We start from the raw sequence: 1,153,433 nt of genomic DNA on the forward strand, positions 1-1,153,433 counted from the left end.
TGTGGTATGTGATATTTACCAATCAGTACATAGGATTGATTAATGTTGCTAAAAAAGTGCAAACTTGGCACATGCAGCTGGAGAGAATGATGTTAATACACTTTAATTAGTAGTGCTGCTAGGGTGTTTGCAGAATTTGCACATTCCTCAAGTTGAATCCTTGAGGTTGTGGTAATGGCAACATTGGTATTAGATTTGATTGTGGAATCCAAGCCCATTTATCTTGACTTTTCATGGATAAGTAATTTATAATTGGAGCTTCCCTTTGTAATTGAAAATGAGAATGATATTTAGAATAATTCAGATGAACAAAAGGAGGAAACAATTAGGAACAATGCAAGAAATTAGCACTTCCCCTGTATAAGTTTGAATTATCTCCACCCTTCTAGCAATGGGTAAAAATGTTACTACCAATTTATTTATTCTTGAATATTAGTGTCACTTGAAGTGCAAATGAGATTTTGCCGACATAGCAGATTATATGTATTATATTGAAATGAAGTTTCTGGAATGTTTTAAAATATAGAAGGTTTTAACAATTATTCTTATGTTTGCAACCAATGTCAGTGGTAAAATCGTCTCTTTTTTGGACTGCATGGTGTCTTGTGAGGACAGCATTAACAGGGACAAATGGCTCATGATAGTATGTTTTCTATGAACATGGGGAACGTTATGTTTCTAGTAAGGTGGTGAGACGTGTACACTTTGAGAAAGGATTAGGGAAGCCAAAATGCCTCAGTGTTTGGAAATCTGCTGCTAATAAATGAAATTCAACTGAAGCACGCTGTCTGGAGGGCCCACTTTTCTTTGCTGTGATTCCCCTTTTTGGTTCAACTACTGTGTTGAAAGCTTCAGGGTAATCCATCAAGCAGGGGCCGAGAAAAAAGTTTTAATTTTTTGAAAATGACTGCAGCCCAAACCGCTGAACGGAATTACACCAAATTTAGCAGAAAGATAGATGTTGGTACACATAACGTGCTTTTTAGGTTGAGGATTCAAGATCTTTTGTATATACTTTAGTATACACTTTAGTATATATACTTTATACAACTACTTGCTTACTGGGGACAACTACTTGCTTACTTCAAGGTTGACGCCGGACTGCCCCTGCACTTCCCAGTCGTTCCAGTGCACAGCGCCAGCAACTCGCCGGACCCGCTTCGCGGGTCCCGCTTCGCGTTCAGTCACCGCGGAGGATTGCTGATTGGGACTGCCTGCCAATTGGGGTAAAAGAATCAGGACCGGGGCTGCGAGCAGCAGGGACTCCATAGTCCAGGAGTCCCTGCGAGCCCAACCACCAACACCTGGGCTACTCTCCCTGGCCGACACGCCCCCAAGCCCACGGGAGTAAAAGACGATTGATTTCTCCCTAACAGTGGGACAACTACTTGCTTACTTCAAGGTTGACGCCGGACTGCCCCTGCACTTCCCAGTCGTTCCAGTGCACAGCGCCAGCAACTCGCCGGACCCGCTTCGCGGGTCCCTCTTCGCGTTCAGTCACCGCGGAGGATTGCTGATTGGGACTGCCTGCCAATTGGGGGAAAAGAATCAGGACCGGGGCTGCGAGCAGCAGGGACTCCATAGTCCAGGAGTCCCTGCGAGCCCAACCACCAACACCTGGGCTGCTCTCCCTGGCCGACACGCCCCCAAGCCCACGGGAGTAAAAGACGATTGATTTCTCCCTAACAGCGGGACAACTACTTGCTTACTTCAAGGTTGACGCCGGACTGCCCCTGCACTTCCCAGTTGTTCCAGTGCACAGCGCCAGCAACTCGCCAGACACGCTTCGCGGGTCCCGCTTCGCGTTCAGTCACCGCGGAGGATTGCTGATTGGGACTGCCTGCCAATTGGGGGAAAAGAATCAGGACCGGGGCTGCGAGCAGCAGGGACTCCATAGTCCAGGAGTCCCTGTGAGCCCAACCACCAACACCTGGGCTGCTCTCCCTGGCCGACACGCCCACAAGCCCACGGGAGTAAAAGACGATTGATTTCTCCCTAACAGCGGGACAACTACTTGCTTACTTCAAGGTTGACGCCGGACTGCCCCTGCACTTCCCAGTCGTTCCAGTGCACAGCACCAGCAACTCGCCGGACCCGCTTCGCGGGTCCCGCTTCGCGTTCAGTCACCGCGGAGGATTGCTGATTGGGACTGCCTGCCAATTGGGGGAAAAGAATCAGGACCGGGGCTGCGAGCAGCAGGGACTCCATAGTCCAGGAGTCCCTGCGAGCCCAACCACCAACACCTGGGCTGCTCTCCCTGGCCGACACGCCCCCAAGCCCAAGTACTGTACTATTTAATGAACCTGGTTACCCGCTGCGCGGGAGTGCGCGGGAGTGCCCGGGGCTAAGCCCGGGCAAAGGGCGGGCCGTCTGAGGCCGTCAGAGAACGGAGGAGACCAGACCGGGCCCTCTCCATAACAACGAGGTACTTTCAGAACCTAACCGTTCATTAATCCAGCACATCGTCTGAGAGCTCTAAGTAGCCTGGTGTAAATTTTGTTTACCAAATTTTGTTGTCGATTAATTGTTCCGCCCGATTGTGGAGATGGTTCTTACGAGAGGGTCTAAAGATAAAGTAAAGGGAGGTGGGGGAAAACGTTTAGGTCCTATGGATGACTTCATCACCAAGGCGAACAATTTTATTGACCAAAGCATCACCCTATTAGAAGGTAGGGTCTCTTTAGATCTAGCCCGGGCAAAGCGGTCATCCATAGGAAACTTGAAGAATGCTAAGACCCCCGAGATCCGCCAAATTGGGGGCTGTGGCCCCACTCCCACAGGTAGGAGAAGTCTACCAAATAATATAGATCTATCAGCTTCACAACTTTCCGATTTTCAATTAAGTCTTGATTTAGAAAAATCCCCAGTACTAATCCCCGAAATAACCCCGGATGAAATAAGAATTACTAGAGGGAAAAGGGAGGGGGCAATTAGGAAAAGAAGAACAAAACCTAATGAATCGATCCCATATGACTCTAGTACTCTAGACGAACCAAAACCTTCAACACCCACATCTGACAATCCCCACCCTGGTAAATCAGCTATTAATCAGCTTCCGCATGAAAATTTAGATTCGCTTAGCGTACTTAACTCGATCATTTCTTCACCTATTTACTCGCAAAGAGACAATTTAAACCCTGTGTCAATAGCCAACATAGCAGACCTTCTAAAAATTACCATTACCACACTCAAATTAAGGTTGTCTCGGATGGAACAACAATTACAGCTTCTTATTGACATTATGAAACCAAAACAAGTAATAGGGGGGGGGGATAAAAAAAAAGAGAAAAGAACTAAAACTCCCCTTCAAAAGGTGTCATATACGCAAAAAAAAAAAACCTCTAAAAACGCCCCTTCTGATTCTACATCTAAATTACCACCTCCCGAAGCAACCATCATAGAGAGAATAGAAGATCCTATTGCTAACTCCAACACTTATCCTTCTCAGAATAATGTTTTGGGAGCAGCAACGCCAGGGCCAAAAAAAACCCCTCTCAAGGGGAAAAAGACGCTCCAACAAAACAAACAGGTCCCTAACCAAGTAACAACTGATCATACCATAGCTGACACGAGGGGCTGCAAAAAAAGGTTGGCAGTTGACCTACCCCCAGAAGCAAGCCCCTATGTGGTAGTTATGGTAGGAGTTCCCGAGCTAGAAGACCACGTTGTGGAAACTACCTGGTCACTGAAAAATAAGGTGCAGTTTTGGTTAAATAACAACTGTCCCATTACTGAACCCGGGTCATCTAGGATCCTGATGGTCCGTAAAACCCCGTGGGTGGGAAATAGTAGGAAATCAATTCCGGGTGACTGTATTCTGATTTCCTTCGACCACCCATGGGTGGTGGACCACATATGTTCTTGGGAGCGTCCAAACACCCATGGCGAAATAGGTATTAGGCGTCTCTCCTTTTTTTACCCCTCCAGGTTGCCTAGGGAGGCTCAAATCACCAATGCTCCTTATTGGGGTACTATAGCCCCAGTCCACGATAATTACTTCAATCGTTGGAATACAGTGGGCCCTCGTTTCCACGAGCATGATGGTTATAGGCCAAATTTAGGCCCACAATTTCGGGGAAGAGGAAATGACGACTGGGGCCTCCATCAATCGCGGACGATAAATAGAGAGCCAACCCAAAGGGAAACCTGGTTTGGGATTCCCACGGACAACAGATTTAGTGTTCTTGAAATGGTCGATTGACCATCAATCAATTCCAAATCCACCGATCACAGCTCTTCTCAATTAACATATAAATCCACAAGGGATAGTTCAATCCAAGACACAGTGTATAATGTAGATCTGCATTCTCTATCCATTTTTTTCTGGAATATAGCAGGGCTCCGTTCAAAAATCGAAGACGGTTCACTGATACATTTTTTGGAAGGGGGGAATATCATATGTCTCCAGGAGACTTGGTCCCTGACAGAGCTTCACCTCCCTGGCTATAAAATGTATTTTACGCCAGCGTTGGGGGGTGGCTTTGGAAGACTCAAGGGAGGGTTGACTACATATATTGCCAACACAATTAATGATCTTAAAACATCTTTGGTGCTGTCTGATCCAAATTTCCAACTATTAAAGCTCTGCTTTAATAAATTTGAGCCTATTCTTTTGCTCAATGTTTATAATAATCTTGACGAGGAACAATTTCTGTCTCTCATCAATTTAATTAATGAGAAATTGGGACACAACTCTCTACTTGGTAAGGGGCCAGTCCATCTCATATGTGGAGGAGACTTAAATATCCACCCATGCCCTCACATCGGGAAAAATAGATGTGGAATTGTGGATGAAGAGAACGCTCCCATTATGCACTTTAATCATAGTAAAGCGGGGATTGCAATGAACAATATGCTGGTTGATTTAGAACTGGAAATAGTAAATGAATTGATTCCAGACTCTAATCTTTTACAACCAACGTATGTGGGTAGGGGCTTCAGTACGACAGTGGATTATATTCTTCTCTCCCCAGGCTTATTACCTCGAGTAAGGTCCTGTGAGGTACTGTTAAACACTTTTAGCGACCACTCCGCTCTTAGACTTGAAATCCAACAATTGAAGGGACAACCGGATATTACTGTAATCGCCTCAACGCTCGCTCAAAATAAATTGGAGTTGGGCATGACAAATGGTTACACAGTAAAGTGGGAGACGCTGGATCCGGAGATAATCACGGCGAAATTGGTAACAGAGTCTTATTTAAATATAACCAAATGCCTCGATCCAACGTTACCTGAAGAAGCTGTTAAGGAATTTCTTACAATAACTTCCAGGAGGTCACCCTCGATTAAAAAAGGCTGGTTTAACCATTCCTGTACCATGGCCCTGTCCAATTTAAAAAAGGAACTAAAAAAAACAGTGAGAGATTCAGAAACGATTCAATTGCTGAGGCGTCAATATGTCTCCATACGCAAGCAAAGAATCACTGAATTAAAAATGAAATTGTGGGATGATTTACACTCTAGCGCTGTATCTAAGGATAGTTTGGCTTTTTGGCGTACTGTCAAAACTCCATATCTCTTGGGCGCAGACACCCCTAAGATAGAAGTGGCTATCGACGAGGCTACGTGGGTGGCACATTTTTCTAAAATTTTTAAAAACCCAGTAAATACCAGCAAAAGACTAGAACACAGCCTCCCAAACGTCAACTATCCCATCTCCCTAACTTTTGATATCACTGAAGTTCTAGCGGCCTTGAATGCTAGCAAAAGCGGGAAAGCTCCAGGCCCCGACGGGGTCCCAGTAGACCTGTTCAAATTTACCCCGGACCTTTGGACCCCCATTTTAACTAGAGTATGCATAGCTGTGGCAAAAGTGGGACTATTGGACTCTTGGACAAAGTCTATCATGGTCCCAATTTTTAAAAAAGGTGACCGCCAAGATGTCAATTGTTATCGTCCCATTTCCCTTTTAGATTCACTAGGCAAAGTGGTCGGTAGAATCGTTCTCGAACGACTCCAGCCGTGGGCAGAGGAGGGAAACATTATTTCAGACCTTCAATTTGGTTTCCGGGAAGGGTTTGGAACGGTAGAGCATGCCCTGAACCTTAGTCTGATCCTGGGAAAATACTGTCAAGGAAAAAAAAAAACTGTGTATATGGTCTACGTAGATTTATCTGCCGCTTTTGACTGTGTTTCACACACGAAACTTTGGAATATCTTGTTACTCATGGGAGTGGACTCATCTCTCGTAGATTTTATGAGAGAATTATATTCGGGCGCCACCGCTAGGGTGCGTTTTGGCACAAAGGGTGAATTGACTGCCCCGTTCGGAGTGGAGCGAGGCGTTAGGCAGGGATGTGTCCTCGCCCCCTTCCTCTTCTCCCTGTACACAAATGGCCTGGAGGCGGAGATGTTGAGGGGGGCTCTGGACCTACCCCGGGTCAAACGGCAATTGATACCCGCCTTGCTCTACGCCGATGACGCGGTCATTCTGGCCCGCACCCCACGCGAACTGCAAAAATCCCTAAACAGATATGTGGAGTTTATGGGTAGCCTGGATTTACAAGTTAACGTGAAAAAAACATTTGTCATGGTAGCCGGGCGAGCCAAAAAGTGTGTAAAGAATATTTTTCTTAAAGAGCAAAAACTTGAGGTGACTACGAAGTACTGCTATTTGGGGATAATGATTGATGATAGGCTTAACTGGAGAGCAGCAGTGGAGGCCAGATGTCATTTGTTTAAAAGAGCAACAATGTCCCTGATAAGTTTTTCACAGAGGCTAGGGAAAAGGCCTCCAGTGGAGCTGTTAAAAATATACGTAGCTAAATGCCAGGCAATTGCCCTTTATGGAGCAGGCCTGTGGGGAACCGCAGAAATCAGCACCCTTCAGGTTGCCGAAAATAACTTTTTAAGATTTCTTTTAGCAGCACCAATGAGCTCCTCAGTATATGCCCTTCATCTGGAGCTTGGTATTCCCTACCTTGAGGACCTGATAAGAATTCAACCGCTATTGCTCTGGCGTCGTATCTGGTCTTCCGAGAACAACGTGTTTTCACAAGAAATTCTGATGGACTCAATGGCCATAGACCACAAAAAATTTTTTAAGGATCTAGGTTTGGAGATCTATTACACAGATCCAAAAAAAATTAACGAATTGTCAAAGAAAGGACTTAAAAAATTGGCTTTAACGCATCTGGAGTCCCTGAGGCTGACTTCCGTGGCATCAAAACCCTCGGTTGTTCATGCTAATCTAATTCAGACCACTTACTCCATTCAACCTTATTTGACAATACAGATTAGCACTTATCACAGAATGTTGTTAACAAGATTTAGACTTGACTCCTTTTTTAGGCTAGTATCCTTCCCCAAGAGAAACAGCTGGGAGAAGGTTTCCACTCCTTGTCCGTGTGATGAAGTGTCAACTCAGTCAAATTTACACACTATCTTGTTTTGTAAATTTCATCATCCACACAGGAGGGTCTGGTTACTACCTATATTAAAGAGTTGGGGATTAAGACAGTGTCGACCGGCGATGCTACGCCTTCAAAGCCTAGACTCCGAATTGACCTGTTATCTTGTCCTTAACTTTCTAAAATGTATTCTGAAAGTAGCGGTTTGATCTCAGTACTTGTAGATGAATTGAATCTTTGTAAATTCTTGGTTTTAACTATATGAGCTGATTATTGACTAGTTTTAATTTTCATTATTCTCTATTTTATGTGCGAAGTCTTATTTGTAACTGCTCTTTTATGGTTTTTTAAAAATTGTAAAAACCGAATAAAGAATTTAATAATAATATATACTTTATTAGTATATACTTATATGTGTATGTACTTTGTGGGCTCTGGAGATGAGCCCTAGGACTTGAGTGCTTCCGCTTAGGGAAATTTTTTCCTGCCTCTATTTAAGTGTCTTGATAGAAAACGACCAGTAGATGTCAGTAAAATACCAGAATTACTTTAGCATTCTCTAGATTCCAGTCCATAGAAATTGTCTTCCACGAGCACCCGTAGACAATAATATTATTTTCAAATCTTGTATTTTCAGTGATATGACAACCGAAGGCCCTGCTTTTATATTAAATACAGAGCTTTGGACTATACCTTTTACCGCTGAAAGGCAATATTTCTCTCCATATGTTCCCATACCTGGCATTTCACGCAGTTTGGTGCTTACTTTCCCTCCATGTTAAAGAACAGTAGATGTTTCAGTACCCAGGCTAATGTGTTGCATAGGTAAATATATATAAGGTCCCAAAGGAGCGACTAATTGCATTGCAAGTGCTTGTTGTAATTTGGTGTAAATACGTTCAGAGGTTTTTGAGATATTTAACTTTAAAAAAATATTTATATCTGGGGACGTGTGTTCTTGCAATGGACTTGCGAATCCTACTAAAATGTGATTGTCAGCCAACACTTGAACCAGGAAGTGTTGGCAGCCATCGTGGGACTTGGCTTTAAGTTGAGTCCCACAAAAAATTGTAAAAATAAAGAAAAAAGGGCAGGCTAGAAATACCCTGAAGCCCAGATATTGTCCCGGGGGCATGTTAAAAATAAAGGAGGGGGCACAAGAGGCCCCCATCCTAAAGTTTAATCTAACCCCAGGGAACGCCACCTCCCTGGCGTTTTTGATTCAAATTATGGCTGGCACTCCTTCTGCCCCAGGGACTAGCACCTTCCAGGACCTCTTTAAATAATGAATGGGGTACTCTCAGAATCCATATCCCCGGGAACCGCCACTTCCCTGGGGCTTTACAAGTGAAAATGCAGAGGGCCACATGGACTCTTCACAGTCCCAGGGTCAGCCACCGCTCCAGGGTTTAACTTTTATCGATGAAGGGCCAGCGTGGACTCCCCAGCCCCAGGTACTGCCACCTCTCTGGGGCAAAACATGACATATATGAGGGTGGCCATGTGGCCCCCCTGAACCCTGGGACAGCCATCCCCCGGGGCTAAAAGTATTATTATTGCGGGGTACCACATTTGTAAGCAAGAGTATCTAAAATGCTTACTTGAAGCAGAGCAGAATTGATTTTATACAGAGGGAGACGCATGTTTAGCAGCTCCCTCCATCCAAAAGCATTGTCGGGAGCTGGCAGGGACTGCTTGAGCCTTGAACATCGCCCTGCATCCCCAACAGAAGAGAGTACCCACACACAGTACAGGCCTGGCCCCAGGGATGGCGTCCCCAGGACCAAAATGGGACTGAAAATGCATCAGTGCACCCCCTCTATTTAATTAAAAACATTTAAAAAAAGAAAGTCTGGGCCTTGGGGATGGGGCACCCAGGCTAATGGGGCCATATGGCCCTCCTCCCCATTTCATAAAGGACTGCTCTGAAGGATCGGGTCCCTGGCTGAAATTGGCTCAGGAAAGGGAACTAAGCAGCCTCCTTCCCAAAAGAAGAAAATATATATTTTTTAAAAGTCCAGCAACTCACCAGAGGCAACTCCCTCTTCCACCACCACTCTGCAAATGCACCTCCTGTTACGCTGCTGGTTGGGGGAGGAAGTCCCCTTGCCTCCAGAGGGTCCTTGGGAGTGAAAAACCTTTACAGTTACCGCCATTAAGTCCCACACAGCGAGATTACTAAGAGGTCACCAGAGGCCACGCCTCCTTTCTCTACCACTCTGCAAATGCACCTCCTGGCACGCTACTGGTTGGGAAATGAATTCCACTTTACTCCTGAGGGCCTCAGGGCTAAAGTGGACTTCTTCCCCCCACTAGTAGTGCGCCTGGAGGCATGTTGGCAAATTAGTGGAGAAAAGAGGCATGACCTCTGACAAACTCTTAGCAATCCAGCTGCTTAGGACTTACCGGAGGTAGCAGGAGGGGACAATTTATTGAAAAAAACACAGGTTACAGGGACATTATAGTTAGGAAATAGAATTTAAAAAAACTTTGAAACTCACTGAAAAAAACAAAGGTTACTGGGTTACAGCTAACTATAAGTCATGCCCTTTGTAATGCGCTGCTGATGACCTCTAATTTAACATCACTCATGACGTGGTCAGTAACATCACTGATGACATTTCAAATGACATTACTGATCACATCATCCAGTCATTGTGACTGTTTTCTAAAAGTTACAGGGGCATATTCACAAGGAGCTATCGCTTAATTAACAGCACTTAATCACAGCCAAAGTCGTGATAAATTTACCTCCCCATTCACAAGCTGGTGCTAACAGCCCACAGCACCAGTTTACCCGCGATAGCAGCCGCAGAAACATCGCACAGAGGCCCCCGCAACTATCGCTAATGAGATGCAGAGTGGGCGTTTCCGTGTCAAAAGCCGCAACAACATCACACCTCAACATTCTCAACGACCAGATAGAACTGCGATAAGAACACAAAACAGGTGATAAGGCGCGTTAGCACCAGGAAATCTACACCTACTCTGACCTGGTGTAAAGTCGGACAGCAGCCTGCACCACAAAAGGGAGCACAGCCCAGGGCCACATTAGAAGGGCAACAGATGCCATGGAGCCGCCCATCATGCGGCCCGGACACCCAAGAGGGCCACAACACCCACCGCCACCACCCCCAGGACCACCACTCCCAGGCACCCCCGACCAAAGGCTTGCTACATCAGCTACACCTAAACATGTACAAAATAATCCGCCTGACGTCGCACAATCACAACTGGTGGCATGTATGTGTCGTCACAGAAATGAGCAGCACACATTCACTTTCAAAGCAACAAATGAAACTTTACTAAAATTAACACTGAAATGAAATGAAGACACATGACCGCTCCCCTCAGGACAATCCGTAGGTCTCAGCCTGCAAGACAAAAAACATGATGAGAAGGTGTGTCCTACACACATCAAAGGACAGAGAGAGCGAAGGAGAGAGACACAAAGAGAAGGAGAGAGAGAGAGAGAGAGAGAGAGAGAGAGACAGAGAGAGAAGAAGAGAGGGAGAGAGAGAAAAGAATAGAGGGAAGGAGAGAGAGAAGAAGAGAGGGGGAGAGGAAGAGAGGGGGAGAGAGAGAGAGAAGAAAAGAGGGAGAGAGAAAGAGAGAGAGAAGAAGAGAGGGAGAGAGAGAGAAGAAGAGAGGGAGAGAGAGATTGCTGCCCCTGAGCACCCAGGCCACACTGCTCACCTGCTGCCGCCAGTGTGTCTCCAACCACGTGCCGGCATTTATCGCAGTTCACTAGGTCACACATCTGAGTCAGAGCTGTCAGCTGAAACAGAGTCCAGATACATGACTGGCACAGAAGACAAACCTGCATGAGACAACATCACCTGCCCGCGCATGCACACCCTGGCAGAGGCACCCCAACCCCTCCCTCCGCCCATCAGAGCATGCCCCCAGGCACACCCAGGCCTCACTGCTCACATTCCGCCACCGGTGCGTAGACAGGAGGTCCCACCATGTGCCACTGCAAGCCACAAGCCCAGGCCCGTGGACATGGCCCCTCCACACCATGCAGCCACGCTCCACAGGCCAACAGGTCCCACGTTTGGTGCTGGGTCTTGATTAATTCATGGCAGAGGACATACCACTGCACCCGGCACCATCGCAGGATGCACACTCACTCAGCCCAATGGGTGTCACTAACTCTGAGATCCCGGAAGCGACGCCACGTGGCGGTAGGCCCGCTCTGCCCGCTGGCTCTGGCCTACACTGCAGTCCAGCAGGGCACACTAAACATGAGCTGTCCAGACTGCTGGGACGGGGCATCGTCGCAGGCTACACACCCGCTCAGCAGCTTAAGGAGCAACTGACTCAGTGCACCCAAATTCACCGTCCCGTGGCGGGGTGCCTGTGCCATCCGCAAGGCCTCGGATGCCACTAACCCTGTGCAACCCCTGTCTGCGCCTCGTGGTGGTAGATCTGTGCCATCTGCAAGGCCTCGGATGCCACTAACCCTGTGCAACCCCAGTCTGCGCCACATGGCGGTAGGCCGGTGCTGTCCACCAGGCCTCGAATGCCACTAACCCTGTGCAACCCTAGTCTGCACCACGTGGCAGTAGGCCCATGCCGTCTGCCAGGCCTCGGATGCCACCAACCCTGTGCGCAACAACTCATGGGCCCTTTATGAATGAGAAGCGTGGAGCAGCCGTCATCCAGTCACCACCGGAAGAGGGGAATGCGACATCGTTGGCCCCTTATGTTGGCAGAGTCACATGGCCAGTGACGCCTGTGCCGGATGGGTGTTGTGTGTTTCGAAAGCTGCCCTCAGGGAGTGGCTGTGACATGCTGATGACTAGACCAGTGACCTGCACACCACCAGCGCGTAAGTCTGCGACGGGTAGCAATGATGGCCCCCCTCAGTGCGTCATCGGAGTGGTCTGGCCTGCCGTACACCTGACCAGCGCAGGGCTTGTAACAATGACTCGTGGGCTCGGGGCATAGTCCAGTCAATGTCCGGACAAGGAAGTGACTGATGTGTGTTTTCCTGTTGTAGTGTTCATGAGACAAGGTACACAAAATGCAATGTCGCACCCTCTGAGTCGCATCCAGCAAGATGAACATCATTGACGCAAGGGAAGGCACTGTCCCCACATTCATCCACATATCCATACGTGAATGATGTAAGATATGACACTGCAGTGCGTCACTGGATGTTTATTTGCACATCCAGTGCAGTCATACAGCTGGAGCGGTAGGGCAATCCCGAGCACACTACACAATATGGGCCCATGGAGGGCCAGCCAGAGTCCATCCGGGGATGACATGTACTGCGGAAGAGGAAGGGTACAGTCCGCAGTCGCAGTGCGAGTGATTCCGGTCCGGACTTTCCAGCTTTTCCCGATGCCGACACTGACGCTGAGCTAGCGGGCGGGTGATTGTTGTCCTGCTGTTGCCCCGCTGTTGCCCCGCTGTTGCCCAGCTGTCCTGCTGTTCCGACTGCTGGGGGGACACCGGTCTTTTCTCGGCCGCTTCCTCGGCTCGGCTCCCCTTTGAGCCCCCCACGGCCCCCCTCCTCCAACTCGTCACTGGTTCATCACCATCACTGAACCTGTCAGGTGGCATTGCAACAGGAGGAGGGGGAGGGAGATTGAGCCAACTGGGCTGCCGTTGGGGGAAGGCCGCGAGAGCTGAGCGAGCCCGGAGGAGCGGTGAGCGGTGGTGGTGACGCTGTGGCGCTGTGCGGTGTACCTCTGGAGGCTGATGGACTTTATGGTGAGAGAAAGCCGTTGCAGTGGGCATGAGAGGCGAGAGGAGTGAGGGGTGAGGGGTGAAGGACGTCCCCTTTCCTCGTAGCTCCTTCTCCTTGTAGCCTGCTTCTTGTATTCTTGATTTCTGGTGCACGCACTTCTTCTATCCTGCTGTCCTGCTTTTTAGGCTTTTGGGGCAGGGCAACCCTTAGAGACATAGTCACGAAGCCTGATTGTTTTGATCCTCCCCAAGGAGATTATTTTCCATGTCTCCCACAGGCATGTAGTGGGCCTGTAGCGGTAGTGGAGGGGCACGTCTGGGCGCAGAGTATAGATCTAGGAGCCCAGGCCTCTTTGGACTGTGGAAAAAACGAAATAATATTCACCTGGTGTCTTTACAAGCTATTAGATCTCGCTGGCCTACAGAGGGGCTTGTATTTCATTGAGAATTGGATCACACATATTAAGTAACATCAAATAATATTAAATATGCGTTCAGGAAGGGAAAGATCATCGGGCTCCCCTACCGGAAAGGACAAGTGCCGAGAGCATTAAAAAATGTCAAAGCACAACCAAAAGATGCGAACCAGATGCTAATTTCACCAATAGCACGGATGTTCAGAAAATCTTTAAACGTTCCACAAAAATTTGATTTTATGAAAGATCCGAGTGGGGGTCTGATGTCAATTCAAATCGAATCTGAATCTGAAATAAGAAATCTACAAGCCCCTATTAAGCCAATTAGCACCTTGGACGTTAATATCCAACAAACTGGGCAAAAACAAGATCTTGACAAGAAAACACATAATGGGAACGTAGAGGGTAATAAGACAGTGCAAGCAAAGGACCTAATGATTGACCAAATTACTGACCTTGAACTATTAAGTATGATATCATATTGTCAAATGGATCAAAACAAAAAGGATATTGTTGAGACACCAAGCATTGACAGGTCGTTAAAAGAACTAACCAGGAAAAAAACAATAACTTCAATGAATTTACCTATAGAGTTTAATGTCGAAATAAGAAAAAATAATGTCCAAAGCAGTGACTGGATATCCTGTAACCAGACGGTAAATCACAATAAAAGTTATAACCTAGCAGAAATCACCCAGGGAAGTCAAACTAGCACTAAAGATGGTACTTATCCCTCTTCAGAGGCAACCATGGCATTAGGAAATGATGAAGTTACAAAATCAGAAATAAACTGTACAGAACAAAGTGAACATAATGAACAGGGAACAAAATCACCTATCCTATTATCCAGTCAATCAGTCAATCAACAAAAAATACTGAGACGCTATGAGTGGGAAAATGGAACGAGGGAAGTAACTTTACAAGTTACAGGTGTTATTAAAGGAAATAAATCGGAAACTGTACAAGCTAATAGTGATAATAGTATTAGAAGTTGTGAAAATGTATCTAGCGGAAATGTCAGGAGTATATATATCAATGCCGGTGGTGGAAAGGGACTCCCTAATACACCAGAAAATGCATATTCCCATTGAAAAAACTCCTCTGACACGAAATATGAATTTCAGTGGGATGAAAAAACGAAAACCATTGAAAATCACGATCTAGGGTCTATCTGGCATATTTTCTACCAAACTTCTTCATTAACTCTTGAAGCACTTACATTTCAGTCGAATAAAATGGACACTCAAATTGAAATATTGAGAACAAAGGCACATGCGGTGGCCGGAATAGACCTTAAACTAGCCGAATTAAACAGTTTGAGCACAAAATGATACAGCAAGAACTTACTTGGAATGTTCTTGTGCATCAATAATTAATAAACTAACAACAATACCGGACGTTATCAATTCTATACTGGAAGACGCCAAAGAAAGCCTAAAATGAAACAAGAGGAAAAAATAAAAAATAAAGAGGGTATGTGTTTAACAGCAAAAAATAAGGAGGATCCAACTGGAATTAAAACTAATTTAGATGTCAAGGATAGATCATGCTCTCCAAGAACCGTGAACACGCAATAGGAAAAAAATAAATTAAGAGGTGAACCATCTGACCATTTCGTAGGAAAGCTAATCGAGGATTTAGAGGATAAAGAAGCGGATTTGACATCGTTTACAATATCAAGAAGTCATAGGAAAAAATTGCGCAAAGCGAGAAATAAAGCCAAGAGGGAGGATACAGTAGTGATATACTCTTAAGAGGAAACTCCATCTAATACGCCTTATAAAGAAAAACATCATGGGGAGGAAACAATAGTGAAACAAAAAAACAATATAGGTAGAAAACAGCCTACATCAGTTAAAAAACGAACACTCAGTACTTTGACATTTTTGCGAAATCAGGTAAACAATCAATTTCTCAAAAGGCGCTGAAAACAATCACTGAAATAGATGAAACAATTTTAAGTGACACCGTGGAATATTTTCATGACGAACCATCAAAAGAGGAAAAAAAAAAACATCAGTAGGAGAGACCGCCCAAGGCCAGCAGAGAAACTGCTGTGTGGAAAAAATTGATAGGGAAGATTTCAAAAGAGTATCACCGAAAAAGGTCGAACAAACAAAGAGTTTGCGGAATTCCAGTAGTTCTATAGCCTCGGTAATTACTATGGATAAAGAACAAATAAATAGCAGCAATTTAGTTCAAAGTTCATCTCAATGGTATCATAATACAGTTTTGAATCCAAATTTGAATTCAATACAATTATCACACCATCACAACGTATCAAACTGGATACAACCGAATAACATAGTAATCCAAGAATCCGTGAAACAAACAGAAACGAGAGATCAAATAGAGGAAAAAAGACATACAAGGGAATGGGACCACCTAGTTATAGTAAGATCTGTCGAGAATAGACGAGTTATAAATAAAGCACAGCAAGTACTTGAAAAACAAATAAAAATGGAACTGACGGCTAAAGAGTCAGTACAAATAATTTTCAAACCAGTATATGATTCCCGAGGTGAGCAAGATATACTGAATAGAGGTAATCTACTCTGCCTCTTTAAATCTATCCCATCATTAGCTAATGTGGCGTCTAAAGATATTGAATGCGTTGGATTCCTACATAATCCAGAAGGTTCACAGCCATTAACTATAATAACAGTTAAACTTCCTTCTACAGTGGAGCTAATTATGAATGAACAGGAAATTTTCCGTAGTTGGGGATAATAATTAACAAGGCTGTACCAAAGGTGTATCCTACTCCATTGATAAAAGTTGAAAATCTGATAACAAGTGAAAAAGGAAAAAAGTATGCCCCAGTCTTCTCCATACTAAAAATCAGTTAGGAAAATCAGATATAGACGTTGAAAAACCATTGGTTGATAATAAAACAGAGAAGATTAGAAGTATAAATTAGAAATGGATAACAATGGCCCTGCATGGGAATGATAAACAATGACAAAATAATCAACAAAATACGTTAAATAAATTGGGGAAAGCAAGCAAAGGAATAACAATCTGTTCATGGAATATAAATGGCATAAGTAAAAAGTTAGATAATATCAACCAAACTACAATATTTAACTCCTACCAGATCATCATATTGCAGGAGACATGGGCAACTGACCCTTTTTTCATTCATGGCTATAAAGGATACTTTGAGCCTGCAACAAACATGGCGATCCCTGTGGTGGTTTAGCAATATTTATCTCAATTGACCTGAAAGTTGAACATATAATGCTGGTAAATATATATATTCCCCCTACATCGAATTCAAGGAACACTGTGTGTGCTACCCTTACCAATTACCTAATGGAACAGATGATGCATGATCCTTTTTTTGTAGATTTTATATTTACGGGAGATTTTAATTTAAATTTGTTAGAATCTTTCATAAGAGGCGATATTACACAGTTGCAAGACCAACAATGGCTTATTCCAGAGCAATCAATGGACATAACACCTAACCCCAAGAAAAATAAAATAGGCACAAATTTTGTGAAGGACATGGAAGCGATGGGATTGCGAATATTAAATGGGAGATTCCCGTCGGATTCACCGCCAGTATGGTCATTTCATTCATATAATTCTAAGTCGCGAATCGATTATACGATGGTATCACTAAATATTTTTAACAACTGTACCTCATACTACTTAAGGAAGCTGCCAGATAGTGACCACAGCCAACATTTTTAACTAAGAAACATCAAATGTATCGGTCAATGCAAGGTCAGATTGGAACTATCAATTACAGGAAGTTAATCTGGAAACCAAACAGTAAAGCATGCACCAATGATTTAGCACAAAAGCTGGTTAATGAATGCTTTAAAGAAAAAACTTCTATGTCCGCAATTGATCAATGGGTAAATTTTACAAGCAAATTAGTTAAGCCATATGGCCCTTTTATTGAAACTACGTATAAACATGAAACGCAAATGGAAAAAAGACAAATAAAAATCAATTTAACTTATACAGTACGGAAAATGAACGCACTTGAAACAATCTCAGGAAACAGCTAATTAAGTTTCCTAATAATAAACAAACAATAAATAGTATAAAAACATTAAATCAAAATTTGAGAAAATTAATTTGGAACGAAAAAACCAAAGTTAATCATGATCTTTGGACAAAAATATTTTATGCTAGTAATCAAGGAAACCTAAGGGATTTTTGGAAAATGATAAACAGTCTAGTAAGACCGGATAAAACGGTTGTAGTATCCGTGTTAACTGAGACTGAATGGGTTAACTTTTTAGTAAACCATCTAAATACGGACTGTAAACTAAACAAAAGCGAAAATAACCTTAAAAGGAAGGAATTTTTTATTCCACAACAGGATAATGAAATTGAAATAACACAAGAACAAGTGTTTAAGTTAAGACGGGGCACCAGGCCCTAATGGTATCCCGCTTGCCCTGTATAAGGAGGAACCAGCCCTATGGGCAGAATATTTAACCAAGGTCTTTAAGGAAGTACTTAGGATAGGTGTAATACCAGAATCCTGGAGAGGGTCATTAATATCTCCCATCTTTAAAAAGGGAAACTGGGCCCTGCCTGAGAACTACCATCTTATAACACTACAAGACACGGAAGCTAAATTGTTTGCAGCCATATTGTTATCAAGCTTATCTGACTGGGTAAAGGACAAATACATTCTCCCACCAAACCAATCAGGTTTTATTAAAGGTTTAGGAACAGCTACTAATATTTTGGCCCTACCTGTATTAATGGACAAAGCAATCACAACTAAACAACCTTTGCATTTATGCTTTGTCGACTTCAAATCAGCTTTCGATTGCGTGGATAGTAATCGATTGTGGGATAAGTTACAAAAGCAAGGGATCCCTCCCCTACTACTGATTCGCCTTCTATATACTTTTACCTGGGTCAGAGTGCGGATGAGGGATGGCCGGACACTCACAAAAGAAATAACAACAACAGGAGGCCTTAAGCAAGGGTGCGTACTGGCCCCATTACTTTTTAACTTGTTTTTAGTAGACTTAACGGAAGCATTGAATGATATAAACGCCCATGCACTTAAATTTGCTGATAAACATATATCAAACTTACAACATTTGAGTATTCAAAAGAAAACAGGATGGCCGTAAATGAAACAAAAACCAAAGTTATGGTGATTACAAAAAATGTAAGATAAAAACACGAATCTAAATGGTTTCTGGGAAAGCTGCAATTAGAACAAGTAGAAACCTATATATATTTGGGTCTTTTATTTAATGATAAAGGAAATTTTCTTTCACAAAAACTTGACATTTATAGGAAAGCAAATTCTTTGACAGCTGCATTTAGGACTATCCAAAAATCAATTGGCGACCTAACTTATCTTCCCTTCCTAAAGGTGATATCAGCTAAAGTGCTTCCTTCTCTAACATATGGCAGTGAGGCTTTAAATGGAAAAGACGCAGTTATTATCAACAACGCTGTCTCAAAAACCTTTAAAACCCTCTTTCACCTTCCTACCAATGCATCACAAGCACAAGTTAGGCTGGAATTTGGATTAAATAATCAACTGTACGAAAGAAAAGGACAAGCAATTAAAGTATGGCGTAGAATAAAAAATGACCAAGACAACCTAATGTCCCAGTTACTATGGAAGGAAATTAGGGAAAATGGAAAATCATCGGCCAGGAAATATTTAGATTCGGCACTGGATGAATTTGAGGTTAGGCCGATTTGGGATACTACCATAAGGCAGGAATCTTTTAAAAAAACTATCAATAAAATAACAGATCATCTATCATTGATAAGAGACAAAGACATACTTGCAAAAAGAAAACATGCTTGGTCCATTAGAAATGGTTACTAAAAAAAAAACGTAGAACAAAATTTGGTTACGCCATGGTCGTTGAAAAACAAACACACTTTTATTAAAGCACGATTCGACATTCACGACTCGCTTTTCTGTATTTAGCTATGATTTCTCCCTCTGGACCAGTAGGTTAATGCATCTCTAGCGCCAGGACACCTAACGGTAGCAGCACGCTTTACAAATCCCATTAACATAACATAACATAACATTTGGTGTATTGCCAGGATTATGCCATTTACCACCTTGGAAAAAATTAGAAAAGGACACATTATGTAAGCTGTGTAAAACTGGCGAGGAAAATATTATCCATTTATTGTGCCTTTGTCCTGAATTGAAAAATGAAAGAGTGACTATACTAAAGAGACTATTTAACGACCGAGGAGTAAGAACGTGTAGACAGGCCTTGATACTATGTTTATCTGCAGACAATATACTCATGAATTCTGCCTTAGTGAAATTTTTAATGAAAGTGTGGAAAAAATTAGATGAGCGTAAAACAGGAGATTAATAACTATCATATTTTGTAAATTTTTATTGTAACAAATTTTATTATGTATATCTTATATGGAAAATTGTACAGAATTTTTAAGATTGGTTCTCTTATAACTGTGTATAATGGTTTATTATTAGGCCTGGGCTAAAATTCCTTCCGCTCGCGGAAATTGGGATAATTTGACATTTTCGCATTCCGCGGAGTGCGCGAAAATGTCAAAATTTCCGCAATCCGCATCTTACCCGAAATGTTTTTCCTGCTCGCGCTATGAAAAATTATTTCTCGCGTGCGCACGATCCCCTTACCTGAATCCCCGCGTTCGCCGACAAGTTTTCCGGATCCGGTCGCGTTCTCCACGAGATATTGGATTGTTGGTAGCCATTTGCGCTGTCTCGTGACAGTTCACGCCCGCATTAATGTCATTTGTCACGTCATCACGTCATTCGTCGCGTGATCATGTCTTTCTTCTCGTGATCATGCACCACAAGAGTATGAGATGATTGAGATCTCGCGCCCGTGATCAACCGCTTGGGTAAGTTGGCGAGCCGTGATCACGCAGAAAAAAACGGCGAACGGGCGGGAAAAAAACTTCCGCGTCTTCGCGATATTTCTGCGTGTTTGCAGAGCTTTTTAACATTTTCGTGATAGTTTGCGAAAGTGAATTTCGCAAATTCCGCCCACCCCTATTTATTATACGAATTTGTATTATTGTAAGATTTTAAATAATCAAACAATAAAGGATACTTATACTTATACAGTCCGCTGTCTGTCCGCCGTGTCATTGGTCGTCGAACAGGATGTGGCAGTCCATGTCGCTGTCCAAGGTGAGTGTATCGGAGTGTATCGGGGGTCAGTGGAAGGTCATGAGGCCATGTGCGGCACCAAGCAGAAACAGGCCAGGTGGCGGAAATAAATGCTAGTGCCTCCTGATCACAAACCCATCCACGTCCTCGTCCCCGGATGTGTGCTCTGCCCCACCTGTGGGTGTTGCAGTACTGCCTGCGGCAGTATGTGCCACTGACACATCAGGGGCCGGAGGGGGATTGTCGTCAGCACTGTGTGCCACTGACACATGAGGTGTCTGAGTGGATACACCTGCCACACTGGGAGGAACTGACACACCAGGGGGTGGGGATGTGGTTGGTGTGGGGGCAGCAGCATTCATCGGTGCCACACCTTGTGGTGGCAATGCCATGATGGAGGTCTGCAGGGCATGATAGATCCCAGCTACATTTCGATGATGTGCAGCGGTGGCTGCCATCCTTTCCGTCTCCATCCGCACCATGTCCTTCATGAGCTTTCGCATGTGTGCCAGCTCACAGCTGGCATCGCTGGAGCCACTCTGAGCAGACAGCTGTTCTTCTCTTTGCGTCATGACTCCAGCGATGTCAGTCAGGGCTCGTTGGAGATCATGGGGGGACATAGACACACAAGGATGGTGTCCAGTTTGGCAGCCATGAGTTTGAATTCCACCCACACCTGCTCAACCGTCTCCCTCTGGCCCTCCAGCACACTGCGTTGGAAGGTCATTTTTTGTTCCTGCGGGACTTGAGAGGGTGCCGGGGCTGTGGGTGCCTCCGGCTGGGTGTTTTGGGTGGTGGTTGGGGTCTCATCGATGTAGCTGGGCTGCCCTGATTCTGGAGGTGAGTGGTGGATGTGGTCAATGATGTCTTGGATGGTTGGGTGTCGATGCTGGTGTTGTCCTCCTCGTCATCAGTGAAGAGTGGATGGGACAGTTCTGCAGGTGCTGACGATGCCCCTACAATGTGAAGGGGAGATGGTGTATTACAATGTGTCCACATGTATGTAGCTCCATGGTACAGGTTGACATTCAGACAGCATGGCATTGTACATTGTGATAGTCTGTGGGTCTGGGTGAGGAGCCAGGGTCATTGTGGGTGTGTACTGTGCCCTGCTTGATTGTGCATGTGTGCCATTGTGGCCATCTCCACCCGTCCCCCCAGTACCTGCTGGTCACTCACCCTGTTGCGGTTGTGTTGTGTCCTGTCGAGCAGTGTCCGGTCCCCCGAATCCGGTCACAGTATCCACACTGATGACTGTCGACTCCAACTCCTCCATGTCATCCAGCATGAGCTGTGGTGCTGGAACTTCACCTCCCGTCTGCGTTGCTGCCTTCTGGTTGGCAGATAGTTTCTGCTTGATCTTCCGCTTGATGTCATTCCATCGCCTCTTGACTTCGTCCATTGTCCGCTTGTGCTCTCCGACGGCATTCACCTTGTCAACGATGTCCCGCCATATTCCAGTTTTGGTGCCCAATGACATGTTGGAGGTGACAAAGAGTTGTTGATGGTGTTCCATCACCTCCGTGACTATGATCCTGTTCACCTGCGGACTGTACTTTGTCTTCCTCATCTTCTAGTCCTTGCCCTTTCCTGTCCCGGATGTCCCGGGCTGGTCGTCCGGGGAGCTTGTGGGTTTGCGCTCATCCTCTGCGCCTGCTCCGGCTTCCTCCATGGTGCTTGGGTGTAGGTCAGTTGGTGAATGGGTGTTTTTTCTACTTTTATGGTGATTTTGTTCAGCCTGCCAGGTGTGTGTTGCAGGCCTGGCACTGCTTATCACAGATTTCCTCATCGCGCTTTGGCCCATCGCGTGTTTTTTGTTGTTGTGGTTTGTGGTTTTATCTCCGTCGTGGTAGTTTTGGATTCGGCAGACTATCGCTTGTTACTGCTTTGTTGTGAATTCCACGTTGTCACAGGGTTATTTTCCCGCAATAGGCTTCGATATTGAAAGTTGCGTTATGCTACTCTTGCGGTAGTTATCACACGTTCTTGTGAATATACTCCACTGACTGTTAAATATATATATTAATGTAAGTGGCTGGAGGAGTTTCTGTATGGGTGAGTCAGTAGGTATGTATGCGGTGTATAGAAGAGTGAGAGGGCATGTGAGAGACTGTATACATGACTAAGTTTGTGTGTATCTGTTAGGGTGAGAGAGTGGGTGCAAAAGTGGCTGTAAAAGTAAATGAGAGGATGAATGACTGTCTGTATGGGTGATTATGCTGGTGTGTCCGTGGCTATAAATGGTGAATGTGAGACTGCATAAGTGAGTGAATGGTGGCTGTGGAGGTACATAAGTGTCTGTATTGGTGAGTAACAGGGTACATGAGTGTTTGTCCAGGTGCTTGAATGGATATGTAACAGGGTGTAGCAGTGATTAATAGGGTGTGTGAGGGGATATATGTGTGACTGAATGGAAGTTTGAGTGTTCTTTTGGTAAGTTACTGCGAGTGGGGTTGTATGGGAGAGTTTGTGCTTGTCTTGGTGACAATAATGGAGGTAACGCATGAGATAGTATAGGCATAAGTAAGTGTGTGTGTCTGTGTGTGGGGGGGGCATAACTGTATTAAGGAGTGAGTGGCTATATGAGTGACTGTATAGGTGCGTAAATACGTGTGTGAGTATATGTATGGGAGACTGACTCAGTGTGTCAGTGTTTTTTTGGGGTACATGTGGGTAAGTAAGTGTCTGTATATCTGTACGTCTTGATGTGTGAATGCCTCTATTGTTCAGTGAGTAGGTGTGGGAGTGCCTCTATAGTTCTGTGATTAGGTGTTTTGATTGTTTGTATGGGTCTATGAATGGGTATGTCAGTGGTTGTGTAAGAGTTAGTGTATAAAATGTTATATAGGGGTTTAAGTGGGTGTGTGAGTGGTTCACTGCATGCCATTATCAGTGATGTCATCAGTGATGTCATTTAAGATGTCATCAGTAATGTCACTGACCATATTATGAGTGACATAATATCTGAGGTTGTAAGCTGTGTGTCAAGGGGAGTGAGGTATAGTTAGCTCAGGGAACTATAACTGCTGAATTTCTGTGGTTTTGAACAAATGAAATGTCAGCGTAACTATAACGTCCCTTTAACCTTTGTTCTTTTCAGTGAATTTCTAAAGATGTTTAAATTCTATTTTGTAACTATAACGCCCTCTAAGATTTTTCTTTTTTTGTTTTGAAAATTGGATATTGTAGATTAGAGGTGCGCAACGGACAACTATTTCATGCATGTGTATGAGTGAGTCCCTCTGATTGTTTTAGGTTATTAATATGCTCCAGCTTTTTTTTGTTCTTTACGTGAAGCTCAAAACACAAAGCACCATGCCTTGTGGCCTACTTCACCTAACCTAGTGATCCCATATACGTGTTAAAAAAGCAAGTTATGCCTTGTCTAAGACTGTTAAATGTCACAGTGTGTATGGATGTTTTTCTACTGAGGTATGTCAGATTAATGCCTGGGTGGCAGAGTGGATGTATTATTGGGCACATGGGTTTCTTGGACTCCATATAGCTCACTGAAACTTCACACTATCAGTTGTTTTATGCACATAGCTCCCTTTAGTATGATCTAGCTGCACCCTACATCAGTGGTGAGTTATATGTGCTTCAAAAACAGTTTATGTATTCTATAGGACTATTAAATAGGAAGATTGGCCTGGAGATAAACCTGCATGCAGGGGCTGAAGTGTACCAGTCCCAGAACATGATGCAAGGGTTACTTATCTGGATGGTAAACTTCAAAGTATTAGTTCTTTAGCAGATATCTGAATGACTCTCAGTTCCTGTCTGGGGCTCTCATTACATGTGTATGTAACTTTTTAGTAAATGACTCAATCTCAATGTGACATATATGCTTCTCTAAATATGTCTGTAAGAGGCTGCATGGATTGCCTCCTGGGTGTGTTGCTGGGTATTTGATAGTTTAAGTGTGTTCACAACTGCCTCCATTAGCACTTGATACATGTCACTTCTCTATGTCTGTCTGAGTGAATGTTTATGTGCTTCACTTATTATCTCAGTAGGTGTTTTAATGAATGTCTGCTTTTCTACTTAGGTGACTCTGATTGAAGTCTGGGTGGCAGGGTGGATGTATAATTGTTCACATGGGTCTCTATCTCTAGGAGTTCATTTAACTCACTCAATCTTGAGAGTACATGTGTTACCTCTTAAACACATAGCACTCTGCCCTATCGCCAAGCTATACCCTACCTTACTAATCACTTATATGTGTAGAAAAACAGTTTACAGCTTGTGTTGGCATTTTAAGTGATAAGACAATGCTAGCAGTAAATCTACTGTAGTAATATTCATGTGAGTGCACACTAATATATAGCCATTTATATAACTTTTTCCAGATAAACATATTGAATAGTCCAACATAATCTGAATTTGATCGCCAGCATCTTTTTCACTTACCTCCTTTACACGAAAGGTAAGAATATGTATAGCAGTTGACCATTCAGAAATAAGGTACATATGTCCAACATCCTTTCTTACACCTGTGTAAAATTCCAATGACAATAGTGTTCCGAAACGCGTCGACATTGTACAGCTAGACAAAAAAATTAGCATTTCACTGATTGATACAGTGGGCAAACAAGGCAGGATGCCTGTTTTACCTTCATTATCAACTAATTGTGTGTAGCAGGTGGCAGTAATGTAAATTCTAAATAAGTCTGCAACTTAAGGACTGGTCATTGTTGGTCATTTGTTGTTATTAATGTTTTTTGTTAATATAATCATCAAATGTCAAGTATTTTGTATTTACTCTGTGATGTATTGTTGAATGCATATGTCTGTAATTTTTCTATGGAATGGACTTAATGTATTTTTGTATGTCAAAAACTAACAGTGAAAGTAATAAGGTGAAATAAAAACACCAAACCCAGCTTATTTGTCTAAAAGATGGGTTTTATTCTAAAAGAAACTTGAGTCAATAATACGTCCAATCCTCTTTTAATGATAGTAGCAGTAAAACTACAAGCACAAGCTCAAGTACAGCAGGCCCAACTCATAATTCAAGGGTTGCTACTCTGGTTGTAGACTTGAAAGTGTCAGTACTTTTCCAGCTATCTGATTTAGTGTCTCACTACCTATCTGGGGCTAGGATTGCACGCAAATTCAAGTTTGCTAGTAAATCACTGCCTCTCTTTGTGACCGATATGTTTTTATAAATGTGTCTGATAGGGACTGGATGGGTTGACTCCTGGGTGTATTGGTGAGTACTGGGATATTTAAGTATTTGTGAAAGTGGCTCCAATAGCTCTACATAAATAGCAGTTCACCCTGTCTGTATGAGTGAGTGTATCTTTGCTTTACTAGTTAGATATGTCTGATTAAAGTCTGGGTGGCAGGGTGAATGTAGAATTGTGCACATAGGTTTCAAGGAGTGCATATAGCTCACTCAATCTTGAGAGTGATCAAGTGTTACCTTTTAAGCACATAGCACCCAGCCCTATGGCCTAGCTAGAGTCTACCTTAGTGGTCACTTATACATGGTGCAAGAGCAGTTTACACCTTGTGTAGGAGTTTTTAGTGAGAAGAGAATGCGAGCAGTAAAACTAGGTGCACAAGGTCAAGTATAGCAGACCCGAGACATAATAGAATTGCTACTTCTCTGTATGGTAGACTTCAAAGTGTCAGTACTTTACCAGATATCTAAATGAATGCCTCAGTCCCTATCTGGTGCTGTGATTCCATGTGTATGTAAGTTTGTTTGTAAATCACTGGCTCTCTTTGTGACATGTATGCTTCTCTAAATGTGTCTGATAGGGACTGGATTGATTGACTCCTGGGTGAATTAGTGAGTTTTGGGTTATTTAAGTGTGTGTGCTACTGACTCTATTAGCGCTAGATACATATGAGCTCTCTCTGTCTGTCTGGCTGAATGTTTATGTGCTGCACTTACTACCTCACTGGGTGTTTTACTGTCTGTGCTTGGCACTAAGAATCACACATAGAAGTTACAAATCACCATTTATGATTGTTTATGTGCAGGAAGGAAAACCTTTCTGCTCATAAAGTATCATTCCCGCAGCATAGGCACCCTTGCACTATGTTGCAAAGGTGCCTGCACTGGTGCTGGTCAACTGTAATTAGCGCCAGCGCAGGGGGAAACGCAGGGCTGCACCCTTATTGTTGTAAATATGGTGCAGCCCTGCATTTCAAAAGTGGCAGAGTGCTGCGTTAAGCCGAGAAGGCTAGCGCCATGCTCCATCAATTTTCTTGTAAACATGCCCCTCAATTCTTTAGCAGATATCTGAATGACTGCCTCAGTTACTATCTAGAACTGTGATTGCAAGTGTATGAAAGTTTGTTTGTAAATGACCGCTTCTTTTTCTGACATGTATGCTGCTGTACATGTATCTGTAAGGTGCTCCATGGATTCCTTCCTGTGTATGTTAGTGAATATTGGGTTATTTAAGTGTCTTTGCAATTTCCACCATTAGCACTAGGTACATTTGAGTTCCACCTGTCTGTTTGAGTCAATCTTTAGATGCTTCTGTCATGGTCTCTATGGGTGTTTTAGTGTCTGTCTGCTTTTCTACATAAGTATGAGATATTGAAGTCTGAGTGACAGGGTGCATATATAATTCGGCACATGGGTCTGTGCAAATTTATAAAGCCCACTGAAACTTCTGACTATATGTGTTATCTTTTAAGCACAAAGCACCCTGCCCTCTGGTCTAGCTACAGCCTACCTTAGTGGTCATTTTATGTGGTACAAGAGCAGTTTATACATTCTGTAATTCAACCACTTAGTTCTCTGCATGGTAGAATTGAAAGTGTCAGTTATTTAACAGATATCTGAATGAGTATCTCAATTACTATCTCAGGCTGTGATTGCACGTGTATGTATGTTTCTTGGTAAATGCCTGTCTCACTTGAAGACATGTATGCTTCTCTAAATGTGTCTGTAAGGGTGTTTTTGTGAGTATTGGGTTATTTAAGTGTGCCTGCCAGCACCTCCATAAGTACTTGGTACATATCAGTTCTACCTGTCTGTGTGCGGGAATGTTTAGTTACTTCTCTTACTGTCTCACTGAGTGTTTTAGTGCATGTCTGCTTTTCAAGTTAGGTCTGTCAGATTAACGCTTGGATTGCAGAGTGGATGTATAACTGGGCACTTGGGTCTTTAGGACTGCATATAGCTCACTGAAACTGCAGATTACGTGTGTTACGTTTGAAGCATTTTAAATGATATGCATGACTATGTTGCTAAAACCCAAAACAACAACTTTCACTTTTTCAAGCACAAAAGACCATGCTAAAATATATACAGCATATCTGAAAGGGCAGTCATCTCTTCTAAAACAAGCTTTCAACGCTTCCCAAAGAAATTTTACATGCAAAGTCAAGCTGGCAGTGAGCCTCCACAGTAGCACTGTCCACTAGTAAGCCTGACCCATATTCAAACAATACATGTTGAAGTATGCTTACAAGCCTCATACTACACATGTAACTTTGGACAAGGTTAAGCAACATATCTCACCATCTAACCACATAACCTTTTAATTTAGAAACTAACAACATTTACAAGTTCATGCTTTATATACACCTACGGTGCTTTTTTTTCTTCATCAATTCTGAGTGTTCTTATCCTCTTTTACAATGGATTAAATAGGACTACAAGTCCCAGAATGCAAAGAAAAACATGCACTATCACCAGCAGATCATATATACACATAAAAAACGTTCACACCTTCAAATACACTCTTTCATTTAACTTTAACAATTAGACTACAGTGTTTTTTTCTACCATTAAGAGAATGGAGTAAATCAGCAGACGGAAATATAGAACTCCATGGCAACACATTGTGAGCTATCTTTACAAACACCCTAGTCTGTACCTCACTCCAAATGTATCTTAGTGTCTTGTTAAAAAATATATGAAAACACTCATACTACCAGTCATAGACCATTATTTAAATTTCAGACTCTTTTTTACACAACCTCACACACACATATACCTTGTTAATCAATTTTTTGGGTTAAAAAGAAATCTAATTTATGTACAAGAAGATTGAATTCATTGATAAAATATTTTTTTACTCTCATTAAATAGATGCAATAGTCTTGGGGTTAGTAAAAACTAAGTATAAGAATGGCACACCATTCACATACAAAGCAACCAGAAATGGCAACCTTTTCAACTTTGCGCTGTCTGATACTGCAGAAGGCAGCAAATGAAAACATTGGGCCAGATTTATGACGACTGGCGCATCCCTGCATATCAGCAGGGATGCGCCAGTTATTATGCGCCACAGCTGCGCCACCATGGATGCGCCGCATTTATAATGCGGCGCACCATGGGGCAAAAACGGCACAGATGCGTGACGCATCTGTGCCGAAAAGTGGCGCATTGCTGGAGTTGCGTCGCAAGCGCGACGCATCTCCAGCAATGATCTGGCGGGCCCTATCTGTACAATGCTGCGTCAATCCTTACGCCTGCTTCAAGCAGGCGCAGGGTTTTGACGCAGCATGGGCCTAAAAGCGACTGAGTGAAATCTTGTAGATTTCACTCAGCCACTTTTAGGAGGCGTTCCTGCGCCGGAACCACCCACCTGCCCTGGAACGCCTACATGTGGCGCAGGGCTTTACAACGTGACGCATCTGGGAGATGCGTCACGTTTGTAAATGCCCCGCACCATGGCGCAGGATTTGCGCCGCTGCTGCGTCACAAAAGTGACGCAACGGCGGCGCAAAAGTGCCGCAAGTGCAACATAAATCTGCCCCATTATTTTTATATTTTAGTATTGAAAGTGAACTTCTAAATAGTTTGTATATGTTAAAGCTTTCACTTGCTTTTTGAAAGACCACCAAAATAGATGCCTATGTCTCTATAATCGCAACTTCACCACAGTGAATTCACAAAATAATTGGACATAAATAGGAATAGTGAGCTGTGTCTTTAACACCCTTCCCCAGTGCACTCTTAGCACAGTCTCCATACCAACCCACTAGAACCAGTAGGTCACAAGTTCATATCGCATTGTACAAGGACCATACTTGTTATAAAATTAACTGCAGCAGGTGGGGTTTACTGTACACATTAAAAAGCATATCCATGTCTGTATTACTTTTTTTAGCAGAGCCAATCACAGATGTAGTTACTAATCCTCTCAACACACAACCTACTTTTAGTCACCTACATACAATCAAATATGATGCGCTTTTCATAAACCAAGAGAACTTCTTTCATTTGGAAAACTGCCTGTATGTGTCTCTGAGTGACTCAATATGAATATGGGTGGATCTGTGACTGGGTGCATTAGCGTCTGAGTAGGTGTCTGACTGGGTGCATGACTGAGTAGTTCTGTGAGTTGGTGTCTGAGTATTTCAGCAGGTCTGTGACAATCACAGATGTAGTTACTAATCCTCTCAACACACAACCTACTTTTAGTCACCTACATACAATCAAATATGATGCGCTTTTCATAAACCAAGAGAACTTCTTTCATTTGGAAAACTGCCTGATTCAGCTGCAGCCTTCTCCTGTCTACTACTGCTGCTTCACCTCAAAATGGCTAGAGTGTGGATTGTGGGCGACAGCTATGTCTTCTGGGATAGAGAAGCTGTTAGAAAAAGTGGAGTTGACAGAGAATTGGGTTTGTGTAATATAGACATTAAATAGATGGGCCAGAGAGGGTTAAAGTGTCATTAATTGATGCTTTGGTTAAAAGCATTGTGGACTCCGAACCCCTTAACCTCATGATTGTGCACTGTGGTAGCAATGACCTAGGCACACTGACTGGGGTAGGACTGGAAATGCTAATAAAGGACACCTTTGTAGAATTAATTACTCTTTCACTCACACTGCCTTTGTGTGCTCCAAGATTTTCCAAAGGAAAAAATGTAAGTGGTCTAATCATCTCCTGTCCACAGATTGACAAAGGCAGGAAAAATTTTAATACACTGTTTCATAATTTCTCAGAGACCATAACATGGGCTCTATTTATAAACAACTTGCTTTTTAAATTGCATGGAGTGCACTTTACAGACAAAGGCAACAGGGTGTTTCTAAGCAGCCTGAAACTCTGCACCAAGTCTTATGTGTAGCTGTCATATACACACAATCAATCCAAAGGCTCTTGTGAGAGCCATCCTAGTGTCTAAAATATCAGTTAATTTACTTTATGCATATTTGTTTTAAAATTTTTGAAAATATTCTTGATGATTTAGCGATGATGACAAATATGTCACCAAAGCACAAAGCAAAACTAGACATGCAATAGACAACAGCACACTCAAAATGTTCAACTAAAAAAATGGATGTTAACTATCATACTACATACATTACTACCTTATAACTCTAAAAAACATGTATGACTCTTTCAATGTATCTGTCACAGTGTCTATGAGTCTTTGACTGTCACATGGTATGTTAGTGTGTCAGTGGGTCTCTGAGTTGGTGTATCAGTCACTGAGTGGCTCTCTGAGTGAATGCTTAAGTATCTGAGTGGGTTTGTTCCTTGCTGTATCAGTCTGTGAGTGTGTACATGAGTGTCTAAGTGTGGTGTGCCAGTAACTATGTGACAATATTAATTAGTCTGTCACTGAGTGCATAGGTGTCTGTAGCTCAGCTGACATTTCGCTTACAGTTGGGCGGGTGTTTCTTATGTGTCCACTGCTTATAATTGATTTTAAAAAAAGGAAATTGTATTTCGCCTATTTGTACTGCTTATTTGCACATTGCCCTCATACCCGCATTTTTAAAAAATTGATTCTCTTTTAGCACATGCTCTTCCCCACGCTGCATTTTTAGTCTAGGTGTTTGCTGCTTCGTGTGTTTTCTTACTTCCTGGTCCCTCGTTGTGCCGCAGAGAGCCGCCATCTTGGGGCTCAGGCGTTCTAGCCTCGCGCACACGGGGCGTCCATTTAACGCGCACCAGATGATCGCGCGGCGCTTTGAGCTCAGCTGACATTTCGCTTACAGTTGGGCGGGTGTTTCTTATGTGTCCGCTGCTTATAATTGATTTTAAAAAAAGGAAATTGTATTTCGCCTATTTGTACTGCTTATTTGCACATTGCCCTCATACCCGCATTTTAAAAAAATGATTCTCTTTTAGCACATGCTCTTCCCCACGCTGCATTTTTAGTCTAGGTGTTTGCTGCTTCGTGTGTTTTCTTACTTCCTGGTCCCTCGTTGTGCCGCAGAGAGCCGCCATCTTGGGGCTCAGGCGTTCTAGCCTCGCGCACACGGGGCATCCATTTAACGCGCACCAGATGATCGCGCGGCGCTTTGAGCTCAGCTGACATTTCGCTTACAGTTGGGCGGGTGTTTCTTATGTGTCCGCTGCTTATAATTGATTTTAAAAAAAGGAAATTGTATTTCGCCTATTTGTACTGCTTATTTGCACATTGCCCTCATACCCGCATTTTAAAAAAATTGATTCTCTTTTAGCACATGCTCTTCCCCACGCTGCATTTTTAGTCTAGGTGTTTGCTGCTTCGTGTGTTTTCTTACTTCCTGGTCCCTCGTTGTGCCGCAGAGAGCCGCCATCTTGGGGCTCAGGCATTCTAGCCTCGCGCACACGGGGCGTCCATTTAATGCGCACCAGATGATCGCGCGGCGCTTTGAGCTCAGCTGACATTTCGCTTACAGTTGGGCGGGTGTTTCTTATGTGTCCGCTGCTTATAATTGATTTTAAAAAAGGAAATTGTATTTCGCCTATTTGTACTGCTTATTTGCACATTGCCCTCATACCCGCATTTTAAAAAAATGATTCTCTTTTAGCACATGCTCTTCCCCACGCTGCATTTTTAGTCTAGGTGTTTGCTGCTTCGTGTGTTTTCTTACTTCCTGGTCCCTCGTTGTGCCGCAGAGAGCCGCCATCTTGGGGCTCAGGCGTTCTAGCCTCGCGCACACGGGGCGTCCATTTAACGCGCACCAGATGATCGCGCAGCGCTTTGAGCTCAGCTGACATTTCGCTTACAGTTGGGCGGGTGTTTCTTATGTGTCCGCTGCTTATAATTGATTTTAAAAAAAGGAAATTGTATTTCGCCTATTTGAACTGCTTATTTGCACATTGCCCTCATACCCGCATTTTAAAAAAATGATTCTCTTTTAGCACATGCTCTTCCCCACGCTGCATTTTTAGTCTAGGTGTTTGCTGCTTCGTGTGTTTTCTTACTTCCTGGTCCCTCGTTGTGCCGCAGAGAGCCGCCATCTTGGGGCTCAGGCGTTCTAGCCTCGCGCACACGGGGCGTCCATTTAATGCACGCCAGTCGGACGCGCAGCGGACACGCGCCGCGGGCGAACCGAAGGCGCGCACAAGGCAAGCCCGTCTGCGCCCGTCCGCGTCCCTGGAGCGCCCAGCGCCAGCCATGCTGTCCGTTCCCATCGACCTGTGGTTACCCCGCGGATATACGGCCGTCTCGAGCTTCTTGCACTGAGACCTGCTATCTGCAAGCCTTCCTTGACATGGGATGTAAGTAGCAATCGTCCTCTTTTATGCTCTAATTGCCATTTTCAGCTGAGCCAGGACTATAGAGGCTTACATTCTCCTGTCAGAAGGACGGTGAGCCCCAATATTCACCCCAGTATCAAAGCTGGTCTGATTAATAGTCGCTCTTTAGTCAAACATCACCAAGATATCTTTGACCTGATCTTGGACTTTCAGCTTGATATACTGTTTGTCACTGAGACCTGGATGAGCGACTCTTCGAACCCCATAGTTCAAATGGCTGTTCCAACGGGCTACTCTATCTGCCGTGCTGACCGTCAGCTTGGCAGGGGTGGTGGGGTCGCTTTTATCTTTAGAGATGTCTGGCAGGCGACATTTAGTAATAATACGTCGCTTGATCAGTGTGAACTTCTCGATTTTACCATCACCTTTTCACCGCTCTCCACACTAGCTGGCACCCTTGTTTATAGACCACCCGGATATGCTGGCCCTTTTCTCAATGGTCTCGGAGAGCTGCTTGTTTCTCACGCATTGCGCTTCTCTCAATACCTCTTTCTTGGTGACTGTAATATTCACCTTGATCAACAGGATCTTAGCGACTCCAATGCTTTCCTGGAGGCGGTGGATTTGGCGCAGCTTACCCAATGGGTCAATTCTCCTACCCATGGGGGCGGCCACATCCTGGACCCTATTTGCTCCAACTTTCCTATCTCTTTGGACGACCCTCAGCCTGTTTCGTGGTCTGACCATTTTTTCTCTTGTTTCACCTGGTCATTAGGTCCGGCAACCTCTGACTTACATGGCATTTCCTGCCCGCCCGCAGCTAAAATTGATCCCATTGCCTTTCGGCGCTGTCTAGATAACTCTAGGGTCACCCTTCCGTCGGATCTGAAAGGGGCCCTTGCTTGCTTTCTGAGCTGGATTGGACGAGCAGTCGACAGTTTGTCTCCCCTGTCTTGTCGCCGTCGTCACAGGGAGTCTCCTTCACATCCTTGGTTTACTCCCGATTTGAAGCGGCTCAAACAACATTGTAAAAAGCTCGAACGGATCTGGTGTTCGGCCTTTTGCCCAATAGCTAAGGGACTGTTGAGAGATGCCCAGAAAATCTACTACCAGGCTATTCGGGAAGCGAAAAACCTTTACTATTCCTTTCGAACTGAGTCCGCTAGTAACAATTCCAAAGAAATCTTTTCCATTGTTCAGAGATTTATGGCCCCAAAAGCTATGGCAACGAAACTTCCTGTCTCTGCATCTTGGTGCGACAAGCTCTCGGATTTTTTTATCTCCAAAATTCGGACTATCCAGGCGACTTTCACCTCTAATGAGAGACCTTCGGTGGTTTGCTCCGCCCCGTTGGCTTCATTTTCGTAGTTCTCGCCGGTGACTCCGCTTGATTCCCTCAAAATACTTCAGTCCTTAAAGTCTGGGTCTCCGTCTGACCCTTGTCCGGCCAGGCTCTTGGCCTCTATGGCCGAGACAGTCAATTCGGAGGTGAATACTCTTGTCAATTTGTCCTTTACTGAGGCCTTGGTTCCTCAGGAATGGAAACAAGCTAAAGTCATTCCGCTCCTAAAAAAACCTACTCTTGATGCCGGCAATCCTGCCAACTATAGACCAATCTCTCTTCTGCCTTGTCTGGCCAAAATATGTGAAAAGGTAGCAAACAAACAACTGTCTGCTTTTGTTGAGAACGAGAGTCTTCTCCATCCGGCTCAATCGGGCTTCAGAGCCTCTTATAGTACTGAGTCTGCCTTAGTCGAGATGTCGGAGGCGATCCGCGATTGTTTGGATGCTGGGGGGAAGGCTGCCCTTATCCTTTTAGATCTGTCGGCGGCATTTGACACCGTCCCCCATGCTTTGCTTCTATCTCGGCTAGCTACTATTGGTATTTCTGGTTTGGCCTGGAAGTGGCTGGAATCTTTTCTTACCCTCCGGTCACAACAGGTTTGGCTCCCTCCTTTTGCTTCTTCCCCCCAGCCTGTTTCCACAGGAGTTCCCCAAGGCTCTTCGTTAAGCCCCCTGCTTTTTAATATTTACATCACGCCTCTAGTTCAATTGGCAGAGGAAGGTGGGGCCAAGGTGGTGGCATACGCGGACGACACTCAGCTCCTGTTTACGTGGGATAGAACTGATTTTTCTACCCACAGAGTACAGAGCTGTCTTGCTGCCGTCTTTCATTGGCTCTCTGCCGCCCAACTGAAGTGTAATGAGGAAAAGACGGAAATTTTACTCTTTGGCACTTTTCCACCTCACTTTAGGGACTCTCTCTGGCCCTCAGCTTCCCCCCCCCCTCCTGTTCGGGTCTACCTGTCAAAAACTTGGGGATCTGGTTCGACGAGCAGCTGTCTTTTTTTACTCAAATAAAAAAGCTCACTGGCTGCTGCTTCGGTATTCTCAGATCCTTAAAAAGATTTTTACCTCTGTTACCTAGATCAGGAGACTGTGGTTCGGGCGCTTATTCTCTCCCGCCTCGACTATGCCAATGGTCTCTATGTCGGTCTGCCCGACTACCTGCTAAGGAAACCGCAGGTGATTCAGAATGCCGCAGCCCGGCTGGTGGTGAACCTTCCCAGCAGAGCCTCCATTTCTTCCTCACTTCGCATACTGCACTGGCTCCCTGTCAGGAAACGCCTTGAATTCACAGCATTGGTTCTTGCGCATCGGGCTCTCCATGATGGAGGCCCTTCCTATCTCAAAAAACGCTTCTCCTTTTACCAACCACCTAGGGTTCTGAGATCTTCTTCTCAGCTGCTGGCCTCTATCCCCACGTTCCGCCTTCAACGCATGGGGGGCAGATCGCTTACGGTCAATGCCTCTAGGCTGTGGAATGCATTGCCTTTATCTTTGCGTGCTATTCAGGATGATCGCCTGTTCAGGAAACATCTTAAGACCCATCTCTTCTAACCTGTGTTATGTCTACTGTTCTCTTAGCTCGCGCTGGGACACTCTTATGAGTAGCTGAGCGCATTATAAAACTCAGTAACATAACATAACATGTGTCTCTGAGTGACTCAATATGAATATGGGTGGATCTGTGACTGGGTGCATTAGCGTCTGAGTAGGTGTCTGACTGGGTGCATGACTGAGTAGTTCTGTGAGTTGGTGTCTGAGTATTTCAGCAGGTCTGTGACTGGGTGTCTGAGTGTCTGAGTGGGTCTGTGAGTGGGAGTGGGAGTGTAAGTCTCTGACTCTGTCTGTGAGTGGGTGCATCAGTGTCCGAGTGGCTCTCCTAGTAAGTGTTTGAGTATCCCAGTGGATCTGTGAGTGGGTGCATCAGTCTCTGAGTGGGTCTGCAAGTAAGTGTCTGAGTCTTTGACTGGCTCTGTCAGCGGCTGTGGCAGTGTTGGAGTGGGTCTGTGAGTGGGTGTCTAAGTCTCTGAGGAGGTCTGTCAGTGGGTACATCAGTGTCTGAGGGCATGTCAGTGAATGCATCAGTGTCTGAGTGGGTCTGTGAGAGGATGTAAGTGAGTTTGTCAGTGGGTGTATTAGTGTATGAGTGGGTCTGTCACTGGGTGATTTAGTATCTGAGTGGGTCTCTAAGTGGCTATCTGAGTCTCCCAGTGGGTCTGAGAGTGGCTGCATCAGCGTCTCAGTGGCTGTGTGAGTGGATGTCTGAGTCTTTGAGTGGGTCTGTGAGTGGATGCATCAGGAATATAGATATTACAACACACACCATTACAACACATGCTTTTCAATGCAGTTTTCACAACACAACTACCAATACATTGCAAGGTTTTACAATGCATGCTATTATAACACATGTACATAGGGATACATTGAAACTACCATTGCAACGCAGAGTAGTACAATGCATGTATTTACTACACATAATGGATAGCAATTTAGAATATTATTATCGTTTTCTCTTTTGTTACCCACCCTCTGGGATGGGATGCAAGGGAAACAGGGGTTTTGGGTGGGGGAGTGTATTAATACCCAGATATTTGTGTTAATACCCAGGTATTAATTTAAATACTTGTGTAATAATTTTAAAACCAGTATATTAAATAATACATTTATTTCTTTAAACTAAAAAGAGTTACCTGAAAATAAATATTTACATTGATGTCGATATAGAAAACTTTTTCCACAAAATAAAAACACTGGAAACATTTTAAAAACAGCATCCACATACAAGGCATTGACGGCATACAAAGCAAGAGAAAAATTGTGTCCTTCAACTATTCCTACAACATCAGGCCATCCTCTACTCAAAATGGACCCCATTCCAAGACAGAATGTAAAAACCAAATTTTCACACACAAAATAAGAATATACCTTCGGTCAGGTTCTGACTCACGCGGAAAAATCGTGTATGAAACATATTTTCTTTAAAATTTTTGTTTATCAGTTCTAAACGTATAAATTAAGCCGACCACCATTTTGTACTCAGTGGTGCTCAGACTTTCCTGACAACCACACGCATCTGGAGTAGGAGGAGAAAACTGCCACTTTCGACATGAAAACACAGCCGTCTATTGACTAAAGTAAGTGTACATCAAACATGAAGCACAATTAGTTAGAAAAAAATAAATTGGCAAAAGTGAAATTAAAACAATGTTTTAACTTTTTTGGCAGATTTTGGAAAATCATCCAGCGATATTTTCCACTGTTACATGACCTGCTTAAAAGGAGGACCAAAGACCAAAAATGCCATTGAGGGATGGCACAACTCCTTCAATAAATCAATTGGCAAACCTCACCCTAACGTTTATCATTTTTGGGAAATTTTGAAGAAGGAGCAATGTTTTCAAGAAATTAGAATAGCACAATCATTTACTGGTAGTCTGAACGCTCAAATTACAAAAAGAACAAAAGAAAATATTGGGACAAATTCAACAGTTTTTGTTGATGGTGGGCTTCAGACTACCTAGACAATATTGCTCACATACTACATTTCAAAATGTGACTAACACATGTTCTATCTTACTTGCCTGTTTTGTGTTTTTTTAATTCACTGTATTTAGATTTCTTTTTTAAACTTTTTTATTTTTTATTAGAAAAATGGGATCCTACCTTAAGTCACCTTCCTTCTTCAACTCTAGTTCCTCTCTAAAAATCCACTTTCCTGCAAGAGCCTGCAGCTACCCAAATGTCCAAAGTGAGTAACCATAATCCACAATTAGATTCAAAGCCCGCCTTTAAGTTTAAAAGAAAGATACAGATTGGCATAGCCATTTTTATTTGCAAATCAAATTCTGCTAATTAACCCGTGTTAACCTCCCCCTTGCAGCTCCACCACTGAGTGCAGTCCGCTTAGCCGGAGCACTCTATTGCAGGGTGTTTGCGGCCCTCCTCCACCCGCAGGCTCCTGCCTGCACCTCATCCCTGGTGGTCCAGTGGGAGAGCACTCTGCTCTTATGCTGTTCTGCCCCTTGCCTCTCTACTCTCTGCCCTCTTCTTCTCTTTCCATTTCATTATCTAGCCTTTTTTCTCTTGTCTCCCTTTTCTGTCTTTTTTTTTTTTCACTTCCCTAAATTTTTCACCATCACTGATGCCCACGCAGCCCCTCCCCCATCCAGTGCATCCTTCCCGTTCCCACCTCCTGGCTGAGAGCCCCCAATCCCTATTTAATGGCAGCTGCTGTGTGGCAAGAGGAGCAAGACCACTAACCTGGTCAGTGTGACTGCTCTCCCACAATGCAGCGCCACCACAGAGTGTGGTCCCCTGAACCCGGAGCACTCTACTGTATGGTGTTCAAGGCCTTCCACCACCTGCAGGCTCCTGTCTGTGCCTTATCCCTGGTGGTCCAGAGGGAGAGCACTCTGCTCTTATGCTGTTCTACCCCTTGCCTCTCTCCTCTCTGCCCTCTTCTTCTCTTTCCTTTTCCTTCTCTTGCCTTTTTTCTTTTGTCTCCCTTTTCTCTCTTTCTCTCTTTTTCTTTGCTTCCCCGCATTTTTATCACTGCTTCTGCCCCTGCGTCCGCTCCATTGTGTACTTTCCGCTCCCGCCTCCCAGCTGAGCCACCCTCCCCCGATCCCTACTTCATGGAGGCCCCTGCACACCAAGAAGAGCAAGACCACTGACCTGGCCAGTGTGACTGCTCTTCCCCGAGCAGCTCCACCACAGAGTGCAGTCTCCTGATCCTGGAGTACTGTACTGCAGGTTGTTTGGGGCCCTCCTCCACCCACAGTGCCATCTGTGCCTCATCCCTTGTGGTCCAGTGGGAGAGCACTCTGCTCTTCTGATGTTCTGCCCTTTGCCTCTCTTCTCCTTGCCCTCTTCTTCTCTTTCCTCTCCTTCACTAGCCTTTTTTCTTTTGTCTCTCTTTTGTATCTTTCTCTATTTTTCTAAACTACCCCGCATTTTTTACCACCGCTGCTGCCCCCGTGGCCCCTCCCGCTCCAGCACGTCCTTTCCGCTCCCACCTCCCAGCAGAGCCACCCTCCCCCTGATCACTACTTAATGGTGGATGCTGCATGGCAAGAAGTGCAAGACCATTGACCTAGTCAGTGTGACTGCTCTCCCCTGCACAACTCCACAACTCTCTTTTTCTTTGCTTCCCTGTGTTTTTTACCACCGCTGCTTTCCCTGTGGCCCTTCTCCCCTCCAGTGTGTTCTTCCCACTCCCACCTCCCAGCTGAGCCGCGCTCCCATGATCCCTGCTTAATGACGCCTGCTGCATGGCAAAAAGAGCAAGACCGCTGACCTGGCCAGTGTGAATGCTCTCCCCCACACAGCTCCACCACCGTGTGCTGTCCCCTGAGCCTGGAATGCTCTACTGCAAGGTGTTCGAGGCCCTCCTCCACCCACAGGCTCCTGCTTGTGTCTCATCCCTGGTGGTCCAGTGGGAGAGCACTCTGCTCTTCTTCTGTTCTGCCCCTTGCCTCTCTCCTCTCTGCCCTCTTCTTCTCTTTCCTTTTCCCTCGCTCCTTTTTCTATTTTTCTTCACTTCCCCATGTTTTTCACTGACAATGCTGCCCCTGCGACCCCTCCCCCTCCAGTGTGTCCTTCCCGCTCCTGCCTCCCATCTGAGACACTCTCCCCGATCCCTACTTAATTGAGGCTGCTGAAGGTGCACCAAACGCAAGCCTGCCTGTGCCCGTCTGCTACTCAAATGCAACCAGCTGGTCCTCCCCCCCGCCTCTACTACGACTTCAGCACCTTCCACGCTCTCAACCACAGATGCAGAAACAACTGCCAGCTTTCTACGCCAAACAACCCAAGTCCCTTTCTCCTATGTACACTGCCACCACACCTTCAGTCACCTCTGGCCCCTGCCCTTAGGGCTCACAAACCACCTAAATGCATCCTCCTGAACGTACACAAGCACACCCCAGAAATCACGGATCTCCTCAACAACTACTCGCCCAACGTCGCCTTCCTCACAGAAACCTGGATCAACGCCAACTCCACACCAGACATTGCCACTGCCATCCCTGATGGATACAGGATCCTGCGCAGTGACTGCCCCAATTGCCCAGGAGGAGGTATCGCCATCATCAACAAAAACACCCTCTGCATGATGACCACCATGCCGGACAATACAGTGACCCTCATATAGCACCTCCCCTTCGACCTTTGACTCTGTGCAGAACCCTCATCTACAAGCTGCCCAGACCCCTTTCACCAACACCATCCCCCACCTCATCCCTACCCACACCCTCGACTCCATGGATTACATCCAACTCGGAGACCTACATTTTCACCTGGAAAATCATGACGACCCAAATACCGCCTCCCTCTTAGAGAACATCGCCAACATAGGACTCAAACAACTAGTCACCGCACCCATGCACCCAGTAGGACACACACTCAACCCAGTATTTGCCGAATTAAACATCATCTCCAACCCGGGTTGGAGCCTGGAACAATGCTGGTCAGGAGGACGTTGTGGGAGACGCACCCTGTGAGATAGATGGGGAGCCCGTGGAGGTGACCCCGGAGTCAGCAGAGGTGGATGTTGTTCCCGTGGGGGACATGCCGACCCCTGCAGAGTGGCAGGTGGAAGGAGGGCCGACCCGGTAGGAATTTTGTCGGGCACACAGGGAGTGCCCCACGCTTGAAGGTATGCGGCGACAGGCCGAAGCCCAAGCAACGAACCAGGAGACCGGCAATTATCATATTTACTGGAAGGATGGTCTCCTCTACAGTGAGCCTAAGGCTCCGGTGCATGGGTCATCTAGGGTCTTAGTGGTCCCCCAGTGCTACCGGGCCTTTCTGCTAGAATTGGCACATGAAATACCACTAGCAGGACACCTGGGCCAGGACAAAACCTTTGCTAGGTTGGTCCCACATTTTTACTGGCCCCGAATGAGAGTTGCCTCTGACACCTTCTGCAAGACCTGTAAGACTTGCCAGGCGAGTGGCAAGACTGGGACCAAGTTAAAGGTACCTCTGGAACCGCTCCCCGTGGTCGGTACCCCTTTCGAGTGGGTAGGTATTGACATTGTCGGGCCGATGGACCCGCCGACTTCTTCGGGACACCGGTTCATTTTGGAGTTAGTGGACCACGCCACCCGGTACCCGGAGGCGATCCCTCTGAGGACCATCACTGCACCTGCAGTGGCGCAGGCCTTGATGGGGATTTTTACCCGTGTGGGATTCCCCAAGGTCGTGGTGTCAGATAGGGGCACTAATTTTATGTCAGCCTACATGCAGGCCATGTGGAAGGAGTGTGGAGTGACCTACAGGTTCTCCACTCCTTACCACCCCCAGACAAAAGGGCTCGTAGAACGCTTTAACAAGACTCTGAAGGGGATGATCTGGAGTCTGCCCGAGGACTTGAGGCGGAAGTGGGACGTCCTCCTACCCTGTCTGCTATTTTCCTATCGAGAGGTGCCGCAGAAGGGAGTCGGGTTCAGCCCCTTTGAGCTGCTCTATGGCCACCCCGTTAGGGGGCCCCTCAGTCTTGTGAAGGAGGGGTGGGAGCGAAGAGAAAGAGAGTGAGCCTCTTCCAGACCTTCTGGCAATTCAAGAGAAGGATGGATCAGTGGAGGGAGTGGTCCTTTCCCCATTCTTGACCCCTGAGCAACGGAGGGACTGCCGCCAGGTCTTGGAGCAGTACGCCTCGTTGTTCTCCCTCACTCCTGGGATCACGCAGCTGTGTACCCATGACGTGGACACAGGGGACAATCCGCCCGTGAAAACCAAGTCTTATCGGCTGTCCAAAAAAGTCAAGTCCAGCATACAGAGTGAGGTGGCCAAGATGTTGGAGCTGGGGGTGATCGAGCCGTCCAGCAGCCCTTGGGCTAGTCCGGATGTGTTGGTGCCGAAAGCGACCCCGCCGGTCAGCACACCAGAACTTCGGTTCTGTGTGAATTATCGTGGCTTGAACTCCGTGACGGATGCTCACCCGATCCCTAGGGTGGATGAGCTGATTGACCGGCTGGGAGCAGCTCAGTATCTAAGTCCCATCGATCTGACATCCGATACTGGCAGATTGCCATGGCTGATGGAGCAAAGGAGAAGACAGCGTTCTCCACCCCTGAGGGCCACTTTCAATTTCGGGTGATGCCCTTCGGGCTCAAGAATGCTCCGGCCACTTTCCAGCGGTTGGTCAACCAGGTGCTTTCTGGCCTAGAGGCCTTCTCAGCTGCCTACCTGGACGACATAGCTGTCTTCAGCAGCAGCTGGGAGGACCATCTGGAGCACCTCCAGGAGGTGCTACAGGCACTACAACTGGCTGGCCTAACCATCAAGGCTAGCAAGTGCCAGATTGGACAGGGATCTGTCGTCTACCTGGGACACCTGGTGGGCGGGGGTAAGGTGCAACCCCTCCAGGCCAAAATTGAGACCATCTTGGCCTGGGAGCCCCCCAAAACCCAAACGGAGGTCCGGGCTTTCCTTGGCCTCACGGGTTACTACCGCTGGTTTGTTAAGGGGTACGGAACTATCGTGGCCCTCTGACTGAGTTGACATCTAAAAAGCAACCCCGAAGAGTCAACTGGACAGCTGCCTGTCAAGAAGCCTTTGAAACCCTGAAGCATGCGTTGTGCACCTTTCCGGTGCTTCGTACTCCTGATTTTAATAAGGAATTCATCGTGCAGACATACGCCTCTGAGCACAGCATTGGAGCTGTGCTCTCTCAGCTGAATGAGGAAGGCCAGGACCAGCCAGTAGCCTTTATTTCCCGAAGACTCCTCCCCCGGGAAAAGTGGTGGAGTACCATAGAATGCGAAGCGTTCGCCGTGGTCTGGGCCCTGAAGAAGCTGAGGCCATATCTTTTAGGCTCTCACTTCCTCATTCAGACCGACCACCGACCCCTTCGCTGGCTCATTCATATGAGAGGCGAAAACCCCAAATTGTTGAGGTGGTCCATTTCCCTCCAGGGGATGGATTTTCGGGTGGAACATCGACCCGGAGTAGACGACACCAATGCTGACAGTCTCTACCGGTTCTTCCGCCTTAGTGAAGAGAACTCCCTAGAGGCTGGGTAGCTCTCCCCACTTTTGGCTGGGGGGGATGCATGTTAGACCTGTCAGCCCTAGGGTGGTCTACCCCGTTTTTTTGCCCTTGTTGCCTCATTTTTCCGCCATCTTTTTGTTGGCCCTAGGTCTCTGGGCGCCTTGCCACTGCTAACCAGTGCTGAGGTGCAGGCGCTCTCTCCTAACAACATGGCTGCCACAGGCCCCTGCTGATGCGGAGTGGCCATTGCATACACATACTAGTAGTCAGGAGCAGGCTTGGACATTTGGATACAGTAACTTTTTCCATCCCGCCTCTTTGTCCCATAGACTATTATCTGGAAGCTCCTGGAACCTTCCAGCCCTGGGAGGGATTATACTTTGCCGCCTATCCCTGAAATGAATTGATTTTCCCCCCTTTTTGAAGTAGATAAAGAATTTTGTCTTCATCAAACCACTTGGTGTCGTGCCCTTCATTGTGTGTGCAAGGCTGAATCTGTGTGAGTGAGTGCTGCACAAATGCTTTACACAGAGCCTTCGGGTGCCTTCCTACCTCGCGCCAAGCTACTGTGTCGGAATTGGTGACCCCAGTTCTAACAACACTGATCTCTGAATTTGTCAATCTTGGGGGTAGGGACAAAGCCTAGGCCTTTCTTTAGTGTTGAAAACTAAAACGGCGGTATGATTAAGCATTCACTAAAGACATGAATTCTCTCTAGTTAAAACCTGTTTCTTGTCTTATGTTGACTAATGTCTGGACTCCATCTTGTAATGTCATGCCTCCACGTGCTTTGCACGAAAAGAGTCCTTTCTTCTTGTTAGTTGCTCTTGTAATCTGCCTAGTAACAGTCTATAAATAGCTCCTTTGTTCGTCTGGCGCATGCCCAGACTTGACCACATCTGTTATCAGTTAGTCCTTGCTTGACCATGTTTTCGCGGGCTCAGGACATTGTCGCCTCCGCCCACATATTGATTCTGTTTCGAAAATGTCCATAAATGGTAAAGAACTTTGCCTCATGTTGTATCCACCCACTTATGAGCCCCTCTGTTGTGTATAAAAGGAGACCGCGTACACAAGTTCTTTGTGCTACTCTATGCAATACTGAAGAGTGTTGTATAGGTTGTAGGACCACCCTTAAGGGTTAATAAACTCTGTTTTTGTATTTGCAGTTTCCGTGCCAACTTCCTTCTAACTTTTGTTACAGGAGAGCGAACCCTTGTATTCTGCGGGCCTAGCTGGGGCCTGTATTCTTCATTAGGACCAGTGTTTCTGTCTCATTAAGTGCTCTGTGTGATAGATTTACTATCAATTCCTCTGACCTCTTGTCTTGCTCCTCATTTCTATGTTGTACAGAGGATGTTCCTGCCACTGTACTACATCTACACTACTGGGCCCCTCACCCCCACTGCACCAAACGGCAGGGACAAAAGATCTCCAATAAAGAGCCCCATTTATGGGAGCCCTTCGGGCATTGTAGCGCCGGCCCGATGAGGAGCAAGCCCATATGATGAAGCATGACACCTAGCTTGCTGGGTGTGTGAGGGCTCTAGTTCCGAAGAGGAGTCTTCCGCCTCTCACCTTGAACCACAGGACTCACTTGTTGATCCTACATATCGAACCTAGTACACTTCTGACCTTATATGTCTTCTTACCCTTAGGAACTGCATACCCTTCCTTAAATACATAAAGTACCCCCTGGCATACATAATAGGGATATTGCAAGTCACCTTAGAGTTCCACAACCTCATAAAAGAACTCAGCCTTCGGCCTCATTCCTCTGTATGGATTTAGAATTTCTTGGTGAGTTCCAATATCCTTAAATGTTTGGCAGGGGTTGCTTTATCCCAGATATCACAAATAAGTTGCAATATGTGGTACTATGAGTGTCTAGAACTTCAAATTTACTGGCAGGCATTGTCAAAGGACTGATAGCATCATTGGAGCTGCTATCAAATAATATAAGGCTGGTCAACAGAGTGGGGAGATCCTCACACATCTATTAAGCATTTGTGAGGTTTTGCAGGCACATGCTAAACTACATAATTGCAAATACATATGTCTACCCATGATGCATTTCAGTGGATCTTCCCTGTAGTCATGGAGCTTAAACCACCGGACAGGTAACAAGTGACCTGGAGCCCTGAGAGAATTGCACACACATGTGAAAATGTAAAGATGCAGCGGTTTAGAGAATGGGGTGATAAACTGAATATTAGAGATGTACATTTTGCCTTAATAGTGGCCAGGTTCCACAAGAAGTAGACAGAGTACACAGGAGACCCTTAAACACATCCATTGAAGGGATTTTTGGGTCAATAGGGAGAAAGGAGCAAACTGATTTCACTGTCATATATGGGCTTTTTTATTAGGTGTGTGCGTAACTCGTGTAATTCAATATACCATAATCAGGTAGAATTGCTGAAGAAGTCTGCAAGATTACTCAAAATTGTGCAAGAAGAGTCATTGTGTGTTTAGCCCTACTTCTTAGCACACAAATGCCCCCTAGCATCCAAAATGGGTGCGAGAATGCAATTTGCTCTAAGACAAAGGATGACGCTGAAATTTAAAGCTGTGAATCTGCTGGATATATACTTTTTGCTTATTGTGCCCCTGAAGCTATTGAGAAATTGTTTCCAAAATTTTCCATACTTTCTTTTAGTGCCTCAGCAAACACAGGAGTACACTTCAAAGACCCACAGGACCAATGGGGTAGGTACTAAGAGACTCTCAGAGTTTCGGGCAGAGGCTCATAGCAAACTCACCAGCATTTAATGGATAGTAAGCTGACTGACCCCAGAAAGCTTGCTCAGAAGGCGGACTGCTGGTGTACACATCTCCCCACACCTAGGCCATTGTCTCTGCCCTGGGAATATATTTCATGCAGGTCAAGTACAGGTTGATCAGTTGATAGAGAGCTAATACCAATTTGCCACCAGTAGCTCAAGGTCGAGCAAAGGTAACTTTCTAAAAGTTACGTTTATCATATATTTAATAAATATCAGTATTTCCAATAGATAGGATTTTTTTATTAGATATAAAAATAAGTCTTTCAATGCAGTCTGTTGCTGGTTCATGTCAAGTGTAATAGATTAAGATCTACAACCTATACTTTGGGCCTGAAGTATGTTTAGTAGTACTACAATAGTTCCACTAAAGTCCTGCAAAATGATATTCACAAACCTACGAGTGTAAGTCTCACCTCCACCTTTTTTATCTTTTTTACAGAGAAATCCTCATACATGTAAATTTTACTACTTAGTTGTAAATGTGGGTGGGACCAGCAGAGTGGCTGAAAAAAGGGGTATACTTTCTTCTGAATAGGAAGGGTTTAGGGAGGGTCATGGAGGGGGTTAGGAAGGGACATTGGCCAACTTCCAAAAGAGTAAGCCCATTAATATACATAAATTGCACTTTTAAAGTTACTACAGTGAAAAAGAGACCCAAAACAGTACTAAGGTACTCCAGTTCAGAGCTGGAGTAAGTCCAGCACCACTATGACCAACTGCTGGCACTGCAACACCGTCCCAAAGAAAATAATGGAGGTGAGGCCTAAAATTATACCTCCTAAGAATCAATGTTATACTTTACTTAAAATAGTTACCAATATAAATAAATATAATTTAATGTTAGCACATATCTAAAAATAGTACATCTTTATTAATTATAAAATAGTTCAATAATCTGTTTTGAATAAACAAATATAATGTAACACTATTTTATATTTTGATATAATTGCATTACTTTTAATCAGTGGCATTGTAATTGTATAATTCTGTGGCCGCAATGATTTTTGCTCCATTATGGATTTGCCAAATAATCTTTCACCTCTTCCATAATCTGCAGATTTTACCCCTCCCAAAATGTGTTTCTAGCTCAAACAGATCAAAAGTTACAAAAAATATAGTGAGTCTGGTGGCTGCACACTGCAACACTTTTCGCAAAGTTTTTCTGGTCATCCTTTAGTTGCTTATTGCTGTATTTGGGTGTTAAATTGTTATTAATAAGGTGAACTCTTTCAACGATACTTTTACCAGGTGTTAAAATAACCAAATAATGAAATAATATTGTCACAAAATGTGCTGCATTATGCCGCCAAATTTGGCTTTTATTGCCACATAATTCGTTTAACCTGGCTGCAAAATTTGGCCTTCTCTGCCACATAATTCCAGTGGCACTGCTTTTAATAAATCATATATGAAAGTTTTAGTAGTTTATCATATGTGTTATGTTATGGTATTTTAATCTTATAAAGCGCACAGCTACCCAAGGGTTTCCCAGCGCCACTTGACAGGAGCAGAAGGAGAAAAAGAAAGTGTTCTACATATCAAACAACCAGGTTTTTAAACACTTACGAACATTTTCATATATAGTTTCAGTCCGAAGTGACATAGGGAGGGAGTTCCGCAAAGACCTAGACAAGAGAAGGACCGACCGCTCATTCGCGACAATCTGGTCCTAGGAACTTATAGCTCAGAGCTTTGAATTTAATATGATTCTCAAACATGAGCCAATGAAGGTGCCGAAGAGAGCCTAAGATGGAAATTGTTTTAGAAACCTTGAAAGTAGACTAGCTGGCGCATTCTGCACCATCTGCAGTTTACGTAACACGTCCTTATTAACTCCTAGATACAGAACATTGCCATAGTCTAGTCTACAGGCGAAAAGAGCCTAGACCACAGTTCTATGAGTGGAAAAAGGCAGCATCCAAAGGATTTTCCTGAGCCATTTGAGGATAGTGAAGCAAGTCAAGGCCACTTTCACCGCTTTTTGCTTCATTGATAACTGGTCAACAATGATGACACCTAAATTCCGTACCTGATGATTAGGCTGGGGCAGAGCACCCATTTCAGGTGGCAAGTATTGAGGTCTCCATAGGTCTTTGTTCTTACCCAGAATCAGCACCTCCATCTTTTCACCATTGAGTTTTAGCAGGTTGGATTGCATCCAGCCTGCTATGTTCCTCAACCCAGACTGAAGATATGATGATTTAGATGCCCTTTCAGCAGAAAAGGAGAAAACAATCTGGGTGTCATTGGCAATTTGTTAGAAAAGGGTCAGCCCAGCATCTTCGGCAATCGTCGCCAGAGGCCTGACATAGATGTTAAACAATAAAGGGCTAAGAATGGAACCCTGAGGAAACCCATAAGGTGACAAATGAGTATTGGAGCTGGCCACGGGAGAAAACACCTGGAACGTGCGATCAGTCAGAAAATCAGCAAGCCAGTTGAGTGCAGAACCAGTCAGTCTCAGTGATTGCAGAGCATACAGTAACACGGTATGAGAAACCATGTCAAAAGCGGCACTTAAATCTAGGAGTATAAGAGCCAGAGTATTCCCAGTGTCAACACGGTTACGCAACATTTTTTGTTACTTCGAGCAGGGTAGTTTCAGTTGAGAAACCTGATCAAAAACCAGACTGTGAGCAATGCAAAAAATGTTGGGATTCAACAAATGACGTCAATTGAAGATTAATATGCTTTTCCAAAATTTTGGAAAAGGCTGGAAGCAAGGAAATGGGACAGAAATTGAACAGTTGTGCGGGGTCAGCATTAGCTTTTTTTTTAAGTGGGAGAACCATTGCGTGCTTCCATGCAGATGGAACAGTTGCTTCCTTTAAGGAAGCATTGTGCAACTCCATAATTAACAACAGAAATGACTGTTTGAGTTTCTGAAGCACAGTGTTTGTGATAGGGTCCCTGGGAGAACCAGATCTAAGGCTGTCTAGAATCCGCATAAAAGAGTTTCTATCTAGGGGCACCCAAGTTTCCAGATTGTTGATAGGTGCAGTGGGCACACAGACCTGCGGTTCCATACTTCTAGTTGACTGAGAAGATTTCTTAGTTTGCTGTATGACATTGATAGGCTTGGACTCATTAAGTATGGAGTATATTTTGTCAACTTTACTGAGAAAAAGAAAATAGCAAGACCTTCACATTGCGATTCAGTAGGATCCGGGGAGGTGGGTTGGCAAGCCATGCCAGACAGTTCATTGACAAGCTTAAACAATGTGGTGCTAGACTAATTGCTATTTCTTTTTTGCCACTACTAACTTACTCTTATAAATTTGGATTTTTAGTAACTTTACACTCTGATTTTCTGAATAGGCAAGCATAGGAAAGTTGATCAAAAGTGAAAGAGTAAATTACACCTGTAGCTTGCTCACTAGTGTAATTTACCTTTGTGATTTTAGCCATGTGCCTGTTATGCCTGAACAGTGACAAAGACATTTTGGGCTGGTGTGCCAAGGTGTGAATTATTGTTTATTCAAAATATTTTTTCCTATTTGTCAAAAGGTTAATTTTGTTATTATCTGTGCAGCAGGATTCAAGCTACTACTGGGTGGGCACAAAGCCATGTTTTAACTAGGAGGCATTGGTACACGTGGAGTTTCACTCCGCAAAATCCCCGTAATGAGAGGAAATCAGCAATTTGCGCTGATTTTTTGTAACGAGAGCTTGTTCCACACTGCAAAATCAGTGCAAACAGCACATGGTCAAACAACGACAGCAAGCACAAAGGCATGGCCCCAAGAAAGAACACATGCAGGCCTCTGGCTGGCTAAACAAAATGGCCGCTGGCCACATGGTCAAACAACAGCAAGCAAGGAGGCATGGCGCCTTTGTGGACCCTGGTACTTGTTCAGCAGTTTGCCTTCGAAGCAAGCTTCCTGGGGTAAGTCAGCTTATTATCCATCAGATGCTGGTGCAGCTCTGCAACACAAAGACTATAAAAATGCTCTCATGCAAAATAAATCATACAACCCCTGATAGTCAGTTGCCTTGCTGCCCTTTGTCCAACCATCCAGTGCTCTGCAAAAAGGATTCACACTTCAACCCAAGTGTTATACTCAAGTTTCTTAAAGAATCTGAACTTTTCCCTATACAGCTCATGTGTGAACCCATACCTGAGGCATAAAGCCTCCTTCATTTTGGGATAGGTCAGTGTACTTACCTACTCCAGGAGTGACAGGATGTTCCTCCTCTTGGCCTCAAAGTGTTTTCAAAAGCATGCTCCAAAATACTCCTCTGGGAACTCATTCATGTGAAATGCAGCCTTATATCTTGCAAACCAAGCATAGATGTCCTCCCACTTCTGAAAACTCTGGACAAGATCTTTGGGAATGTATACCTTCCTAACAGATTGCACTGGCTGTACGCTACCACCATTTGAACTGGCATCTGCCTGCTCGACCTTGATATCCAGTTTATTCAATCCCCTCTCATGTTCCAATAGCATTTTCTTTTCTTCAATGGCAGGTTTGTGCTTCTCTAAAGCACAATCCTTATCCTGTTCAAGCTTTCTGTTATCTATTCTGAGCTTCCAAAGTTCCAACTTATGATCCCTGGGCCTCTGCCTGTCCCCCAGCTCCTCTGGGGGTGCATACCGAGAGGATACATTGTTAACAGTCGCTCCTCTCACAGGCAGATCCTGAGCTTCAAAACCCCCTGGCTGGTTTTCCTCTCCCAGCTCCACATCATCATCCACAAACCTCCCAACTTGTTTGGCTCTCCAATAGGCAATCAAGGCATCCTGAAGCTCCACCTTCCAGGCGGAGTTCTTCATGATTCTTGCGGAAGTGTTTTAAATCACTCACAATGCAGGAATATAACTTTCCAATCTTAAATTCACTTCTGCTACGACAACTGCTTGGTCTTCCAGGTGAGATATGACTGACTTTTAAGGGGTGTCACATAAATAGGAAAATGTGAAAACAGTATGTGGTTGTGTAGGTCTAAGTGCAGAGTTAGTAGTGCAAAAATGAGTCACTGTTGTACTGCGCAAACACAAATCCTATCCTCACTGCTGCCAACCAATGTTAGAAATTGGGTTTCTGGTTGGCTAGGGTATGCACCTAAGCCATCCAGAACCCACCACTCCAGTCAGGGTAATTTAGTTACACACCCAATATAACCCCTGCTCACCCCTTGATAGCTTGGCAGTGCAGTCAGGCTGATACCGGAGGCAATGTGTAAAGCTTTTAGACAACACACACACCCCAGTGACACACTATGCACACCCTAAAAGAGACCTCACATCAGGTTATATAAGAATATCACCAGGTTATATAAAAATATCACTTATATTGTATATAAACACATAGACAACAATCACATAAATCACAATCACAATCACTTTGTCAAGTGGGCAATTGTCATAATCATCACATTTAGAGCATTACAGTAAATACTTATAGGTTGCACATGTCCTAAAAACTCCACTGTATATCACAAGCAGGTCCTGAAAATGAAACTTGTTACTTGGTCTTCCCCAGGATGAGACCGACGAAAATCCCAACATCAGCCAATGAAATGTAGCGGAGGAAGACACAAGAATCACCATGTTCACATTACCATGACCCCCAGTGAACCTAAGGATGGGGGAAAAAGCTGAGTGAGACCTCTGTTGAGGATTCATTCCCACCTGCTAACTGAGGCCAAAGAACAAATGCCCCCAATGATATTCCACAAGGGAGAGGGGGCAGAAGAACTCCACTTTCCAATCACAACAGACCAGCAACTTGCCTTACAGGGCGCCTTCCCGTGTATCAAGAGGTGGGAGGCGCTGGGAGCTCTCCTTCATGGATGCATTGCGGCTCAGTAGTCTGAAGCGGCTGTATTGGACATGTGAGCTACGACAAGGCGTCCACTCTCCTCACCTGGTTAACATCCCTGGTCATCTCAACTTGAAGGTGCAGGAGTGGGATCAAGGCTGACGATGCTTCCACTTCCAGGAGTGGCAGGGACCGCAGGGTCTTCCTCATTTGATGCCGGGTAATGTGGGGGAGTTCAAATCACAGTTGACGGGCAACTCTAGAGACTCCTTCACGCTGGCTCAGCTGACGAGCAGTTGCACCTTGGTTTAAAGATCCTTCTCAACCCCGGGAGTGCACAAAATGGCATGGAGTTGCGGTTCCTTGGGCTCCCACACATAGGGTGGGGGAGATCGGCCCAGCGATAAGATCGTAAATATTTTTACCAAGCAAAGCACAATAAAGACTTTGATGTCCCTGAGTCTTTCAAAACAGGAGGCAAGCACACACAAGCCCTTGGAGATTCTTCACAAGCAGGATACCACAGCAGGGCAAATAGAGTCAGTAATTTCCCTCTGTCCACAAATAGAACAGCAACTGCAGGCCGACCCACCCCATACACAGAAAAGGCAGTACTCCTCACACAGCTGTTCAGATTTTATTCTTGTCAAGGTCCTCTTGTTTCCAGAAGTGATCTAAAGACCTGGGGGTTTAGGTCCAATACTTATACCCCATTTTCCCATTGTTTTCTTTGTGGCAAGCGTCTCTGAGCCCAGTACAAAACGTCTTGACCTCCCTGGTCCAAATTGACAGCAGGAGGTGGAGGCAGCATTGTGCAAAGGAGATACATCCTATTTAGGTGCTATTGAAATCCCTCCCACCACTCTAAATGCTGAGTAGGTCAATTCAGCATGGCTATGAGTCACCCAGGCAAGGCAGGACACAGCTCAGCCCCCCTTGCGACTGTCTAGAGTGAATGCTCATACCCAGCCCCTGTCACTCCAAAGCCAGCCGGTGAATAGACAAACAGGCATAGGCAAACAGAATGGTTAAACAAGAAAATACCCACTTTCTAAAATCCTGGCAGTTTGGGCTAGACTGTTCTCATGGGAATCAGTATCAAGACTGATTTATATACAGAGATGCTAAACTCCATTTCCGTATGTGGTTCCAATGGCAAGTTACACCTGTAAGATGTTACAAGGTAGCTCCCATGTTAACCTATGGGACAGACAGCCTTTCAATAGTGAAAATGAAATACACAATAATTCACTATTAGGAAATGTAAAACACACCAGTACATGCCATACCTTTAACATACATTGCACCCTGCCCATGGGGGTACCTAGGGCCAACCTGAGGGGTGCCCTACGTATAATAAAAGGAAAGGTTTGGGCCTGGCAAGTGGGTGTACTTGCCAGGTTGACATGGCATTTCAAAAATGTGCATACAGATACTGCGGTGGCAGGTCTGAAATACATTTACAGGGCTACTCATGTGGGTGGCACAACCAGTGCTGCAAGCCCACTAGTAGCATTTGATTTACGGTCCCTGGCGCACTCGGTGCACTTTACTAGAGTCTTATCAGTAAATCAAAGATACCAATCATGGATAACCAATCCTAATCATAATTTACACAGGGAACAATGGCACTTTGACACCAATTAGCAGTGGCAAAGTGCCCACAGCATCTAAACCAGCAAAAACAAAATCCAGCACACAGTCATAAATGCAGGAGGTAGAGGTAATAAGTCAGGGGAAACCACATCAAGGATGCTAAGTCTTACAATACACTATTTCTTAATTATTTAGGAAAGTTAGTAACCCCTCTAAATGATATTGTCTGTACTAGTATGAATATTTCAAACTTTAAAATGCAATGTTTCACAAAAAAACGTCTTGCTTGATCGCTTACAGGGGCACAAGAGACATCACCCACAGTACTGCCAAACAAAAGCACTGTACAAAGTGACATGACCAAAATACATGTGGTGAGTCCTCTAGTGTCTTTCTTGAGTGCACCTTAGTGTCACTGCCAACTTACAGCTTCAAGATGACCCTAAAGAAAGGTGCTGCCAAGAAAATGTCTAGTGAGAAGGTGAAGAAGCAGATTGCCACCACTGGAGCGCCAACCCAAACCTTTTTCAGGAGAATTCATGTGCCTGCCGTACCGTCTTTTGAGGAGCTAGCTGGGAGCAGCAATCCCACATCAGCAGAACCAAACCAACCTAAAACCAAGGCCATGTCCCTCATCGAGAAAGCCACTGCAATCATGGTGGAGAGCAGAAAGTCTAAATTGGATATGTCTCAGTCACAAACTAATACCCAATCGTCACAGGAAATTGAGCAAAGAGTACAACATGAGCCACAGCCAGCAATAGTAGGTCTTCCTGAAGTAGGAGCAGCACAGGCGGTTGAGCTTCCTGCTGGCAAGATGTACCTTTTGTTGAACTATTGGCTTCTAGATCTCCAGAAAAAGGAAGGGTACTCCACCATCTTCTCCAAGCCCCCTTCTGATGATCTGGACATGGATTGGACCGTGGCTGAATCGAGATATGCCAGCAGAAACAAAGGAAAAGCAAAGTTCCTTAAAGCCTTACAATTATGTAAGGGGATGAGGATTACAACCCAGTCATTGCCATGGAAGCTGGCGTAGAGGACACCAACATAACCCCACCTCTACAATCTGGTCAGAAGGATGTGGCACTGGCACCACAACCACGAACCACAACCCCAGCATCCATTTTATAAGGCCCCCGCAATCAATGACACACCCATCTACTTCCTGTTCTTCTTAGGGCATTGACACACTAAGAAAGTTCTCCTCCCCAGTTTGTAACTTCTTTAGGATTAGTAAAGAGGAGGATAACACAGCAATATGCTCCATTTGTCCTGTGAGTGTTCACTGAGGTAAGCCTGATTCTCACTATGGTACTGGAGGCCAAACAACCAATATGAAAAAACATTACACAATCTGTTAGGAGGCACACCTTAAAACATTGCTCCAGGTGGTGGTGGTGATGATGAGCGAGGGGAATCAGCTCGGATCATGGTGGGAGGTGAAATTGATGATTAAGAGGAGGGTGACATCTTTATGCAACACAGGACTGTCCTCAGAAGTGCACCAGTATCACCCGCTTCAGCAACCTTGAAATGTCACAACATTCAGATGGAGAAACCACCACATACAGTAACCTCTCCAAGATGCACATTGAGCCTACCACCTGCTAGTTCTCCCCAGAAGTCGCCTACATTAGTGGTACCAGAAAAGAAAGACATCCAGGCTACTATTACAGTCATGTTTAGGCAGGATGGCCCCTATGAATGCAATCACCCAACAGCAAGTTTGTACAATGGGAAGCAGGCTAAAATGATACCGCAGGACCTCCTCTCTTTTTCTTTTGTGAAAGAAGTAAGATTTTTAGAATTGTTGGCCAACATCTGCAAGAAATAGAAGGTGTCCAGCTGGGACCTATTTTCACAGAGTTGCTGTTCCAGTGCTTAATCCCGATGTGCTACAATTGGTTAGACAAGCTTTGCAGCAGAATGCTGTTCACATTTCCACCTGATGACAGACATGTGGGCCAGTTGTCAAGTCAAGGATTACATGCGTATCACTCCACACTGGATCTCTTTTTTGCCAGATAAGCATCAGCTATCTTCAGGTCTCAGCACTGAAGAGACTTTCAAGGGTGCCCTGCAGCATGCAACATTAGCCATGGAGAAATCCCATAAATCTCAAACATTTTGGAAGACTTTAACAGCAAGGTGTTTGACTGCAACCCAGAGGTCTCAGAATTGGATGTGTTTCCGCAGAAAATGTCAGTATTATAGACAAGGACGTGGCTATTTCAGGGTCCTGTGTTTGGTGCATTGCATTAACCTGATTGTGTAGAACTTTCTCAAAAAAGAACACATAGTCAGCACCTGCAGAGGAATCTGCACTCATTTTGGTCACTCTTTTAAAGCCTAGAAGCTGTTGAGGATCATTCAGCATGCTAAAATAGCACCAGGTAAAGCCCTTAAACAGGAGATGTCGACACTTTAGCACTCACCCTATAACATGTTGCAACATCTTTTTGAGCAGTACAAACTGATCAATGACGATGTCATTTAAAGAGTAGGGGCTACAACCAGGACTAAGTCCATCTCCACCATCAGGATATAATAATAATAATAATAACGCTTATAAAGCGCCTGGTTACAGCAACTGGTGTATCCGAGTACTGAGACCGCTCTTTCAGACAAAAAGCCGAAAAGAAAAGGAGGAGGCAGAAAGGGTCAGGAGGCATGTGAGAGAGGAAGTTAGGAGCTTAAAGTTGGAAGAGCCAGGGGCATATTATCAAGCACGGCGTTAAAATTATCGCCGCTTTAGCAACAGAAAACTGCCGCTAAAGCGGCGATAATGGGCTTGATAATATGCCGCAAAGAATTCCCATAGAAGCCCATGTTGACACCAGAACATGGGTTCTATGGGTATTCTCAATGGCCTATTATCAAGCCCATTATCGATGTTTTAGTGGCAGTTTTCTGCCGCTGAAGCGGCGATAATTTCAAAGCCGTTTCTTGATAATATGCCCCCAGGTTTTTAACCTTTCCCGGAAAAGGTTCTCGGATGACTCCGAAAGGAGAGACAAGGGCAGAACATTCCATTTTTTTGCTGCCAGGTAGCTAAAAGATGCCGCACCCATCCGTGCTTTTTTGACCATGGGAATTTTAACTAGATATGTTTCGGTAGATCTGAGATGCCGTCCTGGATTATAAGGGACAAGAAGGTCCCAAAGGTAAAGTGGCCCGTTGTCCTGAAAGCTGCAGTGGCAAATGCACAGGGCCTTAAAGAGAATCCTTTTATTTATAGGTAGCCAATGTAAGGAATTGAGAGCTTTCTTAGAGGAAGCTTCCTTGGGTAGATTCAGAAATAAGCGAGTTGCTCTGTTCTGGATACATTGTGACCTATGGAGACAATTTTTCATTGCTCCTAGATAGAGGAAATTTCCATAGTCCAATAGAGATGTTACAAGAGCATGGACCAAAGTTTTCCCAGCGGAAGGAGTGAGAATGTCCAAAGTTTTTCTTAGGATTTTCAGGGTTCCAAAGCACTTGCCTGCAACCTCCCTGGTGTGAGTCTGGAAGGAGAGGGTAGAATCCAGCCAGACTCCTACGTTTTTAACCTCTGTTTTGCGGTCCCCAAATCGGTGGCCACCAGGCTGATGACCACATAGATGGAGACTTCCCCACTACCAAGATCTGTGTTTTACTGCCATTCAATCTAAGGCAGTTACTTGTCATCCAGAGAGCAAGGTCCTTTAGGCAGTCCGCAAACTTGCTGCCTGCCTTCACCGAATTAGGGGACAGAGTCACCACTAGCTTCGTGTCATCCGCGTATGACACAATGGTGACACCATGTTTTTCCACAATCTCCCCCAAGAGGGAAACGTAAAGATTGAAAAGAGTGGGGCTCAAATGTGAGCCCTGTGGAACCCCCTGAGGTAGAGCTATGTTTTTAGAGGTATGTGGATGTTGTGTAACTTGAAAACTGCGATCGAGCAGGTAGGAGGTCATCCAATTAAAAGTGGCTCTGTCCAGTCCACCTAATCTTGGACGGCGTAGGAGTAGTTTTTGGGATCCCAAACCGAAAGCTGCACTGAGGTCCAGAAGGACCAGTGCAGCAGTCAGGTCTTCATCCACCTGCATACATATTGTCTCTGTGGTAAAGAGCAATGCAGACTCCATCGAGTACATTGCTCTAAAGCCTGATTGGGAGGGGTGGAGTAGATTGTGCTGATCAATATGTGCCACCAGCTGTGTGTCCACTACCTTTTCTGCTATTTTCGAGAAATAGGAGAAAAGTGAGATAGGCTGCAGGTTCTCCAATAAATTCACATCTGCTGTTGGTTGTTTCTTAAGAGGGAGGACGATTGCTTGCTTCCATGTATCCAGGGACCATCCCTCCCTAAACAGAGATTTCTAGCAACTGCTGCACAAAGGGTAGTATTATATCTATCCCTATGCTGATGAATTTTTGCGTGGTTGGATCTGTTGGGGAGCCTGATTTGATACTTAGGGCTACCTTTTTCAGATCTTCCGAGGACGGGAGGAAGAATTCTGAGAGGCAGTTTTCCCCCCACTCCAGGATCCTTTTAGTTTGGCAGTCAGTGCCGTTGCGAGCCTTATTAGGGAAGGCATCATATATTTTCGATACCTTTGCAGCAAAAAAGTCGGCTATTTGGTTACACGACTCCTTTGAACTAGAGGCTGGCGCCATAGTTCTATCTAGAGATTCTAGATCTTTGAGAATAGCAAATAATTCTCTGAAGGAATTATCTGCTTGCTTAATCATATTGCTATAAAAGCTAGCACATGTCTTCTTGATAAGGGAGTGATAGTACCGTAGGTTTAGCTTATAGGCAGCTTTATTTATATCTGAAAAGTCTGTCCTCCATTTGTGCCCTTAGCATTTAAAAGGTTTCTTAGCCATCCTCAAGGCTTCATTAAACCAAGGTGCAGACTAAGTGCATCTATGAGGGACACTAGAAGTCCATGAAGCAACCACATCAAGCGCTTTAGTAATTCATCTATCTCCTACTCTACTCACCACATTAATATCCTTACCTAAGGAGGGTTGGTTTAGCTGTAGAGCCTGAGTAAAACTCTCAGAGTTAAATCTAGACCATGTCCTGTGAGTGGAGTTAGGTACTGTTCTAGCTATAGGGGGCGGTTTAGATAAAAGAATGGAAAATGCCATAAGGTGGTGGTCGGACCAAGGGACTGTGGTGGGAGGCTCAACTATCAAACCTGAACAGTTGGAGAAAATAGGGTCCAAAATGTGCCCTCGTTGGTGTGTCGAGTGCGTGGATTTAGGTACTAACTGGAGGCCGGCAAGTTCTTGCTGTAGAAACTGGGCTTCACCACAAGATTGGTTGTCAAAGTGTAGATTTAGGCCTTCCAGAATAGTCAGATTGCTGTGACATAGGGCTGATTGAACCACTAGTTCCACCAACCTTGCAATAAATCCTGAGGCTACACCAGGTGGTCAATATATCAGAAAGCCATTAAGTGTGTGGTTGTCGGCTGCTTTTATTGTGAAAGAGGCTGCTTCACATTGGTCTATGTCTACTGCGTGCATAGTGCAGTTTAAGGTTAATTTATGAATTATCGCTATGCCTCCTCCACGCTTAATAATGCGGTCCTGTCTAAGGATACCATAATCCAGTGGGAGTGCTTGAAATATATCGGGAGCCGAGGACTCATTCAGCCATGTCTCTGTAAGAGATAGGGCATCGGGTTGTTTTTCCAAAATAAAATTGTGAATTTTAATCTTGTGCTTATTCAGAGAAATACAGTTAATGAGTAGAAGATATAGTTTGTGCTTCCCTTCAGGGACTACCTCAGGCGCACTTGTTTGGAAAGGACAGTGCAAGCATCGTATAGATATTGTCTCCACGGATAGCGAGTGTTCACATGAGATTGAGAGTGAAGGCTCTAATGTTGTTAGTTGATCTCTTGAGTACCTCAAGTGCTGATATCAACTAAAACTAGCAGGGGTTCTGGCCCATTGCCCTGTCCGGCCGCGGATGGTGGCGTAACAAAGGCAAACCCATCTGCGCCCGTCCGCTGTGCATCCTCGCTGGCATGTGCATTAAGAAGGCGGGAAGCCGCCTAAGGCTAGACTGCTAGACTGCTGATTTCCTGCCAAGAATCCAGGAGAAAGTGAGGGAAACCACCAGACCCAGCCCTCCACTCAAACGGCACTAAAGCCACAAGGAAACGGGGCAGGAGGTCAGCGGTCACAGCAACAAGTAAGTGGGACTAAAAAACGGCACTAGTAGTGCTAAGAGGTTTAAAATAGGTACTTTAAAGGTACGATGTGCTACGAACAAAAGATAAAAGAACATCAGCATATTTTACCACGTTTTGTCAGGGGTATAACAGCATGCTAGTAGACCCCGCCACTGTCTGCTATCTCTGCGCGTCCTCGCTGGCATGTGCATTAAGTAGGCTGGGAGCTGCCGAAGGCTAGACTGCTAGATTGCTGATTTCCTGCCAAGAATTCAGGCAGTTATATGTTGACCTAAGTCCTGGCTAGCTCACAATGCATCTTCTGGACCTCTACTCTGACAAGGTGTAAGAATGGTATATGCAACCTCAGAACAGAACAACCCTGACTCCCCAAGGAAATTGTGGAAACAGATCTTATCCTTTCCTTAGTATCTCAGGCATGCCCAAAGAGGACGAGAGACCCACAAAATACTCAAATTGGCATTCAAACATTTACTGAAGCAATTAGATTTGTGAGTAAAATATCTGTGTTGCAATTATTAGAATGGAGATAAATCAATGTCACCAGGTTTATTTAAATGGTGAAAAGAATGAATATTTCACCACTGTGCAATTTTGTGGATTATGTGGATACGTATAATGATGCTCCTACCTAGCGCTTCCTATCCTAGCAAGCATAGGGTGTGGGATTCTGTAAGAATAACTTCGACTAGTCTAACTCTCCATTTACTTATGTGCTTGTGTCATCTGGCAGCCAGCCTTGATGTAGAACAGGCTCCATCCTCCTCAAGATGGTAACAGGATTCAGCTGGGCTAGAATTCTGGTCTGAGGCAACCTCAACATTCCCATTGAAATGTTTGTTCCTCTCCCAAAGAAGAGTTTGCTGCATCTTATATAATAAATGTTAACCATCCTCTCTATGCTGGAGTTCTGGTCTGGTTGTCATTGTTGATGCTACCCACCCAGGGCTGTCTCAGAGCAGACAACAACAAACAACTTTATTTTGGGCAGTGAACTTAGTCCTTGTACAAAATGTATCAAGGCCTGATGATGTGCCTAGAAACATTATCCCAAATGGGCACTCAATCACATATGTGTTAAAAGTCTTTGTTTAAAAGGGTTTCAAATTTAAATGTGAACATGTAAGATGTTTGTGACTGGGGCCTATGTAACCTCATGACAGATCCTAGTCAAATGCCTGACACAGATGCTACTTCATTTTTAGATTTTCACTTGTGAAGTCAGAATGGAGGAAAGTACGATGAGCCAAGTTATCCCATTGTTGCATTGACTACAGGACCGGTCAAAAAAGGTGTTGCAAATGTTCACAGGTGTGGATGGCAATATAGAAGCACATGACGTGGTTGAGAGCTTAATCCTTTGCTTCGTTGTTAATCTGGGGTTTCAAAGAGACATTGTGTCATCCAAAAAGTACATCGGTGACACGATAGTTGATCCACGGTATAAAACATTCTCTCCACTTTCATTTCATTTTCTGAAATGGATGTTTCACTATACAAGACGTTGATTGTTGAACAAGTGAGAGACTTTAAAAAGAATGGCCGAAAATGAGAGTCCGGGGCAGAAGTTCTAGGGTGCAGCCTTCAACCTACAGGGTGGTGATGTTGTCTCAGAGAAGCCAACACCAGCAACAAGAAATTAGAACTGTGGCTTAGTTGTATATATATGCAGAGATCCTGTGCGTGCCACCTTTCGGATTCAACACTTATTTTTCTAGTGCTACAAAGGAAATAAGGTAGTCACCACACCCTTGTTTTCACAGGAATTCCTGAAAACAATACTGTGCACCCCAATTTCAATGATGTACAGTCCTGTTATTTTATTTACCAACAATACTCAGCTTTAATGTTTTTCCTTTCTATTTGGTTCCAAACAAGTCTTCACATACAGATATGTTTTACTGTGTATGTATTCAAGATATCCAGTAAATAATTGAGTAGGAAGATGTGGACCATATTACTCTACCTGGAATGCTATGGGGTGCTAGGTACGGGGTGTACTCTCCCTTGTGCTTCATGGGAATAATACAGGTCCACATCTTTTTTACTCAAATATTCACTGGATATCTTAAATACATGCACAATAAACAACATTTTACCTATTTGCCATTACTGAGAGAGAAGCTATTGAATCATTAATCATCGAAGTGAGGCCCTGAGGAAGTCAGTGGTAAATTGTTGCCATGTCAACAAAACATTTTTTGGCTATATCTATAAATTGGATATTGTGGATAAATAACAGGACTGTATAGCATTGAATTAGGGGTTCTCAGGAAAATTGTGTACCAGTAACAAGAACACCGACAGCAACTACAGGAACTGAAGAATCGGATCCAACCTCTGCATTTTCAAGTGGCAGGGATTAAGTCAAGGTCAGCGGTGAAGGCAAAAGAGGCCGAGCAAGTGGCAGCACCAATGACAATTCAGAGGACGTTCCAGTGCTATCTGGATGACTCAAAAGAGGTTTACTTGGATCAAATACCATGAATCTATTGGTATGGGAATATGTGCCAATGGCTAGAGCTCAGCTGGCTGGCAAAAAAGTGTCTGCCTTTTATGGTAGCCAGTGTCTCTGCCAAGTGTCTGTTCAATGCATCTGACACAGGTGTCACCATGTAAATGGCCAGTTTCTCTCCTCAAAGCCTTGAGAGATTGAAAATGATTAAAATGAACCAACACTTGATGCCACACAATTACACTGTTCCTGAAATACCACAGGAGAGGAGGAAGACGAGGGCGATTGGTCAGACTCTAGTGTGTTAGCTGCCCAACTTATCAGTGAGCCACCTGAGTTTATAGACAGACCAAACGGATATAGCTAGAGGAACATTAAATATATATTTTTATGTCTGACTTATGCAGCCTCATCAATTTTAGGCACATGCATAGCAGGACAGGAGTTGGACCAGTGTGCAGTGAAGAAGCCTCCCCATTCTCTTTGAGGACATTGGAGACAATGCCTGCCACCATCCCATGCCTATGTTTCTTTATTTCATTGCCTAGCAGAGCTGCTCCAGTAAAGATCATTTGATTTGCAAGACTGTCCAATGTGTTGCTTGTTTGCATCAATTGTTTACCACCATGCTTGGATCAGAACAGGTAACTATATCACCAATGAGTGATATATTATTGAATGATTGTGAGTGATGATTGATGATGCAGGTGGTGGCAGACAGTGCAGGAGGCTGTTCGATTAATTTGTAAACTTGATTTCAATGATTTGCAATGTTTGGGGACTGATGGGTAATCATTGTACTGGAAGGTGATTCTCCCTTTCACACTGGGTCCACTCCTTTTTTCTGGTTCTTTTGAGACCAGACTAGTCTCTTTAGTTAACAAACACACATTTACACAAAATACTCAAATTATGTTTTTATTCATGTTCTTCAAAAGCAGTGCACTACAGGTCTATCTCGCTCAGGTCGGGAGTTGGACTGATTCATTACTTGGAGTCGGTAAAAGGACTTAGGGCAACCGACTACCTCAACAGCCAGAAGCAGGAAGTTATTGACTTCCAAGGGAGACTAACATTATGATGACTCTGAGGCCTACTGAGCTCTGTGGACTACAGAGAGGTGCTTGATTTAGGAACTGCTGCTGGGTGTGTGTTCTGGCTCAAATGTGAAACTCTTCTTATATGGTTGTGGCTGCGGGTGCTTTTGCTTGTAACTGGAGACAGACTTGTGATGCCACATCATCATCACATGATGCACGCACTCGGCTACATGGTATAACGACAGTTGCAAGATTGATCAGTCAGGTACATGCGGCTACTTGTCTGTGAATGGTTGTAAATTGCTCTCACTGAGTCATAAAATGAATTATTTCAGCACCCTACACTCTTGCTCTGCCTCTGAGTTTTGGTAAAGTCCTCATGAAGCTTACCTTCTGTCCTTCTCCTTGACTATATTGTTTCTATTTTACAATCTGCAGGCCTTCTCTTCACCTTCTCTTCTCTTGCACAAAAGGTGAAAGCTCCAGAACACTCCTTCTAAAACTTACTAGACTGCCTCTGCTAGTCAGCCAAGATATATATTATGAGAAGAATGCAGATGCACTGCTCAATATGTCATTTTACATACAGTATAATTTTTCTTTTAACAATCATAACTTTTAGAACACAATTGGCTCACTTCTCCATAATTTGTCTTTTTCAAACCTAGACGAAAGAAACATTAGATATAACTTGGGCCTCTGGGGCTGAAGAACTGTTTGCAATGCATTTAAATGAACTGTGTAATTCCTTTATTTCCTTCCACAACAGATTGATGATGATGTGTTGCTCATTGACCTGATAAATATTGTTGTTGGGTAGCATTCGTCTTTGTCACAATTCTTCCCAACTCTCCTTTCCCGTCCATTCATCAAACCCCTAACTCTCTTCCCCAGGGCTGCGGGATCTATTGAGATGTGACTTAATTGACACCACAAATGAATCACACACTTGGTGGGGTGGATGTGGTGAATGCAACCCAATCTCACTTCTAGATCTTATATTGCCTGGGCAATAGCCCACACCAGCCCCCTACCCACCTACACATAAATGGGATCAACATTTTAGATAAATAACATAATTCATCAACATCATCATTCAGGCCTTGTGTTGCGTAAACGCTTGACCTTGTCCACTCTTCACTCTGAGACACTTCACCTGATTCAACGATTTTGTGAGTTTAGTTTTATTAATTAAATATTTGCTCCCTATTACTCAGAAAAAGTTACTCAGAAGAAGTTACTATTGCTAGTTTTTGTTATAATATCATGTCTTCTTTGTTGTGTCACGTGGTAGTTTGTTCTCAGTATTTGTAAAGTTATAATTTGAATATAACCCACTAACTCTGTGTTTTCTTTCAATCTAGTTGCTTTTGATTAATCCTACAGTTGAAGTTCACTTACATGGGAGTTGGACCTCGCTTGTGATGCCTTCCCAATAGCGTGCTAGCCTGCTACTACAACCACCACCATTATGAAGGCATCTTGGGTAACCATGTAGTTATGTTTTGAAAGATTGAGAGAGGTAGCAGCCATCACTTCATCTATTCAGGTAAGAGAACTATAGAGTGAAGTGAACTAGATTAGTTAGTAAGTAACTAAGGTCTACTGCAGATCAGTATGTTTTTGTTTATCTAGGTTGTTGTAGGCAATATAGGCAATGGAAACATACCCCTCTAATAGTCAATATAGATACACAGGGTAGTAGGACAAGGGTAAAACTAACTACAACTACCTGGTATACACTTTGATAAGCAGATTTTTTAAATATGCTGTGCAAAAATGCAGCAGTGCAAAATAAAAGTAATTAACCAAAAAATATTTCAGGGATAAAGTATAAGAATAATTGTTCCCTTTACTTCAAGTTATACAACCCACACTCTTTCCCCACAACAGGCCCACCCTTTTCCCCAAACAAATCTACCTGTCCTAATCAATGTCCCAAAAATGTCCTGAGAAAAGTACTCCAAAGTCAAGATTCCATCTCAAGTATCTACCCTCTTTACCCACAACAAACTTTCCTCCCACCAAAACAATAAATTAAAAAAATGTCTCAGAAGAGGGAATCATTGATGCAGGTCTGCAGTCTTAAAACATCCTAATGTTTTGGCTGGGATGGAGTCACTGGCAGCTGGTTGGAGGAAATGGAGCCCAAGACAGTGGCAGATGCTGCCTTCGCCTCCTCTTCCTCAACGTTATTCTCACTGGATGGCCTCCACCCTCTGCCGAAGCAGCTGTGCTACGATCTCCTGCCAAGTAGGTGGTGGTGATGGACCAGCAGGAGTAGCTATATGAAGAAAGAAAAGAAAAATACAAATTGTAAAAAATGCTCTGTGCAAACACGTTTAAAGTTATATAGTGGTACAGTAGTAGTGCATTGCTGGTCCCATAGGGCCACTGTAATTTGATGTGATTAGGAGTCACAGGGCTGTTTTTTAACGATAAATGCCTCACATAAAAGAACTGAGTAGCTGCAAGGAATTAAGCCGGAATACCACCATATTAAATAAACAAAGGGATTATTTGTTTTAACCCCTTCATTGCACCCGTCGGCCAACGGCTGTCGCGAGCACAAACTCGGTAGTGCTGCGCCCTTTTCCGTTGGCCGATGCAGCCCCACCCTCTTAATAGAACGCCCGCACCCCGGCGGAATTACCGTCGCGGTAAATGGGTTAAATGATTTCCCAGTAAAAAAATTAAACATACCCTTTGAGTGTCAAAATAAAATCAAAGTTCCTCTCATTAATGTGTGAGGCATTATGCACTATACAATACTAGTATTCTTGTTGTGCTAAATTATTGGAGGCGTGCTTATGCATTGGGTTTTTTGCTACTCTCTGTAGTCTGCAGCTGGAACAACTATAATGGGCAATGATCTTACTTTAATTTCAATGGCTCCAATCTTCTCCAAATGCCTTTCAATACTGAAGGACTGGGCTATTCTAAGGCCCAGCGGTGCCAGGGGACAACACCTGAAACCTTTGTGGGTTACCTGTTCCGGCGTACAAAACACAGAGACACGGGACACTTCCTGCGGCGTCAAAGATCAGAGTTTATTTACTGCAGGGATACAGAAATCGCAAGAAGTACACAATGTGTAGGTTCTGAGAGATTGCTTCGAATTGCGAAAGTGGATCGCTCCTTTTATACACATTTTGGTCACTGCACAACATGGCAAACAAAGGTTACGACTCAGTTCCCACAATAAACTTCAAAAGGGTCGCGTTCATGTTTCAGAAGCCCGAAACATAATTACAACAACATTGCCGGTTCCCAACTGTAAAAGCACGTTATCCCCACATTAAGCACATTCCATTCTGACTGTAAACACATTAAGAGAAGGGAGAGAAACAGATGCAAAGGAAGAACAAGGATGCACAACAGATTGAAAAAGAGTGTAGAGAGTAATAACGGAAACTTGATTGCAGGATCAAAGACCTCGTGTCTAATGCATGCATGACTGAAACAATAGACTGGCACGGCAAGACGAGCCTTGAGCGGGGCCATCTGCCTTTGCCGTGTCATTTCCCCTATCATAAAAGACACCCTCAAAGAAACACGTGTCCTTCGTGAAGCTTGGGAATTCCAGGGTCACAGAGCGGACAAGGTCCGTTCGCTGGCTACTTGAGGGCAAGAAACAAAATGGATGCCGCATCTAAAATGGAACCCGAGGGTTCGGATGGACATACCTAGAAATGAGACGATCCGTACATAGTAGCGTAGCGAAACCGCGTACACCCACTAAACTCGTCATTTGCGGTTCGTAGATACCAAACTCGTCCATATTCGAACACACCCAAAAAGTGTCGTTCCGATTCACACGGAACCTCAGACGCTCCTTTTGCCCTCATGTAGGCAAGCACTAGTCGAGATCAGAATCGATTTCGATATTCATCAGACCGTTCAGCTGTTGCTGGAACATCATTCTATTCATCAATGTCTCCTTGGTAACAGATGGCCGTCTTATACACGTTGTAGCACAGAGACTACATAAGGCAGGACCACACTGCACACAAAGACAACACGTGAACAGAAACGTTACAACAACCCCTACGATCATCAGAATTTTCCAGCCCCAAGTGGATATCAGGCCCCAAAACCATCCTAGAAGTGTCCAATTACCTTCGTCCACGTGTATGGACTCGGAAATCTTATGCAACTTCGAGATGGCTTGGTAAACAGTTGGAGCGTTGTCAGGAATGAAAATGCAACAGCTCGAATGGATAACTTTGCACACACCACCTCTATCTGCAAGAATAACGTCTAGGACCATACGGTTCTGCAACGTCATGAGTCTATCCGCCTGAAGTTCGGCTGTTAAATTACCAAGAGCACTCGCAGTTATGTTAGCAGTCCACTCTACCACACGGGTCAACTGTGTTAGGTTCCTACTATTAACCATAGGTCCCCAAAACGGCAAGAAACCCTTAAAGAAGTCTCCTGCTTCTTGACCGGCAGTATCCTCTTTGCTAATAACGCCTCTCACAATCCTAGTCTTGTGATAGTCTGAGGCAACTGTAAAAGTCGGTGGCAAAAGATTCGCGATATAACAGGTTCCCGAAAAGTCACGGGGCAACTATGTACATGCACGTTCATAACATACAAAATAGGTACCCTTGGCAGACAGAAAAACAGGGGAAGAGAGCATCGGTAGAACATACGTATCAGTACAAGCACTGTTCCCAAGTTGTGCTCTCGGATTTCGACCCAAACCTTTCAAGCAGAAATTACCGAGGTGGGGTACGATCCATATTGGAGACGAGCCCTTAGCTGTCTATCACCCACTGACGTACTATACTCAGCCTCATTCAGGTCCTTATAGGCTTGCACCTCTTCATCTGGAATAAGCGATGCATCAAAAACATCTCTATCTAAATCCGCAATCGCTATCGCCAAAGGCTTGTGGTACGGACCAGGACCAAAGTTTGCAGAGCGTGGCTCTCGACTGGGGTAGGAATCTAGTGCACTACGGAATATAGTTTGGAACGCTCGAGCTGACCCTTGGGAGCTATAAGGAAGAACCAGATACGGACTACCCCTATCCATGGTATGTGGCATTAACCCACACACCCAACAGTTGGTAGTATTCATCACCAACTGATGCTGATGTAGGAGTTGAACGAAGGAGTTATTCATGAATTCCGCTCGTCTAACCTGTTCATGTTGAGGCAGGGGATGAAAAGAATGTGGAGAAACAGTGGTAATGGAGCTTAGTTTAGGAGAAAGAGTAGGTGAAACAGAAGGCAATAACGACTGTATTCCAAAATACACTCCACCCACCAATAGCATAGACACAGTCAGAAACAGTAGGAATATCTGAAACAGAAAACATTTTGTTCGTACAATCTTATGCAATTTTGATCCTTGCGCCGACATCCTTTCTACTTCCAACAGCTTAGAGAATGCCATCCTCTAAAAACCGTCCGTGACGTACTTGACGCACTTCGTTCTGAGTAGCGATTATCAATTCCCAGGAGTTCCCAGGAGTCGATAAAAGTAACCAACCTAGTGTCAGAAACCTGCTAAACAGAAGGGAGTACCCGCACGGCCCTACGGTTAACCCGGATGATAGGTTTTCCTAAACACTCGGCTTAATACAAATCTCTTTAGCTGTGAAAAGCGCACATAAAAAGAAACTCAAAAAAGGATGTAATTATTTGTAGTGTTCGTGGCACCAGTAAAGGGAAATATGAGACAAAATGTTATTATTCCTTGTTACGTGGACAAAGAAAATATCGATTTCTTCCAGGTCGAGTCTGTTCTTCAAATAATTGTTCAACTGGTGAAACAGTGTTCAGTAGATTGGATGACGACTCAGACCTCGAATTCTCTTCAACTGACGACTCAACAGGTGTGTCTGGCTGCAATGAATTATCTCCTACAGGTTGAGCATCGCTAAACGGCACAAAGCATAGAGGGGTCTCAGTTTCCGTTGCCGCAATACCAGTTCTCACCCAACTATCTGTTGGTGAGGGGATCGGTACTTTTTTAGTATGGCCGGCATGTACCCAGTTCTTTCTGCCTTCCAACCGAACTGCAGTCCTTGTGGCCAATAGCACTTGGAAGGGTCCCACAAATCTCGGCTCCAGGTTACGTTTTCGGCCAAAATTGCGGGTCACGACCCAGTCACCCGGTTGGAGCCGATGTCCAGGACCCTCTGTCTGTGTCGGCAAAGCTTCAAAGACCTGTTGATGAATTAACCTTAGTTTAGTAGTCAGATCATGAAGATAATCAATCAGCATTGGATACTCAAGACTATCAAAGGCCTTAGGTCTCGGAACTCCCCAAATGTTCGCAGGGCGGCCGAACACAATCTCATATGGGCTGAGCCCTACTCGAGAGTGTACAGTTGCTCTGGTCGATAGGAGAGCCAGAGGCAAGGCATCAGGCCATGACAACCCAGTCGTAGCTTGTATCTTTGCAAGTTTCAGCTTCAGAGTACCATTGTACCCTTCAACTAAACCCGCTGCCTGAGGATGATTAGCGCTATGGAATTTCTGCCGAATTCCAAGGCCCTTACACACACTCTGCATCACACTTCCCACGAACTCACTTCCATTATCTGACCACACAATCCGTGGCATTCCATACCGAGGAAAGTATTCCTTCAGTAGGACTTTCGCTGTGGACAGGGCAGTATTATCCCTAAGAGGATAGGCCTCAATCCATCTGGAGAACGCACAAACCACAACCAAAACATACTTCAGATTATTGCATCTCTCCATATGGATGAAGTCCAGTTGGATAACTTCAAAGGGACAGACAGGGGGAGCAAAATGACCAGGTGGAGTGGGGGTGCCCTTGCCAGGATTATGCATCAAACACACCATACAATTTTTAACCACTCTCTCAGCACATTTAGCAATACCATCGTTCTTCCATACAGGGGACAATAACTTGCATATACCTTTCGCACTAATGTGTGACAACCCATGAGCCATAGTCACGACGGCTAGTACATACGCATCCGGTAACATCCACCTCTGACGTTCCGACAAGTCAACCCAACATCCATGCATGTCCAACTTTCCCGTACTTTCTTTCCACTTGGTCCTTTCAGTTTCAGTGGCCTCATTCTGAATTGCTTTCACACTTTCAACAGTATCTTCACACATACCAGTCTCCGTCGGCCACCTTACTGAACTCGTAACATACATTCGGGTTGCAAGATTCTTAGCTGTTTCCTTAGCAATCTCGTCCGCAAATGCATTACCACGACCAACATCATCCGTCACTTTCCGATGTGCACTACACTTAACGATCGCCACCTGTTTAGGCAATGTAAGTGCATCCAAAAGATCATTCACGAGCTGTCCGTGTTGGATCTTCGTACCATGCGATGTCATAAATCCTCTTTCTCTCCACAATCGACCAAAGCTATGCGCAACACCGAATGCATACTGACTGTCGGTAAACACATTTACTTGCTTTCCTCTAGACAAAACACATGCTCTTATCAACGCAATCAACTCTGCCGCTTGCGCTGAATTCTGATTCAATCTTGCGGTTTCCACAACCGTGCTCACCGTCACTACAGCATACGCAGTCGTCACATCACCATTCGGCAACTTAAAACATGAACCAACAACATACAAAGTGCCATCAGGATCTGTCAATGGAGTGTTTTTCAGGTCCACACGACCCTTCGTTTCTTCCTCAGTTCGTAAATAACAATCATGTGGTGGTACATCATCTGATTCCATATTAATCGGCAACAATGTCGCCGGATTCAGCACATTACAATGCTTGATCTGTATATGACTTGCCAAAAGGGTCAACTCATACCCGGACAACCTTGCACTCGTCAGATGTTGAGTTTTTGTCCGATTCAGGAGAGTGTCAACTGCATGAGGAACCATCACTATGAGCACATTATCCATGACCAAACCTGCGGATTGTCGAATAGACGCCGCAGCTGCCGCCGTCGCCCTCAAGCAACTCGGCAACGCTCTAGCTACCGGGTCTAAGGTCGAGAAAAAATATGCACACAGACGCTGCTTACCACCGAATTGTTGCGTCAAAACACTCAACGCACAACCTTCCCTCTCGTGAACGTATAGTGTAAATGGCTTACAGTAATCAGGAGTACCTAACACAGGAGCCGAACACAACGCATCACGCAGTTCAGAAAAACTTTTCTGACATTCTTCCATCCATGGCAAAGGAGTCGAAACATCCTTGCACGTGAGAGCTATCAATGGCTTCGCTAACAGTGAAAAATTTGGAATCCACTGTCTGCAGTATGACGTGATACCTAGAAAGGCACGCACATCTCTCTGAGTTGTTGGCACAGTCATTCGAGCGATCGCTGCAATTCTTTCTGGAGTCAACCTTCTTCCAGCCTTTGACAATAAGTGACCTAGATAGGTTACTTCTTGACAACAATATTGTAGTTTAGAAGGTGACACTTTGTGATGTAAGTCACAAAGATGCTGTAACAGCGATACTGTAGCAGTTTTGCAAATCTGTTCAGTGTCAGCAGCTACCAACAGATCGTCAACGTACTGAATCAAGGCCGCACCAGCCGGCAGCACGAACGCATCAAGTTGACTCTTAAGAGCTTGGCTGTAGATCGATGGACTCTCACAGTAGCCCTGAGGTGCACGTTTGAACCTGAAGCTACGACCACCTAATGAGAAACCGAATAAATCTCTGCTTTCCTCAGCAATCGGAATGCTAAAGAACACATTCTTCAGATCGATTACCGAGAACCATGATGCAGAGGCTGGAATCAGAGTCAGCAAAGCTGTAATGTCGGGTACCACGGGAAACTGTGGAACAACAATTTTATTTACCTCCCTTAAATCAATAACTAAACGGTACACAGGAGGTTTGGAGGGATCAGTTCGCTTCAAAATAGGCAACACAGGACTATTTCACACGTTACCTCGTGTTTCCTCAATTACATCTTTATCAATCAAATCGTAAATGATCGCTAATAGTGCTCGTTCACCATCAAGAGAGATACGATACTGGGGAATGCGTGGCAGTCGCACGTTGAATTTCAATTGAACGACATAAGGTGGTATATCCAGCAGGCCCACATCATTGGGACCTATCGCCCACAAAGAATCCGGAAGAGAACTCAATTCCGGTGGGAGCTTATCAGTCGACAGATACATAGGAGAGATCACTCTCTGACCCAATGTAAGCTCCACTCCCGCAGGAGAGCAATACAAAGTCGCATGTAACCGTTTCAACAAATCCAAGCCCAAAAGATTCTCACCACAACCAGTAGTCAAAATCAACGGAGCTTCTAACTCACGAGACCCAATTGTAAGGGGCAAAGGGCTAGAAACTGGATTGCTAACGGGGGCGCCAGAGAATCCACGGAATGCATGATGGAACTTTTCGCTGCACCAGTGTCCAACAGAAAAGGCTCAACTACGCCCAATGTGGCAACTGCGACATAAGGCCCTCTCTGATCAACCGGAACTGATACTTCTCCCTTCCTCTGTCTACGGCTGTCCTAGTAAATACCGTCCGCATCAACATCATGCTCGACATAATAGTCATCCACATGATACTGTGCAGATCTACCAGACGAGAGATCGCGTCGATCAAAACAATTTTGCGAGTCTGATGAAGTGGCAAGACGCTCGGTCTGACTCTGAGTAACACCGCGACCTCTACCACGTGAAGCTTGTTGAGGACCACTACGACCTCCTCGAGCCGAAGCACCATTGTTGCGGTCACGCAGCACTGGACAATTAAACTTCAAATGACCCTCACCCCTACAATATGCGCATTGATTGTACCCCAACACAAAGCGAGGTGTAGAGGAGTCATTACGCGACTGCGATCGAGAAAACTGCGATTGTAATCGATTTGGCTGCTGCGAGTCATTCTGATTCGAGCGCGGAGGATACGCTTGCTGCAATAAGACCTTTGTTTTAAGATCCTTCGTTTTCTTATCTGCGCGTTCGCTTTCTTCTTTCTCTCTATTTTCGTAGTATTGGGCCGTTGCTAATATCTGAGCAGTGGTAGAAACGGCCCACGAACTTTCAGAATTCTTCAACTTGTTGCTTAGTTCAGGCAACAAATTCGATACGAATTTATCAACGAACAATCGCTGACCTCCCTCAGAGCTCATATCCTGACCACTATGATCAATAAATGCCTCCTCAAATCTCGTAAAGAAATCGGAGACACTCTCATCCTTCTTTTGTTTGCACACAGACAATTTGTCCCAATTAACGCGTATTGCTGGCATAAGTGTCTTCATAAGGGTAATTATCTTCTGGGGCAGATTCTCAATGAGCTGTTCAGGTTTAGCCTCACCAACTTGCCGGGCGTCAGCCGCCGCAAGAGCAGCCCAATCACCGCCTAACTCAGCTGCGTGATTCTCGTGACGGATTTTCGCCCAAATCGGTTGAGGTACTACATTACCAAACAACATGTCAATATCGGCAAGGTTCATGACAGTAGCAGCCACTAATTGGGACAACTCCTTATAATAACCTGCAGGATTTTTACGAGGGTCGGGCAAGGTTTGCTTTACCTGCAAAACTTCCGATCGCTTCCATGAGAGGTGTATCCAAACTCTCTGAAAGTGTGGTGGAATAGCAGGATTAGCATTAGGATCACCTGGCATCCATACTGGGGGAACTTCCCGCATAGGATATTGACCAGGTTTTGCCATCCACTCCTCCGTCTCGTCTTTAAACAATGCTCGAGGTTGCACTGTACATCGAAAAGATAACAGACGCTCTAGAGCACATCGAACATTATCACCTACAATCATACCAGTCGTAAATTGATTCTGGAGCTCAGAGACCTCGGGCGGTACATTATCAACCGCATCATTATCCCACTCTTCTCTCAAAGATCTACACATTTCCTCGAACACGAATCTTTGTGTGGGCGCATTAAACTGAGAAAATGTCTCAAACACTACACGCGAAGTGTACTTCACAGGATGGCGAATCCATTTACGCGCCAATTTCACCAACAACTCACGTTCCCTACCATCAGGAATTTGACTGCGCCTCTGAGCAACATCAGAAAGAGTCGACCCGAGTATTGGCCCAAAAAGAGGAGAATAGAGAGTAGCAACAGCATTAAAGATACGGCTACGAACAGAAGGAGAAGAAGAAGGAGGTACGGGAGCAACAACAGTAGGAGTAGAGACAGTAGCAGTGGACGGGGTAACAGGAGTAGTTGTAACAATAGGCTGGTGAGGTACTGGCAAAGGAGCAGTAGGAAAAAGAGTTGGTAAAGGAGGATGAACAATTTGCGGCACAAGAGGATTCGGGAGAGCAGGAGGAACGACGGGCTGACCAGCAGCCACCAGAACAACAGGTTGAGGAATAGGAAAAATCACAGGACCCACGGTATCTGGAGCATAGGGAGGTGGCGACTTCAATAAATAAGACAATAAGGAATCTTCTATCGCTTCTTCTCCCGTCTTATCAGAATCAGACGGTAACACCGGATAACATTTATCCACCGCCATATGATGAAGTCGAGCACTAACTTCCTGCTCCTTCTCATCTTTGTCTCGCTGATACTGTTCTGCATTTCGCATCACCGTAATAACACCTTCTCTCTTATTTTTCTTAATCTGTTTGATTTCTTTCTGCTTGGCCTCTTTGCGCCATAACCGAAAGGAATCAAACATGGCCGGCCTAGCCTTCCTTTTAAACAGTTTAGCTTCAAGATTATCTAAGACGGCAGTTTCGAAACTACCGTGTGATGGCCAACTAAGAACGCCATCATTTTTAGTGTAACGAATCCAATATTCATTATATACGATAGGACCTACGCCATGGCGACTATAGAGCTCATAAATTGGAGTTCCAACCGGAGGTATCGGACATGAATCCTCCAGCCGGGAATCCGTGCTGCAACATTTAAGGAAACCAAACAAAGTACTACGGCCAGGCATCGTGCACACTAACCGAGTTTCCAAACTTCAAGGGCTATCGAATTATGATGTCCTCGCACAAAAAATGCAAGACCCTCGGTTTTGGCAATTGCAATCGTCAAATAAAACCCAACAACTAAGAACCGACAACTAAGAACCACAAATCCAATGGAACCATGCAAACAACAAAGTAACCTCTGGGAGCGACCCACAAATACTTAACTGAAAGAGCAATGGCGTCACCAGGAAGGCCCGTCTATCGTCTCGCCGTACAAAGGACTACGCCAGGCGCCAAAACAGGTCGACAGTCAGGGCATCAGTCCGTCGCAGCCGTCAGGAGGCGGGAATCTTCGCGGGAAAAGACTTCGGGCCACTTATTTCGACAACTGGATCGATGAAGCGGGGTGCACCTTCCCTCGGAGATTTCACACGAAGTTCCTCACGATCGTCGGGCTTTGGACCGGTACCGCTGATGTCGCCCCACGTTGGGCACCAACTGAAGGACTGGGCTATTCTAAGGCCCAGCGGTGCCAGGGGACAACACCTGAAACCTTCGTGGGTTACCTGTTCCGGCGTACAAAACACAGAGACACGGGACACTTCCTGCGGCGTCAAAGATCAGAGTTTATTTACTGCAGGGATACAGAAATCGCAAGAAGTACACAACGTGTAGGTTCTGAGAGACTGCTTCGAATTGCAAAAGTGGATCGCTCCTTTTATACACATTTTGGTCACTGCACAACATGGCAAACAAAGGTTACGACTCAGTTCCCACAATAAACTTCAAAAGGGTCGCGTTCATGTTTCAGAAGCCCGGAACATAATTACAACAACATTGCCGGTTCCCAACTGTAAAAGCACGTTATCCCCACATTAAGCACATTCCATTCTGACTGTAAACACATTAAGAGAAGGGAGAGAAACAGATGCAAAGGAAAAACAAGGATGCACAACAGATTGAAAAAGAGTGTAGAGAGTAATAACGGAAACTTGATTGCAGGATCAAAGACCTTGTGTCTAATGCATGCATGACTGAAACAATAGACTGGCACGGCAAGACGAGCCTTGAGCGGGGCCATCTGCCTTTGCCGTGTCATTTCCTCTATCATAAAAGACACCCTCAAAGAAACACGTGTCCTTCGTGAAGCTTGGGAATTCCAGGGTCACAGAGCGGACAAGGTCCGTTCGCTGGCTACTTGAGGGCAAGAAACAAAATGGATGCCGCATCTAAAATGGAACCCGAGGGTTCGGCTGGACATACCTAGAAATCAGACGATCCGTACATAGTAGCGTAGCGAAACCGCGTACACCCACTAAACTCGTCATTTGCGGTTCGTAGATACCAAACTCGTCCATATTCGAACACACCCAAAAAGTGTCGTTCCGATTCACACGGAACCTCAATTCAACCCTGGCTCCAAAGTGGCAGATGAATAATAATGATACTACGCGACAAAGGTCAAGTATAAAATGTGGATATCATGTCTGCCGTAAGTAGACAGTGGGAAAAATGATGCACTGCAGTGTAGGGAATGCAATGGTATATATTGGCGCCTTTGTCACAGAGTATCCCATCTGCAAAACACCAAATCAGGCACTTAGTCCCACTTTACTACCTGGCCTTGCCCTCCTTCACTAATTATTTTTATCAAATACATTCACCTGGCAGTAAGGAAAGGAAAATTATCTTACTCTACTTCAGGGTAAGTTGGAGGGATTAGGCCAAGTACGTAAATGTTTTTCTATAGAATAGTGCGATGTCACAGATCATCATGTACTAAGCTTTGGCTTAGTAAATCACTGTAGCTGACAAAATGTCAAAAGGTAAAAATTTGAACAGGCGGAAATCCATAATGGAAGCGATGAAATATTTGATTATGTGCATAAATCACTTGGCCAGAAAATTGTGGCACATGCCAGCATTTTTGTTTTTTCAGGTGACTGAGTGGGCACTGGGAGGGAAACAGACCTTGTTTTTGGTTTGCAAATGCATTAAAAACTTTGTAAATGCGGCATTATCTGAAGCAGACGGACTTTGCACAGCCAACACTGTGGTGTCAAAGTGAACCATGCTGCAGTTACTTCTTAGGTGGTGAAATGTTATGGGCAGGGAGGTGATGAATGATGATGGGAGTAATACATATAAGCTTTGCATAACAAATACATTGAGTATGCTGATAATTTGTCAATAAGCCTGCAATGTGACTTACCACCGCCTGTCGCTGCTACAGCTGGTACTCCCCCTACAACCACCATCAAGCGATGCTGCTGTCCCCAGGACTGGTGGTCTGGGCAGCTAGGAAAAACATTACACATTTTAGATGCCAGATACGCATTCCCTTATTGATATTTTTGGACAAAATACAACTGCAATATATCACTAGAGTTCAGCTAGCAGCATCTTCTAGTGAAAATATCAATTTGGGAATGTTGTTGCTTGACAATGGTAGAAAATCCAGGTAGTTAAGCCAACCAAAAACATTTTGTAATGGAGGGGCGGAGCTATGATAGCTCTAAATCATTGAAACACAAAGAAAGGGTGGAATAAATTGGCCGTTAAACAACAATATTCTGATGTGAGGTAGAGGTATCTACCGGCTGTGGTAAATATCGCCCATTCAGGTCTTGACCCAGCCGATGAGGCATGACAGGCAGTATTAGTATTTATCTCACTGAAACTGCTGTGTATTGACTTTTTTCTGAAACTCGCACTCTGATTCTTTTTACCAGTATTTACATGGTAAAATCAATTGGGATCTTTGTTGCCACCTGCCTAAATTAGACTCTAAGAAAACTGACACTAATTATCAGCCAGAGGAAAAATCGTGTTGCTGTTGCCTCCATTTTACTACCAGAGCTGTGTGTGTTAACCCCTTCGCTGCTAGGCCTTTTCCCCTCCTGTGCTAAGCCTTTTTTGGGCTATTTGGGGTAGTGCGCGCTTAGGCCTCTGTAACTTTTTGACCACATTAGGTATCCACGCCAAATTTGCGTCCTTTTCTTCCAACATCTTGGGGATTCTAAAGGTACCCAGGGTTTGAGGATTCTCCTAGAGGGTTCCCAGAAATTAGTCAAAATACAGCAAATTTTTTTTTTTTTTGTGAAAAATGGGAAAAACGGGCTGCAAATGAAAGCTTCTGGGTTTTTCTCTGCAAATGGTATCAAAAAAGGGTTTGTGGGGCTGAAATCACCATTTCTCCAGCTTTTAGGGAATGACAGAATTTTGTTAGAAAACCAACATTTTTTACACAGTTTTGGCATTTTTCTGGGACATACCCTATTTTTGCTATTTTTTGTGCTTTCAACCTCCTTCCAGTTAACGGTAGAAATGGGTACAAAAACAATAATGGATCCTGGAAAGCTATACATTTTTGAAAAGTAGACAAAATTCTGAATTCAGCAAGGGGTCATTTGTGTAGATCCATCAAGGTTTCTTTATAGAAATTTATAGGTAAATGTAGGAAAAATTTGTTGAAAAAAGCAGCCTTTTGAGTCAACGTTTTCACCTGTAACTTCTTCGAATTATGACATCTCTTTGAAAGCAATGTACCGTTACATCCGGTAGACATTCCTGGTTGTGGGGACATATAGGACTTGTAGGTTCACCAAGAGCCCAACGAACCCAGAGTAGAAAACTGAGCAGCATTTTGTAATGTTTTTTTTTGGTCCGGGTATATAGCAATTATTGTGGGAAAATGTATACATGGAAAAATCGGTATGAAAGTCACCTATGTATTTCTGAAATGGGAACAAATTACAGAGTTTAGAAACAGTGCATATTTGCACATTTTCGAAATTGGGAATACTCATATTTGCATGACAATTATTGGTCTTTTTTCAAAATGACTTTTTTTTTACACAATGTCTTTCATTTGGAAGGGAGAAATGCATCAAAAATCAATAGGTAATAACAGTTGCTTTACAAATTTGAACTACCCTAAGTCTCCCGATAAAAATGGTACCTCACTTGTGTGGGTAGGCATAGTGCCCACGACAGGAAGTGGCTCAAAACCTAAGGTGAACGCACCACATTTTCACACTGAAAATTTACACTTTATTTGCGAAGAGTCTAGCTGTAGTTTTTGAACCCTAGCCCTGCCGGCACCTAGGGAAACCTAGCAAACCTATACATTTTTGAAAACTAGACACCCAGGGGAATCCAGGATGGGGTGACTTGATTGCCTCCCACCATGGTCTGTTACCCAGAATCCCTTGCAAACCTAAAAAATTGACAAAAAAAACACATTTTCCCCACATTTCTGTGATGGAAAGTTCTGGAATCTGCGTGGATCCACAAATTTCCACCCACCCCGCGTTCCCCAAAGTCCTACGAGAAAAATGGTACCTCACTTGTGCGGGTCGGCATAGTGCCCGCGACAGGAAACGGCGCAAAACGCAACGTGGTTTTGCAGTGAAAAATGACCCTTTTTTTGGCAAAGTGACTAGCTGTAGATTTTGAACCCTAGCCCTGCCGGCACCTAGGGAAACCTAGCAAACCTATACATTTTTGAAAACTAGACACCGAGGGGAATCCAGGATGGGGTGACTTGACTGCCTCCCACCATGGTATGTTACCCAGAATCCCTTGCAAACCTAAAAAATTGACAAAAAAACCACATTTTCCCCACATTTCTGTGATGGAAAGTTCTGGAATCTGCGTGGATCCACAAATTTCCACCCACCCCGCATTCCCCAAAGTCCTACGAGAAAAATGGTACCTCACTTGTGCGGGTCGGCCTAGTGCCCGCGACAGGAAACGGCGCAAAACGCAACGTGGTTTTGCAGTGAAAAATGACCCTTTTTTTGGCAAAGTGACTAGCTGTAGATTTTGAACCCTAGCCCTGCCGGCACCTAGGGAAACCTAGCAAACCTATACATTTTTTAAAACTAGACACCCAGGGGAATCCAGGATGGGGTGACTTGACTGCCTCCCACCATGGTCTGTTACCCAGAATCCCTTGCAAACCTAAAAAATTGACAAAAAAAACACATTTTCCCCACATTTCTGTGATGGAAAGTTCTGGAATCTGCGTGGATCCACAAATTTCCACCCACCCCGCGTTCCCCAAAGTCCTACGAGAAAAATGGTACCTCACTTGTGCGGGTCGGCCTAGTGCCCGCGACAGGAAACGGCGCAAAACGCAACGTGGTTTTGCAGTGAAAAATGACCCTTTTTTTGGCAAAGTGACTAGCTGTAGATTTTGAACCCTAGCCCTGCCGGCACCTAGGGAAACCTAGCAAACCTATACATTTTTGAAAACTAGACACCCAGGGGAATCCAGGATGGGGTGACTTGACTGCCTCCCACCATGGTCTGTTACCCAGAATCCCTTGCAAACCTAAAAAATTGACAAAAAAAACACATTTTCCCCACATTTCCGTGATGGAAAGTTCTGGAATCTGCGTGGATCCACAAATTTCCACCCACCCCGCGTTCCCCAAAGTCCTACAAGAAAAATGGTACCTCACTTGTGCGGGTCGGCATAGTGCCCGCGACAGGAAACGCCGCAAAACGCAACGTGGTTTTGCAGTGAAAAATGACCCTTTTTTTGGCAAAGTGACTAGCTGTAGATTTTAAACCCTAGCCCTGCCGGCACCTAGGGAAACCTAGCAAACCTATACATTTTTAAAAACTAGACACCCAGGGGAATCTAGGATGGGGTGACTTGACTGCCTCCCACCATGGTCTGTTACCCAGAATCCTTTGCAAACCTAAAAAATTGACAAAAAAAACACATTTTCCCCACATTTCTGTGATGGAAAGTTCTGGAATCTGCGTGGATCCACAAATTTCCACCCACCCCGCGTTCCCCAAAGTCCTACGAGAAAAATGGTACCTCACTTGTGCGGGTCGGCCTAGTGCCCGCGACAGGAAACGGCGCAAAACGCAACGTGGTTTTGCAGTGAAAAATGACCCTTTTTTTGGCAAAGTGACTAGCTGTAGATTTTGAACCCTAGCCCTGCCGGCACCTAGGGAAACCTAGCAAACCTATACATTTTTGAAAACTAGACACCCAGGGGAATCCAGGATGGGGTGACTTGACTGCCTCCCACCATGGTCTGTTACCCAGAATCCCTTGCAAACCTAAAAAATTGACAAAAAAAACACATTTTCCCCACATTTCTGTGATGGAAAGTTCTGGAATCTGCGTGGATCCACAAATTTCCACCCACCCCGCCTTCCCCAAAGTCCTACGAGAAAAATGGTACCTCACTTGTGCGGGTCGGCCTAGTGCCCGCGACAGGAAACGGCGCAAAACGCAACGTGGTTTTGCAGTGAAAAATGACCCTTTTTTTGGCAAAGTGACTAGCTGTAGATTTTGAACCCTAGCCCTGCCGGCACCTAGGGCAACCTAGCAAACCTATACATTTTTGAAAACTAGACACCCAGGGGAATCCAGGATGGGGTGACTTGACTGCCTCCCACCATGGTCTGTTACCCAGAATCCCTTGCAAACCTAAAAAATTGACAAAAAAAACACATTTTCCCCACATTTCTGTGATGGAAAGTTCTGGAATCTGCGTGGATCCACAAATTTCCACCCACCCCGCCTTCCCCAAAGTCCTACGAGAAAAATGGTACCTCACTTGTGCGGGTCGGCATAGTGCCCGCGACAGGAAACGGCGCAAAACGCAACGTGGTTTTGCAGTGAAAAATGACCCTTTTTTTGGCAAAGTGACTAGCTGTAGATTTTGAACCCTAGCCCTGCCGGCACCTAGGGAAACCTAGCAAACCTATACATTTTTGAAAACTAGACACCCAGGGGAATCCAGGATGGGGTGACTTGACTGCCTCCCACCATGGTCTGTTACCCAGAATCCCTTGCAAACCTAAAAAATTGACAAAAAAAACACATTTTCCCCACATTTCTGTGATGGAAAGTTCTGGAATCTGCGTGGATCCACAAATTTCCACCCACCCCGCGTTCCCCAAAGTCCTACGAGAAAAATGGTACCTCACTTGTGCGGGTCGGCCTAGTGCCCGTGACAGGAAACGGCGCAAAACGCAACGTGGTTTTGCAGTGAAAAATGACCCTTTTTTTGGCAAAGTGACTAGCTGTAGATTTTGAACCCTAGCCCTGCCGGCACTTAGGGAAACCTAGAAAACCTATACATTTTTGAAAACTAGACACCCAGGGGAATCCAGGATGGGGTGACTTGACTGCCTCCCACCATGGTCTGTTACCCAGAATCCCTTGCAAACCTAAAAAATTGACAAAAAAAACACATTTTCCCCACATTTCTGTGATGGAAAGTTCTGGAATCTGCGTGGATCCACAAATTTCCACCCACCCCGCCTTCCCCAAATTCCTACGAGAAAAATGGTACCTCACTTGTGCGGGTCGGCCTAGTGCCCGCGACAGGAAACGGCGCAAAACGCAACGTGGTTTTGCAGTGAAAAATGACCCTTTTTTTGGCAAATTGACTAGCTGTAGATTTTGAACCCTAGCCCTGCCGGCACCTAGGGAAACCTAGCAAACCCATGCATTTCTGAAAACTAGACACCCGGCGGCTTCCAGGGAGGTATGGCTTGCGTGGATCCCCCAACGTTTCCTTACCCAGAATCCCCGCAAACCTCAATTTTTGCTCAAAAAATCACTTTTTTCACACATTTTGGGGTGGGAAAGTAGTGGCATCACCGGGCTCACACAAATTTGCCACCACCCAGCGTTCCCCCAGGTCTCCCGGTAAAAATGGTGCCTCACTTGTGTGGGAGGCCCAAGTACCCGCGGCAGGCAAGGGCCCAAAACGTAGTGAGGCGACATCAAAATGGCCTATCGCCAAACCACCTGGTTTTGCAAGGGGGGTCACTTTGGTTTTTGGCCCGGTGCGCGGCGGCCATCTAGGGAAACCTAGCAAACCCACGCATTTCTGAAAACTAGACACCCGGCGGCTTCCAGGGAGGTATGGCTTGCGTGGGTCCCCCAACGTTTCCTTACCCAGAATCCCCTGCAAACCTCAATTTTTGCTCAAAAAATCACTTTTTTCACACATTTTGTGGTGGGAAAGTAGTGGCATCACCGGGCTCACACAAATTTACCACCACCCAGCGTTCCCCCAGGTCTCCCGGTAAAAATGGTGCCTCACTTGTGTGGGAGGCCCAAGTACCCGCGGCATGCAAGGGCCCAAAACGTAGTGAGGCGACATGAAAATGGCCTATAGCCAAACCACCTGGTTTTGCAAGGGGGGTCACTTTGGTTTTTGGCCCGGTGCGCGGCGGCCATCTAGGGAAACCTAGCAAACCCACGCATTTCTGAAAACTAGACACCCGGTGGCTTCCAGGGAGGTATGGCTTGCGTGGATCCCCCAACGTTTCCTTACCCAGAATCCCCTGCAAACCTCAATTTTTGCTCAAAAAATCACTTTTTTCACACATTTTGGGGTGGGAAAGTAGTGGCATCACCGGGCTCACACAAATTTACCACCACCCAGCGTTCCCCCAGGTCTCCCGGTAAAAATGGTGCCTCACTTGTGTGGGAGGCCCAAGTACCCGCGGCAGGCAAGGCCAACAAACGTAGTGAGGCGACATCAAAATAGCCTATCGCCAAACCACCTGGTTTTGCAAGGGGGGTCACTTTGGTTTTTGGCCCGGTGCGCGGCGGCCATCTAGGGAAACCTAGCAAACCCACGCATTTCTGAAAACTAGACACCCGGCGGCTTCCAGGGAGGTATGGCTTGCGTGCATCCCCCAACGTTTCTTTACCCAGAATCCCCTGCAAACCTCAATTTTTGCTCAAAAAATCACTTTTTTCACACATTTTGGGGTGGGAAAGTAGTGGCATCACTGGGCTCACACAAATTTACCACCACCCAGCGTTCCCCCAGGTCTCCCGGTAAAAATGGTGCCTCACTTGTGTGGGAGGCCCAAGTACCCGCGCAGGCAAGGGCCCAAAACGTAGTGAGGCGACATCAAAATGGCCTATCGCCAAACCACCTGGTTTTGCAAGGGGGGTCACTTTGGTTTTTGGCCCGGTGCGCGGCGGCCATCTAGGGAAACCTAGCAAACCCATGCATTTCTGAAAACTAGACACCCGCCGGCTTCCAGGGAGGTATGGCTTGCGTGGGTCCCCCAACGTTTCCTTACCCAGAATCCCCTGCAAACCTCAATTTTTGCTCAAAAAATCACTGTTTTCACACATTTTGTGGTGGGAAAGTAGTGGCATCACCGGGCTCACACAAATTTACCACCACCCAGCGTTCCCCCAGGTCTCCCGGTAAAAATGGTGCCTCACTTGTGTGGGAGGCCCAAGTACCCGCGGCATGCAAGGGCCCAAAACGTAGTGAGGCGACATGAAAATGGCCTATAGCCAAACCACCTGGTTTTGCAAGGGGGGTCACTTTGGTTTTTGGCCCGGTGCGCGGCGGCCATCTAGGGAAACCTAGCAAACCCACGCATTTCTGAAAACTAGACACCCGGTGGCTTCCAGGGAGGTATGGCTTGCGTGGATCCCCCAACGTTTCCTTACCCAGAATCCCCTGCAAACCTCAATTTTTGCTCAAAAAATCACTTTTTTCACACATTTTGGGGTGGGAAAGTAGTGGCATCACCGGGCTCACACAAATTTACCACCACCCAGCGTTCCCCCAGGTCTCCCGGTAAAAATGGTGCCTCACTTGTGTGGGAGGCCCAAGTACCCGCGGCAGGCAAGGCCAACAAACGTAGTGATGCGACATCAAAATGGCCTATCGCCAAACCACCTGGTTTTGCAAGGGGGGTCACTTTGGTTTTTGGCCCGGTGCGCGGCGGCCATCTAGGGAAACCTAGCAAACCCATGCATTTCTGAAAACTAGACACCCGGCGGCTTCCAGGGAGGTATGGCTTGCGTGCATCCCCCAACGTTTCCTTACCCAGAATCCCCTGCAAACCTCAATTTTTGCTCAAAAAATCACTTTTTTCACACATTTTGGGGTGGGAAAGTAGTGGCATCACCGGGCTCACACAAATTTACCACCACCCAGCGTTCCCCCAGGTCTCCCGGTAAAAATGGTGCCTCACTTGTGTGGGAGGCCCAAGTACCCGCGGCAGGCAAGGGCCCAAAACGTAGTGAGGCGACATCAAAATGGCCTATCGCCAAACCACCTGGTTTTGCAAGGGGGGTCACTTTGGTTTTTGGCCCGGTGCGCGGCGGCCATCTAGGGAAACCTAGCAAACCCATGCATTTCTGAAAACTAGACACCCGCCGGCTTCCAGGGAGGTATGGCTTGCGTGCATCCCCCAACGTTTCCTTACCCAGAATCCCCTGCAAACCTCAATTTTTGCTCAAAAAATCACTTTTTTCACACATTTTGGGGTGGGAAAGTAGTGGCATCACCGGACTCACACAAATTTACCACCACCCAGCGTTCCCCCAGGTCTCCCGGTAAAAATGGTGCCTCACTTGTGTGGGAGGCCCAAGTACCCGCGGCAGGCAAGGACAACAAACGTAGTGAGGCGACATCAAAATGGCCTATCGCCAAACCACCTGGTTTTGCAAGGGGGGTCACTTTGGTTTTTGGCCCGGTGCGCGGCGGCCATCTAGGGAAACCTAGCAAACCCACGCATTTCTGAAAACTAGACACCCGGCGGCTTCCAGGGAGGTATGGCTTGCGTGCATCCCCCAACGTTTCCTTACCCAGAATCCCCTGCAAACCTCAATTTTTGCTCAAAAAATCACTTTTTTCACACATTTTGGGGTGGGAAAGTAGTGGCATCACCGGGCTCACACAAATTTACCACCACCCAGCGTTCCCCCAGGTCTCCCGGTAAAAATGGTGCCTCACTTGTGTGGGAGGCCCAAGTACCCGCGGCAGGCAAGGCCAACAAACGTAGTGAGGCGACATGAAAATGGCCTATAGCCAAACCACCTGGTTTTGCAAGGGGGGTCACTTTGGTTTTTGGCCCGGTGCGCGGCGGCCATCTAGGGAAACCTAGCAAACCCACGCATTTCTGAAAACTAGACACCCGCCGGCTTCCAGGGAGGTATGGCTTGCGTGCATCCCCCAACGTTTCCTTACCCAGAATCCCCTGCAAACCTCAATTTTTGCTCAAAAAATCACTTTTTTCACACATTTTGGGGTGGGAAAGTAGTGGCATCACCGGACTCACACAAATTTACCACCACCCAGCGTTCCCCCAGGTCTCCCGGTAAAAATGGTGCCTCACTTGTGTGGGAGGCCCAAGTACCCGCGGCAGGCAAGGACAACAAACGTAGTGAGGCGACATCAAAATGGCCTATCGCCAAACCACCTGGTTTTGCAAGGGGGGGTCACTTTGGTTTTTGGCCCGGTGCGCGGCGGCCATCTAGGGAAACCTAGCAAACCCATGCATTTCTGAAAACTAGACACCCGGCGGCTTCCAGGGAGGTATGGCTTGCGTGCATCCCCCAACGTTTCCTTACCCAGAATCCCCTGCAAACCTCAATTTTTGCTCAAAAAATCACTTTTTTCACACATTTTGGGGTGGGAAAGTAGTGGCATCACCGGGCTCACACAAATTTACCACCACCCAGCGTTCCCCCAGGTCTCCCGGTAAAAATGGTGCCTCACTTGTGTGGGAGGCCCAAGTACCCGCGGCAGGCAAGGCCAACAAACGTAGTGAGGCGACATGAAAATGGCCTATAGCCAAACCACCTGGTTTTGCAAGGGGGGTCACTTTGGTTTTTGGCCCGGTGCGCGGCGGCCATCTAGGGAAACCTAGCAAACCCACGCATTTCTGAAAACTAGACACCCGGCGGCTTCCAGGGAGGTATGGCTTGCGTGGATCCCCCAACGTTTCCTTACCCAGAATCCCCTGCAAACATCAATTTTTGCTCAAAAAATCACTTTTTTCACACATTTTGGGGTGGGAAAGTAGTGGCATCACCGGGCTCACACAAATTTACCACCACCCAGCATTCCCCCAGGTCTCCCGGTAAAAATGGTGCCTCACTTGTGTGGGAGGCCCAAGTACCCGCGGCAGGCAAGGGCCCAAAACGTAGTGAGGCGACATCAAAATGGCCTATCGCCAAACCACCTGGTTTTGCAAGGGGGGTCACTTTGGTTTTTGGCCCGGTGCGCGGCGGCCATCTAGGGAAACCTAGCAAACCCATGCATTTCTGAAAACTAGACACCTGGCGGCTTCCAGGGAGGTATGGCTTGCGTGCATCCCCCAACGTTTCCTTACCCAGAATCCCCTGCAAACCTCAATTTTTGCTCAAAAAATCACTTTTTTCACACATTTTGGGGTGGGAAAGTAGTGGCATCACCGGGCTCACACAAATTTACCACCACCCAGCGTTCCCCCAGGTCTCCCGGTAAAAATGGTGCCTCACTTGTGTGGGAGGCCCAAGTACCCGCGGCAGGCAAGGGCCCAAAACGTAGTGAGGCGACATCAAAATGGCCTATCGCCAAACCACCTGGTTTTGCAAGGGGGGTCACTTTGGTTTTTGGCCCGGTGCGCGGCGGCCATCTAGGGAAACCTAGCAAACCCACGCATTTCTGAAAACTAGACACCCGGCGGCTTCCAGGGAGGTATGGCTTGCGTGCATCCCCCAACGTTTCCTTACCCAGAATCCCCTGCAAACCTCAATTTTTGCTCAAAAAATCACTTTTTTCACACATTTTGGGGTGGGAAAGTAGTGGCATCACCGGGCTCACACAAATTTACCACCACCCAGCGTTCCCCCAGGTCTCCCGGTAAAAATGGTGCCTCACTTGTGTGGGAGGCCCAAGTACCCGCGGCAGGCAAGGGCCCAAAACGTAGTGAGGCGACATCAAAATGGCCTATCGCCAAACCACCTGGTTTTGCAAGGGGGGTCACTTTGGTTTTTGGCCCGGTGCGCGGCGGCCATCTAGGGAAACCTAGCAAACCCATGCATTTCTGAAAACTAGACACCTGGCGGCTTCCAGGGAGGTATGGCTTGCGTGCATCCCCCAACGTTTCCTTACCCAGAATCCCCTGCAAACCTCAATTTTTGCTCAAAAAATCACTTTTTTCACACATTTTGGGGTGGGAAAGTAGTGGCATCACCGGGCTCACACAAATTTACCACCACCCAGTGTTCCCCCAGGTCTCCCGGTAAAAATGGTGCCTCACTTGTGTGGGAGGCCCAAGTACCCGCGGCAGGCAAGGGCCCAAAACGTAGTGAGGCGACATCAAAATGGCCTATCGTCAAACCACCTGGTTTTGCAAGGGGGGTCACTTTGGTTTTTGGCCCGGTGCGCGGCGGCCATCTAGGGAAACCTAGCAAACCCACGCATTTCTGAAAACTAGACACCCGGCGGCTTCCAAGGAGGTATGGCTTGCGTGCATCCCCCAACGTTTCCTTACCCAGAATCCCCTGCAAACCTCAATTTTTGCTCAAAAAATCACTTTTTTCACACATTTTGGGGTGGGAAAGTAGTGGCATCACCGGGCTCACACAAATTTACCACCACCCAGCGTTCCCCCAGGTCTCCCGGTAAAAATGGTGCCTCACTTGTGTGGGAGGCCCAAGTACCCGCGGCAGGCAAGGCCAACAAACGTAGTGAGGCGACATGAAAATGGCCTATAGCCAAACCACCTGGTTTTGCAAGGGGGGTCACTTTGGTTTTTGGCCCGGTGCGCGGCGGCCATCTAGGGAAACCTAGCAAACCCATGCATTTCTGAAAACTAGACACCCGGCGGCTTCCAGGGAGGTATGGCTTGCGTGGATCCCCCAACGTTTCCTTACCCAGAATCCCCTGCAAACCTCAATTTTTGCTCAAAAAATCACTTTTTTCACACATTTTGGGGTGGGAAAGTAGTGGCATCACCGGGCTCACACAAATTTACCACCACCCAGCGTTCCCCCAGGTCTCCCGGTAAAAATGGTGCCTCACTTGTGTGGGAGGCCCAAGTACCCGCGGCAGGCAAGGACAACAAACGTAGTGAGGCGACATGAAAATGGCCTATCGCCAAACCACCTGGTTTTGCAAGGGAGGTCACTTTGGTTTTTGGCCCGGTGCGCGGCGGCCATCTAGGGAAACCTAGCACACCCACGCATTTCTGAAAACTAGACACCCGGCGGCTTCCAGGGAGGTATGGCTTGCGTGGATCCCCCAACGTTTCCTTACCCAGAATCCCCTGCAAACCTCAATTTTTGCTCAAAAAATCACTTTTTTCACACATTTTGGGGTGGGAAAGTAGTGGCATCACCGGGCTCACACAAATTTACCACCACCCAGCGTTCCCCCAGGTCTCCCGGTAAAAATGGTGCCTCACTTGTGTGGGAGGCCCAAGTACCCGCGGCAGGCAAGGACAACAAACGTAGTGAGGCGACATGAAAATGGCCTATCGCCAAACCACCTGGTTTTGCAAGGGGGGTCACTTTGGTTTTTGGCCCGGTGCGCGGCGGCCATCTAGGGAAACCTAGCAAACCCACGCATTTCTGAAAACTAGACACCCGGCGGCTTCCAGGGAGGTATGGCTTGCGTGGATCCCCCAGCGTTTCCTTACCCAGAATCCCCTGCAAACATCAATTTTTGCTCAAAAAATCACTTTTTTCACACATTTTGGGGTGGGAAAGTAGTGGCATCACCGGGCTCACACAAATTTACCACCACCCAGCGTTCCCCCAGGTCTCCCGGTAAAAATGGTGCCTCACTTGTGTGGGAGGCCCAAGTACCCGCGGCAGGCAAGGCCAACAAACGTAGTGAGGCGACATCAACATTGCCTATCCCAAATGTCGCCTCACTACGTTTGTTGTCCTTGCCTGCCGCGGGTACTTGGGCCTCCCACACAAGTGAGGCACCATTTTTACCGGGAGACCTGGGGGAACACTGGGTGGTGGTAAATTTGTGTGAGCCCGGTGATGCCACTACTTTCCCACCCCAAAATGTGTGAAAAAAGTGATTTTTTGAGCAAAAATTGAGGTTTGCAGGGGATTCTGGGTAAGGAAACGTTGGGGGATGCACGCAAGCCATACCTCCCTGGAAGCCGCCGGGTGTCTAGTTTTCAGAAATGCATGGGTTTGCTAGGTTTCCCTAGATGGCCGCCGCGCACTGGGCCAAAAACCAAAGTGACCCCCCTTGCAAAACCAGGTGGTTTGGCTATAGGCCATTTTCATGTCGCCTCACTACGTTTTGGGCCCTTGCATGCCGCGGGTACTTGGGCCTCCCACACAAGTGAGGCACCATTTTTACCGGGAGACCTGGGGGAACGCTGGGTGGTGGTAAATTTGTGTGAGCCCGGTGATGCCACTACTTTCCCACCCCAAAATGTGTGAAAAAAGTGATTTTTTGAGCAAAAATTGATGTTTGCAGGGGATTCTGGGTAAGGAAACGTTGGGGGATCCACGCAAGCCATACCTCCCTGGAAGCCGCCGGGTGTCTAGTTTTCAGAAATGCATGGGTTTGCTAGGTTTCCCTAGATGGCCGCCGCGCACCGGGCCAAAAACCTAAGTGACCCCCCTTGCAAAACCAGGTGGTTTGGCGATAGGCCATTTTCATGTCGCCTCACTACGTTTGTTGGCCTTGCCTGCCGCGGGTACTTGGGCCTCCCACACAAGTGAGGCACCATTTTTACCAGGAGACCTGGGGAAACGCTGGGTGGTGGTAAATTTGTGTGAGCCCGGTGATGCCACTACTTTCCCACCCCAAAATGTGTGAAAAAAGTGATTTTTTGAGCAAAAATTGAGGTTTGCAGGGGATTCTGGGTAAGGAAACGTTGGGGGATCCACGCAAGCCATACCTCCCTGGAAGCCGCCGGGTGTCTAGTTTTCAGAAATGCATGGGTTTGCTAGGTTTCCCTAGATGGCCGCCGCGCACCGGGCCAAAAACCTAAGTGACCCCCCTTGCAAAACCAGGTGGTTTGGCTATAGGCCATTTTCATGTCGCCTCACTACGTTTGTTGGCCTTGCCTGCCGCGGGTACTTGGGCCTCCCACACAAGTGAGGCACCATTTTTACCGGGAGACCTGGGGAAACGCTGGGTGGTGGTAAATTTGTGTGAGCCCGGTGATGCCACTACTTTCCCACCCCAAAATGTGTGAAAAAAGTGATTTTTTGAGCAAAAATTGAGGTTTGCAGGGGATTCTGGGTAAGGAAACGTTGGGGGATCCACGCAAGCCATACCTCCCTGGAAGCCGCCGGGTGTCTAGTTTTCAGAAATGCATGGGTTTGCTAGGTTTCCCTAGATGGCCACAGCGCACCGGGCCAAAATCCAAAGTGACCCCCCTTGCAAAACCAGGTGGTTTGGCGATAGGCCATTTTGATGTCGCCTCACTACGTTTTGGGCCCTTGCCTGCCGCGGGTACTTGGGCCTCCCACACAAGTGAGGCACCATTTTTACCGGGAGACCTGGGGGAACGCTGGGTGGTGGTAAATTTGTGTGAGCCCAGTGATGCCACTACTTTCCCACCCCAAAATGTGTGAAAAAAGTGATTTTTTGAGCAAAAATTGAGGTTTGCAGGGGATTCTGGGTAAGGAAACGTTGGGGGATCCACGCAAGCCATACCTCCCTGGAAGCGGCCGGGTGTCTAGTTTTCAGAAATGCATGGGTTTGCTAGGTTTCCCTAGATGGCCGCCGCGCACCGGGCCAAAAACCAAAGGGACCCCCCTTGCAAAACCAGGTGGTTTGGCGATAGGCCATTTTGATGTCGCATCACTACGTTTCTTGGCCTTGCCTGCCGCGGGTACTTGGGCCTCCCACACAAGTGAGGCACCATTTTTACCGGGAGACCTGGGGGAACGCTGGGTGGTGGTAAATTTGTGTGAGCCCGGTGATGCCACTACTTTCCCACCCCAAAATGTGTGAAAAAAGTGATTTTTTGAGCAAAAATTGAGGTTTGCAGGGGATTCTGGGTAAGGAAACGTTGGGGGATCCACGCAAGCCATACCTCCCTGGAAGCCGCCGGGTGTCTAGTTTTCAGAAATGCGTGGGTTTGCTAGGTTTCCCTAGATGGCCGCCGCGCACCGGGCCAAAAACCAAAGTGACCCCCCTTGCAAAACCAGGTGGTTTGGCGATAGGCCATTTTGATGTCGCCTCACTACGTTTGTTGGCCTTGCCTGCCGCGGGTACTTGGGCCTCCCACACAAGTGAGGCACCATTTTTACCGGGAGACCTGGGGGAACGCTGGGTGGTGGTAAATTTGTGTGAGCCCGGTGATGCCACTACTTTCCCACCCCAAAATGTGTGAAAAAAGTGATTTTTTGAGCAAAAATTGAGGTTTGCAGGGGATTCTGGGTAAGGAAACGTTGGGGGATCCACGCAAGCCATACCTCCCTGGAAGCCACCGGGTGTCTAGTTTTCAGAAATGCGTGGGTTTGCTAGGTTTCCCTAGATGGCCGCTGCGCACCGGGCCAAAAACCAAAGTGACCCCCCTTGCAAAACCAGGTGGTTTGGCTATAGGCCATTTTCATGTCGCCTCACTACGTTTTGGGCCCTTGCATGCCGCGGGTACTTGGGCCTCCCACACAAGTGAGGCACCATTTTTACCGGGAGACCTGGGGGAACGCTGGGTGGTAGTAAATTTGTGTGAGCCCGGTGATGCCACTACTTTCCCACCCCAAAATGTGTGAAAAAAGTGATTTTTGGAGCAAAAATTGAGGTTTGCAGGGGATTCTGGGTAAGGAAACGTTGGGGGATCCATGCAAGCCATACCTCCCTGGAAGCCGCCGGGTGTCTAGTTTTCAGAAATGCATGGGTTTGCTAGGTTTCCCTAGATGGCCGCCACGCACCGGGCCAAAAACCAAAGTGACCCCCCTTGCAAAACCAGGTGGTTTGGCGATAGGCCATTTTGATGTCGCATCACTACGTTTGTTGGCCTTGCCTGCCGCGGGTACTTGGGCCTCCCACACAAGTGAGGCACCATTTTTACCGGGAGACCTGGGGGAACGTTGGGTGGTGGTAAATTTGTGTGAGCCCGGTGATGCCACTACTTTCCCACCCCAAAATGTGTGAAAAAAGTGATTTTTTGAGCAAAAATTGAGGTTTGCAGGGGATTCTGGGTAAGGAAACGTTGGGGGATCCACGCAAGCCATACCTCCCTGGAAGCCACCGGGTGTCTAGTTTTCAGAAATGCATGGGTTTGCTAGGTTTCCCTAGATGGCCGCCGCGCACCGGGCCAAAAACCAAAGTGACCCCCCCTTGCAAAACCAGGTGGTTTGGCGATAGGCCATTTTGATGTCGCCTCACTACGTTTGTTGTCCTTGCCTGCCGCGGGTACTTGGGCCTCCCACACAAGTGAGGCACCATTTTTACCGGGAGACCTGGGGGAACGCTGGGTGGTGGTAAATTTGTGTGAGCCCGGTGATGCCACTACTTTCCCACCCCAAAATGTGTGAAAAAAGTGATTTTTTGAGCAAAAATTGAGGTTTGCAGGGGATTCTGGGTAAGGAAACGTTGGGGGATGCACGCAAGCCATACCTCCCTGGAAGCCGCCGGGTGTCTAGTTTTCAGAAATGCATGGGTTTGCTAGGTTTCCCTAGATGGCCGCCGCGCACCGGGCCACAAACCAAAGTGACCCCCCTTGCAAAACCAGGTGGTTTGGCGATAGGCCATTTTGATGTCGCCTCACTACGTTTTGGGCCCTTGCCTGCCGCGGGTACTTGGGCCTCCCACACAAGTGAGGCACCATTTTTACCGGGAGACCTGGGGGAACGCTGGGTGGTGGTAAATTTGTGTGAGCCCGGTGATGCCACTACTTTCCCACCCCAAAATGTGTGAAAAAAGTGATTTTTTGAGCAAAAATTGAGGTTTGCAGGGGATTCTGGGTAAGGAAACGTTGGGGGATCCACGCAAGCCATACCTCCCTGGAAGCCGCCGGGTGTCTAGTTTTCAGAAATGCGTGGGTTTGGTAGGTTTCCCTAGATGGCCGCCGCGCACCGGGCCAAAAACCAAAGTGACCCCCCTTGCAAAACCAGGTGGTTTGGCGACAGGCCATTTTGATGTTGCCTCACTGCGTTTTGGGCCCTTGCCTGCCGCGGGTACTTGGGCCTCCCACACAAGTGAGGCACCATTTTTACCGGGAGACCTGGGGGAACGCTGGGTGGTGGTAAATTTGTGTGAGCCCGGTGATGCCACTACTTTCCCACCCCAAAATGTGTGAAAAAAGTGATTTTTTGAGCAAAAATTGAGATTTGCAGGGGATTCTGGGTAAGGAAACGTTGGGGGATCCACGCAAGCCGTACCTCCCTGGAAGCCGCAGGGTGTCTAGTTTTCAGAAATGCGTGGGTTTGGTAGGTTTCCCTAGATGGCCGCCGAGCCCTGGGCAAAAAACCAAAGTAACCCGCCTTGCAAAACCAAATTAACTATTGTTACTACAGCGTGAGAGTTTAGGAATAATACTGCAAAGAAAATGTGGCAGACAGTTTGAGGTTTACAGGACAATGGGGATAAAAAATATTTTTCAATTCACTAGAGAGACATCACCATGAACTCCCAAGGGTTTTCGACAATATCTACAGTTGGTGGGTTATTCTTACATGGAAAGTGTACCTTGGCAGAGAAACTAAAGATAAAGATTCCTGCACAACCATCTATTCCTCAAACACACACACATACTGGTTGGATTTGGCACGAGGGCGAGTCATGGTTCAGTGTATTAAATTTTATTAACAAGAGATTTCACAAAAATGAAATGCACTGTCAATAATTAAATTCACAAAAAACCAAACCAATGACTCGCAGCTCGTGAGCTGTAAAGCCACGTCAAGGCACCAACCACTTTACAGGCCATTCACACACCTTTCATACGTGATACAAACAAGACCATTCGCACCACCAGGTACAAAAGCAACACAGTACAAAAATCACCAAAAAGGGACAAGGTACACCCTGCTTCAGAAAGACAAATATTACTGCACAGCCATCTAACCCGCAAGCACACACACATACTGGTTGGATTTGGCACGAGGGTGAGTGATGGTTCAGTAGATAAAATTGTATTAGCAAGTGATTTCACAAAACATGAAATGCACTGGTAATAATTGAAAGGGCGAGAAACTGAACCATTGACTCACAGCTCGTGAGCTGTAAAGCCACGACAAGGCACCAACCTCTTTACAGGCCATTCATACACCTTTCATACGTGTGAGACATACAAAACCATTCACACCGCCAGCCGCGGGCCCAACACATAACAAAACTCACACCAGCACACAGCGCCATTCAAGGGCCCATCACTTTCACACGCCCACAATCCAGACACAGCAACTACACAGGCTGAAGGATTGCGTGGAGTGGCACTCAGCTAGCAGTGTGTGTAGTGACCAGCAGAAAGTCACTACTCACACACAGCCAGCCAAGCACCAGTCGACACACACCGCTAGCCAAACGCCAGTCCATGCACACCGCTAGCCAAGCGCCAGTCCAGGCACACCGCCATCCAATCGCCAGTCCAGGCACACCGGCAGCCAATCGCCAATCCACCTACACCGCCAGCCAAGCTCCAGTCCACGGACACCACCAGCCAAGCACCAGTCCGCACACACCACCAGTCCATGCACACCGCCAGCCAAGTACCAGTCCACGCACACCGCCAGCCAAGCACCATTCCACGCACACTGCCAGCCAAGCTCCAGTCCACGCACACCACCAGAAAAGCTCCAGTCCACGGACACCACCAGCCAAGCTCCAGTCCACGGACACCACCAGCCAAACACCAGTCCGCACACACCACCAGTCCACACACACCGCCAGCCAAGTACCAGTCCACGCACACCGCCAGCCAAGCACCATTCCACGCACACCGCCAGCCAAGCACCATTCCACGCACACCGCCAGCCAAGCACCATTCCACGCACACCGCCAGCCAAGCACCATTCCACGCACACCACCAGCCACGCACCAGTCCACGCACACCGCCAGTCCACGCACACCGTCAGCCAAGCACCATTCCACGCACACCACCAACCAAGTGCCAGTCCACACAGACCAACAGCCAAGCGCAAGCCTACACACACCACCATCACATTTTGGATTTTTTTAGAAAAAAATAAAAACACAAACAAATTGCAAATAGATACAAATCTTCTAACAGAAAATCAGCAACTAAATACATTGCACTAACACCAACCTTGAAACAGAATCATATTTTCCAAAGAATACAGACCAGGCAGTTCACTTTACCACTCATGAATGTTCCCAGAAATTTTTACGCGTGTGGTACGCTCTGAAACAAGCAGAGAGACACAGTGCAGGATGAGAGGGACAATCGGGGCAGTACATACGACTCTCCTTCCGCAAACCTCTTCGCCAACAGACTCTACATCTCCTACTGGGAAAATCTTTTGCGGGTGTGGGAGGAATGTGATCTGGAAAGTGGCGTTCTTTCAATCTAGCAACATCCTCCACCAGTCCAACTCTAGGAACACTTGCCTGTTCCACTACAACAAGGCTGCCTATTACAGACTCCTGAAACTTAGCAAAAGTCATCTTTGACTCAGGGCAAGAATCCTGGAACACAACAAAGGCATTAAACATTGCCATGTGGAAAAGATGGATAGCCAACTTCTTGTACCAAATGTAAGCCTTACGAAGAGCAGTGTAAGGTTCCAACCTCTGATCTACTCTGTCAACACCACCCATGTGCCTATTATAGTCTAAAATGCACACAGGTTTGCGCGCTTCAGTGACCTGAGCCCAAACAGTCACAGGTGCAGTGCTTTCATCATGGATCGAAGTCAGCATGTAGACATCTCTCCTGTCTGTAAACTTCACAGCAAGAAGCTCCTGGCAACGCAACGCACTGCACTGTCCCCGCACAAGCTTTTGACAAACAAGTTCTTTCGGAAAACCTTTACGGTTACAGCGGATTGTGCCACAAGCAAAAGTGTCCACTTTGGCCAATTCCCTGAACAACCGCACACCAGTGTAGAAGTTATCTACATATAAATGGTGGCCTTTGTTAAAAAATCCTCTACCAAGTTCCCAAACAATTTTCTCAGTCACTCCAAAAGTGGACGGACAACCAGGGAGGTTAAACCTAGATTCCTTACCGGTGTACACCCTGAAATTAGAGACATATCCAGTCCTACTGTCACACAGCATATACAGCTTTATTCCATAGCGTGCCCTCTTACTAGGAATGTATTGCCTAAAAACCAAGCGGCCCTTGAACAACACCAAAGACTCATCCACTGCAATTTCTCTACCAGGGGCATAAATCTCAGAAAATCGATCAAAAAAGTGATCAAGGACAGGCCTAATCTTAAAAAGACGGTCACAATCAGGGTGATCTCGTGGCAACGCTAAACCATTATCAACAAAGTGCATCATCCGAAGCAGAAGCAAATACCTGTCACGAGTCATGACTGCTGGAAAAATAGACGTTGCCATCAAGGGACTGCTAGACCAATATGAAGCCAATGATGGCTTCCTTAGCAAGCCCATCAAAAAAGTTAAACCCAAGAACTTCTTCATCTCTTCAACATTTGTGGGAGTCCACCGGGTAGCTCTAGAGTGTGGCTTAAGACTGGCACTGTTGTCCCTCAAAAACTGTTCGGCATACAAATTAGTCTGCTCAACAATCTCTGCCAAAAACACATCGTCCATAAACAACTGAAAAAAATTTACAGGCAAAAAGTTCTCAGTATTCACTCTAGACCCTGGAACACCAGTAAACTCTGGAAATTCCGGCTGCACCATGCCAGGGACAATCCAGAGGTCATCACTTTCAACGGGAAGACTTGCAGCCCCAGCCTGCAGCCCAGATGCCTCTTGACGCACTACACCAACGGGAAGGCTTGCAGCCCCAGCCTGCAGCCCAGATGCCTCTTGCCGCACTACACCAACGGGAAGCCTTGCAGCCCCAGCCTGCAGCCCAGATGTCTCTTGCCGCACTACACCAACGGGAAGCCTTGCAGCTGCAGGCTGCAGCCCAGATGCCTCTTGCCGCACTATCGGCACATCAGTCTCCTCCTCTAACACAGGCACTTCATCCGCACTAAGAGTATCTTCATCATCCGATGACTCCATACGGAGAGACAACTCACTGCCAGAATCGTCCCCTCCCTCCTCTCCCTCAGATGCAGAGTCAGTCTCTGAACCAATATCAGAGGAAGACTCAAACAGCAAACCAACAACCTGCTGAGCAGTCATCCTGCGGCTAGCCATTATTCTTACTAAGATAGAAGACTGCACAAACAAGTCAACAACAACCAACAAATGTGTACCTTTTATCACAAAGATCAATGTACTCAAAAACTATACAATCCAATTACAAGAGACAGCTGCACTCACCAGAAACAAACTCTGCAGTGACACAGCAAAGACCAACGATATCAAACTAGAAAGAAGAAAAAAAAACAAATTACTTACAAGACAACAAAATACACATTGAGCACCAATGCAAAAAGTTTTTGACACTCAAAAACCAAACATACTGCTATTATTACACCATTTGCAAAAAAAAAACAGGCAGAGAAATCAAACACATTTGCATTGTACAAAAAAACAGTCTCTTACCAAACTACACAAACAGCAGAACCACCGGTACCAAAACGTCAACGTGAAAAGAAGAAAAGCCTTCACCTAGAACAAAAAAGTAAACAAAAAAAAAACATTACAATTGGAAATCACAAAAAATATAACAATAAACATTATAACATGCCATGTCACTACCCAAATGGTCAATCGGGTTGTGTGCCAGGTGGGGCAGAAAACAGCAGGAAAAAAAAGGCTACTCAGTCCCGGGGCGGGTGAGCCAAATACATATAACAAATTGCACCCTGGAAGCGAGGGGTCACTTCTATTTCTAATTGAACTAATTCCCTGGTGTCTAGTGGGCTTTTCTGCCCCCAATGGGAGCAGAAACGGCAAAAAAATAAAACCGATCTGCCCCCAGAGGGGGCAGAAAAGCCTTCAAAAAATTTAGGGGCCCAAGGAAGCGACCCTTGCCCAAGGGGTCGCTTCCTACAATAATATTTATATCCCTGGTGTCTAGTGGGCTTTTCTGCCCCCCCCTAGGGGCAGAAACGGGCAGAAAGACGACCGATCTTCCCCCAGGGGGGGCAGAAAAGTCTTCTAATTATTTTGCCACCCTAGGAAGTGACCCTTGCCCAAGGGGTCACTTCCTACATAACATAAAAGACATCCCTGGTGTCTAGTGGGCTTTTCTGCCCCCCCTGGGGGCATAAACGGGCAGAAAGAAGACCGATATGCCCCCAGGGGGGGCAGAAAAGTCTTCGAATTATTTTGCCCCCCAAGGAAGCGACCCTTGCCTAAGGGGTCGCTTCCTACATAGCATAAATGGCATCCCTGGTGTCTAGTGGGCTTTTCTGCCCCCCCTGGGGGCAGAAACGCGCAGAAAGCGAACCGATCTGCCCCCAGGGGGGGCAGAAAAGACTTCGAAACATTTTGCCCACCATGAAGCGACCCTTGCCTAAGGGGTCGCTTCCCAAACTCAACATAAACAAATCCCTGGTGTCTAGTGGGGCATCCCTACTCCACGATCGCGACGCTGTGCGCGATCGTGGAGCAGGAATGCCCAGTATTGAGACATCGGGGGAGAGGAAATACTCTTTCCTCTCCCCCGATGCCTCAATACAAAAGAAATCACCCCCGCGGCCCCCACCGGACAAGGGAACCTACCTCTTGCTGCCTTGGACGCGCTGGAAGAAATGGATTCCTGCGCGTCCAACGCTTCCTGATGACGCCGGCGCGCGCTGTGCGCGCTGACGTCATCAGAAAGCGTGGGGGGGCTCGGGGGTGGCAGCGGAAGCTCTTCCGCTGCCACCCCCGTAAAGGGGGGCAAGATCGAGGCACAAGGGGGGGAGCGCCAGCGCTTCCCCCAGGGGCTGTCCTCATGACGGAATGGTTCCGTCATGAGCACAGCCCAACCGATGCTCATGACGGAACCGTTCCGTCATGAGCATCGAAGGGGTTAAGAGGACTGTGCTTTAAATATCTAGACACAATACTAAGACTTTTTTGGAAGAACGTGCGGTATTTAAGAAGCTTAAGTGATGATATGATAACAGAGAATTAATTTACCAACTGCAAATTTTGAATGAAATGTTGCAACAAAAATAATTCATAGCTCCATGGCCAGAACACCTCTTATCCCACCCTCATTTGGAGGGTGTCACTCTTCTTCGCTAGTCTTCACCCTCCCAACAAGCCAAATGCCTTCTATACAATTCAGTGGGAATTTTGCCTGTCCTCCATTCATTTCAGTTCATTCAAAACCACTCAGTCCTACCCTCTTTGGAGACTCACAAGATGAGAGGTACGCATATCACACCAAACATATATGGCCATTCAGAACTACCTGACATACCTGTCACAAAAAGATCATTGTGTGCAAGGACTTCTCCTATTTGCAGCTGATTAATGTCTGTGTGCAATGGAATAGGAAGTAACATACAAGCAACATTTACTCCCAATTTACACAAAATATTAGTGCTTGCTAACGAATGAGCAGAAATATAAACCAAAAAATAAAATCTGGTGTTAGTCTCCAGTTTTAATGGATCGGTGAGTAGCAATGTATCTATTCAACACTCGTACTAAAGCAATCACAATTCACATTTTTGGCAGTTTTTGCATGATTGCATGGGTCAAAATCTCGCAGGAGAGAGTCTTAATAATCTTTATTCATCCCTCTCACATTTGATGTAGTCTGTTGAATGATTTACTTTAAATGGTGATTAGATGGTTGACGCTTAAGTACAGGGAAAATCCACAAAAACAAGAAACTATTTTATAAGCCCCTTGCGCCGCCAGTGCGTAATTTAAAAAAAAAAAAAGATTTATTGAGTTTTTATTACAAACAGACTTGAGACTGAATACTTCAAAGTAATAATAATGACACACGGTAATCAAAAATGTTACAGCAGAGTACCAAGAGGTCTGCAAATGAATTATTTCCAGAGACATCATATTAACAATCCGCACCATCCCACCCCTCAACGCACAATCTCTCCCACTGCAGTCCCACTGTAATGTAAGCATGTAAAGAACAATCAAGATGTATCCCGCTTTGTATGTCAGATTAGGGCTAACACTAAGTATCTATATGACAGGAGAAGTTCCAATCAATTCCTGAGAGTCAGTTTCAGCAGCAACCATAACCACCCCCTTAGTTGCAAGGTAAGTTTTGTACAGTTCCCAAAAGTTTGTAGGTCTGCTCCGTGGGGCAAGAAGGTCACTAAAACTAAAAGTGCTGCAGTATAGCGTATCGCCTGACCACTGGGCTATCGTGGGTGTCGGTCCCCGTGACCAACAGATCGCCACCCTTCGCTTAGCTAGTTTTAGCTAGTTTTAATGCCATGTACACTAAAAGGTGCACTCCCTTAGGTGTCTGCTTAGAATAACCCAGCAGGGCAAGAGCAGTTTCCAGTGTAAGTGTCAATTCAACCACTTGTCCCAGTTCCCTAAAAATCAAATCCAAAAAGTTAGATATCCCCGGCAAGACCTGGCCAGATGGAGGAAATCAGCTGTCTGTGCATTTTATCTCTCGCAGGCCGGATCTTCTCGTAATCCGTATCCATGCAATCTGTCTGGGGTGTAGTAGACTCTGTTGAGATACTTAAAGTGGATCAATCTTTGTCGTCCGTTTAATGAGATGCGCTTTGTGCTAGAACAGCATAGCGTCGTCTATGTCCCGTTTCAAGTTTCGCTGTCAAGCTAATCGGGCTTTAGTGTAGTGGTTTTCACTTTGTGGTTTTCCTTATATGGCGTGGATAGTTTGTAGAGTTTGGACACTATTCTGGAAGGCGACTTTGCCCTTATGACGTAGGTCAAGGCTGGCAGCTCCGGAGGTTCTATCAAGTCATCTCTGTTAAGCAGCGCGTGTCTTGTTCTGTGGAACTGAAATCATGTAAGAATAGTAGGTGAACCCTCCCCGTCTCAAAATCACCCCAGTTCTTTGAGATGCCATCATTAAATAGATCGCCTACGGTCTGTACTCCCTCATCGAATTGAGTGCGCTTGTAACCCCCTTATCCCTACACCGGGGCAGCCAACTACACCACTACACCAGTGCGCAATTTTTAATACGGGGAAAAGTGACGAGCTGGCGGCGCAAGGTTCTTGTAACTAGGCCCCAATGTCGTAGGGGCATATCAACAAGGGCTTTATCTCTGCTTTTTTGGCTTTAAAAGCCAAAAAAGCCGAGATAAAACTAGCACCCTATCAACAACAGGGTGCTAACACGCAAATTTGCATGTTAGCACCCTTTTACTCTACGCTTCCCCTTGCATCTCCAATGAGATGCAAAGGGGGCGTTCCAGAGTAAAATAATAGGAGAAATGTCGCTAAGCGACATTTCTCCTATTATCAAGAATGTCGCTAACCCTGTTAGAGACAAAAAAAGCAGCGCTAACCGCGGTTAACGCTGATTTTTTACGTCTGCTAATTTTCAGACTTAGCCATGATATCCTATGGAAGGAGGATATCATGGCTAAGTTTGCCTGTCCCTATCAACAAGGTAACGTGTGATTATCGCTGGGTTTCCAGCGATAATCTCACGTTAGCCTGTTAGCGTGTAGATTTTTATCGCTATTGAGATAAGCGTTGCTAATAGCACGCTATCTCAGCGATAAAAATTCACGCTAGCCGGCGATAATTATCCTCACGCTAAGAGCGCTGAGCGATAATTATCGCCGGTTGTTGTTGATATGCCCCTTAGTTCGTTATATACTTTAGTCTTTTATATTGACACTTTTGGTCAATAACCTGAAAATAATATTCCGTTTATTAATTTCTGTTTAATTCATATTTCTTTTACAAAGGATAATTAGGAAAATATATGCTCTAATGAACATTTAAACTGGAAGTTAACAAGGCTCACAAGATGAATAATCACAGTGGAATTTGTAAATCATGTTTTTCTATACGTTTATGGCTAAGAAACACACAATTAAATAACAGGCCATGACTCTTTATTTTGATTCTCATTAGCTCTACAAGTGTCAAAAGTAGGGACATTTTTGTACATGTAACTCCATTCGTATCTTTGCAGTTACCCTGCTTGCATTACTGTGAACATTTTTTTCAGCTCTCAGCCTCTCCAAATGTTGACATGGAAGCCTCTTGTGTGGTTTTGAGCTCTGGAGGAAGACCGAGGTGCTCCTATAGTGCAGATCTCAACCTTTGACTTTGACCTTGACTTCTGATTACAGCCTTGAAAAGGAAAATCAAAGGTAGCATGTTTACATACCTTAAAGCCGCTTCATGGGAGCAGCCTCGAGAAGTTTGTGGTGCTCTCGTTGCTCCTATTCTGATTGCAGGACCTTGTTTTTACTCTGTGTAAAATGCAAAGTCAGATTTGACGCCGTTCGTGTGATGGTGATGAGGGAAACAGAGGGAATGCAAATAGTCCTCACAGTATTTTCTTTTTTTTTCGTTTTCTGTAAGAAGGAAGTCGGAATACAATTTTTTCTGTATTTTATCGGGGAGAGTAGAAAAAAATACTGACTTGTCTCTTTAATTGTGCAGCATAGACCTAAGAACAACAATTGGCAGCATATATGCAAGTATTTTTATACCCACCTTAAGTATCTCTATTGCTTAGTACAAAGAGAAAGGCATGAAGACTGGGTCCTCTTTATGGCTTTTCAGTCTCAGCTGTGCGTCTTGACATGCTTCTATTCAGCAATGGTACAATACAGTCAGCTCCATCCTGCCAAGTCTGAGGTACTGTCAAAAAGAACACTATTTCATTGCTGGAGAGGAATATACTTACATGCTCTGTTGAAATGAAGTGTGTAAAATATGTGTGTCGCATTAAAGGAATATCTCTTCACTTTGTAAGTAAGAGGTACATTTTAAAAGCTCTGAAAATTTATCAGATATTTGGTGAGAACTCTATAAATGGCTGCCAGTCGCGGCCAGCATGACTCACGGGTCGAGGTTGCGGGGGGGTTAATTTTAATTATAAAAAAATATATAACTTACCTTTGCTGGCCCGATCCGGTCCCCCCTATCTCTGCTTCTCTGCTCTTCGCAGGAAGCAGGCAGCCTCCATCCCCTTCCCTAAGCCAATCACAACGCCGCAATGGCAGCGTTGTGATTGGTGGGGATGGCACCCAGCCAGGCGCCTATGGGGAGGCCATTTTCTCCATGTTGGCTGTGGAGAAAATGGCACAGTGCGCCTGACTGGTTTGGACGGCCCCAGAGAGCCGACCAAACAGTCAATTCCCGCAACATTGGGTTAGCCAATCCTCCCCTGCCCTGTTGCAGGACCGACCACCCACCCGCCCGCCCCCAACCAAACCCTTCTGCTTTCTCGCAGTGCGAGAAGCCGTATCATAAAATGGTATTTATACCTTTTATGTCACAGCTTCTCGCACTGTGAGAAAGCAGTGGGGCGACGCTCCTCCACCCACATGCAGGCGCTGCCTCTGATGGCTGCATCACTGTAAAAGGTTGAAAAGGTGCATATTCGAAAGGAATTGAGCATATTAAATATGGACGTCGATTCGTCAAAATGCCAGGGATGGTAGTGGAGTCATCAAATGCCATTTGTGACTTCAAAGGATGAGACATGACGTGCTTTAACCTTCATTACATCACAGAAATTGGCATCATGTGATGGCTGGCACTGATTTAGCCACAGAAAGTGATTTCTTATTTCTTTTCTTCAGTTAGGGCTGCCACATTGCAAGCATTTTATTATTTAACATGGTATAATATTGCCAAGGTCAGTCAAAAAATTCAAAAATCAGCTGGACCCGTGGTTAATTCCCGGGACCCGATAGTCTCTCAGTTGAGAGTACACCACCTCCCTACGTTCTGTCCTGGCTCAACGACACGCTCCGCCACTTCAGAAACACAGGGCTGCACCATATTTACAAGAATATAGTGCAGCCCGGCATTTCCCCCTGTGCTGGCACTACACTTAGCAGTTTGGCGCCAACGCAGGCACCCTTGCACCATAGTGCAAGGGTGTCTACGTGCAGGCGAAGATTGTTTATGTACAGGAAGGTCCCCCTTCCTGCACATAAACAATCTTGAACTGCTGTTTTGTCACTTCTATGTGTGCTGCGTAATGCAGCACACATGGAAGTTACAAAATGTCATATTTTTTAGCATTTTTTATGTGCAAGAAGGGTCACTTTCCTGAACATAAACAAGGCAGCACACATCGAAAATGCAAAAACCTGGAGAAATAAAGCATTTCTCCTTGTTTCACCAATTTAAGACCAGGTTTACCATGGTCTTAATTTTGGCGCTGCCTCCTATTTACACCGCCCTTGTAAATAGGGAGCAGCATCAAAATCAATGGTTGTTGCAGTGGGACACCCATCGCAACACCCACTACCCACCCCTTTCAGGCTAAACATAGCGTGAAAGGGAGCGTTAAGCCACGTTAAGTGGCTTAACCCTGCCTTGTAAATAAGGCGAAGCCCCTATTGCCTCTCGAACATCGCAAAAAGTGACGTTCCCATGGTGATAAGGGCTTGTAAATATGCCCCTTTGTGAGGCCCGAACCTACTGGGACTTACTGACCCACATACAACACTTAATAATTATGCTCCTAAAACCTGGCAAGCACCGCCGGGATCTCGGATCTCAGCTGCTGTCCATGCTCAATGTCAAGTACAGGCACTGTGTCTGAGTAGTGTGGTCACACTGTTGGTACACAGGGATCAGTGTGGCTTTTTGCTGGGAAGAGGCACCCACATGAATCTGATGAGGTTCTCACAGGTGTTGCACGACACCTGGGACAGAGTGGTGGAGGCAGCACTGGTTGCCTTGGATTTCAAGAAGGTTTTTGATAACCTATCCTGGAAATATCTGTGGGAGGTGGATGGGTATTGGTATGGGTATGGGTCTGGGCTTTTTGAAATGGGTCTCCCTTCTTTATTAGGCACCCAAAGTTAGGATGGATTGTGTCTGACACCTTCAATACTAAGAGATGCCCTAGGCGGAAATGCCCACCATCCCTGCTCACTTTTGCGCTCGTCATGGAGCCATTAACTATATGCCTGAGGGTAGAACTGGGTGATTGGGGTGTGCGAGTGGGCGACATGACACATGGTGTGTCAATTTGCACAGATGACACTCTGATATACGTGCTGGATCCAGGACACTCGGTGCCCCACCTCCTGTGGCTTATGACTAACTTTGGAGAAGTATCGGGTCCTCACGTCGACCTCCACAAGATGGTGCTTTTCCCTCTGGCATCCGTGGCAGACAGTGCAAAGGCTGGTCTTCCAGTGATTGGCTTACCATGGGAGACATGACAGTTCCGTTATCTGGGAATGAAGATAACCTATGACTTACACCAACAATATGAACTGAATATGGGTAGAGTGTTGGAAGGCCTTGTGGCCTCTATCCAGTTCTGGAACACGCTGCCGCTGTCAGATATGGGCAGGGTGGCACTAAGCAAAATAGTCTTACTGCCCCGATGCCTAATCGCAATGCTGAATGCATTTTGTGTCCTACCAAACACATATTTTCAGAGGCAGGACAGATTGTTGGTTTCCCTCGTGTGGGCAGAGAAATTAACTACATTTGGCTAGAATTCCTAAAGCTGGACATGGCCTGCCTGACTTTAAGTTATACTAACTGGCAGGGTTACTACAATAAGCAGCATAGTGGTGTGATGAAGATCCCAATTGGGAAACGTTACTGGAAGGATCGACTGCTGCAGAGTACCTCCCCAACTTATGTGGGCTGCAGGTACCCCCTTCATCGTCTGACAGGTAATGCAGGCCTGGCTGGGTAAGAGCGGTCACCCAAGTACTAAGCCCTACGCTAAGCTGCTTCCTATTTGGTGGCTTGACTCACATTCAGAATTTCATGGATATTACACGCTGGGTGCAGGGGGGATGCTAGAGAGCAGCAGACATATGTCTGAATGCTACCTTCATGACAATGGAGTAAGCAGGAGCACATTATGATACAGGTTCTGGACAATGTTTATACTACACCAGTGTGTCCCGCACGACCAGGCATCTTCCCTGCTGAAGTATATCAAATGCTCTGAGGGTGCTGTTGATCCACCAAGACTATTATCTCCCGACTACACTCTGTCCTAAAAAGCAATTGGCAAATGGATTTAACATCCACGCAGGGCAGATGGGACAGGGACTTAGAGACCCCCCTCTCAAACTGAGATTGGAGGCGTACCAGGGCACAAGTGCAAGTGGTGGCTGATAACGCTCGGTTGAAATTGCCTCACTTTTCTTACTTAGATCGAGCGTAGCTGGCACAGCAGAGGCTGCATAGGATGTACTCAAAATGCACTGCTGGGTGTAAGGGATGCCGGGCATCCCCAGCAGGTTTTGCACATGTCACGTGGACAGGCCTGAGTTATGGATCATTTTATGAGGAAAGAATGCAAGAGCTGCAAAGAGTGTCAGGTATAAAAGCTGAACTAACAATAAGAGATTGCTTGCTGGGACTGTTACAAGCCCCTAAAAAGGGTAGTAAGACAAGATAGAAGTTTGCCCAACTGGGACTGCTGCTGGCTAGAAGGCGCATTGCAATTCATTAGGCGAGCCCAGCACCACCGATGGGAAATAAGTGGAGGGCTAATTTACTGGAGTGGGCAGTAGATGAGGAATGTTGGCTCTGGAAAGCCTGCACAGATGACAACGCGGAAAGAGAATATTGAAGAGGTGTATGGCAGTTCTGCTCTAGGCTCCCCGCAGGATGTATATATATATATATATATATATTCACTGAAAAAACCCAAAGTTTTCAGTGGCGTTATATTTAGGAATTGGCATTTAAAAAACCTTAGAAATTCACTGAAAAAACCATAGGTTTCAGGGGCGTTATAGTTAGCTGGACATTTCCCTCGTACAAAACCCTAGAAATTCCCGTTATTGTTAGTTCAGCTAACTATAACTCGCGCCCCCGCAATGCACTGCTGATGATGTCACATATTACATCACTCATGACATGGTCAGTGACATCACTGATGACATCTCAAATGACATCACTGATGACATCACTGATGACATCATCCATTGAATATGTGTTTCTGAACAGTTTTATTATGTTATTTATTATGTTAAGGCCTGTTGAAAAATAAGTGGGTGTACAAGTGTGTGAATGGATGATTTTCTAGGTGCATAACTGACTCTATAAGTGAGTCATTAAATGTATCTTACTGCAGACTAGTGACTAAACTGTGTGAATGTCTGTATGTGTCTGTGTGTTGGTGTATAAGTGGCTGCATGGTTTTTTGAATAGCTATATGAGTGTCTATATGGGTTATTGATTGGTTGTCTGAGTATCTGTAGGGGTGTCTGAGTGTTTGTGTGGGTAGGGTGTGTGTGACTCTGTGACTAGATGTGTGAGTGGGCGATTCAGTGGGTGCATGTTTTTAAGAGTGTATCTGTGATGGACTGTATGGTTGGGTGAGTGTATGCATAGGTGTGTTAGTGATTGAATGTATATCTCAGTGGTACATGTGTGAGTAACTACATATGTGAAAGGCAGTATATATGTGTGTAAGAGTATATAAGTGGGTATATGTGAGAGTGTGTGATTGTAAGAGTGGCTGTATGGATGAGTGTGTGCTTGTATCAGTGATTGTATGAGAGCGTAAGAATGTGGTACTATTTTTATGAGTAAGTGAACTTGTGTGTGTATAACTGCATAGGTGAGTAAATGGGAGTGTGATTAATTATTTCCATGACTGACTAGGTGTGTGAGTATGTCTATGGATGATTGGTGGTGTCTGAGTGTCTATATAGGTATATAAATGCATATGATAGTCCTGTACTAAGTCACTGTAAGTATGAGTGACTCTACAGGTGAGTGAGTGGAGGTGTGTGTAGACCTAAGAGTCAATGAGTGTGTATGTAGTTATTGGTATTGGAGTATCTATGGTTTTGAGAAAGGAAGTCTGAAATTTTGAGTCGGTGTATCAAAGGTTATATTAGGGTGTGAGAAGATGCACTAATTTATCACATGGATGACGTCATCAGTGATGTCATTTGAGATGTCATCAGTGATGTCATCAGTGATGTCACTGACCATGTCATGAGTGATGTAATATGTGACGTCATCAGCAGTGCATTGCGGGGACGCGAGTTATAGTTAACTGAACTAACTATAACAGGGGAATTTCTAGGGTTTTGTACGAGGGAAATGTCCAGCTAACTATAACGCCCCTGAAACCTATGGTTTTTTCAGTGAATTTCTAAGGTTTTTTAAATGCCAATTCCTAACTATACGTGCATGAAACCTATGGTTTTTTCAGTGAATTTCAAAGGTTTTTTAAATCCTAATTCCTAGCTATATCAGGCCTGAAACCTATGTTTTTTTCAGTGAATTTCAAAGGTTTTTGAAATGCTAATTCCTATCTATTACTTATATCTGAAGAAATCATGTTTAATGATTTTGATTGGATTTCTATATTTTTCAAATTCAGCGTATCATTTCGTTAATTACATTTTTGTTAAAATACTTTTTTATCACCATTTTTAAATGTATTTTTTCAATTAATTATTTTAAAAATTAAAAGATATTTTTTGAACGTAATATTTTTTTATATTTTTCAAAATATTTTTTTAACTATATGTGCAAAACTTTATTTTATATATTTTTTCAATGTTTTTGGATCCACGCACCCTAAGCGCACCGTTCTCGATCCCTACGCGATAGCATCCGCGCATGGTATGCGGCGGGTACGTGGTTAGTGCGCGATTTCAATGCGACCGGTATGCGACTCCTAGCCTATACGCGACACGTTCAATGCACTTAACGCAACGTTTACACGCTTCCGTGATGCGTCATCTGCATCAGTAACGCGGTAGGTCCGCGGATCCCGCAAAAAATTTTAAATTTAAAAAAACATATTTATGTATTGCATGTGAATATTAATTGAAGACAAACTCTAAACTAGTCTTATAACTAATATATTTTGACATCTAATCTTATATTTCTTTTTAATTCCATTTCGCGGATGCGCGCTGGGTGCGTGCTGCATAAGCGCACGGTGCGCGGATCCCATGTGACCTGCAAAAAAGAGACTTGATTGGTTCATTACACTTCCTGTTCTAACTACTGAAAGACCCCACCCATTTCAATCATTCTTCTTTGAGCTTCTTTGGAGAACCACCTCTTTGGAGAGAAGAACATTTTTTAGACTAAGTTTACACTTAGCTCTAATTTTTTTCAACCATAAATGGCATCACCTTCATCACCTCAAACCTCTGAGGATTAATTTTTGCCGGAGTTACCACGCAAAGAACGTTTCTCTTCAGTGGTGTGGAAATTTTTTACTTTTCCCAAGGGGCAGAATAAGACCAATGCCGCCTTGGTCACATGCAAGATTTGCAAAAGAGTCCTATCGAGAGGGGATCCTAACAAGAAATACTCTTGCGGCACGGCAAGTATGATGAAGCACATGAGGACCCTTCATCCAAACAATCTTGCACGAGCAGAGTGACGACGGATGAGAAACACTCCTGCTCCTGCGCCATCCACCTCATCGCAGCCGAGCACATCAAGAGTGCATCCATCAGACCAAACCTTGGACATCCGTCCTCAATTTCAATTTTTAAAAGTGCTCCGCACTAAGTGCAATAAGACTTTGTGCTATGGCGAGCAGTCGATCGATCTGATCTGCCGCCGCCAAGAAAGTCATATTTGCTAGGTTTTTTTTGTTTTTTTATTGTTCCCTGAAGAAATATAAAAGAAGAAAGAAGAAGAAAAAAAGTTCTTTTAAGAACTAACTGTCCTGGTTTAAAAAAAGAACTACATTTCTTTGTTAGTGTGTGAAAGTTTACATGAATGTATGTGTAGTACGTAATTGACTCAATGAATGCATTAGTGTATGGTGAATGTATAAGTGCAGAACTATAGGGAAGTGCTGCAGCATCACACAGTAACCTCTTTAGCTGCAGTGTGCTGTAGTACTTCTGAAGCACAGGGATGCAAAATATGTAAATACATATGTTGCAAATCTATGCTTCTGTCTGCACGGCTGCTTAAACTGCAGCCATGTGGTGACACAGGCACCCTTGCACAATAGTGCAAGGATATCTGTGTCATGTGCTGTTTGTTTTTCTACAGGAAGACACACCTTCCTGTACAAAAACCATGAGAAAATGCATTTTCCTCCTTCAATGTATGCTGAACATTTCAGCATGCATTGAAGATATAAAAATGTGGAGAATTAAAACAATTCTCTTTGTTGTGCTTTCCTACACCAATTGTAGAATGGTGCACCATTCACACACATATCAAGATTTATGATTTCTGATAAATCTAGACATGTGTCTTGTTCTATGAGTATTAAGTGCAATCATGCACAACAACACTTATAGAACACCCTTTCAACACAAAGTGGTCTAAATGATGAGGTTGTATTTACATGGAGTATAAAAAGTGCACAGAGTGCCTTTTCCTCTCTTTGTAAATATAAAAGAGTGTCTTGCACAATAACTATGTTCCAAAAAGTGACATATTTCCGTTTTTAAATTTCCTTGCAAATGATAAAAGTAAGCACAGAGTTTTGTCTGCAAAGATGTTCAAAGAAGAATGATAGAAATGATTGCGGTCCTTCAACAGCTAAAAACGTGAAATATTATGAACCCCTCAAATCTCTTTTTTTGCAGGTCACATGATATCTGATTATGGTCAGATTTCAAAACTACATAAACAGAGTGTTTTTAGAAATGTGTTTCAACTTTGTAGCTTCTTGCAGGCCTCTTCATTCTGCATATTGAGACTTAGTTAAACCTACCTTCACAGTAATAGGAATAAAAAATGGTATTCATTTTTTGCTGTTTTTCATTCAAATATAAATTGTTAAAAATTGCTTATTTTAAAATTTGGATCTGTGAAAGAAAAAAAAAGTATTATAACATATAATAATACATTTTTTACAACACAACATAATTTCCACAAAGTAATTTGTTTGCCTTTTTTGCTGTTCTCAGAATATATTGAATTTCACTAGAAATAGTGATTTCAATGGTACTCATCACTTAACAGCGGGCAAAAAAAAAAACAATCAGAAAGATTGTTAAAAAAAAAACAACATACTATTCTCAGTAAAATACCAGAAAATACAAATCATACATATATGAAATGCTTACAGATTACAACATTTTATAACTTTAACTTATAAAAACTGTAAATGTTGCTGCATTAAAATAATCACCGAATAAATGACCACCAAAAAGCCATAATTCAAAAATATACCTTTCCTTGAGGCCAAATGGTATTTTTGCCCTTCTTCTTTATGTAAATTGTCCAATGGTAGTCCTATTAAATTATAATAATAAATTCCTCAGAGAGTGAATTATCTTCCTAAAACATTGGCTTTAAAAATATTAGGTTGGAATTTTGTAATTCCCTAGGCAAACGTTGTTTGAAAACCAACTGGGCATCATTACAAAGTGTCCAGCCTTTGTCACATTTTAGATAGGCAGTATAATGTCCAGATGTGTATTTTCCATATTTTGTTAAGAATAATGTGGATAACATTTCTGATTTACATTGGCTACACTCCATGTTTTGAATTGCACTTTTCAGTAATTTATTGAAAGACACTGATTTACAGTCTGGTAATGTTAAATACAGAAATCTCTCAGTGTCTACATTGGTGCTACATGTATACATGCAATTTTCACAATAATGTTCTCATTTGTAAGAAAGGCCAAAAATATTTTCTATTTCTACACCTTCATTTTCAAAAATTGTAAGCATATACATAAAAAATTCCTGAGCATCTTGTTGGATATTTTCTGTAAATTGTGTAGAACTAGAACACACATCCAAAAGATTACGAACATCTGAAACAGATTGTATTTTACTTCTATCTGTTGTAAATTTTTCATAAACAGAATGCAACAGAGAACAAAATCTTTTTTCCCGATTCTGCATAATTTGTGCTTGCATACCTTCCAGATATAAAACAACATTGACCACTACATTAGCATAGCAGTTGACACCAGAACTATTTTCAAACTGATAACCAACAATCTCTTCAACAGTGTCTAATTTCTTTTTACCTGCAATCACAACATTATCTTGTTCTTTTCCCTTCTTGACATCTTCAGTACAGATATTCTCTAACCTTCTTTTTCGACAAACCACACGCTTTTCAAATACAGGATATTGACCTAAATTTGGAGCATACACCCTTCTTAACCTATTATACTCTTTTACACAGTTTGCATCTGCAGTAACCTTTGTCTCATCAAAATCAATTAAAAACAAACCAGATAATGTTCTAACTCGCGACAAAGCAACATATGCCATACCCTCTTTAAATACAGTAGATCCAATGTTCACCAATGCACTGTCTACACTTAATCCTTGAGATTTATGAATAGTCACTGCATATGCCAGAGAAAATGGAAATTGTTTCCTACGGACATATAAATCTTTAACAAGCAAAAAACGAACTGAACAACGACCAATTTCTTTAACTTCATCAATATGATCACATTTAATTTTTAAAAATACAATTCCTTCTTTTTTCTGATAATTAACAAAATCCACCACTTTACCCATTGCACCATTAACTAAACCTTTCTCTACATCCAAATTACGCCTTAAAATTACCCCACAGTTTACACACACATACAGTGTCTTTTCCAAATCAGCAGTTTTAGATTTTTTTTCTTCTAAACAATCTAGTTTTGATCTCAACTTACCCGTCAAAATAATAGTGATCCCTTCATGTAGTATTTTATCGATGGCTTCCATTTTAACAATTTCTTCATTTTCCAATTTTAATAATTCTTCGTTAAATATTGAACACTCACGCAGTGTCGGCATTAAGCAAATCACTGACTTATTTTTAGCAATTTCCACATACACTTTTGCAGCAACTGCATTTTCATTTGGAAAAGACATTGCAAAGTAATCGACTCTCCAAAGCTTCTTTCCCTTTTTTTGAAACAATTCCAACTCTTATATCTTGAAGAATACTTCCATATTCAGCATCATTTACCTGTCACATATTTGTTGTCAGTTCTTTGTATTCAAAATTACTCCAAATGTTCACATTACCAACACTGCCAAGAGACTTTCTGGTATCTTCATGGGCAAGTGTTTTAAATACCGGTTGTCCTTTTACCGGTGTCAGTTGCAGTAGATCTCCAAAAACTATGACGTGTTTTCCTCAAAATTTGTTTGTTTGTTTGTTTGTTTGTTTAAACTTTATTTCGGCTAATATAGCCTTAAAAGCCAAAGTACAAGAGATAAATGACAAAACACATATATATACATGACCATAGATATCAATAAAATTAATGCATGCAATTGGCAAGAAATATTTTGGTTGTCTCCATGATTGAGCAATACCGCTAATAAAAATATAAATAACAATTTTAAGTTAATTAAAAGCCAGAACTAAAAACAATTAGGACTGAAGGGGACAGTGCAACATGTTTCTATACAAAAAGAGAAAAGAAAGGGCTCCCATCCGTACATTACAGTTTATGACCAGACCGTTTCCTGATGAGGTACACATTAAATAAGAATCTACTCGTGCCAAACACCACTAGATGTGAGGTATTGGACTTGATTATGCGCTCTGCTTCTTTGTAGGATCTAGCCCCCACGTATTTACATAGGGGTTTGATCCAACAAACCCTCGGTTTCTTATATGCCGGGCAAAAGAAGAGTAGATGAACATCGTCTTCCTTAGCCCCTAGAGAGCAGAGAGTGCACAAATCAGAACCTTTCCCCCCCCCAACCTACACGTGCATGCACTAATCTGTAAAACCCCATGCCTAAATTGCAAATATAATGTTTTTACTAGTGGTGGACCAATCTCATCCATGAATTGTTCGAAGTTGGGTATGTCTTTTATATTCAGGAATTTCTGGGTCAATATGCCAATCGTTGAACTATGCACTAGCTCACCGTTGACATAAGACCAGAAGGTATCCTTTACAAGTTTTTTAGAAGACAATGTCATGTTCTGGGGAACCTCCCATAAATGAGAAAGCCCTAGTCTCTCATACCACTTAAATATATACTTTAACCATGGGGTTTTCATGTGCCCATCAATCTGGATTATTTCAGTCAATCCACTCTTATAATCACTCAACTCCGGGGTTGTCCATAGCCTAACCCAATACAACAGTGGTCTTAGTGTAGCTTGATAATCTGTTCTTTTACGGTTAATATCAAGAAATACAGGGACTAGAGGGGTTCTAGTCGGTATTTTGAGCAGCCTACGTACAAAGTGGTTTTCCACCTTTCCAAAATTGCTTTTACAGCAGTAACCCCAAACCTCAGCACGGCAAAGAGCGACCGATTGAGCCTTCGCTTTAAAAATACCTCAAGTGCCGGGGAGATTGCTTTAGAATAGCTAGCGCCGTGCACTTTTAAAATAGGCATTGAGTTTTGTTTAAGGGATAAAGTGCTTTTGTCCAGCTGCCCTTTCCAAGTAAGGTTGTTATCCAACATTAATCCTAAATAGTTGAAACTCCCTACATGTTCCAGTTTTTGGTTCTCTAAAAACAGATTTTTCCTGAAGGATTTCTTGGGGTTTATGGACATATATTTGGTTTTGGTTGGATTTATTTCTAATCCCTTCCCCACACAATACTTTTGGAAGGAGTCAACCAAGTTTTGTAAACCCCTCGGAGTCTGAGAAATGAGAATGGTATCATCAGCAAATAGTAATGCCGTGATCGTCTCACCGCCTAACTTCGGGGAGTCGTGTACACAGTTCCTTAAATAGCTCGGGATGTCGTTAACATATAGCGAGAAGAGTGTGGGTGCAAACACGCAACCTTGGCGCACACCACGGTCCACAGGTATGGCCCTTGAAATCTCACCACCTTTCCCCCATCTAATTTTAGCATAGTACCCTGTGTGTAGCTTGATAAATTCTTTAAGTAGCTCGCCTGGGACCGCCATGTTCCTTAGTGTAATCCACAACAAGTTGCGCGGAACAAGGTCGAAGGCGGCCCTTAAATCCACAAACGCCACATAGAGGCTACCCTTCCTTATGTTTATATACTTCCAACAGATACACATAAACCTAAACACCTGGTCGACCGTACTAATTTTTGCTCTAAATCCTGCTTGGTATTTGGTTAGTATCTTAGTCTCCTCAATCCAATCTAAAAGCCTATTTAAAATATGTCTGGCAAAAATCTTTTGTAAAATATCTATTAAACTTATTGGGCGGTAATTACTCGGATCATAGCGATCGCCTTTTTTAAAAATTGTTATAATTTCTGCCCCTTTCCATGATTCGGGGATCAGTGTACCTGCCACAATTGAATTACTCAGGAAATTTATATATGGCCCCCACACTTCCGCATCATGTTTTAGTAAATCGCCGGGAATTTTGTCAGGGCCTGGGGCTTTACCCATTTTGACAGCTTGTAATGCCTGGTTGGTTTCTTCTAGGCTAAAATGTAGAAGAACAATTCTCATTTCTAAATTAATCTCTTTGTCCCCGGGGGACAAACCCTCCTTGTTATTGGCGTAAAGCTTAGAAAAGGGATCACACCATGTGTTTTCATCTAGGAAGACATCCTTTGGCGATCTACCCTTCTTATTTCCCTTGGCGATTAAATTCCAGAACGTGCTCTGATCACGTAACTTGGCCGCACTCAAGAGGTCCTCCCATATACTTACATCCCAAGCTTTTTTTACTTGGGCCATAGTATTATTATATGCCTGTCTACCATTTTTTATGTCCAGTTGATTCCTGGATTTTACTGCCTGGATCAACCTTGACTTTGCTTTTCGACAATCTTTGTTGTACCATGGGTTCGCTGACTCAAGGTAATTCCCTTTCCGATTTCCATCTTTTTTATGTATTTTACTCAAAAGGAGAGTTAGTGCATCTACCAACTTGTAATGTAGATTAATAACACCCTGAGTACCCAATAGGGGCAACTGGGATGCTCCAACAGTTTCAGTAAATGTGTTATAGATGTTTATCAACGCCTTTTCTGTTCCCAAGATATATGGCCATCTTAGAGCACGCCTGTTGTTAGTTATCTGTAACTCCCCAACCGAATTATTTAATAGGGCCTCTCCATCTGGTCTAGTAATGAAAGGTTGGGGGTCTAGCCATAGTTGGAGAGGGAAATGGTCACTTTCCGTCCTGGGGTCTATCTTGAAGTCAATTATTAGATCCCATAGGTTCCGGGAGACCATTACAAAATCTATGTGTGACCTACAATTTCCCTTAGATTAAGTTGGAACTGGTGGTCTATCAGATCGAAAGCGGCCATTACATGCCCTTAAGTCTTGCGACACAGTCAACTGTAAAATCTGTGTGGCGGCTATTGTACTTTTAACTGATCCTGTGGAATCTAAGGGCAAGATGTCTTTGGCAGCGTCTTGCTCATCAAATAGTGTTTCCAGGCCCAGGACTGGTTCATATTTACAATTAAAATCCCCGCCGACTAACACCTGTACATTTTGTCCTAATGCATCTAAAATGGAATCCAAGAGTTCTACTACCTTTGATTCCTTGTTTGATGGATACGGTCTATTGTATATATTTATTAAGTATATAACTGCTTTTCCTCTTGCCACAATTTTGAGGCCTAATAGATCAGGAGAGGGAATAGATAACTGGATGACATCTATTTCCAAAGTGACTTTAACCCAGATGACCAACCCCCCTGATGCTCTTCCTCTAATTGACGGTGTTGCGTTAGAGCTAAATGTTTTATACCCTAGCCTATGAGGAGTTTCTACCGTCCAAGTTTCCTGTAAGAGTATGATACCGTAGTTCTCAATATAAGAACACCATACCGCGTCCTTTAAATTCGTAGATAAACCAGCTATATTCCAGGATATCAGTCTGGTGCTTGAGTTTTCCTCTACACATGGTAAAAATTTTCCTATTAGTATATCGTCTCTATCTATGTCATCCTCAAGTGTGAATAAAGAATTTACCTCTTCCACTTGGTTGTCATCTTTATTATTTTCCTTTACCTCCAGACTCACTATATAACACTTATCAGCCACGCCCAATCCGGCTACCTCGCTCAACCGAGCATAAGCAAATTCGTCGCTAATTGGCAACTCATCTGACAACACGTCTATAAGACTCGGTGCTAATAAGAGTTTGGAATCAAAATCTTCAATGCTCTGGTTAGGCCTCCCCACCTGGGTATCTGCTGATATCTCTGTGATATTTTTCCCAACCTGTGGAAGTCAATCATTTTGGTCCAATGAGCTCAATGCCGTATATCTATTTTCAATTGGGATATGAAAAATTGGGCTTCTACTGGTACTCAAGGGCCTACTTTTGTTGGTGAATTGTAATGTCCTATCTAGATGGCTATAAAAATAACCCAAAGGGTGCATACCCACATCGTTCTCCCCCAAGACCAGTGATGTTGCTCTAAGTAGGACAGTTGCGACATGTTGGGGGTGTCTAAAGTTTATAATCACACAATCCCCCTTGCATGGTTTCCTTGCATTGCCAATCCAAGAGACCCGTCTAGTAGACAGTATTTGATCAGAAAAATTTGTGGGGAATCCACAGTTTTTGTTCAGCCAAGCGACTGATTTCCGTTTGAGTGAGTCATGTGGTTCCTCTTGGAAATTAGGTGCTACGGGGTCTAGGGGTGGAACATTTGAAAGGACAATGACATAAGGTTCACAGTCTGGCGGAAGATTAGTATGATATGGTTTTCTCACAGGGGCAGTAGACCTCACACTACTAGGTGGGGCTGCTTTGGTCTGGATAGTACTGCCAGCTGTTCGCGATAACTCCCTGAGTTTAGGGGAACTTACTCCCTCTATTACGGCCGACTGTGCAGGGTGACCAGGTTGTACCAGTATCTCTCGCGGTTTTATAATCTGTTCCTTATTAATCTTGGCTAAAAGACCACCCAGCCTAGATACCTCAGAAGATAACAAATCAATTTTTTCCACAAGTGGTTTGATCATGAGTTCTAATTTTGCCTCAAATAACTATAACTTGGCAATATGACCCAAGAGAGCAGAGTTCACATCATCATTAATAGTCAAGGTCTCGTTGTGAATCACAGTGCTTCTCTGACCTTGTTCCAACGTTGGCTTATAGTGTGCACTCCCCCGCTTATTTTGAGTTTTCCTACATTTTCTAACAGCTCTCTTAGGAGGAGAGTGAAGTAATACAGACTCTTTAGGGATCTCCAATGGAGCTTGGCTTAGTGCATCATGAACTAAAAGTAAAGTTACTGAGTTCTCCAATAGGGGGGCTTCAATGCTAGGAAGATCCGCCAAAATAGGACCACTACCAACATCTGTGGGTGAAGGCAAGAATTCTGAGGAAGACTCCTTTCCTAGTGATTTTCTTCTTTCATTATTAATCTTGCTCACCATTTTAACCAGGTAGTTATCCATGGTTGTTTTATTTTTGGCCATATTAAGCCAAAAATTGCATATTTATCGATCACAGGAAGATGGTAGGGGTAACCGATGATGCTAGCTAGTAATAGTGGCCCAACACAGAACTAGTAGAGCACAAGAGAATATTTAGATTTTACCAGCCTCACATATACTCCCTAATAAAATAAACAAACAATATCACAATTTAAACAAGAGTATGCAACCTAGATACGTAGTTGTCACAACTAGTTTGTAAACCAAGATTTATCTACCAAAGTCGGTATGAAAGGACTTGCAGCTTGGATTATCTCCTCACGACTTAGGGGGGTGGCCCGACCCGACCTCTTCTGACCCCCTAACGACCACACAACGGCCCGCCCTTTGCCCGGGCTTAGCCAAATAACACGTCATACTCTGTTTTAAGAATTTGCTGCATTCTTAAATGCACACAGGCAAACATCAAGTTTAAAACCATGCTCACCTCATCAATAATGAGAAGTTTCATTTTCTTCAGCACTCTTGAAACTTCACAATAAGCTTCTCCAGATAGCTTGTGGTATTCCAATTTGTTCTCATGCTCTACTGGCAGCATTAGTAAACGATGTAAAGTAATTCCTTTAATGTTATGTGCTGCCAACCCAGTTGGAGCAGTGACAACACAAGACAAATGTGACTCAGTTGTTTTTTGCAGATAACTTGTAATTACTATAATTAAGAAACTCTTTCCTGTTCCAGCTTGACCACTCACATACATTCGGATAGGTTGAAATTATGTACATGAGCACAGTCTCTTTTCATGAAGTAATCCATGGTCAATCTGCTCTTTCACTTGCTGATATATTTGTTTCTGTTCAACATTTAGTTGTTCTTCCAAGTTTCCTAACTGTATTGCATCTTCTTGTGCTTGATACATTGCTGTTTCCACCTCATTCATTGCAATCGCTGCTTCATTTTCAACAATTGGTTGTCCTAGTGGATCTTGACTCAGTGCAGCAGAACTTTGACTGTCTTGAGAACTGTCTCTAGCAATCTCAGCTGCAATTGTAGCTTTTTGATCAATTTCATCATTCAAGATTTTCACATAATTTGCGAAAGCACTGCATTGTATGTTATCTTTACAAGCATTAAATGAATCTTCATAGCTGGGAAAATCTCCGTTTAATTCCAGTTTAGGAACACCATGGTTTGAACATTTGCAAAAGGGCTAAATAGTAAAGTTCCCTTTTGTCAGCAGTGTCGCAACTCAGTTTTCTGTGATTAATTAAATTTCCTTTCCTTTGTTTCACCAGACATCCTTCAGAACCAATCACTCCATATTTTCCATCGTTGATGTTCTCTGTAATATTCCGTTTAAAAGTGTAGTTTTGCAGCACTTCATAGAGACACATGTTCTCAAGATGATTACTTCTCTTTGGATAGTATGTGTCCAACATATTGGTTTTCAAAATATCTGTACTTTCAGGGACATTTTCTGCTAAATATTCAATTTCTTGAACAGATTTCAGTACCTGATTTCGCATTCCTGCAAGACCTAGACTCACCCAAATGATTCTTCGACTTTTGGAATATAGGCTTGCAGATGATAACCGATCTGAACATTCATATGCTCCAATTTCACGATGCGATAACATCTTCAAACTGAAACTGTATAATTTCTTACTTAGAATCTTCTCGTGAGAAATCTCTTCCCACATTTCTTTCAATTCAGTCTTTTCTGATTTAGTAATGTAAGACGTTACATATCGAGCAACAGCAATGGAATTGTCCGCAACATACTGAATATCCATGTTAGCGTTCCACATGGATAAAATAACTGGATTGTAGTCATTTATGTATTTCGATTCTTCGCTTCTTCTTAAGTTGTAGGTGTTTTTCGGAGACTTTCTTGTGATGGTATGTCGTACAGCTGACATAAAACTGTTCACTCTTCCTTTGGCTAATACAGGACGTGGAAATCCAAAACGACATTTGGTATAGAACTTATCCTTTGACTTGTACTTTCGTCAACAGTATTTTCCACACCTGTGGCTTTGAAATCCTAAGACTTGTTGTTTTAAGTTTTTCTCTTCTCTGCTATTTGGAAGAGCACATGTAGCATAATCTTCAATGAAAGACAAAACAGTTTCATCTGAATCTGTTCCAAATTTGGGGGCGTCCTTGACCCATAACAACATATGTATGTGAGGAGCACCTCTTGCTTGATACTCCTTTCTCCAAAAGAAATCCACAACTTCTCCAAGAGGAGGATTCTTTTTATTGCAGATGAAAGACATCATAGCTTCAAATCTATGATTAAAATATCTGCATACATTGACAGGATCCAAGGAGCACAATTCTCCAGGTGTCTTGTATTCAATATTTTTTATATTGGAATTTGCCTCTCGAAGAAATTCAAGTTAATCATCCCAAGCGTACTCAGCACAGCTTAGGGTAAGAAACCACGTAGGAGTTTCCAAGTTCCGTAGCATACATTTCAGTTCTCCATGTCGACGGTACCAATATTCATTAGTCCCACGCTGACATGCCATTAGATTAATCAACTGAGATTCTAAATGATCATCTCTCTGATGCACTTTATCCATAAAATCCTTTGCAGTTACATTTTGCAGATGCATTCCAGTTTTAAAATGTGATTTACTGCATATGAAAGTCCAGACAAGTCACTTTCAAACAGAAGATGAAACATATAAGGGATACATTGTCAAAATCTTGGATCTTCTGCATATAATCTTGTTGTCCGATATTCAGATGCAGGAATCTGCACAGGACGTTCATCATATCGTCCACCTTTTCCTGTTGAAAACAACTGCGGGAAACAACGAGCTTCCAAGTTCTCTTCCCATACACTCATGGGACTTCCTGTTGCTTTTTTCATTTGAAACAACTCAATTGTATTCCCCATCACCTCTTTGGAATGAAGTGGATGTACACTGTAATGTTCATAGATCTCTTCACATCTGGACATGTCCACTTTTTCAATTTGTCCACTTAATGTTTCACTATCTTCTGCTAAATCTATTTCTTCTTCTCCAACAAACACATTTATATAGTACTCATTTTTTTTTATCAGATACAATTATGCCTTTTGCACTTTTCTAACATCCACTAACTCTTGCCAGATTTTCTTATTCTTAGTAGGAACACCATTAACTAGAATGACTAGTGGCTCATTTTCTGCATGATCTACACCAATAGTTTCAACATTTTTCCTTAAATCTAATGGTAAATACACAACTCTTCCTTTCAATCCTCTTTGCAACTCTGATGGAGGTAATTTACTTGTTTTCGGCTCCATACGAACAATAGCCTGAAAGGGGTAAACACATTGTATCAGAATAGACTCATACGTATTTAAATCAATCAGCTCTGGAGGAATAGCAACCAACTCTAGATTCTTATGAACAGCTCTAGCAGGCATTTTATTCTCATCTAATTTATTATAACAATATTTGCAAATATGCTGCTCACATCCCAAATCAAAACAATCCTCTACCAACAAATAAGTTGCAAATTCCATCCACTTATCATTATCTTCTATTTCACTTTTTAAATATAGATTGTCTCCCCTAGTCTGATTTTTATAGTGATTTTGCCGACAACAAATACAAGAAACATTTGGTCTTTCACCTGAAATTACCTTAAACTTTGTGATTTCATCCTCAAATTTTTCTGTAATTACAGGTTCTACATTGTCTTCAACATTTTGTTTTACTAATATGTCAGTTTCTTCACTCTCTTGCTGAGGCCCAAAGTAACAAAGCTCAATATCCTCACAGACCTGCTTCACATCTGAAACTGACCCACGTAAACGAGCACTGTTCAACTCACTTAACTTTAGTGCTGGACTTTTTGCATACTACAACCTTCTCACTAACTTCCGCATTTGAGTATGATGTACTGCCAGCATTCTGAAATGGTGAAAAACACTTTCACAAACTTTCCTAGAAAGACAAGCCAGAGAATGACCTTGCAAACCAGTATGTTTTCTCACTCTGCAAGGGTCTAGTCCTTGCAACAGCTTAATCTTTTGTTTTACACTTTTTGTAGTATTGACTCGTAAAAAAACTACATCATTTTTCAATAGATTCCTGTCGTACACTACAAACACTACTGCAATCCCAAGTGAACACAGGGTTTTTAGCACGTCTCCCTAAAACTTCATCAGCTATCACTTCTTCTGCATTTCTTTCAACCATTTTCTCTTTCTCCATTGGACAACCATCACTAACCTCATAACCTCTACCACTGGTGTCAACTGCATACAATAATTTTTCACTTAGTGAATAACTCTCTTCATTAAAAAAAGGCTCTGAACTAGAACTGTGTTTCCATTCTCCCAAAATACCATCACAATTTTTTTTTATTAATAACTCTTTTCCTCCTACTTTTGGCCTTCATTACAAATATTGGTTTATCTAGTGATCGAATCCTGTTTAACAGTAAAATAAACAGTTTCCTTTTTACTTCAAAAGCCTTTTCCACAATGCTTTCAATATGCTTCTTCTTTTTATAAAATAAAGCTCTCTTTTTATATTTCTTCACATCTTTCAGCAAATTATGCACTACTCTCTTGTAAAATATTTTTTTGCGTAATTCCTTATACTTGCTTTTCTACTTTTCCTCTTATTTTGATTTTTTTTCTTACTTAAAAAATGTTCTTAAGTTGCAGCATTCTCTCCATTCTGTTTGCTCCTACAAACATTTTTAATAAATTGCTTCGTGATCTTACCAGAATTTGTTTTCCTTTTAGCCACATTATCTTGTTCATTCAATACTTGTGGTTGATGTTTCTTCAAATAATCCTCCTGTCTCTATTCTTTTCTTTTTCTTTTTTTTTCTGGCATCATTTCTCGATTTTAATGTTGAAAAACAGTATCTGCAAAAAAGAATCACAAATAAATGTATATTAATAACTTTCAAATTTACAGTATTCCATTACTGTACAAACACATTTTATATAAAAGCAGACTAAGAAACTATAGCCCTGAACCACAAGTGTGACGATGATTAAAACACTACATACATAGTGCATACTACTTTGAAGCAGTTCATGCACTAAAGCCTACCTCACCAAGGGCCATATGTAGGAAGCCTAATACCGGTCGGTAACGGCCGATTTTCGGTAAATATCCCGTTACCGACCGGTATTTAGGCTTTTGCTATGTAGGGGGAACATTTCAGGATTCGGTAATTTACCGAATCGGTAAAATTACCGAATCGGTAATTTTACCGATTCGGTAAATACCGAATCCTGAAATGAGATGTAGGTGACACTCAAATGAGTGATGTGAGGGAAAATAATTCGGTATTTAGCACCAAATATATGTTGGTGCTAAATACCGAATTCATTGCAAAAAGCAATATTTTGCTGGACTAACAGTGCCATGTGGCAGACATACATGCCCTTAGGGCATGTATGTGCGCCACATGTGCACACATGCAGGGTGACATGCAGGGTGTCAATGTGATACCCTGCCACCCTTGAATGTGCTCCCCCCATTACCGAATCGGTATTTACCGATTCGGTAATGAGGCATACCTTCCCATTGATTCCTATGGGCCTGGAGGCGAACCCACCGCGAGAGGATCCGTGCATCCTTCTGGGACCCCCTAAGCACCTCTAGAGGGTCAGAGTATTTCCACTCTGCCCCCTTTATATGTTTTACACACTTATTGCCCTTGCTTCTTCAGCCTCGCTTCTACCGAGGCAGAAAATGGCCACCAACAGTTCCTGGTTTCGAATGTAGAGAGACACTCGACAGCCAATTCGCATTCAACACGCGATCGGGAGGGTGCGCGCTCGGTTAGGGGAGGGTGCGCTTACGGTGTGGGTACGGTCAGCGGATCCTCCGCGGCCATAGATATCACTAATTTTTTTACTCTAATTTTCTCAGGAACTACTGAACAGATTCACACCATATATACGAAAGGCATGAGTCCGAACTGAGGACTACCTCTTTGCCAAATTTGGTGTCATTCCGTTCAGCGGTTCAGGCTGTAGCTGCGACAACAGATCCTATGGGAAATTGCATGGGGAAAACGCGTTTTGGGACCCCCCTTTTTTCTCGGCCCCCGCTTGACGGATCACCGTAAAACTTTCAGGGTAGGAGCGTATGGGCCTCCAGGCCCATAGGAATCAATGGGAAGGTATGCCTCATTACCGAATCGGTAAATACCGATTCGGTAATTACCGAATTTCTCCGATTCGGTAATATTTACCGAATGATTACCTACATACGAGTTACAACTTCTTAAATACCGAATCGGTAAAGTTCGGTATTTAAGAAGTGGTAAATTGTATGCTACCTACATATGGCCCTAAAAGACTACATGCTAAATGACTGAATAATTACACTACTAAAAGGAGACACACTGGGTGAGCACCAGGGTGTTTGCTAGAAGTATATGCATACTAACTGGGGAATTGAAGGTGCAAAAGACAACTGTGTAGCTGATTAGAGAACTGAATGCCTACTGGATACGCATTTAAAGCAGTCCATGTGCTAAGGCCCGGCTCACTGCATGACTATTTCGGTACTGACTGAATGATTAGACTACAGCAAGGAGACTGCCTGGATGAATTTATAAGTGGTTGGGTTTTCGCACAGGGAATGGATTAGTACTTGGTACTGAATGGGTCACTAGAAGAGTGCAAAGGGAGTGACAGGATGTTTGCTGGACTATATGGATACTGACTAGGGAATTGAAAGTGTAAAAGACAAGTCCGTAGGTGGTTAGAAAACTGCATGCAAGGGTGCATAGGGGGTTGAAGCAGTCCATGTGCTAAGGCCTGGCTCAGTGCATGAATACTTAGACAGTGACTGAATCATTACAGTACTGTAAACAGAGTGTCTTAGTGAATTTATAAATGTTTGCGTTTGGCACAGTGAATGGATTACTACATGGTGCTGAATGGGTCACTAGAAGACTGCAAAGGGACTGACAGGGTGTTTCCTAGAAGTGTATGGATACTGACTAGGGAATTGAAGGTGTGAAAACAACTGTATAGGTGGTTAGAGAACTACATGCATACTGCATAGACATTTGAAGCAGTCTATTTGGTAATGAATGGTTCACAACATAAGTACTTAGAAACTGACTAAATCATTAGACTACTTCTAGGACAGTGCCTGAGTAAAATATTTTAATTTTCAGCTCTGGTGCAGTGAAGACAATACTACATGGTACTGCACTTTAGTGTCAAATCCTGACTCATTTTATCAACACATAAGCAAAGACTGGCTTCTTATGCTACTAAAAGTTGACAACATAACAGGTTTTATAACAGTTATCTGTCAGCAAATACACGATCTAACCAAATGCTTCTCTCACAGTGGTTCACAAATGCACACAGACTCACAGTGTGATTCTAGACAAGCACCACTATCCCTAGGAGTTTACCAAAACTCATTCACTACACTGGAAGTGGCAAGTGAACTGCACACAATCTACATATTTCACAACTACACTTTACTGTCAATACCTGACTCATTTAATGAAAGCATAAGCCATAACTGTCTTCTAATGCTACTAAAACTTCACAACATGACATGTTTTAAAACAGTTATCTGTCAGCAAATAAACAATGTTACCGAACGCATCTCTCTCAGTGGTTCCCAAATGTACACAGACTCACAATGTGACTCTAGACAAGCACCACTATCCCTAGGAGTTTACCAAAACTCATTCACTACAGTGGAAGAGGTAAGGGAACTGCACACAATCTACATATTTCACGACTACACTTTACTGTCAATACCTAACTCATTTAATGGAAGCATAAGCCATAACTGTCTTCCAATGCTACTAAAACTTGACAACATGACATGTTTTAAAACAGTTATCTGTCCGCAAATACACGATGTTACCAAACGCTTCTCTCACAGTGGTTCCCAAATGTACACAGACTCACAGTGTGATTCCAGACAAGCACCACTATCCCTAGGAGTTTACCAAAACTCATTCACTACAGTGGAAGAGGTAAGGGAACTGCACACAATCTACATATTTCACGACTACACTTTAGTGTCAATGCCTGACTCATTTAATCAACACGTAAGCAAAGACTGGATTCTAATGCTACGAAAACTTGACAACATGACAGGTTTTAAAACAGTTATCTGTCAGCAAATACACGATGTTACCAAACGCTTCTCTCACAGTGGTTCCCAAATGCAAACAGACTCACACTGTGATTCTAGACAAGCACCACTATCCCTAGGACTTTACCAAAACTCATTCACTACAGTGGAAGTAGTAAACGAACTACACACAATCTACATATTTCACATCTGCACTTTAATGTCAATGCCTGACTAATTTAATCAACGCATAAGCAAAGACCGGCTCCTAATGCTACTAAAACTTCACAACATGACATGTTTTAAAACAGTTATCTGTCAGCAAATATACGATGTCACCAAATGCTTCTCTCACAGAGGTTCCCAAATGCACACAGACTCACAGTGTGATTCTAGACAAGCACCACTATCCCTAGGAGTTTACCAAAACTCATTCACTACAGTGCAAGTGGTAAGGAAACTGCACACAATCTACATATTTCACGACTGCACTTTACTGTCAATACCTAACTCATTTAATGAAAGCATAAGCAATGACTGGCTTCTAATGCTACTAAAACTTCACAACAAGACATGTTTTAAAACAGTTATCTATCAGCAAATACAAGATGTTACCAAACGCTTCTCTCACAGTGGTTCCCAAATGTACACAGACTCACAGTGTGATTCTAGACAAGCACCACTATCCCTAGGAGTATACCAAAACTCATTCACTACAGTGGAAGAGATAAGGGAACTGCACACAATCTACATATTTCATGACTGCACTTTAGTGTCAATGCCTGACTCATTTAATCAATGCATGACTGGCTTCTAATACTACTAAAACTTGAGAACATGACAGGATTTAAAGTAGTTATCTGTCAGCAAATAAACAATGTTACCATATGCTTCTCTCACATTGGCTCCCAAATGCACACAGACTCACAATGTGATTCTAGACAACAACCACTATCCTTACGAGTTTACCAAACCTTATTTACTACTATGGAAGTGGTAAGAGAACTGCACACAATGTGCATATTTCAAAAGTGCACTTTTGTATCATTGCCTGACTCATTTAATCAACGCATAAGCAAACACTGGCTTCTCATGCTACTAAAACTTGACAACATGACAGGTTTGAAAAGAGTTATCTGTCAGCAAATACAACATATTACTAAATGCTTCTCTCACAGTGGTTCCTAAATGCACACAGGCTCTCTGTGTGATTCTAGACAAACAACACTATCCCTTGCACTATACCAAAACACATTTCTTCATCTACAAGGAGTACTACATTTTACTGCAGAAACATAACTCATTTCACAAATTCATAAACAATGACTGGTTTCTAATTCTACCAAAATATAAAAACTGCATAGTTATCTGTCTACAAACACATGAAAAAAACAAATCCTTATCACAAAATGGTTTCTACATGCACACACACTGTCAATAACATTGTAGAGAAAAAAAAGTACTCCCTACACTTTAGCAGAAGAAATACATTAGTCTGATTAAAATAAAAATAGTCTACATACATCCCCTCACAATTAAATAACTCACCTTTCAAGTTGTTTTGTAGATTAAGAAGTATATCAGTCACACACACCAGATTTTCTTTTACAGAATCTCTGCACTGTGCACCTGTCAGCAGAAACGAAGAATGGCAAAGTTTCCCTCTCATTTTCCACACATATCCATGTAAACATCAAGTCACATTCCTTCCCACATAAATTCAAACGCAAACACACATTTCTATTGGTTAAACATTTCAACCCTTTCCAAATGACATAAACTTCAACCCTTCCCCCAATCTGCCTTCTGCCCGTTACCAGAGAAACAGGTCATGGAACACTGTACTGAGCACACAGGTCACATGTTCAGCACACACAATGTTGCTAATCAAAACAGCAAGTGTGCTTGACTTCTCAACATATCAGCTTATCATATATAATGTTCCTTACAATCAGTTTTTGTTAACCAATAAGAACCATGCGTTTAAAAAACAGAAATATGCACCCTACCTTGCAGTGTAGAAGGTTGTCAAACAACCAATGATTTCTTGTCTTTTTTCAAAATTGCATCTTAGCCACCATTTTAGAAACATCTTACTTTCCAAACTACCATTTCATTTACAGAGACCATCTGAGTGCATCCAGACCTCCTTACAAGATACTTACAGTGTGGATTGTGGGACACAGCTACATTTTCTGGAGCCAAAGGTATGCAGAACACAAAGGCATTCACAAAGACCTAGTTTTGCCAAATGTAGACATTAAATGGATTGGACAGAGAGGGTTAAAGTGGCACCAATTGATGCCATTGGTGAAATCCTTCATGCAAATCCAACACCCTGACCTCATGATGGTGCACTGTGGTGGCAATGACCTAGGCACTTTGACTGGGGTAGGTCTGGAAATGCTTATGAAGGACACCTTTGCAGAACTGATTTCACTTTTCCCTAAAACTGCCTTTGTGTACTCTAACATATGCCAAAGGTAGAAATGGAACTCGTCCGATCATTTTTGTCCACAGATTGAGAAAGCTAGGAAACATGTGAATAAATCTGTTTCTGCTTTTCTACGAGACTATAGAATGGGGTCCATTTACAATAACAATCTGCGCTTTCATATGCAAGAGATGTATAGGAGAGATGGAGTACACTTTACTGTGAAGGAAACAGAGTCTTCCTCAACAACTTTAGACTCTGTATAGGTACTTACTTATAAGTACCAAAAACTCTCAATGAACACAACGGCTCTTTTTAGAGCCTCTCAAGAACAAAACACTTAAGCTTAATCTTTATCTCCCAACAATATCATTTTTTTTCCCTTGGATCCGCGAACCCACCGCGAGAGGATCCGTGCATCCTTCTGGGACCCCCTAAGCACCTCTAGAGGGTCAGAGTATTTCCACTCTGCCCCCTTTATATGTTTTACACACTTATTCCCCTTGCTTCTTCAGCCTCGCTTCTACCGAGGCAGAAAATGGCCGCCAACAGTTCCTGGTTTCGAATGTAGAGAGATACTCAACAGCCAATTCGCATTCACCACGCGATCGGGAGGGTGCTCGCTTGGTTAGGGGAGGGTGCGCTTACGGTGCGGGTACGGTCAGCGGATCCTCCGCCGCCATAGATATCACTAACTTTTTTACCCTAATTTACTCAGGAACTACTGAACAGATTCACACCATATATGCAAAAGGCATGAGTCCGAACTGAGGACTACCTCTTTGCCCAATTTGGTGTCATTCCGTTCAGCGGTTCGGGCTGTAGGTGCGACAACAGATCCTATGGGAAATTGCATGGGGAAAACGCGTTTTGAAACCCCCCTTTTTTCTTGGCCCCCGCTTGACGGATCACCGTAAAACTTTCAGGATAGGAGCGGAGCGGAGCTGGCCAAAGGTTTAGAACATTTCGAGAGGATTCGTCAACCGGCGCCAACGTTATTCCAAATAGAATGTTGCGGATTTCCTATGGAAAATAGGACCTAACTATAACTATCTACTGGCGACCTCCAGTAGATAATATATATATATATATATATATATATATATATATATATATATATTTATTATAAATCCAAAGATGCGGCACTCGGGAAAGAGATTTTCAAAGGATTATTTATTTTGCAACACAGCTCCACCAACGCGTTTCAGCCATCAAGGCCTTGATCACGGTCAGTAAGTCCTTTCTCTATTGCACCATTTATACACCCACTTGGCCTCAATGTTGCATTGTGGGAAATGTAGTGCAGTGAAAAACAAAAATGTATTTCTATCCAAAAGGAAACTCAATTACGACTGTTAAATAACAGGAAAAGGCACTTTAAGCTAAGTTATGGTATAGTACCAGACATTTCATATATTAATAGTTGTAAATTCATTTGCTAGTAAAGAAACATAGTAACATTGGTTTCATGATGTCTCAAAAGTCTTGATTCCATCCTCATGTAACTGTATAGTACAATTGTCATGCAGGCGGCATAATAGATATAGAATGAAAAAGTTTCAGAGTACTGTGTTTTCATGAACGGAAGTAAGAGGAAAAACACAAACAAGAGAAGAAGACGAGAAAAGTGGGAGAGAAAGTGGGTCCCAATTAGGTTCATCGGAGGTCAAAAAGTTCATCATGTAACAGGACGTTATTCTAAGTGTACATAAAGTTCTTCGTCATTGTTCATGCCTCTCGGGTTCTTAGTTTTGAGTTTGATTATATAGTGTGATTCAAGCTGACGTAGCTTCTTGATTCTATTGCCACCTCGTTCGTTTGCTTGGATGGTGTCAATCCCATAGTAGCACATTGATCTCCAGTTCCCCGTCTGGCATAGTATCATGTGTTTAGCAGTTGCATAGGAGATGTCTTTGTTTTTAACTGCTCGAATGTGCTCAAGAATACGCTTTTTTAGTGGGCAGATGGTGCTCCCCACATATTTCTGTCCACACGTGCACTCAATGACGTAGATCACAAATTTGGTATTACAGGTTATTCTTGTCCTTATGGTTACAACATTTCCGTTAGGCTCTGTGATGGTTCTTATGTTTTTGCCAATCTTACATGCCTTGCATGAATTGCATTTAGTAAATCCATTTTGTTTTTCTGTTAGCCAGGTGGTTTCTTCTCTTTGTGTGAAATGGCTTTTGACGAGCATATCCCTCAGAGATTTGTTTTTTCTGTATGAAACAGTTGGTTTAGTACCTACTAGTTTGCCTATATCTGGGTCTTTCATAATTAGGTGCCAGTGTTTTCTGATTTTGCCCATGATGGTACTACTCTCTTTGCTGTAGGTAGTAATAAATCTCGGGATTTGTTTTCCGTCTTCAGGTATTGGTGTCATTTTAGGTATTAAGGTCTCTGCTCGGGTTTTGTTATCGATTCTCTTTTTATTTTTCTTGAGAGTGAGTTCTGAATAGCCTCTCTGCTTGAGTCTTTCCATAGATTCGTAAATTTTGCTTTCAGCATCTTCCGGTTTTGAGCAGTTCCGTTTTAGTCGCATGAATTCCCCGTAGGGAATACTATCCAAAAGGGGTTTGGGGTGGAAGCTAGTTCCATGCAGGATACTGTTTGTTGCTGTTTCCTTTCTGTAAAGTGTCAAATGGATCTGATCGTTCTCAATGTAGATCAAAGTGTCCAGGAATGGGATTTCTGATCTGCTCATGTTGTATGTAAAGGATAGGCCAGTTTCGTTATTGTTAAGTTTGTCAAAGTATTTTTTGAAATCATCATCTGTGCCATTCCAAATTAAAAACAGGTCATCAATGTAACGAACCCATAGTATGATCTTCTCCAGTTCATCCTGGTTGTCTAGGTTCCACGCTATGGTTTTCTCCCACCATCCCATGGTGATGTTAGCGTAGTTTACAGAAAAGGAAATGCCCATAGCTGTTCCGCACATTTGTTTGAATAGTTCTTTATTGACACAGAAAATATTATTAGTGAGACACATCTCGATCATGCTAAGAAGCATTTGTGTATGTTTCATTTCTGTGATTTTTCTTTGTCTCAAAAAATAATTGCATGCTTCCAGGCCCACCTCATGTCGTATGGATGTGTATAATGACACCACATCTATGGTGATTAACAGAAACTGGTTGTTCCAAGATATACCATTCAAGACACGTAAGAAATCTCCAGTGTCCCTAATATAGGAGCTCATGCTACGGGCTATTGGGGCGAGAAAATAATCCACATATTCTGATATGTTCTCGTACATAGAGTCACATGAGGATACGATCGGCCTGCCTGGTGGATGATTTAAAGTTTTATGGATTTTAGGCAAGAAGTATATAGTTGGGATAGTCGGAAATTCATTAGTCATGAATTTCAATTCCTCTTCACTAATTAGATTTTCGTTATGCCATTTGGTTAGTTTTTCACTCAAGTCCTTTATCATTGCATTCATTGGATTAGTAGTAATCCTGTTATAGTTCGAGGTATTGTTCAACTGTCTATACGCTTCATCCAGGTAGTCTTCGATATTTAGAAGTACCGTGTTGCCGCCTTTATCCGCCGGTTTTATTATCAGATTTTTATTTTGCATCAGATTTTTGATTGCTTCTCGTTCTTTTTTGCTCATATTTTCTCTGTGCGTAACATTTCTGGTATTTGTGATTTTATCCAGTTCTTCAATTACTGCCTCGCTAAATTGGTCGAAGCGATTCCCAGGTGGTAAAACAGGGCAATACTTTGATTTCTTCTTTAGCCCACTGTCTGGTCTTTTGTCTGTTTCTATTGACAGATGTTCAAGAAGTTGTTCCTCAGTCATCTCATCGTCGTTTAGATCATATAGGAGATCAAAGATATTCTTTAAATCGGTTGCTTGGTCAATACTAAGCACAGGTTCCAGATTTAGGGAGGATTCGTCGTTAAGTACTTGTGCACTCATCATCTCTTTAGAAGCTTTGTTTGCATGGATTTTAGCAAGTTTCAGTTTGCGGATATATTTATACAAGTCTATCCTCACTTGAGTATGATCAAAATGGCTTTCTGGGCAAAAGGATAGTCCTTTATTTAATGCGGATTCCTCCTCAGGTGTGAGTAAATATTTAGAAAGGTTAACGATCAGATTGACATTGTGTGTTTTCATTTTCGATTCCGTAATGGATATTGCCTTTTTCCGCTTTGCACGTCGGGTTTTTCTGGTGCTTGTGAGGGGTGTTCTCCCCTTCCTCGTCCGCGATTCTGATTTCTTCCGCGGCCTCTTCCTCGTGCCAGAGTCTGATCTACGTGCATCAGCCGCATTTCCTCTAAAAAATTTGTTTTTGGTCCAGGTGCTGTTCCAATATTAGATTCCCCTTCACTGAGGTCTGACTCCCCTTCAGTTGTGCTGTCTGTGGATCTTGGGATTTGTGCAGGATAATTTTTCTTCAGGGTTTCAAACATTTTTGCAAAAGTTAGGATTCTTCCATAACGATAGTCCTGTTCGTCCCGTATAAATTTTCGTTTTTTCCGTTCCTGAATTTCGTTTTCATATTTTTCCAGTCTTGATTCCATGTCTTTACGTAGTTTCGTAACTTCCTCCAAGTTTGAGTGTGCTTGTATTAATGTCTCTATTTCTTCAAGATGTTTTGTTATTTCTAGCAAATCGATATTTGCGTGCTTAATCAGGATGCGCATCATGTTCAGGGAACATTGGGCGTTATTTTCTGCCCATTCTTCTAGCAGTTCAATTTTGGTATCAGGATGTGTTGGCATTGTGAAGATACGGAGTCCCCTTGGGACTCGTTTGACTTCAATATAGTTTTCAAGTGCAAGTATCTCCCAGCTCTTAGTGATTTCCCTCTTGTATAGTCTCTCCATTTTGTTAAATTGTTGTTTGATCGTGAGATCAGCCGGTGATGTCGTTACTCTGGCAGTAACGTCCTCTGTGTGTTCCGTATGTTCCGTCACTTTGAATAATGTTGCCGCTGTAATTGCTCGTTTTCCTTTACGAGCCTCCATTTTTCTATTCCTGTTTAATTTAGTCGAAAAAGACACTGGAGCTGTGCGTGAAAATTATTGCAAGTATTTGTTATGGTCTCTTTCCCTATCCGTCTGAGAGGAGGCTCCCGCTGTATCGGTATATAGACCGGGTCGTGTGCGTCCTACATCAAACAAACGATCGCTTCGAGACATGCACTTTATGTGAGGCAGATGTCACTCACCTTGATGAAGACTCCCGTGCGGGCGGCGTCCTCCGACTCCGTCCTACGGCGCTTGCTTACAAGGCGAGTTACTTTCTTCCAACGTGGAGGCGCGCACTAACAAATACATGCAATAATTTTCACGCACAGCTCCAGTGTCTTTTTCAACTAAATTAAACAGGAATAGAAAAATGGAGGCTCGTAAAGGAAAACGAGCAATTACAGCGGCAACATTATTCAAAGTGACGGAACATACGGAACACACAGAGGACGTTACTGCCAGAGTAACGACATCACCGGCTGATCTCACGATCAAACAACAATTTAACAAAATGGAGAGACTATACAAGAGGGAAATCAATAAGAGCTGGGAGATACTTGCACTTGAAAACTATATTGAAGTCAAACGAGTCCCAAGGGGACTCCGTATCTTCACAATGCCAACACATCCTGATACCAAAATTGAACTGCTAGAAGAATGGGCAGAAAATAACGCCCTATGTTCCCTGAACATGATGCGCATCCTGATTAAGCACGCAAATATCGATTTGCTAGAAATAACAAAACATCTTGAAGAAATAGAGACATTAATACAAGCACACTCAAACTTGGAGGAAGTTACGAAACTACGTAAAGACATGGAATCAAGACTGGAAAAATATGAAAACGAAATTCAGGAACGGAAAAAACGAAAATTTATACGGGACGAACAGGACTATCGTTATGGAAGAATCCTAACTTTTGCAAAAAGGTTTGAAACCCTGAAGAAAAATTATCCTGCACAAATCCCAAGATCCACAGACAGCACAACTGAAGGGGAGTCAGACCTCAGTGAAGGGGAATCTAATATTGGAACAGCACCTGGACCAAAAACAATTTTTTTAGAGGAAATGCGGCTGATGCACGTAGATCAGACTCTGGCACGAGGAAGAGGCCGCGGAAGAAATCAGAATCGCGGACGAGGAAGGGGAGAACACCCCTCACAAGCACCAGAAAAACCCGACGTGCAAAGCGGAAAAAGGCAATATCCATTACGGAATCGAAAATGAAAACACACAATGTCAATCTGATCGTTAACCTTTCTAAATATGTACTCACACCTGAGGAGGAATCTGCATTAAATAAAGGACTATCCTTTTGCCCAGAAAGCCATTTTGATCATACTCAAGTGAGGATAGACTTATATAAATATATCCGCAAACTGAAACTTGCTAAAATCCATGCAAACAAAGCTTCTAAAGAGATGATGAGTGCACAAGTACTTAACGACGAATCCTCCCTAAATCTGGAACCTGTGCTTAGTATTGACCAAGCAACCGATTTAAAGAATATCTTTGATCTCCTATATGATCTAAACGACGATGAGATGACTGAGGAACAACTTCTTGAACATCTGTCAATAGAAACAGACAAAAGACCAGACAGTGGGCTAAAGAAGAAATCAAAGTATTGCCCTGTTTTACCACCTGGGAATCGCTTCGACCAATTTAGCGAGGCAGTAATTGAAGAACTGGATAAAATCACAAATACCAGAAATGTTACGCACAGAGAAAATATGAGCAAAAAAGAACGAGAAGCAATCAAAAATCTGATGCAAAATAAAAATCTGATAATAAAACCGGCGGATAAAGGCGGCAACACGGTACTTCTAAATATCGAAGACTACCTGGATGAAGCGTATAGACAGTTGAACAATACCTCGAACTATAACAGGATTACTACTAATCCAATGAATGCAATGATAAAGGACTTGAGTGAAAAACTAACCAAATGGCATAACGAAAATCTAATTAGTGAAGAGGAATTGAAATTCATGACTAATGAATTTCCGACTATCCCAACTATATACTTCTTGCCTAAAATCCATAAAACTTTAAATCATCCACCAGGCAGGCCGATCGTATCCTCATGTGACTCTATGTACGAGAACATATCAGAATATGTGGATTATTTTCTCGCCCCAATAGCCCGTAGCATGAGCTCCTATATTAGGGACACTGGAGATTTCTTACGTGTCTTGAATGGTATATCTTGGAACAACCAGTTTCTGTTAATCACCATAGATGTGGTGTCATTATACACATCCATACGACATGAGGTGGGCCTGGAAGCATGCAATTATTTTTTGAGACAAAGAAAAATCACAGAAATGAAACATACACAAATGCTTCTTAGCATGATCGAGATGTGTCTCACTAATAATATTTTCTGTGTCAATAAAGAACTATTCAAACAAATGTGCGGAACAGCTATGGGCATTTCCTTTTCTGTAAACTACGCTAACATCACCATGGGATGGTGGGAGAAAACCATAGCGTGGAACCTAGACAACCAGGATGAACTGGAGAAGATCATACTATGGGTTTGTGACATTGATGACCTGTTTTTAATTTGGAATGGCACAGATGATGATTTCAAAAAATACTTTGACAAACTTAACAATAACAAAACTGGCCTATCCTTTACATACAACATGAGCAGATCAGAAATCCCATTCCTGGACACTTTGATCTACATTGAGAACGATCAGATCCATTCGACACTTTACAGAAAGGAAACAGCAACAAACAGTATCCTGCATGGAACTAGCTTCCACCCCAAACCCCTTTTGGATAGTATTCCCTACGGGGAATTCATGCGACTAAAACGGAACTGCTCAAAACCGGAAGATGCTGAAAGCAAAATTTACGAATCTATGGAAAGACTCAAGCAGAGAGGCTATTCAGAACTCACTCTCAAGAAAAATAAAAAGAGAATCGATAACAAAACCCGAGCAGAGACCTTAATACCTAAAATGACACCAATACCTGAAGACGGAAAACAAATCCCGAGATTTATTACTACCTACAGCAAAGAGAGTAGTACCATCATGGGCAAAATCAGAAAACACTGGCACCTAATTATGAAAGACCCAGATATAGGCAAACTAGTAGGTACTAAACCAACTGTTTCATACAGAAAAAACAAATCTCTGAGGGATATGCTCGTCAAAAGCCATTTCACACAAAGAGAAGAAACCACCTGGCTAACAGAAAAACAAAATGGATTTACTAAATGCAATTTATGCAAGGCATGTAAGATTGGCAAAAACATAAGAACCATCACAGAGCCTAACGGAAATGTTGTAACCATAAGGACAAGAATAACCTGTAATACCAAATTTGTGATCTACGTCATTGAGTGCACGTGTGGACAGAAATATGTGGGGAGCACCATCTGCCCACTAAAAAAGCGTATTCTTGAGCACATTCGAGCAGTTAAAAACAAAGACATCTCCTATGCAACTGCTAAACACATGATACTATGCCAGAAGGGGAACTGGAGATCAATGTGCTACTATGGGATTGACACCATCCAAGCAAACGAACGAGGTGGCAATAGAATCAAGAAGCTACGTCAGCTTGAATCACGCTATATAATCAAACTCAAAACTAAGAACCCGAGAGGCATGAACAATGACGAAGAACTTTATGTACACTTAGAATAACGTCCTGTTACATGATGAACTTTTTGACCTCCGATGAACCTAATTGGGACCCACTTTCTCTCCCACTTTTCTCGTCTTCTTCTCTTGTTTGTGTTTTTCCTCTTACTTCCGTCCATGAAAACACAGTACTCTGAAACTTTTTCATTCTATATCTATTATGCCGCCTGCATGACAATTGTACTATACAGTTACATGAGGATGGAATCAAGACTTTTGAGACATCATGAAACCAATGTTACTATGTTTCTTTACTAGCAAATGAATTTACAACCATTAATATATGAAATGTCTGGTACTATACCATAACTTAGCTTAAAGTGCCTTTTCCTGTTATTTAACAGTCGTAATTGAGTTTCCTTTTGGATAAAAATACATTTTTGTTTTTCACTGCACTACATTTCCCACAATGCAACATTGAGGCCAAGTGGGTGTATAAATGGTGCAATAGAGAAAGGACTTACTGACCGTGATCAAGGCCTTGATGGCTGAAACGCGTTGGTGGAGCTGTGTTGCAAAATAAATAATCCTTTGAAAATCTCTTTCCCGAGTGCCGCATCTTTGGATTTATAATTGGTTTTGGGGCCTGGATCCGGCCCGTATGCAGAGCACCCGCTGCCAGTGTGCCCCGGAACTTTGGGTCCCTTTGTTTGGATATATATATTTATATATATATATATATATATATATATATATACATATTGTTTATTTCAGATTAAAGACCCATAAAACGTGCAATAAAATATAGCTGCTGTCACAGATGACAGCAAAAGCAAAATGCATATTCCAGCATTTAAAAACAATCAATTTATTTCAGACTATAAAATCAATATTACAACAAATTTCTTGTTATGTTCTGGTATTTTCAATTCAGTTTCTTATCAATCCCTTATCCTATATTCAAGATTATAACAGAATGAGAAGAATCACAATGCACATGTGCATAATACTACTTCCTAGGACTCGAACAGGGGCATAGTTTGTTCTCCCAGTCACTTTTGAATAAGCCAAGCAGCCTGTAAGAATTAAGACATATCAACTAAGATTACTTCTCTGGTGTCGGACTTTAGGATCCTAGGAGCTATTTCTGGTGTCCTAATAGTCAGCACAGTGGGACGATCCATTTCTTGTGCAGTGCTTTGTAAGCAGCACAAAAGAATATAAAGTGCAAAATGGATTGGGAGTGTTGTTATATACTGGGCAAGATTTGGTAGATCTGCTTGAGTTTTCCCATCTACAAGTAATCTGTGCTAATGGGAGCATTCCATACTTCATTTTCAGGTAAAGCTGCCTTGGGAGAGAGTCTTGTATGGTCTTGAGCAAGGCTTCATATGTTCTTGTGATCAAGAAACTGATTCATCAGACTACCTGACTTGGAATTTTGGATGTTTTCACCCCAGAGATAATCCCTAGACCGGTTGTTTATTAGTTGTCGGGGGAACCAGGTGGCCTCTTCCGTGTTCTCCCAGAGAGTTTCAAGCGCTAAGGCGTAGAACATTTATTTTAAAGTAGACCAACAAAGAGATACTTAAGTGGCCCTTTGTTTTTAAAAGCTCCCTCATTAGCTGTCTGAAAGACTTGGCATCGTTTGGCATGTTTCCCCTCAGTTTTTGCTTTCTGACCTCCTGGTTCTGACTCTGTTTTTGCTGGTGTAATGATTCTGCGCACTTTTCTCCCTGCTGATCAGTGGTAAAGTGCAAGTGCTCCTGTAGTAAAATGTGTTATGGATTGGTGTTTCCATGATTGGCCTATTTGATGTATGTGTCAGTCCCTAGTAAAGTGCACTGTGAGTGCCAGGGCCCATAAATCAAATGCTGTTGGTGGGCTGCAGTACTGGATTGTGCCACCCATGCTAACAGCCCGTAAAGTGTAACTCTGGTCTGCCGTTGGAGAGCCCGTGTGCAGTCTGTGACTGCCATGTCGACTTGGCAAGTGCACCCACTTGCCAGTCCCTAAAACTTCCCTTTCTACATGTTAGTCACCCCTAAGGTAGGCTGAAGGTACCCCTGTGGGCAGGGTGCATTGTATGTCAAAGTTAGGACATGCCCTGGTGTGTGTGGCATATCCTGATAGTAATTTACAGCCAATTTAGTTTTTCGCTATCCCATAGGCCAGAATGGGCAGTTTGATTATAACATCCTATAATCCTAACTGACCCAGGGAACATGGTAGAAATTCGAGTTTTGTATGCCTGAACTCAGAATGATAAAATTCATCTTTTAGTGAAGTTGGTTTTAACATTCTGTGTTTGCAAATACCACTTTTAGAAAGTAGGTATTTTCTTGCCTAACCATCCAGCCTGCCTCTGCTAGGTTGTGTATTGTCTGTCTGGTTTGTGAGTGAAATGGGTTGGGGAGACTCCAGGAGACAGGGTGAGTCAGCACAGGGCTGAATAGACCTATCTGCATGTAGATGGGTTTGAGGAGTAGCACCTGGGTAGAATAGGGCTGTGCCTGACTTCCACAATGCTGGCTCCACCTCCTTTGGTGCATCTGAGTACCCTGGCCCACACTGACAAAGGAAGAAGGTGCAAACTGGCAGAATGCACCAAGAACTGGTTTGAACTAGGTACAGGGCCCTCTGGCTGCAGAGGACAAAGGATTTGCTAGTATAAATATCGGGGCACAGACCCCAAGATTTCAGAACTCTTTGGGAACAAGAAGACTGCCAAGAAGAAGAGCTGGGGAAGCTGTGAGGAGGAACTACCACTATGCTGTGTGCTTTGCTGTGTTGGCTTGCAGTGGCTGCTTCTGTCTTTTGCAGTGAAAGGACAGGACTGACCTTTCTGCAATCTACTTTTGGGAGCTTCTCCAAGGGCTTGAGGTAGAGCTTGCCCCCTGTTCAAGAAGTCTCAGGAACAGCAAAGACTTCAAGCTCAAGGCCGTCTATGACGCCGGTGCTGACTCCGTGTCCTGAATGCACCGCAGAGGGCACCGCTGCGACACCGCACCGCACCGCAACCCTGGTCTCACCGACGACACCTGCTGACACTGCCACCGAGTCGCTGCTAGCACCGCGACCTGCGGGCACCGCAGTCCTCACTGCCTCGCTTCACGATAACACCTTGGTATTCCCAGAAGATGCCGCTCCACGCCGAAATCGACTCCGACGTGGTTCTTAGGCACCGCTCGTAAAGGTACACGATGCACTGCCCTCATCCCGCAACACAGCCTTGGCCTACCGACACCGGTGCCATCGACTCCAGTTCATCAGCCGACGACAGTGCTGCAGCAACGACAACGCCGCTGTTTGCACCATGACCTGCCAGCTCCGTGACGAGCACCACCTTCATCTCACACTACGACCCTGGTCTCACCGACGACACCATCTGATGCTGCCACCGAGCCACTGCTCATACCGTGACCTGAGGGCACCGCACGCCGCATCGCTGCACTTCGCACCGCAGCACTCGATGCCTGCCGACACCAGTGCTCCTGACTTCAACAAAGAGGAGTTCAATCTGCAATGCGTGTGACTTTGAGTGCCCTGACGACTCCTCTACCGACCTCCGGAACCGACGCCTGCGGCTGCCGTGTGTTTGGAAGCTCAACGAGAGATCATCGAGGCCCTGCATTTCTGAAAGGTACTGTTTGCGGGTCTTCCTGGCGCCACAGCTGGCCAGCGACGCCGCGGTCAGCCAGAACTGTTTGGATTTGTTTGCTCACGATGCCGTGATAGCACCGGACAGAGCTATCGACATTAAGGAACTGTTTTACAAGGTTATTTTGATAACTGAAGAATTTTAAGTACTGTATTGTGGATTTTTATCATTTTGGTCTTGTCTTAAGTATATACAAATATTGGATATTTTTCTAAACTGGTGTGGTGTCCATTTGTAGTGCTTACACTGTATTACTGTTGGTTATGTGCAAATACTTTACACACTGCCTCTAAGATAAGCCTGACTGCTCGTGCCAAGCTACCAAGGGGGTGAGCAAGGGTTATTTTAGGAGTGTAACTCCCTTATCCTGACTAGGAAGAAGGGTCCCTATTTGGACAAAGGTGCAAGCCCTTGCCGACTAGAGAGCCCCCATTTCTAACACTCTCTATAAGATTCTAGTTCAGGGATTGACCAAAGCCTGTGTCAAAACACTAGGGGTCTCAACTGAAAGAGTGAAAGAGATTGTATTCAAGCCCAAGTCCTGTAGCAAGGGGAGGGGAGGGTTGCTATGTGGGAGGTTAGTAAGATGCCTAAGAAATCTATTCTCTACCATACTCAACTCATTGATGCCTATGTGACCCCAGAGTTTTGCACCATAGAGAGTGGCTATTTCTCCCTTTACTTTGTAGAGTTCTAGGGCGGGCAGTAAATTAAATTTAAGTTTTTTGCCCATCATAAGAATTTTCCATGTCTCCTGCTGCGAGCAACTCAAGTGCATTTCTATTCACCTAAGCCTCCCAGCTAAAGGTTTCGGACAGTTTCACCCCCAAGTAAACAAACCTTTGTACTAATTTAAGAGAGGTATTGCAGGTCCGGAGACTAGTTTGAATAGACCTATCGGAACTGAGCACCATGCATTTTGTTTTGCTGATGTTCAGCTCTAACACAAAACAACATAAACATCCAAAATTTCCTTGGAGGCCACCGGGTGTTTACGAGATGAGAAGGGTATCATCTGAAAATAGCTGTGTGCGTATTTTCATTCAGCCAATTTTGGATGCATTGTTGTTTCAGAAGTTTAGGGCTCCAGCCAGATCATTAATTAACAGAGAAAAAAGGGTTGGGTATAAAACGCAGCCCTGCCACACTGCTCTCTCTATCCGAAATGAATCGAACTGCTTCCGATTTTTACAATATCTGACAGTTGCGTGGTTGTTTTAATGGAGCCTAATAAGAATGTTTAATATGTTTGCTGGTACTCCCATGCTTATAAGGACTTTCCACAGATTGCTTTGTGGAAACATATCAAAGGAAGATTTTAAATCTATGAAGGCAACATAGAGGTGGCCCTTCCCCAGTATCACTGTCTTTCAATATATCATGTTAAATCTCAGGATTTGGCCAAGGGGCCTTCTACTGACCCTGCAATATCCCTACACCCTCTTGCAACAGCCAACTAACTTTATTGCTTAGATGGAGGAATGCTGTGAATAGGATCTATACGCCCAGTGTGGAAGGTTGGTAGACTGAGAACCATTTAAAAGACCATTATTCACCTTCACCACCCCTCCTACACCAGGCTCCATGCCCAGACAGCCGATCTGCTATGAATGTATGAGAGGTCACATGTATGCGATTGTGCGTTGCTTCTCCATCCTTCCCACCTGGCTCTCCATGCCTTCCCCCCCAGGGGCAATACCTCTTTCTCTCTATTTCCCCCAATCCCCGCCAGCCCCCACTTTGGTGGGGGTATGATACCCACACTGGACTACCCCCCCCCCCTTTTGGAGTGACGAGACATTACTACACTGTAGTTTGTTTTATTTTGTTGTGCAGCACACATGAAAACAGAAAAAGGTCAATGATTGTTTATGTACAGGAGGGTCCCCCTTCCTGCACATAAACAATACGTTTTTTTAAATGCCATTTTGCAACTTCTGTGTGTGCTGTATTAAGCATCACACATAGAAGTTACAAAGAGGCATTTAAAGATTGTTTATGTGCAGGAAGGGGGACCTTTCTGTACATAAACAACCTTCCCCTGCACGCAGACACCCTTGCACTATGGTGCAAGGGTGCCTGCGTTGGCTCTGGGCTGCTAATCTTAGCGCCAGCGCAGGGAGAAACGCAAGGCTGCACCATATTCTTGTAAGTATGGTGCAGCGCTGTGTTTCAGAAGTGGTGGAGTGTGTCGTTAAGCCAAGGAGGCTAACAACATGCTCCGCCACTTCTCTGTAAATATGCCCCATGATGTAGAACAGTTCCCTTCTCCCACATCATCATTATGCTCAAGTCTCTTAACCTTTGAAATTTGTAATTTTTGGTTTGTGAAGTATTGTTAATTGTACTCCTTGTATCAGCAGTAATCTCACGAACCTCGCACTTCTCACCAGGTATGCGACGCGTTAAACCTTCTCACTGGCTCGATCGCGTAAACTAAACACGTTTTTTTGTGTAGCTGTGAAACATCTGTACCTGTCTTTTATTTCATGGAGTGTAGAAATGTAGCAAACTGTATCCAAACTATAAATGTAATGACTAGGAACTGTGCCTTGTGGTTGCTCTATATATTGTTCTGCTGCATTAGTCTCTCGCTGTAGATTCGTCACATTTTGACAGGGTGGAAAAAAATATATTTCCAGCACATTTTGTAAAACTTGCCAAGTTGCTTCCAGGATAAAAAATATAAGAGATGAACAAATGGAAGCCGAGAAGCCTGAGTGCTATTTTTGGAAAGAAAGAAGTCAGGATTGATAGGTTTTAATAATACCTGCTCCACGTCTCAACACCCGCAACCCTTTGAGATGCTGAATTGAACGTGGTAAGTTTCTAACTTTACAAACACAGAGAAATATCATCTTCACACTTGCCCTTTGAGATGTCAAAAGCATTCACTCTAATCTATGTTTCGGTTCCTATCCACAAATTGCAGTGGTACGGCTGCCTGCCTTTCTGTACCGCACTGCTCGAGATATATTTGAAGAACTTTTTGCCTGCTAGAAAATATTAGGTCTAACTCGGTAGCAAACACATTTTCAGTTCTGATACAAAATAAGCTGCCTTGGGAATACAGCAGATGTTTGCAGATGTGGTTTGCGCTCTTGTGGCGTTACTATGGGGCATATCAGCAACAACCGGTGATAATTATCGCTAAGCGCACTTAGCGCTAGGATAATTATCGCCGGCTAGCGTGGATTTTAATCGCTGAGATAGCGTGCTATTAGCAACCCTTATCTCAAAAGCGATAAAAATCCTCACGCTAACTGCCTAACGTGTGATTATCGCTGGAAACCCAGCGATAATCTCACGCAATGTGGCATTAGCTTGATGATAGGGACTCACAAACTTAGCCATGATATCCACCTTCCATAGGATATCATGGCTAAGTCAGTCCTGAAGCAGGCGTAAGGAAAGTAGCGATAACAGTGGTTATCGCTACTTTTCTTGCCGCTATGCTTCATAGCGTGGGGCTTGATGATAGGGGAAATGTCGCTTAGCGACATTTCTCCCGTCATGTCAGGTCAGGAACGCCCACTTTGCATCTCATTAAAGATGCAAAGCTAGGCGTTAGGAATTCCTACGTTAACGCAAGTTCTCACGCGTTAGCGTGAGCTTGCTAATTAGGCGATAAAATTATTGCCGCTTTTCGGCCGAAAACGGCCACAAAAGCGGCGATAATTCTATTGCCTCGCCTTGCTGATATGCCCCTATGTTACAGAAAATGCTGCGGACACTGGTGTGGTTTAAATTTCAAAACACTTTGGGAGAGATTTACTAACATTGACGCAATGCAACACAGCGAGATAACTTGCTGCGCTGTGTCAAATGGAGAGAGCAGGAATGCACCATATTTACTAAGATATAGCACACTCTTCCAAGGGTGACTGCATTAAAGGAAAGATTGTTTTTGTGCACTAAGGGACACCTGCTCAACACCAATCCTCAGAGGCAGTTCCCTCTTTCAATGTGTACTGCAGAATGCTGTTTGGATGATGTAGCATTTTTATGCACTGGCAGGTTTACTCTTGTTAGTAAATCTGGGAATGCCCCAAAATCCATGGGTAGATGCGTGGGAACACCCACACTCCACCCATGGAACGCCTTCCCAACAGAAGAAACTCAAGACAGTGATTCACTCTGCACTGCGATACTTTGACTCTACTAAGCCACACAGAGCCATGTAAGGTGGCTTTGTGTGGCTTAGTAAGTATCACTTAAGTCCTTGCACGATACAATGGCAATGTAAGGAATTAGTTTATCTGGGCTTTTGTGTGCCAGATTTCTCACTTCTCTGAATTTTGAAGGAAGCATTCTGTTATCTTCATTGAGGCATGATCATATGGCTACATGCGTAACGCAGAACACAGCGTCAAGTAATGTCTACGTATAGAGTGCAATTTCTTTTCAGAATCAGGAGCCCTTGGTGTTACTGTATTTTTTGTGTAAAACAAGCCTGTTGGGCAATGTCTGAGAGGCCATTTCCTAGGTAAAGGTGGATTGCTCATTTTCTGTCTTTTGGTAGCTTGGACTAAGTGTTTGTATGACAGACTATTTGGAACAACAGTATTGCATGCAACCATATGGCAAAAGCAAAGGCCACTGGCTACACAAAATGGCCGCTCTGGCGTATGGCCACCAAGGGCGAAGGCATGGACAACAAAAACACATGCAGGCCTATGGCAAAAGCAAAGCACACTGACTATACTAAGTAGACATTAGGCCGGCAAAGAAATGAGCTGTGGTAAACAAAGGAAGCACTATCATTAATTCAGCAATGGCAAAAATTAAAATGATGTTGACTTTAAAAATTCACGTACCACAAATATCCTAAAGCATCAAAAATTACCCCAAGAAAATAACATTTAACACTTTGCAGAAAAATGTAAAATACAAAAAAAGCTATCTTGCATTTAATCCAAGGCCATACCGAAATCAATAAACTTTAAAAAAATATCTATAAACCACACAAACTGTTTTTGCATATATACCCAATGCCTGGTAATGGCTGCTGTCAATGGCCCATAGGCAGACTACGTTCCATATTAAAATGAGCGGAATAGTACAACATTTACAATCAACACACAAGAAAAAGGAGAAAATATATTTTTACAATTTTAAAACCAGGCTCACAGCACTCCCAAAGCTGTGATACTGTTTTCCCAAAAAAGTTAATGCAAAATAGGACCCTATTGCAACTCCAGGCTACCCACAATCGAATTTAAAAATTGAAGAAAAAACAAAAGAGGTAAAAAAAACTGGTGCACGGCCTCCATCAAAAAACAAACTTATCCGACAGTTTTTTAACTTACTTGATTACTCACAAAAAATCCTTAAAATCCAACGGTATATTCAGCAGAGATTACAGACAAAGAAGAAAGTGATCCTTCCCCTCACAATCCAAAGGAAAATAGAGTTTCCCTGGGTCACGCTTGTGGCCAACTATGGGGCATATCAACAACAACCGGCGATAATTATCGCTCAGCGCTCTTAGCGTGAGGATAATTATCGCCGGCTAGCGTGAATTTTTATCGCTGAGATAGCGTGCTATTAGCAACGCTTATCTCAATAGCGATAAACATCTACACGCTAACAGGCTAACGTGAGATTATCGCTGGAAACCCAGCGATAATCACACGTTACCTTGTTGATAGGGACAGGCAAACTTAGCCTTGATATCCTCCTTCCATAGGATATCATGGCTAAGTCTGAAAATTAGCAGACTTAAAAAAGCAGCGTTAACCGCGGTTAGCGCTGCTTTTTTTGTCTCTAACAGGGTTAGCGACATTCTTGTTAATAGGAGAAATGTCGCTTAGCGACATTTCTCCTATTATTTTACTCTGGAACGCCCCCTTTGCATCTCATTAGAGATGCAAGGGGAAGCGTAGAGTAAAAGGGTGCTAACATGCAAATTTGCGTGTTAGCACCCTGTTGTTGATAGGGCGCTAGTTGTATCTCTGCTTTTTTGGCTTTTAAAGCCAAAAAAGCAGAGATAAAGCCCTTGTTGATATGCCCCTGAGAGACTTAGGGTTGAAAATAAATTCTTCTGTTAAGGTCTCGAGTGTGCCACTGTACTACCGCCCATCCCTCAGAACCAACAGGCACTCTTCTATTGGTCCACTACCCTCCCATGGGCATGATTAGTCCAGAAAGCATTTTTTACAGTCCAACAAAGGCTAATAGGGTAATTCTGCAAGATCAACTGTGGCGGTTGTGGAGCTCCCTTGCATATGTCTATGGTTGCCTCAGCTTGCATTGTTTTTCAGGAGCAGGTATGACTTTAAATGCTGTGAGCTGCTTGTTCTTTAGAACACATGATTCAGGGAGGGAAAAAGGGACACAGCAATACTCCTGGGAATATGGCCCTCCCTGGAGCCTAATTGAAGGGAGCATGTTGCTCTTTGTGATACCACTAGGGCAGGCGCCTTCCCCTGGGGTTATTAGAGGTATTTGGGATGGTAGCACAAGGCACTCAGTGTCACATTGTCACCCAGGGCCCTGGTCTTCCCCAAATTGTATTGAAGAGCTGATAACGTAAATACATCACACCCCTCCATGAGTTAGTTCCCTGGTCTGCTGGCCTCCTGGTGGCAACAATGAAACTTCAAATTACAGTTGATGTTTCACTAGCCCAGCCCCACAAAAATCTAAAGTAGATTACCATCATTCCCAAAAGTACACAAGCTCAGAAGCTCCTGGACACTTGCTGGGCACATATGTTGTGTCCCCCTCCTGACAGGACAATGCTCAGAAGTCCCATGGGAACTCTCTCCTTAAGGGACTCTAGGAAGTTCATTAGGAAGTTAATTGCCATGACTGGCTATCAAGACACAGATCCACACATCCAGAGAGTCCAAGTCGGTGCATGACCATAGTGCACAGCATGTACAGTGTATTAATCCATAACGGGTTCTCTGTCCTTGGGTCCTACAGATTCCAATAATTTTCTCAGCCTGTCTCCAATACGGGGGCTTTCTGTAGGAGTGGAAACTATGATAAAGTGGGCACCTCCGCTGAATCCAAAGATGACAAATTATTATTCCACTCCTGCTGCATATCTCCACCCCAGCACCTTAACACTTTTTAATGCGGCAACTTTAAGTCCTAAATGGGTACAGCTCTCTGAGAGCTCTATTAAAGTTGATTGTTCCCCAACTGTTTCCCTGGGAAGGGCATACCCAAGCTTCTCAGGCAGTGTGAATGTATTACCCTATGCAGGTTCTGCCTTCACCACCTACCTCTCTAGAGGCAGATGTAGGGCCTGATATAGATCTTGGTGGGACTCCTGTCATCCCTCTGTGGTAAAGTTGACAAGTACTCGCGAAGCTGACAGATTCCTGCCAGCTGTATTTAGATGTGTGCTGGCTGATTCATGAATCTGCGTCAGTGTTTTCTGTTGCATAAACAGTTCACCGCCATATACAGAGCAGACTCCTCTGTTGGCTAACATTACTCTGTTGCCGTCAAGATAGCAGGATGCACTGAGCCAATGTAGATTATACAGTCGTGCTGGCAGTGTTCTAGCGGTGGATTGCTGACACAGTGATTCTGTCACGGGACACGTTCAACATTGGACTATTTCTCTTGCTGTAGGATGGATGCAAGCATCACACCTGTTGTGTTTTGGCTAATTGTGTACCCCTGTAAATATCACAGAAAAGGAAATAGATGCAGACGGTATAGGAACCCCACTCAGCTTCCAAATATATGCACCGAAAAAGTCAAAGAGAAGTGGGATCATATACCTTGGAAACAGTTATTTTGAGTCGATGGTATATTTTGTGCCACTGACGTATTAGTAGCTGATAGCATCACCATCAGGTCTTTTCTTCCACCAGGAGGTCATCTCTCTGAACACAGAGATTGTCTGGGATCTGCATCAGAGTATAGATTTAAAATGACCTCTTATCTAGGAATTGTTTATTTATTAAGAACCTCGATAGGGATAAGGTTAAAAGCGTAGGTGGATGTGTGTTAGGATGTGTAATGTCTCCCACACATCACTCCTAAAACCAGGTCTACATGTTTCAGCATACTTGCACCCCAACAGGTCGGCAACTTTCATCAGGGCTGATATGGTTAGTTGGATCTCTTCTATATCCCCTGGCTTTTGTGTAGTCCGGTTCACTGTTTTCCGGTTTTGGAAAATACACTGTTCTCCTCACTTATCTCGATCGCATGGGCCCCATAGGTACCGGGTAAAGAGTGGTGTTGCTGCCCTCTTGTGATGCAGCACGTCCATGTGGGTGTTGCACCACAAGAGGACAACAACACTGTCTCCACCCAAAAGCATCTTGTGCTTCATTGTGTGTCCTTTGTAATCTCTGAATCCATTCTGGCTCCAGTAGTGTAGGTATTCTTTGTATGATTGAACACAATAATACAAATCATACACTATTAGTATGGGGAATTTGGGATCTGAATTCTCCAGGGCCAGAAACAAGGTTTTTTCCATTCCACTTTCATTAGTGATAGCTTCACACTGGGATCCTCCAAAATATTTGTCTCTTATCCCTTCTCCTAAATAATATGATAAGAATAACAGTGGAGTACTGTAAAGTGTAAATAAGTGGGTTCTGCCCATCCACATCTCTCAGAGCCTTTTTCGGATGATTCCTTAAATGTACAAGATGAACATGTATCAGTATCCCAATACCTGTCAGGTGTTTTAATTGTTTCACGGTTGCCAGAATATAGCACTTTTGAGTGGCTCTCTGTTGAGGAGACCTGCCCATAGCTTAGTCTTTTCTTTATTTTCCTTATTCCCTTACTTCTTCTTAGTCAAGAGTTGGGTGTTTGCTTCGAGTTATCCTTTTCAGAATTGCTCTTAATTTGTGTTTTACAAGGTCTGGCTCCCAAATTATCTCTACTCCACTGTTGCGGACATTCTTATGTAATTTTCGGTAATTCACGCTCCTCTTGTCCCAGAGGCAAATCCCTTAGGCTTGGCGTATAGCAAGTGCTGTTGCTTCCCCTCTAATGTTACTTAACATTATGGCTTATACTGTGGCAAAATTGCCCATCAGTTTCATCCCCAAGTCCAGGGCATGGGCTGCCTCTCACTCATCTTGGATCTGTTTTAACACTTCTGGCAAAACAACTAATGAGAGTGTACCATACGTTCTGGTATATAATGCAGCAAAGACTGTGCTCCAAGTCGCGCAGTTCTCCATTGAGGGAGCTATCCCCATCAGCAAGCATATGGTAAGAATTCTGTATTTTTCCCTTCGTCCTGTGTGGGGAAACACTGCTTCAAGCTAACTTGTTTTCTGTGCAATCCAGAATAGAATTTCCTCCCGCCTGATGGGAACTTTCCCCATGACTGCATTTATAGTTTGTGGGCTGATTCCTAGTGTAACCAATTGTGGTTGTGTAGCTTGAACAGCCCTCACAAGATTTAAGTTCATTGATCGCATAATGACTTTGTCAGATTTCTATATATTCTGATCAAACTATTATATAGTGTTTGTACTTGTGCTGCTGTTCAATTAGCAATATTTGGATGTCGTGGACAGCTGGCTAAACTTGCAATGTTGCTTCCTCATTGCCAAGGGGACAAAGTCTGACTTCTATTGTGTGTGGTAGATTGCCATTAAACCAATTTTTGTGTTCTTTGTATGTTAGTGGTATTTCCAGATCTTCATAAGCTGTGTAGTTATGTGGAACATCAGTTGCAATATATTTGTGAAACAATCTCGAATGATAGTCAGCTTCTGGGAATTTAGACCATGAAGAGAACACCTCTGTCCTAAATGCTTCATGTGCCTCAACCACGAGGGTAACTTACCCAACCGCTATGCAAACTGATTCTGTTGCAGGATCTAAGGGCCCGATTCACAGAACTAACTTCAGGCAAAATCCTAAACTTACTACCAGTTTGGTATTCACAGAAGGCACTTACTCATTTTGGTATTCACAGAAGGCACTTACTCATTTTGGTATTCACAGAAGTTAGGATTCCTAACTTTAGGACTCCTAAATGCCTTCTGTGAATACCGAAAGTCTTAAAATTAGGATTTTTCTCAGTTTAGGAGTAGTAAAGATAGGACTCCTAACTTTACTACTCCTAAACTGGGAAAAATCCTAACTTTACGACTTTAGGTTTTCACAGAAGGCATTTAGGAGTCCTAAAGTTAGGAGTCCTAACTTTACTACTACTAATTTGGGAAAAATCCTAATTTTAAGACATGTTCGGTATTCACAGAAGGCATTTAGGAGTCCTAAAGTTAGGAGTCCTAACTTTACTACTACTAAACTGATAAAAATCCTTATTTTAAGACTTTCGGTATTCACAGAAGGCATTTAGGAGTCCTAAAGTTTGGAGTCCTAACTTTTCCACTCCTAAACTGAGAAAAATCCTAATTTTAAGAATTTCGGTATTCACAGAAGGCATTTAGGAGTCCTAAAGTTAGGAGTCCTAACTTCTGTGAGTACCGCAATTAGTAAGTGCCTTCTTGGCCGTGTCATATCGAATAGTTTGTACCTCTGTCAGTAAAATTGTGCATTTGTGGTACAACATACATTTCAGGATTGTTTCAGACTGATTCCTGGCACACCCTCAGGAGATGTTGCCATATAGTATTGTTAGCTCATAGTGCACCATCCAAACTGCTACCCTTCCAGGGTAGCAAATGTGTGTGCAACCTCAGAACTGGAACTAGAACCTTTTTGTGTAGACTCTCATGCATACCCAAAGGAAATATGCAAGGAACACACAACACACAACTTGCGGTTTCAATCATATTATCATAGTCAGAAATGCAAGCACAGTAGGGAGAACGAATAGTTATGCTATTGTGCTAAAACAATGAATATATGCCTGCCCTTATGTAGTATAATGTATTCTAATGTAGTTTGTTCCTACCTAATGCTCCCTTACCTAGTCTGTAAGTAGTCTTCCAAGAATCCCTGCCAGGTGACTGGATCTTGCTCTCCAATGGCTGAACTTGGCCTGCGTTCACGTATGGCTGAATATATGAGGAAGGCAAGTAAAAACCTTGATGCCATCCAGGCGCAGGGAGGCACAAACAGAAGAATTGTTTTTATTTCTCCTAGTTTTTCATCTTTCAATGCATGCTGCTTTTCTGTTGCACACATAGAAAGAGGGAAATTCCTCTTGTGATTGTTTTTGGGCAGATTGGTGTCCCTTCCTGCACAAATACAATCATCCCAACAACACAGGCATGGTGCAAGGGTGCATGCAGTAGCGCATGGCAGATAAGTGTGCACTAACCCAGGGAAGAGGAAAGGGATCCGTCGTATCGTTGTAGATATGACGCATCCCTTTGCTTCCACAGTAATGCAGCCTGTCATAAATAAGGCCCCTACTGCATTACATACAGGGCAGGTATGTACTATGGGGAATACTTACAAGGCCCATGGGCAGCAGGTGCATTACTTTTTATGATGCATATGTGGCACAGGGTGGTGCTCCATATTTGCAAAGTCCCATAAAGCCACCCTAAGTGGCTTTTTGTGTCCTTGTTAATATGGTCCCTTTTAATGCTGAACTTTGCATGAAAGGGACGTTTCATGGATGTTGCTGTGGGTGTTACCACGCAACACACATGGATTAATCCACAATCTCAAATTTACATTTCTAGAACATGGGAATACGTCTGAATACTACACCTCCCGAAGAGTGCTGTAAGGAGGCGCAATGAGGAGGGATACTTATATATCTCCTAGTTTTTTCAGGACTCATTTAGGAGTTTTGCCATAGAGCAGCAGCACAGGCCTTCCTGCTGCTGTGCTGCCCTATGGCAAGAGACAAGGTCAGGAATGCACCATATCTATGAAATATGGTGCATTCCTGTCCTTTGCACCTGCGCTGCCGCACACTTGGATGCCATGCACCAATGCAGGCACCTTTGCACCATGGCATCCAATTTTGGGCCAATGTAGGGGAGATTCATGGATACGTCATATTGTTGGGAATATGATGCATCCCTTTGCTTTGGAAGCAATGCAGGGCGGCACGGCCAAATGCCTTGTGGTGCTGCGCTACATCACTTTCTTTTAAATGCGGTCCATTGTGTTCAGATACTTGCAGGTCTGGTTAATCATGTTGTGCATTCCGCGACAGGAGGCAGTTGGCCAAGTGGGACGTGGACTGGTGGAAGACTTTAGACATGGCAGCTAGAGACATGTCGGAGCTTAATTGGCCTGTGCAATGTGTAATTGGCATGTGTCATTTACTTTATGTGGGTTACTTGGAACAAAACCCAGAACCAGACACATTAAGCTGAACACAGTGCATTGGGGCACAGGTACATAGCTGGCTGAAATCAACATGGCCTATGATGCAAATATTTTCACTTGTTGTGACTTACCCAGTGACTCTTGTTGGTTCTCATGTGCTGCACTGTCTTGTCCCAAAATTCCAGTCACCAACTCCTCTGGGATGACAGCTGTCAAAAGCTCACCCAGGGCATCCAACACCTCCTGGTCTACTGGGCTTCCATTCTGCAATGCTGCCTTGAGGTCTGACAATTTGGCCTTTGGTCTGTGCTTATAATCGTGCCAGTGCTTCTTGCAGTCAGTCCTCTGTGCTTGGCCGACACAGTTTATTTTCTGCACAACGGACTGCCATATTGTCTCTTTTTTTCGTAGTGGCAACTTGGAGCTCACAAATACCTATTGTTGATGGTTGGTGACCTCAGTGACCAGTATATCATTTTCCTCCCCACTGAAGTTTGACTTCCTCTTTCCCTGGCTGTCTGCATGTGCATCAGGACTGGTATTGGGGTTGTTTGGTTGGTTCTCCTGAGTACTGCCGTATGCTCCCTGCTCCGTTGCAGTATGATTCCCCAAATGATTTTCGGGTGAAATGCATCTCATTATCCAATATTTATCTTGCTTCACGCAGTTGAGACTGTCGTGGGGTGTTCTTACTCGCCTCACGTGACGCAAGTCTGCCCTCTGTCACTTTTCCAACAGTTGCGTCAGGTTTACTTGCAGCTATTTTAGCCCCACAGTAAGCAGTGCACACTACTGCCAGATGGCAGACCATTACACAACAACATACTGTTTTTCTTTTTATCTTCTTGAGTTTTGATACTTTTTGAGATCTCTACTACAAGCATGTCTCAGTCTAGACAATCATCATTTGCCCCTTCAGATGAAATTTTTGAGGAGGACATGTTGGAGTCCTGATATGTGCAGCAACTAAAGCAAAATAACTACAAAAGGTGGCGAGAGCCTGGGTAGCTACAGTAATGCCAGCAGGTACTCTGAAGATCCGGTTGAGGAGATTGAGGAACAAAACTTGCATGATGGTATACTGATGGTTAATGACCTGCCTGGGAGGAAGGTGCCCTCCAGGGCAAGAAGCAGTGTCTCCTCTAAGGGCCTGTCCCCAGATGAGCTGGAGGACAAGTATGAGGCCAGGAGACATGAGATGGAGCTAGAAAGGATTAAAATGTAGCATCAGGAGAAGCTCCAGTTGGAGCTGGCCAGGATCAAAATTTATGAGAAAAATATAATTTTGGATCAGGAATCGAATTTAAAATAGCTGAATTTGAAGTTCAAGTCCAGCACAGAAGGAGGGTGGCAGGGTGTATTCAGTGCAATCCTATTTAAATGTACACATACCCAAGGATGTGGTGAAGGATTATGTTGTGGGGGATGACATTGACCAGCGGTGTAGGGGCTATGAGGTACCTTTAAGGTCACACAGAGTCCCTGAGAAAGAATGGGGGCAGACCTGTCGTGAAGCAGCCAGAGCCGCTGACACCGGAGCGCAGGGTTCACTGTTCAATCCCTGGCCCGGGCAGCAGCTCGGCTCAGCACTATGTGACTCTTGGCAGTAGCTCACTTAATCTCCCTGATGGCCCCCAGCACCTTGAAACCTTAAGGGGTGATATGTCTGTGCTTGACAAATATAGATTATTAATATTATACCTGTGGAACTGCTTCACTGTAGAGGGGAGGGACACCTTGCTCGCCTTACCCCCAGTGGATCAATTCAAGTACCCTGAGATGAAGGAAGCCCTGGTCAGAAGGTATGGTCTCACCCCAGAGAGTTACAGGTTAAGGTTTAGGGAGAGTACTGATCGTGGTCTATAAATATAGATTGAGTATGTGCATTTTTACTGCAGAGCACTGGATGGCTGGGTGAAGGGCAGTGGGGTAACAGATTAACAGGGGCTCTACAAACTGATTTTGTGGGAGCATTGTCCAATCATTATTTCCCAGAGCTAATAGCAAGCTTACGGACCCCAGGAAGCTAACTAAGGATGGGGGTCACTGGCTCAGCACCAGGGTCCAAAAGAAGTTGCATTTGGGAGAATCAGCCAAGAAGGGTGATTCAGGCTCCCCTCAGCAGAGTCAGGGGGAGGTCAAAGAAGACACAGATAGGTCCCAGGGTAATGGGGAAGGAAAGGGACCCCATGCCCGTTCTGTGAAACAGGGGGGAAGGTTCTCATGGGCGGTGGCCCCAGCCTTCCATTTCCAACCCAGCTGCTTTGTGTGTTCCCAGTTAGGACACAAGCAGGGGGACCCTGTCTGTCCAAAGAAACCATCCACTGGTAGTACCACTACAAGGATGGCCAATGTGGCCTTAGGGTAAGGTAGTCCCTAGAGGCAGGTCATGGACAATGCCATGATCTCCCTTGGTTGGGAAGTGGACTCAGAGGGTAAGTTAGTGATCCCTGAGGTCAGGAGTCATCACTTCTCCCAGGTGGGAGTGGAAGGGGTTAAAGTCACTGCTTTGAGAGACACCGGGGCTAGCCACACCATATTGGGGGAAAGGCTAGTTTCTCCAGAACAGTACACTGTCCAGGTGTGCAGGGTAATGCAAGCTCAAGAGCAGGACTTCTTCTGCCCTATGTCCCTGGTGTCCCTAAAATGGGATGAGGAGGTGACCCAGAGGAGGATCATAATTAGTCACCAGATGCCCATAAACTGTGTTCTGGGAAATAACTTGTCACCGGTGTCAGAAAAATTGGGAGGGGCAGCTACCACAGATGTCCTAGCGGTTCAGTTAGCTTGGGGCACTTCCCCTAAGAGGAACGTACAGGGCCCAAAAAGGAGGAAAAGGGTTAGGGAGAGTCCACCCCTGTCTCCTGCTCAGCCTCAGGGTACAGACCCTGGACTTAGGGAACCAGACTCAGGATATCACCCCTGAGCTGGAAGGGGGTTGTAAGCGGGTTGCAATGAGGACGCTAACGCTGAAGTGTATGCAGGGGTTGTTTATTGAGCGTTCACACTGCTGTATGTTGTCTCCTATCCCCAGTTGTCAGTATCTCGGGTCTTGGCACTCGGTTCTTCGTCCGGGATTTGTATAACTTTGTTTCCCCTTAGGCGTCTGGCTCTTGAGTCGAGGTCTCCCTCCGGACCATGTGAAACAAAGAGAGAGATACGAGGGTTAGGACACTGTTCTTCCTTAACTTTCTACTTGAGGGACGGGGGTGAGGGAAACACACAGGTGCTGCAGTGCTCTCGACCGGCGTTAGTGAAACAAAGGAGTGAGTGAGAGGGTGGGTTTAGCTGTCTTCAAGGCGGTGAGCGTTGGCATTCAGTGGCGAGCTCCCTTCTCCCGCCTCCCGACCCAACCCGCGAAGCTTTCCCGTACCTGGGAAAGCCACGCACCTCCTCCTGGGGCGTGGCTCGGCGGAGCGTGAGATCCGAGGTCTCCAGTCCTCCTTGCGGTCTCTGCTTCTCCTCGGATGTTCCTCTCTCTCGATCCCGTCTTCCTCCTCCTGTTCACCGTCGTGCTCCTTCTCCGTTCTCCCTCCGGTGTCGTCACACACCCTGGATCTCTTCTCCCGTCCTCTTATTGGTGGTTGACCCTCCACGTTGGAATAGAGGGCGGGACTGTCATGGAAGGCTTCCCAGTTAAAGGCACAGAGTCCCGTTTTCGAGGTGTCTGAATCCTCGGTAGTCCACGGATCGTCCTGGGAGATAGAAAGCACATGACCATTCAGATCTTGAGGAGACCACCAGTCACCCCCTTCGCAGTCGTAGTCCCGGCTGTCCCCGTGACACTCCTCCACCCCTGAATTCTCCCGCTCGGGGAGAGGGGATGTCCGTGAGAGATAATCGGCGCTGCCGTTTTCAGACCCTTTCCTATGCCTCAAGGTGAAGGAAAAGGGCTGGAGGGCGAGGAACCACCGGAGTACCCGGGGGTTGTTAGAGATGTTATGACTCAACCATTGAAGAGGGGCGTGATCTGTATATAGGGTAAAGTGCCTCCCATCCAGATAATATCGGAGCTTGTCAATGGCCCACCTGATCGCGAGGCACTCCCTTTCGATCGTGGGGTATCTCATCTCCCTTGGGAACAGCTTTCTACTAATGTACAACAGGGGATGTTCTATACCGTCTGTTGCCACTTGGGATAGGACTGCACCCAGGCCGTGGTTTGATGCATCCGTGTGCAGGATGAATGGTCTGGAGAAATCTGGGGAGGCTAACACCGGGCTAGAAGTGATTATGTTTTTTAAGGCCCTGAACGCGTTTCTCATTTCTGGTGTGGGATTCTGGAAGATGTGTGGTTTTACTTGCTTCAGAAGGGTGTCTGTTAAGGGAGAAGCCTGTTCTGAAAAGTTAGGGATGAATCGCCTATAGTAGCCGATCAGACCCAGGAACGCCCTCATCTCTTTTTTTGTGGACGGGAAAGGGGTATCGTTAATTGCTTTTACCTTCTCCGTCCGAGGGGGCGATGAGACCATGACCCAGGACATATCCCAGGTAGTTCACCTTATGAAAGGCTACCCTTGATTTTTTTGCGTTTATAAGAAGGCCTGCGTTATGCAGGGTGAGAAATATGGTTTGTAGATGTTGGAGGTGCGTTTTCCAATCAGGGCTAAAAACCACGATATCATCTAGATATGCTGATGAAAAGTTCTGATGTTCCCTCAAGATGGTATTCATCAGCCGCTGGAAGGTGGCCGGGGCTCTATGGAGGCCGAAGGGGAGGACCGTAAATTCGTATAGGCCGTCTGGTGTTGAAAAGGCGGTCTTCTTGAGGTCTACTTCTCTTAAGGGCCCCTGCCAGTAGCCCTTGGTAAGATCAAGTGTGGTGATATACACGGCCTCTCCCAGTTTCTCGATCAGCTCGTCAATACGGGGCATGGGATAGGCGTCGAAGGAGGAGATATTGTTGAGAGCACGGAAGTCCATACAGAAACGTACACTTCCATCCAGCTTAGGTACCATCACTATTGGTGAAGACCAATCACTTTGGGATGGCCGTATTACTCCCAGTTGTAACATGTCCCGGACTTCCTGTCGTATCGCTTCTCTTCGGGCTGCAGGGACTCGATACGGCCTTTGTTTGATGATCTTCCCTGGGTCGGTTTCTATTTGATGTTCCGCGAGATGGGTCCTCCCCGGGATGTTGGAGAAGAGTGAGGCATGGGACTTCAAAACCTCGCTCAGTTCTCTGGCCTCGTCTGGGCTTATCTCGGGGTTGATGACCAAGTGGTGAAGGGTTGCCTGATCCTTCTGTTGCGTGGGTACCGTTAGGCCGGTTGTTTTGGGGGGTGGCTCTATCCATTTCTTTAATATGTTGATATGGCATACTTGGGTCCGCCGTGGTGTAATCTGCAGCTTGTATGTAGTTTTCCCGATGGTTTCTACCACTTTATACGGACCTTTCCACTCTTTCTGGAACTTCGGGGAGGTGGTCGGCAACATCACTAAGGCCCAGTCGTCCACGTTCAGGGTTCTCCATTTCTTCTCTCGATTGTAGAAAAATGCCTGTTTTTCTTGCTGTTTCTCCAGGTGGGAGTATGCCAGGTCACGGAGTTTCCCCAGCTTTGATTGTAGGCCCTGGGTATATTCCAGCATCTCTCGGGACTCCTGGCTATCTTCTTTTTCCCAGGCCTCTTTCGTCATGACCATCAGACTTCGTGGCTGGCGACCGTACAGTAGTTCAAAAGACGAACAACCTAGGCTACTTTGCACTTGGCTCCTTATGACGTACAACGCCAATGGTAGTAGCTGGTCCCACTCTCTTCCTTCTACGTTGAGCATCTTCTTGAGTGTGGGTTTGAGGGTGCCATTGTAGCGTTCCACCAACCCGTCGGTTTGCGGGTGATACACTGAAGTTTTGATTTGTCGAACGTCGAGTAGCCGGCACACTTCCTTCATCAGGCGAGATACAAATGGTGTGCCCTGGTCCGTGAGTATTTCTTTCGGAAAACCGACTCCAGAAAACAGCTCCACAAAGCAGTCGGCGATGTTGCGGGTTGTGGGGGCTCCTAGCGGAAAAGCTTCGGGGAACCTCGTGGCGTAGTCTACCACCACTAGGACATACTTGTGACCTTTTTTTGTACGGGGCAGAGGTCCCATAAGGTCCATCCCTACTCTTTCGTATGGTGTTCCTATCACTGGGAGCGGTTGTTGGGGTACTGCTGGTGGTATACAGGTGTTTCTTTTCTGACAGACCGTACAGGTCTGACAGTGGGCTTTGGTATCCTTATATATGCCTGGCCAGTAGAAGTGTCTCAGTATGTTTTGCGTGGTTTTCTCAGAGCCTGAGTGACCTGCCGTGAGGTGGGTGTGAGCAAAGAACAGGATCTGCTCTCTGAAGGATTGGGGAACCAGAAGCTGGTGTGGTTCTGAGGGACCTCCCTGGCGATAAAGCAAATAGTTTTTAATAGGAAAGCGGGGATATATACATGTTTCACTGTCTAGAGTCCTATGGGCTTGTTCCCAGGCATTGAAGAGAGTGGCATCGTTGGCCTGTGCGAATTTAAAACTACGGTCCAACAGCCAGGGTTCAGGGGTGATCAGGGCCTTCACCTTTGGGTTCTCTCTGGTGCCCTGATTCTTCTTCCCTCCCTGTGGACCCCCTAGAACCAGGCGAAACATGTCTTGGAACGCCGGGTTATCGGTTCCGATGATGAGGTCTTCAGGGAGGTTATCCAGGACCCCTACTCTTACCAGACCCTGGGCCCCTGAGGGATGGATTACAGGGATGTCGGCCACGGGATAAGGTTTGACGTCTCCGTGAACACACCGAATGTGTACCGAGGAATCCGGTACCAACTGATCCGGCGACACCCATATGCTTTGAACAACGGATTGTCTACATCCTGAATGTAAGAGTGCCTGGAGGGAAGTACCGTTTACCTGTACCTGTACATGATAGGCTGACCCCATCTCTGCGGTGTAGAGGATTGATTTGGGCACATAGCCTACTTTCATTGGTTCCTCCGTTGTTCGTTTCTTGGGGCAGGCTCGGGCTATATGACCCCATTCCCCACAGTCGAAGCACTGTGGACCCTTCATGATGGGGACTTCATATCTCTGGGGACGGGTCTTTGGCTGTTCTTGGAGTTTCGGCTTTTTCTCTGTCCGGAAGGTGGTGTTCCGCATTTTCTCCACATCCCCTACATAGCCTTTCGGCTGGGCCCTGGAAAACGTGGTGGCCATCTCAACGGCCTGTTCCGCGGTTAGGTGCGTATGCTGCCTCAACCATCTCTGGGTGTGGTAGGGTAAGGCTTCTAGGTATTGTTCCAGGTAAATCTTTTCCATGATCTCCTCCTTTGTGCTGGTACCTGGGCTCAGCCACTTATCTGCAGCCATTTTTAATCGGAAATACAGGGTCTTTGGGTTTTCCCCGGGCGCCCCCTTCTCTCTTCTGAATCTTACCCTGTAGGCCTCCGCATCAAGGCCCAGATGGTCTAAGATAAGCGCCTTGATGAAACCATACGGGGCATCTCCGGTAGCGTTAGCCACCTGATAAGCTGCTTGTGCTTCTCCGGTCAGGAGAGGGGCTAGAAAGAAGGGCCACTTCTCCAGTGGCCAGCTACATGCCCTGGCGACCCTCTCGAAGTTTGTGAGGAAGGCGTCCGGGTCCTCCCCAACACGTACTTCTGTAAAGAGATCCCGGCTGGTGTGGGGTGACTAGGGCTGCGTATCTCACGTCCTGAGCTGCCAAGGGGGTCGGTTACTGCTTTTTGTAGTCCCTCCAGCTGCGCGGCTATCGTGTCCTTAAAGACTTCGCGGTCTGCACTGGTGGAGGCCATTTGACGTTCCACGGCCCATTCTAGCTTCTCCTGTCCTTTAATCATATGCTGGATTATTGCGTCCATCTTTGGGGTTACAGATGGGTCCTCTATGCCTGCATTCTCCACCACTGTAAGCGGGTTGCAATGAGGACGCTAACGCTGAAGTGTATGCAGGGGTTGTTTATTGAGCGTTCACACTGCTGTATGTTGTCTCCTATCCCCAGTTGTCAGTATCTTGGGTCTTGGCACTCGGTTCTTCGTCCGGGATTTGTATAACTTCGTTTCCCCTTAGGCGTCTGGCTCTTGGGTCGAGGTCTCCCTCCAGACCATGTGAAACAAAGAGAGAGATGCGAGGGTTAGGACACTGTTCTTCCTTAACTTTCTACTTGAGGGACGGGGGTGAGGGAAACACACAGGTGCTGCAGTGCTCTCGACCGGCGTTAGTGAAACAAAGGAGTGAGTGAGGGGGGGGGGGTTTAGCTGTCTTCGAGGCGGTGAGCGTTGGCGTTCAGTGGCGAGCTCCCTTCTCCCGCCTCCCGACCCAACCCGCGAAGCGTTCCTGTACCGGGGAAAGCCACGCACCTCCTCCTGGGGCGTGGCTCGGCAGAGCGTGAGGTCCGAGGTCTCCTGCCTCCGGTCTCCAGTCCTCCTTGCGGTCTCTGCTTCTCCTCGGATGTTCCTCTCTCTCGATCCCGTCTTCCTCCTCCTGTTCACCGTCGTGCTCCTTCTCCGTTCTCCCTCCGGTGTCGTCACACACCCTGGATCTCTTCTCCCGTCCTCTTATTGGTGGTTGACCCTCCACGTTGGAATAGAGGGCGGGACTGTCATGGAAGGCTTCCCAGTTAAAGGCACAGAGTCCCGTTTTCGAGGTGTCTGAATCCTCGGTAGTCCACGGATCGTCCTGGGAGATAGAAAGCACATGACCGTTCAGATCTTGAGGAGACCACCAGTCACCCCCTTCGCAGTCGTAGTCCCGGCTGTCCCCGTGACAGGGGTGAAGTGAAAAAAGGGTTTAAAGCATCTGAGGCTGCTGCCTCCCACTTTTAGACACTACAAAGTGCAGAAACTCCTTGGATGGCCTGCGGCCTGGCTTTTGCCAATTACATCTGTCAGTGGCCTCTGTTGGTTGTTGTCCCTATACACAGTTTTCTCTGGGTTGGGAACAGAAGTCAGACCTAAGGGGTGAAATGGGCCACACAACTTTGTTGGCCATGGTGGTACTGTTTGCCTACTGGGATGCATCAGTGGGCAAGTTAAACTTAGGAGTTGCCCAGTTGGGGCCCACAAATGAGCAGAAGGATTCCCTATAGGGTACATTAGTGGGCCCTGAGAGCATAGACGGAGAGAAACCACTGGTTTCAGAGAGGTGCAGAACAATAACAGGCCCCTGCAGTTGCGAGACAGGGTCCATGTTCTATTGCCCTAAGCAGGGAAGTTCATCAACGTATTGAAAAGTCTACCCTCGCTTTAGGCTGGAAGGAGGTTATGTTGGGCCTGACCCTTTTTGCAGGGTTATACCCAAACGTTTTGCCTTCCTCCTGTGTTTTTCTGATTTTGTTTTTGCTGGTTTTAGAACTCTGGGCACTGTACCACTGCTGATCAGTGCTAAAGTGCAGGTATCCCCTGTATAAATTGAGATTGTGATTGGTTATCCATGATTAGCATATTTGATTTACTAGTAAGACCCTAGTAAAGTGCACTGTGTGCCCAGGGCCTACACATCAAATGCTAATAGTGTGGCTGAAGCACTGATTGTGCCACCCACATGAGTAGCCTTGTAACCACTGCAGTGTCTGTAATTGCAGTTTTAAACTGCCATGTCGATCTGGCAAGTGTACCTGCTGGCCAGGCCCAAACCTGCCCTTTTTTTACATGAAGGTACCCCTAATGTAGGCCACAGTAGCCACATGGGCAGTGTGCAATGCACATGAGAGGTAGGACATGTGCTGGTGTTTTTTACCTGTCCTGAAAGTGAAATATTGCCAATTTTGTTTTTCACTATTGCAAGGTCTCTCCCATAATGGAAAATTAGTTTAGTGGACTTTAAAATAACGGATTCATGAAAAAATGAAACATTATTAGACATAGTTAGCAAAGTGGGTAATGGAAAAGGTTCTATTATAGTTTTTCAATAATAAGCCAAGTAGGGGGATTACTCAAAAAAGAGTGATTGAATCAAAGAGAGCTTTGTTTTAAAATAAAAACTTTGTGATAGTGAAAAAAGTCTTGTAGACCAAAGCCCCCATTACATTTGGACATTTTTAATTTTTTTAAACTAATACGAGATAATTTGTTGTTCCAAAGAAATTTGGAGAGGAGTTTATCTACAGCTTTATAAAACTTTGAAAGGAAATTGAGTAGGAATCATGGCAAGGGTATAAAAGGTTTTTGGTGCAATAGTCATTTTTATAGAATCCATTCTACCCCACCATGAAAGATGAAGTGAAGACCATTTGGATATTTTATAAAGATTTGTGGTGCAATAGTCATTTTTATAGAATCCATTCTACCCCACCATGAAAGATGTAGTGAAGACCCTTTGGATATTTTATCTTTAATATAATTTAGTATGGAGTCATGGTTCAGCGATATTGTTGTTTTCAAAGATGAAGAGAACATAATACCAAGGTATTTAAATTTATCTTTTTGTCAAATGATTTCATTCATGGGAAACATATCAGGAGTACAATAAATATTTAAAGGAAATAATTCTGTTTTAATAGTATATAACTTGGAACCAGAAACTGTGGAATAAAACAAAATAATTTCTAATAAGGAAGGGAATGATGATAAAGGATTGCTAATAAATAAAGATACATCATCAGCATATGCTAAAGTTTTGATAGTAACTTCCTTGATATTGATTCCAGTAATTATATCACATTTTCTTATGGAAACAAGTAAGGGTTCGATACCAAGAAGAAACAAAAGTGGGGAGAGGGGACAACCTTGTCTTGTACCTCTGAAAAGAGAAAATTGATTTGAAATTTGGTCATTAATAAACAGACAAGCAGTAGGAGTAGAATACAGAGCAGAAATCATACGTATAAATATGTCACCAAAACTAAATGATAATAAAGTACGAAATAAAAACTGCCAGTGAATTTTATCAAAAGCTTTTTCAGCATCTAATGCGGGATCTCTTGATGGTAGAGATAGAGTGGATCCTTGTTCTATAACATGTAGTAACGTTCTTGTATTATTGGCAGAATATCTATTTTTCATAAAACTAACAGAGGTTAATCTAGTAGAAAGTATTTTGGCATACAATTTTCAATCTTGGTTTATTAAAGAGATAGGACGATAATTTGTCACAAGTGTAGGTCTTTGTTAGGTTTGGGTAGTAATATAATTAAAGCCTCAGGAAAAGAACCTGTAGTAATTCCCGTAGAGCCAAAAAAGGTAAAAAGTTGAAATAAATGAGGAATAAGCTGTAGCTGAAATTCTTTATGAAATTTAGCGGGAATACCCGAGAGATTTTATGGCTAATAAAATTTCATCTTGAGTAATAGGCGAATCAAGTTCAGTTTTATCTGATTGGGAAATTTTGGGCAATTCACATCTAGATAAAAAAGAATCAATTAAAGAGGAATCATCAAAGTTAGGTTTATTATATAAAGTAGTATAAAAATCTAGAAATTCATTTACAATATCATGTTGGGAAAAAGCTATTTTACCATTAGAGCCATGAATTGAATTTATTTGCGCCTTATCTTTTTTAATGCTTAAATAATTGGCTGAAAGTCTTCCTGATCTGTTAACATTAAACCCAAATTTGGCTTTCGAATTCGAAAGTTGAATACCAGCTCTTCTGCTAAGGATTGAATTAAACTCATATCTAAGTTTTTGCAATTTGAATCTATATTGAGGATCATTAGATATAATAAAAAGTCTCTCATAGTTTGCAATTTGTTTTCCTAAATTTTTAATATTTGCATTAAAAGTTTTATTTTCATGTGCTATAAGAGAAATAGAAGCTCCTCTAATATAGGCTTTAAAAGCATCCCATCTATTCACCATGGAAGTAGAGCCTTCTGGGATAAGAAGAAAGTAGTCATGAATAGCATTTAGGAGTTTAGGTTTATTTTGTTCATTAAGAACAATACTTGTATTCATTCGCCATCTGGATTGCAAAATAAAATTTGAATTCAATTTCAAAATAAAATAAATTAAAGCATGATCCGAAATATCAATATTACCAATAATAGGACTGACCACAGAGTTAATTAGTTGTCTAGAAATTAATAGGTAATCAAGCCTAGAGGGAGAATTGTGTAGGTTAGAAAAAATGTAAAAACATTTCGGTAGGAAAGTGTAAACGCCAAATATCAACCAGCTTTGTAGTATGAAGAAATGATTTAAAAGCAAAAAAAGTTTTAGGAGGTCGAAATTTAGTAAGAGATTATCTATCTAATAAAGGATCAGATATAGTATTAAAATCTTCTCCAACGATAGGAGGAACGTTACCCAACTTGAGAACGTCAGTTGTTAGAGTAGTCCAAAACAATAGGATCATCAGCAGTTGGACCATAAACATTTAGTAAAAACATGACCGAAACATGAACTTTAATTTTAGCTATAGCGTATCTTTCATCTGTAATCTAAAATATTTAAACGCTTAACAGGATGACGTAACCCCTTGACATTTAAAGAAACTATCTTGACATTATGAACATTAGCCATATTAAGAAAAGAAAGAAAAAGAAAAACATGAAGGGGAGAAAAAAGTAGAGAAAGAGTGTGAAAAATAGTAGCTCCAGAACAGGGGAAAAGGAGAGAGTAGGTAAAAGAAAAAACAAACAAAACATGAAAAGACGATACACATTAAACATTAATAACAGGAATTAAACGCACACTCGCTTTAGAAGCATGACTGCAACCGTTGGATACCCATGTGGATATAAACCTTAAATTAGTCCGAAATATACGTAAAAGTAATATTCAAGTAGCAGAGTCATGAATATCCATTGAATGCTGCGAATGTTGATCCAGGAACAATCTTAATTCTTCAGGTCGATCAAAGGACTTAGAGAAATTATGTTTCCAAATGCGCATTGTTGATGGGTCAAAAAGACCATATTTAAATCCAAGACTTCTGAGCTGAGGATGAAAAGCAGTAAATTCCTTGTGATTTGAAATAGTCTCCTTAGCAAAGTCATGGAGGATAAAAATGTTATTTCCATTGACCATCAAGGAAGGAATTTCTCGTGCTGCTTTTCGTATCAAGACCAAATGATGGTGGAGAAGAACTTTTTGTTTGATGAGGATTACGATGAAAAAATATCCTATGTGCCTTATCAATTTGAAATCTTTCTGGAAATGTGATGTTTAGAAGGCAAGGAATAAGATTCTCTAAATATAATCTACAGTTGGAACCTTCAACACCTTCTGGTAAATTGAAAATGCTCAAGTTATATTTTCGGTTATGATTTTCCATATCCAGAAGGAGGGCAGATATAGGAGAAATTTTTGCCACAAGTGGAGTAAAAGCGTTGATTTTAACATTATTGTCTTGTATTTTAATTGAATTATCAGAAATTTTCATTGACATACTAACCATGTCTTTGCACAAATTCTTTTATCTCGGAGGCAATCGTATCCGTGTTAGAACGAAGTGCCTGAATTTTGTCAAGAATTCATGACAAAGAAGGCTCGCTTGACTCTACCACTTTGGCTTTAACTGGAGGTGGAGAGACCTGTTGCTTCCTTTTATTATGAGGTGTTTGCGTATTTTTATTTTCCATTCTCTTGTTTGAAGAGAAATACAAAATTAAGAAAAATGTAATGCTTGCTGAGAAAAAGCTTGAAAAACCGACTGGTGCAGAAGCTAAAACAGACTGCGGGAGTAGTTAGACCAAATCCAGGCCCTCTCCTGAACACTTACTCCACCCCCATGACAGTCAAGCTTGGCAATACCTCAAGGCAGAGCTGGGAGCTGGAGCAGGGAGGAGAAAAACACCACTTCCGTTGACAGAAAGTCCTGGCAAAACCTTACAGCAGCAGGTAAGGGCTTCTGATCACAGCGGCCTCATGTAGGAGTAAAATTCTGACTAAATTATCGTATTATTTAGTCACAAAATGGGGAAAAACGAGTGGAGGTCACCGGGATGCGGCCATCTTGGTTCACGCCCTTGCACGTCTCTCGGACTGAACTGTTTTAACTCTTCTAAAAAGTAATATCTTTGTTTGTGTTTTTTGGATTTTTGTTGCTTTGGTCTTGTTTTATTCAGATAAAGATTGGTTATTTTTCTAAATTGGTGAGTGGTGTCCATTTGTAGTGGTTTCACTGTGATGCTGTGTGTCTATGTACACATGTTTTACAAATTGCCTCCGAGATAAGCCTGACTGCTCATGCCAAGCTACCAAGGGGGTGAGCAGGTGTTATCTTGGGTGTGCAACTCCCTTACCCTGACTATAATAAGGGTCTCTACTTGAACAGGACGCAAAGCCTTGCCAAATAGAGACCCATATTTCTAACAGTGCATATATAAATCAGTATTTGGGGGCATGGTGATCTCTCCACATACGTGCATTGCGTGTGTTCATGTGCTCCCTTATGGCACATGCACCATGCAAAAGTCAAATCAGTTTCCTCTTAATGAATTTGCAAGCTTTCAGTTAGCCACTGTGGAGTTAATGCATACAAAAGTACAGTTAAATTAAAGCAGACGCTGCTGCTAATTGTACCTCATTCAATTAAATGGACAGTTTCAGTTTGTTGTGAAAATGTCCATAGTTTTCTTTTTCATTTATTTGGAGCACATTTTGTTGAATTGAAAATGTTTGAACTACCAGGGTGTCTTTAAAGTGTCTAAAAATGATCAATTAATGGTTTAAAGTTATGGGTGCTCTAAGTTGATCTTACAGTTGAAAGATTGGTGACTAGTGTCTTTAGCAAAATCAGAATGTAATGTGAAAACTTTGCAGTGTTTAGCACGCCACAAGAAGTAAATAGAGTTTATAATACTGCCATGGTTTGTCTTTGTTTTCGAGGCACTCTATCATAGTAGGTCTTATTCAGCAGGCTCGCTTGTGTATTTTTCCCCCTTCCCTGTGGCTTGCCCAACCCACCCACTTGCTCTCCCTCCTTCTGTTTTTATCTGTGTTGTTGCCCGTCTGCTTTCATTGTTGCCCACCACACTCAACCTCCTTCTTTGCTCGCTGCTGCTAATATATGTGTGTCCCATCCGTATATGTAATATATATTTATATGTTTTTGTCCTATAGAGACATTATCCTCTTTATTCTGGCGGTCTACTTATATGGCATCTGACTAACACTCCCATTAATACAGATGAATACTTTGGAGATTGGTGCTCATGTAAAACAGCCTCCATATCCTTATTACATGTATGCTGGCAAACAGACTATCATGACCCTCACATTATTACTATTAGCCCCTTTTCCATCCGACATTGATCTGCCATCATCTCAAACTGTATGATGAACTTCTGTAGATACTGTACATGACAGATCTCATTTAGATTGACATAAGACACTTTGACCCTGTGCACGCGACTGTAGCTTATCCACAGTTCACTTCCTCATCTAAGATGGCGCTCATGTTTGGCCCGCTCTCCAACTTGGTTGCGGGACATCGACCAGGGTTACCGGAAGTCCCGCCCCCCGCCAGCACCCATGCGCGGGTACTTGAACGCCAGCTGTTGTCATCTCCACGAACTGCCCGGACTGGCTTCGTGTGGGTAGGACTGCCGCCACCCATCGCTTTTAGGAACCGTGAGTAATACCTAACCACGTGTTTCTCTACACACCTTCCAGTTTTGTGCTCAGCCCGCACGCAAAACAACCCCCCACGACTGTGAGTTGGCGCTTGGTATTGCGGTGCTACATTTCTGGACTACTACTGCCGGCGCTACTTCTGGGTTGATTCCCCTTGCAGCATCCGTGCCGCGGTGGTTACGCTCCTCAAATTCCCCGCCCTGATGCCGTGCTGCGATCTCCCAGCACGTGGTCTACATTTCCAGTGCAGTTACATGGATGGACGCGGTGTGGCTATCCGGCATGCCTGCGGGATGCAGACCTGACCTCACCTCGGTGGGTACAGGGTTTTCACTCGGCACCATGACTGGGACTCGCACTACGTCGCCTAGTCTCTGGCCACTGTTGAAATTGGTTGTGCCCCGAATTGGAGTACAGACATCATTACATTAGAAAATGTATATAGGGGAGCCCATTGTAGCACTTTATCCCCTTTGGGACTTCCTGGGCCCTGGTTTTTCAACCTTGGTCTTTGATACTTTTCAACTCCTCACACGTTACCCGTGTCTCCTTTCTGTTTTAATAGGACACTATACTTTAGTGTCGACACCAGCCGGTACTGATGCCATACATCCTTGACCCTAATCGGGTGAATTTCCTTGATGATTGCTCCCTGTTACTGCTTCATTTGTTAATTTTTTTTTTTATTCTTTTTAATTAATTGTACGAAGTTAATTGACAGGTACCCACATCACGCATGCCACCAGCCACCTGTGTTCAGCATGCGGATATTGCATCACGATCACTGTGTGATGCACTTGTTTCCAAACCATTACCAGAATACCATGACTTATATCTTTAATGATATTCTGTCTTTATTTTGCAGGTTGTGTGTTTTTCTGATTCACAGGTACCACACTTTTCTTGGGTGCTGTAAGGGTGGTCACTTGTCTACTTCATTTAATTAATGACCACCACCATTAAAGTGTAGGTAGATCCCTTCGGTCCTGACGAATTGCCATCTAATTGATTTTTGAGCAAGAAACATGTTGACCTACTGACAAACACATAGACTTCACATTAGTGGAGATACGTGTTTTGTCTTAATATTTTTAACTAGGGTAGGGGCCACGGTCATTAAAAGTTTCTTGAGTGGACCTTCTCCCCTATTTTACTCCTTTTCCCTACTCATCACTATCACCTATACTGTTTTAGGGCCCTCACACGCACTTCACCCAACGGCATATGGAATAAAGATCTCCGCCAGGAAGGCCCCTTCTCAGGTGCCGATCGGGGATTGCAGCGCCGCCCCGATAAGGAGCATACCAGATGATGAAGCAGGACACCTAGCTGCCTGGGTGTGTGAGGGTCTTTTTCCAAGAGGAGAAGTCTCTTCTCCCAAACTTGTGCGACTAAACCTTTCGTATGGAGCCCAGCACATTGAAACACTTTTCCACCTGCATTTTTATATGAGGAACTGCATACCCATTTTGTGTAGACCATCCATATATGTGCCTGTAAGACATTCGCATGCACTGCAATCTTATGGCATGTTCTTGCACTTTAACGGCAAATCGAGTTCCTTTCCAGTGCCCTGTTCATTCTTCCCCCAAAGTATAGCTCTCACAACCTGCTTGTGGGAAAGTTACACACAAGAAGATTTATGCCCCAGCAAATCATGTACGCTTTTTGCGAGTTAGAAACTTTCTCTTCGTTTGGACCCATCTTCTTATGGCGGTAAAGCTGTCAGAGTGCTTGAGGGATCAAACAGATTGGAGCACAAACTCTCCTGGTGCTGGACAGTTTTATTTTCCGCAATACAGGCATGGGTTTATAAATACCAGCATGCATATGTTGTAGGGTGCCAACCAGAGGTGCCTTGCATGACCTGAGGCCATTTGACTGCTGTTCACTCCGTTGGTTGGTCCTGCTGCCATGTCTCTCTCCCCTCCCCTTCCCCCTGTTAGCTGCCCCTCTTTCCAGCAAGGAAGCCTTTCCCTGACCAAAAACTAATTTCTTCTAAGTGCGGGAGATGGGAGGTTAAACAACATGTCGCAGCCATTTACGTCACTTGTTCATAAGATGCTCCCTCTTCTTCTGAATGGGCAAGTGGAGCAGCAGGAGTAAAGATAAGTGCAGTTGGCAGCCTGGGGTCAGATAGCTCCCGCTTACTGACCTACGACCTCAGAAGCTAACCCTCCCTCCGCCCACCTCCCATCTCTTCCTGGGGGTGATCTGAGATGTGGGCAATCTCCTGCTTGTAAACAAATCTAATGTGTTTTCCAAAAGTAATAACCTCCTGGGTGTCTCAGCTCTGGAGTAACAGGTGCTTGAGGAGCTGGGCATCTTACCCTGGTGTGTTTTGTTTACTTGGGAGACAGGCAGCTCTGCTGCACATTGCCTCTGTCTAGACTACTTGGCACACTCACTAGAGTGGGGCAGAGAGGTGTGCATGGCTGTTTCATCCTTGCGTATTTCATCCCTGTCTTTCATCCTAGCTATTGGAGATACAAGGCCAAAACCTTAAAGGTGCAGACGTTTGACTACTACCAGCACCAGCTCTTTAAGGCCGGAATGCTGTTAGTTCTGACCACTCACCTCACAGAGAAAAACAAGCATTTGCTATGCAATAGGTCTCGATTTTTGGTTCGAGTTAGAGCTATTTGCATTGTAATGGAAATGGTTTCATACTTATGTGTTTTGGAGTAGAGTGGATGTATATCATGGCAATTGTATGTTTTACAATGAATCTCAAAAGAAGCGCGTTGGTGGTTGGATGTGGTGTATGGGGCATGTCAGCCACTATGTGCACTATGTAAATATATAGTGAGTACTAGTGAAAGATATTATGTGGTGCTCTGCACATTCTAAAAGAGATAAAGATCCACCCGTAGTGAGTGTGGAAAAGTTACAGCAAAAGGAACAACTGACGGGATGCAGCACTAAGGGTCCTTGTAGTGAATTGATGCACGTGGTAAGTAAATGCTGTATATCCAGGGAGGAGCGAGGAAGGAGTTAACCTTGATTTAAGACCCTCTTTAGTATGAGAAAATTCCCCCTCTTTATGTAGCTTTGGTGTGCACCTATAGAATGTTTTGAGTGTTTAGTTTTGTGATTGGTTTGTGCTAGTAGTTTCATAATTTATTACAAAGCAACCTGGGGAGCTCTCGCTTTAACTGGGTAGAAGTAGCAGCATTTCTATGAAGCTGCGTGTGCAAAATAAATGTGCAATTATTCTACTTTAGTGTTCTAAATATGTGTTGCAATGAAATTGGGGCCTGGTTGGTATGTGAGCCAGGACAGTACAAGGAAATCCACATCTGGGGCACCCTCCACAGCTGACAGTGTTTGTGCTTGTAAGCATCCATATTTTCACTGCCAGTATGTTAATTAGCTCTTAACGCCACCCCCTTCTAGTCCACACTGGTATGTGATCAATAGCTTGAGACCCACCCCGCCCCAATAACCCCAGTGCAACAACCCACAGACAATGCAACATTCACTGCTCATATTATAAAAAACAACTTCTTTGCAAATGGGAATCAGAAGCCACTCTTTAAAAATAAAATGTAGAACCCTGTCTCTAAAATTAAAAGCACTTGCATTTTAAATACCTTTTGGGAGGCAGCAGTGAAGTCCTCGTCTCAGCAGCTGGCGTCGTTGAGATTTATAGCGGTCTCCAGAAGCAGGTAGGGTAGGGCCGATGCGCTAGGGAGCAAACATGCTAGGGATTTTGCTGCATTATAAGGATGTCACAGCGGGCGCCAAAGCTGTAGAAGCACTGCCATGAGTCCAAAGAAGCAGCGTCCTCGGAGGGGTGTTGGGGGCGGTCATGCACTATTGTGGGAGGGGTGAGGTGGTGGGGGGACGGGCACGGGGAGATTAAGAGCGGCACAGTGGGCACCAATGCTTAAAATGCACTGCCACAAACAAGCAGCAACCTGAGAGGGGTGGTGGGGGTTGGCATGCACTGTTGTGGGAGAGGTGAGGTGGTATGGGGAACGAACGGCACAGGGAGATTAAGAGATTAAGTAACGACCAAGCTAAACAAGCTGAAAAATGAAGAAGCCCTGAAGGTTTCATGGCAGGAAGATTAACAGAGGCAAATCAACCTAAAAAAGAGTGTGATTGAAGTTTGGGAAATAAGGTGAAGCATAAAAGCACATGTAACAGGGGCAGTCCTCATTGGAGAATGGATAGAAAAGTCCAAAAGGAAGGTCAACTAAGCCTATTGACCAATCCCAAGTGGTAATTTGCAAAGGACAGTAAGAGAAGCCAATTGAAAAGATGGGTTTTGCTTAAATCCCATATCCAGGAACAGCATGCCTCACAGAACAGCACATGCACTGCCCAGGCTCAACCTAATATCATCATAAAAGTTATTGGTGGTCGAAGATTGTGTCCAATTTGTTAAGCAAGGAACATTTGATTTCTAACTGAAAAGATCACTTTCAGAGTTGATATTGTGAATAGGCCTATTCAAAACCATTAGTACAAACTACAAACGTGCATTCAACACACCAAATGTGCTAGCAGATTCATATAGCTGTAAATACTAGTGTTCTTGATTACTTTTCCTCCAGTTTAAGGCACTGAAGATCTACTAGGATTCAAAATGATAATTTGCAAGTTATAAGCAGATCACATCAGGAAGGGCTGAACCTACCACACTATTTTACAAAAGCAATGAGGTTTTGTTAGAGAGTCACTTTCCCTTTCTCTGATGCACTGTATTTTGCAGCTGCATTTACTCAAGCAAAAGATCATAATTATATCATAGTGATAATGCTAATCAGATACAATTACAATAACCCTCCCTTCTTCTTTTGTTGCTTCTTTTTAATACTCTAGTGATGCAGTAGGACACAGAACACAGAATGTTGAAGTGATTTTGACTTGCATGGAGGGACTGGCCTTTCTGTCTGTGTGTTAAAAAGCCTTGGAATGGGGCCTTAATCTTTCCTGAGGCAAGCATGTACTCCTGAATAACACTGCATGATCCAATGTGTATTAATTGTATGCCTGGCAGCACATCACCCAGGATATTTTGCTATATGACTAAACACGTATAAGGTCCCAACAGTGACATCTACTGGATATGCCATCTAGCAATATATTTAAAACACACACACATGCAAACAAGTCATGGCACTCTACAATACTAAACTCTATAATACAATACACCATTAAATTATACTCCAATAGCACTCTAATCCACTATATACCACTCCACTCTACAGAACTATTTTCCACTATCTGCATTCAACGACACTACTCCCCTAAACGCCACTATACAGCACTTTACACAACTCCATCTGTACACTACATATCCCTTTACTCCACTATATATTCTAAAACACTATACTCCTGCACTACATGACAATATACTCTGTTTTATACCCCAGTACTCTAAAACACTCTACCCAACACCCTCTACACTACTTCAATACACTCTACACTACTACACAACACTGTAAAACTCTCCACTCTATGACACAATTCTCAATTCTAATACTATTGTCCACTCTACAACACTATGCTCCCTCCATAGCACTTTAATCTACTTCATAACACTACTTTTCACTGCTATCCACACCACTAAACTCCACCATACCTGTGAGACCTTTTGGCATTGCCAATGCTTGTTTTTTGGGGGGTACAGTGATGCACAATACTCATAAATGGCCACCAGGGGAAGCAGGCGCAGAACGAGGTAATCTTTTAGGTCGTTCACCTATCTAGATCGACTGGTACCAGCCTGTAGTAGCCCATGCTTAAGGGATTAGCATTGGTCTGTATTTAGCAGTGCACATCGCTCGGAGCTTCGGCCTTGTCGCCAGGTTGTTCTGCTTTATAGTTGATAGTGGTCTACCATGGAGCAGCAGAACCTTTTTTTAAGAAATTCCTAAAACACTCAGTGAGACTAGAAAAATTGCTAATGAACTTGGAGTAGAATTTGCATAGTCCAAGAAAAGAACGTAACTGGTCTCAATCAACGGGTTAAGGTGTATTGACAATAACATCAACAATACCAGGTTTGGGTCTAACACCATCCTTGGTAAGAACATTACCCAGGTATTCAATCTCATTCACAGAAAATATATATTTGTCTTCTTGCAACGTAACACCATTGTTTTGGAGAATCTGTAGAACAAGATCCAATGTTTGGTTGTGTTCAAATTCTGTATTGGTGTGCACCAGAATATCGTCCTGGAAAATTACAACATTGGGAACATCAATGAACATTTTAGTCATTACTTTCTGGAACACCAAAGCTGCCGAGGCCAGTCCAAATGGGATACGACAAAGCTGAAATGTACCATCAGATGTCACAAAAGCTGTAAGATGGCGGGATTGCTCATCAAGTACTACCTGATGGTACGCGTAAATCAAACTTTAAAAACCATTTGGACCGACCTACAGCAGTAATCATATCATCGATGCGGGGCAAAGGAAAGTTCTCCACCCAAATGGATGAATCAGACGGGAGACGGTGCCTCTATTGAGTATAAGTGGAATTGGACACTACTTGTCTCATTGTTGTCATACTTTCTTATTGGATTTTTTGGCATACACTGCTGTGAAAATTTGGTTATCAAGCCATTCTTGTCTAATGATAGTTAAGTTCCATCATAGATACATATCGGACATCTTTATGCATGTGGGAATTTTTTGGAAAATATCCGTAATTGAAACCATTGGTTAATAGTAGAATTTGCGCCAAAAAAAAGTTGCGGTTATATGGACATACTAATATTTGAAATCAAGGGTGCTCGGTGTGCCACTATCTTGCCCTGAAGAATCCTAAGTCAACAGGACGAAACTCGTCGGCTGATGAAGAAAAGCAACACTGTTATTGATTAAAATGAAATAGTAAAAAAAGAAGAACAAAATGTCAAGAATTTAATTTATTCTTATCATTCTTGTATGATCACAGACTCTGATTTTTTTGCGGTTGATGTTTTGCGGTGCTTACAACCATATCTGTGATTGTTTCCACCCAAATGGCCTTGTTGAAAGTTCCTAAATCAACACACAAGCAAAGTTCTCCAGACCTTTTTGTGGCCAAAACAATGGGGGACAACCAAAGAGTAGCATCAACCCTCTCAATCATGCCATCATTGAGCATCTTGTTAAGCATAATAGTGAGATCATTTCTTACACTGTGAGGAACGTTCATTAATTTGTGTTTAATGGGGGAATACACCTTCTTTAATTTTAACAATGTGAGTAAAATCTTTAATTTTGCCAATCTTGTTTTCACAAATGTGTCCAAATTTTTGTTTCCATTGGCAAGAATCAGAAATGGAATTAACTAAAGAGACAGGATTCTTCTGACCAGGTCTAATAATCATGCCAGATTCAGCCTGGTGCCACCACCCCAGAACGTTAATGCCTTTAAGGGCGACATAAACTTTGCCATGGATAGTTCTGTCTCAAAAAGAAATATCAGCCTAAAAGTAACCAGCAAGGACCAAGATTGCTTGTATTTCTCAATGGAAATAATTGTAATTCTGGCACTTGTGTCAATGAGTAGCTGAATTTCATGAGACAGAATGGACACTTGAACTAAAGGATCCCCAAATTTCTTTTCTGTGTGTACATTGTTTATATCCAAATACTCTACCGAGACAACAGATAAAGACAACTCTTTAACTCTATTGTCCAAATCATCAGGCGTCTCGTTGGGAACCAATTCTTGGACACTTCTATTGGAAAAACGCCTGCCCCCCGACACACTTTCCCAAAATGACCAGTTTTTTTACATTTGTAGCACACTTGGGCAATGGCAGGACAATTTTTGAAATTAGAAAGATGGGATGGAGAGCCAGATCTGTAGCACTGGAACTTAAGAAGAAGATAATGTATTCTTAATGTTTCTATCAGGTGAAACTTTACCCTTTTTAAACTTGCCATGACGCAGGCTAGGAATGGAGCTTGCTGCTGCGACAGTGGAAGAGGTATTGATCTCCAGCTTTTTAGAATCCAATTCTGAACATTCAATGCTCTTGGCAATGTCAATGGTCTCATCCAAGGAAGGATTGTTGCAAGAATGGAATTTCTGTTTAATTTTTTAAGAATAACACCTGCACACAATTAGGTCTCTTATTAACTGATTGGTAAAGTCAACAAAATCACAGTAGCTGACTAACATCTTTAAGGCTGTGACATAGGTGTCAATAGATTTATTGAAAGCCTGAATATGAGTAAAGAATTTGTGCCTGTGCATAACCACATTAACTCTACACTCAAAGTAAGTACTAATTTGTTTGAGGGCTATCTGGTATTCATCCATGTCACCACTATCATGACCTGTGTAAGTAGGTAAATGATCAAAAACATTTTTGCCCTCTACACCCAAATAGTAGTAAGGAAGTCTACGTTTCCTGTCAGGTTTGAACTTCATGCCATCAATTGCACCCAAATATGCATTGAAAGATCTGAACCAGAAATGCCATTTTAATGGAGGCTCACCACGGATCCTGTAAGAAAAAATTTAGAGGGGTAGCAGTTTGCATGGTGCAAAAAAAATATGAAGAACTGTAGTGAAGGAATAGAAAAGTAAAGAAAAGTGAATACAAGGGAATATGTTAGAGTAAACAGATTCAAAGAGACAAGAAAAAGAAAGAAAGAAATTGTATCTGTACATTTCAGTGAAAAGGTTAATGAAGTTGCAGGAATGAACCAGGGAAAGCAATGAAAAAATAAATATTAAATTGTAGCAACAAATGACAGTGTAAAAAAACAAATCATTTAAATGGGAAACATCATTTACAACGCGGGGATTATATCGCGATGCCATTACATTGCGGTTTTTAGAACGCAAGTCGTTACAACGACTTGCGCTAGATGGTGCTCTAGGACAAGGAATAGTATAATTTACTATCCAACACCTTCCCTACTGTACGTAGACTGCAGTTGGAATAGTAAATTATACTACTCCTAAGTCCGGCGCCCTCCAGCGCAAGTCGTTGTAACGACTTGCGTTGTCAAAACCGCAATGTAATGTACCGCGATGTAAATGTATGCGTTGTAACGTCATACATCCATTTAAATAGGACGAAAGTACGCAAGAAATAATGTGTGGAGCCCTGAGTTCACCAGAGTCTGGTTTATGAACAAGAGTATATATAAAAAAAAAATGAACAGAATTGATTCCCACTGTCGGAGTAAGTGGGACAAGGTTGGTGAACTAGTGTTCAATCAGCAGAGAGTACAACACATGAAGTGACGTAGAGAGTCACAGTGGTTAAGACCGGTGTAGGCTCCCAAGGTCAGGATAATCAAAGGAAGTGAGTAGTCAAAGAGCTGGAGCGATATGCAACAGCTAGGGCAGAGAAGAATAGATAGACAGTGGCATGTACAGAAGCTTGAGGAACCAGAAGGGTATCCCACGGCAACGGAGTGAAGAAGCAGAACGTCTAGATACCGACACACACTGCAGGAGCATAGCGGGATCCCATGGCAACGGCGTGACGGAGCAGAAAGCCGGTGTCCAGGTAACGCACTGCACTTATGAGGTAAGCTGAGGCTCGAGCAGAATCCAAGCATGAGAGCCAAAGCTCGAGGGAGTGCACACACAGTAGTTTTAAAAGTAAACGGAGGTGCCTGTGAAGACACTCGCAAGGCAGGCAATAATAAGAACAAGCCACAAATGTAGTAAAGATAAGGGCACAGGACACAAAACACCAAAATTGCCAAGGGTGCGAAAATAGGCAGTCCTGCTCACAAGAAGTGTCTTGAAAAATCAAAGCAAATGAGGCTGTGTTCATGGAAGTGTAGACGAGCATGAAAATATGCTCGAAATGGAGTAATAAAACATGGAAACAAGTAGAGTATGCCAAAAAAAACACAAAAAATGCCTCTGGGCTCAAGAGACAGAACAGGGAAACAGTACCTTGACAAGGTGAGGGCAGGATGAGAGGAGGCTTGCCACGAAATTCAGCTCACTTGAAATGGAGATAGCCGGGGGAATCAGCTCGCCTCAAGACAGCTGGATCTAGATCCCAAGATCATCGCAAAATGAAAGGATGGGGTCCACAGCATGTAGTCTTGAAAAGAAGCTTTAATTGGCAAGTCAGGTAAGTAGGTCAAACAGGCCCAGAGTATCAGCACCAACTGACAGATAAAGTTTTCTAATCCTCTGTGCTCTCACATTCTAATACAGAATTACACCAGGTAGAGCAGAGGTCTTCAAACTTTTGGAAGTTGAGCCCCCCCAGCTGAATTTTTTCAGATGTTGCCCCCCCCCCACCACCTGACAGAAATTTCTGGAATCTGGTACACTACATAATCAACCGCCACGCGCATATCCCGGGCCATATCTTGCAAATAATGTTCCACAATAAGAGTGTTTAGTAAACTGCAGGTTTGTGAGTGGGTGTGGTGAAATGACAGAAGCTTATTACACAACTCAAAACATAATTTTCCAAGATAAAATGTGCGCAAATTATTTTTACTAGGATGCTTTGCTTTACACATGGCATAGATTGATAATAGCACCACCAACATAAATGTGACGGGTGTGCCTGTTTTTCGCCACAGAGATGGTCAATCTGTGGATGGATTTTTGCTACTGCCATCCTCAGGTTGTGCTCCACATCCAGTCTTGAACGGTACTTAGTCTTTATTATCGCAAGTGCTGAGAACCCAATCTCACATAAATAGGATGAGCTGAAAGGCAAGAGTGTTTTGATCGCAGTTTCTCTCAAAGCTGAATATTCTGCAGACATTTTCAGCCAACTTAGTAACTGTAAGGGAGACAGTGTTGACAGATTTTTCGAGCACTCCCTAGCTCAGAGCTCATACATGAGAAACAATTCTCCTCTAGAAATCATTAACAAACATTTGAGGCAGCCTTATAATGGGATAATTGCCCACCAACCAGTTATGGATCCGAAGACAAAGGTGAAAGTCCACAGAGAGGGCGCTGAATGAACACCTAATTGAGAATTCCTTAGTGGTGTGATAAGTTAGTTGCCTGAAGCAGTGTGGGTTTAGTACACGTTGGGCTTATGGTTTAAAAAAAATAGAACTAATAATAAATTAATGATGTAACCTATTTTACTTCAGATCAATGTTGTCTGACAGACTTTTTGGTGGCAGGTAAATGTTAAGAATTTTGCGTGACCTTGACCTCTCTCGAGTCCCGGTGAGTGTTGCGGCTGTGAGAGCGTGAGCCAAGATTCATGCCTGCATGACAGAGTATTTGTAATTCCTAACACCTCCAAGTGCGTGACAGCTAAGACACACAACTCTGGATATCTAGTCCAGACCTTTTGTGTTCTATAGTCACGATGTTACTATGGGCCACTGTATGTTGCGTGGCACAACCTAAAGTGCCTCTGGGTGGTTAATAAATATTATTAAATAACTACTATACATAACTCAGCATACTAACAATGCAAATGTTAATTATTGAATTAGTTCCTTCAAGGCATGAAATTAGAGAGTGCATTGTTGTTATTTTGCTTTTACACAGCGGTTGCTACAGCACGTTTTGTCATTTCACGCTGCATAGGAAAACAGAGCCATCTCTCTTTCTGAAGCTCTCCTTCATTTGATCTCTATCACACTCTGCCTTGTACTCCGTTCCTCTCTTTTCTGTTCTATCTCACTTAGTTGCTCTTTCCCTTTCTCTCTCATGCTCGCCATCATCAGTGATCCTCACACTTGACACCTGATTTACGCTACTAATTTATACATGAATAAGCACTGGTGTGGGTTAAAAACAGATGAGGATAGAAACATACACCAGGTGCTTATGTACGGCCCCCCAAAAGTACAAGAAAGAAGAGTTACTGCTCTGCTGGGAAGTGACATACTCTTCGTTGCATATATTGCTGCTGTCAGTGCTATGCCACTAAAAGTAGTTATGTTTGAAGTATCTGTTCCCACGTAGAGTAATGTACTTCTGCTGAACAGTACCTGATATATTGAAAATCGGTTCATGAAAAGTATTGCTTGCTTCTGAACAGGGCAGGCACTTCACACTTGAATATATAAGGTTTTATTGCGAATTACCAGTTCTATCCCATTTAAAGTATTACAGTCTTTATTTCAAGCCAGTGTTTGCCGGTAGGACCCACCAACACACATTTTAGGCACTAGCACTTATGTTTTCTTAACATATAATTTGATCCCAAGTAAGAGAGAAAATTCAAAAAGGGAAAAGGAGGAAGAGAAAAATGGAAAGATAGTGACAAAGGGAGAAAAAGGAGGAAAATGAATGTGAAAGTGTGAGGTAAAGGGGCAGGTAGTTCTGGCGGTAAATGCTAGAGGCATGAGGTGAAATCAAGACAACGCAGCCTCAGTATTCACCACCTCGACCTTTGAAAGCACTAATCACGTTCTTCTGAGAAATGTTTAGCAGGGCACTTATTATTTTACAAATTAAGCACTGTCATAATTCGTAGAGCTGAAATGCTTCAGCTGCAGTTGGAGGCAAGGAACCTCTGCTGTGAAATCGAACGCAAAAGAACAGGACTGTCCATTCCTCTGCTTTCGGTTTTAGCAGAGAGGAGCGACTTGCTGCCTCCCACTGCAGATGAAGCATTTCAGCTATATGAATTAACCCCCTCCTGGGACGGTTAATGTGTCTGCTCTTAACATAACAAAAGTAGGGGCATGTAGTGCTTCCTCAATTTACCCTCCCTCCCCCCTCCAACCCTCCCCTGTGTTACCGGAGTTCTACAAGAAAAAGAAACCCCATTTGAAATGGGTGAAGACTTGCGAGGCGTGACAGTGAGACGAACAAAGGCAAGATTTTAGAGGAGTGCGTGCCCCCCTGACATGGTGTCGCGCCCCCCTGGGGGGGCGCGCCCCACAGATTGAAGAACTCTGAGGTAGAGGGTCATGACAATATTAACACTCCATACCATAAATAACAATAAAAGGGGATATTGTAACATGCAAACTAGTAATATGCAGAACACCACAGAGTGCTTGCGCCTTTATTCATACACTGCATGATGCTCAGCAGGACCAACATCTGCACGGAGCGTGGGGGTCGTACGAGCATAACAACAAGACATAATAGCAGAATAGCCGTCCGCCATTCTCAAAATAGGACATGTGCATTAATCTTGTCAATAAATGTATCTTCATGGACCAATGCATAATTTGCTAATCCGTCTTCATGAGGGTAATTATGCTCAGGTGACGCCGAGGGTCAGCTAACGAAGCGGATTTCTGTTGACAAGGGAGTGCGCTAGAGTTGCGTAATGGCTCCCACCCTGTTCTCCTTGTATGTGAACGGGGTGGTGAAGTTTCTACAGGAGGACCCAGCGGATGCGCCTATTTTAGTGGGTGACAAAGTGCCAACGCTCCTTTTCGCTGATGACACCCCGTTGGTGTCCAAAAATCCAGTTGGCCTTCAAAAATTGTTATTCAGATATCAATCCAGTTTGTGATGCACGGGGCCTAGTTATCAATACCACGAAGACCAAGCTTATGGTTTTTAACCCCCCGAAATCGTTTAGGAATAATTTTACATTAAATGGTACCCCTCTGGAAAGAGTTGGGAACTTTGAATACCTCGGCATACGCCTCTCAGACAAAATGCTCTGGAGGCCCTATATATCCAAAATGCTTTTGAATCATAAACGCGTGACTGGGGCACTAAGCAAAGAACATTGCTCCTCTTACAGTAGGCCAGTTGCTCCTGCGATAGCAATTTATGAAGCAAAGGCAGTTAGTTCAGCCATGTATGGAGCCGAGCTATGGGGGTTCGAAAACGTGGACGAAATAAGTAGGTCTGAGCACAAATTTTTGAGACAATTGGTGACGCTTCCACCCAACACCCCTTTTACACCACAAATGTATGATATGGGTAGGCGTCCGTTTAGAGATATTGCCAGGTTACGAGCATTGCTCTTCTGGGCTCGCCTTCGGCGCACTGAAGAGCTTACCAACTATGCTGCAGCTCTAACGGAGGTAATGAATTTGGACGTAAACTACAAGGTCAATTGGCTATCGGATGTGAAGAAAGTTATGATGCAACTTGGTCTTAGAGATGCATGGGATAGTCAGGTTCCCCCTAGTAAAGCGGAACTCAAGAGATACTATTGGGATTGGATTGACAGGCAAGAACTTTGCAAGCCAATGTTGGGCAGATTGACAGAGGAGTTCTTCCTGTTCAAACACACTAGAAGCTTGGAGTGCTATTTAGATGTGATCCAGGTCCCACGAGACAGGACTCTATACAGCCAGTTTAGATACGGCACGCTCCCCGTTAACATCCAAATGGCAAAGTGCTGTAAAGCGGAGGACACGACAGAGAGCTGCCCGTGCTGTGGAGCTCGGGTGGAGTGTGTTGCCCATGTCCTATTTGCCTGCCCTGCCTACAATTAAGCTAGGAGCAAATGGTTAAAACCAATATGTAGTGGCATGGGCACTCGCGATCTCCGGACTGCTTTGCGTATTTTAAAATCTGATCCCAGTGTCCTATTTTCCTGCGGAGTGTTCAAATTTCTAGGCCAAGCTTGGCAAATTAGGATTAGAGCCCAACGAGGTGTGACTTTACGATAGATATTTGTGTCCCATTACTTGTGATTAAAATCATTTACCATTTTGGAATGTTTTATAATTTCTGAACACTCTTAATCACATAGATAGCACTTGCACTGTATACATTGTTTATTGCGATGGATTATGGCATTCTATGTATATAGTGTCTCAGATTTAAGCCTAAGTCTTTTATGAAATTGGTTTTAAGTCTTTTTAATCATAAATGCTGATTTTAACTTTATGTTAAGATTTTTTTGCACCCATCTGCACTGTATTGCAAGATTTTTACCAAATATTGTTTTATTGTAAACATGTTACTTGAAGCTTTTATGATACATGCTGTCGAATAAAGCTATTTGAAATTTGAAATTTGCATAAACAATGAAACAATTCATTAAGAAATTTGCCATGAAAGACGCACAGTTTTAGGGATATGATTACAAGTCTAACAAGTATTGTGGATCTGTGAGCATTCAGCACTGAAAAAGCATAGCAGCAGCTCTTATTGTTTAATGGCAAACAATTAAGTGGATTCTTTTTGAACTTGAGGAATGCGACTTACTAGAATTATCAAATCCTGGCTGCTTGACTAGAATGCAACCGTTAGCACTTACCATGGCATTCAGGACTTAGAACTAAGAAGCATTTGCAATGCAATCGGTCTCGCCTTTGGGACATTAGCCTGGGTGCTGAAACATCTACTTTTCTTTAACATGGAGGGAAAGTAAGCACCAAACTACTTGAAACGCCAGGTATGGGAACACATGGAGAGAAAAATTGCTTTTTAGCGGGAAATGGTAAAGTCCAAAGCTCTGTTTTTAATATAAAATCAGGGCCTTCGGTGGTTATATCACTGAAAATATAAGATTTGAAAAAAATATTATTGTCTATGGGTACTCGTGGAAGACAATTTCTATGGACTGGAATCTAGAGAATGCTAAAGTGATTCTGGTATTTTACTGACCTCTGCTGGTTGTTTTCTATCAAGAAAGATAAATAGAGGCAGTTGCCAAAAAAACTTTAAAAAAAGAAAGTCTCTCAGCAGAAAGAAATTCTGGTATTTTACTGACCTCTGCTGGTCGTTTTCTATCAAGACCGTTAAATAGAGGCAGTTGAACAGAAAACAAGTCCCTAAGCAGAAGCAGACAAGTCCTAGGGCAGATCGCCAGAGGCCACAAAGTACAAACACATATAAGTATATAAAAAGTATATACTAAAGTATATACAAGAGGTCTTGAATGCTCGACCGAAAAAGGAGATGCTTCTCTGGAGAAGATTTCTGAAAAGGATGCTAAATTCACATGACATCAGCACAGCAAAGCAAGCCACATATTTTGTATTGACGTGTTTTTCAAAGTTTCAACAATATGCTGAAATAATTTACAGTGTGGATTATGTCATTATTTGAAACAAAAAAAAATTGATAATTAAACTAGGTACTTACGGAAACAATATAATCCATTAGCAGAACTGCAGGAATGATGTGGTTGCTCTTCATATTTACTTAATGAGACAACATAATTGGAGTATCCTGAAAAAAGAAATCATAATATGAAAAAGACGTTTTCCAAGGAATCTCTGATTTCATGCCTGTTGGAAGTGTTCATTTTGCATCGTCATCCCCCACTTTCTGCTCAAATGCTGATGTTTGTGACTCGGAAAGTGCACTAGAGACTGCTGCCCAGGGCCCAGTGCCAATGCCATCTCCCTAAAACTGTAATGTGTAAATTGGCATCTCCAATTGACAAGGACTTCACCCCCTTATAAGTCCCTAGTATATGGTACCAGTGTTACCTATGCCATTGGTGATAAAGGGATCCCCAAGGCTTGCATCACTGTTTGCGCTACCCTGAGTGACCAAAGTAAATTACAGACAGCAGGCATGTCTTTGCAGACTGCATAAACAGTGTAAACTGCACCATTTCGACATTTCCCTCACCATATGGGGCAAGGTCAATGCATTGCTTTAACTATATGTCTGTCATCCCTAAGGAAGGCCCAGGAGGCAGGTTGCCTTATTTTAAAGGTGTGAGCAAGTAAATGCGAACTTATTGTCCCTACAGTGGCCGTTACCATTAAAGTACACTTCAAGTCATAGGCAGTCCATAGGATAACATGGGTAGGCAACCGGGCAAACTCAAGGTTGGCAGCTCCATTATGGTACTGCCTAAATGTGTTGTGTTTGGGATCAAACAACGTGGCTTCTCATCCCTGGCACAATTCTCTTGTCAAGGGCAATGTGGCAATCACCCAAGTGGCTACATAAGAGTTTGCCCACCTAGTTGCCTGTGCTCTGGCTGGCAGCTCATGCTTTCTGCCACCAAGACAGGATTCTGATCTCCTGCCAGGCAGTGTGATCACTCCCAGGAGTCAGAAACAAAGGCCTGGGCAGGAAGAAGTCAGCCCTTCTCCCTCTTTGGAAGGCTAGTAAAGTAACACAAAAAGGCGGTGAGATGCAAAGGCTACATTGCTTCTGATATGCATCTGGGCTGACTCCCAAAGGAGGAAACAGTCCCAGACACAGTTGGTCCCAGACAGGTGGGAAATTAGGTATACAGGAGGTATACAACCCCAGAAGGTTAGCCACACCTCTAGGATGGGCTGTCTGATCAGTACAGCTAAGGCAGACTTCTGCCATTTCTTTAATTTTTTTATTAATCTTTTTTATTAAACACCATTGACAAAATTCACCATTGTAATACACAAGCAAGAGACATTGTCAATACTGACTCTCCGATCTGGTACACAGTTAATCAAATAGCATTTTACACACATGATAAATCAAACGATCTCAAGAGTCTCAGAGTCATGCAAGGATGCCGGTGGAGTACAGATATCTCCTCTGTATTGGTTCCAAGGCCCCCACACTCTATTCCATTTCCCAGGGCACCCTCTAGCTACATATACCTACTTCTCTCTGAACATACACCAATCTAGGTCCTCCTTCCACTTTCCCAGTGTAGGTGACTGACGGGCTCCCCAAATGTTTAGGAGGCACCTGCGGGCCTCGGGCCGCAGGTCGATATGGAGTACCTCCCTTAGGGTGAGATGTATGGCTTGCCAATAAGACTGTATGTGCACACAGGTCCATAAGATGTGCATAAATGTGCCGATCTCCCCGCTCCCACGCCGGCACTCCCCATTTTCTGCTCTGCCCATGCGCACCAAGCCTAGCCCTGTGAGGTAAATCCTATATAGTATTTTGAGTTGTACCAACCGTAGCCTTGCCTGGACTGCGGCTTCTCTCTGGGGTGAGACCGCCACTTGCCAGTCTTCCTCATCCAATTCTAATCCATCTCTAACCCATTTCTCCTTCAACGATTGTAGTGGATCTGCCATATTATTCATCAGCTTTTTGTAGATCAGGGAGATAGATTTCTTGGGGAGGTGGCCATCGAGCAATCTATCCTCCAAGGGGGAGGCCTCCAGGAGTGTGGATTTACCGGTAATGTAGGTGAGTAAGGCATGCCGTACTTGAAGATATCGATAATATTCAGTATCCGCCAGGTGGTACTGCTTTTGGAGGGAAGCGAAGGGAAGAATAGATTCCTTGCCCCAGACGTCTTTGATCTGTGAGATTCCAAAAAGGTCCCATCTGTCAAAGCCTTAGGACCGCCACAGACTTCCCAGCCTCTCTGAGTTCCACAGTGGAGTTGCCATGGTGAGTCTACGGTTCCACCCCAGTTGTTTGTTAGCTACATGCCAAACATGGACCGAGTGTGCAGTCGGTCCTGTGAGGGGGTACCTACGGGGCCCAGCATATAGCACTCTGCTGTACTTTCCCCCTGGGAGTAGCCATCTGTCCATGGCATATCCGGGGTCATCCGGTCGACCATAAATCCCCTGGTTGATAGCTGCCAAATGGGATGCCCAGTAATACTTCCTAATATCTGTCAGGCTGATGCCCCCGTCATATCAATTAAGGGTTAATTTGGTGAGGGCGATTCTGGGTTTTCCGTCCCGTAGAAGATTTCTTTGAAGGTTCTCTACTTCTTTGAAATAAGATGTGGGGACTGGGTCCATTGAGTTCTGGAGAGCGTATAGGAAGCGGGGCAGTGCCATCATTCTGAAAAGGACCGCTTTGCCTAACAAAGATCGGGGTAGAGACTTCCAGCGCCTGATGTCACTTTTCAGCCTCTGTATAGGTGGCACCAAGTTGCGGGCAAAGCGGAGCTCCGAGCTCAGTGTAATAAAGATCCCAAGATAATGGAAGCCGTCCGACGCTGTCTCTATCAGGCAAGCCTTTGGGAGAGTGGGTGGCTCTCCCTTTAGGACGTAGACCACAGACTTTGACCAGTTTATGGTGAATCCGGAGTATCTCCCAAACACCGCAAGAATGTCCAGGAGGCCAATCAAGGAGGCTCTTGGGGAGGTCAGATAGAGCAGAATATCATCTGCATACAGAGATATCTTATCTTCCCAGCCCGGGGACCACCGCATCCCGCGAACCACGTGATCTCTACGGATCCAAGCCGCCAGGGGTTCCAAGGCTAGCGCAAAGAGGTGCGGGGATAGAGGGCCCCCCTGGGATGTGCCACGGCCCAGTTGGAAAGCTGGAGACTTGTGGTTGTTCACCACAACCTGAGCCATGGGGCTGGAGTACAGCAGTCGGACCCAGCTCCTAAAGCCGGGACCAAATCCCAATTTGTCAAGTACGGGGAAGACATATGGCCTTTCGACCATATCGAATGCCATGGTGGCTTCTAGGGATACTAATATGGCGGGTTCTAGGATAGTCGGTACCCTGCCCAGCACGCCCTGCAAGCGGCGTAGATTAAGGGCGGTGTTGCGATGTGGCATGAAGCCTGACTGGTTGGGGGGCACTAGTGTGTCAATAACTTTAATCAAGCGCGTAGCTAATAGTTTTGCAAGGATCTTATGTTCAGCATTCAGAAGCGATATTTGTCTATAGGACGCACAGCTGGTTTTGGGTTTCCCCTCCTTATGAGTGACCACGATATTTGCGACTCGTTGATCCAAGGTGAGCATACCCTTGTCCCTGCTCTATAAAAACATTGAACAGAGGTACAGGGCTATCTTGTCTGGTCTCAATTTATACAATTCAATCGGAATGCCAATGGGACCCGACGCCTTTCCCGAATTCAACCCCTTATTGCCTGCGCCACCTCGTCGTCTGTGAGAGCAGACTCGAGATATTCACTATTTTCATCCAAGAGGGTAGGAAGTCTGATATCTCTAAACAATCCACTATTGTCGTCCTCTGTGTATTTACCAGTCGTGCGGTACGCCGTTTGATAGTAGCCTGCAAACTGGTCATCTATTTCCTGTAGATCAGTTATGGGGACGGTGTCCTCGCCTTGTAGCTCGGGCACCAGCTGAGCTGCCCATTTCCTCTTATCCAACCATGCGATTAGCTTCCCCGCCGTATCACCATGTTCATAGATTCTGCTCTGAGTGTCTGCCCTGCGCTCTGGCTTTGTCCTCAGCTATGCTTTTAAAGTCATCTTGCTTCAGGGTAAGGAGATGTAGTTTTCGGGTGTCACCGCCTAGGCTATTTCTTTTCCACTCTCAGTATTTCATCTTCTGCTCAAACTAAATCTACCAGCTTGTCTTTTTTCTTTCCTTCAATCAGGAACAGGGTTTGCCCACAAATAACTGTTTTGTAGGCTTCCCATAACGTCTCAGCTGAGGCAACAGTCCCCTCATTATCCTGAAAATAGTTATCCGTAGCTTAGCCAATTTTCTTCTCGGTTTCCGGGTCCCCCAGGTAACATGAATTAATGGGGCTATCCTTCTGGCACTCACCCACCCCAGGACTACTTTCATCTAGACTGGAGAGTGGTCTGAGATGCCTCTACCCAAGTGACGAACTTCCCTGATATTGAAAGCCTGTGCTGCCGGGACCAGGATATAGTCAATTTGAGATAGACTATGGTGGGCTCCCGACAAGTTCGTGTCCCATGGACCCTAGAAAGTCCGGCTACCACTTCTGGGCAGGTCTGATTTCCCGCAGCGGATAACGGTCAAGCCTTCCAGACAGTACTGCATTAAAATCTCCTCCTATCACTAGGAGGCCCACGGTGAGAGATAAAAGTATAGTGCCCAGGTCCTTGAATGTGTCGTTTTGAAGGCCGGGGAAACATACACCGAGACAAATGTAGCCGTCCTGCCCTCCCACATACCCAAAACCCCGATGTATCTACCCCTTGCATCGGACCATGTGGCTTACACGGTGAAAGGGAACGAGTTTTTAGTTAAGATGCCCACCCCTCGCGACCCGGTGGTAAAATCTGCATAGGCCACCAACCCTATATCTCCCTCTGTCCAGAGCCTGGCACGAGATCCCAACAAGGTGTGTTTCCTGTAGGAGGATGATGTCTGGCACCTGTCTCCTGATGTACTGGTTGACCATGCCCCGTTTGATCCTGCCGCCCAGTCCATTTACATTCCAGCTGAGGACTCTAACCCCTATGTTCCACTATGTACCCATCTAGATCAAAGCATAGAAACCGCTCCTAATTGGTAGCCCATGTTGGTGTTGTCGAAAGAACAGACTCAACGTATATTTCAAACCTTGAGTGAGCCGTACAGTCAAGAAAAATGTTGTCATTCAACTTGAAAATTCCCTCCCAACTGCCCCCCTTCCTACTCCCCTGCTCTCTGGTCTTCAAACTGCCCATGATTAAACTTGCAGAGTGCCAGTCGACCTTTCAACTAACTAAAGTAGAAACTCAGGGTATGTGGTGCCCCCCCTTCCCCACACCCCCAAAATGAACTCCGAATCCAACATTCTTATACAAACACATCATATCACCACTTACTAATATGTACTGAGAAGGGCCCAAGAAGCCCGAGGTTACTCAGAGACATGGCCTCTTTCAAGATCCCAGGCCCGGCTCGCCCAGCACTGCATAGTAGTTTAATCCGCGATCCACCCCACTCATAAGTTAAAACCAACCCCCCCCCATTGGTCCCACCCACATGTCCACTATTCCACTGGTCAGCGATTCTCCAGCCATTCCGTGGCTGATTCCAGATGTTTGCAAAACCAGGCCCTGCCATCCTAGGAAGCTTGTTTCCGGTCCAGGGAAGGCATGGCTTGGCAGTTCGGGCTGGACTGTTCCCATGAGGCACAGGGTCAGACTGATTTGCATATGGCCATGTCTGAACTGGGGTGGCAGAGTGGACTAAAGAGCGGTGATGAATCAAACCCAGATCTCTTGACTGGGTGTGAGTGTTTGATTGGTTCTGATGCTCCGTCCATCACCACCCCCTTTTGTACCGCTTTGTTCGCCATAAGTTGGCAAGGTATGCTCAGACATTGAGTCTCTTACTCACTTTGCCACTGGATTCAAGCAAGCCTGGCAGAAGACGGCGAAAATGCCAGAAACCGGTCCTAGGAAGCTTGTTTCCGGTCCAGGGAAGGCATGGCTTGGCAGTTCGGGCTGGACTGTTCCCATGAGGCACAGGGTCAGACTGATTTGCATATGGCCATGTCTGAACTGGGGTGGCAGAGTGGACTAAAGAGCGGTGATGAATCAAACCCAGATCTCTTGACTGGGTGTGAGTGTTTGATTGGTTCTGATGCTCCGTCCATCACCACCCCCTTTTGTTCCGCTTTGTTCGCCATAAGTTGGCAGGGTATGCTCAGACGTTGAGTCCCTTGCTCACTTTGCCACTGGATTTAAGCAAGCCTGGCTGAAGATGGCTGAAATGCCAGAAACCGGTCCTAGGAAGCTTGTTTCCGGTCCAGGGAAGGCATGGCTTGGCAGTTCAGGCTGGACTGTTCCCATGAGGCACAGGGTCAGACTGATTTGCATATGGCCATGTCTGAACTGGGGTGGCGGAGTGAGCTAAAGATGATGGATAAAACCCAGATCAGTTGACTGGGGGTGAGTGATTGCAATGTTCAACACTCCATCCAACATCCCCTTTCGTTTTGCTTTGTTCGCCCTAAGTTGGCAGGGTATGCCCTGACGTGGGTCCCTTGCTCACTTTGCCACTGGAATCAAGGTAGCCTGGCTGAAGATGGCTGAAATGCCAGAAACCGGTCCTAGGAAGCTTGTTTCCAGTCCAGGGAAGGCATGGCTTGGCCATCAAGCCCCCACTCCAGATTGTCTAATGCATTGTGGGAATTTTTTGTCTCGCCTTCCATGAAAAATTTACAGACAGCTACTGTTTTCCCCGGGACCACCGGATTTCGAAGTACCTTTCTACAAAGTTTACCGCAGCCAAGGCTTGTTAGTTGCCAATCCAGTAAACAACAGCTGCACTCAACAATGCACCTAGCAGGAACATTACCCAACCCTTGACCGACATCAGCATCCATCCCGCTGTTGTGTTTTTGCATCTTGTTCCTCGCAGCACCATGTAAGTGGTCAAATCAGCTCTCCTGCAGCTTCCGTTCAGCACCATGAACAGCCAGGACAACTCTACACCCGGGCTCCATGGGCAAGGTAAATTTGACCTGACTGTCGTGGCTTGGTCTTGGGACTCGCATCATCATCTTACCCCTACCTGGCTTCCATGCAACTTGACCTGCTAGTGACTTATTGTCACTTCCACTTTTTCTCATTGATTGCAATGCAAACATTCTGTAGCACTGAATTGCTGAGGTTTATAATCTCTTCTAAAATTCATAACTTCAGTTATATGTATCTGATCATGTCGATTTTGGAGTCTAAATTAAGATAGAAATACACTTTATTTCTATAAATTGGTGTCGGATTTCTATTGAGTCATGTCAATTACTTATCAACCAAGTTGGTACTCTGAACTCCTTAACACATGTTCCTCTAGTAAAGCCTGACTGCTCTTTGTAACACTACCAGGACTGAGGTAAGGATTCATTATTGTGAATCCAAGGGCCATCGTTGAGGTCTGTGAGAGTACTGCAGGGTGAATTCTAACCAGCATCACCACATAATACTACACCTTCTTACAATGCCAATATGCACACCCGTTTAGGACTTCTGCAGATGAATACCATCTGCATATGTGTGCTTCAAGAGCAAGAACAAATCCTACCTCACTGCAATTATAATGGTATAAATAGGTTTCTACAGTGTGTAAATGCTGTCTTTTGTCGTGAGCCTTCAGCACGCACTAAGTCTAAGTCTTACAGGCTTACCTGCAATAAAATTAAAAATCTTTACCCTGAATAAAACATACAGATTAAAGCTTTATTTTAGCAACTGAGATAATGTTTTTACCTTATGCAACTTTGATATTAACATCCAAATTAAAGTACTGGAATTATTTAAATATTTGGCAAAAGTTAGATTTCATTATGAAAATATATGTATATTTTCCTAAGCACTGAACTCAGTTATATCTTCTCTTCGGAAGTGCCGTGTAAATGCAGATATAATTGACAATTCTTTGACCAAGCCATCATTATGGTATGAGATACACAATACCAAAAGGTGACATGCTATGAGAGTCTTTGCATAGCACACTGCTGAAAGTGGGTTGGTGGCAAGTTAAAAACAAAATCGGGTATGTGTTGATTATCAACACCATCAACCACTGGAAATGAATTGCATTAACTAAACATTTATTTGTGAAGCATACATTCACCCTTGGGACTCTTTGGCTTGAAAAAACGTGTTCATTGCTATTCAAAACAATGTTGTCAACCTCAGGAGGATGAGTAGATACACCAGAATATGAGCCTCATACGAAGAGATCAAACAAAGGATTTCTGGAGTGGATGTATTAGCCCAATGGGCCACCAGAACTGGAAATCAGTGCTACAGCACCTTTGAATATCTGATGAATATATTTTAGGTATCTACCTTCTTTTCACAGCAATGAGCTGTGTTGTAAATGTGTGCCAAGGCTGCACTTTTCATGTCTCTAAAATAGCTGTCTAAATAAATGACTTTTCCTCAAGAAATGTTTACTTTGAATTTATGTATGGGCACAACAAAGTGCCTAGAATCCCAAAAGATGCAAAACCCATTCTAAGTCATTGGGTAAAGGACGATTTGCCAACTTAGCCACTAGGGTGCCTATGGAATATTTTAACCTGATAGAATTGCGTCAAGGTGCTTTGTTAAGCATACCCTGGACACATCCTTAGTGCTTTAAGATGTGCAAAACTTTCTACATACAGTTGGCTATTTGGTGGGAAAATATCAAGACGAGTCTTAGTGGTATATTTACTAAGATGTTAAACTAAAGTTTGCACCACAAAAGTGACGCAAATCGATGTTAAATTATTGTTCCACATTTACTTTCCAGAGTAAATCACTTGTAAGTACCTCAAAGCAGCACACACCACTGCTTTCCAATACTTAGCACCAAGGAGGACATTCCATGGGCGGTGCATGGGCATTACCATGCAACCACCCAAGGCTTTTGTTTCAAAACTCTATTTATTAAACAAATTGGACAGGGGTTTATGTAAAAAAATAGCACCAATTTCAAATAGGTGCTGTCACAGAGAAGTACTTTTATTTCTCCTATCTTTTCCAACTTTTCATGTGTGAGCAAGGTGTAGCACAGAGACAATGTGGAAACGTTCTAATCTTAGACTAATCATAGTGTTTTGTACTGGAAAGCTATCCTTCCAGTGCAAAATGTTTGCTAGATTCAAGCAGCCATCCTTGCACTACAGTGCAGAGGTGTGTGCGTGGCACGTGGTTGCCTGATTAAGCGCCGGCACTAAAGAGAGGAGAGTGTCATATTTCTCCTGCTCTCTCCTTTGTTTGATAGGCAGTGAAAGCCTTCTAGGTGGAACACAGTTTCTTCTTCCTTATGACTATCTGATCCAATTTGCACAACTCCTTTATTCCCATTCCATGGGAGGTATGATTCCTCCTCTGTAAGTGTGGGCTGCTGCTTATTGATCACCTTATCTGTTGGAAGTCCCAGAATATAATCTTTGCAAAGAAAACATAATGTTCAAAATCCAATTTTTTCCAAATATTTTGGAGTCAGCAAATAAACCTCAGACTACAATGTTAAGAAACATTCCTGCATAAAATATAAACAGCAAAAGGAATCCCAGAAGTAACCATAGGACCTCCTCTTTCCCATAATCTTCAAATGGAACACAAATGTTCTTGTTGTGCAATAGATTACTCTCACTCAAAGAAATCATTAGTGTTGCCTCATGGCGCTACTTGGGAAGTTGATGCTGGAATTTGGAAAATCCTGATGAGTTACAAAATTATGTGCCAACTATGGTACCTTGTTTCAAATTATCCATTTGTTGACAAACCTGAAGGTTTGGGCTGATCATGTATGCTTATCTATTTCCATCACGAGTAGGCAACAGGTTTTTAAATCAATGGCTTAGTGGATAGAATTAAGCACACTTGGGGGCATATTATCAAGCCAGGCGATAAAATTATCGCCGCTTTAGCGGCAGAAAACTTCCGCTAAGACGGCAATAATGGGCTTGATAATATGCTCTGTGGAATTCCAATTGAAGTCCATGTTAGACGTCCTTCACACATAATTTTATCGCCTGGCTTGATAATATGCCCCAATGTAAGAATGTATGTGGCATTAGGAAGACAAATGATCTATATCAAGAGAGGTTGGGAGGAGCTCAAACATATACAAGTAGAGGTGTAGATTATGAACAAATATAAAGTCTTTTTGCTATGTTTTTAATTTCAAGAGTGAGGGTGTAATCCTAGTATATGTAGAGATCTTATTCCACATTTACAGTACGAACAAAAAGCATGAGTACTACATTTCAAGTTGCTGTAGAGGCAACCTTACAAACTTTCTAACTGGCCAGGTATGCTGGCGCTCCAATCATTGTCTCTATGTAGATAATGCAGCAAGGTTCCTAAGCATTAGAAATTTATGGTCATATTTCTACATTTGATTTGTTGAATGGTGTGGTGTGTGACTTCTTTAAGTAGAGTGACTGTGCAGTTAGGAATACTTGTCCGAACGGTACTGCTACCATTCAGGTGGGAGGAGACCAGGGTTTGGACTGTTGCGGAGAGGTTTTAGTCAAAGAGGTCGGGCTTTACTTTAACCGATGATCATACCTGGTATGGATCATTTTATTAGATTATTTGGGCAATATGTATCTGGAAGGAGAGGCCATTGTTAAGGGTTAATCAGATTGATTTAGCTTTCAGAGAGCTGAGGAGTCAATTTGCATAACTTTATCTTAGACAGGCATTCTTGTGCCACAGCTTGTCTTAATTAGTATTCACTCCTGCCTTGAATGAATACTATTGAATTAACACATCTACTACAATTTTGCCTGGCTCTTTTGAATCCTCATTTAGGAAATTTTATGCAGTCAGTGTGCAAGGTGCCAGTGAACTAAGTCTAAAGGCCTGATTTATATGTTGCAAGATGCGTCTCCACTGTCAAAAATCATCTTTCCATCCATCTGCCTTTGTGATTGTCTGACCACCTAATTTATGTGTTGGCTGTAAGACAGACGAAACTCCTTTAAACCTCCACTGTCTCTGTCGTGTTCAGACTCCTGTGTTGACAGTAATTTCTGAAAAGCAGCAGACCAAGGCATTTCAGACATAACTCTGCGCACCAAATTACGATGGTAACACCTGACCTAGAGGTTCTGACTTCCGGCCTATAAAAGGGGATAACAGAACTTACCTACATTTCTACCTCAATCTTTCTGATTAGGGGTGTTACCATGAAACCAGTCCCAGAATGCTTGTTTCCAGGTTCAGGGAAGACCTGGCTTGGCAGCTCGGGCTGGACTGTTCCCATGAGGCACAGGGTCAAGCCTGATTTGCATAAAGCTGGGTTTGAACAGAGGTAGCGGATTGAGCTAAATAACAAAGAGGGATTCAACCCAGATCTGTGACTGGGCGTGAGTGTCTGAAAGGTTTCAGAGCTCCATCCATCATCTCATTGTGTTGGCTTTGTTCGCCCTAAGTTGGCAGGGAATGCCCAGATGTGGGTCCCTTGCTTACTTTGCCACTGGATTCAAGGTAGCCTGGCTGATGATGGGTGTTACCCCGAAACTCATCCCAGGATGCTTGTTTCGGGTTCAGGGAAGACCTGGCTTGGCAGTTCGGGCTGGACTGTTCCCATGAAGTACAGGATCAAGCCTGATTTGCATAAAGCTGGGTCTGAACTGAGGTGGCGAAGTGAGCTAAAGAACGATGATGGATTTCGATGATGGTTCCCTCATCTATTTCCAATTACCCCCAGGGCCTGGCCCACCTGGGGCTTAAAAGAAGCACAGGAGACTTGCTTCAATTTTGACAACATTTTTAACAGGATTCACAGACCCAACACGACTCCTGCAGGAATATTTTTTAAAATGCTTTTTGGGGCCCTGGGGGGCCCCCTGAGCAGGCCTAGGGGGTCAATGTGTTTCGACCCTGCCCCCATTTTCTTGTTTTTAATCCTTTTTTTAATCTTTTTTCTTGTGACTCGGTTGAACTCTTCCTGGTTGGAACAGTTAGAAGCCAATCAGATTTCAGGCTCGAGATCAAGAGGGTTAGCGGAGGGTCTACTGCCATATTTGTATATCTGAGAGATGTTTTAATTTCTCAGGAACTACTGAACGGATTTACACCATTTAACAAAAAGAGTGCTTTTAGAACCAAGAGCTACCTTGTTGCCAAGTTTGGTGTAATTCCAATCAGCCGTTCGGGATGCAGCAGTGTCTAACATATATATATCTTGCATCAGTCCCCACAAAGCAGAGCAAATGCAGGCACTCCTGGTAAGCAGCATATTCTTTATTTAGTAGTGATGGCACGATGTCCGTCCTAACGCGTCTCGGCTGTAGACAAAGTGACTTTTTTCGTTATATATTTTTCTTTTTAAAGGCACAGTACAATAGACATTAAAGAAAGCATAACCATTCTTATTATGCTTTCCCACTAATGTAATCTGTTCACCTTGCACACTTAGGGGCAGATTTACAACAAAGTAACGCAGCACGGTGCTGCAAGTCATTTTGCTGCGCCGTGCTGCATTAGTTTGGAAAGCACAGAGATGCGACATATTTACAAGAATATTTTGCATCTCTGTGCGTCCCCTGCGCTGGCACACAAACTGCAGCCAACCGCCGGTGCAGGCTCTCTTGCACCATGGTGCAAGGATGCCTGTGTCGTGGGGAGATTGTTTCTATGCAGGAAGGGAAACCTTCCTGCACAAAAACAATCACAAGAGGCTTTCAATGCATGCTGTAGAATGCAGCACGCATTGAAAGAGGAAACAACAAGGAGAAATGAAAACATTTCTCCTCGTTGCGCCTCGCTACGCCACCTCTAGGGTGGCATAGCATTCACACGCATCTCCAGATTTACGATTTCTCATAAATCTGGAGATGTGTCTTGTTCCATGGGTGTTGCGTGCGAACACCCACTGCAACACCCATGGAACACCCCTTCAACGCACAATGCTGCGTGTGAAGGGGCCATAATTACGAGGAGAGGAAAAGTCACGCAGGGTGGCTTTTCCTCTCTTTGTAAATATGGCGGAGCCCCCTGCGACACCAGTACGTCACGAAAAGTGACGTAGTGGTGGCGCCGGGGGCTTGTAAATCTGCCCCTCTGTGTTTCAATACAATTTCCATATTTTTATATATTTCTTACAGAAGATACATTTTACACTTTTTTTCACAATTTTTTTTATATATGTAAAACCAAGCCTCATTGGCACCATCATAACAATCTAACAAACCCTGGACGGGAATCGGAGGTGGGAGGCATGCTCAAGGGCCAGTGCCCAATAATCTATGGATTGTGTCAGATTGCTTACCAGTGGTCAAACATTTGACGATATAAATAGCATAAATACTCTCGTATTTAACAACTGAACAGAAAGCAAGCACATATAAATATTAATTCATTGTTAGGGTAACACAGTAGGGGTATCATTATATATATGCATATATATATTATCTACTGGCGGTCGTCAGTAGATAGTTATAGTTAGGACCGTGTTTCCATAGGAAATCCGCAACATTCTATTTGGAATAACTTTGGCGCCGGTTGATGAATCCTCGCAAAATGTTCAAAATAGGTGGAGCGCTCCGCTCCGCTCCTACCCTGAAAGTCTCGGGGGGATTCGTCAAGCGGGGGCTGAGATAAAAGGGGGTCCCAAAACGCGCTTTCCCCATGCAATTTTCCATAGGGACCTTTAGTCCAAGGTACAGCCCGAACGGCTGAACAGAATTACTTGAAATTTGGCAGAGAGGTAGTCCTCATGTCAGGGAAGTGCCTTTTGCAGGTCTGGTGTCAATCTGTTCAGTAGTTCCTGAGAAAATCAAAAGTAAAATCATATATATATGTGGGCGGAGCCTAACCACACATCTCATCCTGAGATCTGATTGGCTGTCAGCACTTCATCCAAGAAGTGTTGGCAGCCATCTTGGGACCAATATACATGATAGCACCTCATTAAAAAGCATTGCAGTTAATAGAAGGTTTTAAGACTTTAGTTACATTATAAATCATTTGTTGATGGTACCATACTCATTTTAGGAATTGTGGTATGTTCTAAGGTGATTTCACCATGTGAAAAAGCCTTCTGCTGGGATATCATGATTGAGAGAAAAATATTTTCTCATGCTTTTCCCACAGAGTTTGGAAGGTGATCTATAAGCTAAACTGAGAGCTTATTTTCTTTAAATTCACATTATCTTTCTCAGTCATGTGAGAATGAAGTCTGACATTCTCAGTAAAACATGTACATCCAACAAGGGCAGAGACTGTCAGTTGATTCCTTTGTGTTCTACTGCAGCTTCCCAGAGTGTCAAATAAACAAGACCCCCTTGGGTATCTTATGTAGCATACATCCGTTCATTCGCATTCACTCACAAGAGCCAGGTATTAGCACCAATCGGAGTCCGGAAAGGTAATGTATGTAGAATAATCAGTGTATTTATTTTATATCATAAAAGCATAAAAAACATTAAAAACAATTTATCACAAAATCCATGAGGGAGACAAAAAGATTTTAAGGGAAGTACACAAGCAGCGATGTCTTATAGTATAAATCACACAGGCACTCAGAGATGCATAGCTCAAAAACCGACAAGTTCATAAATGCATATTTCATAAATATGTCAAGTTTCTTTTTCAATTATATTCAGAGATATTGCCTGTGCCTTTGTGAACCTAATACTTTCTCGGTGTCCAGAATCGTTGTGTAAGTCCTTCCCATAAAGTCTGTACAAAAAAGCGACGCGTTTCGGTGGTATCTTATGATTCCCCACCTTCTTCAGGCTAGCACAAATGCTTGTAACACAACTCCCACACAAGATTGTATCTAGAAAATCAAAAAATAAAATAAAACACATATTTTTTATATAAAAACACATATCAAATACTTGTACATCATGATTATAACATTTCTTAATTAAAATTGCATGTTTATACGATATTAATGTCCAGTGGAGGGGTAACAAAGACCCTGACTACAATAAGCAGACACCATCATAAAAAAACACGATAATTCTAAATACCACATCCTTGTCCTCCACATTGATGCCATACCCGTACACTCTACAACAATCCCACAGCTCCATATATACACTTGTATTATGCATACAAGTCTCATACATCTGATATTAAAGAGAGTTACCCACCTAGTTGGGGGTGTAACAGAGACTTCAGATTGTCACTTCTTCGTCAGTGACATCTTTCAACCACAGAGTATATCAAACTGTTCAGCTTTCAATCATGGGGGGTAATCTCCTCCCTAGGAAGATATATAAAAATGCATTTGTATTATTTCTTCATATAGAACTATGTGTAGGGACCAATCATGCCCTCCTTAAACTGAGTACCTTGTGAGATCCTTCAAGGTGGCACCAGTGTTGCACTCGATATAAAGTTGTAAAAACGTGCCTTCCGCAATAATTCCTCTATAAAAATAGAAAGGGAACCCTAGTTGATTTTCTGAATAACATGAACTAGGGTAGAACTGGAGAAAACACCCATTCTGAATTTCAACGGAAAGTACCTGACTGCTACGGTCCAAATTATATACCCCACAGAGGCTATGGGACTCCTTCTTTCACAAGCTTACGTCCAAGAGAAACGCCGTTTTTGATTAATGGTCCACTTGGAATGTTGGTTGTCTGTGGGGAAGATAGAAAGTACTCTATTGATTGCCATGAAGTCCGAGCTAGGTATGTTAGTCAAAGGGCTCTAATAGTTTTATGTTTCAAACCCCAATCATATAGAGGGTAAGCCCACTCCCCGTTGTAGAGGGACATGTTTGTAATCCCAGACGATCTTCGTAGAAGATCCAAACGAATGTTGCTTGACTACGCTATCACTATCCCGCTCTATGTTAATCGCCGAACCGAATGGTTAAAGGTTTACCGGGACTGAAGAAGCCTCACCCTTTGCCTCTACTGTTCATCTGATGCTTCGATAGCAAGAGCCTAAGGCGCTCTGTCAGTGTTGTTAATTAAACCCTAATAGTATGGAAGGCAAGCCCGTTCCCCGTTACAGAGAAAAATATTTCTAATACATGAGAAGTTTAGGCTCATATTACAAAACCCTTGACGAGCCGAACGGCTAAGGTTTAATTATGCTATCAATGCCCCGCGCCTACATAGATCAGCGAGCCGAGTGGTTAAGCAGACTTACCGGGACTAAAAAGCCTCACGACCTGCCTCTAATCTCCGTCTGATGCTTCGGTAGCTCAAGCCTCATACTGGAGCCGTTTATAAAGCCGTAATTGGTTCCACTAGTGAGTTGAGTCATAGAAATTGAAACAGGGCTAATCCCTTACAAACTGGCCGCCATCTTGGAGTGGGTCCGATTAGAATAGCCATTATATTGGAAAAAACCCGAACTCGTAATAGCGCAAAACGACGCCATTAAAGAGTGGTAAGGGATATGTGGCGAGAACCATAGGAAAAACAAACGTGATCAATATCACAATAGACATATAGATTTAATTAAAAAAATATATATATATAGTGTAATACTGAGAGGACCTAATGTTGGTTATGTTTAACTCGCCATCATTTATATTGCTAAAGAAACACTGCATAACATCAGGACATGAACTAATTTATCCTTACATTGGTCACCTTTGTGGAATCAAAATCCTTGCTATAAGTCTTATATTAAAGGGCGGACAAACTCATTCATGAGTCTGCTGCACTACCGATAATAGGGAGTAAGTGACAACTCGTAATAGCGCAAAACGACGCCATTAAAGAGTGGTAAGGGATATGTGGCGAGAACCATAGTAGAAACAAACGCGATCAATATCCCAATAGATATATAGATTTAATTAAAAAATATATATATAGTGTAATACTGAGAGGACCTAATGAAGGTTATGTTTAACTCGCCATCATTTATATTGCTAAAGAAACACTGCATAACATCAGGACATGAACTAATTTATCTTTACATTGGTCACCTTTGTGGAATCAAAATCCTTACTATAAGTCTTATATTAAAGGGCGGACAAACTCATTCATGAGTCTGCTGCACTACCGATAATACGGAGTAAGTGACATGTGAAATCACAAAGTAAATTACCCTGGTGTGTGATTTCACTAAGTGAGGATTGTTGTATTTAAATTGTCTTTGAAACACACCTGGTGTGAGCAGTAAAGTTCAAAACCTCATATCTAATGTATAAATCCACACTTCCAACCACTAATTGTTACGTGTAAGAGCCTATAGTATCAAACGTTCAAGGGAAATAGTGACGGGGAGAATTCAAGATATCTAGTGGTAGTTGTAAGATAGCAGACCCACAAAGATGAATCAAACGTGAGAAACAGGAACTGAATAAGCCATATTTCTCTTATAAGATATTTATCTTAAAAGTTTTTCCCATTCCTCACGTGAATTCAGACCCTGTCTAATCGTGTTAAATATGCAAATATACCATTGTTCTCTTGCCTTTCTCTTCTCATCCATATTGCCCCCTCTTCTATTTAGGGTGATTTTTTCTAGAATGAACCATGCGAGGTCATTTTCATGGTGTCCCTGTTCCAAAAAATGTGTAACAAGGGGGGCATTGGTCTTTTTAGTCTTAATAGCTGATCTATGCTCAAGAAGGCGAATTCGTAGTTCTCGGCTTGTTTCACCAATATAGGCGTATCCGCACGGACATTTCAGGAAATAGATGATGTTCTTGCTACGGCAATTATTGAGAGTGTGTGTCACAATCGTTCTGCCATTATGTTGTATCTCTTTTGCCACGATGCACTGGGCACACACTGAGCAGTTGCCACATCTAACATTGCCCGTTGGTTTAGAGTTATCAATGGTTTTCTGTTTTTGATTGCTATTCTCTCTATACGTGTGGACCAATTGATTGCGTAAGTTAGTATTACGTTTGTACGCAAAAATCGGTCTCTCTAGTGTCACAGTCTCCTCATTATTTAATATGTTCCAATGTCTGTTGATAACGTTTTTAATCTTGTTGCTGATTCCATAAAACTGACTCACGAAAAACTATCTTGGTCATCTTCTCCTCTTTCTTTTTAGATTCCTCAAACATGGCCTCTCTGTTATAGAAGCGCGCTCTTTTGAAAGAATGGGATATCAGTTTTTTGGGATAGCCTCTGTCACCTAATTTCTTTTTGAGGACCTGTGAATGTTTGTAGAAGTCATCTAGCTCTGTACAGTTTCTCCTTAGCCTGAGAAACTGGCTAAAAGGAATGTTATCCTTCTGGGATCTAGGGTGGTAGCTGGAATAGTGAAGAAGAGTGTTTTTATCCATAGGTTTGGTATATAGTTCTACTTCCAATCTACCACCCCTTGCTCCAATCGTGATGTCTAGATAGTCCACACTAACCTTACTGTAATGTCCTGTGAACTTTAAGTTAGTATCCCCTAGGTTCAACCAACTGAGGAACTCCTCTAACTGTTCAGTGGGGCCAGTCCAAATAAAGAACACATCATCGATAAAACGATGCCATTCGCTGATGTTTTCATAAAAGGGTGCCAATTGATTGTAAATATGCCGATTTTCAAAATGTCCCACATATAGACATGCTAGACTTGGCGCACAGGTTGCGCCCATGCTGGTCCCCTTCTTCTGGCGAAAAAGTTGGTCTCTGAATAAAAAAATATTGTTTTTCAATACTAAGTTGGTGCATTCAATAATGAACTCCTTGTTTACTCCCTCAAGAGCTGTGTTATTAAGAATCTCCTCAATGACCTGGACAGTGGAGTCTTGAGGTATGTTCGTGTAAAGAGCCTCAATGTCAAGGGTGACAAGACATTGAGTATCCTCACAGAACATTTTGTTTTCAACCAAACCTATAATATGGGTGGTGTCTTTGACATAGGATTTAAGCTGGCTAACCATGGGCTTCAGAAAGAAGTCAATGTATTTGCTGAAGGGTTCTAGAATAGAACCCAAACAGCTGACAATGGGTCTCATGGGGGGATTTTGGGGGTCCTTATGGATCTTCGGAAGACCGTATATGGCCGGGATTTTAGGATTGGTGTTGTGAAGGAACTTGTATTCTTCTTCACAAATCCAGTTTTCTTCTCTCGCTACGTTTAAGAGATCACTACATTTCTTGGAGAGAGCACTAATCTCCTTTTCATGAATTCTTTCATAATGTTCCGCAACATTAAGTAAGCTTAACATTCTATTGTCATAATCATGTGTATCAAACACCACGACCCCACCCCCTTTATCAGCGGGTTTGATCGTGATAGAATGATCTTTCTTAAGGGTACTAATAGCTATTCGATGGGCCCTGTCTAGATTATGTGTTTGAGTGAATTCATTTTTTAGGATGTTTTGAACCTCAATCTCAACAACTCTCTCAAAGGTTTCTATATTGTGCCCCACTGAGCCTAAGGTGGGCGTAAAGGTAGATTTAGGTTTGAATCCTGTGATGTTGTTAGACTCCCTAATGGGTTTGTCTTCAAAGAACCTCCTTAACCTAATTTTCCTGAAGAATGATCGTAAGTCCCTTTCCAGTTGGAATCTATTAGTTGTTGGTGTGGGGACAAAACTAAACCCCCTGCTTAATATGTCTATTTCATTCTTATTAAGTGCCCTACTGGATAGGTTGATTATGGGCATTTTATCTACCGCCAATATCTCTGGCGTCTGGTTTGCATATACTCCTGTTGAGGTTGGTTCCGAACTTGTTGACCCCCTGCTTGGTTCCCATTGTACCTGCCTCTTCTGTTTCGTTGTTCTAAAAAAGTGCCCTGTTGTTCAATGGGCCCTCGTGTGCTATCTTCCCTATGTGTATATTCCTCATCGCTACTTGATCCAGTGGTATCTGAGAATGTTAATTGTTTTCTATTATTCCGTGTGTATCTAGGTCTTCTAGAGTAATTTCTATCCCATCCTGGTTCAATTTTCTGATCATAATAATTTTCTTTGAGGAATGGGTATGCAAGTTCCTGACTGAATCTATTTATATCTTTTTTCAGTTTGTTGGTCTTTTAGTTGGTAAGATAGTCTCTATACCCATCTACATCCTTGTTGACCTCCTCCAATTTGGATTTAGCATCACCAAGCGCTGTTTTTACAGACAATTCCTGTTCTAATTTGTCAATAGCTTCTCTTTCTATTATGATTATTTCTTGGGCAGTTTCTATAATGAGAAGCATCCAATCACGACTACAGCGGTTGGATATTTGGGTCCAAGTTTCTAAAAATTTTTTATTCTCAATGAATAACCCCGGTTCATTGCGTATCTGGAGGCCAATCGGTATAACACCAGAGTGTTCCAAAGAACAACTAGAGCGCTAACAGTCCTACTTATGATAAACGTATGGCACACCTGAAGCCATCTTGCTTGGATCAAAGTGGTAACTCTTAAAACATTTAATTTAAAAAGGAACAAAATGACAGGGTTCATTTATCCATAAAAAGTATGATTAGTGCCGCAGAAAGAAAAATTAGGGCACATTTTGAGCGACTTCTCAAATCCTCTACTATTTCATTAAAAAATTCTGACATGCAGACTGAAACATGCACTTTCAATACCAGCAGCAGTTTTCCCTGGTGAGCAGTAGCTTTACTACAGTGATCTAATGAGCAAAAAGAGTGCTAACATTCTGAATTTATGGCAAATGTGTTTCACATCTGAATGCCTTCTTGATGGAATCAAAGTAAAAAACTGAAAGTATTTCCTACTGAGGAGACTGCAGTAAATGAGGAAATTAGGAAACTTCATAACAAATAAGTCTCCGAAGATGGCCACCAGAGACAAAAGAGCCCAAATGTAGCCCAAATATCACCCAGATGTAGCCCAAGTATAGCCCAATGACAGAATGTCCCAGAGTGTTCTTAAAAACAACTAGAGCGCTTACTGTCTTCATTATGACAAAAGTATGGCACACCTGAAGCCATCTTGATTGGAATAAACTGGTAACACTTAAAACATTTAATTTAAAAAGGAACACAATGAGGGGGTTCATTTTGCCATAGAAATTATGATTAATGCTGAAGAAAGAAAATGAGGGCACATTTTGAGTGACTTCTCAAATCCTCTTCTATTTCATTAAAAAATTCTGACATGCAGACTGAAACATGCACTTTTAATACCAGGAGCAGACTTCCATGGTGAACAGTAGTTTTACTACAGTGATCTAATGAGCAACTAGAGTGCTAACATTCAGAATTTATGGCAAATGTGTGACATATCTGAATACCTTCATGATGGAATCAAAGTAAAAAACTGAAAGCATTTCCTACTGAGGAGACTGCAATACATGAGGAAATTAGGAAACTTCATAACAAATAAATCTCCCAAGATGGCCACCGGACACAAAAGAGCCCAAATGTAGCCCAAAATCACCCAGATGTAGCCCAAATATAGCCCAATGACAGAAGTGTGCAAAACACTTATTATTTTGTGTTTTTGCAGTGTTATATAGTGCAGACCTGTCAGGTATTGGAGTGCTTTACATGAGCATTGGTTACATCACACAAGAACAAATTCATTTTGCTTGTAGACATGGGGAGACTAAGTGATTTGACCAGAATCACAGAATGTCGAGCTGAAGCAGAAACTCCAACCTGGTTCCCCAGTTGCAAAGTCTGCAGTTCTGGAAGTAACACCACATCCTCTCCCCTAAGTGCAACATTTAATCAAGTGGTCAACTGGATAAAAAAACATAAAGATAACAAATAATTTAAAAGTGCTTTGTCGCTATTTGAAAACTCAGAAAATATGTCCTTATTTTAGTCTTTTAGAGCACTAACCATAATTTTGATGCCAATAAGACCCTCTCATATATGTAAATTCTAAAGGAAATGCTATAGGTATTACAGTTTTGATTACATCAAGATGACGTCAGGCGTTCCACACTTTTGTTATAAATATAGAATGTTAGCAATCTAGTTGTTCATTAGGATACTGTTGAGAGGCAGAGGCCAGGGGCACGGAGTCTGAAAATTGAAGGCAGGTAGGAGGGTGCAAAGGCAACAATTTAACCACACTGAGCAGGCAGGAAGGGCCGTGGCAGCACAACAGACTATGGAGGGCAGTGGAAAGGGGGGCAGGGGCAACAAACCAACAATACAGGACTTGCAAGAGAGGCTGTGGCAATGTAATAGACCATTGTGGGCAGAAGGAAGAGGCAATGGTAGTACAACCATACATGCCAACAGACCCGATTCAGCCAGGAAACGTCCAATGTTTTTAAGCTCAAATGGGCTTTATTTGATTTTTCTCCTGTCTACAATCTCCTCTTTTTCAATGTAACTCAAAGGGGAAAATCAATACCCCAGTTTTTTTTCAAAATCTCCATCTTACCAAGTTCAAAATGTTCGCAAGTATGGTACATTGGATCATGGAAGGAAATGGGGTAGGGACATGGACTTGGATAACAGAGGACAGGAGGGACATGGAGAGGTGCACCAAACTGACCCTGCAGGGCAGGCATCAGGGTTTGCAGCAGCACAATACACCACACAGGGCATGCGGGACGGGAGTGCAGCACAACAATCCTTAGAAAGCAAGAGGGAGGGGACAAGACCATGCACATGGACAACAGAGAACAGAGGGGCAAGAGGCAATGGTAGCTATCTGACCATAATGGACAGACAGGAGAGAAAGCTGCAGCATAACAGACCATAAAGGGCAGGAGGGACGGATCAGGGGCATTACAATGGAACAGACAAGCCAGGAGGGAGGGAGTAGGGGTCTGCACATGTAAACAGAGGGCTGGGGGCAAGGGGACAGGGCAGGAGCAGCAAGATAGCCATGGAGGTCAGGCAGGATGGGCACTAGAAGCAAGACACACCATGAAGAGCAACAGTGAGACTGTGATGGCGTACACACAGACCATGGAGGGAAGGTGGGAGGGGGTCAGGGGCAGCTAACTGACCACACAGGGAAGGTGGGAGGGGCCATGGCAGCACAGAAGACCATGCATGGCAAGTGGGAGGGTTAGTGGCAGCACAATTGCTATGATGGGCAAGAAGGAGGGTGCAGGGGCATGCACAAAGGACGATGGAGGATAGAAGGGAGGGTCAGGACCTGTGCACAGACAAGAAAGTTCAGGGGAAGGGGCCTCACAACAGACCGCACGGGGCAGGCAGGAGGAGCAGTTGCAGCACAACAGACCAGGGAGGGCAGAAGTGTGTGGCAGTACAATGGACCATGTAGGACAGGAGGAAGAGGATAGGGGCATGGCATGTGGACAGGCAGGGTGGAGGTGGCAGGGACAGGTTACAGTCATCTGACAATGCTAGGCAGGTGGGAGGGGAGTGGCAGCTCAACAGAACACTCAGAGTAGATAGGAGTGGCAGGTCCATGGAACATGGTGGGCAAAAAGGATGGAGCAGGGGCATGCAAAAAGACATCAGAGGGCAGGGGGAAGGAGAATAGGGGCAGCAAGCTAAGCACAGAGTTTAAGCAGGAGGTCAATGATGGGGCATAGAATTGGGCAATGGAGGGCAGGAGGAGTGGACTGGTACATCATACTAAATTGAGGGCAGTGGCAGCACATCAGACCATGCATGGCAGGAGGGAGGAGGCTAGTCCATGGATTCACACAACAGAGGATAGGGAGGAGGGGGATGGGGCAGCAAGCTAACTGTTCAGAGAAGGCGGGTATTAGGAACTTTATTGTTTTTAAAATGTGTGTCTGTGCGAACTACCTAAAATATGAACAAGTATGCAGCATAATCTCACTTTTATTCAGGAAGAAGAGGATGCTTGTGACTGTGACTCCGGGCTCACTTGGCAGAAACACCCCCTGACCCCCCACCCCCTATCGCAAAATGTAATGTCCGTGAAAAGGGTAGGTGAACACAGTGTTATATAGAACATAGTCCTGAGAGCACGATTGAAAATGAAAACTAGATATAGTGTATGGTATAAACTATGCACCAAAAAGTGTGATATAAGATGAACCGGGCATGAAATATACTATGCAATACATTGTGCGCAATGACAGATTCATTGGAGAGCGTGAGATAGCACAGGCACTAGCGCGTGCTATGCGATATGCGCCTTGGAGTGTAATATGCACAGGGCAGTGTTGTGTAACCTAACTAGTCTCTAAAGTTGAAATATAAAATATGTGCTGGGGAGTGTAACGTTGCATATGCACTGTGACAAAGATATGGATCCCAGATTGTAATATGTATGGCATAGCACTGTGCGTTATAACATAGGCATCGAGGAAGGCACGTTAGATGGGGCAATATAACCCGTGCGAAGACAAGTGTGGCATGACATATTCACGGGGTGGTGTTACAGTGCACATGGGCTAGAGAGTGTCATAGCATACGCACTAGCTAGTGGCATACAACACAGAGGTGTGTGGCACTCAGCAGGCAATGGTGGGTGTAACACAGCATTGGGCTCTGCCAGGAGCACGCTGTGACTCACAAGTGATGTTCGTCCCCTTTCCAGAGAGCAAAATAAAAAGTATTACACATCGGGCAGTGGATGTGTGTTTTATTAACCGTGAGGGGGGTTTCTTGCATAGTTTTGGTCGAAATTTTGTCGAATCCCCTTTGAATGGCTTGGTGTGCATGTTTATTAAATGTGCCCATCAATAGCTACCCATGTTTGTATAAATAAACGACAAGGGTGTCTACCGGGATTAGGCACGGTAGGGCATCAGACATGTCAGAGCTTCACTAGTGGTGTAAATACATTCCACGTGGATTCATTGTATGCATAGTCGCCTTTTAATGAATATCACGCAAATCGTCATGGTGATAGGTACGTACGGTTTGTCCAGCATGTCCTAGGTGTGTCTATAACTATATATTTTTTAAAAATAATAAAAAACAGTGGCCGGCCCTGGGATTGGGGTCAAAAAAATATAATTAGGAGACAGGCCCTGGGGGATGGGGTCATCAGGGCCAATAAATTAGAATAAGAAGGGGAACCACACAGTCCCCCTTCTTAAAAAATTAAAATAAATAAAAGACTGGCATTGTGCCGGAGGCCACGCCCCCTCCTTGCAGCACTCTGCAAACGCGCCCCCTTGCGAGTTGTAAGTTGGGGAATTAATTCCTCTTCAATACTGAGGGTCCCTGAAGGGCAACTAGCCCAACAGGCATCTCCATTATGCGCCAGGGAGCTGCGCTGCAGACAGGTGTTCTGAGGCCAAGCCCCTTTTTACACCTCTCTGCAACGCAGCTCTGTGGCGCTTACTGGAGGTACCTAGTGGTCTAGTTTGACCCTAGGGACCCTTAGGATTCAAGGGGACTTAATCTCTCAACTTAGAACAGCCACAGGGCGCGTTTACACAGTGGTGAAGGGAGGGGACGGGGCCTGAGGTGACGTGTGCAAACACGCACTATGGCACGTTTTAAATTGGGGATATAATTTCCCTTCAATACTGAGGGCCCCTGGGGGCTAACTAGCCCACCAAGTGCTTCCAGTAAGCGCCACTGAGCTGCATTGCAGAGAGGTGGTCCAGGCCGTGCCACTTTTTACACCTCTCTGCAACGCAGCTCTGTGGCACTTACTGGAGGTACCTAGTGGGCTAGTTGGACCCTAGGGACCCTCAGGATTCAAATGAACTTAATCTCCCAACTAAAAACGGACACAGGGCGTGTTTACACAGTGGTGAAGGGAGGGGACGGGGCCAGAGTTAACGTGTGCAAAAACGCCCTGTGGCCTGTTTTAAGGGGTAGTTTTAATCCCCCTGCCCTAATATATACTAGGTGCTTACAGAGGAGGTCATGCTAATCACAGGGGGACCCCAACGCATAATGTTGTATGTAGGTGTTTTCACTGTATTCTAAGTGTCTTTTAACATAGCACTGGTTCTAGGACTGGTTAGTCAGACTCAGTTACCACCAGTATCCGTCTGAAAAAGTTGAGGGTACAGGATGATTTTGCAACAAGGCTTCTTTCTGCTCTTCTTTTTGTTCTTTCTGCACGTCATCCTTCTTTCTGCACTTTTCTTCTTCTTTGAGGACTTCTGTTGCTTCTTTCTGCACTTCTTTTTTTTCTTTCTGTGCATTTTTTCTTCTTTCTTCACATGTCCTATCTCTGTAGGCATAGTTAGAAATTAGCATTTAAAAAACCTTTGAAATTCACAGAAAAAACCATAGGTTTCAGGCAAGTTATAGTTAGGAATTAGCATTTCAAAAAAACTCAGAAATTCACTGAAAAAACCATAGGTTTCAGGGGTGTTATAGTTAGCTGGACTTTTCACTTGTACAAAACCATTGAAATTCCCCCGTTATAGTTAGTTCAGCTAACTATAACTCGCGCGCCCGCAATGCACTGCTGATGACGTCACATATTACATCACTCATGACATGGTCAGTGACATCACTCATGACATCACTGATGACATCTCAAATCACATCACTGATGACTGGTTGTCGGTATATAAATATGCACTCTCCTTCCCCATGGAAGAACATGGGGATTATTTTTCCCTCCAGTGAAATGTATATCAACATTCTAATTATCACAGATCAAAATGATAACAAATTATGGTACGTTGAGAAGTTCCTAGAAATTAAATGTGAGCCTTCAGAGATCAAAATAGACAGTTTAATTCGGAAAATATCGAATATGTAGTTTGGGCTAGTGTTGCTTAGCCTTTTTGTTATCAGTATTAAATGATCTTTTTTAATGTCTGCCTTGTTCAATTTGCATACATTATAACATTGTCAAAATAAACCGGAGTGTGGTTGATGAAAGCGGTTGTTCTATGTTTCATCATCCACTTGTTCCAATATTAAGATATCTGTTAATATTTATATGTATCATTTTAGTATTAATGGGTAATTGAAAAGACATTTAATTAATTCCAAAACAGTTTTCTAGAAATTATATTGTGTTGCTACAAAGAGCAGTTGTTCTGAGGCTTGTGTGCATTATTTGGCAGGTAAACACAGCATATATTTACAGTTAGACTATAAGGCGCACACACAATTGAGACTTCTCTTTGTTATGAGAGATGAAGTTTGTCCCAAAATGACAATTTTGTATAAGAAAACAAATTATGGTGGAATGAAATAAGATTGCAATTAGACACATTCATGGTAGGATAATTAAAATAAAGGTATAAAACACAAAAAACAACAACACTGAATAAACATTATGGCTTTCTAGCCGGGGTAAAGGGTAATGCTAGTTGCTAGAGGAATCATTTATGTAAGTTGATGATGAATTATGAAGACAAGAGAGTTTTGTTTTCCCTGAGTGCTTTCGAAAAAGGTGAATAAGCACTCATTAACGGCCAGATATATGACCAAGTTTAGCATGCCCCCCCCAGAGCCCTGGAGGCCACCACATGGAACACCCACAGTCCACGGGAACGCCAACTCCCTGTGACTTTTGTAAATTTGTACATTTAAACGGGGGGCACGTGGAACCCCGCAGTGCCGGGGACCACCACCTCCCCAGTTCTAAATCATACAATGAAGGGGGGCCATGCCCCCCCTAGATCCAGTAATGGCCCTGGGACAGTCACTTCCCAGGGCCGGCTCCTGCAATTTCCCTGGGTGCCCACCTCTGGGACATTGCAGTTTGCTACGGTTTGCTCCTGCTAAGCCATAGCAAACTCTGCTCTGAGTCGAGCAAGCAAGAGTATGTAGAATGCTCCCCCTTATTTGAAGTAGAGCAGAATTGCTTTTGGGATCTGTTATGTTCAGCAGCCCCCTCTGTGCAAAAGCAATGCAGGCTCATGCAGAACGTGGGGAGCCGGCAGAGACCGCAGGGGCCTTCAGGCTCCCCCTTCAGTCCCCATCGAAAATGGCTGGGTGCCCTGGGTGGGACCAGGGCACCCATTATGGTGGCTAGGCCCAAGGGGATGGGGACCTCGGGGCCATAATCGGGCCTGGAGTGGGGCCTCTTAGCCCCTCCCTTTTTAAAAAGAAATATTTTTTTTAAAAAGGGGCAGGACCTGGGCGATGGAGTCCGGGGGGGGCGAAAATGGCCAGAGAGGGGGGCTGCTTGGCCTCCCTCCCTTTAAATTCAAACAAATGGGAAATAAAGGCCAGGCCCAGGGGGATAGGGTCCCAGGGGCCAAAATCAGCCCAGGGTAGGGGTCCATGCAGCCCCCTCCACTAAAAAAAAACCTTACATGAGCCACTGGGGGCAACGCCCCCTTCATTATCACTCGGCAAATGCGCCTCCTGTCAGACTGCCGATTGGGGGATGAAGTCCCCTTGGCTCCAGAAGGTCCTTAGCGGGCAACAAGCCCTTATGTTATGCCAGTAAGTCCCGCATTGCGGGATTACTGAGAGGTCTTTTGAACCCAGGCCCTGCCCAAGAAGGTCATTCCAAACTGGAGGAGGTGTGCAAAACCTCTGCCCAGAGAAGGCATTGCCTCTGTCCTCTCGAGAGCGTGGGCTCTTACCCCATGAGGTTAGAAGCATGTCTGGTGGTGGCAGACTGATGAAAAAACAGTCAGGAATCACACCAGGGCTTCGTACGTTTTCCGGAGACCCTATAAAAGAGTCTCCTTTGTGAACTGGCATCAGTGAGGATTTATTAAGACGATGGGCCCGATTCACAGAACTAACTTAAGACAAAATCCTAAACTTACTACCATTTTGGTATTCACAGAAGGCACTTACTCATTTTGGTATTCACAGAAGGCACTTACTCATTTCGGTATTCACAGAAGTTAGGACTCCTAACTTTAGGACTCCTAAATGCCTTCTGTGAATACCCAAAGCCTTAAAATTAGGATTTTTCTCAGTTTAGTAGTAGTATAGTTAGGACTCCTAACTTTAGGACTCCTAAATGCCTTCTGTGAATACCGAAAGTCTTAAAATTAGGATTTTTCTCAATTTAGTAGTCCTAAGTCTAAACTTAGGACTACTAAATTGAGAAAAATCCTAATTTTAAGACTTTCGGTATTCACAGAAGGCATTTAGGAGTCCTAAAGTTAGGAGTCCTAACTATACTACTACTAAACTGAGAAAAATCCTAATTTTAAGGCTTTGGGTATTCACAGAAGGCATTTAGGAGTCCTAAAGTTAGGAGTCCTAAACTTAGGACTACTAAATTGAGAAAAATCCTAATTTTAAGACTTTCGGTATTCACAGAAGGCATTTAGGAGTCCTAAAGTTAGGAGTCCTAACTATACTACTACTAAACTGAGAAAAATCCTAATTTTAAGACTTTCGGTATTCACAGAAGGCATTTAGGAGTCCTTAAGTGGAGAAGGCTGGCAGGGCTCCTGGGGTCCTGGAGGCTGCACAGGTTTTAGGTAAGGATGGCAGACCACATTTGTCGAGTCCTTTCTTCTCCAGCAGAGCTCGATTCCTGGTTGTTCCTTCTGCAAAGACCTGCTTGAAACCATCAAAATTGGCACATCACCCAGCACCTGTTATTCCGACACTGCACTACCATGCTGGAAAGATTTTTGCGCACTACCGCCATGCGGCGAAGAAATTGACACCGCCCCTGTCAGCAGCCAAAGGAGCCACTGCAGCTGGAGTTCAGTGCACTGTATCTCCAAAGTTCAAGTCCCCCTTACTGTCTCTGATGCAGGCCCTGCTGTGCGACTGAAAGAATTGATATATCGCATGACCACAGCTGAAGAAATCACGCAGTGCCTGTTTTGCCACTGCCATATCGACCTCCAGCACATCTGGATTTCCACACATTGCACCTGTGAGACAAGTTTTTCCAATGCATCACTCACAGACCAGAACTGTCTCAAAATCAATGCATCACTTCCCCCTACAGTCCAGATTGGAAGCAACAGTTCTCCTGTGTGCAGCAGAACTGATGCATTGCCTCCCCATGGGCTCAGGAATCAACCCATTGCTGTGTGTCCTGATGTTATGTTATGTTAAAATTATTTGTAGAGTGCACTTACACCAAATGGTTTCATGGCGCTGAGAGCAGGGAGGCGACTGTGGTATGATCACAGAGGATTTACACATATGCCTGAGAGAACAGAAAGGTCTTTAGGAGAGTTCTGAATTGGGCGTAAGAGGTCACTGACCTCATTTCAAAAGGAAGAGAGTTCCAGAACTGAGGGGCCACGAAAGAGATACTGAGGCCACCGTGTTTTTTCCGTTTAAAGGAGGGGCTAGAAAGCAGGCTCAGATGGGAGGATCGAAGTTCGCGAGAGGGGGAATAGCGATGGATCCTACACTAGATGAATGTTGGACCGTGACCAGCCAGGGCTTTAAAGATGGTACAGCCCAATTTGAATGCACCGCGTTTGGCCACCGGAAGCCAGTGGAGGCTATTCAACAGGGGGCGGATGTGTTGGTGTCTGGGCTGATGGAAAATGAGCCTGGGTGCTTAGTTTTGAACCAGTTGCAGACGGCGGAGTTGCCGACATAAAGCGAGTTGGCATAGTCAATACGAGAGATGACCAAGGCCAAAAGAACTAAGGTCAGGGCCCCGGTGGTCAGGATTCTACAGATCTTCCGGATTCTCCGTAGGTAAAAGAAGTAGGTAGATACCACCACGCTAATCTGAGATTTCATTGACAGATCGTTGCTGAGTATGACCCCTAGGCTTTTTACGGATTCTGCTGGGTGAGTGGGACTGCCTAGAGAAGGGGGCCAGAAATTAGAGTTCCAGGGGTTGGAAGTGCCTCCAGTCAGGATCAGCTCAGTTTGGTCGGGGTTGAGTTTTAGCTGGTTGGTGTACATCCATTCGCTAATAAAGCTCATGGTGGATTGAAAGTTGGAAACTGAGGTGTTGGAAGAGTCAATATCGAACAGCAACTGGTGGTCGTCAGCATAGTTAAAAGTTACAACTCTACTTTTGCGTAAGGACCTGATCAAAGGTAACATGTATAGATTGAACAAAAGGGGTGAGAGAGAGGACCCCTGGGGTACCCCGCAGGTCAGCCTAACTTTCTCGACTGAAAAGTTGGCAAGACGGACTGCCTGGAATTGATTGTGTAGGAAGGAGGAGATCCACCTCAGAGCCAGGCCCTGAATGCAGCATTGCTGACACAATCGATCAGGAGATCATGATTGACCATGTCAAAAGCGGCTGATAGATCCAGAAGTACCAGGGCCTGGGTGATGTTTTTATCGGCCCCCTTCCTAAGCTCGTCCATGACTGCCAGGATGACTGATTCCGTAGAGTGCGCTGGTCTGAATCCTGCCTGCGGGGGATCTAGGAACTGAGATTGCTCAATGAATGAGCTAAGACAGTTTGCTGCATGGGTCTCTAAGATCTTACTAAGGTAGGGGAGTAAAGAAATAGGGCGAAAGTTGCTCAGGATCAAGGGGTCAGCATTGGGTTTCTTTAGGACCGGGACAATTTCGGCATGTTTGAAGGTATCTGGAACAGTGCCTTGCTTAAGAGAGTTATTGAGGAGCGAAAGGGGCAGGTTTGGGCAAGTAAGGAAAGCCTCTTGTAGGATATGAGGGGGGCAGCAGTCGGTAGGCGAGCCTGATCCGACTTTTTTTAGTAAGGCAAAAAACTCTTCCCTGGATACCAGGGGGATATGATCCAACACATGGGGATTTTTGCAAGTGATGGAGGGGGCAGCCAAGAGTGTGGCAGTAGGGATGCTGCTTTTAATATTGGCAATTTTCTCAATGAAGTATGAGTTCAGGGAATCACATAGTGATTGTGAGGGGACGGGTTTTGCTATCACTCTATCGGGTTGTGAAAGCTTGTTGACGATAGAGAAGATGTCCTTGGACTTAGTGGCTGAATTCATGAGTTTCGAAGAGAAGTAGGTTGCCTTGGTCTTAAGGATGGAGTTTTTATAGTCTTTTAACAGGGATACATAGGTGATTTTTTATCTGGGGCATAATCTCATCTCCAACTGCGCTCGGCTTGCCTGAGTGCTTGTTTTTTCATTTTCAGGTCGTCAGAGAACCAACGTTAGGCATCATGAGGGCATTTGAGTTTGGTTCTCTTAAAGGGGGCAACACTGTTGCTGGCTGATTGAAGCTGTCGACTGAGGGTATGCCGGCAGTCCCTAGAGGAGTGAACCTGAGCTTATGGTGGATGATGGCTGCAACCCCGCCTCTGGGCTTCCCCTGGGGCCTGTTGGCCTGTAGTATGTAGTAGCCTATGGGAACTGCTGCGAGGATATCAGGCCCAGACTCGGTAGTGAGCCAGGTTTCAGACAAGAGAAGTATGTCTGGTTTGTCGGAGTCAAGGAGCTGAAAGATTTCAAGTTGGTGCTTAACCATCAAACGTGTGTTAACGTAGCTGATTGCCAGGGACCCTTCCGCCCGAAGCTCGGGGGTGATAGGTTCAGGTGGGTCTATATGGAAGGTGGGAGGACCCTGCTCAGCAGGTGGGGCAGGGAACTCTGGGAAGGAATCTCTGAGTTTGAGAATCCCTGTTTTGTTGATAAGAGCCCTATCACTAATGCTGATGGGCCAGTTACCATGTAGGTTTCTCAGCTCAGATGCTGTGTAGGCAATAAAATGGGAATAGTGTTTGGCCCCTAGCCCCGGCCGACCGCGGACGGGCGCAGACGGGCTTGCCTTTGGTGTGCCTTCGGCGCGTCGGTGGCGCGCCCGCTGCACGAGAGGAAAGGCATGCCAGCTAAATAGTGCTGGGCGAGCTAGAGCGCTGATCAGTGGCTCCGCCCCTAGCAACCCCCAGCTGCCTCGTGTGAAGAATCAGAGGCGTCGGCACCCTCCACGGCCAGCGGGGATACCCTGTGGTGGACCGGGATGTCGGCGTTTGATCAAGAGGGAGGCGAGTTCAAAGTGCTCGGTAAGATTGAGGCGGAATTAGGTGATAGTAGCGCTAAGTTAAAAGCAGTGTTAAGCGTTCTAAAATAGTTCCAGATAAGATCACCAGTTCTTTTTTTCCTTTTTTAAAAAGCACAGAAGTAGACTTTTTTTTTTTTTTAATCACAGATTCACTTTTCAAGGAGCACAGTTTTCAAGTTTTAAAAGCACACAGTTAAAAATATAAACTCTCGGCTTAGTAATCAAGCGAGATGGTAGGCATTAGAAGGAGCAACTGACATATGTCTGCGCGAGAGGAAAGGCATGCCAGCTAAATAGTGCTGGGAGAGCTAGACCTGATGCTTCCCTCCTCTGCGGCTGTTTTGCTTTGTCGATTTTGACGCATTTGAGATACCTTGTGCAAAATCACTGCATTTATAGATTTCTGTGGACAGAATTGATTGAAACCTTCTAAAAGTCATATTGTGATTTGTGTATGTTGGATGTTTGTCATTTTGGTCCGTTTATATTGGTTTCATTGTGTTACTGTGTGTGTTATATACAAATACTTTACACAGTCTCTCTGAGATAATCCTGACTGCTTGTGCCAAGCTACCAAGGGTGGAGCAGGGGTTATCAGGGTGTGTGACGCCCTTATACTTAAAAAATACTTGAACAGGGTGAAAGCCACTGCCAACTAGAGACCTCCATTTCTAACACTGATATCAGTGCATGTACTGATGTCCAGGCAGTGATTGCCAAAACAATTCTGCAACTGTTCCAACTTTAAACATTTCTCATTAAACACTGGCAGGATAACACTGGGGCAGGCAGTGGATTGAAAAAACAAGGAAATAGCAACATTTGAAGAGCAGAAAGGAGCTACAGAATACCCTTAGCACCCAGCGGACATTACTTGCACCATGGTCATGGCAAATATATACTGCCCGATGAAGCCTTTGTTGAGCCTACCATCTCTGGTGAAACAGACACATTTTGACTTGTATAAGAATGTCAAGGGAAAATTACATTTCACAATACTGTTTCAACTGTTATCATATAGTGACCACACAACACTGAAAAATAGATTCTTCTATTTGATTTGTGACCAAATTTCTATTCTTCTTTCCTTAATTCTGTAGGCATTGGCAGACTCTTATTTTTTTAGGATGCTGCTTGTTTAGAGATTTAAATCTTAATTAGAAATTATTCGATATAATAATGATTTTATCTGATAAATAGTGGCTAGAAATAAAAGGATAAGTCAGCGAAAAATGCTCTTTAGTGAATAATGAAAACAAAATTAAAATTATTACGGGCCATATGTATCAAGCCTTTTTCCCGTTTGCAAACGGGCAAATTCTCAGAATCGGCCCATTTGCGAATTGGAAAAAGCCTTTTGGGATTTATCATCCCAAAAGGCCATTGAAAAATAGAGAATTGCAAAATTTGCGATTCTCTATTTTGCGAATGCAATTCAGGAATTGCAAATTGCAATTACTTAAATGCAATTCTGGAAGCACCAGAAATTTGCTATTTGGCCATAAGGAATTGCAAATTACCATCAACTTCAAGTTGGTGGTAATTTGTGATTTTCTTTAAAAAAACACTTTTTTGATTTTTTAAAAGTGCCATATGTCGCACATACATGCCCTTAGAGCATGTATGTGCACAAAATGTGCACTTATGCATATGTCAGGGGTGCAACAGGGTGTCTTTTTGGCACCCTTGCAACCTCGAAATTGCATTCTCAATTTGCGATTCTCTACTTGGTTATCACAAATTGAGAATGTCTTCCCATTCATTCCTATGGGCCTTCTAGCCCATACGAATGAATGGGAAGGTATTCCTTATGTGAAAATTTCAATTTGCGATTCGCAAATAAGGAATATGTAGGATTCGCATACTTTTTAGCAAATCCTACATACATTGCATTTTGCGATTCTCTTATTGCGATTCGCTAAAAATCTCATTTTGAGAATCACAAAACTCTTTTTTGATACATATGGCCCTTGATCTCCATTACATATATGACTTTTAAACTTGAGAACGTACTTAGTTCAGAGCAAGGGATTTAAACATAATGTACTGCATTTGTCAACGAAAGACAAACCTCTGGATCTTTCAATATATTTTTATCGTTCATCTGATACATTAGGTTGTTCACTGGACTTAAAAATTATAGTCAAGTGAAAACAATTGCATTTAATGCATGACCGTCAAAAGAGCTCCTGCTCGTATCAGTACAACACAGACATGGAGAAATCACGCCTGTGCTATATTCTGTTTTGCTGATGGATTGCACTGTTTAGTCCTTCTTCTGACCCAGAGTTCCATTACTCCGGTTTGCTGAAATGTAATACCGTGTTAAGATGTCTTATAAAGCCTTCATCTTGTAATGCTTTCCTCCTGCAGCTCCAACTTCTGTAAGGTGCAATCGTTTTAGTTGAATAATCTTTCAAATGTAGCAAGACCACAACAAACACTTGGTGGGATTGTAAAGTGCATTCAATTCTCTATCCCAGGGGGGAAATCATCAAAAGCATGTCTCCAGCAATCCAGAAAGCAGAGAGAGATGCAATCCCTTGATGCATTTCAGCTGCCCATAATCATAGACTCCTGACATAAACAGGTTCTAAAACACGTGTATCCATTTATAGCTGCACTGAAGAGAAGAGGTTCAACTGAGAAAGAGAAGTCTACTTTTTAACATTGTGCAGAAAAGTGAAAATATTAATATAGAGAAATATTATTCATTTATTTATTGTGCAGTTAATTAAAACCATTACAAAGAATAATTCCAAAAGAAAAAATCAATGAGAAAAAGGACTAGTCAATTAAAAAAAACACAATGAACCGATTTCAAATCATCCCCTTAATCTAGGTCATGAATAGACATAAAAGCTGCCATAAACTGATGAAATTACATCACTGAAGGGCGGTTACATACCAACAACTCCTCAGGTAAAAGCTGAGAGGCTGTACGGAGATAACCTCAATTTCCCAACCTCAGGATCGATCTCTAAAATAAAAACTGCCATTGTCGATATGAATTGCCTCATTAGAGATCGGTTACTTCAAAATGTTTTGAGCGAGTAAAGTGACCACGCATTCCAGTTCAATAATTTTATTTCACAAGGCGTACAAAGTGATTAAACCAGTTGCAGCCACCACAATAAAAAGGTGGTGGAGCGGGTGGAGGTGGTGTGGGGAAGCGTGGGAGGGGGAGCGCAGAGAGGGTTTATAAGAAAATATATATTTTTTAAACTTACTTGGAGCTGCTACCTGCATCGCACTCAGCACAGTCCTTCCTGGTCCCACCAAGCACTGGGACCACGAAACAGACTCCCTGCAATCCCTGCGCTGCTCTCATGTGAGAGCAGCCTGGGGATTGGTCTGAGCAGGCAAGAAAGACACTCTGCTCAGACCAGGGAGTCTGTGGGGTCTCTCCAGTCGGCTGTTCAATGCAGCTGGGCTGGAGAAAACCTAAGTACGCATGTGTGTTTTAGTCAGCCTGAGACGACCGGCCAAAACACATAGGCGCACTTTGGGAGTGGAGTGCACGTCCCGCTCCTCTTCCCAATGCCCCGGCCCTCCCTTTTCAGGCTGGCTCAGAGCCAGAAAATGGCTCTGAACCTGGCAGTGGGGCGACGCTTCTACGCCACTGCAAAGAAGGCTTTGTGCTGAGTGGAGAAGCTCACTGTTTCCCCATCTCGGCAATACCAGCTAGACGTTGGTAATCATTGGTGATTAACAGTCCACGAAGTACTATGGTCCAGTGACATAGACTTGTACTTAGCGTCACTTACTATGCCTTGTGTATAGAGAAAGAATAAGCAGTACTAACTTAAAATGAATTTGGGCTTGATTTAAAAAGCTAACAGACTGATTCTTCAGCTTTGTGGTGAATACGCATCCTTTCTAAATTGGTAAAGGAAACTGCACACCTTTCATAATTTATTGTCAAGGGAGAGGAGGTTTCAAAGTATCTGTCTGTAACATGGGTCCAGCCATCTTGAGGGGTAAAATTCCAATGAAACATCTGCCATTTGGAGCGACAGAGGATCAATCTATCTATCTATCTATCTATCTATCTATCTATCTATCTATCTATCTATCTATCTATCTATCTATCTATCTATCTATCTATCTATCTATCTATCTATCTATCTATCTATCTATCTATCTATCTATCTATCTATCTATCTATCTATCTATCTATCTATCTATCTATCTATCTATCTATCTATCTATCTATTTATCTATCTGTCTATCCTGAAAAACTCTAAGTTAAATTGACGCTATAGTTGTAATTTAAAAAAAAAGGTTTTCAGTAAAAGAATGGATTGAAAAATCATGAACTGTTTAAGTTGAATAAATTACAATTTTATTATTCTCAGTTCTGCTAGGATGGCTACTTTTTTTGTTTTGGCGGTCCTGAGCATATTAGAGTGTAGGGTATTGACTCTATGTTAGCTAGGCCTTGGAAGTTTTCAAATAGCTGTTTGATCTCTGGATTCTTTTTTCTCTCAAATTTTGGAACCTATGTTAGTTTTGTATTGTCTCAATTTTTTTATTGGGAAACAGTAGAGTGATGCCTACTTTGTGTTCCTTGAAATGAGTTGTGCTACTCTTCAATTGCAGAATTTAGTTGAGCTCCTTTGCTCAATTTATATACATAAGCATGCACCCAGAGGATTGGTGCCTGTGCCCAGACCAGTGCATGCATCCAACCCACGTTTCTTCAAAATAGTCTTGAAAAGTGCCTAGTTTGTATTCATTTGATTTACTATAAGGTGAGTTAATAATGGATCCTACACTCTGACTACATTAGCAACAAGCACAAAGGCAGGGCAATTATGTTTTGGGGGATTATTAATTGGATGTTTGTGGCACATGCAATACTTACCTGTATTTGTAGACATCACCAAATTGTATGGTCAAAGAGGAAGTCAAAAGCCTTGAATTTAGATTTCAGTGTATATGTCTATAATGATGTGTATCAGAGCATGTTCAAAGTCAGTTATCATTTTGCGAGTTGAATATTTATTATTTTTTTGATGGATTAGTGGTTTGAATTCTTGAACAGTTGAAGATTGTTTTTGTCATACAGTACTGGAATATTATTGTTGTGGAGCTGTCTGTGTGTATAAATGTAGCTAAAGGAATGTATTGCAGTGCAGCCAAGATCTTTAATGCTGTAACATATGTATCACTATTCTCATTCGGTTTTTGTAGTCTTGCAACAAATGTATATGTGTGCACCACCATGCTCTTTGTTTTTGTTAAGTACATATCCAGTAGAGCTACAGCTCTGTCAAATTGCTCAAGAGTCTCATCTTCAGAGGGTTCATATTCAAGTAAGTGATAAAAAACATTCTGTCCCTCTGCACCTAAATAATACTACATTAAAATTTTACCTCTTTCTGATCTACATTTTTACCCACCAATCGCACCCAAATATGCTTTAAAAGATCTTAACCATAAATTCCACTCAGAAGGTGGATCACCCAGATCTTGCAAAAATGGAGCTGCAGGTGGTACACTTTGCATGGTGTGAATAATAGAACATATCAGTTGAATTTAATATATCCAAAACTACACTAACCATCAAGCATGCAAATCACTGAAAGAAATCTGCACCATAAGCATGCAAATTGCTGAATCCAATTTGTACCATAAGCGTGCGAATTCCTGAATCAAATGTGTACCATAAGCGTGCAAATCACTGAATAAGTCATAGTTTTCTTCAAAAAGTGTGTAAATTGCTGAATACTGTCTGTACCCGAAGCGTTCCAATCATTGATCTCAATGTGCCTTTAAATTGATATTAATAACTGGATTGATCTCTACCGACAGCATGCAGATCTCTGAGCAAACTTTGAATGGTGTAGACAATTAATGCAACCAAAGAAGAGGTTAAATCAGACTTCAAGTTGCACAAAAGAGTGCAAATCGATGAAGAAGAAAATTATTTAAAAAACTTGTACTTGCAACCAATTCCAAGTGAAAAGACCCAATACAAAATAAAAACAAGCATTTGCAATGGAATCGGTCTCGCATTTCTGAAAGTTAGAGCTATTGGCATTGTAAATGTTATTGTATTTGTAATTACGTTTATTGTATGAAGTGGAGTGTATGTATGTTGTTTGTAGTGGAATCATGTGGTTTGATTTGGATTTGTTAGTTGTTGAATTGTGTGGGGTGGAATTGTGTAGTGTATCTGTATTTTTGAATTATGTGGAATGTGACTAAATAAATACAAGAGTTGGTATGTGGAATGGAGTAGATCCATGTGGAGTGTAAGTATGTGGTATGGAGTGGAGTGTACATCTGTTGTGTGGTATGGAATTGTGTGAAATTGAGTTGTGTGGTGGTGCATTGTGTGGAAATGTGTGGCATGGTGTGGAATTATGGGAAGTGTAAATATGGGGCACGGTGGCGAGTTGAATTTTGTTGAGTGCAACTATGTGTTTTGGAGCTGATGGATATATGTGGAATATACATATGTGGTGGGAAGTGCAATTATGTAAGTTGGAGCATAATTATGTGTTGTTGAATTATGTGGAGTTGAATTGTGTTGCATGGAATGTAACGGAATTATGTGTCATGGAGTAGATTTTGGTGAAGTGGAATTATGAGGCACGTAGCTGAGTGGACTTTTGTGGAGTTGAATTTGATGGATTGGCATTATCTGGTAAGTAGTGGAATAATGTGGAGTTGATTTGTGTGGTGTGAAATGATTAGATAGTGAAATGTGTTTTGTAGTGGATCTATGTGGTGTGCATTTGTGTAGACAGGCTTTTACTAATATTTAGAAAGGCCAAAATAGCCTGCAAGGTGTGTGCTGCTGGGGTTGTATACAATGTGATAGACACCTACTTCATAAAAGCAGCCTTTTTTAAACAGCATAATGTGTCTTTCTTGGTTTGCACAAGTCATATTGTGGCTCCTGCATTTTCAAAAGCTTTGCAGGAGCAAGAATGGGAGTTTCACAACTGCAAATAACCCTATACGTGCAAAACCAACCCTTTATGAAGGAGCGAGAAGGGAGTTTCACAACAGCAAATAACTCTATGTGTGCAAACACAACCAGGATGCTACACCACACATGCAGAAGCTATTACAATGATTATCCCCTTCCACCCTCCGGGCCGATCCTGGCTCAACCCCACTTACCAGGTGTGGAGTCAGCCCATTGTAAAGAAACACAGAGCTAAGTAGGGACACAAAGAGTGGGTGACACCCCCATGAATGAAGCATATTATAGCCACTTGAGTCATTGAGGGTCTTCAATCCTTGCAAAATGGAAATTAAAGAGGCCTACAGAAAGGAAAGGCAGACAAATTAATTGAGGGGGAGGAATGAGACACAGGGATGTAACTGAGGCAGAAAAAATGAAGAGATGCAGGAACCAAGTGCTAAAAGAAAGAGACCAGAGACACGGAAGCAAGTAGGGGGAAAGCACAAGGAGAGCTAGTGAGTGATGAGGCAAGGAAGCAAACAGACGGAACAATCGAAGACAACATGGACGAAGCACATATAACAAACATGTGCACATATCGCGACACATGGGGACACCTGAGGTGCAAAACATAAGATACACTGCCCAGGCCCCAGCCGACCCCCCACAAATCAAAATATTGCAAACTAAAAAATGCAAACCTACCTCAGACACAAGAAGGGGCATCCACTCACTGCTGAGGATGGAGCCAAGGTGTCCATGGAAAAGGCCGGCCCTGAGCTCATCCCCATGCCTGCAAGCTGATCAACACCTCACAAACCGAAAGCCATTGAAATGGATCCGCACCCTGTGGAAACCCCAAGTGTCAGCCACCGCCTCCAGGGTTCACAGCGCAGAGCCCCACCATGGTCCCACAGTTGCCAAGTTCTGTGCTCCACCACGTGCAACATCGCCAATCCCTCAATGTGAATGTGTGACACGCCAAAAAAGCATGAAACTTCCAGGGACACACCCCAATGCAAGCAGACGAAAGCAGCCATGTCCATGTAATGAGACAAACACAGGCAATAGACACCTTTGTGAAACAAAGTGGTCACCCAGCCCTGTCCCTCCCCCTTCAAGGCATGGCCTTCCCAGCTCCAACACGCAAGTTGTGATGACACAACATGTAGAACTGCCTGTGTAGAGTCCCACACACAGACTCTGAAGCAACACAATGCTTTTGCCACTTCAGCACAAGAAAAATTGATTTGCCCTGAACAGCTGACCACCACCACAGCTCCCTCACCGGACAAACTCAAGGTCATAGACACATGCAAACAAAAAAAACTTGAGCCCCTAGTCCTGACCAAAATGTAGCAATGCCAGCACCACCATTTGTGAAAAATCGCATGGGCAACACACCAATACAGTTTTGCAGGCCTCAGGAATGCAAAACGTTGCACACCTCTTCCAATAGTGCATGCAGAAAAACACCCACCTCCACATCCTGCCACACCGACAGACCCCCGACATGGAGGCACGCTAAACCAGAAAGAAATGAAGCCCAGTACACTCATCAAAGTACACAGTGAGCAACAAGGGAAGACTGCCCCTTTCGATGTTGCCCACTTGCAATCCACCACAACTGGACAACACATCCTCCGTGGTGAACTGCCCCGCATGCATGCCACCCACAAATAAGGCAGAAGGAGAGGACACTGAGACATGCAGGACAACCTAGCGCCAGCCAAAGAGAGCAGTGCACTCACTTGTGGCGGAGCTGTTGCTTTGCCTATTTCACCTTGAAGCTGCCACGGCGCTCCCACACAGCACCCGCAAGGAAAAATACAACAATCCAAGGCTCTGTGCTCGTGAAGCGGGTGCCATGCTGCCAAAACAAAATGACTGTGGTGTCCAAAAGCATACAAGCGAACATGTTCTGTGCAATTCAAACAGCAACACACGCCTCTTCCCTTTTCCCTTCCAAAAGCAATTTTAAAAATGGCTGGCTAACACAAGAGCTGCAACCAATACAAGCTCTCACACACGTGAATAGCAGCTGCCAAAAGAAAAGTGCTGGGAACAGAAACACAAAAACATTGTAGTGGGCTGGCCCCACGTGTACAGGATGTACAAGTAGACGCTGTAGACGTGGCCAGGTAGGAGTAGATGTAGTTTATTAAGATCATAGGTGTAGAAGAAGTAAATCCAGAACAGGCTCCACAATAGGCCCCAACATAGGCCCCAGCATTAACCCCACCAGGAGCAGCCTCCTAGCTGCTCAGCCCATCTTCCCAACTGTCTCAGTCCACACACAGTATCTAAGTATTCCACCCACACTAACATTCTACGCGGAACACTGACACTGGCTGAGCAGCTAGGTACAGAAGGAAGGGAACATAATAACATGACCTGAGGATACTACACATCCTCTTCCTTTACACTGAAAATTAATAAAGGCTAAAATAAACCCAAACTACTAATAAGCAAACAAATAAATACAGAAATGTACACAAGATATGAATAGTCCATAAACCCAGGAATGCATGTAGAAATACATCACGAGAGGGAAAACAGACACACTAAGGAGAAAGGAAAGATGCAAGCATAGATCAACACACTAACACCATCCCCTTCCCTTAATACTGAACAAAGAAATTTTTTAGAAGTGAAATAAGAGCTCACATACGACAAATGAATATGATACCCAGAGTAGAATCCTACGGGTATAAATGTCTATGGGTAGAACAATACCCAAGGAAGTACTTCTCACGTGAGAAGACTGTGACGAAAAACTCAAAACACCACCCCTCATGTAAGGGACACTATGGGACTAAAAATACCCACGTGTTTAGGACTAACACCCAAATGTAAATAATACGTCATATGGGACTAAAACCCACTGACTGTGCAGCACGTAAAACCAACATGCAGCACCGTGTGGCATCAAAAGACACACAAAACAGCAAATACGTAAATGAAAAGACTTAATCCCAACACAAACGTAAAAGGTGGGACTAAAACCCCCTTTAAACTTAGTAAATAGGACTGAGACCCATTACTAATGACATAGGTGGGACTCTCACCCCCTATAAATAGGTAGGACTCTTACCCCCTATAACAGAGTAAATGGGACTGACACCCAAACTCAAATTGACAAAGGTGGGACTAAAACCCCCTGTTAAAAATGGGGCTAAAACCCATTCCCATATAAATTACTGTGACCGTGGGGTGATGGGACTAAAACCCACTCCTATCCCTTAGGCAGGCAGGGATAAAACTTTTGAAACAAGGGTCATGGGACTAAAAACCCACCCCTATCCCTTAGACAAGGATATAATTTTTGTAACCAGAAACTGCGTAAATTAGAGACATGGGACTAGTACCCACTCCCATGCCAACAAAACAAGATCTTTAACATAGCGATAAACAACGTTGGCATAATTCAATCAGAAGACATTGTAGAAAGAAATTAACATTTTTGCGATAAATTAATTTTCTTGTGAAACATTTTTGCGTTAAATTCTTTCACTTGGAAAAAAAAAAAATTTTTTGCGTGAAATCATTAAATCATAACCTACAACTCGAATTTCTAAAGTCAATGGTGTGCCTGTCACCGCGACAGACGTCCAAAAAAAAACAATTTGAGCACTTCAAATTCATGCAGACACAACACGCAGTTTTGAAACTTTCAAATGCACCGCTTCGTCGCTACATGAATTAACGGTGAGTGCTTACTGATGACCTTTTTTTTTCCGCTGCTACCATCAAAACACAGTACCTTTAAATACGAAAACCCCATTACTCTGCTTCTTCTTATTTCGTTGAACTGTTCCTTTTTATCTTCCATTTGCTCTTGGTTACGCCGATGCGTTACGCCGTTGTGCAAATTCCCCTCAGGCTCTCACTGAACTTGTACTGTAGCACCTGACTTGTGCCCAATCGTTGCCGACTTTCTTTTCAATTTACTTTATTTTTGCGGACAAAACGTGGTTGGCAATACTCCTCAAATTCGCTACGCTGGCACTGTCATATACTGCTTGGAAACAACGTGGTTGGCAATGAACTAAAACGACAGCTTGAATGCTCACTCACGCAAATTCCAAAATGGCGGCACGCTGAGGAGACGCACGCCGAGTGGCTCACGGCGCGCTCCTGCTTTAAACGTCCTAATTCATCTTTGAAGACAGACAAGACGAAAGGAACGTAGACGTCATGAAGAGTTTGAATGGCGCCGCGCAACACAACGGACCAGGTGAGGTGCGCGAGCAGCAATTTGAACTTGAAATAAAGCGTAACTGTCACTGCAGGCCTTGTAATAGGGAACACAAACCATTCATTTTACCATAGTTAAAACTGCACTTTGCTTACAATGTCCGTCTCTTCTCTAGAAGGCAGGCAGGGAGACTCGGTGATATCACTAAAACGCAAGTAATTGGAAAATTAAGCCGGGAAAAGTGAGTTTCACACCGGTGCAGCGCTAGTAGATATAAAAAATATACACAATCCATACCCACAGGAAAGCAAGACTTGAGCTGCATAATGTGATGGATGACGAACTAAAAGAAGACAGTCTTTTTAAAACGGAAGCTTCACACTTCGCACAGGAGACAAAAACACCAACAGCCAGAGATACCTTTTTTCTTGCTGCACAAAAGACGATTAGTTGTTTTTATGGCACTGCAGACATTACTTGTGGTGTGGTTTCTTCATCAAGCTGTAATAAGGCTTGTAACCGTATTTTCTCGTGTTGTAGATGACAAGATGGAAACACAGCACGCCTGGGCTGGGCTGTCCGGTGTAGTAGACACTGGTGGGGCAGACAGGCATGCTTGACATATTTCTTTGACTTCGCTGCGTGGTTAAGCAGGTTTCTTTCCTTTTCTTCAAATTTCTTGACACTAGCTTCTTTTTTTTTTATTTTCCTTGACCTTGGTACTTTTCTACACGTTCTCTTTGTCCACTCCTCTTTCTTGGTTGAGTTCATGTTGCTTTTTGCGTGAGATTTTCTCCAGATCGTCGCCATAAATGTAGTGGGCTGGCCCCACGTGTACAGGATGTACAAGTAGACGCTGTAGACGTGGCCAGGTAGGAGTAGATGTAGTTTATTAAGATCATAGGTGTAGAAGAAGTAAATCCAGAACAGGCTCCACAATAGGCCCCAACATAGGCCCCAGCATTAACCCCACCAGGAGCAGCCTCCTAGCTGCTCAGCCCATCTTCCCAACTGTCTCAGTCCACACACAGTATCTAAGCATTCCACCCACACTAACATTCTACGCGGAACACTGACACTGGCTGAGCAGCTAGGTACAGAATGAAGGGAACATAATAACATGACCTGAGGATACTACAAACATGCATGAAAACAAGCCTGAGGCAGATACAAACAACAAAATAGTGTGCAGGAAATTGAAAAATATGTAAGACCATGTGTAGCAGGGGTAGTTTAAAGTGTATGCTAAATATATTTAGTGCTATATTAATGTTTTTTACCAGGAATAATGAAAGTGGAACCAGATGGTGGCTGGTATGGGGCTGGGGACCAAGGTCTGCTGTGAAATAAGATGCACTGGGAAGGGGTGGTAGAAAAGTGGATAATCAAGGCTGTAAGGGAGTGCGTTGCAGAGTCCGTGGTCAGGTGGAGGTAGTAAAGAAGAGGGATCCTCCATTAAGAACCTGAGTAGTGTCACTTGCCTGATACTCCCACCTCAGAAACCTCCTCTTCCCATCAAAGGGACATTACATGAAAAAAACACGTTTTGAGAGTGATAACATTTAGAAAGAGATTTGGAAAAGAGTGCATTTTACTGGGCCTTGTGAGACTAAGAAGAGATAAAAGACGGCTTAGAAGCAGGCTGGGCTAGACATATAAGCGACAAATCGGGCCTGCAGTGGCTGACCCGAATGCACCCTTGTCCCACCCAAATAAAAATTCCTGGAGCCGGGCCTGGTCAGAAACACCAAAAGGAGAGACTGATTAAGCACGATGACCAAGCAAAAGCAGGCATTTATGAATGGCAGGGACTGGAACGAATAGAAAAGATAGGAGGTGCTACAAGCGACATTCTAGATTACAACATGCCTCGCAGAGCAGCACATGCGGTGCCAATGCCCAACCTAACAAACTCCTATTTCTATGTTATATCTTTTCCATTGAATATGACACAGTAATTGTCCTTCCTCACATTTGAATTGTATTATTTTCTAAGAATGAAACCGAGGCACAGAGACACTCCTCACATACATCCTCCTTGTGTGATGTTCGCTCGTCTTTCACATAGACTTCCCGTAAAGAGATTCTTAGCCCAAGACCTGGCCATAAGATTGCCACCCCTTCACTTGCTGCATAAACTCTCCACTTGCCTCACACAAGCATTTCATTTGTGCGTGTTGAGCCTGAGTGTGCTTCTTTTCCATTGTGCTTGTTGCATCAGCTTCCTGACTGCCTCACGAGCTCTGCATTACACGTGGTCGAACCCGGCCTACTTACTTTGCTTATAATTAGAATGTATTAGATCTGGGGGTCTCTAGTTGGCAGGGTAGGTACCACTGTCCAAGTAGGGACCCTTGCTTCTAGTCAGGGAAAGGGGGATACACTGTTAAGATAACCCCTGCTCACCCTCTAGGTAGCTTGGCCTGAGCAGTCTAGGCTATCAAAGGCAATGTGTAAAGTATTTGTACCAACACTCACAGTAACACAGTGAAAACACCACAGATTTACTCCACACCAGTTTTAGAAAAATAAGGTATCTTTACTAAAAACTTCACAAGACCAAATACTACAGGAAAACCAACATACAATTAAAAAGGTTACTTTAAAGATAGTTCAAGAGTTTGCAGAAAGTACTCCAGGATGTAAAAGTCAGTGTCCTGCACAATGCGACTCTCAATGCACAAAATGCGACACTCTCGTGCCCGACAGTACCTGTAGTTGCGATAAGGTTCCCAAAAGCTATAACAAGGAAGATGGCAAAGGCGATGCGATACTCCTGAGATCTTGGGGAGGCTTTGCAGCAGCCCTGCTTCACGCAGCAGAGGTGGATGCGCCAGCTCTGATCTGTAGGGTGAGGATGCTATGACTTTGGCTTTCGTTGCGTAGGTTTCTTAGGGGGAAGCTTCACGCACAGGTACGATGCGACGATCTTCGATGCGGCGCGATGCACGGTGCAGCGCTGACTTTTGGCGCTGCAACCCTCGATGTGTCACGGGAGGGGACTCTGCATCAACACACGCAGCGACTGGATACTTTCACGCACCGGCAGTGGTGCGGCCCGCAAACTGGTTCTGCCACGACCCTCACAGTGTGAGGAATCTTCACGCACCGGGACGATGCTCGACGCACTTGGCGATGCGATGATGCCGTGATGAAATTCTCCTCGCACTCTCGTTCTTGCGACTCGCAATCGGATGATGCGTTGGGTACCAGTTACTCTTTTTCACGCTTCTGCTTCCCAGCTCCCAAACACAGCAAAACGACCTCCTGAGGCCCCAAGACTGGGCAAGCACTCCAAGGCAGGTCAGAACTCCCTCAGCAGAGTTCCAGGGGAGCTGGTGGTGAAGTCCTTTTGTTCCTGGGACTTCTTAACAGGGATACAGCTCTTCTCAGGCCCTTGGAGATCAGAATCAAAAGAAGGGGACACAGAAAAGTCCTTCCCCTCTCCTTGGCAGCAAAGCAAAACAGCAAGCAGGCAGTCTTCTCCTCTTCAGTTCTTTTCAGCGTTCTCCTTGGCAGAGGTTCCTTCTTAGTTCCAAAGTGATCTAAAGTTTAGGTGTCTGGGGTCCTCTTCTTATACCCCTCCAAGTCTTTGTCTCTCTTTGTTTCAGTGGGGGGATTCCCCTGCTCAAACCGGTTCCTAGGTGTGCTCTGCCCCGGAGCACCTGCTTCCTTTCAGAGTGAGGGGCAGGGTCATTAGACGCTCAGCAGGAGGTGGAGCCTTCTTTGTGCTGGCAGAGGCAGAGTCCTCAGCCTGGCCAGCAGGGGGTGGAGCCAGTATTGTGCTGGCAGAGGCAGCCCTACTCAAACCCAGGGGCTACTCCTCCCACCCATCTAAAACAGATCTCCCTATTCACCCTGCTGCTGACTCATCCAGCCTCCTGGAGCCACCTAGCCCATCACATGACGCCAATCTGCACACAGGCACACAGGAAGGTTAAACAGGAGAATAGCTACTTTCTAAAAAGTGCCATTCTCACACAGTGAATTTAAAAACCATCTTGCTAAAAAGATGTATAATTAAATTCTGAACACAAAGATACCAAACTTGGATTTTCAATCTTGCCTTTAGGGGAAGATAGGCATGTAAACAGCCTCCCCCATTCTGTCCTATGGGCAAGATAGCCTCTCAGCAGTGAAAAACGAAAATGGCTGTAATTCACTATCAGGGCATGTTACACACCTCAGTACATGCCCTACCGTTCAGATACACTGCACCCAGCACAGGGGGGGGGGTACCTAGGGCCACCATAGGGATGCCTGACATGTACAGAAAGGGAAGGATAAGGCCCGGTCAGTGGTTGCACTGGCCAGGTCGACATGGCAGTCCTGGACTGCACATAGGCACTGCAAGCAGGCCTAAGACATCATTTTAGGGCTACTCCTGTGGGTGGCACAATCAGTGCTGCAGCCCACTAGTAGCATTTGAATCACCAGCCCTGGCACACTTAGTGCACTTTACTAGGGGCTAACAGGTGAAACAAATATACCAATCATGGATAACCAATCAATATAACAATTTATACAGAGAGCATATGCACTTTAGCACTGATCAGCAGTGGTAAAGTGCCCAGAGTCCTATTGCCAACAACCACGGGTCAGAAAAAATAAAGGAGGAAGAAGCAAAAAGTTTGGGGATAACCCTACAAAAAGGGCTGTTTCCAACAGAATGTCTTTTTTTTTTTAAATAGCCCCAATTAGACACCTTTGATGAGTCTGACAGCGTCAAAACACTTTCCCTCTCACCTCAATTTTCTCCTATCTCTCGCCCCTTCTCCCTTGTTTTCTTTCGTTTTTACCATTTTATCTTAGTTAGTAGATGTCCAAAACCCTCATAAGCAGCCTTTGGGTTCAATAACACTCGTCGCTAGTTATTGTAGTGTGGTCATCACAGGAGAAATTAAGAAATGTACAGTATTTATTAAGTCCATCAACTGGCATTCAATCTACAAGGGGCTCAGAGACAACTGTCACTCCTAGAGTGCCAGCATCTCTTAATCTCACACAATTCTATTCTATTACTCATACACATTATACTCTAAGAACATTACCACAGAAGGGTGACATGTTGTGCATACCCCAGACATTAGAAAAATTATGATTGGGTTTATGTGTTTATTGGTTTATATTGAGATAAGCATAGTGATCCAGCGCGAGACCGGAGAGAAAAGGGGAATTTTATGTATACACAATTATCCTCCCTGCGTCGCAGACCCAACGTCACAGTAGCTCATTCACACATGCAGTCATTGGTGGGGCCCATAACACCAACACTCACACGTCTCCACTCACGAGTCTGATGATATTGCGCTGGACATGTGGGGGGTACCTTATAACCTATAGGGAAGAAAAAGTTATTTTACAGAATATACATTAACATTCGTCACCTATAGATTCCTAATCTCAAACATCAAGGCACTCCACCCACTTGGTCGACGGACCAATTAGTTGGATTGGTTGATGGTGATTTAGAACCAGCTAAAACACATTTTAAGACTCGGAATCCTTTATTCTCTTTAACGAAAGACCACAAACTCATAATTTCTGTTAATCAATATTTGTTTATCCAAATTTTTCTTGCAATTAATATTAGCATTTGTTTCATCAAAAATTTAGAATTTCTAGAGCAATTAATTCAAATTGCAGGTCATTATATTTACCTATTCTTTCTATCTGGATTTTCTCTAATTCATTGGCTCTGCATAATCGAATTAACCGTTAAATTGTCCAAATAAGGCAGGCCAAAGCTCAAAGTCTGAAAGTTCTTTGCTCAGCACGTTACAGTCCCAAAGATCTCCATAGGACCAGAAATTGTGCAAGCATCTGTCATCGCCAGCATAGACGTCAGGAAATCGGGACAATCCGGAACAACGAACCAGGAACAGCAACTCTATATTCCTCCGTATTCTACTACTCTTTTATAATAAATTTCGGGATAACAAGAACCATTTTTAGTCGGAGAAAGTCTGTCATTGGCTGATCGAGAACGTTCGATTTTTGTTCATTATGGTTTCTCATGGATTTTGTGGTTCACTTCCGTGGATGACATAGTCCTTATGTTACAATGTTTTGGGTTTACTTGTATGATTCAATTGTTCATTTTAAACCGGTTTTTACTGTCCGGGGGTTTGGCAGTCCACCAAGATCCTATCCTTGACCGAGGACATGGTGCACAGGGGTGGTCAGGAAGTTCACGGAGCCATCCGAGTCTGCGCAGTAGACATCGCACTCACGAGACGGTGGCCACTTCTGAATTCGATTTCGGACGCCAATTTGTGGTAGGCCAAAATGCTAACTTAAGCGAAACAAACACAAAGGAATAATGAATACAAAGAAATTATGATTCTAATGTTATATCCTCACTAATCCCTTTATGTATTAGTATTTTCTTAGCATATAGCGACATTTAAAGCGATAATATTTACCTTTAGGATCCAATCCGGAATGCAAACATCACGTAAGCAACATAAATCGTGCAATATCTAATTACCACATATACTACTATTAATATGCGTACGTATTTTAATCATTAGAGTTATTTTGCCATGCAAATAGCAATTTCCCACGTGTAATTTGTGTATGCAAAAGGTTGAATTAGAATAACACACTACACCGTTAGTAAAATTATAATTAGTAAGTTATATAGTTAGTCTTTACATGCAAAATAGAGGAGGTATACACAAATTTTGTTCTACCTGCTCCATCAAAAATTATGATTGGGTTTATGTGTTTATTGGTTTATATTGGGTTAAGCATAGCATGTCTTTTGGAAGATAAAAAAACAGCTGAATAATTACTGTGAAGAGAAATAAGTGACTTGAAAGCATTTCTGCACCTCAGCAGAGACTGGAGGAGGGCAATTCCAATAATCAACTACTAAAAGTATCAGTGGTATAAATGGTGACTGAGGGTAGTGAGCTTTTGGTATTTCCTTCTTCAAACCGCCTGCTACTTTAGTGGTGGTCAAGCACCCAGCTGGCCTGCGAGTGAGACACATGGAATGTAACGAGTCTTATGCATTTGATGCTGTAAGCCACACAGCAGACTCTCCCTTTACTTTCAAGTATGGTACCTAATACCCCAAAGTGAGGAGTTTTTGACCCTGAGGCTCTAGGCTCCTAGGCCGTGAAATATCTAATTTTAGGGTTCCAACACTTCAAAAGTCTAATTCTGGAGGAAGAATTATCTTTCTGGCCACAGTAACTCACTTTGCCAGACTAAGAGTGACTCTCATTTCCATAAGACGGCTTCAAACACTACATTTTTAATTGGTGTGCTTGTTATGTTTCAGCTTGCTTTTTGTGTTCACCCAAAATAGAATTATGAAAAGTAACGTTTTTCTGTATTCATTACATAGTTTTTCATTTTTAGAAAATAGATTGCGACCTACATTTACAGTGTGGTGATCATGATTAGTTCGGTATCACGACCATTGTATGTTTGCAAACATTGTTGAACAATTCCAGTGTTCTTTCATTGCCATTTTGCTTTCACTTTCATGGATTAGTGATTGTCGACAAAGAATTGTTATGATAGCCTGAGGCCAGGCGTTTATCATGCTGCTGTGTTGCATTACCATTGTATGGTGTATTGTAGTTTCTATTATTTGATTCATATTAGTAATGCAAATATATTTGCGCATTCTGAGGAATTCGCAAAGCGTTACATATTCACAATCTCGGCTGGACATCCACATCTTTAACGCATTTGCAGAAATTGTGTTGCATTTGACGTTGACTCGCCATACTCTTTCTCCTTTGAGCTAGGCCTTGACTGCTTGTCCACATTACTCAGAGATGGAAAGAAGCTTAGAAAGTTAAAATCCAATCACAGCTTGAGTAATTTGAGTGTATATGTGTATGTACTGGTACTTGTATAGTGCTATTCTAGCTGTGAAGCAATGGACCACTAACGAGGGGTCAATGTCCTGGAATGATACACTCTGATAAATGCGTTTGCAACTGGTATGTTCTAGTTAATTGAAGCTTAATAATGATTGACATGGAGGGTGAGAGCAGCTCTGATGTCATTGGGCCTACTGTTCCAGATCATGGGTGCGTAGATGGAGAAGATCTGTCTTCTGGTGACTTTCTTAACCCTTCCCTTGTTTTCAAATATGGTGACACCCTGGCTCAAGGTGTGGCAAGGCCCACCAGAGATGATTAGTTTCTTGGCAGAGTATTTTTGGGAATTCAGGGGCAGATTTACAAGAAACTGACGCATATCTGCGTTAGAGCAGAGATGCCTCAGTTTCCCTGCGCCTGTGTGCAAAACCCGTGCGCCACCACGGATGAGTCGTATTTACTACACGGAGCACGATGGCGCAAGGATTGACAGATGTGTCAGAAATTCTGACGCATCTGTTGGCGCAAAAGGGGTGCAATGCTGGAGTTGTGTCACCCAAAACAGTTGACTGGGGGTGAGTGTTTGATTTGCTCAAGCGCTCTGTCCATCATTCCCTTTGGTATCGCTTTGTTCGCCCTAAGTTGGCAGGGTATGCCCAGACGTGGGTCCCTTGCTCACTTTACCACTGGATTCAGGATAGCCTGGCTGACGAGGGTTATGAACCCGAAACCGGACCCAGGATTCTTGTTTCCGGTGCAGGGAAGACAAGGCTTGGCAGTTCGGGCTGGACTGTTCCCATGAGGCACAGGGTCAGACTGATTTGCATACGGCCATGTCTGAACTGGGGTGGTGGAGTGAGCTAAAGAATGATGATGGATTAAACCCAGATCAGTTGACTGGGGGTGAGTGTTTGATTTGCTCAAGCGCTCCGTCCATTATCCCCTTTGATATCGCTTTGTTCGCCCTAAGTTGGCAGGGTATGCCCAGACGTGGGTCCCTTGCTCACTTTACCACTGGATTCAAGATAGCTTGGCTGACGAGGGTTATGAACTCGAAACCGGTCCCAGGATGCTTGTTTCCGGTCCAGGGAAGACATGGCTTGGCAGTTTGGACTGGACTGTTCCCATGAGGCACAGGGTCAGACTGATTTGCATATGGCCATGTCTGAACTGGGGTGGTGGAGTGAGCTAAAGAATGATGATGGATTAAACCCAGATCAGTTGACTGGGGGTGAGTGTTTGATTTGCTCAAGCGCTCTGTCCATCATCCCCTTTGGTATCGCTTTGTTCGCCCTAAGTTGGCAGGGTATGCCCAGACGTGGGTCCCTTGCTTACTTTACCACTGGATTCAAGATAGCCTGGCTGACGAGGGTTATGAACCCGAAACCGGTCCCAGGATGCTTGTTTCCGGTCCAGGGAAGACATGGCTTGGCAGTTCGGGCAGGACTGTTCCCATGAGGCACAGGGTCAGACTGATTTGCATATGGCCATTTTCTGAACTGGGGTGGTGGAGTGAGCTAAAGAATGATGATGGATTAAACCCAGATCAGTTGACTGGGGGTGAGTGTTTGATTTGCTCAAGCGCTCCGTCCATCATCCCCTTTGGTATCGCTTTGTTTGCCCTAAGTTGGTAGAGTATACCCAGACGTGGGTCCCTTGCTCACTTTACCACTGGATTCAAGATAGCCTGGCTGACGAGGGTTATGAACCCGAAACCGGTCTGAAGATGCTTTTTTCTGGTCCAGGGAAGACATGGCTTGGCAGTTCGGGCTGGACTGTTCCCATGAGGCACAGGGTCAGACTGATTTGCATATGTCCATGTCTGAACTGGGGTGGTGGAGTGAGCTAAAGAATGATGATGGATTAAACCCAGATCAGTTGACTGGGGGTGAGTGTTTGATTTGCTCAAGCACTCCGTCCATCATCCCCTTTGGTATCGCCTTGTTCGCCCTTAGTTGGCAGGGTATGCCCAGACGTGGGTCCCTTGCTCACTTTACCACTGGATTCAAGATAGCCAGGCTGACGAGGGTTATGAACCCGAAACCAGTCCCTGGATGCTTGTTTCCGGTCCAGGGAAGATATGGCTTAGCAGTTCGGGCTGGACTGTTCCCATGAGGCACAGGGTCAGACTGATTTGCATGTGGCCATGTCTGATCTGGGGTGGTGGAGTGAGCTAAAGAATGATGATGGATTAAACCCAGATCAGTTGACTGGGGGTGAGTGTTTGATTTGCTCAAGCGCTCCGTCCATCATCACCTTTGGTATCGCTTTGCTTGCCCTAAGTTGGCAGGGTATGCCCAGACGTGGGTCCCTTGCTCACTTTACCACTGGATTCAAGATAGCCTGGCTGACGAGGGTTATGAACCCGAAACCGGTCCCAGGATGCTTGTTTCCGGTCCAGGGAAGACATGGCTTGGCAGTTCAGGCTGGACTGTTCCCATGAGGCACAGGGTCAGACTGATTTGCATATGGCCATGTCTGAACTGGGGTTGTGGAGTGAGCTAAAGAATGGTGATGGATTAAACCCAGATCAGTTGACTGGGGGTGAGTGTTTGATTTGCTCAAGCGCTCCGTCCACCAACCCCTTTGGTATCGCCTTGTGTCACAAGCATGACGCAACTCCAGCAATGCATGGGGAGGCCTATACTTATTGAGCTGCATCACTCCTTATGCCAAGCAGGTGTAAGGTTTTGATGCAGTGGGTCCTAGAAGTGGACTTCACTGTGTCACTTCCGCGAGGCTTCCTGAGTGGGAACACCCACGCTGCATACATTATACCTGACGCAGGTATAATGTGGCGCAGGGCTTTACAACGTCTCCCTAGATATGTCACGTTGTTAATGGGCTGCAACGTGGAGCATTGTTTATGCAGCCCCTGCGTCACAAAAAATGACGCAACAGCAGCGCAAAAGTGAAGCATGGGCCTTGTAAATCTGTCCCTCATGATTCTTTTCTTTGTTGGTGATGCACCTGGTGTTGATTTTGATATGGGTCTGGAAAGGCAGGCTGTGTAGTTCCTTCAGTGTTATTGTAATAGTGTCTGGTTGCCCTTTAGATTGCACGGGCCAAGTAAAAATAAAGCTGTGAATGGCATCTGGGTATAGAGGCTCGTTGACTCGAATTTCCAGTTCTAATCTTCCTCTTGTTTAAAGTACCACTTACTTACTGAGTCACAAATGTTTGCCTAATATATCTTCACCACTTTAAAAACCCACTGATGTTTCAAAAGGAACCTTTGTATTTTAATTAAAAAGATACAGCTTCCAAATGAGCAAGTGCTGTCAAGCTGGCGATATTTGCAATCGGTAATAGACCAAAGCAAAAGAGAGCAAATGTTTACTATCTTCTGTGCACTGAAACGTAGAACATAATACAAAAGAAAACGATGTGGCATGGCGGAAGTCTTCTGTTCTGGCGCTCAGATCAGAGGCGTGCCGATTGCTGCTCTGTGCATTGTGCATCTGCTGTGTTAATTTCCCCTGCATCTGTGAGGTAAGTCAACAGTCAGACTTGCGCGCCTTGCAGATTGCTAATGGAGCCCCAGAGAAAAGGGTGTTAGAGACAGATAAAACTCACAAGAATCATCTTGAAAAAGCAGACGCAGCAGCAGAGGAGAATAGGGCCCTTCTCTGTATCAATCCAGATTCACCACAGTAAACACTGGCTGGAGTATTTAACGTGCTCAACCGCGGCACATCTTAAGTGCAAAAAGAGACCAAGAAGCCTATGGAGGCCCTTTTATCTCTGATTAGTGCTGATCAAAAATGACCCCACGCTGTACCTAGCCTACTGTTTCTAAGAGGCATATTATCAAGCACTGCGTTAAAATTAGCGCCGCTTTAACGGCAGAAAACTGCCGCTAAAGCGGCGATAATGGGCTTGATAATATGCCCTTGAGAATTCCAATAGAAGCCCAGGTTGACACCAGAACATGGGCTTCTATGCGGATTCTCAAGGGCATATTATCAAGCCCATTATCGCCGCTTTAGCGATAATTTTAACGCTGTTTCTTGATAATATGCCCCTAGGGGGCATATTAACAAGCCTGGCGATAAAATTATCGCCGCTTTAGCGGCAGAAAACTGCCGCTAAAACGGTGATAATGGGCTTGATAATATGCTCTATGGAATTCGAATTGACGCCCATGTTAGACGTGCTTCACATTTAACATGGGCTTCAATTGGAATTCCATAGAGCATATTATCAAGCCCATTATCGCCGTTTTAGCGGCAGTTTTCTTCCGCTTTAGCGGCGATAATTGTATCGCCTGGCTTGTTAATATGCCCCTAAGCTACCTGCACATAGCATATAGCAGTTGTACTACAAGCACCTGTTTCCTACCAGTAGCCAATGGATCTCAAAGTGTTTCTTGTGTATGATGTTTCCTTTTAAATACATAGGTGCTTTGGAGTCGCAATCATAATTTATAAGGGCACAGCATTTTTTGTGTTCCTAATACTTTTGCCGTTCGTCGAATATGCACGAGACAATCCCCAAAAAGTGAATCTGATTACAGTGGCATAGCTAGATCTGCTGTCTGGAAAGCGGGGGAGGGGGTGGGAGGAGGACCCTGGCGATTTCTGTCGACGGACGCTACCGCACCCGCGACGGACGCAGGTCAGACGGGGTGGGGGAGTCTTGCGCCCTCAAAACTCATGCCGCCCATGGGGAAGACCCCCCACCGCCTCCAATCACCCCCCCTCCCTTGCTACACGACTGCTGATTTGGGTTCCGAATGGTACGTTTTTTACAGATTCATCAAGTCGAGAACTAGAAGGAGGAGAACAAAAAGACATGAGATTTCCCATTTTAATTCCCATTAAAAGCTTTGGGGCATATTATCTAGACAGGCGATAAAATTATCAACGCTTTAGCGGCAGAAAACTGCTGCTAAAACGGCGATAATGGGTACTGCCGCTAAAACGGCGATTATTTTATCGCCTGTCTTGATAATATGCCCCTTTGTTTTCCAGTACAAGAACACCAGTTTCAACCAATCACATAAAAATGGCATGAAAGGCGAACATTACTCAAAAACGTTCCTTTGGTTAGCTCATTGTAAATCTGTGCAGGAGTTTTCAAGGAATTAATTAGCTTTACAAAAATGTTTAGCATTTTGCTTGAACGGACTAATAAGTTAGACATATCTGAACTGTTTGGCTGTGGGAAGTCCAGCCATAGGTTGTTTATTTATTTAAAGAGTTTTATATAGCGTGAACAAGACCATATACTGGTAATAAAGCGCTTTACATCCTGGCAGTTAAGCGGGTACAACCAGATCAAGAAACAAGCATAACAGATCATCATAAACATAACAGATCTATAGGGTACAAATGAAAGCAAATTAATTTTATGGTGATTGGGAGCTATCCCAAAAATGTCTTCATCAGTAACTCTTTGACTTCCTTTTTGAAGGAAACTGTGGAATTGTTAAGTCTCATTTCAGGCAGCAAGGCATTCCAAATTCTTTGTGCAATACCAAAGGATTCTCAATTGTAGGTTTTCTTTTTACGGAATTTCGCTGGCTTGAGCAGTAAGGTGTTAGAGCCTCTCGATGAAAAAGAGCCCCCAAGGAGCTCAAGTTTTTGTGCAAGATAAATTGGGGTGTTAAAGTATAAAGCTTTATGCATCATGCACGCAATTTTCAGATGAATCCTTACTTCATACGGGAGCCATTTAAGAGATTTCAACTCAGACGTGGTTTGATGACAGCGTTTGGAGCCTGTAATGAGCCTTGCAGTGCAGTTGAGAGAGGCCCTCATTGGTGCCGTCTTCACTCTCAAAAGGCTGCAGAGGGTCTCACTACCATAGTCCAGTTTAGAAATCACTAGGGCTTGCACCGCAATTAAGTGCCAGGCCCTGCACCCCACTGTTGGATGGGTCATTCGATGAAAAAAAAAGTTTAACTACATTTATATTTTTCTTGTGTTTCTATATTAAATAAACTTCAGAATCTCACTTGATAATCCACAGTTGAGGTACAACTCCAGACACTCTTAACGGGGATTGTCCAAAGGCCCATCACAGCAGAATATGGTGTCTGCTGGAGACTGATTATGCAGCCAACCCCAGCAGTATGCATCATTTCATCAGTTTATAATGTTTGGCAACAAATGTGATCTGCAATTGCTATTTTTGGTGCTCTATATGTCCAAAACTATTATCCCTAGTCATGCTTCAAACTCTAAAAAACAATAAAAACCTATTGATTGGATTTAAGGCAAATCAAGAAAAGCAGACTTTCTGAGTAAAATTCTAATTTCACATGATGTCTGGCATACACGTTTTCAGTGTTTTTTGCTGTAGTTGTGAAAAAAATTTCTGTGGTAGCTAAAATAGTAAAGCACGCTGAATTTCAACCTCCCCTTTAACGCTTTTGTTCACTGCACAGAACAGTACAAAACTTGTTCTGTGGACACTTTGAGGGATATTCTCAAGAACGTGTGATATAACCCTCGCAAATTTAGCTTAGCGCAACTTTGGATATCGCAGTCTATCACGGGAAAACAACACCATGTCAACGTAGCATTCTCAACCTGGCGGCACCATGCAATAGTCACACGATAACATGTCAAATGACTGCATTAAACACAACGTGACGCCGCAAAAATGCGAAACACCAACGCAAAAAAAGTAGTGATGAGGCTAACCGTGATACAAAAATCAGCGATAACCAGCGACAGGCATGGGATTCCCACGCGTCATATGGGAAAATGCGCCATAAAAGCAACTAAAAAAAAAAGGGAGAAAAAAAAAATTGCGTAGCACCATGGATGCTCCCGAACCAAGTGCAGAGGCCAACGCGAACCCCAAAAGCCCCACAGACCACCAGCAAGGATTCTCGGGGTCAGGGAAGGGCAAGGAGAAGAGGAAGAGGAAGACGGGGTGCAATCCGCAGGAAAACCAGATCAGTGTCACGGAGGTGACAGAACACCACCATCCACTGAACGTCAACATGACAAACGTGAATGCAGTCATAGTGTCGAGGACGCCTATGAAGGAGGACAAGAGGCGCTGGCACAATGTGAAAAGCCAAACCATGTACAAACCCGCTGCCAACAGGAAGGCAGCAAAGGCGACAGGATGAGGGAGTCCTGTGCCACAGGAGGAGCTTGAGGAAATTGAGGCCATCAGGGGGGAGAGGGCGCAAGGAGTTGGGAGTCTGGACACATCTCGATAGGAACTGACACAACATCGACCGGGTGAGTAACTATCAGGGACTGGGGGGACGGGGGAGATGGGCACAATGGCACACTGCACAACCACAATGACCCTGGAACATATCCCTGGTCCCAGTGACACACTGCAGCACACACACATAGCAATAACAGCACATCCGACGACAATGTGGTACAAAGTGCAACACCGACACTGCAGAACAGAGGACACAACTGGGTCCGCAAATGCGCAGGAACAGGCCAATCACATGTAACATAGCAGGAAACTGCGAAATGGAAATCCATGTGTACATCCTGACCTAGGTCATGTACTCCAAATGTCCACTGTCCCGCATCAAATATACAGCACCTCCCAAAACAGTCACAATGTACATCATCATACAATCTGCATGTAAACCAGAATAATGCACCAACACAATGTCAACATGCACCTTCCCTTCACATTGCAGAGGGACAAACAACACCTCTAGCAGAGCAAACCAGACTACTCATCAGTGATGCTGGAGAGGACCACCACACCTTCGATACCGACGTCCTACAACAGCACATGGACATCTTAGATGACCCACCCTCAGGAGCAGTGCAGTCAAGTTACATAGAGGAGACACCAACCCCTGCACAGACCACACAGCAGGAAGCACCCACCTCCACGTCTGGCTCCCAACACTCTACCTCAGCACACATCGCATTCCAACGCCAGGTGTCAGAATGCCAAAAGGAGGTGATCGAACAGGTGCGGGTGGGGTCAGAATACATGGAACCCGAACGAGTTCATACACATGGGTGTTCAAGTCCCACCAGGGACCACCTGCACCCCACAAAGGAAATCCACACCTCGATAGAGACACATGCATACTTCCTGCAATGAACCATGCCCAGAGCCCAGGAATCATCATACACACCCCCATGCTGGACCTTTGTACGACGGCCCAGTCCACTCCTCCCACACATTGAGCAGGGTAACGACAAAGCTGCATGTCCAAGGTCTTACCCACTGTCAAAGGTAACATGGTAGTGCACGCTGTACACAGCACAATGTAATGTTGTAGGCCCAGGGACCATCATGCATACATCATGACCACACGGACACAGTGAGATAGTTCATGGAAGTGGCTACGGTCACGAGCGCCCGGCTCCTTTATTGGCAGGGACACATGTACAGTGACGCCTGTGCTGGATGTGTGTGGGGTGAGTGTGAGCCAGCCCACACGGAGTTGCTGGTGCTGGCAACAACTTGCACAGTGAACACTATGGAAATGAAAACAGTAAACACCAGCATTACAGAGACTACTGCGGAGCATCATGTTGGTAGCCAGAGCAAGTACAGAGGTCAATCAACATGTAAACAGATGTGTCCATGAGTTGCAGTGCACCGATGTTGGGGCACTAGATCTGAGCTCGCTCATGTGAAGAAAATGTCTAGGATTGTATCCCTTCTGTAAATTCCTGATGCAACTGCAGTGGGGTGTGTTACACCTGCATCATCTTCCTCATCATCGTCCCAGGTCTCCCACACTGCCTGAGGTGACATTGCTGCATGTGCTCCCCACAGCACACAACCCAATCAGAAATGGTCCATGAGTCGTGGTGCTCTGAGTCAGTGGCTCCTCGAGTGCTGACCAGGGTATCAGGCAGATGATGGCATCCACGACAGGTGAGACCAACTCTGATAGTCTGGCAGTGAGACACTTACAACTCGTAATCGTCTCGAGGTGGTCCTGGCGGTGGTGGCGTGTGCCTCCTGCGGTGATGAGACGTCCGGGCCGGTCAGGACTCGAATTGATGTGTGAGCCCTGGTGGACCGCTGTTGAGGCCGGAGGCAGCGGACAGTGCAGGGCCACAGACACATGGCGTTGAGGACCCAAGGCCACTGTCTCAGAGGTCATCCAATATCTCAGCAGACAGGGTCCCTGACTTGATCTGCACAGAGTTAGTGCCCCCGGATGCACTGCAGCCGGCACAGGCACACCCGCAAGGGACAGTGACTTATGGTGCACTGAGATCAGGCCATGCGAGCTGAGCGGGTCCTCATCGATGTCCAAGGTGAATGAGGTGTAGGGTTGCGGGAGACAGTGGAAGGTGTCCTCCAGGGCATGATGCAGAGGGTACAAGCCTTCCAGAAGCAGCAAATGGAGGAGTGGAATGCTACTGTCTCATTTTCGCCACAAAGTCAGTATCAGAGACATGATGATGACGACAATCCCAATCCCATAGACCTATTCGCTACCACAGTTCACCCAGGAAGTGTCCATGGATGTTATGAGCTGAGCTGAGCGGGTGTTCAGTCAGCGACGATGCTGTGTCCTACCTGCCAAGGACTGGATTGTATTGGTGTGAGGCCTGCTGGACCGCAGTGTAGGCCGGAGGCAGCGCTCCGCATGGTCCCACAGCCATGTGTCATTGGGATGACATACAGAGTTGCTGCTACCTGATCTAAGGATGTACAGTGAAGTAAGGCTGCCATGTATGTATGTCCTTGGACATCATGAAATCAAGACACAGTTCCATATGTGTGACCTACTGCACCGCAGTGTAGGCCCAAGGAAGCGATCAGCAGTGGCACACAGCCACGTGTCATTGACCCGCGATGCACAGAGTTAGTGACACCAGAGCAGTTGTCGGCAGTGTTCTATCACCTCCGTAATGATGATCCTTTAATCCTCCGGACTGAACCACGTCTTCCTCTTACACCTCTCCCTGCATGCAATGATATGAAGTCTGGCATACATGATTCAAGACCCAGTTCCAAGTGTGTGACCTACTCGGACTCAGTTTAGGCTGGAGGCAGTAGTCAGCAAGGGACCACAGACAGCTGTCGTTCGAATGCTATGCACAGAGTTGGTGGCCCCACATAGAAGGGAGAACACAGATTTGACTCAGCCATGACGTGTGTACTCTGCCATTGCATTATCAAGACTCAGTTTCAATTTTGTGACCTACTTGACCATAGTGTAGGCCCGAGGCAGCAGTAGAGTACGTCAACGAGAAAGGAGTAAAACGAGCCTGTGTCGCGGAGGCTGTGTTGGACTGAGGAAGCTGCCAAGGTCGCAGGCCTCGGGCTTGGAGCTTGCGCCGGCACATAGTGGGCCCTCTTTGACACACGCCGGTGTCGGCAGGTGAGCAGTTAGGCTTGGCTGCACAGGGGCGGGCCTGACAAGTTCGGGGTCCTGGGCTCCTGGGTACAGCATGCAAACAGGATTGCAGTCAACTCCGCTCACAATGACGGTGTCAGCCTCATGGCGGGGTGAGAGGCGCCGCCCTGGCGGAGACGTTTGGCATTCTGGGAGATAACCACACCCAAGGCTACGTGCTTGTTATTCACACCCCTACGCTGGCCTGGCGTACGCCGGGCCAGCCTACTGTGGAAATATGGATTTTCATGATCAGTTATGTCCCCTATCTTGGACCCCAACGGTTCTATGTGCATGTTACCAGTACATGTATGTTCCCTCCCGTTCCAGTTTCTAAGACGCAAACACATGTGCGTCCACCGTCAACATGTCCTCTGTCAGATCCGCCATGAATGGGCTGGATATTCGATTCCTAAGTATGAAAGGCCACCGACTTTATATGGCTCAGTTACTCCATTTTGCAGTTCGGGCGAGTAGGCCCTGATTCTGCCATCAAGCCTTTCCTTTCCCTCTGCCTTTGACAGCTTCAGCTTGAGCTCGCATCTGTATCCATGAACTTTGTCCTACTCCCTGTGCGGCTAACGGTGCCTGCCTCGGCCGGTTTCGCCTGCCTGCCAAGAAACCGTATTTCACCTTCGAATTATCTACTTCGCTCCTCAGCCGATGCATTCCTGTCTAGTAGTTTAGGTAAACATTTCCTTCAGCTACCGAGCAAAGGGCCCGGCCTCTCTGTCCTCATGCAAGTAATTCATAGCCCTGTTACCATGGAAAGTTTCTGCCCCTTGCATCTCATATAGACACTTAGACGCTTGTACACGCACACACAGTCAGTATAGAATAGATTCTGTCCGAGAGTCCTTCCTTTGTGGATAACATAGTTCTTTAAACATAGGATGTTAGATATGATTTGGGATTAGGTTGACGTGACCCCTCCAGACTTCTTGTCTCCACATGTAGAGCTAAATGTCAAGTCCCCGTCACCCCCTAGCTGTACGTCAATCACACGTCATGCAGCTGCGCGCGCATCTATGCCAAGTATTATCTTATAGATCCACCTATATATGACATCATATGACCTCATAACCAATTATGTTTCTTTTTACTCCTCATTACGCCCATTTTTGGTTACGCATGTAAATTGTCACTTTTCTTATCAATTGTTACGCCTTCTGCATTTGTTTCATTGTAATGTACATTCTATAAAAACGATTGACTGTCAATAAAATATTGTACTTCACTTCCTGAACCCCCGTGGTGACGGAACATGAAGGCCGCGACTCGAGTCGGCCATTTTGAATAAAGCCCATTCAGAAACCTCTTATACCACGGATTCTGCCTCTTATTTCACTGAGCTGTTTTATTTAGATTCCGTATTAAATTCAGTCCCGGTAATAAAATATTTACCACATGATTGGCGCCCGAATAGGGACACTTTCTCATCTCACGCGCCGGTGGTGCGTTGCAGGCCCGGTCTCCTGCCACAGCTGGACGGACCATAACGCGTACCAGCAGGATTTCCTGTAGCTCCCTCCGGTCAAGCGGGGGCGACTGAGGCTGCGATCAACCCAGACGAGGCGGTGGGAAGTGCGAAGTATCCCGACCAGAGCCTAGCAGAGAGAGAGCAAGATCCGAGGTATACAGAGGCCCACCAGATTTCGAAGTCCCGACGTCCAGAGAGTTCGATGTCCGCAGTGTCGAGTCCAGTCCAGTCCCATTTCGAGGCCTTCCGTTCCGAGCTACCCGGTGAGTACCATTGCTGGGGAGGCGTTCTGACGTGCACTTAGGTTGTGCCGGTCAAGACGGATTTGGGTACACAAATCCGGTCTGCACTGTTTTAGCAGTGTATCTGTACTGTTTAGCAGTATATCAAGTATTCCGAAGTATCTAGTTATTGTCAAGAATTCTGTTTGGTGATTAGTTATGCAGACGATCATCATTGTTGGTCATTTTAAAGGTTAAAAAAAAAAAAAAAAAATGTTTATTGTTTAATGTTTAAAGTGTTAAACGTCTTGCATATTGTGGTATGAATGATTGTTCATTGTTGTACTTTTTGTACTAAGTGTGTTCAAATTCAAGTATCAGATCAGTTGTCAATATGCCGCTCTTTTCGAAGTTAAGACAGATCACTACGAGAAAAGGGGTACTTGAAGAAGCAGTTCCTATTCCTCCTAGGGACACTCCAGGGCACTTCATGTATCACAAACATGGCTTAGATGCCATATTATTTCTTGATTTATGGGTGGACTACACCAAAGAATTACCAGAAAGTCAGAGATGGCCCGTAGCAGGGACCTGGGATGCAGAATGTATTATGAAAGTAGAAGAAGAGTTGTGGAAGAGGAAAGCTAGACAGTCACAGAAAGACGCTGTTGAGTTATGGCGTAAAGAATCGCATAGACGTACCGAGAAAGCGCTAAGACAGGAAGAGAGAAGTAAAGAAAGTGCAAATAAAGTCCGAGAAAGTTTATTGATTGAAGAGGGTACACGAGTAGAAACAGAGCAAGCCGATAGGCAAAGAAATGCCCTTATGAAAGGTATGTATCCCCTTCTGGCCGAAGGATTACCTAAGGCTACTACGGAGATACCAAAAGACTTGCCACCCCCATTGTTTCCAATAAAAGTACATCCTAAAGGACATCCCAGAACCGCAGAAGATGTTTTTCTTTCCTCGTATTTAGATGACGCAGCTCCCGAGTATGCTAACCCCGCACCACATAGACCGTCTGCTGGGGGGGCTCAACGTCAAGATCAGGTATCTGTCTCTGTGCAACAACAAACTCCGACACAAGCTTCGGCAAGCACATCTGTTTCCGCATCTGTCTCCGCAGCCGATTCTACAGTTGTGTCCACACCTGTAGTTGCTGTAGCACGTTCAACGAATCCTTTCGCGCCCAGTACCCCAGATGGGGCTACCGGAGGTGCTACTAGCATTTATTCTACGCCACCCCGAATAAGTAAACTTACTTTTCAAGAACCAGTACATACACGTACGCCCAAACTTATAAATACTCGCATGCTTAAGGACCTTTTAGTAGATTGTAGATATGACCCGGTGCCCGGCAAAGAGGATGAAATGGTCATGGCATCATTACGTATCAGAAGAGCTGCAGGGTTTTTAGGGAAGCTACCAGGAATGGCTATCAACCTGGATAACATATATCATTTTGTCCAAAAAGGTAGAGATCCTGAATGCATTAACAGAGCTATGGAATATCAGAAAGTGGAGATACAGGGGGAATTGCTACGTTTTCTCGTAAATTGTGTGATCAGAAATCAAGACCGACCGGGGGTGGACCCGGAAATAATGCAAACTCTTACGAGATGGAGTCAGAATATATCAGACGGAAGACATGATAAACAAGGAAGTATAGTAGCCATGTGTCGAAAAATAAGGAAAGAAATAGAACGTATACATGAAGAGAGATTGGAGACAGACGAGTTTGAACAAAACGAGGTGCCCGAATCAGGGGATCCCGTAAGACAGTCAGATACCATAGCCTATGTAGGTAGAGGAAGGTCCTGCAATAATACTAGATGTTTTACTGATCCGATTCATTCGATATGTCCAGATAATAACAGAACTTATCCGACACCTATCATAAATCTGAAGTCTCCCGAACATTCGTTTCAAGCTGCTGACAAAATACTCCGAGAACGAAGGGGTTACCACCTCCTCGATTCTATGGATGAGCAAGAATTAGCTAGGTCCGCCGTTCATTGGATTGATAGTCCCGGAAAATATGGTGATGACACAGTAGCACACACGTTTTTGAACCTCAGTCCAGATGAACAGCGTTTAGCTGGAATTTACATGATTCAGCAACTTCTTATATTATATAAGAACCAACATTCCGATCCTGGTCCTTTACCTGACATATTAACTGAATTACTCACGAATAGATGGAAAGGTTCAGGTAATAAGTTAATCAAAGAAATACTCGTATCCAGAAAGCAGTACATTCTTTTTGTAAGCCCAGATCCTTTCTCGCTGCCTCACAAGGAAAGAACGCCGTATTACATGGATAGACAGAATCCTTTACGAGAAGTACACCCAATAAAAGGCGAGGATAATCAGTTTCACCGTGTATTTGTATATACACCCATATCTAAAATGGAATTGTTGGAAATGAAAAAGGTGGTACCCAGTCACGACAAGGACCCAGCGGGTTTCCACCGAGAAATTAAAGACATGTTACTGATGGGAGAGTATACCTATCCTGACATTATGACGATATTAAAGGTGCTAATGCCTGCTGGCATTTATGAAAAACTTAAGGAAAAAGAGTGGGAAGTGGGGGACCAAAAGATAGACTGGACAGCATTAGAAACCGAAGAAAGAGGTCAAACTGCAGGTTCAGGGCTTGGGGATAAAGTTAAAGCACTACCAGGTTTGCTAGTACAGGTACTGCCACGTTTATTAGCTACGAAAAAGGAAGATTGGGGTGCAATCTCAGCCTGTAAACAGAAACAAGATGAAGACACTAGTGATTTCTATGCCCGATTTGAAAAATGTTTTGGTATAAATAGTGGGATAAAAGCAAATAGTGAGTCATATCCACATTTATTCGTGACAAAATTAGTGGAAAATTCCTTGCCTCAAGTGAAGAATAGAGTATTGAAATTCGAGAGTACATGGCAGGGTAACACTCCGTCACAAATGTTGCAAATGTTACAGTATCATCACAATAGAATTAGAGATGAACAAGAACACGAACAAAGACGTATGATGGACACTAAAATGAAAATGCTAGTTTCCCAGACAGTACCAGCGGATGGTCACAAAAAGGGTGTGACACATTCCGGAGATTCAGCAGTTCCTATAAAAGGAACATGCAATTACTGCAAACAACTAGGTCATTATGTACACGATTGTCCAGTCCTGAAGCGTAATATAGCTGTAGGTATTGCAAAAGAAAGACCACGGCCACTCAGACAAGATCAGAATGAACAAGGAGCTCCGCAGCATGCACAGGCCATGCCAGCCGCACAACAGCCAATACAGTTTGTGCCAGCTGCACCACCGTTGCCTGTTGCTGCCACACAAACAACAACACGACAAATGTATCAGACCGCACAGTATGAATATCCTGAGTATCAGCGTTACGCATGAAAAAGCCTAGAGAGGGAAGTTGACTTACCCCTTATTGAAATCCCAGTAGATCAAGAAGGACCTTATGTGCACAGTGAATTATTAGGTCAAGACAGAAAATTCTTACTTGATACAGGGGCAAGTCGAACAACAATAAAACGTAGTGAAGTTCCAGGGGCACCCCTCTCAGGCTCTCAAAATGTTTCCCTTGGTTTTTCAGGAAAACCTATTGTTAATGAAGTATCACAGCCACTTCCACTTACGATTGGTCCCTTGACACGAACTACAGATCTATTGCTTACCAAATCATGCCCAGAAAACTTGTTAGGTATAAAGACATTGAAAGCCCTAGGGGCTATTATATGTTGTTCTCCGGAAGGAGTAAGATTGTTTTTACGAGATTTCAAAGGTCACTATGTATCCAGAGACATGGATCACCGATTACAGACTTTACCCGCACATTTATGGGCACAAGGCCCTACTGATGTTGGTTGCATGAACATTACACCATATCGAGTCACACTGAAGGCAGGAGTGGTACTGCCACGAATGCGACAATAGAAGTTACCACCAGATGCTGTAGTGGCTTTACTGAAAATCATTGATGAGCTCATTGCCCAAGGAGTGGTTGTGGAAACCGACTCCAATGTATGTAATTCCCCGATAATTCCGATTCTTAAACGAACTGATCCGAAGGCCCCGCCAGTATATCGACTGGTTATTGATCTGCGCGAACTAAACAAATGCATTGTGCCACAGTTTCCTGTGGTCCCCGATATCTCATCATTACTGACAGCCATTGATTCACAAGCTACATTCTTTACAGTAATTGATCTCAAGAATGCCTTTTTCAGCGTCCCGATAGATCCGGAGAGCCAATATCTGTTCGGATTTAGTTTAAATGGACGAAGCTTTAAATTCACCCGCGCTCCTCAAGGATTCACAGAAAGCCCCAGCATCTATAGCCAAGCACTGAAACGAGAACTTGACAGTATACACATGCCAGCTTGCACTGCACTGCTTCAATATGTCGATGATCTGCTGATCACCGCCCGAAGCGAACCTGAATGTGAAAAAGCATCACTGACGGTTTTACAATTTCTAGCCGAAAAGGGGCACAAGGTATCCCCTTCTAAGCTGCAATTCTGTGTACAGCGAGTTGTTTATCTTGGTCACTCGCTGTCCAAGGAGGGAAGGCAGCTCACACCCGATCGCATTCAGTTAATTGCTAACATGCCAATACCCAAGACACAAAAGGAGGTGCGGGCTTTTATAGGCCTCACTTCATATTGTAGGCAGTGGATCCCTCAATATGCATTTCTAGCAAAACCACTCATTCAGTTGACAACACAGGAGGCGGCCACATCGACTGTCCTCCCTTGGACTCAGGAACATACACTAGCCTTTGAAAGCTTGAAGAAAGCTCTATGTCAAGCACCTGTTTTAGCGACACCATGTTACTATAAACATTTTACACTCTTTGTTACAGAACGTGAAGGTACTGCTTTGTCAGTGCTCACTCAGGAACAAGCAGGATCACGCAAGCCATGTGCTTATTTCTCTAGTACATTAGATCCCGTAGCTCAGGCTTTGCCTGCATGCCTGAAATCAGTGGCAGCAACAGCTTTAGCAATAAGACAAAGCGATGCCATAGTGTTAGGACATCCGTTGACAGTACAAGTACCACACGCAGTAGAGGTTCTTGTGAACCGAACGCAAACACAACACTTGACCATAGCAAGACTTACAGGGTATGAACTGACATTGTTTCAGCCACATATAGAAATCCGACGTTGTAATACATTGAATCCTGCCACACTTTTACCTGTAATAGGAACAGACCCACTAGCTCATGATTGTGTTGGAGTTATTACAATAACAACGAAACCCAGACAAGACTTGACAGACGTTCCATTGTTAGATCCAGACCTGACGTTGTATGTAGATGGATCATGTATGAGGACAGGTACAGGAGATTTAGTGGCCGCGTATGCAGTCACGACAGATACTGAAGTCATCGAAACAAACTGTATAGATACTTTGTCAGCTCAAGCAGCAGAGCTTATTGCTCTGACACAAGCCTGTATTCAAGCCACAAGTAAGAAAGTTAACATATACACTGATTCACGTTATGCATTCGGAGTTGTACATGACTTCGGGGTGCTTTGGCGAGAGAGAGGTTATTTAACTTCTCATGGCACCCACATTCAGCACGGGTCCCTCATTCATGCTCTGTTAGACGCAATTCATCTGCCCACTGCTATATCGATTATGAAATGCAAAGCACATACGAAAGTCACTGATATAATTTCTCAAGGCAATGATTTAGCTGACCGAACAGCTAAACAGACTGCTCAGACTCGCACATCCGACATGACAAAGCCAATAGTCCCGACACCAACACATTGTATGACGATTAAGGATCCCGCACTTGACATAATTGACATACAGACACATGCTACCGCAGACGAAATAAAGAAATGGACGGAATTAGGAGGGATCCAAACGGACCAGGGATGGATGACGAAGGAGAAATCTGTATGGTTCCTTCCTGATTCTATGGTCCAGGCTATCATAACTACAATTCATAGTCCGGCACACTTAGGGGAGAAAGCTATGCTAGACAGCATTCAACACATTTGGTTCAACAAACATTTACGAGCAGCAGCTAAGCAAAAAGTCCGTACCTGTATGATATGTTGTCAGTTTAACCCAGGAAAAAGCATCCCCGTAGAGCAGGGTGGATTTCAGCCTCCTGATCACCCTTTTGAAGTCCTCCAGATGGATTATATTCAGATGGAGCGATGTCGAGGATTCAAATATGTTCTCGTAGTTGTCTGTGCTCTTTCCCGTTGGACCGAAGCCTACCCAGTATCAGATTACACTGCCCCGACTACTGCCAAACAGCTAGTTCGAGAATTCTTCCCACGGTACGGGTTACCACGTGTTGTCTATTCAGATAACGGCCAGCCCTTCTCATCCGAACTGATGAAACATGTTTCACTCTTGCTAGGATATCAGTGGAAGTTTCATTGTGTCCGACACCCCGAGGCAGCAGGTCTCGTGGAACGACATAATCAAACTCTGAAAATCAGATTGTCCAAAATATGTAGGGAAAAAGGGGTTGATTGGGTAGTAGCCTTACCAGTTGCACTCTTTTACATGAGAATGGTAGCACACTCTCGAACAGGGCTATCCCCTTATGAGGTGATCTTTGGAAGACCACCTAATATGTGGGGGACGCCTATACCACGTAAAATAACTGATGTTGACTGTAATATGTTGACAGATTACCTGGCTTCCTTGATGTCTGCACTACAATCTTGTCGTTCACAGGTAGCTGCAGCCTTTCCCGACAATACTGAGGTGAAACCCCATGACGTAGTTCCGGGGGACCTTGTGCTTGTGAGAAATTTCGACCGAAAGACTCAGCTGGAGCCCAGGTGGAAGACACCCAAGTTGGTCTTGCTGACCACAAGGACAGCCGTGAAGATCGAGGGCAGGAAAGGATGGGTGCATTCAAGTCATATCAAGAAATTTCATGGACTTCCTTCAGATGTAAACAGCCCACCTCGTGTGTCCTCACCTATTGACTCAAAACTACCTTTGGCTGAGGCTACCAGTAAAGAACTCTATAAATTAAAACTTAGGCCCAAACCGTCGGACGATTTGATTGTTTAAGTCCTCTCCAAGGTGAAGCGGTTGAATCTGTCTCCGACATGTATCCCTTAGACCTGAATCATGGAAAATCGCGAAAAATGTTGAAACGACATGCGTATTGTAAATCACTGCGTAGCCACTGTATAGTGACGTTATTAATTTTGTTTTTCTTGAGTTTTATAATAATCACTGCAAGTATATTGTTGCATATATATTATCCTATTTCTAAACATGTTTTTAATATAACTGATGAACATTCTTTTAGTGACCTACCCCCGCATGAATTGTCCTATAGACTTGCGCTGCGCAATAATACTTTCATTAGTATGTTGCATCATTCCCATCAGACTAGTAATGCCACTAATTGTTGGGTGTGTGGCCGACTCCCTCCCTATCAGAATTTTAAGGGAGTTTTGCCTTTCTTTCCACACCTATTTACACATAATGGCTCCTGTGGAGCATGGTTTAGTTTAATCAATTCCATAGACTCAGACACAGCAGTTTACCAAGATCATTGGGTATGGGGAAACCTGAACCTAGTTTTACTCAAGGTCTGCTACCCTGACAAGGAGGGTCGCCCCAAAAGAACAGGAACTGATCTAGAAAATGAAGTATATGGATTAGGTAATTTTACACCTAATCTCATGATTCTGAATGTCGAATCCGAAGTTGAACTAATTTTGCCCACCATGTCAGTATTCCCAGTAAAGGGTGAATTATGTGTAAGAAAAAGTGGTTCCATACATATGGGCCATAGTAAATGCACTACTATAGTAGAATTCAGTGATCAAGGCAAATCTTCATTTAGAGCTTCTCGCCATTCCTACTTTGTATGTGGTCAGACTGCATATATGCGTTTACCTCTAGATTGGGATGGTACCTGCTACATTGCATTCCTTTTGCCACCTGTTTTCCTAGCTCCTCCTGATTATTACAGAAATATTCATTTAGTACACAATAGAGAGCGGAGAGATCTCCCAATTGTCGATTACACTGAGACAGCATGGGACAAGTATGTAGATTTCAATAAAGGCATCTTTCCCTATATAGGTACAATTTCAAATAGTAAGCTGATACGTAGATTAACTAAGACTCTTGAAGCTGTAGTGAATGAAACTATTGCCGCCCTAGGCAACTTGACAGAGGATCAATCTGCGATGAGGATTGTTGTTCTTCAAAATCGTCTTGTCCTTGACGTCATCCTGGCCGATAGGGGCGGAGCTTGTAGGGTCATCGGATCAAGCTGCTGCATATTCATACCAGAAAATTCGCCATCTGTATATAAAGCTATAACGCGCCTTCATAAGATTGTGAGCCAGATACACGAGAGTCCAGGCACTTGGACTTGGTCCGGGTGGTTTTGGAGTGTGATATCAGCCTGGGGATGGAGAGTTCTATCCTTCCTAGGTATTGGCCTTCTTATACTATTCAGTTGCTGCTTATGCCTGCAATGTGGACCAGCGATTTGTGGCCTGTGTGCCACATCGTGTATTCCACATCAAGGTTTTCACTCAAGATCCCGGAAGAAGAAAGAAGAAGAAATGATGCTCCATGAACTAATCGATGGATTAATGAAGATTGATGTCTCTTGATGGGCAAGTAGGGGACAAGGAGGGAATGTGGAAATATGGATTTTCATGATCAGTTATGTCCCCTATCTTGGACCCCAACGGTTCTATGTGCATGTTACCAGTACATGTATGTTCCCTCCCGTTCCAGTTTCTAAGACGCAAACACATGTGCGTCCACCGTCAACATGTCCTCTGTCAGATCCGCAATGAATGGGCTGGATATTCGATTCCTAAGTATGAAAGGCCACCGACTTTATATGGCTCAGTTACTCCATTTTGCAGTTCGGGCGAGTAGGCCCTGATTCTGCCATCAAGCCTTTCCTTTCCCTCTGCCTTTGACAGCTTCAGCTTGAGCTCGCATCTGTATCCATGAACTTTGTCCTACTCCCTGTGCGGCTAACGGTGCCTGCCTCGGCCGGTTTCGCCTGCCTGCCAAGAAACCGTATTTCACCTTCGAATTATCTACTTCGCTCCTCAGCCGATGCATTCCTGTCTAGTAGTTTAGGTAAACATTTCCTTCAGCTACCGAGCAAAGGGCCCGGCCTCTCTGTCCTCATGCAAGTAATTCATAGCCCTGTTACCATGGAAAGTTTCTGCCCCTTGCATCTCATATAGACACTTAGACGCTTGTACACGCACACACAGTCAGTATAGAATAGATTCTGTCCGAGAGTCCTTCCTTTGTGGATAACATAGTTCTTTAAACATAGGATGTTAGATATGATTTGGGATTAGGTTGACGTGACCCCTCCAGACTTCTTGTCTCCACATGTAGAGCTAAATGTCAAGTCCCCGTCACCCCCTAGCTGTACGTCAATCACACGTCATGCAGCTGCGCGCGCATCTATGCCAAGTATTATCTTATAGATCCACCTATATATGACATCATATGACCTCATAACCAATTATGTTTCTTTTTACTCCTCATTACGCCCATTTTTGGTTACGCATGTAAATTGTCACTTTTCTTATCAATTGTTACGCCTTCTGCATTTGTTTCATTGTAATGTACATTCTATAAAAACGATTGACTGTCAATAAAATATTGTACTTCACTTCCTGAACCCCCGTGGTGACGGAACATGAAGGCCGCGACTCGAGTCGGCCATTTTGAATAAAGCCCATTCAGAAACCTCTTATACCACGGATTCTGCCTCTTATTTCACTGAGCTGTTTTATTTAGATTCCGTATTAAATTCAGTCCCGGTAATAAAATATTTACCACACTACTCCGCACACGCTTCCGGGAGGGACGTAACAGGCTACATTTCCGCAAACTCCCCCACTGGCTGGGGTGACATGGTAGCATCCACTGTCCACTACACTCCATGCACCAGTGGTGTATGTCGCCATGGATATGGGTGTGTTCTGCATACTGCAGTCTGTCCAGCACATCTCCGCAACACTTGGTATTGCGTACTTACCATTCATGTGTCACTTGCCTCCTTCACACATGCCTGGTTCCCACCTCTATCCATCTTCTGCTATTGTGTGGCTGGGGTGCCATGGCATTGATGGCTCATGTTCACGGCTAGCCCAGGTTACCATGGTAAGTTGTGCTGTCGTGTCTGGTGGGTGGGCATGTTGTTTGGCATGTTGTATGTGAATTTGTGATGTGTGCATTGCCAGAGTTGTGAGTTGCATGGTTGTGGAGTTGAGGTGTGTGGGGTGTTTATTTGGTACTTGCCAACAGGCTCTGCATTTCCATTGGTGCCATTCTGGAAGCGCTGGTTGATGTAGGACTGTCGGAAGTTGTAGGTCTCATGCACACTGCCTGGGTAGTTGGCGACGATGTTGGTGGCGATTCACCGGTGTTCGGATGTTGCCTGCACATTGATGGGAGGCGTGTGCTTTCTGTTGTGGTACTTGTGTGCTGTGTCGGCAGGGGGCACAAGTAGTACATGTGTGCTGTCGATTGCCCCCAACACGTGCGTGCATCCAGCTATGGCGTATGGACCTTGCTTGGTCTCCAGCGGTTCCTGCGCATTGTGGTGGACGTATAGGTACTGGGGTACCAGGCTGATGATGGCATCCAGGACAGGTGTGAGGGACTTGGATGTGGGTGGCTGTGAAACTCCTCCGACTCTGGCGGGTATTGCTTGGGAGTTACCAGTGGCCAACAGATGCAGCACAGCCAGCAGCTTTGTCTGAGGTGGGATGTTAGTTGTCAGCTGTGTTGGTGCCGTCAGCCTGTTAGGCGATGATGGTCAGGATGCGTAGGATGGGTGTCCTTTTGAGCCTGTGGTGAGCAGTGTCATTGTCAGGTGTTGGGTCTCTGAGGCTGGTGCATTTCCTGGGGGTCTGCTGTCTTTTTCCGCGCTGCCTCTGTGGGTGTCCGGGGTGGGTGGCGTTCCTGTGTGTGGTGGCAGGGGGTTTTGTTGCCCTGTTGGGGCTCCGAGCTGCATGATCAGTGGCTCCATGGCATCTGTTGTTCTTTAGGTGTGGCTGTGGTCTTGGTTCCCTTTTCTGTTGCTGGTTGTCATACGACTTTGCACCAGGTCGGAGCAGGTGTTAATTTCCTGCTGCTATCGCGCCTTATTGCATATTTTTTGATCTTATCGCCGATCTGGCTGGTCGTGGAGAATGTTTTGGAGTGGTGTTGTCGCGGCCTTTTGCTCGGGGACGCCTACTCTGCATCTCATTAGCGATAGTTGCCGGGGGCATCCATGGCAATGTTTTTTGAGGATGCTATCGCCGGAAACTGGTGGTATTGGCTGTTTGCACCTGCTTGTGAATGGGGCGGTCATTTTATCGCGACTTTGGCTGCAATAAAGTGCCGATAACTCAGCAATAGCTTCTTGAGAATATGCCCCTTAGTAAGACTATGCCAGATGATTGCCAAATTTGGTGGAAATCTGCATCCACAATATAGAAAATTATAAGTAAAATAGCAAATGTCTTTTAAATGGAACAATGAACTTAATTGTGATGGAAGGTCACATATGTGACCTTTATTTCATGTAAATTTTGGAACAAATTGAAATATGCCTAGAATGCTTAGAAAATGAAAAGTATTTCTCATATAAAAGCTTAATTTGCGGAGAAACTCAGGAGTCTTCTAGCACAACAGTTGTTGCAAACGTGTTTGCATGGCATAAATACTTTTTTTATACTTTAAGAAGATGAATGCCCCTTTCATGCCCCATCTTCCATCAGAATCAAAATGTGCCTTTGTCACATTGCATGTTTCCGACCACAAAAAAAACATCAATACATCAGACTCAAATTCTACTAAACATTGACCCTTACTTTTTGTAAATGAGATTCTTTGTTAGTTATGTTACTGCTCTATACTTTTTATTTTCATTGTTTAATGTTAAATTTAGAGTAATCACTACGATAGTAGGAACTTTTTTGCTGATAATGTTAACATCATAACCATTTATAAACATATTTTAAGAGAATCTATGAGTTTTAATTCACAACCATAACTTCACTTTTACTCTATTTTCCTTTCAGCATGTATCTCTCTCTATAGTTAGAACCTAGTTTCCACAGGAAGAGCGTTTTTTCATTTGACAATAACATTGGAGCCATTTGACTAATCTTCAAGAAATTTTCAAAACTGATATGGTGCTCTCTTCAGCTGCGATCTTGAAAGTTTCGGGGTGATCCATCAAGCGGGGACCGAGAACCTTGGGGGGCTCAAAACTGCGCTTTCCTCATCTTAATTCCCATAGGACCTCTACATACGGCTACACCCTAACTGCTGGATGGAATCACACCAAGTTCGACTGGAAGGTAGATGTTGGTCCAAGGAAGTGCCTTTTTGTGATTTGATGTAAACTGATTCAGGAGAGGCACAGTCAGTTAAAGGTTTTTTAGATATACAATTGCGGACGTGGAAGATCGTGACCCCTTCCAAGATCTGTGCTGAGATCTGATTGGCTGCCATCACTTCATACCAGGAAGTGTTGGCAGCTATTCTGTGACTCAGTAGAACCGAGCCAAAGAAGTAAGTCGCAGCAAACACAAGGAGATGATGGACGGAGTGCTGAAGCTTTTCAGATACTCACCCCCAGTCACAGATCTGGGTTGAATCCATCATCATTCTTTAGCTCATTTCGCCACCTCAGTTTAGAAACAGCAGAATTGCTAAGAGTCCCCAGAGGCAACACCCCTTTCTCCACCACTCTGCAAATGCGCCTCCTGGTGCACCACTAGTAGGGGGATGAAGTCCCCTTGGTTATTGAGGGACCTTCGGGGCCAAGATGAGTAAGTCATACATAGTGAGATTACTGAGAGGTTTTCGGAGGACCAGCCGCCTTTCTCCACCACTCTGCAAATGTAACTACTACTTAAAAACCATAGAAATTCACAGAAAAAAACAAAAATTACAGGGACATTATAGTTAGGAATTAGCATTTAAAAAACCTTAGGAATTCAATGAAAAAAACAAAGGTTACAGGAGCATTATAGTAAAGATATGGAATTAAAGAACACCTTAGAAATTCACTGAAAAAACCCAAAGCTTACAAAGAAGTTAGGCTCAGGTTTCACTTGTACAAAACCAGTGAAATGCAGCAGTTATAGTTAGCTGAGCTAACTATTAATCGCTCTCCCGCACTGCACTGTTTATGACCTCACATATTACATCACTCATGACATGTTCAGTGACATCGCTGATAACATCACTGATGACATCTCTAATGACATCATCCACAGAATAACTAACACCCACTCACACCCCTATAAAACCTTTCAAACACCCACTCCCACACAATCATTCACAAACCCATTCTTAGACTCATACCAGTACTCACACACCCCTCACTGATTAATAGATCTACACACACATCCACTCACTCACCCAAACAGCTGCTTATACACCCACTCAGTCATTAATACTGCCACTGACATATCCACTCATACACACATACAGCCACTAACACACTGAGTCGGTCACTCTTAGAACTAATCACACACCCACTGACCCATACAACCAATCAAACAGCCACTTACTTACGCATACAATTACATACACACACTCACTTACTCATACATATACTAACACATACTCAATCATCTATACAGTCAGTGACACAAGCACACACTCACCCAAACAGCTACTCTCATATTCACTCTCTCACACATACAGTCACTCATATACCACATCACTCACCTATACTGCATTTCACATACCCAGTTACTCACCCATATAGCACTGCACATCTACTCTCTCAACCATACAGTCATACACACAAACACACACCCTCACCCTAACAGCTCCTCACACACAAACACTCACTAACCATCCATACAGGCAGTAACTCACCCCCTCACCCACCCACACAGTCAGAAACCATATAGGTACTCATACAACCAATTATGTATCTACTCACACACGCAGGGACACCAACTGACAGACTGATACACACATTTTCACAGCCAGTAACTCGCCCATACATTCAATGAGACACCTACTCACTCACTTATAAAGTCAGTCACACACCTACTGAATCATCCATACAGGCACTCATAAACCCACTGATTCACCAATACACCTTGGTATATATATTAAACACTCATAAACTTTTTAAAAACACTCACAGTCAGTGATGTAATTTAAGATGTCATCAATGATGTCACTGACTATGTCATAAGGGATGTAATGTGTGAGGTCATAAATAAGGGTGGGCGGAGCTGGCTTAGTGCCTCTACGCTGGAGTTCCATGGAGTTTGAAAAAACTCTGCTCCGCTCTGCACGCCCAAGATGTACAATGTAGGGTTTTTTTCATAGAAAAAGGATGGCGAGGAGCAGGAAGGAGAGCAGCCAGGCAGAGGAGGAGGCAGCCGCTCAAGTAAGCACCTTCTTTTTTAATTTTTAATTAATTTGGGAGGGTGGAGGGGCTGGCTAACTCCACTCTGCCACGGAGTTGGAGTTTTGCCTACCTCTGCGTTTTAAACGGAGCGCGGTGTTGTGTAGTTCTTATAAATCTATATAAGATCTGCACGTTTAGACAACATACACTGCGGGCTTGGTGTCTGAACTGATTCCAGATACCCCACCGGGTATGTTGGCCTGTATGCCAGCTAGCTCACAGCACCACTAGAAACTCCTCTTATCGAGGAGAGAATAGTTCTTGGCAACTATCGAACAAGACAACCTTGATCCCTCAGAATCGTGGAAACAGTGCAATACTTTTCGCTCACTCACTCGTGATCACTTAGTCTCAGAGATAGACACAGAATAAACAATATAGGGGCATATGCATCAACCAAACTAATACCGATTCCTTAATAGCGAAAAATAAGGAATCGCCATTAAGGAATCGGTAATTGGCATGCATCAACAGATTCGGTAAAATTTAGCGATTCCTTAAAAATCGCTAAATTTACCGATTCCTTAATAGCGGGGCACGCAAACGGCCCCACTAGCAAATAGCGAGTTCGGTAATACCGATTTGGCTAATAGCGAGTTCGGTAATACCGAATTAGCAATTACCGAATCGGTAATAGCGAAATCGCAAATTGCCGCGTCGCACCGGGAACAGGCTGATGACATCACCAACCAGGAAATACTGCTGCCCCACCCACATAGCCTCGACAGAGGAGCAGACAGGAGCTGGAAAGAAGGACAGGCTGTGCAGAGTGAGGCCACACAGATTCTGCCAGTCACAGCACACATCCATCATGTCGCAGGAAGTGCCATCCAGCGCTGAATCTGCACGCAAGCGCAAGAAGAAGTTTTCAGACAGGGAGCTGGAGTACCTCATCGAGGGAGTGGCCAGCAAACACGACCGCCTCTTTGGCAAGCTGTCCCTCAAGGTGCCTGAGTCCGAGAAGCGGCGCATCTGGCAGCGCATCCGTGAGAGGATCAATGCGGTTGGCGTCACTAGCCGCAGCATCGACGATCTCAAAAAACGGTGGTATGACCTCCGGAAGCGCGCAAAAGAGAGGATTGCTGAGAGGCTCCGGGAGGCAAGAAGGACTGGAGGCGGAACAAGCACTGCACCATCCAACACAGCCCTGGAGGACCTTGTGGAAGGGACGATAGAGCGGGAAGCCGTCGTGGGGGTGATCCAGATGGACACGTCCGGCGCAGCCACAAGTGCCCAAGGTAAGATGCATGCCTGTGCCACACCCAGCATAGCGTAAATCCATACCCATGCCCCCAGCCCAATCTCACTGTGTCTGCAGCTCTGGCACAGACAGTTCCACACATGACACTACTGCATCTTGGGAGTTGTAGTCTAGTCAGCCCAGAGTGCAGGCACAGGCGTAAATCCTCACACAACACATATGTTGTACATGGCTGTAGACTGTTCATTTGTTGGACCACAGAGGGACATTGATGGGTACAACACTATGTAGGTGTAATCATCCCACTAATCATGCACTGTTTCACACACAGATGCATCACCTGGGGACTCTGACGACAGCGACCAGCTGATCATCTCCGAGACACCCGTGGAGTCAGACCAGGAGACTGTGCAGGATGCGCACGCACCGCCAACACCTGCCACCCCACCAGCACCACCTCCACCAGCGCCACAATCATCGGCACCAGCACCAGTGCCACAAGCCAAGGCACCTGCGCCACAAGCCAAGGCACCACCACCTGCGCCACAAGCAACGGCACCAGCAAGCCAGCCTGCAGCCAGTGCAGCCACAATACCGCAGAGGCACAGGCACCAAGTTGCGCCCTTGCAGGAGATGGCAACCCCCCCCCCCTCAATTGGCACCCACGCAGCGCACATCCACACCACCTGCTGCACCACATGGAGGCTCAAGACACGCACGGCGTCACAGGGCCCGTCGCAGTTCCGTCTCCTCAGCTGACCAGGATGTCCCAACAACCTCTGCAATTGAGGAGAGGATGCTGCGCACACAGAACCTGCAGGGAAGACATGTGGCTAGCATCAGCTGCAACATCGTGCGCCTAGCGAGGGAGATGCGCGCCATGACTGCAGCAGTCACCGACATGGGCTCCGCGGTCAGGGACATGGGCACGGCGGTCAGGGACCAGACCACTGCGGTTGCTGATGGCAATGCTCAGCTCAGGGAGGAGGTACGTGAGCTCACCCGTGCCATCAGGGAGGGCCATGAGTCCCAGAGGAGGAGTAACCGGCAGCTAATGTTGCGTTCTGCCGCCGCTACCAAGGCCATACAACGGCACAGCAACTGCACCGCTGTGTTGGCACGCCGCACAGTCTCCCTGCAGGTGGACCTTGGGCACTTCTGCGGTGATGTTGCCAAGTCACTGAGACAAATCACCACTGCTGTGGAACAACTTCAGAGCAGCACATGCAGTGCTGCAGCATTGGGAGGGGATGACACCAGTGAGGCTGCCTCCAGTGTCAGCAGCGTGTCACTGGCAGAGGCCAGCACCAGGCGCCGAAGTTCGCGTGCCTCCACGGGGACAGGCCGTGGTGAGGGTATGGATGCACCTGAGCGGAGGCTTGGTGTACGTGGCAAGCGGCACTAGAAATTTGTACATGCTGCAGGTCCATGGTGGAGCAACCATGGCCATCCAATTATTCTGTTTGCACAGGCCTGACTTTAAGGAACCTTTTATTTACATTTATGCAATCGGAGCATGATTCACAATGCTAGTTCTGTTGCACAATCCTCAGTGCTACTGTGCATTAAACAGTTGCACCCACCACCAACTTGTAATGTCTCATTTTACTCAGGGTCAAAAATGATTTTGCGTTATGTCTGTCCGCCTCCTATGGCCCTCTGCTGTGTTTGGGATGTGTGCCGGTCGTCGTTGGGCGGGTGGTTGGTCAGCCTGGGGGTCGTCATCCCTGTCCACCTCCATGGGTATCCCCCTTCTGGTGGCAATGTTGTGCAGCATTGCACATACAGCAATTATTCGACAGCATGTGTCTGGTTGGTATAGCATTGCGCCGCCAGTCTTGTGGAGGATACGGAAGCGGCTCTTGAGAATCCCAAAAGTCCGCTCTATCACATTCCTCGTGCTGATGTGTGCAGCATTGTAGCGATGTTCCTGCGGGGTTGCTGGATTTAGGTATGGGGTTAGTATGTATTCCCGCAGGGCGTAAGCACTGTCACCTAGAAGATGGAAGCATAGACTTAGCATTGGTGATGTACATACATGTGTGGTGTTGGTGTGGGGAAGCGTAGTTCTACTTACCTAACAGGAGTCCCTCTCCAAATTCGCCATTGAGTAGTCGCCTGTGCATTCCACTGTTGCGGAAGATGTATGAGTCGTGTGTGCTCCCTGGGAATTGTGCCACTAGGTCCGTTATGATGTTGTTGGCATCGCACACAACCTGCACTTTGATCGAGTGGTATGACTTGCGGTTCCTGAAAAGGTACTCATTTGCTGACGGAGGGCATATGGGGATATGCGTGCAGTCGATGCATCCAATCACATGTGGAAATTGTGCCACCTGGTAGAATGCCTGTTTTGTGCGGTCCAACTGCTGTGGGGTTGTGGGGAAGCTGATGTGTCTGTGGAGCATTGTCAGCATGGCATCTAGGAATTTTTGGAAGAAGCGTGACAGTGCGCTTTGCGAAACACCTCCGGCAACCGCAATTACCCCCTGGAAACTCCCAGAGGCCAGTAGGTGCAGGCTGCATAGTACCTGAACGTGCGCAGGGATTGCATTTGTCCGGTGGGTCTGGTGCTGCAGTAATGGTTCCAGGTCTGCAATCAGGCGCATGATCATAGCGCGATTGAGGCAATATTTCTGGTACACCTCGTCCTCATTCTGGCCGAGCAGGGTTATGCGCAGTCTGAACACTCTCTCCTGTACCCTTCTCCTGCGCTGTCCTGCTGCATTGATCCGCATCCTCCTTGCAAGCACGTAGAGGGCAGCCATTTTGGGGGAGGCAACAGGGTCTCCTGGGCCAAATTTAAGGGTTTAGTGATTGCCTCAATCATTTGCACATGTAGGATTTTTTTTTTTTTTTTTTTTGTGACTTTACCTCCAGGTTTTGATTCCCCTTATTTAGCTCTGGCAAAATAGCGATTTTTGGGATTTTCGGTATTAGCGAGTTTTCTTGCATTGGGGTGCGATTCGTTATTTGCTATTGGCAATTTCCGGGAGCTAATAGTGATTTCGGTAATTGCGGATTCGGTATTTAGCGATTCGGTAAATTAGCATTTTTGGTATTAGCGATTCGGTATGTTCGAGGTTATTTATTTAGCGATTCGTTATTTGCTCGGGTTTTGGGTTGATGCATTGGGATTGGGTATTTTTAACACAATACCGGGAGCTATTACCGAATCGGTATTTTACCGACTGGATTTTGGCTTGATGCATAAGGGTGATAGATATTTTCACTTGGTATTTATTGAACATTCGTCATTCTAATGTAAAATGGGTGTGCTGAAACAATCATCAAACAGTAACAGATATAAATGATTAGAAGTACTAGAAAAGTGAAAGGATGGTAGATCTCTACCATTTTGCTATAAACATGACTGCAGAAAAGTATATAAAATACATGGCAATAAAATGCGTACTCCTACGATGCATCCCTAACTAGATGTACCTGCTACACCTAGCATGTGTGTAGGTGTTAAAGCCGCGAATCCCTCTAGGGTAAAGTCAGCTCCGTTACCTGAAATGAGAGACTGTGGGACCACGTCTTGGTCTCTAGTTGGACACCCCACAAGGGATGTTCAGACCACTGCGAGCTGGAGTGTCTGCATGCATGAATCTCAGCATCTCATGTCAGTGTCTCGGCATGGAAGTCGTGATCTCCTCTGACTATCTCAGCAAGATGTGATGTTTATATACCCGAATGTATCCCTAGGGGTTCTAACTTTCTGTGCCACTGTCAGACTTAGGATGACATCGGGAATGAACCTTAGACATAATTATTATGCAGGAGATGATAGTCCTGCTGAGTTTACAAGAATCCAGAATCCTCATGCATAATGTATGAGGCTATTGTTAAGGGAAAACCCAACGTTCTGTAAGGAGTGCTGTAATTAGGTAAAGGGTCAGTCCTAGCAGCTGTTATGTATGCAATGTAGGGACGAATATAGGTGAAAGGTTGTGATGTTACCTTGGCCTATATTGGGGTATCTATACGGAATATAACACCCACTCCTCATCCGACTGAACAACATAATCTAATTCTAACATACTACATATCTAGGTACTGGTACGGAAACATATGTAAAAACAATAGTACTGCAAACATTTTAACAAAAAATTTAAAACTCTAAAAAGGTGCTAAAAACAGAAATTGTCACTCAAGCAATAGCTCTAATGTGTCCGTATATATAGTTTGAACGACTACATGCATTGGAAAGCCATGCATGTCATAAAAAGTGTCAATTTGTTTTTGAGTTTCAATTTGGAGTTTGTTTATACTAGGCCGAATTTTTCCCAGCACACGACAAGCCAAAATGTTTGTGTCCTGGCTGGTAGACGCCACATCGCTGTTGCCTGCCTTCACAGATGACGATCCCTGTAACACCTCGCACATTGCGTCCATGGAGCACAGATGATCTTCCGTACTGCCTGCAGCCAATTGTGGGGTAGCCTAAGCACCTTCCAAAGCCTGGGTGTTTGTGGAGGAGACGGTGTCTATTCCAGCAGGAGCAGAAATTTCCTGTGGTGGCTCCAAGAATGGCGCCATCAACATAGGAATATGCTGGGGACACTGCAGAACATGGGCCGTTATCGGGTGCAGCAATGCATTAAAGTCGGGTAGCGCAACTGATGGAAATGTCAGACACAGATCTAACACGCATTCTCCTCCACAGAACATGCATCGGAGAACAGGTAGGATGCAGTCTATCCAGACTGGTCTAAATGACAGGAACCAAAAAGCACTTAGTTCTTATAGGCGAGATATGTCCAGATGTTGTACCATACAATCAAGGTATTTGCGCCCCAGGAGTGCCTTCTCCAACTCCTTGGTGACTGGGACATCCATTGCGTAGCAGAAAAATGACAATCAGGATACCTGCTATTAGAAACAGGAATAGCAGAAGTCCTCCAAAAATGCTTCCGTATACGGAGTGTATAAAGTTTGGTATAACTCCGAGGACCGTCTGAAAGATGCTTGACTGTCCCGAACCTATGGTCTTAAATAGGTGGACTACACCTGTTGTATCAGACATGTTAAAGATACTATTTACCATTTCTGCAAAATGGAAAGGGCAGTTTTTACGTACTAGTGCCTGTATCTCGGCCGAGGATCTTGCAATCTGGAGATCAAAAGTCTCTCAGGCGGAGGATAAGGCCACGGTTTTCTGTAAAAGCATGGGTTTCATTCTGCACAGAGTATCAAACTGTGTAAGAGAAACATTCAATGACTGTATGTGTCAGTGGAACAATTCTTGCATACAGCAAGTAACCCTGGAGCTCACGGTTACTAGATATGCAATGCCCTTCAACATCCCCTAACAACCTTGATTGTTCAGCATCAAGTAACTCGCATTCGATAGAAGCCTGAATACCGGAGTGATCACAGCTGCTGGGGTACCTTTCAGATGGCAGGATAGGTTTGCCACTGAACCATTACAAGCTCCATGTAGAATAATATCCTGGCATATGGGAGATCCACTCAAAGCGTTCTCACAGTTAGTACTGCTTAGGAACACTTCAAGATCCCCATTCCTGCATCGAAATCTGTACGGTAATTCCCAAGATTCCCTGATGAATTCCTTACCCATCTTTTCTAGCACCACTAGAAACTCCTCTTATCAAGGACAGAATAGTTCTAGGCAACTATCGAACATGACAACCCTGACACCTCAGAATCGTGGAAACAGTGCAATACTTTTCGCTCAGTCACTCGTGCTCACTTAGTCTCAGGGATATACACAGAATAAACAATATGGAAGTTTTCAATTGGTATTCATTGAACATTCTCATTCTATTGTAAAATAGGTGTGCCGGAACAATCATCAAACAGTAACAGATATAAACGATTAGAAGCACTAGAAAAGTGAAAGGATGGAAGATCTCTTCCATTTTGCTATAATCATGAATACAGAAAAGTATATAAAATACATGACAATAAAATGCATACTCCTGCGATGCAACCCTAACACATGTGCCTCGTGTACCTAGCATGTGTGTAGGTGTTAAAGCCAAGAATCCCTCTAGGATTAAGTCAATCCCGTTACCTGAAGTGAGAGAATGTGGGACCCTGTCTTGGTCTTGAGTTGGATTCCCCTCAAGAGATATTCAGACCACTGTGAGCTTGAGTGTCTTCATGCAGGAATCTCAGCACCTCGTGTCAGTTTGTCGGCATGGAAGTCGTGATCTCCTCTGAATATCTCAGCAATAAGTAATGTTTATATACCTGAAGGTATTCTCAGGGGTTCTACCTTGCTGTGCCACTGTTGGACTTAGGATGACATCAGGAATGAACTTTGCACATAGTTATTATGCAGGAGATGATAGTCCTGCTGAGTTTCGGAGAATCCAGAATCTTCATGCATAATGTATGAGGCTATTGTTCAGGGAAAACCCCACTTTCTGTAAGGAGTACTGTAACTAGGTAAAGGGTCAGTCCTAGCAGCGGCTATATATCTATAGTTGAAAGGTTGTGATGTTACCTGGGCCTATATTGGGGTGCCTATATGGAATATAACAGCGGAGTGGGCAAAACTCTGCAAACTTCACTGGCGGGGCGGAGTTACCCTTCCAGAGTTAGTCATAAGCAGTGTATTGAGGAGGCACGAGTTAAAGTTAGCTCAGCTAAATATATCTGCTGAGTTTCACTGGTTGTGTACAAGTGAAACCTGAGCCTAACTGTGATGTCTCTATAACCTTTGTTTTTTTCAGTGAAAAAAATATATATATATATATCCATCTCATCCTTCATTACTGAAAGAAACGGGTCGCACTTTTGCAGCAATATTAGGCAAAGTTAATTTATTCTTAAATCCATTTGTCAGGAACACAGACACACAACCAGCGCGTTTCAGTATTTCCTAATACCTTACTCACGTTTAATTCTTGGCACAAACTCACTCTTTTTTTTACAGTTCAAAACAATTCACGACATTTCCTGTCTACCGATACTATCTGACCCCCGGATTTCTGGGAGATGAATTCCCCTTTAAATTTATCGTGCAAAATTCCATACAGTGCAATATAAAAAATCATTTAAAGTGCAGTGAATTAAAACCAATTAAACTAATTTCATTACACCAAAACAAATGAGCTAAGGATCGGTTATTATTTTACAGTCTTCTTTACATATTCATATGGATTCTATGAGCTAAACCACCAACAATGAATTGGATATCACAGCCAATGTCTCTCTTTGAGTCCCTCCAGTGGGACTTGAATTTTTGCTTATCAAAATGTATTTCTCCTTCTCTCCCTCCAGTGGGTTTATTCTGCCATAATCATGTTGGTGCCCATTCATATTTCCACTCTTTGCTTGGTGTTTTTGCATTTTACTTTTACTTTACACAAATTGCATGTAAGAGGGGAGACAATTTTGCATTACAAATGTATATACAGTTCCTCCGATTGGTTAAGGCCATATGGTGTCATACTTCTGAGATTCAGGATATGGCGTGACTCTTTTTGCCGCAGTAATTTCTCCCTATTTCCTCCTTGTTCATTTACAGGCACAGTTTCTATCCCATAGAAATTCAAGGTTTTCCAGTCTCCAATATGGTGCAGCTCCATATGTTTGGCCACTGCATTGTTTCCATCCTTATTTACTGTGGCACGTACATGTTCAAGTACTCTTTTTTTTTAATTCGCAGATGGTGCTACCCACATATTTTAGCAGACAAGGACACTCAATCACGTACACTGTGTACTGACTTTTACACGTTATTAGTTTACGGATCTTCTTCATTTTCTTGGCCCTTTTTTAACCATGATTCCTTTTTCTGTTTTCCTTTAAAGTGGTTATGTACTAGTTGATATTTTAGATTTTTGGCTCTGCGATATGTGATAGATTGGTGTGTTCCCATTATTTTGCCCATTGTACCATCCAGTTGTAAGATTTTCCCATTTTTTCTTATTATGCCTGCAATCTCCTTAGATTCTTGAGAAAAATCCATAATTAATCTTATGGGTTCCGGTTCTGATTGTTTTTCATTGCTTTTAGGCACAAGACATTCCTCCCTTGCTTTTCAATTTGCTCTATTCCTACACCTTTTCACAATGCTTTTGTTATATTTTCTACATTTGAATCTTTCTGTTGTAGTGGCACTGTGCTTCTTCCATTCTTCCTCTTCACTACAAATTCTTCGCAAACAGAGAAACTCTCCATATGGGATGCTCGATATTAGCGATGGCTGGTGGAAACTTGTTGCTGCTAGGGTTGCATTAGTCGCCGTGATTTTCCAATGGAGCGTGGTTTCAATTTGGTTGTTTTTAATGTAAATTTCCGTGTCCAGGAACATTACCCTCTCTTTGCTGACATCATATGTGAATCTTAGGTTGGTTGTACTTGTATTCAGGTTTACAAAGTAGTCTTGGAAATCCTCCACACTTCCATCCCAGATAATCAATAAGTCATCAATGATTCGTGTCCAATTGACTATTTTGTCCACGAACGTGTGATATTTGGGGTTCCACCCAACCTCCTTCTCCCACCATCCCATTACCAAACAGGCATAACTAGGGCTAAAGGAAAAATCTATAGCCATTACGTTGTTTTGGCGGTATAATTAATCGCCAAATAAAAAGACATTACTTGTTAAACATAATGAGTAAGCCTGGGAAAAGCACTACGCTACGCTCGCGTAGTTTGCGAAGTTCGCGCTACTTCGCACTACGCGAACTGCACGTAGCACAGTGCGAACACGCGTAGCGTAGTGTTGAGTAGTGCTGCGGTCATTTTTTGCTTGCTCGCGGTCCTCAATGTCAAGTTGGCGACCACGAGCAAGCAAAATGACATCCCGGCGAGACTTTTTACTTGTTCGCGATCAGCAACATCAAGTTGGCGATCGCGAGCATGGAAAATAAACCTCCCGGTGAGATTCCCAATGCGAGGAGGTCAGGTTTCTCATTGCGAGTGGTCACGTATGCTCGCGACCGCTCGCGATGAGAAACTACCAGTTCGCATTGAGAAAGCTGCCGCTTGAGTAAAAATCTACTCGAGCAGCAGAAAACTACAGCTCGCACTGTGCAAGATGCCATTTTCAATGATTGCACAGTGCCGGTTGCTTGTCCGCACTGTGCAATCATTGAAAACGACATCTGGCACAGTGCGAACAAGGCACTACGCAGTTCGCGAAGTGCTACGCGTAGCTCGCGTAGTGCGAACTGCACTTTGCGTAGCTTCGCGAAGGGCTACTTCGCGAACTACGCCCAGGGTTAATAATGAGATCATTTCTGATAACATTTCATTATGATCATTGTAGTGTATTTTTTTTTCTTGTAGGAAGTAATTACAGGCTTTTAAGCCTAAAGTGATGTCAATATTTGTATACAAGGCTATCGCGGAGTTAGTCATAAGCAGTGCAATGAGGGGGCGCGAGTGATAGTTAGCTCAGCTAAATATATCTGCTGAGTTTCACAGGTTTTGTACAAGTGAAACTTGAGCCTAACTGTGATGTCTCTATAACCTTTGGTTTTTTCAGTGAAAAAAAACCCCCTCTATATATATATATATATATATATTACCTACTGGCGGTCGCCAGTAGGTAGTTATAGTTAGGACCCTGTTTCCATAGGAAAACCGCAACATTCTATTTGGAATAACTTTGGCGCCGGTCGACGAATCCTCGCGAAATTTTCAAAATAGGTGGGGCGCTATGCTCCGCTCCTACCCTGAAAGTCTCGGAGGGATTCGTCAAGCGGGGGCTGAGAAAAAAGGGGGGTCCCAAAACGCGTTTTTCCCATGCATTTTTCCATAGGACCTTTAGACACAGCTACAGCCCGAACGGCTGAACAGAGTTACTTGAAATTTGGCAGAGAGGTAGTCCTCAGGTCAAGGAAGTGCCTTTTGTAGGTCTGGTGTAAATCTGTTCAGTAGTTCCTGAGAAAATAGCATTTAAATCAATATATATATCTGTGGCAGCTTACGGTGCGCTTACGGTAAGCTTACGGTAAGCTTACCGTACGCGTACGGTGCCGTGCGCGAGCGCGAATCTGATTGGCTGTTAGATCTTAGTAAACATTCGAATCGGTCGAAACCAGGAAGTTGCGGCCGCCATTTTCTCTCTCGCACTCTGAGCGGGGCTTGAAAAACAAAGGCCAAAAACATGTAAAGGGGCTGTTTAGACAGCTCCTAAGCACCTAGCCATGTTGAGGGAGTCCCCAAAGATCCCCCAAGGCCAAAAAGGGAATTTTAATTTTTTCGAAAATTTCGCCGATTACGCTTACCGTACGCGTACGGTAAAAATTCCTAAAAAAAACAAAAATTATCCATACTCTCCCCACCCCGTGTGCAAACGGTGCCCGAAGGGCACCATTTGTGCATGGCATAAATAATTCCTTAAACATTTAAATATTACCTTTCACAACGAAGCGCATCATATGTCCTCCACGTGCGCACGGTGCGCGAAGCGCACTGCGTGCCCACCGTGCGTGCACGGCACTAACTGCGTAAAGTGGGGGGCGCGGTGCGCGAAGCGCACCGCGTGCTCACTGTGCGCGCACGGTGCGCGAAGCGCACCGTGCGCGCACGGAACGAACTGCGTTAAGTGGGCGCTCACGCCACGAATGGCGTAAAGTAACTTAGCATTTAAAAAACCGTACAAATTCACTGAAAAAACCATAGGTTTCACACACGTTATAGTTAGGAATTAGCATTAAAAAACCTTGCAAATTCACTGAAAAAACCATAGGTTTCACACATGTTATAGTTAGCGGAAATTTTAATCATAAAAAACCATTGAAATTCCCCCGTTATAGTTAGTGCAGGCAACTATAACTCACGCAACCGCAATCCTCTGCTGATGCTAATACTGTATTTAGACACTTATTTGCCCATGTCTTCTTTCATTAAATTTTAGCTATACATATATTACAAATATTTTTTTTTCATAAAGACACATATGTCATCAGCAGAGGATTGCGGTTGCGTGAGTTATAGTTGCCTGCACTAACTATAACGGGGGAATTTCAATGGTTTTTTATGATTAAAATTTCCGCTAACTATAACATGTGTGAAACCTATGGTTTTTTCAGTGAATATATATATATATATATATATAAACATATATATTACCTACTGGCAGTCTCCAGTAGGTAGTTATAGTTAGGACCTATTTTCCATAGGAAATCCGCAACATTCTATTTGGAATAACGTTGGCGCCGATTGACGAATCTTCGCAAAATTTTCCAAACTTTTGGCCAGCTCTGGTCCGCTCCTATCCTGAAAAGTTTACGGTGATTCGTCAAGCGGGGGCCGAGAAAAAAGGGGGGTCTCAAAACGCGTTTTCCCCATGCATTTTCCCATAGGAACTGTTGACGCAGCTACAGCCCGAACTGCTGAACGGAATTACACCAAATTTGGCAAAGAGGTAGTCCTCAGTTCAGACTCGTGCCTTTTGCTTAAATGGTGTAAATCCGTTCAGTAGTTCCTAAGAAGATTAGAGTTAAACAGATAGATATATCTGGGCGGAGCCTAACCACATATCTCATTGTGAGATCTGATTGGCTGTCAGTACTTCATCCAAGAAGTGTTGTCAGCCATCTTGGGACCAATATACATGATAGCACCTCATTAAAAAGCATTGCAGTTAATAGAAGGTTTTAAGACTTTAATTACATTATAAATCATTTGTTGATGGTACTATACTCATTTTAGGAATTGTGGTGTGTTCTAAGGTGATTTTACCATGTGGAAAAGCCTTCTGCTGTGATATCATGAATCATGTTTGAGAGAAAACTCTTTTCTCATGCTTTTCCCACAGAGGTTTGGAAGGTGATCTATAAGCTAAACTGAGAGCATATTTTCTGTAAATTCACATTATCTTTCTCAGTCATGTGAGAATGAAGTTTGACATTCTCAGTAAAACATGTACATCCAACAAGGGCAGAGACTTTCAGTTGATTCCTTTGTGTTCTACAGCAGCTTCCCAGAGTGTTCTAAAGAACAACTAGAGCGCTAACAGTCATACTTATGACAAAAGTATGGCACACCTGAAGCCATCTTGATTGGAATAAAGTGGTAACACTTAAAATATTTAATTTACAAAGGAACAAAATGGGGGGTTCATTTTGCCATAGAAATTATGATTAGTGCTGCAGAAGGAAAAATTAAGGCACATTTTGACTTCTCAAATCCTCTTCTACAGTTGCATCTATAACTAGCAGAGCAGTTAAACCTGGTGTTTAAAGCTGGATGACATTGCTGCAATTTTTGCCTTTCTAACAACACAATAAATGCAAAAGCTAAGAAGCTTTATGCCTGTTTTAAAGATTTGTCAAATGCTTTTGATAGGTGCCTACGTTGGTCAAAACTTGCAACCTGGGATATAGACCATACTCTGCTACACCTGATAATTGAGCTTCAATCAAAGATGTAGATCCAGGTAAAACTGAGAAAAGGAAGAGGCCTGACACTGAGGGCCACATGGTTCATGCAATTTTGCATTTGCAAATAGGTAACCTGTTACCGAATTGCAAAATGGATTTACGATTCGGTATTTGGAAGGGGTGTGCTAAGGCCGTCCCTTCCAAATAATGAATTGCAGCGGTATGTATGAATGTTGTTTTTTACCAAGAACGCAGTCATAAAACATTTGCAGTTACCACCAACTTCAAGTTGTGAAAGCATGCACATTAAAATCAATTGAAGCAGTGTCTAGTTTAGTTGTGAATATGTGGACACTATTTTGGATGAGGAGAACAAACTGTATTTTGGAATCAATTGAAACGCTCCCTGGTAAAGTTGTGACTGTGTGCACGCTGTTTTGCATGAGAAGGACTGGTGCTGTTGAGATGCAGTATTGCCTTGCATGTCATCAGAGAATTAATTTTTTTCTTTAAGGAGGAGGAAATTGCAAAGCAACTGGTGTTTTGACTGCACACAATTTATTGTCGAGTAAATGAAGAATTCTTCTTGTTTTATGAGAGGCACAGCCGTGGCGTGTTGCATGGCTTTTGCAATTTGTGCAAGCCGCCCCCCCGTTACACATTTGTCCATGTCGCGGCCGCCGGGCATTGCCCTGCTTGTTTTTGAAAAGCTAGTCGCACATTTCCTTGCTGTGAATTTGAAAAGCTCTAAGCACTTGCAGTTTGAGCGTGCCAGTCCTCCATAACTCGATCATTGTTCTATCTGAGCGCAAGCAAACATTACTACCTGCCGCCGTAGACACTTCTCCTTTTTTTGACTCCACATTTGACGTCAGAACCTCCTACTGTCTCCGCCCATATGCAACACTAGGGCGCCGACCCCGCTCTTACAATCACACTCTTTTTGGAACTCTAGACCATCATCTCATTATTTGGAGTTCTTTCATGGAAGGCCTTGAAGATACTTACATAAAGAGATTGTTTAGACAATCCAAGACTCTTTTTTGTTCTCCTTCCTGGTAAAGGCCTCAACCACCATGGGAAATGTTCCATTTCAAGTTTGTAAAACAATGAAAGTCTAACTTTCATCCAAGGGAACCACATCAGTGACAGGCACACCTATACTTTGCCTGTCGTTCATCTGTGCATACAGTGACAGGCACACTGAAGAACAGTAATAAACAGTAACCTATTGACTGCACTAATCTCTTGCTTTACAGGTGGACAATTGTGCACTAATCACATGCTTTACATGTGGAGAATCATTGCATAATCATTAACATGGTAGCAAAATGCAAAATGTACCACATCCTTCATTCTTTCTATTGAGTCCAGGTGAACCCCCAATTATCTGGACACAGTGGAAAAAAAAATTCACACTATTCCTGTGTATGTGGCATTTCACTCAGCGCTGAAGGGAAAATGTCCCTATTTCTTCCCTGTTTAGGCCCAGAAGGACAAGAGATTTTTCAGCATCTCCCACAGTTATCCTGATAAGAGGCAGATGACCTAAATGATTACGAAGTATGTTTGGAGAAACTAGACTTACATTTTTTTCCCAAAGTGTCAAATGTATTGGAAAGACATAATTTTGGAAGACGTATGCAGAGAGTAGGGGAGAATGTTGAGGATTATTTTACGGTACTAAGGAAATTAGCATTCACATGTCATTTTGAGCCTAACTATGAAGAAAGACTGAGAGATGAATTTATGTTAGGGTGCACTTTAGATAAGGTTAAAGAATAGTGTTGGGAAAAGGATGATCCCTCTTTATCAGAGGTAATTTCTATGCAAAGGCATGTGAACATACCAAAGCATGCGTAGCAGAACTAAAAGAGAGGGATGATGAGGGTGATAAAAAAACAAACGTGGAAGTAGTAAATAAATTTAAAGATAAACAAAATTGTGAGACAAACCCTCAAAAGAACATAAGTGGAAGTAGTAAATTGCAATATAACAAAAGTAGTTACAACAAGGATGCTGTTTACCCAAGGAAATTCCAAGGAACGTGTTACAGATGTGGGAAGTATGGACATGTGGTGAGTTTTAAGGAATGCATTGAGTGGAGGGCCACGTGTAAGAAATGCAAAATAAAGGGTCATGTATCGAAATGTTGTTGTTGTGGCAACTTAAAAAAGAAGGTCCAACATGTTGTGTGTGATGAAGAGTAAGAAATAGAAGAACTAATTTTGAGGATCTCTGAAGGAGAAAAAAGTGGTCTGTTTGAAATAGTTCTCATTGATGATTCTCCTTTACGATGTTGTTTGATTCTGGGGCGAAAATCACACTCATTCCTAAGGAAGTGTATGATAAACACATGAAAAGTAAGGTGGTGCTACATGAACCTGACATCAAAGCCAAAGATTATGGGGATGAGCCCATCAAGCTTTCAGGATCGTTCAGTAGTAACATTAGTTTTAAAGAACGAGTCACCGCTGGGAAGGTGAATGTCTCCTAGAGGCATGATTCTTTAGTTAGATGGATAACCAGAAAGACCTCGGAATTAAACCAGACCCCAATGGGACTCTATATGTGAGGTTAAAACAGGATGTGTTGGGTGGTATGCGCATGAACCAAAAAGGCAAAATGTGTGAGCTACTGAGTCAAGTGAAATTGAGTGGCCCTCCCTTTGATGGAGAATTTTCAATGGTCTTTAATGAACATTTAGGCTGCCTGAAATGGTATTTGCACAGAATAATACTAAAAAAGAATTCAGTACCAGTCATCAGTAAAGTAAGAGGTGTGTTCATCAAGGTTAAAGAGAATGTGAAAATGGAACTTGATAAGCTGTTGAGTGGTGGTATCACCGAAGTCACAGAGTGGCTGGCTCTAGTTGCCATGGCACTTAAGAGCAATGGCGAGTCCAGACTTTGCATAGATTGGAGGGAACTTGACAGGTGTGTGGTTGTGGACAATTATCCCCTCCCCAAAATCTCCGAGATGTTGTCCTTATTGGAAGGAGCAAATTCTTCTCTTCCATATATTTTGCATCGGCGTATCATCAGGTAAGGTTGCATCCTGATTTCCAAGACCTAACTGCGTTCATAAATCGTTTGGGACCTTTAAGTTCCTAAGGATACCTTTTGGTCTTTTATCCACTGCAGCAGTTTTTCAAAGGATGATGGAGCATATTTTTAGGTATCTCAAGGGAATTAAAATCTACCAAGATGACATACCAGTTTGTTAATGTCATGTGGAAGAACATGACAATAGAGTAAGAGAAGTTTTAAGGATTTTGGAAGCTAATGGTCTTACCCTCAAGACAAAGAAGTGTAGATCCAATCTCACTGAAATTGATTATTTGGGACACCAAATCTCTAGGTCAGGCATTGAATCCAGGAAGGAATTGGTGGATGCCATCAGTTGCATGGCCACTCCTAGTAGCAAAGAGGAAGGTGTCAAGTTTTTAGGCATGACTGAATATTATGCTAAATGTATACCCACTTTTGCACACAGAAAGCTTAACATGAGGCTAATCTTAAAAAAGGGTGTGAGTTCCAATTGGAATTCAGAATGTGAGAAAGAGTTTGTATTGGTTAAACAGCTATTGCCCAAAGCCATTTGCTTGAGTAGTTTTGAATCAGGTCATGAGATTATTGTCAGGAAAGATGCCAGTTTGGCAGGTTTAGGGGCTGTTATGCTACAAGAACATAAAGGCATAGAAAAGACAATTTTCTCTTATCCAGAAGTTTTAGAGGGGCTGAATGTAACTATTCTGTGGTAGAGAAAGCGGTCTTAGGTATATTCAGAGCAGCAAGAAAACTTTGGAAATTCTTTTTGGGTGGCAAATTTACTATTAAAACTGATCACAAGCCATTGAGGGAGATTTTCGAAAGGAAAGGTCTAGACAACATATCCTATAGAATAAGGGATTGAGTGTTGGCTCTACAAGAGTTTGAGTTTCAAGTAGTGTATGTTCCCAGTGTGAAAAATAACCTGGCTGATTGCTGCTCACGCTTAATTGATGGAAAACTCTCGAAGGACGAGGAGCAAGTAGATGAGTTGAGTGATTTTGATGAATATTCTGTTTGTCTCGTCAATGCAAGCGCAATCAAGAAAGACGAATGGTTGGGTGAATTTGTGAAAGATGTTAAGCTCCAAGTGTGCTGAATGGCATTGCAGGGAGTTGGAACAAACATGCCAAAGTGGATAAAAAACCCTCAGCGGTTTCTCTGAGTAAAAGACGAGTTAGCATGTCAAAACGGTCTTTTGAAGAGGGGTACCAGATTGATTCCCCCAACCAACCTGAGGATATAATTGTTTGATTTTGCTCATGAGGGTCTTCCGGTCATTTCCAAAACCAAGGAGATTTTTAGGCAAGCATACTGGTGGCTCGGGATGGACATGTGTGTGGAGAGGATTGTGCGAGAATGGGTGAAGTGTAGCAAGTGTGATAAAGGCATGAAACCTGGAGTCCAACCCATGACTTTAAGACGACTTCCCAAAGAGGCTTGATAGGAAGTAGTTATCAACATTCTGGGTCCTAATACACACACCAGTGTAGACAAGTATATGATCGTGCTCCTAGATGTATATTCTGGGTGGCCTGAAGTCAAAATGACTGGCTCAGTACAAACCAGAGATGTCATAGCATTTCTTAACAGCATATTTGAAAAGGAAGATTACCCTCAACCTTGCTGTTGGACAATAGGGTTCAATTTGCCTCAAAGGAAATGTGCACATTGTTGGATGACAGGAGTATTGGACACAAAAAAACTGCCCTTTACCACCCAGAAACAAACGGTATAGTTGAAAGGTGAAATCGAGTACTCAAAGAAACCATTCAAAGAGTGTTGTCCAATCAAAAGTTTTGGTATATTGAAGATCAAAATAAGGTGAAAAATGACAAACTATCCCCCCATTCAATGACTGGGAGAACCCCTTTTGAACTATTTCATAAGGGAAAGGCTTGCACCATGTTGTGTCCATCTTGGATAGTTCAAAAATCACAAGGTGTAGGGTTTGAAAAGGGGGACAAAGAAAGAGTAGAGAAAGAGGTAAAAAAATATGTATGAACAAAACATGGTTTGACATGAAGAAGGCTGTGAAGGAAAAGGTTGTGAGGGTTAAGAATATGATAAAAATCTGTACTCCTCGCAAGGGTTCCACTTCTGAGGGTTCAAAATTCCTGCAGCCTATCAAGGTCATTAAGTGTTCAAGAATGCCATCATGACTGAAGATCACAGAGTGTGGAACTTAAACAGGGTTGCCAAACTTTCTAATGCTTCTTCGGATGTGTGTAAAGAAAGGGATGCAGGCTTCTATGAAAAGGGTCATGACGTAGTTGTTGAGAGTGGGAATGGAGGTGTGAGGTGACGTGTCAAACCAAAGTATTCGGAGGATTATGTTCAGTAGTAGGGATCTTTAATCCTTCTGTATAAGAGATTTTTTAGTCCTTATCTAGTGATTTTCTTTCAGTACATTTCTCCATTCTGTATTATAGTTTTCATGGCTGTAGTTATTGAGAAGGAGATGTGTGGTACTCAATGCTTGTTATTTAAGCCATAGTAATGTGTTCTGCTGTAAGCCTCTGTAAGAACATCCTGCCTCTGTCATCATTGTCTCGGAATATTCTAGTTCCACACTTCAGTCTGGAATGTATAGATACAAAACAGTGAGTTGTTGATATGTTGGAGCCACGTCTGAAGCTGGGAGTAGCAGGCTGGAAGGTACCATACAGAGCCGTACTTCATATTACTGACTGTTTCTGAACTGAGGATAGAGCACTTGGGATAGTTACACTTACAAGACTATGCTCTTTTGAGGTGAAATGAGGTCAAAAAAACAAAGAACTGGTCTCAATGCATCACTAAACAGGCCAATAAATGTGGCAATACAAAAGACTATGCTAAATGTTTCACAAAAAGATATGGAGGAGGCACCATAGATCCTATGATCACTGCAATTAATGCTAAATTAGTTAAGTGATTAACAAATGTCCCAATAATTATACATACAAAGGCACTGTTGAAACTAGATACAATTTTGATTAACTGTGTAAGAAGAATACTACACCTTAGACAATCAACACTTCATTCTAGACTGAGATAGTAGCTGGGAATACCTTCAGCATACTCATAGGGGAACAGAATTATTTGGAATTACATATGAAACTGATTTCTTTCACAAGATAAATCTGTCAAAGCTATAATAAAAGAGGAGGTTATTAAATCCCACTTGGGAAAAAAATATATATTTTCATCTCATTACTGATTGGAGATGCTGCTAGAATATACTTTGCCATCCATACACTTTCTCGTTCACATAAATAGAATGAAAATTAGTAATTAACCAATCAGTGAAAACAACTCAATTTGATCGAGACTATGCCAAGGGTTTGGAATATAAAAATAGTGGATACTTTTTAGATACTTCTAATTAGAGGAGAAAACAGTATTTGGATTTTCAACTACATCCATCAGCTATTTTTTATGTTAAAATCCAATTTGCGGACTCGTGGAGCAAATCAATGCAACCTCTTTCCCCTTGCAGGTAAAGAAAATGTTGAGAATAGTCTATGAATATACCATAGCTTACTTGAAGCTCCAAAAGTATATTTAAGATCTATTTTCAGACTTTCCGGCATTAAATCTCTAAAAGAAGACATCAATGTGTTGTTTGGGGGGTATTAGAAATGGGGTTCCGTAGTTAGCAGTGGCTTGAACCCTGTCCAGGTAGGGACCCTTCGTTCTAGTTAGGTTAAGGGAGTTAAACATCCAAGATACCCCTACTCACTCTCTTGGTAGCTTGGCACAGCAGTAGGCTTATCTCAGAGGCAGTGTGTAAAGTATGTGTACATAAAAACACACAGTAGCACAGTGAAGACTCTACAAAAGGACACCACACCGGATTAAAATATAAACAACCTTTATTTAAACCAAACAATACCAACTGACAAAATTCTAACATACATACCTCAAAATATCACTTTTTAAAGGTGTAAGCAATTCTGTCCATAAGACTCTATGGCTGCGTTGATTTTAGCATGAAGTTCGTTTGATGTGACAAAATCTAAGATGAAAAACAGCCACAAAATAGGAAAGCATCAAAACACTCAGTGATGCTTCAGTTCTTGAGTTACAGGGAAATGGAGGCATCAGTTCTGCCGCACATGGAAGAAGTGTTGCAGCCATTCTTTACTGTGAGGAGAAGCAACGCGTCGTTTCTGGAGGCGACTCCTTTCGACAGGATGATGCTTGGAAACTTGGTGTCAGGTGTGATGCGTGGAAAATCTGGATGTGCTGGGTTTGATGCAGTAGCGGTGAAACAGGTGCTGCGTCGATTCGCCCAGCCACAAACAGGCGCTGCACACAAGGGAGCACCCAGTATAAGTAAAAAAAATACCCTTTCAGGCATGGAGTGATGAGAGTGCTCTATACAGGAGCTGCTTTCCACCTAAACCTGAGAACTACCCAGAGTACTCTGCTTCTTTTTTGCGTAATTTATTCATCACTCTATGCCTGAAAGGGTATTTTTTTACTTATACTGGATGCTCCCTTGTGTCTGGACAAAGCTATACCTCTCTGAAGAGCTCTAATTAGAGCGAAACACTGTGTCAGGGGTTGCTTTTGCTAATTTCAGGTTAGCTTGGTTGGTATTTTACCAATTCAAAGCTGTAATACTGTGCCAGGAGTGGTGAATGGCTTTTGTCATTTTACAGCTCGGCAAGGATAGCACTGCGCTAGTCCTACGCTTAAAGACTTCGCCGTATTAATGGCAAAAGACTTTGTCCATTTCTATCTCGGCATGGATGGCACCTTGCTAATCCTATGCTTATAGACTGATAGAAAAGCAGACATTTGAGGTGAGCAGATCTAGAGTGTCGCTGGTGTTGAGAGTGCCTTATACAGGAGCTGCTTTCCACCTAAACTTGTGAACTGCCCAGAGTTCTCTGCTTCTTTTTTGAATATATATTATATATATATTATATGTATATTATATGATATATATATCGTGTGTATATGATATATATATATTATTATAATATGTTATAATTACTATTTATTATAATATTTATATTATTACATATTATATTATTTATTAGTATAATTATTATTTACAACAATACATGTTGCGTACTTCGTCCATGCACAAGTCCTCTGCGCCCCTCATGGTTTGTTGGAAAGGTGGGGCACCATCAGGCCAAGCCAGCGACAGAATGCAGGCCGAATATGAAAAGTGTCTGCTCTGTGTACTCAAGCCGCGATTTACACTCTATTTAGAATAATGGCCAGTTCTTAAAAGGACTCTGTGCACACATTTAATCAAAAGGTGCACGCAGTTTGTCCTTTCACCCCTTTGGGCTAGATGTAAATTTTAAGCACATGCCCTGCAGGCTTTGCCATCCATGTCCTTAAAACTTTGAATGTGAACGACTCTTAACTCGAAGTTCTGATCATGGTCCTACTTCAGCCCTCGTACAACCATGAGATTTTTTGAATGCAAGAAACTAACGTTTTCAACACAGGTTTGTGACCTGGCTGTTGCATCTGTGACATTTGAAGATGTGCCATGACCTTTTATTCACACAGATGCCAGGGTCAATGGAACTGATACTAGACCCTCTTCTGACTATGATCGCGTTATAGGATTGGCTCACTGCCTCCACAGCCTTATGTTTGCTGCCAAGATGCAGTGGGTGCCTTCTGCAGAGAGGAATATTTTGAATTGAAGTGTGTGGCCTGCTGTTCGGTTCTGGAGTCCATTTTGTAAGAGCGTGACCTTTGTAGTGTCCTGCGAGACACGCTCTAGTGTCTCACAGGAAGCTGTAACCCCAGCCACTCCCTCGAGGGCTGGACACACTGCACCCGACACCCATCCATCACGGGTGTCACGAGTGACGTGGCCCCGATAATAAAAACGCCCGGGTGCACGTGCTCGTGGCCAGTTATCGTACCTAACCACGCAGTGTCAGTCTCGGTCATTTACTAGTATGTGGGCCTGAGGCCCAACACCACACTGGCGACGAGGCGGGCAACTGATCACGTGTGCCCGCAGATCGGCACACTCGTCATTCGTGGGGGAACAAAAGGAACGTGCCTGAGAAGCGGCACCCCACGGCAATGCCCACAGCCCCCAAAAACTGCTGTGGTGATCAGGCGCGGCGCCTCTCTCTGCAGCCGTGACTGAATCTGGCTGTGCCACACACACACCTCTGGATATCGGAGGCAGAATACGTTGAACGTGCGATCGCGGTGTAGGAGAAAACCAAGCAACCTTGCCCCGTTCCCTCGCCCGCACAGCCAGCGGCCACCCAACAGGGACGAACTGTCCTAGCCGGTCGGTGGTCGTCCCGTCGAAAAGATGGGCCAGGAGGAAGCACGAACTACTACCTAAAAGCCGAGAGTCCGGCGGGCCCCCCCCCTCCAACGTGAAGGTAACCAGGCCATTTCAGCAGACAATGGTCCAAGGATAGCACAGCAAACAGCCCGCAGCGGCTAGAGAGCCTGCGACCCTGCTACCACACAGTGCCTGCCGTGCCCCGCAGCTCCATTTGCACCCCCCTGCCAAGACTGCGATCTCCAGCGCGCCGGTAGCCTCCACAGAGCTGGGCTCGGGCAGTGCTGGACTGCTGCCTGTCGCTTCGCGGCACCGGGGCATTGAGTGCGGATGCACCCGCCTGACGAGAACACAGCATGGCCCACAGCGAAAGGGAGAGACTGCCGCGGCCGAGAGAGAGCCGCCGCCGCAGCGCCACCTAGAAGCATCCTACTTGTGCCACGACACGGGCTGGAATTGCTCGTTGACAAGAGGGAAGCACACACAGCAGCACGACGCCCCACCGGCCAGCACGAGCAATAAGGCCGTCCGACTGCCGCCAGCCAGCTCCCCCAGGAAAAGTCCCAACACCTGGTGACACCAGCAGCGCTGCCTCAGTGTTCCCCGCAAAAAGCTCCAAAGTCCTGGCGTAAGAGAAACGGCCCACGGTGAGAAGCATGCAGCGCCGCCCAGTTTGACACCCACAACCCTGGCTAGCAACCCCCTGCCTCTCCCTTCAGCAAACAGCTCCACCTACCTCCACAGACGACCTACGGCCCACAGGATGGCCTCACCGCGTCGCTGGCAGGTAGGAGCAACACAGGCCTCAGCTTAAGGAACGGACGTCAGGACCGGCACAAACGGAGTGCGGCGCTGACACCCGGTGGCCACCTGCGGTACTGCAGCTACCGTAACCCAGAACATAAGGGGGAAACAGCCTGCAGTGCAATCAACAGGACGATAAATGCACCAGGGCAGGGGGGATCCAAGCCCACGCACCCACCGAGCTGCTGCAACCAGGAACAAAGCGGAGCTACGGCAAATGCCCAGAACCCAACACGAGGAGCGGAGGCAGCTCACTTCACCCTGGGGCCAAGTGCACTACACGGTGTTCCCAGCTCCCATGTTGTGGCCATCGACAACTATGCACAGAGAGACAGACATACTGCCTACCCAGAGCGGATAGCCAGTGCACACCGCGACCGTCCACGCTGGAACCACCAGAGGCCGGAGAAGAGGCCCTGACACCCCGCTACCCTACAGGAAATAACGAGATCAGCGAGAGGATATTGCCAACTGAGCCAAGCTGGAGGATCCACGCCGGCATATCATAAGAGTGGTCCAGCGCACTGACCGCCCACCATGACCAACGTCAGCAGATCAGCATCAAGGGTGGCTACACTGCACCATACAGACCAGCAGTACTAGAGCACAGCACTGTGTCCTGCCAATCAGCCGGCAACAGCAGCCAACAGGTCCAAGAGCATACACTGCCAACATCAGGGAGACCACCTGCTCCCCCCAGTGGCTGAGACGGGCGGCACCAGGTGAGAAGAATGCTCACAAAGAGGCCCTCCATACCCCGCAAACAAGAACAGCCAGGACGCCTTTGAAGATAGCGAAGCCTCCAGGTAGCTGCCGCACTTAAGAGGCCCCAAAGCGTCCCAAGACGCACCAGTGCAAACAGGCATCATATAGGCATAAACACTGCCTGCCACCTCTGCAATGTACAAGGAGAGAGAGACAAACCCCGCAAAGAGCTGCAAGAAATTCAGAGCTACGCACGGACAGCCACCACCAACAAGAGTGGACGACCAGCCAGAGCAGCGACGTCTCAAGGTCGCTGTACCCGCTAATAGCTCAAGAGGAGCTTGTGCAGAGCGAGCATCACATGTGGCCGCCCTACGCCACTGCCGGAGGAGAGATCGCATCACTCGCCCCTCCTAGTACACAGACCGAACTGCAAGCTACGCTACAGGCACACGAAGTGCCAGAAGAAAGCGTCCAGACAGAGGACAAAGCACGTGGTCTGAAGCGCGCAGAAGACCACACCAGTGAATCCGACAACACGAGCAGGCGCCCGGGAGATAGAAGCATCTCCGCAACAAAACACAGCTGAATGCAGCACAGAGAGCGACCACGTCCCCACTGCACCAGCGAAGCCCCGCAGTGGGCTGAAAGCAACACAGGGTCCTCCTCAACACAGCCTCAAGATGGAGTCGGCGGTGACCCACAACAGGCAAGAGAGGACTCGCACCCGCAGCGGCCCGAAAGCGTCACAGTGTCCGTGACACAGTGTCCTCCTCAACACAGCCTCAAGATGGAGTCGGCGGTGACCCACGACAGGCAAGGAAGGAGTCGCACACTCCACGTGGCGGCCGCCACAGCAACAGGCGCTCCAACGCCAGCGACACGCGACTGGACGTCACGACGCCCAGCAAGCAAGGAGCACGCCGGAGCGAAGGCAGAAGCCGGCGCCATGACAGCACCGCCTCGAGGTCCAAGCACAACGCCCTTGAAGACCGGAGAGTGACAGCCTGTCACCCTGGAAAACCGGAAGACACAGGTGGGCTGAACAGGCCAGAAAAGGGAGAAGACCAAGGACTCACAGCAAGCCGAGAGCTCACCCTGACACATCCGACAGCCACCAAGGCGGACCACCGTCCCTGGACACAGCCTCACAGGAGAACCGAACGTAAGCCGCAGCAGTCGCAAACCGTGTCTCTCCACAACACGTCTTCAGGTGAACGGCCACTCCCCAAGCGTCGGCTGTCCAAGTCAAGTGGCATCCCTGCTCCTGTCCGCAGATGCCATGGGTGAAGATCTGCCCTGAGTGTCCGTCCTCACACCGCCTCAAGATGGAGTCGGCAGTGGCCCCCAAGCCAGGCAAGAGAGGATCAACACACTCTACGTGTTAAGCCGCCATGGACACTCAACATCAGCAAGGCGGAGGCACGTGGCTGCCCAGGTCCATCCTAACATCCGAACTCTCCCAGCAAATCACCAACACCTGTCATTCCGAATCACCACATGGCTGGCAACCGTCACCCACGCCAGCCATCGACACATGCGTCAAGCACCACTCCCTGAGTACCGATGGACTGGAGTCCGAAACCGTTGCCACACAAGCCGACTAAATGGAACCCAAAACCTCCTGTGAACCTGGCCTACACCGGAACCGCGGCAGCGAGTGCAAGTCTTAGCCAAGACTCATCCACCCGTGAGGGTTGTGCATGCGACCAAGCAACGGCTCCTCGGCGGTCCTGCAGCTGCCCCCAGACGGCACACATGCAGCGGCTCCAGCGCAGCCTTCCTACAGTCCCGCAGCAACCCCGACGACGGGCCTCCCCAGGCGGGAGAGCGAGAAGAGACATTGCCCCACCGACAGGGTACCGATCACAGCCGAACGTTCCACAGGGACAGTCGGTCCAGCAACACCTCCGTGAACTCTCACGTCAGACCCCGTCCATGGTCATGACGCAGCCCACCAAAAGAACTAGTAGATCTCACCACAGACCATCACCGACGTCAGCCAAGAGGAAGCCATGCAAGACCTGTCATTGTCAGCGAACGGACGGTAGGCAGCAGACGTCTCCAAGCCAGCGGTCGTGCCCTGAGTCCCTCAGGTTAAACTACGAGTGCCCGCGGAGAAGGTTCTGCTGCAAGCCAAGGCCACCAGCCAACGTCTGATGTCGTCCTGCCACCTGCCTCGAGAAGCTGATGGACCCTGTGGTATTTCATCAACTGTGTTTTTCCCCACAGGTTGGACTTGACTCTTTGTTTTGTCCTTCAATAAAGTTGGGGAGGAATGTAGTGTCCTGCGAGACACGCTCTAGTGTCTCACAGGAAGCTGTAACTCCAGCCACTCCCTCGAGGGCTGGACACACTGCACCCGACACCCATCCATCACGGGTGTCACGAGTGACGTGGCCCCGATAATAAAAAGGCCCGGGTGCACGTGCTCGTGGCCAGTTATCGTACCTAACCACGCAGTGTCAGTCTCGGTCATTTACTAGTATGTGGGCCTGAGGCCCAACACCACAACCTTGTGGCCTGCTGTCGGACTCTGGTGTCCTCACTTATAATGAGTGGCTTCAGTGATGTCTGTGACTGTGCTGTTTGGAGAGATTGCTATCAATCTAATGTGGTGCTACATACAATGAGGAAAGGAGTTGGATTTTTAAGTTGTGATGAAAGGTGTTTACGTAGCCAAGTTACAAGGCCTGGCAATTTTACATTGAGTGTTCAGAGGCAGTGATTATTGTCATAATGTGTTCGTTTTACTGCAAGCAGTTCAACTGCAGTGTTCACAACAGGTGTAAAATCATGAAGGATGTGAGGAGATTGTGCAGGTTAGTGGTAACGTTTTCTCTTTTAGAGAAGAGTGTTTGATTGTTTTATGTGTGTGCAATTGGGAGAGAAATTAAACTGTATCCTGGTTGGCAGAGGGGGTGTTATCTGACTCGTGTATTTATAGTACTCTGAGGTGCCAGCCTGTGACTGAAAGCACAATCAATTTGAAAGTCATTATTTTAAAACTGCATTACACACAGTATATGACAGGTTGCCACAAAATATGCAAACAGATTTACTCTTTTATGTCAAGTAGGTTAGAGGCACTACATTTTAGGGGGTTTTCCAACACTATCAATATCCTTTTATAGCTTTTTTATTGCTCAAAAGTATGTAATTTCTGATTTTATCGCTTTGATAGGATGTCATTGCTTTGTTCGACCTGCAAAAAAAGTGTGACACGTATGGCAATTTAATGCCACTCATAAGTACACTGAAACCATAAAGTTGTCTCGTATAAGTATTCTGAAAACGTGGCTGCTATGTATGACCAAAGCTTCCTAACTGTTTATAGAAAATCATAAATTGTTTCCCACTTTTTTTTAAAGGGCTCAGTACGAAGGTGGCCACAATGTGCAATAATTCAAAGCATACTTTCTTTACATATGTAAAAAAACAAGTATAATATAATGTCCATGCCACCATACCACATAATTCCAATACACAAATGCACTCCACACCACAAAATTACATGCCATACCATTACACAGCTAACCAATCGAACCAACCTAATTCCGCAACACACCACATACAATGTATGTCATACATACACTCCATAACACATAAGTTAAAAAAATGCCGTTTACAATGCCAATAGCTCCAACAAATACAAGACATACTACATAAGTAAAAAAACATTGCCCTTTACAATGCCAATAGCTCTAACTCCAACAAATGTGAGACCTATTGCATTTTCAATGCTTATTATATAAGCCCTTACTCCTCTTCCTGCTTCACTTCCTTTTTTCATACCCTACTCCTTCTTTACTCATATTTTTTACAAACCCCATACTACCACTTTATAATGTTTCAAGCCTTTTAATATCCTTCTGCTTTGCTTCTTTCTTTTAATTATCACCTTACTGCCACTCCAGGTTTCCTCCCATTTTTGCCTTCCTCCCATTTTTTAGAAACCCCTTATTTCCCCTCCCACTTTACTCCCTTTTTCCAAACCCCCAACTTCCTCTAACACTTTGCCAACCCTTTATCATTTGCCCTTCCTGAGTCACACCTCTTCCATACTGTATAGCGATCTCTTCTTATCGCTTTATCATGCTATCGTTTAAAAGGAACATTTCACTTTTCCACGGAAACAATATATTTTTGTTGAAAAGCTATTTGTCATTTTAAGTTTTCTCGAATGTGAAACTTTGTCATTCTGTTTCATAAGGCTGACTGTATATTAGATATTGGCCAAAATGACATATTCCCAGACAGTCCTTCTATGATAAATACTAAATTGACAGGAAAGGTAGACAGAAAAAGACATGAAATCTATTTTTTAGTTAAAAGGCAACCTAATGCTATTGTTACAGCAAGCAAATGATGGACGGAATGCTAAAAATGCAAACATTCACACCCGCATCGGCAGCGACCCCCACATGAGGCGCGAACCACGCGGTGCCCACCCGCGGAAAGGAGGAGGCCCGCCAGCCAAAGGTGAGCCCTGCGACGGGGAACTAAATGAGGTGTCCCGGCGGGATCGGAAGGCAGCGGGAGCCCACCCCGTTCTGCCCCCGGTGAGAAGAAGTGAGCGGCACCGGCAAATTCCCCCCCGCGTGGTCCGTGAAGCTAAGGGACCTGCCGCGGGGGTGGAAGAACCGAAAGTAAAGGCGGAGCCCACCCGCAGCACGGAACAGCGACCCCGTCCCTGTCCAAATACACTGCCAAGGATAGCGGCATCACCTCTTTCCCCCGCCCCGGCCAGCGAGGAATGAAGGAGCTGCCGCGGGCGGGGAGAGCAACGTGCGGGCAGCGGACGGCTGGTGGCACATCGGAGCGGGAATGTGAACGACGCGCGAGGTGCCCCAGGAGTACATGCGGCTGGAGGAGCAGAAGCCCACACTGAGCGCGCTGCCCGAGAACCAGTGCCGGTATTCTGCACCAATTCACCCCGCCCCGAGCAGCGTGAGTAAGGAGCTGCTGCGGGCGGGAAGAGCTAAGTGGACATAGGCGGTGGCATTAATGAAGTAGGCGAGAAGAGCCGCCGGGCACATGAGCAAGAGTCCCCCACGTAAGTGTCTGAAAGAAGCATTTCCCCCCAGTTCACGTGTGATTCCTCGTCCTCCCTGCAGCTAACTATCAATGCCTGCACCCCCCCTGCCTCTAAAGGAATAAATGTAAAGGACTCACCTGCTGTCTGGCCCGTATCCTGCTCCCAGTGTTCTGCTCCTGCTGTGGCTCCAGCTCTCCTACTCACGAGTGAAGCCTGGAAACAAAAGAAAACATGGCATAGAGTTTTAGCAGCAGAGACGGTTGCTGCTGCATAAAGGGAAAAGCATACCCTGCACTGCCATCTAGTGGCCGGAGAGCAGAATTGCACCAGCTGCAGGAGATAAGAATAGAAAGGCTAGAGAAGAGGCAGCAAGGCATGTACCGCAAGGTCAGACTGATGCGCAATGGTGAGCGCACGGGAACGCGACGGAAGCGCAGGAACACGACAGAAGCGCAGGAAGCAAGTAACCCGCAGGTAACGGGATACAGCGACAGGAACCCGCAGAACAAGAAAGAAGAAAAGGGTCAAGCCACATACACCCCAGCAAGGACTGCGCTGTCACCGCATCAAGTGGAGTGACCCCTCGAGAGAGCCGAAGGACTCAGTGCAGATGTACCCCGGATGCGGAAGGTACACTGCAGCGCCTACAGGAGAGGAACCCACTGAAGAGGATGGGCGCAGCAAGTATCCGACACTGGCGGGCAAGGTTGCAGTGGCACACCCAGTGGCGACAAGAAGCCACCACAACAAGAAATCACACGGTAGAAGGAGCAACGCTACACTGAAGATGTACCACGACGGTACGAAGATGAGCGTGCACCAGAGCCTCACAAGGCAGCGAACACAGGTAGTCACACGACGTGACGCACCTCGTGAAGCCGACCAGCCAAATGGTCGCACCACAAAGGCCAAGCCGACCAGCCACATGGTCGCACCACAAAGCCAACCCGCCAGGGGTTGCACAAGGAGGTGACCGACGCACGGGTCAGTGAATCTACGACCAGCCAAATGGTCGCACCAAAAAGCCAACCCGCCAGGGGTTGCACAAGGAGGTGACCGACGCACGGGTCAGTGAATCTACGAAACAAAGGTCTGACGGAAGACCGAAGGTATCCTGCCAGTGATCGGCAGCGCGGACCGTCCAGTGGTCCAAGAAGCCCAAGAAGAACGAAGAGGACCAAGAGTATGGCCCCACGAACTTCAACAACCAAAGTAACTGGTGAAAAGGAGAAGAACGAAGAGGACCAAGAGTATGGCCCCACGAACTTCAACAACCAAAGTAACTGGTGAAAAGGAGAAGACGAAGAGAAGGTCACGACCCTAACTCGGAATGCTGAGGAAGATGGAGAGAGTGTCCTCGGACGAGGACAAGACCAGGGGGAACACGTGCAGAGTGCGCACGCTGCATGGAGAAGCCTGGCCAGACCAAGTGAGAACAGAAACGGTCCAGAGTGGGTCGTGAAGCGAAGGGATGAAGATATCGGAGTGGCACGTTTGCCACTACAAGAAAAGAAGAATGAAGATATTGGAGTGGCACGTTTGCCACTACAAGAAAAGAAGAATGAAGATATCAGAGTGGCACGTTTGCCACTACAAGAAAAGAAGGAAGATGACATCGGAGTGGCACGTCTGCCACCAAACTGGAAAAAGGGCGAAGAAAGAGATCTGAGTGGCAAGGTTGCCACTGCAAGAAGAAGGAGAAGAAGTCAGAGTGACTCGACACCCTCACGGAGAAAAGAATCAAGGAAAGAGAGAGGAGTGTGGCAAGACTACTCACACCTCGAAGATAAGGAAGGCGACAAGTGCCAGAACATGGAGAGCAAGTCCTGAGAACACCAGTGGCACGGAGAGAACACCATCTGCTTGACGATGCTCTCAGCACACCTGGGATCCGCAGAGGTGAGCAGGCCGGACCGTTCGGAACATCCACCTTTGGGGTCACGCGGACACTGGACAACGCCAGCCGTAGTGACTCAGGGGCAAAGGCCTCAGGGATGCCAGTGAGAGAGAGCATCCCCGCTACGAGAGATGGTCATCAGCCGCCCTTCAGCAAAGGTCCCAGGAGGATGAAGATATCCCATGCAAAGACAGGAGCCAACAGCTACCCTCCTGGTCTGACTGCGGAATCTGAGGTGAGACTTGTCGTCTCCTCCGCACCCGCACTTATCGGCATGGGAGTAACACGATACAGGACACTCAAACCAGGACAGATCTGATGAAGAGGGCCTCAGGGATATCCTGTGGCAGGGGAACACCTGCGAGAGAGGCATCATGGTGAGAGGGGTGTCTTGCAACCAGTCCGTCGTTTGCCAAAACAGAACACACGCCACAGATGAAAATGAGGACAGGACGGAAAGATGAACGGCAACAGCTAGCGGTGAACTACAAGAACTTCAACTGCGTTTGTCACCATGGAAGTAAAGTGAAGAAAAGACTGTGAGTGCAACTTCAAGGCAGAGTCGTCAACAGACTGGATCCATCGAGCACCCATGGCTGGTGCCACAGTAAACTGGTGGTCTCTGCGAGAAGAAGAACATCGTCTGGGACCCCAAGCAGCGGAGGCGTAAGAGACTCTACAGAAGTTTTGGTCACTGTCTTACATATGTATGGGTTTTCTTTCTCCCACAGGTTGAACTTTGACTTTGGGTTTTTGTCATTAAAAATTGGGAGGGATGTAGTGTCCTAGCATGGACACGTTCTAGTGTTCTGACATGTGTGTATCACACTATACACCCACCCACGACAGACGTCACTGGGTCAGGTGACGCTGTTAATAAAAGGGCCGAGCGCACGTGCTCATGGCTATTCCCACTACCCTAGCCATGTGTCCTGCGTCAGTCATTTCCTGAGCATGAGGGCCTAAGGCCCAACATTACAGTCCTTTATGAGAATATATTGGCAATACTTCCAAGTCTGTCTAAACTGGAGCGTCTACTGCTCCAGTACAGAATGTGAGAAACGTTATTTCGACCTGGAAAATTTCTTGAGCCACAAATCAATCTGGTGACATCTGCATATTACTCCTATGTACGGATTTTAGGAGTAAGGCAGGCCTACTACAAAAGCCTTTTGAGCTGGTTACAGCACCAGTGGTGGTGCCTCCATGAGGGCGGAGGAGAGTCATCCTTCCACTGAGAGTAAAGGAAACATGAAAAATTAAATGGTAATAAAACAAATGAATTGACATTTTATTTTTCACACTGGCAGCAGCCGAATCTGAGTGTGGGGCCAGCAGCAGGGAGGAACAGTGTGCACTTCAGTGTAAAGTGCACATCACTTTGCCAGCTGTCTTGTGCTAGCCAAATGGACCCTTTAAACACTCCAACCGGAGCTGTCTTAAAAACCTGGGTGGAGACTAAGCAAAGGCCACCAGTGCTTGACGGAGCACCGAACCAGTGTGCTCCAGCCAATCCTTGTGCTTCTCTCATGCTGCATGAGCAGCATGAGAGCAGCACCAGGATTGGTAGAGGGGATGTGACTGAGGTTCTGGGAACCTGTGCTTGAGCCACCAACTGCTGAGAGTAAGAAGAGGAGCTCGACTCTTATTGTTTTTTTAATTTTAAGGAGATTTAACTCACTGGCAGGCACTGTGAGAAACTCTGGAGTTGAGATCTCAATAGTGGCCTTTAATAAATACTGTTTAAAAATGGTCCACAATGGAGAGCTTTGAAGCGTTGTTTTTTTCAGTGCCTGTCAGTGGATTAAATATTTACCCTAACAGTTTTATTTTCCGCTGACCGCCACTGTAAACCACTTAATAGTCATTTAGACAATTCTCAAACAAATTATTTAACTAACACTTTTGTCCTTTACTCCTCCAATTGAACTCTTCCTTTGAACACTGCTTTGCAATTAGATTACCCTTATTTTGTATTATTATGCCTCCTGCTGTTTGTGCTGTTTCTCTTTTATCCTTCTAATATTGCCTAATGTATCCTCCACTTTCCTGTCCCTTTCTCGATGTTCCAATTCCTATTACTGCTTAGTGCCTTTATGTCTTCTCCGTCCTGGTCCTCACTTCTATGTCCTTTACCTCCTTCCTGTATGTCTGGTCCATCTTGCTTAATCCAGAAATTCTTTCTTTACAATCTTCCCATCATGATCTGTCTAATTGCTTTTTTTCCCTGCTTTTGCTTGCTCACTTTTACTTTTGCACTTCCATTCTTGCACTTGGGCACTGCATACCTGTCCCAAATGCAGGGCACGCTCCAATCTCTATAGCGTCATAAAATGCTAATAATATATGTAGGTAACAAATAGTGTACAGCCTATGGGCCTGATTTACAAAGATAAACTTACACTTTTTGACTCATAATGATAGTATTCTTAAATCCCTTTGTGAATAGCAAACAATCACAAGTATAAAATTACCCTTATGAATCAAGCACTACAACTTTATAATAGCATACAATATCACCTACAGTTTCTTCTGTAGGAATAACAGGACCTAGAATTGCTAAGTACAGGAGTATTATTAGGATAGCTAAATGCAGGGGTGAGGAAGTAAAATGCCCCACCTTCAGTCCAAGGTGAAGAGCATTTATCCCTGCATTATAATCTCTTCTTCTCAGGATTCAAACCGGTAGAAAGACATGAAGAGATGCATTCAATGAAGCAGTGAAAGTACACTTGAAAGTCACTTGAATTGATGTACAGTGTTCCAATGCAAGCCATTAACTTCAGCAATCAGCGAAACAACAGGGATGTGCTTGCATTTGGAAGCAATATGCTTGAAAAGTGTCAGGCATAACCACGTGACCCAATGTTCCTTAAGCGTACGGCCTCCGCTGCCTCCGCAGCCGTACTCTGAGACTCTTTTGTCTCGTAAGTGAGGCAGGGGTTATCTGGCAGTCCTGATTCGTTCCTTCTTCCTCATATGCAACTGAAACTCCAATGTGACGACTAAGTTGTAGGCAAGATGGATTTGCCTTTCAGCACTTTTTTCATTCGCTATGGAGAGTCAGCTTCTTTTCTTTCCATACTTTCTGATATCTATTGATTAAAGGATAGGAAGTTGAATGAAATATCTAATTATCATTTTAACTCCTCTAGTGGCAGCATAGGATATGGTACCGCCTCTATGACACTTATATGTATTATGTGGTATATAATTGTTATCCTTTTTTGTTTGATTGAAATGCTAATTTTATTCGTGTTATTGGTATTTTTTATGGCTGTAGACAATTATATTGAATGTAATATTATGCCACCGTAGTCGCATGTTATAATGATATTATTGTATCCAAATGGTGTCTGGAGTGAAGATTTGCCAGGTAGCAGATACCGACTCATCATGATAGTCTCCTAATGGAGTGTGGAAGTATTTTATGTGGCGGTAAAATAAGGCGCTGGCTGGCTGAATTGTGCTCTGGCTCAGTAGTATTGCCAGTTAAGGGAATAGATTATTTATTTCTAATGCATATTGCCCCAATGATACTTGGGGCCAGGTTTATTAAGGGCTTGTGATACCCCTGTCACGCAATGCAACGCATGTCTACGCACTTACTTGAGATTTACTAAGCCACGTAATGCCACCTTGCATGACTGTGCGGTATAGTGCATCTAGGGTATAACAAGGCAGTGCAAGCCCACCCGTTCCCAGAGATTCACACATTCCCAGATTTAAAAAGATTTGCAAACCAGGAGATGCGTCAAAATGGTTACACCTCCCAGACAAGTGTGACAAAGAGAAATATTGTAAAGGGGGGGCCGGTCGGCCCTCCCGCCCACATGGTGGTGCGGCGCCCCCCCCTCCCCCAGCCTCTCGGTGGTGGGGGTGCGTCACGGGTCTATGACGCGCACGGCGCGCCCCCACCACCGATAGGCTGATGCCTCCCCCGTGACCCGGAAGCAGCTGTACACCTTCCAGGGCAGGGGGGGCGGGTCGGCAGGGGGGCAGGCCGGCTGGACCGGCGACCCCCTGGGGGCACAGTCCCATAAGAGGCCCGGGGAGCGAGCTGGGCGCCCTCTTGCCCCTGGCTCGCTCCCCGCATACCTCGTGTGCCCCCACGCTCGGGCGGCCCAGGGTTAGGGGCCACTGGTCCCTCCTAGAACTTCAGGGGCAGGAAAATCCGCTAGCTGCTAAAGATGCGGGGGAAGGAGTCACGCTTTCCTTAGGCTGGTAGCCACCCCGCACATACATCATGACGCCAGCAAATGACGCAGAGTGTAAGGGCCCTCCTTGTTGGTTAAATGGAGTTCACGATGCCGACGGGGTAGGCGGTCCCCTGTCGCGCATGCGCACCTGTAGGTAAGGGCGTGGCTAGTAGGACTTGACACCGGTTAGCGACCTTGCCGTCGGGCCAGAAATGTTAGAATGCAAAATTCAGGCAGGATGTTAGATTCGGATAGGAAACACGCTGTATTAGACTTTTGTTAAGGTTAGCCTTTGATATTTGTCTTCAATACTGTAGATCTAATGTGATGAATTTTGCGTTTCTTAACATATTGATGTAATGTTGATATTTCATCCTTTATTGTTTTGTATAATAAATACGGCCGGGGGGTCCCTGACCCCCTGCCTTCCAAAGACAACCTGCTGATGTCAATCCTTCAAGGTGTGGTGTGGGAAGCTGGGAGGGGAGGGTAGCCTGTCACGGACCATGCGTTATTTCTCCTCGTTACTTCTCTTTTTCATGTGTGAGGCATTCACCATCAGACCTAGAAAGAGGAAAATGCCTTTAAGTATTGTTATGTTCAGGAAGTTGTTCCTTCCTGCACAAATACAATCCTACATGTAACACAGGCACCATGGCGTAAGAGGGCCAGCATTGGTGCTAGGCAACACACAGTGCACCAGCACAGAGAAGCTGCAGAAATGCACCACATCTTGGCAGAGATAGCATATTTCTACTGTTTCCCTTTGACACAATGCAGCGGAGCAAGTTGCCATGCTCCACTGCGTTGCATGAAATGTAAGAAAATCTGCCCCTGAGTGTTGCGTCGCCCTTTCGCCCCCTTGAGTGGCGCACGGGTGGTGCATCATTATGATAAATATGAGCTTTAGTAGTATAGCAGCTATGCAGAGATAGCATTGGCTGGGTTCGGTTTAGAAACCTCATGAGAGCGATGCGGAGTATGGGGATTTCTTAGCAATACTCTGTGCGCTGTACCATTGGTAAAACGTCCTCTTGGTTACTTTGCCATATTTTGTGGATAAGATCTTGGTATCACAATCAATCAATCAATCAATCAATCAATCAGGGAGTTGTAAGCGCGCTACTCACCCGTAAGGGTCTCAAGGCGCTGAGGGTAGGGGGGTCCGCAGATCCGTTAACCTAAAAGCCAGGTCTTGAGGGCCTTCCTGAAGGTGTCCAGGGAGGGGGCGCGTCTGATGTCCTCCGGCAGTTCATTCCAGGTTTTGGCTGCAATGTGGGAGAAACCGCTAAACCGCCGGAGTGGATGGACGCTACGCAAAGCAACCAGGTTGATCAGCTCTCCTTGAAACATCTCTCCTAACATTGTTAGAGCTATGCACCACATTTCTGTCACACCTTTCTCATGCATACATTTCCAAGTACTCAAGTATTTATATGTGAGCACAAAGCCTTTGCAAGTGACTTGTTCCCACTGTGCGTGCTCTGCAGTATAACTACACCTGCTGTCTATGAAAACCGCTGGGGTGCAGTATGACAATTATATAATAACTGCACGATGTTTAGGACACTGCACCATAGACGCCAATGCGCAGCACTGGTCCCCAGCATGTGAAGATATGTCTTTAGACATTGCATACGAACAGCAGCTGGAAAAGTACCATTGATGAAACAAAAAAATAATTTCTGTACAAACAACCGTTACTCAAAAGAACTGAACTCGGGGGGCATGATTCACATAGGCAAACTTACGCTTTTGAGTACATTTACCATTGTATCCTATTCACAAAGGAATTTACGAATAGTATATTTATATTGTATATAGTACATACAAATATGAGCGGAGACTCTGCACTCCTAAAGATACTATACGTGAATTTCTTTGTGAATAACAAACAGTCCTAAAGTTTACCTTTGCGAAACAGACCCAGACAGTTTAAAGCCGTGTCCCCACTGGTCGCTTAAGAGAAATCTAAACCAGTCAATTCTCTGGCCCCTGGCATCGGGCTGAGAGACCATCTTCTATCAAGGAGGGTTTTGTGGGGAGCTATTTTAAACGCTTCTGAGTGACATGAAGGGCCAGCATTAAAAAGGGGTTTGCTACAACACAGGGAGGATTTTCGTTGAATCGTCTGAAGACTAATTGGCAGAGGTTTTTTGGTTGGCAGGCATCTCAGGCAGGCTTTGCGTCTGGCCTGCTGCGACCTTTCTGAGGGTGATGGTGGTTCCCGTGTCGAAGGGATCAAAGAAGGGAAAATTCAAGCTGGAAATATATATATGAATTTCATGAAACAACATTATTTCATCGATAAATACAGCACGGAAATGTACATGTGTGTCGAATTTTGTGCCACTGATGCATTTTTATTTTTTATGAACAAAGCCTTGGTGTAGGATATCCTGGAGCCAAACATGTAACTCCACCATTGAAATTGTGTTCAATAAGCTGCAACAGTGTGCTGCAAATTACAGCTCTTGTCCACAACAGTAGAGCGGCAAACGGAGAAAGATTGTAGGACATTTCATATGATAAAGGAAAACTTCTAAATGACTGTGGGGCTGACTGTGCAAATGTTCCTCCACCATAGCTTAATGTTTGGTGAAGGTCTGCTGTATGTTGCCACACTATGGGGCATATTATCAAGGGCCTTATCTCCAGCGATGTTCCCTGCAAAACAGCGATTTCCCCGCTATCGCTGGAATTTTTATCGCCCTGGAGAAACGCGTTGTTAATAACGCGCTACCAGGGCGATAAATTCCAGCAATGGACGCCGAAAAATAAAATAGCACTAAGCGCGATTTGCGTTATTTATCGCCGTCCCTAGATAATATGCCCCTATATTATAGCAGCGATTGATTGCAGTTCCAATAGTCTTCATAAGAATAACCTAAGCAATGGTTTAGTACATAAGGTATCATGTATGTCAAATACACATAACTTAAAGTTCATCACAGTTTTACTTTTAAGTTTAAAAGAAGTTGTATTCATATGAAAATAATACATTCATAGAAATGTTAATACATAAATCAATTGAAGGAAAAGAGGGGGCAATACAATAAGGAAAGGTAAAGGGAAAAGGGAACTTATACATAGACAGAATAAAAAGTAAATAATATGCAGTGGCCTGATTGTAAATAACAGCTAAACTGTAGAGAATAATTTTAAAACACTAAATAATAAACAGAAAAGATAATGCAATTAGAACTAAAAGTCAAGGAGGCTTAAATATATCTTGAGCAACAGGTATGTATGTAGATGAAGTTTTATCAGGGACATCTAGAAACTGTCTAATTAGTGTCCAAAGTTCCTGCCGTTATAAAACAAAAAATACAGGTTGCATATATGCAGTGTCTATTTTATTATATTAACATACTGCATACCACCATGCCTTAGACAACAATTGCTTAGTGTCTTTCAAATGCTGAGTAACTTGTTGAAATTTAATTGCTAATAGGAGGTCTGTTATTTGTACATTAAATGATACATTCACCCACATTTTAGAGATGATTCCTTAGAAAACCTTAGCAATACAATACGGAATGTTTAAACAAAATATACAATTGATTTTTGCCCAAACTTGTATCCAGAATTCAGAAACATAAGGACAAGTAAATATGAAATGTTTTAAGTCAGCTTGGTGTGCAGAGCATGCACAGCAGGTGTCTGGAGTGTCTGAGATAATCATGTGGAGGAGAACAGGGGTTTAGGGGCATATTATCAAGCCCAATTTCGCCGCTTTATCGGCCTTTTTGGCCGAAAAGCGTCAAATTAAGCATCGTCCTATCATCAAGCACACGCTAACCTGTGTTTCCGTGTGCCCGCTGCTGTTTTGAATACGCCTCGCATCGCATCTCTAATGAGATGCAAAGTAGGCATTCCTCAACTAATAACATGTGAATACCTCCCATAATCAGCTTCTCCATATTTACAAGGAAGCCACAGACCCGCATTGCGATAATGAGAATCACGCTAAACTCCTATTATCGCCTAATCTAACGTCTGCTGAAATACGGATTTAGCAGTATTCCCTATGGGAGGTGGATCGTATGTTTACTTCCACACTCCCATATCAGCGAGCTGTACAGTTAACGCTGCTCGCTTATCTCCGTTTATGTGGCGATAAGGGGCTTTTTCGCCACTATCGCTTGATTATATATCGCCCTTGAGTTATGCGTTGATGATAACGCGCTAACTCGCCGATTTAAGTTAGCTATAGCTGGCGTTAAGGAAATCAGCGCTAGGCGCACTGGGCGATAATTATCGCCACTCGTTGTTGATATGCCCCATAAGTACTCTATTATATGTAAAGGGAAGTGTTTGTGTTGTGTTTGCTGCCGGTCAGGATTTCCTAATTTTGATCCAGATCTGCTGCCATATTAGTATAGGTAAAATGATATGACGGTCATTTTCCCAAGCAATTCTTCAGTTGATTAGGTCGGTATTTAGAGGAGGATTGAATAAATAAAATAAACATTTGGGTTTGTATGTAATAGTTTAGTAAGGTTAGTGGCTGGTGATGTATTAGGGAAAGAAAGAGACTGGAATTGAGTGAATGATTGAGAAACTATATCTTGGAGGATCATGAATTTTTGACAAAAAGTGGATGGTAGACCAAATATTGACTGAGCATGTGTAAAAGATATGAAAGCGCCATTGTTATATATTTGTTTGACCCAAATGAGCCCCTTAGATCTCCAAATCGGTAATTGGCTCTATTCCTTATTTGAATGAAAATATTATGCTAAATGGTGGAGTCTAAAAAGGTGTTTAGGTTCATAGGAGAATGCGAAGTAACATAAGCTAATGTCATGTGTTTCCTGCATGGCCCATTGTTGTTTTCCTTATGTTTTTCTGATTGTGCATGTTGTAGGCTGCATTTTCATGGACGTCGTTTGGGAGCCGTCAGGGGTTCCAGCTGCGACCTCTAGCTTCCTCCCTGATGCTCCTGGTACTTACTTTGCGAACCTTGGCCTCAGAGGGGGCAACATGTTTGCCTCCCCTTTGTCCATGGGTTGCAAAGGAAGAGCCCGGAATAGCAGGGAACAAACTAGAGGTCACATATGTGACCACTGACTACTCAGTTTACCAGTTAATAAATCTTTATTTGTATAACAATATCGATAAAAGAGTCACACAGATAAAATTTACAAATATCTTGATCAAAACATTCACATTTAAAGGATAGGATAGCATTTATAGAGCACACTAAAACCAGAAGGTGTCAAGGCGCTAGGGGAGACTAGCTGCAGCCAGCTAAGAGGGAAAGAGCCAGGTCTTCAGAAGTTTCCTGAAGACCGGAAGTGAGTCAGCCGTGGTAATAGAAGGGGGCAGAGAGTTCCATAGTTTAGCGGCTGCCACGGAGAATGAGCGGCAACCCTATTTGGATCTCCGAAATCTGTGAGAGACAATTTTTTTGAGTGGAGGATCTCAAGGTTCTCCCACAGATTTTTTCAGTGATTCAAAGAAAGGTTTTTAATTGCCAAATATTATGAGGGTAGCCCTGGAGATTTGAAAATTATAACTTTGGGAGTTCTGTGGAGGTGAGAGATCTCTCTATAAATTAATGATATGATGTGGAAAGGATTAGGACCTTTAGTATAATTGTTCTGAGGATAATTAGTTTCTTCCTCTCTGCCCTCAGATAAGTTATCGACTGTTCCTAATTTGAAATTAGAAAACAGAGGACAGTTTAAAATACCTGGAGTGTGGCTGCCTCATTTAAGGCAAACAACAGTGTATTACTGGACAGGTGAGGTTTGTCCCACCTGTATTGTTCTCTTAAGTATAATAAGATTTAGTCCTATGGAAAGTAGAATCTTTATAGTACAGTACCACTATACAGGTACTCTAGTTATTTCCCTCATTACCTATGAAAATACTGTCTATTGTGAATGGTATGTGGTACGAGTGTTGTGATTGGGAGTGTCTTACACTTTTTAACAAGCTGCCCATCCAGTTGGTCAATATTTTTACTAGTATTCCACTCAGTTTTTCCAAAATATAGAACTTTATAGGATGGATATTTTTAAATGAATCTAGTGTCAGTATTTTTAATGTTTCTTTTAATAATAGGATGTCTATATAGTACTGATATATACTCATATTTGTTTTTAATGCACAGGTTTTTGATTAGGATTAAATACATTCTGCGCTATGAGAGATGTATTCATGTCTGGAAAAAGATGGTAGTAATCTGAACAACACCATCGAAACGCATCAACGCCTCTGACACACGATTCGTGTAGTGGACTGGAACATTAGATATTCAACGAGTGCCAACTTATCGAGTTTCAGAATGTGCTTTTTATGACAAAGTGTACTATCTTTCTTTTCTCTCATTCATTTTTTGTGTAACTGGTTGCAATATTTGTTTTGCTGCATTTATATTATAAGAATGTTATATGCTATTTGAAATGTATTATCTTGCAATTCCTTGTGTTTTAAAAAAATGTATTGTTATTAAAAAAAATAATTCTCTTTAATTAATAAGAAAACCTTTCTAATAAATTACGTACATTTTCTACTACTGACGTATTTTTGGTGTACTGTTTAGGCATATAGTAGAACTCCTGGAAGTGCGTTTGATTGTGACATTAATCTATTGGGTAATTGAATACAAGTGGTGTTAATTTTATTTAGCAGCTACCAAAGGAAACTTTGCTCTTCACTCTTCCTGGACTGTACCAGTATATGTCTAAAGATGGGGAACAACTTTTTTTTCTCATACAAATCGATAACTGATTGGGAGATGAAAAGCATATTTTACTTAAAAGTAGGGTGCATATTAGTTTGTTGAAAAGCATCTTTGTCATTGGTTAATAAAAAGCAGTTTGAACGTGGAGTACTTATGACAGGATACAATTTGCTCAGTTCAACCACACCTGCTACTTGCATTTGGAAGGCACTGTTCGAACTTAAAACAATGGTGAACTTTTAACCTGCAGGTGCATTAACTGTTCTAGAAAGTGTGTTGCTAGAATACGCTGAACTTCTCACCTGTATGTGTTCTTACATTTAAAAAAACTCTTTATATGGAAAGTTAAAAAATATCCAATAGAGAGAAGTTTTGCAATTTGAAAAAATCAAGGAACTATTCTGATTTGTTCTTTACATGTATTTATGTGTGGAGCAACAGGGAAATTGTTCCATTACTGTTTCCATTCTTGATGAGAGTGGTGCATTACATGTACTGTGTGACAAAGAAAGAATTGCATGCGTTTGTGACATTTGGAATCTGGATACCAACTATGAACGTAAGTTAAATTATGCTTAGTGTGGACATAGTGGGGAAGGGGTAAGAGTAGAAAATTCATGTGTTATTACCTTAACAGAGATGGAACAAAAAACAAGAAATGTTATGTGGACAATTTGTGGTATTTTTTATAGTGAGAGATAGATTTCAATATCAGTGAAGACTGGTGTGTTACTGTGAGGCTTTGGATGTTGATGTTGTTATCAAATGGAGCGTTTCTTCAGAACACATTGTTTATAAATATGTGAGAGATAAAAAATAAATGAAAATAATCTGTGTATATTTTCTGTACGATTTTGTTCACAGTGGTAAAGTAAATGTGATTATTAGTGAAGGTAATTGTCAGAGTGTGTTTGTCTGCTGAATATACGCAGGCCTTTAAGTGGTCCGGGTCTTGTTGGTACTGAGCTCCACCACCCGTTTAAGACAGTTGCCAAATTTGTCATTCCACTTGAAGCTGTTAATATGTGCATAGTAAAGGGAAAATATATAAAAAGTTTGGGAATTACACCTTTATTTACTCTGTCCAGCTCTCACCACCATTTTGTGCCCCCTGTGGTACTATTTAGAAAAAAAATCTAATACAGCTCTTTGTATTATAAAAATAGCATTTCTAAGTTTATTGCCATATTGGTAGGGTATGTACTATATAGAGAATGTGGCAATCAGTTTCATTGGTATAAAAATGCACTGTGTTATGTTGGAAATATTACATATACATTTGGTTGTGATGTTATATTTTACACTTTGAGGTATATTTGAATATAAGTGAAGACAGGTGTTCTACTGTAAATCTGTTGAACTGTTTATATGGAAAGTAAAAAAATGTCTAATAGAGAGAAGTTTTGCAATTTGAAAAAATCAAGGAACTATTCTGATTTGTTCTTTACATGTATTTATGTGTGGAGCAACATGGAAATTGTGGCATTACTTGTTCCATTCTTGATTAGAGCAGTGCATTACATATACTGTGTGACAAAGAAAGACTTGCATGCGTTTGAGACATTTGGAATCTGCATACCAACTACGAACGTAAGTTAAATTATGCTTAGTGTGGAAATGGTTGGGAAGGGGTAAGAGTAGAAAATTCATGTTTTGTTAACTTAACAGAGATGGAACAAAAACCAGAAATGTTATGTGGACAATTTGTGGTATTTTTTATAGTGAGAGATAGATTTCAATATCAGTGAAGACAGGTGTGTTACTGTGAGGCTTTGGATTTTGATGTTGTTATCAAATGGAAGTTGTTGGGGAGCGTTTCTTCAGAACACATTTTTTATAAATATGTGAGAGATAAAAAATAAATGAAAATGTTCTGTGTATATTTTCTATTCGATTTTGTTCACAGTGGTAATGTAAATGTGATTATTAGTGAAGGTAATTATCAGAGTGTGTTTGTCTGCTGAATATACACAGGCCTTTAAGTGGTCTGGGTCTTGTTGGTACTGAGCTCCGCCACCCGTTTAAGACAGTTGCCAAATTTTTCATTCCACTTAAAGCTGTTAATATATGTATAGTAAAGGGACAATACATTAAAAGTTTTGGAATTACACCTTTATTTACTCTGTCCAGCTCTCACCACCATTTTGTGCCCCCAGCGGTACTGTTTAGAAAAATAATCTACTACAGCTCTTTGTATTATAAAAATAGCACTTCTAAGTTTATTGCCATATTGGTAGTGTATGTACTATATAGAGAATGGTGCAATCAGTTTCATTGGTATAAAACTGCACTGTGTTATGTCGGAAACTGATAGAGACTCCTGAGGCGGAAGCCGGGAGGGCGAAAGACATCTTTTTAAAAATTTTGTGATACCATGTACCTTTTAATTACTGCTTGATCCTTGCTTCTCCTGAACAGCGCGCCTCGCGCTGCAACGCTTGTTTACATCTTGGTCGCCATTCCTGACGGCGAGGCGAGCCACGAGACACGCCCACCTCGGTTGGCCACGCCCCCTCACCAAACCTATAAATAGTGCGCGCAGATCTCTAAGCGCGACACTGATAGAGACTCCTGAGGCGGAAGCCGGGAGGGCGAAAGACATCTTTTTAAAAATTTTGTGATACCATGTACCTTTTAATTACTGCTTGATCCTTGCTTCTCCTGAACAGCGCGCCTCGCGCTGCAACGCTTGTTTACATCTTGGTCGCCATTCCTGACGGCGAGGCGAGCCACGAGACACGCCCACCTCGGTTGGCCACGCCCCCTCCAACGCCCCGACCAACCAACATAAATTATGTGCCTTGGCAGGAGGCGCAGCGGACGAGCGCAGCGGGCGCGACGATTGCGCGCCGAAGGCGCGCTTAAGGCAAGCTCGTCTGCGCTCGTCCGCGACCGTCCGGGGCAAGGGGCACGCCACTCTGCTTGCTTTACCACCTACTCACCTGCCCAACTGCGCTGCCTTCGGGGCCCATGGCCGTTACCTGCCTCCACCTGCTCCCACATCTCGTCTCTTGGCTTAGCTCCTCTTGCCCCTCTGACAATACCTTGGCCACAACCTCTGCCCCCGACTCCCTCTAGCGGTAGCGCTTCTCCAGCTGCTTCTAGGTCTCTTACGGCGTTCTATCTGAACACTAGGTCTGCAGTTGCCCACGCCCATGAACTTTCGGTCCTGCTGGATCTCCATGCCCCCGACCTTCTTTTCTTAACAAAAACTTGGTTCCGCGACGACTCCCTCCCCACCTTATTGGCTACTCTACCAGCTCCATATTATGCTATTCGTGCCGACCGGGCTAATGGCAAAGCTGGAGGTGGGGTGGCGGTCATCGCTCGAACCGACCTCCCCTTTCAGCCCCTGTCCCTTCCTGATATCGCTACTACGGAATTTTTAGCCATCCGTACCACCTCCATCACGCCCCCTCTCACCTGTATTCTCATCTATCGTCCCCCCCAATCTCCCTTACTGTTCCTTCCGGATTTCTTGGAAGTTCTGGCTACTATCACAGTCAACAACTCTTCCATTTTACTTTTGGGTGATTTTAATTTTTGGCCTTCTGACCAAGCCGAATGCCCATCTTCCAAGGAGTTCTCAGTTACCCTTTCCTCCCTTAACTTTACTTCCCACATTCACTCTCCCACCCATGTCAAAGGTCACACTCTCGACCAGATCTGGTCCTCCAATTGTCCCGTTGAATCCCTTTCAATCTTACCCTGCACCTGGTCCGATCATCACCTGATTTCCTTTTCTCTTCCCATTCACCCCCCGATCAAGCCCCCGCTCCCCAAAAACACCTGGGTTCGAGCATGGGGCCGAGTAGACCCTAACAGTCTATCCTCCATACTCACTTCCTCCGCTCCCCTCCTCCAAGACCTATCTACCTGTTCCCAGGTCACGGCCATTGACCAATGGCTCTCTGCAGGCTGTGACACCATTGCTCCTCTGAAGCGGGTCTCAACCAAACGAGAGAAGGACGCCAACCAGTGGTTTAATCAAGATCTTAAAGCCACTAAACTGGCGGTGCGGCGTGCGGAGCGGGCTTGGAGGAAAAACTATTGCCCCTCCTTACGCTTAGAGTTTATAAACATCCTGACCCTATATAAGAAAAACATCCTTGAGGCAAAAACCATCTACTTTTCCTCCAAAATCCTCGCAGCCGAAAGCAAATCGAAGGAAATCTTTTCGATTGTTCACAATCTAGCGTACTCGGACAGAACCTCTCTCAAACCCACCCCTTCTCTGGAACTCTGTCACTCCCTAAATAATTTCTTCATTCAAAAAATCGAAACCATTAAAACCAATATTCCCCCTCCTTCCCCTACCTTTGTGGACCCTCAGTGTCCTCCTCCCAAGGACCATCTCACCACCCTCCCACCTCTAACTAAGGAATCAATAAATGCCATAATCCCACTTGTTAAATCAGGGTCCCCGCTAGATCTCTGCCCGGCTCATATCCTCCGTCATATCTTCTCTAACTGCCCGGATCCCCCCTTCACCTTCTCAACAGCTCCTTATCCCAGGGTGTGGTACCCAACTCACTTAAATCTGCTGTAATAGTCCCTATCCTGAAAAAGCCTGGTGCCGATCCATCTATTCCAGCCAATTTCCGCCCCATCTCTCTCCTACCTTTCCTGGCGAAAGTACTCGAGCGTCACATCACCTACGCCCTGAGTTCTTTCGTGGAGAAGAACGGGGCTCTTGCCCCCCGCCAGGCCGGGTTTCGCCCCGCACACTCCACGGAGTCGGTAGTGCTCTCAGTCCTTGATAACCTCAGGGAGGGAATGGATACCAACCAACCACAGGCCCTGGTTCTCCTCGACCTCTCAGCCGCCTTTGACACGGTGGACCACTCCATCTTACTTTCCCGTGTCAGGGCGGCGGGGATCGGGGGTACCGCGTTGGTCTGGTTATCCTCCTTCCTGAGGGATCGCACCCAGGCTGTCCGCCTGGGTGACTTCACTGCAGACTTCCGTGACGTTCAGTGCGGGGTTCCCCAAGGTTCCTCCCTTTCCCCCCTCTTATTCAATCTTTACATCTCCCCCCTTATCTTTTCATTGCAACAAATGGAGGTCACCGTATTTAATTATGTGGATGACCTCCAGCTTGTGTTCAACCTCTCCTCTTCCCCCGATTCTGTCTCCAACTTTCAAACTATCATGATTCACATCCGAGACTGGATGAACCACAACCATCTTAAGCTCAACCCAGATAAGACCGAGCTGGTGTTGACGGGTGGTTCATCCAGCCCCTGGTCCCCCATTTTCTGGCCCCCTTCCCTTGGTGCCCCACCTGTTCCCTCCACCTCGGTTAAAACCCTAGGTATCAAGCTCAATTCACAACTCACCCTTCACTCCCAGGTGAGCTCTGTGGTTTCTTCCTCCTTTCTGGCTCTTCGCACCATTCGCAAGGTGTCCCGTTTCTTTTCTTTTGATGCCCTAAAACTTATCACTCTTGCCATGGTCGTATCCCGCCTGGATTATGGCAACGCCCTATATGCAGGTATCCCTGCATATAGTCTTCGGCGTTTGCAGCAGATCCAGAACCAGGCGGCACGCCTGGTGTTCAAACTCCCTAAATCCTCCCACACCACTCCCCTTTTGAAAGCTTTACATTGGCTTCCCGTCTGGGCCCGTGTCCAGTTTAAGCTTGCATCTATCACCTTCCAAGCACGACTGGGCACGGCGCCAGCTTTCATCTCCTCGGAGATCATTCCCTACGTTCCATCTAGGGAACTGAGGTCATCTTCCCAATCCCTTCTCACTGTCCCACGGTTCCGAAGAAAGAAATGGGGAGGCTCGAAGTTTGCGACTCTCGCCCCGACTTTTTGGAACTCTCTGCCTGCAGAACTCAGGGCCTCAACCTCATATCTGTTATTTCGGAAACAACTCAAGGCATACCTTTTTGCCAAATCCTTTAATTAATACCTTAGTCTCTCTTTTTTCCCCTAACCCGGGACTTCTTCTCTGACCTCTTTCAGTTTTTAGCGCCAAGAAACCGCTGGTGTACGTGCGCTGTACAAATAATTTTAAATAGAAATAGAAATAGAAATATTACATATGCATTGGTTTTGATGTTATATTTTACACTGTGAGGTATTCGTAAATATTGTTACAATAAATTAGAAGAGAGCAAAATGCCAGCTAGAGCTGTCCATAATGACTTAGAATTAGTAGCTATACCTCCTGAACTTAAAGATTTAAATACTAATGAGGCCATCCTTATACAATCTGTGCACCCTTTTCAGGCTATAATTCGTATGTAGCCTAAAACAGGTAAGTTGCCTCCAACAAATCTAAAAAGAGGTTTAAAATGAAGAGTTGTGTATTTACCTTTAGATTTTAAGAAAAATGTTGAAACTGTTGGTGTAGAAAGAGAGGATACTGAACCTGTAGTTATTCTTGTTAATGGTGTACCCACAAAGAGTCAGAAAATATGGCAAGAGTTAGTAGATGTCACGAAAGTCCAAAAGGCTACATCATATCTGGTGCAAAACAATATTTACTATAAAAGTGTAAATTAGAAGAAGAAGAAATGACTTTAAAAGATGAAACACATATTTCAAGTGGACAAATAGAAAAAGTGGAGAATTCCAGAAAAGAAGAAATTCATGAACATTATACTATACACCCTCTACATTTTAGAGAACTGATAGGAGATAGTATTGAATTGTTCCAGATGAAAAAATCAAAAGGAACTCCCATGAGTGTGTGGGAAAAATCTTTGGAAGCTCGTTTTCCACAGCTGTTCTCTACTGGAAAAGGTAGACGTTATGATGAACAACCAGTTCAAATTCCAGCTTCAGAATATCGTATTTTACGACTGTACTCAGAAAAACCAAGATTTTGTCAGTGTATTACATATTTCTTTCATCTTTTATTTGAGAGTAATCTGTCTGCACTTTCATATGCAGTCAACCATATATTAAAAATTGGAACGCATTTTTCACACGTTTCTGCAAAGCAATTTATGGACAAAGTTGAAGAAAGAGACAAACATTTAGAATCACAGTTAATTAATTTGATGGCATGTCAACGTCGCACTAATGAATATTGGTATTGACTAAAATGTATGTTAAGTAACTTAGGAACATCTATGCGGTTTGTTAAACTTAGCTGTGCTGAGTACGCATGGGATGATTTACTGGATTTTCTACGAGAAGCAAATTCAAATATAGAAAATATTGAATTGAAGAAACCTGGAGAACTGTGTTCCCTAGATGCTGTAAATGTCTGCAGATATTTTAATCATAGATTTGAAGCTATGATGTCCTTCATTAGTAATAAATAAATCCACCTATTAGCGAAGTAAAAGAATACCAAGCTAGAGGTGCTCCTCATATACATATGTTTTTATGGATCAAAAATGCACCCAAATTTGGAACTGCTTCGGATGAGACTGTTTTATCTTTTATTGAAGAGTATGTTACCTGTGCAATTCCGAAAACAGGAGGAGAAAATATCTTAAGACAGCAGGTTTTACGGTTTCAGAGTCATCAATGTGGAAAATATTGCCGACGGAAATATAAGTCAAAGGATAAATTTTACACAAAATGTCGATTTGGCTTTCCTCGTCCATTAATTTCCAAAGGAAGAGTGAACAGTTCTATGTCAACAGTGAGGCATATTATCACTCGAAAATCACCCAAAAATACTTATAATATAAAAAGAACAGAAGAATCAAAATGGAATGTAAATATGGACATACAATATGTTGCAGATAACTCAATTGCTGTTGCTCGCTATGTCACGTCATATATTACCAAGTCTGAGAAGACAGAATTGAAAGAAATGTGGGAGGAAATTTCACATGAGAAGACACTTAGCAAAAAATTGTACAGCTTCAGCTTGAAGATGCTTTTACATAGAGAAATTGGATCCTACAAATGTTCGGATCGATTGACAGCTTCAAGTTTATATTCAAAGTTAAGAGGAATCATCTGGATAAGTCTAGGCCTTGCTGCAGCACGAAATCAAGTTTTGAAATCTGTACAAGAAATTGAATACTTGGCACTGAATGAACCAGAAAGTACAGATATTCTGAAATCAAATATGATGGATACATACTATCCAAATAGAAGTCCATACCTGAAAAACATGTGTCTATATGAAATACTACAACATTATAGTTTTTAAAAAAATGTTACAGAAAAAATAAATAAAGACAAATTCGCTGTAATTGGATCTGAAGGATGTTTGGTAAAGCATGACAAAGGAAATTTGATAAATCACAGGAAATTAAGTTGTGATACTCCAGATAAAAGAGAGTTTTTCTATTTAGGGTGTGAGAAGGTGCATCCGATTTTCATGTGGATGATGTCATCAGTGATGTCATTTGAGATGTCATCAGTGATGTCACTGACCATGTCATGAATGATGTAATATGTGACATCATCAGCAGTGCATTGCGGGGGCACGAGTTATAGTTAGCTCAAATAACTATAACGGCGGAATTTCTATGGTTTTGTACGAGTGAAATGTCCAACTAACAATAACGTCCCTGAAACCTATGATTTTTTCAGTAAAAAAATATATATATATAAATATAAATATATATATATATTCAAAAAAGAAGCAGAGAACTCTGGGTTGTTCTCAAGTTTAGGTGGAAAGCAGCTCCTGTATAGAGCATTCTCAACACCAGCGACACTCTAGATCTGCTCACCTCAAATGTCTGCTTTTCTATCAAAGTCTTTAAGCATAGGATTAGCACAGTGCTATCCATGCCGAGATAGAAATGGACAAAGTCTTTTGCCATTACTGCAGCAAAGTCTTTAAGCATAGGACTAGCACAGTGCTGTCCTTGCGGAGCTGTAAAATGACAAAAGCCATTTGTTGTAAATTGAAACGTCGATGTAATTAAGCATTCACTAAAGACATGAATTCCCCTTTAGGACCAAGTCTCTTTCGTTATGTTGACTAAAGTCTGGACTCCATTTTGTATTGTCATGTCTCCACGTGCTCAACACGAGAAGAGTCCTATCTTCGTGTTAGTTGCTCTTGCAATCTGCCTAGTAACAGTCTATAAATAGCTCCTTTGTCCGTCTGGCGCATGCCCAGACTTGACCACATCTGTTATCAATTAGTCCTTTCTTGACCATGTTTTCGCGGGCTCAAGGAGTGTGTCAGCTCCGCCCATATATCGATTCTGTATCGAAAGTGACCATAAAAGGTAATATTCTTTGCCTCATGTTGTATCCACCCACTTATGAGCCCCTCTGTTGTGTATAAAAGGGGACCGTGTACGCAAGTTCTTTGTGCTACTCTATGCAATACTGAAGGGTGTTGTATGGATTGTAGGACCACCCTTAAGGGTTAATAAACTTTGTCTTTGTACTTTGCAGTTTCCGTGCCAACTTCCTTGTAGATTCCATTTGCAGGAGAGCGAACCCTTGTGTCCTGCGGGCCTAGCTGGGGCCTGTACTCATCAATTGGCGCCCGTCACGTGGGGCTCATCGGCGACTCGGATGCTCGAAGGATTGGTCGTGACGAAGGCGAGGAATTTGGCCGGGGATGTGATCACTGCCAGAGGCGCTTTAGTCCTGGCATCCCGAGGTTTTCTTCCTTCCCTTCCGAGCTGACCATCTGGGTGGCGCCGGTCCTCGACTGAGACCTCTTCTGTCGGTCCTGCCATGACAGCCGTTTGGGCGAATTTTGGAGCTTGGCAGTTGGAATCTGGACTCTTGATTGGTAAGAACCGTTGTACGGTACGTGCTCCAAGTTTTGGAAGCCTGGTTTGGCTATTTGAGTTTGATTTGTGATGACCGGTCATATCTTGTATTGATTATTGTGAGAATATATGCGTTGCAACACATATAGGCAGGTAATGTGGAGATATTTCTCCAGAGCTGTGTAACTTTGAACGGCACAACGTTTAAGTGCCATTTTTTTGATAATACTGCATATTTTGCATTATTCTTGGACATGCCTGCTTTTAGCGCACTCCGTAAGTGGTGCTGCTGCTTTGGAAACCGGTTAAACCTCGAGGAATCTGCTCCAGCTCCCCCAGAGGGGACTCCTAATAGGGATATGTATGTGAAGCATGGTCTTTCTTCCATAATGTACAGCACAGTATGGAGGAAATACACCAGAAAGGATCCTGAGTTGCGATGGCCTTTGTATGGGTCGTTTGATATGCGTAAGATTGAGTACGTGGAACAGTGTATGTGTAAACGGCGTGCTCGTCAAGACATGTTTGAATGTGTGCGGTTATGGGTGAAAGAAGTGCGTGAGCGAGAGAAACGTGAGAAAGCGCTGTTTGATAAAGAGCAACGGAAGAATGATCATGTGCGAGCACAGGAAGCGAAGCGTCGGGAGCAAAGAGAACAGGCGGAGAGACAAGAGAAGGAGCGTAGGTTACAAGTGTTGGGTCAATATGCTGTTCGGCAGCCTCTTTATCCTCTCCTTACTAATCTCGATGATGATTTTTTCCTATTAGATCGTTCCCCGCCACCTTATGTAGGTGCGTCTGCTCCGACAGTTCAGGATTCTGGATCGAGTAAAGATAAGAAAGACACGCGATCCATGTTATCTCTTGAGCGCTCGGGTGAGCTTCGGAAACTTTCTTATCGTGCAGTTTCAAATAAGCTGTCGTTTTCAGAGCTGTTACCGGATCTGGAAGGATGGCAGGATAGGGAGAAAGTGTATTTTGCTGCCATTTTCTCTGATGAAGTGGTTGCTGCCTTTCGAAAATATTCTGATGTTTTTGAGCCGCAGGAGATAGTGTCGGATTCTAGAGCACTGCGTAATGGTACTTTCTCTCCCTCCCAGGTGCCTGATGCGGTCCGACGTCTGTTTGCGCTACGGGATGAAATGCTTCGACTGCGGGAAAAAGCGCGCCGGAACAAGGAAGAAGAGAGCTTGACCTTGCAGGCGGACGACCAGCAGCTGTCTCCCCCCCAGTCAGATAAGAGCGACCTAGTGCATGTTAAACTAATGCGAGAGGCGGCACCTTTGTATGTTCCTCCTAAAGGAGCGGGGACTAGTTTGGATATTACCTCTGCCGATGCTAAGGGATATTTTGTGTACAATTGGGTTTATACTCCTTGGCATAGGGCTGATGTCATGGCATTAAAAAAATGCATTGCCTGATCCCCGCAAGAATCCAGCGGCCTTCTACGAAGAAGTTGAGGGGGCCCTGAATTCTTGTACTATGACCTTAGCAGATATAGATCTGTTTTTTGGACTTATTTTACCACCAGATATGTGGCGATCTGTGCGGAAGGTGGACGATGTTGCCGCTTTTAAGGCTCGGTGGTCTGAGCTTGAGGATGAGGATAGGGAGAGGAAACCCGCGCAGAAACCACCTCAGATTATCTTAGATCTCCCCGCTGCTATTCTGACTAAGTTGAAGACAATCATCCCCCCTAAAAAGATTGACTGGAATATGTTAGCCTCGTGTAAGCAGAAAGTCGATGAATCAGTTGCAGATTTCTTTACGCGCTTTGAGGAGACGTTTCATGATTTTAGTGGTCAGTCACTTACGGATGATACGGGTCGACACCTCTTTGCTGATAAATATGTGGCGAATTTACTACCGGCGATCGCAGCCCGCCTAAAAGCGAGTGAAAGTTCTTGGTCCACTGCGACCCCGACAGCCCTCCTGACTATAGCTCAGTATTATGAGCGTCAGGAGCAAGAAGCGAAGGGACAGGAGGAGAAGAAATCGAAAGATTTAAAAACAAAGGTGATGTTAGCGCAAGTATATGGTCCGCCCCGTCGGGGTGTCAATAGAGGAAGGGGAGGATTTTATGGTCCTCCCTCGGGCCGATCTGATTTGAATAGGAATCAATGTGCGTATTGTAAGCAATCGGGACACTGGGCCAGAGATTGCCCGGCGTTGTATGCTTCGCGTCAGGAACATAATCAGGGTGGCCCGAGAGGTAGAGGGGGTTTCTCGAATTTTAGAGGGACTTCTAACGATCACACTCGTTTTGATCCCGCCGGGCAGCAACGAGACAGACCTAATGTCTTTGATCGGCACAACCAGTATCAAGTGTCAGGGATTGATCGCTCTGGGTACCATGATTCTCAGCATGCATAGGAATACGTTGGATGGGGGTTAGAATCAGTTGAGGTGCCGGTTGATCAGAAGGGTCCTTATGTATCAGCTGAGCTTTTGGGTTCTACTGATCAGTTCCTAGTAGATACAGGAGCGACTCGTAGTGCGCTGTCTAAACAATTGGTTCCGAGGGCTCCCCCATCTGGCTTAATGGTTACATCGGTAGGGTTTGATGGTACACTCTCCCAAAGCCCTCTTTCGCGGCCCCTCACATTTCAGGTTGATTCTTTTTCTGCACCCTGTCCGTTTTTGCTTGCCCCGAACACGCCGGACAACATTATGGGTCTTGATATGCTAAAGCACTTCAGAGCTATGATCCGCTGCTCCCCCGCTGGTGTGCGTGTGATATTAAATGATAATCACCCTCGGTCTGAACGGATGTGTGTGGTTGTAGAGGATGCTGTGTTAGCGACCCTCCCTCGTACTTTGTGGGCCACTTCGGATACTGATGTAGGACAGATGGTGATTCCGCCTGTTCACATTAGTGTCCAGGAGGGGGCGGTGTTACCACGCCTCCCACAGTATCGTATTTCCCAGGAGAGGGAGGAAGCTCTTACACAGATTGTGCAGGATTTGATTAAGGTGGGAGTAGTGGAGGAAGTTCCCTACAACGTCTGTAATAGCCCGATTCTACCCATTTTGAAAAAGGATACGGATGCCAAGGTTTATCGGTTTATAATTGATTTGAGAGAAGTAAACAAGATCGTGATACCTCAGTATCCAGTGGTTTCTGATATCACAACGTTGCTTACTTTGGTCTCGCCTACGGCGACTACGTTTTCAGTTATTGATTTGAAAAAGGCTTTCTTTTCGATTCCTATTCATCCCGATAGCCGATACCTTTTTGGTTTCACTCTGAATAATAGGTCTTATCGATTTTGTAGAGTCCCTCAGGGCTACACAGAAAGCCCTAGCATTTACAGTCAAGCTTTGAAAAGACAATTGGACTCCTTTGTTTTGCCCGAGGGTGTCGCCCTCATTCAATATGTCGATGACATCTTGTTGGCGGCTGACACTCCGGAGCTGTGTGAGAAGAGTACGTTGTCCTTGCTTTCCTTTTTGGCATCCCACAATCACAAAGTATCTCGGAAGAAATTGCAGTTCTGTAGACCAAAGGTGACTTATTTGGGTCACCTTTTGTCTAAGGAGGGGCGTGCACTTACACCAGATCGTATCCAAGTAATTTTGGACACGCCAGTACCTTCCACGCAGAAGGACGTGCGTGCATTTTTGGGTCTTGTTTCTTTTTGTAGGCAATGGATATTAGGGTTCTCACACATAGCCAAACCATTATTAGCACTTTTGACAAAAGACACACCTATTCCGCTTCCTTGGTCAAATGAGTGTGACGCTGCTTTTCAGCAATTACGACAGGCCCTTTGTTCAGCACCAGTGTTAGGGACCCCTGATTATACCAAACCTTTTTCGCTGTATGTGCATGAGAAAGATGGATGTGCATTATCAGTTTTAGTGCAGATGCACGGCGATAAGCAGCGCCCTTGTGCATATTTTTCGGCTGTACTTGATCCTGTTGCCCGAGCATTGCCTGGTTGTTTTCGCTCGGTTGCGGCGACAGCTGTGTCAATACGCCAAAGCGAGGGAATTGTGTTATCTCATAAGCTGTTGGTATTAGTCCCCCATGCTGTTGATGCCCTGCTTAATCAGACAAAGACGCAGCATTTGACCAGTGCCCGTTTAACGGGATATGAGCTGACGCTTTTGGCTCCTGATATTACGTTAAAGAGGTGTGTAACGTTAAATCCGGCCACATTGTTGCCATACCCCGAGACTCAGTCTGAAGCACGGAAAGCACATGATTGTATTCTTGTGACTGAGGAACAAGCAAAGGGTCGTATTGATCTCCAGGATACGCCCTTTCCAGATGTAGATGGAGAACTGTGGGTGGACGGATCATGCCTGAAGCTACCAGATGGTACGACTTCAGCAGCGTATGCAATTACCACACTGCAAACAATAGTGGAGACAGCACGCATACCACAGAAATCAGCTCAAGCAGCGGAACTGATAGCATTAACACGAGCATGTGAGCTCAGTACAGGATTGTGTGTGAATGTTTATACAGATAGCCGGTATGCCTTCGGAGTAGCGCACGATTTCGGCCTGCTCTGGAAGGAGAGAGGATTTTTAACGTCACATGGAGTACAAATAATGCATGGAGAGTTAGTTCACAACCTTTTGACTGCATTGACATATCCAAGGAAAATTGCTATCATTAAATGTAGTGCCCATAAGAAAGTAGTTGATAAAGTTGGAGAAGGGAATGCGTTAGCAGACCGGGTGGCACGGGAGACTGCGATGCAGCCCGGTGCTACTGCCATGTATGTAGTGAAGTCGCAGGTAGAAAGATGGCACGATGCGAAGGAAGAAGTGCGAGAAATACAGAGGACCGCTTCTGATAAAGAACGGGAGCAATGGTCCAGTGAGGGAGAATTGGATGATGAGGGTTGCTGGAGAAATAAGCAGATGGATAGATGGAAGTTACCCACGGCTTTTGTACAACCTATGGTTCAGATGGCACATGGGCTAGCACATGTTGGAGCTTCCGCAATTGTAAAATTGCTTACCCAAGTCTGGGAGCATCCAGAGATTGCTAGCACGGCAAAGAGGGTGGTGCAGACCTGTATGATCTGCCTGAGGTACAACCCAGGAAAGGGTACTCGAACTCCAGCAGGAGGATTTGTGACACCTACTGCACCCTTTGAGGTTTTGCAGATGGATTATATCCAGCTTGAGCGCTGTAACAATTTGAAGTATGTTCTAGTAGTGGTTTGTGCCTTTAGCAAATGGGTTGAGGCATACCCTACGAAAGACAATACTGCAATGACTACCGCCAAGATGCTGTTGAAGGAGTTCTTCCCTCGGTATGGCGTTTGTAGACTTCTGTGGAGTGATAACGGACCCCACTTTATAGCGGATGTTATAAAGTATGTTCTGAAGGGTCTGGGCATCACCCAGAAGTTCCACGCAGTGTTTCACCCTCAGTCTGCAGGACTAGTCGAGAAGTATAATGGTACACTGAAGCTCAAGATCGCTAAAATCCAAGCTTCGACATCTTTGACTTGGCCAGATGCTTTACCACTGGCATTATTGTCAATTAGATCGATACCGCACGCTCGAACCGGTCTTACCCCGTATGAGATTATTTTCGGACGCCCAATGAATATTTGGGGTCTACCAAGACCTAAGGCTGTGTATGATGTACCTTGTGTAATGATGAATGATTATCTGGCACAGTTAACGGATAATTTGGTTTCTATTCATCAACAGGTCCGGGAGGCGCTCCCTGATCGGTCCACCGGCGAAGGACATAGTCTCCGGCCTGGAGACTATGTTATGGTGAAGATTTTCGAAAGGACGAACAGCTTGGAGCCGAGATGGGTTGGTCCTGAGCAGGTCCTACTTGCAACGAGGACGGCTGTGCGGGTTTCCAACAGAAAGAATTGGATCCATTCCCTGCACTGTCGCAAAGTACCGCCCGGATTGGTGGACCCTGCTGTATTGACCGATCAACGAGAGATTCTGACCACAGAGAAAGGCCGTGCTGTGGAACCGAACGACACTGAGGAGCTCTTTCCGGATCACGCGACTCCTGGAGGAAAGCGATATCATCTGAGACCAAGGAAGTGAATTCTTCAGTATCAGGACATGTTGTCAGAACGGACCTTGGGTTAGTGAAACGGAGAGCCAATGAGGCAAGGGGGGGGGGGATCAGCCCTGCATTAGTGTAGTGACACCCGTCTTGGCCCGCTGGTGAAGAAATCAACCGCTGCCCAAGGGGAAGAGTTCTGACAAACCTTTTAGTTTCAGGAAGATATTGATTCTTTATTTTGACATGGAGAAAAAGAAAATCCTTTGTGCAACAGGTTTTATGCTCACAGTAGCTATTGTTGGGATAACCACATGGTTTGTGGAGGATGTGACTCCTGCTTGAAAGTTACTTGTGTTGACCACTCCAGTGCCTGAGGAGCACTACTTTTATACCCTTCCGTATCAAGAATTGAAGCATCGTCAGTCTTATTTGAATAACACTTTCATCCAGATGTTGCATCATACCCACGTTGCCACGAATGCTACGAACTGTTGGATATGCGGTATGATGCCAGCTCATCAGAAGAAAGGAGGAACGCCATTCATACCTCTTCCTTTCTCTCATAATTGCTCTTGTAGAGCATGGTACACTTTGCTTTTCGCCACCCGGAAACCTACAGTGGGACGATTACTCTTCAGACTTAATAGGGAATGTCATCAGGATAAAGATGGATACCCGCAAGCGAATGGGACAATTTGGGAATGGGAAGAGTATCGACCAGACAATGAATCGATTCCTTATATTTTCACGAACACCAGAGACACTGTGGGGAAAGACCGATTTGTGATTCAAGTGGCACAAGCTCAAGCGGACCTGTGTGTCCAGAGTGTGGGTTATATTCCTGTTGGTGTTAGTGATTGCATCACTATTCTAAATATCGACGGATTGAATAACAGTACCTTCTTAGCATCCCATAATACATATTTCGTATGTGGAAATAAAGGTTATTACCGTTTGCCAGCCGGTTCGTCCGGAGTATGTTATGTAGCATTCCAATTGCCCCCTGTATTCTTAGCACCTGCATCTTATCATAAGGATTTGAAGTTGTTAAATAATGTGACTGTAAATAGGTATAAACGTACTCTATCAATTGATGATGTGGATCAGACTGACACTAGTCTGCAGCAGTATATTGATTTTAAATTAGGATTGTTTTTCTTCGTTGGAGCTGCCCTAAATAGTAGGAAAGTTCGAAGGTTAACAAGAGTGGTAGAGGCTGTGACAAACCAGACCGCAGCTGCTCTTGGGAATCTTACGGAAGAATTACAGATTACTAGAGTTGTTGCATTGCAGAATCGCATGGTGTTAGATGTTATGTTAGCTGACCGAGGTGGAGCTTGTAAAATTATCGGAAGTAGTTGTTGTGTGTTTATCCCTGACCACACGCCGTCAGTTTATAATGCTATTAACAGGTTGCACAAAATTGCAGCTGAAATCCATACAGAAAACGGCACTTGGACCTTTTCTGGATGGTTTTGGGCATTGATCACTGCTTGGGGGTGGAAGGTCTTAACTGGTCTCTGTGTTATTGTAGCAGTTCTGTTTTCTTGTTGCATTTGTGTCCAATGTGGTCCTTTGCTCTGTTCCTTATGTGTATCATTCTGTATTCCTGATAAGAAAGCTATTGCCAATGTCACTTATCAGAAACATTTAGCTAAAGAAGTAGAGGAAATTATGACAATTGACATATACGATGATTATCCTAACAAACCGGATGTCTTCAGTGAATGCTGAAAGGGTCGTCTGTTGTAAATTGAAACGTCGATGTAATTAAGCATTCACTAAAGACATGAATTCCCCTTTAGGACCAAGTCTCTTTCGTTATGTTGACTAAAGTCTGGACTCCATTTTGTATTGTCATGTCTCCACGTGCTCAACACGAGAAGAGTCCTATCTTCGTGTTAGTTGCTCTTGCAATCTGCCTAGTAACAGTCTATAAATAGCTCCTTTGTCCGTCTGGCGCATGCCCAGACTTGACCACATCTGTTATCAATTAGTCCTTTCTTGACCATGTTTTCGCGGGCTCAAGGAGTGTGTCAGCTCCGCCCATATATCGATTCTGTATCGAACGTGACCATAAAAGGTAATATTCTTTGCCTCATGTTGTATCCACCCACTTATGAGCCCCTCTGTTGTGTATAAAAGGGGACCGTGTACGCAAGTTCTTTGTGCTACTCTATGCAATACTGAAGGGTGTTGTATGGATTGTAGGACCACCCTTAAGGGTTAATAAACTTTGTCTTTGTACTTTGCAGTTTCCGTGCCAACTTCCTTGTAGATTCCATTTGCAGGAGAGCGAACCCTTGTGTCCTGCGGGCCTAGCTGGGGCCTGTACTCATCACATTTACCACACCAGGCACAGTATTACAGCTTTGAATTGGTAAAATACCAACCTAGCCAACCTGAAATGAGTAAAAGCAACCCCTGACACAGTGTTTCACTCTAATAAGAGCTCTTCAGAGAGGTAGAGCTTTGTCCAGACACAAGGGAACACCCAGTATAAATAAAAAAAAATACCCTTTCAGGCATACAGTGACAAATAAATTATGCACAGTGCTATCCATGCCGAGATAGAAATGGACAAATTATTTTGCCTTTTCTACAGCAAAGTCTTTAAGCATAGGACTAGCACAGTGCTGTCCTTGCCGAGCTGTAAAATGACAAAAGCCATCTTTTTTGTTCATGGAGAAGCTACTGCTCCTCCTGTCTACTCAGTTTTCCATTGAGCTGCCACTTTCCTTCCCCCCTGTCTAGCATAGTCAGATGGCTACCCACCTGCCCCTCCACCCTGCCTTCCATTATACTTCCACTATACTCTCCTTCCTGCCCTTCAATACCATTTTGCTGCAACTCCCTTCTCTGTTTTGCTGCAACTGTTCCTCCTGTCCATTCTGTGTAGTCTGTTGTGAAGTCCCTACCCCCTTCCCATGCCCTCTCTTCTGCTCTCCATCATCCTTTGTGAATGACCTCACCCCCTCGCTCTTGCCCGACATGGCCATTGTGCTGCAAATAACTCTCCAGGCTACACATGCATGATTTATTTTGCCACTGCCCCTCCCACATGTCCTGTGTTATCAGCTTGCAAACCCTTCACCCCCTCTCACTCTCCTCTGTTGTCTGTGTGTATGACCTTATATGGTCGCTGTTACACTCCTTATGCTTCCAGTGCTTATGCCACCTGCCCTGCATGGTCAGCTTGGTGCTTTGGCCCCCTGCCCTCCGTTTTCCATGTGCAGGCCACTATCTCCTCCCTCCAGCCTACCATGGTCTGCTGGCATACCCCACCCCATCTCTCCTGACCTCCAGGGTCCATTTTGCTTCAACTATGTTGTCTGTGTGCATGCCCTGTGCCCTCCTTATTTATTTCCAAGGTCTGCTATGCTGCACCGCCCTTCCCCTGTGTTGTGTATTGCACCTGGCACCTGCCCAGTAAGGTCAGCTTGCTGCACTTCTCACCACCCGCCTGCCCTCTAGTGTCCGAGCCCATGTCCCTACCCCATTCCACATGCCCTCCATGGTCCATTATACAATACATGCCAACATTTTGAATTTGATAAGAGGAAGATATTGAAAAAACAATTTGGGTTTATTGATTTTCCCCTTTGAAGCACATTTAAAAAATTAGATTATTTTAGGAGGAAAGCAACTAAAATAAACCCCTTTTGGGCTTTAAACATCGAGAATTACCTGCCTGAATCTAAAAATGTCAGCCATGTTTGAAGAGGTTTCTTCAAGGAAAAGTAATATCTCTACACTATGATTTCAGTGATTTGCACACTCAAAATACATTGATTGCAAGTTACGAATGTTACATTCTTAGTGATTTACACACTTAACGCCACTAGTGTGGACTAGTGGGACAGAGCATCAGATTAAATTAATATTTTTGCACTACATCTTTCAGTGATTTGCTTACTTAAGGACAATAGCACAAGTTACAAAAACATACTTGCAGATATGGTGATCATATAATTTTGGAGATACAAGTTGTAATCTTTGTGTTAGAAATTGGGTCTTTAACTGGCAGAGGTTTACACCCTGTCCAAGTAGGGACCACAATCCTAGTCAGGGTAAGTTAGATACACACTTTAAATCAACCTGTGCTCACGCTCTGGTAGCTTGGCACAGAGCAGGCAGACTTAACGTGTCAAGTATTTGTGCAACCCATACACACACACACACACACACACACACATAGTAACACAATGAAAACACCACAGACTTCACACATGTTTAGAAAAATAGTGCGTATTTATGGGAGTAAAACAAAAGCAGAACTACAAAAATCCAACAAGCACAGATAGAACTTTTTAAAGAATAAATGCAAAAATAGTGGTCTGGAGGGACTGGTACAAATCCAAAGTTCAGGCCAATCACAATGGAGGGCAGGCCGGCTACGAGACTCACGCAGCTCCCACTGAAAAAGTACCTTGGATGGACCAAGCGTCAACATCGAGAACATGATGAATCAGTTCCAATTCACTCAGTGGGTTCCTGCGTCATTCTCTAGCTCTGTAGAGATGAAGGCACTGTTGTCATTGGGCTGTGCAAGTTGTCAAACCAATGTTGTCGAACAGCCTTTGCATCGGCGTCAAATGGTGATGCTTCTGTTTTTACTGGTGCAGTGGGGAAGCTGTTTTGGTTTTGTAGCAAAACAGCTGTACAACCCACTTCTGAAGCCCAGAACTGGAGGGGGCACCTCAGACAAGGGTAGGACTCACAATTGGCAGAGTCCACCAGCTCCAGCAGGATTGCAGGACCTCTTTTGTATTTATGTCTGAGACTTCATAAAATAGGAGACAAACCAGCAAGCCCTTGGAATCACTCTGGATTCAACTGAGATAGGTCCAGTCCCTGTCCTCAGCAAGCAAAGCAGAGAAACAGTTCCTCAGAACAGTCAGTCAAGGCAAAGTGGCAGTTCTTACAGCAAAGCAATCTTCACTCCAGCAGAGTTCTTCGCTGGTCCAGTAATGCACTGATTTGGTAGGGTAAGATCCAGAGTACTAAGTTATACCCAAAAGAGCCTTTGATGTATGGAGTGATTGCAAAGCAACTCTCTGAAGTGCACAAGGATTCATTTCAACCAAGCCCAGTCTGCCAGGCTATCGGTGGGGGGAGGGGGTGAATTAAGGCTTCCTGTGTTGACAGGACACTACCTATTGAAGTGTAAGTGTCAGTGCCTTCCATTCCTCCGTGCCCAGCAAGAACTATCAAAATACAGTTAAGTGTTCAGAATAAAGGTGAGCCTCACCTTCCTGTGTTTGTGGCTGTCTAGTAGGAATACACAAAGTGTAGCTCTCACACAGCCCAGATGTGTCTTGGTGACAGGCTGCAAGCACACAGAGCAAAGTTAAGAGCAGAGAAAAGTCTACTTTCTAAAAAGCGACATTTCTAAACTAGAAATGTCAAATCCAACTTCACAACTAAAGAGGATTTTTCATTACCATTCCAAAGATATGAAGCATGATTTAGCTACTCCTTTCTAATTAGGAATTACAGTTTAAAAGTGTTTAAGGAAATCCCAAGCCTAGCCTATGAGAGGAGTAGATCGCACAGTAATGAAACACAAATGTAACTGTTTGTCACTATCAGTAAAACTTAAAAGTACTTGTCCTACCTTTTAGTTACACTGCACCATATTCATAGGGCTAACTAGGGCCTACCTTAGGGATGACCTATGTGTAATAAAAGTTGTAATACTTGGCAAGTGGTTTTACATGCCAAGTCTAAGTGGCAGTAAATTGCTCACATATGCCCTGCAATGGCTGGCCTGAGACAGGTTTGAAAGGCTACTTGTGTGTGTTACACAACCAGTGCTGCAGGAACACTAGTATCATTTAGATTACAGGTCCTTGTTATATGGTATAACACTTTACAAGGGACCTATAAAACTGTATATGCCAATCAGATATACACCATGTCATCATGTTTTAAGGGAGAAGCACATGCACCTTAGCACTGTCTAGTAGTGGTAAAGTGTGCAAAGTCATGATGCCAACAAAAAGGATGGTCAGAAAAAGAGGAGGTAGAAGACAAAAAGTTTGGGGTAACACTTAACAAAGGGTAATTTCAAAACTTTGTTTAACACATTGTTTATTCAGGGAAGGCTTCAAGCACATTTTGGGTGCCAGAGTTCCATTAAACTTTGTAGTGTTTGTAAAGTATTCACAGTGCAAACTATAACAGCACCTCCTGTTTTCTTCACAACTCCTGGCACACCACCTATAAAATGGAATATCAAAAAAGGTTTTTGAAAAGTATGCCAGGGTGTGCGGTACTCCATTAAGTTCAGAAAGAAAAACAGCATTGTTCTTGCATTGTCTAGGTACTTAGGGGCTGATTATGATGGCGAGCGGACTAGATCCGCCTGCCATCGTAGTGGTGTTTGGGACCACCCGCCAGACATGTGGCACTGCGATTAGGATGCACCCACCCTACTGGCGATCACATCCAGGGCTTTTAACATTGCTGGCTGTGCTGCTGGCTGCAGCACCGTACACAATGTTAAAAGTGGTTGCACTACATTTCCCTGCACTACGTGGTAGGCACCACAAGGTACCTGCCACTTGGTGCACAGAAATGCAGGGGGTACCCATGCAGCGGCCTTTACTATGCCCACATTGTAATTTGGTGGACGGTGACTGGTAGGCACCGCCACCATTTTAGGGACCCTGCACCGTCCGCCAGGCAATCGGTGCGATTGCCTTTGGTGGTGAAGCGTCAGACGGAAAGTCCGTCCTCTGGGTTACCCACCGCCATTCTAATTTGGCAGTGGGTAATAGGCTTGGTGATGGCAGAAGGACATCATTTTCGTAGAAGAAGTCAGAAAGAAGGGTAGTCCGTAGAAAACTACATGACAGATTTGAGGAAGCTGGCTTCCTCTTGTAAATTTGCAGATCTGGTGGAAGAAAGAATTAGGGATCAATTTATGCTTGTATGCAATTGAGGGCCTTATTACGATGTTGGTCGGATCGCATCCAACAGGCCTGTTGCAGTTTGACTGACATCTGGTCCATGGTCCATGGTCTGACCTCCACAGTATGATGCTGGTAGTCGGAAGCAGGGGTCAGGGGGACCGACTGACATTTTGAACAAGCTCAAGGAGCCCTTCTGACAGTCAGTCTGAATGTAATACCCTACAATAAGGGTGATGCCTGCCCAGGCACTGTCGTAGGGAGTACGGTGTCTCTTTCAGGCAGCCTTTCTATGATGGTCCGACCGTCATTGAAAACCTGTTGTAAACAGACTTTGGGACCCCCTATCAGGACCCCTGTCTCCTGCAACCTCCCCTATGGGCCCTGGGGAGCACATGTGGTGCCCCCCCTAAGCATCCATGCACTGTGAGGCAGGCACCGCACACATGGTGCCTGCAACTTTGTGCAGGGATGCTTAACTATTGCGGCATGTGCAGCGGCTCGCAGCTCAAGTCACAATAGAAGACATACACTTTCCGACCGCGGTGAAGGCGGTTGCATCATAATTTGGGAAGCTGGATCACCGACTCCTTGTCGGATGGTCCCATTTCTGATATGATGCTGGTCGGATGCTGGTCCAACCGGCATAACAATGAGGTCCATAGAGACAGTGCATGAGGAGCTGTGGCAAAACAATTATGCCAGTCTTGATCAACTATCAGTAGTAGCAAAGAATATTGAACATTTCATAAAGTGTGTTGAAGTAATAAATAGGGATAGAGAAGAAGATTCTGGGGTATCAGTATAAAGTATAGAAAAAAACAGCAAAAGACAGTTTCTAGAAGGTAGAAATAAAATTGGGGAAAATGCTTTAGATGTGAGAAATGCAAAAATAACTATTGATGGACAGAATGCAGAACAATGTCATACATTCACCCAGTACGGAGATCTGGGCCTAAATCGATTGTTTTTTTGCTCACCATGCCATTCCAGTTTGGACCCAGCCATATGCAAATCAGTCTTGACCCTGTGCCCAATGGGAACAGTCCAGCCCGAACTGCCATGCCAGGTCCTCCCTGGACTGGAAACAAGCATCCTAGGACCGGTTTCGGGGTTTCACCCCTCTTCAGCCAGGATTACTTGATTCCAGTGGCATGGAGAGCACGGGACTCACGTCTGAGCATACCCGTCCCACTCGGGGTGACAAATGCAAAAAGAACTATTGATGGACAGAATGCAGAACAATGTCATACATTCACCCCAGTATGGAGATCTGGGCCTAAAGCCATCGTTTTTTTGCTCACCATGCCATTCCAGTTTGGACCCAGCCATATGCAAATCAGTCTTTACCCTGTGCCCAATGGGAACAGTCCAGCCCGAACTGCCAGGCCAGGTCCTCCCTGGACTGGAAACAAGCATCCTAGGACCGACTTCGGGGTTTCACCCCTCTTCAGCCAGGATAGCTTGACTCCAGTGGCGTAGTGAGCACGGGACCCACGTCTGGGCATACCCTTCCCACATAGGGCAACAGCAAAACGGACAAGATGATGGACGGAATGTTGCACAATGGCAAAACATTCACCCCCAGTTGTTGTAAATTAAAGCAGAATGTGATTAAGCATTTACTGAAGACATTAATGCTTCCCCTTTAGATCGTGTTTTCTTCGTTATGTTGACTGAAGTCCGGACTCCATTTTGTATTGACATGCTGCCACGTGTTCGTCACGAGGAGAGTCCGACCTCTGTGTTAGTTGCTCCTGTAATCTGCCTAGTAACAGTTTATAAATAGCTCTCTTGTCCATCTGGCGCATGCCCAGACTTGACCACATCTGTTATAATTAGCTTTGCTTGACCATGTGTTTTCGCGGGCTCAAAGAGTATGTTAGCTCCGCCCATGTATTGATTCAGTATCGAGAATGACCATAAATGGTAATGTTCTTCGACCTCATGTTGTATCCACCCACTATGAGCCCCTCTGTTGTGTATAAAAGGGGACTGTGTACGCAAGTTCTGTGTGCTACTCCATGCAATACTGAAGAGTGTTGTGTGGACTGTAGGACCACCCTTAAGGGTTAATAAACGTTGTTTTTGTACTTTGCAGTTTCCGTGCCAACTTCCTTATAGATTCCATTACAGGAGAGCGAACCCTTGTGCTTTGCGGGCCTAGCTGGGGCCTGTATACATCAATTGGCGCCCGTCACGTGGGGCTCATCGGCGACTCGGATGCTCGAAGGACTGGTCGCGACGAAGGTGAGGAGTTTGGCCGGGGACGTGATCACTGCCAGCGGCGTCTTAGCCCTGGCATCCCGAGGTTTTTCTTCCTTCCCTTCCGAGCTGACCGTCTGGGTGGCGCCGGTCATCGACTGAGACCTCTTCTGTCGGTCCTGCCGTGAGAGCCGTTTGGGCGATTGTGGAGCTTGGCAGTTGGAACCTGGACTCTTGATTGGTAAGAACCGTTGTACGGTACTTGCTCCGAGTTTTTGAAGCCTGGGTTGGCTATTTGAGTTTGATTGATGATGACTAGTCATATTTTGAATTTGTCTTTGTGAAAATATATGCGTTGCAACACATATAGGCAGGTAATGTGGAGAAATTTCTCCGGAGCTGTGTAAACTTTGAACGGCGCAACGATTAAGTGCCATTTTCTTTATAATATTGCATATTTTGCACTATTGCTAGCATGCCTGCTTTTAGCGCACTCCGTAAGTGGTGCTGCTGTTTTGGAAACCGGTTGAACCTCGAGGAATCTGCTCCAGCTCCCCCAGAGGGGACTCCTAATAGGGATATGTACGTGAAGTATGGTCTTTCTTCCATAATGTACAGCACGCTATGGAGGAAATACACGAAGAAGGATCCTGAGTTGCGATGGCCTTTGTATGGATCGTTTGATATACGTAAGATTGAGTATGTGGAACAGTGTATGTGTAAGCGACGTGCTCGGCAGGATATGTTTGAGTGTGTGCGATTATGGGTGAAGGAAGTGCGTGAGCGAGAGAAGTGTGAGAAAGCGCTGTTTGATAAAGAGCAACGGAAGAATGATCATGTGCGAGCGCAAGAAGCAAAGCGTCGGGAGGACAAAGAGCAGACGGATAGACAAGAGAAAGAGCGTAGGCTACAAGTTTCGGGTCAATACGTTGTTCGCCAGCCGCTTTATCCTGTCCTTAATAATTCTGATGATGATTTTTATTTGCTAGATCGCTCTCCGCCCCCTTATGTTGGCGCATCTGCTCCACGGCCGCAAGATTCTGACCCGGCTTCGGGTAAGGTAGACACACGGTCCATGCTGTCGGCCGAGCAAATGGCTGAGCTTCGGACAATTTCCTTCCGTGCGCTGAAGGGCAAGGTATCCATGGAGGACTTATTTCAAACTTGGGGGCCGTGGCAGGAGAGAGATAAAGTGTATTTTCTGGGTCATTTCGCAGATGAAGTGATTACTGCTTTCCGAAAATATTCTCATGTCCTTGAGCCTGACGAAGTGTCTTCGGACGCTAGAGCAATACGTAACGGTGCTTTTTCTCCCTCTAAGGCTCCTGAGGCGGCTCGGCGGCTGTTCGCCTTGCGGGACGAGGTGCTGGCCCTTCGAGAGAAAGCACGCCAACAAGCGGAGGAGGAGAAGCAGTCGGATTCGGTTGCGGCAGGGGGCTACCCATCCACCTCCCAGTCAGATAAGGATAATGTAGTGCATGCTAAACCAATGCGAGAGGCGGCGCCTTTGTATGTTCCTCCTAAAGGAGCGGGGACTAGCCCGGACATTAATTCTGTCGATGCTAGGGGATATTTTGTGTATAATTGGGTTTATACTCCATGGCATAGAGCCGATGTTATGGCGTTGAAGAATGCGTTGCCTGACCCCCGCAAGAATCCAGCGGCCTTCTATGAAGAAGTCGAGGGGGCCTTGAATTCTTGCATTATGACTTTAGCGGATATAGACCTGTTCTTTGGCCTTATTCTACCACCGGACACGTGGAGGTCTGTCCGCAGGGTAGATGATGTAGTTGCCTTTAAGGCTCGATGGTCTGACCTTGAGGATGAGGATAGGGAACGGAAGCCCGCACAGAAACCACCCCAGAATATTTTAGATCTCCCTGCTGCTATTGTGGCTAAATTGAAAACAATAATCCCCCCTAAAAAGATTGACTGGAATATGTTAGCAGCATGTAAACAGAAAGTTGACGAGTCAGTAGCAGATTTCTTCACGCGCTTTGAAGAAACGTTTCATGACTTTAGTGGCCAGTCGCTTACTGACGACACAGGCCGCCACCTTTTCGCGGACAAATATGTGGCTAATCTGCTACCGGCAGTTGCGGCCCGGTTAAAAGCGAGTGAGAGTTCTTGGTCCTCCGCAACACCGACGGCTCTTCTGACCATCGCTCAGTATTATGAGCGTCAGGAGCACGAGGCGAAGGGCCAGGAGGAGAAGAAATCGAAAGATCTCAAAACCAAGGTGATGTTAGCACAAGTATATGGCCCGCCCCGACGGGGTAATAATAATAGAGGAAGGGGCGGATCTTATGGTCCCCCTTCGGGCCGATCTGATTTGAATAGGAACCAGTGTGCGTACTGCAAGCAGTTGGGCCATTGGGCCAGGGATTGCCCAGCGTTGCGTGCTTCGCGTCAGGGGCACACTCCGGGTGGCCCGAGAGGTAGAGGGGGCTTCTCGAACTTTAGAGGGAATTCTAACGATAATGTCCGTTTCGATACTGCCGGGCAGCACCGAGATAGCTCAAATGTTTTTGATCGCCAGCACCAGTATCATGTATCGGACATCGATCAATCGGGATATCATGACTCTCAGCATGCATAGGAATGCGTTGGATGGGGGTCCGAATCAGTTGAGGTGCCGGTCGATCAGACGGGTCCTTATGTATCGGCTGAGGTTTTAGGTTCTACTGATCAGTTCCTAGTGGATACAGGAGCGACACGTAGTGCATTGTCTAGGTACTTGGTTCCGGGGGCTCCCCCATCCGGCTCAATAGTTACATCGGTAGGGTTTGACGGTACACTCTCCCGAAGCCCTCTTTCACAGCCCCTTGCATTTAAAGTTGACTGTTTTTCTGCGCCCTGTCCGTTTCTGCTTGCCCCGTATACACCGGATAACATTATGGGCCTTGACATGTTAAAACACTTTAGGGCTACAATCCGCTGTTCCCCTGAGGGTGTGAGGGTGATCTTAAATGACAACTATCCCAGGTCTGGGCGGATGTGTACGATATCAGAGGATGCATTGTTGGCTATCCTCCCCCGAGCTTTATGGGCGACTTCGGACACAGATGTGGGACAAATGGTGATTCCTCCGGTCCACATTAGTGTCCAGGAGGGGGCGGTGCTACCACGCCTCCCGCAGTATCGTATTTCCCAGGAGGGCGAGGAAGCTCTCATACAGATTGTGCACGATTTGATCGCAGTAGGGGTAGTGGAAGAAGTTCCCTATAATATCTGTAACAGTCCGATTCTCCCTATTTTAAAAAAGGATACAGATGCAAAGGTCTATCGGTTCATAATTGATTTGAGGGAGGTAAATAAGATCGTGATACCTCAGTACCCGGTGGTCTCCGATATCACGACGTTGCTTACCTTGGTCCCGCCTACGGCGACCATGTTCTCAGTGATTGATTTGAAAAATGCCTTCTTTTCTATTCCCATTCACCCTGATAGCCGATTTCTTTTTGGGTTCACATTAAACAATAGATCTTATCGTTTTTGTAGAATTCCCCAGGGCTACACAGAAAGCCCTAGTATTTATAGTCAGGCTTTGAAACGACAGTTGGACTCCTTTGCCTTACTCGAGGGGGTCGCCCTCATTCAATATGTCGATGACATCCTGTTGGCGGCTGACACCCTGGAGTTGTGCGAGAAAAGCACGCTAGCCTTACTTTCCTTTTTAGCATCCCACAATCACAAGGTCTCTAGGAAGAAATTGCAATTCTGTAGACCAAAGGTGACTTATTTGGGTCACCTTTTGTCTAAGGAGGGGCGTGCACTCACACCAGATCGTATCCAAGTAATTTTGGACACACCGAGACCATCCACGCAGAAGGATGTGCGTGCATTTTTGGGTCTTGTTTCTTTTTGTAGACAGTGGATATTGGGATTTTCACACATAGCTAAGCCATTACTAGCTCTCTTGACAAAAGACACGCCCATCCCGATCCCCTGGTCAGATGAGTGTGACGCTGCTTTTCAGCAATTGAGACAGGCCCTTTGTTCAGCACCAGTGTTAGGGACCCCTGATTATACAAAACCCTTTTCGTTGTATGTGCATGAGAAAGATGGATGTGCATTATCAGTTTTAGTGCAGATGCATGGTGATAAGCAGCGCCCTTGTGCATACTTTTCGGCCGTACTTGATCCTGTCGCCCGAGCATTACCAGGGTGTTTTCGCTCGGTTGCGGCGACAGCTGTGTCAATACGGCAGAGTGAAGGAATTGTGTTGTCCCATAAACTGGTGGTGTTAGTTCCCCATGCTGTTGATGCCCTGCTTAATCAAACGAAGACACAGCATTTGACCAGTGCCCGTTTAACGGGATATGAGTTGACGCTTTTGGCTCCTCATATTACGTTAAAAAGGTGCGTGACATTAAACCCGGCCACATTGTTGCCATACCCCGAGACCCAGCCTGAGGCGCAGAAAGCGCATGATTGTATTCTTGTGACTGAGGAACAAACAAAGGGTCGTATTGATCTCCAGGATACGCCCTTTTCAGAGGTAGATGGAGAGTTGTGGGTAGACGGATCATGCCTGAAGCTACCAGATGGTACGACTTCAGCAGCGTATGCAATTACCACATTACAAACGATAGTGGAGACAGCACGAATACCACAGAAATCAGCTCAAGCAGCGGAACTGATAGCATTAACACGAGCATGTGAGCTCAGTACAGGACTATGTGTGAATGTTTACACAGATAGCCGCTATGCCTTCGGAGTAGCGCATGACTTCGGCCTACTCTGGAAGGAGAGAGGGTTTTTAACGTCACATGGAGTACAGATAATGCATGGAGAGTTAGTTCATAATCTTTTAACTGCATTGACATACTCAAAGAAAATTGCTATCGTTAAGTGTAGCGCCCATAGGAAAGTGGTTGATAAAGTTGGAGAAGGGAATGCGTTAGCGGATCGAGTAGCACGGGAGACTGCGATGCAGCCCGGCGCTACTGCCATGTATGTAGTAAAGTTACAGGTGGAAAGATGGCGTGATGCGAAGGAAGAAGTGCGAGAAATACAAAGGACCGCTTCTGACAAAGAGCGGGAACAATGGGCTAGCGAAGGAGAACTGGATGACGAGGGTTGCTGGAGAAATAAGCAGATGGATAGATGGAAATTACCCACGGCCTTTGTACAACCTATGGTTCAGATGGCACATGGGCTAGCACATATTGGAGCTTCCGCAATTGTGAAATTGCTTACCCAAGTCTGGGAGCATCCAGAGATTGCTAGCACGGCAAAGAGGGTGGTGCAGACCTGTATGATCTGTCTGAAGTATAACCCAGGGAAAGGCACTCGAACTCCAGCAGGAGGATTTGCGAAACCCACTGCACCCTTTGAGGTTCTGCAGATGGATTACATCCAGCTTGAGCGCTGTAATAATGTGAAGTATGTCCTAGTAGTGGTCTGCGCTTTCAGCAAATGGGTTGAAGCGTACCCTACGAAAGATAATACTGCAATGACCACGGCGAAGCTACTGCTAAAAGAGTTTTTCCCTCGATACGGCGTCTGTAGACTTCTGTGGAGTGATAATGGCCCTCACTTTGTAGCGGATGTTATAAAGTATGTCTTGAAGGGCCTAGGCATCACCCAGAAGTTCCACGCCGTGTTCCACCCTCAGTCTGCAGGCCTAGTTGAGAAGTATAATGGTACACTGAAGCTTAAGATCGCCAAAATCCAAGCTTCAACATCTTTGACTTGGCCAGACGCCCTGCCACTGGCGTTATTGTCAATTAGGTCGGTGCCACACTCTCGAACTGGCCTTACGCCGTACGAGATAGTATTTGGACGCCCAATGAATATTTGGGGTCCGCCAAGGCCTAAGGCTGTGTATGATGTGCCTTGTGTAATGATGAGTGATTATCTGGCACAGTTAACGGATAACTTGGTTTCTATTCATCAACAGGTCCGAGAGGCGCTCCCTGATCGGTCTACCGGCGAAGGACATGGTCTCCGGCCTGGAGATCATGTCATGGTGAAGGTCTTCGACAGAACGAACAGTTTTGAGCCGAGATGGGTCGGACCTGAGCAAGTCCTCCTTGCAACGAGGACGGCAGTGCGAGTCTCGAACAAGAAGAATTGGATCCATTCCTTGCACTGTCGAAAGGTACCGCCCGGATTGGTGGAGTCTGCCGTGCTGACCGATCAACGAGAGATCCTAGCAGCAGAGACAGGCCGTGCTGCGGAGCCAAACGACACTGAGGAGCTCTTTCCGGACCACACGACTTCTGGAGGAAGGCGATATCATCTGCGACCAAGGAAGTGAGGTTTCCAGTACCGGGACATACTGTCAGAACGGCCCTTGGGTTAGTGAAACGGAGAGCCGATGAGGCAAGGGGGGGGGATCAGCCCTGCATTAGCGTAGCGACACCCGTCTTGGCCCGCTGGTGAAGAAATCAACCGCTGCCCAAGGGGAAGAGTTCTGACAGACCTTTTTAGTTTCAGGAAGATATCAGGGTATTGTTTCCTTTGACATGGAGAAGAAGAAAATTCTTTGTGCGTTGGGGTTTATGCTAACAGTAGCTATCGTTGGTATAACCACATGGTTTGTGGAGGAGGTAACTCCTGCTCGGAAAACACTTGTGTTGACGACTCCAGTGCCTGCGGAGCACTACTTTTATACATTACCGTATCAAGAGTTGAAGCATCGACAGTCCTATTTGAATAACACTTTCATTCAGATGCTGCATCATACCCACGTTGCTACGAACGCTACGAACTGTTGGATATGTGGGATGATGCCAGCCCATCAGAAGAAAGGAGGTACGCCATTCATACCACTTCCTTTCTCTCATAATGGCTCTTGTAGAGCATGGTACACTTTGCTGTTTGCCACTCGGAAACCGACAGTGGGACAATTGCTTTTCAGACTCAATAAAGAATGTCATCAGGACAAAAATGGAATCCACAAGCAAATGGGACAATTTGGGAATGGGAAGAGTACCGACCAGACAATGAATCCATTCCCTATATCTTCACGAACACCAGAGACACTGTGGGGAAGGACAAGTTTGTGATCCAAGTGGCCCAAGCCCAAGCGGACCTGTGTGTCCAGAGTGTGGGTTTTATCCCTGTTGGTGTCAGTGATTGCATAACCGTATTGAACATTGACGGGTTGAACAACAGTACCTTCCTAGCATCCCATAATACCTACTTCGTATGTGGAAATAAAGGTTATTACCGTTTGCCGGCTGGGTGGTCTGGGGTATGCTATGTATCATTCCTATTACCTCCTGTATTCCTAGCACCCGCGTCATATCATAAGGATTTGAAACTGTTGAATAATGTGACTGTAAATAGATATAAACGTACTCTATCAATTGATGATGTGGATCAAACCGATACCAGCTTGCAACAGTATATTGATTTTAACCTAGGACTGTTTTTCTTTGTTGGAGCTGCTTTGAATAGTAGGAAGATCCGAAGATTGACAAGAGTGGTAGAAGCTGTGACAAATCAGACTGCTGCCGCTCTTGGGAATCTTACGGAAGAATTACAAATAACTAGGATTGTTGCATTACAGAATCGTATGGTATTAGATGTAATGCTAGCTGATCGAGGGGGAGCCTGTAAAATTATTGGAAGTAGCTGCTGTGTGTTCATTCCTGATCATACGCCATCCGTTTATAACGCCATTAACAAGCTGCATAAAATAGCAGCTGAAATCCACACAGAAAACGGCACTTGGTCCTTTTCTGGGTGGTTTTGGGCGTTGGTTACTGCCTGGGGGTGGAAGGTTCTAACTGGTCTCTGTATTATTATAGCAATTCTGTTCCTTTCCTGTATGTGTATTCAATGTGGACCATTGTGCTGTTCTGTATGCATTTCATTCTGCATTCCCGATAAGAAAGCTATTACCGATGTTGCTCGCCAGAAGGGTCTAGCAAAAGAGGTTAAGGGAATGATGATAATTGATATATATGATGATTATTCTTGGAAGCCGGATGTCTTCAGTAAATGCTGAAAGGGTCGTCTGTTGTAAATTAAAGCAGAATGTGATTAAGCATTTACTGAAGACATTAATGCTTCCCCTTTAGATCGTGTTTTCTTCGTTATGTTGACTGAAGTCCGGACTCCATTTTGTATTGACATGCTGCCACGTGTTCGTCACGAGGAGAGTCCGACCTCTGTGTTAGTTGCTCCTGTAATCTGCCTAGTAACAGTTTATAAATAGCTCTCTTGTCCATCTGGCGCATGCCCAGACTTGACCACATCTGTTATAATTAGCTTTGCTTGACCATGTGTTTTCGCGGGCTCAAAGAGTATGTTAGTTCCGCCCATGTATTGATTCAGTATCGAGAATGACCATAAATGGTAATGTTCTTCGACCTCATGTTGTATCCACCCACTATGAGCCCCTCTGTTGTGTATAAAAGGGGACTGTGTACGCAAGTTCTGTGTGCTACTCCATGCAATACTGAAGAGTGTTGTGTGGACTGTAGGACCACCCTTAAGGGTTAATAAACGTTGTTTTTGTACTTTGCAGTTTCCGTGCCAACTTCCTTATAGATTCCATTACAGGAGAGCGAACCCTTGTGCTTTGCGGGCCTAGCTGGGGCCTGTATACATCACAGTCACAGATCTGGGTTTAATCCATCGTTATTTTGCTCACCACGCCACCCCAGTTCAGACATGGTTATATGCAAATCAGTCTTGACCCTGTGCCTCATGGGAACAGTGCAGCCCGAACTGCCAAGCCATGCCTTCCCTGGACCAGAATCAAGCATCCTAGGACCGGTTTCGGGGTTTCACCCCTCTTCAGCCAGGATAGCTTGACTCCAGTGGCATAGTGAGCATGGGACCCACGTCTGGGCATACCCTTCCCACATAGGGCAACAGCAAAATACACAAAATGATGGACTCCGCCTGCCTGTTGATCTTGCCCAGTGAGGGGGAGCCCAGGGGACCAACTCCAGTGTGCTGCAGGGAACCATCCTGCCCTCCTATGCCTGCCAACTCAACCCCTACTGTCCCCCCCAAGAACCTGCAACTGAGACCAGCCATCTACTCCTCCAAGATAAGCGCTGTGCCACCCAGGTGCTGTAAAGAAGAAGGGGATTGCCTTCTATAGGCGCTGCTGATCAGGTAAAGCGCTGTGCCCACCAAGTGATAAACTGCCAGACCTGCGCCCCCTAGCGCTATATTGTTGGAACTGCTATGCCCCCTGCATGTTAAGACTCCTAAGTGCTGTGACCTCAAAGCGCTGCCAGCCCATCACCGCCGCAGCCCAGGTCGTGGCTGTACTACTGCTATGCCCCCTACCTGTTAAGACTCCCAAGCACGTGACCTTTAAGCACCGCACGCCCATCATCGCCGCAGCCCGGTACCTGAACCCTAGCGCTGTGCCAGGAAGCACCATATCTGCCGAGGATCACCGCTACTGCCCATGCGCTGGGACATCCGAGGGGCCACCGGTGTCTCTTGCTGGTGAGCCCGGGTTGGATGCTGCCACGGAGCGTGCCTTAGGCCTGAGAGTAACCGCTGCGGCCCCGGAGCACGCCGCCTTGAGGGCCAGCTGCCATCTCATTGGCTTCCACACCCGGCCCCCAGAATGCGGCAACCCCATTGGCTCCCGGGCCGAGGTGAGACCCAGAAGGCCCGGATCCCACTGGGAACATCGACACGGGGCTCCAAGGAGAGCAGGAGCCCCCGACCTTCCCCCCAGCCCGGGACAGAGCCGCGCAGGCCTACCGAAGCCCGAAGCTTACAGGTAACCCCCCTGGGGAAGGGCAGAGATCACAGGGGAAAGCGGGGCTGCCGAGAAGCCCATCTGGAACAAAGTGGCAGCCCCGTGACCGCCCCTCCCCTCAGGGAGCTGCAACCGGGCCCGGAAGGCCCATTTGAACCTTCATTGTGGAGCGGTTGAGCCGAACCGGGTCTAAGACTGTGCTAGATGTAGAAGTCCTGCCACATGGATTATCACTTGTTCTGTGCCCTGCTTAGAGAGTCCCTACACAGGAAATGTTGCCTGGAATGTCCCTACTAATCCAGTGCTATTCTGATTAATGTGAACACAGAAATGTTGTTGCCTATGATGCCCCCGGTTACCGAGAACGTTTTTATGAGCCTGAAGTTTTAGAGAGGAATTTACGACTGTTTTGTGCAGAAATGAATTACCTGTCATCTCGAGATTCGCTGATCCATTGATTTGAATGAACTCACTGTTGCCCTGAAATTCACTGCTTTATTTGCTGGAATGAATTGATTGTTGCCCTGCGATTACCTGTTTTAGTTATTCGAATGTATTTACTGCTGTCATGAGATTATCTGCATTATTCCTGAAATGAATTGATTCGCCATGACTTGAAATAGATAAACAATACTGTTTTTACCAATCAACTTGGTGTGGTGTCCTTCATTGTGTGTGCATTACCGAGTCCGGGTGGGGGAGTGCTGCACAACCGCTTCACACATTGCCTTCGGGTGCCTTCCTACCTCTTGCCAAGCTACCACGTCGGAATTGGTGACCCCAGTTCTAACAGTTTTACATACAGAATATGTTTGATTGGCAATGCCAAACCAGTGTGTGGGAAGGTTAGAAGTGTTCTAGTAGCAGTGAAAGAAGAAGTGCGCTTAGAACTAGAAAGACTTAAGGATGAAGGAGTCATTGAGGAAGTTCAAGGAACAGAATGGTTAGCACCACTAGTAGCAGCCAGGAAAGGAAATGGGAATCTGCATTTATATGTTGAAGGAGGAGTCACCAAATGTGTGGCTGTAGATAGATACCCATTACCAAACATTACAGACATGCTCAGATTACTTGATGATGCAACAATTGTATCCACCATAGATCTCACACCAACTTACCACCAGAGAACACTTGATGAAAAGTCACGTGACCTTACAGCATTCATCACCACATTTGGTATGCTCAAATATGCAAGTTTACTATTTGGGTTAGTGACTGCTGCATCTATCTTTCAGAGATCCTTTGAAAAATCACTCAGATGTGTAAAGGGAGTAAGAATATATCAAGAAAATATATATTGTTATTTAGAAAAATGAAACAGAGCATGATCATAGAGTAAGACAGGTATCAAGAAAGCTTGAAATTTCGAATCTCACAGTAAAATTAGAAAATGAAAAATCAGGAAAGAATCCCTAGATTACTTAGGACACACCATCACTGGTGAAGGCCTAACTCAGTCAGTCAGTCAGTCAAAGTTACTTTATTCGGTTCATAGCAAAAACCATAAAAGTACGACGAACATAAAACAATACAACCATTGTAAAAACATTTGACATAAAATTACAGACGTATTAAAAAACAAATAAATTTTTTGTCAAAATTCAGAAATGATATACACAATAACCATGTGATCTTTTTCCTCAATCTCATTGAAATTACTAAAAAAGTGGCTATGTTAAATATCTCCCATGGAGAACCCAACATCTGAAGATACATGAGTGCTGGTTTTACCTGTCTGAAACCTTTATTTTTTAATAGAGGAATAATGTATTTTTTACGGATTAAAGACAGGTGGCCACAAAAAAAGATAAAGTGCGTGGTATCTTTAATGGAAAATCTGTCGCATGAACAGATCCCCAAATCCTTCTCCTTAGTCCAACCAGGGGAATCAGTAAGTAAAAGATGGAATTTGTTCATTCTGAACCTAATTAATAAAAAATGGTGGTTCATCATGTTAACAATACCCAGGTAACGCTCTAAACTGTTAGATGTAGTGATCAACTGATGTGCCTTTACGGTGGGTTTGAGTAATTCCTTTTCTTCCCTTATTAACATTGCCCTCTGTTTATGGGTGACTTTAGCCCATTTTAATCCCCCTTTACTATAATGCTTGGATTTTCAAATAACTCAGGTCGACCCAGGTACCTGGCTAGATATTTAATATAATTCAACCACGGGATAGTTTTGCCATACTCTAAAGATAGGCAATCTTTTAAAATCGCGTGATTCAGTTCTAGTTCAGGATTTAGCCAAATTGAAATCCATTTCAGGAGTGGGGCAATAGCTATGCGATCAGTTAAGTAGTCAATCCCACACTCTTGGTGGACAATATAGCCCGATGTTGAACAGGGGAGGGATAATAAAGATTTAAAAAATCTATTTTCTACAACCTGCAGATCAGAGATATTTTTAAATCCCCACAAATCAGCACCATACAATGCAATGGAGGTGCATTTGGCTACGTAAATATTCAACATGGCTTGCATGGGCTTCACCCCCAATTTGCGTCCAAACTCCAAGACAGCAAGTGTGGCCCTAGCAAAAGCATTGCGTTTGGCAGCTAATTGTGGGGCCCAGGTGGACTTGTCATCAAAAATGACACCCAAATAAGGGAATCTCGTAACCCGTGATAAAACATGACCTTCACAAAACATAGTCTTTACTCTCTTTGATTTGGTACCCACAATCATCACATGGGATTTGGAGAAATTCACTCCAAGGTCAAGTGCAATCATGAATTTTGCAAAAGAATCTAAAAGATTTTGGAGCCCTACAGCCGTGCGTGCTAAGAGCGCGGCATAGTCAGCATACAATAATGCTGGAATGGCAAATTTGCCTGCCCTGGGAATGTCCTTGCATGACTTAATTAATGTAGAACCCAAATCGTTAATATAAAGTGTAAAAAGCAGGGGGGCTAAAATGCATCCTTGCCTAACGCCGTTAGTGATTCCTATCTTATCCGTGGAATTGCCAAGACAGTCATATCTGACCGTGGCGGTGAGGTCTCTATGCAAATCCGCTAGGAAATAAACAATATTAGCATCTATTACACATTTAAGTAGTAACCCCCACAATTTTGAACGATTTACTCGGTCAAACGCCGAGGACAAGTCCATAAAGGCCAGATACAAGGCCCCTTTTTTTGCAATGGTATACTTGCCTATTAAAAGTTGAAGGTTCAGGCTCTGGTCTATGGTCCCGCGGCCCTTACGAAACCCATATTGTAGACACGAAAGAGTAGCTGTGTCTTCTAACCAATCAGTTAGTCTGCCCAGGACCACACGCCCCAGAACCTTCACAGCTGAATCAATAAGGGAGATAGGCCGATAGCAACTGGGGTCCCCCCTGTTGCCTTTCTTAAAAATGGGTATGATCACTGATTCGGACCAGGTGTCCGGAATCCCAGCGACACATAGCCGGTTAAAAACATTGGTTAGAACTATGGACCAAGTCTCAGGATCAGATTTGAAGAGGTCCGCTGGGACGCCATCGGGGCCGGGAGCCTTATTACTTGTCATTTTGCCGATGGCCTCAACCACCTCTGTCTTAGAGACTAATAAAGTATATGGGTTCACAATAGTGGAAGAGATACTCAATTCACCACAAGTGCCCATTTCATAGACTGATTTAAAATGAGAGTGCCACGATTGTTTCCCGATGCCGCAATCTAGTTGATCATTACCTGTATCACAAAAGAAGGGTTTATTAACCACTGACCAAAACTTTGCACTATTTCTTATAACATCCACACAGGAAAGTTCTTCCCATGCTTCCTCCCTGGATGTCTTTTTCCTGGCATCCAAAGTTTTCTTGTATTCTTTTCTCAACCCCGAGACCAAGATCCTGTTTACTGGCTTAGATTTCAAGGCGGCCTTCAGCTTTCTGTTTGCGGTTGAACAGCTTTTATCAAACCAGCCTAGCTCAGCCTTATCCTTATGTTTTCCAGGACAGCTCAAATCTGCTAAGATCTGACTACAGATAGCTGAATATGCCACTAGAACCTCATCATCCCCTGCTTCGAGGTCCAGGCACGTATTTAACTCAGATCCTACCTTACTTTTTAAGTTGTTGTAAAAGTCGCCTGGAATTACTTTGCTCCATCTAATTCTACGATCCTGATCTGATGGGCGAATATCGGATTCATCCACGGTTGCTGGAGGTTTAACAGGTTTTTTAAGAAGGTGCCAAAGACTAAGAGTCACGGGATTATGGTCACTAAAATGGGTCCAGGTCGTCATGTAACTTTTAATATTAACCCCAAAAGCAGAACTAACAAAAATGTAATCAATGACTGAGTCTTTCCCAGTTCCTTTAAAAGTGGGGATAATTTCGCCCGCCGTAGACGGGAGAAACAAACCATGGTCTGCCAAAATAGATTCGAGAAGATCTCCCGCCACTGTATGTTCAAAATGTGCAACCCCTGATTCAATCGGTCCCAAAGGATCCGAGGAGAAGCATTGAAGTGGACAGCCATGGATGTTAAAATCACCCATCACTATGGTGAGGCAATTCTTACTGTTAAGTTTATTAGTCTCCTTGTGATCAGCTAAAAAACGGTTTAACGCGGCCAGGTGATCGGTCGTGGCAACTCTATCATATGAGTTGTAAAAATTAACTACCAAAAAATCAGATCCCTCATTCATCAAGATAAAAATGGCCAAGCAATTTGACGAGCCTGTTTCTAGTTGAGAGAATGAACTGGGTATAGTTGCTGAGATTAAAGTAACCAGCCCACCCTTCGCCCTCCCAGAACTAGTCGGCGTGGCAGATACGAAAAAACTCTCATACCCGTCAATATACAACGTATCCTCTGTGTCCCATGTCTCTTGCAAACCAATAATATCACCCGAGCTAATTAGATCTCTCCAAGCAGGATCATCTAATTTACTTTTTAGACCTGCTATATTCCAGGAGATCAATTCAGATGAAAGACCCGGTGATTCCTGATTTGGTCCTACTGAAATGGAAACATGATTTGGAGGTTTCACAGCTAGAGGGACAGGAACTTGTGTGTCAGGGGTAATAATTTGATCACAAGTCCTTAGTCACTCGATTTCTTCCAGATTGGAAAAGACATCAAATCTATTAGAGACTGGGACAGCAAAGTTATTAATAGAACCGAGTCTATTAGGTTGGATAGAAAACGTTGAACTAATGTGGGATGGAGGATAAAAGAAACCCAAGGGGAGAATATTCACGTAGTCTTTATGGATTCTCACAGACCCTGCCTGTCTTAGAATATCATTTACCAACCCTGGGGATCTAAAGCTTATAACAATACAGTCTCCCTCTAGATGTTTAGCAGTCTTTCCTACCCATGGTACCCTTCTGATCATCATGAAATGCTTATTGAGATGATGACCCAGAACCGTTTTATTAGACAAGTGGTAAAGAGCCTTGTTTTTCAGAGAGGTCCAATGTTCCTTTTTGTCACACTCCAGTTTGGGCACATTGGCTAGGATTATAGTGTAGGGGCATGCCTCAGCCGGTAAATGTAAGGAAAAGTCCCCTCCTTGCTGAGGTGCAGGAAAATATGGGCCCCCCTCCTTAGTCTGCATTTGCCCTTCCTTTCCTAAGGTCTTACCTAAGTTGTCTTTGGCTGATTGGAAAGTATTAGATCCTGAGCAGTTGAGCACTACAGGAGGGACTGGTTGTTGTGAAGGAGTAATCATGGAACTCAACAAGTTATCTACAGAAGCCGTAATTGTGCTTAATGTATCCCCTACTACAATGTTTGAGCCTGTTTTAAGCACTTTACTACTAAGGTGAGATTCCATAATACTAATACGGTCCTCAATATGCTTCAGAGTAACTATTAGGGGCTGAATAAGTGACGTGAGATGTGCTTCCATAGTTGTAACAATACTAGACATAAGTGTCTCCCTACTCTGGTCCACACCTAAGTTGGGACTAACACGCCTGCTCTCACTAGGATCTGCCCTATCTAAGTGAAGAGAGCTAGAATTAACTCGCTCCGACCCAGAAACAGTGGTAATAGTCCTTGGCTGCTTTGCCTGCTTTCGATTTCCCCTTGGGGTTTTTATTAGCTTTTCTTTTACCCGTGACAATTTTCCCCCCATTGAACATAATATCATTTTTGATCCTGGACTGTCTAGTATGAATAGCCACAGGTGAAGAGGCTATACTGTCTGTACTTAAAAGTGTAATAGCGGTAGGAATACAGTCTTCCACAATCGACTCACTAGGAATCACACGGGGATACAATACAGCCGGTGTGGCATTAGGGGAGGAAATGTCATCTGAGGGTAGCGGGATACTTAAATGTCCAGTGGGCTCAAGAGATAGTCGGCGTTCAACCAGTGCGATTTCATTCACTACGGCAGTTTCAGCCTGTTTTAAATAATTGTCCAATGTCCCCATGCCTGCAGCCCTCGTGCTTGATTTAGAATGCCCCCTTGTCATGACTCACACAGGTGATGGATAATATCGTAAAGAGTGCTTTGTAGAACTCACCCCAGAACGGATGGCAATGAAGGTACTGACAAGATGTAAGGGGATAGTCCCAACCCGACCTCCTTCGTCCTCTGACGGCCTAAGACGGCCCGCCCTTTGCCCGGGCTTAGCCCGGCGCCCGCCCGCGCGCGTCCCACGACGCGGGGGAAGCAGCGATCTTTTATGCGCCTCCGGGCGCTTCGATGTCGTCAGGGAGCGCCGGGGCACCTGGGAGTTGTAGTTTTCCCCGCTCCGGGCAGCGCGATGAAGTGGCAGCCTACACCCAGCGAGGGAGCACCAACAGAGCACCAACAGAGTCAGCGGCGCGAAAGGGAGGGCAAGGACGGCACCCCCGTCAAGAAGCAGGACAGTCTGGTAGGTTTTTCGAATTTCGCGCTTTCCCGCCCCACCAAGGAAGCAGCGATCATTTATGCGCCTCCGGGCTCTTCGATGTCGTCAGGGAGCGCCGGGGCACCTGGGAGTTGTAGTTTTCCCCGCTCCGGGCAGCGCGATGAAGTGGCAGCCTACACCCAGCGAGGGAGCACCAACAGAGCACCAACAGAGTCAGCAGCGCGAAAGGGAGGGCAAGGACGGCACCCCCGTCAAGAAGCAGGACAGTCTGGTAGGTTTTTCGAATTTCGCGCTTTCCCGCCCCACCAAGGAAGCAGCGATCTTTTATGCGCCTCCGGGCACTTCGATGTCGTCAGGGAGCGCCGGGGCACCTGGGAGTTGTAGTTTTCCCCGCTCCGGGCAGCGCGATGAAGTGGCAGCCTACACCCAGCGAGGGAGCACCAACAGAGCACCAACAGAGTCAGCGGCGCGGAAGGGAGGGCAAGGACGGCACCCCCATCAAGAAGCAGGACAGTCTGGTAGGTTTTTCGAATTTCGCGCTTTCCCTGTGTCATTAATGTAGGGACAATTTTCTTTTTCCTTCCCTCACTTTTTCCAGGTGTGTCTATCTCTGAGATTTAGACATCCTTATTCCGCTTATGCAGTCTTCCCTCCAGCAGCAATAAACAGTATGCCCCCAAGACTACACGATGCAAATGTCACACTTCTTTAACATACTAATGGTAATCCTTCCAAAACTTCCAAAATGAAGGAAGTAACTCACAAAGGCAAACTAATTAACACTGTGGGCCTCATTACGATGGAGGTCGGACGAGCGTCTGACCGCCATCGTAGCATGATGAAAAAAGGCAGACAAGTGGTCGGTGGTTCCATCCACCATATTATGATGTAACCTCTGTTTAGGCAGTCGGAAACCTACCTTTTACTTTTGCAGCTTGTGCTGCGACCCAGAAAAGGGGGGTAAAAGGCATGTTTTTAAATATCCATGCGCCGTGTGCCAGGCACAATGTGGTGCCTGGCGCATGGTGCATGGATGTTTGGGGGCACCACATTTGACCCCCTGTTCACATAGTGGAGGCCCACAGGGGTTGGGGGACCTGCTAGGGGCCCCCAAAGCCCCTTTTCAACAGCTTTTCCAGGGCAGTGGGACCACCATGAATAGGCTGTGGGAAATGTACATCATAATCCCTATGACAGTGCCTGCACAGGCCCTGCCTTCATTGCATAGATTACTGTCTGACCACCGCACTAACGGTCTCCTTGAGCCTTTCTTGTGGCGGTCTTCCGCCCACCTGCGGTGATCTGACCACAGGTATCTTAAAACATGGCTGTCCACCGACATCCTAATGAGGCCCTATATGTAATTTGAAAACGTCATCAAACAAAGAAGAGTTGAGGAGATTTCTAGGTATGACAAACTTCAAAAGTAAATTTGTCAAAGGTTTTTCAGAAATGTGCTCAGCAATGAAAGACTTACTCAAGGAAGGAACAGAATATATATGGTATTCTGTGTGTGAGGCAGAGTTCAACGAAGTGAACGGAAAACTCAGTTTAGCAACTAAATTTAAAAACTTTGACCCAATAAGAAAGTCTGTGCTCACGACAGACGCAGGCCTTGAATGACTGAGAGCAATTTTAAAACAGGGTGAACAGAGCTCAGAACGAACCGTTCTGTTTCTATCAAAAAGTCTCAAGGGTTTTGAAAATCGGTACTTAGTTACAGAGAGAAAGGCACTTGCGGTATTCTGGGCAATCAAAAAAATCGAACAATCTCCTATGGGGCAACAAGTTTGAAGTCAGAACAGACCACAAACCAATATGTGATTTTTTTTAAAGAAAATGTAAACATGCAGTCTCAAGTATAATTACTAATTGGGTTATTGCTCTTTAGAAATATGATTTTGAAAATAAAATATATTCTGGGGTAAACAACACAGTAGCTGACACTTTATCTAGGTTAGTACTATTGACCAGGAGTCTCAAAGTGATGATGTTGAAGTTGATTACAAGGAGTTTGATCAAGAAATGGTCATTGAAATTGGTGAGGCCATTATGTCAGAAGATAGATAATGATCAGAACTGAAATAAGATAAAACTTTAGAAGAAGTTCTGCACTTTCTGAAAACGGCATGGGTTGGCAGCAATAGAAGAAGTGAAGAAAGAAAAATGCTTTGGGAGTTAAAGACGAGTTGTCAGAAATTCAAGGGTTACTATTCAAGTGTACCAGACTTGTTCGTACTTTTGCTATCAGAAAATAACTTAGCTCATTTTGGCCAATGTCTAAAGCCAAGGAGAGGTTGAGAATAATGTACCGGTGGCCAGGCATGAATTTACAAGTAGAAAGAATGATTGGAGAATGCATGCAGTGTGCTTCAAGTGAGAAATCCACAAAGCCTAGGGTGCAGCCTATGGTAATTAGAAAACATCCTACTAAGCCTTAAGAAGAGGTTGCTTTGGACATTCTTGGTCTAATACGAAGTGATGAATGTGAAACATATATGATAGTTTAGATGGATATGTACTCAAGAGGCCCTGAAGTGTACTTCAATTGAGACTAAACATGTGTTGAATTTTCTGAAAGAAGCATTTGAGAGGGAAGGTATACTCCGGGTCTTGCTAACAGACAATGGAGTACGGTTAGTTTCTAGAGAATTGGAGACTTTTTTGAGAGTGTGGTATAAAACATAAAAAGTGTGCACTCTACCATCCAGAAACAAATAGAATGGCGTCATGTTATGTTATTTTATGTAATGTTACTAATCACCCCGGAAGGGGTATAACGGCACTGGTGGGTGAACATTTTAACCTGATATTAAAAGGAACAATTCACATGGCAAAAGATAATGGTTTGGCATAAAAAGATGAAGTCAATAAGACAGTTGAAGCATACAAAATCACACCACATTCTACTACCAATAGGACACCTTTTGAAGTATGTTGGGGTAGACATTCATTTACATCTATAACCCCTGGTTGGATTAATGATTTGAAAGGAAAATCACTTACTATAGAGGATGGTGAAGAGAAGACATTAAAAGAGGAGAAGAAAGTACAAGCACGCAAACACTACCATGATAGAAAAAAATCGATGAAGGAAAAAAGGGTGGCTATTGGTAAATTGGCTATAATAAGAAAAACAGTTGGTAAAGAAGGTAGTCAAAACTTTCTAAGCCTATGAAGATCTTAAAAATATTCAACAATGCAATAAAGGCAGAGGATCATAGAATATGGAACTTGAACAGAGTTATAGTCTATAAAGGGAAGATAGCTCAGGAAAGTGTGTCAGGTGGTAACAAACTTGAGTAAAACTCCCAAGTATCTTTATGATTACATAAGATGAACATTTCTCAATGTCTCTTACGTACATATGTTATTTTTTAACAGATAAACCATATTGTCATCACATTGTTCAAGCACTTCATATTTTGATATTTTGTTAGGAATGTGTTCATTGTATTCTGTTAATAGTTTATGCATCTTTTTTGTTGATTAAAATGGGGAGGTGTGTGAAGTGTACACAGTCTGAGATGAAACTGTGTTTGACAGGCGCAACTGTCATCTGTTGAAATCTTGGTGGTCAATTAGGTATTAGAATGTGGGAGGCCTGTTGACAGTTTGGTTTGACATGTTTTGTTGTCAGCTGATGTTGATGGATGAGACCTTCTCAGGTAGATACTAAATACATCTAAATCTACACCGTCTATCATGCAATCTGTTTATTGGTGTATGCCACACGGGCATTTCAAAGCAGGAACACCCATTAATGTGTGGGTATTCATAAACTGTTCCCTGACTAAATCGTATGCTGGAAATGATCAATGATTTACTACAGCCATGGAAACATGTAATTCCCTTTCCAAGATGGGAATCAGAAGAAATCATCCTGAAGATTTATGGAAGAATTTCTCCACAGGGAAACAATTTTACCATGAACATTTAAATTTCACAAGAGCAAATGTAATCATCTGCACAGGGGTGTAGATTCCATTTGTGGATGAGGTGCAGGGGCACGGGCAAAGAGTCATGATGGGCCACTATACCCTGGTACCTCAGGTCATTGGGCCCCAGTGCTATTACACCTGTTCCATAAATGGAAATTACGCTCCTGTATAGATGGTTACATTTTCTCCTTTCACAGTTCAAACAGTGACCAGGTGAGGCATTTTCTTCCTTGCACTCGAGCCAATGACATAAGGTACATCACTGCATCTATATATTTGTTAGTGTGAAGTTGAAATTCACCTACCACTTTTAGGAGTACCCCAGGAAAACAATGACCACTGTAGCTTCCCATTACTTTACGCTTGTAGTCCTAAAAATCAAGTCTGCACCCATGCAATGTATTAGACCTAACGGTGCGGATTTCTGAATTATTTTAGGAACTGAGCTCATAGTGTTCCCTTTTTTTTTAAGTCTGGCTATAATATGAACACCTTGGCATAGTCACCTAGCACCAGGGGGGATTTATTTCAAGGGCAGGGTGTAAAGACATGGTAGTGCACATTCTGCTGACTGGAATGCCAGGTGTACATTGTCAGGCCTGATGCTACAGTTTGTGACAACAGCTCTCCACTTCAAGGGGCATATTTATGTCTTGGTTTGAGTTGCATTTGCAACATGCAATGTGGTACATGCACTACGCAAATCGTAAGTGAAATTTTTTAAGCGAACCAAGGGTACTTTGCGTAGCCCTAAGTGGCTCCATAATCTGGAGTAAAGTAAAGCAGCTTATATCACTGTGGTGACTTACTCTGCCCCTCAGAAGGCGTTCCATTGGCATTGCACGGGTGTTCCCACGCAACTCCCATGGATTTTGACACATTTCCAGATCTACTAAAATTGGTAAAGCAGAGAAAAGATATGCCTTCCGATGAGAGGCGTAACAAGTAGAAATATCAATCTTTCTCCTCGTTACTTTCTCTTTGTATGTGTGCTGCATTTTGCAGCACCTAGAAAGAGGTAGATGCCTGTCAGGATTGTTTTTGTGCAGGAAGGTGACCCTTCCTGTACAAAAAAAATCCCGCATGCAATGGAGACACCCTTAAACCATGATGCAAGGGTGCCTGCCCTGGCGCTATGCTACAAAAAGGACGCCATGGCAGGGGTAAAGGCAGGAGTATGCCATTTAGACTTAAATGTGGCACATTCCTCTTCTTTCCCTGTCACGCCGGGTAGCACAGCAATGTGAGAAATTCGTAAGTCTACCTCAGTGTGTAAGGAGACCATGGCGGAACTGACTCCGTTTGACTGCACGCACTCTCCAGCAGAGACAAAAGGACAGCGCAGCACCAGGCAACGCTAGACTTAAGGCACTCTAATTTATCTGAGGGAGATACAGCGAGTATTTGAATGGGCTTGTGGGTGGGATTACAGGTGATTTGAACTGGAAGTGGGGTGGTATGGTCTTCAGCAGCATTCTTCCACGAGGTAACACAATTTACCGATGTTAATATGCTGCAAGCAATTACATAGTGAGTGCCTCCTAAATTCCCAAATCATATGCTTGTTTGTGTTAATGTGTTGGTATGTTTTTGTGTGTCTCTATGTGTTGTATGTATGCGCATGTGTCTCCGTGTCTGTTTATGTGGCTGGGTGTATTTTTATAATTGTGTGAGTGTGTCAGAAGGTGTAGGTTATAAGTGAGTTGCATAAACCCTCATCACAATTTTGTCCAATATTTATCTCAAATACGTTCTTCAACTTGTCTGGTGTTGTCTTACGCTGATTGGCTCCTGAAATAGGCTGCATATTTTGCTGAAAAATGAGACAGTTTACTGCTTTTCATGCGATACAACTTTCCACTAATATGTCAATCAAGTGTTCACACATTGGAATTGAATATCAAATTGAAATTCAAATGTGAAAATGCATGCCTATCATTTGAGAGAGAAAGTCCTCCTGGCACAAACAACAAAAAAAAATGATGTATGTATTATCTCTGTCGTTTTGTATAGAACAGTCTACAGCATACCCACAGTAGTGCTACTCTTTCTATGTGTCTGACTATGTCTTTAAAGCAATTCCATATTTAACTGCCTTGGGAGTCATGCAGCAGTCTGCCGAAGTAACTCAAATAAATACACGTGGCAATGAATTTTGCATGAGAGAGGCTCCGTTCTGAAGGGAATTTCTCTCAGAGGCATTTTAACATTAGCTCAGATAAGAAGAAAGCACACGAGCACATTATTACACACGATCCAAGGACCTCGTGCATTTACCATGTATCTTTATTTCAGCATTAACTGCACTCTACGTCCAGGGATGTTCATTCGGGCCACTCATTACAGGACACAGCCATAATGGGCAGTAATCCACCTCAATAACTCAATACATTACTGTTAAAGTGATGGGGAGCTTGGATGTACATGCCCTGTGTGAGTATAGCTTATTCTTTCATCCCTTAACGGTTATGACCTCTGCTACGTACCGTAGCATTTTGTTAAGCAATCCAATTACACTGTCCAGTGAAGTCATTCCGTTTAACACGGAGCCTGACCTTCACACTTTCATGAATAGCAGATCCTACCCTTGTGTTCTCTTAAACTGTATTCTTTATGAGCCCTTCTCTTTTCTACCTTGAAAGTGTTTCGACGAATTAACATATCTTATTGAAACCATAGTCTGCTTTCATTGCAAGGAAGACGCCATTTATAACTGAGCCTGGTAGCGAGCTTTCTGGGAATATTGTGGGTGTGCTGAGAGCGCTCTTAAAGTCACTCCTTCCATAAAGTTGAGTTAAGTCTTATGTAAAGCCGATTTTTCAGCAGGGGCATGGATTATTCAAAATGCCTGGGGTAGCGGAACTGACATCACATACCCTTGGCCTTAAAGACATCATAGGAAGTGATATCATATGACCCTTGACCCTGTGTTTTTCCCAGAGGAATGTCACATAACTCTAACATAACTACACTTGACATCGCTGAAGTATCATAATAACAGCATGATTAGTACAACACAATAACAGAGCCAAATGTCTATTTTAGATGCCACCTATATTATTGTGCTATTTATCTATGAACGTTCTGGGGCATAATACTGGCCATAAAATATAGCGAGCGAGTAAAGCAAGTAAGCCAGATTTCTTCTATTGGGTTTCTCCCTGTGAGAACATTTGAAAAAAATGGGTGAAGTTGTGTGTTTTAAAGCACAGTTTCCGCTTACATTTTATAAAATGCCATAAGCACTGAAAGGGCCCTCATTCAACATACAAATTCTTTCATGGTTTGGCAAGCCAATGAAACCTGACATTTCTGAGGACACCATTTTTTTCTAAATGTGGTATTGTTGCCCCATATGTCAAAAATTGCTTTCCTTTTGCCCGGGTCAGCTTTTTGCCATTGCTGCACCCATATTCCAAGAGTGCCCCCTTATATCAAAATTACATTAAACATGCCAGTGCTAGAATTTTGTTGTGTATGCTGTTCATATACCAAAGGTGAACCTAATGTCACAAATTACCCAGGTATGTCAGGGCCAGCATTTTGTTATGATTGCTACCCTCCCACATGCCAGATTGTCCACATTAATGCCAAAAATTGTCTCAGTTGTGCTAGTACCAGTATTCTGGTGTCCCTATGCAAAGAATTTCCTGAAGTATGACTGAATTTTCCAACAGATGTCTTATATACAATGAATTATCTCTAGTTTTCCAGTACCTGTCATTTACAATTAATACACATTAGGCCAAGAATTACCACAGTGTGCCAGTGCAAGTATTTAATCACAGGTGAGTGCCATGCTAAGAATTGCTGGAAGTTTTCCAGACCAGTATTTTGCCCTGGGTGTCTCTATAAAACAATGATAATATTTAGAATGCCAGAACCAACAACAAACTTGCAAGCATCACTTCACAGATCACCAACAGGGTCAGTTTCTTCAGGGTCAAGATGCTGCTGTGAAGGGGGAACCTGGAGGAAGGGATCCACATTGGAGTCTGAAGGGAAAAAATGAAAATGAATGAGTATGCACCTCAAATCTTTTGACTCCGGTTACTAGAAGCAGGTGTGCTTCCCACCATAGTTGGCTCGGTGGAAAGCAAACTCATAATTCAGATGGCAGTGAACCTCTCTGTACCGCCCTCTGACAGCTGCTTTCCCCCTACTGATGCCGTGGCTGCCTGTGAATGGCTGGTGGTGTCAGCGGTGCTCCGGCGGTCTTAAATTCTGTAAACCAACAACATTGTAATATGGTGGGCGGACCGCCTAGTCGGCGGACAGTGAATTGTAATCAGGCCCTAAGTTTTAGAATATTTTATAGATGAAAGGTTATGTGTGAATTGTGAGTAATGTTTGCATATATACAACTTTTTTTTAGCCTGTATCACCTTGCATAAAATGTTTTTGATTGCAGTACAAATAGTGTTTTCACCCCTTTACTGTCCAACACCATCCCCACATTGGTATAGATTGGCGTGAAAATAGTAAATGTCATCCCTTAAGTGTCCAACACCTTCCTCAAATTGGTGTAGATTGGAAATATTAAATGTAACCCTTTTAGTGTCCTACACCCTCCCCATATTGGTATAGATTGAACTGAAAATAGTAAATGTCACCCTTTTAGTGTCCATCACCTTCCCCAGTTTGGTATAGATTGGAGTTGGAATATCAAATGTCACCCTTTTAGTGCCCGACACCTTCTCCAAATGAGTGCCTTATGTATCTCTTGATGATCTTAATGTTGGTGAATAGTACTCTGTCGCCATCAGGGTGGCGGGTTCCTACCGAGCAGAATTTATTTTCACAGTTGTGCTGGCAGTCTCCTAGTGGCAGTTCCCTGGTGGTGGGAGTCTGTTGCAGTATGCACTCAACAATGCACCATTACTGTAGCCATTGGATAGATGCTAGTAGAACACACCTGATGTCCACTGGCCAAGTGGAAACACCTACATACCACACAATGAAACACTCCATTTCAGACCATGATTCTTTGCCATTCCACTGCACTACAACATTTTCTAGCATAGCTTTTGTCAGTTACGTGAGGTTATTTTGTTCTTTTCCCTGTTTCTTCTCCCTTTATCTTCTTCAATTTGTAACCTTGTGGTTAATTTTTTTAATTAATCATTTTTCATCCACAATGGCAGGCCCCAAACATCTGTGTTTTACTGAGGAAGAATTGTCAGTCATGGGCAATGAAATCATATGATTAGAGCCACGATAGTTTAGATTCCAAGTATAAATACACCCCTATCTCAGAAAATGCAAACTTGTGCCAGAAATAGTCCACTGAGTGAATGCTGTACCTAACAACCTGAGCACACAGGAGGAAATTAGGAAGAGGTGGAATCCCTTGTAGGGGAGAGTGTGCTCCCTGTCTTTCAAGCATCAAATGCTGGCCTAGAGGACTGGTGGTGGTTCTCCCAGGTCCCTCTTACAACTCATGGCCTGGGAGGAGAAGGAGTTGCAGATCCTACATCCTAAAGGTTTGGCAGGAATACCTGGTGGAGTAGAGTCTACCAAGTTACACTTTACAAAGTTGCACTAAACTTCAAGGTCCTGTTTATTCTCAATTCTGCTGTTGCCAATGTGTTCTGCACATATTTTCATAACATAGGAACCTCAAACTATCAGTATCCAATAGTTTGGATGGTTTGTTGAATGTATTGTGTTGTACCTTAGATTACAAGTGTCAATCTCCATTACATGACACATGAAAGTATGGTGCATGTAAGTGTTACAACACTAAATAACCCATCATTCATATGTGTGTAATATGTTAAGTGTCTTCCCCATTTCAACTGCATAATTTCCACAGATATGTTCCACAAACCATTTGCAAGTGTTGGGAAATTGTCTTCGAAAGGACTACAACTACCATGATGCCCTCTTTCTGTTTTGTCAAATGAATATTGCTATGTCATTTTGCTAATTCTCTCTTGTCTAACATATTGCAACAATTGGTAAAGTTCCATGTAGTCATCATTCCCTATTCAATGCTTTCTTCAGAAAATGGTTTGTTTAGTTTGCTTTCTGAATGTTGTTACATTCTTTCAAACAATTAAATTGATGTTAAGAGTTTCACAAATCAAACTGTGTTGGCCAATGGATTGTAGAACAAAACCAAGGGATGCAGTTCCTCTGGAAAGGGAAGGGGGAGAGCGATTAGTCTCTATATAATGCCCTCACACACCTAGCAAGGTGTCATGCTTCATCATAGGGCTGTGCTCCTCGTCGGGCCGGCGCTGCAATGCCCGACGGGCTCCCGCGAAGGGGCTCTTTTTCGGAGATCTTTTTAAGAGACAGCCGTATGGGTGCGTGGGGGTCAGTGCAACAAGTGTAGTGAGTGGTGGTGTAGTGAGTTAAAATAGGTATGGTATTGCCAGGCAATGAATCAATTTATTCTGATGGTATACCAGCCTAAGTAAAAAATAGGTGATCCCAAAGGGATTATGATGATCCCAAGGGAGATCAGACGGTCAACATGTTTCTTGCTCTATGCCCAAAATGGGTCGGTGGCAATTCATCAGGACCACGTGAGAGAGTGCTCAAAGAAAATAGTGTGAACTCTACTACATAATTTAGTGATGCAGAAATTGTCAATACATCACCATGCAATCCAATTGGGTCCCTAAAGGAAGTGGACCCGTTGTTGCAGTACCTGGAAAAGAAAGGGGAAAAGGGAGGACAACACAGACACATAAAACATAATTCGCAAAAGTTCTTGGGCTCCTGAAGGGAACCGTGCGTGTGGTGTGGCCACCATATGGAAGAGCTCACACAGTGACCCAACCAGAGTCATATCTAATCCATACAGGTGTTTACCAGATAAGTGAAAGGTGCAGATGCTTGGCGGATGCTGAGATGTGGAACAAATTGTGAAGCGCTGGCACAGAGAGTTACCAGGCGTGGGGCATGCTTTGATGGAACTAGATACGTGCGACTAAGTGCACACAGTAACGAAATTGTGCCGCAATTTATCCTGTGTGCTACACATGCTCCGAAGTGGAGGAATAAAGCGTGGTATTATATTCTGGTGGACCGCCCTTAAAAAGTGAACACTCGCGCTAATGTGGGGGGGTTTTTTAGAGATGACTAGGGGCATGCCTAACGTCACTAGATACGTGTGACTGGGTGCACACCGTTACGAAAATATGCCACAATTTTGTTCTGGGCGCTACACATGCTCTGCCGCGGAGGGGTCAAGCGTGGTACTATATTCTAGTGGACCACCCTTCAAAATAATAATCACTCGTGCTATTGTGGGGGGATTTTAAAATAACAATCACGGAAAAAGACACTGTTTCAAAAGAAACTGCTGCGCCCAGCTAGTGGGTCTGTCGATCATAATGTAAGTTGTGCGGAGTAGACTCACCCCCATTTGGGAAAGAACTTGTAGTACGGGTTCGCCTGGCGGCCAGGGAGCGCCTGTCCTAAAATAATATGTACAAGGATAGTTTGTCATAACTGGCGAGTCAAAATAGCTGTAACGGAACCCAGGGGTGAAGGAATACTTACAAAGTGTCGGCGCGTTCGCTGCCGGAGACCTACTGCGGCTCAGGCTTCCGTAACACACTGCTGTGCGTGTGTGGCTAATAACGGAAGTGAGCAGACGTGGCCCGAGTGAAAGACTAGACCGCAAGTCACGGCCGCCATGATGGGAGTGCAAAATAACTTTATTGTTCAACGAGGGCGGTAATGAACAGTCGGCCCAGTTTTAAGTACAGAATTAGAGCGTGATAGGGAAAAATTGTATGTGGGAGATATGTGGGTGATTATTATGTAGGTGATTGGGTAACATGTGGTTTAATATCCCCTGGACAGACATAGGTAAAGATTCTGTCGCAACAACAATAATAACAAAATTGTAATTATTAAAGGGGATTTTATGTATTCTCTGCATATCAGGCTGACAAGCCAAAAAAAGGGATTTTATGTTTAAACTGAATTTCGGACTGACTAGGCCATGGGGCATGGTCTAGGTTATCCCCAATAATCACTGTTGCTATTCGCAATTATTTGCAAAACCCAAATCACCGCCCTGAGTAGATATGCCCATCATAGATTTCTGAACGGCCATCTCATATCGCCAGATGTTCATGTATTATTGAGAGTGGCCCACGGTATATCATCGTTGAGGCCGTTGGTATGGCTCGAAATTCTAAAGATCCACTGTTGTTCCTTGCGGAAAAGGGCTTCCTTACTGATTATTGGGAAGGCTTGAAGGACTGTCCATGAGAGGTCATTGGCAGTGTGATTAGCTTCCAAGAAATGTGTGCACATTTTCGTGCTGATCTTTTTGCATCTAATGTTACTCCGATGTTCGGAGATCCTGATCTTTACTGGACGTGTCGTCATGCCAATGTACATTAGCTCACAAGGGCACTGGATTAGATAAATGCAATTGCGGGTGTTGCAATTGGTATGGGATCTTTGTTGCCAATTCAGAGTTTCCGAGAAGGTTACAGATTTACTCGTTTTTGTAAGGTTACAAGCAGTGCATTGTCCGCATGGATGGTGGCCTGTCACAGGAGGAAGTCCCCACAGTCTTTGCTCAGCTCGTGGAGCTGGTTTGGGTCTGGTGCTGATGAGCATAGTTTTCAAATTGTCAGTTCTTTTAAATGCGAAGCGTGGTTTCGGAGCTTGCCAGCCTCCTACCGATAGAAGTTTCCAATGCCTTTTGATTATTTTTTGGAAGGTGTTTGATTCTGGAGTGAAGGTGCTAACACAAGTAATTAAGTCAGTTTTCATTCTTTCTGTAGATGCCAGCAAGACATCTCTGTTGGTATTGCGAGCCCTTTTGTAGGCCGTTTGTGTTATACTGTCCGGATATTCCCTGCGGGCTAGGTGGTCAGTGAGTTCGTGTGCCTGTGATTTGAAATCCTCCAGTGCGCTACAATTTCGACGTAGTCTGAGATATTGCCCGTATGGCAGGTTGTTTCGTAAAGCCTTGGGGTGAAAACTACTAAAGAGTAGTGGGCTATGGCTGTCAGTTGGTTTTTTATAAGTTTTAGTGTTCAACCCCAAAGTGCTTTTTTGAATAAGCAGATCCAGGAACGGCAATTCAAGCACGGAGGAGTTGGCTGTAAACCGCAAATAGGGGTTTAGGGAATTCACCCATGTTACAAAAGAAGGGATGGTGTTCAGATCCCCTTTCCAAAAAATGAGTATATCGTCAATATACCTCCGCCAAAGGGTGATGTTACCCTGGTAGATGTTGGTCTCACAAAGGATGTGGTTGGCCTCAAAATGAGCCATGTAGAGACATGCCAGGCTGGGAGCAAATGTGCTCCCCATCGAAGTGCCCTGGACTTGATGGTACATTCGATCTTCAAATTGGAAATAGTTTTTAGTTAGGGCAATCTCTGCACACTCCATAATAAAGGAGATTGGGGTGGGTGAGTTCCATGTTTGTGCTCGTAGTACTTCTTCCACAACATCCAAGGTGGCCCTCTGCGGGATGTTGGTGTAGAGGGCCTCCACATCCAAAGTGACCAGAGCATCCACTCTACTGCCAGTTTCGTTAGTTTGTTTGATGATGTTTAGGACGTCCCTTGTGTCTAGTAGAAAAGTTGGCGTTTTTTGTACCAGAGGGCGTAAAAAGTGGTCGCAGAACCGCGAGAGGGGTTCCAGTACCGAGTTGATACCTGACACAATTGGCCTCCCAGGTGGGGGCAGGACACCTTTGTGGATTTTAGGTAATGTGTAAAAGTAAGGTATCCGAGGATCCTTATTTGTCAAGAATTCCGACTCATTTTTCGAAATCCAGCCCTGTGTTAAGGCACTGGTCACTAATGTTCTTATTGTAATGACCAGTTTGTTGGTTGGATCTTCTTTGATTTGTTGGTAATACCGTGTGTCACTTAGTTGTCTTAGGCATTCTGTTCTGTAATCGGGGGTGGACATAATCACTATAGCTCCCCCCTTGTCAGCCTCTTTGATGGTTATAGTGGTATCTTGGCTCAGATCAGTTATCGCCACATTTTCAAGGCGTGAGATGTTGTGGAAGGATTTTTTCTCTGTCATGTTGTTAATGTCATTGAGGACTGCTTTCTCAAAGGCCAAGATTTCCGGAGGGACCATTGCGGATGAAGGAGTGAAGGAGGAAGGTTTGCGTAGGCCTGAGTCAGGTGAGGGAGGAGGATTTTGACCTGTGAAGAAATTCCTCAAGCGGATTTTCCGAAAGAGGTCATGTACCTCACAATGAGTTCTAAATTCGTTGTGTCGTGGTGTGGGCACGAAGCCCAGACCCTTAGAGAGGATCTTGATCTCTTGTTGGTTTAGCTGTCGATCTGATAGATTTACTATCAGTTTTTCTTCCCTCTGTGGCTCCTGAGTTCCATCGGGCCTTGGTCTGTTTGGTCTTTCCAGTGGACCTGTTTTTGTTGATTGTACCCGCCTCTTCTTCTTCCTCTGCCCCTGCCCCTGCCCCAGCCTCTGCCTAAAAAAGGTTGTGGTAGGTAGGGGTTGAATGGAACAGGTCCCTGTTGGAAACCAGGTGGTTGCCACATGTGTGGGCCTGGAAAAGGGGGCATGGGGTAGGTATACTGTGGGTTCGGTGGTCCGTGTTGCTGGTAAGGTTGTTGGCCTCTCCAACTCTCAGAGCTAGAATTACTGCTATTGGAATTTGTTCTTCGACGGGAATTAGAACTTTCGTCTGACGAATAATCACTCTGTGCATTTTGGAAATCGTCTTTTAGGTAAGGATAGATTTTTTCTTTATTGAAGCGATTGATATCTTTTTGGAGTTTGTTGATTTTTTGTCTCATTAGATAATCCTTATTTTCTGCGATTTCACTATTGATTTCTGATAATTTGGCTTTGAAGGCCGCAATAGTGATGGTCGCATTTAATGCTCCTTCGGCAATGGTGATCTGGATGATTAGGTCATCAGCAAGACGTTTAGCGGTCTTAATAATCAGTATCAACCAGTCCCTAGTGCACTTCCAGGCAACTAGGGACCATTCTTCCTTAAATTGCTTATCCTCAAGGAAGATTCTTGGCATGTTTGACACAATAAGCCCATTGGGGGCTATATTTGCGCGGAGGTATTCAGTCATGATTGCCCCGTGCATTATGATCTTCATTAGTTGGCGTTTCATGTTGGTAATGCTGTTCCAGTCACTGCCCATGCTCGTAGTGGCCATGGCTCCGTCTGCGTCCAGTAAAGATGGTGTTCTGAGAATTTCTGTCACCAGATCGTTATCAAAGGATAAACCTTGGTGTTGTTCCATGGTCGGGGTTGTCCAAGGGAAGGGAGGGGAGAAAGAAGAGGGGGAGAGCGGTAATTATCCGCTAGCCACACGGGCTAAGGTCCCACGGCTGAGCCGCCGTACGTAATGCTTCAAAAAGGAGGAGGAACCAAGAGCTTTTTAATGAGGTCCTGCACCGTGCTCCGAGGAATATAGAACAAAACCAAGGGATGCAGTTCCTCTGGGAAGGGAAGGGGGAGAGCGATTAGTCTCTATATAATGCCCTCACACACCTAGCAAGGTGTCATGCTTCATCATAGGGCTGTGCTCCTCGTCGGGCCGGCGCTGCAATGCCCGACGGGCTCCCGCGAAGGGGCTCTTTTTCGGAGATCTTTTTAAGAGACAGCCGTATGGGTGCGTGGGGGTCAGTGCAACAAGTGTAGTGAGTGGTGGTGTAGTGAGTTAAAATAGGTATGGTATTGCCAGGCAATGAATCAATTTATTCTGATGGTATACCAGCCTAAGTAAAAAATAGGTGATCCCAAAGGGATTATGATGATCCCAAGGGAGATCAGACGGTCAACATGTTTCTTGCTCTATGCCCAAAATGGGTCGGTGGCAATTCATCAGGACCACGTGAGAGAGTGCTCAAAGAAAATAGTGTGAACTCTACTACATAATTTAGTGATGCAGAAATTGTCAATACATCACCATGCAATCCAATTGGGTCCCTAAAGGAAGTGGACCCGTTGTTGCAGTACCTGGAAAAGAAAGGGGAAAAGGGAGGACAACACAGACACATAAAACATAATTCGCAAAAGTTCTTGGGCTCCTGAAGGGAACCGTGCGTGTGGTGTGGCCACCATATGGAAGAGCTCACACAGTGACCCAACCAGAGTCATATCTAATCCATACAGGTGTTTACCAGATAAGTGAAAGGTGCAGATGCTTGGCGGATGCTGAGATGTGGAACAAATTGTGAAGCGCTGGCACAGAGAGTTACCAGGCGTGGGGCATGCTTTGATGGAACTAGATACGTGCGACTAAGTGCACACAGTAACGAAATTGTGCCGCAATTTATCCTGTGTGCTACACATGCTCCGAAGTGGAGGAATAAAGCGTGGTATTATATTCTGGTGGACCGCCCTTAAAAAGTGAACACTCGCGCTAATGTGGGGGTTTTTTTTAGAGATGACTAGGGGCATGCCTAACGTCACTAGATACGTGTGACTGGGTGCACACCGTTACGAAAATATGCCACAATTTTGTTCTGGGCGCTACACATGCTCTGCCGCGGAGGGGTCAAGCGTGGTACTATATTCTAGTGGACCACCCTTCAAAATAATAATCACTCGTGCTATTGTGGGGGGATTTTAAAATAACAATCACGGAAAAAGACACTGTTTCAAAAGAAACTGCTGCGCCCAGCTAGTGGGTCTGTCGATCATAATGTAAGTTGTGCGGAGTAGACTCACCCCCATTTGGGAAAGAACTTGTAGTACGGGTTCGCCTGGCGGCCAGGGAGCGCCTGTCCTAAAATAATATGTACAAGGATAGTTTGTCATAACTGGCGAGTCAAAATAGCTGTGACGGAACCCAGGGGTGAAGGAATACTTACAAAGTGTCGGCGCGTTCGCTGCCGGAGACCTACTGCGGCTCAGGCTTCCGTAACACACTGCTGTGCGTGTGTGGCTAATAACAGAAGTGAGCAGACGTGGCCCGAGTGAAAGACTAGACCGCAAGTCACGGCCGCCATGATGGGAGTGCAAAATAACTTTATTGTTCAACGAGGGCGGTAATGAACAGTCGGCCCAGTTTTAAGTGCAGAATTAGAGCGTGATAGGGAAAAATTGTATGTGGGAGATATGTGGGTGATTATTATGTAGGTGATTGGGTAACATGTGGTTTAATATCCCCTGGACAGACATAGGTAAAGATTCTGTCGCAACAACAATAATAACAAAATTGTAATTATTAAAGGGGATTTTATGTATTCTCTGCATATCAGGCTGACAAGCCAAAAAAAGGGATTTTATGTTTAAACTGAATTTCGGACTGACTAGGCCATGGGGCATGGTCTAGGTTATCCCCAATAATCACTGTTGCTATTCGCAATTATTTGCAAAACCCAAATCACCGCCCTGAGTAGATATGCCCATCATAGATTTCTTAACGGCCATCTCATATCGCCAGATGTTCATGTATTATTGAGAGTGGCCCACGGTATATCATCGTTGAGGCCATTGGTATGGCTCGAAATTCTAAAGATCCACTGTTGTTCCTTGCGGAAAAGGGCTTCCTTACTGATTATTGGGAAGGCTTGAAGGACTGTCCATGAGAGGTCATTGGCAGTGTGATTAGCTTCCAAGAAATGTGTGCACATTTTCGTGCTGATCTTTTTGCATCTAATGTTACTCCGATGTTCGGAGATCCTGATCTTTACTGGACGTGTCGTCATGCCAATGTACATTAGCTCACAAGGGCACTGGATTAGATAAATGCAATTGCGGGTGTTGCAATTGGTATGGGATCTTTGTTGCCAATTCAGAGTTTCCGAGAAGGTTACAGATTTATTCGTTTTTGTAAGGTTACAAGCAGTGCATTGTCCGCATGGATGGTGGCCTGTCACAGGAGGAAGTCCCCACAGTCTTTGCTCAGCTCGTGGAGCTGGTTTGGGTCTGGTGCTGATGAGCATAGTTTTCAAATTGTCAGTTCTTTTAAATGCGAAGCGTGGTTTCGGAGCTTGCCAGCCTCCTACCGATAGAAGTTTCCAATGCCTTTTGATTATTTTTTGGAAGGTGTTTGATTCTGGAGTGAAGGTGCTAACACAAGTAATTAAGTCAGTTTTCATTCTTTCTGTAGATGCCAGCAAGACATCTCTGTTGGTATTGCGAGCCCTTTTGTAGGCCGTTTGTGTTATACTGTCCGGATATTCCCTGCGGGCTAGGTGGTCAGTGAGTTCGTGTGCCTGTGATTTGAAATCCTCCAGTGCGCTACAATTTCGACGTAGTCTGAGATATTGCCCGTATGGCAGGTTGTTTCGTAAAGCCTTGGGGTGAAAACTACTAAAGAGTAGTGGGCTATGGCTGTCAGTTGGTTTTTTATAAGTTTTAGTGTTCAACCCCAAAGTGCTTTTTTGAATAAGCAGATCCAGGAACGGCAATTCAAGCACGGAGGAGTTGGCTGTAAACCGCAAATAGGGGTTTAGGGAATTCACCCATGTTACAAAAGAAGGGATGGTGTTCAGATCCCCTTTCCAAAAAATGAGTATATCGTCAATATACCTCCGCCAAAGGGTGATGTTACCCTGGTAGATGTTGGTCTCACAAAGGATGTGGTTGGCCTCAAAATGAGCCATGTAGAGACATGCCAGGCTGGGAGCAAATGTGCTCCCCATCGAAGTGCCCTGGACTTGATGGTACATTCGATCTTCAAATTGAAAATAGTTTTTAGTTAGGGCAATCTCTGCACACTCCATAATAAAGGAGATTGGGGTGGGTGAGTTCCATGTTTGTGCTCGTAGTACTTCTTCCACAACATCCAAGGTGGCCCTCTGCGGGATGTTACTTTTACACATTACCTAAAATCCACAAAGGTGTCCTGCCCCCACCTGGGAGGCCAATTGTGTCAGGTATCAACTCGGTACTGGAACCCCTCTCGCGGTTCTGCGACCACTTTTTACGCCCTCTGGTACAAAAAACGCCAACTTTTCTACTAGACACAAGGGACGTCCTAAACATCATCAAACAAACTAACGAAACTGGCAGTAGAGTGGATGCTCTGGTCACTTTGGATGTAGAGGCCCTCTACACCAACATCCCGCAGAGGGCCACCTTGGATGTTGTGGAAGAAGTACTACGAGCACAAACATGGAACTCACCCACCCCAATCTCCTTTATTATGGAGTGTGCAGAGATTGCCCTAACTAAAAACTATTTCCAATTTGAAGATCGAATGTACCATCAAGTCCAGGGCACTTCGATGGGGAGCACATTTGCTCCCAGCCTGGCATGTCTCTACATGGCTCATTTTGAGGCCAACCACATCCTTTGTGAGACCAACATCTACCAGGGTAACATCACCCTTTGGCGGAGGTATATTGACGATATACTCATTTTTTGGAAAGGGGATCTGAACACCATCCCTTCTTTTGTAACATGGGTGAATTCCCTAAACCCCTATTTGCGGTTTACAGCCAACTCCTCCGTGCTTGAATTGCCATTCCTGGATCTGCTTATTCAAAAAAGCACTTTGGGGTTGAACACTAAAACTTATAAAAAACCAACTGACAGCCATAGCCCACTACTCTTTAGTAGTTTTCACCCCAAGGCTTTACGAAACAACCTGCCATACGGGCAATATCTCAGACTACGTCGAAATTGTAGCGCACTGGAGGATTTCAAATCACAGGCACACGAACTCACTGACCACCTAGCCCGCAGGGAATATCCGGACAGTATAACACAAACGGCCTACAAAAGGGCTCGCAATACCAACAGAGATGTCTTGCTGGCATCTACAGAAAGAATGAAAACTGACTTAATTACTTGTGTTAGCACCTTCACTCCAGAATCAAACACCTTCCAAACAATAATCAAAAGGCATTGGAAACTTCTATCGGTAGGAGGCTGGCAAGCTCCGAAACCACGCTTCGCATTTAAAAGAACTGACAATTTGAAAACTATGCTCATCAGCACCAGACCCAAACCAGCTCCACGAGCTGAGCAAAGACTGTGGGGACTTCCTCCTGTGACAGGCCACCATCCATGCGGACAATGCACTGCTTGTAACCTTACAAAAACGAGTAAATCTGTAACCTTCTCGGAAACTCTGAATTGGCAACAAAGATCCCATACCAATTGCAACACCCGCAATTGCATTTATCTAATCCAGTGCCCTTGTGAGCTAATGTACATTGGCATGACGACACGTCCAGTAAAGATCAGGATCTCCGAACATCGGAGTAACATTAGATGCAAAAAGATCAGCACGAAAATGTGCACACATTTCTTGGAAGCTAATCACACTGCCAATGACCTCTCATGGACAGTCCTTCAAGCCTTCCCAATAATCAGTAAGGAAGCCCTTTTCCGCAAGGAACAACAGTGGATCTTTAGAATTTCGAGCCATACCAACGGCCTCAACGATGATATACCGTGGGCCACTCTCAATAATACATGAACATCTGGCGATATGAGATGGCCGTTAAGAAATCTATGATGGGCATATCTACTCAGGGCGGTGATTTGGGTTTTGCAAATAATTGCGAATAGCAACAGTGATTATTGGGGATAACCTAGACCATGCCCCATGGCCTAGTCAGTCCGAAATTCAGTTTAAACATAAAATCCCTTTTTTTGGCTTGTCAGCCTGATATGCAGAGAATACATAAAATCCCCTTTAATAATTACAATTTTGTTATTATTGTTGTTGCGACAGAATCTTTACCTATGTCTGTCCAGGGGATATTAAACCACATGTTACCCAATCACCTACATAATAATCACCCACATATCTCCCACATACAATTTTTCCCTATCACGCTCTAATTCTGTACTTAAAACTGGGCCGACTGTTCATTACCGCCCTCGTTGAACAATAAAGTTATTTTGCACTCCCATCATGGCGGCCGTGACTTGCGGTCTAGTCTTTCACTCGGGCCACGTCTGCTCACTTCCGTTATTAGCCACACACGCACAGCAGTGTGTTACGGAAGCCTGAGCCGCAGTAGGTCTCCGGCAGCGAACGCGCCGACACTTTGTAAGTATTCCTTCACCCCTGGGTTCCATCACAGCTATTTTGACTCGCCAGTTATGACAAACTATCCTTGTACATATTATTTTAGGACAGGCGCTCCCTGGCCGCCAGGCGAACCCGTACTACAAGTTCTTTCCCAAATGGGGGTGAGTCTACTCCGCACAACTTACATTATGATCGACAGACCCACTAGCTGGGCGCAGCAGTTTCTTTTGAAACAGTGTCTTTTTCCGTGATTGTTATTTTAAAATCCCCCCACAATAGCACGAGTGATTATTATTTTGAAGGGTGGTCCACTAGAATATAGTACCACGCTTGACCCCTCCGCGGCAGAGCATGTGTAGCGCCCAGAACAAAATTGTGGCATATTTTCGTAACGGTGTGCACCCAGTCACACGTATCTAGTGACGTTAGGCATGCCCCTAGTCATCTCTAAAAAAACCCCCCACATTAGCGCGAGTGTTCACTTTTTAAGGGCGGTCCACCAGAATATAATACCACGCTTTATTCCTCCACTTCGGAGCATGTGTAGCACACAGGATAAATTGCGGCACAATTTCGTTACTGTGTGCACTTAGTCGCACGTATCTAGTTCCATCAAAGCATGCCCCACGCCTGGTAACTCTCTGTGCCAGCGCTTCACAATTTGTTCCACATCTCAGCATCCGCCAAGCATCTGCACCTTTCACTTATCTGGTAAACACCTGTATGGATTAGATATGACTCTGGTTGGGTCACTGTGTGAGCTCTTCCATATGGTGGCCACACCACACGCACGGTTCCCTTCAGGAGCCCAAGAACATTTGCGAATTATGTTTTATGTGTCTGTGTTGTCCTCCCTTTTCCCCTTTCTTTTCCAGGTACTGCAACAACGGGTCCACTTCCTTTAGGGACCCAATTGGATTGCATGGTGATGTATTGACAATTTCTGCATCACTAAATTATGTAGTAGAGTTCACACTATTTTCTTTGAGCACTCTCTCACGTGGTCCTGATGAATTGCCACCGACCCATTTTGGGCATAGAGCAAGAAACATGTTGACCGTCTGATCTCCCTTGGGATCATCATAATCCCTTTGGGATCACCTATTTTTTACTTAGGCTGGTATACCATCAGAATAAATTGATTCATTGCCTGGCAATACCATACCTATTTTAACTCACTACACCACCACTCACTACACTTGTTGCACTGACCCCCACGCACCCATACGGCTGTCTCTTAAAAAGATCTCCGAAAAAGAGCCCCTTCGCGCGAGCCCGTCGGGCATTGCAGCGCCGGCCCGACGAGGAGCACAGCCCTATGATGAAGCATGACACCTTGCTAGGTGTGTGAGGGCATTATATAGAGACTAATCGCTCTCCCCCTTCCCTTCCCAGAGGAACTGCATCCCTTGGTTTTGTTCTATATTCCTCGGAGCACGGTGCAGGACCTCATTAAAAAGCTCTTGGTTCCTCCTCCTTTTTGAAGCATTACGTACGGCGGCTCAGCCGTGGGACCTTAGCCCGTGTGGCTAGCGGATAATTACCGCTCTCCCCCTCTTCTTTCTCCCCTCCCTTCCCTTGGACAACCCCGACCATGGAACAACACCAAGGTTTATCCTTTGATGACGATCTGGTGACAGAAATTCTCAGAACACCATCTTTACTGGACGCAGACGGAGCCATGGCCACTACGAGCATGGGCAGTGACTGGAACAGCATTACCAACATGAAACGCCAACTAATGAAGATCATAATGCACGGGGCAATCATGACTGAATACCTCCGCGCAAATATAGCCCCCAATGGGCTTATTGTGTCAAACATGCCAAGAATCTTCCTTGAGGATAAGCAATTTAAGGAAGAATGGTCCCTAGTTGCCTGGAAGTGCACTAGGGACTGGTTGATACTGATTATTAAGACCGCTAAACGTCTTGCTGATGACCTAATCATCCAGATCACCATTGCCGAAGGAGCATTAAAAGCGACTATCACTATTGCGGCCTTCAAAGCCAAATTATCAGAAATCAATAGTGAAATCGCAGAAAATAAGGATTATCTAATGAGACAAAAAATCAACAAACTCCAAAAAGATATCAATCGCTTCAATAAAGAAAAAATCTATCCTTACCTAAAAGACGATTTCCAAAATGCACAGAGTGATTATTCGTCAGACGAAAGTTCTAATTCCCGTCGAAGAACAAATTCCAATAGCAGTAATTCTAGCTCTGAGAGTTGGAGAGGCCAACAACCTTACCAGCAACACGGACCACCGAACCCACAGTATACCTACCCCATGCCCCCTTTTCCAGGCCCACACATGTGGCAACCACCTGGTTTCCAACAGGGACCTGTTCCATTCAACCCCTACCTACCACAACCTTTTTTAGGCAGAGGCTGGGGCAGGGGCAGAGGAAGAAGAAGAGGCGGGTACAATCAACAAAAACAGGTCCACTGGAAAGACCAAACAGACCAAGGCCCGATGGAACTCAGGAGCCACAGAGGGAAGAAAAACTGATAGTAAATCTATCAGATCGACAGCTAAACCAACAAGAGATCAAGATCCTCTCTAAGGGTCTGGGCTTCGTGCCCACACCACGACACAACGAATTTAGAACTCATTGTGAGGTACATGACCTCTTTCGGAAAATCCGCTTGAGGAATTTCTTCACAGGTCAAAATCCTCCTCCCTCACCTGACTCAGGCCTACGCAAACCTTCCTCCTTCACTCCTTCATCCACAATGGTCCCTCCGGAAATCTTGGCCTTTGAGAAAGCAGTCCTCAATGACATTAACAACATGACAGAGAAAAAATCCTTCCACAACATCTCACGCCTTGAAAATGTGGCGATAACTGATCTGAGCCAAGATACCACTATAACCATCAAAGAGGCTGACAAGGGGGGAGCTATAGTGATTATGTCCACCCCCGATTACAGAACAGAATGCCTAAGACAACTAAGTGACACACGGTATTACCAACAAATCAAAGAAGATCCAACCAACAAACTGGTCATTACAATAAGAACATTAGTGACCAGTGCCTTAACACAGGGCTGGATTTCGAAAAATGAGTCGGAATTCTTGACAAATAAGGATCCTCGGATACCTTACTTTTACACATTACCTAAAATCCACAAAGGTGTCCTGCCCCCACCTGGGAGGCCAATTGTGTCAGGTATCAACTCGGTACTGGAACCCCTCTCGCGGTTCTGCGACCACTTTTTACGCCCTCTGGTACAAAAAACGCCAACTTTTCTACTAGACACAAGGGACGTCCTAAACATCATCAAACAAACTAACGAAACTGGCAGTAGAGTGGATGCTCTGGTCACTTTGGATGTAGAGGCCCTCTACACCAACATCCCGCAGAGGGCCACCTTGGATGTTGTGGAAGAAGTACTACGAGCACAAACATGGAACTCACCCACCCCAATCTCCTTTATTATGGAGTGTGCAGAGATTGCCCTAACTAAAAACTATTTCCAATTTGAAGATCGAATGTACCATCAAGTCCAGGGCACTTCGATGGGGAGCACATTTGCTCCCAGCCTGGCATGTCTCTACATGGCTCATTTTGAGGCCAACCACATCCTTTGTGAGACCAACATCTACCAGGGTAACATCACCCTTTGGCGGAGGTATATTGACGATATACTCATTTTTTGGAAAGGGGATCTGAACACCATCCCTTCTTTTGTAACATGGGTGAATTCCCTAAACCCCTATTTGCGGTTTACAGCCAACTCCTCCGTGCTTGAATTGCCGTTCCTGGATCTGCTTATTCAAAAAAGCACTTTGGGGTTGAACACTAAAACTTATAAAAAACCAACTGACAGCCATAGCCCACTACTCTTTAGTAGTTTTCACCCCAAGGCTTTACGAAACAACCTGCCATACGGGCAATATCTCAGACTACGTCGAAATTGTAGCGCACTGGAGGATTTCAAATCACAGGCACACGAACTCACTGACCACCTAGCCCGCAGGGAATATCCGGACAGTATAACACAAACGGCCTACAAAAGGGCTCGCAATACCAACAGAGATGTCTTGCTGGCATCTACAGAAAGAATGAAAACTGACTTAATTACTTGTGTTAGCACCTTCACTCCAGAATCAAACACCTTCCAAAAAATAATCAAAAGGCATTGGAAACTTCTATCGGTAGGAGGCTGGCAAGCTCCGAAACCACGCTTCGCATTTAAAAGAACTGACAATTTGAAAACTATGCTCATCAGCACCAGACCCAAACCAGCTCCACGAGCTGAGCAAAGACTGTGGGGACTTCCTCCTGTGACAGGCCACCATCCATGCGGACAATGCACTGCTTGTAACCTTACAAAAACGAGTAAATCTGTAACCTTCTCGGAAACTCTGAATTGGCAACAAAGATCCCATACCAATTGCAACACCCGCAATTGCATTTATCTAATCCAGTGCCCTTGTGAGCTAATGTACATTGGCATGACGACACGTCCAGTAAAGATCAGGATCTCCGAACATCGGAGTAACATTAGATGCAAAAAGATCAGCACGAAAATGTGCACACATTTCTTGGAAGCTAATCACACTGCCAATGACCTCTCATGGACAGTCCTTCAAGCCTTCCCAATAATCAGTAAGGAAGCCCTTTTCCGCAAGGAACAACAGTGGATCTTTAGAATTTCGAGCCATACCAACGGCCTCAACGATGATATACCGTGGGCCACTCTCAATAATACATGAACATCTGGCGATATGAGATGGCCGTTAAGAAATCTATGATGGGCATATCTACTCAGGGCGGTGATTTGGGTTTTGCAAATAATTGCGAATAGCAACAGTGATTATTGGGGATAACCTAGACCATGCCCCATGGCCTAGTCAGTCCGAAATTCAGTTTAAACATAAAATCCCTTTTTTTGGCTTGTCAGCCTGATATGCAGAGAATACATAAAATCCCCTTTAATAATTACAATTTTGTTATTATTGTTGTTGCGACAGAATCTTTACCTATGTCTGTCCAGGGGATATTAAACCACATGTTACCCAATCACCTACATAATAATCACCCACATATCTCCCACATACAATTTTTCCCTATCACGCTCTAATTCTGTACTTAAAACTGGGCCGACTGTTCATTACCGCCCTCGTTGAACAATAAAGTTATTTTGCACTCCCATCATGGCGGCCGTGACTTGCGGTCTAGTCTTTCACTCGGGCCACGTCTGCTCACTTCCGTTATTAGCCACACACGCACAGCAGTGTGTTACGGAAGCCTGAGCCGCAGTAGGTCTCCGGCAGCGAACGCGCCGACACTTTGTAAGTATTCCTTCACCCCTGGGTTCCGTCACAGCTATTTTGACTCGCCAGTTATGACAAACTATCCTTGTACATATTATTTTAGGACAGGCGCTCCCTGGCCGCCAGGCGAACCCGTACTACAAGTTCTTTCCCAAATGGGGTTGAGTCTACTCCGCACAACTTACATTATGATCGACAGACCCACTAGCTGGGCGCAGCAGTTTCTTTTGAAACAGTGTCTTTTTCCGTGATTGTTATTTTAAAATCCCCCCACAATAGCACGAGTGATTATTATTTTGAAGGGTGGTCCACTAGAATATAGTACCACGCTTGACCCCTCCGCGGCAGAGCATGTGTAGCGCCCAGAACAAAATTGTGGCATATTTTCGTAACGGTGTGCACCCAGTCACACGTATCTAGTGACGTTAGGCATGCCCCTAGTCATCTCTAAAAAACCCCCCCACATTAGCGCGAGTGTTCACTTTTTAAGGGCGGTCCACCAGAATATAATACCACGCTTTATTCCTCCACTTCGGAGCATGTGTAGCACACAGGATAAATTGCGGCACAATTTCGTTACTGTGTGCACTTAGTCGCACGTATCTAGTTCCATCAAAGCATGCCCCACGCCTGGTAACTCTCTGTGCCAGCGCTTCACAATTTGTTCCACATCTCAGCATCCGCCAAGCATCTGCACCTTTCACTTATCTGGTAAACACCTGTATGGATTAGATATGACTCTGGTTGGGTCACTGTGTGAGCTCTTCCATATGGTGGCCACACCACACGCACGGTTCCCTTCAGGAGCCCAAGAACTTTTGCGAATTATGTTTTATGTGTCTGTGTTGTCCTCCCTTTTCCCCTTTCTTTTCCAGGTACTGCAACAACGGGTCCACTTCCTTTAGGGACCCAATTGGATTGCATGGTGATGTATTGACAATTTCTGCATCACTAAATTATGTAGTAGAGTTCACACTATTTTCTTTGAGCACTCTCTCACGTGGTCCTGATGAATTGCCACCGACCCATTTTGGGCATAGAGCAAGAAACATGTTGACCGTCTGATCTCCCTTGGGATCATCATAATCCCTTTGGGATCACCTATTTTTTACTTAGGCTGGTATACCATCAGAATAAATTGATTCATTGCCTGGCAATACCATACCTATTTTAACTCACTACACCACCACTCACTACACTTGTTGCACTGACCCCCACGCACCCATACGGCTGTCTCTTAAAAAGATCTCCGAAAAAGAGCCCCTTCGCGGGAGCCCGTCGGGCATTGCAGCGCCGGCCCGACGAGGAGCACAGCCCTATGATGAAGCATGACACCTTGCTAGGTGTGTGAGGGCATTATATAGAGACTAATCGCTCTCCCCCTTCCCTTCCCAGAGGAACTGCATCCCTTGGTTTTGTTCTATATTCCTCGGAGCACGGTGCAGGACCTCATTAAAAAGCTCTTGGTTCCTCCTCCTTTTTGAGGCCAATGGATTGTAACATATGAGAATTACTTTGTTGAATATAAGTGGTAATTGCAAAAACTGATTCTGCACTGTTTACATGAGGATTAATGCCAAACATCCATCCAAGTTGTGTAAATGTCTGTTTTGAAATCAGCTTGGGCTTGGAATTGTCAATTATACATTTCACCTCTCCAATGTGTTGGCTGGAATGATTGGGAGATATTAGGTGTACTTCCTAATCCCTTCATAGAAATTTCAAAACATCTTATTATCTGCTTATTTAAAGATGTACTGTTTACAATTGCTAAATGTTAGGGTAATATGTTCAATACAACTGAAAGATATCATCATAATAATCTCTACCTCTTTTTACTTATAGGTATCTACATTTTTTGTCTCAAAAGATTTGGATGTATAATTTCTCAATAGGTCCAACTGCCAAAGCACGCAGTCAGGAATCTGCCAGTGAAGAAACCTCCACTCCAGCCCAGGATCAAGATTTCAGTGAGAACAACACTCCTGGTAATATGAATTTTGATGAGGATTCTGGTCCATCTGGTCAGCATGGGCAGACTGCTCCAGTGAGTCTCACTGGGCCCACACCAATACCTCTCACCTCAGCTGTAACACCTTAGCTAACTGAAGGCTCCACATCCTATGTTCCTACCACTGTAACACCAATCATATAGCCCCCGTCCTGGATAGTATTTATACCACAGCACCACCAACTCCAGCTCACCCAGTATCCAGTCGGATGGGACACACTGGGCCAAAGGTGCAAGGTAGTTGGGTTAGGGGTCATGGGCGGGATTCTGTCAGCCAGCATAGGGAGACCACTGGTGTCACTCTCACGCAGACCACCATTGACCAAGTCTAGAGAGCCTATCATCAGTCCCAAGAGATGATGTGCCAGGTACTCACCAACCTCCGGGTGATGAAGCAGGTACAGAGGGAGCTCAATTATCAGATGGATGCTCACAACTCCAATATGGGCTCCCTGACAGGGTTGCTGGGAAAGCCTTGCAGATATGGATGTAAATACCCATATGTGCAGGGCTTTCCCAACACCATCTACCTCTTCCTATGGTCCTACAAATTCTGGCCAATCTACATCTGCGAGAGCCACAGGAAGGGGCGCCCTGCCATCAGAAGAACCACCTGCAACCACCACAGGATCCACCCTCATACACAGGAGAGGATGTCCATCCAAATTATCAGGAGGTGAGGATGGCAAAACCTCTGCCACCACCAGCAAGAGACCCTGAATCTAATTTTGTCCAGTGTCTGACTAGCATTCACTCTGTGGACTATTTCTGGACACATTTACCTTTCTGATACCAAACTATGGTTTCATTCTCCATGACTGAATTCTTCACTTTTTGGTTTGCTTTATCACTTTCACCGTGTTTAATTTCTTCAAGTTTAGTTCAATAAATTCACAACTCAAAAACTCATAGACTGGTGTTGTATATCTCAACTCCACCAATGCATTTGTTTCCTTCCATCATAACTTTACTGTGACAAATATCAAAGTATTGTGTAAACATAGATAATTTGCATGTAGGTAATATTTTTCTCAAGTTCCCAACCATGACACTCCCAAAAATATACCATTACATCATCGCCTACTATGTTTATTCCACTAGACCAATAATTGTCTGAAAACATTTTCACTTACATAACAATCCATACATGACACTAATACACAGTGCCAGTTTTCGCATTTCCAGTTCCAGACCTTGCCAACATAGAGGAAGGGGATATATTCAAGATAATCAGTTTGAATAGGCAAATTAGCATTGATGCGCCATGAGCTGGATCCAGATCTTCTGGCTCATATAAGGAATCACACATCAATAATGCCTATAGACAAAAACATGGCAGCACTAACTTTTGTAGACACGGAATCATTCCAATCTACTGTTCCAGTATCTGGTGTAATGTCGCAACCAAATTTCAGTGGTTTTCCACTAGACCTATGTCCTACAATGATAAGACACGTCAACAGATACATGCACTTTACACACAGTGAGGAGTGTGCCAATGTGAAGGAACATTAGCATGATTTGGCTCCACTACGACATATGGTTTGAGCTAATAATGGCACACATATAGCCTTAGTAATAACACACATCAGAGAACAAGTCCAATGTGATCTTCAAATCTTCAATTCAATCACAGTGCAGGTTGCCGTGGAACAAGATTTCTATACCCAAAGTCTGTGGCTGTCTTTACCAGGATAACCCATGTTCCCTTTGTAATTTGAAACAGTACCATATACCTGCAAATGAAACAAATCTGAAATGTCCAGTTGAAGATGACATGGCGAAGGAACCTAAAATAGATCAAAACAAAACATTTACCAATCATGCATAACAGAATAGACACATTACAATGTCAACTTTTGGGGACCCAGTTTCCCAAAACAATCAAAGATAAACAGTGGAACCCAACATTGTAGTCAATGTGTCAAAACTTTGATAAAAAAACACCAATGACCTAAATTTCCCTGAACTTTCCCTTCCCAAAAAATTACCACCACATACTCCAAGAGAACTTTGCCAACATGGGACTGAAACAACTTGTCACCAACCCAACCCACACAGCAGGATACATACTGGACCCCGTCTTTGACGCAGGAAACACTGTCTCCTACAGCCACACCACAGTACTTCTCTAGACGGACAAACTACAACTTCAACAACCAGGACCTTCCCACTGCACCATTAACCTCCTCATCTAACGCTCTCTAACTGACCATGCTTAGTTGAACCCCACTCACCACAGACACTACTCTAAGGACCGTGAAAAGCATCCACTCTGGAATATTGGACCCCTGCCCATACTGCATCTTCCACAGAGCCGCCCCTGCCATTGAAACCATCAAGTTCTCCCACAAGACTGCCTCCTTCTCTGACGACTGGAAACATGAGGAAATCAACCCCCTCCTAAAGAAACCCTCTGCGGTCCCGACACACCTTAAGAACTTCAGGCCCACCTCCCTGCTCCCCTTCCCAGTCAAAGTCATCGAAAAACAACCAACTAGCTGACTTCATAGAAACAAACGACATCCTGAACATCTCCCAATCTGGTTTCCAAAGCAATCACAGCACCAAGACTGTTCTCTTTGCTGCCACGACGACATCCGCTCCATCCTCAACCAGGGCAAATCTGTGGCTCTCATACCCCTTGACCTCTTAGCCGCATTCAACACTGTCTCCCACCGCACTCTAACCACCAAGACTCTATGACGCCGGCATACACGAAAAGGCCCTTGACTGGGTCCGATCCTTCCTCACAGGCAGAACACTATGGGTTCAGACTTCTGCCATGCTTCTCAGAACCGAGAGATACCAACTGCGGAGTGCCCCAGGGCTCCTCTCTCAGCCCCCCTCTAGGAAAGTAGGATCTGCTTTTATGGTTATCCCCAATTTTTGCCTGATACTTTGCTGTTTCTGAAAAAAGCGGAGATAAAGCCTTTGTTAATATGCCCCTCAGTGTTAATCATCAAGAATCCTCCAGCAGTGTCAATAGATAACCGATCAACTACTGTAGACAACTGACACATTTTCCATGAATTTAGACAAACTCCCACTGAAGGTATCAATGCACCAAAAATGTCACCTACTATTTCGGAAAAATTATCTCTTTTTATAATTGTTAGTCCATAATTGTCTTCATTGTTTCCAGTAATTCTTTTTACACGGTATACTTTAGGGAATACTATTCCGAAATAGCAACTCCCTTACCAGTGGTCCTGGCAGCCTAAAATAGGCTTTATTGCCACACACATAATAGATTCCAGGAAATACTGGATCTGTCCCTCCTTTTAGCCCCCATCCCCCAATTACTAAGAAATTATGTTCACATTCACTGGAACCAATAAATACATTGTTATATTCAGTTTTTAACCTATGGAGACAGATTTTCCCTTTCTTTTCAAAGTCCAAGGACATAGCAGCATGAGTCTTGCCATTTGCAAAATGCTATCCTCCTCAGCCCATTTAGGTATCTGAGGTTTAGTTTCAGAAGCTCTTCTTTGGAAATCCTGTCTCCTTTTCTCAACTAAATTAAAAAATATTTTCTCTTCTTCATGTAATTTACAGGTTAAATTGTGATTATGTGCTTCAGCTCTATGTATTGCTTTTATAGTTAGAAAATATTCACTCATAAATTGTGAGTCTTTCGTACTAAGGACAGGGTTCATGCTCTTTCGCATAGGAAACTCGGAAAAAATCACATCTACATTAGAATAATAATATTCCAGTTTTCTATAAAATAAGCTTGTTAAAACACTACATAAAATACCATACGTCAATGGTAAATGATGATATGTCACTCCTTCTGCTACAGATGCGGGTAATTTCATACGCATGTAACCATTACTAACCTCCATGGTCTCTACATATTGTACTAACATCACACTGTGTCATTTTAATTCACAGTGTGATGTAAATCTAACTCATCTGGTGCTTCTAATTCTACCCTATCTCCTTTGATGGTAGCTACCTTTTCACGTCTATTACTTCTACTCTGTACATTCATAACCATCAAATAGGGAATGGCTACTGTTAGTACTAACCATATTATAAGTACTAAAAATATGCTACATATACATATTTTACAATATTTCTTTCAACAATTCGGTTTTCGCATTTCAATTTGGTGACAGAAAATATAGGGGGAAAATATTTCTTTTCAAGTTGGTCTCACTTCTTCGTCAATTTGCTCTGCATTTGGACTTTCATCATCTTCTCCAATTATTTCCAAATTCTCAATATCTTCAAGAATAACATACGTCCATTCAGGACCTTTGAATTTAATATTTATTATTTTTAATCTTGAGCTTCTTAGTTTTGGTGTTTCAGTTGATGGTCAAGATCGACTGGATACTTTGTTTACTTGCTCTGGTTCTTCTGTTAAGGTTTTAACATGGTATTTCAATCTCTTGAAAACACCAGGCCAATTATTAACTTTTCTGATTCTTTTAGCTTGCACTGCACTTTCCCATACAGCCACCTGAACATATGGAGCAACAGTACATTCTGTCTTTATTGGTGGGTCAGTGGAGGTCTCATGTGTAGGCCTCTCGTTATCTGTACAGGTTAGGCATGCCAGAATTCATGACCCGTACTGGGTCGTTTCAGTACTGATAACTGTAATTTCATAAAAATACACCCACACACACGGTGGTGAGTGACGTGCTCGAAAGAGGGGTATGGTAGTCCTTGTGGCTAGCGATAGGACAATGACACTCATAACGTGCTCAATATACACACATCGTGAGCAAAATATAGCATGACATAAAAAGCTTGTGCAGATATGGACACATGGTAGCACCACTAGTAATGTCGCTGTATATTACCCCTTCAAATTAGTCAGAGTGCCTCTACGGCAGGTCCCGGCGGTTCTAAGGAGGGGCCTCTATTGGATTAGAAACAACCGTAAGTATCATGGCGTGCACCGACATACCTGGTTTGAGATGAGTTGCAGCAGAGTAAATACTTACAGATGCGCCCCTTCAGAGTGGCTATTATGCCTAACCTACCGCTTGGAAAATGCGTAACGTACTGGCGGTCTGTTTAAACTCTTTGAACAGCGGGAAAGAAACGGAGCCTCGTACGTAGTGACGTACACGCGTGTCGGCGTGATTGGGAAAACTAGAGTGTCAATGTATCAATAGTAGGGAAGCCATCTTGAGGTGGTTACGTATCTTCTCCTAGAAGTTAAATACATGGATTCACCTCCACTTTGGTTTGACCTTCGTTGTACCAAGAAACTAGACCCCTGAATTAATCATGTTAATGTCACATGTAATAACCGGCGTGGATTGGTGAACAACATGAAAAAATTTGGTAGTTTTTAACATAGCCAGTGTGTACGAGAGCATGTAGAGGATGAATCACGTTTATTGGTAGGACATAATTGTCTTAAGCATTAGTAATCTTACTGAGATCTGCTTATTTTCAGTCATGGGTTGCCGTACTGAATGTATGGATGATGATATGATAAGGTCATAGGCATAAGGGCTACAGTGTCTTGTGGCTATATTGGTCAGTACCTGTGTATAGTAGACTCCCTCTGGTGTACTACCTAGTTAATTCTGCCCAAGGTATATCATCATTCAGCCCCCTTGTGTTGCATTGGAGTCTAAATACCTATCTTTGCTCTTGTCTGAAAAGTGTATTTTGAGTCCAGTTGGGGTTGGATTCGATGATAGTTCACCTAAGGCTTGTTGGCGCATGGTTTTCCTCCAGGAAGTGGCTCAGTAACTTAGTACTTGTTTTTTTGCACCATATTGTGCTTTTATGTTCTCCTATTCGCATATTGGTCTAGTTGTCATCCCTACGTATTGCATATTGCACGGGCATGTTATCAGATATGCACAATTTCTTGTGTTACAGTTTGGGTGTCATTTTTGAAACCATTGTCTGGCCAGGCCAAGGTCAATTTGTTTGGTGGCTCCTGTGAGAGGACACACAGAACATGACTCACAAGGGTAATGGCCCTCTACTGGTGGTAGTGTCCAAAGGGTCTGTTGTACTGGGGCAGTTGTCTTGGGTTTTGTGTGGACTGGGAGGTCCCTGAAATTCTGCTTTTCTTTAAATGAGAAGAGTGGTGGTGGCCCAGGTCGGAAATCTCCAGTTTCTAGCATGCACCAATGTTTCTTAATCACCTTTTGGATTCTATTGGAGCTGGGGGTGAATGTGGTGACACATGTCAGTGCATCTGTTGGATGTTTTTCTCTCACCACCAATAGGGCATCCCTGTGATTGTTCTTGGCACGTTTTTAGGTCTCGCGAGCCAAAGGCTCGAAGAGACATTTTATAACTGGGCTTTGCAAAGTGCTGCCGTGGCCTAAAGCTACAGTGCACGTGAACGTGCACGCGCGCAGCCGCCAATCACTGCTGCGCGCGCACCACTCGCGTGCTTGCCACACAGCGCTCCCGTCCAAGCGATCGCGATCACTTTCGCTTTGATCGCGATCGCTATTACTTTCGTTTTCGGCTGCGCGGCCGAATGCTTGTTAAAAGGTGTGACTTGGAAACCCAACGTACATAGCGTGCGAACGATTGATTAGCTCACTTCCGGTTACATTCCAGGGACACTCCGGGTCTGGGAAGGGCAAGTCCAGAAACCAACGCACAGAAGCTCATGTATTGTACGTGCCACTTCCTGTCCAACTCGGAGAGGCGCACCAGGACCGCGGGACCCGCTGCTTGTGAGGTAACAGATATATATATATATACGCACCAGAGCACAGTTCGAACTGGGCGTACGAACTATAGCGGCGGAAGATACTGGCATAAAGCCCTCCCTCCATGGTGGAGTATTTCTTCACTGAGCAGCCAGGGCAGTTTGTAAACTCCCCGGCGTTTTGCACGAACGCAAATGTTATGAAAGAGGGCGGGTTCTTATGTAAGGCACGCTTTGCGGGCTGCAGCCCCGGGGTCCTCGCTCCCCAAGCACTGCCTGACGACACGGATACCGATTTGTTTAGTAACCTCTGCACCCTAAGACTGCCCTTGCATGATACACCTATTCAAATTTCCTCACGCACAGCACCTGCTTAGGTACCGTCCAGTTGCTTGCTAGGCGCGGGGGCGTTTCCTTTCACAAAATAAGTCGGCATTTAAGTTTAGAATTAGTTTTTGTTGTTGGGCATCAAACTTCTGCGCGGTGTTGTGCTTCGATGATTGTGGGCGGCACCTTTGCTCACCTGGAGGAGAGTAGATTTGGGAATTAAATTAAGGGACATGTTTTTTAGAGGTTTGGTACAATTCAGCGGTCCATCTGGTGAATGACACGCTAATAAAAACTATTTTTATTTAACGCCCATTTCTAAGCGCTGTAAGTAAGAGATTATTACCCACTTTGGTGCCTGTATTGTATTTCGCAAAACACACTTGGGTTTTGACTCGATGGCAGCAAGGCCAAGTCATATAGACTGAACAAAACAAAGAGAGTGCCAATGCTGCACTGAAATTTCATGAAAAGTTTTTAAACATGAACTGAATTAAACACGTCCATTACTACCCATTTTTTTGGTTGATTTTAATCAAAAATATTTTTGCAAATTTTCTTATTATTTTGCACGGTTATATAGAAATGATTAAAGCGTTTAAACAATCAAAAAGCAACAGATTTTTACAAATATGTACATTACATTAACACATATAAATGACGTCACCACTAGCGTACCACAATCACTCAGACAACAACAACACTCAGAACACCACAAATATGTACAAAGAGATACTAACTAAACACTATAAAACAGACAATTTACAATTGTATGTACAAGAAACATAAGGCCATCAACAACTAGCATTTGCAGTACTTCTAAACATTTATTTTTAGTGGATCATGCAGAACAAACAGTCGCTTCTGTGAGTCCAACAATGCCAGATTACTTCTTTTGAAACCTCTTAATTATGTGATGCATTTGGGAAATGATTGGACAACCGTCTTACCAATCCCACAATTCTTGTGCAACTTAATGGGCTGGAACTTGAAATGGGCCATTGCGTTACTTGGTAATTTACCGAAATGCATTCTAGGACATGTAGTGTTCATGGCCATTTGCTAGACTATGGAACTTAAGTCATGTATTTTTGGCCAGAGAGTGCATCATTGGGGGACCAAATGTGCATCTCTGGAGAAGAGCCATCACTATTAATGACACTGTAAAACAGTCCAATCCTGTTTTGACTCCAACGCTGAAACTGTCACCGTGCCATTTTGTTGCTGAAATGTGTACAAAGATGTATTCTGGGACATGTAATCATCATGATGATTTATATATTAAACCTTGTAGCATCCTACATCTGACATATATAAAAAAACAATAATAATGATCAGGTGAAAAAAGAATGATGAAATATATGGTGACCACGCTAAATAAGTTCCATGGCCACGAACATAAGATAATCGTTGTCTGAAGCAACGTCGGTACTGGCTCTTGTTTTGTATTTGATAAATGAAGATAACTGAGGCATTATAGGTGGGTGTGTCAATGCTGCGCAAATGCAAACGTGTGATCTGTGTGAAACTCTTCCACTGTGAAAGCAGATTAAATGCAAACCATTCTCAAGCTGCAGTATTGCCTGCAACCTGAGAGCATACTATTTGTGCCTTTGTGGCCTATTTGTTTTACTAACCTTTTATATAGATTTCAATAGGATGCTGGGAGTGTTTTCTGTACATATAGCACATTTGGCACACAACTTTGTACTTCAAAAAACAGCTTATATGCATTTTTAGATTTTGCATGCTCAGCGCTTGTGCTGTGCTTGCAAAATCTCTTGTAATGAAAACAAGCATTGGCATAGCCAATAGGTTTCGCCTTTTTGATCCTATAAGTGTTTAGCAATGGAGCACATCCTGGGTGCTGTGCTGCCAAGAATTGAAGAGCTATACAAATACTACACACTGGATGTGAAAGAAAGAGTGAATAGTTTTGTGCATGAAAATATTGTGGGGTGTGTGTGTGTAAGAAACAGCAAAAGGGCTGCACCTTAAAGAATGTGTCCATTTTCTGTGCAGCATGCTGGTACCACTGCTTTTTGCACCATTAAAGGTAGGCAAGTTAAAAAAAAAAGTATAAAAGGACAACTTGCAGTCAACTAATCCCTACATCCTTTATGTAGTGCCTTAACACTTAGTAAAACAAAATAAGTGTGTGAGATTGCATATCGGAGGCAAAGGCTTAAAAAATGAGAATATTTTGGCATACTGTTCCCTTACTTATCCAAATAAGTGGCCGCTGTATACGATGCCCGCTGAAACATGCTCCCAATACATGGGACTGCACCGAAGCACGGTGCTTGTTAAAAGAAAAAATCCTTAGCAATAATATTGCAATGGTTTTAAAAACAATAACCAACAAAGGGGCATATGCATCAACCAAACTAATACCGATTCCTTAATAGCGAAAAATAAGGAATCGCCATTAAGGAATCGGTAATTGGCATGCATCAACAGATTCGGTTAAATTTAGCGATTCCTTAAAAATCGCTAAATTTACCGATTCCTTAATAGCGGGGCACGCAAACGGCCCCACTAGCAAATAGCGAGTTCGGTAATACCGATTTGGCTAATAGCGAGTTCGGTAATACCGAATTAGCAATTACCGAATCGGTAATAGCGAAATCGCAAATTGCCGCGTCGCTCCGGGAACAGGCTGATGACATCACCAACCAGGAAATACTGCTGCCCCACCCACATAGCCTCGACAGAGGAGCAGACAGGAGCTGGAAAGAAGGACAGGCTGTGCAGAGTGAGGCCACACAGATTCTGCCATTCACAGCACACATCCATCATGTCGCAGGAAGTGCCATCCAGCGCTGAATCTGCACGCAAGCGCAAGAAGAAGTTTTCGGACAGGGAGCTGGAGTACCTCATCGAGGTAGTGTCCAGCAAACACGACCGCCTCTTTGGCAAGCTGTCCCTCAAGGTGCCTGAGACCGAGAAGCGGCGCATCTGGCAGCGCATCCGTGAGAGGGTCAATGCGGTTGGCGTCACTAGCCGCAGCATCGACGACCTTAAAAAACGGTGGTATGACCTCCGGAAGCGCGCAAAAGAGAGGATTGCTGAGAGGCTCCGGGAGGCAAGAAGGACTGGAGGCAGAACAAGCACTGCACCATCCAACACAGCCCTGGAGGACCTTGTGGAAGGGACGATAGAGCGGGAAGCCGTCGTGGGGGTGATCCAGATGGACACGTCCGGCGCAGCCACAAGTGCCCAAGGTAAGATGCATGCCTGTGCCACACCCAGCATAGCGTAAATCCATACCCATGCCCCCAGCCCAATCTCACTGTGTCTGCAGCTCTGGCACAGACAGTTCCACACATGACACTACTGCATCTTGGGAGTTGTAGTCTAGTCAGCCCAGAGTGCAGGTACAGGCGTAAATCCTCACACAACACATATTTTGTACATGGCTGTAGACTGTTCATTTGTAGGACCACAGAGGGACATTGATGGGTACAACACTATGTAGGTGTAATCATCCCACTAATCATGCACTGTTTCACACACAGATGCATCACCTGGGGACTCTGACGACAGCGACCAGCTGATCATATCTGAGACACCCGTGGAGTCAGACCAGGAGACTGCGCAGGATGCGCACGCACCGCCAACACCTGCCACCCCACCAGCACCACCTCCACCAGCGCCACAATCAACGGCACCAGCACCAGTGCCACAAGCCAAGGCACCTGCGCCACAAGCCAAGGCACCACCACCGGCGCCACAAGCAACGGCACCAGCAAGCCAGCCTGCAGCCAGTACAGCCACAATACCGCAGAGGCACAGGCACCAAGTTGCGCCCTTGCAGGAGATGGCAACCCCCCCCCGCAATTGGCACCCACGCAGCGCACATCCACACCACCTGCTGCACCACATGGAGGCTCAAGACACACACGGCGTCACAGGGCCCGTCGCAGTTCCGTCTCCTCAGCTGACCAGGATGTCCGAACAACCTCTGCAATTGAGGAGAGGATGCTGCGCACACAGAACCTGCAGGGAAGACATGTGGCTAGCATCAGCTGCAACATCGTGCGCCTAGCGAGGGAGATGCGCGCCATGACTGCAGCAGTCACCGACATGGGCTCCGCGGTCAGGGACATGGGCACGGCGGTCAGGGACCAGACCACTGCGGTTGCTGATGGCAATGCTCAGCTCAGGGAGGAGGTACGTGAGCTCACCCGTGCCATCAGGGAGGGCCATGAGTCCCAGAGGAGGAGTAACCGGCAGCTAATGTTGCGTTCTGCCGCCGCTACCAAGGCCATACAACGGCACAGCAACTGCACCGCTGTGTTGGCACGCCGCACAGTCTCCCTGCAGGTGGACCTTGGGCACTTCTGCGGTGATGTGGCCAAGTCACTGGGACACATCACCACTGCTGTGGAACAACTTCAGAGCAGCACATGCAGTGCTGCAGCATTGGGAGGGGATGACACCAGTGAGGCTGCCTCCAGTGTCAGCAGCGTGTCACTGGCAGAGGCCAGCACCAGGCGCCGAAGTTCGCGTGCCTCCACGGGGACAGGCCGTGGTGAGGGTTTGGATGCACCTGAGCGGAGGCTTGGTGTACGTGGCAAGCGCCACTAGAAATTTGGACATGCTGCAGGTCCATGGTGGAGCAACCATGGCCATCCAATTATTGTGTTTGCACAGGCCTGACTTTAAGGAACCTTTTATTTACATTTATGCAATCGGAGCATGATTCACAATGCTAGTTCTGTTGCACAATCCTCAGTGCTACTGTGCATTAAACAGTTGCACCCAACACCAACTTGTAATGTCTCATTTTACCCAGGGTCAAAAATTATTTTGCGTTATGTCTGTCCGCCTCCTATGGCCCTCTGCTGTGTTTGGGATGTGTGCCGGTCGTCGTTGGGCGGGTGGTTGGTCAGCCTGGGGGTCGTCATCCCTGTCCACCTCCATGGGTATCCCCCTTCTGGTGGCAATGTTGTGCAGCATTGCACATACAGCAATTATTCGACAGCATGTGTCTGGTTGGTATAGCATGGCGCCGCCAGTCTTGTGGAGGATACGGAAGCGGCTCTTGAGAATCCCAAAAGTCCGCTCTATCACATTCCTCGTGCTGATGTGTGCAGCGTTGTAGCGATGTTCCTGCGGGGTTGCTGGATTTAGGTATGGGGTTAGTATGTATTCCCGCAGGGCGTAAGCACTGTCACCTAGAAGATAGAAGCATAGACTTAGCATTGGTGATGTACATACATGTGTGGTGTTGGTGTGGGGAAGCGTAGTTCTACTTACCTAACAGGAGTCCCTCTCCAAATTCTCCATTGAGTAGTCGCCTGTGCATTCCACTGTTGCGGAAGATGTATGAGTCGTGTGTGCTCCCTGGGAATTGTGCCACTAGGTCCGTTATGATGTTGTTGGCATCGCACACAACCTGCACGTTGATCGAGTGGTATGACTTGCGGTTCCTGAAAAGGTACTCATTTGCTGACGGAGGGCATATGGGGATATGCGTGCAGTCGATGCATCCAATCACATGTGGAAATTGTGCCACCTGGTAGAATGCCTGTTTGGTGCGGTCCAACTGCTGTGGGGTTGTGGGGAAGCTGATGTGTCTGTGGAGCATTGTCAGCATGGCATCTAGGAATTTTTGGAAGAAGCGTGACAGTGCGCTTTGCGAAACACCTCCGGCAACCGCAATTACCCCCTGGAAACTCCCTGAGGCCAGTAGGTGCAGGCTGCATAGGACCTGAACGTGCGCAGGGATTGCATTTGTCCGGTGTGTCTGGTGCTGCAGTAATGGTTCCAGGTCTGCAATCAGGCGCATGATCATAGCGCGATTGAGGCGATATTTCTGGTACACCTCGTCCTCATTCTGGCCGAGCAGGGTTATGCGCAGTCTGAACACTCGCTCCTGGACCCTTCTCCTGCGCTGTCCTGCTGCATTGATCCGCATCCTCCTTGCAAGCACGTAGAGGGCAGCCATTTTGTGGGAGCCAACAGGGTCTCCTGGGCCAAATTTAAGGGTTTAGTGATTGCCTCAATCATTTGCACATGTAGGAATTTTTTTTTATTTTTTATTTTTTTTTTTTTGACTTTACCTCCAGGTTTTGATTCCCCTTATTTAGCTCTGGCAAAATAGCGATTTTTGGGATTTTCGTTATTAGCGAGTTTTGTTGCATTGGGGTGCGATTCGTTATTTGCTATTGGCAATTTCCGGGAGCTAATAGTGATTTCGGTAATTGCGAATTCGGTATTAGCGATTCGGTAAATTAGCATTTTGGGTATTAGCGATTCGGTATGTTCGAGGTTATTTATTTAGCGATTCGTTATTTGCTCGGGTTTTGGGTTGATGCATTGGGATTGGGTATTTTTCACACAATACCGGGAGCTATTACCGAATCGGTATTTTACCGACTGGATTTTGGCTTGATGCATAAGGGTGAAAGTTGTTAGCACAGAAAAACTGAAACAGGAAACTCCCACAAGAACAGGCACCTGTAGCTAAAACCTCAGAGCCTCTATGGTGGCCCTAAAATTTACATTATGTAAGAAGGATATGTTAATCCTGTTATTATGCCAGCCTGGCACAGGACCATCTTAAAAAAAAAAAAAAAAAAAGTGCAACAAACCCAGCATCTAACCAGCGTTCAATTTGGTAAGATCCTTTTGAATACTGGTGGCTTACAGAAGTGATGCGGGGTTGACACCATTCCCTTAGCGAGAGCAAGGAAAAAGAAAACAAGAATTGGTAAAGCCAAGTGGTACGGCACTGTCTGGCAGTCCTTTTTAGGTCTCGCCTGACCCAGCGCATGCGCTGGTCTGGCGAGACTTATTGAGAGGGCTCCAAAAAGTGCTACCAGGCCAGCCTAGAGCTACAGTGCATGTGCGCGGGCACGCACGCCGCGCTTTACTCGATTACTTTCGCTTTCGCGGCTGCACGGCCGCTTTGCATAGCCAATAGGTCTCGCTTTTGGGACCGTATAAATATTTAGTTATGCAACTGTTGCATGGCTAAACACTTATAAGGTCCCAAAGGCGAGACCTATTGGCTATGCCAATGCTTGTTTCTCTTGACGTATAGTTCTCATGGGGTAGTTTCTTGCCGAAAGGTTGTTAGCCAAGATAGTGGACTGTTTTTCAAGCTCGCAAATAGTGTTACAATTGCGTCATAGACGTAAAAATTGTCCTACATGGAGGTTATCTCTTAGTGCCTTGGGGTGATGGCTCCTGTATATCAAAAGGCTGTTCCGATCTGTGTTTTTTTTTTAAATTGGTCGTAAGAATTGTTCCCCCCTGTAAGGTCATCCACAGGTCCAGGAAGGCGACGCTCTCTTTGGATATGGTCCTTGTGAATTTTAGAAAAGGATCAAGAGTGCTCAACCATTCGCAGAATGTTATCCATTGGTTTTCGTCTCCTTTCCAGAACAGCAAAATATCGTCGATGTAGCGCCGCCATGTCTTTATGTTCTCTTTGAATGGGTTGGTATCTTCCAGAATGTATTTGTCTTCGAAGTTAGCCATGTACATACATGCTAGACTTGGAGCAAATGTGCTTCCCATACTGATTCCTTGGATTTGGTGGTACAAATGGTGTTGGAACACAAATAAGTTTTCTTTCAGGGCCAAAGATGCACACTCACAGATGAAAGATAACGGTGTGTCATGCGGACAAGGATGTATTTTTCGGAGCATTGTTTCCATGACCTCTAGGGTGGCGTCTTGGGGGATATTTGTATATAACGCTGCAACGTCAAGTGTGATGAGAAAGGTTATTGATTCTGGTTCTGCAAAGTGTTCTATGAGATTGAGAACTTCCGTGTTTCCCTCAGGTATGTAGGGATAGCTGTGACTATGGGAAGTAGAAAAAAATCACAAAATTGGCTTAGTGGCTCTAGTAATGAGTCGATACCCGACACTATCGGGCGTCCTGGGGGCGGGTTGGTGCCCTTGTGTATTTTTCGTAGAGTGTAGAAATATGGCATCTGTGGGTCTTCATTGATCAAAAAGTCTGCTTCCTGGGCTGTGATCCATTCTTCACTTTCCGCCTCTGTCACCAGACTCCTTATCCTTGTGGTCAGTCTTGCTGTGGGGTCTTCTGCTATGGGTAGATAATACAAAGTGTTTGTGAGTTGGCGCCGGCATTCTGTATCATATGTGTCACTGTTTTGAATCACAATGGCACCGCCTTTGTCGACTGGCTTGAAAATAATTGATGCATCTTCGGTTAATTTTTTGAGAAGTGTTCTTTCTTCCTTGGTTAAGTTATCAAAGGTGCATCGTTGTGGTTGGTTAGTTACTTCTTCCAGAACAGCCTGCTTGAACGTGAGCACTTTGTTGGGGGTCATGGCTGCTGACAGTGTGAAATTCGATTTCTTCTTCAACCCGGTGCCTCTAGTCGTGGTCTCTGGTCCATCTTGAAAGAAGGCCTTCAATCTGACCTTCCTGAAAAGCTGGTGGAGGTCCTGATATAATCTGAAAGTGTCATCACAGGGTGTTGGGACAAAACCCAATCCCTTCTCCAATAGGTCAGATTCTTCTCTAGACAGTGACCTGGAGGACAGGTTGACCACTAACGTCTCGGTCCAGACATCTTGCTCTTCAGGATTATCTGTTCTGGTTCTTGCCACTGAACGTTCTTGCTGCTGCTTCTCTGCCTGCCTCTTCCTCTGCCCCTGCCTCTGTTGTGAAAATGGGGGTTCGGAAATTGCTGGTACTGGGGTATCTGGAATGGGTGTCCTGGTGGTGCATTCCACATTAGTGGTTGACCCATCCATTGTCCTAAATATGGTTGTTACTGGTACTGAATCGGGGGTCAATTTTTGGACCAGTGGTGGTTGGGGTTGTCTTCACAAACCTCTACCGGTTGGTGTGTTGTATCTTCCTTCGTTGCTTGAGTCACCGCTCTTAGATCCTGATCTTTTGGAATTGTTGCTACTCGTCTCATCGGATGATGTGTCATGGTTTTGGAAAACATAGTTATCTTTAGTGTATGGGTACACTTTTTCTTGACTGAATCGTTTGACATCTTTTTGTAGTTTTGTTATCTTTTGTTGGGTCAGGCAATCTTTGTGTTCCATCATCGCTTCATTGATCTCAATGCCGTCACTGAGATACCTGCTTTTAGGCCGTTTTATGCCAGGGTGATTTGAATCAGAAGTTCATCTGAAAGATGTTTGGCCGTGTTTATTATCAGTACAAGCCAATCTCTTGTGAATTTCCATGCTATTTTAGACCACTCTTTTCTGAATGTTAGATCCTCTAAAAAGATCCGTGGAGTTAGTGTCACTAATAGACCATTAGGTGCGATGTTGGCCCTAAGGTCCTCAGTCATTATTTTGCCATGCAAGGCTGTCTTAATCTGTAGTTTTCGTAGTGTCAGGTATGTCCATGCATGCCATGACACTTTCGGTTGTTTCTAATCCAATAGATGCCCCTCCTTAGAACCGCTGGGACCCACCGTAGAGGCACTCCGACTAATTTGAAGGGGTAATATACAGCAACATTACTAGTGGTGCAACCATATACGCACTAGCTTTTTACAAGGGCTACCATACCCTTCATTGGAGCGCGTCACTCACCATCGTACGTGTGGGTGTATTTTTATGGAATTACAGTTATCAGTACTAAAACGACCCAGTTCGGGTCATGAATCCTGTCATGCCTAACCTCTACAGATAATGAGAGGCCGATGCATGAGACCTCCACTGACCCACCAATAAAGACAGAATGTACTGTCGCTCCATATGTTCAGGTGGCGGTATGAGAATTCTAAACACAGACACGCGCAGTTCATAAGGAATTGCATGTTGTGATTCATAGGCAGCTGCCTCAATGAAGTTTAATGTAGAAACAAGCTTCTCTAAGATTTTTTGTATGTCTCTCATTTGTATGTTTACTATGTCTGTTGTTGTTTGGTCTCTTTCCCTATAGGAAATTAACAGAAACACCACAACTGAGGTGTCCCCCTGAGTACTTAACTCAAGCAGAGCCTTAATTGAGATACAATAGGACTATAGGGGTTTAGTTCCCTGCTCCTATTTTTAAACCTTTTTATGCACGTCAATCACACCACACAGACCTGACGAAGCGCACTGGGATCCACTATGGACCCCTCCCACAGCGCTAAACATGTCGACCAGGCTTCACTCTCACTAACACACGGGACTGAGAGCAGCAGAGTAATACCTCGACCTCTACCTCATTTGCTTACAAGAGGTGCCCTAGTCTCCCACATACTTGCCTTTTATCCTTACTCCACCCGCCTACAAATAAAATTATTTTTAAGGGCCCAATGAGGTATTTTGAAGTCACCAGCACCACACTTCTCCTTTAGGCCCACACACCCACATGCACAACTGCGGCATCTCCTAAAAGATCTCCGATAAAGATGCCTCTCGTGGGGCCCGTGGAGGACAGCAGCGCCACCCCCACGAGGAGCAACAGCCGATGATGAAGCAGAACACTAGCAAGAGTGTGTGAGGGCACTACATTCCAAAGGAGAAATTCCTCATCTTCATCAGATCAGTAACACACCTAGAGACCATCCACTTACTTTTGTCTCTTGCAAACAAATTGGTTACAGCCCTCTCTAATCGGAACAATCACCAACCAGTGAGTACACATCAATATACTGTACCAGGACTGTCTCCCTGGGCAGCACTAATGTCTCAAGACATTTTTTTCAAATTTGGTTAAAAATCGAAGGACTTTCTATGTACCCTTGAGGAACACGAATCAAACATAAATACGATCCTCAAATTTGATGGAAAATAAAAACTAACTATCAGGATGCAATGGGATGGAGGAAAAGGCATGGCATAAATCAATTACGGTAAACCATCTTGCATTCCATGGTATTTGGTACAAAATCACTGCAGGGTTGGGTGCCATAGGGCAACAGGGCACAACAATCTTGTTTATCTTTCTTAAATCTTGAACTACCCTATATTTTCCGTTTGGTTTCTTAATGCCAATTATAGGTGAATTACAGGGACTACTCATGATTTCTTTTAGAATGCCTTGCTCGACCATTCGATCTATTTCTGCTGCAACACCAGCCTTTACTTCGGGACTCATCTTGTATTGTCGAGTATTTGGTTAGACTGAACCTTCTTTCACAATAACTGTAACGGGGTCTACATCTGTTATCAAACCTACTTCTTTTCCTGTAAAATCCCACACTTCAGGATTCACTGTCGTTTTGACCTCTTCTGGTTGGTAATTATGGAAAACAATTCATTTACCTCTGCTCCTTGTTTAGCTAGCATGATTTTGTATATTCCATCTTCATCTGGGGTTTGAATGGCAACACCATCCGGTGTGCAAAATATGGTGCAATTCATTTTGCACAACAAGTCTCTCCCTAATAAATTTACAGGACTAGAGTCACACACCACAAACTTATGTATCTCTTTAAATTTGCCAATGCATTCCTCCATTGGTTTTGTAATAGGGGGCTAATTTGATATTAGAAACGCCCACTACTTGGATTGCTTCTCCCGAGAGGGGTAGGTTTGAGATGTCTGCTGTTCTCACAGTAGAACGGGTAGTACCAGTGTCCAACAAAAAGGTAATGTCATTTCCTTCTACCTTTCCATCAATATATGGACCTGACTGATCTACTGCTAAGGATGCGCCAAGTACGCACTCCTTATCCTCCTCTCTCAGGCACCGTCATTGATCCTGGTCTTCGAAATACGTATCCTGCAAAAGAATCTGCGATGTTACATAATTTTTCTTACCACTTCCTTCTTGATATCCAGTGTCCGCACTGTATTTGGCTTCACTCACAAAATTTGGCAAAGGGGCAGGTGGCAATTGACTCTGTAGGTTTACAACCTATTGCAGTTGACTCATCATCACCTCATTCTGCATCTGTGGATTTAAATTTTGATTTGGGCCATTAATATTTTGTATATTTTTACACTTGTTCTTCCAATGCCCCAATTTTCCGCACCCATGACAAGGAATCTTATTCTTTGCCTCTTCTCGGCTCAACCGCCCTTTTGGTTTACCCCCATTATTTTCACCATTACTTTGCCCCTTTCCTGTTTTTCCTGTCATATTATTTAACTGCAGTTCTTGCTGTTCTGCTAGTTTTATTTGAGCCCACATCATTTTCTTTCGTCTATTGTCAATTTCTCATCTATGGGCTTTGCTTGCCAACACAAAATATGCTGTTTAATTATTTGGGATATATCTTGCCTTAACCCTGACACAAATCTGTATACAAAATGAGTCATGCCCTTATCCCCAATACTCTCAAATCAACTATACTGTTTGAACACCTGTAGGAGGCGCTCATATTACCCATGTACGGGCTCATCTTTTTCCTGAGCTGTTTGATCTATTTTTATCCAATCTGTCTCTTTGGGGGGAATTTTTCCTTTTAAGAAAGTGATTACTTGATGATATTTCATCATAACCTCTTCTGATGGGGCTCCTGTCTTTTAATTTCTCGGGTACTCATCATTAGGCAAATCGACTGAAATTTTACTTTCAGTCCACAAATCAGCAGGCACCACTATGTCAAAAAGACCGTCCAGATCCTTCAACAAACTTTTCGAAACCTTCACAAACCTTTCAACCTGTCTATACCATTCCACTGTTTTTTTTTCTCAATTTTGGGAACTCATTTGTGAATGATAAAATATCCTATCTTGTCCATGGGACAGGTACATAAACCGCTCCTGGAACTTCTCTCATTGGGTACAATCGTTCTGCCTTCTCTGTTTCTTTCATTAAATATTCAGATGTTGCTAGACTTGTCTGTGCTTCCTCTTTTTTCCTTGTCCACTGGACTTTCCATCTGTCTAAATCTCCTCATTTCTGCAATATTGTCATAAATTCTTTAACCTGCAATTTTCTTCCTGACATGTTCATGTTTTCCAAATCTTTATCAGAAAATTCTGCTCCATACGTTTTTGCAGTACTTTGGATTGCCCTATCTCTATTCCAATTTCGGAGGCTAAATTCATCAATTTTTCATGAAATATTTTTGTGTTTCGGGTTATGCTTCTGCAAATGAACAGCAATTCTTCCTCGATCTATCCAGTCCTACATTCCCAGGTATCATTTAGTCTAATTCAAATCTTAATTTGAAAATATCTAGTATTTTTGGTGGTGGATCAGGGTTTTCTGTTTCTTGTGTCTATCTTTCTATTTCCTCTGGGGTTATTATGGTGGCATTGTTTGTTCAGGTGGATGTCTAAATTCGTACCTCTTTTGAGCAACCTGGTGTGACTCTTCTGGGTGTGTTATTTATTTGCCCTCTTATCGACAAGTCCATTACTGAAATTACCGGCTCGCATTCACTAGCTTGGTCGTCAATTATTATTTTCTCTTGTCTAGGTTCAATAATGGGTGTGGTCATGACAGGTGTTTTAGGACAATTTGATTTATCACCATACAATGGGACAACAGGATCTATAGTCACTGGTATAGTTAGTGCTTCAGGATGCGTGTTTAACTGGGTAATCTTCTGTAATAATTTGTTTCTATTCTTATTTATAGCTTCCTTTTCTCTTTCCTGAATTACACTTTCCATTGTTTTTTCATGTACTATTAGTGGCACCAAGGGTGTGTCTAGAATTGGGGCACTCGGGGTAGTTCTATTAGGTCCTTCTTGATAGGGCGGAGGATTTTTCATTAAAATGTCTTCTAAATAATCATCTTCTGAGTCTTCGCAACCTGTCAACGTTAAATGCTTTTTCTTTTCTGTGCACTTGCCTCCTGTCTGTTCCTTAGCCATCAATACAGGATTTGGGGCCATATGTAGAAAGCTAAATAGCGATCGCAAACGCCGAAATTCGCTGAATTTCGGCGTTTGCGATCGCAATTTTGCTAAATGGTATGTAGGAAGGCAAATCTGTGTGCAAAATAAGGAATCGCTAAATTTGCGATTCCTTATTTTGCAATTGCATTTAAGGAATCGCAAATTTTGCGATTCCTTAAATGCAATGTAAGAAGCACCAAAAAAGTGCAATTTGGCCTTAAGGAATCGCAAATTACCACCAACTGCAGGTTGGTGGTAATTTGCGATTTCTTTCACAAATGCATATTTTTGCATTTTTCAAAGTGGCATGTGGTGCACACACATGTCCTTAGGGCATGTATGTGTGCCACATGTGCACCCATGCTCATTTCAGGGGTGCAACAGGGTGTCCTTTTGACACCCTGGCACACTTGAAATTGCATTCTCAATTTGCGATTCTCTAATTGAGAATCGCAAATTGAGAATGTCTTCCCATTCATTTGGGGAGGTATTCCTTAATTGCGAATTGCAATTTGCAATTCGCAATTAAGGAATATGTAGGATTCGCAAAATTATTTGCTAATCCTACCTACATTCCGTTTTGCAATTCTATAATTGCAATTCCCTAAAAATTGCAATTAGAGAATCGCAAAACACGTTCTACCTACATATGGCCCATAATCCTTTAGTTAACATGGCTTGCCTCAACTGTTTCATCTGCTTGTCTCGGGTTTCATGTGGAAACTTTGGATAAAATCTGCTCAAATTCCTATCACTTCTTGGTCTATCTCATTCAAATGCCTCAGTCTCACATTCTTCTAGTGCCTCATACTTAGTTAATCTGGGTCTGGGTTCTAATTCATTCATTCTAGTGCGTAAATTATGTAAAATTCTTCCATTAAATGTTCCGTACTCTGGAAAAGCCAGTATTCCATCATTTTTTGTATATTCTATCCAATTTTCTAAACATAAACAGGTATGATAGCCTCTTTCTATCATCATGTAGGATGCAGGAGTTTTCGGAGGAGGAATGAGAATTCCTTCTCTAGTTTTAATGGGTTTATCCTTTTTAAAATAATTCTTAACTTTCTGCATAAATGACATGTTTCTTTTCTCTCCATACATTTTGTGCAATCTTCCTTTTGTGTACTGTTCGTGGGCAAAACCTAAATATCTTCTGTTTGGGTGATTCCCTAATAATGTCAGATCGTATATCCAAAATTCACTATCTAATATTATTCTTGGGATTTCTATGTTTACAACTAATCAAATGTTCACTTTTACTTAAACACTTCTCCAATACTAGTGCGTCTTCTATTCTTGCAACCAATCAGGGTTTGTTTTACACTGTGCGTTCAGTCAATACTAGCGCAGCTCTCAGTGCCATCGGTATCACTCCTTACCACTGACCCCTCCTTTACAATTCTCGCGTCAGTAACACGCCCACTGTTTCTACCAATCCCAGCACGTCTTTTTGTGACGTCAGTGCAGCACTCGCAACTGACCCCTCCTTTACAAGGTAATGCGACAACTTATTTTCTCAACACTTTCATGTAATTTTGCATTAATTAACAACATAGAAACATTTGCTACTTTGTCAGATTCTCTCAATTTCAAAGAATAGTCAATTTCATTTACTGCGAGTAATCCTTTCTGCTTACTCTTCACATAAACATCAGAGAACCTGTTACTCCTTCATTATTACCCTTTCTAGGTGATATAAGACCAAATTTTCACCAACAAACCCCTTTGCTACCAATTATTCTCACTTTCATACGGAAGAAATAATCCCTAAAATCAGTGCTTCTAGTTCTGCGTAACCTTCAGCACCTTTCTGAATCCTAACAAGTAACGTCACTGCAGTGTGGCTTCCATTCACCACCCGCTATTCAATATTCCCGGGAATTTCCAGACAACATAAAACAAAATACATGGGTTTGGTTAATACATAAATCAATAATTCAATCCACAATATTCTCTACCTAACTAACTACAACCTAACCATGCCTCTGCTACCTAAAACTGATGGAGCGGGTTAACAGCTTGGGTTATGCACATATACCATATACTCACCTGGGCCCATAACATTCATACAAATAAGCTAGTAAAAACCCGCTGGCATCAATTTTGGGTTTACCTGTAAATTGGTATTCACCTTTACCAAATCTTACCAACTCGATCTCCTTGTCAATAATTTCCTCTGGTCAATGAATCAGGTTGCTGAGACAGTTTAAGTAGATATGACATTACATTTGCTTCCAAAATAACCACAAACTCAAAAAGCTTTAAAATCTTTATCTAATCAATAATTTTGTGAGTCAAAATCAAATACAGTTAACACCTTCTTCTTTTAGGAAGAATTAAAATCAAGTAAAGCAAAGTCTAATTAAAAGATCAATGACGACGGCACCTGAAGAGGGAGAAAACAGAGAGCAGTACAAGGAAATAATACACAGATTTATAATTACCTAGGATAGTGCGATGACCGAAACCCTGGCCTAGGAGTCAGGTGAAGATCTCTCAAACAAGACAGGAGATGAAGATCAAGACAGGTTCAGGACCGGTAAAGTGACCTCTTCTAAGTGCAACGCCTGCGTCGCACCCCTCTCTGACACTACTTTTTTAAGTTCAAAAAAAGATTTTTATTGGATAAGTAAAGGTGTCAATACATGAGAAAAAATACAAACATGTCTTCAATTGGAGAAGAAAGGTAATACATGGTAGTGAAAATATACAATTGATCAGAGGATAACAAGGGTTTGAGGCTAAATATCAAAAAGCAGCACTGGTAATAATGAAAATTAAAGTAGCTTATATAAAAAGAATAATACAAATGAAAAACAATATCACTCAGGGAGGCTTAGAGACTTCTTGCTGAATAGGTGATACATGGGAAGAGCGTTTAGCACAGATATCTAGATACAAGGTTACAGGAAGCCATAAATCATGTCGTTTAGCAGCTAAACTAAGGGGGTGCACAAAGACAGTGTCTAGCCTGTGATTATAACACACATTGTACCACCATGCTTTAAAAGAGATATTCGTAAAGTTTTTCCAGTTGACGGTGATTTGTTGGAACGCAACAGCTAACAACAAATCAACAATTTGCGTATTAAGATGAATGTCATCCCAGCAAGGAGAAAGGCTTCCTAAAAAAATATTGACAAAAGAAAAGGGGAATGTAGTGTGGAATATGGCATTGATTTGGGCCCAAACTAGTGTCCAGAAATTTTTCGTGAAAGTGCAAGAAAAAAGCAAGTGAAAAAGAGTGGCGTTAGGAGCAGAACAGGACCAACAGAGATCAGGTGTGGAAGAAAATCTTTTATTCAATATCTGGGGAGAGAAGAGGAGTCTGTTGTAAATGAAGAAAAGCGTTTGTGTGAGGGAGGCAGCCCTAGATGTCTTGCGAAGTTTGGTCCATAGTTTATCCCACAGAGAGGTGGGCCAAGAGATGGCAAAATCAGATTCCCACTGTTCCTCAACTTTGGATTTTGGTCTGGGTGTGAGAATCGTATGGAATGAGTGGTACAGTGAGGAGGCTGTAGGGTGAGTGCGCAGGAAGGAATGAAGGTGTGAGGTAGGGTTGGGAGGGCGAGGATGCGTGGGGTGGTTAGAGAGAAGAGCATAAGTGGACATGACTGCATTATTAAGCGCAAGATACTTGCAGGCAGAAGAACGGGGGAGATGGAAGTGTTGACTGAGAACGGAGAAGGATAAGAAAACAGAATTAGAGAAGAGTTGAGATACCCAGATTAAACCCCTCTGTCTCCAGGTTTTCCAATAAAAGGGTTTGCGATTGATGGTTATACTATTGTTGTGCCAGATGGTGGAATTGAGAAACTCTGCTACAGAGGAAGGGGGGTTTGGGGAAGTGGAGAGAAGCAGCTTGGCTGTGAACTTGTGGATAGGAATGGAGGAGAAGTGAGGCTTGCGGGAGAATGAGAGGTATTCAGCAAAAGTGAAAGGGGACAAGGAAAGTCGCTCAATGACAACCCATAAGGGGGACGGCTCAGCAGGGTCTTGCAGCCATTGGGAAGCTTGCCGCAAGAGGAATGCTTTGTGGTAAGCAGGAAAATTTGGAAAGTTAACTCCACCTTCAGACTTGGGGAGTTGCAATCTGGACAGGGACATACGTGCTTTTTTGCCGGACCAAAGAAAGGAAGAGAGAATAGTGTTGATTTTCTTAAAGAACTTAGCAGGGATAGGAATTGGGATGTTAGAAATGGTATAAAGGACTAACGGGGAGAGCATCATTTTAATCGTATCAAGACGGCCCCACCAGGAGAGGTATAATGGGTGCCATCTAGAGGTAAGGTCGGACAGTTTTTGGGTGCATTTATTGAGACATAATGAAACAGTGTCAGGGAGGGAGGAAGTAATGTGTAAACCTAGATATTTGATGTGTGAGGAGCTCCAGGTAAAATTGGACGCCATAAAGTCCGGCTTAAAGGTGAACTTGGTAAGGGGTAGAATCTCACACTTGTCATTGTTTAGCTTATAACCTGAAATCTGAGAATAGTCATGGACTTCAGCTAGGAATGCGGGAATGGAAGATGCAGGGTTAGACATGAATAGTAGAATATCGTCAGCGTAGGCAGCAAGTTTAATATTAGTTTGGGAAATTTGGAAACCGTGTAAGTTGGGGTTTTGACGAAGCTTTGAAAGAAAAGGTTCTAGGGCCAAATTAAAAAGAAAAGGGGAAAGAGGGCAACCCTGACGAACACCCCTACCCAGATTGAAAAAAGAGGAGACCAGACCGTTGGCGCAAACCGCCGCTCTAGGGCTGGAATACAGAAAGGAGATAAAGGAGATGAAGTGTGGGCCAAATCCAAACCATTTGAGGGCGGAGAAAAGGAAAGTCCACTCCACCCTATCGAACGCTTTCTCTGCATCTAGAGCAATGGCTGCAAGTGAGTCTTGGAACTGTGGAGATTTGGAAAGGACATTAAACAAAAGTCTGGTGTTATCAGTGATGAAGCGGCCCTTAACGAAACCAGATTGTTCAGGGCCTAGCAATTCGGGGAGGTAAGGGTCTAATCTAATGGCGAGAGATTTGGCATACAGTTTATAATCAATGTTAACCAAAGAAATTGGTCTGTAATTCTTACAATGTTGGGTATCTTTGCCTTCTTTGGGTATGACGCAGATGTGGGCATCAGAAAATGTACCTGAGGAAGAGCCATTCAGTATGAAGGAATCAATAAGGGAATGTAGTCTGGGCAACAACAATTTGGAAAAATGCAAATAAAACTCAACTGTGAATCCGTCTGGGCCGGGGGCCTTATCTTTCTTGAGTGATTGAAGTGCTGAAAGTAGTTCAACACTAGAGATTGGTGATTCAAGGGCGGATAGATCAACAGGGAAATTGGAGGGTGGTTTGATGGTGGCGAAGAAAGTAGCAAGAGAATGAGGATTAGGGTGAGTCTCAGAAGAGTAGAGTTTGGAATAAAACAGGGAGAATTGCTCTAAAATATCAACATCCGTATGCTTTAAAACAGAATTAACATCGTAAATAGATTCAATATTCAGTTTATTTTGCTTGACTTTTAAATAATTGGCTAAGACCTTCCCCGCCTTGTTTTTACCCCCATAGAATTTTGAACTGGATTTTAACAAATACAATGAAGCATCCTCAGTGGATTGTTTGTTAAATTGCATCTTAGCAGCAATGAGAGCAGTCAAACTTTCTTGCGAATGGGATGTATAGAAGGAATGTTCTAATTTTTTAATCGTACAAAGGAGGTCATTAGTACGTTTACGAGCGTTCTTGCGTTTAGTAGCCACAAAGCTGATAATAAAACCTCTGGCTGCTGCTTTATAGGCATCCCAGACAACGTGGTTAGGCATAGTGGGAGTGTCGTTAATGATGAAAAATTCTGTGGTAAAGTCTACAAAGGAGGCGGAGAATTTGGGGTCAAGGAGTAAAGTGTTGTTAAAGCGCCATCTCTTTGGTCCAGTGGATTTGGGTAGAATGTCAATGTTTATCAAAACAGGGGCGTGATCAGAAAATAAGATGGGGCCTATGTCAGCATGGGTGAGGGATTGGGACATATGATGGGAGAGGAAAATATAGTCAATACGGGACTGGGAATGATGAGTCGGGGAGTAGAAGGTGAATTCTTTAGAGGTGGGGTTGCAGAGACGCCAGGAGTCAATGAGTTTATGCTGGGATATCGCTTGAGTAAAAAGCTTGTGGGACTTGTTGGGGATAAAAGGTGCCTTGGAGTTCCTGTCTAAAAAAGGATCAAAGGGTAGGTTACAATCACCTGCTAAAATAAAATTATCATCAATATACTCAGTGATGCGGGAGGCCAATGCGTGCCAGAAGACCTGATCACCTCCAGTAGGAGCGTAAATGTTAAGGAGGGAGAGAGGGACGCCTTTTGAGGAGAGTTTGACATACAACCATCTACCATCAGGATCTGATTCAGAAGCCAAGAGCAAATGGGTAAGAGACTTGCGGACTAGTACAACCACACCGTTTCTCTTACCATCACCCGGAGATGAAAATACAGCCCCCACCCAACCTCTCTTAAGTTTAGCAGCTTCAGCATCAGATAGATGGGTTTCTTGTAGAAAGGCAATGTCTGCATTTAATTTGGCTAAATGAGAGAGGATTTTTTGTCTCTTGATAGGAGAATGCAGACCTCTAACATTCCAGGAAACAATTCGAACTGACATTAAAGACTAATCAAAAAATGGACCAATTGGAGAGTAGGACAGCAAGGAAATGCCTCACAGCGGACAAGAGCATAAGAGGAAAAAAGAGTGAGATAAGAACTGACGCGAAAAGACAAGGGTAGAAGAAAAAGTGAGAAAGGAACCAGTGAAGCCATAAAAATAGGAGAGAACCAAGAAAGCAGAGAGAAAGTGAAGAAGATACAACAATACTCAAAGATAATGGTAGGTAAGGGCCAAGGGGAAAAAGAATAGGTAAAGGGAGATGAATACAAGCAAGAGAGCCAATACACAATGGGGAGAAGAAAAAATGAAGAAAGAAAGATAAGGGAGAAGCATGAAAAATGCAATGACACCAGTAAATCTGAAAACAACGAGGGAGAAGGTACAATAAGAAAATATAAAACAAAGAAAAACATGATAAATAAGGAATGAAGAGTACTTACGAGGGGTAGCACGGGAAAAATACAATCAGGAACTGGGAATAAGCGGAAACACACATGGAGATGAGGGGAGGGAGGTAGGGCCAACTGGGAGAGGCAGGGCATTCGGGGTGAGAGAGACGTCCAACCAGGGATAACAAAACGGAACGCAAAACAGTGATCTGTGAAGGGAGAAAGAGAACATAGTTAGAAACTCGAATACACGTTAATAAAGAGCAAACATATGACCAACTGAGAAGCCCGATTAACACTGTCAGACGATAAAATGAAAGGCATAAACTCGACGAAAGGTCATACAGTCTGAAGAACCTGCGAAAGAAAATGAAAACATTAAAGCAGGACAAATTAGAGAATCAAGCTGCAGCTGCAAAAATAAGTCATGGTGGGTGGGAAGAAGGACCGGCTATCTCCATGTCGGGCTGACCGCAGGAGTTCAGGAAGCTTCGAAGACGGGCAGGATCCTCATATGTCGTAGTCTTGTTATTATAAGTGACCTTAAAAAGGCAAGGATGAAAAAGCCCATATCTGGCACCAATGGAGCGCAGGTCAGGTCTCATGTCCAGGAAAGCCTTGCGACGGTTTGCAGTGGTCCTGGCATAATCTTGTGCAAAGAACAAGGTGGAGCCTGACCAAGTGAGGCGAGGAGAGGCTTTAGCGGCTAAGAGGACTTTCAACAAGTCTGTGTACTCTAGAAAGTACATTATTACACCTCTAGGCTTCGTTGATGCGGAAGGAGAGGAGGAAGCTCGACCAAGTCTGTGGGCACGCTGGATATTCAGTGAGGTGTCATCAGGTAGGTGGAGAAGCTTCGGGAGAAAGGATTTGAAAAAGCTGATGGGATCATTCCCCTCACAGCCCTCCACCAGGCCGTAAAGGCGAAGATTGTTGCGCCTGTTACGATTTTCGAGGTCCTCCACCTGCTTCTGAAGAAATGAAATCTGCGTTTGCATGTGGGAAACCTTGGACGCGGATTCCTGAAGAGAGGAGACGTCACGCTCCACCAGCGATACTCTTTCGTCCATCGAGGCCCAGTTATCAGTGAGAATCTGCAGCTTAGCATTCGTCTCCTCCATGTAAGGGCGTAGGGCTCGTATCTCTTCGAGGATTAGCTCCATTGAGATGGGCGAGGAGGACTTAGGAGGCGAAGGTGGGTCTTTCTTTAACCTCTTAGAGTTCACTTTTGCCGAAGGCTGTGAGGTGATGTCCGCAGTCGATGTCATTTCAGTTGAAGGTAGAGACTGAGAGGCTTCCAAGTGGGCTAGTGCCGTGAATAGTTTGGAGTTCTTAATGTAACTACGTTTTTGAGTCTGACTAGAACAATGCGCCATCAGCACGCCGATGGAGCGCGCAGCCAAAAAAGAAGGAAGAATATCTTATTGCCCAACTGAAAAAGGAGCAGGGAGCAAATTAATAAGGTAAGGAAAATGCCAGGCCGCAAAGTTGGAGTCAAAGGTGTTGGAGACTGGAAGCATAAGATGGCCGCCGTATATGAGGAAAGTTGAAAATTCCAGTCAGCAGAAAAAGGCAGCGGAAATAATCATGTTGAGGAGAAAAAAGAAAATCACCTTAGAGTGGAGAAAGTCCACAGCTGTGCTTCAGGAGGTGCTGGGGTCAGTAGTTAAGCATGAGGCGTCCAGGGGATCTATGCGCGGCAAAGCGCACTGCTGAGGTAATCACGGGCGAGAATAAACAAGATGGCGGCCGCGGCCGCTAACAAGCCGCGACCGAAAATAAAATGGGTTGTAAAACCCAAAATAACTGTGCCTTAGCGCCAGAAAAGGATTAAAAATGATCTTGGCATGTTCCGACAGGAGAGGGTGCCCTTCGTTGGTGGAAACTGAGGCGCGAACCGCCAGTAAACCCTGGTGTGAACGGAGCTCCTAGCCGAACGCCGCCATCTCCTTCGGGCGCCCCTCTCTGACACTACTCTCCTCGAATAGTTCTTCTGCAACTCCCCTTCTAGATGATAGGCTTTTGATCAGTATCTCGTTCTCTCAAGCAGGGTCTCTGGGGTCTGGAATCAGCCTAGAGTCTCTGGCTGTCCCCTGCATCCGTGATGACGGTATCATCACTTCTCCTCGTTAAGTGCAACTAACTAAACTTACCACAATTATACTACTTCTACGTGTATATTCCACCCACCAATGTTTCAATATCGTGAAAACCCCTAATTCTGATTGGGCAATGCAAGCGGAGGAGGTCATCACACCATACTAGATGTAATCATTTTCTTAGGGTCTTTGTTCAATGTTCCAGCCCGTTAATTCGTTTTTCCAAGCTTTATTCCCACCCGCATTTCACGTTATAATCAATACATTTTGATACACTTGTTTTAATATTCTTCCTTTGTCTGGGTCAATAGGTTGAGTTCTCATGCGTCTCTCTCCAGTGTGGCCTTGGCTGTGTTTCAACTTTGCCATCATGGTTCCGGTAGGTTTCTGTGCGCCTGCACGCGAGTTAGGTGGCGTAGGGATTTCAGTCGCCCTCCGAGGCCCAAATATGAACTAATAATAAAGTCAGAAAAAGACACTTTAGAATATAGAATATGAAAATAAATGATTTCACTGTATACCACTTATCTCTACTCTATCTCCATTTACTTAATTTAATCTTTCATTAGTTTTTAGTAGAACTTATAAGGTTTAGTTTAAGCAATAGCATGCGCATTAACATGTGAGTTTTAAAGCAGCCATTTTAAGAGCTATTGCACAGCTGCAAAGTGTCCCTCCCAGCATAGAAGACGTCATACTACGTAAATGCGGAACACGCATGAGCAGTGAAAATCCTGTGTTTTTGGCGGCCATTTTAAGACACTCAGGTTACTTGTTAGTAATATACATATGAAAGCTTTCTCTAGATACAGTATGCCGTGTGTAATACGATATTAGTATTTACAAAACAGGTTGGTTATGTTATTACATGTTATTTGAGAGGATTGCATACAAGCAAGTTTATTTTGTACAAAACTTTGCTCCATCACAGGGCATGCGTACCCCAGAGGTCCCCCATTGGCTGAAGCATGTATTATGCCACCCATGGGAGACCATTCAAATTATCTCTACATGCCTGTCATTGCACCATTTGTGAGCTGGTGCTAGCACCACTTACGGAAAGACATAGTTTCCCCTATATCTAAGGTCACTGTACTTAAAACCTATAAGTCAACTGTAGGTAAGCTGGCTCTGTATATACCATACCAAAGTGAGGTATAGTGTGCACAGAGTCCAGTGGAACCCCAAAGGTAGGAAGAGGCAAAGTTAGATAGAACCTTACTCTCTATTTGTGGCAGTGTGGTCGAGCAGTAAGGCAGTATCAGAGGACAGGGTTAAGCCTTTGTTGTACCCACTCAATCAGCAAATGATTTCACACATTTAAAGACTGAACTTCAGACCAATTGGTTTTGTATAAAAATATTCTTTTAGTTATTTTATTTTCTACAACCAAGCATGCCTGGCACAGGTAAGTTGATAAATACTTTGCAGTAAATATACAGTCTGAAATGGAATTGTAAATGTACTTTGAAATGGTTACAGTTTGAATTACTGGTAATGCAATTCTGTGAAATGCTGTACATATACTTTGTATCGACTTTGCAATAAAAATTACAGGTGAGTTACTTTTACGTTACTTTTGAGATTACTTTTTAGATTACTTTTTCCACTCAGTGTAATATGCCTAGATATCCCACTAGGACATTTCCTAGAGAAAAGGTAAGTATAATCAATTTTGCACAATTGTTATTTTTCAGTTTCCATACAAATCAACTCCACACTTAGAACATTTTTCAGAGGAAAACCGTCAATAGGTTCCTATGGAGAGAAATGAAGTTAACGGTTGCCTGGTAAGTAGTCAGTCTTTGGAGTTGAGCTCCTGGGGTTATAACAAGGATTCCTCCAGGGTCAAGGATGCACTCTCGTTACACCCTCAGGGGCACTAGGGCGGCCGGTTGCAGAGTGCTGAGGCCTAATGTTATCCAATGCACCTCGGGTTCCTTTCCTCTAGGACGCAGGGTGGCTGGATGGAGGGGTGGAGTAGGGGTCTTGAGGTCAGTAGCCAATGGGCTACTGACCTTAGGGTGGCTACACCCTTGGTGTGCTAACCCCACGTGGGGCAGTGAGCACAACCCCAAATCCTGATTTGGGAGTGCCTGCCATCTGAAGCACTGAAGAGAGGGCTTCACCTTGCCTCCTTCACCTGAGCGGTGGAGTTGGCAGAGGTGGGCACACCTTCTGGGCTGACTAGTTTTTCCCGCCTGTCTTCCCGCCGAAAAGGGGAGGAGACAGGAAGGGGGGCTGCTCCTGCTAGCAGGAGAGTCTGGTTGCCGCCAGGCAGCCAAGCCTTTGAAGCTCCCCTGCCAAAGATGGCTCTTCCTGGCCTGGGGGAGGTGTGAACGACTCCGCCCAGGAAAGGCTTTATGCTGGGCTCAGGGAGCGAAGGCTCCCACCCTAGGGTTCCAGAAACATGTCTCGTGGTGGCAGGCTGGTGTGTACCAGTCAGGGAACCCACCAGAGGCTTGTCATTTTTCAGGGAGCATCCCACACTGGCATAAGTGTGGGTTAAATGTGCTGAGAAGTTTGATACCAAAATTTTCAGTTTTCAGTGTAGCCATTGTGGTGCTGGAGTTCGTTCTGACAAGCTCCCAGGACCATATGCTCTTAATGGCAGCACTGCACTTACAATGTCTAAGAATGGACTTAGACACTGTAGGGGTACAGGGCTCATGCACCTGTAACCTCACCACTGGTATAGAGCACCCAGCTAGAGGGGTGACTGATCTATGCCAGGGCAGTAGGTTGTAGGCATGGCACACAGGGATGTGTGACATGTTAAGTCTTCACTTTTTTCGGCACCAAAACACGTAGCCTGCAAAAGCAGTGTGTGTGGGTAAAGGTACAGGGTCTCTAAGGGTGGCACAATAAGTGCTGCAGCCCTTAGAGGTCTTCCCTGGTTACAGTGCCCTGGGTACCTCTGGTACCATTTACCAGGGGCTGACCTGTGGCCAGAAATGCCAATTGGGTTAAGATTGGGGAAGAACTCCGTTCTACCCCTTCCATACCCCAACCCACCCCTTCCACATCCCAAACCACTCTTACCAAATGCAAGAATACCCCTCCCAAACCCAAGGGCACCCTTCCCAAACCAAGGGTACTCCTACCTACCCAACCCCCCCTATGTAAGAGGAGTGAGGTACCTGCTCTGCCCACTAAATGTCCCTTCCTGTTGAGGTTTCCCTTTAAGCACATTAGGAGGCAAGCTTTCTGCCACTACAAAACACTGCACCATTATGGACATTCTGGACTGCCAAATTAGTCCTGGCATTAACTATCCTTAGCAATTGTTTGATTCTTAGGAATGATTCTGAGTAAAATGTGAAGTGCTTATTTTTCTTTATCATGATGTCTGGTAAAACAACTGATTTATTTTTAATGTTTACATTGTTATGTTCATAAACTGGTTAACATAGTATGTTATGGTCCGGTGTGAGTGGTTTCATGTGTTCTTGAGTGGGTGTGAATGGCTATATGAGTGTGTGTTTATCTATGTGTGTCTGTTAGTGGATGTGTGAGTGGGTCTGTGTGTGCGTGTGTGTGTCTCAGTGGATGTGTGAGTGGGTGTGTGTCATTGAGTTGGTATATGAGAGGGTCTGTGAGTGGGTCTGTGATTTATTTTATGGGTCTGTAAGTGGGTGTGTGAAAGGGTCTGTGAGTGGTTGTGTCAGTATGTGAGTGGGTCTGTTAGTGGGTGTGCTGGTGTCTATGTTTGTCTTTAACTTCCTAAAAGTAATGAAAGAGGCATCTAATTTGATGACGAGTTGAGCTTATCTACCACTATCCATATATGGGAGAGTAAATTTGGTCAAGATGTCCAGTCTGCCAAAATTAACTTTTTTATTCAACGCAATCCCCTTACCTTTCAAGAGGGTATGACTAGATAAACTGTAGGACAGAATTAACAGCTTTATCTGGGCCTCAAAGGTGACATGAATAGTGTGGAAGAAATTGAGGAGGAAAAAAGATGAAGGGGGTTTGACTCTCCTGGATCTGTGATATTATGCATGGGCCTTTTTGTTGAAAAATGGAAGGATGCTGTTAGATAGTCCTGATAGCTCAGAAATCAGTATGCTGTTGAAAGCTGTGTTAAGGAACACTCGGGGTGGAGATTCCTGTTTCGCATATGTTTGGAGACAATAAGAACTATAAAAAGGTGAGATTTAAGGTACTACAAGGCATGGCAGAATTATGGTATTGCATTCAGAAAGTCCCTAAACTTACTTATTATAGAAATTTTGCACATATTTGGATTCTCTAGGTTCACCTGAAAGGGTCAAGGATAAACTAGCACTCCCGTTAAAAGAGGCAGGCATTCAAAGGTGGGGTCAACTGGTTGAGGAGGGTATGTTAATATCATGGAAATTTGTGATTTGGCAGATAACACAATCTCAAAGTTTAAATAACTTCAACAAAAGAGCTAGTTTCAGACATTAAGGGGCCGATTCCGATACCCGGTCGGACAGCTGTCCGTAGCCTTACCGTGTGACCGACACGTACCCGGAGCTGGTCTATCCTGTAGAGTAAGTACGATGCGCATAACTGCCAAAAACATGACTGACACGTAGGCTGTGAATCAAGCCCCATTCTCCGTCCAAGCCGTAACTCCTAAAGATGAACCGAGTCGCCCGGAAGTAGTATCCATAGCAGTTTCCGGCATGACAAGTACAATGCGTACTTCCTACGCACCAGATGGGTCGTCACGTACGGCACGTCACAGCATCCCGAAAACAAGCATATCAGCTACGATTCGCGCCACAACTCAATCCACGGCTACGAGACGGACCAGCTTGCAGCGGGTACGAGACAGAGCAACAAGCAGCGTGTGCGACACAAACACATCATGAATCCCATTGCGCAGGTCATACCAGTACTCTACATCTATGACCGGCTCAGGGACCGACGCCGACGGCGGTAAGTCAGACACCTACAACACAAACAAACGACACGTACCCGCAAAATGGCACACACACACAGGGGATCCACATCCTAGCCACTAACAGCCCACCATAGGGGTTGCATGGCCAGCACCACTAACAGCCCCACCCATAGTGGACCTGTTGCCCATCACTACTGCCACCCACACCCATCTGGACTATGTTGCCCATCACCCCTGCCACCCCCAGCCATAGGGCTTATGTTGCCCATCACTACAGCCACCCCCACCCATAGTGGACCTGTTGCCCATCACTACTGCCACCCACGATTTCACTCTCTAGTCATATTGACTGTGGACACACCCACGGAGGAACATGGCGACGGCAGGCTGACGCCGGTCGCAGGAGCTCCGAGGCGACACAGCATGCAAAAGCGAGCAGGTGACGTGAGCGGAGTTTTTTTTTAGTCCTACTGGTGAGTGGATGGTGTTTCTTTCCCCCTTTTCTCTTGACAAATGGGTAATCCGGCTTCTTTTCTTTTTTTTACCCCTGAAGCGAAGCGAATTTGGCAGCGCTCTCCAGCGCTAGGACCCAGATGCAACGGATGGGCTATGACGTAGCGGTAGAGGTGGATCGAGCCTTCCAGGAAGCAGGGTATACATCAGCACGGCAGCCCGGAGGTCGTCGGAGGGATCTCTGGTGCCGGGCATGGGCTGCACTTGTCTTCACCCAGTTTCGTGGGCCGGTCTGCAGAGATTTTCCCCATCTGTACCCCATTCCCCTACAGCTAATCCTGGTAAGGAGTTTCCAAGCAGGGGAGGAGCGTAAGTGGGATTTTATGGATCTGATCCCTGTCGAGGTTCAATCAGTTAACCCCTGTGGTGAGGGGGGGTAGCAGTCCAGCGAGGAAGAAACCCGGAGGTGCAGGCGTCTATTTTTTCAGACTGCAATAGCAGGAGAAACCCTACTGGAGTACAGAGAGTGTTGTCAACTTCACCTCTAAAAAATAAAAACAGATATCAACTAAGGTCACAGCAAGAGCTGAGGTCAAAAGGGGTGCTTGACCTTGTGGCGAGGGAGGGTCCAATTCCGCTTACCCCCTACAAGAAGAAGAAAAAACCAGGAGGCATTAAAAGGGCAAAAGGTCCCAAGGTGGCTCAACAAATTCAGGAGAATACTCCATTGCTTAAGACCTTTTTTTAAATTATGGAGCAGGTTGTAGGTTTCGAGGGGGTAACCGAGATGGCTACATCAGCCCAGGACCCCAGTGATCCTCCCTTAGAGCTGGAAAATCGGTATGCACCTCTAGAGAATATGCTGGACCTAGGGGGTGTTGAGGGTGTAAATCAGGGCCTTGCCAGCAGCACACGAGTGGGCCCTTTAGCAATTAGTCGTAAGGATTACCTCTCTTCGCCTCAAACTCTTCAGGTCTCACCGGGGATTCTGGTTCCATCGCCTCCACAGGTTATAGCGGACTTCTATGGGCATTGTCAATCTCAAGTCCCAGCTCCGCTCCAGTTGCAGGCTCTGGTCCAGAGGGTCTTTCTGCTGTCAGACAATCATGATGGAGATGGGGGTAGGCTGGGTTCCTTATTTCAGTCACTAAGGGGGGTTCTTATGTCTAAGTTTGAGATCTCTGAGAATAACCAAAAAAGTATCCACGATAGGTTTGACCTTTTAGAGTCCAGGTTGGATGATATTTGCGCGTGGACATGATTACTTGAGCTTAAAGTTACTGCCCTGTCAGAATCTGTCCAAGGAAATTCTAAGGACATCGATACATTAAAAATCCAGAATCGGTCCCTCATAATGGACATGGAAAGACTAGAAATGCAAGCCTGCAGGAATAACCTCAGAATCTTGAAGATCCCTGAAGGGGAAGTGATGGAAGACATCAAAGGATTTGTCTGTAAAATATTGAGGGACGGAGTTTTGAAAGATCGGCCTGATATTGACCTGGAGGCAGAGATTCAAAGGGTACATAGGGACCCTTTTAGACTACATTCAGATAGGAAAGCACCAAAGAAAATTCTTGTTAGTTTCCAAACATATAGCGTTAAAGAACTAATTTTAGGTAGGTGCCTATCTCGCTCTACTCTCTATCATCAGGCACATCCTTATCAAATTAGATCAGATATCGGGGGAAGAACCGCGCAGAGACAGTGGGAGCTGGGCTCTAGAATGCTGGAATTAAGGTCTCTCGGAGCACAAGTTCAAATGAAATTTCCTGCCCTTTTGAAAATAATGTGGAGGAACAAAATGTATAACTACAGCCAACCAGAAGATGTTGATGACCTCCTATCTCAGATGAAACAGTAAAAAAAAAAAACAGGGGTTAGTAAAATCCACTCCGGGCTACAGAGGGGAAAAAAAAGGGGGGGAAATAAAAAAAAAATAAAAAAAAAATCATAAAATTGAATTAAAAAAAAAAGAGATGGTGAATGGGAACTCTAAAAGATTTGTGGGCAGCCTCAAGAAGGGAAAAAAGGAGGGGCACTACAAAATAAGGGGGTAGCGAAATAAAAATAAAGTATAAAGGAGTAGAATATATACAATAAAAGGAATAAATAATCAATTGATTCCTGCTCACAGTGGGAATAGTAGGAGAAACTACTGTATTATCATGTAGTTTTTCCAATTTTGGGTAATAATTTTATTGCTGTGTCACCTTTGGAGGGGCTCCTGAAAGGCGACACCAGCACCAGGTATGAAGGGAGGGTTCCTCATGGGAGGGTTTGGGTGAGGCCACAAAGGGGTGGGTAAACTGGGAAAAATTGTCCTCATACGATGTAAAATTGTCTTTCGTGCTAAAAGCTCTAGATGTATGGTAGTTGCGGGTAGATCATGAGTGGATTGAGTGGTATAAAATTCCTCTCCTGGAATGTTAACGGCCTAGGGGGGGAAGGAAACAATCCAGGGCGTGTGAGTATTTAAAAAGTACGGAAGCCCATCTCTATCTATTACAGGAAACACACTTAGAGGCTAAAGCATGTGAACAAGTCTTCGGTAAATTGGGGTGGGTACAGAATGTACTATATTCAAGGCAGAAGGGGTGTACAAGAGGTGTAGCAATTGTTGTCAGGTCGAACAGAGTGATTATGGTCCAGAAATGGGACACTGATCAATCGGGCAGATGGCTTGTGGCAGCCCTCTCTATAGGTGGCTCATTCTTTACCTGCGCAGTGTATTATGGCCCGAATGAGGACAACCCAGGTCCTATTTTAAAGCTTAGTGCAAGCCTATTACAGAACCCAGTCCCGGTTATATTAGGGGGAGATTTTAATCTGGTTTTTGATAGGCAGCTGGACCGGACCTCTAGGGTCAAATATTGTGTTCCAACTAAAACTGTATCATCCCTGAGGAATATTATGTAGGACTTTAACCTACAGGACCTGTGGAGAGTGAAATATGCAGTCAAAAGAGAGTATTCTTTTTATAGCAAAAAGTACAAGCAATTTTCTAGAATAGATTTTTTTCTGGCTGATCAGGTACTGCATGCAAATATTGTATCGGTCTGTTATATCCCGGTGGGTATCTCGGATCATTCAGTGGTCGAAGTTGTACTTAATCTAGGAATATCGAATATAGATGGACACTCGACAGAACACTCCTCCTGGATGAAAAAGTGAAGGTAGAGGTAAAAGCAAGAATAATTGATTTTTTAAATTTTAATCTTGGTTCCTCTACTTTGCAAATTGTTTGGGAGTCCTTTAAGGCCTACATACGAGGATTGTTGGGTTCTCAAATGATTTATAGGAGGAAAACCATCAAGAAAAAAGAAATAGAAGATCTTAAAGCTATAAAAGAGAAAGAATTAGATCTACAGCTGGCTGCTTTGAAAGGCAGGGAGAGTATTCCGAAAGTAGAGAGAGAGTTGTTGGAATTACAAGCAGCATTTAATGCTAGGAGCGATAAGATCACTAAGGAAAGGTGGGAAGTCAGCAGACTTAAGTATTTTGAGTATGGAGAAAAATGTGGTGCTCTCCTAGCATGGAAGTCAAGAACGGATAGTGTCAGGAACAACATTAAGACGTTGGTACAAAGAGAATCTGGATTATTGATATCAGAGGACGAGCTGATTAAGGAAGAGGCCAGGGGGTTTATGCTGGCTTTGTATCAAGAGGACACTAGACCCGGACTAGAGGAGGTTGCTGACTGGCTTAATTTGAGAGATCTACCCCAATTGTCTGAATCTGATAAGATCTATTTAGCTAGTGAAATTATGGAGGGTGAAATACAGGAACAACTTAAGAAAATGAGTAGAGGTAAAGCCGCTGGCCCAGATGGTCTGCCGGTTGAATTATATTCTGATAATCTTGAAACAGTAGTTCCAGTGCTCAGGACACTTTTTAACAGAATTCTTTTACAAGGGGATAGCATCCCTCCATCCTGGGCTGAAGCCACTTTAACCCTGATAGCCAAGCAAAATAAAGACCCACAAAAAATTGAGTCTTTCAGACCCATCTCACTGTTAAACTCAGACTTGAAGATCTTTTCTGGGATACTGGCCACTAGATTAGCCAGAACTATTAACACAATCATACACACAGACCAGAGAGGGTTTATACCAGGGAGGCAGCTTAATGGACTTACGTTTCAGGTAATAGGGGCAACAGATTATGCAGAGGAGAGAGGGCTGCCTCTTGCTATCATAGCAATCGACGCAGCCAAAGAGTTTGATCAGGTTAACTGGGGGTATCTCTGGGCTACCATGATGAGGTCCGGCTTCCCTTCGATTTTTATTGAAGCCATTAAATCCTTATATCGGAACCCTCGAGTAAAGGTTTTAGTGAATGGTGGCCTATCAGAATGGTTTAACATTTCTAGAGGTACTAGGCAGGGATGCCCCCTGTCCCCTTTATTGTTTGACGTTTATATAGAGCCTTTTGTCTGTACACTTAGAAGGGATAGTACAATCGCACCCTTTAAAATTGGAGAGTTAGCACTTAAAACTGCCCTGTATGCGGACGACCTCCTCTTGTACACTTCTAACCATGTAGAGGCAATCCCGCGGCTCTTTGAATTGGCGGAGGAATTTGGAAGAGTATCTGGATATAAAATCAATAAGGAGAAAACAGACATAATGGGCTGGAACAATTTAATCCCTATAGAGGGGGCTAAACAAAAAATTTGATATCTCGGAATACATCTCACCCCAAAAATTGGCTGATATCCCAAAAACTAGTTGGCAGAGAGTTGTGAAGGAAGCATGTAAGTTAATGTCAAGATGGGGAAGCCTTCCACTCAAAATCTATGGGAGAGTAAATCTTGTTAAAATTATTATCCTCCCCAAATTAACTTTTCTTTTTAATTCTATTCCACTATCATTTAATTCTAAAGATATCGCTAGCTTTCAAGGGAAGATTGGATCGTGTATATGGGCCACAAAATCACCTAGGATTGCCTGGAAGAAACTGAGGAGAGGATTGAATGTAGGTGGCTTGGCCTTATCCGACTTATTTGTATACTGCCATGCCTTTTCATTTTAAAAATTTCAGAATATTGGCCAATAAGTTGGACTTTTCTTCACAGGGCTGCTTTTTCCAGGCAATGTTACATGACCAGCCACAGGGTTTGGAGTTTTTCCTCTTCAAATTTGGGGACCAAAAATTCTTTAAAAAGGTCCGCCTTAAGATCCTACAGGCGGCGCTTCAAAATTGGGGATACATTCGGAAAGCATTGGGGATACCTTATTATAACCTATATGCTCCGATCTGGGACTCCCCTGGCACTCCTGAATGTCTTTTAGATCAATTGTCTCAGCCACTTAAAGTAGCAGGGATTAAAAACATGGGGCGACCTATGTCTTGACTCTAGGCTTATGGACTGGGAGTCCCTTGTAAATGTAACCAACAGGTCCCTAACCAGGACCCCGGCCTCAATTCTGCTACTCCATCGCTGACCTCATCAGCACGCACGCGCTGACCTCCACCGACTACATCCTCCTCGGAGAACTGAACTATCACCTGGAGAACAACAACAACAGCAACTCCTCCACCCCGATCGACAATCTCGCCAACCTCGGACTCAAACAGCTCATCACAATGCCGACCCACATCGTCGGCCACACACTTGATGCAATCTTCTCATCAAGCCCCCACGTCACCTTCAGCCATGTCTCCGAACTCACCTGGACTGACCACCACTGCATCCATTTCTCCTTCCGAAAACCACTCACACACCACCGCACCCAACAGACCCCCTGCCGCTGCTGGGGAAAAATCACTGAAGAACAACTACAGACAAGCCTCGCACTCAACCCTCCGACGAACCCCATCAACCCGGATGATGGTGCACTCTCCCTCGAACGCTGGATGAACGATTGCGCCAACACCATCGCGCTGCTAAAAAACCCCACCAACAGAGACACCAGCAGAAGAGTCAGCTGGTTCACCCTGGAACTCCTCGACTCCAAACGCACCTTCCGGAAACTGGAAAACACACGGAACAGCAACAAGACGGCAGAAAGCCACACTGCCTACAAAGACGCCATCCGCAACCACCACCACCTCATCAGGACCGCCAAAAAGACCACCTTCACAGACCGCCTTGACAACAACACACACAACAGCAAGGAGCTCTTCACCATCGTGAAGGAACTCTCCAACGCCAACGTCATCACACCATCACAAGCCCTGTGCGACTCACTCGCCACCTTCTTTCACCAGAAAATCACCGACATCCATGACAGCTTCAGACCCCGGACGACCCCTGCCGACCACACCGCACCAAACCCACCGCACCCCACCGCCCACGACACCCTGAGAACCTGGGCCAATGTGAGCATCGAGGACACAATCAAGACCATGGGATCAATCCACTCCGGTTCCCCATCCGACCCCCTACCACACCACATCTTCAACAAAGCCAGCAAGTCTATCGCACCCCACCTGCACAAAATCATCAACCTCTCCTTCTAGACCGCCACCTTTCCTGAGAACTGGAAGCACGCAGAGATCAACGCCCTACTGAAGAAACCCAAGGCAGACCCGAGCGACCTCAAGAACTTCCGGCCCATCTCCTTGCTCCCGTTCCCAGCTAAAGTCATCGAGAAGATAGTAAACACCCAGCTCACGCGACACCTCGAAGACAACAACATCCTAGACCCATCACAATCAGGATTCCGCAGCAACCACAGCACCGAGACCGCCCTCATCGCTGCCACAGATGACATCAGGATCCTGCTTGACAATGGCGAGACGGCGGCCCTCATCCTCCTAGACCTCTCCGCCGCCTTCAACACTGTCTGCCACCGCACACTACGCACGCGTCTCCACGACACAGGGATCCGAAACAAGGCCCTGGACTGGACCACCACCTTCCTCTCCGGCAGAACCCAGAGTCCGCCTCCCCCCGTTCCGCTCCGAGGCCTCCAAGATCATCTGCGGCGTCCCACAGGGATCCTCCCTCAGCCCGACGCTGTTCAATGTCTACATGGCACCACTGGCACGCATCGCCCGACAACACGACCTCAACATAATCTCCTACGCCGACAACACTCAGCTGATCCTCTCCCTCACCAAGGACCCCCTCACCGCCAAATCCAACCTCCACCAGGGAATGAAGGCCGTTGCTGACTGGATGGAAGACAGCTGCCTCCGCTTGGGACGACTCTTGGTGGCCCACATCACTGGGGTCCCGCCCGGCCCCAACCGACCACGCACGCAACCTGGGAGTCATCCTCGACTCGAAACTCTCCATGACCAAACAAGTCAACGCAGTCTCCTCTACCTGTTTCAACATCCTCCGCATGCTCCGCAAGATCTTCAGATGGATCCCGACAAACACAAGGAAAACAGTCACCCAGGCCCTGGTCAGCAGCAGGCTCGACTACGGAAACGCCCTCTACGCCGGATCCTCGTCCAAGCTCATCAGCAGACTACAGAGAATCCAAAATGCCTCTGCACGCCTGATCCTTGACGTTACACGCCGGGACCACATCACCCCCCACCTGAAGAACCTGCACTGGCTCCCCGTCGACAAAAGAATCTCCTTCAAGCTCCTGATCCACGCACACAAGGCACTCCACAAAACCGGCCCAGCCTATCTCAACAGCCGACTCTCCTTCTACGTACCCAACAGAAAACTCCGCTCCGCTGACCTTGCCCTGGCCACGGTCCCACGCATCCGAAGAACTACTTCCGGAGGCAGATCCTTCTCCCACCGCGCCGCCAAGACCTGGAACACCCTCCCCCTCCACCTATGCCAAACCGAAGACCTGCTGAACTTCAGGAGACAACTCAAGACCTGGCTCTTCAAACAGTAACACCCTCTCCCCTCCCCCAGCGCCTTGAAACCCACCCGGGTATGTAATGCGCTTTACAAGTTACTTGATTGATTGATTGATTGAGCACTGTGGCAATGTAAAAAGAACACCCCCTCACTGTGTAGAACAGAAGTTAAGTGGGGGCGCCCAAAATGCAGCAGATGTCGAGCATTGTGGTGTTGGGGACTAAACCCCCCTCATCACAGTGACCAAAAGGTAAGTGTCATCATGGTCAAAGCTGCAAATAACAAACAGCATGTATGATCCCTGCTCCCAACACATCAAACACTTCTGGGGCAAATTAGAAAGATTAGGTCGTTTGTTTAATGATGATTGTAGTATATGTTTTTTAGAATGTGTCAGGAATGTATGTGCAAGACAACACTATATGAATGAATGGGATGTCTGAAAAGTATATTTGATGTGTTTCATCTAATGGTGTGGAAAAAACTTCTTAAAATCAGTCATCAATAGACGATTGAAGTCTAAAATTTCTCCTATAAATGGAAGTTTAAAAAATGAAAAAATAAAATAAATTCATTGATTAATTCAAAGAAAACAAGGATCTTCTACACTTTTTGTTTCATTTCAAAATGTGTTCTCATAAGAAAAGTTGAGATTAAAAATTGGTTGCAGTATTAGCAGTTTTCTTGTTATATCAGATTAGCGGCCTAGCTTTACTGCCTTTGGCCCACCTCCAGTGTTGGTTTTGGAAGGAGAAACACAAGTCACACACGCGGACACCTGCCAGCATCGCAGCCATGAACCCAACAAGTGGGAGCAGTCACACACACAAACAAATGTCTCAGTCACTGAAAACTACCACCTAGGGACAAGTACATGATTTAGCAAATAAATAGGTGCCTTGAGAAACCCTGACTGTGTCCCATCTGTGTCTGACAACATCATCACCACTCAGAACTGACAAATCCCAATGATGATACACCAATTAACAGTAGTGTGTCATGCACCCACACATCTGGTAGCCCATTGGAAAAGTAGTGGGATGAACCCAGTACCACTCAGCAAGCATCAACAATGGGAACATATCAAGGGAACACTGTCTGTGTATGAACAGGGATGTGGACACACACACATGCTCATACAACACACACCATGGGCCCAGGCCATGTCACTGGACAACACACTTACTTGAGGGGAACCAACTCCTGTGGGAGCCCAGCTGTGCCAAACATATTCACCGCAAGTCCCACTCATGTCTGCAGAATACTTGGTCAGTCAGCCATCAGTTACCACACAATGAAGGCTCTGGTCACAACAGCCTGGGTACGTGAGTCTCACCTAAGTCATCTGCACATACCCAAAACATATGTCTAGCAAGTTGCACAGAGGCCCCAGTTGCTCCTATTACAATGATGCCCACGTATGTAGGTCCAGTGTTGATGAGCACAAAGTATGTGGAAGTGACAAATTGGATAATAAGAAGCACATCATATGTGCAGGGGTGCAAGCCACAGATGTGACCATGCAAATGAAATGCTCACAGAGAGATGTACACAAATAGTTGATCCTGTCACACCCAGGTAGCTGCAAAGGATGACATGGATACCCACCAGAATAGGATACAGATCTCATGGACCACAGGGAGTACCTCACATAAACACATCAGTATTCAACATTGTAAACCAAGCATTACAGGTGCAAGGGCATGTAAAACAACATCAACATAATGTACAGCTAAATCAAGTTCACAGGGATAAAGAAAAAAGCTTTACACAGCATATTAAAAGTGAAACGTCTGTTCTAACAAAACGCCAATGGCCAGTCCATGTCCAAATGCCAAGGAGTGAACTAGAGAGACAAATTCAGTATATGAAAATCTAAACGCCTGTGCAAACAAAAGGCCAACTGTCATACCTTGCTTGCCTGCACTGCTAAGGACCAGGGTCATCCCCTCGGAGGGGCATATATGGGGGCAGGCCAGGCACCGCAGGGACAGGATCAGGGCGCAGCAGAAGGAGGCAGTGAAGAGGTGGTGGATGCAGGCGAGACACTTGCAACTGCAGTGGAGCTGACTGTAGTGGTGGGTGCAGTCACAACTGTGGGGCACAAGTCAGATGGGGTGGGTGCCGGCACAACTCCAGTGGGCAGGTCAGATGGAGTGGATTGGGTCACCAATGCAATGCCCAAGTCAGACGGGTGGTTGTGGACTCCAAAGCAGTGTCTACATCCATGGGAGCGGAATGGGGGACAGGTGAGGTTGGCAGGACAGGGAGAGGACACGGTCCCCACATCAGTGGCACTAACTGTCTGACCAGGTGTGGAGGAGCAAGTGCTAGGGGGGGATGGCCTTAGCATTTTGGGGATGGTGTATCTGTGTGTGGGAGAACCCGGGGCAGGGAGTGGCAGGGGAACCTCTGGAGTGGTGGCCTGGGTGATGGAGGATGGAGAATTTGCCTTGGAGCTGCGTGGTGGTGGGGGGTCTTGCTCTTCTGGCGCCGGGGGGACTTGCGGTTGGGTGTCTCTGTCTGACTGCACCTGGGGGAGGGTGTCCGGGTGTGAGGGGCACTCCCATATGAGTGTGGGGACTTCCTCTTCCCCTTGTAATCAGGATCTGCAGGGTCGGTGGGGAAGAGGCCAAGGTCACAGAGAAAGAGCTTCTGGGGGGATGGGGTTGCAGGTGAGGAAAGGGAAGGGGGCTGGGAGGGAGAGGTCTCGGAGGACTGTGGAGTGGTTGTGGATGACTGTGTGTGTGTCAGCAAACCAGCCCCTGTGAGTGTGGAACCAGTCCCCTGCACTTGCTTGAGTGCATGTCTAGACCTTGGTTTGGGGGTTTCTGTGCTTGAGACAGGTAGGGTGCTAGGAATCGTGGGTGGTGCAGGGGTAGAAGGGGTGTGGGACTGTTGGAGGAGGGACACTGCTGCCGCCAGGGAGGAGGCCACAGACTGATTGGTCCTCTGTAGGGCAGACATGCCCGAGGAAATGCCCTCCATGAATGACACCAGTTGTATCAACAGACCTGTGTGTGCATGGAGGACCTTCAGCATCGACGTCTGCCCTACATGGATCTGTCGAAGTAAGTCCACAGACTCCTCACTCAGGGCAGCAGGGGACACAGGGGCATGGGGTGCGGTGCCTGGCACAAAGGAGTCATGCTCACGAACACGGAAGCCACAGGGACCTCTGGGATGGGAGCTGATGGGAGGGGGGTGGTGGTAGGGGTGGTGGTGGTGGCGGGGGCGGGGACAGCCTCACTAGCTGGGGTTCGGTGGCTGCTGACACCCACCTCCACAAGGGTGTCATCCTCAGAGCCGCTGGGGCCCTCAGCTGGGGGGGATGGTGCTGACGACTCCTCTGTGTGGCTCCACTCGCCCTCCGTGCCACTGGGTCCACCCGACTCCTCTCCTTCTGTCCCTGTAAGGCTCTGTGGCTCCTCCTGGTCCATGGAGCTGTCCCCTCATGTGGCTGTGGATGTATCTGGATCGGAATAGGAAGTAAGAGAACAACATCAGTCACCTGCACCGATTGCACACACCACAGTGAGTACATCACATCACAGGGCAAGCCCTGGAATCATCAGCTGAACACAGCTCAAAGTGCCAACACTGTTGAGGATAAGACAATTGTCATTCTCAACATCAGCCATGGCACACATATCCCTCCTTGACTTTCACACATATGTCCGTTGCATGTTGGATGCTAACACCCCAATGTGCCAACATGCACCACCCACACATTAGTTGTACATGCAAGTGAACATGTAGGAGTATGTCACTATACACACAGCACATCTCTTGCTACTGACTCAGTACAGGTGTCCGGATGAAGGGATGGGCAGAGACTCATTCCACATGCTTGTGATGCATGCCAGCAACACATACTATGATGTACTCCTGTCCTGATGGGCAATGCCACAATGTGGTGCATGGAGCCCACATTAACACAATGCAGGCTCACTCATAGCAAGTTAAATGCCATGGCACTGGGATGCCCTGAAAGTCAGTCAACAATGTCTCCTGTCACAGGGGCGGGACTTCCAGACAACAACAATATGCACTGACTCACAATCCTAGCTCTGGGGTAAAGCAAACTCAGCAGATGACCGGCGCACTTGCCCATCCCATGCAAACAACATATCCAGGACCCAGAAGACCCCACATCATGCAAATCAGACATATGAGTCGCAGCAAACACTAATCCCTGTACATTAACACATCACAGTCTGCCATGCATGTAACCCAGCTGCATGAAGGACACAGTTGCATACACCATTGTGTGCTTTCAGATGATCACACACCTATATGTCACACAGGTCTTGTCTCTCACAGTCACATTGCAGATGTCATGCTGACCCTCTGAATAATGGACTCCCCAGTTGTACGTGGAAACAAGCCACACCCTAATGACACAGAGGCAGACACCTGAGGACACATGTCACTGAGCACAACCTGAAATTTCATACACAGGAGTGGGATTACAGAGTGTTTCTAAATGCCCTTGAGGGGGCATGCCTGGCCAGGACCTAGTGAAACAGTGTTTGGCCCTGGACAGTAGTCAGGTGGGGGAACAACCTTTACAACGCAACTTTTACAACGCACTACACTTACAACGCATTTTTTACAACGCACAATCCATTACAACGCATGACACTACAACGCAGGACACTACAACGCATTTTTAAAAACTACCTTTACAACGCATACCATTACAACGCATACTACCATTACAACGCATACCATTACAACGCATAATATAGTAATATACTATCCAACACTTACCCTACTGTTGCACCCCCTGGAGTTAGAATAGTAATTTTTACCCCTATACTATCCAACACTTACCCTACTGTTGCACCCCCTGGAGTTAGAATAGTAATTTTTACCCCTATACTATCCAACACTTTCCCTACTGTTGCACCCCCTGGAGTTAGAATAGTAATTTTTACCCCTATACTATCCAACACTTACCCTACTGTTGCACCCCCTGGAGTTAGAATAGTAATTTTTACCCCTATACTATCCAACACTTACCCTACTGTTGCACCCCCTGGAGTTAGAATAGTAATTTTTACCCCTATACTATCCAACACTTACCCTACTGTTGCACCCCCTGGAGTTAGAATAGTAATTTTTACCCCTATACTATCCAACACTTTCCCTACTGTTGCACCCCCTGGAGTTAGAATAGTAATTTTTACCCCTATACTATCCAACACTTTCCCTACTGTTGCACCCCCTAGAGTTAGAATAGTAATTTTTACCCCTATACTATCCAACACTTTCCCTACTGTTGCACCCCCTGGAGTTAGAATAGTAATTTTTACCCCTATACTATCCAACACTTACCCTACTGTTGCACCCCCTGGAGTTAGAATAGTAATTTTTACCCCTATACTATCCAACACTTACCCTACTGTTGCACCCCCTGGAGTTAGAATAGTAATTTTTACCCCTATACTATCCAACATTTACCCTACTGCTGCACCCCCTGGAGTTAGAATAGTAATTTTTAACCCTATACTATCCAACACTTACCCTACTGTTGCACCCCCTGGAGTTAGATTAGTAATTTTTAACCCTATACTATCTAATACTTACCTTAAATGTAATTTTATATTATGCGTTGTAATGGTATGCGTTGTAATGGTAGTATGCGTTGTAATGGATATGCGTTGTAAAGGTAGTTTTTAAAAATGCGTTGTAGTGTCCTGCGTTGTAATGTCATGCGTTGTAATGGATTGTGCGTTGTAAAAAATGCGTTGTAAAGGTATGCGTTGTAATAGTATGCGTTGTAACGTCATACATCCAGTCAGGTGGCTAAGCAAGTGTGACATACTTGCTATACATATTCCTGAGGCCCCAAAATTGGAGCCCCCTGCTGCATGGGTTTGTTTGGAATACCCCAGCCACATATTGCGAGTCAGACCAGCAATTGGTACACATCTCAAGGGCACACACAGATCACATGTCAGATCTCAGGCATTGTGTAAACAATTGACCCACCCATGAAACACACAATAGATTCACGGGAACTGATGTGGACCGGTACCTGAAGCATAGCTGACTGCAAGGACACAGTGCCCTAGTGATACAAGCAACAGATTGTAGGGGCCACACCTGTGGAACAGATGAGGAGGGTGCATCACACAAATGAGGGACCTGAGTTTGGGACTACAAGAGCAACGTAATGTGGAAGTGTGACCAGGACAAAAGACTGCTACTTGCATGTCAGACATAGTACACAGATCAGACATGGACTCACCCCCTTCCTGCTGCTGTCTGGCATTCAGCTGCCTATCCAGGTCCGGGAAGACCACCGCCAGGATAGGGAGCCTGTTGGGAGTCAGGGTCCGGACTCCACCCCTCCTACGTGGAGGTGACAGCTTCAGCTGGACTCTAGCTATCCTCCGAGTCTAGCCCCGAAGGTCCTGCCACCTCTTCTGGCAGTTGTGGATCCGGCGCTTGTAGACCCCCACAGAACGAACAGCCCGGGCGATGGTCAGCCAGATCTCCTGCTTCTGGTGGGCATCAACCTGTGAGGAGGACAAAGTGAAAAGTACATGAGCACACATGCCCCAGATTGCTGCAGCACACATTTGGATAGACATGTCATCATCACAAAGGGAAATAAATTACACAGGTAGTGCAACCATGGGGATTGCAAAAGCACATGCCTGTCTGACATGTTAACAATGTCTGGATAGTTTAAGCTTGCAATAATGCACTTTAGAAGCAGGAAAACTGTTCATTGCATGTACCTACACACTTTGGGGGATGAAAGTAGTCACTGAGAATGATTGCCACTGGTGTACACACTGCTAGTACTGCTAGTCAGACAACATGCATAATTAGGAATGCATTGGACTGCACACTCACCTGCTCCCCTGGTTTCCCATAGAGCTTTCTGTACTCTGGAAGGTGCCCGGCCAGCAGGGCCTGGTTCTCCTCCTCAGTGAAGGCTGGGGCCCACTCCAGAGTATGTGCCATAGCAGGAGCCAGAGGATGCATAGACAGCAGCAGTGGTAGCAGGGATGTGGTCCAGTTGCATGTAGTGCAGGCAAGTGAGCTCCCTGGGGGCCAGCCAGCCTTATATCTGTGCTGCAGAGACAGAATCTGTGCCATGTGTCTCAAGTGATAGGTCCAACACGTTTGCATTCTATGAATCTGGCCAATCCATTTAAAAGTACGACTCATACACACCTTCCGCATCGTTACAATCTTCACCTTCATGGAGCACTTGAAATTGCAACATTGTTGTAGGCATCCAACTGAATTTCCAGTGCACAACTCGTACAAGTTTTGAATCCACATCCGTCTCCATGACAGTCCAGAGCCAATGAGTGCGCTCGTTCAACTGACTGTACAACGCGTATTTTGAATATACATATGCACCCGTCTCCATACGATTCAATGGCCAAGGCGTACGCCTGTCTCGGACCACGCCTGTCCGACGCGTATGCATGATAGTCACCCGCGTCGGACCTCATTGCATTTAGTGACAAAGCATGCGCACGGCTCGGACATGACCCGTGCAATGCGTATGCATTGTCACCCGTTTCGGACCTCATTGCATTCAATGACAAAGCGTACGCGCGGCTCAGACATGACCCGTGCAATGCGTACGCATTGTCACCCGCGATTGGACCTCATTGGATTTAGTGACAAAGCGTATGCACGGCTCGGACATGACCCGTGCAATGCATACGCATTGTCACCCGCGTGGGACCACATTGCATTTAATGACAAAGCGTACGCATGGCTCGGACATGACCCATGCAATGCGTACGCGTTGTCAACTGCGTCGGACCTCATTGCATTCAATGACAAAGCTTACGCCTGGCTCGGACATGACCCGTGCAATGCGTACGCGCATTGTCACCCGCGTCGGACCTCATTGCATTCAATGACAAAGCGTACGCACGGCTCGGACATGACCCGTGCAATGCGTATGCATTGTCACCCAAGTCGGACCTCATTAGTGTGACTGTTATACGGATGCAACACACATATACTGGCCATGGACACCTGTGCACACCTTCTACACTACAGCATTGGCCACACAGTGTCCCATGGCATGTAAGGCTGCATTCCCTGGGTGTTTGGGGGGGCCACAGCTGTTCTTTTGGCTGGCACTTTGTGCAGCCACTCCCAGGCTGTGCACGTGTATATGGGGGCAGAATCCTTTGTGTGTTGTGCACATTACCACTGTGATGTGCAATTGGACAGTAATGGGCATGAGTCAAAGCCACAGTGTCAGGTTAGGTATGTTTAGGACATGTCACATACACCCTGAGTCCTGGGGGTGATGGCATGTACATCACAGTGAGACCTGTAGCCACAATACTGATGTGCACCCACAGTCTGTGTGCATGTTGTGTCTCAGATGTGTCTAATCAAATGTTCCCAATGGGTGACAGTCTCCACATCCATGTGGTATATGCATCAACCTTGATGGGGTATGTGTCTAATAGACGTGCATGTAGGGCCGGCAGGAACAACAGTAGCTACTACCTGTGGGACTTACGCTTGCCTTGTGGTGTGTACGTGCTACGCCATGTCCATTGCTGTGTTGATGTGGCAATACAGGGAGCCTGGGTTTCTGCATGGCAAAAATCTGTGACGCCTGAGAGACATGCGGCCTCAATTGTCACTGTGGTATGTTTTTTTAACGTTGCAGCAGCACATAGGTTGGGTGACACAGCCAGATGATTGGCCATTGCACTACATGGGACTCATGTGGACATTTTGAAGTGAGATGTGAGGTGGTGGTCTTGTAGGTGACATATGTGTCCATGCCCAACAGCACACACCTCAGTACATTGTGTAATGTAATGAACTAGCATGTGATAGTGACCGTGGTCATGGCCACATGGGTGGATGAACTGACAATCTTCCTTTGTGCATCTCTGTACTGCAGGGCACCAGCTGTCCATTGTCCGTTTCCCTACCTTGCAACCATGCGGGAACGCGACCGCATCAGACGGTACCGCTTCACCAGGCCACTGATTGCAGAGTTGGCGGAGCAGTTGGCGCCACATCTGCTACCTGGCGGGACATACCCCACAGCACTGACCCCAGAGGTGAAGGTGATGGCAGCCCTGCACTTCTTTGCCACCGGTACCTTCCAGTACACTGTGGCTACTGCTGGTGGTATGTCGCAAACGATGTTTAGCCGGGTGCTACGCGATGTCTTGGAGGGGATGTTAAAATTCCTAGACCTGTATATCAAGTTCCTGAGCCCAGCAGAACTCCCTGAAATAAAGGATGCCTTTTAAACACTGGGGAGGATGCCGAACGTCATCGGATCTATTGCCATGATACCACCACAGGCACATGAGTAGGCATACTGGAACAAGAAGCACTACCATTCGATCAATGCTCTGGTGGTCTGTCTTGCTGACATGTCGATCACACATGTGTGTGCATGGTTCCCTGGTTCGGCACACAATGCCTACATTATGAGGAGTAGTCGCATTGCAACGCTGATGTCACAGATGCCAGCTTAGCATGCCTGGCTTGTTGGTGTGTACTGACTGTTTCTCATTGTGTGTGTTTGTCACTGTTGTATTCCGCACTCCTACAAAACTCAGCTACTTGTTCATTTTTGTGTGTGTAGGTTACTCCGGATACCCCAAAATGCCGTGGTTGCTGACACCCCTCAGGAACCCTGTGACACCAGCCGAGCTGCGCTACAATGAGGCACATGGTTGGAGCAGGAGGGTGATTGAGCGGACATTTGGCCTACTGAAAAAACGCTTTCGCTGTCTGGACAAGGCCGGAGGGGCCCTCCCATATGAGCCTGCAAAGGTGTGCAAAATATTAAATAATCCTTGTCTGCTGCATGCTACACAACATGGCCGTGTGGAAGGAGGTGCCTCTCATCCAGGATGACGATGACGACGACCAACCACCGGCACCTGTGGAGGATTCCGGCCTGGGCCAAGATGCCAGTGATGATGAAGATGATGGTGACGTCCGCTCCCAGCTCATCAACAACTTCTTCACCTGAATGTGAGTTTACAGGGTTGTTATGTGAATCTATGGAGGTAGCCTGGAATGTGTTGAGCCAGCTCTGTTGCTGTCTGAGTGTGTCTGTGTGCCACTTGACTGGATGCGTTCTGTGATGTGTCCATTCAGGTGGTGTGTACTCCACAATAGGGTAGTACTGCTAACTAGTGTTTGTGTAGGTGTTTTGCAACATGTTTTGTGCATGTGTATTGCATTTCTTTCCCGTTCTTCTGTGATTTTGACTGTATCTTGTCTGTCCTTCCCAGGGTACTTTGCCTGTTGTTTGGTCAACACTGAGCCCCAACACCCAGAAGCCAACACCAGTGTGGAAGTTGACAATTCCCATCAACTGATGTACCACACATCCCTGGACTTGCATTCTCCAACACATTGGGAGCGTGTGTCCACTGTTACGTAGAATTACCATGCAACTAGTGTGGAATAAATATGTTGCTGAAGTGTAATGAACCTGTGCTACGCTTTGTTATGTGCATTGTCTGTCTTCCCACATCTGAGTGACATCTGCTTACCTCACCCGTGGACTTGTTACCACTGACTGGGCTTGGTGTTGTGTCTGTGCATGCCAATGTTTTTCAGGTCAACATCATTGTGTGTGATTAGTAACATGGCCATGGTGAGTATGTTTTGTTTTGCCATAGTGGTGTGTGTCCCTCACATGTGTCACATCTAGACCTTCTTTACAAAAACATAAGTCAAATCCCTGTTTGGGTATAGTTTAGTAACAATTTCCATGAGCATTCTTAGGAGCAAAGCACCTGCTCATAGTATAGAATACCTTATTCAGATATAAAACTAATCAGTGCAATAACCCATAACTTGCTCCTAAGAATGCTCATGGAAATTGTTACTAATTTATACCCAAACAGGGATTTGACTTATGTTTTTGTAAAGAAGGTCTAGGACCACTGTATTTTGGAATCACAACAGAGGCAAGTAGGGTGTACTGGTGAGTTTATTTACAAACATGTGTGAGGGAAGTGAACAGGATGGTGGGTGCTGTACAGTGGTTTGGGAATCCAAAGTCCACATTGGAGTTGGAAGTGCTGGTAGATGAAATGTCCAGAGTAAAGTCCACAGTCATCTGATACATTGGCCCAACATGAACCTTCCATGTCATGTGGGCGAGTTGTGTGCGATTGGACAAGGTGAACGGGTTGCGCACAAAGAACATTGTCCCGAACAGGTTTGGAGGCACTGGGGATGTGCTGGGACATCTGCCTCTCACATGTCCTTCTTCGGATGACCCCTCCTCTTCTGGGGGGGGCACCTCATGTGCAGGCCTCTGCGGTGCAGGGGACTCTCCGTCAGAGTCCTCCTCCCTCACTGTGGTGCTGGCACATGGTGTTGCGACAGATGTTGTGGGCACACAGAGGGGTGTGGAAAGGTTGGTGTTGATCTGGCGGAGGCATTTTGGCATGTCCTGATGCACCGCAGTGATGTCATCCCACTTGGGCTCTATGCAGGCATGGTGGGCGACCTGCTCGTGTTGCATGTCCTTGAGGATCCCCACTACCTGGCCAAATCCTCCGGTGCTATCCTGGTACGCATCTAAGATGCGTGCCAGTTGGGGGTCATTATGCAGTCCAGACCCCTCTGCAAGGCGCGCCCTGTGCCTCCCACCCCTCCCAGCACCCCTCTCCACACAGGCAGGACCAGCGGCGGTACGCGCATGTGACACTGGGACTCCTTGGGTGGTGCTGTTGGTGGTGTTGGCTGTAGCTTCCAGGGGGTCCTGTGTCCCTGTGCTGTGGGTGTTGATTGTCCTTGGTCTGTCCGTGTTGGTGGGGGTGCCCTGTCGGTGTCCAGATGCTGGAGGCGTGGGTACAGGGGGGGCAGATGTTGATGCTGCTGGTGCTGCATGATGGCTCACACCGGAGGGGCAAGGTTGGTCGTCGTCATCCAAAGAGGACAGTGAGAGAGTCAGACCAGAGAGCTCAGTGTCCACCAGAGTCTGGGCCTGGGTATCCTTGTCATTTGGTGCTGGGTGCCCAGCACCACTTGTGTTTGAAAGAGACACACAATGTGATTTATGTTTCTACATGCATCGTTGGTTCACAACCATGACATTTTCTACTTTTCAAACAGATGCCTGCCTGTACACTACTTTTTCCCACCTTGTCACAGACAGAGTTTGATATTGTTCTTGGCCATTTCCCAGCATGGCCTTGTGCTCCCCACAACAGCGCCCAGTGTCAGACATCTTGTCAGTCCCTTCCCACTCCCTGTGAGGCGAGTATGGTTCAGTTTGATCTTGCTGGGCCATGTGGGTGGGTGTAGGTTGTCTGTGACTGCGACTCCCATCAAATTCTTGGCTACACCCCCCTTCCCAGCATGCCCATACTTCCTCCCTCTTGACTCTGCTTCCCTGTGAGGGGGTGTGACAGAAATGGCAAGATGGCTGACTGTGTAGTCCTGATGTTTGTTGTTGGTCATTTCCCAGCATGGCCTTGTGCTCCCCACAACAGAGCCCAGGGTCGGACATCTTGTCAGTCCCTTCCCACTCCCTGTGAGGTGAGTATGGTTCAGTTTAATCTTGCTGGGCCATGTGGGTGGGTGTAGGTTGTCTGTGACTGTGACTCCCATCATACTCTTGGCTACACCCCCCTTCCCAGCATGCCCATACTTCCTCCCTCTTGACTCTGCTTCCCTGTGAGGGGGTGTAACAGAAATGGCAAGATGGCTGACTGTGTAGTCCTGATGTTTGTTGTTGCCCATTTCCCAGCATGGCCTTGTGCTCCCCACAACAGAGCCCAGGGTCGGACATCGTGTCAGTCCCTTCCCACTCCCTGTGAGGTGAGTATGGTTCAGTTTAATCTTGCTGGGCCATGTGGGTGGGTGTAGGTTGTCTGTGACTGTGACTCCCATCATACTCTTGGCTACACCCCCCTTCCCAGCATGCCCATACTTTCTCCCTCTTGACTCTGCTTCCCTGTGAGGGGGTTGTGACAGCAATGGCAAGATGGCTGACTGTGTAGTCCTGATGTTTGTTGGCCATTTCCCACCATGGCCTTGTGCTCCACACAACAGAGCCCAAAGACAGACATCTTGTCAGTCCCTTCCCACTCCCTATGAGGCGAGTATGGTTCAGTTTGATCTTGCTGGGCCATGTGGGTAGGTGTAGGTTGTCTGTGACTGCGACTCCCATCATACTCTTGGCTACACCCCCTTCCCAGCATGCCCATACTTCCTCCCTTTTGACTCTGCTTCCCTGTGAGTGGGTGTGACAGCAATGGCAAGATGGCTGACTGTGAAATCCTTATGTTTGTTGTTGGCCATTTCCCAGCATGGCCTTGTGCTCCCCACAACAGAGCCCAGTGTCAGACATCTTGTCAGTCCCTTCCCACTCCCTGTGAGGCGAGTATGGTTCAGTTTGATCTTGCTGGACCATGTGGGTGGGTGTAGGTTGTCTGTGACTGCAACTCCCATCATACTCTTGGCTACACCCCCTTCCCAGCATGCCCATACTTCCTCCCTTTTGACTGTGAAATCCTGGTGTTTGTTTGGCTACAAGTCCCAAGTGAGCCCCTATGCTTCACACAGCAGCACCCAGTACGGGTTATCTTTTGCTGATATTTCAATGAGGTGTGTGTCAATGCATTGTACACGGTGAGTTGTGTGGAGTTTGTGTTGAGGGGGGGGGTGTCTCCCCATGCTGATTAGTATGGTCAGTGCTGTCAGTCCTCCTTCCCATCATGAAACGTGCTTCCATTGTAGGGCGTGCAAGTTGTCTTTCAGGATGTCAGTCAGTGGTGTCCTGCTTCTGATTTGCACACAACCCCTAGCAGGGCCTTGTGCTCCCCTCAGCAGGACCCAGTGTCAGCCATCTTGTCAGTAATGTTCCACTCCCTGTGATGTGGGCATGTTTCTGAGAGGTCTTGATGGGCCAATCAGGAGAGTGTGCATTATCTGTGACTACAGGCCCCATCATGCTTTTGGCTACACTCACTTCACCTGCATCCCCACTATTCCTTCCTGACAGTCAGCTGCACTGTGAGGTGGTGTGTTTTTGGTGGCAAACTGTCTGGCAGGGTGTATTTGGCTTAGTGCCACTGGCTTGCTCTATTTGTTTGTAGGTTGGTGCATGTCATGACACAGTTCCCAGTCACTCTGAGATGGCAGGTATTGTGTTTGTGTGACTGGCATACACATCTTGGGCTGATTATCTATTGGTTAGTATAGCTTTGCTTACAGTGCATGGTTTCACTGTCCCCTTGCCACACAATCTTGGGTATGTTGTTTGTGTACTCACCAGGCTCTGGGATGTGTGTTAGGCCATGGACGCTCTCTGGTGGTAGGATGTCCCGCACTTTCTCCTCCCAGGTCCTGAAGTAGACTGGTTTGGCAGGAGGGCCACCACCGGTGCACTGACTCAGGGCGTGATCTTTTTCGATGAGCTTCTTGACCCTCCTGCGCACGTCATACCACCTGTTCTGGATGTCGTCCTTTGTGCACCTTGCTGGTGCTTGGGCGTTCACCATGTCCACAATCCTCGCCCACATCTTGGTTTTCTGTGAGATGGGGGTCCTTTGAACCAATGTACCAAAACAAATGTGGCTCTACTCTGATGATCTCGTCTACCAGCACTTCTAACTCACTATCTGTGAACTTTGGATTCTTCTTTGGAGGCATGGTGATGGGTGGTGGTGGTGAGTGATGTGTGTGTGAGGGTGCAAGTGATGGTGGGTTGGTGTTGGTTTTGCTGTGTGTATGTGTGTGTGCTTTTGTATGAGGTGCTGATGGTGTGTTAGTTGTGTGATGGGTGAGTTGTGAGTGTGTCTGTGGTTGCTGTGTACTGGTGTTTGCTGCTGGCTGTGTCTCCTGTTTGCAAGGGATGATGGTAGGGATTGTAGTCCTTTATATAGTTGGAGTTGTGGGTGTGTCTTTGTCCCATGTTTTTTTCTTTGGTGTTTATTGGCTTTGTCATTGCTTGTTTGGTCCTTTTTTTGTCTTCTTTCCTTTGTGTTTTGTAGGCATGGAGGAGACGTTCATGTGACGGAAACGGACGCTGCTGTTGTCTCTAGCGGGCTTCTCCGCCTCGTTCACGCTGCCAGTCTTCTGTGTTTGGTACGCGTCGGTTGCAGCGGTCTCTATTGCTTGTGTGCCCGGTTGTCTGTGCGTGTCGGTTGTGCGGCTTGGTCTCCGTGCGAGTCGTCTGGTTTTACACGCATTGCATTGTACTGCGCTAATCGTACATCACGGGTACGGGTTTGTCGGGTTCATTTCGGGTTCGTGTCGGTCTGTGAAAATCGTGCCGGTTTTCTGTCCGGATCACTATTTTCCCTACGGCTCGGTCGTACGGCTTGTATTCCGTACGTGTCGGTTGTAATTCACACGCGTTGCATCGTACTGCACGGGTCGTACGGCGCTGGTCCGTGTCAGACGGTATTCGGTCCGGGTCCGTGTCGGTCGGTTCGTTTCGCGGCCGGAATCGGAATCAGCACCTTAATGTAGAGATAGGAGGTTCAAATGAATTGGAAGAGACTCTATGTCAAGGGCACCAAAGGTCAAGGAAGTCTCAAGATGGTATTGGCTGATGATCAACTTGGCAGACAGAGACTTCTTGTTGCCGGAGGAGTTATAAAAAAACACTTGCTGGAGCTTTTTATTAATAATTAAGGCAAGTATCTTTGAATGTCCTTTATAACACTGTCAAGCCAGCCAATTTAAAGAGGAATCATCATTTCTCCTTTCACAGGGCAAATTGGCCCCTATACAGGCTGTCACAATAGTTTCAACACTGTAAACATTGAGATTTTCCTAGAGGGATCTGACGCCTTTGAAATTGGTAATTGTGTGTTTAAGGGATTTCAGCACTAACAAGTAGCTTTCTTTTTTCTCTATTTTTCCACAAAAGGAAAAGCTGAGGATGCCCCTAAATACTATTGAGTTTATTTACAAGGCCATTGCCCATTGCCCATTGCGCCGCCAATGCATCACTTGTATTGACTCACTGGCAGCACAATGGGCCTTCCTATGTGTAAAAGGCCATGCAATGTCACCCTGCGTGTCTTTTCTTGGCCTTGTAAATATGTTTCCCTTTTACGCATATCTTTGCATGAATGCGGAGTTTCATGGGTGTTGCTGTGGGTTTTCCCACGCAACATCCATGGAACATGACACATTCCCAGATAAACAAGATGTTGTGAACCAGGGAATGAGTCAGAATCCTACGCCTCCGAGGGGGAGGTGTAAGGAGGTGCAACGTGGAGAAATACATTTATTTCTCCTTTTTCTTTCCTTTTTCTATGATTGCTGGATTCTGCATCATGCATAGAAAGAGGAAAATGCCCTTTATACCCTCAGTGCAGAAACCCTTGCAAACTGATGCAAGGGTGCCAGCCTGGTGTACGGCTGCTGTTCATATGCTGGCGCAGGGAAGAAGGATAGAAATGTGCCATATCTTGTAAATACGGCACAGTCCTGCCCTTTTATTTGAAGCATGGCAGAGCAGTAGGAAGGCTTGCTGCACTGGTGTGTGTCAAAATATTGTAAATTAGGCCCCATGTATTTCAGCAAGCCATCACGTTGATAGCCATATCAACAAGTACTAAAGTCACCCAGGCCAATTTGGAGAATATTAGCAGAGTATGGAGAGTAGTTCAAGGAAGAAAGGAGAAATGTGATTGTACGAGATGAGTAGGACATAATCCTTTATCAATATTTATTACTTGCTCATACTCTATCAGTGAAGGCAAGGTCTGGAAAGAATGGTACCTTTTGTTCCCTTCAGACTGAACTAAAGAACCAAGACTAATATTTCCAGGAACCTTCAAAGCCGACAATTATTATATATAAATAAAAACATATGCTGTTTCCTTAAAGCAGTTAAAAATTAACAAATGTACTTTACAACATGACTGTCATGTATGGGTCATAGCTTAAGCACATAATAAAAAAAGTTTTTCGGATGAGATATTAGTTAACTCGCACGTTTAATTTCACACTTATATACTTTTACGAACCTACATGACTAAAAACGTTTAACCCAGCATGATGTAAAATGAATTCCAATAACACGCTGCTTATAAAAATAACACAATTTGATGCATTATTCATTTGTCTTTATTTGTAGATTTTTAGCATCATATCATAATATTTATCAGTCGTAGGCCATTAAGCAAATATTTGATTGTGTTTTTCCAGCCTGTTGGAAAAATAATATCTTCTGGAAAATGTAATTTCTTTTAATAACAATTTAACTAGCGCTTCCTCTAAACTAAATTTGACTGCATGAAATTATCATTTTAGCATCCTTGGTGTTGATGAACAACTGCATATATTTTCAAGTGATGTATGAAAAATGAAGTAATTACCAAGAAGCCATCAGAGAACATTCCAGCGCTATAATACAATTTTTTAACGATGAACTTCCTTAGGCATTGCAAATCATGCACAGATGCAGCATTTTCAGTTAAAGGATTATACCAACATTCTGTGTTAGAGGGCTTTCAAAACTGAATTGAACACAAATTCATTTTCACATTAAAATATCCATGTAAACACATTATGCATTCAACAATATTTATTCAACATAAACACAACTAAACAGAAAGCCGGACAAATATTTCCTTTAATATTTGATCCACATTCAAAGTAGAAAATTTGGAAGCAAGTCATGTTTGCTTTTCAAATCATTTGCTGGAGAGATTCTATGTTTATGTATCACAAAAGAAGCTGTATCAGTTGTAAACTTAACCTGAACGAGGGTGCTGATTTACTATGGTTTTGCATCTGGGTTGCATCACCTTTTTGGTGCAACCCCAACACAAATTCATTTTTTGTATTTACTAAGCCATGCAAAGCTGCATTGAGCGAGAGTGCATGGTTTAGTACATAACAAAGTTATACTACGCAGTGGATAGCGCTGTCATGCGTTAGCTTGCATTAGGAAAGCATTCCGTCGGTGGAGCATAGGCGTTCCCATGCACCCACCCATGGATTTTGGCACATTCCTAGATTTTGTTAAAGTTAATCACCTGTGAATGTTGTCAAAATACTACGCCTTCCCAAGCTTATAAAGTTATGAGCAAGAACGCCCAATAAGCACCTAACTCTTACTTCTAACCTTTTTCAACAGGGTGCATTGCACACTAAGCAGCTTGTTACAACTACTGAGGTTCTATGTACTACCGTAGCTGTGGTGGCGGCACGAGCACTGCTGCAACAGCGGTCCGACTGCCGCATTACAAGTTTGGCAGTCAGACCGCCAGTGGACCGCTGAAACCGCAGGGGATTCGTGATCCCTCAGCAGTGTTGCAGTGGTGTGAGGGCGCAGTATGTTAGCGGTGCTGCTGCAGCACCACCACGTATATTAAGAGTTTCTTCACCACCCTCCTTTTCATGGCGGTGAGCCTGCCATAAAAAGGGTGGCAGTGAGGAAATGAAGGGGGCCATACAAGGCTCCCTGTTGCCTCTGGGCCAGGTGATGCATGCAGAGGGGCACATGTTGATGCCTCCCTGTATGCATGCCCCCCAATTCCTGCATGGCATGGCCTGCATGACATGACATGGTGCAGTCCATGCCGTGCAGGAACGTGCTTTGGTGGTCCCTGTGAGAAGTTGGCCTGATATGTAGTGCTCACTATTCTAGTGATCACTGTGTATCATTCCAAACAACCCTTATCGATGATTGGTTGTAAGTCAACCTTATAGACCAGCTATCCTAGTAGCGTGGATACGAGCAGTCTTAGGCTAAACTCTAGAGGGCGTGTTAAGCCAGCTGTTTACCATCACATATACCCCTTGAACACCAAGTGAAAGGACACCACACAAGTTGTTATGAAAATAAAGGATATTTATTTATAACAAGACTACCCTGGCTCTTTATGAGTCAGGGAGCTAAGCACAATACAAAACTCTTAGGAAAATACTTCTGGTTGCACAATTTACACAAGTGCCCGAGGGCACGAAACCATTACACTGCAAGTGGAAGGGGAGAAGTTAGAAAGTCTAAAGTTACTGATTCCGGAGTGATCCGATCAGTGGGACTAAACGTAAAAAGGAACTGGAGACTTGTAAAGCGAACCTGCGATGGAGCACCGAAATGCTCGAGTTACCTAGCCCAGAGGCTGCGGCTGTGGAAGGTTCGGCAAGATGTCGGAAGTCCTCGTTGTAGTCTCAGGAGCCTGAAAGAAGAGTTGCTGGCAGGCGACCAGTGTCGATGTTCAGCGAGATCCAAGCCTGGATCGGTGTTGAAGGAAACCTGAAAGCAGAGGGGACTCAGTTCTCAACCGCTAGCCAGCGATCGTGTGGGCACCAGGGGGGTACCGGCTGAAGTCACCTCGACCAGGTGAGTGGTTGACGTCGGACTCGGCTGTTCCTCGGACCAGGAGGCGCGGCCGCGACCAGGATGGAGGGCGAGCTGTCCCACGCAGGTGTCTGCTGTCGATGATGCTGGGCCCAGGAATGGGGCAGCGGATCTTGGCAGTGGCAAGCCCACGCGGTGGAGTCAAGATGGCGTCTGCAGTGGACCCGGAGGGTCCGTGGTACTCCTCTGTTGAAGGGGAGCAAGAGCCAGTCTGGAGCAACCAGACTAGTGATGAAACAAATGTGGTGCGTCGTGAAGAGGGCCACAAGCCGGTCGGCAAGTGGTCGAACAACGCGGTGAACAGCAAGGAGCGGAAGGGCCCCCACGCAGATCTCGGGGATGCTGGGGAGGCAGACTTCGGTGCTGGAGCTGCTCAGGGTTAGGGCTTCTCAAACCCTAGGTGCACTCACTCGAGGGTCCCTCGGTGGGCGTGCTTAGATAAGCGTCGTGCAGGTTCTGAAGATAGCCGGTCCCGCAGGTCTCGTCACACCTACGACTCTCAGCTGAGCTGATGAGGGAGGTAAAAGGTCAGAGATGGCAGGGAACTCGAGTCTCGTCGAGCTGGGCAGTCTTGATCCGTGGGAGAGACTTACAGCAAACCGCAAGCGCTTAGATGGTGCCTGCTGGTGCAGGGTGGCTACTCCTTAGCCACAAGGGAGAGTCTTCAGAAATAGTCAAGAGTTCCTTTCGTGGAAAGTAGTTCAAGATTCAGAATTATCCAATTTGGGAAGGGGACTCGCTCCTACCTTTATTCTAAGAAAAGGGGCTGGCCCGTGACTAGGTTCTACCTATGGGTGGAGCCAGGAGGGGGGTGGTTACACCCCTATCCTTTGTCCGGCTTCGCCCCAGCTCAGGGGCTGGTGTGCCCCCGAAACTGGTTTGAGCCGGGCTATGCACAGTGAGCACCGGGGTGCCACTGGCAATCACCTTCCTTTCAGCCCTGCCTACCTGGGATACACAAACCCTGTCTGGGATGGTGCTAACACCGCCCTTGACAGGAAACCCTTTGTCCAAGCTCCCCTCGCTGGAAGGTCTCCCAGCAGCAGGAGGTCAGACTTGTGTCTGGTGGCAGCATCCATTTTGTGATGCTGAGGCTTGAGTCAACTTTAACCGGGGTTCAAGGTTACTTCCATGTCGTGCCCCTCTAAAAGGGGGGAATGCTAACCCCGTCGCCAGAACCGGCGAGGGGTTCGTATTCCGATTCGTATGACACCTTACTCGACATGTGTACGTGATGCGATGCCAAGGTTAGCAAATAACCGCGAGGATTATAATGCATTAAAAAGTAGTTGGCCCGCGTCACCATGGAACGGCTATTAGGACTTGGTTCCGCAAGCCGTCGACGGCTCAGCTCGCGCCAGAGCACCGTCCCACATGATTCCCTGCACTCTGCCTTCAGGATTGATAAGGCCTGCCATAGGAGTGACTGATAGGAATCCATGTGTCCATTTTAGGGTTAGGTGTAGGAATACTACACCCACAGCAACGGGTGATTACACCACGTTGCCCCAGCTGTCGTGCAGCCAGTTGTGTCAGATTTGGGCGGCCATTCCAGGGGTGGCATAATACATGCTGCAGCCCCTGGTAGGCCCTGGGTACACCGATGCCCTGGATACCTGTGGTATGCTGAGACAGGGACTGACAAGGCGGCCCAGTTTCAATTGGTGGATGCACCTAATGTACATGTGTTTAATTTCGAGAGAGACAGCTAGGCTGTGGGTCTGATTGGCAGGCCCACAGCCGGGGAAAGTCATAAACCAATGAAGCAAAAGCAAAAAATCTGGGTGATCATAGGATTGCAGACCCTACTCTCCTACATGACGCCCCCCCAAACTTTGGGACAATAAGCTAACCTTGACCAGGTGAGTCTTCTTGCTCTAAGTGGAAATACCTGGAGAGCCCATCTGCATTGCCATGATCAGTGCCAGGTCTATGCTCCACTGTGAAGTTCATCCCCTGTAGGGAAATGGACCACCTAAGTAGTTTGGGGTTTTCACCCTTCATTTGATTTAGCCACAAGAGGGGCTTATGGTCGGTCTGAATCTTGAAGTGAGTGCCAAACAAGTATGGCCTCAACTTCTTCAGGGCCCAAACCACAGCAAAGGCCTCCCTCTCAATAGCTGACCAATTCTTCTCTCTGGGGGTCAGCCTCCTGCTAATAAAAGCTATGGGCTGGTCATGACCATCAAAATTCAGTTGAGATAGAACAGCTCCCACACCCAGCTCCGAAGCGTCTGTTTGGACAATGAATGGTCTGGAGTAGTCTGGACTCTTTAGGATAGGTGCTGTGCACATGGCCTGCTTTAGGTCATCGAATGCCTTCTGACAGCTTGCTGTCCACTGAACTTTTTTTGGCATCTTTTTACTTGTCAGGTCGTTTAGCGGGGTCACAATGGATCCATAATTTCTGACAAACTTCCGGTAATAACCAGTCAGGCCCAAGAAAGCTCGAACCTGAGTCTGGGTGGTTGGAGGAGCCCAGTCCTGGATGGCCTGTATTTTGCTCTCCAATGGTTGAACCTGGCCTCCACCTACAAGGTGGCCCAGGTATACAACCTGTGTCTGCCCTATCTGGCACTTAGTGGCCTTGATAGTGAGGCCTGCCTTTTGCAGGGCCTCTAACACTTTCCTCAGGTGGACCAGGTGATCCTCCCAGGTGGAGCTAAAGACAGCAATATCGTCCAGATACGCCGCGCAGAAGTCGTCCAACCCAGTGAGAACTCGATTCACCAGCCTTTGGAAGGTGGCAGGTGCATTTTTCAAACCAAAGGGCATTACCACAAACTGATAATGCCCACCCGGGGTAGAAAATGCTGTTTTGGGCTTGGCCTCCTCAGCTAACCTGATTTGCCAATACCCAGCTGTCAGGTCAAACGTACTTAAGTAGCTGGCCGAAGCCAACCGGTCGATAAGTTCGTCTGCTCTTGGTATTGGGTGGGCGTCAGTCTTAGTGACTGCATTGAGACCTCTGTAGTCCACGCAAAACCTCATCTCTTTCTTACCGCCCTGGGTGTGAGGTTTCGGCACGAGAACTACAGGACTAGCCCAGGGGCTGTCCGAGGGTTCAATGACTCCCAGCTCCAACATTTTCTGCACCTCCGTCTTGATGCAGTCTCTGACATGATCAGGTTGCCGATAGATTTTACTCTTTACGGGCAGACTGTCCCCAGTGTCGACCTCATGGGTACACCAATTGGTCTGACTGGGCGTCAAAGAGAACATATGTCGAAAGGGTTGAAGTACCTGTTTCCAATCCTTTTTTTGATGCCCAGAGAGGCTGCCACAAAAGACAACACCATCTACTGACCCATCGTCAGGGTTCTGAGAGAGCAGGTCCGGGAGAGGGTCACTCTCCTCCTCCTGTCCCTCGTCTGTGGCCATGAGCAAGCCCATGCCCTCCCTGTCGACATATACCTTGAGCCTGTTTACATGGAGCACCCTGTGGGGGCTCCGGGGAGTTCCCAGGTCTACCAAGTAGGTGACCTCTCCCTTTTGCTCAATGATCGTGTGGGGCCCAGACCATTTGTCTTTGAGTGCTGCTGGGGCCACTGGCTCCAGCACCCACACCTTCTGTCCAGGCTGGTACACAGTCAGGACAGCCTTTTGGTCGTGCCAAGCTTTCTGTAATTCTTGGCTCGCCTCAAGGTTTTTAGACGCCTTTTCCATGTACTCCGCCATCCGCGAGCGGAGACCGAGTACATAGTCCACAATGTTCGATGCCGGCTTTCTGAGAGGTCTCTCCCATCCTTCCTTTACCAAACAAAGGGGTCCCCTTACAGGATGTCCGAACAGAAGCTCAAAAGGGCTGTATCCAACCCCCTTCTGCGGGACCTCTCTGTAGGCGACCAAGAGGCAGGGTATCAGGACATCCCATCTCCGCCGAAGCTTTTCAGGTAGTCCGTGAATCATCCCTTTTAGGGTCCTGTTGAATCTCTCAACAAGCCCATTGCATTGTGGGTGATAGGGTGTGGTGAACTTGTAGTTGACACCACACTCCTTCCACATTGCAGTCAGATATCCCGACATGAAGTTTGCACCTCTGTCTGAGACGACCTCCTTAGGGAAGCCCACTCTGGAGAACACTCCAAGTAGGGCCCGTGCCACCACAGGTGCTGTAGTGGTCCTAAGTGGAATAGCTTCAGGATACCTAGTGGCGTGGTCCACCACCACCAGTATAAACTTGTGCCCTGATGCTGTCTGGGGTTCCATTGGTCCGACAATGTCGATCCCCACTTGTTCAAAGGGTACCCCCACCACCGGTAGTGGTATGAGGGGGGCCTTTGTCGTGCCACCTGACTTACCGCTGGCTTGGCAAGTGACACAGGAGCGGCAAAACTCCTTCGTATCTTCGGACATGTGGGGCCAGTGAAAGTGTGGAACAATTCTGTCCCAAGTCTTATTCTGGCCTAAGTGACCTGCAAGGGGAATCTCGTGGGCCAAGGTAAGAAGGAAACCTCTCAGAGACAAGGGGATGACCAGCCTCCTGGTCGCACCAGGTTTGGGGTCTCTTGCCTCGGAGTACAGGAGTCCATCGTCCCAGTACACTTTGTGGGTACCTGTGGCGTTCCCTGCAGCCTCAGCAGCAGCCTGCTGTCTGAGGGGTTCAAGGGAGGGGCAGTCTAACTGTGCCTTCCCCAGGTCTTCCCTGGAGGGTCCCCCTGAGCCCAGAAACTCAACCTGACCAGGTTCAAGCTCTTTCGGCTCAGTTTCCCTCAGTTCTTTAAGGTCAGCCTCCTCGGAGACTTGATCCACGACCTGGGGCAAGGGGGAAGGCGAAGCCTTACCCTTACTGCTCCTCTTCTTGGAAGGTGTCTGGTCCGTTCTTCCAGGATCCAGCACCTGTTCAGTGGGGCACCTTTTGGCCTGTGACCTGGTCACAGCAAGGACATGTGCTGGCAAGCCCAACATTTCCATGTGAGTCCTCTGCTCCACTTCTGACCATTGTGACGTTTCCAAATCATTGCCCAACAGACATTCTACGGGGAGGTCTGAACTAACCACAACCTTTTTCGGGCCACTTACCCCTCCCCAGGAGAAATCAACAACTGCCATACTGTGATTGGTAGTGACGTTGCTGGCATTGGTCACTAGGTAACTGGTACCTAGCATGATCTGTCCAGGGTCCACAAAGTTAGGCGTCACCATGGTGACACTGGCACAAGTGTCCCTGTAGGCCTGAGCCACTTTTCCATTAATCAAAGGTGTCTGTCTGTATTTGCCCAAAGTATTGGGACTGGCATCAGGGGACATATCCATATCCCCTGTACAGACAAGGACGGCCTGAGTGAGTGTGCCGACTAAGTCGTCACTCCCCTCGGTTCCCAAGGTTAACCCAACTAATGCCTTGGGAGGCGCACTACCACTGCTGACTGTACTAGGGGGTGCAGGTGCCTTAGGGGCTGCAGTGGCAGGAGTTTGCCCTCCTTTCTTGGTGCACTCACTAAACCAGTGAGTCTTACTTTTACAGTATTGGCACCACCTTTTTGACTGGCCTTCTTGAGTCTTCTTCTTCTGTGAAGCCTGACCCCCACCCTCTTTGGTTTGTTGGGGACCTGTCGAAGACTTCTGGTCATTTTGTTCATTCTTGTTACTACCCTTTTGGTCTGCTTTCTTCTGACCACCCTGGTTCTGGTTCTGGTTCTGCTTGACCCTTGTTCTGACCCATCTGTCTGCCTTCTTTCCCAATTCTTGGGGAGAGGTCAGATCCGAGTCGACAAGGTGCTGATGCAACAATTGGTTCTGACAGTTGTTTAAAATCTGTTCTCGCATGATAAGATTGTACAATCCTGTGTAATCAGTAACCTTGCTACCCAGCAACCAGCCTTCCAAAGCCTTAGTGGCACAATCGACAAAGTCAGTCCAATCCTGAGACTGAATTTTCTGGGTGTCCCGGAACAGCACCCGGTACTGTTCCGTGGTTAAGCCGAACCCATCAATCAGTGTGTTCTTCAGGACTTGGTAGTTGTTAGCATCCTCAGCTCTAGTAGTGAGGAGCTTGTCCCTTCCTTTACCTTCAAAGGAAAGCCACAGTATAGCTGCCCACTGACTTGGGGGGACGCACTGGACAGTGCAGGCCCTCTCCAAGGCAGTTATCCACTTGTGGATGTCGTCCCCTTGTTTAAAGGGGGGCACTATTTTACTCAGGTGTCTAGTGTCTATACCCCTGTCTTTCTCTCTATTGAGAATGCTGCCACCAGTGGGATCTAACCCACTTAATTTCTGCTCTCGGGCCAGGGCAAGTCTTTCTTTGGCGAGGGCAAGTTCTTCCCGCTCGATCCTCATATTGACTTCCCTCATCTTCGCTTCATGCTCCCTTCTCTGAGGGAACGTCATTCCTCTCTGAGAAGATGCCTGAGAGACATGTGTGTGAACCGATCTGCCAGAGCCTCTGGAGAGAGACCTAGCTCGTCCGTTCCCAAGGTTAGGCCTGCTTGAGCGTGGGCCCGGGGCTCCCCCAGTTCCATTCTCATGCCTGCTTAAGTTGGTCCTTGTAAGCCTGCCGACTACCACTGGACCTTTGTCTGCCTCGTCTCCTGATAACTCCTCCTCGTCCTCCTCCTCTGTGTGGAGGTCGAGGTCTGGGTCACCGAGGGTTCCCTCTAAGGGAGGCATGTTCCCATCAGCACTGGGGGGACCTGTGTTAGAGGACCTCCTAGCATCGTACGCCTCTAAGAGACCTATCAGAATTGCGATGGTAGGGTTAGAACCCTGGTTTAGCTTCCTGGAGGCGCACAGTTGTCGCATCTCCTTGAAGCTAAGAGCTGCATATCGTGACACGACCTGTGGAGGGTCACCGACCACTAAGGGAGTCTGCGAAGACTCTCCGTGGACCGACATGCTTTTCTAGTGAGGTGTAAGTGATGCACCTACCTACACTATGTGTTTACCTACTGATCCGTTGCTAAGAGTTGTAGTCAGGGTGTGCTACGCCCTGTTACACTACAACAGCCGGTTCAGTAGAACTCGGAGTATTCTAAGTTAAGTTATATGTACCTGGGTACTTCTGTGATCTTTCACTGTGATATTCTTAGGATACGTGTGTGGTAAAACAACAGCAAGCTCAAATCCCACCGCTGCCACCAATGTGAGAAGTTGGCCTGATATGTAGTGCTCACTATTCTAGTGATCACTGTGTATCATTCCAAACAACCCTTATCGATGATTGGTTGTAAGTCAACCTTATAGACCAGCTATCCTAGTAGCGTGGATACGAGCAGTCTTAGGCTAAACTCTAGAGGGCGTGTTAAGCCAGCTGTTTACCATCACATATACCCCTTGAACACCAAGTGAAAGGACACCACACAAGTTGTTATGAAAATAAAGGATATTTATTTATAACAAGACTACCCTGGCTCTTTATGAGTCAGGGAGCTAAGCACAATACAAAACTCTTAGGAAAATACTTCTGGTTGCACAATTTACACAAGTGCCCGAGGGCACGAAACCATTACACTGCAAGTGGAAGGGGAGAAGTTAGAAAGTCTAAAGTTACTGATTCCGGAGTGATCCGATCAGTGGGACTAAACGTAAAAAGGAACTGGACACTTGTAAAGCGAACCTGCGATGGAGCACCGAAATGCTCGAGTTACCTAGCCCAGAGGCTGCGGCTGTGGAAGGTTCGGCAAGATGTCGGAAGTCCTCGTTGTAGTCTCAGGAGCCTGAAAGAAGAGTTGCTGGCAGGCGACCAGTGTCGATGTTCAGCGAGATCCAAGCCTGGATCGGTGTTGAAGGAAACCTGAAAGCAGAGGGGACTCAGTTCTCAACCGCTAGCCAGCGATCGTGTGGGCACCAGGGGGGTACCGGCTGAAGTCACCTCGACCAGGTGAGTGGGTGACGTCGGACTCGGCTGTTCCTCGGACCAGGAGGCGCGGCGGCGACCAGGATGGAGGGCGAGCTGTCCCACGCAGGTGTCTGCTGTCGATGATGCTGGGCCCAGGAATGGGGCAGCGGATCTTGGCAGTGGCAAGCCCACGCGGTGGAGTCAAGATGGCGTCTGGAGCGGACCCGGAGGGTCCGTGGTACTCCTCTGTTGAAGGGGAGCAAGAGCCAGTCTGGAGCAACCAGACTAGTGATGAAACAAACGTGGTGCGTCGTGAAGAGGGCCACAAGCCGGTCGGCAAGTGGTCGAACAACGCGGTGAACAGCAAGGAGCGGAAGGGCCCCCACGCAGATCTCGGGGATGCTGGGGAGGCAGACTTCGGTGCTGGAGCTGCTCAGGGTTAGGGCTTCTCAAACCCTAGGTGCACTCACTCGAGGGTCCCTCGGTGGGCGTGCTTAGATAAGCGTCGTGCAGGTTCTGAAGATAGCCGGTCCCGCAGGTCTCGTCACACCTACGACTCTCAGCTGAGCTGATGAGGGAGGTAAAAGGTCAGAGATGGCCGGGAACTCGGGTCTCGTCGAGCTGGGCAGTCTTGATCCGTGGGAGAGACTTACAGCAAACCGCAAGCGCTTAGGTGGTGCCTGCTGGTGCAGGGTGGCTACTCCTTAGCCACAAGGGAGAGTCTTCAGAAATAGTCAAGAGTTCCTTTCGTGGAAAGTAGTTCAAGATTCAGAATTATCCAATTTGGGAAGGGGACTCGCTCCTACCTTTATTCTAAGAAAAGGGGCTGGCCCGTGACTAGGTTCTACCTATGGGTGGAGCCAGGAGGGGGGTGGTTACACCCCTATCCTTTGTCCGGCTTCGCCCCAGCTCAGGGGCTGGTGTGCCCCCGAAACTGGTTTGAGCCGGGCTATGCACAGTGAGGACCGGGGTGCCACTGGCAATCACCTTCCTTTCAGCCCTGCCTACCTGGGATACACAAACCCTGTCTGGGATGGTGCTAACACCGCCCTCGACAGGAAACCCTTTGTCCAAGCTCCCCTCGCTGGAAGGTCTCCCAGCAGCAGGAGGTCAGACTTGTGTCTGGTGGCAGCATCCATTTTGTGATGCTGAGGCTTGAGTCAACTTTAACCGGGGTTCAAGGTTACTTCCATGTCGTGCCCCTCTAAAAGGGGGGAATGCTAACCCCGTCGCCAGAACCGGCGAGGGGTTCGTATTGCGATTCATATGACACCTTACTCGACATGTGTAGGTGATGCGATGCCAAGGTTAGCAAATAACCGCGAGGATTATAATGCATTAAAAAGTAGTTGGCCCGCGTCACCATGGAACGGCTATTAGGACTTGGTTCCGCAAGCCGTCGACGGCTCAGCTCGCGCCAGAGCACCGTCCCACATGATTCCCTGCACTCTGCCTTCAGGATTGATAAGGCCTGCCATAGGAGTGACTGATAGGAATCCATGTGTCCATTTTAGGGTTAGGTGTAGGAATACTACACCCACAGCAACGGGTGATTACACCACGTTGCCCCAGCTGTCGTGCAGCCAGTTGTGTCAGATTTGGGCGGCCATTCCAGGGGTGGCATAATACATGCTGCAGCCCCTGGTAGGCCCTGGGTACACCGATGCCCTGGATACCTGTGGTATGCTGAGACAGGGACTGACAAGGCAGCCCAGTTCCAATTGGTGGATGCACCTAATGTACATGTGTTTAATTTCGAGAGAGACAGCTAGGCTGTGGGTCTGATTGGCAGGCCCACAGCCGGGGAAAGTCATAAACCAATGAAGCAAAAGCAAAAAATCTGGGTGATCATAGGATTGCAGACCCTACTCTCCTACAGTCCCACCATGGTGCCTTTCAAAGGCTCACATTTGGGCCTTAGAAATGTACCGACGTGGGGCCACCAATACACCAACTGCCATACCAGAAATGGACTGCTAATCCAGCAGGCAGTGTGCAGATGAGTTTGATGGTCTACCAGTGGGACACAGGCATGGCGGCCCACTGAGAGGTCACCAAAATCGTAATCAGGCCATATGTCCGCATTTTTAATAGTATTAAGTTCACCACTCAAACTGTTGGATACGCAAAAAGGGAAAGACCTTGTCTGATGACTTCTGCCAACACAATGCTGTTTACATTCACACAATATTGGGAGTTTGGGGTCCTTTTTCCTCATTGTATCAATTGTAGAAAAGCTCCTGCCTCACCTTAAATTGAGAACGAAGTTTGTATTCACCCGGTTTACTTCACACACTGCATTAACTTAGAAATACCATTTAACAAGTAGCAAATTTAAGAAATAATACCAAGAACGAAGTTTGTGTTTACCTTGCTCTTTTTGCACATTAGATCCAGCTTCTAGATAACGGGTCATGATGCAATTTAAGAAAATCTCAAATGAAGAGCAAAGTCTCTGTTTACCATGCCCAGCCTGCACATTATGAATGAAGCTGGCGTGTCTTTTCCAATCAGTACAATAAGCTTTTTTACTTTACTTTGCTTACTCTGAATCAACTTTTGGGCAAATCATTTATCATGTCTCAACTGCAGAAGGTTGCCAGTGAGGCAGTTTTTAATCCACACATTGCATGATGTACTTCAAGCGCTCGTGTTAGAAATGGGGGTCTCTAGTTGGCAAGGGTTTACAACTTTGTCCAAGTAGAGACCCTTCCTTCTAGTCAGAATAAGGGAGTTACACTCCAAAAATAACCCCTGCTCAGCCCCTTGGTAGCTTGGCATGAGCAGTCAGGCGTATCTTAGAGGCAGTGTGTAAAGCATTTGCACATAACCAACAGTAATACAGTGAAAGCAATACAAAAGGACACTACACCAAGTTAGAAAATATCCAATATTTTTATATATCCAAAACAAGACCAAAAACGATAGTAATCCACCATACAGCTCTCAGAAATCTTCAATAATGAAAATTAGACTTGAAATACAGTTCCGTGAAGTCGATAGCTCCGCCTGTGGCTATCACGGCGTCATGAACAACAAATCCAAACAGTTCTGGCTGACTGCGGTGTCGCAGGCTAGCTACGGTGTCAAGAAGACCCGCGAAACAGTTCCTTTAGGAATGTAGGGCATTGGCGACCTCTCGAAGAGCCCTGAAGGGCCGGCATCTGCAGACGTCAGTTCCAGAGGTCAGAGCAGGAGTCGTCCGGCACTTGAAGTCACACGCATTGCAGATCAAACTCCTTGCATTTGAAGTCGGGAGTGCTGGCGGTTGTCGGAACTGTGGTGTGAAGTGCAGTGGCATGGTGTGTGGTGCCCTCAGGTCACAGTGCAGGCAGCGGCTGAGTGACGCTCATACAGTGGCGTCAGTGAGACCAGTGCTGTGGTGCGAAGTGATGCTGTGCTTATCGCGGTGCTGGCAGGTCATGGTGCAAGCAGCAGTGCTGTCGTTGCTAAAGCGCTGTCCTCGGCTGATGAACTGGAGTCGATGGCGCCTGTGTCAGTAGGCCAAGGCTGCAGTGCGGGATGAGGACGGTGTATTGTGTAACTTACGAGTGGTGCCCTCAAACCACAGTGCAAGGAGAGGCATCAGTACGGCATGAGGCGACGTCTTCGGTGATACCGGGTGATGGCATAAAGCAAGGCGGTGAAGAGTGCCGTGCCCATAGGTTGCAGTGCAAGCAGCAGCTTGGTGGCTGCATTAGGTGGCTGTGAGACCAGGGTTGCGGTGCAAAGTGCTGCAGTGCCCTCTGCGGTGCCTTCAGGCGGCAGCGGCATCATTGATGGCGTCGGGTTGCTTTTTCTTCTGTTGTAGCACAAAACACACAGTCCCCCAGTTCTGGTAGCAGATGAACTTGAAGTCTTTGCTGTTCCTGAGACCCCTTAAACAGCGGGCTAGCTCTACCTCAAGCCCTTGGAGAAACTTACGAAAAGGAAGTTGCAGAAAGTTCAATCCAGTTCTTTCACTGCCCAAGACAGAAGCAACCACTACAGGCCAACACCGCAAAGCACACAGCAAAGTGGATGTTACGTATCACAGCTTCTCCAGCTATTCTTCTTGGCAGTCTTCTTGATTCCAAAAGAGTTCTAAAGTTCTGGGTTCTGGGCTCCAATATTTATACTCAAAATCCCTTTTTTCTCTAGGCAGACAGTGTCTATGCTTAATCCAACCAGTTCTGCCCATTCCGGCCGGATTCTTGGCAGGAGGTGGGACAGTATTGTGGAATGCAGACCAGGCCCATACAGGTGAAAGGAAATCTCCTCCCTCTACTCTAAATGCAGCCCCGGTTTATTCAGCCCATCCCTGACTCATCCAGACTCCATCGAGCCACTGCAAATCCCATGTACCTGTCACTCCAAAGCAAGACAGTCAATACATATCCTAGCAGAGACACACTGGAGGGCTAAGCAGGAAAATACATATTTTCTAAAAGTGGTATTTTCAAACACATAATGTAAAAATCACCCTCACTAAAAGATGCATTTTAACATTCTGAGTTCAGGCATCCTAAACTTTATTTTCCTACCTTGTTCCCAGGGGTAGTTAGGTTTACAAGATGTTATAAGCAAACTCCCAATTCTATCCTATGGGATCAGGTAGCCTTGTGTGAGAAGTTGGCCTGGTATATGATGTTCACTAGTTAAAGTGACCACCTTGTACCATGCCAAGCAACCCTTATGGTGTGGTCGTAAGTCAACCTTTTCGGACTAGCTGCCCTAGTGGTAGCGTAGGCTAAGCATTCTTTGAGGCTAAACTCGTTAAAGCGTGTTAAGCAGGCTGTTTTACCATATGTAACCCCCCCTTTATACCAAAGAAAGGACACCACACAGATATATATTCAAAATATATATGTATTTATTACTCAAAGTATCCCCTAGACTCTTTATGAGCACAGGAGCACAAATCGTTAAACAAGAAAGTATTACAATATACAGAAGTTGCACTTTATATGGATGGGCCCTGGTGGCCACTCAAACCATATACTAAAATAGTGGTATAAGTACCACGAACAGGAAAGGGAAAAGGCCTAGGGCCTCTAGAATCGCTGGGCCTACAAGGAGCTAACTTCAGTTAGTGACCAGGAGGTCCACGGGTCGCGTGTGCAGTGAGGAAAGTTACACACGGGCTCCCATAGGTTTTCAATGGGTGCGTAAAAGTTCAAAAGTTACTGCTAGAAGGGTCTTCTGGATGGACTACGAACTTAAGACTTAAAACACAGACACTAGAGATGTTTCTCTAAACTTGGGCACAAGAGTGCCAGCTTTACCTCACCCACAGGAAGCGGGTGCATAGGTCTCGGAGTGCGTCGGGTTTCGTCTATCGATTCAATGGAGCCTGATGACAAAGATGCTGCAGGCGGTCGGTCCAGAAGAGATGCGGTGGATCCAAGGGTAGATCGGAGTTGTAGAAGACCTGAAAGCAGAGGGGACAGTGTTCACAGTCACTAGCCAGTGACCAGCGTGGCACCAGGTAGGTACCAGGCGATGTCGGGTGCAAACAGGTGCTGAGGTGTAGCTTGTCTCTGCAGCCACGTGGTCCCTGAAGGTTGACGACGTCCAGGAGTGAAGTCTCGAGCTGTACCACGCAGGCTCTCGCTGTCGGCAGTGTCGGCGACTCGAAAGAGGCAAACAAGCCTTGGCAAAGGCAGGAGTCGTGGAAAGTAAAGAAAGCTTATTGTTCTGACCAGCAAGGTCAGAGGGGCTGCTCTTTTGGAGAGCAGCTGGAGCCAGTCTGGAGCAACCAGACCATCATCGTTGATTTCATGTTAGGTTGCCAAAATGGCCACTAGCCAACGGGCCAGGGACCGGGCAGGCGCGTCGAGATGCAAAGTGCAGAGGGGCCCCACGCAGATTGTGGAGATGCTGGAGGGCTCACCTTTGGTGCAGATGCTGCTCGGGTTTTGGGCTTCTCAGGACCCAAAGCACAACTTGGAGGAAGCCTCTGTTGTTGCGCTTGCAGCTTGTCGTCGGTCTTTCAAGATGGCTGGCTCCACGTGTCTCGGTGCCTCCACGGGTTCCTTCTTCGCAGGGACTGTGGATCGGGCTGTGAGAGGTCTGGAGGTCCAGGTCTTGTTGGGCTTTGGGCTCGGGCTCCGGTGGGAGGCAGCGGCAAAGCAGATGTCGAATAGCTGGTTGGTGCTTGCGTTAGCAAGATGGTCACTCCCTGACCATAGAGGAGATTTCCTTCTGTCCTCTGTGCAGCAGAGCGTTGAAGTTCCCGTCTTCTTCTTGTGGTTAAGTTGATTCCCGGATGTCTGAAGTCTTAGGACACAGCTCCTACCTTTAAGCGGATTCTATGGGCCGGACTACCTGCTAGGTCCCTCCCTAAGGGTGGGACCAGGAAGGGGGGTGGTTACACCCCCAATCCTTTGTCCAGCTCGCCCCAGGTCCGGGGCTGGTGTGCCCCAGAACCGGTTTGAACTGGCATATGCACCGAGGCTCCTTGTGAGCCTCATGCATGTCTGATTCCATTCAAGCCCTACCTGACCCATACACAAAATCCTGTTTGGGGTGGTGCTCGCACCTCCCCTGGCAGGAAACACTTTGTCCACGTCTCCCAAGCTGGAAGGACTCCCAGCAGAAGGAGGGCAGACTTGTGTCTGTGGTGGCAGCATCCATTTTGTGGAGCTGAGGCTATGTCTGATTTTACCCGGGTTTCAGGTACTGTACATGTCGTGTCCCTCTAGAAGGGTGGAATGCTAACCCCGTCGCCAGAATTGGCGAGGGGTTAGTATTCCAATTCGTATGACACCTTACTCGACATGTTTTGATAAAGCCAAACCAAAGATAGCATTTAACCGCGAGGTTCATAATGCACTTAAGAGTATATGGTATGACGATATCTGGAAACGGTAGAAGGAAGTTGTTCCAACCACTGCAGACAGGCTCAGCTCATGCCAGAGCACCATCTCACATGGAACCAAGCACTCTGCCTTCAGGATTGTTAATGCCTGCCATAGGAGTGACTTATAGGTTAACATGTGTTCCATTTAAGGTTAGGTATAGGTATACTACACCTAAGTAAGAGGTGGTTACACCAGCTTACCCCAGCTGAGTGATCAGCCAGTTGTGTCAAATTTGTTAGGCCAGGCCAGGGGTGGCATTATACATGCTTCAGCCCCTGGTAGGCCTTAGATACACCAATGCCCTGGGTACCTAGTGTACACTGGTACAGGGGCTCACAGGGTGACCCAATTCCAATTGGTTATGCACCTAGGGTGCATAGTGTCAATTTAGTTAGAGAGAACAGCAGGCTGGGGTCTGATTAGCAGGCCCACAACCTCAATATGTCAAAAACCAGTGAAGCAAAAAGCCAAAATTTGGGGTGACCATAGGATAGCAGACCCTACTCTCCTACACAACCCCCCCCCAAACGCAGGGACATTAAACTAGCCTTGACCAGTCTCGTCTTCATGTCCTAAGTGGAAGTACCTGGAGAGACCATCTGCATTCCCATGGTGTGTACCTGGCCGGTGCTCCACTGTAAAGCCATCCCCTGTAGGGAAATGGACCACCTAAGCAGTTTGGGGTTTTCACCCTTCATCTGATTTAGCCACAAGAGGGGCTTATGGTCGGTCTGAATCTTGAAGTGAGTGCCAAACAAGTATGGCCTCAGCTTCTTCAGGGCCCACACCACAGCAAAGGCCTCCCTCTCAATAGCTGACCAATTCTTCTCTCTGGGGGTCAACCTTCTGCTAATAAAAGCAATGGGTTGGTCTTGACCATCTACATTAAGTTGTGACAGCACAGCTCCCACACCCAACCCAGAAGCATCTGTTTGGACAATAAACTCTTTGGAGTAGTCAGGACTTTTTAGGATAGGTGCAGAGCACATGGCCTTCTTCAGGTCTTCAAATGCCTTTTGACAGCTTACTGTCCACTGAACCTTTTTGGGCATCTTCTTGGATGTCAGATCATTAAGAGGAGTCACAATGGACCCACAGTTCTTAACAAACTTCCTGTAGTACCCAGTCAAGCCCAAGAAAGCTCGAACTTGAGTCTGGGTGGTTGGAGGAGACCAGTCCTTGATGGATTGTATCTTACTCTCCAGTGGTTGAACTTGGCCTCCACCTACAAGGTGGCCCAAATACACAACCTTACTCTGCCCTATCTGGCACTTAGTAGCCTTGATAGTGAGGCCTGCCTTCTGCAGAGCCTCAAGTACCTTCTTCAGGTGGATCAGGTGATCCTCCCAGGTGGAGCTAAAGACAGCAATGTCATCAAGATATGCTGCACAAAAGTCATCCAACCCAGTAAGGACTTGATTCACCAACCTTTGGAAGGTGGCAGGTGCATTCTTCAGACCAAAGGGCATCACCAAAACTTGATAGTGCCCACCTGGGGTTGAGAATGCTGTTTTGGCCTTGGACTCCTCAGCTAACCTGATTTGCCAATAGCCAGCTGTCAAATCAAATGTGCTCAAAAACTTAGCAGAAGCCAGTTTATCTATGAACTCATCTGCCCTTGGAATAGGATGTGCATCTGTCCTAGTGACAGCATTGAGTCCTCTGTAATCCACACAGAACCTCATCTCTCTCTTGCCATCTTTGGTGTGAGGTTTGGGGACCAGAACCACTGGGCTAGCCCAGGGGCTCTCTGAGGGTTCAATGACACCTAATTCCAGCATTTTGTGTACCTCAGCCTTTATACAGGCCCTGACGTGGTCAGGTTGTCTGTAAAGTTTGTTCTTCACAGGCAGACTGTCCCCAGTGTCCACCACACGGGTGCACCAGTAAGTTTGACTAGGTATCAAGGAAAACATGTGTTGAAATGATTGTAGAACTTGTCTACATTCAATCTGCTGATGCTCAGTGAGGTTGCCTCCAAGGGTCACTCCTTCAACTGAACCATCCTCAGGGTTCTGAGACAACAGGTCTGGGAGAGGGTCACTCTCTTCCTCCTGTCCCTCATCTGTAGCCATGAGCAAGCCCATGTCTGCCCTGTCAACATATGCTTTTAACCTTTTAACATGGAGTACCCTGTGGGGACTCCTGGGAGTTCCTAGGTCCGCCAAGTAGGTAACCTCTCCCTTCTTTTCCAGGATTGTATGGGGTCCAGACCATTTGTCTTGGAGTGCTGCTGGGGCCACTGGCTCCAACACCCATACCTTCTGTCCTGGCTGAAACTCAACCAAGACAGCCTTTTGATCATGCCAAGCTTTCTGTAAGGCCTGGCTTGCCTCAAGGTTTTTGGATGCCTTCTCCATATACTCAGCCATCCTGGAGCGGAGACCAAGTACATAGTCCACTATGTCTTGTTTAGGCTTTTTGAGAGGTAACTCCCATCCTTCCTTCACTAAACACAGTGGGCCTCTTACAGGGTGCCCAAACAACAATTCAAAGGGGCTGTAGCCAACTCCTTTTTGTGGGACCTCTCTGTAAGCAAACAGAAGGCAGGGTAGAAGGATGTCCCATCTTCGCCTGAGCTTTTCAGGTAATCCTTTGATCATACCCTTTAGGGTCTTGTTGAATCTCTCAACAAGCCCATTGCATTGTGGGTGATAAGGAGTGGTGAACTTGTAGTTGACACCACATTCCTTCCACATAGCTGTCAAGTATCCTGACATGAAGTTGGTACCTCTGTCAGAAACCACCTCCTTAGGAAACCTCACTCTGGAGAATACTCCCAGCAGGGCCCTGGCCACAACAGGAGCTGTAGTGGTCCTAAGGGGAATTGCCTCTGGATACCTGGTGGCATGATCCACTACCACCAGTATAAATCTGTGCCCAGATGCAGTGGGAGGATCCATGGGACCCACTATATCTATTCACACTCTTTCAAAGGGAACCCCCACCACAGGTAGTGGTATTAGGGGGGCCTTTGTTGTGCCACCTGATTTGCCACTGGCTTGGCAGGTCACACAGGAGCGACAAAACTCCTTGGTATCTTCATTCATGTGAGGCCAGTGAAAGTGAGGGACAAGCCTGTCCCAGGTCTTGTTCTGGCCTAAGTGTCCTGCTAGAGGAATATCATGGGCCAAGGTAAGAAGGAAGCCCCTAAATTGCACAGGTATAACCAACCTCCTGGTTGCACCAGGTTTTGGGTCTCTATCCTCTGAATAAAGGAGCCCATCATCCCAATACACTTTATGGGTACCTTGAGCATTCCCAGCAGCCTCAGCAGCAGCCAGCTGTCTGAGGGGTTCAAGAGATGGACAGGATAACTGAGCCTGCCCCAAGTCAGCCCTGGAAGGTCCCCCTGTCCCCAGAAACTCAACCTGATCAGGTTCAAGCTCTTCAGGGACAGTTCCTTCAGGGTTCTCTAGATCATCTTCCTGGGGAGGCTGATCATCACTTGGAGGCAGGGGGGAAGGCACAGCCTTAACCCTCCTGTTCTTCTTCTTGGTAGGTGCTTGGTCCATTGTTCCAGGATCCAAGACCTGTGGTTCAGTAAGGCACTTTTTGGCCTGTGACCTGTTCACAGCAAGGACATGTGGTGATATACCTAACATCTCTGCATGTGTCCTGTACTCCACTTCTGACCATAGAGAACTCTCTAGGTCATTGCCCAACAAACATTCTACTGGGAGGTCTGCACTAACCACAACCCTTTTGAGGCCAGTTACCCCTCCCCATGAGAAGTTAACAACTGCCACACTGTGTGAAGTAGTGGCATTGCTGGCATTGGTCACCAGGTAATTCTCACCTGGTATGTACTGTCCAGGATCCACAAAGCCTGGTGTCACCATAGTGACACTGGCACATATGTCCCTGTAGGCTTGAGCCACTTTTTCATTTATTAAAGGAGTCTGTCTGTACTTGCCCAGGTTATTGGGGCTCACAGTCAGGGACAAATCCATGTCCCCATCACAGATCAAGACTGCCTGTGTCAGGGTTCTGTCTAAGTCAGAATCTCCTTCAGTTCCCATAGTGATTCCCACTACACCCTTTGTCTGGGGCCCAACACTGCTAACAGTAGTACTGGGAGAAGGTGCCTTAGGGGCAACAGTGTTGGGGGCTCCACCCTTCTTACAATCACTAGTCCAGTGAGTTGTATTCTTGCAAGATTTGCACCAGGGTTTCTTTGGACCTTCTTTCTTCTTCCCTTTAGGCTGGGACCCACCCTCGTTAGTACTAGTTTGGGGCCCTGTTGAAGACTTCTGGTCTTTAGATTTCTGATCTCCACCCTTTTGGTCTGTTTTCTTCTGGTCACCCCCTTGGCCCTGGTTCTGGTTCTTTTGCTTAACCCTGGTTCTGACCCATTTGTCTGCCTTCTTTCCCAATTCTTGGGGAGAGGTCAGATCTGAGTCAACCAAGTGTTGATGCAGTTGCTGGTTCTGACAGTTATTTAAAATCTGTTCTCTCATCATCAAATTGTACAATCCTGTATAATCAGATACCTTACTTCCCAGCAACCAACCCTCCAAAGCCTTAGTGGCACATTCAATGTATTCAGACCAGTCCTGAGTCTGTGTCTTCTGGGTGTCTCTGAACATTAACCTGTACTGTTCAGTGGTTAAGCCTAACCCATCAACTAGGACACTATTCAGGGCTCTGTAGTTTCTGACATCCTCCTCCCTAACAGTGAGGAGTCTATCTCTGCCTCTTCCTTCAAAGGAGAGCCATAAGATTGCTGCCCACTGGTCTTCAGGAACCTGCTGCACTTTGCAGGCTCTCTCAAGAGCAGTCATCCACTTGTGGATATCATCCCCACTTTTGTAGGGGGGCACAACCTTGGACAGGTTCCTATTGTCAAAGACCCTATCCTTGTCCTTAGGGACAATGCTGCCACCAGTGGGTATAGACCCACTCTCTCCAGGTTGCCTAGCTTTACTCAGTTTCTCTTCCATCAGAGCTACTTCTAACTCCTGTCTCCTGATTCTCAGCTGAGCTTCCTTCATTCTGGCCTCATGCTCCCTCCTCTGAGGGCTGGTCATCCCCCTTCTGGAGCGACCTTGAGAGCCTATAGAGGCATGAGAAGCATTAGATTCACCTGAGTGATTCCTCTGCCTCCCAAACCCCTGGTTAAGTCCACTAGGGAGATCCAATGGGATGATCCCATTGTCAGTCCCCAGTAGCCTTAAGTTAGCTGGGCCACGTATAACACTTGGCACTGGGCTAGTTCTCCCTTCATCCCCACTACCTTCTGTATCAGTACCCTTATCACTTTCATCCTCTGTAGTATGATTCTCATCTAAGGGGTGACTATTGGAAAGGGGTACCTCAGTAGCATCTTCAGAAGGGGGGCCTCCTGTTCCAGTCCCTAAGGGGCCTAACTGGGAGGCTTTCTTGAGAGCTCTCTGATCTTCATCAGCTTGTAAGAGTTCTCTGAGCTCAGCAGAAGTAGGGTTCTTGGGCTGTTTAAGGCCCCTGATATTTGCCAACTGCCTGAGCTCATTTTGATTTAGGGTAGGAAAGAGAGTTGGTGCCCTCTGGGGGTCACTCTCGACAGAGATGGGTACCTTGGACCCCTCTGCCCCCTCCATTGCTCTTAAGTGTGGGTGGATGTGTTGCAATCTACCTACACTTGGGTTTTCCTACTAAACCTATCTAGTAGTTGTAGTCGGGGTGTGCTACTCCCTTTGCTCTACAACAACTAAGTTCAGTAGAACTTAAGTATATCTAATCTTGTTTTATATGTACCTAAAGGTACCTGTATGATCTTTCAATTGGTAACAAAGAGATTACAGAGGTAAAACACAGCAAGCTCAAATCCAACCGCTGCTCACCAATGTGAGAAGTTGGCCTGGTATATGATGTTCACTAATTAAAGTGACCACCTTGTACCATGCCAAGCAACCCTTATGGTGTGGTCGTAAGTCAACCTTTTCGGACTAGCTGCCCTAGTGGTAGCGTAGGCTAAGCAGTCTTTGAGGCTAAACTCGTTAAAGCGTGTTAAGCAGGCTGTTTTACCATATGTAACCCCCCTTTATACCAATGAAAGGACACCACACAGATATATATTCAAAATATATATGTATTTATTGCTCAAAGTATCCCCTAGACTCTTTATGAGCACAGGAGCACAAATTGTTAAACAAGAAATTATTACAATATACAGAAGTTGCACTTTATATGGATGGGCCCTGGTGGCCACTCAAACCATATACTAAAATAGTGGTATAAGTACCACGAACAGGAAAGGGAAAAGGCCTAGGGCCTCTAGAATTGCTGGGCCTACAAGGAGCTAACTTGAGTTAGTGACCAGGAGGTCCACGGGTCACGTGTGCAGTGAGGAAAGTTACACGCGGGCTCCCATAGGTTTTCAATGGGTGCGTAAAAGTTCAAAAGTTACTGCTAGAAGGGTCTTCTGGATGGACTACGAACTTAAGACTTAAAATACAGACACTAAAGATGTTTCTCTACACTTGGGCACCAGAGTGCAAGCTTTACCTCACCCACAGGAAGCGGGTGCATAGGTCTCGAAGTGCGTCGGGTTTCGTCTATCGATTCAATGGAGCCTGATGACAAAGATGCTGCAGGCGGTCGGTCCAGAAGAGATGCGGTGGATCCAAGGGTGGATCGGAGTCGTAGAAGACCTGAAAGCAGAGGGGACAGTGTTCACAGTCACTAGCCAGTGACCAGCGTGGCACCAGGTAGGTACCAGGCGATGTCGGGTGCAAACAGGTGCTGAGGTGTAGCTTGCCTCCGCAGCCACGTGGTCCCTGAAGGTCGATGACGTCCAGGAGTCAAGTCACGAGATGTCCCACGCAGGCTCTCGCTGTCGGTCGTGTCGGCGACTCAAAAGAGGCAAACAAGCCTTGGCAAAGGCAGGAGTCGTGGAAAGTAAAGAAAGCTGTTTGTTCTGACCAGCAAGGTCAGAGGGGCTGCTCTTTTGGAGAGCAGCTGGGGCCAGTCTGGAGCAACCAGACCAGTATCGTTGATTTCAAGTTAGGTCGCCAAAATGGCCACTAGCCAACAGGCCAGGGACCGGGCAGGCGCGTCGAGATGCAAAGTGCAGAGGGGCCCCACGCAGATCGTGAAGATGCTGGAGGGCTCACCTTTGGTGCAGATGCTGCTCGGGTGTTGGGCTTCTCAGGACCCAAAGCACAACTTGGAGGGAGCCTCTGTTGTCACGCTTGCAGCTTGTCATCGGTCTTTCATGATGGCTGGCTCCACGTGTCTCGGTGCCTCCACGGGTTCCTTCTTCGCAGGGACTGTGGATCGGGCTGTGAGAGGTCTGGAGGTCCAGGTCTTGTCGGGCTCTGGGCTCCGGCGAGAGGTGGGAGGCGGCGGCAAAGCAGACGTTGAATAGCTGGTTGGTGCTTGCGTTAGCAAGATGGTCACTCCCTGACCATAGGGGAGATTTCCTTCTGTCCTCTGTGCAGCAGAGCGTCGAAGTTCCCGTCTTCTTCTTGTGGTTAAGTTGATTCCAGGATGTCTGAAGTCTTAGGACACAGCTCCTACCTTTAAGCGGATTCTAGGGGCCGGACTACCTGCTAGGTCCCTCCCTAAGGGTGGGACCAGGAAGGGGGGTGGTTACACCCCCAATCCTTTGTCCAGCTCGCCCCAGGTCCGGGGCTGGTGTGCCCCAGGACCGGTTTGAACTGGCATATGCACCGAGGCTCCTTGTGAGCCTCAGGCATGTCCGATTCCATTCAAGCCCTACCTGACCAATACACAAAATCCTGTCTGGGGTGGTGCTCGCACCTCCCCTGGCAGGAAACCCTTTGTCCACGTCTCCCAAGCTGGAAGGACTCCCAGCAGCAGGAGGGCAGACTTGTGTCTGTGGTGGCAGCATCCATTTTGTGGAGCTGAGGCTATGTCTGATTTTACCCGGGTTTCAGGTACTGTACATGTCGTGTCCCTCTAGAAGGGGGGAATGCTAACCCCGTCACCAGAATTGGCAAGGGGTTAGTATTCCAATTCGTATGACACCTTACTCGACATGTTTTGATAAAGCCAAACCAAAGATAGCATTTAACCGCGAGGTTCATAATGCACTTAAGAGTATATGGTATGACGATATCTGGAAACGGTAGAAGGAAGTTATTCCGACCACTGCAGACAGGCTCAGCTCATGCCAGAGCACCATCTCACATGGAACCAAGCACTCTGCCTTCAGGATTGTTAAGGCCTGCCATAGGAGTGACTTATAGGTTAACATGTGTTCCATTTAAGGTTAGGTATAGGTATACTACACCTAAGTAAGAGGTGGTTACACCAGCTTACCCCAGCTGAGTGATCAGCCAGTTGTGTCAAAATTGTTAGGCCAGGCCAGGGGTGGCATAATACATGCTTCAGCCCCTGGTAGGCCTTAGACACACCAATGCCCTGGGTACCTAGTGTACACTGGTACAGGGGCTCACAGGGTGACCCAATTCCAATTGGTTATGCACCTAGGGTGCATAGTGTCAATTTAGTTAGAGAGAACAGCAGGCTGGGGGTCTGATTAGCAGGCCCACAGCCTCAATATGTCAAAAAACAGTGAAGCAAAAAGCAAAAATGTGGGGTGACCATAGGATAGCAGACCCTACTCTCCTACACCTTGCAATAGTGGAAAGCTAAATTGGCAGTATTTCACTATCAGGACATGCCACACACACCAGGGCATGAACTACCTTTCACATACACTGCAACCTGTCCACAGGGGTACCTTGCAAGTGGGTGCACTTGCCAAGTCGACATGGCAGTACTAGACTGCACACAGACACTGCACTGGCAGGTCCAACTTACCTTTGAAGGGATGCTTATGTGGGTGACACAACCAGTGCTGCAAGCCCACTAGCAGCATTTGATTTACAGGCCATGGGCACATACAGTGCACTGTAGTAGGGACTGACTATTAACTCAAATAACCAATCATGGATTCACCAATCCATAACAACAATTTACAACAGGAGCACATGCACTTTAACACCGAACAGCCGTGAGAAAATGCGCAGAAACACTAAACCAGCAAAAACAGAGTCAAAACCGGCAGGTCAGAAAGCAAAAAGACAGGGGAAACATGCCAAAAGATGCCAAGTCTAACAGCTAGTAAATGCATTCAAATTAAGTGTGTCTAATAGTTGAGTTTAAATTTACCTTGTTCATTTTTGCATCCTGAATCAACTTTTAGACGAGGAACTTACTATGCTGTAATAATGGGTCTTGTGTGACAGCTCTAGTTAACACAATGCACTTTATACTCCCCGTAAACTAGTTCAGTTTATCACCAACTTTAGATGAAATGTTTATTTTGTTCCATCTTAAGAATGAACTGTGTGCTTTCTAGCTATGGCTAGTCTCATATATTCGGCATTCCCAATAAGGCATACTGTTTAGAATGTTTTCACAGAAGGAGTCAATGCTTGACGATATGCTAATCAAGTCTTTTTAATGATGAAACCTGCTATAACCTGTCTATTTTATGCTAAAATTGTTATGGATTAAATTAACTAAACAATAAAAAAGTTATCTTACCGTACACCTTTTCAAGTTATTTCTCCTTGTTATTTCCTCATTCCACATGTACTGCACTCTGCAACACAGAGAAAGAGGGATATACCTCTAAGTATTGTTTTAGTTCAGGAAGGTATGTGCAAGCGTGCCTGTGCTAGAGCTATGCAGCCTTAATTGTGCCCGTGCAAGGAGAGATCTGAAGAGTGCCATATCCTACTAGATATGGCATTTTTTGGCTCCCTCCTGTTCACATATTGCAGCGCAGTAATTTGACTTGCTGCACTGTGTTGCATGAATCCTAAGTAAATCTGTCCTTAACCCCTTCAGTGCCCATGACGAGCTGGACTCGTCATGGGCCGCGGTGGCGCTGTGCCCATGACGAGTCCAGCTCGTCATAGACCCCGCCCGCTAATACAACGGCCGGCACAGGGCGGGGAAAGGGGCGGGCACTGAAGGGGTTAAGGGAGTAGTTTTGCAGAATAAGGCCCCTATGTATCACTGATTGTCTTCATAGACACAGAGTAGTGAAAGCTCTTGAATATTTCAGGCTCTCAGTTCCTGTTCTGTTACTAGCAGTCACTGTGTCATACATCATTTACCCTTGTTAGGGATTGTTGGCTTAGTTTTACTTTGTTGTTCAATGTTTGCATCATTTTTGCAACATTTGGTGTACTTTGTGCAGGTATCTCAAGTAGTTATCCTCTGCTGTGATATGCCTTGCACAAAAGATCACATTTGATACGTGAAGGAGACTGGAGCTAGTTGAAAAATATTGAGGAGAAATGTCTTCAAATGAGACAACTTTGCAGATAAAAATCATGTGAGATTGCATGCTATGCAAAACGGGGAACATTTTTCACATTCTGTGTAAGATGTAATTTGAGAGATATGGAAGATAACACTGCTGTAACAAAGCAAATCACACAATGCTATTATTGTTTGGAAAACCAATTTTCTGCATACTACCTAATACTTTGATGACTTCCACTAGAAAACAAAAGATGTGTCCGACATTATGTGAGAAATTACAGGAGGCAATTTAGGGGTAGCGTCTAAAGTTTGATCATAATTTGGATGAAAAGTGGACATACAAATAGACAGTAAGACAGACTGTTGCACATCTTTGGTGTGATATTCATAAAAAACCTTTTTTGACTTCACTCCCCTCTTTTTGCTGAACTTCTTTTTGTTGGCATTAGGCTCTGTGTGCTTTACCCTTGCTAACCAGAGGCTAAGTGCTTGTGTTCTCTCCCATTATCATGGTACCATTGACCTACACCTGTTTGGTATATTTTTATAGTACCATTGTTCTACACCTGATTGGTATATTTAATTTACTTATAAGTCCTTAGTAAATTGTACTACATGTACCCAGGGCATGTTAATTAAATGATACTAATGGGCTGTAGCACTCATTGTGACAACCACTAAAGTAAAACTATAAAACAAGTCTCACATCTGCTACTGCAACCTGTAGTCCAGTATTAAAATGCCTTTTCAAGCTGGTGATATCAACCTTTTCCCAGACCGAATCTTTGCTTTTTAATATTATGAGTCATCTCTAAGGTAGACCCTAGCTACTCCCAGGACAGGGTACAAAGTATTTAAAAAGTAGGACACGTGTTTAGATGTTACAGTGAAAAAGTCAAAAAGTCATTTTTCACCATTGTAAGGCTATCCCTCCTACTGACTGACACTGTCTTACCTTGTTACATGTAATAAGTGATAACTTTAGCTTGGGAACAGATAGAGAAATTATTCTTCCACTGATTTGAATTGTAATGTTAAATCATTTATTAATGCTAAAGTCAGATTTTAAATTACTATCCTGAAAATGCCACTTTTAGAAAGCTGGCATTTGTCTGACTAAACCAAATGTGTATTTCTGCCAGTGTCCACGATTGTTTAATTGCGATAGCTTTCCTGTGGTGTGTGTTTTATTCCTTCCAGACATGGCGACAAAAGGGCCTTGCGTGTGAGTCAGGGTGTTCCTCTCCTGAGCAGGATGCCGTTGGGGGTTGTGCTCAGCCCTTCCTAAGCTTCAAAGGGTATCCTGAATTCCTGACTTCTAAGGGCTACCTCAACACTCAACACACACACCTGCAGTCCATACCTAGTTCTGCCTGCCCTTTTTACCCTAGACAATTTGGAACCAAGCACAGGAAAAGGGGATGGGTAGACAACGGGGGCATCCCCCACTCATAGGCTAGAACTGGGTACATGAATACCCCATTTAAAACCTCTCATCAGTACACTCCTGAACCTGTGGAAAATCCAGAAGAAGGACGGCCATCCTGTCTGAAGAAGGAACCCAGGGTCCCCAGAGGTCACTCCAAGGGTCATTTGGCAGACCTCCTGTTTGAGCTACAGGGACACTACATGCTTCCTGAGGCCTGCCTGCAAATACCCAGCTAACCAGCACCACCAGACCTGCCTGGGTCCTGCGGCTGGCCCATTCTTGAGTGAGTCCTCCTGATCCCTAAGAGGAGTACCGCAGGTCCTGAATCCTTGGCTAACAACAGAGTATACTCCTACTGGACTCTGGATAAAATAAGAGAATTGTTGGGTCCCTCACGACTACAAGTGGCTTGTTTGCACTGAGAAATTGCGTTTACGGTAGCTGCCAATGCAAAGCTCTAGCAATGACCTGCTCTTCAGGACAGGAATGACGGTCTATGTCAACAACAACCGCCACATCTTCCACCAACATACAGCTCCAACAACAACCTGCTCTTCATGCCAAAACAGCATTTTCCTGCTTCAACCAGCAACCTGAAGTTCCAGGGGCCATATAGTCTCTAGGGTCTGGCTCCATCTTAGTTAGACCCGACTACATCTTGGTGAATGGAGGTCACTGTCTTTTCATTCTTAAACAATGTAAGTTGCCATGTTTATGCCATTAGAAACAGATGCTGTCTGGCCTTATCTTCCCAAGAACTCTGAAAGTGTGAAGCCATCTGATTGATGACATTGATAGAACCCTTGATGCAACATTAAACTGGGTCAAATGTCTACTTTTCATCATGTCAAGATTAAACAAGGACAGATACTGACATGTAACCAAGATATTGTTGCCTGAATTGATGTCCTTTTAACTTATATGTTCATAAGGAAATGTCTGGGATGCACACCTTACTAATAGAGGAACACTGAAAAACTTAATCTGGCTGGAAGTGTCCGCAATGAGCAATCCAGACCCTCAAATCCTTGGACTCTGGCTTTTCATGAAGTTCGAAAATTCAAAACCGCTACAGTTCTCTGGAATCAAAACTATTTACATCAGAATTTCAAAATGGCCTTAAATAGAGCACTGCACAAAGAATCATCTGAACAGGATCACCGGGCCCTGATGAGAAGCTACTAAAAAAGAGAGGTCCAAAAATATCTCACCGATACTTTCTCCAAACACTGTAAATTCAAGAACTGTCTCAGAGGGATGGGAAACTTCACATCATTAAACGTTTTGCCACCCTGGCCGACTCACCCAGCAATCAGCGAGTGTCAATTCTGTGGTCAATTTCAGGTGTGCTTACCCCACCTTCCCTTCTCTGCATTGCCCAGCACTAATTGACAATCGGAGGAAATGCCTTTGTCGTTCATTGATCAAACAAGGGACCCAAACATTTATGCAGCTGTGGATTTTTTCCAGAACGACTTCTATCCTCAAGCAATCTCTGGCCTGGTCAAATTTTTGACCAAAGACAACAACATGCTAAGAGCTGCAATTTCACCAGAAACCTCTCTTGGTACGTAAGCTGCTATATATGCACCTCTTATAACAAGCCTTTCGGCTTTACGACTTAGTGTATTCAAATGAACACCCCTTCAGCTGCACCTCTGACTAAGAAAAAATGCATGTAGCACACCCCCTAACCCTTTTCCCGAACTGACCCACTGGTAATTAGAGAAACGCTCCTACTTAAGCGTATACCAGTACCTGAATTACACTAACCTTATACCCAATTGAAATAACACTTATCACACATATAACATGACACTCTCAACATGTATATGGCTGCAATAGTCTTAGATCTGCTACCGGCATGTTGGTATCACTTTAGCTCTTCCATCTATAGCTCGCCCAACACATGAATTTGTTTACCCATTTCAGTGAACATTCTTTTTATGTACCAGCTACATTTATCATAAATTTAATAAACCTTAAAAAGGTGTTTTTCACTCTCTTGCCCTCAATTGCAAAAATCATGTACTGTCAAACTCAATTTAACCTTTCTTTGGGCTCTTGCACATTCCCTTTCCAAATTCCCCCCGCATTCTTTGAATATCTTTTTAACCTTCCTGGTGAAAAACTGATCTCAGTATGTAGACCGGGTTGAGAACTCACTCCACGCATCTTTATAGGACTTTCTGGCACCTTTACCAGCACTGACCCTGCATGCCCCTTAACACCAACAAACAAGTCTTGCTCCCCAACTGAAATCTCTCCCAGGAGGTAATTACCCCTGTGTATGGGTCAACCATGCATGTAACTCCTATCTCAAAGTCGTTGATTAGGGGATGGGTTGATTGTAAATAATAAATATACCATTAGGTTTTTAATCATAAAACACCGTTATAATGCATTTCTGAAAGTGACGATTCCCAACTGAATCAAACAATGCATGTCAGGAAACAGTTTCCTGCTCCTTGAACTTACATTCTAAAGACGATTTAGGCGATATTTTGTTACCTGTGGATTGAACTTTCTTTTAATAATGATGCACTGACAGTTTAAATCACACTGCACGTTGGGCTATGGTATCTTTTGGCACTATACTAAGTTATGTTGTTTTATATGTTTTAATTGGCTTGCAATGGCTTTAATTAGCCGAGCAGTAATAAATAAACTTAATACGATTAACCCCTTGAGTGCCCATGACGAGATGGTCTCGTCATGGGCCGCGGTTGCGCTGTGCCCATGACGAGACTATCTCGTCATGAGCCCTGCCCGCTAATGAAACGCCCGGCACAAGGCGTGGAAAGGGCGGGGCACTCAAGGGGTTAAATATATAAGGACTGCCACTTGAAGATTTGTCAGGAGAAGTCCTTTGCACAGATTATCACCTGAGATTCTGCCAAAAACAGTTTCATTGAATGCCAGTACACTTCACGCTTCACAGATGCTACATCACTCCTTAGTACAATGTGTGTGATACTTGAATTACAAAATAAGATGCATTACTGTTTCCACTGTGCCCCATGCCCCCTAAAGGGGCTGCTAGTAACCCACAAATAATGCTTCAATTTCACTTTCACATTGAATAGTGTATTGCGGGGCTATAATCAGCTGTATTTCGCATTCCTTGCTTTTGTGTTCGACCAAGTTCTCCTGTGTCACCTGAGTATAGGAAAGCACACCTTGTAGAGTTATGACAAAGGGGCAGATTATGATGTTGTTCGGGAGGGCTCCTAATGGGATTCGGTGTTGCAGAATCTGATTCGGAACGCTTGTTTCTGAATGAATCGTGCACATTTCCCAATGACCAATTATGATGCCCAGAAACCGTTCGGGGAGTCCGAATTGGTTCCAAAAGGCATTCGGACAGCCCAAAGCTTTCGGAGCTGAATCGTACAGCTCTATGGACACAGTTTCCAGATAAGCGATTACGATGACCAATTCGGACAGCTGTTCCTATTTGGTCTGTCTGACATGAAACGGCTGTCAGAATCTATCTTTTGGGGCCCTTTGGGAGCGCCTCTTCACCCAGAGGTGTCCGAATGTGGCCCAGGGGGATACACAAGGGACTCCTCTTCCCAACCATGCACAGTGTGGCAGACACCATGGAGTGCCCGCCTCAGGGTGCAAGGATTTCCCCAACCACCCTTTTTTTCAATGTGAGCCTGTGTTGTCATTTGGGACACTGACTCCCATTAAAGTCAATGCAAGTCTAACCGAACGATGTTGGGAAGCATCATAATCAGTCGTCCAGTAACAAGTTTGAGACCGATTCGTTCAGAATCGCTTCTGAATGACATCATAATCAGCCCCATAGTTGTAACTGCAGCAACACAGCCGCAACCTGGACCTAATGCCAGTATCCACCTCAGAGCCCCTGCCAACACAAAGCTTCTGCTGAGGCTCCTCACGTGGACTTGGACTGTGAGAAGTGAAACTCCTCACTATGGCAAACCTGGTCTCTGTATCTGCCTCACGCTCTATCGTGGTCGGCCTGAACTTGTGACTTTGGCCTGGTCCAGTGCGAGCAGACATCTGTGAGTGGCGCTTTGTGCTTTTGGTGTTGTTTTCACATAAAACTTTTAAAAATCATAAGTCCAGTTCTATTCACTGGGTATTTTGTTGCGATGCGTTTTCAATTTTTTACTGATTTAGTGCTGCATAAAATAGTTTACACAATGCCTCTAAGTTAAGCCTGGCTGCTTTTGGGCCAAACTACCTGAGGGTTAAGTACACGCTTGTGGGTCAACCTGACAAGGGCAATGTTTATTTTTTGATTTGGGTTTCCACACTTCTCAACTAATTGCATTTCTTACACAGACACCCATACTTATCACTTTAACGGAATAGATATTGATCAAATATAAAATTAGTATTTACTGTGATGAAGCGGACTATGCCTCTTTCAACAGCCAACAAAGGTACAATAGCATTCAATGTAAACAAGAAGACGGTTTAATGTTTCTAAGTTGGTTAATTGAGCTCTGAGTTCTAATAATGGTTTTTACACTTAATCAAAGCATTATGTGAAACTGGGCTAACATGTTTATGTTGCCTATGCCTCAAATTGTTATTTCATGAATTGTAAATATATGATAAAACAGTTGTACAGTTCTTGGTCTAGTCCAATTCCGTGTACGTGCTCCCACTGGTTTCTGGAATATGGGTTCAAATGGACTTCACACTCTAAATTGTTCCATGTGTAGCACGTCATGTTCATGTTGCTCGTGTTATTCCATAAACGCGGCCTATAGCCCTTGGTCGAGGTATTCCCTGTACCCGATACATATAACAATAAACGTAAACTTCGCATATCAAAGTGTACATTATTTCGTCACTGAAAGGCATCTTACAACTGTTTTCAACACTAAATCTGACCACCCACTCAAGGGGCATACTATCAAGACAGGCGATAAACATATCGCCGCTTTAGCGGCAGAAAACTGCCGCTAAAACGGCGATAATGCGCTTGATAATATGCCCTTGAGAATTCCAATTGAAGCCCGTGTTAGATGTGAAGGACGTTTAACCTGACCTTCAATTGGAATTCCACAGAGCATATTATCAAGCCCATTATCGCAGTTTTAGCGGCAGTTTTCTGCCATTAAAGCGGCGATAATTTTATCGCCTGGCTTGATAATATGCCTCTTAGTTACTAACCCCACGGGTCACGGTACTTTCATATATATTGAATAAAAACAGTGTGTAGGTGTCAAAGTTAAGACAGTGGCATACATCAGCAGAAAAATTTAGCAATATACGGCCAATGACAAAGCTGTCATATGCTGACAATGTTTCGTAACAAAAATTCTTTTCATTTATGAAATAAAAGTAACAACGGACGTGCTCTTTTGCTAATGATGTCCTTCTGTCGATGGGAGGATGCTCGGGGTGGGAGCGTTATCACTGCGTGTGACATACACTGCTTTAGCGAGTGCTGCAGGAGTAAACATGCGGATGAAAGAGACGGCCCTTTGAAAGTAAAGGGAATTACCGCTGACACGCTGAGATCAATTGAGCAATGAATAAGTCACTTCATGTTGGCGACACATGAGGCATGTGTCAAGATCAGGTTGAAAAGGACACGCCATCGAGCAAAGAGCACTTACTACAGATGCAGGATAAGTACAGGATCATATGCACTCTAGGAGACCTGTGATGAGAGCACCCAGCAGAGCGTACACCTCAGCGTGCAAGTGCACTCTCACATAAAAGCAACCACAAACCACATGGACAGATCCTACCCTTACTTGCAGTGCACAGAGTACACCGAGCACACTTAGCTTTATGCACCATCACTCAAAAACGTTAGGCGATGAGAGTACATACCCTGAACCTGTACTAAAAATAACTTTAGGTAGCACATTTTGTTTAGGCCAGAATAGATTCATTTTTGTTCTTTTCATTAAAAAATAAAGCAACTTGCGTACTGAGTGATAATATCTTATATAATTTAATTTCCCTAAATATTTCGCAAACGAACTCCAAATTCTAGCATGATTTTAAAAGAAAGAATGACCTGACAACCGCTTGTAAACATGTATTGTTCGACCGAAACAATGAAAGTATGATTGGCGCTCGCTATGTAATACACTAGGCAGCCCCCAGGTTCTAGGCGAAAACTATGACACCAGCTGAAATTTCAACCAATCTTTATCCCTAACAAGCGCTTGGAAATCCAGTTCCGGAAATGATGCAGAACTCCACATCCAGCTAAAACACGGGCCAGAACTCCCTGCTTCTTTCAGAAATGTCTGAAGCTTTGCTAATGACTGTCGATAGTCTATAAGGGTGAAAATAGAGGGTCACTGCCACTTTTCTGAGAGTAGCTTAGGAAGTTATGCAGAGCTGTAGCCATTTGTGTCCTTAGTTCTCCACAGTCTGGGAGATGTACACACGAAATCGGGGGTGGGGGGGGGGGTGTTGGGGGGGTGCGCAGATTTACAAGAAAGTGCCGCAGCACAGCGATGCAAGCCCTTTGGTTGTGCCACACTGACGTACAGAAACTCAAGAGGGGCCTCCCTGCAAGGCACGTGGAGGGGCCCCCTCCGGGCTCAATCAAGAGCTCTGCAGCCAGAGTGCTGTGCTGAGGGGGCCACCTGGAGCTTGGGTGCTGCGGGGTTCTGTGTTACGTCCCTGCTGCGCCACGCTGCAGCACTCCCAAAGCACAGGAATGCAACATATTCACAATAATATGTCACATTCCTGTGCTCTCCCCTGCGCTGGTTCACAAACTGCTGCCATGCGCCGGTGCAGGCACCCTTGCACCATGGTGCAAGGATGCCTGCATCATGGCGAGATTGCTTTTGGGCAGGAAGGGGCACCTTCCTACACAAAAACAATCACTACAGGCATTTTCCTCTTTCAATGCGTGCTGTAGCATGCAGCACGCATTGAAAGAGAAAATACCGAGGAGAAATGAAAACATTTCTCCTCGTTTCGCCTCGCCACGCCACCCCAGGGTGGCGTAGCATTCAGACGCATTTCCAGATTTACAATTCCTCGTGAATCTGGAAATGTGTCTTGTTCCATGGGTGTTGGCTGGGAACACCCACAGCAACACCCATGGAAAGCTCCTTTCACGCAAAGTGCTGCGTGTAAAGGGGCCATATTTACAAGGACAGCTTTTCCAGTCCTTGTAAATATGGAGCAGTAACATACGCCACCAGTACGTCACAAAAAGTGACGTACTAGTGGTGCGGGGGGCTTGTAAATCTGCCCCCTTGTACTTATATTGGAGGCAAATGGGTGAGTAAGTGCACAGGAGTACTTACTGACCTAACTTGATAAAACACATGGTCCATGATAAACTATTGATCTGACTGCAAATTATCTAAATATAAATATAAAAAGATCTTCTTAACATATCCGTATCACACCTTTCAGCAGCTTGGGCTGGGCTCGATATTCACTCTTTCGGGATTCTGTGATATTCACAGCTTAGCAAATCAAAAAACGTCACTATTAAAACCATAAAAAATATAAGACTCAAGCGAATTCAAAAAAGTTAAGAAATTCAAATAAAGAAAGACATGCATTGAAAGTTGATGTCACTATAATGTATCTTGTCGCAAAAACAATGTTTTTCTGCACTATAATAAATTGATTATCCAGGGCAATATTATGGTAAGTGCATATTGCCCCGATCTGTGCTGTGGCACTCCTTCAACGAAGGTGCAGACTGAGGCAGTTAGCCCTCATACCATCAATGTGCTTGCCCCCAGGGCAGCCACAAACTTGCACCTGTCCTAGAAACAGTGCGTTGGAGATAGACAGAGTGGCTGTTTGCATAGGACCAGGCCACCCAGCATATAAGTTAACACTCTCTTAAGATAGTGCTATCAGAATGACAGAAAGAACTGCACAAGCGCCAGCAGCCCCTTTTGGAGAACAACAATACCCAGGGCACAGAAAGTAGGCAAGCACAAACGTTGCACCCATGTGGCATTGTCTGTAATGTGGCCCCCAGTTGCATTTCTTGGCTTTCACATCCGTTCCTATCTTTCCGAAGTCTCATTGCATTGTGAACCTTATAGCTAAACAGTACATAGTTTACCAGTTGCAGCACAACCTCAGGTTCCAAATGGACATGTTCTCATATCCCAACACATTAGGGCTTTAGCACTTGTTCGGTTGGTAATTAGTGTCTCACATTTGTCTTAATGCAACTCCTAATAAGTATTTTATTCTGTTGGAAGCTCAAGATAGGAGTATAGCAGTGGCAGCGTAAACCCAGTAAATTATCATGATGGAATAGGGTTTCAATACATGTTTGTAGGACTTGGCCCTTTTTGGCTAAAGTTCCCTAAACTTTTTGCTTTCCCCCTAGCCCTTTTTTCTGACATGGTGTTGCCAACTTAAAAACTTTGGGCCTTTGCCACTGCTAAACAGTGTCTAGTTGTGCCACCCACACAAGTAGCATTAAAAAGGGAACTCAGGCCTGCCATTGCAGTGCCTGCGCGCAGTTTGTTAAACTGCCATGTTGTTCTGACAAGTGCACCCAGTTGCCAGACCTTACCATTCCCTTTCTATGCATATCAGACACCCCTATGGTAGGTCCAAGGTACCCCCTGGGCAGGGTGCACTGTCTGTGAAAGGTAGGACATGTACTAAAGTGTGTTCCGTGTCCTGAGAGTGAAATAATCTCCATTTCGTTTTTCACTGACGAAAGGCCATCTTGCCCATAGAATAGAATGGGAGGGCTATGTAATATGTTTTCCAGCCTATCTTCCTAAAGGCTTAAGATGGAGAGGTGAAGTTTAGTATGCCTGAACTCACGATGTAATAACACATCTTTTTATGAAGGTGTTTTTTGCATTGTGTGTTTATAAGCCACTCTTTGAGAAGTGGCTGGGTTTTTGTGCTTTAACATTTCTGTTTGTCTCTGCCTGGTTGTGGATTGACTGTCTGTATTTGAAAGCGATAGGATCTGGGGAATGTCTTGACCAAGGTGAGGAGGTGAGACAGCAACAGGCTGACCTGCATCTGGAGTGTAGGGGGAGGAGTAGCCCCAAGAGGTGAAGAGGCCTGGGTTGCTGCTATAAAACAAATGTCCCATCTCCTGCTGAATTATTGAGAATCCAGAACCCCACTAATCAAAGGAAGAAGGTGTCACTGGCAGGGAGGCACCCAGAACTGATTTGAACAGGGGTCAGTGCCCCCCTGAACACAAAGACTTCAAAGCCATTGAGGGGTATAACTATGAGAGCTGAAGCCCCTGAACTTTGGAGAATGGCTTTATCAAGATTGAACAAGACTGGAGCTACTTTGTGATCAAGTGGAACCTTTGACAAGGAAGAAAAAAATCTGAAGATACTGAAGGAAAGGACTGACCCTTGCTGTGTGTTCTGGGGCTGGCCTGCAGTTTTCTGTTTTAACCAAGGAAAGGCTAAAGGGACTTTGCTGTGTGCTGTGTCCCCCTGCTTGAAAGGACTTTGCTGTGCCTTGTCCTGAAGTAACTTATCTCCAAGGGCCCGAGGTGAGCTGGCTCCCTGTTGCGGAAACTCAGGAACACAAGAGTTTCCAGGAGAGCCTCAGCGCCGCGGTGTGTGTGTGCTTGTTGCAGCCTGAGACCCTTGTAAGGTGTGCCCTGTGATCGTGGGCACCTGAAGTCCAAGCAAGGATCAGCGACGCTGTGTGCGTGTGCTTTTTGTAGCCTGAACCCTTTGTGGGGATTGTCCCGTTATCGTGTGCACCGGAATCCAAGTGAGTCTAATGGACACTGTGTGCGTGTGCTTAGTGCAGCGTGAGACCTTTGTGAGCATTGCCTTGTTATTGTGCACCCGGAGTCCAAGTGAGTCTCATCGACGCTGTGTGTGTGTGCTTTGTGCAGCGTGAGACCTTCGTGAGGATTGCCTTGTTAATGTGCACCCGCAGCTAAAGTGAGTCTCTGTGCGCATGATCTTCGTGCAGCCTGAAACCTTCGATTGGAGTGCCCGGTGATCGTGCACCCAAAACTCAAGGAAGCCTCAGCGACGCTGTGTGCCTGTACCCTGTGGCAGCCTGAAATCTTCGTAGCGGTAGAGGCCCAAACCGGCAGCCCCGGAGGAGCCGAGCCGCCGGCCCGAGCCCACTGTTGCCAATTCATAAAGATTGCATCGGGGGCCCAAGTCGCTGGACGAGGAGAGGAGAGTGAATTCGTGCTCCCCAGGTAACGTGTGTCAACTCCTGGGGTGGGTTGCGGGCTCGGAGGGAGACGTTCTTAGCTTCTCTCTCATTCCGGAAGCACGAGCCTCTGCTTCGGGTAGTATCACAGCCCGTATTGCCAAGGGAGTGCCAGTACCAGGGCCGGAGTGCGGAGCTGCAATTTTTGTTACACCATACCTGTGTTGGGGGCAACTGTTGACAGAGGCTGACTGCGAGTCAGAAGGAGTGGCAGAGAGACCGCCTAAGGCACCGAGATCGGTGCCGGGGTGTATTATGCAATATCTTTTTTCTGCATAACGGAGTACATGATTAGTGTATTATGCATTGCATTATTCCTGCATAACAAACTACCTGATTAGTGTATGACGCATGGCATTATTTCTGCGTAACAAACTACCTGATTGTCGCATGACGCATTGCATTGTTCCTGCATAACAAACTACCTGATTAGCGTATTACGCAGTGCATTATTTTTACCTTGCAAAGTGCCTTATTGTTGGTGCACTCATTGCATTATTTTCACATTGCAAAGTGCCTGATTATTGTGTTACGCATTGCATTAGTTTTACATTGCAAAAGTGCCTGATTCTAGCATTACGAACTGCATAACATGGTATTAGGATTACAGTGGAATGTTTAGAAGTGCTCATTACTATCCCCAGAACTTACAAGGGCTGGCTGGCCTAACAACCGGCCAGGAGCGATAGTACACATATTCATATGTTTGATTTATATTGTGTGGTCTTATCGTATATCTTTTTATATAAAATGTATACTTGTTTTTATAAAACTCTTGTGGAGTCTATTTGTGGTGTCATCATTGGGTTGCTGTGAGCATGATTGCAAATACTTAAAACATTTGCCTTGAAGATAAGCCTGGTTGCTCATGCCAAGCTACCAAGGTGGTGAGTGGGGGCTATCTCAGAAGGTGACCTTCCTGAGGGCTGGAGAGGAAACATGCTGGCCGGAAGCTAACGGTCGCGGACGAGCTCCCCTGGCATGCGTTACCAGGACTCTTCATGGAACACAGCGAGCACCTCAGAAGATGATTTCTTAAAATAAACAGTGGCGGTGGACTCTCCCCCACCATACTATCCCCACTATCCCCAGCCTTGAATTTATCTACTTCTTGCCATCCTACTCGCGGAGACCTAAGGAGGGAAAGCACTTATGAGTCTGCTTTTCTCCCACTCAGAGTTGGTGTCCTCTATATCCCAGATGGTGTTTGAGGCTCGAGGCAGCAGGGCACCCTCGGAGCTCTCGTTGCTGCGGTTTGTCGGCGCAGCACTGGAATGGAGTTAGCGGATCTTTGGTCTGCGGTTCCAGGTCTATGCCGGCAGAGTCAGCACCAGTGAGTACGTCCCCCGGGGTGGTGAGCGGACGAGCTGAAGCGTGTTGGAGAGCCAGAGCGAGGTAGGAGACTGTTTCTTTCTCCTTCCTCCTGAATTAACCGCTACCTTAAACAAAGGCGGGGGTAAGATCTTGGAGCCCCCTCAAAACGAGGGTTTACCGGGACGTGTCTGGACTGCCTTGGAAGTATGCAGCGAGATCCACGCTGCACAGGCAAGTCTGGAAAGGTCGGCCGGGATTATTTTACTGCGGGTGGGCTCTCAGAGCTACATGGAGAACGAGGAGAGCAGTCTTCCTTGTAGTGCCCCTTGCAGTGCTATTATTCAGCAGAGTATTAAACCAACTGTTTGCCGGTACACTCTGCGCAATAGGGCTGCGAAATTTGATTTAGGTATTGACTCCATCAAATCTACCCGTGCCTCACCCCCGGTTGCAGAAGTAAGGGCCACTGCTAGGCAGGGCAAAGGGAAAGCTATCACAGAGAATATTTCTCCAGTGAGTGGAAAAGGGAAAGGGAGGGCTAAGAAAGTCTTGTCTTCCAAAGTTAGAATAACTCCATCATTGAAGACATTCTATAAAGTACTATCCACTCCATCGGATAGGGGGTTAAATAAAAAAAAACACTATGGCATCCTCCAGTATACAGTTTGCCCCCCACAGAACCCCTCCCCACCTAAGGAAATTATCTTGTCCTCCACCCCGCCCCTGCCTGGGGTAATGAATGAAGCATGTGCATTGGTTGACCAACAGGTGGCTATTCGCTCATCCGTAGAAGTATCGAACAGGTATTCGGCTCTAGTAAATCAAGAAAATCAAGAAAATGGGCTGGGAACACCTCAAGCGATGGTGAAGGGGGATGTAATGGTAGTACCATCATCATCAGCCATTGAATTATCTGGTCCACCTGGTCTATCCAATAAGGTACCCCCTAACACTGTGGGGGTTGGGTCGTTAGCAGACATCCTACTGGCTCTAAAGGAGGATATTTGGAGAAGATTCTCCATTTCTGAATCCAATCAAGCCGCAATCCAAGCCTCATGCAAGGTATTAGCGCAAAAAATTGAAGAGGTTTCTCAGAGAACTGATATTCTGGAATCCGAAATCCCCAAAATTAAGGAAGCCTTACATTGTTCCTCAGTGGAAATGGATAAACCAGCTCATCAAAATAGGGATCTGAAAGACGATATAGAGCGTCTTGAGAATCATGCCAGAAAAAACAACTTAAAATTATTAAACGTTCCTGAGGACCTGGAGGGGAGAGATATTAAAAACTTTGTGATCTCTCTTTTAACCCTTTCGATGCTTGTGACGGAGCAGTTCCGTCATGCTCGTCGGTCGTGCTGTGCGCATGACGGAACCGCTCCGTCACGGCCCCGCCCACGCAAGAACCCTTCAGCACAGCGCGGTAATCCGCACCGCGCTGAAGGAGTTAAAAGAAACAATCCTTAAGAACTCCCCGGAACTAGATTTGGCTCAGGACATTCAGCGAGTCCATTGGGACCCATACAAGAGGAATATTGCAAAACAAAAGCCAAGGAAAATTTTAGTAAATGTCCTTACATACTCTCTAAAGGAGAAAATGTTATCCTTAGCTTTGAAAGCAGATCTGGTAAAAGTAACTCCTTTTCTAGTCCATTCTCTTTTTCTATCAGGTCTGACATATCCCATATTAAAGCAATGAAACAGTGGGAGCTGGGCAAAAGAATGGCAATCCTAAACTCACTGGGGGCTAAGGTACAACTGAGATTTCCGGCATCGCTCCGAATTCTGTGAAATAACCACATGCATAATTTGCGCCAGGTCGAGGAAGTAGATGCCCTCATTGATAAAATAAGGAATGGGAGTGGGGTATAGGCTGGCTAGGGGGCGTGGGCACTTATGTAATATTCATTATAAAGATCATCTCGCTGGGTATCCCAGAGGGGACTGGCTCACTCCCTGCATAACCGACTTTCTTTTTTTCATGGTCATGTCCAGGGGATCCCGCCCACAGGGCTTATGCTCGGAGGAGTAGGGGGGGTTTCCCAGGGTAGTAAGGGGATGAAGGGGTCACAGCGGCAGGGAAGGGATGAGGGAGGGCGGGGGAGCACAGGTGGGGGCGCATCGGGAAAAAATCAAAAAAATATCCTCAATCTCAAATTTGTCTTAAAAACTGAGCCATCCTTAGAATGTTTGAATAAAGTTTTGTCAGTGGGTAGAAGTTGCAGCTTTAATGAACAGTAAAATTAAATTTATCTCATGGAACATCAATGGGCTTAGATGTCCATGTAGGCATAGATTGGTCATGAAGTATCTCGAACAATCATCCGCCCAGTTCTGTCTCCTTCAAGAGACTCACCTGAGTCATTTGGAATGCAGGGCCATCTTTGGTGAATACCGCTGGGTTGAGCACTTTTGCTCATCCGAACAGGCAGTTCATAATAAAGGGGTGGCAATCTTAATAAGATCAGGGGCTAGAGGTAACATTAAATCAGCCTCTTCAGATCAGTCAGGGAGATGGATTATAGCACAGCTTGAAATCGGTGGGAAGAAGTTAACAATATTTTCATTCTATCGCCCAAATGTTGTTGACCCTGTAAAATGCAGGCTAAATTGATAGAAACACTACTCCAATAATCATCGGAGGTGATTTTAATGTCCTTCTCAATCCCCTACGGGATAGATCTAATCATAGTTATCATGTCGGAGCCCCACGTATTCGTCGGGCAATGACCAACATGATCCATGACCTTGGGCTGGCCGATGTATGGAGGGCCAAGAAGGAAGAAAAAACAGGTTTCACTTTTTTCAGCAAAAATACGGTCATTCTTCCAGAATCGATTATATTCTAACCAATAGGCTGGGCTTAAAGAATGTTCTTGACATCTCCTTTCTACCTAGTATTCTTTCAGATTGTGCCCCGATCTCTTTTACATATGTAGGGAGAAGGCAGAGTCTTAATCCTAGATGGACATTGAAAAGGGCAATGTTGTCCAATGTTGAGATAATTAGTGCACTTAAAGTTTCTACATTGGATTATTTTGCTGTTAATATAGGCTCAACCTCCTTTGACTTTGTCTGGGACGCTTTTAAAGCAAATATACGTGGTCAACTTCACAGCTTGATCTGCTAAAAAAATAGGGAAGAGGCACTAGAATTTCAAAATCTGGAAAGAGAGATCAGTAAGCTGGAAGGTGAAAGGGTGAGTAGCCCCCAGATCTCTACCAAAAAATTGGTACAAGTCCTTAATGATCTTGATCGCTTGCGTCAGGATTATAGGGGAAAACTGGAACAAAAGGTAAAGGCCCAGTGGTCAGCCCATAATATTCAAAACTATGAATACGGTGAAAAGGCGGGGGCCCTTTCGGCTTGGAAGGTGCGGGTGGACTGAGCCAAAAATTACATAAGTGAATTAACCATAGATGAGAGCGGAGCGACCTCATGTAAGCTGGTGGATAAGCAAAGGTGCCTCCTCTCCCTGTTTTCTGATCTATATAGGAAAGAGATTACTCCCAGCTCTGAGAGTATCCAAAAGTGGCTGCGGCTTAAAGAACTACCGGTATTAACTGAGGGTAGCCGAGCCTCTCTTGATGCCCCCATAACAGAGAGCGAGATAAAATTACATATAAATAATATCAAGAACAACAAGGCTGCAGGGACTGACGCTCTTCCAGGTGAGGTCTATAAAATCCTCCAGGACGAACTGGTTCCAAGGCTGTGTGAACTATTTAACTATGTATACAGCCCAGAAGGTAGAGTTCCTAAGTCCTGGAAGAAGGCTACGATTGTTCTCATCTTAAATCCAGGGAAAGACCCCCTTAAAGCCGACTCATATAGGCCAATCTCCCTGCTCAATGCTGATTATAAGATCTTTAGGAGTATTCTGGCAGGGAGATTGGTCAAGCTAGTCCCGCAGCTGATAAATACAGACCAAAAGGGTTTTATCCCAGGGAGGTTTATTCAAGAGCAGACCCTACAATTAATAGGTAGTATAGATCTAACGGTGGCACGGTCGGAGCCCTTGGCTGTGGCGGCATTCGACGCAGCCAAGGCGTTCAACCGTGTCTGTTGGGTCTTCCTGTGGGAAACCCTAAAGATAATGGGATTTGGTTCAATTTTTATACAGACCCTGATCAATTGTTATCAGGGCGCCTCTGCTGTAATCCTGTTAAAAGGCATGCTAACATCAAGCTTTAACATAACAAGGGGAACAAGGCAGGGCTATCCCATCTCACCCTTACTTTATGATTTATATATAGAGCCTCTTGCTCAAGCTACAAGATTGGATGAATTAATCACTCCTTTTAGCGTCCATCTATATAGTAGCAAGTTAGCCCTTTACGCAGACGACTTGCTGCTATACACCAATAATCCAGCTGAGGTACTCCCAAGAGTGGAAGCCCTCTTGGAGGAATTTGGTTTATATTCAGGTTATCTTGCCAATTCCTCTAAGACAGAGGTAATGTGTTGGAACATGACATCAACAATTGGGCTGGCAGAACAAGTAAGGAATTCAGATATCTTGGGATAATCATAGTTAAAGACTTAGATGATATTCCTCAGATCAACCTGAAGAAGGTGTCTAAAGAGATAGACAACCTCTTTTCAAGATGGAAAAACCTACCTCTGACTATTTACGGTACGGTCAATCTGGTAAAAATGGTCATTTTGCCAAAACTGACTTACCTGTTTAGTACCATCCCCCTTGATTTTCCAAGTAAGGATATTAGTAAAATCCAAAGCAAAATAGGTAGCTTCATCTGGTCCAATAAAAGCACAAGGCTCTCTTGGAAGAAGTTAAGGCGCAAGCTCCTGAAGGGGGGTCTCGCCCTCCCTGATTTGCTTTGGTATTCTTTTGCTTTCCAGTTTAAAAACATTCGGATGCTACTTACTATTACTGGGGAAACCAACTGGGGGAAGATATTGAGAGAAATGGCTATTTATGAGGGTGGGGGAGAGGGCTTTCTATACAAGTTTGGGGCTCCGAGGTTTTTTAAAAAGGTTCGCCTGAAAGTTTTAAAAGCAGCTTTTAATGTGTGGCACAGGGTTAGAAGAAAATGGGGGATCAGCAACTATTCTGAATTTGCTACCATCTGGGATTCCCCTGGGTTACCTGCATGCTTGGAGGATAGCCTTGCATTGTCCATCAAAAAGGCTGGTATCGTTATCTGGTCTGATCGTATATCTTCAGACGGAGTCCACCCTTGGGAGGTATTAAGATCAAAAATAGGAAGCTCTTTTTCAAAATTTAAATATTTACAATTGGCCTCCTGGTATACAGCGGAGAAAGAGTCTACTGGGAAATTGAGCTTCGCCTTCAAAATGCAAACCTCATAAAAAAGGAGGTTGGGTTTTGGTACAAGAAGCTTTTGGACGCTGATGATACAGATCTTTCTCCACAGTATGCTGTTTGGAACCTGTCAGCCTTGGACACTATAGCTGTTGATTTGTATGATTCCTCACTTCAAACACTATATAAGTTTGTTAAACCGGCTTTGTTAAAAAAGAATCATTTCTATGCTATTAACAGACTATATTATACCCCCATGAAAATAGCTAAATTCGCCCCTCTCTCTTCCTCAAAGTGCCCAAGATGCAATTTCCCCGCAGCTGATGATGTACATATATTTTGGCAGAATGTGGAATGTGCACCTGGAGCCATCTTGAAAGTTAAGTTCAATTTGAATCTCTCTATAGTAATATTTGGCATCGATGAACTCGCTGCTGGTAAGTCAAAAAGGCCTGCTCTTGCATTTGATTCTTAATGCTCGGAGGGAGATTTGTAAATTGTGGAAGGATTCACGGCCCCCACTTTACGAGAATTGGCTGAGTGCTTCACTTGGTTTGGCCCTCCTGAACCAGGTACACTTGAATGATAATAGTCTTAACATCTGGTCACAGCTCATATCATGGGGTAGAGAAATTAGACTGATTCAATGCCCCTAGGTCCAATGATTACACCAAGCTTCGTACGAAGAAGCAGGCCTGGTTAGGCCTACAGCCAATGCAGTAGCAGAAGCCTGGGGAGCCCAGGTTGAAAGGATGGCTTCTTGCTCGTTTTGCAGATGCTATATGGTGAGATGAGGACAAAAAAAAAAAAAAAAAAAAGAAGGTGACCTTCCTTTCCCTGACATGGATACGCGAGTCCCTATTTGGCCTAGGGTAACTACTTCAGCCAACCAGGGATCCCGGGTCTAATAATGTTCAAACAAACTATGTGTTGGAATGGAACACCTCTGTTGGTACCTAGACTGTTGCCACTAGGAAGAAAACACTTGAGTCCTAAATGCATATTGTTGTCACACTCTATTAATAGAGCTTAATTGACTGCAAGGTGTTTCTCATAATTTTAATAGCCCATTCTACTAAAGTCTAGCTGAGCACATGGAACAAAGGGAGAGAGTAGCTTTGTAGCATGCCTTTCCCTCTTGCTTCATACACAGAAACTGAGAATCTATGAAATTGCTGCTTATGGAGGCACTGAAAAAGAGCAAAAAAGAACAGATGATGGATGGAATGCTGAACAAAGCAAACATTCACCCCAGTCACAGAACTGGGTTTAATCAATCATTTTGTCATTCACCACACCATCCCAGTTTGGACCCAGCTATGTGCAAATCAGTCTTGACCCTGCTCCTCATGGGAACAGTCCAGCCTGTATTGCTAGGCCAGGTCCTCCCTGGACCAGAAAGAAGCATCCTTAATACCAGTTGGAAGCTAGACTTTCTTGATTAATGATGCCTATTTACACCTCATGGAACTATTTCCCATTGGTTCAGTGCTCAGGAAGAATCTGCTGATGTGAGAGAATAAGCAGGCATCAGATACATATGAGTCCTAGCTTGCAAGACTACTTTCTTTATTAGTAATTGCTCTTTAGTGAGTACTCAACAAGATCTGAGCTTCTAACAGACATGGTAAATTTAGTTTGGACTAGCAGGATGAGTGTATGTAGGTCCTCACACCTTCCAGATTTCAGTTGTTCTCAGACAGACCCTCTGTTTGGTTTCAGTTAAGTTTCGTAATATGCAGGCGCATGTTGAAGGTGGTATTCAATGGCACATGGTCACAACAGCGACCACTGTTTCTTGCAAAGGTGTGAAGGAAGTGACTCAACTGGAACAGGCAAAAATAAAAGATTGCATACCAAGACTTGGAGACAGATAATCTCATCCCAAGATGGCACCCACATGTGATAGCTAACCCTGGGCGTAGTTTGCGAAGTAGCACTTCGCAAAGCTACGCAAAGTGCAGTTCGAGCTACGCGTAGCACTTCGGGAACTGCGTAGTACCTTGTTCGCACTGTGCCAGATGTCGTTTTCAATGATTGCACAGTGCGGACAAGCAACCGGCACTGTGCAATCATTGAAAATGGCATCTTGCACAGTGCGAGCTGTAGTTTTCTGCTGCTCGAGTAGATTTTTACTCGAGCGGCAGCTTTCTCAATGCAAACTGGTAGTTTCTCATCGCGAGCGGTCGCGAGCATACGCGACCACTCGCAATGAGAAACCTGACCTTCTCGCGTTGGGAATCTCGCCGCGAGGTTTATTTTCCATGCTCGCGATCGCCAACTTGATGTTGAGGACCGCGAGCAAGCAAAAAATGACCGCAGCACTACGCAACACTACGCTACGTGTGTTCTCACTGTGCTACGTGCAATTCGCGTAGTGCGAAGTATAGCGAACTTCGCAAACTACGCGAGCGTAGCATAGTGCTTTGCCCAGGCTTAGTGATAACAGGGAGCATAGCAAGTGATTCCAGGTAGAGAGGGCCAGACTTCAAAGAATTGCCTGGCAACATGTTGTGTTGGATGGTGTTTCTCTGCTCTCTCAATAGTTCAACTAGGCTTTCTCCCAAATCGGAATTTGCCATCAGCTGCTCTGTTTTTCTCCTTAATGCGCTGCCCTGGGGGCAGCTTGAGTTTGTTGCTGCCCTGGGGGTAGCGCATTCATGGATAATAGGGTGCAAACAATTAAAATGTGCCTTTATATGGCCCTTGGTGAGCAAACTATAACAAAGTTTTGAAACACTGCTTTTGTACTTTGTTACTAACTACTTTACTTTCAGAGCACCAACAGTTATACCATTTCTTGTGTTTATCCTTGCCTTTCCCACCACGTTTGCTCATGAATTTGTCATGTTTAGAAATTTAGAGGCGCTCTGTATGAAAGCTATGTACTCAAGGGCATCTTTTCACTAGCACAAACCTTTTCCTGACTGACTTCATAGGCATTCCTATTGGCTCCCTTGGTCTCATCCTCTGTTAGTGGCACCCATAGCAGCACCTGGGAAAAGGCCATTTTCCTTTGGGGGCATAGACCAACCTCCAGGCTCCTCCTGGTATTTTCCGCTGACAGAAGTGAGTGGAGAACTAGAACAGGTTGAGGTGTTGGAACCCCCTGGCATGGCTTGATGTAGGAGCAAAGTCTATGTTTCTTCACTCCAGGCAGGAAGCATGATAGCTGTCTGAGGTGTATTGGTAATGGAGATGGCAATGATGATAAAGACTCTCCTCCCGGATGGTAGGTAACTTCAAATTAAATACAAGGGCCACTCACATGATTCCTTGCCTGGAGTAGTAATTAGTGGGTGGGAATGTGGGTCTCTATTAAGGGGTGGACAATTCAGACAAATTTCTAAATGTTCAGATGAGTCTTTTCAGCGGGACAATAACAATCTATTGTTATTTGTCTTGGAAAGTAAAGTTAATGATAGATACATGCATTATTTGTAATCTCAAATCCTAAGTAAGCAATAGCTGTGTAATGGGTTTATGGCTGATTCTGATGCCGGCTTTACAGTATGAGACAGGTTAGTCTAGCGACCATTCTGAAGAAGCTTTAAGAACAGACAGTAACGGTGGAGAGTTAAGGTTCCTGTTTGCTGCAGAGACTGAATACAGTTTTCAGATATGGTGTAATGCTTCCATTGGTTTGGTCTTCCTTTGTCAGTCTGATGAAGATTCACTCTGTCCAGTGGTTGGATTTTCCAAGATTATTCTGAACCGAATTACATGGCTTCAGATTTAGTTTCGAGATCTGGCGCTTTGGAAAGGTAAAGAGCCTGTGAACAGAAAGATGCTTTCTATTCCCAGACTGGAGCTAACAGTTAGTGATGGCCTCCTGGAAATTCGAACATATGTGAGCAGCTAGATTTGGCGGCAAATATTTGGAAATATCTGTAGATGTCTTCAGTTGGGGGATTCATCATGAAATTCCAGCAATCTCTCATCAGCGAAGAGAAACATTTGGAAATGCTATTGTGTTTCAGAGACACTTTTAAGTGGCTGAGAAAGTTCCAGTTCCATTTCTTGTCAGAACCTCTCACCACCTTCATAAATCACAACAGGCTTATTTTCAGGCCCTTTGCGCTGCCCGTACGTTACTTTTTCCGATATTAAAAAAGATGCACCTATTTCCTAGGCGAATTACGAAAACACTGGGAAAAAATATTGTGTTACAAGTATATCTTATCAAAATATCATCAAGTTAAACATATTGTGGTACAGACTATCAAAATTAAGAATAAAGATTTTTTAGTAATATAAAATTGCGCTTTTAAATAACATTCTACATCATATTGTTTACAAAAAGTAAGTATATATTTTTAGGTGTTAGCTTTATTATAGTAACAGCTGATTATTTTTTTTAGTATACATTGTGGTTTTTTTTTAAACTTAATTTCTAATTCTTAATTTAGTAGTGGGCTATTGGATTTGAAGGGGATTCAGGTGGAAATATATTTTAAATATAAATTAACGTTTTTATTTGTCATTAGTTTATATAAATTAAATAATTATTTGGCTATTAATTATGTAAATGGTTTAATTTATTAATTGTAATTTTAATGTTTTTAGTATAGTTCATGTTTTAAATTTTTATTTGAAAGGGACTGAGTTTAATTATTGATGTTTGTTGCAATATTGTATTTCTGATTTCCTAGGGGCTTATGGTTGGAAGTTATTGAAAATATGAATTATTGTTTTTGTTCATAAATATTTTTCAAGTAATTAATGGATTTGTTGATAAATAACCATTTAAATTATTTGCGTGTGCACTGACCCCTAAAACATTTTGGATTTTCTAACACCAAATTTGCATATTTTACTTTCCTATCAGTACATAGTGTATGGTGTCCAAACTACACCTATGCCATGGAAATTTAAATGTCACCTATAACTACAATACTTCTGTTACAAAAAAGGGGGGGGAGAAACCAAGAGCTTTTTTCTTAGGTCCTGCACAATGCTCCAAACATATAATCAAACCGAAGGTGTGCAGTTCCTCAGGCAAGGGGAAGGGGGGGAGAAAAGGGAGGGGAGAGACAGGTCTCTTATAGAATGCCCTCACACACCTAGCAAGGTGTCATGCTTCATCATAGGGCTGTGCTCCTCGTCGGGCCGGCGCTGCAATGCCTGATGGGCTCCCGCGTATGGGCTCTTTTTTGGAGACCTTTTTAGAGACAGCCGTATGGGTGCGTGGCGGTAAGTGCAACAACTGTAGTGAGTCAGGGTGTGGTGAATTAAAATAGGTTTGGTATTGCCAAGAAGGAACAATTTTATTCTGGTGGTATACCAGCCTAATTAAAATAAGTGGGCACTGTCAGGATAATAATGATCCACAGGGATGTATCAAATGGTCGACATGTTTCTTGCCCTATGCCCATACGGGTCGATGGCAATTCTTCAGGACCGTGGTGAGAGGGTGCTCAAAAATAATCTCTACCACAGTGAAGGTGAAAGTAACATTTGTACATCACCAGAGGGGGTCCATGGGGTCCCAACGGGTTGGTGGACCCACTGTTGCGAGACCCCCTAGGATAAAGTCGTTGCTGTACGGGTTTGCCTGTAAAGCCAAATAATGCTCGCCGAGGGGTGGGCGTGCGCGGCTAATCATGATTATCATAGCTCGCTAGCTTAGCAATAACATACTATTTTTGTAGTAGGCACTTGTTATTTTCTATTATGTTTCTCAACCTCATAAATACCGAACTGCCACAAAAGAAAAGGCACCTGGGTCTCTATTAATGTATTTACCTATTATGCACTCCTGCTGATTTGATTATATATATCTATCTATATATTCACTTAAAAAACCATAGGTTTCACACACGTTATAGTTAGGAATTAGCATTTAAAAAACCTTGTAAATTCACTTAAAAAACCATAGGTTTCACACATGTTATAGTTAGCTGGACATTTCACTCGTAAAAAAACAATGAAATTCCCCCGTTATAGTTAGTTCAGATAACTATAACTCGCACGCCCGCAATCCACTGCTCATGACGTCACATATTACATCACTTATGACATGGTCAGTGGCATCACTCATGACATCACTCATGACATCATTCTTGTGATAGAGTGGCGGTCGCGCGAGTTATAGTTATCTGAACTAACTATAACGAGGGAATTTCATTGTTTTTTTACGAGTGAAATGTCCAGCTAACTATAACATGTGTGAAACCTATGGTTATTTAATATTTAAGTGAATTTGCAAGGTTTTTTAAATGCTAATTCCTAACTATAACGTGTGTGAAACCTATGGTTTTTTAAGTGAATTTGTACGGTTTTTTTAATGCTAAGTTATGTATTTATTATTATTTTTTTTCAAGATTTTTCACCGTGCGCGCACCGTGCGCGCATCACGCAATTTCTTTCAAAACTAAAAGAATAAAATGTTTTTTTCACCCTTGGGGGTCCTTTTGTGACCCCCTGACAAAGGCTAGGGGGTCAGGAACTCTCTTCCCTGCCCCCTTTTCATGTTTTCCACTTTTTTTCCACCTTTCCTTTTCAGTGCGACAAACAAAATGGCGGTCGACACTTCCTGATTTCGACCGAATCAAATGTTTACTGACATCTATCAACCAATCAGAATTTTGCTCGCGCACGGCACCGTGCGCGCACAGTGCGCGCACGGTGCCGCGTATAGATATTTATATGCTTTTAAATGCTATTTTCTCAGGAAATACTGAACAGATTGACACCAGACCTGCAAAAGGCACTTCCCTGACCAGAGGACTACCTCTCTGCAAAATTTCAAGTAATTCTGTTCAGCCGTTCGGGCTGTACCTTCGACTAAAGGTCCTATGGAAAAATGCATGGGAAAAACGCATTTTGGGACCCCCCTTTTTTCTCGGCCCCCCCTTGACGAATCACCCCGAGACTTTCAGGGTAGGAGCTGAGCAGAGCGCCCCTTTAGTTTTGAAAATTTCGCGAGGATTCGTCAACCGGCGCCAAAGTTATTCAAAATAGAATTTTGAGATTTCCTATGGAAACACGATCCTAACTATAACTATCTACTGGCGACCGCCAGTAGATAATATATAGATAGAGATATATATCGATATAAATATAGACATAGATATGTATATATGTCTATATCTATGTCTATATATATCTATAGCTATATCTATATTCACTGAAAAAAAACATAGGTTTCAGGCACGTTATAGTTAGGAATTAGCATTTAAGAAACATTAGAAATTCACTGAAAAAAACATAGGTTTCAGGGGCGTTATAGTTAGTTGCACATTTCACCCATACAAAACCATTGAAATTCCCCCATTATAGTTAGTTCAGTTAACTATAACTTGCGTGCCTGCAATGCACTGCTGATGACGTCACCTATTACATCACTCATGACATGGTCAGTGACATCACTCATGACATCACTGATGACATCTCAAATGACATCACTGATGCCATCACTGATGACATCATCCAGTGAATGTGTGCTTTTCTGAAAATTAAATATGTTTTATATATGTATATCTCAAGGTCGATGGAAGAATAAATGGGTATATAAGTGTCAAATGGATGATTTTTGGGGGAAAAATTAATTGTACAACTGACTGATTAAGTGTATCTTAGTGAATACATGGGTTAGTGAGTAATGTTTAAATACGTAACTATCTGTATCAGTCTCTCACTTTGTGTATAAGTGGCTGCATGAGTGTCTATATAGGTTATTAGTTGTTTTTTGAGTATCAGTATGAGTGTCTGAATGGCTGTATGGTTCGGTGGGTAGTATTACGTAGTGCATAGATGCATGAATGAGTGACTCGCTGTTTGCATGTGTTGAAGACATCATGTGTGCAGGACTGAATGGGTGGATGAGTGTGTGTATGGGTGTGTTAGGGAGTGAATGACTGTCTCAATAGTGTCTTTATGAGTAACTACATATGTTTTAAACTAGTATATGTGAGTATTGGTGTATATAAAAGAGTATATGTGAGAGGGAGAGATTGGAAGAGTTCCTGTATAAATTAGTATGTGTTTCTATAAGTGATTGCTTAAGAGAGTAAGTATGTGTAAGTTTCTGTAGCAGTACGTGTGGTGGTGTGTGTATAACTGTATATGTAATTTAATGGATGTTTGATACTTTGATTGCATATGTGACTATGTGTGTGAGTAACTCTATGGATGAGTGTCACTGTGTACCAGGATGTATAGGTGTATAAGTACATATGATGAGTGAGTACATGTATGAGTGACTGTATAAGACTGTTGGTGAATGAGTGGATGTGTGTGTAGATCTTGGAATTACTGAATAGGTGTGTTGTAAGTGGTGTTGGTATGTCCATTGTTTTGAAAATGTTAGTTTCTATTTTTGAGTGTGTGTATCAAAGGTTATATTAGGGTGAGAGGAGGTCTGCCACTCTATCACAAGGATGATGTCATCAGTGATGTCATTTGAGATGTCATCAGTGATGTCAAGAGTGATGTCACTGACCATGTCATGAGTGATGTAATATGTGATATACGACGTCATGGAAGCTAGAGGGATCTGTGGCAACCTGAGATAGGTTGCCTATAGCCGATCCACGGCAAGATCATAGCAAATAACGTTTTTTGTTGTAATAATGATTAATTGCGCCTCTTTATAATGAATATATATAATAAATAAGCATCAAGCGTTAAATACATATGAGTTAGCAGCACTAGCAATGGAAGTTGCATGCATGAAGGTATGAGCCTTTTAAAAAAGATAAGGTCAACCGTAACAGTTGCCGATTCACGAAAATGTGTAATATGGCAGCAATATAAATTAATATTATGATTGGTTTTTGTAATGAATTGTCTGTATTCATGTGAATAATCACAATGATCGGTGTTTGCATTGAATGCTGCACTATTAACTATTATGTACTACATTGTAAGATGGCGCCCATGAAAGGTGTATTGTGATCCCTCGTTTCTTTCCATGTCAATGAAGTATGACATTAAAAAGATGGCGTCTCCCAGCGCCAGTCATGAAACACTGACGAAGGAGTTCATCCGAAACGCGCCTGGTACGAAAATAAAATCACCGCTGTAACTTAAAGAAACCCGTGAGTGCTGGTATCCTTACTGTAGCGGAAAGGGTTTTGGAGCATTTATAAAGGCACTTCCCTGACCTTATGGCTACCTCTCTGCCAAATTTCACGTAATTCTGTTCAGCCGTTCGGGCTGTAGCTGCGACTAAAGGTCCTATGGAAAAATGCATGGGGAAAATGCGTTTTGGAACCCCCCCTTTTTCTCAGCCCCCGCTTGACGAATCACCCCGAGACTTTCAGGGTAGGAGCTGAACGGAGTGCCCCATTAGTTTTGAAAATTTCGCGAGGATTCGTCTACCGGCGCCAAAGTTATTCAAAATAGAATTTTGAGATTTTATATATATATATATGTTTACGTCAAGGTTACCCAAAGGCTGGCACACCCAGGTAGGTTACACTTCTGACAATTCAACGGCAATCCATAGACATAATTCCCCACAGTTCATTTGGTCAGACGCGTTTCGAGCATGTCGCCCTTCCTCATGGACCTAGGAAGACATGACAGCAACTGTGTTAGCTACTAATGCGTTCCCTCTTTTATTTCCATTCCTTCGCCAATGCACGTTCCAATGAACAACAATAATGCATGATGGGATTAGTAGTATCAATTATACCCCAATGGGTCACATGCTGCCAAGAATCCTTTCAACAAAGTTCTTACTGGGCGTAGAATCAATCCGTTAGTGCCGCTTTTAAGCAATCAAGATGCAGTGGGGGGAATGTGCCTCTGCTTTTCGCTGATTTCGGAGCTGGATTTCTCCTGGGTGTGCCAGCCATGGGTATAACTCTCTTTGGAAACATAATAGTGGCTCACCCGGCCACGGCGCGGCACCGCCGCGGAAACAGCGGGTCTGCCTCTGCTTTCGATTAGTCATGAGACGGAACAGGCGATGCTCTGTTGATTGTTCGAGTGACTGCACAAGGACAATCCTAATTTCCTGCTTTATTCTTTTTACAGACTGCCAGCAGCGTGTGACCCACGGGGGTCTGATTGAACTACAAATCCCACCAAGCATCTCTGCTCACTGGAGCAAGCACTCACAAGATGTCGAAATAAAAGAGGGCAGGATTTGTTCCACACAGCTGTTGACAGTTTTTATGGGTCCATGAGGAAGAGTCACACTCGAAACGCGTCGGACCTGAGATGCAGTGGGGGAATGTGCCTCTGCTTTTCGCTGATTTCGGAGCTGGATTTCTCCTGGGTGTGCCAGCCATGGGTATAACTCTCTTTGGAAACATATATATATATATATATATATATATATATATATATATATATATATATATATATATATATATATATATATATATATACATATATATATATATTCACTGAAAAAAACCATGGGTTTCACACACGTTATAGTTAGGAATTAGCATTTAAAAAACCTTGCAAATTCAGTAGTCAAGGTTTTTTAAATGCTAATTCCTAACTATAACGTGTGTGAAACCTATGGTTTTTTCAGTGAATTTGTACATTTTTTTAAATGCTAAGTTACTTAGCGTGCGCGCCCACTTAACGCAGTTTGTTCCGTGCGCGCACGGTGCGCTTCGCGCATCGTGCGCGCATAGTGAGCACGCGGAGCGCTTCGCGCACCGCGCGCCCACTTTACGCAGTTAGTGCCGTGCAAGCACGGGGGCTACGCGCACCGCGTGCCCACGTTACGCTAGATGGGCCATGTACGCACGATGCGCTTCGCGCACCGTGCGCACATGGAGGACATATGATGCACTTCGTTTTTAAAGGTAATATTTTAATTTTTCGCAGTAGTTATAAGCCATGCACAAATGGTGCCCTTCGGGCACCATTTGCACACGGGGTGGAGAGAGTGTGGATAATTTTTTTTTTTAATATTTTGTTTTTTTTATCTTTTCGTTTTTAACTTATGTGATAAGCCATGTACAATTGGTGACCTTCGGTCACCAATTGCACACGGGGTGGGGTTAGTGTGGATATTTTATTTTTTTAAATATTTTTTTACCGTATGCGTACGGTAAGCGTAATCGGCGAAATTAGCGAAAAAATAAAAATTCCGTTTTTGGCCTTGGGGGATCTTTGGGGACTCCCTGTACATGGCTATGTGTGTGGGAGCTGTCAAAACAGCCCCTTTAAATGTTTTTGTGCTTTGTTTGTTAATCATCTCTCTCAGTGCGAGAGAGAAAATGGCGGCCGCCACTTCCTGGTTTCGGCCGATTCGAATGTTTACTAAGATCTAAGAGCCAATCAGAATCGCGCTCGCGCACGCCACCGTACGCGTACGGTAAGCGTACCGTAAGCGCACCGTAAGCTGGCTCAGATATATATATTGATTTAAAGGCTATTTTCTCAGAATCTACTGAACAGATTTACACCAAACCTACAAAAGGCACTTCCTTGACCTGAGGACTACCTCTCTGCCAAATTTCTAGTAATTCTGTTCAGCCGTTCGGGCTGTAGCCCTGTCTAAAGGTCCTATGGAAAAATGCATGGGAAAAACGCGTTTTGGGACCCCCCTTTTATCTCAGCCCCCGCTTGACGAATCCCCCCGAGACTTTCAGGGTAGGAGCGTAGCGTAGCGCCCCACCCATTTTGAAAAATTCGCGAGGATTCGTCGACCGGCGCCAAAGTTATTCAAAATAGAATGTTGCGGATTTCCTATGGAAACGTGGTCCTAACTATAACTACCTACTGGCGACCGCCAGTAGGTAATATATATATATATATATATATATATATATATATATATATATATATATATATATCACTTAAAAAAACATAGGTTTCACACATGTTATAGTTAGCTGGACATTTCACTCGTAAAAAACCAATGAAATTCCCACGTTATAGTTACTGCAGGCAACTATAACTCACGCGAACGCAATCCTCTGCTGATGACATCAGATATTACATCACTGTATTTAGACACTTATTTACCCATGTCTTCTTCCATTAATCTTTAGCTATACATATATTACAAATATTTATTTTTCATAAAGACACATATGTCATCAGTGATGTAATATCTGACGTCATCAGCAGAGGATTGCGGTCGCGTGAGTTATAGTTGCCTGCACTAACTATAACGGGGGAATTTCATTGGTTTTTTACGAGTGAAATATCCAGCTAACTATAACATGTGTGAAACCTATGGTTTTTTAAGTGAATTTGCAAGGTTTTTTAAATGCTAATTCGTAACTATAACGTGATTGAAACCTATGGTTTTTTCAGTGAATTTGTACGGTTTTTAAAATGCTAAGTTATGTATTTATTATTTTTTTCAGGTTTTTCACTGAACGGAGCGCCCCATTTGTTTTGAAAATTTCGCGAGGATTCGTCAACCGGCGCCAAAGTTATTCTAAATAGAATTTGGAGATTTCCTATGGAAATTAGGTTGTAACTATAACTATCTACTGGTGACCGCCAGTAGATAATATATATATAGGTTTGAGATGCGGCAAGCGGAGAGAGGAGGCGATATTCATCGCCTGAGCTGAGGGGCTGACAATAGGCTTTGTTTCATCCTGCTGGGCACCTGTGCTGGCGTGTGGCCCATAACCAGCCAGTTGGGACACCACTTGATGTTGGGAGTAATGCTGTCACTGTACAGACACTCTGTGTGGACTAAACTTACCAGCATGCATCTGCTCGGCGAGGTGTGAGCACGAGGGGCCAGCACACCTTCCATTGGAGGAGGAGCGCAATGTCATTAAAATGGGAGCGGTCTAATTCACAGCTGCATCTCGTTTGATCCCCTGAGAAAGCGCGGAGTTCATGGAACCGGCACTGAAGAGAGCCATTGGAGGCTTGAAACGCGTCTGCCTGAGCGTTTCAGGGACTAACAGCACTACACGTCTTTTGAATCATTAAAGCTACTTGCCAGTAACCCCGGAGTTGTATCGTGCCTTTCCTTTCCTGGGAGCAGGCGTTGATTCATATTTCGTCAGCAAGCAGGTCGCTGACTTGCGATACGCCCTCTCGTTCAGGAGCACCGTGGAGAGACCAGCACTCTGTGGACTATTGCATGAACTGCAAAACACGGCGCCCCCCCCCAGCGGTACAGATTGCCATTAAGGTTTGAGATGCGGCGAGGGGAGAGAGGAGGCGATATTCATCGCCTGAGCTAAGGGGCTGACAATAGGCTTTGTTTCATCCTGCTGGGCACCTGTGCTGGCGTGTGGCCCATAACCAGCCAGTTGGGACATCACTTGATGTTGGGAGTAATGCTGTCACTGTACAGACACTCTGTGTGGACAACACTTACCAGCATGCATCTGCTCGGCGAGGTGTGAGCGCGAGGGGCCAGCACACCTTCCATTGGAGGAGGAGCGCGATGTCATTAAAATGGGAGCGGTCTAATTCACAGCTGCATCTCGTTTGATCCCCTGAGAGAGCGCAGAGTTCATGGAACCGGCACTGAAGAGAGCCATTGGAGGCTTGAAACGCGTCTGCCTGAGCGTTTCAGGGACTAACAGCACTACGCGCCTTTTAAATCATTAAAGCTACTTGTCAGTAACCCCGGAGTTGTATCGTGCCTTTCCTTTCCTGGGAGCAGGCGTTGGTTCATATTTCGTCAGCAAGCAGGTCGCTCACTTGCGATACACCCTCTCGTTCAGGAGCACCGTGGAGAGACCAGCACTCTGTGGACTATTGCATGAACTGCAAAACACGGCGCCCCCCCCCAGCGGTACAGATTGCCATTAAGGTTTGAGATGCGGCGAGGGGAGAGAGGAGGCGATATTCATCGCCTGAGCTAAGGGGCTGACAATAGGCTTTGATTCATCCTGCTGGGCACCTGTGCTGCCGTGTGGCCCATAAACAGCCAGTTGGGACATCACTTGATGTTGGGAGTAATGCTGTCACTGTACAGACACTCTGTGTGGACTACACTTACCAGCATGCATCTGCTTGGCAAGGTGTGAGCGCGAGGCGCCAGCACACCTTCTATTGGAGGAGGAGCGCGATGTCATTAAAATGGGAGTGGTCTAATTCACAGCTGCATCTCGTTTGATCCCCTGAGAGAGCGTGGAGTTCATGGAACCGGCACTGAAGATAGCCATTGGAGGCTTGAAACGCGTCTGCCTGAGCGTTTCAGGGACTAACAGCACTACGCGCCTTTTAAATCATTAAAGCTACTTGTCAGTAACCCCGGAGTTGTATCGTGCCTTTCCTTTCCTGGGAGCAGGCGTTGGTTCATATATATATATATTCACTGAAAAAACCATAGGTTTCACACACGTTATAGTTAGGAATTAGCATTTAAAAAACCTTGCAAATTCAGTGAAAAAACCATAGGTTTCACACATGTTATAGTCAGCTGGACATTTTACTGATAAAAAACCAATGAAATTCCCCCGTTATAGTTAGTGCAGGCAACTATAACTTACGCGACCGCAATCCTCTGCTGATGCTAATACTGTATTTAGACAATTATTTGCCCATGTCTTCTTCCATAAAATTTTAGCTATACATATATTACAAATATTTTTTTTTCATAAAGACACATATCTCATCAGCAGAGGATTGCGGTCGCGTGAGTTATAGTTGCCTGCACTAACTATAACGGGGGAATTTCATTGGTTTTTTATCAGTAAAATGTCCAGCTAACTATAACATGTGTGAAACCTATGGTTTTTTCACTGAATTTGCAAGGTTTTTTAAATGCTAATTCCTAACTATAACGTGTGTGAAACCTATGTTTTTTTCAGTGAATTTGTACGGTTTTTTAAATGCTAAGTTACTTTACGCCATTCGTGGCGTGCGCGCCCACTTAACGCAGTTCGTTCCGTGCGCGCACTTTACGCAGTTAGTGCCGTGGATGGGCCATGTACGCACGATGCGCTTTGCGCACCGTGCGCACATGGAGTGGATATTATGCGCTTCGTTGTGAAAGATAAGCTTTTACATTTTCTTCAGAATAGCATATATGCCATGCTCAAATGGTGCACTGCGGGTACCATTTGCACACGGGGTGGGGAAATTGAGGATTGTTTTTTTTTATACATTTTTTTTACCTTACGCGTACGGTAAGCGTAATCGGCGATTTTTCGTAAACAAAAAAAAATGATTTTTTGGCCTTGGGGGTTCTTTGGGGACACATTCATCAAGGCTAGGTGGTTAGGAGCTGTCTAAACAGTCCCTTTACATGTTTTTGGCCTTTGTTTTTCCTCCCCCCCTCAGAGTGCGAGAGAGAAAATGGCGGCCGCCGCTTCCTGGTTTCGAACGATTCGAATGTTTACTAAGATCTAACAGCCAATCAGAATCGCGCTCGCGCACGTCACCGTACGCGTACGGTAAGCTTACGGTAAGCGCACGGTAAACGCACCGTAAGCTGGCTCAGATATATATATTGATTTAAATGCTATTTTCTCAGGAACTACTGAACAGATTTACACCAGACCTACAAAAGGCACTTCCTTGACCTGAGGACTACCTCTCTGCCAAATTTCAAGTAACTCTGTTCAGCCGTTCGGGCTGTAGCTGTGTCTAAAGGTCCTATGGAAAAATGCATGGGAAAAACGCGTTTTGGGACCCCCCTTTTTTCTCAGCCCCCGCTTGACGAATCCCCCCGAGACTTTCAGGAGAGGAGCGGAGCGTAGCGCCCCATTAGTTTTGAAAATTGCGCGAGGATTATACACATTATACACATATACACATATATATATATATATATATACTCACACACTTTGCTGGCTTCCGTTGTGCACCAGACCGAAGGATGCGTCAGCTAGAAATGGGGAGAGCAACCTCGGTCCTGTATATATAAATCCATTCCTTATTTCAGTAAAGCAGCTGATGCAGCGTGAAGAAAACTGTAGAAATGCAGTTGTTAAATGTCCATTCAAAATGTATTCATGTGCTACTAAAATGCCATCAGATGCGTTTCAGATGTCCCGCTGCCTTGCTCACAAATAGTGTCATCTTGGTTAAACAACGTATATATACTCATAAAATAGAAAGTGAGAAAGGGCATTTCAGAGATAGTGAAATCATACTATGAAAACACACATAATGCATTCCCCATTGAAAGTTTATTAATTCAATCATCATTCCTTAACTGAATGAAAGATGTTAACCCCCAAAAACGATTATTTTGGTAATATGTAGTGAAAAGTTACATATATATATCCACAAGCAGGAAACCGCATGCAACCACGAAAAAAGTTGGATTCCGGAGAGGAGTATTTTGCGGTTTGCCCCCTACAACAGCTGGATATTTCGGAGCCAGTCGGTGATCGACAACAGCAGGGTCGGAGGATCCGTTGAAGGTGTAATCTAGTGGTGAGTAATACGGCGTGTTGTGTAGGAGGGGAGGCAATAGCATAAGGACAGGAGGAGGAGATCGGCGGACGCCGGTTTCCGTGGAATAGACTTTACTCGCTCTGAGAGAATGTCTGCTGACACAGTAAGAGAACGAGAAGCGGCAGCGGATGAATTGTTTAGCAATCCGCCTAAAGTTATTTTGAGTGCAGAAAGCTCACAAGGAAGTCAACGTTTCTCTAATCAAGATGTCAAACAGCTATTAAAGGTTTTAGAAAAAAAGTAAAAAAATGAAATCACCAAATGGTGGGAACATCAATCGCTCATCAAATATGAGGAAGTAGGCAGAGTGCCTCGGGGTCTCAGGATCATGTTGGCTCCTAGTTTTGAGGAGCCCAACCCCGAAATGCTTAAAGAATAGGGATAAAGTAATCTGATAGCCTCCATGAACCTGGTAAAGATTTTAATTAAATATGCAGCGATAGATCGCCAAAAATTACTAGACGAAATTGACAAAATTAGCGAAGAGCTAGACAAATCGGATTTGAAAGAGTTTATAGCAAAATCCCGCAAAGAAATGATTGAAAGATTACGTAAACATGAAGATAGAATAAAAATACGTAAAGCACACAAGTTTGCCAGAGATCAAGATGATTACGAACAGGGGCAAACATATACCTTCTCACGAAAGTTTGAGCATGCAAAGAAATTGAAATATGTGGACAAGAGAATAAACAGAAACCCCGTTGTACCTCAACAACAAAGCAATGTAGAGGAAGTATCCGATGGAGACACAGAGTCACTCATAAGTACATCAGGCTCCAAATACAGCAAATAGGAGGTCAAAACACTAAAATTGTATTAAGTCTGGGTGAAGAGATCGATTTTTTAGTGGAGGAGAGACGACAGACTCTTCGTCCGAGAAATCGGAACAAACAACAAGAAAAAAGAGAAACGCAAGGAGAAGAGCTAGGCGCAAAAAGCAAAAACAAACAACCAAAGAAAAACAACAATGGTTCAAGAAACAGCGCTAAATGATCAAACCATCATAAATCTATTGGATGTCACACTCACAGAAGAAGAGAAGCAGCTTTTAGCATTAGGACTCAATTACTGTCCTGAAAGTACATTCAACTATGCTAGCCCGCGAATTGATATATTCTGCTTCATAAGAAAATTAAAATTAAAAAAATTCTTTACAATCAAAGCAGGAGTCCAAGCTATAAAAATAACTCCCGAATCCAGCAATGACAATGTGCAAACATTTTTAGCATCAGATGCCTCGTCCCTACTGACTCTTCACGAACTAAATACACCTGGAGATGCCACTCAGCAACCAAATGAGACAACTGAGTCAAGTACTCAATCAAGCCTGCGGGCAATTTATATTGCACAAAAGTGTGCAGGTGATATGCCCGTTTAAATCAAAAAGCATATGCCGAAAGACGCAATAGACATTTTTCATGAATGTGTGACAGAAGATCTGAAACGATTGTGTCATGCAACAAAAAAGAAAGATTACTTCAAGAAAAACTACAAGGGCATACAATATGCTAAATTAATGAAAAAACTAGAGGACAATCAAGAAATAATCATCAACAAGTCAGACAAGGGAGGAAATATTGTCTTATGGCCTAAAAAAGAATATACTGCGGAAGCCATCAGACAATTAAATGATGAAAAATGTTATATGAGGACTAACATGAAGGAATACAACAAGGCGAAAGAGGGCCTCAAAAAACAACTATTACAATACAAACGAGAGGGATTAGTTTCATCCATTGAATTTAATTTTTTGCACGTTGAATGCCCGGTTATTTACATCATGTACTTAATCCCTAAAGTGCACAAAATGGTCTCTCCAACACCAGGTAGACCTATCATTTCTGCCATTAATAGTGTCAGTGAACATATTTCACAATATGTAGACTACTATTTGCAGGACTTTGTGAAGAAATTACCAAGTTACGTTAAAGATGCAGGAGATTTCTTGAACAAAATAAATGACACTTAGGTGCCGATTCCGATCCGTTAAAAAAAATTACTGTCCGACTCGCATCCGTATTTTTTTACGTACGAATCGTACAAGTCCTATACAGACGGGAAGTACGATTCGTACGTGAAAAATCTATACGAATGACTTCGGGAAAAGTCTACGAGACGTCCCCGGACATTTTTACATACAAATTGTAAAACTGAAGTCCGAGCGCGCAAGTACAATCCGTACCGGCCGGCCGAAAACATAAGCACATGGAAAAGGCTTCATACGGATCGAACGCCGTACCACTCGTATCCGGGTAAACTGGTGCCCGGGATACGAGTCGTACAGCCCCGCCCTCCCCCCCACATGTCTGTATCATACCCCCCATGTCCGCACTGTACCCCAGCCCTGTACGTGTACGCACCGTACCCCAAGACCGTACCCCAGCCCCGTACTTGTACGCACCGTACCCCAGCACCGTACCCCAACACCGTATCCCAGCCCCGTACTTGGATGCACCATACCCCACCACCGTACCCCAGCCCCGTACATGTACGCACCATACCCTACCACCCTACCCCAGCCCCTAACTTGTACGCACCGTACCCCACCACTGTCCCCCAGCCCCTTACTTGTACACACCGTACCCCACCACCGTACCCCAGCCACGTACTTGGACACACCGTACCCCACCACCGTACCCCAGCCCCGTACATGTATGCACCGTACCCCACCACCCTACCCCAGCCCCTTACTTATATGCACCGTACCCCAACACCGTCCCCAGCCCCTTACTTGTACGCACCGTACCCCACCACCATACCCCAGCCACGTACTTGGACGCACCGTACCCCACCACCGTACCCCAGCATCGCGTATGTACGAACCGTACAACAACATTGCATATGTGAGCACTGTACAACAACATCGCGTATGTACGCACGTTACATACGCTAAAACGACTCGTACAGAACCAGGACACTGCAAAACAGCACAAGGAGGGTCAATTCGAATCGCACAACACCACAAAACACATCTACAGTACTAAAAACATCTAAAAGACTGACCTGGCACATCCAAACAGGCAAACAGAGGCCCAAATTCACAACCACCTCTTATAACACACCCACCAAAATTTCAAACCCAGCCACACCCACAAATGGACCAATAAAAAGGGCCCACACTCACAAACCATGAGCCTTTGCAACAGACCCACTGCTGACAGACACCACACACAAACAACAGCACCCATACACCTTAACTTACACACCATCACACAACCTCCTTCACACATACCCCCTACACATTCACACACACACCTACACATTCACACCCATACACCCACAACCATCCACACCCACACTCCACTCCATGCCCACAGACAAGAATCCAAAGTTCACAAGGGAGGAGCTGGACATCCTTGTCAATGAAGTCATCAGCATAGCAGAAAAATCACGGCTGTGGCAGAGGATCGTCGATCGGGTGAATGCTGTTGCGCCCATCAGAAGGACCAGGAATGAATGCCAAGCCAGGTGGTACAATCTGCGGAGGGCAGTCAAGCACAAAATGAACGAGGACTACGCCCAGAGTAACATCACAGGAGGTGGGCTGCGCCGCAGACCGGTACATTACCATCCCTGGGAGGAGAAGGTGATGGCCCTGCTTCCGCCGGTGGGAGTACACGGAGTCGAAGGAGTTGCAGAGCCTGGTGAGTACACAAACAACTTATGTAACATGGGGGTAATGGCATCCACACCCCAACTACAACAAATGCACTCACCTACCCCCAAGCCCTCGCCAGACACAACCACACTCAAAAACAACGCTCATGCCACTAACATGTGTATGCCCCATTCACAAAGCAAGGCCATGCCATGTCCCAGCCTACACAAACCACAAACCCAAGACTGGATGTCCGGGATGCTGGGAGGGTGGGGATCACTAAACATATTGTACAACTCCATTGCCCTCAGCCCATATGGCCCAGGTACATACCCATGCACCATGCGCAATGCACAGGGACTGGCAAAGTACTGACAAGGTAGCTGACACTTGGCCCTGCTGTAGGCAGCACAAGGCCCTCCTGTGACAACTGCAAAATCTAACACAAACACAACCAGCTCCGATATCTAGGACAGGAACTCACACTCACTGACATGGCAGCATGCTCCATGGGGGGACAGATACATCACCTGAGAGACCCATTGCCAAATCACACTACACCCACCAGCAGGCACCGTCAATCAATCAACAATCGATAAGGGTACTTGTAAGGCGCACTACTTACCTTTGAGGGTCTCAAGGTGCTGAGGGGGTTCCACTACTGCTCGAAGAGCCAGCTCTTGAGGAGTCATCTAAAGGCAAGTAGGTCTTGGGTCAGTCGTAGGTGGGTTGGGAGGGTGGTCCAGGTCTTGGCGGCGAGGTAGGAGAAGGATCTCCTGCAGGCAGTCGTACGTTGGATGCGGGGGATAGCTGCGAGGGCGAGTCTGCCGGAGTGGAGCTGGCGGGTGGGGGTGTAGAAGCTGAATCTGATGTTCAGGTAGGCTTGTCCGGCGTTGTGGAGTGCCTTGTGTGAGTGGGTGAGGAGCTTGAAGGTGATCCTCTAGTCGATGTGGAGCCAGTGCAGGTCACTCAGGAGGGGGGGTGACGTGGCTGTGGCCGGGGGCGTTGACGATCAGTCGTGCGGAGGCTTTTCGGAAGCGTTGTATCCGTCGTTGGTGTTTGGATGGAAGTCCTGCGTAGAGTGCATTGCCGTAGTCCAGTCAGCTGCTGACGAGGGCCTGTGTCACTGTTCTACTTGTTTTTGTTGGGATCCACCAGTAGATCCGGCGGAGCGTGCGTAGGGTGTCGTAGCAGGAGGAGGAGACGGCGTTGACCTGCTTGGACATGGAGAGGGAGGATGCGAGGATCAATCCTCGGTTGCGTGCGTGCGTGGTGAGTGGGTGTCGGTGCTGTCCTCAGAGCGATCGGCCACCAGGAGTCGTCCCAGGCTGAGGGTGTGTGTCCCAGGATGAGGACCTCCATATTGTCTGAGTTCTGTTTCAGATGGCTGCTCCGCATCCAGTCGGCGATGGACCTCAGTCCTTGTGGATGTTTGTTTTGGCAGTGTGAGGGTCCTTGGTGAGGGAGAGGATGAGCTGGGTGTCGTTGGCGTAGGAGATGGTTTTGAGGTGGTGGGGGCGGGCCACTTGTGTGAGGGGGGCCATGTGGATGTTGAACAGCATTGGGCTGAGGGATGATCACTCACCCCTTACACAAGCACACACCCCCGGGGCAGCCAATGGAGTTACCCACTGTCACAATGGACGTGTGAAACAACAAGATCAAGCCACAGCCAAAGAAGCATCCAAGCCCAAATTCGACATGTCAAACACCCAGGAGAACATTTCAATCAGTCCCCTGCAACATGAACATACCCATCCACAAGTGAACATTGATGTGAATGCTAGGCACATACAACTACCTGGATGAACTCTGGCAAATAGAATATGTGTGAAACATAGATGTCGCATTAAACAGCATTAACATTGTCTCTCTCTCACACACAGGGCAATGTCATGGATCTCCCCCCAACAATGGGGGAGAAGAACCACAGTCACAGGCTCGGGAGGAATCTGATCCCACCGGCAGCGACACCTCACAACACTCCACGGATGACCCCAACCCACATGGCCCTCTGGTGTCCAAGCCCCTGCAGCACCTGCTTCAGGTACATCTGTGCCAACCACCACCCCCATTCCTGCCACATCCCAGGAGACACCCAGGAGCCCTGCCCATACTGAACAACTGAGCCAGTCTGACCTGGAGGGACAAGGTTCGCCGGGCACCCAGGAGGAGGCAGCCAACACCGACACTGCCATCCCTCAGGGGTCCCATAGACCCGATGTGCCCACAACGGCAGGCCAGGCTCATGTGGGCAGGGGTGGTGGGAGTGGAGGCAGGCGGAGGCGAGAACCTGACCAGCCAGCTGAAGGGACCAGTATGTCACACGTCTGCAACATCATGGAGGCATACCGGCGTGACACCAGGGCCATCAGTCAGGTAGTGGCGACCCTCACAGACATTAAGAATCAGCAGGCCGAGCAACACGCCAGTCAACAACAACACCAAGGACGGATGGAGGCAAGACTGGCTGAGCTCGTGGCGGTGCAAAGGGACATAAGCCATTCACTCCGTCGGATTGCCGACAACATGGGCAACCCTCCCTGTGTGACACCAGGCACAGACCAGCACCAGCCACAGGGAGGGAGGAGGAGGAGGAGGAGGATTTGTCCGATGGAGCGTCCCAAACATCGTCAAGGCCTGCATCTGAGGGTCCCCGGAGGAAGGTGGGTCGTCCACGGAGAAGACCGTGAGAGGCAGCGGACCATCCACATCTCCCAGGTCACCTGGCCTGGCACCTGGCCTTCATGCGCAAAAGCAGCACATAATTCACTGACATTCTCTGCCACGTGGACTTGCTGGTCACAGTCTGACCAATGATGACCAACACTGTGGTCTGGACTCTGATGACTTCAAATGCCAAGAATAGCATCTCCCCCTGTGAACTTTGGATTCTATGCACCCGGTAGAGCACCTTATTTTATCTACTAAAACACGCACCCCACCGAGAATAAAACTATTTTTTTGTCATGAGATGTTGCCGTCATTTTGCATTAGTCCACAACATACGTGTGTGTTAATGTCAAACTATGCCTGAGTGTTGAACTGACTCCAGTCATCCATACCCTGGGATCTGAGTCCGGTACAGGACACACATGGGTCACAATGTATCATCCAATACAGCCTGAAAGCCAAATACTCACCCGTGATGGCCTCAAGCTGCTGAGGGGGGGCTTGAAATACTGTGCGCACACACCAATCAGGAAGAGGATGATGAAGGCCTAGAGGTCATGGCTCATGTGGAGGTTCCCGGGGAGTGAGTCCCAGGTATGTTTGGCCAGGTGGGAGAACCATCTCCTTCATGCTGGAGTGTTGTGGATGTGAAGAATGGTGGCCAGGCCAAGTTCGTATGCATTGAGTTGGGCCAACGGGGTCTTGGATGACAGATGTACAAGGTTGGTTTTGGGTCTGGGGTTGTCGACTGCCTCCTGAGTGTGTGTGAGGAGTGTGAAGGTCATCCTGCAGCACACAGTGATCCCTTGCAGCTATCTCAGGTGAACGGTGATGTTGATGGGGTGCGGGATGTTGAAGCTGAGTTGTGCAGATGCACCCTGGATGTGGACAAATTTCCCGTTATTTAGGATGTACTTGCTCCGTAGAGGGCGGGGCAGTAGTTGACACAGCTGGTGTCGAGGACCTGGGGGATGGTCTGTCTTTCCTTGGAGTGGATCTATCAGAGGATCATGTGCATCATGCAGAGGGTGCTGCAGCATGAGTTACAGATGATGGTGATTTGCAAATGTGAGTGACAAATCCATGATGCACACCATCTTGTGTGCGTGGCCACTGGGTGCTTGTGTAGGGCCCCTGCGGGTGGGACACAAGGAGTTGAGCCAGCTGTAAGGGGACAATCCTCCGATGCTTACCTCAGTCCTGTACAAGTCCAGCCTCAGGTGGCTGATGTTCAGCCATTCATCCACGGACCTCATGCCTTCTTGAATGTTGGAACTGGCAATGGCTGGGTCTTTGGTGAGGGGGAGGAGCACCTGGCTGTCAATGGCATACGACATGATGATAAGGTTGTGTGTGCATGTGATAGTGGAGAGGGGGTCCTGGACACATTGAAGATTGACACGCTGAGAGATGATCCCTGGGCATGTGCCAGATGACGCCACTATACCACATGCTGAAGGCCTGAGTCCCACTCCCATGGCCTTGCTGGTGTACGGAGCCAGTGTGGAGCAGGAGGGACATGATCTGGTTGGTGTGACAGGGCCTGGAAGGCGAGGCAGTGCTGTGTAGGCAGTTGGATTTGCACACTCAGCATGCAAAGGTGTCATGTGTGTGCTTAGGGTATGGCTCAGAGCAGGCGGTTGAGTTTCAGATAGACATTGCTTGGAAGGTGGCTACAACATCAGACTGTAGTGTGATGTGGGTCATGCAAGGACTTGAGGGTCATGCAATGTGCATGTTGCATGTGCTGACGGTCCTGCCTTTGGCACTGCGTGTACCCAACAGTGGCACAGACAAGATGATGACAGCCAAATGAATGGCTGGAGGTAGGCAGGGAGGAGCATCTTTGAGGCGTATGTGTTGCTGAATCCCGCCACTTTGTGGGCCCTTGCTGCAGGGGCCGCAGCAGGAGGCATGTCCTTGAAACTATGACAAAAGTAGCACACAAAGACAAGGATGTCAGAAAGGACAACTGCAACAGGCGTAAGTAAAGGAAGGAGTGTCCGGTTACACATGGAACACCCAGAGAAAATGGATGCACAATCACCAAAGATGACTGACACAGGATCAGGAAACAGAAGGCCGAGCCGCGCACAGGAGACACACCCTCAGCAGGCGTTGACGGCCCGTCGTGGGGACCAACATGCCCAAATACATACACAACCATGGACTTCATGCACAATCGAGATTCTGACCCATGAAGACCTGCATGCATGTAGCCAAACTACACATAGACTCATATGCACAATCTTTGACAACTATGCCAGAGATGCCGCATGCAAAGTGGCAAGAGACCTGCATTGACAGAGATGAGGCACCTTGGAGGGTGAGGAACCCCTTTATTACTCAGTCTCACAATAAGGGAAAAGCATCAATATGAACAGACACACAGGTCATTTGGCTGAACATGTGGGACCTACACTGGACACCCCCTTCACAACACAGATGTAGTAAATCCAAATGGCCTGGCACACAAGTTAAGGGGATGAGCCAAACACCCCCTTCTGCACACGGAGAGGCTGCAATTCTCCATTGAGCCTGTTATGTGGATGTCCCACACCATGTCCTCCCGTAGCATCCCGTATGTTTCTGAGGGAAGTTATACACACATTGATGCCTTCATCAGAATCCACAAACCATTGGAGATGACTGTTACGAAGGTAGACTATCAATTCATGGGAGTCATGCTACATGTCATGTGCCCCATGGTGAGTCGACATGTATGCATGGTAACCCAACATGCACAGTAGCAGTCCCCACACATTCCAAACACCTAACAACCCCAAAATGCCTTGCTGCAATCCTCACCCAAAATGACTTTTCCACATGTCCGTGCATCGAACGCTGATTCAGCACACGTTGCAATACTCATGAGGAATAGCAGGAGGCCAACGATGACACGACCAGACAACATGCGCAAGAACCTGTGGATGACAGACACACAAGCAGTCAGCTAAAAGATTGTTATCCGCATACATGGTCATTTACTCTACAGGAATAATGTTGTCACCATGCGATTAGAAAAATTAGGGTCACAGCTAAAATGATTGGAATGACATCATCACTCGAGTGACACATCAGAACACACATCTAAGTCACTTAGCATACAGTCAGCTGGATACACACATTGCAACACATGCCACACAAGGCTCCAAGCGTGCACACTCAAACCCAGTGACTCACCATTATGAGAAGAAGTTGCGTATGAGCTGACTCCGGATATCCCCCTCCTCCTCCTCACTTGCCTCTTGACCAAGCCCTTCATCCTCCATGGGTGGATGTTCCTGCTCATGCTGCTCCAGGATGAGTGGCACTGCCTTCTCCACTGCCATGTTGTGCAGCATGCAGCACACGAGCGAGATTTTGCAGACCTTCACCGGTGCATATGGGAGGGACCCGCCTGTCTTGTGAAGGCACCGGAATCAGCTCTTCAGGAGGCCAAACGTCCTCTCAATCACTCGCCTGGTCTGCCCGTGTGCATCCTTGTAACGGTGATCTGCAGCTGATCTTGGGTTGCGGAGAGGCGCCATCAGCCATGGCATGTTGGGATAGCCAGAGTCCCCTACATTGAAACATCATGTAAAAAGTGGGTCAGGAGATGCCGTAAGATACAAAGATACCACAAAACACAGGACAAACAGAGTATACCCACCAACAAGACATGCTCGTTCGTTGTGCAGCCGCAGCATCATTTCTGGCACCCTGCTAAACCTCATGATGTAGGCATCATGTGCTGACCCTGGAAAACGTGCACAGATATGGGAAATCAGCATGTTAGGAAGACACACCACGAGGGCATTTATATAGTGGTAATGTTTACGGTTGCGATAGGCGACCTCCTGTGCCTGTGGTGGTACAAAGCCACATGTGTCCCATCAATGGACCCAATGACATGGGGCATCCCTCCCAGGGCATGGAAATCACCCTTGACACCTGTCAACTCCTCAGGAGTGGGAACATGGATGAATTCATCCAGGTGCTCCAACATGGCTGCCAAAACATCATGCAGGACACAGCTGAACATCGTCTGGGACATGCCACCAACATCAGCTATGGTGAATTGAAATGTACCAGTGTGTCAAGAATTCCTGTCATGCGAGGGGAGGAAAACGGTAACCAGCAAAAACGGACTACATCTCCCAGGATGCTTAGCGGTTGAAAGGTTATGTAAACAGGAGAGCTGTTACATAACTCAAGGAAAACACGCCCTTATGTAAACAGGAGAGCTGTTACATAACTCAAGGAAAACACGCCCTTATGTAAACAGGAGAGCTGTTACATAACTCAAGGAAAACACGCCCTATAAAGGGAGGAACCGGGAGGTACAACGCTGTTGGATATTGTGTTTACACCGACGTACCTGCTTAGTGAAGAGCAGTGTTCCGGAGTGGTGCTCCAGTAAGGCAAGAACGGAGGTAGGTCGAGTCGTTACTCCCTGGGCCGTGTCTTGCCCCATCGTCACCTGTGAAGGACCCGGAAGCTCTACCGGATAACCATTGAGCTTCGCTTTTTGACTCGGCTGAGTCAAAGCGCAGTGGCGCTTTTGCTGGTTGGAGTCGTAACTCCCAGCCCGACCAGAGATACAGGGACTGCCAGCTGTAACGCACACCAGGAGGTGTTTGCAGCGTTACAGACTCGGAAGTCCACAGGATCGATCGAGCGGCTGCTCTCGGTTCAGTCTTCTTTGCTTGTGATTGGGGTATCAGTGACGCATCACCAGGAGGTGACTCCGCGTCCCGGTGCAGTCTGAGGAAGAGGTTGAGTGGCTGCTCCCTTCAGGTAGAGACCCCGGCTGGGTGTTTTCCCTGACTCCTCGATTCTCCCCAACACTCTTCGTGCCCCTCACAGCCTACCGATTGGCATTGTCGGCCATTTCATTTCTGCCCTCTGTTGGCATACGCCGGGATCGGCGTATATGCAGAGGACGGTTAGGACCATCCGTGCTGTGGGCTGGTAACGTACTTAGCCTGGAGGATTCCAGTGACTATAACCTTTGTTTATTCCTTGTATTATTTTTGCCTTCATTAAAATAACTAAACCTTCACAAGTGGTTGCGTTCTCCTTATCGTGTCTGTTAAACGATCCTGAGACGTTCAGGGCGTTACAAAATATCCGACCGTAATAACACTAACTGTCTCCCGGTCGATAACAGACATGGCAACACTTGATGATGTGCTGGCTGCTTTAGCGACCGTGCAAATTGAATTGGCTGCCTCCAGGCAAGAAACAGCCGATGTACAAGTAAATGTAAATGTGCAGGAATTTATATAGCGCAAATCACCAAGCGGTCTCTAAGCGCTTGCTTAGGGAACCCGTCCTGGTATTCCCCTGTGAGATAACCCGGCAGGGCATCCGCAAGGTGAAAGCCAGGCATCCCACCGCGAGGGGCCCATGTGGAGATTAAGCAAGCTATTGCCCAGAGTCGCAGAGTGTGAACCCATGAATCGAGTATGCACTGGAGTGAGAATTATCGAGTCCATGGACATTTATGGACTCAAGACCCAGCCGAGCCGGGAATTGAACCCTGGTCCCGGGCTGACCTCTGCTTCCAGGTCTGCCTCCTCTAACCAGTGAGCCACACTTCTCCACGCCAGACTGGATGCTATCCAATTGGACCCGCTCACGCCCAGCACCTCCCTCACGAACCAGACCCCTGCGGTAGAAGTGGAAATGCCGGTAGCCGTCCCCTTGGCAACACCAGAGAGGTACAGTGGGGATCCTAACACAGTGCAGGTATTCCTCACACAAGTGGCGCTACATTTATCGTGCAAACCAAGGGCGTTCCCCATGAGTCAGGCTCGTGTGGCTTTCCTTATATCCTATTTGGCTGGAAACGCGGCACAATGGGCCGTACCTCTGGTGAGCAGGGACGACCCCATCTTATGTGATTGGGGTGCTTTTCGCGAGGAATTCCTGAAGGTCTTCGACAGAAGGGGTGACTCGTACACAGCGGACCGTGAAATGCTTGAGTTGAGACAGGGATCCAACGACCTGGTGCAGTATCTCAACGCGTTCCGAAGGCTGGTTGCGGAAACCAAGTGGCCTGTTGCTAAACAGACGGCGCTCTTCCATCACGGGCTGTGCGATGAGCTCAAGGACGCCGTGGCTCATATTGACCCACAACCCAAGACATGTGAGGGCCTTATCAACCTGGTATTACGGCTGGAACATAGGCTAAGTGAAAGAAAGGGGGATCATGGGAGAAAAGGAAAATCCCTTCCATCCTATGTGACAGTGGGAAGTCCTGAAACTTCCACCGCATCCAAGGGAGAACCCATGGACATCGGCGCAATACGAGCGAGCCTCACAGCCACGGAGAAAGAGTCACGCCGTAAACAAGGATTGTGCCTATATTGTGGCAAAAAAGGCCACTACGTACGTGAATGCCCTGCCAAACCGAAGACGTCACGTTATTGGGCCAACCGGTCGGTAACAGCCGTGGTGGACGTACCGGCGGAAAACTAGAGGACTCCCAGACCAAAGAAGGGGCATCTCGGAGTCACTCATCCATCCCTTCACTTTCCAACTCGGTCACTAAGGGACAACGACACCTGTTTCTCACGGTGCACGTGGGAGTGCATGACCAGTGGATACCCGTTGTGGCCATGGTGGATTCAGGGGCCACTGGCATGTTTATGGACCACAACGAGGCATGCAGGCTAGGGCTAGTGCTTCTTCCCAAAGCTGTACCCGAAGACGTCTATGCTGTAGACGGAAGGCGATTGGTGACGGGGCCCATCGGGCAGCACACGGGGGTCCTTCCGATGAGATGTGGGAGGAACCATTTGGAACAAATCGATTTTAACATCATCCGAGCGCCCCAATATGGCGTCATATTGGGATTGCCGTGGCTACAGAAACACAACCCCTTTGTGGATTGGCCAACACATCGCATCGAACTGACGTCACCGTATTGCATCCTGCATTGTGGAATAAGAATGGAATCCCTTGACGCAGATGAGAGCGGGAGTCAGACGGTGGCTACAGCGGCAGAAAAAGATGTGGCTCTCCCCCAGGCTTATCACAGTTTTGAGGATGTATTTGATGAGGTGAAGGCGGAAGTGCTACCACCACATAGACAGTTTGACTGCCAGATCGACCTGGTGCCAGGGGCCAGCGTTCCCAGCGGCAGGCTGTATGCCCTGACAGAGCCTGAAAACGTGCATCTCCGGGAGTACCTGGATAAACTCCTCAAGCTAGGATTCATCCGCCCGTCCAAGTCTCCGGCCGCCTCGCCACTCTTCTTCATCCCGAAGGCTAATGGGGAGCTGAGAGCCTGTGTGGACTTTAGGGCATTGAATGCGATAACCATAAAGAATCGGTACCCCTTGCCTCTCATCAGTGTACTTCTGGAACAGGTCAAGAAAGCTCGTATCTACACCAAGTTGGATTTGAAAGGGGCATACCATCTGGTGCGCATGAGGGACGGAGACGAGTGGAAGACCGCCTTTAAGACCAGGTTCGGCCTTTTTGAGTACCTCGTCATGCCGTTCGGTCTGTGCAACGCCCCGGCAGCCTTTCAGTACTTTTTGAATGAGGTATTCAGAGAGGAGTTGGATATCTACGTGGTCGTATATATCGACGACATCCTCATCTATTCGTCCAGTGTGGAGGAGCACGTACACCACGTCAAAGCTGTGCTCCAAAAGCTGAGGGAAAACATGCTGTTTTGTAAACTCAGCAAGTGTGACTTCCACGTCACATCCGTGGAATTCCTCGGAGTGATGCTGAGTCCAGAGGGACAGGAGATGGCAGAACGAAAGATCAAGGCGGTGAAAGAATGGCCGGTGCCCCAAAGCGTGAAGGACGTCCAAAGTTTCATTGGCTTCGCCAACTTTTACAGGCGGTTTATAGATGGATTTCCAGGATTGGTGGCCCCAATCACACAGCTACTGAGGAAGTCCAAGGAGTTGGTCTGGTCCCCTGAAGCGAACAAAGCCTTTGAGGCCCTGAAAAGCGCCTTTGGTAAGGCGCCGGTGTTGGCTCACCCCGATCCGGATCTCCCCTACGTGGTGGAAGCGGACGCATCGGATGTGGCGCTGGGGGCTATCTTGTCCCAACACAACCACGACACAGGGGTGCTTCATCCCGTTGCGTACATGTCCCGCAAACTCAACGACGCCGAACGCAACTACCATATTGCGGAGAAGGAGCTTCTCGCAATCAAGGACGCCTTCACCGAATGGAGGCATTGGTTGATGGGGGCAAGACATGTGGTATCGGTGTACACGGACCATCGGAACCTACAGTTCATGACGGCCACAAGACACCTTTCTCCCAGACAGCTGCGGTGGATGATCTTCTTTGCGGGGTTCAACTTCCGCATCACATATCGGCCGGGGACGGAAAACCGGAAGGCGGACGCCCTGTCCCGTCAATCTGCAGTTAAGGAACCATTGCCTGCGACCGAGCATTCCATCATTTCCCCGAGGATGGTATTGGGGGTTATCCAACCGGATACTTTCCTGAGGGGAATAAAGAGAGGGATCAGGTCATTCGCATGGCGGAGGTGGCTCCTCAGTCACAGAGAATGTCAGCTGAAGGACGGGATACCCCTGAAGGGCAGGTGCCTATTGATACCCACGCCTAGGCTAAGGAAACAAGCATTCATCTGGTGCCATGACTCTCCATGCGCAGGTCATTTGGGCTTTGAAAAAACGGTGGCTAGCATGGGACGGCATTTCTGGTGGCCAACCATGAGAGTGGATGTCAGGAGGTGGGGACAGGAGTGTCCTACGTGTGCTACCATGAAGGCCGACCATGGCCGAACCCAAGGGCTCTTACATCCACTTCCGACCCCGGATAGACCATGGGATAGCATATCACTGGACTTCGTGGTGGGCCTACCGGTAGACCAGGGGATGACGGCAATACTGGTGGTGGTGGATTACTTGATGAAAATGGGGCACTTCATCCCCTGCAAGAGAGTCCCTACGGCCGGGGAATTGGCGTCACTACTCCTAAAGAATGTGGTACGACTGCATGGATTACCTGGGGTGATCGTGTCGGACCGGGGGTCGCAGTTTACTGCGCAATTCTGGAAGACTTGGTGCACTGCGCTGCATGTTAAGACCGCCCTGTCCACCAGCTACCACCCTCAAACGGACGGCCAAACCGAGCGCCTGAACCAAACGCTCAAACAGTATCTGCGATGTTTTGTGGACCAGGGCAGGGAAGAATGGGTCGACTTGCTATGGGTTGCAGAGATCGCCTATAACAACGCCACTCACAGCTCCACACAGTCATCTCCGTTCTATACCAACTATGGCCAACATCCCAGGTTCTTGCCATTTCTACATCCGTTCAGAGAGGACAGGATTCCCGCCACAGCGGACAGGGTGGCACACATAAAAGACACGTTGATGCGCTCAAGGGCTGTCCTAATAGAGGCCAAGAGAAGATACAAGGCTGCGGCAGACAGGAAGAGAAGGCCCGGGCCACTGTACCGCACTGGAGACTACGTCTGGATATCCACAAGAAACATGAGGTTTCGAAAGAACAGTGTGTTCCATCCCAAGTACATGGGCCCCTATCGAATTACCAAGTGTATGGGTCCCGTGAACGTGAAGGTGTGCTTGCCCCAGTCATTGCGGATACACCCTGTCTTTCATGTATCATTGCTCAAACCAGCACCCTCCAAGCCATCTGGGACACCTAGGTCGGTATGCGTGGAGTCGGAGGTGGAGTATGAAGTGTCGGGCATACGGGCGTCCAAATGGCGCAGGGGGAAGCTGTGGTACCTGGTTGCGTGGAAAGGCTATGGCCCGGAGGAGCAGTCATGGGAACCGGCTGAAGGGGTTCATGCTCTGTGCTTGGTCTCCTTGTTCCATCGGCGTTTTCCTGCCAGCGCTGGACCCGTGGGGAGCCGCTGAGAGGGAGGATGTACTGTCAAGAATTCCTGTCATGCGAGGGGAGGAAAACGGTAACTAGCGAAAATGGACTACATCTCCCAGGATGCTTAGCGGTTGAAAGGTTATGTAAACAGGAGAGCTGTTACATAACTCAAGGAAAACACGCCCTTATGTAAACAGGAGAGCTGTTACATAACTCAAGGAAAACACGCCCTTATGTAAACAGGAGAGCTGTTACATAACTCAAGGAAAACACGCCCTTATGTAAACAGGAGAGCTGTTACATAACTCAAGGAAAACACGCCCTATAAAGGGAGGAACCGGGAGGTACAACGCTGTTGGATATTGTGTTTACACCGACGTACCTGCTTAGTGAAGAGCAGTGTTCCGGAGTGGTGCTCCAGTAAGGCAAGAACGGAGGTAGGTCGAGTCGTTACTCCCTGGGCCGTGTCTTGCCCCATCGTCACCTGTGAAGGACCCGGAAGCTCTACCGGATAACCATTGAGCTTCGCTTTTTGACTCGGCTGAGTCAAAGCGCAGTGGCGCTTTTGCTGGTTGGAGTCGTAACTCCCAGCCCGACCAGAGATACAGGGACTGCCAGCTGTAACGCACACCAGGAGGTGTTTGCCGCATTACAGACTCGGAAGTCCACAGGATCGATCGAGCGGCTGCTCTCGGTTCAGTCTTCTTTGCTTGTGATTGGGGTATCGGTGACGCATCACCAGGAGGTGACTCCGCGTCCCGGTGCAGTCTGAGGAAGAGGTTGAGCGGCTGCTCCGTTCAGGTAGAGACCCCGGCTGGGTGTTTTCCCTGACTCCTCGATTCTCCCCAACACTCTTCGTGCCCCTCACAGCCTACCGATTGGCATTGTCGGCCATTTCATTTCTGCCCTCTGTTGGCATACGCCGGGATCGGCGTATATGCAGAGGACGGTTAGGACCATCCGTGCTGTGGGCTGGTAACGTACTTAGCCTGGAGGATTCCAGTGACTATAACCTTTGTTTATTCCTTGTATTATTTTTGCCTTCATTAAAATAACTAAACCTTCACAAGTGGTTGCGTTCTCCTTATCGTGTCTGTTAAACGATCCTGAGACGTTCAGGGCGTTACACAGTGGCAAACAAATGTAGGGCTGCCATCACCTTCATCTTGGGGGTCAGCGCAGTAGGATAACTGTGTCGCGGTTGGAGGTGTGGTGCCAGCCTGTTTGTCAGGTCCTCAATCAACTGTTGGGTGAATCTGTAACGGCGTATGCAGTCACGTTCCCTCATGGCACCCAAGTCTGGCATTGGTCTGGGGACAGGCGGTGCCCTGCAGAAATTGAGAATAACGAAGAGTGAGAACATAACAACATCAATGTCAATGAACTGAGGACATGCTCAACTGCTAATACACATCTGCTAAATACAGAGTCTGGTCTGTGCAATACATCCAGGACACATATGCCAGCCAGGAGATACTCCTACGAAAAGCAAGCTACACCCGTTGATTGGCAAGTGTACATGACATGCCCTGAAACGAGCTGTGGGCCAGTGTCAGTGAATAGCCAGTGAAATCACAAGAGTGACATACATCCACATTTCAGCATTTTAAGGATGTCATCTCATACAGACAGCTGACGGAAAGCTAGACGCACAGATCACATGGAATGTCAAATGTACAGATCACACACCTTGCGATGAAGGGGTACACGTGAAAACAGAAAACACAGACATTGAGACGACGCAGATATGTCCTCATTTCAAAATATCAACTTTGATGCATACAGACACACGTTATGTGGAAATCCACATGTGGCATGGTGTGCGTAGATGTGTGCCATGCCCATCTAGACACAGACACATGTTGGATGTAGCAACAGCAGATGCAGTTGACGGGACACCAACAGCAAGCTCTTGGGAACACATGACACACACATGACATAGTCACATCGTTGCACGCTGGTTGTTAAATGTCAGTTGTTAGTGTCCCTTTCCCTGGCATCAGGGGACAGTTGCGAGTGGTGGTGACTGTGCCATACCAGTGATGCTGTGCTTGACACGTTTGTACTACATGCACACATGTGCAAAGTGTGAAGGGGAAGTGTGCCACATAGTGCCCCATCACACATGACATGTGTACACAGGTCATCACACATCAATTGTGCAAATACATGAGGAGACATGTGCAATATCACTGCCTGACACACCTAGGCCCTGCACATGTAGGACAGCAATGACAATGATTTGATGTACATCCTTCTGCGGGTCTGAGACCTCCATTCCTTTCGTGTGTGCATCCTATCAACAGTGTAAGCGTGTGAAACACACCGTACACACGCTCTGAGGGTGTGTGTATGGTCCGTATCACTAGAGTTGTGTGCCCATAGGAGCACTCGTGGTACGGACCATACACACGTACGTGTACTACCAGTGCCTCCACGTATGTGTAGGCACTGGTAGTACACGTGCGTGTAGGCACTGGTAGTACACGTACGTGTACGCACTGTTAGTACACGTACCCGTATGTGTAATACGTGTAATACCAGTGCCTACACGTATGTGTAGGCCCTGGTAGTACACGTACGGGTACGTGTACTACCATTCCAGACACGTATGTGTAGGCACTGGGAGTACACATACGGGTACGTGTACTACCAGTGCCTACACGTACATGTAGGCACTGGGAGTACACATACGGGTATGTTTACTCCCAGTGCCTACACGTACTTGTAGGCACTGGTAGTACATGTACGTGTAGGCACTGGTAGTACACAAACCCGTGCGTGTAATACCAGTGCCTACATGTACGTGTAGGCACTGGTAGTACACATACCCATACATGTACTACCATTGCGGCCACGTACGTGTACTACCAGTGCGTACACGTACGTGTCAAAGGCACTGTGCAACTGGTGCCGTAGAGGTACGTGTGAAACGCACCGTACCTGTGTGTGGATTTGAAAATAACATAGGGGACACATAAGGGACAAGTATTAGGCACTAAATGCATGCTGGTTGTCATGGATACAGAGTTTTCAGTTCAAATTTTTCATCAGCTGGCCTGGAAAAGTCAGTTGGCCACAAAATACTATGTTTCAAAGTGGCTGTTGACTTGACATGATGCTGAAATTTTGAACGATGCAAATGCTGTCACTGGTGTATGTGGAAAGGGATTGGAGTAAACATAAGATGCGAATGAATCTAACCAATCACTATGTACTCCTCCAAATGAATGCCCCTCAGCAAGACAGATATAAGTCAGCCAGAACCCATGAGAGGGCACTTGCCTGCACAAGTTACCTGTCGACAACACTGCTGCTGTCTGTGCTTCCTCTGGCACCATGTCAAGGTCTGTGGAGAGGGCCCAGCCATTCACCCAGGAGGAGAATGAGGCATTGCTGGATGTCATCCTCCCACAGTACCCCAGCCTGTATGGGAGACCAGGGGAGCAGGTGAGTGCTGACTCCACTAGCTTTGACTGTGCACCTTTTTCGTGACTGTCACTTCTGGCATTGTGTCCAGGTGTGACAGACATGCAATGTTGTTTAGAGTGGGTCCCAGGGGGGGGAATGGCTTATGTCTACCATGCAGAGCATGATGTAGTTCATGTGTGCACTCATCACTTGCATTGTGCTTACTGTGACATTCACTGCATAGTGCATGACACATTCAGCCTGGCTAATCCGTTGTGGAATTTTTTGTCTATTGTCCTGAGGTGATTCAGTGGTCCCCCCGGTGTGACAGGTGACTGTACCCACAGATGTGTCTGAGCTGAGTGGAGCTGTGGTGAGAGTGTCCAAGTGATGTGTGCGCCCCCTGGACATTGATGTGTCTGAATGTTCCTTGGCATGTGGGTGAGTGTCTATGTGAAGTGTTGCACCACAGCTGCATGGAGGAGGCAACAGCTCTACCCATCTAATGTGAGAAGTAAGCCGTGCTGTGTGTCTGACTTGCTGAGCTAGCCCTACACCTTTGACACCCCACAGGCAAGTGGCACATGTGCAGAGTGAGGTTTGTATCCACTGTTGCCAATGGCATGTGATTGATCTGTGCCTGTGTGTGTCTGTGTACTCTGCTGAGGTTGCGTCAGTGGCCTGGGGCATGTAACTGCTTGCAGGTGCTATCCATCAATCAATCAATCAATCAGTGACACTTATAAAGCGCGCTACATACCCGTAGGGTCTCAAGGCGCTGGGGGGGGGGGGTGCCGCTACTGCTCGAATAGCCAGGTCTTCAGCTTCTTCCTGAAGGAGAGGTGGTCTTGGGTCAGGCGCAGGTCGGTCGGGAGGGAGTTCCAGGTCTTGGCGGCCAGGTAGGAGAAGGACCTTCCTCCTGAAGTCGCTCTTCGGATGCGGGGGACGGCGGCGAGGGCGTGGTTGGCTGATCGGAGGTGGCGCGTGGGAGCGTAGAAGTTGACTCGGCTGTTGAGGTAGCTCGGGCCTTGGTCGTGTAGGGCTTTGTGTGCGTGGGTGAGGAGGCGGAAGGTGATTCTCTTGTTGACGGGGAGCCAGTGAAGGTCTCTCAGATGTCCGGAGATGTGGCTGGATCGTGGGATGTCGAGGATGAGTCTGGCTGAGGCGTTCTGGATCCGCTGGAGTCTCTTCTGGAGCTTGGCGGTGGTACCGGCGTAGAGGGCGTTACCGTAGTCCAGTCGGCTGGTGACGAGGGCCTGGGTGACGGTCTTCCTGGTCTCTGTGGGGATCCACCAGAAGATCTTCCGAAGTATGCGTAGGATGTTGAAGCACGCCGAGGAGACGTTGTTGACCTGCCTGGTCATGGAGAGGGAGGAGTCCAGGATGAAGCCCAGGTTGCGTGCATGGTCTGTCGGTTTGGGTGCGGTGCCCAGGGCGGGAGGCCACCAGGAGTCGTCCCAGGCGGAGGGTGAAGAGCCCAGGATGAGAACCTCCGTCTTGTCCGAGTTCAGTTTCAGGCGGCTGGTCGTCATCCACTCGGCTACCTCTTTCATCCCTTCGTGCAGGTTGGCTCTGGCGGCGGCGGGGTCGTTGGTCAGGGAGAGGATCAGCTGGGTGTCGTCGGCGTAGGAGATTATGCTGAGGTTGTGTTTGCGTACGATGGCCGCGAGGGGGCTCATGTAGACGTTGAAGAGGGTGGGGCTCAGAGATGATCCTTGGGGGACGCCGCAGATGACTTCGGAGGCCTCTGATTTGTACGGTGGTAGGCGGACTCTCTGTGTTCTTCCGTCGAGGAAGGAGATGATCCATTCCAGCGCCTTTTCCTTGATTCCGATGTTGCTGAGGCGCCGTACTAGGGTGCGGTGGCAGACCGTGTCGAATGCCGCGGAGAGGTCTAGGAGGATGAGGGCCGCTGTTTCTCCATTGTCCATCAGGGCTCGGATGTCATCGGTGGCGGCGATGAGGGCGGTCTCGGTGCTGTGTTTGGCTCGGAAGCCGGACTGTGAGGGGTCGAGGGATCCGTTCGTCTCGAGGAAGGCGGCCTTCTGCTTGTTGACGGTCTTCTCGATGACTTTGGCTGGAAACGGGAGAAGCGAGATGGGGCGGTAATTCTTGAGGTCGGTGGGGTCCGCTGTTGGTTTCTTGAGTAGAGCGCTGAGTTCGGCGTGTTTCCAGCTCTCGGGGAAGATGGTGGTGTCGAAGGATGTGTTGATGATGTCTCGCAGGTGGGGTGCGATGACAGCGTCAGCCTTGTTGAAGACGTGGTGAGGGCAGGGGTCGGTCGGTGATCCGGAGTGGATGGAGTTCATCGTGCGGATGGTGTCTTCGGTGCTGATCGGGGTCCAGGCGTGGAGGGTGGTGGTGGGTGGGGGTGGTTGGTTGGTCATGGTGTGCGTTGGTTGGTTGTTGAAGCTACTGTGTATGTCCGTGATCTTGTTGTGGAAGTATGAGGCGAGGGAGTTGCAGAGGTCTTGCGATGGGGTGATGTCGTTGTTTCCTGCGCTGGGGTTGGAGAGCTCTTTCACGATGTTGAAGAGTTCCTTGCCGTTGTGTGCGTTGTTGTCCAACCGGTCCTTGAATGCTGTTTTCTTTTCGGCGCGGATCAGCTGGTGGTGTTTCCGGGTGGCAAGTTTGTAGGAGGTCCTGTTGTCCGGTGTCGGTTCCCTTTTCCAGACTTTCTCGAGGGCTCGGCAGTTCTTCTTGGAGCTCTTGAGTTCGTCGGTGAACCATGGGGCCTTCTTGCTGCCGAGTCTGCTAGGCGGGGTCCTCAGCGGGGCGAGCTCGTCCGCGCAGTTGCTGATCCACTTCGTGAGGTTGTCGGCGGCCTGGCTGGGGTTCGCTGAGCTGGCAGGAGGGTGCTGGCTCAGGGAGGTGGCGAGCTGGTCTGCTGTGATCTTGTTCCAGCTTCTGCGGGCGGCTTGTTGCTGGTGTTGGTGGGTCGTCGTTCTCTTGAAGGTGAAGTGGACGCAGCTGTGGTCCGTCCATTGAAGCTCTGTGGCGTGGCTGAAGACGATGTCTGTGCTGGATGAGAAGACGGCGTCGAGTGTGTGTCCGGCGAGGTGGGTGGGGGTGGACACCAGTTGCTTGAGTCCCAGGTTGGCGAGGTTGTCGAGCAGGGTGCTGGTGTTGTGGTCGTTGTTGTTCTCCAGATGGAAGTTGAGGTCTCCCAGGAGGATGTAGTCAGCGGAGGGGAGGGCATGCGGGCTGACGAAGTCGGCGATGTCCTCGCTGAATTGCGTGCGTTGTCCAGGGGGTCGGTAGATCAGGGTGCCTCTGAGGGTGGTGTTCGGGTTGGTGTGGATCTGGAAGTGCAGGTGTTCGGCGCTGGTCAGGGTGTTGTCGGTGCTGGTCGTGAGACGGATGGCGTTCCTGTGGATGATGGCGATGCCTCCTCCCATCTGGTTGGCGTTTCGGTCCCTCCGGACGATCTTGTAGCCCTCTGGGATAGCGATGGCGATGTCGGGAGCTGAAGAGGCGTTCATCCAGGTCTCCGTGAGGAAGGCAACGTCAGGGGCTGTGGCGTCTAGGAGGTTCCAGAGTTCGATGGCGTGTCTGTGGACGGAGCGGGTGTTGAGCAGGATGCACTTGAGGTGGGTGCTGCTGGTGTTCGACTTGGCGGGTGCTGGTGTGAGGCTGGTCTGGGTGCAGGAGAACTTGCAGGCGTGGCAGCTGAAAGGTCCGTGGGTGCATCGTGGTGTGGCTTGGTGGCAATCTGGGAGTCGGCCGGTGTTGAGAGCGATGAGGGTGGCGGCGGAGTACGTCAGGCGGGTAGGTCGGGGTCTTCGTGGGCCAGGGGTCCTGGCGCTGGACGGGCGCAGACGGGCTTACCTTTGGCGCACCTTCGGCGCTCAATCGGCGCACCCGCTGCGCGTGGCCGCTGCGCGTTCGCACGGTCGCCATTTAAGGCGAAGTGCGCGGGTGGGCGGAGCAGCTGGGAGGCGGGAGCGGGGAGGGTTACAGAAGGCAAAAGGGGCGGGGACAGGCGGCGGTGGCGGGAGCGGGGAGGGTTACAGAAGGCAAAAGGGGCGGGGACAGGCGGCGGTGGCGGGAGCGGGGAGGGTTACAGAAGGCAAAAGGGGCGGGGACAGGCGGCGGTGGCGGGAGCGGGGAGGGTTACAGAAGGCAAAACGGGGCAGAAAGCAAACACGGGGAAAATGAAATAACAACAGAACAGGCAAAAATACGATAAACAAGGGAAAAAAAGAGAGTTAGACCAAGCAGGCACAGATTCACGTCAAGACAAGGGCAAAAACAACTGCAGCGGCGGCAGCCGGCGGACGAGGCAGCAGCGAGGCAGAGGGCAGGCAAGGGGCACACGCAGCAGCTGGTGGCCGTGCGGCGCGGGGGTGTCCCACAAGTGGGTCACACTCACCTGCGTTGCACGGTCGCCATTTAAGGCCAAGTGCGCGGGTGGGCGGAGCAGCTGGGAGGCGGGAGCGGGGAGGGTTACAGAAGGCAAAAGGGGCGGGGACAGGCGGCGGTGGCGGGAGCGGGGAGGGTTACAGAAGGCAAAAGGGGCGGGGACAGGCGGCGGTGGCGGGAGCGGGGAGGGTTACAGAAGGCAAAAGGGGCGGGGACAGGCGGCGGTGGCGGGAGCGGGGAGGGTTGCAGAAGGCAAAACGGGGCGGAAAGCAAACACGGGGAAAATGAAATAACAACAGAACAGGCAAAAATACGATAAACAAGGGAAAAAAAGAGAGTTAGACCAAGCAGGCACAGATTCACGTCAAGACAAGGGCAAAAACAACTGCAGCGGCGGCAGCCGGCGGACGAGGCAGCAGCGAGGCAGAGGGCAGGCAAGGGGCACACGCAGCAGCTGGTGGCCGTGCGGCGCGGGGGTGTCCCACAAGTGGGTCACACTCACCTGCGTCGCACGGTCGCCATTTAAGGCCAAGTGCGCGGGTGGGCGGAGCAGCTGGGAGGCGGGAGCGGGGAGGGTTACAGAAGGCAAAAGGGGCGGGGACAGGCGGCGGTGGCGGGAGCGGGGAGGGTTACAGAAGGCAAAAGGGGCGGGGACAGGCGGCGGTGGCGGGAGCGGGGAGGGTTACAGAAGGCAAAGGGGGCGGGGACAGGCGGCGGTGGCGGGAGCGGGGAGGGTTACAGAAGGCAAAAGGGGCGGGGACAGGCGGCGGTGGCGGGAGCGGGGAGGGTTACAGAAGGCAAAATGGGGTGGAAAGCAAACACGGGGAAAATGAAATAACAACAGAACAGGCAAAAATACGATAAACAAGGGAAAAAAAGAGAGTTAGACCAAGCAGGCACAGATTCACGTCAAGACAAGGGCAAAAACAACTGCAGCGGCGGCAGCCGGTGGACGAGGCAGCAGCGAGGCAGAGGGCAGGCAAGGGGCACACGCAGCAGCTGGTGGCCGTGCGGCGCGGGGGTGTCCCACAAGTGGGTCACCCTTGTGTCTCTTGTGATGCACAGTGTGTGCCATGTTCATGGAGTGTGTCGCACCCCTAATGCCACCTCTGTACTTTATATGCCATGTAGTGCATTGGGGCTTCCACAGAGGCCAATGTCCATATGCCTAAGATGCAATTCCTTGGCAGCATCCTATGCCCTGTTCAACATATCAAAGATGTTCAAATGTAGTGATGTTGTCTCACTTTGTCATCCTCACAGGTAACTGCCTACGCCAAAGGGGAGATCTGGAAGCAGGCCGTCAGGGCCGTGAGATCAGTGGAGAGTCGCAGTCGGCACCTAGCCCAAGTAAGAAAACGGTGGCAGGACATCCGGTGCTGGACCCAGAGGATCGCCCGGGTCCTGCTGGAGGACTCACCTACACGCCCCCACGGCGGGCGCAGACGCCTGACCCACCAGATGAAGCGTGTCCTGGCGGTGGTCTTCCCTGACATGGGATTGGAAGTGCTCAGTCGCCTGGATACACTGCCAGGGTTTATATGTGCAGTGCTTATCCTTTCCCCCCAAGTCAACCAGTGCTGTTGTTCCTCTCTTCCCCTCCTTGACATGTGTTCCCTGGTCTCTGTGTAAACACTATTGCACATGGTCATCTAGGCTGCCAGTTAATCCAAGTGCACATTGCTTTCTGCATCATGTGTGGGGGTGGTATGTGGCATGTGTTGGTACCTTGCCTGTGCCCTGTCCTGTTCAGTCATTTGGGGGTCCATATTTGTTGGCACTGATGCTGAGTCTCAACATAGGAGTGTGAGGATTCAAATTAACAGACTTGCAGCATGCATGACCGATGTTGTTGCCTCAGACATGATGTGCATGAGTGGGATATATGCATAGTGCCGGTACGGTTGCTCATGTTACAGTCAGATCATTCCAGGGCCATGGAGCAGTGTGCCCACTACAGTCCCCTGAGACACCCATGCCTCTGAATCATGTGTGTCATCCAACACTGTGCCCATTCTCTGTGTGTTCAGCATAGGTTGGCCTCTGTGGCATTGTTCCCTGGCCTCATTTGTATTTATGTAAAGTGTGCTACATGTGTCCACTGGACAGGGTGACCCCATTTGGCTTGTGCATCCTCACACTGGGCAGTGCCTGTGTGTCTATTTACAACAATCTATTGATGGTTGTTTGTCACAAATATGTGTTGGCAGCCTCACGAGGTGACGTGGAGTACATTTAGGATTTCTTTATGCACATTTTAGTAAACCCAGATTAAGAGGTGTAACTTCTTGATCTGTCTCAATCACATTGTGTCAGGTATGGGGGGTTTGTGTGGGCAAGGCCTACATGTCCAAACCTTATGTCTCCTTGCCAGGTCTGACCTGTGTGTGATAATTGTCTGGACAGACACTCAACATGCAGTGACCCAGTCATGTTGTGCAGGGTTTAATGTTTGTGATTTGCAGCATGTGTCAAAAGTTTAAATACATGATTCCTGCTCATCCATTTTTGGCACCAGTGTGTGGTCCAGATGCTACGTATTTTGGTCTTTGTGTGCTTACATCTGTGTGGACATTCTTGGTTGCCATGAGTGTGTCTCCTCAGTGCAGGTGCTCCTTATTCCGACACAATTGCAGGCCCATTATCTTATGCATTGTCCTGTGTTTGGACATGTGTGCCACTCCACATGACAGGCAGTGGGTCAGATGTGTTGCCAACTGTGTAATCATGGTACGGATGGCCATGTGACAGGTGGCATGATTAAAGTTGTTAGTCAAGAAGTCTTGTACCTTTGCACTCACTACACTTGTCAACATGTCTTCATGTTTTCAATGCTTGACTTTGATGTTTTGTTGTGAAGGACAATATTGTGCCTGCATGACAGATGTCTCCCACGGAAGTGCACAAGAAGCCACCTTTACACTTTCAGGGGACACGCTGGCACATATTAAAGAAAGGCACAGTTCGAATAACACTTTTTTTAAGGTTATACATATCCATGTTCCCACAGTGTGGTGGCATTTGGGTAAGTCCTTGGTTGTTGCTGATACCAACTTACGAGTGTCAAGTCATCCAGATCGCCGTGGAGCCATGTATATGTACTTACTGAAACCCCATTTCTTTCTAACAGTGGCTTATTTGAATAAGGCTGGCAGCTCATACAATGACTGTGTAAATGTAGTTTTGTGTGCACCTCCTTGTGTGACTTCTTTTATACAGGCACATGCGTGTTCTGTTCACAAAGTGTGCTCAACTGTTATTGCTGTTGTGTCCTAATTTTACTTGTTTCCAAGTGGCATGGTGGGTCAACCAACTGTGGAGTGCTGGGCTTACATATGTGCGGAGTAATGTAGATGTTACTCATGATGCATTTCCTGATATGCACTGTGACCTATTTTTTTTGGACTCATGTGTCAGATGTATACAGGTGACTGATAATTTTCTGTATCTTCACCTTGCCCACAGCATCATCGGAGGACACCGAGGGAGACACCTGCACGGACCTTGAGGAGGGATCCAGCACCGGTGCCACCACTGCTGGCGAGTCTGCGGGAGCAAGTGGCACGGAGGGTGAGGGGAGTCAGGTAGAGGACCTGTCTAGTGGTGACACCGACTATGATGCTGACGGGTCCGAGGCTGAACCCCTCGAGGGGGCGGAGGCTGCTACAACACCTGGCAGCAGCACAACATCTGTCACCGCCTCCTCCATTCCCATCACCGCCCTCCCAGTTGCTCAAGTCCCTTCTGTCCGTGCAGGGCACCACCATGTCTCCTTCATGCCAGGCACCTCACCCCCTGCCCCTGTCACCCCTGCTGCCCTCACTGCAGAGTCTGTGGACATTCAGCGGCAGTTGCAGGTTGGCCAGACATCGATGCTGAATGTCCTCCATGGCCACACCACACTGCTGACACAGATGGTGTCGTTCATGGAGGGCATGTCAGCAGCGATGTCTGGCCAACGGATGTTGCTGAGGTCCATGGACTCTTCACTGACGGCAGTAGTGAGTCTCCTGCAGTGCTTCGTCCCCCCCTACCCCTGCACCATCCACACTTCCCACTCCCATGCCTGTCCCATGCACACCCAGACATTCCCAAGCACGCACCCCACCAGACACAGGCAGCACACAAACACGTAAGGGCAAGCACACACCTCCTGGCACGCACACTCAGGGGGATAAAGGCACACCCACTGGGTCTGGGGCACACAGGCATACACGCAGCCACAGTCTGAGTCCGCATGCCTCACTACCCAGTCCCTCCAAAGGCACTCCCCTTGGCTCCCCTGCCACACAGTCAGACAAGGAGAGCGACTTGGCTGTGCTGTGCCTCAGCCCCACTGGGTCAACAGCCCGCAAACGGGCAAGGCACTCCCCGGGTAGGGGAGTTGATCCCCCCCCATCCACCCCCTCCCCCAGTAGCGCTGCACACCATCCCTCTGACCCCACCCCCTCCTTTGTGGCTGCGGTTTCTTCCGGTGCAGGGGATTCTCTGGGCGCCCTGGCAGAAGTGTACAGCGCCGAGCTCACCTCCACCTTTGGCACTGCCCCACCCCCTGTGGTGGAGGCGTCCAGCCCTGCACCCACCACACCTACCCTTACACCTCCTGTCCCTGCGGTGCCTGGTCCTTTCTCACATGATGCCCCCCCCCCAGTCGACGAACCTGAGGGTTCTAATGAGCAGGCAAGCTAGGGGAGACACGTGCCCATGTGTCCCCCCCAAGGACTTCTATTCTGGACTGGCCATTGGCCTTTGTATATAGTGTTGTTGATACAAATATTATCTTATGATGATTAAAGCATTTTCTTTTGACCTTGACCACTATTGCATTTCAGGTATTGATGTTGGTGCTGTGGGAGTTGGGGTTGTGGTAATGTGTTATGTTTCGGGCAATGGTTCGAGTCTGATGGTCAGGAGGTGGCCAATGGGATCTGCGTGTCATCACAAGGTCTCTGCAAAGGATCTTTGGTCGTGTGTGTTATTTGTTTTTTGAGACATTGTACCAAGGTGTGTCCCTTCCTCCGTGACACCTGACATCTTCCCTGCAGAGAGTTGCACAATTGTTGTGCTGACCTGTGTATACATTCCCTTTGTTGGTGACGGATCCCTTCAACTATGGCCATGCCTGCTCAGAAATGTCTCCGGCTGCGTTGTCTGTGCCATCCTTGCTAGTCACTGTACTTGTGTATTGAGTATGTTGTCATGCCTTCAAGGAGTGCGCGGCGGTTTCGGTGCACCAGGTCGTAGGCTAGGAGGGCCGGGATGACACGTAGGATGGGGTCCATGGCTGTCCGTCGCGTACCGGTGCTCCTTCTTCGTGTCGTCCTCAATTTCCCGGGAGCTTTTGGCTGCTGTAAAATATTAGCCGTGCGGAGTGACGTAGGCACGAATCGTACTTGCTGGTCCGTAAAACGCTGCCTGACTCCGTCCGGACGCCACGTGCGCGATGTCCCGGATCCGAATTGTGGGTATTTTTTTCGCCGCACGGAGTTTTTTACGATTCGTACGGAAGTGGTATTTCTGTAAGAATCATACTTGCTGCTTTGTAAGTAGGATTTCCCGGGTACGAGTCGTATGGAGAATACGCTCCGTACGACCATTCGTACCCGGGTTTTACAGGATCGGAATCGGCACCAAAGTGGGAAGATGGTCTCATTTTAATCACGTTAGACATTGAGTCGCTTTATACAAGCATCAATCAAGAAACTGGACTCCATGCTGTTTTTTTTTTTTAGACAAGAGACCCGTTGAATATTATGGGCACAACAAAATGTTATTGGACTTGATTGCATGGTGTTTGAATAACAACTATTTCTTGTTTGGAAAAGAAACCCTAAAACAGGTTAGAGGTGTAGTGATGGGATCTTGTTTCTCCCCCAGCTATGCTTGTTTACATGCTGGCTGGTGGGAGGAACAGGTCCTGAAAAGGGTTCTTAATGTGCATCATGTGCGAAAGTGGCTGCGTTACATAGACGATGTCTTTATTGTTTGGGATGGAGATGAGGAGGAAGCTCAAGAGTTTATTACAACTTTGAATATTAACTCTAGCAATCTCGTTTTTACCTCCAAAATAAGCAGTACTAGGATAGAGTTTTTAGATGTACAACTCATGATCATCAGTAACAAATTAGAGACATCACTATTCAGAAAAGCCACAGCAGGAAACAGCACATTACATGCGAGCAGCGGGCACCCAAAACACCTCATAGAGAGCATACCCTACGGTGAGCTACTTAGACTTAAACGCATTTGTAGCACACCACAGGAATTGGAAAGTTGCACACAAGATGCGCTTAATAGAATGCGTATCAGAGGCTATTGCGAAAGGAAAGCACAAGAAAGGCCAAGGGAGACGTTACTTCTACCTAAAGAGACATTAGGGGACGCAATTAAAGAGGAGGATAATCCTCGCCTAATTACGACTTATAACAAACAAGAAAGAAAGATTAAGTCGATTATTAGGAAGAACTGGCCTATTGTCCTTACTAACGGAGTACTAGGAAACAGACTCCCAGAATTACCAGTAATAACTTACAGAAAACCAAAATCCATGAGGAGCCAATTAGTTAAAATGAGCTCAGAATTGAGTTCATCAGGCACATGGCTTAAACCAAGGCAGGGTTTTTATAAATGTTCTTCATGCCGTGCCTGCAAATTTGGCATTAATACTACGCATTATGCTGTCCCATTTTCAGATACTAAGGTGACCGTCAAAGGCAGCTTCGTATGCAGAACAGAGTATGCTGTTTATGTCCTGGCATGCACCTGTGTCTTACGTTATGTGAGAAGCACTAAGCTGCAGGTGCATGTCAGGATTTTACAGTACCTCAGGGCGATTGTAAACAATGATAGTACATATCCGGTCGCAAGACACTTTAAAGCCATACATAATAAGCTGCCTTACATATTACGTGATAAATGCTATTGCACCATTAAGGAGAGGGGCAATAGGGAAATACTACTAAGGGGCATATTAACAATGCGGCGATAACAAATTATCGTCGCTTTTGCGGCCGTTTTCGGCCGAAAAGCGGCGATAATTTTATCGCCTTATCAGCACAGACACGCTATCGCATGTTTCGCTGATTTTGCTCCTGTTTCCAGCACGCCTAACTTTGCATCGCTAATGAGATGCAAAGTAGGCGTGTCTTTGGAAACAACATGGGTAAATATCACGAAGGCAGCTTCGTGATATTTACAATGCGGGGAAGCGATTATTTAAATCGCGCATTGTATGCCTTAACGCAGGAATTTAACGTCTGTTAAATTCCTGACTAAGGCATACTTAACATGGGGGGTGGATTGTGTGGCTAAGACCCCAGGCCCCTATTATCAAGGGTATCTCCGTTTTCCATGGAACATCGCTGGAAAACCAGCGATGTTTCATGGAAAACATCGCTATTGCTAGGATAATTATCACCATTGCGCTGAGCGTTGTTAATACAGTGCTAGCATGGCGATTATTATCTGCGATAGCCGGCGTTAAACATTTTAACGCTAAGAGCGGCCAGCGATAATTATCGCTGGCCGTTGATGATATGCCCCTTAGAAAATTGGAGACACATATCATTTTAGATCTAAACAGTAAGGCACCCCATGGTTTGAACACCACAGAGGACATGCATAATTTTTTATGAGTAGTAATTAACATCTTGATATTTTGGGACTATAAGTCAAAAATATTTTCAATGATTGTCCAGTATGTACATTTGGTTACAATATAATAGGGGATTAGTTTAATCTATTAGAAAGTGTATATTCAAATTTTATTAATTGGTGATTTTCTTGTACTATTTTTTATGTAAATCTATTAGATAAATACTGATGCACTTTTTATGGGTGTTTTTAGTCAAATGTTTTTTAGTCGCTGTTCTTATTAATATTAAGGTGTCAATTAGATTAGGTTTTATAAGTCCACGGGTTTTATATTATACACAGCAAATTTTGGGCGGTTTTTAAGCACTTTTATTTGATATCATATGTTCAAATAGGACAATAAGATGATAGAATTAGCAGGATCGGAATTACAACTTCAGGTAAAAGTTATTATACTACAGAAACACATGAGACGTGGCAACATAGCCTAATTTAGGTGGATGTTTAGAGACATATTGACAAAACTGTAAGGAGCATTCAAGCAGATAATCATCTATGTTATACGTATGGGACGAAATACATTGCATATGATGACATTTTTGGTCATGATATTAGAGGAATATATAATCAGCATAATTAGGAATAGGTGAAATTGATCAACAATCTTTTTTGCTGCTATATTTATTGGTTCCATTTTGCATATTTGCAAAATTGCGAATTTTTGCACAAATCTTGTAATGTTATATTTATTAAGTATATATTTATTTATGTATATATTATTAGTATATATGCTTGGTCACTTTTTACCCACAAGTATGCGTTGTCATTTTTAGTTAATGTCATTTGTCTCTTTTTTTAGCATTATGATGATCTAAATATTTAAAATCTATGCATTTTAAATGTGTTTTCTGAGATGCTAATTATTGGCGAAATGCACAAACAAACATGCCGGTTTTCAAAAATATTTCTTCTATGTCTATGAACATGTGATTTACCAATGGGTGGACACCTAGCCTTTAAACAAAATGGCAGACGTTTGTTTTCTCATTTGATCAAGGGCACAGGGTGCTCGAAACGCGTCGCAGAGGGAAACAATAAACAACATTTACTGCCTTACCTGTTTGGGTCCGTCTCTCTCTGTTCGCCGAAAGGAAGTACGAGGAGATTGGAAGAATATATATATATATATATATATATATATATATATATATATCTATATACATATATATATATATGGAGCAACACAGAGGCCCAATTCCAAGGTATTAACTTTATTTACAAAGGCGCAGCAGCATGTCATGCCTCCTTCTCTCCTTACGCGTTTCGGCGTTAGCCTTGTTCACAGGAAATAGAAGTCATTAGTCGGATTTGAAATGAAAACTTCCGTGACTATTTTCCATTTGGATTTAAAACACCAACACAAGTGCACTTTACAGAATGATATAATTGAGCAATGTGCAAAAAGTACAATGGACTTCCTAAAAGAAAACTTTAACTTGTGAAATGCACTGTGGGAGATGCAGTATTGTGGTAGTCACGTGACCTCTAATTTTAAAAGCACGCACGACGCACTTTGCAATTGACTTCTATTTCCTGTGAACAAGGCTAACGCCGAAACGCGTAAGGAGAGAAGGAGGCATGACATGCTGCTGCGCCTTTGTAAATAAAGTTAATACCTTGGAATTGGGCCTCTGTGTTGCTCTGTTGGATTGTTGGGCTTCTCCGTGCCCAATGTTTTCAGAGGCCGCCCTGTAGGGTCGGGGGCTCCAGTGCTCGGAGGACGTGTCTGGTAACTAATGTGGAGCATGACCCACTCGCTCACACAAGCCTACTGAGGAAAGGAATGCTAAATAGCGAAAATGTGTGGGCTGAGGAAGGGATTCGGCGGGGAGGATGTCCCACGCCGATCGTTCCAAAGGTATGCACTCTGTTTGAAGGCAGTTAAAGGAATCGGACATTAGTCGGATTTGAAATGAAAACTTCCGTGACTATTTTCCATTTGGATTTAAAAAACCAACACAAGTGCACTTTACATAATGATATAATTGAGCAATGTGCAAAAAGTACAATGGACTTCCTAAAAGAAAACTTTAACTTGTGAAATGCACTGTGGGAGATGCAGTATTGTGGTAGTCACGTGACCTCTAATTTTAAAAGCACGCACGACGCACTTTGCAATTGACTTCTATTTCCTGTGAACAAGGCTAACGCCGAAACGCGTAAGGAGAGAAGGAGGCATGACATGCTGCTGCGCCTTTGTAAATAAAGTTAATACCTTGGAATTGGGCCTCTGTGTTGCTCTGTTGGATTGTTGGGCTTCTCCGTGCCCAATGTTTTCAGAGGCCGCCCTGTAGGGTCGGGGGCTCCAGTGCTCGGAGGACGTGTCTGGTAACTAATGTGGAGCATGACCCACTCGCTCACACAAGCCTACCGAGGAAAGGAATGCTAAATAGCGAAAATGTGTGGGCTGAGGAAGGGATTCGGCGGGGAGGATGTCCCACGCCGATCGTTCCAAAGGTATGCACTCTGTTTGAAGGCAGTTAAAGGAATCGGACATTAGTCGGATTTGAAATGAAAACTTCCGTGACTATTTTCCATTTGGATTTAAAACACCAACACGAGTGCACTTTACATAATGATATAATTGAGCAATGTGCAAAAAGTACAATGGACTTCCTAAAAGAAAACTTTAACTTGTGAAATGCACTGTGGGAGATGCAGTATTGTGGTAGTCACGTGACCTCTAATTTTAAAAGCACGCACGATGCACTTTGCAATTGACTTCTATTTCCTGTGAACAAGGCTAACGCCGAAACGCGTAAGGAGAGAAGGAGGCATGACATGCTGCTGCGCCTTTGTAAATAAAGTTAATACCTTGGAATTGGGCCTCTGTGTTGCTCTGTTGGATTGTTGGGCTTCTCCGTGCCCAATGTTTTCAGAGGCCGCCCTGTAGGGTCGGGGGCTCCAGTGCTCGGAGGACGGGTCTGGTAACTAATGTGGAGCATGACCCACTCGCTCACACAAGCCTACCGAGGAAAGGAATGCTAAATAGCGAAAATGTGTGGGCTGAGGAAGGGATTCGGCGGGGAGGATGTCCCACGCCGATCGTTCCAAAGGTATGCACTGTGTTTGAAGGCAGTTAAAGGAATCGGACATTAGTCGGATTTGAAATGAAAACTTCCGTGACTATTTTCCATTTGGATTTAAAACACCAACACAAGTGCACTTTACAGAATGATATAATTGAGCAATGTGCAAAAAGTACAATGGACTTCCTAAAAGAAAACTTTAACTTGTGAAATGCACTGTGGGAGATGCAGTATTGTGGTAGTCACGTGACCTCTAATTTTAAAAGCACGCACGACGCACTTTGCAATTGACTTCTATTTCCTGTGAACAAGGCTAACGCCGAAACGCGTAAGGAGAGAAGGAGGCATGACATGCTGCTGCGCCTTTGTAAATAAAGTTAATACCTTGGAATTGGGCCTCTGTGTTGCTCTGTTGGATTGTTGGGCTTCTCCGTGCCCAATGTTTTCAGAGGCCGCCCTGTAGGGTCGGGGGCTCCAGTGCTCGGAGGACGTGTCTGGTAACTAATGTGGAGCATGACCCACTCGCTCACACAAGCCTACCGAGGAAAGGAATGCTAAATAGCGAAAATGTGTGGGCTGAGGAAGGGATTCGGCGGGGAGGATGTCCCTTGCCGATCGTTCCAAAGGTATGCACTCTGTTTGAAGGCAGTTAAAGGAATCGGACATTAGTCGGATTTGAAATGAAAACTTCCGTGACTATTTTCCATTTGGATTTAAAACACCAACACAAGTGCACTTTACATAATGATATAATTGAGCAATGTGCAAAAAGTACAATGGACTTCCTAAAAGAAAACTTTAACTTGTGAAATGCACTGTGGGAGATGCAGTATTGTGGTAGTCACATGACCTCTAATTTTAAAAGCACGCACGACGCACTTTGCAATTGACTTCTATTTCCTGTGAACAAGGCTAACGCCGAAACGCGTAAGGAGAGAAGGAGGCATGACATGCTGCTGCGCCTTTGTAAATAAAGTTAATACCTTGGAATTGGGCCTCTGTGTTGCTCTGTTGGATTGTTGGGCTTCTCCGTGCCCAATGTTTTCAGAGGCCGCCCTGTAGGGTCGGGGGCTCCAGTGCTCGGAGGACGTGTCTGGTAACTAATGTGGAGCATGACCCACTCGCTCACACAAGCCTACCGAGGAAAGGAATGCTAAATAGAGAAAATGTGGGGGCTGAGGAAGGGATTCGGCGGGGAGGATGTCCCACGCCGATCGTTCCAAAGGTATGCACTCTGTTTGAAGGCAGTTAAAGGAATCGGACATTAGTCGGATTTGAAATGAAAACTTCTGTGACTATTTTCCATTTGGATTTAAAACACCAACACAAGTGCACTTTACATAATGATATAATTGAGCATTGTGCAAAAAGTACAATGGACTTCCTAAAAGAAAACTTTAACTTGTGAAATGCACTGTGGGAGATGCAGTATTGTGGTAGTCACGTGACCTCTAATTTTAAAAGCACGCACGACGCACTTTGCAATTGACTTCTATTTCCTGTGAACAAGGCTAACGCCGAAACGCGTAAGGAGAGAAGGAGGCATGACATGCTGCTGCGCCTTTGTAAATAAAGTTAATACCTTGGAATTGGGCCTCTGTGTTGCTCTGTTGGATTGTTGGGCTTCTCCGTGCCCAATGTTTTCAGAGGCCGCCCTGTAGGGTCGGGGGCTCCAGTGCTCGGAGGACGTGTCTGATATATATATATATATATATATATATATATATATATATCCAAGACAGAGAGTGCCTGCTGTAGAGAGAGCCCACACCAGGTAGGTCTGTTGCCGAACAATTTTATTGGAGGATGAAACGGGAACAGAACACTGCATCACAGGAGTAAACTTCAAATTCGCTGTCTGACGCGTTTCGTGTTTCCACTTCTTCAAAGACAGGAACTGGAGAGGTCAAGGCACAGCACTTTTCGGCACCTTTTCAATTGAATAGTCACGCCCCGGTGGGCGTTGCCACACCCAGGGCCTGCTGGTTAACGTAGTGCTCAATAAAGCTGCAGTGAGCTGGCGTGTCTTGCCTCTCAAATGTACAAATAAATCCCAAGTGGGGTGTGGGGCAGGGCTCAGGCCCCCGTTGACACCGTAGTTCCCCCAATACTGGCACCTAGTCCTTACGCGGTGGCGTCGGTTGGCGTCGTCACAGGGGTGCTCACAAGAGCACCGGGGCTCTCTCCGCGGCTCAGGCGGGGCCGCTACAAATCCAAGACAGAGAGTGCCTGCTGTAGAGAGAGCCCACACCAGGTAGGTCTGTTGCCGAACAATTTTATTGGAGGGTGAAACGGGAACAGAACACTGCATCACGGGAGTAAACTTCAAATTCGCTGTCTGACGCGTTTCGTGTTTCCACTTCTTCAAAGACAGGAACTGGAGAGGTCAAGGCACAGCACTTTTCGGCACCTTTTCAATTGAATAGTCACGCCCCGGTGGGCGTTGCCACACCCAGGGCCTGCTGGTTAACGTAGTGCTCAATAAAGCTGCAGTGAGCTGGCGTGTCTTGCCTCTCAAATGTACAAATAAATCCCAAGTGGGGTGTGGGGCAGGGCTCAGGCCCCCGTTGACACCGTAGTTCCCCCAATACTGGCACCTAGTCCTTACGCGGCGGCGTCGGTTGGCGTCGTCACAGGGGTGCTCACAAGAGCACCGGGGCTCTCTCCGCGGCTCAGGCGGGGCCGCTACAAATCCAAGACAGAGAGTGCCTGCTGTAGAGAGAGCCCACACCAGGTAGGTCTGTTGCCGTTTGAGAGGCAAGACACGCCAGCTCACTGCAGCTTTATTGAGCACTACGTTAACCAGCAGGCCCTGGGTGTGGCAACGCCCACCGGGGCGTGACTATTCAATTGAAAAGGTGCCGAAAAGTGCTGTGCCTTGACCTCTCCAGTTCCTGTCTTTGAAGAAGTGGAAACACGAAACGCGTCAGACAGCGAATTTGAAGTTTACTCCTGTGATGCAGTGTTCTGTTCCCGTTTCACCCTACAATAAAATTGTTCGGCAACAGACCTACCTGGTGTGGGCTCTCTCTACAGCAGGCACTCTCTGTCATGGATATATATATATATATATATATATATATAAAAAATAAAAAAAGAAGGTTGCCGTTGTATTGAGTCGCACTCCAACTTGGTACGCTGTTTGTGCAGGCTGCTCCTGCGCGGACACACATCACCTCATTCTTTCCTCGCCGACGCGTTTCGGGCTTTTGCGCCCTTCATCATTGGGCGTGGTTAAGGCAAAACCATGGCAAGCAGGACCAACAGATATATCCCCTTTATTTTCATCAACATTGCGTACAGGTGAGTATCACGCACTGATTTCTGGGACTGGTAGTCATTATATCACCCTTGTGGGTTGCTGCCACAGATTTGTCAATAAAAAGTTCTTGGAGGCTCAAATATGTTCTGTCACAGCCCCCGCCTGAATTTCAAAACAGCTCAACAGACTCAATACAATGGCAACCTTCTTTTTTCATATAATGTGGTCCTGCCTGGGCCACGTGCCGCACCATCACGAGATCCCCACGTGAGTCCGTTCCTGCTTATTGGGGCATGGTGCATTACGGAGCAACTTGGAGCTGTTCCTTGGGTGCGCGGTTCCTATCACGTTGGGTGCGCGGATCCAAGGAAAAGAAACTGAAATTTTTGGGAGATAAACATCAAGCTTAAGTGTTTTGTTCTTGAGTGGCTCTAAAAAGAGCCGTTGTGTTCATCAGAGTTTTTGGTACTTATAAGTAAGTACCTATACAGAGTCTAAAGTTGTTGAGGAAGAATGTTTCCTTCATCAGTAAAGTGTCCTCCATCTCTCCTATACATCTCTTGCATATGAAAGCGCAGATTGTTATTGTAAATGGACCCCATTCTATAGTCTCGGAGAAAAGCAGAAACAGATTTATTCACATGTTTCCTAGCTTTCTCAATTTGTGGACAAAAATGATTGGACCAGTTCCATTTCTGCCTTTGGCGTATGTTAGACTACACAAAGGCAGTTTTGCGAAAAAGTGAAATCAATTCTGCAAAGGTGTCCTTCATAAGCATTTCCAGACCTACCCCAGTCAAAGTGCCTAGGTCATTGACACCGCAGTGCACTATTATGAGGTCAGGGTGTTGGATATGCATAAAGGATTTTACCAATGGCATCAATTGATGCCACTTTAACCCTCTCTGTCCAATCCATTTAATGTCTACATTTGGCAAACCTAGGTCTTTGTGAATGCCTTTGTTTTCTGCATACCTTTGGCTCCAGAAAATATAGCTGTGTCACACAATCCACACTCTAAGCATCTTGAAGGGAGGACTGGATGCACTCAGATGGTCTCTGTAAATGAAATGGCAGTTGGAAAAGTAAGATTTTTCTAAAATGGTGGGTAAGATGCAGTTTTGAAAAAAGACAAGAAATCATTGGTTGTTTGACAACCTTCTACACTGAAAGGTAGGGTGCATGTTTATGTTTTTTAAACGCATGATTCTTATTGGTTAACAAAAAGTGAGTGAAAGGAACATTATATATGATAAGCTGATATGTTGAAAAGTCAAGCACACTTGCAGTTTTGATTAGCAACATTGTGTGCTGAACTTGTGACCTGTGTGCTCAGTTCAGTGTTTCATGACCTGTTCCTAAGGTAACAGGCAGAAGGCAGATTGGGGGTAGGGTTCAAATTTATGTAATTTGGAAAGGGTTGAAATGTTTAACCAATAGAAATGTGTGTTTGCTTTTGAATTTATGTGGGAAGGAATGTGGTTTGATGTTTACATGTATATGTGTGGAAAATGAGAGGGAAACTTTGCCATTCTTTGGTTTTGCTGACAGGTGCACAGTGCAGAGATTCTATATAAGAAATCTGGTGTGTGACTGATATACTTCTTAATCTACAAAACACCTTGAAAGGTGAGTTATTTAATTGTGAGGGGATGTATGTGCTGTATTTTGATTTTAATCAGACTAATGTATTTCTCCTGGTAAAGTGCAGGGAGTACTTTTTTGTCTACAATCTTATTGACAGTGTTTGTGCATGTAGAAATCATTTGGTGATAAGCATTTGTGTTTTTCATATGTTTGCAGAAAGATAACTGTGCTGTTTTTATATTTTGGTACAATTAGAAATCAGTCATTGTTTATAAATTTGCAAAATGAGTCATGTTTCTACACTAAAATGTAGTATTCGTAGATTAAGAAATGTGTTTTTGTATAGTGCAAGGGATAGTGTTGTTTGTCTAGGATCACACAGTGAGTCTGTGTGCATTTAGGAATCATTTTGAGAGAAACATTTTGGTACTAATCTGTAGTAGTAGATTTTCTGCAATGTGTGCTGTCACCTTAGATCTTGTAGACTAGTAAATGTGTTTTGTACAAGGGATAGTTGTCTGTCTAAAATCACACTGTGAGTCTGTGTGTATTTGGGTAAGCATTGTGAGAGAAGCATTTGGTAAAATTATGTATTTGCTGACAGACAATTGTTTTAAAACCTGTCATGTTGTCAAGTTTTAGTAGCATTAGAAGCCAGTCTTTGCTTGTGCATTGATAAAATGAGTCAGGCTTTGACACTAAAGTGCAGTACTTAAATATGTAGATTGTGTGCAGTCCCCTTACCACTTTCATAGTAGTGAATGAGTTTTGGTAAACTCCTAGTGATAGTGTTGCTTGTCTAGAATCACACTGTGAGTGTGTGTGCATTTGGGAACCACTGTGAGAGAAGCATTTGTTAACATCATGTATTTGCTGACAGATTACTGTTTTAAAACCTGCCATGTTGTCAAGTTTTAGTAGCATTAGAAGCCAGTCTTTGCTTATGCATTGACAAAATGGGTTAGGCTTTGACACTAAAGTGCAGTACTTAAATATGTAGATTGTGTGCAGTCCCCTTACCCCTTCCTTAGTAGTGGATGAGTTTTGGTAAACTCCTAGTGATAGTGTTGCTTGTCTAGAATCACACTGTGAGTCTGTGTGCATTTGGGAACCACTGTGAGAGAAGCATTTGGTCACATCATGTATTTGCTGACAGGCAATTGTTTTAAACCTTTCATGTTGTCAAGTTTTAGTAGCATTAGAAGCCAGTCATTGCTTATGCATTGATAAAATGAGTCAGGCATTGACAGTAAAGTGCAGTACAGAAATATGTAGATTGTGTGCAGTCCCCTTACCCCTTCCACAGTAGTGAATGAGTTTTGGTAAACTCCTAGGGATAGTATTGCTCGTCTAGAATCACACTGTGAGTCTGTGTGCATTTGGGAACTACTGTGGGAGAAGCATGTGGTTACTTCATATCTTTGAATACGCATAACTGCTTAAAAACTTTGCTGTTCTCAAATTTTGGTAGAATTAGAAGGCAGTAATTGCTTATGTATTCACCCAGGAACTGTCCTTGCAATACTGTAAACATTCAGTTAATATTCAAGTAGTAACGGAGTGAGGCAGGCCTTATCACATGCATTGATTCAAATGCTTATCCACTATGCATGCAGTTATGTAACCATCTACACAGTTCTCTTTCACACCTTTAATTCAACAGTCAGTATCCATACACTTCAAGCAAACACCCTGTCACTCCCCATGTACTCCTCTAGTGACCCATTCAGCAGCATATACTAAACCATTCACTTCGCCAAAACCCAAACACTTATAAATTCACTCAGGCACTCTCTTTGCAGTACTCTCATCATTCAGTCTGTATCCAAGTACTCATGCAGCGAGCCAGGCCTTACAACATGGACTGCTTCAAACTAGGGGTGGGCGGAATTTGCGAAATTCACTTTTGCAAATTATCGCAAAAATGTTAAAAATCTCCGCAAACACGTGGAAATATCGCGAAGATGCGGAAGTTTTTTCCCGCCCGTTCGCGGTATTTTCTGCGTGGTCACGGCTCGCCAACTTACCCATGCAGTTGCTCGCGGGCGCGGCCATCTTGTTTTCACTTGTCGCGCGGTGCATGATCGTGAGAAGAAAGATGTGATCACGCGACGAATGACGTTACAGCGGGCGCGAACTGTCACGAGACAGCGCAAATGGCTACCAACAATCCAACATCTCATGGAGAATGCGACCGGATAGGGAAAACTTGTCGGCGAATGCGGGGATTCAGGTAAGGCGATCGTGCGCACGCGAGAATGTATTATTTTACAGCGCGAGCAAGCAAAAAATTTCCGGTAACTTGCGGATTGCGGAAATTTTTACAATTTCGCGCTCTCCGCGGCACGTGAAAATGTCAAATTATTTTTAGCCCAGGCCTACTTCAAACCCGTATCCAGTATCCATACAGGCCTCTAGTCACCTACACACTTGTCTTTCACTTCTTTAATTAACTAGTCAGTATCTATATACTTCAATAAACACCCTATCACTCCTCTTGCACTCCTCCAGTGACCCATTCAGCACCATGTACTAATCCATTCACTGAGCCGAAAGTCAACCATTTATAAATTCACCCAGGCTCTCTCCTTGCAGTACTCTAATCATTCAGTCAGTACCCAAGTACTCATGCAGTGAGCCAGGCCTTAGCATATGAATTTCTTCAAATGCCTATCCACTATGCATGCAGTCCTCTAACCACCTACTCACTTGTCTTTCACACCTTCAATTCCCTAGTCAGTATTCATACACTTCTAGCAAACACCCTGTCACTCCCCTTGCAGTCCTCTAGTGACCCATTCAGCATCATGGACTAATCCATTCACTGTGCCAAAACCTGAACACTTATAAATTCACCCAGGCACTCTCCTTGCAGTACTCTAATCATTCAGTCAGTATCCAAGTACTATAGAGAGGCCTTAACATATGGATGGATTAAAACATGTGTTCACTATGCATGTAGGTCTCTAATCACCTACACACTTGTCTTTCACACCATCAATATCCATGTCAGTATTCATACACTTTTAGGAAACCCCCTGTCACTCGCCCAGTGTGTCTGCTTATAGTATTGTAATCATTCAGTCAGTTAGCATGTAGTCTTTTAGTGAGGTAGGCTTTAGGGCATGAACTGCTTCAAAGTAGTATGCACTATGCATGTAGTGTTTTAACCATTGTCACACTTGTGCTTCAGGGCTATAGTTTCTTAGTCAGTTTTTCTATATAAAATGGGTTTCTACAGTAATAGAATAGTATACATTTGAAAGTTATTAATATACTTTTATTTGTGATTCTTTTTTACAGATACTGTTTTTCAACGTTAACATAGAGAAATCATGCCAGAAAAAAAAGAAAAAGAAAAGAACAGAGACAGGAGAATTACTTGAAGAAACATCAACCACAAGTATTGAATGTACAAGATAATGTGGCTAAAAAGAAAAAATCTTCTGTTAAGATCACAAAGCAATTTATTAAAAATGTTTGTAGAAGCAAACAGAATGTACAGAATGCTGAAACCACTGAGAATGTTTCAACTAGAAAAAAAATTCAAAATAAGAGGAAAAGCAAAAGAGCAAATGTTCAGTCGAAGGAGACAAAGTATGCTAAAAGAAGGCAAAATCAGTATAAGGAATTACGCAAAAATATATTTAACAAGAGAGTAGTAGATGATTTTCTGAAAGATGTGAAGAAATATAAAAAGAGAGCTCTATTTTATAAAAAGAAGAAGCAGATTGAAAACATTGTTGAAAAGGCTTTTGAAGTAAAAAGGAAACTATTCATTGTAGTATTAAACAGAATTTGATCACTAGATGAACCAATCCATTTAATGAAGGAAAAAAGTAGCAGGAAAAGAGTAATTAATAGAAAAAAAAATTGTGATTTTTTTTGGGAGAATGGAAACACAGTTCCAGTTCAGAGCCTCTCTTTAATAAAGAGAGTTATTTACAGAGCAAAAAATTATTGTATGCAGTTGACACCAGTGGTAGAGATTATGAGGTTAGAGATGGTTGTCCAATTGAGAAAGAGAAAATGGTTGAAAGAAATGCAGAAGAAGTGATAGCTGATGAAGTTCTCGGGAGACATCCTAACCACCCTGTATACACTTGGGATTGCAGTAGTATTTGTAGTGTACGACAAGAATCTATTGATAAATTATGTAGTTTTTTACGAGCATATAGTAAAAAAAGTGTTAAACAAAAGATTAAGGTGTTGCAAGGACTAGACCCTTGCAGAGTGAGAAAAAATACTGGTTTGCAAGGTCATTCTCTGGCTTGTCTTTCTAGGAAAGTTTGTCAAAGTGTTTTTCACCATTTCAGGATGCTGGCAGTACATCATACTCAAATGCGGAAGTTACTGAGAAGATTGTATTATGCGAAAAGTCCAGCACTAAAGTTAAATGAGTTGAACAGTGCTCTTTTGCGTGGCTCAGTATCAGATGTGAAGAAGATTTGTGATGATATTGAGTTTTGTTACTTTGGTCCTGACACATTAGTAGAACAAAATGTTGAAGACAATGTAGAACCCGTAATTACTAAAAATTTTGAGGATGAAATCACAAAGTTTAATGTAATTTCAGGTGAAAGACCAAATGTTTCTTGTATTTGTTGTCAGTGAACTCACTATAAAAATCAGACTAGGGGTGTCAATCTGTATTTAAAAAGTGAAATAGAAGATAATGATAAGTGGAAGGAATTTGCAACTTATTTGTTGGTAGAGGATTGTTTTGATTTGGGATCTGAGCAGCGTATTTGCAAATATTGTTATAACAAATTAGATGAGCTAGAGCTGTTCATGATAATCTAGAGTTGGTTGCTATTCCTCCAGAGCTGATAGATTTAAAAACGTATGAGTCTATTCTCATTCAATGTGTTCACCCGTTTCAGGCTATTGTTCGTATGGAGCCTAAAACAGTTAAATTACCTCCATCAGAGTTGCAAAGAGGATTGAAAGGAAGAGTTGTGTATTTACCGTTAGATTTAAGGAAAAATATTAAAACTATTGGTGTAGACCATGCAGAAAATGAGCCACTAGTCATTCTAGTCAGTGGTGTTCCTATTGAGAATAAGAAAATCTGGCAAGAGTTAGTGGATGTTAGAAAAGTGCAAAAGGCATCATTGTATCTTTTAAAAAATAATGAGTACTATAGAAATGTGTTTGTAGGAGAAGAAGAAATAGATTTAGAAGAAGATAGTAAAACATTAAGTGGACAAATTGAAAAAGTGGACATGTCCAGATGTGAAGAAATCTATGATTATTACAGTGTAAATCCACATTATTCCAAAGAGGTGATGGGGAATACGATTGAGTTGTTCCAAATGAAAAAAGCAACAGGAAGTCCCATGAGTGTATGGGAAGAGAGGTTGTAAGCTCGTTGTTTCCCGCAGTTGTTTCCAACAGGAAAAGGTGGACGATATGATGAACGTCCTGTGCAGATTCCTGCATCTGAATATCGGACAACAAGATTATATGCAGAAGATCCAAGATTTCGACAATGTATCCCTTATATGTTTCATCTTCTGTTTGAAAGTGACTTGTCTGGACTTTCATATGCAGTAAATCACATTTTAAAAACTGGAATGCATTTGCAAAAAGTAACTGCAAAGGATTTTATTGATAAAGTGCATCAGAGAGATGATCATTTAGAATCTCAGTTGATTAATCTGATGGCATGTCAGCGTGGGACTAATGAATATTGGTACCGTCGTCATGGAGAACTGAAATGTATGCTACGGAACTTGGGAACTCCTACATGGTTTGTTGCACTAAGCTGTGCTGAGTATGCTTGGGATGATTTACTTGAATTTCTTCGAGAGGCAAATTCCTATATAAAAAATATTGAATACAAGACACCTGGAGAATTGTGCTTATTGGATCCTGTTAATGGATGCAGATATTTCAATCATAGATTTGAAGCTATGATGTCTTTCATCTGCAATAAAAGGAATCCTTCTCTTGGAGAAGTTGTGGATTTCTTTTGGAGAAAGGAGTATCAAGCAAGAGGTGCTCCTCATATACATATGTTGTTATGGATCAAGGACGCCCCCAAATTAGGAACAGATTCAGATAAAAATGTAAAACAACAAGTCTTACGATTCCAAAGCCATCGATGCGGAAAATACTGTTGACGAAAGTACAAGTCAAAGGATAAGTTCTATACCAAATGTCGTTTTGGATTGCCACGTCCTGTATTAACAGTTTTATGTCAGCTATGCGACATACAATCACAAGAAAGTCTCCGAAAAATACCTACAACTTAAGAAGAAGCGAAGAATCAAAATACATAAATGACCACAGTCCAGTTATTTTATCCATGTGGAACGCTAACATGGATATTCAGTATGTTGCGGACAATTCCATTGCTGTTGCTCGATATGTAACGTCCCACATTACTAAATCAGAAAAGACGGAATTGAAAGAAATGTGGGAAGAGATTTCTCACGAGAAGACTCTAAGTAAGAAATTATACAGTTTCAGTTTGAAGATGTTATCGCATCGTGAAATTGGAGCATATGAATGTTCAGATCGGTTATCATCTGCAAGTCTATATTCCAAAAGTAGAAGAATCATTTGGGTGAGTCTAGGTCTTGCAGGAATGCGAAATCGGGTTCTGAAATCTGTTCAAGAAATTGAATATTTAGCAGAAAAAGAACCAGAAAGTACAGATATTTCGAAAATGAATATGTTGGACACATATTACCCAAACAGAAGTCATCATATTGAGAACATGTGTCTCTATGAAGTGCTGCAAAACTACACTTTTAAACGGAATACTACAGAGAACATCAATGATGGAAAATATGCAGTGATTGGTTCCAAAGGATGTCTGGTGAAACAAAGGAAAGGAAATTGAATTAATCACAGGAAACTGAGTTGCGACACTGCTGATAAAAGGGAATTGCAAATGTTCAAACCATGGCGTTCAGAACTGGAATTACTTGGAGATTTTCAGGGATATGAAGATTCATTTAATGCTTGTAAATATAGCATACAATGCAGTGCTTTTGCAAATTATGTGAAAATGTTGAATGATGAAATTGATCAAGAAGCTACAATTGCAGCTGAGATTGCTAGAGACAGTTCTCAAGACACTCAAAGTTCTGCTGCACGGAGTCAAGATCCACTTGGACAACCAATTGTTGAAAATGAATCAGCAACTGCCATGAATGAGGTGGAAAAAGCAATGTATCAAGCTCAAGAAGATGTAATACAGTTAGGAAACTTGGAAGAAAAACTAAATGTTAAACAGAAACAAATATATCAACAAGTGAAAGAGCAGATTGACCATGGATTACTTCATGAAAAGAAAGGGTGCTCATGTTCATCATTTCAACCTATCCGAATGTATGTGAGTGGTCAAGCTGGAAAAGGAAAACGTTTCTTAATTAAAGTAATTACAAGTTATCTGCAAAAAACAACTGAGTCGCATTTGTCTTGTGTTGTCACTGCTCCAACTGCGTTAGCAGCACATAACATTAAAGGAATTACTTTACATTGTTTACTTATGCTACCAGTAGAGCATGAGAACAAATTGGAATACCACAAGCTATCTGGAGAAGCTTGTTGTGAAGTTTCAAGAGTCTTGAAGAAAATGAAACTTCCCATTATTGATGAGGTGAGCATAGTCTCAAACTTGATGCTTGCCTTTGTGCATCTAAGAATGCAGCAAATTCTTATAACAGAGTATGGTGCGTTATTTGGAGGAAAACACGTCATAGTTTTTGGAGATCTATTGCAACTGACTCCAGTAAAAGGACAACCGGTATTTAAAACACTTGCACATGAAGATACCAGAAAGTCTCTTGGTAGTGTTCGTAATGTGAACATTTGGACTAATTTTGAATACAAAGAACTGACAACAAATATGCGACAGGCAAATGATGCTGAATATGGAAGTATTCTTCAAGATATAAGAATTGGAATTCTTACAAAACATGGCAAACAAGCTTTGAAAAGTCGATTACTTTGCAATGTCTTTCCAAATGAAAATGTATTTCCTGCAAAACTGTACATGAAAATTGCTGAAAATAAATCAGTGATCTGTTTAATGCCAACACTGTGCGAGTGTTCCATATTCAACGAAGAACTATTGAAACTGGAAAATGAAGAAATTATAAAAATGGAAGCCATCGATAAAATAGAGCATGAAGGAATCCCTATTATTTTGACGGGAAAGTTGAAAACAAAACTGGATTCTTTAGAAAAAAAAACATCTAAAACAGCTGGTTTAGAAAATACACTATATGCATGTGTAAACTGTCGGGTAATTTTAAGGCGTAATTTGGATGTAGAAAAAGGGTTAGTTAATGGCGCAATGGGTAAAATGGTGGATTTTGATAATTATCAGAAAAAAGAAGGAATTGAATTTTTAAAAATTACATTTGATCAGATTGAAGATATTAAAGAAATTGGTTGTTGTTCAGTTTGTTTTTTGCTTGTTAAAGATTTATATGTCCGTAGGAAACAATTTCCAATTTCTCTGGCATATGCAGTGACTATTCATAAATCTCCAGGATTAAGTGTAGACAGTGCATTGGTGAACATTGGATCTACTGTATTTAAAGAGGGTATGGCATATGTTGCTTTGTCGCGAGTCAGAATATTATCTGGTTTGTTTTTGATTGATTTTGATGAGACAAAGGTTACTGCAGATGCAAACTGTGTAAAAGAGTATAATAGGTTAAGAAGGGTGTATGCTCCAAATTTAGGTCAATATCCTGTATTTGAAAAGCGTGTGATTGGTCGAAAAAGAAGGTTTGAGAATATCTGTTCTGAAGGTGTCGAGAAGGGAAAAGAACAAGATAATGTTGTGTTTGCAAGTAAAAAGAAATTGGACACTGTTGAAGAGGTTGTTGGTTATCAGTTTGAAAATAGTTCAGTTGTCAACTGCTATGCTAATGTAGTGGTCAATGTTGTTTTTTATCTTGAAGGTTTGCAAGAACAAATTATGCAGAATCACGAAAAAAGATTTTGTTCTCTGTTGCATTTTGTTTATGAAAAATTGACAACAGATACAAGTAAAATACAATCTGTTTCAGATGTTCGTAATCTTTTGGATGTGTGTTCTGGTTCTACACAATTTCCACAAAATATCCAACAAGATGCTCAGGAATTTTTAATGTATATGCTTACCATTTTTGAAAATGAAGGTGTAGAAATAGAAAATATGTTTGGCCTTTCTTACAAATGGGAACATCATTGTGAAAATTGCATGTATACATGTACCACTAATGTAGACACTGAAAGATTTCTGTATTTAACATTACCAGACTGTAAATCAGTGTCTTTCAATAAATTAGTTAAAGGTGCAAATCAAAACATGGAGTGTAGCCAATGTAAATGAGAAATGTTATCCACATTATTTTTAACAAAATATGGACAATACATAATTTTAATTATGCAACGTTGTACAGCTGATGGAAGAAAATTGGATACTTTAATAAAGCAGTTTGTAGCAACACAACTATCAATATCAGGAAGGACTTTTGTAGCAATTGCAATAATTTTCCATGATGGTCCTTCCACCACATCTGGACATTATACTGCCTATCTAAAATGTGACAAAGGCTGGACACTTTGTAATGTTTCCCAGTTGGTTTTCAAACAACGTTTGCCTAGGGAATTACCTAATTCCTACCTCACATTTTAAAGTCAAAGTTTTAGGAAGATAATTCATTCTCTGAGGAATTTATTATTATAATTTAATAGGACTACCATTGGACAATTTACATAAAAAGGAGTGCAAAAATACCATTTGGCCTTTAGGAAAGGTATATGTTTGAATTATGGACTTTTTTGTGCTCATTGACTCAGTGAATATTTTTAAGCGACAACATTTATAGTTTTTATAAGTTAAACTTATAAAAGTTTGTTAGCCATAAGCATTTCATATATGTGTAATTTGTATCTTGTGGTATTTTACTGAGAATAGCATGTTGTGTTTTTTTAAACAATCTTTTTGATTGTTTTTTTTTTGCCCGCTGTTATGTGATGAGTAAGATTGAAATCACTATTTCTAGTGAAATTCAATATATTCTGAGAACAGCAAAAAAGGCAAACAAATTACTTTGTTGAAATTATGCTGCTGTAAAAAATGTATTATTACATGTTACAACTATTTTTTCTTTTCTTTACAGATCCTAATTCTAAAATAAGCAGTTTACATCAATTTACATTGCAAAAAAAATCTGGAAAAAATGTATACCATTTTTAATTTCTATTACTGTGAAGGTAAGTTTAACTAAGTATTAATATGCAGAATGGGCAGATCTGCAAGAACCTACAAAGATTGAACAAGTTTTTTAAAACATTCTGTTTATACCGATGTAGTTTTGAAATCTCTCTGTTGCCGGATATTATGTGACCTAAAAAAAAACAGATTTGAGTGGTTCATAATATTACCCATTGTATCTATTGAAGGACCGCAATCATTTCAATCATTCTTGTTTGAGCATCTTTGCAGACAAAACTCTGTGCTTGCCTTCTATCAATCGGAAGCAATTTTAAAACAGAAATATGTCACTTTTTGTAACATAGTTATTGCACAAGACACTCTTTCATATTTACAAAGAGAGGAAAAGGCGCTCTGTGTACTTTTTCTACTCCATGTAAATACAACCTCATCCTACACACCACTTTGCATTGAAAGGTTGTTCTATAAGTGTTGTTGTGCATGATTGCACTGAATACTCATAGAACAAGACACATCTCCAGATTTATCAGAAATCATAAATCTCGATATGTGTGTGAATGCTACACCATTCTCTAATTGGTGTACGAAAGCACAACAAGGAGAATTGTTTTCATTTCTCCTCATTTTTTAATCTTCAATGCATGCTAAAATGTTCAGCATACATTGAAGGAGAAAAATGCGTTTACTGATTGTTTTTGTGCAGGAAGGTGTGTCTTTCTGCACAAAAACAAACAGCACATGACACTGATATCCTTCCACCATGGTGCAAGGGTGCCTGTGTCACCACATGGCTGCAATTTAAGCAGCCATGCAGAGAGAAGCATAGATGTGCAACATATTTATGGACATATGTTGCATCCCTGTGCTTCGGAAGTACTACAGCACACTGCAGTTAAAGAGGTTACTGTGTGATGCTGCAGCACTTCCTCATAGTTCTGCACTTATACATTCACCATATGCTATTAATACATTCATTCAGTCAATTACGTACTACACATACCTTCATCTAAACTTTCACACACCAACAAACAAATATATAGCTCTTTTTTTAAACCAGGAATGTTAGTTCTTTGACAAATGTTTTTTTTCTTCTTTTTTCTTTTTTATATTTTTTTTGTTTTTGGAACAATTTTTTAAAAATTTGGATTTTCTTGAAGAAAAAAAAAGGAAAAAACAGACCTGGAAGAGCAAAACAATGAACTTCAGGAAAAAAAAAACGAACAATGATGGCTTTCTTGCATCCTGCAAATTAAGTCAATAGATTGCTCTGCATAGCATAGCACTGCATTACACTTCAAGCAGAGGACTTTCAGTGTGGCAAACTGAGGACTGATGTCCAGGTGTTGGTCCGATGGATGCACGCGAGAAGTACTTGGCTCTGATGTCTGTGAAGGTCCAAGAAGAACTCTCATTCTTTGGCACTCTTCATGTGCCAGGTTTATTGGATGCATGGTTTTGAGATGTTTTTTTATGCTGGCTGTACCACATGAGTACTTCTTTTCTGGATCACCACGGGAGAGCACTCTTTGACATACCTTGCATGTTACTTTGGTGGCATTGGTCTTGGATTGCCCCTCTGGACAAGTAAAAAATTTCCAGCCGATAGATGAATATTATCTTTCCGGGCGTGGTGCTTCAACCAGAAATTCATCTCCAGAAGAATGTTGAGATGCTGGAGATCCCTCCTGCCCTGAATTGTTTTGCAAAAAAGATTGAACTAAGTTTAAACTTAGCCAAAAAAAGTTCTTCTCAGCAGAGAGATGCTCCTCCAAAGAAGGTCTAAGAAGAATGATTGAAATGGGTGGGGTCTTTCCATAGTTAGAACAGGAAGTGTAATGAACCAATCAAATCTCTTTTTTTCAGGTCACATGGGATCCGCGCACCGAGCGCTTACGCAGCACACACCCAGCGCGCATCCGCGAAATTGAATTTAAAAGGAATATAGGATTAGATGTAAAAATATTTTACTTTTATGAGTAGTTTAGAGTTTGCCTTCAATAAATATTCACATGAAATATGGAGTCGCGTACCTGTCACATTGCAATCGCGCACCAAACACGTACCCAACGCATACCGTACGTGGATGCTTACGCGTAGGGATCGAGAACAGTGCGCATAGGGTGCACGGATCCCAAAAAAATGGAAAGATAAAGTTTTGAAAATATAGTTTAAAAAATATTTTTTTTAAATTAAAAATATTGTACAAATTTAACATTTTTTAAAAAAAAACAATAAAAAGAAATAATATTTTTTAATTTGAAAAAAACTCAATAAAAATAAATAATATTTTTTAATTTTTAAAAGAATTAATTGAAAAAATAAGTTTAAAAAATGGTGAAAAAAAGTATTAAAAAAACCTAATTAAAGGAATTGACACACTGAAATAGAAAATTTTAGAAATCCAATGAAAATCATTAAAAATTATAGATAGGAATTAGCATTTAAAAAACCTTTGAAATTCACTGAAAAAACCATAGGTTTCATGCACGTTATAGTTAGGAATTGGCATTTAAAAAAACCTTAGAAATTCACTGAAAAAACCATAGGTTTCAGGGGTGTTATATTTAGCTGGACATTTCCCTTGTACAAAACCCTAGCAATTCCCCCGCTATAGTTAGTTCAGCTAACTAAAACTCGCGCGCCCCCGCAATGCACTGCTGATGATGTCACATATCACATCACTCATGACATGGTCAGTGACATCACTGATGACATCTCAAATGACATCACTGATGACATCACTGATGACGTCATCCAGTGAGTCTGTGTTTCTTAAAGTTTGAATATGTTTAATATATATAGGGAAAAACCTATGGAAGAATGAGTGGGTGTATAAGTGTGTGAATTGATGATTTTCTAGGTGTGTGACTGACTCTATAAGTGAGTCATTAAATGTATCTTACTGCAGACTAGTAACTAAACTGTGTGAATGTCTGTATCTGTCTCTCTGTTGGTGTATAAGTGGCTGCATGGTTTTGTGAATAGCTATATGAGTGTCTATATGGGTTATTGATTGGTTGTCTGAGTATCTGTATGGGTGCCTGAGTGTTTGTGTGGGTAGGGTGTGTGTGACTCTGTGTATAGATGTGTGAGTGGGTGATTCTATGGGTGCATGGTTTTAAGAGTGCATCTGTGATGGACTGTATGGTTGGGTGAGTGTATGTTTGGGTGTGTTAGTGATTGAATGTATATCTCAGTGGTACATGTGTGAGTAACTACATATGTGAAAGGCAGGGTATATGTGTGTAAGAGTATATAACTGGGTATATGTGAGAGTGTGTGATTGTGAGAGTGGCTGTATGGATGAGTGTGTGCTTGTATCAGTCATTGTATAAGAGCGTAAGAATGTGGTAGTATTTTATGAGTAAGTGAACTTGTGAGTGTATAACTGTATAGATGAGTAAATTGGAGTGTGATTAATTATTTGCATGATTGACTAGGTGTGTGAGTATGTCTATGGATGATTGGCGGTGTCTGAGTGTCTATATAGATGTATAAATGCATATGATTGTCCTGTACTAAGTCACTGTAAGTATGAGTGACTCTACAGGTGAGTGAGTGGAGGTGTGTGTAGACCTAAGAGTCCAGGGCAAATCTGAGCCAGGAGCAGCAGAGCTGCCCCTCTCTTGATACCCTCAGACAGCCAGCAAGCTGCTGCTGAGGCTGCTGGGAATGCTAGCTGTCCCCATAAGGTGTATTGGGGTGATGGTCTCCTGTGTTCAGAGTTTAGAGACCCCAAGCCTGGTGCCACCAAGAGGTTGGTTATACCTCTGAAGTTCAGGGGCTTCCTATTGACCACAGCCCATGATATCCCTTTAGCAGTTCACCTGGGCCAGAACAAGACTTGGGACATACTGGTCCCTCACTTTCACTGGCCCCACATGTCTGAAGACACAAAGGAGTTTTGTCACTCCTGTGTGACCTGCCAAACCAGTGGCAAAGCAGGTGGCACTACAAAGGCCCCCCTGATTCCACTACCTGTGGTGGGGGTGCCCTTTGAAAGGGTGGGGATTGACATTGTTGGTCCCAACGATCCCCAAACAGCATATGGGCACAGATTTATCCTGATGATAGTGGATCATGCTACCAGGTACCCAGAAGCTATTCCCCTTAGGACTAACCCTGGGTGGACAACTACGCTACACTCGCGAAATTTGCATAGTTTGTGCTACTTCGCGCTACGTGAATTGCACGTAGCACAGTGCAAAATCGCGCAGTCGCGGTCCTCAATGTCAAGTTGGTGACCGCGAGCGAGCAAAATGACATCCCGGCGAGACTTTTTCCTCGTTCGCGATCACCTTGCTGATCGCGAGCGTGGAAAATAAAACTCTCTGCAAGATTCTCAACGCGGGGAGGTCAGGTTTCTCATTGCGAGTGGTCGCGTATGCTCGCGACCGCTCGCAATGAGAAACTACCAGTCCGCATTGAGAAAGCTGCCGCTCGAGTAAAAATCTACTCGAGCGGCAAAAAAAGACAGCTCGCACTGTGCAAGATGCCGTTGTCAGTGATTGCACAGTGCGGACAAGCATCCGGCACTGTGCAATCATCGCGAAGAGCGCACTACGCAGTTTGCGTAGTGTTACGCATATCTCGCGTAGTGCAAAGTGCACTTGGCATAGCTACGCATAGCGCTACTATGCGAACTACCCCCAGGGTTACTGAGGACCACTACAGCACCTGTGGCTGCAAGAGCCCTGTTGGGAATTTCCTCAAGAGAGGGTTTTCCTAAGGAGGTAGTATCAGACAGAGATACACACTTTATGTCTGGTTACTTAAGAGCAATATGGAAGGTGTGTGGAGTGACTTACAAGTTCACCACACCCTATCACCCACAATGCAATGGTTTGGTTGAAAGGTTCAACAAAACCTTCAATGGCATGATTAAAGGGCTCCCAGAAAAGCTCAGGCGAAGATGGGACATTCTCTTGCCCTGCCTTTGGTTTGCATACAGGGAGGTGCCACAAAAGGCTACAGCCCCTTTGAACTTTTGTTTGGTCACCCTGTCAGGGGTCCATTGTGTTTGGTGAAGGAAGGATGGGAGTTACCTCTCAAGCCCCCAAAGCAAGACATAGTGGACTACGTACTTGGTCTCCGCTCCAGGATGGCTGAGTACATGAAAAAGGCAACTAAAAACCTTGATGCTAGCCAGGAACTGCAAAAAGCCTGGCATGACCAAAAGGCTGTACTGACTGTTTACCAGCCAGGACAGAAAGTGTGGGTGTTGGAGCCTCTGGGCCCAGCAGCTCTCCAAGACAAGTGGAATGGCCCCCACACTATTGTTGAACAGAATGGAGAGGTTACTTACTTAGTAGACCTAGGAACTCCCAGGAGTCTCCACAGGGTTCTCCATGTCAACAGGCTAAAGCCATATGTAGACAGGGCTTGCTCATGGCTACTGATGAGGGACAGGAAGAAGAGAGTGACCCACTCCCTGACCTCCTCTCACCGAACCCTGATGATGGGTTAGTTGATGGTGTGGCCTTGGCAGGCAGCCTCACTGCCCAGCAGAATACTGATTGCAGACAGGTGCTCAATCAGTTCAGAAACATGTTTTCTCTGACTCCAAGTCAGACTACCTGGTGCACTCATAGAGTGGACACTGGGGACAGTCTGCCTATTAAAATAAGATTTATAGGCAACCTGACCATGTCAGGGACTGTATCAGGACAGAAGTCCAGAACATTTTGGATTTGGAGTGATTGAACCCTCAGATAGCCCTTGGGCTAGTCCAGTAGTGCTTGTGCCAAAACCTCATACCAGTGGTGGGAAAAGAGAGATGAGGTTTTGTGTGGACTACAGAGGTCTCAATGCAGTCACTAGGACTGATGCCCATCAACACCCAAGGGCAGATGAGCTTATAGATACTTTGGCCTCAGCCAAGTATCTTAGCACATTTGACTTGACAGCTGGCTACTGGCAGATCAGACTACCTGATGATGCAAAGCCAAAAACAGCATTTTCGACCCCAAGTGGGCATTACCAATTTGTGGTGATGCCCTTTAGTTTGGAGAATGCACCTGCCACTTTCCAAAGGTTGGTGAATACAGTTCTCACAGGTCAGGAAGCCTACAGTGCAGCTTAGCCAGATGATATTTCTGTCTTTAGCTCCACCAGGGAGGATAACCTGGTCCACCTAAGGAATGTTTTGGAGGCCCTGCAAAAGGCAGGCCTTACTATGAAGGCCACAAAGTGCCAGATAGGGCAGAGTCAGGTTGTGTACCTGGGCCACCTTGTAGGTTCAACCACTGCAGAGCAAAATCCAGACCATCATGGACTGGGCTGCTCCAACCACCCAGACTCAGGTGAGAGCCTTGTTAGGCCTGACTGGGTACTTTAGGAGATTTTTCAAGGGGTATGGATCAATAGTGACACCCTTGAATGACTTGACTTCTAAGAAAATGCCCAAAAGGTGTCAGCGGACAGCTAGTTGTCAAAAGGCATTTGATGACCTGAAGCAGGCCATGTGCACTGCTCCCATACTACAGAGTCCTGATTACTCCAAGAAGTTCATTGTCCAAACATATGCATCTGAATTGGGGGTAAGGGCTGTACTGTCGCAATTGAATGATGAAGGTCAGGATCAGCCAGTAGCTTTCATAAGCAGAAGGCTGACCCCTAGAGAGAAACGTTGGTCAGCCATTGAGCGGGAGGCCTTTGCTGTGGTTTGGGCTCTGAAGACGTTGAGGCCCTACTTGTTTGGTACTCACTTCCTTGTTCAGGCAGACCATAAGCCCCTCTTATGGCTAAAACAAATGAAGGGTGAAAACCCCAAACTGCTTAGGTGGTCCATTTCCCTACAGGGGATGGACTTTACAGTGGAACATAGACCTGGGAGTAACCATGCCAATGCAGATGGACTCTCTAGGTATTTCCACTTAGAACATGAAGGCTCAACTGGTCAAGGTTAGTTTAATGTCCCTGCGTTTGGGGGGGGGGGTGTACGAGAGTAGGATCTGCTTCACATGGGTACCCCCACTTTTTACTGGTGTTTCACTGTTTCAACCTTAGTCTGGCTGTGGCCCTGCTAATCAGGACCCCCGCCTAGCTGCTTCCTCTCTAAAATGGTTTCCATGTACATTAGGTACATCTCTAATTGGATTCTGGAGGGCCTTATAAGTTCCTAGTATTGGTATACTATGTACCCAGGGCATAGGTACCTCAGAGACCTACCAGGGGCTGATGCATGTATTATGCCACCCCTGGGAAGCACTCCAAAATGACACCACAGGTCTGCTACTGCAGCCTGGGAAATGTGGTGCATGCACCCCTTACTGTGGTATAGGCTACCTATATCACTACCATTGCACACACATATAAAACCTATAAGTCACTCCTATGGCAGGCCTTAACAATCCTGAAGGCAGAGTGCTTGGTTTTTATGTGAGAGGGTGCCACTGCATGAGCAGAGCCCCTCTGCAGCGTTTGGAGTACCTCCTCTGATGCTGTTTGTGGTGCAGCCTGACCATATACTCTTAAGTGCATTATAACCTCATGGTAAATACTAACTTTGGGCTGGCTGCACGGAAACATGTCGTGTTTGGTGTCAAACACTTTGGAATACTACCCACCGCCAGTTCTGGTGGTGGGGGTTGCCTTCCACCCTTCTAGAGGGAGAGACATGTACCCACTGGTCTAACCGGTAAAGACTTTCTAGAGCCCTGGCATCACAAAATAGATGCCAGTGCCACAGACATGGGTCTGGTCTCCTGCTGCTGACGGAAACTCTGGCGGGGGAGGCCTGGACAATAGGTTTCCTGTCACAGAGAGGTGTAACCACCTCTCCAGACAGGCAGATGTGCATTTGGGCTGGGCAGGAGCACTCTCTGGTGCTTTGAAGTCCTGCACTGGGGGCACACTTGGTGTCCCTGTGCATAGTCCAGTTCAAACCAGTTGAGGGGCTACCTGCCCCTGCTCTGGTGTGAAACTGGACAAAGGAAATGGGTGTAACCACTCCTCTTTCCAAACCCTTCCATAGGTGGGTTCCCAGAGTATGTCCAACCCCCTATCTTAAAATAAGTATAGGAACCCAGTCCTTGAGACTTTAGATTACCCTGGACGAAACTCTGCAACATATATCCTGGACCTTCGACGTTTTATTTCAACTAGAAGGCTGAAGAAATCTTCCTTGGGGTTAAGGAGTAGCTCTCCGACTTGGCAGGCACCAAAGAAGCAACTGTCCGGTCTGCAACTCTGAAGCTCCCGCTGGACGCCGAAGTCTTTGCATCACCAGAGGTGGATTTCCAGACGTCCACGAGGCTACCCTGAGTTCACAGCAAAGCTGAGGCCTGTGGCTATCGTGGGTGACGTGGAACCGTGACCCCTGGACACCATGAACTTTTGCCGGTACATCATCTTTCTGGTCTTCCTTGAAGTTGTGCTTTGGGCTCTGAGTAGCCCCAGCCTTGAGCACCAATTGCACCAAAGATCTCTGGCCTCCACTCAACGAGTGACCCGTGGGCCAGTTTCCAGTGCAATTGCTCAAGGCTCCTTCGCAATCACTAGCCAATTGGCTAGTGGGTCCCCATGAAGGCAACTCCTTTTCTGCTTGAGCTTTCCTGGTTGCTTCAGACATGCCCTGACTTACCCTTGCTGGGTGAGTCCCCCAGACCTTGGTGGTCTGCACCAACGTCTTTCTTCTATTTCCACTTGACTTGCCATTGCCAAGGCTTGTTGGGTCTATTCTGGTCGCTGATACCACAGCACTCGACAGACTTTGTGGGACAGCTCGAATCCAGCTCCTGGTTGACATCAATGCCTGCTGGACCTCGTAGCTGAAGAGTCAAGACACCCGTCAACTCACCTGAAGCACCCGACATCTGTGGGCATTGGTCTATCGTTCCCCTCTTTTTTCAGATTCCTTCCATCCTCGATCCAGGCTTGGATCTCTGTGGACACTTCTCCTCTTCACGGCAGCAGCACTTCTTTGCCAGCTTCCATTGAAAACGATGCCGAGACCCAACACAAAAAGACACCTTTGCACCCGGCTTCCCTGGGTGAGGTAACACGAGTACTCTGGTGCTCCCGTGGGTGTTGGCCCTAGACACCTCTAAGTCCAAAAGGGTTTGTTTGTAGTCGTCCACTAAGTATCCTTAACTTGTAATTTTCCAACCGTGACTTTCCCCATAGAAGTTAACGGCGATTCGCTCCTGTGTTCTAACACTGCACGTGTCCCCCATGGGTCCCCTACGTCACTACGTTGGGTGGTTTCTTGGGGCCCAAGTACTTCTAAAGGCTCTAGGATATGTGTCTAGTTCAGTCATGGTTCTTATACCACTTTATTGGTATATGGTTTGCTACGCCCCTAGGGCCCAAACGTGTATTTGTGCTTTTACTGTTGAATACTGACTTTTAACTTAAGTAATTCAAACTCCAGCCTCATAAAGAGACTAGAGGGGTGTGTTTTATCTTAAATACATATATTTGAATATATACCTGGTGTGGTTGTCCTTTCATTTGGTCATTCAAAAGATTATAGACTGGTAAAATAAGCTGTTTTACATTCCTTCAAGACTTAGCCTGAAGGCTGCTCTCCATAGCTACCACTAAGATAGCTTCCAATAAAGGTTGTCTTTAACCTATCACCATAAGGGGTTGTTTGGACTGGTACAGGGTGCCCACTTTAATTAGTGGACAGCATATACCAGGCCAACTTCTCACACCCTATAAGCATTATTAAGGATAAGAAGTGACATGGAAGAAGGATGTTGAGGGAATGACAAAATTCTGAAAAATAAAAAGGGTTGTATAAAATATAACTCTAACTCTGTCCATAATGGGAAATTATCTGACTTTTGATCTTTATGGTAAAGGGTCAATTGTTCAAAAAAGAAAGCAGTATGATATGATTGAAAATCTGAAAAGTTTACTTCCCCTTGGCATTTATTACCTATCAATCTGGTGAGGGCCATACAAAGTTTTTTACTGTTCTGTAAAAAAGCAGTCAAGATAATATATTTTTTTTTTTAAATGGAGGATACAATATTAATTGCATTTGCAGCGAGATAGAAAAGAATTATAGGAACTAACATCATCTTAATAGAATCCAACATATCAGACCATGAGAGAAACAATGGATTTCATCAGGAAGTAAGGGAAGAAAAAGTTGAAAGAAGAGTAGTAGAATTAAGTGATATAGTAACTTTTACAGGATTAGTAAACCAGAGACCAGATTTCTTAATTTTTTACCAGATTCCAAAGAAAGTGAAGATAAGAAGTTGTGTTTTAAGCACCATTTATTAGGAGGGAAAATCTTGTATTTGCCAGAATTAAGCTTATAACTCGAAAGTGAAGCAAAAGTGCAAACTGTCTAAAAATGATTGGAGGGAGGAATCAGGAGAAGACATATCTAAAAGAATATCATCAGTGTAAATGGAGAATTTAGGGCCTGATTACATTCTTGGCGAATGTGATACTCTGTCAGCAATGTGACTGATATCTCATCCGCCATATTACAAGTTTCATATGATATAATTGAATCGTATTACATTGGACGGGATATCAGTAACCCTGTCAGCCAATTTCGAGAATAGGCCTTATGTCTGTTTATCTCTATATTTAAAGCCATGTATCTTACTATTTTGTCAGAGTTTAGATAAGAAGGGTTAGAGTGCACAAATGAAGAGAAGAGGGGAGAGGAGAGGGGAGTAGAAGAGAGGAGAGGAGCCAGCCACACTTTCTGTACTCCTCTGTGAGGAAGGAAGGAGGAGGAAATACGAGAAACTCGATTAACTACTTTGGGGCCGATTCCGATCCTGGAGAAATATTCCCCGTACGAATCGTATCCGGATTTTTTTACGTACGAATCGTACAAGTCCCGTACAAACTGGCAAGTACGATTCGTATGTAAAAAACACCATACGAATCGCATTGGGAATATACCCCGACATGTCCTCGGGTCGGAAAAAGTGTCCGACACATCCCCGGATGTTTTTACATACAACTCGGTAAACCGACGACCGAACGCGCAAGTACGATTCGTCCCGTCCGTCCGAATCCACAACCGTATGGTAAAAACACCGTACGGAGCGAACCTCCACAGCAACCATGGAGACATCCAAACATGTGCCCGCATACGCGCCGAACACCCCCCCATGTCCGCGCCGTACCCCCATACCCCCGTATGTCCGCGACGTACCCCCAGCCCCCCCCGTATGTCCGCGACGTACCCGCACCCCACTCGTGTATGTACGGTGCGGACTCCCACCCCAACCCGGATGTACGGTGCGAACCCCCACCCGTATGTACGGTGCAGACCCCCACCCCCGTATGTACGGTGCGGACCCCCAACCCACCCCCGTATGTACGGTGCGGACCCCCAGCGCTACGCGATGGAGGTCCGCACCGTACATACGGGGGTGGGGGTCCGCACCGTACATATGGGGGTGGAGGTCCACACCGTACATACGGGTGTGGGGGTCTGCACCGTACATACGGGGGTGGGGGTCTGCACCGTAAATACGGGGGTGGGGGTCCACACCGTAAATACGGGGGTGGGGGTCCGCACCATACATACAGGGGTGGGGGTTCGCACCGTACATATGGGAGTGGGGTGCGGGTACGTCGTGGACATATGGGGGGGCTGGGGGTACGGCGCGGACATACGGGGGGCTGGGGGTACGGCGCGGACATACAGGGGGGCTGGGGGTACGGTGCGGACATAAGGGGAGGGAGCTGGGGATGTTCGGTGTGTACCGGGCCCCCTTTTCCTCACGCTTCGCGGCGTACTTAGATTTACCGGCACTTTTTGTGTGCCGTAAAAATATAGCCGTCCGGAGTGCTGTCGGTACGAATCGTACTTGCTGGTACATAAAACGCTGCCTAACTCTGTCCGCATGTCGCGTATGCACCGTCCCGGATCACATTTGTATGTGTTTTTGTGTCGTCGGTGTTTTGCACGAATCGTACGGAAATGGTGTTTCCGTAAGAATCGTACTTGCATGTTTGTATGGTGTTTTTACCGGGTACGAGTCGGACGGAGAAAACGCTCCGACCAACGATTCGTACCCGGTTTCTCCAGGATCGGAATCGGCCCCCAAATGTCCAAAACCAAGCCAAGAATGGTTAGAAAAAAAGCACTAATGCAGTCGGTCAAAAGCTTTCTCAGCGTCTAAGGAAAGCGTCTTGGATTTGCTCAAACTGTCAAAGAGTCTAGTGTTATAAAAAGATGCCTTCCTCAACTCTAGATTTAAGGCAAGAATTTTAGCAAATTCTTTATATTCAGTTCTGTCATTTCTACATAACTTAGGGTCTTTATTGACTTTTGGGATAAGGTATATTAAAGCATCTTGAAAGTACCTAAAGTACCTATAGGGGTTTTGAAGTGGCAAAGAAAGTGCATAGTTGGTGTAACTTAGGAATTAGCACTTTAGATAAATGAAGATAAAATTCGATGGTGAAGCCATCTGGCCCAAGGCTTTGCCTTTTTTACTAGCATTGATTGCAGAACAAATATCCTGAATAGAAATATCCGTGTCAAGAGAGGAAATATCTGTAGTTAAATTAAATTCTTTACATATTGAAGAGAGATAAACATGTATGCCAGTTTCAAGAGTATTCTTTTCTGGAATATGAAATGTTTTGTAGAAGTGGCTAAATTTGCCAAAATATCCTTTTCTTTAAATATAGGGAATGTATTATCACATAAAATAGTTTCTATATTGACACACTCTTTTTTACTTTAAAGTAGTTTACCAAATGTTTGCCTGTTTTATTTTGGCCTCATAATATTTAGCACTTGAGTTAAGGAGATAAAAGTCAGGATCGTCAATAGAAAGATTATTAAATTGAAATGTGACTTTAACCAATTAATCTGAACATGACTTAGAATTGGACTTAAAATATGAATGTTCTAATGTGTTTCATGATGTCTCATGCTTTTTTTTTAAGTAAAACAAATTTCTGGAAACATAAGTTATAATAAAATCCAGAGCGGCTGATTTAAAGGCATCCCAGGAGGTCTGAAAAGATATATCCTGACTTTTATTCAATGTAAAGAAAGCAGTGTTAAAACATTCTGTAAAAATGTTATCTAAAAAAAGGTAGGTACTGAAGCTCCCACATCTCACCTGGGGCATGATTGAAATTAAGATGGTACGAATTTCATGTGGATATAAAGCTTTAGAGATGAAAAGGTGATCAATTCTGGATTGAGAGGAATGGACAAGAGAAAAGAATGTATATTCTTGCAGGCAGGGGTGGCAAAGCCTCCTTGAGTATATACAAGATATTTTTTAATGGCTGAAGTGAATTGTTTGTGGGTGGAGGAAGAAACAAATGGGTTTATTGCAAGATTGTAATCAACACTACATATTAAATATTCACCTGTGATAGACATCAGTTTGTGTGTAATGGGCCAAAATTATTTGTTGAAATGTGTTGGAGCATATATATTAAAAATACTTATTGGTATCTTAGTTACTGTTAATTTCAATAGATGTTAAAGACCAAGAAGTTGGTTTTTGCTTTGAGGGGTCCTCAGTGAGTGAGAGGATAAATTGAGTGTCTTCGGCATAGGAGATTATGTTTAGTCCATGGGATCTGATGATGTCTGCGAGGGGGGTAATGTAAATGTTGAACAGGTGGGGCTGAGGGATGACCCTTGGGGTATGCTGCATGTGATGTCCTTGGGTATGGAGGTGAAGGGATGCAGGCAGATGCTCTGTGTGTGTCCGGAGACATTTTGCTGAATGTCGATGTAGTGGAGTCTGTCGAGGAGGGTGTGGTGGGAGACTTTATTGAAAACCACAGAGAGGTTGAGTAGGATCAGTGCTACAGTTTCTCTGTGTTCAACGAGGTTCCTGACGTTATCAGTGGTGGCAATCAGTGAAGTCTCTGTGCCGTGGCTGGCACAAATTCCTGATTGGGAGGTGGTTTTGTTCCAAGTATTCAGTAAGCTGTTGGTTGATAGCTTTCTCAAGTACTTTGGCTAAGTAGCGGAGCAGGGAGATCGGTCTGTAATTCCTGAGGTTGCTGGGGTCGGCAGAGAGATTCCTTAGGAGGGTCTGATCTCCGCGTGCTTCTATCCGCCAGGAAAGGTTGCTTTGAGGATGGAGGTGTTGAGAATGCTGGTGAGTTCTGTGCTGATAGCGCTGGTTCCGAAGTTAAAGAGACGGTGGGGGCCGGGGTTGGCGGTTGCCCCAGAGTGGATGGATGACATTATTGCTGAGGTGGTCTGAGTGGTGATCGGGGCCATGTGGTTATCATGTAGCTGGTGTTCACTGGTTGAGAGAGGTTGTTGAAGATGAAAGTGGTGGGTTTGGGTGAAGAAGTTGTTATAAATGGTGGTAGTCTTGTTGTGGAAGTAGTCTGAGAGGGTGTTGCAGAGTTCTCTGGAGGAGTGGATGGAGGTCTCTTGAGATGATGGGTTGGAGAATTCCTTGACGATTTTGAAGAGTTCTTCCATGTGGCTGGCTGCGGTGTTGATGCAGGCGGTGTTAATGCGGGCGGTGATTGCTGCTCACTTGGCTACCTTGATGTGGCGGTGTTAGTTGCTAAGGGCTGCTTTGTGGGTGGATGTGTTGGAGAGGTCCTTGGTCATGTGCCAGTGCTTCTCGAGTCGGTGTCAGTTGCGCTTGGTAGTAATAAGCTCTGCAGTGTACCATCTGGCTTGCTTGGAGGTGTTGTTGGCTTTTGCTGGTTTCAGTAGGGTGACTCTGTTGGCACATTTGGTGATCCAGGCTGGTAAGTTCTGGACGGCTTAGTCAAGGCCTGCCACTGGTTCTCGGTTACCTCACCCCAGCTCTGGTGGGTGGTGCTATGGTGCTTGGGGATGGTGTGCTGGGCATCGGAGATGGTAAGGTGGACAATGTTTTGACAGGTCCAGGTGAGTTCTGTGACTTGGGTGAATTTAATTATTTCGCTTGAGGTGAAGATGGCATCAAAAGAGTGTCTGGCTTTGTGCGTAGGTTTGGTGACCAGTTGGGTGAGGCCGATATTGCTGAGGTTCTCCAGGAGGGAGGCCCAGTTGATGTCTTTTGAGTCAATGGCAAGGGGGCAATAATGCTGGAGATGACATTGCAGAAGGCCAGTCGTGGTCCTGTGGGTCTGATGCGAGGGTGTCTTGCATCATGGTCTTAGCCTCTGTCACAGAGAAATTAATTCTCCGTCCTAGAGACTATACTGTCTTGAACAAATTTAACAAAATGTCCGGCTGCTACGCGTTTCGGTGGGGTTAATTCACTTTCTCCTTTCCAATTCTTTTTAGAATTTTTTTTTTTTTAAAAGAATCGGAAAGGAGAAAGTGAATTACTTGTTTGTCCTGATAAAGGTGATCCGATTGATTTAACCTACCGAAACGCGTTGACGCCGGAAATGTTGTTACATTGTTCAAGAAGGTATAGTTTCTAGAACTGAGAATTAATTTCTGTGTTGTGCTGTCTATAACTTCAAAATAACAGTTCTATGACAAATTTGAATGTCTTACTATATTCCTTTCCAGGGGATTGTTGAAACTTTGTAAAAGTGTAGTACATTTTGCTTTTTCTAGTTCAAAAAAAGTTTTATTAAGATCAGAAATGCTCAAATATTACATCATAAGATATATGGCACGTTAAGTAATGTCAATAACATAAGCTATAATATGAAACATCAAAGATTAAGAGTATAAAAAATAGCAAAAGCTGGCAAATAGCATGAAATAAAGCAGTACAAGGGGATATGAAATATACAATATAATCAATAGCAAAGTTGAAAAAAGAAAAAGAACGAGAAAGAAATACCTTGTTTAGAACGAACAGGAAATCATGGAGGTTTAGAAACTTCTTGCTGTATCGGGGTTAAGGACAGAGAAGTACAAGCACTCAAGTCAAAAAATAATGTAACTGGGCTCCACAATTCTCTTCGTTTAGCAGCTAAAGTTAAGGGATATACAAAAGTTGTGTCTAGTCTATGATTGTAGCAAACAGCATACCACCAAGCCTTATAAGATAATTTGGTGAAATCCTTCCAGTTTTTGGTGATTTGTTGAAATGCCACAGCTAATAGTAAATCAATTATCCTAACGTTACAACATTTTGCTGTTTAAGATATATGGTTTGTAAAAATCTTTTTAAATTGTATGTTTTTATTGTATAATTGAAAACAATTTTTATTACATATGTTTATAAGTGCCTTGAGCCTGTGTGTTACCTGTATGAGTAGTTGATGATTGTACAGAATTGGTGTGGCTATCTGTGAATGTACGCATGATTGGAAGTATCTTAAAAGGGAAAACTGATATTTTACTTTTGAGTCTGCTTGTGGTCTGTCCCTTTCAAGTAGGGGAGCTCCTCTCCTTGTTTTTCAAGGTGAGTTACTAACCACCAGCACCTCAGATTAGCTTCAACACGGCCAAGATTTGAGAACTGTGCTCTGACCACAATGATGTCTAGCACCAAATTTTTGACTTATTGCCTACCTGACATGAATGAGTCCCATGAAGCCCCCACAAGAAGGATGGTGAGGAAGAATTGAGAGTTTGGAGCACAGCGATAGGTAGAGTTTAAGGGAACAGGTCAGAGAGAATGACTTGAGGAGGTATTTGGACAGAGGTTTATTATTATTGTTGTGGTATGTAGCGGGAGGCAGTGGTTAGATTGGAGTATATGAAGAATATAAGCAGAAGGCTTTGGTTCAGATTGCATCTGTCATGATAATGCTGGATAGAACTCAATTTCATTGGCAATGTACCTGAACTGCTGGCCAGGTTTATAAGTAGTGGATGTTAAATTAGCACCACTATCTTTATCACAGTAATCTTTTTCTAATTGTGAGATTACGAAGTGCTACATACATTAGAAAGTTGATAACATATGAAATATTAAAGGCAATTAACTAAAAGTGACCATGAACTATGTTTTCCTGAGTATGCTCACTTAGTTTTAATATCGAAGCCCAGAGTTACTGGTATATTGGTGGTCTTACTCTGCCCAGCACCTCTAGTACTGGATGGAAACACAGCAAAACAGTTTAAACTGCCCTATATGTTGCCATGCTACAGTCTATCTAGCACATTATCTTGGGGTAGTTGCAATACATTCATATGTAAGTAAAACTGCCATAGAACCCTGTTTGTGTATTGATCAATGCAGTGTGAGGAACAATGTCCTTGTTATGATGCTAAAGTCATCTGGGTGTGCCACAGTCAGTAGAAATACATCTAGGGGAAGCATTACTATATTGTTCTATTTACAACATTTGCAATTGACAGTTAAATAGTCCATTCTTAAACAGTAACTTAAATGTAAGATGCTATTAAATTGGGACAGACAAGCCATGTTTGTTTTCACTATCTTCTTCACCCATAAATGCTTCCATTGTCACCATGTGAATGAAGATGCAGGCATTCACTCAATTCATTATCAGACCTGTCCTTCATCATCATGCTGAGCGTTTCCTTCAGGCTCACGACGCCAGGAAGACATTGCACATCGATTCTACTGTTTCAGGTTGTATTTGTATGAGTTTTAGACTATTGCATAGTATCTACTCAGTCATCCCTACTTTCAGGTGCTTCGAAGAAGAAAAAAAAAATCGCAGAGAATTGTAAAAAACCTTTCGAAACCTCAGCGATTTTTTGAGTCAGAGTAGGACATTCAGAATAATAAAAAAGCTGAATAACATTTACATTCTGTTTCAAACTGCTTTATGTGATTATGTACACATTTAATTTTGCAAATCGAATCAGTCTTATTCCCTTGGTATAATCATGCAATCTCGCTAGAATTTTCGCATTTGTTTTAACTTAAGTGTTGCTTTTTTGCAGTGATTGCTGTTTATTACTTCCAAGAAATGAATTATTAATTGCGTTGTATAATAGATTTTTACGCTTCGTGCTATTCTAATCCAGGGGTATTGATTACATTTGGAGCTTGGATAACAAATGCAGATGATTGTTGGGAATGATAATATACTGATTGCTAGGCTGCATTAAGCTTGCGCGTTCATGAAGCAATACAGATGGTACTATTCAGTCGGGAATAATCAGCTCCTCATTATCGAATGATTAGTTGTCATTCCGAACTAGATCACATTTGAAACTTGATTAATAAGTAGATTTTATGGTGCCAATGATTGATTCATATTTGAAGCATACTTCCGGCTTATTTTTAAAACCATTGGTACATGACAAGATACAGGATTTAATTTTGTGCATTTCATTATAATATCATAAGTGAGGAATATCGAATTGCACAATATACCCTATTGATTTTGAAGGAGGATATTTTATGAACTTTTGGGTAAAATATCCCAGATTTTATCACACTAACTATACATATCAAACAAATATTTGTATTCTAAGCAAGGACCATTCTTCAAGAACGCCCAGCCTCTAAATACATAAGTTTGAAATTGAGTTTTCAAAAAAGAGCATTGTGGTTTATGAAATCTGGTTATAAGCATATAGCGGCGTAGCTGCTAGTTTTACTGCATTTAAGATTGTGCACAGTGTAACCACAAGTCGGTGATAAGGCTTTGACTAGGATTTGGGAGAGAGCTGCAGCATGAAAAACATACAAACAAAGGACTCCTAAAATACCTTAGCACTATAAGCATAATATATTTTTAAGAGACTTTCACTTAGATAATGACATCTGCCGATAACATCAGAAACTATGCATCCAAAATAGTAAACTTGCTTAACAAACAGTTTCATCGAAAACACTGTTGCATATTTATTTTTCTTATTCTTTAGATTTACACAACCAAAAGTTAGCATGTCCTTTATATTTTTTCTCTGAAAGCAGCAAAAGTCTTGATATTTCAATGTGTGGGGTCCTAATACAGTGAAAAACACAAACAATGCTTGTTTTACCATGTTCTGTTCTGTTCTGTTCTGTTATGTTATGTTGATTTGTATAGTGCACTAATAACCCAAGTGGCTATCCAGGTGCTTGGGCCAAGTGTGTAAGTGTGTGGTCCCAGCGTGCTTATATAGAGAGCCAGTGATGCTTGCTGAGGTGCGATGTGATGTGGGTGCAACGTTGGAGGTCAAGTATGAGTATTGCGGCTATGTCCTGGGTGGTCTGGAGTCTGTGTAGTAGTTTTTTGGAGATTCAGTGAATCAATCAATCAATCAATCAATCATGTCACTTGTAAAGCTCACTACTTACCCGTGAGGGTCTCATGGCACTGGGGGAGGGGGGGTGGTGCTACTGCTCGAAGAGCCAGGTCTTGAGGAGACTTATGAAGGCCAGCAGGTCTTGGGTCTGCCGTAGGTGGGTGGGGAGGGTGTTCCAGGTCTTGGCGGCGAGTTGGGAGGAGGATCTGCCACAGGCAGTCGTTCTTTGGATGCAGGGGACTGCGGCGCGGGCGAGGCTGACGGAGCGGAGCTGGCGGGTGGGGGTGTAGAAGCTGAGTTGTCTGTTGAGGTATGCTGGTCCGGTGTTGTGGAGTGCTCTGTGTGCGTGGATGAGGAGCTTGAAGGTTATCCTCTTGTAGACGGGGAGCCAGTGCAGGTCTCTCAGGTGGGGTGTAATGTGGCTGCTGTGGGGGATGTCGAGGATCAGACGTGCAGAGGCGTTCTGGATGCGTTGAAGCCGTCTCAGGAGTTTGGCCGAGGTTCCTGCGTAGAGGGCGTTTCTGTAGTCCAACCTGCTGGTGACGAGGCCCTGGGTGACCGTTCTTCTCGTTTCGGTGGGGATCCACTTGTCAATCCTGTGGCGCATGCAGAGGGTGTTGAAGCAGGAGGAGGAGACGGCGTTGACCTGCTTAGTCATAGAGAGGGTGCAGTCGATGATGACCCCTAGGTTGCGTGCGTGGTCAGTGGGTGTCGGGGCTGTTCCCAGTGTGGTCGGCCACCAGGAGTCGTCCCAGGCTGAAGGGGTGGATCCGAGGATGAGGACCTCCGTCTTGTCTGAGTTCAGCTTCAGTCGGCTGTTCCTCATCCATTCGGCGACGGCCTTCATTCCTTCTTGAGGTTGGTCTTGGTGGTGTGGGGGTCTTTGTTGAGGGAGAGGATCAGCGGGGTGTCATCGGCGTAGGAGACGATGTTGAGGTCAAGCTGTCAGGCGACATGTGCGAGGGGTGTCATGTAGATGTTGAACAGCGTCGGGCGGAGGGATGAGCCCTGGAGTATGCCGCAGATTATCTCTTTGGCATTGGAGTGGAAGGGGGGGGGAGACGGACAGTCTGTGTTCTGCCAGAGAGGAAGGATGTGGTCCAGTCCAGGGCCTTCTCTTGGATCCCGGCGTCGTGAAGGCGTGTTCGTTGCGTACGGTGACAGACCGCGTCGATGGCGGCTGACAGGTCCAGGAGGATGAGGGCTGCTGTTTCTCCTTTTTGTCTAGTAGGGTTCTGATGTCATCAGTGGCGGCGATGAGGGCAGTTTCGGTGCTATGGTTGCTGCGGAACCTGGACTGGGATGGGTCCGGGATGCTGTTCTCCTCAAGGTGGCCGGTCAGTTGTTTGTTGACGGTTTTCTCGATGACCTTCGCCGGTAATGGGAGCAGGGAGATGGGACGGAAGTTCTTCAGGTACCTGGGGTCCGCCTTGGGCTTCTTGAGTAAGGCGTTGATCTCGGCATGCTTCCAGATTTGCGGGAAGGTTGCTGTCTCGAAGGAGATGTTGATTGCTATCCGGAGATGGGGTGCGATGGCTGTGCTGGATTTGTTGAAGATGTGGTGTGGGCATGGGTCTAATGGTGATCCAGAGTGGATGGTGTTCATGATCTTGCTGGTGTCTTTATCATTGATGCAGGTCCAGGAGAGCAGGCGGTTGGTGTGGGTGGTGGTCATGGGGGTGGAGGTCTCAGTGGTTGTTGGGCGGTCGTCATGGCGTTGAAGCTGTTGTGGATGTTGGTGATCTTGTGGTGGAAGAAGGTGGCCAGCGAGTCGCACAGGTCTTGTGACTGTGGGATGTCATTGGTGTTGGAGCTGGGGTTAGAGTGTTTCTTCACGATGTTGAAGAGCTCTTTGCTGTTGTGTGCATTGTTATCTAGGCGGTCTTTGAATGAGGCCCTCTTGGCGGATCTAATGAGGTGATGGTGTGTGCGGGTGGCATTCTTGTGGGCTGCGTAGCTGTCCGGTGTTCGTTCACGGAGCCAGTTTTTCTCCAGTTTTCAGCATGTTCGTTTGGAGGCCTGAAGGTCTTCAGTGAACCAGGTGGCTTTCTTGCTGGTGTGGCTGTTGGAGGGTTTCTTGAGCAGGGCGAGGGTGTTGGTGCAGTCGTTGATCCACTGTCTGAGGTTGTGGGCGGCGGAGTCGGGGTCGGTGGGGTCGGTGGGTGGGCACTTGGCGAGGGTGGTGGTTAGCTGGTCTTTGGTGACTCTGCCCCAGCTGCGACGTGGCATCTGTTGGGTGCGGTGGTGCGTGGTGCATGGTGGGCTTCCTGAAGGTGAAATGGATGCACTCTATCATCAAACATTATGACTGGCTGCAACCGGGAGGTCACTAAGCCAAAAATGGATGTTGTATTCTGGAACATAGCTGGACAACGCTCCAAACTAGGGAATGATGTCTGGAAAAATTTTATTTTAAATTTTACTATTCTGTGCCTACAGGAGACATGGTTGACAACAGAGATCCATGTAGATGGGTACAAAACTTATTTTTCACCTGCTCAACCTTCTAAGTCTGGTAGGGCTAAGGGAGGCCTAACTATTTATATTTAAAACTTGATAAATATAGACCAGATGAGGGTTATAAAACTTGACCATAATTTCCAGATCCTTAGTTTTCGTATAAACAAGAAGGACACTTTCCTGTTGGTAAACTTTTATAACTATCTTCCCGAGATAGAAGCAGTGAATTTAGTAAATTCTATCTGTTCCTTAATATCATCTATTATAAGGAAACTAGCCAGGGAGGTAATTACCATATGGGGTGGAGACTTTAATCAGACTTTTTGTCAAGTAACTAACAAATTTATCTGTGGCATCCACGATGAGTGAGATAACCCTATCCCCCATTTTAGTCACACGAGATTAGGTAGCTCCCTAAATGAAACCATGTTCAACCTAGACTGAGGAATTGCCAATAATTTAGTTAATCCGAACATGGCGATGGCCCCTACATTTCAAGGGAAAGGTTTTTACACCACTATTGATTTTATCATGGTGTCAAATGGAGTAATAAGAAGAGATAGTTCTTTCCATTTACACTAGGCCTAATTTACACCAGAATGCTTTGAGTGACCACTATCCCCTGAGCATCACTATTCAACTCTCATATAGGTCCAACCCTAATATCCCTAGTTTATTGGATCAACATAATTTAGTATTAGACAGATTTAATGGCTACTCTCTTAAATGGGCTCTTGTTGATCCCGTTGAAATTGTTAAAACTGTGGTAACCAATGTACAGTCGTCCATTCAGAAATGTTTAGATTTGGCTACTACAGATGTTGATGTTATTACCAATTTTGGCACTGTGATTAAGGCCATAAACGAAGCCCTAATGGTGAAAAAAAAATAAAACACCAAGGAAAAGACAGGGCTGGTTTAATCACAGGTGTACTGTAGCTTATTCAAACTTAAAATCTGCTTTACGTATGACAGTTAGGGTTCCCGTCGAGATCTCTAAATTGAGGAGGGCATATAATTCTGACATAAAAGAAAGAAAACTAGAGTTAAAACAACAACTCTGGGACCAATTGCATGAGACTTGTCTATTTAAAAATAATGCTGCATTCTAGAAAGTGGTAAAATCACCTTTTTTAATTGATAACCGTGACTCCCCCAAAATTGAGGTCGCTATTGACGAAAAAGACTGGGTAGAGCACTTTTCAAAAATTTTTATGAACAACTCAGCATCTTTTAACAAAATTGATAACGATTCTCGCTATCAACGGTCTTCCCCGTATCCCATTGACCTGGTCATTTCATCAGACCAGATCACTCGGGCTTTGATTTGAGTGCAAGTAAGACGGGGTCCCAATAGACTTTTTTAAAATCTATATTGATCTTTGGATCCCCTTTTTGACCAGGGTCTTTAATGCATTGTGCACAATGGGACTTCCGGAATCCTGGAAAAAATCTATACTGGTCCCGATCTTTAAGAAAGGGGACCGGAGCTCAGTATCCTGCTATAGCCCAATTTCCCTATTGGATTCCCTGGGGAAAGTGATGGGTCGAATAATTCTTGGGCGTTTGCAGGAGTGGGCGGAGGATAGTGGTATCTTATCCGACCTACAATATGGGTTTCGTGAGGGTCTGGGGACCATTGACCAAGCCTTAAATCTATCACTTCTGATGGATAAATATGTAAATGTCAAGGCTGGAGCTCTCTATATGGTCTACGTTGACCTATCTGCCGCATTCGACTGTGTCAGTCACGCTAAACTCTGGTCTGTTCTGTTAGAGATGGGGGTGGAGCAGAGTGTAGTTACCTTTGTGAGGGAACTATACTCAAATGCGACCGCCAGGGTGAGGTTGCAGACCAGTGGAGAACTCACTGCATCGTTCGGAGTGGAGAGGGGTGTCAGGCAAGGATGTGTCCTGGCTCCCTTTCTCTTCACCCTTTATACCAATGGATTGGAGAGGGAGATGTTGAGGGGGGCCCAGGACCTCCCTATGGTAGGTAATCGTCCAATACCGGACGACGCAGTGATACTGGCCCGCACCCCTAACGAACTACAAAGGGCGTTAAGTAGGTATTCATCCTTTATGGCCACCTTGGATCTCAAGGTCAATATTGGAAAAACCTTTGTTATGAAGGCCGGGGTTGGCAATAAAAATAAAACTAGGGCTATTTACCTGAATAATGAAAAATTAGCGACCACAGATAAATATCCTTATCTAGGTGTGATGATGGACCAGAAATGAAGCTGGAAAGCGGCAGTTGATGTGAGGAAACTTCAATTTATGAGAACTACCACAGCCCTTGTAAATTTCTCTAGGAAATTAGGTAAAAAAGCACCCTTGGAAATGGTTAAAATCTACAAAGCTAAATGTATTACAGTGGCTCTGTACGGAGCGGGTGTGTGGGGCCACGTAGCTTTGGATTCTATCTAGGGGGTAGAGAACACCTTTTTGAGGTACCTTCTTGCATTACCTAGGAGCTCTGCAAATTTTTTTTGCCACTTGGAATTGGGTCTTCCCTATGTGGCAGATCTGGCGAAAATACAGCCACTTTTACTGTGGCACCGAATTTGGTCGTCGGATAAAACAGCCTTTTCACAAACAATTATTCAAGACTGTAAAGCTCTGGAAAATACACTCAAATCTAGGTGGCTATCCTATGTTAAAAGATTTTTAACTGACTTAGGGTTAGTAAAATATTACCATAATCCCTTTTTAATACGGGAGATATCGAGGAAGGCTTTTCAGAAACTCTGTCTAAACCACCTCGAAGAACTGCGACTCACTTCTGAGGTCATGAAACAATCAGTTAGACACAGCTTGACTGTTCAGACAGTATTTGGGATGCAGCCTTACCTAACCTATAGTATTTCTGCTTATGAATTGTTTCTTTTGGTTAGGTTTAGGCTGAACTTCTTCCACCGTTTAGTTGCTTTCCCGTTGAGAAACAACTGGGCAAAAAATCTCCCTCCCTGTCCTTGTGATGGGATTTCTACCCAATCCACAATGCATATCATCCTTTTCTGCAAATATTATATGGAACAACGGAAAAAATTACTTATCCCATTATTAAAACGAATGGGTTTCCGAACTTGTCGTCCAGCTTTTCTCTTTCTACAGTTACTGGACGGGGCGGGGCTGGTTTACATTGTTTCTAATTTTTTGCAGTATATTTCGCACCATAGAACTAATTTAGGATGATTTTAATAGGGTTTAACGATTGGGACGGGTCAATGATGGGATTTGAGTGTTTTAATCTATATTTATTATATGACCGATTTTATTACTTATTGATGGTTAAAATATATTGATGCTCTTTATCCAATCACTTTATATGCATTGTCACTTTAGCCGTGATCAAATTCCCGTGATTATCTGTGTATGTATTTTTTTGGTTTTAAAACTTAAATTTAACACATTTTTTAATGATGGTACATTCTTATGAGATGTTTTAACACTCTATTTGTATGTGTATCTTTTATGACCTGTCTTCGGAAGGTCGAATAAAGAAGTTTTTGATTTGATTTGGATGCAGTGATGGTCAGTCCAGTGGATTTTGGTGGTGTGGTTGAAGGAGACGTGGGAGCTTGCGGACAAGACGGGGTCAAGCGTGTGGCCGGCGTCATGGGTGGGTGTTGTCATGAGCTGTCTGAATCCGAGGTTGGCGAGGTTGTCGATCAGGGAGGTGGAGTTTGTGTCGTTGTTGTTCTAGAGGTGGAAGTTCAGGTCCCCGAGGAAGATGTAGTCCGTGGAGGTGAGGGCGTGTGTGCTGATGAAGTCGGCGATGGAGTCGTTGAACTGTGGTCGGGGTCCAGGGGGTCTGTAGACAAGGGTTCCTCTGAGGGTGGTGTTGGGGTCAGTGTGGATCTGGAAGTGCAGGTGTTCGGCGGTGCTGAGGGTGTCGTCGGTGTTGGTCGTGACTCTGAGAGTGTTCCGGTGGACGATGGCGATTCCTCCTCCTACTCTGTTGGTGCAGTCCCTGCGGGTGATCTTGTAGCCTTCCGGGATGGCTATGCCGATGTCGGGGGCTGAGGCGGGGTTCAGCCAGGTGTCCGTCAGGAAGGCGACGTCAGGGGAGGTTGAGTCGTGGAGGTCCCAGAGTTCAATGGCGTGTTTGCGGGCAGAGTGGGTGTTGAGGAGGATGCATCTGAGGTAGTTGGGTTCTTTTCTGGGTGGAGGTGAGGCGGGGCGGATGCTGGTGAAGCTGCAGTTCCGGCAGGCGAAGGGTCCTTGGGTGCGCTTCGGGGTGGCCCGGTAGCAGGTGTGTTCTCGTCCAGGGTTTAGTGCGTGGAGTGTGCTGGCATCGTAGCGGTCGGGTGTCGTGGTGTTCGCGGGGGCCAGGGGTTCTGGCGCTGGGTGCGATCCAGGTGCGAACGGGCGCAGGCGGGCTTGCCTTAGGCGCAGCGGCTGCCATAAGAAGGGGAGGTGGGAGGGACGAATGGGAGTGGGGGCGGGGCCAGAGGGGACGCAGCGGCAGGAAGCGGGACTGGCGAGGGAAACAGAAGGCAAACAGGCACAGGGGACAACGGGGCAATGCAAGACAACAGTACAATAAATACAAGGCTACTAGGAGGGCACAGAAACAAGAGCGGGGGAAACAGAAGGCAAACGGGCAAAGGGGACAACGGGGAAATGCAGGACAATAGTACAATAAATACAAGGCAACTAGGAGGGCACAGAAACAAGAGCAGGGCACAGAAACAAGCACAATAAAAACGGGCAAGAGCAAGTATGGAAGCGGAAAAAAGCAAACCTAAGGCCTACCACTGGCCACCAGGGATGAGGCGCAGGTGGTAGCTTGCGGGTGGAGGCGGGCCTCGAACTGGTCAGCAGCTGGTCTAGAACACGAGCGCAGTCCGGTGGAGCTACGCAGCGTGGGGAGCGACCTGCCTGGAAGCTGGGTCAAGGGTCGCTCCCTTCACCGCGCAGCGGCCACCATAAAAAGGGGAGGTGGGAGGGAGGAGCAGCTGGGGGGGAGCGGACGAATGGGAGCAGGGGCGCGGGGCTACAGTGGACACAGCGGCGGGAAGTGCGACCGGCGAGAGAAAAAGAAGGCAAACGGGCACAAGGGACAACGGGGCACTGCAAGACAACAGTACAATAAATACAAAGCAACTAGGATTCCGGCCTAGGCAGTGTTCCCATAGTCCAGCCTGTTGTGTGATAGCCTGTCTGGTGTTCTGAGGCAAACATCTGAAGATCTTTTGCAGCATGCATAGGATGTGTAAGCAAGAGGTGCACACTGCATTGACTTGAGTCGTCATGTTGAGCTTGTCATCTAGGATGAGCCCTAGATTACCTGCGTGATCTGTGGGCATTGGTCCTAGCTCTGACAGCCACCAAGAGGAATTCCATGGCGAGGTCTTGTTGCTGAAAGCCAGTACTTCTGTTGTGTCTGAACTGAGCTTCAGTCAGTTGGTTTGCATCCAGTCTGCCACCATGGTCATGCAGTTCTTACGGTGTTGTGAATTCTCTGATTAGGCATGATTTTGGCTTAAATAATTACGATTAAAAAAATAAGCGAGACTGTTTGCACATTGAAATAAAAATGGACTAGAATGTGTATGCATGTGCGAATAATTCAAATAAAATATTCTGGTTATTTTGTATAGTCCATTTATACACTGTATTCACATAACATCTATGTACACACTGACATAAAAGGCACAGATTACATAGATAAACATAGATGACAAAATCAAGCAAAAATACAGATACTGCAACATACCTACAGACGTCCAGCCACACACAAAATAACACATCAGCAGTAACCTGAATGGACACAGACAAAAATACATGTATGAGCTCCAAGGTGCAGCCTTCTGAGTGATTTACGATCAGGAAGGGAGCACCAAGGATGAAGTCACACTATATTTGGTAAGTCTTTTCAGTTTCTTTTATTCTTCTTTAGTGATACAAATGATAGGACATCAGCCAACGCATTTCATTCCTTTCAAAGGAACTTCATCAGGGCTAAATATTATAGGTGAAAAGTTCCGAAGGATCGATTTATTAAAAACCCCAAGGGTGTAGAAGGCCCCACAATAGAGGTGAGATAGTCATAGACTTCCAGCAAGGTACTCAGTAAAGTCCTCGTACTGGTGGCAAATGCGTCTGGCAGCGTCGTAGTGTCCTTCTGAGTGCTCAAGGTATGAATGAGGTGTGAAAATGGCTTCCTGAGCAAAGACAAAAGCCTGGATGTGGGGAGGTTTTTCTGTTCCTCTGGCAGGATGGTCAGGATGGTTATTTGGGCAGTGCACAGGAACTTGATGCATTTAGATGAGCCACTATTGTCACAGGCAGATGTCAGAAAACATCTGCACAGGCCCCTTCTTTGTTCCCCCAGTCAGGAGAGCTCCAATCCCAGTAGGGATGGAGCTGACCCCAGAAAATGTTTGAAGTGACCACAAGGGGGGGTTGCTTATTTCCCTGGTCACACTTCTAGGGTGGGAACAAGGGGAAAAGGGGTTCATTTTGGATTTAGGAAGAGAGGTGCACTGTGGGATTGTTGTCAGTAAGGCACACAGAAACGGCTGCAAAACTGGGTATGTTTACTTCTGGAACTTTATCTCTGTTGAAAAGGGAGGAGCTATGAGTCACCCCTGTCCATAATCTCATGGCAAGCAAAAATGTGTCAACTTCTGGAATCCTCTTCCGAACTCTCTGGACCTGTTGAAGAGAGAGAAGAAGGACTGCACCTGCTGTTTGAGACCTGTGTGGAGGCTTAAAGGGCTAGACCTGCTCCCATCTGTACACATGACAACAAGTGGACTCCAATTGTCAGTTGGCTGACCTCTTGTTATGCTACAGAGCCACAACAAGCAGCAAAAATCCTTTTCTCGAAGAGCCCAGCAGAGACGTACAAACTTGACCTGACCTGGACCCTGCTGTTGGCTTCTGCTGGAGTGAGTCTTGACCCCCCATTGCTGTTCCTGAAGTCCAATCCCATGCTCTATCGAAGTGTACTTCTCCTAACATCCTGAAAAACATGGGACTTAGAATCCTTTTGGCTCCGAACGCCTCTGGAGGGCAGGAACAGATGTGCCAAATCAGTTTGCCCAAGATGGGTTGCTGCTGGGCTGAAGATACAGATGTCCCCTGCCCATAGCTTTTCCACAGCGGCATATCCATTTCAGCCTCACATTTCGGAAAATGTATCCCTCTTCAGGTTCAGTCTGCTGTCTTGCCCCACTGGAGGATTCTCGGCTTCATGAAAGTTTGAAGTTTTCAACCTTGACCCGATGAAGGTGCAAAAAGTAAGGGGCTAGCTAAAGAGCTTCCCAGGGCGGACATTTTGAGCTTCCTACTCAGAAATTATTTTGCCTAAACCAGCAACTTCACCAAGACATGTCCAAAATTGTGGAGCCCTTCTCTGAAGCAACCTGCTGCTTTGCCCCGCTGGAGGACTTTTACTTCTATTTATTATACTAAATCCAAAGGTAATCTCTGACAGGGGTTTACCTGGTTGGTGTATTCGATGTGCGCTTCAGCACAGTTGGCCTCAAATCGCTCCTAGGTTCCGGTATACAGGAAATATTGACTACCAGTGGTGTTTTGTACTTTTTTACAGCTTCATATCTCTGACTCCCCTTTTGGATTTATGTCATTTTGTTCATTAAATTATTCTTTATTTTTTTCCTAAATTAGAATCACATTTTTATTCTGTTGTATTTTTGTCTTTTGAGCTGTCTTTGTACCGCTCAATTAATTACACATTTTCTTAAGTTAAGCCTGTGTGCTCTGTGCCATAGCCACAGAGGGTTGAGCTCAGGTTTAAAAAGTGAAATATTTCCTGGGCCACACAAGATAGTAACATTATTACTTGTTGTCAAGCTAATTTTTCACACATCCACAAACATAACAAGCAACAGTTATGTTACTTTATATTGCACAAACCTTTATGTTGCGCTTAATTTTCCTAAAAAGTGACAAGAGAGTTCCAAGGTGAGAACAAAGAAGGGCAAAGGAGCCTTGTTAAAAGGATGTTGTTCTTCAAAATGAATTGGTTGTCAGCCAACATTAGGCATGCTGTCCTTAGGCATCTGCTTGGCAAGGAGGAATCAGAAGGTGCTGGAAAAGGAAGGCAGAGCAGGTGTAGGTCAGTAGGGAGGCAGGCAGTTTACTGACCTGGTACCTGACAGAGACAGATTTTCAATTTTACTGACCAACACACTGACAGGCAACATACAGGCTCACATACAAACCCACACAACACAAATACCGTAAAACAGTACTCAATCAGGCACACACAGATGGAAGGGATGAACACAATGAAAAAGTAATGGGCAGATGTAAAGCTACAGGAGACAGGTCTACCTAGTGCTTAGAACTAATTCAGTCAAATTAAATGAGCCTTGCTATTCTAGACGTGTGTATTGTTTATGATGTCTTATTTTTATGTTCTTTGCTTTCACAAAAATTAATTGTTTTGCCACCTGGCAAAAAGGCCTCCAGCTGCGCTCAGAATTATATTGAATTCTTTTACAATGCTTAGCTACCTGCATCCATTTATTTGTCTTCTTTACTACCACTTCATAAATAAATTAGTGGATTGTGAACATTTCTGAACCTGCCCTGCTTTAAAAAGGTAATGTTACTAGCAGACTGCGATATGAACAACATAGCCATTACAACAGATACCTGCCTCAATGTGTTTTCTGTAACAAATGGCTCTTTATTTCTTATCTCTGCAGTGGGATCCAATGAAGCAGCAGACAGAAAAGTGCAGAAAAGGGAAAATCCCTTCCTGAGCTAAGACACTTGCATGCCTCTCTCTCTATCACAACCATTTGAAAATCAATCAAATATATATATTCTGGCCTTATACCTTTACTCATCGATAAGCTTCCAGTAGAACCTACTAATTCACCCCCTCTTAGCGATAGGGTAGTGGTAACAGAAGTTCCGAGACTTGCAACTCAGTCTCAACTGGCGAGGGATGCACCCTTCAGAAAATTTACCATGCATTGATCTTCCACCGGATTCTACTCCTTACGTGGTGGTTCTTGCGGGTGTCCCCCAATTGTGTCAGGAAAAGGGGGAGAAGTATATGGAGCTTAAGAACAAATGTATCTTTTGGCTTAATTCAAATTGCCCTCTCCCCCCTCACGTATCTGCGGAAATATTGTTTGTGAGAAGAGTGGATTGGTTTGGGGTGCGGAGTAAGTCGTAGATGGTGATTGTATAATTATTCATTTTTGAGATCGGAGGGCTGTTGATTATATTTGCAAAAGGGCCTATGAGGACACAAATACTGTGATCCAGACACTACCCTTGACCTTTTTTACCCAGTAATAGCTCCAGCACCCAGGATATTGTTATCAAATAGAGGGTTTTGGAACAGTAATAAAGTAATGGGTCTTACAGATTTTAATAGATTTGAGGTATTGTCGGGATTGGAGGATTGTGACTGACGTCGATCACCACCACCAGAAAGCTGTTCATGAGTTATGCAGGTGAATGAAGAGAATCTATATGAAGACATACCCCTAATTCCAGGTGTGAACCAATCAAGTTTAGAGGAAATAGTTCAACCAGTACAGGAATGTAATGTAATGGCGACTCCACCACCCCTTACTAAATTGGATGAAAGTACAGGGGGGGTTGAAAATGTTTATAGCAAATCCAATAGAACTCCCTCCTTGTCACTGGTATCTTGGAATGTGGCGGGTCTCGGTTCCAAATTGAATTTGGTCGATTGGACTACTTTTGTTGATACATATGTTATCTGCCTCTTCCAAGAGACCTGGTTGGTGGAACCTGCCTTTCGTGAGGGGTATGTGAATTTATTTGTGCCTGCAGACAGAAAGGAAAGAGGACGGCCAATGGGAGGATTAGTAATTTGGGTCAAACAGGTACTAAGTTGTAATATGCGACAACTCCCGGTGTTAAATAAAGACATCTTGGCAGTGAGACTTAGCTTCTCGTCCGGTGGTAGTCTAGATATTTTTAATGTTTATGCAAGAGGGCTCCCAGGAGGTAAAATATCTATGGTAATTTCTGCCCTGGACAATTTAATTGAGACCTTACCAATTAACTAATTCCCGCTTATTGCGGGGGATTTTAATGTTACGTTCAAACAGCTAGGTTACGAGACCCAAAAGATAACGGAGGAGGAAGACTCCAGATGGGGTATTCCCCAACTTGAGTTGGTACCCATAAAAAAGTGGACTGAAGCGGCTATACAACTTAAGGGAATATGTATGGGGAACAATTTAAGGGCAGCCAACAGGCGTACGCACTCTGATAGGCAGGGTAGTATTACCTATGACAACGGCCATAGGTCTAGCCGCATAGATTACTTGCTTGTCCATTTGAAATTATGGCATGGCCTTATGGACATGGCTGTCATTATACGCCTAGAGAGCGATCACAACCCACTTACCTCTTCTTTCAAACTGGAAATAGGTAGAGTGGGAGTAGGCAATTATGATAGTATAGTCCCCGAAGTAGCCCTAGCAAATGATGAGAGACACCTTAAGTGGAGCAAGGTCGCTGAGTACCCCGAGACCTTGACGCTAATTAGGGAATATGTAAATAAAGCATTGATAGATTTGGGATCCCTCGTGAAGACTGCTGACCCCCAATCCTTATTGTCCAAGTGCATGAAAAACTCTTTGATCAGCTGCAGACTTATTTTTGTAAACCGGGCCTTGGAAATAAGAAAAATAGAAGGAATGTAGAAAGTTGGTACAATGCGCCATGTAAACAAGCCAGATTGAATCTGGGTGTAGCAATAAAGAAGCGGGATCCCGTTTTGGAAAGAGTGGCGAGGGGGCTGTATAACAAGGTCCAGAATGAGGCGAAGAAGTTATGGGATAGATGTAAGTGGCAGGAGTTGAAAGACGCATGTAAAGCCAAGAATCCAAACTTGTTTTGGGATTTATTTAAATGGGATAGGGGGGTGTCCTGAACGCCCACAGAATAATGTCGCGCAACATTTGTGGGTAGAGTATTTTAAACCACAATATGCACGCAGTGGAAGTTATGAGTATGGTAACACTACCCAATATACATCTTATAAAGATGTTACCTTTAGTTTGAAAGATGTGGACAGGGCTCTAGAGACTGTAACAGATGGCAGGGCCCCAGGTATGGATTGCATCCCTGCAGATGTTTTCTTAAATGGTAAGCAAACATGGCGGGTATATATAGCTCAATTGGCAAATGCTATAGCCCTGGCGGGGCTGTTCCTCCCTCATGGAAGGGGGCAGAAATAGTGCTGGTTTATAAAAAGGGGGCTAAGGCTGTTCTAGGTAATTACAGGCCTATCAGCCTGATTGACTCCATTCAAAAAAATTATGGGAAGGCTAGTCCTATTTAAAATGCAGGATTGGATGGATGACAACAATATCTTGAGTTCATTACAGGCAGGATTTCATAGGAAAACTAGCACAATTGATCAAGTTTTTCGGTTTGTAACCTTGTACTGGCGCACTGTGGTTCTAGGGAAAGGGTCTTTGTATGCAGTGTTCGTGGATTTGAGGGCAGCCTTTGACCTAGTACCACGTGGCAAATTATGGCAGGTTTTGAAAGATTTGGGGATGGCCTCGGAACTTCTAACATTGATCGTCCGCATGCATGAGGACACTTTTGCACCGGTGCCGTTAGGATTACAGGGGGAGGTTACTGAAGCCTTCCCCGTTGAGCGGGGGGTGCGGCAGGGGTGCGTAATGGCGCCTACCCTGTTCTCGCTCTTTGTCAATGGGGTGGTGGATTACCTTTCTCTGACCCCGACTGACGCCCCGGTGCTGGATGGTATTTGCATCCCTGTCCTCATGTTTGCGGACGACACTTTGATCATCTCTAAAACTCCCTGCGGCCTTCAGAAAGCCCTGTTGCGCTTTGAAGATTCCTGTCGCCTGCATGGGTTGGAAATAAACACTGCCAAAACTAAGTTCATGGCGTTTAATGAACACAGATCCTTTAGAGGCAATATAGTCATGGATAAATGCCCATTAGAACAGGTGGACCCTTTTACTTACCTAGAGGTGACTTTGCAGAGAGACATGCGTTGGAATAACCATATTGATTTGGCTGTCCTTAAGCATCAGCAACAAGCAGGTTGTCTCTTTCAAAAATTCAAAACTTCACAGACAAAACCTATTCGCCCAGCTCTCGAGATTTATGGGATGAAGGTATTGAGTTCAGCCGTATATGGAGCCGAACTATGGGGCTTTGAAAATGTAACTCGTTTGACCAAGGTGGAAAATGAGTTTTTTCGCAAGATGACCGGCGTCCCACAAAGTACCCCTTTAATTGCCCTACAATGGGATCTAGGTAGAAAAGGGATTAAAGATTTAGTAATTTTGCACCCATTGTTATACTGGTGAAGAATATTGAGCACAGAGGAATAAACGCAATATGCTCGAGGCCTCGTGGATATCATTAATAATGATCCTTTCCATAAAATAAAATGGCTGAGGGAGATTAGATCACTATTAGGGAAGATGGGAATGGCAGAACTGTGGGATAATCCTCAAAATGCAACCTTCCAAAGTAAAAAAATTCTGAAAGCCAGATATTGGGAAATGGTGCACCATTCAACAATGTTGGAAAAGCTATCAACAAATCTCACGGGTCGTTTTCTTGAATTTAAAACCAGGCCTGTGTTTGAAGAATATCGGGATGTTATTGAAAGACCTTATGATCGCAAATTGTATTTTCAATTTAGGGTTGGTACCCTCCCAATTAGGCAGTTTATGGTGAAATGGGAGGGGTCTCCAAGTGACAGATGCCCCTGGTGTCCGCTCAACAAGAATCTGTCAGTCATATCTTGTTTGGCTGTTCTCAATATCTTACACCTCGCCGAATGTGGCTAAAACCCATTTGTCGGCTCATGGGCACTCGGAGGTATGTTGATGCTCTGAGAATTTTAAGTACAGATTCTAACCCTACAATTGTGATAGCTGTGGCGAAATTTCTCAAATGGGCCTGGTCAATTCGTTCTAAACTACTGTCCTTACTTAGAGTATAATTGTAAAAAAAAGGAGTACGTGAGGTAACCATACAGCTAAATAGCCATATGTTATACATTAGATTAGTTGCTTCATAAGGTTCTGTGTTTATGTGCTGCGATGGAGATTGTTATCCATTACTGATTGAAATGTGTTAGCTATGATGGATTAGTTTTAGTTTATAGTAAATTGGGAATATTTTAAAGATATCGCAGTTTGAAATTAATTGTCGAGAGTTGTCTCATGTAATTTAATGTTATTTTTAACTAATTATGTATTTTTGGAAATTTGTCGTATTTTGAATAATTGATGAATTTATAACAAAAAATTTTTGGGGTGTTTATGATGTACTTTGATGACTCAACCGTCGAAAAAAGTTATGATAAAGATGATGATATATATTACTGACAACACAACCTGATTACTGCATATCTCAAGAGCTCTCAGGACTGGATTGATTCCACATTCCAAATGGAATCTTCACTCATGATGCTTTTTGAAAATTCAGCTGTGAAATCTGTGCAGCCACAGAGCAAACCATCTTGTACTACATGAGGAAGGCGGAAGCTGAAACGTTGTAGTGGAAATATATTTTTGTTCTTTGGTGAATTTATCTGTTTGAGTCACTTCTTTCTTAGATATTTTATTTCTTTGTGACTCATTGTATCCTTTGGGATCCAGATTTTTGCCCTGGCTGACTGTTGTTTTCCTGTGATCCTCCATCTTCAAGTATAGATATATATACACTTTTGGGGCTACCTGCTTTTCTGGATATATATATATATATATATATATATATATATATATATATATATATATATATATATATATATATTCACTGAAAAAACCATAGGTTTCACACATGTTATAGTTAGCGGAAATTTTACTGATAAAAAACCAGTGAAATTCCCCCGTTATAGTTAGTGCAGGCAACTATAACTCACGCGACCGCAATCCTCTGCTGATGCTAATACTGTATTTAGACACTTATTTGCCCATGTCTTCTTCCATACATTTTTAGCTATACATATTTTACAAATATTTTTTTTTCATAAAGACACATATGTCGTCAGCAGAAGATTGCGGTCGCGTGAGTTATAGTTGCCTGCACTAACTATAACGGGGGAATTTCACTGGTTTTTTATCAGTAAAATTTCCGCTAACTATAACATGTGCGAAACCTATGGTTTTTTCAGTGAATTTGCAAGGTTTTTTAAATGCTAATTCCTAACTATAACGTGTGTGAAACCTATGGTTTTTTCAGTGAATTTGTACGGTTTTTTAAATGCTAAGTTACTTTACGCCATTCGTGGCGTGCGCGCCCACTTAACGCAGTTCGTTCCGTGCACGGTAATATTTTAATTTTTCGTAATTTTTATAAGCCATGCACAAATGGTGCCCTTCGGGCACCATTTGCACACGGGGTGGAGAGAGTGTGGATAATTTTTTCTTTTATTATTTTTGTTTAAAATATTTTGGTTTTTCTCATCTCTATTAAGCCCTGTACCTTTGGTGGCCTTCGGCCACCAAAAGCACAGGGGGTGGGAAGAGTGTGGATAGTGTTTTTTTTATTTCCATTTTTTTACCGTACACGTACGGTAAGCGTAATCGGCGAAATTAGCGAAAAAAAATTGCATTTTTGCCCTTGGGGGGTCTTTGGGGACTCCCTCAACATGGCTATGTGTGTGGGAGTTGTCTAAACAGCCCCTTTATATGATTTTTGACTTTATTTTACAATCTAACTCTCAGTGCGAGAGAGAAAATGGCGGCCGCCGCTTCCGGGTTTCGGCCGATTCGAATGTTTACTAAGATCGAAGAGCCAATCAGAATCGCGCTCGCGCACGCCACCGTACGCGTACGGTAAGCGTACCGTAAGCGCACCGTAAGCTGGCTCAGATATATATATTGATTTAAAGGCTATTTTCTCAGAATCTACCGAACAGATTTACACCAAACCTACAAAAGGCACTTCCTTGATCTGAGGACTACCTCTCTGCCAAATTTCAAGTAAATCTGTTCAGCCGTTCGGGCTGTCGCCCTGTCTAAAGGTCCTATGGAAAAATGCATGGGAAAAACGCGTTTTGGGACCCCCCTTTTATCTCAGCCCCCGCTTGACGAATCCCCCCGAGACTTTCAGGGTAGGAGCGGAGCGGAGCGCCCCACCTATTTTGAAAAATTCGCGAGGATTCGTCGACCGGCGCCAAAGTTATTTAAAATAGAATGTTGCGGATTTCCTATGGAAAAGGGGTCCTAACTATAACTACCTACTGGCGACCGCCAGTAGGTAATATATATATGTATAAATATATATATATGTTATCTACTGGCGGTCGCCAGTAGATAGTTATAGTTAGGACCGAGTTTCCATAGGAAATCTGAAAATTCTATTTTGAATAACTTTGGCGCCGGTTGACGAATCCTTGCGAAATTTTCAAAACTAATGGGGCGCTCCGCTCAGCTCCTACCCTGAAAGTCTCGGGGTGATTCGTCAAGCGGGGGCTGAGAAAAAGGGGGGTCCCAAAACGCGTTTTCCCCATGTATTTTTCCATAGGACCTTTAGTCGCAGCTACAGCCCGAACCGATGAACAGAATTACTTGAAATTTGGCAGAGAGGTAGCCATAAGGTCAAGGAAGTGCCTTTCGCAGGTCTGGTGTAAATTTGTTCAGTATTTCCTCAGAAAATAGCATTTAAAAGCATATCAATATCTATACGCGCGCAGGGTGCGCGCACTGTGCAAGCCCTGTGCGCGCACCCTGCCGTGCGCGAGCGTAATTCTGATTGGTTGTTAGATGTCAGTGAATATTCGAATCGGTCGAAATCAGGAAGTGTCGGCCGCCATTTTGTCTGTCGCACTGAAAAGGAAAGGTGGAGAACGTGAATAGGGGGCAGAGTAGGGAGTTCTTGACCCCCTAGCCATTGTCAGGGGGTCACAGTAGGACCACGAAGGGCAAAAAAAAAGATTTACATTTGGTTAAAAAACATCGCGAGGTGCGTGCACTCTGCGCGCACCCGAAAAAAAACATTAAAAAAATAGAAATAAATATCAAGTTTAAGTGTTTAGATAATAGGTGGCTCTAAAAAGAGCCCTTGTGTTTATTGAGTGTTTTTCGGTACCTACAAGTAAGTACCGATGCAGAGTCTAAAGTTCAAGAGGAAGACTCTGATCCCTTCATCATTGAAATGTACACCGTCTCCTCTATAAATGTCTTGCATGTTGTAACGCAAGTTGTTGTGGTATATAGAACCCATGCCATAGTCTCTGAGGAAAGCAGAAACAGACTTATTGACGTGCTTTCTTGCTTTGTCAATCTGCGGACAAAATTGGTTGGACCAGTTCCACTTTTGCCTTTGGCATATATTAGAATATACAAAGGCAGTTTGTGGAAAAAGGGACATCAATTGCAGAAAGGTGTCCTTAATAAGCATTTCCAGACCTACTCCAGTTAAAGTGCCTAGGTCATTTCCACCACAGTGCACAATAATAAGGTTAGGCTGTGGGAGATGTAGAAAGGTTTTCACCAAATGCATTAATTGGTGCCACTTTAATCCTCTCTGACCAATCCATTTAATGTCTACATTTGGCAAAGCAAGGTCTTTTACAATACCTCTTTTTTCTGCAAATCTTTCACTCCAGAAGACATAGCTATGACAATCCACACTGTGAACATCTTTCAAGGAGAACTGGATGCACTCAGGAGGTGTCTTTCAGTAGAATGGCAATATGAAAAGAAAGACAGTTAAAAAACGGAGGCATACATACTTTTTTTAATAAAAAGAACTGATTGGCTGATTCAAACCATTTTACAGTTAAAACTAGGCTATATGTTTACATTTTTAAAAGCATGTTTTGGATTGGTACAGAAAAATGTGTTCCCACTGAACATTTCTTTGGATTTGCTGCTAGATTTGAAAAGTCAAGCACTCTTGCTCTTTGGATTTGAAACATTGTGTGCTGAACTTCTGACCTCTCTGCTCACACCAGTGTTCCATGACCTGTTGCTATGGTAGCAGGCAGAAGTCATGTTGGGGGAAGGGATGATTTGGAAAGGGGTTGAAAGTTGCAACCAATAGAAATGTGTGATTCCATTTGAAAAAATGTGGGAAGGACTGTGATTTTACATTAACATGTATATGTGTGAAAAAAGAGAGGGAAACATTGCCATTTACTGGTTGTGGTGAGAGGAGAGAGGTGTACAGCTCAGAGATTCTGGCTTTGATAATCTGCTGTTTGAGTGCCACATTTCTTTCTCAACTAACTAATTTTAAAGGTGAGTTATGAGTTTGAGAGGGGATGTATGTGGTGATTTTTGATATAAATATTAGAATTGTCATTCTTCTTTTAAAGTTGTGTTTTACATTTTGTGTTTTAGGAGATATTTAACTGTCTTGAACTTGTAAGATATTATGGAGTATGTCTTCACTGTAAGTTAAGGTGTAGTGGTATCACTGATGAATACTGTTTTGTGCCTAGAATCACATCATGAGTCTGTCTGCCACAGGATTTGTTGTCAGAGATTTAATTTGTGTTGCTCTTGTTCTGTTAGCCTTGCACTCGCAGAAAAGGGGCAGTTTGTTTTCTTAAAGTGTGATGGTTAGCATTCAGCAGAAATCAGTTACTCACAAATGAGAGGCAAATGCAAACACATTTGAAAATAGCATGGTACATTTTCCTACCACTTTAAAAGTTGTGTTTTACATTTTATGTTAAGGAAGATATTTAAGTGCCTTGAACATGTTAGATATTATGGAGTATGTCTTCACTATAAGTTAAGGTGTACTGGTATCACCCAGGAATACTGTTTTCTGCCTAGAATCACACCATGAGACAGTATGCACACAGGAATTGTTGTCAGAGATTTAATTTGTGTTGCTGTTGTTCTGTAAAACATGCACTTTCAGGAAAGGGCCTGGTATCACCCAGGAATACTGTTTCGTGCCTAGAATCACACCATGAGACAGTGTGCACATAGGAATTGTTGTCAGAGATTTAATTTGTGTTCTTGTTGTTCTGTAAAACTTGCACTCGCAGGAAAAGGGCAGCTTGTTTTCTTAAAGTGTGATGGCTAGTACTCAGCAGAAATCATGATCTCACAAATGAGAGGCAAATGCTAACACATTTGAAATCAACAGGGTAGATTTTCCTTCCAATCTTGTAATGGGTGAGGTAGTTCCTACATGTTCAAAACTCCAATTAACCCTTACCAAACATGTACTCTTACACACATATCTGCAGTCTTCATGCAGTTGTGCAAGTCTCCATGCAGACGTCTCTTGCAACTGACAATACACAGTCTCCAGAAACACACTCTTTGCACACATGCAGCAGCTTCTCCTACACTCCCATGCGTAATACTCAGCTCTGTGTTGTGTTTCAGATAGCAGTGTGTAACACAAACACATTCAACGTCATAAAGGCTCATTTCCTTTGCTGAAGTCTAATGACTCACCCTGTAACACATGGTCATGGTCTCAAGGAGATGTTAGGACATGTGCTCTTTTTTGCTTGTCTAACATATAAGAAAAATGTGTCAGGCTGTCACAGTAATTATCACTTGCTCCTCCACAGTACTAAATGTGCTTTCAAATTGCTAAAGGAAATATCACTTTCTGCCTAGAATCACACCATGAGTCTGTGTGCACATAGGAATTGTTGTCAGAGATTTAATTTCTGTTGCTGTTGTTCTGTAAAACTTGCACTTTCAGGAAAGGGCATGGTATCACCCAGGAATACAGTTTTGTGCCTAGAATCACACCATGAGACAGTGTGCACACAGGAATTGTTGTCAGAGATTTAATTTGTGTTGCTGTTGTTCTGTAAAACTTGCACTCGCAGGAAAAGGGCAGCTTGTTTTCTTAAAGTGTGATGGCTAGCACTCAGCAGAAATCATGATCTCACAAATGAGAGGCAAATGCTAACACATTTGAAATCAACAGGGTAGATTTTCCTTCCAATATTGTAATGGGTGAGGTAGTTCCTACATGTACAAAACTCCAATTAACCTTTACCAAACATGTACTCTTACACACATATCTGCAGTATTCATGCAGTTGTAAAAGTCTCCATGCAGATCTCTCTTGCAACTGACAATACACAGTCTCCAGAAACACACTCTTTGCACACATGCAGCAGCTTCTCCTACACTCCCATGCATAATACTCAGCTCTGTGTTGTGTTTCAGATAGCAGTGTATAATGCAAACGCATTCAACGTCATCAAGGCACATTTCCTTTGCTGTAGTCTAATCACTCACCCTGTAACACATGGTCATGGTCTCAAGGATCTGTTAGGACATGTGCTCTTTTTGGCTTGTCTAAAATATAAGGGAAATGTGTCAGGCTGTCACAGTAATTATCACTTGCTCCATCCACAGTACTAAATGTTATTTCAAATTGCCAAAGGAAATATCGCTTTCTGCCTAGAATCACACCATGAGTCTGTGTGCACACAGGAATTGTTGTCAGAGATTTAATTTGTGTTGCTGTTGTTCTGTAAAACTTGCACTTTCAGGAAAGGGACAGCTTGTTTTCTTCAAATGTGTTGGTTAGCACTCAGCAGAAATCACTATCTCAAAAATGAGAGGCAAATGCTAACACATTTCAAATCAACAAGGTAGATTTTCCTTCCAATCTTGTATTGGGTTAGGTAGTTCCTACATGTTCAAAACTCCAATTAACCCTTACCACACATGTACTCTTATACACATATCTGCACTCTTCATGCAGTTGTGCAAGTTTCCATGCAGATCTCTCTTGCAACTGACAATACACAGTCTCCAGAAACACACTTTTTGCACACACGCAGCAGCTTCTCGTACACTCCTGTGCGTACTACTCAGCTGTATGTGGTGTTTCAGATAGCAGTGTGTAATGCAAACAGATTCAATGTCACCAAGGCTCATTTCCTTTGCTCTAGTCTAATCACTCACCCTGTAACACATGGTCATGGTCTCAAATAGCTGTAAGGACATGTGCTCTTTTCTGCTTCTCTAAAATATAAGAAAAATGTGTCAGGCTGTCACAGTAATTATCACTTGCTCCTCCACAGTAGTAAATATGCTTTCAGATTCCCAATCAAATATCGTTTTCTGCCTAGAATCACACCATGAGTCTGTTTGCACACAGGAATTGTTGTCAGAGATTTAATTCATATTTCTTTTGTTTTGTAAGACTTGGACTCGTAGGAAAGGGTCAGCTCATGTGATAGGATTTGAAAAGCTAAAAAAAAAATTGTAATGAATTAAAATTACATAAAGGTATTTTTTTTAGTTTCTTGCAGGTATTGCTGAGCAACAGTGAAAACATTTAAAGATGCCTATAAAGTCAAGAAAGAGAAAAGAAAAGCAACAACAACTATATTTGAAGACAACTAGTAAAACAAAAGAGGAGGAGAAGCTCGTGTTGGAAAACAGAAAAAGTCTTCTGGTAAGCAGACTAAAGAATTTTTAAAAAATATCTTCAAAAAAAAAAAATGATCGAAAGATAAATTCAAACAGCGTTTCAAGTACAAAACAACAACAGCGTCGACAGCACAAACAAAATGCTAATGTAGACTCAGAAGTAAGAAAGAGTGACTTAACACGAAAAATAGATTTTAAAAACATTCGTAGAAAAATGTTTCAGAGAAGAGTGATGTTAAATTTGCTAAAGGATGTGAACAAATATAAGAAGAAAACCAAATTTTATAAGAAAAAGAAATTTATTGAAAGTATTGTTACGAAGGCTTTAGAAATTAAAAAAAACTATTCATTTTAATTTTGAACAGGATGCGTAGATTAGATAAATTAGTCAATGCAATGAAGTCACAAAGCAAAAGGAAAAGAGAAGTGAAAAAAAATACCTTTTGTAAAGTGTTCTTAGGAGAATGGAAGCATAGTTCAAGTACTGAACCATTTTTTAATGAAGAGAGTTATCTTCAAAGTAATAGTTTGTTGCATGCAGTTGACACCAGTGGTAGAGCATATGGAGTTAAGGATGGTTGTGTAATGGGAAAGGAGAAAATGGTTCCAAGAAATGAGGAAGAAGTGATGGCTGATGAGGTTATGGGGAGACGTCCTAAAGCCCCAGTGTACACTTGGAATTGTAGTAGTATTTGTACTGTGCGTCAGGAATCTATTGATAAATTACGTGACTTTCTAAGAGAATATAGTAAAAAGAGTGTTAAACAGAAGATTAAGGTGCTTCAAAGACTAGATCCATGCAGAGTGAGAGAGAATACTGGTTTGCAAGGACATTCTCTGGCTTGTCTATCTAGGAAAGTGTGTCAAAGTGTTTTTCACCATTTTAGGATGCTGGCTGTTCATCATACTGAAATGAGAAAGTTTGTGAGAACATTGTATTTTGCTAAAAGTCCAGCACTAAAGTTAAATGAGTTGAATAATGCTCTGTTCCGTGGATCTGTATCAGATGTAGTGAAGGTTACTGATGAGATTCAGTTTTGTTACTTTGGTCCAGAACAAGAAAGTGCAGAAAATGACACAGTTATTGATGAAAATGTGGAAGAGAATGTAGAACTTACTGTTAGTTAACATTTTGAAGATGAAATGACAAAATTTACTATCATCTCTAATGAAAGACCAAATATTACTTGTATTTGTTGCCGGAGAAGTCATTATAAAATCAAAACAAAGAATGTTGATCTGTATAAAAAAAAGTGAAAATGAAGATAATTATAAGTGGAAAGATTTTGCAACATATATATTTCTGGAAAATTGTTTTGAATTGGGTGAAGATCAGCGTATTTGTAAATACTGTTATAACAAGTTAGAAGAAAATAGAATGCCAGCAAGAGCTGTACATAATAAATTAGAATTGGTTGATATTCCTCCAGAACTTTCTGATTTAAATACGTATGAGTCTATACTCATTCAATGTGTCCATCTGTTTCAGACCATAGTGCGTATGGTGCCAAAAACAGGTAAATTACCTCCTTCGGATTTTACAAAGAGGTTTAAAAGGAAGAGTTGTCTATTTGCCATTGGATTTGAAAAAAAATATGGAAACAATTGATGCAGATACTTTGGAAACTGAACCATTAGTTATTCTGGTTAATGGTGTACCTACAAAGAATAAGAAAATTTGGCAGGAGCTGGTGGATGTACGAAAAGTACAAAGAGCAAATTTGTATTTGAAAAAAATAATAAATGATATGGATTTATATGGATGAAGATGAAGAAGAAATACTAGAAGACACAGGAATACCAACTGGGCAAATTGAAAAAGTGGATAAGTCAAAAGGAGAAGAAATTTATGAACATTTCAGCATACATCCTCTTCATTCTAAAGAAGTTATGGGAAACGCTATTGATCTGTTTCAGATGAAGAAAGCAAAAGGAACTCCTGTGAGTGTATGGGAGGAGAGCTTGGAAGCTCGTTGTTTTTCCCAACTGTTTCCTAGAGGAGAAGGTGGACGATATGATGAACGTCCAGTACAGAATCCTGCTTCGGAGTATCGGACTACAAGATTATATGCAGAAGATCCCAGATTTCGTCAAAGTATTCCTTATTTGTTCCATCTTTTATTTGAAAGTGACTTGTCTGCACTATCTTATGCAGTAAATCACATTTTGAAAACTGGAGTACATCTACATAATGTGTCTGCAAAGGATTTTATGAACAAAGTGCAACAGCGAGATGACCATTTGGAATCTCAATTGATTAATCTATTGGCTTGTAAGCGTGGGACTAATGAATATTGGTACCGACGCCATGGAGAATTGAAATGTATGTTACGGAATTTAGGAACTCCTACATGGTTCCTTACCCTAAGCTGTACGCTTGGGATGATCTTCTGGATTTTATTCGAGAGGCAAATTCAAACATTAAAAACATACAATACAAGACAGCAGGAGAATTGTGCTCATTGGATCCGGTTAATGTTTGCAGATATTTTAATCATAGATTTGAGGCTATGATGTCCTTCATCTGCAATAAAAAAAAATCCACCTCTTAGAGAAGTTGTGGATTTCTTTTGGAGAAAAGAGTACCAAGCAAGAGGTGCTCCTCACATTCATATGCTGTTGTGGATCAAGGATGCCCCAAAATTTGGAACAGATTCTGATGATGCAGTTTTAAGTTTCATCGAAGGATATGCAACATGTGCTATACCTAAAAGCACAGAAGAGAAAAACTTAAAAGAGAAAGTTTTACGTTTCCAAAGTCATCGGTGTGGAAAGTACTGTTGACGAAAGTACAAGAGTAAAGACGAATTCTACACAAAATGTCGATTTGGATTTCCACGACCTGTTCTTTCAAAAGGAAGAGTAAACAGTTTTATGTCAGCTGTGCGACATACTATTACAAGAAAATCGCCTAAGAATACCTACAACCTAAGAAGAAAAGAAGAGTCAAAATATATAAATGACTACAACCCAGTCATTTTATCCATGTGGAATGCTAACATGGATATTCAGTATGTGGCTGACAATTCTATTGCTGTTGCTCGGTATGTCACATCTTACATCACTAAATCTGAGAAAAAGGAATTGAAGGAAATGTGGGAAGAGATTTCTCAAGAGAAGACTGTCAGTAAGAAGCTATACAGTTTCAGTTTAAAGATGTTATTGCATTGAGAAATTGGATCCTACGAATGCTCAGATAGGTTATCATCTGCAAGTCTGTACTCGAAATCCAGAAGAATAATTTGGGTAAGTTTAGGCCTAGCAGGAATGCGAAATCGGGTACTGAAATCTATTCGAGAAATTGAATATTTAGCAGAGTAAGAACCAGAAAGTACAGACATTTTAAGAACAAACATGTTGGACACATATTACCCACAAAGAAGTCATCACCTTGAGAACATGTGTCTCTATGAAGTGCTGCAGAACTTCATTTTTAAACGGAATGCCACAGAAGATATCAACAATGGAAAATATAAAGTCAGTGGTGAGGAAGGATGTTTGGTGAAGCAAACAAAAGGAAGTTTGATAAATCACCGGAAGCTGAGGTGCGACACTCCTGACAAAAAGGAATTTTACTACTTGGCACTTTTGCAGCTGTTTAAACCATGGCGTTCAGAGGACTAACTACTTGGAGAATTCCAGAGTTATGAAGATTCCTTCAATGCTAGCAAAGACAGAATAGAATTCAGTACTTTCACAACTTATGTTCAAATGTTAAATGAAGAAATTGAACAAGAAGCAACAATTACAGCTGAAGTAGCTAGAGACAGTTCTCAAGACAGTCAAAGTTCTGGGACATTCAGTCAAGATCCTCTAGGACAACCAATCGTAGAAAATGAAGCAGCAATAGCCATGAATGAAGTGGAAACAGCTATGAATCAAGCTCAGGAAGATTTAGTAGACTTAACATATTTGGAGCAGCAACTGAATGAAGAACAAAAACAAATTTATGAAGAAGTCAGGAAAAAAATTGATCACGGATTACTACATGAAAATAAAGAGTGCTCATGCACATCTTTGGAACCAATGAGAATGTATGTAAGTGGACAAGCAGGAACTGGAAAAAGTTTCTTAATTAATGTAATTAGAAGCTACCTACAGAAGAAAATGGATTCCATTTTGTCTTGTGTTGTTACTGCTCCAACTGGGTTAGCAGCGTATAACATAAAAGGAGTTACCTTACATCGTTTGCTAATGTTACCAGTAGAGCATGAGAACAAAATACAGTACCACAAACTAGCAGGAGAAGCATGCTTGGAAGTTTCAAGAGTATTAAAGAAATTGAAAGTATGGAAGGAGGCGGTAGCCGGAGTAGATGGTAATGCACCTATTCCTGCTCATTTCCAACGTATATGGGTACATGTCCCTTGGAAGAGATCTGAAGTTTTGGCCCTTAAGCAGACTCTACCGGATCCTCGTAAAAACACTGCTGGTTATTATCGCAGACAGTTGATGCTTGCATCATGAACCTAGCCGATATCGACATGTTGATGGGAAATGTAGTCCCACAGACAATATGGGCTAAGGTTCGTAGAGAGGATCACGCGCAGGAACTAGGTGCTACTTGGGATGTTATAACTACTACAGATAGAGACCAAGTGGGTGGCGCCAAGCCTGACGCTTTGATCTCAGAACTTCCTGGTAGGATTATCACCTTAATGAAAACTATGATGCCTGCATTGAGACTTAACTGGGATAAACTAGCAGCATGCAAACAAAAGAAAGATGAAAGTGTCTCTGATTTCTTTACTCGTTTCGAGGAGACATTTATCGACCACAGTGGTCAAGACATGGCTACAGAGGGTGGACAGCGATTATTTGTGGATAAATTCGTATTCAATTTGCTTCCCGAGCTGTCACACAAATTAAAAGATTCAGAAAGTTCATGGGCTGTTTCTTCTTCTGCCCAGATATTGGCTACTGCGCAATATTATGAAAACGGAGATAAGGAGGAAAAAGAAAAGAAAGAGAAAAAGACGAAAGAATTAAAAACGAAAGTTCTCTTGCAACAAGCCTATCCTCCTCATTATGCTCAGCCTCAATTTCAACAGCCTCCGCAGTTTCAGAGGTTGTATCAAAAACCTGAGCCCACATTCCGCGACCTTTGTTAGGTCCTAATCAATGTGCCTATTGTAGAGAGGAAGGTCATTTTAAGAATAGTTGTCCGGTTTTATTGCAGCGAAGTGGAGCATTATCTGCTCCACGAGGTCGTGCTGGCCTCCAGTTAGCAAACAGAGGTAGAGGTCGGGGTGTGTTAACTCAAGAACAGCGTGCCCTTCCTTCTCCCAATTCCGTGAACTACTTTGATCAGCAAAATGTTAGGTCTGCACAGTATTACAGTGAAGACCATTATATTGAAGGCGAGAATGAAAGTCTTCATGCTAACTAGGACAGCCATGGGCAAAGTAAGGGAGTTGTGTCGATTCCAGTAGATCAGAATGGACCTTATGTTAAGGTCACTACAATGGGTATTTCAGAGCCATTTCTTCTGGATACTGGGGCAATGAGAAGTTCTATCATTCATTCTAAACTCCCTGGGGCACCTTTGTCTGGCGTAACGAATGTTTCCATAGGATTTTCTGGCGCCCCTGTTCGCAATCCAGTTTCTAGCCCTTTGCCTATTTCAGTTGGTCCTTATGATTTGGAAGCTCCACTTCTGTTGACGAATGGTTGCGGTGAGAATCTGTTGGGTCTAGACCTATTGAAAAGAATGCATGCTACGATATATTGTTCTCCTTCTGGTGTACATCTTACTTTAGGACAGAAATTGATCTCCCCAATGTATTTGTCCAAAGATCAGTTCCCACCTGAATTACTTTCTCTTCCAGCAGTGCTTTGGGCCATGGGTCCGAACAATGTGGATTGTCTTGAGATTCCACCTTATGTTGTCACTCTCAAGCCCAATGTTGAATTACCGCGCATCCCACAGTAAACATTTTCTGCTGAAGGTGAGAAAGCGCTTTTGGGAATCATTCATGACTTGATTCAGAAGGGTGTAGTTGAAGAAACAAGAGGTAACACATGCAATAGTCCTATTCTTCCTGTTCTCAAACGCACTGATCCTTCTCAGCCTCCAGTGTATCGTTTCGTAATTGATCTGCGGGCGGTAAACAAAATTGTTGTCCCACAATTTCCTGTTGTTCCAGATATCACTGCTTTGTTGACAATTATACCTTCCACAGCAACTTGGTTCTCTGTTATCGATCTAAAGAATGCCTTCTTTAGTATTCCTATTGCAGAAGAGAGTAGGGACCTTTTTGGTTTCTCCCTTGGAGGCCAAAGCTACCGGTTTAAGCGCGCACCTCAAGGCTATTGTGAAAGTCCCTCTTTTTACAGCCAAGCTTTAAAATGTCATCTTGATACTTTTCATTTGCCGTCTGGTGCTGCTCTTATCCAGTATATGGATGACTTGTTAGTCGCCGCTGATTCAGAAGATATCTGCAAAGATGTCACTATTGCATTATTACGCCTTTTGTTTAATTTGAATCACAAGGTTTCACCTTCCAAACTACAATATGTTTGTCGAGAGATTACCTACTTGGGTCATCTCCTATCAAAGGAGGGACGACGATTGACACCAGAACGAATTCAGGCGATTACCCAAATGTCTGTACCATCCACACAAAGAGAAGTACGTGCCTTTCTGGGTATTACTTCTTATTGTAGACAGTGGATCCCTAACTTCTCTCCAATAGCCAAACCTTTATTGGCACTCACTTTAAAAGATACGCCTCAGCCCCTTCCTTGGACTGATGAGTGCCAAAAGAGCTTTTCTGATTTACGTACCGCTCTGTGTTCTGCTCCTGTACTAGGCACCCCAGATTACACTAAGCCTTTATCGCTCTATGTTCATGAGAGAGAAGGTTGTGCATTATCAGTTTTAACACAGCAATTTGGAGACAAACAGCGGCCATGTGCCTATTTTTCGGCTCCGTTAGATCCTGTAGCTAAAGCATTGCCTAGTTGTCTCAAAGCGACAGCAGCAGCAGCAATTTCTATTCGACAGTCTGCTGGGGTGGTGTTGGATAACACTCTCATTGTGATGGTGCCACATGCAGTGGATACTTTACTAAACAGAACGAAAACGCAGCATCTTACAAGTGCTCGTCTAACTGGATACGAGCTGACGCTTTTGTCTAGTCACGTACACATCAAACGATGTAATACCCTGAACCCAGCTACTCTGTGGCCCCTTCCAGATGAGGAAAGTATTGAGGAACAGCATGATTGTTTCTTCCGTACTGAGGAAGAGACAAAAGGAAGAATTGACCTGAAAGACACACCGCTAGAGAATCCGGATGGAACTCTATGGGTAGACGGTTCTTGTTTTAAAATGCCTAATGGAGATACAGTCTCAGCCTATGCTGTAACTACTTTACATACAGTTGTGGAAACTGCACGCATTAGACACAATTCAGCGCAAGCAGCGGAATTGATAGCATTAACAAGAGCTTGTGTATTGTCGAAAGGGAAAAGAGTGAACGTGTACACTGACAGCCAGTATGCTTTTGGTGTAGCGTTCAACTTTGGGCGTCTCTGGAAGGAAAGGGGTTTTCTCACTTCACATGGCACCAAAATACAATATGGTCAATTAGTGACTGATCTCCTCGAATCACTTGCCTTACCCACCCAAATAGCGATCGTGAAGTGTAGTGCACACAAAAAGATTACGGATGATGTTGGTCGAGGAAATGCAGAGAGGAATGTATGAGAATACAGTGGAAAGTATAAAAATGATTCAGAAAGAGGCTTCAGAGAGGGAGTTAAGCAAGTGGAGAGAAAGTACAGGAATATTAGATGAGATGGGTTGTTGGGTGGAATTATCTGAACATCAACGTTGGCTGTTACCAGATGCCTATGTTCTCCCAGTGGTTACTATGGCATATGGTCCGGCCCACTTAAGTACAAAAGGTATTTGTAAACTTCTGGCTCCAGTGTGGCAGAATGAAGGTATCCCAAAATGTGCCGACAATGTAGTGAAACATTGTATTGTTTGTTTAATGTACAATCCGGGAAAGGGAACCCCAACTCCAGCAGGTCATTTTGCTCCTCCGACATATCCATTTGAGGTGTTGCAGATCGATTATATTCAAATGGAGCGATGCAACAACTTCAAATATGTTCTGGTGGTAGTATGCGCCTTTTCAAGATGGATAGAAGCATACCCTTTAAAAGATAACACAGCCTTATCCACAGCTAAAATCCTTCTAAAAGAATTCTTCCCCAGGTTTGGTTTGCCGCGCATTGTCTTGGGTGACAATGGGAGCAAATTTGTTGGCCAAGTCATGCAAAAAGTTTGTGCAGGTCTTGGTATCAAGCAAAAGTTCCATATGGCAAATCATCCACAATCAGCAGGTTTAGTAGAATGTTACAACGGAACCTTGAAGTTAAAACTAGCAAAGGTTCAAGCGAGTACAGGACCTAATTGGCCCGATGCTTTGCCGTTAGCTCTGCTGTCCACCAGAACTGCAGTACACTCACGTTTGGGACTTAGCCCTTATGAAGTGGTTTTTGGATGCCCGGCTAATGTATGGGGAGTCCCTCGCCCTAAGAAATACTCAGACTTGCCATATCCATTGCTGATTGACTGCCTGCATGATCTTACGACTAAATTGCGTGTTCTCCATCAACAGGTTCAGAGTGCTCTGCCGAAGGCTTCCACAGACCCTGGTCATTAAATCCGACCAGGTGACTGGATTTGCATTAAAAACTTCCAGAGGACAAGGAATTTGGAACCCAGATGGCGGGTGCCCCGGATGGTTTTACTCACAACGAGAACAGCAGTTAAAGTCGAAGGAAAGAAAAATTGGATTCACGGTGTGCATTGTAAGAAAGTGCCTTTGCCTTTGCCCTACGATCAATGGGTACGCAGGGGTACTGGTGACTGTGAAGGTGAAAAAGTTCCACGATTCGTACCCTTCAGTGATGCACACCTGAATGGGACACTGTCTGAGAAAGAGGACGACGACATTTTGCAGGAAGCAATACCATCACATTGTCGCTTGGATACGACTATTCCACGAACATTGTTCCAAAACCAGAACATTCCTGGGAAGGAAAGATATGATTTGAGACCTAGACCAAAGAACACTTAAGATTTTTCTCTTGTGTAGTATTCTGTCCCGTTTGCAGGGTCACGGTAGGAGTCTGAATCACGACCTGAGTAGTGGCAATAGGCCTGCAGAACTTGCAGTGTCATAGGACGGTAGACAATCGTGATTGAGCGATCGAGGAAGATTGCCGTGAGCATCCATTAGAAAGATGGAAACTACACAAGGTAAAAGAGAGAGAAAAGATTAAATGAAGAAAGCATCCTGTAAAATAATGTACAGTCGTTTCAGTATAACTTTATGTATCATTATATCATTATGTATTGCTTTGGCGTTTATCGGTTGGATTATTTATGCTTTGCAGCCAAAGGTTGTCTCCCCTTTTTCCTCTTTGTCTTCTTCTACTGTCTCTCCACATTTCTTTCATACTCTTTCTCCACATGAACTCATTAGAAGAACTGAATATTATAACAATTCCTTTGTCCAGCTATTACATCAGCACCAGTTAGCGGTCAATACAACTGACTGTTGGGTGTGTGGACTTATGCCACATACCACAGAGAAAGGAATGCCATATTTAGTTCTCCCTTTTTCTTATGAGGGTTCTGCTTGGGCTTATTTTGTCATTTTCTCCAATGCTAATCAAAGCAAATTCAGACGATCCGTTGGTTCACATGATAGAGATCCGGATTTTAGTCATAGTTCTTTGATTAAGGGAATGGTAGCTATGGCTAAAATCATGGAAAATAGTCAAATCTCCATTGATGAAAGAAAAGCATACACTAACTGGAACGTTACCCAATATATGTCTAGTCTTAGTGATAAAGTTAAGAAAGGAAAATCCTCACCCATTTGGACTATACCACATCAGGGCAACTTCTGCTTACAGATAAACGATTGCTCTTCTGACACCATACAAAGGAATAACTGCTCCCACACGTATGTTTATTCCTCTCAGAACTCGCCTCCCCTAGTACCGTCACAAGGCACATATTTCATTTGTTATAATAGAGCTTATACATGGTTACCAACGGGTTTCTCTGGTACTTGTTATATAGCCTTTCTTCTTCCCCCTACTTACACCGCTTCCGCAAATCATCATCGAACCCGATACGGCAGAGGGATTATTGATTCGAACGACACAGCAGGACAAGAGGGAGGAGATTTCCTTAAAGGATTTCTTCCCTTCTGGGGTCCAATGGCTAACAGCAGAAATATAAGACAACTAGTCCGTGTCGTAGAGACTACAATAGACATCACTGTAGGTGCCTTAAGTAACATCACGGCAGAACTACAGGAGGACCGTCTTATGACATTACAAAATCGAGTATACCAAGCTATCTCCAAGTTGCACATAATCTCTGAGTCTATTCATCAGGACGAAGGAGATTGGTCTTTGACGGAGTGGTTTTGGGGACTACTGTCCAAATGGGGTTGGAAAGCATTGACATTTCTTGGTATAATTCTGACCATTATTTTCTCCTGTTGCCTTTGTATGCACTGTGGTCCCGCTATCTGTGACCTTTGTGCTACTATGTGCATCCCAAAACCCAAACCACAAGTAACAGAAAACATAAGAATGATGTTACAGCAACAACTCGATGACCTCATGGCTATCGACGTTGACTCAGATTAACATGAGTCTATCTTGCCTGAGTTCTGGCAAAAGGAGGGTGTGAGGAACTTCGATTTCTGATCGCGATCGAATCGACCCGCCATTTTGTGCTCCGCCGCCATTTTATGTTGCCAACACTCAGGCAGCACGGCGAACAAAGTCTATTCTGCTTTTTCTGCAGCCTGGTGTTGAAATACGCTTTCTGCCTCTATTTGCAAAGCTGGTGTTAGAACTAGCCGAGTACACTAATCCCTGTCTGGCTTTCCTAATCCCCGTCTCAACTATCTGTTGATTCACACTATTCTTTCCTGACCTTATCTTATCGTCTGGCCTTCACTATCTTCTGCTAGCATTCTCTCATTTCACAACTGTCCTCCAACACACACAAACGTATCTCGCCACCTGCAAGTTAGTTACAAACCTGTTAATAAATTAGCTTGAGGGAGGGGTGACAAACATAGTTGGAGGAGAGGTCTCTTCGAGTCATCTGACACTTTTGTTTTCCAACTTCTCCTATTGGTTCTATCCTGTTTTCTAACTTTCCGTATTGGCTCTTTCCTGTGTGTTCTGGGAGTGCTTTTGGTTAATGTATACGAACTCTATACAATATAAAACCCTGTGCGCCACAGAGTGAAGTGGCAGTCTCCTGAGAACCTACTTTGTGTACTTCTAGGATAACTGTACTAGCTGCAGCTAAATAAATCTGATCTTCTAACGCCGACAGAGTATCCCGTGTCTCTGTGTAGCTAAGCAGGAGAACTCCGGAGACTTGGGCGTACCCTGCGCCGCCAGGCCCAAAAGGTTCTTGTTCTTCAGGTGGACTCAATCATGTTTCAGGGAAGAAATGGCCAGGGGGGTATAAAGATTAAAAATCCTCCTGCAGGTCCCGGTATCACTTTATTAGTAGAACCACAAGGGATGTTAAAATATAAAAGGAAATATGTGGGTCACACAGAGTTTTATGGTCCTATGACCATAGTGACAACATATTTCAGTCCGAAAAAATGGACTAATAAGGTCCCGGACTTTCTTCAGGGCCAAAATGTCCTCCCTGGTTATTATCAAATCAGGATATTACCTATCTCTATATACATATATAGAAGGGCAGGTAGCTGCCCCTTTGAAAAAATACTGGAAATAGGCAACTTATCTTGTTTTCCTGTAGGTTTGCATTACTCCATCCCAATTCGGGAGAGTGCCTGCTTCATGAGGGATCGCAGCACTGCGGTGGAGCCCTTTAGTCAAACGTACGCTAAGGGTCCTGCTCCGTATGCACACCTAATCGGTCTGTGTCCCCAGGCTTTAAGCCTGTGGGGTACTACTTGTGGTTTAAGGGTCTCTTATTCAACCTGTAGTTGATCTCTATCTGGTCCCCCTCTCTGTTCTTTCAAGTAGCCCATGGTTTAGCCTATGACGTATGCATCAGCAATAGCACCAGTAAACCTATCAGGTAGATATGCCATCAATTAATCAATTGATCAACCTATCACTCCTTTTTATTCCTGTAAAGGCAACATACAATGAATAAGAGCAATACTAATGTTATTTGCATTCTCAACAATAATTTTTACTGTTCTGTTCTTGTGTTTGTTCATAGTTAATCAACTTGCCACGATTACTGCCCCAGGTTCACGCGCCATGTAAATGGTTCATATATACATAAGTACAATACATAAATATTACTGTAATGGATTAAGTAGCAATAACCATGACTGACTGTGGTTTCGTTTATGGATATGCAATAAAAGCTTTTCATGTCTTGGGACTTCAAATACTCTGCACATACCATGTGTTGTATGTTTGCAAAAGTTTGCAAAGGGGCCGCATACCTCTTCCTACTGTCATGCTTGATGAACTTATGCCAAAGCTAAGGCCATATGCCTGTTTGATGCAAAAACAACAGTAGATGGACAGAATGCAGAACAATGTCATACATTCACCCCAGTACAGAGATCTGGGCCTAAATCCATCGTTTTTTTTGCTCACCATGCCATTCCAGTTTGAACCCAGCCATATGCAAATTAGTCTTGACTCTGTGCCTCATGGGAATAGTCCAACCCGAACTGCCAAGCCAGGTCCTCCCTGGACTGGAAACTAGCATCCTAGGACCAGTTTCCGGGTTTCACCCCTCTTCAGCCAGGATAGCTTGACTCCAGTGGAATGGAGAGCACGGGACTCATGTCTGAGCATATCCGTGCCACTCGGGGGTGACAAATGCAAAAACAACAGTAGATGGACTGAATGCAGAACAATGTCATACATTCACCCTAGTACAGAGATCTGGGCCTAAATCCATCGTTTTTTTGCTCACCATGCCATTCCAGTTTGAACCCAGCCATACGCAAATCAGTCTTGACCCTGTGCCTCATGGGAACAGTCCAGCCCAAACTGCCAAGCCAGGTCCTCCCTGGGCTGGAAACAAGCATCCTAGGACCAGTTTCGGAGTTTCACCCCTCTTCAGCCAGGATAGCTTGATTCCAGCAGCATGGAGAGCACAGGACTCACGTCTGAGCATACCCATCCCACTCGGGGTGACAAATGCAAAAACAACAGTAGATGGACAGAATGCAGAACAATGTCATACATTCACCCCAGTACAGCAAAATAACGATGGATTAAACCCAGATCTGTGACTGGGGGTGAATGTTTTGCCAATGTGCAACATTCCGTCCATCATCTTGTGTGTTTTGCTGTTCGCTCTATGTGGGAAAGATTGCCCAGTCGTGGGTCCCGTGCTCACTACGCCACTGGAGTCAAGCTATCTTGGCTGAAGAGGGGTGACACACCGAAACCGGTCCTAGGATGCTTGATTCCGGTCCAGGGAAGACATGGCTTGGCAGTTCGGGCTGGACTGTTCCCATGAGGCACAGGGTCAAGACTGATTTGCATATAGCCATGTCTGAACTGGGGTGGCGTGGTGAGCAACATAACGATGGATTAAACCCAGATCTGCGACTGGGGGTTAATGTTTTACCAATGTGCAACATTCCGTCCATCATCGTGTGTGTTTTGCTGTTCGCCGTATGTGGGAAGGGTTTGCCCAGACGTGAGTCCCGTGCTCACTACGCCACTGGAGTCAAGCTATCCTGGCTGAAGAGGGGTGAAACCCCGAAACCGGTCCTAGGATGCTTGAATCCGCTCCAGGGAAGACATAGCTTGGCAGTTCGGGCTGGACTGTTCTCATGAGGCACAGGGTCAAGACTGATTTGCATTTGGCCATGTCTGAACTGGGGTGGCATGGTGAGCAAAATAACGATAGATTAAACCCAGATCTGTGACTGGGGGTGAATGTTTTGCCGATGTGCAACATTCCGTCCATCATTTTGTGTGTATTGCCATATGCCTGTTTGATACTTTAGCCTTGAAATACTTCTCTTGAACAAGAATTTGAAGCTCTAAGTAACACTCCTATTTACATGTATTTTGAGTGCTGGAAAACGAATGTTACTCGAGCCTGTTTCACAATTATATCACTGTCACTGTAAATTGAGCTCTACCGGCTATGTACATGAACAAATACAACATAAAGCATTCCCAAATGTAGCAAATAATTTAAAGATTTTTGAATACTTGAATCAAAATCGCTTTGGAAGAGCCTTCCAGTTCTATTTCCCCATGAACAATTTTAAAAATTAACATTGTCAACATATGTTGAGAACAGCATTTTAGAAAGTAAATGGGATGTGAATGTGTGCCACTTACAATACTGCAAATGCTTTGGAGTGCTTTCAAGATTCCATTTGAATTCAATTCAATTTGTCACAGTTGTCTTATTTTTAAATGTTAAAAGAAAAACATGCTTTCCTAGGACATACTGTTTACACATTTTGAAACGTGTAAGGATCTTTAGGCTTGGGGAACACAAAGGACATCTATTAAGCATATTATTAGCAAGGTTTTATATCTTAAGAACGGACATGCTTGAGAAAGTATGACCTGGGTTTATTTTGCCTCAAACAACATATTTTCCGTTGAGTTTTGTACAATAGGCATCAATTCGGTGCAGAATGTACCTTACATAACTACATTTCCTATGTTTTTGTTTACATTTACTGTTTAAAATTGTATTTTTTAGCACCGAGTTTGCTATTACATTTCTAAAGCAAATAAACATTGATCCAATCTGCAGGCTAAGACGAAAATAATAAAATACAGAACTGCCCACTGAATACTTGAATGGATTGGAACCCATAAGGGCTTTTTAACAGTTGATATTATCAATTGTTAGGATATCTCGATGACAGCTGGGTGAAAAATACACATCTTCCTCTCATGAAATGTAACACAATGATAGAATACTCTACCACAATGGTGACTCCATGTTTCTTGTAGATGGAACAATGCAAAGGAATCATTTTTTGGGTCTCACAATTATCTTTCATCTCTGATTGTATTCAGGTTGAGAATGTCTGTTGAGGCAAGATGACTATAAAATATCACATAAGTATTTCATTCATCCATAGCCATACTTTGGGCCTCATTACAATGTCGGTCGGAAAGCATTCCGACCGACTCCTTGTTGGAATCGTTTCTGACCGACTCGGGTCCGGGGAGTCTGACTGACCGATTACGATGTATCTGAACACCGTTCGGACGGACTCCCATTGACTTCAATGGAAGTCTGTGTTCCAACCGACAACACAGGCTCCCATTGAAAAACAGGGTGGTTGCTGAAACTTTTCACCCTGTAACGGGCACCCCAAGGTGCATGCCACACTCTGCTGGGTTGTAAAGAGGGGTCCCATGGGTACCCCGACGGACCGCAACCGGGTGAAAGGGGGCCTGCGACAGGCCCCCATAATCAGTTTCCAACAGCCATTTCATGTTGGACACACCGATTCAGAATGGCTGTTGGAATCCAACCTTGTAATCAGTAGGTCGGAAATGCAGTCCGTAAACCTGTACGATTCAGTTCTGATCGACTCAGAGTCTCCAAAATCCAGTCGGAACCCAGTCGGGCAGATCGAACCATCGTAATCAGTCAGTCGGAAATGTTTCCAAGCCGGTCGGAAACATGGGTTCCGACTCAGATTGGGAAAATACAAACGCCGTTTGGAGCCTTTCCAACCACCATCGTAATGATTCCCTTGTTTTTGTCAGGACCCTGAAAGGAAATTGGGATGGTTTGACATTTTTACAAGTTTGATAACATTTCCCTTTATGATCTTGTTAATGACTTCTGATCCCTGATTCTGATCACGTGTTGGCGCACCAATGTTTGTAACATTGGATTCTCTTGACACTTTAGTTCACCAGTAACTATTTAGCAACAGAAATATCTATTTTAAGAATATGCTATATCAACATAAAGGACAAAAATGTGAATGTCTCGTCTGAGCATAAACAGCCAACCTGTGACCAACTATAACTAGCACTATAGAGAATCCTTGGATATGACCAGCAAACACCTGTGCCACAATCATCAGTGTTTGGAACTGGAGGAAGACCTGGACACACTGGGCCCAATTCACGAAGGTAAACTTAGACGTTTGGTCTATACTTAGACCTAACTTCCACCTTTACAACTTTGGGACATCACTAACGTCATTTACGAGTACTATATTTATGTCTGCACACAGGGGGATCTCAGTCCCGCGTGTAGACATAAAGATAGTACTCATATATGCCCTTTGTGAATTCCCAAAGTTGTAAACATAGATGTTTGGTCTATGTTTGGGCCAAACGTGTACATTTACCTATAGTGGGGGAGGGTGTGTTGCTACTCTGCGTGTCTCTATGTGTATGTTTGTTTTTCTTAGTAGGAGTATCTGTACTGTGTACAAGTGTGTTGGTTTGTCTATGTGTGGGTGTGAGTTTGTAACTGGGGTCTGTCTTTGGGGTTTTTAAGACAGAGGTGGTTGGTGGTGGTATGGTGGTGGAGGATGGATTTGGGAAAAGGGAGTGTCCAGAGAGGAAGGTGCAGGTGGTGGTGGGTGGAAGTCAGTGATGTCTGAGGGGGATTTGATGTGGGTAATGGCTCTCTGTATAGCGTATGCTACACTGTGTATGCCACCCTGGAAGGCCTGTAATTATGTCAGTTGATGATGGACCCCTTGGATGGTATTCAATAGTGCAGTTTGGCCTACAGAGAGGCGTCACAACTATTTCTAGAGCCTCCTCAAACATCACTGCTGAATGAACATGGGCAGGGGCTGAGATTCCTAGGGCAAAGGCAATTCCTGCCTTTTTCTAGGAAATGTGTGTTGGCTGTGTTGGGAACAGGTGGGAGGGTGCTGATCTAGCTGGTGGTGGTAGACAATGATGCAAGTCCATAGGAAGGTCTAGGGTACACCACCATGTGGGGCTTGGAAGACAGGGAGACCTCGAAATCTGATCAACTTGTGGACTCCTCTCTGGCCCCTAACCTCCCTGCCACTTAGTTCCTCAATGTCAGTAGCATCGCTTTCATTCAATTCTCTGCTTAATTGAGCCATCTTCTTCACATGCTCAAAAGGAATCTTAAAAGAGAAAGAGAAATGTATGAACCTATCTGTGCATAATTTTTATAACATAAAGGGCCTAATTACAATGTCGCTCAGAAACGCTCAACCAACATTTTAGGTTTAAACTCCGACCGTCTCATTAGGATGACGCTCAAGGCAGTCGGAACTGCACCATAATCCCTTAAGGACGGTGTCTCCACTGTCAGGATTATTATGTTTGTTTCCGACAGCCAATTGACAGATACTCCTGAGGCGGAAGCCGGGAGCACGAATCTTGTGTAAATTGATTTAAAAAAAAAATTTGAGTGTCACCTTATTTCTTGTACTTTTAACTCACTCACCTTCTGCTCCTTGAACTGCTGCTTGCAGACCTCACTCGCCCAGACCACCCGTGCAGCGGATTTAGCGTTGCCACGGCTGTTGGTACCGGGACACTCTTGGCGCCATTTCCGGCGCTTGCCGCGGACACGCCCCTTTTCGAGGCCACGCCCTCCTTCTAGCCCTTAAAAGGCGCTGAATAACGAGCGCCTATGCAGATTGACAGATACTCCTGAGGTGGAAGCCGGGAGCACGAATCTTGTGTAAATTGATTTAAAAAAAAATTTGAGTGTCCCCTTATTTCTTGTACTTTTAACTCACTCACCTTCTGCTCCTTGAACTGCTGCTTGCAGACCTCACTCGCCCAGACCACCCGTGCACGGATTTAGCGTTGCCACGGCTGTTGGTACCGGGACACTCTTGGCGCCATTTCCGGCGCTTGCCGCGGACACGCCCCTTTTCGAGGCCACGCCCTCCTTCTAGCCCTTAAAAGGCGCTGAATAACGAGCGCCTAGGCAGATTGACAGATACTCCTGAGGCGGAAGCCGGGAGCACGAATCTTGTGTAAATTGATTTTAAAAAACATTTGAGTGTCACCTTATTACTTGTACTTTTAACTCACTCACCTTCTGCTCCTTGAACTGCTGCTTGCAGACCTCACTCGCCCAGACCACCCATGCAGCGGATTTAGCGTTGCCACGGCTGTTGGTACCGGGACACTCTTGGCGCCATTTCTGGCGCTTGCCGCGGACACGCCCCTTTTCGAGGCCACGCCCTCCTTCTAGCCCTTAAAAGGCGCTGAATAACGAGCGCTTAGGCAGATTGACAGATACTCCTGAGGCGGAAGCCGGGAGCACGAATCTTGTGTAAATTGATTTAAAAAAAAATTTGAGTGTCACCTTATTTCTTGTACTTTTAACTCACTCACCTTCTGCTCCTTGAACTGCTGCTTGCAGACCTCACTCGCCCAGACCACCCATGCAGCGGATTTAGCGTTGCCACGGCTGTTGGTACCGGGACACTCTTGGCGCCATTTCCGGCGCTTGCCGCGGACACGCCCCTTTTCGAAGCCACGCCCTCCTTCTAGCCCTTAAAAAGCGCTGAATAACGAGCGCCTAGGCAGATTGACAGATACTCCTGAGGCAGAAGCCGGGAGCACGAATCTTGTGTAAATTGATTTAAAAAAAATTTTAGTGTCACCTTATTTCTTGTACTTTTAACTCACTCACCTTCTGCTCCTTGAACTGCTGCTTGCAGACCTCACTCGCCCAGACCACCCGTGAAGCGGATTTAGCGTTGCCACGGCTGTTGGTACCGGGACACACTTGGCGCCATTTCCGGCGCTTGCCGTGGACACGCCCCTTTTCGAGGCCACACCCTCCTTCTAGCCCTTAAAAGGCGCTGAATAACGAGCACCTAGGCAGATTGACAGATACTCCTGAGGCGGAAGCCGGGAGCACGAATCTTGTGTAAATTGATTTTAAAAAAAATTTGAGTGTCACCTTATTTCTTGTACTTTTAACTCACTCACCTTCTGCTCCTTGAACTGCTGCTTGCAGACCTCACTCGCCCAGACCACCCGTGCAGCAGATTTAACGTTGCCATGGCTGTTGGTACCGGGACACTCTTGGCGCCATTTCCGGCGCTTGCCGCGGACACGCCCCTTTTTGAGGCCACGCCCTCCTTCTAGCCCTTAAAAGTCGCTGAATAACGAGCGCCTAGGCAGATTGACAGATACTCCTGAGGCGGAAGCCGGGAGCACGAATCTTGTGTAAATTGATTTTAAAAAAAATTTGAGTGTCACCTTATTTCTTGTACTTTTAACTCACTCACCTTCTGCTCCTTGAACTGCTGCTTGCAGACCTCACTCGCCCAGACCACCCGTGCAGCAGATTTAACGTTGCCACGGCTGTTGGTACCGGGACACTCTTGGCGCCATTTCCGGCGCTTGCCGCGGACACGCCCCTTTTCGAGGCCACGCCCTCCTTCTAGCCCTTAAAAGTCGCTGAATAACGAGCGCCTAGGCAGATTGACAGATACTCCTGAGGCGGAAGCCGGGAGCACGAATCTTGTGTAAATGGATTTTAAAAAAAATTTGAGTGTCACCTTATTTCTTGTACTTTTAACTCACTCACCTTCTGCTCCTTGAACTGCTGCTTGCAGACCTCACTCGCCCAGACCACCTGTGCAGCGGATTTAGCCTTGCCACGGCTGTTGGTACCGGGACACTCTTGGCGCCATTTCCAGCGCTTGCCGCGGACACGCCCCTTTTCGAGGCCACGCCCCCACCCCCACCCCCTCTTACAGATCCATAAAGCATGTGTAGATTTCGGACGCGCAGCGGACAAGCGCAGCGGGCGCGTCGATTGCGCGCCGAAGGCGTGCCTAAGGCAAGCCCGTCTGCGCCCGTCCGCGGCCGACCGGGACTAGGGACATGTCACTCTGCTCAAATCATCACCTACTCTTCCTCACAACTCCACAGTCTTCATGGCCCCTGGCCTCTCTCCGCTTCCACTTGCTCTCTCCTATCCTCGCATGACCTGTCCCCCTCTCCTTCATCTTCCAACCCTTTCGCTCCCCCCACTCCTTCTCACCCTCTCAGAGAAGACGCCAGCCCAGTCTCACTTAGGACCCTTATTGCCTATTATCTCAACACCCAGTCAGCAGTTGCCCACTCACACGAACTGTCGGTACTGCTAGACCTCCACGCACCTGATCTCCTCTTCCTAACAGACTTGGTTCAGTGAGGACTCTCTCCCTACCTTACTGGCCACTCTTCCCGCTCCATATTATGCTCTTCGAGCAGACCGTTCCAATGGTAGGAATGGGAGCGGCGTAGCGGTCATCGCCCGGACCGACCTTCCCTTCCAATGTCTACCTCTGCCAGATATTGCTACAACAGAGTACCTCGCCATTCGCACTACTTCTACCACTCCCCCTCTCACTTGTGTTCTCACTTACCGCCCCCCTCAATCACCCTTATCTTTTCTGCCTGACTTTCAGGAGGTACTTTCCACACTGACGGTCAATAACTCTTCCATCCTATTACTGGGAGATTTTAACTTTTGGCCTTCAGACCCAGCGGAATGTCCGTCCTCCAGAGAATTTTCAGATACACTCCAAACCCTCAATTTCGTATCACATGTTCATTCTCCTACTCACGTCAAAGGACACATCCTAGATCAGATTTGGTCCTTGAACTGTCCGGTAGACTCTCTGTCCATCTTGCCATGCACCTGGTCCGACCATCATCTGATCTCGTTTACCCTTCCCCTCAATTCCACTATCAGGCCCCAGCTTCCAAAGAATGTTTGGGTCCGCTCATGGAGCCGAGTGGACCAGGAGAATCCATCTACATTATTAGCCTCCTCCTACCCTACCTTACAAGGCCTTTCCACTCATTCCCAGGCCGTTGCCATTGAACACTGGCTCTCCTCTAGCTGTGATTCCATCGCCCCGCTGAAGCGGGTGACCTCTAAATGGGAGAAAGACGCCAACTTGTGGTTTAACGAGAATCTTAAAACCACCAAACTTGCAGTACGCCGTGCCGAGCGTGCCTGGAGGAGGAATTATTCTCCTTCACTCAGAGCTGAATTTACCACTCTCCTAGCTCAATATAAGAAGGCCATCTTGGTTGCAAAAACGGCTTATTTCTCATCTAAGATTCTTGCAGCTGAGAATCAACCGAGGGAAATCTTCTCGATTGTCCACAATCTGGCATTTTCCGACAGGACATCTCTCAAGCCTTCCCCGTCCCAGGACCTCTGTCAATCTTTAAATAATTTCTTTATTGAAAAGATTGCTACTATTAAAGCCAACATCCCCTCGCCCCCCCGACTTTTGTTGACCCTCAGCGTCCTCCACCTAATGGTCAACTTGACACCTTTCCTCCCCTGACTAAAGATTCCTTGACCTCAATAATTCCTCTTGTCAAATCTGGATCCCCATTGGACATTTGCCCTGCGCATATCCTTCGCCACATTTATACAAGCTGTCCAGACCCCCCCCTTCCCTTCCTTAACAGTTCCCTTTCCCAGGGGGTTGTTGCCACTCCACTGAAAGCCGCTGTCATTGTCCCCATTCTAAAAAAACCTGGCGCAGACCCTTCAATCCCCGCCAACTACCGCCCTATCTCCCTCCTACCATTTCTGGCTAAGGTGCTCGAACGACATGTCACCAGGTCCCTGAGCACCTTTGTGGAGGAGTGTGGGATTCTGGCTCCCCGCCAGGCTGGCTTCCGCCCCACCCACTCTACGGAGTCCGTAGTTATCTCGGTCCTAGACAACCTCAGGGAGGGAATGGATACCAACCAGGCCCAGGCCTTGGTTCTACTCGATCTCTCAGCCGCCTTTGACACGGTTGACCATACCATCTTACTCTCCCGTGTCAGGGCGGCAGGGATCGGGGGTACCTCTCTGGTATGGCTATCCTCCTTCCTGAGGGACCGCACCCAGGCTGTTCGCCTGGGTGTCTTTTCTGCGGACTTCCGGAAAGTTCAGTGCGGGGTTCCCCAAGGTTCCTCCCTTTCACCCCTCCTGTTTAACCTTTATATCGCCCCTCTTATTTTCTCACTACAGCAAATGGATGTCAGCATATACAATTATGCGGACGACCTTCAACTTGTTTTCAATCTGTCTTCTTCCCCTGCTTCCATCTCTAACTTCCAGTCTATCATGACTTTCATCCAGGACTGGATGAACTGCAACCACCTGAAACTTAACCCAGATAAGACCGAGCTGGTGTTGACAGGTGGTTGCACCAGTCCCTGGTCTTCACTTTTTTGGCCCCCCTCACTAGGCTCATCCCCGGTCCCCTCTACCTCAGTTAAAACTCTAGGTATCAAACTTAACTCTCAGCTCACTCTTCAATCCCAGGTTAGTTCTGTGGTGTCCTCCTCCTTCCTGTCACTACGCACCATCCGCAGGGTGTCCCACTTTTTTACCTTCGATGCCTTGAAAATGATCATTTTGGCGATGGTCATCTCCCGCCTGGATTATGGCAACGCCCTATATGCGGGTATTCCTGCATATAGTCTACGGCGTTTGCAGCTGATCCAGAACCAGGCGGCACGGCTGATATTCAATATTCCGAAATCCCACCACGTAACTCCCCTTCTCAAATCCATACACTGGCTTCCTATCCGTGAACGCGTCCAGTTTAAGCTTGCCTCTATCACCTTTCAAGCACGACTGGGCGCAGCTCCGGCCTTTATTACATCTGAGATTGTTCCCTATGTTCCTACCAGGGAACTGCGCTCCTCCACGCAATCCCTGCTGTCAGCCCCCCATTTTCGGAGAAAGAAATGGGGAGGATCAAAGTTCGCAACCCATGCCCCACTCCTGTGGAATTCCCTTCCTTTTGAGCTCAGATCTCTAACTCTGTACCCTCAATTTCGGAAGAAACTTAAGGCCCATTTTTTTGCCAAATGTTTTAACTAGACCACTTATTGTTCTCTCCTTCCTATTCTGCTTTCCTTCTCCTACTCTGAGAATCTGTCTGTTGCAGCGCCATGAAACCGCCGGTGAAAGTACGCTATACAAATACTTTAAACTCAAACTCAACCCAATCCAGGGATGTTTACAAACTTCCATTTTTTAATGGCAGCTTGTGCTAATGGTCCCTCCGCAAAGCTCCCATGGAAAAATGGAAGTTTGCGACCGCAAAATGAGTGGTCGTATCCTAATGGGGTTGATGGAACCCCCAACCTATGGTCGGGCGGTCCTTTCGCGAAACGGTGTCGGTTGAAGGCAACTCTGACCAACATCGTAATTAGGCCCATTGTATTTATCAAGCACATGTGCTAAGTATAAATAATGTAACTACAGTACATAGACAAAATTCATCATCACTCCATACGCAAATTATAAAATACATTATAATCACAAGAGACTGTTTGTTTAAATTGTGGATGGATGATTAGATTACATATGTGCCTGTCAGTCACTTAACATCTATCAAATGATATGAACCACTTGTATTGAGGTTAACAGAATATCTGAAACTTAACTGCTGGATAAAGGCACCTGCCATCCTGTGCATCCGGACTTAAATTTACATTATATCATATTTGCAATAGTAGGATTGATTCTATACATGTTTCTAACTATGCACACATAATTTAGTGAGCTTTTGTGAATGTGTTGAATGGGTTGCAAACACATATGGCAGGCACATAAACACAGAATGTGACTTAGCATGCTTTCATGCATTTACTATTTTACAAAGTAATGTGGTCTTCTTCTCATTGTTTTCTGCTTATTTTGTTCACAAAACGTGTGTGTGCATCAATCCATCTATTATACTATATCATACGCCTACTCTAACATTACTAGTTTGGAAAGGATTTGATGATGTTAGCAGCATAATATTTCTTCAAATTGTTAAGTAATAGGTTTTAGGTTGCAATTATGCTCCAAATAAACATGTTCTACATAACATATAATTCTTCTACAGTAGTCACATTCTGAAAATCTGGTATTTATAACAAGTCTGTGGACATCATGAGCACTGACCACAGCTAAAGTGTTTCAGTACTCTCAATAAAACCACTTAAAATGGTCCTATGCACAATTGGTACATGCCATTTAAAAAAGACATTCCAAGTAAAATCAAACTTCATGTATTTAGGCCCTTTAAAATTACTAGTAGTGCCTCCTCAACAGGTTTAAGGCCACCCACTTTAGTAGAATGTTCAACAATAATTCTGGCTTACATGTCCAGCATGTGTTGAGTGTTTTAATGGCAAATCTACTTGGCACAAATAAGCTTTGTCCAAGCTTTCCTTTTTCATGTATATAAGTCACCCCTGAGGTAGGAAATAAACAGCCCATAGTGCACGGTGCATTATGATTAAAGGGTTGGACACGTAACATCTGCATTAATGCTTTTTTACTCAAATATCCGCAAATGTGTCTCGAAGCTTGAAACAGTACTTTTTCCTAACCATTTGGTGCCTGCAGCTTGTGTTCCTTAACAGTTGAATGTGATCATGTTGTCATGTGTTTTCGGTTTTTAAATTCCATACAGGTAGTGATTGTGTGTTTGTTTGCAAATTAATTTGACCATCCTGACTGGATGGGTGTGTTGGAGAATTTCCCTTGGCATACAATCTTTAAAATGGTGCTCCGAGCACAATCACAAAGGAGCTTGGCACTAGTTTGTTGTGACCCTACACATCTTTTAGGCTGGCAGAGACAAAAATGACGTTGTTAAAGCAAGTGTGAGTTATGCTAGATGTTGGACCCTTTTTCAAGACTGACAACATTCATGTTCACAAGGACCTTTTTATTAGAGATTAACTGAACATCCTTATGAAGCGTATACACAATTTGTTACTGTCAATCATTGTACACATTTGTCTAATGCCTTCATCACAAAATCACTCTTTCATGCACAAGCATTTGAATTGATGCAAAAACTCATAGTAATACCAGAATAACATATATCTCTTCACATTTCACACATATGTTGGTTTACACACTTTGTTCTCATATACTTATGGATTTGCTCCATTTTACAAAACATTATCATATTAGGGGGCATTTCTATGCAGTTCTAAATACACAATGAGATTTATGTGGCATTACAAAACTACTTTTACCTTGAGAAAATGTGTTGTCCCAGTTGTGATGTGACAACAAATAATCCAGTCATAAAATAGCCCACACAAATAACATTATACTTACCCCCTTCTAACAGCTCTCTGGCCTTCAGCTCTCTATCAAGCAAGAGATAGGCCATTGGCAAAATGCGGGTAATTAGGGGGGTCAGGGTGCTCACTTAGGACTTTCCAAGCTGGACCTCTGCTGTTATTTTAATCAGGTGACACAGGTTCTCCCACCTCTTGCGGAAAAGCAGAGTATGGTGCCTATGAAACCCCAGTATCTGCATTTTCCTTGCAATGGCCCTTTGGATATATATCTTTTGATGGGGGCTAAACTATATTAATAGAAAACAGTGAAACAATACAAATACGTGTAAGAAGTGTATCCAAAATGATTACTTTTTGTCTTATAGAAGACACCATATTTTTATGAATATATAAATATATATATATATTTATATTCACTGCAAAAAACACAGGTTTCAGGGACGTTATAGTTAGGAATTAGCATTTTAAAAACCTTGGATATTCACTTCAAAAAACACAAATTTCAGGGACATTATAGGTAGGCTGACATTTCACTCGCCCAAAACCATAGAAATTCAGCCGTCAGAGTTAGCTGAGCTAACTAACTCGCGTACCTGCAATGCACTGCTGATGATGTCACATATTACATCACTAATGACATGGTCAGTGACATCACAAGAGAATTGAGGAAAGATGCAAGAGAGTTGCAGAAACAGGGAAAGGAAGTGCAAAAAGAGGGAACAGGGGTGCAGAACGAACCAACATAGGTGCACAAAGAGGGAAGAGGAGTACAGAAAGATGCAAGAGGGGTTCAGAAATTTGCAAGAGAGGTGCAGAAAGAAGCAAGAGCAGTGCAGAAATAACCAACAGAGGTGCAGAAAGAGGCAAGAAAGGTAGAGAAAGAGGCAAGAGAAGTGCAGAACGAAGCATAAGATGTGCAGAAAGAGGGATGAGAACTGCAGAAAAAAGCCAGAGATATGCAGAAAGAAGCTAGAGCAGTGCAGAAAGAACCAACAGATATGCAGAAAGAGGCAACAGGGGTACAGAAAGAGGTAGGAGAAGTGCATAAAGAAGCAAAAGAGGTTCAGAAAGACACAAGTGAACTGCAGAATAAGGCAAGAAAGCTGCAGAAAGAAGCAAAAGATGTGTAGAAAGAGGCAAGAGAACTGCATAAAAAAGCAAGAGAACTGCAGAAAGAAACAAGAGCAGTGCAGAAAGAAGCAATTGAGGTGCAGAGGGAGGCAAGATAACGCCAGAAAGAGGGAAGAGAGTTGCAGAAACAGGTAAAAGAGGTGCAGAAAGAGGGAAGAAGGGTGCAGAAAGAGGTAAGAGAGGTTCAGAAACAGTCAGGAGAGGTGCAAAAAGAGGTAACAGGGATGCAAAATGAGATAAGAGAGGTGCAGAAAGAGAAAAGATGGTTGCAGAAAGAGGCAAGAGAGGTGCAGAAAGAAGCCACTGAGGTACAGAAAGAGGCAACAGAGGAGCAGACACATGCAAGAGAGGTGCAGAAACAGGGAAACAAAGTGCAGAAAGAGATGTGCTGAAAGAAGCAACAGAGGTGTAGAAAGAAGAAAAGTGATGAAAGTCAAGAGAGTTGCAGAAAGAGGCATGTGAGGTGCAGAAAGAGGCAAGATGGGTTCTGAAAGAAGCAACAGAAATGCAGAAAGAGGCAAGACGAAATGCAGAAAGAGGCAAGAGAAGTAAAGAAGGGGGCAAGAGAGGTGCAGAAACAGGCCACAGAGGTGCAAAAAGAGGGAAAAGGGATGCAGAAAGAGGGATATGGAAATAAGCAATTAAGTTGCAGAAAGAAGCATGAAAAGTGCAAGAGGCAAGAGGGGTGCAGAAAGGAGCAAGAGAGGTGTAGAAAGAGGGAAGACAAGTGCAGAAAGAGGCAACAGGGATGCGGAAAGAAGCAACAGAGGTGAAAGAATAGGTGAGAGAAGTGCAAAAAGAGGTGAGTGCGGTGCAGAAAGAGGCACTAAAGTTGCTCAAAGAAGGTAAAGTGGTGCAGAACGAAGCAAGAGGGATGCATAAAAAAGGTATAGAAAGAAGCAAGATAATGCAAAAAGAAGCAATAGGGGTGCAGAAAGAGAATTGCAGAAATAACTGATAGAGGTGCAGAAGGAGACAGGTGAACTGCAGAAAGAGGCAACAGAGTTGCAGAGTGGCTAAAGAGGTGAAGAAAAAAAGGGAACCAGAGTGCAGACAGAGGCAGGAGAGGTGCATAAAGAGGGAAGAGGGGTGCAGAAAGAGGTCATAGGGGTGCACAAAAAAGCAAGAGAGGTACAGAAAGAAGCAAGAGCAGTGCAGAAAGAACTAACAGAGGGGCAGATAGAGGAAACAGGGGTACAGAAAGAGACAAGAGAAGTGCAGAAAGTAGCAAAAGAGGTGCAGAATGAGGCAAGAGGAGTGAAGAAAGAGACAGAAGAGTTGCAGAAAGAGGTAAGAGAGGTGCAGAAATAAGCAACAGAGGTACAGAAAGAGGCAAGAAGGGTACAGAAAAAGGCAAGAGAAGTGCAGAAAGAAGCAAGAGAGGTACAGAAAGAAGCAAAATAAGTGCAGAAAGAAGCAACAGAGTGCAGAAAGCGGCTGGAGGGTTCAGAAAGAGGCAATAGAAGTGCAGAAGGAAGTGATAGATGTACAGAAGGAGGAAAGAGAACTGCAGAAAGAGACAAGAGAGTTGCAGAAACAGGCTAAAGGGGTGCAGAACGTGGGAACAGGGGTGCAGACAGATGGAAGAGAGGTACAGAAAGAGTCAAGAGAACTGCAAAAACAGGCAAGAGAGGTGCAGAAAGAGGGAAGAGTTGTAGAGGGAGGCAAGAGAAGTACAGAAAGAATTAATAGAGGTACAGAAAGAGGCAAGAGAGTTGCAGAAAGAAAAGTAGAGAAAGACGCAAGAGGTGTTCAGAAAGAAGCAAGTGAAGTACAGAAAGAGGCAATAGAGGTAAGGAAACATGCAAGAGAGGTGCAGAAACAGGCAAGAGAGGTGCAGAAACGGCGAGGGAAATGCAGAAAGAGGCAACAGAAGTGCTGAAAGAAGCAACAGGTATAGGAGAGTAGGATCTGCCGCTTATGGTTACCCCTACTTTTTGCTGGTGTTTCACTGTTTTTCGACCTTAGTCTGGCTGGGGCCCTGCTAATCAGGACCCCAGCCTAGCTGCTTCCTCTCTAAATGGATTCCATGTACCTTAGGTACACCAAAGATTGGATTCTGAGGTGCACTTATAAGTCCCTAGGCTAGGAGAGTAGGATCTGCTTCACATGTTTACCCCCACTTTTTGCTGGTGTTGCACTGTTTTTTTACTTTAGTCTGACTGGGACCCTGCTTTTCAGGGTCCCAGCCTAGCTGCTTCCTCTCTAAAATGATTCAATGTACTTTAGGTACAGTTCAGATTTGATCTGAGGTGCCCTTATAAGTCCCTAGTATATGGTATATTATGTACCCAGGGCATAGGTACCCCAGAGGACTGCCAGGGGCTGAAGCATGTATTATGCCACCCCTGTAAAGCCACCCAAAATGACACTGCAGGTCTGCTATTGCAGCCTGGGTAAAGTGGTGCATGCACCCCTTACTGATATATAGGTTCACTATATCTCACCATATACTGCGCATGCATACCTATCAGGCCTTATAAATCCGGAAGGCAGGGTGCTTGGTTATATGTGAGGGGGTACCCAGGCATGAGCTGATCCCCTCTGCAGCCTTTGGAATCTCTTCTCCGGGGTTGTCAGTAGTGCATCCTGACCATATACTCTTAATCGCATTATAACCAAACGGTAAATGCTAACTTTGGACTGGCTGCACGGAAACATGTTGTGTTTGGTGTCAAACACATTGGAATCATACCCCCACACCAGTAACTGGTGTGGGAGTATGATCCCACCCTTCTAGAGGGAGAGACATGACAGCACTGGTATACCCGGTACCAACTTAAAAGAGCCCTGGCATCTCAAAATGGATGCTGCAGCCACAGACACGAGTCTGGCCTCCTGCTGCTGACCGAAACACTGTCAGGGGAGGCCTCGACAATAGGTTTCCTGTCACAGGGAGGTGTAACCACCTTCCAGACAGGCTTTAGTGTATTGGGGCTGGGAGGGAGCAATCCAAGAGTGTTTTGAAGTCCTGCGCTGGGAGCACATTTGGTGTCCCTGTGCATAGTCCAGCTCAAACCGGTTCAGGGGATTCCAGCCCCTGCTCTGGCGTGAAACTGGACAAAGGAAATGGGTGTAGCCACCCCTCTTTCCAAACTCACCCATAGGTGGGTCCCCAGAGCTAGTCCAACCCCTTCCTTAGGTATAAGTAAGGAACCTCTGGAACCAGAACTTTAGATTACCCTGGACGAAACTCTGAAGCCAAATCCTGGACCTTCAACATTGTGCTAAAGACCAGAGGACTGAAGAAATCTCCCTTGGGGTCAAGGAGTGACTCCCCTGCTTGGCAGGCACCAACAAAGCAATTTGCAGGTCTGCATTATCGAAGCTCCTGCCGGACTCCAAAGTATTTGCAGCCCAGGAAGAGGATTTCCAGACATCTCAGAGGCTGACCCGAGTCCCCAGCAAAAAAGAGACCCGCAGCCCTCGTGGGTAGCATGGAACTGGAACTCCTGGTCACAGTGCACTTTGGCAGGTGCATTGACTTCTTGATGTCTCCTGAAATCATGCTTGGGCTGACTTGTAGCCCTCACCTCGAGCACTGAATTCACTGAAGCTTGTTGGCCTGGTCATTCCAAGTGACCCGTGGGCCGCCATTTTGTGTTTCATCTCGAGGTCCCTTCGCAACGTGCCCCGACTCCCTGCCAAGTGGAGAGTCCCACAGACCCGAAGCATCTTTCTCATTTCTGCCTGGGTTGCTGTTGCCAAGGGTTGTTGTGTCCAATCCGGGCAACAAAGCTGCAGCACTCGACACCCTTCGTGGGACAGCTCGAATCCAGCTCCCGGTAGTCCTCGACGCCTCCTGGACCTCGTGGCTGAAGAGTCAAGCTTCACCTCTTTCACCTGAAATCACTCGACATCGGTGGGCATCTGTCCATCGCCTTCCTGGTCACTGGCCAGTGACCCAGACTCTGTCCCCTGTTCTTTCAGGTTCTTCTCATCTTCGATCCAGGCTTGGATCTCTTCAGACACTTCGCATCTGAACGGCAGCAGCACTTCTTCGCCAGCTCCCATTGAAATCGACGACACCTATGCACACAGCTTCCCTGGGTGACGTAACACAAGTACTCCAGTGCTCCCGTGAGTGTTAGCCCTAGAACTTCCTAAGTTCAAAAGGGTTTGGTCCTGACTCATTTCTAAGTGTCCCCAATCTTTAAAAATCTAACCATGACTTTCCCCATAGAAGCTAACGGGAGCTCGTGGCTGTGTTCACACACTACACATGGTCCCCGTGGGTGCCCTATGTTACTACCTTGGGTGGTTCCTTGGGGTCCCAGCGATTCTACAGGCACTAGGCCTTGTGTCTAGTTAAGTCGTGGTTCTTATACCACTATTTTAGTATATGGTTTGGCTCGCCCCTAGGGCCTGACGTGTATTTGTGCTATTTTACTGTGATTATTGAAGTGTAACTTATGTGTTTTGACCTCTAGTCTCATAAAGAGACTAGGAGGGTGTGTTTAGTGATAAATAGATATATTTGATATATATACCTGGTGTGTATATCTTTCATTTAGTAACTCAAGAGATTATAGACTGGTAAAACAAGCTGCTTTACATTCCTTCAAGACTTAGCCTGAAGGCTGCTCTCCATAGCTACCATTAGGACAGCTTTCAATAAAGGTTGTCTTTAACCTATAACAATTAAGGGGTTGTTTGGACTGATACAAGGTGCCCACTATAACTAGTGGACAGCATATATCAGGCCAACTTCTCACATTGGTGTGCAGTGTGTGGGATCCCAGATTGCTATTGTTTTACCAGATAATCTCAATTGAGTAACTAACTGAAAACCACTAAAGGTACCCTAGGTACATAAAATAAAAGCTTTAGAATACAGTAAGTTCTACTGAACTTAGAGTTGTGTTTTAAGGGCTAGCATACCCTTTCTACAACTCAAGAGAGTTTAGTGGGCCACACTAGAGTAGGTAGTGCGATACACCACACCACACTAGTAATGTCTTCAAGGCCAGGTACCAGTAGGTCCTTGCCAGAAACCAAAGGGCTTCAAGATTCCCAGTATGATAGCCTCCCATTCATGGAACTGAGAGCATTATGTATAACTAGCAAACTGAAGACAGGCAAAAGTCCAACCACCCAGCATCTTATAGAGGTACTCAGGCTGGATGAATTTAGCAGATCTTTAGGATCTGAAGGGTTAGGCAGAGTGGGTGGGACAGCACCTGAGGAAAGGCCTAGGGGTGTAACCCCTCTGAGGCTGGCCAGGCAGATAACAATGATCTGGACCTGGATCTGTGCCCAGGCATGAGCTGATCCCCTCTGCAGCCTTTGGAATCTCTTCTCCGGGGTTGTCAGTAGTGCAGCCTGACCATATACTCTTAAGCGCATTATAACCAAACGGTAAATGCTAACTTTGGACTGGCTGCGCGGAAACATCTTGTGTTTGGTGTCAAACACCTTGGAATCATACCCCCACATCAGTAACTGGTGTGGGAGTATGATCCCACCCTTCTAGAGGGAGAGACATGACAGCACCGGTATATCCGGTACCAACTTAAAAGAGCCCTGGCATCTCAAAATGGATGCTTCAGCCACAGACACAAGTCTGGCCTCCTGCTGCTGACCAAAGCTCTGGCAGGGGAGGCCTCGACAATAGGTTTCCTGTCACAGGGAGGTGTAACCACCTCTCAGACAGGCTTTAGTGTATTGGGGCTGGGTGGGAGCAATCCAAGAGTGATTTGAAGTCCTGCTCTGGGGGCACATTTGGTGTCCCTGTGCATAGTCCAGCTCAAACCGGTTCAGGGGCTTCCAGCCCCTGCTCTGGCGTGAAACTGGACAAAGGAAATGGGTGTAGCCACCCCTCTTTCCAAACTCACCCTTAGGTGGGTCCCCAGAGCTAGTCCAACCCCTTCCTTAGGTACAAGTAAGGAACCTCTGTAACCAGAACTTTAGATTACCCTGGACAAAACTCTGATGCCAAATCCTGGACCTTCGACGTTGTGCTAAAGACCAGAGGACTGAAGAAATCTCCCTTAGGGTCAAGGAGTGACTCCCTGCTTGGCAGGCACCAACAAAGCAATTTGCCGTTCTGCATTATCGAAGCTCCCGCCGGACTCCAAAGTATTTGCAGACCAGGAAGAGGATTTCCAGACATCTCAAAGGAATCTCAAAGGCTGACCCGAGTCCCTGGTGAGTATCATGGAACTGGAACTCCTGGTCACAGTGCACTTTGGCAGGTGCATTAACTTCTTGATGTCTGCTGAAGTCATGCTTGGGCTGACTTGTAGCCCCCATCTCAAGCACTGAATCCACCGAAGATTGTTGGCCTGGTCATGCCAAGTGACCCATGGGCTGCCATTATGTGTTTCGTCACGAGGTCCCTTCGCGACATGCCCCGACTCCCTGCCAAGTGGTGAGTCCCACAGACCTTGCTGGTCTGCACCGAAGCATCTTTCTCGTTTCTGCGTGGGTTGCTGTTGCCAAGGGTTGTTGTGTCCAATCCGGGCAACGAAGCTGCAGCACTCGACATCCTTCATGGGACAGCTCGAATCCAGCTCCCGGTAGTCCTCGACGCCTCCTGGACCTCGTGGCTGAAGAGTCAAGCTTCACCTCTTTCACCTGAAATCACTCGACATCGGTGGGCATCTGTCCATCGCCTTCCTGGTCACTGGCCAGTGACCCAGACTCTGTCCCCTGTTCTTTCAGGTTCTTATCATCTTCGATCCAGGCTTGGATCTCTTCGGACACTTCGCATCTTCATGGCAGCAGCACTTCTTCGCCAGCTCCCATTGAAATCGACGACACCTATGCACCCGGCTTCCCTGGGTGAGGTAACACAAGTACTCCGGTGCTCCCGTAAGTGTTAGCCCTAGAACTTCCTAAGTTCAAAAGGGATTGGTCCTGACTCATTTCTAAGTGTTCCTAATCTTTAAAAATCTAACCATGACTTTCCCCATAGAAGCTAACGAGAGCTCGTGGCTGTGTTCACACACTGCACACGGTCCCCGTGGGTGCCCTGTGTCACTACCTTGGGTGGTTCTTTGGGGTCCCAGTGATTCTACAGGCACTAGGCCTTGTGTCTAGTTAAGTCGTGGTTCTTATATCACTATTTTAGTATATGGTTTGGCTCGCCCCTAGAGCCTGACGTGTATTTGTGCTATTTTACTGGGATTATTGAAGTGTAACTTATGTGTTTTGACCTCTAGTCTCATAAAGAGACTAGGAGGGTGTGTTTAGTAATAAATAGATATATTTTATATATATACCTGGTGTGTATATCTTTCATTTAGTAACTCAAGAGATTATAGACTGGTAAAACAAGCTGCTTTACATTCCTTCAAGACTTAGCCTGAAGGCTGCTCTCCATAGCTACCATTAGGACAGCTTTCAATAAAGGTTGTCTTTAACCTATAACAATTAAGAGGTTGTTTGGACTGATACAAGGTGCCCACTATAACTAGTGGACAGCATATATCAGGCCAACTTCTCACATTGGTGTGCAGTGTGTGGGATCCCAGATTGCTATTGTTTTACCAGATAATCTCAATTGAGGAACTAACTGAAAACCACTAAAGGTACCCTAGGTACATAAAATAAAAGCTTTAGAATACAGTAAGTTCTACTGAACTTAGAGTTGTGTTTTAAGGGCTAGCATACCCTTTCTACAACTCAAGAGAGTTTATTGGGCCACACTAGAGTAGGTAGTGCGATACACCACACCACACTAGTAATGTCTTCAAGGCCAGGTACCAGTAGGTCCTTGCCAGAAACCAATGGGCGTCAAGATTCCCAGTATGATAGCCTCCCATTCATGGAACTGAGAGCATTATGTATAACTAGCAAACTGAAGACAGGCAAAAGTCCAACCACCCAGCATCTTATAGAGGTACTCAGGCTGGATGAACTTAGCAGATCTTTAGGATCTGAAGGGTTAGGCAGAGTGGGTGGGACAGCACCTGAGGAAAGGCCTAGGGGTGTAACCCCTCTGAGGCTGGCCAGGCAGATAACAATGATCTGGACCTGGATATGTGCCCAGGCATGAGCTGATCCCCTCTGCAGCCTTTGGAATCTCTTCTCCGGGGTTGTCAGTAGTGCAGCCTGACCATATACTCTTAAGCGCATTATAACCAAACGGTAAATGCTAACTTTGGACTGGCTGCACGGAAACATCTTGTGTTTGGTGTCAAACACCTTGGAATCATACCCCCACATCAGTAACTGGTGTGGGAGTATGATCCCACCCTTCTAGAGGGAGAGACATGACAGCACCGGTATATCCGGTACCAACTTAAAAGAGCCCTGGCATCTCAAAATGGATGCTTCAGCCACAGACACAAGTCTGGCCTCCTGCTGCTGACCAAAACTCTGGCAGGGGAGGCCTCGACAATAGGTTTCCTGTCACAGGGAGGTGTAACCACCTCTCAGACAGGCTTTAGTGTATTGGGGCTGGGTGGGAGCAATCCAAGAGTGATTTGAAGTCCTGCACTGGGGGCACATTTGGTGTCCCTGTGCATAGTCCAGCTCAAACCGGTTCAGGGGCTTCCAGCCCCTGCTCTGGCGTGAAACTGGACAAAGGAAATGGGTGTAGCCACCCCTCTTTCTAAACTCACCCATAGGTGGGTCCCCAGAGCTAGTCCAACCCCTTCCTCAGGTATAAGTAAGGAACCTCTGTAACCAGAATTTTAGATTACCCTGGACAAAACTCTGATGCCAAATCCTGGACCTTCGACGTTGTGCTAAAGACCAGAGGACTGAAGAAATCTCCCTTAGGGTCAAGGAGTGACTCCCTGCTTGGCAGGCACCAACGAAGCAATTTGCCGGTCTGCATTATCGAAGCTCCCGCCGGACTCCAAAGTATTTGCAGCCCAGGAAGAGGATTTCCAGACATCTCAGAGGCTGACCCGAGTCCCCAGCAAAGCTGAGACCCGCAGCCCTCGTGAGTAGCATGGAACTGGAACTCCTGGTCACAGTGCACTTTGGCAGGTGCATTGACTTCTTGATGTCTGCTGAAGTCATGCTTGGGCTGACTTGTAGCCCCCACCTCGAGCACTGAATCCACTGAAGATTGTTGGCCTGGTCATTCCAAGTGACCCATGGGCCGCCATTTTGTGTTTCGTTTCGAGTTCCCTTCGCAACGTGTCCCGACTCCCTGCCAAGTGGTGAGTCCCACAGACCCGAAGCATCTTTCTCGTTTCTGCGTGGGTTGCTGTTGCCAAGGGTTGTTGTGTCCAATCCGGGCAACGAAGCTGCAGCACTCGACATCCTTCATGGGACAGCTCGAATCCAGCTCCCGGTTGTCCTCGACACCTCCTGGACCTCGTGACTGAAGAGTCAAGCTTCACCTCTTTCACCTGAAATCCCTCGAAATCAGTGGGCATCTGTCCATCGCCTTCCTGGTCACTGGCCAGTGACCCAGACTCTGTCCCCTCTTCTTTCAGGTTCTTCTCATCTTCGATCCAGGCTTGGATCTCTTCGGACACTTCGCATCTGCACGGCAGCAGCACTTCTTCGCCAGCTCCCATTGAAATCGACGACACCTATGCACCCGGCTTCCCTGGGTGAGGTAACACAAGTACTCCAGTGCTCCCGTAAGTGTTAGCCCTAAAACTTCCTAAGTTCAAAAGGGATTGGTCCTCACTCATTTCTAAGTGTTCCTAATCTTTAAAAATCTAACCATGACTTTCCCCATAGAAGCTAACGGGAGCTCGTGGCTGTGTTCACACACTGCACACGGTCCCCGTGGGTGCCCTATGTCACCACCTTGGGTGGTTCCTTGGGGTCCCAGCGATTCTACAGGCACTATGCCTTGTGTCTAGTTAAGTAGTGGTTCTTATACCACTATTTTAGTATATGGTTTGGTTCGCCCCTAGGGCCTGACGTGTATTTTTGCTATTTTACTGTGATTATTGAAGTGTAACTTATGTGTTTTGACCTCTAGTCTCATAAAGAGACTAGGAGGGTGTGTTTAGTAATAAATACCTGGCCATCTTGTTTTCACTTGTCCCGCCCGCTTGCATTCGAGATGACGTGCCCGCGTCCTCTCGCTCTCAATCTTTTCATACTCTCGCGGTGCATGATCGCGAGAAGAAAGACGTGATCGCGCGACAAATGTCGTGATCACGCAACAAATGACGTTAATGCGGGCGCGAACTGTCGCGAGACTGTGCAAATGGCTACCAACAATCCAACATCTCATGGAGAACGTGACCGGATCGGGAAAACTTGTCAGCGAACGTGGGGATTCAGGTAAGGCGATCGCGCGCACGCGAGAATGTATTTTTTTACAGCGCGAGGAAGAAAAAAATTACCGGTAAAATGTGGATTGCGGAAATTTTGACATTTTCGCACTTTCCTTGGAATGCGAAAATGCCAAATTATCTCAATTTCCATGAGCGGAACGGAATTTTGGCCCAGGCCTAATGAGAAATGCAGAATGTAGCAACTAGAGTTTAGAAAGAGGCTATAGGGGTTCAGAAAGAAGCAAGAGAAGTGCAGAAAGAAGCAAGAGGAGTACAGAAAGAGACAAGAGAGGTGCTGAAAGAAGCAAGAGAGGTGCAGAAAGATGGAAGTGGGATGCAGAAAGAGGAAAGATGGGTACAGAAAGAAGCAAGAGCGGTACAGAAAGAAGCAAGAGAAGAGCAGAAAGAAGCAATAGGGTGCAGAAAGAGTCTACGGGGTGCAGAAAGAGGCAAGAGAAGTGCAGATAGAGCAAGAGAGTTGCAGAAAGAAGCAAGAGAGGTGGAGAAAGAGGCAAGAGGGGTACAGAAAGAGGCTAGAGAGGTGCATAAATAGGAAAGACGAGTGCAGAAAGAGACAACATGTGTTTAGAAAAAAACAAAAGAGGTGCAGAAAGAAGCAAGAGAAGTGCAGAAAGAACCAGCAGAGGTGAAGAAAGAGGCAAGAGAAGTACAGAAAGAGGCAAGAGATGTACAGAAAGAAGCAAAATATGTGCAGAAAGTGGCACGAGAACTGCATAAAAGGCAAGAGAGATGCAGAAAGAGGCAAGAGAGGGGCACAAAGAGGCAAGAGGGGTGTAGAAAGAGGCATGAGGCATGCAGAAAGAAGCAAGAGAGGTACTGAAAGATGCATGAGATGTGCAGAAAGTGGCACAAAAGATTTGATCCGCACACAATAACAAGTAAGAAAGCAATTCCACAAAGTTGTCGTAGTTTATATATTTCTTAATACTTTAAATTATAATTTACAAATAAGGTCTAAGATACATTACAGCACTTATCTATATCTCGGGAGTGTCATCCGCTAATGGTGCGAAGATCAAGGAAACAAGACCCCTTAGTTTCCTAAATGAGTGAAAGAAACTTTCACAACAAAACAGGGGCACAAAAGATTTGATCCGCACACAATAAAAAGTAAGAAAGCAATTCTACCAAGTTGTCGTAGTTTATATATTTGTTTATTCTTTAAATTATAATGTCTTTCTTCACAGTAGCCAGCACGCTTGGTCCTCTTTAAGGACTTCTTCAGGGCTACAAACACAAATGACAAACAATATTAAAATCTTTTAAAACCAACCTATTAAATAATTTTAATTCATTACCACAAGTGCCACCACCATAAATGCACTTAATATAATCCTATTTACAACACTTTATAGTTGAATCCTCAGCCATGTTCACACCAGGCACATAACTTTTGGATCTTAGTCAACAGCGTCAACTCGTATTTCATCAGAAACGACAAAATGTGACAGTATGGGAAACTCATAGAGTACTGTCAGACACTTGTATCAGGAAGCAAAGATTAAGCAATGTCATGTTCATAAGAAACATTTCCTTGTATTATTCAACATATTTGTAAGCTATGCTGAGAGACATTCAATATGTGGGAATTACATCAGGGATGGCCCCTGTAGATGTTTCTTTTAGCATAGGGAGATCATTTATTTCCTTAAATATCTTAATTAGTCATAATTCAAATGGGTCTACATGGCAACATAAGAGAACAACATTCACATATAATCACATTTAATAGCTACCTTATCAATTGTCTTTTGAGTAGTTTACAGTTCTCTTTGCTTTGCTTACATCTACCTTGTTTTATCCTTTCTAGAAAACATGTATAGAAAGTAAGCTATATTATAATCCCAGATAGTATAATAATTTCTCTAATATAAGAGATAAGGGTCATTATAATCCCGATGGTCTTTTATAATATACTTATGTTAGTTACAATTCGAAAATAATCTACCTGTTCAACTGGGATATCGTAATCCCCGATCTCATTGAGCTATTTTCTTTTATGTCTTTTCTTTATATCCAATCCGAAGCAGTGGCAGCATTCAAAGGTACAGGACAAAAAAGACAAAAGCCTTTAATAAATAGATCGTTTAGTGTACATTTAATCATAACATATCCTGTCTTTGAAATGTTTACTAGATATAGCAAGCCCAATAATGCTGACAATAAGGTCAAGATGATGTACATTCTTCAATTGGCATATATGCCAAATGTCGCGGTCTTAATAGTGACAGTAACCAGGCTTGACACTCAACTCCCGATCAAGCCTCAAATGCTCCGAAAACAAAATGCACTTCCCATTCGGTATTTCTAATCTCATACCTGTATATCCGTCCAAAGATCTGTAATAATTCAGATATTTCAAAGATGTGTTCCTTCGATAGGCTCAAGTTATGGTCAACTCATAAATCTAATGAGAATGGAATACAGTCAAAATATCAAGATATAAAAGGGACAAGAAGGTCACATATTATAAGGGTGTCCCCCCTCCTAACCAATACGACGGGGGATAATAGAACTCTTAGAGTCTCTCTGTGGGTATATATCACAACAATCCTGATGTTCCCCTGTAGTATACCCCATCCCTCCATTGTACTCATTTGGCTAACCATTTAATTGAAAGTATCAAGATTAGGCGGGACATACCAGGAAGTGCCATCATCCACTCGCCTCCCAAATCAAAGAAGTTAACAATTTATGTGACTGTCATGGTTGTGATGATTACATTCTCACAGTGTGCCCATTTATACAGTTCCCATTCACATTTGAATGGTATCGGATATCAGGCAGCTTGTCCGCCCTACCTCTTTAAAGTACATAACATCATGGTTACGTGATATCAAATGCAGAATACTGTTCCCAATACTACCGTCCCCACATTGTGTTCAAGCACTTTATTTTATATTCCCAATGAGATATAGATACTGTGAGAGGTTGGCCTGATAAATGCTGTCCACTAGTTATAGTGGGCACCCTGTATCAGTCCAAACAACCCCTTATGGTGAATAGGTGTGAGAAGTTGGCCTGGCATATGCTGGTCACTAGTTATAATGTCTTAACAACTGACATGAGATACTCAGTCTATTTAAACTCAACAGATACCTGATGAGAATCGTGGGATAGAAAAGTGAAACTAAAAGTAGAAACCTGAGAGATCAGATAGTTTGTTCATAAATCGGTAAGATAATAGAGTCCATCAGCCCACCCTTATTGGCGGAGCCTCGTCATCTGGACCTATAGGAGAACAGAATTCCGGCCACAGTCTTGAGCCACCAGGCCCTGCTGGGAACCTGACCCTGATACTCCTGAAGAAACTCTTAACCATATGTATGTTCCAACTATGTGAACTCCAAAAAATATATATGTGCAGTGCTCTAGTGCACGTGCTAATTAAAAATGACTACTGGGGCAAAAAAATCTTTGTTTATTGTAAATGTGCCCAAGTGTCATGTCTAAAATCACCTAATAGTCTTGAAATATATAGACTAATTCCTAACTAAATACAATTGTGGTCGACATGTTTCAGCCGGATGGGTCACTCGACCCGGCTTTCTTCAGGACCTCAAAAAATTTAACAAATAAATGAAAATAGCTACTGCAAAGTGGGCGCAAATCGTGCAGGTGTATCTATAAAACAGTTCTGATAACAAATAATAATGCATGTACTGGTCCGACCACTCTGTGGCAATAGCCACCCGACCAGATATCCGGACCCAGTATTTGGAAGGTAAGAATCACCTCTTCTTTCCTAGAAAAATAATAAGAATCAAACTATCACAACCTAAATAGCTGCAAAAAATCACTATATCAAAAGAACACTATCTCAAAAAGTACCTGTTGATTAATGCCAATTATGCACTAATATTTAGTAAGAATACCCCACAAGGTGGTCACATTTATCCAATAAGAATCAGCTTGTAACTATATTGGACTTACCCAGCTTTGTGTGGGAGAACCGCCTCACCTCACCCGGCTGACTGCTCGGAGAAAGAGGCACCGCTCTGTTAGTAGATAGAGTAAAAACAGAAAAGTTTGCCGAAGGCTACCAATCTGACTACATACTCCACCCATGTATCAAACACTGTAATGACCCAAAGAGGCCTAAAACCAGCAAAACACACAGCCCCTGATTGGTATGCCTGTGCAGGACAGAACTTGGATGGAACCCCAATGATAAGAAAAAAGCCTCTAAGAAAGTCTGATGCTAAAGAGTTCGGCAAACTGAAGAACTACCAGGGCCCAAGAGAGCCCCAAAAGAGCCCTCTGTATTTGAACCCTCACTCCTTGTTGCTGAAGAAAAAATTAACAACGAGATAGCGTAATCAAGGGAATTGCTTGTAAACAGATACAAAACGCCATCAAACTAGGAGTTAGCATTAGAACAAGAGAAGGACTCAAAAATATGGTTAAAAAAGATTGAAAAACGCTCCTTACTCACCTATCCGTCGGTACTTCAAGCCAGGCTGCGAACAGTCTGGGAGGTGACGGTAGGCGGAAGGAGAGCTCATTTTAAACCCGCCGTAATTGGCGCAGAAAGACTAAATTGGTAACAGCTGCCACTGTAAAAGCCTGCCAGTGGGCATGCGCCTGAATTCGTTCAGTGCGCAAAGAGAAACACTGATTCTCACGCATGCGCACAATGGACGTAGGTATAGCTGTCGTACCAATCATGATAATTCGGCATGCTCGAGAGAAATACACTGATTACCACGCATGCGCACAACGGTAATAAGTCTTACTGTCATACACGCTAGTGGGCTCGTCATGCTCAAGGAAAATAAACCAATCACCGCAACCCCGGAAATAACCGGAATTAAAGAAAAAGTAACTGTGTTCCCATCCGTGCATATGCATAGGGAACAAGAAACAATAATTCTTAAGGGAAGCAGCGTCGGCCAAAGACCTGGCGCGAACCCTCTCATAATAAGAGTACCGTGATAATGACCCAGTTCAGTGTTGGAACCATGAAGGTAATCTAAAGATCTAGAGGTCCCTAACTAGAAAATAGAAGATCTGCTTGATCAGAACTTCATCTGGGGGATGCACAGGTACCAAGTGGGCCGTGCTTGTCCCTAAGTAGAAAGTATGAAAAAAGTGTGAAAAAAGTGAAAACCCCTAAAGTCAAACATCCCGAGGTGGATGGTGGGACGTAGTTTACTCAGTTAGCGGGCGCTTGAAGGTAAAATAAATTGTGTTACATGGAAGTAAACACAAAAGTCAAGCATCTACAATGAAAAATAGACTTAGCTTAACCTTACTCAGGATACGAGTACCAAATTTCAATGTAGACGATCATCTTGATCTGAGCTATATCTGGGGGGTTCACAGACACCATCTGGGCCGAGTTTGTCCCCAAATCAAAATGTGCAAAAGCCTTGAAACATACATCCCCAGGTGGATGGTTGTATGTGTTTACTCAGTCAGCGGATGCTTGGAGGTATAATAAGTTGTGTTCCCTTCACTTTAAGGTGTGAGCTAGAGAAGTTTTTCAGGAAGATACGACTCCATTTCTTCTTTAAAGACAGAGAGATGGAAGACTCCAGGTCTCTTGGAGATGTCAATACTGGTTTACGTCCAAAATCCAATTTTACACCTTTGGCACACCAGGTTCCGCCCCTGGTTTCCACTTTTGAAAGAGCTGTAACTTATGAGGCGATGGCACAGTGTGTTAAACGATTTACCAACTACAGCAACTTTACCAATAAGGACAAACTGGCCCTCCAGCAGCTCACAAGAGATGCATCCGTAATTATCAAGCCAGCGGACAAAGGGGGTGCTACGGTCCTCCAAGACACCTTGGCTTATCGGACTGAGTGTCTAAGACAGCTAAATGATACTAAATCCTATCGAATCTTACACACAGATCCCACACCTAGGATCAGCTTGGAGATACAACATCTGGTTGAGGAAGGAGAGGCTGAAGGGTGGATCACGCCACATGAAGCCAGATTTTTGGTCAATACAAACCCTGTCATGCCCTATTTTTACTGTATTCCAAAAATCCATAAAAGTCAACGACCACCACCAGGACGACCCATCATTTCAGGGATAGGCTCTTTACTTGAGCCTCTGTCCAAGTTCGTTGACTTCTTTTTAAGATCAATTGTTATGGAAATGCCCACCTATCTCAAAGATACCTCGGATGTGTTACGGCTTTTGCGTGAGATAGAGTTCAATACTGACACTGATATTCTGGCCAGCTTTGATGTAGAGTCTTTGTACACTTGTATACCTCAACTAGAGACTCTGGCGTGTATCAAGGGTCTATTAGAGGCTCGCGATTTGGATAGCATAACTCCTGTCACCTTTATTATGGAATGCGCCAGAATCGCAATGATGGAGAACTTCTTCGGTTTTGAGGATCAGATCTTTCTCCAGGTCTCTGGGACCTCTAGGGGTAGCATTTTTGCACCAAGCCTCGCCAACCTCTATGTTCATCTTTTTGAGCAAAACTTTGTACTGAACCACAGCAACCCTTATCGTCAACATCTGGTGCTGTGGAAGAGGTACATAGACGATGTTTTGGTGGTTTGGTGCGGCACCAACCTTGAGCTGTTGGCCTTTCATTCCTGGCTAAATCAACAAAATACTTTCTTAAGGTTCACTATTGAGTACAGTCAACAACGACTATCCTTCCTAGATATTTCCATCTTTCCAAATGGAGGGACTCTGCACTGTGAACTATTCAAAAAACCAATGGCCAGGAATTCTTTGCTATCTTTTGATAGCCATCACCCAAGGGCTCTCAGGGAGAACCTCCCGGTAGACCAGTTCCTCCGGGTCCGAAGGAACTCCTCTACCCGAGACCTTTTTGACAAACATGCCAGTGAACTTGCACTCCAACTACGGGCGCGTGATTACCTGAAGCGTCTGGTACGTCAAGCCTGGAAGAGAGCATCAAATAATGATCGCAATGCTCTGTTAGATCACAATCCTAGCAAGACTATTAATGACAGGCTGACTTTTGTGACTACTTTCTGCACGTTGTCTAACCAATTGCAGAAAACAGTAAGGAAACATTGGCGGATCTTGAATGTGACATCGGATAACATCCCGCTCCCACTGTTTGCGTTCAAGAGAGGTCCGAGTCTGCGGAACAGCTTGGTCCATACACAACCCCTATCACAGCCCACATGTGAAGTCAACACTTTGTGGGCATTGAGTCCGGTACGAGGCCATTATCCATGTGGCACATGTAGTGTTTACCCTCAGACGACTAAAACTACATCAGTAGATATAGGCACGAGTCGTCCGTGGATTTTGCAGCGCCACACCAACTGCAACTCTGATGGCGTGATCTATATGATTATGTGTCCCTGTGCTCTCAAATATATTGGTTATACTACACGTAAAATCAAGTTACGTATTAGTGAGCACAAAAGTACCATCCGGTGCAAGAAACAGTCCACTTGCCTCACCGATCATTTTCTTGCAAAAAATCACAAGGCCGATGATCTGCGATGGTTGGTGCTTGAACGTCCGGTGATCCCTCAGCACGTGGCAGACACGTCCAGATTTCTGTTTCTTAAGGAGCAGAAATGGATTTTCAGAATGAAAACTGACACACAGGGTTTGAATGATAACATTCCTTGGTCTTTGATTTGAAATTCTGACTATCCCTTTGCCATTGATTAAGACACCCTAATTTGAAAGCCATTCTGAACTGACATGACACATATACGTCTTATCATTTGCCCTTACTTTATATGTAGTACCCGTTTTGAGTAAGGTTTAGACAAGTCTACTGCTTATTTGTGGTTGTTAGACTCTTGTGTTTATTTCCATTTGATCACAACTTATTATACCTCCAAGCATCCGCTGACTGAGTAAACACATACAACCATCCACCTGGGGATGTATGTTTCATGGCTTTTGCACATTTTGATTTGGGGACAAACTCGGCCCAGATGGTGTCTGTGAACCCCCCAGATATAGCTCAGATCAAGATGATCGTCTACATTGAAATTTGGCACTCGTATCCTGAGTAAGGTTAAGCTAAGTCTATTTTTCATTGTGGATGCTTGACTTTTGTGTTTACTTCCATGGAACACAATTTATTTTACCTTCAAGCGCCCGCTAACTGAGTAAACTACGTCCCACCATCCACCTCGGGATGTTTGACTTTAGGGGTTTTCACTTTTTTCACACTTTTTTCATACTTTCTACTTAGGGACAAGCACAGCCCACTTGGTACCTGTGCATCCCCCAGATGAAGTTCTGATCAAGCAGATCTTCTATTTTCTAGTTAGGGACCTCTAGATCTTTAGATTACCTTCATGGTTCCAACACTGAACTGGGTCATTATCACGGTACTCTTATTATGAGAGGGTTTGCGCCAGGTCTTTGGCCGATGCTGCTTCCCTTAAGCACTATTGTTCTTGTTCCCTATACATATGCACGGATGGGAACACAGTTACTTTTTCTTTAATTCTGGTTATTTCCGGGGTTGCGGTGATTGGTTTATTTTCCTTGAGCATGGCGAGCCCACCAGCGTGTATGACAGTAAGACTTATTACCGTTGTGCGCATGCGTGGTAATCAGTGTATTTCTCTCGAGCATGCCGAATTGTCATGATTGGTACGACAGCTATACCTACGTCCATTGTGCGCATGCGTGAGAATCAGTGTTTCTGTTTGCGCACTGAACTAATTCAGGCGCATGCCCACTGACAGGCTTTTACAGAGGCAGCTGTTACCAATTTAGTCTTTCTGCGCCAATTACGGCGGGTTTAAAATGAGCTCTCCTTCCGCCTACCGTCACCTCCCAGACTGTTCGCAGCCTGGCTTGAAGTACCGACGGATAGGTGAGTAAGGAGCGTTTTTCAATCTTTTTTAACCATATTTTTGAGTCCCTCTCTTGTTCTAATGCTAACTCCTAGTTTGATGGCGTTTTGTATCTGTTTACAAGCAATTTCCTTGATTACGCTATCTCGTTGTTAATTTTTTCTTCAGCAACAAGGAGTGAGGGTTCAAATACAGAGGGCTCTTTTGGGGCTCTCTTGGGCCCTGGTAGTTCTTCAGTTTGCAGAACTCTTTAGCATCAGACTTTCTTAGAGGCTTTTTTCTTATCATTGGGGTTCCATCCAAGTTCTGTCCTGCACAGGCATACCAATCAGGGGCTGTGTGTTTTGCTGGTTTTAGGCCTCTTTGGGTCATTACAGTGTTTGATACATGGGTGGAGTATGTAGTCAGATTGGTAGCCTTCGGCAAACTTTTCTGTTTTTACTCTATCTACTAACAGAGCGGTGCCTCCTTCTCCGAGCAGTCAGCCGGGTGACGTGAGGCGGTTCTCCCACACAAAGCTGGGTAAGTCCAATATAGTTACAAGCTGATTCTGATTGGATAAATGTGACCACCTTGTGGGGTATTCTTACTAAATATTAGTGCATAATTGGCATTAATCAACACGTACTTTTTGAGATAGTGTTCTTTTGATATAGTGATTTTTTGCAGCTATTTAGGTTGTGATAGTTTGATTCTTATTATTTTTCTAGGAAAGAAGAGGTGATTCTTACCTTCCAAATACTGGGTCCGGTTATCTGGTAGGGTGGCTATTGCCACAGACTGGTCGGACCAGTACATGCATTATTATTTGTTATCAGAACTGTTTTATATATACACCTGCACGATACACCTGCACGATTTGCGCCCACTTTGCAGTAGCTATTTTCATTTATTTGTTACATTTTTTGAGGTCCTGAATAAAGCCGGGTCGAGTGACCCATCCGGCTGAAACATGTCGACCACAATTGTATTTAGTTAGGAATTAGTCTATATATTTCAAGACTATTAGGTGATTTTAGACATGACACTTGGGCACATTTACAATAAACATAGATTGTTTTGCCCCAGTAGTCATTTTTAATTAGCACATGCAGTAGAGCACTGCACATATATATTTTTTGGAGTTCACATAGTTGGAACATACATCTGGTTAAGAGTTTCTTCAGGAGTATCAGGGTCAGGTTCCCAGCAGGGCCTGGTGGCTCAAGACTGTGGCCGGAATCCTGTCCTCCTATAGGTCCAGATGACGAGGCTCCGCCAATAAGGGTGGGCTGATGGACTCTATTATCTTACCAATTTATGAACAAACTATCTGATCTCTCAGGTTTCTACTTTTAGTTTCACTTTTCTATCCCACGATTCTCATCAGGTATCTGTTGAGTTTAAATAGACTGAGTATCTCATGTCAGTTGTTAAGTCTTTGATTGGGGATTGGAGATTGCTCAGTCTTTAATTATTTTCCCTATGACCCTTATGTACATATGTTTGTTAGTCACTAGTTATAATGGCCACCTTGCACCAGTTCAATTCAGCTCTTATGGTAGATAGGTTTAAGACAACCTTTTAAAGAAAGCTATCCTAGTGGTAGCTTTTGAGAGCAACCTTCAGGCCAAGTCTCAGAGGAATGTAAAGCAGCTTGTTTTACCTTATAATCTCTTGAATTACCAAATAAAAGGACACCACACCGGTATATATATCAAATATATATGTATTTATTAGTAGACACACCCTACTAATCTCTTTATGAGATTAGAAGTCAGGAACATATGCAAATATCAATGTTTCACAATAAGTTAAGCACAAATATGGCTAGGGCCCTTGGGGCGTACCAAACCATATACTAAAAAAGAGGTTTAGGAAAGTCGACTTGCAAGGGGACAAGGCCTAGGGCCTCTAGAATCGCTGGGGCATCACTAATCCAACCCAAGGCAGGTAAGTAAAGGACTCACGGGAGACGCATGCAGTGTGAGAACACAGCCGCGGGTTCCCTATTGATTTCAATGGAGCAAGTCGTGGTTGGATTTTTAAAGTTTAAGGGTACTTCTAGAGAGTCTACAGGCAAGCCACTTACAAGGTAAGTAGTTCGAGGGCCAACACCCACAGGAGCACCGGAGTGCATGTGTTACCTCACCCAGTGAAGCCGGGTGCATAGGTGTCTTTTGGTTTCGCGTCGTCGTTTTCAATGAAAGCCGAAGAAGTTTTGCTGCTTGTGAAGACTGGAGAAGTGTCCAGTGGAACCCAAGGCTGGATTCAAGATGAAGAAGACCTGAAAGCAGAAGGGACAGTGTTCACAGTCACTTGCCAGTGACCCGGGGCCAGGAAGATTGATGCCCACGGATGTTGGGTGATTTCAGGTGATCAAGGGTGTTTTGACTCTTCAGCCACGAGGTCCAGGAGGTGTCGACGATGACCAAGAGCTGGATTCGGAGTGCCCATAAAGTCTGCAGCTTACTGAGGTGTCGGCAACCAGATTGGAGCCAACAAGACTTGGCAACAGCAAGTCTTGTGGAAATTGCTGAAAGTCAGCGGTGCAGACCAGCAAGGTCTGAGGAACTCACCCAGCAAGGGTAAGTCAGGCCAGGCCTGGAGAAATCAGGGGAGCTCTTTGGTTTGATGAGAAATTCTCCAGGGGACCCACAAGCCAGCCAGCAGGGGATCACGAAGATGCCTCTGGAGGATTCGCTTCACAGGAGCCCACGATTACTCAGGACGAGGTAGGCCTCTGATTTTCAAAGGAAATCCTGCTGGAGGATTGGACCACATGTGGTCCAATGCACAAGCTTGTAGAATGTTGTGAAGGGGTTGCACTTGACAATAGTGCACGGTACCCAGGTATTGCTGTTCCTCGTCACTCGTGGGGTTCACTCATCTCAGCTCTGCTGGGGACTCATAATGGCCCTCGAGAAGTCAGGAAATCCACTTCCATGGCTGCAGGGACTTCGGACTCTAGCGGGAGCGGGAAAGTTTGCGACCGTTGATTCAAGTTTTTGGTGCATGCCATGCAGGGGAGTCACTCCTTGACTCCAAGGGAGATTCTTCAGTCTTCCAAAGGTAGTGGAACGTCGAAGGTCCAGGATTCTTCTTGTAGAGCGTCATCCAGGGATATCTAACTTGCAATGGCAAGGGTTCCCTAACTTATACTAAAGGAAAGGGAGGGACTAGCTCTATGACCAATCCTCTGGGAGGGTCAGGGGAGTGGGTGGTTACACCCACTTCCCTTTGTCCAGTTTTGTGCCAGAGCAGGGGCAGGTAGCCCCTGAACCGGTTTGAGCGGCATATGCACAGAGGAGCCTACTGCTCCCCCAGTGCAGGACTTCAAAGCACTCTAGGAGTGCACCCACCCAGCCCCAATACACTAAATCCTGTCTGGATGGTGGTTACACCTCCCTGTGACAGGATGCCTATTGTTGGGCCTCCTCCACTGCGAGTTTCAGTCAGCAGCAGGAGGGCAGCCCAGTGTCTGTGCTGGTGGCATCCATTTTGTGATGCCAGGGCTCTTTCAGATTTCTACCGTGTTTCCACAGTAGGTACATGTCGTCCCCTCTAGAAGGGAGGGATCATACTCCCACACCAGTTGCTGGTGTGGGGGTATGATTCCAAGTTGTTTGACACCAAACACGACATGTTTTGATGCAGTCATTCCAAAGTTAGGATTTACCGGTAGGTTTTAATGCACTTAAGAGTATATGGTTTAACCACATCCACAAACAGCCACAGAGAATAGACTCTGCCAGCTGCAGAGGGGCCCTGCTCAGGCAGAGGCACCCCTCACATTGTAAATCAAGCACCCTGCCCACAGGATTGATAGGGCCTGCCTTGGGGGTGAATGAGAGGTTTCTCTGCCATCATACGAACGCCGTGGTGTCTGCCTCCTACTTTCTTATAAAGAAAATAAGGAAAATGTTCCCTTACATTCCTGACAAAACCAGGAAAACAGTAGTTTCTTCCCTTATTCAATCTAAGTTAGACTACTGTGATGGCGTATACCTCAACGCCCAGAAGCAGTGTCTGAGAAAACTCCAGATGATTCAGAATTCGGCAGCTCGCCTTCTATCTGACATCCCCAGACACTGCTCAGTCTCCAATGAAATTCGTAATCTTCATTGGCTTCCAGTATCTCGGCGTATTGAATTTAAGACTCTATGTATCGTATTCAAAGCTCTGCATCACCTAGGTCCATCCTTTCTGCAGGATCTTTTTACATGGTACCAACCAACTAGACATCTTCGGTCTTTAGGGGCACGACTGCTGTTGGTGCCAAGAATTCATACGGCACACTGGGGAGGCCGCAGTTTCTACTATGGTGCATCGAAATTGTGGAACTCTCTTCCCTTTCAACTCAGGAATGCTAGTTCCTTGACGGTTTTTAGAAAGCAACTTAAAACCTGGCTCTTTCAGTATTAGGGGTGAGTTCGCGGCTGGCTTTTTCTAGCGCCAAGACACCTCCGGGTATTTGTGCGCTCTTATAAATCTTTTTAACATAACATAACATAACATATAGATGTGTGTATGGTGAGATATAGGGAACCTATACCCCAGTGAGGAGTACTAACACTACCTCACCCAGGCTGCAGTAGCAGGCCTGTGGTGTCAGATTTAGTCTGCTTCCCAGCGGTGGCATAATACATGCTTCAGCCCCTGGTAGGACTGTGAAGTACCTATGCCCTTGGTACCTAAGGTACCATATACTACGGGCTCATAAGGTACCACAGTATCCAATCACTAGTACATCTAATATGCACCCCAAGTTGTTTAGAGAGAACAGAAAGACTGGGGCCCTGATTAGCAGGGACCCAGCCAGACTATAGCCAGAAACCAGTGTAAACATCTGAAAAAAATGGGGGCAACATAAGTGCAGATCCTACTCTCCTACAATAGGTTAAAGACAACCTTTATTGATGGCTATCCTAGTGGTAGCTATGGAGAGCAGCCTTCAGGCTAAGTCTTGAAGGAATGTAAAGCAGCTTGTTTTACCAGTCTATAATCTCTTCAATGACCAAATGAAAGGACAACCACACCAGGTATATATTTAAAATATATGTATTTAAGATAAAACACACTCCTCTAGTCTCTTTATGAGACTGGAGTTCGAAGTACTTAAGTTACAAGTCAGCAATCAACAGTAATAGCACAAATACACGTTTGGGCCCTAGGGGCGTACCAAACCATATACCAATAAAGTGGTATAAGAACCACGACTGAGCTAGACACAAGGCCTAGAGACTGTAGAAGTTCTTGGACCACAAGGAACCACCCAAGGTAGTGGCACAGGGTGCCAACGGAGGACGCGTGCAGTGTGAGAACACAGCCACGAATCGCCGTTTGCTTCTATAGGGAATGTCGCGGTTGGAAATTTAGAGTTTAAGGACACTTAGAAGATGTCTACGAGCAAACCCTTTTGGACTTAGAGGTGTCTAGGGCCAACACCCATGGGAGCACTGGAGTACTCGAGTTACCTCACCCAGGGAAGCCGGGTGCATAGGTGTCAAATGGTGTTGGGTCGCGTCACTGTTTTCAATGGAAGCTGCTCAGGAAGTGCTGCTGCCATGAAGGGGAGAAGTGTCTGGAGAGATCCAAGCCCCGATCTAGGATGGAAGGAACCTGAAAGCAGAGGGGACAGAGTCCTGGTCACTTACCAGTAACCAAGGGCACGATAGACCAATGCCAACATATGTCGGGTGCTTCAGGTAAGTTGACAGGTGTCTTGACTCTTCAGCCACGAGGTCCAGGAGGCGCCGATGATAACCAGGAGCTGGATTTGAGCTGTTCCACAAAGTCTGTCAAGTGCTGCAGTGTCGGCGACCAGATTGGACCCAACAAGCCTTGGTAACGGCAAGTCTCTTGGAATCAGTGAAAAGACGTCGGTGCAGACCAGCAAGGTCTGGGGGACTCACCCAGTGAATGTATGTCGGGGCATATCTGGAGCAACCAGGAAAGCCCAATCAGAAGAGGAGTTGCCTTCGTGGGGACCCACTAGTCAACGGACTAGCGATCGCAAAGGAGCCTCAAGTGGTCGCACTGGAAACTGGCCCACGGGTCACTCGTGGAGTGGAGGCCAGAAATCTTCGGTGCAGGAGGTGCTTAAGGCTGGAGCTACTCGGAGCCCAAAGCACAACTTCAAGGAAGACCAGGAAGATGATGGATCAGCAAAAGATCACGGTGTCCAGGGGTCACGGTTCCATGTAACCCTCGATAGCCACGGCCCTCAGCTTTGCTGTGGACTCAGGGTAGCCTCGGAGATGTCTGGAAATCCACCTCTGGTGATGCAAAGACTTCGGCATCCGGCGGCAGCCAGTTGCTTCCTTGGTGCCTACCAAGTAGGGGAGTCACTCCTTGACCCCAAGGGAGATTTCTTCAGTCTTCTAGGCAAAGTAGAACGTCGAAGGTCCAGGATATATGTTGCAGAGTTTCGTCCAGGGTAATCTAAAGTCGCAAGGACTGGGTTCCCATACTTATACAAAGTGTGGGGTTTGGACATACTGTAGGGACCCACCTATGGGAGGGTTTGGAAAGAGGGGAGGTTACACCCATTTCCTTTGTCCACTTTTGTGCCAGAGCAGGGGCAGGTAGCCCCTGCAACCGGTTTGAACTGGACTATGCACAGGGACACCAAGTGTGCCCCCAGTGCAGGACTTCAAAGCACCAGAGAGTGCACCCGCCCAGCCCCAATACACATCTGCCTGTCTGGGGAGGTGGTTACACCTCCCTGGGACAGGAAACCTATTGTCCAGGCCGCCCCAGCCAGAGTTTCGGTCAGCAGAAGGAGGCCAGACCCGTGTCTGTGGCAGTGGAATCCATTTTGTGATGCCAGGGCTGTAGAAAGTCTTTACTGGGTTAGACCAGTGTGAACATGTCTCTCCCTCTAGAAGGGTGGAATGCTACCCCTGCCGCAAGAGCTGGTGGGGGGGTAGTATTCCATAGAGTTTGACACCAGACACAACATGTTTCCACGCAGCCATCCCAAAGTTAGCCTTTACCGCGAGGTTATAATGCACTTAAGAGTATATGGTCAGGCTGTACCACGAACAGCATCAGAGGAGGTACGCCGAATGCTGCAGAGGGGCTCTGCTCATGCAGGGGCACCCTCTCACATAAAAACCAAGCACTATGCCTTAAGGATTGTTAAGGCCTGCCATAGGAGTGACTTATAGGTTTTATATGTGTGTGCAATGGTAATGATATAGGTTGCCTATACCACTGTAAGGGGTGCAAGCACCACCTTACCCAGGCTGCAGTAGCAGACCTGTGGTGTCATTTTGGGGTGCTTCCCAGGGGAGGCATAATACATGATTCAGCCCCTGGTAGGCCTCTGAGGTACCTATGCTCTAGGTACATAGTATATCATATACTAGGGGCTTATAAGGCACTCCAGAATTCAATTAGAAATGTACCTAATGTACATGGAAACCATTTCACAGAGAAAGCAGATAGACTAGGGCCCTGAATATCAGCAACTCCTCCACTCTGATCGACAATCTCGCCAACCTCGGACTCAAACAGCTCGTCACAACGCCGACCCACATCGCCGGCCAAACACTTGACGCAATCTTCTCCTCAAGCCCCCACGTCACCTTCAGCCACGTCTCCGAACTCACCTGGACCGACCACCACTGCATCCATTTCTCCTGCCGAAAACCACTCACACCCCACTGCACCCTACAGACCCCCCGCTGCCGCTGGGGCAAAATCAGTGAAGAACAACTCCAGACAAGCCTCGCACTCAACCCTCCGACGATCCCCACCAACCCGGATGATGGTGCGCTCTCCCTCGAAGGCTGGATGAACGACTGCGCCAACACCATTGCGCCGCTTAAAAACCCCACCAACAGAGGCACCAGCAGAAGAGTCAGCTGGTTCACCCCGGAACTCCTTGACTCCAAACGCACCTGCCGGAAACTGGAAAACACACGGAACAGGAACAAGACGCCAGGCAGCCACACTGCCTACAAAGAGGCCATCTGCAACCACCACCACCTCATCAGGACTGCCAAAAGGACCTCCTTCACAGACCGCCTTGACAACAATGCACACAACAGCGAGGAGCTCTTCACCATCATGAAGGAACTCTCCAACCCCAGCTCCAATGCCAACGACATCCCACCATCACAAGCCCTGTGCGACTCACTCGCCACCTTCTTTCACCGGAAAATCACCAACATCCACGACAGCTTCAGACCCCGGATGACCCCTGCCGACCACACCACACCTAACCCACCACACCCCACCACCCACAACCCCTGACAACCTGGGTTAACGTGAGCATCGAGGACACATTCAAGACCATGGGATCTATCCACTCTGGTTCCCCTTCAGATCCCCTCCCACACCACATCTTCAACAAAGCCAGCAAGTCCATCGCACCCCACCTGCTCAAAATCATCAACCTCTTCTTCGAGACCGCCACCTTCCCTGAGAACTGGAAGCATGCAGAGATCAACACCCTAATGAAGAAACCCAAAGCAGACCCGAGCGACCTCAAAAACTTCCGGCCCATCTCCTTGCTCCCGTTCCCAGCTAAGGTCATCGAGAGGATAGTAAACTCCCAGCTCACGCGACACCTCGAAGACAACAACATCCTAGACCCATCACAAATAGGATTCCGCAGCAACCACAGCACCGAGACCGCCCTCATCGCTGCCACAAACGACATCAGGATCCTGCTAGACAACGGTGAGACGGTGGCCCTCATCCTCCTAGACCTCTCTGCTGCCTTCAACACCATCTGCCATCGCACACTACGCACGCGCCTCCACGACGCAGGGATCCGAAACAAGGCCCTGGGCTGGACCACCTCCTTCCTCTCCGGCAGAACTCAGAGTGTCCGCCTCCCCCCATTCCGCTCCGAGGCCCTCAAGATCATCTGCGGCGTCCCACAGGGTTCCTCCCTCAGCCCGACGCTGTTCAACGTCTACATGGCACCACTAGCGTGCATCGCCCGACAACACAACCTCAGAATAATCTTCTACGCCGACGACACTCAGCTGATCCTCTCCCTCACCAAGGACCCCCTCACCGCCAAATCCAACCTCCACCAGGGAATGAAGGCCATCGCCGACTAGATGGAGGACAGCTGTCTCAAACTGAACACAGACAAGACAGAAATCCTCATCCTCGGGTCCAACCCCTCCGCATGGGACGACTCTTGGTGGCCCACATCACTGGGGTCCCCCCCGGCCCCCACCGACCACACACGCAACCTGGGAGTCATCCTCGACTCGAAACTCTCCATGACCAAACAAGTAAACGCAGTCTCCTCCACCTGTTTCAACACCCTCCGCATGCTCCGCAAGATCTTCAGATGGATCCCGACAAACACGAGGAAAACTGTCACCCAGGCCCTGGTCAGCAGCAGGCTCGACTACGGAAACGCCCTCTACGCCGGAACCTCGTCCAAGCTCATCAGTAGACTACAGAGAATCCAGAATGCCTCTGCTCGCCTGATCCTCGATGTCCCATGCCACGATCACATCACCCCCCACCTGAGGAACCTGCACTGGCTCCCCGTCGACAAAAGAATCTCCTTCAAGCTCCTGATCCACGCACACAAGGCACTCCACAAAACCGGGCCAGCCTATCTCAACAGTCGACTCTCCTTCTACGTACCCAACAAGAAACTCCGCTCCACTGACCACGCCCTGGCCACGGTCCCACGCATCCGGAGAACTACTTCCGGAGGCAGATTCTTCTCCCATCGCGCCCCCAAGACCTAGAACACCCTCCCCCTCCACCTACGTCAAACCGAAGACCTGCTGACCTTCAGGAGACAACTCAAGACCTGGCTCTTCGAACAGTAACAGACTCCCCCCTCCCCCGGCGCCTTGAAACCCACCCGGGTATGTAGTGCGCTTTACAAGTTACATGATTGATTGATCCCAGTCCAACTAAGTCATAAACCAGCAAAACACAAAACACCAGGCAAAAAGTCAGATTCCACCTTCCTACAGATACATCATGGGCAAATCCTGTTAATATGTTTTTACAGCTATAAAGTATAAAAAGTTCGTATTAGCACAAAAAATAGCTCCCAGTATCATAGTTATAGCGGCCATGTATGGGTCGATGTTGATGGCATGGCGTCCATATTGCAATTACATAATATTCATATTTCAGTGTAATAGACTTTCACACTGACAAGAAGCAATGGACAGTGCGTAAACCATTGTATCTCAAACCCTATGGCATATTACACTTGATAGCGTAGCAACCCGATATCATACACATGGTTGCTACACCTTTACCTTAATGATCATAGTTACTTGCTCTCGAAGGCCAATTAATAAGCGTTATTCTCACTACTTATAAAGTTAACAATGAGAAACTCATTGCACATGGCGTCCCAGAGCTCATGGCATATTGCATCAATACAGACACAATATCGTTAGAATTATTGCTGCGCTTTTACCGGTGTGCTCTTAGATGTATGCGTCTAGAAAATGACTAGTATACACTAATTTACTTGCAAAAATGGTTATGTGTCAAGTCTGGTTACTGTCACTAAAAAGACCGGTACATTTGGCATATATGCCAATTGTAGAATGTACATCATTTTGACCTTGTTGTCAGCATTATTGGGCTTGCTATATCTAGTAAACATTTCAAAGACAGGATATGTTATGAGTAAATGTATATTAAACAAACTATTCATTGGAAATTGGATATAGAGAGAAAAGACATATAAGAAAATAGCTCAATGCGATCGGGGATTGCGATATCCCAGTTGCACAGGTAGATTATTTTCAAAATGTATCTAACATAAGTATATTATAAAAGACCATCGGGGAATATAATGCCCCTTATCTCTTATATTGAGAAATTATTATACTATCAGGGATTATAATATCCCTTACTTTCTATACATGTTTTCTAGAAAGGATAACACAAGGTAGATGGACCTGTAAACTACTGAAAGGACAATTGATGAGGTAGCTATTAAATGTGATTATTTGTGAATGTGTTACTCTTATGTTGCCATGTAGAACCATGTGAATTATGACTAATAAAGATATTTAAGGAAACAAATGATCTCGCTATGCTAGAATAAACATCTACATGGGCCGTCCCTGATGTAATTCCCACATATGGAATGTCTCTCAGCGTAGCTTACAAATATGTTTGCATAATACAAGGAAATGTTTCTTATGAACATGACATTGCTTAATCTTTGCTTCCTGATACAAGTGTCTGACAGTACTCTATGAGTTTCCCATACTGTCACATTTAGTTGTTTCTGATGAAATACGAGTTAACGCTGTTGACTAATTTACCAAAGTTATGTGCCTGGTGTGAACATGGCTGAGGATTCAACTATGAAGTGTTGTAAATAGGATTATATTAAGTGCACTTATAAATTGTGGTAATGAATTTAAATTATTTAATTGGTTTTAAAAGATTTTAATATTGTTTGTCATTTGTGTTTGTAGCCTTGAAGAAGTACTTAAAGAGGACGAAACGCATTGGCTACTGTGAAGAAAGAAATTATAATTTAAAGAATAAAGAAATATATAAACTACGACAACTTGGTGGAATTGCTTTCTTACTTGTTATTGTGTGCGGATCAAATCTTTTGTGCCACTGTTTTGTTGTGAAAGTTTCTTTCACTCATTTAGGAAACTAAGGGGTCTTGTTTCCTTGATCTTCGCCCCATAAGCTGATGATACTCCCGAGATATAGATAAGTGCTGTAATGTATCTTAGACTAGGGGTGTGCAGAATTTGCGTAATCGCGTTATGCAAATCTTCGTGAACATGCCCGCCCGCTCACGATGGTATTTCCTGTTCCGGGTCACGCAGTGCATGCTCGCGCCCATTCGCGATAAGTATTTTCTGTTCAGGAATGCGCATTACATGTTTGCGACGCTTTATGCATGCTCAGGGGGAAACTATCGCGCAAATTTGCCAATGCAGTCACAATGGGCGCGGCCATCTTATTTTTCGCTCTATTGCTATGGTTCTTGGGCCTGCTTTTCAATCCTCCCTCTATCTTTTCAATCCTTTGTTTCTGAAAACTTTTTTTTGATCTTTTTTATTTATTATCTCTCTCTCTATTTGCCTGATTCTATATTATTATTTTTTGTCTACTTTTTGTGTGTTTTTCAACTACTTTTTCACTCTTTTTCTATTACCTGCTTTTTTCATTTCTTTTACTTACTTTTTTAATTTTTACCTTTTCTTTTCCGCCCCCTACCTACCCCATCATCATCATCGCAGCCAGAGCCGTGACCGCCTTCCTTGCGGAAGGCGGCACACACAAGGGGTGCAGGCATAGGCAATATTTGGGGAGGTGGAGTTGGCCGCACTGGTTTTTTTTGTCGAGCGCCACCTCCCCTTAACCCTGGCATTAGGCGGCAGGCCTGGGTCCGGGTACGGGCTCCGGGAGCATCGGCAGCAGTGGGGAAAGGTGCACCAGGCAGTGTTTCGCTGCTCTGGTATCCGATACAGCCAGAACGAGTTGACGCACTGGTGGTCCGATATCCTGGACCGGGAGAAGGGCCTGCTGGACCTGCTAGAAGTGGAGGTCCCGGGTCTTCGTGAGTAGCTATTTAATTATTACTACTTTGTGTCTGTTCTTCTGCTCTGTGTTATATATTGCGAATATATTTTTTTTCCGACCAGCTAGAATGCTGCTGCTTACATTCCAGGTAAATTACATTTAAAAGTCTTCTGTGATTGTTGTGACACAGGTGCTCTGCACTACTAGTCTTGCTATTTGCAACTTTGCTTTTGCGCTTGTTTTGCGTGATTATGTGAGAGTTTATTTTAGAGAACTTAAGTTAGATAATGCTAGAGTTACTCTAGTCCTTCCTTTGTACTGTCACTAAGAGATAGGGGTGGGTTAAAACTTAGGTTTAGTTACCTATTATGAGTTTGTCATTTTTTAGTGGTCTGCGTGACACCCCCTCTGTTACGTCACATGCTGCTGAGTGCTGCTAGTGCTTACCCCAGTCCTTAGTAGAACCTTTTGTAGTTTATTCAGTGAGTGGTAATAGGCTTAGCACTAGCAGAACATCAGCATCAACCAACCAACAATTTGGTGTATGCAAAAATGTAGGCATGTATCCTCCATTTATGCATTTTTGAGGACTAAAAGAAGTGGAAATGCTTACTTAATGTACAATTGGCACGCCTGGAATAGGTGGGCTAGGTCAGGTGGTAAGTACTACTTAGGCTTAGTTAGTATTCTGGAATCCAAATGGAACACTGGATTAGTGTTGATAAATAATAATTAGTCGGTCCACGAATCCCCCGATACTACTTGTGGACCAGATTAGATAGGTAAATTTTATTGCAATTGTTGTCTACATAAATGTTTTTTTGACCGTCTTTTAAAAATATTTTATTTGTTTCACACCAATCATCGATGTATGTCTCTTTCTTTCTTATATCTTTCATGATCATTCAGCACCCAGGGGCAAGAAGACGGGGTCAGAGTCAGGGGGAGCAGTTCAACACCAAGGACAGGAGGACCAGAACGAGGGCTCTTCTGCTGGCCCCAGTAAGTCTTCCTGTTTTTAATATTAATAACTCTTATTCGCTAATTTTACTGCACCGTATTTTTTCCGAACTATTTTTTCCGTTTCCTAATGATATTTTTTACCAACAATTATCCTTCGATCTAGACTATCTGTTTCTAAATTCTTGTCATCCCTGCCTCTAACTGCCTCTGCTATGACTCTCTGTACTACTACTATTAGTCTGTCTGTAGCTAAGCTTGCCCAGTCGGCCACTCTTTATTTAAAAGGTTTTAAATAAAACTCAGATTCACCAGTAGCTCTAGCCATTGAGTCCAGTCCTTTGGGTTGTCCTCTTGTACTCCTTATAGTCTTCTTAATCTTGAGGCTTTATTAATCTTGATGTTTTTCGACAATTCCCACCAACAAAATGCCCTACCAGATTTTATTATTTTGATAGGATAGGACATACTACTACTGTTGTAGGGATTTTGCACATACAGAACTTTGCACAAGAAAATAGGATGTTGGTGATGGGAGGTTGGACCTTCCTCACACCTCAATCAGAACAGAACCCACCACAATCCCCTGCTCGACTAGTTATAGTAGTGTTTCATTACTATTAGCTCTCTGACCCCCCGCAAGATACCCAATGAGTAGACAACCCAGAACATAACACTCCCGACTTCTCAGTCGTGGAAGCAATGCACATGCACACCCTTCCTTTCGCTCGCTCACTCGTGTAAGTCCATCCACACCAAATACCACCGAGTCTATGTAAGTTCAAAAGTTTTATTTGCAACTGACAAGCTCTGTATGTTGTTCTATAATGCAGTACCAACAGCAAAATGCACAAGATTAAAACTATAAACATTGTTACACTTAGTTACACTTACAACAACTACAAGTCCATAGAACAAAAAAAAAAAGTGAAATCATGATAACTGAACAGTGGTGGAAGCACCACCATCCCCTTGGTAGGAATATAGTTTATATAAAATTATAAATGAAGATCTCTGAGCGAATTCTGGGGACCCCTCACCTTAGAAGAACCTAGCACTGGTTACATCATAAGTTCTGCAAAGCTCTGGTTCATAGAAGGGAATCATCCATCTGTTATGAGGAAAATGGTGTGTGTTAGTATATTGCAAGCATTTTTCAGTCGTGCCAAAAAGTGTAGCATTTTTATGGATAAGCAATGGGGACTAACACCAGAACTCCATAACAAAGTGGCTTGTTTTGTTTGACCTTGTACGCAGCGCTTAGACAGTAGCAGTATGAGCTCTGTGGGCTCAAAGGCGTCTTTATAGAACAAGCTGCTAGGTAACGACGCATGTGCAAAAATGAAAGACACAAAGGTAAAATGGTTGCATGGCTCGGGCTAACTAAGCAAAGACTAGAATGACCCTAGGGACCATATAACTACTAGTGTCTACTCTACTACTACCTGATTTGTACTACTGATGTATGTTGTATATGTATGTATTACTATTAACTCATTTTTCAATCTTGCTAGTAAAAAATAGGGGGAGGTGTATATGACACCTAAAAAATGTGTAATGTTTTTTCAAGGCGCACTACCAACCACCAGTTCCAGGGCCAGCAGCGAAGGCGACGTGGCTGCTGACGGAGGAGATGATGCAGCAGTTGCAGGAGGAGCTGCAGGGGGTGAGCCAGCAGCAGTGGCGGGCGGAGGTAAGTTAGATTCCTAATCCTTACATAAAGACATTACACTCACTGCAAGGGTGTACTGTATACTGTACAGTTGAGACTTTCTAAGTAAGAAGTTGTTGTGAACGGTTGAAGAAACCCTTTACTTAGCATTAGTAAAAGCATTAGTGGCGGGATGTGTTGAGTAACCAATGGCCTCTTGTATCTGATTTTAACTCAGCTGTGAAAGTTTTATGGAGAAGACTAAAAGTCAGATCAGATGACCTTGATGGATGGGTTGAACGAAAAGGGAAAGAAGAGTGGAAGGAAGAAGGATGGGCGAGGTTTAATATTTATGACTGGCAGAGAAGGATACGTGGGATGCATGCATAGGTGGCTGATAGGAATCAGGTGCATGGTTGGTTGAATGCCTGAAACTCCCACAAATGTTAAAGTCTAAGAAAGTGGGAGGATAGATACATACCACAAACGTTATGTACCGTGCTTGCTAGTGCAACCGTGCCACTATGTGTAGAATTACTAATTACTGCTTTGCTAAGAGTATATTTTACAATAGTCTTGTTTTTTCTTCTTGATGTATAGCTACTCCTTCCAAGGGGAAACCTGACAGGAAGGAGTTGACAGCCAAGGCCCGGCGCTGGAAGCTGGAGGCCATACAGTGTAAATACCGTCAGCTGGTGGTTCTGGAAGAGGAGGAGGAGGAGGCGGCAGCAGCTGCAGCCTCCTCCAATGCCCCGGGCCCCAGCCACCGCCCTCCATTGGTACGGCACCACCGTCTGGCAGCCGCACGCCTCCACCCCTCCTTTAACATCATTGCTGCCCCCCTGTAGATGCAACTGCCGCTGTGTTGCCCGCCTTGAGGAGCAAGTACGTGTCCTCCAGAGTTGAGCCCGCCGAACATAAGACTCTGTTCATTGCCCCTTTTTTATTTATTCTTTTGGTGGGTGGGAATCGGGCATTGGGTTTTCTCTTTTCTTTGGACAATTAGACATTATGATGGACTTTTTCTTTACGGACATCGGTTGGGGTTAGGGAGAGGGGTGGGTCAGGTGTTGTGGGATTTTTTTACATAGTTTATTGTTGTTAGGGGATTAAATAATATATTTCTACTTTACATACGGTGTTGTTAATGTTTTCTAGGTGGGGTTACTGTTTTACATCACACTGTTTCCTTGCTGGTGCAGGGCCACCCACAGCCAGTGTTTGATTTAAATAATTGGCTGACTTTGTAAGACACAAACAGATAAATGCAGCACCACTCACTGCGTGACTTGTCCTTCTAGTACTGTCAGTCTCTTCTACTCTATGCATTCTGCAAATGGACTCAAAGGGGTGTGGGAAATTGAATTAATGAAAACATGCACATTATTAATTATGCCTCCCCCAAACTTCTCTTACCTTTACTTGATGTTTAATTTAGGCACAGAGATGGCTGTATGGTGATGATGGTTTTCTTTCCTAACATGCCATGGTTGTGGTGGTAGTAGTAGTAGTAGACACTGGCAGCAGCATTTGCAAAAAAAGAAAATGAGACAGTCAGTAGCCTGAGAGAGACTCCTCGAGGAGAAGTAGAACGAAGTACAGTACAGAACTTACTGCCAAACAATAATATGGAAAAATACAACAAAACATAATGGTGGTGGGGATAGCCTAGTAGTACACAGAGTTATAAACTCTAGTTGTGTCGAGTCACTTGACTAGGTCTACAGTACACTGGATACAAGCATAACTGTTAGTGCTGTGTAGGAGGATGACAACAAATCCATTAATCTAATTGATGCTGGCAATTAATGCTGATGTATACTATTAGGTTCCTTTGGTAAAAAAATTACCTCACAAATATACTGCTCATGGGTGGGCAAGCAGAAGAAGATCCCCGCCCTGCCTTGAAATTGAAGTACTGTTGCTTTTGCCGCATCCGCCCCAGCAAGCGTGTGATAAATTATTGGTGTACATGTAATTTAGTCACACCTCAATAAGTCACACAGCCCGGGGGAAGAGGGTTAGGATTTGTTGAATGGTTGGGAAGGGGGGTTTGGGGAAAGGTTTGAGAAAGAAAAACAGTACGCATGGACAGACAACAAACAACAGAATCTTTGTAGACTACCATATCCATATCAATACGTTAAGGGAGACAAAGGAAACGCATGCATGATGATGATAAGGAGACCCGGATTACATACAGTTTGTGTTCAGTGTTACCTGGCTTACTTTTACAGATAGCAAAGAAAATTTTAAAATATCAGTAGGGATGAATTATAAACAGAGAGCAAACCTAATGATAATAATAACAACAAGAACACACTGTTGTAATGATTGTAGACAAAAAATGAATCAAATTATTTAAAAGATGATGAAAGTTGATACTGTTACTGTGTTATCCTGGTCAAATGGGGGGTTGAATCTCGGCATTCCTCTTGGTGTTCCCTTCCATGGATGCTCTGTCCATCAATCTTGGTGACGCCACTGCCTGCCTGGTAGCTGGAGATTCATTGGTAAGGTAAGAGTGCATTGTTTTCCCAAGTATATTTCCCAGGCCCAGCCTGTAATTGTAGATGGAAAAACAAAAGGGATATTGAGAAACCAAGTTGAAAAAAATGCACAAGTTATTGTGTAGTGCAACAAGAACACTTTCTGAAGGGGCATGGATGCATCATCTTTACTCGAGTCTGTTTCCAGCATTAACCTACAACACCAACAGGACAGAGCAGACCCACGGTGACGGCACCCTTTTCACATTCTCCGTTTAACGTACATTTTTGAAAGAGTTGGACCAAGGACATATCCAGCAACATAGCATTTTACAATTTAAGTGACTAATTCAATGAACCGCAGTCATACTACCGCTACACTCAACTGCACAGCTACACAGACATTTAGGTCTGCTGTGGTTGTTGTTTACTTGTTTTATGCCACTCATGAAACGCCCTGACTTATTCCATCAATCATCTTTGATCCTTGTACTGAGTGACTGTGAAGATACTATGTCACTGTGGTCATCATGATGGTGTTGTTCAACTCAGTCTGCAGTGTACCGAGTGAGTCCAGATTCCATATTCAAAAATGCAATGGATCGGCCTGCAGTAGAAGTACAATTAATACTAGGACACTTTGACTTCACTTCATGCACAACAAACAACAAAAACACAAACACCAATCACTCAGAGTCGGTGTCCAATGCATGCCATTCATTACCTGTTCCTTCTCATATTAAGTGAAGGGGCCGTCTCTCTCGCCATCATCATCATGGTGTTGTCCTACTCAGTGTGCAGTGTCCAGATTGAGTCCCCTTCCTATATTCAAAATGCAATGTATCGGCCTGCAGTAGAAGTACAAATTTATTATTAAAAATACAAGAAGGGAAAAAGTGCCTTGAGTTACTTTTAGTGTGTAGATTATTACATATAGTACACAATGAAGTAACTTCATGCACAACAAACAACAACAAAATCACTCAGTCAGCGTCCAATGCATGGCATCATTCATTACCTGTTCCTTCTCATTTTCAGTTAATGGGCAATCTCTCTCAGATCAGAAAGGAGGATAGTTATAGTCATCATCATTCATGTTCCTCTTCTTTTGGAGGGACTAGGAAAGATTTTCTTTTTTCTTCTATTTTGCATCATCCAATCATCATCTGTCTTCTTGAGGGCAATTGATTTAGGGAGATTCAGGAGGATGGAGGAGCAGGATGCGGAGGAGTGTACTGTGAAATGCAGACAGCTGAAACTCGTATATGGCAATAAAACGAGTAGAAGACGGTGGTGATGGATTTGTTGTGATTCGAAGTTTCTAACCAGAAAGACATACACACAAATAAAAGAAAATAAGGAAGGAAGACAGTAAGAAGTGCAAGCCTAATTGTCATTATTATTTGGAGTTTTATATTATTATTTGGAGTTTTATAACGCGCACGGTTACCCTTGACCATCCCAGTCATGGAAGTATAGCTCGTCCTCAAACTCTGGGGGTTCAACCAGAAGTAGGTAATCATCATCTAACACACCACTTCCGTCACCTGAGCCAAAGTCCTCATCTTCCTCCCTTGATTCATGTATTGTGTAATTCGGTGGTGTAAAGTGCTGATTCATTTTGATCATGGTTAACCTCTCCACGTTTTTGGGTGAGAGACTGGTCCTCCTCACTGTTACAATGGAACCAGCAGCACTGAAAACACGTTCAGAAGAGACACTTGTGACAGGGCAAGCCAGATAGTTTATCGCCAGCCTGCTGAGCAGTGGCCATTGGCCCCTTTTCCCATACCAATACCGCGATGGGTTTTGATCAATGTACACCTCTGTTGGGTCGTCCAGATAGTCCTGGACCATTCGCTCAATGTTCAGAGGTGCTAAACTTTTTTCGGGCTCTTTTCTCATTGCATCAGCACTGGACTTGCTGTAAATTCCAATCATTTAACGATTTTACTGGGCCTAATGATCCAGTTCTTTCTGTTGTCGATAGTGTTGGTGAGTGTTCTGAGTCAAACACACTGCCCTCAGGCTCCGAAGTTGAACTTGACGCCGGATGCCCTGCTGCAGTACATGTTGTGGGTTTATCTAGCGGGTTTTTAATTAGCAGCCGTTCATTTTCCAACATACTCGCTGACTATTCAAGTTTTGTACCGGGCAACATCCATTTCTGAAAAAGGAATTAATGTCTTCAGTGCCCATTTTGTCCATGGATCCAGAATTGTGGCACAAATTTAATGTTTTTGTGACAAAATCTTATTTTGCACCCTTGTATTGTCAGCTAAGCGACGGGCTAAGCTCTCCACCAACTCATATGCTTCTTTTTTTACCTCTACACCTTTGTATGCTTCAGACACCTCCTTCAGCTGACGCTCTACCATTCGCAACAATGGGATTGCTTGGCCCATAGTACAGTCCTCCTTGCTAACTTCACGTGTGAAGACCTCGAAAGGAAGAAGCATCTCAGTCAGTCATTTAACTAGGCACCACTGGTCCATCTGAAGGGTCATGCTTTTCACAGTAGCATCCCTTCTTCGCCTGACATATTCATTGATTGGCCTGTACTGCTCAAACAGACGGTCAAGCATGTAATAAGTTGAGTTCCACTGTCTTGCCACCTCCTGGATGAGTGCTTTGACTGGCATTCTATAGTCACGTTGAATGATCCTCAGCTGCTTCCGAGCTTCCAAGCTTTAAAAGAATGGCTGAAATGAGTGCATATTATTCAGCAGGTGGTCAGTAAGTTGCTAATTATGGCTTCTTTTTTCAGAAAGTCTTGAACTATAATGTTAATGCAGTGCGCCAAACACGGAACCCTGAAATAGGAACCAAGCTCCATGGCCTTAAGTTCAGTACTGCCATATCTGTGGAGACAAAATCAATCTTAAGCCCTTTTGGGTGCAGCCATTCAAAAACCTTCCTGTGAAACTCTTCCAATATGTTTACAGCAGTATGAGATTTCTCCATGGCGAACATGGATACAGTTGCATGTTTCCGAGTAGCTTTAAAAATCTCAGCTGTGTTAACAGCACCTACTTCAGATAGCTTATCTCTAACCCCCACAAAAGAGACCCAGTGTGCAGTGATGCACATGTAATCAGTGGCTTGGCAACTGGTCCACATGTCTGTTGTCAGGTGGATATTGTGAATAGCACTCTGCTGCAAAGCTTGTCCAACCAATTCCAGCACATCATGATGTAGTGCTGGAACAGCAACTCTTGCGAAATTGGACCAGCTGGGAACCTTCAATTTAGGGCAGATGGTTGAGACAAATTCAAGGAAACCCACCCTTTCCACAAATGAAAAAGGGAGAAGGTCCAGCGCTAACATTTTAGCCAGCTTCGCATTGTACAACCATGCCTTTGGGTGGTTGCGTTGGTACTGCCCCTCCAACCTAAGCATGCTGTCAATGGTAGGCTGGATTATTTTCCTTTGTGGTGCAGTTGTTTTCTTTAACCCAGTTAGGCTCAACAACGCACTTTGTTTCATTGCAGTACTACTCGGTCGCCTTGGTGTGTCAGCCTGACTCTGACTCTTACTGCGGTGCCACTGAGATATTGCTGAGGGTGTGGGTGGTACCACTACACTACTGGGAACAGGGCTAGAAATGTCTCCCTCTTGTTCACCTTCCACCGCAATAATATCGTCTCCTGATTCTTCATGCCCAACAAAAATGGGTTGAGTTTTACTTTGTTATAAGCGAAGTAGGTGAGCTTCCCACACGATAATGTGGTGTATTTTGAGATGACTTGTTTGGCCTCCGTTAACATAGTTTGTACCAAGCTTACCCCACCTAACAGCATGTCGACAAATTGAGCATATAGCAATGTTCTCCTCCTTACTGCTAACCGAAAAGAAGTCCCAAACTGGGGAGGAGAACTTTCTGATGCTGCTGGATGTGCCACTTTCAATACCAGATGAACTGGAGAGTGTGCTTGGAATGTGACTCTGTGCAGCTACACTGTGACTTCTACCACTATCTACTGAGGTGGTGGTTGAGCTGGATGTAGGTCCCTGCCTTTCCTTTGCAAATGAAAATATGGAAGCTGGAGGTCGTGGTGGTGTTACCTGTGTTGGTGGTATCCGTGCTACATCCCTTGCAGCCATTTTGGATAGGGTAATAATGTTGGTCTCCATCTCCTTTGGGCCGGGAGTGATGTCCGTGATGACTGGCTCATCATCATCATCCCCCTCTTGTACATCTACCTCCATAACTCTAAGGCTTTCTGGAACCTTCCTTTTCACTAGCCTTGTCTTGTTGCGTTCATCACTCTCAGACTGAGCTGGTGGCTTCCAAGTGGCATCAAGATCATCAGAAGCAGGGCTTGAAGAAGAAGATGATGGACTAACCCTCCGTTTCCTTGCTGAGGGTCTGGAAGACAATGGATCTTCTGAAGCAATGATCTGCTCCACTTTGTCTGCAGGTAGCTCGATTTCCTGAAATGCCCCTGCTTCAGGAGGAACAACTACTATTGTGGGCTGTTGCTGTGGCTGTTCTTGTGGCTGCTTCTGTTCTTGTGGCGGCTGCTGTTCTTGCAGCTGCTGCTGTTCTTGCGGCTGCTGCTGTTTTTGCGGCTGCGCCCGCTGCTGTACACTTATCTGCTGAGTTTCTGCCTGTGTTGATTGTGAACTACTTTGCGATAATGACATTTAAAAACCGCTGCTCGTTAGTAGACTGGCTACCTCTGCGACACTCATGGGCTTTGGCCTAGGTTGGTGGGGTTGGCCCGCTTGTGCGGAGGTACTGCTCCCAGCTTGGTTCCCGGACAATGCTGCTGCAGGCGTAATTTATTTGGTCCCAAAAAACACATTTGCCGGCACAACAGTCGTGGTTAGTGCCTCTTCCTTTTTCTGTTCCTTCTTCTTCTCACCGGCAACTTTCTTGGTACTGGTGGACCTGGTACCTTTCTTTGGGGCCATCTTCTTCAGATGTCAGGCAGGACGCAGGTGCACAAGTTGCAGAGATGTCTGTGGTCACACGTGGACGTGATGTGGTGCACAGCAGGACTTCTGTCTGACAGTTACCTCCTCCTCTGTCTTTTTGTGCACCTAAAAGCAAATAAGCCTGGAGAAGAACATCAGTGAAATATTGCATTTGTTGTTGTGGTTCAATTACTACTAGTACAAACAAACAAATAAAAGATTTAGTGTAGCCATTTGTGAGACTTTGGCAACAAGGGCTATGGTATACTACTTACCGTGTACACTGCACACACTGCACTCTCAGGAAGGATAGGAAAGAATACGAACAACAACCAAAATACAAATGTAATGGAAGGGAGATGCTGCTGGCAAAGGGGATGGATGGAAGCAGTAAGCCAATAGGAAAACCATGCAGGCCAATGAACTGACAAAAGTCCTATAAAAGAAGCCGGGCAGAAGATGCATGCTAAACCACACTGCTTTACCTTTTTAGTGCAATAAAATGCAAAAACGAAAATCCACAGGGCAAACAAGGTCTGCAGGGTGCACACCATCACACCAGGCACACACAACAAAGGCATTTCTTTAACACACACACAAAAACAAAAATACCCCCCAAAAAACACATTTTTCAACTCAATCCAATGCCATCCATGCCTTAAATGATGTTTAAATTCAACAGAACACACAGAAACACTTGTTTAATGCACCTGTGGCTACCTGCTCTGAGCCTACTGGATGAAAGCAGGCCCGTGGGCAGACAAGGCCACACAAGCTTGCAGGCCTAGACTTCAAAATGGCCACCAGCCACAAGGCCAACCTCACCCAACTACAAGAAACAGAAGACAGACAATGCATGCCTATTGCAAAAAGCTCACTGCCTGCCTTCAAAATGGCCGTCAGCCTCATGCCCAGGCCCACAACAAGAAGACTAGGCCAGAAAGGAATACCATGCAGGCCTATATATGGCAAAAGCAGCACACTAATAACTCCACCAGAAAAGGCCACCAGCCACATGGACACTCACAAATCACAAGCAACAAGCAGGAGGTCTAGGAAACAATGAACTGACAAAAGGCCTATAAAAGAAGCCAGGCAAAAGATGCATGCTAAACCACACTGCTTTGCCTTTTTAATGCAATAAAATACAAAAACGAAAATCCACAGGGCAAAACACATCTCATGGAGCACGTGAACGGATTGGAAAACTCGTCGGCGATTGCGGGGATCCCGTTAAGGGGATCGCGTGCGCGAGAACGCATTTTCAAAGCGCGAACATGAAAAGAATCGCGGAACGCAAAAATGTCAAAATATCGCAAATTCCGCGAGCTCAACAAATTTGTCGCCCACCCTTATCTTAGACCTCATTTGTAAATCCTTTGCTGTTTTTGGATAACCTGCACTATCTGTCTGGGAACCATAGAAATACATTTTGTCATGAATTTTGAGGATAACCGAGAGGCCATGCTTGGTGATCTGTTTAGTAAAAATCCGGTTACAACAAATAGTATGGACCTAAGAGCCCCGCGAAGTGAGGGTCTCAAAGAAAAATTCATTAAATTAGAGCGCCTAAGGAAACAAGAACTTAGCAAATGGTGAGATGGGAACACCTGCGCAAGTACTTGGAGAATAGAAGAATCCCTAGAGGGCTTCGAATAATGATATTCCCCAATTTTGAGGATCTTGATGCTGATTTGTTAAAAGACTGGGAAGAAAGATTATACGATACATCATACAGGTTGATGGAGCTACTAGTTAAAAATGCTGAGAGAAAAGTAGCAAAGCTAAGAGAAGAAATAGACAAACTAGAAAGGGAGATCAGAGAAATGAAACTAGATGATGCAACGAAGAAAAACTATGAAATTTTGAAAAACTAACTAGCCAGTTATCAGATTTACCTGCGTGATAAAAAGCACAAAAAAATCATGCGAGATGAAGGTGAATATTCCAAGGGAAGTATCTTCACTTTCTCCAGAAAATATGACGATGTTCCAACTAGACAGGGTAATATTGATCTGAATAGATCAAGAGACCAAAGTGTCTCTTCAAGTAGCGTCTCCCTCTCTTCGATTGAGAGTGAACAGGGTGGAGCAACAGGCACAGATATCCTAGAACATCAGACCTCTCTTTTTTTAAGGGACGTTCAAAGATACCGCCTGGGCAACAAAAAGAATCCCATGGAAAGAGGGCAAGAACTAGGAGGGGCGGACCCAAACACAAGAACAGGCGTTCAAACCAGACAGCAAATGAGATCCAATCAGAACAGGGGATAGGCCTCCCTGCAGAAACTGGTATTCCACAAACAGCAAACGATAATGACAGCATGAATTTGAAAATTGTTAATTTATCTATACGCACCCTGTCTATAACTGAAGAAAATGTGTTAAAGAAGAGCTTAAACTTTTGTATATCTGAATAATGTGACTTCACAGATGCACATATTGACCTATTTAACCCCTTCAGTGCCACGCCCTTTGCCCCTCCTGTGCCGGGCGTTGCACTAGTGGGTGGGGTTCATGACGAGATAGTCTCGTCATGGGCACAGCGCAACCGTGCTCCATGACGAGACTATCTCGTCATGGGCACTGAAGAGGTTAAGTTTGTGCGAAAAGTAAAATTAAAACAATTTTTTCAAAGAAAATCAGACTAATTGTACTAGTATTTCTAATATTCCTGATGTACCTTCTCAGTCTTCTCTGTCGATTAAAGATGTAAATGACATTCATACATTGATGTCCTTGGAAGATGAAGATCTGCACATAACATGCGAGAAGTAGCGAATTATCTAAATATAGTTGAAGATCTTACAATTGAATAGTGGCTTAAGAAGAGCATCCACATTTTTTCCATCAACATATAACAACTCAACTATTGAAAGATTTTAGAAGAAGGTCACAACAGAGCTTTACCAACTAGAGGACAAATATTTGAAGGACAAACTATATACCCGCACCCAAACCTTTCTAAAAGGGAAAGAGAATCCTTATCTGATTTCCGTAATGACCACAATATCGTCATACGGGAGGCGGATAAGGGGGGCAATGTTGTCATTTTAAATAAAGAAGACTACTTGGGTGAACTAAATAGGCAATTGACCAATGAAATTTGTTATGAGAAGCTGAGGAGAAATCCCATTAATGAAATTGAAAGTAATATCAATGCACATTTGAGGGAATGGCATGAGACATGCCTTTTATCAGATAAGGAGTATCAGTTATTAAAAGTGAATAATTCAAGGTTCCCTTGTATTTATTCACTTCCAAAAAATCATAAGGTCTTACTAAATTCCCCCGGAAGACCTATAATTTCTGGAAACGGTGGGCTGACGGAATGCCTTGCAGAATACGTAGATGGATTCCTCCAACCACATGTTAAAAATCTGCCATCCTATTTAAAGGATAGTTGTGATGTCCTGGACAAATTAGAGGACTTCAGCTGGGATAGTGAAGATCTAATTTTTGTGGGTTTTCTTGATGCAAGTTCAACCATTGATACCATAAAGCAGTATGTGGTCACAATAACCATTTTTGCAAATAAATTAGTGTATATTAGTCATTTTCTAAATGCATACATCTAAGAGCACACAGGTAAAAGAGCACCAGTAATTCTAATGATATTCTGTCTGTATTGATGCGATTGCAATATGCCATGAGCTCTGGGACTGCAAAAGTAGAGAGTTGAAGTGCACTCCTTTTCGTCAATGTTTCATCTGTATAATCATTTAGTGCGTGCATCCCGGTAACACGGTCCGCCCTACGGCCACGTGGGTAAAAATAGCATCTAATCATTTGGGAACGTGTTTTCGCTCCCATGCCGGAAGCACTGCTGTTGCATCGCAAAGATTATGACACAATTAATTCCATTAAATCATTTTATTCAAAGTATTCCAAACTTTTTCATTTGCCTTTTCAGTTCGTTTTGTCACATGTAATCCATTTTATGTATAAAAATCTGATGCAGTAGGTATGCCCATCCAGGCCTTTTCGCTAAAGCAGGACATATACATATTTCATCCTCAGTAGTGTATCATTCCCAATGCATTTCGGGCTGCTTCATCGCCCTTCGTCAGGGGTTCACTACAAATATAAACAGCGAATTTAGACAGTATATTTAGGGTTTAAAAACCTAATGCATTTTAATCTAGTGAATGCTCATTACATATGCATTTTAAATGCCTCGAACGGCGTTCTCCCTCTCATAACAACCAACATCAGACCAAGATGCAATATCAACCCGTCATTCTCAGTCCCTTGTTTATACACCATATAGGAATGTCACCCCTCTGCCTCAATGTTCAAATTAACCCCTACTCATTAAACCAAACCTCGTGGAAGCACTCCCGTACCTGTGATACATGTCCATTCCTGATCTCATTACTCCTTTTCCAAAAAACGCCTATCAACTCACTCTCACCTGTTTCCCTTTTTAAACTTGTCAGACCCCTTCCTCTCGACACACCATTTACCACCCACCAGCGTGGGTGGTAAATGGTGTGAAAACTGTCAAATATTAAAACTGGATTGCGTGCGAATAGAAATGATCTTAAACAAGAAACCATGTGAAGGAAGTCGAACAACGTACGTGCAACGTCACGAGTGTACAAGATCGGGGTGCGATAGGTATAAGAACAGTAAACTATACAAAGATAGCGCGAGAGTCCAAGGATGAAAAAGTGAAAAAGAACACCAAAAGTATGTGAGTAAAGAAGGTGAACGCAAAACAGCATGAATATCTGGGAGCGTAACAGAGTATCAAGTGGCGTGCATTACTTACATGAAGATAGTCGATTCGAGCAGAACGGTCAAACGGGCCTGCTTCTCAACGGGTTAGTAGACTGTGAATAGCGCGCGGTTTTTAAAGAAAGAGTGTCAGGTGATAATTATCACTAATCAGGTGTGTAAGGCTTCATAGCCAATCATATGCATCGCTACTCGTTAATGTGTCATCTAACATGTGTAAAACCGATAGGTTGATAGTGGAAGGAAAAGACCAATCAAAGCGGGAGAATGTAAGCCTGTGCAAACGACTACGTAGCGCGTGTAAAAAGTTACGTGAAAGGTAAAAACTGTGTCTAAATTCAAGACCTAATGGTAAATAGAGTCAAAGGGAAAAAAGATGTAAAAAGGAATATATAAGAAAGGGGAGAGTGCACAGATGCAGGTATACAAAGAGGACGTACCGTGTGACGAAAACGTGGGTCTTAATCCAGTTAATGGCAAAGAAATGTCAAGTGAATGTGTGAGAGTGTATGCAAGGTAAAATGCGGAAATAAAAATTAAAAAGATCTGTCCAAGAAATCGACGACCTAAGACAGGATATCTCCACAAATTTATCGGACACAGATTGGAATGCGACATTAGCAGATATAAACAAACAACTAGACGCATACACCAATGAAATCAATGAGAGAAAAACCAGAAAATTTAAGCGTGACACAGTGGATTATAAGCTCGGAGAGGTCTACACCTGGGCCGATGTTTACGCCACAAGAAGACAACAACGCAAACAAACAGGTCGTATGTTTGAATCAGACGCTACATCTTCTGATGATTCTTCTGCTAACATCAGACCTTCTACTAGTGTTTCTACCAAACCAACCACGGAATCTTCCGAATCAACAGAATCATTACAAACAGCCTGTGATGAACCATCAACTAGTGCCAATAGACAACATTTTTTAGGATCAGGTCCAAAACCACCAGGAGATCCAGGAGGAAAGTCCACGTCCAAAACCATTGCAAAAAGTACACGCAGTCAGAAAACTTAGTAATCAATATTTCTGGTTACACTCTCACACAATTTCAAATACAAACTTTGCAAAAAGGTACCTCATTCGTACCCACCTACCATTCTCATCAGTTGGAAACAGAAATCAGTCTTTTTAAATTCATGAGATCTCTAAGATTGAAACACTTCTTTCACAATATCATCCAAACACCGGATACACCTCGTGAGAATACGTTACTTGGTTTAAGGAATAAGAGTACTTTCATGGCTCCATCCAGCCACAAGGCACTAGATGCTTTTGAAACAATTGTCAAAAAAGATCTCTCGAAGATTACTTATCACACTAAAAGTACTTTTGCTAATTTGTCACGTAAAGAATACGATACTCTTAAATACCTGGCTAACAAACCTGAAATTACCTTCAAAGAAGCTGATAAAGGGGGCGCCCTAGTTATCATGGACTCCACCTTTTACCATGACAACGTCAACGAACACGTTCAGAATTCTGATATTTACATGCCAATATCATCGGATCCTACCAAGGAATTTACAAACATTCTCAAGACTATTGTGAACAATGCTCATGAAAAGGGCACCATTAAAGACGAAGACAAGAGATATTTAATCAAGGAAGATCCGGCAATTCCATATATATACATGCTACCTAAAATCCACAAACACGCAACCAAACCTCCGTTTAGACCCATTGTATCGACAGTCAACTCAATTCATGAACCAGTGGGAAGATACTTGGACAAACATTTACAACCGTTAGTCCAATCGATGTCAACATACATCAAGGACACCACCGATTTCCTGAATATCTTACAGTCAATACAGAATCAAATCACCCCTGAAATTACACTGGTTACAATTGATGTAAAGTCATTATACACATCAATTCCGCATGACAAAGGTCTTGAAGCCATTGAATCATTTCTACTCCAGACTGACAAACCCAATAACTTGAATATATTTCTCATGGAACTCATTCACTTTTCACTCTACCACAGTTACTTTGAATGGTCCGGAACGTACTATATGCAATGCTCAGGCACATCTATGGGCAATTGTGCAGCACCAACGTACGCCAATCTCTACATGTATCGTTTTGAACTGGACCACATCCTCTGCAATAATGATTGGACAAATAATTTGATTCTTTACAAAAGGTACATAGATGATATCTTTATCATTTGGAAAGGACCGACTACCCTTCTGGTTCAACTGATCGAGATTCTCAACACAGTGGATCATCGAATCGAATTCACTCACAACATCAGTCATGAGTCAGTAACTTTTTTGGATACTCTTGTCACCAACACTGGAAATCAACTCACCACACAAGTATATACTAAACCTACTGACAGGAATAACTTATTACATTATGACAGTTTCCATCAGCCTTCCCTAAAAAAACACTTACCGTACTCACAACTGTTACGACTCAAAAGAATTGCCAGCTCTGATGAACTTTATGAACCCAGCAAAACTTCTTGTATAGACAAATTCAAACAACGTAATTATCCTCTTACAATCTTGGATAACGCTATTACCAAAGCTAATATTCCTACCAGACAGGATTTACTTCAACCTAAACCACAGGTCCAACAAGAAACCAGATCAGTGTTCATTTCCAAATATTCAACGAGAAGTTACCAAATCAAGAAAATTGTGTTAAGGTATTGGCCGATATTGAGCAGTGAACCAGATTTCCAACATATTTTTGATTCACAACCGAGATTTGCATACCAAAGATCTCAAAATTTGAAACAACTTTTATCCATGCCCAAAAAAGTCCATACCAGCGATTTTAAAGGTACCATCCCCTGCTTGAACTGCGGAAACTGCAATTCTATCATCAAGGGCAATAAGATTGCACACCCTCATAAAGGTTTTCCTATAAACTTATCTGTAACAGCCACGTGTAACACACAAAACGTCATTTACTTACTCAAATGCCCCTGTGGGCTTGTTTACGTTGGCAAGACAGAAAGAAAAATACGCATCCGTCTGAACGAACACAAGAGCAACATACGTACTCACCAGTCAAAATCTCCTATTGCTAATCATTTTGATCGCTTACAACACAACATTTGCCAACTACGCTTCTTGATTCTCGAACAAGTACCGATTATAAAAGGACGAAACAACACCCAACATCTATTACAACGTGAAGTTTTTTGGATCAACAAACTTGATTCGATTCATCCTAAAGGACTCAATGATCGCTTTGATCTAGGTTGCTTTTTGTAATGTTCTCTGATTCCGAACTGTTTTCCAGTTTTCAGAATACACTTTGATATGAATCATTGGGGTCACACCCATGAGACCCGGAACCCTACAACCTTGCATTTCCTGATGTTTTACCTTATTTGTTTATTTTTGCCAACTATTTGTTGCACTAGCAATTATTATTTACTAGCATTGTATGTTAGCACTTTTCAGTTTACTGCGTGTTTGCAACTACCATTGAATCATGTGTCACATTTTTAATTTTTATTTCCGCATTTTACCTTGCATACACTCTCACACATTCACTTGACATTTCTTTGCCATTAACTGGATTAAGACATTAACACCCACGTTTTCGTCACACGGTACGTCCTCTTTGTATACCTGCATCTGTGCACTCTCCCCTTTCTTATATATTCCTTTTTACATCTTTTTTTCCCTTTGACTCTATTTACCATTACGTCTTGAATTTAGACACAGTTTTTACCTTTCACGTAACTTTTTACACGCGCTACGTAGTCGTTTGCACTACGTAAACAGGCTTACATTCTCCCGCTTTGATTGGTCTTTTCCTTCCACTATCAACCTATCGGTTTTACACATGTTAGATGACACATTAACGAGTAGCGATGCATATGATTGGCTATGAAGCCTTACACACCTGATTAGTGATAATTATCACCTGACACTCTTTCTTTAAAAACCGCGCGCTATTCACAGTCTACTAACCCGTTGAGAAGCCGGCCCGTTTGACCGTTCTGCTCGAATCGACTATCTTCATGTAAGTAATGCACGCCACTTGATACTCTGTTACGCTCCCAGATATTCATGCTGTTCTGCGTTCACCTTCTTTACTCACATACTTTTGGTGTTCTTTTTCACTTTTTCATCCTTGGACTCTAGCGCTATCTTTGTATAGTTTACTGTTCTTATACCTATCGCACCCCGATCTTGTACACTCGTGACGTTGCACGTACGTTGTTCGACTTCCTTCACATGGTTTCTTGTTTAAGATCATTTCTATTCGCACGCAATCCAGTTTTAATATTTGACAGTTTTCACACCATTTACCACCCACGCTGGTGCATCCTGTCAATCCAGCTCATTCATCACAATTCTTTTACATAAAACAATGCATGTGTTCACGCACCTACCGTTTTAATTTATTTTTCATTTCTCATACTTAGCAGACACCCCTGTTCGCTGGTCTCACAGTTATACTTAATTTTTTGAAATGCGAATTGATGTTTGCTGTATCTTGCTTTTTACAATGATTACATTATCATATTGAGTAATAGCTGTTCCCTTGTATCCTCCCTTTTAGTGCTGCCCTTGACGAAGGGCCACATAGGCCCGAAATGCATTGGGCTACATCGAGTTATGAATCTTAATATACTCGTTTGTGATGTACATTCTTCAGTGACAACTACATATCTTTCAAAGGAATGATTAATCTCATGTGAACTGAATAAATTTATGAATTATAGAATATAACCTTCGCTTGATTAATTTCTTCACCGGAGTGCAACTCGAGTGACACGCTTCCTACCAGAACGTGCTTCGCACAGTTTTCTCATCCCTACTCAGGGGGATCTACTCGTCTGCACCCAAACTTTGTTTACTAAGAGTACACAGTTGAAAACGAGTGCGCTTCCTCTCCTTCATTAATCTATTTACTCAGCCTGAGCCTCAGAGATCGCGCACCGCCAAATCATGGATGACACGGAAATTAACAAAGAAAGTAGAACAGAAACTTTCATGTATACACACGAAGAAATACAACGGATATATGCACTTTTCGAGGATACTACAGGATCCAGCTCTAGTACTACTTCTGTTCAATCCAATATAAAGCAACTACTATACACATCAAAAAGAGCGATAAATCAACGTTTGCACGCGAGCACCCTCATCAGGTACCACAAGGTTCAACGGATCCCACGGGGACTAAGGATAGCACTTAAATCAACCTTATGCATGAACAATCCAAGATTTACATTACGTTGGGAAGCCATCCTCAACAAATGCTCACTCGATCTAATACTTCTGATTGTAGAAGAGTTATCAAAACTTCTGGAAGATCTGTCCAAAGAAATCGACGACCTAAGACAGGATATCTCCACAAATTTATCGGACACAGATTGGAATGCGACATTAGCAGATATAAACAAACAACTAGACGCATACACCAATGAAATCAATGAGAGAAAAACCAGAAAATTTAAGCGTGACACAGTGGATTATAAGCTCGGAGAGGTCTACACCTGGGCCGATGTTTACGCCACAAGAAGACAACAACGCAAACAAACAGGTCGTACGTTTGAATCAGACGCTACATCTTCTGATGATTCTTCTGCTAACATCAGACCTTCTACTAGTGTTTCTACCAAACCAACCACGGAATCTTCCGAATCAACAGAATCATTACAAACAGCCTGTGATGAACCATCAACTAGTGCCAATAGACAACATTTTTTAGGATCAGGTCCAAAACCACCAGGAGATCCAGGAGGAAAGTCCACGTCCAAAACCATTGCAAAAAGTACACGCAGTCAGAAAACTTAGTAATCAATATTTCTGGTTACACTCTCACACAATTTCAAATACAAACTTTGCAAAAAGGTACCTCATTCGTACCCACCTACCATTCTCATCAGTTGGAAACAGAAATCAGTCTTTTTAAATTCATGAGATCTCTAAGATTGAAACACTTCTTTCACAATATCATCCAAACACCGGATACACCTCGTGAGAATACGTTACTTGGTTTAAGGAATAAGAGTACTTTCATGGCTCCATCCAGCCACAAGGCACTAGATGCTTTTGAAACAATTGTCAAAAAAGATCTCTCGAAGATTACTTATCACACTAAAAGTACTTTTGCTAATTTGTCACGTAAAGAATACGATACTCTTAAATACCTGGCTAACAAACCTGAAATTACCTTCAAAGAAGCTGATAAAGGGGGCGCCCTAGTTATCATGGACTCCACCTTTTACCATGACAACGTCAACGAACACGTTCAGAATTCTGATATTTACATGCCAATATCATCGGATCCTACCAAGGAATTTACAAACATTCTCAAGACTATTGTGAACAATGCTCATGAAAAGGGCACCATTAAAGACGAAGACAAGAGATATTTAATCAAGGAAGATCCGGCAATTCCATATATATACATGCTACCTAAAATCCACAAACACGCAACCAAACCTCCGTTTAGACCCATTGTATCGACAGTCAACTCAATTCATGAACCAGTGGGAAGATACTTGGACAAACATTTACAACCGTTAGTCCAATCGATGTCAACATACATCAAGGACACCACCGATTTCCTGAATATCTTACAGTCAATACAGAATCAAATCACCCCTGAAATTACACTGGTTACAATTGATGTAAAGTCATTATACACATCAATTCCGCATGACAAAGGTCTTGAAGCCATTGAATCATTTCTACTCCAGACTGACAAACCCAATAACTTGAATATATTTCTCATGGAACTCATTCACTTTTCACTCTACCACAGTTACTTTGAATGGTCCGGAACGTACTATATGCAATGCTCAGGCACATCTATGGGCAATTGTGCAGCACCAACGTACGCCAATCTCTACATGTATCGTTTTGAACTGGACCACATCCTCTGCAATAATGATTGGACAAATAATTTGATTCTTTACAAAAGGTACATAGATGATATCTTTATCATTTGGAAAGGACCGACTACCCTTCTGGTTCAACTGATCGAGATTCTCAACACAGTGGATCATCGAATCGAATTCACTCACAACATCAGTCATGAGTCAGTAACTTTTTTGGATACTCTTGTCACCAACACTGGAAATCAACTCACCACACAAGTATATACTAAACCTACTGACAGGAATAACTTATTACATTATGACAGTTTCCATCAGCCTTCCCTAAAAAAACACTTACCGTACTCACAACTGTTACGACTCAAAAGAATTGCCAGCTCTGATGAACTTTATGAATCCAGCAAAACTTCTTGTATAGACAAATTCAAACAACGTAATTATCCTCTTACAATCTTGGATAACGCTATTACCAAAGCTAATATTCCTACCAGACAGGATTTACTTCAACCTAAACCACAGGTCCAACAAGAAACCAGATCAGTGTTCATTTCCAAATATTCAACGAGAAGTTACCAAATCAAGAAAATTGTGTTAAGGTATTGGCCGATATTGAGCAGTGAACCAGATTTCCAACATATTTTTGATTCACAACCGAGATTTGCATACCAAAGATCTCAAAATTTGAAACAACTTTTATCCATGCCCAAAAAAGTCCATACCAGCGATTTTAAAGGTACCATCCCCTGCTTGAACTGCGGAAACTGCAATTCTATCATCAAGGGCAATAAGATTGCACACCCTCATAAAGGTTTTCCTATAAACTTATCTGTAACAGCCACGTGTAACACACAAAACGTCATTTACTTACTCAAATGCCCCTGTGGGCTTGTTTACGTTGGCAAGACAGAAAGAAAAATACGCATCCGTCTGAACGAACACAAGAGCAACATACGTACTCACCAGTCAAAATCTCCTATTGCTAATCATTTTGATCGCTTACAACACAACATTTGCCAACTACGCTTCTTGATTCTCGAACAAGTACCGATTATAAAAGGACGAAACAACACCCAACATCTATTACAACGTGAAGTTTTTTGGATCAACAAACTTGATTCGATTCATCCTAAAGGACTCAATGATCGCTTTGATCTAGGTTGCTTTTTGTAATGTTCTCTGATTCCGAACTGTTTTCCAGTTTTCAGAATACACTTTGATATGAATCATTGGGGTCACACCCATGAGACCCGGAACCCTACAACCTTGCATTTCCTGATGTTTTACCTTATTTGTTTATTTTTGCCAACTATTTGTTGCACTAGCAATTATTATTTACTAGCATTGTATGTTAGCACTTTTCAGTTTACTGCGTGTTTGCAACTACCATTGAATCATGTGTCACATTTTTAATTTTTATTTCCGCATTTTACCTTGCATACACTCTCACACATTCACTTGACATTTCTTTGCCATTAACTGGATTAAGACATTAACACCCACGTTTTCGTCACACGGTACGTCCTCTTTGTATACCTGCATCTGTGCACTCTCCCCTTTCTTATATATTCCTTTTTACATCTTTTTTCCCTTTGACTCTATTTACCATTACGTCTTGAATTTAGACACAGTTTTTACCTTTCACGTAACTTTTTACACACGCTACGTAGTCGTTTGCACTACGTAAACAGGCTTACATTCTCCCGCTTTGATTGGTCTTTTCCTTCCACTATCAACCTATCGGTTTTACACATGTTAGATGACACATTAACGAGTAGCGATGCATATGATTGGCTATGAAGCCTTACACACCTGATTAGTGATAATTATCACCTGACACTCTTTCTTTAAAAACCGCGCGCTATTCACAGTCTACTAACCCGTTGAGAAGCCGGCCCGTTTGACCGTTCTGCTCGAATCGACTATCTTCATGTAAGTAATGCACGCCACTTGATACTCTGTTACGCTCCCAGATATTCATGCTGTTCTGCGTTCACCTTCTTTACTCACATACTTTTGGTGTTCTTTTTCACTTTTTCATCCTTGGACTCTCGCGCTATCTTTGTATAGTTTACTGTTCTTATACCTATCGCACCCCGATCTTGTACACTCGTGACGTTGCACGTACGTTGTTCGACTTCCTTCACATGGTTTCTTGTTTAAGATCATTTCTATTCGCACGCAATCCAGTTTTAATATTTGACAGTTTTCACACCATTTACCACCCACGCTGGTGCATCCTGTCAATCCAGCTCATTCATCACAATTCTTTTACATAAAACAATGCATGTGTTCACGCACCTACCGTTTTAATTTATTTTTCATTTCTCATACTTAGCAGACACCCCTGTTCGCTGGTCTCACAGTTATACTTAATTTTTTGAAATGCGAATTGATGTTTGCTGTATCTTGCTTTTTACAATGATTACATTATCATATTGAGTAATAGCTGTTCCCTTGTATCCTCCCTTTTAGTGCTGCCCCTGACGAAGGGCCACATAGGCCCGAAATGCATTGGGCTACATCGAGTTATGAATCTTAATATACTCGTTTGTGATGTACATTCTTCAGTGACAACTACATATCTTTCAAAGGAATGATTAATCTCATGTGAACTGAATAAATTTATGAATTATAGAATATAACCTTCGCTTGATTAATTTCTTCACCGGAGTGCAACTCGAGTGACACGCTTCCTACCAGAACGTGCTTCGCACAGTTTTCTCATCCCTACTCAGGGGGATCTACTCGTCTGCACCCAAACTTTGTTTACTAAGAGTACACAGTTGAAAACGAGTGCGCTTCCTCTCCTTCATTACACTACTGAGGATGAAATATGTATATGTCCTGCTTTAGCGAAAAGGCCTGGATGGGCATACCTACTGCATCAGATTTTTATACATAAAATGGATTACATGTGACAAAACGAACTGAAAAGGCAAATTAAAAGTTTGGAATACTTTGAATAAAACGATTTAGTGGAATTATTTGTGGCATAATCTTTGCGATGCAACAGCAGTGCTTCCGGCATGGGAGCAAAAACACATTCCCAAATGATTAGATGCTATGAGCTCTGGGACGCCATGTGCAATGCGCTGCTCATTGTTAACTTTATAAGTAGTTAGAATAACGCTTATTAATTGGCCTTAGAGAGCATGTAATTATGACCTTTTGTTTACCGCATACCTTGATACCAACCCGCTCCTACCTTTGTTCACAGAGCCGAAATCAACACACCATGTTTTCACCGCACCCGCAAGGAACGACCGGCTGTTTGAGTTCGGAGAAGACGCCATTCCAAAGACACCGCTCCCGCTGCTCCCGCCTTTGTTCCCGCCGCCGGCATCGCTCCAGGATTGTTTCAGCCTCGGCTTCAGCCCCCTTTCATTAGCGGTCGGGGGGTCCGGCGGGGGTCGGCTGTCAAATGCGGCCGTGGTGAGTCGCGGGGGGAGCAGTGCACGTTTACACTCTTGAGAAGAGAAGAGTGAGTGTCCTGCGCCTTGACCTAGTGCATCGACAAGAGACTGCTGGTAAGCAGTGAGAGGCCGTGAGTGCCTCCCCCGCAGCTGCAAGAGGAAGAGCAGCGGAAGCCTTTCAGCAGTGGCAGGAGCCGCGGAAAACTTTCCCAGAAGCCGTAAGAGGCTGCCGGAAATCGTGAGTGCCTCTCCGAAGAGGCAGGCCCCATGAAAGTCCTTCTCTATGCTGATAGTAGCCGTGATTCAGTTACAGCAGTGGCAGGGGCCGCCAAAACATTCTAAAGCGGCAGAAGCCGCAAGAGCCTTTCTGTAGCGGCAGGTAATTGCAAAAACCTTTCTACAGTAGCGGAAGCCTTTTCCAGAAGTCATAAGAATCTGCTGGAAACTGTGAGTGCCTCTCCGTAGCGACAGGAGCCGCAAATGTTTTTCAGCAGCGGTAGAAGTCGCAAGTCAGTCCCAGTAGCGGCAGGAGCCGCCAAAACTCTTATCTAAAACAGTAGAAGCCGTGAGTCAAACTTAGCAGCGGTAGAGCCTGTGAGAAGTTCCCCAGCGCCTGCAGGAGCGAGACCCTTCCCCAGCGAGTCTCCACGAGTGCGCCAGGAGTCAAGAATTTTCTTTACCACGGCAGAGTTTATCGCGCAGGTAGCACAAGGGTCGGGTTGGTTTCCAAAATCACGGCTAGAGCCGCTGTTTTTAATTAATAATTATAATATTATTACAATATACTAATTTTATAAAATATTAAGGTATAACTAACCACAATATAAAATAAACAAGGTAAATTTCTTGGAATGCGCTCAGGAAAGGAAAGATTACTGGGCCCTCCCACTAGACCAGCACGTGAAATGCAAGCACCTAATGTGTTAAAAAAAACTAAAGCACAGTTAAAAGGACCAAGTCAAACTTTAATATCCCCAATTGCACGCATGTTCGAAAAATCTATAAAAATACCACAGAAATTTGATTTTATGAAAGATCCAACAGGAGCACTTATGTCAATGGAATCAAATTTAGAAGTAAAACAATTGCAGGCACCAATTAAACCAACTAACATCTTGGAAAGAAATATACCAGTAGTTGAAATAGAATGTGATATAGAATGTGAGTGTGAATATGTTAGCAATACAAAAAATAAGGAATTAGAGGGTTAAATAAACGAACAAAAAATGGATTTGGACAACCAAGTTTTGCTTTTCCAAACAGAAGAGAGGGACTCGGATACAGAAGGGATGAAAATGTGGATGAAAGATCTACCACAGCTTGATGAGCCTATGAACCTTATGATTTCAGGGGCCCCATTGCCACTAGAAATCCGATTTCAAATAAGGAAAAAAAATGAACCAGACAATGTCTACACATTACATGATATCACACTTAATAATGACGATGAAGTCATCCAGGTCACCCAAGTAACGTAATCCCCAATTACGGAGAGTATAAATATGGCATTTGTGTCATTAGGAAAGAGTGGAGAACTAAACGTGGAATTGACTTATGAAAAGCAAGATTGTGACACTTCCAATCAATCAAAAAAAGTGATTAATAAAAACAGAGGAGGCTGTGAGCAAATGAAAAAAGCTGAATACATTGATAAACATAATAATTGGGTTAAAGAAAAACTCTAACAGAAAATCATGAAAATTCCCAGGATGGCATAAACGCTCATATCAGAAAAAATGAGGTACTTAATAAAACAGGTCTTAAAAATACAGGTAATCAAGATCTAGGATCGGTATGGGATATATTTTATCATACATCAATACTAACTTTGGAAGCATTGACATATCAATCAAATAAAATGGATACCCAAATTGAAATACTTGGAGTTATGGCTAATGCAGTCACCAGAATTGATCACAAATTAGCTGAGTTAAATAACTTAATAAATAAAGCTCAAAAAGAAGCAGCTTCAAATTACTTCGACTGCACATGTGCACCTATAATAAATAAACTGGCTTCTATTCCGGATGTAGTAAACAGCATATTAGAAGATGTTAAAAGCACTGTGCGAAAAAAACATGAAAATTAAAAAGTGGAGATAGGTTGCATCGAAAAAAAAATGTCATTACCAGCTGTAGTTGATGAAAAAGAAAAAATCGAACAAATTGGTGGCATAATAGATTCTAATATTGTGAACAAACCAAACTTGGAAGCAATGCAGAGGAAACAAGATGAAATAAATAGTTTCAATCACCCGGTACAGTTGAATGACATAGGAAACGATAATGAAGATCTTATGGCCTTTGAAATAACAAAGAGACAAAGAAAAAAACTACGAAAAGCAAGATAAAAGGAAAAAAAGGAAAACGCACTAAAAACATATTCCATACTAGAAATACTGGATGATTTGATAATACAAGAAGGAAAAAAAGAAACTGGAAAGAAAGACTGTGATGTATTAAACAGTCAGTCTACAAAACTATTGGAAAGAAACAAACAATATTATGATATATTCACAAAGTCTGGGAAACATCTTGCAGACTTAAAATCAATTCCTACAAGCACATATACAAGTATACTAATGGAAAATACTGTTCAAAAAGAGGGGAGGAAAGATCAGGGGGAAAAAATGAGCTATTTGGAATTAAAGAAAATGGATGTGTTTTAACAAAAGACCTTAAATGGGAAATCGAAAATGATCAGATCGAAAAAACAGGATCTCTATCCTCCTTCTCATTAATCAGTCATAACGAAGAACAAAAGCAGCCCATTCACAACCAAAGTAACTCACCTAATACATCAAAAACACATTGGAATTTGATGCAACAAAAAGAAAGTCTACCTAGAAAAAACCAACGGATAGAGGAAACAGAGAATAACTTTACGAAATCAAAGTAATCGACTGAAGAGAACAGCCATACATTTATAAGGGACAACATAGTAATCATAAGAAATTGTCAGGGTAAACAAATTATATGTAAAGAAAATGAACCTTGGGAGGAAAAAAAAGAAAGGAATGTCGAATTTGAAAAGACCTTCCCAAATTACTTTTACACCATTATTTGACTCACGTGGCAATCATGATTCCCTGAATAAAGGAAATATTCTTCGACTTTTTAAATCTATACCATCATTGGACAAGTTGACAGCAGAAGATATCGATTGTGTAAGCTTCTTACAAAATTCTGATGGCAAACAACCAATAACATTGCTAACTGTAAATACTGACTCTATAGTAGACCAAATCATGCAAGAACATGAAGTTTTTCACAGCTGGGGGATAATAATTAGCCAACTAGCCCCAAAGGTATACCCAACTCCATTTATAAAAGAAAAAAGTCCAATGAAAAGACCAAACGGGATGAAAGACGATTTAGTCTATTCTATATTAAAAAATCCCCTGGGAAAAACAAACTGCGATGGTGAATAATCCGTAGATCAAGGAAAAGATAAAGAAAAGAAAAAAGAAAATAAAGGAGTAAATGAGAAATGGATCTTGACGGCTTTACATGGCAGTAAGAAACAATGACAGAACAAATCCCAAGATGTAACAGATGAAACAAACACAATAGTGGTTTGTTCATGGAATATAAAGGGTTTATGTAAAAAGATAAAAAATGCTCAAATAGAGTCATTAACAAATTGTTATCAAATTATATTGTTGCAGGAAACTTGGGAAATTTACCCTTTTATGTTACAAGGATATAAAGGATATTTTGTTCCTGCAATAAGACATTATGGGGCTGATTCCGATCCTGGAGAAATATTCCCCGTACGAATTGAATCCAGATTTTTTTACGTACGAATCGTACAAGTCCCGTACAAACTGGCAAGTTCGATTCATATGTAAAAAACACCATACAAATCGCATTTGGAATTTACCCCGACAAGTCCTCGGGTCGGAAAAAGTGTCCGACACGTCCCCGGACGGTTTTACGTACGACTCGGTAAACCGACTTCTGAACGCGCAAATACGATCCGTCCCGTCCGTCCGAATCCACAACCGTATGGTAAAAACACCGTACGGAGCGAATCTCCATAGCAACCATGGATACGTCCATACAGGTGCCCGCATATGCGCCGAACACCACCCCCATGTCCGTGCCGTACCCCCAGCCCCCGTATGTCTGCGCCGTCCCCCCAGCCCCCAGTATGTCGGTGCCGTACCCCAAGCCCCCCCGTATGTCCGCGATGTACCCCCAGCCCCCCCGTATGTCCACAACGTACCCGCACCCCACCCGTATATGTCCGGAGCGAACCCCCACCCACCTGTGTATGTACGGTGCAAACCCCCACCCCCGTATGTACGGTGCGAACCCCCACCCCCGTATGTACGGTGCGAATCCCCCACCCCCGTACGTACGGTGCGAACCCCCACCCGTGTATGTACGGTGCGAACCACCACCCCCGTAGGTACAGTGCAAACCCCCACCCCACCCGTGTATGTACGGTGCGAACCCCCACCCCCGTATGTACGGTGCAAACCCCCACCCCACCCGTGTATGTACAGTGCGAACCCCCACCCGTGTATGTACGGTGCGAACCCCCACCCCACCCGTGTATGTACGGTGCGAACCCCAACCCCCGTATGTACGGTGCGGACCCCCAGCGCATAGCTCCGGACATACACGGGTGGGGTGCGGGTACATCGCGGACATACGGGGGGCTGGGGGTATGTCACGGACATACGGGGGGGCTGGGGGAACGTCACGGACATACAGGGGGCTGGGGGTATGTCGCGGACATACGGGGGGGCTGGGGGTTGTTCGGCGCGTACCGGGCCCCCTTTTCCTCACGCTTCGCAGCGTACTTAGCTTTTCTGGCACTTTTTGTGTGCCGTAAAAATATAGCCGTCCGGAGTGCTGTCGGTACGAATTGTACTTGCTGGTACGTAAAAAGCTGCCTGACTCCGTCCGCATGTCGCGTACGCGCCGTCCCGGATCACATTTGTATGTGTTTTTGTGTCGGTCGGTGTTTTGTACGAATCGTACAGAAATCGTGTTTCCGTACGAATCGTACTTGCATGTTTGTATGGTGTTTTTACCGGGTACGAGTCGGACGGAGAAAACGCTGCGACCGACGGTTCGTACCCGGTTTCTCCAGGATCGGAATCGGCCCCTATAAATTTGGACGGCCGTGTGGGGGCCTGGCAATATTTTTACTGATTGACCTGAAAGTAGAACATACGTTACAACAAACAAATGATGGATGGAATGCTGACAATGCAGACATTCTCCCCCAGTCAAGAGATCTGGGTTAAATCCATCGTTCTTTTGCCCACTACGCCATCCCAGTTTAGACATGGCCATATGCAAATCAGTCTTGACCCTGTGCCTCATGGGAACAGTCCAGCCCGAACTGCCAAGCCATGTCTTCCCTGGACCGGAATAAAGCATCCTAGGACCGGTTTCTGGCTATAAGCCGTCATCAGCCAGGATAGCTTGACTCCAGTGGCGTAGTGAGCACGGGTCCCACGTCTGGGAATACCCATCCCACTTAGGGCAAAAAGCGTTACAACAAACAAATGATGGACGGAATGCTGACAATGCAGACATTCTCCCCTAGTCAAGAGATCTGGGTTAAATCCATCATTCTTTTGCCCACTACGCCACCCCAGTTTAGACATGGCCATATGCAAATCAGTCTTGACCCTGTGCCTCATGGGAACAGTCCAGCCCGAACTGCCAAGCCATGTCTTCCCTGGACCAGAATCAAGCATCCTAGGACCGGTTTCTGGCTATCAGCCGTCATCATCCAGGAAAGCTTGACTCCAGTGGCGTAGTGAGGACGGGTCCCACGTCTGGGAATACCCATCCCACTTAGGGCGAAAAGCGTTACAACAAACAAATGATGGACGGAATGCTGACAATGCTGACGTTCTCCCCCAGTCAAGAGATCTGGGTTAAATCCATCGTTCTTTTGCCCACTATGCCACCCCAGTTTAGACATGGCCATATGCAAATCAGTCTTGACCCAGTGCCTCATGGGAACAGTCCAGCCCGAACTGCCAAGCCATGTCTTCCCTGGACCGGAATCAAGCATCCTAGGACCGGTTTCTGACTATCAGCCGTCATCAGCCAGGATAGCTTGACTCCAGTGGCGTAGTGAGCACGGGTCCCACGTCTGGGAATACCCATCCCACTTAGGGCGAAAAGCGTTACAACAAACAAATGATGGACGGAATGCTGACAATGCAGACATTCTCCCAAGTCAAGAGATCTGGGTTAAATCCATTGTTCTGTTGCCCACTACGCCACCCCAGTTTAGACATGGCCATATGCAAATCAGTCTTGACCCTGTGCCTCATGGGAACAGTCCAGCCCGAACTGCCAAGCCATGTCTTCCCTGGACCGGAATCAAGCATCCTAGGACCGGTTTCTGGCTATCAGCCGTCATCAGCCAGGATAGCTTGACTCCAGTGGCGTAGTGAGCACGGGTCCCATGTCTGGGAATACCCATCCCACTTAGGGCGAAAAGCGTTACAACAAACAAATGATGGACGGAATGCTGACAATGCAGACATTCTCCCCCAGTCAAGAGATCTGGGTTAAATCTATCGTTCTTTTGCCCACTACGCCACCCCAGTTTAGACATGGCCATATGCAAATCAGTCTTGACCCTGTGCCTCATGGGAACAGTCCAGCCCGAACTGCCAAGCCATGTCTTCCCCGGACCGGAATCAAGCATCCTAGGGCCGGTTTCTGGCTATCAGCCGTCATCAGCCAGGATAGCTTGACTCCAGTGGCGTAGTGAGCACGGGTCCCACGTCTGGGAATACCCATCCCACTTAGGGCAAAAAGCGTTACAACAAACATATGATGGATGGAATGCTGACAATGCAGACATTCTCCCCCAGTCAAGAGATCTGGGTTAAATCCATCGTTCTTTTGCCCACTACGCCACCCCAGTTTAGACATGGCCATATGCAAATCAGTCTTGACCCTGTGCCTCATGGGAACAGTCCAGCCCGAACTGCCAAGCCATTTCTTCTCTGGACCGGAATCAAGCATCCTAGGACCGGTTTCTGGCTATCAGCCGTCATCAGCCAGGATAGCTTGACTCCAGTGGCGTAGTGAGCACGGTCCCACGTCTGGGCTTACCCATCCCACTTAGGGCGAAAAGCGTTACAACAAACAAATGATGGACGGAATGCTGACAATGCAGACATTCTCCCCCAGTCAAGAGATCTGGGTTAAATCCATCGTTCTTTTGCCCACTACGCCACCCCAGTTTAGACATGGCCATATGCAAATCAGTCTTACCCTGTGCCTCATGGGAACAGTCCAGCCCGAACTGCCAAGCCATGTCTTCCCTGGACCGGAATCAAGCATCCTAGGACCGGTTTCTGGCTATCAGCCGTCATCAGCCAGGATAGCTTGACTCCAGTGGCGTAGTGAGCACGGGTCCCACGCCTGGGAATACCCATCCCACTTAGAGCGAAAAGCGTTACAACAAACAAATGATGGACGGAATGCTGACAATGCAGACATTCTCCCCCAGTCAAGAGATCTGGGTTAAATCCATCGTTCTTTTGCCCACTACGCCACCCCAGTTTAGACATGGCCATATGCAAATCAATCTTGACCCTGTGCCTCATGGGAACAGTCCAGCCCGAACTGCCAAGCCATGTCTTCCCTGGACCGGAATCAAGCATCCTAGGACCGGTTTCTGGCTATCAGCCGTTATCAGCCAGGATAGCTTGACTCCAGTGGCGTAGTGAGCACGGGTCCCACGTCTGGGAATACCCATCCCACTTAGGGCGAAAAGCGTTACAACAAACAAATGATGGACGGAATGCTGACAATGCAGACATTCTCCCCCAGTCAAGAGATCTGGGTTAAATCCATCGTTCTTTTGCCCACTACGCCACCCCAGTTTAGACATGGCCATATGCAAATCAGTCTTGACCCTGTGCCTCATGGGAACAGTCCAGCCCAAACTGCCAAGCCATGTCTTCCCTGGACCGGAATCAAGCATCCTAGGACCAGTTTCTGGCTATCAGCCGTCATCAACCAGGATAGCTTGACTCCAGTGGCGTAGTGAGCACGGGTCCCAGGTCTGGGAATACCCATCCCACTTAGGGCGAAAAGTGTTACAACAAACAAATGATGGACGGAATGCTGACAATGCAGACATTCTCCCCCAGTCAAGAGATCTGGGTTAAATCCATCGTTCTTTTGCCCATTACGCCACCCCAGTTTAGACATGGCCATATGCAAATCAGTCTTGACCCTGTGCCTCATGGGAACAGTCCAGCCCGAACTGCCAAGCCATGTCTTCCCTGGACCGGAATCAAGCATCCTAGGACCGGTTTCTGGCTATCAGCCGTCATCAGCCAGGATAGCTTGACTCCAGTGGCGTAGTGAGCACGAGTCCCACGTCTGGGAATACCCATCCCACTTAGGGCGAAAAGCGTTACAACAAACAAGTGATGGACGGAATGCTGACAATGCAGACATTCTCCCCCAGTCAAAAGATCTGGGTTAAATCCATTGTTCTTTTGCCCAATACGCCACCCCAGTTTATACATGGCCATATGCAAATCAGTCTTGACCCTGTGCCTCATGGGAACAGTCCAGCCCGAACTGCCAAGCCATGTCTTCCCTGGACCAGAATCAAGCATCCTAGGACCGGTTTCTGGCTATCAGCCGTCATCATCCAGGAAAGCTTGACTCCAGTGGCGTAGTGAGGACGGGTCCCACGTCTGGGAATACCCATCCCACTTAGGGCGAAAAGCGTTACAACAAACAAATGATGGACGGAATGCTGACAATGCTGACATTCTCCCCCAGTCAAGAGATCTGGGTTAAATCCATCGTTCTTTTGCCCACTATGCCACCCCAGTTTAGACATGGCCATATGCAAATCAGTCTTGACCCAGTGCCTCATGGGAACAGTCCAGCCCGAACTGCCAAGCCATGTCTTCCCTGGACCGGAATCAAGCATCCTAGGACCGGTTTCTGGCTATCAGCCGTCATCAGCCAGGATAGCTTGACTCCAGTGGCGTAGTGAGCACGGGTCCCACGTCTGGGAATACCCATCCCACTTAGGGCGAAAAGCTTTACAACAAACAAATGATGGACGGAATGCTGACAATGCAGACATTCTCCCCAGTCAAGAGATCTGGGTTAAATCCATTGTTCTGTTGCCCACTACGCCACCCCAGTTTAGACATGGCCATATGCAAATCAGTCTTGACCCTGTGCCTCATGGGAACAGTCCAGCCCGAACTGCCAAGCCATGTCTTCCCTGGACCGGAATCAAGCATCCTAGGACCGGTTTCTGGCTATCAGCCGTCATCAGCCAGGATAGCTTGACTCCAGTGGCGTAGTGAGCACGGGTCCCACGTCTGGGAATACCCATCCCACTTAGGGCGAAAAGCGTTACAACAAACAAATGATGGACGGAATGCTGACAATGCAGACATTCTCCCCCAGTCAAGAGATCTGGGTTAAATCTATCGTTCTTTTGCCCACTACGCCACCCCAGTTTAGACATGGCCATATGCAAATCAGTCTTGACCCTGTGCCTCATGGGAACAGTCCAGCCCGAACTGCCAAGCCATGTCTTCCCCGGACCGGAATCAAGCATCCTAGGGCCGGTTTCTGGCTATCAGCCATCATCAGCCAGGATAGCTTGACTCCAGTGGCGTAGTGAGCACGGGTCCCACGTCTGGGAATACCCATCCCACTTAGGGCAAAAAGCGTTACAACAAACATATGATGGATGGAATGCTGACAATGCAGACATTCTCCCCCAGTCAAGAGATCTGGGTTAAATCCATCGTTCTTTTGCCCACTACGCCACCCCAGTTTAGACATGGCCATATGCAAATCAGTCTTGACCCTGTGCCTCATGGGAACAGTCCAGCCCGAACTGCCAAGCCATTTCTTCTCTGGACCGGAATCAAGCATCCTAGGACCGGTTTCTGGCTATCAGCCGTCATCAGCCAGGATAGCTTGACTCCAGTGGCTTAGTGAGCACGGTCCCACGTCTGGGCTTACCCATCCCACTTAGGGCGAAAAGCGTTACAACAAACAAATGATGGACGGAATGCTGACAATGCAGACATTCTCCCCCAGTCAAGAGATCTGGGTTAAATCCATCGTTCTTTTGCCCACTACGCCACCCCAGTTTAGACATGGCCATATGCAAATCAGTCTTACCCTGTGCCTCATGGGAACAGTCCAGCCCGAACTGCCAAGCCATGTCTTCCCTGGACCGGAATCAAGCATCCTAGGACCGGTTTCTGGCTATCAGCCGTCATCAGCCAGGATAGCTTGACTCCAGTGGCGTAGTGAGCACGGGTCCCACGCCTGGGAATACCCATCCCACTTAGGGCGAAAAGCGTTACAACAAACAAATGATGGACGGAATGCTGACAATGCAGACATTCTCCCCCAGTCAAGAGATCTGGGTTAAATCCTTCGTTCTTTTGCCCACTACGCCACCCCAGTTTAGACATGGCCATATGCAAATCAATCTTGACCCTGTGCCTCATGGGAACAGTCCAGCCCGAACTGCCAAGCCATGTCTTCCCTGGACCGGAATCAAGCATCCTAGGACCGGTTTCTGGCTATCAGCCGTTATCAGCCAGGATAGCTTGACTCCAGTGGCGTAGTGAGCACGGGTCCCACGTCTGGGAATACCCATCCCACTTAGGGCGAAAAGCGTTACAACAAACAAATGATGGACGGAATGCTGACAATGCAGACATTCTCCCCCAGTCAAGAGATCTGGGTTAAATCCATCGTTCTTTTGCCCACTACGCCACCCCAGTTTAGACATGGCCATATGCAAATCAGTCTTGACCCTGTGCCTCATGGGAACAGTCCAGCCCAAACTGCCAAGCCATGTCTTCCCTGGACCGGAATCAAGCATCCTAGGACCAGTTTCTGGCTATCAGCCGTCATCAGCCAGGATAGCTTGACTCCAGTGGCGTAGTGAGCACGGGTCCCACGTCTGGGAATACCCATCCCACTTAGGGCGAAAAGTGTTACAACAAACAAATGATGGACGGAATGCTGACAATGCAGACATTCTCCCCCAGTCAAGAGATCTGGGTTAAATCCATCGTTCTTTTGCCCACTACGCCACCCCAGTTTGAGACATGGCCATATGCAAATCAGTCTTGACCCTGTGCCTCATGGGAACAGTTCAGCCCGAACTGCCAAGTCATGTCTTCCCTGGACCGGAATCAAGCATCCTAGGACCGGTTTCTGGCTATCAGCCGTCATCAGCCAGGATAGCTTGACTCCAGTGGCGTAGTGATCACGGGTCCGACGTCTGGGAATACCCATCCCACTTAGGGCGAAAAGCGTTACAACAAACAAATGATGGACGGAATGCTGACAATGCAGACATTCTCCCCCAGTCAAGAGATCTGGGTTAAATCCATCGTTCTTTTGCCCACTACGCCACCCCAGTTTAGACATGGCCATATGCAAATCAGTCTTGACCCTGTGCCTCATGGGAACAGTCCAGCCCGAACTGCCAAGCCATGTCTTCCCTGGACCGGAATCAAGCATCCTAGGACCGGTTTCTGCCTATCAGCTGTCATCAGCCAGGATAGCTTGACTCCAGTGGCGTAGTGAGCACGAGTCCCACGTCTGGGAATACCCATCCCACTTAGGGCGAAAAGCGTTACAACAAACAAGTGATGGACGGAATGCTGACAATGCAGACATTCTCCCCCAGTCAAAAGATCTGGGTTAAATCCATTGTTCTTTTGCCCAATACGCCACCCCAGTTTATACATGGCCATATGCAAATCAGTCTTGACCCTGTGCCTCATGGGAACAGTCCAGCCGGTGCGTACCCCCAGCGCGTAGTGCTGGGGGTACACACCGTACATACACGGGTGGGGGTACGACTCGTACGTACACGGGTGTACATACACGGGTGGGGGTACGACTCGTAAGTACACTGGTGGGGGTACGACTCGTACGTACACGGGTGTACATACACGGGTGGAGGTACGACTTGTACATACACGGGTGGGGGTACGACTCGTACGTACACGGGTGGGGGTACGACTCGTACGTACACGGGTGTACATACACGGGTGGGGGTATGACTCGTACGTACACGGGTGGGGGTACGACTCGTACGTACACGGGTGTATGTACACGGGTGGGAGTACGACTCGTACGTACACGGGTGTACATACACGGGGGTTCGGTGCGTACTCACGGGGGCTGGGGGGTCGTTCGGCGCGTACTCACGGGGGCTGGGGGTGTGTTCGGCGCGTACTCACGGGGGCTGGTGGGGTACGGCGCGTACTCACGGGGGCTGGGGGGGTGTTCGGCGCGTATGTGGGCACATGTCTCCATGGTTGCTATGGGAGTTCGGTGCGGACGGTGTTTTTTCCATCCGGTTGTAACATCGGATGCACGGGATGGATCGTACTTGCGCGGTCGGACTTCACTTTTCACATTTGTACGGTAAATCGTCCGGGGACGTGTCGGACACATTTTCCGACCCGAGGACGTGTGGGGAATTATTCCCAATGCGATTCGTATGGACTTTTTCCCATGCGAATCGTACTTGGCAGTTTGTACGGCACTTGTACGATTCGTACGGTAAAAAGACCGGATACGAGTCGTACGGGGAAATTTTTTACAGGATCGTAATCGGCACCATAATGACAGATAAGACTGATGTAGAATGTGACGCAGAACTTTATATTACAGAAACCCAAGTCACAAAATTAATAAAGAACCAAAAAAATGGAGCACCGGGACCCAATGGCATCTCGTTTTATCTTTACAAAGAAGAACCAGATTACTGGGCTATATATTTGACAAAGGTATTTAATGAAGACATATGAACGGGGCTGGTTCCAAAATCATGGAGAGGTTCTTTAATATCTCCAATTTGTAAAAAAGGAAATTGGCAACAACTGGAGAATTACCGCCTGATTACCCTTCAAGACACTGATGCAAAATTGTTCGCAGGGCTTTTATTATCCAGTTTGACAGACTGGGTAAAGGATAAAAGGATACTGCCACCGAACCAAACTGGGTTTATCAAAGGTTTAGGAACCTCAACAAATATATTGATTTTATCTGTATTAATGGAGGAGGCACTCTTAGTTAGCCTTTGTATTTTTGTTTCGTCGATTTCAAATCGGCCTTTGATTGTGTGAACAGGCATCATCTGTGGAAAAAACTTAAAGAGCAAGGCATTCCAAACTTATTATTGAGAATGATACAACTACTGTACACTGATACCTGGATTAGGGTAAGAATTGGTGACGGGCAAACATTAACCAACAAGATACTTACGACGGGAAGTCTAAAACAAGGGTGCGTTCTTGCACCACTGCACCACCGTTCTTGCAGTCAAAAGATCTGGGTTAAATCCATTGTTCTTTTGCCCAATACGCCACCCCAGTTTATACATGGCCATATGCAAATCAGTCTTGACCCTGTGCCTCATGGGAACAGTCCAGCCCGAACTGCCAAGCCATGTCTTCCCTGGACCAGAATCAAGCATCCTAGGACCGGTTTCTGGCTATCAGCCGTCATCATCCAGGAAAGCTTGACTCCAGTGGCGTAGTGAGGACGGGTCCCACGTCTGGGAATACCCATCCCACTTAGGGCGAAAAGCGTTACAACAAACAAATGATGGACGGAATGCTGACAATGCTGACATTCTCCCCCAGTCAAGAGATCTGGATTAAATCCATCGTTCTTTTGCCCACTATGCCACCCCAGTTTAGACATGGCCATATGCAAATCAGTCTTGACCCAGTGCCTCATGGGAACAGTCCAGCCCGAACTGCCAAGCCATGTCTTCCCTGGACCGGAATCAAGCATCCTAGGACCGGTTTCTGGCTATCAGCCGTCATCAGCCAGGATAGCTTGACTCCAGTGGCGTAGTGAGCACGGGTCCCACGTCTGGGAATACCCATCCCACTTAGGGCGAAAAGCTTTACAACAAACAAATGATGGACGGAATGCTGACAATGCAGACATTCTCCCCAGTCAAGAGATCTGGGTTAAATCCATTGTTCTGTTGCCCACTACGCCACCCCAGTTTAGACATGGCCATATGCAAATCAGTCTTGACCCTGTGCCTCATGGGAACAGTCCAGCCCGAACTGCCAAGCCATGTCTTCCCTGGACCGGAATCAAGCATCCTAGGACCGGTTTCTGGCTATCAGCCGTCATCAGCCAGGATAGCTTGACTCCAGTGGCGTAGTGAGCACGGGTCCCACGTCTGGGAATACCCATCCCACTTAGGGCGAAAAGCGTTACAACAAACAAATGATGGACGGAATGCTGACAATGCAGACATTCTCCCCCAGTCAAGAGATCTGGGTTAAATCTATCGTTCTTTTGCCCACTACGCCACCCCAGTTTAGACATGGCCATATGCAAATCAGTCTTGACCCTGTGCCTCATGGGAACAGTCCAGCCCGAACTGCCAAGCCATGTCTTCCCCGGACCGGAATCAAGCATCCTAGGGCCGGTTTCTGGCTATCAGCCGTCATCAGCCAGGATAGCTTGACTCCAGTGGCGTAGTGAGCACGGGTCCCACGTCTGGGAATACCCATCCCACTTAGGGCAAAAAGCGTTACAACAAACATATGATGGATGGAATGCTGACAATGCAGACATTCTCCCCCAGTCAAGAGATCTGGGTTAAATCCATCGTTCTTTTGCCCACTACGCCACCCCAGTTTAGACATGGCCATATGCAAATCAGTCTTGACCCTGTGCCTCATGGGAACAGTCCAGCCCGAACTGCCAAGCCATTTCTTCTCTGGACCGGAATCAAGCATCCTAGGACCGGTTTCTGGCTATCAGCCGTCATCAGCCAGGATAGCTTGACTCCAGTGGCTTAGTGAGCACGGTCCCACGTCTGGGCTTACCCATCCCACTTAGGGCGAAAAGCGTTACAACAAACAAATGATGGACGGAATGCTGACAATGCAGACATTCTCCCCCAGTCAAGAGATCTGGGTTAAATCCATCGTTCTTTTGCCCACTACGCCACCCCAGTTTAGACATGGCCATATGCAAATCAGTCTTACCCTGTGCCTCATGGGAACAGTCCAGCCCGAACTGCCAAGCCATGTCTTCCCTGGACCGGAATCAAGCATCCTAGGACCGGTTTCTGGCTATCAGCCGTCATCAGCCAGGATAGCTTGACTCCAGTGGCGTAGTGAGCACGGGTCCCACGCCTGGGAATACCCATCCCACTTAGGGCGAAAAGCGTTACAACAAACAAATGATGGACGGAATGCTGACAATGCAGACATTCTCCCCCAGTCAAGAGATCTGGGTTAAATCCATCGTTCTTTTGCCCACTACGCCACCCCAGTTTAGACATGGCCATATGCAAATCAATCTTGACCCTGTGCCTCATGGGAACAGTCCAGCCCGAACTGCCAAGCCATGTCTTCCCTGGACCGGAATCAAGCATCCTAGGACCGGTTTCTGGCTATCAGCCGTTATCAGCCAGGATAGCTTGACTCCAGTGGCGTAGTGAGCACGGGTCCCACGTCTGGGAATACCCATCCCACTTAGGGCGAAAAGCGTTACAACAAACAAATGATGGACGGAATGCTGACAATGCAGACATTCTCCCCCAGTCAAGAGATCTGGGTTAAATCCATCGTTCTTTTGCCCACTACGCCACCCCAGTTTAGACATGGCCATATGCAAATCAGTCTTGACCCTGTGCCTCATGGGAACAGTCCAGCCCAAACTGCCAAGCCATGTCTTCCCTGGACCGGAATCAAGCATCCTAGGACCAGTTTCTGGCTATCAGCCGTCATCAGCCAGGATAGCTTGACTCCAGTGGCGTAGTGAGCACGGGTCCCACGTCTGGGAATACCCATCCCACTTAGGGCGAAAAGTGTTACAACAAACAAATGATGGACGGAATGCTGACAATGCAGACATTCTCCCCCAGTCAAGAGATCTGGGTTAAATCCATCGTTCTTTTGCCCACTACGCCACCCCAGTTTGAGACATGGCCATATGCAAATCAGTCTTGACCCTGTGCCTCATGGGAACAGTCCAGCCCGAACTGCCAAGTCATGTCTTCCCTGGACCGGAATCAAGCATCCTAGGACCGGTTTCTGGCTATCAGCCGTCATCAGCCAGGATAGCTTGACTCCAGTGGCGTAGTGATCACGGGTCCGACGTCTGGGAATACCCATCCCACTTAGGGCGAAAAGCGTTACAACAAACAAATGATGGACAGAATGCTGACAATGCAGACATTCTCCCCCAGTCAAGAGATCTGGGTTAAATCCATCGTTCTTTTGCCCACTACGCCACCCCAGTTTAGACATGGCCATATGCAAATCAGTCTTGACCCTGTGCCTCATGGGAACAGTCCAGCCCGAACTGCCAAGCCATGTCTTCCCTGGACCGGAATCAAGCATCCTAGGACCGGTTTCTGGCTATCAGCCGTCATCAGCCAGGATAGCTTGACTCCAGTGGCGTAGTGAGCACGAGTCCCACGTCTGGGAATACCCATCCCACTTAGGGCGAAAAGCGTTACAACAAACAAGTGATGGACGGAATGCTGACAATGCAGACATTCTCCCCCAGTCAAAAGATCTGGGTTAAATCCATTGTTCTTTTGCCCAATACGCCACCCCAGTTTATACATGGCCATATGCAAATCAGTCTTGACCCTGTGCCTCATGGGAACAGTCCAGCCGGTGCGTACCCCCAGCGCGTAGCGCTGGGGGTACACACCGTACATACACGGGTGGGGGTACGACTCGTACGTACACGGGTGTACATACACGGGTGGGGGTACGACTCGTAAGTACACTGGTGGGGGTACGACTCGTACGTACACGGGTGTACATACACGGGTGGGGGTACGACTTGTACATACACGGGTGGGGGTACGACTCGTACGTACACGGGTGGGGGTACGACTCGTACGTACACGGGTGTACATACACGGGTGGGGGTATGACTCGTACGTACACGGGTGGGGGTACGACTCGTACGTACACGGGTGTATGTACACGGGTGGGAGTACGACTCGTACGTACACGGGTGTACATACACGGGGGTTCGGTGCGTACTCACGGGGGCTGGGGGGTCGTTCGGCGCGTACTCACGGGGGCTGGGGGTGTGTTCGGCGCGTACTCACGGGGGCTGGGGGGGTACGGCGCGTACTCACGGGGGCTGGGGGGGTGTTCGGCGCGTATGTGGGCACATGTCTCCATGGTTGCTCTGGGAGTTCGGTGCGGACGGTGTTTTTTCCATCCGGTTGTAACATCGGATGCACGGGATGGATCGTACTTGCGCGGTCGGACTTCACTTTTCACATTTGTACGGTAAATCGTCCGGGGACGTGTCGGACACATTTTCCGACCCGAGGACGTGTGGGGAATTATTCCCAATGCGATTCGTATGGACTTTTTCCCATGCGAATCGTACTTGGCAGTTTGTACGGCACTTGTACGATTCGTACGGTAAAAAGACCGGATACGAGTCGTACGGGGAAATTTTTTACAGGATCGTAATCGGCACCATAATGACAGATAAGACTGATGTAGAATGTGACGCAGAACTTTATATTACAGAAACCCAAGTCACAAAATTAATAAAGAACCAAAAAAATGGAGCACCGGGACCCAATGGCATCTCGTTTTATCTTTACAAAGAAGAACCAGATTACTGGGCTATATATTTGACAAAGGTATTTAATGAAGACATATGAACGGGGCTGGTTCCAAAATCATGGAGAGGTTCTTTAATATCTCCAATTTGTAAAAAAGGAAATTGGCAACAACTGGAGAATTACCGCCTGATTACCCTTCAAGACACTGATGCAAAATTGTTCGCAGGGCTTTTATTATCCAGTTTGACAGACTGGGTAAAGGATAAAAGGATACTGCCACCGAACCAAACTGGGTTTATCAAAGGTTTAGGAACCTCAACAAATATATTGATTTTATCTGTATTAATGGAGGAGGCACTCTTAGTTAGCCTTTGTATTTTTGTTTCGTCGATTTCAAATCGGCCTTTGATTGTGTGAACAGGCATCATCTGTGGAAAAAACTTAAAGAGCAAGGCATTCCAAACTTATTATTGAGAATGATACAACTACTGTACACTGATACCTGGATTAGGGTAAGAATTGGTGACGGGCAAACATTAACCAACAAGATACTTACGACGGGAAGTCTAAAACAAGGGTGCGTTCTTGCACCACTGCTATTTAATCTTTTTTTAGCGGATCTTTCAACTACATTGAATAAGGTAGATGCACATCCGCCTAGATTAGCAGATAAACAAATATCTAATCTCCTGTACGCGGATGATGTTATTCTTATAAGTCACACCAAAGTTGGGTTTGGAAAGGTTAATAGATTGTATATCAGCGTATGCAAAACAAAATAATATGGTGATAAATGAAACAAAGACCAAAGTAATGGTAGTTACGAAAAATATAAGGCTTAAAAATAAATATAATTGGAAGCTGGAGGGAACGAAATTAGAAGAAATTGATTCCTACCGGTATCTTGGAGTTATATTCAACGATAGTGGAAATTTTCTCCCGCAAAAAAGAAAAATTACAAGAAAAGCCAATACTATGATTGCTGCATTTAGGATAATTCAGAATTCAATAACTGATTTGTCTTATCGCCCCTTACTAAAGATCATTTCAGCAGTTCTGAGGTAATAAATGGGAAAGACGCAGAGCTTATTAACAATGCAATTTCGAAAACGTATAACATTTTATTTTGCCTGCCAAAAAATGCTTTGCAAGCACAGGTGAGGCTGGAATTTGGGATAAATAACCAGCTTCTTGCAAGAAAAGGACAAGCTCTTAAAGTTTGGAATCAAATAAAAAACGACCAAGAAAATCAAATGTCCCAGCTATTATGGCAAGAAGTCAAACATAATACGAAGTTACAGGCTTGGTCCTCCCTAAATAAAGTAAAGAAGAATTTGGTGTAAAATCGATCTGGGAGAATACGATTACCCAAGAAAGTTTTAAAAAAACAATTAACAATCTTACCAATCATTTGTCTCTGATAAAAGACAAGGACATACTTGCGAAAAGAAAACATGCATGGCCAATCATAAATGGATTTATCAAAAAACAAGTTCAAGAATAATTAGAAATACCATGGTCATTGAAAAACAAGAAAATCTTTATGGAAAAAGACAGAAGACAATACTGATTGTAGGTTATGCAAATGTGGTCAAGAGAATATTATACATCTACTATGTCTTTGCCCTGGACTAGAAACGGAAAGGAAAGCCATTTTAAAGAGACTATTTAACGAACGCGGACTAAGGTCATGTAGGCAAGCAGTGATGGCATGCCTAAATTCAAAAGATATATACATGATTTCTGCATTTGTAAAATTTTTGAGCGCTGTTGGTAAAAAATTAGGGGAGTAATAATTTATTCTACATTTTTATATATTGTATATTGTATTAGAGACATGAAAGCAATTGTGATTATAGCGTTTTAATTCTTTTATATTTGAGGATATTTTAATCATTTTTTGTAAGATTTAAATTAATCAAACAAATAAAATAAACAAAACTTAATTATGATCATTAAGGTAAAGGTGTAGCAACCATGTGTATGATATCGGGTTGTTACGCTATCAAGTGTATTATGCTATAGGGTTTGAAATACAATGGTTTACGTACTGTCCATTGCTTCTTGTCAGTGTGAAACTCTATTACACTGAAATATGAATATTATTTAATTGCAATATGGACGCCATGCCATCAACATCGACCCATACATGGCCGCTATAACTATGATACTGGGAGCTATTTTTTGTGCTAATATGAACTGTTTATGCTTTATAGCTGTAAAAACATATTCACACGATTTGCCCATGATGTATCTATATCTCATTGGGAATATAAAATAAAGTGCTTGAACACAATGTGGGGATGGTAGTATTGGGAACAGTATTCTGCATTTGATACTACGTAACCATGATGTTATGTACTTTAAAGAGGTAGGGCAGAAAAGCTGACTGATATCCGATGCCATTCAAATGTGAATGGGAACTGTATAAGTGGTCAAACTGGTGAGAATGTAATCACCACGACCATGACAGTCACATAAATTGTTAGCTTCTTTGATTTGGGAGGCGAGTAGATGATGGCATATCCTGGTATGTCCCGCCTAATCTTGATACATGCAATCAAATGGTTAGGCACTTGAGCACAACGGAAGGATGGGGTATTCTACAGTGGAACGTCAGGATTGTTGTGATATATACCCACTGAGAGACTCTGAGAGTTCTATTCTCCCCCGTCGTATTGGTTAGGAGGGGACACACCCTCATAATATGTGACCTTCTTGTCCGTTTTATATCTTGATATTTTGACTGTATTCCATTCTCATTAGATTTATGAGTTTACCATGACTTGAGCCTATCGAAGGAACACATCTTTGAAATATCTGAATTATTACGGATTTTTGCATGGATGTACAGGTATGAGATTATAAATACCGAATGGGAAGTGCATTTTGTTTTCGGAGCATTTGAGGCCTGATCGGGAGTTACGTATCAAGCCTGGTTACTGTCACTATTAAGACCGCTACATTTGGCATATATGCCAATTGTAGAATGTACATCATCTTGACCTTGTTGTCAGCATTATTGGGCTTGCTATATCTAGTAAACATTTCAAAGACAGGATATGTTATGATTAAATGTACACTAAACGATCTATTTATTAAAGGCTTGTGTCGTTTCTGTCCTGTAGCTTTGAATGCTGCCACTGCTTCGGTTTGGATATAAAGAAAAGACATATGAGAAAATAGCTCACTGCGATCGGGGATTACGATATCTCAGTTGCACAGGTAGATTATTTTCGAATTTTAACTAACATAAGTATATTATAAAACACCACCGGGGATTATAATGCCCCTTATCTCTTATATTGAGAAATTATTATACTATCAGGGATTATAATATTCCTTGCTTTCTATACATGTTTTTTAGAAAGGATAACACAAGGTAGATGGACCAAAGCAAAGAGAACTGAATTCATGTACTTTCTAATCTCTGGCATACTTTTAGCTGCCTAGTGCCAATGCTTGCACCCTTGCGGCATGGTGCAAGGGGGCGTGTGATGAAGCTGGCCAGCAGTTCTGGCAACATCACATGCATGGGGGATGATATTAACATATGATGTAAGACATTTCTGACATTTCTCCTCCAGGCAGTTAGCTCTTTGAGGTGACTAGCTGCATGCCATGGTCTGAATATGTATACATATATGCTTTAGGGTGTCTAAATGTCTCATGTTACCGGAATGTCACAGTGCTTAGTTAAGAATTGGAAGTGTGCTGTTGCTCTCCTTTGTCTCCATTGATGTTTTGCAGGTGGACATCTCCCACTTACCCAGGGCGAAATTGATGGCTTTGAGGATACTAATTAGGTAAGTAAGTGTCATGACTACATGGTCATAGCTTTTTGGCGTGCAGGCATGAGCCATGATAGTTGTAACTTTCATTTGGGGAGGTATACATCACCTGCCAATAAATGACTCATAATCCTCCTTTGCGGCAAGTGCCCTGATACCGATTGATGCTTGGGCACTGTGGGCCACTGTTAAGGCGGATGGGAAGACAACTCCATGATGCTACGACGTGTAAACAGTCAAAATATCGAGAAAAAAAATATCGACTGGACAGAATATCGAGTTTTTAATATAGAATGGACAGAATATCGAATTGCCAAAATATAGTGGTAAAGAATATCGAAAATCAGGTAAGAAATATCGATTTACATAATATCGAAGTAAGTAATATCGACAGTCATAATATAGTTGTTAAAAATATCGATTTTTTTTATAGTGTTTTAAGTGTTAGTATATGTGTTAAAAGTATATATTAATTTTGGAATGTATGTTTGAATTTTTTTAAAGTAATGAATTTTATGTTATTTAATTTTTTTGTAATTTAATTCCGTAGCGGGTTGTGGGTTTATAGGGGATTAGGGTGGGAGGTAATTTAATTATAGTACAATAAATAATAATTTTTAGGAATTATTAATTATTTGTAATTTAATTTTGCGTTTTACTTCTGTAGCGGGTTGTGGGTTTATAGGGGAATAGGGTGGGAAGTAATTTAATTGTTATTAAGTAATTATTAATTGGTAATAACTAATTTATTGTAATTAATTAATCATTGGTAATTAATTTGTAATAATTGGTAATTATTTTTTATTAATTGGTAATTTATATGTATTACTTGGTTAATTGATAATTATGTTAATTGTACTCATTTATTATTCGGAGCGGGTTGTGGGTTTATAGGGTAATAGGGTGGGAAGTAATTTAATTATTATTAAGTAATTATTGAAAATATTTTTGTGTATTCATAATTAATTTACTGTTAATTATTAATTGGTATTTTTTATTATTTATCAATTTTTGGTATTGAAAATTAATTGGTTGTTGATTAATTATTAATTGGTAATTAATGTGTATTAATTGGTAATTAATTTCTATTCATTGTTTAATTGATAATTATGTTAATTGTATTAATTTATTATTTGTAGTGGGTTGTGGGTTTATAGGGGAATATGGTGGGAAGTAATGTAATTGTAAATAATTAATTTTTTTAATTATTTTTGTATATTGATAATTAATGTACTAATAATTAATTATTAATTTGTATTTGCATTTATTAATTTTTTTGTATTGAAAATTAATTGGTTGTAAATAATTATTAATAGGTAATTAATTAAAAAAATATTTATTGGTATTTATAAATAATTAATTATTAAAGGTTGTGTGATTGGTAAATAATTTTAATACATGTTTTTATTACTATTAATAACTAATTTATTTTTAATACTTTATTAAATTATTATTTTTCCTACTATTGCACTCACTGGAGTGGGAATAGTAATTGTTACCCCTACGCTATCCAACACTTTCCCTACTATTGCACTCACTGGAGTGGGAATAGTAATTTTTACCCCTACGCTATCCAACGCTTTCCCTACTGTTGCACTTTTTGGAGTGGGAATAGTAGTTTGGACCCCCATGCTATCCAATGCTTTCCCTACTGTTGCACTCACTAGAGTGGGAATAGTAGTTTGGACCCCCATGCTATCCAATGCTTTCCCTACTGTTGCACTCACTAGAGTGGGAATAGTAAATTTTACCCTCCCGCTATCCAATGCTTTCCCTACTGTTGCACTCTCTGGAGTGGGAATAGTAATTGTTACCCCTACGATATCAAACGCTTTCCCTACTGTGCCACTCTTTGGGGTGGGAATAGTAATTTTTACCCCTACGCCATCTGATGTATTCCCTACTGTTGCACTCACTGGAGTGGGAATAGTAAATTTTGCCCTCCCGCTATCCAACGCTTTCCCTACTGTTGCACTCTCTGGAGTGGGAATAGTAATTTTTACCCCTACGCTATCCAACGCTTTCCCTACTGTTGCACTCTTTGTAGTGGGAATAGTAATTTTTATCCCTACGCTATCCAACGCGTTCCCCACTGTTGCACTCACTGGAGTGGGAATAGTAAATTTTACACTCCCGCTATCCAATGCTTTCCGTACTGTTGCACTCTCTGGAGTGGGAATAGTTATTTTTACCCCTACGATATCCAACGCTTTCCCTACTGTGGCACTCTTTAGGGTGGGAATAGTCATTTTTACCCCTACGCCATCTGATGTATTCCCTACTGTTGCACTCACTGGAGTGGGAATAGTAAATTGTGCCCTCCCGCTATCCAACGCTTTCCCTACTGTTGCACTCTCTGGAGTGGGAATAGTAATATTTACCCCTACGCTATCCAACGCTTTCCCTACTGTTGCACTCTTTGTAGTGGGAATAGTAATCTTTACCCCTTCGCTATCCAACACTTTCTCTACTGTTGCACTCTCTGGAGTGGGAATAGTATTTTTTACCCCTACTCTATCCAACGCTTTCTCTACTGTTGCACTCTTTGGAGTGGGAATAGTAATTTTTACCCCTACGCTATCCAACGCTTTCCTTACTGTTGCACTCTTTGTAGTGGGAAAAGTAATTTTTACCCCTTCGCTATCCAATGCTTTCTCTACTGTTGCACTCTCTGGAGTGGGAATAGTATTTTTTAGCCCTACTCTATCCAACGCTTTCCCTACTGTTGCACTCTTTGGAGTGGGAATAGTAATTTTTACCCCTACGCTATCCAACGCTTTCCCTACTGTTGCACTCACTGGAGTGGGAATAGTACATTTTACCCTCCCGCTATCCAACGCTTTCCCTACTGTTGCACTCTCTGGAGTGGGAATAGTAATTTTTACCCATACGCTATCCAACCCTTTCCCTACTGTTGCACTCTGTGGAGTGGGAATAGTAATGTTTACCCCTACGCTATTCGATGTTTTCCCTACTGTTGCACTCTCTGGAGTGGGAATAGTAATTTTTACCCTCCCGCTATCCAGCGCTTTCCCTACTGTTGCACTCTCTGGAGTGGGAATAGTAATTTTTACCATCCCGCTATCCAATGCTTTCCCTACTGTTGGACTTTCTGGAGTGGTAATAGTAAATTTGACCCACCCGCTATCCAACGCTTTCCCTACTGTTGCACTCTCTGGAGTGGGAATAGTAATTTTTACCCATAAGCTATCCAACGCTTTCCCTACTCTTGCACTCTGTGGAGTGGGAATAATAATTTTTACCCCTACGCTATCCAATGTTTTCCCTACTGTTGCACTCTCTGGAGTGGGACTAGTAATTTTTACCCTCCCGCTATCCAGAGCTTTCCCTACTGTTGCACTCACTGGAGTGGGGATAGTAATTTTTACCCCTACGCTATCCAACGCTTTCCCTACTGTTGCACTCTTTGGAGTGGGAATAGTAATTTTAACCCCTACGCTATCCAATGTTTTCCCTACTGTTGCACTCTCTGAAGTGGGAATAGTAATTTTTACCATCCCGCTATCCGATGCTTTCCCTACTGTTGGACTTACTGGAGTGGTAATAGTAAATTTGACCCGCCCGCTATCCTACACTAAAAATATAGAATATTTTTTATTAATATTACGTTAATATATATAGGTATTACATTTTTTTTTAAACTTACATTAATTATTTATTAATTGTAAAGTTATTTAGGTATTTGTAAGTATGTTTTAGTTAATTATATTTATTATTTCATAAATTTTACATTACTTTTAAGACATTTAATAAATTCGATATTTTGACCAACTATATTTTTTACAACGATATTTTGGAATCGATATTTTTGTACTTACCTGTTTGTAGATAGGGATTCGATATTTTGGCATTCTATATTTTTTCCTCGATATTTTTGTAGGTCGATATTCTTCCCCTCGATATTCTGTCAGTGATCCGCTACGACGCTATGAGGGGTGGTGCTGCTTGTGAGCTACGAGCTCGGCGTTTTTTTTCTCTGCATCTCTATGTTTTTGCCTGGCTTGTTTGGCCCCGCTTTGCCCAGATGTGACCCCCCATTAACGGCCGATTCCTAGAAACCTCCTCAGAACTCACCTGTCAGGATTCTTGATGTCCTGAGGCCCGTATTGTGCCAGGCAAGGTGGCACAGCCACAACGGCGTTGGCAAAGAGACCTTTTATCTGCCAGATAAAAAACCATCTAGCGAGTGCAGCTGACATTAGTTGGTAGCGCAGCGCAGGCCACAAACTGGCTGCGGAGACGGCCCAACTTAGGTGCCGATTACGATCCGGTAAAAACCGGGTACGAACCGTCGGTCGGAGAGTTTTGTCCGTCCGACTCGTACCCGGTCGGAAAACTTTACAAACATGGAATTACGATTCGCACGGAAACACCATTTCCGTACGAATCGTAAAAAACACTGACCGACGAAAATATACGTACGAATGTGATCCGGGAATGCTGCGACGTGACGTTGGGACGCTTTCAGGCAGCGTTTCATGACCCAGGAAGTACGATTCGAACCGACAGCAGCCCGGACGGCGATATTTTCACGGCACCCAAAAAGTGCCGGAAAAGCGAAGTACGGCGCGAAACGACCAGAGTAGGTGGCCCGGTACACGCCGTACCCCCCCCCAGCCCCCGTATGTACGCGCCGACCCCCCCCCAGCCCCCATATGTACGCGCTGACCCCCCCAGCCCCCGTATGTACGTGTCGTACCCCCCGTGTATGTACACCCGTGTACGTGTCGTACCCCCGTGTATGTACACCCGTGTACGTGTCGTACCCCCCTGTGTATGTACACCCATGTACGTGTCGTACCCCCGTGTATGTACACCCGTGTATGTTCGAGTCGTACCCCCCGTGTATGTACACCCGTGTACGTGTCGTACCCCCGTGTATGTACACCCGTGTATGTTCGAGTCGTACCCCCACCCGTGCTGGGGGTACGCACCGTACATACACGGGTGGGGGTACGACTCGAACGTACACGGATGTACATACACGGGGGGTACGACACATACACGGGTGTACATACACGGGGGTACGACACGTACACGGGTGTACACACACGGGGGGTACGACATGTACGTACGGGGGCTGGGGGGGTCGGCACGTACATACGGGGGCTGGGGGGGTCGGCGCGTACATACGGGGGCTGGGGGGGCGGCGCGTATGCGGGCACATGTCTCCATGGTTGCTATGGGAGTTCGGTGCGGACGGTGTTTTTTCCATACGGTTGTAACATCGGACGCACGGGATGGATCGTAATTCCGCGGTCGGTCTTCACTTTTCACATTTGTACGGTAAATCGTCCGAGGACGTGTCGGACACATTTTCCGACCCGAGGACGTGTGGGGAATAATTCCCAATGCGATTCGTATGGTCTTTTTCCCATGCGAATCATAGTTGGCAGTTTGTACGGCACTTGTACGATTCGTACGGTAAAAAGTCCGGATACGAGTCGTACGGGGAATTTTTTTACCGGATCGTAATCGGCACCTAGCTTGGGTGCGGTTTGCGACCTTCTAGTGGCTCCCACTCACTGGGGGTTCAGCCGTGTGGCTAGTGGTATAATGGATAAAGCAGAGTGATTGATGATGCAGCGGAAAGGTATGTAGAGGTGCTCTGCATGGTGGAAGGAGGAGTCAGATTTAAGAATCTCAAATTCTTCAAAGGTACACCTTCTATTATTGGGAGAAAGTTTACAGATGGGTTGTTGCCAATTAATTTAACTCAATTAATCAAACTACATTCTAAGCTACTGAAGCCATTTAAGCCCCTGCAGGAGTGTGAAGGGGCTGATACAGCGCATCCACAGCTCATTTGAAAACAGCATACTGAAGGTCAGGTGGTGGTGTGGAGGTGAAAGGAGGAGCGGCAGGGGAGTCTAAAGTGAAGGAAGCAGAGGAAGCTCCCCGAACCTAGGCCTGGGCGAAAATTCCGTTCCGCTCACGGAAATTGCGATAATTTGACATTTTCGCGTTCCGCAGAGAGCGCGAAAATGTCAAAATTTCCGCAATCCCCATCTTACCGGATTTTTTTTTCTTACTCGCGCTGTAAAAAAATACATTCTCGCGTGCGCGCGAGCGCCTTACCTGAATCCCCGCATTCGCCGACAAGTTTTCCCCATCCGGTCGCGTTCTCCACGAGATGTTGGATTGTTGGTAGCCATTTGCGCTGTCACGCGACAGTTCGCGCCGGCATTAATGTCATTTGTCGCTCGATCACGTCATTCGTCACACAATCACGTCTTTCTTTTCGCGATCATGCACCACGAGAGTATGAGATGATTGAGATCTCGAACACGACATTCTTCACCGAGAGCGTGACGACGCGGGCACGTCATATCGAACCCGAGCAGTCGGGACATGTAAAAACAAGATGGCCGCGCCCGTGAGCAACCGGATGGGTAAGTTGGCGAGCCGCGATCACGCGGAAAATACCGTGAACGGGCGAGAAAAAAACTTCCGCGTCTTCGCGATATTTCCGCGTGTTGGCGGAGATTTTTAACATTTTTGCAATAGTTTGCGAAAGTGAATTTCGCAAATTCCGCCCACCCCTAATGGGGAGGGAATACTGCATAGCAACCTGAGTACCCCACAGGAGAAACAGAAAAAGATAATTTAGCAGCACTGTCATTAACTTCTCCTGAAGACGCTCAATATTCAAACACTTGTAATTAAGTTAGCCAAGCAACTATTACAGGATATTTAAAACAAATTGAAAGTGTAAATAAAGGAATGGTGGACATACAAAAAATGGAAAGCCTGTGGGTAACAACTACTCTGTCTCCCCTATGAAATTAATATTCATCCCACGGTACGCTTCAAGGGGTACTTTTGATATCTTGAATCGTGGTAATATTTTGAAACTGTTAAACTCAATGCTAGACCTCAAGGATCTATCATCGGATGAGTTTGATTCAATCAAATTTAAACAAGAGCCTAATAATCTCACTAAAGAGGTGTCCTGTACAACCTGGCATTGTAAAGAGACTGCTATCAAACCTTTAGAAAATCGTCCACAATTTCAGAAATGGGGCATCGAGTTGCAGAAATGCAATGACTATCAATATCCAACTTTATTAATTCAGAAGCAAGTGTTAAAGAGCCCTGCTTCGATAAATCCTATGACAACCGAAATATCCATAGGCCATACCAGGGATTTAAAAGGAGCCATGGCCCTTTATGTAATCTGACTCCGTCTTCTGGGATCAAAATTACAAGCTGCAATTCGGGCTCCCAAGTTTGTGAGGATCTTAAGAAAAATCCAGTACTTAGTGATGATTGGGCTCGGCTTCTAAAAAGTCTTACTAAAGGGAAGGCTGTAGTGCAAAAATTACGCTTAAACAGCTCAACCAATGCAATTAAATCCTTTAATATTTACTCATGGAATACTCACAGCCTAACAATCCTGATTCAGGACCAGTACACAGTAACTTTTATAAAGAACTTCAAAGTTCTAATGTTTCAGGAAACATGGAATTTGTGTAAAATAACGCTTATTGGAAATTAGGAGTACGAGAACTTTGCATCCCTCTCCTCTGCCTCTGGTCACGCAAGAGGTGGGTTATCTACCTATGTGACATTGGTCCTGGATATCAAGCACCAGGAAATTGACTTTCAGCTACCATGGCTCCTATGTATAAAAATAGTTTTTCAACAACCAATAATATTTATAAATGTTTATTTAAGTACAAATAGTCCAGTTAAAACAACCCAATTTACCGCGCACTGGGAAGTAGTAAAAATCTTGGATTATCAATATCCAGCCACTATGTTAATTATTTTGGGAGACTTTAGCATGTACTTGCTCCCCAAAAACCGAGCTGACAAACCAAGCAGAGCTTTAATTCAGAGTTGGCATTCTCAGCTTAACAAACATAGGGGCATATTCTCAAGAACGTGTGACAAACATCGCAAAATTACTGTAACGCAACTTTGCATATCGCAGTCTATTGCAGGAAAACAACTCCGTGTTAACATAGTATTCACAACACGGTGGCACCATGAGATGGTCCCTCAATAAAGCGTCAAATGACGATGTTAAAATCATAAGTCGAAACCCCAATGCCAGAAAAGGTGCAATGAGGCCAATCGCGATATACAAATCAGGGATAACCAGCAACAGCCCTGCAATTCCCACGCATCTTGCAGGGAAATGCACCATAAAAGCAGAGTAAAAAAACGGTGAGATGACAATGTACGAGCACAACCCCACATCTGTGACGTAGAACAAATGACCATTGTCCCACACCAAATAGGCATCTCCTCACAGTCACAAAGTACATTGACATGCAGTCTGCATGTAAATTGGCCAATGCTGAAACATACATGGAACACACTGTGAAACCGCATCTCCCCATCACATCGCAGAGGGACAAGCCACTCCTCCTGCATACAGACGTTTCATGACCATGATCAATCAATTATGAAAGCGTGGACGAATGGAGGGGCAGTGACTCCCACTTACGTACATGTTGCCCATGTTGTGAAACTTGAGTCACAGGGGGCATGCCTGCATCATGGAGGTACCTATCTGACCCCAAAAGGAGCCCTGTTGTCACCTGTAGGTCACAAATGGCAGCCAAAATGGAATGATTTGGGACCCATGTGAAACGCCGAAGAGTGGGATTCCCTACTAACTGTGACACACAGAACTGGCACTTCAAATACATGACACCATAAACAGCCTCTCTACACAGAGGTGACACACCCACCAAACATGAACACATCATAAAAATGTCACACCCACACCTGTCTGAGTGATGTGCCTGTACAGATGAGTGACATGCACTCAGGGAATGGGCTTTTGGAATGCATTTATTTGCACATGCTGTGCCTGTGGTCATTATGTACTGTCCCATGATTGCTAAGGACTGTCACAATGTGATGTGCTCATGTCAAGAAATTGTCAATGATGATGTTCCTACGGGCTACTCCTGCTGCGGCTGCACTGGGGTGTGGTCCACCTGCCTCATCTTCATCATCATCGTCCAGTGCATCTGGCACTTGTATCCATGGGGCATTGCTGTGTACACATATGTTGTGCAACACACAACATGCAATGATCATCTTGCACACGATGCCTGGGCTGTACAGGAGCCTTCCACCTGTGACGTTCAGGCACCTGAAACGTGACTTCAACACGCCAAATGTGCGTCCCACGATGCCCCCGGTGCATTTCTGGCCCACATTGTACTGCATCTGGGCCTGTGTGTTTGGGGCTCGGAGGAGTGCCATCATCCAAGCGCAGAGTGCATATCCTTGGTCACCTGTGACAGTGCAGAGAGACATGAGTCAACAGTTGGTTCTGCATGATGTGTTGGCAGGCTCACTGGTTCATTGGTGTGTGATATGTGTGACTTTGTGATTCTTGTATGACATGTACTGCTTGTTGCAAATGAGTGGCATCAATGTGTATTATGTAGCCTCACTGCTGCTCCTCCCTCCCCCCGAGCACATTCACTAGTGTGCGCAGCGCAGTTGCATCACTTGCACCCCTACGGCACACCATTGTCATGCCTGTCTGCACATGTCCACAAGCCTGACAATGACACTGTGATGTTTTGCACTGAAGGTGGGCGGCCACATGTCTGTAGGCCTATGGTAAGGACAGGTCAGACACAGATGTAGAGTTCATGCCTGGCTGAACTCGCCATGCGGTTGAGGGTAGACCTTTGGCCTATGCTGCTGAAACAGCGACACACACAACAGTTGGCATGTCTGATCTCGGACCCCGAGCGGGCTTGCGCTCCTTCATTTACCCCTTTGGCCGAGCCAGCACTCCGGGGGCATGCTACATAGCAACATTGTATATTGCGTGACGGGTGGCGCCGACACTACACCAGAGACACACGCATTAGTAACTACCTTGGCAAGACCTAAACTCAACCGCACCCAGAGCCACGTGTTGAATGACTACACCCCTACGCAGTACTGCCGTACGATGATCCACTCCCTTACGCTCACAGGGGGGTTCCAACACAGCTACATGTCCCAGTTCTACCCCACTGCCTGAGGTGACAAGGTTGCGCCCGCTGTACACAGCACAATGTAATGTGGTATGGCCCGGGGCCCTCATGCATACTTAATGACCACACGGACACACTGAGATAATTTATGGAGCTGGCTATGGGCAGGTGCGCCCGGCACCTTTTATTGCCAGGGTCACACGTCCAGTGATGCCTGTGCTGGATTGGTGTTGGGTAGTGTAAGCCACCCGGGGTTGGTTAGTGCTGGCAACAACTACAACAGTGATCAGACAATCAGGAGTTCAAAGAACAAACAGCAAGGGTCCATGGCTTGAGCTGCACAGAGTTAGTGGGCCCAGATGCACTGTGGCCGGCACAGGCACACCCGCAAGGGACAGTGACTTGCGTTGCACTCAGATAGGGCCACACGAGCTGAGGGGGTCCTCGTTGATGTTCAGGGAGAATATCACAGAGTGTTATGGGGGACAGTGGAAGGTGTCCATCCAGGGCATGATGCAGAGGGCAGAAACAAGCAGAAACAGGCAATATGGAGGAGTTGAATGCTACAGTCTCCTTTTTCCCACCATGTCAGTATCAGCTACATGATGATGAAGACAACACCCAGGCCATAGACTCAGACACCACCAAAGTTCAACCACTGAGTGTCCCTGACTCCCGTGGTACAGAGTCAGTGGCACCAGAGCTGGAACGAGATGCAGTCTGCGTTGAGGCCTGTACAATGATATCAACTCGGCCATAAATATATCAAGGCTCAGTTCCAAATGTGTATCCTACAGGGCCACAGTGTGGGCCGGAGGCAGCGGTCAGCATTGGCCCACAGCCGCGTGTCGTTGGCTTGCGATGCACAGAGTTAGGGGCACTAGAGCAGTTGCTGGTAGTGTTCGATCACCTCCGTAACGAGGATCCTTTTTTCCTCAGGACTGAACCACGTCTTCCTCTTACTCCTCTCTTTGCGTACAATGATGTGTACTCTGCCATTGCATAATCAAGACTCAGTTCCAAATATATGACTTACTCGATCGCAGTGTAGGCCGGAGGCAGAAGTCAGCAAGGACCCACAGGCACGTGTGGTCAGAATGCTATGCACAGAGTTGGTGGCAACACATTGAAGGGAGTATAGAGACATAAACACAGCCATGAAATATGTACTCTGCCATTGTGTAATCAAGACTCAGTTCCAAATGTGTGACCTACTTGTCAGCTGGGTATGTCGGTGGAGTACGTCAAAGAGAAAGCAGTACTGCGGGCCTTGCTCGCGGAGGCCGTGATTGTCTGAGGAGGCTGCCAAGGTCGCGGGCATTGGGCTTGGAGCTTGCACTGGAATGTGGTGGGCCCTCTTGGAGACATGCAAGTGTCGGAAGGTGAGCAGTGAGGCCTGGATGCGCAGGGGCGGGAAGGTGAGGTCTGGGGACCAGCAGCCTGGGGTGCAGCAGGCGCACAGGATCGCAGGCAACACCGCTCATGGCATCGGCCTCATGGCGGGGTGAGAGGCGCCGGCCTGGCAGACACGTTGGCCATTCCAGTAGAGAACCATGCCCATGGATATGTGCTTTTTATTCACACCCCTACGCTAGCCTGGCATACGCCAGTCCAGCCCACTCCGCACATGCTTACAGGGGGACGTAACAAGCTACATTTATGAGATCTTTCGTACTGGCTGGGGTGACATGGTTGTGTCCACTGTCCATAACACTACCACCACCAGCAGTATATGTCGACATGGATATGTCTGTGGTCTACTGCAGTCTCTCCAGCACATCCATGCCACACTTGACATTGTGTGTATTCTCATTCATCGGTCACTTGCCTCCTTCGCACATTCCTGGTTCCCACCTCTCCCCACATTCTGCTATTGTGTGGCTAAGGTGCCATGCCATTAATGGCTCATGTACATGGCTAGCCCACGTTAACGCAGTACGTTGTGCTGTCATGTATGGTGGGTGTGCATGTTGTTTGGCATGTTGTATGTGAGTTTGTAACTAGTGCATTCCCAGAGTTGTGAGTTTCATGATTGTGGAGTTGCGGTGTGTGGTGTGTTCATTTGGTACTTACCAACGAGCACTGCATTTCCATAGGGGCCATCATGGAAGCGCCGGTTGATGATGGACTGTCAGAAGATGTATGAGTCATGCACACTGCCTGGGTTATTGGCGACGACATTGGTGAAGAGTTCCCGGTGGTCCACTATTGCCTGCACATTGAGGGAATGCATGTGCTTCCTGTTGCGGTAATTGTGTGCAGTGTCGGCAGGGTCCACAAGTAGGACATGTGTGCAGTCAATTGCCCCCAACACGTGCGGAATTCCAGCTATGGTGTAGAAGCATTGTTTGGTCTCTAGCTGTTTCTGCGCAGTGTGGGGGAAGGATAGGTACTGGGGTACTAAGCTGATGATGGCATCCAGGACAGGTGTGAGAAACTTGGATAGAGCTGGCTGTGAGACTCCTCCGACTTTGGCGGTTGTTGGTTGGAATGTCCCAGAGGCCAACAGGTGCAGCACAGCCAGCAGCTTTGTCTGAGGTGGAATGTTGGTTGCCCGCTGTGTTGGTACCATCAGCCTGTGGGCAAAGATGTTCAGGATGCAGGGTATGGTTGTCCTTTTGAGTCTATAGTGGGCAATGACATTCTCTGGTGTTAAGTCTGTGAGGATGGTGCGTTTCCTGAAGGTCTGCTGTCTTTGTCTGCGCCTCCTCTGTGGTGGTCCCTGGGGGTCTGGGGGTGGTGGCAGGCCTGGGGGTAGTTTCGGTGGGTGTTATGGCCCTGTTGGGGCTCCGAGCTGCATGATGAGTAGCTCCATGGCATCTGTAGTTCTTCAGGTGTGGCTCTGGGCTGGGCTCTCTTTTCTGGTGCCGGTTGTCGTCAGACTTTGCAACAGGTCAGAGCAGGTGTTAAATTCCTGCTGCTAACGTGCCTTATCCCCTGTTTTGTGATCTTATCGCCGATCTGGCTGGTCGTTGAGAATGTTGTGAAGTGGTGTGTTCGCTGCTTTTTGCACGGGAATGCCTACTCTGCATATCATTAGCGTTAGTTGCCGGTGTCATCTGTGGTGATGTTAGCACCGGCATGTGAATGGGGCAATACATTTATCGCCAATTTTGCTGCGATAAAGTGCCGATAACTCGGCGATACGTCCTTGAGAATATGCCCCATAATCTTATGCTATTACAGAAAGACGTACAAAATACTACTGAGAGTGTTCCAACATTTAAAAATTCACGGCAACATTCTATTATTGATTATACTACCATTTTAAAGTATCTTGCATACTCTCTACCTGATTATCAAGTGATGCTCAGTATTGAAAGCGACCATAATCCACAAATGTCACTGGTACTATCAGTTCATCATTTGCCTGAGTCAAGGTCTATAGTAACCGGGCCAACAGCTTCTAATTTGAAAAGGGTAGTGTGAGACTCGACAAATCAGATGGAAATATGGGTATTTATAGAACCTGCAATTGCTACAGCGCTAACCGAGAAAAGACTAACCCTGGGCAGAAAACTGCACTATGCTCGCGGATTGTGCTTAGTGAGCGCAACTACGCGCTAAGCGAATCACACGTAGCACAGTGCAAAAACGAGTAGCATAGCGGGCATTTTTTGCTCGCTCGCAGTCCTCAACGTCAAATTGGCGACCGCGAGCAATCAAAATCAACATCCTGGCGAGAATTTTTCCTCGTTCGCGATCGGCAACATCAACTTGCCAATCGCGACCGTGGAAAATAAACCTCCTAGCGAGATTCTCAACGCAGTGAGGTCAGGTTTCTCATTGCGAGCAGTCGTGTATGCTTGCAACCTCTCGCAATGAGAAACTACCAGTCCGCGTTGAGAATGCTGCCGCTCGAGTACAAATGTACTCGTGCGGCAGAAAACAACTGCTTGCACTGTGCATGATGTTGTTCGCAATGATTGCACAGTGCGGACAAGCATCCAGCACTGTGCAATCATTGCAAACAGAATTTCCCTACCGCATTACGCAGTTCGCGTAGCTACGCGTAGTGCGACGTAGTGCAAATTGCACTTCGCGTAGCATTGCGTATCGCGACTACACCCAGGGTTAGAAAAGACAAGGGAAGTCACTGGTTGAATGCTGGCCCTGTTTTTGTTCTTCCCTATTAGATCACTTTCCATCCACAACCACATCAAGAACATACACTACAGGGACATAAAGATCAGGATGGAATACAACTAGGTCACACCAGAAAAAAAGGGAACTTAATAAAGCAACACAGGCCATCTTCAGACAATCGAATTGTACTCTAAAATCTTTGAAATTGTGCAATTTAAAACGCTTGAGAAGAACATACAAAAGCTAAATATGGAAAGCCAAACATACATATCATAAAGGAATATGGACCAAGTTGCACCATGCCTGCAAAACGAAAAATCTGAAATCATTTTAGGGTCTAATAAATAATCTTGAATATGGTAGTAGAAGAGCAAACAGTGCTAACATTCCTGAACCATGCTGGGCATCCTTCATTCTCTACTTATATGGGGCCTCCTCAGACACAGCTTTGAGTATTACCATTAAGTATTATATGTCAAGTCCGCTGAGCAACGGAAATAGCAGAAAGAACAAAAATGATCAACATCACAATTAAGGCAAATTGCTAGTTATGGAGACATGGCAAGTAGAGCAAGTCAAAACGGCAATAAGCAGGATTAGATCAAATGGTGCGCAAGGCACCTACGGGATCCTGACCTCCGTCTTCAAGGCAATGATAGATCTCTGGTCAGAAATCCTAATGCCTTTCTTCAATGACGTAAAATCTAAAATGGTTCCTAAATCATGGCAGGGAAGCATAATCCAGTCAATTTATAAAAGTGGCCCACAAGACAATCCAGCTAACTATAGACTGATTGCCCTAACAGATGTGGAGGCAAAAGTCTTCTCAAGTTGCCTGCTCAATTATTTGGAAGAATCGGCCACTAAAGAAGAAATAATACCAATATTCCAAAGTGGCCTTCGAAGGGGCCGTCAACGACTAACTTTGCAGGAGAAAATATCAAATATTTACAGTATGCAGACGATACCATACTGTTAAGTCACACTAAGGTATGAGCACGCTAAGGGTTGGAGATCCTATTTAACAGAGAGCCTAAACAATTTTAAGTCTCAGCCCTTTGAAGATGTAGCTAGAAACAAAGCCATGTTCAGACAGACACTAAATCAATAAGCTAACTTCCTATCGACTCTCTTGGACAAGGTTGAGTTTGCTAAAAAAAGGCATGCTTGATCAGTTATTAACTCATTTACCACATTGGAGCCACAATTCTATCTTATTTCCCATTTAAGACCGTTTACAAGAGATACATTTTTGCTGCTACGATTTGGGAGATATCCCACAAAGGATGGAACTCCCTCATGGGTAGAAAATTGTCCCACAAACAGATGTAGGTTATGTGGTTTTCATAATAAATCACTATTGCATATTGTACCCATTTGTCGCCAACTGTTAGAAGAGAGGAAAGAAAATGAGGTGAGGACATGTCGCCAAGCAATTACAACTTGTCTCTCTGGCAAATCGGCTCATTTGACTACACCGTTTGTAAAGTTCATTCTTATGGCAGAAAACAAGTTATCCTCAGAGTGTGTCACCTGGTATTAGGGATAGTTTGTGATAACTAATAATTGTTTTTCTCAATGATGCTGTCTGTCCCAAAGATGCTGATTGTCAACTGTATCTCTATAATTTGATTTTGAAGTTGCAGGTATGGCTTACAAAATGAAATGAAAGGTTTTAATTGCCTGCAGTAATTGGGTATAATCCTAATCATTAATTGCTTGTTTGTTCAGTTTAGGTTCTTTTGTGAGGAAGAATTTACCCTTTTAAATTAATTGTATAGAATATTGTTTGATGCAAGAAAGGCTTCTTTGAAAGGAACTGCACAGTGGCACTTTAACTACAACACTTTAACTATGGCACTTTAATCTATGAATTTGAAAAAAGGGGTAGTGTAGGCAGTTTCCCTAAGAAGATTTTCTTTTTTTATATATAACGTAGGGTTGTCTCTTGTGATCCGAATGAACCATCCGATTTTAATATTAGAAAAAGAATGTCAATCTTGAGAAGGTTGGCATTTTTGCAATGATTACATAAAGAGGTACTTTAGTAATGGCACTTTAACCTAGGGTTTCAAAAACAAAATTTGAATTATACTTTTGATGTTTTTATGGAAGATTTATCTAATGATGAAAAATGTTGTTAAAACATGGTGTGATCACAGAATTGAAATATAATGTATCTCCGATATTATTTTACACTTTGCAATGTACTGTGTGTTTTTGTCAGTGGAAGATAATATAATTGATCAACCAAATTGATACAAGTAAGTCCCATGCATAATTTAATGTATGTTCTGTTCCTTGTTTGTAATGATTTTCATTCATCTACAATAAAGTATTTCATTCACTCAGAATCATTGTTCAAGCACATTATTGCTTGCATCAACAGATGTTAGGGAGGTGTGTTGATGTGAATGTAGTGTCAACATAGGTGTGGGTAAGTATTTACTGCAGTAGCCCACTTAAAATATGGGAATGGTACACCTGTGACAGAACCCGTATGTCATACACAACAATGCTTTGCATGAACATCCACTACAATGTTACCAGGTTCGTTATCACATTGCAATCATTGCACAATAGATAGATGCTGGAAATGTACCAGTATCATCCCAATTGTGTTTGAATACTGAAACAATCCATGAAAAGGTACAATTGACATTTCAACATGTGTTGTTTTTGGGGTATAAGTCATTTGTATGACATCTAAATATTCCCTCAGTATAGCTGAAATTATCCATTCTCAGGGGTGACTTAGACTCCGTCAAATGTGTCCACGTCAAACCTATGTAGAATGGAGTGATAGTGGCCCCATTACAGTGATGCCCTGGAGTCTGCGTACATGTAGGGCTGCTAATTTGTCAGTACAAAGTTTGCTTCATCACAATAGCTCTCAGTCTGTCTAATGCGCATTGTGAATGTGGATGTACACATGGCAGGAATGTGCACTGTGGCCTAGCACTTGTACTGTGGATGGCAGCCTGCGTATCTCAGTAATTTATGTATCTGTTGCCCACAAAGTGGCAATAGCATATTTGTAATACCTACGCAGCTCCAGTAGGCCTCACTGCATGTATACATAGTCATTGGCCTAGGTTTGGACAACAGGACATATGCTCTGGATTTTATCTATATTTGTATATCAATTCCAGCTAGAGTTTTCATGATGAAATGCATATCCTTCCATTTCTACTAGTGGCACACTTTTGCCTGCCTAGCCCCAATGCAGGCACGTTTGCCTCATGGTGCAAGGGGGCCTATACTGTAGACAAAATAGTTCTTGTGCAGGTAAGGAAAGCTACCTGCATAAACACATTCCTTAGAGGCTTTGTGCTATTTATGTGTGCTCTGTAGAATGCAGCACAGGGAGAATGAGGTGACAGAAACATGACATCTGAATTTTTCTCCTGGTTTAGGTATACCTGTAGGCTCGTTGCATCATGATCATTTTCCTTTCCTAGTCTACTAGGTCATTCAAGAGTTTGGACAGAACTATCACTAAGCTCTAAAAGTTTACTTAGCTGGGGGTCCTTTTTGATCGATGTGGGGTGACATCAATTGTTGTCACTTAGGCAACAATTCACCAAATCCATGAAGAAGTTCTAGATTTTGCATCCAAATTGGGATACAATCAAACAAAGGAACAGCCTGTGATTTTAGTGTATTTTCTCTTATCTTTTTAAGATTTGTTCATTTCTCTTGAAAATGAATTGTTGTTTAATTTGTTAGATTTCATTATATTGCATTGACTTAATTGTATGGATTTTTCAGTGATTGTATCCATATAGTTTTAATTAGCTGAATTAGGATATAGAGAATTTGTTGCAATAAAAATTGACCAGCAGAATTGTCTGGGCATATCTTATGCTTTATTGGTAAAGCTTCTTATTAGGGTAAGTCAGCAACAATTGTTTAACCTTTCAATTAAGCATAATGGTGACTAAAATAAAAGTACCTCTTTTGCCCTGCCAGAACATTTCTTCATTATTACTTCCATATGCAATGCAATCACTCCCACTATTCGAATTGGAATCAATCCTATTGTAATCTAAGCTGACTGTAATGTTTCTTTATATAGTTCAGACATGCTCTTTCCTGTTGTTTTCGTATGTGTTATTATGCAGTTGTGTTAGAAACATGAAACAGTTTCTAACCCTGTGATAAATGGATATGGATATGTTATCTCATGAAACTGTGCTATTCAAATTACAGTATGTGAACTTGAACTTCATAGACTTCACTCACTGATTCAACACTAACTCCTGCTTCAGTAAGAATTCTGCCTTTTGTTAGACCTGTCATCCTGGGTATGGACTTCCACCAAACCTTTTACCTTCACCCATCCTAATGTCTGAATTTTGTAGTTGTTTGCATTAACACTCTGTGCACCTTGCCATTGCTAACAAGTGATAAAGTGCTCTCCCCTTAAAACATGGTCCTATTAGCTTACACCTGATTGGCATATTCAATTAACTTATAAGACCCTATAATTTAGTAGCACATGTACCCAGGTCCTGTAAATTAATTGCAGCCAGTGGAGTAGCAGAAGTCATTGAGCCATCTACTTAAGTAGCACTTTAAAAGATTTCTCAGACCTGCAAGTGCAGCCTGTATTGTGGTTACGAAACTGCCAATTCAACCAGACAAAATAAACCTTTTGCCAGGCCTAAACCTTCCTTTTTGAAACATATATACATGCACCCTAATGTAGGCCCTACACAACCCATAATGCAGGTTGTATTGTATTTAAAAAGTAAGGTAGGTGTTTGTAAGTTGTACATGTCCTGATAGTGAAGAAATCCTAACATTGTTTTTCATTACTATACGGCCTATCTCTCCAATTGAAACACATTGGTTTACCTTATTACATTTAATAAATGCTAACTCTGGATTGGGAACAAATAACGATGTCAAGTTTGGACTAAAATAAATTGTAATTTAAAATCCTCTCTGATGGTAGTCATCTTGTTTTAATCATTTTGTGCCTGCTGCCTGTGTCCTGAGCCACGTGACTCAGAGCAGCTTGTTAATTCTAGGGGTGGACAGTAAACCATGCTCCGCTAGTGGAATTCACAGAGTTTTGATAGAGTTTTTTTGCTGAACTCCACATTCAAAGTGGAGCTCGGAGTTCAGAAAAAGATTCAGCTAACGGCAGGCGGAGCGGATTTACTTTACTTCTGGATCCCATCTCTACTTTGGCGACAGCACTTGACTCTACAGAGCCGGTCTTCACCCTTCCCCATGATCTACACATAGGACTTTGCGGCACAGGGAAGCACTGTCCAGAGTCCAAATTTCATTAGTGGAAGGGGCAGATCTGGGGGCGGGTATGGAAAAGCTGCCTTGCACGTCCCTTCCCCTCCTCCTCCCCTACAGAGCAATGTCGCAGTGAAACAAAGGGCAGTGCACTGCATAACTGAAGGTTCAGTGAGTTATGTTGCCCCATCTCTCTATCCTGTGGAAGGTTTTTGGACTCATGAAAATAGATAGAATTGCACCAAACAGCATTTTTGACACAGATATGCGGTATGACTCAACAGGTATTGTTGCTGACCTTTGTAGGCTGGCTGATGTGAGCTCTGAAGAAGATTGGAAGAAGGGAAGGAAATGGCACCTGAGGATGTGCGTGATGACGACTCTGAAGGGTAAGCAGTGAGCAGGAGATTTCGCCAAGTGTGTAGGTAGAACGTCAGCACTGCTGAGGTGCTTTGAGTGATAGGCATGTCTTAAGCCAAGTTAGATTGGATGAAATGAAAATATTTTTATGCGAATAGGCTGCCCCGACCAGCGACATTTAGGTGGGGCAGTGTGGGGAATGATAGACAGTCAGGAGTTGGCCATGCTGCTTTCATACACTGAGGAGTTGTTGAGCGCCCATTCACTGCTCCTGGGCTACCACTGAAAGGCTTCTCCATTTAAATTTGTAGTGCTACAGAAGCTCTGACACTGTCAGCGGGTCTCTTCAGGGTTGTGGGTGAGGGGGGTCTACAGTGTATTTGTAGTGCTCCATAATATGTGGCTTCCGTATTGGTCTCTGTCAGATCTGTAGGAAACTCAGTGATTATTGTTACCATTTACTGGGTCTACTGTCTGGAGCAGAGCTCTTTAGTTCAGTTTGGCTTCTGTCCCATTATGGGTAGTGCTATCTATGGTAGAGGGCAGACCTGACATGACTGAACCAGAATTACTTCTGTTAATAAATTGCAGAGGGTAGCTCTGCAATTAAGCATTTATAGGGTATTCAAAATTGATTTAAGGCACTGGCATTTTGCTCATGCTTTTCTTCATGATTTTTCACTGTGTGACGGGCCTGTCTAAGGAATGAATGGTTATTGACTCTGCGATGCCTGAGGATTGTAGAACAAGGCGCCGCTGCCACCCCAAGCGCACATCACCCATCACAGCACGCACTAAATCTACAGGAAATGTATGCTTTATTGGAGAGTGGACACAGTTGCAGCCATTGCAAGTCAAGGGCCTAGCTGTAAATAGGTGCCAATAATTCAGTCCAGTGATCAGGAGTAATTTGAATTTCATTCTTGCTGAGCACCGACTGCCTGAAACAAGACATAAATGTGCATGTTTGTATTTGGGATCTGTGTCAAGACCGCAGGAGTCACGGGCACACCTGACCCATTACGGGGGGAGAAGAAGGTGGGACCATATAGCTTTAAGAATCTAAGGAGGGTAGAGTTTAGAGGGGCTGTGCAGAATTTGAGGACCAGGGGAAGTCCCTTCAGAGTTTATAGATCAGAATATGAGCAGAGCGAATAAACACTCTGCTTTAACCATTAACTTTCTGGCATAAGGCTGCCTACTCTGCCCGCATGGCGAACTCAGCAGAATTTAGCAGAGTTTTTTGGCAACTCCACGACTTAACACCAGGCCTAGTCAAATGACTTTTTGGAATTCCTTCCAGACAGGGAGACAAAATGAGACAAGGTGTTGGCAGGATGGGCAATCCTGCCAGCATGGTGGGGCAGAACTGTTCCCTACCCATTTACATTGCATCGGGCTGCCTCCAGCACACACAAACTAACCTGACACAAGTCTTTTATCTTTTTTTTCTCCTCATTCTGCCAATCTTTTGCTAGAAACACTCTTATCTCAGTTGCCGTAACAGCAAAGAACCGAGCACCTCCATCCAAGAAAAACAAGCTGTTTCCACTTTCATCCCTTCACCAGGTATGCCCATAGCAAAGACCAGGGAGGACAAGGACCGACAGCATATTGGCTTAATCAGCAGACCTCCTGGGGCATATACTCCATTCTACCATTCCAGTTTCTCGGGTAACAGGCCATATCCGAATGACTTGTGCTGATTATATTTTTAATACAGTCAGAAAATCAGGGTGAGTTTGAGAATTTCCAAAGCATACAGATCTCTCTTCTCGCCAGGAGAATCCCATAAAATAGGAATCTGGAGATACCCAAACTTATTTGTGTTGAGACATCTTGATGAAGGCCAAAGAAAATAAGAATTGGGCTTACCTCCACTTGTTGACCAGTTACTTCTCCCAGGAACTTACAAATCTTAAGCCAATAACTAGAAATCTTTGGGCACGTCATAAACATATGAATATCATCAGCTGAGGGGTGCTTACATATTGGACAGACATACAGGGTTCCGGTAATTTTCAACAACTTAGCTGGAGACCAATAAACCCTGTACGTGTTAAAAAGATGATTACTCTTGAGGGTAGCAGGTTTCACTACTGCTTGTAAAATTGCAAAGGAGTCCAGCCAAACCTCTTTCATATTTTCACCCATTAGCTCTTCAGAAAGTTTTGGAATGTCCAAATCTAGAGTGTCATTAGCCTCTACCAGAGCCTTGCACCACAGAGATTCTTCCTTTTTGAATGGGCCTATTCTCATCGCCTGATTAAGCCAGGTGTCTTCCTCCACCTCCACCCAATCTGTCTTGCCCACCAAGCGGAGACTTGATAGTACTTGAATCTTGTCAAAAGACCCCTGGTACAGGCGCTTAAGAACTCCCAGATATCCAAGGAAGAGGCCTCTTTCAGATCCCCCCAGCGTAGTAATCCTGCAGATTTTAATGGCACGCTAAGCTGGTCCCTCAAGCACTCAGGAGTTCCCGGGGTGACCCAAATCGGGGCCGAGGAAGAATAATAAGGAACTCCTAGTTTTGTTTGAAAGTACAGTCATGTTCTCAGGGCCCCTTGCAGGAGCTTCAGCCTCACCTTCTTAAAATACTTTGGATCCCCATATTTAAAAAGGAAATAGCTCTGCCCACCCCTCAAACCATTTAACATTGCCCCAAAGAGTATTTCCATGGATGACTGGTTGACATTATCTATCAACATACGAAAGTTCTTAAAGTGAAAAGCATAACAATATGCCCTTAAATCCAGGAGGGCCAACTCCCCCTTTTCCAGCCTCCTCCTAAGCTTTTTCCACGATATCCTTGATCCCTTAGAGGACCAAATATAACTGCCTATCTTCCCCTGTAACTTGGCTACCTTAACCTTATCAAAAGGTAGGGGGATAGAGTTAAAAAGAAATGTTATCTTGGGGAGGACAATCATTTTAATAAGATTAACCCAGCCGTAGATATTTAAAGTTAAATTTGCCCACCGTACCAAAAACCTCCCAACCTCTTCGCTGAGTTTCTTTCAATTAGTTTTAGTAACATCCTCCAGCTTCTGTGTAATTATAACGCCCAAATATCGCATTTGGGACTTACCGCCCGGGCTTTGCCTAGCTTGCTTCCACTCCATGATTTCATTCTTCCCACTATTCACCTTATAACCTGAAATCCTCCCAAAAGTTTCTGCCTTAACTAATAAATTGGGAATTGCTTCCCCTGGATTGGTGGTATAGAGTATAAGATCATCGGCATACAGCACCAGTTTGACCTCCAAGCCTCCTGATTTAAATGGGAGAATATGGGGGTCAGCTCTAATCAAGGAGGCAAACGGCTCAATATAAAGGTTAAATAAAAGGAGGGACAGAGGACAGCCCTGCCTGGTCCCTCGTGTGATCCTAAACCAGTCCGATAAAAACCCGTTTACCAATACCTTTGATCTGGGCATATGATATATATTTTTAACTGCCCTCATCATATTCTGCGGAAACCCGAAACTTTTTAGTACCTCCCACAGATAGAGCCAGTGGACCTGGTCAAACGCTTTTGCAGCATCAACCGCTACTATTGTTACAGATAGATTCGGTGTTTTGGCCATATCCACAACTCCCAGAAAATTGAGCTGCCTCCCAGGGATACACCCTCTTTGATCCTGATGTATAACCCCCTTAATAACCTTGGAGAACCTCTTGGCCAATACCCCCGAGAAAACCTTGTAGTCCAAATTCAATAAAGATATTGGCCTATATGACTCCCCTACCAGGGGATCTTTATTTGGCTTCAGTCAGGCCTCTATAGTCTCCTTCCCAGGTGAAATATCATCACTATATAATCCACACGTATATCCACGGGCCTCTGCATATAATTCGGAGTTCGAATCTAATATAGCTCCAGTATTGCCATCTCTTAGATTTCGGATTAGGTTTCTTGACTTTTCCGTTTTTGCTTTCCAGGCCAGAAGTGAGCCACACCGTTCTTCATATGAAAAGTGGCGCAGCTTACTTATTCTCCACCTGTCAAGCAATCTTTTGTCGAGTTGCCCCTGATATTCCGCCTGAAGTTGTTCTAATTCTTTACTAAGACAGGCAACTCTACTAGATCCCTCCAATGATGTCTTTTGGAGATCCTGTTCCTTGCACCTAATCAATTTAATTTGTTCATCTTCTTTCGAATGCCAAGCCCGCCTCATCCCAGCCATTACCGAACCACCTATTGCCCTTAAGAAGGCTTTAAACACGTCCCAGACTACTTGAATTTTAGCTTTGCCCATGTTAGCCTGAAAAAATAGCATAGCCTGGTCCCTTATGTTTAGAGTAGCCTTCTCATCTAGCAAAAGAGTCCTATCTATGGTCCATCTTCTCAGACCCACTTTTAAGTGATGCCTAAGAGAAAGTGAAACTGCAGAGTGGTCTGAAAGAATGGCGGGCAAATGGTGGGCAAATGTTTAACATCCTCTACCTCTCCTAGTAGGCCTTGATCTATCAAGAAATAATCAATACAAGAGTGCTGGCCATACTTTTTGCTGTAAAAGGTGAAGTCTCTTACCTCCCCCTTCCTGCTTCGCCAAATATCCACCAAATTAAACTTGTATATTAAGTTGCTAGTGTTCTTGGGTGGCTGGCATATTTAACTTTAGATGTTCTATCCAGAGTCTTATTTTGCATTATATTGAAGTCTCCTCCAATTATTACAGGTGTAGGAGCTTGTAGAAGGCACTGTTCCAATTTCACTTACTCATCTGAGGAATCATCATTTGGACCATAATAATTGGCACATACAAATGGTATTCCCTGCACCATTAAGAAAGCTACTAGCCATCTCCCGAAGGAGTCTGATTCATACCTTAGCAGTTTGATGTCTGGGTTATTCCTAATAATTATATTAACCCCTCTTAAGTTGCCTCTGTGATCAGAACACACTATCTCTTGAACCCAGCCCAGTTTATTAAAGGAAGACCTACAGTCCTCTTCTTCCAGATGCGTCTCCTGAAGTAAGAATACGTTTGCTACGCTATTCTTAAGGAACTCTGAGACCCGGGCCAACATCCGTCTGGACCGCTGACCATTGACATTCCATGACATAAATTAAACCAGATTTGAACTACTCATTTGATCTACTCATCCCCCTTTTTTTCGCCCCCTATCTCCATACATCCCTAAAATTATCAACTGACACCCCAGGTACTATTAAGATACCTCTCGAGAATAAAGCCTTACAGACACCTGACAGAACTCGGGCATATTTTTTATTTTTTTCCCTATGCTCCCACCACCCTGTGCACCCCCCCACCCTCCCTCCTTGGGGAACCCCCCTCCCTGTCTTCGGCGAAATTGATCACCAATCGATACCTCCCTAGCTTAGAGAGGGAATCCATATAGAAAACAAAAAAAGAAAAGCGAGAAAGAAAAATGAAAGGTGACTAAGAAACAACAAAATTATACTTTGCAGATTGTACGTAAGTTCTGCTCGATGCTGCTGGAACCAAAAAAAAGAAGATAAGAGAATAATTCTCAGATTCTTATGTTCTTGTGTACTCTACTATGTACATCCATCCATCTGGGCCAGGAAGGCATCTACCTCCTCTGGCTCCCTGATATCATGCATTTTGTTCCACCACATTATCCTCAACGTCGCAGGAAACTTCATCTGCACCTGGGCACCTTTGCTTTTTAACCCAGCTCCCATTGTCTCTGTGAGGTTCTCTTCCCAACATCTGATCTTATTTGGTAACTGAGGTCTCCATATTTCAAAGAGTGCTCCTTCAGGGCACATCCCGGAACTAGCTCCTTAACTTAATATGTAAGAAAATGTACCAACATTTTTCTAGGAGCCTTTCTCATAGGATTTATCCAAAAAGGATCTCTGCGCACACTTTGGATTTCTCAGTCCAAATCAATATCCGCCCTGTCCTGCAGTAGGGCCTCTCCCAAAAGTTTACAGACGAATCAAGTCTATTATCAAAGCACTTCATCACTATCAGTGGCACAACAAAGTCTTCAAAGAAGCATTTAATGAATGCACTGGAATCCTTTGTACTGCACATTGATTGCACATCTTTGCGCAGAGGGATGCCTGGGTAGTGCACCTACGCAGCTGCACAGTTTGGAGGGAACTATAGCTCCTACTAAGTTCTTCTCCACTGACAGCAAATTCTGTTCAGCAGAACCTCTGAGGCATGGTATAAGGCCACGTGGAGTCCTCTATTCTACAGTTTGCAGCTTCATTCTGCTGGAGGTTTTCAACTCCAAAACGTTCCCTAAGTCTGAAGGTAATAATCTTTTCCAGGTTTGATGGCAACAGGCTCCCCATCAACAACTATGACCTTGTTGGCCTGAAAACCTGGCTTCTACCACTCAAAGCTTTTTAATTCCTCATCTAGTGCTCCACGGGGTGATATCTCCTCCTTGAACACAGCCTACTACCTTGCCCTGCTAAACTCTACCTTCTCCTGGACTTTTCTTCAAAATTTCAATGGAAGGTAAGCTAACACCAAGCTCAATCCATCTTGTGTATCCAAACTGCGCTCCATCATGGTCAGCCTTAACTTTTGACTTTGCCCCAGTCTAGCACAACCAGATAGCCATGGTTTACGTATGCTTTGAACTGTGAACGTTTAGCTGCTATTTTACACTAAAAGCTTTAAAAATTAATAACTACCGTTCAGCGGATTGGATTTAATTATTTGTTTTTGCATCATTTTATTCATTAAAATGTATGTAATTGTCTAAATTTGTATGGGATTTTTCTTGTGCTGTGCTTTCAGTTAGCTACTATTTGAGTGCTGCATAAATGATTATCAATGTGCCTCTATGTTAAGCCTGACAGCTTTTATGCCAAGCTACCAGAGGGTTAAGCAAAAGTTAATAGAGATACTTTTGTGGTTCACCCTGACAAAGATTGTGCTTGTTGCTTGAGAAGGGTTTTGACCCCCCTCAATCATTAATTCCATTTCCTACAGTTAGAAATGTATTAAAGTTTCCATATGACAGTTTGCTTGCATTTGGCCAACAGCGTACAGTTATCACTTCCTGCGTTAGTTAGAATAAAGTATAGCCACAACATTCAGTAAACTCACTCACAGCCATGTGATTCCTTTGTTAAGTTAAAAAACATTTCCTTTGAATCTTGCAATATAACAACCATTTTTTTAGTCCTAGGAAATTGGAAATGTCTGTTTTGGTGATACCTCAGATTTGCAAATACTTTTGGCTGTAGTTGTATTGCATTCATCATAAAATAAATTTGTTTTCTGAGCCCATGTTTGTTTATTTTTAGGACTTTGTGCACTTTACCACTGCCAACCAGTGCTAAAGGGCTTGTGATCCCACCTTTAAACATAGTAAAATTGCTTACATCTAATTGGCCTTTATAATTTAATTGTAAGTCCCTAGTAAAGTCATGGTACTGGTACCCAGGGTCAGTAAATGAAATGCTACCAGTGGGCCTGTAGAACTAAATGTGCCACCCACTTAAGTAGCCTTTTTAAAACATGTTTCAGACCTGCAATTGCAGCCTCTGTGTGCAGTTTTAAACAATTTGACTTGGCAAATTAAACCTTTTACAAGCCCTAAACCCTTCTTTTTAATACAAATATATTACCCCTACTGTAGGCCCTAAACAGCCCATAGGGCAGATTGCAATATATTTAAAAAGCTGGACATGTACTTTTAAGTTTTACATGTCCTGGTAGATAAAAACTCTCAAATTAATTTTTTTTCACTATTGCAAGGCCGACCTCTCCTATAGGATACCATTGGGTTCTCTTATTACATTTAATAAGTCATAACTTTTGTTTGGGAGCAGGTAAGAATGTTTGGTATCTGATGAATCGTAATGCAAACCCCTCTTTTATGGTAAAGTTGGATTTTGAGTCACAATTATGAAAAAAGCCACTTTTAGAAAGTTGACATTTTCTTCTCCTAACAATTTGGTGCCTGCAGCCTGTTCCTAGGTTACATGACTATGTGCAGCTGGCAATTGGCCTTTCGGTATTCCTTGTATTCCTCTTAGAAAGTGTCATAGAGGAGGGTCTGGGTGTTGGCAGTAAGGGCCATCTCCGACATGATAGGGATACACACTTGTCATCTACCATACTTGCACTTCACAGCCACTGTTTCAGGACACTCACAAACTAGTCTATTGTGAGACCAGAAAATCTGTGGGGAAAAACTCAAGAAGCACCTCCCATTTTAAAGCTGACAATAAATATGGGCGCCTCTCACCCAACGTTGAGTCTTCTGCTCAGCCTGCGCTCCCTCATGGTCGGCCTGAACTTGTGCCCTTCTTCTTGCTCCAGTGCAATCAGAGAACCTGAGTTGGTGCTTTGCACCTTTTGGTATTCATTTTATCTAAATCTTTAAAATTATATATGTCCAGTTCTACTGATTGGATTTTTGTTGTTTTGGCCTCATAAAGTCAGATGCCACCGTAAATTAGGAAGACTTAGCCAATCAGAACCCTGCATGCACCTTACACAAAGTAATCACGCAGTCCCCATGTCGGACATTTGGACACAAGTCACTGGCCCCACATTGTGTTTATGCAAGGTTGAGACTCGCTTTTGATTCTTATCAAATGACCAGATTTTTGGTACAGGATCCTGTTCTAAAAAATTAGCAAATTGCTTTATGACACTTTGTGAGATGTATCTAGTGATGGCCGAAACCAATGTACTTTGAGTCAGTCTTCAGACACCAACTCTGTTGCCTGTTCTCCCTGATGCTGCGTTTAATTAAACCAACTGTTACTGTTGCATCTTGTCTTTTATTTTTTCAAGGTAAAATTCACATTCACGCAACAAGCACTTTGGCATGAATTTCACAAGAATTGTTTTCAAACATAAAGGAACGTCCACTTCAAATGGCATGCATTACAGTTTCCACACACTTGTGTACAATATTGAAATATACCTATACAGTTGCATGATAAGCATGTTGCATGACACACTGCGCCAGCTTTACACAATCTTCATTGTTGATTCAAACTACTATATATATATATATATATATATATTACCTACTGGCGGTCGCCAGTAGGTAGTTATAGTTAGGACCACGTTTCCATAGGAAAACCTCAACATTCTATTTTGAATAACTTTGGCGCCGGTCGACGAATCCTCGCGAATTTCTCAAAATAGGTGGGGCGCTACGCTCCGCTCCTACCCTGAAAGTCTCGGGGGGATCCGTCAAGCGGGGGCTGAGATAAAAGGGGGGTCCCAAAACGCGTTTTTCCCATGCATTTTTCCATAGGACCTTTAGAACGAGCTACAGCCCGAACGGCTGAACAGAATTACTCAAAATTTGGCAGAGAGGTAGTCCCTAGGTCAAGGAAGTGCCTTTTGTAGGTTTGGTGTAAATCTGTTCAGTAGATTCTGAGAAAATAGCCTTTAAATCAATATATATATCTGAGCCCGCTTACGGTACGCTTACCGTACGCTTACGGTAAGCGTACGGTGGCGTGCGCGAGCGCGATTCTGATTGGCTCTTAGATCTTAGTAAACATTCGAATCGGCCGAAACCAGGAAGCGGCGGCCGCCATTTTCTGTGTTTCACTCTGAAAAAAAAAGAGTGAAAACAAGAAAAGGGGGCAATGAGGAGAGTTACAGACCCCCTTACATTTGTGAGGGGGTCAAAGAAGGACTGTAAAGTACAAAACAAACATTTATTGATTTTTAAAAAAAATCACGGGGTACGCGTACGGTAAGCTTACGGTAAGCGTACGGAAGAAACATGGCGTGCGCGAAGGAGATTCTGATTGGCCCATAGATCTTAGTAAACATTCGAATCGGCCGAAACCAGGAAGCGGCGGCCGCCATTTTGTGTGTTTCACTCAGAAAAAAACAGAGAAAACAAGGAAAGGGAGCAATGAGGAGAGTTACAGACCCCCTAACATTTGTAAGGGGGTCAAAGAAGGACAGAAAAGTACAAAAAAAACATTTATTGATTTTAAAAAAAATCACGGGGTACGCGTACGGTAAGCTTACGGTAAGCGTACGGTAAAAAAAAAAAAATAAATAAATGAAAAGCAGATTTAAGAGTTTAGAAATTAGGGAGCTCTAAAAAGAGCTGTTGTGTTTATGAAGTCATTTTTTAGTGGTACCTACAAGTAAGTACCGATGCAGAGTCTAAGGTTCAAGAGGAAGACTCTGTTCCCTTCATCATTGAAGTGCACACCATCTCCTCTATAAATGTCTTGCATGTCATAACGCAAGTTGTTGTGGTAAATGGCACCCATACCATAGTCACGGAGGAAAGCAGAAACAGATTTGTTGACGTGCTTTCTTGCTTTGTCAATCTGCGGACAGAAATGATTGGACCAGTTCCATTTTTGCCTTTGGCATATGTTGGAAAACACAAAGGCAGTTTTAGGGAAAAGTGTAAACAGTTGTGCAAAGGTGTCCTTCATAAGCATTTCCAGACCTACCCCAGTCAAAGTGCCTAGGTCATTGCCACCACAGTGCACTATTATGAGGTCAGGGTGTTGGATTTGAATGAAGGATTTCACCAATGGCATCAATTGGTGCCACTTTAACCCTCTCTGACCAATCCATTTAATGTCTACATTTGGCAAAGCAAGGTCTCTCACCATACCTGTTTTCTCTGCAAACTTTTCACTCCAGAAGACATAGCTGTGCCCTACAATCCACACTGTGAACATCTTCAAAGGAGAACTGGATGCACTCAGGAGGTGTCTTTCAGTAGAATGGCAATATGAAAAGAAAGACAGTTTGGAAATGGAGGCATACATATTTTTTTCAAAACAAAAAGAACTGATTGGCTGTTTCATACCATTCTAGAATAAAAACTAGGCTGTATGTGTAAATTAATAGAAGCATGTTTTGTATTGGTACAAAAAAATGTGTAACCAAAGAACAGTACTATGGATTTGCTGTAAGGTTTGAAAAGTCAAGCACTCTTGCTCTGTGGAATTGAAACATTGTGTGTCGAACTTCTGACCTAACTCTACACAGCAGTGTTCCATGAGCTGTTGCTATGGTAGCAGGCAGAAGTCAAGTTGGGGGAAGGGTACTAGGCAGAAGTCAAGTTGGGGGAAGGGTACTTTTGGAAAAGGGTTGGTTTTCAACCAATAGAAATGTGTGATTACATTTGAAAAAAAGGGGGAAGCACTGAGATTTGAAACTTACATGTATATGTGTGGAAAAATAGAGGGAAAGTTTGCCATTATCTGGTTCTGCTGAGAGGAGAGAGGTGAACACAACAGAGATCCTGGCTCTGATAATCTGCTGTTTGAGTGTCACATTTCTTTCACAACTAACTAATTTTAAAGGTGAGTTTACAGTTTGAGAGGGGATGTATGTGGTAACTTAAGAAATGAATAATAGAAATGGGAATTGTTTTTGTTGTAGTTACACATGGTGGTTTCATAATGTGTCAGTCTGTAAAAGTGATTTTCACTTGCCCCGAAAAAAAAATTGGCAAAGAAATTTCGTTTTGGGACTAATGTGAAAACATGACTCTGTGTGCAGAGAGGAATTATAGGCAGAGATTTATTGCGTATTGCTCTGGTGATTTCACAGTTGCATTAGATGGAAAGGGGGAGCGAATTTTTGGGGGAAGAAGTAGAGTCTTAGCACACACCCATGTGCTTGCCATGTATAGTCATGCACAGTATTTACAAGCGAGTGGGGTTTTCAGGTTTCAGTCTGTAATGCAAATACATTCAGCATCACTAAGGCTGGTTGCCCTTGCTGGAGTGTAGGCAGTCACCGAGAATACACATGGTGGTGGTCTGAAAAAACAGTTTGGACATGTGCATTTAAATAAATCAAAAAAAGTGGTTTCATAATGTGTCAGTCTGTAAAAGTGATTTTCACTTGCGCCGAAAAAAAAAAGAGCAGTAAGTGTGCTTTCAAATTGGCAAAGAAATTTCGTTTTGGGACTAATGTGAAAACATGACTCTGTGTGCAGAGAGGAATTATAGGCAGAGATTTATTGCGTCTTGCTCTGGTGATTTCACAGTTGCATTAGATGGAAAGGGGGAGCGAATTTTTGGGGGAAGAAGCAGAGTCTTAGCACACACCCATGTGCTTGCCATGTATAGTCATGCACAGTATTTACAAGCGAGTGGGGTTTTCAGGTTTCAGTCTGTAATGCAAATACATTCAGCATCACTAAGGCTGGTTGCCCTTGCTGTAGTGTAGCAGTCTGGACATGGGCTTTTTAAAAAATCTGAAAAGTGGTTTCATAATGTGACAGTTTGTAAAAGTGATTTTCACTTGCCCAAAAAAAAGAGCAGTTAGTGTGCATTCAAATTGGCATAGAAATTTCGTTTTTTGACTATTGTGAAAAGAAATGTAGTAATATATTTAAATACAATAAAGGAATTGTTACAGAGAATCGGTGAGATCTGTACAAATAAAACTTTAGAATTTTATTGGATTACCATTGGAAATTTAATCAAAAAAGAATTTTAAAATTACTATTTGGTCTAAAGGAAATGAAATCAGATGTATTTTGGAGTTATTTAAGATATAATATTGTGATTATACTTCTGAAACAAACATATCAGACGGTATTTTAAAGAAATAAGTATTGGTATTAGATGATATTTTTTTAGAATATTATGCATTTCTATAATGTTAAGTTTAAGTAAAAAAAGAATCAGGGCTTTTTTAATACAATCTTTGTGATTGTTATTTTTTTTTGCCCGCTGTAAAATGATGAATGCAATTGCTTTCACAATTTATAGTGAAATGCAATATATTCTGAAAACAGCAAAAATAAGGCAAAAATATTTTATGGAAAAAAATGTAAATATGTGTACTGTATTATAAAATGTTTTAAAAATATTAATACTTTTTTCTTTTTTTCCAGATAGATATAGAAAATTTTCGAAAACTACAAACATTTTTAAAACTATTTTTAAAAAAAACAAATGAATAAATATTTTTTCAGTGAGTATGGTAAGTCAATAATAATAATTGTAGTCTCTCAAGGACCTTGTAATGTGTTTATTGATTTTTAGTGTTTTTTTTTTAAAAAAAAAAAAAGTACGCGCACCGTACGCGTACGGTAAAAAAAAATAAAAAAAAGTTTTTAAAAACATATGTAAAAAAAAGATGAAAGATAAGGTTGGCTCTTAAAAGAACCGTTGTGTTCATGCAGGGACAGAGGAAAGGAAGCATGGGAAAATTATTCAAAGCGACAAATGTGTTGATCTATTTTGTTGTTCACTAAGGAAACACTGGTCTCCCTATAGCAAATTAGATCTTGACAAAATGTGCATCGAATATCAACCTTCCGAAATCGAGGGTTGATTTCCAGAGGGCCAGCAAAAGGAGATTCTCCCCCCACAGATGAAGGGCTCACCTGACCTGCAGAAGAAGGAGTCAGCCCTGCAGATGATGGTTCAGGCTGAGCTGCTGTGGATGTACTGGCTTGTCTTTCTGAAGAGTTACCTCCAAAAAGATGACCATGTGTCCTTCTGTGTACATCCTGGAGGTGTCTCTTCATGGTGTGATTCCCAAAGGAATACTTCCTGTTAGGATTACCTCTAGAAAGTACACGCTTACACAGCTTACAAGTCACTAAGGGTGCATTTACCTTTTGCTGGCCTTCAGGAAAAGTAAAATAATCCCATACATAAGAGGGATTTTGTTTCCTCGATCTCTGCCTCAAGACAGTGCTGCTAGTGCTAGCCTCACTCTCAGAAGAGCTCTGCTGTTCTGCCATCGTATCCCAAAGACAAACCAGCTCCTTCTCCCAAGGGATCACAAGCAGAAATGAGGGGAATGGGTGTGGTGTAGGAGAGTTCTAGAACTGAAAGTAGTTTCAACCAATCAAAAGTTGTGTTTCATGATCACATGACCTACCGTACGCTTACGGTACGCTTACGGTACGCTTACGGCAAAAGTGCGCATGCGCGTAAAAAAGACACGCGCTTGCGCGCATGCGCAGAACAGTCACTCCCGGCACTTCCGCGTAACGTGCGCGTGTAGCGTACACGCGTACGCGTCCCACGCGGAGTACGCGCGGCTACGCAAATTGCGTAACTATACGCAAGCAGCGTAGGAAAATTACGGACGTTGCGTAAACCGTACGCTTACCGTGAGCTTACGGTACGCGTACTAAAAAAATACAAAAAAAAATAGAAAAAAAGTACTGCAAATAAATTTTACATGTTTATTTTAAAAAATATATAAAAAAAAACATATTAAAGAATTTTAAAAATTTAATCATAGTCTTTATAAAAGGTAAGAAAATTAAAATAAAAATATGTTAGAAAAAATAGAAGAAAAAAAAAAATTAGCATTTAAAAAAACCTTGCAAATTCACTGAAAAAACCATGGGTTTCACACACGTTATAGTTAGGAATTAGCATTTAAAAAACCTTGCAAATTCACTGAAAAAACCATGGGTTTCACACACGTTATAGTTAGGAATTAGCATTTAAAAAACCTTAGAAATTCAGTGAAAAAACCATAGGTTTCACACACGTTATAGTTAGGAATTAGCATTTAAAAAACCTTAGAAATTCAGTGAAAAAACCATAGGTTTCACACATGTTATAGTTAGCTGGACATTTTACTCGTAAAAAACCAATGAAATTCCCCCGTTATAGTTAGGTCAGCTAACTATAACTCGCGCGCCCGCAATGAACTGCTGATGACGTCACATATTACATCACTCATGACATGGTCAGTGACATCACTCATGACATCACTGATGACATCTCAAATGACATCACTGATGACCTCACTGATGACATCATCCTTGTGATAGAGTGGCAGACCTCCTCTTCCCCTAATAAAACCTTTGATACACACATTCAAAAATAGAGACTAAAATTTACAAAACAATGGACATACCAATAACAGTTACAACAACCTCTTCAGTAATTCTAAGATCCACATACACATCCACTCATTCACCAACAGTCCAATACAGTCACTCATACATGTACTCACTTATCATATGTACTCATACACCTATACATCCTGTTACACAATGCCACTCATCCATAGAGCTACTCACACACATAGTCACTCATGCTAATAAAGAATCAAACATACATTTACTTGCATATACAGTTATACACACACCACCACACTTACTTCTACGGAAACTTACACATACTTAGTCTTTTAAACAATCACTTATAGAAATACATACTTATTCATACAGGAACTCTTTCAATCTCTCACTCTCACATATATAAACCAATAGTCACATATACTAGTTTTAAACATATGTAGTTACTCATAAAGACACTATTGAGACAGTCATTCACTCACTAACACACCCATACACACACTCATCCACCCATGCAGTCCTGCACACATGCTCTGTTCAACACATACAAACAGTGAGTCACTCATTCATGCACCTATGCACTACGTCATACCCCCCACCGAACCATGCAGACACTCAGACTGATACTCAAAAAACCAACTAATAACCTATATAGACACCCATGTAGCTACTCACCAACCCATGCAGCCACTTATACACAAAGTGAAAAAATGATACAGATATTTATATATTTAAACATTACTCACTAAGCCATGTATTCACTATGATACACTTAATCAGTCAGTTACATAATCAATTTTTCAAAAAGAAATCATCCATTTAGACAGTAATATACCCATTTATTCTTCCATCAACCTTGAGATATACATATATAAAACATATTCAATTTTCAGAAAAACACACATTCACTGGATGATGTCATCAGTGAGGTCATCAGTGATGTCATTTGAGATGTCATCAGTGATGTCATGAGTGATGTCACTGACCATGTCATGAGTGATGTAATATGTGACGTCATCAGCAGTTCATTGCGGGCGCGCGAGTTATAGTTAGCTGAACTAACTATAACGGGGGAATTTCATTGGTTTTTTACGAGTAAAATGTCCAGCTAACTATAACATGTGTGAAACCTATGGTTTTTTCACTGAATTTCTAAGGTTTTTTTAAATGCTAATTCCTAACTATAACGTGTGTGAAACCTATGGTTTTTTCACTGAATTTCTAAGGTTTTTTAAATGCTAAATCCTAACTATAACGTGTGTGAAACCCATGGTTTTTTCAGTGAATATATATATATATATATATATATATATATATATATATATATATATATATATATATATATATATATATATATATATATATATACACGCTCTAGTTACCCTCCAGGAATGAGTTGCACTCTGAGCCAGCATCGACACCAGGCCTTTAATAGGTAAAAACATCGTCTCCCTCACGATACAGGTAACAGCCTTTCATCCTTCATTGCCTGACGCGTTTCTAAGGGATAAGTCCTTCTTCTTCAGAGGCTGGATGTTCAGGTGAGTGCTTCCCACCACCTCCCATTAAATGCCAGAATACGCCCTCAAATGGGCCGGTCACATGACACGAAGCATTGTGGGAGATGTGGTTCTGAATAATGGCACCTCTTGCTGTCCTTAAGCAATGCAAGCCCCCAGATGGACATCGTGAGGCAGTGTCCGTTATTGATCCTTGCCGGCTCTCCGCAATTAGTTCCGTGTATCTTGAACCTGCGGCCCCCTCAACATCTCGGGGTGGTGCAAACTCTACGGCTGGGCTGCCGCAAAAAATACACGCTCTAGTTACCCTCCAGGAATGAGTTGCACTCTGAGCCAGCATCGACACCAGGCCTTTAATAGGTAAAAACATCGTCTCCCTCACGATACAGGTAACAGCCTTTCATCCTTCATTGCCTGACGCATTGTGGGAGATATATATATATATATATATATATATATATATATATATATACATAATTGTCTTTCTCGTTATATCCAGTTTGGGATTCGATAGGATGGTGGTTGAAAATAGTAAGTTACAAATGGTCTACCCTAAATAAGCATGCCTTACTGTGTGTGCATTCACTAACTAGGTTTTCCCTAGCATTTTGGTCCTAAAGAAAGCCACTGAGACTCGAACAACACTCATATTTGGCTGAACATGTCAAACTAACACTAGGATGAGTGAGATCTCCAATTTCTCACTACACTTCTGCTATCACTGTTTTTAACGCTACCCAAGGAATGCACAAATAAAATATTTTCCCTAAGGAAGGATATCCTGCAGGTCATTTTAATATTCACTCACAAACTTACCACGTCAGAAAAAGAAACCAGTTTCACTGTAATCATACGTGGTAGCACACCTAAGATGCATCTGGCATCTTAGGTGGGAACTCAATAATAATGCATGCCAACAACTAAGGTGGTGGGTGAGGGTTCTTTTGAAAAACCTAATGGTTTATCTGAGACATTAGTGAAATTCATGTATGAAAGTACATTGAGATGGTAGCAAGCTCATTCTCATTGTGTTTGATATAAAGTGATTGTGCAACGCACACACACACACACACAGTAACATAATGAATACTCCACAAAAAGACTCCACACAGGTTTAGAAAAATAGAGAATATTTATCTGAGTAAAACAAGACCAAAACAACAAACTCCCATCAGTAGTAGTCAAGATATGATAAACACCTGAGTGAGGTTGCATTCTGGTTGTTAAAATATGTTTCATTATCATTACTGTATTTCAATAGGAATTTAAAATAACAATCAGGCATATCACCTACTATTAAACTCTGACTCTGTTGGTGTCGATTTAATGTTCTTAAGGCATTTGATATATGTAGGTAGTAGTCAGCATATCAGTCCATTCAGTGCATTTGTCAGCATTTTTCCATAGTGAAATGAGGATCTGCTTTATACCTTGAGGTCTTGAGTACTGCAAGGAATACATTTTTCTCAGTGCCTCCATCTATTCACTGGACAAGGGGCTCGATAGAAAGATGTGATCTAAATAATGACATAAAATGTATGGAACTTGAACAGTCTTTCTTTGCCCTAAAATTGGATTATGCAGTTCCTAACAACATAGACCATGTTGCAAGGGTGGTTCCTGATCTACTTTGAGATTTTTCTCTTGTATCTGTGAGCCTGATTGACCAAGGAAAACGTACACTTTAGTGTAAGTTTACTATTCATTGCAATTCACAATGGAATTTTACAAGTAGTATCTTTACAACTGCGGAGTCTTCTAACTCGTGGCAGAGACTCTGCATATAAGAAGGTAGGCAGTTGTATAGATACTATACATAACATTATTTTGTGAATTGCACAAAATCATAAGCAAAGTGCAAGTTTATCTTTGTGAATTAGTGTCCTGTGTGTATTTCATTTTGGTTGTTTACAATTTGAAGTTTTGCAGCAAAAGTCTCTACATTTGAAGCATATTTTACGTGCTGCATCGTTACAAAAAAACATAATTATCAACCATTATTAACCAAATCACTATTGAAATTGATGTCAGTTTGAACCAGATAGAAGACCACGGAGGCATCGTATATTTGTTCATACTATCTTTAACTCCCTTCCGTTCATTTTGCAAATAAGGCTTTTCTGTGGTTTCTCTTCTTTTTACTAGGTATGCTCTCCAATGTCAAGTCATTTAAAAGAATACTCTCCCATTCTGATAATTCTGCATTAGAATTTCGCAAAAGACACGCACTAGACCTTAACATGTTTCATTTGACTCTTTTTCATCCTCTCATGATTCTCTATTCTGCAGTGAGAGGACGTTTTGTGCAGTCTTTCATATCTACACTGTAAAGAACAAACAATGTCTCTGTCTTAGAAGCATTAAACGGCCAAGCAAATGTATCCAACCTTGCTTCCTTATTCCTTCCAGTTTTGTTTTTTTGTGAGGCCAAAAGCCCTGTAATGGCAATCATTAAATGTAGATCTCTGAGCAGCAGAATGGGAGATTCCTCTGCACTGTGTTTGTGCTTGTTTTGTTAGCATCAACAATGTCAACCTGCTCCTAAAATAATATGGTAATCTTGCACACTCTGTTAGGTGTCATCACCATGTAGAACATTAGTTCTCTAGGCCCATGGGCTTGCACATACACTTTCTAAAGTGTTAGTGCATCTCATGTTTGCCATACAATTAGGCCTGGTTTGTGTTTTTATGTATGTATTTTCAGGAAAGCCTTGCTACCTATGTCACTACATTGATAAGGTTGGGCCAAACCAAGTGAAATTAACTCTATTCACAATGTGTAGATCCTAGGGGAGATTAGGTTGAAATTAACTCTATGAGTCAGTCAGTAGTTTTTGCACTCAGATAAAACCATTGCCAGCTTAGACAATCAGAATGTCTTTAAAAGAGGTGTCAGTTCATTAACACGCTTTTCTGCATGAATGTCGTCTGGAAATAGTGTGCGATTTTTTGAAAACATATATCCTGCTCTCGAACCAAACACTGATCAGCCTACTAGAGAGTTTAAGGAGTGGTGATAAAAGCACATGTAGGGTAATATATAACCTCAGTTCTGAGCCGTCCATTTGATGCCGATATATTAATTAATTACAATTTTATGATTTTAAACTCTTAATGATTTGGCAACCAACATCACAGATCAAAAAGGGTGCCACTTCCTATCAAGAACACTGAATATCCTCTGTTACCATCTTAGGGGCCGATTACAATGCCGGACTGACCCGAGTCCGTCCGGCTTCGTTCTGGAACTGGAACCGAACTACTTCCAGTCCTCGTTCCAGCCCAGGAATTAGGATGCAACTGAACCCTGTTCGGTCACAATCCTATATTGTGCTATGAGAGCATGCAATCTGAAAGGAATGCATGCTCTCATAGCAAAGAGCAAGGGTGCAGTTTATCCCTGCACCCCATGGCAGGCACCTCAGGTTGCCTGCCACCAGCTGCAGGGAGCAGCAGGGGGCTGTATTAGGCGGCCTTGCACCCATGGGTGCCCTGCTGGGGGGCCCCAAAGACAGTTTCCCATTGCCTTTGTGTTTTTCGGAAAGGGGGGCACAGAAAGGCTGTGGGAAACTGCCATCGTAATCTCTCGGCCGGAAAGAGCAGGCTGAGGATTAGTGTAGGTTTTCCGAATGGTGGATGGGCTCTCCGAGCCTGTTGGAAGCCATTCAGAAAACCTATTTGGATTCCCTTCCAACCAAGCCCCTCTAAATATCTCTGTCAGAGAGGAATCTGACCAGCCTATTACGATTCAGGCTGGAGGGCTCTGACCGACGGTCGGAGCCGTTCAAGGCCGCATTGTAATCACAACCTTAGGCTTCTAAAGAAAGGTCATCTATCCATCAGAGCAAGATGAGATCGTTACTCAATGGGACTGTAGCCATTGGTTAGCTCTGGCCAGAGATGTTTTAGGAAATGGGCAGAGTGCGGTCTGGCCCATGGCCCCAATCTTTCAGGGGGGCCCCAATAGAGCCAGCTCTGTTCTGAAGAGTCTTGCCCTGATGACCTTGAATAATTGTTAAATAGATTGTTTTAAATACTGTTTTCCTTTGCATGTTTTGAATGTGGGTAATGTGTGAGAGTTTATTACAGACATTTTGTACAGAAACATTGGGCCTCATGTAGGTAGCGAAATACCGGTCGGTAACGGCCGATTTTCGGTAAATATGCCGTTACCGACCGGTATTCAGACAAGTGAGATGTAGGAGTCCAAAAACCACTTTTCGGTAAATATGAGGCGGTAAATACCGATTCATAGTTACCGAATTCTAAAATACCGATTCATATTTACCGAATACATAATTAACGAATCGGTAAATATGAAGTGGTAAATATGAAGTGGTAAAAATTTAAAATGACATGTAGGAGCAGTCGGTAATTAAGAAATCCAGGAAAATCGGTAAATAAGAGTCGGTAATTAACACGGATTGAAAGCAGGTGGTAACCATCAACAATGCACATAAGCAATCCCAAAATGCAACAGCGTGGACAACATGGCCGCCATGTACGTCATTGCAAGGCGCCTACGTCTACAGGCAGCAGGATTGAGGGTGTGGCGACGGGAGGAACAAATCTACAGACAGCGCATCACACTATTCCAGCTGACTGATGCAGAGATACATGAGAGGTACAGGCTACACCCCGAAACCATCATGGACCTGATAAGGGACCTGCACCCACTCCTGGACCAGCCAACAAGAAGGGCGCACGCCATACCACCACATGTGCAGGTGCTCTGCAGCCTACATCTACTGGCATCCGGCAGTTATCAGGTGGTGACAGCTGCGGTGGGTGGTGTATCCCAGAGTTGCCTGTCCCGTTTCTTCAGGAAGTTCCTGGATGCCATGATGCAGAGAATGCACCACTACATAAGCTTCGCAAACACACAGGCTGCACTGCAGAAAACAAAAACAGACTTTTATCACATGGCACAGTTCCCCCATGTCATCGGCTGTATTGATGGTACACACATCCCAATCTGTCCACCAGCTGATACAGAGCACATCTACAGGAACAGGAAGTCCACCCACTCCATCAATGTGCAGGTGATCTGTGATGCAGGGAACATCATCACAGATATTGTTGCAAAGTTTCCTGGGAGCACCCACGACTCTTACATCTTCCAGAATAGTGGGATCTACACACGACTGAGTGCCGGCGAATTCGGAGAGGGATACCTGCTGGGTAAGTAACAGTGACGCCCCTTGAAACCTGCAAATCAGAGTGTATAGAGGCATGTAACTGATGGTTACCTTTTACTCATCCAGGCGACAGTGCATATGCATGCCGTTCATTCATCCTCACTCCCTACCTACACCCAGCAACCCAGAGTGAGAGACGATACAACGTGGCCCACAAAACAACACGCAATGTGGTGGAGCGCACGTTTGGACTACTGAAGAGCAGGTTCCGCTGCCTCCACAAGAGCGGAGGCGCACGCCAGTACAAACCCATCACCTGCTGCAAGATAATTGCCACTTGTGCAATGCTGCACAACCTTGCCACGAAAAAAGGTACAGATGTGGAACTAACATATTTTGAGGACAACGAGGATGAGTCAGGCCAGCCAGAGGGCAGCCCAGCTAGAGTGCCAACTGCAATCGATGGGAGAGAGAGACGGGCAGAGATCACATGCAACTATTTCTGAGTAAGTGAGGGGACACAGCGAGTTGTGAGAAGTCATGACGTAGTTTAATGTGGCACCACGCCATGAACACATGAACAGGCCAATCTGGCAATATACCATCTATACAAGGAGTATGTCCAGGGTTACGTCACCCAATGGGAAGTGGCTAAGCAGGGCCACATCAATGTTTGCGCATACGCGCTGCAGTGGTGGATTGCACGGCCTGTGCATCCTCACTAGAGCCAACCCCAAGCCGCCTGCTGCTCCTGCGTGCTTCGGGGACGGGGGGTGTGATGCTGCTGCTGGTGTCGATGCTCTCCGCAGCATCCCCTGCAGCAGTTGTCGACGCCTGACTAGTCAATAGCACCCCTAGTGCACTTGTCACCTGCACCATCCCCCGAGACAGGTCGCTGCAGCACTGTGTTAGGCCCTCCTGCATCGTCACAGAGCGCCGGCAAAGTAGGGAAGTCGCAGTTGCCAGACGGTTGAGTGCCCTGCTGGTAGTGTCCCTTCTCTGGCGTTCCCGGCGCCGTGCTTCGATGTCAGCATCTAATTTGCTGCACAACTGCTGGATTGACTGGGACATGTCCCGAATGCCCGCAGCCATGCCGCCAATGTTTGTGTCCATGTTGACTAAGCTTGTCTTCATCACCCGCATGTGCCTCTGGACTGACATAACTGCCTTTGATTGCAGGCGCTGTTGCTTCAACATTTGGCCCTCGAGCCCCAAGAAGACACCATGGCCGTCAGTGGGTGCTGGTGGACTCTGGACACGCGACCTGCGGCGCCCTCTTGCTCCCGTCTGTGCTGCCTGTGAGGTGTGGGGCACAGTGGGATGGCTCCCTTCCTGGGGCCCGGTGCGGTCTTCTGGGCCCATGCTGTCGTCTGACGAGGTGTCGAAGGCTCGTAGCCTGGCTGCTGGACGCCTCCTCATTCTCACACCTGCAAGCGGAGATGTGGCCGGTGATTCGAACATGAGTGGCGATGCTGGCTGTGGTTGTGGTGATGCTGGCTCTCGGTGAGGTGATGCTGGCTCTGTGTGCGGCGAGGCTGGCTGTGTTGGTGGTGCGGCTGCAAGTGGGCCTGCTCCCTGGTCTGAACTCGTGCTGGCTAGAGGTGATTTTTGTGGCCGGTGTGCCGTCTCCCCTGCAGCATGCCCTGTACTGCATGATGTCACATCTGTGGACAGAAAAACAACATTGGCTCAGTGTCCCCGAAGGGCTGCATTGCAAGCGTCACAATAAATCATTTCACATTCCAATCTGTCCTCTGTCTCCTTGTGCCTCGAGTGCGTGACATGCCTTGTTGCCCTGTAACATTTACGTCATGGTTAGTGTTGCCCTGACTACATCTCCCGGAATGCATTGCCTGTCTGCACTGACACGTGTGGACTGCAGTGTGATTCTCGTTTCACAATGGGGGATGTGGGATAGGGGTAGGGGAGGCTACATTGCTGTGCTTTCGTCTTACCTTGGTGTGTTGCGGCTCTGGCAGAGCTGTCGGCGTCCCCAAGACCCACGACGCTCTCTTGCTCGAGTGTGGCCGCCACCAGCTCCTCCAGTTCGGTGAGGGCAGGTGCCCTGTTGGTTCCACCTCCGGTCTGGCTGGCCTCCTTCTGGATGTCGCCCATCTTCCTCTTGGTCACAATCCTCAGGTCATACCAGCGCTTTTTGAGGACCTCAATGTCCCTGTGGGTCACTCCCACAGCATTGACCTGCGCCTGGATGGCCAGCCATATGTTGCGCTTTTCGGCCTCAGGCACTTGCAGGGATTGCCTCCCAAACAGCTTCTGGTGCTGCTTCACCACCTCCTCCACCAGCACCTGGAGTTCCTTGGGGCTGAATTTGAGCTTCCTCCTCCTTTCCCCTCCGTCTTTCTGTGTTCTCTGGCTGGACATGCTGTTCGTTTCCCGCTCGCACATGCAACTGCTCCCTGCCTCTCCTCTGCACTCCAAGCCTCTCCAGGGTCGGCTAATTATGTACACCTGCCTGGGTGTGGCCACTTCGGCTAATTGTGTACACCTGCCTGGGTGTGGGCAGTTCCTGGTTGGGTGGGCTGTCGTTGCACAGGATTAGCTGTTTCGTCAAGTCATGTGATGTTATTTACCGAAACCGTACATACCGATTCGGTATTTTCCGATTCGGTAGATACCACCTCGGTATTTTCCGATTCGGTAGATACCACCTCGGTATTTTCCGAATCGGTAATTATCACCTCGGTATTTACCGAATCGGTGAATTCCGATTCGTATTTACCGAATGTTACCGAATCGGTAACTGTTACCGAATTTTTACCTACATATAACTTACCGATTCTAATTTACCGATTCGGTACGGCTCGGTATTTAAGAACCGGTAAAATTTATTTACCTACATGAGGCCCATTGTGTTTATGTTTCATGCAACATTCATAAAAATGTTTCTTCTGGATCAAAAGAGGTCCTCACATGTGAGAAAGCAGAGGGAGTCACGGGCATTATTTGCAATGATATTAGTAAACTGTTGCTGAGTTACAATATTGAAAACACGTCACTATCCCTGAATATTAGATGTAAAAACATTTATTTGGACAAGTGTGCCTGTGCACTGTCAGTGGCCTGGCCAAAGATACTGGATCATAAATTCAGAGCTGTTCCGAACAGGGTCCCCCAGATTACATTTGTCCCGGGGCCCCTAAAATCCATAAAATGTCCCTGGCTCTGGGGCTAGTAACAGGGCTTTAGCTTTGATGAGGGCACAGACGCAGTGGTGCCTGGGCCCAGGCATTTGAGGAGTAGGCTGGATCCCATTTGTTTTCTAATTAATGTATTATATGAAAACAAAATCATAGTCAGGGCTATATTAATTGTTTGCAGTAGAGCCCGCAGTTTGCTTGCTAAACCACTGGATTGTGCGATCACACCCTTCCTGTTTTCACTGTAATAATCTATTAAACACCTCAAAGGCTGGTGAGGGGCCAGAGCAGAGCCATGATGTACTTGAGTGGAGATCACATTGTGGTCACAGGCCATTCAGGTAAGGACCTGGTGCTTGACTGGAGCATTTAAACAGGATATGGAGAGTCCCTCAATATGCCTAGACTAAAGTAGGGAAACCAAAAAAAACCCAGAGAATTTGGGGTTAAAAACGTGGGGGCATATTATCAAGGACGGTCGCTAAACCGGCGATAATGGCCTTGATAATATGCCCTTGAGAATTCCAATAGGAGCCCATGTTCTGGTGTCAACATGGGCTGGGCTTCTAGCCCATTATCGCCGCTTTAGCGGCAGTTTTCTGCCTCTAAACCGGCGATAATTTTAACGCTGTCCTTGATAATATGCCCCGTGGAGAGACCTGAACCGATAGCAGCTTTATTGTTGCTCCAGTTCTGATATCTGTTCGGATATCTGCTGGGGTGAAGTAAAGGCCAATTCTTACTTTTGTGTGCTATTTTTTTTTTCAGTGATGTACTTGCCGCTCTGATGTGAGGACACATTTATGGGATGTGTGAGGATGACATGCTGAAGAGAATTGACGTTATGTGCTATTATTTTAAGAAGCACAGTAACCACTCCTCGAATCCCTTTACAATATGCATTTAACATTTAATACAAAAACACACAAATTAGCAATAAATACTTCATGATTCTTAAAAATAATTAATGGAGTTTAACACGATATACCCTTTTGAACGAAATAACTGCGTTTTCAAATCTTCCCGGTTTTTTAAATTAATTTAAGAGTGCGTCTTTTTTTTAACATTTATTTATCAGTACAATCATGATGAGCCCAGGATATTTTGCCCAAATTCCTTTCTCTTAAAGATGACGAAGTACCCAAATACAATTTACAATGCAAATGGAAATACAATGCCATATCGGACTTTTCAAAATTGGAGAACGCTCTTTGAAGTGTTGAATGCAAAGGAATTAAGATCTAAAATCGCTAATGCTCGTGATGCGAGTGTGTGTGTTGTATGTGTGTGCACGCGCGCGTCCGCCACTTCAGCAGTGTGTTATGCTTGTAACTCGCTTGGAGCTCTGCTTATTCTACTAAATGCAGGAAATATGTGTAACTGCTTGGTTCGTAATACACAGTAGGTCATTTTAAAATTGTCCTTTTGTTAGTACCCAATCCCCCGCTGTATTGAATGGGATGTGTACACAATTTATTGTAATTCAATGCAGTTTGCATAATCAGGAACCGAAACCATGTTCTTATAATAGGAAATAGACATTCTTAGATAATGCAGGAACATATCAGTGGGAGCAAACAGCGGGGGTCACATCTGAGAGTCACTCTTTAGTGTCTATAAACATTAAAAGAAAAGCATTAACCAAAATAATGGAAACAGAATAATAGCTCACATAAAATATTTAGAATTAAATGTACACAAGGAAATGGATAGTAAAGAAAAAAACACAGCAAATGAGGAAATTATGCATCTCTGGCGCTTTCCACCCCTTACTTGCTGACTTGTGGACATATGGATTATGGTAGTCTGTTATAGTTTACACAATACAATGCATGGTGATAAACAAACTGTGAAAAACATTTTATTACACCCAGCAACCTCCATTATTAAAATGTTAGGACTCGATGGTTAGAAATCACATCTATGTTCTGCGTAAGGATATTGCAAGAGTAAAATTTACTATGGTGACATGATACGTATGCAGATTTTGAATATCGTCTAATATTAGTAGCATGCTAAAAAGACCATGGGGCATATAATCAAGGACCGTGTTAAAATTAACGCCGGTTTAGCGGCAGAAAACTGCTGTTAAAGCGGCGATAATGGGCTTGATAATATGCCCTGGAGAATTCCAATAGAAGCCCAGGTTCACACCTGAACATGGACTTCTATTGGAATTCTCAAGGGCATATTATCAAGCCCATTATCGCCGCTTTAGCAGCAGCTTTCTGCTGCTAAACCGGCGATAATTTTTAACGCCGTCCTTGATAATATGCCCCCATGTTTTTTTCGTTGGTTATTATCAGCATTTTCTGAGTATTCTGTCACATTAATGTCGAGCGAATCTTCACAGAATTGCTAAAGAATTTAAAGGCAAACTACAAGAGCTTAAACGTGAGTTGACCTTATGCAGCGTCACAGCGTCTTAAATGAACACATTGTGGGGGAGAAAACTGTCAAGGAAAACATTTTAATAGCAGCGCAAAATCCACAAAGTTTGTGAGTATAGTTATTCTTGACACAGGGCCGGACTGGAAACCGCAACTGGCCCTGGCAAACTGCCTGGCCAGCCCCCCTGGGGAGAGGATGGGGGTGCGGCCGAGCTGTTTGCCAGGGCCGGTTTTGGCTGATTTTGTTATAGGGGCCAAAATTGCGGGCCCCTGGTAACAAAAACGGCCCCCCAGGGACCCAATACCGGCCCCCATCCTAGCAGCCCACTGGGCTACGGCTAGTCCGGTCCTCTTTTTGGCAGGGTGGGTAGGGGCATGGAGGAAGAAGTGCAGAGGGATTCCCCAATATGTTTTTGGGAAAAAGTGTAAACCTTTACTTACTGATAGGGCTAAATACTGCTCTTTTATTTGTACGGGTGCATTATACTCATGAATAGTTTGCATCCACATATAATCTGTTGTCCTATTAATATTAGGTTATTAGATTGTGTATTGTAATAACCTGTTAGTGAAGTATTAGGTATTTTCTTCTTGTAAGTCAAAGAATTAATGTAGTAACTGTAGGTGTCAGATGAAATCTTTTTTTAAGTTTGAGTTTATTGAAGAAATAAAGAATGGAAGGAGAAGGGAGGGAAATGGGGTAGTATCAACATGATAAACATATACAAAGAATAAGCATTTCAATAGAAACTCTCATTAAAAGCAAATATAACAAGCATGCAACTTACATGAACAGTACCTATGTATAGGAATGAAAAAATACCATAATATATAGTAAAACGTAATATCATAGCAAAAAGGCATTAAAGAGACAAGAAAATCATGGTGGCTTACGCACCTCAACTGTGTCAGGGTCTGGGGAAGCGTGCGCTGGAGCAAAGGAGGAGAGATAGGATACCAAGGGGAGCCAAAGCAGGTCGGTTTAATTGCTAGGGAAACAGGAGATACGTAATTAGTATCTAAGCGGTGATAGAAGCAAACTGCATTCCACCAAGATTGGTAAGAGACATTTGCAGCCTGTTTCCAATTTGGAGTAATGGTATGGAAAGCCACAGCAACTAGAAGGTCAAGTAACAGATAATCGGAAGGAGATTGCGGAAGGGACGGTGATAGGGAACCTAGAAAAACTTGTAAAGGAGAAAAGGGGATTTGAAGTCGAATATCTTTTGTATTTGTGTCCAAACTAGATGCCAGAACTTGGAAATAGGAGGGCATTCAAACAACATGTGTTTGAGATCTGCAATGGGACAGGAACAGGACCAACAAATAGGGGATGCGTCAGGTGAAAAACGGGATAAAGCATGTGGAGTACATAAAGTTCTGTTATAAATGAAATATAAGGTTTGGGTGGTATTAGCAGCTCTAGATGCTTTATGAAGCTTAGCCCATATTTTGTCCCAAAAATGTATCGGCCAATCCTGAGAAAGATCCAATTCCCATTTATTCTCGATTTTAGATTTTAGTCTGTCAGTGGAGTATCGGAAAGAGTTATAAACAGCAGAGGCTGAGGGAGACGTCTCCAATAGTAAAGAAGTAGCTTTGCGGTCCAAAGGAATATCGATAGATGGTGCCAAGGAGCGAAGATATAAGATCAGGACTGGGAGAAGGGCATGGTATTGCGATCGAGCAGAAGAGGGCAATGAGAAAGAGGATTGAAGTTCCTGGAATGAGAGAGGAGTATCCTGAGAAATTAATTGAGAGATCCAACACAATCCTCTAGAATGCCATGTCTTCCAAAATATGGTGCGATTACGAACTTTGAAAAGAGAGTTGTGCCATATCGGTTGTTCGTGAACGGAAAGGAGGGAGGGATAAGATGAAATGATGTAAGGGAGAAGGAGAGTACGAGAATGAGAAATAACAGGCGTGTGAAAACGAACTAAAGAAGACGTGAAGGATAAGAACTTGCGAAAGGTAAAGGGGGACAGAAAGGAAGATTCCATACTTAACCAGACGGGCGGATAGTGCGGAAGATCAGAAGAGAACCAACGGGTCGATTGTTTCAAAGAGAAAGCCCGATGATATTCTCTGAAATCCGGAAAGCGCACACCAGACTAGGCCTTCTCCTTGCGCATTGAAGCCAAAGCTATCCGAGAACGCTTGCCATTCCATAAGAATTTCAGCAACAAGGAATCAATCCGTTTAAAGAAGGAAACTGGAATGTGTACTGGAAGCATGGAAATGGTATAAAGAAGAAGAGGGGATAACATCATTTTTATGGAATTGAGCCGACCCCACCAGGACAGAAAGAGCGGGTTCCAACGTTGAATAGCTGTGTCCATTTACTTGAAGACATAATCAAAATTAAATCTGAGCGTATCAGACAAGAGAGGAGTGAACCAAACACCTAGATTTTTGATCTTAGATGGTTGCCACGAGAAACCCGTTTGTGAAAAAGATGCTTTTGACAAAAAGGGTTTAAAGGTAGAATCTCGCATTTATCAGCATTTAGGCGATAACCAGAGACCGCGGAGAAGGAAGATACCTGCTGGAGAAAAGAGGGAATAGAGGAAACAGGATCAGAGCAATAAAAAAGAATATCGTCAGCATAGACCGAAAGTTTAACCTGACGCGAACCAAATTTAAAACCAGAAATACTGTTGTCCAGACGAATTTTGGTAAGAAAGGTTTCCAAGGCTAAAACAAAAAGTAGGGGGGATAGAGGACAGCCTTTTCGCACTCCCCTGTGTAACGAAAAATAATCCGAGGTCATCCCGTTGACAAAAATGGAAGCCTGGGGATTAGAATAGAGTAAAGAAATAATAGAGATGAATTTGGAAGAAAAGCCGATCCAGCGCAAGGCCTGAAACATAAAATCCCATCCAATCCTGTAAAAGGCTTTCTCCGCGTCTAATGAAATAGCCGCGAAGGGAAGCGACAGAGAGGAAGCCTTGCTAAGTATATTAAGAAAAACACGGGAATTATCAGATGAGAGACGGCCCTTGACAAAGCCTGATTGATCAGGGCCAATGAGATCGGGTAAAAGGGGATCCATGCGCAATGCCAACATTTTTGCCAGAATTTTATAATCCATATTGACCAGGGAAATTGGTCTGTAATTTTTGCATAACGAGTGGTCCTTATCTTCTTTGGGAATCAAACAGATTAAAGCCTGTTGGAAGGAGCCGCTGGAAGAACCCGCTGCAAGGAAGGATTGGAATAATAGTAACAGTTTAGGGAGAAGCAGAGAGGCAAAGTGACAGTAAAATTCAATAGTGAAACCATCAGGGCCTGGAGACTTACCGTGCCGCAATTTAGAAACAGCATGGGAGATTTCAGAAAGCGAAATGTCCCGTTCTAGGGCAGTAAAATCAACGTGAGAAGCCGGGGGAGAGGGAAGTGAATGAAAATATGAAAGAAGATCCGTAGTCTTCGGGATGTGTTCGGGGGTATAAAGATTGTCATAGAATTTAACAAACTCAGAAAGAATGTCTTTATCTTTAAAGCAAGTGTTCCAAGTGGAAGTCTTAATGGACTCAATCTTTGTACGCTCTTTTCTTATCTTTAAGTAATTGGCCAAAAGTTTCCCCATTTTGTTCTTACCCCCATGATACCTGGAATTACATTTTAGCAAAAGGTTAGAGGCAGCATCAGTTGTAAACTTATTGAAGGAAATTTTCGCATCAATAAGCTTTTTAAGAAAAATCTCAGATTTAGAAGCATGATAATCAAGCTCTAAAGTCTTAATATTAGCTAAAATACATTCGGACTTGGCTTCTCGAAGTTTCTTTCGTCGGGCTACACAATTAATAATAAAACCCCTAGAGGCTGCTTTAAAAGAATCCCAAACAGTAACAAAAGAGGAATCAGGGGTATGATTGAGAAGGAAAAATTCAGTGGCAAAGGCAGTAAATTCAGAACAAAAAGTAGGTTCCAAAAGCAAAGCATTGTTGAAACGCCATCTGCCAGAGTAAGGGGAAAAAGGAAGTAGGTCAAGGTCCACATGAATCGGAGCATGGTCCGAGATTAGGATGGAACCAATGTCAGAGTGTATAGCGTGCTGGGATAGGGATTTACTAAGGAAGATATGATCAATGCGGGATTGTGATTGATGTGGAGGGGAGTAAAAACTATATTCTCTAAGATCAGGATTACACAGTCTCCAGATATCCACCAAGGCGTTATTTTGAAAGGTGTTAACAAATTGAGAGTGCATCCTAGAGGGGACAAATTTAACATTGGAATGACGATCGAGGAAGGGATCAACAACTTAGTTACAATCACCCCCGAGAAGTATGTAATCTCCAGAAAGAGAGGACAGTTTAGTTGAAATAGAGGGCCAAAATAATCTTTCAATCCCAGTTGGGGCATACACATTAAAAAGAGTGATAGGAATATTATCTATAAGCGGTGTAACAATAACCCATCGACCATCAACATCACATTCGTAAGAAATTGAGGAAACATTTAACTTTTTATGTAATAAAATCACAACACCATTTTTCTTGGAAACTGTGGGAGAGCAAAAAACATGACCCACCCAACAACGCTTGAGTTTCAGAGCCTCCGATTCAGAGAGATGAGTCTCCTTAAGGAGGGCAACATCAGACTTAAGTCTCGCTAAATGTGATAAGACCCTTTGCCTTTTAATGGGATTGTTTAAACCCTTAACGTTCCACGATGTAACTCGGAATGGAACAACAAAGAAAAAACAGCGAACAGCAACATGCTTATTATTGCAGGAAAAATAACTTGAGAAGACTGAGAGAATTGTAACGAATTGATGAAGGAGAGAGGGCAGAAGGAAAGAAAGCAAAGAGGAAGAAAAGGAAAGGAAAAGAAGGAAGGAACCACTATGAAAATAATACTGAATACAAGGAAAGGAAAGAGCAAGAAAGGGAAATGGGAGGTGTAAGAAAGTGAAAAGAGAGAATAAAGAGCAAAAGGTAAAAGATCAAGTGTAGAAAAAAGGACAGAAACAAAAACCAACAAAAAGACAGTACACGTTCGAAACGAACGACTGAAAAACATACTTACGGAACGAAAAAACTCAAGAACGAGGATGGGGCGATGGCGCCGGGAGACAGCTACAACAACATCAGAGCAGACATCAAACCTCAAATACCGTGGATCCAAAAAACGCGGCATATAGAAAGCAGCACGGTACATCAGAGTAGGAGGGAGGAAGGAGATGCCTGTAGAAACAAGAGAGATATACAATTGAAGGGAAAGACGTGTCACAGGGGTACAGGAAAAAAAAAAAAAACTACAATTAAACTACAAAGGGGACACATGAGAATGAAACGGCTGTCAGAAGAAGAGACAGTAGGGGATTCACAACATCAGCAATAATGGAGAGACAACAGAATCATAACACAATGAGTTCCAAGAAGAAGTAGCAGGTCGTGTCAACCAGGTCTGGATACATCCATGACATCTGGGCCTTGCCGTTGGAGAAACGCCTGTAAAGCTGCATGGTCTTCATATGTGGTTGTTCTATCTTTATATGTGACCTTGAAGAGACAAGGATGTAGTAGTCCATATCTAGCATTCAAGACCCGTAGTTGAGGTCGCATGTCCAAGAACTTCTTCCTTCGATCTGCAGTGGCCTTGGAGACATCTTGTGAAAGATAGAGGCGATGACCTTCCCACATAATTTGCTTCTTGAGCTTGGCAGCTGAGAGGACCTGTAAGAGGTCAGTGAATTGTAGGAATAACATAATGACACCTCTAGGCTTACTAGCGACATTCGGGCCAAGGCGATGAGCCCTTTGGATGTTAACGGAAGTTAAGGCCGGAGCATCCAAGATCTTGGCAAGAAAGGATTGGAAGAAGACGGTGGGGTTTGACCCCTCTGTAAGTTCTGGAAGACCGTATAGGCGTAGATTGTTCATACGATTTCTATTTTCCAAATCCTCCATCTGACGTTTAAGTAGAAGTATCTCCGCCTCCATTGACGGAATATGGCAACAAGAGGATTGCAAAGAGTCTGTGGAAGTTTCCATAATTTGAACACGCGACTCCAGAGACGACCATTTTTCCTGCATAGCCTGCATATTTTTTGTGGTAGCTTCCATAAAGGGTTTGAACGCGCGAAGTTCTTCCAAAATGAGATCCATGGAAGCGGATGAGGAGTTACTCCCTGGGGATGGTGGATCCTTCTTCAGGCATTTAGAGGAAGCTAGAGAGGACGGCAGCTTCCCTTTATTGCGCGCTTTTGGGATGGCTCCTCGTGTTAAATCTGATTTTGATGCCGTGGCGTCTACCATGTCCTGAGGAGGAGGATCCGAATCCGAGTCCACAGGTAGTTGAGAAGAAGTAGCCAGCTTTCAATTCCGAAGTTTTCCCATGAAGAGTCTAAGAGTCAATTGAACGAAACAAAGGCCAATGATGAAAATACAGGAAACCTGAGACCAAGGAAGACAGGCAAACGCGAAAGGCAAGTTGAAATCACCACAAGGCGAAGCAATGCTGAGTCGAAGCAAAAACAAGCATGGTCATGCAGAAGTAGAATGAAATAATAAATGTGTGAGAGGAGACACAGTTGTGGACCTGTAAAACATTTCCCCTCTCAAGGTGCTTTCCTAACAAAACATTGCATTCCTCTGGGTAGCTACATATCAAGTAGCCTGTGAGCGCAAGTTCGTCGCGCCGAGTCCGGGAGCTTCACTCCAACGTCGCCACACTCATCCGCATAGAGATCTTTTCAAAATAAATCGCTCTCTGGTAACCAATCACCGTGCCATCTTTGAAACTCCAGCATAGTATAAACAGGGATAAATAAGCCAGAAGCCCATATGAGCGCCAAGAGAAGGAGCAATACAGAGTGTACCATCAGAATTAAATGTATGAAGAGATTGCAGTGAATGGAGCGCTGCAGAGACTCGTTGCGATATGCTTGTCAGCGGCAGTCCTTCACAAAAGTTATTCTAAAGGACCATAGCAGCAATGTCATTACAGTCAAAGGACTCCTCACGAAGATGCCAGCATACTTAATATGGAAGAAAATGCAGAGGGTCCACATTAAAAAGCCTCAACTTCCCCACAGAAAAGCTTCCAGATACCTTTAGCAGTGAAAAGGTGTTGAGCAGAGTCATTTTGGGAGCATAGATGTCCTTCTAACGGCAGTCTGAGGTAACGCGCGCTCGCGCGCTAGATACAAAATGGCGGCCGCGCAGGAAACGGAGCCATGAAGGAACTCACTTTAAGAAAATTAGAGTTCCCACGCCGCCATGAATGTCTGCAATGAGCACACAACGCTCTCTGAGTCTTCATACATCCGCAACTTCGCTCAGCCGAGCAGCAGTTAATTGCAGAGCGCAGAGTCTCCCCAGCTGACCACGGAGCTTCACCCGGGTGCCGCCATTCAACTTTGTTTCAGGAGTTTTATAGCCATAGGGAGGAGAGGATGCTTTCGAACAAGCAGAGCTGAGAATGTAGGAGTACGTCTTTCCGGTCTGTAAGTTCTGGGAACCAAGGTCGTCGAGCAAAAGCCTGCAGAGCACCACTGCTTTGTGGAAAGTTACCTACAAGGAGGTGTCTAACTGGATTAGGCGGTCTCGTGATGTGTTTTGGAGTGCGATTTTTCAACTTTTGTATTGGGGTTAAGGACAGTTTCCGGGACTTCTTCTTCTGCTTTACCAGGAGAAAAGGGAGCATCTTAGAATGAGCTCCTTAGCGTTAAGCTACTCCACCCATTTAACGTGAGTATGCTTCTTAGGAAGACTTCACGCGCTGAACCTTTCTGGAGACTGCCAGGAGGAGGTGGCTGAACAGGTGCGGGTGTTGTTTGAACTCATGGCAGCCAAACTAAATGACATGCGTGTGTGTCTAAGTCACAACAAGGACCACTTACACTCCCTAACAAACACCCACAGTTCACTCCATGATGTCCAACAATCCATGCCCGACATCGCTGGAGTCATGACTATGAGACGAGCGGCCACAGCGATGTCAGCCGACAGTTGGCACAGATGCTGAGGACAATGGAGAACATGGAGTGGAGGCATGCAGGAAGAATGGCTGCCACGGATGCACACCAGCAAAGACTTCTTGGGATCTTCCATGCCCTGCAGATCCTCATCATCGCATTGCTACCACCGAGGCAGTCGCACATGAATGCTACTGGTACTGCTCCACACACCCTGATGTGTCAATGACACACAGTGCTGCAGCCATACCACCTTTGGCCTCTGATGTGGCAGTGGCACACAGTGCTGCGGCCACACCAACTGCGGCCTCTGATGTGTCAGTGGCACACAGTGCTGTAGACCAAACACCAGCACCCACATGTCAGCCAGATGACACAGAGGACGACGATGCAGGTGAATCAACCTTTGTATTAAGGAGGAGGCATTAGCATTCATCTCCACTATATGTCCTGTTTCAGCTTGGTTCTGCTCTCCGCATCATGCCGTAACAACACCTCTCACTGACCCAGGGAACACTCTGCTACACTCACCTTGGACCTTGACATGGACAGCCAAATTTTGTTTGTTTACCAATGACACAGCAATCAGACTGCGGACTGTACACTTCATCTTCGATGTACCTGTCAAGCCCTAAAGGACTCTGGCTGGCCCTCCACTGGGCCACAAAGAGATGTGGGGTTTGCATGGCCAAGTACTGTTACAGCTCCCACACTCCACCTAATATGAACTAAATGTTCCAAATGCACACAGATGTGTCATGTCCATGATTGACCAAGTATGTAAGTATGGATGAATGTAGTGACATTGATTGCACAGAAAGGCACACCTTGGGAAATGACAACAATGCGCATGGTTGACTGTGACCCACATGGCCAATGAGATGATTGGGAAGGTGTGCACTAGCCGTGGCCCTATTGCCATGAAACAGCAACTGCGCAATTTCACACCTTTATGCCACGCAATGTTTGAAATAGTGCTGTGTATGAAATGTCAAAGTCGGTGGCAGGCCTGAAGTAGTGTCTCACATCACATTCGTCAACAGTACATCTCTCCGCATGCCTACATGTGTACTCTCCCTCCAGCAGTATATCAGATTGAGGTATGTTGCCATGCGCCGCTGTCCACTCACCTTGCACAGGTGTGTGTCAACCCGAGTTGTTGTTCGCTTATGTATTCTGAGTCCAGGCGAATGCAGCCGTGTCCACTGTTGTCATGAGATATGTGACCAGTTCTCTAGGATGCAACAAGGTGTTGGGACCTGTGCAATGGTCCGGACAGGAGTGCTGCGTCCACCCTCTTACACCAATATGCATCACAGCCCAATAGGGGAGTATCTCAATGTGGTCACTGCACATGAAGAGTTGTGCAGTCGCTTATGTCCGGTATCCAGGCATTCCATTAATGGGTATCATGGTGACAGTCCTGTTCGTGGGCCAACAGGGGGCTCACACACATGTCAGGATCTAGTCCAGCTACCGTCCAGTTGGATAGGCAGACATCCATGGGCCCCTCGAATATGCTCGATCGACAATGCAAAACAGGCTCTAAACGCAGGTGACATTGGCAAGGCGGAAGCTTAGCCGGTGACTAATGCGCAACACTGCCATTTGCAGTGCCCCCAACAACTGCAGCATTCGGTCAAGTTACAGTCCTACATGACGGGGGTTGTGCATGTGCCCTGGATGTCGTGCCATTGCATTGGTGGCTCTCGAGGAACCAGCAAACTTCTGACCTACGTCAGTTATGTGGATGATATGCCACTGCTCGGATCAATGGGTCGTATGAGTGTGCAACATTTGGATGTATGTGTTGTTGTGTATGTAAGTGTCAAGGGCATTCCATGCAAGAGTACCTCGAGCAAGGACATCTGTGTGTGGGGTGTGGATACGTTGGACTATCATTACCACTGTGCATAGTGTGGGAGTCATCATTATCTGCTATTGTCTATCTTTCAGGGGGTGCCTGTCACATGCTAAACCCAGGTCGGAGGTGCAGATGTCCTTCCGCATTCTGTATTGGGACAAAGGAGCTTTCATCCCTGATGTTGGTCTGACCACTGCATGCATTCTGGAAATGTGATGTGTCTCTCGTGCTGCAATTGGTGCGAGGCATAAGGCTTATGGTGCACCAATAGCCATACACACACACCAGTTGAGCCAAGACCCTGAGCAGCCTTGCTCTCCTTGTACAATCCCTTTGTGCACGTCCGCCCTCCGAGTGCATGCAACATTGCAACATTGCTGATGGTGGGCTGTGTGGCGCTGACACCACAATGGAGGCACATGTATCAGTTTGTTTCTTGCGCAGCCCAGATATGGACCACGCCCAGAGGCCAGGGATAGTTATTCACACCCCTACTCTGGCCTGGTGCACGCCGAGCCAGACACTTGGTGTACGTATAAAGGGGACGACGCAACGTGTCCCAGTTCTACCCCACTGCCTGAGGTGACATGGCTGCATCCACCTGGCACTCAGGGGACTTAATCATAGCGGGACCATGACTTGCGTTGCACAGAAATGGTGGAACAGGATACATTGTTTCCGGCACGGGACTACTGCCACGGGACGGTGACTTTCTGTGAACTGAGGTAGGGGCACCTAAACTCCTGAACAGGTGTGCAGCCTGTGATGATGCCCCGTCCTGGTCGTCCGGAATGGTAAGGGTTAGTGTGAGCCCTGCTGGACCGCAGTGTGGGCCTGAGCCAGTGGTCAGCGCAGGCCTACCGCCACGTGGCGTCGCCTCGCAGTTCACAGAGTTAGTGGCACCTGTAGGGCTGAGCTGGTGTGCAGCCTGCGATGATGACGTGTGCACTGATGTGATCTACGGCATTGTAATATCAAGACCCAGAATCAAGTGTGCGACCTGGTGGACCGCGGAGCGGGGCTGCAAGGTGTGGAGGCTGCCAAGGCCGCGGGCCACTGGCTTGGAGTTTGCACTGGCACGTGGTGGGCCCTCTTGGAGACACGCCGGTGGCAGAAGGTGAGGGGTGTTGCCTGGGTGTGCAGGGGCGGGCAATCACAGCTGGGCGGTGGGAGGGGCTGGGTTGCAGCAGCCTGTGCGCAGGGGCGGGCAAGCAATGGTGCCGTTTGCAATGATATGTACTCTGCCATCATTAACTCTCTGCTCTGTTTCAGATAAGGGACCAGGTGGACTGCAGTGTATGCTGGCACGTGGTTGGGGACACACCGGTGGCAGCAGGTGAGCAGTAAGGCCTGGGTGCACAAGGGCGGCACTGTCTCTCTCTCCCTCTCTTTCTTTCCCTGTCTCTCTCTCCCTCTGTTACTCTCTCTCTCTCTCTTTCTTTCACTGACTCTCTCTCCCACTGTTACTCTCTCTCTCTCTTTTCTTCACGGTCTCTCTCTTCCTCTGATTCTCTGTCTCCTTCTCACTCTCTCCCCTTTCTCTCTCTTTCTCTCTTTCACTCTCTCTCGCTCCATTTTTCTCTCTGTTTCTCTGTCCTTTGATGAGTGCATGACACACCTTCTTATCTTGCTTTTTGTCTTGCAGGCTGTGACTTACAGATTGTCCAGAAATGACCCGCCATGATTCTTCAGAACAGTTGTATTGAGTTTCTTTTGTAATAAATATTGTTTTTTGGAATTAAAAGATGAATGATTGATTCTCCTTTCGCTGGCCACCTATGACATTTGATTGTTATGTTTGTGCGACATCAGGTGAATTGTTTTGTCCATGTATTTGTAAGGTTGATGTACAATATCTTTGACCGGGGGGGCCTGGGTAGGGCCCGGGGGGGTGGCGGGCCGGGGGGTGGTGGCGGTGGGTGTTGTGGCCCTCTTGGGTGTCCGAGCTGTATGATCATTGGCTCCATGGCATCTGTTGTTCTTCTGGTGTGGCTGTGGGCTGGGCTCCCGTTTCTGGTGCAGGTTTTCTAACTACTTAACACCAGGTTGGAGCAGGTGTTAAATCCCTGCTGCTAATATGCCTTATCGCATGTTTAGGGATGTTATCGCATATCTTGAGGGTCATTGTGATTATTGCGAAGTGGTGTTGTAGCGGCTTTTTGCATGGGAACGCCTACTCTGCATATCATTAGTGTTAGTTGCTGGTATCATCCATGGTGATAATTTTTGCGGCGGATATTGCAGGAAAACTGGTGATATTGTCTGTTAGCACCGGCTTGTTAAAGGTGCAATAAAGTGCCACTAACTCAGCGATAAGTCCTTGAGAATATGCCCCCTAGACTTTAGAAAACATATCTCCCTTTTCAGACCAGCAACTAAATCTGCTATTAGTAACATGAGCTCTCAATTACAGTCTGCAGATGTATGCACCCTGAAGATGGCCCAAGTGAATGACACCAATTTTTGATGGCTGTCCTGAAGCTGACAAACTAAATGTCGTGTGAAAGGATTTAGATTAGTGAATTTACTGGTGTGTGAGATGCGCTGTTAGAATAATGTGGGAATCAAGGGCCTGATTTAGAGCTTGTGGACTGATATACTCTATCACAAATGTGACAGATACCCCGTCCTCTTTAGTACAAGTGCCCTTGGATATAATGCAATTGTAATAAGGCAGACGTAGTACCAGTCATGTTTGTGATGGAACAACCAGTCCGCCGAACTTTAAATCGGGTCTTTAGCTGTTTTACGTATTAAAAAGTTACTCATGTAGGACAATGGGTTTGGGGCTCTCTATTTTTAAGTTTTTATTTTTCATCTGTATATATATACATATATATATATCCAAACACAAAAGTTTTTCCCATAAAGGAGAGCCACATCAGCAGGTAGGTACAAATCTGTTTAATTCATGAAGCTGCAGCAGAGTGGGTGAACAATCGCCATGATATAAAGATGCCTGACGCGTTTCATGCTAACAAAGCATTTCTTCAGAGGCACAGAGTCCATTACCAGCATGTGACATCAGCACTCTTTTATATTGATTCCACCTGCCACAGTGGGCGTCGGCTCTCGCTGAGCCCGATGGTCCTTGTAGTGCAATTTATGTTGCTCCAGTGAGTCATTCACACGCGGTAACCATAAGGACAAATAAAACCACAGTGGGTTTGGAGAGAGTTCTACTCACACTGTGTTGCACCATACTACTTCAGGAAAACGACCTCACTGCCATGAGCGCCGCCACTCGGGTGACTGCAGCGCAAACCGCATACAATGCAGCAGGGCTTCTCCCACGACCGGGACCAGCCGTTTTGAATCCAAACACAAAAGTTTTTCCCATAAAGGAGAGCCACATCAGCAGGTAGGTACAAATCCGTTTAATTCATGAAGCTGCAGCAGAGTGGGTGAACAATCGCCATGATATAAAGATGCCTGACAAAAGCTAACAAAGCATTTCTTCAGAGGCACAGAGTCCATTACCAGCGTGTGACATCAGCACTCTTTTATATTGATTCATCCTGCCACAGTGGGCGTCGGCTCTCGCTGAGCCCGATGGTCCTTGTAGTGCAATTTATGTTGCTCCAGTGAGTCATTCACACGCAGTATATATATATAAATATATTACCTACTGGCGGTCGCCAGTAGGTAGTTATAGTTAGGACCACGTTTCCATAGGAAAACCTCAACATTCTATTTTGAATAACTTTGGCGCCGGTCGACGAATCCTCGCGAATTTCTCAAAATAGGTGGGGCGCTAGGCTCCGCTCCTACCCTGAAAGTCTCGGGGGGATCCGTCAAGCGGGGGCTGAGATAAAAGGGGGGTCCCAAAACGCGTTTTTCCCATGCATTTTTCCATAGGACCTTTAGAACGAGCTACAGCCCGAACGGCTGAACAGAATTACTCAAAATTTGGCAGAGAGGTAGTCCCTAGGTCAAGGAAGTGCCTTTTGTAGGTTTGGTGTAAATCTGTTCAGTAGATTCTGAGAAAATAGCCTTTAAATCAATATATATATCTGAGCCCGCTTACGGTACGCTTACCGTACGCTTACGGTAAGCGTACGGTGGCGTGCGCGAGCGCGATTCTGATTGGCTCTTAGATCTTAGTAAACATTCGAATCGGCCGAAACCAGGAAGCGGCGGCCGCCATTTTCTGTGTTTCACTCTGAAAAAAAAAGAGTGAAAACAAGAAAAGGGGGCAATGAGGAGAGTTACAGACCCCCTTACATTTGTGAGGGGGTCAAAGAAGGACTGTAAAGTACAAAACAAACATTTATTGATTTTTAAAAAAAATCACGGGGTACGCGTACGGTAAGCTTACGGTAAGCGTACGGAAGAAACATGGCGTGCGCGAAGGAGATTCTGATTGGCCCATAGATCTTAGTAAACATTCGAATCGGCCGAAACCAGGAAGCGGCGGCCGCCATTTTGTGTGTTTCACTCAGAAAAAAAACAGAGAAAACAAGGAAAGGGAGCAATGAGGAGAGTTACAGACCCCCTAACATTTGTAAGGGGGTCAAAGAAGGACAGAAAAGTACAAAAAAAACATTTATTGATTTTAAAAAAAATCACGGGGTACGCGTACGGTAAGCTTACGGTAAGCGTACGGTAAAAAAAATAAAAATAAATAAATGAAAAGCAGATTTAAGAGTTTAGAAATTAGGGAGCTCTAAAAAGAGCTGTTGTGTTTATGAAGTCATTTTTTTAGTGGTACCTACAAGTAAGTACCGATGCAGAGTCTAAGGTTCAAGAGGAAGACTCTGTTCCCTTCATCATTGAAGTGCACACCATCTCCTCTATAAATGTCTTGCATGTCATAACGCAAGTTGTTGTGGTAAATGGCACCCATACCATAGTCACGGAGGAAAGCAGAAACAGATTTGTTGACGTGCTTTCTTGCTTTGTCAATCTGCGGACAGAAATGATTGGACCAGTTCCATTTTTGCCTTTGGCATATGTTGGAAAACACAAAGGCAGTTTTAGGGAAAAGTGTAAACAGTTGTGCAAAGGTGTCCTTCATAAGCATTTCCAGACCTACCCCAGTCAAAGTGCCTAGGTCATTGCCACCACAGTGCACTATTATGAGGTCAGGGTGTTGGATTTGAATGAAGGATTTCACCAATGGCATCAATTGGTGCCACTTTAACCCTCTCTGACCAATCCATTTAATGTCTACATTTGGCAAAGCAAGGTCTCTCACCATACCTGTTTTCTCTGCAAACTTTTCACTCCAGAAGACATAGCTGTGCCCTACAATCCACACTGTGAACATCTTCAAAGGAGAACTGGATGCACTCAGGAGGTGTCTTTCAGTAGAATGGCAATATGAAAAGAAAGACAGTTTGGAAATGGAGGCATACATATTTTTTTCAAAACAAAAAGAACTGATTGGCTGTTTCATACCATTCTAGAATAAAAACTAGGCTGTATGTGTAAATTAATAGAAGCATGTTTTGTATTGGTACAAAAAAATGTGTAACCAAAGAACAGTACTATGGATTTGCTGTAAGGTTTGAAAAGTCAAGCACTCTTGCTCTGTGGAATTGAAACATTGTGTGTCGAACTTCTGACCTAACTCTACACAGCAGTGTTCCATGAGCTGTTGCTATGGTAGCAGGCAGAAGTCAAGTTGGGGGAAGGGTACTAGGCAGAAGTCAAGTTGGGGGAAGGGTACTTTTGGAAAAGGGTTGGTTTTCAACCAATAGAAATGTGTGATTACATTTGAAAAAAAGGGGGAAGCACTGAGATTTGAAACTTACATGTATATGTGTGGACAAATAGAGGGAAAGTTTGCCATTATCTGGTTCTGCTGAGAGGAGAGAGGTGAACACAACAGAGATCCTGGCTCTGATAATCTGCTGTTTGAGTGTCACATTTCTTTCACAACTAACTAATTTTAAAGGTGAGTTTACAGTTTGAGAGGGGATGTATGTGGTAACTTAAGAAATGAATAATAGAAATGGGAATTGTTTTTGTTGTAGTTACACATGGTGGTTTCATAATGTGTCAGTCTGTAAAAGTGATTTTCACTTGCCCCGAAAAAAAAAAGAGCAGTAAGTGTGCTTTCAAATTGGCAAAGAAATTTCGTTTTGGGACTAATGTGAAAACATGACTCTGTGTGCAGAGAGGAATTATAGGCAGAGATTTATTGCGTATTGCTCTGGTGATTTCACAGTTGCATTAGATGGAAAGGGGGAGCGAATTTTTGGGGGAAGAAGTAGAGTCTTAGCACACACCCATGTGCTTGCCATGTATAGTCATGCACAGTATTTACAAGCGAGTGGGGTTTTCAGGTTTCAGTCTGTAATGCAAATACATTCAGCATCACTAAGGCTGGTTGCCCTTGCTGGAGTGTAGGCAGTCACCGAGAATACACATGGTGGTGGTCTGAAAAAACAGTTTGGACATGTGCATTTAAATAAATCAAAAAAAGTGGTTTCATAATGTGTCAGTCTGTAAAAGTGATTTTCACTTGCGCCGAAAAAAAAAAGAGCAGTAAGTGTGCTTTCAAATTGGCAAAGAAATTTCGTTTTGGGACTAATGTGAAAACATGACTCTGTGTGCAGAGAGGAATTATAGGCAGAGATTTATTGCGTCTTGCTCTGGTGATTTCACAGTTGCATTAGATGGAAAGGGGGAGCGAATTTTTGGGGGAAGAAGCAGAGTCTTAGCACACACCCATGTGCTTGCCATGTATAGTCATGCACAGTATTTACAAGCGAGTGGGGTTTTCAGGTTTCAGTCTGTAATGCAAATACATTCAGCATCACTAAGGCTGGTTGCCCTTGCTGGAGTGTAGGCAGTCACCGAGAATACACATGGTGGTGGTCTGAAAAAACAGTTTGGACATGTGCATTTAAATAAATCAAAAAAAGTGGTTTCATAATGTGTCAGTCTGTAAAAGTGATTTTCACTTGCGCCGAAAAAAAAAAGAGCAGTAAGTGTGCTTTCAAATTGGCAAAGAAATTTCGTTTTGGGACTAATGTGAAAACATGACTCTGTGTGCAGAGAGGAATTATAGGCAGAGATTTATTGCGTCTTGCTCTGGTGATTTCACAGTTGCATTAGATGGAAAGGGGGAGCGAATTTTTGGGGGAAGAAGCAGAGTCTTAGCACACACCCATGTGCTTGCCATGTATAGTCATGCACAGTATTTACAAGCGAGTGGGGTTTTCAGGTTTCAGTCTGTAATGCAAATACATTCAGCATCACTAAGGCTGGTTGCCCTTGCTGTAGTGTAGCAGTCTGGACATGGGCTTTTTAAAAAATCTGAAAAGTGGTTTCATAATGTGACAGTTTGTAAAAGTGATTTTCACTTGCCCAAAAAAAAGAGCAGTTAGTGTGCATTCAAATTGGCATAGAAATTTCGTTTTGTGACTATTGTGAAAAGAAATGTAGTAATATATTTAAATACAATAAAGGAATTGTTACAGAGAATCGGTGAGATCTGTACAAATAAAACTTTAGAATTTTATTGGATTACCATTGGAAATTTAATCAAAAAAGAATTTTAAAATTACTATTTGGTCTAAAGGAAATGAAATCAGATGTATTTTGGAGTTATTTGAGATATAATATTGTGATTATACTTCTGAAACAAACATATCAGACGGTATTTTAAAGAAATAAGTATTGGTATTAGATGATATTTTTTTAGAATATTATGCATTTCTATAATGTTAAGTTTAAGTAAAAAAAGAATCAGGGCTTTTTTAATACAATCTTTGTGATTGTTATTTTTTTTTGCCCGCTGTAAAATGATGAATGCAATTGCTTTCACAATTTATAGTGAAATGCAATATATTCTGAAAACAGCAAAAATAAGGCAAAAATATTTTATGGAAAAAAATGTAAATATGTGTACTGTATTATAAAATGTTTTAAAAATATTAATACTTTTTTCTTTTTTTCCAGATAGATATAGAAAATTTTCGAAAACTACAAACATTTTTAAAACTATTTTTTAAAAAAACAAATGAATAAATATTTTTTCAGTGAGTATGGTAAGTCAATAATAATAATTGTAGTCTCTCAAGGACCTTGTAATGTGTTTATTGATTTTTAGTGTTTTTTAAAAAAAAAAAAAAAAAGTACGCGCACCGTACGCGTACGGTAAAAAAAAATAAAAAAAAGTTTTTAAAAACATATGTAAAAAAAAGATGAAAGATAAGGTTGGCTCTTAAAAGAACCGTTGTGTTCATGCAGGGACAGAGGAAAGGAAGCATGGGAAAATTATTCAAAGCGACAAATGTGTTGATCTATTTTGTTGTTCACTAGGGAAACACTGGTCTCCCTATAGCAAATTAGATCTTGACAAAATGTGCATCGAATATCAACCTTCCGAAATCGAGGGTTGATTTCCAGAGGGCCAGCAAAAGGAGATTCTCCCCCCACAGATGAAGGGCTCACCTGACCTGCAGAAGAAGGAGTCAGCCCTGCAGATGATGGTTCAGGCTGAGCTGCTGTGGATGTACTGGCTTGTCTTTCTGAAGAGTTACCTCCAAAAAGATGACCATGTGTCCTTCTGTGTACATCCTGGAGGTGTCTCTTCATGGTGTGATTCCCAAAGGAATACTTCCTGTTAGGATTACCTCTAGAAAGTACACGCTTACACAGCTTACAAGTCACTAAGGGTGCATTTACCTTTTGCTGGCCTTCAGGAAAAGTAAAATAATCCCATACATAAGAGGGCTTTTGTTTCCTCGATCTCTGCCTCAAGACAGTGCTGCTAGTGCTAGCCTCACTCTCAGAAGTGCTCTGCTGTTCTGCCATCGTATCCCAAAGACAAACCAGCTCCTTCTCCCAAGGGATCACAAGCAGAAATGAGGGGAATGGGTGTGGTGTGGGAGAGTTCTAGAACTGAAAGTAGTTTCAACCAATCAAAAGTTGTGTTTCATGATCACATGACCTACCGTACGCTTACGGTACGCTTACGGTACGCTTACGGCAAAAGTGCGCATGCGCGTAAAAAAGACACGCGCTTGCGCGCATGCGCAGAACAGTCACTCCCGGCACTTCCGCGTAACGTGCGCGTGTAGCGTACACGCGTACGCGTCCCACGCGGAGTACGCGCGGCTACGCAAATTGCGTAACTATACGCAAGCAGCGTAGGAAAATTACGGACGTTGCGTAAACCGTACGCTTACCGTGAGCTTACGGTACGCGTACTAAAAAAATAAAAAAAAAAATAGAAAAAAAGTACTGCAAATAAATTTTACATGTTTATTTTAAAAAATATATAAAAAAAAACATATTAAAGAATTTTAAAAATTTAATCATAGTCTTTATAAAAGGTAAGAAAATTAAAATAAAAATATGTTAGAAAAAATAGAAGAAAAAAAAAAATTTGCATTTAAAAAACCTTGCAAATTCACTGAAAAAACCATGGGTTTCACACACGTTATAGTTAGGAATTAGCATTTAAAAAACCTTGCAAATTCACTGAAAAAACCATGGGTTTCACACGTTATAGTTAGGAATTAGCATTTAAAAAACCTTAGAAATTCAGTGAAAAAACCATAGGTTTCACACACGTTATAGTTAGGAATTAGCATTTAAAAAACCTTAGAAATTCAGTGAAAAAACCATAGGTTTCACACATGTTATAGTTAGCTGGACATTTTACTCGTAAAAAACCAATGAAATTCCCCCGTTATAGTTAGTTCAGCTAACTATAACTCGCGCGCCCGCAATGAACTGCTGATGACGTCACATATTACATCACTCATGACATGGTCAGTGACATCACTCATGACATCACTGATGACATCTCAAATGACATCACTGATGACCTCACTGATGACATCATCCTTGTGATAGAGTGGCCGACCTCCTCTTCCCCTAATAAAACCTTTGATACACACATTCAAAAATAGAGACTAAAATTTACAAAACAATGGACATACCAATAACAGTTACAACAACCTCTTCAGTAATTCTAAGATCCACATACACATCCACTCATTCACCAACAGTCCAATACAGTCACTCATACATGTACTCACTTATCATATGTACTCATACACCTATACATCCTGTTACACAATGCCACTCATCCATAGAGCTACTCACACACATAGTCACTCATGCTAATAAAGAATCAAACATACATTTACTTGCATATACAGTTATACACACACCACCACTCTTACTTCTACGGAAACTTACACATACTTAGTCTTTTAAACAATCACTTATAGAAATACATACTTATTCATACAGGAACTCTTTCAATCTCTCACTCTCACATACACTCACATATATAAACCAATAGTCACATATACTAGTTTTAAACATATGTAGTTACTCATAAAGACACTATTGAGACAGTCATTCACTCACTAACACACCCATACACACACTCATCCACCCATGCAGTCCTGCACACATGCTCTGTTCAACACATACAAACAGTGAGTCACTCATTCATGCACCTATGCACTACGTCATACCCCCCACCGAACCATGCAGACACTCAGACTGATACTCAAAAAAACAACTAATAACCTATATAGACACCCATGTAGCTACTCACCAACCCATGCAGCCACTTATACACAAAGTGAAAAAATGATACAGATATTTATATATTTAAACATTACTCACTAAGCCATGTATTCACTATGATACACTTAATCAGTCAGTTACATAATCAATTTTTCAAAAAGAAATCATCCATTTAGACAGTAATATACCCATTTATTCTTCCATCAACCTTGAGATATACATATATAAAACATATTTAATTTTCAGAAAAACACACATTCACTGGATGATGTCATCAGTGAGGTCATCAGTGATGTCATTTGAGATGTCATCAGTGATGTCATGAGTGATGTCACTGACCATGTCATGAGTGATGTAATATGTGACGTCATCAGCAGTTCATTGCGGGCGCGCGAGTTATAGTTAGCTGAACTAACTATAACGGGGGAATTTCATTGGTTTTTTACGAGTAAAATGTCCAGCTAACTATAACATGTGTGAAACCTATGGTTTTTTCACTGAATATATATATATATATATATATATATGATATATATATATATATATATATATATATATATATATATATATATATATATATATATATAATATCTACTGGCGGTCGCCAGTAGATAGTTATAGTTAGGACCGTGTTTCCATAGGAAATCCGCAACATTCTATTTGGAACAACTTTGGCGCCGGTTGACGAATCCTCGCGAAAATTTCAAAATAGGTGGGGCGCTCCGCTCCGCTCCTACCCAGAAAGTCTCGGGGGGATTCGTCAAGCAGGGGCTGAGAAAAAAGAGGGTTCCAAAACGCATTTTCCCCATGCAATTTTCCATAGGGACCTTTAGTCCAAGGTACAGCCCGAACGGCTGAACAGAATTACTTGAAATTTGGCAGAGAGGTAGTCCTCAGCTCAGGGAAGTGCCTTTTGCAGGTCTGGTGTCAATCTGTTCAGTAGTTCCTGAGAAAATCAAAAGTAAAATCATATATATATGTGGGCGGAGCCTAACCACACATCTCATCCTGAGATCTGATTGGCTGTCAGCACTTCATCCAAGAAGTGTTGGCAGCCATCTTGGGACCAATATACATGATAGCACCTCATTAAAAAGCATTGCAGTTAATAGAAGGTTTTAAGACTTTAGTTACATTATAAATCATTTGTTGATGGTACCATTTAGGAATTGTGGTATGTTCTAAGGTGATTTCACCATGTGAAAAAGCCTTCTGCTGGGATATCATGATTGAGAGAAAAATATTTTCTCATGCTTTTCCCACAGAGGTTTGGAAGGTGATCTATAAGCTAAACTGAGAGCTTATTTTCTGTAAATTCACATTATCTTTCTCAGTCATGTGAGAATGAAGTCTGACATTCTCAGTAAAACATGTACATCCAACAAGGGCAGAGACTGTCAGTTGATTCCTTTGTGTTCTACTGCAGCTTCCCAGAGTGTTCCAAAGAACAACTAGAGCGCTAACAGCCTTACTTATGATAAACGTATGGCACACCTGAAGCTATCTTGCTTGGATTAAAGTGGTAACTCTTAAAACGTTTAATTTAAAAAGGAACAAAATGAGGGGGTTCATTTTTCCATAACAAGTATGATTAGTGCTGCAGAAAGAAAAACTAGGGCACATTTTGACTTCTGAAATCCTCTTTTATTTAATTAAAAAATTCTGACATGCAGACTGAAACATGCACTTTCATTACCAGCAGCAGTTTTCCCTGGTGAGCAGTAGCTTTACTACAGGGATCTAATGAGCAAAAAGAGTGCTAACATTCTGAATTTATGGCAAATGTGTGACACATCTGAATGCCTTCTTGATGGAATCAAAGTAAAAAACTGAAAGTATTTCCTACTGAGGAGACTGCAGTAAATGAGGAAATTAGGAAACTTCATAACAAATAAGTCTCCCAAGATGGCCACCAGAGACAAAAGAGCCCAAATGTAGCCCAAATATCACCCAGATGTAGCCCAAGTATAGCCCAATGACAGAATGTCCCAGAGTGTTCTTAAAAACAACTAGAGCGCTTACTGTCTTCATTATGACAAAAGTATGGCACACCTGAAGCCATCTTGATTGGAATAAACTGGTAGCACTTAAAACATTTAATTTAAAAAGGAACACAATGAGGGGGTTCATTTTGCCATAGAAATTATGATTAATGCTGAAGAAAGAAAATGAGGGCACATTTTGAGTGACTTCTCAAATCCTCTTCTATTTCATTAAAAAATTCTGACATGCATACTGAAACATGCACTTTTAATACCAGGAGCAGACTTCCATGGTGAACAGTAGTTGTACTACAGTGATCTAATGAGCAACTAGAGTGCTAACTTTCAGAATTTATGGCAAATGTGTGACATATCTGAATACCTTCATGATGGAATCAAAGTAAACAACTGAAAGCATTTCCTACTGAGGAGACTGCAGTACATGAGGAAATTAGGAAACTTCATAACAAATAAATCTCCCAAGATGGTCACCGGAGACAAAAGAGCCCAAATGTAGCCCAAAATCACCCAGATGTAGCCCAAATATAGCCCAATGACAGAAGTGTGCAAAACACTTATTATTTTGTGTTTTTGCAGTGTTATATAGTGCAGACTTGTCAGGTATTGGAGTGCTTTACATGAGCATTGGTTACATCACACAAGAACAAATTCATTTTGGTTGTAGACATGGGGAGACTAAGTGATTTTACCAGAATCACAGAATGTCGAGCTGAAGCAGAAACTCCAACCTGGTTCCCCAGTTGCAAAGTCTGCAGTTCTGGAAGTAACACCACATCCTCTCCCCTAAGTGCAACATTTAATCAAGTGGTCAACTGGATAAAAAAACATAAAGATAACAAATAATTTAAAAGTGCTTTGTCGCTATTTGAAAACTCAGAAAATATGTCCTTATTTTAGTCTTTTAGAGCACTAACCATAATTTTGATGCAAATAAGACCTTCTCATATATGTAATCTCTAAAGGAAATGCTCTAGGTATTACAGTTTTGATTACATCAAGATGACGTCAGGCGTTCCACACTTTTGTAATAAATATAGAATGTTAGCAATCTAGTTGTTCATTAGGATACTGTTGAGAGGCAGAGGCCAGGGGCACGGACTCTGAAAATTGAAGGCAGGTAGGAGGGTGCAAAGGCAACAATTTAACCACACTGAGCAGGCAGGAAGGGCCGTGGCAGCACAACAGACTATGGAGGGCAGTGGAAAGGGGGGCAGGGGCAACAAACCAACAATACAGGACTTGCAAGAGAGGCTGTGGCAATGTAATAAACCATTGTGGGCAGAAGGAAGAGGCAATGGTAGTACAACCATACATGCCAACAGACCCGATTCAGCCAGGAAACGTCCAATGTTTTTAAGCTCAGATGGGCTTTATTTGATCTGTCTCCTGTCTACAATCTCCTCTTTTTCAATGTAACTCAAAGGAGAAAATCAATACCCCAGTTTTTTTTTCAAAATCTCCCCCTTACCAAGTTCAAAATGTTCGCAAGTATGGTACATTGGATCATGGAAGGAAATGGGGTAGGGAGATGGACTTGGATAACAGAGGACAGGAGGGACATGGAGAGGTGCACCAAACTGACCCTGCAGGGCAGGCATCAGGGTTTGCAGCAGCACAATACATCACACAGGGCATGCGGGACGGGAGTGCAGCACAACAATCCATAGAAAGCAAGAGGGAGGGGACAGGACCATGCACATGGACAACAGAGAACAGAGGGGCAAGAGGCAATGGTAGCTAGCTGACCATAATGGACAGACAGGAGAGAAAGTTGCCTCATAACAGACCATAAAGGGCAGGAGGGACGGATCAGGGGCATTACAATGGAGCAGACAAGCCAGGAGGGAGGGAGTAGGGGTCTGCACATGTAAACAGAGGGAAGGGGGCAGGGCAGGAGCAGGAAGATAGCCATGGAAGTCAGGCAGGATGAGCACTAGAAGCAAGACACGCCATGAAGAGCAACAGTGAGACTGTGATGGCATACACACAGACCATGGAGGGAAGGTGGGAGGGGGTCAGGGGCAGCTAACTGACCACACAGGGAAGGTGGGAGGGGCCATGGCAGCACAGAAGACCATGCATGGCAAGTGATAGGGTTAGTGGCAACACAATGGCTATGATGGGCAAGAAAGAGGGTGCAGGGGCATGCACAAAGGATGATGGAGGATAGAAGGGAGGGTCACAACAGATCGCACGGGGCAGGCAGGAGGAGCAGTTGCAGCACAACAGACCAGGGAGGGCAGAAAGGTGTGGCAGTACAATGGACCATGTAGGACAGGAGGAAGAGGATAGGGGCATGGCATGTGGACAGGCAGGGTGGAGGTGGCAGGGACAGATTACAGTCATCTGACAATGCTAGGCAGGTGGGAGGGGAGTGGCAGCTCAACAGAACACTCAGAGTAGATAGGAGTGGCAGGTCCATGGAACATGGTGGGCAAAAAGGATGGAGCAGGAGCATTGTTGGACAGGCCACACAGAGGGCTTGCTCCCTCCCCGCACGACAGGGCCCGAGCTCCGGCTCACCCGGCATACCCCCGCGACAAGCACCTGTACCCCGTCTCCCGACGGATCTTCTGCCCTCGGACCACTACTCATCACGGGGTCCAGCCCCACCGGCTTCCCCGGCCGGGTCAAGCCTCCATCTTGGGCCCTGCACCACGCGGCCGCGTGGCCTCACCCCGACCCCAACCCCGGGCCTGGTCGGCCCCGACATCCCGGCACCACCCTCCACCCAGGAGGTGAGCGGACCACTTGGCAGGTCAATGGGAGAACGAGGTGTCAAAGGCTCTCCCCCGCCAGGTGCCGATCGCCCCCAGCTCCCCCAGGCACTGGCTCCACCCCCTGCTGGGTGTCTGGACACCTTCATCCCGGACCCTCCAACCTCCAAGTGCGAGGGCCCGGACATCAAAGGGCACCAGCCCTATAACTGGGGCAGCTCCGGAGCAGGAAGGCAGTTGTATCCTGGAGTCGAGAGACCCCGAGTGAACTCAGCCTTGACGGTCTACTGGCGCTGCCGTAGCCCGCTCTTGTGACCCATCGTTCTGCCTGCTGGCGCTGCCGCGGCCTTCTGCAATCTCCATCCTCACCGGGACCTGCTGGAGCTGCCGCGGACCGTACATCGACCATCTTCCTGGGACCTGCTGGCGCTGCCGCGGCCCGTTGTAACAACCATCTTCACCGGGACCTGCTGGCGCTGCCGCGGACCGTACATCGACCATCTTCCTGGGACCTGCTGGCGCTGCCGCGGCCCGTTGTAACAACCATCTTCACCGGAACCTGCTGGCGCTGCCGCGGACCGTACATCGACCATCTTCCTGGGACCTGCTGGCGCTGCCGCGGCCCGTTGTAACAACCATCTTCACCGGGACCTGCTGGCGCTGCCGCGGACCGTACATCGACCGTCTTCCTGGGACCTGCTGGCGCTGCCGCGGCCCATTGTAACGACCATCATCACCGGGACCTGCTGGCGCTGCCGCGGCCCGTACCACCTAACCACCAAGCTCGAGGATTGTGAGCTCATCATCTCATCCGAACTACCTGACTGGTAAACAGACTGTCCCGCTACCCCCTTTCCTACCTTGCGAGACTCGAATCGAGGGGACCCCTGAGTCCAGACCTCCTTGTACCATTCAACCGTACCTTAAGAAGTGCTTATAAAGAACACTGAACCTTATCCGGGTGTGGTATCTGTCTGTGGGGGGGAAGTTACTTGTCTGTACGATCGCTGGAGACGGTTCTCCCCGGAGACCTCTCCTCCTGACCCCGGCCGACCCTCCCGGTCCGTCTACCTTTTCTAACATTGGTGGCCAGCGGCGCGATCCGAATCAACGCGTAATCGTACAGAGAGTAGCTCACCCCACGACAAAAACACGATGTCGACCAAAGATAGCAGCCCCACCGAGAAATTCCAAATGGAGAAATTAGAAGAATACAACCACCGCGAACTGAGACAATTTTGCATAGAACTTGGCATTGCTACCACCGGCCTAAGTACCAAGGATGATCTAAAGCGCGCCCTTGAGTCATGGACAGAAACTGGGGTCGCAGGACCCTCCGACCAAAGCAGCGTCACACCAGACCAAAACAGCATCACACCAGAGGGGAACGCCACGGCTCCCGAGGAGCGGGGAACGGGCCTCTCACAGGAGGAGATCCGAGAAAGAGACAGAATCAGATTACACGAGTTGGAGATGGCACGACTCAAGATGGATGGGGAACTCAAGTTAGCTGAACAGAAACTCAACCTCGAGCACATGCGGCTCCGAGATGAACGAGAAGAGAAGCAGAGACAGAGAGAGCTGGAGGAGAAAAAAATAACGCTCGAGCACGAGCGCCGACTAGCGGAGATAGAACTGCGAAAACAGAATAAGGAACTGGGGGTGCCTGAGCGACCACACACCCCGGGGCCAATTGAGAAAAAAGTCCATATCCCCAAGGATGTTGTCCGCGAGTATGTCCGAGAAGACGACATACAGCAATGGTTTAAAGCCTATGAGATCGCCATGACCTCCCACCGGATCGACCGGAGTGATTGGGGAGCCGGACTTTGGGGGAGGTTTATCAACGAGGGTCGCGATGCCCTACTGCAGCTCCCAGATCACCAAATGTCGTCCTACGACCACATGAAGGCTGCCCTCCTCACCCGCTACGGCCTCACACCCGAGATGTACCGCCAGAGGTTCAGAGATTGCACCCGGATCCCAGGTACAACTTGGGTAGAATACGTGAACTATTTCAGCCGTGCCTTCGAGGGTTGGATCAAGGGGAGTCAGGTCACCACCTACGAACAACTCTTCAACCTTATGGTATGGGAGCACCTGTCAAACAACTGTTTTGTCGAGCTCAGGCAGCACCTCCTCGACAGTAAGCTGACTGACCCCCGGCAGCTCGCCGCCGAAGCTGACCGATGGGAAAGCACCCGAGTGGGCCGGAAAGGGCCACACGACCAGAACAGAAGCAGCCAAGGCCAGCACCGTCCTCGGGGAGGAGGAGGGGGCCAGGGCCGAGGGAGAGACGCCTTGCCAGCAACACCCGTGGCCAGCACCCCGCCTCCGGCCGGCCGGGGCAACCCCCCGTTGCGGCCCGGGTTCCGAGCCAACGTCACGTGCCACCGGTGCCAGCGACTAGGCCACTACGCCAATGACCCGAGCTGCCCGCTAAACCAAACACCCAAGCCCCGCCAGGTAGCGGCCGCCGCCCTGGGGGAAGAGCGATTATCGGAGGAACCCGAAGAGTATGAGCCGGCCCAGCAAGGGTGGGAACCGGCCGCCATGGTCCTGGCGTGCTTAGGGGGAAGAGACATGGTCCCGCGGGCTCCCCTACCCGCCAACACCAGGAAATACGGTCAGTGGGTGACCATTAATGGACAGAGGGCCGAGGCCCTGCGTGACACCGGCGCCAGTGTGACGGCCATCCGCTGTCACCTGGTGAAGCCCGAGCAGATCCTGCCGAACATTCTCTGCCCCGTCCGCTCGGCAGATAACTCTGAGAGTATGTGTAAAATGGCCTGCGTCCCATTCGAATGGGGAGGGGTCTCCGGCCTGCTGAAAGTGACGGTCCGGGACGATGCCCCCGTGGACTGCCTCCTGGGGAATGATCTCGAGAGTTCCCCGTGGGCCACCGTCGAGAGAAGAGAGCACCTGGGGATGCTGGGCCTCCCGGACTGGGCCTGCATAACCACCCGGTCCATGGCCGCCCGTGCCGCCCCCCGATCAGAAGAACCCGAATGGCCAGCACCTCCGCCCCCGGTCGCCCCAGTAGAGGGCAACGGCGAGGCCGGCCTCCCGGACCCGACGACCGAAGAGGACGCGCAACCCCAGGACCTTCCGGATCTGGCTCAGTGGCGTCAAGAAGGGGGGCCCACCCAAGAACAGTTCCGCCAGGAACAAAAGACCTGTCCCTCCCTCGAGGGACTCCGCCAACAAGCCAGCGCCCAAAACGCAGGGGACGCCACCGGAACTCACTGGGTCTACTGGGATAACGACCTGCTCTACAGCGAGCAAAGAATCGCCGAGCTGGGGGCCGGTCGAATTCTGGTGGTACCTCTCCGCTTCAGAGACTTTCTGCTCAACTTAGCCCACGATGTCCCCCTGGCTGGACACCTGGGCCAGGACAAAACGTACAGTCGCCTAGTGACCCACTTTTTCTGGCCAAAAATGAGGAATGACGTCCTGAACCACTGCCGATCTTGCCCCACATGCCAAGCCAGCGGGAAGAGTGGTCGGAAGCTGAAAGCCCCTCTGCAACCCTTCCCTGTGGTCACCACCCCGTTCGAGAGGGTGGGGATAGACATTGTGGGGCCTCTGGACCCCCGCACGGCACAAGGACACAGGTTCATCTTAGTGCTAGTGGACCATGCCACCCGCTACCCCGAGGCGGTGCCCCTACGGACCGTGACAGCTCCGGTGGTTGGCCGGGCCCTAATGGGGATCTTCTCCCGGGTAGGCTTCCCCCGAGAAGTCGTCAGCGACCGAGGCACAAATTTCATATCCAAATACATGAAGTCCCTCTGGCAACAATGCGGGGTCACCTACAGATTCACGACCCCCTATCACCCCCAAGGGAACGGACTAGTGGAGCGTTTTAACCGCACTCTCAAGGGGATGATTGGGGGATTGGAAGAGCCCCTCCGTCGCCAGTGGGATATACTACTCCCGTGCCTCCTCTTCGCCTACCGGGAAGTTCCCCAGAAGTCCCTCGGTTTTAGCCCTTTCGAACTCCTGTACGGGCACCCTGTGCGAGGGCCCCTCAGCCTAGTCAAGGAAGGTTGGGAGATGGCCCCCCTAACAACCCCTCCAGACGTCTTCAAATACATCCTGGCCCTACGAAACCAGACCCGGCGCTTCAGGGAGATGGCCAAGGCGAACCTCGAGGCCAGCCAGGAGGACATGAAGAGGTGGTATGATCACAATGCCTCCTCCGTTGAATTCGAGCCTGGTCAGCAGGTATGGGTGATGTCCCCCACCGAACCATGTGCCTTGCAAGATAAGTGGACGGGGCCCTTCAAAGTGGTCGAGCGCAAAAGCCCCGTCACTTACCTCATCGACATGGGGACCTCCCGGAACCCCCTTCGGGTCCTCCACACCAACCGACTCAAACCACACTTTGTGCGCTCAGAACTCAGCCTCCTGATGGCTACGGACAGTGGGGCAGAGGAAGACTCCGAACCCCTCCCGGATCTTCTGAAGACTCAGGAGAATGACGGCTCCATGGACGGGGTCCGGCTCTCTGACGCCCTCACTTCGGAGCAACTCCAGGACTGCCGGAACCTCCTGCTGCAGTTCGCTGCCCTGTTCTCCCTCACCCCCGGGGTCACCCCTTGGTGTTTGCACGACGTAGACACCGGGGACAGTCCCCCTGTCCGACACCGGGCCTACCGCGTACCAGATCGGGTACGGGCCTGCATACAAGAGGAAGTGGCCAAGATGCTCACGATCGGGGTCATCGAGCCCTCGGACAGTCCCTGGGCCAGTCCGGTTGTATTGGTTCCCAAAGCCGCTGCCCCTGGCACCGCACCTGAACTGAGATTCTGCGTCGACTACCGGGGCTTGAACGCTGTCACCCGGACCGACGCTCATCCCATCCCCCGAGCAGACGTGCTGATCGACCGGCTGGGGGCCGCCCGCTACCTTAGTATCTTCGACCTAACAGCGGGCTACTGGCAGATCGGCCTCACACCCAGGGCTCAGGAACGGTCAGCCTTCTCTACCCCCGATGGCCACTATCAATTCAAGGTCATGCCCTTTGGCATGAAGAATGCCCCCGCCACGTTTCAATGCCTTGTGAACCAGGTCTTGGCGGGGCTCGAAGAGTTCAGCGCTGCCTACCTGGACGATATCGCTGTATACAGCCGCCACTGGTCCGACCACCTCCGTCACCTCCAAGAGGTCCTACAAGCCCTCCAGCGGGCCGGCCTCACCATTAAGGCCGGCAAGTGCCAAATTGGCCAAGGGTCTGTGACCTACCTTGGGCACCAAGTGGGGAGCGGGCTGGTGGCCCCCCTACAACTTAAGATTGCGGCCATCCAGTCCTGGCAGCCCCCCGTCACCCAGACCGAGGTCCGAGCCTTCTTGGGGCTCACCGGCTACTACCGGCGGTTCGTGAAGGACTACGGCAGCATCGTGGGGCCCCTCACGGGTCTCACGTCCAAGAACCAACCGAAGCGGATTAACTGGACTCCTGATTGTCAAGCGGCCTTCGAGAAGCTGAAGGCCGCCCTGTGCACCGCCCCTGTGCTCCAGGCCCCCGATTACAGTCGGGAATTTGTGGTGCAGACCGACGCCTCCGACCACGGCATCGGGGCTGTCCTCTCTCAGTTGAACCCTGAAGGTCATGACCAGCCGGTGGCCTTCATCAGTCGACGTCTCCTGGCCCGAGAACAGCGTTGGAGCACCATCGAGAGGGAGGCATTTGCAGTAGTGTGGGCCCTCAAAAAGCTCCGACCCTATCTCTTCGGTACCCACTTCCGGGTACAAACCGACCATCGACCCCTGCAATGGCTGATGCAGATGCGGGGGGAGAACCCAAAACTCTTGCGCTGGTCCATTTCCCTGCAGGGAATGGACTTCACCGTGGTGCACCGACCAGGCCAAGACCACGCCAACGCGGATGGCCTGTCCCGCTTTTTCCGCCTCGACGAAGAGAGTCCCCAAGGAGATGGGTGACACTCCCCGCCTTCAGCTGGGGGGGACGCATGTTGGACAGGCCACACAGAGGGCTTGCTCCCTCCCCGCACGACAGGGCCCGAGCTCCGGCCCACCCGGCATACCCCCGCGACAAGCACCTGTACCCCGTCTCCCGACGGATCTTCTGCCCTCGGACCACTACTCATCACGGGGTCCAGCCCCACCGGCTTCCCCGGCCGGGTCAAGCCTCCATCTTGGGCCCTGCACCACGCGGCCGCGTGGCCTCACCCCGACCCCAACCCCGGGCCTGGCCGGCCCCGACATCCCGGCACCACCCTCCACCCAGGAGGTGAGCGGACCACTTGGCAGGTCAATGGGAGAACGAGGTGTCAAAGGCTCTCCCCCGCCAGGTGCCGATCGCCCCCAGCTCCCCCAGGCACTGGCTGCACCCCCTGCTGGGTGTCTGGACACCTTCATCCCGGACCCTCCAACCTCCAAGTGCGAGGGCCCGGACATCAAAGGGCACCAGCCCTATAACTGGGGCAGCTCCGGAGCAGGAAGGCAGTTGTATCCTGGAGTCGAGAGACCCCGAGTGAACTCAGCCTTGACGGTCTACTGGCGCTGCCGTAGCCCGCTCTTGTGACCCATCGTTCTGCCTGCTAGCGCTGCCGCGGCCTTCTGCAATCTCCATCCTCACCGGGACCTGCTGGCGCTGCCGCGGACCGTACATCGACCATCTTCCTGGGACCTGCTGGCGCTGCCGCGGCCCGTTGTAACAACCATCTTCACCGGGACCTGCTGGCGCTGCCGCGGACCGTACATCGACCATCTTCCTGGGACCTGCTGGCGCTGCCGCGGCCCGTTGTAACAACCATCTTCACCGGGACCTGCTGGCGCTGCCGCGGACCGTACATCGACCATCTTCCTGGGACCTGCTGGCGCTGCCGCGGCCCGTTGTAACAACCATCTTCACCGGGACCTGCTGGCGCTGCCGCGGACCGTACATCGACCGTCTTCCTGGGACCTGCTGGCGCTGCCGCGGCCCGTTGTAACGACCATCATCACCGGGACCTGCTGGCGCTGCCGCGGCCCGTACCACCTAACCACCAAGCTCGAGGATTGTGAGCTCATCATCTCATCCGAACTACCTGACTGGTAAACAGACTGTCCCGCTACCCCCTTTCCTACCTTGCGAGACTCGAATCGAGGGGACCCCTGAGTCCAGACCTCCTTGTACCATTCAACCGTACCTTAAGAAGTGCTTATAAAGAACACTGAACCTTATCCGGGTGTGGTATCTGTCTGTGGGGGGGAAGTTACTTGTCTGTACGATCGCTGGAGACGGTTCTCCCCGGAGACCTCTCCTCCTGACCCCGGCCGACCCTCCCGGTCCGTCTACCTTTTCTAACAAGCATGCACAAAGACATCGGAGGGCAGGGGGAAGGAGAATAGGGGCAGCAAGCTAAGCACAGAGTTTAAGCAGGAGGTCAATGATGGGGCATAGAATTGGGCAATGGAGGGCAGGAGGAGGGGACTGGTACATCATACTAAATTGAGGGCAGTGGCAGCACATCAGACAATGCATGGCAGGAGGGAGGAGGCTAGTCCATGGATTCACACAACAGAGGATAGGGAGGAGGGGGATGGGGCAGCAAGCTAACTGGTCAGAGAAGGCGGGTATTAAGAACTTTATTGTTTTTAAAACGTGTGTCTGTGCGAACTACTTAAAATATGAACACATATGCAGCATGCTCTCACTTTTATTCAGGAAGAAGAGGACGTTTGTGACTGTTACTCCGGGCTCACTTGGCAGAAACACCCCCTGACCCTCCACCCCCTATCGCAAAATGTAATGCCCGTGAAAAGGGTAGCTGAACACAGTGTTATATAGAACATAGTCCTGAGAGTACGATTGAAAATGAAAACTAGATATAGTGTATGGTATATACTATGCACCAAAAAGTGTGATATAAGATGAACCGGGCGCGAAATATAATATGCAATACATTGTGCGCAATGACAGATTCATTGGAGAGCGCGAGATAGCACAGGCACTAGCGCGTGCTATGCGATGTGCGCCTTGGAGTGTAATATGCACAGGGCAGTGTTGTGTAACCTAACTAGTCTCTAAAGTTGTAATATAAAATATGTGCTGGGGAGTGTAACGTTGCATATGCACTGTGACAAAGATATGGATCCCAGATTGTAATATGTATGGCATAGCACTGTGCGTTATAACATAGGCATCGAGGAAGGCACGTTAGATGGGGCAATATAACCCGTGCGAAGACAAGTGTGGCATGACATATTCACGGGGTGGTGTTACAGTGCACATGGGCTAGAGAGTGTCATAGCATATGCACTAGCTGGTGGAATACAACACAGAGGTGTGTGGCACTCGGCAGGCAATGGTGGGTGTAACACAGCATTGGGATCTGCCGGGAGCGCGCTGTGACTCTCAAGTGATGTTCGTCCCCTTTCCGGAGAGTAAAATAAAAAGTATTACACATCCAGCAGTGGATGTGTGTTTTATTAACCGTGAGGGGGGTTTCTTACATAGTTTTGGTCGAATTTTTGTCGAATCCCCTTTGAATGGCTTGGTGTGCATGTGTATTAAATGTGCCCGTCAATAGCTACCCATCTTTGTATAAATAAACGACAAGTGTGTCTACCGGGATTAGACACGGTAGGGCATCAGACATGTCAGAGCTTCACTAGTGGTGTAAATACATTCCACGTGGATTCATTGTATGCATAGTCACCATTTAATGAATATCACTCAAATCGTCATGGTGATAGGTACGTACGGTTTGTCCAGCGTGTCCTAGGTGTGTCTATAAATATATATTTTTTTAAAATAATAAAAAACAGTGGCCGGCCCTGGGGATTGGGGTCAAAAAAATATAATTAGGAGACAGGCCCTGGGGGATGGGGTCATCAGGGCCAATAAATTAGAATAAGAAGGGGAACCACACAGCTCCCTTCTTAAAAAATTAAAATAAATAAAAGACTGGCATCGTGCCCGAGGCCACGCCCCCTCCTTGCAGCACTCTGCAAATGCGCCCCCTGGCGAGTTGTAAGTTGGGGAATTAATTCCTCTTCAATACTGAGGGTCCCTGAGGGCCAATTAGCCCAACAGGCATCTCCAGTATGCGCCAGGGAGCTGCGCTGCAGACAGGTGTTCTGAGGCCAAGCCCCTTTTTACACCTCTCTGCAACGCAGCTCTGTGGCGCTTACTGGAGGTACCTAGTGGTCTAGTTTGACCCTAGGGACCCTTAGGATTCAAGGGGACTTAATCTCTCAACTTAGAACAGCCACAGGGCGCGTTTACACAGTGGTGAAGGGAGGGGACGGGGCCTGAGGTGAGGTGTGCAAACACGCACTATGGCACGTTTTAAATTGGGGATATAATTTCCCTTCAATACTGAGGGCCCCCAGGGGCTAACTAGCCCACCAGGTGCTTCCAGTAGGCGCCACTGAGCTGCATTGCAGAGAGGTGGTCCAGGCTGTGCCACTTTTCACCTCTCTGCAACGCAGCTCTGTGGCACTTACTGGAGGTACCTAGTGGGCTAGTTGGACCCTAGGGACCCTCAGGATTCAAATGAACTTAATCTCCCAACTAAAAACGGACACAGGGCGTGTTTACACAGTGGTGAAGGGAGGGGACGGGGCCTGAGTTAACGTGTGCAAAAACGCCCTGTGGCCTGTCTTAAGAGGTAGTTTTAATCCCCCTGCCCTATTATCTACTAGGGGCTTACAGAGGAGGTCATGCTAATCACAGGGGGACCCCAACGCATAATGTTCCCTAGTGTATGTAGGTGTTTTCACTGTATTCTAAGTGTCTTTTAACATAGCACTGGCTTTAGGACTGGTTAGTCAGACTCAGTTACCACCAGTATCCGTCTGAAAAAGTTGAGGGTACAGGATGATTTTGCAACAAGGATTCTTTCTGCTCTTCTTTTTGTTCTTTCTGCACGTTATCCTTCTTCCTGCACTTTTCTTCGTCTTTGAGGACTTCTGTTGCTTCTTTCTGCACTTCTTTTTTTTCTTTCTGTGCATTTTTTCTTCTTTCTTCACATGTCCTATCTCTGTAGGCATAGTTAGAAATTAGCATTTAAAAAACCTTTGAAATTCACAGAAAAAACCATAGGTTTCAGGCACGTTATAGTTAGGAATTAGCATTTAAAAAACCTCAGAAATTCACTGAAAAAACCATAGGTTTCAGGGGTGTTATAGTTAGCTGGACTTTTCACTTGTACAAAACCATTGAAATTCCCCCGTTATAGTTAGTTCAGCTAACTATAACTCGCGCGCCCGCAATGCACTGCTGATGACGTCACATATTACATCACTCATGACATGGTCAGTGACATCACTCATGACATCACTGATGACATCTCAAATGACATGTGGAAACCACCATTTAAAACACCAGAATTTATTGTCCTCAGGTGAGCGACGTCTGGAGAGAGTTCGCATTTGCAACGATATGTACTTTACATAGGTGAGAGACTGGCAACCCACAGGGGCATTATTCCGAACCACCACCCCAGAATGCTTTGCACTTGTAGAAATACTCACCTGAGGACAATAAATTCTGGTGTTTTAAATGGTGGTTTCCAAATGCGCAGTCTTTCTACGTATGCAGCCTTTGAGAAAGGAAGTTTATCTTCTGAAACGCATCAGGCATCTGTTTGCTGTGTGGTGCGATGCTCCAGTAACTGCTCCCTGTGGTATTAATCTGTTGGAGGAGTGCGCTTCGCCTAGGGGCACTCTTTTCTTCTCATATATAACGGCCGGTCCGGTCGTGAAGCGCACCCCCCACGCAATCCAAGTGGGCTGTGATCTGCTTAATGGGGGCGGAAATCACGGACTGACAGATCCCTGTAAGATGGAGCGACGTCTGGAGAGAGTTCGCATTTGCAGCGATATGTACTTTACATAGGTGAGAGACTGGCAACCCACATGGGCATTATTCCGAACCACCACCCCCAGAATGCTTTGCACTTGTAGAAATACTCACCTGAGGACAATAAATTCTGGTGTTTTAAATGGTGGTTTCCAAATGCGCAGTCTTTCTACGTATGCAGCCTTTGAGAAAGGAAGTTTATCTTCTGAAACGCGTCAGGCATCTGTTTGCTGTGTGGTGCGATGCTCCAGTAACTGCTCCCTGTGGTATTAATCTGTTGGAGGAGTGCGCTTCGCCTAGGGGCACTCTTTTCTTCTCATACATAACGGCCGGTCCGGTCGTGAAGCGCACCCCCCACGCAATCCAAGTGGGCTGTGATCTGCTTAATGGGGGCGGAAATCACGGACTGACAGATCCCTGTAAGATGGAGCGACGTCTGGAGAGAGTTCGCATTTGCAACGATATGTACTTTACATAGGTGAGAGACTGGCAACCCACATGGGCATTATTCCGAACCACCACCCCCAGAATGCTTTGCACTTGTAGAAATACTCACCTGAGGACAATAAATTCTGGTGTTTTAAATGGTGGTTTCCAAATGTGCAGTCTTTCTACGTATGCAGCCTTTGAGAAAGGAAGTTTATCTTCTGAAACGCGTCAGGCATCTGTTTGCTGTGTGGTGCGATGCTCCAGTAACTGCTCCCTGTGGTATTAATCTGTTGGAGGAGTGCGCTTCGCCTAGGGGCACTCTTTTCTTCTCATACATAACGGCCGGTCCGGTCGTGAAGCGCACCCCCCACGCAATTCAAGTGGGCTGTGATCTGCTTAATAGGGGTGGAAATCACAGACTGACAGATCCCTGTAAGATGGAGCGACGTCTGGAGAGAGTTCGCATTTGCAACGATATGTACTTTACATAGGTGAGAGACTGGCAACCCACATGGGCATTATTCCGAACCACCACCCCCAGAATGCTTTGCACTTGTAGAAATACTCACCTGAGGACAATAAATTCTGGTGTTTTAAATGGTGGTTTCCAAATGCGCAGTCTTTCTACGTATGCAGCCTTTGAGAAAGGAAGTTTATCTTCTGAAACGCGTCAGGCATCTGTTTGCTGTGTGGTGCGATGCTCCAGTAACTGCTCCCTGTGGTATTAATCTGTTGGAGGAGTGCGCTTCGCCTAGGGGCACTCTTTTCTTCTCATACATAACGGCCGGTCCGGTCGTGAAGCGCACCCCCACGCAATCCAAGTGGGCTGTGATCTGCTTAATGGGGGCGGAAATCACGGACTGACAGATCCCTGTAAGATGGAGCGACGTCTGGAGAGAGTTCGCATTTGCAACGATATGTACTTTACATAGGTGAGAGACTGGCAACCCACATGGGCATTATTCCGAACCACCACCCCCAGAATGCTTTGCACTTTTAGAAATACTCACCTGAGGACAATAAATTCTGGTGTTTTAAATGGTGGTTTCCAAATGCGCAGTCTTTCTACGTATGCAGCCTTTGAGAAAGGAAGTTTATCTTCTGAAACGCGTCAGGCATCTGTTTGCTGTGTGGTGCGATGCTCCAGTAACTGCTCCCTGTGGTATTAATCTGTTTGAGGAGTGCGCTTCGCCTAGGGGCACTCTTTTCTTCTCATACATAACGGCCGGTCCGGTCGTGAAGCGCACCCCCCATGCAATCCAAGTGGGCTGTGATCTGCTTAATGGGGGCGGAAATCACGGACTGACAGATCCCTGTAAGATGGAGCGACGCCTGGAGAGAGTTCGCATTTGCAACGATATGTACTTTACATAGGTGAGAGACTGGCAACCCACATGGGCATTATTCCAAACCACCACCCCCAGAATGCTTTGCACTTGTAGAAATACTCACCTGAGGACAATAAATTCTGGTGTTTTAAATGGTGGTTTCCAAATGCGCAGTCTTTCTACGTATGCAGCCTTTGAGAAAGGAAGTTTATCTTCTGAAACGCGTCAGGCATCTGTTTGCTGTGTGGTGCGATGCTCCAGTAACTGCTCCCTGTGGTATTAATCTGTTGGAGGAGTGCGCTTCGCCTAGAGGCACTCTTTTCTTCTCATACATAACGGCCGGTCCGGTCGTGAAGCGCACCCCCCACGCAATCCAAGTGGGCTGTGATCTGCTTAATAGGGGTGGAAATCACGGACTGACAGATCCCTGTAAGATGGAGCGACGTCTGGAGAGAGTTCGCATTTGCAACGATATGTACTTTACATAGGTGAGAGACTGGCAACCCACATGGGCATTATTCCGAACCACCACCCCCAGAATGCTTTGCACTTGTAGAAATACTCACCTGAGGACAATAAAATCTGGTGTTTTAAATGGTGGTTTCCAAATGCGCAGTCTTTCTACGTATGCAGCCTTTGAGAAAGGAAGTTTATCTTCTGAAACGCGTCAGGCATCTGTTTGCTGTGTGGTGCGATGCTCCAGTAACTGCTCCCTGTGGTATTAATCTGTTGGAGGAGTGCGCTTCGCCTAGGTGCACTCTTTTCTTCTCATACATAACGGCCGGTCCGGTCGTGAAGCGCACCCCCCACGCAATCCAAGTGGGCTGTGATCTGCTTAATGGGGGCGGAAATCACGGACTGACAGATCCCTGTAAGATGGAGCGAAGTCTGGAGAGAGTTCGCATTTGCAACGATATGTACTTTACATAGGTGAGAGACTGGCAACCCACATGGGCATTATTCCGAACCACCACCCCCAGAATGCTTTGCACTTGTAGAAATACTCACCTGAGGACAATAAATTCTGGTGTTTTAAATGGTGGTTTCCAAATGCGCAGTCTTTCTACGTATGCAGCATTTGAGAAAGGAAGTTTATCTTCTGAAACGCGTCAGGCATCTGTTTGCTGTGTGGTGCGATGCTCCAGTAACTGCTCCCTGTGGTATTAATCTGTTGGAGGAGTGCGCTTCGCCTAGGGGCACTCTTTTCTTCTCATACATAACGGCCGGTCCGGTCGTGAAGCGCACCCCCCACGCAATCCAAGTGGGCTGTGATCTGCTTAATGGGGGCGGAAATCACGGACTGACAGATCCCTGTAAGATGGAGCGACGTCTGGAGAGAGTTCGCATTTGCAACGATATGTACTTTACATAGGTGAGAGACTGGCAACCCACATGGGCATTATTCCGAACCACCACCCCCAGAATGCTTTGCACTTGTAGAAATACTCACCTGAGGACAATAAATTCTGGTGTTTTAAATGGTGGTTTCCAAATGCGCAGTCTTTCTACGTATGCAGCCTTTGAGAAAGGAAGTTTATCTTCTGAAACGCGTCAGGCATCTGTTTGCTGTGTGGTGCGATGCTCCAGTAACTGCTCCCTGTGGTATTAATCTGTTGGAGGAGTGCGCTTCGCCTAGGGGCACTCTTTTCTTCTCATACATAACGGCCGGTCCGGTCGTGAAGCGCACCCCCCACGCAATCCAAGTGGGCTGTGATCTGCTTAATGGGGGCGGAAATCACGGACTGACAGATCCCTGTAAGATGGAGCGACGTCTGGAGAGAGTTCGCATTTGCAACAATATGTACTTTACATAGGTGAGAGACTGGCAACCAACATGGGCATTATTCCGAACCACCACCCCCAGAATGCTTTGCACTTGTAGAAATACTCACCTGAGGACAATAAATTCTGGTGTTTTAAATGGTGGTTTCCAAATGCGCAGTCTTTCTACGTATGCAGCCTTTGAGAAAGGAAGTTTATCTTCTGAAACGCGTCAGGCATCTGTTTGCTGTGTGGTGCGATGCTCCAGTAACTGCTCCCTGTGGTATTAATCTGTTGGAGGAGTGCGCTTCGCCTAGGGGCACTCTTTTCTTCTCATACATAACGGCCGGTCCGGTCGTGAAGCGCACCCCCCATGCAATCCTAGTGGGCTGTGATCTGCTTAATGGGGGCGGAAATCACGGACTGACAGATCCCTGTAAGATGGAGCGACGGCTGGAGAGAGTTCGCATTTGCAACGATATGTACTTTACATGGGTGAGAGACTGGCAACCCACATGGGCATTATTCCGAACCACCACCCCCAGAATGCTTTGCACTTGTAGAAATACTCACCTGAGGACAATAAATTCTGGTGTTTTAAATGGTGGTTTCCAAATGCGCAGTCTTTCTACGTATGCAGCCTTTGAGAAAGGAAGTTTATCTTCTGAAACGCGTCAGGCATCTGTTTGCTGTGTGGTACGATGCTCCAGTAACTGCTCCCTGTGGTATTAATCTGTTGGAGGAGTGCGCTTCGCCTAGGGGCACTCTTTTCTTCTCATAAATAACGGCCAATCCGGTCGTGAAGCGCACCCCCCACGCAATCCAAGTGGGCTGTGATCTGCTTAATGGGGGCGGAAATCACGGACTGACAGATCCCTGTAAGATGGAGCGACGTCTGGAGAGAGTTCGCATTTGCAACGATATGTACTTTACAGAGGTGAGAGACTGGCAACCCACATGGGCATTATTCCGAACCACCACCCCCAGAATGCTTTGCACTTGTAGAAATACTCATCTGAGGACAATAAATTCTGGTGTTTTAAATGGTGGTTTCCAAATGCGCAGTCTTTCTACGTATGCAGCCTTTGAGAAAGGAAGTTTATCTTCTGAAACACGTCAGGCATCTGTTTGCTGTGTGGTGCGATGCTCCAGTAACTGCTCCCTGTGGTATTAATCTGTTGGAGGAGTGTGCTTCGCCTAGGGGCACTCTTTTCTTCTCATACATACCGGCCGGTCCGGTCGTGAAGCGCACCCCCCACGCAATCCAAGTGGGCTGTGATCTGCTTAATGGGGGCGGAAATCACGGACTGACAGATCCCTGTAAGATGGAGCGACGTCTGGAGAGAGTTCGCATTTGCAACGATATGTACTTTACATAGGTGAGAGACTGGCAACCCACATGGGCATTATTCCGAACCACCACCCCCAGAATGCTTTGCACTTGTAGAAATACTCACCTGAGGACAATAAATTCTGGTGTTTTAAATGGTGGTTTCCAAATGCGCAGTCTTTCTACGTATGCAGCCTTTGAGAAAGGAAGTTTATCTTCTGAAACGCGTCAGGCATCTGTTTGCTGTGTGGTGCGATGCTCCAGTAACTGCTCCCTGTGGTATTAATCTGTTGGAGGAGTGCGCTTCGCCTAGGGGCACTCTTTTCTTCTCATACATAACGGCCGGTCCGGTCGTGAAGCGCACCCCCCACGCAATCCAAGTGGGCTGTGATCTGCTTAATGGGGGCGGAAATCACGGACTGACAGATCCCTGTAAGATGGAGCGACGTCTGGAGAGAGTTCGCATTTGCAACGATATGTACTTTACATAGGTGAGAGACTGGCAACCAACATGGGCATTATTCCGAACCACCACCCCCAGAATGCTTTGCACTTGTAGAAATACTCACCTGAGGACAATAAATTCTGGTGTTTTAAATGGTGGTTTCCAAATGCGCAGTCTTTGTACGTATGCAGCCTTTGAGAAAGGAAGTTTATCTTCTGAAACGCGTCAGGCATCTGTTTGCTGTGTGGTGCGATGCTCCAGTAACTGCTCCCTGTGGTATTAATCTGTTGGGGGAGTGCGCTTCGCCTAGGGGCACTCTTTCTTCTCATACATAACGGCCGGTCCGGTCGTGAAGCGCACCCTCCACGCAATCCAAGTGGGCTGTGATCTGCTTAATGGGGGCGGAAAACACGGACTGACAGATCCCTGTAAGATGGAGCGACGTCTGGAGAGAGTTCGCATTTGCAACGATATGTACTTTACATAGGTGAGAGACTGGCAACCCACATTGGCATTATTCCGAACCACCACCCCCAGAATGCTTTGCACTTGTAGAAATACTCACCTGAGGACAATAAATTCTGGTGTTTTAAATGGTGGTTTCCAAATGCGCAGTCTTTCTACGTATGCAGCCTTTGAGAAAGGAAGTTTATCTTCTGAAACGCGTCAGGCATCTGTTTGCTGTGTGGTGCGATGCTCCAGTAACTGCTCCCTGTGGTATTAATCTGTTGGAGGAGTGCTCTTCGCCTAGGGGCACTCTTTTCTTCTCATACATAACGGCCGGTCCGGTCGTGAAGCGCACCCCCCACGCAATCCAAGTGGGCTGTGATCTGCTTAATGGGGGCGGAAATCACGGACTGACAGATCCCTGTAAGATGGAGCGACGTCTGGAGAGAGTTCGCATTTGCAACGATATGTACTTTACATAGGTGAGAGACTGGCAACCCACATGGGCATTATTCCGAACCACCACCCTCAGAATGCTTTGCACTTGTAGAAATACTCACCTGAGGACAATAAATTCTGGTGTTTTAAATGGTGGTTTCCAAATGCGCAGTCTTTCTACGTATGCAGCCTTTGAGAAAGGAAGTTTATCTTCTGAAACGCGTCAGGCATCTGTTTGCTGTGTGGTGCGATGCTCCAGTAACTGCTCCCTGTGGTATTAATCTGTTGGAGGAGTGCGCTTCGCCTAGGGGCACTCTTTTCTTCTCATACATAACGGCCGGTCCGGTCGTGAAGCGCACCCCCCACGCAATCCAAGTGGGCTGTGATCTGCTTAATGGGGGCGGAAATCACGGACTGACAGATCCCTGTAAGATGGAGCGACGTCTGGAGAGAGTTCGCATTTGCAACGATATGTACTTTACATAGGTGAGAGACTGGCAACCCACATGGGCATTATTCCAAACCACCACCCCCAGAATGCTTTGCACTTGTAGAAATACTCACCTGAGGACAATAAATTCTGGTGTTTTAAATGGTGGTTTCCAAATGAGCAGTCTTTCTACGTATGCAGCCTTTGAGAAAGGAAGTTTATCTTCTGAAACGCGTCAGGCATCTGTTTGCTGTGTGGTGCGATGCTCCAGTAACTGCTCCCTGTGGTATTAATCTGTTGGAGGAGTGCGCTTCGCCTAGGGGCACTCTTTTCTTCTCATACATAACGGCCGGTCCGGTCGTGAAGCGCACCCCCCACGCAATCCAAGTGGGCTGTGATCTGCTTAATGGGGGCGGAAATCACGGACTGACAGATCCCTGTAAGATGGAGCGACGTCTGGAGAGAGTTCGCATTTGCAACAATATGTACTTTACATAGGTGAGAGACTGGCAACCAACATGGGCATTATTCCGAACCACCACCCCCAGAATGCTTTGCACTTGTAGAAATACTCACCTGAGGACAATAAATTCTGGTGTTTTAAATGGTGGTTTCCAAATGCGCAGTCTTTCTACGTATGCAGCCTTTGAGAAAGGAAGTTTATCTTCTGAAACGCGTCAGGCATCTGTTTGCTGTGTGGTGCGATGCTCCAGTAACTGCTCCCTGTGGTATTAATCTGTTGGAGGAGTGCGCTTCGCCTAGGGGCACTCTTTTCTTCTCATACATAACGGCCGGTCCGGTCGTGAAGCGCACCCCCCACGCAATCCAAGTGGGCTGTGATCTGCTTAATGGGGGTGGAAAACACGGACTGACAGATCCCTGTAAGATGGAGCGACGTCTGGAGAGAGTTCGCATTTGCAACGATATGTACTTTACATAGGTGAGAGACTGGCAACCCACATGGGCATTATTCCGAACCACCACCCCCAGAATGCTTTGCACTTGTAGAAATACTCATCTGAGGACAATAAATTCTGGTGTTTTAAATGGTGGTTTCCAAATGCGCAGTCTTTCTACGTATGCAGCCTTTGAGAAAGGAAGTTTATCTTCTGAAACGCGTCAGGCATCTGTTTGCTGTGTGGTGCGATGCTCCAGTAACTGCTCCCTGTGGTATTAATCTGTTGGAGGAGTGTGCTTCGCCTAGGGGCACTCTTTTCTTCTCATACATAACGGCCGGTCCGGTCGTGAAGCGCACCCCCCACGCAATCCAAGTGGGCTGTGATCTGCTTAATGGGGGCGGAAATCACGGACTGACAGATCCCTGTAAGATGGAGCGACGTCTGGAGAGAGTTCACATTTGCAACGATATGTACTTTACATAGGTGAGAGACTGGCAACCCACATGGGCATTATTCCGAACCACCACCCCCAGAATGCTTTGCACTTGTAGAAATACTCACCTGAGGACAATAAATTCTGGTGTTTTAAATGGTGGTTTCCAAATGCGCAGTCTTTCTACGTATGCAGCCTTTGAGAAAGGAAGTTTATCTTCTGAAACGCGTCAGGCATCTGTTTGCTGTGTGGTGCGATGCTCCAGTAACTGCTCCCTGTGGTATTAATCTGTTGGAGGAGTGCGCTTCGCCTAGGGGCACTCTTTTCTTCTCATATATATATATATATATATATATTTACTGAAAAAACTATAGGTTTCAGGCACGTTATAGTTAGGAATTAGCATTTAAGAAACCATAGAAATTCACTGAAAAAACCATAGGTTTCAGGGGCGTTATAGTTAGCTGGACATTTCCCTCGTACAAAACCATTGTAATTCCCCCTTTATAGTTAGCTCAGCTAACTATAACTTGCGCCCACGCAATGCACTGCTGATGACGTCAGATATTACATCACTCATGACATGGTCAGTAACATCACTGATGACATCTCAAATGACATCATTGATGACATCACTGATGACATCATCCAGTGTCTGTGTGTTTCTGTAAAGTTTTAATATGTTTATTATATATAGGGAAAGGCATATTGAAGAATGAGTGGGTGTATAAGTGTGTGAATGGATGATTTTGTAGGTGCGTGACTGACTCTATAAGTGAGTGATTAAACGTATCTTACTGAATGCATGGGTTAGTGACTTAACTGTGTGAATGTCTGTATCCGTCTGTCTGCTGGTGTGTAAGCGGCTGCATGGGTTTGCAAATAGCTACATGATTGTCTATATGGGTTATAGATTGGTTGTCTGAGTATCTGTATGGGTGCCTGAGTGTTTGTGTGTGTGGGGTGTGTGTGACTCTCTGCATAGATATGTGAGTGGGTGATTCACTGGGTGCATGGTTTCAAGAGTGCATCTGTGGTGGACTGTATGGGTGAGTGAGTGTGTGTATGGTTGTGTTAGTGAGTGAATGTATATTTCAGTGGTACATGTGTGAGTAGCTACATATGTGAAAGGCAGTATATATGTGTGTTGGAGTACATAAAGTGAGAGTGTGTGATTGTGAGAGTGGCTGTATGGATGAGTGTGTGATTGTATCATTGATTGTATAAGAGCGTAAGAATGTGCTAGTATTTGTATTAGTAATTGAGCTGGTGTGTGTATAACTGTGTAGGTGAGTAAATGGCAGTGTGATTAATTATTTGCATGACTGAGTAGGTGTGTGAGTACCTCTATGGATGAGTGGCGGTGTGTGAGTGTCTATATAGGTGTATGAGTGCATATGATAGTCCTGTACTGAGTGACCATAAGTATGAGTGACTGTATGGGTGAGTGAGTGGATAAGTGTGTAGACCTAAGAATCAGTGATTGGGTATGTATTTATTGGTGTTGGAGTGTCAATGTTTTTGAGAATGGCAGTCTGTAATTTAGAGTGGGTGTATCGAAGTTTATATTAGGGTGTGAGAAGATGCATCAAATTACCACATGTATGATGTCATCAGTGATGTCATCAGTGATGTCATTTGAGATGTCATCAGTGATGTCATCAGTGATGTCACTGACCATGTCATGAGTGATGTAATATGTGACGTCATCAGCAGTGCATTGCGGGGGCGCGAGTTATAGTTAGCGGAACTAACTATAAAGGGGGAATTTCAATGGTTTTGTATGAGGGAAATGTCCAGCTTACTATAACGTCCCTGAAACCTATGGTTTTTTCAGTGAATATATTTATATACATATCCGATCCGGTTTTGAATCCTTTCGTAACAAAACAGAGCAGAGTACACTGCTGTGTGGTTTTGGATTATTTTATTGCTGGGTCATACTTTGCATAACGCGTTTCTGTTTACAAGCGACCTTCATCATATGTTCATTACACAGGGACGTATCCCAGACTGACTTTTGAATCCCATGAGTCTGACCTCCACTAAAGACAGACTCGCGACAGCTGCACTCATTGTTTTGATACATAGTATAGTTTCATAATATTTGCAGCAACTTTGCTCTTCATTTTATTATGAGCTGATTGATTTTTGAACTTTTAAATACACACGTGTAATTTACATTTGGTCATAGAGCATGCGTGAGGGACAAATTTACCACTTCAAATACTGTAATTCTTGATACTTTTGACGCATCAGTTGTATCAATTGTATACCTTTGGACCTTTTGAATTTAAATGAGACCCCTCTTCCAACACCACTAATATATATATATATATATATATATTATCTACTGGCGGTCGCCAGTAGATAGTTATAGTTAGGACCTATTTTCCATAGGAAATCCGCAACATTCTATTTGGAATAACGTTTGCGCCCGTTGACGAATCCTCGCGAAATTTTCCAAACTTTTGGCCAGCTCCGCTCCACTCCTACCCTGAAAGTTTTGTGGGGATCCGTCAAGCGGGGGCCGAGAAAAAAGGAGGGGCCCAAAACGCGTTTTCCCCATGCAATTTCCCATAGGATCTGTTGTCGCAGCTACAGCCCGAACTGCTGAACGGAATGACACCAAATTCGGCAAAGAGGTAGTCCTCAGTTCGGACTCGTGCCTTTTGCATACATGGTGTGAATCTGTTCAGTAGTTCCTGAGAAAATTAGGGTAAAAAGTTAGTGATATCTATGGCCCGGGAGGATCCGCGGACCCTACCTGCACCGTAAGCGCACCCTCCCCGAACCGAACGCACACCCTCCCGATCGCACGCTGAATGCTAATTGGCTGTTGAGTGTCTCTCTACATTCGAAACCAGGATCTGTTGGCGGCCATTTCCTGCCTCGGTAGAAGTGAGGATGAAGGTGCAAGGGGAATAAGTGTGTAAAACATATAAAGGGGGCAGAGTGGAAATACTCTGACCCTCTAGAGGTGCTTAGGGGGTCCCAGAATGACCCCCTGTGGCCCCCCTTTTTTTTTTAAAAAAACGGCGAAATGCGCGCATGGTGCGCGCATCCTATCGCGTTGGATGCACGGATCCTCTCGCGGTGAGTTCGCGGATCCAAGGGAAAAAAATGAAATTGTTGGGAGATAAAGATTACGCTTTAGTGTTTTGTTCTTGAGTGGCTCTAAAAAGAGCCGTTGTGTTCATTGAGAGTTTTTTGTACTAATAAGTAAGTACCTATACAGAGTCTAAAGTTGATGAGGAAGACTCTGTTTCCTTCATCAGTAAAGTGTACTCCATCTCTCCTATACATCTCTTGCATATGAAAGCGCAGATTGTTATTGTAAATGGACCCAATTCTGTAGTCTCCGAGAAAAGCAGAAACAGATTTATTCACATGTTTCCTAGCTTTCTCAATCTGTGAACAAAAATGACTGGACCAGTTCCATTTCTGCCTTTGGCATATGTTAGAGTACACAAAGGCAATTTTAGGGAAAAGTGAAATCAGTTGTGCAAAGGTGTCCTTCATAAGCATTTCCAGACCTACCCCAGTCAAAGTGCCTAGGTCATTGCCACCACAGTGCACTATTATGAGGTCAGGGTGTTGGATTTGCATGAAGGATTTCACCAATGGCATCAATTGGTGCCACTTTAACCCTCTCTGTCTAATCCATTTAATGTCTACATTTATCAAACCTAGGTCTTTGTGAATGCCTTTGTTTTCTGCATACCTTTGGCTCCAGAAAATGTAACTGTGTCCCACAATCCACACTGTAAGCATCTTGTAAGGAGGTCTGGATGCACTCAGATGGTCTCTGTAAATGAAATGGCAGTTTGGAAAGTAAGATGTTTCTAAAATGGTGGCTAAGATGCAATTTTGAAAAAGGACAAGAAATCATTGGTTGTTTAACAACCTTCTACACTGAAAGGTAGGGTGCATGTTTATGTTTTTTAAACGCATGATTCTTATTGGTTAACAAAACGTGTGTGAAAGGAACATTATATATGATAAGCTGATATGTTGAGAAGTCAAGCACACTTGCTGTTTTGATTAGCAACATTGTGTGTGCTGAACTTGTGACCTGTGTGCTCAGTACAGTGTTCCATGACCTGTTTCTATGGTAACGGGCAGAAGGAAGATTGGGGGAAGGGTTGAAGTTTATGTCATTTGGAAAGGGTTGAAATGTTTAACCAATAGAAATGTGTGTTTGCTTTTGAATGTATGTGGGAAGGAATGTGATTTGATGTTTACATGTATATGTGTGGAAAAAGAGAGGGAAACATTGCCATTCTTTGGTTCTGCTGACAGGTGCACAGTGCAGAGATTCTGTATACGAAAATCTGGTGTGTGACTGATATCTGGTGTGTGACTGATATACTTCTTAATCTACAAAACATCTTGATAGGTGAGTTATTTAATTGTGAGGGGATGTATGTAGACTATTTTTATTTTAATCAGACTAATGTATTTCTTCTGCTAAAGTGTAGGGAGTACTTTTTTTTCTCTACAATCTTATTGACAGTGTGTGTGCATGTAGAAACCATTTTGTGATAAGGATTTGTTTTTTTCATGTGTTTGTAGACAGATAACTATGCAGTTTTTATATTTTGGGAGAATTAGAAACCAGTCATTGTTTATGAATTTGTGAAATGAGTTATGTTTCTGCAGTAAAATGTAGTACTCCTTGTAGATGAAGAAATGTGTTTTGGAATAGTGCAAGGGATAGTGTTGTTTGTCTAGAATCACACAGAGAGCCTGTGTGCATTTGGGAACCACTGTGAGAGAAGCATTTAGTAATATCTTGTATTTGCTGACAGATAACTCTTTTAAAACCTGTCATGTTGTCAAGTTTTAGTAGCATGAGAAGCCAATGTCAGGCAATGATACAAAAGTGCACTTTTGAAATATGCACATTGTGTGCAGTTCTCTTACCACTTCCATAGTAGTAAATAATAAGGTTTGGTAAACTCCTAGGGATAGTGGTGCTTGTCTAGAATCACACTGTGAGTCTGTGTGCATTTGGGAACCAATGTGAGAGAAGCATATGGTAACATTGTTTATTTGCTGACAGAAAACTATTTTAAATCCTGACAGATAACTATTTTAAATCCTGCCATGTTGTCAAGTTTTAGTAGCATTAGAAGCCAGTATTTGCTTATGCGTTGATTAAAAGAGTCAGGCATTGACACTAAAGTGCAGTCGTGAAATATGTAGATTGTGTGCAGTTCCCTTACCTCTACCACTGTAGTGAATGAGTTTTGGTAAACTTCTAGGGATAGTGGTGCTTGTCTAGAATCACACTGTGAGTCTGTGTACATTTGGGAACCACTGTGAGAGAAGCGTTTGGTAACGTAGTGTATTTGCTGATAGATAACTGTTTTAAAACATGTCATGTTGTGAAGTTTTAGTAGCATTAGAAGACAGTTATGGCTTATGCTTTCATTAAATGAGTTAGGTATTGACAGTAAAGTGTAGTCGTGAAATATGTAGGTTGTGTGCATTTCCCTTACCACTTCCAGTGTAGTGAATGAGTTTTGGTAAACTCCTAGGGATAGTGCTGCTTGTCTAGAATCACACTGTGAGTCTGTGTGCATTTGGGAACCACTGTGAGAGAAGCGTTTGGTAACATCGTGTATTTGCTGACAGATAACTGCTATAAAACCTGTCATGTTGTCAAGTTTTAGTAGCATTAGAAGCCAGTGTTTGCTTATGCATTGATAAAATGAGTCATGATTTGACACTAAAGTGCAGTACCATGTAGTATTGTCTTCACTGCACCAGAGCTGAAAATTTAAAATTTTTACCCAGGCACTGTCCTAGAAGTAGTCTGATGATTTAGTCAGTTTCTAAGTACTTATGTTGTGAACCATTCATTACCAAATAGACTGCTTCAAATGTCTGTGCAGTATGCATGTAGTTTTCTAACCACCTACACAGTTGTTTTCACACCTTCAATTCCCTAGTCAGTATCCATACACTTCTAGGAAACACCCTGTCAGTCCCTTTGCAGTCTTCTAGTGACCCATTCAGCACCATGTAGTAATCCATTCACTGTGCCAAAACCCAAACACTTATAAGTTCACTAAGACACTCTCTTTACAGCACTCTAATGATTCAGTCACTGTCTAAGTATTCATGCACTGAGCCAGGTCTTAGCACATGGACTGCTTCAAACCCCTATGCACTATGCATGCAGTTTTCTAACCACCTACAGACTTGTCTTTTACACTTTCAATTCCCTAGTCCAGTGGTTCGCAAACTTTTGACTCCTGAGGACCCCACTGAGTTACCACTGGAACTCGGGGACCCCCAAGCAATTTGTATGATTTAAATTTCAAACGTTAAAACAGTAATTTGAATAAAATAAACACGTGTGCACACAAAACAAATACTCGAAATACTAAGGATTTTAGGCGCATATTTACAAACCTCTACCACCATGGAAACATCACTTTTTGTAACGTTCGCGTGTCGATAGGGGCTTCGCCTTATTTACAAGGCAGCGGTAAGCCACTTAATATGGCTTAACGCTGCCTTGTAAATAAGGCCCCCTTTTGCGCAATGCTTAGCATGAAAGGGGTGGGTAGTGGGTTTTGCAGTGGGCATTCCACCGCAAAACCCATTGATTTTGATGCTGCCCCCTATTCACAGGGGCAGCGTAAATAGGAGGCAGCGCCAAAATTAGCACCAGGGAAAACCAGGTCTTAACTTGGCGAAACGAGGAGGAATGCTTTATTTCTCCTCATTTTTGCTTTTTTCATGTGTGCTGCCTTGTGCAGCACACATGGAAAAAGCAAAACGCCTTGGATTGTTTATGTCCAGGAAGGTGACCCTTCCTGCACATAAACAATCATTTAAACAATGGCATTTTGTAACTTCCATGTGTGCTGCATTAAGCAGCACACACACAAGTGACAAAACCCCATTTCAAGATTGTTTATGTGCAGGAAGGGAGGATCTTCCTTTACATAAACAATCTTCCCCTGCACACAGACACCCTTGCACTGTGTTGCAAGGGTGCCTGCGTTGGCGCTACACTGCTAAGTGTAGCACCAGCACAGGGCAAAATGTAGGGCTGCACCATATTCTTGTAAATATGGTGCAGCCCTGCTTTTCTGAAGTGGTGGTGCGTGTAGTTGAGCCACAGAGGCTAACCACTCGCTCCACCACTTCTTTTGTAAATATCCCTCTTAGTATTTTATATTGAAAGAATTTGCAAACTAAAATTTTAATGGGAAGGTTGGTGTTGCATCTCTGTGACTAACTTTTAAATGGTTGGTTTTATTTCGCAGTGCGAGGCTCCTACTCCTGCCAGGGCCAGACTGGAAACCCAAAGCAGCCCTGGCAAATGTTTTCAGACCAGTCCTCATAAGGTGCACACCAAGTGCATTGGGTGTGCCTGTACACTACAAAGGGGACTTTGGGAGGCTCTCCCCCCAAAGAAATTTAGGAAACAATGGTGCAGTCTACAACACGTTTATCATTTTACATCACACACATATAGAGACAATTAATCATAAGTGTAAATCAGTGTAAATTAGTGTATAGAAAATGTTACATAAGGCAAAGGGGACTACAAGGTGTAGGATTCACATGTCATTTATACTGGTAGGCACTTTTAAAGAGTGCTTGATCTGGAGAAGCACAAAAAACTCGGGATTCAGAACATAAGATAGTGATTAGCATTGACTTTAACAATAAAAAATTATTTCCACCTTAATAAACCTTTTTAGCAGCATCGGGATAATGAAAGACAGGGAAAAAACATAAGTTACTAACTTGTACCATGCAGTTTGCAAGCAGCTCTTTGATGATAGTTTATAGGTCACTGTGCTAGATTACGTTTGTCACTTAGGTACTGCACAGTAACAGTACCTAAGATATCTGGTGTGTGACTGATATACTTCTTAATCTACAAAACATCTTGATAGGTGAGTTATTTAATTGTGAGGGGATGTATGTAGACTATTTTTATTTTAATCAGACTAATGTATTTCTTCTGCTATAGTGTAGGGAGTACTTTTTTTTCTCTACAATCTTATTGACAGTGTGTGTGCATGTAGAAACCATTTTGTGATAAGGATTTGTTTTTTTCATGTGTTTGTAGACAGATAACTATGCAGTTTTTATATTTTGGGAGAATTAGAAACCAGTCATTGTTTATGAATTTGTGAAATGAGTTATGTTTCTGCAGTAAAATGTAGTACTCCTTGTAGATGAAGAAATGTGTTTTGGAATAGTGCAAGGGATAGTGTTGTTTGTCTAGAATCACACAGAGAGCCTGTGTGCATTTGGGAACCACTGTGAGAGAAGCATTTAGTAATATCTTGTATTTGCTGACAGATAACTCTTTTAAAACCTGTCATGTTGTCAAGTTTTAGTAGCATGAGAAGCCAATGTCAGGCAATGATACAAAAGTGCACTTTTGAAATATGCACATTGTGTGCAGTTCTCTTACCACTTCCATAGTAGTAAATAATAAGGTTTGGTAAACTCCTAGGGATAGTGGTGCTTGTCTAGAATCACACTGTGAGTCTGTGTGCATTTGGGAACCAATGTGAGAGAAGCATATGGTAACATTGTTTATTTGCTGACAGAAAACTATTTTAAATCCTGACAGATAACTATTTTAAATCCTGCCATGTTGTCAAGTTTTAGTAGCATTAGAAGCCAGTATTTGCTTATGCGTTGATTAAAAGAGTCAGGCATTGACACTAAAGTGCAGTCGTGAAATATGTAGATTGTGTGCAGTTCCCTTACCTCTACCACTGTAGTGAATGAGTTTTGGTAAACTTCTAGGGATAGTGGTGCTTGTCTAGAATCACACTGTGAGTCTGTGTACATTTGGGAACCACTGTGAGAGAAGCGTTTGGTAACGTAGTGTATTTGCTGATAGATAACTGTTTTAAAACATGTCATGTTGTGAAGTTTTAGTAGCATTAGAAGACAGTTATGGCTTATGCTTTCATTAAATGAGTTAGGTATTGACAGTAAAGTGTAGTCGTGAAATATGTAGGTTGTGTGCATTTCCCTTACCACTTCCAGTGTAGTGAATGAGTTTTGGTAAACTCCTAGGGATAGTGCTGCTTGTCTAGAATCACACTGTGAGTCTGTGTGCATTTGGGAACCACTGTGAGAGAAGCGTTTGGTAACATCGTGTATTTGCTGACAGATAACTGCTATAAAACCTGTCATGTTGTCAAGTTTTAGTAGCATTAGAAGCCAGTGTTTGCTTATGCATTGATAAAATGAGTCATGATTTGACACTAAAGTGCAGTACCATGTAGTATTGTCTTCACTGCACCAGAGCTGAAAATTTAAAATTTTTACCCAGGCACTGTCCTAGAAGTAGTCTGATGATTTAGTCAGTTTCTAAGTACTTATGTTGTGAACCATTCATTACCAAATAGACTGCTTCAAATGTCTGTGCAGTATGCATGTAGTTTTCTAACCACCTACACAGTTGTTTTCACACCTTCAAGTCCCTAGTCAGTATCCATACACTTCTAGGAAACACCCTGTCAGTCCCTTTGCAGTCTTCTAGTGACCCATTCAGCACCATGTAGTAATCCATTCACTGTGCCAAAACCCAAACACTTATAAGTTCACTAAGACACTCTCTTTACAGCACTCTAATGATTCAGTCACTGTCTAAGTATTCATGCACTGAGCCAGGTCTTAGCACATGGACTGCTTCAAACCCCTATGCACTATGCATGCAGTTTTCTAACCACCTACAGACTTGTCTTTTACACTTTCAATTCCCTAGTCCAGTGGTTCGCAAACTTTTGACTCCTGAGGACCCCACTGAGTTACCACTGGAACTCGGGGACCCCCAAGCAATTTGTATGATTTAAATTTCAAACGTTAAAACAGTAATTTGAATAAAATAAACACGTGTGCACACAAAACAAATACTCGAAATACTAAGGATTTTAGGCGCATATTTACAAACCTCTACCACCATGGAAACATCACTTTTTGTAACGTTCGCGTGTCGATAGGGGCTTCGCCTTATTTACAAGGCAGCGGTAAGCCACTTAATATGGCTTAACGCTGCCTTGTAAATAAGGCCCCCTTTTGCGCAATGCTTAGCATGAAAGGGGTGGGTAGTGGGTTTTGCAGTGGGCATTCCACCGCAAAACCCATTGATTTTGATGCTGCCCCCTATTCACAGGGGCAGCGTAAATAGGAGGCAGCGCCAAAATTAGCACCAGGGAAAACCAGGTCTTAACTTGGCGAAACGAGGAGGAATGCTTTATTTCTCCTCATTTTTGCTTTTTTCATGTGTGCTGCCTTGTGCAGCACACATGGAAAAAGCAAAACGCCTTGGATTGTTTATGTCCAGGAAGGTGACCCTTCCTGCACATAAACAATCATTTAAACAATGGCATTTTGTAACTTCCATGTGTGCTGCATTAAGCAGCACACACACAAGTGACAAAACCCCATTTCAAGATTGTTTATGTGCAGGAAGGGAGGATCTTCCTTTACATAAACAATCTTCCCCTGCACACAGACACCCTTGCACTGTGTTGCAAGGGTGCCTGCGTTGGCGCTACACTGCTAAGTGTAGCACCAGCACAGGGCAAAATGTAGGGCTGCACCATATTCTTGTAAATATGGTGCAGCCCTGCTTTTCTGAAGTGGTGGTGCGTGTAGTTGAGCCACAGAGGCTAACCACTCGCTCCACCACTTCTTTTGTAAATATCCCTCTTAGTATTTTATATTGAAAGAATTTGCAAACTAAAATTTTAATGGGAAGGTTGGTGTTGCATCTCTGTGACTAACTTTTAAATGGTTGGTTTTATTTCGCAGTGCGAGGCTCCTACTCCTGCCAGGGCCAGACTGGAAACCCAAAGCAGCCCTGGCAAATGTTTTCAGACCAGTCCTCATAAGGTGCACACCAAGTGCATTGGGTGTGCCTGTACACTACAAAGGGGACTTTGGGAGGCTCTCCCCCCAAAGAAATTTAGGAAACAATGGTGCAGTCTACAACACGTTTATCATTTTACATCACACACATATAGAGACAATTAATCATAAGTGTAAATCAGTGTAAATCAGTGTATAGAAAATGTTACATAAGGCAAAGGGGACTACAAGGTGTAGGATTCACATGTCATTTATACTGGTAGGCACTTTTAAAGAGTGCTTGATCTGGAGAAGCACAAAAAACTCGGGATTCAGAACATAAGATAGTGATTAGCATTGACTTTAACAATAAAAAATTATTTCCACCTTAATAAACCTTTTTAGCAGCATCGGGATAATGAAAGACAGGGAAAAAACATAAGTTACTAACTTGTACCATGCAGTTTGCAAGCAGCTCTTTGATGATAGTTTATAGGTCACTGTGCTAGATTACGTTTGTCACTTAGGTACTGCACAGTAACAAAATAATCTTTGTGACAAAAGCAGTAACCCACTCGCCTATGCACATAAAATACTGTTATTTAAAATGAACAGTACACGTTCTTTGCAATAGGCATATTAACCCTCTGTGCTACATTACGTAACTCAAAGCTGCCACAGGACAAATCTCTCATCTCTCTCCAGCAGGTACATTAATCACTGGTGTTATCTTGGCACCTTTATTGTTGCTGGAAAACTGCTAATTATACAAGTGCAGTGCTTTTTAAACTGCTGCCTGCGGACCCCCTGGGAAAGTGTCAGGGACCCCTGGGGGTCCCCAGACCACAGTATGGGAAACACTGCCCTAGTCAGTATCCATAAAGTCCAGCAAACATCCTGTCACTCCCTTTGCACTCTTCTAGTGACCCATTCAGTACCAAGTACTAATCCATTCCCTGTGCGAAAAGCCTATCACTTATAAATTCATCCCGGCAGTCTCCTTGCTGTAGCCTAATCATTCAGCCAGTACCCAAGTACTCATGCAGTGAGCCGGGCCTTAGCGCATGGACTGCTTTAAATGCCTATCCAGTATGCCTTCAGTTCTCTAATCAGCTACACAGTTGTCTTTTGCACCTTCAATTCCCCAGTTAGTATTCATATACTTCTAGCAAACACCCTGGTACTCACCCATTGGGTCTCCTTTTAGAAGTGTAATCATTCAGTCACTTAGCATGTAGTCTTTTAGTGAGGTAGGCTTTAGGGCATGAACAGCTTCAAAGTAGTATGCACTATGATGTAGTGTTTTAATCATTGTCACACTTGTGGTTCAGGGCTATAGTTTCTTAGTCTGTTTTTATATGAATTTGAAAGTTATTAATATACATTTATTTGTGATTCTTTTTTGCAGATACTGTTTTTCAACGTTAAAATCGAGAAATTATGCCAGAAAAAAAAGAAAAAGAAAAGAACAGAGACAGGAGGATTATTTGAAGAAACATCAACCACAAGTATTGAATGAACAAGATAATGTGGCTAAAAGGCAAAAAAAATTCTGGTAAGATCACAAAGCAATATATTAAAAATGTTTGTAGGAGCAAACAGAATGTAGAGAATGCTGCAACTTCAGAAAAATTTTTAAGTAAGAAAAAAAATCAAAATAAGAGGAAAAGTAAAAAAACAAATGTTCAGTCAAAGGAGATAAAGTATGGTAAAAGAAGACAAAATCAGTATAAGGAATTACGCAAAAAAATATTTTACAAGAGAGTAGTGCATAATTTCCTGAAAGATGTGAAGAAATATAAAAAGAGAGCTTTATTTTTATAAAAAGAAGAAGCATATTGAAAGCATTGTGGAAAAGGCTTTTGAAGTAAGAAGGAAACTGTTTATTTTACTGTTAAACAGAATTCGATCACTAGATAAATCAATATATGTAATGAAGGCCATAAGTAGGAGGAAAAGAGTTATTAATAAAAAAAAATGTTGTGATTTTTTTTGGGAGAATGGAAACACAATTCTAGTTCAGAGCCTTTTTTTAAAGAAGAGAGTTATTCACTAAGTGAAAAATTATTGTATGCAGTTGACACCAGTGGTAGAGGTTATGAGGTTAGTGATGGTTGTCCAATGGAGAAAGAGAAAATGGTTGAAAGAAATGCAGAAAAAGTGATAGCTGATGAAGTTTTAGGGAGACGTGCTAAAAACCCTGTGTACACTTGGGATTGCAGTAGTGTTTGTAGTGTACGACAGGAATCTATTGAAAAATTATGTAGCTTCTTAAGAGTCTATACTAAAAAAATTGTAAAACAAAATATTAAGCTGTTGCAAGGACTAGACCCTTGCAGAGTGAGAAAACATACTGGTTTGCAAGGTCATTCTCTGGCTTGTCTTTCTAGGTTTCTAGTTTGTGAAAGTGTTTTTCCCCATTACAGAATGCTGGCAGTACATCATACTCAAATGCGGAAGTTAGTGAGAAGGTTGTATTATGCAAAAAGTCCAGCACTAAAGTAAAGTGAGTTGAACAGTGCTCTTTTACGTGGGTCAGTTTCAGATGTGAAGCAGGTCTGTGAGGATATTGAGTTCTGTTACTTTGGGCCTCAGCAAGAGAGTGAAGAAACTGACACATTAGTAGAACAAAATGTTGAAGACAATGTAGAACCTGTAATTACAGAAAAATTTGAGGATGAAATCACAAAGTTTAAGGTAATTTCAGGTGAAAGACCAAATTTTTCTTGTATTTGTTGTCGGCGAAATCACTATAAAATCAGACTAGGGGTGTCAATCTGTATTTAAAAAGAGAAATAGAAGATAATGATAAGTGGATGGAATTTGCAACTTATTTGTTGGTAGAGGATTGTTTTGATTTGGGATGTGAGCAGCATATTTGCAAATATTGTTATAATAAATTAGATGAGAATAAAATGCCTGCTAGAGTTGTTCATAATAATCTAGAGTTGTTTGCTATTCCTCCAGAGCTGATTGATTTAAATACGTATGAGTCTATTCTGATACAATGTGTTTCAGGCTATTGTTCGTATGGAGCCCAAAACAAGTAAATTACCATCATCAGAGTTGCAAAGAGGATTGAAAGGAAGAGTTGTGTATTTACCATTAGATTTAAGGAAACATGTTGAAACTATTGGTGTAGATCATGCAGAAAATTAGCCACTAGTCATTCTAGTTAATGGTGTTCCTACTAAGAATAAGAAAATCTGGCAAGAGTTATTGGATGTTAGAAAAGTGCAAAAGGCATCATTGTATCTGTTAAAAAATAATGAGTACTATAAAAATGTGTTTGTTGGAGAAGAAGAAATAGATTTAGCAGAAGATAGTGAAACATTAAGTGGACAAATTGAAAAAGTGGACATGTCCAGATGTGAAGAGATCTATGAATATTACAGTGTACATCCACTTCATTCCAAAGAGGTGATGGGGAATACAATTGAGTTGTTTCAAATGAAAAAAGCAACAGGAAGTCCCATGAGTGTATGGGAAGAGAGCTTGGAAGCTCATTGTTTCCCGCAGTTGTTTCCAACAGGAAAAGGTGGACGATATGATGAACGTTCTGTGCAGATTCCTGCATCTGAATATCGGACAACAAGATTATATGCAGAAGATCCAAGATTTCGACAATGTATCCCTTATATGTTTCCTCTTTGTTTGAAAGTGACTTGTCTGGACTTTCATATGCAGTAAATCACATTTTAAAAACTGGAATGCATCTTCAAAATGTAACTGCAGAGGATTGTATGGATAAAGTGCATCAGAGAGATGATCATTTAGAATCTCAGTGGATTAATCTGATGGCATGTCAGCGTGGGACTAATGAATATTGGTACCGTCGACATGGAGAACTGAAATGCTTGCTACGGAACTTGGGAACTCCTACATGGTTTGTTACACTAAGCTGTGCTGAGTATGCTTGGGATGATTTACTTGAATTTCTTCGAGAGGCAAATTCCAATATAAGAAAATATTGAATACAAGACACCTGGAGAATTGTGCTCTTTGGATCCTGTCAATGTATGCAGATATTTCAATCATAGATTTGAAGCTATGATGTCTTTCATCTGCAATAAAAAGAATCCTCCTTTTGGAGAAGTTGTGGAGAAAGGAGTATCAAGCAAGAGGTGCTCCTCACATACATACATATGTTGTTATCGGTCAAGGACGCCCCCAAATTTGGAACAGATTCAGATGAAACTGTTTTGTCTTTCATTGAAGATTATGCTACATGTGCTCTTCCAAATAGCAGAGAAGGGAAAAACTTAAAACAACAAATCTTACGATTTCAAAGCCATAGGTGTGGAAAATACTGTCGACGAAAGCACAAGTCAAAGGATAAGTTCTATACCAAATGTCGTTTTGAATTTCAACGTCCTGTATTAGCCAAAGGAAGAGTGAACAGTTTTATGTCAGCTGTACGACATACCATCACAAGAAAGTCTCCGAAAAACACCTACAACTTAAGAAGAAGCGAAGAATCAAAATACATAAATGACTACAATCCAGTTATTTTATCCATGTGGAACGCTAACATGGATATTCAGTATGTTGCGGACAATTCCATTGCTGTTGCTCGATATGTAACGTCTTACATTACTACATCAGAAAAGACTTAATCATGACGCATAGGGCAGAGACACAGGCTGGCTTAACTCGCACTCAGAACGCCTGTAAACGTTTACAGAATGCTGTCAGAAGAGTCTCTGAGACATGCTCGGATGTTGCTATATGGATGAGTGAGGCAGAGACAAGGATCTCCACTCTGGAGGACGAACTTGGGGCTCAGAAGAAAACTGTGGAATCCCTTAAGGCAGATAGGGACGATGTTCAATGGAAAGTAATTGATCTTGAAAATAGATCTAGACGTAATAACCTGAGAGGGTTTGGTTTGCCGGAGGGAAAGGAGGGATCTGATCCATTGAAATTTGTGGTGGAGCTATTATCAGAAGCCTTTCCGGAACTCAGACATTGGGAGTGGCAAAGGGAAGTTCAAAGGGCACACATATTTCCATTTGTACAGAAGAAAGGGCAAGTGGCAGATTTCCCTAGGGCTATTTTGATCTCATTGAACAATTTCCGTGCAAGAGAAGAACTCTATGATCTAGCACGACCGAACGAACGGAGAAATGCCAAGGGGTGTGAACTCTTTGTCCGTCCGGATTTTTGCCAGTCTACAGTTGAGCAACGCTGGAGGTTCAGACAGCTTATCCCAATGTTCCAAGCCAAGGGGGCTCAGGTGTTCCTCCAAAATCCGGCTAAACTGAAGGTGGTCAAGGGTGGCCACAGTCAGTTTTTTACATCTGAAGTCAAGGCAAAGGAATATCTTCAGTCAATCTAAGTACTCTTCTAGGCTCTTAGATGCATGTGTATCGATGTTTGATATGGTAGCAAGTTGATTAATGGATTTGGATAATCAGGGAGATGTATGGACCTATGAATGACTTTATAGTGAATCTATAGGGCAGTTTTTGCCGAACTAGGATTTTTTTCTTTTTCAGTATTATTATATGCTTGTAAGTTGCGGAGGTGGAGGCTTGGGCACCGAGCTTTACCATCACTAGGGAAGAGTTTCCCAATGCCCTATGAGGGGGGGAAAGGGGGGAAAGAGGAGGGGTTGTAAGGGTAGGGGTTGGGTTTGGGGTAGTTGGGGGGGTAGGGTTGGGGAGGTACTGGTGGTGGGGGTAACTGATTCAGCGAGGAGGAAAGATTTCATGTTTTATGTTAATCTGTTTCAGAGAAAACAAGTAGGCATACAGCACAAGATTAAGAAGGCCGACTTAGGTGCTAAAGGACAACAGCTATATACTGGGTTAATAAGTTTTTGGTCTAGAATTATTGGGTTCGAGAAACCTTATTGTACTAAATTTCTGAGACAGAACTTGGAAGTGGATAAGGATTTCGGATGAGGAAGTTAATATGCTGTACTCTTAATATTTGTGGGTTGAACGATTTTAGGAAGAGACGGGTGCTAGCTGGGATTATATACTCTTGTCTGTGGGACCTGCTTTTTTGCAGGAAACTCATATAGCATGGTCTAATAGGGCCTGGCTTAGTTCTCTTGGATTGGAACTAATAGCTTGTACAACTCAGTCAGTTAATATAAAAGGAGTTGCACTACTGGCTAAAAAGGGACTGTTGGAGGTGAGGAAGCATAAGGTTGATAAGCTGGGACGCTGGGTTATGATGGAGGTAGCTGTCTCTCAGCAAGTTATCACACTGTGCTCAATATATGGGCCAAATTTAGATGACCCGGATATCTTCCAAGAGATTAATACAGAACTCTCACTATATCCACAACCTATGATAGTCTGTGGTGATCTAAATATTCATCTTCCCTCACGGTTTAATTTAAGAACAGCCGAACCCTATATGGGAAGGAAGCCACGAGGGTTTAGGGGCGTGCAAGCCCTTGTTCAAGATCAAGGCTTATATGACGCTTGGGTGGAGCTTAATCCAGGCCAAGATGGCTATACATATTTTTCTGCTCCGCATGGAAAGGTGGCACGGCTGGATTATTTTTTGGTTTCCGATGTTATTTTATCAAGGGTGTCTATTAAGATCCTTCCCAAAATAATATCTGATCATAACCCGGTGGTATTAGAGTTTGAGTGTATTGGTTTAACGTCTAGGATCACAAAATGGACGTTTGATAGAAGGCTCCTTTTTAATTAAGATTATTGTAATTGGATGAAGAAATGGATCCTTGAATTTCTCCAGGTAAATATAGGGTCAGCTAGGATAGATGTTGTCTGGGACGCACTGAAGGCGGGGGTAAGAGGTGAGACAGTTAGATTTGTTGCTAGGAAGCGCAAAACTGATCGTCTGAAGTCTCTAAATGATCTAGCGGCCCTATCTCAGGTGGAGCAGAAACTAGTTCAAGAAATAAACACTGGGGGTAGGGTCAAGGAGGTGCAGGCGGAAGTTGCTGCCTGTCGAGCAAAAATATATCAAGGCTATGCAGATGAGGCGGCCTCTAAGTATCAGGTATACAGGAATCAATGTTATGAATATGGAGAGAGGGTCGGGAGAGTTCTTGCTAATAGACTACGTCAAAAAGAGGTCCATTCTAGGATAGTTAACATCAAAGATATGGACGGAAAATTTGCAGAGACTCCGTCTCTGATCCAAGATGCCTTTAAAAAATATTATGACACATTATATACGGCAGAGCCAGTTTTAAGACCCGAGAGTTATCTTGATGAAAGGCCTTGTTTAGGGTTAGATGAGGTGGATAAAGATTTATTGTAGGAAGCCCTGTCCTGTGAGGAGATTAAAACTGCTATGCTCTTGTTAGCCTCAGGGAAGGCGATGGGGCCTGACATGATCCCCTTGGAGTTTTATGTTAAGTTTAGGAAGATCCTAGAGGAGATAATGACCTTAGTGTTTCAAGGGGCGTTTGATGGGGTTCCCCCAGCCTCTTGGTCTCAAACAGTAATAGTGGTTTTCAAAAAAAAGGGAAAGGATCCCTATGAGCTCTCTTCATATCGACCAATCTCTTTAATTAATGCGGATAATAAAATTTACTCGAAATGTTTGGCAAGGAGACTGGGGGCAGTTATTACCCCATTAGTGTCATTACAGCAACATGGGTTTATTGCAGGGAGGGGGACTACGGACCATTTTAGACGAGTATTTCCATATTTGACTGGGCCCAGGCGATGAGTGTTCCTGTAGAGAGGGCCCTGTTGGATGCCGAAAAGGCGTTCAACAGGGTCTCCTGGGAGTATCTATGGGCAGTGATGAGGTGGAAGTCATTTCCTAACAGCTTTATACGAGCGATACAGTCAATGTATTCCACCCCGGGTGCAATAGTACGGTTGTCAGGAGAGGAGTCACAGAGGTTTTCGATAAACAGGGGCACCCGGCAGGGGTGTCCCTGTTCTCCACTTCTTTTTGCCTTATTTATTGATCCTCTCATCTCCAGACTAGAGGCCGATATGGAAATTAGACCGGTAATGGCGCACTCATACTCAGTTAAAGTCTTAGCATATGCCGATGACTTGGCAGTGTTGTCTATTGATATGAATAAGGCACTGCAGAGAATTGAGGTTATTACTAAAAAGTTCGGAGCAGTGTCTGGCTACAAAATAATTTAAGGAAAACACAAGTGTTACATACAGAATGTGGATTATCATCCGAGATGGAGGTAGTTACAGAGGCAACGTATTTAGGTATAATTATTTCACCTCAAACTCAGAATATCCCAAAGATAAATGTGGAGCCGATGCTCGCATCCGCGAACAAAACTTTGGAACGATTAAATCGGTTGCACTTGTCTTTATATGGAAGGGGTAATGTTTTGAAAATGTCGATCTTTCCGAAGTTTTTATATCTCTTTCGGGCTATTCCAATTCTTTTTCCTAAATCTATATTTACTAAATTAGAACGAATGTGCTCACGATTTTTGTGGGGTTACCGCCGATCTAGAAGAGCAATTAAATGGCTCTATTTGTCAAGGGAACGGGGAGGCTTGGCTCTTCCAAATTTTTATTTATATTATTGCGCCACGCTACTTCAATTTATGGGAGTTCTGGTCTGCGGTAGGATGGCGGTTTTGGATTCTGCTTTTTCACCCTCAATATATGAATGGTGTCTCGGTGAATTGGCGCAAGGGTTACTTTTGAAAGTTTTGGAGCCAAGCTACTACAAAAAAACTAAGTTTAAAATTATCCAGGCAGAACACTCAGTTTGGAAGGGGCTGTGTAAGCAGTTTCATATCCCTAGTATTATATGGTATACCCCATTGGATTCAACTGTCATATTACCTGCTGTATGTCAGGATTCGATTATGCGGAGGTGGGCTCAGCATGGCATTAAATTAATTGGGGACTTGTTGGAGCAGGGAGAGATGGTCTTGTTTGCAGCATTGCAAGGGAGATTCAGGGTCGGAAACGCAGATTTTTTTTAAATATTTGCAGTTGAGAAGTTTCCTGCAGGGTGCAGTTACGGGGGGTAGATGCCAGGCCCGACAGATTCGAATTCTGGATCTAATAAAAGCGAACTCTAAAATAGGGCAAATATATACGGAAATCATGTGTATACAATCGGATGATATGGCTAGACAGGAAGTAATATGGGAAGAGAAATTGCTGGTAACTAATCTGGATTTACAGCTGGTAACGCAAATTGCTGGCTCTATTTTGCTGTCTGGTAGCCTTAAGAGTCAGTCATATATGGCTTTATTTAATTTGTATTATACGCCTGCAAAGATTGCAAAATGGAAGGTGGGGAGGGGGGATAAATGTGCAAGATGTGGCCTTTATGCGGCAGATTCGATTCATATGTTCTTTTCATGTCCTGCACTTCGGCCACTCTTGCTGGATATTGAGCGCTTTATGTTGCAATCTTTGGGAATTCCAATATGTATAACAGCAACTTCCGTTTTGTTTGGTATAGAATTTGGTCCAGATTCGGGTAGGCGAGTGGCACCTCATAGAGGTTTTAAGTTTATCTGCATGTCGGTTCTGAGGTTATGTATAACGTCACAGTGGCTCGACCCGGACCCCCCGTCTTTTGCTAACTGGAGGGCTAAGATCATCTCAATATATAATACGGAATCGGCATTGTATAAACTGAAAGGTATGTCAAAGAAAAAATTGGGGGCCTTGTTATGGGAGCCGATAAGAAACTGGGTACAATAACGATGTCTTTGTATCACTCTTATATTTTTCTTTTTTCTTTTATTCTTTATGTGCTGTGTGTTTTTGTAATAATGTAATGCTTCCTCGCTGAATCGAGAAAATAAAAAAAAATAAAAAAAAAAAAAAAAAAGAAAAGACTGAGGTGCCAATTACGATCCGGTAAAAAATGTCCCCGTACGACTCGTATCCAGTCTTTTTACTTTACGAATCGTACATGTGCCGTACAAACTGCCAATTATGATTCGCATGGTAAAAAGTCCATACGAACCGCATTGGGAATCATTCCCCACACGTCCTCGGGTCGGAAAATGTGTCAGACACGTCCTCGGACGATTTACCGTACAAACGTGAAAAGTGAAGTCCGACCGAGGAATCACGATCCTACCCGTGCGTCCGATCTCACAACCGTATGGTAAAAACACTGTCCGCACCAAACTCCCATTGCAACCATGGAGACATGTGCCCGCATACGCGCCCAACACTCCCCCCAGCACCCATACGTTCGAGTCGTACTCCCCGTGAATCTACACCCCCCCTGAATGTACACCCGTGTACGTGTCGAACCCCCACCCGTGTACCCACACCCCTGTACGTTCGAGTCGTACCCCCGCCCCTGTACGTGTCGTACCACCGTTTACCCACACCCCTGTACGTTTGAGTCGTACCCCCACCCCTGTATGTGTCGTACCACCGTGTACCCACATCCCTGTACGTTCGAGTCGTACCCCCACCCCTGTACGTGTCGTACCCCCGTTTACCCACACCCCTGTACGTTCGAGTCGTACCCCCACCCCTGTACGTGTCCTACCCCTGTGTACCCACACCCCTGTACGTTCGAGTCGTACCCCCACCCCTGTACGTGCATACCACTGTGTACCCACACCCCTGTACGTTCGAGTCGTACCCCCACCCCTGTACGTGTCGTACCACCGTGTACCCACACCCCTGTACGTTCGAGTCGTACCCCCACCCCTGTACGTGATGTACCCCTGTGTACCCACACCCCTGTACGTTCGAGTCATACACCCACCCCTGTACGTGTCGTACCCCCCTGTATGTACACCCCTGTACATCAGAGTCGCACCCCCACCACAACCTCCTAAGTACGGAGCGCACCTCATGCCCCAACATCACGACCGCATGTACGAGTCGTACCAAGCCACACACAAGGACAGCACCGTACAACCAAATGGCCCATGTACACACCGTACACACGCTAAAAACGCACGTACACAACCAGGACAAAACAAAACAACACAAGAATACACCATTCGAATGGCACAAAGCCACTAAACATGTCCAACAACCACTAAAATAACACATTCACTGACCTGCAACTGCCAAAAACAAACAGAGGCCCAATACACCACCACTCCTTATAACACACCCACCCAAACTTCAAACACAGCCACACCCACCAATGGACCAATAAAAAGGGCCCACACACACAAACCATGAGCCTTTGCAACAGACTCACTGCTGCCAGACACCACAGACCTACAGCACCATACTACAAGCTTCACCACACCTTACACTTGCACACCTTCACACAACCACCTTCACAAACACCCCCCATCACATTCACACACACACATACCTGCACAACCACACCCACACACCCACAAACATCCACACACCCCCCCCACCATCCACACCCCTCACCATGCCCACTACCAAGAATCCAAAGTTCAGTAACCGAGAGTTGGAGGTTCTTGTCGATGAAATCCTCAGAGTCGAGCCACAGCTCTTTGGAACATTGGTCAGACAGACCAGCATGGCAGCAAAAACAGCCATGTGGCAGACCATCGTCGATGCTGTGAATGCTGTTGGGGACACCAGAAGGACCAGGCAGGAATGCCAAGCCAGGTGGTACGATCTGCGGAGGAGGGTCCGAGCCAAGATGCTGGAGGAACACAACCAGGCCAACGCCACTGGAGGAGGGCCCTCCCGCAGACCCGTACACTACCAGCCCTGGGAGGAGAGGGTGATGGCCATACAGCCGGTGGAGGCAGTCGAAGGATTAGGAGGACTCCGAGACCCGGGTGAGTACACAAACAACGCACCTCACATGGGGGGAACGTCATCCACAACCAAAATCACTAACAGGTACGCAACCACCCCAACCTATCGCATGACTCAACCACACTCCATGAACACGCACATGCCACTGCCGCCACCATGCCCCATGCACCCAGCTGGACAATGTCAAGTCACAGGCCACAGAAGACACCAACACATGAGACGGTAACCCGGATGGCGGGAGGGTGGGCCCCAAAAATCACATAGTGCAACTCAGAAGCAGACAACAATGCCCTCTGCCCATATGGCCCAGGTCACATCCAGACAAACAGTGTGTCCCCACACAGGAAAGACTCGCCAGCAAATGGCGGACGCCTTGCATCAACACATGGGGGTGAAGGCACTGTTTTGCACATGACAGCAGCTAATGAACAGCCAACACTGTGAAAGAGTGGCAGCACACACAACCACAGCAGCAGCGCACACACAGACACTACACCCAATGGGTGCCTGGAGATCAGAAACAAACTCACATCAACAAGCCAAGGGCCATTCAAAGGACTGGAAAAAGTGTGTGTCTAGGAAGCTGGGCTGAGGTGACAGAGGGTGACACACAGAGGGAGGGAGAGGGGGACAGAGAGGGAGGGAGAGGGGGACAGAGAGGGAGGGAGAGGGGGACAGAGAGGGAGGGAGAGGGGGACAGAGAGGGAGGGAGACACAGGGAGACGGACAGAGGGAGGAGGCTGCCACACAGAGGGAGGGAGAGGGGGACAGAGAGGGAGAGAGACAGTGGGACACGGACAGAGGGAGGAGGCTGACACACGGAGGGAGGGAGAGGGGGACAGAGAGGGAGGGAGACACAGGGACACGGACAGAGGGAGGAGGCTGACACACGGAGGGAGGGAGAGCGGGACAGAGAGGGAGGGAGACACAGGGAGACGGACAGAGGGAGGAGGCTGACACACAGAGGGAGGGAGAGGGGGACAGAGAGGGAGGAAGACACAGGAAGACGGACAGAGGGAGGAGGCTGACACACAGAGGGAGGGAGAGGGGGACAGAGAGGGAGGGAGACACAGGGAGACGGACAGAGGGAGGAGGCTGACACACAGAGGGAGGGAGAGGGGGACAGAGAGGGAGGGAGAGGGGGACAGAGAGGGAGGGAGAGGGGGACAGAGAGGGAGGGAGAGGGGGACAGAGAGGGAGGGAGACACAGGGAGAGCAAATCAGCCGTGTGGTGTGTGGGAATGTCTGCTCGTCAGCAGGTAGACTGCGTGCATGTAGCCAAGGGTGGCCAGTGCCAGAACCCCCCCTCTTCCCCATGGCAAAACACAGGGCCATGTCACAACCTGTTCACGAGCACAACGACAGCTACCTGCATTATATAAGTGTGTGGATCCACTCCATGTGCACATGTACAGTGCTACACGGAAGGCGCCAATGCATGGCTCGCCACACCTGCCCACTCCACTGCTGACTGCAGTCACACTTGACGCAGCAAGTAAGACTGTGCCACACATAGTTAAAGGGGCCAAAGTGGTGCCCAAGGGACACACCCATGCACAAGTGCACTGTGAGTGGAATGCAAGACAGATCCTAATTCCAAGAGGAAAAGTGCCCACTTTGAAACTGATGAAACATGGATGTTGCATGGACCAAAATTAACATTGTCTCTCTCACACACAGGTCAACGTCGTGGTTCACCCCCCAACACTGGGGGGGGAAGACTCACAGGACTCGGATCTGCGGGAGCCCGATCCCACCGGCAGCGACGACTCTCACCACTCTGTGGACGACCCCGACCGACCTGGCCCCTCTGGTGTCCAACCACCTGCAGCACCAGCGTCAGGTACAACTGTGCCAACCACCACCCCCACTCCTGCCACATCCCAGGAGACACCCAGGATCCCTGCCCCACCACCACAATGCAGCCAGGCTGGCCAGGAGGGACACGGTGTCCCGGGCACCCAGGAGGAGGCAGGCGACAACGCCAATGCCACCCCTCAGGGGTCCCGGAGACCCGATGTACCCACAAGGGCAGGCCAGGTGCAAGTGGGCAGGGGTGGTGGGAGTGGAGGACGGCGGAGGCGCGAGCCTGACCAGTTGGCTGGGGAACCGGTATATTCCCATGTCCGTAACATCCTGGACACATACCGGCAGGACACCACGGGCATGGCCCAGGTTGTGTCCACCCTCAATGAGATCAAGGGGACCCTCGATGAGATAAAGACCCAGCAGGCCCAGCAACATGCGGAGCAACATGCCTGTCTACCGCAACACCAACGGAGGATGGAGGACAGACAGGCTGAGCAAGTGACGGTGTTCCAGGGGATTCACGATACACTCCGTCGGATGGCCGACAACATGGGCAACCCTCCCTGTGCCAGACGGCGTAGAACATCACCACCCACAGGGAGGGATCAGGAGGAGGAGGAGACATCCGACGGAGCATCCCAAACATCGTCACGGCCTGCTTCTGAGGGTCCCCGCAGGAGGCCGGGTCGTCCACGGAAAGGACCGTGAGGGTCGGTGCTACATCACCATCTCCCAGGACACCTGGCCTGGCACCTGGCCCACTGGAGCAACAGCATCACAGCATCAAGAGACATTCTCTGCCACATGGCCCTGCTGGTCACTGTCTGACCAATGTTGACAAAGACTGTGGCATGGACTATGAGGATTTCCAATGGCAAGGACACCAACTCCCCTACTGAAATTTGGATTCCAAACTCCCGGAAAGCCCCTCACTTTATCCCCCCTCCCCCCCCCAAAAATAAAAAATCACACCATGAAGAGAAGATGCCTTCTGGTTGCATTATTACCTTACATGTGTGTTGTAAAGTCTAAACATGCCTGAGTTGTCTTTTGACTTCAACCATCCACACCCTGGGGCCTGAGTCTGGCACAAGACACACGGGTCACAGTGTATTAGGCAAGACAGACATGGAGCACCATACACACCCGTGATGGGCCCAACCAGCTGAGGGGGTGGCCGCACAACCGTGCTGACAGACACATTGAGTACAGCAACAGTCATGCGCAGAGGTCAGGGATCATGTGGAGTGTCCTGGGGGGCACCCAGGTATGTGTAGACAGGTGGCAGAACCATGTCCTGCAAGCTTGAGTCCGGTGGATGCAGAGAATGGGGGCCTGGCCAACGTTGGATGCATGGGGATGGCACATGTCACAATACCCACACAGTCATGGACATCATGCCCAATACACAGTCTCAGCCCACACACACAGCTTGCATCTTGCTACTCGACACATCGACACATAGCCACTATCCGGGAAAACCATGCCAGACATGCTGGATGCACCGTGGCAACACACCAGCATTGACTGAGAAGAGGCACCTTGGAGGCATAGGGACACCTTTATTAGTCATGTTTTCGGGATTGCAGAGGCAACTTGAAGTACACATGAACACTTCTTGTGGAGTAACATGTGGGTCCAACACTGGCACCCCCCTTCTGCAGCACAAATGCGTGTTAGCCATGGAACTGGCACACAATTGTCGGCTAACAGCTAAACACCCACAGCTGCTCACGGAGAGACTGCCATACACCATTGATCTGCTGATGTAGAAGTCCCACACCATGTCAAGCCAATGCTAACCGTATGTGTCCGAGGGCAGTGTCACACACATTGATGCCATCATCACAATCCACTATCCCATCACTGATGACTGTCAACCAGTCAGACCATCTATTCAGGTGTACACAGCTGCATGTCGTGTCCCATGGTGATGCTACATGGCTGCAGAGGAACCAAACATCGACAGGGGCAGTGTGCATACATCGTGAACAACTGCCACACCCAATACACCCCTGATGCATCCCTTACCCTAAGGAGACTTCCAAACTTGTCCGTGCGTGTAACGCTGAGTCAGCACACCATGACGTGTCCATGAGGAATAGCAGTGCCCCAACAATGCAACCAGCAGACGCAAGAAGTCAGCCACAAAAAGCACAGCCACTTGCATGTGCATGAACTCGACACATGTATGGATGACAACATGCTAGGTCACAATTATGACTGGAGAAATACAACCATCACTGGCACCATCACTCCAGTGACACACCCACACACACCTCTGACTCACGTGCCATACATGCAGGTGGAGACACACATCACAACACATGCCACAAGTGGAGCAATGTGTGCACACTCAGACACTGGTACTCACCACTAAGCAAAGAAGTCACGTATGAGCCGAGTCCGGATGTCCTCTTGCGGCTCCACATCCTCCACATCACTAGCGCCATTGCCAAGCCCTTCGTCCTCCACGGGTGGATGGTCCTGATCATCTTGATCCAGGATGAGTGGCACAGCTTTCTCAACTGCCATGTTGTGCAGCATGCAGCAGACCATGAAGATTTTGCAGACCTTCGCAGGGGCATATGGGAGCGCGCCGCCGGTCTTGTGGAGGCACCTAAATCGGCTCTTCAGCATGCCAAACGTCCTCTCTATCACTCGCCTTGTCCGGCCATGGGCGGTGTTGTAGCGGAGCTGGGCCGGCGTGATGGGGTTGCGGAGAGGTGTGAGCAGCCATGGCATGTTGGGATAGCCAGCGTCCCCTACATGGGAAGCACATGGACATCGTTAGAACTGGTGAAGCGGTTGTGCTGGTAGGCTATACAAAATACAGGACAGACAGACTGTACCCACCAACAACACATGCTCGTTTGTTGCGCAGCTGCATCATCATTTCAGGCATCCTGCTACGCCTCATGATGTAGGCATCGTGTGCTGATCCTGGAAAACGAGCACAGACATGTGAAATCACCATGTTGGACAGACACACCACAAGGGCATTGATGGAGTGGTAGTGCTTCCGATTGCAGTACGCTACCTCCCGTGCGTGTGGCGGTACCACAGCTACATGTGTACCATCTATGGACCCAATGACATGGGGCATCCCTCCCAGGGCATAGAATCCACGCTTGACCCCAGTCAACATTTCAGGGGTTGGGACCTTGATGAAGTCATCCAGGTGAATCAACATGGCCTCTAAGAAATCATGCAGCACACGGCAGAACATGCTCTGGGACATGCCACCAACATGAGCTATGGTATTTTGAAAGGTACCCGTGGCTAGAAAATGTAGGGCTGCCATTACCTTCAGCTGGGGTGTCAGTGCCGTAGGATACCTGTGCAGCGGTTCCAGGTGTGGTGCCAGTCTCGCCGTCAACTCCAGAATCAACCGTCGGGGGAAGCGGTAGCACCGGATACGATCATTCTCCCGCATGGCAGCCAAGTCCGGAATTGGTCGGTGAAGAGGCGGCGCTCTGCATGAATTTGGAAGTGACAAGGAAGAGTGAGTGCCCCACAACAACAAATAATTTGTACTGAGCACATGTTAATCTGTCTATACACATATGCTACATCCCGATTCAGGTATGTGCCACATGCCCTGGACACGTATGGCTGGCAGCCGACACTCCTACCAAGACCCAGCTACACACGGAGATTGAGAACCTCCACATGCCATGCCATGGGATTAGCTGTGTCCCAGTGCAAGAGGACAGCCAGACGCAACACAGGAGTAACATACACCCACACATCAGCAGAAGTAGGATGCCGATTGCAGAGACTGGTAGCGGAACACTAGAGACACAGGTCACATGACATTACACTAGGACAGCCCACACACCTTGCCATGAAGGTGCACATGTCATGACTCACCACACATTCATAGAGAGGATGCAGACATGTCCTTGTCACGCTAATCCGTGTCCCATGCATACATACGCAGCTCACATCCGATACCACATGTGGCATGGTGTGCGGAACAGTGTCCAGTGTCAATCTACACACATACACATGTTGGTTGGTGCAACAGCTGCAGCTTTTGAGGGTGCTCCAACATAAACCTAATGGGAACCCCCCACACATACATGACATAGTCACATCGTGCACCGTGGGTAGTGACAAGTCAGGTGTGGTAACCCCTGTTCCGGCCATCAGGGGACACTTGTGTGTGTTGGTGTCCGTGCCATGCCAGTGACGCTCATCCCCAGTGTGCAGTACGACATGCACACATGTCAAAGGAGTCAAGGGCATGCCTGGCACACATTGAACCATCACACATTACATCTGTACACATCTCATCATACATCTGGTGCCTTCTCCACTCAGGAGTAATGTTCCACATCACAGCCTGTCACACCTGTGCCCCACACATGTAGTAATGCACAGACAATGCCTTGATGTCCATCCATGGACAAGTATGTCCACCCTATTCCTTCCTGTGTGCTGCCTGTCACCACTGTGATGTGTGAAAACCGCCGTACTGCTGCTAAGAGGGCCTGTGTACGTTCCATTATCACTATGGGAGTGCTGCCGTATGTGTACCCATAGTGATAGTGAGCGTACGCACACGTGTACGGTCCGTATCACTACGTGTACGCACACGCGAGGACACCCATAGTGATATGGAGCGTACAGGCGTGTGTACGGTCCATATCACTATGGGTACGCATACGCGAGAACACCCATAGTGGTACGGACCGTACACACGCCTGTACGCTCACTATCACTGTGGGTGTTTTCGCGTATGCGTACCCATAGTGGTACGGACCGTACACACAGTGGTACGCTCACTATCACTATGGGTGTACTCGTGTATGCGTACCCATAGTGGTACGGACCGTACACGCGTGCGTACGCTCACTATCACTACGTGTACGCATACGCGAGGACACCCATAGTGATATGGAGCGTACAGGCATGTGTACGGCCCGTACCACTATGGGTACGCATACGCGAGAACACCCATAGTGATAGTGAGCGTACAGGCGTGTGTACGGTCCGTACCACTATGGGTACGCATACGCGAGAACACCCATAGTGATAGTGAGCGTACCACTGTGTGTACGGTCCGTACCACTACGAGTACGCATACGCGTGGACACCCAGAGTGATAGTGAACGTAGGCACGCGTGTACGGGCCGTTGCTATGCAGTTGGGGTGCCCTAGGGCCCGGAACGCACGGTACCTGTGTGTGAAGCTCCAAATTACATAGGGGACACATGAGGGACAAGTATTAAGGCCTACATGCATGCTGGTTGTCATGGAGACCAAGTTCAAATTTTGAATTTGTTCAGGAAGCTGCAAGGCAGAAGTCAGTTGGAATGAATCTACTTTGTTGCAATGTGTTTGTGGGGCTGACATCATGCAGGAGAAAAAAACAGATTGAGAACCCACAGACTGCTAGGTTTGAAGGGATTGGAGGAAACATAGGATGCAAATGTGAGTGACCAATCACTCTGTACTCCTGTGCATGAGATGGGCCAGCAAGGCAGATATAAGGCAGCCAGGTCCCATGAGGGAGCACTTGCCTGCACATCTCTGTATTCCACGACCCAGCTGCTGCTACTGATTCCCTGGAACCATGTCAAGGGCTGTGGAGAGGTCACAGCCATTCACCCTGGAGGAGAACATGGCTTTGGTGGATGTGATCCTCCCACAGTACCCCATGCTGTATGGGCGACCAGGTTATAAGGTGAGTGCAGTGTCCACTGGCACAGACTGTGTCCCTTTTTAGTGACTGTGAATTCTGCCATTGTGTCCAGGTGTGACACACATGCTATGTACTGTAGGGGGGGTCCCAGGGGGGAGAATGCCTGTTGTCTCCCAGCAGTGCCCTGAGACAGGAGGGGTGTGTGCAGAGTCCTCCCAGCAGTGCCCTGAGACAGGAGGGGTGGGGGCCTAACACTCCCAGCAGTGCCCTGAGACAGGAGGGGTGTGTGCCTATCACTCCCAGCAGTGCCCTGAGACAGGAGGGGTGGGGGCCTATCACTCCCAGCAGTGCCCTGAGACCGGAGGGGTGTGTGCAGAGTCCTCCCAGCAGTGCCCTGAGACAGGAGGGGTGGGAGCCTAACACTCCCAGCAGTGCCCTGAGACAGGAGGGGTGTGTGCCTATCACTCCCAGCAGTGCCCTGAGACAGGAGGGGTGGGGGCCTATCACTCCCAGCAGTGCCCTGAGACTGGAGGGGTGTGTGCAGAGTCCTCCCAGCAGTGCCCTGAGACCGGAGGGGTGTGCGCAGAGTCCTCCCAGCAGTGCCCTGAGACAGGAGGGGTGGGTGTGATGCACAGTGTGAGCCTGGATCATTGATTGTGTAGTTGCCCTCATTCCACCTGTGTCCTTTCAATGGTACGTACTGCCTTTGCCCTTCCCCAGAGGATCATGTCCCTATGACAAAGGTGCAATGCGTTGGATGCATACTATGCCTTGTTGTAAACAGCAAATGTGTTCTAATCTGTGTCCCTGTGATATGTGCCAGGTGTATTGATGTAGTGTCACTTGTCCATCCTCACAGGTAGACGCCTCTGCCAAGGAGCAGATATGGCTGGACGCCGTCAGCGCCGTGAGGAGTGCGGATGGTCGGAAGCGGCGCCTGTCCCAGGTGAGGAAACGCTGGCAGGATATCCGGTGCTGGACGCGGAGGATTGCACGGGTCCTGCTGGGGGACTCACCTGAGAGCCATAAGAACCGCGGGTGCCGCCGTCTCTCCCACATCCAGAAACGTGTGCTGGCGGTGGTCTTTCCTGACTTGGACAGGCGCCCACAGGAGAAGCAGCAGCCGGAAGGGGGTAGGTACATGTGTGTGTTTGTTGTGTTTCACCAGCATTTGTAATTGCACTGTTCCATGGATACACTTCCATGGTTTATGGTGCTGTGCAGATCCTGTTACCCACAGTGTTGCAGGGCTCTCCTGCCTCCCTTCCCCACCTTGAAATGTGTTCCCTGGTCTCTGTGTAGTCACTCCATCACAAAGTTATGTAGCCTGACACCTTCTCCAAGTGTACAATGCCTGCAGCATCATGTGTGGGGGTGCTTGAGTCCCCCCCCTGTCCACACCCTCCCCCAGTGGCGCTGCGACCCATCCCTTTGACCCCCCCCCCTCCTTGGGGCCTGTGGTTCCTTTGGGTGCAGGGGAGTCCCTGGAGGACCTTGCCAAGGTGTGCAGCGCGCTCCTAGAATCCGCCTTTGGCCCTGCCCCACCCCCTGTGGTGGAGTCCTCCATCCCTGCACCCACGTCGCCTACCCTTTGCCCTCCTGTCCCTGCGGTGCCTGTTCCTTCCCCCCCACTTGATGCCCTCACCCCTGTGGAAGACAACGGCTTGTAACTGTGCAGGCAAGCTAGGGGACACGCATCCCACTGTGTCCCCCATCCAGCTGTGACTCCTGGACTGCCCTATGGGCTTTGTAAATATTGAACTTCCTACATACCAGTTTTTGGATCATGCTGAATAAAGCTATTTATTTTTTGCCCTTGGAACACTCCTGCTTTGCTGGCATTGCTGTCGGTGGGGCTGCTACATGGTTGTGGGTGGTGTTCATGTGTTGGGTGTGTGGGAAATGTAGTAGTGTGCTGCTCATAGGGGGGACCATGGGATCTGTGTGCCATCACACGGTGTTAGCTAGCTTTCTCAATTCATGTAAGCAGTTGCTGCATGTTGCAATTGTCCCAAGGTGTTTTCCTTCCTCTGTGTACCCTGACTTCTTCATTGCAGGGTGTTCCCAATATTTAGCGCCGAGCTGTGTGTACATTAGCTGGGTGTGTGACGGACTCCTTCAACTTTGCACATGCATGCTGAGCCATTCTCCACCTGCATCATTCGTGGCATCCTTGGTAGTCATTGTACTTGTGTATGTGGACTATTGACATGACTTCATGTGTACATGTTTTCTTTTTGGCCCTATGCATGCATATACTCCCAGCCTCACACACATGTGGTACATGTACTGCAGGGTCTTTGTGCACCTGACTGACATTTGTGGGCATGGTATCTGTGGCTACTCCACCCTTAGCGTTCCATGGGCACTGCTGGGAGTGATAGGCCCCCACCCCTCCTGTCTCAGGGCACTGCTGGGAGGACTCTGCACACACCCCTCCTGTCTCTGGGCACTGCTGGGAGAACTCTGCACACACCCTTCCTGTCTCTGGGCACTGCTGGGAGGACTCTGCACACACCCCTCCTGTCTTTGGGCACTGCTGGGAGTGTTAGGCACCCACCCCTCCTGTCTCAGGGCACTGATGGGAGTGATAGGCCCCCACCCCTCCTGTCTCAGGGCACTGCTGGGAGGACTCTGCACACACCCCTCCTGTCTCAGGGCACTGATGGGAGTGATAGGTCCCTACCCCTCCTGTCTCAGGGCACTGCTGGGAGGACTCTGCACACACCCCTCCTGTCTCAGGGCACTGATGGGAGTGATAGGCCCCCACCCCTCCTGTCTCAGGGCACTGCTGGGAGGACTCTGCACACACCCCTCCTGTTTCTGGGCACTGCTGGGAGTGATAGGCCCCCAACCCTCCTGTCTCAGGGCACTGCTGGGAGGACTCTGCACACACCCCTCCTGTCTCTGGGCACTGATGGGAGTGATAGTCCCCCACCCCTCCTGTCTCAGGGCACTGCTGGGAGGACTCTGCACACACCCCTCCTGTCTCTGGGCACTGCTGGGAGGGATAGGCCCCCACCCCTCCTGTCTCAGGGCACTGCTGGGAGGACTCTGCACACACCCCTCCTGTCTCTGGGCACTGCTGGGAGTGATAGGCCCCCACCCCTCCTGTCCCTGGGCACTGCTGGGAGGACTCTGCACACACCCCTCCTGTCTCAGGGCACTGCTGGGAGGACTCTGCACACACCCCTCCTGTCTCAGGGCACGGATGGGAGTGATAGGCCCCCACCCCTCCTGTCTCAGGGCACTGCTGGGAGGACTCTGCACACACCCCTCCTATTTCACAATATGTACGCTCATGACAGACACGGATGTGGGTACGCTCCATGCATTCGAGGTGAGGGTACGGGTCGTACTTACACTGTTGGGGTGGGGGTACGTTCCATGCATTTGAGGTGAGGGTACGGGTCGTACTTACACTGTTGGCGTGGGGGTACGTTCCATGCATTTGAGGTGAGGGTACGGGTCGTACTTACACTGTTGGGGTGGGGGTACGCTCAATGAATTCGAGGTGAGGGTACGGATCGTACTTACACTGTTGGGGTTGGGGTACGCTCCATATGTACACGGGAGGGTGTACGTGTCGTACGTACAATGTTTGCATAAGGGGTACGCTCCATGCATTCGAGGTGAGGGTACGTGTCGTACGTACAATGTTTGCATAGGGGGTACGCTCCATGCATTCGAGGTGAGGGTACGGGTCGTACTTACACTGTTGGGGTGGGGGTACATTCCATGCATTCGAGGTGAGGGTACGGGTCGTACTTACACTGTTGGGGTGGGGGTACGCTCCATGAATACGAGGTGAGGGTACGGATCGTACTTACACTGTTGGGGTTGGGGTACGCTCCATACGTACGCGGGTGGGGGTACGTGTTGTACGTACAATGTTTGCATAGGGGGTACGCTCCATGCATTCGAGGTGAGGGTACGGGTCATACTTACACTGTTGGGGTGGGGGTATGCTCCATACGTACGCGGGTGGGGGTACGTGTCGTACGTACAATGTTTGCATAGGGGGTACGCTCCATGCATTCGAGGTGAGGGTACGGGTCGTACTTACACTGTTGGGGTGGGGGTACGCTCCATGAATACGAGGTGAGGGTACGGATCGTACTTACACTGTTGGGGTTGGGGTACGCTCCATACGTACGCGGGTGGGGGTACGTGTCGTACGTACAATGTTTGCATAGGGGGTACGCTCCATGCATTCGAGGTGAGGGTACGTGTCGTACGTACAATGTTTGCATAGGGGGTACGCTCCATGCATTCGAGGTGAGGGTACGGGTCGTACTTACACTGTTGGGGTGGGGGTACGTTCCATGCATTCGAGGTGAGGATACGGGTCGTACTTACACTGTTGGGGTGGGGGTACGCTCCATGCATATGGGGTGGGGGTACGGTCCGTACATGTCCGTTCCCACGCTATGTGATGCTTGTGCGGCCCGTACCCAGGCCTTTGCCACGTGGGTACAGCCGTACCGCCATTGTTGGGGTGACGTAGGTGTGGGCGTGGTACGACTCGTACCCACGCTCTTAAGGCGTGGGTACGGGACGTACCTGTCTGGTTGTGTTGCCAGTTCGCGTCGTGAAGAACTTCCGTTGTGGCGGTCGCTGGCTTAGCTGGATACGCCCCCACCCCCTCGTAGTGACCAGGGCCTGGGAGTCAGGTATGTCCAGGGCATGTGTGCTGTGTGACTTTGTTGGGGGGTTTGTGGCCTGCCCTGGTCCTGCCACCTCCCCCCCCTTTCCCCCCTCCCTTTGTTGTTCTGACCTTCTGCGGTGTCTGCGGCGTCTGCGTTGTAACCTGTAGAGGAGGTCCACTGCTATGAGGGTCGGGATGACACGTAGGTTCGGGTCCATGTCTGTCCGTCGCGTACGGGTACTCCTTGTTCACGTCGTCCCGTCTGTCCGTCGCGTACTGGTACTCCTTGTTCGCGTCGTCCTGAGTTCCCGGCAGTTTTTGTCTGCCGGATAATATTCACCGTGTGGGATGACGTCGGTGCGAATCGTAATTCCTGGTTCGTGAATGGCAGGCTGCGAGCGTCCCGACGTCAGGTCGGCGCTTTCCCGGATCGCATTTGTATTTTTTTTTTCGTCGGTCGGGGTTTTGTACGATTCGTACGGAAATGGTGTTTCCGTGCGATTCGTAATTCCATGTTGGTAGATTTTGACGACCGGGTACGCGTCGGACGGAGATTTTGCTCCGTCCGACGGTTCGTACCCGGTTTTTACAGGATCGTGATCGGCGCCTAAATTGAAAGAAATGTGGGAAGAGATTTCTCACGAGAAGACTCTAAGTAAGAAATTATACAGTTTCAGTTTGAAGATGTTATCGCATCGTAAAATTGGAGCATATTAATGTTCAGATTGGTTATCATCTGCAAGTCTATATTCCAAAAGTAGAAGAATCATTTGGGTGAGTCTAGGTCTTGCAGGAATGCGAAATCGGGTACTGAAATCTGTTCAAGAAATTGAATATTTAGCAGAAAATGACCCTGAAAGTACAGATATTTTGAAAACCAATATGTTGGACACATACTATCCAAAGAGAAGTCATCATCTTGAGAACATGTGTCTCTATGAAGTGCTGCAAAGCTACACTTTTAAACGGAATATTACAGAGAACATCAACGATGGAAAATATGGAGTGATTGGTTCTGAAGGATGTCTGGTGAAACAAAGGAAAGGAAATTTAATTAATCACAGGAAACTGAGTTGCGACACTGCTGACAAAAGGGAATTTTACTATTTAGCCCTTTTGCAAATGTTCAAAACATGGCGTTCTGAATAAGGGTGGGCGTAGTGGGCGTAGTGGGGCTACGTGAAGCAGCACGTAGTGTGCCCAAATCTACGCACACTACGCGCTTCGCGTAGCCCCACTACGTGCCACCCACCTCCCGCCCGCCCTTCTTTTAAATAATATAAGCAATGAAAAATAAATTGAAGTAAGTCGACTTACCCGTAAGCGCAGCGTCTCCGGGGCTCCCTCTTTCTGTTTCTAATTTCTTCTGGCAAATGCGCATGCGCGGGTGTCCGCGCATGCGCATTTGCCAGAAGAAATTAGAAACAGAAAGAGGGAGCCCCGGAGACGCCGCGCTTACGGGTAAGTCGACTTACTTTAATTTATTTTTCAATGCTTATATTATTAAAAGGAGGGCAGGCGGGAGGTGGGTGGCGGGTGGCAAGCAGCTACGCTTCACCCTCGGCGTGTGCGTAGCGCTGCCCTGCTTCGCCTACTTCGGAAAGTGCGAAGCAGGCAGCGCTACGTACACTACGTGGGCGAAGCGTAGTGCTACGCCCGGGGTTAGTTCTGAACTGGAATTACTTGGAGATTTTCCCAGCTATGAAGATTCATTTAATGCTTGTAAAGATAGCATACAATGCAGTGCTTTCGCAAATTATGCGAAAATGTTGAGTCAAGATCCACTTGGACAACCAATTTGTTGAAAATGAAGCAGCGATTGCCATGAATGAGGTGGAAACAGCAATGTATCAAGCAAAAGAAGATGCAATACAGTTAGGAAACTTGGAAGAGCAACTAAATGTTGAACAGAAACAAATATATCAGCAAGTGAAAGAGCAGATTGACCATGAATTACTTCATGAAAAGAGAGTGTGCTCATGTACATCATTTCAACCTATCCAAATGTATGTTAGTGGTCAAGCTGGAACAGGAAAGAGTTTCTTAATTAAAGTAATTACAAGTTTTCTGCAAAAAACAACTGAGTTGCATTTGTCTTGTTTTGTCACTGCTCCATCTGGGTTGGCGGCACATAACTTTAAAGGAATTGCTTTACATCATTTACTAGCTCTGCCAGTAGAGCATGAGAACAAATTGGAATACCACAAGCTATCTGGAGAAGCTTGTTGTGAAGTTTCAAGAGTGCTGAAGAAAATGAAACTTCTCATTATTGATGAGGTGAGCATGGTTTCAAACTTGATGCTTGCCTTTGTGCATTTAAGAATGCAGCAAATTCTTAAAACAGAGTATGACGTGTTATTTGGAGGAAAACACGTCATAGTTTTTGGAGATCTACTGTAACTGACACCGGTAAAAGGACAACCGGTATTTAAATCACTTGCCCATGAAGATACCAGAAAGTCTCTTGGCCGTGTTGGTAATGTGAACATTTGGAGTGATTTTGAATACAAAGAACTGACAACAAATATGCGACAGGCAAATGATGCTGAATATGGAAGTATTCTTCAAGATATAAGAATTGGAATTCTTTCAAAAAAAGGGAAAGAAACTTTGAAGAGTCGATTACTTTGCAATGTATTTCCAAATGAAAATGCAGTTGCTGCAAAAGTGTACGTGGAAATTGCTAAACATAAGTCAGTGATTTGCTTAATGCCGACACTGCATGAGTGTTCAATATTCAACGAAGAATTATTAAAATTGGAAAATGAAGAAATTGTTAAAATGGAAGCCATCGATAAAATACTACATGAAGGAATCACTATTATTTTGACGGGTAAGTTGAGATCAAAACTAGATTGTTTAGAAAAACAAATATCTAAAACTGCTGGTTTGGAAAAGACACTGTATGTGTGTGTAAACTGTCGGGTGTTTTTAAGGCGTAATTTGGATGTAGAGAAAGGTTTAGTTAATGGTGCAATGGGTAAAGTGGTGGATTTTGTGAATTGTCAGAAAAAAGAAGGAATTACATTTTTAAAAATTAAATTTGATCAGATTGATGAAGTTAAAGAAATTGGTCGTTGTTCAGTTTGTTTTTTGCTTGTTAAAGATTTATATGTCCGTAGGAAACAATTTCCATTTTCTCTGGCATATGCAGTGACTATTCATAAATCTCAAGGATTAAGTGTAGACAGTGTATTGGTGAACATTGGATCTACTCTATTTAAAGAGGGTATGGCATATGTTGCTTTGTCGCGAGTCAGAACATTATCTGGTTTGTTTTTGATTGATTTTGATAAGACAAAGGTTACTGCAGATGCAAACTGTGTAAAAGAGTATAAGAGGTTAAGAAGGGTGTATGCTCCAAATTTAGGTCAATATCCTGTATTTGAAAAGCGTGGGGTTGGTCGAAAAAGAAGGTTAGAGAATATCTGTACTGAAGATGTCAAGAAGGGAAAAGAACAAGATAATGTTGCGATTGCAGGTAAAAAAAAATTGAACACTGTTGAAGAGATTGTTGGTTATCAGTTTGAAAATAGTTCTGGTGTCAACTGCCATGCTAATGTAGTGGTCAATGATGTTTTATATCTAGAAGGTTTGCAAGCACAAATTATGCAGAATCGGGAAAAAAGATTTTGTTCTCTGTTGTAAAATACAATCTGTTTCAGATGTTCGTAATCTTTTGGATGTGTGTTCTGGTTCTACACAATTTACACAAAATATCCAACAAGATGCTCAGGAATTTTTAATGTATATGCTTACAATTTTTGAAAATGAAGGTGTAGAAATAGAAAATATTTTTGGCATTTCTTGCAAATGGGAACATTATTGTGAAAATTGCATGTATACATGTAGCACCAATGTAGACACTGAGAGATTTCTGTATTTAACATTACCAGACTGTAAATCAGTGTCTTTCAATAAATTAGTGAAAGGTGCAATTCAAAACATGGAGTGTAGCCAATGTAAATCAGAAATGTTATCCACATTATTCTTAACAAAATATGGAAAATACATAATTTTAATGATGCAACGTTGTACAGCTGATGGAAGAAAATTGGATACTTTAATAAAGCAGTTTGTAGCAACACAAGTATCAATATCCGGAAGGACTTTTGTAGCAATTGCAATAATTTTCCATGATGGTCCTTCCACCACATCTGGACATTACACTGCCTATCTATAATGTGACAAAGGCTGGACACTTTGTAATGATGTCCAGTTGGTTTTCAAACAACGTTTGCCTAGGGAATTACAAAGTTCCTACCTAATATTTTTAAAGCCAAAGTTTTAGGAAGATATTTCACTCTCTGAGGAATTTATTATTAAAATTTAATAGGACTACCATTGGACAATTTACATAAAGAAGAAGTGCAAAAATACCATTTGGCCTCAAGGTAAGGTATATTTTTGAATTATGGACTTTTTGGTGGTCATTTATTCGGTGATTATTTTAATGCGGCAACATTTACAGTTTTTATAAGTTAAAGATATAAAATGTTGTAATCTGTAAGCATTTCATATATGTATGATTTGTATTTTCTGGTATTTTACTGAGAATAGTATGTTGTTTTTTTTTTAACAATCTTTCTGATTGGTTTTTTTTTGCCCGCTGTTAAGTGATGAGTACCATTGAAATCACTATTTCTAGTGAAATTCAATATATTCTGAGAACAGCAAAAAAGGCAAACAAATTACTTTGTGGAAATTATGTTGTGTTGTAAAAAATGTATTATTATATGTTATACATTTTTTTTTCTGTCACAGATCCAAATTTTAAAATAAGCAATTTTTAACAATTTATATTTGAATGAAAAACAGCAAAAAATGAATACCATTTTTTATTCCTATTACTGTGAAGGTAAGTTTAACTAAATCTCAATATGCAAAATGAAGAGGCCTGCAAAGAAGCTACAAAGTTGAAACACGTTTCTAAAAACACTCTGTTTATGTAGTTTTGAAATCTGACCATAATCAGATATCATGTGAACTGCAAAAAAAGAGATTTGAGGGGTTCATAATATTTCACGTTTTTAGCTGTTGAAGGACCGCAATCATTTCAATCATTCTTCTTTGAACATCTTTGCAGACAAAACTCTGTGCTTACTTTTATCATTTGCAAGGAATTTTAAAAACGGAAATATGTCACTTTTTGTAACATAGTTATTGTGCAAGATACTCTTTTATATTTACAAAGAGAGAAAAAGGCACTCTGTGCACTTTTTATTCTCCATGTAAATACAACCTCATCATTTAGACCACTTTGTGTTGAAAGGGTGTTCTATAAGGGTTGTTGTGCATGATTGCACTTAATACTCATAGAACAAGACACATGTCTAGATTTATCAGAAATCATAAATCTCGACATGTGTGTGAATGGTGCACCATTCTACAATTGGTGTAGGAAAGCACAACAAAGAGAATTGTTTTAATTTCTACACATTTTTATATCTTCAATGCATGCTGAAATGTTCAGCATACTTTGAAGGAGAAAAATGCATTTTCTCCTTGTTTTTGTGCAGGAAGGTGTGTCTTCCTGTAGAAAAATAAACAGCACATGACACAGATATCCTTGCACTATGGTGCAAGTGTGCCTATGTCACCACATGGCTGCAGTTTAAGCAGCCGTGCAGACAGAAGCATAGATTTGCAACATATTTATGTACATATGTTGCATCCCTGTGCTTCGGAAGTTCTACAGCACACTGCAGTTAAAGAGGTTACTGTGTGATGCTGCAGCACTTCCTTATAGTTCTGCACTTATACATTCACCATACGCTACTAATGCATTCATTCAGTCAATTACGTACTACACATACATTCATCTAAACTTTCACACACTAACAAAGAAATTTAGCTCTTTTTTTAAACCAGGAAACTTTCTTTTTTCTTCTTTCTTCTTTTATATATTTTTTTTGGTTTTTCTAACAATTTTGTGATTTTTTTGGTTTTTCTGAAAAAAAAAAACCAGGAGAAACCAAAGAATGAACTTCAGGGAACAATAAAAAAAAAAAAAAACCTAGCAAATATGACTTTCTTGGCGGCGGCAGATCAGATCGATCGACTGCTTGGCATAGCACAAAGTCTTATTGCACTTAGTGCAGAGCACTTTTAAAAACTGAAATTGAGGACGGATGTCCAAGGGTGGTCTGATGGATGCACTCTTGATGTGCTCGGCTCCGATGAGGTGGATGGCGCAGGAGCAGGAGCGTTTCTCATCCGTCGGCACTCTTCTTTTGCAAGATTGTTTGGATGAAGGGTCCTCATGTGCTTCATAATACTTGCCGTGCCGCAAGAGTATTTCTTGTTAGGATCCCCTCTCGATAGGACTCTTTTGCAAATATTGCATGTGACCAAGGTGGCATTGGTTTTATTCTTCCCCTCGGGAAAAGTAAAAAATTTCCATGCCACTGAAGAGAAACATTCTTTGCATGGTAACTCCGGCAAAAATTAATCCCCAGAAGTATGATGTGATGCAGGTGATGCCTGCTGCCCTGAAGCCATTTTTGGTTGAAAAAAGTTAGAGCTAAGTGTAAACTTAGTCTAAAAAATCTTCTTCTCTCCAAAGAGGTGGTTCTCCAAAGAAGCTCAAACAAGAATGATTGAAATGGGTGGGGTCTTTCAGTAGTTAGAACAGGAAGTGTAATGAACCAATCAAATCTCTTTTTTTGCAGGTCACATGGGATCCGCGCACACACCCAGCGCGCACCTGTGAAATTAAATTAAAAAGAAATATAGGATTAGATGTCAAAATATATTAGTTTTAAGATTAGTTTAGAGTTTGTCTTCAATTAATATTCACATGAAATACATAACTATGTTTTTTAAAATGTTAAATACTTTGCGGGATCCGCGCACCCACCGCGTCATAGACGCAGATGACGCATTGCGGAAGCGCGTAAATGTCGCTTTACGTACATCGAACGTGTCGCGTATAGGCTGGGAGTCACGTACCGGTCGCATTGAAATCGCGCACTAACCACGTACCCGACGCATACCATGCACGGATGCTATCGCGTAGGGATCGAGAACGGTGCGCTTAGGGTGCGCGGATCCAAATACATGGAAAAAGTATATATAAAATAAAGTTTTGCACATATAGTTAAAAAAATATTATGAAAAATATAAAAAAATATGTTTGAAAAACCCATTAAGTTCAAATAATATTTTTTTAATTTTTAAAAGAATTAATTGAAAAAATACATTTAAAAATGGTGATAAAAAAGTATTTTAAAAAAAATGTAATTAATGAAATGACACACTGAATTTGAAAAATATAGAAATCCAATCAAAATCATTAAACATGATATCTTCAGAGAAAAAACATTTGAAATTCACTGTAAAAAGCATAGGTTTCAGGCCTGATATAGCTAGGAATTAGCATTTAAACAACCTTTGAAATTCACTGAAAAAAACATAGGTTTCATGCACGTTATAGTTAGGAATTGGCATTTAAAAAACCTTTCACATTCACTGAAAAAAACATAGGTTTCAAGCACGTTATAGTTAGGAATTGGCATTTAAAAAACCTTAGAAATTCACTGAAAAAACCATAGGTTTCAGGTGTGTTATAGTTAGCTGGACATTTCCCTCGTACAAAACCCTAGAAATTCCCCTGTTATAGTTAGTTCAGCTAACTATAACTCGCGCCCCCGCAATGCACTGCTGATGACGTCACATATTACATCACTCATGACATGGTCAGTGACATCACTGATGACATCACTGATAACATCTCAAATGACATCACTGATGACATCACTGATGACGTCATCCATGTGATAAATTAGTGCATCTTCTCACGCCCTAATATAACTTTTGATACACCTACTCAAAATTTCAGACGGCCATTTTGACAACCATAGATACTCCAATACCAATAACTACTCACCCCCTCATTGACTCTTAGGTCTACATACATCTCCACTCACTCACCCGTACAGTCACTCATACTTACAGTCACTCTGTGCATTTATACACCTATATAGACACTCACACACCGCCAATCATCCATTGAGGTTCTGCCACATCTAGTCAGTCATGCAAATAATTAATCACAGTAAAATTTACTCACCTATACAGTTAAAAACACTCAAGTTCACTTACTCATAAAAATACTAACAAATTCTGTATCTTCAGCACATGACACAGATATCCTTGCATCATTCAGAAACTCTGTCCATCACCACCCCCTTTTCCCAAATCGATTTTAACCGCACTTAGTGTGGGAGGGTATGCTCAGACGTGAGTCCCTTGCTCATTGCACCATCAGGATTCAAGCAAGCCGGGCCGACGAAGGCTGTGATGCCAGAAACCGGTCCCCGGAAGCTTGTTTCCTTCCCAGTATAAGAATTGGCTTGGTAGTTTGGTTTGCTCTGTTCCCATCTTGCACTGGGACAGGTACAGACTAATTTTCATGTAGCCAGGTTCTGAGCTGGGATGGTGCAGTGAGCTAAAAAACGGTGATGGATTAAAACCATGATCTCTTGACTTGGTAAGAGTATTCTGCATCATTCAGAAACTCTGTCCATCACCACCCCCTTTTCCCGAATCGACTATGGTGCATACAGCCACTCCCAAAATCACACACTCTCACATATAGATAGTTATATACTCTTACACACATATACACTGCGTTTCACATATGTAGTTACTGACACATGTACAACTGAGATATATATTCAATCACTAACACACCCTTACATACACTCACCCAACCATACAGTCCATCACAGATGCACTCTTAAAAACATGCACCCGCTGAATCACCCAATCACACATCTAGTCACAGAGTCACACACACCCTACCCACACAAACACTCAGGCACCCATACAGATACTCAGACAACCAATCAATAACCCATATAGACACTCATATAGCTAATCACAAAACCATGCAGCCACTTATACACCAACACACAGACACATACAGACATTCACACAGTTTAGTCACTAGCCTGCAGTAAGATACATTTAATGACTCACTTATAGACTCAGTTACGCACCTAGAAAATCATCCATTCACACACTTGTACACCCACTTATTTTTCAACAGGCCTTTCCCTATATATATTAAACATAATACAACTGTTCAGAAACACATACTCAATGGATGATGTCATCAGTGATGTCATTTGAGATGTCATCAGTGATGTCATCAGTGATGTCACTGACCATGTCATGAGTGATGTAATATGTGACGTCATCAGCAGTGCATTGCGGGGGCGCGAGTTATAGTTAGCTCAACTAACTATAACAGGGGAATTTCTAGGGTTTTGTACAAGGGAAATGTCCAGCTAACTATAACACCCCTGAAACCTATGGTTTTTTCAGTGAATTTCTAAGGTTTTTTAAATGCCCATTCCTAACTATAATGTGCCTGAAACCTATGGTTTTTTCAGTGAATGTCAAAGGTTTTTTAAATGCCAATTACTAACTATAACGTGCATGAAACCTATGGTTTTTTCAGTGAATATATATATATCCACTGCTTTCCACTCCAAAAGAAGAGGTAGAGGCCACTCGGGGGAAGAATAGCGGGAAATCTTTAATTAGTACAGATCACGCATAATGCATTTCGGCCATTTGAGCCTTTCTCAAATGCTGCTGTGTTCAAGGTGTAACTCCGCCCCCAAACAGCTAAATATGTTCCCTCATAGCCTTAACACTTTCAGAAAAAATGTAATTTATATCAATTTAACTCATCCATTAATTCACAATGGTGACAAAGAACATAAACTATTTCATTGATTTATTATTTTCATTTTCTTCAATATTTATCACAACATTGTAATTTTGTCTTTTATGTATATATCTATTTTTCTTTTTTTTAAACAAACTGATGAGCACAATTTATACACAATACAAAAGAGAAACATATTCATTACAAAAAATATTTTTCCATATCCACAATTACATACAAATAGAAAAATGTCCCTATATATGACTCAGATAAATACAACCATACCACATTCATTCAGAACATCCATACTCTCACAAGAATTCATACAGTCAACATCTGTGCATAGGATGAGATTATGTGTGACAAATAACACTTCTACGACCAATACGATGTAATATTACAGAGCAGAAAAGCTCAGTAAGCGGTCGACGCGCGTTTCGGTGGTGTAAAAAGATGATTCGACCACCTTCATCGGGACCTATACAGAGTTCTTTTCCATCCATATCATAGTAGTCAAGGGACCGAAAAAAAATTATATATACAAAATAGTCACCATCGTGAATACTAAGATTATACAACAATATTCGATTTCTGAGTGGGCCAATCATGTACATACAGTCAATTTGTCAATCAAAGGACCTCCCAACACCCTGGTCTTTGCCACCACTGGAAAGTTATACCCCAAAAAATATTTTTTCGTCTTATTCCCAACCCTCACTTAGGGATTATTGTATGTACTATTCTAAATACCTTTCGTTAATGCCAAACTTTATTTTATGTCATAAAAAACGTAACGAACACTTAAAAAAGGAAGAAAAAAAGAATTCGAAAATAACAATTTTGTTATCCTATTTAAACAAGGCTCCTCATTATTACTCAAAAGGTTATAAAGTAGGAGGTGTTTTCCAAAGTTTGTTCGCCAGTTGCTCTATAATAGCGTCCACCACTACGTTCAGCCAAGGGGGCCTTTATGTCTATCTGGATAGTAGGGTAAGTCAATAAGAAATGTTGTCTAAAAATGGAATTACATACATAATCTACATATAGCCCGAATTCCTATATATCCTTACCAAAGGGAGATTCCTATAGTAGGGATATGCTTATTCATTTTCTTGATTTAAAATTCCAAGGTGCACAACAGAGGGTCCAAACTGTTCCCAAAAAGCGAAATTCACTTCTAGTCCCTCTTCAGTATTCTTAATCCTCAAGCCATGCCTCGTTTCAATGCCATATCTTGGCTTGAATGTTGTAAGTATTCTCTTAAAAGAAAATAATGGCATTCAATTAATCTACCAATTTTAAATTCCCTTCTAATTCAATACAGTTTACAACAACAATTTACGGCATTACCCCACTTAGCATAGGTCTCTAAGTGCTCATAACTAACATGGAGCATATACGCATAGAAGAACCCCATATAAACCAAATTTTACCGGACTAAATGTAAATGGCTCATCCATATCTGTTACCTTGGGGAATGATCCAAGCATGGATCCTGTCTACTGATATACGTTTTGAAATAATAAAGCAAAACGTATGTATAATGTTCATTGTCATCCCGCTAGCTCCCGAAATGACGAGTGCAGTGGTGACAGATATATATTGACGTATTTAGAAAAAAGAGAAGACGGGATTCCCACTCCACCCCCACCTTTCAATGTCCAAAAGCCTCCCCCATTGGCGGAAGTCCGCTGACCAATGGTCGCTCCTCGCAACTACACTGTAGTTCTTGAAAGTACTACAGTTCCCAGGATGTTGTCTTTCCAGGTAAGTGTTGTTTGGGGGGTGGACTCGTTAAAATAAAACCTCTGTGGGTGCTGGTAATTACATGAAAAGCACAGAGTTTTTTAATTTGGAGTCCTTGACAAGTTAGTTGCAAGTTTCCCTCACGTCCCCTTCAACGCTCCAGCCGTGTCCTGCGTGTGCCAGCCGGGCTGAGAGTCAAGGTTTCAGTGAACCTGGCATCACCGTTTAGTAACGATTTGCTGTGCCAACACCACTATATATATATTACCTACTGGCGGTCGCCAGTAGGTAGTTATAGTTAGGACCCTGTTTCCATAGGAAAACCGCAACATTCTATTTTGAATAACTTTGGCGCCGGTCGACGAATCCTCGCCAAATTTTCAAAATAGGTGGGGCGCTGCGCTCCGCTCCTACCCTGAAAGTCTCGGGGGGATTCGTCAAGCGGGGGCTGAGATAAAAGGGGGGTCCCAAAACGCGTTTTTCCAATGCATTTTTCCATAGGTCCTTTAGACACAGCCACAGCCCGAACGGCTGAACAGAGTTCCTTGAAATTTGGCAGAGAGGTAGTCTACAGGTCAAGGAAGTGCCTTTTGTAGGTTTGGTGTAAATCTGTTGAGTAGATTCTGAGAAAATAGCCTTTAAATCAATATATATATCTGAGCCAGCTTACGGTGCGCTTACGGTGCGCTTACCGTACGCGTACGGTGACGTGCGCAAGCGCGATTCTGATTGGCTGTTCGATCTAAGTAAACATTCGAATCGGTCGAAACCAGGAAGCGGCGGCCGCCATTTTCTCTCTCGCACTCTGAGGGGGGCTGCAAAAACCAAGACAAAAAAACATCTACAGGGGGAGTATATTCAGTTCTTAAACACCCAGCATCCATATATGTGTCCCCAAACAACCCCCAAGGCCAAAAAAACAATTTTTTTTTTTTTCCCAAAAATCGCTGATTACGCTTACCGTACGCGTACGGTAAAAAATTTATAAAAAAAAAAAATTATCCACACTTTCCCCACCCCGTGTGCAAATGGTGCCCATAGCGCACCATTTGTGCATGGCCTATCTTACTGAAATGGAAAGTACAAATGAATAACGTTCACAACGAAGCGCATAATATGTCCCCCATGCGCGCACGGTGCGCGAAGCGCATCCTGCGTACATGGCCCATCCCGCGTAACGTTACGCACTAACTGCGTAAAGTGGCACGGAACGAACTGCGTTAACTGGGCGCGCACGCCACGAATGGCGTAAAGTAACTTAGCATTTAAAAAACCGTACAAATTCACTGAAAAAACCATAGGTTTCACACACCTTATAGTTAGGAATTAGCATTTAAAAAACCTTGCAAATTCACTGAAAAAACCATAGGTTTCACACAAGTTATAGTTAGCTGTACATTTCACTCGTAAAAAACCAATGAAATTCCCCCGTTATAGTTAGTGCAGGCAACTATAACTCACGCGACCGCAATCCACTGCTGATGACATATGTGTCTTTATGAAAAAAAAATATTTAATATATGTATAGCTAAAATTTAATGGAAGAAGACATGGGCAAATAAGTGTCTAAATACAGTATTAGCATCAGCAGAGGATTGCGGTCGCGTGAGTTATAGTTGCCTGCTATTGCTGAAACTTACCGGCTTGTGTTGCTGCAGTCTGCCAATAAAGAGTTTTAACACGCAACGTGTGGCGCTTCCAATTGAGAGTCTTTGCATATGGAATATATATATATATATATATATATATATATATATATATATATATTTATATATATATTCACTTAAAAAACCATAGGTTTCACACACGTTATAGTTAGGAATTAGCATTTAAAAAACCTTGCAAATTCACTTAAAAAACCATAGGTTTCACACAGGTTATAGTTAGGTGGGCATTTCACTCGTAAAAAAACAATGAAATTCCCCCGTTATAGTTAGTTCAGATAACTATAACTCGCGCGCCCGCAATCCACTGCTCATGACGTCACATATTACATCACTCATGACATGGTCAGTGGCATCACTCATGACATCACTGATGACATCATCCTTGTGATAGAATGGCGGTCGCGCGAGTTATAGTTATCTGAACTAACGATAACGGGGGAAATGTCCACCTAACTATAACCTGTGTTAAACCTATAGTTTTTTAAGTGAATTTGCAAGGTTTTTTAAATGCTAATTCCTAACTATAGCGTGTGTGAAACCTATGGTTTTTTAAGTGAATTTGTACGGTTTTTTAAATGCTAAGTTATGTATTTATTAATATATATATATTTTTTAAGGTTTTTCAACGTGCGCGCACCGTGCGCGTGCTTTGGGCGCACCGTGCGCTTCGTGCACCGTGCGTGCGCATTGGGCGCACCGTGCGCGCACCCTGCAATTTTTATAAAAAAAAATAAAATGTTTATTTCACCCATGGGGGTCCTTCTGTGACCCCCTGACAAAGGCTAGGGGGTCAGGAACCCTCTTCCCTGTCCCCTTTTCACGTTTTCCACCTTTTTTCCCCCTTTCCTTTTCAGTGCGAGAGACAAAATGGCGGCCGACACTTCCTGATTTCGACCGATTCGAATTTTGACTGATATCTAACAACCAATCAGAATTTCGCTCGCGCACGGCACGGTGCGCGCACGGTGCGCACGTATAGATATTTATATGCTTTTAATTGCTATTTTCTCAGGAAATACTGAACAGATTGACACCAGACCTGCAAAAGACACTTCCCTGACCTGAGGACTACCTCTCTGCCAAATTTCAAGTAATTCTGTTCAGCCGTTCGGGCTGTACCTTCGACTAAAGGTCCTATGGAAAAATGCATGGGGAAATGCGTTTTGGGACCCCCCTTTTTTCTCGGCCCCTGCTTGACGAATCACCCCGAGACTTTCAGGGTAGGAGCTGAGCGGAGCACCCCATTCGTTTTGAAAATTTCGCGAAGATTCGTCAACCGGCGCCAAAGTTATTAAAAATAGAATTTTGTGATTTCCTATGAAAACACGGTCCTAACTATAACTATCTACTGGCGACCACCAGTAGATAATATATATATATATATATATATATATATATATATATATATATATATATATATATATATATATATATATATATATATATATATTAAGCTCCAAGTTTTCCCCCCTAGGCAAAGACGCACTCTACTTCAGGTGAGAAAGCCATTTATTGGTAAAGGACAAACTTGGCATGTCGAGTCACGGCGACGCGTCAGGCAATATTTCGACACGAAGCTGTAATCTCACATGGACATGCCGAGTTTGTCCTTTGCCAAGAAATGGCTTTCTCACCTGAAGTAGAGTGCGTCTTTGCCTGGAGGGGCAAACTTGGAGCTTGAATATATAAAAATATACATACATATATATATATATTCACTGAAAAAAAACATAGGTTTCAGGGGCTGGACTTTTCACTCGTATAAAACCATTGAAATTCCCCGTTATAGTTAGTTCAGCTAACTATAACTCGTGCGCCCACAATGCACTGCTGATGACGTCACATATTACATCACTCATGACATGGTCAGTGACATCACTCATGACATCACTGATGACATCTCAAATGACATCACTGATGACATCACTGATGACATCATCCTTGTGATAGAGTGGCAGACCTCCTCTCCTAATTTCTAAGGTTTTTTAAAAGCTAATTCCTAACTATAACGTGCCTGAAACCTATGTTTTTTTCAGTGAATTTCAAAGGTTTTTTTAAATGCTAATTTCTAACTATGCCTACAGAGATAAGACATGTGAAGAAAGAAGAAAAAACGCACAGAAAGAAAAAAAAGAAATGCAAAAAGAAGCAACAGAAGTCCTTAAAGAGGAAGAAAAGTGCAGGAAGAAGGATAACATGCAGAAAGAAAAAAACAGAAGAGCAGAAAGAAGCCTTGTTGCAAAATCATCCTGTACCCTCAACTTTTTCAGACGGATACTGGTGGCAACTGAGTCTGACTAACCAGTCCTAGAGCTGGTGCTATGTTATAAGACACTCAGAATACAGTGAAAACACCTACATACACTAGGGAACACTATGCGTTGGGGTCCCCCTGAGATTAAGTTCATTTGAATCCTGAGGGTCCCTAGGGTCCAACTAGCCCACTAGGTACCTCCAGTAAGCGCCACAGAGCTGCGTTGCAGAGAGGTGTAAAAAGTGGCACGGCCTGGACCACCTCTCTGCAACGCAGCTCAGTGGCGCTTACTAGAAGCACCTGGTGGGCTAGTTAGCCCCCAGGGGCCCTTAGGATTGAAGGGGAATTATTTCCCCAACTTACAACGCGCCATAGGGCGTGTTTGCACACGTCACCTCAGGCCCCGTCCCCTCCCTTCCCCACTGGGTACACACGCCCTGTGGCCGTTTTTTAAATTGGGAGATTAAGTCCCCTTGAATCCTGAGGGTCCCTAGGGGCAAAATAGTCCACTAGGTACGTCCAGTAAGCGCCATTGCAGAGAGGTGTAAAAAGGGGCACGGCCTGCACCACCTCTCTGCAACGCAGAGCAGTGGCACTTACTGAAAGCACCTGGTGGGCTAGTTGGCCCCCAGGGTCCCTCAGGATTGAAAGGGAATTATTTCCCCAACTTAAAACGCGCCACAGGGCGTGTTTGCACACGTCACCTCAGGCCCCGTCCCCTCCCTTCACCACTGTGTAAACCCGCCCTGTGGCTGTTCTAAGTTGAGAGATTAAGTCCCCTTGAATCCTAAGGGTCCCTAGGGTCAAACTAGCCCACTAGGTACCTCCAGTAAGCGCCACAGAGGTGTAAAAAGGGGTGTGGCCTCAGAACACCTGTCTGCAACACAGCTTCCTGGCGCATACTGGAGATACCTGTTGGGCTAGTTGGCCCTCAGGGACCCTCAGTATTGAAGGGGAATTAATTCCCCAACTTACAACTGGCCAGGGGGCGCGTTTGCAGAGTGCTGCAAGGAGGGGGCGTGGCCTCCGGTGCAATGCCGGTCTTTAAAATTATTTTATTTTTTTAAGAAGGAGGGCTGTGTGGCCCTCTTCTTTTTCTAATTTATTAGCCCTGGGGACCCCATCCCCCAGGGCCTGCACCCTAATTTCTTTTGTTGAAAAAAATAAATGTGGCCCTCCCAAGGCCTTAATCGGCCCTGGGGACCCCAAACCCCGGGTCATGGCATTTTTTTCTTATTATTCTTTAGGAGGGGGGCTGCGTTGCCCCCCTCCTCAGGCCACTTATGGCCCCGGGGACCCCATCCCCCGGGCCGGTCTTTATTTTTTTTTATTTTAAAAAAATATATATTTATAGAAACAACTAGGACATGCTGGACAAACCGTATGTACCTATCATCATGACGATTTGCGTGATATTAATTGAAAGGCGACTATGCATACAATGAATCCACGTGGAATGTATTTACACCGCTAGTGAAGCTCTGACATGTCTGACGCCCCATCGTGCCTAATCCTGGCGCCTCCGACGGTGGGTACTCTCCAAGTGGACACCCTTGTCGTTTATTTATACAAACATGGGTAGCTATTGACGGGCACATTTAATACACATGCACACCAAGCCATTCAAAGGGGATTCGATGAAAATTCGACCAAACTATGCAAGAAACACCCCTCACGGTTAATAAAACACACATCCACCGCCGGATGTGTAATACTTTTTATTTTACTCTCTGGAAAGGAGACAAACCTCACTTGAGAGTCACAGCGTGCTCCTGGCTGAGCCCAATGCTGTGTTACACCCACCAGTGCCCGCCGAGTGCCACACACCTCTGTGTTGTATTCCACCAGCTAGTGCGTATGCTATGACACTCTCTAGCCCATGTGCACTGTAACACCACCCCGTGAATATGTCATGCTACACTTGCCTTCGCATGGGTTATATTGCATCATCTAACGTGCCTTCCTCGATGCCTATGTTATAACGCACAGCGCTATGCCATACATCTTACAATCTGGGATCCATAACTTTGTCATAGTGCATATGCAACGTTACACTCCACAGCAAATATTTTATATTACAACTTTAGAGACTAGTTAGGTTACACAACACTGCCCTGTGCATATTACACTCCAAGGCGCATATCGCATAGGACGTGTTAGTGCCTGTGCTATCTCGCGCTCTCCAATGAATCTGTCATTGCGCACAATGTATTGTATATTATATTTCACGCCCCTGTTCATCTTATATCACACTTTTTGGTGCATAGTTTATACCATATACTATGTCTAGTTTTCATTTTCAATCGTGCTCTCAGGACTATGTTCTATATAACATTGCGTCCACCTACCCTTTTCAAGGGCATTACATTTTGCGATGGGGGTGGAGGGACAGGGGGTCAGGGGGTGTTTCTGCCAAGTGATCCCGGAGTCACAGTCACAAACGTCCTCTTCTTCCTGAATAAAAATGAGATTATGCTGCATACTTGTTCATATTTTAAGTAGTTCGCACAGACACACATTTTAAAAACAATAAAGATCCTAATACCCACCTTCTCCGAACAGTTGGCTTGCTGTCCCATCCACCTCCTCCCTATCCTCTGTTGTCTGAATCCATGGACTAGCCTCCTCCCTCCTGCCATGCATGGTCTGATGTGCTGCCGCTGCCCTCCATTTAGCATGATGTACCAGTCTACTCCTCCTGCCCTCCATTGCCCAATTCTATGGCCCATCATTGACCTCCTGCTTAGCTTCAGTGCTTAGCTTGCTGCCCCTATTCTCCTTCCCCCTGCCCTCCGATGTCTTTGTGCATGCCCCTGCTCCATCATTTTTGCCCACCATGTTCCACGGACCTGCCACTCCTATCTACTCTGAGTGTTCTGTTGAGCTGCCAATCCCCTCCCACCTGCCTAGCATTGTCAGATGACTGTAACCTGTCCCTGCCACCTCCACCCTGCCTGTCCAAATGCCATGCCCCTATCCCCTTCCTCCTGTCCTCCATGGTCCATTTTACTGTCACACCCTTCTGCCCTCCCTGGTCTGTTGTGCTGCAACTGCTCCTCCTGCCTGCCCCGTGCGGTCTGTTGTGAGGCCCCTTCCCCTGAACTCTCTTGTCTGTGCCCGGGTCCTGACCTTCCCTTTTATCCTCCATTGTCGTTTGTGCATGCCCCTGCACCCTCCTTCTTGCCCATCATAGCCATTGTGCTGCCACTAACCCTCCCGCTTGCCATGCATGGTCTTCTGTGCTGACATGGCCCCTCCCACCTTTCCAGTGTGGTCAGTTAGCTGCCCCTGACCCCCTCCCACCTTCCCTCCATGGTCTGTGTGTATGCCATCATAGTTTCATTGTTGCTCTCCATGGTGTGTCTTGTTTCTAGTGCCCATCCTGCCTGACCTCCATGGTCATCTTGCTGCTCCTGCTCTGCCCCCCCTGCCCCCAGCCCTCTGTTTCCATGTGCAGACCCCAATTCCCTCCCTCCTGGCTTGTCTGTTCCATTGTAATGCCCCTGATCCATCCCTCCTGCCCTTTATGGTCTGTTATGCTGCAGCTTTCTCTCCTGTCTGTCCATTATGGTCAGCTAGCTACCATTGCCTCTTTCCCCTCTGTTCTCTGTTGTCCATGTGCATGGTCCTGTCCCCTCCTTATTGCTTTCTATGGATTGTTGTGCTGCACTCCCGTCCCGCATGCCCTGTGTGGTGTATTGTGCTGCTGCAAACCTGGATGCCTGCCCTGTAGGGTCAGTTTGGTGCACCTCTCCATGACCCTCCTGTCCTCTGTTATCCGAGTTCATGTCCCTACCCCAATTTCTCCTGCCTTCCATGATCCAATGTACCATACTTGCAAACATTTTGAACTTGGTAAGAGGGAAATTTTGGAAAAAAACTGGGGTATTGATTTTCCCCTTTGAGTTACATTGAAAAAGAGGAGATTGTAGACAGGAGACAGATCAAATAAAGCCCGTTTGAGCCTAAAAATGTTTGACGTTTCCTGGCTGAAACGGGTCTGTTGGCATGTATGGTTGTACTACCACTGCCTCTTCCTTCTGCCCACAATGGTCTATTATATTGCCACAGCCTCTCTTGCCAGTCCTGTATTGTTGGTTTGTTGCCCTGCCCCCCTTTCCACTGCCCTCCATAGTCTGTTGTACTGCCACTGCCGTTCCTGCCTGCCCAGTGTGGTCAAATTGTTGCCTCTGCACTCTCCTACCTGCCTTCAATTTTCAGAGTCCGTGCCCCTGGCCTCTGCCTCTCAACAGTATCCCAATGAACAACTAGATTGCTAACATTATATATTTATTACAAAAGTGTGGAACGCTTGACGTCATCTTGATGTAATCAAAACATTAATACCTAGAGCATTTCCTTTAGAAATTACATATATGGGAGGGTGTTATTTGCATCAAAATTATGGTCAGTGCTCTAAAAAATTAAAATGAGGACATATTTTCTGAGTTTTCAAATAGCGACAAAGAACTTTTAAATTATTTGTAATCTTTATGTTTTTTTATCCAGTTGACCACTAGGGGAGAGGATGTGGTGCTACTTCCAGAACTGCAGACTTTGCAACTGGGGAACCAGGTTGGAGTTTCTGCTTCAGCTCAACATTCTGTGATTCTGGTCAAATCACTTAATCTCCCCATGTCTACAACCAAAATGAATTTGATCTTGTGTGATGTAACCAATGCTCATGTAAAGCACTCCAATACCTGACAAGTCTGCACTATATAAAACTGCAAATACACAAAAAATAAGTGTTTTTGCACACTTCTGTCATTGAGCTACATGTGGGCTACATCTGGGTGATATTTGTGCTGCATTTGGGCTCTTTTGTCTCTGGTGGCCATCTTCGGAGATTTACTTGTTATGAAGTTTCCTAATTTCCTCATTTACTGCTGTCTCCTCAGTATGAAATGCTTTCAGTTTTTTACTTTGATTCCATCAAGAAGGTATTCAGATATGTCACACATTTGCCATAAATTCTGAATGTTAGCACTCTAGTTGCTTATTAGATCACTGTAGTAAAGCTACTGCTCACTACAGAAGTCTGCTGCTGGTATTAAAGTGCATGTTTCAGTCTGCATATCAGAATTTTTTTATGAAATAGAAGAGGATTTGAGAAGTCACTCAAAATGTGCCCTAATTTTTCTTTCTTCGGTACTAATCATAATTTCTATGGCAAAATGAACCCCCTCATTGTGTTCCTTTTTAAATTAAATGTTTTAAGTGTTACCAGTTTATTCCAATCAAGATGGCTTCAGGTGTACCATGCTTTTGTCATAAGTAAGACAGTAAGCGCTCCAGTTGTTCTTAAGAACACTCTGGGGCATTCTGTCATTGGGCTATACTTGGGCTACATCTGGGTGATATTTGAGCTACATTTGGGCTCTTCTGTCTCTGATGGCCATCTTGGGAGGTTTATTTGTTATGAAGTTTCCTAATTTCCTCATTTACTGCAGTCTCTTCAGTAGGAAATACTTTCAGTTTTTTATTTTGGTTCCATCAAGAAGGCATTCAGATGTGTCACACATTTGCCATAAATTCTGAATGTTAGCACTCTAGTTGCTCATTAGATCACTGTAGTAAAGCTAATGCTCACCAGGGAAGTCTGCTGCTGGTATTCAAAGTGCATGTTTCAGTCTGCATGTCAGAATTATTTTATGAAATAGAAGAGGATTTGAGAAGTCAAAATGTGCCCTAATTTTTCTTTCTGCAGCACTAATCATAATTTCTATGGCAAAATGAACCCCCTCATTTTGTTCCTTTGTAAATTAAATGTTTTAAGTGTTACCAGTTTATTCCAATCAAGATGGCTTCAGGTGTGCCATACTTTTGTCATAAGTAAGACTGTTAGCACTCTAGTTGTTCGTTAGAACACTCTGGGACATTATGTCATTGGGCTATACTTGGGCTACATCTGGGTGATATTTGGGCTATATTTGGGCTCTTTTGTCTCTGGTGGCCATTTTGGGAGACTTATTTGTTATGAAGTTTCCTAATTTCCTCATTTACTACAGTCTCCTCTGTAGGAAATACTTTCAGTTTTTTACTTTGATTCCATCAAGAAGGCATTCAGATGTGTCACACATTTGCCATAAATTCAGAATGTTAGCACTCTAGTTGCTTATTAGATCACTGTAGTAAAGCTACTGCTCACCAGGGAAGTCTGCTGCTGGTATTGAAAGTGCATGTTTCAGTCTGCATGTCAGAATTTTTTAATGAAATAGAAGAGGATTTGAGAAGTCACTCAAAATGTGCCCTAATTTTTCTTTCTGCAGCACTAATCATACTTTCTAAGGCAAAATGATTCCCCTCATGTTGTTCCTTTTTAAATTAAATGTTTTAAGAGTTACCACTTTATTCCAATCAAGATGGCTTCAGGTGTGCAATACGTTTGTCATAAGTAGGACTGTTAGCGCTCTAGTTGTTCTTTAGAACACTCTGGGAAGCTGCAGTAGAACACAAAGGAATCAACTGACAGTCTCTGCCCTTGTTGGATGTACATGTTTTACTGAGAATGTCAGACTTCATTCTCACATGACTGAGAAAGATAATGTGAATTTACAGAAAATATACTCTCAGTTTAGCTTATAGATCACCTTCCAAACCTCTGTGGGAAAAGCATGAGAAAATAGTTTTCTCTCAAACATGATTCATGATATCACAGCAGAAGGCTTTTTCACATGGTAAAATCACCTTAGAGCACACCACAATTCCTAAAATGAGTATGGTACCATCAACAAATGATTTTTAATGTAACTAAAGTCTTAAAACCTTCTATTAACTGCAATGCGTTTTAATGAGGTGCTATCATGTATATTGGTCCCAAGATGGCTGCCAACACTTCTTGGATGAAGTACTGATAGCCCATCAGATGAGATGTGTGGTTAGGCTCCGCCCAGATATATCTATCTATTTAACTCTAATTTTCTCAGGAACTACTGAACAGATTTACACCATTTAAGCAAAAGGCATGAGTCTGAACTGAGGACTACCTCTTTGCCAAATTTGGTGTAATTCCGTTCAGCAGTTCGGGCTGTAGCTGCGTCAACAGGTCCTATGGGAAAATGCATAGGGAAAACATGTTTTGGGACCCCCCTTTTTTCTCGGCCCCCACTTGACGAATCACCATGAACTTTTCAGGATAGGAGCGGACCGGAGCTGTTCAAAAGTTTGGAAAATTTTGTGAAGATTCATCCATCGGCGCCGACGTTATTCCAAATAGAATGTTGCGGATTTCCTATGGAAAATAGGTCCTAACTATAACTACCTACTGGCGACTGCCAGTAGGTAATATATATATATATATATATATATATATATCAGGCATTGAGCCCGAATAAATCTCGGATGTATTATTGCCCGAATAAAACTCCCGCACTGCTCACCGCAAATTGGATGTTGGTTCTTTGTTAAGCTGTTAGGAGAAAGCAAGAGGTCCGTGCCAGGAATCTCTGGCATTAATATGTATTTGTTTTTCTTTTTTTTGTGTTCCATGTTTTCTAAAGGAATCTAGTCTGCCGTATAAGACAGCTTGCAGAATCTTCATTTTTATTACATGATTTTGAGACTCAAAGCGTGGCTAGCGCCCGATGGAGATGGTCGCATAGTCGCGGAGCTCCAGACTAGAGTGGCTTTCAAGGGCAGAAATGCCCTAACTGATGAATATTTTGCTTCACAAAACCCTAGCTCCAATGGTGTGAGGCTGCTGCCACTCAGATGGGGTTGTTTTAATGCCCCTTTTAAGCTGTTATAGCCTTAGGGACCGAGGTAAATAGAGCGGGTGAGGAAACCGCCTGGAGAAAGAAGAGGGCACCTGTGTAATGTGTGCCTCTCCTCCTTATGTAATTGGCTCCGATATATCTGTGCTGGTTAAGTCTCTTCAGGTAGGAGAGCATATTTCCATCCAGCTGGCCATATTTAAAGCCTACATCACTTCTCCAAGGTTTTTTACACACTTTTATCCTGAACTTCCAAAATGGCACCTCTCTTTCTGAAACGGTCTGACAAACGGCTGGAATTTTTATTGCGGTGTCGTTTGGGCAACCTAAACAGAATGTAATTGAGGTGATGTGTACCCTTATCTTTCATCACTCATTACAATGTCGCCTTTGGTATAGAATTTTCATTCAGGATTAACCGTACGATGGGAGGAGGCTTCTTTTCTTCAGTTTATCTCAGTAATGGTACCTGAAATGGAACTTGGCTATATTATAACATGTTTGGACAATTTTGCCTGCAAGGAGAATATAATATTACGGAGCCCCAATAAATATCTGTACTTCAATTGCTACAAGTCTATTTCTGTTTAAGCAAAGGGGTCAGAGTTAATAAGGAATGACAATAAAGTTCTTGTGACATCATTTCTAGGAGCAATTCTGTTTGTCCCTCAACATGGCAAAATCAAACGAGAGAGATCCCAGTATGGAACATAAAGGCGCTAAAGACCAAAGAGAACAGAAACCTGGTCAGAAACGTACTATAAAAGACCCGTTGTCACCAGACTCCCCTGTTAAGGGGAAACAAGATCTCTCTTACAACATTGAAACCATTCTCCTGAAGAAAAATTCATTACATGATTTGACTTAGTCCACCAAAGTCGAATGAAGGAGGCTGAATCCAGGATTAGCAACATTGAGGACACTCACACCTTTCTTTTGAAATGCACAAACCTAACGTCACTGTAAGTAATGTTGTTGGAAAATAAATTTGTGTCCTAGAAAACAGAAATAGGAGAGGCAATTTAAAAGTGATTGGTTTGCCTATCTTGAGTCATGGCTCACACGAGTCCGGGAATTAACTTTCAACTGCAGCTTTGAGTGAGAAAGAGCTCATAGGGTTCCAAAACGTATGTACTCTACTTCAGCTAATTACCCAAGGGCTCTTTCACTTCAACCATTGCTGTAACAACACACAGTAATGATTTCAGATTGTATGAAACATATTAAAGCCATTGACTGGATGGATCATAAAGTGGGCATCTCACAGGATTATGACAGGCCTACACTGGACCAAGGGAAACTGTTCCTTGCACTATGTATGGAGCTTAGATCCTTGAACCTCACCTTTTCTTTTATAGGTCCAGCAAGATTGAAAATTGCTCATGAAGGAAATTTACTGATTGTTGATGAACCTAGAGATTTAGAGTCCTTTGTGAAACAGTTATTAGATTACCACATGTCGCACTAATCTATCTTGTCATGTTTAGGTTTGCACCTCTGACTCACAGATAAATCTATACACTGTACTTTTCCTCTGCCATTTTGACTTTTGTCTTAGGTATTTGACTCATGATCTTCGTCCAGATATGATTATAGGATGTTATTTTCTCAATGCATTGGATAATATCCTCCTTTCTGAATGTGTCTCATAGCCTTGGTTCAGATGGTAATGCGTAATTTAATGTTGTCACATACTGGGTAACACCCTTCCTCATGAATTCTCTTCATTTTACTGTACTAGATGAGTTGATATACAATAGTTCCTTTATTCATTGGTTTATATAATTTTCAAGAATGTATTTTTCAATTATCCTCTTTTAGAGATGGACCTATAAGAATATTTTTCAGATAGACTGTTTGCCTTTTATAAGCTTATAAGATACTTGAGGCTTTACATATTTTAAACCAACTGTTTAACTCAATGACTTAAGCTATTACCTTGTCTACTTATCATCAGCTACTGATCTGATGTCATAATGTTTTAACTTTTTTCACTTCCAAATGTCATGTTTGCAAGATGTTCTATTGATATTGTTCATACATTACATGGTTGGTATTTTTATACCCATTGTATTGCTCGAATCCAGAGCTTTTGTCTGTGATTGTGCTCTGTTACGAGGCCTATGTGGTTTCTTTTGCGGCATTAGGGGTGGGGGACGTTTTAATTGGGTGGTTTGAGTGTAGGGGTGGGGGTGGCATGGGGTTTAAATTTGGGGAAGGTTTATCTTTTGTGAATTACTGTGCAATGATAATGTTTGTGCTAGAAATGGGGATTCTGGTTGGCTAAGGCATGCACCCCAGACAGGTAGAACACCAATCTAGTCAGGGTATGTTTTAGACACGAAAAGATAACCTGTACTCACCGTCTGGTAGCTTGGCACAGAACAGGCAGGCTTATCTACAGAGGCAATTTTTAGAAATGGGGGTCTCTATTTGGCAGTGATATGTATCCTGTCCACATAGGGACACGTCTTTCTAGTCTGGATTAGGGAGTCACACACCCAGATAACCCCTGCTCACTTCCTTGGTAGCTTGGCATGAGCAATGTGTAAAGTGTTTGTACATACCACACACAGCAATACTGTGAAAACACTACAAATGGACACCACACCAGTTTAGAAAACAATTAAGGCTCCCGGTTTTCCGTTTAAACGGATTTTTACGTATAAATACAGACGGGAAACTATTTTTCCTTTGTCTGTATTTATAAATAGAAACGGTAAAATACTACCGAAACTGATTTAGAAATTTGTGCTGTGCAGCCCTGCTCCAGCTCAGGGTTGCCACGCCACTCTGCCTGATTTAGATCTTTGGATGCACTCTGCCCCCAACCCCCTGCTGACATTTCCTAATTAGTTTCTTTCACCTAACCTTGGTCGGACGCATGTGTCACAGCGTGGGCATAACAGCCCCCCTCAGCCACTTCAAATCCAGTGTAAGTGAAAGGGAGGGTGCTCATTTATGTTTTATTATTTGAATAGCGCGGAGCGAGGGAGGGGGAATGGCCTTTTGTAGTGCAAACCTCACTTTAAGTGGAGAGGTGAGCGATCCTTCACGCCTGAATCACACTTCTCTGCGCCACCTTGAAACTCAGGTTTTGGGCGCTATATCTGGTGCGGGTATCGTGGTTTAATTCCTGACTGGTGTTAAGGGAGAAACTACAGCTGGATGGGGCTAGTGCAGATACCCTCTACGTGCTGCATGCCTTGTGACCAGGGTATCAGAGTGCACTATTTCAACATTGAGCTTTTTAGCTGCAGGGGGTGGGAGGCGAAGCAGGGTGTGTAGAGGGAAGTTCACAAAATAATAGCTGGACAGAATGAGGTGCGAGATCGGCATGTATTCCTGGTGTGCAGTGGGTGGCGAACAATTACTGCTGGTTGCTTTTCTCTGACCGGGATAGGGAACGTATAACTTTTTACAGACACCGATGGCCTATTTTGTCTTTATTGTTTTGGAACATTGTACATTGTAGCTATTACATGACATCCGTCTCAGTGTTGTACTGAAGATCGTTTTAAAACTAAAGTATAGGAGCTCCTAGGAAGCACATATAACAGTGGGTCACAACTTGTCCTATGTCATCGATCCTGCTTTGTATACCAATAATTACACACGTCATGAAAAGTGCTACACGACTGGTGGCAGGTTGCAAAGGGAAACTGCTGATATGGTCCTCCGAGCACTCTGACTCTAGGAGCTTGAACATGTGCTTGTACTACAATGGCAAAGTTTTCAGCTGAATGTATTGTGTTGAACAATAACAACTGGGCGCAGGTGTGCCTTGTCAATGTAAATAAATGTGGAAAAATACTAGCTGTAGCGTCGCCTTTTGCTTGTGTCAAAAATAAATATGGATAAATACAGAAAAAAAGCCCCAAAAATAAATATGGATAAATACAGACGGAAATGGCAAAAAAATAAATACCATAAAACCGGGAGCCCTAAAAACAATAGTCACACTTTGTCTAAACAAGACAAGGCCAAAACAACAACAATACAACAAACATAAGTATTGATGTCAGTTGTTTCAAGCAGGATGCTTTCACTGTACTTGTGGTTACATAAATACCCACCACTGCATGGATGACGATGACTCTTGAAGCTAGTGCGCTTCCAAAAAAGCAATTACGGTTTCCGGGAAGTAGGTGCAAGGAGCGCAAAAGAAACACATTAGAACAACTTAGGTCTAAAGTAAAGGAAAAGCATCTTGTCCCCAAATATTGTATTAAGCTCCACTAATAGTGCTAGAATTTTTCAACAGCAGGCGATGCGCCAACATAGAATTATAGATTGGAACACAGAGTGTGGGCATCCCCTTTATGGGCATTTATAGTACTGCTCCAGGCTTTCCCCTTCATCTTGCAGCTGTCTCGCTTCAAAGGGTGGGGAGATTCGGAACTGCTCAGCCTGGGAATTACAAGTATGTCTTGTTGAATATGGGGTGGAAGCAGGGTGCCCTTGAGTGGCTGGTACCATACGGGTCCATGTGTCACAGTAGCTTGCAGCTATAGAGGGTAGTAGGGGCGGCCGCAGGTGAGGGTCTATGTTGGGGTCTTTGGAGCGTGGATCCTCTTTATCGGCAGGCACTGGCTCACACTCGGTAGTACTGCAGTGACCTTCCGACCAACAATGATCGGTGCTCATCCTTGCTGGTTGTAGAAACAGGAGCACTGGATGTAGAGCAAGAGCACAGGTTGTAGAGTGGGAGCACTGGGAAAAACCACAAGGCAACAAGGCAGTTCAGTGCAGTGAGTATGAGTAGGGCTCGCAGTAAAAAATCACACTTTATTTTATTTTTATTTTTTGGAGGTTTTATATAGCGCGAACATGACCCGTTAGGGTAACGCGTTGCGTACAGTATAAGCAAAGGCAAAATACAAGGATGGGGTTAGGGAGTTGACTACAGTAGGACAAAGTCAAAGCTACATAGAATAAACAGTACAGTACCAAAATCAAAGAGCGACATGTCAGCAATAAAAAAAGGGGAACAACTGATACATGGAGAGGGCCAAGCAATACAGGAGATTATGCACAGAAACATAGGCCATGAAAAGGCGGAATGCGCAATAAACAGTCAGATTCAGGGCATCATTCAGATAGATATTCTCCTCAAGAGAGGAGAGTTTGATGTATATCTGAGTGTCATCAGCGTACATGTGGAAGGAGATGTTGGCCGTGCAAAGAATTTCAGCTAGTTTTTCAAGGTAGAGATTAAAGAGGGTAGAGGAGAGAGTAGAGCCTTGAGGGACACACTTCATCATGATTGCACCCTCTTGTCACTTAGAGCACCCAAGTCAGTTGGTAGTAACAGATCCTGGATGTCCCAGGGGTCTCTATGGAAACCGGAGGCAAGCACACACAATCCCTTCGAGAACCTTTGACAAGAAGGATAGAAAGACAGTCCAGTCCTTTATTTATTTTTTTTTATTATAATTTTATATAGCGCTGAATCACCCCAAGGGGTATCTCTGCGCTTGCAACAGAAGACTATCTCGGCACTAAAAAAGATGCGTTTTCATCAGCTTTCTGAACTGGAGAAGGGGCATTTCCGCACGAAGATATTGGGGGAGACTGTTCCAGAACATTGGAGACAGGTACGAAAAGGCCATGCCACCAGTGCGAGCTTTGTTAATTCTAGGAACAGAAAGGAGTTTTTTAGATCCTGATCTAAGTGAGCATCTAGGAATATATGCTTTCAGTTTCCTAGCAAGATAGAGGGGACTAAGCTCGGTAAGAGCCTTAAAAATCATGCAGCCCATTTTAAATTCCACTCTTTTTTTGACTGGCAGCCAATGTAGTTCATGCAGCAAAGGCAATGAGGGAGTCCTAGCAGGTGAATCAGTTACCAGACGGGCAGCCGTATTTTGGATGACCTGCAATTTATCCAATGAAGCTGCATGGGCAGAAAGAAGAAGAGCATTACAGTAGTCAATCTTGCTCATGATCAGTGACTGAGTTAGAGTCTTCCTGGTGGAAAGAGGGAGCAACGGAAAAACTCTTCTAAGTAAACTTAAAATGTGGTAGCAGGAACCAACGATTGTATTAACATGGGTCTGAAGGGTGAGTTTCTTATCGAGCCTAATGCCCAGATTTTTAACTACCTCTTTAGGAGCAGGAGCTTTACCCAACTCCTCAGGCCACCAACTGGGAGACCAACAGATGTCAGCACCCCCAAACAACAAAATCTCAGATTTCTCAGAGTTTAACTGGAGATAGTTAGTTTTCATCCAGGAGGCAATTGCCATCATACCATGAGAAAAAATGATTTGTGTATCTGATCTTGTTTTGTCGAAGGTGAGGAGGAGTTGGGTGTCATCTGCATAAGAGATAGGATTAAACCCCAAATCCCTCATCAGTTTAGCCAGGGGGGTCACATAGATGTTAAACAAGGTAGGGCTCAAACATGAGCCCTGGGTGACACCCCTGGTAACCTGTGAGGGAGCAGAAGAAAAGGAACCCAGTGACACTGCCTGAGTACGGTCGGACAAGAAATCTGACAACCACCTCAATGCAGATCCGTTAATACCGAGCTCTTGTAATCTGTGCAGCAGAACTTGGTGAGAGATGGTATCGAATGCTGCTGAAAGGTCAAGCAGCACCAAAAGTGCCGCTTGACCTTGATCCAGAGCCATTCTAATATTGTCGGTTACCTCCACTAAGGCAGTCTCAGTGCTATATTTAGCACGAAAGCCTGACTGAGAAACATCAAGAGCACTAGAGGACTCAAGAAAAGCAGATAAGTGCTTATTAATATGTTTTTCAGTGATCTTACTCTGTAGTGGAAGCAAAGAAATCGGATGATAATTAGACAGTTCCTCAGGGGAGATGTTTAAGTTTTTACGAATGGGGATAATTTGAGCGTGTTTCCACCTTTGCGGAAGACTGGCAGATTTCAGAGAACTATTAATAATAGAGCATAGTGGAGAGGCTAGCTGAGCCGCAAATCTAGAAGAGATTTTAGCCGGGATGATATCCAGGGGGGATCCAGATCTGGTACATTACAGAAGTGTTTGTACTTCAGTGGTGGTGATATTAGGGAAAGTGGTCAGATGATGGCTTACACTAGTGGGGTGGGATGTAGTCACTAGGCCTGGGCAAAAATTTCGTTCCGTTCGCGGAAATTGCGATAATTTGACATTTTTGCGTTCCGCGGAGAGCGCGAAAATGTCAAAAATTCCGGTTTCCGCAGCTTGGCGATAATTTGTTTCTTGCTCGCGCTGTAAAATGATACATTCTCGCGCGCGCGCGATCGCCTTACCTGAATCCCTGCGTTCGCCGACAAGTTTTCTTGATCCGGTCGCGTTCTCCATGAGATGTTGTATTGTTTTTAGCCATTTGCGCTGTCTCGCGACAGTTCGCGCCCGCAGTGACGTCATGCGTCGCGCGATCACGTCTTTCTTCTCGCGATCATGCACCGCGAGAACAACTCAAAACAAGATGGCCGCGCCCGCAAGCAGCCACATGGGTAAGTTGGCGACCCGCAACCATGCAGAAAATCGCGCGAACATGCCGGAAAAAAACTTCCGCATCTTCGCGATATTTCTGCTTGTTTGCGATAATTTTAAACATTCTCGCGATAATTTGCGAAGGTTAATTCCGCAAATTCCGCCCACCCCTAGTAGTCACAACAGGAACAGGAATAGAAGTATTGGAAAGGGTGATATTTTGATACATCTTTTCAACCTTTTGTACAAAGAAGTTTTAAAAAGTGGCATTGCTAAAATAGTAATGTGAAATCCAACTTCGCCAGCAATTCGGATTTATCACTAACTTTCTAAACATACCAAACATGGCAACACCTCTCCTTTCTGATCAGAAATTACCACTTAAAAGTAAATAAGGGAATTCCCAATGCTACCCGATGAGAGGAGTAGGCCTCACAGGAGTGAAAAACAAAAAAGGCTGTTTGTCACTACCAGAACATGCAAAACATAAAGGTACATGTCCCAACTTTTACTTACACAGCGCCCTGCCAATAGGTCTACCTATGGCCTCCCTTAGGGGAGACCTATGAGTAATAAATGGGGAGTTTAAGGCTTGGCATGTAGTTCTAAATACCAAATCAAAGTGGTGGTAAGCAGGTCTTGTGGTGGCAGGCCTGAGACAGGTTTGAAAGGCTACTTCTGTGGGTGGAACAATCAGTGCTGCAGGCTCACTAGGAGTATTTAATTTACAGGCCCTGGGTACATGGTATACCAATTTACATAGGTCGTACAAGTACATCAAATATGCCAAACAGCTGTAAACCAATCATATCATGTTTAGGGGAGGGAGCACATGCATGTTAGCACTAATTAGCAGTGGTGAAGTATCCAGCGTCCTAAAACCAAGAAAAAGAAGATCAGAAAAATAGGCAGGGGAAGGCAACAGGTTTAGGGATATTCCTTCGGAAAGGGCTAGGTCCAACATTTTGCTATGATGTCAATTTTACTCTCCTTTTTATCTGCTTTCTCACTCAACATAATTTCACTTAACATTAATGGTCTTACTCACCCAATCAACAGAAATAAGTTTTAGATTGTTGTTGAAAATGAAGAGTGATATCACACTTCTTCATGAGACCAGAGCTGGTTTGACAGAAGCTCGTAGTATGCAACATACCTGGGTTTCTGATTGTGTGTGCTTCTGATGAATACAGGCCCCAGCTAGGCCCGCAAGACACAAGGGTTCGCTCTCCTGTAACGGAATCTATAAGGAAGTTGGCACGGAAACTGCAAAGTACAAACACAGCATTTATTAACCCTTAAGGGTGGTCCTACAATCCACACAACACTCTTCAGTATTGCATGGAGTAGCACACAGAACTTGCGTACATAGTCCCCTTTTATACACAACAGAGGGGCTCATAAGTGGGTGGATACAACATGAGGCCGAAGAACATTACCATTTATGGTCATTCTCAATACTGAATCAATACATGGGCGGAGCCAACACACTCCTTGAGCCCGCGAAACACATGGTCAAGCAAAGCTAATTATAACAGATGTGGACAAGTCTGGGCATGCGCCAGATGGACAAGAGAGAGCTATTTATAAACTGTTACTAGGCAGATTACAAGAGCAACTAACACAGAGGTCGGACTCTCCTCGTGGCGAACACGTGGCAGCATGTCAATACAAAATGGAGTCCAAACTTCGGTCAACATAACGGAGAAAACATGATCTAAAGGGAAAGCATTAATGTCTTCAGTAAATGCTTAATCACATTCTGTTTCAATTTACAACAGACGACCCTTTCAGCATTTACTGAAGACATCCGGTTTCCAAGAATAATCATCATATATGTCAATTATCATCATTCCTTTAACCTCTTTAGCTAGACCCTTCTGGTGAGCAACATCGGCAATAGTTTTCTTATCTGGAATGCAGAATGAAATGCATACAGAACAGCACAATGGTCCACATTGAACACACATACAGAAAAAGAACAGAATTGCTATAATAACACAGAGACCAGTTAAGACCTTCCATCCCCAGGCAGTAACCAACGCCCAAAACCATCCAGAAAAGGACCAAGTGCCGTTTTCTGTGTGGATTTCAGCTGCTATTTTATGCAACTTGTTAATGGCGTTATAAACGGATGGCGTATGATCAGGGATGAACACACAGCAGCTACTTCCAATAATTTTACAGGCTCCACCTCGATCAGCTAGTATTACATCTAATACCATACGATTCTGTAATGCAACAATCCTAGTTATTTGTAACTCTTCCGTAAGATTCCCAAGAGCAGCAGCAGTCTGATTTGTCACAGCTTCTACCACTCTTGTTAATCTTCGGATCTTCCTACTATTCAAGGCGGCTCCAACAAAGAATAACAGTCCTAAGTTAAAATCAATATACTGTTGCAAACTGGTATCAGTTTGATCCACATCATCAATTGATAGAGTACGTTTATACCTATTTACAGTCACATTATTCAACAATTTCAAATCCTTATGATATGACGCGGGTGCTAGAAATACAGGAGGTAATAGGAATGATACATAGCATACCCCAGACCACCCAGCCGGCAAACGGTAATAACCTTTATTTCCACATACAAAGTAAGTATTATGGGACGCTAGGAAGGTACTGTTGTTCAACCCGTCAATATTCAGTACAGTTATGCAATCACTGACACCAACAGGGATAAAACCCACACTCTGGACACACAGGTCCGCTTGAGCTTGTGCCACTTGGATCACGAATTTGTCCTTCCCCACAGTGTCTCTGGTGTTCGTGAAGATATAGGGAATGGATTCATTGTCCGGTCGGTACTCTTCCCATTCCCAAATTGTCCCATTCGCTTGTGGATACCCATTCTTGTCTTGATGGCATTCTCTATTAAGTCTGAAAAGCAATCGTCCCACTGTCGGTTTCCGAGTGGCAAAAAGCAAAGTGTACCATGCTCTACAAGAGCCATTATGAGAGAAAGGAAGTGGTATGAATGGCGTACCTCCTTTCTTCTGATGGGCCGGCATCATCCCACATATCCAACAGTTCGTAGCGTTCGTAGCAACGTGGGTATGATGCAGCATCTGGATGAAAGTGTTGTTCAAGTAAGATTGTCGATGCTTCAACTCTTGATTCGGTAATGTATAAAAGTAGTGCTCCTCAGGCACCGGAGTTGTCAACACAAGTGTTTTCCGAGCAGGAGTTACCTCCTCCACAAACCATGTGGTTATCCCAACAATAGCTACTGTTAGCATGAACCCCAACGCACAAAGGATTTTCTTCTTCTCCATGTCAAAAGAAACAGTACCCTGATATCTTCCTGAAACTAAAAGGTCTGTCAGAACTCTTCCCCTTGGGCAGCGGTTGATTTCTTCACCAGCGGGCCAAGACGGGTGTCACTACACTAATGCAGGGCTGATCCCCCCCCCTTGCCTCATCGGCTCTCCGTTTCACTAACCCAAGGGCCGTTCTGACAGTATGTCCCGGTACTGGAAACCTTACTTCCTTGGTCGAAGATGATATCGCCTTCCTCCAGAAGTCGTGTGGTCCGGAAAGAGCTCCTCAGTGTCATTCGGCTTCGCAGCACGGCCTGTCTCTGCTGCTAGGATTTCTCGTTGATCGGTCAGCACGGCAGACTCCACCAATCCGGGCGGTACCTTTCGACAGTGCAAGGAATGGATCCAATTCTTTCGGTTCGAGACTCGCACAGCCGTCCTCGTTGCAAGGAGGACTTGCTCAGGTCCTACCCATCTCGGCTCCAAACTGTTCGTTCTGTTGAAGACTTTCACCATAACATGATCTCCAGGCCGGAGACCATGTCCTTCGCCGGTAGACCGATCAGGGAGCGCCTCTCGGACCTGTTGATGAATAGAAACCAAGTTATCCGTTAACTGTGCCAGATAATCGCTCATCATTACACAAGGTACATCATACACAGCCTTAGGCCTTGGTGGACCCCAAATGTTCATTGGGCGTCCGAATACTATTTCGTACGGCGTAAGGCCGGTTCAAGAGTGTGGCACTGACCTAATTGACAATAACGCCAGTGGCAGGGCGTCTGGCCAAGTCAAAGACGTTGAAGCTTGGATTTTGGCGATCTTAAGCTTCAATGTACCATTATACTTCTCGACTAGTCCGGCAGACTGGGGGTGAAACACGGCGTGGAACTTCTGGGTGATGCCTAGACCCTTCAAGACATACTTTATAACATCCGCTACAAAGTGAGGGCCATTATCACTCCACAGAAGTCTACAGACGCCATATCGGGGGAAAAACTCTTTTAGCAGTAGCTTCGCAGTAGTCATTGCAGTATTGTCTTTCATAGGGTACGCTTCAACCCATTTGCTGAAAGCGCAGACCACTACTAGGACATACTTCAGATTGTTACAGCGCTCAAGCTGGATGTAATCCATCTGCAGAACCTCAAAGGGTGCAGTGGGTGTCGCAAATCCTCCTGCTGGAGTTCGAGTGCCTTTCCCTGGGTTATACTTCAGACAGATCATACAGGTCTGCACCACCCTCTTTGCCGTGCTAGCAATCTCTGGATGCTCCCAGACTTGGGTAAGCAATTTCACAATTGCGGAAGCTCCAACATGTGCTAGCCCATGTGCCATCTGAACCATAGGTTGTACGAAAGCCGTGGGTAACTTCCATCTATCCATCTGTTTATTTCTCCAACAACCCTCATCATCCAACTCTCCCTCGCTAGCCCATTTCTCCCGCTCTTTATCAGAAGCGGTCCTTTGCATTTCTCGCACTTCCTCCTTCGCATCACGCCATCTCTCCACCTGTGATTTCACTACATACATGGCAGTAGTACCGGGCTGCATCGCAGTCTCCCGTGCTACTCGATCCGCTAACGCATTCCCTTCTCCAACTTTATCAACCACTTTCCTATGGGCGCTACACTTAACGATAGCAATTTTCTTTGGGTATGTCAATGCAGTTAAAAGATTATGAACTAACTCTCCATGCATTATCTGTACTCCATGTGACGTTAAAAACCCTCTCTCCTTCCAGAGTAGGCCGAAGTCATGCGCTACTCCGAAGGCATAGCGGCTATCTGTATAAACATTCACACATAATCCTGCACTGAGCTCACATGCTCGTGTTAATGCTATCAGTTCCGCTGCTTGAGCTGATTTCTGTGGTATGCGTGCTGTCTCCACTATCGTGTGTAATGTGGTAATTGCATACGCTGCTGAAGTCGTACCATCTGGTAGCTTCAGGCATGATCCGTCTACCCACAACTCTCCATCTACATCTGAAAAGGGCGTATCCTGGAGATCAATACGACCCTTTGTTTGTTCCTCAGTCACAAGAATACAATCATGCTCTTTCTGCGCCTCAGGCTGGGTCTCGGGGTATGGCAACAATGTGGCCGGGTTTAATGTCACGCACCTTTTCAACGTAATATGAGGAGCCAACAGCGTCAGCTCATATCCCGTTAAGCGGGCACTGGTCAAATGCTGCGTCTTTGTTTGATTGAGCAGGGCATCCACAGCATGGGGAACTAACACCAACAATTTATGGGACAACACAATTCCTTCACTTTGGCGTATTGACACAGCTGTCGCCGCAACCGAGCGAAAACACCCTGGCAATGCTCGGGCGACAGGATCAAGTACAGCCGAAAAGTATGCACAAGGGCGTTGCTTATCGCCATGCATCTGCACTAAAACTGATAATGCACATCCATCTTTCTCATGCACATACAACGAAAAGGGTTTTGCATAATCAGGGGTCCCTAACACTGGTGCTGAACAAATGGCCTGTCGCAGTTGCTGAAAAGCAGCATCACACTCATCTGACCAAGGGATTGGGATAGGCGTGTCTTTTGTCAAAAGAGCTAGTAATGGCTTAGCTATGTGTGAAAACCCCAATATCCACTGTCTACAAAAAGAAACAAGGCCCAAAAATGCACGCACATCCTTCTGCGTGGATGGTCTCGGTGTGTCCAAAATTACTTGGATACGATCTGGTGTGAGTGCACGTCCCTCCTTAGACAAAAGGTGACCTAAATAAGTCACCTTTGGTCTACAGAATTGCAATTTCTTCCTAGATACTTTATGATTGTGGGATGCTAAAAAGGAAAGTAGGGATAACGTGCTCTTCTCACACAACTCCAGGGTGTCAGCCGCCAACAAGATGTCATCGACATATTGAATGAGGGCGACCCCCTCGAGTAAAACAAAGGAATCCAACTGTCGTTTCAAAGCCTGACTGTAAATACTAGGGCTTTCTGTATAGCCTTGGGGAATTCTACAAAAACGATAAGATCTATTGTTTAATGTGAACCCAAAAAGAAATCGGCTATCAGGGTGAATGGGAATGGAAAAGAAGGCATTCTTCAAATCAATCACTGAAAACGTGGTCGCCGTAGGCGGGACCAAGGTAAGCAACGTCGTGATATCGGAAACCACCGGGTACTGAGGTATCACGATCTTGTTTACCTCCCTCAAATCAATTATGAACCGATAGACCTTTGCATCCGTGTCCTTTTTCAAAATAGGGAGAATCGGACTGTTACAGATATTATAGGGAACTTCTTCCACTACCCCTACTGCGATCAAATCTTGCACAATCTGTATGAGAGCCTCCTCGCCCTCCTGGGAAATACGATACTGCGGGAGGCGTGGTAACACCGCCCCCTCCTGGACACTAATGTGGACCGGAGGAATCACCATTTGTCCCACATCTGTGTCCGAAGTCGCCCATAAAGCTCGGGGGAGGGTAGCCAACAACGCATCCTCTGATATCGTACACATCCGCCCAGACCGGGGGTAGTTGTCATTTAAGATCACCCTCACACCCTCAGGGGAGCAGCGGATTGTAGCCCTAAAGTACTTTAACATATCAAGGCCCATAATGTTATCCGGTGTATACGGAGCAAGCAGAAACGGACAGGGCGCAGAAAAAGAATCAACCTTAAATGTAAGGGGCTGTGAAAGAGGGCTTCGGGAGAGTGTACCGTCAAACCCTACCGATGTAACCATTGAGCCGGATGGGGGAGCCCCCGGAACCAAGTACCTAGACAATGCACTACGTGTCGCTCCTGTATCCACTAGGAACTGATCAGTAGAACCTAAAACCTCAGCCGATACATAAGGACCCGTCTGATCGACCGGCACCTCAACTGATTCAGACCCCCATCCAACGCATTCCTATGCATGCTGAGAATCGTGATATCCCGATCGATCGATGTCCGATACATGATACTGGTGCTGGCGATCGAAAACATTTGAGCTATCTCGGTGCTGCCCAGCAGTATCGAAACGGGCATTATCATTAGAATTCCCTCTAGAACTCGAGAAACCCCCTCTACCTCTCGGGCCACCCGGAGTATGCCCCTGACGTGAAGCACGCAACACTGGGCAATCCCTGGCCCAATGGCCCAATTGCTTACAATACGCACACTGGTTCCTATTCAAATCAGATCGGCCCGAAGGGGGACCATAAGATCCGCCCCTTCCTCTATTATTACCCCGTCGGGGCGGGCCATATACTTGTGCTAACATTACCTTGGTTTTGAGATCTTTCGATTTCTTCTCCTCCTGGCCCTTCGCCTCGTGCTCCTGACGCTCATAATACTGAGCGATGGTCAGAAGGGCCGTCGGTGTCGCGGAGGACCAAGAACTCTCACTCGCTTTTAACCGGGCCGCAACTGCCGGTAGCAGATTAGCTACATATTTGTCCGCGAAAAGGTGGCGGCCCGTGTCGTCAGTAAGCGACTGGCCACTAAAATCATGAAACGTCTCCTCAAAGCGCGTAAAGAAGTCCGCAACTGACTCGTCAACTTTCTGTTTACATGCAGCTAACATATTCCAGTCAATCTTTTTAGGGGGGATAATCGTCTTCAACTTAGCCACAATAGCCGCAGGGAGATCTAAAATATTCTGAGGTGGTTTCTGTGCGGGCTTCCGTTCCCTATCCTCATCCTCAAGGTCAGACCACCGGGCCTTGAAGGCAACCGCATCATCTACCTTTCGGACAGAGCGCCACGTATCCGGCGGTAGGATAAGGCCAAAGAACAGGTCTATATCCGCTAAGGTCATAATGCAAGAATTCAAGGCCCCCTCGACTTCTTCATAGAAGGCCGCTGGATTCTTGCGGGGGTCAGGCAACGCATTCTTTAATGCCATAACATCGGCCCTATGCCATGGAGTGTAAACCCAATTATACACAAAATATCCCCTTGCATCGGCGGAGTTAATGTCCGAGCTAGTCCCCGCTCCTTTAGGAGGAACATACAAAGGCGCCGCCTCTCGCATTGGTTTAGCATGCACTATGTCATCCTTATCTGACTGGGAGGCGGATGGGTGGCCCCCTGCTGCAGACGAATCCGACTGCTTCTCCTCCTCCGTTTGTTGGCGTGCTTTCTCTCTAAGGGCCAGCACCTCGTCCCGCAAAGCGAACAGCCGCCGAGCCGCCTCAGGAGCCTTAGGGGGAGAAAAAACACCATTACGTAATGCTCCGGCATCCGAAGACACTTCGTCAGGCTCAAGGACACTAGAATATTTTCGGAAAGCAGCAATTACTTCATCCGCGAAATGAGACAGAAAATACACCCTCTCTCTATCTTGCCACGACCCCCAAGTATGGAACAACTCCTCCCTAGACATCTTGCCCTTAAGTGCACGGAGGGAAAGTTTCCGAAGCTCAGCCATATGCTCGGCCGATAACATGGACCGTGTGTCTACCTTACCCGAAGCCGGGCCAGAATCTTGCGGCCGCGGAGCGGATGCGCCAACATAAGGGGGCGGAGAGCGATCTAGTAAATAAAAATCATCATCAGAATTATTAAGGACAGGATAAAGCGGCTGGCGAACAACATATTGACCCGAGACCTGTAGCCTACGCTCTTTCTCTTGTCTGTCCGTTTGCTCTTTGTCCTCCCGACGCTTCGCTTCCTGCGCTCGCACATGATCATTCTTCCGTTGTTCTTTATCAAACAGCGCTTTCTCACGTTTCTCTCGCTCACGCACTTCCTTCACCCATAACCGCACACACTCAAACATATCCTGACGAGCACGCCGCTTACACATACACTGTTCCACATACTCAATCTTACGTATATCAAACGATCCATACAAAGGCCATCGCAACTCAGGATCCTTCTTCGTGTATTTCCTCCATAGCGTGCTGTACATTATGGAAGAAAGACCATGCTTCACATACATATCCCTATTAGGAGTCCCCTCTGGGGGAGCTGGAGCAGATTCCTCGAGGTTCAACCGGTTACCAAAACAGCAGCACCACTTACGGAGTGCGCTAAAAGCAGGCATGCTAGGAATAATGCAAAATATGCAATATTATAAGGAAAAATGGCACTTAATCGTTGCGCCGTTCAAAGTTTACACAGCTCCGGAGATATCTCTCCACATTACCTGCCTATATGTGTTGCAACGCATATATTTTCACAAAGACAAATTCAAAATATGACTAGTCATCATCAATCAAACTCAAATAGCCAAACCAGGCTTCAAAAACTCGGAGCAAGTACCGTACAACGGTTCTTACCAATCAAGAGTCCAGGTTCCAACTGCCAAGCTCCACAATCGCCCAAACGGCTCTCACGGCAGGACCGACAGAAGAGGTCTCAGTCGATGACCGGCGCCACCCAGACGGTCAGCTCGGAAGGGAAGGAAGAAAAACCTCGGGATGTCAGGGCTAAGACGCCGCTGGCAGTGATCACGTCCCCGGCCAAACTCCTCACCTTCGTCGCGACCAGTCCTTCGAGCATCCGAGTCGCCGATGAGCCCCACGTGACGGGTGCCAATTGATGAATACAGGCCCCAGCTAGGCCCGCAAGACACAAGGGTTCGCTCTCCTGTAACGGAATCTATAAGGAAGTTGGCACGGAAACTGCAAAGTACAAACACAGCATTTATTAACCCTTAAGGGTGGTCCTACAATCCACACAACACTCTTCAGTATTGCATGGAGTAGCACACAGAACTTGCGTACATAGTCCCCTTTTATACACAACAGAGGGGCTCATAAGTGGGTGGATACAACATGAGGCCGAAGAACATTACCATTTATGGTCATTCTCAATACTGAATCAATACATGGGCGGAGCCAACACACTCCTTGAGCCCGCGAAACACATGGTCAAGCAAAGCTAATTATAACAGATGTGGTCAAGTCTGGGCATGCGCCAGATGGACAAGAGAGAGCTATTTATAAACTGTTACTAGGCAGATTACAAGAGCAACTAACACAGAGGTCGGACTCTCCTCGTGGCGAACACGTGGCAGCATGTCAATACAAAATGGAGTCCAAACTTCGGTCAACATAACGGAGAAAACATGATCTAAAGGGAAAGCATTAATGTCTTCAGTAAATGCTTAATCACATTCTGTTTCAATTTACAACACTTCCAGCAATTAACAAGAAGAATGGAATGATTTCAAAACAAGTCCGGTATTCATTTGATACGTTTACGAATCATGATCAGAGTAGATGGCTACTTCCTAAAATCACTAAAGAAAGCTTTTCTTTTTTACTGTAAACATCTATGCTTCGACATCAGACAACCAATACTTCTGGCCCTCTTGGAATCAAAAATTATATAAACTCTCTCAGAATAGCAAAGTTATCTTGGCAGGTGATTTTAATCGCCCATTTGATACCACTCTGGACAGAATTTCACAATACACATACAGACCTAAACGTTCTCATAAACAGCTCAATAAAATGGCAGATGATAATGTTAATTGGCATTTGGAGACTGCTTAGCCCAACAGCTGGTAATGTTACCTTTTATTTGTACGCACACAATGCCCTGTCTAGAATAGACTATTTCTTAATTAACAAAACCTTGGTCCACTCAGCCACAGATCCCACTATTGAGACATTATCATATTGGATGAAGCATGCATCACACCAACCTTAAATCTATCCATACAACAATCTATGTCTTGTTGATGGAGAAAGAATGATGATTTGCTAGCTGACCTAACTTCCAAAGATCATATTGCCCAGCCTCTTAGATATATTTTAAAGAAAATGCTAATTGGAAGTTGGACATTTAAATAATATGGGATGCAATGAAAGCTTCAGCTAGAGGCAAGATGATTGCCATTATGTGAAATAGGAACAAGCAGCTGAATGCAAAACTAAATATTATAAAGAAACAAATTTGCTCTCTGGAAAAGGATAGGACATTTGCCCTTGATCCTTCAACAACATCCAAAATTAAACATCTTAAATATGAATATACCAAAATCTTAAGAGATAGAGCACATGCCTGAGAGGTGGTGCAACAAAGTGGGTAGGCTTCTTGCACTGACACAAAAAAAGCTATTACTATTCCAGCTATCAAGGATAAGAATGGTTGTTAACTTTATTAATAAACCAATTTCAAATGACAAAATAACTAAAGGCATTGACTCTCTTGAATCAAAAAAGGACCCAGGTCCAGAGGGATTACCCGCATCTTTTTATCAGTGTTTTCAACATATATTGTTGCACCACCTCTCGGGCATTTTTTAAATTTTCGATTCACAAGGTGAACTCTCAGGTTCCACCTCTAAGGCCCATATCAATTGATCAATCAATCAATCAATCACTGTATTTCTATAGCTCAGCATTTTCACCCCTAAGTGTATCTGAGCACTGAGGGTACTGTGTCTTCCATTGAAAAGCCAGGTCTTGAGTTTCTTTCTGAAGTTCTCCAGGTAGGGTGCTGTTCAGAGGTAGGGACAGGTTATTCCAGGTCTTGGCCACAATGAAGAAGAACGAGCGACCCGCTGCGGATGTGACAGATGTGGGGGTGTGTGTGATGGCAAGAAAGGAAGTATTGCGGGCAGGTGGAAGTTCAGTTGATGGTTGATGTAAGATGGCCCTTGGTCATGGAGAGCTTTCTATGCATGTGTGAGGATATTGAACTGGCATTCTTTCCAGAAGCAAAGCCAATGGAGTTTTCTGAGGTGGGAGGTATGTGAGTCCATTTTGGGATTTCCAGCATGAATCTGGATGGGTATGATTTGTGTAGACAGAAGTCATTTGAAGAAATGGGTGGAGATTCTGGCATAGAGAGCATTGCCATAATCGGGGCGGCTGGTCACGAAGGCCTGCATGACGGTCTTTCTGGTGTTGATGGGGATCCATCTGAATAGTCTGTGGAGCATGCGGGGAGTGTGGAAGCAGGTGGAGGAAACTGCATTGACTTGTCATTTCATGGTACGTTGGCTGTTGAGGTTGATGCTGAGGCTGCATGTGTGGTCTGTGGGTGTGGTGTCCACCAGCTGTGGTCCCATATGGAGGTGTTCCTTGCTGAGATCAGTACTTCTGTTTTGTTGGAGTTGTGTGTGAAGCAGCTGTCTCTCATCCATTTTGCCACAGTGATCATGGCGTTGCAGAGGTTAGTTTTGATGTTGATGGGGTCCTTGGTGAGCTAACTGTCATCAGCGTATGAAATTATGTTCAATCCGTGGGATCTGATGACGTCTGGGAGGGGGGTCATGTATATGTTTGAACAAGGTTGGGCTGAGAGATGATCTGTGGGGCACACTGCAAATAAATGATGTTCTTCGGTGAGGAGGTGAGGGGAGGCATTTGGAATCTCTTGTGCATCCTGAAAGGAAAGAAGTAATTCACTTGGTGGCGTTCACTGTATGCTGATGTTGTGGAGTCTGTTGATAAGGGTGTGGTGTGAGATGATGTCAAACGCAGCAGAGGGTCAAGAAAATCAGGGCACCATTTCTCCACGGTCGAGGAGGGTTCTGATGTCATCTATGGCAGAGATCAGTGCAGTCTCAGTGTTGTGGTTGGCACGAAATCCTGATTGTGAGGCATCGAGTAGGGGGTTTGTTCCAGGTATTTGGTGAGCTGTCGGTTGATGGCTTTCTCGAGGACTTTGGCTGGGTAGGGGAGCAGGGAGAGTGATTGGTAATTTTTAGGTCACTGGGATCAGTGGAGGGCTTCTTTAGGAGGGGTCTGACCTCTGCATGTTTCCAGACATCTGGCAAGGTTGCAGTGGAGATGGAGGTATTGAGGATGCTGGTGAGTTCTGAGTTGATTGGGTTGGCTCCAAGGTTGAAGAGATGGTGGGGCAGGTGTCACTGGGCACCTCAAAGTGGATGGACGATATGATGGCTGTGGTGGTCTGGGTGGTGAGCAGAGACTAGTTGGATTTGTTAGCTGGTGTTTGCTGGTTGTACAAGGTTGCTGAGGCTGAGATTGGGAGTTGGGTGTTGAAGTTGCTGAAGTTGGGGCAATCTTGCTGTGGAAGCAATCTGACAGGGTTTTTCAGGGCTCTTGGGAGGATTGGATGGTATCCTCTGTGGCTGTCAGGTTGGAGTATTCAGTGCCAATTTTGAAGAGTTCCTTCATGTGGTTGGCATAGTATCAATATGGATGGCGAGGAATGCTCTCTTGGCTTTTTTGATGCACAGGTGGTAGCTGTTGAAGGCTGCTTTGTGGGCCGCTCTCAAGGGGTCCTTGGTGGTGTGCCAACACTTCTCAAGTCTGTAGCAGTTGTGCTGGGTGGTTCTGAGCTCTAGGGTGTACCAACTAGCATGTTTTTAAGATTTTGTTGGTTTTTGCTGTTTTCAGGGGGCTACTCTGTTGGTGCATTTGTTGATCCAGGCTTATAAGTTCTGAACAGCCTAGTCAAGGTCTGCTGAAGTTTTGGGTTGTGTGGTGTTGAGGGCTTGTGTCCATAGGGTTACAGTTACCTTGCCCCAGCTGCAGAGGGAGGTGCTGTGGGGCTTGGTGGCAGGGTGCTGGGTGTCAGAGATGGGAAAAGTGTAAAGATGGTGTGGTTGGTCCAGGTGAGTTCTGTGATGTGGGTGAATTTGATTTTGTCACTGGAGGTAAAGATGGTGTCTAGTGTGTGTCTGGCATTGTGCGTTAGTTCTGTGACAATTTGGGTGAGGCGGATGTTGTTGAGGTTCTCCAGAAAGGCACTAGAGTTGGCGTTGTTGGGGTCATCAACATTGAAATTGAGGTCACTGAGCAGGACATAGTGGAGAGAATCGATGGCAAGGGAGTCGATGGGGTTGGAAATGATGGTGCAGTAGGATGGTCGGTGTCCCACGGGTACGTAAGCGAGAGTGCCTCTTATCACGGTCTTAGCATTGGTCTGTAGTCCGACGTTGAGGTGTTCCATAAGATGCGTTAGTCATCAACGGTGATGGTGCATCAGATGTTTTTCTTGAAGATGATGGCTATGCCCCTGCTGTGTTTGTTGGTGCAGTCTTGGTGTATCATCTTGCGGCCATCAGGAGTGGTAGTCTCGATGTCGGGGTACAAGGAGGAGTTGAGCCACATTTCAGTGATGAAGGCAATGGTGATGGTATCCCAGATTTTCGTGGCGTGTTTGCAGAAGGAGCAGGCATTGAGCAGGATGCATTGGAGTGGTGCTGGGTTGTTCATAGCCTTCTGAGTTGGAGTGGTGTCGGCTCAGGTGTGGGCAGGGGTCCTGTGTGGCAAGCAAAGAGGCACTGGTAGCAGGTGAAGGGTCCTTTGGTTGATCGTGGGGAGGACTTGAAACAGCTGTTCTCTGGTGTCCAGGGCTATGAGCTCCTTGGTGGTGTAGCCCTGGATGGTGGGAGGTCCAGAGAAATGGTGGGCAAATGGGCAGGGCAACCAAAAAACTATTGACCTAGAGTAGCACTAAAATTAACAATAACAACAAGAGGCCAGATAATTGTAAACCAATAGTAAAATACCCAACAGACCAACTGAATAAATTACCTTCACCTACCACAATACAAAAATGACATGCTTAGCAGGAAGTAGTTGGAATTCCAACCAGGTGGCCCTCTGGGCATTGCCAGCGAACAGGTGGTAGTGGGGTCTGGATCACTGGATCACTGTTGCTGATCACGGTCCCAGTCCTGAGGAGCCATGCGGCAGGAGAAGGGAAGCGGCCTTCATAAGTAGTCCTATTAGGTGGGAAGGGCTGTCAGGGAGGTGGGAAGCGTGAACAGCGGTCAGGCGGGGGCAGAATGGTGGGAAAACGGGTGGTGCAACCAGAGGTACTAGTGACCCAGAGTAGTACTACAAATACCAGTAAGAAGAAGAGGCCAGATAAAAAGTAACAATTCCTGTCAACCCAAACAGTACAGCTGTATTATCACAATTGAGAAGCTCAAACACAAAGGAAATTGTAGTATGAACATGATTTATTCAGCACATCAGGTAAAACAATGTTCGTCTGTACAATCCATCTCTTGTCAAGTACTTGCTTCAGAAAAAACAACAGACACGTGTTTCGTCACCAACTTGACTTTCGAAGGCTTGCCAGGTATATGGTACTCTCCATACAGTAAAGACCTGTTTCCGACAAGTTGGTAAAAATATCCCACGTGAACACAATAATGTGTAGCCCTCATCAGTCTAGTCGACAGAACAACAATATAAGGTAGGATTTCCTATTGTATGTAGCCGAAATCACTCATCAGAACTGCATTCCTAAATACTCACGTGATCCGTAAACAGTAGAAGTGATCCCAGGTCCGAATCCTCTACTGTGGTAACGTAGTCAACTTCCCCACATAAAGTGATCAGAAGATGGAGTCCATAAGTGATTTCTAGTGTTTCAAGATAAACACTAGAAATATTCAATGTAGCACTCGCTTCGTATGAATGGCTATGGTGGTTTATCAGAAGCCTTCAGCACAAATAAAACTTAACGGCCAACAATGACTATAAGGTAAGTTTAGTTTTTCTCAAGGTACCCTACAAGGTTGTCCATTATTCACTCTACTCTTTCTACTCTTCATTGAACCATTACTACACTCCATTCGGATTAATGCCACAATCCAAAGCATTTGTATCAAAAGTGGTACACAAGAACTGGCAGCATATGCCGACCTTGTGCTGATATTTTTTAAGGATGTGGATCAAGCAATTCTGGAAATACTTAGAGTTATTACAACCTTTGAAAATGCATCAGGATAAACTTTGAATAAGGTAAAAACTGAAATTTTCCCCCTGAATGTATTTTTTCTACCTTTTAGCTACTTTTAAACTAAAATGGCGACCAAGTAAACTACAATATTAGGATCTTAAATTTGTAAGCTCCGTTGTTAACACCTGGCATGGTCACTAAAATGTATTACAAGGTGGGGCTGGGTTGAAACAGTTAAGATGATGCTTGCACCACAAATCAACATTTTCCCAATCATGTTTCCAGTCTTTCTATTTCTTTTGATAGTTCAATTAATTTCATCTTATCTTCTTTTATATGGAAAGGTACGAGATCAAGAATATCAACCCATAAGTTCAGACTGGAAAATCTCAAAGTGTTTTAAAATTTCCTAATTTTAACAACTATCAAACAGCTTTTTTGGCCAGGTAATACATCTGATTGCTTCACCGGACAGTGGCCATCTGTCCAGCTTGGGTTGATATCGAATCAGAGTTGGTTAATACTCTTTCACTTATTAATACTTTGTCAATTAAATACATTTAAGTACCTCATTCCTTTCAAATTTTTAAATACTCAATTTCAGCTATTAAACATTCAGATAGATGCTTTCTCTGTAGACTTAAAGGGTCAGAGATCACATCCTTATGGTTTACTAAAGCTATTAAACTAGATTCAGTCTTAGCTTTCTGGAAACAATGGTTTTCTGTGGGAATTCTCTATGTTAGAGATAATATTCAACCTGACAATCCCATTTCATTTGCTATTCTATCTGAAAGGTTCAGTCTTCAACCATTGGACTTCTAACATTTCTTAACACTCAGAGTGGCACTAAGGGGCATATTTACAAGCCCCTATCGCCACAGGAATGTCACTTTTTATGGCTGCTTTGTAAATAAGGCCCCCTTTCACGCCTTACTTAGTGTGAAAGGGGAGGGCAATGGGTGTTGCTGTGGGTGTTCCACCACAACACCCATTGATTCTGACTCTGCCTACTATTTACAAGGGTGGCATAAATAGGAGGCAGTGCCAGAATAAAGACCAGGGAAAACCTGATCTTACCCTGGCGCAACAATGAAAATTGTTTCATTTTTCCTGTTTTCATGTGTACTGCATTGTACAGAACACATGAAAACAGCAAAAGACCAATGATTGATTATGTACAGGGACATTTCCTTCCTGCACATGAAAACAATCATTTGTTTTAAATGCTGTTTTGCTAATTCTGTATGTACTGCATTAAGCAGTCGACATAGAAGTTACAAAACTGCATTTAAAGATTGTTTCTGTGCAGGAAGGGGAACTTCCTGCAGATAAACTATCCTCCCCTGCACACAACAGACACCCTTGCACTATGGTGCAAGGGTGCATTAGTTGGTGCTAGCCTATTATATGTAGCGCCAGCGCAGGGGGGAACACAGAGCTGCACCATATTCTTGTAAATACGGTGCAGCATGGCGTTTCTGAAATGTCGGAGTGAGGCGTGAAGCCAGGAGGGCTAATGCCTAACTCCGCCACTTCCCTTGTACATATGCCCCTAGGAGGCATTCAAATTGTTTAATCTTTCTTCAAAATCTTGTATCCAAGACACAAACGGCGTAAATAATCTATAAAACCTTACAAAAGATTTCCAAACAGGAGACTGATAAGATTCAATGAACATGGGACAACGTGTGTTCTAAATATAATATTTAATTTATTTCTTCCAATAAAAAGGGACAATTTATGATATATAATATGACAAAAAGTAATTACAAATTAAATTGAACCTTTTTGCATAATAAAAACACGGCTTTGGTCAGATTCGGAGGATGGATGAAATAAATAAGCTGTATACTAAGCCACTTTAAGGAATAATGGATAGAGCAGCCTCTTTAAAACAGGTGTGCGCCTGGACAACGCAAGGTTTTTCACAAAAAATGATGTAGTGGGGAGTTAAGAGTTTGAACTACACAGGAACAGCAGTGTTATGTGAATCTTAACAGTTAAAGTTAGTGACTGATAAAGAGGCAGAGGGGCATATTATCAAGAAACGCTAAAGCGGCGATAATGGGCTTGATAATATGCTCTTGAGAATTCCCATAGAATTCAATCAATCAATCAAGCATTTATATAGCGCACTACTCACCCGAGGAGTCTCAAGGTGCTAGGGGAGGGGGGTCTGCTACTGCTCGAACAGCCAGGTCTTGAGCTGCTTCCTGAAGGCAAGGTGGTCCTGGGTCAGGCGTAGGTGGGTCGGGAGGGAGTTCCAGGTCTTGGCGGCCAGGTAGGAGAAGGACCTTCCTCCTGTTGTGGCTCTTCGGATGCGGGGGACGGCGGCGAGGGCGTGGCTGGTCGATCGAAGCTGGCGTGTGGGAGTGTAGAAGGTGAGGCGGCTGTTGAGGTATCCTGGGCCTTGGTTGTGTAGGGCTTTGTGTGCGTGGGTGAGGAGGCGGAAGGTGATTCTCTTGCTGACGGGGAGCCAGTGCAGATCTCTCAGGTGTCCGGAGATGTGGCTGTGACGGGGGATGTCCAGGATGAGTCGTGCTGAGGCGTTCTGAATCCGCTGGAGTCTCTTCTGGAGTTTGGCAGTGGTTCCGGCGTAGAGGGAGCTGCCGTAGTCCAGACGGCTGGTGACGAGGGCCTGGGTGACTGTCTTCCTGGTTTCGGTAGGGATCCACCGGAAGATCTTACGTAGCATGCGCAGGATGTTGAAGCATGACGAGGAGACGGCGTTGACTTGTCTGGTCATGGAGAGGGAGGAGTCCAGGATGAAGCCCAGGTTGCGTGTGTGGTCTGTTGGTTTGAGTGCGCTGCCCAGTGCGGGGGGCCACCAGGAGTCGTCCCAGGCGGAGGGTGAAGATCCCAGGATGAGGACTTCCGTCTTGTCCGAGTTCAGTTTCAGGCGGCTGTTCATCATCCAATTGGCTACGTCTGTCATCCCTTCGTGTAGGTTGGCTCTGGCGGTGGCGGGGTCGTTGGTGAGGGAGAGGATCAGCTGGGTGTCGTTGGCGTAGGAGATGATATTGGGGTTGTGTTGGCGTGCGATGGCTGCGAGGGGGCTCATGTCGACGTTGAAGAGGGTTGGGCTGAGCGAGGAGCCTTGGGGAACGCCGCAGATGACTTCGGTGGCTTCTGATCTGAACGGGGGGAGGCAGACTCTCTGTGTCCTTCCGGCGAGGAACGAGGTGATCCATTCCAGTGCCTTCTCCTGGAGTCCGATGCTGCTGAGGCGCCGCACTAGGGTACGGTGGCAGACAGTGTCGAAGGCCGCGGAGAGGTCTAGGAGGATGAGGGCCTCTGTTTCTCCGTTGTCGAGCAGGGCTCGGATGTCATCGGTGGCTGCGATCAGGGCGGTCTCGGTGCTGTGGTTGGCCCGGAAGCTGGACTGCGAGAGGTCGAGGGATCTGTTTGTCTCGAGGAAGGCGGCCAGCTGCTTGTTGACGGTCTTCTCGATGACTTTTGCAGGAAACGGGAGCAGCGAGAAGGGGCGGTAGTTCTTGAGGTCGGTGGGGTCGGCTGATGGCTTCTTTAGTAGAGCGCTGAGTTCGGCGTGCTTCCAGCACTCCGGGAAGGTAGCGGTGTCGAAGGAGGTGTTGATGATGTCCCGCAGGTGGGGTGCAATGACAGCGTCGGCCTTGTTGAAGATGTGGTGAGGGCAGGGGTCGGTCGGAGATCCGGAGTGGATGGAGTTCATCGTGCGGATGGTGTCTTCGGTGCTGATCGGGGTCCAGGCGCGGAGGGTGGTGGTGGGGGGCGGTGGTTCAGTCGTGGCGTGCATCGGTTGAGTGCTGAAGCTGTTGTGTATGTCCGCGATCTTGTTGTGGAAGTAGGAGGCAAGGGAGTTGCAGAGGTCTTGTGAAGGGGTGATGTCGTTGTTTCTGGCGTTGGGGTTGGAGAGCTCTTTAACGATGTTGAAGAGTTCCTTGCTGTTGTGTGCGTTGCTGTCCAGTCGTTCCTTGAATGCAGTTTTCTTGGTGGTGTGGATCAGTTGGTGGTGTTTTCGGGTGGCGAGCTTGAGGGCAGTCATGTTGTTCGGTGTTGGGTCTCTGCGCCAGGTTCTCTCGAGGGCTCTGCAGTTCTTCTTGGAGCTCTTGAGTTCGTCGGTGAAACATGGGGCTTTCTTGCTGCCGGGTCTGCTAGGCTGGGTCTTCAGAGGGGCGAGGTCGTCTGCGCAGTTGCTGATCCACTTCGCGAGGTTGGTGGCGGCCTGGCTTGGGTTTGTTGCGCTGGTGGGAGGGTTCATGCTCAGGGAAGTCGCGAGCTGGTCGGCTGTGATCTTGTTCCAGCTTCTGCATGCAGCCTGTTGCTGGTGGTGGTGGATCGTGGTCCTTCTGAAGCTGAAGTGGACGCAGCTGTGGTCCATCCAGTGGAGTCCGGTGGCATGGCTGAAGGCGATGTCCTTGCTGGATGAGAAGACGGGGTCGAGTGTGTGTCCGGCGTAGTGGGTGGGGGTGGTCACCAGCTGCTTGAGACCGAGGTTGGCGAGGTTGTCCAGCAGGGTGGTGGTGTTGCGGTCGTTGTTGTTCTCCAGGTGGATGTTGAGGTCCCCGAGGAGGATGTAGTCAGCAGAGGGGAGGGCGTGCGGGCTGATGAAGTCGGCGATGTCTTCGCTGAATTGTGTGCGAGGTCCCGGGGGTCTGTTAATGAGGGTGCCTCTGAGGGTGGTCTTGGGGTTGATGTGGATCTGGAAGTGCAGGTGTTCGGCGGGTGCGAGGGTGTCGTCGGTGTTGGTCGTGATGCGGATGGTGTTCCTGTGGATGATGGCGATGCCTCCTCCTGTCTGGTTGACGCGGTCCCTCCGGATGATCTTGTAGCCCTCCGGGATGGCGATGTCGGGTGCTGAGGAGGCGTTCATCCAGGTTTCCGTGAGGAAGGCGACGTCTGGAGATGTTGTGTCGATCAGGTTCCAGAGTTGGACGGCATGTCTGTGGACGGAGCGGGTGTTGAGCAGGATGCACTTGAGGTGGTTGCTGCTGGTGCTCGGCTTGGTCGGAGCAGGTGTAGTGCAGGTCCGGATGCAGGTGAACTTGCAGGAGTGGCAGCAGAAGGGTCCTTGGGTGTGTCTCGGGGTGGCTCGGTAGCAGCCCGGGCTTCGACCGGCGCTGAGTGCGTAGAGTTCGGCGGCGTCGTAGGTCCGGCGGGTGGGCTGGTGTCTGCGGGAGCCAGGGGTCCTGGCACTGGGCGCGGTCCAGGCGCGGACGGGCGCAGATGGGCTTACCTTTGGCGCACCTTCGGCGCACAGTCGGCGCTCCCGCTGCGCGCATCCGCTGCGCGGTCACTATGGGGGCGTCATAAGTGAGGAGCCGGGAGGGCGGGTCAGCTGGGTGGTGGGAGCGGGGCGGCCAATGGTCAGGAGGGGGGCAGAGTCGGCGGAGGTCTGTGGCGGGAAGGGGGTCTGAGGGCGGCTCAGCGGCGGCTGGGTCGTCCGGCGGACGGGAGGAGACACAAGGAAGGGGGAGGGCAGCAGAGGGGGGGAAAGGGGTACACAGAGGGCAGCAGGACAAATAGAAGGGAAAAAAGCAAGTCTAGTGGCAGAGGGGAAAGGAAAAGGAAAACGACGAAGGCAAACGAGGCAGCAGGAGGGGGCAAAGAAACACAGGCAGCAACGAGGCAAGGCAGCAACGAGGCAGCAGAGCAGGGCTCAGGCAGGCAGCGGGCAGGAGCAGCGGAGTGAGGGCGACCTCGCCTGATGTTCTGGTGTCAACATGGGCTTCTATTGGAATTCTCTGCTGCATATTATCAAGTCCATTATATGCCCCAAAGTTAAGTACGATTTATTTATCATGGTCCTTTGAAGAGGACTGGCTAAGAGGTTATGCTTCCACAGCAGTGTAAAGTAAATGGAAACGCACTCCACACCTACTCAAAACTTTAATGGAGATGCTCAAACTGTCCAGTGCATTTTAAACAACTAGTCATTTTTTTATTTAAATGTCTTTGAGGATGTAGCAGGATGAAGCAGCATTATATAACAACTGGTTTCCCTCACTCTTGACCCGAAGTTAGATGTTGTTTTTAAGTCTGCAAGTGAGGTTTAACAAATATCGCCTTCCTCATTCTTTTGCCTTCAAGTTTTAAACTTGTATATAAAACCTACCTGTACATTACCTTCTAGGTAAACAAAATATGAGAGTCGATCAACATGCAGATAGAACCCAGCTATATTTTTGAGTTACTAATGATTTAGAGAAGGATGAATGCACTCCTATGAATATCCTGCTATTCGGGTTGAGGATGAGCCAGAACTGGCCGTCCTTATCATAATAGACCATATTAAACATTGCAGTCATTATAATGAACATGTTTTCAAATATCTGAAACCTTTTAGAAAAGAAGAAACCACATTGATTGTAAGAGCTATATCAGACTCAATGATTAATAATTCCTTTTGTATGATCCTTTTTTGAAATCACATATCTCAAATACATAGGAGTGACAAAGTGGCATTGCAAGAGTCTGATGGCGCCTCAAAAACAAGCAAAATTAAATTGGTTGATCAATTTCCTTTGAAGATGAGCATCATATGATAGAGGGACAATTGAGGTTATCGACCCTATGCTCTAGAAATACAAAATAAAAACGGGAAAGATTTGGCACATTTTAGAAAAATTCATAGTATACTTCTCTTTGACTTAATTTAGTGTGCCTCATTGTGTACATCTGTGAATAATTTTAATAATTTCGTGTTCTAGCTAAATAAAGTGGAATCTGCAAATTGGAGCACCAGGACACTTTTCTCTGAGTAGCTATGCGCTTTATAAATGCTCTTTCATTCATTCATTCATGAACATGGTGGAAAAAATAATTGAGAGCCTCGATTTTGGTGAGCTGTACTGAAGCACATGCGTGAAGGTCATTGGATGTGAATATAAGTTAGGCCATGTGAGAAGAGTCCGATTCAGTCAATTTCTATGGCAAAAAAGTCACCAACAAAATTAGTTGAAGAACATTATTGATCAATGTCTCTAAATAATCAAATATGTTCAGGCGGTCAGAGAGAAGAGAAAAGCTAAAATCGAAAATGCTGTAGGTGGCCAGAAGTATGCAAAGAACCAAATGTTCAACATCAGGTCATTAGATGTTTACGATGGCTATTTTAATTTTGATATGCTTTTGTTTCTTCAATGGAACTTTCCTCTTGCAAGAGAATTGTCTCCAAAGGCGAATGTTGCATAAACCTTCTGGGAACTTGAACTGGATAGGTTTTTAAAATTCGAAAAGTCTTTGAAAGATGCAAGGTGTTGGGCTATTTGTTCAGGACATGGACTTGGTGGATTTCAAAGACACTTCATCATAGTCATGTTTTGTTTATGATAACAATATATCTCTCAGAGAAAAAATAAAGTTGGGGTTTTGTGATTTTAAATTATAGCAGAACAGGTACGAATGACCAGAGCAAGTAATTACCATCTCGTTTGCATAGCCAGACATATTGTGAAGAAGCAACAATACTTTCCAGATTCTAGACAACGAACTGCAGTCTTTGGATCTCACAGCCGACAGTCTACTTCACAACTTCCAGGCAGAGAAACCTCTCGCAACATACATGTAAGAAAGCACAGTAGCAAGTTTACACTTGGAGCCAGGAAGATATTTAAGGAGCTCAGTGCTGCATCTCTGGGGGCCACAGGATAGGCCAATTGGATATGCCTAGAGCCAACGAAATGTCAGAAAAATGACAACTAGAATAAAGGATTTATCAACACTTGGCTTTCAAAATGGAACACTGAAGTACAGAAGTGGAAAACTTGTGTGTACCAGGAATGTTACACATGTGTACTTTACAAGAATTCGTTGTGCAGACAGTAGTTGATTTGACAGGGATTAGGTCGCAAACCCAACACCAATATGCTGTGACAGTGGGGTAGTACTTTTTTCATTTAAACTGAAGTAAACAAGGGTAAATGCAGGTGCAGATGGCTCATACCGTATGTAAATCTGGAAATCAAATCGAAGAAAAAAACTACATTTTTAAAAGTTTCTATATGTGCAGAAATCTCGAATCGTGGAGACACAGCATTCATGTTTGAAAGAAACTTGTAGCAATAGCGTATAGTGTATATTCGTCGCCGTGGATGCGGAAACGACCAAACGTAGGCCGGCGGTCCCGAACCTGCAATTACGAGGCGACCGCACATGGTGCACATGGTGTGCTCACAAGCTCCCATTTTTCTATGGGAGCTTGTGCTGCAGTCGGAAACCGGCAGCAGCACAAGCTCCTATAAAGAAATTGGAGTTTTTGATAATCCCTTCACTTCATAGCAGGCATCACACAGCGCGTGCCACATGGTGCAGGGATTAACAGGGGGCACTCCCATGCCTCCAACTGGAGGCCGCTAAAGCAGGGCCCCCTACACTGCTTTCCGACAGGCTTTTCATGTCATAAAGCCCGACAAGAAAAGTTTGTCGGAAACGGACTTCGTAATCCCTGATGGCAGAACGCCGCACTTAAGGGAGTACGTGTTGATTCCGACTGGCTCCTTGAGCCTGAATGACCGGCTGGTTTGACTTTCGACCACCTATACTGTAACTAGGCAGTTGGAAGTCAAACCAGGGATGTCGGGTCAGAATGCATCAGACATCCTTATGAGGCCCTAAGTGTTCATGATAAGACCAGTGTTATCTTAAATTACATATGAAAACATGCATGTTTTATAAGACCTTACCATCTAAGATAGTTCAATTGTTTGGTGCCTGTTTATGGTTTGGTGTGATTGTACTTCCTACATACATCACCATGATGGTTCAATTCTTTGTCTGGCTTTATATGAGCATGAACTGGGGACATTTCTTTCCCTTTCTGTGCTTAACAAGCCACTTTTGCACTGTTATTATGTTTTCAACACTCAAATCCATACATCTACTTTCCTTTGCCATACTAAAGCACTTAACCTACATTTGGAACATAGTGTAACATACCCACAACTAATGAAGCAGAGATAAATTACCCAGGATCAAGATGCTTTCAGGATTCCATTTCATTCTTGCTGACTGCCTCCTCCCTTCCTACATAAAGTAGTTTGAACCATTTGAACAGGCTTGTCCTACACATCTCTTAAGACAGAGTCTGAAAAACACTTTAGAGGCACTTATTCAAACGTTCAAAGCAAGCATCTTAGCCCTCAATAAGCATTTCAGCCTTTCACACAGTGACTAATACAATCATCCTATTCACCTGCTGAGAGCTCATCAGGATTTTATCTTGCAGAATGCATAATTTTGCTGTGATTTTCTTAATCAAAATCTGCACTAATGTACCAGCTAATTCTAGATTCCCTCTTATTGCTTGTGTTATCACCTCACCAGATGACATTGATTCCTCACTTTGGTTCACCTCCTACCTGTTTGAGAAGGTGTCCCTTATATTGTTCTTGCTTCGTTCTAATAATCAACTTATTTGCCAAACAGAATCACGGCCCTTTAGAAATTGGATAATTGCAAAGGATGTGAGTCCTTTACAAGTAATAAGTCCACAATTGACTCTTTACTGGGAACCAAGTAACCTATTGTTGCACTTAACTCTCTCAGGAATGCGTAGCAGAGTAGCCCAGGGCCTGCTCAGTGGAGGTTGCACGGAAGAGCAATACCAAATTGCTGGCACACAAAAAAACACCACTCAGAAAATTATTGTCCTGTCAAAGCTTTTTCTTTGAAAATGGAAAAGTACTTTTATTACACACACTACTAAATACTACACATTAAATTACAAATGTATACATCAGGTAGATGGAAATACCTTTGGAGACACCCTATCACATCACTTCCTAGTGGGGTCTGAACCTCGTATTTATAATATCCCATACATACTTCAGACGCAACAACACATTACTAGGGAGTTTTACTATATAACAACATAGGCCTATTGGCTTCGTCAGAGTATCAGCACATTAGTGAAAGCAAGCACATGCCATGTTTCAACCTTCTAGCATCACTAAAATCAGTATGTGGAGCACTGATAATAAATAGCATTTATTACCTAAAAATGCATTCAAAATATGTGCCAGAGTCTTCCTTTAAAAATTTACAGGCCAGAAAATACAACCATAGAACCACCCAAAATGAGTCCCTGCAGTACAAAACCAAAAACTGCAGCTCCAGAAGTGCTTGAAACAACCCTCTCCAAGGGTCAGGGTTTCAATCACCTGTAAGAGGTATGACTACTTTTCTTTCAAAGCATTGGTGGGTGCTACTGTCCTCTGCAGCCTCCCAAACACTCCGTAACAATTGTTGGTGAGGCCCATGACCATCATGGGGCCACCACAAGCAAAAGGAATATTCAATAAGCCTTTGCACCCATTATGGGGCACTCCTTTTGGCCCGAATCTTGAATAAGACGTGAGTGACTTGCTGAACTCGTTAATTCCTTTTGTGGCCTTGAGTTGTGGTATTCTTTTTCCTTTTGGATTTTTTTTTAATTTGGGTGTCCTGGTCTCACCCATGGTACTAATACCCTTTGTTTCTTTTTTGTGTTTTTTCCAATGTCAGTGCAGTGAGCCTACTCCTGTGCTTCCAAGCCAGTTTCCCGCCCAAGCAACAACATCCTTTGCCAGTATTGGTGCCAGCATGTGGATTCTCCCACCCGCAAGATGTTCGGGTTGCTGCTGTGCTGTGTATTCCTTGCTCCCCGCATTCAGAGGTACAGAGATACCTTCTTTCTGACTCTGAGTGTGTCCCAGGGGATGTGTCCATGGGGCAGTTTGAACTCATAGCAGGCCCTGGATGCGTCTTCTTTGTGCACCAGCCCCCAGTGAGATGGGGCTACTAGGTGCAGTCCTGTGTGGGGGAGGGGGCCCCACAAACTTCCATCCCTGAAGCTGAATAATAGATTATGATAACAAGTCCACACTGCATCAACCACCAGGCCCCAGCTCACCCTGGGGATTCTTGAATGTTTGCAGTGGAACAGTATGCACACATTTTTACGTTTGTTTGTTTAAAAACAGCAAACTTTTAAAGAGAACATCTCTGGCCCATAGGGTCAATTTGGATGATCTTTGGATTGTTTTGAACCTGATGTAGCATTTTCTTCAAGCCACTTGCCCTCTAAAGGGGCACGTTAATTTAGGGAGCATTCTTTAGGCCCCAGAGCATCCAGGCTTCTATAAAGGCACCATGTTAGCAATGGAGTCCAAGGACAGTCAACAAAAGTCTTTATGGAACCATCCAGGCTTCACCCAGCACGTCCTATCTCCCAACTGCTTGACCGGGACATAAGGGACCCTAGCCTTTAATGTCAGTTGGAGTCAAATTCCCTTAACCACCCTTGCAAAGCATCAAGAAGTTTCTGTTTCCAGTTGGGGATCCTTTTGCTGTCATTACTCTCAGGTCTTCGCAACTGTTTCTGCAATGTGCAGGAGTTTTTCTGTGGGGGTGGAAACTTTTAGAGGCCAGGCATCCCTTACCAATCCTAGGATGCCACATCATCCCACCACTCCTTTCCCAACCCAACCCTACTGCACAGCATTCGGGGCATTCCAAAATGGTGACTTTTAGTTGTCTCAGATAAGAGTTCCCTTGAGAGCCTCAGCTTGATCCTTAGCTGACACAGCTGCTTGACCCTTCCCTCTCCGGTGTTGGCTTCAGAGGTATGGGCTTCCTCCTTTATTCCAGTGAGCCTGGGCTGTCCCAGCACAGGTACTGTGTAAAAAGCTAATTATCAAGTGTAGATTTCCCCCCACAACTTTACTTTCCAAAGAAATGGGCCAATCACTATTAATTTCCCTTTTGTGTAGGGGATGCCTCTGATCCCTCTTCTGGAGAGAAGGGTAATTAATTTGGCCCAGTACTGAGAGGGGGCAAAATCCTGGAATCTGATTATGACCTGAGCCAGATAAATATATCAAATCATGAAGTACCATAATGTGTGCATGTGGAGTGTTGGGAACTGGATATGTACACTTGGGGTGCATGTTTTACTTCAGTGTGTTACCTCACTGGAATCTGTAGGCCTAAATAGCTAAAAACTGTACTTTAGAGCACATGTTGCCTACAATGTGTAATGCGGTGAAACTCCACAGACCTTAGTAAGCACTTTAGACCTACAGCATGAATGCTGACTCATTAAATAAGGCCTAACCTAGGTCATTATCAATTATTGCATAGCTGCTTCTGTGACAGCTACCTGTGCGCAGACACCAGACTGCAGACAGCAGTAATCTCACACATGCAGCCTGCAAACATGTGCTCCCATATTGATGTATAACCAGCCCAGAGCCTCATACCTTAGAAGCAGCAGCATCCTTTTGTTAAAAGGCAGGCACTGTCGGTTAACACATTTGGTCCAATTACAGTAAATTTATCATCAGTGAGATTCAGGAAGTTCAACTCAATCACCGTAAAAGTCACAAAGACGGGTAGTCAAATGCAAAAAATCCTGGGAAACTATATGAGCGGAACCCAATGCACTACACCCCTTCTCACATTCCACCAGTAGATTGGCATTCACTTACCAAAGGTGAACTCAGCTTAGCATCATGTAATATCATGCCTCAGACACAGCCTATTCATCTAATCCGAGCTATGCAACTTGCCTGGTTATTATGGACACTCACCCTCTGCTTGGAACCTATGGGTCTGTTTTGTTAAGTGCAGGGGTCATCCTTTATTGCATTGACTAATACCTCTGCAATGTTGAACTTCTTGCTGCCAATAGCCTTCAAATCCACCTCCCCTCATCCAAAGGCCCATCCTATACACTACTTACAAACAAAATGCCAATAATAGTAGGATTCCCACTGGATTCCCATACCAATTTTTCATACCCATCAATAAGGAAATCATTATAGCACCTGCACCTTATGTGTGTTACACTTAACCCTGTGTGGAGCTGGCGGCACTACGCAGAGGTCCATGGAGTTGAGAAACAACTCTGTCAAACTTCGCTCTGTCGCCCGCCTCCAACCCCCCCCTAGTAAGGATGACATAGATATACATTAAAGGTAAAATAATTAACACTTACCTTGTCTGCGGCGTCCCCGGGCTGCCATCCTCCGAGTTTTACAGTGATCTGTGCATGCATGCATTTCTCGCAATTCTTCTGGGGGGGTGGAGGCGGGGTCAGTTTAACTCCGCTCCACCGCAGAGTGTGTGGAGATTTGCCTACTCCGCGTTCTCCGCGTAGTAGGCAAATCTCCGCATACTCCACAGGCGGAACTGAGTTCTCTGCCAAGAATTTACACTAGAACAAACATATTTCCTCAATTCTACATCAGAGCACCTGCTTTTCTCTGAAAAGTAAGGCTCTATTCAGTATAGTTAGATGCCAGACCACAAATGCAGCTCACCCTTCTTTACAAGCCACTTCAACTTACATTCTCATTCTCCATGTGCAGTCAATGAGTTATTACCACAAAACCACTCTCAAAACACCTACTGACCATTTTGGGACTCAGGCCCTGCACAGGAACATTAACACTGCGATAGCCTTCCTGTACCTCTAGGAACCATATATTCCAATGCTCATTTCAAGACAGAAATGAAAATCCTCAAGTAAAAAGAGTGTACCACCCTCCTCCCCCGCAAAACATTCTCCATCACTGTAAATATAATGAAGCCAAGTCAAGAATAGAAGCCCTTTTTGCATTGTGGCACTTTAAGATCAAAAGGCAAACATGTATATATGACAATATATTTAGCAAATTAAATTACATATTAGAAACTGCTACAGCAAAATAACAAAAAGTTAAAGTATAACACCATGTGAGTAATCTAGTAAGAAGTCAAACAAACAGGGAAATGAAAAATGTCCTTGGGCAGCTTTTGAATGATAATCAAAGTTGATAAAAATGAGGGGCATAATGATGATGTGTATTAAAAAACTGGACACATTGTAGACAAACTCCCAATCAATGGGTGCTCAGCTCCAGAAATCCTACATGATCCAGGTACTACAGCTCTGATTCATACTATTGGCAGCAAATGTAATTGTGAGCTATGGGTAAAGGGCTCAGAAAAAACTGGTCTCGGAATTCATTCGCACATTGCAGCTGTCACCTTCCTCCCATCAAATGTCGATCTTTATGTGACCAGAAGAGCCTTGCTGGCAAAAAGTGTAAATCTAAAAATGGGCTCAAGCCCAAAACCTGTGTGTACATGCAAGCTGAGGCTTCCATCAAGGATATGTCATTGCGGTATACAGGACGGCCTTCACTGGTGCTGGAAATATCATCTTAGAGGATCTGGAATTATAGGAAAGGCAAGGAAGGACGTTACTATCCACTTCAGTGCTGGGTGCAAACTCCAGCTAACTGGATGAGGGGGCAAGGAGGCCTCTTGAACAGAATAACACAAACAGATGTCTGGGTGGTTGGGAGAAAGTGGAGACTACTCAGGTGAAATCTGGTGGAACTGCAGAAATCCTGTTATGCAAATTGTCTGGGGTATATCTGGAGAGATGAGCAGCAGATTTGCTCATGATGAGCCCCAGGGTGTGGAAACACTCCTGGAAAGTACTAATTTAACAGTTCTTAACTTGGGGTCCATGCTTGGGGCTCAGTGACACTGGACTCGGTTGACTCCAGCAGGTCCACTTTACAGCAGCAGGGCTTCTCCCACGACCGGGACCAGCCGTTAAACATCCATCAAACCAAGTTTGCCCATGAAGGAGAGCCACCACAGGAATTCAAAAACGCGTTTTTGCCAGAACTGCCTCTGAAGAAATGCAAAGTAGCATGAAACGCGTCAGGCAGGCATTTGAAAGTTACAGGAGACTTCCTTTCTACATGCTGTTCCTCTGTGATTAAAAACGAAAATTTATCTTCCTGTGCTGGCTCTCCTTCATGGGCAAACTTGGTTTGATGGATGTTTAACGGCTGGTCCCGGTCGGGGGAGAAGCCCTGCTGCTGTAAAGTGGCCGTGCTGGAGTCAACCGACGATCAGCGCAAAGGGCAGGAGGTCGTTTCATGGTGAGAAACAGAACAGCATATTGAATTTGGGACTCTTTCATACCCACTGGGGTTTAATTAGCAGAAGATTTAAAGCGCTGCTGCAACTCACTGAAGTTATATTTTTGCACTACATAGACCAGCAGGCTCAGTGTGAGTCGCCGCCCACTAGGACAGGTGGTCTGAATTAACATTACTAGTAGTACCTTTGTATCACGCCCCTTTTTTGCCAGAACTGCCTCTGAAGAAATGCTAAGTAGCATGAAACGCATCAGGCAGGCATTTGAAAGTTACAGAAGACTTCCTTTCTACATGCTACATGCTGTTCCTCTGTGATTAAAAACGAAAATGTATCTTCCTGTGGTGGCTCTCCTTCATGGGCAAACTTGGTTTGATGGATATCATTCACAGAAAAAAACATAGGTTTCAGGGGTGTTATAGTTAGCTGCCCATTTCACTCATACAAAACCATAGAAATTCCTCTGTTATAGTTAGTTCTGCTAACTATAACTCACGCGCCCGCAATGCACTGCTGATGATGTCACATATTGCATCATTCATGACATGGTAAGTGAAATCACTGATGACATCACTGATGACATCATCCACTGAATGTGGTTTAGTTTGAAATTTAAATATGTGTTATATATATACCCATCTGTATTGAAGATTGAGTGGATATATGACTGTCTGCATGGAGGATTTAGTAGCTGTCTGACTGTCTTTTTAAGGGAGTAATTAAAAGTGTCTCACTTAATACATGGATTAGTAACTAAACTATGTGAATGTGTTCAGCACTGTCTCTGTTGTTGTATAACATGCTGCATCAGTTGGTCACTAACTACATGAGTGTGTATATTAGTTATTGATTAGTTGGGTGAGTATTTGTATGGGACACTGAGTTTGTGTGTGGTTGGATGGGGTGTGTGTAACTCTATGCATGATTGACTAGGTGTATGGCTTTAAGAGTGCATGTGGAAACAGTTGTTTGGGTGAGTGTATTTATTTGTGTGTTGGTGAGCGAATATATGTTTTAGTTGTACATCTTCAACAAAGTAAAACAATAAAAGGCATTGTATGTGAGAGTTGGTGTATATAAATAAGTATGTGTAAGAGTCAGTGATTGTGAGAGTAACTATATGAATGAGTGTATAATTGTAATGGTGCTTTTTTAACATATTAACGATGAGTTACTATGTGTTTGAATAAATGAGGTGTTGTTGGATAATTGTGTAAGTGAGCAAATTTAAGTGCGATTCATTTTTTTCATGAGTGAGTAGGATGACTGCATAACTGACTAAGATGATGTATAAGTGCATTTGATAGTGTTCTATTAATTAATGGCTGCATGTATAGATGATTCTGTTGTTGAATGAGTAGTTGTGTGTGTAGACTTAGGAATCAGTGAGTGGGTATGTAGTAACTGGTATTGGTGTGTCAATGGTTTCAAATATGGTACTCTGTATTTTACTGTGAGTGATGAAAGGTTATACTAGTGTATGATGAGGTGTATCAGATTGTCAAGTGGATGATGTCATCAGTGAAGTCATTTGAGATGTCATCAGTGATGTCATCAGTGATGTCACTGACCATGTCATGAATGATGCAATATGTGACATCATCAGCAGTGCATTGCGGGCGCGTGAGTTATAGTTAGCAGAACTAACTATAACGGAGGAATTTCTATGGTTTTGTATGAGTGAAATGGGCAGCTAACTATCACACCCCTGAAACCTATGGTTTTTTTCTGTGAATTTCTAAGGTTTTTTAAATGCTAGTTTCTAACTATAACGTCTCTGAAACCTATGTTTTTTTTCAGTGAATTTCAAAGGTTTTTTAAATGCTAACTTAAGTGTGATAGTAGTTATATCTATTTTTTTGTACTGATTTTCTACAGTTTTTTAACTGTTTATTTATAAATATTTTATTCATTAAATAATATTATGTTTCTGAAAATTGCAAAAAAAAAATTTTTTTTATTAAAACTGAAATATTGATTAATTTTCTTGTTTTCATTTTTTATTTTAATATATTTATATTTTTTTCTTTAAAAAAAAAATCCAATTTTTTTCGGAGTCGTGCACTCAAAGTGTACACATCACGGTGGGTGCGCGGATTCTAGCCGCCATTTTAGAAAAGTCATGAAGGATCCGCATATGGTGTGCGACGGCTGCTTGTTTTTCAGTTACATCATATACATTTAATATCACGTGATATGCGCGATTGGTATGTGACCAGTCTGCGACTCCTGCTCCCGCGCATTCGTGACACATGCGCATTACGGTACGAGATGTTTGCGCAGTTGCGGGTCCCGTGTGACATCATATACGTGCTGGGGCGTAATGGGTGCGCGACTCCCGCAAAAAAATTGATGTTCCAAAATAATATTTATGTGTCTTTAATATACATATTATGGCAAGAGATTATGTAAGATATTCATCAAAATAATATATTTGTACTCATAATAAACCTATATTATTTTTAAATATATTTTCGCGAAGTCGGGTGCGTGCATCGTGAGTGCAGAAAACCAGGTCAGCAGAGCTGCTGCAGAGCCAGAGAACCAGGTCAGCAGAGCTGCTCTAGAGCCTAAGAACTAGGTCAGCAGAGCTGCTCTAGAGCCAGAGAACCAGGTCAGTAGAGCTGCTGTAGAGCCAGAGAAACCAGGTCAGCAGAGCTGCTTTAGAGGGAGAGAACCAGGTCAGCAGAGCTGCTTTAGAGCCAGAGAACCAGGCCAGCAGAGCTGCTTTACAGCCAGAGAACCAGGTTAGCAGAGCTGCTGTAGAGCCAGAGAACCAGGTCAGCAGAGCTACTCTAGAGTCAGAAAACCAAATCAGCAGAGCTGCTTTAGAGCAATAGAACCAGGTCAGCAGAGTTGCTTTAGAGCCAGAGAACCAGGTCAGTAGAGCTGCTCTAGAGCCTAAGAACCAGGTCAACAGAGCTGCTCTAGAGCCAGAGAACCAGGTCTGCAGAGCTGCTGCAGAGCCAGAGAAACCAGGTCAGTAGAGCTGCTTTAGAGGGAGAGAACCAGGTCAGCAGAGCTGCTCTAGAGCCAGAGAACCATGTCAGCAGAACTGCTTCAGAGCCATAGAACTGGGTCAGCGGAGCTGCTTTAGAGCCAGAGAACCAGGTCAGCAGAGCTGTTGTAGAGCCAGAGAACTAGATCAGCAGAGCTGCTCTGTAGCATAAGAACTAGGTCAGCAGAGTCGCTCTAGAGCCAGAGAACCAGTTCAGCAGACCTGCTGTAGAGCCAGAGAAACCAGGTCAGCAGAGCTGTTTTAGAGAGAGAGAACCAGTTCAGCAGAGCTGCTTTAGAGCCAGAGAACCAGGTCAGCAGAGCTGCTCTAGCTGACACTGACTGACTGACACTGACTGACTGACACTGTCTGATTGACACTGACTGACACAGATTGACTGACACTGATACTGACTGACACTGATTGACTGACACTGACTGACTGTCCCTGACTGACACTGATTTACTGACACTGACTGACTGACACTGATTGACTGACACTGACTGACACTGATTGACTGACACTGACTGACTGACACTGACTGACACTGACTGACTACTCTCTACTACTCTACTACTGACTCTCTACTACTCTCTACTACTCTCTCTCCACTACTCACTCTCTACTACTCACTCTCTACTACTCTCTACTACTCACTCTCTACTACTCTACTACTCTCTACTTCTCACTCTCTACTACTCACTCTCAACTACTCACTCTCTACTACTCTACTACTCACTCTCTACTACTCACGCTCTACTACTCTCTACTACTCACTGTCTACTACTACTCTCTCTACTACTCACTCTCTACTACTCTCTACTATTCACTGTATACTACTCACTCTCTACTACTCACTCTACTACTTTCTTCTACTCTCTACCACTCACTCTCTACTACTCTACTACTCACTCTCTACCACTCTCTACTACTCACTCGCTACTACTCTCTACTTCTCTCTCTCTACTACACTCTCTACTACTCTTTCTCTCTACTACTCTCTACTATTCACTCTCTATTACTCACTATCTACTACTCTCTACTACTCACTCTACTACTCAATGCTGCTCTCTACCACTCACTCTCTACTACTCTCTCTCTACTACTCTCTCTCTACTACTCTCTACTACTCACTCTCTACTACTCACTACTACTCTCTACTGCTCACTCTCTACTACTCTCTCTCTACTACTTACTCTCCACTACTCACTCTCTACTACTTGCTCTCTACTACTCACTCTCTACTACTCTCTACTACTCTCTCTGCTACTCACTCTCTACTACTCACTCTCTACTACTCTACTTCTCTCTACTACTCGCTCTACTACTCAGTCTCTACTATTCTCTACTACTCACTCTACTACTCTCTCCAACTCTCTACCACTCACTCTCTACTACTCTACTACTCACTCTCTACTACTCTCTCTCTACTACTCACTCTCTACTACTCACTCGCTACTCTCTACTACTCACTCTCTACTACTCTCTACTACTCACTCTGTACTACTCACTCTCTACTACTCACTCTCTACTACCCTTACTGCTCACTCTCCGCTACTCATTCTCTACTACTCGCTCTCAACTACTCTCTACTACTCACTCTACTACTCATTCTCTACTAATCTACTACTCTCTCTACTTCTCACTCTCTACTACTCTCTCTCTACTACTCACTCTCTTCTACTCTCTACTACTCACTCTCTACTACACACTCTCTACTACTTGCTCTCTGCTACTCGCTCTCTACTACTCTCTAGTACTCACTCTACTACTCACTCTCTACTACTCCACTACTCTCTACTACTCACTCTCTACTACTCACTCTCTACTACTCTACTACTCTCTACTACTCTCTCTCTACTACTCACTCTCTACTACTCTCTCCCTACTCTCTACTACTCACTCTCTACTACTCACTCTCTACTACTCTCTCTCTACTACTCTCTACTACTCACTCTGCTACTCACTCTCTACTACTCTCTAATACTCTCTCTGCTACTCACTCTCTACTACTCTCTACTACTCACTCTCTACTACTCACTCTCTACTACTCTCTACTACTCTCTACTACTCACTCTACTACTCACTCTCTACTACTCTCTACTACTCACTTTCTAATTCTCTCTACTACTCACTATCTACTACTCACTCTACTACTCTCTACTACTCACTCTCTGATACTTTCTCTACTACTCTCTACTACTCACTCTCTACTCTCTATTACTCGTTCTCTACTCTCTACCTCTCTACCTCTCTCTACCTCTCGCTCTACTACTCTCTACCTCTACCTCTCTACCTCTCTACCTCTACACCTCTACCTATACACCTCTACCTCTCTACCTCTCTGTACATGCACATATATATATTCACTGAAAAAACCATAGGTTTCACACATGTTATAGTTAGCGGAAATTTTACTGATAAAAAACCAATGAAATTCCCCCGTTATAGTTACTGTAGGCAACTATAACTCACGCGACCGCAATCCTCTGCTGATGCTAATACTGTATTTAGACACTTATTTGCCCATGTCTTCTTCCATACATTTTTAACTATACATATATTACAAATTTTTTTTTTCATAAAGACACATATGTCATCAGCAGAAGATTGCGGTCGCGTGAGTTATAGTTGCCTACAGTAACTATAACGGGGGAATTTCATTGGTTTTTTATCAGTAAAATTTCCGCTAACTATAACATGTGTGAAACCTATGGTTTTTTCAGTGAATTTGCAAGGTTTTTTAAATGCTAATTCCTAACTATAACGTGTGTGAAACCTATGGTTTTTTCAGTGAATTTGTACGGTTTTTTAAATGCTAAGTTACTTTACGCCATTCGTGGCGTGCACGCCCACTTAACGCAGTTCGTTCCGTGCACGGTTTTTAACACCTGTAATAAGCCATGAACATTTGGTGGCCTTCGGCCACCAAAAGCACAGGGGGTGGGGTGAGTGGGGATAGTGTTTTTTTTTATTTCTAGTTTATAATTCCATGTTTACTATATTTGGATTTTTAACACCTCGAATAAGCCCTGTACATTTGGTGGCCTGCGGCAACCAAAAGCACAGGGGGTGGGGTGAGTGTGGATAGTGTTTGTTTTATTTCAATTTTTTGACCGTACGCGTACGGTAAGCGTACTCGGCGAAATTACCGAAAAAATAAAAATCCCGTTTTTGATCTTGGGGGATCTTTGGGGACTCCCTCAACATGGTAATGTAGGTGGGAGTTGTCAAAACAGCCCCTTTACATGTTTTTGGGCTTCTTATTTTAAAAATCACTCTCAGTGCGAGAGATAAAATGGCGGACGCCGCTTCCTGGTTTTGGCCGATTCGAATGTTTACTAAGATCTAAGAGCCAATCAGAATCGCGCTCGCGCACGCCACCCTACGCGTACGGTAAGCGTACCGTAAGCGCACCGTAAGCTGGCTCAGATATATATATTGATTTAAAGGCTATTTTCTCAGATTCTACCAAACAGATTTACACCAAACCTACAAAAGGCACTTCCTTGACCTGAGGACTACATCTCTGCCAAATTTCAAGTATATCTGTTCAGCCGTTCGGGCTGTAGCCCTGTCTAAAGGTCCTATGGAAAAATGCATGGGAAAAACGCGTTTTGGGACCCCCCTTTTATCTCAGCCCCCGCTTGACGAATCCCCCCGAGACTTTCAGGGTAGGAGCGGAGCATAGCGCCCCACCTATTTTGAAAAATTCGCGAGGATTCGTCGACCGGCGCCAAAGTTATTCAAAATAGAATGTTGCGGATTTCCTATGGAAAAGGGGTCCTAACTATAACTACCTACTGGCGACCGCCAGTAGGTAATATGCATATGCATTTATATATATGTATGTGTATATATATATTCACTGAAAAAACCATAGGTTTCACACATGTTATAGTTAGCGGAAATTTTACTGATAAAAAACCAGTGAAATTCCCCCGTTATAGTTAGTGCAGGCAACTATAACTCACGCGACCGCAATCCTCTGCTGATGCTAATACTGTATTTAGACACTTATTTGCCCATGTCTTCTTCCATACATTTTTAGCTATACATATATTACAAATATTTTTTTTTCATAAAGACGCATATGTCATCAGCAGAAGATTGCGGTCGCGTGAGTTATAGTTGCCTGCACTAACTATAACGGGGGAATTTCACTGGTTTTTTATCAGTAAAATTTCCGCTAACTATAACATGTGTGAAACCTATGGTTTTTTCAGTGAATTTGCAAGGTTTTTTAAATGCTAATTCCTAACTATAACGTGTGTGAAACCTATGGTTTTTTCAGTGAATTTGTACGGTTTTTTAAATGCTAAGTTACTTTACGCCATTCGTGGCGTGCGCGCCCACTTAACGCAGTTCGTTCCGTGCGCGCACGGTGCGCTTCGCGCACCGTGCGCGCACAGTAAGCACGCGGTGCTTACTGTGCTTACGGTGCTTATAAGCCATGCACAAATGGTGCCCTTCGGGCACCATTTGCACACGGGGTGGAGAGAGTGTGGATAATTTTTTCTTTTATTATTTTTGTTAAAAATATTGTGGTTTTCCACACCTCTGAATAAGCCCTGCACATTTGGTGGCCTGCGGGCACCAAAAGCACAGGGGGTGGGGAGATTGTGGATAGTGGTTTTTTTTTTACATTTTTTACCGTACGCGTACGGTAAGCGTAATCGGCGAAATTAGCGAAAAAATAAAAATGGTATTTTTGGCCTTGGGGGGTCTTGGGGGACTCCCTCATCATGGCTATGTGTGTGTGAGCTGTCAAAACAGCTCCTTTACATGTGTATTGGTTTTATTTAACTACCTAACTCTCAGTGCGAGAGAGAAAATGGCGGCCGCCGCTTCCTGGTTTCGGCCGATTCGAATGTTTACTAAGATCTAAGAGCCAATCAGATTCGCGCTCGCGCACGCCACCGTACGCGTACGGTAAGCTTACGGTAAGCGTACCGTAAGCTGGCTCAGATATATATATTGATTTAAAGGCTATTTTCTCAGAATCTACTGAACAGATTTACACCAAACCTACAAAAGGCACTTCCTTGACCTGAGGACTACCTCTCTGCCAAATTTCAAGTAATTCTGTTCAGCCGTTCGGGCTGTAGCCCTGTCTAAAGGTCCTATGGAAAAATGCATGGGAAAAACGCGTTTTGGGACCCCCCTTTTATCTCAGCCCCCGCTTGACGAATCCTCCCGAGACTTTCAGGGTAGGAGCGGAGTGTAGTGCCCCACCTATTTTGAGAAATTCGCGAGGATTCGTCGACCGGCGCCAAAGTTATTCAAAATAGAATGTTGCGGATTTCCTATGGAAAAGGGGTCCTAACTATAACTACCTACTGGCGACCGCCAGTAGGTAATATATACATATATAAACATATAAATATAATCTGCATATCTATATACATATAAATGCATGCAAACATATACATATACATATATGCATACATATGCATGTTATGTACATGAAAGTTTGAAAAACTCTAATACAAGCAAAGCTAAAAAGCCACCTAATTACAAACAGAATTGCTTTAACTTAAACGAGGGCGAGACCTATTGCATTTTCAATGCTTGTTTACTTTGGTTCCATCAAGAAGGCATTCAGATGTGACACATTTGCCATAAATTCTGAATGGTAGCACTCTAGTTCCACATTAGATCACTGTAGTAACGCTGCTGCTCACCAGGGAAGTCTGCTGCTGGTATTCAAAGTGCATGTTCTAGTCTGCATGTCAGAACTTTTTAATGAAACAGAAGAGGATTTGAGAAGTCAAAATGTGCCCTAATATTTCTTTCTGCAGCACTAATCATAACTTCTATGGCAAAATGAACCCCCTCATTCTGTTCCTTTTCAAATTAAATGTTTTAAGTGTTACCACTTTATTTCAATCAAGATGGCTTCAGGTGTGCCATAATTTTGTCATAAGTAAGACTGTTAGCGCTCTAGTTGTTCTTTAAAACACTCTGGGATTTCTGTCATTGGGCTATACTTGGGCTACATCTCAGTGATATTTGTGCTACATTTGGGCTCTTTTGCCTCTGGTGGCCATCTTGGGAGACTTGTTATGAAGTTTCCTAATTTCCTCATTTACTACAGTCTCCTCAGTAGGCATACTGTCAGTTTTTTACTTTGATTCAAAGAAGGCATTCAGATGTGTCACACATTTGCCATAAATTCAGAATGTTAGCACTCTAGTTGCTCATTAGATCACTGTAGTAAAGCTACTGCTCACCAGGGAAGTCTGCTGCTGGTATTGAAAGTGCATGTTTCAGTCTGCATATCAGAATTCTTTAATGAAATAGAAGAGGATTTGAGAAGTCACTCAAAATGTGCCCTAATTTTTCTTTCTACAGCACTAATAATACATTCTATGGCAAAATGAACCACCTCATTTTGTTCCTTTTTAAATTAAATGTTTTAAGAGTTACCACTTTATTCCAATCAAGATGGCTTCAGGTGTGCCATTAGTTTATCATAAGTAGGAGTGTTAGCGCTTTAGTTGTTCTTTGGAACACTCTGGGAAGCTGCAGTAGAACACAAAGGAACCAACTGACAGTCTCTGCCCTTGTTGGATATACATGTTTTACTGAGAATGTCAGACTTCATTCTCACATGACTATGAAAGATAATGTGAATTTACAGAAAATATGCTATCAGTTTAGCTTATAGATCGCCTTCCAAACCTCTGTGGGAAAAGCATATGAAAATAGTTTTCTCTCAAACATGATTCATGATATCCCAGCAGAAGGCGTTTTCACATGGTAAAATCACCTTAGAACATACTGCAATGCCTAAAATGAGTATGGTACCATCAACAAATGATTTATAATGTAACTAAAGTCTTAAAACCTTCTATTAACTACAATGCTTTTTAATGGGGTGCTATCATGTATATTGGTCCCAAGATGGCTGCCAACACTTCTTGGATGAAGTGCTGACAGCCAATCAGATCTCACGATGAGATGTGTGGTTACGCTCCGCCCAGATATATATGTGATTTTACTTTTGATTTTCTCAGCAACTACTGAACGGTTTTACACCATTTAGGCAAAAGGCACGACTCTGAACCAAGGTCTACCTTTCTGCCAAATTTGGTGTAATTCCGTTCAGCAGTTCGGGCTGTAGCTGCGTCAACAGGTCCTATGGGAAATTGCATGGGGAAAACGCGTTTTGGGACCCCCCTTTTTTCTCAGCCCCTGCTTGACGAATCACCACAAAACTTTCAGGATAGGAGCGGACTGGAGCTGGCCAAAAGTTGGAAAATTTCGCGAAGATTCGTCAACCGGTGCCAGACTTATTGAGAATAGAATGTTGCAGATTTCCTTTGGAAAATAGGTCCTAACTATAACTACCTACTGGCGACTGCCAGTAGGTAATATATATATATATATATATATATGGAAACCACAATTCTGAAACGATCACAGTCTTGATCAAAGAACAGGTACGGACCTCCAGTGTGGTAATGACAGTTTCTTTTATTATGCAGATTTTCAAAGTGCTATTGCAAACAAAGTATTTAGAAGCAAGTGCCCAGCCTGATGCGTTTCGACTGCCCAATGGCAGGCTTGATCACATGACACGCTGGACCTATCACAATGTATATATAGTGTGGAACTTGAAAAGCACATGATACATTCAAACCAATTAGTTAAATACACAAGTATTAACATAGAAAAAGGCCAGTTTCATTTGTCACACATACTGGCTTTACCATAATGCATCATACTCAAACTCCTCATATTGAGATATATTAAATTAAATCGGAATAATGGCAAAGTGCTCATAAATTCATGGCATCAATCTCAAATAATTGTACTGATGTAAGAAATTAATTCTAAAGTAGCAAAAACCTATTAAGAATAATTATAGCAAGTGCTTATTTTTAAGGGTTTTTGCTAATTAAAATCATATGTACAGAAAAAAAGGGAAGGATACAAGTATCCTCATTTTGCATTATGCTTGGTTCACCGTTAACACTTATAAACATAAGTCTTTTTCAGTCACTAAATGGTATATTATAATATGTGTAATATATGCAAAAAGTGCTTGTGTGAAAAGTGCATTACATAAATATATACAAACAAAGCAGCATTGATACAGACGTCCCTTAAATTATATTCTTATTTCATTCTCTTAGTTTTTTTCTCTGGGTTTTTGTCTCAAGTAAGTATTTTGATCATTATCCAGACTATTCAGTTTCTTGAACCTATTGAGAAAAAGGCAAAATAAGCACAGGTTTTTGTATTTTTGCAACACCCAATGTTCCCTAAAATAAATAAATATATACCTATAAATAAATATATGCATAAAAATATATATAGAAACAGGACAATAATCTTATGAGTGACATCATTGTGGTAAAACAAGATCTTGGGTTTTTAGAACTGAGTTCCCACTCATTAATGCTAAACTGGTATTCTAATGTTAGAAGCCGGCAAAAAGTCCCGTAAAACCCAGTAAAATCGAGGAACCCTCAAATAAAACCTGGTAAAACAAAACAATTCCACCGGATTAAAACATCACCCTACCAGTACATAAAAGGGTGTTAAGCTACAATCTAAAAGAACATAAATATAGTAGCTAGATGATTAAGACAATAAAACACAACAATTTTCATGATTATGATAAAACTCTCAGGACCTTACACCGGGAGTACATCTCACTCAAAAACCAGATAAAATCTAGGGGAGCCCAGACTAAAACCCGGAACATGAAAGAAGAATACACACCAATCCAAAAGTCAACCCAAGGTCCATCTTGTCATAAAATAGTAAGTTATAAAAAGTTGTGTAAATCATCACTGTTATTAAGTCCATTCGGCATCTTAGTGTCAAGCAACATAATGAATTCTGATTCTACCTGTCGCAACCTTTTCTCACAATTGCCTCCTCTTATATTCTTAGGTACTGCACAAATAACATAATAACTAAGATCATGTAGGTTGTTATTATGAGCAAGTTTAAGATGCCGTGCCACAGGATAATTAGGATCCGAGTTCACAACTGCTCTAAGATGTTGTAATATTCTGTTAAATACCTGTAATTTCGTACTGCCCACATAAAGTAAGTGGCAAGTACATTCTAGGACATATATGGCATAATCTGTTCTGCAAGTATAATGCCCTTGTATTTTAACTGGTTCTGGACTAAAAGCTGTAACATACTGCGAGACATTTTTTCCAAATTTACATGCCCGGCATGAACTACCCCTAAAGAAACCTGAACTTGCTGAGAGCCAACTATTTGAAGCTATGATTTCTGGACTGTTCCTTACCAATGCATCCCTCATTGAGGGTGCCCTTCTAAATGTTAGGCTAGGTAGCTTAGGCATAATTCGAGACAACGTTATATCCGAAAGAATGATTGGCCAATTTTTGTCTAAAATTTTACGAACTTGTCTCTCTTGCCGACAAAAGTTGGTTATTAGTCTTATGTTGTCAATAGACTCAGTGGCCAAAATGTCTGTGCTTTCATTGATCTGCCTAGGTGAACTTGGAATCTCAGGTAAAACATTTAAAAAACTAACATCAATTGCACTGTTTGCTTTGTCATAAGATCAGTAGCTTTATACCCTCTATTTAAAAACCTTTCAAAAGCTTCAGCTTGACATTGTTTGAGGTCACTTTCATGACTACAGATACGCTTAATTCTTAAGAATTCCCCATAGGGAATACTTCGTATAAGGTGTTGGGGGTGTGAGCTGTTCGCATGAAGCACTGAATTTCCAGCTGTTATTTTCCTATGTAGTTTGGTGTGAATCTTGTTTTCCTTTACAAAAATCTCAACATCTAAAAATTGTATCTTATTGTCACTAATATCTGAGGTAAATTTGAGATTTAGTGCATTAATGTTCAAATCATTTACAAATCTTTTGGCTGTTTCAATATGACATTTCCAGATCAGACACACGTCATCAATGAATCTCCACCAGTGGAGAACATGCTGGTCGAAAATATCTTTGGTGGGTGGTCCTCAGGACATGCTCCTCCCACCAGCCCACGTGTAAACACGCGCAGCCAGGGGAAAAGCATGCCCCCATCGCCACTCCACGTATTTGTTGGAACACTTCCTTGTTAAATAAGAAGAAGTTATGTGTCAAGCAAATCTCTATCATTTTAACCAACATTTTGTTGTGTTCATACATGACTATGTTTCTTTTATCCAAATAATAACGAATTGCATTAATACCATCACAGTGATGAATACTGGTATATAAAGAACTAATACCCATCGCTATTAAAAGAAAATCCTCCTCCCATTCAACATCTCTCGGTTTAGTTAGAAAATGCCCAGTGTCCCTGATAAAGGATGGCAGTTCTTCCACAAATTCATGTAGTTAATGATCAACATATTTTGACATTGCCTCCAATAGGCTTTTTCGTGCTGAAATAATTGGTCTACCAGGGACCGGTACCACATTCTTATGCACTTTTGGGATGAAATATAGAAATGGAGTCATTGGATGATAATTCTTTAAAAAGTTATATTCATTTTTGGATAATAAGCCAACACGCTTCCACTGCGCCAATTCACCAAAAACATATTCCTTGATCTGCCGGAGTTCCTGGAAATTAGCTCTCCTATAACAATTAGTATCATTGAGATGTGACCAAGCTTCCTCCACATAGATGGTTCTTGCCTACAAAACAATATTTCCACCCTTATCAGCTTTGTTGATTATAACCTCCGTATGTTCCTCTAATTTGCGGATTAATTTAGTGTATTGCATTTCAGAGTATTTGCGCTATTTTGTTGCAGTTCAATTTCTTCAAATCATCTACTATGATTCACTAAACACATCAATGGCATCCCTTGGCATCATTGAGATAAAAGTAGAAGGAGGTCTAAATGGGCTAATAGTTGGTGTATTACAGGTAATACCGGCTGTGTATAGGTTTTCCTGTGTTGAATGTCCCGTTACTGTCATCTCCTTTCCTGAAAGTTTGGGGGTGATTCGTCAAGCAAGGGCCCAGAAAGAAGGGGGGCCCCAAAACGCGTTTTCCCCATGTTATTTCCCATAGGACATTTTAGACACGGCTACAGCCTGAACTGGTGAACAGAATTACACCAAATTTTGCAAAAAGGTAGCCCTTGGTTCATAAAGCGCCCTTTTTTTTAAATGGTGTGAATCCGTTCAGTAGTTCCAGAGAAATTAAAAAAATAGATGTAAAAAAATCAATTTCCCATAGGAAACTTTAGAAACAGTTATAGCAAAAACTGCTAAACGGAATTACATAAAATTTGGCAAAAAGGTACTGCTTGGTTCAGAAAGCGACCGTTTTAAAAAATGGTGTAAATCCGTCCAGTAGTTATTGAGAAATTAAGAAATAAAGATAGTGATATCTAGAGGTGTGGAGGATCCGTGCACACTCCCGATCACTTGCTTCATGCTAATTGGCTGTCAACACTTCAAACCAGGAAGTGTTGGCAGCCATCTTGTGCTTCGGTAGAACTAAGGCACAAACAAAGCGAAAAACAAACGCGCAAAACATGAAAAGGGGGCAGGGTAGAAACACCCTGACTCCCTAGGCCTGCTCAGGGGGTCCCACAAGGAACCCCAGGGCCACGAAAAGCATTTTTTTTTTTAAACCCACAGGATGCGTGGCGGGTCCGCGGTTCTGGCCACGAAAATGAAAAAAAAATGAAGCGCGGACTCCCACGCTATGTTTTTAATTCACCCCCGGGTGGGCCAAGACCCGGGGCCAATGTTTAGATTATAATGGAGGGCCCAAAGGGGCCCCCCAGCCCTGGGACCACCACCCCCCGGGGCTTTTCAAAAGCATTTGCGGGGGCTCCCTGGCCCCCCCCACAGCCCCGGGGACCACCACCCCCGAGGCTTCAATAGTGAATGGGTGGGGGGCTCAAAGGCACCCCCAAGCCCCGGGGTGCACCACCCCCCGGGGCTTTTATATAATATTGGCAGGGAGCACATGGCCTCCCGCAGCCCCGGGGACTGCCACCCCTGGGCTTGTTTTAAAAAAAAAATAACTACCTGTGTAGGGGGGACTCAAACCCCCCCCCCCACATGCCCCAGGGGCTGCCACCTCCCCGGGGCTCTAATTATTAAAATTTGGGGGTCCATTATGGACCTCTGAGCCCCGGGGACCACCACCTCCCCAGGGCTTTGCACATGTTGGGAGGGGGGGCCGTGCAGCCCCCTCCTGGAGCCCTATGATGGCCCTGTGGACCACATGTGAATTTCAAGGACCCCCTGTAGAACAATGTAGTTCCTGGGACAGGGCAAAAACACAATAGAAAGTATAGTTCCCAGGCAACATATAATCACACAAGTACAAAAATAGTGCAAGAAATGAGTTCAAAAGGTGAATTATAAAAACAATAATGTTTAATCAAGAGAGCAAATACATTGACCTTTTGTTAAAAATGCATCAAATTTATGACATTAATAAATCCATATTACAACAAATATATTATAATTTAAAAACAATGACTGGCAGAGATAAATTCTTCAACGCGTGTTTCGGCACTGTGGGTGCCTTCATCAGGAGTTGCCACCAATAAACCTAAAAGGGCATTTAGAACTCATTCTTGTAATTATTACATTCAATTTCTTTACATCATGATTATAGAGCTGTGTTACAATCTGCTAGTGACTAATGAGGATCTAGTTAGATGTTACAATAAACAACATTTGTACTGAGTTTTTTTAAAGAGAGAAAAGACTTGTAGATAAGATGAGGGTAAGTAAAGATCTAGGTAAGTTAGGACATAATAGAATAGACCAGATTACCATAGTCTTGCCTATATATGTATATAGGCGCAAGCGGAGGAGGCAATTGGAGAGGCAAAAGAGGAAGGGGGAGACCTCTCCAGAAGTAAAAAGTAAAGAAAATCAAGAAAATAATAACACTGTAATTAACCTGACTGACTTGAACCTGGACAAGGCAGAGACTCAACTCTTAGCCTTAGGACTTTCATTTTGCCCCAAACCAGGATTTAAATATATACAATCGCGAATTGATATTTTTAAATTTATACGAAAACTGAAACTTGTAAAATTTCACAAACTTAGGAGAGCAACCAATACAGCTACAGCGATCAATATAGAGAATCAACCGAGTAATCAATTCCAGGTATCAGATGTGCCTATATTGAGAAATGTCTATTCATTAGCAGGCCATGCAGATGAAACAATGGGGAACACACAGGAGGAGCTTCGTGAAATGGGGATTATCAGTACCAGCCCAGCCACCAGCCCTTTCCGTCCCCCATCAACTTTCATTCCAATTATGCCACGGGATGCTATAGACATTTTCAGTGACTGTGTTGTTGATGAATTGAAAACGTTGAACAGAAATATATTATGTGAAAATAAACACAGAAGTTATAATGAACAACAATATTCGAGATTAATTAAGAAAATCAATGAGCATAACAACATAATTGTGAAAAATGCAGATAAAGGGGGCAATATTGTTCTCTGGCCGCGTGATGCCTATATTAAAGAAGCCTATAGACATCTTGGAGATCCATTATGTTATAGGAAGGCAACTTTTTCTGAATTAAGAGCAGTAAAAGATCTGGTCTTTAGGGAACTAGCACAGTGGAAAAGAATGGGTCTTATTAGCAAAGAAGAATATAATTTCCTGAAAACTGATCACCCATATACTCCGACGTTGTACTTCATACCTAAAGTACATAAACAAATAAACCCAGTACCTGGGCGACCTATAATATCTGCTCAACGTGGATTATTAGAAACTATGTCCAAGTATGTTGATTTTTTTCTTAGAGATTTTGTAGAAATGCTTCCTTCATATATAAAGGATACTGGCCACTTTTTAAACAAACTTAGGGAGATTACATGGAACAGTGAATATTGTTTTATTGTGATGGATATATGCTCCCTTTACACCAGCATTAACCATGAAGATGGCCTTAAAGCTACAAAACAATATCTCGAAAGCAGGGATGTAAAATTCAATGAACATAACAAAATGTTATTGACTATGATACATATATGCCTAAATAACAATTATTTTTTGTTCAACAAAGAAGTTTATCAACAACTACGGGGCGTGTTGATGGGAGCGTGCTTCTCCCCCAGCTATGCATGTCTCCATGTAGGCTGGTGGGAGGAGCATGTCCTAAAACACATCTTGGAAAATTTAGACATATCCAACATAGTAAGATGGTGGCGTTTCATTGACGATGTCTGCATAATATGGCATGGCACCACTGAATCCGCACAAAAATTTGTTGATACTATCAATATCAACAATCTTAACCTGGAATTTACAGCAAATATTAGCAAAGAGAGAGTAGAGTTCCTGGATGTTGAGATATATATTACTAACAATATTATTGGCATAACACTACATAGAAAGACAACTGCGGGGAACTCGATTCTCCATGCTAGCAGCACTCACCCTGGACATTTGATCAAAAGTATTCCCTATGGGGAATTTCTTAGAATTAAAAGAATTTGCAGTAATGAACAAGACTTAACTATTTGCCTAAATGAATCAGTAGAGAGATTCTTAGCAAGAGGTTATAAAATGCATGATCTTAAAACTGCTTTAGCCAAAATACAAAGCCCTCCAGACACAACAACAAATATTGAAAAAGATGTGATTCCTCTGAGCACCAATGATGAATTCAATAAAGAAAAATCATTAGTCAGATTAATAACCATGTATAGTTGTCATCATAAACGATTCAGAGGTATTATTACAAGAAATTGGCCTATTTTAAAATCTGACATTTCATTATCATCAGAAATACAGGATTCACCATCTATTACCTTTAGAAGAGCACCCTCTATGAGGGATGCACTTGTAAAGACTAGCCCAGAAGTACAAAAAGAAAAAACAAACTGGTTAACGAATAAGACAGGTTTTTACAGATGTAGCTCATGCAGGGCTTGCAAATTTGGCATTAATAAAACGGAGTTTTTAGACGCTTTCTCCACAAACACATGTAAAATTAAAGGGCAGTTTACATGTAAAACTGATTATGCGGTCTATGTCCTGGAATGCACTTGTCAATTAAAATATGTGGGCAGTACAAAACTTTTTAACCGCATTCTTCAGCATTTACGGGCTATTGTCAACTCTGATTCCAACTACCCTGTGGCCCGACATTTTAAACTAGTGCATCAGAACAATTTAAATGACCTTAAATATTTTGTCATAGATGCCGTACCGAAATCCATCAGGGGTGGTAACAGAGAGAAACAATTACTCAGATTAGAAAGCCAGTATATAGTACAATTAGATACTAAAATGCCAAACGGTTTAAACACTGGGGAAGACCTGCACAACTTCGTGTAGATAGTTTATGGAGTATCTCTTGTACAATTTTATTTAAGGACTTCGTGAGAGGGCAAAAATTTGGTCTTTGAACATTGTATTTTAAACCTGCTGCAAATGACCTGATCAAAGAATTAGAAGTCTATTAATAATTATTTATGATAATGGTTTTTAGGATTGATGTTTTAATCGTGTAAGAATGATTTTTATATGAGCTACGATATTCATTTTATTGGATTTTAACTAGTTTTACTTGTTTTTACTGGTTTTTATCTGATATTTATGAGGTGGGTGGCTTTGTTAATTGCTGTTTGCACACGGTTTTTTATCCTTATTTAATTACCATTTTCATGCACTGTACTGTTAAGGAGCTCTAAAAGAATTAGCGAAACTGAACATGAGACTTGATTTTCGCTGAAATAATCAGTTATAAAATTTAATCACAGGTATCTTAGTATTAATGCTAAACCCCTATGAAAAAACTCTTAATGTGTTGTACTTAGATAATTTTTGTTTTTTGCACTTGGCACTTTATATCAGAAAAGCAATTGAGAGAGAGGAAAAAAAAGAGAAAGAAAAAAAAGCAAAAAATTAGAATTCTCAATGAACTAGTACTCATTTGCGGATCTATGCAGCATACCTCTTAAGTACCAAAAGAAAGTTTATCTTCTCAGAGTATTAGTTCCTACAATTTATTCTACTTGCACTTTTTCAAAGATATAAATTTGGGAATATCACGTGTGTATATATATACATAAAATAATTAAAACGAAAATGCAGGTATATAAAAATATACATGTTCCCCTTCCTGTGTACAGACGAGGATACATATGTTAAATATTGGGCACTTGCCCATTATAACATAATTGTTATTACATTTATATTTGTTTTGATATGCATATTTATGCTTCCTTTCTGATTCAAACAAATATACATATGTTGAATTATGGGCACTCGCCCACTAGAACTTTAAAACTTAAAAACTATTATGTTTATAATTATATTTATAATTGTCTGTATTCACACATCTATTCCTGCAATTACAAAAAATATATATTGGATTAGATGTGTACACATAACATCGACTATGTAACAAGAAATTTCGAGAGTTTTTAGTCTGTTGTCTCTATTTACTCCTGGGAGGGGCTAATGTTCAATTACACCTGTATTTAAACACGTGGGTGATCGGGGCATGTCATGTGATCAAGACCGGGTTCCCCGGTCGAAACGCGTCATGCTGGCTGAAAATATGGAATAAAGCACTGGAATTTGAAAAAATACTTGGCTGTGTGGTGGTCCGTTCCTGCTCTTTCGTTCAACGGATTAATGCTGGATCGTGCTCGATATATATATATCTGTATATCTCTTTGTGAGTCACCAATGTGCTGATAAAAAGTTTTTTTTAAATTAACAATATAAACCTTTAGGGTATAACTTCTATTGCTTACTTGTCTTAAAAATATATGAGGTTTTAGTCTTGTTGGATGTAGAGGTCCCCAGGATATAGAAGAAAAATCTCACTTTAAAAAATGGAAATGTGACATTACATACAAAGTGAGATATTATTTAATATTTTGTTATCTACTTTTTAAATGATTACTATGATTCAATGATAGTAACCTACTTTTAGTTGAGAGGCGTAGATGCTGATAAAGAAACCGAAGGAAGGAGCTTCTCATTCGGATTTTCTGTATTTAATTAACATCTATAAACAATAAATGTGAAAGACTCAACAGGATATAAGAAAAAACAAGCATTTGCAATGCAATAGGTCTCGCATTTATACGAGTTTGAGCTATTGGCATTGTAAATGACAATGATTTTTATTTAAGTTTGGTTTTTTTAAAACATAAATAAAAGGCACTGTCATTTACAATGCTAATAGCTCAAACTCTCGCAAATGCGAGACCTATTGCATTGCAAATGCTTGTTCTTTTTGCTGCAGTCACAGCAAAACGTATTGGCAAAGCCAAAAGATCGGGTAACACTAATAAAAAGCATTTGCTAATGTTTGTCTTTGTTTATGCAAACTAAGCACTGTATGCCCGATAAAACACACGCACTCGAGTCTCAACTCAAGCTGACACTTACACATGTTTCAGTGTCTTTCCCAATCATACTTAGAAGTGCTACCCACAGTGAACGCAATGCAGCCACACAGCAGTCTTTATTTTATGGCGGGACCCTCATGGAGACGCAATATGTCATGAAAATAATCGGTTTATACTGAGCTGACCTTAGAGCACACGCGTCATGTCAAAACGATGGCTCGAGCTGTACTCCCGTTGGCCCCTACATTATTGCAAGTAGGGATCGGGTTTAAGTCAGGGCTGGGTGGTGGGCTACTGGGGGACGTTATTAGGACATTATAGGGCACTCTTCAGGCAGGGTCACATCATAATCACGCACTGAGCTCAAAAGGATTTTAAAGCAGGAAGCTGAAAGGAAGTAGAATCAGTGAGTTTGTTTTGAAAATTACTCGTCATTCCATTTTGTACGTTTCAATGCAACAGCCCCTCTTTAACATTTTATTAGCATCTCTTTAAGAAATTACATCTGAATTAAGATTATCGCTTTAAATCGTTTACGATTGTGTGTCAAAGAAAAAAGGGAATCCCTCAGGGGCACTTGGCTGCTTTGCAAAAGCCTGAAGGGCAAAAGTTGTCATGAAAGAACGTGCCAGCTGGTGGCCACCGATCTCCAAGCTGCTGTGAACATTAAAAACGTGTTTTGTTCCCAAGAGATGCTTAAAAACGATTTATTCTTAAATGCCATATGTTAGTAGAGAACACCAGGCAGATCAGGAAGGGAGGGCAGAGAAGGCGGGACTATGAAGTTGATTCCCTCCAGAAGCTGCCAATCACTGGCCTAGTGGCCTTACAAGGCCTGCTTCCCAGAGGACGGCCGAGATCATGATGTTTTAGACCAAAAATTTTTCAAAAATAAATGTTTACCTCAGAAAATGTCAAAGCTTAAGTAAGATGTAGCAAAGGGTGAGTGCTGAAATAAATGATTGGTCCATTCTCGTACAAAGTATGTAGTGAAAGCCAGAGAAGCTGACGGGTGGAATTGGGACACTGGGTTCGAGTCCCGGGCATCAGCATAAAATGCTGTGATTCTGGGCCAATCACTTATTCACCCGGCCCTTTAAAAAATGTGACCTTGTGTAATGTAGCCTGGTGCACGGCTCCTGGAGGGAGTACTGCGGGTGGGCCGGGGGAGGTGCAGGGTGAGGGGGTAGTAAACTCCGGCATAGGGCTGACCGGCGTTAAGTACATAAATAAATAAATAAAACGAATTACATATTACATTGCGCGCGCTTCAACGCCATTTGCATTGCAGCGCTCAATGTAATTCGTTTTATTTATGTATTTATGTACTTAACTCCGGTCGGCCCTATGCCGGAGTTTACTACCCCCCACCTCCCTCGGCCCGCTCCACCACCCCGCAACACTCCCTCCAGGAGCCGCGACTGACTACATGGAGAGCTCTCTAAAGGGCCTAAGGGATGCTATGGCTATAAGCATGCCAAAATTGTGTTAATGTATAGTTGGTACTCATTCTGCTTATTTCTCTGATGCCAGGCACACGATTTATTTAGGCACATATGTGATGTGCGTATGGGCAAAAAAATCCTTATTTTGCATTAGGCCACGCCCTCATCCAAGAAGGTAATGTTCTCTTGCCACTGAGTGGGTGGTAGCTGTGCTCTCTGGCAGCAAGTATTCCAGATGGCACGGTGCAAATGACGTGCTGTGTGCCAACATGCATTGTCTTGCTAAAACAGGTGAAAATATCCAATGCGCTCAAATGGCGCTTGTGATTATCTACTCTTGAGTTGTTGAAGACGGACTCAAACATTCCCTTGTATAACTAACCTTTGATGGACATGCTTATTACGGCAGACCCATGCAAGGTCTGTTGAGCCTTCTGCACTAAGAGCAGTTTATGTTATAGGGTCTGTGTTTTACTGAGGCCTATGGGTCATATTTTGTGTCTAAATGTAGATGCTTGAAACAGGCGGGCAACTAGAGCCAAATTTCGGGGGGGGGGCTGAAAACTCCAACAAGCAGTGGAAAGAAAAAAAACAAGACAAGCAGGAAGTGGTATAAGGGAGGGGGTGGCAAATGGCGTGTACATTTCGCGGGCGCTTTGATGTTCGCAGTGGCCGCGCGGCTCACTGAGAACATCAAAGCGCCCGCAAAATGTACACGCAGGCTGCCAAATGGTGCGCGCACCCGGCGCACACGAACTGTGTGAAAGGGATCGCGATCGCGATCGCGATCACATCAAAGCAGCCATGCGGCCTGCAAAAGTGAAAGCATACGAGTGCTTTTAGGCCTCCAAATGGTGCGCGCGCCTGGCCGGCGCACATGCACTGTATTTGGAGGCCTGAAAGCACTCGTTTGCACTTCCAGATCCCCCATTTACAAAAGCTCTTGCGAGAGCAGCGCTAAAGCGCTGTCTCAGGCGAGACCTAAAAAGGAGTCTTTCTTTGGTCTTAGAATGTCTACTTAAAGAACTAATGGAAAAGATCAAAAAAGCAGGGTTCTATATTGTAACCTGATCTGTTGTAGGGCCAGTGAACCATCAATTTGTTCTTACATCTAAACTGATAGGCTAATAATTTTATATTTATATTGCCATACTTTCAATATTCAGGATTCAAGGGGACTTTATCCCCCAACTTAAAACACCCACAGGGCATGTTTGCACACATGTCACCTCAGGCTCCTCCCTCCCTTCACCAGTGTGCAAACACACCCGTGGCGCGTTTTAAGAGGTAATTTTAATCCTCCTGCCCTATTATGTACTAGGGGCTTACAGAGGAGGTCATGCTAATCACAGGGGTACCCCAACGCATAGTGTTCCCTAGTGTATGTAGGTGTTTTCACTGTATTATAAGTGTCTTTTAGCATACCACTGGTACTAGGCCTGGTTAGTCATAGTCAGTTAACACCAGTACCCGTCTGAAAAATTCGTGGGCACAGGATGATTTTGTAACAAGGCCTCTTTCTGCTCCTCTGTTGGTTCTTTCTGCACGTCTTGCTTTTTCCTGCACTTTTCTTCTTTCTGTGCGTTTTTTCTTATTTCTTCACATGTCCTACCTCTGTAGGCATAGTTAGAAACTAGCAGTTAAAAAATCTTAGAAATTCACTGAAAAAAACATAGATTTCAGGCACGTTATAGTTAGAAATTAGCATTTAAGAAACCATTGAAATTCACTGAAAAAACCATAGGTTTGAGGCACGATATAGTTAGAAATTAGCATTTAAAAAACCTTAGAAATTCTCTGAAAAAACCACAGGTTTTAGGGAAAGTTATAGTTGGTTGGACATTTCACTCGTACAAAACCATAGAAATTCCCTCGATATAGTTAGTTCAGCTAACTATAACTCGCGCCCCTGCAATGCACTGCTGATGATGTCACAGATTACATCACTCATGACATGGTGAGTGACATCACTGATGACATCACTGATGACATCTCAAATGACATCACTGATTACATCATCCATGTGATAAATTGATGCATCTTCTCACACCCTAACAGACGGCCATTCTCAAAACCATTGACACTCCAACACCAATAAATACATACCCACACTCTGATTCTTAGGTCTACACACACATCCACTCACTCATCCGTTCAGTCACTCATACTTATGGTCACTCAGCATAGGACTAGCATATGCACTCATACACCTATATAGACACTCACACACTGCCACTCATCCATAGAGGTACTCGCACATCTAGCCAGTTATGCAAATAAATATTCACAACTCCATTTACTCACCTATATAGTTATACACACACCTGCTCACTTACTCATACAAATACTAGAACATTCTTACGCTCTTATACAATCACTGATACAACCACACACTCATCCATACAGCCACTCTCACAATCACACACTCACACTTATAGCCATTTTAATACTCTAACACACATATATACTGCCTTTTAAATATGTAGTTACTCGCACATGTAACACTGAGATATACATTTACTCACTAACACACCCATACACACACTCACCCACCCATGCAGTCCATCACATATGCACTCTTGAAACAATGCAGCCAGTGAATCACCCACTCACACATCTATGCACAGAGTCACACACACCCCACCCACACAAACACTCAGCCACCCATACAGATACTCAGACAACCAATCAATAACTCATATAGACACTCATGTAGCTATTCACAAACCCATGCAGCCGCTTACACACCAACAGACAGATGGATACAGACATTCACACAGTTTACTCACCAACCCATGCATATGTATATGCATATGCATATATATGCATATATATATATGTGCATATGTGTGCGTGTAGAGAAAGGTAGAGAGTTAGAGGTGTAGAGGTAGATAGGTAGAGGTAGAGAGGTAGAGGTGAAGAGGTCGAGAGAGGTAGAGAGAGGTAGAGGGGTAGAGAGTACAGGATGAGTAATAAAGAGTAGAGAGTGAGCAGTAGAGAGTAGTAGAGAGAGTAGCAGAGAGTGAGTACTAGAGAGTAATAGAGTGTGTAGTAGAGAGTGAGTAGTAGAGAGTGAGTAGTAGAGAGTAGTAGAGCGTGAGTAGTACAGAGTGGGTAGTAGAGAGTGAGTAGTAGAGAGTAGTAGAGAGTGAGAAGTAGAGTGAGTATTAGAGAGTATTAGAGAGTGAGTAGTAAAGAGTAATAGAGAGTGAGTAGTAGAGAGTGAGTAGTAGAGAGTGAGTAGTAGAGAGTAGTAGAGAGTGAGTAGTAGACAGTGAGTAGCAGAGAGAGAGAGTAGCAGAGAGTAGTAGAGAGTGAGTAGTAGAGTGAGTAGTAGAGAGTAGAAGAGAGAGAGTAGTAGAGAGTGAGAAGTAGTGAGTAGTAGAGAGTGAGTAGTAGAGTGAGTAGTAGAGAGTAGTAGAGAGAGAGTAGTAGAGAGTGTGTAGTAGAGAGTAGTAGAGAGTGAGTAGTAGAGAGTAGTAGAAAGTGGAGTAGTAGAGAGTGAGTAGCAGAGTGAGTAGTAGGGAGTAGTTGAGAGTGAGCAGTAGAGTGAGTAGTAGAGAGTAGTAGAGAGCGAGTAGTAGCGAGCAAGTAGTAGAGAGTGTGTGATAGAGAGTGAGTAGTAGAGAGTAGTAGAGAGTGAGTAGTAGAGAGAGTAGTAGAGAGTGAGTACTAGAGTGCTACCATTCAGAATGTATGGCAAATGTGTGACACATCTGAATGCCTTCTTGATGGAACCAAAGTAAACAAGCATTGAAAATGCAATAGGTCTTGCCCTCGTTTAAGGTAAAGCAATTCTGTTTGTAATTAGGTGGCTTTTTAGCTTTGCTTTTATTAGTGTTTTTCAAACTTTTATGTACATAACATGCATAGTTTTGCATATATGTATATGTATGCATGCATTTATATTTGTATTTATATAGATATGCAGATTGTATATGTTTATATATGTATGTATATATATATACATATATAAATGCATATGCATATATATGCATACATATATGTGCATATGAGTGCATGTAGAGAGAGGTAGAGAGAGGTGTAGAGGTAGAGGTGTAGAGGTAGAGAGGTAGAGGTAGAGAGGTAGAGAGTAGTAGAGAGAGAGGTAGAGGTAGAGAGGTAGAGAGTAGTAGAGAGAGAGGTAGAGAGAGGTAGAGAGGTAGAGAGAAGAGAGTGAGTAATAGAGAGTAGGGAGTGAGTAGTAGAGAGTAGCAGAGAGTAGTAGAGAGAGCAGCAGAGAGTGAGTAGTAGAGAGTAGTAGAGTGAGTAGTAGAGAGTGAAGAGTAGAGAGTAGTAGAGAGTGAGTATTAGAGAGTGAGTAGTAGAGAGTGAGTAGTAGAGAGTAGTAGAGCGTAGTAGAGAGTGAGTAGTAGAATGAGTAGTAGAGAGTAGTAGAGAGTAGTAGAGAGTGAGTAGTAGAGAGTAGTAGAGAGTGAGTAGTAGAGAGTGAGTAGCAGAGAGAGAGTAGTAGAGAGCAGTAGAGAGTGAGTAGTAGAGTGAGTAGTAGAGAGTGAGTAGTAGAGAGTAGTAGAGAGTGAGTAGTAGAGAATGAGTAGTAGAGTGAGTAGTAGAGTGAGTAGTAGAGAGTGAGTAGTAGAGAGTGGAAGAGAGTAGCAGAGAGAGAGTAGTAGAGAGTGAGTACTACAGAGTAGTAGAGAGTGAGTGGGAGAGAGTAGTAGAGAGAGAGTAGTAGAGAGTGAGTAGTAGAGAGTGGTAGAGAGAGAGTAGTAGAGAGTGAGTAGTAGAGAGAGAGTAGCAGAGATTGAGTAGTAGAGAGTAGTAGAGAGTGAGTAGTTGAGAGTTGTGGAGTAGTAGAGAGAGAGTAGTAGAGAGTAGCAGAGACTGAGTAGTAGAGTGAGTAGTAGAGTAGTAGAGAGTAGTAGAGAGTGAGTAGTAGAGTGAGTACTAGAGAGTAATAGAGAGCGAGAAGTAGAGAGCAAGTAGTAGAGAGTGTGTAGTAGAGAGTGAGTAGTATAGAGTAGTAGAGAGTGAGAAGTAGAGAGAGTAAGAGAGAGTAGTAGAGTAGTAGAGAGTGAGTAGTAGAGTGAGTAGTAGAGAGTAGTGGAGAGCGAGTAGTAGAGAGTGAGTAGTGGAGAGTGAGCAGTAGAGAGTGAGTAGTAGAGAGTGAGTAGTAGAGAATAGTAGAGAGTGAGTAGTAGAGAGTAGTAGAGTAGTAGAGAGTGAGTAGTAGAGAGTGAGTAGTAGAGAGAGTAGTATAGAGTAGTAGAGTAGTAGAGAGTAAGTAGTAGAGAGTGAGTAGCAGAGAGTAGTAGAAAGTGAGGAGTGGAGAGTGATCAGTGAAGAGTGAGTAGTAGAGAGTAATGGAGAGCAAGTAGTAGAGAGTGAGTAGTAGAGTGAATAGTAGAGAGTGAATAGTAGAGAGAGAGTAGTAGAGAGTGAGTAGTAGAGAGTTGAAGAGTGAGTAGTAGAGAGTGAGTAGTAGATAGAGATTAATAGAGAGTAGTCGAGATTGAGTCGTAGAGTAGTAGAGAGTGAGTGGTGGAGAGTAGTAGAGAGTAGCAGAGTGAGTAGTAGAGTGTAGTGGAGAGTGAGTAGTAGAGAGTGAATAGTAGAGAGTAGTAGAGAGAGAGAACTGGGGAGTAGTAGAGAGTGAGTAGTAGAGAGTAGTAGTGGGTGAGTAGTAGAGAGTGAGTAGTAGAGAGTAGTAGATAGTGAGTAGTAGAGAGGAGTAGTAGAGAGTGAGTAGTAGAGAGTGAGTAGTAGAGTAGCAGAGAGTGAGTGGTAGAGAGTAGTAGAGTGAGTAGCAGAGAGTGAATAGTAGAGAGTGAATAGTAGAGAGTGAATAGTAGAGAGTAGTAGAGAGGTTGATTAGTAGATAGAGACTAGTAAAGAGTGAGTAGTAGAGAGTGAGTAGTAGAGAGTGAGTAGTAGAGAGTAGTAGAGAGTGAGTAGTAGAGAGTGAGTAGTAGAGAGTAGTAGAGTGAGTAGAGGTGAGTAGTAGAGAGTGAGGAGTAGAGAGTGAGTAGTAGAGAGAGAGTAGTAGAGAGTAGTAGAGAGTAGTCAGTCAGTGTCAGTCAGTCAGTGTCAGTCAGTCAGTGTCAGTGTCAGTGTCAGTCAGTCAGTGTCAGTCAGTCAGTCAGTGTCAGTCAATCAGTGTCAGTCAGTCAGTCAGTCACTGTCAGTCAGTCAGTTTCAGTAAATCAGTGTCAGTGTCAGTCAGTTTCAGTGTCAGTCAATCAGTGTCAGTCAGTGTCAATCAGTCAGTGTCAGTCAGTCAGTGTCAGCTAGAGCAACTCTGCTGACCGGGTTCTCTGGCTCTAAAGCAGATCTGCTGACCTGGTTCTCTCCCTCTAAAGCAGCTCTCCTGACCTGGTTTCTCTGGCTCTACAGCAGGTCTGCTGAACTGGTTCTCTGGCTCTAGAGCAGCTCTGCTGACCTAGTTCTTGGGCTTCAGAGCAGCACTGCTGATCTGGTTCTCTGGCTCTACAACAGCTCTGCTGACCTGGTTCTCTGGCTCTAAAGCAGCTCTGCTGACCCTGTTCTATGGCTCTAAAGCAGTTCTGCTGACATGGTTCTCTGGCTCTAGAGCAGCTCTGCTGACCTGGTTCTCTCCCTCTAGAGATGTTCTGCTGACCTGGTTCTCTCCCTTTAGAGAAGCTCTGCTGACCTGGTTCTCTCCCTCTAGATCAGCTCTGCTGACCTGGATCTCTCCCTCTAAAGTGGCTCTACTGACCTGGTTTCTCTGGCTCTACAGCAGCTCTGCCGACCTGCTTCTCTGGCTGTAGAACAGCTCTGCTGACCTGGTTCTTAGGCTCTAGAGCAGCTCTGCTGACCTGGTTCTCTGGCTAAAAAGCAGATCTGCTGACCTGGTTCTATGGCTCTAAAGCAGCTCTGCGGACCTGGTTCTCTGGCTCTAAAGCAGCTCTCTTGGCCTGGTTCTCTGGCTCTACAGCTGCTCTGCTGACCTGGTTCTTTGGCCCTAGAGCAGCTCTGCTGACCTAGTTCTTAGGCTCTAGAGCAGCTCTGCTGACCTGGTTCTCTGGCTCTACAACCTCTCTGCTTACCTGGTTCGCTGGCTCTAAAGCAGCTCTGCTGACCCGGTTCTATGGCTCTAAAGCAGTTCTGCTGACCTGGTTCCCTGGCTCTAGAGCGGCTCTGCTGACCTGGTCCCTTGGCTCTAAAGCAGCTCTGCTGACCTGGTTCTCTCCCTCTAAAGCAGCTCTGCTGACCTGGTTCTCTCGCTCTAAAGCAGCTCTACTGACCTAGTTTCTCTGGCTCTACAGCAGCTGTGCTGACCTGGTTCTCTGGCTCTAAAGCAGCTCTGCTGACCTGGTTCTCTGGCTCTAGAGCAGCTCTGCTGACCTGGTTCTCTGGCTCTAAAGCAGCTCTGCTGACCTGGTTCTCTCCCTCTAAATCAGCTCTACTGACCTGGTTCTCTGCCTCTAGAGCAGCTTTGCTGACCTGGTTCTATGGCTCTAAAGCAGCTCTGCTGACCTGGTTCTCTGGCTCTAGAGCAGCTCTGCTGACCTGGTTCTCTGGCTCTAAAGCGATTCAGAAAAAAAATGAATTTTTTTTAAAGAAAATAATATAAATATATTAAAATACAAACTGAAAACAAGAAAATTAATAAATATTTCAGGTTGAGTTTTTTTTGTATTTTATTTTGCAATTTTCAGAAAAATATATAGTGTTATTTAATGAATAAAAATTTTATAAATAAACAGTTAAAAACCTGTAGAAAATCAATACAAAAAATAGGTATAACTACTATCACACTTAAAAATTGGCATTTAAAAAACCTTTCAAATTCACTGAAAAAAAACATAGGTTTCAGAGACGTTATACTTAGAAATTAGCATTTAAAAAAGCTTTGAAATTCACGGAAAAAAACATAGGTTTCAGAGACGTTATAATTAGAAATTAGCATGTAAAAAACCTTAGAAATTCACAGAAAAAAACATAGGTTTCAGGGGTGTTATAGTTAGCTGTCCATTTCACTCATACAAAACCATAGAAATTCCTCCGTTATAGTTAGTTCTGCTAACTATAACTCGCGTGCCCGCAATGCACTGCTGATGATGTCACATATTGCATCATTCATGACATGGTCAGTGACATCACTGATGACATCTCAAACGACATCACTGATGACATCATCCACGTAACAATCTGATACACCTCATCATACACTAGTATAACCTTTCATCACTCACTGTAAAATACATTGTACCATATTTGAAACCATTGACACACCAATACCAGTTACTACATACCGACTCACTGATTCCTAAGTCTACACACACAACTACCCATTCAGCAACAGAATCGTTTATACATGCAGTCACTAATTAATAGAACACTACCAAAATGCACTTAGACACATATATAGACATTGACACATGAGCAGTCATCATAGTCGGTTCTGCAGTCATCCTACTCACTCATGAAAAAAATTAATCACACTTACATTTACTCACACACAATTATCCAACAACACCTCATTTATTTTATCACATGGTAACTCATAGTTAATATGTTAAAAAATCACCATTGCAATTATTAGGGGTGGGCGGAATTTGCGGAATTAACCTTCGCAAATTATCGCGAGAATGTTTAAAATTATCGCAAACAAGCAGAAATATCGCGAAGATGCGGAAGTTTTTTTCCGGCATGTTCGCGCGATTTTCTGCATGGTTGCGGGTCGCCAACTTACCCATGTGGCTGCTTGCGGGCGCGGCCATCTTGTTTTGAGTTGTTCTCGCGGTGCATGATCGCGAGAAGAAAGACGTGATCGCGCGACGCATGACGTCACTGCGGGCGCGAACTGTCGCGAGACAGCGCAAATGGCTAAAAACAATACAACATCTCATGGAGAACGCGACCGGATCAAGAAAACTTGTCGGCGAACGCAGGGATTCAGGTAAGGCGATCGCGCGCGCGCGAGAATGTATCATTTTACAGCGCGAGCAAGAAACAAATTATCGCCAAGCTGCGGAAACCGGAATTTTTGACATGTTCGCGCTCTCCGCGGAACGCAAAAATGTCAAATTATCGCAATTTCCGCGAACGGAACGAAATTTTTGCCCAGGCCTAGCAATTATACACTCATTCATATAGTTACTCTCACAGTCACTGACCCTTACACATTCTTATTTACATACACCAACTCTCATATACAATGTCTTTTATTTTTTTACTTTGTTGAAGATGTACAACTAAAACATATATTCGCTCACCAACACACAAATAAATACACTCATTCACCCAAACAACTGTTTCCACATGCACTCTTAAACCTATACACCTAGTCAATCAACCATTCACACATCTATGCATAGAGTTACACACACACCATCCAACCGCACACAAACTCAGTGTCCCATACAAATACTCACCCAACTAATCAATAACTAATATACAGACTCGGTAATAACGAATATTACCGAATCGGTAAAAATTACTGAATGTTTACCTACATTCTATTTACTGATTCATAAATACCAAATCGGTAAAATTCGGTATTTAGGAATCGGTATGTAGGAATTATCTACATATGGCCCTATGTAGGATATTCATCAAAATAATATATTTTTGCTAATAATAAACTTATATTATTTTTAAATATATTTTCGCGAAGTCGGGTGTGTGCATCGTGAGTGCAGAAAACCAGGTCAGCAGAGCTGCTGTAGAGCCAGAGAACCAGGTCAGCAGAGCTGCTCTAGGGCATAAGAAATAGGTCAGCAGAGCTGCTCTAGAACCAGAGAACCAGGTCAGCAGAGCTGCTTTAGAGGGAGAGAACCAGGTCAGCAGAGCTTCTTTAGAGCCAGAGAACCAGGTTAGCAGAGCTGCTTTAGAGCCAGAGAACCAGGTCAGCAGAGCTACTCTAGAGCCAGAGAACCAAATCAGCAGAGCTGCTTTAGAGCCATAGAACCAGGTCAGCAGAGCTGCTTTAGAGCCAGAGAACCGGGTCAGTAGAGCTGCTCTAGAGCCAGAGAACCAGGTCTGCAGAGCTGCTGCAGAGCCAGAGAAACTAGGTCAGTAGAGCTGCTTTAGAGGGAGAGAACTAGGTCAGCAGAGCTGCTCTAGAGCCAGACAACCAAGTCAGCAGAACTGCTTCAGAGCCATAGAACTGGGTCAGCGGAGCTGCTTTAGAGCCAGAGAACCAGGTCAGCAGAGCTGTTGTAGAGCCAGAGAACTAGATCAGCAGAGCTGCTCTGTGGCATAAGAACTAGGTCAGCAGAGCTGCTCTAGAGCCAGAGAACCAGGTCAGCAGACCTGCTGTAGAGCCAGAGAAACCAGGTCAGCAGAGCTGCTTTAGAGAGAGAGAGAACCAGGTCAGCAGAGCTGCTTTAGAGCCAGAAAACCAGGTCAGCAGAGCTGCTCTAGCTGACACTGACTGACTGACACTGACAGACTGACACTGACTGATTGACACTGACTGACACAGATTGACTGACACTGACACTGACTGACACTGATTGACTGACACTGACTGACTGACACTGACTGACACTGACTGACACTGATTGACACTGACTGACACTGATTGACTGACATTGACTGACTGACACTGATTGACTGACACTAACTGACACTGATTGACTGACACTGACTGACTGACTGACTGACACTGACTGACTGACACTGACTGACACTGACTGACTACTCTCTACTACTCTACTACTGACTCTCTACTAATCTCTCTACTACTCACTCTCTACTACTGACTCTCTACTACTCTCTACTACTCACTCTCTACTACTCTACTACTCTCTACTACTCACTCTCTACTACTCACTATCAACTACTCACTCTCTACTACTCTACTACTCACTCTCTACTACTCACTCGCTACTACTCTCTACTACTCACTCTCTACTACTCACGCTCTACTACTCTCTACTTCTCACTGTCTACTACTACTCTCTCTACTACTCACTCTCTACTACTCTCTATTATTCACTTTCTACTACTCACTCTCTACTACTCACTCTACTACTTTCTACTACTCTCTACCACTCACTCTCTGCTACTCTACTACTCACTCTCTACTACTCTCTACTACTCACTTGCTACTACTCTCTACTACTCACTCTCTACTACTCTCTCTCTACTACTCTCTACTACTCACTTTACTACTCACTCTCTACTACTCACTACTTCTCACTCTCTACTACTCTTTCTCTTCTACTCTCTACTACTCACTCTACTACTCACTCTCTACTACTCTCTGCTACTCTCTCTCTCTGCTACTCACTGTCTACTACTCACTCTCTACTACTCTCTACTACTCACTCTCTACTACTCACTCTCTATTACTCTTTACTACTCACTCTCTACTACTCTCTAATACTCACTCTACTTCTCACTCTCTACTACTCTCTACTACTCTCTACTACTCACTCTCTACTACCCACTCTGTACTACTCACGCTCTACTACTCTCTACTACTCACTCTCTACTACACACTCTTCGACTCTCTACTATTCACTCTCTACTACTCACTCTCTACTACTCTCTACTACTCACTCTCTACTACTCTCTCTCTCTACTACTCTCTACTACTCACTCTACTACTCATTCTCTACTACTCATCCTCTACTACTCTCTCTCTGCTACTCAGTCTCCACTACTCACTCTCTACTACTCTCTACTACTCACTCTCTAATACTCACTCTCTACTACTCTCTACTACTCACTCTCTACTACTCTCTACTACTCACTCTACTACTCACTCTTTACTACTCTCTACTACTCTATTCTTCTTACTCTCTACTACTCTCTACTACTCACTCTCTACTACTCACTCTACTACTCTCTCCTACTCACTCTCTGCTACTCTCTCTACTACTCTCTACTACTCTCTACTCTCTATTACTCATCCCCTCTCTCTACCTCTCTATCTACTACTCTCTACCTCTCTACCTCTACCTCTCTACCTCTACATCTCTACCTCTACACCTCTACCTCTCTACCTCTCTCTACCTCTCTCTACATGCACACATATGCACGTATATGCATATGCATTTATATATATGTATGTGTATATATATACATACATATATAAACATATATATAATCTGCATATCTATATAAATACAAATATAAATGCATGCATACGTATACATATATGCATGTTATGTACATGACATTTTGAAAAACACTAATAAAAGCAAAGCTAAAAAGCCACCTAATTACAAACAGAATTGCTTTAACTTAAACGAGGGCGAGACCTATTGCATTTTCAATACTTGTTTACTTTGGTTCCCTCAAGAAGGCATTCAGATGTGACACATTTGCCAGACATTCTGAATGGTAGCACTCTAGTTCCTCATTAGATCACTGTAGTAAAGCTACTGCTCACCAGGGAAGTCTGCTGCTGGTATTCAAAGTACATGTTTCAGTCTGCATGTCAGAATTCTTTAATGAAATAGAAGAGGATTTGAGAAGTCACTCAAAATGTGCCCTAATTTGTCTTTCTGCAGCACTAATCATACATTCTATGGCAAAATGAACCCCCTCATTTTGTTCTTTTTTAAATTAAATGTTTTAAGATTTACCACTTTATTCCAATCAAGATGGCTTCAGGTGTGCCATACGTTTATCATAAGTAGGAGTGTTAGCGCTCTAGCTGTTCTTTGGAACACTCTGGGAAGCTGCAGTAGAACACAAAGGAATCAACTGACAGTCTCTGCCCTTGTTGGATGTACATGTTTTACTGAGAATGTTAGACTTCATTCTCACATGACTAAGAAAGATAATGTGAATTTACAGAAAATATGCTCTCAGTTTAGCTTATAGATCACCTTCCAAACGTCTGTGGGAAAAGCATGTGAAAATAGTTTTCTCTCAAACATGATTCATGATATCCCAGCAGAAGGCTTTTTGATATGGTAAAATCACCTTAGAACATACCACAATTCCTAAAATGAGTATGGTACCATCAACAAATGATTAATAATGTAACTAAAGTCTTAAAACCTTCTATTAACTGCAATGCTTTTTAATGAGGTGCTATCATGTATATTGGTCGCAAGATGGCTGCCAACACTTCTTGGATGAAGTGCTGACAGCCAATCAGATTTCACGATGAGATGTGTGGTTATGCTCCGCCCAGATATATATGTGATTTTACTTTTGATTTTCTCAGGAACTACTGAACGGATTTACACCATTTAAGCAAAAGGCACGACTCTGAACCAAGGTCTACTTTTCTGCCAAATTTGGTGTAATTCCGTTCAGCAGTTCGGGCTGTAGCTGCGTCAACAGGTCCTATGGGAAATTGCATGGGGAAAATGTGTTTTGGGACCCCTTTTTTTCTCAGCCCCCGCTTGACGAATCACCACGAAACTTTCAGGATAGGAGCGGACCGGAGCTGGCCAAAAGTTTGGAAAATTTCGCGAAGATTCATCAACCGGCGCCAGACTTATTGGGAATAGAAAGTTGCATATTTCCTATGGAAAATAGGTCCTAACTACAACTACCTACTGGCGACCGCCAGTAGGTAATATATATATATATATGTGTATATATATATATATATATATATATATATATATATATATATATATATATATATATATATATATATATATATCCAACTCTCTTGTACAAGACCACCAGGAAGACCAATTTTATCAACAAAGGGAACCTTGTTGGAACCTTTAGCCAATTATATTGACTTTTTCCTAGCTCCCTTCGTATGCAATTTAAATTCTTACATCAAGGATACAACAAATCTTCTGACCAACCTGCAAAATACCCATTGGCAAGATAGCTACCATCTCATCACTATGGATGTCATAGCCCTTTATACGAACATTGAAAATGCAATGGGCTTAAAGGCATGTGAATTCTTTTTAAAAGAAAGAAACATTCACTATAATGATCACAATATCATGTTATTGGAAATGATTTCAATTTGCCTTACGCAAAATATTTTTGTCTTTGGGGAGGAAATCTATCGCCAGAACATGGGTACGGCGATGAGTTTTTCCTTCAGCCCTAGCTATGCCTGCCTAGTGATGGGTTGGTGGGAGAAAGAAGTAGCCTGGCACCCACAAAATGATAAATATGTCAATAAAATCGTCATGTGGAATCGTTTTATAGACGATTTATTGATAATTTGGGATGGAAGCAAAGCGGAATTTGTTGAATATTTTCAGATCTTGAACTCAAGCACGGCCAAATTGAAATTCACTTTTGAGATAAATAAGGAGAGAGTGACCTTTTTAGATACTGACATCTATATAAAAAATGGCCAGATTCAAACTACTGTTCACCGCAAATCCACAGCAACCAATGCTACATTGGAAGCAACCAGCTTCCATCAACCGTCACTCATTGCCAGCATACCCTACGGGGAATTCTTGAGGCTTCGCAGGATATGCACGGAATACGAAGAATGGAAAAATCAGAGCCGTTTAACAGCAAATAGATTTGAGTTGAGAAAGTACGATAAAACACTGATCAAAAGATGTTGGAAACGAGCAGATGAGAAACCAAGAGAAGAATGTTTGAAACCAAAGTAAGAGATTAAATTGGGCAAGGAACCCATCAGAATGATCACAGATTTTTCAAATGACGCTAAACAAATCAGCATGATACTAAGAAAAAATTGGAAAATTTTGCAAATGGATGAAACAGTGAAAAAACTCGTAGGTAATCACCCAATGATTACGTATCGCAGAGCTCGTAACCTCAAAGATCGACTAGTCAACAGTCACTTTAAAGGAAAAAAGGATATACATTGGCTAAAAACAACAGGTTTCATAAAATGTCAGAAATGTAAAGTGTGTGAGATTGCTAAACCTACAAAAGATTTCTGTTTAGCAAATGGCTCTAAATGGCAAATAAAACAGCTAATATCGTGCAAAAGTGAATTCACAATTTACATCATCGAATGCCCATGCAAAATGAAATACGTGGGCAGCACTACTTGTGAACTGAAAAAACTTACTTTGGAACACACACGAGCAGTAACAAATAAGGACACATCTAATGCTGTGGCTAAACATATGGATCAATCACACACTAACAATTGGAAACTCCTGAAATTTTATAGAATTGAATCTATACCATTGTCCATCAGAGGTGGCAACAGAGAGAAAATCTTACGCCAAAAGGAATCTCGCTACATCATCAAACTTAGAACATTAACACCTTATGGGCTCAACCAAAGTGAGGAATTATACAGCCACCTCTGAAGTCAATGGACTTTCATTGATTTAAACTTTCAATCTTTTGTAATCTTCTAGGGTTCTTTTGAAATTTTTAATGCTTGGAACATGAATGATACATTTTTTTGATTTGTCAATTGGTTAATTTCAGACATGCCCATGGTTACCTTTATTGCTGACCCGCTTGAATAATATGGGTGCCACTTTGTCAATCTATTAAGAGACATAAGTAGGATTGAAATACATGAATGTCACACCCCACTGGAGGGGTTCTAATGTTAAAAACCAAATTGGCATCACATCAATTGCGTACTAATGTTAATTGAAATACATTTATTGTGGCACTAAGGTTTGCAGAACATTGATTTACATAGATTATATTGGATTAGGATTTCCATTTACATTGTTAATGATTTCAACCATGCTGAAAATGGCAAAAGCTGATGTTAATTTGACTTTGGGAACTACAACTCCCATAATGCACTTAGAATCACATGACAGGAAGTGCTCTTGTTTTTTTGAAAAAAACTATGAAATGTGTGTGCAAACAGAGCCACAGTATCGTGAGCAAGGTCTTGAGGCAAGACCGAAACGTGTCGCTTTGTTTTGGATTTGTTGGAAACTTTATATGGGCTGAAATAAAAGAACAGAACCTATCTTTTGCGGAGTGCGACCCTATTTTCTCTTGTACAAGAGAGTTGGATATAATTTAACGGTCTGGGCTCGACCGTAGGATACCGCACTGGTGTGTAGCGCCATTCTTTCCGACAAGGCGAGCCATCAACGTGGGATATATATATATATATATATATATATTCACTGAAAAAACCATAGGTTTCAGACATGTTATAGTTAGCGGAAATTTTACTGATAAAAAACCAATGAAATTCCCCCGTTATAGTTAGTGCAGGCAACTATAACTCACGCGACCGCAATCCTCTGCTGATGCTAATACTGTATTTAGACACTTATTTGCCCATGTCTTCTTCCATAAATTTTTAGCTATACATATATTACAAATATTTTTTTTTCATAAAGACACATATGTCATCAGCAGAAGATTGCGGTCGCGTGAGTTATAGTTGCCTGCACTAACTATAACGGGGGAATTTCATTGGTTTTTTATCAGTAAAATTTCCGCTAACTATAACATGTCTGAAACCTATGGTTTTTTCAGTGAATTTGCAAGGTTTTTTAAATGCTAATCCCTAACTATAACGTGTGTGAAACCTATGGTTTTTTCAGTGAATTTGTACGTTTTTTTAAATGCTAAGTTACTTTACGCCATTCGTGGCGTACACGCCCACTTAACGCAGTTCGCGAAGCGCACCGTGCGCGCACGGTGAGCATGCGGTGCGCTTCGCGCACCGCGCGCCCACTTTACGCAGTTAGTGCCGTACACGCAAGGTGGGCACACGGTGCGCTACGCGCACCGCGTGCCCACGTTACGCACCGTGCGCACATGGAGGACATATTATGCGCTTCCTTGTGATAGGTAATCTGTTAAATTTAATTTGTAAGTGATGACAATAATATGCCATGCACAGAGAGTGTTTTTTTTTTATTCAAATTTGTAGCGTAAGCGCACCGTACACGTACGGTAAGCGTAATCGGCGAAATTTTACCGTTTTTGGCCTTGGGGGATCTTTGAGGACTCAACTTACATGGCTATGTGCATGGGCGCTGTCTAAACAGCCCCTTTATATGTGTTTTGCCTTTGTTTACAGCCCCCCCCTCAGAGTGCGAGAGAGAAAATGGCGGCCGCCGCTTCCTGGTTTCGACCGATTCGAATGTTTACTTAGATGTAACAGCCAATCAGAATCGCGCTCGCGCACGCCACCGTACGCGTACGGTAAGCTTACGGTAAGCGTACCGTAAGCTGGCTCAGATATATATTTTGATTTAAAGGCTATTTTCTCAGAATCTAATGAACAGATTTACACCAAACCTACAAAAGGCACTTCCTTGACCTGAGGACTACCTCTCTGCCAAATTTCTAGTCATTCTGTTCAGCCGTTCGGGCTGTAGCCCTGTCTAAAGGTCCTATGGAAAAATGCATGGGAAAAACGCGTTTTGGGACCCCCCTTTTATCTCAGCCCCCGCTTGACGAATCCCCCCGAGACTTTCAGGGTAGGAGCGGAGCGTAGCGCCACACCTATTTTGAGAAATTCGCGAGGATTCGTCGACCGGCGCCAAAGTTATTCAAAATAGAATGTTGCGGATTTCCTATGGAAACAGGGTCCTAACTATAACTACCTACTGGCGACCGCCAGTAGGTAATATATATATATATATTTATTTATTGGGATCCCTAACACGACCAAATGTTCGTGTTAGATATCCCAATAAAATCTGGGAAACTACGTTCCTTTGAGTGCTGGTATTTTCTTTACTGTGAGCCTTGGATTTTGAATCCGCGCAGTGTCCGTCACCACGCTACAAAGCACCAGGTCATGAGTGTAAGGGAAAAACGAGATGGAATTCTGAGCGCGATATATATATATATATATAAATCTGTTTCTGCTTTTCTCCGAGACTATAGAATGGGGTCCATTTACAATAACAGTCTGCGCTTTCATATGCAAGAGATGTATAGGGGAGATGGAGTGCACTTTACTGATGAAGGAAACAGAGTCTTCCTCAACAAATTTAGACTCTGTATAGGTACTTACTTATAAGTACCAAAAACTCTCAATGAACACAACGGCTCTTTTTAGAGCCACTCATGAACAAAACACTTAAGCTTGATGTTTATCTCCCAAAAATTTCAGTTTTTTTCCCTTGGAGTCGTGCACCCAACGCATTAGGAACCGCGCAAACTACGCGAGAAAAATCGTGCACCCAAAGCGTTAGGATGCGCGACTCCTAATTTTACTGTAAAAAAAAAAATAGCTCCTATCACTAATTTTGATTATCACGGGGACCCTATCCCCGGGGTTTATTAAAACACGTTGGGGACCGTGGGGGGAGCCCCAACGCCCCCACGGTCCCAGCCGTCTCCCTGCGTCCTTCGGAAGCCGGCATTGCTTTCCACATGGGGAGCTGCTGACATGCAGCTCCCCGTGTGAAAAAGCAATATTGTTTGGATTTTGAAAGATAGAGCAGGTTTCCCTGCTCTCTCTTTCAAAATCCAAACAAAGTTTGCTATGGGAGGACGGGAGACTCCTGCCCTCTCATAGCAAACAACAGTGTCCTGGGGGTGGGCACCCCAGGACACTGTTGGAGCTGGCCCTGGGGGGTTGCGGTCCCCAGGGCCCTCGAGGGCTCCAGGAGGGGGCCACGCAGCCCCCCTCCCTCAAACAATAAAGCCCCTGGGGGTGGTGGTCCCCGGGGCTTGGGGGGCCGTTCACCCCCCCACCCTATCTATTTTCTAGCCCCGGGGGGTAGCGGTCCCAGGGGCTGGGGGGCCCCCCATTAATTTTTACAGTTTTTGCCCTCGGGATTTGGCCCCCCTGGGGACTAATTATTAAGGAAGCGCGGAAGCCCGTGCTTCGGGTTTTTTTTCCGGCCGGATCTGCGCACCCTGCGCGCATTTTGCCGATTTCTTTTTTTTTAAATAAAGTGGACCCCGGGGGATCCTTCTGGGACCCCCTAAGCAACACTAGAGGGTCAGAGTATTTCTTCCCTGCCCCCTTTATATCTTTCACACACTTATTTCCCTTACTTTATCAGCCTCGCTTCTACCGAGGCACAAAATGGCTGCCAACAGTTCCCGGTTTCGTATGTAGACAGACACTTGACAGCCAATTAGCATTCAGCGCATGATCAGGAGGGTGCGCGCATGGTTCGTAGAGGGTGCGCGAATCCTCCGAGGCCATAGATATATCTATACTTTTAACTCTAATTTTCTCAGGAAATACTGCACGGATTTACACCATTTATGCAAAAGGCACAAGTCTGAACTGAGGACTACCTCCTTACCAAATTTGGTGTAAATCTGTTTTGGGACCCCCCTTTTTTCTCAGCCCCTGCTTGACGAATCACCATGAAACTTTCAGGATTGGAGCGGACCGGAGCTGGCCAAAAGTTTTGAAAATTTTGCGAAGATTCGTCAACTGGCGCCAGACTTATTGGGAATAGAATGTTTCAGATTTCCTAAGGAAAATAGGTCCTAACTATAACTACCTACTGGCGACCGCCAGTAGATAATATATGTATATATATATATATATATATATTCACTGAAAAAACCATAGGTTTCAGACATGTTATAGTTAGCGGAAATTTTACTGATAAAAAACCAATGAAATTCCCCCGTTATAGTTAGTGCAGGCAACTATAACTCACGCGACCGCAATCCTCTGCTGATGCTAATACTGTATTTAGATACTTATTTGCCCATGTCTTCTTCCATAAATTTTTAGCTATACATATATTAGAAATATTTTTTTTTCATAAAGACACATATGTCATCAGCAGAAGATTGCGGTCGCGTGAGTTATAGTTGCCTGCACTAACTATAACGGGGAATTTCATTGGTTTTTTATCAGTAAAATTTCCGCTAACTATAACATGTCTGAAACCTATGGTTTTTTCAGTGAATTTGCAAGGTTTTTTAAATGCTAATTCCTAACTATAACGTGTGTGAAACCTATGGTTTTTTCAGTGAATTTGTACGGTTTTTTAAATGCTAAGTTACTTTACGCCATTCGTGGCGTGCACGCCCACTTAACGCAGTTCGCGAAGCGCACCGTGCGTGCACGGTGAGCACGCGGTGCGCTTCGCGCACCGCGCGCCCACTTTACGCAGTTAGTGCCGTACACGCAAGGTGGGCACGCAGTGCGCTACGCGCACCGCGTGCCCACGTTACGCACCGTGCGCACATGGAGGACATATTATGCGCTTCCTTGTGATAGGTAATCTGTTAAATTTAATTTGTAAGTGATGACAATAATATGCCATGCACAGAGAGTTTTTTTTTTTATTAAAATTTTTAGCGTAAGCGCACCGTACGCGTACGGTAAGCGTAATCGGCGAAATTTTCAAAAAATAAAAATTTACCGTTTTTGGCCTTTGAGGACTCAACTAACATGGCTATGTGCATGGGCGCTGTCTAAACAGCCCCTTTATATGTTTTTTGCCTTTATTTACAGCCCCCCCCTCAGAGTGCGAGAGAGAAAATGGCGGCTGCCGCTTCCTGGTTTCGACCGATTCGAATGTTTACTTAGATGTAACAGCCAATCAGAATCGCGCTCGCGCACGCCACCGTACGCGTACGGTAAGCTTACGGTAAGCGTACCGTAAGCTGGCTTAGATATATATATTGATTTAAAGGCTATTTTCTCAGAATCTACTGAACAGATTTACACCAAACCTACAAAAGGCACTTCCTTGACCTGAGGACTACCTCTCTGCCAAATTTCTAGTAATTCTGTTCAGCCGTTCGGGCTGTAGCCCTGTCTAAAGGTCCTATGGAAAAATGCATGGGAAAAACGCGTTTTGGGACCCCCCTTTTATCTCAGCCCCTGCTTGACGAATCCCCCCGAGACTTTCAGGGTAGGAGCGGAGCGTAGCGCCCCACCTATTTTGAGAAATTTGCGAGGATTCGTCGACCGGCGCCAAAGTTATTCAAAATAGAATGTTGCGGATTTCCTATGGAAAAGGGGTCCTAACTATAACTACCTACTGGCGACCGCCAGTAGGTAATATATATATATATATATATATATATATATATATATATATATATATATATATAGATATATATATATATATATATATATATATATATATATATATATTACCTACTGGCGATAGCCAGTAGGTAGTTATAGTTAGGACCACGTTTCCATAGGAAAACCTCAACATTCTATTTTGAATAACTTTGGCGCCGGTCGACGAATCCTCGCAAATTTTTCAAAATAGGTGGGGCGCTACGCTCCGCTCCTACCCTGAAAGTCTCGGGGGGATCCGTCAAGCGGGGGCTGAGATAAAAGGGGGGTCCCAAAACGCGTTTTTCCCATGCATTTTTCCATAGGACCTTTAGAACGAGCTACAGCCCGAACGGCTGAACAGAATTACTCAAAATTTGGCAGAGAGGTAGTCCCTAGGTCAAGGAAGTGCCTTTTGTAGGTTTGGTGTAAATCTGTTCAGTAGATTCTGAGAAAATAGCCTTTAAATCAATATATATATCTGAGCCAGCTTACGGTACGCTTACCGTACGCTTACGGTAAGCGTACGGTGGCGTGCGCGAGCGCGATTCTGATTGGCTCTTAGATCTTAGTAAACATTCGAATCGGCCGAAACCAGGAAGCGGCGGCCGCCATTTTGTCTCTCGCACTGAGAGTGATTTTTAAAATATCAAGCCCAAAAACATGTAAAGGGGCTGTTTTGACAACTCCCTCCCACATAGTCATGTTGAGGGAGTCCCCAAACATCCCCCAAGTGCAAAAACGGTTTTATTTTTTTTTCGGCAATTTCGCGGGGTACGCTTACCGTACGCTTACCGTAAGCGTACGGTAAAAAAATAAAAATAAAAAAAACACTATCCACACTTACCCCACCCCCTGTGCTTTTGGTGGCCGAAGGCCACCAAAAGCACAGGGCTTATGTTAAGGGCAAAAAACACTATCCACACTTACCCCACCCCCTGTGCTTTTGGTGGCCGAAGGCCACCAAATGTACAGGGCTTATTATAAGGGAAAAAAACTTAGCATTTAAAAAACCGTACTAATTCACTGAAAAAACCATAGGTTTCACACACGTTATAGTTAGGAATTAGCATTTAAAAAACCTTGCTAATTCACTGAAAAAACCATAGGTTTCACACATGTTATAGTTAGCGGAAATTTTACTGATAAAAAACCAGTGAAATTCCCCCGTTATAGTTAGCGCAGGCAACTATAACTCACGCGACTGCAATCTTCTGCTGATGACATATGTGTCTTTATGAAAAAAAATATTTGTAATATATGTATAGCTAAAAATGTATGGAAGAAGACATGGGCAAATAAGTGTCTAAATACAGTATTAGCATCAGCAGAGGATTGCGGTCGCGTGAGTTATAGTTGCCTGCGCTAACTATAACGGGGGAATTTCACTGGTTTTTTATCAGTAAAATTTCCGCTAACTATAACATGTGTGAAACCTATGGTTTTTTCAGTGAATTAGCAAGGTTTTTTAAATGCTAATTCCTAACTATAACGTGTGTGAAACCTATGGTTTTTTCAGTGAATATATATATAGATATATAGATATATAATACATATTATTAAAAAAACAACATGACAAATTTAGAAATTTAAAATGGTCTGTACGTGTGGGAGAATTTGAAACTGGAAGCTATCCATGAACCTCTTGCGTGCATTCATCGACCAACGGCCGTCACAAGCACTACCACGGTAGTGTTGCGCATGTCCGTTGGCTGACGCGGCCCCGCCCACCTAATAGAACTCCCGCAACGCGGCAGAATTTGCACCGTGGTAAAGGAGTTAAGGGCCATATTCACAAAGGTAATCATGCAAGTTTGTGTACGTTTATGCTTTTTCAGTATTCACAAAACTGCATTATAGTAGTTAGTTTATGAGTGTGGAAGTGCCGTACACATAAAACGACATTACCCAATGGTGATCCTTGAAGATGACATAGCAATTCAGACTGAAGGCCAGGAGAGAGAAAGAGACTACAATTGAACACAGGCACTGCACTGATTCATTTGGGGCATCCTGACTGTGAGTCTGATGGGTCGATGTGAAGTGATGGATAGTCAGTGCCCATCTTCTAATTTAATTACAGAAAAAAGGGTATAACCCAAATAAGACACTGGGAGCTGGGTGAAGAACGGTACAATAAAGAGAAAACGGTACCAGTAGGATACCTTCTAAGAACAAACAAAATTAAACAATAGCAAGCATTAAATTACTTGTACTCCAAAATCATGCTCAATATTATTTATTCATATTGAACATCCTAATTTAGCCTCACTCAAATGAGACACTCGACGTCAAGCCTGGTTCAGTTGTTGATGCTCCCTTTATTTAAGGTATATAATATGCTTGTTAAGTTTCATACCTAGTGTTTTAAGAAGACAGCGCTCCCTACGTGAAACAAAGTTAGTCTTGGATAACAGAAATAAGTTTGTATTCATAACAATATAATTCAAAACTACAAATAAACAATCATTGACATCCATAATATTGGGTAGGGAAACAAACGTGAATTGGCGGTGTACTCTGGCAAGCAAGAGTGATAAATGTGACTTTAAAGTGAATTTATTTATGCCACTATCTGAATAATCGCAATGCAGCCCAATCAATTTTAATATAGAAAAAAGTGTCTTCATGCAATGTCGACGACGTTTTGATCTTTTGTAAATGTGAGGATCATCATCAGGACATTTATGAATAGGCGCCTGAGATACAACTTAAATACATGAATATATATTAAAAAAACACACCAATATAAAGACAAAAAGTAAACAGACAAAACAAAATGATACATTTCAATCAAATATCACAACATAAATTGAGTTAGTATAAAAAGATATGGAAGAGTACATAAAAAGTTTTTGAAAGAACAGAAAAATAAATATAACCTAATCAAGTAATACAAGTAATACAAATAACCAATTCACATAGGGACCTCTGTTTTCCTAAACATCATATACCCAGGACCCAACGTACCTGATGGTCTCCCTTGTTTTTTGCAACATACCTACTTGCTAGGGCCTCTAATAATGCTAGCTCTTTCCATTATCCCTTTGGTTGACTAAAAACAGATGAATGGTATGTAAGCATGGGGCTGGAAGTTTAAGGGCTTATCAAGGTCCAGTGTAGGTTTCTTTAGGAATGGGCTGATCTGGCCCGTCTAGATAGACCTTAGTGCCATTGACAATGATGATTAGGGGTAAGAGAAAGCTCCAAGAGACCACGAGAAAGCGAATGAGAGAAAGTAGGAGGAAGAGATTAGAAGGGAAAGAAGGAAATGGTGTAAATGGGAACTAGAGTGTTGCAGGAGAAAAGAAAGGTGAAATGCTTCATCCAGTGCAGAGTAGAAACATCAGGGGAGAATGGAGAGGGGGAATGGAGATATATTTTGGGTGAGAGTGAAAGGTAGAAAGTAGTGAGAAAGATAGAGTGTGTTAGACCTGGCACCTTGGCACGGGTCTCCCTTCCATTTTCTGCTGTTGCCTCATGTGTTTTTGCTGGTTGCAGATAGATGCTTTAGGCACTGTGCCACTGCTGTCCAGTGCCACAGTGCAAGTGCACCCTATGGTAAATTGATGTATGGATTAGTGACTCCATGATTGGCTGGTTTGGTTTACTTGTCAGACCCTAGTACAGTGCACTGAGTGTGCCCAGGGCTTGTAAATCAAATGCTGCTGGTAGGCTTGCAGCACTGGTTGTGCCACCCACAGATGCAGCCTGTAAAGTGTGTCTCAGGTCTGCCGTTGCCAAGCCTGTGTGCAGTCTGGTACTGTCATGTTGACTGGGCAAGTGCACCCACTTGCCAGTCCCTAAACCTTCCCTTTTCTGCATATTAGTCTCCCCTATGGTAGGCCCAAAGGCAGGGTGAGTTGTAGGTAAAAGCTAGGACAGGCCCTGATGTGTGTGGCATGTCCTAATAGTGAATTATAGCCATTTTCATTTTTCACTATTGCAAGGCTACCTGAACTCCATATTCTTGAATGGCCAGTTTGATTATTACATCTTATAATCTTAATTGACTCAGGGAACTAGGTAGAAATTCAAGTTTAGTATGCCTGAAATCAGAATGCTAAAATGCATGTTTTAGTGAAGTTGGTTTTAACATTCTGGGGCCAATTCCGATTCCGGCCGCAAAACGTACCGACAGACAGTTTGCCACCACAAACACACTACCTCACAGTGCAGCTGACTGACAGAAAGGAATAGTGGTTATGCAGGTGAAGTGGGTGTATCCAAAAGCATGATGGGGTTTGTAGTCACAGATAATGCCCCCCCTCCAATTTGGCCCATCAAGACCTCTCTGAACCATGCCCACATCACAGGGAGTGGAAAATGACTGGTAAGATGGCTGTCACTGGGTCCTGCTGCGGGGAGCACAAGGCCCTGGTAGGGGTTGTGCGCAAATCAGAAGCAGGACACCACTGCCTGACATCCTGAAAGACAATTTGCACGCCCTCCAATGGAAGCACGTTTCATGGTGGGATATCTGGCCGGGTGGGAAGGAGGACTGACAGCTCTGACCATACTTACCAGCATGTGGAGACACACACACCCCTCAACACAAACTCCACACAACTCACCGGGTAGAATTCATTGACTTACATTGTAGTGAAATATCACCCAAAAATACACCACACTGAGGGCAGATGTGTGAAGCACAGGGGCTCTCTTCGGAGTTGTAGCCAAACAAACACCAGGACTTCACTGTCAGCCATCTTGCAATTGCTGTCACACTCCCTCACAGGGAAGCAGAGTCAAAAGGAAGGATGTATGGGCATGCTGGGAAGGGGGGTGTAGCCAAGAGCATGATGGGAGTTACAGTCACAGACATTCCCCACCCACCCACATGGCCCAGCAAGCTCACACTGAACCATGCTCACCTCACAGGGAGTGTGAATGGACTGACAAGATGTCTGACACTGGACTCTGTTGTGGGGAGCACAAGGCCATGCTGGTTACTGGACACCAACAAACACCAGGACTGCACAGTCAGCCATCTTGCCATTGCTGTCACACTCCCTCACAGAGAAGCAGAGTCAAAAGGAAGGAAGTAAGGGCATGCTGGGAAAAGGGTGTAGCCAAGAGCGTGATGGAAGTTGCAGTCACAGACATTCCCCACCCACCCACATGACCCAGCAAGCTCACACTGAACCATGCTCACCTCACAGGGAGTGGGAATGGACTGACAAGATGTCTGACACTGGGCTCTGTTGTGGTGAGCACAAGGCCATGCTGGGAACTGGGCACCAACAAACACCAGGACTGCACAGTCAGCCATCTTCCCATTGCTGTCACACTCCCTCACAGGGAAGCAGAGTCAAAAGGAAGAGGAAGTATGGGCACGCTGGGAAGGGGGGTGTAGCCAAGAGCATGATGGGAGTTGCAGTCACAGACATTCCCCACCCATCCACATGGCCGAGCAAGCTCACACTGAACCATGCTCACCTCACAGGGAGTGGGAATGGACTGACAAGATGTCTGACACTGGGTTCTGTTGTGGGGAGCACAAGGCCATGCTGGGAACTGGGCAAAAACAAACACCAGGACTGCACCGACTGACATCCTGAAAGTTAGCCTGCACCCACTGCAATGGTGGCACACTTCATGATGGGATAACTGGCCTGGGGGAGAAGGAGGTCCTGACTTGAAAACAAATAACACTGATGCTGGCCATACACAGACCTTCTATGCTAAAACACATTGCACACGTGGTACCAGTCAATCACAAAGATGATGCCCGGCAAGATGTCTGACACGTGGGCCTGAGAAATGATGTGGCTGAAAATCACACATATGCACTGGCCAAACCAAACACGGTCGCACACACAGCCATTGCAACCATATGTTCAAACTCACTGTCTGGGGATGCAGTGTCCAGGGATGCCCCCTGGCCTGGCTGGGGAGGTGGGTCTTGCAGATTACAAGTGTGGACAGCCATACATAGTACATTGCACAAAACACACAGGAGCTCACATATACATCATTGACAGGGGACATCTGACAGTGAATGGAATGGACACACCAATATAGCCGACACCATTGCATGGTCTCATTCACACTCGGTGCTGTTGTGAGCTGCATTCCACTCCTACATCGTGCTGCAACATATGCATCCTTCACACAAACCACCACTCACTGACATAGACACTGTAGACACAAGGTCTAACCTGACATGCTACTCACAGCAGCCAAACGGCAACACACACACCACCGTCTCTCACTGTCATGAGCATTGAAAAGCCAGAGTGCTACCTTGCCCAATCCATGTCACCATGGAGAACATTGACAAGTCAAATCACATATGCACGTACAAAACTCAGCACCAGACTCATTAACGATGGTGACATCATCACTTGTATGAAATGAGATGGGAGCTAGGAACACTGTAAAAAAACACTTTCTCCAAAGAGATCACAGGCATACCGGACAGTGACCATGTCGTACCAATACACCAATGTGACACACAAAGACTGGCAAAATCTGCTACCACACATGTCCCAATCTTACAACATCTCCTCAGTGGAATTGCACGTATGTCCTTGTTAAAACTCAAATATGTACAAGGATGACACACCTGTGTCAGCAACGTGATGGCCCTTGAGTAGTAATGGCCATATACAGACAAATCTATACAGGAGCTGGGTATGCACACACTTCGACATGCACATTGAAATGTTTCATTTTGGCTGGGCAATGTGCCACAACAATATCAATCTCTGTCCGTGACAACCTTGGACAAAGCAGTGTACAGGCACGCATCCAGACGTACTGTAGAAAATGTCATATATGTGAACCATTGATGCCTGTAGAAACATAACTTACATTATGTGTCTCTTCCAAACACAGGTGGTGCTGGGGACACAGCACCAAATGAAGAGGAGTCCCTGTCCCAGGCTCTGGTGGACCCTCAGCTCTCTGGTGTGGATCCGTCTCTGTCCTCTTCGGATGACGACGAACAACCTGGCACCTCCGGTGTGAGTCATCATGCAGCACCAGCAGTACCAACATCTGCACCCCCTGTACCCACACCTCCTGCATCTGGCAACAGACAGGGCACCCCCGTCAATACGGACAGACCAAGGCCACAGAAAACCGACAGCACAGGGACACAGGACCCCCAGGAAGCTACGGACAACACCACTAGCAACAACACCCAAGGGGGCCCAGTGTCACCTGTGCGTGCCGCCGCAGGTCCAGCCCGCGTGGATAGGGGTGTTGGGAGGGGTTGTAGGCAGAGGGCGCACCTTGCAGAGGGGTCTGGACTGCATGATGATCCCCAACTGGCATGCATCATAGATGCGTATCAGGGTAGCACCGGAGGATTTGGCCAGGTAGTGGGGATCCTCAAGGACATTCACCAGGAGCAGGCTGCCCACCATGCCCACATGGAGGTAAAGTGGGATGCACTCACTGCGGTGCATCGGTACATACTCCAAAGCCTCCACCAGATAAGCACCAACATGTCCAATCCTCCCTGTGTGGTCACAACATCTGTTGCCATACCATCTGCCAGTGCCACAGGGAGGGAGGATGACTCTGGCGGAGAGTCCCCTGCACCGCAGGCACCTGCACCTGAGGATCCCTCCCCGAAGAAGAAGAGGGGTCGTCTGAAGAAGGACAAATGAGATGCAGATGTCCCTGCACATCCCCCAGAGCCTCTAAACCTGTTCTGTACAATGTTCTTTGCGCGCAACCCGTTCACCTTGTTGTATCCAACACAACTCACCTACATGACATGGAGGATTCATGTTGGTCCAATGTAGCAGATGACTGTGGACTTTGCTCTGGACATTTCAACTACCAACACTTCCAACTCTACTGTGATCTTTGGATTCAAAACCCAATGTACAGCACACACCATCCTGTGCACTATCCTCACACATGTTTGTAAATAAACTCACCAGTAGACTATACTTGCCTCTGTTGTGATTCCAACTTGTCATGGAGAAGTTGATCTGCTAAACAGCACAGTGCATGCCAAATACTACAGCAATGTGACAACCGTTATGTGAGTCATGGTGATGTGACACATGTGAGGGAGACACACCACTATGGCACCACAACACATACTCAACATGTCCATGTAACTCATCCCACACAATGATGTTGACCTGAAATACATTGGTATGCACAGACACCACACCTATCCACAGTCAGTGGTTACAAGCCCACAGGTGAGGTAGGCAAATGTCAGTCAGATGGGGGAAGACAGACAACGCACCTAACAAAGCGTAGAACAGGTTCATAGCACATCATCAACATGTTTATTCCACAATAGTTGCAAGGTAATTGTACGTTACAGTGGACACACGGTCACAAAGTGTTGGAGAATTGAAGTCCAGGGGTGTGTGGCACATCACTTGATGGGAATTGACAACTTCCACACTGGTGTTGGATTCTGGGAGTTGGGGGTCAGTGTTGACCAAACAACAGGCAAAGTACCCTGGGGAGGACAGACACAAGACACAGTCAAAAGCACAGCAGAACAGGAGAGAAATGCAATACACATGCACAAAACATGTCAAAATAAACCTACACAGAAACAAGTTAGCAGTTCGACACAATTGTGGAGTACAGACCACCTGAAAGGACACATCACTGCACGCATCCAGTCAAGTGGCACACAGACACACTCAAACAGCAACAGAGCAGCCCCAACACCTTTCAGGCTAACTCAATACATTGACATAACAACCCTGTAAACTCACATTCAGGTGAAGAAGTTGTTGATGAGCTGTGTGTGGACATCACCCTCATCATCATCATCACTGGCATCGTGGCCCAGGCCTGGATCCTCTACAGGTGGTGGAGGTAGGTCATCGTCATCCTGGATGAGAGGCAACTTCTGCTACACTGCCATGTTGTGTAGCATGCAGCATACAAGAATAATTTTGCACACCTTTGCAGGGTCATATGGGAGGGCCCCTCCGGTCTTGTCCAGGCAACGGACGCGGCTTTTCAGGAGACCAAATGTCCGCTCAATCACCCTCCTGGTCCGACCATGTGTGTCATTGTAGCGCATCTCGGCTGGTTTCACAGGGTTCCTGAGGGGTGTCAGCAACCACGGCATGTTGAGTCACCAACATGCAAACAATTGAACAATTAGCTGAGTTTTGAAAGAGGGTGGAATACAACATTGCCAAACACACACAATGGTAAACAGTCAGTACACACCGACAAGCCAGGCATGCTGATCTGGATTCTGTGACATCAGCGTTGCAATGCGACTACTCCTCATGATATAAGGCATTGTGCGCAGAACCGGGGAAACGTGCACTCATATGTGTGATACACATGTCTGCACTAGGCCTGGGCGGTAAATTCCGTTCCGTTAGCGGAATTTGGGAAATTTGGGTAATTTTGCGTTCCGCGGAGAACGCGAAATTGCCCAAAAATCTGCGTTCCGCGACTTCGCGAAATTTTTTGCTTGTTCGCGTTCTCAATATGCGTGTTCGCGAGATATTTCACCCCGAGCACGCAAACAGCGATCGCGAACAGGAAAAAAGTATCGCGAACAAGCAATTCCGCGTGTTCGCGGAATTTCTGCGTGTTCGCGGAGATTTTTTACCGTTATGCAGAGATTTGCGTAACGCGATTACGCAAATTCCGCCCACCCCTAGTCTGCACGCCATACCACCAGAGCATTGATGGAGTGGAAATGTTTCCCGGTCCGGTATGCCTGCTTATCTTATGTGCCTGTGGTGGTACCAGGACCACATGTGTACCATCAATAGATCCGATGACGTTCGGCATGCTCCCCAGTGTATATAAAGCATCCTTTATTTCAGTGAGTTGACCTGTGCTAGGAAACTTGATGTACAGGTCAAGGAAATGCAACATCCCCTCCAAGACATCGCATAGCACACGACTGAACATAGTTTGCAACATACCACCAGCAGGAGCCACAGTGTACTGGATGGTGTCCAGTAGCAAAGAAGTGCAGGGTTGCCATCACCTTCACCTCTGGGGTCAGTGCAGTAGGGTATGTCCGGCCAGGTAGCAGATGCGGCGCCAACTGCTCCGCCAACTCCTCAATCAGTGGCCTGGTCAAGCGGTACCGTCAGATGCAGTCGTGTTCTTGCATGGTTTTAAGGTCTGGGAATGGTCTATGGACAGCTGGTGCCCTGCAGTACAGAGATGAACAAAGGAAGATTGTTGATTCATCCACCCATGTGGCTATGACCAAGCAAAATTTCACATGATACATCATGACAATACACAATGTACTGAGGTGTGTGCTGTTGGGCATGGACACATATGTCACCTACATGCCCATCACCTCACATCTCAAGTCCACATGTCTACATAAGTCCCATGTAGTGCAATGGCCAATCATTGGGCTGTGTCACAGTACCTATGTACTGCTGTCACGTTACAAACACACACCACAGTGACAAGTGAGGCCTGATGTCTCCCAGGCATCACAGATCTTTGACATGCAGATACTCAGGGTCTCTGTATTGCCACATGGACACTGGCATGACATGGCATATCATGTACATGCAACAAGACAACCGTGAGTCCCACAGGTAGTGGCCACTGTTGTCTCTGCAGGCCCTACATGTACATCTCGTAGACACACACACAACATCAATGTTGATGCACAAACCACATGGATGTGGAGACTATCGCCCATTGGGCACATTTGATCAGCCACATCTGAGACACAACATGCACGCAGACGGTGGGTGTACATCAGAATTGGGACTATAGGTCTCACTGTGATGTACATATCATCACACCCAGGACTCAGGGTGTATGTGACATGTCCTAAACATATCCAACCTGAAACTGTGTCCATGACTCATGCCCATAACTGTACAGTTGCACATCACAGTGGTAATGTGCACAACACACAAAGGATTCTGTTCCCATGAACACGTGCACAGCCTGGGAGTGGCTGCACAAAAATGCCACACAACAAACCAAATGTTGCCCCCCCAAACACACAGGGAATGCAGCCTTACATGCCATGGGACACAGTGTGGCACATGCTGTAGTGTGGTAGGTGTGCACCTGAGTCCCTGGCAAGTAATTGTGATGTGGAAGCCGTCAAAAAGTCACACCAATGTCAACCGATGCGGGTGACTTCTACAGAGACGCATTGCACAGTTCAGGACCGAGCCGTGCATACGCTTAGCCATTGACTGCAATGAGGACCGATGCGGGTGACTATCATGCGTACGCAATGCACAGTTCAGGACCGAGCCATGCGTACGCTTAGACATTGACTTCAATTAGGACCGATGCGGGTGACTATCATGTGTACGCGTCATGCAGGCATGGACCGAGCCGTGCGTATGCTTAGCCATTGACTTCAATGAGGACCGATGCGGGTGACTATCATATGTACGCATTGCAGAGTTCAGGACCGAGCTGTGCGTACGCTTAGCCATTGACTGCAATGCGAACCGATGCTGGTGACTATGCGTACGCATCGCACAGTTCAGGACCGAGCCGTACGTACGCTTAGCCATTGACTGCAATGCGAACCAATGCGGGTGACTATCATGCATACGCATTGTGCAGGCATGGACCGAGCCGTGCGTACGCTTAGCCATTGACTGCAATGAGAACCGATGCGGGTGACTATCATGCATACGCATCTTGCAGGCATGGACCGAGCCGTGCGTACGCCTTGGCCATTGAATCATATGGAGACGGGCGCGTGTGTATTTTCAAACTACGTGTTGTACAGTCAGTTGACCGAGCCGTGCGCACCCATTGGCTCTGGACTGTCATGGGGACAGATGCGGATTCAAAACTTGTACGAGTCGTGTGCTGGAAATTCAGTTGGATGCCTACAACAATGTTGCAATTACTAGGGTTTTATGAAGGTGAAGATTTGAACGATGCGGAAGACGTGTACAAGTCGTACAATTCCGTGGATTGGCCAGATTCATAGAAGGCAACTGTGTTGGACCTATCACTTGGGACACATGGCACAGATTCTGCCTCTGCAGCACAGATATAAGGCTGGCTGGCCCCCAGGGAGCTCACTTGCCTGCACTACATTCTACTGGACCACATCTCTGATACCACTGCTGCTGTCTCTACATCCTCTGGCTACTGCTATTGCACGTTCTCTGGAGAGGGCCCCAGCCTTCACTGAGGAGGAGAACCAGGCCCTGCTGGACGGGCTCCTTCCACAGTACAGCAAACTCTATGGGAAACCAGGGGAGCAAGTGAGTGTGCAGTACACTGCCTTCTTAATTGTGCATGTTGTCTGACTAGCAGTACTAGCAGTGTATACACCAGTGGCAAGCGTACTCACTGAGTACTTTCATCCCCCAAAGTGTGTAGGTACATGTAATGAACAGGTGTTCTGCAGCTAAAGTGCATTTGTGCAAGCTTAAACTTCCCAGGCATTGTTAACATTTCAGACATGCAGGGCATTTGTCCATTTCCATGGGTGAACTACCTCTGTAACTCATTTTCCTTTGTGATGACGACATGTATATCCAACTGTGTGCAGCACAAATATGGGGCATGTGTGTTAATGGTCTTTTAACTTTGTCATCCTCACAGGTTGATGCCCACCAGAAGCAGGAGGTATGGCTGACCATCGCCCCGGGCAGTTAGATCGGTGGGGGGTCTACAAGCGCTGGATCCGCAACTGCCAGAAGAGGTGGCAGGACCTTTGGGGCTGGACCCGGAGGAACACAAGGGTCAAGCTGAAGCTGTCACCTCCTCGCATGAGGGGTGGACACCGGACCCTGAACCCCCACATGCTTAGGATTCTGGAGGTGGTCTTCCTGGACCTGGATGGGCAGCTGAAGGCCAGACAGCAGCAAGGAGGGGGTAAGTAACATGCCTAATCTGTGTACTATGTCTGACATGCTATTTGCAGTCTTTTGGCCTGGTCACACTTCCACATTACATCGGTCTTGTAGTCCAGCACCCATGTCCCTCAATTGTGTGATGCACCCTCCTCATCTGATCCACAGATGTGGACCCTACAGTCTGTGGCTTGTGTCACTAGGTCACTGTGTCCCTGCAGTCAGCTATGCTTCAGGTTCCGGACAGCATCTGTTACCGTGACTCTGTTGTGGGTTTCATGGGTGGGCCAATTGTTTACACAATGCCTGAGATCTGACATGTGATCTGTGTGTGCCCTTGATATGTGTTCCAATTGCTGGTATTTCAAACACACCCATGCAGCAGGGGACTCAAAATTGTGGGCCTCAGGAGTATGTTTATCAAGTGTGTCACACTTGCTTAGCCACCTGACTACTGTCCAGGGCTATACACTGTTTCACGTAGACCTGGGCAGTCATGCCTACTCAAGGGCATTTAGAAATACTCAGTAATCCCACTCCGGTGTATCAACTTGCAGGTTGTGCTTAGTGACATGTGCCTTCAGGTGTCTGCCTCTGTGTCATTGTAGAGTGGCTTCCGTCATTGTAGAGTGGCTTCCTTTTCTGGACAACTGGGGTGTTCATGAGTTTGAGGGTCAGCAGGACATCTGAGATGTGACTATGAGAGACAAGACCTGTGTGACATATAGGTGTGTGATCACTTGACAGTGCACAATGGTGTATGCAACTGTGAACTTCAGGCAGCTGTGTTTCATGCACAGCAGACTGTGATGTGCTCATGTACAGGGAGTTGGGTTCGCAGAGACTTATATGTCTGTTTTGTATGATGTGGGGTCATCTGGGTCTGGGATATGTTGTTTGCAGGGGATGGACAAGTGCACTTATCAGCTGCAGAGTTTGCTTTACCCATGACCTAAGATTGTGACACTGTGCATACTGTTGTTGTCTGGATGCCCTGTCCCTGTGACAGGAAACACTGATGACTGACTTTCCAGGCATGCCAGTGCCATGGCATTTAACTTGCTATGAGTGATCCTGCATTGGGGTCACATGTACTCCATGCATCCCATTGTGGCATTGACTATCAGGACATGAGAACATCATAGAGTGTGTTGCTAGTATGCATCACAAGCATGTGATCTGAGACTCTGGCCATCCCTTCATCCTGACACCTGTACTGAGTCAGTGGCAAGAGATGTGATGTGTGTATAGTGACATACTCCTACATGTTCACTTGCATGTCCAACAAATGTGTAGGTGGTGCATGTCTGCACATTGGGGTATTAGCATCCAACATGCAACAGACATATGGGTGCAAGTCAAGGAGGGATATGAGTGCCATGGTTGATAGTGAGACTGACAATTGGCTTATTCTAAACAGTGTGAGCACTTTGAGCATTGTTCAGCTGATGATGCCAGGGCTTGCCCTGTGATGTGCTGTACTCACTGTGGTGTGTGCGGTCAGTGCAGGTGACTGATGTTGTTCTTTGTTTCCTAATTCTATCCAGATACATCCACGGCCACAGGAGGGGACAGATCCACGGACCAGGAGGAGCCACAGAGCCTGACTGGGACAGAAGGCGAGGAGTCAGAGGGACCCAGTGGCACAGAGGGCGAGTGGAGCCACGTTGAGGATTCCTCAGCCCCATCCACCCCAGCTGAGGGCCACAGCAGCTAAGAGGATGACTCCCTTGTGGAGGCGGGTGTCAGCAGCCACCAAACCCCAGCTAGTGAGGCTGTCCCCGCCACCACCACCACCATCACCACCCTCCCATCGACTCCCATCCCAGAGGTCCGTGGAGGCTCCCGTGTTCGGGAGAATGTTTCCTTTGTGCCAGGCACCGCACATCCTGCCCCTGTGTCCCCTGCTGCCCTGAGTGTGGAGGCTGTGGACTTGCTTCGACAGATCCATGTAGGACAGACATCAATGCTGAGTGTCCTCCATGCATGCACACACCAGTCTGTTGACACAACTGGTGTTGTTCATGGAGGGCATTTCATCGGGCATGTCTGCCCTACAGAGGACCAATCAGTCTGTGGCCTACTCCCTGACGGCAGCAGTGTCCCTCCTCCAACAGTCCCTCACCCCTACTACCCCTGCCCCACCCATGATTCCTAGCACCCTACCTGTCCCAAGCACACACGCACCAGCACATTCACCCAAACCCACAGACACAGGCAGCACACAAACACCCAAACCAAGGGCTAGGAGTAGGCCACAGACTGATTGGTCCTCTGTAGGAGGAAATATGAATTTTTATGATCAATTGTGTCCCCTATCTTAGACCCCAACGGCTCCATGTACATGCTACAAGTACATGTATGTTCCCTCCACTTCAAGCTATGAAGACGCAAATACAATTGTGTCCAACGTTAATATGTCCTCTTTCAGATCTGCCATGAATGGGTCAGATATTCCGTTCCTAAGTATGCCTTGCCACCGTCTTTATATGGTATACTTTTCACGTTTTCCAGCTCTGGCAAGGTAGGCCCTGAATTCCGCCATCAAGCTTTTCTGCTTCTGCCTCTGAATGCTCCAGCCTGGACCTGCATCTGTATCCATGAACTTTGTCTTACTTCCTGCGCGGCCAACGATGCCTAGCCCGGCCTGTTGCCTGCCAAAAACTGTATTCAGCCTTCAAGTTATCTGCTCCGCTCCTCAAGAAATGCATTCCTGTCTAGTAGCTTAGGTAAACATCCCTCCAGCTGCAGAGCAAAGGGCCCGGCCTTACTGTCTCCGTGCAAGTAATTCATGACTTTCGTTACCATGGTAGGCCCATGCCCCCTCGCATCTCATGTAGACACTTAGACGCTTGTACACGCACTAACAGTCAGTATAGAATAGGCTTTGCCCAAAAAGACCTTTCCTTCCAGATAATATAGTTCCTTAAACACAAGATATTAGATATGATTTGGGACTAGGTTGTCCTGACACCCCAGACTTCTGTCTCCTCATGTAGGGCTAAATGTCAAGTTCCCTTCACCCTCTAGTTACACGTCAGTCACCCGTCATGCGGCTGCACGCGCATCTCTGCCATGTATTTTTGCTGACTTTGCAGGATTCTCTTATGGATCCACCCACTTGTGTCATCATCATAATGACGTTTCTAGTATACGCCTCTATGCACGCCTATTGTAACGCCTTTTTCATTACGTATGTGTATTCTTATCAGCTGTTACGCCTCCTGCATCTGTCTTTACTGTAATGCATTGACTATATATATTATAACCTGTCAATAATGTATTGCTGATCCCTTCATGAACCTTCGTGGTGACGGAACTCGATTGCCTGGTTCGAACCATCATCATCATTCCTTTGTAAGGAATAAATTCCCTTTTATAACCTCAAATACCACGGATTCTGCCTCTTATTTTTACTGAGTTATTCTTCTTGAATTTTACCGCATAAATTAAGTCTAGGTAATTTAAATTTACCACATAATTGGCGCCCGAACAGGGACACCTCTCACACCCCACGCGCCGGAGGTGCGTTGCAGACCCGGTCTCCTGCCACAGCCGGACGGACAATTACGCGTACCCGCAGGATTTCCTGTATCTCCCTCAGGCCAACGGGGGCCACTGAGGCTGCGATCAACACCCAGACGAGGCGGTGAGGAGTGCGGAGAATCCCGACCAGAGCCTAGCTGAGAGAGCAAGATCCGAGGTATACAGAGGCCCACCAGATTCCGAAGTTCCGAAGTATCTAAGTCACGAGTCGAGTCCAGTCCAGTTTGGTCTAGTCCAGTCCAGACTTCCGAGGCCTTCCGTTCCGTGCTTCCCGGTGAGTACCGTTGCTGGGGACGCATCTAGACGTGCACATTAGTTTGTGCCGGTCAAGACGGGTTTGGGTACACAGACCTGGTCTGCACTGTTTTAGCAGTGTATCTGTACTGTTTAGCAGTACATACAGTATATTTAGTATTATGCAGTTAACTAGTTTTATTCTAATTATTATTGTTCGTTTAAAAAAAAAAAGTTTGTGATATGTTTTAAATGTCGTGGTATGAGTGACTGTTCGATCTTCATTATTGTGTTTATTGTAATTATTATGTTCAAGTCCGAGTAAGAATTAAGTAGCAAGGTTCAAGATGCCGTTATTTTCAAAATTAAGACAGATAAAAACTAGAAAAGGGATACTCGAGGAAGCTGTTCCTATTCCACCTAGGGACACTCCAGGGTACTTTATGTACCATAAACATGGTCTAGATGCCGTATTATATCTTGATCTATGGGTGGACTACACCAAGGATTTAGCAGAGAGTCAGAGATGGACCGCTACTGGAACATGGGATGCAGATTGCATCATGAGAATAGAAGAAGCATTATGGAAAAAGAAAGCTAGACAGTCACAGAAAGATGCCATTGAACTATGGCGTAAAGAATCGCATAGACGCACAAAGAAAGCGCTCAGAAAGGAAGAGAAAAGTAGGGAAGATTCAGAAAGAGCCCGAGAAAACATATTAATTGACGAAGGTATCCGAGTAAAAACAGAACAAGTAGACAGACAACGAAACACTCTTATGAATGGTATGTATCCTCTTCTGGCCGAGGGTTTGCCTAAAGCCACCTTGGAGGTACCAAAAGATCTGCCACCTCCATTACTCCCGATTAAAGTACATCCCAAGACCGCAAAGGACATTTTCCTTTCTTCCTATCTAGATGATGCAGCCCCCGAATATGCTAATGGTGCGCAGCCACGCACACCACCTGTTAACGACGCTCAACCCCAAGATCAGCTGCACCCACCTCCGCAGCAACAAACTCCTCACGTTCTAAACATTCCATCTGTTTCTACAGTCCTTCTTGCACCCACACTCTCTACCCTACACCCAACAAATCCTTTTGGACTTGGCACCTCAGGAGGTGCGACAGGAGGTTTTTCCACGCCACCGCCAGCAACTAGATTGACTTATAGGGATTTAGCACACCAACGTACACCCCAAAGAGCTAATGACAATATATTAAATGAGCCTCTTACAGATTGTAGATATGATCCAGTGCCAGGTAAACACGACAGGATGTTGCTATCTTCAGTACGTTTACGACGAGCTGCAAACTATTTAATGACATTACCAGGAATGGTTGAACATCTAGACAAAATATATCGCTTTGTCCAAACAGGGCAAGGTCCTGAAAGTATTGGCGAGGCCATGGAATACCAGAAAGTAGACATGCAGAAATTATTGTTACGCTTTTTCATAAACTGCCTGATCAGAAACAGAGATAGGCCTGAAGTAGATTCGGAGGAAATGCAAGTACTTACCAGATGGGGTCAGAATATAACAGACGGAAAACATGATAAACAGAAGTGTATAGAAGTCATGTGCCGAAGGATCAGAAAAGAAGTAGAACGAATACATGAAAGAAGATTAGAAGCAGATAAAACTGAATCAGAGGAAGAGGAGGAGGAACAGTCAGAAATGAACACAGTACAATTAGAATTACCAGCTAGACAAACGATAGCTTATGTAGGAAAAGGAAGATCTTTTAATAATCCAATACGTCCGATACGTCCAGAATGTAACAGAATTTTTCAAACAGCTATCTCAAATCCAAAGACCCCTGAACACTTATTCCAGGCTACTGATAAATTACTTCGAGAACGAAGGGGGTACCATGTGCTCGATTCTATGGATGAACAAGAATTAGCCAGGTCAGCAGTACAATGGGCTGACAGTTCTGAAAAATACAGTAATGATGCGCTAGCACACACGTTTCTGAATCTCGCCCCAGAAGAACAGCGTTTAGCTAGTATATACATGATACAACATCTCCTTATATTATATAAAGGCCAACACTCCGATCCTGGTCCCCTACCTGATATATTGATAGAACTACTCCTGAACAAATGGAGAGGTCTAGGTACCGATCTAATTAAAGTAATTCTAGAATACCGACATAGATATAGTGCCTTTTTGTGTCCAGAACATGATCCAGCTCCTTCCATGGAGAGAAAAACGTATTACATAGACAGACAGAATCCCTTACGCGAAGTACACCCAGTTAGAAATGATGATAATACGTTTAGACGCGTGTTTGTGTACACGCCCATAAATAAAATAGAACTATTGGAAATGAAAAAATTAGTGCCCAGCCATGACAAAGATCCAGCAGGTTTTCACTGTGAACTAAAGGACATGTTACTAATGGGTGATTATACCTATCCTGACATTATGAAAATATTGAAAGTATTATTGCCTGCCGGTATTTACGAGAAACTCAAAGAAAAAGAGTGGGAAGTGGGAGACCAAAAGATTGATTGGACCGTATTAGAAAACGAAGAAAATGCCCGAACTGCAGGCGTAGGGCTTGGGGACAGAACAAAAGCATTGCCAGGATTATTAGTACAAGTATTGCCACGTTTATTAACTACGAAAAAGGAAGACTGGGGAGCAATCTCAGCTTGTAAACAGAAACCCGATGAAGACACTAGTGATTTTTATTCCCGATTTGAAAAATGTTTTGGTATTAATAGCGGCCTGAAAGCAAGTAGTGATTCATATCCACATCTTTTTGTAACAAAACTAGTCGAGAATTCCCTGCCACAAGTTAAAAATAGAGTATTGAAAGTCGAGAGCACTTGGCAAGCTAACACTCCTTCACAGATGTTACAAATGTTACAGTATCACCAAAATAGAATTAGAGAAGAACAAGAACACGAACAAAGACGTATGAAAGACACGAAAATGAAAATGCTCGTCGCTCAGTCAGTTCCAGCTGACGGTCATAAAAAGGGTGCGACACAGTCCAGTAATTCAGCGGTTCCCGTTAAAGGGACATGCAACTATTGTAAACAGCCAGGTCATTATATAAACGATTGTGCAGTTCTGAAACATAATATCTCTACGGGTAAAACGAAAGAGAGACCACGTCCGCCTAGACAGGATCAGATCCAACAACAAGCACCTCAACATGTACAGCCTATGCCGGTTCAACAACAGACCATAGTGGTACCACAACCACTGCCACAGCCTATTGCCGCAACACAAAACGCGACACAACAGATGTACCAGTATGCACAAAATGACTATCCAGATTATCAGCGATACACATGAAATAGCCTAGAGAGGGAAGTTGGCTTACCCCTTATTGAGGTTCCTGTAGATCAAGAGGGTCCTTATGTACAGAGTCAAGTATTAGGGAAAGACAGAAAGTTTCTACTTGATACAGGGGCAAGCAGAACAACTATAAGTCACGACGAAGTCCCAGGGGCACCCCTCTCAGGCTCACAAAATATTTCCCTTGGTTTCTCAGGAAAGCCTACTATTAACGAAGTATCGCAACCACTTGCATTTACAGTTGGTCCATTGACACGGACTACAGATCTATTGCTTACAAAATCATGCCCAGAAAACTTGTTAGGTATTAAAACATTGAAAGCTCTAGGAGCTATAATATGTTGTTCCCCGGACGGAGTACGACTATTTTTGCGTGACTTTAAAGGTCACTACGTGTCTAGAGACATGGATCACCGGTTACAGAAACTACCTGCACATTTATGGGCTCAAGGCCCCACTGATGTAGGTTGTATGCACATTACACCATATCGAGTCACACTCAAAGCAGGAGTGATATTACCACGAATGCGACAATATAAGTTACCTCCAGATGCTGTAGTGGCTTTACTGCAAATCATTGACGAGCTCATTGCACAAGGAGTAGTTGTAGAAACGGACTCCAATGTATGTAATTCTCCGATCATTCCGATTCTTAAACGAACTGATCCAAAAGCACCCCCAGTATATCGATTAGTTATTGATCTGCGCAAATTGAATAAATGCATTGTACCACAATATCCCGTGGTCCCAGATATCTCTTCATTACTGACAGCTATTGATTCAGAGGCAACGTTCTTTACTGTAATTGACCTCAAGAACGCCTTCTTTAGCGTCCCAATCGATCCGGAAAGCCAATATTTGTTCGGATTTAGTTTAAATGGACGAAGCTTTAAATTCGCACGCGCACCTCAAGGATTTACAGAAAGTCCTAGCATCTACAGCCAAGCACTGAAAAGACAACTTGACAGTATCCACATGCCAGTTAACACTGCACTGCTTCAGTATGTCGATGATCTACTGACCACCGCCCGAAGCGAACCCGAATGTGAAAAAGCATCACTGACGGTTTTACATTTTCTAGCCGACAAGGGGCACAAGGTGTCCCCTTCGAAGCTGCAATTTTGTGCCCAGCAAGTTGTGTACCTAGGGCACTTGCTGTCCAAAGGGGGGAGACAGCTCACACCTGACCGCATCCAGTTAATTGTAAACATGCCACCACCCAAGACACAAAAGGAGGTACGGGCCTTTATAGGCCTCACTTCGTACTGCAGGCTGTGGATTCCCCAATATGCATTTCTAGCAAAACCACTCATTCAGTTGACAACCCAGGAGGCAGCGACATCGACTGTCCTCCCTTGGACTCCAGAACATACACAAGCATTCGAAGACTTAAAGAAAGCTTTATGCCAAGCACCTGTTTTAGCGACACCATGTTACAGTAAGCCTTTTACACTCTTTGTTACAGAACGTGAAGGTACTGCTTTGTCAGTACTCACTCAGGAACAAGCAGGATCACACAAGCCATGTGCTTACTTTTCTAGCACATTAGATCCCGTAGCTCAAGCTCTTCCTGCGTGCCTGAAATCAGTTGCAGCAACAGCTCTAGCGATCAGACAAAGCGATTCCATAGTATTAGGACATCAATTGACAGTACAAGTACCACACGCAGTAGAGGTTCTCTTGAACCGAACACAAACACAACACTTGACTATAGCACGACTGACAGGTTACGAACTGACATTGTTTCAGCCACACATAGAAATCAGACGTTGTAGTACATTAAATCCTGCCACACTTTTGCCATTAAGTGGAATAGATCCACTGGCACATGATTGTATTGAAGTCATTACTATTACGACGAAACCCAGACAAGACTTGACAGATGTTCCATTACCAGACCCAGACCTGACACTTTATGTGGATGGTTCATGTATGAGAACAAGTACAGGAGAGTTAGTGGCCACTTATGCAGTCACGACAGACACCGAGGTCATAGAAACAAATTGTATTGACACATTATCAGCTCAAGCAGCAGAGCTTATTGCTCTGACACAAGCATGTCTTCAAGCTAAAAATAGAAAAGTTAACATATACACAGATTCACGTTATGCATTCGGAGTTGTACACGACTTCGGAGTCCTTTGGCGAGAGAGAGGTTATTTGACTTCTCACGGTGCCAACATTCAACACGGTCCCCTCATTCAAGCTCTATTAGATGCAATACATCTACCTACTTCAATATCTATCATGAAGTGTAAGGCCCATACAAAAGTCACCGATATCATTTCCCAGGGTAACGACCTAGCAGACCGAACAGCTAAGCAAACAGCACAGAATAGGACTCATGTAACTGACTTGACAAAGACAATAGTTCCGACGCCGACACATTGCATGACAGTTAGGGATCCCGCCCTTGATGTAATTGATATACAGACACATGCTACACCAGAGGAAATAAAGAAATGGACTGAATTAGGAGGGATCCAAACAGATCAGGGATGGGTGACGAAGGGAAAATCTATATGGTTTCTCCCCGACTCAATGGTTCAAGTTATCATTAACACAATACATAGTCCAGCACATCTAGGAGAGAAAGCTATGTTAGACAGTATTCAACACATTTGGTTCAACAAACACTTACGAGCTGCAGCCAAACAGAAAGTCCGAACTTGTATGATTTGTTGTCAGTTCAATCCAGGTAAAGGCGTACCTGTAGAGCAGGGTGGATTTCAACCTCCCGATCATCCTTTTGAAGTCCTCCAGATGGATTATATCCAGATGGAACGATGTCGAGGATTCAAATATGTCCTCGTAGTTGTATGCGCTCTTTCACGTTGGACAGAAGCATATCCCGTCTCAGATTACACTGCCCGACTACTGCCAAACAATTAGTTCGTGAATTCTTCCCACGGTATGGTTTGCCCCGTATCGTGTACTCAGATAATGGCCAGCCGTTCTCATCCGAGCTAATGAAACACATTTCACTCTTGTTAGGCTATCAATGGAAATTCCACTGTGTCCGACATCCCGAGGCAGCAGGTCTCGTGGAACGTCATAATCAGACCCTGAAAATTCGACTTTCCAAAATATGTAGAGAGAAAGGTGTCGACTGGATAGTAGCCTTACCGGTTGCACTATTTTACATGAGAATGGTAGCACATTCTCGCACAGGGCTATCCCCGTACGAGGTGGTCTTCGGTAGGCCACCAAATATGTGGGGGACGCCTATACCTCGTAAAATCACTGATGTTGACTGTAATATGCTGACAGATTACCTTGCTTCCTTGATGTCTGCACTACAATCTTGCCGTTCACAGGTAGCTGCAGCCTTTCCTGACAACACCGAGGTAAAGCCCCATGAAGTGGTTCCTGGAGACCTAGTTTTCATCAGAAACTTCGACAGGAGGAGCCCGCTGGAGCCTCGCTGGCAAACACCAAAACTGGTTCTTCTAACGACGAGGACAGCAGTAAAGGTCGAGGGTCGCAAGGGTTGGTTACACTCGAGTCATATCAAGAAATTTCACGGACTACCATCCGATCTGAACTCTCAGCCCTGCCCCCTTCCAGAGACTGATTCAAAACTCCCCCTGGTTGAAAAGACCGAATCCCAAGACTATAAACTGAAACTAAGGTCTAGCAAGTCAGACAATTCGATTGTTTAAGTCCTCTCCAAGGTGAATCGGTTGAATTAAGTCTTTGACATGTATCCTCTAGACCGAATTAGAGAGAGAAATAGACAGAACCAGCTCAAGAAACATACATACTGTAAATCACTTCATAGTCACTGTATAGTGACATTGTTGATTATGTTTTTTCTAAGTCTTTTTATTATTGCTGCAAGTATACTGTTGCACATGTACTATCCTATTTTCAAGCGTGCTCATTCTGCTTACAATGTTACTGCCGAACATTCTTTTAGTGAACTACCTCCACATGAGTTGTCCTATAGATTTGCGCTGCGCAACAACACATTCATTAGTATATTACATCATTCCCATCAGACCAGCAATGCTACAAATTGTTGGATATGTGGCCGACTCCCTCCCTATCAGAAATACAAAGGAGTTCTGCCTCTCTTTCCGTACCCGTTCACACACAATGGTTCCTGTGGAGCATGGTTTAGTTTGATTAATTCTTTAGATTCCAACACTGTAGTTTACCAGAGCAACTGGGTATGGGGAAACCTGAACTTAGTTTTGCTTAAAGCTTGTTATCCTAACAAGGAGGGACTTCCCAAAAGAACAGGAACTGATCTAGAAAATGAAGTATATGGATTAGGTAATTTTACACTTAACCTCTTGATTCTGAATGTTGAATCTGAAGCTGCACTAGTCTTGCCTGCTATGTCAGTATTACCAGTCAAAGGTGAATTCTGTGTAAGAAAGAATGGTTCAGTGCACCTGGGTCATACTAAATGTACTACTGTGATCGAATTCAGTGATAAAGGCAAGTCTACATTTAGAGCTTCCCGTCATTCCTACTTCATATGTGGTCATACCGCATATATCCACCTACCTCTAGATTGGGATGGTACCTGTTACATTGCATTCCTTCTGCCACCTGTTTTCCTAGCCCCTCCTGATTATCATAGAAATACCAATCTAGTACACCATAGACCCCAGAGAGATATCCCGATTGTTGACTACACTGAAACAGCATGGGAACAATATACAGACTTCAATAAAGGTCTCTTTCCTTACATAGGTGTTGTCTCAAACAGTAAACTGATACGTAGATTAACCAGAACCCTTGAAGCAGTAGTGAATGAAACTACCTCTGCCCTAGGCAACTTAACAGAGGAGCAGTCTGCGATGCGGATTGTTGTTCTCCAAAATCGTCTTGTCCTTGACGTCATCCTAGCCGATAGGGGCGGAGCTTGTAGGGTCATCGGATCAAGTTGCTGTGTTTTCATCCCAGAAAACGCGCCATCCGTATATAAAGCCATAACTCGTCTTCACAAGATTGCAAACCAGATACATCAGAATCCAGGCACCTGGACATGGTCTGGTTGGTTCTGGAGCGTGTTGTCAGCCTGGGGATGGAAAGTCCTATCCTTCCTAGGTATTGGCCTTCTCATTGTATTCAGTTGCTGCCTGTGCCTACAATGTGGGCCAGCGATTTGTGGCCTGTGTGCCACATCGTGTATTCCACGTTCAAGTTTCCATTCAAAATCCCGGAAGAAGAAAGAAGAGCAAATGATGTTACATGAACAGATTGATGGATTCCTGAAGATCGATATTTCATGAAGGGTCCGTAGGGGACAAGGAGGGAATGAGGAAATATGAATTTTTATGATCAATTGTGTCCCCTATCTTAGACCCCAACGGCTCCATGTACATGCTACAAGTACATGTATGTTCCCTCCACTTCAAGCTATGAAGACGCAAATACAATTGAGTCCAACGTTAATATGTCCTCTTTCAGATCTGCCATGAATGGGTCAGATATTCCGTTCCTAAGTATGCCTTGCCACCGTCTTTATATGGTATACTTTTCACGTTTTCCAGCTCTGGCAAGGTAGGCCCTGAATTCTGCCATCGAGCTTTTCTGCTTCTGCCTCTGAATGCTCCAGCCTGGACCTGCATCTGTATCCATGAACTTTGTCTTACTTCCTGCGCGGCCAACTATGCCTAGCCCGGCCTGTTGCCTGCCAAAAACTGTATTCAGCCTTCAAGTTATCTGCTCCGCTCCTCAAGAAATGCATTCCTGTCTAGTAGCTTAGGTAAACATCCCTCCAGCTGCAGAGCAAAGGGCCCGGCCTTACTGTCTCCGTGCAAGTAATTCATGACTTTCGTTACCATGGTAGGCCCATGCCCCCTCGCATCTCATGTAGACACTTAGACGCTTGTACACGCACTAACAGTCAGTATAGAATAATATGATTTGGGACTAGGTTGTCCTGACACCCCAGACTTCTGTCTCCTCATGTAGGGCTAAATGTCAAGTTCCCTTCACCCTCTAGTTACGCGTCAGTCACCCGTAATGCGGCTGCGCGCGCATCTCAGCCATGTATTTTTGCTGACTTTGCAGGATTCTCTTATGGATCCACCCACTTGTGTCATCATCATAATGACGTTTCTAGTATACGCCTCTATGCACGCCTATTGTAACGCCTTTTTCATTACGTATGTGTATTCTTATCAGCTGTTACGCCTCCTGCATCTGTCTTTACTGTAATGCATTGACTATATATATTATAACCTGTCAATAATGTATTGCTGATCCCTTCCTGAACCTTCGTGGTGACGGAACTCGATTGCCTGGTTCGAACCATCATCATCATTCCTTTGTAAGGAATAAATTCCCTTTCATAACCTCAAATACCACGGATTCTGCCTCTTATTTTTACTGAGTTATTCTTCTTGAATTTTACCGCATAAATTAAGTCTAGGTAATTTAAATTTACCACAAGTCGGAGGGACCCAGTGGCACGGAGGGCGAGTGGAGCCACGTTGAGGATTCCTCAGCCCCATCCACCCCAGCTGAGGGCCACAGCAGCTAAGAGGATGACTCCCTTGTGGAGGCGGGTGTCAGCAGCCACCAAACCCCAGCTAGTGAGGCTGTCCCTGCCACCGCCACCACCACCACCATCACCACCCTCCCATCGACTCCCATCCCAGAGGTCCGTGGAGGCTCCCGTGTTCGGGAGAATGTTTCCTTTGTGCCAGGCACCGCACATCCTGCCCCTGTGTCCCCTGCTGCCCTGAGTGTGGAGGCTGTGGACTTGCTTCGACAGATCCATGTAGGACAGACATCAATGCTGAGTGTCCTCCATGCATGCACACACCAGTCTGTTGACACAACTGGTGTTGTTCATGGAGGGCATTTCATCGGGCATGTCTGCCCTACAGAGGACCAATCAGTCTGTGGCCTACTCCCTGACGGCAGCAGTGTCCCTCCTCCAACAGTCCCTCACCCCTACTACCCCTGCCCCACCCATGATTCCTAGCACCCTACCTGTCCCAAGCACACACGCACCAGCACATTCACCCAAACCCACAGACACAGGCAGCACACAAACACCCAAACCAAGGGCTAGACGTGCACACAAGCAACCTCAGGGGACTGATACCACACTCACAGGGGATGGTTAACAAACACACACACAGTCATCCACAACCACTCTGCAGTCCTCCGACACCTCTCCCTCCCAGCCCCCTTCCCTTGCCTCACCTGCAACCCCATCTCCCCAGAAGCTCTTCCTCTGTGACCTTGGCCTCTTCCCCACGACCCAGCAGATCCAGCTTACAAGGGGAAGAGGAAGTTCCCACACACAGAGGGGATTGCCCCTCACACCAGGACATCATCCCCCAGGCGCAGTCAGACTGAGGCCCCCACCCACAAGTCCCCCCAGACCCGGAAGAGCAAGACCCCACCCCTGCCCGCAGCTCCACGACAAACTCACCGTCCTCCATCCCCCAGGCCACCACTGAACAGGTTCCCCCGCCACACCCTGCCCCAGGTTCCTCCACCTATAGATACACCATCCCCAAAATGCTCAGACCCTCCCCCCTACCACTTGCGCTTCCACCCCCACCAACCCCGGTCAGACAGTTTGTGCCCGTGGTGACCGTGTCCCCCCCTTTGTCCTGCCAACCTCACCTGAACCCCATTCCGCTCCTATTAAGTTAGGCACTGCAGTGGAGTCCACGACCACCCTGTCTGACTTGGGCACTGCAGTGGGGACACAGTCCACTCCATCTGACCTGCCCACTGCAGTTGTGCCAGCACACACCCCATCTGACTTGTGCCCCACAGTTGTGACTGCACCCACTACTTCAGTCAGCTCCACTGCAGTTGCCAGTGACTCTCCTGCATCCACCACCCCTTCACTGCCTCCTTCTGCTGAGCCCTGATCCTGTCCCTGCGGTGCCTGGCCAGCCCCCATGTATGCCCCTCCGAGGGATGTCCCCTGTCCTTACCAGTGCAGGCAAGCAACGTGTGACAGTTGTCACTCAAATCACATTGTTGACATCATTGGTGTAGGAGCAACTGGGTCCTCTGTTCAACTTGCTGTACATATGTATTGAGTATGTGCAGATGACTTAAGGGACACTCCCGTACCCAGGCTGTTGTGACTAGAGCCTTCATTGTGTGGTAACTGATGGCTGACTGACCTAGTGTTCTGCTGACATGACTGAGACCTGCTGGGACTATGTTTGGCACAGCTGAGCTTCCACAGGAGTTGAGTCCCCTCAAGTAAGTGTGTTGTTATGTGACATTGCCTGGGCCCATGGTGTGTGTTGTGTGAGCATGTGTGTGTGTGTCCACATCCCTTTTCATACACAGGCAGTGTTCCCTTGATATGTTCCTGTTGCTGATGCTTGCTGAGTTGTACTGTGTTCATCCCACATCTTTGCCATGGGCTACCAGATGTATGGGTGCATGACACACTACTGTTAATTGGTGTTTCATCATTGGGATTTGTCAGTTCTGAGTGGTGACAATGTGGTCAGACGCAGATGGGACACAGTCAGGGGTCCCCAAGGCACTTCTTTGTTCGCAATATCATGTAGGTGTCTCTAGGTGGTACCTCTCAGTGATTGAGATATGTGTATGTGTGTGTGACTGCTCCCACTCATCAGGTTTAGGGTTGCAATGTTGGCAGGTGTCGGCATGTGTACCTTGTGGTTCTCCTTGGCTTCTGCATTGTCCTGGGACTGTGGCAGGTATTCCGAAGGTTTCGGGAGCTTTTACGTCATGGCCATGTACCGCATACTGTCATTCACCAGGGTTGTAGACTGTCCTTGTGTGATGAGTATGTGCACCTTAGTTCCTCCCAACATTACTGTGTTTGTCATGGGTGCATGTGCAATGTCACCTGTCCATGTGGGCTTCACAGATGCACATTGGTGCAGTTCAGGGTGTGTGGTGTTGAGGGTGGACTGATGTAAATGTTTGCATGGATGGGCCCCTAACTCCCATTTTTCCATGGATGATGGGCCAATGCTGAAGGATTTGGGTTTGTGTAGGTGTGATGTACGTTTGTGGCACAGGACACATGTCTGGGTTTCACAGTTTGTACGACATCTACCTTTGTAATCACAGTGGACGTATCATGAATGCTTGTGTCACCCCAATGTCTGGTCCCTGTGGGTGGTGTTGTTGTGTGTCAGCCTCTTGCTGTGTTAGTTGCTGTTCATTCCAGCTTGTGTCACATGTGTCTGTTGTGCTCCCTCTCATCTCACAATGCCTGATTGCCCACTTAGGGGGGACCAATGATGGGTTACTTTTGTATGGCACTGTGTCCACATCTGTCTCACTGTGGATCAGCCCCCCTCATGTGTTGTGTAGTTGCCTGGGGATACTGAGACACACGCACACATGTTGCGTCAGATTTGCAGTGTGAGGTTGCCTGTTTGTGTTTGTGCATCTGCACCAGTGCATTGGTATTGCTGTTGTGGGCCATTGTCTGGATGTTGTTTTTGTGATTTTCTCTGCTGTCCCTGTGAGTCATATCACATCATTCTGCTCATTCATCCTGGTTGTTAGGTCCCATTGCTGCCATGGAATGGGAGTTTGTGACCTGACACCTACAGTATACACAGGATGTATTAATTAGTGTCTATTTTCGAGATGTATGTATGCTTTGTAATGGTCACTTCTGCTTTTGTGTCATTGTAGACTGTATGCAATGTCAACCCCCATGGGTGGTGCTTGTCTGCACATGGCCGAGACTATGTTTGTGTTTCAGAGCACTGTTAGCCTCACCACATCTCTGTGGGTATGGGACACAACCACTACTTTGCCACAAAAGTGTTTCATGTGTTGGGACCAGGAATCATACATGCTGTTTGGCATTTGCAGCTTTGACCATGATGACACTTACCTTTTGATCACTGCGATGAGGGGGATTTTAGACCCCATCACCACAATGCTAAATATTTGCTGCATTTTGGAACCCCACAATTAACTTTTGTTCTACACAGTGAGGGGGTGTTAGTTTTACATGGACACAGTGCTATAGTGATGCTTGCCTTGTGTAGGCCACACTAGTTACATTGTATGTTCGAAGTCATAATCACTGTTGTGGGCATTTGTCACAGGCTACACACGGTTGTCATGATGTTAGGGCGGATGTATTTTGCTGACATACCTAATGTTGGTGTATGATGGATGTGTGGTGCATCACCCATCCTATGGGTGGGGGTGGCAGTAGTGATGGGCAACAGGTCCCCTATGTGTGGGATTGGCAGGAGTGATGGGCAACATAAGCCCTATGGGTGAGAGTGGCATGAGTGCTGGGCAACATAAGCCCTATGTGTGGGGGTGGCAGGAGTGATGGGCAACATAAGCCCTATGAGTGGGGGTGGCAGTAGTGATGGGCAACAGGTCCCCTATGTGTGGGGGTGGCAGGAGTGATGGGCAACATAAGCCCTATGAGTGGGTGTGGCAGTAGTGATGGGTAACAGGTCCCCTATGGGTGGGGGTGGCAGGAGTGATGGGCAACAGGTTCCCTATGTGTGGGGGTGGCAGGAGTGATGGGCAACATAAGCCCTATGGGTGGGGTTGGCAGGAGTGATGGGCAACATAAGCCCTATGAGTGGGGGTGGCAGGAGTGATGGGCAACAGGTCCCCTATGTGTGGGGATGGCAGGAGTGATGGGCAACATAAGCCCTATGAATGGGGGTGGCAGGAGTGATGGGCAACAGGTCCCCTGTGGGCGTGGGTGGCAAGAGTGATGGGCAACATAAGCCCTATGGGTGGGGGTGGCAGGAGTGATGGGCAACATAAGCCGTATGTGTGGGGGTGGCAGTATTGATGGGCAACAGTTCCCCTATGGGTGGGGGTGGCAGGAGTGATGGGCAACAGGTCCCCTATGGGTGGGGGTGGCAGTGGTGATGGGCAACATAAGCCCTATGGGTGGGGGTGGCAGTAGTGATGGGCAACATACCCCCTATGAGTGGTGGTGGTAGTAGTGCTGGACATGCAACCCCTATGGTGGCCTGTTGATAGTGGCCAGGATATGGATCCTCTGGGTGTATGTGACATTTGGCGGGTACATGTTGTTTGTTTGTGGGGTGGGTGTCTGACTTACCGTCTGCGCCATCTGCATCTGTTCCTGATCCGGTCATAGATGTACAGTACTGGTATGACCTGCGCAATGGGATTCATGATGTGTTCGTCTCGTACCCGTTGCAAGCTGGTCCGTCTCGAAGTTGTGGATTGTGTTCTGGCGCAAATCGTACTTGATATGCTTCTTTTCCTGATGCTTTGACGTGCTGTATGCGGCGACCCGTCTGGCACGTATGATTTGCACATCGTACTTGTCCGGCCGGAAACTGCTGTGGATACTGCTTCCAGGCGACTCGGTTCGGCGTTCGGAGGTACGGCTCCGACGCAGAATGAAGCTTGAATCGCAGCCTAAGTGTCGGTCGGATTTGTGTCATTTATGCGCATCGCACTTCATCGCCCGGACGGACTGGCTCCGGGTACGAGTTGGTCGCAAGGTAAGGCTACGAACAGCTCTCGGAGAGCTGTCCAACTCGGATCGGAATCGCCCCCTCTGTGTTTGAAAATACCGCTTTTAGAAAGTGGGTCTATTCTTGTCTAACTATCCAAGCCTGCCTCTGCTAGGTTGTGTATTCCTTGTCTGGAGTTTGAGTGACAGGGGCTGGAGGATTCCAGGAGACAGGGTGAGTCCGCACAGGGCTGAATTGGGAGATCTGCATGTAGATGGGTGGGAGGAGTTGCACCTGGGACCTGAATAGAGCTGTGCCTTCCCTCCACAATGCTGGCTCCACCTCCTGTGGTGCGTCTGATGTCCTTGCCCTGCACTGTGAAAAGAAAGAAGGAGTCATGTAAACAGAGTGCTCCAGGACTGACCAGAACTGGTTTGGACTAGGCAAAGGCCTCTCTGCCTTCAGAGAACAAAGAGAAACTGTGTATAAAAAGGGGGACCCAGAACCCAGAACTTTAGATCACTTTTGGGAAACAAGAAGAGACCTTTACTGAGGAGAGGAGCCTGAGAGACGGAGGAAAGACTATCCCTAGGCATTAGGGATTGGCCTGAAGTGGTTGCCTGACTGCCAAAGAGAGGAGAAAGGACTTTGTGCTACTTTCATTCAACTTGTGAAGTATCTCCAAGGGCTTGAGATAGAGCTTGCCTCCTGCTGAAGTCTCAGGGACAACAGACTTCACCCACCAGCTCTCCAAGAGTTCTTTGGAAGTGCCTGCAGCTGTGTTGGGCTTTCAGAGGGACTGCGTTTCGCAAGGAGCTGGAAGCGCGATGCATGAAGAAGAAGCGTGTCGCCGAACTGCCGCTGTTGCTTCACAACGCGAAAGTGCCTCGAATCACCGGAGAAGAGGATCGATGCCGCACCAGATGCTGCAGCATCATCGGAGAAGCGTGTCGCTGCCAAAACCGCTGTTGTCGCATCAGTTGTCACATCGTTGCCGAAGCGCGTCGCATCGCCAGAGAGGAGGATCGATGTTGCATCAGACGCCGCCGCATCACCGGGAAGCTTGTCGCAGGGCCTGTCCCGGCTCAGAAGAATCGTTGAGTCACTGCACGGCCATCGGGCGTGCACGCATCGTGTCGCATCAAGGAGAAGGCGCCATTTTTGTTTGATTGCACTCGATCTTCATCGCATCACGGCGTTGCGAGCCTCATCGCCATGGAAGTGCATTAAGAAACCGATGCATCACCTCTCCACGCCGAGAAGAATGGACGCATCCCCTACGCATCAGTAGGGACCCGACGCATCACCGTTTTTGCGTGTAAGGAACCGACGCATCACCTTCCCTGCAACACTTTTGTTGTATAGCGTTACGCATCCTAAGGTACATTGAACTCAAAGTGTCGCATTTTAACATCTAAAGAGAATTAAGCTAATTCTACCATTTTCAGTAAGGGTGGGCGACAATTTCCGTTCGGCTCGCGGAAATTGCGAAAATTCAACATTTTCGTGTTCCGCGTGGAACTCGAAAATGTCGAAACTTCCACGATCCACGAGGGAACGGAAATTGTCGCCTAGGCAGGTGTGCTGCTGTCTCCCCATATCTACCGTCAACAATTTGCTATCCTTGATGGAGCTCTGTGCATCCATGAGTTACTCGAGCGCAATTCCCGTGTAGTTCCTGACACCAGGAGGTTCTGTCTCCTCATCTGCTGCTCTGATCCGTCTCTGGCTCTTTATAAACAAGAGGCATGTGAACTGCATGGAAGTCCTGCCCGTTTGGCCCCGCCCCACACACCAGTGGTGTGCAACGTCTTCCCGCCCTTTCCCCCACTATGATGGACAGCTCACTCGAGGGACCCCGGCGCCCGTTGGAGCGGTGGCAACGTTACAGACACACATGGTCGCTGTAGACAACTCTTCTGGCCTTACGCAGCTGTAGTGTAGGAAAAGCACATATATTTACCCAACGAGGTAGCACTTCCTGATTAGCCAGTAGAAAGTACTCCAGTTGAGTAGAGGTATTGCACAAAACGGTGGCATGTTCTTGGGTAAATATGCAGGGCAGGATTCATTCTGGCATGATGCTCCTGTCCCAAAAATTAAACCCCAACAGGAAGCACTTTTATTTGACCTTCAACTCGGGCACCTGCTTTATTTATATCTGTAAGTCTTACAGATATAATTATAAATAAAGCAGTTGCCCGAGTTGAAGGTAAAATTCAGTAACGCATTAATCAGCACACCAAAATCTCCGCGATCACGCGAAATTCCGCGTGATCACGGAGATTTTTTGCCATTTCGCGCTAATTCCGCCCACCCTTAATTTTCAGTACAGTATTGTGTATTTTTGTCATTTATGATCTTGTGTTAAAACTATATAAAGAATACTTATTTTTAATATGCAACTTGTGTGGTGTCCATCGGTAGTGTTGTCACTGAGTGAATGTTTGTGTTCACAAATGCTTTACACACTGCCTCTGAGATAAGCCTGTCTGCTCGTGCCAAGCTACCAAGGGGGTGAGCAGGGGTTATTTTGGGAGTGTACCCCTTACCCTGACTAGACGCAAGGGCCCCTACCTCTGCCAACTAGAGAACCCCAAAATCTAACAGAGTGGATATATACAAGGAAGGGTGCAAAGGTACAGAAAGAACAAGGAAGAGTAGGGTCAAGTGAAGCGGTAAGGCAGACAGAGTGAACAGGAACAAGGAAGTTGCAGGAAACAGAAACATCGGGTATTAGGGAAGAAGAAGAGTAAAAGGTGAAAGGTAAGGTGATAAGAAGATAATGAAAGTGCAGGAGAGGCTGGGGATATCAGGAGGTGATTCAGGACTACAAGAAAGTGAAGATGTGCAGAAGCATATCTATCATTTTTTGGGGGGGTGTTTATATAGTGCAAACTCGACCCGAAGGTATCAGAGCACTTTGCATATGCTCCTGGTTGTGTTACAGACAGTCACATTCATTTTGTTAGGCATGAGGAGATTAAGTGAATTGGCCAGTATCACAGGATGTTACCGTCCCTGCCGAGATTCAAACCTGGTTTCCAGCTTCAAGGTCAACCATTCTAGCCATTAGGTCAAATTCCCTCTTCCGTCATTGGTCCAGCAGGTGCAGTGGCTCCCTTACTTATGGTTGTGCAGGGTTCATTACACCCCAAATTCTGCTGTTATTTTACTTCCTAATGACTGGGCTAGGCTGATCATTTTCTTTACTACACGCAGGGTGAAACTATAAGATTTACTGCCACACAGCCTATACGTAATTTGAAGTCTGACTTGATATCTAGAAGAGCCTAAATATGACTTCTAATAATATTGGTGTTTTTAGGGGTTAAGACAAGGGTGTGTTTTAGCTCCATTACTTTTTATTCTGTACATTAATAATCTATACCCATTTTTAACAACCCTTACCCAGGATGTCCCAAGAATTAAAGGAACCATTCTGCCATCTCTATTGTACGCAGATGATGCAGTATTAATAGGCCACACCCTTAGAGCCTTTGCGTTTTTTAGTATGGGTTTTGTGGATTTCATGGCTTCATTAGATCTATGCACTAATTATATACAATCTTTGATTATGGCCTGTGGACCTAGGAAGTACAAAGTGAACACCCTCTCTGTTGGTAATCAAAGTTTACAATGCACAAGCACTTTCCATACTTGAGATTGCTTTTTGCTGCTAATGGTCTGTGGACAGATCATACCGCTTATTGCAGGAAGACATTCTCTAAGTCCATTGATGCAGTACTCAGCTTACGGCAACCGAAGGGAGCGGGGCTATTTACCTATTTTGAAAATAATTAAGGCTCTGTGCACACCCCTTCCATCCCATGGGACCTGTCCAATTGCTGTAATATTCAGAACGAAGAAAATAGGTTTTTTTCGTACGCTCTAAGGGGCCCCGATTTCCTTGCCTCAGTTTGTGTGTCATAGTGAACTAAATCTACACTATGTAGAAGATTACATTAGAACCCCCCCTGCCTTGTTTTGGCAAGCTATTTGGAAACACAAGGCGGCGTCTCTTACCAGAGACATCATAGTGGACTGCCTTAATTGTGATAAAGGTATGGATATTCCATGGTTAGCAGGGTTTAGAACTAGCTTGTGTAGGGCTGGCTATGCACACATTTTTTATAAACCAGAGGATTTTGACACAGTAAGTAAAAAGGAGGTTTGAGCGTCCCTATACAAGTGCTACCACGAGGACAGACTGACGAAAGAGGCCAGCAAACCGAGTTTGGCCCTGTTTTTGAATATTAAGAATGACCATTTACAGGCTGGGAATTTGATCAAATCAATAAGCCGCTGGGAGTGTGGCTTCCCTTTTCGCCTTTGGGCAGGTATATTGAGGTATTTATTGTGCTCCCCCCTGGGTTTTAATGCCAACCTTGATTCTTCTCCCTGCCAATGTGATGGGCATTCGGGTCAATCCCTATTACGTTTTTTATTTTTCTGTGGGTATTATACGTATTTGAAAAGTTTCAGCACTCCGTCCATCATCACCTTTTGTTTGCTTTATTATATGCAATAGCAGTAATGTGGTGAAGATTTACAAGGCGCTCCGACATCAAGAATTTCCACCCCAATTTTCACAATCCTATATGATGTAATAGGACTCTTACTCCAGAGAGCCTACCATCCAGGTGGGACTGTCCGTTGCTGACGGTTTGATACACGAACCCTAGGTTGGAGAGGTGATTGCCTCTTGAGCGTCAAAGTCAAGGACAGCTGAGACATTACACCCAACTCCTGTGGGGATTACCGATTCTGTGGCCTTCGGAGCAACAGGAAGGGGCGTGTCAAATCCGTGCAGCCATGCCATGGCAGAGTGCGTCCAGCATCCAGCGTTAGCAGGACCTCGCAGCACCCCTTGGATACCTTGGAGAACCCACCCCTGACACCGGGGGTCACCGAGAGTGTGGCAGATCAGCTGGAGCTGGAAGCCGGATCAGATTAGAGCTCCCGCAGTAAGCGCGGCTGCCATTAGTTGTCAGCTGCAGTGAGTGCGTGCCTTTGGCAGATCGTGGAGACGGCCCGATTAGATTGGGTGCAGCCTGCAATTCTGTCTTGTGTGCCCTGCTTGCCATCAGTCTGTCATCTGCCCACTTTCCGCTACTTGCACGGCCTCGCTTCGCCCTGGGCTCACCTGACCCTGCCAGCTCCTGCCTGCTCCTGCCACAATCATCAGCAGCTTTTCACTCGCAGTTACTGTAATTACTGCCATCACTGCCATCCCCCCTGCCATTACAGTCATCGCTGCTGCCACCGTTGCTGTCATTGCCGTCAATAAGGTACTCAAGGATCCCGCTGTCCTCTGCAGCCACCCCCAGCCACCGCAGCCTCCCCAGTCACCCAGTAATCATTGTAAGCCACGGCCACCGCAGGCACTATAGGCATCATAGCTACTGCAGCCATTGTCTCACCTGCATCAAGCATCAAGCGAGGAAATCAACCAACCTTACACAACCTGAACTATAACGTTAAGCCACAACCCCCCTGGGTGAGCTTTCTGGGAACTCTGATCATTTTTGAAGCACCTAGGTGGCTCGGTCAGTGGGGGATTGTGGGGGGATCAGCATGAGATCAGGCAAAACCAGGAAAGCCCCACCCAATCCCTCAAAAAAAGGCACCAAGAAGAGGGTTTTTGATGATGCAGCAGGGGATCTACCCCCAATTGTAAATCAGGCAAAATCGTCGAATCCACAGTCACAGTCACATCCGGGTCTTGTCTCGGATAAAGTTCCAGAGTCATATCCCCATCAGTCTTTGCCTCAAGTTCAGCTTCATCTCGACCAACAAATAACCAGTGGTGCCGGTGGAGCCAGCACGCTCCAGGATAATCCAAACTGCAAAGACACAAAATCGAAACCCTCAGCTGATGCAGTTTCTTCATTAAAACAAATGTAATTGAGGGACTATTTTAGAAGTTCTGGCCCGCTTTGAAGCTCACTCGACATACTCTTGACTCCCGCTGCAACTGTCCTATCCCCAGCCCCACCCCCAGTCTCGCTCCAAAAACTGGTCCAGCCCATAATCCATGTGTCTGCTGGCGAGACAGGCCCCAGTTCATCGCTCACGGGCTTTCCAACAAAGGCCGAGCCCGAAACAAAAGAAGCTCCCGAAGCCTCTCCAATGCCACGCATTCTCGACCAGGTTTTCGACCAGTTCTCCTTTGACCTGCAAGATGATAATCCTCACGCATTGGCTTCTGCTTCCCCTTCACCTCCCATAGGATGCAAGATGACCTCGCCAAACTATCACCCTGTTTGGATCCCAAGCCAGTTTTCTCCTTTAGCAAATAATTCCCCAACCCTCAAGGCTCTTTTAATAGCATCCATTAAAGTTCCCACCCCGCAAGTTGCAAACCAGGTAAATGAACATCTAAGCAACCCCACAACGTCATCCCCATCCCTTTCATCATCAACCACCAACAGTTGCCAACAAAAGATCAACACAGGTTGGGCCCACATCATGTCTAATACCAAGCTCGACTTATCTTTTTTCACCAAAGAATCCAACAGGTCGACCGTCAGCCCCTCATCTCCAGACTCAAACGAGCTCTGGTCACAACTACTCCAAACCCTTCTATCCACAGTGTCAGCAGGGAACTACCACTCAGACAAAATGGACCAACAGGTGGACCTATTAAACACCCTTGCTGTGTACACCATTGGGATTGATCAAAAACTGGAGGCACTCAATTCATTGATAATAAATGCTCAATCTCAAGTGCAACTAGTTCAATCAGTATGTTGCTGCTCTCCCATCATTGACTGCCTATCTTCACTGCCCCAATTTCTGTCATCAGTATTAACAGAAATCCAGAAGATCACAGCATCTAGGCCCCCCGACCCCACGCCACCAGCTCCTGCACAAGGCGAACACCCAAGGCCTGAGCACACGACAGACAAATTAACAACCGCTTTTTCACCATCAATTAAAGCAACAACAGTTTCTAATGCATCTATCAATACAATTACCAACGTCAAATCATCCCAGCAACCCCCCCTCATCGGCTATCAAAACGGGGAGAAAAAAGACTTTGGAAATCCTGCAATAGGCTCACAGAAGAACCTAAAAAAACAATCTGTAACTATTTTACAAACAATAAATCAGTGACAGCACAGGGTCCGAGCACAGCGCTCACTGTCCCAACCAGTCAGTTGCGAGCATCTCAGTTCCCAACGTCTCCAAAAGGACCCCAAAAAGTAAAACGTTAATCTGAAATGGAGTCTCCCCAGCCTAAAGCCATTGTCCACATCTAATATCTCAGGAACAAATTGGAAACACTGGAAACAGGGAACTACAAAGCAACGAAGAACAAACATTTGTCAACAAGACAGCCACAACCACGCCTCTGCAAAAGTGTTTACCAGCCACCGAAGCCTCTTCCCCACCTCAACTGATGACTAACAGTCTAGGCTTACATCGCGCAGCTAACCCCAGCAAAGGATTGGACTAACAGTATTCGGCAACTCCACCCAGCCAACTTCCTTTGGCGCTTATGCGCAAAACAGTTCTTACCTCAGCATCAACTAATCAAGTCAGTGAGCAAGACCCCCTCCTGCACAGTATATCGACCCATCAACAAACATCAGAAGTCAAGTTCAAGCCAACTAAGTCATCGCCCAGTGTAATCCCTAATTTAGCCAAAGATAGCAACGAGACCAAATTACTGCTAACACCTGAGTAAGCCTCCCAAGGCCCACACGACATATTAAACCGCGGGAATATAATCCGGCTTTTCAAATCAAACTCGGACCTGTGTAAGCTGGAAACAAAAGATATATTCGCTATTGAATTCAAACCTAGTAAAGACCTCTAGGCGGGAGAACCGACCCTAATTACATTTGTAACTAAAGCCATAAGGGAACTGATTCAATCTAAAGCTAATCAATTCAAAAACTGGGGAATACTCATAGCAACGCCCGAGCTTCTCGATACCCCTCAATACTTGCACCCAGCCAGATTTCAGCTTCAAGTATATCCTACTCTTTTTTCCATATTAAAGTCAGCCAGAAGCCACTCTCCAGTCGGCAATGATCAGTGCACTGAAGTACATCAAACCACCAGAAGGGCAGATTGGTCATGGCTGCCAGCAGCCCTATCCCAAAATAGGATCAAATGAAATTACCTTGAACATGGTTTAACAATTTGCTCCTGAAACATCAACGGTCTCTTGTCGAAATTTCAATCTCCAGACACACTTGGATTCTTAATAAAACACAACATTATTCTCCTCCAGGAAACCTGGTTATCAAACAGCAGCCCAATCGAAGGGTACTTAGAATTCAAGTCACCCACCACAAGATGGAGCAAGTTTGGTAGATTGTGCGGCGGCTCTCAGTGTATGCATCTACTAGATTGTCCGCACGCATCAAACAGCAAAAATTTGACGTTGACTGGGTCGCTGGCATTTTGGTTGAAAATTTCACATCAGAAAGCAAGCTATTATTGCTAAATGTTTACACTTCACCAGGTACTACTGAGAAAAAATCCAAACTGGACCTCCTGACCGAAATACTATGCAACATCTTAAGCACATACTGCATTACACCCTGTTTAATCTCTGGAGATTTTAATACAAACCTCTTCTACAACCAATTCGAGGACCTAAGTATCATCCTTTCAGCGGTCCACTCACATCTTGCCACACAAACATTACCATCAGGACTTAGACCCTCTAAACTGGGCGAATATGCAGTCCTCCAACTCAGCAGAATAGGTTATATAGTAATAAACGGTCGCTCACCCACAGACACTCCCCCGGCTTTGGCAAGAACCAACGCCCGAACCCATTCATTCCTAGACTTTACATTGGGAAACAGTGAAATGCTTGCCCTAATGGAGTGCCATTACATCGCAGCGCAAGGAGAGAGAGAGTGACCATCAACCCCAAATAACAATGTTATCTCTCAATATGCCTCATCATCAGGCACTCGCTCACACGCTATCGGACTGCCACACAGAGAACCTAAGGCAAATAAAATGGACGTCCAGAGCTATCCCCACTGTCACGGGGGAATGCTGTGCTTTTCTACGTTCACAAAGCAAAAAAGACGCACCAATCATCGATGGCTGGGAAGCGCTTGTAAATAGCTTAGTAAACAAATTCCCGTCCAAATCTTACTCCTGGCAAAAAACACCACAACTTCGCATCTCGCCTGCAACAAAAAAGCTAAAATCCCAAAGAAACTCAGCCCTACGCCAGGCCAGAAAAAGCCCGGGAAATGCAATCCTATTTAACCTCTTTCAGTAAGCTCAAAAAGTTTTTAAGGCATCCGTTCACAGAGACAAACAATCAGTGTCAGACCAGTTCTGGTTGAAGTTAGTCTATGCCAGCAAAAAGTCCAACACAAAGTTATTCTGGTCCCTCGTGAATAGAAGCCCATTAGGAGGTAGAGGACACGGCAGCGCAAACATAAGTGCTGATGACTGGACCACATTTTTATCCAACCACTTCAGTGACCATTTAAGTAAGACAGAGCACCCCAGCACCAATTCGACATCCAGACCTCGGCCAGCATTCACTGAAACCCGCTATACAAGTAACACTGGGTCCATTACCTCAGTCGAAGTCACTCTGGACGAAACATCACTCGAGAGAATGGAGGCACGAAATGATTCAACATCAGAGCCCCTGACGTCAACAGGACTTTTAACAAACACCATTGCCCGGATAATTAGGAAAGGCAGGTCAGATGGAGCCCCTGGCCCCAACGGACTACCCCAGGCCTTGTTTAAGTCAGATTTAACGTCGTGGTCAGGTCTCCTTGCACCCCTGTTTTACATTTCAGGCTTAACAACAACATCCCGGACTCCTGGACAGGTGCTATCATTCATCCTATCTACAAGAGCTGCAAAAGAAATGACCCGAAAAACTACAGAATGATCGCCCTACTTGATATTGAATCCAAATACTATGCCAGCATTCTACTGGAAGAGCTATCAACCTGGGCCGAATCAACACAGCGCCTCCCCTTTAATCAGACCGGCTTCGTGGCTAATTCAGGCACAACCAGCAACCTATTGATACTAACCGTTTTGATGGAGAAGGCAGACGTTCGTCGTATCTATCTATACTGCTGCTTCGTCGACTTTAAGGCAGCTTTTGACCAGGTTCCTCGCGGCCGCCTATGGCAAAACTAGAGAGCTGGGGCATATCCCCCCCCTCTTAACCGCCATAATGCAACTCCACACAAGAACCTTGATAAGAATAACGTTGGAAGATGGGTTTCATGTCTCAAAAAAGATCCAAACAGGAAGCGGTGTTAAACAAGGCTGTGTATTGGCTCCCCTTCTTTTCAATCTGTTCATCTCGGACCTATCCTCCACACTTGACAAAGTCAACTCCCACCCGCCTCAACTGGATGGAACCCACATCAGCAATCTTTTATAGGCCGACGACATAGTGTTACTGAGCCACACAAAGGTAGGCCTGCAGAGGCTACTCGACAAACTACTCCGCTACAAAATTGATAATGCTCTTGAACTGAATCTGTCAAAAACAAAAATAATTCACTTCGGCAAACAGAAGCAGCAGAGAAGTGGGTGGTTTTTCAACAGTAAAAGCATTGACACAGTGCCACACTACAAATATCTGGGAATCCTGCTTGACTCCAGAGGTTCCTTCACCAAGCAAAAAGATGCGGTCAAGGCTAAAGCACTGTCGCTTGAGGTCACCTCCGCAAAACTTTCAAAACATCTACTTGGCCCAAGCCTAACTCCATTGCTCAAGGTGATGAAGGGTAAGATCACTAACTCCTTAACATACGGACACGAGATTATGACGGGCACAACAAACATCATCTTAAACAAATCAACCACCAGAATCTTTCAACGAGCATGGCGCCTGCCTAGGTCTTCATCTCCAGCACAAGTCAGACTAGAACTTGGCCTGCTAGATCATAATGGTGTAGAGGCCGGCGCATTTATTAAGTTCTGTAACAGTCTACGCAACTTCCGGGATGGCAGTCTTGAGGCCAAGCTTTGGAAGGAAATATCGACCAGTACATCTAGTCAAAAATATCGGCTCCACTTGGCCCACTCCCAACAGCTACTCGGAGTCACGGAATACTGGGGAACAAATGCATCACAACAGGCATTGAAGACCACAATCAAGCGAAGTGTCCGGCTCTGGTCTTTTCTCTCTGACAGGGCAAAAGTATCAAGAAGGAAACACACCTGGTCTGTTATCTCCGACTTCAAACCGGAGGTTGAGTCATCCTACCTATCAAGCACATACTCTCTCTACTGGAAGGTTAAGTTCATGGCCCTAAGGTTGGGCGAGTGGCTCTTTTAAAAGTACCTGCCGCAATGGTGGCGTGCTAGTGTCAGTATTGAATGCAGGGTGTGCGGTTATCACTCTGAAAGCATGGAGCACATAGCCTGCACATGCCCTGCTCTGCTCCACGAAAGAAGGACTCTAATGCGGGAGGAGTGGAACAAACTAGGCGCCCGCACATGTTGCCAGGCCATAATAGCCGCTATGAACCCAGAAAATATAAATCTGAACATTCGGTTCACAAAATTCGTCATCAAAGCTGCTAAATCGCTGGGGAAAGATAAGGCCGGTTGGTCTTGCCACCTCCTTGTAGCAAAATTTTAGCGGCCTCCGACCCCTCCAGCGCGGCCTACCTGATTATTATCTTCAGTTTTTAAAACTGTCATATTCATTCATCTCTTTTGTAGACTTATAAAACAAAACAAAAATAATAATTTTTACCACTTTGTGACTGTTTCGGACATCTTTTACCCACAGCAAGATTACTGCCCTGTCTTTGAATTAACCTGGGCCCTATTTTCCCTTTTCTCTTTTTGCTACATGATTTTAACATTTTTTTATGGTTTGGAGTAATCAAGCAATTAATTAGAAATTTGAATTTGAATTTGAATATGCAATACATAAAGGCCATTTTACTTCCCTTTTTTAAGAGGTGTTTTCATCTAGATTATAGAGAAGCATATGTGGTTATAACGTGATTCCTCTGTGTTAAAACCGCTATACTGTAAAGGGCGATTTTTCGCGCGCACTAAACTCTCCCCAGCGCAATTGCCTTTGTTTGGATTTGTTTTAACTGTTTTTATTGTTAAAATCAAAAAACTGTAAACGGCGATTGTAGCACTTTTTATATTGCTTACCTTATTGCGAATTTGCACATTTGTTTCCCTCCCCGGGACCGCTGCTAAACGCGGGACGCCATCTTGGGAGGAGATAGGTCAGTGGACCAGTCTTTTTTCCTTCTTCCCCTGACTCTATAAATTAGGAGGCTGGCGCAAGCGCGCTCCCTGAAGTCTTCCTGAGGCGTGAGCCGGGATAGACATTTGTAAAGGTAACGCTTTAGATTGCCTCTGTGTTAGGTGGTTATAACGTGATTCCTCTGTGTTAAAACCGCTATACTGTAAAGGGCGATTTTTCGCGCGCACTAAACTCTCCACAGCGCAATTGCCTTTGTTTGGATTTGTTTTAATTGTTTTTATTGTTAAAATCAAAAAACTGTAAATGGCGATTGTAGCACTTTTTATCTTGCTCACCTCATTGCAAATTTGCACATTTGTTTCCCTCCCCGGGACCGCTGCTAAACGCGGGACGCCATCTTGGGAGGAGATAGGTCAGTGGACCAGTCTTTTTTCCTTCTTCCCCTGACTCTATAAATTAGGAGGCTGGTGCAAGCGTGCTCCCTGAAGACTTCCTGAGGCGTGAGCCGGTATAGACATTTGTAAAGTTAACGCTTTAGATCGCCTCTGTGTTAGGTGGTTATAACGTGATTCCTCTGTGTTAAAACCACTATACTGTAAAGGGCGATTTTTCGTGCACTAAACTCTCCACAGCGCAATTGCCTTTGTTTGGATTTGTTTTACCTGTTTTTATTGTTAAAATCAAAAAACTGTAAACGGCAATTGTAGCACTTTTTATCTTGCTCACGTCATTGCGAATTTGCACATTTATTTCCCTCCCCGGGACCGCTGCTAAGCGCGGGACGCCATCTTGGGAGGAGATAGGTGAGTGGACCAGTCTTTTTTCCTTCTTCCCCTGACTATAAATTAGGAGGCTGGCGCGTGAACGCAGCGGGCATGCCGCAGGCACGCCGCTGGCGTGCCGAAGGCCAGCCCGCCTGCGCCCGTCCGCACCAAGGTCACGCTGAGCGCCAGTCCCCCTGCCCAATTTGACATAGGGCACCCAAGCACTATCTCCTATTCCAGTAAGTCTCTTCAAAATCTCAATCCCCACAATTACCCCAACTGCCTATGTCTGCAGCCCGTATATTGGTCCCCACACTCTTCGCTGACATGTCCAGGCTGCGGTACCATTCTGTCTGAACTAACCCTTCTGCCTATTAAAATTCCAACTAACTTTAGCAGCTACAAAAAAAAAGAAACCCTGCCCAATCGAACATGGAAATGTATTCTTTTAAACGCACGCTCTTTAGTCAAACACAGCCTTGAGTGTCACACATTTATCGTAGATGAAGAAATAAATATTGCGTTTATTACAGAATCCTGGACAGACGATTCCTCGGGCCCAGACATGGTTAATGCTACCCCTCCTGACTGCCTGTGCTATACACTGAATAGACCAAACAGGAAGGGGGGAGGCCTCGCAGTTATATACCATAACTCCATTAGGGCTTCTTTTAATCCTCTTGCTAACTCAGAATACGAAGCATTAGATTTTTGCTTCTATCTCTCTCATCATTTCACCTTCAAAGGGACTCTCATTTATAGATCACCGGGACCTCGATGACAATTTATCAAGCAGGCAGACAATCTACTGTCTAATGCTCTCAGCACAGAATCATACACAATTCTCGGAGATTTCAACTTCCACTTGGAAAATACCTTCAACTTGCAGGACTTTCTGAGAGATGTTGGTCTTGAACAAGGGGTGATCAGCGCCACACACACAGTCGGACACACACTCGACGGCATATTTACTAACGAATCACAATTGCACTTTACGGACACTCTCCCAGTAGTTTGGTCAGATCACATGGCAGTAGGCTTTGAACTTTCCGCTCCCAACCGTCAGACTCTTATTCAAGGAGAAAAAATGCATATAACTAGCAGAGCCTGGAATAAGATTAATGATGAAGAACTACAGGAGCTGTTAACAGCAACTTTGCCCTCTCTCTCCACAGATTTGGAAGAGGCTGCCCAGTCATATACTTACATGGCTTGAGGTTGCCGGTAATAAACGTGCGCCAAAAAAACGTATCCGCCCTAATAGGGCCCGTCCATCTTCCCCCTGGTATTCTCAGGAACTAAGAGACCAAAAATTGGTCTGCAAACACCTTGAGAGAAATTGGAGAAAGAAATATACAGACAGCGATAAGAACGAATATAAACTTAGCTTAACACACTATAAACAGCTGCTTCTTAAAGGCGAACTAGAGTTTTTTACGAATCGAATCAACCTCTCAAAAAACTCAAGCAAAGAACTATTTAGAACAGTTACTTCATTAGCCTATCCGTCTACCCCCGCTTTTCTGGCAAATCAGGAGCTATGTGACAATATTGCTCAATTTTTCCAGATCAAAGTGGAGTCCATTTTCTCAAATTTCACCAATGTAACAGTTAAATATACTATCCTTCATTCCGATGCCAATCAGTTAGGACGGGGCCCAAATACACACTTTGATAGGCTTGCCCCCACAACACCCACAGAAATATCAAAGCTTATAATGATAACGAAATCTGTCTCTCCCTATGACCCCTGTCCAATTTTTGGAAAAGCGCATCTATCCTGCCTCCCTCTCCTGGCGAAAATAGCAGAAAAACTTATGAACTCACTACTAAGTAGGTTCCTGCTAGACGCACAGGCACAGGCGCTGGATCCCTCTCAATTCGGTTTCAGAGCTGGGCATAGCACCGAGTCAGCCTTTATCAAGTCTACGGAAGAGATCAGGTCCTCACTCGATCTAGGAGGTAAAGCTGTGATGATCATGTTGGATCTTTCCGCGGCCTTCGACGCAGTCCATCATGTTCTTTTGATGGACCGTCTGCGGGAGATTGGAGTCCATGGTACCGCCTGGGACCTACTTGAATCCTTTCTCTCCAACAGACTTCAAACAGTTGCCTTAGGGGATTTTTCTTCTAAACCGTTCTCCCTGCCTTGCGGAGTCCCTCAGGGCTCCTCCTTGAGCCCTACACTTTTCAATACATACGTCTCATCACTGGCTCCACTTATTGAATTATACGGCTTTTCGCTAACCTCCTATGCTGATGACACCCAAATTGTGGAGTCATTAGTGCCAGGTTCAATGGGATGAACAGCTTCACGTCTCCAAGAGTGTATGTCAGCGGTAGGAAGTTGGATGGATCAGAACTGCCTCAGACTAAACTCTGGTAAAACGGAGGTGGTGCTGTTCGGCAATGACCCCAGTTTCTGGACCCCTGCATGGTGGCCGGGCTCTTTAGGCCTCTTGCCCACCCCCAAGAAAAAAGTTAAAAATCTGGGAGTATGGGTGGACTGCAAACTCGGGGGCATATCAACAAGGGCTTTATCTCTGCTTTTTTGGCTTTAAAAGCCAAAAAAGGAGAGATAAAACTAGCGCCCTATCAACAGCAGGGTGCTAACATGCAAATTTGCATGTTAGCACCCTTTTACTCTACGCTTCCCCTTGCATCTCTAATGAGATGCAAAGGGGGCGTTCCAGAGTAAAATAATAGTAGAAATGTCGCTAAGCGACATTTCTCCTATTATCAAGAATGTCGCTAACCCTGTTAGAGACAAAAAAAGCAGCGCTAACCGCGGTTAACGCTGCTTTTTTACGTCTGGTATTTTTCTGACTTAGCCATGATATCCTATGGAAGGAGGATATCATGGCCAAGTTTGCCTGTCCCTATCAACAAGGTAACGTGTGATTATCGCTGGGTTTCCAGCGATAATCTCACGTTAGCCTGTTAGCGTGAGGATTTTTATCGCTATTGAGATAAGCGTTGCTAATAGCACGCTATCTCAGCGATAAAAATTCACGGTAGCCGGCGATTATTATCCTAGCGCTAAGTGCGCTTAGAGATAATTATCGCCGGTTGTTGTTGATATGCCCCTCAGTTTTAAAGACCAGGTAAATGCGGTTGTATCCTCCACCTCCTTTACGCTTAAAGTGCTCTATAAATAGCAATAACATAACATAACATAACATAACATAACATAACATATCGCCGTTTTACTTGGAGCATCGCTGGAAAACCAGCGATGTTCCATGGAATAGGGCGTTATCACTGGAATATACATCGCCGTGGCGCTAAGTGTTGTTAATACAACGCTAGCCTGGCGAAATATTCCAGCGATAGAAAAAAATGCGGTTTACAAGGCCTGCGATAATTATCGCTGCCTGTTGTAAATATGCCCCCATGTACGTCACCTAAGCGTAGTTACTTCTCAAGATCATATTCAATGTGGTTTAAATTATGGGACACGGAATAATGTAAAACTGATCAATATCCTCACGCGCGCATGTCTGTTATTTCCCATAGTTCCTCCTACATATATATTGGCCTAGCTATACGTTTTACACATAGGTCACACTCACAATGCACTCGCACGCTGTCCATCCATCGATACAGTAGCAAGTAATGCTTGCTTAATGGCCCCATCCATCAGCCGTTGCACTACAACTCAAGGCATAAATGCAGCAACAAAACAAAATAAAAGCACAGCGCTGGTCCTCATGCATGACATCACAACACTGCCCGGCTAGGTCACATGACAGACACACCTTTTCATTTGCCGCACTGCCGCGCGCTGTGGCGCCTCGAGGGGAAGGAATCTGCAGAGGTAAACACAGTACAGTGCAATAGAGAACATATTTAGCAGTAGCTGGAATGTGAAAAATTCAAGCAAACACAGTACCGGGGCTGTCAACTCCAAGGCAAAATAAGGCATCTACATTGCAGGTAACAGCTAAAATACAGCCTTGAACAGCGTGTTTCCCTGGCAGAGTCACTGGGACAGAAACGCTTCTGATCCCAAGTGGTTTCCACGAACTCTCGTGATTGAAACCCGAGCTCTTTTAACTGCAGCCCCCTGGCAAATGTACTCGAAAAGCCGAGAACATTTCCTTTTTCATTATTCTTATGAAATGCATTTAGACCGGACACATTTTAAACACAATCCTCAGGAAATTATTGCTGACAAGGCTATTTTGGAAGAGGTGGGAATATATTCAGAAGAGAAATATATTCCAGCCAATTTTCTGTACAGAGGCTTTGTTCTTTGTGCTGCTGTGAGTTGCTTTTGCTGCCTGGCCCGGGGGGAACTGCTGTGAGTGAGATGGATAATTAGTGGTGGCACATCAAAGGCTTCAGGGAACGTGAGCATCACTCTCCAAATTACACGTGTGTGTTACTCCAAAGTGGCCAACCTTTGCACATTTCCCAAACGGATCAATGTATTTATTGCGAAGCCTGCAGTCCATGTACACTTCCCGAATCAATGGAGAGGAATGGAAATAACTGCTTCGTGTTGGAACATAAATTACAAGAGAGTAAAGATAACATACGCAGATTAGCACCAGGTCGACTGTTCAAAGCTGTTGTTAGTTCAACAGGCTTTTCGATAATCCTCTTTCCACAACAAAGAACAGGTCAGATCAAGTGGTAACCCGTACCCATGTCTCTCCTACCGCCATAGTTACGTTAAAATCTCAGCCACATGTGACATAAAGCACAACAGCCCTGACTCACAGCCTTATCGAACAGACCTTCAAGTTTCACAATGAACCATGGGTGGCGCCCCAGTCGGTGTCATGGAGCAGCTCCTCCACGTGGGCGTCGGAGCGTCGCCCCACTGCTTTCTCGCAGTGCAAGAAGCAAAAACGTAAAATGGTATAAATACCATTTTACGTTTCTGCTTCTTGCACTACGAGAAAGCAAAAGAAGGGTATGCCTGGTTGGGGGCGGGTCGGGGAGGAGTGGTTAGACCAATGTTATGGGCACGGACTGTTTGGTCGAAGTCATAGCACTCTCCGTTTTCTTCATGTAGAGCAGCCTGCATGCAGAAAACAGCCTCCCATAGACGCCTGTAAGGACGCTGTCCTAGCCAATCACAATGCTGCCATTGGAGCGTTGTAATTGGCTTAGGGGAAGAGAGGTAGGCTGCCTGCTTCTGCTTCCTGTGATTAGAGAGCAGGAGACACGACGCGGGAGTCCGGGACCGGAAGTAAGTTTAAAAAAAATATATATTTTATTAAAGTAACCCCCTCCCCGCGCGACCCCCGGCCCCCACCTGCGATTCATGCAGGCCGCAATGGCTCATACCACCTTGCGCTGTGAAGTGTCCCAAGAGGAAACGCCGAGCACGACATGACACAAAACTCCAATGACTCACGATGTCTCTGCTTCTCTCTTACTTTGCAGCTTGTGGTTGTCGTCCAACCCAGTGGAACTACAAATCTGAAGAGAAACTGCTGAAGAAGAGGGTTATCCCTCGAAAAACGTCTTGGCTGCTTTTACAATAATAAAGATCACTTTTGCAAAAAATATCCAATAATGACTAAGATGTATTTTTTTTTTAAATATGGGATATTGGGTGAAGTTATATAAGGATTTAAAATGATTTTATAGCTACACAAGACTGTACATAAGCTTAGACTACCTGATCATTTTGCACCTGGGAATGACCAGATCTCATAATACTGATGGTTCCAGCAGTGAAATGACTGCATTGCAACTCCTGATCTCCTCAGTATTTGGGTTCTAAACAAATTAGGAGGTAAGTTGACCTCGGGACCAAACCAAAAAACCCACATGATAGTTCCAAAAGCAATATGATTCAAGAAAGGCTATTCTGACATGCCATACAGCCAGGGAACCAAATCCGGCCCTGACAAAGAGCTCGGCCGGCCCCCACGGGGCTGGCCGAGCTCTTTTCCAAGGCCGATTTTGTTACAGGGCCGAATATGCAGCTATGCTGCAAAAACGTCCCTGTAACAAAAACGGCCCCCAGGGGCCCAAAACCGGCCCCCACCCGTGCGGCGCACCGGGGGAATGCCCGGTGCCCGCTACCGCCACTCCCACCCTGCATACAGCTCTTGGTTGTTCCCGGTGTTCTACTGTACCCATAGACTCATTTTGAATGTGCATCGATCCTGAGTAAATGATCCAATCAAAACCAATGGATATAGGAGAATATATATAGCTTTTGCAACCATTCCACAGCCCATCCATATGGAAAAGCTGCACCTCCATTCTTTCATCTTCCTTTGTAAAAAACTGTAATACTTACCAAAACAGATGCTAAGCTTTCCCCAGAATTAATGAAGAGCATTTCTGGTCTTCACTCAAAAGTTTAAATGCTTCCCTATGGAGCAAAGTTGACACACAAATCCATTCTCTTTGAACAAGTTCTGACTTTCAAATCCCTTGGAAAATGTTACAATTCTTTGAAGCCTACAGTTATCAATACATAAATAAATGTGGCGTTGACAAAAACAATGGTCACTCCTTCACACAGAGCCACAAATATCCTTTGGCACACTGTGATGAAAATATTTGAAATGCAGAGCTCCATGACACAGCCCATATCTGAAGGCAAAAGCAGGTTCTCTTATTCATTTGTCAATAATATCCCTCTAATTCTTCTATTTTAATAACTCAGTCAATCAGGATTTATAAAGTGTGGCTAATCACCCAATAGGGTAACCAAGCGCTAGCAGGATCCCAAAGGCTCACTCGAACAGGTCTTGAGGGCCATTCGGAATTATGGAAGTGAGGTGATAGTCTGGAGGTGAGTGGGGAGGCTGTTCCAGGTCTTTGCTGCGATGTGGGAGAAGGAGCATCCTTCACTTCTGCAGATTCGGGGAGTATGGGCAGGTGAAAGGGAGGTGGAGAGTAGTCTTCTCGACGGTTGGTGGAAGTTTAGGTGGTGGTTAATGTATATGGGTGCTTGGTTGTGTAGAGCCTTGTGTGTGTGGGTCAGCACCTTGAATGGACATCTCTTCTGTACAGGGAGCCAGTGGAGTTGCCTGAGGTGTGGTGTGATGTGGGTAAGTCGGGGAAGGCAGAGGATGAGTCTGGCTGCAGCGTTCTGTATGGTGCGAAGTCTGTGTAGGAGGAGTGTGATCCTACATAGAGGGTGTTGCCATATTCCAGTCAGCTGGTAATGAGGGCCTGTTTAATGGTGGGTCTCATGTGCAGGGGTAGCCACTTGAAGATCTCATGTAGCATGCGCAGAGTGAGGAAGCAAGCGGAAAAGACTGCGTTGATGTGTGATTTGAGCGAAACAGCATTTACATGTGTGCCGTTTCAACGTAAGCGTAACAACTCTTGCCTGAACCAGCCATGTGCCTTAACCACGCATATGCCTTAACCTCGCTTATGTGTGGTTCAGTAAATCACAGGTCTAGATTAACCCTGGGCGCGACACTACGCTTCGCCCACGTAGTGTACGTAGCGCTGCCTGCTTCGCAGTTTTCGAAGTAGGCGAAGCAGGCAGCGCCTACGTACACTACGTGGGCGAAGCGTAGCTGCCAGCCGCCCACCACCCGCCTCCCGCCCACCGTACTTTTAAAAGGTAAAATAAATTTGTAATGAAGCAAATTAGGCACTTACCTGACGCGCGGCGTCTCCCGGGGCTCCCTCTTCCTGTTTTTACATTTTCCTGACAAATGCGCATGCGCGGACTCCCGCGCATGCGCATTTGTCAGGAAAATTGAAAAACAGGAAGAGGGAGCCCCGGGAGACGCCGCGCGTCAGGTAAGTGCCTTTAATTTGCTTTATTACAAATTCATTTTATCTTTTAAAAGTAGGGTGGGTGGGTGGCGGGTGGCGCGTAGTGGGGCTACGCGAAGCGCGTAGTGTGCGTAGATTTGGGCACACTACGTGCTGCTTCACGTAGCCTCACTACGCCCACTACGCCCACCCTTAGTCTAGATGCAGAGCGGATGGACGGGTAGAGGAACAGGAAGGATTGGGAGAGGAAGATCGGGACGCGGTTTGGTAAGTGGGCCAGGGGCCAGGTTTTGGGGGAGTAGTTTTTAGGGCTGGGGGCTGGTTTTAGGGCTCATGGTGTGGTAGTGTTAAGGGCTGGGAGTGGGGTTTTTAGTCTCGGGGTAAAAGGTAAGGTCAGTTTTCAAGGGTGGGGGTCAGTTTTAGGACTCAGGGTGGTGGGGCTGAGGTTGGGGTACTTGTTTGGGGCAGGGGGGACAGGTTTTAGGGCTCAAGTAGGGGAGTTGAGGTAATTTTTAGGGCTGGGGTGGGGTCGTTTGCAGGGCTGGGGTATCAGGTTTTAGGGCTCAGGGCGGGGGGACTGAGGTGTTATCTTTACCATGCATATCCCCTTACCAATCATTCGTTTACAACAAAAGTTGTTGTAAAGGCATGCTTGGTAAAGTAGCAGCTGTTGCGCAGACCACATTGTTTAGGCATGCGTGGTTAAGGCATGCGTTGTAACATAGAACCGTGATTTTACTGTGCGCTTGTTGTCAATGATGATTTTGCGGTTTCTGGTGAGGTCAGAGGGAGTAGGTGCAGGTCAAAGGTCAAAGCTCTGATAGCCGCCAGGAGTTGTTCCATGTGTTGATGCTGTTGCCAAAGATCAGTACTTCCTATGATAAAGGATTCGCGAATTCTAAGCAACCATGAAGGTGACCAAAGACCACTTTTGATAACTCTCACTTGGCTGGAACGTTGAAACTGTGAAAGAAAATAGTATACTTATGTAAAATTCTCATAATACGGATGTAAAAATAGCTCAACATAAATATTACAGAGTCAGTCAAGACCAGCAATATGAGAAGCCAATTAAAAAGGATAAAAAAGGAAAGCCAAATGAAGTTAAAGATGCCAGTGCACAAAAGTTATTGGAAAGAAGGCTGACAAAAACAAATCAGAAAGGCCTCCAAGTCCAAAGTGAAGGAAAAACCCACATTATGGAAATAATTTAGAAAACATTTTAGAAAAGATATTAAAAAATCATCTCTGAAGAAACAGAAAATCCTTGGAAGGCAATGATAATATCTTTGAAGGAGAAACATAACAAAATAATTGCAATTCAGTTGAAAAGTATTCGGAAAGGAAGAATAATTTCTGTTAGTTCAATTATTGAAAATAATTCGAAATTAATGAGCTGTATAGATTGAATAAAGGAGCCCAAAACGAAACTTTAGATATTACAGTCTGAATAAAGAAATTTCAAAGCTAAATAAGACTTATGAAAGTGTGAGTAAATATTAGAAATAGAAGACCTCATAAATGTAATTAAAACCTCACAAGCATAATGTCTGGATGACATTACATCATATATATCCTGAAATTGAGCCATAAATCTTGTCTACTCTTGTTCCAGGCAATCTTGAAAATTAAACAGGATTCTGGACTCTTGGAAAGGAAGTATAATAATCCCCATTTATACCAAATGTGATAAAAGTTGTACTGCACAATAATAAAATATATTTCTGGAAAAGTCTTTCAAAGACACGAATCAAGTAATCTGTAAATTACATGGAAATACAACCTAAAATTCTGATTCGATTTAGACTTAAACATTCAACTTTTGATCAGTCAATAAAACTACTATTAGTGAAATATGTTAATTATAATTGAATTCCCTTATATGTGGCAACATGTCAAGTCAAGGTGACAGGAATGCATTGTGCATGTGGCCTGATTAAACTGCTCATATAACTTTCTAAATTGCCCTGGACACAAGCACAATTAAGTGAGAATGGCACCATTACATGACAAATCGATAAACCAATGTCCTTCATCAAGAACGTATACTTAACCACACTGCTATATTTCCATCTATATTTCAGATGCTTCAAAATTCTTCAATCATCTAACTCATTCCTGCAGATACTAGTCACCGATCATGCCCAAAGTATCTTCTATGCTAATGATACTATTCCTTTGAAATGTACGCATATTGGTCTCCAAAGAGTAGTGGATATGTTTGGCAGACATTACAAAAAATATACAGATTTGAATATGAATACACTTAAAAAATAATGTTTTTCAGAAGAGGCAACAAAAACACAATTTCTGTGGGGCACTCAGCTCAGAGGAATTGGAAATAGTGAGCTCTTGGGTGATTCTGGGTGCAAGTTTGTCTAGCAATCTAAACTCAAACCAGCCTGTGTAAACTGTTATAAAATAGGTCAAGTTAACTTTGTGGCTAATTCCCTAGAAATGTTATATGTGAAATCAACCATCAAATCAATTAAAGTCTTAAATGGAACATATGACAAACATTATGAGTATTCTTTTTATAGATAATTGAAATACTGAATCTGAAGGATATTACAAATATACAAGTAACTGAAATGTCTATCTGGAATAAACAGATTGGGATGCCTCAAGGTTCTGCTGATTTTATTCAACGCTGGACCTGGTACTATTAAAGCTTACTTACAAATTGTGTTACTGAGTCTTAAGCTAATGATATTGTATTATGACTTCAGAAAATTAGAACTTTTAGATATCTGTTGAAAAACTATAAACAAAACTCAGAGTGGGTGGGAATATTCTCAATAAAACATCTAAAGCTCAACAAGTGTTATCAGATATAGAGATAATGGGTCTACAATCTGTGTGTGGCTGAAACAAAAAAAGGATACTTTGCTAAATAGGAGTCCTTTGATTATGACCTAGATTTGTTCATCAGAGGAAACTGGTATGACTATGCTCACAGTTCAGATTTGAGTGCCCTCCAGCATTTTTATCCTAGGAAAAATTGACAGAAAGAAACAGAACTGAGAATGGACAAATCGTGAACCAAATTAAATAATGCTTTCCACAAAGATGCAATACTTGACTTTTTAATTTCCCCTTTTGTTGCATAATTGCCCTATCCTTAATGCATATATTTCTTTACCGTACGGCTTTGATTGATCATTGCAAAAAATTACGGCTACCTACTATACGATTGTTAAAAATTAGCGAAGGGTTTATAATGATTGATTATATAATGGACAGTTAAAAATTACTTTATGTTCTAAATTTTGAAGATATTTTCCATCCTAACAAAATAAATTGAAAGTAATACTAGAGAATAGATTCAGATAGAAGTTAAAAGAGATTAAGTAACATGGTGTAAAATGTATAAATGGTTCGGCTAGCATTGTTCTTTAGTAGTTAAATATAGGTAGTATTTACTTAGGCTTACAATGGATAAGGGATTTAAGGATGAGAAATTAATTTGTTGTCATCTTTTTATTTCATGATGACACTGGAAGGAGGGTTATCTGTAATGATTGTTTTAAAAAACATGTTTTTTTTATTTTATGTGTTTACCTCTTTGAATATCTTCAAAGAAATGCATTTTTTAAATTTGTATTTGCATGGAAAATAATATGTGGATGTTGAAAACAAGAATGATAAATTGGGAGAAGGAGGCCTCTGATTTGATGTGAATTGTGGCTGAGCCCGCAGAAAGCCAAATAATTAAGCACCTAAATAAAAAAAAAACACTATTCTGTGAGGAATGTTGGTTTGACCCTTGGATCTTGACAAAAACAAGCAAACTTTTTTGAAGAAATACATGTCTCATGTCAACAGCAATACCAAAATATCAACTCACAAGAACTGTGCACAATAGAATTCCCAAACGAATGCAGCTAAAATAAAAACAATTAAAAGATTGAAATTACACCAAGAAGAAGAAAATTGAATACAGAGATATTAAACAAAAAACCTGGAATTGTTTGCATTTTAACAAGTTCAAGGGAAACATTACACCAACCAATGTCCTTTGCATGCTTCATTTACTGGAGGAAGCAGCATCTTCTTTATTAGCACTAAAGTTAAGTAATACAGCACAGAGACTTTATTTATTTTTGAAGAACATGTAATGCTTCATATCAAAGTATTACAGCTAGTTTGTTGCATGTTAAAAGACCTTGCTTAAAGGAAAAGTCCAGACTTTCAGACAGATTCTCCAAACATCAGTCCATCATGAAGGCCACTAGGACATCAGGTCTTGTGTAAAGATGTGCCAACTTTCTTCAAGTGGAAAACAAGCAATCTAGTCACAAGTGATTTTACTGGTCTTCTCCTAGATGGAAATCTCTCGTTCAGCTACTTAGAATTTGCAGCTTTCCCCACCCGCAAGTGGAAAATCAGTGCAGCAGCCAGACTCTTTCTGGGTACACATAGACCCTGTTAGGCAGCAACAATCTAGTTTACTTAGTGCTCAGGGTACGATTGTGGATCCAGGGATTCAGTGCAGTGTGAAAGACAGCTCTTCCGAATCCTTCGCTAGCCAGACCAGAATCTTTCCAGAACTCTTTTACTTCTTCAGTTCAAGATAACTCTCTGCTATGAGAGTAGTTGCAGCAATTTTATAAGGGGTACTATCTATCTGTGATTGTTGAATATTTCTCAGTGAATCAAATTAGAAGTCCAACCAAGCCCCACCATATTTCACCATATTGTCAAACATTTCTTGATGTATCTATGTCCTTTACAGGAAACATTTCACAGAAATCTGTGTGCTTTTGAAAATAAAAAATTCAGATCCAAACCTCACTGTAATTCATTACTCTTTTTCACCAAACTCCTTTCAAAAGACAGCCCATGACAACCCTAGAAAATTATAGAAAGGCGAAAGGTGTCACTGCTTGGGATCTTATATAATGGCATAGGCTGTGCCCTGTCACTGCCCACTCTACATCTCTTGAAGGGCACAGTTTAGGAGGTTTTAAAGAGCCACTGGATCACTCCTTATGAATACGACAGTTGTTCAGTGCCAGAGTGTACATTATGGGTAGGCCTGGGCAAATATTTCGTTCCGTTCGCGGAAATTGCGATAATTTGACATTTTTGCGTTCCGCGGAGAGCGCGAAAATGTCAAAAATTCCGGTTTCCGCAGCTTGGCGATAATTTGTTTCTTGCTCGCGCTGTAAAATGATACATTCTCGCGCGCGCGCGATCGCCTTACCTGAATCCCTGCGTTCGCTGACAAGTTTTCTTGATCCGGTCGCGTTCTCCATGAGATGTTGTATTGTTTTTAGCCATTTGCGCTGTCTCGCGACAGTTCGCGCCCGCAGTGACGTCATGCGTCGCGCGATCACGTCTTTCTTCTCGCGATCATGCACCGCGAGAACAACTCAAAACAAGATGGCCGCGCCCGCAAGCAACCACATGGGTAAGTTGGCGACCCGCAACCATGCAGAAAATCTCGCGAACGTGCCGGAAAAAAACTTCCGCATCTTCGCGATATTTCTGCTTGTTTGCGATAATTTTAAACATTCTCGCGATAATTTGCGAAGGTTAATTCCGCAAATTCCGCCCACCCCTAATTATGGGCTGGGATTTAAATTACGCTGCTGAAGTTTTGATGGATCAATCTTCCATTCCCCTCCATTGACTGGAGATAAAAAGTGTTTTATCATATGAATCCCTGCATGGTATACAAATTGTTGGCTTCAAAAGGGATTGTACAACTGTGGCTAATGGGGTATATTTATGTAAACAACAGTTGAATCACAATCCCTAATTACATGGAGGAACACCATCTGCTGAATCCTGCTGTTGCCGCTACAGATGGCAGCGATGAAGTATGCAGCTCTTAGAGAAGCTATCGGGAAGAAGTTTGACATTATCAACTGGGGAATGAAGGATCAATTGGGTGGAAAGGAAAGTTTTTAAGGTAGTGATCCATGGTGCCCACTTTAGAATATTCACAGGGGTAAGACAGGTATGTTGTAGAAGTAGTCAGGTTTCCCGCTGGCACGTGTTAGAGGCTTAGTCGTTTATGCACTCTTTATTAGGCTGTAGGAACATCCATCTATTTCTGAAGGTTTTCCGACATCTGACAAATTCTAAATGACCTCTTACATAATTATAAAGGCTATAACAAAACACCACTCTTTTCTTCTGATTTCTGCTCCTGCTGTTTCTATCATCAATGATAATGAATGGCTTATTCACCAAAATTAGCAGATGCTGCATACATACACCTCTTGGTTCCATCACTCCAATGGGACCCACTTTGATTCTGATAGTGGTGATACAACCAGTTTTGCCATCAGAAACACAAATGTCATACATTGCCTGTTCTGTTTTTTAGGGCTGGGACCCCAGTACTGTTTTTGTGTGCAAGTCTAAAAGTTGCACTGAAAGGAGAACCACTTAGGCCATTCTTTAAAAACCTAACTAAATATGCAGACTATCCAGCCATGCCATCATGGCATTTTTGTAGGTGAGCATTATGCATTAAAAAAAATTAGCTCTTGCTTTGTCGGCAAGAGCACTTCTGGTAAACAATCACCAGTCCTTTGGCAGAGGTGTCTAAATATAGTAGAAATGGTGTGATAAAGCTGGAAGAAGCAGGAGCCTATTTATGACCTGCTTTGTGTTGTGTTGTACCACTCCACATGGTACATGTGTGACGCAAACCTTAAGTGAGATTTATGAAGTCACACAAGGCCACATTACATGGCCCTAAGCTCCATAAAACCTGGAATAGAGCAACACAGCACAAATCACTGCTTTGCCTTACTCTGCCCCGGGAAGGTGTTCCATGGGCGTTGTGTGGGTTTTGCCACTTAAGTCCCTTGGTTTTTGATGCATTCACAGATTTACCCAGGGGAGGTGTACTGAGAAGAAATATATGTATCTCTCCTCGCTACTTCCTCTTTCTATGTGTGTTGCATCCTGCAGCGCACATAAAAAGAGAAATATGCCTCTCAGGATTGTTTTTGGGCAGGAAGGTGCTGCTTCCTGCACATAAGCAATCCTGCATGCACTAAAGGCACCCTTGCAGCATGGTTCAAGGGTGCCTTGGTTGTCACAAAGCTGCCAAAAGGGCGCTAGCACAGGGGAAATATTCTGTATTGACTTAAATAAGGCTTACTCATGCTCTTTCTCTGTCACGCAGTGCAGCGCAGCGCAGTAAGGTGACTTGCTGCGCTACACTGCGTGGCAACTTCATAATTCTACCCGCAGTGTCTGTACTTTTACAGTAGATTAGAAGCCCATCAATCCAACCCTAAATAAGGACTGCACTTTTAATTATTGACATTTGAATTAAATCAGAACAGGCACATTTCCTCTGACATATTTCCTGATCAGGGATGTTTTGGAAATATTTCATTGGCATTTATATTAGGTATGTTATGTTACTAGGACTTATTAAGCGCATGTATACCCAGAGGTGTCTTGGCACTGAACCTGAACGCAAGCCCTGAGGAAAGAAAAGAGGACATTAGTTTGAGAATAGCCGCGTTTTAAGGTCTTTTCTAAATGAGGTAAGCGAGTTGGCAACTCTAATGTCCATGGGGAGCGTATTCCATAGTTTTGCCGTTCCAAGGCCTATGCTTCGGCCTCCCCAGCTCGAGGTTCGAAACCAGGATGGTACCAGGAGAAGATACTTTTCAGAAATACTGGCCCTGTGTTATTCAAGGCCTCATAGGCTAGACAAAGTGTCTTGAACTTGGTATGTTGTACCACTGGAAGCCAGTGGAGCTTCCTGATGTCTTTAGATACTGACTCATACTTTGGCAGGTTCAGTAAAAGCCTGGCAGCTGCATTCTGCACCATCTGAAGTTTTTTAAGATGTTGATTCTGCATGTTTAGATAGAGGCCATTACAAAAGACTATCTTTGATAGAACCAGTGCGGTTACGACCGTACTCCTGGAATCGAAGGGAATGTAGGGGAGAACCTTTTTCAGATTCCTAATCAGTATCACATGTTGAAGTCAAAGAAAAAATAAGAGTCAACAAAAAAGCACATTTTACCCTATTAATAACCCAATAAAAAACTTAATTGAGTGAACTCACATAATATGCTCTTATAAAGACGAGTATATTTCTGTTGCCTTCCGCATCTAAGTACTTTGAAGTTTATGCTCTAAAATGGTTGTCATTTTTGTGTGCAGAATGGTCTTTTCCTCACTGGCTCATGTAAGTGAAGCCCGGGATACGTTTTTATTACAATGTGAAATTCTGTGATATGTACTTTGCATAATTTTCTCTCGCTGGAGAATGGTAGAGCAGAAAATGTCTCACGGGAACCGTGAAACTGCAGCTGAGAGACATTTTCTGTTCCACCCAGTCCCCTGCCAGTTTTCAGGTGACTTTTAAATGTCAGATAAGCCTTCATGTGAATTTTTCACAGGAGACTCCAGCTGACTATTTTTACACACTATGTGAAATTTTGCATAGGTGTCTGGAAATGTTTCACATTTTGCTTACTCCTAATTTACATTTGCTAGGTTTACTCATGTTTTTGCAGTCTAGTTACTGAAATAGCTGCACACACTTTATTGACTGTGAATGCAATAAATGCACGTTATTTAGCTTTTTGGTCTCTATCAAACGCTGCCATTAACTTATTTTTGAAATGTTCTCAATCCTGGAAGGAAAAGGGCATGGAACATGGCAGCTGACTGAAAGAGCAGTGGCAGCTGGTTCAAAGAGCAGGAACGTCTGTAACCGCATATAGGGGCATATTTGCAATAGAAGTGGCAGAGCGTGGCGTTAGCTTCCTTGGCTTAATGTCACACTCCACCACTTTTGAAATGTAGGGCTGCACCATATTTACAACAATATGGTGCAGCCTTGCGTTTCCCCCTTCGCTGGCACTAAATTTAGACGCCTAGGGTCTCTGTGTTGCGGGGGGAGATTGTTTGTGTGCAGGAAGGTGTTCTGCCTCCACATAAACAATCTTTAAATGGTGTTTTGTAACTCCTATGTGTGCTGCAGAATATACAAGTTGCAAAACGTAATTCTTTTTAGGGGCACCTTCCTGCACATAAATAATCAATGGCGTTTTGCTGTTTCCATGTGTACTGCACAGCGCAGCACACATGGAAACATAAAAAAGAGGAGAAAATAAACATTTCTCCTCATTTTGCTACGGTAAGACCATTTTCCCTGTTCTTAATTTCGGCGCTGCCACGTATTTATGCCATGCTTGGAAATATGGGGCAGCGTTAAAATCAAAGGGTGTTGCAGTGGAACGCCCACCGTAACACCCATTGCCCTCCCCTTTTACGAGAAGCCTTATTTACAAGGCAGAGTTAAGTTACGTTAAGTGGCTTAACGCTACCTTGTAAATAAAGCATAGCTCCTATCACCACCACAATGTTGTAAGAAGTGATGTTGTGGTGGCGATAGGGGCTTGTAAATATGCCCCATAATATTGAACATATTCAGACAGTAGTGATACATGTAATTGTCCAGTTGTGGCCACATTGATTTTTTTTTAGTTTTATATAGTGTGTACAAGGCCATTCTGGCATCACAGCACTTTACCAATACTCTTTCCAAAGGCAATGCCCGCTACACTAAATAAATACCCTGAAAACATGGCCTAGAACATCCGATTGACAAAATGTGTCCATCTTTCATATAAAAGGTTTAGGTCCTTAGGTGGCTCCCGAGAAAGCCCAGTTCAATGAATAATTAGCTGCTGCACTTAAGTTCCCCCCTCTTATAGATGTCAGGTGTAATTAGACTGCTGCTAGTATTTGAAGGCACCTGTCTTTATACCATTTAAGATTCGTAAAGTTTTGTAATATGAATTGGTTTTATCATATCGTAATGGTTTTAATTATCCATACACAATAAAGATATATATATATATATATATATATATATATATATATATATATATATATATATATATATATATATTATATATATATATATATATATTACCTACTGGCGGTCGCCAGTAGGTAGTTATAGTTAGGACCGTGTTTCCATAGGAAATCCGCAACATTCTATTTGGAATAACTTTGGCGCCGGTTGACGAATCCTCGCGAATTTTTCAAAACTAATGGGGCGCTACACTCCGCTCCTACCCTGAAAGTCTCTGGGGGATTCGTCAAGCGGGGGCTGAGAAAAAAGGGGGGTCCCAAAACGCGTTTTCCCCATGCATTTTTCCATAGGACCTTTAGTCCGAGCTACAGCCCGAACGGCTGAACAGAATTACTTGTAATTTGGCAGAGAGTTAGTCCTCAGGTCAAGGATGTGCCTTTTGTAGGTCTGGTGTAAATCTGTTCAGTAGTTCCTGAGAAAATAGCATTTAAATCAATATATATATCTGTAAGCGCGCTCCGTGAGCTTACGGTAAGCTTACGGTACGCGTACGGTGCCGTGCGCGAGCTCAAATCTGATTGGTTGGCACATGACTGTAAACATTCGAATCGGACGAAATCAGGAAGTGTCGGCCGCCGCCGACGGTAAAAAAAAAAGAAATAAAATTCAGATTTAAGTGTTTAGATATTAGGGGGCTCTAAAAAGAGCCGTTGTGTTTATGAAGTGATTTTTTAGTGGTACCTACAAGTAAGTACCGATGCAGAGTCTAAGGTTCAAGAGGAAGACTCTGTTCCCTTCATCAGTGAAGTGTACACCATCTCCTCTATAAATGTCTTGCATGTTGTAACGCAAGTTGTTGTGGTAAATGGAACCCATACCATAGTCTCGGAGGAAAGCAGAAACAGATTTATTGACGTGCTTTCTTGCTTTGTCAATCTGTGGACAAAATTGATTGGACCAGTTCCATTTTTGCCTTTGGCATATGTTAGAATATACAAAGGCAGATTGAGGAAAAAGCGACATCAATTGCACAAAGGTGTCCTTCATAAGCATTTCCAGACCTACCCCAGTCAAAGTGCCTAGGTCATTGCCACCACAGTGCACAATTATGAGGTCAGGGTGTTGGATTTGCATGAAGGATTTCACCAATGGCATCAATTGGTGCCACTTTAACCCTCTCTGACCAATCCATTTAATGTCTACATTTGGCAAAGCAAGGTCTCTCACCATACCTGTTTTCTCTGCATACTTTTCACTCCAGAAGACATAGCTGTGCCCTACAATCCACACTGTGAACATCTTTCAAGGAGATCTGGATGCACTCAGGAGGTGTATTTCAGTAGAATGGGAAAAAGAAATGAAAGACAGTTTGGAAATGGAGGCATACATATTTATTTAAATTAAAAAGAACTCATTGGCTGTTTCATACCATTCTACACTAAAAACTAGGCTGTATGTGTAAATTTATAGAAGCATGTTTTGTATTGGTACAGAAAAATGTGTTACCAAAGAACATTACTATGGATTTGCTGTTAGGTTAGAAAAGTCAAGCACTCTTGCTGTTTGGAAATGAAACATTGTGTGGTGAACTTCTGACCTGACTCCACACAGCAGTGTTCCATGAGCTGTTGCTATGGTAGCAGGCAGAAGTCAAGTTGGGTGAAGGGTACTTTTGGAAAAGGGTTGGGAAAAAGAAATGAAAGACAGTTTGGAAATGGAGGCATACATATTTTTTTAAATTAAAAAGAACTCATTGGCTGTTTCATACCATTCTACACTAAAAACTAGGCTGTATGTGTAAATTTATAGAAGCATGTTTTGTATTGGTACAGAAAAATGTGTTACCAAAGAACATTACTATGGATTTGCTGTTAGGTTAGAAAAGTCAAGCACTCTTGCTGTTTGGAAATGAAACATTGTGTGGTGAACTTCTGACCTGACTCCACACAGCAGTGTTCCATGAGCTGTTGCTATGGTAGCAGGCAGAAGTCAAGTTGGGGGAAGGGTACTTTTGGAAAAGGGTTGGTTTTCAACAAATAGAAATGTGTGATTACATTTGAAAAAAAGGGGGAAGCACTGAGATTTTAAATTAACATGTATATGTGTGGAAAAAGAGAGGGAAACATTGCCATTATCTGGTTCTTCTGAGAGGAGAGAGGTGTACAGAACAGAGATCCTGGCTCTGATAATCTGCTGTTTGAGTGCCACATTTCTTTCACAACTAACTAATTTTAAAGGTGAGTTATGAGTTTGAGAGGGGGTGTTTGTGGTTAATTTAGATATAAAAAAAAGAATTGTGATTATTTGTTTAAAGTTGTGATTTACATTTTCTGTTTTGAGAGATATTTAACTGTTTTGAATATGTAAAATATTATGGTGTATGTTTTCACCATAAGTTAATGTGTACTGGTAACAATGAGGAATACTGTTTTGTGCCTACCATCAAACCATGAGTCTGTGTGCAGAGAAGAATTGTTGACAGAGATTTATTTTGTGTTGCTGTTGAAAAGTAAGACTTGCAGTTGAAAGAAAAGGACAGCTTCTTTTTAATTGTGATGGTTAGCATTTAGCAGAAATCACTTTGAAAGAAAAGAGAGGAAAATGGCAGCACATTTGAAAAAAGTATTAGTTCTGTAAGAATTAATAACCCAGGAAAGGGGCAGCCTGTGTTTTGTGCCTACCAACACATGAGTCTGTGTCCACACAGGAATTGTGGGCAGAGATTTAATTTGTGAAGATGTTGTTCAGTAAGAAATGCAGTCCCAGGAAAGGGGCAGCCTGTGTTATGTGCCTAAAATAATGGCAGGACCTTGTAATGTGGTAATTGTTTTTTAGTGTTTTTAAAAAAAAAAAAAAAAAAATGCTTACCGTACGCGTACGGTAAAAAAAAAAAAAACAGTTTTAAAGAAAAAATTTAAAAAAGTTGAAAGGTAAGGTTGGCTCTTAAAAGAGCCGTTGTGTTCATGCAGGGACAGAGGAAAGGAAGAATGGGAATATTAGCTGGTAGGACAAATGTGCTGGTCTATTCTGTTGTTAATTAGGGGTACACTGGTCTCCCCACGAACAATTAGACCATGGCAATTTGAGCACCGCATTGTAACCCTCGCAAATCGATGGTTAGTTTCCAGAGGACCAGAAAAAGGTGAATCTCCCCGCACAGATGAAGGGCTCAGCTGAGCTGCCGAAGATGGACTCGGCTGAGCTGCTGCGGATGTGCTCGGTCGACTTACTGAAGGGTTTCCTCTAGTATGTCGAGCATTTGTCCTAGGGTGTACATCCTCAAGGTGTCTTAACATAGTGTGATTCCCGAAGGAATACTTCTTGTTAGGATTACCTCTAGAAAGTACACGCTGGCAAAGCTTGCAAGTCACTAAAGCAGCATTTACTTTTTTCTGGCCCTCAGGAAACGTAAAATACTCCCATATAAAAGAGCTCTTCTGTTTCCTCCTTCTCTGCCTGATGGTGGTGCTGCTAGCCTCACTCTCAGAAGAGGATTGCTGGTCTGCCATCGTATCCCAAAGACAACTCAGCTCCTTCTCCTAAGGGATCACAAGCAGAAATGAGGGGAATGGGTGTGGTGTAGGAGAGTTCTAGAACTGAAAGTACTTTAAACCAATCAAAAGTGTTGTTTCTTGATCACATGACCCACCGTGCGCGTACGTTACGCTTACGGAGCGCTTACGGAGCGCTTACGGTAAAAGTAAAATGTCGAGTGAAATGTCCAGCTAACTATAACGTGTGTGAAACCTATGGTTTTTTCACTGAATTTGCAAGGTTTTTTAAATGCTAATTCCTAACTATAAGGTGTGTGAAACCCATGGTTTTTTCACTGAATATATATATATATATATATATATATATATATATATATTTTCTCGCTCCACCTCCTCAGAAGCCAACTATCTGAAGCGTATGCTAAAGAAAAACTGGCATATTTTAAAAACAGATAGTGTCATTAGTGAAGACATTCCAATCTCTCCCTTGGTAACATTCAGAAAGGCCAGGTCCCTACGGGACATGCTTGTTAAAAGTCATCTAGAAAAATTTCCAGAACGTAGCAATACTCTAAAAGAAATGAAAGGATTTTTTCCATGTAAAAGATGCAAAGCTTGCTCTACTAGTAGAAGAGTCCTGTCTTACAACATACCAGACACCACAATAACAAGAACAATAAATACATTTTTAACTTGCAGCACTCCTTTTGCAGTTTACTGTTTAGTGTGTCCCTGTGGGTTGCGCAATATAGGCAGCACTATACACCAGTTAAAAGTCAGGATCCTAGAACATCTAAGAGCCATAGATAAAGCGGACGCGGCATATCCAGTGGCGCGCCACTTTGCAGAATGCCATCAAAGCAACAGAAATCTAATACAATACTTTGGCCTAGATCATGTTCCTGTAAATGCAAGAGGGGGCAACAGAATACGCAAATTGAGAAGACTAGAGTCAAGATTTATTATAGATTTACAGACTAAGTATCCGCGGGGACTGAACAGTGGGGAGGAAATAGCGGTCCACATAGGTCAGTAAAATATACCACTTTAGTTCTAATGTTCAGTGATCTGACCGTGCTTTCCAGTTCGGTGCTTTGCTTATTTTCATCTGGCAATCTATTCATGTGCTGTTTTCTTATGTTTTCTTATGTACTTTGATATATTCAGCAATCCGGTACTAATGAGTTTATGTAATGAGTTTATGTCGGTATTTCAAAAAATGTGAAGTGTGTTGATACTAGTGTTAAATGAAGGGACGAAAGCCGATACACGGCTGGATTTATGAATTGTGTAATGTGAAAGTGCCGTGGACTAGTGTAAAAAAACTTGTTGTTAAGTATTACAGATTAAGCCGATTCACGGCTCTATTAACAATAGAGATTAAATAGCAACATTACAATTATGTTAAAATTATCGATGTTATAATGATCAATGCGCGTTAATCAAGGATTGCGCAATATGATAATATTCTCATTTGACTGCAAGTTTTCGCAATTGATGGTGGCAACAGAGGACTATGCCGATACTAACCCCGGGCGTAGCACTACGCTTCGCCCACGTAGTGTACGTAGCGCTGCCTGCTTCGCACTTTCCGAAGTAGGCGAAGCAGGGCAGCGCTACGCACACGCCGAGGGCGAAGCGTAGCTACTTGCCACCCGCCACCCACCTCCCGCCTGCCCTCCTTTTAATAATATCAGCAATGAAAAATAAATTAAAGTAAAGCGACTTACCGTAAGCGCGGCGTCTCCGGGGCTCCCTCTTTCTGTTTCTAATTTCTTCTGGCAAATGCGCATGCGCGGACACCCGCGCATGCGCATTTCTTGCGAGAAATGCGCATGCGCGGGCGTCCGCGCATGCGCATTTGTCAGAAGAAATTAGAAACGAAGAAGAGGGAGCCCCGGAGACGCCGCGCTTACGGTAAGTCGCTTTACTTTAATTTATTTTATATTGCTGATATTATTTAAAAGAAGGGCGGGCGGGAGGTGGGTGGCACGTAGTGGGGCTACGCGAAGCGCGTAGTGTGTGTAGATTTGGGCACACTACGTGCTGCTTCACGTAGCCCCACTACGCCCACTACGCCCACCCTTAGCCGATACACGGCTCAATAATGAAATCATTATGAGTAACCACCACTCCAAAATGGCAGTATCATTATGTTTGAAATGTTGGTCCTTTCTTTATTTTGAAGCACTATGACAGCTTCTTAAACATGCCTCCTTGGATGTGTTATGAACACCGAAGAAGGCCTACGCCGAAACGCGTTTGTTCGCCATTTGCCGTTACCGTTGAATAAATAACAACTTTCAATGTCCCCCCTGAGTGCGGTATTTCTTCAGTAAGCAAGAGGAGGAAATTGAGCTTTATATATATATATATATATATATAAACTGAATAATGACTAAGGTGGCAGATAATCCAATACAAAATACAAAAAAATTAAAAATAAATGAAAGTTAGAGTAATACTACTATTTACATGCCTTCCAAATTGGAATAAATATCAAACAGTGTCTTTGTACAGATCACAGCATCTGTGTAACAACATTCCATTTTTGTCACTGGATCATGACCCTTTACTAAAACAAAAAGTAATGCGCAACATAGGCAATTACCAGTATTTCTTGAAAACAGGGTAGGATGCAGCACTCCAGATAAGTTGGGTGTAAGTTCCAAATCGTATTTGCATGCTCTAAAATAGGCAGCAATAGGTAGAGTGTTTTTTGAAGGCTAATATCTCAGACTGCAACTCCAACATCAGGAGGCGTAACCCAGATAATACACATAATGACGGATAGAGACTGGAATGGTCGACGAGTAGTTACTGATCCACATAGCTATGACAAGGACCAATTGCATTCTTAAGATTAAAGCAGGCTTACAAAAACCAGAGGGCATATTTACAAGGATTTAACGCTGCCACAACATTATTTTTCTGGTCCTAATGCAGCTTTGTTTTTATTGCCATATTTACAAATTGACACAAAGGCCCTTTAGCAACATTTTTACAGAGTTATCAACAATTTCTCACAGAGCCATTTCACTTAGCATGACTTACCAAAATTACGATCCAAGGTAGGTGTTCCCACGATACAACTCCAGCAAAAGTTCCATTAGCTGTAGCTTTTTACTGCTAGGAATTACCTGCTCTAAAAAATAGCCCTAATGCACTTGTATAAAAGGAAAACACTACCAATCCATTCTTGGAAACTTCAATGATGCCATGGATCTTCTGCTACTGCAGCTAGGAGCACCAAGGACACCACCACCACCCCCTCCACCATCACCACAGATGCAGTGCTAGAGAAGGTAGCGTATCTACTGCCAGAGGATCACCCTCATTCACCTCCGGCATGAGAAGGTCATAGTTCATTACAGGCTAAAGAGGGGGTCCATTGTCCACCTCCTGAACCAGATAGCGCCAAGGCTGCAGCCAACATCCAGGTGCTGCACCAACATCCCTCCACAGACCAAGCTTCTTGCTGTCCTCCCCATGCTGGAACGTTTCAACCTGCCACCACCAGAGTGACAGGAGTATCACAGGCATCCTTTTCGAGGTTCCTACAGCTGTCCTGCATGCCATAATCAACCTGACACCATAGTACCTCAACTTCCCCAACACTGCTCAAGAACAATTCGACAACAAGCAAAGCTTTTATTCCATTTCTGGATTTCCGCATGTGCTGGAGGCGATCAACAATTTCTCACAGAGCCATTTCACTTAGCATGACTTACCAAAATTTCGATCCAAGGTAGGTGTTCCCATGATACAACTCCAGCAAATGTTCCATTAGCTGTAGCTTTTTACTGCTAGGAATTACCTGCTCTAAAAAATAGCCCTAATGCACTTGTATAAAAGGAAAACACTACCAATCCATTCTTGGAAACTTCAATGATGCCATGGATCTTCTGCTACTGCAGCTAGGAGCACCAAGGAGACTGTTGCCAGACATGCAACTGCAAAAACAATGGTACAAGTACAATTCAATACCACTTAGCGTAATTATTTTCTCTGCATTTTACATTAGCGTGAAGTTTTTCATTGCACCAATAAAAAAAATGTGCAAAGTACCTGAGTTGTCAATGGATATTCTCCTCTAAAAACAAATGTCATGCTAACTCCCAAAACGTGCAGCAAACTCACAGGAGGTTATGTCAGCATGCATCCTGTTTCCAGGAATTGTGCTGTACATTTTCACTTTTTCTGACACTGTTAGTGTCCTTTGAGCTGTGTGTTTGTATTTGGAGGAGTGTGCTGAATCAGTGTGGTCAAAGTGTGTTTTGTGCTGTCTAGTCTGCTGTCCCTATTGTCCCTGTCAAGCCCTGTGTCGCGTATTTGTCTTTTTTTTGCTTTGTACTCTTGTATTGTCTGATTTCTGTCTATTGGGTATGTAGTTATGTTTTTTTGTTTACTCTTACTTTAGGTTGGGTTTTCTTCTCATAGTGGGCATAGGACTATGTGGGTAGAGGAAGGGAGGGGTGGATGTCAGAAGATGCATTTGAGGCATGCCTCTGGCTGGTAAAGTTCTACCTCCCCAAGATGGTTAAGAGTGGGGGTTGTATGTTGAAGGCCAATGATGTATAGGTCCGGAAATTGAGCTGGGACCATATCCGCAGACACATGCTGCAAATCTTTGGTGAGGACAGGACTGTACACCAATTGAAACATTGGTGGCAGGACTAAGTTGGCAAGGAGTGCGACCTCTTGGACAACCTGGGCATCATCGTTGGCAGGCAAGGTGGTAAGTATATGAATATAATTGCCTGCCTTCACACTCTGTGTGTCCCATGTAAATAACTTTATTCAATGTTGATATGTTAGGTCTGAAACAGCCGGAAAACTCCATGGGGCGTATGTACAAGGAATCTGTCAGACTATGGCCTCAATTGCTAATGCTGTGCCCGACACTTTCCAAATGCAGGGAAGAAGCAAATTTAGCAGTGACATACTGGCGGAGCAATGGGCTTGTAGATAAAGCCCTAGTGTTTATCTGTTCTTAGGGGTTGATTCTGACCCAGCCTTGTAGACATGTGATAGTTGAAAATGTACATGCCTGTTGTGGTGGAATGCTCATATATACACAAATTGCCCGTCCCTTTCGTGGTAAATGAAGGGTGGGAAGGCACGCAGTCACAAGGTGGCATTATTCAACTTCAACTGGCTACACGCAAAAAGGAGAAGTGCATTTATACAACAGAATGTCACCGACACCCACCGACCACGCACGCAATCTAGGATTCATCCTCGACTCCTCCCTCTCCATGTCCAAACAGGTCAACGCTGTCTCCTCCTCCTGCTACAACACCCTCCGCACGCTTTGCAGGATCTACAAGTGGATCCCGACCGAAACAAGAAGAACGGTGACACAGGCCCTCGTCAGCAGCAGGCTGGACTACGGCAATGCACTCTATACCAGAATCCCAGCCAAACACCTACGACGACTAAAGCGCATCCAAAATGCCTCCGCCCAACTGATCGTCAATGTCCCCCACCGCAGCCACATCACCCCCCACCTGACAAACCTACACTGGCTCCCCGTCGACAAGAGGATCACCTTCAAACTCCTCACCCACGCACACAAAGCACTCCACGACACCGGACCAGTCTACCTGAACAGCAGACTCAGCTTCCACACCCCCACCCGCCAGCTCCGCTCTGCCAGCCTCGCACTCGCCGCCGTCCCCCGCATCCAACGAACCACCTCCGGCGGCAGATCCTTCTCCTACCTTGCCGCCAAGACCTGGAACACCCTACCTACCCAGCTACGGCAGACCGAAGACCTACTCACCTTCAGAAGACTCCTCAAGACCTGGCTCTTATGGCAGTAGCGCAACTCCCCCCCCTCTCAGCACCTTGAGACCCTGACGGGTAAGTAGCGTGCTTTACAAATACCATGATTGATTGATTGATTGATTAAAGGTGATGTTCTGTTGGCAATATGACATAGTATTTATGGCCTTGGGTATTCTGGTGAATGACACCTATGAACATACGCAGAACATGGGCCCTAGGTAATGTCAAATGTAGCTGGTTGCAAATGCATACAGATTGGTTGTGTCAACATGCATCCTTTCTCTAATTCATGGAAGTATCAAATACACTGGAGTATGTCTCATACATGTGCACACCCAGGTGCTCTTGTAAAAAGGTACGCTGTGCACCAATGCAGTCTTCGCTGAACTCTGCATCAAAGTTATCTTTCTTACAGCTTTTCTGTCATCATCATTGCCACGGCAGGGAAAAACACAAGGGGCTGGACCACTCAATTTTAGTATGGGTCTGTCCAGTGTGTATGGAAATATGCTGGGTTGCATAGATAAAGTGCTTGCCACACCATGTCAAGACAATATCTTGTCAAAAGGACCCTCCATTGTAAAATCTCACAATCACCCAAACAAAGACATCATCTTGTGTGCTGCATGACACATATCAACTCGTAACAGCTTTCAAAATAAGTCTGATGTGGATAGCCAAAAATGATACAAGTGTAGCAGGTACAGGATACACCACCCATAATCATAGGCACATAACTGCGTGGCAGTTAGTTAGTTGTCTGGGCCTTTGTCTTCAATGCACAGAGGGATCAATGCACACATACATGTGTGTGGAAGAAATAAAGAAGATTTCTCACGCCCTGCCCAACACCTACTCTGTTCAAAGTAAAGAGGGAGTGCCCCATTATCCAAGAGATAGGGTACCAAATATAGAAAATGTATAAATACGTGTTTCTCTTGGATTTCAACTAACACAGGGTCAATCTACCACAATCAACCAATTGCAAAACATACAGATGTTATAAATCCACTAATATTTAAGAACTCAAAAATCAATTATAAACACAAAAAGATTATATATCTTCAGCGGCAACTAGTCTTCCTGAATGCAGCAGATCTTTTTCACTTGAAGGTAAGAAATAGGGAAACCAGGTCCTAATAGTAATGAGAGATTTAAAGTTTATGAAATGAGGTCACTGTTTGATATACGAACACAGAGATATCGAAACAGTTTAACCGTGTGTTGCAAATGTCTCTTTTTACAGGGTTATCCCCAAAATGTTCGATTCTTCCTCCTTTGTTTTTCCTGACCTGTGGTTGTTGGCTATAGGACTCTGGGCACTCTACCACTGCTGATAAGGTGCTGAAGTACATATGCTCTCTGTGTAAATAGTTAATGTGATTGTTTACCTATGATTGGCATATTTTGTTTACCAGTAGGACCCTAGTAAAGTGCACTGAGTGTGACACGGCTGGTGATTCAAATGCTACTAGTGGGCCAGCAGCACTAATTGTGCCACCCACATGAGTAGCCCTAAAATGGTGTCTCATGCCTGCCACTGCAGTGCCTGTGTGCAGTGTGTTAACTGCCATGTTGTCCTGGCCAGTGTACACACTTGCCAGGCCTGACCCTTCCCTTTTCTTACACATTGGACACCCCTATGCTAGGCCCAAGGCACCCCCCAGGGCAGGGTGCAGTGTATGTGAAAGGTAGGACATGTTCTAGTGTGGGTGACATGTCCTGATAGTGAAATACTGCCAATTTCGTTTTTCTCTATTGAAAGGCTATCTTGCCCATAGGATAGAATGGGGAATGCTGTGTAACATGTTTACCTGCATATTTTCCCATAGCAGCAAGATAGAAATTTGGAATCTGGTATCCCTGAACTCAGAATTTAATAACACATCCTTTAGGGAGGATGGTTTTTAAATTCAGCGTTTGGAAATAGCACATTTAGAAAGTGGCTATTTTCTTGTTCAATCTTTCTGTGTTCCTCTGCCTGTTTGTGGATTGACTGTCTGGTTTGTGAGTGACGGGGGCTGGGGTGGCTCCAGGAGGCTGGGTGAGCCCGCCCTAGGTTAAATAGTCGAGTGGTGTGAGGAGTAGCACCTGGGTCTGAATAGGGCGGTGGCTGCCTTACACAATGCTGGCTCCACCTCCTGCGGTGCGTCTGATGGCCCTGGCCCACACTCACAAAGGAAGAAGATGTGCACTGGCAGAGTGCACCCAGAGCTGGTTTGGATTGGGTCCAGGACCCCTCACACATGAAGAACAAAGTCTTTTGTGGTATAAATAGCTGAGCTGAAACCCCTAGAATTTAGATTAGAAAAAACTTTGGTATCAAGACGGTATCCCTGCCAAAGAAGAACAGCCAGGAAGACTGAGGAAAAGTGCTGCCATTGCTGAGTGTCTGGGAGCTGACCTGCAGTTGCTGTGATTGCTGTGGAAGAGGACCAAGGGACTTTCTGCTGTGTGCTGTGCCCCCCTTGCTTAAAGAGGAGCTGTGTTGTGTGCCTTGCCCCCTCTGAAGTACACCTGTCTCCAAAGGCCTGAGAAGTATATAAAAGTTTGTCAAGGACCTCTACAACTCGCCCTACATCGTGCTCCGCTGTCCCTGCTGTCTCTGGGGCTGTCTGTGTGTCCCCAGGACATCATTTGTGCCACTGTGCAGCCCGACTTGCTGGCACGCTTGTCTCTTCTCCACAAGTACCGAGAGCGCAACGTGCATCACCGCCACCAGCCCGTGATCAAGACAAACGCCGAGGGCCGGTATCTCTTCACCACTGGCCCCCAATTGCCAGAATTGCTCCTTGCTTGTATAAAAATCACCGCCACTGGGCCGAGTCGCCAGCCAACGAGTCTGATTTTACGAGCAAAGGAAAAGTGCTATGGGGGCTGCTGGCCATGACAGGAGAGAAGCACTGTGTGCCGGAAAATCACCGCTGCTGGCCGTGGAACCCCGGGGCACTGTATCCATTCCCCTGCTGATGTCAGATCCTACAAGTGTCTTTATTCTTACAAGTACGTTTTTACAAAAGAACATTGCTAAAGGGAACTTTTTCTACAAAAGAACATTGCTACAGTGAACCTTTTACTAAAGAACCATTATTGGAAGAGAGTCTATTTTTGTATGTTGGATTTATGTCGTTTTGACTTTGCCTAATCAAGATAATGTGATTTATATTTTTTTTATAAATAACTTGTGTAGCGTCCATTTGTGGTGATTCACTGTGTTACTGTGAGTGTTGGTACAAATACTTTACACATTGCCTTGGGGATAAGCCTGTCTGCTCGTACCAAGCTGCCAAGGGGGTGAGCAGGGGTTATCAACAGTGTGTTTCCCCCTTACCCTGACAAGAAGTAAGGGTCCCCATTTGGACATTTAGAGACCCCCAGATCTAACACCATTCTGTCGAAGCGAGTAAGGGGATAAAAGGGCGAAAAAAGTAGGAGAGATGAGGGTAGGAGCACTGTAACCTCTGTGGGGTGTTTAGGGTGTGCTCCAGAGGGGGTGCGAAGCGAACTACTCATACCTACTGGTCTGAAAGTGAGGTATTGTGTAGAGTCTGATGCTGCTAATGTGAGCTCATGCGGGAGTCAGGGATGAAAGCGTTAGCCTAAACTGTGTCTCTTATGGTGTGAAGTCATGTGCCCTGGCCGCTGCAGCACACCTGTGGAAGTAGTGTCAGCATGTGTTTATACCTACTAGGATGAACTACTGACTGCTACTGGTTTGAAAGTCCTGGGGTATGGAAAACATGTGAGATATTGTCTAGAGTCTCATGGTGCTAAGCTGAGGTGCTGCCGGAGTCGGGGATGAAAGCGTGAGTCCAAACTGTGTGTCATATGCTGTGAAGTCATGTGCTCTGGCAGCTGTGCCACATTTGTCTAGGAGTGTCAGCATGTAGTTATACCTACTCGGAGGAACTTTTGTTTCGAACATTGTAACTTGTGTATGGTGCTTAGGGGGTGTTATACAGGGAGTGCGAAGGTAAATCTGCGTGTATCAAATCAATACAGTATTTGTAAAGTGCAAACTACTCACCCCTATGGGTCTGAAGGCCCTCGAGGCCGGCGTGGAAATTATGTGAGCTATTAAGTGAGCTACTACCCAGAGTCACATGGTGCTGAGCTGAGGTGTCCAAAGGTGTCCTTCATAAGCATTTCCAAACCTACCCCAGTCAATGTGCCTAGGTCATTTCCACCACAATGCACAATCATGAGGTCAGGGTGTGGAAGATGCAAAGAGGTTTTAACCAAAGGTAGCAATTGGTGCCACTTCAATCCTCTCTGTGCAAACCATTTAATGTCCACATTTTGTAAACCTAGGTCTAAGTCAATACGTCTCAGTTCTGCATACCTCTTGCACCAGAAATATAGCTATGTGCTACGACTAGCATTTTGAAGGTATGGCTGGAAGGTATGGAAAGATGCCTGTAGCTCATGCAGTTCCATGGTAGAATAAGAGATATATTTAAAGATGGGGAACTGCTTTTTTTTGCCATACAAAACGATGCGTGATTGGGAGATGAAAAGCATTCTTTTTTAAAAGTAGGGTGCACATTAGTTTTGTGGAAAAGCATCTTTGTGATTGGTTAAGAAAAAGCAGTTTCAACGTGGAGTACATATCCTAGGACAAAATTTGCTCAACTCAACCACACCTGCTACTTGCATTTGGAAGGCACTGTTCGAATTCAAAACAATCGTGAACTTTTAACCTGCACGTGCCGTTAAATGTTCGAGAAAATGTTGCAAAAAAATATCGTTAAGTTAAAAAAAACTGATGAACTTTTAACCTGTTGTAGAATGTTCTAGAAAGTGTGTTGATAGAATACGTTGCACTTCTGACTTCTATGTGTTGTTGAATATTAAAAAAATGGTTTATATGGAAAATTAAAAAGAAACCAATAGAGAGAAGTTTTGAAACCTAAAAGAATCAAGGAACTATTCTAATTTGTTCTTTAGATGTATTTATGTGTGGAGCAACAAAATTATAGATACAACAGCACCAGGAAGAGGAAGAAGCAGGGAGTGGGGGGACGGGGGGAGATGGGCAGAATGGCACACATGCAAAATTAAGTACAGCACAAGTATAGACAAACAATGGCCAAAATGAAACACACAAACAAGGAGCACAAGTCACACAACCTGCCAACATCACACCACTGAATGAGCATAGAAGTTAAAACCACACTGCATTCATACAGGATGTGTACAAAGGCCGGTCGTTGGTGTTGTGGGATGTCTGCGACCGTGCTCATCATTTATGAGATGCCCAGCACGTGGCACATGGGCAAGTTCACTGTGTGGTATGTTGTCAAACAGCTGCTCCTCCCTCCCACGAGCCCCTACACTTTTGTACGGTGCACTGTTGTATCGCGTGCACTCGTACGGCACACCATTGTAATGCCTATTCGCGCATGTACTGCTACATTCCAACTACACCATCACAGTGCAGTTTGGAGGTGGTGCATGCCACTTTACAATATCGACTGCTGCGGCCCTTGTGGTAGGCCACACCAGAACACAGAGACACACTTACCGCACTTCCTGTACACGGACATGTCCCCTTGCCGAATAGGCACACCCCTGCTCTGACCTGTGTACCCCGGACCAGCACATGCCAGTTGTGCATGCAGGAGGATGCATGCGTAGGTACATGTCCAGGCTCACTGCCAACGCTGAGGTGACAGCACACTGTGATGTTGCAGGGCTTGTGCCTATCATGCTAAGACAATGGTCACAGGGACAAACTTGTTCAGATGCAGGATTGGGGGGCGTTGGCAGTCCTGGAGTTGTTGCAATGAGTCTTGTGGCCCTCAGGGGTATCCCTGTATCATGCTCATTGACTCTATGACACCTGTGGATGTTCTGGTGTGGCTTTTGGCTGTGTTCCCTTTCATGGTGCAGGTAGTCGTCCTGCTTAACACCAGCAGAAAGCAGGTGTAAAATCCCTGGTGCTAACGTGTCTTATCGCCGGAATTTGTTTTGCATTGCAGTTGGTGTGAAAGTTGTGATGTGATTTTTTTCGTGTGCAGAACAATATACGAACTGAGCAGTGTATCTCGTCAAGATCCAGCACCTGACACACTATTCCCAATCAATACAAATACAATGAGATTTCTTAATTGATTTTGTGTGTACACTGTAAGTGCAGCCACTACCTCAGTGCAATGCCATAAAGGATTTTAGTATTTAGAATAAATCGGAAAGGTGCACCTCGTGTCTTTTTGCACGGGAACGGCTAGTCTGCATTTTATTATCAGCACTTTAATGGAAGTAAAGTTGAGATAAATCTATTCAGAAGTTGGTGCAAACTGCAGACATCACCAGTATTCCCACGATAAGTGCCCCAAAATGTAACACCATGGTGGACTCCATCAAATAACAGTAATAAGAACAAGAAAGAGTCACACAGCAGTTAAGAGAACAACCAAAAACGTTATTAATATTTTTCCCCAAACTTTATATTTTTATAAACATAAATATGTAAACAATAACATATTTTCAAACTTTATTTTTTATTAACATATATATGAAAGATAAACTAATAAACAAAATGTATCAAAAATAATACAAAACAACAAGGCGGAACACTCCTGTGGGGACCATGGATGTCGACGGCAGAGCCTGGAAAATAAAGCACAAAATAAGGATGTGTGTAATGGGCCTATCAAAGGAGAGAGACACCGAGAAACAGAGAAGGAAAAAAAAGCCAGAAAGAAAAAGAGAGGGAAGGAAAAAAAGAAAGGGACTGAGAAAGGGAGAAGGAATAGAGAGAGTTAGAGAGATAGAAGGAAAAGAAGGAAGAGAGAGAGAGAGAGTGAGAGTGAGAGAGACAGACAGACACTGCCGCCCCTGCGCATCCATGAGCAAATAATTACCTGGTGCCACCGGAGTGTGCAGCAGTGGGCACTCCACCTGCACGTCAAAACACTTTGCGCATCCCAGATATGTCTTTGAGTCCTGAGTCATAAATGGTGGTGACCACATCAGCTTCTCCGCGGATCTCACCGATGTCGCTGAGTCCTGAGTCATGAATGGCGGAGACCACATCATCTTCTCCACGGCCCGGCAGATCTCACACATGTCACTGAGTCCTGAGTCATCAATGGCGGAGACCACATCAGCTTTTGGGGCCACTAAGCCTGTGGAACTCATGTCCGTGCCACATGGTGGTAGGCCCCTGATGGCCATATGAGCTTTGGGTGACACTAACCCTGTGCATCTGCATTCCGGGCCAAGGGGGTTGTAGGCTCCTGACGGCTATACAGATCAGGACGCGGCTAACCTTCTGCGCAACTTTTCAAAGACTCTTTATGGTTGAGACACGTGGAGCATCCGCCATTATGTCAGCACCGGCAATAAAGGATGTGACGTTGTCGATCTATTATATTTGCATGGTCATATGGCCTGTGACGCATGTGCCTGATGGGTGTGATGTGTGTGCAAACCTGCCCTCAGGGAGTGGCCGTGAGATGTTGAGAACTAGTCCACTGACCTGCGTGAGGTAGGTATGTGGGGCCAACGTCGGAATGTAATTGGAGTGGTGTGGCATGGCGTGGTGTACGATGGAACAGGGCAGAGATAGCTACAATGACGCGGACGGCTCGTAGTACTGCAGCTGTCCCTCTGCGAGACTGGGTGTGAACTGTTCATAACTCACACTACATAAGCATTGAAAAACCATTTTGTGATTCAGTCTGTCAGCTGGCATTTGTCCGAGGCATTTGTGAAAACATATAAGAGTTCTTTCTGTGATAGATACCCCTTTGACGCTGCCTCTCCCTACATCAGCAGGTAACACACCCTCTTCCCACATTACCATCCTACCCCCAACAACCTTCTTGGGCCTGGAAGTTTCCCTGTGCGGTTGGACAAAGAAGAATCTTAGTCATGTATAGATTTCCAGATATAATTATTTAAAGAAAAGAACAACAAATAAGACTGAAGGGAGTCTGGTGCTGTGGTCGCTGCCACGAAGTTTGGGTCACTGCCATTCAGGACTCAGGACACAGTTACACATGTGGGATCGGCTTGTGTTATAGAGGGTTAGTGGGACTACGTGTCGCCGGCTTTGCATATCGAAATATGCCTTACTGTTCGAAGGGAGTGTGGTGCTGTGGACGGTGCCATGGACTTGGGGTCACTGCCATTCAGGACTCAGGACACAGTTACACATGTGGGATCGGCTTGTGTTAAAGAGGGTTAGTGGCACCAGAAGCATTGAGACTGTAGGGGCCTGTGATGATGCTTGGTGTGGACGGGCCGCACTGGGAGCAATATGCCTTGGCTACTGGACTGCGTCATGTGGAATCAGGACTCTATCTGAATTGTGAGGCCTGCTGACCGTAGTGTAGGCCAGAGGTAGCGGTGAGCAAGGGCCCACAGCCACATGCATACGTTGGTGGCCCCACCGGCCTGTGTAGTGCAGGTTCAGTGGCACCACGTGGCACCGGCCTTCCATATGCAAATACCCCTCACTAATCGAAGGGAGTGTGGTGCTGTGGTCGGTGTCACGAAGTTCGGGTCACTGACGTTCAGGACTCAGGACACAGTTATACATGTGGGATCGGCTTGTGTTGAACAGGGTTAGTGGCACCTCGTGCTGTTGGCCTTGCATATGGAAATATGCTTCACTGATCAGAGTAAGTCGGGTGCTGTGGTCGCTGCCATGGAGTTGGGGTGACTGCCATTCAGGACTCAGGACACACTTACACATGTGGGATCAGCTTGTGTTAAAGAGGGTAAGTGGCACCACGTGTCACCTGCCTTGCATATGGAAAATGCCTCACTGATCAGAGGGAGTCTGATACTGTGGTCGGTGCCACGGACTTGGGGTGACTGCTATTCAGGAATCAGTACACAGTTACACATATGGGATCGGCTTGTGTTAAAGAGGGTTAGTGGGACTACGTGTCGCCGGCATTGCATATGGAAATATGTCTAAGTGATCAAAGAGAGTATGCTGCTGTGGTCGCTGCCACGGACTTGGGGTCACTGCCTTTCAGGACTCAGGACAAGTTACACATGTGGGATCGGGTTGTGTTAAAGAGGGTTAGTGTCACCGGCCTTGCATCTCGAAATATGCCTCACTGATCGAAGGGAGTCTGGTGCTGCGGTCGCTGCCATGGACTTGGAGTCACTGCCATTCAGGACTCAGGATACAGTTACACATGTGGGATCGGCTTGTGTTGGACAGTGTTAGTTGGCACCAAGTGTCCAAAATTCAAATTGCGAGGTCCACTGCCCATAGTGTAGACTGCTGAGTGTTTGTTTGTACTTGAAAATGAATTTCTTGATTGTTCTAAAGCTATAACTGATATAAAAAATGTTCAAGAAAAAAGGATACTAAAAGGATATTATATAGATTTGAGGACTGTAATAGTTAGTTGCCTAGTGGACTCTGTAGTTAATGAATGAAGAAATCATTTTCATTGTGAGCCCTACTGAGTGCAGTGTAGGTGTATGATGAAAAGATGAAATAAGTATAGCATACACTTACGAAGTGTTGGATTTTCTGTGTACATTCTTGTTGTTAGAAATTAGTATTTAAAATTGGAATTGCGAGCTGTACTGCCTGCAGTGTAGACTGCTATTCCATGTTAGTCTGCATTTGAAGATTCATTTGGTCATTGAAGTAAAGCTATAACTGATATAAATAAAAAGTTCTTGAAGCGAGGATACTAAAAAGATATTATGTAGGGTGTAGGACTGTGATAGTTACTTGCCTACTGAAGTCTGTAGTTGCATATGGAAATACCCCTCACTGATCAAAGGGAGTATGGTGCTGTGGTCGCTGCCACGGCCTTGAGGTGACTGCTATTCAGGACTCAGGACACAGTTACACATGTGGGATCGGCTTGTGTTAAAGAGGGTTAGTGGGACTACGTGTCGCCGGCCTTGTATATCGAAATATGCCCTAATAATTGAAGGGAGTCTGGTGCTGTTGTTGTTTCACGGAGTTGGGGAGACTGCCATTCAGGACTCAGGATACAGTTCCACATGTGGGATCGGCTTGTGTTGAAGACGGTTAGTGGCACCATTTGTCACAGGTCTTCCACAGTGTAAGCCAGAGATAGCGGTGAGCAAGGGCCCACAGCCACGTGCATATGTTGGTGGCCCCACCGGCCTACGTAGTGGAGGTTCAGTGGTACCACGTGTCGCCGGCCTTCCATATGGAAATACCACTCACTGATCAAAGGGAGTCTGGTGCTGTGGTCGCTGCCATTCAGGACTCAGGACACAGTTACACTTGTGGGATCGGCTTGTATTGAACAGGGTTAGTTGGCACCACTTGATGCCGGTCTTCCACAGTGTAGGCCGGAGGCACTGGTCAGCAAAGGCCCACAGGCAGGTGACGTTGACTTGAGCTGCACAGATTGGGAACATTTGGTCTTCTTAACCCATTATAGTCTCTTACACAATTTGCGTCGCTACTAATCTTGAATTGTGAACCGTGTAACCCCAGTGTAGGGCGGAGGCAGCGGTCAGGATGGGCGCACAGCCACGTGGCGTTGAGTTGAGCTGCACAATTAGTGGCACCTGGAGTACTCAGCGTGTGCACACCCTGAGATGATACGTGGTTCCAGCGGCCCGCACTGGGAGCAATGTGTTTTGCCTAATGAATTCTGTCTTGATGAGGCCACGTGGAGATGACTTATGGTGCAGTGAGTTAGTAGCACCTGATGCACACAGCATGTGGGCACCCTGCGATGATGTGTAGTCTGGGCGGGCCGCACTGGGAGCAACGTTCAATGGTCTGATGAGGTGCATCAGATTTTGACATGGATGATGTCATCAGTGATGTCATTTGAGATGTCATCAGTGATGTCACTGACCATGTCATGAATGATGTAATATGTGACGTCATCAGCAGTGCATTGTGGGGGCGCGAGTTATAATTAGCTCAACTAACTATAACAGGGGGATTTATATGGTTTTCTATGAGTGAAATGTCCAACTAACTATAACATCCCTGAAACCTATGTTTTTTTCTGTGCAAAGGTTTTTTAAATGCTAATTTCTAACTATAACGTGTCTGAAACCTATGGTTTTTTCAGTGAATTTCAAAGGTTTTTTAAATGCTAATTTCTAACTATAACGTGAATATATATATATAAATATAAATATATATATATCTTACCTATAGGTAGATATAGTTAGGACCTATTATCCATAGGAAATCTGCAACATTCTATTCCCAATAAGTCTGGTGCCGGTTGACAAATCTTTGCGAAAGTTTCTAAACTTTTGGCCAGCTCTGGTCCGCTCCTATCCTGAAAGTTTCGTGGTGATTTGTCAAGCGGGGGCCGAGAAAAAAAGGGGAGTCCCAAAACATGTTTTCCCCATGCAATTTCCCATAGGACCTGTTGACGCAGCTACAACCCGAACTGCTGAACGGAATTACACCAAATTTGGCAGAGGTACTCCTCAGTTCAGACTCGTGCCTTTTGCATAAATGGTGTAAATCCGTTCAGTAGTTCCTGAGAAAATTAGACTAAAAAAGATAGATATCTCTATGGCTTCGGAGGATCCGCGCCCCCTCCCCGCACCCTAAGCGCACCCTCTGCGAACCGAACGCGCACCCACCCAATCACGCGCTGAATGCTAATTGGCTGTCAAGTGTCTGTCTACATTCGAAACCAGGAATTGTTGGCAGCCATTTTGTGCCTCGGTAGAAGCGAGGCTGATTAAGTAAGGCAAATAAGTGTGTGAAAGATGTAAAGGGGGCAGGGTAGAAATACTCTGACCCTCTAGTGTTGCTTAGGGGGTTCCAGAAGGACCCCAAGGGGCCCCCTTTTAAAAAAAAAAAAAAAAAAGCGGCGAATGCGCGCAGTGTGCGCGGATCCGGCCAAAAAAAAAAAAATCCCGAAGCGCGGGCGTCCTCGCTTCGTTAATAATTAGCCCCCGGGTGGTCCAAATCCCAGGGGCAAAATCTTTACAAATTAATGGGGGAGGGGGCTGCATGGCTCCCTCCTGGAGCCCTCGAGGGCCCTGGGGATAATAAAAATTAGTGATAGGGGCTATTTCTTTTTACGGTGAAATTAGGAGTCGCGCATCCTAACGCGTTGGGTGCACGATTTCTCTTGCGTAGGGTGCGCGGTTCCTAGCGCGTTGGGTGCGCGGATCCAAGGAAAAAAAACTGAAATTTTTGGGAGATAAACATCAAGCTTAAGTGCTCTGTTCTTGAGTGGGTCTAAAAAGAGCTGTTGTGTTCATTGAGAGTTTTTAGTACCTATAAGTAAGTACATATACAGAGTCTAAAGTTATTGAGTAAGACTCTGTTTCCTTCATCAGTAAAATGTACTCCATCTCTCCTATACATCTCTTGCATATGAAAGCGCAGATTGTTATTGTAAATGGACCCCATTCTATAGTCTCTGAGAAAAGCAGAAACAGATTTATTCACATGTTTCCTAGCTTTCTCAATTTGTGGACAAAAATGATTGGGCCAGTTCCATTTCTGCATTTGGCATGTGTTAGAATACACAAAGGCAGTTTTGGGAAAAAGTGAAATAAATACTGCAAAGGTGTCCTTCATAAGCATTTCCAGACCTACCCCAGTCAAAGTGCCTAGGTCATTGCCACCACAGTGCACTATTATGAGGTCAGGGTGTTGGATATGCATAAACGATTTTACCTATGGCATCAATTGGTGCCACTTTAACCCTCTCTGTCCAATCCATTTAATGTCTACATTTGGCAAACCTAGGTCTTTGTGGATGCCTTTGTTTTCTGCATACCTTTGGCTCCAGAAAATATAGCTGTGTACCACAATCCACACTCTAAGCATCTTGAAGGGAGGTCTGGATGCACTCAGATGGTTTCTGTAAATTAAATGGCAGTTTGAAAAGTAATATTTTTCTAAAATGGTGGCTAAGATGCAGTTTTGAAAAAAGACAAGAAATTATTGGTTGTTTGTCAACCTTCTACACTGAAAGGTAGGGTGCATGTTTCTGTTTTTAAAACGTATGATTATTATTGGTTAACAAAAACCGATTGAAAGAAACATTATATATGATAAGCTGATATGTTGAAAAGTCAAGCACACTTGCAGTTTTGATTAGCAACATTGTGTGCTGAACCTGTGACCTGTGTGCTCAGTTCAGCGTTCCATGACCTGTTTCTATTGTAACAGGCAGAAGGCAGATTGGGGGTAGGGTTCAAATTTATGTCATTTTGAAAGGGTTGAAATGTTTACCCAATAGAAATGTGTGTTAGCTTTTGAATTTATGTGGGAAGGAATGTGATTTGATGTTGATTGATTGATTGATTGGAGTACTTATAGAGCGCAACTATCACCCTACGGGCATCTTGGCGCTTGCATTGGGAACCCGTCCTGGTTTTTCCGTGTAAGATAACCCGTACTGGGCATCCCCAAGGTGAAAGCCAGGCATCCCGCCGCGGGGGGCCGTTGTGGAGATTAAGCAGGCTTGTTGCCCAGAGCTGCATAGTGTGAACTCGTGCTTAGAGTGGGCACCGAAACGAGAATTATCGAGTCCGTGGACAATTGGGTTCTGGACCCTGCCGCGTCGGGAATCGAACCCAGGTCCCGGGCCTGATCTCTGCTTCAGGGTATGCCTCCTCTAACCAGTGAGCTACACTTCTCCACGTGTTCACATGTATATGTGTGGAAAATGAGAGGGAAACTTTGCCATTCTTTGGTTTTGCTGACAGGTGCACAGTCCAGAGATTCTGTATAAGAAAATCTAGTGTGTGACTGATATACTTCTTAATCTACAAAACAACTTGAAAGGTGAGTTATTTAATTGTGAGGGGATGTATGTGGTCTATTTTGATTTTAATCAAACTAATGTATTTTCCCTGCTAAAGTGCAGGGAGTACTTTTTTTTGTCTACAATCGTATTGACAGTGTGTGTGCATGTAGGAACCATTCTGTGATAAGCATTTGTGTTTTTCATTTGTTTGCAGACAGATAGCTGTGCTGTTATCATATTTTGGTACAATTAGAAACCAGTCATTGTTTATGAATTTGCAAAATGAGTCATGTTTCTACACTAAAATGTAGTACTCGTAGATTAAGAAATGTGTTTTGGTATAGTGCAAGGGATAGTGTTGTTTGTCTAGAATCACACAGTGAGTCAGTGTGCATTTAGGAATGATTTTGAGAGAAACATTTTGGTACTAATCTGTAGTAGAAGATTTTCTGCAATGTGTGCAGTCACCTTAGATCTTGTAGACTAGTAAATGTATTTTGTACAAGCGATAGTTGGCTGTCTACAATCACACTGTGAGTCTGTGTGTATTTGGGTAAGCATTGTGAGAGAAGCACTTGGTAAAATCATGCATTTGCTTGCATATAATTGTTTTAAAACCTGTCATGTTGTCAAGTTTTAGTAGCATTAAAAGCCAGTCTTTGCTTGTGCATTGATAAAATGAGTCAGGCTTTGACACTAAAGTGTAGTACTTAAATATGTAGATTGTGTGCAGTACCCTTACCCGATCCAGAGTAGTGAATGAGTTTTGGTAAACTCCTAGGGATAGTGTTGCTTGTCTAGAATCACACTGTGAGTTTGTGTGCATTTGGGTAACCATTGTGAGAGAAGCATTTGGTAACATCATGTATTTGCTGACAGATAACTGTTTTAAAACCTGTCATGTTGTCAAGTTTTAGTAGCATTAAAAGCCAGTCTTTGCTTATGCATTGATAAAATGAGTCAGGCTTAGACACTAAAGTGCAGTACTTAAATATGTAGATTGTGTGCAGTCCCCTTACCCCTTCCACAGTAGTGAATGAGTTTTGGTAAACTCCTAGTGATAGTGTTGCTTGTCTAGAATCACACTGTGAGTCTGTGTGCATTTGGGAACCACTGTGAGAGAAGCATTTGGTAACATCATGTATTTGCTGACAGATAACTGTTTTAAAACCTGTCATGTTGTCAAGTTTTAGTAGCATTAGAAGCCAGTCATTGCTTATGTATTGATAAAATGAGTTAGTCTTTGACACTAAAGTGCAGTTCTGAAATATGTAGATTGTGTGCAGTACCCTTACCCCTTTCAGACTAGTGAATGAGTTTTGGTAAACTCCTAGGATAGTGTTGCTTGTCTAAAATCACACTGTGAGTCTGTGTGCATTTGGGTAAGGATTGTGAGAGAAGCATTTGGTAACATCATGTATTTGCTGACAGATAACTGTTTTAAAAGCGGTCATGTTGTCAAGTTTTAGTAGCATTAGAAGCCAGTCTTTGCTTATGCATTGATAAAATGAGTCAGGGTTTGACACTAAAGTGCAGTACTGAAATATGTAGATTGTGTGCAGTCCCCTTACCCCTTCCACAGTAGTGAATGAGTTTTGATAAACTCCTAAGGATAGTGTTGCTTGTCTAGAATCACACTGTGAGTCTGTGTGCATTTGGGTAACCATTGTGAGAGAAGCATTTGGTAACATCATGTATTTGCTGACAGATAACTGTTTTAAAACCTGTCCTGTTGTCAAGTTTTAGTAGCATTACAAGCCAGTCTTTGCTTATGCATTGATAAAATGAGTCAGGCTTTGACACTAAAGTGCAGTACTGAAATATGTAGATTGTGTGCAGTCCCCTTACCCCTTCCACAGTAGTGAATTCGTTTTGTTAAACTCCTAGGGATAGTGTTGCTTGTTAATCCCACTGTGAGTTTGTGTGCATTTGGGAACCACTGTGAGAGAAGCATTTGGGTTCTTCATATCTTTGCATACGCATACCTGCTTAAAAACCTTTCCTGTTCTCATGTTTTGGTAGAATTAGAAGGCAGTCATTGCTTATGTATTCACCCAGGAACTGTCTTTGCAATACTGTAAACATTCAGTTAATATCCAAGTAGTAACGGAGTGAGGCAGGCCTTAGCACATGCATTGATTCAAATGCGTATCCACTATGCATGCAGTACTCTAACCATCTACAAAGTTCTCTTTCACACCTTTAATTCCACAGTCAGTATCCATACACTTCCAGCAAACATCCTGTCACTCCCCTTATACTCCTCTAGTGACCCATTCAGCACCATGTACTAATCCATTCACTGCGCCAAAACCCAAACACTTCTAAATTCACCGAGGCACTCTCCTTGTAGTACTCTAATGATTCAGTTAGCACCCAGGTTCTTATGTAGTGAACCCGGACTTAGCACATGCACTACTTGAAACGTCTATCCACTATGCATGCTTGCCTCAAATAACCTATACAATTGTCTTTAACACCTTCAATTGCCCAGTCAGTATCTATATACTTTAATAAACACCCTGTCACTCCCCTTGCACACCTCCAGTGATTCATCAAGCACCATGTACTAATCTATTCACTGCGCCAAAATCCAGAAACTTAAAATATTCATGCAGGTACTCTCCTTGCAGTACTCTAATGATTCAGTCAGTACTCATGCAATTACCCAGGCCTGGACTGCTTCAAATGTCTGTCTAGTATGCATGCAGGTCTCTAACCACCTACACACTTGTCTTTCACTCCTTCAATATCCCAGTCAGTATTTATACAGTTTCCGCAAACACCCTGTTACTCCCTTTACACTTCCCCAGTGACCCATTCAGCACCATGTACTAATCCATTTACTGCGCCAAAAGCCAAACACTTATAAATTCGCTGACGCACTCTCCTTGTACTTCCCTAATGATTCAGTCAGTACCCAGGTACTTATGTAGTGAACCCGGTTTTAGCACAGGGACTACTGCAAATGACTATCCATTATGCATGCAGGCCTCTAACCACCTACACAATTGTCTTTCACACCTTCATTTGCCCAGTCAGTATATATATACTCCAATAAACACCCTGTCACTCCCCTGGCACATCTCCAGTGACTCATTCAGCAGCATGTACTAATCTATTCACTGAGCCAAAACCCCAAAACTTAAAAGATTTATCCAGGCACTCTACTTGCAGTACTCTAATGATTCAGTCAATTCCCAGGTACTCATGCAGTGACCTATGCCTTAGGCCATGGAGTGCTTCAAACGTCTGTCCAGTATGCATGCAGGCCTCTAGTCACCTACACATTTGTCTTTCGCTTTTTCAATTAACTGGTCAGTATCTATAAACTCCAGTAAACACTCTTTCAGTCCACTTCCACACCTCTACTGACTCATCTGGCATTATGTAATAATCTATTCACTGCACCAAAACACAAAAACTTTAAAAAATTAACCCAGGCACTTGTCTTTGACTTCTTTAATTAACTAGTCTGTATCTATATACTTCAATAAACACCCTGTCACTCATCTTGCACACCTCCAGTGATGGATCCAGTACCATGTACTAATCTATTCACTGCGCCAAAACCGAAAAACTTAAAAGTTTCATCCTGGCAGTCTCCTAGCAGTAGTTTAATGATTCAGTGAGTACGCAGGTACTCATGCAGTGAACTGTGCATTACCACATGGACTGCTTCAAAGGTCTATCCAGTATTCATGCAGGCTTCTAACCTACTATACACTAGTCTTTAACAGCTTGAATTCTCCAGTCAGTATGCATGTACTTCCAGCAAACATCCTGTCACTCTTTTAGCACTCTTCTAGTGACTTATTCAGCACCATGTAGTAATGCATTCACTGCGCCAAAACTGAAACACATATAAATTCTCCCAGGCACTCTTCTTGCAATAGTCTAATCATTCAGTCAGTACCTAAGTGCTAATGGAGTGAGGTAGGCCTTAGCACGTGGATTGATTCAAACGTCTGTCCAGTATGCATGCAGGCCTCTAGTCACCTACACACTTGTCTTTCACTTGTTCAATTAACTACTCAGTATCTATAAAGTCCAGTAAACACTCTTTCAGTCCACGTGCACACCTCTACTGACTCATCGGGCACTATGTAGTAATCTGTTCACTGCACCAAAACACAAAAACTCAAAAAGATTAACCCAGGCACTCTCCTTGCAGTAGTGTAATGTTTCAGTCAGTGCCAAAGTAATCATGCAGTGTCTGAGGTTTTAGCTCCTGGACTGTTTAAATGTCTATCCAGTATGCATACAGGCCTCCAGTCACCTACACACTTGTCTTTCACTTCTTTAATTAACTAGTCAGTATCTATATACTTCAATAAACACCGTCACTCATCTTGCACTCATCCAGTGACTGATCCAGTACCATGTACTAATCTCTTCACTGCGCCAAAACTGAAAAACATAAAAGTTTTACCCAGGCACTCTCCTAGCAGTAGTCTAATGATTCAGTCAGTTTCCAGGTACTCATGTAGTGAACCATGCATTACCACATGGACTTCTTCAAATGTCTATGCAGTATGCATGCAGTCTTCTAACATACTATACACTTGTCTTTAACAGCTTCAATTCCCCAGTCAGTATCCATGTACTTCCAGCAAACACCCTGTCACTTCCCTTGCACTGTTCCAGTGACGTATTCAGTACCATGTAGTAATGCATTCACTGCGACACAACTGAAACACTTAGAAATTCACCCAGGTACACTTCTTGCAATAGTCTAATCATTCAGTCAGTACCTATGTACTAATGGAGTGAGGCACGCCTTAGCACATGGATTGATTCAAACATGGTTCCACTATGCATGGAGGTCTCTAAGTACCAACACAATTGTCTTTCAGACCTTCAATTTCTCTGTCAGTATCTATAAACTCCAATAAACACTCTGTCACTTTAATTGCATACCTCCACTGACTCATTTGGCACTAAGTACTAATCTATTCACTGCACTAGAACCCAAAAACTTAAAAAGATTCACCCAGTCAGTCTGTTTGTAGTACTCTAATGATTCAGTCAGTACTCAGGTAGTTTTGCAGTAATCCAAGTGTTACTCTATGGACTGTTTCAAACGTCTATCCACTATTCATGTAGGTCTGTAGCCAGCTACACACTTGTTTTTCACACCTTCAATATCCCAGACAGAATTCATACAGTTTCCGCAAACACCCTGTCACGCTCCTTATACTTCTCCAGTGACTTATTCAGCATCATGTAGTAATGTATTTATTGCACCAAAATACAAATACTTATAAATTCATCCTGGCACTCTCCTTGCAATACTGAAAACATTCAGTCAGTATCCAAGTACTATTGGACTGAGACAGGCCTTAACATATGGATGGATTCAAACACGTATTCACTATGCATGTAGGTCTCTAATCACCTACACACTTGTGTTTCACACCATCAATATCCATGTCAGTATTCATACACTTCTAGCAAACACCCTGTCACTCACCCAGTGTGTCTCCTTATAGTATTGTAATCATTCAGTCAGTTAGCATGTAGTCTTTTAGTGAGGTAGGCTTTAGGGCATGAACTGCTTCAAAGTAGAATGCACTATGCATGTAGTGTTTTAACCATTGTCACACTTGTGCTTCAGGGCTATATTTCTTAGTCAGTATTTATATAAAATGTGTTTCTACAGTAATAGAATAGTATAAATTTGAAAGTTATTAATATATATTTATTTGTGATTCTTTTTTACAGATACTGTTTTTCAACGTTAAAATAGAGAAATCATGCCAGAAAAAAAAGAAAAGAACAGAGACAGGAGAATTACTTGAAGAAACATCAACCACAAGTATTGAATGAACAAGATAATGTGGCTAAAAAGAAAAAATCTTCTGGTAAGATCACAAAGCAATTTATTAAAAATGTTTGTAGGACCAAACAGAATGTACAGAATGCTGAAACCTCTGAGAATGCTTCAACTAGGAAAAAAATTCAAAATAAGAGGAAAAGCAAAAAAGCAAATGGACAGTCAAAGTAGACAATGTATGGTAAAAGAAGGCAAAATCAGTATAAGGAACTACGCAAAAAAATATTTTACAAGAGAGTAGTACATAATTTGCTGAAAGATGTGAAGAAATATAAAAAGAGAGCTCTATTTTATAAAGAGAAGAAGCATATTGAAAACATTGTTGAAAAGGCTTTTGAAGTAAAAAGGAAACTATTCATTTTAGTATTAAACAGAATTCTATCACTAGATAAACCAATCCATTTAATGAAGGCCAAAAGTAGGAGATAAAGAGTAATTAATAGAGAAAAAAATTGTGATTTTTTTTTGGGAGAATGGAAATACAGTTCCAGTTCAGAGCCTTTCTTTAATAAAGAGAGTTATTTACAGAGCAAAAAAATTATTGTATGCAGTTGACACTAGTGGTAGAGGTTATGAGGTTGGAGATGGTTGAGAAAGAGGAAATGGTTGAAAGAAATGCAGAAGAAGTGATAGCTGATGAAGTTCTAGGGAGACGTCCTAAACACCCTGTGTACACTTGGGATTGCAGTAGTATTTGTAGTGTACAACAAGAATCTATTGATAAATTATTGATAAATTATGTAGTTTTTTACGAGCATACTTTAAAAAAAGTGTTAAACAAAAGATTAAGGTGTTGCAAGGACTAGACCCTTGCAGAGTGAGAAAAAATACTGTTTTGCAAGGTCATTCTCTGGCTTGTCTTTCTAGGAAAGTTTGTCAAAGTGTTTTTCACCATTTCAGGATGCTGGCAGTACATCATACTCAAATGCGGAAGTTAGTGAGAAGATTGTATTATGCAAAAAGTCCAGCACTAAAGTTAAATGAGTTGAACAGTGCTCTTTTGCGTGGGTCAGTATCAGATGTAGAGAAGGTTACTGATGATATTCAGTTTTGTTACTTTGGTCCAGAACAAGAAAGTGCAGGAAATGACACAGTTATTGAAGAAAATGTGGAAGAGAATGTAGAACCCACTGTTAGTAAAAATTTTGAAGATCAAATGACAAAATGTACTATCATCTCTAATGAAAGACCAAATATTACTTGTATTTGTTGCCGGAGAAGCCATTATAAAACTCAAACAAGGAATGTTGATCTCTATAAAAAAAAGTGAAAAAGAAAATAATTATGAGTGGAAGGATTTTGCTACATATTTGTTTCTGGAAAATTGTTTTGATTTGGGTGATCAGCGTATTTGTAAATACTGTTATAACAAGTTAGAAGAAAATAAAAATGCCAGCTAGAGCTGTACATAATAATTTAGAATTGGTTGAAGAAGGTTTGTGATGATATTGAGTTTTGTTACTTTGGTCCTCAGCAAGAGAGTGCAGACACATTAGTAGAACAAAATGTTGAAGACAATGTAGAACCCGTAATTACAAAACATTTTGAGGATGAAATCACAAAGTTTAAGGTAATTTCAGGTGAAAGACCAAATGTTTCTTGTATTTGTTGTCGGCGAAGTCACTATAAAAATCAGACTAGGGGTGTCAATTTGTATTTAAAAAGTGAAATACAAGATAATGATAAGTGGAAGGAATTTGCAACGTATTTGTTGGTAGAGGATTGTTTTGATTTGGGATCTGAGCAGCGTATTTGCAAATATTGTTATAACAAATTAGGTGAGAATAAAATGCCTGCTAGAGCTGTTCATAATAATCTAGAGTTGGTTGCTATTCCTCCAGAGCTGATAGATTTAAATACGTATGAGTCTATTCTCATTCAATGTGTGCCCACGTTTCAGGCTATTGTTCGTATGGAGCCTAAAACAGGTAAATTACCTCCATCAGAGTTACAAAGAGGATTGAAAGGAAGAGTTGTGTATTTACCGTTACATTTAAAGAAAAATATTCAAACTATTGGTGTAGACCATGCAGAAAATGAACCACTAGTCATTTTAGTTAATGGTGTTCCTACTAAGAATAAGAAAATCTGGCAAGAGTTTGTGGATGTTAGAAAAGTGCAAAAGGCATCATTGTATCTGATAAAAAATAATGAGTACTATAGAAATGTGCTTGTAGGAGAAGAAGAAATAGAAAAAGTGGACATGTCCAGAAGTGAAGAAATCTATGAACATTACAGTGTACATCCACTTCATTCCAAAGAGGTGATGGGGAATACGATTGAGTTGTTCCAAATGAAAAAAGCAAGAGGAAGTCCCATGAGTGTATGGGAAGAAAGCTTGGAAGCTCGTTGTTTCCCGCAGTTGTTTCCAACAGGAAAAGGTAAATGATATGACGAATGTCCTGTGCAGATTCCTGCATCTGAATATCGGACAACAAGATTATATGCAGAAGAGCCAAGATTTCGACAATGTATCCCTTAAATGTTTCATCTTCTGTTTGAAAGTGACTTGACTGGACTTTCATATGCAGGAAATCACATTTTATAAACTGGAATGCATCTGCAAAATGTAACTGCAAAGGATTTTATGGATAAAGTGCATCAGAGAGATGATCATTTAGAATCTCAGTCGATTAATCTGATGGCATGTCAGTGTGGGACTAATGAATATTGGTACCGTCGTCATGGAGAGCTGAAATGTATGCTACGGAATTTGGGAACTCCTACATGGTTTGTTACACTAAGCTGTGCTGAGTATGCTTGGGATGATTTACTTGAATTTCTTCGAGAGGCAAATTCCAATATAAAAAATATTGAATACAAGACACCTGGAGAATTGTGCTCTTTGGATCTTGTTAATGTATGCAGATATTTCAATCATAGATTTGAAGCTATGATGTCTTTCATCTGCAATAAAAAGAATCCTCCTCTTGGAGAAGTTGTGGATTTATTTTGGAGAAAGGAGTATCAAGCAAGAGGTGCTCCTCATATACATATGTTGTTATGGATCAAGGACGCCCCCAAATTTGGAACAGATTCAGATGAAACTGTTTTGTCTTTCATTGAAGATCATGCCACATGTGCTTTACCCAATAGCAGAGAAGATAAAAACTTAAAACAACAAGTCTTACAATTCCAAAGCCATAGGTGTGGAAAATACTGTTGACAAAAGTACAAGTCAAAGGATAAGTTCTATACCAAATGTCGTTTTGGATTTCCACGTCCTGTATTATCCAAAGGAAGAGTGAACAGTTTTATGTCAGCTATGCGACATACCATCACAAGAAAGTGTCCGAAAAATACCTACAACTTAAGAATACCTACAACTTAAGAAGAAGCGAAGAATCAAAATACATAAATGACTACAATCCAGTTATTTTATCCATGTGGAACGCTAACATGGATATTCAGTATGTTGCAGACAATTCCATTGCTGTTGCTCGATATGTAACGTCCTACATTACTAAATCAGAAAAGATGGAATTGAAAGAAATGTGGGAAGAGATTTCTCACGAGAAGACTCTAAGTAAGAAATTATACAGTTTCAGTTTGAAGATGTTATCGCATCGTAAAATTGGAGCATATGAATGTTCAGATCGGTTATCATCTGCAAATATATATTACAAAAGTAGAAGAATCATTTGGGTGAGTCTAGGTCTTGCAGGAATGCGAAATCGGGTACTGAAATCTGTTCAATAAATTGAATATTTAGCAGAAAAAGAACCAGAAAGTACAGATATTTTGAAAACGAATATGTTGGACACATATTACCCAAACAGAAGTCATCATCTTGAGAACATGTGTCTCTATGAAGTGCTGCAAAACTACGCTTTTAAACGGAAAACTACAGAGAACATCAATGATGGAAAATATGCAGTGATTGGTTCCGAAGGATGTCTGGTGAAACTGTGGAAATGTGGATTTTCCTGATCAGTTATGTCCCCTATCTTGGACCCCAACGGTTCTATGTGCATGTCACAAGTACATGTATGTTCCCTCCAGTTCCAGTTTTGATGACGCAAACACATGTGCGCCCACCATCAACATGTCCTCTGTCAGATCCGCCATCAATGGGCTGGATATTCGATTCCTAAGTATGAAAGGCCACCGACTTTTTATGGCTAAGTGACTCCATTTTTACAGTTCAGGCAGAGTAGGCCCGATTCTGTCCTCAAAGCCTTTCCCTGCTCTCTGCCTCTGACAGCATCAGTTTGAGCCCGCATCTGCATCCATGAACTTTGTCCTACTTCCTGTGCGGCTAACGGTGCCTGCCTCGGCCAGTTTTGCCTGCCTGCCAAGAAACCGTATTTCACCTTCGAATTATCTACTTTGCTCCTCAGCCGATGCATTCCTGTCTAGTAGTTTAAGTAAACATTCTTCCAGCTACCGAGCAAAAGGGCCCGGCCTTTCTGTCCTCATACAAGTAATTCATAGCCCTGTTGCCATGGAAAGTTTTCTGCCCCTCGCATCTCATATAGACACTTAGACGCTTGTACACGCACACACACAGTCAGTATAGAATAGATTCTGTCCGAGAGTCGTTCCTTGTGGATAACATAGTTCTTTAAACATAGGATGTTAGATATGATTTGGGATTAGGTTGACTTGACCCCCCAGACTTTTTGTCTCCACATGTAGAGCTAAATGTCAAGTCCCCTTCACCCCCTAGTTGCACGTCAATTACACGTCATACTGCTGCGCGCGCATCTATGCCAAGTATTATCTTATAGATCCACCTATGCACAACATTATGACCAATCATGTTTCTTTTTACTCCTTATTACGCCCATTTTCGGTTACGCACTTATAGCATCGTTTCTCTTATCAATTGTTACGCCTTCTACATTGGTTTCATTGTAATGTATGATCTATAAAAGCAATTTCCTGTCAATAAAATATCGTACTTCACTTCCTGAACCCCCGTGGTGACGGAACCTGAAGGCCGCGACTCGAGTCGGCCATTTTGTAATAAAGCCCATTCAGAAACCTCTTATACCACGGATTCTGCCTCTTATTATTCTGAGCTATTTTATTTTAGATTCCGTATGAAATTCAGTCCAGGTAAAAGAATATTTACCACATAATGGCGCCCGAACAGGGACACTTTCTCATCTCACGCGCCGGCGGTGCGTTGCAGGCCCGGTCTCCTGCCACAGCTGGACGGACCATAACGCGTACCAGCAGGATTTCCTGTAGCTCCCTCCGGTCAAGCGGGGGCGACTGAGGCTGCGATCAACCCAGACGAGGCAGTGAGAAGTGCGAAGTATCCCGACCAGAGCCTAGCTGAGAGAGCAAGATCCGAGGTATACAGAGGCCCACCAGGTTTTCAAAATCCCGATGTCCAGAGGGTCCGATGTCCACAGTCATCAAGTCCAGTTCATTCTCCGAGGCCTTCCGTTTCAAGGAGCTACCCGGTGAGTACCATCGCCGGGGAGGCGTGTTGACGCGCACATAGGTTGTGCCGGTCAAGACGGATTTGGGTACACAAATCCGGTCTGCACTGTTTAGCAGTGTATATGTACTGTTTAGCAGTATATCAAGTATTCCGAAGTATCTAGTTATTGTCGAGAATTCTGCTTGGTGATTAGTTATGCAGACTGTCATCATTGTTGGTCATTTTTAATAATGTTTTATGTTCAATATTTAATGTGTTAAAATGTCCTGCATATTGTGGTATGAGTGATTGTTCATTATTGTGTTTTTCGTATTAAGTGTGTTCAAGACCAGGTATCAGATCAGTTGTCAATATGCCGCTCTTTTCGAAGTTAAGACAGATTACTACAAGAAAAGGGGTGCTTGAAGAAGCAGTTCCTATTCCTCCTAGGGACACTCCAGGGCATTTTATGTATCACAAGCATGGCTTAGATGCCATATTATTTCTTGATTTATGGGTAGATTATACCAAGGGATTGCCAGAAAGTCAAAGGTGGCCCGCAGCGGGAACCTGGGATGCAGAGTGCATCATGAAGTCGAGGAAGAATTATGGAAAAGAAAAGTCAGACAGTCACAGAAAGACGCTGTTGAGTTATGGCGTAAAGAATCTCATAGACGTACAGAAAAAGCACGTAGACAAGAAGAGAGGAGTAAAGAAAGTTCAAATAAAGTTCAAGAAAATCTATTAATTGAGGAAGGTATCCGAGTGAAATCAGAACAAGTAGATAGACAAAGAAATGCCCTTATGAATGGTATGTATCCCCTTCTAGCCGAAGGATTACCTAAGGCTGCTCCAGAGATACCGAAAGACTTGCCACCCCCATTATTTCCAATTAAGGTACATCCTACAGGACATCCCAGAACCGCAGAAGATGTTTTTCTTTCCTCATATCTAGATGACGCAGCTCCCGAGTATGCTAACCCCGCACCACATAGACCGTCTGGCGGGGGGGTTCAACGTCAGGATCAGGTATCTGTCCCTGTGCAACAGCAAGTCCCGACACAAGCTTCGGCAAGCACATCTGTTTCCGCATCTGTCTCCGCAATCGATTCTACAGTGGTGTCCACACCTATAGTTGCTGTGTCACGTTCGACGAATCCATTCACACCCGACGCCCCAGATGGGGCCACGGGAGGTGCTAGCAATACTTTTACGCCACCTAGAATAAATAAACTTGTTTTTCAAGAGTCAGCGCATTCACGTACACCCAAATTCGTAAGTGAACGTGCGCTTAAGGAACTTCTTATAGATTGTAGATATGACCCGGTGGTCGGTAAAGAGGACGAAATGGTCCTGGCATCATTACGCATCAGACGAGCCGCAGGGTATTTAGCGAAGTTACCAGGAATGACTGCGCATCTAGATAAGATATATCATTTTGTTCAAACAGGGCGAGATCCAGAATGTATTAATAGAGCTATGGAATTCCAGAAAGTAGAGATACAGGGGGAACTGTTACGTTTCCTCATAAACTGTGTGATCAGAAATCAAGACCGACCGGGGGTAGACCCGAATGCAATGCTTATTCTTACAAGATGGAGCCAGAATATATCAGAAGGGAGACACGATAAGCAGAACTGTATAATAGCCATGTGCCGAAAAATCCGTAAAGAAATAGAACGTATTCATGAAGAAAGATTGGAAACAGACGAGTTCGAGCAAGATGAAGTGTCCGAATCAGGGGATTCCGTAAGACAGTCAGAGACCATAGCCTATGTAGGTAGAGGAAGATCCTGTAATAATACTAGATGCTTTTCTGATCCCATACACTCTGTATGTCCAAATAATAGCAGAACGTATCCGACGCCTATAATAAATCTGAAGTCGCCTGAACATTTGTTTCAAGCCGCAGATAAAATACTCCGAGAACGAAGGGGTTACCACCTCCTCGATTCCATGGATGAGCAAGAATTAGCCAGATCAGCCGTCCACTGGATTGACAGTCCTGGAAAATACGGTGATGAGACCGTAGCACACACGTTTTTTAACCTCAGTCCAGATGAACAACGTTTAGCTGGAATCTATATGATTCAGCAACTCCTTATATTATATAAGAGCCAACATGCTGATCCTGGTCCTTTACCTGATATATTAACGGAACTACTCGCGAACAGATGGAGAGGTTCTAGTAACAAGTTAATTAAAGAAATATTAGTGTCACGTAAACAGTACGTCCTTTTTGTAAGTCCGGATTCTTTCTCGCTGCCCAGCAAGGAAAGAACGCCGTATTATATGGATAGACAAAATCCCTTACGAGAAGTGCACCCAATAAAAGGCGAAGACAATCAGTTTCACCGTGTATTTGTATACACACCCATAACAAAAATTGAATTGTTAGAAATGAAGAAAGTAGTACCCAGTCATGACAAAGACCCAGCGGGTTTTCACCGAGAAATTAAAGACATGTTACTGATGGGAGAGTATACCTATCCAGATATTATGACGATATTAAAGGTACTAATGCCTGCTGGCATTTATGAAAAACTGAAAGAAAAAGAGTGGGAAGTGGGAGACCAAAAGATAGATTGGACAGCATTAGAAGCAGAAGAAAGGGCCCGAACTGCAGGTTCAGGGCTCGGGGATAAAGTTAAAGCATTACCAGGTTTACTAGTACAAGTACTGCCACGTTTATTAACTACGAAAAAGGAAGATTGGGGTGCAATCTCAGCCTGTAAACAAAAGCATGATGAAGACACAAGTGATTATTATGCCCGATTTGAAAAATGTTTTGGTATAAATAGTGGTATAAAAGCAAGTAGTGAGTCGTATCCACATTTATTTGTGACAAAATTAGTAGAAAATGCATTGCCTCCAGTGAAGAATAGAATATTGAAATTCGAGAGTACCTGGCAAAGTAACACTCCGTCACAAATGCTACAAATGTTACAGTATCATCACAATAGAATTAGAGATGAACAAGAACACGAACAAAGACGTATGAAGGATACAAAAATGAAAATGCTAGTTTCTCAGACAGTACCAGCGGATGGTCACAAAAAGGGTGTGACGCATTCCGGAGAATCAGCAGTTCCTGTAAAAGGAACGTGCAATTACTGTAAACAACTAGGCCATTATGTACACGATTGTCAAGTCCTGAAGCGTAATATAGCTATAGGTATTGCAAAAGAAAGACCACGACCACTCAGACAGGATCAGAATGAACAAAGAGCTACGCAGCATGGACAGTCCATGCCAGCTCAGCAACAGTCTATGCCAGCCTCACAACAACCCATACAGTTTGTGCCAGCTGCACCACCGTTGCCTGCTACTGCCACACAAACCACAACACGACAAATGTATCAGACTGCCCAATATGAATATCCTGAGTATCAGCGTTACGCATGAACTAGCCTAGAGAGGGAAGTTGACTTACCCCTTATTGAGATTCCTGTAGATCAAGAAGGACCTTATGTACATAGTGAATTATTAGGTCAAGATAGAAAATTCTTACTCGATACAGGGGCAAGTCGAACAACAATAAAGCGTAGTGAAGTTCCAGGGGCACCCCTCTCAGGCTCTCAAAATATTTCCCTTGGTTTCTCAGGAAAGCCTATTGTTAATGAGGTATCACAGCCACTTCCACTTACGATTGGTCCCTTGACACGAACTACTGATTTATTGCTTACCAAATCCTGTCCAGAAAACTTGTTAGGTATAAAGACATTAAAAGCCCTAGGGGCTATTATCTGTTGTTCTCCGGAAGGAGTAAGATTGTTTTTACGTGATTTTAAAGGTCATTATGTATCCAGAGACATGGATCGCCGATTACAGACTTTACCAGCACATCTATGGGCACAAGGCCCTACTGATGTTGGTTGCATGAACATTACACCATACCGAGACACATTAAAGGCAGGAGTGGTACTACCACGAATGCGACAATACAAGTTACCGCAAGATGCTGTAGTGGCTTTGCTGAAAATCATTGACGAGCTAATTGCCCAAGGAGTAGTTGTAGAAACAGACTCCAATGTATGTAATTCACCGATAATTCCGATTCTTAAACGAACTGATCCTACTGCTCCGCCAGTATATCGATTGGTTATTGACTTGCGTGAACTAAACAAGTGCATTGTGCCACAATTTCCTGTGGTCCCCGATATCTCATCATTATTGACAGCAATTGATTCCGAAGCAACATTCTTTACTGTAATTGATCTCAAGAATGCCTTTTTCAGCGTCCCCATAGATCCGGAAAGTCAATATTTGTTCGGATTCAGTTTGAATGGGCGCAGTTTTAAATTCTCACGCGCTCCTCAAGGATTCACAGAAAGCCCCAGCATCTATAGCCAAGCACTGAAACGAGAACTTGACAGTATACACATGCCAGTTAATACTGCACTGCTTCAATATGTCGATGATCTGCTGATCACCGCTAGAAGCGAACCCGAATGTGAAAAGGCTTCTGTTAGACCTGTCAGCCCTTTGGGTGGTCCCTTCTCATCATTATTTATTTTGTCCCACTTTTGCCTCAAACCCTGTTTGAATTTTTCCTTTTTGGGAACCACCAGACTTTTTCGTGTTGCTACAGATTCAGGGAACCATTTTAGCTACCCCTGAAACTTCTGTCTGAGGGCCTGGAGCACAAAATGGTGGCCACCTATGACATCACCAGCATCCACTGGAACCTACCAGCACCTTCCAGAACATTCCAGGAGCTTCCAGAACCCTGTGACCGTTGGAGGCGGTTTAGAATGTTGGGAGGACAAGAGAGGCAGTTGGCAGTTGGAGCTGGCAGTTGGCACCTGACTGGTGAAGAGAGAGGAGCACAACAGTGAAGGAGGAAGGAGTGAAGCAGCAGGGGTGGAAACTTGTGCCTGGAGTGGGGTCCATAAACCCACCCTTGATACTTGTCCCTACTGATGGATCCCAGCCTATAGCCCTGTGTGGGAAGAAGACAGAAGAAAACCAACCTAAGGACCTGGACAGCAGGAACAGGCCTTAGAACCAAGAAAACAGCAAGATTCTGACCTGAGAACTGGTTTCCCTGGAGCCCGGCGTCGAGTAGCCTGAAGACCTGGAGCCCGAGGTGGAGAAGCGGCGCTGACTGAAGTAGCAGACGTCGTACCCGGAGCCGCCTGAGGTCGTGAGAGGGCGCCGACGGGGGTCGAGAGGAATACCAGAGGTCGAGGAGGAAGTGAACCGAGGTCGAGCGAGCGGCGTCATCGGAGGAGTGAAGTCCGCCCTCCGGAGTCGTCGGAGACCGAGGTAGAGGTGAACCGGAGGTCGGGAGTGAGGATCGCACTCCGGAGTCGCCCGGAACCTGAGAGGAGGAGCACCGGAGGTCGGGGGTGAGGATCGCACCCCGGAGTCGCCGGAAGTCGACATCGAGGCCAGGCCGGCCGACGTCATCGGAGCCGAGAGCGCCATCGGACCGGAGCTGCCCGAAGTCGACATCGTGAAGAGACTGCCGACGCCGTCGAATCGGAGGTAGAGATCGAACCGAGGCCGCCGACATCGGACCGGAACCGCCTACCGGCGTCGACAAAGAACTGACATTGTGCCGAGGCCGCCGAGACCGAACCGGAACCGCCTCACGGCGTCGACCCGACTCCAGCGGCGTCGGAACATCAGAAAAAGGGCAGTAAGTGGAGTAGAGGGCGCCTAAGGCCCTGTGGAGACCTGAGAGACTGCTCTAAGGGGCTAGGGAGGTGCTGAAACCCACCTGACTGTGCCTGGGGTGAACTGGGACTGACCTAGAGAGGTTGTGTGGAGTAGGGAAGCCAGGGCATTGGTATTCCCCCCCTTTGATCTACCTCAGTTTAGGCCTCAGCCTTGTCCCAGCCAGGGAGTAGCCTCCCCCCTCAAGCCTTCTACAACCCTACAAGCTGTGCCTGGGCCAAATCAGCCCTTAAGAAGTGAAGTGTCATCTGATTATATGAGGGGTGCTGTATACTTTTAATTATTTATTGGGGATACTGTATTTATTGAATTTTTATCTATTTATTGCTGCACTATATTTATAGGTCCACAGGACTTGTTGGTGTACAATATTTATTGATACAGTATTTATTGCCTCAAAGTATTTAATTGTCTGTATATATTGTACTTGTATTTATGCCCTGTTATTTATGATCACCCCTATTTATTTCATCAAACAGCCAATATTTATTTGACCTGCACTAATTGAAACTTGTATATTGTGATTGACCTATTTATTTTTCCAATCAGCAACTAAGAGAAAAAGATAAAGAAAGAATATTTTCATAATTTTTACGGTGTAGAGTCGTTTTTGGAACGGATGCACGCATGGTTATTGTATGGGTATATTGTATGCTTAGCACTGTGCCTGTTTCCTGACCACTCGAGCCAAGCTACCACAGTGTGTTCGGGGAGTCCACCACCACCCTGCGGAGTGGGAGTGGGCTGTTTCCAACATAAATTGGTGTTCAGTGGTGGGATAGAGCTGTGCCTACATATACTCAACAATAACTGTGGGTAGTCCATAGGCCTACACCGGGAGTTTTCTCACAGCGGCCTTCCAAATTGTGGGTTTTTGTTTTTTCCAAATTTACTCTGGTGGTGGGAGGAGGTATTACTAAAGGTACCCCCCTGCATTGTTACTGCACAAAACCTGTCCTCTAACCTGAGTGGGCAAGATGGAGTTTGTACTGGAAGATTTAGAAACGTACACTGTGGCCCAACTCAGGGAGTTTTGCCAGCGGGAGGGGGTGTACTGTCCCCCAGGAGCAAAGAAGGGTGCACTCCAAACCAGCTTAAGGGCTTGGGGGGAGGCACGCCGAGAAAGCAAGGCTGAGGAGGAAGACAGGGATGGAGAGCCTAACCCCGAGGGGGCTGAGATGTACCAACCTGAGGTGGGGAACCTGTCAGCAGGGCCCAGGACACTTTCTAGGAAGGGCAGCACTGTCTCTAGTGGGGGCTTATCCAGCGTGGAGTTAGCAGATCGGAGAGAGAAAAGACAGCTCACATGGGATTTAGCAAAGCTGGAGAAGGAGAAGGAGGAACAGAGGTTGGCTCATGAGACGGAGAAAGAGAGGATGGCTCATGAGATAAGACTGAAAGAGATAGAGCTTCAGATCCTAAGAATTGGGGCACCAACTGTTCCTAATGGTGGCAGCCAAAACCAAGAGGTCACCAGGGAATCCAAACCTTACCTGCCAAAGGACATAGTAGCTAGCTATGGGGCGGGTGACGACATCGCCAAGTGGCTAGCAGCCTATGAGGTCTCGTTGAGGGCCCATGGGGTTCCAGTGAAGTACTGGGGAGGGGGATTATATAAGTACATGCCTCCAGCTGGTAGGGATGCTTTATTGGCCCTCGAAGAGGATGAGCAGACCCACTACCCCACCATGAAACTGGCGCTCATCAGAAAGTTTGGACTAACACCTGAAAAGTACAGACAGAAGTTCAGGGGTAGTCACAAGCTGGGCACACAGAATTGGGTGGACTTCCTGGACTATGCAAAGAAGGCACTGGAAGGTTGGATTCAGGGCAGTGAAGTAAGGAACTACGAGGAGCTGTTTGACCTAGTACTGAAGGAACACCTACTCGAGAAATGTTTCCCTGAACTGCGGCAACACCTGGTGGATAGCAAGCTGACCAGCCCCCGGAAGCTTGCTGAGGAGGCGGACATTTGGGCTAGTACCCGGGTGTCCACAAGGGGGACTGGAGGGGACACTCAAAAGGCCGGACAGGGCGCCCCCCAGAAGAAGGAAGGAGGGGAAAAGAAAAAGGAGTTCTCCAAAGGCCCCCAAAATAACTTCCAAGGGAAGGGAACAGGATTCACCTCTAAGGCTAACCCACCCAGAAACCCTAATCCTGGCCAGAGTCAGCAGCCAAGGGTTGTCCATTGCTACGAGTGCGGTGGCGTTGGACACTATAAAGGAGATCCGAAGTGTCAGAAACGATCACCCCCTCCCACTGGAGGAAAGCCCCCCGGAGTAGCTAGTGTAGTGCTCGGGGAGGAGATGCCCTTAACTAAGGGAAGGGAGTGGGCGGGTGTCACTTTAGTGTCCCTGGGAGAACGGGAGATGGTTCCTAAGATCCAGGTGCCCGCAAATACCGCGAAGTATGGGCAGTGGATCACCATCAACGGCCAAAGAGGGGAGGCTCTGAGAGACACAGGAGCCAGTATGACTATGGTGCGTAGCCAGCTGGTGTCTCCAGAACAGGTAATTCCCGATGTACTCCACCCAGCCGCGATGGCTGACGGCAGAACAGGTCACTATCCAGTGGCCGAGGTTCCCTTTGAATGGGGGGGGGGGTTGCAGGTTCACTTCGAGTTGCCGTAAGCCCTGCCGTGCCAGTCGATTGTCTGCTGGGCAATGACATGGAGCACAACGCTTGGAAGGAGGTGGAATACCGGACTCACACCGAGATGCTGGGTACACCTGACTGGGCCTGTGTTAGCACAAGGTCCGTGACTACCCGAAGAGGGAGTTCATTTCGGCTGGAGCCTGGAACAAAGGCCCAGCCGGCTGCCAGTCAAGGGAAGAACCGAGGACAGGAGGAGCCTGCCTCGGCGTCTCCACCCCGTAGGACGGATAGGCCACCGGAGGTGGTGGACCAGGAGTCTGCGGAGGGGGACGTTACCAACCTGGAGGACCTACCCATCCCGGCCGAGTGGCACGTGGAGGGAGGCCCGTCCAGGGAGGAATTCTGCCAGGGCCAGAGGGAGTGCCCTACCCTTGAGGGGCTGAGGCGACAGGCCGAAGCCCAGGCAGCAGGGAACGTTGAAGGGAACTACAGTGTTTACTGGGAGGATGGCCTCCTCTACAGTGAACCCAAGGCACCCCTACATGGATCGTCACGAGCCTTGGTAGTTCCTCAACGTTATCGAGCCTTCCTTTTAGAGTTGGCTCACGAGATCCCCTTGGCAGGACACCTGGGGCAAGACAAGACCTTCGCCCGTCTTGTCCCACACTTTTATTGGCCTCAGATGAAAGTGTCGTCCGATACCTACTGCCGGACATGTGTGTCTTGCCAAGCCAGTGGGAAAACAGGGGTGAAGCTGAAAGCTCCCCTGGAACCACTTCCTGTCGTTAGCACCCCCTTTGAAAGGGTGGGCATCGACATTGTGGGTCCGTTAGATCCACCAACATCAGCTGGTCACAGGTTTATCCTAGTCCTGGTGGATCATGCCACACGGTACCCAGAGGCAATACCTCTGAGGACCATAACAGCACCTGTTGTGGCTAGGGCCCTGATGGGAATCTTTACCCGAGTGGGTTTTCCCAAGGAAGTTGTGTCCGACAGGGGGACCAACTTCATGTCAGCGTATATGCGGGCAATGTGGAAGGAGTGTGGAGTGACCTACCGGTTCACCACTCCTTACCACCCCCAGACCAATGGTCTGGTGGAGAGGTTTAACAAAACCTTGAAAGGCATGATCAGAAGTCTGCCTGAAAGCCTGCGGAGGAAATGGGACGTCCTCCTACCCTGTTTACTTTTTTCTTACAGGGAAGTGCCACAGAAGGGAGTGGGCTTCAGCCCCTTCGAGCTTCTGTATGGGCACCCTGTACGTGGACCTCTTAACCTGGTGAGAGACGGATGGGAAAGAACTCCCAGAAAGCTCCCCCAGGATGTGGTGAGCTACATGCTGGCCTTCCGGAGCCAAATGGCTAAGTTGTGGAAGCAAGCTTCTGACAACCTGGAAGCCAGCCAAGCAGTGATGAAGGCGTGGTATGACCACAACGCTCACCCGGTGGAGTTGGAGCCTGGCCAGAAGGTGTGGGTGATCGAACCCGGAGAGCTTAGTGCCCTCCAGGATCGCTGGTCAGGACCCTTTGAGGTGTTGGAGAAGAAGGGTAAGGCTACCTACTTGGTGGACCTGAAGACCCCTCGTCAGCCCCTGCGGGTGCTGCATGCCAACCGCCTCAAACCCCACCACGAGAGGCCCGAAGTCATCTTGATGATGGTGACTGACGGAGGAGAGGACGTGGAAAGCGAGCCTCTCCCTGATCTGTTTGCGTCTCAAGAAAAGGATGGGTCGGTGGAGGGAGTGATTCTCTCCCCATCTCTAACTCCTGAACAGCAGGAGGACTGTCGCCAGGTCCTGGGGCAGTACTCTTCGTTGTTCTCCCTTGTCCCGGGTAGGACTCACCTGTGCGTCCATGACGTGGACACAGGGGACAGCCCACCTGTGAAGTCCAAGATCTACCGGATGTCAGACAAGGTGAAGGCCAGCATTCATAGTGAAGTCACTAAGATGCTGGAGCTAGGAGTGATTGAACCTTCTAGCAGCCCCTGGTCCAGTCCGGTGGTGCTAGTACCAAAAGCTGCACCACCGGGTGCCCAACCAGAACTGAGGTTCTGTGTGGACTACCGGGGACTGAATTCAGTGACAAAAACTGATGCTCATCCAATCCCTAGGGCGGATGAATTGATTGACCGGCTGGGAGCTGCCCAATATCTAAGTACCTTTGACCTTACTTCAGGGTACTGGCAGATCTCGTTGACTGATGGAGCAAGGGAAAGGTCAGCCTTCTCCACGCCCAATGGCCACTACCAGTTCTGTGTGATGCCCTTTGGGCTCAAGAACGCACCTGCCACGTTTCAGCGCCTGGTAAACCAGATCCTCACCGGAATGGAGAGTTTCTCTGCTGCTTATCTGGATGACATAGCCGTCTTCAGTAACAGCTGGGAGGATCACTTGCATCACCTGCAAGCTGTTCTCCAGGCCCTGAGACAAGCTGGATTGACGATCAAGGCCAGCAAGTGCCAGATCGGGCAGGGGTCGGTAGTGTACCTTGGACACTTGGTGGGTAGGGGAACGGTGCAACCCCTCCAGGCGAAGATCGAGGCCATCATGGCCTGGGAACCCCCCAAGACACAGACTGAGGTCCGAGCATTTTTGGGCCTCACGGGATACTATCGCCGCTTCGTGAAGGGGTACGGTACCATCGTAGCCCCTCTCACGGAGCTCACGTCCAAGAAACAACCTCGACGGGTAGTCTGGACGGAGGCTTGTCAGCAAGCCTTTGAGAAATTGAAGAAAGCCATGTGCGAGGCCCCGGTCTTAAGGGCCCCAGACTTTTCCAAGAAGTTCATTGTCCAGACAGATGCATCAGAACATGGCATTGGGGCAGTGTTATCGCAACTCAACGAAGAGGGTCTGGATCAACCCGTGGTCTTCCTATCCCGGAGACTACTTCCCAGGGAACAGAAGTGGAGTGCAATAGAGCGCGAAGCCTTTGCAGTGGTATGGGCTCTGAAGAAGTTGCGGCCATACCTGTTTGGAACGCACTTCCTGGTTCAGACCGACCACAGACCCCTTCGTTGGCTGATGCAAATGAAGGGGGAGAATCCCAAGTTGCTGAGGTGGTCTATTTCCCTACAGGGGATGGACTTTCAGGTGGAACATCGGCCTGGAGTGGACCACGCTAATGCAGACGGTCTCTCAAGGTATTTCCGCCTTAGTGATGAGAACTCCCAAGGGGTTGGGTAGCTCTCCCCACTTTCAGCTGGGGGGGACGCGTGTTAGACCTGTCAGCCCTTTGGGTGGTCCCTCCTCATCATTATTTATTTTGTCCCACTTTTGCCTCAAACCCTGTTTGAATTTTTCCTTTTTGGGAACCACCAGACTTTTTCGTGTTGCTACAGATTCAGGGAACCATTTTAGCTACCCCTGAAACTTCTGTCTGAGGGCCTGGAGCACAAAATGGTGGCCACCTATGACATCACCAGCATCCACTGGAACCTACCAGCACCTTCCAGAACATTCCAGGAGCTTCCAGAACCCTGTGACCGTTGGAGGCGGTTTAGAATGTTGGGAGGACAAGAGAGGCAGTTGGCAGTTGGAGCTGGCAGTTGGCACCTGACTGGTGAAGAGAGAGGAGCACAACAGTGAAGGAGGAAGGAGTGAAGCAGCAGGGGTGGAAACTTGTGCCTGGAGTGGGGTCCATAAACCCACCCTTGATACTTGTCCCTACTGATGGATCCCAGCCTATAGCCCTGTGTGGGAAGAAGACAGAAGAAAACCAACCAAAGGACCTGGACAGCAGGAACAGGCCTTAGAACCAAGAAAACAGCAAGATTCTGACCTGAGAACTGGTTTCCCTGGAGCCCGGCGTCGAGTAGCCTGAAGACCTGGAGCCCGAGGTGGAGAAGCGGCGCTGACTGAAGTAGCAGACGTCGTACCCGGAGCCGCCTGAGGTCGTGAGAGGGCGCCGACGGGGGTCGAGAGGAATACCAGAGGTCGAGGAGGAAGTGAACCGAGGTCGAGCGAGCGGCGTCATCGGAGGAGTGAAGTCCGCCCTCCGGAGTCGTCGGAGACCGAGGTAGAGGTGAACCGGAGGTCGGGAGTGAGGATCGCACTCCGGAGTCGCCCGGAACCTGAGAGGAGGAGCACCGGAGGTCGGGGGTGAGGATCGCACCCCGGAGTCGCCGGAAGTCGACATCGAGGCCAGGCCGGCCGACGTCATCGGAGCCGAGAGCGCCATCGGACCGGAGCTGCCCGAAGTCGACATCGTGAAGAGACTGCCGACGCCGTCGAATCGGAGGTAGAGATCGAACCGAGGCCGCCGACATCGGACCGGAACCGCCTACCGGCGTCGACAAAGAACTGACATTGTGCCGAGGCCGCCGAGACCGAACCGGAACCGCCTCACGGCGTCGACCCGACTCCAGCGGCGTCGGAACATCAGAAAAAGGGCAGTAAGTGGAGTAGAGGGCGCCTAAGGCCCTGTGGAGACCTGAGAGACTGCTCTAAGGGGCTAGGGAGGTGCTGAAACCCACCTGACTGTGCCTGGGGTGAACTGGGACTGACCTAGAGAGGTTGTGTGGAGTAGGGAAGCCAGGGCATTGGTATTCCCCCCCTTTGATCTACCTCAGTTTAGGCCTCAGCCTTGTCCCAGCCAGGGAGTAGCCTCCCCCCTCAAGCCTTCCACAACCCTACAAGCTGTGCCTGGGCCAAATCAGCCCTTAAGAAGTGAAGTGTCATCTGATTATATGAGGGGTGCTGTATACTTTTAATTATTTATTGGGGATACTGTATTTATTGAATTTTTATCTATTTATTGCTGCACTATATTTATAGGTCCACAGGACTTGTTGGTGTACAATATTTATTGATACAGTATTTATTGCCTCAAAGTATTTAATTGTCTGTATATATTGTACTTGTATTTATGCCCTGTTATTTATGATCACCCCTATTTATTTCATCAAACAGCCAATATTTATTTGACCTGCACTAATTGAAACTTGTATATTGTGATTGACCTATTTATTTTTCCAATCAGCAACTAAGAGAAAAAGATAAAGAAAGAATATTTTCATAATTTTTACGGTGTAGAGTCGTTTTTGGAACGGATGCACGCATGGTTATTGTATGGGTATATTGTATGCTTAGCACTGTGCCTGTTTCCTGACCACTCGAGCCAAGCTACCACAGTGTGTTCGGGGAGTCCACCACCACCCTGCGGAGTGGGAGTGGGCTGTTTCCAACAGCTTCTCTGACAGTTTTACATTTTCTAGCCGACAAGGGGCACAAGGTGTCTCCTTCTAAGCTGCAATTCTGTGTCCAGCGAGTTATTTATCTTGGTCACTCGCTGTCCAAGGAGGGAAGGCAGCTTACACCAGATCGCATTCAGTTAATTGCTAACATGTCAATACCCCAGACACAAAAGGAGGTGCGGGCTTTCATAGGCCTCACTTCATATTGTAGGCAGTGGATCCCTCAATATGCATTCCTAGCAAAACCACTCATTCAGTTGACAACACAGGAGGCAGCCACATCGACTGTCCTCCCTTGGACTCAGGAACATACACAAGCTTTTGAAAGCTTAAAGAAAGCTTTATGTCAAGCACCTGTTTTAGCGACACCATGTTACAGCAAACATTTTACACTTTTTGTTACAGAACGCGAAGGTACTGCCTTGTCAGTACTCACTCAGGAACAAGCAGGATCACGCAAGCCATGTGCTTACTTTTCCAGTACATTAGATCCCGTAGCTCAGGCTTTGCCTGCGTGCCTGAAATCAGTGGCAGCAACAGCTTTAGCAATCAGACAAAGCGATGCCATAGTGTTAGGACATCCATTGACAGTACAAGTACCACATGCAGTAGAAGTTCTTGTGAACCGAACGCAAACACAACACTTGACCATAGCAAGACTTACCGGTTATGAACTGACATTGTTTCAGCCACACATAGAGATCCGACGTTGTAATACATTGAATCCTGCTACACTCTTACCTGTAATTGGAACAGACCCACTAGCTCATGATTGTGTTGAAGTTATTGAAATAAAGACGAAACCTAGACAAGACTTAACAGACGTTCCATTGTTAGATCCAGACCTGACTTTGTATGTAGATGGATCGTGCATGAGAACAAGTACAGGAGATTTAGTGGCCGCGTATGCAGTTACAACAGACACTGAAGTTATTGAAACAAACTGTATAGATACTTTGTCAGCCCAAGCAGCAGAACTTATTGCTCTAACACAAGCCTGTATTCAAGCCACAAATAAGAAAGTTAACATATACACTGATTCACGTTATGCATTTGGAGTCGTACATGACTTCGGGGTGCTTTGGCGAGAGAGGGGTTATTTAACTTCTCATGGGACCCATATTCAGCATGGGTCTCTCATTCATGCTTTGTTAGACGCAATCCATCTGCTCACTGCTATATCGATTATGAAATGTAAAGCACACACGAAGGTTACTGATATCATTTCTCAAGGCAATGATTTAGCTGACAGAACAGCTAAACAGACTGCTCAGACTCACACATCCGACATGACAAAGCCAATAGTCCCGACACCAACACAGTGTATGACAATTAAGGATCCCGCACTTGACATAATTGACATACAGTCACATGCCACAACAGAAGAAATAAAGAAATGGACTGAACTAGGAGGGATCCAGACAGATCAGGGATGGATGACGAAGGAGAAATCTGTATGGTTTCTTCCTGACTCTATGGTCCAAGCCATTATAGCTACAATTCACAGTCCGGCGCATTTAGGAGAGAAGGCTATGCTAGATAGCATTCAACACATTTGGTTCAATAAACATTTACGAGCAGCAGCTAAACAAAAAGTCCGTACCTGTATGATATGTTGTCAGTTCAACCCAGGAAAAAGTGTTCCCGTAGAACAGGGTGGATTTCATACTCCTGATCATCCTTTCGAAGCTCTCCAGATGGATTATATCCAGATGGAACGATGTCGAGGATTCAAATATGTTCTTGTAGTTGTCTGCGCTCTCTCCCGATGGACTGAGGCGTACCCAGTATCAGATTACACTGCCCCGACCACTGCCAAGCAGCTAGTTCGAGAATTCTTCCCACGGTACGGTTTACCACGTGTTGTATATTCAGATAACGGCCAGCCTTTCTCATACGAATTAATGAAACATGTCTCACTTTTGTTGGGATATCAGTGGAAGTTTCATTGTGTCCGACACCCCGAGGCAGCAGGTCTCGTGGAACGACATAATCAAATTTTGAAAATCAGATTGTCTAAAATATGTAAGGAGAAAGGTGTTGACTGGATAGTAGCCTTACCAGTTGCACTATTTTACATAAGAATGGTAGCACACTCTCGAACAGGGCTATCCCCGTATGAGGTGATCTTCGGCAGACCACCGAATATGTGGGGGACGCCTATACCCCGTAAAATAACTGATGTTGATTGTAATATGCTGACAGATTACCTGGCTTCCTTGATGTCTGCACTACAATCTTGTCGTTCACAGGTAGCTGCAGCCTTTCCTGACAACACTGAGGTGAAACCCCATGACGTAATCCCGGGCGATTATGTCCTTGTGAGGAACTTTGACAGAAAGACTCAACTGGAGCCCAGGTGGAAGACACCTAAGCTAGTCCTGTTGACCACAAGGTCAGCCGTGAAGATCGAAGGAAGAAAAGGTTGGATCCATTCAAGCCACATCAAGAAATTTCATGGACTTCCTTCAGATATAAACAGTCCTCCTCGTGTGTCTTCACCCATTGACTCAAAGTTACCTCTGGCTGAGGCCAGTAGCACAGACCTCTACAAACTAAAACTTAGACCCAGGCCGTCGGACGATTTGATTGTTTAAGTCCTCTCCTAGGTGAAGCGGTTGAATCTGTCCCGACATGTATCCCTTAGGTCTGAATCATGAACAATCAAGAACAATGTTGAAACGACATACATACTGTAAAGCACTGCGTAGCCACTGTATAGTGACATTATTAATTTTGTTTTTCTTGAGTTTTATAATAATTACTGCAAGTATATTGTTGCATATGTATTATCCTGTTTCTAAACATATTTTTAATATAACTGACGAACATTCTTTTAGTGACCTACCCCCACATGAATTATCCTATAGACTTGCGCTGCGTAATAACACTTTCATTAGTATGTTACATCATTCCCATCAGACTAGTAATGCCACTAATTGTTGGGTGTGTGGCCGACTCCCTCCCTATCAGACTAACAAAGGAGTTCTGCCTTTCTTCCCCCATCCGTTCACACATAATGGCTCCTGTGGAGCATGGTTTAGTTTACTAAATTCCATAGACTCAGACACAGCAGTTTATCAACACCATTGGATATGGGGAAATCTGAATCTAGTTTTATTCAAAGTCTGTTACCCAGATAAGGAGGGTCACCCCAGTAGAACAGGAACTGATCTAGAAAATGAAGTGTATGGATTAGGTAATTTTACACCTAATCTTATGATTCTGAATGTCGAATCCGAAGTTGAACTAATTCTGCCCACTATGTCAGTATTTCCAGTTAAGGGTGAATTATGTGTAAGAAAAGTTGGTTCCATACATATGGGCCATAGCAAATGCGTTACTACAGTAGAATATAGTGATCAAGGTAAATCTTCATTTAGAGCTTCTCGCCATTCCTACTTTATATGTGGTCAGACCGCATATATGCGTCTGCCTCTAGATTGGGATGGTACCTGTTACATAGCATTCCTTTTGCCACCTGTTTTCCTAGCTCCTCCTGATTATTACCGAAATGTTCATTTAGTACACAATAGAGAGCGAAGAGATCTCCCAGTTGTCGATTATACTGAGACGGCATGGGACAAGTATGTAGATTTCAATAAAGGTATCTTTCCCTATATAGGTACAATATCAAATAGTAAGCTGATACGTAGACTAACCAAGACTCTTGAAGCTGTAGTGAATGAGACTATAGCCGCCCTAGGCAATCTGACAGAGGAGCAATCAGTGATGAGAATTGTTGTTCTTCAGAATCGTCTTGTCCTTGACGTCATCCTGGCCGATAGGGGCGGAGCTTGTAGGGTCATCGGATCCAGCTGCTGCATATTCATACCAGAAAATTCGCCATCTGTATATAAAGCTATAACACGCCTTCATAAGATTGTGAGCCAGATACACGAGAATCCAGGCACTTGGACGTGGTCCGGGTGGTTTTGGAGTGTGATATCAGCCTGGGGATGGAGAGTTCTGTCCTTCCTAGGTATTGGCCTTCTTATACTATTCAGTTGCTGCTTATGCCTGCAATGTGGACCAGCGATTTGTGGTCTGTGTGCCACATCGTGTATTCCATATCAAGGTTTTCGTTCAAAATCCCGGAAGAAGAAAGAAGAAGAAATGATGCTCCATGAGCAAATCGATGGATTAATGAAGATCGATATCTCTTGAAGGGCAAGTAGGGGACAAGGAGGGAATGTGGAAATGTGGATTTTCCTGATCAGTTATGTCCCCTATCTTGGACCCCAACGGTTCTATGTGCATGTCACAAGTACATGTATGTTCCCTCCAGTTCCAGTTTTGATGACGCAAACACATGTGCGCCCACCATCAACATGTCCTCTGTCAGATCCGCCATCAATGGGCTGGATATTCGATTCCTAAGTATGAAAGGCCACCGACTTTTTATGGCTAAGTGACTCCATTTTTACAGTTCAGGCAGAGTAGGCCCGATTCTGTCCTCAAAGCCTTTCCCTGCTCTCTGCCTCTGACAGCATCAGTTTGAGCCCGCATCTGCATCCATGAACTTTGTCCTACTTCCTGTGCGGCTAACGGTGCCTGCCTCGGCCAGTTTTGCCTGCCTGCCAAGAAACCGTATTTCACCTTCGAATTATCTACTTTGCTCCTCAGCCGATGCATTCCTGTCTAGTAGTTTAAGTAAACATTCTTCCAGCTACCGAGCAAAAGGGCCCGGCCTTTCTGTCCTCATACAAGTAATTCATAGCCCTGTTGCCATGGAAAGTTTTCTGCCCCTCGCATCTCATATAGACACTTAGACGCTTGTACACGCACACACACAGTCAGTATAGAATAGATTCTGTCCGAGAGTCCTTCCTTGTGGATAACATAGTTCTTTAAACATAGGATGTTAGATATGATTTGGGATTAGGTTGACTTGACCCCCCAGACTTTTTGTCTCCACATGTAGAGCTAAATGTCAAGTCCCCTTCACCCCCTAGTTGCACGTCAATTACACGTCATACTGCTGCGCGCGCATCTATGCCAAGTATTATCTTATAGATCCACCTATGCACAACATTATGACCAATCATGTTTCTTTTTACTCCTTATTACGCCCATTTTCGGTTACGCACTTATAGCATCGTTTCTCTTATCAATTGTTACGCCTTCTACATTGGTTTCATTGTAATGTATGATCTATAAAAGCAATTTCCTGTCAATAAAATATCGTACTTCACTTCCTGAACCCCCGTGGTGACGGAACCTGAAGGCCGCGACTCGAGTCGGCCATTTTGTAATAAAGCCCATTCAGAAACCTCTTATACCACGGATTCTGCCTCTTATTATTCTGAGCTATTTTATTTTAGATTCCGTATGAAATTCAGTCCAGGTAAAAGAATATTTACCACAAAACAAAGGAAAGGAAATTTAATTAATCACAGGAAACTGAGTTGCGACACTGCTGACAAAAGGGAATTTTACTATTTAGCCCTTTTGCAAATGTTCAAACTGTGGCGTTCAGAACTGGAATTACTTGGAGATTTTCAGAGCAATGAAGATTCATTTATTGCTTGTAAAGATAGCATACAATGCAGTGCTTTTGCAAATTATGTGAAAATGTTGGATGATGAAATTGATCAAGAAGCTACAATTGCGGCTGAGATTGCTAGAGACAGTTCTCAATACAGTCAAAGTTCTGCTGCACTGAGTCAAGATCCACTTGGACAACCAATTGTTGAAAATGAAGCAGCAACAGCCCTGAATGAGGTGGAAACAGCAATGTATCAAGCTCAAGAAGATGTAATACAGTTAGGAAACTTGGAAGAACAACTAAATGTTGAACATAAACAAATATATCAACAAGTGAAAGAGCAGATTGACCATGGATTACTTCATGAAAAGAAAGGGTGCTCATGTACATCATTTCAACCTATGTATGTGAATGGTCAGGCTGGAAGAGGAAAAAGTTTCTTAATTAAAGTAATTACAAGTTATCTGCAGAAAACAACTGAGTCGCATTTGTCTTGTGTTGTCACTGCTCCAACTGGGTTGGCAGCACATAACATTAAAGGAATTACTTTACACCATGGATTACTTCATGAAAAGAAAGGGTGCTCATGTACATCATTTCAACCTATGTATGTGAATGGTCAGGCTGGAACAGGAAAAAGTTTCTTAATTAAAGTAATTACAAGTTATCTGCAGAAAACAACTGAGTCGCATTTGTCTTGTGTTGTCACTGCTCCAACTGGGTTGGCAGCACATAACATTAAAGGAATTACTTTACATTGTTTACTAATGCTACCAGTAGAGCATGAGAACAAATTGGAATACCACAAGCTATCTGGAGAAGCTTGTTGTGAAGTTTAATGAGTCCTGAAGAAAATGAAACTTCTCATTATTGATGAGGTAAGCATGGTCTCAAACTTGATGCTTGCCTTTGTGCATTTAAGAATGCAGCAAATTCTTAAAACAGAGTATGACGTGTTATTTGGAGGAAAACACGTCATAGTTTTTGGAGATCTACTGCAACTGACTAAAAGGACAACCGGTATTTAAAACACTTGCACATGAAGATACCAGATAGTCTCTTGGTAGCGTTGGTAATGTGAACATTTGGACTCATTTTGAATACAAAGAGCTGACAACAAATATGCGACAGGCAAATGATGCTGAATATGGAAGTATTCTTCAAGATATAAGAATTGGAATTCTTACAGAACATTGCAAACAAGTTTTGGAGATTCGATTACTTTGCAATGTGTTTCCAAATGAAAACGTAGTTCCTGCAAAAGTGTACATGAAAATTGCAGAAAATAAATCAGTGATCTGCTTAATGCCAACACTGCGCTGTTCCATATTCAACGAAGAACTATTGAAACTGGAAAATGAAGAAATTATAAAAATGGAAGCCATCGATAAAATAGAGCATGAAGGAATCACTATTATTTTGACGAGAAAGTTGAAAACAAAACTGTATTCTTTAGAAAAAAAATATCTAAAACAGCTGGTTTAGAAAAGACACTATATGCATGTGTAAACTGTCGGGTAATTTTAAGGCGTAATTTGTATGTAGAAAAAGGTTTAGTTAATGGCGCAATGGGTAACGTGATGGATTTTGTTAATTATCAGAAAAAAGAAGGAATTACATTTTTAAAAATTTAACTTGATCAGATTGAAGAAGTTAAAGAAATTGGTCGTTGTTCAGTTCGTTTTTTGTTTGTTAAAGATTTATATGTCCGTAGGAAACAATTTCCATTTTCTCTGGCATATGCAGTGACTATTCATAAATCTCAAGGATTAAGTGTAGACAGAGCATTGGTGAACATTGGATTTACCGTATTTAAAGAGGGTATGGCATATGTTGCTTTGTCGCGAGTCAGAACATTATCTGGTTTGTTTTTGATTGATTTTGATGAGACAAAGGTTACTGCAGATGCAAACTGTTTAAAAGAGTATAATAAGTTAGGAAGGGTGTATGCTCGAAATTTAGGTCAATATCCTGTATTCGAAAAGCGTGTGGTTGGTCGAAAAAGAAGGTTTGAGAATATCTGTTCTGAAGGTGTCGAGAAGGGAAAAGAACAAGATAATGTTGTGATTGCAAGTAAAAAGAAATCGGACACTGTTGAAGACATTGCTGGTTATCAGTTTGAAAATAGTTCAGGTGTCAAGTGCTATGCTAATGTAGTGGTCAATGTTGTTTTTTATCTTGAAGGTTTGCAAGAACAAATTATGCAGAATCGGCAAAAAAGATTTTGTTCTCTGTTGCATTCTGTTTATGAAATATTGACAACAGATACAAGTAAAATATAAGGGTGGGCGTAGTTCACGAAGTAGCACTTCGCGAAGCTACGCAAAGTGAAGTTCGCACTACGCGAGCTACGCGTAGCACTTCGCGAACTGCGAAGTAACATGTTCGCACTGTGCAAGATGTTGTTTTCAATGATTGCACAGTGCGGACAAGCAACCGGCACTGTGCAATCATTGAAAATGGCATCTTGCACAGTGCGAGCTGTAGTTTTCTGCTGCTCGAGTAGATTTTTCCTCGAGCTGCAGCTTTCTCAACGCGAACTGGTAGTTTCTCATCGCGAGCGGTCGCGAGCATACGCGACCCCTCGCAATGAGAAACCTGACCTTCTCGCGTTGTGAATCTCGCCGGGAGGTTTATTTTCCATGCTCGCGATCGCGAACAAGGAAAAAGTCTCGCCAGGATGTCATTTTGCTTGCTCGCGGTCGCCAACTTGACGTTGAGGACCGCGAGCAAGCAAAAAATGACCGCAGCACTACGCAACACTACGCTACGCGTGTTCGCACTGTGCTACGTGCAGTTCGCGTAGTGCGAAGTAGCGCGAACTTCGCAAACTACGCGAGCGTAGCGTAGTGCTTCGCCCAGGCCTAGTAAAATACAATCTGTTTCAGATGTTCGTAATCTTTTGGATGTATGTTCTGGTTCTACACAATTTACACAAAATATCCAACAAGATGCTCAGGAATTTTTAATGCATATGCTTACCATTTTTGAAAATGAAGGTGTAGAAATAGAAAATATTTTTGGCATTTCTTACAAATGGGAACATCATTGTGAAAATTGCATGTATACATTTACCACTAATGTAGACACTGAAAGATTTCTGTATTTAACATTACCAGACTGTAAATCAGTGTCTTTCAATAAATTAGTTAAAGGTGCAAATCAAAACATGGAGTGTAGCCAATGTAAATCAGAAATGTTATCCACATTATTTTTAACAAAATATGGACAATACATAATTTTAAAGATGCAACGTTGTACAGCTGATGGAAGAAAATTGGATACTTTAATAAAGCAATTTGTAGCAACACAACTATCAATATCAGGAAGGTCTTTTTTGTAGCAATTGCAATAATTTTCCATGATGGTCCTTCCACAACATCTGGACATTACACTGCCAATCTAAAATGTGACACAGGCTGGCCACTTAGTAATGATTCCCAGTTGGTTTTCAAACAACGTTTGCCTAGGGAATTACCAAATTCCTACCTAAAATTTTTAAAGTCAAAGTTTTAGGAAGATAATTCACGCTCTGAGGAATTTATTATTATAATTTAATAGGACTACCATTGGAAAATGTACATAAAAAGGAGTGCAAAAATACCTTTTGGCCTCAAGGAAAGTTATATGTTTGAATTATGGACTTTTTTGTGCTCATTGCCTCGGTGAATATTTTAAAGCGACAACATTTACAGTTTTAGTTTTTATAAGTTAAAGTTATAACATTTTGTCAGCCATAAGCATATTTTACTGAGAATAGAATGTTGTTTTTTTTTAAACAATCTTTTTTATTGTTTTTTTTTTGCCCGCTGTTAAGTGATGAGTACGATTGAAATCACTATTTCTAGTGAAATTCAATATATTCTGAGAACAGCAATAAAGGCAAACAAATTACTTTGTTGAAATTATGATGTGTTGTAAAAAATGTATTATTACATGTTATAAATATTTTTTCTTTTCTTTCACAGATCCTAATTTTAAAATAAGCAATTTACCTCAAATTGCATTACAAAAAAAATCTGAAAAAAAATGTGTACCATTTTTTATTTCTATTACTGTGAAGGTAAGTTTAACTAAGTATTAATATGCAGAAGGGGCAGATCTGCAAGAAGCTACAAAGTTTCAACATGTTTTTAAAAACACTCTGGGGCAGATTTATGAGGGACTTGCGCCCCTTTTACGCCGCCGTTGCATCACTTTTGTGACGCAGCGGCAGCGTAAACCCTGCGCCATGTTGCGCCCCATTTACATCGTGACGCCTCTATGGAGATGCGTCACGGTGTAAAGCCCTGCGTCACATGAAACCTGCGTCAGGTTTCATGTGGGCGTGTCCACTCAGGGGGGGCGTTCCGTCGCAGGAACGCCCCTGAAAAGTGACTCAGTGAAATCTATAAGATTTCACTGAGTCACTTTCCCAACGCTGATGCGTCAAAACCCTGCGCCTGCTTGAAGCAGGCGTAAGGCTTGACGCACCATGTTAGGGATAGGGTAGGTTGGAACAGTGCTGGAGTTGCTTCGCGCTTGCGACGCAACTTCAGCACTGCGCCAACCTTACGCCGGCAGATGCGTTACGTATCTGCTTGTCCTTGCGCCACGATGCACTGCATTGTAAATGCGGCGCATCTGCGGTGGCGCATGGGCAAACTTGCGTGACGCATCTTCCCTGGCGCATCCATGCTGATTTGCAGGGATGCGCCAGGGAAAATAAATCTGCCCCCTTGTTTATACCTATGTAGTTTTGAAATCTCTCTGTTATTGATATCATGTGACCTCCAAAAAAACAGATTTGAGTAGTTCATAATATTTCCTATTGCACCTATTGAAGAACCGCAATCATTTCAATCATTCTTCTTTGAGCATCTTTGCAGACAAAACTCTGTGCTTATCAAATCAAACAGCACATGACACAGATATCCTTGCACCATGGTGCAAGGGTGCCTGTGTCACCACATGGCTGCAGTTTAAGCAGGCGTGCAGAGAGAAGCATAGATTTGCAACATATTTACGCACATATGTTGCATCCCTGTGCTTCGGAAGTACCACAGCACACTGCAGTTAAAGAGCTTACTGTGTGATGCTACAGCACTTCCTCATAGTTCTGCACTTATACATTCACCATACACTACTAATGCATTTGTTCAGTCAATTACGTACTAAACATACATTCATCTGTACTTTCACACACTAACAAACAAATATAGCTCTTTTTTTAAACCAGGAAAGTTAGTTCTTAGAAGAACTTTTTTTTTTCTTCTTTTTTCTTTTATATATATTTTTTTGGTTTTTTCAACAATTTTGTGATTTTTTTTTTTTTTTAAACAAAAAAAGGGAACATGAAGAACAAAAAAGTGAACTTTAGAAATAAATAAATAAAATTAACAGTGATGGTTTCTCTGCGCCCTGCAGATAAGCTCAACGGACTTCTCACCATAACACAGCAGTTTGTTGCATTTAATGCAACTAATTTTAAGTTGTCCAAATTCAGGACGTATGTCCGGGTGAACAACAGTTGGCGGTGCTGTAGATGTACTTGCCACTGCTGGCGGAGGGTTGTGACGCATTCTTCTGCATTCTTCCCTTGCCAGGTTGATGGGGTGGAGAGTCCTGAGGTGTTTCATCATGCTTGCGGTCCCGCAAGAGTATATTTTAGTTGGATTTCCCCTTGATAGGACTCTCTGGCAAATTTTGCACGTCACCTTCGTTGCATTTGTCTTTCTTTCTCCATCAGGAAAGGTAAAAAATTTCCATACCACTGAACTATATCGTTGAGGGCGAGGAGCTTCTGGAAGAAACCCATCATCTGAAGAATGTTCTAAATCAGATGGTGCTTGCTGTCCAGAAGCCATTTTCTTTAGAATAAAAAGAATGGTAGCTGTGGAAATCTCCCCCAAAAAGTTCTTCTCTGCAGAGAGATGCTCCTCCAAAGAAGGTCAAAGAAGAATGATTGAAATGGGTGTGGTCTTACAATAGTTAGAATAGGAAGTGTAGTGAACCAATCAAATCTCTTTTTTTCAGGTCACATGGGATCCGCGCACCGTGCGCTTACGCAGCACGCACCCAGCGTGCATCCGCGAAATTGAATTTAAAAGGAATGTAGGATTAGAAGTAAAAATGTATTACTTTTATGAGTAGTTTAGAGTTTGTCTTCAATTAGTATTCAAATGAAATACATATATATATTTTTTTTAAATGTAAAATATTTCGCGGGATTCGCGCACCCACCATGTCATACACGCACATGACGTATCGTGGAAGCGTGCAAGCGCCGTGTAACGTGCATCATTTGTCGAGTATAGGCTTGGAGTCGCGTACCAGTCGCATTGCAATTGCGCACCAAACACATACCCAACGCATACCGTACGTGGATGCTTTCACGCAGGGATCAAGAACGGTGCGCATAGGGCGCGCGATTCCCCCAAAAAATGGAAAAAATAAAATAAAAAATAAAGTTTTGAAAATATAGTTCAAAAAATATTTTACAAAATATAAAAAAATATTTTAAAAAAAATTTACATTTTAGTCTTTAAAAAACAATACAAACAATTAAATTTTTAAAAGAATTAATTGAAAAGATAAGTTAAAAAAATGGTGATAAAAAAGTATTTAAAAAAACATAATTAAAGGAATTGACACACTGAAATAGAAAAATTTTGAAATCCAATGAAAATCATTAAACATCATAGCTTTAGAGATAAGTTATAGATAGGAATTAGCATTTAAAAAACCTTTGAAATTCACTGAAAAAACCATAGGTTTCATGCACGTTATAATTACGAATTGGCATTTAAAAAACCTTAGAAATTCACAGGGGCGTTATACTTAGCTGGACATTTCCCTCGTACAAAACCCTAGAAATTCCACCGTTATAGTTAGTTCAGCTAACTATCTCGCGCCCCCGCAATGCACTGCTGATGATGTCACATATTACATCACTCATGACATGGTCAGTGACATCACTGATGACATCACTGATGACATCTCAAATGACATCACTGATGACATCACTGATGACGTCATCCATGTGATAAATTAGTGCATCTTCTCACACCCTAATAGAACCTTTGATACACCGACTCAAAATTTCAGACGGCCATTCTCAAAACCATAGATACTCCAATACCAATAACTACATACCCACTCATTGACTCTTAGGTCTACACACACATCCACTCACTCACCTGTAGAGTCACTCATACTTACAGTCACTTAGTACAGGACTATCATATGCATTTATACATCTATATAGACACTCACACACCGCTAATCATCCATAGAGGTACTCACACACCTAGTCAGTCATGCAAATAATTAATCACACTCCCATTTACTCACCTATACAATTATACACACACAAGTTCACTTACTCATAAAAATAGTACCGCATTCTTACGCTCTTATACAATTACTGATACAAGCACACACTCATCCATACAGACACTCTCACAATCACACACTCTCACATATAGCTAGTTATATACTCTTACACACATATATACTGCCTTTCGCATATGTAGTTACTCACACATGTACCACTGAGATATACATTCAATCACTAACACACCCATACATACACTCACCCAACCATACAGTCCATTACAGATGCACTCTTAAAACCATGCACCCATAGAATCACCCACTCACACATCTATGCACAGAGTCACACACACCCCACCCACAAAAACACTCAGGCACCCATACAGATACTCAGACATATAGACACTCATATAGCTATTCACAAAACCATACTGCCACTTATACACCAACAGACAGACAGATACAGACATTCACACAGTTTAGTCACTAGTCTGCAGTAAGATACGTTTAATGACTCACTTATAGAGTCAGTCACGCACCTACATAATCATCCATTCATACACGTATACACCCACCCATTCTTCCATAGGCCTTTCCCTATACATATTAAACATATTTAAACTTTTCAGAAACACAGACTCACTGGATGACGTCATCAGTGATGTCATTTGAGATGTCATCAGTGATGTCATAAGTGATGTCACTGACCATGTCATGAGTGATGTAATATGTGACATCATCAGCAGTGCATTGCGGGGGCACGAGTTATAGTTAGCTGAACTAACTATAACAGGGGAATTTCTAGGGTTTTGTACGAGGCAAATGTCAAGCTAACTATAATGCCCCTGAAACCTATGTTTTTTTTAGTGAATATATATATATATTTATATATATAGATATATATATATGCAAAAGACTCCGTCTGTGACTCCCAAACTAATCCTGGAAAGACGAACACGGACCCAAGAGTTTAGTGCAGGCTTCTTTATTGTATCCAAACACCACGCACCACCACCATGATGCGTTTCGGCCTTAGAGAGGCCTTGATCACATGACGTTGTGACAGGAAACCACAAATTTAAAGTGACAATGCAATGCAACATGCAAAATAGGCAGATAGACATAGAAAAAATATTTTTCTTATTTCCTCGTATCCATACAGTACCAAACGCTGAAATGTCTTATGACCAATGTGCAAAATAGACAAGTAAATAGAGCATAAAATATGCAAATACGCAAATAGCATTAGATTTGGTAAAACATATCTTTGGAGATAAAATCTCATGTGTTGCCACAAATATGTAAAACAATATGTAATTTCACCGCAATGATATGTTGTGCAAATAGGCTAATCAAAGCTGCTTTCGGATGTGCAAATACGCCAAATATTAACCAATCATGAATGTATTCGAAAATAATATTTTTACCACTATGCTTTGGAGCCCATGTCAATATTTCTGCCTTGCCTAGCTAATGTGCTTATTCTAACACAAATAACACCATAATGGGTCCATATGCAAGCAATTGAAAATACGGCAGAATTTATTGGACACACATCATACTGCATTGCACCTCAGCCTTCGCATGGTGTATTGTGTACATGCATTTAATACCCCTAATACCACCCTAGTGGCTCCAAATTGCTCATTTTACCATCAAATATGGATGTACTCTCTAAAGAATGGTACTGTAATAAAAATCATATGTATATATAAAAGAAAGGGTAAATAAAGGAAAAAGAAAGATCAGTGATGGCCTTTACTGATACCGTTCAAATATTAATGTATAAGCAATTTCCCGAAATTAAGTTTGTACCACATAAGGAGTTGCGCCAACAATGACGCTACTGATACCTCCAACCTATGTGAAAATTTGAAAGTTCAATTTCACTACAAGCTAGGTTGCCACATACACATTTACATAACTCTACAAACTGAATTCTATATTTATTAATTCATAAATATCTAAAAACAAAATTGATTACTGATACTGTCGTTTAAGTCTTAAAACAATTAAATAAATAGGAACCTAAAATCCTAAAAAATATTTATTACACCATAAATATTTAAAATCAGATTGAATGCCGTGTGTAGAAATGTGTACATGCCAAATGGGCTTTCTGTCTACTCTGCCTAAAAAAGTGCTTTTGCCCAAATAAAAAGTGTGTTAAAATGCATTATAAAAATGCCTTTGGTTACATCGAGGAGGTCAGGCATACACATTGATGTTGGTGAGAATGTGCTGAAGTTGGCAAAACTATTATAAGGCTGATTTACAGGCAGGTGAAAAAGTCTTCACTCGAGTTCAGCCCATTGGGCGTCTTAGTGTCCAACTCGATGATGTACCTTGTTTCTAATTTCTTCAACAAGGCTTCTCTGTCACCACCACGTGCAAGCGGCGGAACCATATCCACCAAAAAATAACTGAGGTACTCCAGGCAACTGCCATGGACCTCCTTAAAATGCCTGGCTACTGGATACTATGCGTCTTGGTTGCTAATAGCCCTCATGTGCTGGAGTATACGTTTGTGGACCTGCAGCTTGGTGCTACCAACATATCGCAGGCCACACGTACACTCCAGCACATAAACGGCAAAATCAGTTTTGCAAGTCAGCTTTTTGGATATGATTAAGGGTGCATCGTGAAAGGGAGTTCTGTATGATGTTTTGCTCCTTCCTAGTTTACAAGCCTTGCACACTGCGCATTTGATAAACCCTTTAGTTGTCTGTAACCAAGTGTTCTTAGTCACAACCTCCGGGCTGCTTTTCACAAGCATATCAATCATGGAGCGCGCTTTCAGGAAGGTTACTTTGGGAGCCTCTGTCAAGGATTCACCAATCAAAGGGTCATTACGGATTACTGCCCAATTCTTGTTAAAGATTTTACGCAGAGCGCGATGTTGGCGACTATATGTAATTATCAGTCTTGGAGGGTCAACAGAGGCTGTGGGTACAGCGACCACTTCATCTGTTCTGGCACTGGGACATAAGGCTGTAGATCTGGAAATAGACTTGGTTTTCATAATCACCTTACCTATCATTTCTACAGAATACCCCCAAGCCAGAAACCTTTTCTTGCTGTCACTCTGGGCTACAAAACAGTCCTCATCCCCACTACAAATACATCTGATGCGCAGCATCTCACCATAGGGGATGCTGCATATCAGATGGACAGGATGATGACTGGTGGCGTGGAGCACCGTGTTGCCCGCGGTTGCTTTGCAATGCGATCTAGTCTCCAGCCTACAATTCTGGACATACACTTTCACATCCAGAAAATGTACTGATTTCTGGCTAACCTGTGCTGTGAACCGCAAATTGAGGTTGTTGACATTTATTTCTTGAATAAACACAGACGCTGCCATCTCAGACCCCTTCAAAATGAGAAACAAGTCGTCAATGTAACGATATCAAACTACTATGTTATCAGGGAGAACTTTCTGGTATCTGGTACCAAGGACCTGCTCCTCCCACATCCCCATATGCAAACAAGCATAACTGGGGGAGAAGCATTTATATATATATATATGAATTAAAGATGACTATAGATATTTCTTTTTGGTTAAATATGTAGATTGTTAATACATATATTTTGTTTCAATACATGCACATACGAAATTGTGCTAAACTCTAGGCATGACAGTAATTTTAAGTCCTGAAGAAGGTGGCGTAAATACATAGCTCACCGAAATGCGTCCACGCTCTTTTTCTATTGTTAAATTCGAGGAAGGTTTGAGCCTAATGACAAAAAGATTAATAGACTCCAAACATAACAGATTCAATCGAATTAATGCATTTATTAATGTGTCACTTGCTGCTGTCTCTCATGTATTTTGAAACTGATTTGTTATATGTATAATTGTGTCCAATAATATTTTTTAACCTATTTACATGTGATTGGGATATCATTGTATTTTTTATTATTGATTGTTTTTAATAAATGAATCTTTGCAATACTTATTTGATTTATAATCTTTTTGTGTTTATGATTGATTTTTGGGTTTTTAAACAATAGTGGATGTATTACATCTGTATGTTTTGCAATTGGTTACATGTGGTAGATTGACCCTGTGTTAGCTGAAATCCAAGAGAAACCCTTCTTTATACACTGAACACCTACTTGTTGAAATACTTGGCTATGAAACAAAAAATAATTATTGTTTAGACAAATTGAAACCATTTCTAAAATCATTTTGCTGTGGTTCATCATACACAGGGGTTTGGTCCTTAAAAATGCTCAACTGCCTTAATATATATATATATATATATATATATATATATATATATATATATATATATATATATATATATATATATATATATATATATATATATATATATATATATATATATATCTTTTCAGACACTCGTGAGATCAGGCTGCGAGAACACAAGAACATACCGGTATATAAAGTAGAACACAAGAACACACCGGTATATAAAGTATTTGATCATAGGGTGATTTGAAACCCCCTTATAATAAATGGAGGACTGCTTTGCTCCAGGCGAAAAGTTCATTGCAAACCGAGGTATTGGCTCCGATTTCTCCATAAAATAGTAAAATTAGAGTTAGGAGGCGTGCAGCACCTGATATCCACTATTTTCACTTATATCTCCTATAGGACTGCTGAATTTTATGCTACATTGGCCAGCCTTTGGGTATAGAGGTACAGAACTGCCTACACGGTCACTATTGATGCTGTGTGAAATAAAAGAATATTCAATCCTCAGGTGGGTTATTATAACTATGCCATAACAAAAAACTCTAAGAATGTATTTCTATATAGGATGTCCATGATCTTTTACACTATATATATAAAAAAATATTTTTCCTATCTAGAACCCACTATTTGAAATAAGAAGATTCCATATGCCTATAGTACTTCACAATTAAGTTCTTACTGGAGGGAACAGTGCAACATTGAGGTATTTTATATGAGACAACTTCATGTTGATATAAGAAAGTTGAAACCTCTGACACCTTATTGTCTAGTTATGAACATATAATCCCTGGATATATCTAAGTATGGATTGACAGGATTAGGTGACACTTTCAGTCCCGTTTGGGAAGTGATATGTTTTCCCAGAAATTAAACAATGTTGGAGGATGGTGACTGTTGTTTTATGGTGTAAATGGTTTTGGCTAATTTTAAAACGGAACCCCTAAAATAATGATAAATTACAATGCGATGCTGTAAATTTCAAATGTAGGTTTTATATGTATGGTTTTTTTAATGAAAGATGACTATAGATATTTCTTTTTGGTTAAATATCTAGATTGTTAATACATATTTTTTTTTCAATACAGGCACATACGAAATTGTGCTAAACTCTAGGAAAGACAGTAATTTTAAGTCCTGAAGAAGGTGGCGTAAATACATAGCTCACCGAAATGCGTCCACGCTCTTTTTCTATTGTTAAATTCGAGGAAGGTTTGAGCCTAATGATAAAAAGATTAATAGACTCCAAACATAACAGATTCAATTGAATTAATGCGTTTGTTAATGTGTCACTTGCTGTTGTCTCTCATGTATTTTGAAACTGATTTGTTATATGTATAATTGTGTCCAATAATATTTTTTTACTTATTTACATGTGATTGGGATATCATTGTATTTTTTATTATTGATTGTTTTTAATAAATGAATCTTTGCAATACTTATTTGATTTATAATCTTTTTGTGTTTATGATTGATTTTTGAGTTTTTAAACAATAGTGGATTTATTACATCTGTATGTTTTGCAATTGGTTACATGTGGTAGATTGACCCTGTGTTAGCTGAAATCCAAGAGAAACCCTTCTTTATACACTGAACACCTACTTGTTGAAATACTTGGCTATGAAACAAAAAATAATTATTGTTTAGACAAATTGAAACCATTTCTATTTAGCTGAAATCCAAGAGAAACCCTTCTTTATACACTGAACACCTACTCTGCACATGATGAAACTTAAACGATGTAAATGATTCCCATTTGATGACTGAGATAGGTTGTAGGCACTTAGGGGCATATTTACTACAGAATGGTGAAGCATGGCAGTAAGCAAAAATTGCCAACACCATGCTTTGCCATATATTTTCACAGATATAGCACACCCCTGAATTTCCCTGACCGCTGGCACAATCATTTGCTGCCTATTTCCAATGCAAGCACTCTTGCACAAGTGTGCAAGGGTCCCTGCGTTTCCTGGAAATATTGGTCATGTGCTTGAAGATATCCCTACCTGCATATTAGATGTTGATTTCTTACTTCGATGTGTGCTGCTTCATACCACGCACATAGAAGTTGCAACTCATCATTTTTATGTGTTTGTTTTTGTGCACGAAGGGACACCTTACTGCACAAAGCACCATAACTTACTGTGAATACATGCTTCTATTTGTGCTGCAGAATTAAGAATGCATAGGCAGAGCAAATTACATGCAGAAATGTAAACTTTAGCCCTTGTACGTCCACCCTAAAACATCTTTAGTTTCTTGGAGTTTTTAGATTTGAGTTTGCCACAGACTTGAAAATCTGGGCCAGCATCAAAATATATTGATCTTGTGTTTGCATGCCCACCCTTACACATATTGCCTGCCCCTTTGCTGTAGTGGACTGCAGTGGTAAGGGCCGTATTTATAAGGTAGCCCAATAGGTGGATAAGCAATGTTGGATGTGCCTGCCACTCTCACATTTTAGTCAAAAGAGAAGCACCTGTTGTTTAGGGATTGACTTGTACAACACCATCCTGCATTGAGCATGTGTTGTGTGTAAGTCAGTCATTTCACACCTCTTCATTTATGCAACATGAACCTACACATGGAAATTACTGGAAGTTGTATGTAGATAATTTGAGACGACACATGATACATGTGCCACATGATGACTGATCATTACTCCTCTTTACGGTGTTACAGCTTGACACCCATTGTTCTTACAAGGTGACGTTGATGTCTTCAAAGACCCCCACACCACTGGTGAGTGCCTTGCTCCATGTATGTCTGATTCCCAAATTAGTGTTTGTATTGACTGGTCCTGGAGAGAGTTGATCCCACACTGTGTGCATAACATGGATATTATCTTAATTACAATGAGCCATATTCATGAGAAGATGTTGTTGCATTTAAGCAAAATCTGCAGCACTGCACCCCAACATTTTCTGAATGCAGGGATGGCCCATATGTACAATGCTAAGGGGCATCCCTGCTTTTTTCCCCTAGCACATGTGACATATTTAGCTGCCTAGCTCCAACACAGCCACTCTTGGACTATGGTGCAAGGGTGCCTGAATTGGTGCCAGGCAGCAAAATATGGCACAGGTGCTTGTGAAAATGCAGCAGTGCCCCTTATTATTGGGCATTCTGTGCTTCCATGCATTTTCCACATGTTGGAGGACATCATCATCAGTTTTGCCATGACATTTTTCTGAAACTATGCCCCCCCTTCATATTTGCGCACAAACATGCAGTACTAAGTTACCTATTGGGCCCATTCTTCAACATGACAAATGATTCATTTTTGTGAGTCGCAAATTGCATAAAATTGTGGCTCGCAATTTGCGGCGTTGCAAAAATGAATGTACAACAGTGTCTCAGACACTGCTTGCGATTCCCAACGGGGTTGCTAATTGCATGCATCATTAATAATCATGAGGCTGTCACAATTCGCGACCCCATTGGGAATGGCTCGCACTCACATGGATGGTGGGCCTCTGGGGTCAGTAGACCACCAAGGCTGTGACTGCTTTTTCAATAAAGAAGTTTTGTTTTTATGTCATTTTTGTTTTTGTTTAATTTTTTAAGGGTAGGCAGTGGTCTCTGGGACCACTGCCTGCTCTTAAAAAATATCTTTGCACCTATTCACAAAGGGAAAGTGGTCCTCTGGGGACCCCTTCCTGTTTGCGAATGGTTTACCACCCTTTTTGAAAATGGTGGTAAACTGCGAGTGTTTTGCAACCGCAAATGCGGTCGCAAAACAATGGTACATGCGATTTGCACTCGCTATTAGGAAGGGACTCCCTTGGTACGCCTCTTACTAATAGCGAGTCGCTGACCATATTTTGCGCTAATAGGTTAGCGACTCGCACAACAGGCTTAGTACATTGGGCAGACATTTTTTGCGCTCGCAAATGCACAGAATTCCCCTTTGCGACTGCAAAAACGGTCGTACATCTGGCCCTAAGTGTGTTCGTGTTGCACCATGTACCTGCAATGGGTGTAGTGTTGTGAAGTCAACAGCAACATCTATCCCTTCTCCCTAGGCAAATATGCCTTCTTGGTAGTGTGGCATGTGTACATGGGAGCATTTGGCGATAGTGGATGGTGAGTTAATATTTACTATACTGGGTGTAGGCCATTGTGACTCCGGAAATATGGTAATCTTGTGAAGTTACTGTAGCACTTTCACCTTGTATATATGTGCCACACGTCTATCGGACATCTGCCTCTGCATCTGTGTTTCACAGTTTAGATACAGGCAAACATATGAAAAAGGGATGTTGTGTATGTGTATCACCGGACTGGCATTCCATGTACACACCAGCATGATATGGCAATCACTGAGGATCAGAGCATTACAGCTACACTTGTCAGTGACACTTATTCATACAATTAGCATTGTGTTACGGTAGGCTGCCTTGTGACATACAAGTACTTGCGTGCCTCAAGTAGATGAATACAGCATGAACACTGGATAGGTTGCTGTGGAGACACATCAAACTATGTAGTGGATTGTAGATGAGTGACATTTGTGTACTTGAAACACTTTGGTGCTTAGCTGTAGGCCCCTACTACACCCAGTGCATTTTCTCAATATGGGTAAATGTCATGCCCTGAGGCCTCAGTATCTTTGTGTACATTCCCCTGCTCAACTCAGTCTGAGTTTATGTTAATGTCAGTATTTTACTTAGGAGACCATTTACTGATGCTGTGGAGCTCTGCCATTGCTATGTGCTATACCGTTCATTACCCTGAACTGGATGTTGTGAGTTGACATTGACTACACATGTGGCTGGGTTGGCCCCATCAAGCTTCAAGTTGATAAAAGTTTTAACTGACAATTACTTTTCTGTTGGTGTAAACTTTGAAAAGACTTGTTACCTGAGGCAGCAAAAACTTCCAAGCTTAGGAACAACATACTGGCATATCAGGAGAGTCGCCAAGGGCTACCTGACATTCCAGCATTGCAATGAGGAGGAGAGTGCTGCAGGCCAATGGAAAGTGTTCCCTCAGGTTGCCCCAATAGCTACCACAGCAAGTGAAAATGTGCCAGCCGCTGCAAGCACCATGCTGTCATGGACAACATTTCCAGCCACTCTGGTGCCCAACACCCTGCCCCACCAGCCACACCAGCCATAGCTGCCCAATACAAGAATATTGTGTTTTACGAAAGCATTAGGTCTTGGAGGAATGGAGCACCCTCTCACTTCTCTACGTAATGTTGTTAAGTTGGGTGATTCTTAGTTGGGTGCCTCGTGACCTATGGCAATCACTACATTTGGTTGTCATCCCCAATGAGCTGTTTACACTGGTTACCATGTTTGGACTTGATACTTTCCAAAACAGTGTTCTTTACATGCACTTTGAGGGCATGCTACAAGTTAAACAATGTTGTGGCCTACTTGATTTGTCACTAAATGTATTTCAGACATTGTGTTCTTCTCACATGTTTTGACAGCTCACTGCATATCCAGGTGCCAGAGTCTGCAGACGCCAAAGTTTCAATTTTACTCTGTGGTTGATGTAGTGGCTACACAGATTCACTATTGCTGACACCTGTCCGTTTTCACGGTGACAGGCAATACACATCTGACAATTGAAGGTTCAAGTATTTACGTGTGCAAAACAGAATTGGTCCCACTCGGCTAGTTCAGTTGACAACAACCCCAAAAGATGTATATAGCCACTGGATGAACAGACAAAGTGCTTGTGAGGAACATGTCAAGAGCGATGTAGAGGAATTGGAAAATATCAGTTAGGAGGATGATTGCATTGTCATTGGGAAGGAATGGCCACATTGGCAGTCCAGAAATGTCCAAGGTGAACATGCCAATGTCCAGATGAAGACAGTGATAGATGATGTTCCCAGGCATGAATGTAAGCACAGGGCTAATCAGAAACTGTACATTTGACACAGATGAATGTTACCGCAGGGTTCTTGTTTGGAAAGCTGTACTGTCCACATCTTCCTCCTCTTTTATGTGTGTGGTGTCTCCCATGAGGGTGTTGTGTTACATGCGGCAGGGGAGGAAGACACAGACACATCAGAGGGGAAAGATGTGCATACCGTAGCAGAATTAATCTGTGCCAACACATGAAGCATTACTGCAGTGAGGAGTATCTGCTGGTTTTGCTACACAGCAGCAATTTTGCGGTGGTAGGCAGCCATAGCAGCCATGTGGGAGTCTTGCTTCCGCTCCAGGGTCTCCAAGATTCTTCAGTTTGCCCACATCTCATTTACCAACTCGCTGGTGCAACTTTGGCAGGGCAGTTGTTGGTGCCTCTACCTCATGACACTAGCGATGTCAGCCAGGGACTGCTGGAGGCCATGGAGCGGAGAGTAGGTGCCTCTAGTGGCAACCGAGTTATCCCTAAAAGGACTGAGGCCCCCATGGATCCACTCTACTGTGGCTGCCAGGGTATCTGCCAGGGTATCCAATTACGCCCACACCTGATCTGCCATCTCCCGCTGGACTCCGACCGCAAACGTGACCTGTGGGCCCTCAGAGTCCAGGGGTGTGGCAGTGGTGGTAGTTGGTGCCGGTTGATTATTTGGCGGGGCAATTGGAGACAACACAACGCTGCTGACCCTCGTTGGGTCCAGAGATGGTGTTCCTATGGAGTCCTTGAGCTCTTGCAGAGTGAGGTGGTCGATGCTAGGAAGGATTTCTTCATCATCACTATCATTGGTAATGTATGAGACAGTGCTGAGGAAATATGAATTTTTATGGTCAATTGTGTCCCCTATCTAGACCCCAACGGCTCTATGTACATGCTACAAGTACATGTATGTTCCCTCCACTTCAAGCTATGAAGACGCAAATACAATTGTGTCCAACGTTAATATGTACTCTTTCATATCTGCCATGAACGGGCCAGATATTCCGTTCCTAAGTATGCCTTGCCACCGTCTTTATATGGTATACTTTTCACGTTTTCCAGCTCTGGCAAGGTAGGCCCTGAATTCTGCCATCGAGCTTTTTCCTGCTTCTGCCTCTGAATGCTCCAGCCTGGACCTGCATCTGTATCCATGAACTTTGTCTTACTTCCTGCGCGGCTAACGGTGCCTAGCCCGGCCTGTTGCCTGCCAAAAACTGTATTCAGCCTTCAAGTTATCTGCTCCGCTCCTCATCCAATGCATTCCTGTCTAGTAGTTTAGGTAAATATCCTTCCAGCTTCCGAGCAAAGGGCCCGGCCTTACTGTCTCCGTGCAAGTAATTCATGACTCTCGTTACCATGGTAGGCCCATGCCCCCTCGCATCCCATGTAGACACTTAGACGCTTGTACACGCACTAACAGTCAGAATAGAATAGGATTTGTCCGAGAAGACCTTTCCTTCTAGATAATATAGTTCTTTAAACACAAGATATTAGATATGATTTAGGACTAGGTTGTCCTGACACCCCAGACTTCTGTCTCCTCATGTAGGGCTAAATGTCAAGTTCCCTTCACCCTCTAGTTACACGTCAATCACACGTCATGCGGCTGCGCGCGCATCTCTGCCAAATATTTCTGCTGACTTTTCAGGATTCTCTTATGGATCCACCCATCTGTGACATCATTTTAAATGACGTTTCTAGTATACGCCTTTATGCACGCCTATTATTACGCCTTTTTCATTACGTATGTGCATTCTTATCTGTATTATCAGCTGTTACGCCTCCTGCATCTGTCTTACTGTAATGCATTTCATATATATATTACTACTTGTCTATAATGTATTGCTGATCCCTTCCTGAACCTTCGTGGTGACGGAACTCGATTGCCTGGTTCGAACCATCATTCCTTTGTAAGGAATAAATATCCTATTATACCCTCGAATACCACGGATTCTGCCTCTTATTTTACTGAGTTATTCTTATTGTATTTTACCGCATAAAAAATAGTGCAGGTAAATTATATATTTACCACATAAATTGGCGCCCGAACAGGGACTCCTCTCACACCCCACGCGCCGGAGGTGCGTTGCAGACCCGGTCTCCTGCCACAGCCGGACGGACAATTACGCGTACCCGCAGGATTTCCTGTATCTCCCTCAGGCCAACGGGGGCGACTGAGGCTGCGATCAACACCCAGACGAGGCGGTGAGGAGTGCGGAGAATCCCGACCAGAGCCTAGCTGAGAGAGCAAGATCCGAGGTATACAGAGGCCCACCAGATTCCGAAGTTCCGAAGTATCTAAGTCACGAGTCGAGTCCAGTCCAGTTTGGTCTAGTCCAGTCCAGACTTCCGAGGCCTTCCGTTCCGTGCTTCCCGGTGAGTACCGTTGCTGGGGACGTATCTAGACGTGCACATTAGTTTGTGCCGGTCAAGACGGGTCTGGGTACACAGACCTGGTCTGCACTGTTTTAGCAGTGTATCTGTACTGTTTAGCAGTACATACAGTATATTTAGTATTATGCAATCAACTAGTTTTATTCTAATTATTATTGTTCGTTCTAAAAATTTTGATATGTTTTAAATGTCGTGGTATGAGTGATTGTTTGATCTTCATTATAGTGTTTATTGTAATTATTGTGTTCAAAAACCGAGTAAGAATTAAGTAGCAAGGTTCAAGATGCCGTTATTTTCAAAATTAAGACAGATAAAAACTAGAAAAGGAATACTCGAGGAAGCTGATCCCATCCCACCTAGGGACACTCCAGGGTACTTTATGTACCATAAACATGGCCTAGATGCCGTATTATATCTTGATCTATGGGTGGACTACACCAAGGATTTAGCAGAGAGTCAGAGATGGCCCGCTGCCGGAACATGGGATGCAGATTGCATCATGAGAATAGAAGAAGCGTTATGGAAAAAGAAAGCCAGACAGTCACAGAAAGATAAAAACCAAAGGAAACGATGGACGGAGTGTTGAACATTGCAAGCACTCCCCCCCAGTCAACTGATCTGGGTTTAATCCATCAGCCTGAACTGCCAAGCCATGTCTTCCCTGGACCAAGTTGGTTTTGCTTTGTTCGCCATAAGTTGGCAGGGTATGCTCAGACGTGAGTCCCTTGCTCACTTTGCCACTGGATTCAAGCAAGCCTGGCTGAAGACGGCTGAAATGCCAGAAACTGGTCCTAGGAAGCTTGTTTCCGGTCCAGGGAAGACATGGCTTGGCAGTTCGGGCTGGACTGTTCCCATGAGGCACAGGGTCAGACTGATTTGCATATGGCTATGTCTGAACTGGGGTGGCAGAGTGGGCTAAAGAACGGTGGTGGATTAAACCCAGATCAGTTGACTGGGGGTGAGTGCTTGCAATGTTCAACACTCCGTCCATCATTTCCTTTGGTTTTGCTTTGTTCGCCATAAGTTGGCAGGGTATGCTCAGACGTGAGTCCCTTGCTCACTTTGCCACTGGATTCAAGCAAGCCTGGCTGAAGACGGCTGAAATGCCAGAAACTGGTCCTAGGAAGCTTGTTTCCGGTCCAGGGAAGACATGGCTTGGCAGTTCGGGCTGGACTGTTCCCATGAGGCACAGGGTCAGACTGATTTGCATATGGCTATGTCTGAACTGGGGTGGCAGAGTGGGCTAAAGAACGGTGGTGGATTAAACCCAGATCAGTTGACTGGGGGTGAGTGCTTGCAATGTTCAACACTCCGTCCATCATTTCCTTTGGTTTTGCTTTAGTCACAGAAAGATGCCATTAAATTATGGCGTAAAGAATCGCATAGACGCACAGAGAAAGCGCTCAGAAAAGAAGAGAAAAGTAGGGAAGATTCCGAAAAGGCCCGAGAAAACATATTAATTGACGAAGGTACCCGAGTAAAATCAGAACAAGTAGACAGACAACGAAACACTCTTATGAATGGTATGTATCCTCTTCTGGCCGAGGGTTTGCCTAAGGCCACTTTGGAGGTACCAAAAGATCTGCCACCTCCATTACTCCCGATTAAAGCACATCCCAAAACAGCAAAAGATATTTTTCTTTCTTCCTATTTAGACGATGTAGCTCCCGAATATGTAAATGTTCCACCACACACACCACCTGTCGATGGTGCTCAACCCCAAGATCATCCGCCCCCAACTCCGCAACAACAAACTCCTCCTCACATTCCAACAGCTTCATCTGTTTCTACCACTCTCCCTACATCTACAGTCTCTACTTTACATTCAACAAATCCTTTCGCGCCTAGCACCTCAGAAGGTGCAACAGGAGGTGCAACAGCGATTTTTTCCACGCCACCGCAAGGAAATAAATTGTCCTTTAGAGATTTAGCATACCAACATACACCTCAAACAGCAAGATCCGATAGGTTTAAGGAACATCTTGCGGATTGTAGATATGATCCAGTGCCCGGTAAAAATGACAGAATGCTGCTGTCATCACTACGTATACGACGAGCGTCCACATATTTAATGACACTACCAGGAATGGTTGCTCACCTGGACAATATATATCACTTTGTCCAATCAGGGCGAGGCCCTGAAAGTATTGACAAGGCCATGGAATACCAGAAAGTAGATATACAGAAACTACTGTTAAGCTTCCTCATAAACTGCTTGATCAGAAACAGAGATAGGCCTGAGGTAGATCAGGATGAAATACAAGTGCTTACCAGATGGGGTCAGAATATATCAGAAGGGAAACATGATAAACAGAAGTGTATAGTAGCTATGTGCCGAAAGATCAGAAAAGAAATAGAACGAATACATGAAAACAGAGTAGAAGCAGATAAAACTGAATCAGAGGGAGAGGAGGAGGAAGAATCAGAAATGTCCACGGGACAATTAGAAACGATAGCTTATGTAGGTAGGGGAAGATCTTGTAACAATACCAGATACCTTAATGATCCAATACATCCGATACGTCCAGAATGTAACAGACATTTTCAAGCCCCTATGTTAAATACAAGGTCCCCTGAACACCTATTCCAGGCCGCTGATAAATTACTCCGAGACCGAAGGGGGTATCACATGCTCGATTCTATGGATGAACAAGAATTAGCCAGGTCAGCAGTACAATGGGCTGACAGTTCTGAAAAATACAGTGATGATGCGCTAGCACACACGTTTCTGAATCTTACCCCAGACGAACAACGTTTAGCTGGTATATACATGATACAACACCTCCTTATATTGTATGAAAGCCAACACTCCGATCCTGGTCCCCTACCTAAGGATGTATGACGTTACAACGCACACTATTACAACTCATGCACTTACAACGCATTTTTTACAACGCATAATCCATTACAACGCATGACATTACAACGCATGACACTACAACGCATTTTTAAAAAATACCTTTACAACGCACTACCATTACAACGCATACTACCTTTACAACGCATACCATTACAACGCATAATATTAAATTACATTTAAGGTAAGTATTAGATAGTGTAGGGGTAAAAATTACTATTCTAACTCCAGGGGGTGCAACAGTAGGGTAAGTGTTGGATAGTGTAGGGGTAAAAATTACTATTCTAACTCCAGGGGGTGCAACAGTAGGGAAAGTGTTGGATAGTATAGGGGTAAAAATTACTATTCTAACTCCAGGGGGTGCATCAGTAGGGTAAGTGTTGGATAGTATAGGGGTAAAAATTACTATTCTAACTCCAGGGGGTGCATCAGTAGGGAAAGTGTTGGATAGTATAGGGGTAAAAATTACTATTCTAACTCCAGGGGGTGCATCAGTAGGGTAAGTGTTGGATAGTATAGGGGTAAAAATTACTATTCTAACTCCAGGGGGTGCATCAGTAGGGTAAGTGTTGGATAGTATAGGGGTAAAAATTACTATTCTAACTCCAGGGGGTGCATCAGTAGGGTAAGTGTTGGATAGTATAGGGGTAAAAATTACTATTCTAACTCCAGGGGGTGCATCAGTTGGGTAAGTGTTGGATAGTATAGGGGTAAAAATTACTATTCTAACTCCAGGGGGTGCATCAGTAGGGTAAGTGTTGGATAGTATAGGGGTAAAAATTACTATTCTAACTCCAGGGGGTGCATCAGTAGGGTAAGTGTTGGATAGTATAGGGGTACAAATTACTATTCTAACTCCAGGGGGTGCATCAGTAGGGTAAGTGTTGGATAGTATAGTGTAATATTATGCGTTGTAATGGTATGCGTTGTAATGGTAGTATGCGTTGTAATGGAATGCGTTGTAAAGGTAGTTTTTAAAAATGCGTTGTAGTGTCATGCATTGTAATATCATGCGTTGTAATGGATTATGCGTTGTAAAAAATGCGTTGTAATGGTAGTGCGTTGTAAAAGTTGCGTTGTAAAGGTTGTTCCCCCCTACCTAATATACTGATAGAATTACTGACGAATAAATGGAGAGGTTCAGGTACTGATTTAATTAAAGAAATTCTAGAATATCGACACCAGTACATTGTCTTCGTATGCCCAGAACATGTTTCAGTCCCCCCCGTGGAAAGAAAAACGTATCACATAGACAGACAGAACCACTTACGCGAAGTACACCCAGCCAGAAATGATGACAATACGTTTAGACGCGTGTTTGTGTACACACCCATAACAAAAATAGAACTATTGGAAATGAAAAAATTAGTGCCCAGCCATGACAAAGATCCAGCAGGTTTTCACCGTGAAGTAAAAGACATGTTACTCATGGGTGATTATACCTATCCTGACATTATGAAAATATTGAAAGTATTATTGCCTGCCGGTATTTATGAGAAACTCAAGGAAAAAGAATGGGAGGTGGGAGACCAGAAGATTGATTGGACCGCATTGGAAACTGAAGAAAATAACCGAACTGCAGGCGTAGGGCTTGGGGACAAAACAAAAGCATTGCCAGGTCTATTAGTGCAAGTATTACCACGTTTATTAACTACGAAAAAGGAAGATTGGGGAGCAATCTCAGCCTGTAAACAGAAACCCGAGGAAGACACTAGTGACTTTTATTCCCGATTTGAAAAATGTTTTGGTATTAATAGCGGCCTGAAAGCAAATAGTGAGTCATATCCACATCTTTTTGTAACAAAACTAGTCGAGAATTCCCTGCCGCAGGTTAAAAACAGAGTATTGAAAGTTGAGAGCACTTGGCAAGCTAACACTCCTTCGCAAATGTTACAAAGGTTACAGTATCACCAGAATAGAATTAGAGAAGAACAAGAACACGAAACAAGACGTATGAAAGACACGAAAATGAAAATGCTTGTCGCTCAGTCAGTTCCAGCTGATGGTCATAAAAAGGGTGCGGCAAGTAACTCAGCGGTTCCCGTTAAAGGGACATGCAACTATTGTAAACAGCCAGGTCATTATATAAACGATTGTGCAGTTCTGAAACATAATATCTCCACGGGTAAAACCAAGGAGAGACCACGTCCGCCTAGACAGGATCAGATCCAACAACAAGTACCTCAGAATATACAGCCTATGCAAGCTGCACAACAGACCGTACCACAACCACAGCCACAGCCTATTGCTGCAACACAAAACACGACACAACAGATGTACCAGTATGCACAAAATGACTATCCAGAGTATCAGCGCTACACATGAAATAGCCTAGAGAGGGAAGTTGGCTTACCCCTTATTGAGGTTCCTGTAGATCAAGAGGGTCCCTATGTGCAGAGTCAAGTATTAGGGAAAGACAGAAAGTTCCTACTCGACACAGGGGCAAGCAGAACAACTATAAGTCACAATGAAGTTCCAGGGGCACCCCTCTCAGGCTCACAAAATATTTCCCTTGGTTTTTCAGGAAAGCCCACTATTAATGAAGTATCACAACCACTTGCATTTACAGTCGGTCCATTAACACAGACTACAGATCTATTGCTTACGAAATCATGCCCAGAAAACTTGTTAGGTATAAAAACATTGAAAGCTCTAGGAGCTATAATATGTTGTTCTCCGGACGGAGTACGACTATTTTTGCGTGACTTTAAAGGTCACTACGTGTCTAGAGACATGGATCACAGGTTACAGAATCTACCTGCACATTTATGGGCGCAAGGCCCCACTGATGTAGGTTGTATGCACATTACACCATATCGAGTCACACTCAAAACAGGAGTGGTACTACCACGAATGCGACAATACAAGTTACCGCCAGATGCTGTAGTGGCTTTACTACAAATCATTGACGAGCTCATTGCACAAGGAGTGGTTGTAGAAACTGACTCCAATGTATGTAATTCCCCGATTATTCCGATTCTTAAACGAACTGATCCAAAAGCACCCCCAGTATATCGATTAGTTATTGATCTGCGAGAATTAAATAAATGCATTGTACCACAATACCCCGTGGTCCCAGATATCTCTTCATTACTGACAGCTATTGATTCAGAGGCAACGTTCTTTACTGTAATTGACCTCAAGAACGCCTTCTTCAGCGTCCCAATCGATCCGGAAAGCCAATATTTGTTCGGATTCAGTTTAAATGGACGAAGTTTTAAATTCGCACGCGCACCTCAAGGATTTACAGAAAGTCCTAGCATCTACAGCCAAGCACTGAAAAGACAACTTGACAGTATCCACATGCCTGCTAACACTGCACTGCTTCAGTATGTCGATGATCTGCTGATCACCGCCCGAAGCGAATCCGAATGTGAAAAAGCATCACTGACGGTTTTACATTTCCTAGCCGACAAGGGGCACAAGGTGTCCCCTTCGAAGCTGCAATTTTGTGCCCAGCAAGTTGTTTACCTAGGGCACTTGCTGTCCAAATGGGGGAGACAGCTCACACCTGACCGTATCCAGTTAATAGTAAACATGCCACCACCCAAGACACAAAAGGAGGTACGGGCCTTCATAGGCCTCACGTCTTACTGTAGGCAGTGGATCCCCCAATATGCATTTTTAGCAAAACCACTCATTCAGTTGACAACACAGGAGACAGCGATATCGACTGTCCTCCCTTGGACTCCAGAACATACACAAGCTTTTGAAGACTTAAAGAAAGCTTTATGCCAAGCACCTGTTTTAGCGACACCATGTTACAATAAGCCTTTTACACTCTTTGTTACAGAACGTGAAGGTACTGCTTTGTCAGTACTCACGCAGGAACAAGCAGGATCACACAAGCCATGTGCTTACTTTTCTAGCACATTAGATCCCGTAGCTCAGGCTCTTCCTGCGTGTCTGAAATCAGTTGCAGCGACAGCTCTAGCGATTAGACAAAGCGATTCCATAGTATTAGGACATCAATTGACAGTACAAGTACCACACGCAGTAGAGGTTCTCTTGAACCGGACACAAACACAACACTTGACTATAGCACGACTGACTGGTTACGAATTGACATTGTTTCAGCCACACATAGAAATCAAACGTTGTAGTACATTAAATCCCGCCACACTTTTGCCTTTAAGTGGAACAGACCCACTGGCACATGATTGTATTGAAGTCATTACTATTACGACGAAACCTAGACAAGACTTGACAGATGTCCCATTACCAGACCCCGACCTGACACTTTATGTAGATGGTTCATGTATGAGAACAAGTACAGGAAAGTTAGTGGCCGCTTATGCAGTCACGACAGACACTGAAGTCATTGAAACAAATTGTATCGACACATTATCAGCTCAAGCAGCAGAGCTTATTGCTCTGACACAAGCCTGTATTCAAGCTAAAAATAAGAAAGTCAACATATACACAGATTCACGTTATGCATTCGGAGTCGTCCATGACTTCGGCGTTCTTTGGCGCGAAAGAGGTTATTTAACTTCTCACGGTGCCAACATTCAACACGGTCCCCTGATTCAAGCTCTATTAGATGCAATACATCTACCTACTTCAATATCTATCATGAAGTGCAAAGCCCATACAAAAATCACCGATATTATTTCTCAGGGTAACGACCTAGCAGACCGAACAGCTAAGCAAACAGCACAGAATCAGACTCTTGCAACTGACCTGACAAAGACAATAGTTCCGACTCCGACACACTGCATGACAGTTAAGGATCCCGCTCTTGATGTAATTGACATACAGACACATGCTACACCAGAGGAAATAAAGAAATGGACTGAATTAGGAGGGATCCAAACCGATCAGGGATGGATGACGAAGGGAAAATCTATATGGTTTCTCCCCGACTCAATGGTTCAAGTTATCATTAACACAATACATAGTCCAGCACATCTAGGAGAAAAAGCCATGTTAGACAGTATTCAACACATTTGGTTCAACAAACACTTACGAGCTGCAGCCAAACAGAAAGTCCGAACTTGTATGATTTGTTGTCAGTTCAATCCAGGTAAAGGTGTACCTGTAGAGCAGGGTGGATTTCAACCTCCCGATCACCCTTTTGAAGTCCTCCAGATGGATTATATCCAGATGGAACGATGTCGAGGATTCAAATATGTCCTCGTAGTTGTATGCGCTCTTTCCCGGTGGACAGAGGCGTATCCCGTCTCAGATTACACTGCCCCGACTACTGCCAAACAGTTAGTTCGAGAATTCTTCCCACGGTATGGTATGCCCCGAGTCGTGTACTCAGATAATGGCCAGCCGTTCTCATCCGAGCTAATGAAACACGTTTCACTTCTGTTAGGCTATCAATGGAAATTCCACTGTGTCCGACATCCCGAGGCAGCAGGTCTCGTGGAGCTTCATAATCAAACTCTGAAAATTAGATTGTCCAAAATCTGTAGAGACAAAGGTGTCGACTGGATAGTAGCCTTACCAGTTGCGCTCTTTTACATGAGAATGGTAGCACATTCTCGAACAGGGCTATCCCCGTATGAGGTGATCTTCGGTAGGCCACCAAATATGTGGGGGACGCCTATACCTCGTAAAATAACTGATGTTGATTGTAATATGCTGACAGATTACCTGGCTTCCTTGATGTCTGCACTACAATCTTGCCGTTCACAGGTAGCTGCAGCCTTTCCCGACAACACCGAGATAAGGCCTCATGAAGTGGTTCCAGGTGACCTGGTGCTTGTAAAAAACTTCGACAGGAGAAGCCCGTTGGAGCCTCGCTGGCAACAACCGAAACTCGTTTTACTGACCACGAGGACAGCCGTGAAGATTGAGGGTCGCAAAGGGTGGCTGCACTCGAGCCATATCAAGAAATTTCATGGACTACCATCGGATTTAAACGTTCAGCCCTGCACTCCCTCACCGACGGACTTAAAACTCCCCCTGGTTGAAAAGACTGAGAGCGAGAACTATAAACTGAAACTAAGGTCTAGCAAGTCAGACAATTTGATTGTTTAAGTCCTCTCCAAGGTGAATCGGTTGAATTTGTCTCTGACATGTATCCTCTAGACCGAAATAGAGAGAGAAATAGACAGAAACAGCTCAAGAAACATGCGTACTGTAAATCACTTCGTAGTCACTGTATAGTGACATTATTAATTATGTTTTTTCTAAGTCTTCTGATCATTGTCGCTAGTATACTATTACACATGTATTACCCTATTTTCAAGCGTGCTTACAATGTTACAGCCGAACATTCTTTTAGCGAATTACCTCCACATGAGTTGTCCTATAGATTTGCGCTGCGCAACAACACATTCATTAGTATGTTACATCATTCCCATCAGACCAGCAACGCTACAAATTGTTGGATATGTGGCCGACTCCCTCCCTATCAGAAATACAAAGGAGTTCTGCCTCTCTTTCCATATCCGTTCACACACAATGGTTCCTGTGGAGCATGGTTTAGTTTAATTAACTCTTTAGGGTCAAACACTGTAGTTTACCAGAGCAACTGGGTATGGGGAAACCTGAACTTAGTTTTGCTTAAAGCCTGTTATCCTAACAAGGAGGGACTTCCCAAAAGAACAGGAACTGACCTAGAAAATGAAGTATATGGATTAGGTAATTTTACACTTAACCTCATGATTCTAAATGTTGAATCCAAAGCTACGCTAGTCTTGCCTGCTATGTCCGTATTACCAGTCAAAGGTGAATTCTGTGTAAGAAAGAATGGTTCAGTACACCTGGGTCATAGTAAATGTAGTACTGTGATCGAATCCAGTGATAAAGGCAAGTCTACATTTAGAGCTTCCCGTCACTCCTACTTCATCTGTGGTCACACCGCATATATACGCCTACCCCTAGATTGGGATGGTACCTGTTACATTGCATTCCTTCTGCCACCTGTTTTCCTAGCCCCTCCTGACTATCATAGAAATAGCAATCTAGTACACCATAGACCCCAGAGAGATACCCCGATTGTTGACTACACCGAAACAGCATGGGAACAATATACCGACTTCAATAAAGGTCTCTTTCCTTACATAGGTGTTGTCTCAAACAGTAAACTGATACGTAGATTAACCAGAACCCTTGAAGCAGTAGTGAATGAAACTACATCTGCCCTAGGCAACTTAACAGAGGAGCAGTCTGCGATGCGGATTGTTGTTCTCCAAAATCGTCTTGTCCTTGACGTCATCCTAGCAGATAGGGGCGGAGCTTGTAGGGTCATCGGATCAAGTTGCTGTGTTTTCATTCCAGAAAACGCGCCATCCGTATATAAAGCCATAACTCGTCTTCACAAGATTGCAAACCAGATACATCAGAATGCAGGCACCTGGACATGGTCCGGTTGGTTCTGGAGCGTGTTGTCAGCCTGGGGATGGAAAGTCCTATCTGTCCTAGGTATTGGCCTTCTCATAGTATTCAGTTGCTGCCTATGTCTACAATGTGGACCAGCGATTTGCGGCCTGTGTGCCACATCGTGTATTCCACGTTCAAATTTTCATTCAAGATCCCGGAAGAAGAAAGAAGAGCAGATGATGTTACATGAACAGATTGATGGATTCCTGAAGATCGATATTTCATGAGGGTCCGTAGGGGACAAGGAGGGAATGAGGAAATATGAATTTTTATGGTCAATTGTGTCCCCTATCTAGACCCCAACGGCTCCATGTACATGCTACAAGTACATGTATGTTCCCTCCACTTCAAGCTATGAAGACGCAAATACAATTGTGTCCAACGTTAATATGTACTCTTTCATATCTGCCATGAATGGGCCAGATATTCCGTTCCTAAGTATGCCTTGCCACCGTCTTTATATGGTATACTTTTCACGTTTTCCAGCTCTGGCAAGGTAGGCCCTGAATTCTGCCATCGAGCTTTTTCCTGCTTCTGCCTCTGAATGCTCCAGCCTGGACCTGCATCTGTATCCATGAACTTTGTCTTACTTCCTGCGCGGCTAACGGTGCCTAGCCCGGCCTGTTGCCTGCCAAAAACTGTATTCAGCCTTCAAGTTATCTGCTCCGCTCCTCATCCAATGCATTCCTGTCTAGTAGTTTAGGTAAATATCCTTCCAGCTTCCGAGCAAAGGGCCCGGCCTTACTGTCTCCGTGCAAGTAATTCATGACTCTCGTTACCATGGTAGGCCCATGCCCCCTCGCATCCCATGTAGACACTTAGACGCTTGTACACGCACTAACAGTCAGTATAGAATAGGATTTGTCCGAGAAGACCTTTCCTTCTAGATAATATAGTTCTTTAAACACAAGATATTAGATATGATTTAGGACTAGGTTGTCCTGACACCCCAGACTTCTGTCTCCTCATGTAGGGCTAAATGTCAAGTTCCCTTCACCCTCTAGTTACACGTCAATCACACGTCATGCGGCTGCGCGCGCATCTCTGCCAAATATTTCTGCTGACTTTTCAGGATTCTCTTATGGATCCACCCATCTGTGACATCATTTTAAATGACGTTTCTAGTATACGCCTTTATGCACGCCTATTATTACGCCTTTTTCATTACGTATGTGCATTCTTATCTGTATTATCAGCTGTTACGCCTCCTGCATCTGTCTTACTGTAATGCATTTCATATATATATTACTACTTGTCTATAATGTATTGCTGATCCCTTCCTGAACCTTCGTGGTGACGGAACTCGATTGCCTGGTTCGAACCATCATTCCTTTGTAAGGAATAAATATCCTATTATACCCTCGAATACCACGGATTCTGCCTCTTATTTTACTGAGTTATTCTTATTGTATTTTACCGCATAAAAAATAGTGCAGGTAAATTAAATATTTACCACAGTGCGCTGACCAGGAGGCAAGGTTTCATCCTCTGCAATGGAAAGGTCAAATACAATTGTTGGTGTCTGCCACATGGGGTTCACTGACATCCTTTATATTTCATCATGTGCAGAGTAGGTGTTTTGCAGGGTGAGAGACATCTTAAGTATTTCTTCCACACACGTGTATGTATGCATTGATCCCTCTGTGCGTTGGAGACAAAGGTCCAGATAACCAACTAACTGCCACACAGTTATGTGACCATGATAATAAGTACCTGATCCTGTACCAACTACACTTGCACCATTTTTGGCTATCCACAACAGACTCATTTAGAAAGATTTTACCAGGTGGCATGTGTTATGCAGCCCCCAAGCTGTTGTTTTTTTGGGTGATGATTTCACAACTGAGGGTCCTTTTGACAAGATTTTGACTTGACATGGTGTGGCAAGTACTTTATCTATCCATAAACACTTGGAACCTCATCAGGTACCACACCCAGGATTCACAGCGAGTGTACATAGTTCATCCAATAAAGTTCAACAATCTTCATTCAAACTTGAATCCATTTTTATTCCAAAGTAAACTCAAAATCATTTTTAATTTTCATTTACAGCATTCAATGACCCATCAAAGTTCAACAAGTGCCCCTCAGGCTTGGCTCACATGACACACAGAAGTTCAAGATTATGTATAATCCAACGTGAAGAGTTCTTGACCCAATGCATTTTGGGCAATTAATGCCCTTCCTCAGAGGTAAATACTGTAATATCAAAATACAGCCACATGTTATAGATGTCCTCAGTTTACATGCATTATTCAATTTATTACAGCTGTGTCTTTTAACTGTGCCTCACATTGCAGTGCTCAAAATAAATAGTGTCTTCAATTTAAATCTACTCAATCCGAAACCGTAACCAGTGCTCACGGACTGCTCTTGTTATGTGCTCCCTGTAAACAGTCCATACTACTAGGGATCTCCCCATACTGTTTAACTCATGTTCAACAATCATACCAATCAATCCGTCCCTCCCGTTTACAACTCAACCATGCGCGTGAAATGAAATCGAAAAAGAAACCGCAACAGAAACCCTCCTAAAGCTATGCCCAAATGAACAGTTTTAAATTATGCCAAAGCTAGCTAACTAATAGATAACTAATGTGCGACATATCTTCACAATGAGGTATAAGCAGGCCCCTTCAGGTGATCCATGCGTTCTCAACTATGCCCCATCCCAGGTGTGTCTGTTCTTTATAGCAGGTATCACGTGCCTGCCCAAGTCACATGCTCTGATTCCTCGTGTCAACATTAACAGAAACCCCACCCAAAACATGCCCTCCCAACTAAAAAACCCCGTACATTTTAAAACGAGAGATACAAACATTTAAAGTACTAAAGTTTGAACCATGACCATCATGCTTCTTACAAGAATATTGCTGTGTGTAACTGAACAGCCAAAATATCCCTTAGTGCAACTTCTATTCAAAACAAAACAATGTGACCAATATTATTGTGTTGAATATATTGGACTATAACCAAAAAATGAACCTCCCGTCTCCCTTAACACAGTACATGAGAATGTTAAAACTTTCAAAGTCATGTTATCCTGCTTTCTTTGGGTCTGGCTCAAACTCTGCGGTGGACGGGAAAAGTACATTAAACACATTGGGGCTCATTTATGAGCCCCTGCGTCACTTTTGCGCCACCGGTGCGTCACTTTTTGTGATGCACCAGTGGCGTAAAACATGCGCCATGATGCGCCATATTTACAAAGTGACGCATCTACCTAGATGCGTCACTTTGTAAACCCCTGCGCTACATTATACCTGCGTCAGGTATAATGTATGCAGGGTGGGCGTTCCCACGTAGGTAAGCATCGTAGAAGTGACGCAGTGAAATCTACGAGATTTCACTGCGCCACTTCTAGGGTGCAAATGCGTCAATATCTTGCGCCTGCCTCACAGCAGGCGTAAGACTGACGCAGGCCCTTTCACATGGGGCTTGCCCCATGTAAAAGGACAATTTGCTGGAGTTGCGTCACTTTTGTGACACACTCCAGCAATGCGTCACTTTTGCGCCTACAGATACGTCAGAAATACTGACGTATCTGTGACTCCTTGCGACATGATGCGTCATACTGTAAATATGTCGCATCATTGGAGTCGCAGGGAGGGCGCAGTGAAAAGTGACGCATCACTGTTTTCACGCAGTGATGGGTCACTTTTCATAAATGAGGCCCCTTGAATGTTTCACTTTGTTCAATATTTTTAAATGCTCCTGGCAGTAGCGTAAGCTTGCTATCCTGGTTTACCGCTCTGTGCGCGTGGATTACATCTCCAAACACTTGGAACCTCGTCAGGCCCAAAACCCAGGATACACAGCGAGTGTACATGAATCATCCAATAAAGTTCAACCATCTTCATTCAAATTTAATTCCGTTTTTATTCCAAAGTACTTTCAATGTGTTTAAAGCACATTATCTATGCAACCCAGAATATTTCCCTATACAGTGGGCAGGCCCATACAAAAATTGAGCAGTCCATCCCCTTGTGTTTTTTCCTGCAGTGGCAATGATGAGAACAGGAAAGCTCTAAGAAAGACAACTTTGATGCACGGTTTAGCAACGGCTGCATTTGTGCACAGCCGATCTTTTTACAACAGCACCTGGGTGTGCACATGTATGAGACATGCTCCAGTGAATTTGGTCCTTCCATCCATTAGTGAAAGGATGCATGTTGACACAAACCAATCTGTGTGCATTTGCAACCAGCCACATTTGACATTACCTAGGACCCATGTTCCACATATGTACATAGGTATCGCTCACCACAATACCCAAGGCCCAAGGTCATAAATACTATGTCATATTGCCAACAGAAAATCACTGGTAGTGGTCTTCTGGTGGATAGATGCACTTCTCCTTATTTGCAAAGCAGCTTGTAGTCAGTTACAGTTGATTAATGCCACCTTGTGAATGAGGCCCCTTCCCACCCTTCACTTACCATGAAAGGGACATGCAAAGCGTGTGTCTATGAGCATTCCACCACAACAGGAATGTACATTTTTGACTATCACATGTCTACAAGGCTCGGTCAGAACCAACCCCTAAGGACAGGTAGACACTAGGGCTTTATTTACAAGCCCCTTGCTCCGCCAGTATGACACTTTTTCTAATATTGAAAAAAGACATACCACCAGGAAACGCAAGTATCAATTTCTCCAAAATGTTTGCTCTTTGTATGTGTGCTGCATTCTGCTGCACACATAAAAACAGCAAATCAACTGAAAGGATTGTTTAGGTGCAGGAAGGTGTCCCTTCTTGCATATCTATATTTGGAATTGCTCAGCAGACACCCTAGCAACATGGCACAAGGGTGGCTGAGCTTTAGCAAGTCAATTTTAAAGACAACAGGACTGAGGGACATGAAGGGCTGTGTAGTATTTCTTGTTCCACATCCCTGCATTTCTATTCTTTTTGAGCACTGTGCTAACAATTTTGGGGCAACACCGCGCTCCACTAGATTATGGAATATATATGCCCCATACTTAGTATAGGAAAGCACCCTATCTTGACAGCAATGCAAATGACTGATATTACAATGTGTGTTAATCTAGGATGACTGTGAAACTTGCAACACTGCCTTATGTAGACAATTAGATAGGAGACACATGATTGTTCACTTTTCATTGTTTGTACACATTAAGGACTTAGTTACAAGGCCCTTTCACCACCGATACTCCACTTTCAAAAAGGGAAAAAGGGACATATTGGCACCACAAAGGGCTTGTGAATAAACCCAAAAGTACCTATGTAGCTACCATTTGACCTGCACACAATGTGAGATAGCGCTGAGGCATAGGTGCCTGGACTGTACAACATGACATATTTCCCCCCTTGTTGTTATTTACCCTGATGTTTGATGTAGTTGATTATAGTCAGCACTGCCCATTCTCTCTACTCCATCCGCCAACTCCTCACAGATGACTGTGGACATTTGTTCCTCCAAGGCATCGAGCTCCTCCTGTGGCGCAGGACTCTCACCTCCGGTCTGCAATACTGGCCAGTTTCTGCTTAGTCTTGCACTTGGCATCATGCCAGCACTTTTTGAAGTTTGTCACTGTCCTCTTGACTTCTGTGACAGAGTTCACCTTGTTAACTATGGACTGCCATATGGCATTCTTGGTCCCAATGACACCTAACCCTGGGCAAAGTTCCCGGAGTTGCACTAAGCGCAGCTACGCAAGGTGCAAAATAAATTCTACGGTGCTCCACGAGCGACGGAGTAAAGTAGAAAAATGCTGTTCGCGGTGATTGCACAGTGCTGGATGCTTGTCTGCACTGTGCAATCAATGCGAATGGTTGTATGTTGTTACAACGCATTCCGTTGCAACGCATGCCTTTACCACGCATGCGTTACAATGGATTGCTATTTCCACGCATAACCTTTACCACAAATATTCCTTTACCACCCATACCTTTACACTGATTTTCGTTGTAAATTTATGCATGGTACGGGCATACTCTTTGTAAAGGTTATACCCCTCCCCTGTACCCTTACGTGACCCCCCAGCCCCCAATCCTTCTTATAACTACCCCTGCCCTGAACCCTCAAGCCATATATATATTATTTTTTGGACTAAAATTCCCCTTACCTCTCACGTCGTCTCGTCTCCTTCATCTTCCTTGGTGACATCATATGTCGTAAAGAGGAAGCGGAAGTTTCCTCTGAAACGATGCCGATTGCCTCCACTTCGTGACGTAACATCAGGTGAGGTTTTTTGGGGGGGAGACGCCCCAAGCCCCCTTTTTTTCCACGCTTTATTTTTTATTTTTTAGGGGAGACCCCCCCAAGCCCTCTTTTTCTAATTTTAGCCTTTACCACACATGCCTTTACTACGTATCACGTAGTAAAGGTATGCACGGTAAGGGCTTTCGTGGTAACCATGCATGCGTTGTAATGAATGGGTGGTTAAGGTTTGCATGGAAACGGCCGGGTTGTAGTGGCTGTTTCCCAATGCGAACAGCACCATGCACAGCGCAAGCTTACCTTTTCTGCTGCTTGAGTAGATTTTACTCGAGAGGCAGATTTTTCAACGCGAACGGGCAGTTTCTCAATGTGAGCGGTCATGGGCATACGCGGCCACTGGCAATGAGAAATCGGACTCCCCCCGCTTTGAGAAATCTCACCAGGAGGTTTACTTTCCACGTTCGCGCTCGCCAACTTGATGTTGGCGATCACAAAGGAGATAAAATCGCGCCTGGAGGTGGATTTTCCTCGCTCGCGTTCACCAACTTGATGTTGGTGAACGCGAGCGAGGAAAAAACTCCACTCCGCAGCACGAAGCAGATTTTTTCGGAACTCCACGAGCTCCGTGTAACGCGGAGTGCGGGAAACTCTGCAAACTCCGCGAGCGGAGCGGGGTTCACCGCCCAAGCCTTATTACACCTTGGAGTGGTGGGAGAGCTGGTGTTGATGTCCGTCACCTCCGTAACCAGGATCTCATTCTCCACCTGATTGAATCTGAATTTCCTCTTCCTCTTCCCCATGGACTCTGGCTGGTCATCCTGGCTGTTTGGGGGATTTTTGTTCTGTGCTGAACTTGGTCCTGGCTGCTCTATTCTGCATTCAGCTTTTTTCCCTCACCGGCGTATTTGTGAGAGTTTTGCCGCTAATTGGTCGTCTGTCCCTTGTTTCATTGTAACTTGTATTATTTTTACTCCTTGATGATAGCGTTACCACAATTTTTCACAGCCGGTAGCTGATCCTAATGCAATGTAGCGACTTATTGTACATACTTTGCAAACATAGCATTAGGATTTGGCGAATGGCAGCGGTAAAAAACTGTAGCTAAGCAGCGTGAATACTGCTTAGCGAAAATTCTTGTAAATATGCCCGTAGGTAAGTGAGCAAGGGACCCACATCTGGGAATACCCAGCCAACTTAAAAAGTTTCAGCGCTGCATCCATCATCATCTTGTGTTTGCTTTGCTCACAGTTAGTTGGCAGGGTATATGCCCAGACGTGGGTCCCATGCTCACTTTACCACTGATTTCAACCTGGCCTGACTGATGAAGGTGTTACCCAGAAACCGGACCCAGGATGCTTGTTTCTGGTTCATGGAAGACCTGGCTTGGCAGTTTGGGCTGGACTGTTCCCATGAGGCACAGGGTCAAGACTGATTTGCATATACCTGGGTCTGAATTGAGGTGGCAAAGTGAGCTAAAGAATGATGATGGATTCAACCCAGATCTGTGACTGGGGGTGAGTGTCTGAAAAGTTACACATGATCTCTCATTAGCACTTGGATTCAGAATCGGGGACAAATTTAAAATCTTTTGAGTATGGCCTCGATTCTAAAGCAAAAAGAAATGAAATGTCCAAAAAACAATAAAATATAAGATAATAACCATTGGCAGTATAGGGGAAGGCATTAGAGTTCAGATATTACAGGAACAACTTGAGAAATTACATAAAAAAGGAATAGCCAAGTGGTGGGAAGCTGAGTCTCAACAGAAATATATAGACATGGAATGTGTACTAAGAGGCTTAAAATCTTCACGGTGCTGATCTATGAAGATCCAGAAATGCTCTCTAACGATGATGAAAATTCTAATCAAATACACCTTAAGAGATCGCAAAAAGTTGATTGATGAGATTGACAAACTCAATGATGAATTTAAGGGACTGATATCCAATAAGATGCTTGAAGAGTTTCAAACATGGCTAGCCAAATGCCAAGAGGGAAATTACCACCAAAAATTAACACTAATTTGTGTGCGACCTCAAGGATTATCAGTCAGTTATGAACTTTGAATTTCCACAGAAAATATGATAATTTATTTGTGGATGGACCCTCAGACCATAAAACCAAGCACAGTATGAGTAACCAAGTGAACATTGCCTGAGTGAAAGTGATGCATCGGACAGCAACCTGTTGGATGCGCAATAACAACCCTCAATCAAATTCCCCAAATAGGCACTAACATCAGTAGGAACTATTTTTAAAGCAGTTTCAAATCTAAACCAAGAAAGGACAGAACAGTACTCAGAACATAATTTTTGATGGGGCAAGCGGAGAGGCAGAGGAGCATGAGGAAGAATAAAAAGGAGAAGCAGGGAAAAGCAAGACTCAAGAAAAAAAGGATCAATGCCCGAGGGAGTGAAAACAAGGACCACACAACAGCAAAAATGAATGTGGTCAATCTGTACAAACGTAAGTTATCCAAAGAGGAAATCAAGCTCTTGTCACTTGGACTGTCTTTCTGCCTATCCAGTAACTTGAACTACATACAGACTAGAATTGATTTGTTTTGCTATTGAGAAATCTGAAATTGAAAAAATGGTTTAATCGTAAACCCACCAGAACTCCAAGTAATGACCCTCCACAAGTATTGAGCTAACGTGATCTTGATGATATTGAAACACTCCACTCTTTAGTCATGCTTGTTGACAATACTGCCAGCCATAAGGATCCCTTCTTTCAATCTTGATAATCTCAACATAGAAGTAGACTTAACATGCCCTGGCACTTTTAAATCCAAGTCCACTTTTATACCATCCATCCACTGTGACGCAGTTGAAGTCTTTGAAAGGAGTAATATCAATGAGATTAAGAGAATGAAATACAGAACCAAGGGTGACACCAGGAATATCCTCTCACATGCTCAGTTTTTAGCCCTGGAAACCCTTCGGAAGGATCCCTCCTTAGTCATTTGTCAATTGGACAAGGGTGGAAATGTTCTGGTACTCACTAAATCTGATTATCTGTGTGAAGGAAAGAGGCAAGTTGGGATTCTACATGCTATGCCCCATCCAGTACTTCTGAAATTACATCTTCCAATCACAAATACTTGGAAGTGCTACAGGACTGGAAAGAGGGATTCTTAAATGGGAAGAATACCTGTTCCTCAAGTGCAGTTTCCCCAGAATTCCAGTGTTATACTGTAGCAAAGGTAAGGTTAGATGAGTTTATTTATTTAGTAGCTACACGGTAGACAAGAGCTCCTCAACCAAGAACAACCGCTGTCTGAATCAGCCCGTCCTTCAAATGATAACATTCCACTGCCTGACCTCACTCCCTAGAAACCTCAGAATCTCTGGGAGAGAATGATGTCAAGGGAACAAAAGTTTCCAAATTCTACTCCCAGTACGAAATATCCATCTTTCTTCTCAAACAAAATAAAGGGGAAAAAATACAAAGTAAAACAAGAAAATACAGTATAAAATACAAATACATAGTGAATACACAAAACCTTTAGTGAAATCTACTAGGAATAACTTTGGTTCTCGAGCTCCTCCTGAAAGCATCTCCATTGGCGACATAATTTCCCTCATTATCACAACTGTTACTGGGTACAGAATCACTCCCAATGTCACCAGACTCGCCCATCTTCCTCATTTGTACTTTGACAATTTTACTGAGATTCCACCAATGACCTCCATCCACCTGAATGGCATTGCTCCCCACATTCATGACAGTGGTAGGGGTACCCAATTTGTTTTGACCTTTCTTCACCTTTCCTGACCTGGCTCCACAGCGAAAGGAATCAACTTAGTTCCTCCTTTTTGAAATTACCAGTTTTTCTGTTTGGCTTGGGTTTTCAACACATTTTCTTCTGAATTTCTTTAAGATTCAAGACATCTGAATACGAGTTGAGCCACTTACTCATCCACCCTGGTCTAAAGCTGGTATTTGCCCTCCTGCCTCTCAACAATGTGAAGGGAGCGACCTTGGTGGTAGAGTGTGGCGTTGTTCGATAGAATCACAGCATACTGTCCAAAAACGTACTTACATCATGTTTACCTGACTTCGCCCACCTCACACACTCACCCACAACTCTATTCATCTTCTACACAAGACCATTGGTTTGTGGGTGATAAAGAGAGCTCCGCACATGCTTTATACCACACACATTTAAAACATCTGTAGTTCTTTACTCACAAATTGAGTCCCATTATCAGAGACAAGAACTTCTGGAAATCTTTCCCTCATACACACTTCTTTCAAAAACATTACAACACTTGATGCACTAGGATCTTTGATTAGCTTGATCTCTGGCCACATGGAAGCATAGTCTAACAAAACTAAAATATAGCTTGAACCACCTTGCAGAGCATCAATAGGTCCCATACTATCGATCCCTAATTTGACCAAGGGACCAGAAGGACATTTAACATGAATAAGAGGAGGGGTCACTATTTTCAAGCGTGTGTCTGCACATTCACACACCACACAATTCTCAACTATGTCATTGACACTGGTATCCTTGCAGGCCACCAAAATCCTTCACTGTTTCGACATTTAGTGAACGTCGAACCCATGTGACCCTCGTGAGATTTTGATATGATGATCTGTCTTATAGAATGAGGAGGGATAAGTTTGTCAGAGCGTAACAACACCCCATCTTCCAAGGATATTTGTTTCAACTTTACATTATGGCTGTAAGAGAGGGGACAACACTTTCTCTCTGGGCCAACCTTTCTCGACCGAAATACAAACTTACTGTAACAACGTGTCATTCTTCAAAGCATTCCTCTAGTCTTCTTCCGAACTCACACTGAGCTCAGGTATCTCTAATGCAACAACAGAACAGTCTTCAGTGTCCTCATCACATAGTTCAGGAAACTCCAAACTTTTGTCACACCCCAGGGGAAAACTGGAAAGAAAATCGGCCCTACCATTCTTCCCACCAGAAAGGTGTGACACATCAAATTGATATTGCATCATCCTGTAAACCCTCCGTACAATCCTAGGAGTGCAGCATTTACCAGCATCAGCACCAAGAATGTTAACTAAAGGCTTTTGATCTGACCGTAGGCAGAACCTTCTATCCCATACATATGGGCAAAACTTCTTGACTGCCCACAGGCAAGCTAGTAGTTCCTCTCAATGACTGAGAACTGTAATTTAAGTACACTCAAAGCAAAACCTACAGTATCTTGGTCGTCCCCGTAACCGTGGGTCAAAATGGCACCCAACCCAAACTGGCTGGCATCAACAGTAATACAACAGGGTAACTCTAGATCAAAAGGCTTAAGGGCCCTACTCTTGCTCAGACACATTTTGACTTGTTCAAAGGCAGAAGCACATTCACTACACCACTTCAACGTCACCCTTTTTTTGAGCAAATTACTGATGGGATGTACAATAGTGGCAAAGTCAGGTACAAAGTTCAAGTAATACTCAAAGAGTCCCAACAATGATTTGACACCTGTCTGGTCTCAGTGTGTGGCAGCACCCACTATGTCCTCCATAAGCCCTTTCCTAGGTTTGATTGCCTCTTGTGAAATTAGATGACCTTTGTATTCCACCTACTCACACAGGCATTTATATTTCTCAGACTTGAGAACCACACCCTGCTTCTCAAAAATACCGAACACCTTGTGTACAGTAGTGTCATAAGAATGAACATCCTGGGCAAAGACAAAACATTATCCTGCAAAACTAGTTTGTAATGCACTGCTCGGCTGCTTTCTAAACTCTGGGACCCAACATGGTGGTATCAACGGGGTCCTGAGGAAATGTGCATTCAGGTTCCACACGGGCGCTGAACTTTGGGGTAGGGTTCCTTGTCTCCTTAAAAACCTACCTGGCGTTTTGAACTTCTTGGCCCTGACGACCCGTGGATCCTGCTGCCTGCCCCTGCTCCCTTGCTGCCTGAAGCCGCTCCGCTCTCCCGCCGCCGCATCACCATCTTGCGCGGCCGCAGTGGGGAGACCGGACCACAAGACCCAGGAGCTCTAGCGGTCACGAACCACGTGACCTAGAGTTGCGCGCCAGGAGGCGCATAAAATCTCGACGCCGCTCACGCGTCACGGGATCGCGCGTGGGTAGCGCCGGGAGAAGCCCAGGACAAGGGCGGGACCGTCTGTGGCCGTCCGGGGCCAGAAGAGGCCGGGCCGGGCCACCCCCCTTGGTTCCTGTAAGTAAGACACATCATAAGACTTGCTACGTACTGTGCGACAAACACCTTTGCAACCTTTAATCTCTCTGATCACAGTACGCGTATATCTGCGCCCTTCTACTTTTTGTGCCCACATTCAAAGCATGCCTGTAACACCGCCCATACAACCATCCAAAGGCAAGATAACTCTAGCGGGAGGCCTACGGAAAGGGACACTAGATCACTTCCTGGCTAAAGCTGTCTCTAAGTTGGACAACGAAATAGCGGACACGGAACGCCGTCTGTCCCGTGGTTTACCCCTTGACAAACGCTCCTCTCTGGGCACTATCCAATTGATTCCGTCTCCTACACCTATAACACACAATTTGGTCAATACTTCTGCTTCAACTAATGACCCGGGTATTCCGCTACTTCTTCAAGATCTGCCGCCGACAGCAGACTCTTCAAGGGATTTAATCATTATTAATACAAATGTGAACCCTTCCCCACACTCCATTTTGGAAGGGGTTCTACCAAACACGTCTTCTAAAACAAAATCAAGGCCTACTAGAAAAATGAATCCCTCTAAAAATCCCAGACCTGTGGCAACCCTGAAAAGAAAGAGGGGCGGTGCTGGAGCAATAGGTAGTCGCTCTAAAGCACCGAGATTACTCCCCAGTCCTTCAAAACGTAAAGACACTGTGTTACCTATTGTGCCTGATCCCAATGACGGACTAATCCAGAGACTCGAACACCTTGTGAAATCACTTCTTCTACCTCTCTCTGAGAGAATAAAAAGGCTAAACGAACAACTAGACACCCTAACAGCCATATCTTCCTCAAATGGTTCTTTATTGAAAGATCTGGTCATTTTTCAAACAACTGATGGCCAGAGGAAACCCCCAGATATGACCCTTGGAAGAGATGTCTCATCGCCTAATAAAGCAAACACACAGCCTCCAGCTATCTTAGCTGATTCTGAAAATGTGTCCACTTCCTCAGGAGAGAGGGAAAAATTAGTCCCGCAAAACACACTAGGAGGGAAAAACACTAGTATCTCCAGGGCGCCAAATTTACATCAGTCTATTCAAAGAATGGACGAGCATATTGATTTACCACCTGAGTCTGCCCCCTATGTTATCATACTTACGGGCGTGCCAAAATTAAGCCCAGGAAAGAAGGAGGGGTTTGTGGAACTTAAAAACAAAGTAATATATTGGCTAAGTAAGAACAGACCTCTGCCCCCAGACCTTAACGGTGAGATTTTATTTGTGCGAAGGCTGACCTGGCTTGGGTGTAGGCCTAAAGACATAGAGGGTGATATTGTGACTATAAATTTTAAAGATCAGAAAGTAGCTACTTATATAGCGGATTAGTTTTTAGAAAGAGGAGTGGAAGGAATATCAACTCGTATTCTGAGTTACTTCTACCCCCAATCCCTCCTCACCCCCCATGGTAACACTTCCATCTGTAGGCCACTCAGAAATACCAGAACAGTTCCAGCGCTCCAACACCCAAGAACTATTAATTCTGTCCCTCTGCTTCAACATTCTAGAAATTTTAGTCGCTGGACTGCTTCTCCCTCCTTTTCACCCTTTCCAGATAGGCCTTATCTTTATCAACACCAGCACAAATACAACTTACCCCAGTACTCAACCTGGACTGTACCAGTGACAAACCGTTTTGAGGCACTAACAGATCTAGAAGATCCTGAGTGACAGATGGAACCTAGCTTGGAAGTCGATCTATGTGGAGCTCCCACTTTGCCACTTAATACCCATGTTGCCACTTCTTATCCTGGAATGGATACTGTTAATATTTGTAATATGGGAACCCTAAATTGTGTGGCACCTATTGATCAGCCACAAACCAGTAGCGATAAATTACACCCTGGGACCACTTCTAATTTTGATTGCCCAACCTATCCCAGTCTCCCTCTTTTCCAAACTACTAAAACCAGAGCTAATAATAAAAATGCTCCTTTAATGAGGGAAATAGGGGATGCTGAAAATATCATCTCATGGAACGTTGCAGGCCTCTCAAATAATATATCGCACCAACCTTGGCTAGATATAGTTACTTGTTATAGCTTTATCTGCCTCCAGGAAACATGGGCCACAGACGAACTCCATATTCCAGGATACCAGACTTTCCATGCCCCTGCACAAATAACCTTACAGGGGAGAAATAAAGGAGGTTTGACTATATACGTTTCGATAACGCAGGGCATAAAGGTATTGAGACATATATTTACTGAGCACTATCAGATTTTAAATGTTAGTTGGGGGCGGGAAAAATTTCTGACCCTCATAAATTTTTATAACAATATCCCCAGTAGCAATCTAGAAAGCCAGATCGATAATCTTATGGCGAGTGTTAATGCTATCAAGACCCAGAAAAAAAGGCGAGCTGGTGTTGATCTGGCTGGGCGACTTTAATTGCACTATTTGCCCACATGCTTCCAATGGCATTTGCGGCCTTGGTAAACATAAGGATGACAACCCAACTCATTTTGTCCATTCAAAACTGGGTGACACTCTCAATTACATGCTTTGTCATTTTAACTTGTGTTTTATCAACGAACTTTGCATCCCAAATACTCCCTTTAAACCAACTTTCCATGGGCGGGGATGCAACTCGACCATTGATTTTACCCTTATATCTCCATCCAATGAAGGATTAGTTATCGCCTGGGAAACACTTAACGTTTTCTTCAGTGATCACTACCCAATCGCCTTTAATCTTAAAATTAGAAAGACTCATGAGATCCCCGTAGACAAGCCCAAATATCATCCCAACATAAACTTAGCCACAAAAAACGGCTATTCTATAAAATGGGATAGGGTTAACCCCGCTGTTTTTCTACATACCCTAATGGGATCCAGCCTACTTGATATACTTGCCTGTCTGACAGAAATAGAGGAGTCATCAGTACTCTCGACTCCCTTCTTAAAAATTCAATCTGAACTTAAAAAATTACTAACTAGAGAGCATCAATCTAACACTAAAATTGGCCACGGTTGGTTTGATAAAAATTGCACCAAAGCTCTTCAAGCTTTAAAAAGGGCTTTGCATGAAACTATCAAATCACCTGCTGAGATCAGTAAAGCCAGAAAACTGTACAATTTGGCCATAAAAACAAGGAAACAGACTTTAAAGAAAGAGGCTTGGTCGGCCTTAATTGAAGCCTCTAAATCTAAGGACAACATAGCCTTCTGGAAAGTGGTCAATGCTCCCTATTTACAGAAAAACCAGACAGATTTTATGGATGTGGCTATTAACGGGGAAACTTGGGTAAATCACTTTAAAAACTTATATGATAAAATAGAAAACCCCGACCATGGTAATTCCCTGATTGACGGGGTAATCATTCAATCATCTACAATTCTACCAAATATATTCCCAATAGGCATTTCTTTCAATTGTATGGAGATTACTAAAGCAATTAAAGATATTCCTTCAGGCAAAGCCCCTGGCCCTGACGGTGTCCCGATTGATGTCTACAAAGCAGAAACTGATCTTTGGTCTCCCCTATTAACAAATGTTTTAAATAATTTTAATCGACATGGGCTCCCGCCATCTTGGTCTGAAGCCATAGTCGTCCCTATTTTTAAAAAAGGAGACAGAAATGACCCCACCTGCTACCGGCCAATTTCACTCTTAGATGCTCTAATGAAGGTAGCAGCACGGGCAATTTTAAATAGAATTCAACTTTGGGCAGAGGAAAAAAATGTATTATCTCACTTGCAGTACGGTTTTAGTCTAGGAAAAGGGACCATAGAACAGAGTTTAAATTTGGCCTTAGTTTTAGCAAAATACACGCAGGCAAAAAAGGGAAATCTTTTTGTTACATTTGTGGACCTGAGTTCCGCTTTTGACTGTGTGAACCATGAGATACTATGGTCCATATTATCTGAAATGGGCTTAGCTTCTAACATTCTACAATTTATAAAAACTCTGTATAGTGACGCAGGCGCTAGAGTACGTTACGGAAATAAAGGCGAGTGCTCTGATAAATTTCCTATCAAGAGAGGGGTACGACAGGGGTGCATTCTAGCCCCCCTCCTCTTTACCCTATACATAAACTCCATTGGCCAATACTTAACAGAATCACAGCATGACTACCCAAAAATTCTAGGAGCTCCGACCCCAATACTCCTTTACGCTGATGATGCCGCCATTATGTCTCGGAACAAGATAGGTCTTCAGAGGGCTGTCTTGAAGTTTGCAACTTATATGAAAGAACGAGGGTTAAAAATTTATATTTCAAAAACATTCACAATGGCCTGTGGCCCGGGAACAAAGAAAGTGCCTTGCTCAATCTTTTTAGATAGCAATAGGATCGAGACCACAGACCACTTCTCATACCTTGGAATACACTTTGACAGGAGGGGAAATTGGCATACAGCTGTAAATGCCAGAAATTTGGCCTTCACCCGAGCTATTGGCGCCCTTAAACAGTTTTCAGCTAAATTAGGTGGCAGACCAGTGAAAGAGCTGATTGCTCTTTATAAGGCTAAATGCATTTCTACTGCCACCTATGGAGCCGGTTTGTGGGGTATTGAAAACTCACAATTACTACAAAAAACAGAAAATCAATTTTTGTGTTATTTACTTGGAGTTCCTAAATCAACATCGACTTACTTTATACATATCGAACTGGGCTTGCTGTACATCTTAGATATTATTAAAATTGCACCTATACTCCTGTGGCATAAGATTTGTGTTACTCCGGAGACTCAACTAAACAGAGACTTGATCACTGACTGTCTCAACCTCGACGGATTAACCAATATCAAATGGCTTACTTATGTAAGAAACATGCTGATTGACCTTGGCCACCCTGAGTTTTTCACGAGGCCTTCCACCATGGAAACGGTTTCCAGGAAGACCCTAAGAGAGTTGGCCTTAAACCATCTAACAACTAACAGATGGAACCTGGAAAAAACAAAAAATACAGTTATCAACTACCAAAAAATAACCATCCAAGAAGACCTCCAAAATTATCTGTTAACTCAGCCTACTTGTTATGCCCGAATGCTTCTGACTCGCCTCAGATTTGGAAACTTTTATCGTATGATTGCTTTCCCTCTCTGCAACTCTTGGTCAAATGAACTCCCACTCTGCCCTTGTGATGACACCTCTGCCCAATCCAACATCCACTGTGTTCTTTTTTGTAAATGTTATCAGCTGCCCAGGGGGGCTTTTCTGAAACCACTTTTAAAGTCCTGGGGAATCCGTACCTGTAGACTGGCCATGCTTAGGTTACTACAGCTGGATAATGAATGTACTATTACTGCAGTAATGAGTTTTTTAAAGCTGGCTGTTAAGTTCCGGAGCTCTATGTAATTATTCTAATATGCATTTTGCGCAATCTGACCAATTTTTTATTAACAGGGGATTGTTCTGATTGACTCTGATTATGTAAAAACAAACTATTCCTAAACTTTTGTATCTGTATATATATGCACGTGCTTTTTAATGTATGCTTTTTATGTATGCTTTTATGATTTCAACTTGAAAATCGAATAAAGCTTTCTTGGTTATGATGATGTAATGCACTGTGCTCAACAAGTTTAACATGACCCTTTGAAACACAGACGAAGCGGAGACCAGCCCGAAAGGCATGCGTCTATATTGAAAAGTTGCCTGGGGTGAAAAAAATGCTGTTAATGGGTGTGCATCGGGATGTAGTTCAATTTGATGATAGGCACTGGCCAAGTCAAGTTTTGAGAAACATCTAGCTCCTTTAAAGCAGGCAAAGAGGTCACTAATTTTGGATAACGGATGTGAGTCAACCCAGATTTCTTTGCTGAGTGACCTCAAATCAACACACACACATAAATGCCCACACCTCTTATGTGCCACAACAAGGGTAGGTAACCACAAGGAAGACTCAGTAGGTTCAATAATGCCTTTGTCACACAGGGACAATAGTTCCTTGTTGAGACAACCCCTCACACTAAAAGGAACACCTCTTAACTTGTGTTTTCCAGGAATGGCACATTCCTTCACTATAATTTAGGTTTGATTCCACACATTTTTCCATGATCTTCACTGAATACAGAGGAAAATATCTCTTTTCACTTATGCCGTGCTTCAGCACAATCAACCACCAAGACCTGTTCTTTGGCACCTGGTCTCAAAACCATCCCAAACAACCCCTGATGGAACCAACCTAAAATGTTCAGACCTTTGATCAGATCACAACATAGACCTTACCCTTGAGTTTCCTCCCTTAGAAAATGAGTATGTCTTCTATGTAACCCAGAAGATCAATCTTCCATCATTTAGAAGAAATTGTAGAGCGATCTGGGTGGTTCAGCTCTCAATTACAACATGTTTCCTCAAATAACATTTGCATAATCATTTGTTTCTTGGCACTGGAATCCATCAATAATTTCAGAACTCAACTTTCTCTCCAACACTCACTTTAACAATAGTGTCAACACAATTTGATGGATCACCTTCTTCGGATGAGGTGACCATCTGTAGATCTGTGACCACAGAAATGACTTCTGAATCTGACTCCTCATCAGACTCAACCACAAGCAACCATTTTCTTTTGACCCCTCTATTTTAGACACACTTTGGCAAAATGCACTGTTTTCCTGCAATAATTGGACATTCCTTAGTCTAGATCTGCTAATCCCAATAGCATTGATTTCTTCAAAGGGTTTGTCATCTAGCTGTTTCAAGGAGACCTAAAAGACCACAATGCTTCTAGCCACCTTGATGGTTTCTTCTAGTGAGGGATTTCCTATTGGTAACAATTTTTGCCTAATTTGCTTGTCTTTACACTGGACAAACAAATTGATCCCTGATAAGTTGGTCAGTAAAGTTCTCGAATAGGCAAATAGATGCCAGTCTCCACAACACAGATATATATGATTCCACATCTTCAATCTCACTTGTGTCTTGTAGCCATAAGATTAGATTGTTTCTCAAATCTACTCTTCAGCTTGAGAATAGCATCCTGATATTCGTCAACATTACTACCATCCTCATGTGTCAATTCCAGTAAATGTTTAAATATAGACCTCCATTCAAACCCTGAGGGAAGAAGTAGTAAGCATTTTGTACTTTCAGCACCAAATCTGAAACCACCTATAGTACACAGATAAACTAAAACGCATCAAACCATACCTCCCACATAACAGGTGGTTCACCAGTATTATCTAAAAAGGAAGAGGGAGGTGTGACAGCCTGCTTGGTCCACCTCAGATGAATTGTATGAATACAAATGTATGCTTTAAGAGAAAGGAAAACAAATGGGTGACCACTGTTATAGCAAAAAGATTAAAATCGTCAGATGTTTCTAGTTGTGAACAAACTGTAAATAACAGGTAAACACTTGTAAAACTACAGCTTTATAAATGCCTTGATATATAAACACAATAATTAAAGAGAAAGGTGTGTCAATCACCGTGATCCACACTGCAGATATTAAAGAACGGTAATACATTTTCACAAGACAGTTTTGGAAAAAGAAAATTGGTGTGCAACTCCCTGAATCTGCCTGAAAGTAAAGAATTTAAAGACAACTGATGTATTTTCCAAAGCAAGTTTCATTTTCCTCAGCAAGATAACGCACTGTATAGCATTGGTGTAATTCTTATTACGTTTCTGTGTAGAATGCGGCTGGGAGTTTAGCCGGCACAAATCGTTGCAAAGGTATCCCTGCAGCATGGCCAACAGCATGTCCCTGTGTCATCACGAAGATACGACACAGTGATGAGATCTCTGGCCCTACCATAGTGGGCCCAGAAACCAGGAAACTATGCTGGGATGGATCCATCATCTTCCCAGCCCACGGAAGATCAGCACAAGTATACCAGGATTAAACAAATTCACTGCCCTGCAGCTGAAAGACAGTGGTAATAGCACACTGGGATCCGCTCACCAATGCAACTGCTGCACACAGTCTGTCAAGCAGCAGAATGGACCCCATAGATGTGCTGCACTTGAAATATATGTGACGAACTGGCACGCTGGGATCCGCTCACCTATGCAGCTGATGCACACGGTCTGTCAAACAGCAGGAGGGACTTCCGGAGTGAGACAAGACAAGTCAACACAACTGCAAACTCCATTGGCGCACCACCCGCAAGACGAGGTAAACCAGCAGCAGGCATGGAGGTTTTTGTATGTGTGGGGTCGCGATGTTGCCGTGTAGCCAAATCATTGGCAAGAATAATGTAGCAATGACGACACAGGCAAAGGTAAGGTAAGATGAGGTTACTTATTCAGTAGCAACACAGTAGACACGGAACTCCTCAGCCAAGAATAACCATTGTCTGAATCAGCCCGTCCTTCAAATGACAACATTACACTGCCTTACCTCACGTCCTAGAAACGTCCGGTGCGTTTTTCACTTGTTTTGCACCTTTTTTCAAATCGTTTCTGCACTCTTCTGCTTTCTGTTCCTTCCCTGCTCTCTGCCTTATTTCACTCTTTTTCTCCTTTTTTTCCCCTCTTACTCCTCCTTTCCCGCCTGTTTTTCCCCACCACTGCTGCCCCTGCGGCCCCTCCCCCCAGCACGACCAACGTGACCAATCCTGCTCCCCTCCCCGCCTCCCAGCTGTCCAGCCCTCCCCCACCCCTACTTACTGGTGGCCGCTGCACAGCCGCGCACTGCAGGAACGATGCTGGCGTGCCAAAGGCAAGCCCGTCTGCACCCGTCCGTGACCGAACCCCGACCAGCGCCAGGGTCCCTGGATGTCCACACTGCCAACGCTATGACCCGGCGGCACTCTACGCCCTCAACCCAGGCAGCAACAACAACTACAAGCTAGCGTCACCAGCCAACAACCACGGACCCTTCAGCTGTCACCGCTGCCGGAACACCTGCAGCACCACCAAGACCACGGACCCGGTGCAACCCAACCACAAAAACACACCCGAACTGAAGACCCTGCAATTCATCCTCCTCAACATCCGATCCCTCCACAAATAGGCCACAGAAATCTGGGACCTCCTCGACAGCACCACCCCAGACGTAGCGCTCCTCACTGAAACATGGACCAACACCACCTCGTGGCCAGACATCGCCATCACCATCCCCCAAGGATACAAGATCTCCAGGAAGGACCGCCCCAACCAGCCGGGGGAGAAATCGCCATGGTCCACAAATCCACTCTCCGTCTGAGCACACTCCCCGACAAGCCCACAGACATGATGGAAAACCTTCACTTCAAGATATTTGCCAGCCCCACCACCACCCTCTGAGGAACTCTCATCTACTGACCTCCTGGACCCCATGGACCTTTTGCTGAATCCATCACAGACAACATCTCTCCGCAGGCCATCGCATCCACAAACTTCACCCTGCTGGGGGGCCTCAACTTCCACCTGGACAACCAACGGGACCCCAGCATCACATCCCTCCTGGACAACCTCACAACATTGGACTCTGCCAGATCATGACTGAACCCACGCACTCAGCAGGACACACCCTCGACCCCCCTCTTCACAACAGGAAACTCGATCACCTTCAGCCACACCACCGAACTCCAATGGACCGACCATCGATGCATCCACTTCGCCTTCAGAACACCCACCATCCACAGACACCAGCACCTGCTCCCACGGAGAAATTGGACCAGAATCACTGACGGCCAGCTAACCTCATCACTCAGCAACTCCACCCCGATCGTTGCGGAAAATGACGACCCCAACGCCGCAGCCCAATCCCTGCACAGATGGATCACCAACAGTGCCAACACCTTAGCCCCCCTCAAGAAAAATAATAACACCCACGCCAAGAAAGCTAGATGGTTTACCGCCGAACTTCGAGATTTCAGATGCCCTTGCCGCCGCCTCGAAAAGGGCTGGAGGAACACCAAATCCACAGAAGACCACAACAACTTCAGAGCTGCTACCAAAGTCCACCACCAACTCATCAGAAAAACAAGGAAAAAAGGGATTGAAGACAGAATCTCCACCCACACACACAACAGCAAAGAACTCTTCAACATCATTAAGGAGGTCGCCTAACCTACCAGCAAGTCCACCGACACCCCAACCTCACAAGACCTCTGTGACAAACTCAGCACCTTTTTCCACCACAAAATCAAGAGCATCTACGACAACTTTGATGAAGACAACCAACACACTGAACCCTCACCAACCACCCAGACACCATGAAGCCAACGATCGACAAATGGACAGCCCTCACCACCGAAGACACACTGAAGATGATGAACTCAATCCACTCTGAGGCCCACAAAGACCCCTGCCCTCACCACAATTTCAACAGAGCTGCCGACACCATCGCACCCAATGCTCTGCCACACCATCAACCGCTACATGGCAACCGCATCATTCCCCGACGAATGTAAACACGCCAAGATCAACCCCCTCCTCAAAAAACCCTCAGTGGACCCCACTGACCTCAAAAACTACAGGCCCATCTCCCTGCTCCCCTTTCCAGTGAAAGTCATCAAGAAAGCCATCAACAGCCAACTCACCACATTCATCGAAGAGCACAACATCCTCGAATCCTCCCAATCCGGCTTCAGAAAAAACCACAGCACAGAAACCACCCTCCTTGTCGCAACAGACGACATCCACACCCTACTGGACAAAGGAGAAACAGCAGCCCTCATCCTCCTCGACCTCTCAGCGGTGATTGACACAGTCTTTCACCGCACCCTAATACGCAGACTCCACGACGTAGGGATTCAGGACAAGGCCTTCGCCTGGATCCGCTCCTTCCTCTCTGGCAGAACGCAGTGGGTCAGACTCCCACTTTCCTCTCGGACCCTACACCAACCACCTGCGGAGTCCCCCAGGGTTCATCCCTCAGCCCTACGCTCTTAAACGTCTACATGGCTCCGCTTGCCCCCATCATCAGAATCTACGGACTCAACATTGTGTTATACGCAGATGACACCAAACTCATCCTCTCCCCATCCAACGAACCCAACACCGCCAGACACAATTTTCGAGAAGGCATGGAAGCCGTCGCAAAATGGATGAAAAACAGCTGCCTTCAACTAAACACCAACAAAACAGAAGTACTCATCATGGGCCCACACCCCGACGCCTGGAACTATACCTGGTGGCCCCCACCCCTCAGAAGTCCACCCACCCCCACGGACCACGCAAGCAACCTGAAAATCATCCTGGACTCCAAACTCAAAATGGACAGCCAGATCAACGCCGTCTCGTCCTCCTGCTTCCACACCCTCCGCCTCCTATGCAAGACCTTCAAATGGAACCCCCTCAAACACAGAAGGACCTTCACTCACACCCTGGTCACCAGCCGACTTGACTACGGCAGCGCACTCTATGCCGGAATAAACAAAAACCTCACACGCAAGCGACAGAACATCCAGAACGCCACCGCACGACTGGTCCTCAACCTGCCACGACACTGCCACATCTCCAGGCACCTGCGCACACTCCACTGGCTCCCCATCAAAGTTAGAGTCACCTTCAAGATGCTCACCCATGCACAAAAGGCCCGCAACGACACCGGACCAGCATACCTGAACAGCCGACTCAAATTGCAAGCCCCCTAAAGGACCCTATGATCAGCCCGGCTCTCCTACGCCATGGTCCCCTGCACCAGAAAGACCAGATCAGGTGGCCGCTCCTTCTCCTTCCTCACAGCCAGAGCCTGGAACGCCCTCCCTGTCCAAATCAGACAGACAACATCTCTCCCCATCTTCACAAGAAACCTCAAAACCTGGCTCTTCAACAGACTCCCTCCTTGATGGACTGGAACCTGCGAAACCCCCTCCCTCAGTGCCTTGAGACCCTCATGGGTGAGTAGTAGCGCTTAACAAACGTGTGATTGATTGATTGATTGAGAATCTCTGGGAGAGAATGATGTCAAGGGAACAACAGCAACCACATTCTACTAACAGTCCTGCATATACCTCTTACCAAGCTTCCCAAGGATGCTGTTAAACCTCTGGGAAGACCCACTGTGTCTGCCATTCGGTCTTTACTGGAAAGTACTTCCAAGTACCTAGCTCACTATCTTAGACCATTTGTCACTGAACTTCCAGTTCACTTAAAAGACATCACACACTTTTTGTCTCTAATTGAGAATGTACATTGCAAAGATGACCATGTGCTACTAACCCTTGATGTAAGCAGCCTATCAGCAGCTTAAGGAATGACTTGGGGATTAAGGCAGTTATATAAAAAAAATTATATGTATTGTAGATCTGTAATATGGAGGAATCAAATTGGTCCCCATTATATTTGTTACTTTATGTTACTTCCCTGCTCACGGTTTCCTTGGTCTTTGAAGTTGAAGTATTGCTTTTATAATGGTTGTGAAATTCATGACTTTATGTTGTAAGATTTTAATTAATCAAACAATAACATTTAATTTAATTGGAAACTGAAATTTTCTGTGCAATCTCCTTCCGATCATATTGTTGTACCTTCTCATCACCCTGGTCAGATATTCGCAATGTTTAATCACATTTCCTTAGAGGAGTACGTGTCAGACCTCGAGAAATGCAAATCAGGTTCCCCTTTGGATGCCTGTCCACCTAACCTTCTAAAATATGCTGCATCCATCGTATATCCCTTCCTAAACAAACTTTTGAATGACTCTCTGGACCTGGGCTTTGTCTCCAAATGCTAGAAACAAGCTACGTTGATTCCACTGATAAAAAAAAGTTGAATGACTCCCAGTCGGGCTTTTGCCTTTGGGTAAAATTACTGAGTCTGCCCTGCTTAATGTATTGGAATTCAAAAAAGGAACCATTCAATATAAATTCACCTGTCATGGTAATGCTACTTGATCTGTGGTCAGCATTCAATACTGTTCCCCACTCCATCTTCCTTGATAGACTCAAGGGAATCAGCATCAGAGATCATGCTCTGCTTAGGCTAAAGTCTTTCATCAAGGATCACTCACAAGCAGTCTTACTCCCCCTTTCGCTTATTCCTCTAAGCCACTTAAATGTGGCATACCTCTGGGTTCAGCACTCAGACCCACCATTTTTAATATCTAACTAGCACCTCTGGCGAAACTTGTGGAGGCATGGGCCGTGCAGGTGGCCTCCTATGCGAATGATGCTCTCTTGGACTTTCAGGAGGACACGTTAATAATGATGAGCTCTTTTGAACTTTATATCAAAGCAATTTTCAAATGGATGAATATAAGCTGCCTCAAGCTTAATTCAGTTAAAAAAAAAGAAATGCTCTTCTTCAGCACTCGGACATCCAGAGATCCAGTCACCTGGTGGCTGACAGAGCTAGGTTCCTCCCTCGTCTGGCCCCTACCACCAGAAACCGAAGAGTGACATTTGATTCCAATTTCTCAGCCTTACCACATCCCGGTGGACTATCGCAAGACAATGGTCCATGTCTTGGATACACCCAAATTGGACTATGAAAATAGCTTGTATTGTGGCCTGCCTGCATACCTAATACAATGCCTTCCAATGGTTCAGAATACAACTTATAGCTCAATCTTATCGATTTCTCTGCAAGTTTCTATGTCAAGCCATCTACACAAACTCCACTGGCTTTCAGTTTACACAAGGATCCAATTTAAAGCATTTATGTTTGCTTTCAGGGCTTACATGCAAAAGGGTCCCATCTATCTTTGTAAAAGGTTTAAGCCTTACTGTCAAGTTAAATCCTTGAGATTAAATACTCCAATAGGATCAGTACCAGTGGAAGGCCTCCAAAGATGCTTCCGAGGATGGAGTGGGTGAGCATTGGTTTCTATCACTCAGGCCTGCATGGCTTCATTGCATACAGCCTGTGTTTCGGTGCCTCGTGTGCACTTACAAGTGTGTCCTGGACCAGTGCTTTGGGTCGCAGTTGGTTGAACCTTGGAACATATACGTACTGGTGGATCTGCTGAAGTCCCATCTGTACACCTGTCTGCTAAGAATACCTGTGCTCCTGGCCACATTAGAAGAGGCGGTAGATCCTTGGTCTTTCTTGTCTCTAAATTGTGGTATCCTTTTTCCCTCTACTTATGTTGCAGTCCTTCAGAATCTATTTTCTGAAAAAACTCAAAACGTTGCTTTATGATTCATGTGTTATAGGGCACATTAGGAGCTGAATATAATCTCTCTCTTTCTTCACCATTACCGCTAGCGCCAGGAAGTCCTCTTCATTTTAAAAAAAAATATCTTTATTAGGTTTTATGTTTTTATGCAGAAACACCCTCTCCATTTGATATCCCAACCCCCCACCCCTAACTCAGACCTGCCCAGCATATACAGATAATAAAGTTTTTTGCAGTTTTAGGATACTAACAAATATCTCAGAAGAAGAAAAATAATTCATTTAACACAAAATGTAATACATCAAAATCATCAGATCAGAATTAATACTTGATACATATTAACCAGTAACTGCCTGTCTATGTACCCATTGCATTAACGGGTTCCATATTGCAAGTCTCTTTTTACACTTATTGCGCCTCTTTCTTTTATATATGGCTTCCTCCAAACTACAAGTAGCGAGCAATCGAGATCTCCATTGTTGGAACACCGGTGGATTTGGATCCAACCACGCTGACGCTATACATAATCTGAGGACCGCCATTGCCACGAATATCAGCCCTCGAATATATTTGATCGATTTGAGTCAGCTAAACCTAGCATAATTTAATCGATAGAAATTTCTATTCTTGTGTCTAATACCTCTGATAAAAAAGCTGATATATCATTCACTAGCTTCGTTAATACATCACATGAGGCAAATACATGTACGCTGTCAGCTTCGAATAACTCCCATCTGGGGCATGATGTTCCTTTTCCGGCCCCCATTTAGCGAAAAAGGTTTTATAATATTGAGCTTGCAATTTTGTAGACATGAGGTAGGACTGATATAGTTTGAACGAGTGGTGGATAGTTTCGGCCTAAACCCCAAGTTTAATCTGCCATTTTGCAATATATTTATCAAGATCGTCCGGGTACCGTACGTTTAATGATTCATAAATTTCTCACTTTTTTATATTTATTTTTTTGGTCAGGTTCTCTATTGTCTGGACTACTTGAAATTTTTGTCCCCCACTACCTTTCTTCCAAAGGAAATCCCGAATTTGTAAATATTTAAAAAAATCCCGCTGATCTAATTTATATTCAAACTGCAGTTCCTCAAAAGATTTCAATCCTGAAATGGAATGAAAACAACCTAGTTGTGTAATCCCTTTCAGTACCCATCTCTCAATACAACTATCATTAAAAATCTCTGGGAGATTATTGTTTTTATGGATTGGCATGTAATGAGGTAAGCGTCCGGTACCAATAATTTACGCATATTATTCCATGATTTTTAAATGCCTAAAATAGATTTAAATCTAACCTTCTTGAAGTAGCTATCATTCAGATGCCGCCATAGACACCCTCTGGATTCCTCGCTTAATAACAATTCTTGTGGTGTTGGAATATCAACTTCACTGCTAACGTTTGTCTTGAATATTAGATCAGCACAGTATTTCAATGTGGTGACCCAATAATATAATTTTGATGTTAGGCAATGCCATTTCCCTCTCTCCTTAGGTAATGTGATGCATCGTACTGCTCTTCTTGGCTCTTATATCCTCATATGTATCTAGAAAACATACTATCTATATCTTTAAACAGTTGTGACAGGACTTCCAGACAAATTGTCCTAAAAAAATATACCAATCTGGGTAGAAAAAGCATTTTAATCAAGTTACATCCCCCCGATGGATAAATGTAAATTATTTGACCGAATCATATCCTTTTTTGTGAGTTGTATCAGCGGTGTAATATTATTTTTAACTAAGTTCTCCAATATAGCTGTTGTATTTACACCTAGATATGTTGCGTTTTATGTTACCCACACATCACTCATCTCAATTTTACTGTTGGGGATAATCTGAGTTTTGTCTTGATTTAATTTATATCCAGATACTTCGCCAAAGCTTTTAGCCTCTTCTTCAATTATACCAATAGGGTCACTAGTAACCAACGCGATATCATCCGTCTATGCCAACGTTTTTGTAGCTTGGTCTCGTATCCATATAGGCATAATTAATACGTTATTATTTAATCTCCGAATAAAGGAGTCAATATATATCGTGAATAAGAGAGGGGAACACGGGCGCCCCTGTCTTATACCTCTCGTGATGCCCAGAGGTTCAGATACTGACCCATTAACCATTAACACAGCAGATGGGTCCCGATACAACATTTGTAATGCTTTGATAAATGGTTCCCCAATTCCATTCTTGCCATGACTGTCCAGAGATATTTCCAGGTGACCCTATCGAAAGCCTTTTCGGCGTCTAGTAATATAAGTACCATAGGGTCTCCTGTAATGTCGGACCAATCAAACAATGAGATCACCCTTTGAATATGATCGGTTGTTGCTTTTCCTGGGATAAACCCATGCTGTCGTTCAGATACAATTTTATGTATCCTCGGAGCCAAACCAGCAGCTATTAGCTTAGCATAGATTTTAGAATCCCCAGCTATTAATGTTATAGGGCGATAAGACCCAAGTTCAGTCGAGTCTTTTAGTTTTTTAAAAACACAATTTTGGCCATGGACCACGATCCCGGATGTCGTCCCCCCTGAAATATATGTGCGATTAAATTTGTTAATATATTTTTTAACTGAGGGGAAAACTTAACATAACACTTCGTGGGAATCCCATCCATACCCGCCACTTTACCTGGAGCCAGATTATTACTTGAGAGAAGAATTTCCTCCCACTGTGGAATATTATCCATACTTTCTAGATCTTCAGTCGCTAATCTTAAAAAAATATCTTGAACTATATATTTCTCGATTAGCTCCTGTTGTATGTCTATATCCCTATACAAAACCTGATAATATTTTTGAAACTCAGTTCTTATTGCATCTGGATCTGTCCTTAGCCCGAGCTCTGGGTCCCGAATAGCCTTAACAAAGTTAGTTGTGCTTTGTTTTCGGGTCCGTACCACGAGCTAATGTCCCACCTGTTCACTTAGGGGCATATGTATCAAACGATTTTTTTATCGCAAACGCAGCGATTCGCAAAATAACAGCGTTTGCGATTGAAAAATCGCTAATCTGGATGTATGAGCCAATATCCCATCGCAAAATTAAGGAATTGCTAATTTTGCGATTTCTTAATTTTGCGTAAGCATTTAAGAAATCGCAAATTGCGATTTCTTAAATGATATGTAACACGCACCCAAGTTGTGCGAATTATCCTTAAGAAATCGCAAATTACCACCAACTTCTAGTTGGTGGTAAGTTGCGATTTCCTTTCAAAATGCACTTGTTTTATTTTTACAAAGTGCCACGTGGCGCACATACATGCCCTTAGGGCATGTATGTGCGCCATATGCGCACACATGCTCATTTCAGGCGTGCATCAGGGTGTCATCATGACACCCTTGCACCTTTGAAATTATTCTCAAATTGCGATTAGCAAATTGAAAATCGCATTTTGAGAATTACTTCCCATTCATTCCTATGGGTCTCCTGGCCCATAGGAATGAATGGGAAGGAATTCCTTAATTGCAATTTCGCAATTTGCTAATCGCAATTAAGGAATTTTAAGAAATCGCAAAAGTTTTGCGATTGTTTAAATACATCCCGTTTTGCAATTCTCAAATAGCGATTCTTTAAAAATCGCTATTTGGGAATCGCAAATGGAGATGTTGATACATATGCCCCTTAGTTCCTAAAATCGTAATGTTTCCCCTCAGATCTCAGCTTTTAGGGCATCTCAGATTATGTCGATTGGGGCACAACCTCTATTATCCTCCAAAAATCTGGGGATCCAACACCCTCACTTCTCATCAACCAATAGTGCTGATGCTTGAACTGTCATCAGGGATTTGCGTGTTTTATGTGGGAATTTTTGCATGTGGTACCCTCCATTCGGACTAGGGTCCAGCGTTTGCCTCTAAGGCGTACAAGGATGCCATGAGATCTTTGGGGGTCCAGGTCAAATTTTCATCTCCATATAGGCTTGAGGGCAATTCTATTGTGAAGCGAATTAACCGTGACTTAAAGCAATCCTTGACAGCTAGGGTTTTAGGTACTGGCAGGAACTAGTTGGCCTATTTGTATAGCATTCAACGTGCACTTAATAGTTTCCCTAGAAGGTCTCTGGGTGGGCAGACTCCATAAGAAATGCTCTTTGGCATAAAAATGTTTGTCCCGGACCTTGATGGTCTAGACATGGCGGTGTCGGCCGCACCCTTTGATGTAGATGATCATTCTGCTGTGTTACAGAATCTACTTGAGACTCGAGACAGTCTTGTGAAGGAACACTTGCCCTCTACAACTGATGCTGAACTTCAGATTCCGGTAGTTGACTGGCTACCTCGAGTTGGTGACCTGGTCCGTGAGAAGGTGGAGAACAAGAAGGAGTTGGCCCCTCTTATCGTGCACCTGTTCCAGTTCTTGGCGTGCAGGGTACAAGAACAGTCATTTTACCTCCACTTCCTGGTCGCAACGATGACAGGTACATCTCCATTGACAATGTCAAACTACAACAAGTGGTCGATTCTTCTTAGTATGACTCCAAGGGTCTCTTGTCCAGCAATGCTGAAAAATTCTGTTTTGGCTCCGGCAAATACGAACAGGCCTGACATTGCCATTGAGATGCATACAGTTACTAATCCTTTCTTGATTCCACTGACTAGTGATCCCCATGAATATACTGAGTATACCTATCTCACAGATGTGTAGTTGCCTGGTTTGCAATCAAGTGCAGTTGACCAGTAGCGTTTTTCATTTGACACTAACTCTACAACATCGAATGCCCCATCGAAAGGTTCTATTTTTGCTGTTTGGTTTAAAAGACATTTTTTATTCCCCCCTGGACTTACATTTGGCTGGTGCTCATATCTATTTTTTTGTTTATGTCGATTGGACAAGTGACTAATGTTAACGGCCAAACCATTCACACCATAAAAGAAATATAGGTGGAAATATTTTCTTTTTTATTATAGACAGGGAAAGGGAAAGCCTTTTTTTTTTTAAACCATGATTATTGTAGCCGGGGGGAAAAGAAGGAAAGGCGGAAAAAAAAAAGAAAAGGAAAAAATGTATACATAAGAGCAGGGAGAGTAGCGGTGTGGGGTGAGTATGAGACAGACGCTATCAAAACAGGCTCAAGATTGAGCCTGATTGCCTATATGTTGGGTGGGGGGAGGGGGATAGAAGGGAGGGAGGGAGGAGGGAGAGATTCTCAGACCTGGAGTAACGTTGATGCAAAAAAGGTCAAATTTGGATTTAGAAGCAGAAATATGAATAAGGGGAGAAAATGTTCAACTGGAATCAAGGTAGAGAGGATAATAAAATATATGCTTGGGATGGAAAAGCATCAGTATGGCTAAGCTGAAAATTCTAACCGTTAATATCTGTGGCCTTAACGATGAAAAAAAAGGCGAAGAGTATCGGTTGGGTTACAATTGACAGGGGCCAATATTCTCTGTATACAAGAAACACATATTGAGGGGTCTCAAATTTATCTACTTAGGAAGTCCTCTTCAAAGGCAGCCATACACTCAACAAATGACTTGCATTGTATCATAAATCTTAAGTCGAATGTCACTGGTCTTCTGGAATTACAGCAAACAATGTGACACTCAGACAATTGAGCAGATATTCAAACAAGAGAACACCAGGCCCACAAAATAATTGCATGAAAACTCACATAGGCATGTACACTGTATACAAATCTGCAAAAGAGTTTGAGACCTGTTACTGAGAGAACTGTTATGGCTCAGTCAAATCTCAGGCCCACTAAATATTAAGAAGCTCTATCTTCTTAGGTTGAGAAAAAGGAAGATCATCTCCTACAGGACTGGTGTCCATGCGTATTCATCCACCCATTATTTCTGCTGTTCTCGCTGCACAGCAAAACTGTTGCCAGCCTCTCCTCCCTACTGGTACAAATCAACAGAGCACATCCAAGTAAATGGAGCTTCACCAGTAAAGAGTAAAAGGGGCATGTTCCATCAAGGGGAAGGGAGACCTATAAAAATACAAAGTGAAATTGAAGAACATCTAGTAGCCAGATCTTGCTGTCTAATTTAATTGGATAGTTAAGGATACAATGATCGCTGAGGCTCTCTAGGCCTAAAAAAACGATTTTATGGACCTGTACAGCCAGTTTAAAAATTCATAAGCAATCGTAGAGTAACGAGGGGCACTTATGACTGAACGCCTAACTGCCTGTGCCAGGACATTAGAAAAGTATAATAAATAAAACAAGAGCAGCTGGAAACTATAGAGAACCAGGTAATAAGGAGCACTATCCATATTGACAATATTTTAAAGCCACATACAATTGTAATCCAGCTGTTCAACTATATTATTTTGAAACTTGGCATCTCACTAGTTTTTTGCCAATCTGATACAGGGGGAATGTCATATCCCATATAGATTAAGGACTTGGTAGATGGAGTACTCCTGCACAAATGTGACGGATATCCTGTCCTCCATTTTACAAGTTCCATTATATCCTATGGAACTTGTAATATGGCAGATGGGACATCCGTCATATTTGTGATGGAGTATCCAATTCCCCAAGATCATAATCAGGCACTAAGTCCGTATGATGTTAGTGACCATTTAGGCCCACATTCATTAAGGTTTTGCGCTGACCTTGCACCACGCAAGGGGATGCATGGGTGACGCAAAACCTAAATAGATTTATGCATTTATGCATGGATTGATGAATCTAGAGTAACACAAGGCAGAGCAAATTTCTATCTTGCACTACTATGTGGCGGGAGGTGTGCCATGGGTGGATGTGAAGGTGGTCCCATGGATCCACCCATGCATCCTGTCACCTTCCCAGATTTACCGGCCCACTAGAGGCACAGTAAGGAGAAATATCTTTATTTCTCATCCATGTTTCCTCTTTCTAAGTGTGCTGCTTTCAGCAAAAAAACAATCCCCCCTAAAATGCAGACACCCTTGCACCATGGTGCAAGGGTGCCTGCGTTGGTGCTAGGCAGCAGTTTTTGTGCCACCTCAGGCAGAGAGCAGGAATACGCTGTATATAGTAAAATACAGCAGATTCCTGCCCTCTTTATTTCATGCAGCAAGGTGGCTTTAAATGTTGATAAATATGAACCTTAGTCTGTGAAGGCAATCATGTTAATAGAGGTATTCAAGTTAATAGCTCTTTGTTAAGAAATATTTACTATTTGAATGTATGCTGACATTTGTTGGTCCAAAGACGACAGATTGTTGGACATGCTTTTTGAAGTTTAAAGTAGTGAGGCAATATGCATAATTCTTATTCCCAATAGGTATACAATGTATATGTTTGGTAGGCCGCTGCGGTCCACCAACCCTATTATGAGGTTCCTCACCCACACTTTTCATGGTGGTGCAACCGCCACGAAAAGTGTAGCAGTGAGGAAACAAAGTGGGTCCTACGGGACCTCCTGGTGCCTCACGCCCTGTGCATGAACACAGAGGAGCACAACATGTGCCCCCCCTGTGTATTTGCACATCAGTACCTGCAAGGCATGGTCTGCAGCAGTCCATGCCATTCATGTATTGCCTTTGACATTCCCAATGCACCTCCCTGGGGATGGCAAAAAACCGCCTGCCAAAGCAGAAGAAAACTCCCAATCTGGCGGGCGGTTCTTACAGGGGTTTGTGTTCTATATCAAAAGAGATAGAAGAAGCTTTTCTTCAGCATTTTAGCTCAATATACAAAGGACATCCACAACCTGAGGAAGAATGAATCATTGAATGGCAAGACATGCAACAGCTGACTAGACTGACACGTGGAAATTAGATTGGCTGAAGCTACGATTTCTAGATGTGACCTCCAAGTTAATAAGAGATCAAGTCTTACCTAGTCTAAAATATTTGTTTACATTTATATTGTGGACTATTAAGTGTGCACAGTCTGGGCACTTCATACCCTTACAGTCATTATAAGCAGACAAGGATCCAACATCATTGTATGAGTAGAGACTATTACGATGATTGAAATGTGATTCAAAAATGTCTACTCGAGTTTAGACTAATACATTCAACACCATTATTAAGTCTTTTTGGAAGGATTTTTAATCAGTTGGCACCTTATGCACCTTAGTCAACTGAATGATGGATTGATTGCCTCAGCACAAACAAACTAAATCTCAATAGCAATATACTTTATGAATACCACTAAAACTTTGAGCAAAGTCAATTCAGTTTGGTTTTGGAAACTCTTTCTTGCAAACACACCCATGATTTGACCATACAATCAGAATATGTCACGTAAAAAGTTGCAGATTGGTAAGTCAACACAAGAATTTACTATTGAAAATAATGTTAGAGAGGTCTTTGCTGTCTAAACTTGACGTTTTGACCAATATATTGAATCAGTTCAAAGAACACACTAAAAAAAGACCAAAACACTGGCCAATTTTCATATACAAAATAATAGGACAAATAAATCAACACACACCAAATATATACATTTTAAAATTATTGTTTCCGTTATTTTCATAATTACACTTCAATTAAACACTTTCTCTACTATTGCAGTGACTGGAGTAGGAAGAGGAAATGTTACCCCTCCACAATCTGACACTATCCCAACTGTTGCACTGACTGGAGTGGGGATAGTAAATTCCTTTGGAAAAATTATAGTTGTACATCAGGTAGTGCCAAGTTTCTTTTTTTCAAATGAACAATTGTTGGAAAGGGCCATTTTATAGGGTCCCCGCCAGACTTGTTGCCTTACTCCTCCATGTTTCTGACAAATTTCTGCTCGTATTAGGATGAGCACTTTAACACTGCTAACCAGTGTTAAAATGCATATGCCCTTGCTTTCCAAACATGGTAATATTGGTTAGCCCCAATATTCATTTACTTATGATGATGATGATGATGATGATTACATTTCTAAAGTGCAACTAATACCCTGGGGTGTCTAGGCGCTGCCTTTGATAGGTATTATTCAGGTGAATACTAAACAATCGGCTAGGCTGAAAACAACCATGTTTTAAGGCCCTTCCTAAATTTCAGAGGCCTGCAGTAGTGGCTGTGAAACTCTTACCTCCCCTCCAGATGCTGCTGGTTCTAGGTACAACTAGATTTCTCTGATTGGTGGATCTGATAGATCTGGCAGGTGTATAAGATTTTAAAAATGTTGCCAAATAGGTTGGCCCTCGGTTGTTGAGGAATTCAAATGCTATGCACAGAGATTTAAATTGAATCCTTTTGGCTACAGGTATCCAATGGAGTTGGGCCAAGGACGATGAGATTAAGTTATATTTAGGGATTCCCAGAAATACTCTGGCAGCCGCATTCTGTACTGTCTGTAATTTATTAATGCTGCGTTTCCGGGCGCTGTAAAAAAGGGCACTACAATAGTCCAACCTTGAAGCAATAAGCACAGTTACCACCGTCTTTCTCAGGTCTTATGGTAGAGCCGGCAGTATTTTCCTCAGTATTTTCAAAATGAAAAAGCAAACTGAGGTAAATTACATTGATTTGTGCTTCAAATGACAGTTTAGTATCGAAAGTAACTCCAAGGTTTTCGGCCTTTTACACTGGTTTCGGCAGCGCACCAAGTTGAACTAGCCACCAATTGTCTGCCCAGAAAGTTAGATTATTCCCTAGCAGTAAAACCTCAGTCTTAGCTGAGTTTAGCTTTAGACAGTTGTCAAACATCCAGTTGGCGATATGACTCATACAATTGTGGAACATTATAGCTGTCTGACTCACTGGATTACTGACCGAGATGACAATCTGCGTGTCGTCTGCATACAACACCAAGGTGAAGCCATAGCTTCTTACTAACCTGGCCAAAGAGATAACAAAAAGATGAAACAATGTTGGGCTCAAAGAAAAGCCCTATGGAACTCCACACGGCAGTGTAAAAGGTGCGGACGCAACTTTTCCCAGGGCCACCTCCTGGGACCGTTCTGACAAGAAAGAGCCCAACAATGACAGCGCATTTCCCCTAATCCCAATGAAAGCAAGATGCTCCTGCAGCAGCCCATAATTCACCATATCAATGGCTGCTGACAGGTCCAGAAGGAACAGTGCCGCGTTTCCTCCACCATCCAATATTAGCCTAAATTCTTCCGTAGCAGCTATAAGGGCCAACTCTGTGCTATGCAGGGCACAAAAGCCAAACTGGAAGGAGTCAAGAATGGCGTTGTCATTGATAAAAGCCGAAAGTTCAATGTTCATAACCTTTTCAATCACTTTAGCTGGAAATAGAAGTCTGGATATTGGCCTGTAGTTAGTTGTTTCCTTGGCTTCTAGGCTAGGCTTCTTCAACAGAGGAAGAACAGAGGTCTTCTTCCACTCCATGGGAAATTTTCCCGTTAGGAACATTGAATTAAAGATCGCTGTTAGTGGAATGGCGATAGTTTCAGGTGATAAGTGCATGATTTTTGGAGGGCAAGGGCCTGGAGGGGAACCTGATGTGGTAGTCGTGATAAATCTAGCAGTATATTCCACTGTTACCATGGAGAAGGAGTGGAAGATAGGGAAGTCTAACTAAAGAGTGTCTTGTACTGAGAACTGAAGAGCTGACTGCCTATTATTGGGAGGAATCGCTATCTGTGCCAACTGATTGTTTTGTTGTACAAACAAGTCTTAAATGGACTTGACTTTGTGCTGGAAAGAAGCTGCTAGTGAATTACAAAGTTCCTGGCTAACATTAGTGTCCGGCGCATTTGGTAGCTTAGCAAGTTTTTTTACAGTGCTGAACAGACCTTTCGGGCAGTTGTTGGCCGCTGTTATTTCCTTCGTGAAATATGCGGCCCTCTCCCTGAAAATGAGTTTCTTGTAGTTTAGAAGGGTCGTCTTATATTCCAGTCCAGTCACTGAGTTATTTTTGAGTCTCCACTTCCTCTCTGCTTTATGACAGAGTCATTTGTGGGCTCTCAGTGTATCATTGAACCAGGGTTCTGTTGGTAACCTCCTGGATCCATAAGTCCATAGTAAAGTGCACTACATGTGGCCAGGGCCAGTAAACCAAATGCTGGTGGTGCTGCAGCATTTTTGTGCCACTCATTTAAGTGGTCCTTTAACATTGGCTCAGCCCTGCCAATGTAGAACCAGTGTGGGCCGCTTAAACTATTTAAACTACCATGTCGACCTGGTATGGACCTTCCTGCATATAAAAAACCTCTGAGGCTTTTTGCATTTTCTACGTGGGCTGCAGAAATAACGTGGAGAAATAAAAATATTGATCTGTGTTGCTCCTCCCCTGGATAAGCGAACCATTTTGATTTTATTCCCAGATTTACTATTGTTAATAAATCCGGGAATGCTCCAAAAACCATAGGTGGATGCGTGGAACACCCACACTCCACCAATGTAATGCCTCTCTGGGGCAGAGTAACGCAAGGAAGCAAGTTGAGCTGCTTTGCGTTACTCCAGATTTACTATGCCACTCAGAGCCATGCAAGGTTGCTCTGAATGGCTTAGTAAATCCAAATTAAGCCCTTGTTTTGCTCTACAGGAAGCAAGGGCAACACAAACCCTTAGTACAGCTGGGTAATTGGATTGTCATGATTTTTGTATGCATAACCTGAATACATGACTAATCACATACCGATTGAATGCTATGAGTGGGCAAATTTTGAGGGCTCCATAGACCCCAAGATAAAAATATACAAAATCATAAAATCTTAAAAATATGACCATAATAATACATAAAACTTGATTTTTCAGTTAATTAAAACTAACAATTTAGTCAAAAGATCACAAGTTAAAACATCATGAAATAAAATCATTTACATATATTTACACTGTCAGATTTTACCGTGCTAAGCCTTTTTGTGGGCTATTTAGGGTACTTCATGCTTAGGCCCCTGTAAGATTTTGTCCGCATAAGGTATCCACACCAAATTTGCATCCTTTTCTTCCAACATCCTGAGGACATGAGGTACTCAGGGTTTGTGGATTACCTTGGAGGGGACTGAGAAATTAGCTAAAATACAGGAAAACTTTGTTTTTTTGTGATAAATGGGATAAAAGTGATACAGAAGAAAGCGTCTGTTTTTTACCCTGCAAATGGTACCAACAAAGGCTTTATGCTGCTAAAATCACCATCTTCCCAGTTTCCAGGAACAGGCAGACTTGAATCAGAAAATCTAATTCTTCAACACAGTTTTAGCATTTTACTGAGACATATCCCAATTTTCCCAATTGTTGTGCTTTCAACTTACTTCCAGTGAATGGTAGCATCCATGGTGGATCCCGGAAATCTATGAATTTCTGAAAAGTAGACAACATTCTGAATTTATCAAGAGGTCACTTGTGTAGATCCTTCAAGGATTTCCTATAGAAGCTAACAGTTGAAATAAAACAAATATTGAAATTGAGTTGTTAAAAAGAGCCATTTGTGCCTATGTTTCACCTGTAACTTTTACTAAGTAGGGTAGAGTTTTAAAAGCAATATACCATTGCTTCTGCTGGACTCTTCTGGTTTTAGGGATATATAGGACTTGAAGGTTCACGAGGAACCCGAGGTACCCAGACCCAATAACTGAGCTGCATTGTGCAATGATTTTTCATTGTGTATACAGCAAGTAATTTGGTAAAATATAAAAAAGAGTGAAAAATATAGAGTTTAGAAGCAGGGGTTATTTGCACATCCTCAAATTTGTGGGGACCCATACTAGCATGTGAATTAGAGGACATTTTTCAGAATGATTTATTTTATACATATTTTCTTACATTTAGAAGGCATAAATGAATAGAAAGTCAATTGGTAATAACGCTTGTTCTACTATTCTGTGTTCTGCTAAATCTCCCGATATGAATGGTACCTCACTTGTGTGGGTAGGGCTAGTGCTCTCGACAGAAATGAGGTGCTATTTTTGTGGGGAGACCTGGGGAGCGCTGGGTGGTAGGAAATTTGTGTCGGCCTGGTGATCCTGTAACTTTCCAACACATGCAGGGGATTCTGGATAAGAAATCTTTGAGGGATCCACACAAGTCACATCACTCTGCACTCCGCCTGGTGTCTAGTTTTCAGAAATGTCTGCGTTTGGTAGGTTTCCCTAGATAGCCGCCGAGCTCGGAACCAAAAACTCAGGTGCTCCCTTGCAAAATTCTTTTGCGATAGATAATTTTGATGTTTCCACAATACGTTTTGGGTCCTTCCCTCTCACAGGCATGTGGCCGATTCTCACAAGTGAGGTATCATTTGTATTGGGAGACCTGGGAGAATGGCAGGTGGTAGGAAATTTGTGTTAGCCCAGTGATCTCACAACTTTTCCACACAGAAATGTGAGGACAATTTGATGTTTTTAGCTAAATTTGATGTTTGCAGGAGATTCTGGCTGGGTATATGAAAACTTCAGGGGATCCATCCGAGTCACACCTCCCTGGACTTGCCAGGGTGTCTAGTTTTCAGAAATGTCTGGGTTTGGTATCATACCCTGGATGGCTGCCCAGCTTGGGACTAAAACACAGGAGCCTCTTTTGCAAAAAGAGGTTGTTTTGTGACATATGGGGGTCACCTGGGTTTTTGTTCCAAGGCTTGGAGGCCATCTAGGTAACCTACCAAATCCAGACAGCACCAGCAGGGGCAGATCGGGTGTAATAACCACCATCTGTCCCCCAGATTGCAAAAAACTGTGCCCATTTTTTGGGCGGGGGTGGGAGCATTGGCATGCCCATTCTGGGTAGACCCCACAACTACACTAAGAAAAGAAAATAGTCGCTGGTTCCTACTGAGATTTCTGCACCCCCAGGGGCATATATGTGGCCATATGCTCTCTCAGGCAGAAAGACTGTGCCTGTTTTTTTTTGGGGGGGTGAGGGCATCGGCATTCTGGTGAGCACAACCCTTACACAAAGTAAATATAGACCCTAGTGTCTAGTGGGTTTTCTTCCCCAGGGGGTCATATCGGGGGCATTTGCCCATATCTACCCCCGGGGGACAGAAAGTCTGGGTCCATTTTTTTGGGGGGAGGGGGTAGGGGCATCGGCATTCTCCTTCAGGGTAGACCCAACCCCTGAAAAAGGAAAAAAATAGTCTGTGGCGTCTAGTGGGCTTTCTGCCCCCCTGGGAGGGGCAGAAATACAGTGCCCATATTTTTTTTTATGGAGGGTTGTGGGCATTGGCTTGCCCATTCTGGGCAGAGCCTATCCCTGCACTAAGAAAGAAAAAATAGTTACTGATGTCTAGTGGGCTTCCTTCCTGGCCCCAAGGGGGCAGATCAGGGGCTATTGCCCCTGTATGCCCCTGCGGGGGAGAAAGACTGTGCCCACTTGTTGGTGGTGGGCGTATAGGCATGTCCATTATAGGCACCCCTAACCCTCTTTTATAAAGAAAACAATAGCTCCTGGTATCTAGTGGGCGTTCCACCGCTGGGGTGGCAGATTGGGAGCTACTGTCCCTATCTGCCCGGGGGGCAGAAAGACTGAATATGGCCGTTATATGTGGTGGGAGCAAAATCCCTTGCCCAAGGGGCTGCTTCCCCTCATTGGTGTTTAATGGGTGGATCACTGGTTGGGATAGCCCTCCTTCTGGGATCCCCAATTAGGGATCCACTAGGGAAGGGTACCATTGAAATAGGAGATTCTCCGCATTCCAATGATACCTCTCCATGTGCCAACATGCTGTGGGCTAAGATAGCCCGCGAGCAAAAGGCAGTGAAAGTGAAATGAGCCGATTGCCTCATTTCACTTTCACTTTCAGTGTAATGACATTGGCGCGTCATGTGTGCAGATCATAATTACACTGAAAAAAATGCCTCAGGATGTTGGAGAAGCTCTTTCCCAGCTCTTGAGTCTGAAAAATAAAATAAAATCACTCTGCTGTTTACAGCAGAGGGATTTGTTGCTCGTGTGCAGAGGACGTAATGGTGCTGCCTTCAGCACACGAGCACCGTGGCGCATGACTGAACCAATCTGCCATGCCCATCGAACTGGTTAATGCTAATACACAAAGATTAGTGCCTAACATGAGTTGCTGTACATCATACGGAGGTACAAGAATGATACATAATAGGCTTCCAAATCTAAAATCGTAATGATACTCAAGGAAAGGTGCTTAGGGCTTACATTGAATTGCAAATCCTCATCCTAAGAACACCAGAAGTAAAATTGCAAAGACTAAAACATAATAACTGTCCTTATGCGATTCTTCCTTGTCATTAATTTAAATAATCATGGTTGGCCCAATGCTCAAGGAAAGGTGATTCATACTAAAACACTAAAGTTAAAAACTACCAAGATTAAAACTTAATGGCTGTCCTTATACAATTCTTCTGGGAGAAAGGGCTTAGTGCTTTGACTTTAGATCCTCCATTATGGAGCCCAGAAAAAGAAGATATCTATCCGTAAAACTGACTAAGCAAAGAGAACATGCATGCTGCATACTCCTTTTGTTTCTCTGTCTTTGCTAATTTTGAACCTGCAATGCACATAAGCTTGAGGAACTTCCCACAGACATCCTCTCCTTGAATGCAGGTTATATTCACTTGCTGGCACATGGGTATGCTTTTCCTTATAAAGAACTGTCTCAACAGCCCTTTCCGTTCAGTCATTAGAGCTGGGCAGGTACAGACAATATGACATATGTCTTCCTTAGGATAATTACAAAGCCGACAAGAGATCCCAGCAGACGATCTCCTCCACACAGGGGTGTTAAAGCGAGTTTAAAAATCGCCTAGCTGAAGATTTACCAACTTAAGCTTGGACTTTCGGCTGTACACGACCCCTAAATGAACATGACTTGCTACAACGCTAGTCATTACATCGCGTGGCATTACAACGCGGTTGTTACAGCGACCGCGTTGTTACCGTTCAATGCCATTACTACGCAAGTCATTACATCGACTTGCACTAGATGGTGTGCTGACATTAGAAATGTATAATTTACTATTCTAACTCCAGCCTACGTAACAGTAGGGAAGGTGTTGCAATAGTAAATGTTAGCGCGTCGTCTACTGCAAGTCGATGTAATGAGTAATGGCTTTGCTTTGCATGGTAACAACGCTTTCGTTGTAACGACCGCGTTGTAATGGCATCGCGGTGTGATAACTGCGATGTAAAGGTTGTCTCCCCCCTAAATACAACTAAGTTTGAAGGAGGCCATATGAACCTATTACCAATAAGTAAGATCTCTTGGGAAATACAGCTTTGTCCATGAGGGATGAGATCTTTTTCCCAGTTGAATATATGAGTGTTATAAAATGGTTTTGTAAAGGCCAAGGCCCAAAGATCCTCTGCCTTAAAGGTAGTTATATCCAGGTTTGAATGATCATATGCAATGATGTTTCTTGTGTCACTTATGGCCTTTCACACAATAGAACTTAGCTTAGGTCTTGAACCATTTTTAAGCTTATACCAACAGTTCAAATAAGTACTGAAGCTGTTTCTGCTCTGCTTCCTAAGTGCTAACTCAAGATGCATTTGAACAGCAGAGGCATGGCACAGGAAGAATAAACACACCTCAGTATGTGCATGCTATATATAGCATTATCAATTATTTTATCAGCTTTTTCTCTGAATGCCTCAACTTCATACGTAAGGGAGGGAACATGTTTGGGAGCCATAATTTACAGGAGTGGCTGGAAAGACAGGCCTTTTAGAGAGTTCTGTAATGAGCTCAAAGCAACAGTTAGCATCTTATTTCTCCTTTGTATTGCACTGCATTGTTTCATAAAAGCACCTTTTGAATAAAAAACTTACACCCAGATATTTATATTCCCACACAGTTTCCAAAGCTGACCCATCTAGGTAGAGTGTGGGCGGCAAGCATCTTCTCGTTGTTACTAACATTGTTTTTGTTTTGTTTAGATTGACACGTAGCCCATGTTATGCAGCCTACTAGGTGGGTACATTGAATAGGCACTGTAGGCCGACCTTGATGTTACTAATTAAGACAATATCAGCGGCACACAGCATATGTGAGGTATTAAATCCAGCCACCATGGGGGAATGAGCATTGGTGCTGTTGAAAGCTGTTGTCAGCTCAACTAAATACAAGTTGAATAGAGACGATGCCAGTACGCATCCTTGCTTAAGTTAAGGCCATTTCTCGTAGGCATTTTTTTGTTAAACCTAAAGCATTTTTCCCAGCCTTACCCTTGTCCAAATATCAGTGTACAACATTTGAATAGCTCTTAGGCGTAGGGAAGAATGTCCCCTGCTTTGAACTTGGACCACAAGATGTTTTGCTGCACTGCATCAAATGCTGAACGAAAGTCCACATAACACAGGTGTAATTTTATGGAGCTTCGCTGGCTTGATTGTTTAGCAGGGCAACATTTGGATGTTAGTGGTTTTGCCTGTTCTCCTGATGAACTTGGTCTGGTTTACTGGCAACAATGAATTTGTTTCAACCCAGACTGACAACTCGGTGAGCAGACATTTAAAAACATATATTGCCTCCTCATTCATTAAAGTGGCCACCAGTAATTGAAAGGTAGTGTGCTTTTCCCTGCTTTATAGATTGGGTTCAAAATCGCCCTCTGCCAACTTCCTGGGATAACCTGGCTAGTAAGATAATGATTCTATAAAGTGGCTAGATGTTTAAGCCAATAGGGGAGTTCTGTTCAAAGATCACTTGCGGTATGCAGTTCGACCTGGGGTGCCGTCACGGCGGCTGGTGGTGATAATGTTTTCCACTTCTCCTGTAGGGAAGTTCTATACAGTCATAGGAGAAGTGTGCTCTAAGAATGTTTGGTTTTAAGTGTGTTGGTTGAGGGGTCAGTTACTGCTGGACTTGGTGGTGAATGGACCTGCCAGCCATGTAGTCTTTACTGATAAATGGATTAAAATTACCGTGGCTCTGGTGTCTTCAATACAGAAATTATGGTGACAAATTGCCCACACGGCAGAACCCTCTGCATGTATATTGTTCTAGTGTGTCATCTCTGAAACTTGTGAGCCTTAAACGTTGCCAGTCTAGGTTGGATTGCCAGAGAAATTTGTGGACATTCTTCTGCCTCCTTTCATACCATTTCCTCGCTTAGCTGTGCACTGCAGCACTATGTGGATGGTGTTTCCTTAAAGATTATCAACTCTCCTGCGACGTTGAGCTGCCTGGATTGTGCCTCTGGTGTGACCTCAGCCACCCCACACTGGCTGTCTTGTTCGGCGTTGCCTCTTCATCTTCGGAGGACCCTGGTTTTGGGTTTTCAATAAAATACTGTTTTATTTTCGTCTCATCAAGCGCACGCTTTGCTTTAGCACACACTGTCAGCACATGCGCATGTTGCCCTGGCACCGGTCTGCATTGTCAAAGTCCTGTGACTTTGATTGTTTCTCGCTCATCTCGTTCACATTGGGGAACTCCTGACTTCCAGAATTTCAGTGATCCATACACTCTTATGCAGCAGCACTGTTATATCACAGGGAATCACTCACACTGGAGACTGTTACAGCATATTGTTTTATTGCTTTTGTTTTTTTTAAATTCACGCACATTTGCATTTGAACGTATTAGGTGCATTCTGTTTATTTATTGTAAGTGCTTAAATTGCCCTGCTGTCCAGTTTATTTACCGGCATGTTGGGTTTCTGAGTATTTCGTATTTCACAGGAAATCCTGGTATTTGTTTCCTCTTCACTATGTGTACTATGCAAGCACTTACTCCTCCCCCAGCATTTCTTTGATTCTCCTGGTGAGACATCTGTCAAGTGTGAGGTTTGGATTGATGCTTTTGAAACCTATTTTGGGGCTATTGGGGCCCTCAGATTTGGTGCTGAAATAAATAAATGTTTATTACTCCATTCTATAGGTTTTGAAGACAGGCCCATTTTCAAACATGTGCCTGATCTACAACAGGATGATATTGAGAATGTTGATGAATATCAAGAGACTGTACTTTAACTTAAAATCAGGTTTGATAAACAACCCAGTCTTATGGTACAAAGACACTAGTTTTTTAAGAGGAAACAAACTGATGGAGAAGATGTAGATGCATATGTGTCAGTTTTGCAGAGGTTAGCAAATTTGAAAATTTCACTGATCAACTCATTAAAGACCTATTTGTTAGTCAATGCAAGGATAAGAAGATTAGACAAAAACTTTTTGCTATGGGTAACCTGTCCTTAGAAGAGACCATCAAGGTGGTGCAGAGCATCAACATTTCACAAGTCTCTTGTAGGAGAAGCATTGTGAGAGTGCCAATGTGATTGTGGGGGCAAGTAGGTCTGAAGAAATGTTGGTAAGTAATAGTGGTTCCACAAGCACCAAGAATAAGGTTGACAACAACTTTTCCAACAGTATGTGTTTCCGACGTGGCAATGTGCCACATCCCAGAGAGGGTAGATGTCCTGCGGCAAATGTCACATGCAATTTTTGCTAAAAACTGGGGCATTTTGCTAAAGTTTGCCTTAAGAAACAACCTCAAAAGAAAGCTAGTGTGTGTGTGTGGATGAGTCTGAAGAGGAGTCTGACACAAAAGTTATTTTTGTGATCATGGAAGAGCAAATTTCCTCCACAAATTTTGTGAATGAAACGGTTGTGGGTGATCCCTTGAGCTGTGTTAATCCTATTGTTGAGGTGAATGTTGGCAACAAAGTACTTAAACTGTTGAGGCTGGAGCGAGGATCACCATGATCACTCAGAAATTGTTTGAGGAGACGTGGGGTGATAGAGAATTAATGCCTCCTGATTGCTCTCCTGCTTCTTATGAAGGACATAAGATAGAACTTCTGGGTTTTATTGAAGATGCACTGGTGTTCAAAGGAAGAAAAATCAGAGGCAAAATGTATGTTGCTGGAAAAGGCCTTAATATCCCTGGATGATTCCATCAAGGCTTATTTGTAATGGTACTAAGGCCTGGTGCCAGAGAGCAAGTTTTGTTAGTTGCTTGCAAAGAGGAGGGAGTCAAATTAAAGGAGAGTTTCCCTTCTGTCTTTGGCGATACCCTTGGCAAGATTACTGGTTTCAAACATGAGATTATAGTGAAGTATGGTGCCATTCCTGTGAAGCACAAACATCAGAGTTGTTCCTTTCAGTGTGAGGGAAGATCTCAACAAAGAGTTTATGAGTTTGTGTGTCAAGGGCATTATAGAACCCACTGAATCATCATTGTGGTGTCTCCTTTGGTTGTTGCTCGCAAGAGGTGTGGGCAATGGCATGTATGTGTAGACTTGTGGTCTCTCTACAGAGAAATTTGGGTTGACTCACACCTACTACCCAAAATCATTCACTTATTTGCATGTGTCAAAGGTGCTCATGTATTTTCCAAACTTGATTTGGCTAGTGCATATCACCAGATACAATTACATCCTGACTTACGTCCTCTCACTGCTTTTGTCTCTCCCCTTGGAACATTTGAATATTGTTGGATGCCATTTGGTTTGGCATCCACTGCCTCTGTATTTCAAAGTGTGATGCAAAATATTGTTGAAGGGTGTTGAAGGTGTGATTGTATTTCAGGACGATGTCTTAATTCATGCCAAGGATAACCTGTTGCATGAAGTTGTGCTTCTAGAGGTACTCAGCATATTCAAGAAACATGGTGTGATGCTCAATACCGAGAAGTGCAAATGTTTGTGTAGAGAAATTGAATATCTTGGCCATTTATTGTCTGAGGAGAGTATAATACCTAGGCAGGGTATTATTGACGCTATTACCAATGCTTCTATCCCTAAGGACAAGACTGGTGTTAATCCTATGCTGGGTTTGTGACTATTACTCGAGGTTTGTGCCAGATTTTGCCACTGTTGTTCGCCCCATCAGCAATTTACTTAGGAAGGGGATCAACTTTAAGTGTTCTGAGGAGTGTAGTGCGCTTTTTACAAGATCAAAACTAGTTTAAGCAACAGTGAGGCCATTAAACCCTTTGATCCGGACTTATTATGCTGTATTGCTGTAGATGCTAACCATGTGGGACTGGGAGTGATTCTTATGGAAAGTTGTGGTGACCAGGAGAATACTGTAGCTTTTACCTCAAGGGTGCTCAGGAGTGCAGAGATCCAGTAGTCAGTTATCAAGAAGGAATTGTTGGCTCGTCTGTGGGCGATAGAGAAGAATTATCCATATGTTTGGGGTAAGCATTTCAAACTGCTTACTGATCACAAGCCTTTAGTTACCATTCTAGGTTCTGGGACCAGTAAGTGTTGTACCCCTAGGATTATGAGAATGGTTAGCAGCTTGTTACAATACTAGTTTGATATGTTCCACATTTCAGGTGGGAAGAATGGAAGGGTGGATTTTCTTTCCCGTTTCACGCAGAATAGAAATGAGAGTGAAGAGTTAGATTTCAAGGAGTTGTGTGAAGAGGATGCTGAAGATTGTTTTGTAGCTTCTATGGAGATTCCTGAATATGATTTCACTTCTGAGGAAGGCTGGATGAGGGCTTTGAGGGAAGATACTATTCCCACCACAAGTTTTTGAGTTTGTCAGGGATGGTTGGCCCAGGGAGCAGGTGTTGTCTCCTTTTCTGCAACCATATTGCGAGCCTGAGAGTGAAATTTCTTGGGAGGATGGTATGATATTGTGCTCTAATAAACTCATTTCACCCCATTCTGTCAGACAGTTCACCAGGAAAGCTCATAAAGAACATTTAGGGAACGACCTTCATGAAGCGGCTTATCCGAGAAACCTTTTGGTGGCCCAGTATGGATGTGGAGATTAGTGATTTGGTGAAAAACAGTTGTGTGTGTGGCGCTGCAGAAAATAGTTTTAAAGTGGTGACTCTTCCTTTATTACCTGTTGAGTGTTCCTAAGGCCCATGGGCTAAACTGGGGATTGACGTGATGGGCCTCATGGACTATGCATCTAAATGGCCGGAGATTAATATGGTCAAAGATGCCTGTTGGACTTGGCCTTTTTGCAGGGTCGTCCCTGAACTTTTTGCCTGCCTCCTGTATTTTTTCTGACCTGTTGTTGGCTGTTTTATGACGCTGGGCATTTTACCACTGCTGATCAGTGCTAAAGTGCATATGCTCTCTATTGTAAATTCAAGTATTGATTAGTGACTCCATGATTGGGTTATTTGATTTACTTGTCAGACCCTAGTACAGTGCACCATGTGTGCCCAGGGCCTGTAAATCAAATGCTGCTGGTGAGCTTGCAGCACTGGTTGTGCCACCCACAGATGCAGCCTGTAAAGTGTGTCTCAGGCCTGCCATTGCAGAGCCAATGTGCAGTCTAGTTGCCATGTCGTCTTGGTAAGTGCACCCACTTGCCAGTCCCTAAACCTTCCCTTTTTTCATATCAGACATCCCTAAGGTAGGCCCAAGGGCAGGGTGCATTGTAAGTACAAGGTAGGACGTGCCCTGATGTGTGTGGCATGTCCTAATAGTGAATTACAGCCATGTTCGTGTTTCACTATTGCAAGGCTACCAGTCCCCATAGGCCAGAATGGGCAGTTTGATTATAACACCTTATAATCCTAAATGACCCAGGGAACATGGTAGAAATTCGAGTTTAAGATGCCTAAACTCAGAATGATAAAATATATATTTTAGTAAAGTTGGTTTTAACAGTTTGTGTTTGAAAATACCACTTTTAGAAAGTAGGTATTTTCTTACCTAACCATCCAGCCTGCCTCTGCTAACTTGTGTATTGTGTGTCTGGTTTTGTGAGTGACAGGGGCTGGGGGATTCCAGCAGGCAGGTTGAGTCAGCACTGGGCTGAGTAGACCCATCTGTATGTAGAGTGGTGGGAGGAGTCAGCACCTGGGTCTGAATAGGGATGTGTTTGCCTTCCACAATGCTGGCTCCACCGCCTGTGGCATGTTTGATGTCCCTGGCCCACACTGCCAAAGGAAAGAAGGAGTCCTGTAAATAAAGTGCTCCAGGACTGCACATAACTAGTTTGGAGTAGGTACAGGCCCCTCTGCCGTCAGAGGACAAAGGATTTAGTAGTATAAATATGGGGACCCAGACCCAAAGACTTTAGATCACTTCTGGAACAACAAGATGAACCTCTGCCAAGGAGAAGAACCAAGGAAGCTGAAGGAGTTGGACTGCCACCCTGCTAGTGTGCTCCGTTGCTGGGTTGGCCTACAGTGGTGTCTTCAGTGCCAAGGAGAGGAGAAGGAACTTTCAAAGAACTTTCATCTTGCAGAATATTACTCCAAGGGCTTGAACTTGTGCTTGCCGCCTGCTGAAGTCTCAAGGACAAAAGACTTCACCACCAGCTCCCCTCTGAATTTCCTTGCTGGGAATTCTGTCTGCAGAAGCCTGCGTGTCGCTGGGAGCTGGAAGCACAACTCAACGAGAAGAAGCGTGTCGCAGCTGCTGCCGTCCCATCACAGGAGAAGCGTGCTGCCACCACAGAGGTCGCCGCCGCATCAGCAGAGGAGCGTGTCAAAGCTGTTACCCGGCGCATCACCGGATAAGTGTGTTGCCTCCGCAGAGGTCGCATCACCGGAGAAGCATTTCACGGGGCCTGTCGCGGCTCCAAAGTTACAGAGTTCGCCGCACAGCCGCCGGGCGTGCACGCATCGTCTTCACGTTGTCGCATCAAGGGCGCCATCTTGTCACATCGCACTGGATTGTCGCATCGCATCGAGGTGCCATCTTGTCGCATCGTAACCGGAACGCAGTGCGAGAATCAACTCATCACCTCCTTTCCAGTAAGGACCAAGATGCATCCCCTACTCTGCGCAAGCATTGAGGCGCGACGCATCGTCTCCCCGAAGCAAGGAACCGACACATCTCCATCCCTGCAAACCTTTTGTTTGGTTTGCGTTACGCATCCAGGTGCTTTGGTGAGAAATGTGTCTCATTTATCACCAACTTGAACTAAATTACTTCTACCATATTTAAGTCTATTTTGAGTACAGTATTGTGGATTTTTGTCATTTGTGGTCTTGTGTTAAGTCTATATAAAGAATACTTATATTTATAAAACCTGTGTGGTGTCCATCTGTAGTGTTTTCACTGTATTACTGTATGTGTTCACAAATGCTTAACACACTGCCTCTGAGATAAGCCTGTCTGCTCGTGCCAAGCTACGAAGGGGGTGAGCAGGGGTTATCCAGTAGTGTAATCCCCTTTCCCAGACTTAGAAGCAAGGGTCCCTATTTGGCCAAATGTACCTACCTCTGCCAACTAGAGACCCCCAGTTCTAACAAAGCCTATGCTGCGAGTGTGGTTGTGCTTTCGAGAGATGTTTGTTTGAGGGAAGGGTTCCTCATTTCAGTCAATGGAACTCAGTTTGTAAGCAGTGAGTTTGAAATGTTTCTGGTTTCATGAGGCATAAAGAACTTGAAGAGTTCTTTATATCATCCACAAACAATTGTCCTGTGGAAAGGATGAATCGGCTGGTAGGAGAGTGCATCAGATGGGCAGAGTCTGGAAACAATGCTCTTGTCAAGTGTTTGGCCAGCATGCTATGGTTTTATAGGACTACACCCCATTCTACCACCAAATTGTCATCATTTGAGTTTTGAGAGGAAGGAAGGCTAATACAAGCTTTAGTTCGGGATGGATGAGTAGGTGGCTCAAATCAGAATCTAATGTGGTCAAACGTATGGATATAGTGAAGGAAAATGTGTTTCAGACGCAAAATAAGCAAATCATTTGGTATGATAAGAAGAAAGTTGCTAAGATGGTTCCTTTGGAAGTGGGAGATATTGTTTGTATCAAGTCACCTATTCATGTTTTGAAAGGAAGAAGTAAATACAGTGCACCTACGGGGGTTGTGAAGATCGGGGGTAATGCTATTCAGGTGGAAGGTGGACATTGGTGGAATCTTGCTAATGTAAGAACCAAAGATGATGGAAATGTTATCAAGGACAGGAATTGGATTTTGTCTGATATTAGTAAGGGGGGGGTGGCAGATGTCTGGTCTGGCCAGGATCGGAGAACTTAGGAGAAGCTCTAGAGTTATAGTCACTGCTATGAGATTTCACAAGTGATACTTTTTCTTGTGTCATATGCATTGTAATTTTTTTGTAACCTTGTTTTTTTTATTTTCCTTTGTTTTGCAGAAGAAGGGAAGATATGCAGTACTTGCAGAATGTTTTGCTATGATTTTATCTGCATCTTCCCTGTTAAGTTCTATACAGTCATGAGAGAAGTGTGTTCTAAGAATGTTTGGTTTCCAGTGTGTTGGTTGATGGGTCAGTTACTGCTGGACTTGGTGGTGAATGGACCTGCCAGCCGTGTGGTCTACACTAGTAAACGGATTAAACTTACTGCGCTCCGGCGTCTTCACTGCAATCATCAAATGAGATGTTGTAATATAAGCTAAAAAGGCCTCATCCTTGATTTTACAAGATAATCCTTCAATGTTGCAAACCCAAATTGAAAGACATTCCCTACGGTGACAATAAGCGAGGAGGTTACTGTTGTGGTTTCATAAGTATATTTCCTGCACCTTCTTCTCCTACTCTGTGTCCTGCTTCTATTTCTTCTTACATATGTTGCTGGGCTGTGTCCCTGCATTCCATGGTGTCATAGATTGGGAACAGAATGCTCCAGCTTGCTTTCAGAGGGTCTTGAATAAAGTTTTAGAAGGTTTACCCAAAGTTCAAATTTGTCAAGATGATATCTTGGTTTATGGGAAGGACCAACAGGATCATGACAAAGTATTGTGGAAGGTTTTGCAACGGCTACAAGATGCTGGTCTGGTTATCAAAAAGGAAAAGTGCAAATTTTGTGTGTCTTCTGTGAATTATTTAGGACATACTATTTCTGCTGAAGGAATTAGTCCTAAACTTGACATAGCGGAAAGTATTATGAAAGCTCCTGTACCCGTTAATAAGGACCAAGTTCGTTCATTTTTAGGATTAGCAGAATTTTGCTCAAAATTCATTCCCAATTTCGCTTGTGTTTCTTCTCCTTTGAGGTTGCTACTCAAAAAGGGTATTCAATTTGCATGGTCTGATGAATGTTCTTCTGCTTTCAACGATATCAAAGGTGTAATTCGTCACATGCCCACCTTGGGGCATTTTGATGCTTGCAAGAAAACAATCTTGTCCACCGATGCCAGTATGCTTGGGTTGGGAGCAGTTTTATCACAAATTGTTTATGGTGAATCCAGGATTGTAGCTTTTGCCTCACACTCACTCAGGGGTGCTGTGGAACGCTACTCAGTGATTGAGCGAGAGGCGTTGGCGGTTTTCTGGGCTGTTCATCACTTTAAGTTTTATCTTTGGGGTTTACCCATAATTGTTAGGACTGATCATCGTCCTCTATGTCAAATTTTCACATGCAGAGATGTTGAAAATGTTTCCCCTAGAATCAATCGTTGGATGGAGGGATTGTCAGAATTTACTTTTGTTGTAGAGTATGTTCCTGGATCAATGAATGTCATTGCGGATTGTCTTTCAAGATTACCTCTGGATCAATCAGGTGTGGAGGTGGAAAATTCTCTGGTAGGATGAATACACGAGTCTGCTGTTGACTCAGATGAATGGTCTTTAGCTTCTCATGCTGATAGTGATTTGGAAATGATCAAGACATTTTCAGTTGAAGGGTGGCCAGATGACAAAGACGTTCCTGAACATCTGAAATGTTTCATTAATGTTAAGAATGACCTATGTGTTTTCGATGAGAAATTACTGAGGGGTAATCGGGTGATACCTCCTTGTGATCTTAGGTGCAAGCTCATCAATTTGGCCCATGAGGGACACTTTGGGAGAAATGTGACGAAGGCCAGGGTTCATGAGTGGTACTGGTGGCCAACGATGGATAGACAGATTGAGGAAGTTGTCAAAGATTTTTGGGAATGTGCCAACAGTGATAAGAGTAAGAAAAGTTGTACTGCACCACTTTCACCTGTTGAAATTCCTTCTGAACCCTGGTCCAAGTTAGGTTTGGATATTGCTGGACCTTTTGAACTTTTTTCTTATGATGAACGTTATGTGTTGTTGCTTGTGGATTACACCTCCAAGTGGGTCATAACAAAATGTGTGCCTGTTGTGAACACTAGAACAGTTATTGAGTTTCTCTGTGAGGAATTCTCTAGAGAAGGGATACCTAAACACCTCATCACTGATAATGGCGTTCAGTTTGTCTCACATGAGATGAACAGATTTCTTAGAGAATTATCCATCACTCATTTTAAGACGGCCTTATATTCACCACAGGCCAATGGCTTAGTTGAAAGTATGAATAAGTTAGTCAAGTCTTGTGCTCAAAGGGAAATACAGACCAGGTCCTCTCTCAAAAAAATGCTTAGGGAAACATGGTGGGCTCGCTGTAATACTCCCAATTGTTTGACATCCGCAACAACGCTAAATCGTAGCATTTGGCATTTCCATAAACAAGTTAGCTGGAATGCATGAATGAACAAGGACATATTGCAATTGCTATGAAAAAGTAAGCAATTGTTTTGGTAGAATGAGAAGTTAAATCAACCTTGGCTTGTGTGATTTAAAAAAACTCAGAGATTCCACTGGAAATATTTTAAAAATCTACGTTGTAGTCCAGAGTAATGTTTCAATCCAATAATGACATTGTTTTAAAAAAAGAGTAATCAACGTTTAGCTGGCCTAGTGCTCCTTATGTATGTGTTGTTGATAAATATTGCCAGCACCATGGTAAAAATATCAATCATACAATAGGGATTTTCTAGGCAACAGCAATCAATGATAACATTCTGAATTGTTGAATTATATAAAGTAAAAAGCTGAAAGCTTACAGATGGTGCTGTTTGTAGAAAACAAACAGATGTCAAAAAAATAGTTGGGTGCATCGGCGAACTATCAGATTTTCTAAGCATCAAGAAGTAGGATGAAGGAGACAGATCATGCTGGCACTGAAGAGTTCTACTCCCACCTAGAGGGCGTTATTACACATCGCATTTCAAGCCAAAAATGTGCCCGAATTGTATTTATTTTATTTTAGTGCTAAATATCCCCTTAAATGCCGAATGTTCGCATTGCTGACCTTTATGTTTTTGCGGAGCAAAAACAAATGCAGGATAATTAACAATGGCAGGGCTGATTTGCAAATTAATGATAACAGCGAAACAAGCTGAGCCCTCAACATGCAATGGATGAGAACTGCACATACAGCTAGCTGAAAACTATCAGAATAAAAAAAGGCTTCAAAAGTCAGTCACTATTTGAAATCGAATTATATTAAGCTATGTTTCGGTCTACAAGAAGGAATTTTATAGCAGTCTAGCATAAAAACACCCTGTAAACAGAAATTACTGGGAATAAAGCCACAACTCCCCGTCATTAACTGTTTGGAAAAGCTGACAGAAGTCCTCGACGTCTGCTCAAACAGGTTTGCCTATTTGAAAGGGTTTTACAATATGAGTTATGTATTAAAAACCCGGCTCATGATGTTTCATGCAACTTTTTTTCTTTTTTATAGTCTCTTCTCTTCCTGCAAGATACTGCTATGCTCATCATGTCGTCTGCAATGTAACTCATGCACACACACAAGGTATCAGCATTCATCGAAGAGAAATGCTTTAGTGTATATAGTGCTTCTTTTGAGTGTCCCTTTGCAGGGTTGCCACAGGAAGGTACAGCCGGGACTAGAGGCCCTGGCCCAACTCTGGGCCAGCGCTGCAATTGCTAAACCTATTTATTGAGCGCAATAGCAGACACAGCTGAAAAAAACAGATAGGACATGCAAATCGATGGATAAGGGCCTAGCACCCTTGCCCACGTGACAGGACATTGCTAGGAGGTGAGGAGTAATGTGTCAAGATATGTGCTCTGTGTCCCTGTCGCCTTGAGGTACTCCCTGGAACCAGTCTAGGATGCGGTGCTCTGCCATGTGGGACTCCTGTGAGGGGGACGATGCGACTGACCACGAGAAAGGTTTTGTTTGTCAAGAAATCACTGCAAGGACCGCATAGCTAGTGGAATGGAAGTTGAAGAGAAGACCTTCATCCATGCCTTTTAAAGAAGGCTCGCAGATTTGTAGTTTCCTTTGCCTGAAACACTTCCGGACTAAGAGTGGACTTGGTATGCAAAAGACAGAGCCATGATTTGTTTCCCATAGACTGTGTACTCCCTGGTCTGTCGTAGTGCCTTCGCCCTAATGCTTGAAACCATTGTCCCTCAGACCTTGAAGTGCACCCCTTATAGCGTTGTGCTCATGCAAAAAGAGGAGCCTGCAACTGGCAGCAGAAAGTAAGTGCTCCCTGGGCCGGACTGGGAACCAAAACCGACCCTGGCAAAGTGCTCGGCCGGCCCCCCAGGGGGTTGGGGGTGAGGCCGAGCTGTTTGCCAAGGCCGGTTTCGGACGATTTCGTTACAGCTGCCGATATTGCAGCTATGCTGCAAAAACGGCCCTATAACAAAATCGGCCCCCAAGGGCCCAAAACCGGCCTCCAACCCTGGCAGCCCACCGGGGAAATGCCCGGTGCCCGCTACTGCCCTGACTGCTCCCCAGTCTTGTTTAGGTCGGTAAGTAGAGCGGGACTGGGGAACCAAAAGCAGCTCTTGCAAAAATGCTCAAACCACCCATACTATCTTTCTTTCCATTCATCTGTACTCTCATTTTTTCTCTCTTCTCCCGCTCTGATCACTGGCTCTCTCGCCATCACTGTCTACCTCTCTGTGAGTCTCTCTCTCTCTCAACCCCCTGTGCCTGCTGAAAGTAAGATTGAGGAGCTGAGAAAAGTGACAACGGCCTCAACAGCAGTGCTGGGCTTTCAAAACCGGCCTCCAATGGCTCCAGCCCAACAGGAAAAGGGCCAATTGAATTAGGAGCCAATCAGCTCTGTTGGTAAGGCTATTTGGGTCAGTTTCCATACAAAATTAAGAAAGTCAACCGATTAAACTCGGTAATAAGGAGATGCTAAACATTGTATCCTATAGCATTATAGCCCTCCTTAGCAGGCTATACCGGCGATTAGAGGCCCGCTCCACCATAAATGCCCGAGTCAAAGGCAAGGGCCTTTAACAAGGGAGAGCGGCTTTAATGCAGGTATAGCCCAGCTACGGAGGGCTATAAGGCTATTAGAACATTCTGCAACTAGAGGATAGAATCGTCTATCAAATAAAACAAAACCCTCACTGTGCCAAAGGGGATTGGAATGTTGGAGCTCCGGGCTTCTACCGGCCATTAGAAGACCTGAGCACTCCATTGTATTCAATGGAGCTCCCAACATTCCAATGTTCTAATATAGCCTTATAGCCCGCCGTAGCGGGCTATACCGGCTATTAAAGGCCCGCTGCAGCGTTAAAGGCCCGAGCCGAAGGCGAGGGACTTTAACAAAAGCAGCGGGACTTTAATAGCGCTATAGCCCTGCTACGAAGGGCTATAAGGCTATTAGAACATTCTGCCACTAGAGGGCAGAATGTTCTAACAAATTAATAAAAAAGGCTTCTCGAGGCTCGAGGGGATTTAAATCCCCTCGAGCTTCGAGAGGCTTTTGTAAAACATTGGAATGTTGCTCTGCGGGCCTTTACTGGCCCGTAGAAGCACGGAGCACTCCATTGTCTACAATGGAGTGCTCCACATTCCAATGTTCTAATTAGTATTAAGTACCACTAAATGCCACTGTTAAAAACTAAGGGGCATATTTATGACCCCAGTTGTGTTGCGCTTACACCACACAATGTGGTACATGCACAAAGCAACTCAAAATTGAGATTTATGAAACCACACAGCCAACTTGCTTGTCCCTGAGTGGCTTCATAAATCTAGAGTAAAGCAACACAGTGCAAATCACTGTTTTGCTTTACCCTGTGCTAGGGATGTATTCCAGGGGCATTGATTGGGTGTTCCCATGCAACTCCCATTTTTTTACACATTCACAGATTTATCAGAACAGGTAAACCTGGGCTTCCGCCAAAAAGATACATCTTCCCAGGTGAGGCCACGGTGCAGGGGTCCTGCCTGGTCAGCCAAAAAGGCACTAGTGCAGGGGAAAAGGCAGGAATGTGCTGTATTCTTTTGAATGTGGTACATTCCAGCTCTTTTCTAGTTATGCAGTGCAGCAGAGCAAGGTGACCTGCTGCACTGTACTGCGTGACAAATCTCATAAATATACCCCTCACTTCTGTAGAGATAAATTTCAATGACCGAAGAGACCATACCACCTATATCTTGAAAAGACACAACTGCCATTGATTTGAGCGAGTGGCCCAGTCAAAATCCAAGACAACTCGTTGACTCCACCTTGGTGTCAGCTCTCTCACATCATCTGCTGGAGTAAATTTTGCACTACCTTGAAAATTAAGTAAGAAGTTACATCTGTGATGCCCAAGCTATCTCTGAAATGCAGTGTAATTTTAATTCTGTGCTGTTGTAGTAGATATGATTAAGCAGCAATAAGTAAACATTTGTAGGGTTGACTTTAATTTGATTCATGCCAAATCTATTAGATATGTAAATAACAAAGGGATTTTAGGTTAAAAATGGAAAGTTCTGGGTTATATAACGTGTCCTTTAAGTGGAACACACATTTTGTGTAGTATTTCTGGAAGTCGGTTGTTGCGCCATCATCATCGGTTGAAACATCCTTGTGTAATTAGCGTTTCCAATCACAAAAAGGTTTTTTCATATGTAGAATTGCCAGATTATGTTTCAGTGACTTGTTATTGAATTGCAATTTGGTATAGCGATTCAGTATTTGGAAGGGGCGTGTTTTCAGTTTCCCTTCCAAATACCGATTCGCACTGCTTTGTAACCGAATCACGGTTGCAAAACATTCATTTTGTACCGACTACTAAAAGGTAGTGTTAACCATTTTCAAATGGGAAGGGGTTTTCAGGGGACCCCTTACCCTTTTAGAAATAACAAAAATATTTTGAAATTACAAAATAAAACTTCAATGTTTAATTTTTTCTTTTTATTTGCATCCCGTTTTGCTTCAAGCTCTTTCGATGTCAAGTATTAGTATATGGAAACTTACTTCCTTTAGGAATTTTAAAACATCACTTAGCCCTGCAATAAACACAGTAATTAGGCTGGTCTCTGTCATATCCCCAATATTAGTAACACTAAACTGGCTCCCCATTGATTTCATAAGAATTTTCTAGCAGCTCTGTTTTACCTGTCAGATGCTTCACTCTAATTTCAGCATTAAACGAGTGCTATTAATTGGGGTAGATTTGAGTCCACCACAAGGATTAAGATCACATACTTCTCAGGGTAATATGCAGCATCAATAGTTTAAACCTGGTTCAATCCCCAGTGCCTATGGCACAGAATGGACAGCTTCAACTTAGGAAAATGTGTAAAGTCAAAACATAACACAATAAAACAATCCCACAACCGATTTTTAAAAATAGAAAAAGTTTTAATGAGCAAAATGGCATAGATAAGAATCAGGGATTTGATTTTTGAAAGATTTATTACAAAAGCAGGCTTGATTGAGACTAGGAAATTATTTCAGGCTGACCACAATGGAGCTTGGCTTGATTACACCAAATGGGCCATTTTGTGCAAAGATTTTACCTTCTGACTTTATGTAATGGAAATCAAAATCCTCCAGGGGGGAATGTTGCAGGCTGTGTTCAATAACATCCCATTGAAGCTGTTGGTTTTGGGGGCAATAGCTCAGAGTGGCAGAAATTTAAACTTTGCGGTCACGGAAGTCCATGCATCAGGAACATACTTTTCACACCTTCGCCTTGTCGAGATTTCTACCTTTGGACTTAACCATTTTTATAGAGCTCAAACTGCTCCAGCGGGGCAAGCCTGAAGCTATATCCAAATAAGTCTTATCAAAATCAGACACCCTTGCCTCGTGGTCCTGCTGACACTCTGGAGGTTTGGAAGTCCTGAAAGTTCATATGTCATAACTTTTCAGAGCTGGAGTAACTCCTCCTGATCACTTCAAAGGTTCCCAGGACCTCAGGGACAGCTCTTAGGAGCTAGGGATTAGTCCAGCATAAGCCACCATCAAGACAAGTCCAGTTGCAGCTGTTCAGCAGGGCACTGCAGGAAAAGAAGCCTCTCTCTTGAAGCTTGTTGGAGTTCTGTATCCACACAGAAGGATAGGATAGGATAGGATGAATATTTATAAAGCGCACTAAAACCAAACGGTGTCAAGGCGCTGGGTGAGACGAAAGAAGGACCAGCACCAACCAGCTAAGAGGCAAAGAGCCAGGTCTTTAACATCTTCCTAAAAGACTCTAGTGAATTTGCAGCGGTGATAGAGAGGGTAAAGAATTCCAGAGTTTAGCGGCAGCCACAGAAAATGAGCGGCCCCCTCATTTGGATCTACAAAATCTAGGAGAGACAAGTTTTTTCTGGGTAGAAGATCTCAAGGTTCTGCCTGGAGTGTAATAATGGAACAAGGTTTTGAGATGTGATGCGCCTGTACCATGCATAGCTTTGTACACCAAGTTCAGAGCCTTGAAGGTTCCTGATCGGAAGCCAATGCAAGGCACAAATTCCTTCCCTGGTGGACTGGTAGTTTGGGATGTTAACAATAAGCCTAGCCACAGCATTTTGCACCACCTGAAGCTTATGCAGAGAACCTATGCTGACATTAAGGTTTAATGCATTGCAATAGTCTAACGAGAGGTCACTAGTGCAATGATGGTGGGCCGATGTAGCTCCGAGGGAATATACGGCAGCACATTCTTCAGAGTTTTAAGAATATAGAAGCAGGTACTAACTGTGCGGTTCACCTGGGCATCAAAAGACAGGCCCTCATCAAAAATGACTCCCAGATTTTTGGCCATTGTCACTGGAACATGAAGGGGACCGCAGATCTCGGGCCACCAGGCAGCAGACCAAATCAAGGTTTGAGGGCCGAAAACCAACACTTCAGTTTTATCCATGTTGATTTTATGAGAGTTGTCCTTCATCCATCGTATTATGCTGGTCATACATTGATTGAACTTTTGGGCAACCAGCTACAAATCATTGGAGATGGAAGTTATGATTTACGTGTTATCCACATAGGAGAGGACTTGAAAGCCGAATGATCTCACCAATGAAGCAATGGGGTCACATAAAGATTAAAAAGAGTGGGGCTGAGCGAGGAGCCCTGAGGGTCCCCACACAGAAGGCTGAAGGCCTTGGCTTTGAACCCGCCATAACTGACAACATTGATTCTGCCATGCATAAAAGAGTAAAGAAGCTGCAGGGCCCTCCCAGTGACTCCTGCTTCCCGCAGTCGCTGAAGCATGTGAACAGGGGAGATGGTGTTAAATGCCACCGAGAGGTCGAGCAGAATTAACACTGCTGATCTGCCCTGGTCGACCTGCATGCAAATACAGTCAGAGGCTGCTACCAAGGCAGATTCTGTGCTATGACCTGCCCAAAAACCGTTCTGAGAGCTGTCCAAGATGTCTTGAGCTTCAATATATTTCATAAGCTCCACGTTGATAACTTTTTCCAGCATTTTAGCAGGGGCGGGGAGGAGAGAGATAGGCCTATAGTTCTTCAACTCTGAGGGGTTGGCATTGGGCTTCTTAAGGAGAGTTGAGACAGTGGCTTCCTTCCAGATGTTCGGATATTGCCCAGAAAAAATAATATTATTAAAGACCTTGCACAGGAAATCAGCTGTAAGTTTGAGAGCAAGTTTGAGTGTGGACACCCTGCAAGAATCCGTGAGGGCACCAGATTTGAGGCCAGAAGATCCACCAATTGAACTTTGGAGTCCATTTCCTAATCCTGGTTATACGTGAAAGCAGATCCACCTCTTCAGGTCAACAAGCAGGTCTCAAACATCAAGTCCAGTCTTTTTCTGGGCTTCCACCGGTCAAGTGTTCTGATAAGCTGGGGGTGAAGTGCCACTTTTTGTAGAATTCACTAGACAGAGGGTGGAGATGACTACTGGGCACTCCCTCATAAAGGAGAATATGTCCCCAAGGGCAACCCTTCCCACTTTTGTTATATACATTTCTTGCTTTACTTCTATCTCACAGTGCACTATTCTAAGTATTTTCTAAGATTACACAGCCTTTCTGCCCACAGATTGAGCTTGTGTGCCAGCTTGGGGTGCATTTAGGGAAATAAGCAGAACCCTCCTCTTCCTCAGACATTATAAAATATGATTTTTGCCCATCCATGATCATGCTATGGATGTTGTTCAAAGGATGTGGAAAACCCAGAAAAAATATCTTAGCCTAAATTCATAGCTAAACTATGTCTACCTGAAAAAAGGGAGGTGCTGCTTCTTGATGTAGTTCATGCAGCTACAAAGGTAGGCAAACAATGGTGGAGGAATCGATTTTGCAATATCAAACTATAAAGACAATGAAAGCTGGTACCTATGGACCTATGCAGCCAAATCATTGGTCTCTAAGGGCCATATGTAGGAAGCACTTTTGTGATCGCAAACACTGCGAATCAGGGTGTTTGCGATCGCAAAACAGACCGTTCCTATGTAGGAAAGGTTTCCGCTGCTCAAAAATGAGAATCGCTAATTCAGCGATTAGCATTTTTGCGTAACGCAGATTCTGCGAATTATTTAGCGTAATCGCAGTCTGCGTCACATCAACTGCGAAAATCGCTATTACCGATCTCGCACATAGCGAATGCACAAAAATATATGTAGGGAAAAATCCCAATGAGCGAATCCACGAAATTCGCAAATTTACACTTCTCAATTACCACCAACTCTGAGCAGGTGGTAACCATGTGCAACCTATTTAAACAGGCCCACAATGCCACTGGGACTTCCCACCATGGCTGGCCTGTACGTGATAGCCAGGAGACTGCGAATCAGGGATGCCACACAGAGAAGGAGATGCCAGGAAAGGATCTACAGAGCACGCATCACCCTCTTCCAACTGACCGAGGAGGAGATCCATGTGAACTACAGGCTGCACCCAGACAGCATCGTGGATTTAATAGAGGAGCTGACACCCATACTTGAACACCCCACACGCAGGGTATACACCATTCCCACCCATGTTCAGGTCCTGTGCTCACCGCACCTCCTGGCATCAGGGAGTTTTTTAGTGGGTCATTGCCACAGCAGGAGGTGTCTCGCAAAGTGCACTTTCGCGCTTCCTCCACGCTTTCCTTGATGCAATGGTACAGAGGCTGCATCACCACATACAATTTCCAAGCACACAACAGGCCCTAGATCAGACCAAGCAGGAATTTTACCAAATTGCCCATTTCCCCCATGTCATTGGCTGCGTAGATGGGACCCATGTCGCAGTCTCACCCCCATCACAGAATAAGTATGTTTTTCGGAAGAGAAAGTCATTTCATTCCCTGAACATCCAGGTAGTGTGCAATGCCCAACATATATTCACTGATTTTGTGGCCAAATACCCAGGAAGCACACACGACTCATTCATGTTTCATCACTGTGCATTACATCGCAGACTCACAAATGGCAAATTTGGAGAGGGCTACCTGCTAGGTAAATGCATGCCATACAGACACAGAACCAGTAGAGTGATGCAGTGGCAGGACAGTATTGAACATGAATCTGCTTATACCCTGCAGGTGACAGTGCGTATGCTGTACGAGACTACATCCTCACACCGTACCTGAATCCAGCAACTGCAGGTGAGAGGAGGTACAACAGCGCACACAGAGCTACACGCTGTGCCATTGAGAGGACCTTTGGAATCCTAAAGAGCCGTTTCCGATGCCTCCATAAGAGTGGAGGTGCGCTACAGTACAGCCCTGAGTCATGTTGCAAAATTGTGGTTGCCTGTGCAATGCTACACAACATCGCTACCAAAAAAGGCACCCCAGTGGATCTCACAGACTCTAAATCATCAGATGAGGAGGGACCAGCTCCACATCGCGGACCAGCTGGTGGGGCCGGTGCGGCTGCCGGGCGCATGAGATGAGATGAGATCACACAGAACTACTTCTAAGTGAGTAATGAGGACACCATGCCACTGAATGGTGTTTGACAGTGATGTTTATTTCCTTAGTTGCAGGAATACATCTATCTTACATCGTGACTTTATAGTTCATGCTTGCACATGTGTGTGTCACAGTGCAATAACTGCCATCAGCCACTGAGTCAGTATGGACTGTGTTGCGTCACACATAGCCATTAGTCCATGGTGGCCCTTCACCTCCTACGTGCACACCCTGTTGCCCCTCGCTCTGTCTGCGCAGTGCCCTCCCTGGAGTCATCATCCACTCTGCCCTGGCGTGCACTCCGGCGTCTGTCCTGTGGAATTGGGGGAGTGATGCTGCTCCTGCTGGACTGTTCGTCTATGTCCATTGCACTAAGTGTGCCTATGCCACCTGTGGCAGCTGCGCGCATCTGGTCCACCACATGTGTTACCTGCACCAGGACACTGCCAACGTCCTGGCAGCAGTGGGCCATCTCACGCTGCATGCTCACACATCTTCTGGCCAGCAGGGATGTGGTGGTTGACTGGCGGTTGACTGCTCTACTGTACAAGTCCAGCCGTGTGTGGAGGCGATGTCTCTCCCTGCGCCGGACTGCGCTGTCCCTCATAATCTCCCTGCACAGTCCCTCCAAAGCACCAGTCATGGCCATTACACCAGCCCGCAACTCGGTCATGTTGTGGTTGTGTGCTGCCAGTTGCCGCTGTATTGCCTGTATCCCCTTCACGTGCAGGCGCTGTTGTTTGAGCATGCTGCCCTCAAGGCCGGAGAACACCGTGTCCTCTTCGGCAGGAGCGCTGCTGGTGGACGGGCGTGCCCTGCGTCTCATCCCTCTCCCTACTCTGGAGTGTTCAGGGGACTGTGTTGGCTGCTGTCCTGCACACTGCCTGTGCACTGGCTCTTGCTCTGCTTCTGTGTCTGGTGCCTGTGCCTCTAACAGTGGCAGTGGTGACACAATGTTGAGCCGCCTGCATGGTGCAGAGTCTGAAGTTCTGGCTTCGCCCTGCTCCTCCTGCCCTGCCTCGTGCTCCATTTCTGCAGTTTCCTCACATTCAGGCACGATTTCCTGTGATGGTTGTGGTGCTGTGAGTTGAATGGCACACATTAGTTCTGCGTCCTGTCTCGCATTTGTAATGCATTATAGTTTACACAATAAAATTCACATGGGTACTATCTGTCTGTTTCCCTATTTGCATGATGGAGTCCTCCCTATTCCACCTAGCTGTGTCTCACTGGCCCAGTTATCAGTGCATGTGACTACATCTCCCATAATGCATTTCTGGGTGGGCTGGTGGACATGTACTGGAGTTGCACTCAGGTTGCCTTTTGGGGTGTGTGAGAGGGTTGGGGATGTAGCAGGGGTTTTTGGCATGCATCTTACCTTGTCTGGTGTCTGTGTGTTCGGAGCTGTCCAGGTCAGCCACTCCACTCACACTCTCAGGCTGAAGTGTGCCCTCCACCAGCTCCTCCAGGGGCATTGGTTCTGTTGCTGTGGACGGCCCACCACCGTTTTTTTGGCCTCGGCCAGTCTTGTAGCCTCCCTCTCCTTTGACCATTGCCGCATATCGTACCACCTTTTCTGAGGTCTTCGACTGTGCGGTGTGTGACGCCAATGGAATTGACTTTTTCCTGGATGTCACTCCATATTTTTCATTTTCTTGCCTCTGGCACATGTAGGGAACTTTTGCCAAACAGGAGATCATGGCTGCTGACAATTTCCTGGGTGAGGACCTCCAGCTCCCTTTCGCTGAATTTCTGTTTCCTTTTCCTTGGTGGTTCTTCCTGCTGCTTCTCTGGCCCCTGGGACTCCATTTGGCTTGCTTTCAGTAGCTGAGCACAACTGTTCTCCTCTCCACACAGGCTCTCACACAGCTACTGGCTCTAACACAGCTGCTGGCAATCAGGTGCAGCATGGGCAGTCACACTTCCTGGGTGTGATGTCATCATTCTGTACCTGAATTGCAGATTCCCGGATTTGCGATTCCTTAATTGCAATTTGGGTAATCGCTAAATAATTCAGGGAATTTTGGGGAATCGCTACATTTTTGCAAATAAATACCTACATCGGAATTTGCGATTCTGAAAATGCGATTCGCGAAAAATCGCAATTTCAGATTCGCAAATTCTTTTCTACCTACATATGGCCCTAATTTCTCAGAATTAATTAGGCTGTGGATAGCAGGACTGACTGTTCATCTCTGTTGGAAATGATGGGAAAGCATGTGTAATTAAATTCCAACTTTTAATGTTATGTTGTAAGGCCAACAGCTGTGGCAAGTGGAGCTACATTAGCAGCAAGAATCAACCTGCTGAGTAAGGAATGCCATGCAGAGAAGGTTCAGAATTCAACAGTTTTGAAGATGCTATTCTTGGAGGATCGCAGTTTGAAGATACTATGGGGCATATCAGCAAGGCAAGGCAATAGAATTATCACCGCATTTGAGGCAGTTTTCAGCCGAAAAGCGGCGATAATTTTATCGCCTAATTAGCAAGTTCACGCTAACGCGTGAAAACTTGCGTTAGCGTAGGAATTCCTAACGCCCAGCTTTGCATCTCTAATGAGAATCAAAGTGGCCATTCCTGACCTGACAAGCCCCACGCTATGAAGCATGGCGGCAAGAAAAGTAGAGATAACCCCTGTTATCGCTACTTTCCTTACGACTGCTTCAGGACTGACTTAGCCATGATATCCTATGGAAGGTGGATATCATGGCTAAGTTTGTGAGTCCCTATCATCAAGCTAACGCCACATTGTGTGACATTATCCCTGGGTTTCCAGCAATAATCTCACTTTAGGCAGTTAGCGCGAGGATTTTTATCGCTTTTGAGATAAGCGTTGCTAATAGCACGCTTTCCCAGCGATAAAAATCCACACTAGCCGGCGATAATTATCCTAGCGCTAAGTGCGCTTAGCGATAATTATCGCTGGTTGTTGCTGATATGCCCCTATATTCTTGGAGAATAGATTGTTTGGTATGAAGCCTGAAGAAACACTGCAAAATATTTAAAGAAAATAAATACTCTTCTGCCTTGAGGTAGCAACGGTCTTTAATGTTTGGAAAAAAACTCCTTTCATGATTCTTCAAGGAGACAGCAGTTGTTTTCAAAATCCCAAAAGTATAAAGCACAACCTATCCTAATAAAGAATATCAGAAAGAGAAGCATGGTGTGTCAGCAAAACAAAGATCCTGATTACGACAAAGAAAAAGAAGAAAATTAGTGGCTGGAAGGAGACTTTGACACTTTGTGACAGAATAGGAGGAATCTAGCTTAGATTCATGGAAAACGTATCTGAGAAAATTAAGAGTCTTCCTTCAGAGTCCAGAATTAGACCAACAAAGTTGCCAAATGCAAGAGAAAAGTGTTGTTGGATGCAGTCCAAAGAATGTTCCAAAAAGAGGTGATAATCTAAGTGCCAGAGGAGAGGCAGGTATTTTACTCAATAATCCTCCTGCTGCAAACGCCATTGGATGAATTCAGAAGAGTGCTAGATATGAAAATCCTAAGTACGTGGAGTCTCTTGAAAAAGCTAAATATGGAGATGTTCCAAGAGTAATTCAACTGCCTCAACCTGGAGATTACATAATAATGGCCAATCTGTAGGAGTCAAACTTCCACATTCTGATAGAGAACACACATCAATGCTAGTTCACATTCTGTTTCAACAACCAGCATTACCGATACAATTTGCGTCCATGTTCAGGGCATAGCGGTTTTCCTATATAAGGATGACTGGCTGCTTCATGCTTCCATGGCTCAGGAAAGAAAGAGAGGTCTGGAGATATTAGAAGAGTGCTTGAGGAAACATGGGGGCATATTTACTAGTAAAGTGTCAAAGCGCATTGTTAAGCCAAGAAGGCTAATGGCAAGCTTTGTCACTTTAGAAACGCAGGGCTACACCATATTTCTAAGAATATGGGCAGCTCTGCATTTCCCCCTGCGCTGGTGCTAAATTGAACTGCCTAGCACCAACGCAGACACCCTTGCAAGATAGTGCAGGGGCGTCTGCGTTGCAGACAAGGTATCCCTTCCTGCACATAAACAATCTTTAAATGGCGTTTTATAAATTCTATGTGTGCACACACAGAAGCTGCAAAACGTCATGTTTTTAAAATGATTGTTTATGTGCAGGAAGGGACACCTTCTTGCACATAAACAATCATTGGCGTCTTGCTGTTTCGATGCATGCTGCACAACACAGCACACATGGAAACAGAAAAAACAAGGAGAAATTAAACATTTCTCTTCATTTTGCCAGGATAAGACCAGGTTTTCCCTGATCTTAATGTTGATGCTGCCCCATATTTACGCCACCCTTGTAAATATGGGGCAGCATAAAAACCAATTGGTGTTGTGGTGGAACACCCACAGTAACACCCGTTGCTCTCCTCTTCCACGCTGAGTATAGCATGAAAGGGTGCCTTATTTACAAGACAGCGTTGACACACGTTAAGTGGCTTAACGCTGCCTTCTAAATAAGGTGAAGCCCCTATCACCACCACAGCGTCCTGAAAAGTGATAGGGGCTTGTAAATATGACCCATGGTTTCATGCTGAATCACAACAAATGTCAGGTGACCCCTTCTCAATACCTTAACCCCTTCCATGCTGGGCGGATTCCCCTGCTGTGCTGATCTTTTCCTGCGTGGGCGTGGTCATGACGGAACGGTTCCGTCATGAGCACAGCTCAACCGTGGCTCATGACGGAACCGTTCCGTCATGAGCACCGAAGGGGTTAAATTCATATTTGCTCCTTTAAAATGGATTTTCATAAGATTTTATTTCTACACAAAAGAGCTGTGATGCTGTGATCTCAAGTGAAAGAACATAGTGGAAGGAAAGCGGCTCCAGTTTGGTTCTGGTTGAAAGTTCAGGGACATATGGTGCCATGCATTTTTACAGTGCTATGAGCTCATCTTCATCCACTTGAGAAGCATGAGCAAGAATCCTGGAGTCTCCTGTGATAAAGGTGATATAAAACAATCTGGTGGCTGCACTTGCCTTGTCTGGAAAAGGGGATGGCCCTTCAAGCGATAACCACAAAAATCATCACATCAGATGCCAGTGTGGTGCAGTGGGGTGCATAGTTGAGCACATTGCCCATAGATGCACAGTGGACTGTAATGAACAGTCAAAATTCAATTAGAGGGAATTAAAGGCAATTCTTGATGCCTAAATAGCTTTCCCTTCACAAGGAAATTGTTATCATTTTACAGTGATATCAGACAATGTGGTGGCTGTCACTCATGCAAATCACCATAATGGAACTTATGTAAATCACCAGGATGGAACAAGGTCTTTGAAACTGGGGCATCTCACAGTACAGAGAGGGGCTATGGCAAATAATTATTTGCTGTGTGAGGGTAGAGGACAATTTTCAGGTGGATCCTCTGAGCAGGGTTTTCCCGTCCTGTAAGTACCTGTTCCTGACTCAGAAATTACAATATTTATCCCATTTTTGATTTTCCTTATCAAAGTCTCCTTGCACTTCAATCCAAACACCAGATTCCAAGGTTTTGCTGATAAAAGTGGGTACAGGGAGCATGCATGAGATTGGGATGCAATGACATTAGAGTGACCTAAGTAATCAATGTTTGCCTTCCCTCTCATTCCATTGGTCCACCAGGAGCAGTATACAAATCGTAGCATTCTGGCTCAGGGCATCATAGCTTCCCCGACTGCAGAGGCTGTTGTTTTGCCAGGATTGCAGGATTCATACGAACCTCACACCTCTGTGTCTTACATTTCAAATATCGAGACCTTTAATTCTCTCTATTTGGAAGTGAGAGGAGAAGGATAGTGACGAATGGAATTTCAAGTCATTTTGCCGGAAACTATCCTCAATTTTTAGGAACCCAACATTGAAGAAATATATTCTAAACATCGAAGCTCTTCTCAAAAATGTTCTAGGGAAAGGTACTTGTCTCCATTGTATTGTCACATTTCCACATTTATGAATTTTTATTTAATGGATTCCCTAAGGGCCTGCTGTGTCTACCCTAAGGGCACAGTGGTGATCAGTCATTAACGCCTTGGTCTTCGGAGAATCTAAATGCGAGTGCAGACATTGTAAATAGATTGCTGACAAGTTTTAGGCAGCCTCATCCTATTGCTTGCTTGGTGGCTCCTGCATGAGATTTGGTCTTAGTTCCTTAGGCTCTACAGCCCTATTCTGTTGGATTTGGTGGATGTCAAAGTACTTCCAATGAAGGTGAAATTTGTGACTGCAATGATGTCTGCTAGAACGAAAGGGGAGTTTGGGGCATTGATGTGGAACTCAGATAATAAGCCCAGCAAAGCAGAACAATCCTTTCTTTGGAATGCCTTAAGGGTTTGGATTTTCATCCCTGCAGACATTATTGTTACATACATTAAAAATTAATTAAAATACCAACTATTTCAACATTATCCTACACCCACAGTCCTCTTGCTCTTTACCAAATTTAAATTTTGAAAGTCTGCATTCTGTAATTGAGATTGACATGTATCCACATTATTTTACATTGCTCTGTGTATTGTTTTTACTATTTCATCCTATTTTCGTTATTTTTACAGCTCTATGTGTTGGCTATAGTATATTATCAAATTGTTTTGTAATGTCAAGCACTCTTCACCCTTTACGGATGTGCACTGTAAGCAAATGCGGCCAAACATGGCAGCTCTGGTAATATATGTACTGCATGTGGTATATTATCCACGAGGTGCATCTAGTCTGAATTTTCAAATGTTGAGCTATGGCAGCTTAAAATTAATTTCTGCTAACGTATTTGTTGGAAACTCTGATGGACAGTATGGTGTTTTTAGGAAGTGATTATGTGTAAGGGTGTGAAACACATATCTACACTCAACTGTATAAACTATTTATTTCCCATCTCGTTTGCCTACATACGTTGCTGATGAAAAAGGGGCCTACTCACAAACTGAATTTTGATGTATGTTATTAGATTTACAATAGCACTACTAGCGTACTACAAAATGCTGTTTACTACTGACCTGCAAAGGTATACCCCTCCACTCCTCTTATCTTTTATGTGCATATATCTCTTTACACGTAGGTATACTTTAAAGTAGTAAAGGTGATAGGGGCAGTGATAGTGGTTGGAAAATGAGTAATTCTTACTACTAGGCAGACCGGGTTAAAGGAAGATTAAGGAGGGCTTGATGGAGGTATATGCACCCACCCACCCACAAAAGTGTAAGGGGCACATCCACAGTCGCTACAGCCGTAAAGGGCACAGTACATGTACTCCAGTTTCATACATGACCATCCACTGGCGCACCAACACTATCCTGTAGAAAATAATGGAGGCAGGGACTAACAATAAAAGCCCACAGGAATTAAAGTTACATTAAATTAATCTATTTTGACTTTCAAAAGGTATTTGAAAAATAATTTAAAAAAATGTATTCATGAATAACACATAATTACTAGTTTATTGTGAAATATACCAATAACCTTAAACGTAAAATTTATGTAAATTTATTTTCTTTTTTTAAATACTTAAAATAATATACATACCTTTTAATAATTTCTGCTCCATAATAAATAAGTATACATTTTCTTCTTTAGCAAAAGGCCAGTAATGAGCTGTGACAAATAGAATTGAATGCTTTCCTGCCTTCCCCCCTGTGCTGGTGCCGTTTTGGCTGCCTAGGGCTAACACAGGGTGCAATGGTGCTTGTGTCACATGAAGGAATGTATTTGTGCATGAAGGTGCGCCTTCCAGCAAAGCAAAATATCATGTGAGGCATGTTCCCCAATGTACGTGTGTTGCAGAATGCAGCACACTTTGAAAGATGAAGTAACAAGGAGTTTTAAAGCTGCAAAGCTATGACTCCTTGTTACGCCACTCCTGGGATGGTTGCACTTTCTTGCGCATTCCCAAGTTTACCTGGTTTTGTAAGTCTGAAAATGCTTATGAAACCATGGGAGTTTGGCCACACCCATGCGATGGTTATGGAACCTCTTGATTGTGCAGAGTAATGCAATGCAGTAATTTGTGAAACATTGTGTCACTCGAGATGACTGGCCCCTGGACGTTGTGCATGTGCCACATAACTCGGGTGCTACATATACACCTCAGTGCAGAAGCGTCTGCGCCACTACATTACATGGAAGATCTCGCCAAGCTTTGTGCATAAGGCATGGCTGTCTGAGAAAAACATGTGAAATATTGGAATTAAATCCGATGGAGTTTGAAAGTCCACTAAATCTGCAAGCTGGGTGAGGCATACACTGGAGTATGGGGGAGTCAGCCTGTCGCTGTGCTTCCCTAAATGTGTGTTGTATCTATGACACATCACATGAAAGGATTCCTCACACATTGCAGGAATAGAGAGTTTGGGCAAAATAGGGAACACAATAGAGTGGGCCATAGGCCTCCAGAGCAAGCTTCACATGAACATATGACTGTGAGGGACATCCTGGTGTGTACCCTGGCACAATAAAGACTTGCAACCACCCAGATTCACCACCTGGACACTACCCTCTATCATGCAGACCTGCCAAGACGTGTCACCCCAGTCCTGGAACAATGGAAGTGAGCCAAAAATGTGTAATCCATTACACAGTCCTCTACAGTAGATCCCACACATTAGCTCAGTTGCGTGGGTCTGAACCCACACATAGCTCCTGTTGTGCAGCATATTGCAGCAGCTGTGCTGGTTTAAAGCCACATGTCAACGTCAATGCATGGAATGGACAGCAGAAATGCCACTATGCAGTGTAGCCATCATGGATTTGAGTAGTGATCCATCATAAAAAAAATTATATCAATGTCAGTAACGGTGTGATACACACATGAAATTACACAATTGCTGTGGCAGACTGCATACGAGGAAGTGTGAAGTTAGTTTCATTTTCTCTTACAGTTAGATTTTGCTGGATGTGGGAGGTGTTTTGGAGAGTGACTGGGGTTTGGTGCAATTTTTGGTCTTGTCGGGGTCTTCTCTGTCTTTGTATTATCATTGTCTTGTTGGGTATTTGTCTATTTAGGGGGTTTATATATTAGGGGTATAGATTAGGTTAAGGGGTGTTTGTTTGGGGTTTAGTGTGTATAGTAGTGCATATGATATGTCAGGAAAGGGTAAAGCAAAGAATTTCACTCAGGGAGAGGTTGGGGGCCTCCTATGGCTGCTGGTGCATTTCCTGCCCAACATGCTGGCATGAAGGTTGGGATCAGTCAGGGATACCCCACTATGGACAAGAAGGAGTGCTGGGAGAGGGTGTCTTGGCACATGTGCAAGTGTTTGGGATGAAGCATACCATCTACCAGCTCAAACATTGCTGGGCTTATGTGGTGGCATGAGAGGAAGATCTTGTAGACCACCTTGGATTGGAGATTGGAGACCCTGTAGGTATTTATAGATGTACCACGTGCATGTAGTTATCTTACTATCACATTTCAACAAAAGTGTAAACATGTAGGATGCATATCATTTTATGTGGTGGTTAAACAAAACAGTGTAATGCTGCACAGTTGCTATACCCTGCCCCATGGGGCTGTTTAATGAGTTGTGGGTGGTTGTTTAGATTTAAAAAGCCTATGTTTTTAAATAAGTTACTTAATTTCACATACACACTTGAGCAGGACATGATCAAAACATTTATGAAGCCTGCACAAGTGATGGGTATAGAGGAATTTAATGTTCAATCTACTATAATGTTAAACTTTTTATTTGTGTTACAATGTTCAGCACATGTAGACAGATAAAAATGCCGCAGGCACTTGTTTTGTTCAGGTAGGTGGCCCTTTCAGGACAGAAAAATATAAACCTTCTTCCAAGGCATGCACCCTTGCACCAAGTTGCAAGGTAGTTTGCATTGCCGCTAGTCAGTACTCTGTGCACAGGTGCCGTGAATAGTCTGATATGGTACTTTCCCATCACAGCTCTACTTTGGTCTGACTAGGGCCAATGGTTTCCCCCTTGTGTCATGGTGCAATAGGGCCTGAGGTGATGATGCCCAGCAGTACACACAGCATGCTTTAGGCATGTGATATTAGATCTCCGTGCATCAACATCCAGCCAGCTCTGCCATGTCAAGGTACCAGCTGCATTACATATTCATACAATGTATACATATGTGTAGTAAGCGTGTTGAATATTACAAATCCCTGAATGTCATAGTACTGTTAAAGGAATTTAGACCATGTGTAGATGCACTATTTACAATGCAATGTTCAAATTATAGTCTTGTAGGTGGAACTGTCCCATACATCCAGGGAGAAGTTACGGGATCCCAATGCTACCGGTAAGTGTAATATGTACATGGTTGTGGCTCTGTAAGGTATGTATGTGATCCATGATAGTTGTAACATAGTGATATGTATGGGGATATATCATTCACCTGCAACCAAATTACTGTCAATGTACAAACATAACTGAACTTGTACACTGAATAATGTTAGATTGACAAGGCTGTATGTCACTGAGCATGTAGGGACAATGTATGCAGGTCCATATGAATCGTGCTTCTTTAGCAGCTGTAATGATGTTTGCTCATTTACCTTTTTCCATTTGATACATGTGCTATTATCTGGAGCTAATTCTGCTGATGCTCAACACATGCAACATTTGATGTACAACACATGGCACAAACATTACAAATAATGTTTCAACAGATGTAGCAGCAAAGTGGAATGAGCTAGGTTAAGCTTGCTGGACATGGTTTGTTGCCTATGTATATATTTGATTATGACACTGATGCCCATGAGGTGGAACACATTACCCAGACAGAGTTAACAGGTTTAAACATGACAGTATCCAGAAATCTGATTTTGAGAAAGTGTGTGTCAAAATATATTGCTTCATCTTCGCCAAAAGGTCCCGAAAAGGGGTACATTTGTTGCTGGGGGTAGCCTTGTTTAGACTAGGGTCGTAGGACCACTAATACATCCAATTGACCCTTGTAGATGCTTAATTATTTTTAATATCCCATGCTGTTCCAAGAATAAAGGGATACCGGGAACAGCCTGAGGATTTTTATTCTAGCCAGATCTTTCAAGCGCTCCCTGAGACTTGGTCTAGCCCCCCCTGACTTTTAGTGGACAGGGTGACCCGATGATGAAGCATGACACCACTAGGGTGTGTGAGGGTAATTAAAACAAAAAGCAATTTTTTCCTTTCCCACAACCCGGTGGGTAACATCTAGGTCACTTCATTAATCATCTCCCCAGGGTTATTTAATGCTATCTTGACATAAAGTGGGGTACCGTTTGTTGTAAAATCATTACCAGACACCCTGCCTTATGCGCATTGTGAGTGTAGATTTTCATATGGCAAGGTTATGGTCATATGGCTTGGCAGGTCACACCTGGATGTCAAGATTCCTATAACAGTGTAATGTGAATATTTTGGAGCACTTTGTGCAAATGTCAGTGCTGAAAAAACTATGGGGCACAAGTAGGCCTCAATGCATGGATTCTTTAGCCAGCTGCACAAGCGCACTAGTCTGCACATGAATTGGCTTTCAAATGCCGAACTCATGGCCCCTGTCTACCCTATGGCATTCATACAGTTCATGGAATGAAGTCATGTTGCTGCACTGTGTAAAAGTCCACATAACTTATAGTGGCTAACACCAACACAGTCACCCTTGCCTCATGGTGCAAGGTTCCTAGCATCATACCCCACAAAATCATGTACACACACTCCTGAATGCAAGGGAAATGACAGCAGATGCTTTCCATGCTTGTCCCCGTTAGCACACCTGGTCCGACCACGCCCCCCGGGAGTGAAGGTTTCGTAGCCGCGGCTCCTTGGAGCCAGAGAACTCAGAAGGCCGAGATGGTGGGACCTCCTAAATGCTGAAATGCCAAAAATGAAAATGTGCATACATAGCGGCCGGGATTATAATTAATGTGGTAATGTGGCAAGGAGCAGTACAGGACAACGACGTTCCAACAGGACCCCTGAAGTGTGTATGCTGATGACTGCTGGCTCGATATTGGGTGGCTACAGGTGCTTACAGGCGATGCAGGTGAGCGGAAAGAGGCCCCTTCTGTGGCTACATGGCTGTTAACCCAATGTGGTTTTATATGAGATAAAAATTGAACATATTAACTGCAGAGCTTGATTCCTGGACTTTCTACTTGTTTTACTGGATTTGCGCTACTCTATTTTTCCATTTGTTTAAAGGAGTATGTCAATGGGGCACAACCTGAAATAAAATAGTACTCCTCCACTCCCTGGGCCTTACTTGCTGGGCTACGGCTAGGGAATAAATGCACTCATGAAAGTGGAGGCCAGTAGAGGTTGGGAAACTAACTGCTGGTTTTTGGCTGTTGTAACTATAAATACAGTATGAACACAATTAAGCGCAAGCCTTCCGGTGTTAACACAGCCTCTTCGAACCAGTCAACCCCCACCTCCAGACAACGTCAAAAGGGCCCCTCAGAGAAACCATTTACGAAGGTATGAACTCTGCAACACGCACAGCAGAGAATGGACATTAAAGTGGAGCAAATCTTAGAAGCTGGACACCTTGATGTCCCTGCAACTCAGAAAGTGTGTTTGAAATGGAGAACAGTAGAGTTATCAGTATGGAGCGTGCTGAAAATATAGAAAATGCAGTGAATAGCAATCTAATGGAAGGTCATCGGAAATCGATTGCAGCAAATCTTTTTTAACTCCCCTCTGCTGTAAGCAGTATCCTCTCTTTTCTAAATCCCACATAGCTCCGGCACCTTCAAGCGTCAGTGATCAGCTGCAAACTCAGCTGCTGCTACAGCCTGCTTTAATCCCGCCCCAGCCTCAGGAACATTCCCCGCACACAGAAAGTGGTCAACAACCAATAGAAACACAGAACTAATTATGCTGGAGGAAAAGCTCCTCTCTAAGATGCACACCAACATCTACATGATCCGCAATTTGGCCGAACGGTGAAGAACATGTTTGAGCTTATCCTCTCTGAGATAAAATAACTCCATTTAACTCAATCTCTGGAAATTGCCTCCCTCCACGCAAGACTGCCGAATATTGAGGAAGCTATGAGTAAACTTCCAGAGTGAGCAACAAAGGCCGAAGGGCAGGTCTTTGTTTTGGAGGATAAAACAGAGACCTTTCAGCAGGAGCTTGTGCAGATAAAAAAAAGTAAAGGGAGTTCCAGAATTAGCTGAGGGACCCCAAGTGCAAAACTGGATACAATCCCTCCTGAAAGAGGCTATCCCAGAGCTAATAGGGGATTTAACGATTACAAGGGCACAGAGGATACCCTCTCAACGTCACCCTAATGCAAAATATCCTCGAACAATAATGGTTAATTTTGCAGACTATCGAGTACTTGAGAAAATATTAACTAAAGCCATTGAAAAAAGATTCTTCACGACACAAACTGTTCCTCAATTCAAGATTTTTTCAGATATGACGGCATTGGCTTCAAAAAGTAGAAGAGACTTTGTGCGGATGATTGACTCTTTCAGAACTAAAGGCGGCCATGTGACTACTGTGCAGCAATCCAAGTTGAAATTTCTTGCGAATGGCAAATTTTATATATTTGGCGATGTAGGGAAAGCACATGAACCCCTGCAACAAATGTAAAATCGGCATATACTGGCAAAGTTCCAATGTCTGTAGATTGCAGTGGCATTTTTGGCGGTGCTGGGCAGCTGGGTTTGTTTCTGGTTTGGTTAAGAGGTCTCATTAGAGCAGTATTGGAGAGTGGTCGTAAGGTGGAAAACCTAGTTTCTTCTTGCTAACCAGGCGCACCTAACCACAGGTGCAAAGCCATGGCAACTTGGGTGTTTAGTGGGGCTCGGGAGAAGGCGTGACTGGGTGGGTGAGCTGGGTAGGAACAGAACAGGGCACTGGGTGTTCATATGGGGTAAAAAATTGAGAGTACATCTTTAAATCTTGACAAAAGTTAATACGTTTCTAAGAGATGAACAAATGTTTGAGGTAACAGGTGCCAGGAGGGGCTTTCCCCTTCAAATATCAATTTATAGAAATAGGTGTCTATAAACCACATGCCTTTAACCCCTTGCATGTTCATGACGAGCTGGAATCGTCATGGCACACAGTCGTCATGTGCTCATGACGAGTCCAGCTCGTCATGACACCCACGCACAGGGGAAGTGCTGGCGCTCCCCCCGTGGGCGGTTGATCCGGGTGTTTTTACCGGGGGAGGCAGGGAAGACCTTCCTCCCCCCGCACCCTCTCGGCGAGCCGCGCTGATGTCATTGGAGGTTTCCCTTTGTTCTCCGACGCGCAGGAAGCCATTTGCTTCCTGCGTGTCAGAGAACAAACAGGTACGTTTTGGGGCTGGGGAGGGGTGGATTTAAACGAAAGAGGCATGGGGGAAAGGAAAGGGTTTTCCTTTCCCTCGATGCCTCTTTTTTGTATTCCTGCTGCACGATCGTGCGATCGTGCAGCAGGAATGCCCATTAGCGCCAGGGATTTTTCTGTTGTTGTTTTGGTGTGAGTTTTGTTGTTTAGGGAGCAGCCCCTTAGGCAAGGGTCGCTCCCCCTTTGGGGGCATCAATTTTGGCTTTGTCTGCCCCCCTGGGGGGCAGATTTTAATTTTTTCAATACAAATCGTCCCACTGGGCTAATGGAATAAATGTACTGGGGAGTGGCCCCTTGGGCAAGGGTCACACCCCTTTGGGGGCCATTTTACCAAGCCTAAGTTTGTTTGGGGAGTGGCCCCTTAGGCAAGGGTCGCTCCCCTTTTAGGTGCATACATTTTGGCTTTGTCTGCTCCCCTGGGGGGGGAAGATTAAATTTTTTTTAAAATGTAATCTGCCCACTGGGCCAATATAATAAATGTAGTGGGGAGTGGCCCCTTGAGCAAGGGTCACTCCCGTTTTGGGGGCCATTTTATAAAGCCTATGTAGGTAAGTTTTGTTTGGGGGAGTGCATTTGCATATGGCCATGTCTGAACTGGGGTGGTGGAGTGAGCTAAAGAATGATGAATGTTTAAACCCAGATCAGTTGACTGTAGGTGAGTGTTTTATTTGCTCAAACGCTCCGTCCATCATCCCCTTTTTTTCTTTTGTAGGGCCACTAGGCCACCAGGGTTTTTTTTTATGTTGGGGAGCGGCCCCTTGGACATGGGTCACTCCCCTTTATGGGAGGATGATTGTGGCTATTTCTGCCCTCTTTAGGTGGCAGAATAGCAGTATGCTTTTAGGACCATCTGCCCCCAAGGGGGGCAGAAGCCACTAGACACCAGGGTTTTTAAAATTTTTGTGTTGGGGAGTGGCCGTAAGGGTTGCTCCCCTTTTATGGGGTGAATATTTCATTTATACTCTTAGGTCCACCTACCCCTTATCTTGGCTGGTGAATTGTATGTGGACTTGTGCATTATTTGCATATGTGATTGTAATGTTTTTTTCTCCTTTTTATTCTCGTGTAAAGCTTTTGATTCATGTTTGCGTTTTCGACAGTGATTGTTCTGCAGTTTTGCGTAGTTGCATTTTTTTGGTAAGAAAAATATTTTTGTTGTATTTACTCCAAATGAATAAGTGGTGTCATAATGGCATCATATTTAGTTAGTATTTCGAGCATGAAATTCTTTGCGATGTGTTTTGCATGGTCTTATGTGTAATTTCTTTTCTCTTTCTTTTTTAGTGGGATATTGTTGATACATACTGTTTCTGTGCAGTGTAGGTGGTGGTGAGTTTAGCTGCCTCTGGCAAGTGATTGGTAGCGTTTTGGAGTATATATGTGTTTTTGATAAAGGTGCTTTTTGTTTATTGCTTATTTTACAAAGTGTTTGTTGTTGTTGACTTGTTTGACAAGTTACCTTTTTTAGTAAGCATTATGGCTAGCCGTAGAATGACTGCTCAACAGGTGGTTGGTATGCTTCTTGAATCTTCCTCTGAGCAGGATTATGAGACTGACAGTGTGTCTGAGGGAGAGGAGGAAGGGGAAGATTCTGGCAGTGAGTTTTCTCTGCACATGGAATCATCGGATGATGTAAGTTCTCTCAGTGCAGATGAAGGTACTCTTGGTGTGGATGAAGCAACTCTCAGTGCGGATGAAGTGCCTGTTTTAGAGGAGGATACTGCTGTGCCGATGGTGCAAGAGGCATCTGGATTGCAGCCTGAGGCGGCTAGGCTTCCTACTGGAAGTGCTGGACTCTGGGTTGATCCAAACATGGTGCAGCCGGTGTTGCCTGCCTTTAGCGATGATGCAGGGTGTAGAGTCAATTGTGAAATTTGTTTGCCTATACAGTTTTTTCAGTTGTTTATGGATGATGTATTTTTGGGTGAGATTGTTGAGCAGACTAATTTGTATGCTGAACAGTATTTGAGCGACGACAGTGACAAACTTAGGCCCCACTCTAGAGCTACCCGGTGGACTCCCACAAATATGGAAGAGATTAAGAAGTTTTTGGGTTTGACTTTATTGATGGGTTTGATAAGGAAGCCGTCCCTGGCTTCATATTGGTCTACCAGTCCCTTGATGGCAGCAGCCATATTTCCTGCAGTTATGACTTGTGATCGGTATATAATTTTGCTACGTATACTGCATTTTGTTGATAATTCTTTGGCGTTGCCATGTATCCACCCTGACTGTGACCATCTTTTCAAGATTCGGCCTGTTCTTGATCACTTTGTAGATCATTTTTCAGAGATCTATACTCTAGGGAAAGAAATATCTATTGATGAGTCTTTGGTCTTGTTCAAGCGTTTGTTTTTTAGGCAGTACATCCCCAGCAAGAGGGCACGCTATGGAATTAAGCTGTATATGTTGTCTGAGAGTAGGACAGGATATGTTTTTAATTTCCATGTGTACACTGGTAGAGATTCCACTATTGACCCCACCGGTTGTCCATCCACTTTTGGAGTTTCAGAGAAAATTGTGTGGAATCTTGCTAGAAGACTGCTTAACAGAGGCCACCATTTGTACCTTGATAACTTCCACACTGCTGTGCAATTGTTTAAGGAATTGTTTAAAGTGGATACTTTTGCATGTGGCACAATCCGCTCTAACCGTTAAGGTTATCCAAAAGAGCTTGTTTGCAAAAAACCTCAGAGGGGACAGTGCAGTTCCTCGCATAGTGAAGAACTACTAGCTGTGAAATTTGTGGACAGGAGGGATGTGTACATGCTGACTACCATCCATGATGAGAGTACTTCACCTGTGCCTGTTTGGGGTCAGGCTGCTGAAGTGTGCAAACCTGTGTGCATTGTAGACTACAATAAGCACATGGGTGGTGTTGACAGAGTAGATCAGAGGTTGGAACCTTACACTGCTATTCGTAAGGCTTATGTTTGGTATAAGAAGTTGTCCGTTCATCTCTTCAACTTACCAACTTTCAATGCTTTTGTTGTGTTCAAGGAGTGTTCTCCTGGGTCAAAGTTGACATTTGTTCAGTTTCAGCACTCTGTGATAGGCAGCCTTGTTGTTGTAGAACAGGCAAGTGTTCCTAGAGTTGGAGTGGTGGAGGATATGGCTCGATTTAAAGATCGCTACTTTCCTGCTTACATTCCTCCTACATCTTCAAAAGACTTTCCCACTAGGAGATGTAGAGTCTGTTGGCAGAGAGGTTTGCGGAAGGAGACTCGTCTTTCTACCCCGAGTGTCCTTCTAACCCTGGGCTGTGTGTGCCGGCTTGTTTACCACACGCAAAATAATATTTGGGAGCATCCATGAGTGGTAAAGTGAACTGCCTGGTCTGTATTGTTTAAAAATAATATTCTGTTTCAAGGTTGGCATTAGTGCAATGTATTTAGTTTCAGATTTTGTGTTAGTAGATTTGTATCTATTTGCAATTTGTTTGTGATGGCGGTGTGTGTAGGCTGGCGTTTGGCTGGCGGTGTGTGTGGACTGGTGCTTGGCTGGCGGTGTGCGTGGATTTGCACTAGCTGGCTTTGAATGTGGACTGGCGCTTGGCTTGCGATGTGTGTGGACTGATGCTTGGCTGTCGGTGTGCGTGGACTGGTGCTTGGCTGGCGGTATGCGTGGACTGGCGCTTGGCTGGCGGTGTGCGTGGACTGGCGCTTGGCTGGCGGTGTCTGTTGACTGGTGCTTGGCTGGTGGTGTGTGTGGATTGGTGCTTGGCTGGCGGTGTGCATGGATTGGTGCTTGCTGGCATTGTGCGTGGACTGGGCTTGGCTTGCGATGTGCGTGGACTGATGCTTGGCTGGTGGTGTGCGTGGATTGGTGCTTGGCTGGCATTGTGCGTGGACTGGTGCTTGGCTGGCGGTGTGCGTGGACTGGCTCTTGGCTGGCGGTGTGCATTGACTGGCACTTGGCTTGCAGTGTGCATGGACTGGCACTTGGCTGGCGGTGTGCATGGACTGGTGCTTGGCTGGCGGTGTGTGAGTAGTGACTTGCTGCTGGTCACTACACACACTGCTAGCTGAGCGCCACTCCACGCAATTCATTAGCTTGTGTGGTTGCTGTGTCAGGAATGTGGGTGTGTGAAAGTGATGGGCCCTTGAATGGCGTTGTCTGCTGGTGTGTGTGTTGTAATGTGATGGGCCCGCGGCTGGCAGTGTGAATGGTTTTGTATGTGTCACATATATGAAAGGTGTATGAATGGCCTGTGAAGAGGTTGGTGCCTTGTCGTGGCTTTACAGCTCATGAGCTGTGAGTCAATGGTTCAGTTCTCGTCCTTTCAATTATAAACAGTGCATTTCATTTTTGTGAAATCACTTGCTAATACAATTGTACATACTGAACCATCATTCACCCTCGTGCCAAATCCAACCAGTATGTGTGTGTGCTTGAGGATTAGATGGCTGGGCAGTAATGTTTGTCTTTTTTGTCTTTCTGAAGCAGGGTGTACCTTGTCCCTTTTTGTGAATGTTGTAATGTGTTGGTTTCGTTCCTGGTGGTGTGAATGGTCTTGGGTGTATCACGTGTGAAAGGTGTGTGAATGGCCTGTAAAGCGGTTGGTGCCTTGCCATGGCTTTACAGCTCACGAGCTGCGAGTCACTGGTTCATTTTTTTGTCCATTTAATTATTGACAGTGCATTTAATTTTTGTGAAATCTCTTGTTAATAAAATTTTATATACTGAACCAGCACTCACCCTCGTGCCAAATCCAACCAGTATGTGTGTGTGTTTGAGGAATAGACAGCTGTGCAGGAATCTTTCTCTTTTTAGTCTCTCTGCCAAGGTGCACATTCCATCTAAGATTAACCTACCAACTGCAGATATTGTCGTAAACCCATGGGAGTACATGGTGATGTCTCTCTTGTGAATTCCAAAAAGATATTTTGCCCACAATGTCCTGCAAACCTCAAAATGTCTGTCACATTTTCCTTGCAATATTGTGCCAAAATTCTCACGGTGCAGAAATAAACAACTAACTATGTCAAAGCGATTTGGTTTTGCAAGGAGGGTCACCTGGGTTTTTGGTCTCGAGCTCGGCGGGCATCTAGGGAAACCTACCAAACCCACACATTTCTGAAAACTAGACACCAGGGGGCTTCCAGGGAGGTATGGCTTGCTTGGATCTCCCACCGTTTCCTTACCCAGAATCCCTTGCAAACCTCAATTTTAGCAGAAAACATCACGTTTTCACACATTTTTGTGTGGGAAAGTGTGGCATCACCGGGCTCACACAAATTTCCTACCACCCAGCATTCCCCCAGGTCTCTCGATAAAAATGGTGCCTCACTTGTGTGGGAGGCCCAAGCACCCGCGACAGGCAAGGGCCCAAAACGTAGTGAGGCGACATCAACATTGCCTATCTGAAAACCACCTGGTTTTCCAATGGGGGTCACCTGGGTTTTTGGCCCCGTGCTCGGTGTCTATCTAGGGAAACCTACCAAACCCACACATTTCTAAAACCTAGACACCCGGGGGCTTACAGGGAGGTATGGCTTGCATGGATCCCCCAACGTTTCCTTACCCAGAATCCCTTTCAAACCTCAATTTTAGCTGACAAAATTTCTTTTTTCACACATTTTTGAAAGGGAAAGTGTGGCATCACCGGGCTAACACAAATATCCTACCACCCAGCATTCCCCCAGGTCTCCCGATAAAAATGGTGCCTCACTTGTGTGGGAGGGCCAAGTACCCGTGACAGGCAATGTAGATGTTGCCTCAAAACGTTTTGGGCCCTTGCTGATCACATCTGCAAGCATAGATAGCACAACTTGTACAGTAATGGAGTATTGCAATCAGAAACATGCATTGTAAAAATGTTTTAGGAAAATACAGTCACTAAAGGATTAATGCAAGTGCATGTGCACATAAGATTCAAGAGATGCAGCAGAGCAGTGATGAAGGAAGCTGTGGGAACAAGTGGGAAAATAAAGGGTGGCTGACTATTACAAAACTACTTTGAGAGCAGAGGCCTGACATTTTAATCTAGAGCAGAGGTTATGGTGCAGACAATTGTCTCATCAACAGCTGATTGTCAGAAAATGTTGCCAATGATATAATGATGAAACTGAAGCTTTGAAGTATCTCCTGCCTTATCAAACACGGGAAACAGTACCACCACAATTCAAATACCTGACAATAGTTTCCATCTGCAACTCACAACAGACAGAACTCTCACAGGTTGTAAAATGAGGAATATTGCAAAATGAAAAGTGCTTGAAGTTGCTGTAGAGAAAACTGGGCAAGGAACCTGCCAAGGGAACCAGGTTAAATATTATGAAAAACGTAAAGTTAAACAGCACAATGATGTGGGGTACTAAACTGAGCTCCTCATCAAGATAAACCCTGGACTTGGGGGCAGATTTACAAGCCCCTTGCCCCTTTGTCACTTTTCCATGCTAAAAGTGACGCAAAAGTGGCGCAAGGGGCTTGAAAATCTGCCCCTTGGAGTTTGTGCTCTGAGTCTGGGAAGAAACACGGGGGCATATCAGCAACAACCGGCGATAATTATCGCTAAGCGCACTTAGCGCTAGGATAATTATCGCCGGCTAGCGTGGATTTTTATTGCTGAGATAGCGTGCTATTAGCAAAAATCCTAGCGCTAACTGCCAAACGTGTGATTATCGCTGGAAACCCAGCGATAATTCCACGAAGTTCGGCGATAGCTTGCTTATAGTGCCTCACATGCTTAGCAATGATATCCACCTTCCATAGCATATCTCGGCAAAGTCAGTTTCAAAGCAGGCGTAAGGATAGTAGCGATAACAGAGGTTATTGCTACTTTTCCTATTGCTATGCTGCTTTGCGTGAGGCTTGATAATAGGAGAAATGTCACTTAGTGACATTTCTCCCGTCATCCTGGGGAGGAACGCCCACTTTGCATCTCATTAGAGATGCAAAGATGGGCTTTAAAGGAAATGGAGAGAAGGCAATGTTTCACACGAAAGCGTGACCTTGTAGATAAGGCGATAAAATTATCGCCGCTTTTCGTCCGAAAACGGATGCAAAAGCGGCAATCATTTTTTAACGCCTGCTTGCTGACATGCCCCACAAAAGGACATGTGTTGGCCTGGGTTCCGTTTAGCACCAGGATCTCAGTCCTTGCTCCATTCAATAATAGAGGGCTTTCTTTCATGCAGTACAACACATGATCCAAGCAGCTCGTGATTTTGACATGATTCACTTATCTGTTTATGAGCTTGAAGTAGATTAGTGAACAGGGATTATATCATGGATTTTGGTATATCATTGTAATGGTATTGATGATATGCTGCTCAATGCTATTACAGTTTAGTGCGAGCAACAACCACAGGTTGTAACATTTTATTGATATTCTTGCCTGAAAAGTCTGTGGGGCAAATTGAGGGGTAATGAATAAGTTGTTCTAAGTCAGATTACTCTAAACAATTATCATACTGGAGTGCTGTTAAGCTAAATTCAAGATGTGGAACAACGGGAGGTTTACTTGACTCTCCTTAAGAACTTGAAGCAGACACTGCACGTAGATACTGTAGAACAAACAACTAGCAGAGAGCTTTAATAGAATTTACATCACTTAAAGTACATTACTGTCATCCTGTCAAGGTGACCAAAGTTTAAAATGTACCTTACACATCAGGCCAAGTAAACAGGCTTTACATATTTGTAATTGACTCCACTACAGGTGGGTTTTGTAGACCATCTAGCAACCAATTATCTGCAACTGGATTGTATTACGACCAAGAAAGGAGAGATTGCTAACTGTAAGGAATCTGCCACATAGGCTTTCTAGTGGGATAATCACTCCCCACTATCACTAAGAATGGCTGTCAGAAAGTGTGTTGTCAATTTAGAAAGAGTGGGGCTTAACAACTCAATAAAAACAACCTGGTTAAGTCTCAACGCAAGGTAGTTGTGGAAAAAGCGGCACACGCTTCTCCAGGGAAACATGTGTTAAAGTCTAGCAGTACCACCTTTTATTGAGTAAAAAACAGAGCAAACTAAAATTTCCAAACCAATTCAGAGAAAGAAAAAACATCACTGAGTGAAAATGCATGACATTTATTAACAGTAGATAAAGGAAACTGGAGATATTTTTATTTTATTTTACGGCACAATGATCTACTGTGCATTATTGTGATCACAAATGTTTCCTATCAGAGTTTGGAACCACACAAATGCTTTCTGCAATATACAAAAAATGTTTTGTCATTCCGTAACAGGTAACAGAACCATAAAATTGGTTTAGAAGGCAAAACAAATCACTATTTGAAAGGGACATATTGAGGGTGTGGGAAGTGATATTAAATACTAAAATTGAATCTTTGAAATGGAACCAACTAGAAAAACTATTAAACAAATAGTTGTGTTGGTTATTTAGAAGTCAATTCAATGGTACAGTTGGATTTTTAATAACTATTAAGGAAAATTAGAATGTTACTTCTTATCTACCTGAAGCTTCTGGAGGCTAATTTGCATTGAATCTCCAGCTTTTCACAGCCAGTTATTAGCCTTACATAGGTTAGTAAAAGATATGAAATGCCTCCCAGGAGTGAGCAATAGTGGACAGAGATGGCTCCTTTGAGTTCAGAAGAATATGCAGGGAGGAGGCCGTGGGCCTCTTTTTGAGAGCATAATGTAAAATCCTGATTTGCAGGTCTTTGTAGCCACATGTAACATTTGTGGCATACCTGAACCAGAGAGAACAGGATAAAAAGGCATGTGTCAAGGCTTTCCCACTGTCTGGTTGCCTGAGGACCCTGCTGTTGTCCTATCAGTTTTCTTTCAGTGGGAGGGCACTAAGATTACCATAGTACACTCATCACATCTACCCTGAGCCATCAGAGATCATGTTGAGAGTGGTTTAAGGCTTTCAGTGCCTTCAAATTTCCTGCTAAATGACAGTTTGGGCCTGTTTTTAGTAAGGCAAACAGGAACAACTGAAAAAGTAGGCCTTATTAGTTAGGATATTCCCAAGTCTCACTCAAACCCATTTGCTGATGCCATTCATAAATGTGGCACCTCTAGGCACCCACTTTAGAAAACCTTCTTGATCTGCTGAATATCAGAAGAAGACATGTCCTGCTCCATGTGACATCAGAGGAGCCTTGAAAGGCTAGACCTGTTTTTTTCTTGTACCCAGGGCAAAGCCATGAACTCCAAGGGTCAGTGGGCTAACCTTCTTCTGTGTGGCTTCAGGGAGAAAAAAGCTGCAAAAATCATTTAACTGGAAATACCAGCTGGTGAGTGGCAACTGGATCTGGGCTGGTTCCTGGTGTTGCCCTCTGCCTGGCACCCTCTAAGTCTTCAAGTGCCTCCCTTGAGGTCCTAGGGAGCTTTAGAAGTAAGGACTAATCACATATTTTTACCAGGATAACCCTGGTTGGTATATCCAAACCGCTCTTCATTGCGGTTGACATCAAATTACACCTCAGTCCCAGTCTACCATGACCACTCACTACTATTGCAAGAGACAACAAAAAATCTCAACTGGTATCATTTAAGAAAGACAGTTAAAGATGCATGTATAAGGCATTGCGATCAAGAAAAGAAAGACTCTCAAACAGTAAATTTTGAATATTCCAACCCGGTCCTGATGATGATCCTAAATAAACTGGATCGAAACGCCGTCGACCTGTCAGCTCAATTGATGGCGCAGCTTTTTCTTATGGTTCTATGAACAACTAAAACATTATTCCTTATTGTTAATAATTGAGACCAGAACCTTTGATTTCATTGTATATTTATTCACTTTCACTTCACTTGCGCCGTCCCCTGCTGATCTCTTTTTGTCACTTGCGTCGCTATTTCTTTGTGTCACGTACACATCCGAGCACCAAGTACAATTTCGGGTTGTTTTATGCCAATTGATTTTGCTTGCAGTGCTGCTACAACTGTAACATTATCCTGTTCATTTATGTTGTTTACTCCTTATTTATTAATTGTATCTAATACAAGATGCTCTTTGCACATTTTTCAAAATTTACTGTTTGAGAGTCTTTCTTTTCTTGATTGCAATGCCTTATACATGCATCTTTAACTGTCTTTCTTAAATGATACCGGTTGAGATTTTTTGTTGTCTCTTGCACAATTACCCTAGTCTCAACAAGGTTTATGGGTTATTGCTCCTGTTGTTTATTACACTCACTACTATTGGCGCTTTTTGACCCTATTTCTATTTAAAACTTTACAAATTTAGATTTCTTTTTTCATTTTGGTATCA

Source organism: Triturus cristatus, chromosome 9 (assembly GCF_964204655.1).
Source record: "Triturus cristatus chromosome 9, aTriCri1.1, whole genome shotgun sequence".
Classification (NCBI taxonomy): Eukaryota; Metazoa; Chordata; class Amphibia; order Caudata; family Salamandridae; genus Triturus; species Triturus cristatus.